Raw genomic sequence first — 905900 nt, forward strand, 5'->3', positions numbered from 1 at the left:
TAAGATTTCTCAGAAGCCTCACATTGTACATCATGAATATGAGATGAATGAAAAGTCCAAGAGAGAATTTCTGGGTAATTTATAATCAATTTATTAATTATAGCTAGCAAATAATCAATAAATTGAGATCAGTAGTATTCTTAGAAAACCAAAGGTGAGGCCCCCCCAACATTGAATGCTTAAAAGCCTTTGGAAAAGGGGGTCTCTGAAGGTAAAAATCAACTCTGATTGGTTAACAATCAATGAGAGAGTAGAAATATTAATGAGTTGGTAAGGGAAAAGTCTTCAGCTCTTCTTGTTGAGAATGTGACCTGATCATGAAACTCAGCTGCCTCCAGCACCCTGGGCAAAAGAATCCATCTCTACCCAGACTGCTCTGGTTGGTTTTGCCCTTCATAATATGGGTCAACCTAAATTCTAATGAAAGGTTCTAAAGACAGGGGCTTCTTTCCTAAGGGAGAGAACTCACCTAGACTGGATTATATTTGTAAGGTTTTCTAGTTGAGTGAGGTTCCACCCAAGATCAAGAAGCATACACCCAGAGGATTTGGGCAATCTCCTCTATCAACAATATCCTTCAGAGGCTGGTTGAATAACCTACAGGGGCTGGTTTCTGAATGATGAAGTAGGAAGGGAAAACCTTAATTTTAATTTAATAATTGGTTATTAATATAAGACAAAAATAATCATTTCTCTCAAATACTTCAAGAAAAGTGATGGAAAGTACTGGATTTGAAAAGCACTGAATAGTATCACAAATATGAAAATGAAATTGCCTTTATCTTAACAGACAGAAAAAGACTTTATCCAAGTGGAAATCATTTCAGAATCACTGTCTTTGCAGTTAGAACATGAACTGATTAAAGTAAATGTAAAAATTGGTACAATATTATAAGAAAGGATAAAGATAAGAAGACACTAGGTGCAATTACAACAAATTCCAATTAAACCTATTTAAACAAATTTTCAATTCTAAAAAATGGGGGGAAATGGAAATGGGGGAAAATGGACAACAACCAGTAACTATTACAAGTATTCTTTAAAAAAAAAAGTCTGGAAACTGCCTTACCTGGCAAACAATCAATGTCCTTATCTAACAGAAATAGGAGCTTGGCAAAAACATTAGAGCAGGAATACATTATACTGAATGACCTAATGTTATGAATAGTTGAAAGGGAAATGAGTTTGAAGAACTAGGTGTGAGAACAACATTAGCCAGAACATCTCTAGAGAGTGTATAGAGAAAACTGCTGAAGAAAGCGAAGAAAAAATAGATGTGAAATGGAGTAAATTTTTTGTCTCTTCTATTCAGTGAAAATAACAGCACCCCACATTTGTATTCTATTATCTCAGTACCTGTTATCCATTAGATCATATTTATATGCCAATAGCATATAACTTGATAAAATCAGAAATAATCATTAGATCAGAACAAATGACACAGAGGAAATCTATACTGGAAGTGACATAATTTTAAAGGTATTCAGGGATGAGTTTTTAATGTATATGACAATCAAATATTGCTAAAAAGTAGGAAAGATTATGGATGGTACTTTTATCTGTCCTTCAACAAAAAAAATTTTAATGCAATTTTTAAAAGTAACTTTTGCAAATGATTTTAGAACACACTGTATATTCACAGTCACATAAGTGACTGAAAAGTATAGGGAACATTAAATGATACTTTGTCTACTGTTTATTGCTTTTGTTTAAAGTATATGACAATAGAATAAAATGTAGCCCAAAGGCTCTCCTCCAATAGCATGCCTACTTCACATTAAAATCGAACAAAATCCTGTAACAGATTTTGAGTAACATTTTCTATGTTCAAAGAGAAGAGTCAGTTCCAAAAGGGAAAGAGTATATCTAGAAATGACTATGATGTTTTTAATTTTTTTTTAAGTATCAGTATTCTTGCTAGAAAAAAAAAAAGATTCTATGATATATATAACTATATTTATCTATTTTTCTATCTACAAAACTTCATTCAGCAATCATTAGCAACATTAAGCAAGGCATAACACAGAAAGATATACACTCACCAAAGAGTATATACAAATCACCAATGTTGTACAAGACATCCTACACAGAGTTCAAATATAAGAAGGACTCTCTATCAATGGTTAGGTTCTCAAGAGGTTCCCATCTCCAAAGACAATGTGTCAACTGTATCAAGGCCTAAAATCCTAAAAAGCTTTTTTTCTTTGTTTTTTTTTAAATAAAATTTTATTTGGATCTTTTGTTTTTTAATCTTTTTTCTCAACCCCTCCCAGAGAGTCATCTCTTATAATGAGGAATTTTAAATGGGTAAAGAAAAAAAGTTCAGCAAAACTAAGTGATGTGTCAAAAAAAAAATCTAATGTTATACACGGTGTTCCACAGCTAGGTCCGTTGTGTCGGGAAGGAAAGGGGGATATGTCTTCTTTTATCTTTTTTTGTGGCCAAGCTTGTTCATTATAATTAGTGGGCCTTTCTTTTTGACAGTCACCTCCTTAAGATATATGCCTAGCAGTGGAAGCTCTGGCTCAAAGAGTAGTTCCATTTTAGTCACTCTCTTTACATAATTCAACATAGCTTTCTAGAATGGTTAAAACCATCCATAACTTCACCAACAATGCATTAGCATACCTACCTTTCCATAGTCCCACTAACACTGCATATTCCCACCTATTTTGGTCTTTGTCAATTTGCTGTGTGTGAGCTGAAACCTTGGGGTTGGTTTGATTTGCAATTCTCCAATTATTAATGGTTTGGGGGATTTGTTTGCAATTCTTTTGAGAAATATTTGTTCATAGTCATTCATTAATTACCTATTTGTGAATTACTTTATCTTTTATAGAGTGTTGTTAGCTGTCAATATTTCTTGAATATCAGACCTTTATTAGAAATACAAAGTTTAGGGGCAGCTAGGTGGCACAGTGGATAGAGCACTAGCCTTGAATTCAGGAGGACCTGAGTTCAAATTAAGCCTTAAACCAAACACTTGACAGTAGCCGTGTGACCCTGGACAAGTCACTTAACCCCAATTGCCAAAAAAGAAAAGAAATACAAAGTTTATTTCCCACTTGAGTGTTTCCCTTCTTAGTCACATTAATTTTGTTTATGAAAACGCTTTTCAGTCTTGCTTAATTGAAGTTATTTTTCCTTTTTGTAACAATCTCTGACTCTTGTTTAAGAATTCACTCCCTTAGCTATAGCTGTGAAAAGGGGTATGATCTGCTTTTGTTCTCATTGCTATATCTTTAATACCCAGGTCATATGTGCTAACTTTGAAATAGCATATAGTATAAGATGTTAGTTTAAATCCATTTTTTTTTTGGCTAGGCCATGGGGGTAAGTGACTTGCCCAGGGTCACACAGGCAGTAAGCGTTATGTGTCTGAGGCTGCATTTGAACTAAGGTCCTCCTGACTCCAGAGCAGGTGCTCCATCCACTGTGTCACCTAGCTGCCCCTAAATTCATTATTTTTTACCAGACTATTTTAGAGCTTCACCAGCAAATTTTGTCCAAAACCAGTTCTTTCCTAGATAATTTGTTTTGGTGTTTATCAAACACTAAGTTACGCAGTTTGAATTTCTATCATTTTACGGTCTGGTCCACTGATACACTTTTTTATTTCCTAACTAATACTAATTGATTTCAAAGATGACTGCTTTATAATATAGTTTGAAGTCTAGAAGTGCTATTCCCTTTTCACTCCAAACTTTTTTCCCATTATTATCCTGGATTTTCTAGATTTGTTTATTCCTTTAAATGAATTTTGTTGTTATTTTAACTAGCTCTATAAAGCAGACATTTGGTGGTTTGATTGGTATGGCATTAATCTGTAAATTAATTTGAATAATATTATCATTTTTATTATATTGACACAGTCCAGCCATTAATAGTAAATATCCCTCCAATTATTTAACTTGTCCTTTATTTCTTTAAAGACCATTTTGTAATTATGTTCATCTAGGTACAGTATGTGCTTTGATATACTGACTTCTGGATATTTTAAGTATTTTTGTAGTTATTTTAAAATGAACCTTCCCTTTATATTATTTTCTCCCAGCCTTTATTTTTACAGTAGAAATGTTGTTGATTTTATGACTTTATTTAATAAGAACTAATAATAATATCTTACATTATATAGTGCTTTAAGATCTGCAAAGCATTTTACAAATGTTATATCATTTTATCCTCAAATAAGCTCTCAGAAGTGTTATTTTTATCATTCCTAATTCATAGATGAGGAAACTGAGGCAGATAGAGGATAAGTGACTTGCCCAGGGTCACACATGCAGTAAGTTTCTGAATCCACATTTGAATTCAGGACTTTCTGACTCTAGATCTAGCAATTTATCCACTGTGCCACATAATAGCCAAACATGTTATAGCCTACAGCTTTATTGAAGCTATCGTGTCAATTAGTTTCTTCTAAAAGGCCTTTTCCATTAGATTCAGTCATTCAAATGAGATTCAGACTGGAAAAACAAATTGGATAAAAAGGAAATATTGATCAGATTATAACATGCATTTAGACAGGCAATCCACTATGTAGGTCAAAAGCAATATGTGCATATACACAGTTATGTGTGTGTATACATATATGTATACATACAGATATTAGACATATATGTATAAGTAAGTATATATAATGTGTGTATGTATGTATGCATGTGTAGGGAAAGGGGGATGTCTTAGACAGATGTTCAAGAAAAGATAATGATCTGAGTCCAGAACTGCACAGGAAGATGATACTGGGTTTCCCAACCTTTGGGAAATTCTTCACTGCTTTCAGTGGTTCCAATCTGCTTCCTCAATAGCTCTGTGACGTAATCAGAATAGGTATTGCTGTCCCCATTTCATAGATTAAAAAAAAAAATTTTAGGCTTAATGAAGTTAAGTGACTTATCTAATGTCACTTATCAAGTGAATAGTAATTCCCTCCTCTTTTACTTTGCTGTATTCAGGGCTTCCCACAGTTTGAGTAGATTCTTTTTCACTCCTTTTAGGACCATAAAGCAATGCTCTCTTGTAATCGGTAAGAGGGTGGAGAGAAGTAATTGTCTACTAAATCTATCTACTAATGATATATTCCTGACTGGGGTATCCAGAGGAACCCTCCTTAATATTCTGTCTTATAAGAGCAACCTGCCAGCAAGAATTTTGCATCTATGGCACCCGAACCTGGAAGTAACCTTTACACAGGTTACTGTGCTTCACCAAATACTCTCTTCTGAATTCCTAGCAAGCTGGTTTCCATTTCCACCACTTTACTGAAACTGATCTCTCCAGAGTCATCAATAAACTCTTAATTATGAGATATATAGGTCTTTTCTCCTCATTAACAGCAACATTTAATGCTATTAACCACAAAGTCCTTGTTAAATCTTCTTTAAGCTACTACCTTAGCTAATTACCTACCTATGTCCAATCTCCTTCAAAGGTTTCCCTCCTCATTATGATAACTAATTGGAATAATATTTCTCCAGGATTGCCTGTCTTCCATGTCTGTCTCCAAGTCTCCATTTGCTCCCTCATCTCTACCTGCTAGCTTTCCTAGCTTCCTTCATGTCTCAGCTAAAACCTCATATTTTATAAGAATCCTTTCCCAGTCCCAGTTAATGATAATACCTTCCCTCTGCTGACTATCTCCAATTTATCCTATCTATATCTTGTTCATAGTTATTTGTATGTTGTCTCCTCCATTAGGTTTCTTGAGCTCAAGAACATAGACTTTTTTTTCCTTTCCCACAGTGCCTGACATATAGTGGGTACTTAATAAATGCCTATTGTCTAAACTCCAGCTTATTGTACTTGGTCTCTCTACAATGGCTTCCTTGACAACCTCATCCATTCTTATGGCTTCATATACCATGTCTATGCCTATAACTCCCACATCTGTCTCTATTCCTGATATTTCTTATACATTTCAGTCCTATATGGCCTATAATTCTAACTTCCTAATGGCCATCTCTGTTAGCAAAAATACACCTGTGTCTGAAGCACAAAGCAGCAGAAAATAGTTCTTGGTCTGGGACCAGTGGACCTGGACTGAAATCCTGGTTCAAGCATTCATTACCAATGTGAACTTAGGCAATCACTTAGGGCTTCAGGATTTTCATCTGTGAAGTGAGGAAACTTTACAAGATGATTCCTGAGGTCCCTTCCCAGTCTAATACTCTCCACTACACACACACACACACACACACATACCTGGCCAAACTAGCTATATTCCTAGACTTCTCTTTTCTCTCAAGTTACATAAGCTGGAAATCGTATAATCCTCCTTTGTTGTTCCCCATATTATTAAGGATCTTACTCTCTTTAAAACTCTATACCACAAGGTTCGTTAAAGCCAATACATGGAAAATGGATGGCCCACAAATTAACCTCCATTTTCTTTCTAGCCATTAACCCAGAATCTTCTAGACAAAAACCACTGGGCACTTAACTAACTGAATCCTGCCAGAAAAAAAATTACAATTTTGCTTGAGAAAAGAAGAGATATTTACAAGGGCTAACAAACACAGGAACTCAGGGAAATTAGTAATTCGATGAAAAAGGAAAATCTATCAAAAGCAATTATGTAAATTGATAATATAATTATAATTCTTAACAGTAACCTTAAAGATATAAGGCATACAAGCATTGCTGCAGATAGGATGGAATTAAACTGAGTCAATCCAGTCCTGTTGGGCCTACCTTGATAGGAAGACTTCTAGAAAAAGAGAGATGCTGCTATTCATTCCTTCAGTCAGCAGGAAGTGCTCAAAGATAAGGTAAAGACTAGAGTAGTTTCTTGGTGCTCTGCCCATCGGGAAAAGAGCCAAAAGATGAAAGAGTAAAAATCTCAGAATCTTTTCCTCTTTAAGCCTTGACCACTACTTTTGGTCTAGTCAAGCCAAGTATAATTATCTTCCTTCCTGCTCTTGCTTGTGCCTGCTCATCAGCAACCCTGAAGGTCAGAGGTAATTTCTACATTCCTAGATCTGAGGGTCAATGGAAATACCCACTTTTCAAGGGGAAAAAATGGGTTCTGAATCACAGGGATTTAATCCTGTTGACAATAGAAAGCTTCTTCCTTAGGCACATGGATTATTTGTGCCTATTTTCCTGAAACCTACTAATCTGATTGGAGCCCACTGAAGATGGCAGGAAAGGAAAGGCACAGTACTATGCCCTCCATTCCAAGATGCTAGAAAGCAATGAGGTGTTAGTTTGTAATTATGTTGTTGACATAAATAGCTAAGTGAGCAGTACTGTAAGGGCATCTGAGAAGCTGCCCAATTCTAGCAATGTTTCTCTCAACCATTCCCTCCTTTCTTATTTTTTTCTGTTTAATAAATTGTTTATTGTGAACTTAACACAAACATTTAAATATTCAAAGGGAACTATGGAAGAAACTGTACTTGTTACTATATATACATATAGATCTATACTAGGTACTATATGTGTGTATGTATATATACAAAGTATATTGTATACATATATACATATGATTTAACAAGGTAGTTATAAAATTACTATTCATCTCCTCTTATTTTCTTTATGCTTTAAAATCATCTTTTTGATTTTTTTATCTGTTATTACTGACTTATCTGACACCTCCCCAGAAGACATCCCCTATAAGAAGCATGTATGGTCCAGGAAAACACAGCAGTACGTTGGCCATGTCTGAGAATATGTATTTTGTTTCTGCATCTTTAGCCTGTAACCTTTCTGCCAAGAGAAGAAAAGAATGTTTCAACATCACTCTTCTGAGTGTCCTTACCATCTTCAAGGCACCGGATAAGGACAGCTGGTGAAGAACCTAGATCTAATCTAGGGTTAGATAGATGTAGGTTTTGGAGATGGCATCAAAGGTTGCTTTAGCAAAGTTGCCCGGAGTGGCAGTAGAGATCTTAACAGATGTATAGCCATCACCAGTTCCAATAATTATTGATAGCTTCTTAGGCACAGGAGCTGAGACAATGTCTGTACCTCTAAGGGCAGAGATCAAGAACATCAGAACTGATCCACAAAACCTAGTAGCCTTACAAGGCGCTAGGTGGGACTTAACTATGTTTTCCCCCAGCAACTACATGAGAATGATGGACAGCTTGGTCAGCTCCATGGATAGCTGAAGCTACTTCCTTGGAGGACTTGACACTCAGGACAGCAAGGCCACGGAAGCCCTGAACCTGCTAAACTAACCAATTCTAGTCTGTTCCTAAATAGGCATGGTCTTCTGAACTTCATCCTTCATTGAGTTTCCCAGGAAGAAGTTTATGATCTCTGAATACTTGATGGGAAGGGAGAGAAGATAGATCTCAAAAGAACTTCATCTTCATGTGCTTGACTAAATGACCCAGCTGGGTGACCAGAACCCATTTTTTGTCTTTGGCCTTTTCTTCCCCACCCCCAAGACTACAATTTCTCCCATAGCTTTGACAAAACTAACACAGGAGCCACTCCCACCTCCAACCTGTCTTCTCCTTTCTATTTCTGATGCCATCAAACAGTTTTAATCTTATTTCTACCACCTATAACCTTCATAACCTTGGAAAATTACTTAGTATAGCCTCAGTTTCTTTATCAGTAAAATGTAGGGATGGGATTCAATAACCTCTAAGGTAAAGTCCCTGTCAGCTCTAAACCTATGATTCTATTGAGACAACTTCTTAATTAACCTGTCAGTCTCTATTCTTCCCACTCTGCCACCAGCGATCCATACCAGACACTGGATGCCAGATGACACTTAATAAATAAAGCATAGCTTTATGTTAATGCCAGGCCCCAAACATCCAGTAGTACTTCATTGCCAAGTGGTTTAGCAAATACTCATTGAGTAAATGTGCAAAGTACATGACATGCAGAGTATAAAGTAATATAAGATCTTATCCTTGTCCTAAAAAATCCTACAGTCTATTTGTGGAGAAGATATAAAAATACAAAATATTTTATAAAAACAGACAAGGAAATAGGATAATAAGCAGCATAATCGATAAGTGCTTCAGGAAGTTAGCGAAAGAAGACATTGCTGTGGGCTAAAAAAGGTCAAGGAAGGCTTCGTGGAAGAGGAAAGATTTGAGGCTTAGTGAACTGATGATAAATGAAGGTCATTTTAGGCTAGAAGGGTGAACAAATGAAAAACACAGAAGGGACAAAAAATAGACCAGTCTAAGTAAATTTAATTCAATTCAACAAATATTTATTAAGTAACTCCTTGTTCAAGCTGTGCTAGGGGTTCAAAGACAAAAAAAAAGATAAATTCTTCTTGCCTTCGAGAAGCTTATGATTTATTTAAGGTTTTACGTGTGTGTGTGTGTGTGTGTGTGTGCACGCGCATGTGTGGAGTTGGAGCCAGGAAGACCTGAGTTCATATCCTGCTTTTATATACCTTTTAGCTGTGTGACCCTGGGCAAGTCAGTCTAAGCTCAGTTTCCTCCTCTGTAAAATGGAGATAACAATGGCAGATAATATATTTTAAAACACTATATTATGTGGATAAATAAGTTTTTGCAACATGAATATAAGGCAATGTTTCTGGTTCAGATTTGGGTTTTTTTCAGGGGGTGGGGGGCCAGGAAAGACACAAGTTACTGTGGGTAGAGTTGAGATGGAACACGAAGAGATCAGGAAAGATAGTGACCAGAGTTTTGAAGGAAACAAGGTATTCTAAGAAACAGAAGTGAAGAGGGAGTGCATTCCAAGCATGGTAGAAAGTTAATTCAAAGGTTCAGAGATGAGAGACATATCATTTGAGGAAATAGAGAACAGAGAGTTCATGCATGAGAATTATGAGAAATAGGGTCAAAAAGGCATACTAGAGCACAGTTGTAGAGAGCCCTGAATGACGCTTTTACATTCTGACCCTTTTGTGCCTTTTTCTGTTTCTCTATGTGTTCATGCTGTTCTCTTGTTCACCTCCACTTATCAACAGTTTACTAATTTGTGGAAAATTATGTAATTTTTTTGTAAATATGTAATTACCTGTAGATATTGTAATTATAAAATATGTAATTATTTGTAGATATCCTATATCTAGGTTGGTCATCTGATCCCTTACTGTCATCTATTAAAAGTCAGCACCTGTCCCCAAAACTTCATTGACTCTCCCACTGCCTGCTGAATAAAATCTGACCTCATTCTGTCTTTCAAGGCCCTCCACACTCTGGCCCCAGCCCATCTGCTTTGCCTTACCTTCCACTACACTCCTTTGTAGAGGCCAAAATCCAACCAAACTGGATGATTCATGGTTTCTAAATTTACCTTGCCATTTCCTATCTCTGTGCTTTTTTTGTTGCTATTTCCTCCCCTTGGAATTCCCTTTTCCTTTTGTCTCTGCAAGAGACAATCTTATAAAACCTAAGAAATGATAGATACAAAGCCTACAGAGAAGCATGAGAAGACACATGAACTAGTATGCAGTGAAGTAAGCAGAATCAGAAAAATAACATACACAATGACTACTACAACAACGTACAGGGAAAGAATAAAAACAACCATAAAGCCAAACACCATATAATTGTAATGACCAAGTGTGGCCCCAAAGACAAGAGGAGATTGCAACCCCCTCCCTTCTTGGAAGAGTTGGGGGATTATGAGTATGGAAAGCCACATACATCATCAGGCTCCTCTGATGTGTTAGTTTTACTGAATTGCTTTCTTTCACTTCCTTTTTCATTCTTTATTAAGTAATGGTTCTGGGAATGAAAGAGGGGAAAATCAAATTTAAAATTAAATTATATTTTAAAAAAGAACCTAGATCAAATACCAACTCCTTCCTTTTGCCTTCCCTAATCTTCTCCAACTAAATATAACCTCTTGCTCCCTCTCTGAACCTTGTTAATATCTTTTTAGCTATCCCTCTTGTATTACTGATCTTGTCTTACTATATACAGTTGTTATTTCTGTACTTGGCTTGTTTCTCCTGTTCAGTTGTAAATACTTGAGGGCAGTGATTGTATCCCATAATCAATTGTGTTCACTTGGCTGAAGGAATTGGGGCTGTTTAGTCTAAAGAAAACCAAGGTTTAGGGGGGATGGGAGAACTACCTTCAAATATCTGAAAGCTGTCATTTGGAAGAGGGATAAGTCTTGCTTTGCTTGACTTCAAAAGGTAGAATTAGAAGCAATGGGTGGTAATGACAGGCAGAAACAGATTGCAGCCTGACAAAAAGACTAAGAATGACTTGTGATGACTGTATTACTAAAAATCTACTTCTGGAATCAAGATCATAGATCCACTGGAATACTGGAGAATGAGGGAAACCTCACTAACAACCAGCTCTGCTCCAAAATGCAATGGTCTACTTTAGGAAGTACTAAGTTAGTTCCCTTTTATTAGAGGACTTCGAAAGAGTCTGACCACTTATTAGAATGTTGCATAAGTAATTCAAGCTTCTGTAGCAATGGATTAAATGGTTTCATAGATCTTAATATCCATGCAAGGGACAGAAGAGACCTCAAAAGTAACCTAATCCAACCTCTTTATTTCACAAATAAGAAAATGAGGACAAGAGAATTTAAACAACTTGCCTAAGGTCCCCTAAGAACCAGGATTCAAATTCATATCTTCAGATTCCAAATCTAGCACTCTTTCTGCTGCACCACTAATCCCATTTTATTCTGCCTGAATTTCCCTTCCGACTATGAGATATGAAGGTGAAGACACTTTAAAAAATAATGTTCTGTACTGACTAAATTTTAAAAAGTGTATTTCCCTCCTCTGATTTCTGATAGCACTGATAAGATTCAAATAGGGTGGTCAATAAAAAGTCCATTATTTCAAGTACCACTTAAAGCCACTTTAGGAGACCATGAGATTCAAATAGACTGGAACTAACAGGGACCCCCCACCTCCCCAGCATTCCCACCCTGGGCTGAACAACGGAATAATAATAGATAGCTTCCTGAAACTCTGAACTACTGTCCCTGGTTACCTCCACACCCATCACAGGTTCTCCTCTACAAGAACCCCTAGCCTTTCCTCACTAAGGAGTGTCCACCTTAAGTGGGGAATATCCCCCTTACTCTCCCTTTATCGGGTACCCCCCTTAAGCAGGTGTCTCCCTTAAAGGGGGGGATGTCTCCCTGTAGCAGCCATCTCCCTGTATTGGCCCTCTCTCTGTGAGGGCTGCTGCCTCTTCCTTGGGGGACTGTCTCCCTGAGGGGGCTGCCACTCCCCTGGCTGGAATCTCCCTGAAGAGGCAAAGGAGCCTGCTTGGTGTGTTGTGCTTGGTGTATGTTATCCAGAATAAATACCTTTATTTTATTTAGAGACAGCCTGAGTAAATTCTTTCAAGATGATCTTGCATCTCAACATTTTGGGGTGCCCCTGAACCTCAACAGCACTTATAACTATCTTACAACTGATTGTCACATGTGTGTGTGAGTGTGTGTGTGTGTGTGTGTGTATGCATCCTTTTCCCTCTACTAGATTACGATGAAAGTTTCTGGAAGGCAGTACCTTGCACAAGGCTTAGTACACAGGAGAAACTTCAGTATGTGTTGACTTCCTTCACATATATATGTGCTTGCAGTCACCTGATAAATATTTATTAAGTGCCTACAATGGGTCAGGCACTGTGCTTAGCAATGGGGATACAAAGAAAGGCAAAAGACAATCCACAAGATTCTCATAATCTAATGGGGCAAGGTAATACATAAAAAGAAGCTGAAACAGGGGTTAGAGGTGGAGATGCAGATTGAGGAGGGGAACATGATGTAGTCCAGGGGAGTGCAGCCAGATGGGAAATGATGAGATGTTTGTCCTGAGCTTCCTCCTTAAATGGAGGATCTGGGAGGAACTCTCCATGTCTGGCTTCTACCTTCTCCAATCAGAGTGAAGGAAGGGTCCCAGGGACAGGAGGTGTTGAGGAGGTGTGAATTTTAGGGTTGATACAATCTTGAAGCATTATGACCTTAAGTTTATTAAAATATCGTGATAATTATAAGCCAGAAAGAACATTCACTTTTTTTTAAAAGGCAATCTCCTTCATTACTTGATAATGAATGGTTTTGCCATGCTCAGTTTTAAACTTCCTTGTCCTTCTAGGATGTTCACACATAAAGCCTTTGGGTTCCCCCAAATCTAAATTCCTTAGATTTCAATAAGAGCACTTCTTTCACACTGTTATGACCCAAGGCAGTGAATGAAGTTACTGTGGGAATCCTGAGAGCAGGCAGCAGAGGGCAACCTATACCACTGTACACCTCCCTCTTAGAGTTTCCATTTCTGGTCTGGTGTCCTGTGTTCAGTGCACTGCTATGAATAGCATTTTAATCGGGGGGGACTGGATAGGGACTGAATTTGTGATTTGCTGATGTAAGTAACTCTAAGATGAAGAAACTGCCCCTACAAATGCAGGACTACACTTTCTCTGCAATTCATCACAACTTGGGGAGACCTGCCTAAAACTCAGAGATTAAGTGACTTGCCCAGGGTCATACAACCAATATGTGTCAGAGGGAGGCTTTGAAATAGATCTGCCTGCCTCCAGGGCCAGTTGTCTAGCCACTACACTAGGACTTTCTTTCATTTTAATAAAATATAGTCTTTATTCAGTACCCAAGGCATGATAAAATGAGTCCCAAACAAAGCATCAATGAAATCATAGACCTTGACACCACTTAAAAATGTGTTTAAGAGGCAATGTTTTCCAGTAGCTGGAGCTGGCCATATAGTTAGGAAGACGTGGGTTCAAGGACTGCTTCTAACACATACTAGCTTTCTGACAATAAATAAAGCATGTGCATAGAGCACTGAGGCTGGAGTCTGAAAGATCCGAGTTCAAATCCAGCCTCAGATACCTATTAGCTGTGTGACTCTGAGCAGGCCACTTCATCTCTATCAACTTCAAACTCTTCATCTGTAAAAAGGGAGTTAACAATAACATCTACCTGTGAAGGCTGTTATAAGGATCAAATGAGATGTTTTTAAAGCATTTTATAAACCTTAAGGCACTATATAAATGTTAGCTAATATTATTATGTATTTTTCAGTGCCCCCCAGGTAACTTTCTAAGACTAAAGCTCCAAAGGAGTTGCCTATGTCCATTGGTGGAGGGAATGTTTAGACCAACATTTCCATATGCTAATGAAATCACAGGTCTGGACACACACACACACACACACACACACACACACACACACACACACACACACACACATACACACACACTTAATGAATCACATTAGAGAAATGCTATACTCTAAATAATTCAGTAGAAAACACAAAAAAATAGGGGAGAAGCAAAAAACAGAGAGAAGAAACAGACTAGAGGAAGAAATGGGAAGAATATCAATTGTTACTCTCACAACTGTAGGTTAGTAAGATAAGATATTTTCTTGATATCAGAAGAGAAAAATGAAATTACCTTTAAAATTTTAGTATTTGAAGGCATACTGTATTTTATTTCTTTCACCCCTTAGCTATGTGATCTTGGGTCAGTCTTAACTTCTCTGAGTTTCATTCCTCATTACAGAATGAGGCAGATGGAATAGATGATCTCTAAGGTTCCTTAAAATCTATGTAACAGGTCTGTGCCTGGATACTTGTTTGCTGTTTCCTACAGACTGCATCTCCCAGAAACATTTGATCATGTCTAGTATATGAGTCCTGGAGGCTTAGGCAACTCATGAATTTCTATGGGTACATGACTTTTTCAAGATGAAGGTCAGAATCAGAAATACAGAGGAAAGATAACTACGGGGATACTCTTTCACCATTCCTTGGCCTGTCTCTGTACCTCCAAGGACACGCCAGTTAAATTGGTAAAGAAGCCAACAGATCAGTAACCTTGCAACCTAGCCAATGAAAAGAGGAATAGAGAGGTCGGGGCAGGGTCTAGGTTCTTGATGGCTTTAGAAAATAAGCAAAAGAACTGGAAATCAAAAGGGTGCCCATCAATTGGGGAATGGCTAAACAAGCTGTGGTATGTGATTGTGATGGAATACTACTGTGCTATAAGAAATCAGGCACGATGATCTCAGAAAAAGCTGGAAAGATTTATATGAACTGATATAGAAAAAAGGAAACAGAACCAGGAGAATGTTGTACACCCTAACAGCAGTATTGTATGATGAAGAATTGTGAATGACAGCTATTCTCAGCAACACAATGATTCAAGACAATCCCAAAGAACTAGTGATGAAGCATACCATCTGCCTCTGGAGAAAAAACTGATATTGTCTGAATACAGGCTGAAGTATACATTTTTCACTTTCTTTTTTTGTATGAGCTTTCTTGTAAAAAAAAATTACTAAAATGGAGATATTTTACCTAATTGTACATGTATAACCTATACCTGATTGCTTACCATCTCAGGGAGGGGGGAGGGCAAAGAAGGAAGGAGGAATAGAATTTGGAACTCAAAACTTTATAAAAATGTTTTTAAATTGTTTTAACACATAATTGGGGGAAAATAAAATATTGTATTAAAAAATAAGCAAAAACTCACTCCCTGTTCCTGTGGGAAATGGGAGATTTGCTTGAGCAAATGAATTTTCTGTTAATATCATCCTAAAATAAGACCCAGCAAGAGTGACATTTTATCTTAGCAGAAGTAGACCTGAAATAGCTATAGCTGGAGATTACACACTTACATACTTACTCTTTTCTACTTTTTATCTAATTTAATTAAACTTCTTGCTAAGCTATTATCTGTTGACATTAGCTATTGATTGACAGCTCAAGGGAAGGGAAGGAGTGCTCAAGGGGTGAAGTCTAAGCTATGATTTCATTAGTAGATGCATACTTAGCTTCATATTTCAGAACTCGAGTTAGCCTGCACCATTTACCTCTACCCTCCTCTTTGTGAACACATCAGTTCCCATGGATTCAACTGTCATTTTATGAGGATAACTCTGTATTTCATTTCTCTTAAGGTCCAATCCCATACCTCTCATCACCTACTTGACATTTCCTATAAGCATCTAAAACTCAATATCCAAAACAAAATTAATCATCTTTCCCCTTAAACCTACCCCTCTTCCTTCCCAAACATAACTCATTAATTATACTTCCCCCCTTTGTTATTGTTTAGTCATTTCCAACTCTTTGTGGCTTTGTGGACATAGTCCGTGAGATTTTCTTGGCAAAGATATTGGAGTGGTTTGGATTTCCTTTTCCAATGGGATAAGGCAAACAGAGGTTAAGCAACTGGCTCAGGGTCACACAGCTAGTAAGTGGCTCAGGTCAGATTTGAACTCAGGACTTCTTGACTCCAGGCCCAGCACTCTAATATGCCACCTAGCTACCTCCTAGGCAAACAAGTGACTTACCAAATGTCACACAGATAATAAATGTCTCAGGCCATATTTGAGCTCATCTTCCTGTTTCCAAGCCTTTCCTCTATCCACTGAGGCATCTAGCTGCCCCTTAGTGAAGTCCTTATAGAATTTCCTTATTTCTGTTGAGGGTCCCATTATTTTTCCAGTCACACAGATTTAAACTCTAGGAGTGATCCTTAAAACTTTACTTTCCTTCACCACAACCCTCCTCCCATATCTAGCTAGCCTGAGACCAAAATAGCTTCTTCATTCCAACCTATCTAGCCATTTGCCCACACTTTATACCACAGTTCTTATGATCCCTCCCCTACTCCCACTCCTTCCATCGCTACCCCTATTTTTTGCCTCATCGTCTGGATATACTAATAAAAATGACAGCCCTGTTGCTTTTGGAAAGGGCACATATAGACTAACCAACCATTCCTGAGATTCCTCAAAATAACACTCCTTTCCTTGGCTACCACTCCCCTGCAAGTATAGCCTCCTCCTTCCCCCAATAAAATATCAACTCTTTGACAGCAGGGATTATCTTTTTGAATTTGTATCCCAGTTTGTATCACAGTAGCTAATACAGAGTAACTACTCTTAATACTTTTTCAGTCATTTATTCCATAATACCTCGGGGCCAGAAACATGCCCATTGAGTATAACTATATGAAGGGAGCTACTGAGCAACTAGTCATCCTCCCTGAGTACAGCTGATATTCTAAAACACTCACACAGACTGCCAAAACTCCAACAATTACTCTAATGCCTTATCAGGGCATTGAGATCACCTTGGGGTTTGAAAGGCTGTGCTGCTAGAAAGTTCTGATATGTCCCATCAACCAAGAAAGGGTTGAATCTAGGCCTAGCAATAAATTATATCTCTGTCTTCTGAGAATCTAGCTAGAGTTCAGAATAGCTCATTGCCAAAATGAGTGTATCATGATGAATTTTTCAATCATAGGGGAAAGGGAGGAAGGGAATAAGCATTTCTATGGCATCTACTACATGGCAAGCACTGTGCTTACAATTTACAATTACCTCATTTAATCCTAACAACAGCCCTGAGAGGTAGGTGTTATTATCATCTCTATCTTGCAATTAAGGAAACTGAGGCAAACTAGAGGTTAAATGACTTGTCTAGGGTAAATACCTCCAGTAAATGTCTAAGGCCAAATTTGAAATCAGGTTTTTGTGACTCCACTACCAGAGTTCTACCTGCTGTGTCACCTAGCTGCTTCAATTATTGCCATTGAATCTCCCAAAAACCATCTATTAAGGCATAGTCAAGGTTCATGGTAAAAGAATGTCCATATTACCAAAATCACCAATTCTTGAAGTATTAGAATGATTATTATTCCTCAATTAAATATAAAGCTCAACAAATTTTTATTAAGAGCCACTATATACAAGGCATGGTGTTAGGTGTTAGGAAAATAAAGATGAATGAGACACAGTCTCTGCCCTCATATATTTTAGTCAAAGAAATGACAGATGATACACATATAACTTGGGCACATACTAGGACAGGATTGCTAGACCACTCCCTGTCAGTAAAATTTGAAAGCTCATGGAGAATAACAAACTGCTGACTGGAAATAGGTAAATGTTCACCTCTTCTGTTTTTCCAAAGAGGAGGGAAAAGCCTCAAGCCACAGACCAATGAATCTGACTTAAATTCCTGGGAAAAGTCTTGAACAAATCATTGAAGAAATCTAGGAATAGAAGCAATGACTTCAAAGAGCCAATATGGTTTTATCAAGAGCAAGTTAGGCCAAACTCATCTTATTCACACTGCTGACAGGGTCACTAAACTGTAGATCAAGGGAATGAAGTAGATAGAGTTCCCTTGTTGTTGCTATTCAGTTGTTTTTCAGTCACATCTGACTCTGTGACCCCATTTGGCATTTTCTTGGCAAAGATACTGAAGTGGTTTGCCATTTCCTTTTCCAGCTTATTTTACAGATAAGGAAACTGAGGCAAACAGGGTTAAGTGACTTGACCAGAGTCACACAGCTAGTAAGTGTCTGGGGCCAGATTTGAATTCATCTGTTCTTGACTCTAGGCCCAGAGCTCTATCTACTACATCACATAGCTGCCTCTAGATAGTTTCTCTAGATTTTCAGAAAGCATTCGATAAGGTAACTCATACTGTTCTTGTGGAGAAAATTGGAATATGTGGACTAGATAATAATAGAAGTAAATGGATAGAGAATTGGTTGAATAACTACTCCAAGAGTAGTCGTTAATGGATCAATTGGCTTGGCAAGAGCCCTTAACAACAGTGCCTCAAGGCTCCAGGTATTAATTTACTATTAATTTTGAATCCTGGAAGCCCTATTGGAATATCCTTCAACCAAATAACTCTTTGCTTTGCTCCAGAGTTGAAAGTCACTCCACACTGAGACGGTAGTACTAGATGTACCAAGCTGGGACTAGTTTATCTGTGTCATAAACAGGGATGACTGTGTCAACCTTCTGACATACAGGTTTCTCTAGGACTGCTGAAGTCCTTTATATTATCTCTTTAATTGCTTATTCACCAGGTCTTTGCAGATCTGGACTATTGGCAATAATAATCTCTTTGGGAAGTAGGGCACGTGCTATAAATGACTTTGAACTGAGGCAAGTCATAATCCCTCTCAGTCTCAGTTTTGTCATCTGTAAAATGAAGATAATAATAGCACCTATCTCATGACTGTTGTGATAATCAACTGACATAGCCTATAGAAAGCATTTTGTGAACTTTAAATTGCTATATGAATGTTAACTATTTTATTATTCAATACTTTTATAGATGACTTGGATAAAGGCACAGGCAGTATGCTTATTGAATTGGCAGGTGACAGAATTGAGAGGAATGGCTAACATACTGATTGGTTTAGTCTGCATAGAAAATAAATGGTAGAAGTCAGCATTGGGCTATATTGCTTAAGATGAAGTTCATTAAGGTTAACATAAAGCTAATGTAAATAAAATGTAATGTAATATAAATTTTTAAAATAATGTAAATAAAGTAAATGGGTTAAAAAATTAAACTTTACAAGTATAAGAATTAGTGAGGCATGGTTAGTTAGACCAGTTTATCTGAAAAATATGTAATGGGTTCAATGGGCTACATTCTCAATATGAATCAGCAAATTTGGGTGTAGCAGCCAGGAAAGCTCATGTGACCTTGGGTTTCATTAAGAGAGTCATAGCTTCCAGGAATAGGGAAGTGATAATCCTGTACTCTGCCCTGGTCAGACCCCACCTGGAGGATTGTGTTCAGTTACGGACATGACCATTTAGTAAGGACCATTGATGAATGGGGGAACACCCAGAAGGGAGCAATGAGAATAGAAAAGGGCCTTAAGGTCATGTTACATGAGGTTTATTTGAAAGAATTTGAGATCCTTAACCTAAGCAGACAAATACACGCATAAACCCTGACACATACTGGAATCTGATAGGTAGGGCACTCAGGGAATTTAAAAGATTGGAGAGCAAAAGAAGGTGCCATCGGACTGGAAAAGGGAAAATTTTGCTCTAATTGTATTAAAAGGGAGATTTGAGGAATAAAATTATCTTCAAGAATTTGAAGGGCTGTCATGTGGAAGAGGAATTAAGCTTGTCCTGTTTGGCCTCAGTGGGCAGAACCGAAATGATGGGTGAAGTTGCAAAGAGTCAAATTCAGACCTGATGCCAAGAAAACAACAGCAACTTCATAATAGAGCTGTCCGAAAGTGAATGGACTGCCTTGGGAAGTAGTGGGTTCCCCTCTTCAAGCAAGGGCTAGATAGCCACATGATAAATATAGGGAAATTTGTTTTCGGTAGAGGTTGGAGTAGATGACCACTGAGGTCCCTTCCAACTCCGAGATTCTGTGAAGTGTCTGGCAGAGGCATAAATAAAATACAAGAAATCCTAGCACAGAGAGATCACTTCTGGCTGAAGAAATTGCAGAAAGTTTCAAGAAGAAGAAGTTGGCCACAAAATCAAATAACTTGACCAAAAAACACAAAACAAGTTTTGGCAAGCAGAAAGAAAACTTCCAAACCTGGAATTTCTAGGTATTTCAGAACGATGTAGTAATTAAAGCCTAATCCCTGAAGAACAGAGCAACAGAAATATGAGGGCTTTGAAAAATTAGGTCAGACTAGGCCAGAGGACAGATGAAAATTTGCCCTTTCTCTATGGGCCAATGGGCCTAGACACAATTTGTGAAAAAATTAGGCAAGGAACAGTATATATTTTTCCAATTCTCTATGATTCATATTGTCCTCTCTCCCCAATAAGAATGACAATATCTGACCTTTGTATAGTGCTCTGTGATTTGAAAAGAGCTTCCTATATATTTTTTCATCTGAGCCTCACAATGACCTTGTGAAATTAATATTGTGTTTTATTCTCCCCATTTATTGCATGAGAAATGTAGGCTCAGAAACTAAAGGCAAGAAAAAACTTGCCCATAATGAGTACAATGGAAGCCACTGGATTCAGATTCAGAAGGCTTGTATTCAAGCTCTGACTCTGTTCCACACTAGCAACATGTCCTTAGACATACCACTTTACCTCACAAGCCTTAGTTTCCTCATTTGTAAAATAGAGATATTAAGACTTGCACTACGTTCCTGGGGTCATGCAGAGTGGGACATGACTGAAATAACTGAACAACAACTACCTACCTGTCTCTGTGTTGTAAGAATCAAAGAAAATCACAAAGCAAATTCTTCATAAATTCCAAAACAATGTACAAATGTCAACTGATACTGTGGAGAGCAGATCTGAGCCTCAGACAGAGGCCTTCACATTCAGAGCCCAACATCCTTCCTGATAGACTAAGCCATTGCTGTGGATCACCTGGGCCTACTATAACAATCCCATGGGAATCTGCTCTATTCTTTATATGATTCCTTTTGTCTTGTCCCCTCCTATCAATACTATGTCTTCCTTACCCACAGGGGAGTCAGTTTCACCCGGCACCATGGCTCCCTGACAGGTAGATTTTTGGGAGTTAAAAGGTCATTTCTCCACCACTGGCTGTCACCGAATTTCTCAAAACTATTTCATTTTTATTATTGAAATCTCCATCCGCAATTTTCATTTCAATTTTTTGCAGTGTTACAGTCAGAAGCTGCTAAATTACCAACCATCATGGGATAAGTCACATAACTATTAGTGCCTTGGTTTCCAACTTTACCCCCCAGTCAGGGGGTAAATTAAAATAATTTCCATCTCCTTACCTGAAATGAAAAGGTTTTTTCACATATTGAATCAAATTCTTCCAAAAGAGAAACAATTGTGTGTCTTTTCTGCCCTCCCAGTATGTGGGTTAATCTCTTGAGGAGAGTGCATCAACTGCATTAGGCCAAGAGTGGAGAGTATTAGAATCCAAGGTTTTGGGAGCTAGAAGGACATCATTTATTGATCTAATTTTCAAATTTCCCAAACAGCTCTGCAGAGCTTAGTATTTTTATCTCTGAAATATTAAAAATAATATTATGTATCTATCAAAAATATTCATAATATCTAGAAATTATTTTGATATGAAAGTGGGATTGATTTCCTCTAGTTTGCTACATAATGTTCTCAATACCCTTTATCCCAAGGATAATCAGGGACAGTTTCAAGTAGAAAGTAACCTCTGAATTAAGTAACTTACCCAAGTCATAGAATAATGTAGTGAAAGAGTAAGGAAAAGAGATTCTATCCCTAGAACTTTTAGTTATTTTTAACTGAATGTTGATTAAACTTCTGTCTCTAAAGAATGGTGAAACAGAAGGGGAAAAATGAGAACAGGGTTAGGCCACTGTATATGACAAGTGAAGAATTGTCACCTCCCCAGGGGCAAATGGGCCCCTAGAGCCCCTTTGCAAGAGAGGCAGCCAGGTCAGGGGGACAAGTAAAGAAAAGGAGAGAATAATAAGGATACAAATAGTTCATATTTTTCTAATACTTGACTAGTTCATAGAGCGTTCTCTTCATAACAACCCTATGAGGTAGATAATGATGATAATGGTGATAATAACTGACATTTATAGAGTACTCTAAAATGTGCGAAATGAAACCATGTCCCCAGATTCCCTGCACTAGCATTTATGGATTGCATCGGTGTACTTCAAGGTCAAAAACATTCCATGGCCAAATTAGTCTGGCAAGCCCAAACTCAGTTCCTCTCCAATGCAACTAAGTGGCACAGCAGATCTGGAGTCAGAAAGACTTGAGTTCAGATTCAACCTCAGACATTTACAAACTATGAGACCCTGGGCTTAACCTCTCTCAGTTTCAGTTTCCTTATTTGTAAAATAGGGATAAAAAATAACACCTATTTTCCAAAGTTGTTGTGAGGATAAAATGAATGAATATTTGTAAAGTGCTTTTCAAATCTTAAAACTATAAGTACCAGCTATTCCTATTAGCTATTACTAAGCTGAGACCCAGAGAAGAGCAGGATCCTGTTTCTTAGACCAGAAACCAGAAAAGAACCTAGGGCTTCTAACTTGCAATCCACTGCTCCCTTCACTGAGTTGTGGCCATCACAACTAGGGTACCACAGATGGTACCCCAAGGACCATGAAGTCCATGAAGCGCCCTCAAGCCATGAGCTTTGTCCCAAGAAAGACTTTACACACCCGGAAAATCTGTCTCCTTGTTGATCTTCCACAGACCAATTTTCCTAATTCCTGGAAACCTACCACATCTTCAAAACAAACAAAGCTACAGTGACAGGCAATTTATTCTCTTTTATATTAATAAAAATTCTATCCCCTTCCTTTTTGGTTTTAATTTAAGGAACAGAGTATAGAGAAGTGTAATTAATGTTTTTTAATCTAATGAGATTTCTGAGTATCAGCTTCGATAGTCTCTTTGTTGACTGCCTCATGGGTTGTGTGTCTATGTGTGTGTGTGTATGTTATTGACTTCTCTTTTTTGTGCCTGATAAGACTTCATTGCCTTCTTCCTTCTGCTCTTGATAGGTCTCAAGTAAACAACTAAGTACTTCCTGAATGCTTTCTATGTGCCAAGTACTGTGTCAGGCTCTGTTTAAGTAGATACTACAAAGAAATTAAGTCATCCCATGGAATAGTGAAATACAGTGAAAATAGCACTTGAGTGAGAGAACCTAGAGTCACAGCCCACCTCTGGGGCTCACTATCTGTGTGACCTTGGGTAAGTCTTTAAACTTCCTGGGCCTCAGTTTCTTCTTCTGTAAAAAAAAAAAAGGGGGGGGGAATGTCAATGGCTTCTAAGATCCTTTCCAATTCTAGATGTATGATCCTATGAGCTATGATCCTTTATGAAATTTGCATTCTTGAGTCCTGCCTTAGTATGAGTACTCATTCGTACTGATGAACAAGCAAGAGATACATACATTCAACCATGCATGCATGCATGCATGCACACATGCATGTAATAACTAGCCAACTAAATGAAAGACACATACATGCATACATGCCTGCATACATGATAGAGTAGGCATTTATTAAGTACTTACTCTGTGCCAGTCACTATCCTACCTGATGATAAGTTGTACTGAGGAGATGACCTTTGGCTCCCAAAAGATATTTCAGGAAAACTCATGCTATGGTAGGTTCTACTATGCTAGATAAACTTTAATTATGGCCCTAGCAATAAACTATGCTTTCTGTGATCCATCCTAGCTAAATACGCAGAGGCTTATCACCAGTAATGCGGTCACTATTTGAAAAATTATTTGGCTACAACAGCTCATGAAACAAAGAAAAATTGTAAATGTTCTTCGATCCTATATGGTCCCCTTCTGCTGCTTCTTGATTCTGGAAGAATTGTGAAAAGGTTGCTCTGATAGATGAGAAAAAGTTGTGGTGAATATATATTTAACCACAAGTGGGCACTGTTGGTCACATGTCAGATCTGTATATAGAAGAAAACAAGAACTACCATTCCATTCTCATCTCAGTAGTCATGTGCTCTAGCCAATAGGGAAAAAAAGTGCTTAGGGCAAATGTAAAGGTGGTTCTGCTGACAACTGTCCTAAAGTTCCACCCTTTTTGTAAGCAGAAATTCTTGTCTGTTAGTTTAGGAATGTGGACTAATTAATCTATTGGTTCAGTCACCACCCACCAGGAAATGTATATACCCTTCCCTTTTGCTACATTGTAATGTTGTCATACCAGCATAGCATAATGGAATTTAAACATAGAATCACAATTCCTTGTACGCAAAGAAACAAAAGGAATAAAATAAAAGTTTTTTTAAAGAAAAACTACCACTGCATTTTAAAAACTCCAGCTATCTTTAACCAATCTATCTATAGGCAAGCTACAAATTCAGGAGTTCCAGGAACACAGTTCTGGTGCTTAGTCTCAGATGTCCCAATCAGCCATTCTTATTGGGAAATAGTAAACATACCCTAATTGCTTTTACTCACAGTCTTCCAGATGTTTGATATCCAGTAACAGGTGGAACACAGGACCTATTGTCAATGAATCCTCTCTCAACTTTTCCTTTCTCACAACTTTATTGCTGTTTGGGACTTCTATTTCTGCCTTCTGACTACTTCCTTGCACAGCTGGCTTATAGACCGGATTGTGCAGTATCCTAATCACTCCTCATTACTTGTTCATTACTACCAGAGTAATAGAGTAAACTCAAAAAAGAGATTCTTATCCTTGTCATTCCTCCCTCTGGTCCTTAAGCTCCCAATACCTGGAGGATCCTGTGTCACTTCCTCCTCTTTCTCATCAATTGTTTTTGTGTTTTCCTTCAACAGCTTAGTGATTCTACCCTCCTGCCTCTTCCTCTTTCTCCTGTATGCTAGTCTCAGGCATATTCTGGCCTAAGGCAAAAGCAAGGCAGAGGGGTGCTATGCATATAAGAAAAATATGACATGAACATTCTAGAAGGAAATTGTATAAATTTACAGGAGTAACACCATTTCTTGGTCAACAAATGGTCAAATAAATCAGGATTTTAATAAAGTATATATTAATTAAATATGTAATAAATATTTTAATAAATTAAAGCATACAAAAGATACTGCTTTAGGCCCATAAAATTGACAAAGATAGTTAAAATTTATAAAATCCAATGTTGAGAAACAAGTCAATTCCTGGCAGCATTATGAATTAGAGCAGTCTTTTCAGAGACCTAGTTGGCAATACACAGTAAGAGTTACAAAATCAATCATTCCCTTTGACCCAGTGCATCCAATACTAGAACTATGCTTAGAATATTGTTTAAAGCAGTAGCTATACAAGATAGTCACAAAAACTTTATTTATATTAATGAAAAACTGAAAACCCATAGGTCTGATAATTGGATGATGTCTGAAGGAAAAAAACTGGGATATATCAAGATAATGAGAGATTACTGAACCTTAAGAAATTATAAACATGAATATTATAAATATAGAAAAACATATGAAGTCATGAAGGGTAAACAAATATGCAACCAGATAACAATATTTGATAACCCACACATAAAACCAGATCTGAAGAGGATTCAGAAGTATGTAAGATGCCATCATTACTTTTTCATTTATAACATGTGGCCCAGAAAAAATCTGGCATGGCCTTTATTTATCGGAAAAGCAATCTATTCCCTAGACATGTTCTCTCTTCTCATGCAGTATCCCCTTACTCTTAGTAGAACCTTTTTCTCCCTAGCTGGATCTTCTATATCTAGAAGTTTCCGGGCTAGAAGCTTTCAGTTTACCTAGTTAATTGGTATCTCCCTGCCCATGACCTCTGTGCTGAGAAATCAGACTCCTCTGAGCAAGACCCTTCTTCTACCTATATTATGCCTGAGTGTCTCTAAATCCAGAAATTCCAACTCCCAGAATTCATTATCTTTATCCCCAAACCTATTCTTCTTACTCCTCACCATCCCCCACCCCACATACCCAATCAGCTTCCAAATCTTGTCCATTTTACATTCATAGTATCTCTTGTACCTCTTCCCTTCTCTACACCCACATGGATACTATCCTGGCTGTGGCCATCATTAAGCCTCCCTTGAACTATTTTAATAGCTTCCTAAATGGACTCCCTAACTCCATTCTTTACCTTCATTAACTCATCATCCACACAACTGCCAAAGCAATATCCCTAAAGCATGAGTCTGACCAAGTCACTGCCCTCCTCAGTAAACTCTGGTGCCATCCTATTATATCTAGGATCAAATACAGACTCCTCTGGCATTGAAAATTCTTCATAACCCAATGCCCACCTACTTTTCTAACCTTACTATACAATACTATCTTTCAAATACTCTCCAGTCTATCTGGTCTTCTTACTGTCCTTTACACTTACTATTCCACCTCCCTGCTTTTTCATAAGCTACCCTCCACTTCTCAAAAGCACATCCTCCTCAACTGTGTCTTTTAGAATAAAGGGTTTCCTTCAAAGCTCAACTAGAACATCACCTTCCAAAAGAGAACTTTCTTTATTCTTCCCAAATACTAACACTTTCTCCACCCTGAAATTTAAGTATTTTGCCCATATTTTATGCATGAATGCCCTCCCCCACCCCCACAGAATGTAGTCTCCTTGAGAGCAAGGAGTGTTTTATTTTTTTCCTTGTATCTTTAGTGTCTAGCATGGTGCCTGGCACATAGTCAGTATAAATATGCATTTATTGTTTGATTCTTAAACTGATCAAACTGCCCTAAAGTGTAGAACCAGGAGCCCTAAACTATCACAGATTCTCTTCTTGCCATGCTCTCAATACCAGCATCCTCTGGAGTCCTCTGGAATTTCTGGAGGCATTCTTGATTGTATTTCTTCCTTGATCCTTCCCAACCCCAGTGTAACTGGAGAGCTACACTATTTGGAGGTTTCAATCTTGACTCCAGTGTAAAGGCACAGGCAATGGATTGTAATGGACCCTGTCTTTGTTACCCCTTCCTTTTGTTCCCTTGGGCAAGTCCAGTTATGGACTTTTTTATGGAATACGTTAAGTAAAGTCTGTTTCATCCAGCATTGACTGGCTTATCTAATTCTTCGATGAAGCATTTTTAGTCCTAGCAAGGGATGGACTCATTAATTTTTGTTAAACCAAATAATCAATCAATCAATAAACATTTCTTAAGTGCCTACTATGTTCCAAGTACTGTGTTAAACACTGGGTATACAAAACAAGGCAAAAAATAGTCCTTCCCCATAAGGAGCTTGCAATCTAATAGGAGAGACAACATGTAAACAAATATATACAAAGCAAGCTGTCTACAGGACAAAAATAAAATAATTAACTGAAGAAAAACACTAGATTTAGAAGGGTTGGGAAAGGCTTCCTACAGAAGATAAAATTTTAGTTGGAACTTAAAGGAAGCCAGAGAAGTCACTAGTGGAGGAGGGAGAGCATTCTAGGCATGGGGAGCAGCCTGAAGATGGGATATGGAGTGTCTTGTTCAGGAAGAGCAAGGTAGCCTGATCAAAGAATAATAGTTTAGTTCTTATGATTTTACACTCAATTTTTTTTGATGATGCAATTGGGTTTAAGTGACTTGCCCAGAATCATATAGGTAAGTAAGTCTTATGTTTCTGAGGCCAGATTTGAACTCAGATTCTCCTGACTCTAGGGCCGGAGCTCTATCAACTACTACACTTGATTTTACATTTTCATTGTATTTCTTTCAATATTTTTTAGAATTATCAAGAACATAATAAGAAATTTCAAAAATCAGTTTGGGAGAAGACTGTGAAGTGCCTTGAAATCTGGGCTTAAGAGTTCAGACCCTAAAACATACAGAGAACTGGGTCAAATGTATAAGAATACAAGTCATTACCCAATTGATAAATGGTCAAAGGATATGAACAAGCAATTTTCAGAGGAAGAAATTAAAGCAATCTATAGTCAAATGAAAAATGCTCTAAATCACTGTTGATTAGAGAAATGCAATTTAAAACAACTCTGAGGTACCACATCACACCTATCAGATTGGCCAACATGACAAAACAGGAAAATGATAAATGTTGGAGATGTGAGAAATTAGAACACTAATGCAATTGTTGGTAGAGTTATGAACTGATCTAACCATTCTGGAGAGTAATTTGGAACTAAGCTCAAAAGACTCTAAAACTGTGCATACCCTCTGACCCAGCAATAGCACTTCTAGGGCTGTATCCAAAAGAGATCATAAAAATGGGGAAAGGACCCACGTGTACAAAAATATTTATAGCAGCTCTTTTTGTGGTGGCAAAGAACTGGAAATTGAGGGAATATCCATCGATTGGGGAATGGCTGAACAAGTTGTGGTATATGAATGTAATGGAATACTATCACTCCATAAGAAATGATGAGCATGCGGATTTCAGGAAAACATGTAAAAGATTTACATTAACTGATGCTGAGTGAAGTGAGTAGGACCAGAACAACATTGCACACAGTTATACTGATATTGTACTATGACAGACTTTGATAGACTTAGCTTTTCTCAGTAATGCGATGATCTAAGACATTCCAAAAGACTCCTGATGGAAAATGCTATCCCCACATCCAGGGAAAGAGCTGTGGAGTCTGAATGCAGATTGAAGCATATTATTTTCTCCTTTTTCTTTGTTTTTTTCTTTCTCATGGTTTTTCCTCTTGGTTCTGATTTTCTTTACAACGTGACTAATATGGAAATATGTTTAATATGATTGTACATGCATAGTCTATATCAGATTGCGTTCTGTCTTGGAGAAAAGGAAGGGGAGGGAGGGAGAAAAATTTAGAACTCAAAATCCTATAAAAGTGAATGCTGAAGACTAAAAATAAATAAATAAATGTTTTTTAAGAGAGTTCAGACCTTATTCTGCAGTCAATGGAGAGCCATTAGGAAGTTTTCAAGCCAGAGAACAGCATGATGAGAAATTCAGGTGATTGGAGAGAATATGAATTGATTACAAAAGTAGAGGTTTTGGAGGAGAAAGGTCAGTTATGAAGCTCTTGTAATAGTCCACCAAACAGGTGGTGAAGACTGGTCCTTAGGATATGACAAAGAATCTGATATTCAGTCTATACTTTCCAACTTTGCAAGCCACTGAAACTTAAAGAATCTAAAAGCATAGCCTTGAGAACACAGATCTCTTCCACAGCACCATGATGCATCGGAGAAGGACTAGAGAAAGTTGCTAACATTTTGTTTAAATGAGGTGGTCCATTTATATTTCTATTTCCTGCTTTGATTTTTTCATCTAAAGTCCCTTTTAGTTTTAAGATTCTGATTCCCAATTCTCTCCACAATCTCCATTTTCGTTTTAAGACAATGTTTTATAGTCCTGAAATTAAAATGAAAAAAGAGTTCATGATATTTGAAGCCAAAACTATGTTCATTCCAGCATACTCTTATCAAAATAAAGTATTTAAGGGTTGTTTTCTAACTAGGAAAACTTTATTAATAAGGGGAAATCTCAGTATTAGATAAACCCTAGCTTTTTTATTTTCAACTTGAGGTTTGATCAGTACCTGCTTGAAGCTTGTATCATTTTTTTGTACTGATTAATTTGTGTACAAATATAGACACCCACTTCTCTGTTCCAGCACTGCAGGGCATAGCACAATGTGCCCTCTAAACCAGATCTGGCCCTAGGCAAAATTGTGAAGTTGGCAAAGTTTATCTTCATTCCTGTTCCCTTCCTCCTTTTCTCTGCTTCTCTGTCCCTTTGCAGCCTTCTTACTGCAAGGCATACTATCCTGCTGTTCAGGGTTCCTTTAATTGATAAGGAATTTATCAACAAACAAATCAATTAATCATTAAGGGATTTTTTTAATCACTTACTATGTGCCCACACTCTCTACGTGATTCTAGGTAGTGTAAGAAGAAACAAAATACGTAGACATAGTCCAGTTGAGTGAACAAGACTAACATGCATGAAACAACTATGTAATAATCCAATCATTGCCACATTGCAAGGAACATACTCTAAGCACTGTATGAGTTCAGAGACTAGCATAAACAGTAAGGGATAGAGGAGCCCAAGAAGGCTGCATGGACAAGGTGGGACTTGAGCCAAACCTTGACTAATTGGTAGGGTTTGAAACACTACCTTTTATTAAGATTTGTGTTCTGTGAAGTTTGTATTCAGTCAAAAGGCTGCACTTGAGGATGGAGAAGGCCACTTGTGGCCTCCAGGCCTCAAGTTCCCCACTCCTGGTTTTAGACAGACAGTAGAGAGGAAAGAGATCAATACAGGTATAGCATCCTCTCTGGGCTATCTCCTTGACAGACATTCACATTGGCAGGTTGGATCCCATAATTTCACAGGTTCAAAAATGTTCTTTGGCTCTGCATGCCTAAAACCATAACTTAGAAGCCCTTACCAGGGTGATTACCTTCAGTAATCACCTATTAGTCATAATTAGTTCAAAGTAAAGGCATTTAAGATTGTATAGGAAGAACAATAACTATAAAACATTCTCCCCCATAAACAAATTCAATGTCAGCAGGAAGAGAACACAAACAGAATACCCTACCAGTGAGGCACACATAAAGGAAACATGTTAGGCCTCTAGTATTGCAGGGCCAAAGTCCTTGCTCATTTTTAGGGGTCCTTATCCTTCTCTTCCAAAGTCTTCCCCAAAAAAATCCCCCTCATCATCAGGTGCTGAATTTTTGTGGGGTAGATAGCTCAACTGATCTTCCTTACAACTCAAGTTACAAGTCATGTTCCTTGAGTGCTTCCTCCTCTCCACAATCAGCATCTAACTCTTTCTCTGTTTCCTACTGAATGCAGGGCCCCTACTTCTCCATTGCTAGATTCTGGGGCTGATGAGGTGGAGTGTGACTAACCCCACCACTTCCCTCTGGTAGGGGCACAAGGGGTCACAGTCCACAATGCTGCTTCCTACTTGGATTATCAAACTTATGTTTTTAAAGATTATCAGAGAAGTGACTAATCTCCATCAGAAAAACATCAAACTTCATAGAGAGGTATATCTTTGCACTTAATTTAACACATTAACAGCTTATCACTTCCATTATTTGCCTCTTTCTGTGATTATATCAACCAAGCTGGGGATAGGGGAAGTACTTCCACCCTACTACACAGGTAACAGAAGCAAAGAGGAGATTGAAAAGAATGGCATGTTTTTGAGTCAGGAAAGAGAACTTTCTGATTTGGGTAGAGGGTTGATGTTTTTAGAATGGTGATAGATGATTTGAGATATGCAAATGGTGGCAATAATGGAGGTTATGAAGAAGCATCTAGAAGTGTTTTTGTCTAGAAGAATTTTGTCTAAAGCAGAGTTCAGACAAAACGTTAAGCGTAAGAACACAGATTTAAGAGATCTAAACAGAACTATTATAGTCTAAGGAACAAGAATTGAGGAAATCTTCAAGGAATAGAGTACATACAGAGGGAGTTTAAAGATAGAGAACTGAGTCTTGGGGAATAGTCACATTTGGGAGATGGTAGAAAAAAGAGGAGATAGAAAGGAATGGCAAAGGTAGAAACCAAGATACTGCCACCAGTTTGCAGAAGCTGGGAAGGTAGCAGTTTAGGAGAGGGTAGCTGGTGAACAAACAGCAGTATTTATTTTCAAAGAGTCAGTGTGGTGAAGTAGAAAGATGGAATTGGAGTCAGAAGACCTTGATTCAAATCCTAATTCCTCCACTTACTGCATGGATGACATTAGTGGAGTCCCTTAACCTCTCTGGGACTCAGTTCTCTCATCTACAAAATGAGGAAGTTAGACCATCTGGCTTCTAAGGCCCTTCCAGTTCTGAATCTAGGTTTCTATAAGCCTAAAACTGTGGCAGAAACTAAAAGGTGAAGAATACTGTAATAAGTAGAGGGGAAAGCAGATTTTATCAGAGGCTTTTTCCTGATAGAGAAATAATGTTTAAAAAAAAAAAAGCACAAGCAGCAGGTTCATCAGATAAAGAAAGATCGAAGATGGCAGTGGAGGGAGCAAGAGTGATGTCAAGGCTTCTTCAGAAGTTGAGAAAGGATGGTATCCAGGGCACTAGGATATGGACTAGCTTTATTTTTTTTTTGAAGGACTGAAGTAGAATTTATTATGATGCAGGAAAACTGCATCATAATTGCAAGGATAGCAATCATGATTTCAGACAAGTTAATAATAAAAACAGACATGGTTAAAAGTAATAGGCAGAAAAACTACAGTATGCTTAAAGGCTATATAGAAAATAAAATAAGTATATACTAGTTGAAAGTTTTAAGGTCAAGAGGAATTTGTTGATTTTTTTAAGGAAAAGGAAAATCTGGGTATGCTGATAAGTCAATAAAGAAAATGGATATGATGGGATTCTAGGAAGACAGCAGAGTAGGGCAGAAAATTTCAAGCTATCAAGATTTTCCTCCGCAAAAGACATAAAATAGCACCTCTGGGAAAACCTAGAACCATGAAAACAAATAAGAGTAGTGGCAGAAGAGGGTCCTCCTGGGACATTGGAGAAGATCTGAAGAAAAATCATGGACAAGATTTCCTCCCTGTGAAGAGCAAACACCTCCAGGCTAGGGTCTGCTTTAACAACAAGCGGCTAGCCCTGAGGTTAGCTGGATTGCGAGGCTACCTCAGCCCTAGTCGTAGGAACTTCTGCCCTCAGATAGTGAGGGAAATTAGGAGTCTGACCTGGGGAAGATCAAGGAAACTTGTGTTGACAAGGAACGCCAGACCCAGCTGTGCAGCCCAGGCAAGATGGAACCAGCACATGCTCAGTGAGTACAGAAGCAGTAGGGTGAGGATGCCTCTGTGGGCACTTACAGGAGGCTGGAGGTCTTGGTTTAAATTCAAGGTCAGAAGGGTGAATTGAAGAGGATTAGAGGCACCATCCCCCATACCCTAGGACTAGAAGTGATTACAAAAACTAATTATTACCAAAAAAAATGCACAGGCAAAGGAGAAAAAGTCCAACCATAGAAAGCTATTATGGGAATAGAGAAGATTGGGGTTCATCTTCCGAAGAGGACATTGAAGCAAAGAAGCCCTCTTCTGCCCCAAAGAGTAATATCAAATGGTCATCTGTCCAAAAAGAACCCATTGAAGAATTTTAAAAAGACTTTAAAAATCAAATAAGAGATACTGAGAAAAAAAACTGAAAAGAAAAATAGAATAATACAAGAAAAACAAGAAGATTATGAAAAGAAAGTCAACCAATTAGAAAAGGCAATCCAGAATCTTAAGGAAGAAAATAACTCCTTAAAAATCAGAATTGGACAAAGGGAAGCAAGCAAAGTTATAAAAGATGAAGAAATAAAAAAACCAAAATATAAAGAAAAGTAGAAGAGAATGTGAAACATCTCATAAGAAAAACAATGGATCTAGAGAACAGATCAAAAAGAGAAAATAGAAGAATAATTGGACTACCTGAAAGTTCTGATCCAAAAAATAGTCTTGATACAATAATACAAGAAATAATTAAAGAAAATTGTCTTGAAGCATTAGAACAAGAGGGGAAAGTAGAAATAGAAAAAATCCACCTATCACCTTATAAAAGAGGAAAACTCACAGAAATATTATAGTCAAATTTCAAAACTACCAGATCAAGGACAAAATATTACGAGCAACAAGAAAAAAACATTTTACATATGGTGGTACCACAATTAGAATTACACAAAACCTAGCAGTGATGACACTAAAAGATTGCAAGTCTTGGAACATTGTACATCAAAGAGCAAAACAACTGGGCTTCCAGCTGAAAATATCATACCCAGCAAAGCTAAGCATAATTCAGAATGGAAAAAAAAATGGACATTTGATCAATTGTCAGACTTTCAGGGCTTTGTTTAAAAAAAACTGAATTTAATAGAAGATTTAACATACGAGAGCCAGGAGAAATATAAGGTACACACTAATGACCAATTACAAGGGACTAAATAAGTATAGAATGTTTACCTTTTATGTAGGAAAAATGTAAAACCTATATCTAAGATTGTTACTAATAATTAGGTAACTTAAAAGGAACATTGGAGTAGAACTGAGTATGACGTGACTTCAAAAAGTAAAACCATTCAAGTATAGCTAAAAGAGTAATTGTCTTTTACAAATGAGGTGCAAGAGGAAGAACCAATACAGAGGAATTAGATGGGGGAGGGAGGCTGTTAATTCTGGAAACCTATTCTCGACAGGAATGGGTTTAAGAGAGGAAAATACAAATACATTTAGAAGAGTATAAAAGTCTTCTAAATTTAGAAAGAAATAAAACTCTGAGGGGATAGCGATGGGGGAGAGGATAAAGGAGGGATATTTAGAGGGGAGGGTGTGGGAATAGGTTGAAAGGGAAATATAGAAGGGGGTGTAGATTTAGGGGAATGGGAGGATAACTCAAGAGTGCTGGAGCAGGGGTAGGTCAAGAAATAGGAGGGTAAGGTAGCAGGTAGAAGTAAAGCAGAGGAGTTAGGAGAGTTAGGAAAAATAAAGAGATGTACACAAACATGAAAACAAATATTAGGAATAGAATCTCTTGGAGAAAGTATATGTATATGCATGTATGTACTTAATATGTATGTAAGTAGATACATGTATAAGTGTATGTATATATCAATACCTATATATAAATATATCCAATGCTCAACTGTAGCCTTGGGGTGGTAGGTAAAGGGGAGGGAGGGGGAAAAAAAGAACAAAGTAAAAAGTGCACAGCAGAGAACAAAAGAAAACCTACAAGGAAACAAAGATGGACAGCTTTCAACATAATGAACAATATTTCATATATAGGCTTTCTTGAAATGAAAAGTTATTGCTATATAATTTGAATCCTCTGAATCCTCTCCTATGTTCTGCTGTACACATGACTTTTTTTGGTTTTTTCTTGTTTTATATTTGTTTACAATGTTTTTTCTCTTCTTATTATGTATTTAAGTTTTAGCATTTGTCTAAAAACTTTTTTAAAAAAGGAAAAAAAAATGATTAAAGAGAAGATGAAAATCAAGGAGGCAGAAGGAAGCAAGGGACACATCTAGAAAGACTAGCTTTAAAAAGAAAAAGGGTCCTCATCCTCTGAGATTAGCAGGAAAGAGGAGAGGACAGATGCAGAAATTGATATTTTCAAGCAAAGCCAAGGTTTTTTAAGGGAGTTCAAATGAGTCAAAACAAAGTAAGAGGTAAGAGAGTTTGTGGGAGGAGATGTGGGTGGGGATGGAAATTAGAGTCTTTTAGGAAACAGAAAAGTATAAAAACAGCCCCTGTGAGAATAAAGTATGCTAGAGAATTCATTTACGCTAAAATACTATCTTGTATCTCTTCTCCTTTCACAGCAAAACTCTGGGGAATAAAGAAAAAATATCTACACTCATTACCTCTATTTCCTATCCTCCCATTCTCTTTTCTGAGCCTGGTAGTCTGGGTTCTGACCTTATATCTTAAGTAAAACTGTTCTCCTCAAGGTTATCAATAATCTAAGAATTGCTAAATTTGATAAATTTTCTCAGTTCTTTTCCTACTTAACCTCTCTGCAGTATTTGATATTGTTTACCACCAACTTCTTAATACCCTCTCCTCTCTGGGTTTTTGTGACATTGACTTTTCCTGGTTCATTTTCCACCTCTCTGGTCTTCTTTACTGGATCAGCATCCTTGTCTCACACCCCTATGAATGAATATATCCCTGGCCTCTGCTGTCATGGTCTGTTCTCTTCTCTATACTATTTTTCAGTTGATCTCATCAGTTCTAATGCATTCAGCTATTACCTCTGTACAGACAACGCCCAATCAAAGGCTCTTTCTTGGCTCCAGACGTACATCACCAATTGTCTATGCATAGACATCTCAAATTCAATACATCCAAAACAGAAGTCATTGTCTTTCCTCAAAAAAAGTCTTCCCCATTCTAAAATTCCCCACTTCTGTTGAAAGGAATCCCATCATCCTAGGCACCCTGATTTACAATATCAGGGTCATTCTCTGCTCTTCACTTTCCTTCACTCCCCCTCAAATACAGCCATTTGCCAAATCTCATTAATTGCACCTTCATAATAGGTGGCACAATGGATACAGCACTGAGCCTGGAGTCAGGAAGACCTGAGTTCAAATTTGACCTCAGCACTTACTAGCTGTGTGACCCTGGGCAAATCACTTAATCCTGTTTGCCTCAGTTTCCTCATCTTTAAAATGAGCTGGAGAAGGAAACAGTGTCTTTTCCAGGTAAACTTCAAATGTGCTCATGAACAGTTGGACATGACTGAAACTAGTATACAACAATATTTTTCCTTCCTGTGACCTTTTCTCCTCCCACATAGCCACTGTTCTAGTGCAAGCCCTCACCGTCCCGGGACTATTGCTATAACTTTCTAATTGTTCTCCCTGCCTGGTCTCCATTCTCTCCAGTTCATCCTCCACAGAGCTACAAAATTGAAATCCTAAAGTTCATGTCTGACCATGTCATTACCTTGAACAAGAAACTGTAGTGGTTCCCTCATAACTCTAGGACCAAATACAAACTCCTCTATTTGACTTTCTATTGCTCTTCAAAATCAGACCTAATTTTCCAACCTTATTAAATATTACTCTCCTTTGCCCATGTTGCTTTTCAGCCAACCTGGCATGCTTATTGTTCCCCATACACAATATTCCACATCTGATGTCCTTGCCTTTATTCTTGAATCACACTCCCTCCCATATTCTATGCTGCACAATTCCTAGCTTTCTATATTCTAAACCTACACCAAAAAATACTTTATATATATCTTTACATTATTTTCTATATATGTGTTGATTCCTCCAATAGAATATAACCTCCTTGGAATTGGGACTATTTCCTTCATGTCTTTGGTATCCCCAGTGTCCAGAAAGGCACCTGACACATAGTAATTTAATAAATACTTGTTGACTGATTGAAAGAGAACCCATTTTTGTTTAATAAATGCTAATGAATGGTTGTTGGTACTTTAATGTGGTGACCTTCCACAAGGATAGCCTCAACCCAAGAGAATGTCTAGTTAGTGGAAGAATCTGAGGCAGAGGTTACAAACTGGTGGGGGAAGTGTTTTTTGTATAGTGGGACCTTTCAGTCCTCAAACCATAGCAGATATTGTTTATATGTATGTCTCCTATTTTTTCTAGACTCACAAAGAGAAGAAATCTTTCCTAAGTGGGTCCTCCCAAGTGACATCCTGAAGAGATGTAGAAAAGGGATAGAAAAGATGTTCATAGCCTCAGAACTCTGTTACATCCAAGCAACAAGTGTTTAGTGAATTAAAATGACATAAGTACAAATGGGAGAAAAGATAAACCTTAGAGTCCCTGAAACACAGCTTTGGAAAAACAGTTGCCTAACCAGTAATTTATAGCAGCACACAGACCTGCTGGTGAATGGCTATCAGAATCAGTTAGTTCATTTTGACACTTAATTGATAAGTGACCCATGGGTTCAAAGACAGAGCCAAAAAAGTGGCAGATTATGCAAGAAGCCTGAAACTGAGTAGCAGCACATTGTGATAAATAAGGACTACTCAGCATATATTGGGGGTTTTTTCCTATACCTATAGAAAACATAATGAATAACAGTTTTTTAAATAAAAAGTCACAACAAAAAATTTTAGACTTGGAAATGACCTCAGAAATCAGAATATAGGAGAATGAGTCTAATCCCTTTTCTATATAACACTCCTTCAAATATTGAGGATATCATTCCTGAAATGTGGTATCCAGAACTGGACAAAATGTTCCATAAGGAGCATGATCAGAGAAGATTATGGTAAAACTTATTGAAGACACTATTCCACTCTTACTGCATACTACACACACACACACACACACACACACACACACACACACACATATACACGCACTGTTATCTGTAGCTATCAAGTTAATTTTTAGATCGATATTAGATTTTTATTTTAGATCCCAACTGTAGAACCCAATTGATTTAAATTTTTATTTTCCCAATTACATGTAAAAACAATTTTTAATATTTGCTTTTCTTTTAAATTTTGAGTACCAAATTGTCTTCCTCACTCACTTACCTCCACCCTCATTGAGAAAGCAAGCAATTTGATATAGGTTATACAGGTGTAGTCATGCAAAATGTATTTCCATATTAGTCATACTGTAAAAGAAAACACAGACCCCCCCAAAAAAACAATGAAAATAAGGTTTAAAAAATGTGTGATTTGATCCACATTTCAGACTCAATCAGTTCTTTCTTTGCAGATGGATAGCATTTTTCATAAGTCCTTTCGAATTGTCTTGGATCAGTGTGGCTGAGAATGGCTAAATCATTCACAGCTGATCATCCTACAATGTTGTTGTTACTGTGTACAATGATCTCCTGGTTCTTCTCATTTCACTTTACATCAGTTCATGTAAGTCTTTCCAGGTTTTTCTGAGAGCATCCTGTTCACCATTTCTTGTGTAAAATAGTATTCCATCACAATCATATATCGCAACTAGTTCAGCCATTCCCTGATTGATGGGCATCCCCTCAATTTCTAATTATTTGCCATCACAAAAAGAATTACTATAAATATTTTGTACATATGAGTCCTTTTCCTTTTTTAAAAAATCTTTTTTGGGGCAGCTAGGTGGCGCAGTGGATACAGCACCAGCCCTGGAGTCAGGAGGACCTGAGTTCAAATCCGGCCTCAGACCAAACACTTGACACTTACTAGCTGTGTGACCCTGGGCAAGTCACTTAACCCCAATTGCCTAAAAGCAAAGCAAAAAAAAAATCTTTTTTGGGATACAGACTTAGTAGTGATATTGATGGATCAAAGGATGTACAAAGTTTTATAGCACTCTGGCCATAGCTCCAAACTGTTCTTCAGAATGATTGAACCAATTCACAACTCCACCAACAGTGCATTTGTGTTCAGTTTTCCTACATCCCCTCTAACGTTTGTCATTTTCCTTTTCTGTCACATTAGCTAATCTGATAGGTGCAGGATGGTATGTCAGAGGTGTTTTAATTATGTTTCTCTAGTCAAGTGATTTAGAACATTTTTATATGAATATAGATAGCTTTGATTACTTCTTCTGAAAACAGACTGTTCATAACCTTTGGCCATTTATCAACTGGGAAACGGTTCTTATTTTTATTAATTTAACTCAGTTCTCCATATATTTGAGAAATGAGGCTTTTATCAGAGAAACTTGCTATAAAAATATTTCACAGTTAGGATTACTGTGTATTTCCCTCCATCCTATTTCCCCCATTTATCCTACTCTCTCCTCCTTTCACCCTATCCATCTTCAAAAGTGTTTTGCTTCTGATTGCCACCTTCCCCAATTCACCCTCCCTTGTATCATTCCCCCTTCTTTTATCCCTTCTCTTCCTACTTTCCTGTAGGACAAGATAGATTTATATATTCAACTGAGTGTATGTGTTATTCCTTCTTTAAGCCAATTTTGAAGACAGTAAGGTTCAAGCACTCCCTCTCACATCCCCCATTTTCTCCTCCCCTGTAAAAGTTCTTTTATGTGAGATAATTTACCCAATTCTAACTCTCCCTTTCCCCACCTCCCACAACTCCCAGTGCATTCCTCTTTCTCACACCTTCATTTTATTTTTTTAGGTATCATACCATCATATTAAACTCACACTCCTTGCCCTCTATGTGTGTGTATATGTGTGTGTATATGCATGTGTATGTGTGCGTATATACATATACATATATACATACATACGTATATACATACATACACATACATATATACACACACACACACACATATACATATATATACACATATATATATATGACCTAATAATGATATAGTTTTTAGGAGGTACAATTACCATTTTCCCATGTAGGAATGTAAACAGTTTAACCTTACTGAATCCCTTATGAGTTCTCTTTCCTGATTACCTTTTTATATTTCTTTTGAGTCTTGTATTTTAAAGTCAAATTTTCTATTCAGCTCTGGTTTTTTAATCAGGAATGCTTGAAAGTCCTCTATTTCATTGAATATCCATTTTCCCCTTGAAGGATTATACTCAGTGTTGCTGAGTAGGTGATTTTTGGTTGGTAATCCTAACTCTTTTCCCCTCCAGAATATCATATTCCACACCCTTCAGTTCCTTAATGTAGAAGCTGTTAAATCTTGTGTGATCCTGATATTTGAATTGTTTCTTTTTGGTTGCTTGCAAGAATTTCTTCTCGACCTGGGTTTTCTGGAATTTGGCTATAATATTCCTGGGAGTTTTCCCTTTGGTATCTCATTCAGGAAGTGATTTGTGATTCAGTTTCTATTTTGCCCTCTGGTTCTAGAATATCAGGGCAGTTTTCTTTGATAATTTATTTTTAAATGATGTCTAAACTCTTTTTTGATCCTGGCTTTCAGGAAATCCAATAATTTTTGAATTATCTCTCCTTGATCTATTTACCAGGTCAGTTGTTTTCCAATGAGATATTTCAATTTTTCTTCAATTTTTTCATTCTTTTGACTTTGTTTTATCATTTCTTGATGTCTCAAGGAGTCACTAGCTTCCTTTTGTCCAATTCTAAGTTTTAAAGAATTAGTTTCTTCAGTGAGTTTTTTTACCTCCTTTTCCATTTGGCCAATTCTACTTTTTAAGTTCTTCTCTTCAGTGAATTCTTGTACATCTTTTATCATTTGGCCGATTCTGCTTTTTAAGGATGTCTCTTCACTAGATTTTTGTGCTTTTTTACTATTTGGCCTATTCTGTTTCTTAAGGTGTTATTTTCTTCAGTATTTTTTGTGCCTCCTTTGCCAAACTATTGACTTTTTTTTCATGATTCTCTTGCATCATTTTCATTTATTTTCCCAATGTTTCTTCTACCTGTCTTATTTGATTTTTTTAAAATTCTTTTTGAGCTGTTCCAGAAATTATTTTGGGGCTGAGATTAATTCATATTTTTCTTTGAGGCTTTGGATGTAGTAGTTTTGACTTTGTTGTCTTCTGAGTTTGTGTTTTGATCTTCCCTGTCACTATGGTAACTTTCTATGGTCAGATTCTTTTTTGTTGTTTACTCCATTTTTCCATTTTTCTTGACTTTCAACCTTATGTTAGAGTTGGGCTCTGCTCCTGAGTTGGAAGGGGCATTGTCCCAAGCTTCAGGGTTTTCTATGCAGCTGTTTTCAGAGCTAGTGATAGAGATCTGAAAGTTTTCGATTCTTCAAAGGTAGTATGATCTAAGGAGAGATGTGTTTACTACTCTCCTGGCCTGTGCTCTGGATGGTGAGTGACCACAAGCACTCATTTCCACCCTGGAATTGTGTCCAGTGTCTGCATTCCCCTTTGGCCACAAGCTCTGGTGTTCTAGTGTTCCACCTTCCCTTGGGACTTCAACTCAGAACCGCAACTAAGGTACATGGGCAATGCAACAGAGTCTTGCACCAAATGCCAACAAATGGACCCCTGTAATCTCCTTCTAACCAATTGTGTGATCCCCTTATTGTACATAGGCTGAGCTCTCTGGAAGCCACTGCTACCAATTCAGTTGGCCCCAAGTGTTGCTAGTGGTTTGCTGAGGCATGGTCTGCTGCCATCTTCCAGGACATTGCCTCTCCTGAATTGTACTCCACTCTCACTGTTGTGCAACAGACCTTTCCTGCCAACATTTTAAGTGATCTTGGGCTGGAAAATTCTTTCACTCCCTTCTTTTGTGGGTATTGCAGCTTCATAATTCATTTTGAGGTGTTATTTAAAGCTATTTGGAAAGGAATTTGGGAGAACTCAGGTGAATCCCTTTCTCCATCATCTTGGCTTTGTCCCCTGTAAAACTCAATTTGGAACCCATTTTATATCTATTAAATTTCATCTTATTATATTTAATCTAAAATGGTAGCCTGCTGGGATCTTTATGGATACTGATTCTGTCACTAAATGTATTAGTTATCCCACCAAGTTTCATATGATGTGCAAATTTGACAAGCATGCACCTATCCCTTTGTCTATCAGGAGGTTTTAAATTGGGACCTATGCACTTATTCTTTTAAATATTTTGTTAACTATTTCAAAATAATTGGTTTTCTTGGTAATCATATGTATTTTATTTTGTACATTTAAAAACATTATTCTGAGAAGAAGTCCATAGGATTCAGCAGACTGCCAAAGTAGTTCAGGATGCAAAAAATAATTAAGAACCCTTCATCTAAATCATTGATAAAAAATATTAAATTTCTATCATAAGACTAAAGGCAGATTTCTAGGCAACCCAGATACAAACCTCTTTCCAAGTTGACATGTTCTATTTACTAAATTAGTTCCAATCAACTATATTATCATTTTATTTTCTCATTTATATTCTCTCTTTCTCACACTCTCTCTCTCACACTTACACACACACACACAAACACACAAATATGCACATACATATACACAAAAAACATCGTGAGAGACTTTGTCAAATGCTTTGCTGAAATCTAAGTGAACTGGGTCTAAGTATTCCCTCAATTTACTAGTCTATTTATCCTGTCAAAAAAAGAAATGAGGTTAATCTGTCTTGAGCTATTACTGACAAAGCCATGCTAGTTTTTAGTGATCTCTGCCACCTTTCCTAGTTGTTCACAAACCAGACCCTTAATAATGGATTCTAAAACTTTGTGGGAATTGAAATTAAGCTCACTTCCACTTTCTTCCCTTTGGTGGAAGAAATAAGACAGCATTAACTCTTCCCTAGTTCTGTGGCACCTCTACCCTGCTCCTAAGACATAAAAGATTAACAGCCTTTCAAAGAAACCTGGAAAGACTTGCATGGGCTGATGCAAAGTGAAATGTACTGTAGTGAGAGTAATATTGTGTGATGATCAGCTGTGAATGGCTTAGCTATTCTCAGCAATACAATGATCCAAGACAACACTGAAGGACTTCTAATGAAAAATGCTATCCATTCCCAGAAAAAAAACTGATGGAGTCTGAATACAGATTGAAACATACTTTTTTTTACATTATTTATTTTCTTGAGTTTTTTCTCTATGTTTTCTTTCACAACATGACTATTATGGATATGTTTTACATGACTACACATGTGTGATCTATATTAAATTGCTTGCCTTCTTAATGAGGGGGAGGTGGGGAGAGAATTTGGAACTCAAAGTTTTTAAAATGAACATTAAAAATTGTTTTTACATGCAACTGGGGGAAAATAAAATATTAAATAAGAGCTAAAATTATTTTTTAAAAATTACCAACCTCGATGCAACGGTCACAAATGCCAGGATTCTAGGATGTAGACTTGTTTAGACTCAGTAAACTTCTTGAGGGCAGCTACATGCTACTTAATTTCTCCTGGGTTTTCCCTCTCAGGACACTATTTTTAATATATTATTCCTGGGCTAAAGATCATTTTCACTGGAAGACAAAACAGAGGCCCAATAAAAGTTGAATAGTTCAGCCTTCTAACCATCTCCATCCCATCTATCCTAGACATTAACATTATCAAATGAACTTCAACATAGGTACTTTAAGAAAAATGTAACACTGAAAGTAATGCCATATTTTTCCAAAGTAGACTTGCAGTACCCCCAAAGTAGGAATATTACTCATAATTATTTGCTATAACTCTATTAGCACTGATCCAAGAATGGTGTGGAAACTCTGCCTTTTCAATATCATTACTGCATTACCACTTAACACTGTATTTATGGTACCTCTAAGTAAACCAAAATCAACCCTAAATTTAACATGACATCCTGCCTAATAACTTGCTAGGCTTCTTTTTAAATTTCATTACATTAACGTATTCATTTTCATTTCATTCATATTAAACTCATATTTATTCATATATTACATTGATTTTGAAAAATGCCCAGATTTCCAAGCCCATATATAAACAAAAACAAATAATACAAACAACAGAAGTGTTAGCCATCTCCTACACCATGTTGGTATGATCCTTTAAAAAGCAGAAAGCAAAACAGATCTCAGCAGTGCTACTGGATTTTAAATACTAGAAGCAAATGTCTATTCTTTATTTCTGCTATATGGCATCAATCAATCAAACAATCAATAAATGTTTATTAGTGCCTACTATGTTCCAAGCACTGTGGTAAACACTGGGTATACAAAAGGAGGCAAAAGATAGTCCTTACCCTCAAAGAGCTCACGATGTAATAGGAGAGACAACACAAAACAAATATATACAAAGTAAGATAGATAGATAGATAGATAGATAGATAGATAGATAGATAGATAGATAGAGATATATATAATAAATAGGAAATAATTAACAGAGAGAAGACATTGGAATTAAGAGGGGCTGGGGAGGGCTTTCTGTAGAAGGTGAGATTTTACTTGAGACTTAAAAGAAGCCAGAGAGGTCACTAGCCACACTGGAGGAAGGAGAGCATTCCAGACATGGGAGACAGCCAGAGAGGATTCCTGGAGCTAGAGATGAAGTATCTTGTTCTTGAAATAGCTTGAAAGCCAGTGTCACTGAATCAGGGAGTAAAATGTAAGAAGATGGGAAAGGTAGGAGGGCATTGGTTATGAAGAGCTTTGAGTGTCAAATAAGGTATTTTGTATTTGCTCCTGGAAGCAATAAGAATCTGAGTTTATTGGGTAAAGAGGTGATATAATCAGACTTGCATTTTAGGAAAGTCACTTTAATGGCTGACTGTAAGATGGACTGGAGTAGGTAGAGACTTGAAGTAGGCAGATCTACCAGCAGACTAGTACATTAACTAAAATGTGAAGTGATGAGGACTTCAACAGAGTTAGTGGTGGCCATGTGAGAGAAGAGAAGGGGGAGTGTTCAAGAAATGTTGCAAAAGTGAAATCAATAGTCTTTGGCAACAGCTTGGATATGGGGGTGAGAGATAATGAGGAGTCTGCAATAAATCCTAGGTTATGAACTTGAGGGACTGGGACAGATGGTGTTTCTCTTAATAGTAATAGGGAACGTGGGGGAATGGTTCGGAGGAAAGATAATGAGTTCTATTTTGAACATATTGAGTTTAAGATGTCTACTGCATATCCAGTTTGAGTTTTCTGAAAAGCAGTTAAAGATGTGAAATTAGAGGTCATCAGAGAGACTGGGGCAGGACAGGTAGATTTAAGAGATGGTAATCAAATCCATGGGAGCTGATGAGATCATCAAGTGAAAGTATAGAAGGAGAAGAGAAGACATCCCAGGATAGAACCCTAAGGAACACTTTTGGCTAGAGGGCACGATCTGGAAGAAGATTCAGCAAAGGAGATAGAGGAGGAGTAATCAAATAGGTAAGAGGAGAACCAGGAGAAAATGGCATCCCAAAATCCTGGAGAGAAGAGAGTATGAAGGAGAGGAGAGTGATCAACAAAGTCAAAGGCTGCAGAGATGTCAAAGAGGATGAGAATTGAGAAAAGGTCATTGGATTTGGCAACTAAAAATCAGTAACTTGGGAGAGAAAAGTGTCAATGGAATGATTAAGTTGGAAGCCAGATTGTAAGAGTTTAAGAAGAGAGAAAGTAGAGGCACCTGTTGTAGATGGTATTTTCAAGTTTAACTATGAAAGGCAGAAGAGATATAGGACAATAGTTAGCAGGGATGGAAGGATCAAGAAGGGTTTTTTTAGGATATGGGAGACATGGGTATGTTTGTAGGTACTAGGAAATGAGCCAGTGGAGAGAGAGATTGAAAATAAGTGAAAGAATGGAGATGAAAGAGGGGACAATCTGTTGAAGGAAACAGGATGGAATGAGATCACTTGAACAAGTAGAGGGGTTAGCCTTGCTAAGGAGTAAGGCTGACATTTCAATTTTAGAATATCAGTTAGAAGGAATGTTAAAATCATCTATTCATAGGATTGTTGGTTTAGCGTTGGAAGAGACCTTAAAAGTCATCAAAATCAACTCTCTTATTAGACAGATAAGGGAACTGAAGCCTAGAGAAGTTCATTGACTTGCCCAAGGTCACATGGTTAAAAAGAAACACAGTGGGATTAGAATCCGGATCCACTGGATTCAAATCCAGCACTCTTTTCATTGTACCACATTGCCAATCCCTTTATTTTGCAGACAGGGAAACTGAGACCAAGATATAGGAATTGACTTTCCCAGCATAGTACAGATCATAAGTGACAAAACTGGAATCTGAACTCATGTCTTCTAAAGCCAGTGTTCTTTGCCCTATGCTACCCTACTTTTCTTTAGATGTAAAAAAGTCCCTTGAGAATAAGGACCTGCTTCATTTATTTTTATCTCCTCCTTTCCCCATGCAAATACCCTAACACATAATGAGTGCTTTATGAATGTTTGTTGAATGAATGAATGTATAAGCTTCCTCACCTGCCAATGAGAAGGTATAACCAGATGACCTATAATCTTCTTCAGTTCTAACCTTTGGTGATTCAATGAAATTAAAACCCTAAACAACAAGAGTTTAAGTTTTATTTCTGATCAATTACCAAAGACAATATCTGTTGCTGTTTCTGTTGTTATTGTTTTTAATCTCCTTCAAAAGGTGGCACAGTCTTTGGGCACTGCCTCCTACCATAATATTTGGAGGATCCTCTAAAGGCTGTTGCTCCAACTAATGACTTAGCAGTCATTAATTAATTATACCCTTGATGCACCCTGAGGTTTGCAGATTAAGCAAATGGGGCTGGGAGGCTCTAAGTAACCCGACCAAGGTCATCTCCATTTCCCTTACACTGGGAGTCTTTGCCCATCATGGACTGGCTCCAATATTCAGTCCACGGAGTCAGTCAGCAAGATTGCAATTGACAAGTAATTCCTGAGGGCCCACAGGGCACACTGCCTCAAAGGAACCCACAACACACTTGCTTCCACTGGCTTCCTGGTCTGACTAGAAAATGAATTTCCAGAGCCAGGGTGTCAGTCAGTATCTTCCTTTTAAAATGGTTTTGGTAGAAGTTGCCTTTTGCCCCAGCAAACACTGAGAGCACTTTTTTTCAAATATTGTTTTGCTTATTGAGGCAAAAGAATCCACTTACCTTCCCTTTGTCCTTTAGGATGATAGAATGACCTATGCTTATTGTTCCCACAAACACACCTCACCACACCCTCAGTAGCTGCCAAAAGTTGAAGTATAGACATTGGGGAAAATGTGCATATCTTACTGAGAAACAGGGAGATTCTGTTCCTCAAATGTAATTCTCAGTGTGCCTAGAGAAACTTTTTTTTAAAATGGAGAGGTACCCTGAGGAGAAACACCTATCAGAAATAGAGTGGAGGAACAGAGGCCCACAAAAAAGGTTACCAAGATTGGGTAAGAGTCAAAGGGCAAAGATATTTAGTTCCAATCCAGAAACAAGTCTTCCCCTATCCCCCAGCAGAAAGTTTCAGTTGTCACTTCCTATGTTTCTTGTTCTAACTCTCAACACAGGAAAGCCAACTCCCCAGTTTATGCTCCACGCTCTGCTTAGTGACATAATTCTTGTGACTTGTACTGGGTACAAGAATAGGAATGTAATTTCAGTGGGTACACAAAATATGGACTTTTAAAAATGAATGGATCTTTAAAGCTCAATCATAAAACAGGTCCTTAACACTTAACAGAAAAACCTGTCACTATGTTCATGAAAAATACAAAAAATCAGAAATGGGATTTTAGCATAAAAACATTCTTTGTCCAAAGAGGGTATTGTGTCAAGGAATATCTCAACAAACACACTTCAGAAATTGACACTGCAGGATCACCAATAGAAAGAACCGGTTTGTGGAACTTGTTAGAGAAATGCTAAGCCAAAAGCAACAGGATGTTATACCTGGTTGCTGAAGCAATAAGCTGCACTGCTTTTCTAAACACATAATGTATTATATGATAATTGCTCATTCTTGCTGTTTCTCATAGGATTATAAGAAAGATACATCAGTAAATCTGCATATTTAACACATAGGATAATGCTACATAAGTATAACCCTAAGTAAAAAGAACTCAGTTTATGACTCAGTTTCTCCCAGCATATAAATGCCTTCCTGGGAAAACCAGGTAACTTTGGAAGTTGCTTTAACTGTCTGTGGCCAGTTCATTTATTCCTACCTTCAGTAGCTACTTATTGAATACCTGGTGTGAGCAAGCTATACCTCATGTACAGAATCAAGGTATTTCTGATATGTTTGGTTGGAAAAGAAACTTCTATAAAATAGGTCCAATTTTCCCATTGCTTTCCATTTCATAAGAGGACACAAAATTTTACCATACAAAATTTTTAAAATTTTACATGAAAAAAATCAATGAAGATAGAATTTGATGAGAAATGGTAGAATGAAGGAAATGTGTATATCAAATATCATAGATGAGTCACTCAAACTATACATGGAATTGACACAAGTGTATAAGGCATACCAAGAACAGAGAAGAGGCCAAAGGAGATAACATTTGTCAAAAAAAAAGTTGTAAATTATAATAGACTACACAAAAGCATGTTCTAAATCATTAACAGTAGGAAAAATTCAATTAAAACAATTCTGATATTTTACCTTGCCATGCAAATTAGCAAAAATGACAAAGGATGGGAACACTCTTGAGGAGCTGTGAGAAAACAGGCCATTACATACACCATTGATGGAGCTGTGAATTGATCCAGTCTTTTTGGCTTTGAACTTGGATGGTGCAAGAAATGTGACTAAACTATGCAAACCCTTTGACCCAGTGATCATACTACTGGGACATTCCCCAATGAAGTAAAAAGAAAACAAAGGTCAGATATCTACAGAAATGTTCATAGTAGCATTTTTTTATGGTGCAAAGAACTGGAAACAAAGTGAAGGGCCATTGAAGGGAAGGATGACTTTAAAAATGATGGTATATGAATGTAATGGAATTTCAATCTTCACAGGTCAATGACAAATACAAGAAATCCAGAGAAACATAGAAAGATCTCTACAAACTGATGCATAGTAAAATAAGCAGAAGCAAGAGAATAACACAAAAGAACTACAGCAACGCAAGCAAAACAAAATTATAAAAATGGAAGTTGAACTCTCAGTAATTTAAAAAATGAATGAAGGTCCTGAAAAACAGAAAATGGCATGTCTACTCCCTCATGGCAGAGAAGTATGGGACTGCTAAGGTAGAATATTGTATACGTTGTCAGATATTCAAATGCTATCTCATCAGTTTGAATATTTCCTTCTACAGTGCAAATTGCAACCCATCCATACCACCCTATCCCATGTGGCTTTTGCCAGTGTTTTCTCACAAGTTCATCATGAGTTCCACCCAATATGCTGGAGGTCTTCCTCAATTTCTCCTGACATATAGAGTATATCAGAGGAGCCCTTTGACTGCTCATTTTCCATCCCTTGACTTCTCCACATGACCAGCCCAGCTTTTCTTCTGATCGTACATTTCCTTGATGTTATCTTTTATTCATGTTCTTATGTGAAGTTCCTACTTGGTTATATGGTGCAGCCTGCTCACACCACCATGTACCTTTCCATTGTCCTCTGTGTGATACTTATTTTCAGTTCTGCAAAGAGCTGATCTATTGTGTACCATATCTCACAGCCACACAGCAACACTGGCAGAATATTGGTATTAAGAAGATAGCTCTTAGTCTCCAGGTGAAACTGGAAATCATTAAAGTAGCCTCTCGAGATGCTTAAGTCAATCCAATTCCCCCGTGCAATCCCATTCCACTCTGGGCACAATTCATTGTCCATCAGTACTCTGTGTCCCAGATCCACCTACTTATGGATAAACAAGGAGTTGTCCATTCAGATGCATAGTAAAATCTGGGTGTGGGATAATGTCAATTCTGACAGCTCTTTTCCTTGACTTTCCAATGAGTGCCTGTGTGTTATCCTTTCTTTTAGCTGTTAACTTCCTTCTTTCTTCTAGTTTCATTTATAGTGAGATCATCCAGCTTGGTATGATCCATCTGCTTTAGCAGTGTGATTGTTGGACAAGAGTCACAAATTTAGAATACCAACAGCCAAATTAAAGTTTATGGATGGTCTATTTCTAGGATAAAATATAAACTCCTCTGTTTAGCTTTTAAAGCCCTACTCAATCTGGTCCATTTATAGCCTCATTGGACATTAATTTCCTTCCTGCACTCTGTGTTCCAGCCAAACTGGCTTTCTCTATTTTCTTCATGAAGTATAATTTGTCTCCAATATCTGTACCTTTGCATTGACCATACCTAGTATGCATCCCCTCCTTACCTCCACCTCACAGAGTCCTTCTCTTTTTGTGACACGTAGCTGAAGTGTCATCTACATGAAGCCATACCTAATCCCTAACTTCTAGTGCCTTCCCTCCAAAATAATTTTGTAATCAACCACTCTGTATATTAGAAGGCAGCCAGGTGGCCCAGGAGATAGAGCACTGGTCTTGGAATCAGAAAAACTCATTTTCCTGAGTTCAAATCCAGTCTCAGACACTTACTAGATGTGTGACCCTGGAGAAGCCACTTAACCTTGTTTGCCTCAATTCCTCAATTGTAAAATGAGCTAGAAAAGGAAATGGCAAACCGCTTCAGTATCTTTACCAAGAAAATCCCAAATGGGGTCACAGAGAGTCAAATACAACTAAACAATAATCCTCTATATATTTGTATCTATTCACTTTATGATATGTATATATAACATAACATGGCATTTTAAAAGGTTTGAGAAACATAATTTCTGGGTAATTTAATCATTTTGTTAACAAGGCCAACATGTTCATGCATAAAAGGATGGTCATTTGGTCATCTCTCTTAAAACAAAGACGTCTCATAGTGGTGGGCTCATGGTTTATATGCTCTTGAGAGAGTAGGTGTTCCTGAGGGTGGCAATCAACTCTGATTGGATAACAATTAATGAGAGAATGAATATTACAACAAGGGGCTGGGCTATATTACAATGAGGGTCTTGGGGTCCATGACTTGGATCTCCCAAGTCTTGGTCAAAGAGACTTATCAATTTCCATATCACCTGTCTGACAAAAAGAAATATCCACATTTTCCCAGACCTATCTGAGCTAACACAATGAGCAGGAATGCACCCATTAGCCTAAACTTAGAATTTCTTTTACTATCTTTGATTAGATCTCAGCCATCCTGGCTGGTAAGTCTTTTAGGAAGATTTCCCACACTAGTTGATTTCTGGATGATAAAGTAGAAAAGGGGAAAAACCTTGATCCTAATACAATAATTAGTCATTAATACAAGAGAAAAATAATAATTTCTCTTGTTATATATATGTGGATATGTAGATATAACATACTTTTCTCCCACATTAGAATGTAAGTTTTTTGGGAGCAAGAATTATTTCATTCTTTGTACTTGCATCCACAGCAACCAGGATTATTCTTATAATATACTAGGTACTTAATAAAAATTATTGATTAATTGATTGGTGGCCTAAAAAGTATGTAATGCTTAGCACCACCTGCCTCCTTTTTTGCTACTCTGCCATCATCACTTCAAAAGCAAAAGGAGGCTCTACATGAATGAGGGAGGGCCATTTTATGTTTTTCTTTTTCATGAGTCGCCATGTCCAAAGAATTCAACATCAAGAGATCTGCCTCTCCATATTTAGCTCAGCTGGTCCTCAAAGAATTTACTTGGTCTGTTAAAAGAACCATAGTTGAATGTTTTCCAGAATTTTCAGACATGCCAGAGCTTACATTCAATTGACATATCCTTTTCAGATGAATGTCACTTCCATGCCATGATGAAGTATCAGAATAGGACTTTGTCAAAAGTGTTGTCAGTTATGGTCACTGAATCAATATTTTTACTTAAAAACAAAATTATATGGAGAGTTCAATTTAAAGGAAAGTTAGAAATGGCTGTGACAAACACAAAATACCTTGATGAAACATTTTTAATGTAATATAACCATAGGACAAGCATATGCTTCCTCTATGCATGATGGGAAATACCTCTTTACAGGAAGAGTCAGGACATGCATTATATCTGAAGGTCTTATTAGAACATGTTCTTTGGTCTCATAGCCTTGAGATTTTTCTTTGGACCTAGTTCTAGACACTGGAAGTTTGACAGAATACTACGCAAATATCTGAAAGGGTCAGCAAATAGGGGTTGAGTGGTAAAAGAAGTAAATTTATATGTTCCCAGATGCTGAAACCTGGGAGAGAACTAAGCACTCAGAAAGCTATTAAGTTAGGATAAGGATTATACATATGATGTGGAAACTCCCTATACAGATATAATTTGTCTTGCCTTTTCTGCAGGTTGCAATCTTAAAGAATTGCCTAGAGCACCGAGAGTTTAGGTTATTTTTCCAGAGTCACACAGCCAATATAGGCCAAAGGTAGGACTTCTTGGCTCTAAGGCCAGCTCTGTCTCTTTAGATTGTTGATATTATTTGAAAATTTAGAAGTTCCCATGTTCAGTGGGGACTATGTGAGCTCAGATCTGAGGTTCTGAATCACATATTAATTTTAAATGCTTATACAGTACACAATTCTGCATTGCATATGTTTCTTCAAAACCATATGTGTATGTGTATGTGTGTGTATATGAGTGTGTATGTGTGTATATGCCATACACACATATATACATGTTGTATATACATATAGACACGTCATACATCTATACCCAATGTCATGTCTATGTGTATACATGTCGTATATACATATATACAATGTCATATACATACCTACATATATACACACAATGTCAAGTGGTCAATCAGTAAATACCTTATATTCAAGGCACCACTATGGTTGCTTATCAAAATACGTTAAGTCAAAGACACAGATCGGTATGTATACACACACCCCAAATGGGGTCATGAAAAGCCAGACACAACTAACCAAGAATAACATTCTGTATATGTTTGTATGTATTCACTTCATGGTATGTATATATAACATTATATATATGTATATGTATACATGGATAGATAGATATAGATAGATATAATGTACTTCTCTTCTCCCATTGGAATGTAAGTTACTTGGGACCAAGAATTGTTTCATTCTTCATACTTGCATTCATAGCAACTAGAATTGTTCCTGGAACATACCAAGTACTTAATAAATGAATACACATGCACACACATGCTCATGTACACATACACATACACACATACACACACACACTGACCTTAACATATTCGGATAAGCAGCTGCAGTGGTGCCTTGAATGCAAGGTACTTCCTGATCAACCCCTTGACATTCACTGTCCTGCCTGTAGATATTACTAATAAAAGCTTTTACAATTCTTTTGGTGCCTTTATGGTAATCAGGACATATCTGGAGGTCTCTGCATTGGAACGAGCCATTACCATTACTGTTTTTAAACAGTATCTGTTCTTGACCTTTTCAAGGATGGCATTCATTCTTGGATTTGTTGTTTTCTCTTGCTTGAGAGTTACATATGCTTCCCTCCCTACCTGATACCTAACCTGATCATGCACAGCTAAATCAAAAAGAGCCAGCTATTGTCAATACCATATTTCAGTCCCTAGTGAGAATTCCAAAATCACAAGCCTGAAGGAATGTTTGCTCCATGATTTATGGAAATTCTTTGACCTTACTACACAGACTATGGCAAAGGGTTGGGAGAGGGAGTGGAATGTGAAATTGAATTAGTTTATCTTAAAATATAAATTTATTATAAAATTAATTTCAGTGGAAACATTGTCCCTAATGCTTATTTGCTTCTTCCGATTTCCTCAATGTGTTCATAAACAAGAATTCAGTGGCCATGGGAGAAGCCTATTTTGCTAAATACAATCTCTCTGAGCTTCCTTTCCTCGTCTATAAAATGGGGATAACACTTGTACTACCTGTGTCACATCATGGGGTTGTTGTGAGAAAAGAATTCTCTGTGAACTATTTTTTTCCAGTCACTACCACTACAATTGCTATATTTTCTGGAATGGGGAACAAAAATATCTAGTGACTGGCTTACTCCTGACAATTGAATCAGTGTGGCTTAAAAAGAAGGAAATAGGGCTAGCCACCATTTTTGTTTTGCTTTGCTTTGTTTTAAATAATCACCCAATCCTATTCCTCTTCAGGAATGCAAACTGAAATCCAGCTGGATTTGTGCACAAAGAACTTCTCACTTTAGCTCCATGAGCCAAATCAGGCTCTCTTTACACTTTCTCCCTCTCTTCATTTTTCTTTTTGGCCCAAATATGCAATTTTGTTAGTACAAGATAGGGAACTCCCAACGTGGAACCTTCATCTGCTGCTGATCATCAATTTATCTGTAATTTATAATCTTAGACTGTTGACAGATGCACTTAGAAGTTAGGTCTATAGTCAAATAACTGATATGCATCAGATACAGGATTTAAAGCAACGCCTTTTTGACCTAAGACCATCCCTCTGTCCACTATACCATGTTTCCCTCTTATTGTATTTGTGCTCTTATTATATATGGTCTGCTCTGAACTGTAGTTTTCTAGTGACTGTGTATTTATTGGGTAGTATTGTATAATTGCTTATGATATCTTATCCCTCTGAATTATAAGCTCCATGAGGACAGGGGTCATGTCTTAATTGTCCTTCAATTGAATTCAACAAACATTTACTAAATGCCTACTATACGTAAGACACTGTGCCAAGAGTTAGGGATACAAAGATAGAAATAAGACATTGCCTCACCCCAAGGTACTTACATTCCTGATGGATAGGATATAACGTGGATAGCATATAGGAGCAGTGCTTTGCACATAATAGGCACTTAATGGCCATTCCTAATGGCACCTAATGGTTACTGAATGAATGAATCAATGTGTTTGTCATCCTTTCCATATACTAATTAGCAGTGCCATGGGGAAGAATTAGGTTCTTATGAAATAAGCCTGCATTGTCTCCATTAATTTGGAAAGAAAGCTGTTTAAGATCTGAAGAAAGGCTGAGGAAAGTGTAAAAAAGGGAAGCTGGATAGTAAATTCTAGCCGTGGAAGGATGAGGACATAATAGATTGGTTTAATGATGATATAGTAGAGAAGGATAAAGTTAGTTGCCTTTTACATGATTTTGAAAGTGATGACTAATACTAGAAGATATTTTTGAGTATATGTTTTAGGTCTAGGAAGTCAGACTCCCAAAATCTTTCCCTAACTTAATCCCTGGTAGTTATGAAGGCAGGTACCCTGACCAGACTAAAATCTTTTTCTGCAGAGCACTATGCTAAGAGTTCCAAGAGGATCAGTTCACTGCAGCCCTCATACATTACAGTAAATGTATTTGGGACAATTATCTATCCACTTCGGAAAAAACAATCTACATTTCAAAGATACACAGCAAAATTAATGTCCGTTGCTTAAGGAGGCACACTAACTCATTTAGCCCACTAGGGAACCATTGAGCGCCTCACAGGACCATTTAGTGACTAGTGGCCCAAAAGGGTTTAATCTGCCTTCTTTAAAGATTGGACCACTTCTAAGACAGTTGTATACCATTAGGGAAAATATGATGAGACATTGCTATGTAAACTTCATTTTATTTCTGGTAAATTTTTATCAAAGGAGTTCTGAAAAGTTACTTTTTTTCAAACATATTATACATGATAACCAATACATGATTAAACAATATTAAAATAAACATTAAACTCATATGTAAATGTTTCTTAATTTAGGTAATCTATTTTATAATGTTCCTTCCTGCCTTGCCCAGGGGAAGGAGCAGGGATAAGTTCCGCCATGGACTAAGTGTGCAGATCCCTTGTGGCACAGACTGAAATTCCAAAAGTAAGTAAAGTCCTCAGCTGAAATGCAGGGAAGGGAGGGACAAGAGGGTACAGAGTACAGAAATGCGGCGTCAGTCATGTTGATACTAGAACAAGAAGATGTCAAGTGGGAGGACTATAGGAAGGAAGTAGTTTTGTGTTAGAGCATCAGTAGGTGCTGGGAAATCAACACAGCTTGAGGAACAGTCAAAGAGATATATGATTTGGGAAAGTTCCAGCACCAGAAGAACAAGCAAAAATCAAACTTAACAAAGGAAGGGTCAAAAACAATTTGCCACATTTCAAGAACATTGGATTTGAAGTTAGGGGTAGCTAAGTGGTGCAGTGGATAGAGCACCATGCCTGGAGTCAGGAAGACTCATCTTGGTGAGTTCAAATCTGGCCTCAGACATTTACTAGGTGTGTGACACTAGACACATCACTTAACCCTATTTGCCTCAGTTTCCTCATCCGTAAAATGAGAAGGAAATGGCAAACGACTCTAGTATCTAAACCATAAATGGGGCACAAAGAGTTGAACACGACTGAAACAACTTTGAATGGATTTGAAATCAGAGGAACTATATTCAAATCCAAGTTCTGCCATTCAATAATTGTGTGACCTTGGACAAGCTCAACCTTCCAAGTGTCAATTTCCTCTTCTATAAAACGAGGATATCAGACTATATGATCTCTAGGCTCCCTTCCAGACTGGTGGGTGTAAGCCTGTTTTTGTACCTGAGTGGGAAGGCTAGAGATGCCTTCCTACTTCCCCAGAATGAAATATTGGGCAGATAGTTCCCTGCCAGTATTAGAATTACCTTGGAGGGAAGCAGTTAACTCTGAATAGTGGCAGATATCTTTGACTTAGTAAGAAATAAGCAATCATTCCAAAATCATCAAGTTAATTTCAGTTTATTTTTTACCCTTTGGCAATTCCATAAGAATCTAAGCTGCAATGGCACCATAGGTCTAGTTCCTACCTCCCCCTCAAACACTTAGAAGAGATGTGTGACCATGAGCATGTCATTTCCCTCTTTGAGCCTTGGGCTCCTCATCAGTAAAATAGAGACAATAAGGCTGGTATCACCTACTTAACAGTATGTTTATAAGTAAGGAGATTTGCAAAACTTATAGCAAAAGATAAGTTCTATTTCTTAATTTTCCACATAAAATTAACTGAAGGACAAATACCCTGGTGGGTATCAGTGTTCATTTCCTGAAAGGTCTGAATCCAATACATACCAATTGCAACTGTGATTTCATTGGTACAGGGAATTGCCAGGTAAGGGGGGTCCCCCTTACTAATGTAGGGCTGAACCTTCCCTGCAACTTAGAGTCTTAGAGTTGCCTTCAGCAGTGGTGTCAAACTTAAATAGAAACTGAGACCACTAACCTTTAAATTAGGAATCCTGCAGGCCACAGATGGACTTAGAAAACCACATATTAACATTATCTGTGTTCCATTGTACTGTTATTTATATGTAACAAGATAAATTACATTCTAATCTGATTCCCAATTACTTTTTAATCCCAACTACATTTTAATCTGATTCCATAACAGTAATGACAAATGGGCTAGTCCCTGAATATTTGACAACACTGGTCTAGAGCTCTGAGAATAAAGAACTTTCCTAGGGTCACATAGCTATTCTGTGTCAGAGCTGGAATTCAGTTTCAAGGCTAGCTCTTTCTCTACTGCAGCAGCCATAAATACTCTACAGGGCACAGAAGAATGCATCTAGACTGATGACAATGTGCACAGTCATAGAATGTAAGCTAATTGAGAAAAAGGGTTGCTTCTTTCTTTGTACTTTGCATCCCTAGAACCTAGCACAGTGCCTGATACATAGTAGCAAACATTTATCAAGCTTCAGTTAATGTCCTCTTATAGAACAAATGACATATATATGTATATGTGTGTATACATGTGTGTATCTATATGAGTGTATATGTGTGTATTTGTTGTCATTCAGTCATTTCAGTCATGTCCAACTCACATGACCCCCTTTAGGGGTTTTCTTAGCAAAGATACTGGAATGGTTTACAATTTCCTTCTCATTTTACAGATGAGGAAACTAAGGCAAACAGGGTTAAGTGACTTACTCATGAAGAGTCAGATACAACTGAAACAACTGAACAAAACTTCCTTACTCAAGACACAATGCTCTATCCACTGAGTAACCTAACTGCCTCCTATTTTATGTATACACACATGCATATATTTATGCATATGTAATTATGTATACATATGTACATACACATATAAATATATGTTTGGAGGAATGGAAGTTGGATTGGTAATAAATCTGTGCCCAGTTGATATATGTATTAGCTGGACAACTTTCCACAGAGAAAAACCTAAATACAGGCCACTTCCACTGAAAAGATGTATCCATGCAAAGGATGTGTATTGCGGAAGGTTCTTGATTGTCCCTTTGTTCCCTGTGATTGAGGAAAGGGAGAGGACTGGAGCAGAAAAGATTGATCACAGAGCAAGAAGTACTACCTACTCAGTAGAAAAATAATTTCCGCTATCATTCTCTTGTTTCTCCATATGTTCAGCTTGTTGAGACTCTGGCTGTCTCTCCCTTGGCCTTCTATCAAGGACAGATGGGAAATCTCTTATCGCTACCCGCTTCGGGCAGCTCTGATGTCTATTGCTACATAGCTCAGAGCATGTGCCAGATCATATAAGTTTGACCCTAGATCTCAAGACCCAAACCACCAATTCTGCTTCGTGTTTCTTCCCTAAATGGCTGAACAACAATCCCAAAAAGAATGTTACCAGCTTCAGCAGCAACTTGATGAGCTTGGAAGTGCTGGTTGCCCATCAGGAGTCTGTCTCCACAATAACTCAGAGGCAACCCAGAGTCATCAGTCTGACCACCTAGTGGACTGACCACTACTAGGATAACACTAGAGAAGAAAGGTCTAAGAAAGCCCAAGTTAGGGAAAGACCTTGATATGGACCTTGAATGCTTTGCTAAGGAAAAACAGGCAAAAATAAAATTCTGGGTTAGCCATTCCTGTTTTCCTGTTTCGAGTATCAGTCTCCTAGAAGAATATAATAGAAATGATGGGTAACTACATCACACTTTCAATATTTGTACATGTGTGCTTATAAGTCTTCTGTGTTTTAAGTATTTCTTTTGTGGGTAGAAGAAATAAATAGCTTACTTATGTTTGATCTACTTTGTAGATGCCTTTCTAGAAGAGGCCCCTTTGGGGGAGATCTTACACGCATTCCAAAACCTGAATTTTAAGAGTATCCTTTCTCATTTGGGAGAAAGTATTTTAGGTTTTATCTCTATAATAACTTCTTTGGTAGAATATAAGTTTATGAGAGTGAGGACTGTTTTGTTTTTTTTCATTTTTCTTTGTATCCCCAGGGGCTAACACAGTGCCTGGCACATAGTAGGCACTTAATAAATGTTTGCCAATTAAATAATCTCTAGCAGTTGCTGTTTGACCTTTCTAACTAGCACTTGTACTGAATTACATGAGTTTCATTTTTTAAATTTCTATATTTAGAATACAGAAATGGCTGTGCCATTGTTCAGGTGCAGCATGCCTCTGTCTAAAGAAACAAACAAGGACTTACTAATGTGCTCTGTGGCAGAGCCAGAGTTTCCTCACCTTGACATGGTCCATGGAGCATAAAGGAAGAACCTTGCCAAAACCTGTGACTTTGAATTCACCTTTTCTTCTCTCCTCAGACAGACTAGTGGGAAAATAAAAACAATGTTTGTTTGTTTGTTTGTTTGTTTTCTCACATTCTATACCATTGGCAAGTCCTATGGCACATCAGGAAGAAAAGTCTATCATTATTAATTAACTCAATTCTCCCCTCTGCTCCAAGGAATATGGTTGGGGATTACGGCCAAGCTTCTGCCCACAGCAATCTCTGGACATGTGGTAGCTGAGGAGGTAAGCCATGTTCTGCACAGTGTCATTGTGAGTGTCCCCTAGCTCCTGCTTTCCCACAGGGAGAAGGGAGAAGAGACAAACCCTACCAAGTTACCACAAGGTTAAGCAGTGTCTTGCTTTCTCTGCCGTCCCCTTGGGGGTGGGGAATGGCCTATCATTCCTCCTGAGTAGCCAGAAAAAAGAAACTCCCTAAATTTGCCTTCCTTCCACACTCCTAACTCCCCACTCCCTTGATTCCTATAGTAAAACAACAGCAAAGTTCTGGCTAGAAACTTTTTTTTTAATATAAACTTATTTATTTTTAGTTTTCAATATTCACTTCCACAAGTTTTTGAGTTCCAAATTTCTCACCCTCCCCCCACCCCAAGATGGCATGCATTCTGAATACCCCTTCCCCTGGTCTGCCTTCTCTTCTATCTCTCCCCCCTCCCTTCTCTTATCCCCTTCCCCTTCTATTTTCCTGTAGAGCAGGATAGACTTCTGTACCCCATTTCCTATATTTTTTATTTCCCAGTTGCATGTGAAAACATTTTTTTAAAACATCTGTTTTTAAAACTTTGAGTTCCAAATTTTCTCCCTTCCTCCCTCCCCACTCACCCTCATTGAAAAGGCAAGCAACTCAATATAGGTTGTACATGTGCAGTTATGCAAAACACTTCCTTAGTAGACATGTTGTGAAAAATTAACTCTATTTCCCTTAATCCTATCCTGCCCTCCCATTTATTCTATTCTTTCTTTTGACCCTGTCCCTCCTCAGAAGTATTTGCTTCTGATTACCCTCTTTCCCAATCTGCCCTCCTCTCTATCATCCCCCTGCTCTCTTGTCCCCTTCTCCCCCTATTTTCCTGTAGGGTAAGACAGATTTCCATACCCAATTGAATGTGTATGTTATTCTCTCCTTAAGTCTGGCTAGAAACTTTGAAAACATAGAGAGGGAAAGAGACTTCCCAACAAACTGCCACTTGAGTGCAGGCTTGTTTCCAGGAGGTCCTTCCATCCTGGCTTGGAAATATCCCTTCCAACAGCAGGCCAGTGTCCTTCTGCAGTCCCCACCAGTTGCTTGTCAGTGGAGCTCTCTCTGTGGGCCACAAAATCCTCTCAAACTCCTACTCATCTAACATTTCATTCTAAGTGCTACTTGCTCACTGAAAACTGTCTCCAATTGGTGCCACCAAAGCCTGCATTCAGTGGTCTCTACAGTGCCTCACTATTAATGCTTTCTTCCCATCTCACTGGTGCTACCACAGTAGTAAGCCCCTACCCCCATTAAGAACCACTATTTTAGGCAATGCATAGCAGCTACTTTTGGACTATGGCAGCAGAAGATATACTTAGATCAGTGGTTCTCAAATAGTTTCATTCTGTGAGCCCCCTGAGCCACTAACTGAAAACCCCAGGGCACTATTACTAAGACCATAGGAGTCAGTCCTTTAAAAATAACATATTTTGGAAAGTTCCATGGCAAAAGAAACTTGCAAATAGCTTTTTATCAGAAAGAAGACAGTGAGCCCTACAGAGCCCTCTTTTGGTATGTTCTTTTTTAAATGTTTTTGTTGAGTCTTTTCAGTCATGTTTGACTCTTCATGACCCCAGTTGGGGTTTTCTTGGCAAAGATTCTGGTTTGCCATTTCCCTATCCAGCTCATTTTTACAGATGAGAAACTGAGGTAAACAGGGTTAAGTGATTTTTCCAGGGTCACAATACCATTTGGATTTAAGTAAAGGTAGCCTTATCTGTGTCTTCTCCTTCCAACCTTGACCCTGGGTGGATGATCTCAACCATCTTTGGGAAGGCCATAATTTTGCACCCTCTAGGTTTTCAAACAGAAGGCAGCATGAGCAGCCATGTACAGAATAGCTCAGCACAACATTATCTGAGAGAGGCCACCAGATCAAGCTCTAAGGAAACACACTGCATTACCATTGCCTCTTCTGCTTTCATTAGCCTCATTAGCCACAAATTCATGCCACAAACATTTATTAAGCATCATGTGTGTGCAGAGAGTTGTGTTAGGTACCAGGTAGGCACAAAGATTTATATAATAACTCACATTTATATAGCACTTTTAGAGTTACAGTCTTTCCTTGCAAGAATCCTAATGCTTCTGCCCTCAGTTTAAAGTCTTGTAGATACCAGGTGATCACAGGTTCTGCTACCAAGTGGAAGGGAGAAAATGATACTGAGTAGCACACTGTTCTCCTTGGCATTGTTAAGTATGAACAGCATTATGGTACCATTAATGCTACCAGCATAGACACTCAGCAGGGCACAGAAGAATGCATATAGATTGATGACAATGTGCACAAACACAGTCATAGAATATAAGTTCATTGAGAAAAAAGGATTGCTTCATTCTTTGTGCTTTGCATTCCCAGCACCTAGCTCATTCCCTGACATACAGTAGGTGCTTAATACATACTTGTTCATTGATACCCATGTGGTGACACTGCCACACATACACAGGCAAAGAGGTTACATGAAACAGGGATCTTCAAACATGACTGATAACCATGAGCCCCAACTGCAGGATGACACGAAATGTAGGTACTGATGGTCTAAAAACAGAGACCATAGATTTCTGAAGGTCCATGAACTTGGATGGAGGAAAAAAATAGCTTTTTAGCTCAATAGAATTGGTTTTCTTTGTAATTCTATTTATTTTGTTTATGCATTTAAAAATATTGTTCTAAGAATGGTTCCATAGACTTCTCCAGATAAGAACCACTGTTCTAGGAGGATTAAAAAAGAAGCAACAAGCTTTACAAAAATAGAATCAGTGGGACATGGCAAGTGATTGCAATTATTCTCCTCCAGCACTCTCTAGCTTCTCAATTTTGTCCTTCACTGTGGCACTCAAAACTGACCAACATTCCAGATGTGTTCTCATCAGGACTGAGGGATAGTGGGGACCTCCTTTGTTCTGATCACCATACTTCTTTTAATACAGCCTTATTCAATGTTTTGGTTGTGTGACATGCTAGGCTCTTATTTTTGAGGGAAAACATCAGGAAAAAAATGATCCAGTGATCTCTAAGTTTCCTTCTAACGCTGATTGCCACAAACCATTTACTTTACTTTTTTCCACAGTGATGTCCTAACTGTCCTATGACGAGTTGAAATAGCCAGATCACTCAGTTTTAAACAAATGACATATTATTCAGTGTTCTGTCATGTGTTCCAACAATACAGATACACATACACTTACATCATATACATACATACACATGCACATACGCACACTTCCAAAATAAGGTATGAATATCTCCACAGTTTCCATAAGTGTTATTCCTGGAGCTGGTGTGTTCCTGATACCAAACTCTATAACAGGAAAACCAGTCTGAAACACAGGAAAAACAGCTCAGCTTATGAGGGTCAGGAGACTTTCAAAGTTGTTGTAATGTCTCCAACTTTATCAGCTTGTCAAGATGACAGCTTCCTGCTTCATTGTTAATTATTCATTTTTATTATACTCAAGGCACTTAAAAATATATCCATAATTTACTCTTTATTATAATTAGATTATAAAGAATTTCACATTCATTTCTTAATATTATGCTGCTTTAATTTCCCCATGAGCAGTTCAAACTGCTAATCTCAAATACGGTGTCAGAAAATATAAAATAAAATCTAATTTTAGATTTCCCAACAGAAGTTCATTAACAACCCTTATAGGAAACCAAATGGTAATTATTTTCCTGTCACCTTGTGAATAATTCCCTCTTATTAAAAGTGTTTAGATTTAAACATTGTTATTTTAGTCCTTACAACTGCTGTTTTTGTTTTTCATAATTTGTCCTGAAGAGAAAGAGAACAGGATTTGGGACTAGGATTTCTGAGTCCTAATTACAGCTCCATCAATAACTAGATTTCAACTCACAGAATTTTAGAATGGAAAGGGACCTTGGACACCATCTATTCCAACACCTCATTTTATAAGTGAGGCCCAGAGAAGTGAAATGATTTGCTCAATATAACACAGGTAGTTAGTGGCAGAGCTGAAGCTAGAATCGATACCTCCTGACTTCCAGACTTATTCTTGCCACAGTAGTATATGCAGTGCCCCAGGGGTATGTATCAAATTGTGTTATTATTTGACTTTTACTTTTTTGGCCCTCATTTTCTTTAATTTACCTTACAAAGTCATTGAGAGATCTTCAGAAAAAAAATGTTACAAATGCATCAAGCCATGCATATCAACTGGGGAATGGCTAAACAAATTATAATACATGAGTGTAATGGAATATTAATTTGCTATAAAAATTATGTGTGATGACTACAGAGAAATGGGCTTGGGTCTTCCTGAGTCCAAGTCCAGCACTCCTATTTACTACTCTACTTATCTGGTTTACTAACCATCACTTTAATGACCTCAATGCAAAGGAAAGAACAATTGAGGATGGTGGAAAATATGTTGGAAAATATAGAGAAGCATAGAAAGAACTCTATGAATTGATGCAGAGTGAAATAAGTAGAGCCAAGAATATAATCTGCACAATAATTAACAATATAAATGGAAAGAACAACCACATGCCAAAAAATCAAAAATGAATGTCACAAAATTATAAAGACCAAGTAGGACTCCAGTGAAGAGATATAACAGGACATCGCCAACCGCCATAACCCCTGCTTCACAGAGGTAGGAGGTCCACAAGTACTACACATTGCACATGTTTTTGAATTGTTTCCATGTATTGACCAGTTTTGCTTATTTTTTTTCCTTTCTAGAAAAATACTATTTACTATATGGGATGACTTTCTAGGAAGGGGTAGGGGAGAGATATATAGAGGATAACTATGATGATAACAGAAGGCAACAATAAAAAAACCTTTAAAAAAAACTTTTAAAAAAAAGTATCATGCCAAGTAGTTTTACTCCCTTGATTAATACCAACTAGCACTTCCTCTGCAATTTATAGTCTCAATGAGTTGCCTAGGACACTGAATGTTTAAATGACTTATCCAGGGCCACATAGTAGATGTCAGACAGTGGTTGGACTGGAAACCAGATTTTCCTAATTTTGAGTCCAGCTCTCTTATCCACTCTTATCCAGTCATACCTGCCTGACTGATCATAATATCATAATTACTTTGTAATATATAGGGCAGATAGGGAGCACAGTGGATAGAGTGATAGGCCTTGAGTCAGGAAGACTCATCTTCATGATTTCAAATCTAGCCTCAGACACTTACAAGCTATGTGACCATGGGCAAGTCACTTAACCTTGTCTGCCTTGGTTTCCTCATCTGTAAAATGAGCTGGACAAGGAAATGACAAGCCATTGTATTATCTTTGCCAAAACAAAAAAGCTCAAAAAGGGGTCACGAAGAGTTGGACACAATTAAAAAATGACTGAATAACAACAATACTTTAACATACTGATACTAATAGCTCACATTTCTATAGCATGTATAAAGTGCTTTCTCTACAACAGTCTTTTGAGGGAGTTAGTACAAATATTATTAACTCAATTTTCAATTAAAAAACATTCAAAAAGATCATGACTCACATAAAGAAATCCTGGTGTCATAGAAAGTGGTTTATTAACTTTCATTAATTGGTTAGTTTGGGTTCATGAGACAGGAGTTAAAATCAGAAGCTGATACTTACTATGTGATCATGGGTCAGTACAAGCCTTTTTATCCCATTTCCTCTTCTGAAAAAATAGATGTAAAAAACTTGAAATGTTCTAACATACTCCTTATTGAAAAAAAAAAGCTTTGTAAACTTTAAAGCATAAAAGTGATCTAAAGTCATATAGACAAGATTAAACTCAGGTCTCCTGATTCCCAGCACAGTATTCTTAACACTATGTCATACAGATGAAACTCAGTAGAAGACTTTTGGGTAAATACAGGAAAAAAGGTTGACCCTGATAAACCATCACTTTCCTCTAGATGGGGAAAATGGTAGGAAATTAGCTTATTCCTTTGTATAGCTGTCCTGAAACTATCCAAGGGATGGGATGGAGCCAGTTGTTAAATTTTCAGTGTGAGAATTTATACTTAATAAATTAGCAAATGTTACAAAACAGGGTTTGATTTATTGTTTTATTGGTGTTTTAGATTTCAGAAAGTCATGATGATGTTAATGATGCAGATTAAACATGAAAATATATCATGCATAAATATTTGGGGGAAGTGGAGAGCTGGTTGTTAAACATTTATCAGCACATTTCTTGTATCCATTCTGCTTTTGGGATTAGCCTTTTTTTAGAGGCCATCCAGAGAAACTTAGTCCACATTTAGTTTCTCCAAGACACTCTGATATAGCTTTGGCAGAGCCTGATTATACAATAGCTTCACTAATCTCATGCCTCCTGGATTTAAGGAACTTCAAAGGTTAATGAAGGAAAAGCAGTTAGCTTGGGTTCCTCTCTTCCCCTGTTGAGAGTTTTCCTCTTTGCTGTTCTGGACATCTGGAAGCAACATAGCAATTCCTTCTTCTGTCTCTTTTCTGTCATGCAATATGTAAACTTTCCCTCCCAGCTTGGTAATAACTGAAAATCTGATAAGCATACCGTCTATGCCTTAATTCAGGTTTTTGACAAAAATGGGAAGTAGCAACACAGCCAAACCTAGATCCATGGAATACTACACTGGAGAATCTTGTAAAGCTAACCATCAATGATTGAGTTGGACCTTTCAACTGGCTCTGAATCCACTTCATTGCATTATTGTCTAGCCCACATCTTTTCAATGACAAATTGAAATAGCACAAAAATAGCATGAGACACTTTGTCAAAAAGTTTCCTAAAATCAAAGCAACCTATATTTATAACATTCGCTGGATCTACCAGTCTAATAAGTCTGTCAGAAAAAGAAAATTAGCTTGGTTTGGCATGAGTTGTCCTTGATAAAGTCAAGCTTGCTTTTTGTAATCACTGCTTCTTCTCTTTTAAATCGATCAGTAAACATTTATTAAGTACCTACTATATCCTAGGCACTGTTCTAAGTGCTAGTCAGTTTCTAAGATACAATTTGAACTTGGGTCTTCTTGATTACATGTCCAGCACTCTATCTACTACTCTACCTATCTGGTTTATTAACCATCCCTTTAATGACCTCAATGTGAAGATAAGAACAAGAGAAGATGATGGAAAATATGTTGGAAACATAGGTCAGGACAAAGGAATGAGAAAGAATAAAGGCTGGTAGACTACATAGAAGCCTCACACCTAAATATCATCAAAATTTTCTTTAATAAAAGAGTTGGAAGGCACAGGAGTGGTAAGTACCAAATAGCATAACAACAAATACAATAAAATTGATAATATCTTAACAGACATGAAATAAACTATTATAGTTGTGGGATTCATTCCTGAATTGTCTTCTCTGTCTACAGTGAGATTAATGAGAGAGATGGAGAGAAAGACAGAGAGACAGAGAGACAGAGTGAGAAAGAGACAGAGACAGAGGAAGAAACAGAGACAGACAGAGAATCTTGGACAAATACCATAAGTGGTAAGTTAGCTGAGCCCAGAGTTAGGCAGGGGGGAAGAAAGCTGACAAGTTTGCCTTCCAGAGATTGCAAAATTATTTTGATGAGCCCAAGGTTATCTCTGAATGGACGATCTTTATAAGACCAATGATGCTGGGTGGTTGTGAGTTATGGAACACCATGACCTCTGAAAAATTCAGTTGAAGATCATCTAAAGGGTACTGGAAGGGCACATGACAGGCATAAGCCAACTGCAACATATTATAAAAAAATGAATTAAATGGGAGATATAATTTAATAGGTATCATCAAAGAAATTTCAGACTAAATAGCAAGAATGGCAAATGAGAAATCCAATGGGCAGTCCACATAGTCCACTGATAGCATTGAGATGTCAAGCGAATATTAGAAAGAACTTCTAGAATGTCAGGATGATCCCCTATGGTGAGGCAAAAATTGCACTAAATAGGTGGGCATGGATGGATTTTAATCTTCATTGTTGAAGTAATACCCATGATTGTGAAATTACAAATATAACGGAGTAGTAAAAGCCTACCTTTCCTTTCTATGATTCCTTTTGCTCTGCCCCTGTGCAGGATGCATGTCATTCTATCCCTGGCTTTCTTCTTCTATTATAAAATTTAAGATGTATCAATCACTTCCTCCCAAAGTTAGTACCATTTCTAATTTAACAATTAGTTCTTCCTTGTTCAATCTAACATAGAAGTTCCCTTCATCTCTTCTTTCACCTCTAGAATGATAAAATTTTCATTAATACAACCCAATAATCTATTAGCAACTCTGCTGTTGGCAGGCAGCTAGGTAGCACAGCACATAGACTGCCTGGCCTGGACCCAGGAAGACCTGAGATCACATTCTGCTTTAGACGATTACTAGCTGTGTAACTGTGGGCAAGTCACTTAAACCTTTTGGCCTCAGTTTCCTCATCTGTAAAATGATCTGGAGAAGAAAATGCCAATCCACTCTAGTACCTCAGCCCTGCCCCCCCAAAAAACAAACAAACTAAAAAGTGGTCATGAAGAGTTATATGTGATTGAAACAACTAAACAACAACTATTGTTGGCAGAGAAAGTATTGTAGAAGATACCCAGAAAATTGCTGTCACTGTTATAACATGCTAGGCTTATGATCTATTTTGTTAACATCTCTTCTAATTCTCCTTCTGTCCAGGTGATCTGTAGCATACATTCATAACAATGCTGCTTGAATTTCTCCCTCCATTTATCTTCATTCAAATATTAGCCACCACATTTATCTCTTTGTTCTCTAAATTTCACCACAAAAATAGATCTTCTCAATGTACAATTCTGTTCTTTCCTTCACAGCTTAGCTATGCTTTTCTTTTTAAGAATGAACGACTTTCCAGAGTCATATCACAGAACCATATGTAGCACTCTCTTTAGGCTCACTCTACCAACACAAACTGGAATAGAGTTAAGTTTCCAAAAGACAACAATTATTTCTTCATTCAGGCTTCTACCCTTTAAGAGACTAAGGGATAGTACTGTAACTCACAACCCTACATCTCTTTTCCCCAATGTTAATCAACAAGGTGACATCAATTAGTTTCTTTAAAAGGTATATCTACTGAGATGGCATAATAAGAACAAAGTTATAAAACACACCCCCCCTCAAAAAATGGGAGAATACATTGTCCCCTTGTACATACAAGGTTCCTTCATACAATGAACTAAACCACAGAGTTTACACATAACCGAGATGTAAAGGCACAGCACCTAGTTACTGGAACTCTCTCATCTCTTTGTGGAATCATCTTGAAGTTGCCCTTGTAGAAGCCTGAAGCTGCCTTTCCTCAGTGTGTCTGGGTTGTCCTTAGTTCATCTCTCAGCTCTGGCCTGGCTGCATAGTTTGGTTACTTGGTCCAATCTTTTTTGATGTGGTCCAAGTGGGGAAAGGCTGGGGGGGTGGGAAAATGATGTAAAGAGCTTACTTTGAGCTTACTCACTATCTCCCCTGACTGTTCTCCTGTATCCTTACAAGGCTGTATTTCCTCAAGGTGCTCCTGAGCCTGGAAACTCCTAAAGATTGATTGCTTCACTGCTGGACTTCAGGCTGCCAGACTGGCTTGCTGTTTTATGTATAGCCCTACAGGGCATAAATTATTCTCTTCAACCAATCACAAATACTTTCTGGGTGGTTGTATGCTTCATCCAATGATCAAAGCATTTCACTCTTAAATTGATTAAGGACTTGTTTACAACTCATTTACACCCTTTGTTTGATTTAATCCACCTGTTTGAGCTTTCCATTAATTGGAAGATCAAAGGCTCCACCTTTATTATAGATTCACAGAATAGAAGGGTATTAGGGTTCATATAGCCCAGTTCAAATACCCAAGTAAGTCCTCACTACAACCTGACAAATAAGATTATCCAGCTCCTGCTTGACCACTAACAAGTACTGTTTGAATCTGGTCATTCTATCAGCTCTGAATTAATTTAACTGAATTACTGTCTAAACCAACCCTCTCCATCTTTTCTACTAGAATAGTGTGAGATTCTTTATTAAAAACCTTTGCTAGAAATCCAGATTAATTATGTCTACAACATCCTCTTGTCTACTAGTTTAATAATCCTGTCAAGAAGGTAAATCAAGTTAATCCACCATGTCTTGTCTTGAGAAACCATGCAGATTCTGTGTAATCACTGCTTCTTTTTCCAGATCACCAAAGATGGCAAACTAACCATCTCTTCAGTGATTTGTTATACATTTTTCTCAGAAATTAGAGTTAATTTCATTGGCCTATAATTTGTAGATGCCATCCTATGAAGTCTTTGAGCTATTATGGAGCAAATCGATCTCCTTACATTAGGATCTCTAGCTCACCTTGTAAATTATCTATATTCTGCTATTTTGTGTACACTTTTGGTAACATTTTAGGAAGACCACTCATCTCACTGGTCTTCATCAGTTAATTTAATCAAGGAATGGGGCTGGGAGGGTAGAAAAGAAGAAATAGCAGGGTCTTGATTACTAAGATCCCTATAGGGTCTTAATCTTTCTTTGATACCACTGTGAGGCATGTCCCCTTCCCAGTTCTGCCCCAAAATGGATTAGTCTTTGGTCTTTCTTCCCCAGGGAGAAGGAAATGAAACCTACATATTAGAGGTCATTCAAGTAGGTATTCATGCATTCATTGACTCATTCTTTCAATTAGCATTTAGTGAGCACAATAAAAAGGACAGGCCCCAAGGGAGATGGAAAGTGAATAAGAGTTATTCCCTATCTTTATGGATTTTACAATCCAAAATGGAAGATAAGACCTTTGTACAAATATCATAACTACAATGCAAAATAGACTGATAAGATAGAATGTGGTTTGGGTAAAGTGTTATGAGGAAAAGAATCATAAAGGCATTTCTAAGACCAAGTCAAACTGGAGAGAAGAACAAAGGGCCCATAGCAGTCTGGATATAAATCTGTGAGTTCTACCTGAAGAACAGATTTTTTTTTAATCTTCTAGTACTGGTGGGGTATGGCCCAAGCCGAGGCCTTTGCCCCTTGAACCAAAGGAATCTGACTCCCATTTGTCTACAGGCCCCAGCCCCTCATCTCCCTTTGAAAGCCCTAGCCCCACCTGTTTGATCTCATTAGATGCTTCTCAGTTCTTTCATTATCTATTCCCATTGTCTATTCAATCTCTTAGACATCCCACCCAGACCCTTTTCCCAGACCATTTCAATGAGATAAAGATTAAACCAATTTAGATTTTCTGTTAATATAACATTAATTTATGTTGACTTCAATATCCCTTCATAACTTTCATTAATAGCTCCATGATCCCATTTTGTTTCCGAGCTGCAAATTAATAGGTACAAACAATGATAAGGGAACTAAGTCACACTAGCCATGAAATGTAATGGATAGGAAAAAAAATTAAATGTATTTCCTAATGCTTAATTTTTTATTTAAATTACTTAAACTACTTGTAGGCTTTTTCCACAATAACTGATATTTAAAATATATCTTTAAAAGGAAATGAATAATAGCAATAATAATATCATGTTTATATAATGCTTTCAGGCTTGCAAAGCCTTAAATATATTATCTCATCAGATCATGACAGGGATTTAAATTATGATGGAAGGTCCCTCCAACAAAACAACTCTATGTTCATCCATTCTGTCTCACTTTCCAATTTTTTCCAGTTTTAGATTCCTATTATGAATGAACCCAGAATACATGTCTCACATTACCTAAAATTGCAGTGACATATTACTCAGCTTCATTTGGTGCCATTCTCAAATCAGGGAGCCCTGACCTCTGAAACCAAACTTCCTTCCTCCTCTGGAAGGAATTCCTGAATAACAGTTCCACCTGGATTAAGAGTTCTTCATTGTTCTTCAGTGAGATTTGTCAGGTCTGCAACCACGGCTGCTTAGGTCTTGGTGGCCCAGACTGCCTGGAGCTACAAGAGGCCAGTTTTTGCAGCCTCAGTGTACCCTTTATATCTCTATACCCTACCTCTACCTCCCAGAATGACTGAATGAGCCTCAAGTATCAGTGGCCTCTTTCCACTGCTCATGGGGTCTTAACAATATGTTGTCATTCCATAGTCTCCTTTGATCACATAGGTCAGCCTATCATGGTGCCTTTCATCTCAACTCTCTCCAACTGTCTCTCCAAAACTGAGCACCAAAAAGGAAGCAAGGTGGTACAGTGTATAGAATACTGGCCCTGGAGTAGGAGAGGACTTGCATTCAAATCCAGCCTTAGACACTTACTACTTGTGTGACCCTGGGCACATCATTTTTAAAAAATTAAAATAAAATAAAACTGAGCACCAGGCAGGAAAGCCTTCTCACCATCCTGATGAGAGATAATAAGCAATTTCATAAAGATGTATCCATGCTCTCAGTGCCACTAAACTGGATATCCAGCACCTTCCTTCCAACTTTGAAGTACTGAAAATGGAGGTTTTTGAATCTTCAAGGTTTATATAACACAAAAGGTCTATCCCTTGAGGCGCATTGTCAAGTAGCTACGTTTCTCTGTGTAAGAGGAAGAAGAGCTTTCTGTGACATCAAAGCCTTAAGTGCTTGTGTCTAACAGGCCAGTACAACCACCCTCAAGGTATTTTTGAACTTCATTAAGGTACTTCAAAATTTCAAGGCAATTTACATGACAGGGAATATTGGGAATGTAAAGGATCTGTAAAGATTGTGTGTGTGTGTGCATGTGTATGTGTGTGTGTGTGTGTGTGTGTGTGTGTGTATCTCCAGGCTCAGAGGAATGTGAGGTGAGGTACATACAATGTGGGAGACCAGTTACTTGAGACAAAGAAGAGGTAAAATAAATTCATTTGTCCTAATCTGCAATAGAATTAAAGAACAGAATTTGTCTGTTGAAAAGAGTGAGAAGGTGTTTCACAAAAGCTATCTGAGGGAACCTTTTCAAAACCATGTAGGAACAGCTGGGAAAAGCAGGTGAAAAAAGACAAGCCAAAGATTTTGACAAATAGCCCTTCCACACATAGCCCAGAAGGACTAACTCGTAGAGAGTAATGACACTTTCCTGAGGCCAGACACTTAGACAGTTTGAATTTTTGTAAAGCATTATAAGGTAGTGGTGGCAGCTCCAGGGTGAAGTCCCAGCTGGGAAAGCAGAACTAGCCGATTCTCTATGATGGAGGGAGAGGTGAAGTACTGACAGCAGCAAATGATGTAGAGATAACTGTGATTAAGAGCAGTAGTAAAAGAGACACAACAAATGGTGGCTGAAGAGACATGGAGATGTTCAGAGAACCATTCCAACAACTACTGTCCTCTCTCCACTTTCCCCAGAGGTATAGGTTAGAAGGCAAGGAACTTCCCAGAGAGGTATTCCAGCAGCATCACAAGACAGCCCTGCCTCTGCTATCCACAGAGCATGAGTTTCCCCTCCCCACTAAGGAATGTCTTTCCTTTTCCCAGCTGATGTGGGTGTCCCTTGGGGAAAATATTTCCCCTTAGCTTGTAAGGATTTAAGAACACTTTAATTGCACTGATAGTTGTGTTGTCTATATTTTTAAATGTGGCTCCACCAAATGCTTTGTAATTTGATTTTTAGAGATTTGACTCACTTCCAGCTGGAGTCTATGTTGGATGGGGGCTTCATCTAAACAAATGTCTCCCACTCGTTAAAATAGCATGAGGATCTCAGAATGAATTAGGACACATTTCTTACATCTGCATCAGTCCCTACCCATTCCTGTATTGTATTTTGTGATGCATTTTTTCAAAAGTTTTATTGACAGGGCAGCTAGGTGATGCAATGGATAGAGCACTGGCCCTGAAGTCAGGGAGGACCTGAGTGCAAATCCCGGCCTCAGACTGAACACTTGACACTTACTAGCTGTGTGACCCTGGGCAAGTCACTTAACCCCAATTACTCCCCCCAAAAAAGTTTTGTTTTTTATACTATAGTCATGTCCATGTATTCACCTCACTCACACAACTGAACACTGTTTTACAACAAACAGAATTAGTAAATTAAAACTGAAAAACAAAGTACGGTCTCTGAAAACATATAAAACATTTTACACATGCAGATTCCCTTCCTTCCACCCTACCCCCATTTCTCTACTGAAAGGAAGTATATTTCAATAAAACAAGAAGCATTTGTTAAACTCTTACTGTATATCAGGCACTATGCTAAAAGCTGGAGATACAAATTCAAAGCAGTCCTTGTCTTCAAGGAGCTATATGATGCAGTGGATAGAGTGCGGGACCTGGAGTCACATCAGACACTTACTAGTTATGTGACCCTGGGAAAGTCACTTAACCTCTGTTTGCCTCAGTCTCTTCATTTGTAAAATGGGGATAATAATAATAGCTTCCAATAACCCTACCTTCCAGGGTTATTGTGAAGATCAAATAAGCACTTAGCACAGTGTCTGGCACATAGTAAGTGCTATGTAAGTGTTTGTTATTATTATTATTATGTTCTAATGTAGAAGTCAATATTTACACAAATAGGTATATGCAGAATACAAAGTAGATAATAAGTAATCTTGAAGGGAAAAGCACTAGAAGCTGCAGGGACCAGGAAGACTAAACCATGAAGTCCAAGAGGCAGCAAAGAGAAAGGAAACCTCCAGGCATGGGAGACAGCCAATCCAAAGGTATATAGAAAGGACATGGAATATAATGTATATATAGGCCAACATGGTTAGACAATAGAATGCATATAGTAGAATGTAAGCATGTAAGAAGACTGGAAAAATAGGAAGGAGTCAGTTTGTAAAAATCTTTAAAGGCAAAACAGGAGTGTAAATTTGATCCTCGAGGAAAAAGGACATCACCAGAGTATATTGACAGGAGTTGGGGGAAGGGTACAGTGTAACATGGTCAGACTTATGCTTTAGGAAAACCATTTTGGTAGCTGTGTGGAACATGGATTGGAGAGGAAGAGACTTGAAGACGACACCAATTAGAAGACTATTGCAAAAGTCAAGCAAGAGGTGATTCAGGCCTGAACCAGAGATGATGGCTGTGCTATTAGAGAAGAGACATATATAAGAGATGTTGTGGAGACAGAAACAAGATTTAGCAACTATTTGACAATCCTTGTTGAGGAAGGGTGAGGAGTTAAAGGGAAACAGTAGGTTTGTTAATCTGTGTGAGTGAAAAGATGGTGGTGTTTTTGACATAAATGTTCCGAAGAGGAGTAGGTTTGGGTGGAAAAACGATTTGTGTTTTGGATCTGTTGATCCTGAGATGTCTTTGGGCCATTCAGTCTGAAATGTCCAATAAGCAGTTTGTGATCCAGGACTGGAGCTTAAGAGAGAGACCATATATGGAAACATAGATCTGGGAGTCATCTACATAGTAAAACCAATGGAACCTGATGGGTCGATAAATTAGAGAATGTAGGGAGAAAAGAGTATAGGACATAAGAGAGAGCCTTGGAATATGCCCACAATTCAGGGATATGATACTGATGGTGATCCAACAAAGAATACTGAGAAGGAATGGTCAGATAAATGGACAATGAAGAGAAAGCAGTGTTACAAAAATGGAATATCTGGGAGGAGAGGATGGTCAAAAATATCAGATGCTGTAGAGAGGTCAAGAAGGATGAGGACTAAGAACAAACTACTGGCTTTGCCAATGAAGAGATTGTTTATAATTTTGGAGAGCAAAGTTTCAGCTGAGTGATGCTGCCAAGAGGCAGACTGCAGAGTTTAGAAGAAAGTGACAGGAAATAATATGGAGGGAAAAAATGCGGATGGATTCTCACAAAGTTTGGTTGAGAAATGGAGGAGAGATGTAAGATGATAGCTAGTGGGGATGGTAGAATCTAGTGATTTTTTTTTTGCTTTGTTTTGTTTTGGGATAAGGAGAGTAGAGTGTTTTTCCATCTGTTCTCTGGGTTCAAGATAGGTGTTTTTCCTTTTTGTTAAATATACATATATATACACATGCATATACATATATATGTATATATATACATACACACACACTTACACACACATATTTCATTAAGTATTTCCCAATTACATATAAAAATGTTAACAATTATCTTTAAAAATGCTGTTTCAAATTCCCTCCCTCCCTCTTGTTCTTTCCCTCTCCTTGAGAAGGCAAGCAATTTGATGTTAATTATACATGTGAAGTCATGCAAAACATATTTCCATTTTTGCCATGTTAGGAAAGAAAACATAGACAAAAAACCCAGAAAAATAAAAAAGTAAACAAATTATGCTTCAGTCTGCATTCAGAGTTAATCAATTTTGTCTCTGGAGGTAGAAAGCATTTTTCATCACGGGTCCACTGAATGGTTGTTTTGATCAGAGTAGCTAAGCTAAGTCTTTCACAGATGATCATCTTTATAATGCTTATAATTATAATATGTATGTATTATAATTATAATTCTCCTGGTTCTGCTCACTTTACTTCACACAAGTTAATAAAAATTTCCCCAAGTTTTTCTGATATAGTCCTGCTTATCATTTCTCATAGCATTCCACAAGATAGGTCGTTTTCAATTTATCTAAGTTCACCTACCTTTTCGTGCTGTTTTCATTTAAATTATAATCATTGTGTTTATTGTTCTTTTGATTCTGCTGTCTTCATTCTATCATTTCAAACAATTCTTTCTATGTTTCTCTGGATTCCTCATATTTGCCATTTCTTATGGCATAATAATATTCTCCAGGTAAGTGAACACCTCAATCCCCAAATAACTCTGGATACGTGATTTGTATTTGATCTGTATTTGATTATTTAATTAGTAGGCTCTCTCTTTGGCCATTTGTATCTATCTAGCTGTTGGCCAAAGCATCAGTCTCAAATCCTGTCTTCATACTTTCAAGTCAATCTTTTTTGAAACTATAATGGCCCTCAGCTTGTTTAGCAAGTACTACCAAGAAGTAGGGGGATTTAGTAACTAACTTTCATTACATTTATATCCCATCATTTGTTCAGTCATTTCAGTTCTTTGCCACCATATTTTTGCAAATGTGTGTCCTTTCCTCTTTCTATGATGTCTTTGAGGGATAGGTCTAGTAGTGTTATCACTGAGTCAAAGAATATGAACAGTTTAGTGACTTTGGGTACAGAGTTCCACATTGTTTTCAGTAATAGTTGAATTAAAAATGACAAGAATAAGAGGCATTCCCCAGTTGATATAATCAAAGGGTGTAAATGGCCAATTTCCAAAAGAAGAAATCTAAACTATCACCAACCTAACATATTGGTTCAAAGACCAATAAGCTCAAATCTCCTGGTGTTTTTAAGTGTTTGTCTCTTACTACTACAATGCCACTGCACATAGACCAGATCCTTTTCCCAAAATATCAATGTAGCTTGTATCTAAGAACTACCACAATAAAAAATGCATCCCAGCATTTTCTCCCAAGCCCCACTCACATGGATCCAAGGTCAATCTTGGAAGCTTTTCAGTAATTTAATATTCTTCATGGCTTACTCCCCTACCCAGAAAGTTTTCTCTTTCAGTACTTCAGAATCTACTTCACTTTAGCCCTCTTCAAGATGCAATTTCTTCCATCTCTCCAAGTAAGATTCTACCAGTAAGGGAAGGGTGACTGGGAAGAGAATAAGCATTGCTAAAGCACCTGCTAAGGATATGTGCCAAGGATTGTGCTAAGCACGTTATAAACATTATCTCACTTGAATTAGTACTTGAACATACAAAATTTATGCATTCACTTGTGTATTTATCACAATTTTCTGTTTTATTATTATCAAGAATTAATTTACTATTGTCAGGCACCATGCTAAGTAATGGAGATATAAATAAAAGCAAAAAGTACCTGTCCTTGAGGAGGTTACATTCTAATTCGGGATGATAACTACACACAGTAAAAAAGCTGGTATGGTAGAGAATATGATAGAGAAAGAAGCTGAGAGAGTTAAGAGTATGTCACTGAGAGGAATGAATGAATAAACATGGCTGACTTCTGGGTCTTTCTTCTGTGAAGAAATGACGAAGCAGGCTACAGAGGCTGAAGGCATTTTGCTGCTGGAAGGTAGTGGAGAAAGAAGTCCAGAGAGTTATGAGCAGAACTTAGACAGGAATGAATGAGTAAACATGGCTGTCCTAGGGTCCATTCCTTAAGACAGAGATATCAGGAAGTCATAAACATAAATAAACCTTACCATTTAAATACACAAGGAAAAATAGCAAATGAAGACTTTATGCGGAAGTATAGATCTCTATTATATAAAGCTTGTTTTTAATATTTACCTTAAATTTAATATTATAGAACCAAGGCTACCCTGCTTCTCTATGTCCCCTTTTGAATTTCCTTCTCCTATCTTCAATGCATTTTAATATTGATGCTCTTTTCCCCCTTTTTTTGCACATCTATCACTACCCACCTATTCCCACACACAACTCTTCCAATAGAATAAAATCTCCCCTTTATAATATATAAGTATAGTTAAGCTAAACAAATTCATTCATTGGCTGCATCTGAAAATGTATGTCTCATTCTGGACCTCTAGTCTACCACCTCTTTGCTAATAGGTGAGAATCATGCTAAATCATCAGTCTTCTGGAAGCATTACTGATCTTTGTCATTCTTCAGCCTCCTCTCCAAAGAAAGGTTTAGACTTAGTCCTCACAAAAGATTCATGACAAAAATAGAGAAAATCTCAGTAGCTTAAATACACTGACTGGTGAGTCCTGTGAGATTCTGTGACATCTGACATTAGCCTCTTTTTCTCCAGGGTCAGATGCTTCACTTCCAGCTTGCAGAAGTCTTGTTCTCATCTGTGGTCCTACATATAGCTCTACTGTTCCATTCCTAAGCTGGCCCCATCTATCGGAAGCCTTTTTCTGCAACAGTGGAAGCTCAGTTTTTTGCCTCTTCTTCATTCCTATCAGCACATGTACCTTCTATCTCCCTCTCTCCTTTACCCCTTTTAGAGTGGGAGAGGGAAGGGAAAAGGAAGAAAAACTGAGTCAATTGCCATCAGATTTACATACTTATAGCAACAACAGCAGCAGCAGCAAAAGAATAATTCCAAGGTGAGAAGATTGTCTTTGGGAACAGAGATTTCAAGTTGTCTACTCCAAAAATCTTCAACTAAAGGACTATTCAGATGCCTCCTAATGGACTTTTGCAGGCTGGGCCAGTCATTCACAAGGTCCTCTACCAAATCTCAGAGGCTTTGAGTAGTGGCCCAGCTATAGACATAATGTTTGTTGTGCTATGAACCAGCCTTGCTCAGTTTGGAAAGGCTCCTCACTACCCAAATGAAGACTATTTTTTGGTCCTCAGTAACTCATGAATGTTATCTTCTGAGACACAGAGGGATCACAGTAATAATACTATTATCTAGCATTTCTATCTTGCTTTAAGCACTTATGTTAACTTATTTGATTTTCATAGCAACGCTGTGAGGTAAGTGCTGTTATCATCCCCAATTTACAGATAAGGAGACTAAGACACCAAGAGGTTAGAGTCTAAACTGAACCTAAAGATCATTTAGTCTCATTTTAAGGTAAGTAGATGGAACAAAGATGGGATATTATCTGTGTCAGGGTATGATGTACCCCCACCAATGAAAATCATAGGTCAGTATAAGTACCTAACAGTCAGTCGTATTGTACTACTGCGACTACTTACACTTCCTTATGAATCTATTTTACCTTCCATTTAAAAAAAATTCACTTTTTTGCATACTAAGTTCACATTTACCACCATGTCATTGGGAAGCTACATGGTATAGTGGATGGAGTACCAGGCCTGGAGTCAGGAAGACTAGCCTTCCAGAGTTCGAATCTGGCCTCGGACACATACTAGCTGTGTGATCCTGGGCAAGTCACTTAACCTTGTTTGCCTCAGTGTCCTCATCTGCAAAATGAGTTGGAAAAGGAAATGGCCATCCACTCCAGTATCTTTGCCAAGAAAACCCCAAATAGGGATGCAGAGGCTGAAAAATGATAACCATTTTTTGTGTCACTGATTTCTCTTGAGATAATCTTTTTCTTTTGATGGTTTCCTCTTTTGGCTTTGAAACAATCTGTTCCTTTTCAGTCAGTATCATCTCAGTGTGGCAAGAGGAACTCAGGTATGGATTGATTTGGCCATGAACCCTATAAAGTCTCCTGGGCATTTTCTGAGCCATGTTGACCTAGTTATGCTCAATGAAGAGAGAATCCACACCTAAATCTTTAAGTTCTCCATTACTCTTGGAATTTTTGAGCATAAACTGCAAGAACTCAGCACTTTTTGAAGACCAATGATCTTCAGTCTCATTCTACTACTTAGATTGGGAACACTTGCCAACTCCACCATTGTATCAACCAAAAGGAAAGCATTTTAATGTAGCATTTTAAAAATATGTGGTAGTGTTTTGTGTATGTGTGTCCTTGATGGCTCAGGAGTTTGGCAAGTGTTTTTTTTTTTATAAAATTTATTTTATTTTTTAATTTATGGAATAAAACAAGAATGTCTGTAAACATAGTATAATGAAAAGATGATTGCACGCAAAACTGCAAATCTATTATGTATAATTTGCTATTCCTTTTAAATGTATAATAAAATTATTGTGTACATTTCTTTCTGTTTTTTCTTTTTCCTTTTTTTTCTTCCTTTCCCCCTCCTGGAGATGACTACTATTAGACACACACACACACACACACACATGTGTATATGTGTATGTATGTATGTATATGTGTGTATATGTACATATATGTAAAATTATTCTATTTATCAATTCTTTCTCTGGATGCAGATAGCTTCTTTCTTCATATGTCCTTTATAGTTAATTTGGGTATTTATAATAGTCAGTATGACTTATTCACTCAAAGTCATTCTTAAAACAATATTGCTATTACTACATACAATGTTCTCTTGGTTCTGCTTATTTTGCTCTTCATTATTTCATGCAAGTCTTTACTTGTTTTTCTAAGATCATTGAGCTCATCATTTCTTATAGCACCATAGTATTCCATCACAATCATATACCACAACTTGTTCAGGCATTCCCCAATTGATGGGCATCCGTGCAATTTCCAGTTTTTTGTCACCACAAAGAGAGCTGCTATAAACATTTTAGAAGACACGGGTTCATTTCCTTTTTCCCTAATCATTTTTGGAAATAGACCTGGTAGTGGTATTTCTGGGTCAAAGGGTGTAGGCAGTTTGATTCCTCTTTGAGCATAATTCCACATTGCTCTGTCAAATGGTTGTAGCAGTTCACAATATTACTGACAATGAATTAGTGTCCCAATTTTTCCATACCCCCAGAATTCATTGCTGTCCCCTTCAATCATTTTAGTCAATCTGGTAGGTGTAAAATGATATCTCAAAGTTGTTTTAATTTGTATTTCTCTAATCAATAATGATTTAGCGCTTTTTTTCATATGACTATGCATTGTTTTTATTTCCTCATTGGAAAACTGCCTATTCATGTCCTTTGACCATTTATCAATTGAAAAGTGACTTTTTGTCTTATAAATTTGACAAAGTTCTTGAAAAGTGTTCTTGAAGTGGAGCTGGAGATTTGAACCCTTCTACTTACATGATTTTGTGGGGTTCTCCAGAACAAGCAATACCTGGAGTGGCTCCTGGGAAGAGGAAGAGCAGGAGCTCCTCTTGAATGTATGTTCCTGCTGTTCTCTTTTTTCAAGGAAAGATGATGTAAGATAATTAATACTGTTTATCTACATGTTGTTAGGAATTGCATGTTAACTTATTTAATTAGTAAGGTCAGAAAATGTTCTTTTGTAAGCACAATTTTCTTAAGCAACACCAATCATTATCATCTTGTTTCTAATCTGTTTTGTCCCTAAAAGGCTTGATTTCCTTCACTTTCTAGAAAATAGGTTATCAGTACAATCATTACAGAAGTATAGAATCCCAGAATTAGAAGAAAATTCAGATCTCTTCTGGTCCAAGAGGAAACTGAGATTAATAGAGATTAAATCACAAGTGAAAAAAAAGTGATGGCATTCTCTCATAAGATTATGCCAGAATCACAAGCAACAACCATTAAGAAATGTCATTCTTCTCAACTGGGTAGCATTAAACAATGTAACTCGCCATACCCAAATGGATTTAAAGCCTGAGTAACTGTTAAGCATAGAGAATATACACTTTGCATGTCATTTTTACTTGAACTTAGGAACACATAGGACTAGAGGTCACCTTTATACCAGGGAAGGGTTCTCCCAGAAAAGGGGCTCTGGGTCTGGGTTCAAGCAGATTTGGCTTCATCCTGGGGGATGTTGATGCCAAGGATAAGTGATAGGGCTTATCTCACCTTCTCAAACTCATTATGCTTCTTCCCTACAACAAAGCTCAAATATAGCCCGTGAGTAGGCTCTCTCCTGAAAGGAATTAAGAGTCCTTTCTGCAATGAATTCACTGTACAAAGCAGTAGATAAAATATAAGGCCATTTAAAAAAAAATTCTTCCACCACAAAAGATATGATTAAAACACAAAAGGAACATAAGTGCTCATTAACTAATTTTTAATTCATGAAACAATAACCTATTACCTCTATAATAAGGTCTTGGGAAGTAAAAGTTCTGAGGAGACTTTGCAGGACTGCTAAACTGATAGATACTTTACATTCTTCTCAGATCTTCTCTGTCCAATCAGTTCACTAAGTCCTGCTTTTCTGGTCATTCAGACATGTCTTAGGTTTTCCTAGTCTTCTCAGCCATAGCTTCCTCCCAGGCATGGTCATTTTCTTCTCCAAGAAAGTTATAGCTGCAGGAAGAAATTAGCCTGGAGTCATGAAGACTTGGGTTCATATCTGGCTTCAGACACTGACTAGTTATATCACTCTGGTCAAGTCACTTAACCTCTGTACCTCAGTTTCTTCAATTGTGAAATGGGGATATTAATAATACCTGCCTCACAAGCTTATTGTGAGGATCACAATATTTGTAAAGTGCTTAGCACAGTGACTGGCATACAATAGATGCTTAATAAATGTTTATTTCCTTCCTTCCCTGTCTCTGGGCCTCAGATTCCTTATTTTTAAAATGAAAGGGTTCCACTAGATGACCCCCAAAGTCTCCACCAGCTCTGAACCTATGTCTCCCCTAAGTTTTTTCTTCTCCAAACTGCACAGCCCCAGTTCCTTCAACGAATTCTTTTATGGCACGTTCTTGAGTCCCCTCACCTTCCAGGTTTCTCTGTCTCTTCTTAAATGTCTTTCCTAACACAAAGCTCCCAGAAATACCCTGGCTTCTATTAATGCAGCCTAAGATTAAATTAACTCTTTGGTTACCAAGTCATACTGTTGACTCATATTGAACTTGCAGGCCATTCAACCTCTATTTTTTCATACAAAATATTGTTCTGTTTTTTTCCCCCTAGCTTATAACCAATTATAGGACTTTATATTTAACCTTCTTAAATTGGATGCTCCTAGTTGTGCCCATTCTTCTAACCTATTTAGTCATCCTGATGTTAGCTAGCTTTCTAATGTAAGTATGCCACCTTTGACTTCATCTAAGAAGCAGAGCAGACTGAAAATCCATAATGAAAATAGAATAATTGTAAAAGGATATATACTATTACACTAATTAGAATCACTGTCTCATAGTTAAGAAAAAGAAAGCATTCAATGTATACTTTTATCATGGCATTTTGGCCATTAGCCTTCTCTAAATACATCATTAATATTGAAAAGATATGTGATGTTGTTTGAAGGTTTTGGTTGTTTGTTTGAAGGGTATGTAAATGGAAGAATTTGATTTTCCTATCATAGATTTGGAGCTGGTTGAGACATTAAAGGTCATCTAGTCCAATCCCTTTATTTTACACGCGAGGAAACTGAGCCTTGGAGAGGCCGAGTTACTTATCTAAAAGGTGGCAGGTAGTAAATTGAGGTCCCAAGTAATTAAGCCATTTGTCCAAGCTCACAGATGGAGTACTTGGCAGTGTCAGGATTCAGAACGGATGGTGGTACAGTAGAATGAGTGCTGAATTTGGATCAGAGGACCTGTACCTGTTTGACCTAGAGCTAACCTCTTTGAGCTTGTTTTCTCTTCTATCAAATGAGAGGTTTGAACTAGATAATCCTTAAAGTACTCTCCAATTCTAAATCTGTGCTTCCCTATACCACATAAAATAGAGATTGCAAGCAGGTTCTTTGTACAGTATGTACTGTACACACAGGAAGGTATCGACCTTAGTTTGTGTGTATCTCTTTATAGGGGCAAGGAAGATATAAGCAGATGAGCAGAAAAGGAAGCAGCAGCCGGTTTATGTGACGAATATGGGAAAATCTATGCATGTTAGCCTTTACTATCCAGCTTTGTATCCTTAATTTTCTTTACTAACCACTGTTCATTCTCATAATCAAGACGTCTTTTTGAAGTCAGAGCGCAGCTCAGAGACTGCATTCAGGTGGCAGCCGAGACTGGGGGCAGGGGGTGGAGAGAAAGAACCTCAGCGGCTGCCTATCGCTATCGTCCACTGCTGCGCGCTCTTCTTGGGCAGCGATATTTACGGTAAAGGAGGGGGCGGGCTGGGGGGAGGGGGGGCCCGACAGCGCTGTCCGCTCTCCCTCCGTGTCAGGTGATCTGGAGCTAGGAGCCGAGCCCAACCGAGCGCTGTAGCTGCCGCTGCTGAAGGAAAATGCAAAATGGCACATTGGGGATGTGAGGGATTCTGCCACTGGCTTGCTCGGCCCAGACCCTTCGCATCCTCTCTCCGCAGTTCGCGGGCAGGCATGCTGCTGTAGGTCCCTGCCGGGTTACCCCCCCGGTACCCTAGCCAAAGTGGTGGTGATTCGGCAGCGACTGCTGCCGGAGCGGGGGGGGGGGGGGGAGCGACGAGAGAAGGTGTTTCCTCTCGGCTCCCCCCCACCCCGACTCCCCCTCCCCTGCCTCCTCCTCCTCCTCCTCCTCTTCTCCCTCCCCTCCCCCTCCCCTGCCTCCTCCCCCTCTTCTGCCTTCTCCTCCTCCTCCTCTACCTCCTCCTCCTCCTCTGGTTCCCCACACCCGCTCCTTAGTGAAACATGGGACTGTGCTACAGTCTGCGGCCACGGCTCTTTGGGGATCCCAGCGGCTCCACTTCCAACGCCACGACCTCGGAATCGGAGCCACCACCACCACAGCAGCAGCAACAGCTGCCCCAGCAGCAACTGGACCGCACCGCCCTGCCAGCACTAAGCTCCGGGGAGCTTCGCCGTCCCGGGGACTCGCGGACAGCGGCTGCAACCAGGGCTGGGGGTGAAGGCAGCGGTGGTAGCAGCAACGGTGGAGGCTGCGTGGGGGAGGCGCCGGTGTCAACAGCAGCTGCAGGGTCGCTCCGCCGCGGGGACGTAGCGGGCAAGCAGCTGTGCGCTGGGGACCGGGACGGAGCGCTAGTCCTGCAGAACGGTGGTGGTGGCGGCGGCAGCACTGGGAATGGGGCGGCGGAGCGACCGCAGAAGCAGTCGCAGCAGTCCAAACAGCAGCCGACCAAGCAGCAGCAGCCGACCAAGCAGCAGCAGCAGTCGAAGCAGCAGCAGCAGCAGTCGAAGCAGCAACAGCAGAAGCAGCAGCAGCAGCAGAAGCATGGCAAGCAGAAGCAGCAGCCCCTCAAGCAGCACTGGGACAAGCTGCGAGTGGAGGAACGCGAGGCCGAGAGGGAAGCGAAGAAAGTGAGCAAGAGCATCGACCGGGCGCTCAAGGAGCAGAAGAGGGAGTACAAACAGACTCACCGACTTCTCCTACTGGGTAGGTACCCAAGAGACAGCATCGCCGCGGCGGGGGAGAGGGAGCTCTCCTCTCCCTGCTCCAGCTGTCATCCCTCCTCTCTCCTCATTCTGTCCTTTCTCCCTTCCCTCTCTTTAATGCTTTCGTTCTGGGATGGTCGTGTCGCCCAGACCTTGACCCTTTCTCCTCCATCTTCTTTCTCTATACTTTATGGAGGGGCGAGTGGGTTTTGCGTGTGTGTGGTTGACATGAGAGCGTGAGTTTCTGCGTGTACTCGGATCACAGCCGCTCCACCCAGGCGCGAAGCAAGAGTACTAGTGAGGATAGACTACAGAGCTTCGGGTTTATTTCAGGTGTGGGAACCTAGCTGTGGGACGTGTGTGAATAAACTGTCCTGTTTCAAATCAACTGGCTCTTTTCGGAGAGCCAGGTACAAGGTTGTTTAAGAATCCCCTGCCTCTCCTGTCTTCTGGTTGGTCGGTGGCTGATAGCAAACAGTCAGTCTATTGAAGGATGCCCTTGGAGGATACATGTCAGAGAATGAGCTTAGACAAATGGATATGGGTCCACTCAGACCCCTTTAACGTTATTTTGAAAATGTTTGGCTCTTTTGGGGAGATATTGTGTAATTGTTGCTAGTGCCTGTTGTTATTTAATTAATGAGCCTCTCCAGAGATTCTTCCCTCCGTTGATTCATTTGCAGCGTCGTGAAATCCTCCGGGATACCTAATTCAAGCTTCTCATTTCCTGTAAGGAGGGGGAATAGTCCTGCTGCAGTTTGTTGTAAGTGGACAAAGGAAAGGGTTTTTTTGAAGCCTTTTAGCTTAACCACAAAGCTTTCATTTCAATCACAGTGCTGAAGCAAAGACTCCAATAGGTGTGCCTTGTAATGTTTGTTTTGGTGGTGTGTTTTTTGTTTTGTCATTTTATTACCCACTTAGAGTCTGGCTTGCATTCCTTGCTATGTAGACTATTTATATTTCACCTTACAACAAGAGTATCCGTGCTGTCACTGTTCTCATGAATCCTAACATAAAAAGAGAAAAGAAAAGGAATACATTGTGACAACCTTTTCAGTGTGATAAGTATATGTGCTGGGTGCCAGTACAGTATCACTGAAACTCCTAAAAATAAACCACGGCTTTTATTATTATTGTCTGGAAATCTGAACTATAGCTTACACAGCAGTGTTTCTAATATCTGGTAATTGGGAAACATTCCCCCAGCTGTTTAGAATACAGTACTTGCCAGTGTAAACAAAAAGATAGGCATAGGTTCCTAATACCTGTTGCATTTCAGAATTAGACATTTTCAAGAACAAACTTTTAAAATAATACTCTTGTGCAATTCAGCAGGGTGTATGAAATGTGCTTTTTCAATGCTCTCTACTTTGCTTTGAAAATGCAGAGGCTGAGTTCATTGGCTTGAGTAAAATGTTCACAACTTAAGAGATATGAACCATAAATGTATTTTTTATTATATAACATAAAGAATAGAAATTGTGTTGATGACCTACTTGAAGTGTCTATTGATTTCCTTCTCTGTAATTCTTAGTGAGAAAATTGTTATTATTGTTGTTGTTGTTTTCAGGCTTAAGTATGTTGGAAATATGCTAAAGGTCCCTTTGAGATATACTTATAATCCTACTGTATTTAACTGTCAGATCAGTAGTTTTGTTAAAGTTTTTTCATGTATTTTCCTCAAATCACATATAAACGTTTTTGTGTGTAGCTAAAAATACTCGATGCAAAGAGACACATACAGCATACTATCATGTACATATATATATTATATACATATATATACATATATATATATATATATATATACACACTAAGTTATAAACTTTGTCCATGACTGGTTCACTAAAATAATATGATTGATATTTAATATTTTGGCAAGCTATTTAACACATTCAAAGTGTCTCAATACTGTCAGCATACATTTATTGGAACTTATTAGTGCCTTCTAGATTCGTGTTTGAAGTTCAGAGAAATCTGGGGTTATGAGCACATGTACACACACACACACACACACACACACACACACACACACACACACTCATCTCTTTGAAAAGTAGCTTTGGCTATAACTCTATTATAGGTTTCTCATGACCCTAATAAGCCTTCATTTACTTTTGGGTAGTTGGAGTTCCTAAAAGAAAAATGGCTCATATTTATATCATGCTGTCAAGTTTATTAAGTGTCCCCCCCAATTTCCCTATAAGCTGGTTGTAGAAGTCTTATTCCTCTTTGTTTAGTTGGTTGATATATAGCTACCAAATGTCCTTGCTGAACCTTGAATCCAGGTCTTTGAACTCCAGATTCGTTGCTCTCAAGCTTCATTATCTCCAGAATCCAATATGAGCTGTTGGCCATCAAGGTGTTGGTTCTCAATCCACTTGGTGTTAGAATGTAGTATAGGACAAGTTACTGGACAAAAGTGGTGGGCTAGAATGTCAACCAAACCACCTTTGATGAATTGGTATGACCGTGAAGGTGGGGAGATACCCCAAGGTTCATAGTATCTGCAAAATTTTGCTTGTTGTCCTAAAATTTAAACCTCTATCTCTTTGAGGGGGTGGGAAAGCAAGAGAAGATTGGGAAATGAAAAGTGAATAATTCATGGACACCTCTTACCATCTTTCATTCTGAGTTAAAATCTCCTTGAAGAAATTATTTCACAACCCCACAGAGCCTTTATAGCAATACAGCAAACAAAAAGCTTGTAATTGGGGGGAGGGGATATTTTTGTTTGGGAATTTTTTGTTCCCATTATTAAAGCACATATGCAATAGTGCTTTGGGTCACTTATATAAATAGCTTGTGTGACTCAAAAGAGATCACCGTATCTGACAGTCATTTTTTTTAATCAGAGTATCAGTATGCATTGAAATAAAAATAGAATTTTAGATTTTGTGGGATTGGAACTGGTTGAATTAAGTTGAGAATTTTGAGGATTTTCTGAGTCTTTTAACTCCACCTTAAATGCATCTATAGTGCCAATGTATTTTAATAACATTTTTAATTGTTCTCATAGAAATGAGATTAATTAGATTGGTGATTTTTCTGGGTTTGTGTGTGTGTGTGTGTGTGTGTGTGTTTGTGTCCCCCCCCCCCCCCCCGTGGTGTTTGGCCCATAATAGGAATTTAGTACATACTTGTGGGCTGATTGATTGAAGGAGCCCAGTATTTTATTGTATGAATTAGTGGTTATTTCAAGTTCTAATACCAGTTGGAAGGACCCTGGATGATTACAGGGTTCTTCTCTCCCCTCTCCTTAGTCTCCTGTTCTTCGAGTCTCAGGACCTCCCCAGTTGTATATGAGTTTAGATCAGCTGTGAACCTGGCAGGGAATATGCCAAGTATAGACTGCCATCCCCTAGGCCCTCTACTGGTTTGTCTTTGCGGTAGTTCTTTGTGGTTGTTGAGTCATTTCAGTCATTTTTTCAGACTCTTTGTTTCCCTATTTGTGGTTTTCTTGGAAAGACACTGGAGTGGTTTGCCATTTCCTTCTCCAGTTTATTTTACAGATGAGGAACTGAGGGTTAGGTGACTTGCTCAGGGCCACACAGCCAGTAAGTGTCTGAGGTCAGATTTCAAAACTCTTTGTGGTAACTTTGGCTGTAGTATATATGGCCTACCACTGACTCAAGGAAAACTTAATCCCAGGAATCTAGATATCTGGGGAGCCACGGGAAACAGAAAGCAGTAGGAAGAGAATCTGCTCTAGCTGATGGATGAAGTTGGCCAAACCAATCTGGCTGCTAGCAATCAAAGTTTTAGATCCAACTTTTCAGTCTGGAAGCCCTAAAAATAAGATCAACTAAGGGGTAGATTTTGCAGGACATTACTGTGTCACCTGGGCCTTTAAACCCAGTCCTTTAAAACAGCTGACTAGAACTTATCAGGGATCAGAGGGGCAATGGAGCATCTGAAAGCCAGACACACACATCCATATTGGTTATTATTTCATGTTATTTGCATGGCTTACTGGCAGCCCCCCTTGGGAATTCCAGATCATCTAGTACAATAATTGTGCACAATTGTGTGTGGGGGGAGGTAGTGTGTGGAAATGGAATGTAATAACTTCAATTTTTTTAGAAGCATAATGCACTGCCAGATGACTAATAATGAAATACTACAGTTATATGCTGTATAATTGTGTATAAAGTAGAAACCATGTATTGTTCTTTTCAAGGAATATATAAGAGGATGACTCTTACTAGAATTTATATAATCGTATGATGGGGGGGAAAAGTAGGAGAAAACTAGAATCAGAAGACCTGAGTTTAGTTCTATTACTTATTAGCCTTGTGACCTGGCACAAGTCATTTAAGTTCTTATGGTAGATGGCACAGTGCATAGAGTTCTGGGCTTGGAGTCAGGAAGACCTAAATTCAAATCCAGTGTCAGTTGTATGACTTTGGGCAAGTCACTTAACCTTTGTTTGACTCTGTTTCCTCAACTATAAAATGGGGATAATAATAGCACCTACCTGGAAGGATTGTTGTGAGGATTAAATGAAATTACTAAGATTAAAACACATTTTAGCATTCTGAAAAACAAATTCAGATGTGAAATGGCATAATTGTGTATCTGTTGCATAAAAGTATAAGAATATATCTAGGGACCCAGTCTATTGCACAGATGTGTATTACTGTGTATCATATTAAGATAGCCAGTGCATTTATGAATCAAATCCTACCTTTGTGTTTATATCATGAAATATGACATGTTCACATTCTTTAGAGTGGTTTATGAGTTGTTTGAAAACAAAAACAAATCTTAATCATCTAAGATTATTGTCATGATTTTTACAGTACATCGTGCTAGACTGCAAAAGGAAATGTGACAGCAAGAAGATACTTTTTTGAGATGTTTTGGTACCATAAGGAATTTTCAATAACAATTTGCTGGTACAGAGTAGGCTTCCCTATTCATTCCTTTAAATAACTGGCCAACTTGGCATATACCTACTCACTAAAAAAAAAATGAGGATTTAGTTAGTATTGGGCTAAATCTTTTGAGTTATTGAAGCTACTTACTAGCTTTTAGATCTGCCATCACGAATAAACTGGAAATTGTGGAGAAGTTTGTGAATGCTTTTGTAGGTTGATGGATTGCTTCTTAATTCACCTGAGAATTTGTGTAACAGCATGGCTAACATAATTGCTATCATCAAATTTGATCATTCCCCATAATTGAAAACAGTGATGCAATGCTACATGATGGAGGTAATAATAAGAAATACATATTCTGGGGCTACTGGATGCATGCTATTGACTAGGCATTTGGGTTACAATACTAAATAAGCATTTTGAGGTTGAGATCCATGCCTTATGTGTGGTATCATGGGAAGCTATACAAAGCAGACATTCGGCATGTACTGGTGTTGATGGGTAGTGATTGTTAGCATATTAAAAGTGGTATATCCCAGTGAAACAATAATCCCTATATCCTGGGTGTTTCCATTCAGAGGCATCATATGTATAAACCATAAAGAATGGACAAAAGTGTGTGTATGTACATGTGTGTGTGCGCGTGCTCGTGTGTGTGTTGTGGATATGGATGTTCTAAAAGGTATCATTTTATTTTAATTTTAAGTTGATTATTCAGTCTGTCAACAAGGGTATATTAAGTGCTTGGTAGGTGCCAGACAGTGTGCTAAGCACTGAAGAGTCAAAGAAAGGCAAAAACCAATTCCTGCTCTCAAGGAGCTGAGTCTGTTGGGGGTCAAGGAAATTATAGGCTAATTTGGGTTAACGTAGTCTATCGGGATTAAATAGGGGAAAGGATATGTTGTTGAATGGAGGAAGACAGGGGGAAAATTACCCTTTTTTATATCCTATTACGCAGGTGTATCAGCTATACCAGAGAGAGAAAATAGGAAGTAGATCTAGTACTGATTATTCTTTCTTGTTGCCTGAACAGAGCTTTTCATATACACAATTTCCCACCCCACCCCACCCATAGGTTCCCTCCTGAATGTATGGAGGGGAAGGTAAAGGAATAGAGGGCAGGGATAGGAAGAATAAGGGTAAAGTAAGAGAAAAAAAGAAATAAGAAAATAAAATTAAGGGTTTGAGTATCTGTATAGATGAATATTGGGGTACTGTATGCTGTTGTTGTACCTTCTTTTTTTTCTCAGCTGATATCACTGGTATAGTAGACAAGGCACTGGATTTAGTTTTACGAAGATGCAGGTTCAAATTCTACCTCACACACTTACAAGCGGTGTTACTATTGGCAAGTCACTTATCTTCTCTGTACTTTAATTTCTTCATCTATAAAATGAAAATATTGGACCTAATGGCTTCTGAAGTGCCTTCCCAGTCTGAATTGATGATCCTTTGAATCCCATCCTCCTCAACCCCTTTGAAGAGGTATGAAAGATCTTTAGAGTAGTACTGTTTACTAGAAAGTACCATATTTTGAAAGAAAACACATGTGAGCACAACCATATCAATTTGTAGGATCAAATTATGAGCAAATAGCATGAAAACACTAAAGCCAAATAGTGAGAGAAGCAAGTGGACCTTCCATACTCTTAGAATTCTTCCTTGGTACATCACCTCAGAACTTTCATTAATGATGCCATTTTGTCAAAAGCATGAGAATACTAGATTGTAAGTTACTAGAAAGCAGGACCACTAGCATATGCATGCCATCTAGATTTCTCAGGACATACCACATTGCAAGTGGGTGTTTTTAATAAACCCACTTTTTATACATTGTCATTCAGTTGAAGGTAAAAGAGCAGAGTCTTAATTTTTCTTCTGACATCCTTATTACCAGCTGAATAACTTTACCGATTGTGCTTAAGCAATGGATCTTTTGCTGTTACAGTGAGATCTTTACCAAAGAAAACTACAAACAAGTAAGCATTGTTTTCTTCTGCGTTGTCCTGTGTTCATGGTATTGAAGTAACCTCATTTGTTCACCTTAATCTTCCAAGTATGGCCACTTAAGACATCATATTAGCTGGTCTGTTTCAACTTCTTGGGGAAAATACCCCTGTTGTTTCTGATATACTTTAAAGTGTCCAATTGTAAACTTTACTTTCTCCTTCAAGCATTGCCAGATGACCTATCCAAATGAAGAGTTGTTGTCATAAAGGTCTTATAATTTAAAGAATTTAATATTGATTCATTTATCTAAATTCTACCCAAATCTCACCTTGAGAAACCTTCACTGACTGCTCCAGCTGTAATTAAGTTCTCCCTCCCATGAATTCCTGTAGTACTTATAGCAATTGGTGTTGTTCAGTCATTTTCAGGTATGCCCAACTTTTTGTGACCCCATTTTGGGTTTTCTTGGTAATGGTACTGGAGTGGTTTGCCATTTCCTTGTCCAGATCATTTTACAGATGAGGAAACTGAGGCAAATAGAGTTAAGTGACTTGCCCAGGGTAACACAGCTAGTGTCTGAGGCCAGATTTGAACACACGAAGATGAGTCTTCCTGACTGCAAGTCTGGTATTCAATCTACTGAGCCACCTAGCAGCTCAGTAGTATTTATAGTAATTACCATGCAATTTAACACTAAATCATAGATTTAGAGGTAGAAGGGACCTTGAAGATCACCTCATTTTGCTTATGAGGAAACTGAGGCTCCCAGATGTTAAGGGGCTGAGTATTTAAACCTAGTTGTTTTTTGGGGTTTTTTTATTTTTTACTCCAAATCCAGCACTTTTCTGCTATATCATACCACCTCTGGCTTGGTACAATCTTGAATTACTCTGTGTCATTTTATATGTGTTGTCTGCCCCTCCTCCCCTGACTAGACTAAATTAGTTGTGGACAGGGACCATATGGAATCTGTATTTTCCCTACCCCTTTTCATCTTTAGGGAATTACTAAGCACACAGTAGATATTCAGTAAACTTTAAAGTATTTATAAAACACTTGAATGGGATTCTTTATCACATTTGTTTTAAAAGATATGTTCAAACCTTTTAACAGAGTTCAGTTCAACAGACTTCTTTCCAAGACAGAATGTCATTTCTGCTTAGCTTCTCAGTGGTATAAATGAAAGACTATCAATTGTGGCTCAATGGGATTGGCACAAAGTTGATTCTTACTAAAATGTATTGAGTAATATGCCAGTCTCTTCTTAATAGTGATGAAATCTTTTTTTTTTTTTGTGGCATGAGACACAGATGCAGAGTCATAAATCACTCTTAAAGTTGCCACTGAAAAGCCTGAGGTGCCTGGATTAGCGATGGCCCTCACAATAGCAATTTATTGGGATAGATTGCCACAGTGAGTGCTGGGGCTTCTCTCCCCAGTTCAATTCCTGGTGGCAAAATGAGAGAAGATTACATTGCAGTGGTGATTGGTTATATGTGAAGGGTAGAAAGGAGTTGTAGGGCCTGGGTCCATTCTGTGATCAACCATAGTGTATTGTGAAGAGTATTAGATTCGGAGTTGGTAAATCTGGGTGTAGATTCTGAATCTGCCGTTTGCTGCCTGTGTGCTCTTTGGCAAGTCATTTAAACTCTCTGAACTGAAGTATTTCCATCTGTAAAAAATGAAGTCATTGGCTTAGATAACCTCTAAAGTCCCTTCTGGCTTTTACTCTTGGATAATGTGACTCTTCCCTTGTTCCAATTCTCCAGCCCTCATTCTGACTCTGTGTGTGTGTGTGTGTGTGTGTGTGTGTGTGTCTGTGTCTGTGTCTGTGTCTGTGTGTCTGTAGTCCCATACCACCAACCACTCTCACATTAGCAATATAGGCTGCAGATAATTCAAAGATTCAAGGTGGTATGGAGAATAAAGACTTAGAATAAATCAGTAGATGTTAAATTCTTACCTTTGTAGAACTCTTTGGCTTTCGTAATGCTTCTTATGTTGCTCTATATGGGTTCATTCCTAGGGTTAGCATGCTAATCTGTAGGTGTTGCTTTTCATGTTGTTATCCCAAAAGGTAGAGGGTCTCCCCAAGAATGTGATCAGGATGATGAAGGGCCTGGAGATCAAGTTATATGAGGATTGACACAAGGATATTTAGCCTGGAGAAGACAAATCTTAAGGAGAACGTGAGAGGTTCAACCTTAAAGGCATTGGACTAGATGACCTTCAGGGTCCTTTCCCCCTCTAACTCTGGGATCCTGTGATCCTAAGTATTTTAAGGGCTGTCCCGTGGAAGAGGGCTTGCACTTGTCCTATTTGGTCCCACAGGACTGAAACAAGAGCAATGGGGAGAAGTTGTAGAAAGATAGATTTTTTAGCTTAGTTTAAGGTAGAACATTATAACCAGTAGAGCTATCCTATAAGGAATAGGCTACCTCCAGACAATAGAATTAGAATTGGAAGGGACCTTAGAAATCAATTGGTCACCCACTTCTCTTTCAGATGTAGAAACTAGTCCTGAGAAGTTAAGTAACCTCAGGGTCAGCAGGTAGTGAGTGGCAGGGCTGCCCTTCCTAGCGATGTCCAAGGTTGGCGATGACTTTGTGGGGACACCCAGAGAACATTCTTCCCTTCCCATACTGGGCTACATGGCCTACAAAGTCCCTTGTAACTCTGACATTCTGTGGTTCTCAGAATGTTACTAAACAACCAGTTCTCATCTTTCTGTGTTCTGAACCTAAAAATCAAATGGCAAGTTCAGGGCATCAAATTCAAGCTACTTTTATCAGACGATCTGCACTGCCTTGCACCATGAAAGGGTTGGGTTGTTGTTGCTATTGTTGTTTTAAATTAACTCATACTTTTTAAATTAAAGAAGCATTTGACATACAACCTTCAATATGAGAGGGAGTAATATTGTGACAGGACCTAGTGTTAGAAGAACTGGATTCCAGTCCTATTTCTGCCATTTGCTTTGTGATCCTGAGTTAGAGGGCTTCATTCATTCAATCTGTAAAATTGAGATAATACTACATACTCAACCCACCCCAGGGAGCCATTGTGAGAGTTTAATGAGACCATATATGAAAACACTTTTGGTGTCACTTGTTTCTGGGAAGTTACACCTTTAAGTTCATAGAAATGCGTGGAGATAGGGTAGAGTAATTCGAGGCCAAGTAACCAGTAGACCTGGAGGCAAGGCTCCATGAATAATAGCAATAGATTCTGCAAATTGTGTTCATAGATACTAAACAGAAGATGTACTATGCATATGTTCAAGATTCAGTGGCCAGTTACCAGACCAGGGCAGAGACCAAGAGACAGATTGACCTAAAATCAAACCATGGTGACATAGTAAAATGTTTTGGACTTGTAGCCAGGAGAGCTTCTTGGTTCAAATCCTGCCTCCAGCACTTAGTGGTGTGACCCTAGGCAGGCAGCTTAACCTCTCTGAGACTCCATTTTGTTAGTATAAAATGAAGATATTCTTTCACTTCCTGGGTTACAAGGTTGTAAAGAATGTTCTTTTTAAGTTCTAGAGGGCACCACAAATATGACACTATTATTATTGTCATTATCATCAAGAAAGAATGAGACCAGGGTTAGTTCAGCAGCAGGAACAAGTACATAGCATTTTTCTGGAAGACAAAGTTAATTATAGTCAACTCTCAACTTTCCTGGGGTAACATTGCTAAAAAACTGTGTGAAAGTAAAAAATAGGAATGTTGATACATTGAACCTACGGGAAATAGGGGGTCCAGTTCCTGTGACCAACAAAAACTAATCTTTCAGTAGAGATTGCTGAAAACACACTTTTCTGCATGTAATTCTTTATAACAAAACATTAATTCTGATAATATACACTTTTCCTAACAATAACTATGAAATAACCCATAAAACACAATGGAGAGGATAGGCCACTGAAGGAATGGGCAAGGGTGGAGACATCAGAAGAGGAAAAGGGTGATGATGAAAGATGGTTGAACTGTTCCCAGATCAAAAGCATATGTCTCCAGGTGAGTTAGAACTCCTGCCCAGGGCTAGGCCGGCCAATTCAATTCCCTCTTCCTTCACTTGAGAGGTGACTGTAGCACTATCTGGATATTTAAATGAATATTTTCTTCCTTTTTGTGGATATAAACTTGCTCATTGAACCTCTCATTTTTTTCGCTACTGCACATAGTCATGAATGTGCCCAACTGTCAACACGAAAGTGAAAATGAGGTTACTAATAAAATCATGGTAATGCTCAAAGTGGAAAAAGTTAATGGCATGAATGTTGAGAATTAACTGTATACTTAAATAGCTTATGGGCAAATTCAGAATCCTGATTCTGTTAGATGCGTTGTGGAGATAAGAGCTCAATTGGTGTTGAATTCTGTATATCCCCAGGCTATCTGCTTCATGCTGTTCTGAGCTGAAGAACTGGAGCAGCCTCAGAGGCCAGTGTGGATGAACAAAAGGGCCACAGCTGTGTAGATCAGGTGGCTAACAGTAAGGTCAAGTGATCACATGGATACGGATAGATTACAGGTTAGAGAATAGCCATTTCATATCTGCAACTGTTCTGCAGTTTATAGCCTTAGAAAGCAACCTTGGGCACAGAGAAGTTAAATGATCTGCCAGTATGTCCAAGGCAGGACTTGAATCCAGGTCTTCCTGACTGACACCAGTTCTCTTTCCACTAGGCCAGGGATAGGGAGCCTGCAGGCTCAAGGCCACGTGTGGCCCTCTAGGTCCTCAAGTCCTCAAGAGGCCACATGTGGCCTCAAGGTCACAGGTTCCCCACCCCTGTACTAGGCCATACTGCTTCAGGAAAAACAAACAAAAAAACTGGCCAAATTTGTGCTTGTCTTTCCCAAAACTGTCTGCGACTGTATAATGATTACGACCCAGCTGAAAATGAGACTTTAAGGGGAGTGAGGAGATGTGGGCTCAAGTACTGCTTTTGCAATAACTAAACTAGTTAGTTATGTATCCCCTCAGTACTCATTTGCCACTTCTGTAAAGTCTGATGGTTAAATCCAATTACTAAGCTCCCATCTAGTTCTGAAGTCCTATAGTTCTATCAACACAGTATTAAACATTTGGCCACCATCTTATTTCTTTTGAAAATGGCTAAGCTTCTGATAGTGTAGGCTATTTGACTGATTTTCATTGATGCTCCTATTTATAGGTGCAATGCTATATGTGAAGATGTATGATTGTTTAAATTGGTCATTGTCCTTCATGCTCGAAGAGGACCAGAATGTCATGCTGTGTTGCATCAACTTACAGTGTGTCTGACTGTGGCTGATCAGATCGAAATGAGCTTGGAAGGCTCTACCACAAGTTCAGACACAAATAGTCCTTATGAACATTTGGGATGGAGATGTCTCTAAATTTGCGCATCTCATGTTTTTTTTGAGAGGATCCCTGCCTGCTCTGATGTTAAAGGAAGAGTAGCACCTCTGGTATGACGGCTGCTGAGCCCTTTTTCAGGGCTGCTCGTCCACCTTTGGTGCCCACTTGCCACACAACTTTCACCTTAGGCTCTAAGAAGTTGTAGCATGTGCATTGACCACACCTCTATAAAATCTTCCACAGACTTGCTAAGCCAGGTTGTTGAAATAGCAGTCAAACAACAAACATTAAGTATCTATGAGGGGATCTATTCTTTGCAATAATCAGGACTGATCACGCTAACGCTACATCATAGGATATAAAGACCAAAGTTAAATAAATAGTTCTTGACTCCAAGGAGCTTATAATCTTTTGAGGAAACATGTATATGTGTATATAAACATGTACATAGATAGATGATAGATAGATAGATAGATAGATAGATAGATAGATAGACAGACAGATATAAACAAGGCACCTATAAAGGCAAATACAAAGTAGCTTTAGAGAGGAAGGCACTAGCAACTGAGTGTGAAAATGCAGATTTAACCACATCAAGTTAAACCATAGTCATAAGATGACTAGAAGTCACCTCAGAAGCCATCTAGTCAAACCCCCTATTTTTACAGATATGCCATGTGTGCTCTAGAGGGATTAAGTGACTTGTTCCATTTAGCACACAGGGAGTGGCCAAGGTGGGATTTGAATCCAGGCCTTCTTTTTCTAGAGCCAGTGGTCTTTCCACTGAACCGTACTGCTTCATGTTGTAAGTAACCTTTTTACCAAGTTAATATTATGCAATGTCAAGCTGGAAGAAAGATCTGGGATAGCATTTCATCCAACTCTCTTCTGGTATCTCTTTATTATTTATTTATTTATTCATTCATTCATTCACTCATTCATTCATTCATTTATTCATTTATTTATTTATTTTTAGCTAGACAATGGGGTTAAGTGACTTGCCCAGGGTCACACCGCTAGTAAGTGTCAAGTGTCTGAGGCTGGATTTGAACTCAGATCCTCCTGACTCCAGGGCCAGTGCTCTGTGCTACCTACCTGCCTCTAATCTCTCTTAAAAAAAACAAAGTAAAAACAAACAAACAAGAATTATGCAGCAAGATTCATTTAAATCATCTCTTGTACATTTACATTGAACCACATGTTTTTTTCACTTTTATTCATTCAGCAAACCCATCATGTGCAAAATACTGGGCTAGACACTGGGAGATATAAATTTAATTGAAAAATGGTTCCTACTTTCATAAATTTTATAATCAAGTAAGGGGATAGATTGCTTATCCCCAATTACTGTAACTAGAAAATGATAGTGTAGAATAGAATGTGGTAACTTAAAACAGTTACCAAGTGCTGTGAACCTAGGGGGAAAAGACCCCCATTTGCTTTGGAATGAAATAGTTTCCATGAATAATATTACTACTAATGGCTGGCATCTACACAGCACAGTACAATTTATGAAGGACTTTATATTGTTGATCTCACTTGTTCCTCTCAGAAGTCCTATGAGGGACAAACAGTCCAGTATTATTATTCTCATTTCTCCAGATAAGGAAATTAAAGTTTAGCTAGATTAAGTGATTTACTTGCCCAAGCCAAAAGCCTTTAAGTACATGCTCCATCCCAAACTATCATTAAAAAAAAAACTGCCTGGTTGGAGCTCTTCCCCTTTCTTATCCTTCTTGACCTCTATGCAGCATCTAAAGCTGTTGGTTGCCCCCTCTTCCCTGGGTACACTCACTTTCCTGGGCTTTTCTGATTGCTTTTTCATGAGTGTTCAGTGATTTGATTAAGAATACGTTGTTGTTGTTGTTGTTGTTGTTGTTGTTGTTGCTGACGACTCGTTTTCAGTCATCTAGCTATTCCTATCTCCATTTGGGGTTTTCTTGGCAAAGACACTCCAGCTCATTTAACAGATGAGGAAACTGAGGCAAACAGGGTTAAGTGACTTGCCCGGGGTCACACAGCTAGTAAGTGTCTGAGGCAGGATTTGAACTCAAATCTTCTTGACTCTAGGCCTGCTGCCCTATTTACTGAGCCACCTAGCTGCCCCTTAAAAAGAGCCAGTTGTTAATTCAGTCATGTCTGACTCTTCATGACCCCGTTTGGTTTTTTCTTGTCAAAGAGACTGGAATGGTTTGCCATTTCCTTCTCCAACTTATTTTACAGATGAGGAACTGAGGCACACAGGGTTAAGTGATTTGCTCAGGGTCACACAGCTAGTAAGTGTCAGATTTGAACTCAGGTCCTCCTGACTCCAGGGCCAGAATTCTATCTACTGTGCCACTTAACTGCCCAAAGATCACATAGCTACTAAGTACTGAAGCTTGGATTCAAATCCAGTTCTCCAGACAATACCTTTGCTTCTACTGCCATCCACTTAAGTAAAGCCAATGAAGAACTTCTGAGTTGAGACATCAGACTAAAGTTACAACCTCATATGAACTCTTCTTATAACAAATGGTGTTTTTAACATGATAAAAATAAGTGCTCAGGCAGTTTGGGAAACTAGGTGTTGCATCATGCATATAACTTTACTTCCAATATTTCAATTTTCCCAAACTACTGGGTCTTGATTGTCCAGTTTAAGTAAATTTATTCTTGTTTTTTACTGAAAGATGATTAGGATATGTGAGGTCAAGTAGAGGAGAGTTAGGCAGCTAAGTGGCACAGTGGATAGAGTGCTGGGCCTGGAGTCAGGAAGACTCATCTTCCTGAGTTCAAAACTGGATTCAAACACTTACTAGTTATGTGATCCTGGGCAAGTCACTTAATCATGTCTGCCTCAGTTTCCTCATCAGTAAAATGTGCTGGAGAAGGAAATAGCAAATCACTCCAGTATCTTTGCCAAGAAAACACCAAATGGGGTTGAAGAGTTTAACGTGACTGAACAATAACAACAGTTAAAAGGTAATTTAACAGGTAATTTCTTGAAGGGAAAACAGAGCTATGAATAGTAGGACTCTCACTCAATTCTCTTTTCTCCTCAAAAGAAACACTGTACTTGTAGATATGCTTTTCTCTGGGACCAGGAGAAGCCTTTTTTATGTGGAGTCATTCACTATATATAATGCTTATGAATCAGATAAAATCTGTTCTTATGGGTCATATTCTCGGGATATAACAAGAGCATTATATAGAACAAAGCCTTTGTTATGTTTTGTCTAATACTGTTTTATTTTTATTTAATCTGTATGTGTTGAGGAGAAACTTTAAGAGGTTGACTGTTTTTAAAAGTTGCTGGAAAAAGTCACAATTTCAACTCTATTGTTAAAATTTGAGAAAAATATTGTTTTTAGGACAACTTAATTAGTCTTTATATCTCAAAGGAATTCCTTATTAATTACAGTCCTTCACAATTTAAAAAACTAGGTCAGATTTATCTATTATACTAGAGTTCAGGATTTTAGAGAACCACGTAGGTAAACTGTAAGAGTTATAAATGGATCATATAACTACGTGTTTACAACCTGTTGTAGCCACATTGTTTAGAGGACAGAGTACTAGAATTGGAGTCAGAAAAACCTGGATTCTAATCCTGGCTCAGATACTTGCTGGCTGCATGACCTTGGATAGATCACAACATCTTTGAATTTCAATTTCCCTGTCTATGTTGTTGTTCAGTCACGTCCAGTTCTTCGTGATCCATGGACTGTAGTGTCCGTGGGGTTTTCTTGGCAAAGATACTGCCATTTCCTTCTCCAGGGGATTAAGGCAAACAGAGGTTAAATGACTGACACAGGGTCACACAGATAATAAGTGTCTGAGGTTGGATTTGAACTCATCTTACTGACTTCAGGCCTATTGCTCTATCTACTGAGCCACCTAGCTGCTGTGTGAATTAAAATTGTCCAACTTAACCATAAAAAAGACTGAGGCAGAGCTCTGAGCTGATGACACTTTGTTAAAGGGTCCATGGTCCCCTCTAATGAAGTGGACCTCAGATCTTGCTCACTATCTGAGCCCCTTCTGCCAGGACCTTGTCTTTATAGGGTTTGATACCCAAATATGCAAAAGAGGCATGGTAAAATACAGAATCTCATTAGTTGATAGACCTTACTCTTGAGGGCCAAAAATTACATATTAGTTGGGGGGGGAGGCCTCAGGTTGGGTGAAGTATGAAGAATCTCCATTAAGTGGTGATAAGACGGTCATAAGATAATCACCTACTCATGTTGGACAATAGAGAATGGTCCAGAGGTACAAAAATAAGTTGGGGGACTTTCCAAAGCATCAAGGCATCCCACCCATGCTGGGTTTGGACATGGAATTTGAGCAAAACAGGATAGAGATATCTTTGTCAGCATTCTTGTGGTTGCGCAAATGAGCCTCATAACTTAGTAAACAAGTAGTGAACATTATATTAAAGTTTTGAGGCCCACTATAAAAACCTATCTATTTAATTATCCCTTCATGATTTATGTAAACTATCAAGCTGATTAATTCTGATTGGAATTGAGTGGGGGTTCGAATGAATTATTTTTCACATTTTCTCCCTCTGATCCACAGAAAGACCCCAGTCTTTCCTTGGATTGTTACAGTCTAAATGCATGGAAGACAATCTTCTGTGGGTGATACAAAACCATAAGGTGGCAGTCTCCTCAGTCCCCTTACTGAGGTGCAAAGGTGATATTAGAGAAGAGGGAAATGGGCACAACTTATAATGTACTGATTATGTTCCATTTGATTAAACATTAACTCGTAATATGCTAAATTAACATTAGATGTCTGAGGTGACTCACTGACCAAGAACCACGAGGGACAGGTACCTCTTAGTAAAGCATGCCCTACAAGATATGTAAATCAGGGGAGCATAGGGCATTTGTTCAAGGGCAGCAGTGCAAGCATTGTTTGCCCTACACACAGGTTCTGGAAATCTTATGAATTTATGAAAACAATTTAAGCAGTTTTGACAAACAGCCGCTCCACTGTGGTAATGAGAAACAATATCCCTGCAGACAACACAAACAGTCCTAGATGGCTGTTTAACATAGAGAGTGGAGCAATTTAAGGAATAGGTTGCTCCATGAACAAAAGAATTATCAGTCGTTGCTGTTGGTGGTGGAACAAAAGCCCAAGTAGGAGACTGAAAAGGAAGATTCAAAATTCCAGTCACTGCAGGTTCAGGAACAGGTGCAGAAGGCGTAGTGTGAGAGGGTATTGATGGTAGAAGATTAGCATCAAGGCCTCTCATTAAAATTGCATAAACCTCTGCAGAAGATATCACCATATGGGTTCCAAGGTAAATGCATTTAAGGTGGCATTTTGTCAGGTGACATGCAGCACAACTGAGGCAAGTAGCATGGGTTATTGCTGAAGCAGCATATGGGTCTATATATGGCTTCCATGAAGTAGTCTTTAAAAAATTTCCACAACTATCACAACACAGAACCCCATAGCAATAGCCTATAGCAAACTCACCACAAATTACACAAAGAAAAATCAACTGTTGTGGAACAGCTTGCCTCATATTACCTCATACAGTTGTCTAGTCTCTGAAACATCCTCTGATACAGTCCTGTGGTCCTCTGGAGATCTCTCGTCTTAGGAATACTGAAATGAGTGGAGTTTCAGAGCAGCTGTAGTGGAGTTGCTTCTCCAGTTCAGGTCACTTGCAGAGAGCCCCTTCTCTGTTAAAAACCTCTGACAAAATAGATCTTAATACAATTCTAGTTTGCTATTATGATGAACTGGTCAGGTAGTGAGAGCTAGCTCAAACCTTAATAGCATTAATATAAGCATCACTAGACCAGAGAATTTACATTTTTAGGTTGGCAAATTCAAATAACAAGTGAAAAATTAAAAAAAATTTTGAACACAGACTTTATATTTGGCATATATAATTACTTAATGTTATTACAACTATTAATTATAGACAACTGAAAAATTTTCACTCTTGTTATTTTGTTTTCTAGCTATTTTATTTTAGCTGTTCATTCCTACCCTAGGAAGATAAGATTTTGCTGGGAATTATTAACAGAGCACTGTTTTTGTACGATGATGACCCATGATACACAGCTGAGTTCATTTAAAAGATGTCAAAATAATTGCAATTGTCAGAAAAATATTCTGGGATGGTATGTATAAATACATTAAGTAGCTGATTTCAGGACAGTATAGATCAAATAAGTTATTTATAATAAAACATGTTTACATTTCAAGACATGCTCAATATCCAAATGGTAATAAACCAAAATAAAATAGGCTTTTCCCATTTTGGTAACACTAGATATTCTATCATTCTTCTTTCTTTCTTTCTTTCTCTTTCTTTCTTTCTTTCCCAAAACTGAAGTTGTTCCTGTTTTGTGCTTAGTAATTAGTAGAACAACAGTTTGGTCCCATAAACTGTTTCATTAATACCCAATTATCTTCACATTAATTTTTTGGAAAGACTACATTTTTAGGCTAAATAGTTCAAATCTTATACCTGTATCTTATTATAGCTCAGATGTGTTCCAGTATTAACCTATGAAATAAAGACTTAGTGCTGTATTATAGAAATTTGCCATAGAAAGAAAACAGGAATATTATACAGTGAGGGAAAAATGCTTCCATAACTTCATGTCAATTCCATGCTAGAGTCATATAGATAGCCAATTTTATTGAGCCAGTCTTAAAAGGTGGGATATTTTCCATTGGTGAAATCTACCTCAGCCCACCCCAAGAGTCATTCTCACAGCCTTCCCCATGAGAACTCCAACTGTAATTCATGGATATCAACCCCAGAGGGTTACTGACTTATTAGAATTCCTTGATGATCATACCTGGAATCATACTCAGAATAATATCAGTTAGAGTCCTGTGAGCTCTAACAGCAAGGTTCAATAATCATACCTTCATAGCTTTAGGTGATTCTTAAGAATCACATGTCCTTGATATAGATGAAAAAAGTCCAAGTTCTATAATTTTATATTCCTAGAACAAGCAACCTTCTTAGGAGAGCTTTGGAGATGCTTCTTCTTTCTGGATCTGGATCGTAACACAAACTCAATGTAAAATAGAGCTATAAGAAAATCATTAGGACTTCTGCTTCCGGGAGCCAAGATGGTGGAGTAAGAGGTGAGTATCTCTTAATCTCCCTTATTAACCCCTGAAAGCCCAGAAAATATCACCCCAGGAAAAACCCTGGAACAGCTGAACCAGAAGAAAATGGGATGCAGCAATCCAATAGCCCAGGCAGCTTGAGGGATTAATTGGAAAGGCCCCTCATATGCTGGGGGAAGGAGAGAAGTACAGAACAGGAGGCATCCCAGCAAGCTAGTGGAAATCCCCACCTCAACATACCAGGAGGAGATCCTGAAGCCCAGGTGGTGGAGCAAGCAAACACCAACACCTGGACCTCCGAGTGCCTCATTGAGGGAGGGGGACCCAGTGGAAACTAACTTAGAAAACCACCAGGTGCCTTGGCATTCTACAGCAACAGCTCTCCCAGTGCCTCTGCAAAACTAAGGGAAGCAGCACTCCAAGGGGCCCCAGGCAGATAAACATCCTGGAACATCCATCTGAAAGGAGATGAAGAAAGTGAAAGAAAAGGAAAAGCAGGTAACCTCCAGGGGCCAGACTACCCAATCTTACCCCTAGAGTTCCAGTGTTGCTGATTCCAGCTGAACACCAGGTAAGCTGCCAGAACCCTACAGCCTCTAACTGCCAGCACTGGAGGCCCCAGCACACAAAGTGACCAGACCCTAGGCTCCCAACACAAGAAGCTTGGGTCAGTGCCCTCTGTTCTCCAGCAGGAGAGTTCAATCTCTTTAAAGGCCAGGAAATAAGCAAACACCATGAACAAAAAAGAAACATGTGATAGATTCTTATCATGAGATGAGTGAAGATCAAGGCAGAAATTCTGAAAAGGACAATATTGTCAACAAACCCACGCCTGGAACCTCAAAAGGGAATATGAACTGGTCTGAAGCCCAAAAAGCCTTCTTAGAACAGCTCAAGAAGGATTTTAAAAGTCAAATGAGAGAGGTAGAAGAAAAAAATGGGAAAAGAAATGAGAGGTATGCAAGAGAGAGTCAATAGCTTGGAAAAGGAAGGACAAAAATTAACTGCAGAAAACAAGTCCTTAAAAAATACAATTGGCCAAATGGGGAAGGAGGTACAAAATCTAACAGAAGAAAACAATTTGTTAAAAATTAGAATTGAGCAAATGGAAGCTATTGAGTCTATGAGAGAGCAAGAATCAGTCAAACAAAAACAAAAGAATAAAAAAAATAGATGAAAATGTAAAATATCTCATTGGTAAAACAACTGACCTAAGCAGTCAATCCAGGGGAGACAATTTAAAAATTATTGGTTTACCTGAAAATCATGATGAAAAAAAGAGCCTAGACAGTATCTTTCAAGAAATCATAAGGGGAAAACTGCCCTTAGGTCCTAGAACTAGAGGGTAAAATAGCCATAGAAAGAATCCACCAATTACCTCCTGAAAGAGACCCCAAATTGAAAACGCCAAGGAATATAGTAGCCAAATTCCAAAATTACCAGGTCAAAGAGAAAATACTGCAAGCAGCCAGAAAGAAACAATTTAAATATCATGGAACCACAGTCAGGATTATACAGGACCTTGCACCTTCTACATTAAAAGACTGTAGGGCATGGAATATCATATTCCGTAAGGCAAAGGAGCTTGGATTACAACCAAAGATCAACTACCCAGTGAAAATAAGCATGACCTTTCAGGAGAGGAGATGGATATTCAATGAAATAAGGGACTTCCATATCTTCCTGATAAAAAGACCAGAGATCAACAGAAAATTTGATCTTCAAACACAAGACTCAAGAGAGACATAAAAAGGTAAATGGGACAGAAAGTAACAACATGTTATTAATAAGGACAAACTCTTTACATCCCTACAAGGGAAGATGACACTTGTAACTCTTGAGAACTATATTGTTATTACACCATGTGAAAGGGGTATACATAAAGAGGGTGGGTATAACTTGACTTTGATGTAATGGTGAAAAAAATCTAATCAAGTAGGTTAAATGGATCCAAGTAAGTGAATTAATCTGATCTAATTAAGAAAATGTACTGAGAGGAAAGGAAAGGAGGAGTCAGACAAGGGTAAATTACATCACAGGAAAAAGCACAAAAACCTATTAGAGCAGAGGGAAAGAAAGGAGGGAGATGAGCATTGTTTGAACCTTACTCTCATCAGATTTGGCTTAAGAAGGGAATAACATAATCAGTTAGGTATAGAAATCTAACAAGCCATATAGGCAGTAGGAGGGAAAAGGGGAAAAAAAGGGGAGGGGGCTGATAGAAGGGAGGTGGGACTGAGGGAAGCTGTGGTCAAAAACAAAACATTAGTAAGGAGGGAAAAGGAGAAAGGAGAAAGAAAAGCATAAATGGTGTGGGGTGTGGGGAAAGGATGAAGAGAAAGACACAGATGTTATCATAATTGTGAATGTGATATATGAATGTAATGGAATACTACTGTGCTATAAGAAATGATCAACAGGCAGACTGCAGATAAACCTGGAAGCACTTGTATGGTTTGATGCTGAGTGAAGTGAGCAGAACCAGAACATTGTACATAGTAACAGCCACATAAAGTGATGACTGACTTTGATAGACTTAACCTCTCTCATCAATACAAGGATCTAAGACATCTCTGATAGCCTTATGATGGAAAATGCTGTCCACATCCAAAAAAAGAACTATGGAGTTTGAATGCAGATCAAAGCATGCTATTTGCTATTTTTTTTCTTCTGTTATGTTTTGTTTCCTCTTTCTGGTGGTTCCTCCTATTAATTCTAATTCTTACTTACAACATCACTAACGTGAAAATATGTTTAATAAGAATGTATATGTGTAGCCTATTTTAGATTGTGCACCATCTTGTGGAGGGAAGGAGGGGGAGAAAAATTTTAAACTCAAAAGCTTATGGAAGTGATTGTTGATAAATCAAAATAAATTAATACAAAAAATTTAAAAAAGGAAATCATTATATTAAGAATATAAAATTCACCTGAAACTTGAGAGAATTTCAATTGTTATATCATGAGGGCCTGAACTGGAAAATGAGTCGGTCTTTCTTAATATTACTAGATAGATTGTTCAAACAATTTTTATGTGTAAAAATCTTAATCTGATTTTGAAAATTGTGTCACATTTTTTCAGTAACTGACATCTGATGGAGATAATACTTTTCTGAAGGGCTCAGGGTATAACTTTTTCCCTATTTCCTCTCTAATCACTCCAAATTAAGTCCATTTATTTTGTTTTTTTAACCTAATTTATCTTAAGTTATTTAATAGAGATTCCAAATCTCTATTTGTTTTATGACTTTGCAAGCTTCCAACTGATAAGAATTTCTTTTATATTATTAAGTTTCCTTATTTCTTCCTATAAAATATTTATTTGTCCTGAAATAACTTGCAGGTTCTGCTTTTCCCTCTCAAAACTTCAGCATTTTATACTTTTATAAGCCATATGCTCATTTTAATTTAATCTTTTGTAATCTGAGCACCTTTGATCATTTATGACTGTGATCATTTATGGCTTTTCATGGCTTTCAGATTGGCCACCCTTACGTGCAGAGCCACTATCACTGAGAACTGCTCAAAATGGCTTTGGTGTGGCTGTAATCAATCCTAATACCATGAAAGCTATTAAGGACCTTTCCATCCTATTAAAGGATTACAGGGCTGCACCACCAGCCTCCACTTTCTACAACTGGAATCACAGTGCCCTGCTCCTCCAATCACAGGTGTGGCTGCCAGCAGCATTGCCCTTTCCCCTTTTTATGTAAACTAAACCATTCTTTATATTTTTAGGATTTGGGAAAGAGGGGTCCCTGTCCTGAAGAGTCATGTGGATCAATCCCCTTCAGCTTTTATGAAGGGCTTCTGGAGATCTAGTCACAGATTTAGTGTTCAGGCTCATAAGACTAAGAGATTCCCAAGGATACTCTAACTGGTGGCACCCTCTATTAGGTGTGCATGCACTTAATTTATTCATATATCTATCTTTTTAATATTATTGCTTCATTCTATCTTCATTAATTTTTCCCTAACTTACTATAGCTTTATTTATACAATTTGAACTTGTTTCAGTAACCAATTGATTTCAATACAAGTTTACTGTGTTTCTAAACTTGTAACTTATAACTTGTACCTAAACAATAGTAAACAGTAGTATCATTAAATTTCACTTACCTTTGGTTCCTTTCTGATTTCAAAATAAGTTTCCTTTTTCTGGGAGCACTTTGAGATTCACTTTTAATTAGAAGTCCCAGTCAGGATTTGCTTGGTGCCCTCAGGTTGGTTGTTTAAAAGCAGGAAACAACAGAAGGATAAAAGAACTCCAATTCTGCACAATTTTATTCTTTTCTGAAGATGGTCTAAGATTTCCTTGTTATGCCTTCTAATAATAAAAGTTCCTTCCTATGATAAACTTATCCCAACTTTAAGTACGGTTTTTAAGTATGCCTTTATTCTACAGTGCCCCCAGTTACAGTCTCCTTGGGAATCTCTTAGTCTTAGGAGCCTGGACACTAAGTCTGTGACTAGATCTCCAGAAGCCTTTCATAAAGGCTGAAGGGAATTGATCCACATGACTCTTCAGGACAGGGACTCTGCTTTCCCAAATCCTAAAAACCGATTTCACAGATTGATACTGAAAACTTCAGACTTAGAGATTGACTAAATGAAAGTTCCTCAGGCTCGGGAAATTTGTTTTCAGTTATTGAATTATTTAAGCTGGCAAGAGTTTTAATCTAATTTCTCCTATACTATTTCCTAAATTTTTCTTATTTTAACACTTCCCTGAATTCCTATTTCACTGAATCTCTCCTGAACACATCTCATGACTAAGACAGTTCTTAAATTGCAAACTTTAGCTTTAAATCAATCCCTAGTCATTTAAAACGTTCCTTTTAAGGAATAACTGATCTTATCATTTTTGTTAAACTCTACAGTTTGGTAGTACCCCATAAGCTCATCAAAATACTTTATAAAGACTTCCAAATTATAATTTTAGAAAAGAAATTTAATTATTCCTTTCTTACAAATTTGGTTTCTAAGGGTTTTTTTGTATCTTAGTTTTCAATTAATTTTCTCAATCTGTTTTCATCTCAACAACATCCAACATGGCCACTGTTGTAAACAGAGGGAAAAAAGAGAGATGTCCTCTTTTAAGCCTTTTTTGAAAGTTTTTTTAATAGCCTGTTTCTTTTGGTTGATCATGCAAAAAAAAAGACATAGGTAAAACACCTATTAGCTAAGGGTTAGCACATAGCACAAATAGCATAAGACTCCTTTCTATCTGAAATAAGGAATACACTATTCCTAAACTTAGCTTCATGATTTACAAAACAGACACACACAGAACATATAACAAGATACATCATTAAATCAGGGCTGAACTTCTAAGTTTTTCTCTAGGAGATTCTGAAGTCAAGATCTTATCTGTCTCCTCTATTAAATATAGAACTTATGATCATATTGTGGCTGGGGTCCTGCTGTCAGCCTAAGATAATTCTTCTGTTTCCTAATTATGTTAATGCTTTTAGAATCTTATAAAAATGTAATTTAGTAACAATACAAAATTGCTTTAGTCTAGTTTGCCAATTGGATTCACCCATTTAAAATGTACTTTGTATTTAGAACAACTCCCTAATAGATAGAAGAGCTGGTTAAAGTTCCATTCCTCTAGGTTTTTTGTCAAAGTATAATCACAGGAAGAAAAACTGAGACTGATGAAGGATTTAGCAATATCAACAGTTCATTTGTTCTAAGCTGATTTGGGAGATTATTCAATAAAATTCCATAAAATTCCATAACTTTCTAAGTAACCAAAACAATCCCCTAAATTCTTTGTGTTCTCAAACCAAACTTTACACAGCATAATAGCTCTTTCTTTAGTCATCCCCAGGCAGGGAGTCCACCTTTGTCCATATAATGAGAATCCTGTAAGATGCATTTATCCTTATGCCTGACCTCATCTCTGATGATGGGCATCCCCAACCAGGAGTGGCACTTTTTGAAAGAACTTCTGAGAGAATTGGACTTGGATTCTTGAGGTACCTGCCTTTTGGCTTATTCCTGAAGCCAAAAGCTCAGATACTACAGATGCCGCCTTTTGATTGTTAATTGAGGGAGGTAATCTGTTTGCCTCAGTTCCACCAATATAGAAGCTTTTTTCCTATAGCTAACACTGTAATATTCAGGAATTTTTTGGGCAAATTTTCCAATACTTCCAATTCTTAATTTCTGGGCTTAACCTCTAGGGTCCTAAGACAAGTCAACTAGGGCCTAAGTCGCAAGATGGTCATAAGATAGTCACCTGCTCATGTTGGACAAGAGAAAATGGTCCGGAGGTATAAAAATAAATTGGGAGACTTTCCAAAGTATCAAGGCATCCCACCCATGCTGGGTTTGGAGATATCAAACCGATTAATACTGATTGGAATTGAGTAGGGGTCCAAATGAGTTATTTCTCACATTCTCTCCCTTTGATCCACAGAAAGACCCCAGTCTTTCTTTGGATTGTTACAGTCTAAATGCATGGAGAGCAATCTTCTATGGGTGATGCAAAACCAGAAGGCAGCAGTCTCCTCAATCCTCTTACTGAGGTGCAAAGGTGACATTAGAGAAGAGGGAAATGGGCAGATCATTGCACAGGTAGATTAGTTCATGGATTAAAGTACTGAAGCATAAGCCCATCTTTTGTAGGCTCATTGAAAACATTTTTGGGACAACTTTAGTAGCAGATAGGATCACAGGGATTATCTATACCTGATCTTTATCCATATGGCTTTAATTTCTTTGGTAAGGTATCTAAATTTTGAAAGCTTTTCATTCCATGAAGTTTTTTTAAGTCATTTTTCAGTCATGCCCAACTCTCCATGAGTCCATTTGGGGTTTTCTTGTAAAGATACTTGTGTGGTTTGCCATTTCCTTCTCTAGCTAGCTTATTTTTACAGATGAGGAACTGAGGTAAATAGAGTTAAGTTTTGCGCAGGGTCAGACAGCTAGTAAGTGTCTGAGGCCAGATTTGAATTCAGGGAGGTGAGTCTTCCTGACTACCAGGTTGGTGCTCTATTCACTGCACCACCTAGCTGTCATATAGTCCCTTAGTACATTGATATCTGTTAAAATGCTGTTCTTAAATTTTTATCGGTCAGTGTTTCATCCAAGAAATTGCTGGCAATAGAAATGTTTGTAATGATATTCTGGTTCCAGGACAGTTTATTTGTTGAATTATCAAGGATATTTGGGTGTTTGTAGTGTAGGGTTTTCTTATCTGTTTATAAAGGATGAAGAGATTCTGGTTGTTTTTATTGTTATTATTATTACCATGCCATTCTCATCTTTTGCAGTAACATTCAGCTAGAAACAGTCCTGGGTCAAGTCATTATCTTGTCATTTTTTATTTAAAATCTTATTATTATAGCCTACATTGAAGCAACTCCTAATAATTGAAAGACCCTTCTGATGGGATGAGCCACATTTCTTCAGTCTTATGCACAAATCAGGCTACTCACTTGGTATAGAATCTTGAGCAGTTCCCTCTGTTGCCTCCCAAGTATGAAAAGCCAACCACCACCACGTGAGACCTCCTGCCTTTCCAGCTTTAACTTATGCTATTCTCCTCTATTTCACATGCTGGACCCTAGCACAATGCTTATCATACATTAGGTACTTAATAAATGCTTATTAATTAATACTTTTCTTCCAAGTGAATACCTTAGGCTCAGAGAATTTGTTGGGGGAATCCAACTGCCCAGGGCCAGTGTCTGGGGCAGGGAGCCATTGGGAAAAATTCAACACAGTGTATACTTCCTTTTTGAGTCCCTTGCCAGGGGACAGCCTAAAAAGGTTGAGGTCCATGCATTACAGTCCCATCTGGGTCACCAATAATATGGGGCTTAAATTGTCCAATCTGCATAAAAGAGACTATTCTTCAAATAGCTCCCAGTGTCCAGAATATCCTTTTCATTACAGTCTTCTTTGTCTAATCACTCTTTAAACCCAATTCAAATGCTACTTCCTTTATGAAATCTACCTTTATTCTCCCTCTCTCCCCTATAGTTATTGACCCTCCCTAGACCTCACATCTTTTACAATTCTCTGATATATGCTTAGAATATTGTACAATAGGTGCTTCTACTTTACCTCCTCTTACTCTCTTCTTAACTCCTTCCAATCCACCTTCCAATCTTATCCTTCCCCTGAAATTACTTTCCAAAGTTATCAGTGATCTCTTCCTTGCCAAAGGCAATGGCCTTTTCTCAGTCCTCATTCTCCTGAACATATCTGCAGCCGTTGATACTGTTGAGCACTTTTTTCTTCTTAACATTCTCTTCTCTTTATGTTTTCAGGACATCACTCTCTCCAGGTTCTTGTTCTACCTACCTGATCCCTCTTTCTCTATCTCTTTTGCTGGATCCTCATCCAGATCATGCCTTCTACCTATAGGTGTCCCACAGGATTCTGTTCTGGGTCCTCTTCTTTTCTCTCTCTATATTACTTCACTTGGTGATCTCATCAGCTCCCATGGATTTAATTACATGATTTTCAGATCTACCTATTCTGCCCTAACCTCTACTATGAATTCTATTCTTTCATCTCCAACTGCCCCATTAGATTGTGAGCTGCTTGAGAGCAGGAACTTTTTGCCTCTTTTTTATCCCCAGTGCTTAGCATATACTAGGTGCTTAATAATTGTTTGTTGACTGACTGAATATTGTATATGTTATAACTATCTGTGATGGTGTCAATTCTCTTACTACATAGTTAGATCTTTATGGGTAAAGATCATAAGGTCTGGAGCTCAAAGAAACCTAGAAGTCATCTAGTCTAGCCCCTTCACTATAAAGATGAGGAAATTGAAACAAAGAGGCTTTAAGTGAATTTCCCAAGGTTGCGGAGGAAGTTTGTACCCAGGTCTTTTGACTCCAATCCCAGGATTGTCTTTCTCAACTTTGTGTCACCCCCAGCACCTATTACATGTTTGTTTCTTCATACAGATACACATGAATAAAATGAGAAAAAGAATATTTGTTTAGCACTTTTCCTCACAACAGCCTTGTGAGGTTAAGTAGTATAAATATCATTTTAAATATCATTTTAAATATATAACATCTTTAAAATTCTGCAAAATCTAGAATTCTTAGTAAAAAATTAAGGCTTTTATCTTTAGATAAATTCTCTGAGAAATGCTGTCATTACATACATATACACATAGTGTTTTAAGGTTTACAGATCACTTTCATTACAGGCACACTGCTTGGCATATATAAATATTTGTTGGTTTACTAACTATACAATTCTGTGAGGTAGTAATATGAGGATTTTTATAGTTTTCAGTAGTACAGAAACAAGTAAATGGCTACATAGCTTAGTGGATAGAGCACTGAGCCTAGAGTCAGAAAGAACTGAGTTCAGATCTAGCTTTGGAAACTTAATAGCTGTGTGACTCTTTTCAATTCACTTAACCTCTGTTTGCCTTAATCCACTGAAGAAAAACATGGCAAACCACTCCAGTATCTTTGCTAAGAAAACCCCATGATCCACAGGCTCATGAAGAGTAGGATGCAACTGAATGAGTAGACAATAACAAACAAAAAAAACCAGGTATCAGATTTGGTATCTAAGTGTAGGTCTCCTGATTCCTCATAAAGGGCTTTATAACCCTAAACATGGTACATAAATGTGAATGTTTATTAATACTTTGGCTAATAGCTTTAGTCAAAAGGTATAAGAGCTAGCTGGTAAAAAATATTGTTTGGAATGAATAAAGATAATTTCTACAGTATAGAGCATTAATTTTCCTGTTTAAAAATAAATTTTGCTGCCTTTTGCTTTTACATCACAGTAATTTCTGGATATAAACCACTTCCATTTCCCACTACAAATGAGCCCTCTCTAATAACAAAGAAAAGCAGTAGAGCTAAACCAATCCAGAGGATGGCTATACTAGACATCATGTGTGGCTTTCTGTGCCTTTAGTTCTTCACCTCTCTACTGGAAGGAGGGCTGTATATTTCCTCATCTATTCCCCAAAGCAAATATTTGCCATTATAGTTGCTGGACATTTAGCTTTGTGTTTTAATCTTGTTTTCTTTTACTTTATTTTAGTTGTTGTGGACATTAATGATATCCTAATTGGCTTACTTCATTCTGTATCAGTTCAAACAGGTCTTTCCATGGTTCTCTGAATTTCTCATATTCATCATTTTCTATGGAGCATTAAATATTCTATTACATTAATAATTCCCAGTTTATTTAACAATTGCTGAAGCAATAAGTACTTGTTTTTGTTTCTTGTTCTTTGTTATCACAGAATGTGCTGATAAATTAATTTATTTTCTTTTATGACTTCTTAAAGTATGATGTCTAGGATCTTTGGTCATGACTTTCAGGTAGTCCAATGACGGTCAGTTGTTTTTTCTATGAGATACTTTACATTTCATTCTATTTTTAAGTATTTTGGCTTGTTTTACTTAATTTAATTATTTTAATTAATTAAAATTGTTCATTATTTTCTATTTGGTCAATTCTAATTTTCAGGGAATTATTTTCTTGGGTAAAGTTTTTACCTCTTCTGAGCTATTAATTATCTTTTCATAGTTTTCTTCTGTTGTTCTAATTTCTTTTCTTATTTTTCCTCAACCATATCAATTTGGTTTTAAAAAATCATTTTTAGCTCTTTTTTTAATTCTTGCTGTAGCTCTTCCAGGAATTTTGGTTAGATTTGTGTCCAAGCTGCATTTTTCTTTCAGACTTTGCTTGTACATGTTTTTGAGTTAGCCTCTCATTCTTGAAATGTTCCTGTCATCATAATAGCTCTTTTTGGTCAGATTCTTTTTTTAAAATTGGCTTATTTCTCCAGCTTACTTCCTAACTTTGGCTTTTATGTTACTGCTGGACTCTGTAGACTTCACAGGGGAATGCCTATACTTTTCTGTCCTTTTAGGTCCTTCTGATGCTTTCACAGTTCAGGCTGGGAGCCTACAAGCTTTCAGTGCTCTTACAGTGAGGCAATTCAGGGTGCTCTGCTCACTGCCCCCTATGGTCTGAGCTCTGTAATTAGGTTTGGATCTGTTGTCTCATCCCTGGGAGTATCAGGAGACTGCTGCTGGGCTTTATCACTATTAGCCCTCTGGGAGGTTCTGTAGGTTCAGAACTACTGAATGATAGGAGTCTGGGACTCCTGCTCTGGTTATTTAGTTACAAGCTTCCACTCAGGGCTAGAGACTAGAGCTGAGTCACTGCTCTGTTCCTGACAACTGTGTCACGCAGCTACTGTTTGCTTCCGGAACTTTTTCCTTGCTCACTATGCAGCTAGGGCTGCTGGCTACCACAACTACTCTCAATACTACTATAGGTCCTCACACCCCCAATCCTTTACTCTGATCCAGAATTAGGTAGTAGAATATTGAACTACCAGAAAGCACCCTTTCCTAAACCCTGTGTTTGTTCAGAGATCCCCTGGAAGCTCTTCCTGCCCCAGTGCTTCCTGCCTCATACCCAGTCTTAGGTGTCTTTCAGTCCCTGGGCACTGGAATGCTCCATACTGCTTCTGGCCAGTTCCCATCCCCAGTGACTATAGACTTTTCTGATTGTCTCCTTAAGTTGCCCTGGTCTGGAAAAATGACTCACTGTGACTTTTTCTTAGATTCTTAGACTATGGCTAACTAAGCTCTCTTCCAATTCTTAAAAACAAATTTCTCCAATTTAATTTTGAATAACCAGTCTGAATTCAGTCTGGAATAGTTTCTAGATCTTAGTGGAAGAGGTTTGGTGGTGGAGCTAGGTTCTAATTCTTCCTACTTCCTACTTCTCACTGTTTCACCATCTTGATTCCACCTCAGCATATTCATTAAGCACCAACTATGTGTAATGTCCTATGTAATGTTTTCATATTCTGATAATAATAATGACAGCTAACATTTATATAGCACTTACTGTGTAACAAGTAATGTACTAAAGGCTTTACAATTATTATCTCATTTGATCCTCACAACAACTCTGGGAATATGTTCTATTATTTTCCCCATTTGACAGGTCAGGAAACTGAGGTAAACAAGGATTAAGTGACTTGCCCAAGGTCACACAGCTAGTAAGTGTCTAAGGCCAGATTTAAACTCAAGTGTTCCTGACTCCAAGCCTGGTACTGTAGCCACTATGCCACCTTGTTGCCCATAAATAACAGTGCTCCATAAATTAGTGAAAAAAACATGAATAGCACCATGAATCTTCATTCAGCAAGTATTTTTTGAACACTTAATACGTTAAAGACATGATGTTACCTATAGAGATATGCACACAAAATTTATGTGGTCCCTAACTTCATGTAGCTTACTTTAATGGAACACAGGACAGTGTGCTAAATTTGGTATACCAAAGCACTTTGTAATAGGCTTTTACTGTGGTTTCTGTTGTTGCTGCTCAATTGTTTCAGGTATGTTTGACTCTTCATGACCCCATTTGGGGTTTTCTTGGCAAAGATACTGGAGTGGTTTGCCATTTCCTTGTCCAGCTCGTTTCATAAATGAGGAACTATGGCAAATAGAGTTAAGTGACTTTCCCAGAGTTACACAACTAGTAAGTGTCTGAGGCCAGATTTGAACTCAGGAAGATAAGTTTTTCTGACTACAGACCCAGCACATTGTACCACCTAGGTACCCTTAGACTTTTACTGCACTAAGGCTTAAAATATATACTTTTCCATTAGAAAATGGTAGGATTCATTGCCTTAATAAGCAGCAGAGACTGCTTAAGGTGGCATTGTACACTTGGATAACCAACTCTACCTGCAAAAAAATTTACTGAAAAGGATAGAGTCCCTCAAATACTTGTGACCAGTCTGGGAGTTATCCTCCATCTCTTAAATCTTATTCCCTTAAGAAGGACAAAAAGTCTGATTCCTTTAAAATATAGGGCTAAGATGGCCCTGTTTGACCTCTGCTAAGCAAAATTGCTATTAACATAAAACAGGTACTCAGTGATCAGAAAGGAAAGATAATAACAAAACTTAATGGGGAGAGACAATTTAAGGGACTGATTCTCTCTCTTCTCTAAATTAGTAATTTAATTACCCCTGGTCACCACTGTCTGATAGGAAAGTGAGTTTCTGGGGAAATGCTATATTGATGATGTTCCGTGATGTTTGAGAACTTGGCAGTTTTTATCAGGGAAAAAGGAACAAAAGAGAAAGTTTTCTTTAGTGAGATTAGTCAGAGAAAAGAACATTCTTGGAGCACTCAAGGATCTTTTAACTCTTTTTGTTAAGTTGTTGGGAGAAGGGCTAGAATTATGTTACATTCAACCCCCTGAATACCCTGATCTACCAGAAGGAATGCTCTTTTAGGACTCATTAATGGGTTCTGGAACTGACTGTACAACTAATGAGCTGTATGACTTTTAGTAAGTCAGCTTACCTCTCTGGCACCTGGTTTCCTCATTGGACTAGACTATTGCTAACTAAGCTCTCTCCCAACTCTTAAAAAGAAATTTCTCCCATTTAATTTTGAATAACCGTAAATATTGGCCTGTAACTAGAAGAGGATTTACAAGGGCCTTGTAAAAACTTAGAAGCTGTGGGTGAATCAAGGGTAAGCCAGATTTGGTTTAATTTAAGAAGCATTTTAAAAGAGTTGAAATTGAGTTAAGAAGATATTCAAACTGCTTTTATTTATTTTAAAACTTCTTCTATTTACCAAGCTCTTTCTGTAGTTAACTAACCAATGGTGTTATTTGAATAAAGAGTTCTATGTTATCGTTAGAGGAACACTGGCAGGATGGTGGCTCATATGTTGCCAAGTGTGCCTTGGGACAGCATTCTTGCTTGGCTTGTTCTCCAAGGTATCACTGTCTACTTGGTGGCAGCTACTGGAAAAATGGGCATACTACATGGGACAAATTCATTAAAAACCCTATCTGTAATGCTTCATAATAACTGTTAATAGTTATAAATGAAGGATGTATATATATGTACATGTGTATGTATATATGTATATATATATATATATATATGTATATATGAGAGTAACAACCTGAAAAATACTGTATTCTATAGGTAAAAAGTGTCTATAAATTTAGAAATGCTCATTCACAGTTTTATTGGGAGTAAGGGAGGAGAAAAGAGGGAAGGAGAGAGGGAGGGAAGAAAAGAAAGAAGAAAGAAAGAGAAAGCCTGGAAGAAATAAAGAAAAAAATAAAAAGAAGCTTGAAGTGAATATTTTTAAGATATCCAAATGACAGCAAAATAAAAAATGCATTCCTCATGTAGAGTCGGGAAGGGAAGCTAAGAATGTGAGATATAGACATTAGAATCATAAACTCTTAGAATCTTCCTGTGTCATGTAAGCTTTTTTTGAAATGTAGCTATTTTGCAAATTCAATACTAATGTTTATTTGGTGTTGCTCTGTAATTAAAAAAAACACTTTGCTTTTATGAGTTCAACCTACTTATAAAAATGGTGAATATTTATTTTTATAACTACAATGATCCTAAGTATTATTTCTCTTCTTTAACACTGGAACACCAAAGAATACACTAGCGCCACTCTGTGCAGTTGTCTTTAATAAGCAATTGAAGAAAAGGGTATGAATTATGGTGTCATTGTGCCCAGTATTTTAGTGTTAGGAGCCAAACCAAAGACTGCATTTGTTAACATTTCTAGGTATGAATCACTAGATTCTGAGATTGTAAAATAGACCAGAGACCTTGTTTTTGAAAATGTAAGAAAAATGCTTGTCAGTTAAGAATAACTTTCTTGGAAAAGAAACTTAAGACAGTTGGGTGGAACTGAAAATAGTTTTAAATATAAATATAGGAAACTTTCCCTGCACAGTCAACTCTATTATTTGGGGTTGATGATCCAATTGATAAATGAAGAGCCATTACTTTTTATTCTTTTCCTATAGTTTGATTTTATCAATCAATCAGTCCATAAATATTTATCAAGCACCTACTATGTGCCAGGCATTGTGCTATGCACTAGAGATACAAAAGAAGCAAAAAGCAGTCCCTGCCCTTGAGGCACTCATAATCTAATGGAGAAGACAACATGAAAATAAATATATAAAATACGTAAAAAGCAAACTTTTTGTGTGTGTACATACATACATATATATAATACAAGATAAATAGGAAATAATTAAAAGAGTAAAGGGATTAGAATTAAGAAGTGTTGGGGAAAACTTCAAGTAAAAACTGAGATTTTAAGTGAGACCTAAAGGAAGCCAGAGAGATCAGATCAGGGAGAGTAAGAATAGCATTCTTGGCATGGGGGATAGCCAGAGAAAATGCCTGAAGCTGAGAGATGTAGTATCCTGTTTGTGGAAGAGTCAGGAGGCCGATGAAATTGGATCGAAGAGTACATGGTAGGGAGTAAGGTGTAAGAAGACTGAAAAGGTAGGAGGGAGTTAGGTTATGATGGGCTTTGAATGCTAAACAGAGCATTTTGTATTTGATTCTGGAGATGGTAGGGAGCCACTGGAATTTATTGAGTAGAGTGCTGACATGGTTGGCCTGAGTTTTAGGAATATCATGGTAGTGCTGAATGGGGGATGGATTGGAGTGGGTAGAAACTTAAGGCAAGCAGACCCACCAGCTGGCTATTCTAGAAGTGCAGGCATGAGTATAATATGGACCTATACTAGAGTAGTGACAGTGTCAGAGGAGAGAAAGGGGCATATTTGAGAGATATTGCAAAGGTGGAATTAATAGATCTTGGCAACTGCTTGGATATAGGGGATAAGAGAGAGTCAGGAGTCCAAGATGACTTCTTGGTTGTGAACCCGAAGGACCAGAAGGGTGCTGTTTAGAGTAATAGGCAAGGGGGGATAGATTAGGGGAAAAACTAATGAGCTTGGTTTTGGACATATTGAATTTAAGATGTCTACTGGACATTCAGTTCAAGATGTTTGAAAGGCAATTGGAGGGTGTGAGATTGGAGGTCAGCAGAAAGTTTAGGGCAAGATAGGAGGATTTGAGAATCATCAGCATAGAGATTGTAATTAAATCCATGGCAGCTGAGTAGATTACCAGAAAAGAAGCATAGAGGGAGAAGAGAAGAGAACCCAGGGCATAACCCTGAGGGATATGAAATACAAGAAGATCCAGCGAAAGAGATGGGAAATGAGGGGTTAGACAGGGAGGACAAGACTCAGGAAAGAGTGACATCCTGAAAACCTAAAGAAAAGAGAATGTCAAGGAGAAGAGAATGATCAACAGTGTCGAAGGCTGCAGAAAGGTTAAGGAGAAAGAAGATTAAGAAAAAGCTTTGTATTTGGAAAGTAAGGAGTCATTGGTAACTTTGGAGAGAACAGTTTCAGTGGTTTGATAATGTCAGAAGCCAGATATTAAATAGGTAAGAAGAGAGTGGGAAGAGAGAAAGTGGAGGCATCTATTGTAGATGGCCTTCTGGAAGAACTTAGTTACAAAAGGCAGAAGAGATATAGAATGATAGTGGGAATAGAAGGATCACATGAGGGTTTTTTCCTCAGGATTGGGTAGACAAAGGCATGAATGTAAGCAGTAGGGAATGAGCCAGTAGATTGGGAGAGATTTCAAATAAGTGAAGGAGTAGTGATGTCAGAGAAGGGCAGTCTGTTGGAGGAGACAGGAGGAGACAAGTAGAACAGTTAGCCTTGGTAAGGAGTAAATCCACATCATCATGTGATGAAGGAGGAGAAAGTGGCAAAAGGGTATCTGAGTAATAGGACATAAAGAAGAAGGCGGAAGGGGAAGCTCACAGCAAATGGCCTCAATTTTTTTTCTGTAAAATATGTGTCAACGTTCTCAGCTGAGAAAGTAGGAGGAGCCATGGGAGCTTTCTGGAGGGATTAAAAGGTTTGGAAGAATCACTACCGAGAATGGCATAGTCAATGAATGAGAGAGGTATAGTAGGATTGCCTAGCAATGGTGAGGGCCCAAGTGAGGCTGTGTAACATAAATGTGTAGTAAACTAAGCCCCAAATGTTGTTTGATTTTTTTCATCTTTCTTCAGTGGCACATGTGTAGGAGGGAAGTCAGTGAGAGTGGGAGTGGGAGTGGGAGTGATCAAAGGCTGAGGCTGGCTGAGTATAATCAATGTTATGACAAATGGGGTTGGGAATTCAAGAGAGGAGGACAGTGTAGAATTGAACTGGTTCACCAAGGTGTCAAGGTGGGGAAAAGAGAGAATGTCTAGTGCCAGGGATATGGTCTGGGAGAAAATTGATATGTCAAAGGGTTGGAGGTCAGAGGGTTTTATTATGGGAAGGAAGAGGTGAAAAGTCAATAGATTATGGTCAGATAAGGCAATTTTGGAATTCTTAAATATCGAAGTGGTATATTTGTGGGTGATGGCAAGATCAAGGGTATGACCCTATTTGTGTGTGGGTGAGGTGGGGTAGAAGTCAAAGAACTCAGAGAGTAGGGTTAGTGATTAGGGAGATTCAGTATGCGTGTTGAAGTTCTCTAGTATGAAGGCAGGAGTTGGAGAGGAGAGCAAACTTATGGGCCAGATACGGAATTCATTGAGGAAGGAAGGGGTGACTTGTTTATTCATAAAGTTCACATAGAATGTGTTCAGTTGTAATTATAGGCTGAAAGCAATATGTTTTATAAAATATAAGGGAAATGGATATTAGAAAAAATAGGGATAAATTGAGTTCAAAAATTTACTTAAATTGGAGGTCAAAAGTTTATTTATCCTGACATTATAAGAACCACAGGGCAAAAAGAGATTAGAAATATCTTCCAAGTAGAGGATCTAGCTGGCATGTTAAGGAAGAGCTATTTTTTTTCACATTGGAAATATAAAGAGAGGCCAAATGAGATATTAGATGGAAAGCCAACCTTAGAGTAAGGAGGACCTGGGTTCAAAAACCACCTCTGCCACATATTCAACTGTGTGACCCTGGGTAAAGCCACTTAGCCTGGCAGGGCCCTCGTCAACTTACAAAGATTCCAAGTTACAGAGCATGTACCAAGCTGCAGCAGTGATGAAATCACAAATCCAATTTTTTAAAAAAGGATATAATATTGCTTTTGTTGTTGTTCACTCATGTCCAACTCTTAGTGACCCCATTTGGGTTTTTCTTGGCAAAGATACTGAAGTGCTTTGCCATTTCCTTCTCCAGCACATTTTACAGATGAGGAAACTGAGGCAAATAGGATTAAGTGACTTTCCCATGGTTACACAGGTAGTAAGTATCTGAGGCTGGATTTGACAAACTCAGGTCTTCCTAACTCCAGGTCCTGTGACCTATCCACTGAGCCACCAAGTTTTTACTAAGCTCCTAAGAAGTATAAAGGAAATTCTTTGCCCATTAGAAACATTTTATTTAGTTGAATTTTAAGTTTACAACCTAATAGAGTTTACAGTACATTATCAAGAAAAGATTCTCATACCTTCATCAGTACTGCATCATTACCAGAAAGCCTTCTCATGCCTCCCAAGTTCTTGCATCCCTTTCACTATACCAGATTGCCTTTGAAGAAGCAACCTTTTTCTCACACATTGGCCTCAAGATATAGATCCCCAATTCTTGTACCTCTTCTCTCTCTTACCTATTGCATCATAGTTTCTAGATAGGCTCACCTTGAATGCATCACTACTGATGACAAGCTCTGGCCCTTAGGGATAGCCTTGCTGTCCAGGTAAAATTCTTGGTGATAACAAGTTGGAGAGTTTTGTCTTATCTCATGTAACTGCTGTTTTCCTCCCATATTTTCATGCCTAGAGAAGGGAGCATTATACTTGGAATCAAAAGTCTTGGGTTCAAATTATAGCTTGGCCACTTAGAATCTGTATAACTATAACCAGATCAGCCTTCACTTCCTACTCTTTATAATGGAGATGATGTTACCTAGACTCACTGGAAAAAAAATACTTTGTAAATAGTAAAGCAACATATGAATGTCAGTTGTTACTACTTAACACCAGTAATGAACATTGTTTATGCATGTTAAATGGATGTTCAACATCCAGCAAGTTCTGGAAATATGTAGAAACACTATCAAATGTTCCTGAAATGTAGATTATAAACTCATCAAATTTAGAGCTAGATAGAATTTAGAATTAACACAGAAATTAGATTTTAAAGCTGGAAGGAACTTCAAGAAATCATGTACGATTTTCCAAGTGAAAGTGATCGTAGAATTAGTTATAATCCCACCTGGTGGGATATTTGATTAATGGACTGATAAGAACTTGGGAGAAGATCTCTAGAGGTATGCTGCAGACATATGCCCACAGCCTTGCCTTGTTCAACATTTTTATAACTTGGATAAACTTATATAAGGCATGCTTATCAACACTGTGGATGAAACAAAGATGAGGAAGAGCATTAAGACACTGTATTATGGAACCAAGATTTTAAAACATCAATAGCTCAAAATGCTGAGCTAGAATCAACATGATTAAATATGATAGGTATGTGAATGCTTACATTTAAGTTAAAAGAGTCAATTGCATATTGTGGTATAGAGAATATAGGCTTATGAGCACGTGTCTGAAAATGATCTAGTCTAAGTTGACCACAAGTTCAGTATAAGCCAATAGTGTGACATGACTTCCAGAAACAGTTAATTTGGAATTGCAATTGACATGTTATCATGGTAAAGGGAGGAAATATATAATTTTGCACTTATCAAACCAGATCTGGAGTACTGTGTTTGGCTCTGGGTACAGTGTTTTAAGGGTGACAAACTAAATGCCACCTGAAAAGGAAGACTGGGGTAGTGAGAGGTCTGGAAGCTGTCGTGTGAAGAACAGTTGAAGTGACTCAAGATTCCCTTGAAAAGAGCAGGCTTAGGAGGAGCAGACCAGCTCTCTTGAAATATTTGAAATCTTGTCATGTAGAATAGGTGGGAGATATTCTCTGTAGCATGACAGGGCAAAATGAAGGAGCAATTAGGAGAGTTGTCATTTTCTTTAATAAATATTTATCCAAACATAGAACAGGCTGGATTAGAAAGTAATGAATACTTTATCACTAGAAGGGTTGAGCATTAATGGACAGGTTTCTCAGGAAGGGATGACCCTGAGAGATTTATATCTTTTTAAGTGTCAGTTTTAAAGAGTCTTTCAGAAGTTTCACAGGGAGCAAGCAGGTTTTGACAGGAGGGAGGGAAAAGAGAACAGAGAATTCTAGGTGCTGTTAGGAAGGGTGGAGAGGAGAAAAGCTTGAAAAAAAGGGAAAGTAGTGGGGGATGTTGGGTTCCCAAAGACCCACTTTCTTTACCTCACAGTTCTGCGTAAGGACAATTTTGTTCTTGGGTGTCCCCTACCCAGTTAAACTTACATGAATAGTACAGCTCTCTGTCCTCAGTATCTAGTCTGCTTCCTTGTAACTGAGACCACTGAAAGAATGCCTACCAGTTTATAGGAGGAAACCCTCATGGCATCCTTTTCAGTCCTAGTGCCTAGCGTGCAGACCCTAGCTCTGGTAGTGTGCAATTGTACTTTCTGCCCTGGTGCTGATCTTGGTTCTATCTGTGAATCTGCATTTCATACTGCTTGCTACAATAGCTAACATTTATATAGTGCTTACTATGTGCTAGGCATTGTCCTAAGCACTTTACTTATTATCTCATTTGATCTTCACAACAACCATGGGAGGTAGATGTGATTTTATCCCTATTTTGCAGATGATGAAACTGAGGAAAATACCTCTATTTGTGACTTGCTAGGGGGTATATAGTTAGTAAATGTCTGAAGCCAGATTTGAACTCAGATCTTCCTGCCTCCAGGCCTAGAGTCTAGAGGATTGTTGGGGTTACCAAATTAGCTGTTCTATCCATTGTGCCACCCTGAAGCCCTGTGTATACATACACACATATACACACACATAGCACATATACACATATACATATAGACACACATATATATATATATGCATATATACATATGTATGTACACATACATACAGAGATTTAGGATGCCCCAAAAGTCTTAGTGTGATTTTAAGTTATTAGAGTTCTAATAGCTTAAAATCACACTTAAGCTTATTAGAGTTTTAATACGTTAAAATCACACTAAGAGTTTTGGGGTACCCTATATAATAAATTCCACATGTTACTTTGAAATTGTCCTGCTAGTCTGTTCTTCCTTCTGAACTTCCTTCTGTTTTTTTATGTGCATTAAATATATATCAGTGATCCTTTTTCTTTTTTCATCACCTCCACCTCCTTTACCTCCTCCATCTCCAACCCCATTATCCACTTAAAAACCAAGAGGGAAAAAGCAAACTTTTTAAATTTTAGTAAAACTTTAGAAAACTTTTAAACAAATAATCATAGTGAAACGAGAAAAATTATAGGACCTCTGGGGACACGACTGGTCATTTTATAGATTAGAGTTCTTTAGACTTTCAAAATTGTTTGTATAAATTGTTCTGCTTCTACTCATTTCACTCTGAATCATTTCATGCTACCTGGTATTTTCTGAAATTGTCTCTTTCATAATTTTTTACGTGGTAATATTTGATGACCTTTGTATACCACAGTTTATTCATCTAGTCTCCCAATTGATGGACACTCCCTTCATATTCTAGTTCTTTTATTTTTCCTGTTAATCCCCCTTTCAGGATCAGAAAGTTTATTTTGTCTTTGACTATTCTATCCCTGATATTATCCTTCCTTTTAACATACCCACCCCTGACACCCATAGCTACTTGTTTCCTAGTTGAGTGTGATGTACCAAATTCTCTCCCTCTCCTTTCTTCCTCCCCTACTCACTGAGAAAATGAGAAAAAGAATGTCAACTACAAATATACGTAGTCAAGAAAAATAAACTCTTTTTATGATTGCTTTAAATATCGTATTCAGTCTTTTTATTTTATCATAGTTTCTGGAAGTCTGTTTGGAGGGAAGAAGAGTAGTGAAGCAGGGCCTCCCACTGGACGATTTGACTATGTGCTTCCCATTTCATACTGCACTTGTCTCATCTCCAACTTCTTTTGGGAAATGGTTCCCTCCATTCAATGATGAACATTCTCATAATTAGTCATACCCTTCATATTCCAGTTTTTCTGAACTCTTCTTCCCTCCAAACAGTAGAGATTAGACAGGAAAAAGGCACAATAGGAGATACAAGACAAATCTGCACAGCAGGAGAAAAGGTACTGTTCTGCGCCAACTTTCCTCTTCCTCTTCCCTCAAGGAGGGATGAGAGCAGGAAGTGGAAGGGCCTGGTCAAGGGGCCATTAATGAAAAATTATAAATCTTCAATTAAAGGCATTTGCAGCTTTCTTAGAAAGAAAACCAGAACTGAAGAAATTATTTACCTCTCACACACTGCAAACAATAGAAATACAAGAAGGGTAAATAAATACAATTGACAACAAAAAACAAAATAACAGAGAGACCATTAAGAGATTTCTTCCTAAATGAACCCAAGGTGATGGGTAAAAGCAGAATTCAAATAGAAGTAATGGTGGAGAAACGTTTCTGAAACATCATAGACTAAATCTTACAACACCCAGCATACAGTTGAATCAATATATTTTTCATAACTAAATTACATAATTGGAGGGTAAATAAAAGGGCAGAAGGAAGCTAGAAGATAGAAGATTATATGTGATATACCCTAATCAAGTCAGAGTCTAACAATGAATGGAAAATGCCTCCTGTAGTATCCCAGGAAGAATAAATTCTATAGAATAATTTATAGGAAAATAGGAGGGGAGGCAAAGGGTGGGATTGAAAAAATGAATAAAGAAATTAGGGAAGTCTTGTTTTAGTGATGGGAGGGGACACCACTGATACATGCTCCCTTAGGAGAAAAGGGATATTCTATAAAGGAAGATTAGGACTTTATAATAGGTATAATCTACCAGAATTGGGTGGTTAGAAAAAAAAACACTCATCCTGCCTCAGAAGAGGAAATAGCGTTCCTAGGGCAACTGAAATCAAGAAGAAAGGGAAGGCATGGACTCAGGGAGGGAATTTTAAGGCATATGGGAAAAATTAACATGAGTAGGGTGAAGGCTAATAATTAATTATACAATCAAGGACCTAGGAAAATTCCTTCAATGGGCAGTACACTCCCTATCACTTGCAGGAATTAGTATTTCTAAGAGTGATGTGCAATAGGAAAAAGAAGTAGGAGGAGGAGGAGGTGAAAAAGGAGGAGGATCCAGGACCAAGTAATATGGAAATTATTTAGAAGGTGGAACCCCAAATAGGTACTATAGGAGTCTTAGTTCCATGAGGATAACAGAAACTAAAGGACTCAATAAGTACAAAGGCCATGGATCAAAGAATAAAAAAAAAATAGAATAGACAGTCAAGGAAGACAAGTAATAAACACCATGAGGGAAAGAAATTTTTTTTAAAAGGGCAAAACACAAAATTAAAACATTAAGGAACAAAACAAGTTGAAGGGGTGGAGAAAAAGAAGGATTTTAGTTTATTATTTAACTGAGAAGGGAGGAAAGAAGGAAATTATTAAATAAAGTTTATAATAGCAAAAAATTAAAAGTAACTAAGAAGCAAAACCACAGAACTAGAGAAGAGGTTACAAACTGGAAGTGGGGTGCTTGCTTGAGGGTAAGGGGAAGGGAACCAATGGGAATAGAGTTGTATTAAAATAAACTAAGATAAAATAACTGAAGTTTATAGAGGAAAGGAGAAAGATCCTAATTTGCAAAAAAAAAATTAAGATACAAATAGAGGAAAATACAAACTTAACTCTCAGAACTTTCAATGTGAATGGATTAAATAATCCAATAAAACAAAAAAGTGGCAGAAAAATTTTTACTCTGCATCAGGTGAATCAAAAAAGTAGCAGCTGTTGTCATTGTCAGAAAAAGCAGAAACAAATACTCAAAATACAAAAAGGAATAAACAAGGAAATTCTATTTTGCTGAAAAGAACCATAGGCAACAAATCAATATCAATATTAAAAATTACATGTCTTTAATACCTTAGCATCTAAATTCATAAAGAAAATATTAACTAAGCTATAAGAAGGCATCGATAGTAACACAATTATGACAGATTTTAATATCTCTCAATTTTGGATAAGTCTTACAGAAAGATAAAACAGAACTAAAGAAATTCCTAGAGAGACTAGTGCTAACTGATTTTATGGTGTCTTCTAAATTTAACTGCTGAAGTACATACGTATTTCTCAGGACCACATGGTCCTGATTGCCCACATTAGGGCACAGATACGTTGTAAATAAATGTAAAAAAAGAGATACATTAAAGACCATAACATTATAAAAATAATAATCAGTTCAAGGTTCACAACAAAAGACAGACCTAAATGAGGACTTAACAATGAAATCCTGGAAATGAGAGTGTTAAAGAACAAATCATAGAAAAAAATAATAATTATGTGAAATAAAATTATAATAATGAGACAATATACCAAAATTTCTGGGATACAGCTAAAGCAGTCCTGTGGAGAAGGAGTGGGGGGGGGGGGACCTTTCTCTTCAAACATACATTAACAAGATAGAAAAAGAAAGAATTAATTAAAATAATATGCATTTAAAAAATTAGAACATTAACAAGTAAACCTAAAATAAGCATAAAAAGATGACTTATTAAATTAAAGGAGAAATAGATAAATTGGAAAAAACCCTCCAAAAAAGCTGTAGATAGAAGTGATAAACAAAGCTAAAAGCTGGTTCTTTGAAAAGACCTGGAAAAATTGATAAATATTTCACCAAGCTGATTTTCAAAAAGGAAAAAAAATCAAATCAATAAAATTGCAAGTGATCAATTTGAAAACTAGAAGAAATAAAAAGAGTGATCAGAACCTATTGTACCGTTATATGCAAACAAAACTGAGAAAACACAAAAAGTAAAGGAATACTGTCAAAATATAAAATATCCAAACTAATAGAAGAACGAATAGAGACTACACATAATCCAAATCTAGAAAATGAAATAGAACTACCAAAGAAAAACTCCTGCTCCTGATGAATTCATAAGAGAATTTCATCAAATATTTGAAGGACAATTATTCTTATAGTACAAAAAGTATTCTTAAACATTGTGGGGGGGAGCATCCTACAAGATCCATTTTATGGTGAGAGAAATAGAGTCCTAATTCCTAAATTAGGGAAGGATAAAGTACAGAAAGAGAACTATAGAGCAATGTCATTAATGAATATTGATTCTAAGATTATAAATAAAATCTTGTCCAACATCTTATAGTGAATCATTCAAGAAATCATTTGCCCTAACTTGCCTTTGTACCAGGGGTTCAAGTATGTTCAACATTAAGAAAACAACATAATCAGTCATATTAAAAAGTAAAATATGTAAAAAAAAACACCACATGATTATCTTAATAGGTGGGGGGGAGCTTTTGATGACATACAATATTCATTTATACTAAAAAAAAAACTCTACAAAATATAGGCACAGAAGGATGTTTTTCAGTGTCCTGAAAAGTGTCTAAAACTGAAAGCAAAAATGATATGTAACAAAGATATGCTATGATCTTTCCCAGTAAATACAGAAATAAAGCAAGGAGGCTCACTCTCCCCACTATTCTTTGATATAGTTTTGGAAATGGTAACTATAGCAATAGGACAAGAGAAATAAATTAAAGGTATAAAGATAGGTAAAAGAAGAAAAAAATATTCCTATTTGTGGATATTATGGTTTACTTGGAAAATCATTGAGAATTAGCAGAGAATACTCTTTGAGATGATTAATAGCTTCAGCAAAGTTGTAAGTTACAAAACAGAACCTCAGAAATCAACATTTCTATAAAATAATAGCAAAGCCCAAGAGGCAATAATAAAAAGAGAAATCCCATTCCAAATAATTACAGAGCACATTTTAAGTATCTAAGGATCTCTCAACCAAAGCACACAAAAGACTTAAATTATATTTACAAAGTGGTCCTCAAAGTAGTAAGGAACAATTTTAATATTTGAAGAAATATTCAGTGCTCTTGACTGGGCCATGCCACTATTTTAAAAAAAGACAATGCTACTTAATGCTATATAAATTATCAAAGGGATACTTTACAGAACTTGGTGAAATAATAACAGAATGTATGTGTACAAATAAAAGATCTAGAATGTCAAGGGGGAAAATATGAAAAGAGATGCGGATGAAAGGAGAATAGCACTTTCAAGCCTCAAACTATATTATGAAGCAGCATTAACAAAAAACATATTTTTGGTTAAAAAATGGAGGCAGATCAATGGAACAGACTAAAAAAGCCATAATCAGAAACCATGGAAATTAATAACCCAGTATTCAACAAACCAGAAAACAAAACTTATTTGGGAAAGAACTCCCTATTTGATAAAAACTGCTGGGGAAAACTAGAGAGTAGTCTGGAAGAAATTGGGCCTATATGAACACTATACACATAATACAGCCTAAATGAATACTTTATATTAAAGATAGAATAGGAGATGTATTCTTAACCAAATAAGGGGGAAAAGTACATAGAAGATGCCTTTAAAATATTTATTAAATGAATGACTACTGAACGAACAAAATAAATAACCTTTATTACATGAACCAGAAAAGCTTCAGCACAAACAAAATGAATGCTCCTAGGATAGAAAGAAAGGGGCTGAATGGGGAAAACAATCTTTATATCAAGTTATTCTGATAAGGAATTGGTATCTAAAATATGTAAACAATCAACAGATGTGTATGTGTATGTGTGTGACCAAACACCATTCTCCAATAGATTGAAAGGTTAAATATAATAGGTTAAAAGATATGAACAAACAGGTCTCAAAAGAATTGCAAATTACTTATAACCACTTAAAAGAATTCTCCAAGTCAGAAATAAGAAAAAGTGAAAAATCAAAATCACTATAAGGTTCTACCTCATGATATACAAATTGTAAGAGATGACAAAAGAGAATAGTTAATGTTGAAGGGATTGTGGGAAGAGAGACCTACTAGTACAGTATAATTATTTTGGAAAGCATTTTAGAATTACCCAAATAAAAAACCTAAAATTTCTATACCTTTTGACCCAGAGATTCTATTATAGGGCTTATACCCCAAGGAGGCTATTAATAAGAAGAATGTCCCCACATACAATAACATATTTATAGCAGCAACTTTTGTGATAGCAAAGAATTGGAGGCAAAGTAGGTGCCCTTCATCTGGGGAATGGCTAAACAAATTGCAGTACGTGAGTGTAATGGGATATTACTGTGCTATAAGAAATAATCTATATGATGAATACAGAGAAACATGGAAAGACCTACATGAAATGATGTAATTTGAAGTAAGTTGAGCCAAGAAAACAACACATATAATGACTACAATGTAAATGTAAAGAACAATCATAAAAAAAATGAATGATGTAAAATTATAGCAAATAAGCATGTCTTCAAAGAAGAGACATGAGAAGATGCTCTCACCACCCACCCTTTGCAGAAGCAGACCTGCAAGTGTTGCCTATTATAAATATTTTTAGACTTTTTTGATCTGTTGCTCAATTTTCTTCTTTTCTTTTTTTTCCTTTTTTTTTAGCTAGGCAATGGGGTTAAGTGACTTGCCCAGGGTCACTCAGCTAGTAAGTGTCAAGTGTTCAGTCTGAGGCCAGATTTGAACTCAGGTCCTCTACCTGGATGATAACACAGTCTACAATAGGATTTTGAGGAAGAAGAAAGATGTGTAGATACAATTGGGACAAAAAAATGGGATCTACCCAGTTGTTGGTCACCCTTATGTGAGGCAAGAGCTCCGAAAACTGTAACACAAAAGAGAAAACTCAGAGCTAGGGTTCTTTCATATATCACTAAATCTGAAGCCAGGGAATTATTGGATCCCTGACCAGAAGAGGGGAGCCTTGGAGGTATTCCTCATGCCTAAGGCAAAGCATCACTTGAGGTTCAGGCTGACTGGGACACTCAATGGAAAAAGACAATTGAAATGTCTACCCAGAGTGATGTGAAGACTGCATCGCTGCACAGAGCAGCTGTAGAACAGCTCTGTCAGCTGGCAGGCTGTAATGACCTGCTAGATGCCAATGCCACATGAGGAGAGATCACAAAAGCCTGAATAGGAGCTATGTACTGAGGAGCCGTCCTGGAATTTTGCAGTTGAGAGATTAACCCTCAGCTTGTCCCTAAATGGTTGAGGAAGGGTTCTTCACTGGATTGTTCATCGTATTTGTTATCTCTGTAGGCTTTACTTCAAATGACCTGTAAATGAACCAGTTTCTTGAGGGCTATGAATCATGTGATTTCAAGGGGAATTGATAATAGCACAACATATCATCAGATAGTAAAGTTCCCAGGTTGACTGGGGTTGAGGGGGGTAACAAGTCAGAAGTGAGAAGCTCCCAAAAGTGCACCTAGGACCTGTCATTTCGGGTGAGAATAAATTGTTTCTTTCTTTTTGCCTTGGGATCTTATATAATCAACAGCATTAGGAACTTTACATGGAGTTATGGGTACCTGAAGCCAAAATCACACTGAAATACTAATCAACAAGCATTTATTCCTTCCCAATTTTTCCTTTTTTTTTGGAGGGGGGTGAGTTTTGGGAGGTGGAGATTGAGGTATTCTGATGCTAGAAACCTTTTATCTGGATATTTGAACGCAATACAACAACATTGTAACGATAAGATAGAGCCCTTTTATAGTGGCTATAAATCTGCTATATAGAAGGCTTACAGCTCATGCTGCTACAAAAAATGCAGAGCTCCTCCTACTTCATTCTCACTGTTGTCACCATGATGGGAGAGTCAAAGCTGCTGCTCCGTTTGCTGTCAGGGGAAAGAAAGCACAGCACCACTTCCAGGGTACTCCTGCTGCTATCCAGTGAACTACAGCAGTCACCTCGGCTCTACTTCTAATTCTGATGCAGCGTGTGACACACATTCATTTTACCAGCCCTTTCTGAGTGTCTGTTTAGTGCTGAACAACACCACTAGGCATGGAGCTGTGTACTATATTGTCTCAGCCATCTGCTGGTGGGTGGGAGGGAAGGAAGAGGGAGGTCTGTGATAGCCATATTTGTACAACTTATAGTGCTGGCTGGAGCACAGGGGATACAGAGGAATGGCACGGACAGTTTCAGACTTTCCAGAGCCACAGGGGTATGACAGGAAGCTCAGCAGAAGTAGAGCCATCTGCCTGGCTGCTGTGACCTCATTTAAAGGGACCACCTACCAATATAGTGTACAGAGCTAGGCAGCCCACCAGGCACATCCCTCTCTGCTGTTGGCTCAACCTCGAGGGAATTGCAAATTGTACAGCAACTGAAAGGTGAAAGGATTTTTAAAAATTATTACTGGAGTCCAAATGTGATTTTTCACTTTTATAATGTAAGTCAGCAGGGCAAAGTGATATGATTTATGATAATTTGTTTTGCAGCCAGCTTTTCAGAGCCATATTTATTCCATAAAGTAACCCTGTATATCATATTCCTAGACTGCCCGGGATACTCCAGTATCAGGATCTAGTAGTAAGTGTGCTCAGGAGAGAATGAGAGAGAGAAGTAGAACATGAACTTTAATTCATGGTCTGAATTTCACCAAGTTTCCTAGATTCTTAGAACATTAGAATTTAAAGTGAACTTAGATATCTAAGCCAATACCCTCCTCTTATAAATAAGGCCAAGCAAAATTAAATAACTAACTCAAGATCATCAAGTTAGTAGCAAAGTCTGAGCCTAGGTCTCCCACCTTGTAATTTAGAACTAATTCCATGACGTTAACTTTGAGTCACTCAAGTCTCTATGCAAAAGAAATCATTCTTCTTCTGGTATTTACAGACTGGTCAGTCAGTCTTGAAAATTTATCATTTTGCTACATGCTTAATATCAACAATGGCCCATGGCCACTATGTATTCACCCTCTTGGGCCTTGAAAATAAATCATTGTTGCCAATACTCTACCCTATGGAGTCTTCCACATGATAAGATCTGATGAGAAATGAGAGAAGATAACATTACATTGGTGATTGGTATTTGACATGGAGGTGGAAAGAAATTGTGGGACTCAGAGTCACTATATGACCAACTTCAGTGTAATGAAAAGAGCACTTGATTTGGAATCAGAGAATATGGGATCATATTCTGATTCAGTGCACATCTGTGACCTTGGATAAGTCAATTAATCTCTTTGGGTTTCAGTTTTCTCATCTGCAAAATGAGCTTTTTGTACTATATGGCCTAGGTCCCCTTCTATCTCCAAATCTATGATGCTGTGATTAGACACAAACCTTGTTGAACCAAATACTTTGAATCTTACTTGCAGCTTTTCTCTTCCTCTACTGCTGCCAATAACTGAATACATAAAATCTATACATATAAACTCTTACACTATTAATAGTGGTGGTGCACATACAGAGAAGTCAATTTAAATGAGAACTTTGTGGTATGCAAATCCCTGAGTTCAAAGCCCAGTCTTCTGTTACTATCTCTATCACCTTGGGTAAGAAATTTATCCTCTGTAAGCCTCAGTTTCCTCATCTGCAAAATGATGAATTCTGACAGATGATCTCTAAGATCCATTCCAGATCTAAATTCAGCAGTAAATGTTGAAAGCATCGTAAGGAGAAATTGATTTTATGGTCAATGCTCAAGACAATAACAACAAACCCAACACTACTATTAAAAGTATTAAGGTTCTGGCATGCCTTTTATGCCTAGAATTGTCGAATCAACTCCCTGGCAAGAAAAGGTATGTCTCCAACACAGGTAAGATGGACATACTTTTAGAGGGTAAATGCATTCAGACAACTTCAAGGTGAAGTTTACTTTATATTTACACCATAACATGTTTCTTCTGAGATTCAAAGTCTTTTTGTAGGAAAATGGTATTTTGAGCAAATATAGTTTTGTAATAAGGCAGTTTTGTGATAATAGATGGCACAGTGGACAGAATGTCAGGCCTCAAGTCAGGCACTCACTAGCTATGTGACCCTGGGCAAGTCACTTAACCTTATTTTGCTTCAGTCTCCCCATTTGTAAAATGAACTGGAGAAGGAAATGGCAAATCACTGTGGCATGTTTACCAAGAAAATCCCAAATGGGGTCATGAAGAGTAGAACATGACTGAAAGAACTGAACAACAACAACAACAGTTTTATGATATTCTATTAGGTTTTTAAATTCAGGGTAAATAAACAATATTAAATATACCTATATTTTGGTTTGATTGATTTTGCTAATCATATTTTTCTTGGGGCTTTATGACAGCACAGTTAAGAGGATTAATCTACATTCAACAAGACTTTATGAAGCACCTATTATGTGCTAGGCACAATGCTGAGTGCTGAAAGATGCAGGACAGTCAGAAAAACTGGAATCCTCCAAATGAGTTGATGTCAACCAGGAGCTCTAAATTAATGGTACAGAGCTCTGTCCTCAGCACTGTTCTGTTCAACACTGATAAAAATACCCCAGATGAAAATATAGCCAGATAGAATGTCCGTCAAATTTGCAGATGACACGAAACTGTCAGGAGTAGCTAACAATAAGAATTGATATTCATCTAATCCCTTTAAGATGATGAAGTACTTTTCATGCATTATCTTATTTCAGTCTCATGAAAAACTCATGAGGCAAGTATTAAATTGATTATCATCCCAGTCTTTAAGATGAGGATGTTAAGATTGAGAGGGGTTAAATAATTTGTCTCTGGTCAAAATAGTAAGTGTGAGAGGTGGACTTTCAACCTAAGTCTTAGTGACTCCATGTCTAACATTCAGTCCACTTCACTATTCTACTTCTCTTTGAATGACAAAATAAGAATACAGAAAGTTTAAGAGGCTGGAATGATGGGCTACAACTGCTGACAGGAAGGTTAATAGAGATAGAATTCTAGCAAGTATTGGATGAGAAAGGAGTAGCTTAGCAATAGTCACTGTGGGAATAGATGAAGAGTATTGCAGTAGGGATATAGTTGACTTGGAAGCTCAATAAGGCCATAGAGTATTATAGGATCATAAAATGTAGACTTGGAAGTGATTGTTGAGGTCATTTTGGTCTAACCTTTAAATTTTACAAATAAGGAAACTGAGGCCCAGAGAGGTTAAATACCTTGCCCAAGTTCAGGGACTGTGTTCACTTTTTCTTGGTGTCTCTATCACATAAGCACAATGCCTGACGTGTATTAAGTGTTTAATAAATACTTGTTGACTGAAACAAGTAGAAAGCCATCAAGTCATGCTTTGAACCTAGGTTCTCTAGTTCTGAATACAGTGGGGATCCGCCTGCCACTTCACTCTGCCTCATACTCTATTCAGTGCAAATCAGACTACCTGTGGAATATTATATGAAATCCTGGGTGCCACGTTTTAGAAGAGACATTAACAAGCTAGAATATATCCAGAGGAAGGTTACCAGAATGATGAGAGGCTTTGAACCTTTATCACTTGAACTCCAGTTTTCTCCACTGTACTATGTACAAGGTATGTCACTATATCACAATGTTGTGGAGGTATGAGGAGATAATGTATGAAAAGTATTTTGCAAACCATAAAATTTATGCAAGTGTTTGCTATTATTGTTGATATTTTTATCAGTGGAATAGTTGATGGAATTTGGGGTGGCTAGTCTGAAGAAAAGATTTATAGGAGCCATGATAACCATCTTCAGTTATTTGAGGGATTGTTGCTTAGAAGAGGGATTAGACTTAATCTTTGCAGTTTCAGAATGAATGAATTCATACAGAGACAGAATTTGGCTTAATATTAGAAGTTTGTTTCTAAAAATTGGCTCTCTCATGAGAATAATTTCTTTTTTAGTAGTACTCTTCAAGTAGAGATCATCATTCTGGAGAGAAGCTGTATAGGGAATTCACACAAGGGCAGGAGTCAATGGTTCCCTTTAACTCTTGAGATTCTATTTATGTGTGTTTTTATATATATATATTTCTTCAAATTTAGATTTTGCTGTTTTGTTGCTGTGATCTTGGGCAAGTCACCTCCATTCCATGAGCCTGTTTCCTCAATCAAACAACAAACATTTAGCACTGTGCTAAATGATGAGGATGCAAAGAAAAAGTGAAAACAGTTCCTGCCCTCAAGAAGTTTATGTTCTAATGGGGGAGATAACATAATATTTACGTATTTGTGTATATGTATATATACCATATATTATATATATAGATATATACACACACATTCAGACGTGTATGTGTGTGTGTATGTATAAAATACATCAGAGTAGCAGTACAAAGTACCCTTAGCTGGGAAAAACCTCCTGTAGCAGAGGTATTTGAGCTGAGTCTTGAAAGAAGCCAAGCATTCTAAGGGGTCAAAGGGAATAAGGAGAGCATTCTGGGCGTGGAGGACAGTCAGGGCAACAACAGAGAGAGAGAACATGAAATGTCATGGGTGTGATGGCCAGGAAGTAGGCAAGTCTGATTGGATCATAGAACCATGGAACAGTCTGGCAAGGTAGGAAGAAGCCAGATTGTGATGAGATTTACATGCCATACAGAGGAGATTATATTTTGGCATCGATGTAATAGGAAGCCACTGAAGTTTGTTTGGTGCTGGGGTGACATAGTCAGACTAGTATTTTACAGGAACATCACTTTGATAGCTGTGTGGAAGATGAATTGGAGTGGGGAGAATCTTGAATCAGGGAGAACAATCAGGAGGCTACTGTAAAAATCCAGATAGAGGTGATAAGGGTGTGAACTAGAGGATGTTAGTAGAGAGTTGCTACAAGTGAGTTAGTAGAGAGAAAAGAAGAGATAGAAATTATGAGAGTTGTGAACCAATTAGATATGTGGAATGAGAAACTGTTTTGAACCTGGGTGACTAAAAGGATGATGGTGCCCATGACAATAATAGCAAAGTACAGAAGACAAGTGAATTTGAAGAGAAGAGATAATGACCGTTCTTTTTGTTTTCAACATACACCTTTCACTTCTCATTGTCAATTGCCTTTGCTGACTTTGTTTATCATTTATATATTTTGCATTCCCCAAGAAGAATGGCTCCTTGATGGCAAGGACAATTGTCATTCTTATCTCTGTATTCCTAGTGCTTTGCACATAAATGTTTGATGAAATGAAATAATAATCACGCATTAACATAGCACTGTAATAAAACATGTGGAACACTTAAGATTTTGCTATGGAAGAAAGAACTGGCTCCCTAGAGAACATCATCCTTCTCTGAGGTAGCTAAAGACAAAGCAGCATTAATTTAAAAGATTTTAATATAATAAATTAGACATGAAAGGAGTGTGTGTGCATGTGCGTGTGCGTGTGTTTGAGCTTTGTTCTCCTGTTTAAGCCAACAAGTGATTTGTGCCACAGGTGAGTACAAATGACAGATGAATTTAGGAACCAGAATGTGTCATAATTTTTAAATAAAAATTTTTGTGTGTCATAACTGTGTGGGTTGAAGCAAAACTATCTGTAAGAGGTTTGAAATGCCAAAGATATATTAGTCATTGTTTTTTTGACGACCTGTCAAAAGAAGTTTTGTAGTCTCAAAATTTAAGGATATAGACATCTTATTACATGGAGCTGAATTTCAAACCTTGTCATGATGCTAATATTGATTGAGTTGTCACTAGTCTTATTATAGTTTGCAAAGTATGCGGAAGTGAATCTGGAGTCCAAAGACCTGAATTTGAATTCTGACTGTACTACTTACTAGTACCATTATCTCAGGCAAGTAACTGCATTTCTGCATCCTAGTTTCCCTATCCATAACATGAGGAAATTGGAACAAATGAAACACTAGGTTCAAAATGGGTTGAAAGAATAGTGTAACATTTGTATTCTGCTAACCAAATGTGATGACATGTAAGTTCTGATTTATGAATGTGAAAAAATATTAATTCAAAATTCACATTATTATCTATTTTGGAAAATTCTAGGAGTTGTGCAGGACAATTGTTTTCATGAAATGAGGAACTGAAATTAGTGGTAGTTGGATATTAAATAGCAATATCTCTTTTTGCATTATTTTATTGGGTCTTTAAATTGTAGTGCTATGATAACTTCTTACTTTTATTTCTACATTTTAAATATCACAATAAATTTGGTCAGTCAGCTAAACAAATTGTAATCTGCACATTTTAAAAAACAAACAACCAAAAACTAGGAAAATCCCCTTTTGCATCAGATTGCTGAGTCTTAAAAATGATGGTACCATATGATACTGTTAACTTCTCATCTTTTATTTCTTCATAAACTAGATTTGTTTTTAATTTAGTTTTACTTTATTTTAATTTTCAGTCCCTAATTCACTCCCTCCTTCCACTTCTTCCACTTCCCCTGTGAATCAGTGAGTATTTATACTATGTGCTAGCCACTATGCTAGATATTGGGAATACAAAGATGAAAGAAAGAAAGAAAGAAAGAAAGAAAGAAAGAAAGAAAGAAAGAAAGAAAGAAAGAAAGAAAGAAAGAAAGAAAGAAAGAAAGAAAGAAAGAAAGAAAGAAAGAAACAGTCCTTCTAAAGGGGTTTACATTAGTTCAGTGATGCCAAAGTCCCCTATTTCACAGTTGTTAAGCAGTGCAGTGCTAGGAATTTTTTTAAAATTTAAACTGGGAGAGATGAGACTCCTAGAGAGAAAAAAAGGTGACAACATTCCCAAAGGAGTAGAATGGAAGTAGTGACATATAATATATGCAAATGTAAAGTGATATTATGTTTCAGTATCTAAGAAGCATGGGAAAGCCAGCCCCAGAATTAGGTAGGACATAGTCTAATCTTTCTAGACAAAAAGAAATCCACCATGGCCCTGTGCGTTTCCTAACTTTGAGGATAAGAGAGGAAGATCTATCACCACTGGCTAGAACATTTTTATATGATTCTACTTAGTTGTGATTAAGAAAAAAGTTATCTATTAAAATATGAAGCTATTTTAATAAAATCCCATTTATAAAATGTGTCATTGGGATCACTTTAATTTTTCATTTCCTGATGGTTTAGTATCAAGCAAAAGTAATGAATAATAGTTGTAGGAAAAGGCAAAAAAAATTTATTTCTGCTTAATATTTGTAGGAGATTTCTGGACAAATAACCAGTGATGAGGAAGAAAATAACAGGAGAAAAAGCTCTTGTAGGGTAGGGGTGATGCGAGGCCTAGCCCCAAGGCATTTCTTATTTGCATTGGCTCCCTTCACCTCTCCCTTGAGGAACTTTCAGAAAACTTGCCTGAGTGTTTTTGATAAATAAAGCACTTAGGGCATTTTCCACCCATTCTGACTGGGGAGTGGTTATGTCTTTGTTTCTTCAAATATTTTAAAAATAAGCCTTTAATTGTCCAATAGGGATTCAAAGAATCATAAACTAAAGATTTTCCCATATTGTTTCCAACAAAAGAGGGCTTTAGGGACATTTCTGGTGTGTTTATCCCCTATACCAGGAATTTCCTCCCTCTCCTTCTTTGACTTTTGAATTCCTGATCATCCTTTAAAGCTTAACTTGAGTTGCTTTATCTAAGAAGCCTACCCTCATCCTTTCTCTCCCACTCCCAAACAGCCTCCATCCCCGCCCCCCTTCTGGCCTCACATGTTACAACATTTTGTATATGTAGAACTTCGTACTGTAGCTCCTTGGTGCACTTACTTATCATGTAATGTTTGAAGACAGGACTGGCTCTTTTCTAAGCCCTGTGTTCTCCCAGCACCCAGTAAGGACAGTGCTTTCTCAATACAAGATCATAAAATATAGAGGTCAGGGATTAGAATGTATCTAATCCAACCCTGTGATTTTACTTGTAAGGAAACTGAGATTGAGTGAGAAGTGACCTGCTGAAATTCACCCAGAGAGTTACTAGCAGGTCCAAGATTCACTTAAAAGTTTATAGTTGTTTCTTTTTTTATTTATTCCTACACTTAATATTTTTCCATTCTTCCCTCATTACTTTGATACTAGGTCAAAAGTTACTTTAGCCTGGACACCACAGCTTTCTACTATGAAAAAGTATTAGTGATCAAGTCTTTCCGCTCTTTTGGTAAATGATCCTTACAGTCTTCTTTTTGACCTCATTTTGATTCTGTTCTCTCCTCTCTCTCCTTACCACTAAGCCCTCCCATAGGCCGTAATGATTTTTATTACTATATGACTGCATCTCTTTACTCTTTCTAATTCCATTTTCTTTCTCTTCCAGTAATTCCTAAATGGATCTCTTAGCATTTTTTCTTCTTTCAATGCTATGGCATTATGCCTCTTGTTTCAAATTATTCACTAGAATCTGGAAAGCAAAACAGAAATATTGTACCACTGAATTTCTACCAGTTTCTTTAGCACCATTTGAATCAAGTCTGTATTAACAACAGAGGTATAACTAAGGAGAAGTTTTCCTAAGCATGATCTAGAAAGAGGAGTGGAAGAATTTAAGAGGATTTCAGCAGTACTGAATTGGGTTATAGGTTGACTGGCTCCTACCAAATTCTGCCTACAATTTCCTACAATAGGTAAACTCTCTCTTCTATAGGCAGAAACTGCAAGTGGTAATGTCCAGAACTGCCCTACCCAAAACAAACACATTTACAGTAAGGAAGGGAAAAAAATGTGTGAGGTGGTGAGAGAGTATCAGAAAATACTCTTTGAGAATTTGAAAAAATTATTTTAAATTATCTTAAGAGCTGAGAATGATAAGATAAAGAAGAGTATTTTATGACTCATAATGTTTATGTGATACAGGGAAAACCTGAGATCAAATTAGGCATCAGATGTTAATCTATAAGGTGAGTCTCATCCATGATGTTGAAATTGAACTAACTACTGATTTGCATCAGGTCATTATTGAAAAGACTGGTGGGAGGGAGAGAAAAAATTTGTGAAATAGAAAAAAAAATTCAAAGGAAGATAAATGTGTGAGCCTCTGATTCCTCCCTGCCTCTCTCTGAGTTTGGATGTCAAAATTAAAAGACATAGTACACCAAGATCAATATATACAATACACTGGTACAGGGATAACTTTCGGCAGATTGTCCAAAGATACTCATTATTTGCCAAAAGAGTGCTAGTACACTCTTTTTTCAGATAAGTCCTTGACTCTTCCATGCTCATCTCATACATACTCTGCAGGACATCATTAGCAGACAATCCCAGGTTAGAAACACTATTAAAATTTAGTGCTGCTGATTTTCATAGGGAATTTTCTGAGGAAATGGCAGAGAAGTATAACCGGAGATGTTGTTTTGCAGTTCTTAGAAAATATTTGTATGCATTTCTAAGTCATAGGAAGGGAGAAAGGGGAGACTGTGGATAGCAGCCCAGAGTAGGCAAGGATTATGGGCTGCCCTTTCATGCACATGCCTCAAAAATATTTTCCCTCATATTCCAATAGTTATTCATTAAGGTTTAAAAATCTTTCAAAATACAAATAGGCTCTGGGGGATGTTTAAATCTATCTCTTAGACGTGGCTCAGAGTAAATTAAGTAGATAATGTTATTTTCCTCTATCACATTGCCAAATCACAGAGGATGTGGAGAAGGAGTAGTTTTTGGACTCTGGGCACTTTCAAGGCCACCTTGGCTGGGATGCCACTCTGAGAAGCTCCAAGGATAAGATGGAGGACACTGGGCTCCTGAGTGGCTGTGGAAAGGGGTATGGAAAAAGAGGTGAGGTGGCAAAGGCAAATTTAACTTACTTTTTTTATGCACCTGTTTGAGGGTAGAGTTAGGAGGGGATAAGGAGTTGGAGTTTTGGCAACCAACCTGTGTGTCACTGAAAGTCATATTTGCTATAGGCTGCTGAAGCCTAACTAAAGAATTCTTTCCATTGAAGACTCTCAGATCTCAAATGCAAGTTTATCATTTAGCCACACAATAAAACATCTGAACTGTCATCCATTTGAGTAGTTTTAAATTTTTTCTCCCACCAGTATAATACCATATATACAAATAAAACACATTCTCTGCTGATGCTTTGGGTTCCCAAAGACCATGATAGTGAATTACAAACTGGTAAGTTTTACCAAGCTGGAAGTACTTCATGTATTGTCCCAGTGATGAACTGTATTTTTTACATCAGGGACCTGTGTGACTGACTTTTTTAATGTTTCATTACAAAGGGTTGGTTATCAAGTATTGTTTTGTTGTTTTGTTTTGGTTTGGTTTGGTTTTCCACAAGAACTCACAAAGACTAGGTGGGAGAGAGACCACAGTAGATTTTGAGTCAGGAGACATGGATTCTGTTCCCAGATCTAATTCTTAACAGCTTCATGATTCTTTGTAACTCACTTTACTTCAGTTTCCTCATCCTCATGAAAGTCTGCTAAGGAATATCACTTGTGAAAGCTTGACTGTTTTCTTCTAATAACATCAACAGGGATACTACCCTCTGCTGGTAGTTAGAGTACACTCATAAAAAATTACATAGAAGAAATGTGTGTGTCATTTGTTATTGATATTCCTTAGATTGCCTTTTTTAAAAAAAAAAAAGATTTTTTTACGTGACTTTGGTCTTTTCCCCTCCTTCAGAATACTGGAGAATCAATCCCTCAAAATTGTTCTCAAAAGTGTACCATCTTCAACTGGGACTTCCTTTGTATGTACTTGGTCTAAATGAGCTGTTTTTTCTGTCTTTGTATTCTTTAGTACCATTTCTGCTTCCTCTGGGAAGCACACCTGGGACTGTGATGTTGAGTCCAAATGTGGTGACTTCAACATCTATAATAGTGAAAAGAATTTCTTATAAATATCTTTATATATAAAGATCTTCTTCATTGTTCTCTCAATTTTATCCTTAAATAGTTTTAGAATGACCCACCTTCATCAAGCTTTCTTTAAATTGGTTTTTGCCATATTGAGGCAATTTGGCTCATAACCTGCCACTATCTTTCTCAGTAAAATTTTTCAAATGTTTTTATTTTCAAAATCAGTGTAACCCTAAGCTACAAACCTGAACCATTAAAAAATAAGTCAAGTGTTTTGTGACTAAAGTGGGTTGTAGATTTTTTGCTCTCGCTACAATTGATTTGCGTAAGTTATTTTCATATGAAACTATTGTATTTGATGTTGATGTCTTTGCATCCACTTTCCATTTTTCAGTATTAAAAATGTATTTAAATAGTTCAGGCTGAAATCACTGTATGTCTTATCTCTCCCTCATTTTTATTCTGTCTTCTAAGTTTGCATTAATTTTTTTCTGCCAACAAATCAACATGTACAAGACTGTATGTTGAGAAATGATTCCTATAGCAGTAACATTGTTTCTTGCCTGACCTTAACCAGTTTCATTATTGTGATGTTATTCATTACTCACCATTTCCAAGATCTTCTGCTTCTTTTTTTCAAAGGAGCATTCATGAGATTTTGGGGACAGTTTTGTTATTCTACAGGTCTCTTTGACTTCTCTCATTCCTTACTCCTGAACTTTATTTACTATATAATTTTTGCTGTCTTTATCTATTTCTGTATTTTCATTGAAGTCCCTAAATATCAATGTTGTTTTCTTTTTGGGGTTGCTGAGAGGTGGAGGGGCTTAGCCCAGATTTATAACTTTACTTACCTGGCGAAAGGAACATGAGGTGAAGTAATTCCCTTTACCAATGAAGAGCAGCAACTGTTTTGCATCATCATCATCAAATTCTTCACAGAAATGCGCTACATCTGTTCCTCTGAAATAAATGTTAATGCATAAGAAATTATTATTATAACCCCTGTTTTGCAAAGTACAGCAATCCCAGGATGCACAGCACCAGATGTTTTAAAAGTAAATTGGGGGGGTAGGGAGAACAGTGTAGACAGGTTACTGGAATTGGTTTGAGGATTTTGAGAAGGATAAGGCAGAACACAAGAGAAAAATTAAAAGTTCGGTAAGAGAAGATGCATTCACCATCTTAAAGGAGAGAAACAGAGAGAAGAACCTCCAGTGCTTCTATCTAGAAAATCTACAAGAAATGCTCGTTGCAAAGATGCTGCGTTAGACTAAATTTAATTCAGGTGAGACAATCTGTCAGCGATGATGCCCTTCCCCTCATTGTTTTGATTGGTGGGGAAGGCACTCAAGAATTGGCCCTTTCCAGTTTCTGAGCTGGAGGTACCTTTCTACTCTTTGTTGTTAGAATATCATTGGCTGCTATGGTTGCCCTGTTGTGCCAATCAATTCACCTTTCCCACTGAGTGTTTTGTTTACTTCTTCTCCCCTTTTGTATTCTTATTCATTCTCTGATAACATTAAAAAATTACTATTTTAGTTCACTAGCCTTGGGTATGTGGTTATTTTGGAGGTGCTACAGGTGGTTGAGCAGAAGAGCTGATTTAGAGTAATCACAAGAGACTCATCCACTGCTTAGTGTGGTGGATAGCCATTTGTGCTAAACTGACCCAGAAAACAATGAGCTTTCAGCTATGATATTTTAAGTTGGCTTAAGTTGGAAGTAGGAGAAATATAGCTGAAGATCAGAGATAATGACTTAGTCATACACCCATAGTCAGAATGGAAGCCTAATAGCAAAAGGAAAAAAGGAATACTGCAGAAGAATTGTGCAGCATTGATTTTCCCTGGGTTATTCTACGCATAGCAGGGAAGACTAGCACCTCTGGCATGAAGGCTTGCTGAGCCCTTCTCAGGGCTGCTTATCCACCCTTGGTGTCCACCTTCACTCAACTCTCGGCCATTGCTCCAAAAAGTTGTACATGTACAGTGGCCACACCCTGGTAAACCATCTTGGTAGATGGGCTAAGCCAGGTTGAAGGAAACTGACAGCCTTCAAACCTATTGGTTAGTTAGGGAGATGTCCATCCCAAACATGTGAAGACTTTCTTCAGCAGAATGGGTAGATAAAAACAATTTGTTCCAATGGCCACGAAGGCAGCCAAAGCAGGTGCTGTGCTGTTAGAGCTTGGTCAGGCATCAAAGAAGCCAAGGTTATCCATTGCAACCTGAGCCATTGCCAGGCATCTTGACTTTTATCTTGCCACTGGACTTTCATGATTCTGGAAGAGAGGGGCTGATGACTTTGTGCAACTCTGCTTCATTTAAATTAAATTCCTGAAGAAGTCAAGACATCACCCATGATACCATTGGTCCTTTTTGAAATGAAGGATGAATAATGAATACAGGGAACACTATTATCACATTATTTTCTTGGTAGTCTTTTTTTATAAATACTTATCATTATTACTCTCATACCAGTTGACCAAAATCCCATGAAATGCTGTTTGTTCTTTTATTTGGACACATGATAAAATGAAACCCCAATTCCTTCATTTACCTCTCTATGAGAACCTATGAGAAAGTCTTCCACCTAGTTCCAACTTTATTCTACATTTTAGTTTTGTTTATAGTGAGAATGTCTAAAGTAGTACAATTCAATTCCTCCAATATGCTCAATAGCTGATCACTAGACAAGGATCTCACATTTGTAGTACCAACAGCTAAGTTGATTAATAATAATAATAATAATAATAATAATAATAATAATAATAATAATAATAATAATAAGCATTTATATAATGTCTACTATGTGCCGGGAGTGTGCTAAGTATTTTACTTATATTATTTCATTTTATCCTCACAAAAATTCCAGGAGTTAGGTGCTAATTAAACTTGACAGAGACAAATAGATAGTAAATAAATATTTTCTACTATGTTACAGGCATTGTGCTAAATGCTAGGGAGACCAATATAAGCAAGCAAGATAGTCCCTACAGTCAAAGAATTTACATTCTAATGGGGGAAGTTGGCACAGATACGAAGTACTGGAAAGCAGGGGAGGGAAGGAAGGTATCCTATTGAGGGCAATGCAGTAAAAGAGTGGAAGGAAATGGAGATGGGAGAGAGCATAGGTGAGAATGAGTTGAAGCACTGCTACTGTCCTTCCTACAAAGTGATTCAAAGGAGGAAGGCACCAGTAAGGAGAGGAGCCGTCCTCCAGGGTGGTAGTTTCCCAAGGTGCCAATGCAGCAGGAGAAAAGAAGGTGGAGTCCGGACTAAAAATGATTTTTATCACCTTCTTCCCATCTTTCCAATACTATACCACTATAACTGGAAAAAAAAAAGCAGAAGGGGACCAAATAGGAGTCGGAGCTATTTTGTAGTTTACTTTGTTTCCTATTTTGCTACGGCCAAAGAATTCATCCCCTAAATGGTCAAATGATGGGCCTTTCTATACATAGCTAGGCTGATTCTCAGAGAGTAGATTCCATCTTTTCCCAGAATCATAGTCAAAGACTTTGTAGCATGGTAGAAGCAGAGGAGTCTATCTAAGAGAAAGAGCACTGCACCTAAGAGATAGAAGTTTGAGTCCTGGCTCTAATATTGACTGTGTGATATTGGCCAATTAGCTTAATGTCTCTGGCTTGGGTTTTTTTTTTCTATAAAATGAGGGAGTTCACTAGCTGATTTCCAAAGTCTGTTGTAATCTTAACAGACTACATTTCTAAGCCCTTTATGTGCTAGTATGCATAGATACCTGGACACTGACCTACCTTGAGAACCTCCTTGGGTTGAGGCTAGGTCAGACAGTCAGCAAGTACTCATCAATCACTTACTGTGTGTCAGATACTATACTAAACACTAAGGATACAAGGAAAAGCAAAACCACTGTCCCTGTTTTCAAGGAGCTCACATTCTTACATGAGAGATGAGATGCAAACAAATGTACACACAAAATATATACATTGTACGTGGGAGGTAATCTCAGAAGGAAGGCATTTGGGGGAGGAAGGAGGACTGGGAATGGCTTCCTTCAGAAGGTGGAATTTGAGCTGTGTCTTAAAGGTAGCCAAGAGATAAAGGTGAGGAAGGAAAGCATTGCAGTGATAGAGAACAGCCAAGTGAAAATACCTGGAGTTAGGAGGTGGAGTACCTCATGTCATGAGACCAAGGTCACTGAATAGTTAAATACATGGAAGAGAGTAAAGTGTGAGAAGACTGGAAAGGTCAGAGGGGTCAGGTTAGGGAGAGCCTTAAAAGCCAAATAGATTTTTATATTTGTTCCTAGAGGTAACAGAGAGCCACTAGAGTTTATTGAATGGGGGTGGGGGTTGTGTATGAGATGGTTAGATCTGCACTTTAGGAAGATTAATTTGACATGTGACTGAAGGATGGACAGGACTGGAGAGGGACTTGAGATAAGGCTAACTGAAAGCTAATGTAATACTTCAGGTGTGAGGTGATGAGGTATCACTACACCAGAGTAGTGATAGTGTCAGAGGAGGAAAAGGGATATATCTGAGAGATATTTCAAAGATAGAAATAGCAAGCCTTGGTAACTTTGTAAAGACTGGATAAGTGGGATGAGTAAGAGTAAAAGTGAGAGGTCAAGGCATGGGGAACCCATTCCTCATCTATATAGACCCCTGACCATGAAGGAAGTTTTGTGAATTTCTAATCTGCTAACTAAAGGTCCAGAAATGGTTTTTGTTTGGTTACCACGATGTCAAAGAAGCTGCTGCTGCAGCTACCCAATTGTTTCCGGATGTATGTGCTAAAAGAGAGAGGGTTCTAAGAATTGCAAGGACTCAGTATTTGAAATTCTCTACACTTCCACAGAAGCATCTGGAAGGGGGCTGACATATGAAGTGGTCATTCCAGTAAACACCAATCAGCCTGGCAGGAAAGAGAAATACAATGTTTGGTTTTTTGTTTCCCCATAAAGTTGACAGTAAAGAGAGCTTGCACTTCATACTTGATCCTGGGGGTGGCAGCAAACACTAAGTGGAAAAAAAAAAATCAACGCAACTTCAAAGTTCCTGTGAAGAACTTACTGACAGCCACAAACTGTTTCCCATCAGTGTACAGTATTTTTAAATAAAAGTTATTTTTAAAATGTTTATCTTTAAAATGTCCATAAGTTTGTTAGCCTGTTGTTGAAGCAGCATGGTATGGGGAGTAAGAGGAAGGCTAGACTTGAAGTCAAGAAGACCTGGTTTCAAGCTCTGCTTCCGACACACAGAAACTCTCTTCCCACTGGGGGATGGGGTGACACGTTCACTGTTGCTGCAATTGTCCCTGAGTCAAAATTATTAAGTCACTGGAGTTTAGACTGGCCAGTGACTGACTGTGTGACTTTGGAGAAATCACTTAATTCTCTGGGCCTCAAATTTCTTCATCTGTTAACAGGAGATGCTAATACTTGTAAGACCAACTTTACAGAATTGTTCTGAGGATTACAGAAGGTAGATGAAAGTACTTTGTCAATGTGTTTCTTAATTGAACCATGATCACGCTATGTGATTTTGAGGTATGTTTCTGTATTTACATTGAGGCCCGTGTGTCTACCCTGATTACTGCTTCCTCTCCTTCCTCTCACCTGTCCATCATCTGTCTTTGTCCAATGCAAGGAAGTTGAATTATCACAAATATTTGATGTTACTGAAAAAAACTATTCGAGAAATTGTATTTGATTCTACGAGTAGACTTTTAGCTTTAAAAGAGCACTTGATATGCCTGCTGTGCACTAAATGTTCCTTTTGTATATAATGCAACTGGTACTATGTTAATTCTCAAAATGTATGTTAGTGTTCTTGGTTTAGTTTTGTGTTTCCTCGCCTTTTGCTGCACCGTATTGATCCCTTGGGAGGGACAGTTTCCAGCTTTGTACTGCAGGTGAAAACAAGATCACAGAATTTTAAGGGCCCAGAGAGGCCGGTCATCTCTGATCTATAGCTCATCAGGCATCTTCTCCCCATTATACTCTGCACATCATCTTTCAGCCGCCACTTGTGAATTTTCAGTAAAGAATTCACCATCTCCTGAGGCGTCTATCCCATTCCACCATCATACCATGTAAGTTGTTAGGAAGCTTTACTCACATCAAGTTGAAATGTGCCTCTCTTAAACTTTTGCCCACCATTTCCACTTCTGTCATTCAGAGCTAGGAAGAACAAGTCTAACCCCCTTTCTAAATGACAGACATTCAAATATTATCTTGTATCCTCAGCTAGATGGCACAGTAGATACAGTTCTGGCCCTAGAGTCCAGAAGACTCATCTTCTTAAGTTCAAATCTGGCCTTAAACACTTACTAGCTGTGTGACCCTGGGCAAGTCACTTAATTCTATTTGTCTCAGTTTCCTCATCTGTAAAATGAGCTGGAGAAGGAAATGGCAAACCACTCCAGTATCTTTGCAAAAGAAAATCTTCAAGTGGGGTCACTAAGAGTTGGACATGACTGAAACAACTGAACAAAATCCCCTAAGTCTTTTGTTCTCTGGACTAACTATCCTTTACTTCCTTCTGTTGCTAACTTTGGCAGGATCTTCAGTCCTCTCGCCAATTTGGGCACACTCAAGCTCATCGCTTTTCTTCCTAAAATATAGTACCCAGAACTAAACAAAATATTCCAGATGTCATCTGACAAGGGTGGAGTATATTGGAACTAGTGCATTTCTTGTTTTGCAAACTTTGCTTCTTGAATTCAGCCTTAAGATGACATCAACTGTTTTGGCTGCTAATCTCACACTGTGGAGCAATATTGAGCTCAGTACATGAAAATTCCCAGATCCTTTTCACTTCTCCTCTTGGTTGGCCACAGCTCTCCAAGCTGGGATTTGTGGGGTTGATTATGGCTTCATTTAATCACCTAATAGTCAGATGTGGAATAAAGCATTCTAAGGGAAATAAGAAACTCTTTTTTAAACTGTTGCGTTACTTAATTTCCCCTTCAATCTCTCAATATTTTTGTACTTCCATATTTTAAGCAGAAATTCGTGGAAAATAATGACAGAATAACATAGGATTACAGAAGGGAAAGACTAAACAGTAAACTCCATGAGAGGATAGGGTTCATGTTTTTGATAGATGTTATGTAGGGCCTAGCATCACCCTGCATTAGTGATTTTTAACCTTTTTGGTGTTATGGACTGTTTTGGCAGTCTGGTAAAGCCTATGAACCCTTTTCCAGAATAATATATTTTTAAGTTATTTTGCATGTTAATTAAAAATTTTTAATAGTGTTTTATTTTCCCCAATTCCATGTCAACACAATTTTTAGCATTCATTTTTATTAGATTTTTGAGTTCCAAAGTTTTCTGCATCTGTCCTTCCCCCTCCCCTCTTCCTAAAATGGTGGGCAGTTTGACATAGGTTATACATATGCTATCATGTAAAACATATTTCTATATTAGTCACAATTGTGACAGAAGAAACAAATTAAGAAGAAAAAAAACACAAAAACAATAAAGTAAGTGTAAAAATTACACTTTGAGCTGCATTCAGAGTCCATCAGTTCTTTCTCTGGACATGGACAGCATTTTCCTTCATGGGTCCTTTGTATTTATCTTAGATCATTGTGCTGCTGAGAAGAGCTGAGTCATTCATAGTTGGTGGTTACACAATATTACTGATGCTGTCTACAATGTTTTCCTGGTTCTGCTCATTTCTTTGCATCAGTTCTGGCAAGTCTTTCCAGGTTTTTCTGAAATCTGCCTGTTCATCATTTCTTATTGTACATAGTGTTCAATTAATTCCTAAATTGATGGGCATCCCCTCAGTTTCCCATATTTTGTCACCACGAAAAGGGCTGCTGTAAATATTTTTTACACATGTAGGTCCTTTTCCCTTTTTTATGATCTTCCGGTATACAGACCTAGTAGTGGTATTGCTGGATCAATGGGTACATGCAGTTTAGTTGCCCTATGGGCATAGTTCCAAATTGCTCTCTAGAATGGTTGGATCAATTCACAACTTCACCAACAGTGCATTAGTGTCCCAATTTTCCCACTCCTCTCCAACATTTATTATTTTCCTTTTTTGTCATATTAGCTAATCTGATAGGTGTAAGGTGGTACCTCAGAGTTGTTTTAATTTGCATTTCTCTAATCAAAAGTGATTTATAGTGCTTCTTCATCTGCCTATAGATAACTTTGATTTCTTCATCTGAAAGCTGCCTGTTCATATCCTTTGATCATTTATCAGTTGGGGAATGGCTTGTATTCTTATAAATTTGATTCAGTTTTCTGTATATTTGGGAAATGAGGCCTTTATCAGAGACATTTGCTGTAAAGCATGCTTCCCAGCTTTCTGCTTTCCTTCTAATCTGCTTTTGTTTGTGCAAAAGCTTCTTAATTTAATATAATCAAAATGCTCTATTTTACATTTTGTAATGCTCTCTGTCTCATTTTGTCATGAACCTATAACTCACTTAACTTATCCTTTAAGAATTTGGATGCTATACAACTTGGTGTGCATATGTTTGGTATTGATATTACTTAATTGTCTATGATATGTTTTAGCAAGATGTAGTTTCCTTTCTTATCTCTTTTAATTAGGTCCATTTTTGCTTTTAGTTTGTCTGAGATCAGGATTGCTACCTTGCTTTTTTTATTTCAGCTGAAGCATTGTAGATTCTGCTCCAGCCCCTTACCTTTACTCTGTGTCTGCTTCAAGTGTGTTTCTTGTAAACAGCATATTGTAGGATTCTGGTTTTTGCTCCCATCTGTTATCTGCTTCTGATTTATGGAGAGTTCATCCTATTCACATTCACAGTTATGATTATTAACTGTATATTTCCCTCCACCCTATTTTTTCTCCTGTTTGTCCTCCCTCTCCTTTCACCCTTTCCCTTCTCTACAATGTTTTGCTTCTGTCTATCTCCTCCCCCAGTCTACCCTCTCTTCTATCAGTCCCCCTAGCCTTTATTTAATCTCCTCCTCTCCTACTTTTCTGTCAGGTAAGACAGATGTCTATATTCAACATATTTTGTGTATTATTCCCTCTTTGAGCCAATACTGATGAGAGTAAGGTTCAAGTGATGCCCATTGCCCACCCTCCCATCTTTTCCTCCACTGTAATAGGTTTTTCACACGTTTTTATGTGAAATAATGTACCCCATTCTACCTCTTCCTCACGTCTGTACCCAGTCTACTCCTCTTTCTCATCCCTTAATTATTTTTATGTTATTCCCTCAGATTTACTTTATATCTGTACCCTCTGTCTATGTATATAGTCCTTCTAGCTGTATTATTACTGGTACAATTTTTAAGAATTACAAGTATCATTTTCCCATAAAAGGATGTAAATAATTCAGCTCCATTGAATCCCTTATGTTTTCTTTTCCCTTTTTTACCATTTTAGGTATCTCTTGGGTCTTGATATTGGAGATCAATCTTTTTTTTGTTCAATTCTGGTCTTCTCCTTACAAAAGCTTGAAATCCTTCTATTTCATTGAATGACCATTTCCCCCCTTGAAATGTTATGCTTAATTTTGCTGTGTAGGTGATTGTTGGTTATAGTACTAGCTCCTTTGTCTAGGACATGTTCTAGGACCTCTGATCTCTTAATGTTGCAGCTTTTAAGTCCTGTGTAATCCTGATTGTGGCTCCCTGATATCTGAATTGTTTCTTTCTGGCCACGTGCAGTATTTTTACCCTGACCTCACAGTTCTGTAATTTGGCTATAATGTTCCTTGGAGGGTTTTTTTTTTGGGGGGGGGATCTCTTTCCTGAAGTGATCAGTTGGTTCTTTCAATGCCTATTTTGCCCTCGGGTTCCATGATATCAGGGCAGTTTTCCTTGATAATTTCTTGAAAGATGTTGTCCAGGTTGTCTTATGGCTTTCAGGTAGTACAATGATTTTGACATTGTCTCTCCTAGATCTATTTTCTAGGTCAGTTGTTTTTCCCATGAGGCATTTTACATTTCCTTCTATTTTTTTTCATTCTATTGAATTTGTTTGATTGATTCGTGATGTCTCATACAGTCATTAGCTTCCACTTGCCCAATTCTAACTTTTAGAGAGTTGTTTTCCTCGGTTAGCTTTTGTACTTCCTTTTCCATTCGGCCAAGTGTACTTTTTAAGGAGTTGTTTTCTTCAGTGGATTTTTGTTTATCTTCTTTTCCATTTGGCTGATTCTACTTTTTAAGCAGTTTTCTTTTTCCAAGCTGTTGAATCTTTTTTTCACAATTCTGTTGCATCACTCTCATTTCTTTCCCCAATTTTCTTCTACCTCTCTCATATGATTTTTAAGTTCCTTTTTGAGCTCTTCCATGCGTTCCTTCTGAACTTGAGACCATTTTCCCTTTTACTTTGGGGTTTTGCCAGTAGGTGTTTTGATATTACTGTCCTCTTCTGAGGTTGTGTCTTGATCATCCCTGTCACCCTAACTTTCGATGGTTAGATTCTTTTTGTATTTTGTTCATCTTTTTTGGCCTTTTCCCTTTCTTTTAAATTTGAACTCTGCTTCTAGGGTGGAAGGGGAACTGTCTCAGGCTTCTTGTGCCAGGGGCTACAGGCTTTGGCTGTTTACCTGGTGCTGCACTGATGTTGCCCCGAGGCCCATGGAGGACCCTCATGTGTGCTGTGATGAGGGGGTAGGGTGGGGGTGGCTGGTGCTGCTGGAGTCTGTAGAGGTCTGGCAGCTTACCTGGTGCTGAGCCAGGGTCCTAGTGCTAATGTGTGTGTGGAAGCTAGTGGGGTGTTTCTCTGTTTCCCTTGGGTTATACTGAAGCACATAGAGGTCTGGCTGCTGGCAGCTGCTTGTTTCCCCAGGGCCATGTTGAAGTGGTTCCAGAACTGGAGTCTACCTATTCCCCTGGCAGTGCTGAGGCATATGGGGACTCCTGGTGTTGGCATTTGCCTACTCCACCACACTGGGGCTCAGGATCACCCACTAGTTTGCTGAGGTGGAGCTTGCTGTTGGCTTACTGGGATGCCTCCTGTCCTGAACTGTGCTCCCCTTTACACAAGTGAGACAGACCTTTCTTGCCAATCTTCCAAGTTTCTTTAGCTAAAAGATTGTTTTATCCTGTCTTTTTGTTGGTTCTGCTGTTCTAGGATTTGTTTGGGAGCACTATTTTATGGTTGTTTGGAGGTGAATATGGGAGCAATGTGGAGATTTACTGCTTACTCTGCCATCTTGGCTCCCAGAAGTCCAGAATAATATTTTTCAATATATAAAATAAAATATACAGGCTTTCAAAGGAAACCAATTATGTTGAAATAGTTATGGAAATATTTTTTTGAAGTTCATAGACCACTGATTTACACTTTTAAAAAATCTTAATTTAATTTTTTCAGTTTCTTCAATCTTTCATAGTACTTATGATTTCATTACTGTGAAAACACTCTCAGCTGATGAAGATCTCACCCTATCTGTGCTTTAGCTACTGTGGCTGAAAAATTAATCACATTGCAGTCAACCTGCCTCCATATTTTTTAAGCTGATTCTTGGATATTCTGTAGTCTGTCACCAGGTCTTTTCCTGAGGTCTTTCTAGTAGGACCTGACAGAGCTGATGTTCCCTTGAAGAATCTGGGATAAGTCATTTCCACGGTATACCATTCAGGCCTCAGAGTAAAACCTTATTTTCAGTTTTTCATATCAACTTAACAAAAAGAAAAAGAAAAAAGAAATTTTACTTTCTGAAGTTATAACTTAGAGATTATGTGAGTTTATATATGTGTCTACATATATTGAAAATATTTTTTAAAAACTTAACCCAGGATGTAGATATACTTAGTAGATCTCATGACATTTTCATAATAATAATTTGTGTATTTAAAGGATATGAATTACCTTTAAATGTATGAATCCTCAGTGTGTTTTCTTATCAACAGGTGCCCAGAGTTCTTTTAAAAATGAGAGTTATATTTGGAGTTCATATTTAATGGATGCTAACATATCACTGCCTCTCAAAAGTAATACATCATATGACTGGAAGGGCCCTTAGAGGTCATTTGATCCAATCCAATTCCCTCAGTTTTCAGATTAAGAAAATGATATTCAAATTGAGCGATTTGTTCAAGGTCACTTAGAATAGTGGCAGTTGGGATTCAAACCCACTTTCTTTTATCAGAAATCTTTTTCTCTTTCCACTACACATTACTCATGAGGAATGGAATCAGGCTTGGATTGTGAGCTCTTTATCTCTTAATTCCCAGGGCTCTGGGTACCATTCTTTCAATAGATATTAGCTCCAATGTCCTTAAGATGAAGAATCCCCCAGTGCTTGCTGATAAACTCTTAATCCTGACATTCAAGAGTAACTTTAATCAACCCTTAAAACCTTATCTTTTACTATTTCCCTTCTCTGACTCTTTGTTCAAACTAAATTTGACAACCCTCTATAGCCTAGCCTTGGCCCACACAATTCTCCAGGCTTGAAATGGATGCCTCTCCATCTTTGATATGGCATTCTTCCCAGTCCTTTCTTGGGTGTGGATTTCAGTCTGTATAGTGATTTCTGTGTGTGTGTGTGTGTGTGTGTGTGTGTGTGTCTGTCTGTCTGTCTTGGTCTTTTTCTGTCTCTCTCTCTTTTTTAAGGATTCTGCTTTTTGATTTGTTTGTTTTTTAATTAGAGAGAAAGTAGCTGGTCTGGGAATTTATCCTGCCATCTCCACTGCCCTTTTAACACTGCAGATTTCTTCCTGTACTGGTCTTGAGAACTGGGTGCTACAATTTACCTTTCCACTCTTATTGTATTATTCCCCTTCATTCATTCTGTGCTTCTACCAGACTGGCCTCATGGTTATTCTTCATTCACACCTGACATTCCATCCCCTATGCTGCCGCTGCATGCCTTTACACAGGCTGTCCCTCATACCCTGGAATGTACTTTCTCTATACTCTTACTGCTCAGAATAGTTTTCTTTAAAGCTCAGCTCAAGGACCACTCTCTATTTGGGGCATTACTTGATCCCCCAGCTGCTAGTGTCTCCCACCCTCAAAAATTACCCTGTATTCATTCTGTATATCTATTCAAATATATGTATGCATTTATATACAAATACATTGGCTTTCTTGATGGAATATAAGCTCCTGGATGACAGGGACTGTTTCAGTGACTTATCCTCACACCATGAATTTGAGGTCCTATACTCTGGCTCACAATGTTCTCCAAAAGTAGTTCTTTAAGGTTTGCAAAATGTTCAGCACATATCTGAGTATTTTTAGGTACCGTGAGCATTCTTATCTCCATTAAAGATGAGAGTGTAACTTGCTTATGCAAGTGCGAGAAGCAAAGCACAAGTTTCTCCCTGAGTTCATAGGGACTTCAAAAGTCATTTGAGGGCCACTGAAGTAAACTACCTGCTCAGGGTCATGAAGGTAATAAGTGTCAGGAAGGGGGACTAAAATCCAGGTTATCTGGCTCCAGAGCTGGTGCTTTCTATTCTGCCAAGATTCCCTTTTCTTTTTACTCTGGGGTTCTTTCCAATATACCGTGCTACTTCTCTGAGAGAGAGAACAAGCAGATTCTGTGTCTCATTAATAATCAAGAGTTCTACCTTGACTGTATCATTTTGGCATTTAGCTTTCTATTTTTAGTAGAAAGAAACATACCTAGATGTTTGTTCCATATTTTTTCCATTTGCCGTTTTTAATTTATAGAATAAAATAAGCATTTCCATAATATGGAAATCTATTAACAATTTGCTATTCCTTTTAAATATGTAATAAAGTTCTTTAAATAAGTAACAAAGTTTGTTCCATATTTTTAAAAAATGTAATGAAACCATAAGTGATTTTTAATTTATATTGTATTTATGAAATTAGAATGTAATTATTTCAGAAAGCATTTGACAATATCATAAAGGTTTTTCATAAAGGGAATTATTTTATTTCTTGAAGTACTTTCATTGAAAATCTTTGTTTTTTTAATAAATCGACTGAAAGCACTATAGAAAATGCCATCTACAATTATTTTAATATTGGTGATCTATATTGTCGGTAATGTTGGTAATCTATATATGTCATGCCTCATAATCTATCCAAAAATTAGGTTATTAAATACAATAAATACATCATGAGGAAACTAATTGCATGAGAAATACTTGAAACTTGGAGATGTAGAACATACTTTTTTGTTAAAGTATTTTGGGTTTAAAGCCACAGGACTAGTTATATAATATGGAATTCTGCTTAATAAGAACTTTTGGCAAGATTGTTGTTTAGACTAGTTTTAAGAGTAATGAGAAAACTTCAAGACAAGACTTGAGACATGAATAAATGCTAATTCTTTATGGAACTGAAGAGGAGTGACCCTATAATTACTATATAGACCACAAATAGTCTTTTTTTCCCATTTCTTTTACCATTCCTTTTCTTTTTTGGTTTTTACTACTTCTGTCCTCTCTTCTTTCAGTCACCTCCCTATCTTCTCACTTTTCTCTTTTTTCTTATACAGTATAGTACAACATTTCCCCTTGCTACTTCGCTTGAAAGAGAAAAGTCATTTCAATGCTGTTGTGCTGAGGAAAAAGAATTTCTTTTAGTTGTTGTGGTCAAAAAAAGAGTTCACACGCTCTCTCTCTGCTTAACTGTCTATGACTAAAAGATAAGTGCTGCTGTTATTCTACTGCTGTTGATGATGGCATGATATGATACTGAAAAGATTGAGTGGGAAAGCAGGCCTTAGTATTGTCTTCCCATCCCACTTCTGGCTTTGGTTCACGGTAGCACGGGCAGTCACTTCTATTATTGCCCAATAATGGAAAGATGGCAAAGAGGTAGAGGTGAATCACCTTTGCTCTGCCTTCTTCAACTTTTAGGAGCTTAAGTCACTTTGATGACTTATTTACAATATAAAAATCATAGCACTGCCAATTATTGAAATTGTTGGTTCTTATTAATGAACTTCACTTTGGTATTGTGGTAACAGTGTTGGACTAGAAGTTAGGAAGAGCTGGGTTCAAAATTCACCTCTGGTATTTGCTATCTGTATTACCATAGACAAGTAGCAACCTTTTTGAGCCTTAGTTTTCTCATCTGCAAAATGGGAATCATATTATCAGTAGTATTATTAAATGCCTCCTATATCATTGGGCATATAACAAAAACATGCCACATTTCACCTAGGAGAAGGGATAATTAATGGCCAGACCATTTTTCACAGGGAATATGAATGGTGTACATAATAACAGTCTGTGACAGACAGATGGGATAAATAGGGAAAGTGCTATGCTACCTGAAGCATCTGTATCAATTACAGGTGGTGTTGATAAGCTTGATCTAAATCTCATTCCTCATCCACCCTGATTCAGTGCACTGGTGTTGTTGGTGGATCTGTGAATTTGTCCATTCTGAAAAGCAGTTTAGAATTATACCCAGAAAGTTACCAAGCTAGGGATATCCTCTGACTTAGCTATATCACTACTAGGCCTACACTCCCAAAGAAATCTAAGAAAGAGGAAAAGGATCTATATGCATAAAAATAATTAAAACATATCTTTTCTCTTTTTATTAATAAATTTATTTATTTTTAGTTTCCAACATTCACTTCCATAAGATTTTTAATTCCAAATTTTCTCCCCATCTCTCCCTTCCCTCCACCCTAAGACAGCATATAAATTGATACAGGCTAAACATATACATTCATATTAAACCTATTTTCACATTAGTCATATTGTAAGGAAGAATTAGAACCAATGGGAGGAGAGAAAGCAAATAATATGCTTCAATCTGCATTCAGACTCCATAGTTCTTTTTCTGGATGTGGACAGCATTTTCTGTCACAAATCTTTTGGAGTTGTCTTAGATCTTTACATTGCTAAGAAGAGATAAGACTATCAAAGTTAGTCATCACATAATGTGAATGTTACTGTATGCAGTGTTCTCTTGGTTCTGCTCTCTTCACTCAGCATCAGTTCATATAAGTCTTTCCAGGTTTTTCTGAAATCTGCCTGCTCCTCATTTCTTATAGCACAATAGTATTCCATTATATTCATATACCACAACTTGTTCAGCCATTCCCCAATTGATGGGTATTTCCTCAATTTCCAATTCTTTGCTACCACAAAAAGAGCTGCTATAAATATTTTTGTACATGTGGTTCCTTTTCCCATTTTTAGAATTTCTTTGGGATATGGACCTAGAAGTGCTATTGCTGGGTGAAAATTTTTGGTCCTTTGTGCATAGTTCCAAATTGTTCTCTAGAATGGTTGGATCAGTTTACAACTCTACCAACAATGCATTAGTGTTTCAATTTTTCCCATACCTTCTCCAGCATTTATCATTTCCTGTTTTGTCATATTAGCCAATCTGATCAGTGTAAGGTGGTACCTCAGAGTTGTTTTGATTTGCATTTCTCTAATCAATAGTGATTTAGAGCATTTTTTCATATGACTATAGATAGCTTTAGTTTCTTCCTCTGAAAATCGCCTGTTCATATCCTTTGACCATTTATCTATTGGGGAATGACTTATATTCTTATAAATTTGACTCAGGTCTCTATATATATGTTAGAAATGAGGCCTTTACCAGAGACACTGGCTGTAAAAAATCTTTCCCAGTTTTCTGCTTCCTTCCTAATCTTGGTTTAATCTTGGTTTCATTGGCTTTGTGCAAAAACTTTTCAATTTAAAAACATATCTTTTCTTGATAGAGAGCAGCTAGATGGCATAGTGGATAAAGTATTGGGCCTGGAGTCAGGAAAACCTGAGTTCAAATCTGGCATCCAGACATTTACTAGCTGTATAAGCCTGGGTAAGTCACTTCATCCTGTTTGCCTCAGTTTCCTCATCTGTAAAATTAACTAAAGAAGAAATGTGAAACCACTCCAGTATCTCTGCCAAGAAAACCCCAGAAGGGGTCACAAAGAGTCAGGCATGACTGAAAACAATTAAACAACAACAACTTTTCTTGATATCCCAAATAAGAGGGTATCCTCCTATTGGCTATATGAATGTAATGAAATATAGTGCAATGAGAAATGATGAAATGGATAACTTCATTTAGAGGAAACTAGGAAGGCCTCTGAATTGATGAAGAGGGAAGTGAGCAGAATTAGTAGAAAAATTAATACAATAATGTCAGTAGTATGGAGGAAAACAATTTGAAAGAGTGTAGAATTCTAATCAAAGCAATTATAAACTATGAATCCAAAAAAGAATGAATGTGTAACATGCCACTTTCCTCCTCCAGAGGTAATGTACTTAAAATGCAGAAAGAGATATGCATTTGCAGACACAACTAATTCAAGAATGTATTTTGCCAGACTTTGCAGGTATGTATTGAGGGATTTTAAAAAAAAATTTGCTCAGTGGGAGTGAAGGATAGTGAGAGGGATAAATGATTTTTTAAATGTTTGTTAATTGAAAAAACAAAACTATTGTCTTAAAAAGCAAAATTACCTTTTGCCACTAACAACCTGAAAAACTTTATCCTTGTTTTATTATTTGGATAAATACAATGTTACGTTACATGACCTTTCTGGCCCCTGAGTGAAATAGCTCTTGAACCTACTTAGATGAGAAGTTGCAGTTGTTATTTGTGAAAACTGCTTTTTATTTTAAGCAAATTAGAGAAATTAGGAAAAACTGCCTATGAGATCTACTGATAGAGGAAAAATTCATTATCAAATAAGGGATAGAGTGGAGCACAGAAAATAAAGTGGATAATTTTGAATACAGGCAAACCTCAGAGATATTACAAGTTTTGTTCCAGACTACCCAATAAAGCTAATACCACAATAAAGTGAGTCACATGAATTTTTTGGTTTCCCAGTGAATATAAAAGTTATTACTGTCCTGTTGTCTGTTACTGTAATAATACACTGTGCTGTAGTCTATTAAGTATGCAATACCATTGTCTGAAAAACCAAATAATTAAACATTTAAAACTTTTAAAAAATTTTAAATTAATTAAAAAATTAAAAATAATTTAAAACTTTTTAAAAAAATTTAAAATTTAAAAATTAACTAAAAAAGTAAAAGTAATTAAAAATTAAAAACCTTAATTAAAAAAGACTTTATTACCAAAAAATGCTAACCATCATCTGAGCCTTCAGCAAGTCATAATCTTTTTGCTGGTGGAGGATATTGCCTCGATGTTGATGGCTATTGACTGATCATGGTGATGGATACTGAAGGTTGGAGTAGCTGTGGCAATTTCTTAAAATAAGACAACAATGAAGTTTGCCATATCAGTCAACTCTTTCTTTCACTTGAACACCTACAGACCATTGTAGGATTTATAGTTGGCCTAATTTTGATATTGTTGTGTCTCAGGGAATAGGGAGGCCTGTGCAGAGGGATAGTGATGGGAAATAGCAGGTCAGTGGAGCAGTCAGAAAACACACATTTATTGATGAAGCTTGTCATCTTATATGGACATGGTTTGTGGTACCCCAAAACAATTACAATAATAACATTGAAGATCACTGATCCAAATCATTGTAACAGATATAAAAATAAGGAAGAAGATTGAAACATTGGAAGAATTGCCAAAATGTGACACAGAGACACAGTGTGAGCACATGCTGTTGGAAAAATGGCACCAGTAGATTTACTCAATGCAGGGTTGCCATAAACCTTCAATGTGGTTGGTTTTTTTTAAAAATCTGTGAAATGCAATAAAACAAGATATGCCTATACATAAAATATAAAAGGTTTTGTGCAGATAAATCAAACCAGAATAAAGCAGCTAGGTGGTTAAATGGATAGAGCACTGGGCCTGGAATCAGGAAGACTTAAGTTCAAATCCAGCCTCAGACTCTCTAGCCATGTGATCCTGGGCAAGCCACTTAACTTCTATATGCCTTAACCCACTGGGGAAGCAAATGGTAAACCACTCTAGTGTCATTGCCAAGAAAACCCCAAGGACAGCATTATGGTACTATGGTCCATGGGGTCATGAGGAGTTAGACACAACTAAATGACTAAACAACAATGATAAACAAATCCAATAAACATTAAAAGGGAAATAACTGGAGGGAAAGTTTTTGCAAAAAGTTTCTCTGTTAAAGGTCTCATTTCTAAGGTTTATAAAGAACTGATTCAAATTCATAAGAATAAAAGACATTCTTTAATTGATAAATGGTCAAAGGAAAAGAATAGGCAATTATCAAGGGAAGAAAACCAGGTTATTTATAGCCACATGAAAAAAAATTCCAAAATTCTAATAATTAGAGAAATTCCAATTAAAGCAATTCTGAGGTTCTACCTCACACACATCAGAGTGGCAGAGATATCCTCCAAAATGAAAATGACATGTGGGAGGGGCTGTGGCAAAAACAGACATGTTGAAGCATTGTTGGTGAAACTTTGATGGGTCCAACCATTCTGGAGAGCAGTTTAGAAATATATGTAAAAAAGTTACTAAAAAGTTCATGCTCTTTGACTGAGATATACCAATACTAAGCTATACCTCAAAGATAAAAGAAGAAAAATATGTACAAAAATATTTATATAACTAAGTATAAATATTTTTGTTAGTAAAAAAATTGGAAACTGAGATGCCTATCCATTGGTGAATGATTGATCAAATTGTGATATGTGAGTGTAATAGACTAGTGTTTTCTTACAAGAATGAAGAAAAAGGTGATTTCAATGCGATATTAAAAGACTTGTATGAAGTGATGTAGAGTGTAATGAGCACAACTAGAACATTTTAAGAACAAACAATTGTGAAAGTTGTAAAAATTTTGATCATTGCAATGACCATCCATTATTCCAACATAACAATGAGGAAGCATGCTATCTACCTTCTGACAGAACAATAATAAACTCAGAACAAAGAATGAGACAAATAATTTTAGGACACAGCCAATGAAAGAATTTGTTTTGCTTGACTATGCATATTTGTTATCAATAACTTGTTTTTCTTTCCTCCCACCAAAGTTGTAGTGAGACAGAAAACAGACTTATGTTAATTCAAAAGAAGAAAATTACAAGAAAGGAAAATGTTTCTATCAAATGTCTTTCAAAAATTTTTGGCATTGGTAGCTTCTTAAAATACTTAATTTAAGTAATGCTCAAACTTGTTGGTCCTTCCAGACATATGGGATACTCTTGCCTCCAGAGAGGTAAATAACTTATGCATATGCTTTTGTTGCCAACATTCTACTATGTTATTCTATATCTAACAATTGAATCAAATAGGAGAAGAATATGAGGTTGGATTATATTTGGGAAATTGTGTGGTACTTTCAATGATCCCAAGATTCTTCCTGTCCTCCAAAAAGTTCTTTTTTATTTATTACATTAGTATTCTCCTGGCCATATGGTTTAGTATCATAGAATATAATCATCTGAGAAAAATCAGAATTTTAGGTGATCCAAAAAAACAATAGAATCACAAGATGGATGTAAGTAATAGACTAAGATATTACCAATAATATCTTGTGTTTCAGAAATGATGTAAATAAAGAATATCATCAAGACCATGCATAACTGAAAAAAGGATCAAATTGTGGGCTGGCAATGTAAGGTGAGTGAGGGATTGCCCTTGGACAATCTGAATGTTGTATTATTTGTAGCTGTAAAATTTTGAAAGATCTAGATTTAAAAGATCTAGAGAAAGGTTACTAGTGGGCCAGTCCTCTAAGGAGAATATTTCAAAGGACACAGAAAAGAACTGCACAGGATGAGAAGGCATTGATGCATAGAATTTTAGAGTTAGGATCCTGGTGAATCTTTATTCATTTCCTTATTCCTTTCTTTCCTTATCTTCATGTTCTTACCCTTATCTATAACCATTTCATGAATTATAGGTTGAAACTATACTATAGGTGACTCTGTACCAAAGACCTAGGGCAAGGTTGGGGGAACCTGTGGCCCGGAGGCCACATGTGGCCCTATAGGCCCTCAAGTGAGGTCCTTTTACTGAATCCAAACTTCACAGAACAAATCTTTTCATTAAGGGCTCTAGGCCCCTAGGGAGTCTTCTGAGAATGGTGGGAGTATCACCATATTTCACCTAAACAGGTCAGGAACTAATGTAACTAATGAAGGATTTTCACTATAAAAAAGGAGGAACATGTTAGATGAATAAAAAAAGGCATATAGAATCATAGAAATTGCAGATAGAAAGGACAGTAGAAATTATCTCATCTAACCCCCTCAGTTTACAAATTAAGAAATTGAGGCCCATAGATCGACCTTGGTTAAATATTGCGTAAAAAGGAATCAGAGTCAAAACTTTGATTTTTAAAAAATCCACAGGTGCTTAAAATAACCTATAATCATCTTACAGTTTTTGAACGTTAAGTCAAATGCTTCATTTCTGTGTATTGAAATTATTTTTTTTACTTACATTTATAGACAGGAGTAATAATACTTAACACAACCACCCTATTAGTCATAAGGATTACACAAGATAGTATCTGTGAATATGGTAATGTTGTAGACATTATAATTGCATTAGAAAGTGGTATTAATGATTTTATGTTTATTGTTGCTGTTTTCCAAAAAAGTCATGTTTCAAAGAGAATTGAGACTTTGTAAGCCCAACCTCAGCATCAATAGATACTAACTTAAGTTTAGTTTACTTTAGAAAATGTGTTTTTTTTTAATTGCGTATGGCTGTGGCCAATATTCTGAGCATTTATTTCAAACATTAATGAACTATGCTCTGAACATTCAGGGAACTATTTTCTCTATCCTGGTTCTCACTCAGCTAATATCAACTAATCAAGAAGTGTTTGCTAAGCACCTGCTTACTATATGCTGGGCCTCTAACTATAAGTGTTTTTCAGGGTTTTGTCCTGGGTCCTCTTCAAAAATGTCATCGCCCTATAGCCACCATGGTGATAAGCCTCTCCAGTTTAGTAAAACTGGTGCTATTACTGCCAGATGAGGAAGGAAACACTGAAAAATTAAGCGACTTGCCAAGGGTCACACAGCTACCTAGTAAAAATATCTAAGGCAGGATTTGATTCAGCTTTTATTGATTCCACATCCAGCCTTCCATCCACTATGCCACCTACCTGCTTCAAAAACCCAGAGAATAGAGTATCAGGTGCTGCAGAGAAGTTGAAAATCTTGATAATTGAGAAAAGGCCGTCAGATTTGGCAGTTAAAAGATCATTGGTAACTTTGGAGAGTGATAGGGTTAGGAACCAAATTACATGGGGTTGAAAAGATAGAGATCAGTGAAGACAAATTGATACAGCTTTCTCTATGAATTTTGCTGAGAAAGAGACAGGAGACATTGGATAATAGATTGAGAAGATAGTAAGGTCTAGAGATAGCCTTTTTTTAAGCAGAGGGGAGATTCAAGAATGTTAGCATTAGAGGGCATCTAATCAAATCTCTGTACCTTATACAGATAAGGAAATTGAGAGACCCTAAAAGGTAAGATGATTTGCCTATGGCCAGATATGTTAACAGCTGTAAATGACAGGTATGGTTAGATTCCTTTCCACGATAGTAGAATGCCCTCCTTCTAGTTAATTATATGCTAAGATGGAAGAGGGAATTCATGAAGGGATGCAGTGACAAGACAAATTTCCTGATGCATGGCTGGATAGTATCCTGAGCCTGCTAGATATAATGGGTCAGTTGAATTTTCATTCTCACCTACCAATCAAGAAAATTGAAGCCCCAGTTAGAGTGGTAGTATGAACTGAGTGGTACAAGGATGGCTTGGTCTCCAGAGTCCAGTGTCCAGAGAATCACTATTCCTGGAAGAAGCAAAGAAGTGGCAAACTAGATTCCCATAGGCCCTGGTTTCTTGGTGATTGGCTTAATGGGATGAAACAACAATAATGTAATTAAACAGATTGTGCTTACCGCCAGTACATTTGAAAACAAGATTTCATAGTAATGAAGTTAGTGAATTTGAAATTGAAATATTTTTCCTCCTGCTGTTATTATGAGCAAAAACAAAAACAAAAACAAAAAAAACCAAAAACTCTGGTAGAAACTTAAATGGGGAGAATTGAGCATATGTTCAACCAGCTGGATTAAATTAGAGTAGGCTTCCCCAAAGGTTTTTCTTTGACCCAGCTCTAAAGATTTAACCTCTGAATAGAATTTTTTCTCACAATTAAATATGAAAAAAGTAACCACACACATTTCTTGTTGCCACAGGAGCTACTTATAAAAAACAATTCTACAGTACTTGCTTTGTAGAGTCATGATAGGGCTTTTAGAGGGGTCAGAAATATGTTAGCTCTAGAGCCAGTGATTTGGCTTGGTTGTGGGAATGATGGCACTGAGAATTAAGGCAGGCTCCTTGGGCCTGATAGAGGTGGGGAAGAGTAAAAAAGATGGATGGGCTTCTTTAGTTTGCTATCTTACGCCCAATTCAATCTACCTTCAGCCTGTCTTTCCAACTTTATTTCATTTGAAACCTTTTCATATTCTCTAATTCTAAGCAAATTGAAGTGCTAGTGTTATTTAGATCTCATCCTGTCTTTTTCCACTTCTCTGCATTTGCCTGAAATGCCATCTCCTCCTTATTTCCTCTTTGTTGTCATTCCAAGAAGCGATGCTATCTCTTCCATGAAGCTTTCTTTTATAGCATCATCTGAAAGTGCTCGAATTTCTTAGTAATATTTTATCTAAATTTCCTATTTGTCTTCATTGTCTTCTACTTTGTGTGATGTTTTTTGTGTGTAATAGCAGTTAATGCTCCAACTAGACTAAATACCTGGAGGGGAGATGCTTTTCATCTACATATTCCTGTGCCTAGCACATAGGTTAATAAAGTCTGAATTGAATTGAATATCACATTGAAGATCTGTTGGGGAAGTAAGAAATATATGTATTAATCAAACCTGTTCCATACTAAAATTGTAAATTGATGACTTTTGGAAAATTTCAGATTATTGCAGCTAGGCAGATATACAAGAATACATTTTATAGACAGGGATACCTAGTGGTATGAAGCCATGCAGACTCAGCCATACATCCATTCTTCCGGATAAAATGGAGTTACATTTCACTTCACCAGAATAAATGTCTTGATACTCTAATGCTAGATTTCAAAGTAAAAAAGCCCTAGGCTGCTAGTTTGCAGTGATCTTCATGCTCCCAACTGATATGTGTATTGCCCAGAGAAAGGAGAGACTAAGTCTTCAGCTTTTATTTTTTAAAAATGCCATTATTCTAGGGGGAGGCATAGAGTATTCACCTGTCTGTTTTTAATGTCTTCATGTGTGTCAAGCAGCAATCTAGATGTTGTAGAGAGTGTTATTGGTCAGAAATACAATACATATTAGAGGGCTTTTGAGGTAGACTTTTTAAGCCCTGAGATTCTGTGATTATGATTCTGTATATCAGTGCAATTCATATTCTTTAAGGTTTTCTTCTTTTTCTATCACCTCTAAGGGTGATAGCCAAGTCAGGTCATCAAGGTTTTGGTGGTAGGCTGTCCTTTATTTTTACCAACAGAAAATTGTCTCTCCAAATGTAGTCCCATCTCTTACTTCCAATTTTGGATCAAACTGTTCCTTTTGGGGAACCCTCTAAATAACTGGGATACAAACAGCTTTTGTTAAGGCCATGATTGACACCAGCAAGTAGCCAATACCTTAGTGACTTAATTTGAGGTTATAGCTGTGTTTTTAAACTAATGACCCAATGAATTTTTTGTCTTTTTTGTTCTTTCCTCAAAAGTTTGGAATTCTTGTTTGGCTCCTAATTTGAGGGTTGGCTTCTTAATTTAAAGCAAATTTGTTGAGCCCAACCCTAGTCCATGTGATGAATGTAGCCCATGTTTAGCCTGTGGTTGGATCTAACCTACATGCCATGATGGCAGATATTTCAGTGAATTAAGGTCACTTAGATGTGTCTTAACCTAAGTCTAGAACTAGGATATAACTTCACATAGTTGGCATGTTTTATTTGTAGTTTTTATTATTTTTATATAGGTGAAATCTGGGCAACTAGGTGGGTCAGTGAATAAAACATCAGGCCTGAAGTCAGGAAGACTCATTTTCCTGAGTTCAAATCCAGCCTCAGACACTTACTAGCTATGTGACCCTGGGCAAGTAACTTATGTTGCCCGCAACCAGATTGTACACTGAACGGAGAGGCGTGAAATAACTTATGACATGGGCCAGGTGGAGTAGAATTACTGACTCAGTTTATTCATCTGAGGGCACAGAATATATAGGGAAGATCTAGTCTAACTTCAAAGAGTCCTCCCTGTGAGATATTCCCCAGAACATCTGCTAAGGATGTAACAATCATGAATTTCCTCCTTATCAGGGTTCCTAGATTGGGCTGTACATTCCAAGGTTTTCCCAGGCGCCTAGGCGCCACCTGCATAGAGGAGTAAATATGTAAACCTAAGGTTCAAAGAGAGAGAAGGGATGTCTCAGAGACCTCTTTATCAGGAAGGAATTTGGGGAGCCGTACCACTTAATCCCTGAGCCCTTTGGGGTGAAAGCCTGAGCAGAGGTCAAACTCTGGCTTGGATCTTAAACCCTTATCAGACTCTTAAGATCGGCCCTCAACAACTTAACCCTGTTTGCCTCAGTTTTCTTATCTGTAAAATGAGCTGGAAAAGGAAATGGAAAACTGCTTCAGTATCTTTGCCAAGAACACTCTAAATGGGGTCACAAACAGTCAAACATGACTAATGACTGAAGATGCAGAAGAAGAATAACAATAAAAATAAAAATAACAATAACAACAAATCTGATTAAAATAATCACCCAAAGGTGTGTGAGGGAACTACCATAGGGATTAAGTGACTTGCCCAAAGCCATAAAATAGTAAGTAGCAGGGCTGAAATTCCAATTCAGAATTTCTGCCCACAAATCTAGAGTTCTTTCTGCTCACTGTAATAGTCTTTCTTCTTTCTCTCACCTCTTTTACTCTCATTCCTCAGCCAAAAAAAAAAAATCAGAACACAAACATATTGCCGCAATCATTGATATTAATGGCCAGCCTCAAGGGAATACAGTCATTTTTCCTGGATAGCCACAGGACCGAAGTTGCTCAGTGCTGGTTCTTCCTGTTGGGGTGCACCATATTCCAGTTTGAGGCAGCTGCTGAAGTGGATGGAGTCAGAATGGAATCAATGGTCACAGACAGAGCCAGCTTCTTATAAGGTTCAAAGACACTTTTCAGGCAACTAAAAATCTTAGTTCTGGGCCACAGGTAATGACAGGAAGTAGATCCCAGGTACAGCAGTCAGTACTAGGAGGGTAGTGGACAGAGGTGGGGGTACTCAAGTCTCACCTACCTACTCCCTAAAGGGTAGCATAGCATGGTGGATAGTATAATGACCTGATTTCAAGAAGGCCTTAGTACCAATACCATCTCTGACAGTTACTTAGACATGTGATCCTGAGCAGATTACTTATTCTTTCTGAGCTCTAGTTTCCTCATCTCTAAAATGGGTTACAAAAAGTAATAGTACCTACTTCCAAGGGTTGTGAGGATCACAGGAAATGATTCATGTAAAGCTCTTTGTAAACCAAAATATGATCTACAAATCTGTTATTGTTATTGCCTGACTTTCAGCCTTGCTTGAACTCCCATTCCTACAACACTAGCCGCACCAAAGCATTTAGGGGTTGATTAAATTATGTCGTGGCTTGTTCTTCCTCTTTTAGGTATGTTAGTATATCTCCCAACTACTTAAGTTAGTTTAGAACAAGTAGTCTTATATTCTGTGTTTTCTTCAAAAATGTATATTTTGCTATTACTTTTCAAAAAAATAATATCATTGTCACTTCCCTATGATCCTTCCCCTTTATAAAATTCTCCCCTCTAACAAATAATTACAATTAAACAAAGGGAATCAACATATTGCTCATATCTGAAAAATGTATCTAATTTGACACCTTTCAGCTATCACTTCTCTGCTGAAAGAACATAGCAAATTAGATTGAGAGTTGGAAGGGAGCTTTAGAAGTGATTGAATTCAGCCTCATCATTTTGCACATGAGGAAGGTAAGGCCTGAAGAGAGGAAGTGACTTGTCCAGGGTGTTACACCATCAGTTCTCTGAAGTCAACATGCACCAGTGTGTTAGGACTCTGAAGTCTTTCAGTGTTGTTTTCCTTTGTATTCCTTTGGTCATGAAGGAGGATGCATTCCTGGTAGCACAGTGTGGAACCCTTGCCAGTAGATTTACCAAATATTTCAATTCAATTAGGTGGGTTTTTTTTAAAAGGCTGGAGTTGGAGAGAGAGGGAGAGAGAGAGAAGACTTTTCTGTTGAGTATCAAACCAAACATTCAGGTACATAACACCTTGAAAGCAAAAACTCTTCTTGCTCACCAAAGTATTTACAGCAGCACTTTTTTTGTGGTAGCAAAGAAGTGTAAACAAACTAGATGCCCTGTGATTGGGGAATGGCTAAATACTTTCTGGTAGATGAATGTAATGAAATAAATATTATCATGCAATGAGAAGTGAATAAGGCAACTAGGTGGTGTACTAAATAGAGTGCCAGGCCTGGAATTAGGAAGACTCATCTTCCTAAGTTCAAATCCAACCTCAGACACTTACTAGCTGTGTGACCCTGGGCGAGTCACTTAACCCTGTTTGCCTCAGTTTCCTCATATGTAAAAATGAGAAAGAAATGGCAAGCCACTCTAGTATCTTTGCCAAGAAAACCCTAAATGAGGTCACAGAGAGTCAGACACAACTAAAAAATGACTGAACAGCAACTCAAGAAGTGAATGTTATGATTACAGAGAAAATGCAAAGTAAAGTACTGCAATCAAAGCCAGGAAAACAATATATACGATTATAACAATTTAAATAGAAAGAGCAATCACCCCTAAACAAGAAAAAAAAAACAATGTTGCCAAATTACAAAATTATTTGACCCAAAAAAGTAGTAGGAGAAGATACCTCCTCTTCTCCTCACCTCTCCTTTGCTGAAGTAGAGGGTTTATCAATGTGGAACATTGCATATATTGCAAGATTTTTCAATAAATTTATTTCTTTTGCTCAATATTTCTTTCTTTTTATTTTTATTTAAAAAAACATTTTATGGCCCTATGAAAAGAGGAAGAGAAGGATTCAGGGAGAAATTTAGCCAATGAAAAGAAAAAGATACTGATAAAAATTAGCTTTAGAAGTAAAATTCTTATCACTGAACATTCCTGCTACCACTAGGATCTACTACTAAACATGTCCAGGCCAGAGGAAGAATATAATTCATTCACTTCTGATTTTTGTAAAGAATAGATAGTCTGGGAAGGCTATAGGGCTAAATAAATGCTTTCCAGTTTATAGGGTCTGCAGCAGCCTTCCGGTGTTCCAGGCCAAGGTATTGTGACAAACTAGACCTTCTAGGAGCAGATAGCTCTAGACCAGACCTGCAGCCTCAAGGCCACATGTGGCCTTCTAGGTCCTCAAGTGCAGCCCTTTGACTGAATCCAAACTTTACAGAAAAAAAAATCCCCTTGATAAAAAGGATTTGTTCTGGGAAGTTTGGATTGAGTCAAAGGCCATACTTGAGGACCTTGAGGGCCATATGTGGCCTCGAGGCCACAGGTTCCCCACCCCTACTCTAGACATTGGCTTGCTCAAAGGGTTTATACTGCTGGAAAAATGAGAAATGTAAGTTAAAAGAAAATAGTTTTAGGGAACATATAGCTAAGGTAGGATGGAGGGTTTGGGAGATTGGGGGCACCATGAGGAGAAGGGAAGAGAAAGAGGGGATAAAGGAAAGACAGTGTTCAAACAAAAATGTGGAGCAATAATTTAAGGGGATCATTTGGGCATCTTTTTGATATCCTGGAGAGAGAAATCAATGATGAAGAATTTATGACAGCATTAATCTAGACTGGAATTCTAAAATCATGTTCTGACACTTTGCTGGGGGGCAAAGAAGGTTCTAGGCCCAGCCCTTTTGCCCAGCATTTCCAGGTTGCTCCTGCCCCAGCCAGCAGTTCTTGCTTTTTCAGTTCAGTGTCCCCACCATGTCATGCCAAGAGTGCTGTGGCTAGCAGTGGTGGGGATTTTTTAGTAGTAGTGTTCTCTGAATTTTCAGCATTAGTGGAAAGCTCTGTACAAGCATGTGATGGGCTCACTTAGTGGGATATGTTCCTGAGATGTTTTTTGAAAATCAAAATTTTGTAAGCCAAGACATAAATAGAGTATGTCCATGTGAGATTTGTCACATTTTAAAATATAACAATAAATAGTAAACTATTTTGATGCCTTTTATAAACTAGAGAATCCTTTGTAAAAAATTAATAATCTCACTTCATAATTTTTAATTATTTTTCTCTAACAGGCTCACTCAAAGCCAGGCATGCCTGTATACCATTGACAGAATCAAATTTCAAATTCCCTCTTTTGAATGAAAATGGAATTATTTTGTAGGCATTTTCCAAATTAAATTTTGGGTTATAAGCTTCATTTGTAAATTTCAAGTGAGAGTTTGATATTAATTCATGTTGTTCCAGTTCCATTGAATTTATTAGTCAGATTTTTCCTTTTTTTTTTTTTTTTGATCTGGAGCCTCAAACCTGTTGGTCAGGATACTTGGGAGGTCCCTTACTCTGCTCTCTTTCCCCCATTTCTTTCATTTGCCAAGATTCTCATCTAGAAATGGAGACGTGACTTTATCGAAGTGTACCTCTCACACTCATTCTGCTGCATTCTAGGACTTAATTTCTACCTCTGCTCTCACCCTGAGCCTATTGAGACTTCAGGAACAGTTTAAAAAAAAAGGCATATCCTCCTAAAAACATTGGGGACCTTTTTTTTAATCCACCAGAGGATTACTAATTGGTTCTTTATGTGTGTGCATGTACATATGTATGTGTGCATATATGTGTGTATATATGTATATATGTATGTGTGTGTGTGTAGATGTATGTAAGTATATGTATTTGACCTGTAATTTTGGTTGACTGCTTGATTTATGAAGAGACTATTAAATTTAATGGCTCTCCAATTAAAAGAAAAGGTAGAGTTTTATAATTTGTGTCTTCCTCTTTATTTCCCTCAACTCACCTCATCAATCAAGAAAGGCAAATTAAGATAGAGATAGATAGCTAGATGGACAGGCATATAAGTGAATAATTCACAATAAATCAAAGCATCCTCATTTTTTGATCTCTCCACAGTCTTTAGTTGTCCCTTACTCTTTCAGGAAACTGGAATAGATTAAGTAATGGTGAGTAATTTACATAACACTTTAAAGTTTAAACCCAATGGTACTGTGGGGTAAATAGGAAATGTTATTCTCTCTATCTTACAGAGGAGGAAACTGATGTTGACCACGGTTAAATGGCTTACCCATTATTACATGTCTAACAAATGTATTGGAATAGGATTCAAACCAGGTCTCTCTTCTTTCCAAGCAACATGGAAGAAAAGTAGAACAGTATCTCCTTAAAAACATACACTCTTTCATTTTAATCTTCGTTTCCCCAGTGGCTAGCACCAGTAAGTGCTTAATAAAAATTTTTTGAATGTTTGCTTGCACATGTACACTCAAACCAAGAACCATATTAGTTCTCATTTTAGATACAATCTTGAGACAATCCCTTTAATCAACCTTTAATCAAACTGCCATAAGAGAGGAGGTACAAAGTGGGAAAGGTGATTATGGGTGAAAGGATAGTCCTTTTTAAAAAATATCATAGGACATGAGAATAAAATAATATTTTCAAGTGAAAGTCTACTTAAAATTTTTTAGGTATATTCAGGATTTAAGGATGGAAGAAACCTTGGAGATCATTTAGTACCAACTCTTTTCTTGTACAAGTAAAGAAACTGAGGCCCAGAGTGATTAAATGATACCTGGTCATGGCACTCCATGTGTGCCATGAAGAACTATGGGAGTTTGAATTCTCAGGTCCTATGACTCTAAATCCAGTGCTGTTCTCACATCATAGTTAAATATTTGGAAAATCATAAGCATAAGCACTCTTTGTATAACACTTTCTGACTTATAGTACATTATCTGCAAGAGTTGCAATGGTCACAAATTTCATCATCCTACAGCCAACATAGTAATGAATGACACTCTCCTATTTAGGAAGATTGGCATTCCAGTAGAATAGTACATCACAGGGTCCAAACTTGGAGATGTCCCAGCTTGGTAGCATTGGTCAAAGATATACTATAATGGCATAGTTACCATATCACACAATTTAACCAAAAAATGAACAAGTATTTTTTAGCAAATCAAGTGGTCCAAAATATTTAGCATTGAAGAGAGGAATTTAGATGCTGAACTCAACTCAAATAATTTCATATTGCCTAGCATTCAAGACTTGTGTATCAGAATTCACTTAAACCTATCACAACCTCTTCCAGAAAGTGCTAGATCAGAAATGTAGATCTGGAAGTGACCTCATAGGCCACCTGAGGGGCCTCATTTTACAGATCAGAAAGTCCAGTGAGGTTGTGAGCTGCCTAAGGTTACACAGGAAGTAAATGTCAGAGGCAAGATACAAACTCCAGAGCCCAAATTCTTTCCAGTTTACCACACTGCCTCCAACAGCAGGATCAAACTATATCAGAGACTCTTCGTTCCCTCCCTTGCCCCCTATTTTTCCAAGGACAATTCAGTAAGTACTTAAATACCTACTGTGTGCAAGACCAAGAAGCAATATGGCATAGTAGAGTGAGGGTGCAACTTTCTGAGACTATGAGTTACAGAACAAGAACTCATCTGCATTGTTTGTAAAGGGAGTTTCCTCCTTGGAAATTCCTTATGCCAATAAAATGAAAAGTACAGACCAAAAATAAAATATGCAAAGCACTATGTTAGGCCCTAAGAATACAGAAACAAATACAGAACACTATTCTTGAAGAGCTACATTGTATTGGGAGTGTACAACAACTACACAAGTAAATGCAAAATAGATTCAAAGTAATAAGTGATTTGGGAACTGCTAGATGGTGCAGTGGATAGAGTGCCAGGCCTGGAGTCAGGTCTTTCTGAGTTCAAATCCAACCTCAGACACTTACTAGCTGAGTGACCCTGGGCAAGTCACTTAATCCTGTTGGCCTCAGTTTCCTCATCTGTAAAAATGAGCTAGAGAAGGAAATAGAAAACCACTCCAGGATCTTTGCCAAGAAAATCCCAAATGGGGTCACAAAGAGTCAGACACGACTCAAATGAGACTGAACAACAACAAATAAGTAATTTCAAGAGGGAGCAGTGCCAAAAGCTAGGAGGAGAGGAGCCCAGGAAAGGCCACTAGCAGATAAGAATTAGAACTTGAGATATATTTTGTCAGGAGGAGGAGACATGGGTGTGTGCAGGTTTGCTTTTTTTTTTTTTACACCAGATTTGTGATTTTATAAGTGTAGGGAGCTCATAGTGAGGAACTTCCTCTGTCAGTGTGGATCAACACCTGCTCTGCAATTTATAGAGTCTTAAAATATTTCCTGGAGCACTAATTTGTTGGGTGATCTGCTGAGGTCTCCTAGTTAATATGTGTCCAAAGCCCTCTTGATCCTAGCTCTTCCTGACTCTGAGCCTTACCCTATACCTCTTTCTCTTCCCCTCACTCTCACTCTTCCTTCCTAACCTTGTCTCTCTCATCACACTTGGAGGTGGGGGAAGAAGGAGTACTTTCCTTCCAGACATAGTGAATTTCGTTCAAAATACATTTGGATAAAGACTGGAAAATGTTTTCTCTATTTTCTGTCTCATACAAAGCCTTATTCTAAAGCATTATAGGAACACATTAATGAAAAAGAAAACACCCATTTAAAGTAATTTTGGACTGATGCATGGCATCATAACTCATCTAATTGTGCCTTTTTTGGATTTTGTTATTACCTTAGAAAATGTTCAATTATTTTGGATAGACCAATAAATGCTATTTGTATTTTTCAGGAAACTGGAAAGGACTCTGTGGCCTAGTTCTGTGGTTGGGGGACAGGTGAACGTTATCCTTAGGCAGTCACTATTTTATGACTATCCTGAAATTTTTTTAATCGTTTAACATAAAATATAGTATATTTGTCTAACCATTTGGAAATTGCTTTTAATTTTTTCAAACAAACTGCCTGTGGTCTAGTTAACTCTTAATTATAGCATTTTCAAAGTTTGCCTGAGGTTAGCATTCTAGATTTTAAGAAATGCCTTTCCTCTGAACAAGCAACCATTTGATAAGTAGACATTTTGGCTCTTCCAGTGACCACTCCAAATATTGATCAGTTTTGCTGTCTCTATGACATAATTGTTGCAGATCTATTTTAATGTTGTTCATCCTTCATTTTTCAAAGCAGACCAATGCTATCAAGAGAGTGATGTCTTGACTCATGCATGAATTGGATTTAAGTGAGGCAGTGGTGCGCCAAGTTGTCAGCCTCACTCTCTCTTCCAGAGTCAAAGTCCAGTGGCAAGACAAATGTCAAGAAGCCTGGTAATGGATCAAGTTACATTAGATGACCTTAGCGTTTTCAGTGTCTGACCAAGCTCCAAGAATTCCACCATGCTTGCTTTAGCCACCTTCATGACCCTTGGAACAAATTGTTCTCATCCACCCATTCCACTGGAGAAAAGTTTTCACATGCTTGATATAGACATCTCCCTAACTCACTGAGGGTTTGAAGCCTGTCAGTTACCTTCCATCTGGTTTAGCCCGTCTGTGGAGGTGGTTTACCAGAATGTGACCCCTGCACATGCTACAGCTTCTTGAAGCCACAGGTGAGAGTTGGGTGAAGGTGAACACTAAAGGTGTATGAGCAGCCCTGAAAAGGGCTCAGCAAGCCCTTACACTATTTTTTTATCTTAGGTTAATGTATATATATGTGTGTGTGTGTGTGTGTGTGTGTGTGTGTGTGTGTGTGTGTGTGTGTGTGTATTCAAACTGGAAGACTAACTCTAAGCAAATTCTCTTGCTTTAGAGTTTAAGCAAAATAATAATAATAATAATAACCCATCAACTCTTACTTTAGAGATTGGTCAGAGAAATAGTTAAGAATCATCATCAGCCTTTGACTCATAGAACCTCAGAGTCAGGTGGCTGCTGAGGCTATCTAATCCTACTTGTAACTGATCAAAAGTTCTTCTCCAAATCACTGACCAGTGGTCGTTTGTCTTCCACTTTACGGTTTCCAGTAATGAAGAACTCACTGTCTCCCGAAGGAAGCCCATTCCATTTTTGAGCAACTAATTCATGTGAAAATTTCCTGAGTTACAACTTTCAATTGCTTCTCTGCAATTTTCACCAATTCAGTTTAGTTGAAAAAAACATTCATTAAGTGCATACTATGTGTAAACCATTATCTTCCTACCTCTGCCTTTCGTAAACAAGTAGAACAGGTCTCCTATATTTTCTCTTCCAGAGTCAAAGTCCAAAGTCCATTGGGCTTATTTTGAAGAAAGTTATGTCATCTCCTTGGTTTTATCTTATCAACTCCAGTCGATTTAGCCCCTCTGCATCTGGCATGGTTCGTCACTCCTCTCTGGATACAGTCAAGTTTGTCACTACTCCATCTAAAATGTGGCTTCCAAACAAAACATAGTATTTCAGATGTAGAGAGGCATAGACAGCAGTACTGTGATCAAGTGCAAAGATGCTACATTTGGAATCAGAGGACCTGGTTTCAAATCCCCAGCTCTGCTACTTTTTGCCTGTGTGAATTTGGGCAACTCAGTTTCTTAGGGCCTCACTTGTAAAGTGAAGATTTTGGATTAGGTGGCCTATAAGCCTTCCAGCTTGAATTCTTTGGTTACCATGTTACACTGTTGGCTTATGTTGAGTATGAAGTCCAGTAAAAGCCCAAGTGTTACTTTTGCTGAGCCTCCTGCTATTTGTTCTTTTCCATTTGTTGGCTTTTTAAAACACCCGCTTATAGAACTTTACATTAATCTTATTAGACTTCATCTTAGATTAAGAAAAGTTTTCATATAAAAGATGGCATTTGGCCAAATATGCTTTAATTTTATACTTAAAACTTGGGTGTGTTCTTTTTTTGGTTAACATTGGTTGTACAAGGGTACTCCTTGTATTCCTTGTAAGGAAACAGAAGCAAAAGTTCCTTACAAGGAGTGCCCTACCCCTATCAAGTCACAGGTCTGGTTTAAAAAAAAGACACCCCAAAAAAGAAAGCACCCAAGTTTTAAGTTTGTTCAAGAAGAACTACCACCTCTGGTGTGAGGGCTTGCTGAGTCTTTTTCAGAGCTGCTTCTCCACTTTTGATGTCTACCTGGGTCTCAGCTCTCACCTGTGGCTCCAAGAAATTGTAGCATGCACAGTGACCACACCCTGGTAAATTGGCTTGGCAGATGGGCTTAAATCAGGTTGAGGGTAACTGTCAGGCCTCAAACCCATCAGTGAGTTAATGGGATGTCCATACCAAGCATGTAAAGATTTGGGCCGATGAGAATAATTTGTTCTAACAGAAACGAAGGCAAGCGAAGCAGGCACTGCGGAGCACTTAGAGCTTGGTCAGACATCTAAGATGCTGTGGTCATCCACTGTAACCTGAGCCATTGTCATTTCTTTTTCTTGCCGTTGGACTTTGATGACTGTGGAAGAAAGAATGAGGCTGACTACTTTGTGCAACTCTACCTCACTTAAATCCATTTCATGCATGAGTCAAGACATCACCCCATGATGTCATCGGTCCTCTTTGAAAATGAAGGACAAATAACAACATCATTGCCTTCTATGCAACTTATTTATGCTCATTGCCTGTACTCTTAGAGAGTTGCTATAAGCTAAGTTGGGCAATGTCATCAGCATCATTGTTATATTGGCTCAACTAAACCATACATGTTGAATTTCCTTCCAAATATTTAACTATTTCTTTTAAAGTTATTTTATAATTGTATTTATATGTCTTGTGTATATCTGGATATACTATCTCCTAGACACATTTTGCATTTTATAGTTATTTTGAATGGGATTTCTCTATTATTAATATCTTCTTTTCAGTTGTATGTAAGTGCTCACAGTTTGTAGATATAGTCACTAATTTACTGAAGCCATTAATTATCTTAAAATAATTCCTTTATTGGTTGGTGTTTTCTAAGTAAATCATCTTCTTATCAGCATGCAGGCATAAGTTTATGTTCCTGAAAATGTTAATGGCTTTAGTCTATTTTTCTTATTGCTACTGCATGTATTTCTAGAGCTATGTGAATTAGTCATGGACAGAGGACCTGTCCTTCCTATATTCTTATATTTGTTAGGAAACCTAACACTTGTGTTGTTACACTGCTTCAAAAATGCTAAATTACAGTTTTGTTGTATTGAGAGATGGTCTTTCTACACTTATGCCTTTTGTTGTTTTTAGAACATTGTTTTAGAACATTTGGAACGTTTTAGAACATTTGTCAGAGATTCCCCCTCCCCCAGCTCTACTGATATAATTATGTACATTGTGGTTTGGGTTTTTAATATTGTGATATTGTGAGGACTAATATGTACCAGCATTTCCTTGATGTGGCTTCTTTCTGCCCACTCACAGCATGAAGAGGCCCAGATGCCACCTCCTTCCCTAGGGGAACTTTCTCAAAAAAGAGACAAAACTATCCCCAGGACCTGATTGTCCCCTGATTCCCTAACATACCTAAAGGTATACAAAGTCCCAATCATGGAAAAATGGGGCCTCTCAGACTTGGTGGATTTCTGAAGACCACAGAAATCACCATGTCCTTCACCATATCTGACCTGATGATCAGGTGCTTCCATGTAAAGATAAGGTAGGCCATCCACAAAACTGTATGGTTCTGTATTCTTTTGCATATCCTTGCTGGTTTAGGGCAAAATAAGCCTCCTGTTTTTAACTGTTTGGTGACTTGCAAGTACCTCATTTCATTCAGACATTGAACCTGAATGAAGAGAGTGCTGCAGTTAGAGCTGCCTCAGACAAAATGAATTAATCAGTTTTTTGTTCACTGATAGTTTCAGTTTTGCAAAATATGTTATTTTGGGTTACAGTTTGAGCTCTTTTGCTTTTTGACAGCCTATTCTGTTCTCTCCAATTCTCATGGCCGTGGAATAAGTTTGACTTACTCAAATTGGTGTTTCTTCATAGTGGAAGACATTTCTCCTGGCTTAGCAAGATCTGGTTTTGTTTGTTTGTTTGTTTTTGGTTTGGGTATTGAGTTTTGACCACTACATTCCTGGAAGTTTAAAGTGCACGTTTATTATAGAAAAAATCACAGCTGAAACACATTGAAGCATTCAAGCAGCAGAAGCCCTTTTAAAAATCAGAAACATAAAGAGACACGTACCTAGAGATGACCTCATTAAGAGAATAAGTATTTGGAGCAAGAGTTCGCTAGAGCAGAAAAGGGGGAAAGAGGAATGGGGAGGGGGTGAAGGTGCAGCAAGAGATATTGATCAGGGTACAGACTTCACCCTGAAAGGTGAGGAAGAGATCCGAGCTGTTCTTGTTGTCAGGGGAGAGTTGTCATAATGAAGAAATTTCAATCTGGAGTTCATGCCTGCAGAAAATTAGCAGTCTTGATAAGAATAATTCCAAGAAGTGGAGCTTATTGATGATAGCTTTATCAAGTTCCCATATGCCAAAGTTTGGTATCAGGGTTTTCACAACTTGATGGCCGATGGGTTTTTGGTGAAACTTTGTGATGATGTGGTGAGAAAGTAGGGGTGAGTCAGGCATGTAATCCCTGATGCTTGGGAGATTAAGACTGGTAAATCACTTGATATTGGGAATTCAGAGCTGCATGGGGCCAAAGTTGATCAAGTATCTATACAAAGTCGGGCACCCATGTGGTGAGCTCCCCAGAGCAGATGGCCACTAGGCTTCCTTAACTGTGCGATGAAGATAATAACAGATAATAACCCCTATGAGAACCAAATGAGATAATGTTTGTAATGGGCTTACCACAGTGCCTGGCACACATACTGTATAAATGTTTATTCTCTTCCCTTCTCCCCCTCCACCCAGTGACAATAATAGCTAGCATTTATATATTCTTTTAAAGTTTGTAACATCCCTCAAGAATTTTATCTGAATTAATCCACTCAACAACCAGAGTGATAGGTTTTTATCCCCATTTTATAAATGAGGAAACTGAAACAAACAGAGGTGAAGTAAGTTTCCCTCGGTCACCCAGCTAGTAAGTGTCTGAATCTGGATTTGAACACAGGTCTTCCTGACTCCAAATCCAGTGTCCCCTCTACTCTATCACCTAACTGCTAAAAATAAAATTATATGAATTAAACACCTCATGGATGGGAAACTGAAGAAAAATACACCACTGTAAAAATCCCATTCCAATTCCAGGAGAGATATTTATGTGACTTTTGTCTCCACAGCTAATAAAGAGTTTCTACAGCTAGATGAAGAAATGAGAGATCCAGGAGATGTAATGGTAGATAATAGTAGCTAATTTAGTTGGTAGGGATGTTTCCTGGGTCCCCAGGCACAGGGAAGACGTGACTTTGACCCCAATAGATAGAAAAGTCTATTGGGAGGAAGATGAGGTTGGCAATAAGCAGGTAGTTATGAGGAGAGTCATCCTCTCCTGGAGCAACTGTGTTGTTCTGTATTTGTATCTCAGTAGTGGCCTGCGAGGTACCAGTGACATGTAGTAAGGCATCAGTCACCAAAGATTTTAAGGGATCAAACAGTAGTAAATGGTGAGATTATAGCTGCACTATAAATATGTACCGATGTACAACGTTGAGGTGCTATCTTAAACACTAATAGATCTCCTTACAAATGGGCATTAGAGATGTCAATTTCCAGCTCAATTTGGGAGATGTGATCCATTTTCCAGCCTGAAGTACATGGTGTGTGAGCTGAGAGAAAAGTCAGAAGCATTAAATTCACTGCCAGTATTCTCAAAAGACCATATCAAGCAATAGAAGGCTTTAGACATTGTGAATGACTGATATAAATTCTGTAAATTTCAACATAATGTTTTAGGAAGTAGGAGGTGAGCTGCGGTTTTGGAGGTCTGCAATTCCTCTCAAAAATATTGTTAGGAAATATGGACTTCACCAAATGAAAAACAAGGATTATATATTTAGGTTTGGTTGTCTATTGGGACTACTCAAAAATCTTGACATTTTACATATCCTGTTTATCCTAGGAACTTTATTCACTGTGGTTTTCGGACAATGTAGTGCTTGATTTCTTGCCTGCTATGAAATTTGGATCTGTTAGACAGTATATATTTGTCACCATTATAATGTATGCCAAAACTTGTCTTAAAGTAACAATAAGGGAAAGAATGATAAACTGAAACAGAACTCTATATAATTATAAATGACCAACTTTGGCCCTGAAGAAGAATTGATCAAAAAAAAAAATCTTTAACCCCTGACATTATGAATGACAGATTGTTGATATGTTGATTGGTCTTCTGAATTGCTTTTTTTCTCTTTCTTTTTCAGCTGTTTTCTTAAATGAAGGATGGCTTGCTGGGTAAGAGAGGTAGAGAGGGACATATTTAGAAATGAATACCATATGAAAACAAAAAAGGTATCAATAAAAATAAAGAAACTCTAACTGACCTATTGACTTGATCAAAGCATGGAATTCAGCTGTTAAATTGGTCCTCAGCTGAGGATCACTTGAACAAAGAATGTTTTCTTTCACTCTTGAGTTAATTTAATGTGACAATGTTATACACATAATATATTAGATTCTCAGATTTCTTGCAGATAAGAAACCATATGAGATGGCTGAACTGACATGTTAAAATGCTTCTTACTGTGAAATAATAAGTGGGGAGATCCTTGTTACTTTTTTAGGAGCATTCCTGCAGTTTTGGAGGCTATCATCTCAAAGCAGAGGCAGGCAGAAAGTAGCAAAGCTGAGAATTCATCTCTTTATTTTCAAGGCAATCCAAGACTCTCTTACGAGAAGTGAGACCATTATCCATAATTATTTTTAGCACTATAGATAAAATTGTGTTGAATATTCAGTTAGTCTAAGGAGTTGCTCCCATTTAAAAGCTATATGGTTGAATAGTTGAGCTAATTCTTGCTTTAGAAATCTATTTTAGAAACCTACCTGAAAATTTTGTCCTTTTGCATTTATGTTTGCATTTATATTTGCATCACACTGAATGTTTTTCATTGCCATAGATCTTTGTTTCTCTGATGTCTGTTTTAAAGACTCATTGCTGTTGTGATAGAACCTTATATGCCTTGTCTAGTAAGATGGAAAGAGCATGGGGCTTATAATCAGGAGATCTGGGTTCGAGTTTTGACTCATATATGAACCATATGACTTTAGTTAGACAAATCATTTACCCTCCCATAACCCCAGCATCCTTATCTGTGAAATTAGTACCAAGAGCCTTGGAATTGGAGTCAGAAGACCTGAATTTGAATCTGAGTTTCCCAATTTACTACAAGTATGATATTGAGCAAGTTTGGTAACTTATCTGGGCTGGTTTGCTTATTTGCAATAACAAAAGGGGGCTGAACTACGTGATTTCTAAGGTCAGAGGATCATAGAATCATAAACAGAGCTGGAAGCAATCTTAGGGGCCATCGAATATAACAACCCTAGTTTTTAGATAAGGAAATTCACGTCACAGAAGTTGAATGTCTTGCCAAAGATCATTCAGGTGCCAAGTTCATTGCATCACGATACCTCCTCTGAGCTCTAAATATGTATATCCTATGATCTTAGTGCAGCCCATATAAATAGGTTCTGTGCTCACTTTCCTAATCATAATTCAACTGGAAGGTCAGGTCCTTAGAGCGAAGCAGTCCCTACCTCCCCTTCAAGGTTCTAGGGGTAGCCTGAGGGCTCCTGGGGTGTTTCTGCTGCTATTGCCTTAAGCCCCATTATGGTTTCCCACCAGTACCAGTCATCAGTGCTTATTGCCCCAGTATCATTTGCCAGCACCAGTTGATATTTCTCTGTTCTAGCCAGTTGATATCTCCTTGAAAGGCAATTAATATCAATGAGTTTTTACAAGTGGATGTTTACTGAAAAAATATAAAACCAAAGAACAAAAACATCCCTAGGACCAGAGTAATTCTTCTTTCTATACCTCAGCCACTGGATAGAGCAGGTGCAAACTTCAGCTGATAGTTACAAACATTCTTCCCACCAGTTAGTTCACTTCAGAGGGTGGTGTAGCTGATGGATCCATCATTCCCTTAAATAAAGAAGCTGGCATCTCAGCTGTTTGATCAATCTAATATTAGGTTATATCTTTTTCAATAAATATTACTGCTATGTTTCAAAGTAGAAATAAGCCCCACAAAATCATGATTTCTGTATCTCCTGCAGCATTCGTAGTTTTGCCCAGGACAATGCCTTGAAACATGGTGGGCATTTAATTGACATATAAAATTCCTGATTTCATGGAATTTACAATCCAGAGGAGGTAGAAGAGTTAGAAACATTACATATACATATATATACATATGTATATATATATGTGTGTGTGTGTGTGTATACAAAAATACATATATGTATATATGAAATAATATATGCAGTAAACTTATAATTTCCAATAGATTGTTGGAGATATGAGAACAATTAAAATAGCATATTTTGAAGCTCAAATAAATCTCAGGAATCATCTAGTCCATTTGTCTCATTTTACAATTAAAGACAATGAATCTCAAGGAGAAGAAATAACTAGCATAAGGTCTCAGTTCTAATTAGTGATAGTCAAGACTAGGCCCTTGGTCTACTCCCTCCTAAGTTCAGTGTTCTTTATACTGAGCTAGACTGACTCTACAAGGTTGAAGGAAAGGGAAAAACTATTTTAGATGTAGTAAAGGAAACTATGTTATTGTATGTCGAACTACTTTGAAAACTCCAATATTATGCAACATGTGAATTATTATTATCATTATAATGATACCCTTTTCTTGTGTCAAAATACCTTGTTCCTCATAAGAAAGCGTTTATGAGGTATTTTTTGTGTTTCTTCCAGTACAAGCTTAAATAAATATTTATGTGTTTAGGTACTGAAATACAGTGTTTCCCCATTTCTTTCTTTCCTTATTTCTGGATGTCTTAGACTAGAAATATGGAGCCCCTGGAGTTCCATAGACCAGTTCTATGGAAAATCACCTATACAGGGACTGTAGATAGAGGGTAAAATGTTGTCTCCCCTACACTTAAAATTCTTTGAAGGCTCCTTGATTTTCTGATAAACTGCTTCTCCTCTATGCTGGTATAACAGAGCCTTGGAATGTTATTCTTAATGAAATTCTTTTAGCTAATGGTTTTACACAGCAGCCAATTTCAAACTATATGTAGATATGCATAAGTTATGAGTAAAACTTATACCTTCTCTTTTACATGGAAAGCATAGGAAAATTTTGTAGAGGAAAGAAAGGAGGGAAAAAAGGATGTTTGTGTGCATGTGTGTGTGTGTGTATGTATGTGTGTGTGTGTGTGTGTGTGTGTGTGTGTGTGTGTGTGTGTGTGTATCACATTAAAATCAACTATAAATCTCAGGGTTAATTGTTCAAAGCCAGCAGGGTTCTGGGAGTAACTCTAATGTGATTAGCCAAGCTCTGTAAGGAAATTGTACATTACTGTGGGGAAATGAGAGAGAAAGAGAATATGAAGAAATATTTTATTCTCCAGTTTCCCAAGCTCAGTGTTCATTGGAATCAGATTTCCTGTTCAAAGATTAATAATGGAATTTTATATAAATTAAACTTCAGTTCATATGTCTTTAATTTAAGAGACTATTATGGGATATCTATCTTCAACGCAAAATGTAAGCCTGTGGGATTTGGAAATAGAGACAAATAGCAGTTAGTGACAATGTGGGGTAGGGATTGATGAGGAAAAAGCCCTCATTCTTGAATTGTCCAATTCATAATTATAAATGATACTAAAATTTAAGAAAAAATTAAGAGTAGTGCTTCAGTTTAAAGACACATGTCCTTTGAATGTAGCTTATTTCCAGGGATGTCACTGACTGAAAGATTCTCCTATCCCTTAGGAGAAATTATGAACTTCAATAAATGCTTAACACAAAGTATGTTTTGGCAGAGAGCCTCATTTTCAAGTAATCATTCCTGTATAGCATGTCAGAGTCATTTTTTTCCTCTTTTTTATTTTTTAACAGCAGCTCTGGCAATAGTACTTACCGATCTGTTGGATTGCCTTTTGGTTAGTGGTCTGGCTTTTGGCAATAGATGTGGCATCTAAGAGTCATCTGGCTAACATGCTGGAAGGTGACTTAGACCAACCAGTTTATGGAATGATACATAGAAATAGTGGGTAAAAGCATCTCTTTCCACAGAGGAGTAGAATTTTCTTATTTATGAAACAGGAGAGAGAAAAAACTCACTACTGAAAGGGCTGAAACATTGCTTTCTATCTTAATTTTAAATACAGGAAGCTGATCATGTGCTCTTGATGACATGAAACTGTACTTTATCTAATTCTTAATCAGAAAGGTTCATAAATGCTCAGAGGAGGCATTCTGCATGACCTTGAACAAGACACTTAAACTTTATGGGCCCAAGTTTTCTCATAAAGATATTATACTAGATAAGCTCTCCAGTCTCATTAAGCCCTAAAATTCTCTAAGATGTCATCAATATCAAGTTCTTCCTATATTTTGAATGTTTCTACAAAGTCTGTAGTAATGCTGAGATTTTAGGTGAGGCATAAGAGGTAGAGAGTTTCTTTTCTTGTGCCTATAAGAATAGCAAGTTTTAGGGAAGACTTTTTTTTTTGATGGGGGGAAATCTGAAAATTTTTGTAGTGGGTAATGAAACCACTGGATGAGAGAGCAGGTAAATGAATGGGAAAAGGTTTCAGAAGAAGAGATGATGGAATCAAGAGTACAAGTATAAGGGAATTATCCATGGAGTGGAAGATGTAAATCACTCTTCTAAATAATAACTATAACAACAATAATAACACTAACAATGAGAGAATGAGGAAGAATTTAGAGAAATTTAGAAATAGTGCAGAAGGGAATGGGAATGACCACAGATACATGAGAGTGTAGAGGAAAGAGGATCATTTTGTTTAAAGCTAGAAGGCACTTTAGAGATGTTCTAATCCACTCTTTTCTTTCTACAAATGAGGAAGAAAATTGAGACCCAGAGAACTTAAGTGCTTGTCCAAGGTCACACAGGTAACAAGTTTCAAAGCTAGGATTCAAAGTCAGGTACTGTGACTTCAAAACCAGTCCTCTAACCATTGTATTATACGGTAAAGAAGCTTGAACTGGATGGCTTCGGTCATATTAGTCGTGGTACCAAGAACACTGGATTTTCAAGTCCAAGGATCAAAGTTCTGATCCTGACTCAGCCACTTCTGAGCTCAGTAAACTTAAGGGAGTCATTTGAACTTCCTTTGGAGCTTCAGTTTCCTCATCTGTAAAGTAGGGATAATGTTGTTCAGTTTTTCAGTCTGTCTGACTCTTCATGGTTCCATTTGGGATTATCTTGGCACAGGTACTGGAGTGATTTGCCATTTCCTTCTCCAGCTCATTTTACAGATAAGGAACTAAGTCAAACAGGGTTGAGTAACTTGCTCAGTGTCACTCAGGTAGTAAGTGTCTGAGGCTGGATTTCAACTCTCAAAGATGAGTCTTCTGGACTCCAGGCCTGCTGCTGTATTCTCTGTACCACCTAGCTGCCCTAGTGTGATAATATTTGTATTACCAGCTCACAAAAATACTGTGAATGAAGATCATGGAATTGTAGATTAAGAATTCTAATGCATCTTAGTCACCAGCTCCATCATTTATGGATGAGGAAACTGAGACTCAGAGAGATTCAGTGACTTGTCCAAGGTCATTTAGATAGTAAGTGACAAAGCAGAAATTCAAACTGAGGTCCTCTGCTTCCAAATACAGCACTCTTTCCACCACACCACTTTTATTAAAAGAGATAAGGCACATGAAGGACTTTGTAAGCCCTAAAGTACTATATAAATATGAACTGCTGCTGCTGCTATTCTCACCAAATTAAGAGCCAAAGTCATATATTGGGGGAAGGGGGGTGCCATTAGGAGTCAGGGCAAAATGGAGATTTGTTTCAGTAGCTGTGAAGGAATTTCAAAGTCTGTTAGAGGTTAATGAAGTGATTGCCTGGGACCAGTAGAAGGACCAAAGTTAGGACTTGCACATTTAGATTGGACCTAATCAGCCTGATTTTCTGCTTTTTCTTCACCAGTGTTTGACAGACTAAGAATCCAGATATCTGGTAATGGTGGTGACCCAGAATAGGGTGTTGAAAGATAGGGTTTGGGATCAGGTTTGCAGAAGGAGTATAAAGGATTCTAAGGTACTAGAGGGAGAAGCACGAAAATGGCTGACCACAGAGTCAAGGCTAAGTAGAATATCAATTGATTAAAGGAAGAGTTAAAGAAACTATAGGGAGGGACCAAGGGACTCGAACTCCCAATGTGAAGAGAAAGGGTTCCCAAAGTGTAATTTAGTAGAAGAGCTGGAGTGCAAGAAAATTGTAGTCAATGAGAGGGAGGCCCAAACTCAAGATGTCATAGGTCAGTCAATCAGTCAGTAAACATCTATTAAGTGTCTACAGTGTGCCAGCCATTGTGGTAAGCCCTGGGGTTACAAGGGGAAAGAAGACAATCCCTACCTTCAAGGAGCTTACAAACTAGTGGGGAAAGACAACACATAAAATGATGCTGAGAAGGTGTGGGAGGAGGAAAAAAAAGACAGTTGTACCTGGCTTCTTGGGATAATGGGGAAATCCAAAGAAGTCCAAATTTGATGTAGCTGGTGGTAAATAGGGAGAAGACTGTGCTGAGCCCATTTCTTAACTAGGGGCCTAGACCTACCTCAAGGCCCTGACTTCTAACATTCTAAATAATAAATAGATCTGGTTGAAATATTTTATAAACCACCCACTTATTCCATTCTTCTTTTTCTTTCCTTTTTCCATGCAGTTTTTTTTTATCCCAGGCCTCTGACTTAGAATGGGTTCAGCTTTATTTCATTAAACAAGTGATTTGAAAGTAACTTCAGGCCTTCATTGCCAAACCTGGTTACTCCAAGAAATACTGTAGGGTAAGCTATATTATTTTAAGTATTTTTAGAAGAGGAGTCAGTCCCTTCTTTGATCCCTGGGAAAGCTTCAAGCCTCTTGTTTTTGGTGACATCATGTCCTTCGTCTCCATCCATCTGCTAGTATTATCCTGGACTAGAAGACCTTTACATTTCTTTCCAATAACAATACTTAATAGTCTGTTCCTCCTCAGCATTTCAGCATCGACGTTGAGAGATGCTTCATCAACCTTCCCAACTTGAGTAAGCTTCATTTCCCTTCAGACTTTTTATTCTTTTAGTTGTCCATTGGCATGAACCTTGATCCTTTCATCTAAGATCACCAACTTGGAACTCCTCCTTCTTAATTTCAACAATTTCTACTTCTTTATATTGATTGAGCAGGGTCATTGTTATTATATTCCTAAAACATAAATCTAACAATGTTACTAATACCTCTATGATAAAATATAAATTCTTCTCTTCAGCATTCAAAACTCTTCAAAACCTGACCACAACTTGCCTTTCCATCCTTACTAAACATCACTTCCCTTTACTTAATATAGACAAACTAGTCTTCTGACCATTCTTCATATGTTGAACTCTGCCTTGCACCACCACTGCCAGGCCTTTGTACTGGCATTCTCCATGCCTGGGATACATCCCCTCCACATTTTAGAATTCCTACTTTCCTTCAAGATTCATTTTCTGTGCCTTTCTCCATGAGATCTTTCTTGATCCTCCACTGCTAATGTCTCCCTCTGAAAAATTTATCTTATATTTGTTTTATATATATATATATATATATATATATATATATATATATATCTACATACATATATGTATACATATATACATATAAAAAATAAGAATGTATTTTTATCCCTAAAGAGAATGAAAGCTCCTTTAGGGAAGGGACTGTTTTGCTTTTTTGTATTTGAATCCCTGGCACCTAGAGGAATGCCTGAAACATAGTAGGTACTTAATAAATGCTTGTTTGTTGATTGATTTTTTATGACTTGTTTTCTGCCAATTAGACTTTTTATTTTTAATTCATTTTTCCTGTACTCCACCTTGGCCTGACATTAGACTTTTCTAATTACCTTCTATGACACCCTACTGTGTATAAATTTCTAGTAAAAGTGTTTATTTCCTATGATTTACTTTGTAGAGCATCTCTGCTTCTCATGCTTCTTTATTTCTAGAGGAGTCTACAATAGACTTCTGTAGATTCTGAGTTAAATCCCTGAGTTTTGGGCGAGTCAGTGTAGCTCTTACAGAAAGGCTCCCCCTCGTCTCTGATAAGTGCACAGTATGACTACATCACTCCCTGGCTGAAGGGAGCCAAGAGGGGCGCCTTGGTGCTTCTCTGATAAACCTGTTTGCTCCTCATTGAAAACTCTTCATGTTTTTACTATAGACTTGCATTTCTGGATATGTTGCTCATTACTCCCATTGATTCATTCCACGATTCAGCCACGCTGGTCTGCTTATTGCTCCCTGTCCTCCACATTTCTTCTTCTTTGTATAGGCTATCTTCTAATGTATGTCCTCCTCAACGTTGCCTCTTTAAAATCCCAAGCTTCCTTTGAGGTTGCTACCTACTACATGAGGCTTAAGGGGGGAATCTATCTATCTATCTATCTATCTATCTATCTATCTATGTACACGTATACACATATGCAGCCAGGTAGCTCAGTGGATAGAACACTAGGCCTGGAGTCAGAAAGATTTGAGTTCAAATCCAGCTTTAGACATTATCTGTATGACCTTAGGCAAGTCACTTAATATCTGCTTGCCTAGGAGGAAGCTAGGTGGCTCAGTAGACAGAGCACTAGGTCTGGAGTCAGGAGGACCTGAGTTCAAATGTGACCTCAGACACTAGTAAGTGTCACTTAACCTCGGCCTTAATCCATTTGAGAAGAAAATGGCAAACCATTTCAGTATGTTTGCGAAAAAAAAAAGTCTATGGACAGTATTGGCATGATATGGTCCATAGGATCATGAAGATTCAGACACTACTGAATGACATATATATATATATGTGTGTGTGTGTGTGTGTGTGTGTGTGTGTGTATAAGCTTGTATATACATGTGTATACATACATACATATAGGTATATAGGCGTACATGTATTAGTACATATGTATATATATTAGTGATGTATATACACATATAGACTTGCATATTTATATGTGTGTATCATTATCTGTGCAAAGAAATTCCAAGCAGTGCTATGCTGCTTCCCTTCCTGTAAGATGTAAGGGCTTTTTTACCTGTTACTTCATCACAATGCGCAGTAGATCTCTAACAAATATTTGTTGAAATAATGAGTTCATTAGTCTCCAACTTCCTTGACTTTCTGTTTCTATATCAATCCCCATTCCCTGGGTAATTCCCCTCTCCCAACTACCCACTGTCCTCACTCCCCTACTACTGTGTTGGTGGAAAAAGTCACAAAAGCAACTTTGAAATACTTTAGCATTCTGATCAATTCAGTGATAAACCATGAGTTCAGAGTGCTGCAGATGTATAATGTCACTCACCTTCTACCAAAGAGGTGATAGCCTTAAAAGAAATATATGTTTTTAGACATGGCTTATGTGGGAATTTGTTTTGCTGGACTATTCATGTTCATTATAAGAGTTTTATTTTTCATGTTATCCAATTGGGACAGTGGAAGGGAGAAATAAATACTGGTAAAATTAATTAATTGGCTAATTAAATTATTTAGAAAGAAAAATGTCATAGAACTAGGCCTTAGCACACAAACCAAAAAATACGTAGACTTCATAGTACCCTCTTAATTTTTCTGAAGTCCTCAGAGGCTCTAATCAAGATGAGATCAGAGGTGTGAATAATGTTATTGAAGAGGAGAGAAAACAGGTAACAGGAAAAAATGTTGAGCCAGACATTTCTGAATCTAGTCACTATAAAATTTGGTTGCTATATAAAGCAACATTTTAAACAATTTTTTTGCCAAATCACACTGGTAGCACTTGGATAAATTAGCATACAACCTGAAGGCAATATGGCTTATTTGCCACTGTCATTCTGGCATACATGTATTGAAAATTTTGCACCATATTAGAGATATTAAATGCCAATTATATTAGTGATAGGTACTAGACCTCTGATTTAATTGGTATAGGTCACTCTCAGATGAGGAAACTTCCTGTGCTAAGGTAGATTACTTCTCTGCAATGAATAGACTTCAAGAGTTGCTTAACACAATGGTATCAAACTCAAATAGAAAAGAGGGTCCCTAAATGTTACCTAAGAATCCTTACAGGCAACTTATTGACTTAGAAAACCATGTGTTAATATTATTTATGCTCTATTGTATTTTGAGGGCAGCTAGGTGGCCCAGTGGATAAAATGCCAGGCCTGAAGTCAGGAAGATTCATCTTCCTGAATTCAAATCTAGTCTCAGTCACTTACTAGTTGTTTGACCCTGGACAAGTCATTTAACTCTGTTGGCCTCAGTTTCATCATCTATAAAATGAGCTAGAGAGGGAAGTGGCAAACTACTCCAGTATCTTTGCCAAGAAAACCCCAAATGAGGTCATGAAGAATCAGACATGACTGGACAGCAAATTGTATTTTTATTTATTTTGTTTAACATTTCCGTTACATCTTAATCTATTTGGGTCAGCACTAAGACTGTTTGGCACCTGTGGCATAAAGCACTGAGAGTTTAAATGAGTTCCTAGGAGTCACAAAGCCAGGATGTGTTGGAAAATGGACTTTCACTTGGTTGGCTTTGAAAACAACTCTTTATCCACTACACCACACTGCCAGTATCATCATCATCATTATTTTCTTTTAATTCAGGTCTGGACCGAACTTGGCACTGATGTCATCTGAGCACACATGAACTTAGGTCATGGATAAAATGCCTAGTTTCGTGAGGTCAGGAACACATGTCAGTTTTCCTGGATTTCAAGTTGAAATGGACAGCAAGTTTCCATCCTCCCATTTTGTGTATTTTCTCTCTTTTCCAGGAATAAGAAAATTCTATTTTTTCCGTGCAAAGAAATTCCATGCCTAGCATTTCTATGTCCCACAAACTGGCTGGCCTGAACATCACCTTCCAGGATCTTAGCCAGGCATCTGGTTAAGAAAGGGAAAGAGAGAGATTCCATCTCAGAAGAGAGAAATCCAAGATTATAAAAACATTCACAAAGGAGTCACTAGGGAGGACAGGATCCTGATTAAAGGCATATATATTCACTTTCTATGTTCTGGGCAGAAAAATATTTCTCTTGATTTGTTAGAGTAGGAAACCTGCCCAAATGGGAAGGTATTTGTTTAAAAAAAAAGATTTTTTGTTCCCATGAATTCCAAAGCAGTCATTAGCAACCGCTTATTGACCATATGTAACAGTCACGGAGGACTCTGTGATCGGGGATACAGAAAAGTCACTATATCCACTTCAAAGAACTTTGTGTCTAGCTGGGGATATAAGACATATACAGATGAAAAATAAAATATAGAGTAGCTCCAGCTAAGTGACATAAGAGGCATTGGGATCTCAAGTGGGTGCCTACTTTAGCATTTTTCTGCCAATCCTCACCACGAGTCTGTTATGCAGACCTTCTTTCAAAATGAATATATAATCAGATAATGTTGTGTAAAGAGAAATAAGGATTAATGTTGATAGATTAGTGATGTAACCTCAACCACTAAATTAGAGTTCAAAACCTTTGGTATAGGCAGTAAATTTTACAGGAATTCACAGGAGGGGTAGAATCACTGAATGATAAGGAAGAAAATCCTAAAAAAAATAAAGCATCACAAATCTGTTTTGTTTTAAAATAAAAGCCATCTGTTAGACACGAAGATTCACTTTTGGGAAGATAGATATTTTGATTTTTTTCCCCAGAAATGGTGATGTATTTGAACTGAAATGCCTATACCACCTTGCCCAGTCTCCTGGTGTAACTAACAGCAAGTCATTAGCATTCTTAAACCTAGCAAGCTATTTTTTGTTCCCCATGATAAGCAATTGAACTGAATTTTTGAAGTGATCAAACTAACCAATGCTTGCAATAAAAATTTCTTCATTATTCACTTTACTTCTATTTTCTTTTGCTTCTTTAAATTAACTTGAAGCTTTTGTCTGAATGGCTGCTCTGCTAAGAGGAAATGTGTTTTTTTATTACAATCTTCAATCCGAACAGCTAAATGATACTCTATAAACTTTCATTCCTCATGGTTGTTTGCAAACAACAAAAAAAAATGCAGCTTTATACTTTTTTCTTTTAATTGTTTGTATTTTTTCTGCATGCTATATGTAGTTCATACTATAGATTCAGGCATTCCAACAACTGGTGTTACTATAACCACATTCATACTATTTAATGACATCACATTTTGTTTTAGTTTAATAATAAGCCTCTTTTTTGTGTTAGCAGTGTTTCCCCCACAACTCATAAGATGTCATGTGCACAGAATGCAATAGGCAAATGCAGACTGGTAACCTAGCAACATGTTAAAACCCTTTGATAACTTGCACACATCACATTAATTGAATTTTGGTTCATATTAAATACGACCTGGTATCATTTCATAATTCACACTCAATCAAGTTTTACATTATTTGCTCACATTGAACATGCCCTAGATATAGATGAAGAGAAGCAATCTCAAGTCAGATCCTTGATGGATACCCACAGGCATGACTTAGATGAAGATCCAACAGATGATATAGAGAAGTGGTCAGAGCTGTATGAGGAGAACAAGGAAAGAACAGTATCACAAAAACTAGAAAGCAGAGAGTATCCAGCAGAAGAGGGTGATCAAGAGGGAGATAAATTTGGAACTGGATGACCTGGATTAGGATCCCAACACTACCACATAATAGCCGTGGGCTACGTCAAGTCATTTAACCTATCTTAAGTTCAAAGTCCCTCCTTACTAAAGCAAAGGAGTTAGTTGCAAAGGAACTGGTTTAAATCAGGGGTTCTTAACCTTTTTTTTATGTCATAGACCCTTATGGCAGTCTGGTGAAGCCTATAGATCTCTTCTCAGAATAATGTTCTATTGCTTACATTAATGAATTTCAGTTAGAAGTTAGTGAAAAGAATTAGATATTTTTCTCCATCCAAGTTCATGGACCCCTTGAAATGTATTGTTGTTCATTCGTTTTCAGTCGTGTCTTTTCCCTAGTGAGCCCATTTGGAGTTTTCTTGGCAGAGATACTGGAGTGCTTTGCCATTTCCTTCTCCAGCTCATTTTACAGATGAGGAAACTGAGGCAAACAGGGTTGAGCAACTTGCCCAGCGTCACACAGCTAGTAAGTGTCTAGGCCAGATTTCAACTAAGGTCTTTTTTATCCACTGCGCCACCTAGCTGCCCTTTGAAATTTATACACAGACTCTTCTGGGATTAATGGACACCAGTTTAAGAACTTGCAGTCTAGATAGACCCTAAAGCCCCTTTTGGCTCTAAATCTGCATTCCTCTCTTGGACATCAGCCCCATATTCCTACAAAAGGTCAAGTAAAGGCAAATATAATGAATCACTATATTATAACTATCCCAGAAGTCCATCTTGCAGCCTTGGTTTTGGTAAATAATGTCAGATTTGATAGAAGTATTTACTGGCTAGAGTTGAACAAAAGATATACTGAGTCCAAATCTGATTGTACTGATTACAAAACTAAAGCCCAGAGAAGTCAAGTGACTTTAAAAAAATCACACAGCTTTTAAGTGACAGAATCAGAATTTCAAACAAGATGCCTTGTACGGACAGGTGCCAGACTGTGGGGGCAGGCAATGTGATCTTCTGAATCACATTCAGTCTAGGAATAGGGTTAGTAAAGCTCCCAGTCATACCCATCACAAGGGGTGTGACTGAAAAACAGATCTCCAGACCACAATCTTATTCTATCTCCTGACTAAGTGAATTTGCTTAAGGTCCCAGAATTACAATTTATAACTAATAAATGTGGATTTTGACACAATATAAAGAAAAATATCCTAACACTTAGTTTCCCAGAAGTGAATTGGGCTGTCTCTATAGGCAATGAAGTCAAATGGAGGCTGAATGACTACTTGCCACTGATGTGAAAGAGATTTTTGTTCAGGTAAAAGGTGAACTAGATGACATTTGAGAGTTTGTGATTCCCTTGGCAACTTACGTAGAGCCAATGTCACAAAATTCCCATTTACCTTAAGTTAGATAACCTCCTAATTATAAAAAGAAAATGCCACATTAAGCTTTTGTTATTGATAGTGAGCAATAAACTGGGAATATGATTATGAGAAATTTTTTTAACTCAAATTCATCAACTTCATTATATAACTGGACATATGCTTTAAAGCATATTGCCTTAACACTTTTTAGTGGTATTTTAAGTAAGATGTTGCTCATCTAGAAATGTTTCCAGCCTGTAATTGACTCTTCACTTGGGAATCAGGGTATGGTGGGGAAGAACACTGAATCTGAAGTCAAAGGCTTGTGTTCAGACTATAGCTCTGCTACTTATACCCAAATTAATCTTGGGCAAGTCAGTGAATTTCTCAAGGCTTCAGTTCCCTAATTAATAAAACTTTTCCTAATTAGTAAAATTAGAGTTTTAGATGAAATATAACTCACATAATTCTAATCTTCCTTTAGTTTCTAAATCTATGATCCTATGAACTTTATTGTTATGATGATATTGGATTTTAGGTCCTGTATACAAATCAAATAGATAATGGATTGTATATTTCTTCTGGGGATAGCACCAGGCATAGAGTCAGGAGGATCTGAGTTCAAATCCAGCCTTAAACACTTACTAGCTATGTGACTCAGTGACTTCGGTATCTTTGCCAAGAAAACCTCAAATTGGGTCACAAAGAGTCAAAAAAGACTCAAATGATTGACTAACAACATATTTCTTCTAATGATACAGAATGCAGCTTGTCCATGCCTACTCATCCTATGTGACCCTTTTTCTGGTGAATTTGCTATAGGGGCACCACTGAATGTACACAGTACTCATCTGATGTTCCTGGGTTTTGAAACATAACCAAACCATCTTTTTTGATCATCTACTCCCTTAATGACATATTTTACCCCAGTTTTGATTTATTCTTATTTGTTCCTTCACAGTATTACCTTTTTATTGTCCTTTGTGTGATAACCATTTTTAATTCTTTAGAGGCCATAGTGTTGCCTAACTCAAAACCTTGTTAATAGTATTAGAATATTACTAGAAAGATGAATATTTTTTCCTAGGGAAAGTTTAGAGGAGTTCTAGAACCTCTCACAAGCATTAGGCTTAGCTATCTACTGATAAAAACAACCACATGGATAAAGAATATTTGTTTTTCAGATTATGACATGAAATTAGATGAATATAGAGAGCCCCACTGTTAGTCTACATATTTTGGATAAGATAATACAAATGGATGAGTTGAGCCCAAAATTAAACTGAAGAAGAGAGGATTAGATTGCCTTTGGAAAATTGTGAAACTCCTTTAATGACTCCCAGGGCCTGAGAGATGTGTTGTGGTTAAAAGGGCACTGAATTTGGAAACATAGGATTTTTTCTTTTAAAAGAAAATCTGTGTGGAATTTTCAAAAGAAATGAATTCTTTTTATATCCAAAATTTTCCAGTTGTATGGGAATTGGATTTAATCGCTTCCAAAATTATGTTCTCCTTGTAAAAATCCTAGCTGTCTAATGACTTTTCTTGAATTTCTCCATAGCAAATAATAGTATCTTTTTACTTCGCTTAAGTATTCTGAACTTTGCCAGTTGTTGGTTTATCACATTCATGCAATTCTATTTGTAGAATCATTAATTTTTAGATTATAAATGTAGATCTGGAAGTCACTTGGAGGTCATCTAGGTCAACTTCTTCATATTGCAAATGAGAAAACTGAGGCTCAGAGAGGTAATAACTTGCTCAGTATCATGCAGAGCTGAGAATCAAATCCAGATGCTAAGATTCCAAATGAAATGTATTTTCCACACCTGAAACAAATTTCGTAAATGAAAAGAAACTGAGGTCTAAATACATTAAATGACTCATTGATGGTCCTATAGGCAGTAAACAACAGAGCAAAGACCTGAACCCACATCCCTAGGTCTTTGCATTTGCTTTATTGCTTCATTGATAGTTGTTTGCTTTATCTAAGGTGATGTCACTCACTGACTGTTGACTTTCACTGAAAGCCTGAAAATACCAATATGTGAACAAAAATTTTCTTCCAGCTATTCTGTTTCAGTGTGTTCAAACACTTTTCCAGCGGAAAAGATTATCAGTAGACAAGTAGATCTCTGAGGAAAAGCAGATCTCTGAGAAGCAGTGGTATGCCAAAAGAAGGAAGCCTCTTCTTGACACTTCCTCTAACTGCTCCCTCTAACCATTTAATTAAATGTAGATGGGCCATTTAACAAGAAGGCAGAAAGACTCTTTTGGTCTGGGTTGCTTAGCACAAATAGTAATGGAAGGCTGATGATATTTCTTTTATAAAAAAAAAAGCACAACTCTTATATTTCTATGTGAATTTTCTAGTGGCCATCTAGACCTAGAGTTAAACTTCCAAAAGTCCATCTTGATTAAATATTATTTAAAATAGATACACACTAGTAATTTTTGATCAAGAATTTAATGAAAGAGGTTCAACTCTAAAAGACACTTTCCCTGAATGTCACACGCTAAATAACTGATCCTATGCACTTTTTTAAAGCAGTAAATGAACAAAAAAAAATTTTTTTTCCTACTAGCATCAGTCATTGTGCTAGAAGCTATGGTACAAAGAATTTGACACCATATATGCTCTCAAAAAATTTATAATCGAGTAGAAGAAATGAAGAATACCCTCCAATAACTAAAATGCAAGGTACTATGAGCTAAATACTTTGCATGGCATAAAGTCATAGACAGTTAATAGTAATGATGTTTACACAAGAGTGACCTCGGAGATCATCTACTCCAATTTCCTCATTTTACACATGAAGAAACAGAAGCCCAGAGTAACTTGCCCTAGTCACACATATAATAAATAGGAAGCACAGGTGTGATCTGAAACTAAATATTCTGACCCCCAAATCCAGTGTTTTTTCTACCAGATCAAAGCTACCTACAGGGGAAAAATTTAAGAAAGGATATTAATAATTACTCAGGCCATAATAATGTTTTCAATGCACACTCTGACTTTTAAAAGATTTTTAGGTGAATTCCTTTTTGATCCATCATATTCCATTTTGTCTAAGAAAAGAAACTTTCTCATCTCTTATCAACTAGGGTTGTAGCAAATAAGAGAATGCCCAAGTTTTGGAATAACTGGTAACTACTCTGGGAATTGTACTCTAAAAATATCTATCAAAATTGTTGACTGATGACTGAATGAAGGATGAATTAATTAATGAAAAAATGTAAGAGCATTTATTAAGCACTTAGTAGGTCCCATGAACTTCGAGAGAAAGTTATAGGTATGATAAGTAGGGACCGAGGGGGAATTGATTGATATATCCTTTTTCAGGAGCAATGGCAGAGTTCCAGAGTTGATTTGATTATGGTTCCAGAGCTAGAAGTGGTGAGGGTACACATATGGTAGTTGTTGTAAAGATGGTTGGAGAGTAGGTAATGAAATGAAATACGTGGAAACCTTCCTGAAATAGTGGGCCAAGTGGAGCAGACAAGACAGTGGGGCTTCAGGGAAGATTTTCTAGGTTAAATGAAAGAACATTTATTAAGCACTTAGTAAGTCTTAAATATTGTGCTAAGCCCGGGAATACAAATACAAAAGGAAAGACAGCCCCTGTTGTCAAGAAGCTTACAATGATATCTGGGGCAGTGGATAGGACACCTGCCCTGATGTCAGGAAGAAGTAGATTCAAATCAAGCCTCAGGCACTGAATAGTGCATGACCTTGGACAAATCACAACCTCTGCCTCAGTTTCCTCAACTGTAGAATAAGGATACTAATACTTCCCAGGATGGTTGCGAGGATGAAATGAGATATATTTGTAGAAGTGCTTAACATAGTGTATGGCACACAGCAAGCATTTAATAAATGCTTGTTCTCTTCCATATCCCTTTCCTCCTCTTCTCTTGCTCCCCAAACCACCAAGGGTTAAAGAACTCATGGCATGTTTTTCAGTCCAGGAGGCAAAGCCATTGGTGAGGTGGCCAAGGAGTAGGGAGTAGAAGAGCCAATCTCATCAAATTCCAATTCTTGGACATTTCTAAATTCTATTTATAGTTAAACAAATGTTGATTTTCTAGAATTAGGCTGCTTTTTAAGGCAAATCTTCATGATCTTTTCACAAAATGGTTAGATACAGACAAGTCTAAAATTGAGAAGCTTTTTGTTTTCACAAAATAGTTTTACTCAGCCTCTATTAAATTGTACTATTATAGCAATAAGAGGGCACTTTATGCTGTGACTAATTATATTGTCTCATTTGTGGGAGGATTTTTGTCTTTCCCAGCCCTGTAACTGTTTTAAAGTATTTTCCAGATCCCAAACCCCAGGTCTTTTAAAGAGCCACTAATATCCTATGAGAAAATTTGAAGAATATGTTTAGAAACAATTCTGACTCTATTTTGGCTTTTGGCTTTCTTATAAAAATTTCCCCTCTTCGTTATTAGGTATGTTTTCACGATCTCAGGAAACCAGCATTGCTTTCATGATAATTTGTATACTCCTTTCATAGAAGTTTCACTTAAAATGAGATTCAGAGATTGAGAATTTATTTTCTTAAGTTGCTACTTCTGCCAATGGAGATAAATTTTGGTGTAAGGATGTCTTGTGTAAGGATGCCTCTAGCATGGGCCTCCAAATTCACACTCTGGAATGGCTCAGTCGCTCCAGCCCACCCTCACTGGCAGATATGGGCCTAGATAACGACAAACATGTGACCATACTCACTTTCTCAGAAAACTTAGGGGTAACTCTATTGTAGTGAAACACATTCCACTTATGCACTATTTTCGCTCTTGAACCACTACCGGTGTGCTTCCATTTGCATAAACCCAGCCTTTCATGATGGAACAGTAGATCTAGGCAGAACCATTTAATTAACAATAAGATAAAAGCAACAATAATAATTGTGTATATGTATATGTATATATATATGAAAGAAATGCCAGAGTAATAAATATATCACAGTCCAAACATAAACCTATACCATACTCTTTCTCCAATGTACTCAGTATCTATGGAGAAGAGTGAGCATACATAGTAATCTAGCAAGGATGCACATGTTTGAGGAAAACTCATGTTTTTAACTGTAAAATGGCAATAATAATCACACCTACCTCACCGTGTGGTTGTGAAGATCAAATGAGATAATTGTTAGCTGTAATTATGATTATAGTGATGATGGTTATAATGTGCTTGGGGTGCCCTACAAATCTAGAATTGTAAAGTGTGATGTTTTGTTTCTCAGTTCACAAGGCATGATACCTTTGCTAAAATTATGCTATTTACTGAATGACTTTTCTAATTCTGTGCTTTCAAGTTCTTTCTGTGTTCCACAATAGCAACTGCAGTATCCATTGCTTCTAGCTTGAGGCTTAGGTGATGCCATTAGCTCAGATGGTGTTATATTTTTTTTGAAAAGTCAACATTTTTCGTAAAGTTGTAAAGCTTCTTCAATTCTGCTCTCATGCAGGATTTTTCTTTTCTAGCTCTCAGCAACAACAGGTGATAATGCAGAGAAATATCCTGTGTCTTCTTAGCAAAAAAATCATAATAAAGGCCATCTGGTTCAAGCTATAATTGAATAATAATCCTTTCTACAACATGCCCAGCAAGTGATCATCCTAATCTCACTTGAAGACCTCTAGTGATAGAGAACCCATGACCTCCTGAGGCAGCTCATTCTACTTTGAGACAGCTCTGATTGTTAGGATGTTTTTATTTACATCAAGTCACAATTTTTCTCTCTAGTCTAAAAGGTATGTTCATTTTTCCTAACTCTGCCTTCAAGGCCATGGAAAAGAAATATAATTCTCCTGTCATGTAACAGCCTTTCATGACTTCTATATAATTTTGGAGCTAGAAGGGACCCTTGTAGTCCAAACTCCTTATTTTGTAGATGAGGAAAACCCAGATGTATTATGATGTTTCTTAGGTCATGAAGAGGATTACTGCTAAATTGAGGGAATTCTAGTTCAGTCTCCTTTATACTATACCTGATAATATTGCTGTCAAAATATCGTAGAGCTATCCAACTGTGTTCATACTTACTTATACTCTTATACTTATGTGTTTGTTTATATATATATATATAAATATATATATATATATATAATGCTTATATACTTATATGTATGTATAACTTATATATATATATTACTTATATTTACATATATATACATATACATTGGTTTATTTCCATTTCTGCAGCATATAGATCAGGCCTGCATAACATATGGCTTACAGGCCACTTGCAGCCCACCAAAGTGGCCCATGGGCGGTATGTTGCACAGGCCTGTTTTACATCCTGTACATTTTTCTTGGGCTGCCCAAAATCCTTTGTGGGCCCACAAGGAGTAAGTGGCCACGAGCAGCCGGACGAAGATAAAGTGCCTGTCACTCACAAAGACTTGAATTCAAGTCCCCGCTTGGACAAATACTGATTCTCAATTCTCCAGCAACTTAATTGCAGACCTAGTACCAATGTGCTTTGGCAGAAGAGTTTTTTGTTTGTTTTGCCTTGTTTGTTTCCTATACAAATGAAGGGGGCAGCTAGGTGGCACAGTGGACAGAGAGCCAGGCCTAGAGTCCAGAAGACCTGAACTCACATCTAGCCTCAGACATTTACTAGCTGTGTGACCCTAGACAAGATACTTAACCCTCTTTGCCTCAGTTTCCTCACCTGCAAAATGAGCTGAAGAAGGAAATGGCAAACTACTCCAATATCTTTGCCAAGAAAACCCAAAGTGGGTCACAAAAAGTCAAACATGACCAAAACAAAAGAACAACAATACCAATGAAATCACAGGTCCAGTTCCCTCACTTCTCCCACAAAAAATTTCTGCTTTAGATCATCATGAATTGTACTTTTTAACTTAATTCATGTAGGGTCCAGTTTAGTGTCATGTGCTTATGGTCCATAAAGCTGTGATATTTGTTGATGATGGCTTTTTGGTAGGGCCATGTGACCATTATCCCAAGTGGATGTAATAAATCCATAATTCATATCATGCTGAGCAAATTAGCATTCGAGAAAGGAGAATATATTTATACATATTGCCTAGTGCATAAGAAATTGAGTTAAGATGTAATGGACTATTGCAGAATAACTGAGCTTTCTAAATGTACTAATTATGAAAAAATAATAATTTTATATGCTTGATAAGGTATTAACATGCTCGGTTTTGCATCAAAATCAGATTTATTCTATATTGTATACATTGAATTTACTAGATTAACTTTTAATTTAAGTAAATGCTCAATATAGAATTCTAAGTTTTTATACAATAAGCTCTTTTAGGACTAACAGCAACAGAAATTCTTAATCTCAAATTAAATGAGCCTTCTATTTCATAGAAAGGGAGGAAAAGACCCACCTTGTTGTATTTTTCCTGGGTCCTAGGATTCCATTTAGTTGCTTGGACTCTGTCATGTATTTAGTGGTACTTGTAGCACCAACAGGAACATAGTTCTTTAGAAGTCAACCATTTGCCTCTTTTTCCACAAAAGAATGGGTCAAGGCTACTTGACAGTTCATAAATTCCAATGGAACCAAATCTGGCATAGAATACAGAATAAGAGTATCAAAATGTCCATATCACATTTTATATTTTAATGTGAGCTGATTTGCCATTATTTTTATAGAGGGTTAGAATTGGGAATGGAAGAAAATCTACAAGTATCGTAAACATATATCTTGATTCCACTTCTGTCATCCTAATTTTGCTTTGCACACCAGAGGTAATTTGTTCATTTATTGATTCATTTATTAACGTAAAATACTATATCTGCTGCTATTCATTGACTTGATTCCACTTCCTATGATCCTAATTTTCCTTTGCGCATACAGGTAATTTGTTCATTTATTGATTCATTGATTAATGTAAAATACTCTATCTGCTGCTATTCATTGACTTTATGCCCAAACTATGTTAATATATAGGTAAAAGTAGCATATATGTATGTGACTTAAGATAATCCCTATTTAATTCTTGTTTTAGAGGACCTATTTTTATCTGGGCTCCCCTAGTTGTAGTTGGAAGAGTAGTAATTACAATCACTATTGTTTCAGTATTTTTCCATTACCAAATACCTATTTCTTGTAGACTATATGATGCATATATTATGTTTACTTTTATTACTTCTGCTGAGAATTCTTTTAAGGTGTAAATTAAATTCAATAAGCATTATTTCAAAAGCAGCATTTCTACTAATTTATAGTGCTTTTAAATGAGAGTATTTTTGCTTCATAAAACTATATTTTGAAGCAATTTTTCAGTCAAGTAAATAATAGTCATAATAATAATAATAATAATAATAATAATAATAATAATAATATTAGGGTAGGTGGAGCCAAGATGGCAGAGAGAAGCCAGGAGGTTACCTAGTTCCCGTAGGGAAACACTGGTAAATCAAGCCTCTTAAAGAATTCTGGAGTGACAGAATCCACAAAAAGGCAGAGTGAAATAATTTTACAGCCCAAGATAACTTAGAAGGACTTCAAGAAAAGTCTGTCTCACTTGGGTAAAAGGGGAGCAAAATCTGGCACGGGTAGTACCTGGGCAAACCATTGGGAGGCTTTTAGCCACAGCACAGCACAGATCAGCAACCAAGGCCTCCAGCCTGAGAGCAGAAGTCAAACTACAGCCCCAGAACCCAGGGAACAACAGGCATGACTAAACCACACCACCCTAGCACAGGGGGCAAGCCACCAGCCACAGAGGCCTCAGTGCAGAAAGCCAGTGACCAGGACCCTAGCCCCCAGGGCAAGAAGCTTGGGACAGTGCCCCTTTACCCCAGGAACAGAGCTCAACTTTTAAAATGAGCAAAAAAAACAAAAAGCCTTGATCATAGAAAGATGGCAACAGAGAAGATCCAAACACAAACTCAGAAGAGGACAACAATGTCAAAATGCCCACATGTGAAGCCTCAAAAGGGAATATGAATTGGTCTCAAGCCTAAAAAGTCCTATTGGAAGAGCTCACAAAGGATTTTTAAAATCAATTAAGAGAGATAGAAGAAAAATTGAGGGGGGGGGTGAAGAGTCAATAGCTTGGAAAAGAAAGCCAAAAAAAAATATTGACTAAAGAAAACAACTCCTTAAAAATAGAATTGGTCAAATGGAGAAGAACACCCACTGAAGAAAACAACTCCTTAAAAATAGAATTGGTCAAATGGAGAAGAACACCCACTGAAGAAAACAACTGGTTTAAAAGTAGAATTGGCCAAATGGAAAAGGAGGTACAAAAGCTAACTGAAGAAATTAATATCTTAAAAATTAGAATTGGGCAAGTAGAACCTAATAATTCTATGAGACATCAAGAATTAGTCAAACAAGATCAAAAGAATGAAAAAATAGAAGGAAATGTAAAATACCTCCTTGAAAAAACAACTAACCTGGAAAATAGATCTAGGAGAGCTAATTTACCATAATTTAGTCATGATCAAGAAGAGAGACTGGATAGCATCTTTCAAGAAATTACCAAGGAAAACTGTTCTGATATCCTAGAACCTGAGGGTAAAAGTCATTGAAAGAATTTGCCAATCATCTCCTGAAAGATCTCACAATAAGAACTCCAGGGAGTATTGTAGCCAGATTCCCAGACTATCAGGCCAAGGAGAAAATACTTCAAGCAGCCAGAAAGAAACAATTCAAATATTAGGGAGGATTACACAGGACTTAACAGATTCTACATTAAAGGATCAGAGGGTTTGGAATATGATATTCTGAAAGGTAAAGGAGCTTGTATTACAACCAAAAATAAACTACCCAGCAAAATTGAGCATGATCTTCCAGGGTAAAAGATGGACATGCAATGAAATAGGGGACTTTCAAATTTTCCCAATGAAAAGACCAGAGCTGAACAGAAAATTTGATCATCAAATACAAGACTCAAAAGGAGCATAAAAAGGTAAACAGGAAAGAAATAAAAACATGATATTCAATAAGATTAAACTGTTTATATCCCTACGTGGGAAGATGATAATAGCAATTCTTAAGAACTGTATCACTATTAGGGCAGTTAGAAAGAGTATACTTAGACAGAGGGTGTGGATATAAGTTAACTTTGATGTGATGATAAGAAAAATTATTTATGGGTGAATAAAAGGATTGTACTGGCAGAAGAGGAAAGGGAGAGGCAGAATGGGGTAAATTATACTGCATGAGGAAGCATGAAAGACCTATTACAGTAGAGGAAAAGAAGGGATGGGTGAGCATTATTTGAACCTTACTGTCACCAGATTTGACTCAAAGCAAGAACAATATACACACTCAGTTGGGTAAAGAAATAGGGAAATAGGAGGGGAGGGGGAAAATAAAAGGCAGGATGATAAAAGAGGGGGAAGATTGAGAGAGGTGGTGGTCAGAAGCAAAACACTGGTGAGGAGGGAAAAATGAAATGGAGGGAAATATGCAGTTAGTAAATATAACTGTGACTGTGAATGGGACGAACTCTCCCATAAAATGGAAGTGGATAGCAGAGTAGATTAAAAAACAGAATTCAACAAGATGTTGTTTACAAGAAACATATTCAAAGCAGAGAGACACACATAGAGTAAGGTGCTGGAGCAGAATATATTATGCTTCAGCTGAAGTAAAAAAAAAAGCAGGGGTAGCAATCTTAATCTCAGACAAAGCAAAAGCAAAAATAGATCTAATTAAAACAGACAAAGAAGGAAATTATATCTTGCTAAAAAGCACCACAGACAATGAAATAATATCAATGCAAAACATATATTCACCAAGTGGTAAAGCATCCAGATTCTTAGAGGAGAAGTTAAGTGAGTTACAAGAAGAAACAGACAACAAAACTATGCTAGTGGGAGAACTCAACCTCCCCTCTCAGAACTAGATAAATATAACCACAAAATAAACAAGAAAGAAGTTAGGGAGGTAAATAAAACTTTAGACGAGTTAGATATGATAGACCTCTGGAGAAAATTAAATGGGGATAGAAAAGAATATACTTTTACTCAACAGTACATGGCACCTACACAAAAATTGACCATGTATTAGGACATAAAAACCTCACTATCAAATGCAGAAAGGCAAAAATATTAAATGTATCCTTTTCAGAACATGATACAATAAAAAGTACATGTAATAGATGGCCATGGAAAGATACATTAAAAAATTGATTGGAAACTAAATAATCTAATCCTTAAGAATGAGTGGGCCAAACAACAAATCATAGAAACAGTCAATAATTTCATCCAAGAGAATGATAATAATAAGACAACATACCAAAATTTATGAGATGCAACCAAAGCAATATTTAGGTGAAATTTCATATCTTTAAATTCTTGCATGAATAAAATAGGGGGGGAAAGCAGGTCAATGAATTGGGCATGCAATTTAAAAATCTAGGAAAAAAAGACAAATTCAGTTATCAACTCTGATAGACTTAGCTCTTCTCAGCAATACAATGATCACAGACAATTCCAAAAGACTCATGATGGAAAATGCTATCCACATCCAGAGAAAGAACTATGGAGTCTGAATGCAGATCAAAGCATACTATTTTCATTTTTGTTAGGGTTTTTTCCTGGTTTTTCCCTTTTGTTCTGTTTCTTTTTTCACAACATGATGAATGTGGAAACATGTTTACATGATTGCATATGAATCACTGTCTTGGGGAGCAGGGTTGGGAGGGACTTATGAAGTCACCAAGTGATATAGAGAAAAAGACATAGGACAGAGCCTTGGGGTATGCCCAAAGTTAGGGAGTATGATATGAAGTATGAACCAGCAAAGAGAACTTAGGCATAGTTAGATAGGAGGAGAAACAAGAGAGGAATGTATCATGAAGACCAAGAGGTGAACATTCAGAAGGAAGATGGTAGTCACAAGTTTCAGGTGTTGCAGAGAAGTTGAGAAAGATAAAGATTAAGAAGAGGCTATCAGATTTGATCTGATAAAAATCACTAGTAACTCCATAGAAAAGTATTTTTGCTGATTGATGAAGTCACAAGCCAGATTGAAAAAGGTTGATGGTAGCAGGGAAGGAAAAGAACTAGATAGAATCAGGGTCTAGGAGTTTGGTTGTAAAAAGATAAACAGATACAAAATGATGGCTTGAGAGGATGGTAGAGTCTAGTGAGAGATTTTAAAGATGGAGAAACATAGGTGTGCTTGTAGGTGTCATACTATTACAATAATTAGCTTATTTGAAGCCCAGGGGCAATATAATTGCCATTAATGTCCTGTAGTTCATTCCTCTTGACTTTAGGGAATTGTTTTAGATGAAAAATTATGAATTCAATCACAATCTCTCCAAGCAAAAAATTGAACATTTATACAGAAGTTAGACTTTCTGTCTAATTTTACATTTTTAGCTATGTTTTTTTAATTCTTGTTCTTCCTTGTGTTTAAAGAAAAATTACGTTATTAGAAAGATTTTTATAATAAACAGTAGGTTATGTTATATTGCCTATGTATTGACAGGCACCAGGAGGAGAAGTTGGGGAAAGGGCAAGGACTACCTTCAACCCAGGTCTTCTGTTCCAATATGCCTGTTGAGCCAATGAACCTCTTTGATATCTTACATCTCTATCACAGCCAAATCCTACCTCTGCTCCTCAGAGATGTGCTGAAATGCTCTCTCCTACTTGTCACTGCTGGAACTTCCCAATTCCTGCTAATTCAGTGTTTTTATGTAGGACTGAGAGGATATGGCAAAATCCCTCTGCCAGTTGGCATAAACTTCCTGTCTGGTATCATTTCACTTCAGCAAATGGCTTTCAAAGCTTTTTCAATATTCATAGTCTAAGACCTATGAATGAGATTGAGTGAGAATCTTATCACTTACTTCACACAGAGTTGGGGTTGAGTAAGTCAACCACTCCAAACTAATATAGGATATAAGGAAGGAACCATCAGGGAAAGTTTGAAAATGAAAGGAGACAGACAAACAGACAGATGATACAGAGACAGAAACAAAGAAATACAGACATGATGATTATGAGGATAATCTGCTGGAAAATGTGGAAAGATGAGATGGGATGGAATTAAGGGAACATTTGTAGTGGTTAGCCTGGGCAAGGAGAAGAGTCATCTCTTCATTAGATAACAGAGGTGAGAGAATGAGGGATAATGGGGTGATGTCAATGGGTTTTGAAATGTAAAGAAAGACAAAAAGTAACTTGGTGGCATGTGGTCTCTGTTTTATAAGTAAAATACGAACTGAAGTGCTTAGCTGAGTGGCTGTGGGGAGAGATAATTGGAAGACTTGAAGAAAAGAGAAAGTTTAGAGTAGTGTGGCGAGTAGGATAGAGAATCAGTTAAAGAGGAGTGAAAGGATTGCATTGCTTTAGGGAAGGACATGTTGACATAAATATGCATGTATGTGGGTGTGTGCACACCTGAATATATACACATATAAAACATAAATATGTGTATTTATAAATATGAATGTATGTATGCATATACATATATATTTGTAGTGGATTCAGTCAGCTTGTTTTCAGATTGTTCTCCATCTCTGTTCTGCAGCACCAGTAGGAGTAGAAGAGGTGGATATTGGGAGTCAACCATGAATGAGTTTGACAAGGCTTGGGGAAATAATATGGCAAGGGGCAAGAGATCTGAGAGAAGACAGCATAGCATTAAGGAAAGTCATAGTAAGAATAAAGAACAGCCAGTTGAGGCTTTACAATATATTTAGTTTTTAGTAGCTTTTCAAAGAGTCTAAACTGGATGCTTTTGATTTTTTGTGATACTCACATATTACAAAAGGAACACTTTCCAGTGTCTCAGGTCTTTGATCAAAGGAAGGCAAATTTCTACCCCTTGAAACCACCCATTCCACTCTTGGAAATCTCTAATTATTAGGAGATTTTTCCTTACATCAAGACAAAATTAGCCTTTTTGTAATTTCTGCCCTGTATTTATGGCCCTCTGGAACCAAACAGAAGCAATCTAATTTCTTTTTCACATGATCTTTTCAAATGCTGGAAGATATCTCTCATACCCTGTCCTGAGTCTTCTCTTTTCCAGGCTAACCATACCCATTTCCTGCTGTTTATCCATAGAAGGAATGAACTCAAGTCCCTTCACTAATACAGTTGTATTTCTCTGGACTCTGTCCAGTTTATTGATTTTGTTGCTGTTGAGTTGTTTCAGTCATATCTGACTCTTTGTAACCCCATTTGGGGTTTTCTTGGCAAAGATGCTGGAGTGGTTTGCCATTTCCTTCTCCAAGTTTATCAGTATCAATTCTAAAATGTAGAGTGGAAACGAACAGGTCTCCAGATGTGATTTGACAGGAGAGAGTACAGAGTGACTCTTGCCTCCCTATACCTAAAGGTTTTGTCTCTCTTAATTCAGCCTAAAATGTCTCTCTTGACTGCCATAATATACCATTGATTTATATATAAAATGTGTGAATATAATAAACTATTGATTCGTATTTAGCTTCCAGTACATTAAAACTATCAGACTTTTTTTTTCAGATGAGACAGGTGGGTGATATGGTGAATAGGGCCTTGGAGTCAGGAAGAACTAAATTGAAATCTGGCCTCAGATAAATACTAATTTTCTAACCTTTACTGGTCTTAGTTTCCCTGTTTGTAAAAATAGACACAATAATAACATTTACCTTCCAGAGTTGTTGTAAGATCATATTTGTAAAATACTTAGCACAGTGCCTGGCACATAGTAAACGTTTAATAAATGTTAAAAAAAAAAAAAAGAATTGGTGTCTAGCCATACCTCCTATATTTTGTACTGCTGAAGATAATTGTTCTGAGGTCAAGCATGCACCACATTTATCCATATTAAACCTCATTTTATTAAATTCATCTCAATGTTGTAGTTTGTCAGTGTATTTTTGATAGTGTCATCTAATATTCTATTTCTCCCAACTTCATCCCATCTTCAAATTTTATAGGCCTGCCATCTGTGTCTTTATCTAAATCACTTTAAAAAAAAGTTAAATAGCATATGGTCAAACACAGATTCCTAGGGCACTCCATTGGAGATCTTCTAAAGTTGATATAATGACAATATCAACAACAGATAATAGACATTTGCAGAGTGTCTTATACATATTATCTCTTTACACTTGAGTCTCAACAACTCTATGAAATAAGTACTATAGGTATTATTATCTCCATTTTACAGATGAGGAACCTGAGGCCCAGAGAGATTGCCCACAATCACATGACTAGTAATTAAAGAACAAATTAGTAAGTGATAGATAGTATTTGAAAATATGTCTTCCTGATCCCTACATCCAGCATTTTATCTATTAAGACATGGGGCCGTCCAATGACTATTCTATAGGTCTAGACACTAAGCCAATTCTGAGACTTTTCAATTTAAGGTCTAACCTATATCTCTTCATCTTTCCATAAGAATATGTAGATTGATAGTAATAACATGTTTTGTTGAAATCTAGGTAAACTACATCTGCAACATTGTTCTGATATATCAATTTAAATATGCATATATACTTGTAAAATAATCTTATGTTATGCCTACCAATCTGAACTAGTAGCATTTATTTTAAAAAATCATTGTTTTCAATTTTTATTTATATAAACTGCACAGGGTTTGTATATACTGTTTATTCAATAGCTTTGATGTAACATTTATTGAGCATCTACAATATAAATTGTGCTACATATGAACTCTCTATCAGAGTATTTATTTTTTCCTAGATTTTTATTCTGAACTTAACAAATACCATATGCATAGTAAAATTTAGACAAAAAGAGCATTGTACATATCTTAGTTTTAATGAAAGTCTTAAATCTCATAAAAATATAAAAATTAGCAGTCTTTAAAATGCACAAAAAGTTCACGTAAATGAAAAGTTTTATAAGACAGAAAATTGTTTGGAAAACAGCAATTTAAGCCAAAATTTGAAATGATGTACATTGTTTGAAATGGTAGAGAAAGTCTAGGGTTTTTTTTTCCTGTATTTGCTTAGGTTTTTAATACAGTGTATCAAAATTATTTCCCTCCAAGGTTAGTTGCAAATAAATAAATTGGTTATGTTTGCTGGATAAATCATTTGTTTGCCAACATATTTGTTACAGTTTCTTTTCCATGGTAAGAATATTGAAAAAAAAGTCAATTTCATTGTAGCAAGAGGCTATATCTTTTTCTTATTGTCATGTGTGCCCAGATTTTTATTAGCAGGAATTACTTTAACAGAAGCAATGATTTTAATAGAGCAGCCAATTTTGCTATCTGACATCTTGCTTTCAGCTTTTTATTGGCATGATTAGCTATTTTGTTTAAGTCCTTTGTTGATACGGAGTAATTTCTGTTTAGTCTTCCTCCCACTTGCTGCCTGTAGCTAAACAACCACAAAAGAAAGCCTTCTGAGCCTAAACATTCAATTACCTCCTTTGCCCCAAGGAAAGTATGAACCAAAACCATAGCAAGTTTAAAGGGATAAACTAGACCAGTGCTTTGTGTCTGTGTAAGAAATAGTGCTATCCATCCTAAACATCCTTCCAAGCCTAGCTTAAATACCATCCCATGTGAAGGAGCAAATGTCCTCATTTTTATAAAGAGGATTATTCAAATTATAGACATGATTTTAATTTTGATTCTTGGCAAAATTCTAGTACATTAAGATATGGTTTGTGAGCATTTAGAGAGGGAAGTGGTGATGACTAAGAGCCAGCCATCAAGAACAGGTCATGCCAAATTAACTTCATTTCCTTTTCTTTTTCTCATGGAGTTACTAGACTCATAGATCAGAATACTGCTGTAGACATAGAGATACCTGGAGCTTGGCAAAAAATTTGGCTAAGCCTCTGTTGTATCAATGTGAAGGATAGAAAAGCATTTGAATTCAGAGCTGCTTGAATGGCCACACTCAAAAGATAGCAAACCAATTTATAATCATTAATCCAAGATTCCCTAGAACAGCAGTTCTTAACCTGTGGTTCACAAAGCCCCAAGGGGTTGGCAAACTTGGTTGGGGAAAAACTGTGTCTTTATTTCAATATAATTGGTTTCTTTTTTAATCCTATGCATTGTATTTTGTGCTTTTAAAATCATGATTCTGAGAAGAGATTCATAGGATTCATTAGAAAGCCAAAAAAATTCTTGACACAAAAAAGGTTGAGCACTCCTGTACCTAGAAGGTAGCAAACAGAGTGTCCCTAGGATTTATCATTGGCCCTATCTGTTCAACATTTTTGTCAATTACTTGGATAAAACATAAATAACAGAGGTATCAAATTTTCTGAGGATTTGAGGCTGGCACAGATAACTAACACATTTAATGATTGTCAAAATTTAAGATCTTAACTGAAAAGAATGATGAACAGCAAGATAAAGGTTATAAGGATAAATGTAAAATCTTGTATTTAAAAAAAACTGCTCAAGTACAGGACTAGGGGTGTAGTGAGAGAATAACCTTTAATGTGGAAAAAAAAATTCCTGAGGGTTCCCTCAATATGAGGGAATGTTGTAATATGGCAGCCAAGAAAGCTAATACAGGCAAAATGAGTAGGAATGAAGAATGTGAGATCCCAGATGATCAAGGTGACAGATTTGCTGCTCTTTTCCCTGGTCACACCACATGGGTATATCAGTGTTCAGTTCTTGGCCATCATATTTTAGAAAAGACACTGACACACTGGAGCCCACCCAGACAATGGTGACTAGGATGATGAGAGGGCTTGAAATCTTGTCCTATCAGGATCAATTGAAGGAAGTTGAGTCATTTAGCCTGAGGAGGTTACCGGTTAGGACACAATGTAATAGCTTTCATCAGATAACTAAAGGGCTGCTATGTGAGAAGGGTTAGAGAGAAAGAATTACCTATTTTACTTTTGCCCAAAAGGTAAAGGGGCAATGGAAACAAGTTGCAAACATGAATTTTGGTTTGATAGTGGGCAGAACTAACAAATGAGTCAAAGGAGAATAAATAGATTAGTGAAGTAATGAGATTGTCACCTGACTGATGACTTCAAGGGCAGAGACAGATACAATTCTTTTGCAGTGAGTGGTTGTACAACAGAACCTCCAAGGACTCTTCCAATTCTGTGGGATTTCTTTAGGATGATAGAAAAGAGATCCGAAAGCCCAGGGCAGCTAAGTAGGAAAAGGGCATCAGCTGAGAGGGGAAAGGGCATCCGCTGAGCCAGAGGGCCTAAATTATAATCTTCACTTGGCTGATAGCTACCTGTGGTACATATTGACCTATCTCAAAAATTTCCTACATATAAAATTTATATTTTGTTTCCTGCTATTAGACAAATTTTAATTATGTATTTGTTGTATTCTATATATTTGATGTAACATGCAGATGACCTTTAAAAAATGTTTTTGGGGGGCAGCTAGGTGGCACAGGGATAAGCTCCAGCCTTGGAGTCAGGAGGACCTGAGTTCAAATCCAGCCTCAGACACATGACACTTACTAGCTGTGTGACCCTGGGCAAGTCACTTAACCCCTATTGCCTCACCAAAAAAAAATTGTTTTTGGCATAACTCTGGGATTTCACTGGTGTAGGGAACTCCTAGTAAGGGAACACCTGTACCAAAGCCAAGAGGCAGCTCATCTGTAACTTATAGTCAGAGTGAGGCACCAAGAGGTTACATAACTTGTCCAGCATCAAGTCAGTATTGGCCAGAGATACAACTTGAACTCAGGTCTTCTAGGCTCCAAGGCCAACTCTCTGTCCATTGTGCCACATTACCACTCAAATATATTCAGTAAAATGTGTTTGTGTATTATAATTGCAACAGAATGGAAAGCACTCTACAGATAATGTTCATTTCATAGACACTAAATGCTTAATTTATAAATCTATTCAGCTAGACAGAGAAAAAGGAACAAAAGAGAACAGAAGAGAATAGGAAAGAAGGGAAAAATAAGAAAGGAATGGTAAATACAGGCCTATTAAGTGTGGGGTGAGGGGAAGAGGGAGAGGAGAAAGCAAGCAAAAGTCAGTATCCTGAATGGTCAGTATACCCACCTCAGGTCCATGCCAGTCATAGTAATGGTATTAATTCAGGAATCAGGGTGATAACAATCTGGTACAGTTTGACCTTCCCTCATGAACTAATAAGTCATAAATAGCAGACATCAAATTTTTAACTATTCAATTTAATGAACCTGAGTGAAATTCCTACTCTGTGCAAGTCATTGTGCCAGGCCTTGCTAAAGTTCTGTTGTGTGTCCCCACATGACTCCATCCTCATCCATTCTGACTTGGAGTAAGGGAACCGTCCTGTTTATTGTCTCCCCTTAGTTTGAACTGTATGCTTCTCTTAAAAAAGAAGACATGGGCCTTTGTACCTGTGTTGTTGATGACTTTTTTTTTTCTTTTTGCAGTCTTCTGAGCATGAAAAGAGGTATAGTTGTTTCATCATACTGTTTTCATAAGGTGATTGATCTCATGGGCACATATCAGAAACTGCAATTTTCTTGTTTCTCCAGGAGCAGGAGTAAATGCCTCTCATTTAGCATCAGACCAGTCAGACCTTGAATATGTAGAGTCTGAGGATGATTTTGTTTGTATGTGGGCCAGACCTTAATGAACCCTAGTTTTGCACTTGGTGTTGATGACTCTAATTTCATCAGTTCTACACAGGTTTTATGCTGTAGTTAGGATCCATTCAGGTCAGCAGCTATTTTATAGTTAATATTTATGTTAACATTCCTATATTTTACCTTCAGCATGAGTAAATGTTGTCTCTGCATCAATGAAAATTGCATGGCAATGCTACTGTTTATAATCTGATTTTTCTCATCTGGAGAGCAGAGGAAAAACAAGCATGTATTCTGGGACATTCTGCTTATTCATATTTAATGTGAAATGGTGATGCTATATTGGTGATAACAAAAATGGCTTAGGAAAACAAGTTATGCTGAATATGTTTATTTTCAGTGATGGAAAAGTTCTTTTATAACAATAAAAGTCCAATTGAATCATAGTCATAATACTCCCAGGATCTTATTTTTCCCTCGAATCTTACCACACTCTCCAATCTCCTTTCCCTTCTTCAAAAACTGTAGAAATCTGTTCATTATCATGTGCTATTTTAAGAAACTTGGGGAATTGTAGCTGATGGTGGCCAACATGAATTATTTCATACAGGTAAAGTTATAAGCCTCCTTTTTCAATGGCATCAAAATAAAAATATAGTATTAAAGCTAGAAGGGGCTTTGGGGATTACCAAGTACAATTCCATCATTTTACAACCCTGCAGGATGATTCCCAAAAAAGGGAAGTGATTTGCCTCAATAAAGTTACAGCCAATTTAACAGAACCTGAACTAGATCCCATATCTGATTTTCAGTCTAATGTTCTTTCGGTTATAATGTTCAGTTGTTTTTTTTTTTTTGGTCATGTCCAACTCCATGATTGGGGTTTTCTTGGCAAAGATACTGAAGTAGTTTGCCAGTTCCTTCTCCAGCTCATTTTTACAGGTGAGGAAACTGAGGCAAACAAGGTGACGTGACTCGCCGAGAGTGACACAGCTAGTAAGTGTCTGAGATCAGATTTGAACTCAGGTCTTCCTGACTCCAGGCCAGGTACTCTACCTGCCCTCTGGGACCATGTCAAGTCTTTTAAGCTCTCTTTGACTTAGTTTCCTCATCTGCATCATGGAATTGATAGCATGTTTTAATGTAAGGAGCACTGGAGGATGTAGTGAGGAGGATCTGAGTTTGAATCTCATCTTTGGCGTTTACTAGCTATGTGGCCATCAGCATCCAGTGTTCAGCTTCCTCATCATCAGAATGGACATCATGATAGCATCACCCTCAACATGGCCATTGGGAGGATCATTTATATAAAGAATATTACAAAACCTTAAGGCACTATATAAATGTTAACTGTTTTATCTCCAACACCTTGAATTGTGTATGGCACATAATAGGTTCTAAATAAGTGCTTATTGATTAATCTATTGACTATTACCTGAGCCCCAGCCTAGAGGAGTGTCTCAGAAAGCTGACCTTTCAGATGAATGACTTAATCTTTCAGACCTCAGTTAACTTCTAAGACTATGAGTGCAGATCGGAGAAGAAAGGAAACATAGTGGATTTAGAGAAGTTCTGGAACTGAGGAAGAGCTGAGCTCAAATCCTTCCTCTGGCATATGCTAGCTGTATGACTCTGGACAAGTCACTTAACCTCTTAGTGCCTCAGACAACTCTGCAAGATGCAGAAGAAGCATTTACTTGCATTGGTAAAGGATGTTTCCTTGCTGGAGTTCCCTTTACCATTAAAATCACAGGTCTGCTTTCCCCCTCTTTCTTCTCCCCACACTCCCCAAAAAGATGCAGATAGATAATTGGCAGTTAGTGGAGGGAGTATTCTGAGCAGGAATTCCCTACTGCAATGAAAGCACAGTTCAGTAGCCCTTCTCTGCAAAAAATTATTAATTACCACGAGGTAATTAATAGAGATTAAGTTAATAGAACTGCCTTGGAGATAAAAACAGATAATATCCATAAAACATTTTGCAAATTTGAAAACATTCCATACACTTGAGTTCCTGTGAATATTGTTTCTCTCAAAATCTTGCCATAGCCAGGGATCCTGGGCACTTCCCAAGTCCCTGAGCCAAGAGCTGTTTCTCAGGAATTGGAGGAATTACTGAAGAAAGGAGAAATTTTCAATTGAGATCCAGTTTACTTGAGCAACTCTGTCACTGTTTCTAAGGAAATGTGAGTGAAAATCTCAAAGTTTAATGAAGACTGATGAGTGTGGTATTGGATGAGGGCCTAGATATTCTGTTAATGCTTCCCAACACTCACATACACAAACTTTGAGCTGACTTCCAGAGCAATGACTACAATGTCTGTGAGGGTGAATAAACATTTAAGAAATTCTTTGAAGTGAAATAGTGCCTACAATCTAATATGTCTTTTTGCATATTTTGCCCCAATGGATGCCCACAGACTGTCACCCTGAAGACTGCTTTGCTCAAATCATCCAAGCACACCTTCTCCCTGAGCAGACCTTGGACCTGCTCCCTGCCACCACAATTTCAATACCTCAGGGTGCAAGGGAAGATGAGTTTGCCAATAATTGGAGAGCCACCTTGTTTCTATGGATTTCAAGAAAGAATCTCATTGTTACCGCTGCCAATACAACAGTCCTTTATCGCTCCAAGGATGGGGCGCATGCTGAGCTAGCCTCAGAGGGAGGAAGGCTGAAAACAGTCCTGACACTGGAGACAGAACTCGTGTCTCTGCCGCAGGCTCTGGCATATGAGTTGTGATGAGAGAAGGAAGAAGAGAGATCAGAGGTTCAGAGTCAAAAGCGACTAAACAGATCAACTAGTAAAACTTTTTCACATATGAGAAAACTGAGGACCCCTGAGAAGTATAAGTTCTTTGGAATCATGCTTGAGTATGCTGAAGCTAGCTCCAACTTCTGAGCTGAGTTTAATTTTCATTGTAAGCATTTACACCTCTGAAATCAGCAAATGCTTAGAAACATCTCACAGATTTCCCCACCACTTCACTGCCTGAGGTTAAACTGAAGTTACTTTTGGCATGGATACTTCTGTGATATCAGCCCATCCCAATGTCAGGTGGCTTAATCTTGGAGAGCTCATGAATAAACTAGTTGCATAAAAAAAAATGCAGATTAAACCCAAAAGTGAGTGCAGCATTGTAGAGGGGGAGAGCCAGTTGTTAAATATTTACTAGAACATCCTTGCCAAAATATTTCCTTTTTATCTTTGCATCCCCGGTACCTACCACAGAGCCTGGCACATGTGAGACTCTGAAATTTCACCCAGATTACAAATACCAGAACCAAAGCTTAAATCCAGTTATCTGAATCTAAATTCACTGTTCTTTTTAACTATACTATGACTAGGTCCCAGGGGCCTCAGATGACTTCCTTTCTGCATAAAATAGGCTATTTAAAAAAATAACTCATGTTGACCTTCTCCAGTGTCGAGCACCAGGTGTGTGTCATGGCAAACAACTACAACAGACATTCTAGCACTCATATTAGCTAGCTAACCCTTACATGTACCACTTTTGCAAAGACTTTTATATATGTTATCTCATTAAGACTCCTGGGTTGCAGTTGTCCATTTTTCTTCCTAGACTCTTTTATCCACCTTCCACCATGAAAATACATTGATCTTCTCCAAAGAGATGCTCTAAAATTGTGTACATACTGGATTTTTTTCTATTATTAATGCTCCCAATAAGTTTTATTATGCCTGTAAAAGTCATCTCTTTCATCATTAACAGCACATTAAAGGAAAGAACAGTAGAGGGCGTTAGAATACTTTCCTGAGAGGCAAAAATTCTTCCTATAAACAGCCTGATTTAAAAGTGTGATAATAGCTCACATTTATGTATTGCTTTAAAATTTCTCTATATTCACTTTTCTTTTTTCAATTAAACAGGTTTTAAAAAACAAGTCTATCCTTCCATCCTCCCCCCCACCATTAAGCAAGTACAAAAAAAAACCCCAACAAATTAATAAATTTAAGCCCATTGTACATATACACAGGGAAAGAAGTGAATAAGCATTTATATAGCACCATGTGTCCATGTATCACACACTGTGGTAAGAACTTTTTCCAAATATTATTTCATTTGATCCTCACAACAACTTTGGGAGGAAAATGCTTTAATAATATCCATTTTATATTTTAGGAAACTGAGGCAGACAAATTTTAAGTGACATATCCAGAGTCATAGAGCTAGAAAGTATCTGAGGCCAGATTTAAACTCAAGTGTCCTAACTCAAGGTCCATCCCTGTATCCACTGTGCCACCAGGGGCCATAGCAGCATAGTCCAGCAAAATAAATGCACACATTAACTATTTTCTATTATACTAGATATAATTACCTAAAACTTTTTTAATATTTTATATAAACAAAGTTTTCAAAGCATTCTCTATCTATGATCACTTCATAGGAACCAATATAATTATTTAAACTAGTGTGGTACCTCTCCTACAGCAGGAGTCCCAGATTTCATATACCATTTCTGGGATGCAGTCATTCATTCTTGCCTGAAATGAGCATGATGAAAGCTGGCAACATCAGAGCACACTATACATTTTGGTAGGACACATGGGGAACAATTCAATCAATGACAGGAAGTTTTGAGAGGCAAAAATAAATGTGGGATGTATTAAGCTGAATGTATTAGATTCTCAAGGATCAGAAATAAGAAAAAATGTTTGTTTCTATCTGCTCCAGTTTGAATGCCACCTAAAGTTGTGCTAAGATATTAATTCAGTACTAAGAGGCAAAGATTGTCATGAGGCATTGGTCCTTCACCACATTTAGCAAGCACAGCCTCCCCTAGAATAATAGAAGACAGGAATAATGACAGTCTTAATTTGGCAATTTGATGTATCCTTGGGTACTCCCTCTACCAATTTAGATTGTAAGTTATTTTCCACCTCCTCATTCTCTGTGATTCTTATTCAGGTCTTTCCATAAATTCTCTATAGAGGTTTTAATCAATGTTCTGGAAGACTTCCTCTGTTTATTTATTTTAAAAAATATATGTCATAGGTGTCAGTATGCCATTTAAGTTATTGTATCCACCATTTCTCATTCCCAATGCATGATTTAACTACCTCCTTTTCCAGTTGCATATGGGAGGATGATGAACATCCAACATGTTAGCAATGAGGGATTTTATCCCCATTCCTATAAGTAGGTAGAGAAAATAGAAAGTTTGTTTCACTTGTCTGATAGGATAGTTAGAAGTAGCCTTGACGTAACAAACATCTGTTCTCCCCCTCCCCCCACCTCACCTGGGTCCAGGTTCCTCCATGGTATGGCAATGGAATATTATTGTCCTTTAGGTTACTTATGATTTTGATGCTATATTAGTGATCATGGTGTTCTAGAATTCATAGCCATATATTAAATACTGCTAAAGAGATGGTTTATCCAGCAGTAACCAGTTTGGGTTCAATAAAAGCACTTCACAGTATCCTAAATGTAGTTTGATCTTGTCTCTTCTGTGTGTTCCTCAGTTCTGGATTCAATTGTTTTCTATCACAACACTTTTCTAAGGTATAGATATATATTAGAGAATACGATGGTGTACACACATCACACACACACACACACACACACACACACACACACACACACACACACACACAAACTTGATGCACTGAATTTCCAGTCTCTGTGCCTTTGCCTAGATTGATACCCATCCCTGGAGTGCCTTCCATCCTCACCTCCACTTCTTAGAATGTCTGGTTTCCTTCAGGAGTCAAGTCAAGACACCATCTCTTAAATGTCTTCCTTTCCTGCTTTCTCTGGTTGTTAGTGTCTCCCCCAAATCCCCTAGTATCCATTTTGTATAATATTTTGCATATAATTAGGTGTGTCCATGTTGTCTTCTCTCTCCCTCCTCCTATTAGAATGTAAGCTCTTTGGGGTCAAACAATTGTATATATTTTTCTTGTATCCCCAGTGCCAGTCACATAGTAGCATTTAACAAATGCTAACTAACTAATCTGGGTGAATGTCATATTCTGGGTATTATTTGGTCTTTAATCCATTTAGTTTTCCTGGTATGGATCATAAGACCTTTCTTCTATGTTTCTGTAAACTTTCATTGAGGAGGCTTCTGGAGGTCAAAGCAATTCATACAATGTTATCTGTAAATAAGAATGTTTAGAGAATATTATCATTAGTGGGAACTTCTTTTGTTAAATTCCCTCCCATGATATTACACATGACACTAGTGAACCACTTAGGAGAGTTCTGCTTTATAAAGCTAGGCAGTGAACTGGATAGAACGCTGGATTCAGAGTCAAGAAAACCTGAGTTCATATCCTGCCTCTAACACTATGGCAGTTAACCCCTCTGAACTTCAGTTTCCTCAAAATGGGGATAATAATAGCACCTACCTAACAGGGTTATTGTCAGGATCAAATGAGATAACATATGGAAAGCACACAGCAAACCTTAAAGCACTGTATAAATGCCAACTGTTTTATTTATGTCTCATCTGATGGCAATGCTTGGTCATTAACAAGTTTTTTCCATTATATTCTTGCATTTGCTCTTCTATGTGGAATTTTCCAGTTTATCTAATTCTCTCTAGTAGATATCACATTAGCTTTTTTTTAATACTGCATCAAATCCATAGATTAATTGACTAGTATTGTTTTGTTTATTATGTAGGCTTAATTGGTCATCTCTCTCCAATTATTATATTCTCCCTCTATTTCTTCCTAGAAATCTCATATAGGTTTATAGTTAAGTATTTTATAGATTTAGTCATTATTGTAAATGTATTGTTCTACCAACTTTCTAAGGGTACCCAGTTTTGAAAGTACAATACTGCAGTGGAATGAACCTGAATGACCTTCTTCCACTGGGCCACCTCCTTTTGTGCTGAGAGGACTTTGGTAGGAATAATATCCTAACTTCTCTCTGCATGGAGGTTGCACTACCTTAATAGGTATTGAGACATTCCTGGAGGCTCTATTGGCTAAGGGAAATAAGGTCTCAGCTTATAGAGGTCACTTCCTGGTCACCTGGATACAAAGCAGCTATGTGGAACTGGAGGGCTTCTCACATGATTGGCTGGTAGATCACTATAATAGCTTTGCTCAGCTGAATCAACTCCGCAGGTTCTCAGGGCCTGTCCTTGCTGAATAGAATATCCTTCTTCTGCTATGGCTAAGTAAATTTCCTTTTGTTAACTGTTGAATGACATATGAGTGATTCCATTTGTTCTGATATTGAATGTAAACTACCAGGAAACTGGCTTGAATCAGGCTCAGTCCATAACAGGGCCAGCAGACTAAAATAAATAACCCATGAGTAAATAATAGGAAGCCACCTCTGGAGTTAGAGGTCTTCAAGAAAAGGCTTGAAGTATGACTATACCACTTGGGTATGTTTTGTTTTTGTCATTATTCAGTTGTGTCTGACTCTTTGTATCCCTTATTTGGAGTTTTCTTTGCAAAGATACTGGGGTGGTTTGCCATTTCCTTCTCCAGCTTGTCTTGCAGATGAGGAAATTGAGGCAAACAAAGTTAAATGACTTACCCAGGGTCACACTGCTAGTAAGTGTCTGAGACCCAATTTCAACTTAGGTCTTCCTGGTCTGGCATTCAAATATCGTACCACCTAGTAGTCCTGGGTATGTTTTAGAGAGGATACTTCTCCAGGTACACAATGGACTAGACGTACTTTGAGGTCCCTTCTAGCCCTGAGATTCTTTGTGATTCTATGTTCTTTGAGATTTTATTAGTACTACATAAACAAGCTGATTTTCTTGGCACATTTATCTAATAATCCCACCATCTTGTCCAAGGTATTCATTATCTTGATTTTTTGTCTCGTCTAAATAAACTTTATTTGTAAATAAGGAAATTTTAACTTTTTCTTGCTAGATCTTATTCTCTTGATTTCCTTTCCTTAACTTGTTTTGCTGGAGCTAGTATTACTAAGATTAATGCATGGTAACCACTATAGTTCCATTAGGTCAAGGAAACCCCTTATTTATGTCTCATCTGATGGCAATGCTCAGTTGGTCATTAACAAACCCTAATAAAGTTTCAAATGGATTATTTTAATGGTAGTATCACATACTTTTAAAGGGTAATAGCTGTTTCAAGATAACATTAAAAGACAAATTACCTTTCTCACTTCTAATATATTTTGGGAATTTCAAGATTCAGTTGACTATGTCATGTAGGGCAGATAGCATGCAAGCCAAAACTATGTTAATAGAACACCATACCTCATACTTAAGCAGCCAAACTCTTGTTTGTATGCAAAAAAACCTTTTTGCATGTAATTGCAGCTTCAAATTGAAGTTTGTACTTCTGTAATAAAATTAGGAGTGGAGTTAGGGTCTATGAAAAGAAGAAGTGAGGAAAGTCATATAAAGTAAAATTCTTTTCTTTGAGCATATTTAGAGTTCATCTCATTCTTTACTATATAATACAAGTATGTTAGAAATTCATGGCACTAGTTCATTTATGAATGGATGTGAATTGCTAAACATTTTAAAATTATTTCAAATTTTGTAAATAAAATACAGTTATAGTTCAGATCCATTATATCAATACATAGTGTTAAAAAGCTATTGAAGTTATTAACTTTTTTGTTATTGTTGTACTTATTGGTAGAAGAATAAATTCAGATATTATTTCTAGAGCTCTGTGAATCTGTTCTCATGTGGTCAAACATTTGGATATTTTGAGAATGTAAATATATACTAAATACAATAGGTAAATTATACATGTGTGTATATATGTGAACATACATATATATGCATATGTGTGTGCAATATATATATATATATGTATGTATGTATGTATGTATGTATATATACATATACCATTTGTGAACTACATGATAAAGAAGAGGAAGTTTGGCATAATGGATAGCCTGCTGTCCTCAGAGTCTGGGAAACCTCTGACACAGCTTGGTTGTATGAGTCTCTGAGCAAGTCATTCAATCTCCCCGTGTCCTCCATAACTTTCTTTTTCTTTCTTTCTTTTTTTTTGGTGAGGCAGTTGGGGTTAAGTGACTTGCCCAGGGTCACACAGCTAGTAAGTGTCAAGTGTCTGAGGCTGGATTTGAACTTAGGTCCTCATGATTCCAAGGCCAGAGTTCTATCGACTGCACCACCTCGCTGCCCTACTCTATAACTTTCTAAGGCTACAAATTGCAGATTTGCATTAGTGGAGATAATTTCCTCATCATCAATTCTATACACTAGTGAAATAACAGATCCAGCCCACCCCAAAAAGACAATAGATATGATGACATAATATTTTATTTTGATTTTCCTGTCCTCAAATTTCTTATCTTTTCTATTCTTAAAGGATTTTTTTCTCTCCTTTAATCTCCTTCTACTCTAATGAACTGATAGCTTCTGCGTATTTCTTAAACAAATTATTGGTTGTTGTATACTTTAACACGGATTAGTGAATATGCTTAATGTTAAATTACATACTTGGAATGTTTTGGGGGCACTAAGTTTTGTTAAAATGCCAATATTAGGGGCAGTTAGGTGGTGCAGTGGACAGAGCATGGGCCCTGAACTCAGGAGGACCTGAGTTCTAATCTGGCCTCAGACCAAACACTTGCCATTTACTAGCAGTGTGACCCTGGGCAAGTCACTTAACCCCAATTGCCTAAAAAACTAAATAAATAAAAATAAAATGCCAATAATTAATAATGACAGAAGTTGTTACTTTTCTGGCATTTCCTTGAGATAGTAGGGCTTCTTCCAATTCGTGTTACCCTTACCTCCCCAAAAATGTATCAATTCCAAATTCTGTTTCTCTTTTCTTTTTGCCCTTTTCCACTAACAGTTGTTGACATTTGCTATAGACCTGAAGGGGAAAAAAGCACCAACAACTCTGCTTCATAAATATTAAATTGGTGTGTTCTCATCTGTCCTTCATATGCAAACATGACCCATCACCAGGAGGGCACCTGCTATCGTTGTTTTCCCAGTAGTGGTGATGAATTTTCATGCATCCTCTTTCTTTCCATACCTCTTCTGACCAAAGGCATATACTTGGGGGGGGGGGAACATCCTACTGGTTTGGTTTTTGAGGAGAAAAGAACATGTGGTAGGTACATTTAGTCCCTATGTGGACCAAGTAGCTTTTACTGTGTTCCATGGCTAAAGTACATTATATGTCTCCTTGTCTATAAGTAAAACATTGAGAGAGCAAAAGAAGACAGTTCCTTTGTGTTTATAGATTAATTATTGAAGGAGACCATGTGTGATTCAGCAAACATGTCAAAGTGATATTTTCTATCCTGTATATATTCATTAATTCACCAAATATAAATATACCCTTTTTTCACAGTGGTGTTTAGAAATCTTGTTTATGTTTCTACATCATGCTGATCTGACACCATTTCCTTAAAAAGATCCTTCCGCTTTTGATTGCTGTGGGTCAGAACAGTAAATTCTATCCTTATCCTCTGTCACTAAACAAACTTTTCGAATTCTTCCTACAGTATGTTCCTAATTAACACATGTCTTCTTTCAACCTCATTTAAGGCTCCACTTCTCTCACTGTGTCACAGCTGCTTATATATTGTTATATCATCCCTGCATCTCCAATCCACCAGAGTAGTTTCATAGAATGTTATATGAATTAAGTGGTGATGAGCCAGCTGTGGTGGTATTGGTGATCCTATCTTGCCATTTAAAATTTTAAAAAAATGTGCATGTGACATCAGTGAAATTGTTTTTAAAAACAAGTGTTTTAAGCATGTCTAATTCTCAGAGCAGTGAAGAAAGTTTGGGCATGACTCCTATTCTATAAACCTTAAGTATAAATAAATTTTTAATTGACCATATCTCCAAATCCTGAATTTCAAGCTATCCAGTGCATGGCCTTCAGTTTTCATTTCCAAACTGGAACTCAAGCCCTGGGATTGTGAGCTTGTAATTTGGTGATTGGTCAGAAGGATAGTTAAACAAATTTGTATATATGAATTCTATGGAACATCATGTAGTAATATATGATGAATATGATAAATTTAGAGAAACCCCAAAAGACTTGTATGCAATGATACAGAATGAAGTGAGTAGAACCAGGAGAACATTTTATGCAAAGACTTCAAAACTCTAATCATGATATTCGAGGACTGATGATGAAGCTTGCTCTCCACCTCTTGACAGAGAGCTGATGGCCTAGTAATGGAAAATCATACCTACATTTCCAAACATAGCGAAAATATTTATTTGTTTTGCTCAACTATACATAAGGGTTATAAAGGAGGGCTTCTGTTTGGGGTAGAGAAGAGTTGGTAGGTCGCAATAAAAATGAGAGAGGGGGTAGCAGCTAGGTGGCACAGTGGATAGAACACCAGCTGTAGAGTCAGGATTACCTGAGTTGAAATCCGGCCTCAGACACATAACATTCACTAGCTTGTGACCCTGGGCAAGTCACTTAACCCCAATTGCCTCACCCAAGGGGGGGAAAAAGAAATGAGAGAGAGAATGAGAGGGAGGAAGAAGGAAGGAAGAGAGAACAAAGAAAGAAAAGAATATCACTGAAACATTTTTAAAATAGAAAAAGGAGATCAGAAAGAAATTTAGAAAGGTACATAGACAAGCAGGGTAGTTTTGTTACTCTCCTAATTAATTTAATGTACACTTAGCAAAATCAAACTGTATAAGAGAAGTGCAATATGACCTGATATAATCTTTTTTGAATTTGTCTTTGTGTATTGGAATGTTCATACTTATTAGGATTAATTTCATAAGAATATTTTAAAAGAAAAGTATTTATCTAATTTTAGTAGTCTAAGACATACTTGCAGGCTAAAACATTTGGCTTTTTGGTACAAAGCATAGGGCATTCAAGAGGTGGTAGGTACTATTGTAAGCAAACTCTTCTAAGAAAAGATGCTAGGTAGATCTTTCAGTCAAGATGACAAAGAAATTAACTAACAGATTGGATCGCATGAAGCTACAATCAACCAACCAGGAGGTCAAAAATTTGATGGAACAATGGTCTGGATATTTGACTAAAGACCAAAATTGGTGATATCACAATTGTATGATATTCCTAATGGATCATGACATATAATGACAGATCTATATATGTATATATTTTAGAGACACTGACTATGTAATTCTCTGGTTGTAAACTTTGGAAGCTACATCAACTCTTTGAGGTCTTTAGAATATTTTAAATACTAGAATAATAATTTGCTGAATTGTGGCCTTTCACACAACTAGATTGAACTTTTTCTTATTGGACAAGATGAATATTTCTTGCTCTGTGAAAAACAGGACATAATGATAGTATTTAGCACTACCATTTATTAACTAATCTTTCTTATTATCGATAGCCTCTAGTGTATTTGAAACTCTTAGTAAGGCTAATGATACGTCTTAAATTCAGATGAGAATAAATGGAAAAATGAAGTGTCTCTTATAGTAAACCAATTTTAACTAAATCAGAATAACCTATATGTCCAATAAGCCAGATTCTTTGGAAAGTAAAAAACAATCATGGTAAAAAATATTAACCTTTGTAAGATACATTTAATTCCTTTTTTTTTCCCAGAGAGTTGATAGTTCTGCCTATATTGGTTCTGTGCCTAGAGTTAATGAACATTTTCTCCCACCTAAAACAAAAGTAGACCCATGAAATACTGCTCCTGGAGCCAGTTTTTTCGCAGCACCATGCGCTGTCGTCTGTGTTAAGACTGCACTGTTAATGATAACACTTTGGTTATGATCTTTCGGTTCATTGTTCTCTTACCTAACAGTATGACTCAAATATTTTTTTCTAAGTTTTCTGATGAGATGTCTTCATTTTATATACCTGGGAGCCAGACAAACATTGATAATATCTGACTAGTATAGATGATGAACTCATTTTTGTTATGAGCATATTCTTGGAAAGGGCAATATCTCTATTGCACAGTAAAGATCACAACTTCAGCAATAATCCAAACTGTGAAAAGTCTAAGTGGAGGCATGTTAAAGCAGTTTGATGTACACCCTGAACTTCAGAAATGTGCCAGATACTGTTTGTTCATTTCAACAAACATGTTTTACTCTATGCAAGGCACTATTCATTTAGGAGATGGAGATTCCAACAACATTTCTAAGCTGGAATAGACATACCTAAATGGGGGGCGGAGGGAGAGAAATATGTGTGTGTGTGTGTGTGTGTGTGTGTGTGTGTGTGTGTATGTGTATATCCATCAACATGTAAGTAAGGCAGTGTAAGATTATTCAATAGGCACAATGTACCTATTAGATAATGGGAATGCACCCTCTGAGGTTAGCAAAGTGGTTAGCCTGCGCCCTTCCTCTTCCAAGCCAGAAATCATCTCTTATATTGCTTGAGGACCCTTTGTGTAAAAGCCTGAGAATCAGAACAGGAACTGTCTCTTTCAATGTGTTGTAACATAAATTTGGGAAGTTTATGGAAGTTTTGAAATACCAAAATCCCAATACAAGGAAACACGGAGCTCAAAACAAGACAGTAAAGCAAGCCAGATTTATTGAGGGGAGATACTCACAAAATGAAGGGGTGGCCTGCTGAGGTCATGTATGAAGTTAAGTGCCCCACTAGGGATCTGGGCACTTGGTCACCAACCAATGATTCCTGGTGGGTTGTCATAGGATTCTTATGTGGTTCTAGCAGGACCAGATAAAGGGAGACCAGAGGACTGGTGCATTTTCATGCTAGTGGATGAAGGCAAGGCTCTTGGGGAATTGGTAGCTAGTTGATATTCAAATTGCCTGGGAAAAGGGCTTTTGGACCATTATTGCTGATTTTACTGACAGGATGACTCAGGGGGTTTTGAGGTTTCCTGGAGTTTTTCCATTTAGTCAGAAAGTTACTGGAATCATTATATAGTTCAACTGTGGAGCCCAGACACATTCATCAAGAGCACAGGAGGAGAGATGAGTGACTGCTTAGAACCTGTAGAATAGAATGAGGTTAGGAAGGGGACTTGAACCCCCTGAAACACTCTCAAGGTCCAGAATTAGAAGAAAAATGGCAGAAGAGTATCTTCAGAGACATTCTATTTCCTTGACCCCCATGAGATAGTACTGGAAACTTTTAAATCTTAAAATATAAATTAAAATGTCAACATATCTCATAAATAAAATAATAGAGCAATAATTCTGTTTTCCATTCTGAAAAAGTATTGTAATATTTTTAAATGGTTTAAGATACCGTAGTTATGTTTATTTTTAAAACATTACACACTACAAGTAAAGGTCTCTAAATCTTGGTGCTTAGAGATCCCAGAAGGTCTGAAATTCCTTGGACTGATTTGGAGAAATTAATAGTAAATCTGAGTAAACACCTTGCCAGAACCAATGAAACTGCTCTTACAAGAAGTATGTATCCAACTGAGGAAATAAGTTTGTTGAAGTTAAACTTCATGGTAAAATTATGAGGAACAAATGATGGGTCAAGTAAGTCAGTCAATCAATAAATATTTATCAAGCACCTACTACTTGCCAGGCACTGTGCTAAACACTGGGAATACAAAAAGAGATAAAGACAGTTCCTGTCCTCAAGGTGCCTATAATCTGATGGGGGAAGCCAACACACAAAAGGAATCAGAAAGATATGAGTGGATTCAATCTTACAGGATAGTGAGATTTCCCAAATGATGAGTTTCTTGGGGAAAGAATACGTGATGGAGAAGTCCAAAGTAGTCTAAAAAATGTAACCACCAGAAGTTTAAGGTTCACATCATATGGGTTTACTGGGGGAGAGGGGGAGGTGATCTTAAACGACATCTTGTCTACCACACATTTTACAAAAGAGGAAAATAAGCCTCAGATATGAAGTGACTTCACTAATATCAGAGGTGGAATTTGAACCTAGGTCCTCTGCCTTTAGATCACATGTTCTTTCCATAGTAGATCTCTACTTCCAAGGCTCAAAAACCTCCCCATTTGGTTTTGCAGATTCTCTCTCTCTCTCTCTCTCTCTCTCTCTCTCTCTCTCTCTCTCTCTCTCTCTCTCCCCTTCCCCTTTCTCTCCCCCCCCCCGTCATCATGGGAACACAGCACTTATTTCATCAGCATGGCATTCCTAAATATTTCAAGCTAGCAAATCATCATCCTCTGGTAGGAAACAGTATTGATGGAATACCTACCAAAATCAAAAAATATCGTATCCAGCAAATGACCCAGGGCCTCTTGCAGGCAAAAGCAATTGCTGCTCTATGAGATTTCAAAGTAGCACCAAATGTTACCTTTATTCCAATACCCAACTGAGAACATTTCACTAACCTCTTTTGAGAAGGATACAAACGGTCTTGATTTGCAAACAGCTCATGAATACAAAAAGAAAGTGGCAAGTCCATAACTAAATGCTATCTTACCATTACCTTTTATTCCAAAAATGTAGGGAATGTTTTCCCTAAAGAGTTGCCTTCTGGTATCCAAATATTTAAAATATCCAAAATATTCAGTGATTTATGTAGCATTTTAGGGAAGCATTCTGGTGTAGTAGATGGAGAGCTGGCCTCCAAGTCAGGTGGACCTGGGTTCAAGAGCTGCCTCTGAACCACACTGGCTGTTTGACCCTATGTAACCCCTCAGAGCCCTGATCAATTCTGTAAGACTGTAAAATACAGATAAGTTACACATGTCCATTGGTAGAGAAAATTTCTCACCAGGAGCTCTCTACATAGATGAAATAACAAGTCTGATAATAAGGAAAAAATGTTTTGAATCAAGCATTTATTTAGGGCTTATTATGTGCAGTACACTATACTGGGTGTCGAGAGGCCTCTTATCTACAAGATATTTCTATTTGGCTACCTCACTAAACCCTCTCCATCTCCTGGCCAAAAACTGCAGGATACACCAGAATTAAGGAGACAAAGCAGTTGGGCTTGGGAACAGAAAGGTAGTAATGAATGGTCAAGCTTCTCTGTTACTCTGAGGTTGCCAGTAGCCATCAGATAAAAGCAAATTGAGCAGATCCCTGTAGGTTGGTATTTGATAAGGTGACCCTTTCTGTTACTGCGCTTACTGAGCTGTTTGTCTTGGTAGGAGGGAGAGTTACTGAGGTAAGTGGCAGTGCAACAGAACTTTGGGTATTTGTTATTCCTGTCCAGCCTTCCCTGTGTTTCTTCATTCCCTATCCTTGGGAAAATATATGCCAAGCAACGCTGTAATCTCAGCTTGGGCACAGAAAGCACAGAAAGATTTGCTCAATGATTAATTTGAGTAAAAAACATTTGCACCAGTTTTATCCTTGATAACACCTCCTAAATCATTTATTATACTTTAAGGCATTCCTGTATCCAACAATCAAAGGCACCACCTCTGCCATCACCTTCATCATCAGCAATGCCTCATGCTGCCTTCAAAGGTGTTGCTTTGCTTGTCACTTTTAGTTAAAGCAGACAAATATCTGGTTAATGGATGATACTTTGATGGCAAAAAAGCAAATTTCTAACTGTTTTTTTTTTAATTCTCTTCATGTTAATGATTGTGCACTTACAGCTTAGGACTACAATGATGTGTTTGTGAGCAGTTTGCCAATGCCTCACTCTGCTTTAGTCTGACTGTTATTGCCAAGAAGACAGGTGCCCTTCTCCAACACTGCCCATGTAATGCCTGTGTAGTTTATTCATCCTGATAAATAGCTTGCTTCTAAAAGTTGTAGGCAATATTGTCATTTTGGGGTAGTCATATCTCAGTGATAGGTTTGGAAGGATAGGGCTTTCTGATCCATGTGATTTTCCATTTATATAGTAAAACTACTTACAACTGAGGGGGACAGCTGCATAAGGTGGTATATCCAGACCCTGACATCTGCTTCATATCTACACAAATGTATGAGTTAATGTATTAATTGCAAGCTTCCCCTAAGAAGCATTGCTTTGATACATATTTGAAACAGGTTTTGTTTTTCTTGCCTTCTTAATGAGTAGAGTGGGGAAGACTATTGGGAGGGAGAGAATTTAGGAACTAAATATATATTTTTTAAATTTTTTCCACTTACAAGCATTTTTTACTTGTAAAGATAGTTTCCAACATTCATTTTTGTAAGATTTTGAGTTCCAAATTTTACTCCCTCCCTAAGACAGCAAGCAATCTGATAGAGATTATAAATGCATAATCATGTTAAACATATTTCCACATTAGTCATGTTTGAAAGAATAATCAGAATAAAAGGGGGGGAGAAACACAAGAAACAAAAAAAAATTCATTCTGAATTTAGACTCCATAGCTCTTTCTCTGGATGTGGATAGCATTGTGCATCACAGGTCTCTTGGAACTGTCTTTGATCATTGTATTGCTGAGAAGAGCCAAGTCAATCATAGTTAATCATCATACAATGTTGCTATTACTGTATACAATGTTCTTCCGGTTCTGCTCACTTCTCTTAGCATCCGTTCATGTAAGTCTTTCCACGAAGTCTTTTCTGAAATCTGCCTGCTTATCATTTCTTATAGCACAATAGTATTCCATTACGTTCATATACCACAGCTTGTTCAGTCATTCCCCAATTGATGGGCATCCCCTCAATTTCCAATTCTTGCCTACCACAAAAAGAGCAGCTATAAATATTTTTTGTACATGTGGGTCCTTTTCCTTTTTTTTATGATTTCTTTGGGATACAGACCTAATAGTCATATTGCTAGATCAAAGGGTATGCACAGTTTTATAGCCCCTTTGGCATTGTTTTGGGAACAGATTTTAAATTTAAAAAAGAAAACATGGCTCTAGCCAACATCATTTTTCTATGGAGTTCTAAATATATAATTTTCAAAGGCCACTGTAAGTCAGGATACTCCACTGTAATGCAATTCTGCCAATCCCCACCATCCCAGTTCAACCCTGATTTGGAGATTCTTGCTTCCAAGTTACTAAGACAAACATACAAACACACACAAACACTTCTAAAGAAAGAAGATGTTCTGGCTGAAGTTCTACACATAGCTAAAGAAAGTCACTGTCAGCAAGTTGTTGCAAATGACAGCCCTGGACCTGGTGTCAGGAGACCTGAGTGTTGATTCCACCATCTGCCATTTTACCAGCTTTGTGATTTAGAGTTTACAAATGAGCTAACTTCTTCAAGCTTCAAGTTACACATTTGTAAAACAGGGATAATAATGTTTTGGGTTTTTTTTCTGTTTACCATACAGGGATTAGTAAGGGCAGCCTTTGTGCACCTGTTGACACTATAGAAATACAAGTTAATGTTGTAACATCCAAACAAATGGTCGTCTAATTAATATTGTTCTTATCAGTAGCAGCTCGGTTCAGGATAATCAAGTTAATGTTGTACTTAGAGCCCAAGGAAAAAGAAGAGGTAAGATCTAGACATTTAGATATAGATGCAATCAACAGGTTCATGCTGCTAAAAATCTATTGATTTAAGCTAGCTTCTGCAAGTTCAGTTATTGTTTCATTAGTTATCCTACTCTTCCAGTATTTGGAAGGAATAAGGAGAGGGGGCTTCTGGAAACCCCTGGCTTCTCTAAAGATTGGTGTTCTGATAGATGGGTAATAACTGAGGAAACAATGTGAGGTATATGATTTGTTAGCAAAATAAGCATAATAAAAGGGTTTTTAGACTGTCTGGGGAGCTTCCATTTATTAACTTTGTTGCTATGGGGCTACTTTTCTTCCACCCCTTCCCAACAGTTTTGCTTAATGTTTTTTTTTGGGGGGGAGGCAATTGGAGTTAAGTGACTTGCCCAGAGTCACACAGCTAGTGAGTGTTATGTGTCTGAGGCCGAATTTGAACTCAGGTCCTCCTGACTCCAGGGCCAGTGCTCTATCCACTGTGCCACCTAGCTGCCCCTGTTTAAATTTTTACCAAACTAGTTAGCAAATTAGAGGTGAGGTGTACCTTTATAGATTTTCAGAAGGACTCAGAAGTTGTCCTGTCAACCTCCTATTCAAAGTAGAGATCCCTTCTAAAATGCCTCATCAACCCTCTGCTTCAACATTTCAAATGTTAAAGAATCCATTACCTCCATAAGGCAGTTGATTAAATTTTTGAATTCTAATTTTTATGAAGTTATCCTTATACTGATCCAAAATCTGACTTCCATAGCTTCTGCTCCTAATTCTACCTTGTAGAATCAAACAAGATGTCTAACTTTCCTTCCACATGACAATCTTTTCAGTTTTGCTGCTGACTGTCTTCCAGATATGACACAGCCCCAGACTGGCTCCCTCATATCCATTTCTTCTCTCTTTCCTCTTTCTTACATCTGGGAGTCCAATCAATACTCCTTGCTTAAAATTATCCCTTTGCTCATTCCTGTCACCTTTTATTCTTTCACATGGTGTCTTCTGACTAAGGTTCGTTAGTAGAAAGAGGCACAGATTTTGCTATTCTTGCCTGCCCTGCCTTGGGTTATAAGCCCTTGACCTTCCTTTATGTTTTCTAAAAGTCTTTTCTGTTCATAATTACTGAAGCAAACAAAACAAGAAAAACAAACATAGTGACTTGATGAAGTACAAAGAATTCCATTGAAAAAACTGTAAGAAATCTTCATAGTAGTTTTTCTTACAGCCATAAGGGCCAAGGTCTTGATCTCTTAGGTTCTCTGTATGCATTGACTCACCCACTTTCTTTTAACTCTCCCTAAGGCAGCCTTGCCCAGGGCTTTTAGTGTCCTTTACAGTGGAGGGAGTAGGGGAGCCAGATCTTCTCAAGGGTTTCACCCCTTTGTTCTATTTCAGATATTAATTGCCCCATTTGTCTCATATAGGATTCGTTGGCATCTCAGAGTCTCCATTCTAATCATCCTCTACTTCCACACAAGAAACTCATTTAGATCATTTTCTTACAGTTCCCCTCTCCAAATTAAAACTAAAATCAGACCACTCTGTTTAATTATTAACATTCACTTCCTCCACTCCAGTTATCATAGCATTTAAAAGCTTAAAGACCTCAAAAATAATTTTGTCCAATCCCTTCATTTTACAGATGAGGAAATAGACTCTGAAGAGCTTAGTGGCTTATCCAAAGTCACATGTTAATGAGATTGAAAGCACTCTTACCTACTACTTTTTCCACCACAAAAAATTCTGGAGATAAACCCTGTTGGCATATTGAGAATATATACAATAATTAAAATTGAAGTTTCATTTTTTTAAAAATGGGCCACTTGTCCAGCTTGGAATTGGAGCTTTTCCTAGAATTTGACTACCTTTGGGCTTTATTATCTTTTTGGACAGAGAAATGATGACCACATAATCATATTAATATTTATGAAGCATCATATAATGATAAGATATTCTATTTCTACCCTTGGTTCATAAAGTTAGTGATTTCTGGCTAAGAAAAGCTGATGAATATTTTCCTACCCCTTCTTCTTGCATCAAAACTAAGGGCTCTGAAAAGTCAATGGCAAAGAAAGGAAGAAAGGAAGAAGGAAGGAAAGAAAGAAAGAAAGAAAGAAAGAAAGAAAGAAAGAAAGAAAGAAAGAAAGAAAGAAAGAAAGAAAGAAAGAAAGAAAGAAAGAAAGAAAAGAAAGAAAGAAAGAAAGAAAGAAAGAAAGAAAGAAAGAAAGAAAGAAAGAAAGAAAGAAAGAAAGAAAGAAAGAAAGAAAGAAAGAAAGAAAGAAAGACCTTTTGCATAATCTAGGCAGTCAGAATGTTGCCACCTGTGATCTCAAGATCATATCCTGGCTGTGATAAGGCATCAAAGTAGGATTTTGTAGAGGAACCCAAAAGTTAGTGAATTAAATTTAGATAACCTTCTAGCATGGCAAAGGCCAATTTCACCCTGTCTTTTGAGGCTACTTTTACTTATTAATACCCCTGAAAGTAACTATAGGGTCATTAGTCGTAGATTAAGTTAGGTGGGACCTTAAAGACCATCTAATTCATTCCTCTTCTTTTACAATGAGGATACTGAAACCCAGAGAGGAGGAATAAATTATCCAATGTTATTCAAGTGATAAGAGCCAAGATTTAACCCTGATCTTCTGACGTCAAATCTAGTGTCCTTTACATTGTGATACTCTGCCTCCTATGTCTGTGTTGGTGATGACCTTAGCAATCTTACCCCCCTCCCTAAGGACATTTCTTGGGCCTGGGGTATGCATCAGATTTAACAATGTAATGAATTTTCCTCCTTTCCTACTTGTGTTAGACTGTTCAGGGCCTAGATACAGACTGCCAGTGTGGCCAGGAAGCTGGAGATGGCTCCACAGTAGCCAAGTTGTAATAGGAAGAAAGGAATGCTGCTTGATATTTAAAGGGATAGAGATGGCTTAGCTTCTCCTTTCTTCCCCAGCCTGCTTGTAGACTTCCTTTTGGTAATGACTGCCACCAAGCATCCATTCATTCACTCAACAACCAATTATTAAGTACCTTCTAAATGAAAAAGTTATAAGTAAGTCCTGACTTGTTTTTGATTTGTTTTTGAAACTCAGTACAGGACTTTTTTATAATTTTAGCCCCTTTATTAGAATATTTTTTTGCTTCTTTGATTCTAAAAGTCTAAGCTATTTTTCCTAACTTTGTGTTACCAACATAAGACATTAATATCTTAACATAGGTCTCTGATGAAATGTTAAATGGGCTGTCATCAAGTGCAGTGTCCAACCTTCCTTCAGGTTGTTACTGGTAAATGAATCAAGGGTCTTTAGCTGTGATTGAGTCCACCTACATAATAACTCATGGACCACCCCAACCTGAATTTCTCTATCCTGTCTGAAAGTATATTATGAGAGTTCTTCCCAATACCTTGCCAATCAAAATTCTTCAATCTCATAATCCAATAGTCAATCACAATGCCATACATTTTAAAGGAGACTGCACAAAAAAAGTAGAATGTATGTCTCTTCCAAAATTTTCACAAGTGGAAAGCAAAAAGCTTCAAAATTCTCTGCCTAATAAATGACAGGTATTTCCAAGCAAAGCATGATGAGAATTATAAAAAGCAAGATTGTTTTGAAAATACTGAGACAAGTGGAAAGTAGCTTCTGAAACTCACTCTTAGTAGAAAACACTTACACTGAATCTATACTAAGGTAGAAAACAGATTTTTAAATGTCTGGGGAAATGACAGCAAGCAGTTTAAGAGTGTTACTCTTAGATAGCTTACCATGCCCCCCGCCCCAAACAAAGATTAAACTGTTATTTTCCTCATTCTTACACAACTTTGACCCTCAGTCTGTTATTAGCTAGCATGAGCAAGTAGCTTAACCTCTCACTCAGGCCTCAATTTCTTTTGTGAGGAAATCCTGTAAAATGGGAAAGTTGTATTTGATGATGTCTAAGCTCCTTTTCGACTTTTTTTTTTCCACATTGTTTTGTGGGGACAATCTACATTTACTTATTTTTACCACCAGGTGGTGCTTATGTATTTTAGAGTCAGAGATTACTAGCTTTGGAAAAGCTTATCTAGCATAATCACCTTCTTTTACATTTGAGGAAAGTGAGGTCCAGAAAGTAAAATAACTTGCCAGAGAAAATCTCAGTAAGGTGAATTAGATATTTGCTGTTCTAGGCTGTGTCTGATAATTAAGTGAAATATTGGTCTTTGTTTTTGTTTTTGTTTTTTAGGTAAAGTGAAATGAATGAACAGATTAAAGAAAATATAAAATAGTTTGGGAAAAATGTAATGTTAGACAACAAAGACTAGCCCATTTTAGCAAAACATTTTCAAAAGATCATGGAGTCAAACAAAAATTTCAATTCATTCATTCTTGTGCAAGGTATGGGAGATATGAAAAAGATATACTTTGTTCTCTCAAGAAGGCCTGCAATTATCACTCTACTACACTGTTATGAAAATTGTACTTTGTACTGATATCATCCTAAGAAACAATAGGGAATTTGCTGCTTACTAAGACAATCCATTTCATTCTTGGACAGATCTGATTACTAAGAAATTCTTCTGACATTACATTAAAATTGTCATTCCTCTCCCATCTAGTTAGACCCCCTTTAATGTCGTCCCATTAATGGTTCTAGTTCTAACCTCCATGGCCAAATAACATAATGCCTCTTCTATATGGCATCCTTCATGTGTCATATTCTACCCTAGTCTTCTTTTCCCCAGGCCAAACATCATCATCCCCTTCAATTGTGGAATGGTTTCAAGTCCCACTACCACCCAAGTTGCCCTTTTTTAAATAAGCCTCTAGCTTATCAATATCCACACAGTTTTGTGATTTCATCTAGCAAATTGGTGAAGACAACAAAAAGAAGAACATTATAAATTATGGAAGGGCTTCATGAAGACAGACATATTAATACATTGTTTATGGAGCTGTGAATTGGTTCAAACATTTCAGAATGCAATTCTTAATTAAGGTGGGTTTTTTTAAGGTGATTAAATGTCCTTTAGCTATTGTTACAGAACAAGAGGAAAAGAAGGCAAAAGAAAGACTCAGTAAAAAGGTCAGTCAGAAAGCACATGACATACATAGGCCCCCCCCCAACTTATTCGGGTTACTCATATGTATTCGCACACATACATGTGTGTATTATACCCTTTGACCCCAGAGATGCCAGTGTTAGGCATATATGCCAAGGAGGTCAAAGACAGAGAGAAAGGTCTCAAATATACTGCAATATTGCTAACAACACTTTTTGTGAGAGCAAAGACCTGGAAACAAAGTAATTGCCTATCAGTTATGGGGCAACCCAAAACCCCTCACTCCTGATCCAAAGCTCTTTCTATTACAACATGCCCTCTGTTCTTCCCATCTAGAATTTCTTCCCTTTTCCTTTCCACCTTTATAAATTCTATTTATCCTTCAAAGCCCAGGACAAGTACCACCTTCTCCATGAACTCTACCTCAGTTGCTTTGATACTAACTCAATCTTCCTTGCCTGAACTCCTGTCCACCCACATAGCACTTAATTATATATTGTCACTTATTCAACTCTACTAGTTTCATGTGCATAGTTTTACCTTCCCAATTAAACTGAGAAAGCCAGAACTCTCATCTTATGTCTCTCTTATAGCCTATGTAATGTTAAATAAAGAGTAAGTTCCATACTTCCTGGATCTGTAATTTTGTAACACGATTGCAAATTAGTATGTGGTTTTCCACAGTTGTCATGGTCTAAAACACACACAAACACACACACACACACACACACAGCCTGGCAATGGGCATCACCAAATTAAATGAGCTGGTTATCAGACTCGACATTTGGGCCATCACTGAGACTGCACATAAACCCTTTCCAGCATACCAGCCAGAGCTTGCACTCTGACTTCATCAACCCAAGTGCACAGAGTAGTGCTCATTTCTGTAATACCTGCAGTCATCATGTGGCATATTGGTCCTGCCTTCACTTAGCATATGGGGATGGGCACTGGATTTATATTTCCTTAATTAATTGCCTTCCTGACTACATTTTACCTCATCTAAAAATAAGTGATGACTACTCCTTTTGGAGAGAGAAGTTCTACTTGAATCAGGATATTGAAAAACCAAGACATGCCACCAAGTCCCTGCAATTTTCCCAGATAGCATGGCGTCTGGTGTATAGTAAGCACTTAATAAATGCATATTGAATGAGTGAACATTGAATAAATATTTCAGTGAATATATGAAAAAATATAGAGCATTTCAACTGCAAGTCCTTAGATCTCCTGTTAAAATGTAAAATTGAGGAATTTGGAGATTTTCTGTGGCCTTATAAGATATTACTAGTGTTCTTTCCAGGACTCTATTGGACATGCAACTAATGTGTAGCTCATAATAGTCCTCATGGAAGAGTTGTGACTAATGTTAGGTTCTAATAATGGATAACATCTGGACAAGTAGAGAAGATGGAAGGAGCAGCATGAGTAAAATCCTAGAAGCAGAAATAAAGGAGGTTGGTGGCAAGAAAGGCATCATGCTGCCTCTCAATCAGAGATGAATATGTTTCTTGATTTGGAGACTCTTGGTGATTGGGTACTTCTTGGAAAACATTTTCACTACTTTTGTCTTCCATGCCCCCATTCAGAAAGCATGGGGAAATTTTTACCTTATACTATCTAGGATACTGACAGTAGCTTCTGCCTTTCAAGGACATATTTAATTGTATTGCGAAAGGAATTTTTACTGATAAAATGAGGGAAACAAAACAAACTTTTAAAATTCATTCAGCAAGAATGTGTAAGTGTCCAGTGTGTGCAGAGTATTGCAATGATGGGGGAACTATACCTAGTTTAGGTGCAATATTATATAACCCTTCCCTCAGGAAGCTTATAGTTTATAGTTAAATGAACAGTTGACCCCTGTGAGGATGCCACAATCTAAGTGTCCAGAATCACAGTCCCAAACTTGAGAGTCCCCCAAATTGAGATACTTCACAAGTCTCTCTGTCTCTGTCTCTGTCTGTCTGTCTCTCTCTCTCTCTCTCTCTCTCTCTCTCTCTCTCTCTCTCTCTCTTTGCCTGTCTTTCTAACTCACATTGACTATATTTGTGATTTGCAAAGAGGAAATATTGCTGGCAGATTTGCCACAAACTTGTCCGGCCTCCAGAAAAAGTCATTTTTCGTTTTCAGGTTTTCCACAATGGCTTCTATCACCAAGCCAGTGCTGTGAGCTATGTATGCTGTAGGCTGCTCAGGGCATTTTCAACAAATTCATACCCAGCCCAAGGCTTTTCTGCACATTTCTTTGTGACTCTCTTCCTAAGTTTTCCTTTGATTTCTTCTTTTGAACTCTACCAGAATCTGTTCTGACTAGACCACTATAGCCAGTTGCTGCAGTGACCTTCATGATCCCCAACCCCACCCATGAGCTACCTCTACTGATAGTCTCATGCTTAATGAGAATCCTTTTGGATGTGTTTCCATTGGCTGAGGAAGAGGAAATGCAAGCCATATCTAGCATCAATTACCCTGAATATCCTGTGAGCACAGTAAGCCTGACTAACTTCTGTCATTTCTTTAGTCTACTCAGAAAAGAGGGAGGAAGAACTATCCCAGCAGAGACAATAAATAAAAGGAATGTAGTCAGGGCTAATAAACTGGGTCAGTTAATGGTGGGAGAAGGAGTTGAGAGGCTGAGATAGAGCAGAGTAATGGAAATAACACTAGCCTAGAAGTCAATTGACCTAAGTTCTTATCCCAATTCTACCATTATCCCTGTCTCACAGTTTCTTAACCAGTAATGAGGGATTAGGATTAATAATCTCTAAGGTACTTTATAGCTCTTAAAAAATAAAAGTAGTTTCTTGGTGTTGTTGGATTAAAAGCTACTACCAACACATAGCGCAAGACTACTGTTAGGAGAGAGTGCCTTATTATGTGATTATGCTGTTGCTCAGTGAATACAGAGATTTGCTGTTTAGATGGGCAAGGTACTATGATGTCAGAGACTCTGAAGTATTATTGATATGTGTATTAAATTCCCAAAGCTGATCATGTGGTAGAAAGAGAGAATGTGAGCTTCCTTTAGGAAAGATGAAATAAGTTCTGGGGAAATTATATTGCAACAGCAGTAATTTGAAAAGGATACCAAGAGATGACACATGGATAGCAAATGATAAGAAGTTGAAAGAGGATAGTAATTGTGGACAGGGTCTGTTAATGGTATTGGGGAATTAGAATAATCATAGAATTTCAGTATTAGAACTGACCTTAACAGCCATGTACTCCAAACAAGTTCAAAAGAAATCTTTTCTGTAATGGACCAGTGGTCACCTAGCCTCTGGCTAAAGCCTTCTAATGAAGGAGATTCCACCACCCCCTAAGGCCCCACATCCCATTTGGTGACTGCTTTAACTGTTAGATTTTTCTTTTTTGACTCTTCACAGTTTCCATCAAGTTCTTTTAGCTCTGGCCTACAGGGTTCCGAGAAGAACCAATTTAATCCCTCTTCCACATGACAATCCTTCAAGTACTTGAGCAGAGCTATCAAATTGTCTCTGAGTCTTTTTCTTCTTCAGGCTAAACTTTCCTAGGAAAAAGTGAAGGAGAGTGAGAATAAGGTATCTTCAAGGGAGAGATAGTTGTTTTTTTTTCAAGATGAGGAGATTGGGAAAAGAAATTTAAGATTGAAAAAGACCTAAAGGTACCCCATTTTTTCTCAAAGACAAAAAAGAACTCCTAAGTAGGGATGTTAGCTTTGTTGCTGCCAGCATTACCTATCTACTATATGTTTCTGTCCCTTACACAATTTTAGGCTTGAAAAAATGTTGAAAGCTCCCTCCTTAAATAATGCCCTTTCTGATTTAGCACAATAAACAGTGAATAAATCAGCTTTTGTGCACTCTTTCCATCACATACTCAGAACAACTTAACAAAACTTTCATGGGGAATAATGAAGCGCGCTCTCTCTTTCTCTCTCTTTTTATATATTATATATATATGTGTGTGTGTGTATATATACATATATATAAAATATGTATGTATGCATACACACATATACATATATACACATATACACACATATACACATATATGGACAGCTTCATATATAGCATATATAATGTATATGTACATATATGTGACAGCTTCATTTGATTTGGCAAATTGTTCCAGTTCATAGGGATTTACATATTTTGGGATGCTTGTTATTCCATTGTCTGTTCTAAATTACATTAATTTAACAACTGATATCTAATATGGCACATTAGATAGCATACTGAGGGAAATTAATGTCAGAGACGGAAGTAAGAATCACAAAATTTTAATGTTGGAAGGAGTCTCAGTGATATTCTGGTCCAACCATACTCAAAAGAAGTCCACACAATAACATATCCAGTAAACAGTCATCCAGGAGGGTCAGAGACAATTATTAAAATTGTTTTTTTCCCCTACAAAATCAGAGTTGTTTGCGAGTGTTTAGCAGGCACTTAGACATAACTGCGTGAGGCTATCCTTATAGGCAGGCACTCTATTAAGCTATTTTTGTCTTCTTTTGGTAGAGGGAGTGGGAAGCTCATAAAGTTATTATAGCAGCTGAAACTTCTAATGCCATTTGAATGCTGGAAATTGTTTGTATGCTTTTTTAATAAAGGGGAACTTGACTAAGTCTCCCCTGATCTACTATAAAAAATTTTAAATGATTGCAATATGATTTTAATAAGCATGTTTTGCTTAGGTCACATTGTGCTGTCTGTACTGTTGAAAGCTATACTTAGGGAATTCCCTCTAAGATGTTTTTTAAAGAAAGGGAAGAAGGAGGAGAGAGAGAGAGAGAGAGAGAGAGAGAGAGAGAGAACATATACTTTGAAACTGTGTGACCTAAATGTCTCTCCTGAGGAGAAGAGATGGACGCACATGGCAGACACATGGCTGCTGTCCCGCCGCCAGTGTTGCCGACAGCACCAATTCTGATGGCAGCATTTTGATTTCAGTTTCCCCCTCTGCCTGTTCTCAAATTAGTGTCTTCTTAAGTCTCTATGTTCCTTTTTTTCTCTAACAATTCAGAAACATGTATTTTCATGTCTTAAATTTCACCAAGTGTTTGGCGCACCCCAAAGCTCCAGCTGTTCTTCTGCGTGTCCTCAGAGACCATCCTCATTCTTTACCCCTAAGATATGCAGTGCACCTAAAACCATTCGCTAAGCAGTCTTAAGGCCTCACCCTCCTCTGAGGGAGGCTATCATTTTCCTAACTCCTTTCTGTAACTACCTTTTCTCTCTGCTCTCCTCTCTGCTTTGCAGGGCTTGCTTTCCATCTCTGGAGGTGGGCGAGCATTCATTCTCCTGTGTGCTTGCCACATTGAACTGCTTGCTGCTCTGTTGCCTGGTAACAGATGATTGTATAGCAAGTGACTGTCATCCTTTCCTCAGTGTTCTACCTACTCTTATAGCTTGATTTGCTTCATTTCAGTCAGCCAGTGATCTGAAGTCCCAATCAGATTTTTCAAAATGAGAGTGAGAATTTATTTTTTGGACTAGGCTATGAAAAGTATCCAGAGTATAGGTGAATCTGACCATGGGATTCTGATTATCAAGACCTGAGTTTGAATACCTCTTCTAACATTTACCAGCTATGTATCCTTAGACAACCTCCTTCACCTCTCTGAGCCTCAGTTTCTTTAGTAATCAAATGAGGGCATTGGACTAGCATTTTTAATGTCCTTTCTATCTCTGATGCTTATGATTCCTGGACCTCCCTTAGTCTTCACATACAAAATGAAAGGGTTGAATGGGATGATTTCTAAGGTCCTTTCTAGCTTCAAGGTCCAGCATTTCCTATAACTGGCTGAATAAAGTTCTGCTCTTCAGGAGATAATGGATTTACCATTGTGGAAAGATAACAGATTTTACTACGTAAAGTTAGCTAACAGTGCTAACTCGATGGTCCTTCTATGGTTACAGCATACTTGTATCTTTGGGCTATCTAATCCTACTTGGATACTGAACATAGAAGGAAACATTTAATTTTAATTGTTGGTCCTGGACTACTGGCAGTCCTAGAATGCACTGCAGATACAAAATAACTATTTATAGACTACTCTGAAAGTATGGTATTTTTTTTTACTTTATTCACTTGTATATATATTTTTATGGTGCTAGTAGGAAGCCACAGAATTTAATGGGTAGAGTCCAGAGTCAAAGTATATACAGTCACAAAGTTTTTAGGATCCTAGGATTCGAAACTAGATTCAACCTTAGAATATGATGTCCTTATTCTCTACACAAGGAAACAGGCCCAGAGAGTTTAAGAGACTCACCCAACATCACATAGGTAATAAGTGGCAGTGATGTGATAGACCCAAACACTAACCCATGTGCTTCTGGGCAAGTCTTGTCCATGCAGACCAATCTCATTCAGCCTAGGAGTGACTTTGGGAAAGTCTTTCCCCCAACCCTTCAATTTCTCCATCTACTAACTGAGATATTTCACAAGAGGTAATCTGTGTGCTTACTTGGATCTTTTTGCTTGGTTCTTGTTTGCGTGGGAAGATTTGTACACTCAGAATAATTTTACTTTTATTACATTCAGTATTTTGTAATCTATCATAGTCACTTTCTCTGCACAAGAATATTGTTGCAAGGTCCGGTGCTCTCAAGTTTGGGGTGGATTTGATGTTTGTCTTTTGGGTTGTGTAAAATAAACAAGCCTTCATGAATAAATAAAAGCTAGATAAAACTGTAGCATTGTGTTTCATTTCAAAGAGAAATCTTTCTTAATAGTAATAAAGTCCTGACATTAATAAAACCTTGGCAATCGATAGGAGCCCACATCTCATCACGGCTTTACTGTTTATTCAGTGTTATCATTGTTGTTGTTATTGTTGTTGTTGCTAACTATTTGATATGTTGACTCAGAGGGAAAGTCTTCAGACAATTTGTTTGTTGTACTCAATCATCACAGGGCCTATTAGATCATCTAATTGAAGAAAAAAAAGAGTTTGTTGTTTTGGAATGTCTCCAAAAGTTGTTTGTGTCTTAGCCAAGCCTTTACTTAAAGTGTGCTATCTTAACTCTCAGATCCATTTCTTCATTAGCATTAATTTAGCTCGGTTTCTCCTCCTCACAGGTTGACAAATAAATTTGTCATTTAAATATTGTTTCATAAGATGAAACCTATATGAGAAGGCCCACTTCTTATTATGTTGTATTCAGTTGGCACATGTATTCTTCATTAATGCATATTCTGCCTTTAATAAAAATGAATTAATCTCTGCCCCCTGTCCCTCTCCAGTTTTATTCCTCTTTTTGGTTTTGAATGAATTTAGAAGGCATCTGTATGGTAGCCTAGTTCTTTAACATTGCATATATACTGGTTTCAATGATAAAATATCATGCACAATCATTAAATATGTGGGGGTTGTTGGAGTGTGTGTTTATTTGATCCAGACCTGTGATACCACTGGTATAAGGATCTCAGGATGGAAACTCACTCCACTTATGCAGATATAGAATATAGACAGCTCTCACTTTATGTAAGTGGACCATTCTGCAGACCTCTAAGTAAAGTGATTTTTCTGTAATGCAAATTTGCCTGTGATGTGAGGAAAGGAGGAAGTCAGGAAAGGGGTGGGGGCTTGTGGAGGGAAGGTACTGACACACAGTTCAAAGACACATGGGAGCCAGGGAGAGAAAAGCAAGAGCAGGAGGAAGAACATGTGAGCCATGGCCAGCCACATCAGGGCCAGATGAGACAGGAGAGGACAGGTGGGGCAGATATATGGTACCCTTGAACAGAAGCAGGTGTAGAGCTGGACACTGGAGTAGGTGGGCAGAGGGGGCAAAGGTCAACTGTCTTGGGCTGCCAGAGGTCTGAAGCCAAGTCCCCATCTGTGGGTGTGGTAGAGGTTTTGGTCTCTCCATATGTCCATTCTTCTGCTTTCACTTGGAAAGGTTTTTTTTAGGGTTTTTGTTGTTGTTGTTGTTGTTGTTGTTGTTGTTTGTTGTTGTTGTTGTTTGGTGGGTAGGTAGGAGGCCAGGGAACCTAGCCAAGGGGAAGGCGTCAAGGGGAGAACACAGTACTGTGCATAAAGTTAGCATAAGTGGTTTTTTTGGAATGTAGATTTCTTTCAGAATTCTTTATGTAAAGTCAAAGTAATGAAAATTTACTTAAAGCAAGAACTATCTATAATCTGTAATTACAATCTTTTAGAGTTGTCTGAGGTGCTAAGAGTTTAAGTGACTTGCCCATTAGAGCAAATTAATATATACCAGAATCTGTCTAACTGATTTCAGTAAGTGGATTCTTCTATACATTACACCATGTAGCTTCATATGTATGTATATGAAGAGAGGCAGAGTGGTGAGGTAAATAAAAGTGTCAAGCTTCTGACACATTGGCTCTTTGAACCTGGAGCAAGTCGCTTAACTACTCAATTAACTTCTTCTAGTCAGGGCTGGGGAACCTGTGGGCTTCTAGCTCCTTTGGTGAAGCCTTTTCACTGAATCCAAGTTTTTCAGAACAAATCCTTTTATTGGGGATTTGTTCTGTGAAGTTTGGATTCTGTCAAAGGACTGCACTTGAGGACCTAGAAGGCCACCCCTGTCCTAGACTATAAGTTGCAGAACAATTACCCATCTGCATTGATACAAAGAGTTTCCTCACCACAAAGTCCCTTGTACTACACAGTTTTAGACAAAATGTTTATACTGTCTATGTATACATGCATAGATATTAGTTATTTATTTTATACACACATGCATTCACACATATTTCTTAAATCCTAGCTCCCACTACTTACTATCTGTGTGATCTTGGGCAACTCACTTAACCTCAATTTCTTTAACTATAAAATGCTGGACTTTAATTAGATAATCTCAAGGGCTCCTTCCAGATCTAAGTTTCTTTCTAGCTGTAAATCCCATGATCCTATAATCATAAAAGCTTTTTCCATGTTATGAATAAGCACAATCCAATAAACATTTAAGCCATGGATTTGGATTGCATTCAAGAAGACCTAAGTTCAAAACCTGTCTGCTGGCAAGTCACTTATCTCCTCTATGACTTAGTTTCCTCATTTGCAAAATAAGAGAAATGGAGTTATTGACCTCTTAGGTCCCTTCCAAATCTAAACCTATGCTCCTATAAATATATAGAGAGATGCATATGTATGTGTGCTTATAAGTGTTAAACGATACCTTAAAGGCTAAACACTAAATACTGTGGGAATTCCCTCAAAGTGCAGTCCTGGGCCTTCTCTTCTCCCTCTATGTTCTCTTTCTGGGTTCAACTATCACATAAATGCCCTAATTTTTCCCTTTGCTTCAGCTTGGCATTCTCATACCCTACTGGTTATCTTTACCCGGATGTCCCACTGACACCTTGAACTCAGTATGTTCAAAGGTTATCTCATTATCCCCCCTCACCTAACCTCCAAACCTGTTCTTTTTTTTTTTCCACTTCTCTGTTTCTGCTTAGGACACCACCATCTTCCCAGTCATCCAGGTTCAATTCTTAGAGCTATCTTTGACCCTTCCCTTCCTCTCACCTCTCCCTCCCCCAATCTAGTCAGTTGCTGAATCTACTATCACAAAATCATTTGCTTCTATTCTCTTATACTTATTACTACCTCCCTAGTTTGTACTTTAATCACCACTCACCAGGTCTATCTTAATAACCTCTTAATTGGTTCCTTTGCATCTGATCGCTTCCCTCTACAAAGCATCCTTCATATAACTGCTACATTGATATTCCTAAAGTATAGTTCTAACCATATCACTCCTGTTCAAGAATTTCATTCCTTATTGCCTTTAAGATAAAATCCAAAGCCTTCTTATTACTTTTTAAACCCCATCCACAATTTGCACTTATTCTATTCCTTGGCTGGTTATCCACCCCTCCCTCTCATGTACTTTAGCTTACAGCTAGACTGTAGAAGGACATTCTATCTCTTACTGCGCACCTTTACACAGGCTCTTCCTCAGACCTGGAATGCTCTTCCTCTTCACTTTCACCTCCAGTTCTCTTCAAGGCTAAACTCATCCTAAAAGAGGCTTTTACTGATTCCCCTTGTTGTTAATGCCCCCATTTACTATCATTTTTTGTAGCTGTCCTGTATTTACTTATCTGTGAACATGTTGTATTCCCACACACAATGTCAGCTCCTCAAGGACAAGGGTTGTCTCACTTTTATAAATATTTCATCAGTACATAGCATAGTGCCTGGTATATAATAAGTGCTTAAAAAATGCTTTTTTGGTTGATTAAGGTCTGACCTGCTCAAAAACCTTTAATCTTTCCTCTGTTCCTTCTAGGATAAAACATAACTGCATTAGCCTGGCATTTAAAGCCCTTCACAATCTTCCAGTAACAAGTTAGCATAGTGGATAGAGCACTAGGCCTGGAGTCAGGAAGATCTGAGTTTAATTCCAGCATCAGGTACTTGCTAGCTGTGTGGCCTTGGGCAAGTCACGTAAATTCTGTTTGCCTCAGTTCCTCAAACTGTTTACAATATCCTGTAAAATGGGATAACAATAGCACCTTCCTCATAGGGTTGCTATGAGGATCAACTAGGATAATATTTGTAAAACACTTACCACAGTGCCTGGCACATAGTAAGGACTATATAAAAGCTTATCCCACTATATAAATGTTTAGCCCCTGCCTCTTTGGTGAGATATCATCTACTAGGACTTTTGTTTTACCATCAGCAGAGCATGTCACCATGTGATCCCATGCCTGACCACTGTTAGGTGCCTTTGAAGCAAGGTACATCTTTAGATACCCTTTAGTATCATGAAGAAAGCTGTTCCAACTCCTCTAAAAGTATTAAAGATGGCAACCAGGATTGTCTAATGATACTTCCAAGGCCTTTTTAGGCTTGAAATACTATGATTCTATGAACCAGCCCTTCAAAAAGTAATTATTGAGCACTTACATGTAAAGTCCCAGGAGAAACACCAAAGAAATACAAGAGTAGTTCTTGCTTTGAGGGAGCTTCCATTCTAATTGGAGTCATAAAAATAAAGTATAGGAAATTAGCAATTAAATTTTAAACTGTGGTTTGCAGATGGGCTGTTAGTTGGGACTGAACAGCTTTAAAAAGGCTTCATAAAGGAAGAAGATGGATTGTGAGCTAGGTTCTGAAGGATGGGTAGAATTTAGATAAATAGAATAGAAATGTGCCTCTGTTTTATATTCTAGTTTGGAGAATAACATAATTAGAGTCACGACTTAGTAGAGTAGGACCAGGTTATAGATACCTTTGAATGTCAGGTGAAGGAGTTTATATTTGATTCAGTGGGCAATATGAAGCCATTATAATTTTTTAAGCAAGGGAGTTATGTGATGAAAGAATAGCTAATTCCATTCTTATACTGAAGGCTTTAAATGCTAAATAATAAAATATCATTTTTTAATCTTATCGTTTACAAAGGATAAGGATAGGGAGTGGACTTGTGATTTATATTAGCAAAGGGAACTCCCTGATGAGGAAGATCCCTCTACCAGTGAAGGTTTGTTACTTTTCTGCAACTTATAGTCCTAGAGCAGTGCCAAGGGCACTGAAAGTTTAAGTGACTTGTCTAGGATCACGTGGCCAGTATCTGTCAGAAGCAGCACTTGAACCCTGAACCTGAACTTCCTGGCTCTGAGGCCAACTCTCCATCTAATACAATGCTGCCTCCCTATAGTTTACAATATAATTTATAAATAAACTATATTAAGAATATAATCACATAGTATGTATTTATCACATAATGTATAATAGAACAATATGCACATGTATATAAAATTGTCATGAAAAATAGCTTTGTAAACCATAAAGAGCTATACAAATGTGAGCTACATTATTATGATTCAATATTTTGAATTGTGAAAACCCAGGATCATCTGCATATCATGACTAGAATAGTATTTTTTGCAGTGCCTGGATACAGTGGGGCCATCCTTGGAGCTTTTACACCTTGGTAGAACCTTCTAGAGCTGGTATTCCATTGGAATATCCTTCAAAGTATATTTTTAAAATAACATTTTGAATTTTAAAAACCTGACTTTTTTTTACATAAATTTGAGCTCATTAATCTTTGAGATTCTAAAACCTTGCCTAGTTTTCTTTTGAATATGGTACAGAATTAGCTTGTCTTAAAAATTATAGCTGAAAAATTTGACCCATCTGTAACTCTTTAAAATACTTCCCAAGACCCAGACTGAGAATATTTCCAAATAGTCTGTATTTTGTCATTTCAAAGACTACCCCACAATAAGAAGTCATGTAGAATCCTGATGTGAAAGATTGATAGCGCATGAAGGGTTTAGCCAGTATTAGTTACTACGTACCTGAGTTACCTGTGGGACTAATCAAATGAAAATGTTTCCTTAATGATACTTGAAATATTCTTTGTGGTTAAGTGAGTGGATTGTTAGGAGGCTCCTAGATGTGGAACTAAAAGGGGCACTTCAGAGGCCGTGTAGTCCAAAATCCTGCATTGTACAGTGGAAGGATGTGAGGCTCCAATAGAGGAAATGATTTGCTAAAAGTCACACCTGTGCCGTTTGCAGCCTCTCATTTGACCTCAGATCCAGGGTTCAAGGTCAGTTCATTATTTCTTCCTTAAACCCTCCAAATAGAAATGACAAGCTGAATATAAGTCCCTTTGTCCCTCAATCCAACTGGCATTCTTCACATTTTTCTGAACTCTTTTTCTCAGGAGAAGTTCCTAACTTCTTTCTAATATCTGTGCCATAATCTCTTGTCTACTGTTCTGAGAGTAGCCACTTTTGTAAGGTGAACTATTAGGAAGAATAATAAAAACCCATGGTTTTTTTTTTGGGGGGGGATATCAAAGGATGAATTCTGTTTGCATTTGCTCAGAGACAAGAAAAAATACAGCATGTCCTGTGTACTTTTTACAGATGGAGGACAGCCAGTACCACTGCCAAAATTTAATGAACGCATTATTGGACTATAGGAGGGCATATGAGGTTATTGGTGGTTACAGCTTCCACTTCTTTAAGGAAACTTATGATGAATGGAGAGTTTAAGTTGCCCTTAGGTAGGAAAGAATATGCCAGCTAAAGAGCACTAGACTATTAATCTTTAAAAGAAACTTTGTACCCCTTAGCAAGTATTCTATGAAAATGCGAAATACCTCCAGTTCCCATTTAATCTCTTTGTCAAATACATGACTTCTAAGAGCACAAGTGTCCTGCCTGCATCCTGCCCTAATTTGACCCTTTCAGATTGCTGACTTTGCAGCTGAAGCAAGCAACCTACTTTCACCCAAGCTTTCTCTGAAGTTATCTCTAATAGCACCATATTAGCAACTTGAAAGCTTTAGAAGAATGATCTAATGCAGAGTGTTTCAAATGGAAATGGAGCAAAATTGATGGGAAAATAGTTTTTAAAATTAAGCTGTATGAATTATGGAAACAAGAAGCCCTGATTGGTTGTTTAATGAAATGTTGCTAATTGCTCATCATCTCCATTGACCTCTTTAACTACTTTTAATTCAACTGGGCTATCAAAAAATCCTGACATTTATTATTACTTTTTATTTATGAACTTATCTCCTTTGTGATTAAATTGCCTTGAAAGGACAAATGCAAAATTATAAAACTTAAATTAAAAATATTGACCAAAACATAAAAAGCAAGTAGCATTAATTAAAATGTGTATTTTGTTAAAGAGAGGCACAGTATAGCCAATGGATAGAGTATAGGCCTAGACATCAGGAAATCTGGGGTTCCAGCTATGTCTCTGACACATATCAGCTGTGTGACTTGGGGAGAGGCATTTGATCTGACATAGACAATTCTAGCACTAGGAATTGCCAATGTGAACTGGTTGAGTGATTTTCCTCAGAAGGAAGAAATCATTACATGAATAAAATCACTGATCTGGACCTCTCTACCACCAGATTGGCTAAATAACTAATAGGGCCATAGACTAAGAGCTGGAAAAGATTGTAGAAGTCATCTAGACCAACCCCCTCATTTTATAGATGAAGAAATTGGACCCAGACAGATTAACTGACACATAATGAGTGGTACATCCAGGTTTTTAATTTAGATCCTTTTCACTCCAAATCTAATGCCCTTTCTCTGTATCACACTGCTTTCTTCATCAGTAAAGATAAAGGAATTAGATCAAATGATCTCAAAGGTTGCTTCTAGCTCTGACCCTACAATTTATCTTTTCTTTATTATGTTAGCTTTGAAATAAATGCTGTAACTTTTGACCATCAGGAAAGGTCAATTTAAAAGTCTATCTTTCCTTATACTTCAAAGGTCTGTGTCAGACAAGGGTTCTAAGAGACTAGAACATACAAGGAATTCCATTAATTACATCCTCTTTTCCTTGATAGTAAAAGGCACAAACCTCCCTACTTCATATCCCCGTATTACTGTGCTCTCTCTCTGTCCTTAACTCAAGCTTTAACTATTGCAGTGACCTCTTAACTGATTATCTTACTCCATTCTCTCTTTGATCTAATCCATTCTGTATAATGTAGCCACTATAACTTTTGTTAAATATTTAAACTCCTTGTTTAAAAACCTTTAATGGTTTCCTATTACCCAGTGAATCAAGTTCAGATTCCTTTGCCTGACATTTGAAGTTCATGTAATCTTGTCCTAGCCTATTTTTTCCACTTTCTTTCCTATTAAGATACTTCATACACCCCATACTACAGCCAGACAAGTTTGTTCTTCGGATGTGCCCAGCTTGTTCGGATCTCTGTGCCTTTGCCTGAACTCTTCCCTTCTTTCCCCCCATTGAAATCCCTGTTTATTCCTCAACCCCAGTTTAAATGTCATGTCTTCTCCGAACTCAGCCAGAAATAGCATCTTAATCTTCTTGACCCTCTATGTCTCTTTTACAGAACTTTAACACTATATATTGTGTTTAAAGGCAGGCAATTTGTCGATGAATATTTATTAAGCACCTGCCAAGCATTGTGCCTGTTAGTGAAAGTGATTTGTAAACCATGAAACACTATGCAATGTGTGTGGGTAATGATTTAGCATTTCTCAGTGAATTTATATAAGACTTGAATTTTGTTATGAATTCTAGATGTTGCAGAATGTTACAGATGTTACATATTTCATATTAATTTCATATATTTTGATATATCATATTAAAAATGATATTTACACGTAACCTCAAAAAGTTGTTGTGCAGAAAGCACTGCAAATGCTAAAGAAGCGTTGTTTATCTTATTTTTTCCTCATAAAAACTGTGAAATATATCAATAAAAAGAAGAAACAAAACTATATTAAGCATCTGTAAGCAGAGTACTGGGTTAGGGGCTGAGGGAGACACAGAGTTGAGAAAAGACCATCCTGAGTACTGGGATTGGATTCAAAGGACCTGGGTACAAAGTCCAGCTTTGTCACTTCCTGTATGACTTTGCAAAAATCACTTAAACTCTCTGATTATCAATTTCCTCATATTTACAGCGAAGGGGTTAGACCCAGATGAGTTCTGGGGCTCTTCCAGCTCCAGGCTCTGTGAGCCTTACCCATAAAGATCTAACTGTGTAGTAAGAAAATGGCACCATCGGAGGCAGCTAGGTGGTGCAGTGGATAGAGCACCAGCTCTGAAGTCAGCAGGACCTGAGTTCAAATCCAACCTCAGACCAAACACTTGACATTTACTAGCTATGTGACCCTGGGCAAGTCACTTAACCCCATTGCCTAAAAAATTTTTTAAAAAAAGAAAAAAAATGGCATCATCACAGATAGTTATACACGTACAATGTTCAATCAGTCAGTAAACAATTATTAAGCACGTGTACATGCCAGGCACTGTGCTCAACACTAAGAATACAAAAAGAGACAAAAGACAGCCCCTGCCCTCAAAGAGCTCATGATATTATGGGGGAGATAGCAAGCAAACGAATATACAGGATCAAACTATATTCAGGATAAACAGGAAGTAATTAAAAGAGAAAAGACATTAGAGTTAAGAGGGATTGGGAAAGGTTTCCTGTAGAAAATGGGATTTTAGTTGGGATTTAAAGGAAGCCAGTGGCCACTTCCATCATGTGAGACATGAGTAAAGGAGTAGAGTGACAGAAGGCATATGAGTGACAGGAGATGAGGAAAAGGGGAAGGAAAGAGTTCATGGAGAATGACCACAATTTTTTCTATAGAATATGAGGTATGATTCATAGATCAGAGAGTGGGGGGAAGTGGAACCGTAGGGATAAAAATAGAAGAAGTATTATGGAGTTGATGAGGCAGGTGTAGAAGGATTGCCTAATAGCAGTGAAGCCCAGTTGAAGTTGTGTAACATAAATTTGTAGTGGACCCAGTCAAAACAGTTGCCTGATTTTCTTCACTTTTGTTCAAGAGTTATTGTGGAAGAGGGAAAGGAGTGAATGGGGGGAGTTATACAAGTCTGAAGCTCAGCAGTGCACAATCAGTAATATGACACAGGAACTAGGGACTCCAGAGAAGAGGACATACACTGTTCACAGAATTGAACTGGCTCACTAAGGAGTCAAGATAGGGAAAAGAGGACAGAGTGGTTAGTGCAAGGGAGATGGCTTCAGAGAAAACTGAGGGGTCAAGGCAGCATAGTATCATAAATAGAGAGTTGGCCTCAAAATCAGGAAGAACCGATTTCAAATCCACCTCTCCCACATACTGGCTGGGTGATGCTGGGCAGGTCCCTTAACCTGTTAGTGCTCAAGCAATTAAGACTGTAAGCTGTAGAGCAGTTGTCAATATGTGTTAGGATAGAGTTTCCTCACTGAGAGCTCCCTATAACTATAAAATCAAAGATTTGAATCCAAAAATATGTTTCATTCATATATAATATACATAGACACATGTGTATACACACATACATATACATTCACACATATATGTACATATATACATACACATGCATATGTACATACACACACATGTACACATAAGTGTGTATACATACACACACATACATAATGTTGTAACTCATACTAGACTATAAGGTCCAAGAGAGGTGGGAATATGTTGTCATCTTCTGTATATTCCTCATGATACCTAGGGTATAATAAGCCTGGGGGAAAAGGTGGGAAACCCCTAATTTCCTCTAACACCTGAGTTTAATATATCCCCTGCTGAGTCTGCTGTTGGGAATGGTAGGATTCCTGAGATCTCTTGGTCTGTGTTTTAGTATACCTTCAAAGCTGAATCCTCCCCAAAATAATTACGCAATTTTATTCTAGAGAAAGGTATTTTTTAAAAAGGATCATCAGAATACAAACTATAGGGAAAGTCAGCTTTGAAATGAACATAAAATCTTCTATAAATCATATCAAGCATATAGACCATTGGGACATCATCAGCTAAATGACATATAAATATTTCAATAATGACTTCTGTATAATAAAAATAGAATTTTTAAAATAATAATTGAAGAGGGAAAAAGCTATAGAACCAGGCCTCTGCTCCTAGGCTCAGTTCCAGGTTGGAAAAGACAAAAGATAGTGAAGAAGGGGGAGCCTGGATTTCTCATCTCTATATTCCTAAAAGGGAGAAGGTCCTGTGCATAGACCAGAGACTGTTTTCTTGTTAGCAGACATAGGAGACGAGAAGAGCAAGAGCGAGGTCAAGAGCCAACCCTCAGAAGCCCTACCTACTACTTAGGTAAAATGAAGTCAAGCTGTTTTTTCACATTTTTCCCCTTTACTTAGCTTCAACTCTGAAACTGAGGTAGTCTCCATCTATAATGGAAGTTCTCCCAGCAAAAAGTTAGTTTAGAACAAGGGAAACTTGACCTTCATTAAATGAAAAGAGTGATTAAGAAGTCAAGGTAACTTCTCAATGAAGTACCATATTAGAACTTTAGATGTGAGGTTTGCTGATGTCAATACATGTATCTAGGAGAAGTGTAATTTCATTCTTTCATTAATATGCTTTTTGCAAGATATAAAACAAATACTTCTTCACCATCACTTTTCAGTGGGGAAAAAAGCCTCACCATAATTCTGCAACTCAATCAACTTCATTTGTCAGAGTACCGACTATTTATTACCTTCAAAAGTAAACATATTTTTTTGCAAATATGATAATTTAAAATGTATTCCAGGTCTGCCAACACTAGTAAAAAGAGTGATTTGCAAGCAGGTCATCTATCATTTTAGTTTACTGTTCATTATGAAAGACTTCCAATATCTTTTTCAAATGGTACCACAGAATAAAATTTAATGTCAATATGTCCAAATTAACAATTCCTAAAAAAAAAAAAGTTTACCTCGACACATCAGAATTGAAAATACACTTTTAAAAAACCCTATTACATGCAGTAGTATCTTAGAAAAAAAAAACACCTACTGATGTACACCAGCTGGATAGGGTCAATGATCATATCTCTTTACTTCTGCCCTCAAAAACCTCAAAACAAAACATAGCCAGCGCTCCATAAAACCACTAAACAACAATAAGAAATAAAAAGAGCAAGATGAAAGCCTCCAACATGCTGCATATATTCTCCACAGAGGGTTTTTGGTAAAATGTGGACGAGAATCCTTTATGATAAGGCATGAAAAAGGTGGCACAGATGGAAACAGTACCTGCATGGATGAAATCATAGATGAATCTGGACACTGGTATGTAGGAATAATTGGTGGGCAGTGAAAATTCTAGGGGGTACAAGTTGTATAGATTCAGATTTCAATTTGATAGAAGGAAAACTTCCTAATAATTGGAGCTATCCAAAAGTAAAATAGGCTGGCTCCGCCATTTGAGAGTTACTCCTCAATGAAATGTTTGCTAGCCATTTTGTTAGTTTTGTTTTAGAGTAATGGTGTCAAGCTCAAATAGAAATGGAGGTCAGTAATCCATACATAAGGATCCTTGTGAGCCACATGTTGGCTTAGTTTTAAAAAGTAATGTTATTCATGTTTTATTGTAATTGTTTTTATTAAATATTTCCCAGTTCTTTTTTAATTTGGTTCAGATGGCACTCAGATGTGTGCTCACAGGTGATTTGTGTGATGCCTCTATAAAGGATGTTCTTTTTCAGGTGCTCATGCAGGTCCTTTGCACCTCTGTGATTCTGGGGAGAGGCTGGAGGCAAGTGTGATCAATTGGGAAACTACTGTCATAGTCTCAGGATGAAGTGATAAGGTGCAGAAGTAGAAATTAAAAGAAAGAAATGGATATGAGAAAGGTTGAATTGATTGGACTTGGTAAGCTACTGGATGTGGTAGAAGATGAGAGGGGTCAAAGATGATTCAGAATTTCAAGTTGGTAACCAAAACAATTACGATACCACTGATGGTGATAAGGAAGGCCAGAGACATGAAGTTTGGGGGAATTGGGTGAAGAAGAAGAGAGGAGAGAGACATATATTTCAGATTTTTTCATGTATCTTACAAAAGGTGGAGTCATCTACTTCTAGAATTCTTCTTCACATTCTCACAAATGTATTAATTGATCTTTCAATTATACTTTTTAGAAATTCAGCCTTTATTCGCTATAAATTTTAAATCTAATAACCAAACTGAATCCCTAGGAATGAGTTTTATGAGGACACTTTGAAATGACAGACCTACAGTTGTCCCCAGTAATTTAAGTAAGATTAAACTCAGAAGAAAAAAATGAATCTTTTTCCTAAGTTTCACAGTGAAAACTTTAGAAACGTTGAGAGATGACAGGTATATGAAAAATAAAATGTGATAAGTTAAATAGATGTTATATTTTTTAGTGAGTATAAAAAAAACTTTTTAAAGTGATTAACGGTATAAAGTGTAAGTGCCAAGTTGCCTCAGCATCTTTCCTTGGATAACAGTTAAACTTATGCTGCTAATCAAGCCTCCATAGCAGAAAGATGGGTTATGGGTATATTATTACTGTGCTGGCCTCAGGTGGTACTTTCCTCTTCCCCTTCAAACACACACACACACACACACACACACACACACACACACACACACACACACACACTTACACCTTTTGACTCTTGATTACTAATATATCTAAATCTTTGAAAGTGATTTCTGAAGTTTTCTGTGGTTTGGAATTTCTACATAAGACAACTTTCAAGTACAGACCTTCCTAGACTTAGAGTGTATATTTCCAGGTTCATTAAGTGAACTCTGCACCAGTGCACCAGCAAGCCCCAACAGATAGATAGAATGCTCTTCCTCCTCATCTCTGCTTACTCCATTCAGGGCTCAGCTCAAGTCACACTTCCTACCTAAAGCCTTTCTTTATCCCCTCAGTTGTTAGTAATTTCCTCTTTGTGTTTACTTTCTCTGTATTTTGTATTTGCATCTTCATACACATGGTGGGGTTTTTTTCAAAAAGAATGTAAATTCTTTGAAGGCAAGAACAGTTTTCATTTTGTATTTTTATTCACTAGGATTTAGCATAGTGCTTAGTACATAGTAGGTACTTAATAAAGACTTCTTGAATTGAATCACGTTCAGGTCACTCAAAAGTACCTATTGTTGTATAGCAGTAACTACCACGTGGGTGGTAGATAACTCTGGTGTTTCTGTGCTATCTTCATAAAGGTCTGACTAGAGTTTGCTTTTGTGCAATAGAATTTGAATTTTAATAATAGAATTCACAAGATTTAATTGGCAACATGTGAATGTATTGTACTTAATATTTTCACCAAGAAATTGTTTTAGCTCCATGGTCTGTATCATGTAATTAACTGAATTTCATGGATGACAATTTGAAAAAAAGCATGCTATGTATACAATCTGTGTTATGTAAGTATATGCACCACATAATGATGGAGTGTAGCATAGTAGAAAGAACACTATACTACATACTAGGAGATGGAATTTTGATACCAGGCTTGCTACTAGATAACTGCATGACCTTGAACAGATCAGTTCTGTTCACAGCACGGTTGTGGAAAGGGATTCCCTTCTCAGTTAGCACCTCCTGGGATCCTGAGCATGTGGCCAGCCAAGTGTTGTGGTAAGGTGAATCAATAAATCACACACAACTTTCCTCGAAAGAGAGAGGAAAAACAAAGGGGGGGGGAGAAAAAATTCTTTGGACTTTAGAGGAAAATTCTAGCTCAATGTATACTTGTAAATAAATGTGAGTTCTCTAAATAGAAAATGTAATGTTTTAGTAACATGCCCCAAAAGATTTATATATGTGTCTTATCCCTCAAGGCTGTGTGTACTGCTTCATGTCATCTCTCCTCCTTTCTTCTAAACTTTCTAAAAATTGCCTCAGAATATCTTAGAAAATACTGTATTCAGGTAAGTGATAGGAAATCAAATCTGGCTACTATAATTGATTTTACATACTGGTATATGTACTATACAGGGAGGGCACTAGGTTCTATACTGCAGGTCAAAGCAGGGCCCTATGAATATTCAGTCTTCTCACCCACCCATTTATTCCCTCTGTCACTCCTTTGATCACTGTCTGCTCCCCATGCCACCATTTTGACTGCAAAGACTCAGGAACTCTAAACAAAAGTCTGCTCTTCTTCCAAACTCCTTCTTTCACCACACCCAGCCCAATTTCCAACCACTCCAACCAGCATCAGCCCCAAGACTGCTTCCTGACCTCCTTAAATAGACCTGGAGAATAACTGGAATGTTCTTCCTTCTTCGGCATTCTCAACCTCTGACACATTTGTGTAAAGAGGACAGAATTAGATTACAAATCAGTACTTCTATGGCTTAGCTGGGCTTATTCAACACGAGTTCATGTGTCCTACTATTTTTTAAACCCGAATACAAGAATGTGATGAAAAGGATAAGAAAATATGTTAGGCAGGCAATTGGTCTGGAAGATAGTAAGAGAAGAATGTCTGCTTTGGCTGATAACCTGGCGGAGAGATAGAAACTGACACCCATGTGGCCTGGCAGGGAGCCACACTCAAAGAAAATGATATAGTATCTGGTGTGACCACCAGAAAAGAGAGCAAAAGCCCTATGTGCAACACAAACACACATCTTTTCGGCCAGGAATGAGAATGTTGTGCATTGTCACAACATCTTATTTTCAAATAGCTAGAAATTGAGGTTTATGCTTTTAATTTTTATATTAAGAGTCTTTTAAAAATCTCCTCTGAGCTTCAGGCTTTTTTTTTGTCTAAAATTGAAAGGCTTGAACTTAACTATCTCTGCCAGCTTCTTTGAAGAAGCTCTTGTATGAAGTCGAAGGTTCATAGGGTTTTTGAGCTGGAGAAAGCCCTAAAAGATTATTGTATCCAACCCTATTTTTTTCTTTTGGTGGGGAAGGGGACAAGGGCATTCAGACTTGTAATTTAATTGGTGAAGAAAATGCTATCAATTAAGCTCAACAACTGAATATGTGAGGTATAAGAAGTTTGAGAGATAATTTCTGGCTAAGCATTTTATTAGTTATTACTAGTGGATAATTAATAAAAAGATTATTTGGCTATCTCTTCTAAACTAAAGACTGATCATGGCTGCTTCTTGATGCTTATATGCCCTTGGAAGAGTGGGTGTTCCCAGCCAAACAATTAATGGGAAGAATAAATATTATAATGAGAAGTGGACCTTTCCTAATGAAGGGCAGGGGAACAGTGACTTTGATAATGTCACTTTTACTCCAGACTACCCCCACCCCAGGCAGTCTAGACAAAGGATCTACCTCACCACTCAAGCCTGAGTAGACCAATAGGCTTCCCCACTTGGGTGGGGTCTGAACAAGATTGAGGAGGAAGTTAATCCAATCTCATTATCAGTCATGTCCTTCAGATGCTGGCTGAATAACCTACAAGGGGCTGAATTCTAAATGAGGAAATAGGAAGCTAAAAAATCCTGGTCCTAATTCAATAATTGATTATTAATATAAGAGAGAGATAATAATTTCTCTCAAATGAATTTCTATAATTTAAAGAGCTGGGAGCATTGAGCAGTTAAGTGATCTGTATAAGATCCTACAGCCAGCATATGTCATAGGCAGGACTTGAAAGCAAATCATCCCTACTGCCTGGCCAATGCTCTATCCACCATAAGAAAATTGAGGCCAGAGACTTACAATGATTTATCCAAGGTCATACAGCTAATGAGCGGCAAAGTTATGATTTGAACCGAATCTTATGATTCTGTTTTAGTGCTTTTATGCAACAAGGATGTCATCAAGATGAATATCCCAAGATTTTAATTGTGCCAAGTTATTTCCTTAGTTATGGAATTGATTGCTAATATTTCTCTCGGACATTCACTTATGAAGGTGAAAACATACAAAACATTTTCCCCCTGGGAGTATGAAGTGTGTGACTTTGGTACAACATAAAGAAATTGAATGTTCTTCACACACAGTGTCACACACACAATGAAGTCAAACTATAGCAAAGCCATATAGCCTGAAGCCATCACTTAGTCATGAGGACAAACTCTTCACCAAATAGAAAGTAATTCTGGAAGATATCCAGATATGTAATATGGAATAAAGACAAAGTTAATTTATGTGGAAAATCTTTGTTGACCAGAAGCAGAATAAACCCCTCCAAATAAAATGAAAGTAATTTCAAACAATATTTTTTTCCCATAATTCAAGTGGGAAGATATAGGTCAAAAGAGTAAGATTGCCTGGATTTTGTTGGTCCTCATTATATTTGTACTCTCTCTGTAAAGGTAGAGTGATTCGAATCTTTGAGAAGCATTTGAAATGTCATTTTCATAAACCAACTCCCCTGTCTAAAATAACAGATTATTTATAAAAATCTATTTTAAACAATTTTCTATTAGCTATGACATTAGACCACTGCTGTATTTTGAGCAATGGTATCAGAAAGGCTCTTTTCAGCAGACACTTATTAAATGCCTACTATATACCCTTGTTTGAACTTTACTGTCTTGTGCTAAAAATCAGTTTTTACTGTTTGCAGTATACTTTTTAACATCAAAGATTTTTCTTAATTTCTTTTAATTTAAAAAGCTTCACAAGATTAGAGGAATTTGGCTTGCCATTAGTGTTTATTTACAGTTTAATAAAATCTTGAGCAGGGTTTTTATTACATTTCTGATTTTTATATTCAAGTGATTGCATGGTCATTTCTTAGTATGGCCAAGAGCCTTTGGCAAAACAGCGCTGTATGTGAGCACTGTGGGGGCACAACTTGCCTGTGCACATGAACAAAGAAACTGAGGTGTGCCAGGAAGTTTGTGATACTGAGCTGAACAGCAGCACACTCTTAGAAGATGAGACTAATCTTTGGAAGCACAACCTTCCCAAGTCCTTTGATTGGCACTGTGTAAGGGAAGGAAGGAAAAAGAAAAGGAAGGAAGGAAGGAAGAAAAGAAAGGAAGGAAGAACTTATTAAATGTCCTGTTTCAGCACTATGCTAAGCACTTTACAAATATTATCTCATTTTATCCCCACATCAACCCTGTGAGGTAGGTACTGTAGAGTTGAGTAAACTGAGGCAGATAGATGTTAAGTGATTTGCTCAGGGTCACATAGCTAGTAAGTATCTGACACTGAATTTAGCTCGGACATTCCTGAGAGTAGGCTCATCACTCTATCTGCTGCACTAGAGCCAAACCAAAAAAAATGTAGTATGATATAATGGCAAAAATTCTACCCTCTGAATCAATCCTTGGGTTCACATTCCTGGTGTGCCACTGCCAGCTTATGGTCTGATCATGGGCAAATGCAGAGTTTCTCTGCAACTCGGCTTTCTCATCTGCCAAAAGTGAAGGTTAGGCACACTGATTTCTGAGGCCTTTCCAGCTCCCCAATCCTATGATTTTATGAATCAAGATGAAGGGCAGAGAGTACTCTATTTTTGTTTAGTAAGCAGAAGGAATTCCTTTGGCTTTGGTTCCATTTCACAGCTGTTATTGCAAAGATACCTCCCCCCTCCCCCCCAGGGGACATCTTTACTGCAAAACTTAACATACAGCTATTTTAATTTTCTCCTTCTTGGCTGTTTCATTAGAAGTGTAACACAGATGAGGTGGGATTTTAAAAGCAACTACAGAATTTCCATTTAATTTAGAAAAACTGTATTGTATTTCCAAAATGGAATATACATCTAAGATTTAAATTACTTCACAATTTTGATTTAAAATCAAGATATTTCTAATAAGTTTCTAGTATATCATTTTTTCTCCTTTTCTTCCTCATCTGCCCCTATAGTAATTATGGCTTGTTGTTGTTGTTGCTGTTGTTAGCAGCTGCCCATCTGGGAGTGCTCTCTGCTGCCAGGAAAGTGGTTGATAATCCATGGAATCATGGAGTATGAGCTGCTAATCTCTAGACCTAGAAATTTTTGAGAAATCAACCACTTGAATGTCATAAAAATGCAATGAGGAAAAAACTAGCTAGTAAGATGATAAAATGTTACGGCCAAGTTATTGATGATAACTAACTCAGCAATATGTGAGACAGGGTTTGAACTCAAATTTTTGACCTCAAGTCAAATACTCTTTCTCCCATCTTCTCCCTCCCAAGTTTCTTGTCTGTCTACTTTTCTATAATTCTCATTTTGGAACCTATATATAAATGTTCCTAAAGGTTCTGACCTCAGATATTAATTTTCTAAATGTAGTCCCTCCCTTAGAGAACTCCTCAGTCCCCACAAATTCAGTTCTAACCTCTGTGGAGACAACTCCAAATCATCACCTTGATTAATGAATCTTCTGTGGGAAAAAAAAAAGCTTAAAGTAAGTTGGCTGTTTAAAACATACCACACACACACACACCACACCACACACACACACACCACACACACTGCATAAATAATCAAAGTAGTATTTTTGTATGCTATGTGTCTGTGTTGTGATGTTCATGCCAAGATAAAAATACCATCAAGCATAACTCTTATCCACATCATCACATAAGTTCACCATAGGTGGTGCACTCAATATGCTGCATGCCTTCTTAGCTATCTTTCTGATGCTTTAAGGATACCAATAGTGGAACACGCTTGTTTTCCATAAGCTATCTCTTATTCTTCATGTGATCATCTCATCTTTTTCTCATTTCTTGAATGACATCCATTACTTTGCATCTTCTTTATAATTCCTTGTTTTCAACATGTTGTAACTTGGATCACATCCACTATTAAAAGAAACTTCAGGCATCAGCAAATAGATAGGAAGAATGTAGGGGGTAGGTGGAAGAAGGACTTGAAAAGAACTCCTAAAGTAACTAAAATCATAGCTTTTAGGATTTAGAAATGGGAAAGGAATTTAAGGATCAGTTAATCCAATCCCTTTACTTTATAAATGGAGAAACTGAGGCTTTTTAGGATTATAGGCTACAGGTGGAAGTCAGAATTATATATTGATGCCTCCTAGCAAGATGGTTCCCATGGAAAGGATTAGCCAAGTGATAGTGCAGTCTTGGTTGCTAAAGGCCTAATCCCAGGAGGTATGGAAGCCATAAAAGAGTCACAAGCTTCTTTCAGGACCTTGATTTTTCCTGTTCTAGTACAAGTCTCTGTCTAAACTCCTGCTTTTTCTTTCCCTAACCTTACCTCTGCTCTAAGAGTTCCAGATTCTATGTTTTCTGGCATATTTGATGTTTATTTTTATTTTTGGTATTCTTAATACCCTTTTCTTATGTTTTAACAATGCCCCAATGTGGACTCTACCTTTACTTCTTCCGGTAATGATGTTTCTTATCATAGATTGAAGTATTATTATATATCCAGGCCTGACTTCTGTCCTAGATTTTAATTCCTTGTCTCTAGCTAACTGTTGAATATTTCCTAATGGATGTGATGACTTTTGGTTAACTAAAAAAATTCATTGTGTCCAAAAGGAAAATCATCATCTTCCTTCTGGTGAGTGATGGCTTTTATCCTCACTTTTAACTTTATGTCATCAGTACTATTATTTCCCCAGTTATACAGGCTAAAAACCTTTCTAATTTTTAATTCTTCCATTTCATAGCTCCCCATATCTAATCAATCACCAAGTTCTGTTGATTCCTCAAAAATGGCTCTTGATACTGACAGTGATGCATAGAAAGGAACAGAAGGAAGTTCAGAAAGAAAGAGAAAAGCAGAGTAGTTTTGAGAGCAGCATATTAAATTTATTATATACTTTTAATAAAGCAAGCTGTGCATAAAAAAGATTCATGGCTTTACACATAATGCTCTATTTCTGTTCTACTTTATATATGGAAATATTCTCTTTTTTGGTGTTTATTTAATTCATAATTTTTTAAAAGAAAGATGTTTTTTTAGTCTCTCCCTCTCTTAATTCTCACTGCTACTACTTTAACTCAGGCCCTTATCTTGTTGGTTACATGACCTGAAAATCAACAAAATTTTACCTTTAAAAACCCCAAATATGACATGTCAAACATATTTCGAGCTAAATCATTATTTAAGGAAGCAAATTGATAGACGGAAATGTCAAAAATATCTTTTTGTGGGGGAGGGGAATATATTTTTAGTTTCTACAGCTTTGTACTTTTTCGTCTTCCTTTATATGTCACATCTCCTTGTTTCAGATTGAGGAACATAATAATTAAATAGGATAGACGATTCATAGACTCATAGGAAAAAGGAACTTAGTTAGAAATCATCTAATCCTATCCTCTGATTTACTAAGTGAGAGAACTGAGGTTCAGATAGGTTAAAATTTGTCCAGTAATACATAGAGAAACAAAGCTTGGATTTTAACCAAGGCCTACTGACTTCCACTCTGCTACTCTTTCTATTTTACCAAAATCATGTTCCCACTTTCCCACTTAATTTAAGTTAAATTTATTACTTTGTTTTGAGCATATTAATAATATTAGTTTTACTATTTTAGCATCTTTTATCAGAAAGAATATTGGCCTTTTCCTTTAAAAAAAACAGTTACATACAGAATTTATTAAATAATGAATAAAGTGAACTCTTGAATGTCCATGGTCAGACTGTCAGCATCATCATTAAGTTTTATGCACGAACATTCTGTTTCCTATCTCTTACTTTACCAGTCAGATGAGCTACTACCCTCCCTATATAATAAGATTGATATTTACATAATGTTTAAATTTTGCAGAACACTTTTTTTTTTGGCTAGGCAATGGGGTTAAGTGACTTGCCCAGGGTCGCACAGCTAGTAAGTGTTATATGGCTAAGGCCAGATTTGAACTCAGGTCCTCCTGAATCCAGGGCTGGTGCTCTATTCACTGTGCCACCTTGCTGCCCCTAGAACACTTGCTACTCTCCTCTTCTTTAAGCCTTTCAACTACCCTGTGAGGTGTCATTATACCCATTTTGTAGTTGAGAAAACTGAAACCCAGACAGATTAAGTGGCAGTCTTCTCTGCTTGGTTTAGTGCTTTAAATCACTCTGACAGGTAGCACTATCTGAGTTTGAGAATGAATGGTGAATGGGTGTCACATAGACAGGCAAGATAAGAAAACTCTTAATTGTTCAGCCCCTTCTACCTTGCTTTCTGATATTTCTTAGTTATATTTGAAGTGTTCTGAGTCCCCAGAATATCCATCTTTGAATGTGAGTGATAGAAAGTGGTTTTTTGTTGTTTAGTCATTTCAGTTGTGATTGACTCTTTGTGACCCCATTTGGGGTTTTCTTGGCAAAGATACTGGAGTGCTTTGCCATTTCCTTCTCCAACTCCTTTTACAGATGAGGAAACTGAGGCAAAAAAGGTTAAGTGATTTGCCCAGGATCACACAGCTCACAAGTGTCTGAGGCTAGATTTGAACTCAGGTCTTCCTGACTCCAGGCCAGATGCTCTATCCACCACCAAGCTTTCTCTAAAAGGTGGTTTACTGATCATCTAGTCCGAAGCCCTTATCTTACAGATGAAGAAAGTAAGATTATTTATCCGCATTCAGAGCCAAGTACATAAGAAGATATAAACTATATAGTAATGTTACACTGAAGTATTATCTTGAATTATTCTTTCCAGTTCTTCATTTTATTAACATGGATTTCCAAAGAGTAACATATTCTAAATAATTTTCAATATAAGCAGTGCTGCTTAGAATAAGAAATTATCTCAAGAATGACTAGTCATGTGAGGAAATAAAGTAAACAGATGATTCATATGTGTGTATCTATACATGTATAGATACACACATATATGCATACATATATTTGTTTAATTTTTTCTTTTCTCTTGTGTTTAAGGATTCAGTTAAATTTTAAAGACTAAATTGGGGTGAGGAGACTTCAGCCTGCTAGAGTTATTTAAAGGGATCGATCATAATAGAATATTTGTTTAATTTTGGTGAAGGGGATATGGAGCATTGAAACAAAACTATCCTTAGAGAAATCATAGCGGCAACAGTTGTTTCCAAAGTTTGCTCTGTCCCAAATGACTGGATAAAGTTTGTGCCTAGTCATTTGTTAAGGTAGCGATGACAGTTTCAAGAAACTGATTTTTGTTTAAAATAAGCATTTATTAATGATTGTTATGTGCTTACTATGTTCCAGGTACCTTATTTAGCATCCTACAAATCTCATCTTATTTTAACTTAACCCTAGAAGGTTGGTGCTATTATTGTCCTCATTTGACAAATGTGGAAACTGAGGCAGACCACAGTTAAGTGGCTTGCCCAGGGTCACACAGCTAGTAAGTATATTTGAATTCAGGTCCTCCTGACTCCAGGTCTAGGGCTCTATTCAGTGCACCACCTACCTGATTCTGATGGTATATAGTCATAATTTACTGCAGGGAAATACATGCTTAAAAGAAGTCAGCAGAAATAGCTAGGTTTCAATTGTATACTTTCTTGTTGCTCAACAGATGTATTGATTGGTTGTAAAATTACATTTAATCTACTGCATTTTTTAAAAAATTGTTATTATAATAATGATGATGATAACTAACATTTATATAGCCTTTAAGGTTTGCAAATCACTCTATGTATATTATCTCCTTTGATCCTGACAATATAACCATTATGTCAGCAAAACTTCTCACCTTTAAATGATTCTGACTTAGAAGTTTTGATAAGTCAACCTAAATTGGACTAAAGTTTACTTTTTTTGCTAAGTTTGAAGAAAATATTTGCTAAGTGAATTAAGATTAAACCAAATTAAACATGACATTTTAAAAACCCTTTTAAAAAACCTATATTGTTCCTAAAGACTTTGGCTTTCCTGAAAATTATATTGATCCTTAATTAAATCAAGTATTAAAATTGAATTTTTACTAAAACAAATCAATTCTAATTTGTCTTAGCATGGAGATAGCTGTTAAGTAAAAATAGAATTCATCCTTCAAAATTCTATAATTCATACTTTTCACTAACTTTTGTTGAACTTCCTTTCATTCCTTTCAAATCAGTAAAGTTTTACTATGGTTTATTGAATAAGAAATATATGTAATTTCAATGTGTTTTATGACATAATATCCACTATATTATGAATAAATGGATTCATAGAAGTTTATAGTCTTTTGCATTCTAACACAACATATTGTGAAACCCAGTAAGTCAAAGGCAAAAAAAAATTGCACTCTAGTGAAAAAATAGCAATTTTTTCTCTCTTATTTTATTTTTCCTCAATGTAAATAATTTTAACATTTGTTTTTTAAAGTTTTGAGTTCTAAATTCTCTCCTTCCCTCCCTCCCCTCCCCCATCCTTGAGAAGGCAAGCAATTTGATATAGATTATACATGTGAAATCATGCAAAACATTTCCATATTAGCCATTTTACAAAAGAAAACACAAACAAAAAACAAAACAAGAAAAATAAAGAAAATTTTAAAAGTATGCTTCAATCTGAATTCCAACTCTATCAGTTCTTTCCCTGGAGTTGGATAGCATTTTTCACTATATGTCCTTAAGAATTGTCTTGAATCATTGCATCGATCAGAATAGCCAAGTTATTCACTGTTAATCATTATACAATATTGCTGTTACTGTGTACAAAGCTTGTTCACTTCACTTTGCATCATTTCATATAAGCTTTCCAGGTTTTTCTGAAAGCATGCTGCTCATCATTTCTTAAAGCACAATAGTATTCCATCACAATCATATACCATAAATAAAAAATTTAAATGTTTTGTACTAAAAAATAAAACAATTTATTTCCCTGTCCCAGCAGATGTATTAAGAAACAGTGCTTTTTTGATCTAACTACTCTACAACAAATGTTTTCTCTAGCCCCTTTCTGAGTAACAAGTCTCTTTCTATAATGAAAGCATAATTATATGCTGTTTACTTAGTGTGGTGGGGATGGAGGCAAGGCTAGAGTTTCACTGAGCTCTTCACACCTCTTTTACGTGGTTGTTATCAAGCAATAATGACTAGTCAATGCAATTTATTCTCCCAGTCACCCTACCAGAAAAGCTCAAATTACTCCCAACAAAATAACACAACAACAACAACAACAAGTTTGGAGAAAGAAGACGGGAATCAGTTCTGGATGCTGCGTCCTCCCCACCTGTGTTCCCCACGTGGGGTAGGAATACTTGCCCGGACTATTTCTTTACCCTTCTTAATGTACTCTGTCAGAATTGTTTTGCTACTAATCCGTGTAAACCAGAACTGTGGTTTTAGCAATGCTATTATTACACTAAAATTCCATGGCAACAGAGCAAATTGTAATGTCCAGTTGAGTGTTGTTTGGGGCTTTTCCTGTACTCTATTTCCTGTTCCTCTTTGACGTTTTTTTTTCCATTTCCATTCTGTAGGTCTTTTTGAATGTGGATGTAAGTTGGCTAGTTTAGTGTATTTCCAGGAAGAGGTGAGACTGTAACACTATTCTTGTGGTCCAGAGCAGGGGGAAGGAGTGAGAATACATTTCCCCAAGGCCTTGCGAAGGTAGATAAAGTCCAGTTCTCAACTTTAAAGTTATCATCACAGCTTTAAATTGCTATATGAACTATGCACATAATTAGTTTCTAAAGTCCTGGCAGAAAGCTAAGCCTTCCCAGGAAATTGTCAGACCATCTTTGAGAACATAGAGGAACCTTCTGACAAATCAAGAAAAAAAAAAGTTTTAATTGAGCAAAAGCCAAATTTGCTAAGCTGAAACTAGGATAGGGTTGCCAAGATATTGTCTCAAGGTGCTGAAATTTCTAGTGATATCTCTGCTAATGTGAATAGTCCATATGCATGAATTTTTGCTTAGGACTCATGCTTAATATGTTCTTATATAATGACTAAGCTCTTTGGCAAAAGATATGCTGTCTTATTCCACAAAGCCTAGGCAGGATGCCTTGCACATTTATGTTCTTAATTGTGGGACCCAAGTCATTGATTTGGTCACCAATAAGATTGAGTAGGAAATTTCCTGCTGATGTTGGCTGTGCTCCATCTCTTAGAAAGCTAGAATGATGAAAGAATAATGAAACCTATAGACCTAACACATTCATTCAGATGTTTATGCTAATGAAGTAAGATGTCACAGGTTTTTCTTCATCATCTGAAATAAAAAGAAAAAAATTTAATTCTGGCAAATGCAAATTAATAATTAATGTAAATCCTATGATTCTGAAATTGTGTGGCTATGATCTGTAAACACTTTACTTAATGTTCATCATATTGAAGACTGCAGAAAAGCACAGGAAGAACAAGAGCATAAATAGTTCTTTGAGTTGTAAGGTATTTTTGTTTCTTATTTATTTTCCTCTCTACCACCACCTCGGGGGCCTTCAAATATAATAGGTATCTAATATTTTTGTTTAAATGAATGAATATAGCCAGAACTATAAAGGGTAAAATGGAAAAAGGAACTCTGTCCCATTCTCCACTATTAGTGGAGGGAAGTAGGATTGAATAATATAGTTAGAATGTCATCTTAACTAATAATAAATAAACAATAGCATTCAGTTCTATATTAAAAAACTACTTGCAAATTCCTTTCATGTAGACACTAATATTACTTTGTTAATATGGATAAAACAATTTGCAAAAAGGAAAAATATTGTCTAACGTGTTCTCTAGTGTCTGTTCACTTAGCAACCAATCTTTATTTAGAGGGGGAGAATTTTTCCTTCCAATCTGGGATTTATGTAAATTAATATTTGAATACTATACTAGTGTTTAACAGTCTTACTAAAACCAATTTTTTTTCAGGATGTCATACCAATGACCAGTTTTTGTTTTTAAGATAATCTTTGATGTCCAGAATAGAATTATCACTTTTCTAGTTGGTAGTGAGTATGATAATATCAAAGGGGTATAGGATTGAAATAGGTAAGCAAGGATTGAGAGTGATAGTGTAGAGTGCTGGAAAAAGGAAGGTGGAGATGAGACCTCAGATAGCTTAGTAGTCTCAAAGGGCACAGGATGAAGTAGCTACCAGAGAAATGGAAGGGACCTTCAAGTTGAAGGAAATACTATAAAATGATTGGGTGGAGCAGGCATAAACACTACCCACAGTGTGGGTAATAAAAGCCCCCACACTGACCAGAAAGCTGGTTTTTTTAATTTTATGCATTTTTTAAAATGAAACATCAGCTTCATAAAACAGGGCAGGAATGGGAAAATAAGGATACATGGATATTACACCTTAAAGGATAGAGATTGGAGAAGCATCTGAAAGGAAAGCGACTGAGTTGAGGCATTCATTTGTTGGGGGTTAGAGGCAAGAGCAGTTAGGCAGCACAGTAGATAGAGCACTGAGTCTGGAGTCAGGAAGACCTGAGTTCAAATCCAGATTCAAACATGTATTTCTGTGTGACCCTGGGCAAGTCACTTAACCCTGTTTGCCTCAGTTTCCTCATCTGTAAAATGAGCTGGAGAAGGAAATGGCAAACCATTCCAGAATTTTTGTTAAGAAAATCCTAAATGGGGTTATAAAGAGTCTGAAATGACTGAAGGTATCCCCTTCTCCATAAAACTTTACTCAATCCCCTGTCCCCCAATTGTTAGTTCTCCTCTCCTCAGCCTTGGATTATGCCTATCTGTCAACATATTTTATTCCCCCAGCAGAATGTAAACTTCTTGAGGCAGGAATTATTTTATTTTTGTGGTCATAGCCTTAGTGACCACATAGCTGTACACATAGTAGACATTTAATAAACTTTTATTGAACTGAGTAGAATTAAACTGGGAATTACATCACAATTCCGTCACCAGCCCCAGTAGCAATAGCCAGGAAGCCCTGTCTACAAACTAGAGTAACATTCCTCTTCTCTCCTCCCCTGCCTCCCCATACATATACATATCAGTAATACAACATTTCAAGAAAAACAGTGCATTTTGTTAAAGTCATCCGTTATATTCTACTATAGAAGAGAAAAATGCAGGTGCAACAGTGTTTGGACTCTCAGGTGCCAGGGTTGCCACATGAGACAGTGACAAATGTGACATATGACTTTTTTTTCAGCAATTTGATCGGTGATAGCAATAAGCTATACCTAATATTAAATGGCAAGACGAAAGACTCCTAATAGTAATTATTATTATTATTATTTATAATAGTAATAATTATCATTATTAATAATAGTAATAATAATAATCTTGTAGCATAACTAGTTAATTATTCCTGAAGCTATTCTTGCTAAAACTTAGCTTCATTTGTCTGCACCTGTGCAGAAAGATACCTGAATGATTTCCAAATGGTGAGCAAAGTACCATAAGTAGAAGAAACTCTTGGGATATTATGGAGCACAGCTTAGTGATGTAGTGAGGCAGTGATGAGGGGAAAAACTCTTGCCTCTGCTATTGCTCGTCTTCTGTATAAGAGAGGAAATGGTATGTCTGAAAAAACAGCATTGTTTGCTCTTCCAGTGGAAAACAGAATTGTGAGTTGTAAGGATGTTATTATTCTGATCTTAATCCTATTCTCAGAAGCAAAGGAAGGTCACCCAGGCATTGAATATTTCCTCTAGGGATGATTTATACACGCACAAGAATGGCGCAGAATGAAAAGAGGTGTTGCCTCTACCAGTGGAGGGAGTACCCTCAGTGATGAGCTCAGTCATTTCAGTCGTGTTGAACTTGGACACGATTGAAAAATGACTGACTGAAAATGACAGTGATGAGCTCACAAAGCCTGAAAATACTGAAGAAGAGTACTGCAATAGTAGCTGTTCTTAGTAGTACTAAAAATTCCAGGGAGGAGGTGAAATTCCTGATTTGAATATTTTGTTTCATTTTTCCTTTTTTATCATTTCTATGGATAAATAAAAGTTTGCCGCAAAACCTATAAACCATGATATGGAAAAATCTATACCTCACACCTCTGTTCTCAGCAGTCACACTTTTAAACAAGGCAAAACAAAGCAATACAGTCTCAACTGTCATCTTCAAATATAACAGGGTAAAATGCCATCCTGTTGACCATAGTCTAGACTTGGACAGTATGAGTTAAGGGACATGCAGAAGAGCTAACCTAGGAGCTGATAATCTAAAGCAAACTTAAATTAGCTTATAAATTTCTGTGGAATTTTATGTATTAATTCATTTATATGTATTTTAATTGGCTGTGTTGATGTTTAAAATTGAGTTCACAATAAATCACTTAAAATTTATAAAATTTATTAAAAAGATGCTAGTATATAAGAGTTTTAAGTAATACAAACATTGAACTAATATACAGATTAAGTAAATTATTTACAGTATACTCAATTGAATGAAAAAACATATTTAGTAGGATGGCAAATGATTTTTTTAAAAAGCCATGAAAAGTTAATCTTCCACCTCCTTGCCTTTATACAGCCTCCTCTTTCCTCTGTTCCTGCGATGCTCTCCATCTTCCCCTCTTGCCTTCTAGAACCTTTACATTCCTTCAGTCCTCAGTTCAAGTACCTCCTCCTTCAGGGGTCTTTTCTGATGTCCCTGGTTGGTAGTTCCACTCTCCTGGAAAATATGTTGTATTTTATCTTAGATACATCTCAATTTTACCTATTGATTAAAGCAATCCATCATTCTGAACAAGCATTTATAAACACTTACTATATAACGGGCACTATTAGTCACTGGGGATAGATATAAAGACAAATGAATAAGTAAGTAAAATATCTCTGTTCTTGAGGAGCTTGCTCTATTGAAAGAGACAACGTGTACACATATAGTATCCCAAAAGTCTTAGTGCAGTTTTAAACTATCGATGCTTATTTTGTATATGGTTTACTTCTCTCTCCTCTCTCTTCTCTCTCTCTCTCTCTCTCTCTCTCTCTCTCTCTCTCTCTCTCTCTCTCTCACACACACACACACACACACACACACACAGAATATAGGCTTTAATAGTTTCAAATGGCACCAAGATTTTTGGGATATCTTTTATAACTATATACAGTATAAGTACAAAATAAATGAAAGGCAGTTAAATATAAGATAAGAAGGGTCTAGCAATTGAGGCATCAGGAGATGCTTCATATAGAAGGTGGCTTTTCAGATGAGTTTTGAAAGAAGTAAGGGATTCTAAGAATTGGAGGTTGGGATCCTGAGTCTTAAAGAAAATCTGTTTTTATTGTTCAGAGATTGCTCTCTGAGAGAAAAAACTCCACACAAGTAAGATTTCTTTGAAGTCATCACATAGGTACTTTGTCAGCTTCTATTGGACATTGGATTTTTTAACCTTAGATTGCTGCTGAAAGTTACAGAAGGACAGAGTTTAATTGGCTTGTCACCCATCTTACATCGGCTAGTTTACACCCATCATACAGCTAACCCTATACAATTTGTTCACTCTTTGTACTCTGTGAATTATAAACCACAGAAATGTAATTTCCCAGCATTCATTACCTTACGTTGTGTGCAACATAGAAAGCTGTATCTTATATCAATAATCAAGGCCCCTCATCTAAAGGCCCCATTTTTGTACCCTCTCACCATTTAAAGTCTTTTTTTTCTTTTAAATAAAGCATGTTTTTATTCAACATTTCTGGACACCAAGAGGAGGTAAGTTTCTAGGTCTTGCTACAAATTTCTCAGTAATGAATAAAGACACTAGGGGATTCTCTTATCCCGTAACTCCTTTCCACTGGCTCTGATCAGTTTATTTTGCATGTTCAAAAATAGCAAGGTGCACAGAAAAAGTAAATTCAGCTGCCAAATTTATGGTTAGATATGAATGTCCTTATCAGTATTGAATGTGTTTCTGACCAATTAAGCCATGGAAAATGACAGTAGGGGGGAAAATACACGAAGGACAAATCTATGGTGTATATTGCCAGAAAATCCATGGCAACAAAATGCTGCCCACAGCTAGCAGGAATAAGAAAGAGAATCCTAGAAACTGCAGAAGCACCAAAAATACAGACTCTGGAGAAAAAAGAGGAGAAAACACAATAGGCATCTGTTCTGCATGACTAGGAGAAAGTCCAAACAAACTAGTGACACTGTGACCTACAAGGATGAACAAAACAGGTTATATTGTACTACGTATAAAGCTTCTATACTCAAACTATTCAAAGACATTAGACATATATCACAACTATATATAAATGAAATACCTTTCTCAGGGACTAGGCAGTCATCATTTTTACCATAACTTGGTATTGAAGTTCAAATAAAACTCCTTTTCAACTCTTAAAAAGATCCAGTGAGTACATTCATTTCCTCCACTGAATATATCACAGCCCTTGTTCTTTTTCATGGGATCACAGATTTAGAGATTACTTTGTCCAACCTCTTTATTTTATAAATGAAGAAACTAAGGCCCAGAGAGATTTAGCAACTTGCCCAAGGCTACATACACAATGAGTAAATAAGAGAGATTCAAACCCAGCTCTCCAGATTCCAAATTCAGTGCTTTTTCTATTGCTTTCATGAATAGTTTTCATGAGTTACTTTGGATTCTGTCACCTGGTGTCCAGCTGTCCATTTAGAAATGAACCTTTCTGTACTTAGCTTGGTTGGTTCTTAGATGATACCTACTCACAGGCCATCTCCAGATCCTGTCCTCAAAGCCATTCTTGCATAATAGAGCCTTCCAGAATTGGTACTCTGAAGACACAGCCTTTGAGACCTCAGGATCCCCTCCATGCCATGTTAAGGCATGGGAACGGAACATCAGTGAAATATATAATTGTTTTACAATAACTATTATATAAATTAAAAAAGATAATCATGTACAATCCTCTGATCATGAATATCAAGCAAGGCATAAAACAAGGAGTAATATGTTTGTCAGTGGTATTCTCCCCTATCCATGGAGGAGATCCATCATAAAATCCAAGATGAAGAAAAATTTCCTATGGATGGTGAGGCCTACTAGATGCTTCTGCTTTGGGATGATGTCACATTAATTGCATCAAGCCCCAAAACATTGCAGTCTCTTTAAAAGGATCCATAACCACTGACAATCAATCACATAGGAAAAAGCAAGTAAATGAAGACTACCTTTTGTTCATAGTGTTACATATCTCTGGAGCTCATCCAGCAACACATGCACACACACACACACACACACACACACACACACACACACACACACCTATCTATCTATGCTTTTATCTTTTATAGAGAGTACAAATGGAAAACAAATTGGGCCCAGAATTACACAGATTGAGAATGGCTAACTCTGTTGGAGACTTGCAAAGTTCCAATAATGACCTGATACTTTTCCCAGAAACAAAAGACCATATTTTTACAGGCAGTATTTTAACCAGAGATTTTGTATGGCTGGGAATTATGGAACACTACAATCTCTAAAGAATTAAAAATGAGTTTCACTTTGTGGACAGTGGAAAGGTGGATGGTTGTTTTCAGTAGGCTACAATACATAACAAGTAAGGAGCTACAAAGAACTTTTGGAGTTAAGGATGCCCTTGATTGATTGGAAAAGGAAATGATTGATTATTAGGTGACTGAAGGGTAACTGGAGGATTGTCCCTATGCTGAATTGTTATTCTTACCAGTCAAGGAAGACCTCCAGCATGCTGGGTGAAATCTCAGTGGTGAACTTGTGGGATGATGTAGGATACAGGACATTTGTTGAAATCATGATATGGAAATAAAGACTGTCATTTTTAGCTACATTGGTAACCACTTTTGAGTTAGACCAGGAGGTTCCCCTACAGGCAACTATTTAACGGGATCTATACTCTGGTCATCCCCATTCTCTCTATTCCCTCACTCCCATGCCTTGCTAGAAATATGAGTTTATCTCCATATCAAGTAAAAGTTATTTTTGCTATTACATCATGGCTCTCACTGTCTTGATGGTCTCATGATTTGAATGCATGCCCTCTGTGGGCTACAAAGAGATGAGCAAGAGTCCCACAGGATTAGCAGACATGGATAGTTGCAATCTATCTTTGGAGGTTAACAACCATGTAAATGAGATCACAAATCCATTTCGGTATTTGAATATTTGTGGGATGATATTAGATACATATAAGAGACTTCAGCCAAGGGAGTCTAATATCAAGTTTGTAAATCAGCCACAGTAAATTATAATAACCCAAGAGTATAATAAGTGGATATGTTGTGGCTCATGCTAAAAATAGTGATGAAAGCACCCTACTCTCACCTCACTGAAACTAAAGGAACATATTTTCAGTTAGTGCCATTAGGAGACCTATTTGCAAACAACAAAACAAAGTTTAATGAAGAATCTTTAATAAAACCCAGTTCCCCTCCGCCCCCTGAGGGACTCGATAGCAGCAAGTATGAAGGATTTTCATCCAAGATACCCTTCCTTATAAGGTACTTCCCTCCCTTGGCTGTAATAAGGTCTTAGGGGGGAAAGAAATAGCCTAGACCTCCCCTATATCTTCAGTCCTCTGTGCCCTTAGTAACATAGACCCAACAGTTATAATTGGGTCCACTTAATATCTAAAAGAGTAAGGTGATGATATTGGTGATATAATAGAACATTATCATTTTTGCTTCTTCCCATGGAAAGATGTCCCATCTTTCCTTCGCAGACCAAAAGCTTTCTGACAACTTTTGGGATTTTACCTTTTAGTAACTTCCTAACCCTTTATTTCCTTGCTAATCTTGTTCTACCAAATCTAGAGTACCACTCCCTTTACATAACCTACACCCGTTAGATAAGAACTTGGGGGAGTGGGAGAAGTCATTGTCATTTTGCCTGTCTTGAAAGGTTATTATGTCCATTCATTCATAAATTCAGTGAACAAATATTTATGCTAACATCCAGAATATGTGGACTTAAATTTCATCAGGAAAAATATAAACTAGGAACAAGGAAGAACTTCCTTATAGTAATGATTGTTAAATGAAGGTAAATGAGTTTCCTAGAAAGTTGAGTCATGCACTGCCCTAGTTCTTCAGGACTGAACTAGATAACCTTTCTTCCCACCTTCTCAACGAAAATAAAGGGGCAGGATGGCATTATTGACCTCAGAGGTGTTCTGTCACTAATAATTCTATAGTATACAGGTGGTCCTGGCTTCTCACAGCTTTCAGATATGCTGATTTATTCATTGTTGGAGGTATACTAAACACCCAAAGTCAAGTCAACAGGCATTTATTAAGCACCTATTATGTGCCAGCAAGCATAGTGCTAGGCTTTGGGATGCAAAAAAAATAGGTAAAACAGCCCTGGGTTCAAAAACTGCCTCTGCTACTTAGAACCCATGCAACCTTGGACAATTAACATCTCTGAGCTTCATTTTCCTCATCTTTCAAATGAGTGGGTTAGACTAGATGGACTTTAAGGTCCCTTCCAGCCCAAATCTATGATCTAATGATCAATAAGCTTTTTTAATTCTATTAAACAAGTATTTCTCAAACAACTACTATGAATAGGGTTCTGGGCTAAGTCCAAGGAGTACAAAGATGGAACAAAAAACTCTCAAATCATGGGGCTTTGCCTATAGTAGTAGGTAGTTAATAAATGTTAGTTGAAATGAATTGAATGAACTTTAAAAAAAAACTTATTTGTGGAGGTGAAGTCTCTTTGAACACCCCACAAAAGCCTACTAGGGAAACTTCAATACCAGGTATAACAGTGTTTCAATGGAAAATGTATTCAGTTTCAGTTTGGGATTTCAGGAGCAAATCTTCTAATGTATCCTTATAGCAATAGTACTAAAAATTCTGTTTTTCTTTCTTGCCTTTCAGCCTTTCTGAGATTGGATGCCAGGATCTCCCCTTTCTGGAACTAAGATAGCAAAAAGAAAGAGAGAGAGAGAGTCATTGGCTGTGACTCTAATGGCCTGGGACAATAGGAATAGGACTTCAATATGGGTAGGTGGAGAGTGGGAGGCCTGGATGAAAGATCCTGGACTGAAGAACTAGGGTATTGCAAAGCCTCCTATTTGAAAACCCCTTAGCCTTCAGCCTTGACTGGATTTCTATTACAATCTATTATTACTGATTATTTCTGACTTTTTCTTTTTTTTTGGTGAGGCAGTTGGAGTTAAGTGACTTGGCCAGAGTCACACAGCTAGTGAGTGTTATGTATCTGAGGTAGGATTTGAACTCAGGTCCTCCTGACTCGAGGGCAGGTATTCTATCCACTGTGCCACCTAGCTGCACCCTTCTGACTTATTTCTGACTAGTTTCTCTCCTCAATCATCCTGTCCCTGAAGCAACTGCTATTTTCCGGTGTAATCCTAGAGATCACAGAGTTCACAGGCTTGTGGCGTGATCAGACAGATTTCAAGACCCAAGCTAATAGTAGTTCTGCCCTTGAAATAGAGTTATGAAGTATATGATGGCTTCTGATTATGCTCCCAATTACAGAGTTTTCACAAAAATTCATTTTTTACAAACATTTATTTCATTGTCATGAAAACTCTCTAACAATGGACTGAAGGGTTGAGATCCTAGCACAGTACTGGGAAATGTCAATCCTTTCTGTGTGACTACTAGAGCTGCACCATGTCCTCATGCTAGGAACAAAGGAGCACAAGGAAATACGTGGAACAGAGTTAACCACTATAAGTATTTATTTAAAAAAATATTAGATCAGTAAGAAGCAGCCTTTAGCAAAACAAACAAAAAAAACACAATTAAAAATAGGTGCCAATCAAGCCATCTGAAGTAAAACAAGGGAATAGGATAAGGATCATCAGAACCTCAATATGGTTTTTACTCAGAACTATAGGTGCTTGCAGTTTGAACAACAGTCTCACCCACTGCCTCTTCACTCCTGGAGGCATGAGTTTAAAGAGGATAACTGTTGCTGATGCACCATGGTGCTATGGCAGCCCCAGGACCTCACTCCTCACCCTGTGTTCTCTCCTTCTTTTTCATGGGCCCTCCTTTTAATTTTTCTCTAATCCCAAAGACTGTGATATTTTTCTTCTTTTTCTTTCTTTATTCTTCTTTTTTTAATTAATTACTTTGTTTATTTTTAGTTTTCAACATTCACTTCCATAAGATTTTGAGTTCCAGATTTTCTCCACATCTCTCCCCAAGAGAGCATGCAATTTGATATAGGCTCTACATATACATTCATATTGAACCTATTTTCACATTAATCATGTTGTAAAAAAGAATTAAAACCAATGGGAGAAACCACAAGAAAGAAGAAACAAAAAAGAAAAGAAAAAAGAGAATGCAAATAATATGCTTTAATCTGCATTCAGACTCTATAGATCTTTTTCTGGATGAGGCCTTTGGAGATGTCTTGGATCCTTGCATTGTTAAGAAGAGATGTCTATAAAAGTTAGTCATCAGACATTGTAGCTTATCACTGAGGACAATGTTCTCCTGTTCTGCTCACTTCACTCAACATCATTTCATTCAAGTCTTTCCAGGTTTTTCTGAAATCTGCCAGTTCATCATTTCTTATAGCACAGTAGTATTCCATTACATTCATATACTACAACTTGTTCAGCCATTCCCCAATTGATGGGCATCCCTTCAATTTCCAATTCTTTGCCACCACAAAAAGAGCTGCTATATGTGGGTCCTCTTCCCATTATATGATTCTTTGGGATACAGACTTAGAAGTGCTATTACTGGGTAAAAGGGTATGTACATTTTTATAGCCCTTTGGGCATCGTTCCAAATTGCTCTCCAGAATGGTTGGATCAGTTATGTGATATTTTTCTAAGGAGATGAACAAAAAACTCTACATCCTAGAATGCTGCATACATTCTAAACATTCTTATTGCCTTTTAGAGGAGGGATTGCAGAGAGTTTCTAGGAGCTTTCCGCAGAAAAGATACAAAAGATACAAGGTTCCCTCCACTATCTTCTTCTTGCCATTTATTTTTAAACTTAAGTCTGGTTCTTTTTTTTTCATTTCTTAGATGTAGACTAGAAAGTAGATCCAGGTGATTAATGATAGCTGTTTGGGTGCACAAAAAGGTGTAGTAAGATTCATCAATTTCCAGGGGCCATCCAGATTCAGTGAGACTCCTGCCTCTTTCATCACAGTAATATAGAATCTTAAGATTTTTAGTAGGAAGTGATCTTAGAGATTATCTGTATCACCACTCTAATTTTTTTTTTTGGTGAGGCAATTGGGGTTAAGTGACTTGCCCAGAATCACATTGCTAATGAGTGTTATGCGTCTGAGGCTAGATTTGAACTCAGGTCCTCCTGACTCCAGGTCCAATGCTCTATCCACTGCACCACCTAGCTGCCCCCCACCACTCTTGTTTTAATAGAAAATGGAGGCCCAGACAAATTAAGTGTCTCTTCTAAGATCACACAGGTTGATTGGTTGTTGTCCTTTGTTCTCAAATAGGACCAAAATGACATCACTTTGTCAGGGTCAAAATATAATGTGTCCGACTGTGTCTGATCAGACCAATACAAGCTTGGAAAGCTATACCCCAGATTGGGCACAAGTAAGCAGCAGAGCATGAATTAGGTTCTAGATTCTCTGACCTTAAGTGGAGAGCAGCTCTGGGGTTGGGGAGAGAAAAAGTGATAAAACAGGGAACTGGGATGCTATTTAAAAGCTAGGGAAAATAAGAGAAGAAGGTCAAGGGTATTCTGAGCAGCAGCAGCTGGAAGAAAAAAGGAGTTCCTGTAACCACTTAGGAGAGGGGGCAGCTAACCAAATAAGTAGTTATTTCTAAGTAAAGACAATACAGTTACTCATTCCACATCACAACTTTCCCCATTGCAGTTTCAATATATCATGGGTCAGCATAAGAAATTACATGGGTATTTGCAGGAGTTTTGCAGAAGCCACAGATGACACGCAAAGGCCAGCAGATAACACAGAAAAAGTTTAGAAACTCAGAAATGCATAAAATATATGTGTAGTATTGTATAACATCAACCCAAATTTTATAATAAGGTAAAAACACTGTCAAAGAAAAAGAAAAAAAAATCAGACTTCTTCTCTGGTACGAAGGGAGAGCCCAAAAAGGTTACACAGATTTTTGACATCACAGGCATGCCACACCCCTAATCCCTGCAACAAAGAAGGGGTAACTATAATGCACACTTTAGTATGTTGCCTTTTTCCTCAATTTGCATTTAAAGTCCTTTTCAACTTGGCTCTAACCTAACTTTTCAGGCTAACCTCATATTATTCCCCCTTTTTCCTACAGCCTTCCATACAAACAAAAATTGGCCTTCTTGCTAGTCTTTTTCTATGACATTCTGCTTATGCACGTTCATGGATTATTCTCTCTCCCACTTCTGCCTTTTAGAATCCCAAGAATCCTTCCAAGTTCAACTCAATTCCTCCCCTCACATGAGGCATTTCCTGGTACCTCCAACTACTAGTCTTTCCTTGCCTTTACCCTTCCCCAATTATTTCATATTTACCTTGCATATACTTTGTATATACTTATATGTGCAAGGTACTTCCACCTATAGAATGTAAGCTCCTCCAGGGCTCAAGCACTATATCATTTTGGTTTTGTGTTCCGGGTTCTTGGAATGTAATAGGCACTTCATAAATTTTTGTGATTCATTGCTTTACTGACACATAGTTGGCAGCTAGAGGCAAAAACTGGTTAATTCCAGGTATACATACCAAATATGTTCCATGCAGCCTATTATTTCAGGAGTGTCTTCTCAACATCTTTGACTATCTCAACTAGGGTCAAAAGTATGATCAATGAACATGGAGAGATGTTGCATTTGTAAAATCCAGATACTATGCCAAACACCCTTAGATGACTGAAATATTAAAAAACAATAATAAGAGGCAACATGATGTTAGTAAAAAGGACACTGGATTTGAAGGACTCAAGTTCAAATTCTAACTAAATTCCTTACTACTTTTGTGCCTTTGGACTAAGTGCTTAATTTCTCTGGCCCTTTAATCTAGCCTACAGATTAAAGTTTCTTAATCTGTGAAAATGAGAAGGTCTTACTACATAATTAGTAATTCCTATATTCTATTTAATATTCAAAAGTAATAGTAACTAACTTTGTGAGGAAGGAAAGAAGTCTAAGACCTTTGTTATTTAGAAAATGTTATTTGTGAAGTAGCATGTATTCAAGACAATAGTTTAGATCAATTAAATGAAGAAAAATATCTATTTGAAATAAATGTAGTAGATATTTTGTGCTATCAAACCACCTCCTAACCTCCTCCCAAAAAAGTTCACGAAGGACTACCATCTAATGTGATACAAATTGCAGGCTTCCGGGAGCCAAGATGGCAAGGTGAAAAGGTATTCGCTCTCACTCTCCTCTATCAGCCTCTGAAAATCCAGAAAATATCACCCCAGAAAACAAACCCTGGAACACCTGAACTAGAAGAAAGACAGGGAGCAACAGTGCAGCAGCCCAGCAAACAGGTCTCCCAGTGCCTCAGCAAAAATAAGGGAAGTAGCATTAAAAAAGGTCCTAGGTGGATAAGTACCCTGCAGCATTCATCTGAAAAGAGCTGAAGAAAGCAACCTAAACACTGAACCCTGCTGATTCCAGCCCAACACCAGGTAAGCTCTTAGAACCTCCAACTGACAACCAGGAAGAGATCCTGAAGCCCAGGTGGTAGAGCAGGCAAACACCAACACATGAACCTCCAAGTGCCTCAGTGAGGGCAGAGGAACTGGTGGAAACCAGCTCAGAAAACTACCAGGTGCCTCAGCACTCTACAACAAAGGAATCTCCCAGTGCCTTAGCAGAAATGAGGGAGACAACACCGCAGGGGGCCCCAGGCAGATAAACACTCGGCAGCACCCATCTAAAAGGAGCTGAAGAAAGCTAAAGGAAAGGAAAAACAGGCAACTTAGAATTGCCTGAAAGTTCCAGCCTTGCTGATTCCAGCCCAACACAAGGAAAGCTGCCAGAACCCTACAGCCTCCAACTGCCAACATAAGAGGCCCCAGCACACAAAGCCAGTGACCAAGACCTAGGCTCCCAATACAAGAAGCTTTGGTCAGTGCCCTCTGTACCCCAGCAGGAGAGCTCAATCTCTTTAAAGGCCAGGGAATAAAGAAACACCATGAGTAAAAAGAAACATAACATAGATTCATTTTATGAGAAGAGTGAAGATCAAGACAGAAATTCTGAAGAGGACAACATTGTCAACAAACCCACATCTGCAACATCAAAAGGGAATATGAACTGGTCTGAAGCCCAAAAAGCCTTCTTAGAAGAGCTCAAGAAGGATTTTAATAGTCAAATGAGAGAGGTAGAAGAGTCGTTAAAATACAATTGACCAATTGGAAAAAAAGTACACTGAAGAAAACAAGTCCCTAAAAAACACAATTGGCCAATTGAAGAAGGAAGTACAAAAACTAACAGAAGAGTACACTGAAGAAAACAAGTCCCAAAAAACCACAATTGGTCGATTAAAGAAGGAAGTACAAAAACTAACAGAAGAAAACAATCTGTTAAAAACTAGAATTGGACAAATGGAAACTAATGTCTCTATGAGAGAGCAAGAATCAGTCAAACAGAAACAAAAAAATGAAAAAATAGATGAAAACATAAAATACCTCATTGGTAAAACAACCAACCTGGAAAATCGATTCATGGAAGACAATTTAAAAATTATTGGACTACCTGAAAATCATGATAAAAAAAAGAGCCTGGACAGTATCTTTCAGGAAATCATAAAGGAAAACTGCCTGGAAGTCCTAGAACTAGAAGGTAAAATAACCATAGAAAGAATACACCAGTCACCACCTGAAAGAGATCCCAAATTGACAATGCCAAGGAATATAATAGCAAAATTCCAAAATTACCAGATGAAAGAGAAGGTGCTGCAAGCAGCCAGAAAGAAACAACGTAAATATCATGGAACCACAGTAAGGATAACACAGGACCTTGCAGCTTCTACATTAAAAGACCACAGGGCATGGAACATGATATTCCATATGGCAAAGGAGCTTGGATTGCAGCCAAGGATCAACTACCCAGAAAAAATGAGCATCATTTTTCAAGGGAGGAGATGGATATTTAACGAAATAGGGGACTTCCAAACCTTCCTGACCAGAGCTCAACAAAAAATTTGATCTTCAAGTACAGGACTCAAGAAAGACATAAAAAGGTAAATGGGACAGAAAGATACAATATGTTGTTAATAAGGGTGGGCTGTTTACATCCCTACAAGGGAATATGACACTTGCAACTCTTGAGAACTGTATTGTTATTACACCATGTTAAAGGAGTATGCAGAAAGAGGGTGGATATTAGTTGACTTTGATGTAATGATAAAAAAAAATCTATCAAGTGGGTTAAATGGATCCAAATACGTGGATTAATCTGATCTTAGAAAATGTACTGAGAAAGGAGGAGGCAGACAAGGGTAAATTACATTACAGGAAAAGACACAAAATCCTATTACAGCAGAGGGAAAGAAGGGAGGGGGTGAGCATTGTTTGAACCTTACTCTCATCAGATTTGGCTCAAGAAGGTCATAACATAATCAGTTAGGTATAGAAATCTAATTTGCCCTATAGGCAGTAGGAGGGAAAAGGGGAAAGAAAAGGGGGGAAGAAAGGAGGGAAGAAGCAGTAGGAGTAAAGAGGAAGAAAAGGGAAAGGGATAATGAAAGGGTGCAGGGACTGAAGGAGGCGCTGGTCAAAAGCAAAACACTAGTGAAATGGGGGGGAAGGAAAAAAGAGAAGGAAAAGCATAAATCGGGGGGGGAAAGGATGGAGAAAAAGACACAGATAGTAATCATAACTGTGAATGTGAATGGGATGAACTCTCCCATAAAACAGAAATGGATTGCAGAATGGATTAAAAACCATAATCCTACAATATGTTGTTTACAGGAAACACATTTGAAAAAGAGTGACACATACAGGGTAAAGGTAAAAGGCTGGAGCAGAATATATTATGCTTCAGCTGAAGTAAAAAAAGCAGGGGTAGCAATCCTGATCTCAGACAAAGCAAAAGCAAAAATAGATCTAATCAAAAGAGATAAGGAAGGAAACTACATCCTGCTAAAAGGCACCATAGACAATGAAGTAATATCATTACTAAACATATATGCACCAAATGGTATAGCATCCAAATTCTTACAGGAGAAGTTCAGGGAGTTACAGGAAGAAATAGACAGCAAAGCTATACTAGTGGGGGACTGAACCTCCCCTCTCTGCACTAGAGAAATCTAACCACAAAATAAACAAGAAAGAAGTTAAGGAGGTGAATAGAACATTAGAAAAGTTAGGTATGATAGACCTCTGGAGAAAACTGAATGGGGATAGAAAGGAATATACTTTTTTTCGGCAGTACATGGCACATACACAAAAATTGACCATGTACTAGGGCATAAAAACCTCACAATCCAATGCAGAAAGGCAGAAATATTAAATGCAGGCTTTTCAGATCATGACATAAAAAAATTATATGTAATAAAGGGCCATGGAAAGATAGACTAAAAAATAATTGGAAACTAAATAATCTAATCCTAAAAAATGATTGGGTCAAACAACAAATCATAGAAACAATCAATAATTTCATTCAAGAGAATGACAATAATGAGACAACATACCAAAACCTATGGGATGCAGGGAAAGCAGTTCTTAGGGGAAGTTTTATATCTCTAAATGCTTACATAAATAAAATAGAAAAAGAGGAGATTAATGAATTGGGCATACAACTAAAAAAACTAGAAAAAGAACAAATTAAAAATCCTCAACTAAACACTAAATTAGAAATATTGAAAACCAAAGGAAAAATTAATAAAATTGAAATTAAGAAAACTATTGAACTAATAAATAAAACTAAGAGCTGGTTTTATGAAAAAACCAATAAAATAGATAAACCTTTGGTTAATTTAATTTAAAAAAAAGAAGAAAACCAAATTACTAGTATCAAGAATGAAAAGGGTGAAGCTACCACCAAGGAAGAGGAAATTAAAAATACTTAGGAATATTTTGCCCAACTATATGCCAATAAATTTGCAATCTTAGTGAAATGGATACATATTTACAAAAATATAAATTGCCCAGATTAACGAAGAGGAAGTAAAATACTTAAATAACCCCATCTCAGAAAAAGAAATTGAACAAGCCATTGATGAAAAAAAATCTCCAGGGCCAGATGGATTTACATGAATTCTATCAAACATTTAAAGAACAATTAATTCCAATACTATATAGACTATTTGGGAAAATAGGTGAAGAAGGAGTCTTACCAAATTCTTTTTATGATACAAATATGGTGTTGATACCTAAACCAGGAAGAGTCAAAATAGAGAAAGAAAATTATAGACCAATTTCTCTAATGAATATAGATGCAAAAATTTTAAACAAAATACTAGCAAAGATTACAGCAACTTATCACAAGAATAATACACTATGACCAGGTAGGTTTTATACCAGGAATGCAGGGTTGGTTCAATATTAGGAAAACTATCAGCATCATTGAGCATATCAACACCAAAACCAACAGAGACCACATGATCATCTCAATAGATGCAGAAAAAGCTTTTGATAAAATACAACACCCATTCCTATTAAAAACACTAGAAAGCATAGGTATAAATGTAGTCTTCCTTAAAATAATAAATAGTATCTATCTAAAACCGTCAGCAAGCATTATATGTAATGGGGACAGGCTAGAAGCATCTCCAATAAAATCGGGGGTGAAACAAGGATGTCCATTATCACCACTATTATTCAATATTGTACTGGAAACGTTAGTGTTAGCAATACAAGAAGAAAAAGAAATTGAAGGTATTAGAATAGGCAAAGAAGAAACAAAACTATCACTGTTTGCAGACAACATGGTGGTATACTTAGAGAATCAAGTAAAAAACTACTTGAAATAATAAACAACTAGGGGCAGCTAGGTGGCGCAGTGGATAGAGCACCAGCCCTGAAGTCAGGTGGACCTGAGTTCAAATTCGGCCTCAGACCAAACACTTGACACTTACTAGCTGTGTGACCCTGGGCAAGTCACTTAATCCCAACTGCCTAAAAGCAAAGAAACCCAACCAAACAAAAAGAAATAATAAACAATTTTAGCAAAATTGCAGGCTATAAAATAAACCCATAGAAATCATTGGCATTTCTATATATTACCACCAAAGCCCAACAGCAAGAGATAGAAAGAGAAATTCCATTTAAACTTACTGTAGACATTATAAAATATTTAGGAGTCTACCTACCTGAAACAAACCCAGGAACTCTATGAACACAATTACAAAACACTTTTCACACAAATAAAATCAGATCTAAATAATTAGAAAAACATCAGCTGCTCATGGGTAGACTGAACTAATATAATAAAAATGACAATCCTACCTAAGCTAATTTACTTATTCAGTGCCATACCAATCAAACTACCAAAAAATTATTTTATAGAGTTAGAAAAAAATAATAACAAGATTCATTTGGAAGAACAAAAGGTCCAGAATATCAAAGGAACTAATGAAAAGAAATGCAGGGGAAAGTGACCTACCAATTCCAGATCTTAAATTGTATTATAAAGCAGCAATCATCAAAACTGCTTGGTACTGGCTAAGAAATAGAGTGGTGGATCAGTGGAATAGGTTAAATATGCAAGACGCAGTAGTCAATGACTATTGTAATCTATTATTTGATAAACCCAAAGACCCCAGCTTCTGGGACAAGAACCCACTCTGAAAAAAACTGCTGGGAAAAGAGTATAACAGAAACTAGGCATAGACCGAATCTCACACCATATACCAAAATAAAGTCAAAATGGGTTCATGATTTAGATATAAAGGCTGATACTATAAGCAAACGGGGAGAACAAGGAATAGTTTACCTATCAGATCTATGGAGAACAGAAGAATTCATGACCAAACAGGAGATAGAGAACATTATGAAAAGCAAAATAGATAATTTTGATTACATTAAATTGAAAAGGTTTTGCCCAAACAAAGCCAATGCAACTAAGATTAGAAGGAAGGTAGAAAATTGGGAAAGAATTTTTACCACCAGTCTCTCTGATAAGGGCCTCATTTCTAAAATATATAGAGAATTAAGACAAATTTATAAGACTACAAGCCATTCCCCAATTGATAAATGGTCAAAGGATATGAACAGACAGTTCTCAGATGAAGAAATTAAGGCCATCTAAAGTCATGTGAAAAAAAGCTCTAAATCATTAGTGATTAGAGAAATGCAAATCAAAACAACTCTGAGGGACCACATCACACCTATCAGATTGGCCAACATGACAAAACAGGAAAATGATTAATGCTGGAGAAGATGTGGGAAAATTGGAACTCTAATGCATTGTTGGTGGAGTTGTGAAATGATCCAACCATTGTGAAGAACAATTTGGAACTATGCCCAAAGGGCTATAAAAAATATGCATACCCTTTGACCCAGCAATAGCATTTCTAGGGCTATATCCCAAAGAGATCATACAAATGGGAAAAGGACCCACGTGTACAAAAATATTCATAGCAGCTCTTTTTGTGGTGGCAAAGAAATGGAAATTGAGATGATGCCCATCAATTGGGGAATGGCTGAGCAAGTTGTGGTATATGAATGTAATGGAATACTATTGTGCTGTAAGAAATGATGTACAGGCTGACTTCAGAAAAACCTGGAAAGACTTGTATGGTCTGATGCTGAGTGAAGTGAGCAGAACCAAGAGAACTTTGTACACAATAACAGCCACATTGTGCAATGACTAATATTGATAAACTTAACCCTTCTCAGCAATACAAGGATCTAAGACATCCCCAGAGGCCTCGTGATGGAAAATGCTATCCACATCCAAAGAAAGAACTATGGAAGTTGAATTGCTATCATTTTTTTTTCTTTTCTGTTGAGTTTTGTTTCCTCTTTCTAATGGTTCCTCCTATTGGTTTTAATTTTTACCTGCAACTTCACTAATGTGAAAATATGTTTAATAGGAATGTAAATGTATAGCCTATATGAGATTGTGTGCTGTCTTGGGGAGGGTGGTGGGGAGGAAGGAGGAGAAAAATTTTAAACTCAAAAGCATATGGAAGTGATTGTTGATAAATCAAAATAAATTAATAAAATTTTAAAAAAGAAAAAAGAAATTGTGGCTATCCTTTTTTTTATTTTTATTAATATCTTTTGTTTTCATGTCACTTTCATTTCTAAATATATCCTTCCCCCCATTCCCTGACTTCTGACTTGTTCATTGTAAAAATGAGAATTTTTAAATGTTCGGCAACACTAACAACATATCAGTTAAGTCTGACAGTATAGGTTGTTACAAAAGTCTTAGTGCAGTTTTAAGCTCTAATAGCTTAAATTATAATTAAGTTGAAGCTCTAATGGCTTTAAACTACACTAATACTTTTAGAATTCTCTCTGTCTTTCTGTGTGTGTGTGTGTGTGTGTGTGTACATATATGTATATATAAAATTCCCCACCCAATAGTTCTTCATCTTTTTAAAGGAAGGAATAAGGTGCATTTTCTCATCTCTCCTCCAGTGCCACAATTACACAGCCTTCTGTTTCATTTTGTTTTGACATTGTATATGTTTTCTTGCTTCTGCTTACTTGGCTTTGCATCAGTTCTTATGTTTTCCCATGCTTCTGTGAATTTTTCACATTCCTCATTTCTAACAGAACAGTAATATTCTATTACATTTATGTACTACAACTTGTTTAGTAATTTCCCCAATCAATGGGCACCTACTTTACTTCCAGTTCTTTGTTAGTGCTAAAAGTGCTACTAAGAATATGAGGTTTTATGACTCTTGTGCCCAACTGTTAATTCTCTTTCCAATTCTTTTTTTCTACAGCTCTCATTCTTTTTCCATTTTTTCCTCAAGTACTGTCATTTCATTGTTAAAACATTTTGAACTGCTTTTTAAACTTTTTCTCCATCTCTTCTAGGAATTCTAGTTGAATTTTTGCCCAGACTGTGTTGTTCTCTGAGACTTTGCCTGTAGATATTTTGGAGTCATTATCTTTTGCATTTGCTTCTGAGCTTCCCTGCCATGATAAGAGTTTTTTATGATGGGCTTCTTTTTTTGTTTATTTGCTCATTTTCCAGCCTACTTCCTGACTTCAGACTTCATATTAGGGTTGGAGTCTGCATATTGAATATTGCCTTATTCCAAGATCTCGGGAACAAGCTGGGGACCTGCAAGCTTTCAGTGTTCCCAGAGTGGTACGATTAAGGACAGAATCTAATTGCTGTCAAATGAGATAATAATTGTAAAGTGCTTAGTACAGTGCCTAGAACATAGTAAGCTCTATATAAATATTAGGTGAATTTGATGGCTTACTGGGTAAAGTACTGAGCCTGGAGTCAGGAAGACCTGCGTTAAATCTGGCCTCAGACACTTATTAGCTGTGTGACCTTAGGCAAGTCACTTAACCTCTGTTTGCCTTAATCCACTAGAGAAAGAAATGGTAAACTACCCCAATATCTTTGCCAAGAAAATCCTATGGACAGTATGGTCCATTGAGTCATGAATAGTTGCACATGACTGAACAACAAAATGTTAACTACTATTATTATCATCACTATTATTACTCATGCCCTGGTTAATCCTGTGCAGGCTGGGCTAGATGTTGAAAATGAGAACCTCCCTGTGGTCTGAGCCACAATGCTGCTGCTGCTGCTAGCTTTTGAATTTGCTCCTATCTCAGTACACTGCCTAGGGCCTGTACCTGGGAATGCCAGTCCCCTACATAAGTCTCCTTCTTAGTCCACGCTGGGCCTATGACTCAAAACTAAGTAAAAGGCAACAAAGCTTCCTGTTGCCAACTGTCCTAACTGTGGTGGCCCAGTATGGGTCTGGGGAGCCCTGTATGAATGTGAGATTTCCTCTTGTGCCAGTGCACAGCCTCTCCTTGGGTACTGGAGTGTACCTTAAGGTGTACTTCTGGGGCAACCCCATCCCCAGAGAAGTCTGAAGACCTCTCTGTCTCCTTATGCCAAGCTGGGCTGGAGACATGATTCATTGTCATTTTTTCTGGATTTTTCCATCAAAATTTGGTCTAGTGTATTTTCCAGAACTCTTTAAGAATTTTGTAGAGTGGAGCTTGGCCGTGTTGATTTTTACCACTCCACCATATTGGTTCTCTGCCACTTCACCAAGAATTCTATTTCTACAATTAGGGTCTTTGTGGGCTTTGACCTAAGGCTTTTGTAGGGTTTTTTTTTCATTTTTTGTAGACCTACCCTAGGATATAGATGCCATATACACAGTATGCAAGATATATATGTGTGTCTGATATAGCCCATGTAATTTAAATATTAAAGACTTCAGACCTAATAACCTTAGTCTAAGAGTAGATGAAATAGGATAGAATCTTAGAGCTAATAACAAAACTGTCAAAATTCATTGTTCTCATTAGATATTGGCAAGAAACATCCCTATTTATTACATGAAAATGTGACAAAAGAAGACAGGACTAATTATTACACAATCTAACTCCTCCGTTGCAGCTATAATTGCTATATACAAGGCCCATACTCTTTGTGAATCTGGCTCTTTGCTTCTATACCTTCTGAATACTTTTACTTGGAAAGAAATAGGAAAAAGAGGGAGAGGATGAAAGTAAGGGGAAGGGTGCATGCCTCTGCTTACAGGGAATCAATCTGTTGTTCTCTAATCTCTTCCCAACAGTCCAAAACTAGGCTTATAATTGCCCTCCTCCTGGGCACTTTGCATCCGATAAGCATCTAATCTCTCCAGGTATCTATCCCAATGGAAGCGTAGTATAGTAAGCATCTCTTAGATGCAGGATAATGGCTCTGTTTCAAGATTTCACTATTGATCATCCTGTCCTGATGGCTAATGTCAAATATACCTCAGCTGACAATGATAAAAGTGCTTAAGAAGCCCAAATGATATTATAATATAGCTGGTGTCCAGCTATATAAAAGGCTGTACATTGCTAGAATCTTTAGACTTTGTTTTGGCCAAGTGATATCATATAATCATAGATTCAGATCTAGAATGCATCTGTAAAATATGGATAACAATTGCGGTACTTTCCTCCCAGAGTCATGGGGATCAAATGAGATAATAATGCTTTGGAAACCTCAAGGAGCCGCTTTATAACTATCATTGATTATTATTATCTAATCTAAATCCTTCCTCTCCTTATTCTATTTTACAAATGAGGTAAAAAAAAAAAGTCCAGAGAAGCGAAATGTCTTTCCAGGGTCACACAGGTGGAAATTTCAACCCAGGTCTTCTGGTTTTACACTCATTGCCCTTTCCACTATACCACAATGCCTATATTGATTCAACAATCCATGTTTCAGTCCTCTGAAGGATATATTGGCTTTTTTCTTCATTGTAAAAAAATCAGTTTTGGAACAGTACACTAGGCAGCTTTTTTTAGGCATAACTGCAAATGAATGAAAAAACTAGCAAAAAACAAACCAACCAACTTGAAAATCAATGGAACCATTTTTGGAAATCTATTTCAAATGGGTGTACAAAACCAAGAACAAAAGAATATGAATTTTAATTATTCTCTTGCTTATATGTGGCTCAGCAATTGCTTTCTTTGGGAGAATTACATAGGTTGAAATAAATGTAATTTATTGCATAATTTTTCCTAAGTATTGGTTTAGAGCATGAGCTTTTCCCAAGTTTAGGTGCACTAACAAAAAATTGTCCAACGAAAGAAGTGATGCTACTGTTTCTTGAAAGTGATATGTAGTACTATCTACAAAGTTAGGATAAAACCCCATTTGCTTGCATGTTTTAGTGATTCTCTTTGTGTTCCCATAATTCACAATCTTCAAAAATTTTTTGCTAATCCTTTACTTATGAACTTTTATATACAGAAGTTTAGCATGTGAAGTTGAGCTATAAATGAATTATCATTAATCAATGTTAATAATAATCAATGATAGTTATGAAGCAGTTCTTTGAGGTTTCCAAAGCATTATCATCTCATTTGATCCCCATGACTCTGAGAGGAAAGTACCACAATTGTTATCCCTAACTTGTTATCCTATTGTGTTAGTTCCCAATGTTTTCTATGTACTATTCAACAAATGTTTATTATGCACCTACAGGGTACAGAATACTGTGCAAGTCACTGAGGACAAAATAAAGTTCATATAAGAGAGTGGTGATGTCTTATCCGAACTTTGTCAGAGATCCTCACTTATGCATAACTCGTCCTACACTAGCACCAAGGCCAGAGCTACCCTATTTACCTTTTAAGCAAAAGAGTTAGGGAGAATTGAGGACATTTCAAGGAACCCATGTGCTAGAGGAAGAAGGCAGCAAAAGACATGCTGCCCACACTGACCAGGGATTAAAGCTGTAATTATTATTAGAATTCTAACACAAAATTACTCATCCCAGACTCTTGTTAATTTCCATTTTGAGGAAAAAAATGGGGCAGACATTTGAAAAACAGTTAACTTCTGTGTTTAAGTAAATTCTTCTAACTTCCATCTTTTTTTAAAAAAAGGAACTTCAGATAAGTAGTATTTCCCCAAGAGATTATAAACATGTTATTATTCAAGACCTCCTAAATTAATTCTCCTACAATTATTGCAGAACAAAAAACCTCGAGCATTTGCTAATATTTTAGATTGCTTAAAAAAAATCAATAATATGAGGTATTGTAGTATAATAGAAAGATTCCAAGATTTGTAGTCCTAGGAACTGGGTTCAAAAAGTTCACATTTGTTATTTGTGTGACTATTCAGGTAACTTCCTAGACTGTTTCTTCTTTTCTAAAATGATTTCTAAGGTCCAGTTCATCTCTATAAAGTCAGTGAGTCTGTCAATAACAACAACTACTACAACCTAATATGATCAAACAAAAGTTAAACAGAACAGAAATAAAGGGAATCACCTACATTCATTGCTAAGCTTTCTTTAGATTAGAGCAGGTTCCCTACCCCCTGGAGTAGGGATTTTTAGCTTTTCTCTTGTCATAGATGCTTTTAGCAGTCTGGTGAAACCTATGAACTCCTCAGATTAATGTTTTTAAATGCATAAAATAAAATATATAGGAATAGTTATATCAATAAATAAGAAAATAAAAAGGAAACCAATTATATTGAAATGTTTATCAAAACATAGAAAACTTCAGTTGCCTTGAAATCTAATCACTGACCCTAGAACCCTACTTTAGAGGTTTAGAATACTAGGAAGTATTATATTCCTAAAGCAGAAGACAAATAGGCAATAAGGTATCTTATCAATACATAGAAAGCCACAGCAATGTTGGTTTCTCTAACAATTGTATCTTCAAATGTTGCTAAAACTAATGAGTTCTTTTTTAAAGGTGCTTAAATGTGAAATAATCATAGGTGTTTTTTTTAACCTGTTAACATTGTGTATTATTAGTCTACATAGCTGAAAATGAGGTTCAGACAGTGTAAAATATCCTAATGCCCCCTCTATTTCACTCCCCACCTTATACATCTACAATAAAAATAAAAGTTCCTGGAGAGCTGGGACTATTTTGTTGTTGTTTTTTGTTTGTGTTTGGATACCTAGCACCAAGTAGACTGCCTGTCACATAGTAGGTGCTTAATAAATGTCAGTTGAATTTAATTTAATTGAAAATAGAAATCAAACAGAATGTTGTTGTTTTCAACAGACTGATTATTCCATTTTTAAGTCACAAAAGACTAAGAAGAATGTATGGGGCCTCTAAGGTCAGCATCAGGAGTGGGTTAGGGTCTGGTTCCATGGTAGATATTTCTCTGTTGCTAAAAGAACTGAGCTTAGAGACAAGTGGGTGCCTTAGTGCCTCATATGTGCAACCCTGTAGAAAGCAGTTATTTTGTGAGGTCTCTGGCTCTAGATGCTGTTAGAATAATTAAGGGGAAAGGATAGAAATTAAGATACTTCATTGAGAATGTTTTCAGTTATTGATTATCTGAGCGTTATTTAACAAACTTATCCCTCCCCCCATCCCAGGAAATGGACAAAGGAAACTTGAAGAGATAAGTTGGGATCCAAAAGCCCAAGAGAGGTGATAGGGTCACCACTTTGAAACTACTGTGATAGGGGAAAGGCAGACAGGAAGTGCCCTCTAGTAACTTCCTTTTTTCACCTACTATTCTGGCTAAGCAGTCACTAAATTCAGCTGCTTCTACCTGCTCGAAGTCTTCCAATGTTGTCAGCCTCTCTAAATTCCAAATGATTAGAAGGGGAAATTAAGAATCATTACTTTCAGACTATCCCTCATATTTTAGAGCTGAAGTTATGCTGTTGTTTCCAGAATTGCAAGTCTCAGATGATCTGTAGGGTCTTTAGTGCCTGAGGGATCTGATATGATATTCCAAGCTCATCTAACTTTATCCTGACATAGAAAGATAAATCATTCCAGAATGGGAAAGGAGTTGCATAAGAGAGATGTCAAAAAGAACTCTTACCTCCTACTTGTACTCTCACTCACGAAAGCCCATGAAGTGAAATCCTGCTTTATGAATAGAAAAATAACAACAATAACAAAACAAAAACTGGCACTTTGCCCCAGAAGCTCTGGAGCAATCAGGTTAAAATTGGTTTATAGTAAAGGAAGCATCCTAGCTTAGCAGCAAAAAGACACTTGCTAGCTGTGTGACTGTGGGCAAATCTGTGTCTCTGCACTTCAGTTTCTCACCTAGAAAAGGAGACGATAATATTTGCACTACCTTCATCACAAGCTTATTGTGAAGAAAGTCTTTTGTAACCCTTAAAGCACTGTGTAAATGTGAGGTATAATTAGTATCCTTACTCAGGTCAATGAAGGGTCAGAATGAGCATTTTCAGTCTCTCAAATGCTTACTAACTGAAGTATTTCAGTTTAATGACTAATACAAAGTAGTAATTTGCTGTAATAGCTTTCACTTTTATGCATAAGCGACTTGTTTAAATTGCCCCAATAAATGCATGAAAATCTGCTAGGAAATTTTATAGTACTAATAATTAACCTGGGTATAGGCCAGTCAATGACAGAAGTGGTTCTGATTTGCAAAGATAAAGGGTATGGTTCTAAACAGGGTTGGATTATTCATTTTAACCAACAATGTTTGGTTTTGTTTTTACATTTTGAAGTTGTGTCATCTTGTATTGTGTAAATGCATTAATCAGGCCAACAGACTACTGCTGTTCCTATTTCAAGCTTAAAAGCATCTATTTCAATTTTCAGAGAAACGTATACCTATGTAAGTGGTAAGGAGATAAAATAGATTTGAATCTAATATGTTTTGCATTTGCACATTGATTTTAGTTCTTTAAGAATTGACATTTTCACAAGTGCTATTCTATAACAAAATAGTTTTTTTAAATCCTGACAAAAATTTAAACCTTTTAATTTTTTATTGCAAACTTTCCTGGACTACACTGAATTAGCAATTTTATAATACACCTACAAAAGTTGGCATAGTGTTACATATGTTACTACGTTATATTTTAGAGCCAATTACAGATGATAATTTTCATTTGGGAAGGGAGAAGGCAAGAGGGACAAGGAAAATACTTTTGCTCCAAAGTTAGTGCCTTGCCATATATAACCCTTCTTTGCCTTCTATCTCCTAACCTCAGTTGGGATTGCCCTCATGCCCTCGCACTATTTTTAAGTTTAGTCACTCCTGTCAGCAAATTCTTTTTGATATACTTGTACCCCTCTTATGTGTTTATTTGCTTTTGTATAAATTATATACATGTCCTACTGTACTGATAATTAGGCACATTATAAAGCCTACATAAAATGAGCATTTTAAAATGATGAGATAGAGATGAAATGATGTTTGCTACCAGAATCTAGGGAACCACTGTAGTTTACTGAGCAGGAAGATGACAGGCTTAGATTGTGCTTTAGGAAAACCTCTTTGGCAGCTGTGTAATAAGATAGATTGAAGGGGGGAGAGATTTTAGGATGGAGAATAATTAGGAACCTGTGTGATGAGGGGCTGAGCTATGGTGGTGGCCTGTGGGAGTGGAAAGAAGGGAACTAGATGCAAGAGATACTGTGGAGGGAGAAGTGGCAAATCTTGGCAGTTGATTAGATATGTCAGGTGAGGGAAAGTAAGGAGTCAAGAATAATGCCACAGTTCAAATTCTGGGTGACAGGAAAGATAGTAGTGCCCTCCAGAGAAATTGGGAAGATGAAAACAAGATGGGTTTTGGTGGGCAGACAATAAATTCTGTTTTGAACATGAGTCTGAGATGACTATAGGACATACAGATTAAAATTTCCAATAGGCAGTAGTAGTTCATGATGTGGGACTCAAACTTGGGAGATTCAGATTGAATATATAGACCTGAGAGTCATTTGCATAATTAAAGTCATCAGGTGAGAAAATGCAGGAGAAAGGGGTCCAGGGCAAAACTCTGGGCACTCTTAGAGGGTATGATTTTGTTGTTGTTATTGGTTAGTCATTTCAACTGTATCCAACTCTTTGTGACCATATTTGGGGTTTTCTTGGGAAAGATACTGGAGTGGTTTGCTATTTCCTTCTCCAACCCATTTTACAGATGAGGAAACTGAGACAAACGGGATTAAATGACTTGCCTAGGGTCATGCAGCTAGTAAATGCCTGAGGACAGATTTAAACTCAGGAAGATGAATCTTCCTGACTTCAGGCCCAACTTTCCTGTCTATTCTGCCACCTTCCTACCCTAGAGGATGTGATACGAATGATGATTGAGCAATGGAGACTGAGAAGTGCTCAGATAAATAAGAAGAGTGTAAAGAGAAAACAGTGTCAGGACAACTCAGAAATGAAAAAGTAAGTTTCCAGAAAGAGAAGGAGGTCAGCAGTATTAAGTGATCCAGGAGGCAAAGAAAGGATGAAGATTGAGAAACAGCCATGAGATTTTTCAGATAGGAGATCACTGATAACTTTTAAGAAAGCAACGTCAGTTGAGTAAAACATCAAGGATAATGACAAGATTGAAAAAGTGAAAGACTGAATGGATGGTAGTAATAATTGTGATGTTTGCAAAAGTTATATGTATACACACACACATGTATATGTAAGATGTTTTCTCACTGGCCATGATCCTAGTGCAGAGTCTGCCACTATTGGCAGAGCCTTTCCACAGGGTAAAGGGTGCAGCAATTGGGGAAGCGATTAAGTGGAGGAGTGGAAAATTGCCTGAACATCTTTTTAGAGCAGCTATGTCTGGTTCTGTTACATCTATTCTGCTCTGAGGGGCGTGGTGCCCAGTGTAGCCAGGGAAGGCAATGGGGAGGCCTGGGTGGAAGTGTGGAAGTGAATAATGGTACTGAGTTGTATTGTTGACACAGGCCATAATTAGCTATGAGAGGTGGTGGAGTGTAGACTGCTATTCATCTACCCACCAGGATTGGTTAATCATGTACTCCACTTTAGAGACAACTACTCTGGCTGTCCAGAGTTCCCCACTATGCCCTCCTCACTTCCTATTTTCCTTCAGTCTTCTAAAATTACTCAATTCTTATTTCCCTCCCAATAAAAATTCCAATTCCTAATAGGATCTTAGTAAAGAGGATGGCAATCAACTCCAGCAATCCTATTATCTGATTAAAATAATTCACACTAATGCTTTGGAAGTGGAAGGAGTAGTCACATTTTAAAAGAAAAGCTTATTAACCCTAATTAACCTTTCATTGATGAAGAATGTTAAAGGATTTTTCTTTTTGAGCAAAAAGTCCTGTATACTGTATACTGTATACACCATCTGCCCCCTTACTAGGGGTCAGCATCTTAACCTGCCCCTTCACTAAGGATCAGCAACTTGACCTTTCACTTCTAAAAAGTTGCTGACCCCAAGTCAAGTTCTTTCTGGAATGGAAAGAACTCATATTTTGCTTCTAATCTCTTGATACCATGTCAAATTAAAAGAAGAAATAAACAAACTATTAAAATTGTGGAATTAAAAGTTTCTTGATCCTTTGATTGAACCATTGGTTCTGTAACACACGCAAAAAAAGGATTCTCATCTGATAAAGGTAGGGGGAAGGGCTGGGAGAGCAACATCTTATTAATTGAGGGGAGGGATGTGGAACTAGTTTCTTAGACCAAGAAAGCCAATTCAGTTTACAATATGTTGCCCAGGAAGCGAATGTTGAAAACTAAAAATAAATAAATTTAAATTAAAAAAAACCCTTAAAAGAACGTTATCAAAATTGAGGTTATGATTATTTTCTAGCTTGGGAAAGGCAAATTATGTGTGGTTTTGTATGAGCTAGTGATTGAAATAAAGAGAATTGATTTGGTGCAAAAAAAAAAAGAAAGAAAGATAGACTTGCAGAGCATGAGTTTTCTGTGAAACATTCCTAATATGTGGTCATTTAGTATAAAAGTGATATAAACACTTTCAGGGATAGGGAGCTCACAACTCTAAGAAGCAGCCCATGTAATTTTTGGACAGTTAATGATTAGGGAAGTCCATGGCTTCATATATCTAGAGGTAGAAGGGACCTCAGGGTCCATTCTCTTCATTTTTTCAGGAGAGGAAACAGACCCAGAGAAGGGAAGTGATTCCAGGACAGGCAGATAGTTCTGTTGAGTTGAAAATCTGATTCCCTCTAATGCCTGCTCATTTTCTCTAGTTCTGGCCTCTGGAGCCAAGGAGAATAGGGCTAATCCTTCTCTATAGAGCAATTCTTAAGTTATTTGAAGACTGCAATCCCAAGTCTTTTCTCCAGTTTAAATATCCTCAATACCTTCAATTTATCCTCCTGGTTAATTGAAAGTCTGTGAACATTACCTCTTTAATTAGGAAATGTCAGTGGCTCCCAGTTTTTCCAGGATCAAATGTAAAATTTAAGTATTTAAAAATCCTGATAACCTAGCCCAATCCTGTCTTTCCAGACTTATTATACATAACTTACCTCTCTGATACTCTACAGTCTATCCAAACTGGCCTTTTTAAAGTTAAGATTTTTAAAATTAGGAATCTATTTTTTTCTCCTCAGTTTGGGGGTGGGGGTGGGGTAGGAAAACAAATTCCTTCTACATAATCAAGCAAAACAAATTCTCACATTGGCCATGTTTAAACCAATGTCTCATTGGTTTAAAAAAATAATAAATGTCTTCTTCTGTACCCTGAATACATCACCTCTGTAAGGAAGTGGACAGCATGCTTCATCATGGATGGTCATTGTACTGATCAGTTTCTACAGCTTTGGACAATGCTGTTATTGTATGACTTGCTCTCTTGGTTTTGTTCATTTGATTTATATCATCAGTTTACACAACTCTTCTAGATTTTTCTTTTTTCATAATATTGATGTTATAGCATACATTTTTCTAGTTCTCCTAATTTTATTTTTCAGTTCATATGTCTTTCCATGTCTCTTTCATGTTATCTGTTTCCTGATTTCTCATTTGTTTTGCTGTTCCCCAACTGATGGGCATCCCTTAGTCTCCACTTTTTGTCACCACAAAAACAGCTACTATATAAATATTTTTATACATATAGGATCTTCTCTTTCTTTGATCTCTGTTGGGTATAAGCCTAGCTGTGGTGTAACTTTCGTATGTAATCCCAAATTGTTTTCCAGAATAGTTGTACCTATTCACAGATCCCATTAGATTGTGAGCTTCTTGAGGGCAAGAACAGCTTTTGCCTCTTTTTGTGTCCCCACTGCTTGGCACAGTGCTTGGCAGATGTTAATTAGTTAATAAGTGTTTATTGATTAATTGAGGTATAATGACAGTGTAATAACACATCTGTTTTCCCACAAACCAAACAAGACTTGTCGTTTCTTTCTTTCTTTTTTGTCATCTTTGCCAAGGTGGAACCTTAGAGATGCTTTATTTGCATTTCTTTAATATTAAACTGGCCTTCTTGCTCTTCCTCATTCATTGCACTCCATCTCTCATTTTCATGCCCTTGCACTGGCTATTCTCCATGCCTGGAATGCACTGTCTCCTCATCTCTGCCTCTTGGATTACCTACTCAGTTAGTCAATCAGCAAGGATATTTTAAGCACATATCACATGCCAGGAATGGTACTAAGTGTTGGGCATACAAAGAAAAGTAAAAACAAACAAACAAAAAAAACAGTCCTTGCTCTCAAGGAGCTCATGGTCTAAGGTGGGAGACAATATGCAAACAGTATATACAAGGAAAAATATATATATATGCATATGTGTGTGTATGTAGGATAAATTGAGGATAGTCTCAGATAGTCACATTAAGATTACATAAGACTTGAATAGGCTTCTTGCCCATTATAGGGCTTTAGATGAGGCTTGAAGTAAGCCAGGGAAAAACTGCTATGTTGAGGGGCATAGCGATCAATGATGGAATTGTAAAAGGATTGCTTTGCCACAGTGAGGGCCCAGTTGTGATTATATAACACAAATTTGTAGTGGACCCAGTCAGCATGGTTTTGTGATTTTTCTCCAGCAAAGGCAACAGGTGGTGGGAGTAAGACGAGACTGGGATTTGGCAGAACAATATTTAAATAGGATAAAGAGGCAAGAGTCTTGAGAAAAGAGGAGAGTATAGAGCTGAACTGGTTCACCAAAGGTTCTAGAAGGGAAAAGAAAAGAGTGTGGTCAGTTGGGGGGGGAGGGGAGGTGATGGCCTAAGAAGGAACTAAGGAGAAGAGGGATGGGATTTTCAGTGAGTTCTGTGTTTGGAGCTGTAAGGCATAAAGGAAGGTTAAATGACAATAGATTGTGATCGGATAAGGGAATGTCAGAGTTTATGAATGTGAATGTGGAATACCTGTAGGTGAAGACAAGTTCAAAAGTAATAACATCTCTATGTGTAGCTCTGGTTTCCTTCAAGATTTAAGCTCAAGCATCACTTTCTGCCTGAAGATTTTCCTAGGCCTCCTAGTTGTTGCTACCTTCCCCCCAAAGGTTACTTTGTCATTTGCTTTTATTATGATTGCCTCAGCTGCCTTTTCTCTCTCTCTCCCGGTGTCCCCATTCTTTCATTGGTGAGTTCCTCCCAGAACCTCCATGTTGAGGTTCAGATGAGGCATTTTGCATTCACACACACACACACACACACACACACACACACACACACACACACACCCCATATGTCACACATATGTGCAAGTATATACACATGCATGTATATGTGTGTTTACATGTATGTGTATATACATATAACAATATGCACATACACAAACATGTTTGTACATGCATGTATACATGTATCATACATGTACTTGTGTATTTATGATCATACTCATATATAGACATATATAGACATTATGCATCTATGTAAGACTGTACCATACTTGTCCTCTGTCTCTCTGAGAGTAAATAACCTCTTCCTTCATAAGTCTTTATCTTTCTATATTTTAAGTCCAATTCTTCATTTCCTACAACACAGCAAATATTCAACCCTTATACTGTCTAGTTATTCTATTTTAAAACAATATTGATTAATATGACTGACATATAGTGTAGTTTCCCTATTTTTTCTTTTGATCAAATCAATTTTAGCTTTAACTTTGTCTGAGATAATGATTACTATCCCTGCTCTTTTCTTAATATATTCTACTCCTGTTCTTTATTTTATGTTTGTGTGTTTCTCTTATTTCCTATTCCTCCTGCCCACCCTGCCCACCATTTCCCACCTCCCATACTTCACTTCTTTTCAGCTACTTTTTGCATGTAGACTTCTGTATTAGAACATAAGCTCTCTAAAGGCAGAGGATTCTTGCTTTTTGCTTGTATTTATACCCCCAGTTCTCTGTATAGTGTCTGGCCCATTTATTGTTGTTCAGTCCTCTCAGTTATGTCTAAGTCTTCATGACCCCCTCTGGGGTTTTCTTGGCAAAGTCACTGGAGTGGTTTGTCAGTTTCTTCTCTGATGGATTAAGGTAAAGAAAGGTTAAGTGACTTACCCAGGGTCACACAGCTAGGAAGTATCTGAGGATGGATTTGAACTCAGGTCTTTCTGACTCCAGGCCTGACACTCTATCCACTGAACTACCTAGCTGCCTCTGTTTGACACATAGTAAATGCTTAATAAATGCTTGTTGATTTAACTTGAATGTAAGAGACCTTCTGGCAAGGCTTGGATTGACAGTGTGACCACAACTGTGGTGATAGCCCCACATCAGCAATTCCCTACCCAAATGTAAGCCTTCAAAGGAAATTCCAAGAAGTGAAAGCTAAAAGGGGAAGTGACAAGATATAAGGCTGTTTTTCTATTTAGGGAGTGTGCTCATTTGGCTCGAGTGCTGCCTAACAGGAAGAAACTGGGTCCTTTTGCACCCTTCCTCATTTACTTCACATGGGTATGGCCAAAACTGATTTCTAAGAATGTCCCTATATTCTGTTAAAGACTGGATCTGTAAAATCGAAACTTACTTCTCATAGACACTTGTGGTTGACCCTGTCCTTTACATTTCCTTGTATCCCTTTGTTCTCAATGTGAGATTGAGGGAGAGCCCTGTGAACCAAATAGGTTCCTAGTGCAGGGCTGGGATCCTAACCCTCTAGTCCATTGTTAGAAAGTATTCTTCCGGGGGCAGCTAGGTGGCACAGTGGATACAGCACCGGCCCTGGATTCAGGAGGACCTGAGTTCAAATCTGGCCTCAGACACATAACACTTACTAGCTGTGTGACCCTGGGCAAGTCTCTAACCCCCATTGCCTAACCAAAAAAAAAAGTATTCTTTTCTCTAACTGGGGGCATAATCACCAGCCATTCATACGTTTCATAATTACGTTTCCAAGGGCAGAATTTCTCTGAAATTAGGGGTCTTTAAATCTGCCTTGTTAGACTACATGCTTAACTCTATTGCAACTCCTATGTAACGGTTTCATATCTATTTATGGGTATATTTCCCTTCTAGGTTGTAAACTTTTGTCTTTGCATTCCCATTGCTTAGAACAATACCTATCACATTATATAGTAGATGCTTTAAAAAATGCTTGTAGATTGTATTTTGGGTCCAATCTGTAGCCTGGTCACCTTCTGTTTGTTCTCTAGCTTATCTCTAGGGATAGGGCCTGGACCTGTGATTTCACTGGCATAGAAACTCCCAGGTGAGGGAACTTTTCCTTTTGTTGCAGGTTGGTATCTTCTCTGCAGAATAGTGAGAGGCTAAGTGGTTTGCCTAGGGTCATTACACCGGTATATGACTGAGGCAGTACTTGGTTTTGGATTTTCCTGGTTTCAAGGCTGTCTGTCTAGCTAGTACTACTTGCTGCCTTGCTATCTTATCAGTATCACTTCTAAAATGTAAAAACAAGTATTCAACCCAGTATTTCAGATGTGGTTGGACCAAGGCAGGCAATGGGGCTATCACCTCCTTCATTCTAGATCCCACACTCCTCTTCCTCCATCATGAGCTCCCACTAACACTTTTAGCTTCCCTACCACAGTGCTGGCTGACTCACACTGAGCTTTCAGCTCACTAAAAGCTCCTGTCTTTTTTTTTCTCACATACTTTGCTTTCTAGCCATGTCTCCCCCATCCTGTGCTAATGCAGTTGATTTTTTTTAACCCAAGTGCAGGAGCTTACAATTCATCCCTATTGCAGTTCATCTTGTTAGCCTAAGCCTACCCTTCTTCCATCATTTCAAGGGCTTTTGGGGTCTAGTACATTAGCTATCCCTTGCAGCCCTGTCAGCCCCAATTTTGAGATAAACATAGCATCAATGCTCCCCTTCAAAGTCATAAAATGTTGAAAGAATACAAGCAAGAACAAAATGATGCAGAAGTCCAAGACAGCCCTTCCTCCAGGCTGACATTCACCCTTTAATCCCTCTTTGGAGTTAATCAATCCATCAGCAAGCATTTATTAAGTGCTTACTGTGTTCAGCACACAGTGTTGATCAGTGTTAGCTCCAGAATAACAGTACTCCTTGTAGATCCCTCCACATTCTGGAAAGTACAATAATCAGCAGGGCAAGTCAAGAATGTTCTATATACTAACTCAGATTCTATTTTATATTCATACTAGAAATCCTTTCTGCTGCAGAGCTCTCATTTCAGCAAAGGCTATTTGAGGCTCAAAAGATGGTTATGGTTTTGATTGCTTTAAAAAAAAAAACTCACTTATATCCTTAAATGTAAGGACAAATTTCTGGAGTTGAATCCAATCATTTAATTGCTAATCAGTTTTAAGAACTGGATAAGGGTGGATGCTATGCACCAAGGCTGGATGCTGCATTCATCATCAGCTGCCAGTTCCATCTTACACACTGTACTACTGCAAAGCAGGATGTATTTTTGCTGCAGTTCAGGCAGAACATCAGACAGACAAATAAATATGCATCATGGCAATACTGTATCCTAAGGTAAAGTTTATCCTCTGACTGTACAGAGTCAAGAGAGCATAATGTTGTGGGACCCACTAGGACATATATTATCAATACTTAATTTGTTAAGTAGTTACTATCTGCTTGTATACACTTTTTATTTAGCATTTAGCAGTCTGGATTCAGAATACTTGGTTACTTGTTTAAAATTCAGTCACCAGACTCTAACTTTTACCTATTGAGAGATAGTGGGTATAAGGAATAGAAAGCTGGACTTGAAATCAGGAAGATCAAGGTTCAAATCCCATTTCCCATACTTATTAGCTGTGACTGTAGGCTAGTTAATTAATAATAATAAATAATAGCTAGAATCTACATAGTACTTTAAAATTTACAGAGAGATTTGCAAGTATTGTTTCATTTTATCCTCACAACAAGCCTGAGAGGTAGGTGCTATTATTATCCTTATTTTACAGGTGAGGAAATTGAGGCAGACAGCAGATAAATGACTTGCCCGGGGTCATAGAGCTAGTAAGTTATGGATTTTAATTCAAGCATGCCTGATTCCATATCCACACGGTAGTCATTGTATCTTGTAAAGGACTTAATGTTTCTTAACCTTAGTTTTCTCCTGAATAAAGTACGGACAATAATACCTGTGGTATCTACCTCACATGGCTGTTGTGAGAATCACATCTTGTAACACATATACTTCCAAAACCTCATAAGTCTTATTGAAATCCATTTATTGTTATTATTACTGGTTAAATCACTTAGGTTTAATCTGATTTTTACTTAAGTTTCATCTGAGATCTGAATTTTGTTAGAAGAGAATTTTGAATCCCAAGTAAAATGAACAGTTGGTATCATTTTTGTTAATTGTTCTGCCAACATTTTTGTTTTTAATACTATTCTATTCACATGTAGTGCATTTTCCATACATCTTATATGGTAACGTTAAAGCTAATAGTATTCCATTTACAATAGCAACAATGAATTTCTAATTGTGGCGAAAAGTCTTAAACTCACATTGCACATGAATAAAAGTAGAATGATCTACTACTATTTCACTTATATTTACTTCTTGACCCAATTATTGTCCGATTGGTCTTTGTTCCTTTTTATTCGGTCGTTTCAGTGTCAGATTCTTTGTGACCCCATTTGGAGTTGTCTTGCCAAAGATACTGGAATGGCTTGCCCTTTCCTTCTCCAGCTCTTTTTGCAAATGAGGAAACTGAGGCAAACAGGGTTAAGTGACTTGCCCAGAGTCATACAGCTAGTGTCTGAGGCCAGATTTGAACAATGGAAGATGAGTCTTCCTGACTTCTGGCCTGGCACTCTGTACGCTGCATCTCCTGGCTACCCTGATTGGCCTTTATAGTGAGGCAAATCACAGACAATTAAGACTTTGAACATGTGTCAAAATAGAGCCCAGAAGTGTATAGTCTCTGAATGTAGTTGTGCCAGTAACAGCAGTGAACAGAAGCCTTAGGGAATTTGAAACAGGAGGCAGGACAGCCTAGAGGCACTGGCCAACTCAAGTAGAACTGGCCTCCTCTGACCTATTCTTATGTGCAGCCCTTTCCACACCGTTATTAGAATGCTGTATCCTGTTCAGGGCACCTGGATTACACTAAAGTAACACCAATATTTAGAGAGGCTCAGAGATGTTATAAAGAAATTTAAAAGATTAGAAAATTAGGCAAAGAAAAGAGTTTAAACAATATAGGAAGAATATCGGATGATCAAGCCTAAAGAAAAAAAGACTTGGAGGAGATTGAATTATGGTAGTAAGCATCATTTCCATCAAGAATAGGATAAGAAAATGGCTTAGATTACAGCTTGAAGATTTAGGTAAGGCATAATGTGATTGTTTTAATAGACTTTTTTTTTGATGGGGGGGGAGGGCCAGGAAGAGTAAACTACCTTGAGAGGTTTATAAAAATAGAATGGATTATCATTATTTGGGGGTAGTGTTGTAGAGCATAGTTCATCTTGAAGACAAAGGAAATAATTCATTGGTTTCTTAAAGTTCACATTCAAATCCATGATTGCCTAATCTTGAGCTAATTTGAATTAAAAAAGATGCCCTTTCATTACTCTTTATAAAAAAAACTTTCATTTTAACAACTCAAAAATTAGCAGAGAAATTTCTCCCAAAATTAAAACTTTTACACAAAATGCCCTCCATTTGGATCCAGTTTTATAATCATAACTGAACTGAAATTAGTTCAAATAACAAAAAAGTAGCCAACATCATCATCCCATTAATGCTCTAAATATTGCTAAGACACATTGTTCTTTCAGGATTCACTTTTGGTTATCTTGTTATTAACTTTTGATGGACAGCTATGAGGCAGTGGTTACCTGCTCTGACAAGTTCGCTATGTTTTTGACTGTATGCATTCATTCACCACCCCATGAGGCTTCTTTGTTGAGTCCATTGAATTGGAGGCACACCCAGTCTCATCCACAGGACTTTAAAAGAAACTAGATTCCAACTGAATGTTCAAATGAAAAAGTAATGTTGGTTTAAATTGGAGCTTAAAATGGAAAGGTTATTGCTTAGGTACCCTGAGGAAATTACTGCTATGAGACAGTTTATATATTCTTTTTTTTCAGCAGCCATACTAATAAGGACAGGAGATACATACATACATACATGCATACATACACACACACACACACGCACAAGCACACATATATACATATATATTATATATATTTAACTTGTTCAGTTCTCTAGTTATATAAGTGAATTAATACTTAGAAGTTAATCTGATAACTGTTTCTAAGGAAAGAGATTAGCTTTCTCAGCAAACACCCACATTTGGAGTATTTCCCCCTCCCCAAATCTAACACAAATTAAGATTATGGGTTTTAAGCAAATTCAGAACAGCATGTTCTGGATTAACTTAATTTGAATGCACCTGTGCTAAATAGGTTCACATGGGTTACTTAATGGATAGATAAATCGTTTTATCAGAGCATTCGCTGTCACCATTTGTGAATTATTATCAGCAATGGCAGTGCTTGGCTAAGCAATGAGAGGTGGGTGTGGGGAAAGCATATGAGGCTGCCTGTGTTTTGGCTAAAGAAAACTGTAGCTAATATCTGAAGAGAAGAGAGAGAAAGAGAACCAGCTACAGAATGGAGGACCTCAGTTTGATTCCTTTCTCTGATACACACACACACACACACACACACATTTACACATATGTATGTGTATATGTCTATGGTATGTATACACACACACATACATACATATACATAATAGATTTATAGAGATAGATGTAGAGAGGGAAGAGGGGTTATACACACATGTGTATATATACATACATATACATGTGTGTGTTATGCTTTTGTTTAACCTGTTCAAAAAGTTAGTTTTGTTAAGGATTTTTTTCATGATAAGAATTCTAAGAAAGTATGTTTTCATTTCTAAAGTATTTTATTTCACCCAGGTAGCCAGCCTCAGAAAAAAAATTTTTGTGTGGTAATCTTTCTAATCACAGCATAATCCCTTCAATAAACAAGAATATATAATAAATAAGAATATAAATAATATAAAGCAAAGAAAAATCACTGTACCTTAATTTATTGGTTGTTTGCTTCTCTAGACATTAGCAATGGCCTGTGGTTTGCCCATTGAACAAACTCTTTAGGGCCTCTTTGACTTCAATCATATTTAAAAACTTAAATGTGCTTTAAATACTAAGTACATAATCTTTAGTCGTAGTTGAAGATATGGCTTTAATGAGTGTCTTGTCATCTTTGTCATAAAAAATATGTTTGATGGTCACACATAGCCCGGTTGTAGGTGTTGTTCAAAAAAAAAAAAACTGGGACCCTAGGAGGAAATGATCTGACAGATCGCTTTTGGTAAGTTTTTAAGCAGGACTGGATCATCTCCAATACTCTGATGGAATATTGGACTATGCCTGTAATGGATAGAGAACTAGACTTAGAGTACAGAAAACAAGTTCAAATTCCATCTATGATATTAGGTAGGTGGCTGTAGGGTTCATCTGCCCATTCCACCATGGGAAGACTTCACATGCTTGGGGTAGACATCCCCCTAACTCACCAATGGATTTGAAACTTGTTGGTTACCCTCAGCCTGGTTTAGCCCATCTGCCAATATGGCTTTACTGTGGTGTGGCCGCTAAACATGCTACTGTTTCTTGGAGCTACAAGTGAGAGTTGGGGAACAGGTGGACACCAAAGGTGAATGAGCATCCTTGAAAAAGGCTCAGCAAGCCCTCACACTAGAGGTGCTCGTCCTCCCTGAATACTCTATGTGTGTGCCATGAAGGCATCAAAAGTGCTTAGAGCTTAGTCAGACATTGAAGTAGCCAAGATCATCCAATTGCTACTCACTCTGACCTGTCTTGCCACTGGACTTTAATGACTCTGGAGGAGAGTGAAGCTGACGACTGTGCAATTCTAGCTTAAATCCAATTCATGAGCAAGTCAAGACTTCACCTCATGATGTCATTGGTCCTCTTCGAAAAAGAATGATGAACAACTACAACTATAGGTACATCATTTAATGGCTCAATCTCAGGTTCCTTATATGTTAAATATGAATAATAATATCCTTAGTACCTACTTCACAGAATTGTTGTGAGTCTTAAATAAAATAATGCATATAAAGCACTTTACAAACTTTAAAGTTCTATGTAAATGTCAATCATTTATTAATAAGTAACTTATTATTTAAGAAATTATAATATATTAATAATATTAGCAATAATCCCCCCAAAATGCCTGTCACAGAATCCATCCATGTATCTGCTTATCTTACACAAATCTGAATCATATCCTCTTATGAATAAGTGACTATGAGTACAACTTCCCCATTTTGTAGGCAGGAAGGCAACAAGTACTTAGGCACTTCCCATGTGCTAGCCACTGTGCTAAGGTTAGGAAACTGAGTAATAGAGAGATAAAGTGATTTGTACAAGGTCATACAGCTAGTAATTGGCAGAACCAGGACTCAATACTATCCTGGTCTTCTGACTTAAGGTTCAGTATCACTCTATTACTGGTTTAATGAGGAAATCGTGTGTAGCTCAGATAATCTTTAAGGATTCGTATCCCAACTTACAATCACGCTGATGAATCAGGTTCCCAAAGTGAAGTTACCCTTGAGTATCTTTCTCTACTTTTCTAATGTCTTCATCTTTAGCCCCTATTCCAGTGTGTTTTCTCAAATCATAATTGCCAGTAATTAACCCGCAGTTTCATTTAATCAATTAGCTTTTACAAAGAAATTTTTGTTTTAAAGATATAACAAGAACTAGAACAAAGCATTGCATAGGCATCAATTAATTGAATGCTTAGGTTCACTAAGTTTCTAAGGGGAAAAAAGTGTCAACACATAGAAAGTCTGCTCATTGAGTTATTGATAGGAATCAATCAACTTTAGGCAGGACTTATAGATAGAAGAGATTATAATTTTCCATATGCAAACATAAGTAGAAACTCATGTGACATGATCATAAATTAACACAAAGTGTTCTTCAATTGATACAAAGTTATTATGATTTTACTTTGAAATAAAAATGTTCATCCTATCTCTCTTGTCTTTGCATTGTGGATTTAAAAAAAAAAATGCCCTGCATCACCCCAGCTTGGTCCTTTGAGATATTCTTAAATTCTGTTCCTTCTAAAGTTTTTTTCATATTCTCTTAACATTGCATGAATGTTAAGCTAGTTATTCCTGACTTTCACTTTGTGACTAGTTCATCTGTTTTTCCAGGCACATATTTTTCCTACATAATCCTTCATTTGTATTATGTTGCACATGCTCATACTAGCCTTGATCCTCTCTACAGCCCTTTGGGTAGCCCTTCATTTCAATTCTAAAGGACTATAGTATCTCATTACTTGAAGCCATGAAGACTGTGTTAAAAAAAAATAATGGGCCTTTGTTTTAGGGAACTTGAGATCATTAAAAAAAACTGTACAGTTTCCCAAGGCAATCCAACCTATTTTTTCCCTCCCATTTCAGTGCTACGTAAGAAAAATAGAAGCCATGAAATGAAATATGTCTTGAGAGATTATTAGAAAAAATCAGAAAATGCAGAATGAGTTGGAATGGTAGAAGCAACCATGTGGAAACCAGCACTTCTTACCCTTCAAGAGGGCATTGGGCAGAAGTGTTTCCCTCCCCTCTTTTACCCTTCTCTTAATAGGAGAGTCATATCTCTCTAACCAGCTGCAAATATCAAAGGGTTATCCCTCTCATGTTAAAATTTTTTAATCAATTAACTTATTTATTTACTTTTAGCATGCAACATTCACTTCCATAAGATTTTGAATTCTAAATTTTCTCCCTCTTCCTTCCCTCCTCCCTCCCCAAAATGGCATACAATCTGACATAGGTTATTCATATACATTCATATTAAACATATTTTCACATTAGTCATATTGTAAAGAAGAATTAAAACCAATGAGAAAAAGTACAAGAAAGAAGAAAAAGCAACAAAAAAGAGAGCAAATAGTATGCTTCGATCTGCATTCAGACTCCGTGGTTCTTTTTCTGGATGTGGATACCATTTTCCAACATGAGTCTTTTGGAACTGTCTTAGATACTTGCATTGCTGAGAAGAGCTAAGTCTGTCAAAGTTAGTCATCACACAATGTTGCTGTTACTGTGTACGATGTTCTCCTGGTTCTGTTCACTTCACTCAACATCAGTTCATGTACGTTAAAGTTAAAATTAAGAAGCCCGTCACCTTCAGCCTTTGAAGGAAGTAACAGATTGATCCATTTCTAGCCTAGTGTTCTTAACAACAGAGATGGGAAAGAAACACTGTATCGTCTCCCCCATGTAATACATACTAGGGCCTTGAAATGGTCAACCTTATGCTACATGGGGATTTGAGAAAGTCAGTTTGGGGCAGTGAGGTTCAGACACATAAATCTTTACTTTTCTTCCTGCAAGAATAGATTTTCCATACCTCTGGTGGAATGGAGAGTTGTGAAGTGAGCAGGATAATAGTCTCTGGCTATCCCTCTGTGTATGCAATTTAGCAGGAAATATCCTTCTGTGCTTCCTGAACATGTTTGAAAAAGAAAGATGGATTTTTTAGAACAAAAGTGGCAAAAGATAATCATGAGGAATGAAAAAGTAATTGGCAGAATCAAAGGCTGTTACTATCAGAATTTAAGCCAGTTCCTGACATGAAGGTGCTTATAGTTGAATTGAGAAAATTATTTCTGCTACAAAGTTAGAAAAAGGCCTTAAATGATTAAATGAGTTTATAAATAAATAACATCAGGAGAAGTCAGAGAAGGGAAAGATTGAGCTGGAAGATTCTATTCAATTCAAGAAGCATTACACACCTGAAGTGTTAGATGTTCCTGTAGGTTCTACAGACTAAAAATAAAATAAAATAGTCCATGCCCTCAAAAAGCTTACATTCTTTTGGGAGAAATAACATGAGCACGAATTAGTAAATAAAGAATATTTAAAAGTACATTAAAGTAATTTTAGCAGGTGAGGAGAACACTAAGTGGAAATCTGGTTAGGCTTTCTTTAGGAGGTAGCAATTGAGCTTAGTTTTTAAGGAAGGTGAGAATTCTATGAGATAGAGGTAAGGAGGAAGGGAATTCCAAACACAGGGGGAAAATGTGTCCATTCATGAACATAGAGATGAGAAATAAAATGTTGGGCTCAGGAAATACATAGGAACCAAAGCAATTTGGCTGGATCATAGAATGCATGGAAAGCAGCATATAGTAAACCTGAAATGGTGAGTTGGGGCCAGATGGTGAAGGTTTTTAAAAGCTAAAAAGAAGACTTGTATTTTGTCTTTCTACTTTGTATTCCTAGTGATAAGAGAGAGCCACTGAAATGTCTTTCAGAGGGGAATGATGTGATTAGATCTGAACTTTAGGATTACTAACTTGGTAATTATGGAGAAGATGGTTTAGAGATGATAGAAATTGAAAGATATTGAAGTGGTCCAAGTCAGAGGGGATGAGGACCTAAATATGCCTTGTGAGTGAAGAGAGATTTTTGTGATATATTTCTAATAAGATATGGAGACTGGAGTGGCAAGATTTGACAACTGATTGGACAAAAGGGTTGGGGAAGAAGAAAGAATAGAGGTTATCTCTGAGATTGTGAAGGGCAGTTAGGAGGAGAAATAGCTATAGAGCACCAGACCTGAAATCAGGAAGACTCATCTTCCTGAGGTCAAATCTGGCCTCAGACACTTACTAGCTCTGTGACCCTGGGTAAGTCACTTGACCTTGTTTGCCTCAGTTTCCTCATCTGTAAAATGAGCTGGAGAAGGAAATAGCAAACCACTCTAGTATCTCTGCCAAGAAAACCCCAAATGGGGTTATATAAAGTTAAATGGGACTGAAATGACTAAACAACAACTGAGGACTGTGAACCAAGTGGAATGGAAGGATGATGGTGTACTCAGAAGAAATAGGGCAGTTAGGAAAAGGGGTGAGAATCGGGAAGAAATCAGGGAGTTCACTTTTGGATATGTTAAATATATGCCACTGAGGGGGAATTGAGGAATGTCTAGCACATGGTAGGCAGTGAATGCTTATTAATTGACTGAATGTTGACTGATAATAGGCGATTGGTAATATAAGACTGGAGTTCAGGACAAAAAAACAAGGCTGGATACATGAGTCTTATCTGCATAAAGGTGACTGTTGAATCCAAGGGAACTGCTGGGATCACTGAGAGAACATAGAGAGAAATGAGAAATCCAAGAATAGATCCCTGGGTTAGATGCATGAAGAGATGGAAGGACAAAGAGAATGATCCTACAAAGAAGGCTGAGAAGGCATAGCCAAGCAGGTAGGAGAATCAGGAGAAAAGAATGTCATAAAAACCAAGGGAGGAGAGCATATCTAGAGGGAAGGAGGTGATCAACAGTGTCAAATGCTGCGATGGTCAAAGAAGGTAAGGACTGGGAAAAGTCCATCAGATTTGTCACTGGTAACCTTTGAGAGAGCAGTTTCAGTTGAAAGATTTCAGAAGCCAGATTGTAAAGAGTTGAGAAGTAAACATGAAGAGAGAAAATTGCAGGCATTGTGACTCTGTAAAGCATAAAGAGAAGGGTTGTAGAAAGAATGAAGGACTTTGAGATAATGTCATATGAATATAGCCTGGATGTTTAGCCTGATGAAAAGACATAGTGGGGGACATGATACTTTACCTTCAAGTTTTTGGTGAACTCTCTTATGGAAGAATGATTGGATTTGTCCTGCCTGGAAGCAGAGGGCAGGACTAGGAACAAAGAGTGGAGTTTGAAAAGAGGCAGATTTTGCTTGAAGGAAGGGGGAAATGCCTTAACAACTAGTACTATCTAAAAATGAAATTGGCTACCTTGGGAGATAGTGATAGCCTCCTCCCTGAACATCTTCAAGCAAAGGCTTGTTCCCTATTGAAGATGCTGCAAAGAAGACTCCTATATAGGCTTTTGAACTGGATGGCCTTTGAAGTCCCTTCCAAATCTGATATTCAGTGATTCAGGGAGTGGGTCATCTGGAGGAGGTGAAATGTGAACTAGACTCTGAAGAAATGAAAAAAAAATCTGAATAGATGGAAAGGAACTGAAAAGAGAAATAAGAATGAACAACCCTATTTGAATGGAACATAGTGAGTAGACTAGCTTGATTTGGTTCATGGGGTAATTGGAGATAGGGCTAGAAAAACTGAGGCTATATTGTGGAATGGCTTGGGTCCAAGGGGTAGGGGAGAGGCAATAATTGGGTTTTTTTAGAAGTGATTAGAATAAAAAATGTGTTGTTGTTTTCATATTAATTAATCCAGTCACATAAGCATTATGGATCTGGAGGAAAAGGGGTAGAAAGAGATTTGGAAAAGAAGAACTGTTAGCAGGTAAGTAGCCCAAACTGAGAAGGCAGAGGAGACAAAGGCAGTGGCAGAGAAATGGAAAAAAGGAGAATCAGAAAAGTAAATGAATAGAGTTGTGAGAAATCTGTATAGTAAACTCATTGTTATCAAACCTGAGTAGGGCAATATGGCATTTGGGTTAATAAGGTTACCATATGTGCCCCATGTGGTTACCGGTTTTCAAAGAATTAGAATATAATGAAACATAAAACACTAGAACTGTGCTGAACAAAATTTAATAATTAATGATTCAGAAGGCACTTCAGGATCTTGCCTCAGGTCCATTATTATGAACAGCAGTTATTCTTACGTAGTATATATATGCTTGGAAAGGCTGTATTTATTAGTGTTCTAGTTAATAGAATACTGGCTAAACTAACCCTTTTTGTGTTGTTATATTAAACAAAGAGGATACATTTTTATAGAAGAAATATTTAATAACTTCTTCTTGATCAGTGATTTGTATATTCAGTTTATTTAAGCAAACTTTTATTGTGCTCCTGCTATGTGCCGGGCATTTTTTGTTAGGCCTCAGGGTTAAAAAGACACAAATGAAACAGTATTTCATATTAGCACATTGTATTAAGTGGAAACAACATACACACAAATAAGTTTAGTATGAGGTAAATTGAGGAGGGAAAGAGCATTAAAAAGCTACAAGAACATGGAACTCTTCAGAGATCAGGTGCTATCTCCTGAGTCCCTTAATATAACACTTTAAAATAATTTGATTGACATTGAGATTTTGTCAGCATAAAGGTGGTTATGCAAAGTGTGTTCCATAGAATCAAGAATTCTTTATCAGTTTTCTAGGGCACTATAGGTTCCTAGGCTATTTAGTGGGTAGAACTAGGCTTTTGGCATTTTTTATCACATGACATTTTTTTAAAAAAATAAATGGACATTTGCAGTTTTTATGAGATTGTTTCTGAATATAATCTCTTTGTCTCCTTCCACCTCCAAACTACAATTTCATCTGTATCCTATAGTGGATCATTTGTTCCTAAGAGAAATCAAACAACATGCCAAAAAGTGAATAGTTCAAACATTATCACCTATATTGGAAAAATATTGCTTGGATTGTGAATCCAAGAAGTAGAAATATAAAAAGAGAAAATTAAATTTTATTATTAGCCTTATAACCTTCTAGAGGCAGTATGGCTTAGTGATTAGAGATGTGACTTTGGAACCATGGAGACCTGGGATCAAGTCTTAACTCACACATATAGGCTACGTGATCCTAGGCAGTCACTTAACAGTGTTCCCAGCAACTCACTAAAGACTCTTAAGTTGCATGGAAGGTACCAGCCTCTATTGGTAGAGTTAAATTCCTCATCTTGGACTTTCCTATAACTAATGAAATCACAAGTCTGGTCCTTATCCCTATAATCTCCATCCTAAACTTTACTAGATTAATAATGTTTATTAATGATAATAAGAGTAATTTTTACTATCTCAGACTATCTGTTGCTTACAAAATATCACCAATTTTGTTTTATTACCATTTGCTTCATACATACACATGTGTGTATATATGCATATAAATATTCACATTTGTATGTGTGTGTATATATATATATATATACATATATACACATATAGAAACAACATGACATAGTGGAAATAATACCAGATTTGGAGTCAGAAAGACCTCTTTTTGTTAGGCCCCAGGGTTAAAAAGACAAAAATGAAACAGTATTTTGTATTAGTACATTGTATTAGGTGGAAACAACATACACACGAATAAGTTTAGTATGAGGTAAATTGAGGAGGGAAAGAGCATTAAAAAGCTGCAAGCCTCTAACACTTAAAGGTTAGCTCTCTAAACTTCTGACAGCTCTCCAAGATTCTGAGTTATGGAAGAGTATATAAATAGGTAGTTGTAGTCTGGGTAGGTTGAGGAAGTTAAACACTCAACATCCTTGACTTATAGATATAAATATGTCTTCACGTGCAGATATGTATAGAAAACTTCATCGTTGGATCATATTCCATGTTAAAAAAAAAAGAAGTCACTACTTATTAGATGAAGCAAGCCACTTCCATTACACATGCTCCTCTTCTACACATTTATTTGGTATAAAATATCTAACCTCCTTACTGCCCTATCCTTCATCACACCTATGCTAGGCTAATGTTGTTAACTTGCAAACATGTGTGAACAGATTCTAACCTGGTATCTTCCCACAAGATTACATCATTTAACCTAGCTCATAAGTTAAATTGTATGTCTGCCTATGTCAACAGGAGTACTTTAAAGTAGGGGTGCTTAACCTGGGGTCAGTGAACTTTTTTTTATACTTTGATAACTGTTTCAATACAGTTGGTTTCCTTGAATGTATTTTATTTTATGCATTTAAAAAAACAGCCTGAGAAGAAGTCCACAGTAGGTTTTACCAGACGGCCAAGGAAGCCCAAGACACAGAAAAGTTTAAGAACCCTTGATTTATAGTTTGGTGTGTTTTTTAAAGTTATGCATTTTTATCATAAGATCACAGATTTAGAACAAAAGGTATTTAAAGACCATCTAGTTTGACTTCCTCATTTTACAAATGGTAGCAGGTAGTTGGAAGCAGAGCTAAGATTTCAGTTCAGATCCTCTGACTCCAAATCTAATACTCTTTCCCACTGCATCAGGCTGCTTGCCATTTAGCAAAAGTATAGATTTAGTTAAGTCTTTGACATATGAAACCTAATTGAGCTATTCTTTTGCTGGAGGCCTTGTCAGTGGGCAGCTAGATGGCACAGTGGATTGAGTACTGGGCTTGGAATTCAAGAAGACTCATCTTCTAAAGTTCAGATCCAGCCTCAGACACTTACAAGCTGTGACCTGGGGCAAATCAGTTAACTGTTTGCTGAGGTTTCCTCATCTGTAAAAACCCAAAAGGGATTGGACCACAACTGAACAACAATATGTAGTCAGTAGGGCTTGTCCTTGACTTTATATTGGTCATAATGTCTTATGATGCCACTCCTCCTCTCTATTATTTGTTAGACTGGGATTTGGCACCATGAAAGCAAAGTGGCAAGCAGCTTTTGCTGCTGCTAGGGTTTATTGTAATCTTCTGATGACATTAAGCTAGTAGTCTATTGGAATAATAATAATGCATATTTCTATAGCTTTACGGTTTACAGAGCCCAATAAAACCCGTTGCTAGGGCAATAGAACACAAGCTCTGGCTAGTCTTTCCAGGCTGGAAAGCTCTAGTAAGGGGTAAATAGTAGACTGTTTGTCTGTCCTTTGAGTACCATCCTATCTAAGACTGGAGAGGCTCATCACCATGTTGGCCATAGGCTGATGGGATTTTGGGCCATAGCTCAGGAAGATTATTCACTAAGGCACAAAGGGGCTGTGATCTCTGTCAACAAAGCAATGTCTCATATTCATAAAATCCAGTATTCTTGGAAGTATAAAGAAAGTAGTGTGAGGTATGTAGTGGAAGTATAATTATTCTTAATTTGAAGATGAGAAGTAAAGTAACTTGCCATAAACTGTCAGTTGAGTATTGCAGCCAGGATCCCAACACAAGTGTCCTGACTCTACTTCACAAAGCAGCCTTTCATAATGTGTTGCTTATATGTAATAATTGAATATCATAAATAACCTAAACATGTTTTTATTAATATTTGTTGTCTATATAATAGCTGCCTGAAAATGCAAAGGATTTACAATATTGTGATTTCAAAAACAACTGGCCCTAATGTTCACATCTGCCTCTCCTTTTCAGTTGAGATAAATAGTATCCCCTTCTGCAAGGGTGTAGAGTAATCCAGTTGCAGAAAAGCACTAATTGTGGAGTTAGATGTAAATCTCATCCTGTCTCTGGGACTTTCTAGCTGTGCGGGTTTGAGCAAGTTATTTATCCTCCCTGTGCTTTAGTATGCTCATCTTTAAAATGACCATATTTCCTCTCAGGTCCTTTCCAGTTCTGTGTCTATGATCCTATGAACCTTATAAGACATAGAGAGGTTAACTGACTGACCAGCCTTACATCCTTATTAGTAAAACTGAAAATCAAATTCAAGTGTTTTGATTTCATCCATTGCACAGAACCTTGGCCATGGGGGCCTATTCCATAAAGCATTAGGAAAATGATGTTAAAATTCATAAAGGGAAGGCACTGTACAGGAAAGATGCGGGATTTAATCATGAAAGAGGAGAAGGTGGAAAGGGAGAGGTGGAGGATTGGGGGAGCAAGAAGTGTTGGAAATTAAGAGAACAAAGGGGGTCATGTGACCAGTGAAAACTCTTTAAATCCTGTGCCTCTGATACCATATGTATTACTCTACTGTAGTCATCAGCAGTTTTAAAGGTACACTGATTTCTAGGTGGTTCCACACACAAGGCAAAGGTGTGGAGGAGGACGTTAAAGCCCACTCTCTATCTTATTCTCCAGAGAAAATACATCAATCTCAGGCGTCGGGGGGGGGGCATCCTGATAGTGGCAGGATGGGAGTGAGGGTGGGGATCCTGCACTGCCTTTGGTCACCCTGCATTCTCTTCCCGTCACCACTTAGCCCGGAATTGCAGAACACTTCCACTGACCTTTTCAACATCAGTTTTGGAGGCTGGTTTGTGTTGGTTTGGTTTTGTTTTGCTTTTGTTTCTTTTCAAAATTACCCAAATTCCTGAAGGGAATGACACCGCATATCAAGATGCCTCTGTGCATCAGCTGCAGGAGGACCCCTTTAAGCGTGTGAGTGTCTGTGTGTGAGTGTGTGTGAGTGTGTATGTTTGTGTGTGTGTGTGTGTGTGTGTGTGTGTTGTGTGTATCTCCAGCCCCTGATTTGTGTGTATAGATCGGTCTACCTCACACCCGCACTGCACACTGCATGTGGAAGGCAAACAGCTCCGCCTTTGGTTCTCTGCTTCCTGCTGCTTCAGGGCCACGTGAAGTTTGCAGAGGAGCAGAGCCCAGGGGGCGGCAGCCCAGTGGTGGCCAGGGTGCAGGCGGCGCCCACCTAGTGGGAAAGAGGCGGGGTCAGGATTGACCGGCCTGAGTGATTCTCCACCCCGGCAGCCTCTCCATCACTTTCTGGGAGGGGGGCTGAGGGTATTCATCAGGACCCTGACTGACATTCTTCTTCCGTCCCCGTCCCTCCCCGCCCAGGTTTAAAAAAAAATGTAGTTGGAATTAGAGTGAAATCCTAAGGGAGGAGAGGCTAGGGAAAGGGGGAGGGGAGGGAGCAAGAGAATGCAATGTTCGCTGTTCACCTCTCCGGCAGCAAGAGGCAGTGCTGAGCTTCGGCAGAGACAGAGCTAGCGCTGCTGGTAGGGAGGCTGCGTTTTAATTGTGCTCTCATTCACTCACACCGAGAGGGTGCTACTGGGTACGTGTGTGTGCGCCTGTGTACAAGCCGTGGATATCGCCTCTCTGGAGGTGCAGCGGAGCATTAGGGAAAAGGAACAGAGCGGGGGAGAGGCAGACAGACAAGAACGGACTTTGAGAACGGGGAGAAAGAGAGGAGGAAATCTCTGCACTTTGGGGGTCTGTCTTTGGACTATTTCCTGGTCTTACAGAAAGAGGCAGTGCTGAGTTAGGAGAAAAGCAGAAATAGACCTTTACAGGGAAATATAGGGAGTGTGTCTGGGTGTATGTGTGTGTGCGGTGGAGAGGGAAGAGAGAGGGAAGAGAGCGCAGCATTAGGCTTTTTTCCAGAAGGGCCGCCCCCCCCCTTTCATTGTATGCTATTTATAGCCCTGCTGCAGATTTTTTTTCTCCCTTAAAAACATCCCTCTTCGTGGATCTTCCTTGCATCTCTTTTTTTTTTCGTTGGGGGGGTTGGGTGGGGGGTGGGTGAGGGAAAAACCTGCTTTGGATCGGGAAGCATCGAGAGACCATCTTAGCAGCAGGGAAGAGAGAAGCCGTCGCAGGGAATCTATAAATACATATAAATCACTATTGCTTTTTATATAAATACTTAACTGTATCTGACTGACATCCAACCCGGCGGGCAGACATGGGGTGTTTGGGCAACAGCAAGACGGAAGATCAGCGCCTCGACGAAAAAGAGCGACGAGAGGCCAACAAAAAAATAGAGAAGCAGTTGCAGAAAGAGAGACTTGCTTATAAAGCGACTCACCGTTTGCTTTTACTGGGTAAGGCAGGAGGGGGATGCAACTGCCTGAGCTTCCCACGGCTGGAAATGTAGAGAAGCGATATGCTAACAGGGAAATGGGATGCTAATAGGGGAGGGCAGTTAAGGTGGGGGGTTGTTTCATGCAAACATGGACTGATTTTGTTTGGTAATTAGAATATCTGTGAGCCTGAAAGATAGTAGGGCACCTCTGGAATGATCTGTAATCCTACTGTAATCAATATATGTATGTATGTATATATGTATTTGTATATGTATATGCGTATGTGCATGTATTGGTGTAGAATACGAATTCTGTTTTGTCAATGGTATAAAGACGCATATTGCAATGTAATTTTTTTTTCTTGGCAGGGGCTGGTGAGTCAGGAAAAAGCACTATTGTCAAACAAATGAGGATCCTGCACGTCAATGGATTTAATCCAGAGTAAGAAGTGGTGATAGTTTTGTTATTTATTTGTTTGTTTTACTTCAAAGCTGCATACCCATTGTGACATTCTTGCATCCTGCTCAGAACTATTTTTCCCACATAGATAAGTTTGTGGTATGGCCCAGGCATTTTCTTTAAGTAAGAAGAAAATTTGTGGTTGTAATTTTCCCCCTTACATCCCCCCTACTGTATCTTATATTGTTGCTACTGCAGTGCCTTTACAGGCCCCTATGTAGCAACAACATGGCGACTACTTTTTAACATAGCAAATTACTAAATATTCACTGTTTATATTTTGTGATATAAAGATGCAAATAGGCATCAACGCATACATGAATAAATCTTTTTCCTCTGGTGTTCAAAATGAAACATTCAACAGAATGTAATTGGTTATCATGTAGCCTTCAGCTGTAGAAAGTCAGTCTTGAGGAAGCTTTCCCAAATTTCTATTAATCATTATATATCTTAATAATTAGATCATTATCTTTCAGCTACCATCAGAATTTCAACTAATTAACACAATTACAAACATATTCTGGGTGTGTATAGATTTATGATAGTAAATATGCTATATATACTATAGGTTTCCATACATACATACATACATACATACATACATATATACACATACACACAGCAAAAGACAGAGGGAACACATGTTTTGGACAGGTGTTTATGCATGTATATGTAGAAGTCTGTGTACTTAATGTTTGTAGCTATAATTATACTGAGTTAAATTTAGATATATGTCCAGGGTACCATTTATGACTAAATATATGTAGATATACATAAACATACATATTAAAGAAATAATCAGCTTACACAGGGAGTAAGGGGAGGGTGTTGTTCATTTCCAAAAAAAAGCTTTTCAGTTAATTGCCTTGGTGGACTTATCTGACACAATTAAAAGCTGCTATTGCTGCACTTGATACCTGCTGCAGAGACAAGGCAGTGAGTAAATGTTGAAGGTTTAAATGCCAAAGAAATAGCTGAAGATTTTTGAAATCCTACTCAGTTGATGAGGTTGATAGGGGTGATAAATTAAATTGTTAATAATTCTGTTTTAATACAGAGAAAAGAAACAGAAAATCCTGGACATCCGGAAAAATGTTAAAGATGCGATTGTGGTAAGGATACATTTTATTTGTTTAATATCTGCTTATTGGAGAAATAAAATATTTTGCTTTCTAAGAAAATGTAGATCAAAGTCTCTATTATTGTCATGTTGGATGAATATATCTTGACTCTCTATGTTACGTTTATCCAGATTAATATTTAGTGGTTTTTTTTCCTTTTTTCCAATTTTAGACGATAGTTTCAGCAATGAGCACTTTAATACCCCCAGTTCCTTTGGCCAACCCAGACAACCAATTTCGATCAGACTATATCAAGAGCATAGCCCCTCTTTCTGACTTTGACTATTCACAGGTAAGTCTTGGGTTAAATACCTCAGGGAATTGTATTTTTGACTAATATGACAAAACTGTTTTTAATGAGAGGATTCAAATAAAGGTTGTTGAAATATTCTATTGAGAGAGCTTACTGTAGACAGTTTGTACCTATTTCAGTGAAGTTGGTTAACCTTTTTAATTTAAGTAACTTTTGGTGTTCTTTGAATGTATGTAAACATTTCAGTAGGAGTTAGGGGTGTTTCTTAAATCAATGTCAAGTTTATTTCTATTTTCAGAGAGTCTAGTTGTGAAAGAATGCTTTATAAAACTTTAGCATTATTTTTCTATGAGGAGATAGCATACAATTAATAAATAATGGCTAAATACTTATAATTTTAAGAAATTCAAATGCCTTATGAGGCATTCGTTTTGATAATAAAATGTTGAGAAAAAAAGATATAAATAGGTGAGATTTTTCTGTACTGCATAGCATCCACAGCAGTGAAAATAAATCTAGCTTGTTTTTAATACTCATATCCATCATTTCAGATGGGGAAATGTGAAGTGTATTCTGGTTAGAATTACAGTTGATTTTTGACTGTAGTAAAGCATTATTCTAGTTTGGATCATGGCCTGTATTATTTAGGGGAGCTTTAGTATCTGTCATTTTGATGGCAGTTTACTGCTTACAGAAATGTTTAAAAGTTTCTTTTTGTGTGATTAGCATTAACTTCTTAATGGTGTTGGTATTTGAGAGTCTGATAGACTATTTTTTAAAGGAAATCTGTATTCAACCTGTTTTGGCTACAGTTAAGCCAAAACTTCTTTTTATGATGCCTTTTTGACATTCGCTGAATAATTCTGGCTATTACAAGTTTTTACAATTACAAGATCAGTTATTTACTGGGTAGTGTGTTCTGATGTTTTCAACTAATATAATGCAGTGAGGGATAGAAGTTGCCTTGATTTTTACTTCATGACTCATATTTCCTAACGTGGTTTGGCTTCTGATAAATCTTGTACTTTGAATGTTCAAGAGGAAATAATTCAAGCATCTTATGGATCTGGAATTTAACATAGAACTAGGTTGTACAGAGAGCTGTGACTGCAGAATACACCCACATATACTTTCTAATTGCTCACTTGGTGGGTAAGTTATCTAAAATGACAGAGTCCTTTTAAAAAAAAACAATTTAAATAGTCTTGATTTTGAGATATGAAATATAACAGATGAACTTAGTAGCTTTGCTTCTATTTGAACAGATGAGATTATCATGTAAGTTGGTATAAGATCAATAAAGAATATTTTATGGGTGATTCTTAAAAAGTGTAAAGATAATTATGTATTTTGAGCAAGAAAATGAAGTGACATGTGGCTTTTTCTGGGTACTCTACCATGTCTTGTTTTCATAGGTTCAGAAACAGATGAAGATAGCCCTGTATTCATAGACATGCAGTCCCAAAATTGAGTGACTGAGAATTCTGAAGTGTTTGTATTCTAATGAATCTAGAGAACCTAATTTAGTATAGCTTTTAACCTGAATTTTTAAGAAAAAAATAAACAGCTCCATAAGCTGCCATTTTCCAGTGGAGGCAACTATATTTTCATAGAAATGTCAAGGTTACTTAAATATGATATTTAGAAGTAATAAAAAATAAAGGAAAATTAGGAATCAATGCAGCTGACTTGAAAATATTTAGTTCCTTTTCGAAGTGTGGTAGGCCTGTCCATTGTATTATCATTATATTGCCAAGTCAGGTGAGAATGTGTACCCATGTTTAATTAATAATGTGAGGTATATTACATAATCCAGAAAAATAATGTGAAAGTATATGCTATGTCCATTAAAAAAATCTGTATTTCATCATTTAATCTGTGTGGTGAACTTTTAAAGTGAATTTATCACTGGCCCCCTCAAACATTGGTGTTGGTAATATTGAGTTGGGTAGCTCTAGAATTTTTCTGATAAGCTTCTTTGAGAGTGATATAAAAGCCAGGAGTTTGTTTTACAACAATATTTGATTGATTTAGAGAAGATAATTTTTTAAAATACAAATTTTTGTTAGTAGCAGGAAAGTTATTCAGAATTGCATGTGCCTAAATCTAGTGTTTGCATCCTGTCTAGAATTACTGGTTGTTAAGTGATTTACAGTGATTGAAGCAGTATATAATTTATGAAATAATAATTTGAGACCAGAAGGTAGTTCACTATTGCATTAAGACTCTATGAAGTTTTTTTGTTTACTTTATGGTAAAGTTACATCATTTTTATGAACCAAAGAAACTGCATTAATAGTTTTGTGCCTTCCATTTACTTTAAACAATAGTTTAATACCTTACATTTGTATAAAGCTTTATAATTTTTCAAAACATCTTCACACATAAGGATTAAATGTGATGTTATAGCAATTCTCTGAGGTAGGCCTGGTAGTAATTACCTCATTTTGTGGTTGAGGAAACAAATTTTATATTAAGTGACATACCCAAGGTGATACAGCTAAAATCCAAGTCTTAGGAATCTGAGTCCAGTGGTTTGTTGGTTTGTTTGTTTCCTCACCACTGGTCTTAATTTAAAATTCTATGCTATAAATTACACTTTTTTTTTGAGAATGCTTACAGAGCAAGGTTAGTTTTTTTGTTTTGTTTTGTTTTGTTTTTAGGTAATTGGGGTTAAGTGACTTGCCCAGGGTCACAGCTGGTAAGGTTAGTTTTTGAAAGATAAGTGTTGCATCTATATCAGAAATTATGTGGGAACAACATAGTGAGTAGCTTATTTGACAGTCTACCACTGCCTCATTTTAATTTAAATTTTGTCTTGTAAATTTAATGTTCAAGAATCAATTGATTTTCAGACTAGCTGTGTGTTGGATCTTACTATTCAGTAATGTGTAACCTTTATAAATATTGAATGTATTATTATTGTATGAAGATTTTATTTTTAAATAAGTCAAGAGAAGTTGCTTTTTTTAAAGTAGGTATAATTTTCATTTTGATGTCAGTATAATATCATTATTTCTGTGGTTGGTAAAGATATTTACATTCCAAAATTTTCATAAGGTAATAGGAATTCAGAGTTAAATGGACCATTAAAGATTATCTAATTGAACTCTTTCATTGTGTAAACAAGGAAACTGAGGCACAAAGAATCCATGTGTTCATCCTCAAGATCATACAGCCATTTAATGTCAGAGCCAGATGTAGAACCCAGGTCTCCTGATTCCTAGTTCAATGCTGTTTTTCTCAGATGTTTGATCAAATATTGATTGAAATTTGAAAAATCTGAGTCATTAATTCTGTTTTAAACCTTTGTGAAGAAAAATGGAAAAACTGGGGGCACATTATACTTCGTGTTCAAAAACATCTTGTATTACCCAAACATAGTTTTGAATAAAATATCAAAACAATTTGACCTTAGAAACTTGGCATATGTGTATTTTTAAAAATTTCTTAATGTCTTGAAAAAACATCAAGGTTAAAAGGCCAGCCTCGTGATCAGGAAGACCTGGGTTCAAGTCCTACTTCTGACACATACTAGGTGTGTGAAATGGGCAAGTCACTTACTTTTTTTCAGTACCCCATTTGAATCTTTAGAACTGTATGGTATAGCCGCATTTCTTATCTACACGACTAAAGGAAATTACCACACTGGAAGCTCCCCAAACTAATGAAATCATAGCCTCAGACCTACTAGTTACCTCACCAAAAAAAAAATCTTAAGTTGAATTTCAGCGTTTATTACTATAACGTTTTTGATTACTACAACAACTTTGGTTTTATAGGCAATAGAACAATTAATTAACTTGTAGTATATAGCACATGTCAAAGAAGAGTCTAGTTAGTTTTTTATTAAAAGTAGGCAGATAGAACTAGACATACACAGGTATAAACATAGATGTAGATGTCTTTAAGTTTATGAAGAGATCCAGAGATAATGCAGATAAAATATTTAAATTTATTTTCTTTCTTAGGCTACCTAAAATTTCTTCAAATAAACTGGGTTCTTTATTTTTCTTTTTTGCAAACTTCATAAATTTCCACATGGGTGAATGTTCAGTAATTTAGTTATAGTGAATGAAAGCATAACAGAGTATAAATACAGAGAAACTTTTAAAAATCCTTGTTCTGGAAGGCTTTTAAAAATTTTTTAATATAATAAATATAAAATAACATAACAAACATAAAAACTTAACATTACCTTTAAACATTTTATACATATTTTCTACCTATGTTTAAATAGCAATATAAAATTTTATTTTTCATGTTTATATAGTTTGATTTCAGAGGCAGATGTATTTTAAGTAGAATATCTTCAGAGATTTAATACCTTATTTGCAATTTTTAATATATCCTGTTTTTACTCTTTAACATAATATAAAAAAGAGTAGGGTTATTTCTTATATATTAGAATATATGCCCCATTCAAATGCTTCTAAAAATCATAGACATGTTTAAAAAGACAGCAATCGATAAAGTATATAGTATTCAATACAGTTTAAAACCTTTTTAGAAGTTAGAGTGAAGTTTCAAATGAGTACTGTAATAAATATGGCATTTATTTTAGACAGGATTTTTAACTAAAAAGTTCTATGAATAATCATTAAATAATTGGAAATGAACACGTACTACAATTTCAGGTGACACCAAATTGCCAAGAAGACAGTTTTATTTTTGGTACCCAACAATAACAACCAATTTATAATAATATTTCATGGCTGTATCAATGCTAAATTAACTTCAAGTACTATTTGAAAAGTGTGAATTTTACAATATTTCAAGTTAAGGGATCATAACTATGAATATCAAACATTATATTTCATATTTTGCATTTAAATTTCTCTTTCTGGTTTCTTAAGTTGGGGATTTAAATATATGTATATATACATACATATACATATATTAATATATGCTGAAGTTTCCTCCTTATAAAAGATCTATAAATAACCACACATTTAATGTTTGTATCCATTTTCCATGTGTTGTAGAAATAATTTTTGAATTAAGATTTTATTGTCATTAATTATTTTTAATTATATAATAAACAGGAAGATATTTGATTTTTCATCCTCTGTTCTTTTTTGCCATTTTGACAAAGGCGATATTGCTCATTGTTAATGCAGAAAACTAATCATTTCTGGAAAAGAGTCAAAGAAGAATTAGCAAATGTATAGCCTGCCTCTACTTCCCTTTGCACCCACTCCACATGGAGGAAAATCACTATTTTGTTTTTTTGTCTTTCAGTCTCCAGCACTAAATACAGTGCATATTGTTGCTAAATAGATTTTTGCTTAATTGAATTTCCTGTTTAAAAAGAAAGTTGGCAGTTTATTTGTTGTACTGGTCCTTACATTAGTTTTTCTAACAGGTGTAGCAAAAGAGTAAGAAATAATAAAGCAGGAAGTGTGGCAATATGAAGTATTGAGTATATAATGGAACAAAATTTATTTTTGTCCAAATAACATTTATTTTGAGGCCACAGTTGACGCTGGAGTAAGATTGTTGTGTATTTCCTTCTTATAGTAGTAAATATATTCATCTATACAGATAAGGCACAGTATATGTTTGCTATTACACAGTGCAAAGTGACTGAGTGCCAAGTGCTCTAATTATAAAAGGAGAAGGAGATAGGGGAGAGGTGAAAATAAGCATTTTTTTTTTATTCTTAATGGTGTCCTTTGCATGGTGCCCTCTGAATATTTAGAGCTGGAAGGGATCTTAGAAACTACCTGTTCCATTGATGTAACAGGTGAGGAAACTGAGGCTAAAAGGGTTAAAAGTCTTGCCCAAGATACAAGTCATTTAGCAAAACTGGGATTTGAATTGAGATAGATTCCAAATCTATCTCTCTTTGTACAATACCATGTGCTACCTCTTGTGGGTTTTTGTCGTTATTGTTGTTGTTGTTACTGCTATTGTTTCTTTCATTTTATTTTAATAAGATGAGTTGTTTAGCATTAAGTTAAAATATGGTGACTTACTTTCTTTGTCATAACCTAAAACAAATATAAGCCATCATAGTGATGGCTTAGGAACAATGGCCTTTACCTCCTAGTTTTTCATTCAGCTTTTTATGTATAAGTTATAACAATAAAGCTTTAAAATTCTGTTTTTCTTAGTTGATGCAAAACTTGTCAGTTTTACTTCCTTTAAAAAAGCTGTCATTTCTACTTTTCTTTAATTTCTACTTGCTTTAATTAAAATTAGTGCTTATGTCAGTTTAGTGATCATACAAAATAGCAGCTAAAAGAATATGATTTTAAAAAATAGCATGGAGAAAAACTTTCCCAGGAGTTTGTGCTTGAGCTTACTTTGACCTAAAATATGCTACTCTTGTGAAGGAAATAGTTGTGGGATACCAAATATAACCACCACTCTATTGGTAGAACAACTAAACCAATAGTCATTATAGTTGAAGGAAATACAGACAGTACACCATTTAGTGCCAACCATAATTCTTAAAGTAATTATCAATGAAGTTAGAGAAACAGAAGAAGTAAAAGCTGTGTTGGAAATCTTGAGGAGAGATGGAAACAATTCCTCACACAATTATAAGAACATTAATAAACTATGTATAAATCTAGACAGCATTTTATAATACCTGTCGGTGAAATGCAGGGCTGTAATTTTTCCCTACCAATACTTTTAGTGATCTGGTAGGTGAGGCCTATTAGTATAAGAGTCCTAAGGAGCTTTATTAATAAAACCTTTGTGATGGACTAACTATAGGTACAATCTTTATTTCAAATTCTCTAGAAAGGAAAATAGACATTCAGATTTAACAAGAATTTGGTATGCCAAGTTACTTGCAGGAAGTTTTTGAAAATAAAAGCTAATTGATCCTATTTTAAATATGATGATAGGTATCTTTTTCTCTTCATCATTTTTCTTTTCCATATTTTTTCCCGAGCCTCTGACCTGTTCTGTGATTAAGAAAATAATTCCACGGTATTCACATGCAAGAAATTTTGGGAGATAGTTTTATCTTTGTGCTTTAGATGACTACTCTCAAAAAAGAAAATTAAAATGTTCATCCTTGTTATAGTATTTTTAGCAGAATACCACTAAACATTTATTTTGTACTCTACTGTACTAGTTAATAAATATGCCTACCATTAGTGTAGGGTTAACAGAAGCTTGTTGGAGAATTTTGGTACTTGTTGATAGAGTATTATTTCATCTACAGTAATGAATTTATACCTAACTTGAGAAAAAAATTAGTGCAAAGGTTTTTAAATTTTAATAGAACAAGGTACTCTATAGAGCATATAATGTTCCTAAAATTATTCATCTTTTAAAAATATTCTGGTTCTGACACTAACTCTGTCACCATGGACAAATATTCACCTCTCTAAGGCCTCAACAAATGTTATAAGAAAAGTGCTTTGTAAACTTTAAAGCACTATATAAATAAGATTATTATTAGTGTTGTTGTTGGTTTTAGTTTCACACCAAAGTATTAAAGATAACTCATTTGTTGAGATGATAATTTTCCAGTTTATAGGTTATCCATTACATGAAACTTAAATCAACAGATTTTGTTCATGGCTCACAAATCTGGATGGCGAAGTCCTATGATCCCAGAACATAGGTTGTTTACTGCTGTTCCTTTCCTCCTACATGTAAAGTGCAAAAGGTCACTTAATATCAGACAAAGGCTTCATGTGTTCAGAGGGAGGGTAGAGTTGACTCAGGAAGCTTGTCTGTATTACTGAATGATAGAATAGAAGTAAAAATCTTCTAAAAGGTATAAAGTTCTAAATGAATATAAGATGTTAGTATAATTACCATGTCTCACTCACAATTTGCTCCATATACATTTGGCCTTTTTCATATGCATTATGACAGTTAAAAAAAAAACAAATTCAAGTGTTTTTTTATATTGATGATCAAAATTATATTTGTCCTTTTAAAAGAAAAAAAAAGAAAAAACCTTTCTTCCTAGAAGGTGGTACCTACTTAGTAAGCATAAATTAGAATTTGTTTTTAGTCAAGAAATGTGGAATTCCTGACACAAGTGATACCTTGTATTTATTCAGTGGGTGGATAAGTTAGCTAATGTCTAAAAACTGGTTAATGTCATTATTTATCAATTAATGTTGCCTTTAATCAAAATGAATAAGGGTCCAAAAATAATAAAGAAGACCTGCTTACCAAAATCTTGTCCCACAACAATGTTAACGTTCTTGAATACATACTAAATATTATCTAGTGAACATTGTTGATATTGAATTAGTTGTTAACAGTTTAGACTTTAATTGTTATATATTTAACATGTAGGAAATTGGACTAATTTCTAAGTGTATAGATAGTTTTCAAATGCATATGTGCCTACTGCCAAGAAGACTAAACATTAATGAATAGGGATATTTGTCTGTCTATTAGGAAGGGTCTTTTATTAGCTTAAACAAAGTCTGCCTTGGGCACAAATGCTCTGATCCTGTTTGTGAAACTCCAAATGTACTTATAGGTAAATTAAAGCTCTTTTTTTAAAAAAAATCATAGTTACTAATATTTTTAAGTCACAACATCTTATTTAAACAAATGATTAACCTTGACAATGGAAATATAAACAGGACCCTAATAAAGGAAATAACTAGTCTTTCCTGTTGAGATTTAGCAGGTATTTGGTCTTTAGTCAAAACTGATGTGAACTCTGTGTAGTAGAAAAAGGAGACAAAAAGGTGAAGGTCACATTTTAGATGGTGATTATTTGAGTTATCATTTTTGTCATTAAGTTATTTGGAGTTTTATGCCACTTGAAATAGAAGCTAAAGTAAATGGAAATTCCTTTCACTGGCATTAGCATGTCTCTCTTTAAACTCGATCACCTTCTCCTTAGAATCCAGCTTCCTCAGTTTTGCTTTCCTCGAAACATGATGATATAACTTTTACATCATTATACATTCTTTATACATTCATTTCTTTTAAATGTAAGGGGGGGTGTTTAAATTAAACATTATAGGACTGATTAAAACCTTTGAGAAAATGTTACCTCTTTTAAAATAATGGTGCCAATTAACTTTAGAAAGGTAAAAGTCACCCAAAATAATGAACACACTCCAAAAGACGCAATAGAATTATTTTCTGAGTAATTTCAAGACTGAAATACAGTAATATATCTGGCTCATTTGGTGGAGAGGTTGACATTGTTTTCCAGTTAAATGAGGCTTAGGCCACGTATGTAGTAAAATTTGCCAGAGCAAGTATTCCTTAGCATAGGAGGAGGGGGCTTGCTTGCCTGTTGGAGCTCTTTCACCCGTTCACAATTGTATTGGTTGATTTCTCAATTATGTATTTTTAGAAGTACTACACTTTGCCAACCACAAATCTTCAGTCTGTAACCAAACCAACAACCCACAAAGTCAACACACTTTGAAAGAGGCCTCATAAAAGTACAAAGTTAAGGTTGTTTCTGATGACTTTAGCTAAAAAGGAATAAACCCAGAGAGAAAAGTAAAGTATCTTCCCCAAACTTTATACAAATAGCATGAAACTTAAGCACTCCATAAGAATATAAAGTATTTGAAGCGTAAGTTTTAGTTATAAGTGTAAGAAATTAGAGATGACTCAGAAAAAAATTGGAAAATAGGTTAAAGAAATCAGCAATGAAAATGTAAATCTTTCTTGGTCCCTGATTCTCCTGTCAGAGTAAAGGTAGTTTTACTCCATGCTAAAGTAGAACAGCAGAAAGGTTTCAGGAATTTTTGGGGAATCAACATGAACATAGATTGAATAGAACTCTTCTTTATTAATCTAACCTGCACCTCATAGCACATTACACAATGGTGGGTAGTTTCTCCATTCATAGGTTTTAGAGATGCTTATATCTACTCACATCTGTGAATTCATTTTTATACCTAGGCTTTTCTTTGTTGTTTAAGTTCTCATTCTTTTTTCTCAGAGCCTCAGTCAGGTTTTTTAAGCTATAAATTTCCCCTTTCATTTTTTTTTTTTAATTTTTGAGATTGGATCTCTTTCTGTCCCAGCATGGGAGTGAGGTAGCTTCTTACTTAGGCCTGATCCCCATACCAATTGGCATGAAAAATTTAACCTGCCCTGTTTCTTTCTGACCTGGCCCTAAAGTAGTTTACCCTGCTTCAGGCAGCTTAGTTGGCCATCGGCTCACAGGGCCTCATCCTATTGGTGCTAGACTTAATGTGGACACCCCATCAGCTTTACCTCTGCTGCAGCTCAGAACTTCCAAACTCAGGGGATCCATCAGCCTCAGCCTTCTCAGCAGCAGAAAATACACAGGTCACCATACCTGGAACAATTTCCCTTTTAACAAAGAATATATATAGGTGCCCTGGCTTTTTGTTGTATAGAAGCTGAAACAGCAGCCAGGAATTCGTATCAGGAATCAAGAAGCAAATGAACATATATTAGAGTACACTAGTAATCCTAAATCTGCACATCCAAAAGTTTTCCTCTTAGAATCATAAAATCTCAAAGTTCAAAGATACTTCAGAGGTCAAGTCCAATCCCTACCAAAGCATGAATCCTTTCCACAACATGTCCTACAAGTGGTCATCTGGACTCTCCTTGATAGAGTGACAGAGAATTCTCTGCCTAACCACCCCACTTGAAAAGGGCACATTCCATTTTTGAATAGCTTTGTTAGGCAGTCTTTTTTTATTTAAGTTCAATTCTTCCTCTCCGTAACTTTTATTTATTAGTTCTAGATTTGCCTTCTTGAATCAGCAGACTAAGTCTTTACCCATTTCTACATGATTTAGGTCCATGATAGTGAATCTGTGAATTATCAGAATTGATACTCCCAGCATTAGTGAAGATTGCAGCTTATCCATGTCCTCCTATCCTATGTGAATCTTGTTCATGTCTTTACATAAATCATCTACAAAGGACCTATTTAACACATTGGGGACCTTCATCTGGCTTTTCTAATGTTCCATCAATACCAGTAAACACTTGACCTAACCTATATTTTCTTCTTTAAGCCTTCTCTCCTCCAGGCCCAAAATTCCATTTCTTCAACTAAATTTGGTCATGGTTTAAGCCTCCACATCATCTTGGCTTACCTTCCCTTCTATATACATTCCAGTTTCAACTTAGTACAAATCATATTGTGCAAGGTGCTAGAGATGATATAAACCTTGGATAACAGTTCTCATCCTTGTGGAGTTAATAGTCTAGTAGTGGAATAGGACATAATGGGATTATACGTTGCCTTCCTTTGTACTCCTTCAGGGCTAAGAATTTAAAGCAAACTCATTGGCATGATCCAGATTTTATTTTTTGGACCAGATCTGTGCTTTCTGTTTGTTTAGAGAACTCACGCTGGGGAAACTGTATCTATGTTTTTTTCAGTCGTTTCAGTTGTGTCCAACTGTTTGTGACCCCATTTGGGGTTTTCTTGGAAAAGATACTGGATTGGTTTGCCATTTCCTTCTCCAGTTCATTTTAAAGATGAAGAACTGAGGCAAACTGGGTTAAATGACTTGCCTGGGGTCACACAGCTAGTAAGTGTAAAAAGGTGAATTTGAACTCAGATCCTCCTGACTCCAGGGCTGGCATTCTATCTACTTCACCCCCTAGCTGCCCTATTTATAGACATCTTCTATACAACTCACAGTCAGAAAATAGCCTCAGTTACTGAAGAGTTAAATGACTTGGCCAGAACTAGGCAGAGCTAGAATCCAGATATTTCTGATTCCAGGGCCAGCTTTCTATCTATCATGCCAAGCTGCCTCTCATGATCCGTATATACAATACTTAGCCAGTTTTGTTGATCATCATTACTTGCTCACATGTTCGTGGACATTGTGTGCAAATAAACCATATGAGGAGTCTTTATTGAGGCAAATAATATAATGACAAAATAGAAGTAGATCTGAGAACAGTGCCGTAATTGCTATACCTTGAAACTTCTTTGTCACACTCACCCAGTTCTCTCATGCTAAATAATTCAAAGCTCCTTCAATTTACTACATTACTTTATACACCTAGTCCATTCAGTCATTTCCATCACTGTACACTAGCAATTTGCTTTCATCCTGATGCCACTAAATACCCCTGTGGAATTGTAATCAACTATCCCTTTCCTTGCTGATCCCATGTCAGATAATAATGATTCTGCTGCTGGTGGTAATTATGATAATCTTAATAACAATAGCTAATAGTTATATGATATTTTAACATTTGAAAGTGCTTTACTTATATCATTTTATCTTTAAAACAACCTCACTGTGAGGTATATATAAAGGAGGAAACTGAAGCTATGGAGTAATCTTTCCTACATCCCAAAGAACACCTGCATACCTCTACCCCTTAGCATCAAGATCCGTGTGACATACATGAATAATAACAATAAAAAATTCATAAGATAGGTGGGAATGGCAAATGTCACAGAGGAAAATTGTTAACCAAGGGAGATTTCTTCTTGGAAAAGATAGTTGTTTGAATCAGAGGATGTCAGTTTTAATTAGGTGCAGAGGTGGGAGGGAAGAAATTCTAGGTATCAAGAATACCATGATAAAAGACATGGAGGCAGGAAACCATGGGTATATATTAAGGGATAGCAAGTGGTCAAGGTTAGTTAGGATACTGAGCATGTAAGGGCGTATGATAGGAGATAATTCCAGAAAGAGTGGTACTGATTGTATCATTCCTAAAATGTGGCTCCTAAAGCATTATTCCAAATGTGGTCTGAAAAGAACAGATTACTACAGGGCTATCACCTATCTTCTCCTTGTATTGAACGTTCTGCTTCTATTATTATAGGTCATAATATCATTAGCTTTTTTTTGTCTGCCTCATTAAGTGGATGACTTATTGAGTTTAAAGCCACTTAAACTCTTAGATCTTTTCCCCATTAACTTGTTTTCCTAGCCTGTACTATTTATATAGGTTGTTTTTTTTAAATCCAAATAGAGGAATATATATTTATCTTAAGCAGTTAGCTTCAAATACATCAGTCTTTCTTTTGTCTGGGATCTTTAGGACATTATACAGAAATGAATTCTGTAGACAGCTTAAAGTTACTATGCTTAAATACCAAAGCTTTACATTCTTAATTGTTAATGGAACCTCTCTTAATATGATATCCTTTCCTTAATGGCTGTGTATCCCTTAGAATTAGTCCGTCAGTTAACATTTATTAAGCCAGGTCCTGTGCTCAGCACTGAGGATAGAAAAAGAGGCAAAAGACAGTCCCTGCCCTCTAGGAGCTCATGACATAATGAAAGAGACAATGAACAAATAAAAAATATATAAACAAGCTATATACAGGATAAATAAGTAATAAATAACTGAGGGAAGGAACTAGAATTAAGAACAGCTGGAAATGGCTTCCTATAGAAGATGAGATTTTAGTTCAGAAGTCTGAAAGCCAGTAGACAAAGATGAGAAAAGGAGAGCATCCAGGCATGGGGGAAAGCCAGAGAAAATGGTTGGAGCCAAGAGATGGTGTGTCATATTCATGGAACAGCAAGGAGACCCGTTTCACCGTATTGAAGAGTACATGGTGAGGAGTAAGGTGTAAGAAGACTGGAAGGTAGGAGGGAGCTAGGTTATGACATGCTTTGATCTCCAAGCAGAGGATTTTATATTTGATCTTGAAAGTGACAGGCACTGGAGGTGATTGAGTAAAAGGATTATATAGTTGGACCTGTGCTTGAGGAAATTCACTCTGGTGTCTGATTGGAGGATGGATTGGACTGTGGAGAGACTTGAGGCCAGCAAATCCACCAGCAGCCTACTGTAATAGTCCGAGCATGAGGTGATGAGGGCCTGTACCACTGGTGACAGTGTCAGAGGAAAGAAGATGTATTCAAAAGATGTTACAAAGATAAAGTTGACAGATTGTGGCAACAAACTGAATATAGGGGTGGGTATGAGAGAGTGAGGAGTCAAGGATGGCACTTAGAATTAAAGATTGAGAGACTGGGAGGATGGTGTTGCCCTCTACAATGTTGAGGAAGGTAGGGAGGGGTATGGTTTAGAGAAAGGATAATGAGTTCAGTTTTGGACATGTTGAGTTTCAGATAGCCTCCGAACACCTACTTTGAATGTCTGAAAGGTAACTGGAAATGCAAAACTGGAGGTCAGCAGAGAGGTTAGAGCAGGAGAAACAGATTTGAGGATCATCAGCATAGAGACGGTAATTGAATTCATGGGAGCTTCTTGTTTGTACTTCAGAGAATTGACCACAGCACTGAGAGATTATGTGACTTGTTAGAGGAAAATGGCCAGTTTGTGTCACAGGTGGGATTTCTTGGCTCTAAGGTTAGCTCTCTACCCATCATGCAACACTACCTCTATGTTAATAATTGATTTTTTTCCCTTCAGTTTGCTGAATGGACTGGGGAAACCACATAAGCAAGCTTTCCAGAATTTCATGCAAAATAAAAATTGTGAAGCTACAGGGACTCAGAAAACTCTCCCATTAATAAAGCATGTGAACTTTAAGTCAGTGGACTTTGTACCATCTTCTTGGAGGTAAATTTTTAAAAAAATAGCTATCAGCTGATCTTTTTATGTGTTTCAGATGTTTGAGGCTACTGGTTAAGTGACTTATAGATAGATGGTTTTTTACTGAAAAAGGTCCTCTGCTTTCATACTTTATGACTTGACAAAAGTTTCAAATGGTGGCTTTTAAATATAGGTCCTAGGGCTTAAAGTTCAGTTCTCTGGGCTAATAGCTTAAACTTATGCCAGTTGTTGAGCAGCTAGGTGACAGAGTAGACAGGAATGCTGGTCCTGGAGTCAGGAAAAATCATCTTCCTGAGTTCAAATCTGGCCTCAGACACTTCCTAGCTGTGTGATCCTGGGCAAGTCACTTAATCCTGTTTGTCTCAGGTTCTTCATACATAAAAATGAGCTGGAGAAGGAAATGGCAAACCATTCCAGTATCTTTCCCAAGAAAACCTCAAATGGGTTCAAGAGTCAGACATGACCAAAACAAATGAACATCAACAAATATCAGTTGTTATAATGCTTGTTGCTTGATGGTATGGATCATATGAATGTGACTTATTTGGGCTCTCACTACATATCTGCATTTTAAATGATAAATGTTTCATATTCAGCCAATTCTTAAAAGAATACTGACTTCTTATAGTTTTCCATGTGAATTTACTTAGAGCTGACTTGTTATGAGAAATTAAAACTCTAAATCTCTTTTTTTCATAGCTCAAGCAACAGAAGCAAGTGTTTTCACTAAAAAAAATCACTTTAAACTATGCAGTATTTATTTACACATTTTGAATAATCATGTCATTCTAACCATTTTCAACAAGCTCTTAATCATTCACATTTTAAGGGAATTGTAGTTTTTGTCAATCTGAATCTTCCATTGGCCGCATACTTCTCTTATACAGTTTATCAAAGTAAAGCAACTTAATTTTTATGTAACATAAAAGTTAATATAAATGTGTGTGTGTTTGTGTGTGATCAGATTTCCACTTTTGTCAGTCAGCTTAAAGTACTGAATGGTTGGTTCAGTGTAAAATTTGAGCACAATGAGACAGCTGACCTGATATAACAGTCTTGATTCAAACATTATTTGTTGTAAGTTCCTGAGGGAACTAGCTGATGGAAGCTTTGCTGCTGAGTCATCTAAAACTTCACTGGATAAAATAGAGACAATATACTTTAGAGTATAATCTTGCTCTTTTCCCTGGAGAACAGAAAGAAGTGAACTAATGAATCTTTTCACTGAAGTTTCAAACACTCTTACTATGATGATACTCCATTGATTGTTATGGGCAAGAATGTCTCATCCTGATTTGCCAGTGGAAGAAAGTTATAACTATAAGCTTAGGTATTTTAACACTTTATTGCAAAATTATTTTAGGAGGAACAGGCTGTTAAAGAGCATTTTCATATTTGTGAAAATTATGAGGAAATAATACTGATTAGGCATGTACATATTTATTTAAGGGAGAGGCAGAGGGAACGAGGAAGAAATTTTTTTTTCTTTTTATAACCTACTATGTAAACAATAAAAGTTTTAAAAATTGGGCTGTCTGGATGCTTCCAAATCTAAGGCACAATCCTAGCACAGTCTGGATTTTTCTGCAAATCTTCTGCTCAAGTTTGATGTCACTCCATTCCACTACCATCCCTGCATAAAAATGCTTCATGTCTGAGTCTGTTTTCTCATTTGTAACTAGATGATCCCTAGGATCCCATCTAACCATCAATAATTTGATGCCTATGACCTAAGTCAAAATGCCAATATTAAATCTAAACCGTTAGCCTAAGGATCAACATTTTTTCTCATCCTCCTTGCAGAAAAACTGACTAAATAAGGTGTGCAATATTTTGAAAAAGAGATTCAGGTTTAGAAAGAATATCATGTAATTGTGTAGGTCTTAGCATTATTTGTACTGAACTGAAGGCAGGATAAGGGCACCTAGGTGGCACAGTGGTTAGAGTACTGGGCCTGGCGTTTACCTCAGATTCCTCATCTATAAAATGAGCTGGAGAAGGAAATGATAAAGCACTCTGGCATCTTTGCAAAAAAAAAGAAAAAAGCCAGTTGGGGGACACAACAAGACAGAGTGAAGTTTAAAGAGTTTCTTATCAAGAAAGGCTCATTTTCTCTGACTGCTTGAGAAGATTAGACTTGGGACATATAAAAAGCTCCATTTTCTAGACAGTTGTTTTTCAGAATTTAGACGCTTGCTAATACATTTGGGTGGATCATTGAGGAAATAGCAATGGTATACTTGACTGGATTATTCTGAGGTCAGGAACTGTTCTGAATTTTATAAGTTCTATTCCTATCCCAACAGTCTGTGGAGTATTGCTAGATATATAGGTTCCAGATTAAGAATTGGAAGAAACCTTGAATATTCTCTAATCTAAATCCCTCATTTTATAGATGGAGGAAACAGACCAACAGAGGTGAAGTGACTTGCCCAAGGTCATACCGATAATAATTACCAGAGCCAGAATTTAAACCCAGGTCTCTGAATCCAAATCAAGCATTTTTTTCAGTTGTGCTATGATGCCTTGCAGTGCAGGCTTCACCTGTATTCAATTGAAATAGATTGGTCAAGACTGACTAATTATCATCATAAAGGAAAAGAGAAACAGATATTCCCAAAGACAAAAGATAAAGATCTAGAACCAAAAATTACATACCAATCAGCTGGGCGGTACAGTGGGTAGAGCAATTGATCTACAGTTAGGTCACTTAAGTTTTCCTCAGTTTCCTCAACTGTAAAATAGAGGTAATAATTGCACCTAATTTCCAGCATTGTTTTGAGAATCAAATGAGATAGTATTTGTAAAGTATTTAACGTGGTGCCTGACACATAGTAGGTGGTACATAAATGCTAGCTATTATTATTGTTATTGTTATTGTTAAATTGAGTATAATTTTATAAGGGAAACAAATGGAGTGTCAGTGAAAAAGAGCATTTTAAAATATTCTTGATGGGAAAAATTGTTGAAAAAGAACTTTGAAATATAAACTTGGAAGTTGAGAAAAATTTAGAAAGTAACCACAAATGTACAATCTAAATGAACTTTATCATGGTGAACAGTTAACATTCTAAATGGGGAAGGAGTTTTAAAAGGGATCTTAGAATCCCATTGTCATCAGGGGCTATGGAGCTAGTTGGTTAAATCAGAAGATCCATAAATACTTTTGTTGTTTTGAAGATGTACAAAAAAAAAAGACAAGGAAGAGACAGAGCGAAAATGGTATAAAAGAGGAGGGAATTTGTTGTTACATAATTGGATTGTATAAATAGAACTATATGCAAACATGGAAGGAGTAGGGGTATTGAGTATCATTTGAAATACATTTTGATCTAAAGTGGTCAAAAGGATGCAGAACATAGACACATAGAGTTTGATGTAGAAACTTAGTCAATTCAATAGAGATAAAGAAAGGAACAGGAAGACGGGCAAAGGGAATACTAGAAGTATAATAGGTTCAGAGAGAGTTAGTTATGACCAAAATAAACCTTGAGATTGGTGAGAGAATAGTGAAGAAATGTTAAAAGGGTAAAACGAGTAATAATATAAATAGGGATAGGGGAATATAAAGAAGAAAAAGTAAAAGAGAATATAATGGAAAGAAATAAACAATTAACCCTTATAACTGTGAATGTGAATGGGATGAACTCACTCCTAAAATGGAAGAGGATATCAGAATGGATTGCAAAGCAAAATCTGACAATATGTTGATTGCAAAAGACATATTTGAAACATAATCAAAGTTAAAATAAGGAGTTAGAGCAAAATATGTTATACTTCAACTGAACACCAAAAAAGTACAGTTTGCAGTTATGATTTCACACTGAGAAAGAACCAAAATTAGACTCAATTAAAAGAGATAAAGAGGAAAACCATATTTTGCTGAAAGGGAACAGAAAAATAATTGATTTAGATACTTAACCTAATTGAATAACTCATAAGGACTTAAAGGAAAAACTAAATTAATTACAAGGAGAAATAGACAATAAAACAGTAATAATAAAGGACTTCTATTGCCCCATCAGCCCTAAGTAAATCTAACCAAAAAATAAACAAGAAAGAAGTTAAAGATATAAATAGAATTTCAGAAAAATTAGATATGCTAGACTTCTGGCAATTATTGATGGAAGTAGAAAGGTGTGTTTAATGTCTATTTGTCACTGTGCATGACACCTTTGCAAAAATTGATCATGTCTTAGGACTTAATAACCTCACAAAGAAATGCAGAGAAACAAATATATAGATAGATAGATAGATAGATAGATAGATAGATAGATATAGATAGATAGATATAGATATAGATAGATATATAGATATAGATATAATATATCCTTTACTGATCAGAATGCAATAAAAATTACAGTGCATAAAAGGCCAATGAAAAAAGTATTAAAAATCAATTGGAACTAAATAATGCAATCCTAAAGAATTGTTTGGTCAAGGAACTAATCATAGAAATTAACAGCATTCCAAAATTTTGGACATGCAGTCAAAGTATCATTAGCAAAAAAATACTTTTATTAACAAAAAAGAAAAAATAGATAAGTGGAATACAACTAAAAATATAATAAAAACAAATTTAAAAACCTCAATTAAACACCAAAATGGAAATCCTGAAATTTAAAAAATAAATTAACAAAATTGAGAGCAAAAATTGAGTTAACAAAAATTTTGAGCTGTTTTTAAAAAATAAACTAAATCCCTATTTTGACTAAAAATAAGAAAGAGGCAAACTATATTAAAAATATCAAAAATGAAAAGAAGAATTTACAATAAATTAAGAAATTAAAGATATTAAAAACTATTTTGCTTATGTATTAACAAAACCAGCAACTTGGAAAAGTAAATGAATATTTATGAAAGATGAAATACACAAATTAACAGGACAAGAAATAGATAATTTAATCCAATTTCATATGGAAAAATTGAACACACCAGAAGTGAACTTCCAAAGAAAAAATGTTAGGATGAGGTGGATTCACAAGTGAATTCTATCAAGCATTCAAGGAACTAGTAATTCTGGTATTATATCATCTTGCAAAAATCAAATGAAGGGATCCTACCAAATTCTTTCTGTGACAAAGATATGGTCTTGATACATAAACCAGGGAGAAGCAAACAAAGAAAATCACAGACTAACATCCCTAATGAATAGTGATGCAAAAAGGTTAAATAAAATAATAGCAAAGATGTTAATGTAACATATCACAAAATTATACAATTTAACCCATTTTGATTTATGTTGAAAATACAGAGTTGTTTTAATTTAAGAAAACCATCAGCTTAATTAATCACATTAATAGTAAAATCTGCAAAATTCATGATTATATCAAAAGATGCAAAAAAGCTTTTCACAAAATCCAATTCATATTTCTGTTAAAAAAAAATACACTAGATAACATAAAAATCAATGGACCTTTCCTTAAAATGATAAATAATATATGCATATATAACACATATACACACATGTGTATGTGTGAATATATGTATTATATATGTATATGTATAAAACCAAGTACTACCATTGTTTATAACAGACATAAACTAGAATCCTCTTGAACACATCAGGGGAAAATCAAACATGTCCATTGTCATTACTCTTTCACATAGTACTAGAAATGCTAGGTATAGCAATAAGATAAATTCCAAATGAGTACTTGACCTAAAAATTAAAGGCCATATAATTAATAAATTAAAGAAGCCTTGGACAAATTAACTATCATATCTTGTGATAGGAGAAAGGTTCATGACCAAACAAGGAGTAGAGAGGATCAAAAAAGATTAAATGAATAATATTGATTTCATAAAATTAAAAAGGTTTTGCATACCCAAATGTAATAAAGCTAAGCTTAAACAGGAAATAGTTATCTGGAATCTGTGAGCAAATTTTTCTGGTAAAGGTCTCATTTCCAAGATATATGAAGAACTGATTCACACTTACACAACAAAGAGCCATCCCCTAGTTGATAAATAGTCCAAAGATATGAAGAGATCATTCCCAAGGGAAGAAACCCAGGCTATTGATAGCCATATGAAAAAAAAAATGCTTCAAATCATTACTAATTAGAGAAATGCAAATTAAGATACTTCTAATATTCTCCTTATACCCATTTGAGTGGTAAAAATCACAAAACAGGAAAATGACAGATGTTGGAGAGGTATGAGAAAGCAAGTATATTGATGTACTGTTGGTGGACCATAAGTATAACCATTCTGAAAATTGATTTGGAATTTAAACAAATAGTTACTAAACTTTTGCCACAGCTATGTTGGTATTAGGCCTATGCCCAAAAGACATCGAAGAAAGACATAAAGGTCCTTTATATGCAAAAATCTTTATATTGGGTCTTTTTATAGCAACAAAAAATTGGAAACTAAAAAGATGTTCATTAATTGAGGAATGGCTGAATAAGTTATGGTATATGATGGAATGTCTTGAATATAGTTGGTGATTAAAAAGTACTTGTTGATCAATTAAAGTTTTTTGTCTATCAATAGAAAGGTATTATCAGTGGTGTTAGCTTTTGGGTACCAAAATTATACCTGCTAAAATTAGTTTTATAGAAATATATTAAACAGATAGCTATACAAAGAGTATATGATTTTAAATATTTCAGCATCAAACTTGTCAATATTTAAGATAATCTGAACCTACCTATTTCTCCATCATTCCCCCCTTGAATATTTGAATTAAAAAAGGAGTTAGCATGCATTTTCAAAAAACGGAAAGAAAAACAATGTAAAAAATGGCAATTATCCATTCCCAGAAAGCAACAGAAACTGTTTAAGAATTTTTAAACATGGCATAAGAGAAAATAGTGACTTTGGATAAATTTTTGAAGGAGACAGATGGATTTAGGCAATTTTGCATCAATAGTCATTTTCTTCAAGGTTCTATTGACCACTATTTTTGCTGTGTCCACTACTAGGCACCTAGGTGGTGCAGTGGATAGAGCATAGGTCCTGGAATTAGGAAAAACCTGAGTTCAAATGTGATATCAGGCATTTACTAGCTGTCTGACTCTGGTCAAATCACTTATTTAACCTCTGTTTGCCTCATTTTCCTCAAATGTAAAATAGGCATAATAATAACTACCTCACGGAGTTGTTGTGAGGATCAAATGAAATAAGATTTATGTGTCTGGCACATAGTAAGATACTACATAAATGCTATCATTATTATCATCATGATTATTATTTCTCCTGAAAGTGAGTGAACACTGAAACCAGGCTATGGAAAATTGTATTAAATAGTTTTAGAGGGAAGAAATCTTTGGGAAACTGAGGGTTTTAGCCAGCTGTTACTTTGCTCCCTTTATTCATATGCAGGTCTGAGCTCAGAGAGGGAAAAGAAAAATGAGCTTCTCATACAATTGGTTGTACCTATTTTTTCTCCTGAAAACCAGTTTTTAGCAAGATGATAAAGTGAGGAGATGTTGCAGAGATACAGAACAATTTTTTTCTTCTTTATACCTTATCTTCCCTTCCTGTGCCATATGGAATGAGGAAATGTTTGCTTCTCCCCTTTAAAAGATGGAGGGCCTTTATTTAAATAAAAATACCCAGGCCTAATGGAGGCTGTACCCCCAAAAATCCTAGAACCCTGTTTTAAATAAACTAAGAAGGTGACTTAAGCTGGCGTTAATCCTGAAATAAAGCGTTGCTTATATTATTTTGATTGTTACATACATGCCTATATCTCTATGAAATAATGTGTGCACATACCCCCTTTGCATTGGCTGTATTTTGGTCTTCTCCCTCCCTTCAAATGGCAGGTTACACATACAACCTGTGTGACTAATGCTGCCATTACATATAGAAATGTTATGGAACAAAACAAGTGATTGGAATGCTTTACAGAGCAAATTTATTTTTTGTCTTTTTTGTGTGTGTCTCCAGGCTTTCAACATAGGTGTCATCCTTGACTCCTCATTCTTTTACCCACTAAATCTTTCACCCCCTAAATCCACTCTAGTGCAAAGATCTATCGATTTTGCCTTTGTAATATCTCTCAAATACACACCCTTCTCTGCACTGACACTGTCACTCTGGTGTATATTGTCACCCCTAATGACCTCACAAGACTGGTTGGTCTCCCTGCCTCCAGTCTCTCCACATTCCAGTCTGTTCTCCATTTAGTTGTCAGACTGATCATCTTTAAATACAGGTCTGGATATGTCACTCTCTAATCACTAAGCGCCATTGGCTCCCTATTGTCTTCAGGATCAAATCCTCTGTTTGGTGTTCAGAGCCCTTCATAATCTGACTCCATTCTAACTCTCTAGTCTTCTCACACTATGCTCATTCTCACATACTTTGCCAGTAGCTTCCTGCTGTTCCTCACACAAGACACCTCTGTCTTTCAATTTATTTTTTTTTTAGGCAATCGATGTTAAGTGACTTGTCCAGGGTCACACAGCTAGTGAGTGTCAAGTGTCTGAGGTCAGATTTGAACTCAGGTCCTCCTCATTCCAGGGCTGAAGCTCTATCCACTGTAACATAGGATTTTTTCACTAGCTGTCTCCCTCCCCATCTTTGCCTCCTTGGTTCCTTCGGTTTGCTTTGAGCTCCAGCTAACATCCTGCCTTCTACCTTTTCTTATATCTCCTAATGCTAGTGCCTTCCCTCTATTGACTATCTCTAGCTTATCTTGTTTGTATCTTGTTTGTATATGGATATTTGCCTGTTGACTCCTCCCACCCCCCCCATTTGACTATGTGTGATAGAGTAGGGACTGGGTTTTTGTTTTGTTTTGGGTTTTGGGGGGGGGTTGCCTTTCTTTGCATCTACAGCACTTGGCACAGTGTCTAGCACATCATAGGTGCTTAGTAAGTACTTGCTAACGACTGGATTTCCACATTTTTTTTCCTCTTCACCTCCCCAAAGCTAGCAAGACTTAACCCAGGCAATGTCATTTTGTATAAGGCATAACTGTGAAGCATGGGACTTCTTTTTGAAAACTCATTTATTTTTTTCTTAATTGCCCATTTCCATCTTTCCCTTTTAATTTTATCTGTTTATTAGAAGCCCCTGATAAACAGATGTAGTTAATTAAAATAAAAACAGCTAGTACTGATATTTGTAGTAAAAGTTGATAAATTCTCAAAATTGCATTACTTTATAGTTCTCACTAGAAAAGTTTAGGCAAACTCCAAACAATAAAGATGGAAGTAAAATAAGTGGTTCTGCATGTATGTGTGCATATACATATATCTCATCTATATATACATATGTTTATGTATATATAAACGATGTCTTTAATTTTTCTTTTCTTTTGCATATTGTCACTATTATCATTGGAATAAGCATTTATGATTCCTGTTCACAGATGTACATTTCTTAGACTCCTCACAGTTTAAAATCATTACAGATATACATAGCTTTATTCAATAGGGTATCATTTTCAAAAGATATGTTTACACTGAATGGTCAACCATATTTCAAATTCACTAGAGGGACTCTTTATTTGAAGCAATCCTAAGGTGAATTCTTTTAGAAAGTGAATAATAATAGCACCTTAATTTTCTGTTATTCTTAACATAGGAAACACTTATATACTGGTGTCCAGAATACTGCTTTGGTATAATAGGATTTATATATAAAAACTAGTTTCAAAGCAGATAGTCATAGAATTTGGGGGGAACTTAGAGATAATCTAGTATAACCCTTTTGTTTCAACAATAAAGAAACAGAAGTCTAGAGAGGTTAAATAACTTTCTGGGAGTAGGGAAGGGTTAGGCATGGGGGAGGGTCAACAAGTATATGGGAGAGAAAAATTATAATTTTATCGATATCTAAATTAGTCCTGCACTTGACAAAAAAAAATGAAAGTGACTTTTCCTGTCTAGAAATGTTTAATTTCTTCTAGGCTAAGTATTTTGATAGTACATGTGACTGCAGAAAGAGGATAATGAAAAATTTTTGGTGTCATAGGTCAGTCTGTAGTAGGAAATTGGATGTGGGGAGGAGTTTATTTTGTAGCACGATCATGGGTAAAAGGATGTTCAGGATTCAGTTTAGTATTAATTTAAATAAAGAGCAACTTTGGTGAGTTTGAAATATGTTCATCAACCACCCTATGATTCCTTGTCTCTTGTTAATGAAACTTAGAGATCCAACTACATTCATTGTTGAAAAGTAAGACTGAAGAGCTGTTTCCTCTCCTAGTCCCGAATGGAGAGTGCTATGTTAAGTAATAAAGAGACAAAGACAAAAACCAAAAGCAGTCCAAACCCTCGAGAACCTTTACATGTCATTAATAAGAGTATATTGGCTTTTTCAAATTGTAGTTTTTCCCACTTTCACCCACAACCCTGCCCCAGACTTTTTGCTGCTTTGTTCCAGGATATATGGAAGAATAAACTATTAAATTCATAATAATTAATAATTTATTAATTCAGTGTATTTTTAGAAATACAACCATTTGAATTGATAAATATGAAGATTAATTTTGTCCTTTGTCACTACTAAACAAAATGTTTCTTTTTACATATCATTCTGTTCAACACAAGTTGAGGACAAAATGGATTTTAAAATTTGTTTTGATGAAGAAATTTTTTGTTTTATATACCAATTCCTCTGTATATGTTTGTTTGTTCAATTAAGATGTTTGCAAAAACAGTTCTCTAAGGTTTATCTTAGGAATTTTGACACAAGGTGCTTTCCTGCAAACCTCTTACCATTATAAATACTTTGCCATGAAGAGAAAAGCATCCCCCCTCCCCAGTACACTTTTTACTATTCCTGAAGCCAACAATGAAACTAAAACCATATCTAGGGTAAATACTTGACACAAATTACACATACTACAAAAAGCATGTGAAAAATTAACAGTAGCAATAATCTGTCTTTATCAGTATACTTCAGTTGAAGAATATATACTTGAACTTTAGAATTTCTTTTCCATTAAAGAGATGTGTTCCTGTGTTTTTCTTAGAAAAGTGAACTAATTTTAAAGGGCTGAAAGTAGAAAAGGCAACAGGCTTTTTCAGTTCTGAGAATGGAATGCCAATGAATCTTCAGAATGCTTTGAAAAATACAGTTTGCCAAGAAAGACATTTTTGTTTTTCAAACTACTCATCATACTTGAGAGTATTGGAAAGGCTTTGCTTGATTTACCAACACAGAAGGCCATTGCTAAGGACCCTCATTCTTTTTAGAGAAATATGATGTTAAAAATATCGTTGTGTCAGGACTTTTTTCTTTATCATTCCTGGTTTTATGTATCACTGAGAGAAAACATTTTGAACTTTTTAGCTCTCTCATGGGGAAATGGTACAAGTTGCAGTGTGTGTATGTTATTTTTATGCCAAATTAAGTCTTAAATGATTCAACACATGTGGTTTGTGGGAAACAGTACAGTAGATTATGACAAGGGGTTAAAAGGAACAGAAATGATAGAATTTCTACAAAGCTGATTATTCTAAAAAAACTGCTTTTTTCGATTTGCATGGGAATGCCGTCTATGTTAGAAGTATATTTTTTCTTCTCCCTCCTTTAAAAAACAAAAATCATTTCATTTATAGGCTGGATCAAGTCAGCTTTTTTTCCAAGCATTCTTACTACACAAAGTTTTGTTCATAGCAGACAGGATAGCTTAAAAAGGCTAATTTGTAATTCCTGTAAGGCAACCTTTAATTTAATTTATTTTTAAGATTGATCTCCTTATCTCATCCATGCTAGAAGTATACTTGTGAGTCTAATCCCACTACTGACTGGCACAGAAACTTTTAACCCACTTTATTTCCTATTTGGGTGTGTTTGTCCCTTAGACAACTCATTGCTCCATTCCACCCTCCAGCCCCAATCCTGGGTCTTATCATATTGATGCCAGACTTAGTTCTGACAACCAATTGGCTAAGTGCACTGCAGTACAGAACTCCCAAACTCAAGAGATCATCCAGTCTTAGCCTCCTCAGTAATTGAGATTATAGACGTGCTACAATGTGTGGTGAAAGGCAACTTTTTAAAAATACTTTTATTCTCTAGGTAGATTGTATCTGTTGCTTTTTTTCCCCCTAAGAGATGTTATTACTAGGTCACTTTAGACCTAGAAGATACCTAGACTGAATTACAATGTAAAAATGTGTTACCCATTACAATTGGACAATAAAACCAGGGAATTTCTTCAGAAGAATCATTAATAATAGAAAACCTGTTTCAGTGTTAGTGGCAGAATGCAAACTGCCACAATTTAAACATATGAACGATTTTGCTGTAGTGTTTTTGAACATCAATTTAGATATAGTCTTAGAAACTGGGGAATTGATCTTTTCTGGAAAAGACACAGATCTACCTAATCACAAATAGACTAGGTTAAATTTAGGTATTATATTTTATGATGGGAATTTTTGTGTGTACTTTTCTGTTTTGTGAGTATAGTTCTAGTATGGACTTGCAGTGATAAATAGAAAGGTATCTTGTTATCTTCTTCTTAATGATAATTTACCCACAATGCACTTTGCATGACTGATACAACAAAGTAAATATATAGGAAGAAGGAAGGATTCTTGAAACTAAAATGAAGGCAATGAAAAATGATGGAATCCAAAAGCATTGTTTAGGGATGTTCTCTAATGGCCAAAGGTTTGATACTGTATATCTACATTAAAATCCCTTTGTTGAGAAAAGAAATCATGAGACAAAGCTAGATACAAATGATACAGTGCTGATTTTTCCCTGACTAGGGTTTGCAATAATTTTAAGCAGCTACTGGGCTTTTATGAAAACTTAAAATTTTTGGTTTAGTCTCAAACATATGCTATTGGCTATATATACTCAATATCTAATTATACTTTGCATTCATATTTCTTATTGCTATCTATCAAAATGAATATATTTTAACTATAATTTATTTATAATTATTTTTCAGATTTATAAAGTAGCAACCAGGAAAAATCATAGATGAAATAACATCTATTTTGTTTCTATAGTCAGTTTTCTTTTGTAGATGTTAGGAACAAAACAATTCTAATAGTTAAATGTTTTCTTTCCCAAATTTAGTTCTAATTCACTGAGACTTAAATTGCTTCTTACTTCTGTGTAACAGAGATTATTAATTTTAAAAAAGATTTCCAGATGAAACTTTATTTTCAGATACAATAATTTTGTCTCCCTATGCAAATTGTTTTGCTAAGGTTTAGCTTTTATTTCCATTTTGTGTAGTTAGCATTTTTATTACTGGCAGAATATGTGATGGCAGTTCTGAAAAATGGGCCCATGTCTAGTGTGCTAATGCAAGAAACACAAATCACTTTTCTGTGTTTTCATACAGAATAAAGAGTCTAGATGTGGCAGTATTTTTGCTTGATTTTTTAGCAGTGAAATGAAATGTTTCTTTTTGCCTCTCTCTTATATAATGCCTTAAGGTTATTCGCAGCTCCATTTAAAGACTGATTAGAGTAGAAATGTGGTTTTTTTGGTAATCATTTGGAAATCATTCATTTTTTAAATACTCTTGAGGTAAATATTTTCATTAATAAATCCTGAATTGCGTAACTAATGTTGACCTTGACCTACTTCTTCACCCACTAAGATTTGCCTAGTCACTTTGTTTCCCATGCCTTAGATTGATTTTCAGTTGGAGGTCATCATAAGATTTTAGAAAGAAGCAACCATGGCCTGATAAATTTCTACGGTCTTTCAGAGTCTTGTTTGGGGGAGGTGGTAGAGAAGATTCACTCTTTTCTGTTACTTTATAATTTCTAATATGACGATTATCAACTTCTACATCAGATGGCCCTTGCCTTTTGAAAAAAAGTAGTTATGCTTACAATATTACATGCAGATTGATGTGGACTTTGTGATTAGGGGTTTCCCATGAAATGCTGTTTGAGGTCTGCTCCTGGAAATATCTGCTGGGGGAAATATTTCCCTTCCAGCATATCACTCTTTAATCCAAAGTTACAAATGCTGTCTGTCAGTTTTTGATTATCCAAGTTTAATAGAAAGGAACACAATTGAAAATCATTGAAGACTTTTCCTCAGACAGCTTCAGAGTAATGAAACAACAGAAATGTGGAACTAGAAAATAGTCTCCAGAAAGTGACGGATTCAGACATTTTTATCCATCCCTGGAATGCCTTCTCCTTTTCTTACAAGATTGCTAGAAGACATTTTCCTTGATTAGTAAACAAACAAAAAGAACAACAAGGCATCAACTGAGTTTATAGTCTCTGTCTCTGAGGCTTAAACCTGGAAGAAAAGTAGCTTAGAGTATCACCCAAGTCTGTAAAGAAAATGCCTTAAAAGGATTCTTTAAAAACAGTAATGAAAGCTGTAGGTAAAGTCACTATGGTGAGGATGGTCAGGCTGACTTTTCTCTCTGCTAATGACTAATCTTTATACACTTCAGCTTCAGTGCATCTGTGATATCATTAGTATGGGTACTTCCTCTTCTGCTATAATTTACAACCCATCCATACTCATTCATCCTGCATGATTAATTTCCTTCCATAAATTCTTCAACTGAGTCTACCCAATGCACTATGTCCTGTTGGTCTTCTTCTAGCCCTTTTTACATTTTGGGGGCACTAACCTAGCACTCTGGTTGACCATCCACTATCCCTTGCTCTTGTTGCATTACTGACCCACCTCATTTTTCAATCTTCTTATACTCTGATTCTCAAATAGATCTTTTAAACATTTGGATGTTTATACTGGTGACACAAATCACAGCCCACCCATTCCTAGCCTTCCTGTGCAACTCTTGTATCTTCCCATAAATTAACCGGGGGGACAGGGGAGTTGTAAATTTCTTTTGATATCAGGAGGATACCAGCAGAGCACCTAAATTGTTGAACTGTCTTTGACCACATGACCAGGCCATATTCTTTTCCAATCATACATTTAGTTCCCCAAATTTCTATTCTTTGAAGTCCCATATCTGTTAAATATTGCAGCCTGCTTACATAGAAACTGTTGTGTTTCATGTCTTATAGCCATATATGTTATTATATATGTTAATCTGTAGCTTTTGAAGAGTGTGGCATAGTTGATTGAGAGTTGGGCTGGTGCCAGAAACACAGGGATTCAAGTCCTGCTTCTGATTCATACTACTGTTCAGCCCTTGCTGGAGGTTACTAAACCTCTTGGAAGTTTAATTCTTAATTTGAAAATTCTCTCTACAGTAAAATTGTATGGTCCCAATTCCTACAACTACACTATAACTCCTAAGTGCCACCGTATGTCTCTTCACTACTTTTGAAGTAACCCACAGTTTTGATTTTGGGGACATTGTGATGTACCGTAATTATAAGAATACAGAATTATACATACAGAATTACAAGAATATTGTTTTTAAAAAGAAGGGGTGTGTGTGTGTGTGTGTGTGTGTGTGTGTGTGCATGCGTGTGTGTGTGTGTGTGTGTGTGTGTTTGAGAGAGAGAAAGAAAGAAAAAGAGAGAAGGAGGGAGGAAGTAGGAGAGGGAGAGGGAGAGGAAGACAGAGAAATAGTTTGGGATCATTGAAAGCTCTTTGCAGTTTCCAGTTGCAATACAATCTACTCTTCATTCCTTTCAAATTCTTCTTCGTGTTTTCTTCAGAACAGTACTGAAATTTATCTTTTCTAGGAAGCTTCCCTTAATTAACCTCTTCTAACTTTATTAATGATTTGAAAATCTTTTTGTAACTTAATAACATAATTTGTATTGTATTTATAATTGCTTATTTGTTGGCTTGCAAATCCTATTATTTTTTAAGATATGGATTTTCTCTCTGCAACTAGATTATAATCTAGTTCAGAGTTAAGTACTCAGTGCTGATGGATTTTTACCACTTAAGTCATTGTGGAATAGTGGAACCAGCTATTAGCAGTTATGAATGTTTGTTTTTTGTGTCCTTGTCTAAGGTTGCTGTTTTATTCTCAGTGATCAAATCATGACTCATCACTTTTTCCTATTTCCTATTCCTATTCATGCCAACATGTTCCTCTCATTTTTCTATTTTTTAATATATTTTAATCAAATGATATTTTATACTAGTTTGTATACATGTTCCTCTCATTTTTCTATTTTTAATATATTTTAATCAAATGATATTTTATACCAGTTTGTATTCCAGAAAGATTCATTGCCCTCTCTAATCTGTTTTAAAGTATCACTGAACTACAAATACCTACACATTCTGTTCTCTGCCTTTGTACAATTGCATTTGACTTCAGTCAAGAAATGTCTCTTTACTGGACACTTACAATGTGTTTGATGCAGTGCTCGTATTTTAGGGAATATAGGACTATAAGGCATGAAAAAATTGCTCTGAAGGAGTTTACAATGTATAGGGATAGAGCTGGTACAAATAAAATTTACAGTGACTGGCACATATAGTCAAGGACGAGATTATATTGTCCACCATAAGACAAGAACCTTTACAAATATGACTACAAACAACCATTTACAGAAGTAAAAACAGACCTAATTAATTGAAATATATTAATTGCTAATAGGTAGTATGAGCCAATGTAATAAAATTATAGTACTACTTAAATAAACTTATTTAATAATTACATACTCTAAGAGTTCAAAGGAGAGAAGACTGATTCAGATAGGATGGATGAGAAAAAATCTTTATTAAGCAGGTACAAATTCAACTGAGACTTGAAGAATAGGCAAAATTAAGGAGAGGGGAAGACTTCATAGATGAAGGGGAAAACCACAAACATGATCTGTTTATGGCATAGTGAGGAGACTGTATTTCCTAGAAAAAAGTGGGCATATTTGAGAGTGATACCAAATAAGGTTGGCTGGATAGAGTGAGGCCCAATTATGGAGAGCTTATATTAGTTATGGGGTAGGGAGCTATTGAAAGTTTTTGAGTAGGGAAGTGACTTGATTAAAATGTGTAAAAAAGAGTAATGTATCAGTAAAATTCAAGATAAATTGGATGGACTAGAGAAGACTGGAGGTGGGGCATTATTTAACTAACTCACATTTAAAGGAGGTGTCAAACAGTTTTCCTTTAACCTCACAAGAAGGTGTCTACTCTTTCCCAAATTTTCTCTTGAAATGACTGTCCAGCTGTTGGATGTGGTATCATTGGTAGATGCTATGGTAAATGGGGCAGAGAGAAGAGAGAAAACCTCTTTTGTCTTCTCCCCCTTCCACAAAAGAGTTTCACTGTACCTTAATTCTGAGTCTTGTGCCTCTCATATTCAAACTGTTGATTGTATTGCTTTTTTTTTTTTAACATGGAGGTTCAAGAGGAATGGGGTCATTGTGGTGACTGATTCTTCCTGTGTAGTCTCAATTGCCTTCATCCAGTGTCCATGGCCAGATCATCCTCTCAAGTTGATTAAAGAATATTACACTTTGTTGGGGAGTTCTAGAGTCACAGAATTTGAGAGATGGCAGTGGCCACCTTGTCTAACCCATAATCAAAGGAATTTCCACTACTCCCAATGAAAGGTCATTTAGCTTCTGCTAAAGTATTTCCAATGAAGGGAACTCACCACCTAGTAAAGTATCCTGTTTTAATTTTGGATACCTTAAATTGTTAGAGTGTGTTAACTGAAGCCAAATCTAAATTGGCTTCTTGGTACCCACTACTCATTGCTCCTAGATCTGCCCTCTGGGGCCAAATGGAAAAACCTCATCTCCCTCCTTGTGTTAATCCCTCAACTACTTGAAATCTTTCCTGCAGTCTAAACATGCATAATTTTTCACTAGCAGAAGGTCATGAAGGCTTGGAATAAGGTTAGTGTTGTGGAAGTAGCGGAGACAAAAAGGTCAAATATGAAGAGCATTTTGAAGAAAAAATATGCAGAGCTTGAAATTAATTTATACCTAGACACTAACAACAAGAAATCAATCTAACTGAAGCAGTAAAGGAACAGGCAGCAAGTATTTAAGTCCCTTACATTTACTACATCCCAATCCTTCTTAACCTTTCCTGTGATTCATACACTCCTTCATCTTTGTATGTTATTTTGTTGTTTAGTGGTATTTTCAGGAGAATTGTTGTTTATGGGTGAATAAAAACAGTCATTAGCATGCAGTCATTTTCCATTTCCTCAGTCTGATAGAAATAGGAAGTGTGATTGCATACAAAAATTTTTGCTGGCATAGTAGATTGACTAGCTTTGTGACCCTGGACAAGTCACTTCTGAAACACTCAGTTCTCTAAATTGGAGATGTCAGATTCACAGACTATAAAACTCCAAACCAGATTAAAATGTACTTAGGAAACGTTTAACAAAATAAAAATACAGCAAGATATAAATAATATTAATTTATGGTTTTCTAAGTCAATATGAGCAGGGCAGCTAGGTGGTACAGTGGGCTTGGAACCAGGAAGACTCATCTTCATGAGTTCAAATCTGGCCTTGGACAGTTACTAGCTGTATGACCCTAGGGAAGTTGTTTTCCTCAGTTCCTCTTCTGTAAAAATGAGCTAGAGAAGAAAATGGCAAACCATCCAGTATCTTTGGCCAAAAAAAAAAAAGCCAAAAAAACACCAAAAAACCCAAATGGGGTCATGAAGAGTTGGACATGACTGAAACAACTCAACAACAACAAAAGTCAATGTTAAGCCCACAGGGATTTATTTACATTTGAGTTTTGACATCACTGCTGTAAACAACTCTCTAAAACAAGTTGTAGAGAAAATGCTGATGTGGATTGGTGGAGGAAGTTTCCTCACCTAGGAGTTCCCTATTCCTATGATATGAGAGGTCCTGTCCTATAGCTAGTATGTTTAAAATCTAGTGATGAATGGTATAAAGCATAATGAGACTCCTTAGATATTATTTGGTTACTTCTATGGCATTTGTAAGTTTGCCTAATGTTCCTGTCGATAGCTCTTGTGGATCCAGCAGTATGTCTCACTCACAGCCCCAAATCAATGATCTACTTACTGCTGCCCATGTGTCCAAAGGTACCTTATGTTCTGTAGCTAGTGTCATATACCAAGTTTTTCCTCCTCATTGCACTAATATCATAATAGTCAGCTCTAGTCTGTTGCTTATGAGGTTAGTAGTCGGTCATAGGAGGCTATGCAAGAGATCAGCCTGAAATGATAGTATTTGGCTCTGCTGAGGCAAACATAAAATGTCTGTGGCAGCTCAGGGGGTTTCTGGTCCTCTCATGTCAGTTTTGTAAAACTTGTTGAATCCCTAGAAACTACCTATGTCGGTTCTTTTACCCTGGGATCCCTACTTGCATACTTTGTGCAAAGTATTCCTGCCAGGTTGGAATGTATGAAGCTGCCTAGTTATCCTGGGGACTTTCTCAGGGCAGCTGGTGTTAGTAACTAGAATCACACCGTGGTGCAATAAAGAAATGCATAAAATTAGGAATCAGAGGACAGAGGCTTCAATCCTGGCTCTGTTGTTTCCTGCCTAGATGACTTGCTAGTCACTATACCTTGCTGTGCCTCAGTTTCCTCAACTATAAAATAAAAGTGTTGAACTAGATTCTCTCTAAGAGCCATTACGGTTTTAAGTACTACGAATATTCAATTTCTAGCACATAAAGTGTTAGAGTGACAGATACCTAAGTAGTAGTGTACTTCCATCTATTAAATACATTAAAAATCCATTTCCATGGCTGATAGATAGTATTCATCTTTTCCTTGTATATAACTTAAGTACAAGTTTCCTTTTCTCCAAAGCCTTAAATGAAATACAAATCTTCCGTCTCCTGTCTTTATTAATGTAGCTTTCTATCTCTTCCTTTGTCAAGACGTTCCAAGTTCCTTCATTCTAAAATCCATGTTCACTTTTCACTTGATGTATATTCTTATAGAAATGTTGACTGAAAATGTGAAATTGTATTTAAAAGGTTTTTTCTTATTATTGTGCCAAATTTGGGACATAAATGAACTTTTTAAAAAAAGACTTCTCTGTATGGTATATCAGTAGGCACCATTGATGTCCAAAGCTACTTACTCCAGTTCTAGAGAAATCAATTCATAGAACTGCAGTTGTTTCACTGGGACTGTGAAAATTGGATGGCTAATTAGGAGTCCTTCTTGAATAGTGAAGATAAAAGGAACTTAATAGATAGTGTGGAGGCTTTGATCAAGAAACATGAAGACTTTGCTAAAGCAATTAATATCTAAGAAGAGAAACCATAGATACATCTCCAAACATCTTTTGTATTTTGCTCTTCTGTTTTAGCCCTGTTTGAGGCTGGGTAGTTGTATTCAACTTTTGGGGATTTTCTTGGCAAAGATATTGGAGTGATTTGCCATTTCTTTCTCCAGTTCATTTTACGTTTGAGGAAAGTGAGACAGAGTTAAGTGACTTGCCCAGAAACACACAGCTAGTAAGTGTTTAAGGCCATATTTGTACTCAGGAAGATGAGTCTTCCTGATTTTAGGCCTGGCACTCTATCCACTGCACCATCTAGCTGCCCCACTATATGCCCTTAATATAGTGTGTGGTGAATAAATGTTGAGTTGAATGTACCAATTAATATCTGGGACTTATTTAAAAAAGGCAAGCCTCAAGGTACATCAAAGTCAACTCTATCTCCCATGCCATCTTCCTCTATGGTGATGGCCTTTGGTACCCATCATTTCCATGCTGTTATTTTATGTTGTGTGGTATTAAGCCTGTCCTAGAGACCATTTCAAATTAACAGAATATCATTGTCATAAAATAAATGTTCCTAAGTTACTACTTTTGGCAATTAGGATTTTTCCCTGCATTTTGTTTTTTTAAGTATGATTATGGGGATGTGTATATTCAGAACATGTTAGAAATCATTATTCTTCACTGACTTTTTCACAGGGTTTCACTGACCTACTTTGACAGGCTCCATGGTTTCCCATAAAACCAGCTTTGCATTTGTCTACTCAACAACTGACTGCCTTCTAAAGTCATACGGCCTTTAGCTTACTTTATTCCAGTAGACACTTGAACTCATCAGGTGGTACTTTTTAACATAATCTCTTATTATTCCCAAATTCTGCTCCCTCTCTGTGTTATTGCATATTAATTAGGTAATATGGTTGGTGTCCTTGCATTTTCTTTTTGTTTCTTTGAACTGAAAATCATGGCATCTGAGCATCAAACAAGACCTTCAAGTCTAGCTAGTCTAATCCATTCCTGAACAAGAGTCCCCTCTACAGCACAACAACGAAGTGGTCCTCCATTCTTTGTCTGAAAATTTCTGATGAGGGGGAAGCCACTTCCTTCCAAGGAAATCCACTGGACTTTGGGAAAACTCAGATTGCTGGGAAGTTTTTTCTCATATCAAACCTAAATTTGCATCTTAGGATCTTTTCCGTTTCAACCCGGTTCTACCCTTCTGGAACCAACAGAACAAATCTAATCCATCTTTCAGATGACAGCCTTTTACATACTTCAAATTAGCTATCCTGCCCTCCTACAGCTTCTACACCACTAACTACAGTGAGTTCCTTCAACCAGTCTTCCCATGGTTTCATATGTGAAACTGTTTGCCATCCTAATTGTCTTTTTCTATTCACTCTCCTACTTATCAATGATTTAATCACCAGGTATTTATTAAGCACCTACTATGTGCTAGACTCAGTGCTAGGGATACAAAGACAAAAGTGAAATGGTCTCTGCCTTCAAAGACAGTACATTTGAATATATATATATTCATTCTTATATACATACATATATAGGCATATATGTATATGTGTATGCATGTGTGTATAGACATATATGTGTGTCTATATGTGTGTGTGTGATGTATGTATGTATATGTATAGATATATGTGTGGTACATATGAAATCCAAAATTAGTGTAAGGTTGTTTTGGAGAGGTAGTGCACTAGCACCTAGGGGGATAAGGAAAGCCTTCCTGCAGAAAATGTCATTTAAACTGTCTTAAAGGAAATCAGGGATTCAAGATGTATGAAGAAGGAGCGCCAGGAAAAGGAGATAGCCTGTACAGAGACACAGAAGTGGAAGATGGAGCATCATGTGTAAACTAGAATGACTGTATCACAGCATAGGTGGATTGAGAGAGGATGCATTTATTCAGCATTTAGTTATGCCAGACACTGTACGAAACAATAGGGATACAAATATAAGCAAACAAAGATCTTATGTTCTGATAGGGGAGAATAACACACAAAGAGCATCTGGAAGGAGGGAGGGGCATAAAGATTTGGGCAGCATAGTGTGGAGATGGCCAGGAAGTGTTGTAGAGACCTGATTGTGGGTAAGATAAAGTGAAAGCTTGTCTATTAGAGCTGGGGGATGCAAGTTCAGAGTCCAAGGCAAGTAATATATAAGAATACAGGAAAGCTAGACTGGAGTTAGTTATCATAAACAGATGCCTCTACCTTTCCTTAATATAACCTAATGTTGTTTAGCTTTTTTGGCTGCCGTATCACATTGTTAACTCAAATTGTCTATTTCACTGTCTTACATGTAGTATGTGTTTAATCACTTTTTGTTGGATTGTAAGTGGGTGCTGGAGGTGTGGAAACTTCTTAAGAGACCTTTAATACTTTATGTGAAAAGTGAGTAAGGTCTCAAACTACAATTATAGAAGTGAGAGGAAAAAAGAGTTTCTAGAAAACTTGTAAAAGAATAGTTGGAAGGACTTGGTGACTAATTTGATGTTGAGAGGGTGAAAGGTATAGGCCCCAAGTCTGGGGAAATAGGCAAGAGAACTCCTGAAAAAGCAAATGGAATGGAGAGATTTCTTTTATCCATTCCCAAGCTTTGTGGATTTTCTACTCTGAATTGAAACTAGAAGTTCAAAGGGCCTAAGTGAGAATGGGGTTTACTGATTATCAGATTTCCATATGGTAAGCATAGGTTTAAGGTTGGTTCAGACACTAGTACACAGACATTTAGTGTCATTTTATTGGAAACTAGATGGGTGATAATTCTGATAAAAAAAACCTTTCACTTTAAATGATCTATTCTTTGCAAGAACAAGTGAAATAATTTTTACTCTCACACTTAAGATAGTATCTATGCCTAAAGAGAGAAATCTTTATTAGGATTATTTAAAACTGATTTTTCTTCTAAGTTCAAATGTTAACTGTCTATAGTAACAGTGTTAAGTAATATTGACATCATGGATTTGCATTTCTATGGTCATGCAAACTTCTTTCAACAACTGTTTATTAAATATCTACTATGTGCAAGGAAGTATGCTATCTCAACATAAATCAACAGTGTGATATGGCAGCTCTTCATGCACTGCCCCCCCAAAAAAACTAAAGCAATTTTAGGTTGCATTTAGATGTATAATATCTATGGCTATTTTACAATTTTGTTTACAATTGAATAGCAACTTAATTTTTTGGTCTTTTAAAAATCTTATTTTTATGGTGTTGTTTTACTTAAATAATTTGTCACATTGAATCAGTAATACATATATGTATATATGTGTGTATGTATATATATGTATATATATACATTTTCATATGTCATTTTGGATATTTTCCTCAAGCACTGAAAATCATAGCTAAGTTTTGTCTATTTTCTTTTTTTTCTGTTTTATTCAGTAAAGTTGAATTTATGTAAAAACTGTAAAATTTACTGATTGGCCAAGAGCTTTTAAAAGAATAAAAATCCTTGTCATTAGTACATTCTGATGTTGAATGTGACTTATCTAGTCCTTAAAAACACAGTCAAATATTGGAGTTTTCATGATATTACTCCATATGGACTTGGTATTTCTGCCAATTATGGCCTGGTGTGTTTTGAAGAGAACATCTAGCATTTTGCTTCCTTTTTTTCAAGAGATGTTTCAGAAAAAAAAATCTGACATGTTGCTGATGTTGGGGTTTTTTTTTACCTCACATATGTGCATTGAATTCATTATTAACTGTATTTGAGGATGATCACCAGGAAGAAATAGAGCTAATGTATATACAGTAGTCAGAGATTTTGTACTGGGATCCTATCCACTTAAATGATAGTAAACTATAGAATCTGATAGTTTCTCTTAAATTTGTGAACATCACACATTCACAGCAATTTAACTATCACCTAGGCAAAAGGAATGCTGACAAGAAAGAAAATATTTATATCAAATGTAGAGTAATTTTATTTTAAAAAAGTTAATTCAGAAAAATGAAGAAGAGAGAAGGTGAAATTACTCTGATAATTGCTTCTGGTCTCATTTAAAAATTTTTCACCATCAATTTGATATAAACTGAAACATGTCAAATCTTCTTGTCAGATCTTTTCTATCTACATGTATGTGGAGAGCTACACACACCAAAATACTAATCAACATTGAGTTCAGTGCTAAAAAAAAACAAGTTCCCAGTATATCAATAATTCTAAAATCAGTTTTTACTTCTTAAAATCTCATAAGGAAGGAAGGATGCAAAATCTTTTTATGGACAAAGCCATCATTAGCCCTTTTCTCCCCCCAAATAGAGGGAGAACAAAAAAGGTTTCCATGACTGAGGATGTTTACTCTGACTGCCCCCTTCTGATGTGGGTGACAGTATTCATTTACAATCTGTTACCACCATCTCCTCGTTCTTGATAAACGTGCAGTCTTAGTCACATAAATGATTTTTAACCCATCTGGTTTCTAAGAAAATACTCAAGTATTATTAAGTTGTTAGTACTGTGTTAAGCATAACAACCAAAGTTGTTATTAAGAGGAAAAGGGCCACTTGTCACTCTGAAGAACATAATCAAATAAAGTTCCAGTCTCAGTTCACTGGGATTACTCAATGAAGAGGAAGCTGGAATATTTTCTATGCTTTTTTTTTTAATACTGTGACCTTTCCATTATCTCTGCTAATGGAAGGATGCTACTACAGATAACCCTGAGGTAGAATCATAGAATCTTAGCCTGAATAATTTACATGGTTTTTAATGAATTTTTTGAAGAAGGATGAACATCTTCTTGATTGATATTTTGTTAGGCTAATATTAATTTTACATTGCAGTCTCTGAATATGTAGCAGCCGAGAGGTTTGGAGCGAGATCTCCTTAAGAGCACTGTGTCAATCAGAAAATTATCTACCTGTGATCAACCTGGTATTTTAAAATTCTATTGAGAAGCAAGTATAATGTTTATTAAGTAGGCTTTTATTAAAGAGCCTGCATAAAAATTAGTTACCTAAGGCACCCTGAGTTATCTTTAGACCAGTAAGTCATTAAGGTTTATTGTTATCTGGATGATGATTACAGAAGTAATTATTATGAATGATTATAAATGATTAAGTTGAAAAATCAAAGTTAAATTCAAAGTCATAAACCTATTACCTATATCTTCTTTTCATATCAATTAACTGCCCCTTTCTTCTTTGTGTTATAATTTAATTTGGTACCATTAGTAATACGGTTCCTATAACATAGCATGACCTGATAATGGACCAAGCCTCACTTAAACATTTTGCCAGACAAATAATGAATATTCTTCCCAATGTAATGGTATGGTATTCAAAATACACACTTTTAGAGACCAGTTGACATCAGTGTATTGTAATTTTTGTGGCTATTGGGAGGGAGTAAGTAGCAAATTTTACTTGAAATCATCTTGGAAATGGAAATAACATATATATGATATAGATATAGATATACACATGTATATTAGTATGCACTTACTATCAAAAATGTTCAAAATAAAAACTTGCAATTTTGCTGGCATTTTCCAATCATATGATGTTTCATTCCTTTCTAGAGTAGTGTTACCTTTCTTCTGATTTTAAACCCAATGTACTGTAGACTTATATGTGACCATGACTTCTAATGTTAATGACTTTTCCAAACCCAAAATGGGGAAGTCTTTTTGGATTTTAGAGCCTACTATGTTTGTGTATATCTGTACAATCTGGTGTTAAAGATTGTTTAGATTAAGTCTTGTAACAAACTCCACATAATTATTTGCGAATATTTAAATGAGTCTCAACTATATTTTTGTTATTCAAGGAAAGAGAAATTAAAAAAAAAGAGTGACAGAGAAGGTATGAGGCAAGGCATGTGTCATATGCATACTGTATCCAAGTCATTGCTAAAGTCAGGCTATGGCTTCATTGATTATTATCCTCTTCAGTATCTGGCACAGCTTCAGGGCCAAAGGGCCAAGGGCCTTCTTATAGCTTCATCTCTATTCTCACTTTTATATTATCCTCAATCCATGAATCCCTAAATAAGAATTTTGCAGTATATACACTCTTTCCCCCCAACAAGAAATTTATTAACTCTGGTTTTGATGAATTCCATGTTTGCTGGCATAGGAAATTAATGTATAAATTTTTTGAGAGTCAGTATAGCTTAGTAGATATATGGCATGAGACAGAAAAACCTGGGTTCAGGTTCAACCAGAAGATTGAGTACTAGGCCTGAAGTCAGAAAGACCAAAGTTCAAATTTGGCTTCAGACACTTACTAGCTGTTTGATGCTGGTCAAGTCGATTGACCTCTGCCTCCCTATGTTTTCTCAATTATAAAATGGGGATAATAATAATACCTACCTCCCAGGGTTATTTTTGTAAAGAGCTTGGTATAGTGTCTGACACATAATAGGCAGTTAATAAGTATTTGTTTCCTTCTTTCTTTTCTTCCTTTCTTTCTGTCTTCCTTCCTTCCTCTTTTCTTTCCTTCTTTCAGCAGTTCTCCTACATCATATTATAAGCGGCAGAGCAGATGTTGATCTGTGCTGGTAAAGAGAGTCTCCACTTCTGCAGTTCCTCACACCAATAAAACAACAGATCCACTCCTGAAATGCCATGTTTTGGTTGTGTCCATGCCTCCTTTAATTTTCTGGTTTGGGATAGGCAAACCTGTTAGTGCATTTTTTTTTACAATTGCTTGTGTTTTTAGACTAATTAAGTCCTACTACAAGGATCTGTGATTTTGTTGGATGTTTCTATTCCCTACACCAATTAAGAGAAGTTGCTATGGCCAAAAAAAATGAATCATTTCTCCTGATGAACCTCAAGAAACCTTAAGAGGAGGGGCAGCTAAGTGGTGCAGTGGATAGAGTACCGGCCCTGGATTCAGGAGGACCTGAGTTCAAATCTGGCCTGAGACACATAACACTTACAAGCTGTGTGACCCTGGGCAAGTCACTTAACCCCATTGCCTAGCCCAAAAAAAAAAAAGAGTTAAGGGGCAGCTAGGTGGCACAGTGGATAGAGCACTGGCTCTGGATTCGGGAGGACCTGAGTTCTAATTTGGCCTCAGACACATAACACTTACTAGCTGTGTGACTCTGGCAAATCACTTAACCCCATTGCCTAAGCAAAAAAAAAAGAAAAAAAAAGAAACTTTAAGAGGCTAGTCCTTGGGACCACATTTGAAAGATTTTCAGGAGTACAGGGAGGGCCTGCCAGAGCATTTCTTTTCAATAGTCTTAGCTTGCAGTGAGGAACCAATTGAGTGAGTTGAGGTACCCTGCATGTTATGAGCCTTCTAATTCAGTAGGATTTCCTAGAGGTCTTGCTCCCTTGGCATTAACCTTCAAAAACCCCAGGTCAGCTCTCTACATACCCCAATGTGGCTCCCTCCATTCAAGTTTTCGTCATTGCTACAATGGGGCATGTAGGGAGCTGACTGAATTCTTGAAGGTTATGCCAATATACCAAGAGCTCTAGGAGATACTTCTGAATTATAAAGATTTTATTTTAAGTTCAGACCTGGTAACTAAATATAGTAAAGGAGGCTTATCACTTGAAGGGTACCTCAACTTACTCAACTATATTTATATTTTTAAAAGATTATTTTGTTTCCTTTTCTTACTTCCTATCTTCCACTCCCCACAAATTGATTCCATTTTAATGTTAACAGAATTTTGAAAATAATAATATATTCTAAATGAATATTTTAAAATAGTATCATCATTATCATTAGAATATGATATAAATGTGGGCTTTAACATTTAATCCTCAAAACAACTCTTTGAGTAAGATACAGAGAAGAAACTGAGTTAAAATGATAAATTCATCTTTGAAAGAGTTTCTTTCTAAGTCTTTTGTGAACGATGAAACATGGACTCCTTTGGCAGTCTGGTGAATCTTATGGATCTTTTCTCAGAATAATATTTTTAAATCATAAAATAAAATGCATAGTATTACAAAGGATACCAATCACACACAGAAATACAGTTATCAAAATAGTAAAAAAAAAAATTACAAAGAACAAGTTCACAGACCCCAGGTTAAAAACAACTTGGTATAAGGAGTGATACAAAACACAGATCTTCCTGATTCCAAATCCAGCACTATGTAAATATTCTGGTTCTAATACTTGCTTAACTGTGTGGCCATAAGAAAATCGCTATTGTTTTGAACCTCTGTTTGTTTATTTCTAACATGAAAATGATCATAATTATACTATCTGCCTCAAAAGTACGTTGTAAGCAAAGTACAATACAAATAAGAATTTTTAAAATCATCGAGGCCGTTACTTTCCCATTCATGAAAAATGAGGAAATTGGAACCCATTGAAGCATTTTCCTATAAAACATGATGAATATCTAGATGTTGGAATACTAAACATTTCTTTTTTATAAAAAGCTTATGATGCCCATTTATGCCAGAAAGACCTGTGGTTTGAGTTTGTTTGTTTTCCACTCTAATAATTCTGGTGATGGGTTCTGCCAAACTGACTGCACTTTTTTCTTGGTTCCCCATGTGACCAGGTCCTTGTGACGTGTCTGGCTTGGATGAGTGACCACAGTTGAGAGAAAAAAGCCAACTAGGCATTCCAAGTGGGAATTGAACACGCATCGACACTGTGTTAACTGGCCCAGATTGTTCTAGACAACATACATATATAGAAAATAAAGTAGTTGTCTTAGTGAATTATTATAACCTGTGATTCAAATAAGCAAAAAAAAGCAAGTCTTTGTTTCTTCAAATCAGAGTTGTAAATAATTCACTAAGACAACTACATTTATTAGGCACTGTGTTAGGTGCTGGGGATAAAATGACAAAGTAAGCCGAGGCCTAGAAGAGCTTACTGAGGAGGGAACAACATGAACACACATATGATTAAATATAAAATATATTCAAAGCAATTTTTGGTGGGGGGGTTAAAGGAGTTCCAATGGCAGGCACAATGGGAAAGTGAAGGAAAGTAGGACAAGGACATCAGAGGGACAGTAGGAAGGAGGAAATAGTGATGGTTAGGGAAGGGAACTTTGGCCTAGGCAGCCAACTGCTCTAAGTCACAAGGATTCTTAGTGTAGCCATAGTGAAAGTAGATAGCCTCTTTTCTCACCATAGCAAAAGGAATGTTTGTTTTTCATTCCCAAAGAAAGAGGTGTGGAATGTGGGGAAAACAGTAGATATATTGTTCCCTGCTCTTGCCTTATGATTATTGCATGGGTAGTGGAGTCCTGGGCCTGTGAAACCAATCAGCAAGCATTCATTAATTGAATGAAGAAGCATTTATTAAGTGTTTAATATTTGCAGAGCACTGTGCATTGTGTTGAAGATACCGAGAAAAAAGTATGGTCTACTCTCAGAGTTCTTTGGCAGCGCCTAGGTTTTGAGGGTGAAAAGAAGACACATAGATGATAGATAGATAGATAGACAGACAGACAGACAGACACGTATGTGTGTGTGTGTGTGTGTTTGTACACACACACACACACAGCAAATACAAAGTAACCTTAGGTGGGAGGCATTAGCAAGTGGGCAGGACAAGGAAGGCTTATTCAAAAGGCAGACTTGAGCTAAGACTTGAAAGAAAGTGGGCATTCGAAGAGAGACATGAGTCTATTCCAGATTTGGAGAACAGCTAGGGGGGAAGGAGCAAACCAGACTGAAGATGGCATTTGGCTGGGCCATAAAATGAATGAAAGGGCATAATGGGTAGTGAAGCTGAAAATGCAGGTTGGAGCCAGGTTGTGAAGGACTTTAAATACCAGAAAATTTTTTATTTGACTCTAGAAGTGACAGGAAGTCACTGCAGTCTGTTCAGTGCAACATAATATGGTGACATATGTGCTTCAGAAAAATGACTTTGGCAGCAGTGTGGAAGACTGATTGTACAGGGGAGAGAATTGAATTGAGAAACCCAATTAGGAGACAAAAAGAGAGGAGATGAGGGTCTAAATCAGGGTGACAACTGTGTGAGTAGAGCTGGAAAGGACTTTGAGAGGTCATTTAGTCCTATATCTTCATTTAGAGTTGAAGAAACAGTGTAACAAGAACGTTTAACTAGCTCCGTGTCTTAATGGGAACTAATTCAAACATCCTGTTAGTGTCCGTTTCCTCATCTCTCCCATGAAGACGTAGGACTAGATTATCTTGTCAAGGTCTCTTCCAGCCCTAAAATTCTATAATTCTATAAAAAGTCATCCCTAAGATTCTAAAGCAGGTGGTGACAATCTATTCTCCTCATAAGGAGTTCAATAGAAAGTGTTAGGTTTGAATTCAGGGGGCCTACGATCAAGTCTAGCATTTCTCTTTTATTAATTGTGAGACCAGGAGCGAGCTACAACCTCAGTGCACCTCTCTTTGCATAAAATGAAGGGTTTGAAATAAACACGTGTAAGGGCTTTTCCAGGCCTAAATCTAAATTTTTTTGGAGGCTATTGATGAAACTTTGAAGCTTTCTAATTTGGGAGGTAAGAGGAGGTATATAATGAGTCTGATTGTTTACGTGGGATGTAGTGAGAATGATAATCCCCTGGAATGGAGGAAGCTGCTCTTCACAGAAAGCACTCCGTTCTTGAGACATTAAAGATGCAAAAAGGACAGAATCATCACTGGGATATTCCAGGTATCAAGCAGTGGCCCATAACTCCTGGCTAACAAATGTTTTCAGGAGTGTGGTAACCAGGAGCCATGCATAGACTCCCCAGCAAGATTCAGCTATTTTCTATTTCAACCAGGCTTGTGCTTGAAAAAATACATGTCTGAGACCAACATCGTGGGATCACCAAGCTAGGACTAGAATTCATCTTTTCCAACCACTTCATTTTATAGATTAAAAAATTTAGAAGTCACTCAAGCAGCAAACCTGGAATTTGAACGGAGGTCCTCATGTGCTTTTTAAATTTTTTCACTATACCATACTGCGGCTTTCCTTTGGTCTTCTGCACAGTATGTGCCACAGGAAGCTAGGCAGGGGAGAATGAAGAGAAATAGATTTTGTCACAAAATATTCTAGGAAATTAGTAATGACATTTTATTTTGATTTTTAAAAATAAACCAAATTTGAACTCACATGATAACAAGGACCCTGTCTAAAGAAAAACACTTTTATCCTGTATTTCATTTTTATCTTTTTTGTTTGGTAGGGGAAGGAGGGGTAATGATTTGGTGGCCAAATAGTTGTGTAATACTGTACCTAATTTCAGTAAGCAGACCTAATAAATACTTCACTGGGCAGGGATCAGTGGAAAGTCAGGAGAACTTAATTCAGTTCTATTTTGTAACCTTGGTTAAGTAACTTCCCTTTTCCTTGATTCAGTTCTTTCTGTGTCTGGATTTATGCCAGTAACAATGATTTATTGACCTTGTGCGACTTGAATGAGGATTGGCTTGCACAACTATGCATGTAAAGAGGACATGATAACATTACTTAGGGCTAGAAGGAATCAACTAGTTCAGCCCATGATTATATAAAGACACTGAGGCCTAGAGAGGTGGAAATGACTTCCCCAAAGTCACAAGAGTAGTAACTAACCCATCCAAGAGTCAAAACCAGATCCTTTTACTCTAAATCAGTGTGTTCTTCATAAAAAAAAATTTGCTGTTTACTCCATGTTCCTATATCTTTCTTTCACCATGAGTGCACTTATTGGAAAATTCTGACTCACTACCAAATAGCATCATATTAGACATAAATTGAATTGTCTACCTTGATTAAGATGCTCCTTCAGATTGATAACTAATGGCCAGCATAGTTTACCCCATCTCCCAAATCAGGAATATGTCTGCTATATCCCCAGGGGGAGGGTAACAAATAGGTTAGATAAGATACTTCTTGTTTTAATACTATTTGCAGAAGATTATTTTTTCTAAGTGCTTGAAATGTTGAAGGAAGATGTGCTTCAAGTATTAATATACACAGAATGAATTAATGGAATGAATGAATTGCTCTTAAAGCACAGTACAAATAAATGAGGATTGTTATTATGCCAGGTCATCAGAAAAAAATCTTAATTATTTCATTAAACTCTGTTTAACAAGGCAGGGAAACACAACACATTCTTGAAAGATTTCCATCCAAAACATTTAGATTTTCAAGTAATTTGTTACTTTAAAAGATTAAGACCTCAGCTATCCAGAAAATTCTGGCCATGCAGAATGACTCATACACTGAAGGTTCTGGCTGAGGCTTTACTTTATTAGCTGTAATTGGTAAAAGAGAAAGATTATACTTAGCAGTTTCAGTTGCAAGTCCCTCCCTATAAAAAATGTTGAAGTCCTACGCATCTACTGTGTTTCTACTGTAGTCATGGAATCTCAGTAATTCAGCACCTTTAGGTTGTATGTGTGTTGGTTTCTCAGCTAAAATTTCAAAGGCAAAACTAGAGCATTAGCATTTCTCTTTTAAATCATCAATGTAATATTTAAATGCAACTACCCATCTCTCAAATACGTATCCAATTTATATGCTTGGATACACAGTTTTTGCTCCTGTAGCCATTTCTGTTTTCATTCTAAAAATTATTTGTTTTCAATGCTGTCCTTTTCCAATTAGTCCATCAGCAAAGTTGTGCTTCTTACTTAGTTGAGTGACCCTAGGTAAATTACTTAACATCCCTGAACCTTACTTTCTTCATCTGTGAAAGGAGAGACTTGTACTTACTTTCTTAGTCTCTTCACAGCTGTCATATTCTACAATTCTCTGACTTGTTATAGAAGCCTTTATTCTGGTAATGGGAAAAAAAAAGAGAGGTCAGTGTTTAGAAACAAAGTTGCAGTGTTCTTTTCCTCCTTTTGGCTGTGTTGAAGAAGACTTGAAAATCCATTTGTTGAAATTTTGTCCTATATTCATTAATAAAAGTTTTTATTGGATTGTGTACTGTAGATCCATTTTTAAAATATGGCAATCTCCACCCATCAAACAAACAGTCATTTGTATAGAACAGGAAGTCATACAAGAAAAGAAACAAAAGGAGTGATGAAAACATAATCCTGATATAATATTGGTGTCAAGTAAAACACAGCACATTATATGATTATGACAGGTCATCTATGAAACAGATGAAAGCCACTTTGGTTTTACTCAACTATAGGAAACAATAGCCAGAAATAAAATTTGTCACCACCCTTCTTTTCAATCCTTTCCTATCCTGTCTATTTTTTAAATTGTGTGTGTGTGTGTGTGTGTGTGTGTGTACATAGTCAGACTGATGAGATATCACAAAGTTTTTAAAGGCAAGAAATAACCTGATTCATTCAGTATATTGCAGAGCATTTTTGTTTTAAGTCCATAGGATCTTTTTCAATGTATCTCTTCAAAGAATCAAGATGATATTTAAATTTGTGATGACCTTCAGAGATCATTTAGACCAACTTCTGTATGAAGCAAGAATTTCTTTTATAATCTGGGTAGAAGTTGCAAAAATACAAATTTGGGCCATCCAAAAATGTAATGGGTGGCTTTTCATGTACTATTGCAATAGATTATTATTAGTCTCTCTGCTTCAAATCGCTCCTCTGTATAATCCAGGGGGTCTCAACCAGATGTCCATGAACTTTTAAAAATATTTTGATACTTGTATTTCAAAAAAGTTTCCTTTGGAATCCTGTGTATTTTGTATATTTGAGATCGTCATTCTAACACAGGGTACATCGACTTCACCAGACTGCCAAAGTTGTTCATGATACCAAAAAAAGGGGAGGGTTAAGAACCCCTGCTTTAGTCTATCTGCCACACAGTTGTCAAATGATTTTTCTAAAGCACAAATATGACCATGTCATTAACCTGCTCTGTAATCTCCAGGGACTCCTTGTTACCCAAGGTTCAAATAGAAACTCCTATTTGGCATTTAAAGCCCTTCAGAATCCAGCTTTGTTATGCATTATTCCTTTTTTGCAGATTCAGCAAAGCTAACCTTGCCACTCTTTACACACTACATTCCACTTCTCCCCACCCCCACCCCCATCCCTAAATCCCCAGGGTTATAGTGAGGAAAGAGTTTTATAAAACTTAAAGTGTTATAAAATTGTCAACCACTATAATTACTTACCAAAGCAACCCATTCTACTTTGGGGCAGCTATAATTGCTAGGAAATTATTCCTTACATTGAGCTGAAATTTGCCTCTTAATAGCATATATCAGTTACACCACTTTGTGATTTACCGGTACATCTTGTTTGCCATGTTGTCATGGAAATGATACCTACAATCACTTTACCTAGCAGTCAGATTCTTTGACCAAAGATGGTATGGGCTATATAAAGCTTAGCAATATTTCCACTCTAAAGTTCATCATTCTAATATGAGGTGAACATATTATATCAAATAAAAATAAGAAACTGAGTATCCATTGTGTGCTTAACACTACTTTAATTGTGAGGTGATTCAAAACAATTTTAAGACGTGATCCTTGTGTTAACAAGTCTTAGAGGGCAGTTAGGTGGTGCAGTGGATAGAGCACCGGCACTGAAGTCAGGAGGACCTGAGTTCAAATCTGGCATCAGACCAAACACTTGACACTAGCTGTGTGACCTTGGGCAAGTCACTTAACCTCAACTGCCTAAAAACAAACAACAAAAAATAAGAGGTCTTAGATTTTAATTAGTGTATTTCAGAGGACCCCTTGGTATGTCGCAATGTCCTGAGATTATTTTCCTTTGCCAATTTTTAGCCAAAGAGTTCTAATTTAAGGTAGGAGTTCTGGTAAACATGGAGGACAAGAGGAGGAAGATGGATGCTAATTGTTTGCAGATACATTATGTGGTAGTGGGTGAAGAGTGATTATATGGGTAAGGACAGAAATTTTTACAAATGGTTATAAATGAAATGATTCCTTCCTCCATGGCTAAGATGCCTATGGGTGTTCAACACAAGAAGAATTATGTGGTGGATAGAATGCTGAACTTGGAGTCAGGAAGACCTAGATTTGAACTCTCAGGCACTTGCTAAGAAAGTCATTTTACTTCTCCAATCTTCAGTTTCCCCATCTGTAAAATGAAGAGGTTGAACTCAATCTCTAAGGTCTCTTCCAGCTCTAAAGCCTTGATTCTATGAACTACTTAGTACCCTTGACAATCTTCTTTAACATTTTTAGTTACTTGTTGCCATTTACAGAAGCAGAGTGTTTTGATTTTTTTTTTATGTCAGTAACACACTTGTGAACCTGTTAGGACCTTGGGAATATAAGGAAAAGGATAGCGTGTAACCTTTTTCTTACCCTCTTTCTACTAGTTAATCCAATCACCTCTCTATCCAATTTGTATGCTTGGACACCTCTAGCCAAATACTATATCAACACATGCACACTCAACAGCTATACTTTTATTTTTCTCTTTTCTAGTTACAGGTACCTCCACTCCCAACTCTCAGGAAAAAAACAATGTGACAATTGAATGCAACCAAACCCATAGTATCAGTGACACACCAAGGACTTCTTTAAAGCTGAGTAAAGTATTAGGGCATTTTTGTTGGGAAACTTTAAAGTAAAGAACAATCCTTGACCAAAGAGACAGCAGACAAGTGGGTAGTGAGCTGACCTCAGAGTCAGGAAGACCAAAATTCAAGTCTCACCTTTGATCCATAGTGGGTATGGGACCAGGGAAAGTCACTGAATCTCTCAGTGTTCTAGGCGACTCTCTAAGATTATAAATTGTATTGGAAGAGGGGATTTCCTCATTCAGAATTCCCCTATGTCATTGAAATCATAATTCTAATCTCTCTCTGTAGCCCATTAATTCAAAATTACACGGCAATCTTTTTTCAAAGTTAGCTGTTCAGCAGTGAGGTTTGTGAAGCTTAGCAAGCTGCCCATATGTCTGTTTGAAAGAGACAGAAGGAGGGAAAGATTTGTATCTTTGATCCAGGGAAAGAAAGAAGGAAAAGATACTGCTTGTGACACCAGCTGACTATGCAATTTCTTACACAGTTGGAATTGGTAAGAGATTGACAGTTGTGTGTCCCCAAGACCAAGGAAGCAGAAAGAAAATAGAAAATGAAGGGAAGTAACAGACAAATGAAAAATTATATATATATATATTGCCTCGTTTTCCTCTCTTCCCCTTCCAGGCAGTGGGAAACATATAACTGCTTCTTCAGTTTCAATCTTGCCTATCTGAGAAAATGTACTCAACATAAAAAATTCTCTACTGTCATCGATGTTGCTGTGTCATAGCAAAGAACTATAGAGCAGTGGTATCAAACTCAAATTGAAAGAGAATCTCGATAGGCTGCATTATTGACTTGGGATAGCACAAATTAACATTATCTTTGTCATATTGTACTTTTATTTATTTCATTCATCATTTCCCAATTATATTTTAACTGGCTCAGGCTAGGCTGTGTTTGACACCTCTGATACAGAGTACTTAAGGCTAGACATAATCCATAATCCATTCCTGATTTTCTTCTCAAAATGAAAGCCAGTGTGGCCCAGTAAAGAGCTGACCTCAAAAAAAAGACTTGGGGTTCAAATTCCTGTCAGAAGCATATTGGCTGTGTGAAAGCCACAGGTCTAGCCTCTAACTCTTTCTTTTCTTATAGAGTATGGAAGATAGGAAACCCCAAGATGAAAAAAAATCAATCGATATAGTACTGTAGAATCAACATTTGACCATCATTTTAAGTTCTGACCACTATACAACAGTTGTTGGTTCTGTGTAAGCAATTTCTTAGCATTGAGAGGAGCTGTACCAGTCATGTGCTCAGTTTTGTTCACATAGTATCACTGCAACTGATTTCTCTTGGAAAGCTCAATTTTTTTAAGTCTTCCCCTTCTACATTAGTTTCTCTTGTAGATTTCAGAATTTTGTAGTTTTCCTTATTGTATGAAAAGTCATGGTAAAAGTAAGAGATAGGAGAGGGGTGGGATGATGTCATGTAAAGAGCATTAGATTTGAAATAAAACATTACTAATTCCACCTCAGCTACTCTATTGGTTATGACTTATGACTTATCACTTCATGTCTCATGGTTTTCCAATGTATCACACTGCATTTTGCCATTTGCAATAGAATTGAAATATGTGTCAAAAATAAATGCATGGCTAAATAGAATAAACTTGAGACTCTTTAAGCTTGCCCTCTGGCATCATTCTATAAGCCTTATTTCTCACCACTCCTCAATAGTCACTTTCTTTCCAGATAGGTAAAGCTCCCTCCATTATCATTCAAGTACATCATGCTTAGTCCTTAACTCATGCTAGTCTCACCTATCCATGCTCCCTCCCTTACCCCACATACCTACAATGCTCATCCGTCTCCTCTCTGTCTCTCTAAATTCTGCTCATCCTTCAGCATCTGACTCCAGTCTCACCCCTTCCAGGAGGCTTCCATGAATGTTTCAGCTCAAAATGAGATCCCACTTTTCCCTACTCCTCTTCTATTTGTCTTCTTCATTCTCTGGATACTTAATATGCTACTTTGTATTATTACTTAGTTGTTATATTTTTTTGTTTGTGGCAGAGTGGCACAGTAAAAACAGCTCTGGATTTGGGGTCAGAGACACTGACCTTAGTCCTAGCTCTGTCACTAATTTCTTAGGTAATTTTGGGCAAGTTGACTTTCCCTCTCTGAACCTCATTTTTCTCATCTGTGAAAATAGAGGGGTAGGCACAGTGATCCTGAGACCCCTTCTAGCTCCAGATCTGTGTGAACCTATCAGTCTGTGCTTCTCTGTATGTCTTGGCTTCTCCTCTAGACCAGGGGTTCCAAACCTTTTTGTGTTGTGGACTCTTTTTGAAAATTATGTTTTTTAAATACTTAAAATAAAATATATAAGATTACAAAGGAATCCAGTTCTAATGAAAAACAGTTGTCAACCTATTTTTTAAAAAAAAGTCCTGGACCCCTGGGTTAAGAACACTTGGACTGGAACATAAACTCCTAGAAGGTATCCTTTTCAATTCCTGATACAGTATTATATACATAGCAAAATAATAATAATTACCATTACCCACATTCATATGGCACTTTAAAGTTTACAAAGCACTTTTCTTACAATGAGTATAAATGAATCCCAAATTTATAGATGAGAAGATTGAAATTAAGAGGTTAAGTGACTTGTTTAAATTTAAGCTAAATTAGCTGAGATTCAAACCCAGCTTCCTGTAATGCTGTACTCCTTTTAATATACCAACCTATCTCTAGTATAAATAATAAATAATCTTCAATGAACCAATAAAGTTATTTTAAATTCACTTCAAGGAAAGTTGGAGTCTTGGGAAGTATTTCATCTTCCTATATTCTGAACCCTTCCATTTCTCATTTTTCTGTTCAATTACATTAATTGAGGGGATAAAGGGGAGAAACATTTGTTAAGTTCTTGCTAAGTTCTATGCACTGTGCCAAGCTTTACAAATTTTACTAACATGAATCACCCAGGGTCACACTGCCAGAAGTTATATTTGAACTCAGGTCTTCCTAACTCTAGGCCCAGTGTTCTATCCACTTACCACCTAGCTGCCTCATTTTTTAAAAGGATATACATTTTACAGTCTGATATATCTTTATTAAAAATATGCATTATTGGGGGCAATGAGGTGGTGCAGTGGATAGAGCACCAGCCCTGGAGTCAGGTTGGACCTAAGTTCAAATCCGTCCTCAGACACTTGACAACTTACTAGCTGTGTGACCCTGGGCAACTCACCATTGCCTACTCAAAACTATATATATATATATATATATATATATATATATATATATATATATATATATATATATATGTATGTATATATATATATATGTATGTATACATATATATGTATATATATATATGTATATATATATATATATATATATATATATATACATATATCCATTATTTAATCTAAATTGTTTCATAAGGAAATTGCTTTTCCTTTTTTGGTCCCTCAAACTGTTAAAACAGTCGTAAGACTACTTGATTCCAGACTTGACTGGAATCAAGGATGAGAGAATACCCAAGTTAATCCACCTCCTAAGGATATTTTATTTTGACTGCTCTGTTAGTCACCATTTCTTTACTTTAAAAAAAAAAGGAGTTGTGGTAGGTAATATAAGTTAGGTGACTTCAAAGCAAGAAACTTACACACTGAGATGACTCCAAATCCAGAAACTGAAAATACAGTAACTCTTTGTTGCATGGTTTCTTCCCTCCATAATTATTTGGTGTTGGTGTTGTAAGCCTTTTGGCAACGTGAATATAGACTTGCTATAACCACTAATGCCATAGTGCAAAGTCCTTACGTAGCTTAAACTCATGCCTATTTCCAAACCTACATCAAAGCAGATAAATGGTGCATTGTGTGTTTCTGCTTTCGTCGTATCCACGCAAATGTCCACTAACCAAATTGGTTGATCTTTACTTGACCTAAAATTTTGTCCTATTAAATTGACCATGGTAGAGACAGTACTGGCATATGATTCATATTTCTAACCATGATAGATATTGAAGTTTCTGTTTATACTGCTAACACTGTCACAGTTATTAAATCTTTATATGGTTGCCTTGGCCTTCATAGTCCCAATTTTTTACGATCTGATTTCTGTTTTGAAGAATTCTTTTCTTAAATAAAAAAGTTCAACTGCTTTCTAAAACTTTAATTCTTATTCAAGGGAAACTTAGAATTCATTTGGTTTAAGGCTTCTTGTTTATTTAAATTAATTTTGATGTTACACTGTAACATTAATTGAAGGCTATATATTACCAACACAATTTGTTTTGGCAAGGTATTATTTGGCTTTTTTCTGGCACTTGGATTTCTCTAGGTTTTTTGTGGTCTTGCTGATGTACACTATTTCTTGCTAATTTTACCCCCAGCATGTCTTATTACCTACCCCTGTATGTCTTATTACACTTAAAGTGGTTCATTCAAAGCAAACCTTTCAGTTTTACCCAACTGCAACCATTTGTCCAAATACCAGAAGCAAAGAAAAAATTATTGGCTTAAGTCATCATTAAAAATTGGCTCAAAAAATCTAAAGATCTGTACATTTAGCAGTTCTTTTTCCCTGGAGATAAGGTAACTGATATGACTATGCAAAGGTTGCCTAAAAAATATAGAGTAATCATGAGAAAAAATTGGTAGATGATCACCCTAGCATATATTTCTTCTGTACCCTTCAGATATTCCAACTGTGGAATTACTAGTACTATGAGTCATAAGTTCCATTTTTGTTGAAGTTTTCCTTTAGACTAATTCATTTAAGTCCTAGAACTATCATGGCAGGTACATGGTAGGTTCTTAACATCATTGAGTCATCATAGAGCAGGAAGAGATCTCGAGCTTTCATCTATGACAGCCCTGACTTCCAACAGTGTAGAATTAATCTTAGTAGGGAATCAAATCTGGTTTTTTTTCATTGATCCAAAAATTAAACTCCTGGGTATTCCACCTAGTATTTAACAACCTCAAATAGAAGGTTTCCTTGTGTACAACTTAAATATTTCCTTTTTAAAGTCTTCAGTGAAAGGAGCTTTTTATCTTTATCACATTTATAGTAATCCTTCATATACTAGATGTATTTAATATAATCTATGGCAGTTCTAGTTTAGCAACTCTGTATCAATATTTTATGTACAAAATCAAACTATAAATGGTTTATTTTTCTCATCAAAATTACAGTCTTCAAATGAACTTAAGTGTTAAAATCATGAAGTCAGTTTTATGAAATCGTTCAGTAGCAACAAAAGAATGTTTTCAATGAGTTGAAAAATCAGGTTGAATGAAATAGAACCAGCTTTCAGTGAACTATGGGCAGAGTTTATTGACAGCAAATCCTGCTTTTATATGCCATAAATATCTCTCCTACTTTTAAGATCATTGTTAACAATCTGGTTTTGCTCTCACTAAATTGGAAATGTGTAACCTCAAAACGCTGATATTACTACCCCTCCAAGGCAAGTTTAAGTTAGGAAATGAAAGTGATTGAACTTGTATTTTCCATCAGCCTGAGAACTGATGCTGTCCACTGTGATCTTGAGGTAAATGATTCAGAGATGAATTGAGTGGTTGGACAGTTGGGAACCTTTTTACTTCCTTCTGAGATAGAGTTTTACAGTTACGGTTCATTATTTTGCCTGAAATGTGATGAATTCCCAGAATATTAGAAAAACTTTCTCTCTCTCTCTCTCTCTCTCTCTCTCTCTCTCTCTCTCTCTCTCTCTCTCTCACACACACACACACACACACACACACACACACGCACACGCACACGCACACACATATATTCATGCAAAATCAAATTCCAAAACCAGACACAGAAAACAGTTTTTATCATGAACAACTTGGGAATATTAAGTTCTCTTCCATTGATGTAAATAAATGAAAGATAACTGTGTCCTAAACTGTGTCCTGAAGAAAGCGGTGTTGAAACTATGAAAGTTAACTTTTTTCTGCATTTTATTTTCTTTCATGTATGTAGTTTCACATTTTGTTTCTGATGTGAATATGCAATATTATTACAAGTCAAAGTAGCAGAAGGACTTTGTAAGCACCCTATCTTTGAAGTCTGTTATCTTTTGAACAAAGTCTTTTCCAAGTTAAATAATTATACTTTTATCAATCTTGCTTCATATTCTGTTTTTCAGTACCTAGTTGCTTAAATTATTTTTCTTGAGCTCTCTTTAACTTTCCCTTTTGGAGCACAAACAGAACACACTGCTTTCCTAAGTGATAAATGCAGATTATATAACATGTGCTTTTTCCACTCTGTATATCCTCTCTTTCCTGGTCATTATTATAGGGCTTGACCAATGAGGACTAACAAACCATTCTTTGACTAGTAGTTGCAATTTATTTTCTTCTTGAAGCATTTCATTCTCCAAACTAAAAAGATGTTGTTGTTGTTGTGTTCTTTTGAAGGGATGAGTTTCATTTTGGTGCTAGCCCTATGCTAGGGTAACTATGGTTTAGTGGAAAATACATACTGAATTTGCAATCTTTTAACCTGGACTTAAATCCTGGCCTGACACTTAGAATCTTGTGTGACCTTCAGAAAATCCCTTAATCTCACTGGACCTCTGTTTCCTTTTTTGTGAAATAAGGAGTTGGACCAATTGCTCCATGAGGTCTCTCCTAGATCTACCTCTTGTCACCTATACTAATGGGCTTTCAGAAAAAAAAAAAAAGGAACAAATTAGGTAATACATACAATAGTCCTGACGATAGTTCTTGATGTTAATGTAGTGTTTTGGTGTTAACAGACCTTTTTATCTTGAGTCTTGTGATGGTCTTGGGAGATAGGTACTTGACATGGCATCACTCCCTTTTTATAGCTGAAGAAACTGAGGTTCAGAAAAGCTAAGTGACTTGCCAATGGCCACATTATCAACTGGTGGGATTTTAATTTGTAGTCTTGGTGATTACAAGTTCAGCATATTTTTCACTATAAGGAAATTAAATAAATGTCATCCATTGTAATTATTACTTAATCCTTTTCCTTCCCCCTTTCTCCTCCTCCATGCTTCTGTTCCCATGCTAAATGTTCCAGTATTGATTCTTAGGGAAGAAGAGCTGTATCCAAGAGTTGGCTCACTGAATCATATGTGCTGAAAGTATACTGTATCCTTGGAAGTAAAAGGAGTGAGGATCATTCTGTTGGATCTGGAGAATTTCTAGTTTGGTGGGAAATGATTCCACTGGCCAAATTTGCCTGCAGTTTGGGTGGTGACATTTTGACACACACAGCAGCTTGACATGAGATCTTCATAAAGTATTTTCATTTTGAAGGGAGGAAGCATAGTGTTGATAGAAACTGTGCTAATTTAGATTTTATCCCAGCCTTCACTAACAATCTGTGTGCCCTTCAGCAATTAATGCATTTTTTTGTACCTCATTTTCTTTAGAGTTAGATTAGATGGTCCTTTTAAGTTCTAAAATTCTGTGATCATGTATATCTGTTCCGCCTTCACACACACACACACACACACACACACACACACACACAGCTGGGGGAGAGGTTGAGAGAGATATAGATTTTTTGTTTTGTTTTTTAAATTGTTAATCCTCCCAAGATTTGGTTTTTTTGTTTGTTTTTTTTCTGGGTAATTAATTATTTTATTAATTATGGCTAGTGAATAATCAGTAAAAGGGTACTCATTTGGCTTTCCAAACCAAAGACCATTTTTTTCTTTAAAAATGTTCATTGCATGTTAATGTTTTAGTTTCCTGTCATATGAGTAAGGGCTAGACAGAAACTTGTTTTGTTTTAAAAATTTGAATGATGAAGTCTGATTTTTGTAATTGCTTGGCATCTTAAAAATAAAATATATTGGCAAAAAAAATTTGACCTCCCATGTACCACATATTATCTATTATAACATTTGTAAAATTGCTACAAGTAAGAAGATTTAGAAGGCTAAGTGGAAATAAAGAAGAGAAAATTCTGCTATTTTGACTACTTACAGAATTCAATGTTTAATCATCATGAATTCTCAAAATTTCAAGAAAGGTTTGACAGCTTAGCTTTTAGAAGAAAGGTACTGTAATAAATTCAAGTTGCAATAATGATTATAGTTATTACCATAATTGCATTTACTTTGTTAACTGATCTTTTAAAAATCCTAATATACTTTGACAAAATTAACTAATCACAAATTCTGTTTCTCTATTTTCTCTTAAGTGATACCCAGGCTATTCCTTCAGAAGAGTATTTGTAAACAATAGAGACTATAAAGATGTGAAACATTTCCTATTTATCTCATTAAAATAATCACATATTATTTCATTGAGAATGACTTCAATTTCTTTAGTGTAGTTATTATGATGAATTAGACTGAATTCCCGTTAATGAATTATCTTATACCTTAACACTGTCATAGCAGCACCAGAAGTTAACTGGCCTTTCATGTGACTAGCTACCAGTTTGGGGAAGGGGAGGTGTTTTTAAAAACTGGTCACTTTTGTTACTTCCTATATTTCAAGTGACTCTCTCCATAGTTGTCTTATTTTGAATTGTGATTTTGTTTTAATCATGATGTATATAGTGAAGGAATACTTAGCAGTTTGAGATATCCATTATCATGTAAACTCCTTGAAGGCAGGCATTTTCAAGGTTTGTTTTTTAGTATTGGTATTCCCCTCACTTAGTGCAGTGCTCAGCTCAAAATAATCACTTAATAAATGTTTGTCATTCCAAAATGGAATGGGTCAGAGGGAAGAGGCTAAGGCAAGGGTGGGGAACCTGCAGCCTTGAGGCCACATGTGGCATTCTAGTTCCTTGGATGCAGGCTTTTGACTGAGTCAAAGTTTTATAGAACAAATCTATAAAGTTTGGATTCACTCAAAGGGTCGCACTTGAGGCCCTAAAGGGCCACACATGGCCTTGAGGGTGCAGGGGACTTACTTTCAGATATGATTTATACTAGATGGCCTCTGAGGTCCTTTCCAACTCTGTGATTGTTTGATGCCATAGAGCATGGAGGGCTATATTGGGAAATTAATTTTTATTTGCATGAATTTTTTTTGGCATACTTTATTTTTATAATATGGAGCAGAGAATAGTAGCCTAGGAATGAGAGAGGCTGTTTGAAACCAGGTTCTGTAACATTACTAGCTATTTGATCTTAGATAAGTCACTTATCTTCTCTAACCTTCAATTTTATTATTTGTAAAATGGATATAATGCTTGCACTGTCTACACTACAATGTTCTCATGAGTAATGTATTTTATAAACTTTAAAGTACTATATATGTATATATACATATATATGTATATATATACATATATATATATATATATATATATATATACAAATGTGAGGATGAAGAGTGATTATCATATTTAAACATTACTACAAGAGATGAAATTTTGGTTGTTTAATTTGAAGGCAGCAAAAGAACTTGGATATATAGTTGTGACATCCGTGGTATAGTAGAAAGAATCAGAAGACCATGGTATAAGTCTTGTCTCTTCCATTTGCTAGCTCTTTGCCCCTGAACAATATCTCTAAGCATTCATTTCCTGGGGATAATAATGCTAACAGTATTAACCTGTATGGATTGTTGTGTGAGTCGCATGAGATATGTGTGTGAAATTACTATAGAGATATTATCTATTGTTATAAATAAGACTACATTATAAATCTGAAGCATTGACACTGGTGGTGTCCTCAAAGAGAGGTTTTTTCCTACTTTTCCCCTTCAGACAATGATTGTTCAATTAGAAAGCAAAAAAACTACTGGTATCTTTTTATATGGTTACTTCTAGGGCTTAAATAGAAAAAAGGATAGAAGTAAGTTTCCATTTATGCCCGAAATTTTATCCTTCTTCATCTCTACCTCTTGACTTCCCTGGCTTTCTCCAGGTGAACTAAATCCCCAGCTTCTACAAGAAAGTTTTCCTGATACCTCTTAATACGATTGCCTTCCTCCTAAAATTATTTCTGATTAATCCTGTGTATGTCTTGTTTGTACATATTTGTTTGTATATTATCTCCTCTGTTAGACTGGTGGGCTCCTTCAGAACAGTCTTTTTGCCTTTCTTTGTATCCCCAACAGTTAGCAGACTGTCTTGCACACAGGTGTTTAATAAATGCTTAGTGAGTTGTCTTCATTTGAGCCATGCAGAAGGTCTGTAAAGGTACTACAAATTGAATGAAATGTTTTTTATCTTTACTAATTTGAGAGGTTCTCAAATATGCAAAATAATTGTAAATTCACGGTAGCCAAATTTTTTAAGTACACATCTTTATTTAGTTCTTTGCTGGATGAATGAATAGCAATATATAGGCAGCGTATAAGGTCATCAAGAAAGTTCGATTTGAGGTAGTATAGAAGGTCTTCTTTCATCCCAAGAATGAAGTCCTAGATAACAAGTTATTAATGTATTCTAGAAATAATCAATGGATGAAACCTTGTGCTCAATGTGGGGAAACTATATTGATTATGCATCTCTCTTTTCATCATCATTATAATCACAATGATGGTAAGCGTTATCAATGATATTTTTGATGTAATATTATAATACAATATAGTAATATCTTTGAATACAAAGAACAGGAATGTGTATATGCACATGTATATTTTGATGTTTAAAATTTTTTGTTTGCTGCTTGTTGTTGGATCTTTTTTTGTTTTTGTCTAGACCTATTATGTGTGTGGGAACTCCCTCTCTTACAGACTAGCAACGACTCTGTGACTCTTATTTTGAGAGTTACTTGCGCATCAAATATGTAATCAATTTACCCAGAAGTTAGAGGCTAATAATATGTTAGAGGCAGGATTTAATAATATCATCCTTTTTAAAATTAATTTATTTTTAGTTTTCAACATTCACTTCCTTAAGCTTTTGAGTTTTAAATTTTCTCCCCCTCCTTCCCCAAGATGACATTCAATCTGATATAGGCTCTACATATACGTTGCTATTAAACATATTTTCACATTAGTCATTTGTTAAAGAAGAATTAGAACCGATAGGAGGAACCATGAGAAAGAAGAAACAAAACAAAACAGAAGGGGAAAAAAGAGCAAATAGTATGCTTCAATCTGTATTCAGATCCCATAGTTCTTTCTCTGGATGTGGATAGCATTTTCCATCATGAGGCTTTTGGAGATGTGTTAGGTCTTCGCATTGCTGAGAAGAGTTAAGTCTATCAAAGTTAATCATCACACAATGTGGCAGTTACTATGTACAATGTTCTCCTGGTTCTGCTCAATTCACTCAGCATCTAATATCATCCTATTGTAGGACTTCTCATAAGTCCTATCAGATAGGACTTAATATGACAGTATTATAGATAGATAGTATATGTATGTACAGATTTAAGTTTTGCATATTTATATATCTATACATGCCATATTTACATCTTTAAGATTTGCAGTGTGCTTTATAAATATCTCATTTTATCCTCACAACTAGAAGAGGTGCTGCTCTTATCTCCATTTTATAAATAAGAAAACTAAAGCAGACAGAGGTTAAATAATTTGCCCAAAGTGATACAACTACTAAGAGTCTGAGGCTGGATTTGAACTCGGGTCTTTCTGATTCCAGGTCTAGCTCTCTATCCATTGGGATACCTAGCTATCTGTAGGACCAAGTCTTCCTGACTTCGAATTCAGCTTACCATGCACTATAGAATACTACCTCTTGGGTGTGAGTGTGCAGATTTATGTTAAAAGAAATTACTAGGGATATAATTTTCTTAGCTCTGGGAATGAAAGCAGTGACTTGCTTGAGCTCTCCCCCAAACCCCTCCAAATACTCATAAAAAATGGCTCTAAACAAATTCTGAAGCAGCAGAACCCACAAAAAGACAGAGTAAAACAAATATCCAGCCCAATACAACCTGGATGATTGATCAGAAGGGTGTATCATGCCAGGCTGGGAGCACAGCACAGCTCAGCATGGGCGCACAGGCTGCAGCAAACCTTGAGCAGGTCTCAGAGGACTGAATCGCGGGCAGCTGTGGAGGTTTCCAGACTCCTCAATCCACGAATGCCAAAGACAACTTAGAAGGTCAGTGGGAAAAGTCTGTTTCTGTCGGTGTCAGAGAGGAAGGCGGGGTCTCAGCTTCATTCCCCAAGAGCCTGGCCGGCGGGGGGGGGCAGCTGCTTCCCAAGCTTCCGGCCCACAGACTGAGGGGGAATCCAGTGGCTGATCAGAGAGGAACTGCAGGGATCTCTTTGCCAGTGCTGAGCCAGGAATCTCTTGCTTTGCCCGTGTGTGGATCTGGGTCATAGTTCTGGGCGGCAGTGCTGGGGTGAGGAGGAGCGCTGGCATGGTGGAGCTTGAGTGGCTGTGGAGAAACCCCTCCTCACAGTTACAGGACAGAAAGGAATACTTGTGGTCACAGGCCAGGAAAGGAGTAAACACCTCGCCCCTTATCATACCACCTTGGAAGAACTGAAAATTTACAGGTCCCTACAAGTATCTCTGAAAACAGCTACACAAACCCCTGAAGCTTGGGACAGTACACTCTCCACATTGGAAGCAGACTCTTACCTTAACAAAGAGTTTAAAACTCAAGTAATTGGCTGGGATCATGAGCAAGCAGCGCAAAAAGAGTCAGACTATATTATCTTACTTTGGTGAAAAAGAAGATCAAAATATACAACCAGAAGAAGACAACAAAGTCAAAGCTCCTACATCCAAAGCCTCCAAGAAAATATGAATCAGTCCCAGGCCTTGGAAGAGCTCAAAAGGGATTTTGAGAAGCAAGTAAGGGAAGTAGAGGAAAAACTGGGAAGAGAAATGAGAGTGATGCAAGAAAATCATGAAAAACAAGTCAACAGCTTGCTAAAGGAGACCCAAAAAAATACTGAAGAAAATAACACCTTAAAAAACAGCCTAACCCAAATGGCAAAAGAGGTCCAAAAAGCCAATGAGGAGAAAAATGCCCTAAAAAGAAAAATTGGCCAAATGGAAAAGGAAGTCCAAAAGATTACTGAAGAAAATACTTCCTTAAAAATTAGAATAGAGCAATTGGAAGACAGTGACTTTATGAGAAATCAAGACACTGTAAAACAAATCCAAAAGAATGAAAAATTAGAAAACAATGTGAAATATCTCATTGGAAAAACAACTGACCTGGAAAATAGATCCAGGAGAGAGAATTTAAAAATTATTGGACTATCTGAAAGCCATGATCAAAAAAAGAGCCTAGACATCATCTTTCAAGAAATTATCAAGGAAAACTGCCCTGATATATTAGAACCAGAGGGCAAAATAGAAATTGAAAGAATCCACAGATCTCCTCCTGAAAGAGATCCCCAAAGGAAAACTCCTAGGAATATTGTAGCCAAATTCCAGAGTTCCCAGGTCAAGGAGAAAATATTACAAGCTGCCAGAAGGAAACAATTCAAGTACTGTGGAAACACAATCAGGATAACACAAGATTTAGCAGCTTCTACATTAAAGGACCACAGGGCATGGAATATAATATTCCAGGGCAAAGGAGATAGGATTACAACCAAGAATCACCTACCCAGCAAAACTGAGTATAATCCTTCAGGGGAAAAAATGGTCATTCAGTGAAATAGAGGACTTTCAAGCATTCCTGATGAAAAGACCAGAGCTAAACAGAAAATTTGACTTTCAAATACAGGACTCCAGTGGAACATGAAGAGGTAAACAGGAAAGAGAAATCATAAGAGACTTATTAAGATTGAACTGTTTACATTCCTGCATGGAAAGATGATATTTGTAACTCATGAGAACTTTGTCAGTATTAGGGTAGTTGAAGGAAAAAAATTGTATGATTATATATAGATAGATAGATAGATAGAGGGCACAGGGTGAGTTGAAGATTAAGGGGTCATATCTGGAGAATAAAATTAAGGGATGAGAGAGGATGATACTCAGAGAAGAAAGGGAGAGGTAGAATGGGGTAAATTATCTCACAAAAAAAAACAGAAAAGAAAAGTCTCTCACAGTGGAGGGGAAACAGGGGAAGGTGAGAGGGAATGAGGAATCTTATTCTCATAGGATTTGGCTTAAGGAGAGAATAACATACACATTCAATTGGGTATGGAAATCTGTCTTACCCTACAGGAAAATAGGGGAGAAGGGACAAGAGAGCAGGGGGTGATAGAGAGAGGCAGATTGGGAAAGAGGTAATCAGAAGCAAATACTTCTGAGGAGGGACAGGGTCAAAAGAAAGAATAGAATAAATGGGAGGGCAGGATAGGATTAAGGGAAATAGAGTTAGTTTTTCACAACATGTCTACTAAGGAAGTGTTTTGCATAACTGCACATGTACAAGCTATATTGAGTTGCTTGCCTTTTCAATGAGGGTGGGTGGGGAGGGAGGAAGGGAGAAAATTTGGAACTCAAAGTTTTAAAAACACATGTTTTAAAAAAAGTGTTTTCATATTCAACTGGGAAATAAGAAATACAGGAAATGGGGTACAGAAGTCTATCCTTGCTCTACAGGAAAATAGAAGGGGAAGGGGATAAGAGAAGGGAGGGGGAGAGATAGAAGAGAAGGCAGACCAGGGGAAGGGGTATTCAGAATGCATGCCATCTTGGGGTTGAGGGAAGGGTGAGAAATTTGGAACTCAAAAACTTGTGGAAGTGAATATTGAAAACTAAAAATAAATAATTTTTTTTAAAAAAGAAATTACTAGGAGTATTGTTACTGAAATTCTTACTTACTGAATCTTTGTGAAAATCTGCCAGCAACAGTCAATCCAGGAAACTCTGAGACTGAGCTCTGCTTTAACATAATAGTTCCCATTTTACCATGTGCATTTGAGTTCCTAATTTCAGTTGCTTATGGTTGTATTGCTCCAAGAAAAAGGCAATTCTGCAATTTAATTCAACAACACATTTTATTATTCATCTACTTTATGTAAGGCACCCTTCTTGGCACTAGGGATCCAAAGATAAAACCTAAAAGAGATTGTCCTCAAGGAGTTTCCATTTTACTGAGTAGACATTGATGATACATTTTGTATGAAGAGATAGTTACATATACAAGGAAAATTGATGACAGAAAGCACAAATAATTGTTGATTCCCAAAAGACTACATGGAAGAGGTGGCACCTGAGTTGAGTCTTGAAGAAAAACAATAATTTTGAGTTATATACAACCAAAAGGATATTCCAAGAAATATAACCAGTTTGTACAAGTACGTGAAATTAGGATATGGACAATTATATTAAGAAAATGGCTAATAGTCCAGTTTGAATAAAACATAGAGTATGTAGTTGGAACTGCCACTCAAAATCATTTTGGTAGCTGTATTGAGAAAAGATTGGAGAAGGGAGATGTTAGACAAAAGAACAAGAGTTAAGAAATTATTGTAGTCTAGGTGAGAAATTAGAAAGCTTGAATTAAGATGGTAGCTGTGGAATGGAGAAATAGGGAGAGAGAGATTCAAGAGAATTTGTGGAAATAAACTGATAAGACTCAGCAACTACTTGGACTCATTTGATGGTGAATCTGCCATGTTATGAGATGATTGACATGGGAATTAGAAGTAATCATGACACAAGAATTTGGGTCCAAATGGGAAATAATGATAGTTAGCCATGTATGTGATTTGAGTGACTCAAGATGAAAAGGATATGTAAATACTTTAGGGCTCAGCAATTTCTTCAGTGCTAGTACTCATCCTAGACTACGATTTGCAACCCCTCTATAATTTTAGTAGATGTTTTTTGAGAATTGCTGGGACCAAGAGATTTATCATGTTATAGATAGCCTGGTGCTAGGCCTCTCCAAATTTACCTAGATTCGTCTTCAGATAATCCAACAATTCTATCACCAGGCACATGTTCTTTAAGTTTTTCTAGCCTAGTGAAGGACCTCCCACAGATTACACTCTACTGACCTAGACATCCATGGGTCACCTACATGATTCGTTGCAGAATCAGATAGGGTTTTAGTGGAGGAATACAAGAATAAACTAGGTAAAATTCCAAATCAAATGTGGAATATTTGTGAACTTTGCCTTAAATATGGAATGTCTTTGTAGTGCCTTATTTCTTTCTTTCTTGAATCTTAGTAAAAGCCAAGGAACTATCTTATCATATGACCTTTGTAAAGTTACTTAAACCTCCAGGCTTCTGTTTCATCATTCCAAAAATGAGGTTAGAGTAAATGATCTGTACATATTCATCTCAACTCTGTGTCTATGATCATTGTAATTTCATGTACAACACAATGAGATAATTTGGGTTAATGGATAATAGTATGACTTAAAATCTGTTTGAAGATCTATTTTTTTTCCTTTATTCACATTCATATGTAACAATTCTGAATCTCTTTGCATAGAATAACATACGTATGCGTAAGTATCCTAGACAGATAGTATAGTTATCCCCGTGTTTTCCATGAAAAATAAAGCCTGAGGCTTTAATATGTTGTTATTTTTCTGTGGTGAATGAGTATGTAAGTCCAAGTCTCCTGACTGTATGCCAAGAGATCTCTCCATTAAACTTTATCAGGGTCATGTAGAATTAAGTAGAAAAAAAACACAGAAATCATAAGCATTTCTATAAATTAACCACCAAATCCAGCAATAAGGGATATGAAGAGTAATTCCATTTTAAATAACTATAGAATATATAAAAAACTTAATAGTCTACTGACCATGATACACACAAGTACTATATGAATATAATTATAGAACACTTTAAATAAATATGCACCTAAATAATTGGAGAAATATAAATTTGTCATGAGTAGGGAATACTACCTAAATTAATTGGTTAATTCAATACCATAGTAATCAGACTACCAAAGGATTACTTTATAGATCTAGAAAAAAATAATAAAATTTATCTGAGTGAACAAAAGGTCAAGAAGATCAAGAATCTCACAGGGAATAATAAGGGAGTGAGCAGGAAGACAACCTAGTAATACCAGATATCAAAATACTATAAAGCAGTAATCATCAAAACAACTTAGTACTATTTAAGAAATAGAGAGGTCAATCTGTGCAACAGATGTATACAATATTGAAGCAAACTAATGTAGTAACCTAGTGTTAGACAAACCCAAAGATCTCTAGCCACTGTAGTAAGGAGATTGATGAAAGCACTGGGAAAACTGGACAGCAGCTTAACTGAAAATAAGTTTAGATCAATATCTTTCACCACATACCAAGATAAGCTGCAAATGAATACACAGCCAAGATATAAAAGGTGACATCACAAACAAATTAAAGGAACCAGGAAGAAATTACCTTTCAGTTCTATGTCTAGGAAAAGAGTTCACCAAATGAGATAGAGGAGGATCGCAGAAAACAAAATGATCAATTTTGGTCGTATAAAATTTAAAAGTTTTTGTACAAGTAAAACCAATACAACTAAAATTAAAATAGAATTAACTGGGAAAAATATCTTTGCAGCAAATTCCTCTGATAAAGGTCTCATTTCCAAGATACATAAGGAACCAATTCAGTTTTATAAGAAAAGAGCCATTCCCCAATTGGTAAATGGGTTAAGGATATGATAAGGATAATTTACAAGAATAAGAGCCATTTCTAATGTGGAAATATGTTTTGCATGACTGTCAATATCATATTTCTTGCTTTCTCAAATACTGGAGGAGGGGCAAAAGGAAGAGAATTTGAACTCAAAATTTTCAAAAGTAAATGTTAAAAAATTTTAATGTAATTGAGAAACATTTAATTAAATAAAATATATATATTTAAATTTTTATTAATTTATTTTGATTTACCAACAATCACTTCCATAAGCTTTTGAGCATTGTTTTTCTCCTCCTTCCTCCCAAAGATGGTGTGCAATGTGATATAGAAGATGTACATATATATATATATATATATATATATATATATATATATATATACGTATATATATATATGTATGTAGATATAAAATATATATATATACACATATATTACTATTAAATATGTTTTCACATTAGTGATGCTGTAAGGAAGAATTAGAACCAATAGGAGGAACCACAAGAAAGAGGAAACAAAACACAACAAAAGAAAAAAATAGCAAATAGTATGCTTCAATCTGCATTCAAACTAATAGTTTTTTCTTTGGATGTGGATAGCATTTTCCATCATGAGACTTTTGGAGATGTCTTTGATCCTTGCATTGCTGAGAAGGACTAAGTCTATCAAAGTTAGTGATTGCACAATGTGACTGTTACTGTGTACAACGTTCTCCTGGTTCTCCTCACCTCACTCAGCATCAGTCCATACAAATCTTTCTAGGTTTTTCAGAAATCTGCCTGCTCATCATTTCTTATAGCACAATAGTATTCCATTACATTCATATACCACAACTTGAGGTATCTCCTCAATTTCCAATTCTTTGCCACCGCAAAAAGAGCTGCTATAAATATTTTTGTACATGTGGGTCCTTTTCCCATTTGTATGATCTCTTTGGGATACAGCCCTAGAAGTTCTATTGCTGGATCAAAGGGTATGCACATTTTTATAGCCCTTGGCCATAGTTCCAAATTGCTATCCAAAGTGGTTGGATCAGTTCACAACTCTACCAACAATGCATTAGTGTTCCAGTTTTCCTACTTCTTCTCCAACTTTCATCATTTACCTGTTTTGTCATGTTGGCCAATCTGATAGGTGTGATGTGGTCCCTCAGAGTTGTTTTGATTTGCATTTTTCTAATCAATAGTGATTTAGAGCATTTTTTCATATAACTATAGATGGCTTTAATTTCTTCATCTGAGAACTGCCTGTTCATATCCTTTGACCACATATCAATTGGGGAATGACTTGTATTCTTACAAATTTGACTTAGTTCTCTATATATTTTAGAAATGAGGCCCTTATCAGAGACACTGGTTGTAAAAACTCTTTCCCAGTTTTCTGGTTCCCTCCTAATCTTGTCTGCATTGGCTTTGTTTGTGCAAAAACTTTCAATTAAATGTAATCAAAATTATCCATTTTGCATTTCATAATGTTCTCTATCTCTGTTTGGTCATAAATTCTTCTGTTCACTATAAATCTAACAAGTAAACGATTCCTTGCTCTCCCAGTTCACTTACAGTATCATTTAGTAGATTTATATCTAATGAATCCGTTTTGACTTTATTTTGGTATATGGTGTGAGATTGTGGTCTATGCCTAGTTTCGGCCTTACTCTTTTCCAGTTTTCCCAGCAGTTTTTGTCAAATAGTGAGTCTTATCCCAGAAGCTGGGGTCTTTGGGTTTATCAAATAGTAGTTTAGTATAGTCATTGACTACTGTGTCTTGCATACCTAAGCTATTCCACTGATCCACTACTCTATTTCTTAGCCAGTACCAAGTAGTTTTGATGTTTGCTGCTTTATAATACAATTTAAGATCTAGAAAGGCTAGGCCACCTTCCCCTGCATTTCTTTTCATTAGTTCCCTTGATATTCTGGAGCTTTTGTTATTCCAAATGAATCATAAAAATATATTTTAAAATAATAAGAACCATTTGCCAATTGGTAAATGGTCAAAGAATATGAACATGCCGTTTTCTCAAGAAGAAAATAAAGCTAGATAAAGCTATATAAAAAAATGATCCAAATAACTACTAACTATAGAAATTCACATTAAAGTAGCTCTGAGTTTTTATTTTACACCCATCAGATTGGCAAAGTTGACCAAAAAAAAGGAAATTGATAAATATTGAAAAAGTTACAGGATCACAAGTACACTAATGCACTGTTTTGTAAAGCTCATTCTGGTTCAGTCATTCTAAAAAGTAATTTGGAAGTGTGCACCAAAAGTTGCTAACTTGTGCATATTCTTTGACCCAGTGATATCACTATTAAAACTATACCCCAAGAAGATCAAAGAATGAGGAAAAGGCCTGATATGTAGAAAAATATTTATAGCAGCTCTTTGTGTAGAGGCAAAAGACTTAAAAATCTGGGATGTTTATCAATTAGGCATGTGAATGTAGTGGAAAACTATTGTGCTATTAAGAAATGAACAGACAGTTTCAGATAAACCTGGAAAAAGAGTGAGTGGAAAATATTTCTCACATGCTTTGTTCTCCACAAAGAGAAGTTATGTTATATAATGTAACAATAAATTAATTGTATCATTCTACTTGTGAATATAAAAGGATTTTGAATGCTTCTGAGAGAAAAGTAACTCTTGGGAAAATGTAGAATTTACTGAAATTCTCCTCTATTTTTTCCAGAATTGATGAAAAATATTAGGATAAAACTATTAGAGTCAGGACTTGGAGTCAGGAAGACCTGAGTTCAAATCTAGCCTCAAACATCAACTGTGTGATTCTGAATCCATCACTTCTCTTTAGTGGAGATTATGTTTCATCATCAGTCTCCTAGAATCTTTAATTGTCTATGTATTAATCATAGTTCTTATATCTTTCAAAGTGGTACCATTTTACAGTGTTGTTACTGTACAAACTCTTCTGGTTCTCATTTCATTCTCTATTAGCTTTAAAAGTCCCCAAAATTGTTCATTTTTATAACATAGATATTATAGTATAAATTGTTCTTCTGGTTCTGCTTACTTCACTCTGTATCAATTCCTATATCTTTTCATGTCTTTTTGAAATCATCTATTTCCTCATTGTTTATAGTATATTGATCATCACATTCACACCATCACATACACCATAACTTATTCAGTCATGTCTCAGTTGATGGGTATTGCATTAACTCCTAGTTTTTTTTTTGCCACCATAGAAAGTTCCACTATGAGTATTTTTTTATCTAAAACTATGCCAAAAAGTCATAATTATTTAAAAAACAATTTGGCTAAAAATAGAGAAACTTTTGGTTAAAAAATAGAAAGATTGATCATTGAAACAGATTAGTTAAAGAAAATATGAAGCAAATTTATCTAATGCTGTACAATTTGATAAACAAAAAGGATAAGGACTTACTGTTTGGTAAGAACTGCTGGGAAATTTAGACAAAAGTATAGAAGAAATTATATTTAGACCAACACAACATTTATACAAAGATAAGTACCAAATGGGCTTGTTACCTAAGTCTAATAGTTCATTATAAAATTTTTTTCATTAAAACATACACTAAAATTTTAATGTTTTCATCTACCATGTTTGATATGTTGTTATATTTTAGTGGTTTCTAAAAAAAAGTTGCTTAAAATGACCCAATTCCTCAATGGAATAAAGTTTTTTTTAACTGTATTATTTTGATTTATCAACAATCACTTCCATTAGCTTTTTTTCTCCCTCCTTCCACACCTCCCTCCCCAAGATGGCATGCAATCTGATATAGGCTATACATATGCATTCCTATTAAACATATTTTCACATTAGTGATGTTGTAAGGAAGAATTAAAACCAATAGGAGGAACCACCAGAAAGAGGAGACAAAACACAACAAAAGAAAAAAATAGCAAATAGTATGCTTCGGTCTACATTCAAGCTACATAGTTCTTTCTTTGGATATGGATAGCATTTTCTATCATTAGGCCTTTGGAGATGTCTTAGATCATTGCATTGCTGAGAAGGGTTCAGTTTAACAATATTAGTCATTGCATAACATGGCTGTTATTGTGTACAAAGTCCTCTTGGTGCTGCTCACTTCACTCAGCAGCAGACCATAGGAGTCTTTCCAGGTTTTTCTGAAGTCTGCCTGCTCATCATTTCTTATAGCACAATATTATTCCATTACATTCGGACACCACAACTTGTTCAGCCATTCCCCAATTGATGGGCATCCTCTCAATTTCCAATTCTTTGTCACCACAAAAAGAGCTGCTATAAATATTTTTGTACATGTGAGTCCTTTTCCCATTTGTATGATCTCTTTGGGATACAGCCCTAGAAGTGCTGTTGCTGGTCAAGTTCATTATAATTTAAAGAAACAGAAAAATCACCTGTTAGATTTTGAAATAGGAGAAAAGTTCATGTCCAAACAAGAAATAGAAAGGATCACAGAAATAAAGTGGATAATTCTGACTATATAAAATTTAAAAGTTTTTGCATATACAAATCTAAAAAAGCTAAGATTAAAAGAGAAATAATTATCTGGAAAACATCTTCAGCAAGTTTTCTGATAAATGTCACATTTCCAAGACACATAAAGAACTGGTTTAAATTTGTTTTTAAAAAAAGAAGCCATTCTCCAATTGATAAATGGCCTGAGGATATGAAGAGACATTTGTCAACAGAAGAAACTCAGGCTGCATAGAGCCATAGGGGGGGAAAAAATCTTCCAAATCACTAGAAATTAGAGAAATGCAAATTAAAGCACTTCTGGGATTCTACTTCACACACACATCAAAGTGGCAAAGAGGACAGAACAGAAAAATGATAATTGTTGGAGCAACTGTGGGAAATCAGGTACATTGATGCACAGTTGGTGGACCTGTGAATGGATACAACTATTTTGAAAAGCAATTTGAAATTATATATAAAAAGTTATAGATCAAAGAAAGAAGAAAAGCTGTCCCTTATTTTAAAAAAGAATTTTTAAATGGGAAAAAACAGCTCAGCAAAATTAATTAACACATCAACTTTGTCTAATCATATGTGCATTGTTCTATACATATAGCCCATCAGTCCTAGCCCTACTCCCCCCAAAACGGAGGGAAATGCATTTTCTCATCTCTTCTCCAGGGACATTCTTGGTCAGGTTTGGAGGTTGGATTGTTGGGTGTGTGTTTGAGTTCTTTTAATTTAAATCATTGTAATCATTGTATGGTTCTGTTTACTTCACTCTTCATCAGTTCATGTAAGTCTTCCCATGCAATCATTATATTTTTCATTGCTTTTACTGTTGTACTACTACATTATATTCATGTATGACAATTTGTTTAGCTATTCCCCAACTGATGGGCATCTAATTTGTTTCCAATCTGGGGGGGAGTGGTTGCTACCACAAAGTTGCTATTATGAATATTTTGTTGTATATGAAACTTTTCTGTGTTTGACTTGTATGGAGTACATGACTAGCAAGGAAATATTTGAATCAAAGGGTTACGGACATTTTGGTCACTTTCTTAGGCTAATTGTTTTCTGGAATGATTGGACTAATTCATTGCTCCACCAGTAAAGAATATTACTATACCAGTCTGTCCATAGTCTGTCCAACATTATCCATTTCCCCTTTTTGGAAACTTACTGGGTATGAAGAGAAATCTCAGAGCTGTTTTGATTTGCTTTTCTGTTATTAGTGATTTGGAGAAGTCTTTCATATGGCTGCAAATAGTTTATAATTCTTTTTAAAATTGTTTGTTCATATCTTTTGATGACATCCATTGGGGAATTGTTCTTGGGTTTGTATGTTTTGTTTGTTACCTATGTCTCTTAGATATAAGCCCCTTATCAGAAATAGTGGTCGAAACATTTTTACCTTTTCCTTTTTTACCCTTATTATCCTAATTGCATTTATTTTTTTTACTGTAACAGCTTTTCAATTTAATGTATTCAGAAGAAGGAAATGCTTTTACAAAGCACTTTAGATGTGTAGACTGTTGTTAAATGGAATTGGTTTCACAATCTTATGTGAGGTATCCCTGCAGTCTGACTGGGAGAAATAACTGTACACAACAGGTGTAGTTTTTTTTTTCAATACAATATTAACTATCTCCAGAACACCCTGGAAGTTTGGTAAAAATCTAGTTTATTTGCATATGTAGTCTCTCATATACTAAAATACAGTTAACATGAAAATGGAAAACATTGTGGTTGGATTTGTCCTTTGTTCTTGAAGAGGACCATGACATGGAAGATGATGCCATGACTTGCAAATGAATTTGGATTTAAATGAGGGAGGACTGTAAAAAGGCACCAGCCTCACTTTCTCCTCTAGAGCCATCTGGGTCCAGTGGCCAGATACAGGTCAGGACAACTGGAGATGGCCCACAATGCAGTGGGAAACCTCGGCCTTTTTAAGCTAATGTCTTTTAAGCTAAATTCTCACTTTGACTGAGGCAATGCCGATTCAGTGATTAGTGAAAGCATTGAGCGGAGGGTGGAAGAAATAATTGTATCAGGCCCTTTTTATTCACATGCCAAGCTTTCTTTGCATGAGGATTGTAATAATTATATTCATCTCCCAACATGACTTCAGGTAGGGATTGCATCATGACATAAAAAGTTAATCTAATAACTTACAAAATTGAGACAATAAATGGCAATATTAGGTTTTTTGCAGCATTATTAAAAATAGTTATGAGGCAATTTATTGGATTGATAAAGTCACCTTTAGTAGCTGTGACCTACAATACCAGTATATTGTTTGATGAACATTTGTCCTCTCTTATTAATATTCCTTCTACTTCTATCCTCGTTTCTTGCCATCTATGCTGGCATGTTTTTTTTTAATTCTCTTTTCAGAAATAATATATTAAAATATTTCTGTGACAAAGTTCTGTTCTTAATTTTTCTAATTTTATTTTAATTCAATGTTGTTTATAATTAGCCCACAGGAACTTGGAACAGAGGTCTGTTCCTGATGTGAAATGCAATCATGTACATGTGGATTTGTTTAGGGATTTGTTGATGTGTGCTGGTTTGGTATTATTGATCCATGATATCTAGGGCCTTCTTTCAGAGCAAAAGTCTGATTTTTTAAAAAATCATATCTATCACAAGTAACAAAAATATTTTATCAAGTGTAAGAACTAAATTTCCTTTCAATTTTCAAATATTTGCATAAATACTAAAATAATATAATAGGAATTTATAAAAACTAGATTATTTTTAAGTAAATATTTAATCTTACAGATAAACATGGCAATTCATCAAAACTATTCCAATCAGCCCAGCTCATACACAGCTACTAGCAATCATCCAGAAGTATCATAGTTGGAAAGGGGACTGAAATTACAATGAATAGTAAAATCTAAGAATTTGTCCTGTTCAAGATTCAATCAGGCTTGTCTCTAAGCAAAATTGTCAAGTAAGTGGTTTACCTTTGGGAGCCCATTCCTCCTTATTACTAAATGTCACCCCCAAGTCCAGGTCCTTTCATTAGACCCTTCCTTCCCTGGTTCTCTCCTCCACCTCCTGAGCCTCTTCGCTTCCTTCCCTGGTTCTGTCCTCCACCTCCTGAGCCTCTTCGCTGAGGCTGAATTGCTAACAACTTGAAATGTGATCAATCCTAGGGATGTCTGTATTTTAGTGGAGTTCAAATTCTTGATTTAACAGAATAAAACATCAACAGGTGGAATTTTATTTGCTATCTCTGGGTTGAGAAAAGGAGAAATGAGGGTAAAAGGGGGATTACAGGGACTTCTTGATCCTCTGAAATCTCTCTGCTTCATGGCAGTCCTTGGAATCAAACTCTTCCTAATGGTAATAAGGGTTTTTTGTCGTATCTTGGTACTTTTCTGCCTTTATCCACCCTGAGATATATGCCCAATAGTGGGATCTCTGGGTCAAAGTATATGAACTGTTTAATGCCTTTGTTGCATAATTCTAATTTTTTTCTGCAGTGGTTGGACCGTTTCACAGCTATACCAAATATATTAGCATACGTGGTAGTTACTTTTCAAGTGAATACTACAACGAGAGTAATTGGAAGTTTATTCAGATATGTATAAGGGGCTTAACCTAAAAAAGGGAAGACTAAAAAGGATTTAGTAATAATTGTCTTAAAGTAAAAAGAAGGTTATTAAAAGACACTGACCAAGATCAATTGTTATACCTGATAGAGGACTCAGTAACTTAATGTAGTAAAAGACAAGGACGAAAGTTCAGTTTTGAAACTGAGTAGATGCAAAGAAGAAATCTGTTGAAGATCTTTAAAAGTAAAGCATCTGCCTTTCATGCCTTAATGTATGCCTGCTGGATGGGAAGGGGACTGGATTAGATGACCTTGAGGTCCTTCCAAATTCTTTCTGTGAATTCCACTTCTTTAAAACATGATATTTTGATGTAGTGCTTTGAAGTCTCATAGATTTAGAGATAGTGAAGCAACATTTACCAAGAACATTTATATGTGATTTTTGCCAAAGAAAATTTGTCAAGCTAGGGAGTGAAAAAATAAATGTTTCTCTGACTGGGAAGACATCTTAACAACTTTAAAGCCTCTGGCAGCTTCTAAATCTCATGTCCTTGTGGACTTCAATCATGTAGGATGCAATAGTTCTGCTCATTTCTTTAGAAATCTGGACCCCTGGGTTCACTGGGCACTCCCAGCATCTCAGGTTTCCTTTGGTGACCTACAAAAGTATTACTATATATGTAATTAAGTAAAATGCCCCAAATGCAAAAACTTTAATGTGCTTAACTATCTGCAAACAGAAACAATTTAATATTATTAGAAATGAAAATTTTTAAATTCAAAATGCAACAGTACATGAATTTTTTTTGCTAGATACTAAGTGACCCTTATTAATGATCAGTGTACTTACTAAAGAAAACTAATGAAAAGATCAGGACTTATATAGCATATTAATTAGTTGGTGTTTATATATTGTCAAAACTAGCTTGCTTTATAGAAAGGCAAATTAAATTAGGTTTATATGATGGAAGGAAGGAAGGAAGCATTTATTAATTACCTACTATCTGCCATGCACTGTGCTAAGCATTTTACAGATATCTCATTTAATAAATCATAAGCTACTCTATGAGGAGGCCAGGATAACAGAAAATGTAAAGGTAATAAATATTAGAAGTTGCCATCAATTTAATTAAAAAAGAAAATAAAGGATTTCTCCATGTATAAATCAGTAGGCACATGAGAATCTAGTAACAAAATTTTAGTTACGCAACTTTTCCAAGACATGAATATGAGAAATTCCTAAAATGCTACAATTTGTAAGATGTCTGAATTTATATAGACCCCCTCCCTGGTACAGTTAAGAGGTTTACAGATATATTCCATTTATGTTATATTGGGGAGGTAGCACTGTCTAATAAAAGGAGTGCTGGATTTTTAAGCAGAGGATTTGAGTATTAATTCAGGCTCTGCCATTTGCTGCCTGTGTGACCTTGTACGTATCACTTAACTTCTGTCTCAATTTCCTCGCTTGTGAAATGGGGGTAATAATAGAACTTAAGTTCATAGGGTTGTTGTGAAGAACTAATGAGATAATATACCTAAAGTATTTTATGAATCTTAAGGCTCTATAGAAATGAGAGGTGGTAGTAGTAGTGGTGGTGGTGGTGGTAGTAGTAGTAGTAGTAGTAGTAGTAGTAGTAGTAGTAGTAGTAGTAGTAGTAGTAGAAGAATGTAAGCCAGTAAATTATAAACTACTTATGAAAAGGGATTATTTCTTTTTTTGTCTTAGCATCCCTAATTCCTAGGACAATGTCTTGCACATAATAGAAGATTATGAAATATTTGTGGATTTGAATTGAAGTTTTGTTAGAATTCCTTGCAGCAATTAATGTTTAAATCTTAGGAGAACTAAGTTATGGATATGCTACTAACATGCTAATAAACTAAATTATATTATAGAAGCCTAATTTTTATTCGTCTTGTCCCTGAGTCATTACAGAATAGTGTAGTAGAGAGATGTATTTGGAGTCAGAAGACCTGGATCCAAATCATAACTCAAATTTAGTGTGCATGTGACCTTGGGCAAATCACAACTTCTCTGGGCCTTGTTTACCTCCTTTGTAAAATGAGAGGTTTGTACTTTCTCCTAAGTTGTTTCTTGTTCTAAACCTATGTTCTTATAAAAAAAAAATAAGGTAGGATATTTCTTTGTTTAACTGGAGTTTTCTTTCTCTACCTACAAGAACTCTGGAATTAGATCAGTCAACTGCCATTTTTAGATATGCTTCAAACATTTCTCCAATAAAGAAATAGCCTTATATATATAGATCCATTTGTCAGTCCTTTTCTGCTAGGAAATATGTATTTTCTTCCTTTCATCATATAAACCAACACTTAATTTGCCTTTTTAAAAAGCAAGCTATTTTTCATAATATGAATAAACAGCCACTTATTTATAAGCTATATAAATCCTGATCTCATATAAGTCTTCTTTCGTAAGGACACTGACCACTAATAAGGGTCATGTAATAACAATAATCTATGTACTATTGTATTTTGAATTGAAAAGTTTTAATTTCTAGTGATATTTAATTGTTTCTATTTTACTATTTTTAATTATTGTGGAATAATTTTTTATTCTTGTGAAATTCAATATTTTTCTCAAAGCATATGATGCAAATATGGCCATTTAGCTAGGGCCTCAAAGATTTTGAGGGGTGAATTTGGATATTGAGTGGAGTTGAAAACTGCTTATATTGTATCTGTCCTGTTAGTTCCTCATGGAAATTGTTATGTTTATGTGAACTTGAGTAAAGCTGTCTACATGTACTAACCTCTACACTCTTCATTAAGAGAAATGAGAGATAAATATCTCTAGGAGAGATTAAAGCTGGCAATGAGAGGTGAAATGGAGGAAGAGGGAAAAGCAAGTGCTTGATAATTTTTTCAGTGTTACAGATATATACTGATGTGATCCTAAGCAGTAACTTTCTAAGACTTGACATTGCAGAAGAGTTACATATTGTCAGTGGTTAAAAGAGTGTGCTTCATTAAAACTAAGAATAATATATCCAGACCAGCCTTCCATTAATGCTAGATCACAAGGAGAGGTAAGCAAGTTCTCCTGTTGCTTGACCCTGAGCTTTCTTTCTCAAGGTAAATATTATCTTATACAATTTTAAACTTTCAAAAGTATTTATCTTGTGGGATATCCCTTTATTGTTTATTTAACATTACTGGTAAAGGTTTTTCCTAGCTATTGGTTATGTGTTGAAAATTCTTTATGGAGCAAGAACTGGTTTATCTTTCTTCAGAAAGAGTAGAAATGTCATAGAAGGCATCATTATTAAGTTCATTATTCATTCAGGTATGAATTTCTACATAGCGAGGTTATTTTAGGCAGGATAATAATGTATATTTATCTTTCTCTTAGACTAAGCTAGCTCTGAGAGAGGAATATTAAAGTCTCCTGAAAGTATGTTAATTTAACTATCTTTTGAAATTATTTTTAAGAGATTTTAGGCTATAATGTGGTATGTTATTCTTTAAAATGACATTGTTTTATTACTTATGTGATATCTGTAAATGTAATGGAATTCCTTTGCTCATCTCTCTTTGGCCTTCTGAGTTTTTATTGCCTTTTCTGGTCAAGATTGCAGCTCCTTTTTCAAATACCACCTTTTTTAGACTGAATGCTAATTTCATTCCGTTACCTAATTTTCTGTCATTATTTTTTAAATTACTTTCTTGCATATAGCAGTTGTTTTTTATTTTCAATTCTCCCACTCTTTTTGTTTTCTTAGCAAGTTTAATCCATTCACATCATTAACTTTTAGAATTGTTTTCTACATTTTATTATTTTGTATTTACTTCAACCTTTCTTTTTGTCTTTTAAGTCAGTTTGGCCTCTGCTATTAATTTTGTTTACATTAATTTGATTCCAGAGTCTTCCCTATTCTTACTCTGACTGTTTCTTGAGTTTACTTAAAATATTCTTTCATTTTATTTCTCTTTTTAGTCTTCCTTTTCCCAGACCAGATAAGTATGGTTGAGAAAATCCCTGCCCACTTCCAAATCTCCCAATCCCCTTTTTAAGCTTGAGTAACTTTCATTTATAGCTCCTAATACTGTATATTAAGAATTAAACTTTTTGGAGCTAGAAATGTAGAAATTCCAATTTTAAAGTGGACTGTATTGATGGGAAAGGTAAAATTTCTGAAGTTCTACAAAAATGTTTGTAGAAATTGTTTATTCTTAGGTACAAATATTCTGAGTTTCATTTAAGAATTTCAAAATAATGTGTAATCATTTTCAGTCATGTCCAACTCTCCTGATCCCTTTTGGAATTTTCTTGGTAAAGATACTAGACTGGTTTGCCATTACCTTCTCCACCTCATTTTATAGATGAGGAAACTGAGGCAAACAAAGGTAAGTGACTTGCCCAGGATCACACAACTAGTAAGTATCTAAGACCAGATTTGAACTCAGATTTTGCTGATTCCAGGTCCAGTCCTCTATCCACTGTGCCACCAAGCTGCTCCAAATATGGTTTGAGTAACTTATGAAAGAAAGCTGAAAGGTAACTTTTATAAATTCATGTAGAAAAGTGTATTATTGCCATTAATGAAAGATTCCTATAAGATAGTTACTAATGTTTTCTATATATATGAGCAGCAAATATTATTTATTGAGGCAAACATGCAAGATTAAAGGTTGTATATTTGCAATTACTATAGACTGTCTAAATGCAATGAAGGGCTGACCTTTATTATAGTTTGGTATATAGTTTTGCTTTTTGCTTCTTGAGAGCTGTAAGAAACTTGGAGAGGGTCCAGAAGAAAGCAATAAAAATGATTAAAGGGTTAGGAAATAAGAAAGGCTAAAGGAATTGTGGTTATTTAGCCGGAAGAAGAGCTGACCAAAGAGGGACATAATTGTCTAGAAAATATATGAGAATATTGGTGATGCTGAACAGCTGTTCTCCATTTCCTATAAAGGTAGAAGAAACAGACAAAAATGGGGTGTCACGTGAAGCAAAAAAGATTTAGGTTAGACATTAGAGGAACTGAAAGACTGAAAGGACTATGAAATGCTAATATATATTAATAAAGGAGATTTTAGAATAGGCTCCTTCCTCATACATTTTTAAATATTAGGAAGCCAGTTGTCTTTCTGAGTTGGTTCAAGAACTGGTTTTCTTGGAAACAGGGGTCTGAGCTAGATGACCTCTTCAACAATTCCCAGGGCCTTTTTATAGCCTTAAGAACTGATAGAATGAGCTCAGAAAATAAAGTAGTTGGGGTTTTTTTTTATTTGTTAAATGCAGGTTTAAACTTACATTGGCTATATGAAAGTAAACTTAAACCAATAAACTCATTCTGAAATTTTTTTGAGTATCTCAATTGTTTTAAAAACTAATGATAACACAGAATGTAGTATGTGGTCTTTTCCTTTAGAGTAAACAAAAATATAACAAGATGGTATTACATTAACCATAAGTTATGCAGTTTTTTTTAAAAGGTATTATAGTTATATGTGTCTATGTGTGTTTAAAAGAAAAAGAATTTAACTCAGATACCAATTTGTTTCCCTCTGTTAGCTGTATTAGAGTGGAAAGAGCATTAGATTTGAAATCAAGGGAACTAAATTCAAATTCTGGATCTGCTGCTTAGTATTTATGTACCTCAGGAAAGTCACTTAACATCTCCAGACCTCAGTTTTCTTAACTACAAAATTAGAGGAATTGAATTACATGACCTTGAAAGGCCCCTTCTACTTCCAAATCTATGATTCTAGGTTATTTTAATATTCCACCTTATCATACCTTGAATTTTTAAGGTTGATTTTGCCCCACACATTGCAGTATTACAGATGCCAGCCAAATACATTGTGGAGTTCTATTGTTGAACTTAAAATCTCTCGGTTGGGATTTTGAGATGATGTATAAGAGAAGTGATAACTTTTGAACTAATGCTAGTGAATAATAAATTCTTAATTACTTAATTATTTAGTGGGTACAAACTTCCTCACCTCACTTGCCAAAATTTCAAGTTGATGAACTTGATAAAATTTTGAATGAACTCAGTATTAGCTGCCTGAAGAATCATACCTATAAAAATGCCTTTTTACTTCCATGTTCTCATTCAGATTCTAATCCGTAAGACTGGGCATAAGGGAAACCAGCCCTAGAAAACAGAATAGAAAGTATAATATGCATCACTCAGGGCTAAGAACCTCCTTCTTAAGACAGTAGAGCCAAAGCTGACTGAGCTGTTACTTATGAAGATTAGGAAGGTATATAGTAGAAATGAATGAATGAAATCACAAAAATAATAGCTATTTATATGGCCACTTAAGTTTTTAAAACATTTTATATACACTGGCTCATTTTTATCTTCTCGATGGCCCTTCTGTTTAAGTGCTGTAGGTTTCATCATGCTTATTTTACAGATGAGGAAACTGAGACTTAGAGAAATGAAGAAATGACTTGCTCATGGTCAATTACCTAAGAATGGGAGCCAAGATTTGAAATCCAAGCCCTGCAATCTATCCCTTATATCATACTTCTTCTGTAAGCGTCATGAGGATTAAATGACAGTGGGAAGATAAGGTTCAATATTAGTCAACAAATAGTTGTTTATTGTATAGATGACCTTTAAGTGTGTAGTTCATTGAAGGGAAAAGGTAATGTTGAGTAGAGAAGTCAAAGAAGTTGAATATGAGCAGTACTTCTAAGGAAGATAATATTTAGATAGGTGGAGAGGATGAGAAAGAAATTCTAGATGAGCAAGAAAAAGCATAATTTATATGGAGTACAATGAATAGTGGCATTGACCTTAAAAACCTAGAAGGTAAGTAGGTTATTGAGCATTGATAAAAGTCTTGTTAGCAACATAAAAGACAAGAACTACAACAGAAAAGGAGAGTACTGTGGGATTTTAATAGAATCATAAATTTAGGATTTTAGAACCATCATGGCCAACTCCCTTATGTTACAGGTGAGGAAAAGGAGGTACAGAGAGGGTTGCCTCTTGACTTGTATAGGATGAGTGAGCTAGTAGGTATTTGAGGCAAGATTTGAACCCAGCTCTTCAAAATATGCTGCACCATACTGACTAGTAAGAAAATTATATAGGCTATTTTATTATCAAGTAGCACATTTTCTAACCATACTATCTTTTTTGTTTCTTAAATATTGAAATAACAATATTAACTGTAGGATTGAATTTCTTTTTTTTAATTTTATTTTTATTTTTAGGCAGTTGGGGTAAAGTGACTTACCCAGGGTCACAGAGCTAGTAAGTATCAAATGTTTGGTCTGAGGCCAGATTTGAACTGAGGTCCTCCTGACTTCAGTGCCAGTGCTTTATCCACTGCACCACCTAGCTGCCCCAGGATTGAATTTCTTTTAGGGAATATTATCATTATATCATATTACATTACAGTGATCTAGAAAGAAAGACACTGCTTTCTAGAACATTATGTCATTTATTTCCTAAAATACAAAATGAACCACCCTTAAGCTGGTGAATTTAACTTTGTTCATGTTAGACCTATATTCAAACTAGGATTGACATAATACATTACACACATTCTACAAAGCATTGTTACCTTTTAAAATATATTGCTATTTAATGTTTAAACAAGCAACAAGGCACACAGAAACAGATTTCTACATTATATTTCTTAGTTTTTTTATAGCCATGTAGAAACAAGTAAATGACCTGGGCTTAGTATGAAGATGCTTTAAAGTTAGAAGACAACTAGCATTTGGACAAATTTCTGTGCCTCTGCTTAAACGTTTCCACTAACTAGGATCTCAATATCTCACATTTTTGGACCAATCTGATCATTAGGAAGTTCTACCTTAATATTTAACTGAAATCTGCCTCCCTGCAACTTTCACTGGAATGAAGCATAGTAAATATAGAATTCTTCTTCTCCATGATAGCCCCTCACATACTTGCCCAGAATGATCATGTTTCCCTAAATCTTCTCTAAAGAGACTTGTTTATCCTTTAGCTAAGACAAACATCTCCAGTTCCATCAATTATTTCATGTTTGTTAGTTTTGAGTCCCCTCTCCATGCTAGCCTGATCCAGATAGAGAACTATGGAACAACCTTTTTCTTTGTTTTAAACACAGTATGAGATTGTCTTAAATTTACATGAGATATTCTGGTATCAATAAGATTCATATTGAGTCTTGCCATTAGTGAAAATTCCTAGATCTTATTCACATGAACTGCATTAAGCTGTGTTTTTCTCTCTCCTGTATTCCTGTCACTGTCTTTATTTTTTAAACCAACAGCAAGACTTTTATTTATCCCTATCATATTTTTTAATTCAGTTCATCTTTCTATCTTTTACAGAACATCTTTCATCTGTCACTTATAGTCTTTTCATCTTTCTGTCATCTGCAGATTTGTTAGTCGGTGCCTTACATGGCCTAGTGTGGCTTTATCTGGGTCACTCATATAAATGTTCAACAACATACATAACCTAGTGGTGCACCATCTTAAGTGTCTTTTCTGGGTGACAGAGATGCATTCATTTGTGCATGTGCTTTGGACATGATCATTCAGCCAGCCTTTGAGCATTGCCTTCATAATCCTGCCAGGGTTTCAGTGATCATATCTGCAACATTTTTTAATATCCTAGAATGTAATTAATATTCCAAGGAGGCTTGTACTCATTTATAGCAGTTAAATGTTCCCTTACTGTTTCTTTTTGGAAATTAGATCCATGACTTAGTGGTATTTATAATCTACTAGGGAGATGTAACACAAACATAGAGACTGTAATAAACAACATTATAAGATAAGTGCATATTGGAAAGTTGCATAGTAATAAAAATTTGTTGAATAATAAAACAAAATAAGAAGTTGAAGAGGATTCTTTGTCTGCCATTTGTTAATATGACTCCCTTCTGCTATAAGGAGCAGACCTATGAATTTTCTTCTTGTTTTAAACCCACCTCTAAAAGACTAGGATTTCTTTTTATCTTTAGCGTGTTTTAAATAAGTTTCATTTTCCTTCTTGGTTTTACCCTTCCTGGTATTCCTTCATTTGTTCTTATTTGTCTTTGATGTCTACCCTTGGTCTTAAATTGTGTTATCTCTTCTAACTTTTTATATGTCACTTAAAAATATGGGCTTACCAAAGATCATCTTGTACATCCTCATCTATTCCATTAAATGTCTTTCCCATCTTCTTTCTCAAGATCTTCATACTTATATGATTAGAATTTGCTTTTGAAAGTTTCATTCCTCCTTAATTTTTAGTCCCTTTTAGAGTCTCTGCCTGAACATTTAAAAATCTGCTTTAGTAAAAATCCACAGTGTGTGCCTAAATATTCCCATTATAAATTCTAAGATGACAGCATCATATTATACAAGTTTCCTTTGACTTCTACTTCACTAACTTGCTCTTCCTTATCCATCAGAATTAAGCACAATTGGGGCAGCTAGGTGGTGTGATGGATAGAGTATCCACCCTGGAGTCAGGAGGACCTCAGTTCAAATATGACCTCAATACTTACTAGCTATGTGACCCTGGGCAACCCCCTTTACATCCAAATAAAGTAAAGAATTAAGCACAATGCAATAGGAGTCCTTGCAGTTTTCTATATCTTTTTAAAGATTAAACTTGCCTGTAAGGCAAGAATTTTTCACATGTTCTACTAGAAGTGAGTTTCCAGCAAATATCTGAAATCTGTCACATGACACTTAGAGATGGCCATTGAGTCCAAGAGGAATGGTCCTGGGAAACTTTCTGATGAATGATAAAATCTGACCATAGGTTTAAGCCTGCTCCTGTTGCTGTGTCTATGACTTGAAGAGTCATTTAACTGGAGGTAGACCAGAAGATATCTAACGATCCATCTAGCTCTAGATACTATATACCTAGCTATAACTCATTTATGACAAGTCAGAAGATGAGGCTGGCTGCATGTGCCCAGCAATAAAAACATGCACCCACCAGCAAAAAGTAAATGTTGCAGATTGTATTGACTTCCAAGAAGAATGTAAACCTTTTCTTCCCTAGTATCAGACCCTTTCTCCTATTCCCAGGAATATATGACAGCTATGGTGTTTAGGCTGTATTCAGAAACAAGTAGTAAAGTATCCAGCTAAATATCCATTTATCTGACACACTGTTTAAGAGCACATTCACACTTTTATGTATAGATGTGTTAATCTTTTACTGTAAGTTCCTATCACTGTCTTTATTGTTTGTGGCGTTAGCAAAGTCCAGAAAGAAGTAGAAAGATCTGAAAACTTGTGTCTCTTCAAGTAGATAAAATCTACCCCAACAATCATGACTGAATTTGGACCTAATGGCTTAACAATAAAGGATGACCTGGTATACTACAGAGATGGCATGTCATTGGCATACCTTTTCTACTCCCATCCATTCAAGCCCATGTACCAAATGAGTTACCCCAACTTATTTATGTGGGAGATTTGGTATAGTTTAATTTGTATATTCTGAGTGCCCTTAACAAAAATAAAACTTCTACCAAGAATATGATTTTGGATTGGAATGAAGGCAGAATCTGAGGTCTGAGGTGGATGTCATAAAATTTAAAATCTGGTCTTAAATGTTTTTTAAATATTGTAAGGAGAATCAGTACTGGGCACCCCAAGTATAGTATAGTAGTACTTAGCATTCTAATGTATAATCAAGATATGTAATTTCCTAAGAAATGTATTATACTATGACTTCCTTGCATATAATAAGCAGTCATTTACTTGAACTAGTTCTGAGTTTCAAAAAGGGAAAATGATCTTAAGGGGAAAGAGTTTGAGGGTCAAAAATTCTGCCAAGTAGATTGATGATGCTATGTTTTGTGGAGGGTTAGGAGATAACAGGAAATTTTAATTATTATTCACAAGGGGTTTTTTTTTTCTGTTTTTCAAATCCACTCTGATAATTTGTTCTTTAGACATTTACAAAAATAATGTTTACATTGTCGTGATGGATTGTGACCCAATGGATACATTGATATAGTGAATTTACACAAAGGGCCTTTTCTCTGCCTTCTTTCCTGCTGCAGATTTTTTTTTCCTCAGAGGGTTTCTTTGCTGCTGGCAGGTACTCTTCTCCAAGTTTCTTTTCTGCTACAGGTTTCTTCTGCCCTGTAGCTTTCTTTACCCCTGTTATCTTCTTGTTACCTCCAAGCTTCTTCCCTTCTCATCTACCCTTTTCTTTGCCTCAATAGTCTTTAGTGCTAACCCCACCTTGATTTTTTTCTGATTCTCTGGTTCTTACACTGGTGTAGAATTGTATTTCAGCACATTTTCTTGTTTCACTCTGACTCAACTTCTTCAGTAATATGTTCTAAAGTACTCATCAGTGAATCTTTTTACATGGTATACAGAAGACCCTCCATATCTCTGAGTTTTTTAAAATCTTTGTAGTGTCTGTGTTAGTCATCTTATGCATGAGAAGATTGTAGTTATTCTACCATATAAGTCATCCAAAAAGTTAAATTCTTTATTTTTTGAAATTTTAAGGATCTGTGATTTAATCTCTGCTCATAAATTTTCCCTAAATAGTCTTTGTTAGTTTCATGGTTGGAAAAATTTGTCAACTGGTTGGTCAACCTTCTAGTCATAATAGTCTTTAAAGGCATCTAGGTTGTTTCTCAGAAATAAGACTCACAGTCCATTAATAAACCCATACTTAAAGCTTTTCAAAACTGGTAGAGCTTCTATATACCATCTATCTTATCTGATACTTAGACTACCCCATTTTAAGCTAAGTGCTTCAGGTATTATTACCAGAATTTTATAGGTGAAGAAACTGAGATTCGAAGTAATTTAAGCAGCTTGCTTGTGGTCAAATAGCTACTAAATCATCAGATTCTCTCCCGACTTGAGTTTGGTGCCTTCTCTGCTCTGCCACCTGTTCCATGAATATTGTCAACAGAAGCTTGAATACCTACTGTTCCCAGGAAGTTTCTTAAATGTGCATCTTTATTTGTGCACACAAGTATCTCTATGTTGGCTAAGAAACATTTTCAGCAGTATTTGCTAATAACATCCCTGGGAAGACATTTGTTTTCCTAACTACTATCTTTGTAGCTGGAATACATATTTTTTCCAAAGTAGACTTTTATTGATTAAAATATATGGCCTTTACATTTTTTTCCTTGTATATTTTGTTGATCTCTTTCAATGGGGAAAAATTTCATTTACTACATTCACTGTTTTCTGGATAACATATATTTTGAAAAATCATTAGCCTGCCCCTTTAGAAATGTTGGTTTGTTGGTTAATTGGTTTGCTGGTTGGTTGGTTGTTGTCCATTCTTGAAGTGGACCAAAATGGCATCACTATGTTAGAGCCCAGGTACAGTGTTTGCAACTGTGGGTAATCAGACCAAGATGAGCTCGGAAGGTGCTGCCACAGTTCAGGCACAAATAGTCCACATGAACATTTGAAGTGGAGATGTCTCTAAATTTGTGTCTCACATTTCTTTTGAGCTCCTGCAATTCTGCTTCACTCATAGAGCAAAGCACCTTCTTTGATGTGGGCACACTATGCTAGGTGGTTCTTTGCCAGTGTCTCCCCATGTCATACAATCAATTCCAAAGCTCTTCAGAGAGACTTCAGAAATATAAATAATTAAGCAACTAACCACTGTGTGAAAAGTGACTGCCAATAATGATATTTAAATATGATGTGTGTAAAAAAGAAAAGTAAAAGTCAATTATAGGAAATTCTGCTTTTGTGAAAGGATTTAAAATACTTGTGCAGTGCTTTGAAATTTAAGATGATAACATTGTTAAATAATGTCATGTATTCTAGAGGGTGGGACAAATGTATTGTGCTCCTTAGTATCCTTCATGTTGCCTCCCACAGGGCTTCAAGCATAGTGGGAGTTCAATAAATAGTTGTTTTATCAGGAATCTAATAATATTTTAATAAATCATCTTAATAAATTCAGGAACAATTTCCTCACATCAGCTTTGAGACAAGGAGTACTATCTTTATCCCCATTTACATATGACAATATTTAGTTTCAGAAAGGTTATAGAATTTAGTGAAACTCAATTAGTAAATACTAGAGATGTGTTTTTGTGTATATGTCTATGTGTATATATGTGTGCATATATATATTATATATATATGTAATATATATATAATATATATATATATATATATATATATACACACATACAAATATTTTAATACCAGAACAGCTGTTCCTGAAGTTTATTTGCAATATGTAACTCCAAAATACAGGGCAGAGATGGACCTTTTTTTACATTGATTATCTCAGTGCCCTTTCTGCAGCAGCTGTCATTTAATCTGTGTTCACATACCTTCCAGATATTTATTCTCCAACATTTTAGGTTAGTTTTTTTTTTTGATTTGTGCATGAATTTGGCTGTGTGCGGTGATGCACCTTACTTCAGAGTTCCTTTCAGTCCAAGTTGATGGTGAGTATAGTACTTTGGGACCACCTAGAGTTTAGCACAAACAGGAGAATGTTAGTCAACTCAGGAGGAGTGTTTTGAAATCACCATGTGTTTTCAGTGTAAACATGTTTGGTACTTTCTGTGTCTTGTGTGTAGGAGACTGCCGTCTCTGTCTAGTAGGTTAGAGTCGCTGATATATCAACATAGGTAATCAGGATCAAGCCCTTTTTGTAATGTGAATACATATTGTGAAAGAAAATCATTGTTTGCTCTCTAGCAACTTGTAAGATCTTCATATTGGTGAAGAAACATTTCTAGTTTCATTTTGTTTAATAATTTTTAGTAAAATATACAAGAGAGCATAATTTTTAGACCTTTGAAAAGTACAGTAATGCTCCTAGGGTAAAACAAAGTGTTTGTTTCTTTATTCAGCCAATTCTGATGAATATTCTTATTCAAATATCTCCCTGTCTGTTCAGCCCAGCATCTTCCCCATGTCGCTTTTCTGTCTTCTCAAACTAAAATATAACCAAATTTGTGAGTTTAAAAAATATTCTAGGTAATTTTTGTGTGTCTTGCTGTGAATGTGAATTATAAGCAACTAGGTGGCACAGTGGATAAAGCATTAGACCTGAAATCAGGAATACCTCAGTTCAAATATGGCCTCAGATCTGCCTCAGCTTTCTCATCTATAAACTGAAGATAATAAAAGCACTACCTCTCAGGCTTGTTGTGAGGATAAAATGAAATACTATTTCTAAAGTGGTTTTTAAATCTTAAAAGCGCCATACAAATGCTGGCTATTGTCATTAATATTGTATATTAATATAACTAACATACAGTTTTGCTTCTTGTTCAGATACATTCTTATAAATTATTATTGTTATTTTGTGTAACACATAATGCCAAAAAGATTGTTGTACAACCTCTAATCCTTTCTCTCATATACATTGATATTATTGTTTGTGACTGTGCCTTTTAATGTATTTCCATTTCTAACTTTGCCTCAAAACAGCCTCATTATTATGAATTGCTGTAGTTGCAAATTATTACATTTGTTTCTTTAACTTTTATTTCATATTCTTTAAGTTAGGTCTTATCATTAATTTATTAAAAGTAGATGGGCATTTCTTACTCTGGGTCCAAGAGGCTGACATTCTTTATGTGTCTCACAGTACATGCACACATGTGCTCATGTGCCTAATAGTACATGTTACTGGTACTAAGTGGGATGCACTAGGATCAACATTTGGCCCCATTGAAAAAAGTAACAAGCTGGCAGTTTTTCTATTTGAGACTTTGGAATACAGAACAGGAGTCAAGAGACATAAAAAGGTAAATATGAGCAAACAATCAGAAGGGATTAAACAAGGATACACTGTTTGTATTCTACTATGGGAAGATGTTACATGTATCTGCTCAGAAACCTGTGATCATCAGGATTCATAGAAGGATTATAATTAGGTGTAGGATTAGGAGCTAATTTTGGATCATCTTAGAATGGAAAGGACAAAAGAATATGGTAAGGAAGAAAAGGGACATGAAGGGGCTAGATTATCTCATATAGTCAGGATATACAAGTAGAAGACTGTGAAAAAACAATGATGAAATAGTAGGGTGAGCAGTCAGCACTTGAACCTTACTCTCATCTGAACTGATCAAAGGAGGGAAGAATACTCATGATCATGTATTTCACTAAACAAGGAAACAGGAAGAAAAGGGGAGGGATAGGGGGGAGAATAAAAGAGATGGTAGGAGGAATTGGTCCTAAGCAATACACTGAGGCTGGTGGATTGCATAAAGAGGTTTAAAATAAAAGAAACAAAGCAAAAGAACCAGTGCTTGAGATCTGGGTGAGGAAAACAGAAGAGGAACAGGGTACAGCAGAAGCAGATTGCACTTAATCTAGAGCATACTCTTTCTTTCTCACCACCCTCTTGTTTAATAAAAATGAACTATGAAACAAAAAGAGGGTAATGAATAGGATGAGAGAAAATATACTGTCAGCTATTATAATTGTGAATATAAATGGACTGAACTCACTCATAAAATGGAAGATGATAGATTGTATTGGAATGTGAATTCAAACAATAGGATGCTTACAAGAAAGGCTTTTGAAACATAATACGGGGCTGGAGAGAAATCTATTATGCTTCAGTTGAAGTAAAGACCCAAGAACTCTGCTTAATGCGTTGACCAAACATGATTCCAGAGGTCTCACCATGAATAGTGCTCATCTCCTGAGAGAGAGGTAATAGACTTGGGGTTCATGAGTCATGCATTTTTGGACATGGACACTATGAAACTATGGAATTTAATTGATTATGCCCATGTTTTACAAGAGAAGTTTTTCCCCACAGTGGTGGAGGGGGGTGCAGAAGGAAGAGAAAATTAATGCATATTAATGACAAAAAGTAATAGAAAATTACAATTTTTAAAACTGGCAATTAAGAGGTCATTGGTGACTTGGTAATGGGCATTTTAATTTCTGAGGTCAGAACTAAAGCTTTTTTCTGCACCGGAAAGTGCCTTAGAGGATATTTAGTCCAGCCTCCTCATTTTACAGATGAGAAAATTAGGACTCAGAGAAGTTAAATGACTGCTAAAAGTCACACTAATTATAAGTGATAGAGCTAGAATTTGAACCCACTAATTCCAAATTAAGTGCTGTTTTTACTGAACCATGCTACCGCCATCCATACTTATGACACTTGTATAGAACTACAGAAATGAGTCATAAAAATCTTATGATAAAGATTGATTTACAATGAATACTGAAGGTGTAACTTTAAAAAATGTACATCTTTTAGGATACAAAATGTAGGAGTAGGACTGAATGATCTTTAAGGTTCCTTCCAACTATAATATTATACTATCCTGCACTAATAAACTGAAGGCAGCATTTGAGGTTAGAAAATAACCAAAAAGAGATTCTAAGCTATTGCAGGTTAATAGATGGGAAGGCTGAATACAAAAGGCATAATTACAGAATAATTATGTACTTAAGAAAGAATAAAATAGAAAGCTAGGATATATTAGCAGTTTCCTTTTTCATTTCATTTTCTCTTATACTACACAATGAAGTTACTGCTCTTGATAATGCTAATTTTTGTGAAAAAAAATAAAGGACATTTATTCTGGTTCCTTATAACTATAGATTATAAAATTTAAAAGGCAAAAATGAGAAATATTGGGAAGACATGGATTTGATGTCACCTCTGATAGTCATGCTGTTATTGATTCTTAAGCATGCAAGCTTCTTTTCCTCATTTTCAAAATTCTAGATTGGATAATCTTTAGGTATTTTCTCAAAATACCATTCCATAATTCTTTGATAATTCTCCATTCTTATTATTCATCTCCCAACTACATGTAGAGATTTTGGAGATAGGACTTTTGAATGTAGAAAACAAATAGAATTTTTTTTAAAAATGACAAAGGTTGAAACTAATAAAATACAAGATGAAAGTTTTTTAATTGAAAATAATAAATTCAACCAAGCTTAGGAAAATAAGCAAGTTGGTACTTTGAATGACAGCTTGAAGGAACTTATGTTTTAAGAATTCTTAAATATGTTTGGTTTATTCTTTTACTTTTTTGGTAATTCATCAATATTTATTGAATACTTAGTGTGTCCAATTAACTGTGAGTCACTTGCCTTGAATCTACTTTACTTCTTATGGCCCTTAGACAGCCCCATGTAAAAATCTCCTGGCACAGTTTTATGATATAGGTGTTTTAATTTTAGGAAACTCAAGAGTTGGCACTGAATAAAGTTAGTAAATTAGAGACCTTAGATATAGCCCTCTAAAATGCTGTGCAGTAAAGCTCACAACAATGTAGTTTTTTTTTAATATGCTACAGGTGTTATTTTTAACTGATTCCCCAGCAAACCACATGCATTTATTAAACATTCATTCATTTAGTGAAGATTTATTAAACATATACTCTCAATTAGTGCCTCCTTCAAGATCCCAATGCCAGTATGTTATAAATGTACAGTGTACAAATGTACAATCCAACCAGGATGTCCAGAGCCAATACATTAGCAATGTACAATTGTAGGTGTGATGTTGTCTAACCTACTATGGAAACTCTTGTCATGTTATAGACATTTTAACTGCAGTATAGTGGTCTAGCAATAACCTTCAAGTCAGAGAAATGGTATTCTTATATAAAGTATGTTACTACCAAGTACCTTTTTTAATGAGACTCTCTCAACCAAATCAAAGATAGTATTTATGACATTGAATTTGATTTTTCTGATCTGGGATCCAGTATGTTACTTCTCCAAGAAAACTCAGATGTTGCTTCAGCTCTTTATAGGTTATATCACAAAGTCTTTTAACTTATGGCTATGTCAAACTGCTTTTGCCAGCATTTAAGGATTTCAACCCACTTTCTGTCACTCTTCTGGCAGGACCAGTACATATGGATTCTTTCACAACGGAGGAGGTGATGAAAGGGAAAGCAAATTATGGCTGTCCAACTTCAGGAGGATAGAAGTTAGGACAGATACTTACTTTTTGTTATTCCTTACTTTTGAGGGGAAATTATGAAAAAGATGGGATTAAATATTCTAGTTCCAGGAAGCTGAGAAAGTGGGGAGAATTCTTATATATTTTTGTTTGTCTTAACTCTTATTAGTTATCATCTAATATTCCTTAGCTAAACATTCAATAGCTCTCAAAATATGCATTCAATATACTTTTCATGTCCTAGTTCACACTCTCTCTTTATGTATTCTATTCTGTATCTAAATTGCACTAACTCTTCAGTCCCCATAACATATCTTGAGGTTTCCTGCCTTTGTGTCTTACACTGTTACTTAGGCTGGGATTGATCTCTTCACCCACTCTAGTTTCCACTTGTGGAAATCCTTCTCTCTTTTCCAGTGCCAGTTCACATATTGCCCCTGCACATCCTTTCCTAATTCCTTCTCACTCCCTTTGCCCAAGCTGCAAGTCTCTTCTAGCTCAGATTCTGTAATTTGTAAAAGGATGATATAGATTTTGAACCCTTAACTTGCTCCCTTATTTGAGTCTTTCAGAGGACTTAACACTAATAATTTAGCAGGTAACAAAGGAAAGAAGTCAATGCCTACAACTTTCCCAGGTCAAAGGCACAAAAATTAAGAAAGAATATAAGAATCTCAGATGTTTATCTCAAATAAGAATTACAGCATGACAACTTCCCATAGGGAATATCTAGTCAGTTCCTTCCTTTTACAATTAAGGAAGCTAAGAATTATAGATGTGAACTGACTTCTCCAAGGTAACTAGTACAGCTAAATGGGCTTCATAGGTCTTTCATACATTAATTAATTTAAATTAATTTATTAAGCATTTACTGGGTGAAGAGTACAATGTTGCATCATAAGTACATTAGAAAATTATTTTTTAAATTCTATTTAAAATTTGAGGGGAAAGACTGTTACCAGAGGGATCAGGATGGCTTATTAGAGGAGATGACCCTTAAGTTGGGCTTAAAAGAATATGTAGGAGAGACTCAATAGGCAAAGTGGGGTGTGTAGGACAGTCTGAGCTTTAGGAGCAGCCTGAGGAACAGCTTGGGGAACAAAAATGGGAATGTGTAGTTTCTGTTCAGGACTCAGAGTAGTTCAATTGAGCCAGAGAATGAACTACATAAGGGAAATAATAGATAAGACTGGAAGGTTATAGATGTTCCATAATGGAGGACCTTAAATGCCAGGCAAAGAAGGTTGACCTTTGCTCAGTAGGTGCCTGTTGAAGATTGTTTAGCAGAAGGGTGAAATAACTAGATATATGCATAAGAGGAGTTAATCTGAGAGCAGTGTAAATGATGGGTTGCAGTATTCCTGTGGATGAAATGGAGATTCCATTGTTGTATAGATGGGATTGGATGGCCACTGAGGTCACTTCTAAGTTTCAAATTATATGGGTCTGAAAAGATTGGAGATGGGAAAACTAAAAAGGAAACTATTACAAGAGTCCACATCCATGGTTATGAAGTATTCTACTAGGGTAATGGCAGAGGGAATAAAGAGGCATGCAGATAAATGAGTCACATATAGCTAAGGTGAAATAGCCATACTTTAGTAACTAACTGTTTATCAATCAGACATTGATTGGTTACTATGTTCAAGGAACAGTTCTAAGCACTAGGAATAGAAAGAAAGGTAAAAATGTCCCTGCCATCAAGGAGATCACATTTTAATCATGGATACCACACACAAACACTTGTATACAAACAGAAATTTTAAAATACTCTTAGAAGGAAGACACTAACATGGTGGAGAGAAAGAGGAAAGATTTCTTACAAATGATGTGACTTTAGTTGAAACTTAAAGGAAGTAAGGGAAGCCAGAAGGCAAAGGATAGGCTGCAGTCAGGAGTGTCTTGTACAGGGAATAGCAAGGGGGACAAAATCATTGAGTCACTGAGCATGTGGTAGGGAATAAAGTGTAAGAAGAATGGAAATGCAGGAGGGGGCCAGTATATGGACAGCTTTAAAAGTTGAGCAATTGTTTTATATTTGATCCTGATGGGAATGGAGAATTTATGTAGTTTATTGAACAGTGGACATGGTCAGACCTATTCTTCAGGTTTTTTGTTTTTCTTTTTGGTTTTTTTTGTTTGTTTTTGGTTAGGAAGTAGGGTTAAGTGACTTGCCCAGGGTCACACAGCTGGTAAGTGTTATGTGTCTGAGGTCGGATTTGAACTCAGGTCCTCCTGAATCCAGGGTCAGTGCTCTATCCACTGCACCACCTAGCTGCCCCCAGACCTATGCTTTAGGAACATCATTCTGGTAACTGAATGGAGGATAGTCTAGAGTAGAGAGAGACTTGAGTAAAGTATACCAGTCAGCAGACTATTGCCAGGAGTACAGGTCCAGGAGTGAGGTGATAAGAGCCTGTACCAGAGTGGTGCAGTGTCAGAGAGGAGAATGAGAGTGTATCTGAGAAATATTGTGAAGGCAGAATCAAAAGGACTTAGCAATAGATTAAATATCAATCAATCAATAAACATTTATTAACTGCTTACAGAGGGTAAGAGAGTCTGAGGAGTTTAAGAGGATAACTAGGTTGTAAGCTAAGATGCCTGGGAGGATGGTAAAGCCCTCAACAGTGGTAGGGGAGTTAGGAAGAGAGGAGTGTTTGGTGAGGGGGGGGGTGGGACAGATAATGCATCCTGTTTTGGACAGGTTGAGCTTAAGATATCTACAGGATATCCAGTTTAAGATGCCGAGTAGGCAGCTGGAGATGTGAGACTGGGAGTCAGGAGAAAGGTTAGGTCTAGATAAAATAGATCTAAGAATCCTCAGTATGTAGATGATAATTGAAAGTGTGGATGTTGATAAGACCACTAGGCAAAATAATACAGAGGAAGAAAAGAAGAGGGCCTAGGACAGAGCCTTGGAGGACACCCATTGTTAGTGGGCCCAACATAGATGAAGATCCAGCAAATGAGACAGAGAAGAAGAACCCCAACAGATCAGAGGAGAACCAGGAAAGAGCAGTGGCAGAGAAAGCTAAAGAGAAGATATCAATGAGAGAAAGGTGAGCGCATATCAGATGCTGCAGAGAAGTCCAGAAGATGAGTATTGAACAAAAGGTCATCAGATTTGGCAATTAAGAGATCACTGGTAACTTTGGAAAGAACGTTCTTGGTTGAATTGTGAGTTTGGAAGCAAGAAGAGAATGCAAGGGGGAAAATGGAGGAATTGATTCCAGATGGTTTTCTTAAAGATATTAGGCACAAAAGGGAGAAATATAGGATGATTGCTAGGAGAGAGGGATGGATCGAGTGAGGATTTTTTTGAGAATGAGGGGCATATGAGCATTTTTGTAGGCAACAGGGAAGCACCCAGTAGACAGGGAAAGATTGAAGATTAGTGAAATAGTGTGTTGGAAAGGACAGGATAGGATGGGGTCACTTGTGGGGCCATCTTTTCCAGTGAGATGAGGTGAATGAAGAGATAGTAGGGTAAGGCAACTGAGTGATATGAGATAAGGAGGGGAGAAAAGGGAGCTCTTAGCTGTAGAAAAGCAAATAGTAAGTCACATAATCAGAGCACTTTTTAAAGGTTTGCCAAGTGCTTCTCATGAAAACTACTATATGATATATAGATATGGACTGCACCCATGATTTCATTGATCACACATAGGAAACTCCCAGATGAGAAACTTCTTCAACCAGTGCAGGTTCAGCAGCTTTTACTTGTGACAAGGACAGCACTTGAATCTAGATCTTCCTTGAGCTTAGGCTAGTTCTCTCCACTATGCCATGCTCCTTCTTATAAAATTTAGTACCAATATTATTCCCTTCTTACAAATAAAGAAAATAATAGTTATTTGTCCCATATTCACACAGCAAGTCATCTTTAGATATTCTACATTGTTTGAGGTGGGCTGTAATGGAATGGGATGCTTTCTGATTATTTTTCAAGGAGACCTAAATCTTAGTGCATAGGATCCTCACCAATACAACTGCCAGAATTCTGTGTCTGGCCCTGAAAAACTGAATAGGTTTCTATGATTGTGTTGTTAGCATTACTCACCACCATCCCTCCTCCTAAGTTTGTCCACTCTCATCTGAAGAAGCTATCACAATTAAAACACTGAGTCTGTGAGGCAGTAGCTATTAGGTCCATATTAAGGTGTGGGTAGCTCTGAATAGTATTGGAATAATGAGAGGGTAGGGGTAGCAGGGGGTAGGGAGGGGTTTGTTTCCTAATTCTTTTCAGAAGGCCTAAAATCATTCCATTCTTTTTTTGGCAGATTTACGTCCATTTTGTAGTATAACAGGAAGGGAGGGGTCTGGAGTCAGAGTTCAGAGACAAATTCTAATCTCAGACCCACTACTAATTTACTCTATGATATAGGCACATCATCTGACCTTTTTTGGTTCTCAGCTGACTTATTTGTTTCAAATGGATATGATCATGTCTTCTCTACTTCTGAAGTTGTTATAATGATCTTTGAAAGCATGTAGAAAAATGTTATACAAATGTCACTGCCTATTATCTGCTAACTGATAATTGGTTAATAATTATCTGTTATCTATAACTATCTGGTGTTTTGCACATAGGAGCTCTTTAATTTGTTGAACTGAAATGTTCATCAACTCAAAATTCTTTCCCTAACCAGAATGGTGCATATACACCATTACTATTTTTTTCTTCTTACTTAAGGTGCTAACATCAAGGCCAAAACTATGCCTGTTTCATCTGTTGCAGGCCACATGAAAAACTTAGATTTGTTTCAGGTCCAGAAAAATAAGTTTTTCATAGACTTGATGCCAAACAAGCAGTAGTTATGCAGGAAATGAGTAGTTTCACAAGAGAGGGAGAGGAAGGTGGCAACTTATTGCCATTGCATAATTTCAAGTTTCACCCAGGCATTTTTTGTGATTGTGGTGATCATAGATCGCATTTACAGAAGACTTTAAAGTTTAAAAAGTGCTGTCTTCATAGTGACTGTATTAGATAGGTGGCACAAATGTTATAACCATTTTTCAAATGAAACTGAGGTACAGCAAGGTTAAGTATCTTGTTCTGGTCACACATGTAGATAGTAAATAGCAGAAATATAATTCCAAACATAGCTGTTGTGATTCAGAATCACAGAATTGTAGTCTTCAGAGGTACCTCAATAACTGCCTATTCCAACCCTCACCTGATAAAGAATCTAAAATACAAATGCCAGGTAAATAATTATCCCACCTTTGCTTTAGTATAATATATAGGTAAATAGTTATCCCACAACATATTATGGGGAAACCTGAGGCTACCCATTCCATTGTTGGATAGCTCTAATTTTTCTAATTAAAATTTATATATCTCATATGCATGTACATACTGGTACATATTTTACATATGTGTGTAGGCACACATGCTTATGCATATATGTGTGTGTATATGTACACATATATAACCATTCCTTTTTTCCTGCCACTTCAGGCACTACCATGAAAATTAAAGTGATGCAGTGCTCTCTCCCACACAATGCAATTGATTTTGAGACCAGAATGATAGTTTTGTCTTTTGTAGCTTTGTATATCTTCTACTAATAGAATTCATTCAAAAGCATGTCTGAGTTACTACTATGAACAAGGCACTGCACTAGTTGTTGTGGAGACAGAGAAGACATGATAGCTATCAAGAAGCTCAGAAACTAGTTGAAAAGCTAAGACATACACAAATGGAGAATTAAACAATATCACAAAACAAATAATTCAGCATTACCTTTGAAAATAGTCCTCAGTTCTCACTGGCTAAAAGAATATAGAATAAAATAATAATAATTCAAATAGTATTTTGAGTTTTATAAAGTGCTTTGCTTCTAAACATAGTGAAACAGGTAGTACAAGTGTGAAGATACCAATATTAATACACCCATTTAACAGTTGAGGAACCTGAAACTTGAGAGGTTGAATCGTTCGCCCACAGTCACACAGCTAGCTAGGAGATGGTACAGCTAAGGCTTGAACTCAGCCCTCCTGAATCCAAGCCCTGGACTTTCCACTGAAGTGTGCCATCAGTAGAAAATGATGAGTATAGCAGAAGCTGATACCATACAACCATACTCCAATTTCTGTTTATCATCAGCTCCAGTGGATTCATTGGAGCATAGAATTTAGATTTAGAAAGAATTGTAAAGAGCATCTCATCCAACCTCATAATCTTACAAATCAGGAAACTGAAACTTAGAAGTTAAGTGACTTATCGAAGGTCACATAGGTAGTAAATAGCAGAGACTGCTTAGAAAATATAGGTATTAGAATTGGCTCCTTAGCCAAGAGCAAGAGAATGCTTATTTTGTCAACAGCTGAAGTGACTGGAAATGATGCAATGATATTCAGTAACACAGCTGAAAGCTGACTACTACATAACATGCCAGTTTGTGAGTATAGATTAATCAGGACTCAGTCTGTTCTCAAAAATCATGTTTATAGCAATGCTGGGACTTTCTCACAAGTGATGTTTATATCATGAGAATAATTTCTGAATACAAATTCAGCTTCTAGCAGTATTTGACATCATTTACCAATTGAATATTAAAATCACAAATAGAGAGTAAAGGCTGCATAGGCAATCAGTCATTCGCTTTTATTTACAAACAGCTTTCCTCCTTATGGCCTGTTTTTCTTAGCATGGACATTATTTCCTATAGATGCAATGCTTAGAGACTTAGAAAGTCTACTTCATGTGATCATGGGGAAAAACATCAGTGGATTCAGTTGTAGATCATCTTTAAGAAACACTATAGCATTTTACTTCAGCAACAATTTCATGAGTTTCCATCTCTATCCATTTCCTTCTTCAAACTGTCCTTTCTCATCTTTCATTTTTCACATTCTACATCATCAGAATGTACTGTTTGAAGAAAGCACACCTTTAAAAAAATTGCTATCTGGATTAGGGTACTTAGAATAATGGTGCTTCAGGAATTTCAGAATTATGCATAGAAATTTGACCCTGAACCTGAAGTGGTAGCTAAAACACCCATCACTGAGTCTCCAGAATCTCAGCACCAATATTTAATAAAAAATATGATTTCATAAAACATAATCCCAAAACTCCTTTGAAAATAACTCAGAACTGTGCATGTGTATAATATGTAATTTTGAGTTAGCATTAACGTCTCTAATACAGCTACAATACTTGTAATTCATGAAGATTGCCCTGGTTGTGGTGGAGGGTTTTTTTCTATTGATCCCTCCATGATTTTGCTTTTCGCATCACATGTTATAAGACTGTGAAGGAGAAAAAGCATTGACTGACCTTGGGGTCAGGAGAGACCTGAACTTGAATCCCTCTGGTAGTTACTCCCTTGTGACATAGTTGAGTTGCTTCATCTTTCTGAGCTTCTGTTTCCTCATCTTATTAGAATGTCCAGATATGATCACAGATGAATTATAAAAATACAAGCTAAAGAAAGCTTTATACAAATCTAAATGTTAGGCCTAGCTCAATTTGGTTAATCAAACTAATGATATAAGGAATAAAATTACTTAGTATAAAGATTGTTGCTGGCAAAATTATTTCTATAAATAATATGAGAATTTAACACAATAGTATTTGTTTTATTGGACAATTTATTTATTCCAAGTGATGCTTACTTACGAAGGCAAAATTAGTAGAACTTCTATTTGAAAATACCATTTAAAGTTACCTTAAAATAGTATAATTATACATTACATATGATAGAAACTAATATATACATATACTTTCATAAATATGTATTAACTCTTTAATTCACACATTTCCATAATTCAGATTATTTTCCTTCTAATTAGACTAAATCATTGGGGTTTTACTGCACATTTTTCTGCAGCATGTTTGCAAAAGGAAAAACATCTATTTTTTAATTTTATTTTTATTTTCTGTTCCAAATTCCCTCCTTTCTTCCACCCCTCCCCTATTGAGAAGACAAGAAATTAGATACCCATCATACATATTCAAATATACAAAATATATTTTCATATTAGCCATCTTCTGAAAAAAGAGAAAGAGAAAAAATTTAAGATATCTATTTCTAACACAATTTTGGGCTGATCAACTCTGAAACTTGTAATTGTCAATTAAATTTTTTTTATAACCTCAGTATGTAAAATTTTAGTTGCCTTATTAAAGACATATACTTATACCCATGATTTATAATGGGGGAGGGGACAATTTTAGAGAATAATTATGTAACTTTGCATATTGCTAATGTTAAATCTAAAATTGCCTTTACAAAATAACTTCATAGAATCATAGAACTTTAGAGCTGGAAATTATCTTTTATATTTTTGTTGTTTTATTATTGAACCTCATTAAATATTGAATTTAAATACCAAATAAAATAAGCATTTCAATATTCATTGTAGAATAGATGATTATACATAAAACTGAGATGCTCCTTTATATGGAGCTTGTTTTTCTTTTTAGTAATCAAGTTCAACATCTAATTTTCAAAGTGATCCTGCTTGTCTGTGATTCCTTCTAGCCTTCCTTCTGTTCTCTTTTAGGGGGGAAAAGGGAGGAGAATTCTGTTATCATCTCCCCCTTTCCCTCATTCTTCCCTCTTCCCTATTAGGAAAAAAAAAGAAAATCCTTGTAATAAATATACAGTCAAGTAAAACAAATTCCCACATTTGCCATGTCCAAAAATATTACATCTTATTCTGCTTCCTCACTCCACCACCTCTCTGTCAGGAAATATAGATAGTATACATCATCATTATTCCTCTGGAATCATGGTTAGTCATTACATTGATCTTAGTTCTTAAAAGTCTTTCAGAATTGTTTGCCTTTACAATGTTGTTGCTGTTGTGCAAATGGTTCCTCAGTTCTACTAATTTCACTCTGCATCAGTTCATATATCTTTACAGATTTCTCTGAAAGCGCTCCTTTCTACATTTCTTACAGTATATAAGTGTTTCACTACATTGACACACCATAATTTGTTCAGCCATTCCCCAACTGATGCACCTCCCCTTTGTTTCCATTCTTACTCAAGATCTTGACTCAATTTAAAGCTCATGTAACTCACATCTACATAAGGAAATTGAAGAACTCAATAAAAAGCAATGAAGATCCACAAAAAATAAGCAAGAGTCATACCAGGGAAGAAACTGCATGATTAGCAGTGGCTCAGACATCACCTTCTTATTGGGTCCTCTTTGAATGGTAGTTTGTACAAAACAAAACTCATCATTCCTACTGAACTTCCCTGTTTCTGTAGAAAACATCACCATGCATCTTGTCACCATAGCTTTGTCTTAGATTGCCTATTGTCTTTCACTGTCTGAATTTCAATGACTTGCCAGATCATACTGCTTCTAACTTCTCAACGTCTCCCCCCTCTATCCACACACAGTTACCCCCTTCCTTCAGGTGCTTACCACTTCTCACCTAGATTATTTGAAAAACATCCCAGTTGGTCTCCCTGCCTCAAGTCCTTCCCCAGTCCAGTACATTCTACATGCTGCTGCTGAAGTAATTTTCCTTAAATACAGATCTGACATGATTCCCCTAGTCAGCTAATTCCTGTGTCTTCCTATTGCCTCTAGGATAAATATAAATTCCTCTGTTTTGTTTTTAGAGGCCTTCACAACCTGGCCCCAACCTATCTTTCCAGTCTCATTGGACTTATTCCTACTGCCCTTGACCCATTCCACACTCTGTGATCTAGCCAAGATGCCTTTTCTTTCCTCTTCACACATTCATGCCTTTGCACTGACCATGCCTTGTGCCTGGAATGCACTCCCTCCTTACCTACATTTCATAGAGTCTCTCTCTTCTTTTAAGTCACAGCCCAACCAATGTCATTGAGGCAGTTAGGAGGTACAGTGGATAGAGCACTGGGCCTGGAATCAGGAAGAGCCAAATTCAAATATGGCCACAGATACTTACTAGCTACATGAAGCCTTTCCTGATTTCCTAGTGCCCTCCCTACCAAACTAGTTTGTATTTAACTACTTTGTATGTAATTTTATTCACTTAACATTTATGCTGCACATATTTTATATGTACTTGTAGTCTCACCTTTATAATCTAAGCTCTGAGTACAAGAACATTTAATTATTTATATTTGTATTCTCAGAACCTAGGACAGCACCTGGCACTTAGTAGCTGCTTAATAAACACTAGTTGATTGGCTGCTTGATTGATTTAAGTTGAAAGAGTAAAGAGACCTTTTTTGAATTTTAGAAATTTTTGCTTGCTGTCTGCACTCAAATCTCTTGTTTGCAACTATATATATACATATTGTGTGTGTGTGTGTGTGTGTGTGTGTGTGCACGCGCGTGTGTGTGCGAATGCATGTCCTTAAGTTAGGAAAGGATTACTTTCACAAAAATTCAAGTCTGATTTCTCTAATTGCAAATTATATCTCATTTTCACATAGAAACTGTACAATAAATGATTGTTGTAGCACTTTGCTTTGTGCCTCTCCAGTGCACTCCAGTGTATTACATCTCTGTGTGTCTTATTCCTGTAAGTTGCTGGCAACTATAAACTTTGTCTTCCTCAGGGCATAGCTCAGTTCTGTGTACGCAGGAGGGACTAAACAAAAGTTTACTGATTTGAATTGAAAAGCTTTTTTAATGTGATATTTCTGATTGAGAGTACTAACCTTGGTAGTCTGAGTTATTGGGCTTGGGAGCAGAGAACCATGGTATGCCACCTTCTTTGCTGAAAAAAAAAAACACAGTCCTCTTGAAAATTTTGAAATTAAGCTTAGCTTTCCCATCCTTCCACCACCCTGTATAGATTTTTATCAACCTCCCAAAGCCTCTTTTCCTAGGCAACAAGTGTCTTTTAGTTCTAAGCTCCCACTTTCAGCATCTCATCCAAGTCTGCCCTGTTTTCTGGGCTATTCAGTGTAGCCCTACCTGAAAGTCATTTCTAGGGTTTGGTTGCCCAATATAATAATATGGGGGGGGTTGATAGTGTCTCCCCTTTTTCTACTTCTGAATCCACATATACTTTAAAAGTTCAAAGTTAGGTTTGGGTTGTTTTGCTTTGTTGTTTTACAGCAACCTCCAGAACAGTGAACATCTGTGCTCTTATGGGAAAAACTTCTCATTCATACCACATATTCATGTCACATGTTCATAGCCATATAGGTATTCATAAAGGTAAGTAACATCAATAATATCTCAATATGTAGTACACAGAAGCAGGTAGATGTCACAGTGAGAGCTCTGGGCCTGGAGTCAAGAAGACTTGAGCTTAAATCCTGCCTCAGATTCATCTTGACTGTGTAACCAGGGCAAGTCACTTAACTTCTATTTGCCTCAGTTTCCTCCCCTATAAAATGGGGGTAATAATAGCACCTACCTCCAAGGGTTGTTGTGAAGATCAAATGAAATAGTATTTGTAAAGTTCTTTGCACAGTGCCTGGCACTTAATAAACATTTATTTATTTCCTTTCTTTCTTCCTATGTTTATAAAGTTCCTATTATGTACAAGGTACTGGAAGAATATTAAATAGAAAGGTTTTATTAAACTCAGCTGCTTTCATATATGACAGGTAGTGAACATTGGCTTATACATACATATACACTCCTAAAAATACAGTATGCTAGGGTTTATATTGCATAGCACCATCTGTTGTAATTATTAGAGTTCTGTCTTCGAGTAGAATTCCAAAGAAGGATTTTTACTATATCATAGTTTATTTGAGATTAACTTTTAAAAATTAGCCTTCAAAACTTTCCAGCCATTTCCTAATGTAATTTCAGTATTATTTAGCACCTGCTTTATCATAGAAGACATAAAATAAGTCATATAGGCTCATAATTTAAATTCTCCAAATGTTATTTAATGTACTGGCGCTCAGAAATAATGTTGCAATTAATTTTTTACCTTCAAACATATAGGTTCTAAACATTAAGGGTTTTTTGTCTTAAATAAGATTTTTGTGGATAGTTTTCATTTGTTTTAAAAACCAAACAGTGTTCTGTCTTCCCCATTTTTTCTACTCTAGTCTTTATCCTGTAATTGCTTCTATAGTTTGAAAACCATATTAGGATGCTATGGAATCCTATATCCTATTGGCACAATAAAGCTTCCTGCTGTTTCCAAAGGAGCAACATGAAAAGCTTTGATGAGATAAATAAATAGCTCCACTGGTTTTGGCTCTGTATCAGTTACATGCTTCCTGCCTTCTCCTCTCCCTTGTTGAAATAGTACTAGGTGAATTTATTAATACTGGTACAGCAAGATGTAGTTTATAATCCATTGGTGATATGTGGACAAAATTTTAAGAAAAGACAATTTTTACTTTGGAAAGCAGTATGTTGTGGATTTGTGTGTGTATGAAAGTGTGAAGGAGAAGGGGTCTTGGGATATTGATGATGAATTCAGTCAGTGACTGCACAGGATTATAGGAAACCAGATTCAAGACTAAGATCTCCCTTGTCCTTCTTGCAAGGACTGGAAGGAATGTTTTATTTGAAAAATAGTAAGTTTCCAAATTTTTTCAAAGATGAAACTTACTATAAAGAATTAGTTCTTGTTCTTTGTGATAATGGAACTCAAAACTCTTAGTTCTGTGGTAGTTTGTATCATTTGCGTGCAGGTGTACATTTAATGTGCCATGTTTTTCATCAGGGTCTTACTGCATGATTCCAGATCCATACTGAATTCTGCTGGGGATTGATTAGCTCATCCTGACTCCCAGAGCTTTGACGCACTATGACATCAATATATCCAGAGGGAGATGCTGTTTACCAAGCTCTTCTTACTTAGGCTTAACAAGTGGACTTCATTTTAGTGCACTTTTATCAGCTTTTTTGAAAATTAGAATTGTGAAGTGAAATTTAAAACCCTGTAATGGGGATGAAATTATATGATTAAAGTGAGAACACACTTGTTTACATGCTTATTTTTATCTTTCTCTAATTCTCCTCTGACTGGCATCTAGTTAGGTGGAAGGTGACAGCTCTGGGCTTTGCAACCTAGCTCTTGATTTGCTTATCATAATATTTAGATGCTTAGGAAGATAATTGCATGATCATTACATTCCCAGAAGTTACAAGAGAAAGCTCTCCTTGTTAGATGGAGGGAGAAGAACAGTGGAGGTTAGCAGTTCCCAAGAGCTACTGCCTAATTAGGCTGGGACCAAGCAGGTGCAAAAGAAGACTTTGAACATTATCCTTAAGCTAGTCCTCTGGGCATTAGGGTGGCCATTGCTAAACAGCTTTTAATGATTCTTAAGCCATTGCTTGGGTGCTAATGAAGGTTTAAATGAAAGCACTGTTGAAAATTTAAAGAGATCTAATGGCCATAATTTATTTTTAAATTGTCAGTCTGTTTGTATCTTTGTTGCCAACTGAAAGAGTTAGAACAGCTGGGTGTTTTTTCTGTAGCCATAGCAGAATAGGCTCCCTTGTTGAGTGAAAGATACATACAGGAGTGAAGGATGGGATTGGTATAGCCATAAGGGACACCCTTCGCATCCCAAACAAAAGGTTTATTATCAAGAGATCATACTTGTTTGTTTAAGAGCAATGAAGTGATTTTTCTCTAGGGTGTTTTACTTGGTGAAACCATTTTTTAAAATCTTCCCACCAGCTATGCACTACTTAAATAGGATAACAAAATTAATGCAATAGCCAAAAAATAGTTTACTAATTTTCCACTTGTAAGAAAATGTGGATTATTAAAAAGTATCCTTAGTTTACAGGTAAGATTGAGTAGCTGCTACATCATTAACAGACATTTATGTAGGATGTCATATAGGAGAGACAAAGACATTTGACAAAGAACCTGCTTGCCCTCAAGGAGTCCACAATCTTGCCAAAGAGACAGAACATATACATAAAAGGATAAGTCAGGTGATATGTGATTGTAGACATTTCCTAAAGAGCCTGCACTGACTCCTTGCCTACCATACCAAATCTAAACTACGCCCTGCCTGATTTCCAAGGTTCTCCATTATCTAGTCTCATCTTGCTTGTTTATCCTTATCAACTATTCAATGTATTAAATTCAAGTCACTATTAGTGTACTTCCTATGTGCAAGTTGTCACTGTATTTGGAAGCTAAAGATACACACACAATCAGTTCCTGCCCTCAAGGAGCATATAGATTCTACTGGGGGAATACAACATACACACAAATATAGTAAGCGCCTTTATTTACCTGCATACGTGATATAGGATGTGGTCAAATCATCTGCAGTATTATATTCAGAGTATGTTTGAGGCATTGTGTCCAGTTCTGGTTGCCACATTTTAAAAAGAACAATGATAACCTAGAGAGTCCAAAGGAGGGAAGCTAGGGCCTCAAGATCATACCACAAGAGAATCACTGATGAAACCAAGCATGTTTAGTCTGGAGGAAAAAAAAGGCTTAGGAGACAACATGATATCTCTCTTCAAGCATTTGAAGGGCTATTGTGAGGAAGGGGGATTAGGTGGAGTGCAGTTAGAATTACAGAGAGATAAACTTAGGTTTGATATAAGGTAAAACTGTCAATTAGAATTATCCAAAAATGAAATGAGCTGGGTTAGGCTGCATTACATTATTGCTCACTGAAGATTTTCATGAAAGAGACCAGCTTCTGAGGAATGTTATAGAGTGTATTCTTGCACAGGTGTCGGTTGGACACCATGTCCTGTGGAGGTCCTTTTCAAACTAAGACTCTAGAATTCTCCTGAGGTGATTGTGTAGAGAAAGTACTAATGACTAGAAGAACTGAGGAAGGCTTCACAGAGGTGACAGAACCTTAGTTGAGCCGTGGAGGGAGAGAAGGATTCTGGAAGTGGGAAGGAGGAGGATGATAACAACTAGAATAATCAAGGAAGCTACACTGGGTAGGTCCTCAGTTGTGCCTGGAAAGAGATAGAGATTCTGAAATTAGGGGAAGAGGAGAGAGGGCATTCTAGAAAAGAGAGAATAGTGACTTTCAAGATGGGCTAATGGCCAGGCTTGGCCAAAAAGGGAACAATATGAAATAAAGCTGGAAAAGATCAATTGAAACAAGATTACAGAGAATATTAAGTGCCAGTCTAAGGAAATTATGCCTTTTCCTAATGGCAGTAAAGAGACCCTGAAAGTTTTTAATATCATTGGATCTTTGTCTTAGGAAGGTTACATACTCTTTGATGTACATATTATGTCAGTCCACTTTATGAATCCCTACATATTCTACTAAAGTGTGCCTCTTTTCCTTTGTTCATGATCTTCCCCTAACTCGAACCTCCTTATTCTTCTCTTCTATCTGTCCTTGAAGTTGAAACTCAAGTCCAAACTCTGACTCCTTCAACTTCCGTTTTTTGAGATATGATTGGGCCACACTACTTAGCATTTAATTACTCTCTTTTGTTTTGTTTCAGGACATTAAGTGGATGGTTCCACAATGAGAATTGTAAACTCAAAATCTTCTCAATAAGAGGCAGCATGACATAATGAATGGGACAAATGGACTTTAAGTCAGGAAGACCTGGGTTCAGATCCCATCTCAGACACTTAATAGTTGTGTAATCCAGAACAAATCACTTAGCCTCCTGGTGCATCAGTTTTTCTTATCTTTAAAATGAGGGAATTGGATTGAGTGGCTTCAAAGGTCCCTTTTAGCTATAAATCTAATAATCCTATGATTGCATTTTAAGGAAAGGTTATTTCCTCTACAATGCCTAATATAGTAAGAACTTGGAAATGGTATAATTGCCTTACCCTGAAAAGTTTTTAAAGAATTATATACACTAAACTAAAAAACCATTATGTTTTGCTCTTTGGAAAACTACCATTCAAATAACAGGAGATACAGTAGATAGAGTACTAGTTCTAGAGTCAGGATGACTTGAGTTCACATTTGCTCTCTATGTGACCCCAGAAAAGTCACCTAACCTTTATCGGACTGAATTTCCTCATCTCTAAAGTGGAGATAGTAATATAACACCTACCTCCCATGGTTGTTTTGAGGATAAAAGAGATATTTGTAAAAATGCTTTGCAGACCTCAAAATACTAGCTATTATTTTTTAACTTTATGCTAAATGGAAAGGAAAGTATGAAGAAAATTAAAGAGGTTTGCCAATTCATGGTACATCTCAACATACAGTTTTATAGATTTTCTTTATCACAGGCAGGACATTATTAGTTCTTAAGTGACAAGTTGTCTAGAGGTCTTAATGTTTCATAGTTTTCTAAATTGAATATGTCAATTTGAGGAAACTCTAGATTTAGAAAAGTTTCTAAACAATTTAGCACAATATTAAGTTTTCCATCCCATGTACACCCATCATAAGGAAAACCTAATTTCCTGTTATATTTTGTGGAAAATATTTTATGATGAAGTTAGTAGCTGTCAGCAAAGATCATAAAAATAAATACAAACAGTAAAATCTAAAAATAAAAAAGTATATAAATAACCTTTAATATTTAACAGGATAGATAAAAAAGATAGATATGATAGAGATAGATATAGTAGATATATGACAAGCTTATTAAGTATGTATTATGTGCTTGACATTGCCCTAAGAACTAGGGATGTAAAGCAAAGGAAAGATTCTTACATTCTAATGAGGAAATATAACAAATAAAGATTAACTGCAAAGAGGCCTTGGAGGTGCTGGTTCCAGGGAAGATAAGACTCACCTATAATGGCCTGGAGTCCCAGGGGCAGAGGGTGTGTGAATTAGAGATGATTAGAGGCATCTCAGGTGTGGGTGAATTAGAGGTAATTAGAGGCATCTCAGGTGTGTGTGAAATAGAAGTGATAGCCAGAGTAGAAACAGCCCTCGTGTTAGGTGGGTAGTGTGGATGTGGCCTGGAAGCCAAATTCTAGGCAAGATAAGATGAAAGATCACTTATAAGAGCCCCAAATGAATCAACAAATTAGAGAGGAAAAATGCTTTTTTCTGTGTTTCCTTCTATGATTTATTAAATTTTACTACTTCTAGCTTTGTTTTCTTTCATTTTTATTATTTTTTCCTTCTTCCCTTTTTATATCCCTGTACTTTATAAGTATACAGTTCTTGATCTTCAGATCTTGGTATCATTTTGTAAAGATCTTCCAATATTTACTTTTATGCTTTCTATTTGTCATGTTGTAGTAGCATAATATTGATTAACATAAACATTTATACTATAATTTATTTAGTCATCTTCCAGTTGTGGGACATATACTTTTTACTATTTTTGGTATCACAAATAGAATAGCTATAATTATTTTTGTACATATGAGCTTTTTCCCTTTTTCTCAGTTGTTTTTTTTTGGAGGTGGAGTTAAAGTCCTTGCATTTAAATCATTAGATCAAAGATATGATCAGTTTTGTGACGCTTATTACATGTTACCATCTTGTTCTTCAAAACATTCACGCCAGCGTGTAGCTACGCCAACAGCAGGAGTACATTTTTCCCATGATCCTGCCAACATCTAATTCCATCTTTTTAATGCTATTTTTGCTATTCTGCTGAACATGAAGTTGTCCTGGTTTTCTTTTCTATGAATATCAGGTAATTTGGGCATTTTTTCATTTTGAACTACATTTCTTCAAAAATTGTCCATCTGTGTCCTTTGACCATCACTTGCCTGAAGAATGATTTCAATTAGGTGCATGTTAATATACATAACTTCCTTTCAGACTCTGTAAGATCTTTATTTTATATGTTACTGCAGAGTTTCCAGTGTCGTACAAAAAAACTATTATCTTTATATCAAACAATAATTTCGTCTCCAATAATTTCATCCTTTTGTTTGCCTCAGACCAGTATGTTCCTTTTTTCTTTAAGTTTTTTTAAGGTTTGTTTTTTTAAATAATTAGATCCCTGATCCAGTTAGATTGTATAATATGTGAGGTCTGTATCTAAACACTTTTTTTTTTGCCATATAGCTATCCAGTATTACCAGCAGTTTTTATTGAATTCCCTAGGGTTTGGGGAGCTTATCAAGCACTAACATTTTCTAAACTTTGTATTCTGTTTATTTCTAGCTTATCTTTTTTTGCTCCATTGATCTTGTTCTCTAATCGTTTCCCAGTGATAGATAGTTTTTGTAGTTATTGACTTATACTACATTTTGATAAACTAATAGTGATATTCTCCTTTTACAACTTTTCTTTTTCATTATTCTTAATATTCTTGTCTAGTTATTTTATATATGAATTTTGTTAATGATTTTATCTATTTCTATGAAAAACAAGCCAGAGTATCTTAAAGCTGATTACCCTGACTTGTGCATGGCACAATACATCAGTTAAAGAAAAACATGCTGTGCGTGAATGTCTCATATTACTGCAGCCCACCCTAAGGCCATATGTGAATTTGATGAAATCAATAACATACGTCAGAGGGTGCAACTAAACAAGATCATCAAATGACCAGATCCAGGAAAAGGGACATTTTAAAATAGATGTTCTTAACATTGCTAGAATATTCAGTTAAACAACAAAGTGGAGACTAGCAACATGATTTTTTTGTAATTATGTTGGTATATGCATAATAGGAATTTGGTTAATTTGCAAAAGAATTGTAGTATTTATATCATATATCTTTCATGCTACCAAAGCTAAAATTTAGAGTGAATGAATAAAAGTCCACACAAACAAAATATCTTATGGCAAACTACTGCTAAGAAATAGAAGTCCTGAAAAATGTCTATAACCCTTTTTGTGACGATGTGTTTCCTGAAATTCTTAGGTGGAGGCATTAGGATTTTATTCTAGAGTTTTGTTCATTAAGGTTACTCCGAAAAATGGCATATGCATATGGTCTCTGATCTAATGGTCTAAGTCTAAGATATTCTTTCTACTGAGATATGCTTTCTACCTTTAAAGTTCTTCATAAATTTAGCATTTGAAGGACAGGGGGAAAAAAAGTCTTTGAAATCAGTGCTAAAATGAAACTAGCCAAAAAATTTAGTTGTGAATGCTAAATATTTAGCTTGGAGAAAATCTTTGTATTGTGCATCTGATAAACAAACTAACATAGAGTTAGGGTTTTGAGATACAAGTATAGTTTTACTATGTTCTATAAATGATGTTTCTAAAATCTGTGTATGTATATGATATTAGATAATAAAGTAGCAAAAATCATTTTCTGAAAGGATTTCATTTTATTTTTATTTTGTGTAATGTTTTGATTTTCAAAAAACTCATAAGATGCTATTATCTAGATTTTAATCACTTGCTGTAATTTCATTTCTTTGTAAAAAAAAAATTAAATGGTATATGACAATGTGGCATAATGGATAGAGGACTGAATAATCTTGATTAAAGTCCCACCTCTCTGACACGTACTGAGAGTGACCCTGGACCAAGTCACTTAATAAGGTACAGAACAGTTGTAGACCTGCTTTGACAAATGCATTGAGTGTCCTCATGATGGAGCTCCCTACACCAAAGAAATCACAGGTGGGAATTTAAAATAACAAAAAAATCCCCACCTAGGATTAGTATGATGTAATTATTTGTAGTAAAAATTAAACATCTTGTGAAAATTTGCAGTTTATCTCATGAATCATGAATATTATGGTTGACTTTACACATAGATAGGGAGAGAATTTAAGGCTATTCTCAAGTTCATTATTGAATTTGCATGTCTTGTGTACCAGATGGGTGAGAGAAGGTTTACTTGGATTAGAGGAGGGGAGTGGGAGAATGTGACAAAAAGGGATCTTCCATCTTAGCATTTCAGTGAATTATATAGGAACGATGTATATACAATGCTGTATTCTGCATCAGGAGTAGAGAGCTAGCGAAATGTGACATCTCCCAATTCTTCATATTTGTCTTTTTTCACAATACAATAATATTAAATCACATTCACTACCAAAATTCATTTAGTCATTCCCTGACATACAGACTTGTACTTTTTTTCCATTTCTTTACTACCATGTAAAAGGTGTTGCTATGATTCTTTTTCAGTCTTTCTTTTCTTTTGATTTCTTTGGAGTGCCTGTAGAATAGTGCAATCTCTGGTCAAAGAGTATGTACTTTCTATCTACTTTTTTTAGAGGATAATTCCAAATTGTTTTCCAGAATGGTTTAACTAATTAACAGCCCAACCAAAAGTAAATTAGCATGCCTTTCCTTCCACCATCTCTCACAAATGAACATTTCAACCATTTTCTCACTTTTGATAATTTTGCTGGGTATGGAGAGAAACCTCAGTTGGTTTGATTTACATTTCTCTTTTTAGAAATGATTTGGAGCAACTATTCATCAGGTTGTTAATATTTCGCAATTCTTATTAGAATTGCTTATTGATCACCTTTAACTACTAATCTATTGAGGATTGATTCTTGATCTTCTATATGAGTGTTAATATCTTTGATTTCATGCTTTTAACAAAGCTATTTGAGGCAAACATTTTCTCAATTAATGTAGACTCACAGAATTTCAGAACAGAAACTATAAGTTGATGTGGTAAACTTTTTTAATTTTTAAGATGAGCAAACTGAGTCAGAGTGAAGTGATTTGACTGAATTCACAGAGAGATGCCTGGAACTAAACATCCCAATTTCTAATTTTCCACATGCTGCTTTCCTAGTGTGATCTTGAGCAAGCCAACTTAACCTGTTTGCCTCAGTTTCCTGTAGTGCAAAATGGGGATAATAATAATAGCACCTACCTACCTCCCTGGTTTGCTGTGAGGATCAAGTGAGGTAATATTTGTAAAATACTTAACATCGTGCCTGGCACATAATAGGTGTTATATAAATGCTAGCAATAATAATTATCATCTTATTATTCTCATAATAATTTTCCTATTCCCTATTATGTGCTGCAATATGGAAAGCTCACAGAAAAAACCCTTCAAGGTTTTTTAAGTTAGCATTAAAAATTATATCATTCATTCTCTATAGATTTAAATGCCTGTTTGTTTGAAAATTTATATTTTCCTCAAGTAGTAATGTTTATATAATAAACTTTAATTTTGTGAAAAGGCTGCCATTCTGATTCTTTTAGTTAAATAAAGCACTTAGTGTCAGGGTCCCACTGACTGTGAGGATACTGTGGCCTCTAATTCAGGGAATTGGGTAGGGCTTAGAAAGCATTGTAAATAGCTATTACTACACTTTGGTATATTCTGTGACTTAAAACCCAGAGAAGCTTACAGTACAGTCCAATGCATGAGACTTTCCCCAGAACCGGACAGAACATGGGAATACAAACATAGACACCCAGGCAACATCTTCCCAGACCAGATCTATTCTGCCACAGTAAAATCCTACCTGGCTTCCCCTTTGATCAATACATCCAACTCTATAGTCATAGTATAAGGACAGCTGAGTAGATTTATAGATAGAGTTCTGACCTTGGAGTAAGGAAGACCTGAATTCAAATCTTGTCTCAGATACTTACTACTTGTGTAACTCTGGGCAAGTCATTTATCTTCTCTAAAAGCCTGTTTTCTCATCTGTAAAATGGGGATAACTTCTAGCATCTACCTTCAACATTGTTTTGAGGATCAAAAGAGATAATGTGCATAAAATTCTTTGCAAATGTTAAGGCACTATACAAATTTTAGCTGCTATAATGAATATTTGGATTAATCATAACCAGCTTAGCAAAAATCATGTCAGTGGCTAAGGTAGGCAACTTTCGTAGGCTGCTGACCAGTAGTCTCAGAGTAAAAGAGAAGCTAATGGTTATAGGGCAATGGTATCAGCTGTGTTTTCCTCAGTTCACAACTTAACTTAGCTGATTACCTGATTGTGATAATACTTAAGTGGTTTAACATCCTTTTAACTCAAGAGTTCTTAATCTGGGGTCCATGGACAGATTTCAAAGGATCTGTGAAAATGGGTGGGGCAAATCACATCTTTATTTTTGCTTATCTATAACTGAAATATAGCACTTTCTTCAATCCTGAATTATTTTAAAAATAGAGAGGCCTATAAGGAATCCATAGGTTTCATCATACTGCCAGAGGAATCAATAACTCAAAAAAAAAGGTTAAGAACCCCTATTTCAACTGATTACCCTTGTCTAATAACATTCACAGAAATAAAATGTATATAACAAAGGAACAAACTCTTAGGTCCTATATCTCTTTCCCCATCTATAGAAACAACTTTTAACTTGGGTTGCATGTTTGAAATGTGCATGTATATGTGTATGTATATATATAATACCTCTTATGTATTCTCAGAGTTTTGCTATGAATTTCATTTCACCTGATCCTAAACCTACTGTTTAAAACTCTAAATGCCCACATAGAGTGAGGCAACCTTATTGTGATTACATTAATTCACTATAAATATTTTAATTATCACAAATCACAACTTTGCACTCATTTAGTAGATACAGACATATGTCTCACAATGAAACTATATTTTTTTCTATAACATACAAGTTCTAAAAGTCTGAATCAATGATGCAAAAATCACCTGGCTTTTTCCTTGTTGAAAACAAAGATAGCCAGAATGCATTTAACTGGAACCTGCTAATGGAAGTGTTAATAGTTTAGGAGACAGAGGAAGCCAAAAGGATAATCATAGAATCCTAGGACTTAGATGAAATCAACTTTAGAAACTTGATCCAACCCCCTCATTTGACAGATTAGTGAACTGGGGCTCTATTATCCATTATGTTGCTTAACCCTACAAACTAAGAGTTAGACTTGATATTAAATAGAAAGGCAAAGTTTCCTTACAGTTTGTTAATTGAAAAAAATAACTTTCCTATCCCCTTATTTACATAACAGAACTAGTTTTATAACTTTCCTGTTCATTGTATTCTTTTTAAAAGGTTTTAGTGATACATTTTGCTTTTTGTACAGCAGTCATTTCTCTGTATACTACCTCTGCTTAAGAAAGAACAATAGTCAGGGGCACCTAGGTGGTGCAGTGGATAGAGCACCAGCCCTGAAGTTAGGAGTACCTGAGCTCCAATCTGGCCTCAGACCAAACACTTGACACTTACTAGCTGTGTGACCCTGGGCAAGTCACTTAACCCCAGTTGCCTAAAAAATAATAATGATAATTTTAAAAATTGATTTAAAAAAGAAAGAACAATAGTTGTGTCCAACGACATTCTACACCTGTAATTTTCCACCTTCCTACCAGAATAAGGGAGGTTTGTTCCCTCATTTGTTCTGGATTGTATTTAATCTGAGTTCAGATGCATGCTAATGTTTTCATTTATATTTTGTATCTTATTTCCCTGCTTCTACCTCAACCATGCCTCAGTTCTTATAGGCCTCTCTATATTTCTTTGAATTTCTTAATATTCTTCTCTTGGTGTAATAATATCTATTACATTCATATATCACAATTTGTTTAGCCATTCTGTGGTCAATGGGAACTTACTTTATTTTACAGCTTTTTGCTGCCACAGAAAGTGCTACTTATGAATATTTTCCTGCATTTGAGAGCATTTGTTCTTGGACTCTTTGAGATGTAGTCATGGGATCACCAAGAGAGAGTAAACAGTTTTGTAACTTTTCTTTCATCTTCCTAATTGTCTTCCAGATGAGTTGGAGTAGTGTATCAATCTACCTACCATTCCACAACCACTCCTACACTGACTGTTGCCATTTTTTGGGTCATTTTTGGCAATTTTCAGGGTATAAATTGAAGCCTAAAGATTGCTTTGATTTATATTTCTCTTGTTATTCATTTGGACCACTTTTTTCATGTGGTTGTCTATAGTTTTTATTTTTCTTATCTCCAAGTTCACCCTTTTCCAATTCCATTATCTTTCAGTCATTTTTCAGGTGTATCTGACTCTTCATGACCCCATTTTCTTGGCAGAGATACTGCTGTGGCTTGCTATTTCCTTTTCCAGCCCATTTTACAGATAAGGAAACTGAGGTAAACTGGGTTAAGTGACTTGCCCAGGGTCACACAGCTAATAGGTTTTTGAGGCCACATTTGAAATCTGGAAGATGAGTCTTCTTGACTCTAGGTCTGGTACTCTCTAGATGCTATTTGTATCCTTATCTATTCTGGTTTCCATTCTTTAAAAAAAATTGGTCTAGACCATTGATATAGGGAACTCAGCATAGAGATTTCCTCCATCAATGAAGATCAACATTTAATCTATAATTTATAATCTTGGAGAATTGTCTGGGTCATTAAGAATGTTACAAATTTGTCCAGAGTTTTACATCTAATGTATGCCAAAGGCAGGACTTGAACCCAGGGCTTCCTCTCTTGAGAGACACCATTATATGTGTCCTTTCTTTCCATTCCTTGCTAAACATTTTTGTTCTTTTCATCCCAGTGCAAAGGTCGTTCAAATAGGAAAGCAGATCTGCCTTCTCACTACCATCCATTCTCATTCCATCCAACCTGAAATTGGGTCCTCTTGTCTTCTAGTAAAATTTTCCCTTTTTCCCTGCAACATAACTTTTTTTAAAGTGTTGACCTTGGCTAAAATGATTGTGTCTGAAAACAAATTTTGCATTTGTGCACCATGGCTTTAAAAATATATAGATTTAAAAGCAGTTTGTCTACTAAAATTCATCTCACTAATTCCACTTAATAAGGCTGCTATTAAGAAAGAGACCATATCTCAAGGCATTTTTGTAGTGATCTTTAGTATCTCTTTTATATGCCTATTGCCACCTTTGCCAAGTAGGCATGTACAGCATTTCTATGTAGTCACCCAATTAACTAAGGCAACCAGATTTTAAAGAGATACCAATGTTGTAGAAAGAGGACTGGACTCAAGTCAGCCCTAGATCAGCCACACTGGCCATGTGAACCTTTTGCCTGCCTTCCTAGGTCTTACCTTCCTCAGCTGTGAATTAAAGAGATTAGACTGATCTCTAAGGCTACAGTCGGCTCTAATATTATATGTAGAATTCTAGTCTTCATTTCTTTTTAAATTTCAGCAGTTTATAGGATTCAATACGTCCTTTATGGGCTTGCAGCTAAAAGATAGTTCTAGCCCCAGTGAGTGATAACACAAAGAAGTTTCAACCACCACAGAACCCCTCTGGCTATTTTCTTTAGCCAAAGTGGAGACAAACAGAGGTTAAGTGAATTTCACAGGTCAAGTCCCATCAATGAGTTAATGGCAGAGGTGAATCGGAATTAAGATCCTGACTCTAAACAGAGTCGGCCAAGCTGTTGCATTCTTCTTCTGCCCCTTTAGGATCAGAAGTCATGTACCCCTTTTTTACGAAAAGGAAAACTGGCTTCTACAATTGTAGCGTTCTTTTCACAGGAACAGGTGTCCCTCTCCTTACTATCTTTTTGGTTTCCAATTAATCTTTGGCCTAGCAATGATCATGAGGGTGGTCCTTAAACTGTTAAGTAAAATGTTCTATTTTCCTAGATCATTGGGGTTGTGCCTGGGGTCGTTTTGTCAGTTATCGTGGGAGGATATCTTAAAATATTGTTTAGGTAATTCATCTTCTTCCACCCTGAACAATTTTATTTCTCTCCTAATTAGCCTTTGTCTCCAGTTTAGCCCCTCTTCCATATTCCTGTACAAAGTGATGTCCCTGTAGTATTCTCGGTGCATCAACATTATCATGTCACTTCTATACTCAAAAAATCTCTATGGCTTCCATTGCCTATAGAATATCAAGTATAGACATTATCTCAGATATTTGAGGTAGTCTTCATTCTGGATCCAACATCTGTCTGTCCAGTCTGATCTCACTGCTCCCTTTACATAGTCTGTTTTCTAGCCAAACTGGACTTCTCTGAATTCCCTGTTTTTACCATGCCCTGTTCTTATCTACATGCCTTGGTTCATATTGTCTTCTAAGCCTGGATTGAACTCTTCCTGTTGAAGTTCTTCCCCTTTGGTCAAGTCTCAATTCAGAGACATTTCTTCCATGAAGCCTTCTCTGACCCTCCCACAGATGAAAATTACCTCTGTCCTCAGATTTTCATAGCACTTTGCCTGCATCCCTCTTATGCACTTAACTCACTGTCCCTTATAGTGTAGTTATTTATCCTTTACACTATTAAATGGTAAATTCCTTTAGATCAAGGCCTATTTCTGTCTTTATATTCCTGGCTCTTATTATGGCTCTTTGCTCGTAGAAAATTCCTAATAAATGTTTATTGAATTAAATTAAATTAAATAAATCATGTATTGATTTTCTTTAGATATTAGAATCCCCTCTTTATATGTTCTGTGTTCAGAGAATTACTGGGGCCCATAAAGAACCAATGACAGATGAAAAGAAAGATCATCCTATAGCATTTTCATACATTGTCAAAAGTATTCTTAGATCACTATGCCAAGTACTTAGGATAAGAATAACAACAATGTATCAAGCTTTTTAAAAAAACATTTTTAAATCATAAGCTCAGGGAGCAGCTAGGTGGCACAGTGGATAGAGCATCGGCCCTGAAGTCAGGAGGACCTGAGTTCAAATCCGGCCTCAGACCAAACACTTGACACTTACTAACTGTGTGACCCTGGGCAAATCACTTAACCCCAATTGTCTAAAAAAAAAAAAAAGAAAGAAAGAAAAAAAACTAAATCATAACCTCAGTTGGCTGTTCTAGAAAGAAGTTAAGAATATGACCAGTGGCAGCATGGGCCCAGAAGTTAAAGAAGATGTCTTAGTAACTGTGTGTAGATCTTAGGTTTAAATTTCATGTAGCTGCACATGAAGCATTGTGTAGGAATGCAGTATGGCATAGTAAGTATAGAGTTCTGGACTTGGAGTCAAGAAGACTTGGGTTCAAATTCCGCCCTTGACACTTACTAATAATGTGATCTTGGGCAAGTCATTCCGTATCTGCCAACTTGCAGATGTGTTGTGATCTGCCTTAGTGGATTGCGGGTGTTCAAAAGATTGACGCTGATATAGGTGAGGCATGTCCAAACAGGCATCTTGATAGTTAAACAAGGTTGAGTCTGTGTACTTTCACAACCAAATTTGATGCTATTGGACCAATGGAAATCTTAAAACTAGTAGCTATCTCCACCATCTCTGAAATAATTGTCAGTTATCTTTATCTTCTTTTCTTCATGCATGAGGCCACTTCCCTCATTTGGTTAAGACACAGTGCTGATGAGGCCAGATTCATGGTTTTGAGCTCCCTGAGAGTCAGCTTCTCTCTGTGCCACAGTCACAGACTGTACCCCTAGTCTCAGCCATCCGTCTTGCAAATGTGTACTGTTTGTAACAAGAATTGGGTGAGAGACTGTTTGAATCAGTGCAAATCTACCAACACTGCTCAACAATGACTCAAAGCTTATGAAACCCTTCCGGGAGTAGGGTCACTAGCTTCATCTTTATGGATATTATTATGTGTATGGAAGCTCAGTTTCTGTTCAGGGTGATTTTCAGTTTTTGGTAATCTGTGACCACATTCTGATATTTGTTTAAAATTACAAAATTTCAAATTTGGAGAAATGATAAAGGAACATACTGCTTCTGTAATGGCCAGTCTAACTCCTTGCCTCTGAGTCCCCTAAGTTAAAGCCATTTTACCAAATGTAAGGGCCTGAACATATAGTCTGGCACTTAAGGAGAAAACATATTAAAAACCTTTTTTTCCCTATGGCTCAGACTATTCATCATAACTCAGTCTTGGTACTGGTGCTCCTCTGACCATTTACTTAGTTTCTAATAAGTGGACTTTGGCTTTATTTATCTGTTCAAGCTCCCCAGTCCTATCAAATTGAAAAAAGAAAAGAAAAGAAAATTGAGTTCATTCACCAAGAGGTGTCTCTTCAATCATCTCTTGATCCATCCATCCTCACAAACTAACATTTCATATCTCTTCTCCCTTTCATGGCTAAACTCTTTAAGAAAACCATCTACAATCAATGCTTCCAAATCTTTTCCTCTTACTCTCTTTTTAATTTTCTACAATCTGGCTTCCATCTACATTATTCAACCAAAACTACTCTCCCCAAAATTAACAAAATCTCTTCTCAATTGCCACATCATTAGATGTGGCCTTTTTTCAGCCTTCACCCTTCTTGACCCCTCTGTAGCAGTTGACAATCAATCACCTTTTTCTTCTTAATCCCATCTTCTTTCTAGATTCCCTGGTTCACTTCCTAACCATCTGACCACTTCTCAGTTACCTTTGCTGAATCTTCTGAATGCTGAATCATGACCTGGGGGTATCCCATAGAGCTCTGTCTTGGGTCCTCTTCTTTTTTCCCTTTATATGAATTTACCTGGTGATCTCATCAGTTCCCCTGGTTTCAAATATCATCTCTCTGCTGACTCTTCTCAGACACGGCCATATTCTCTCTCTCTCTTAATCTCCAGTCCTGCATCAGCAACTACCTGTTCAACATCTTGAACTAGATGTCCCATATACATCTTCAACACATGTCCAAAAATGAACTCAATTTCTTTCCCTCCCTCCCTTCTTCCTAACTTTCCTATGATTGGTTAAGATAATGTAGGCACCTGCTATGTGCCAAGCACTGGTTCCAGTCACTCAGGCTTGCAACTTATACATCATTCTTGTCTCCTTACTCTCTCTTACTTTCCATATATAATCTGTTGCCAAGGTCTGTTCATTTTATATTTGTAACTTCTCTTGTCTGCACCCCTTTCTATCCTCTGATGCTGCCGCCATCACTACCTCACACCTCACAACAGCCTGCTGGTGGGTCTGCTTGCCTCAAATCTCTCTCATGTCTAAACTGTCCTCTACTCAGCCGATAAATTAATTTTCCTTAAGCATAAATTTGATCTTTTCATGCACACCCCCAATAAACTCCAGTGGCCCCATTAACTGCAGGGCCTAATATTCAAAGGCCTTCATAACCTACACCCTGACCTTCCAGTCTTCCTATACCTTATTTCCCCTCATGTCCTCAGCAATCCAGTGATAGTGCCCTATTTGCTGGTCATCACACAAGACATTACATCTCCACACTCCAGGCATTTTCATGGGGTATTCCCCACGTCTAGAATACTCTCCCTTCCCATCTTCATGTTCTGGCTTCTCTGGTTTCATCCAAGTCCCAGCTAAAATCCCATCTTCTATGAGAAGCCTTTCAATCTCTCTTAATACCAATGCTCTTCACTCTGGAAGCTCACTCTATCCTTGGACTTCTCACATTGGAAGTACCTTTGCCCCTATAGCTTTTCCCTCCAAAAGGGTGGTTCTTCTCAGAGTCTCCATTTTAAGGAGGGAGGCCCAGGCCGACCATCTCTCCATTCCTCTCCAGTCTGCACTCTTGACTCATCTCCACAAGACTGTCTACCAGGTCCCAACAGTACCTTATCTTCTCCTGCCCTCTCCTCCTCCCACTTTTCAGCTCCATTTTTGTGTTGTCTTCTTCCATTAGAATATAAGCTTCTTGAAGCAAGTGACTTTCTGTTTGTGTTTATATTCCTAGCATTATTGGTGCTTGGAAATGGCAAGTACTTCATAAATGCTTATTGACTTATTAAAAGTAATGGGATACTCTTCTCCCCTGTTTTAAACTTCTTCCTAACACTTCCCAGATCACCTATGTCACCTGGCAGATCTGTCCATCTCCAAGTCCCAGCACTCTTTACTATGGTTCATTTTGCCACCCACTGAGCCCTGGGTATGAATGAATGAATGAATGAATGAATGTTAAAAAGCATTATTAAAGGCCTTGTTCAGTCTCATTTCATTCATGTCCGACTCTTCGTGAACCCTTTTAGGATTTTCTTGGCAGAGATACTAGAGTGGTTTCCCATTTCCTTCTCGACCTCATTTTACAGATGAGGAACTAGGGCAAAGTTAAGTGACTTGCCCAGGGTCACACAACTAATAAGTGTCTAAGGCCAATTTGAACTCAGATCTTTCTGACTCCAGGTTCAGTGCTTTATGCACTATGTCATCTAGTTGCCCTATTGAAAGCTACTATGCTAAAAATATGCCAATTACTATGCTAAACACTGGAGATAACACATTTTAAAAAATGAAACATACTAGGGGCAGCTAGGTGGTGCAGTGGATAGAGCTCTGGCCTTGGAGTCATGAGGACCTGAGCTCAAATCCAGCCTGAGACATATAACATTCACTAGCTGTGTGACCCTAGGCAAGTCACTTAACCCCAACTGCCTCACCAAAAAGCAAAAAAATAAATGAATGTATAAATAAATAAATGAATGAATGAATGAATGAATGAATGAATGAACATCCTTCTTTTCAAAAGCTAAGCTTCTAATAGAGATGACACAATAGGAAAGTTTAGCTGCAGGGAAGATATTAATGCCCAATTGTTCAGGGGGCTTAGTGGCAAAGTGAATGTCAAGGCTTTGGACTCATTCCTTTGCCAACCAGGAATTGAGCTGTCTGTTGGTCAGCATCTTGATATTGAAAAAGAAAGGAAAATGACTCTTTACTGCTGGGTTGGGCTTCTACCGGTTGTAGACAGACTCATGCATAGCACCAACCCTGGTGCCATTACTGTCTGCTGGAATCCTGGCTGTCTGTGCCAAACATATTTGACCCTCCCCTGCTGAGGCGGAGAAGAAAGTAGTGAAGGCTGAAGGGGCCAGGATCGCTCCCTCACAGAGCAGTTGTAACTCGAGCCCACCCAGGGCTTGCTGCCCCCTCTGCCATGGCAGAAAATAGTCTGCTTCCACCAGATTCCATCAAATTATCTGACTCCAAAGGATCACAGATTTTTGGGGGCAGCTAGGTGGAACCATATTGCACAGAGTACCAGGTCTAGAGCCAGGAAGACTTCTTGAGTTCAGATCTAACCTCAGACACTTACTAGCTGCGTCACCCTGAGCAAGTCACTCTGTTTGCCTCAGTTTCTTCATCTGTAAAATGAGCTGGAGGAGGAAATGGCAAACTATTCCAGTATCTTTGCCAAGAAAACCCTAAATGGGGTCATGAAGAGTTAGACACTGCTGGCAAATGACTAAACAACAACAAAAATCTAATTCCTTCATTTTACAGATGAAGGAAATTGAGACCCGAAATGATATCAGTGGCTCATCCAAAGTAGTAAACAGTAAAGCTGGGATTTAAACCAGTTCCTTTACTTTCAAATCAAGCACTTTTTCCACTTGTCCTTCTATAATCCTTGCCTATACCACATAAGCAATAATTATTATATAAATTTGCTAGTTTCTAATACTGTATTCTATTCCTCAGTATGTAATACTTATATAACATGGTCTTATCTGCTTACTGTTTCATGTGCATAGAGCTTGTCTTCTCATTTAGATTACTGGATCCTTGTGGACAGAAAAATGTATCATCTTGGCACAATTCAAGGCTCAATTACCTTATAAACGCTTGTTATAGATTCATTCTTGTAAGTTACAAGTCATATATTAAGCTTAGCCACCTTTGTATGTAAAAAAAATTAATTCAATATTTTGGGATTTCCTGCTCCCTAAGTGAATTTATCTCTGATTTTATAATGGAAATAAAAAGTAAGAATAGTATTCATTCCTAGAAATTTATTTTATTTTATGGTATATTTTGGACTATGTCTATGCTATTCTGTGAAGTGAAGTATACTTGTGTTCTCTTTGCCTACTGATGTGTGGGATAGCAAAAATAGATGATTAATATTTCAAATTTTAGATAGTGCCAGTTCAGACTGTGTACAGCAAGCAAAATCTTGTGAATGTAATTTAGAGGTTACCTTCTCTGGAAGCAAGGTATGAAATAGTGGCCTTTGGGATCTTTTTTTATTTGAAAATAGATCATATTTTTACTTATGTTCCCACACAAATATGTTTCTCTTATGGAATCCCTGTGGCATTCCCTGTGTGCATAATTGTTCAGAGAAACAGGATTTGTTAGAGTGCCTTGAGTACAGGAGTGGGAGTACTGTGAATAAAAAAGCTAGGAGTTACAATGGTAATTTTTTGAGGGAAACTTAAGGCAAAAATAATATGTTCATATTAGAGGGTAGAGAAACTCCTGTAGGATGAGAAGTGAGGTGAGTTGTCACCATGCCTTGTCCCAGGTATCACCTTGTGATGAACACTAAATATACTTATTTTTCTAATAGGTTTATAAGAAATAGGTTTGATCAATTCAACAAACATTTCTTACGCATTTGCTGCATGTTAGGAATTCAGTGAGGTACTAGGGGATATGGAAAGTATAGCTGAGACAAGGTCCGTGCCCCACATTGGGCTTACAAGTCTAATAAGGTGATACAATTCCTATACAGATAACTATAATACTCAGAATTAAATAAGTGCACCAAAGAGTTGTAGTAGTTATTTGAAGTCAACAGAAGGTCTTTTTATGGACTGGGCATATCAGAGAAGGCTTCATGGAGGAGAATATTTTTTGAGTTAGACTTCAAAGATTTCCTAGAAATTCAATAAGCAACAAAGTAAACATGGAGAATAGCTTAAGCTGAATTGCAGATGTGCAGAAACACAGGGAATGTTTAAAAATCAGAGACCCATTCAGTTTGGATAAAGCACAGAGTATGTTTCAGGTAATAATAACAGAGAATCAGAATTGTTGGACATAGTAGATGCTTTAGAAATGTCTGATGAATTAAATAATATGAGAAAAGGTTGAGTATGTTAGAAAATGCCAATTTAAAGTCCTCTGGTGGTTGTGAAACCTGAGTGTAGAGTTGTACAAAGACATAAAACCTGATCCGTGAGAGAGAACTCTGAGTCTCTCTGTCCCTATACAAATACTTTGGGATTCTAGAATATCTTTAGAACTCCCAGTTCTACACTTAGACCATATATGTTACCCAGTGTAGTTTTATGTACCTGGAATAGTAGTGAAGCTTTCTCCATTCTCCTGAGACAGCTAGACACGTGTAGGACAATGACAGAGGAAAAAGGAGTTAGAGGGGGAAATAGTGACTCTGTGATGCCACAGCATGACAGAAGTCTTATTTGAATCAGGTTTTAAAATTATACTCACTTTGTGTACAAAGTGATGTCTTGCTACCAAGGTGCTCCAGTTAGGCTATAGTGTTACAGGATGTAACCAAATCCTCTTGTCATCAACTCCTTCATTGAAGTACTTAAAAATACTGAGAAGAAATGTTAAGTGAGCTTGGAAAACTGTAAATTGTTCATTGATCCCTATAGTTGTAAGGAATTTAAATTTGCAAGTGTAGAAAGTAACTAAGGATTTGGTAGAGTTTTGATCTTTTTTTGTATTTTCATTAACATAGATTCTGAAAATTAGTTCTGAGCAGTTTTTTTACACAGGAGATAGTTGATGAGATTAGAGGAAATACAGAAATTATAAATAATAAAATCAGAGAGTGGCAAGTTATGACACATCCTGTGCAGTCTTTTAGCCTGATGTTTATCACAAATATAGAGAGAAAGAAGTAGGAGGGCCTGAAAAAAGCTTATTAACCAGTTCTAGAGTCAATGGGGAGCTGAATATACAATTAGAATATAAACTAATCAACCTTTCTAAACCTGAGATTTAAATAGTTCAATTCAAAAATAGATACTGTCTCAAAATATTGGGTTTTTTATCTTAACAGTTTGATGTAGAACATTCTTAAAGCAATTACAGTGTTTTTATTATTTTCCTCTCAGGGGTGTGTATGTGCACTCACGTGTGTGTGTATGTATGTGTGTGTGTGCACGCGCACGCGTTCATGTGTTTGTACCTATATGTATGTAAATAAGTAAATAAAACTCCAGAACTGAAAAAGTTGGCAACAACATTTCTTTAAAAAGTTAATACACAAGCCTTTCCATTTAGGGAAAAACAAAAAACGTGCATTCTAAAAACATTTGCCAGCTATCAATTCTGAGCAAACTTCTGTAGTACAGACATTAGAGAGTAAAGAAGTCATATCATCAATACTAGTCATTTTTCTATTGTTTCTTTTTGGTTGAATTTAATTTATTTCTCTTTGTCAAACAAGTGTAATTTTTTTTAAAAAAAATGAATGTCAAAGTTTTGTTTACCTGAATAATCCCAGTTTGGCATCAAATCTGGTGTAAATAGAAAGGTAGTCTTAAATATAGCAGAACTGTAAGCCAGGCTGCTAGCAGTGATTAGGAAAGAAAAGGTCAAAGGAAAAGTTTCACATTTTTTTTCTTGATTAACTTTCAAATTCTTTTATTTTAATTGCCTGTTAATTTAAAATTAATTTGTAAGCAGACTTTCTTTTGGAAGATAGAAATGCAATCTATGATCTGTAAACATTTTCATAATTAAATTATGGATTGCATTTTTTAAGACACTGGGTCAAGAAAGGAAAGAAACTGAATACTACATTTAAGAAAAAATCTTCAATGCTAGAGATAAACATTTAATTATTATATCCACTATAGGGTTAATATATCTGTTGAGCATAAACCAACAGCTTCTACTTTTAAGGATTTATTCCTTAGATAAGGTCATATGAAGCCTATTATGTTTAAATTATTACCTCATTGCCACCATTCATTACCTGACAGTAGTTTTCATTTATCGTTTGGCCAAAGGGGACCACCCCCAACTCAAGTTTTCTGAGGTTCCATCCTAGTAAGGAGATGATCATGTATTTTTGAAGCTTATGCAAGTAGAGCAGAAGATTAGACAGGCTCCATCAAGCTGGAGAAGCATGGAATGCATCCTGACTGTTGAACAGGGGAACTAGCAGCCTAAGTAGAGGGAATCGCTCATCACTAGCAGGCTGGCCATATCCATCCATGAATTTTACTTCAATGTATTTTTCTCTGGATAAACATTAAACGTTTATTCTAACTTACTCTTTAACAATAATAATTTTAGGAGGATGGAAAACAGGGTCGGGATCTTGTACCCTTCTTCTATACAACTTATAGTCTTAGAGAGCTGCTGAGAGGATACAAAGCCAGAATTTTTCAGAGGTGGGTCTTGGACCCAGGTCTTCCTGTTTTCAAAGCCATAATCCTAGCTACCTCAGTACATTGCCACTCTTAGTAATAATAATTGTAATAAGAATTAAAACAGGTGATATTTATATAATACATTATGGTTGGCATAGCACTTAAGTACATTATCACATTTGAGCTTCACAACATCCCAGTGAGGTAGGAACTAGGTATTATTATCCTTATTTTATGGTTAGAGAAACTAAGAAGATTTAAATGGTATTTTAAGGTTTTAAAGACACTTTATATAAGTTTGATTTTATAGTCAAATTTTATTTGATTATGATTTCAAATGCAATAAGATTTGATTATTGTCAAATCTCCATTGACCTTCACAACAACCCTGTAAGGTAGGTGCTGTTGTTATACCCATTTAACAGATAAGGAAATTGAGGCTAATAGAGGTTAAGTAATTTGCCCATGATCACATCTGGTAAGTACCAGGGCCAGAATTTGGAATTCAAGTCTCAACTGACTCTGAAAACAGTGCTGTTTCACTATGCCACATTTTCTCTTATATGCACCTAGTGCAGAATCCAATCCAATTATTAAAATGGCAGTTCATAGGCTTATGTATTTAGAGCTAGAATGGGCATTAGAGGTCATTGAGTCCAACCTCTGTTTTTAGATAAGGAAACTGAGGCCCAAAGAGATTAAATTACTTAGGATGTTTCTAACTAAAAGGGACATTAAAAAATCATCTAAGTTGATGTCCTCCACTTATGAAAAAACTATGGCATAGGTCTCTATCTCCAAATCCAAATCTCTTTCCATTGCTTCTCCGTAAGTATAAATAAACAAAATATTAAGGGATAAGTACATTGGAGAAGTGTGAACAAAATTAGCACCATTAGCAATAATGGCCCTAAATACTGTCGTGTTTAAAAGGAAGAAAGATGGGACAGAGGGAGGGAGGAAGGAAGAAAGGAAGAAGGAGAAAGGAAGTAAAAGCCTCAAATTTACACATAAAATCACAGATAGCTATTAATCATGTTTTAAATTTGCTTATTTTTTCTGTTCTTGTTTTGTGTACCTGGTGAAAGCAACATCATTTCTTTTGAATTAGAATGAGTAACGTACTGCCACATTACTTGTCACAATTTAAGTTGAACTATTTTAGAGCAGAATACTTTATCAGCATTATCGTAACCATGCTTTTCTTCCAAAACAAACTTGTCATCTTAGTTAAAAAGTAACCAGAAAGTAAATGCTTTTAGATATACCCAAGCTACATAATGTAATATACATTATCAACAATTTTTTCTGAGGTTTTTTAAGCATGCTGTCTGTGAATTAACAAGATATTGTATGTAAAAGCACTTTGAAAAAGTGCCATTCATTGTAAAACTATGAAATACTTTTTTTCAGTAACACTAGTGACTTCATCAAACTTCTTTCCAATCCCCACCCTCTATGCCTTTGAAGAATCTGCCAGCATCATAGCCCAAGTGCTCAGTTATTTCAAGGGTACATCATGTGAAAAGTACATATAATTTGTTATTTTCATCGGCTTAAAGTAAAATGAAGAGGAACATTAAATAATTTTAAATCTATTTTATTCTTTTTTTCCCCCTCTCTACTCCCAGATGTGTGAAAATAAGGTCTGTTTTACTACAGATCATCCTTTCCATAACATACAGACATTGAGATTTGTTTTGGTTTGTTTTTGTTTGTGTTAATTGCTAAACTAAATTAAAATGTTGTTTTCTGGCTTATTTCCTGAATGTTGGACCAAGTTCATTTAGGATGTTAATCCAGCAATGGAAATAGGATTTAATTATATCTCTAGCACTGGATTTTTTTAATGTAGTTTTCAGAGCACCTTCCTTTTCCAGAGTGAAATAGTTTGGTATAGCAGTATCTCCTATGCCCTCGTCCCTAATGTAAACTCACAACCTTTTTGAGTTTTTCTAAGGGTTTTTACTACTAACAAAAAAGTCAAGAATCAGGTAGTGAAAAGTTTCCCTTCTAGATTCCCTTCCTTTTCTCTATTTTTCACTTAGAATTCTAGGGAAAGAAGGTTGAACATAGGTGCTAATACAGTCTAAGTGTTAGCATAGGCTTTAGGCCTTTGCAGTCTAAGGAATGAATTAAGATTTATGGACATTTCACAGTAAAAATTCTGAATCAGGCTGTTCTTGATGTTTTACAAGAACCAGATCAAGTTCAGGGTTTTTAGGTTAAATGACAGACCAAAGTTTCTGCATAGGGACAGAGAGTAGGGGAAGAAAAATGAGATGATCAGGGGAGACAACAGTGCAGCCTTGGAGAGTACTGGAGGAAGCAACAACTAAAGTAACCAGTAAAATTGTAGTATTTGACTCTCTTCTCCTCCATCCCTTATTCCCTACATTATGCCTGGGACAAGTTGGCTAGTGAGGATGGTATGAATATGTAGTGGGGAAAAGGGGAAAAGAGAAAAATAAAGGAGTAGGAGAAGGGAGCTCCTATTTTAAGTGGTCATTTAAGTGGGGTTTTTTTTCCCATAACCAAAAACATCTCTTCCCTTCCCCCACCATGCTCCCACTCAGCTTCACTCAGGTGAAGGACCTCTTAGACTCACTCAAGCCTTTCACCGAATGCTGTCCAACATTCTCCTCAGAGTTACCTGCCTCTTTGGGACTCGAGGTACACAGAACCTGAGACTTTTTGCCAGCATGTGTACTAAATGAGGGAAAATGCCTCCTATCATTTGTCAGGTGAATATGTCACAGACTATCTATTCCCAAAATTTCCTTCCCACTAAGACTACTTGGTGCTATATATTCTTATTTTTATTGGGAGTGGGTAATGAAGGAACGAGTAAGGGAGGTGTTTAATGAATGCATGACCCTTTTATTAGGGTTCTAAGTCAGTAGTATTACCTAGAATCTTTCTTAAATTGAATGTAAATTTTTTTAAATGTTTCTAAACACTCCTGTTGGTCATACTTTAGAGAGGCAGCAAAATAACTGAAAAGTTTTTTCCTTCTAAGATAAATAAAAGCAGGTAATCTGTTCTTACCTTTTGTTCAGATAGCAGGCTTCAGGTGATCAATGACCTCCATCAGAGTTTAGCCAGATTATTATTCTGTTAGGACAACATAATACATTTACCTCATTAATCAGACCTCCATTTCCACAGCTTCCAAGTCAAACTGTGATTGTTTTAAAAAACAAAAACAAAAGCTATTCCCCCTTATAACCCAAGGGAGGAAGGGAATCTCTCTGGCCTAGGGGTGGGGGAGGGGAGTCCTCTCCTTCCTTTGCAGAGTCCTAAATTCACTTCTAAGTGTTACATAGCTGATAGATGAGTTGATCCCCTCCAGAATATAGAGTCTTGACCACAAGTCACATCAGTGTTGGCCTGCATCAGGTAGGTTACTCCTCAGGGCAGAGTCCTCTCCAGATTCTGCTATTGCTACAATAGGCTGTGATTGATGAGCTGACGTTTTTTATTCTTCTGAGCTTTTTTTTTTTTGGTGAGGCAATTGGGGTTAAGTGACTTGCCCAGGGTCACACAGCTAGTAAGTGTCATATGTCTGAGGCCAGATTTGAACTCAGGTGCTCCTGTCTCTAAGGCCAGAGCTCTTTCCACTGCACCACCTAGCTGCATTCTTCTGACCTTTTAAAGCTCACAAGATCATAACCTAGTCTGTTGCCTCATTGATATTCATTCACTTTTCTAAAAAATTTATTCTGAATTTAAGAAATAAAACCAGCATTTCCACAATGTAATAGGAAAAAGATGATTGTACATGAAGCTGCAAATCTATTATGTACAATTTACTATTCCTTTTAAACATAATAGAGTGTTCAGGTAACTTTCTCTTTTTTTCCTTTTTTTCTCCCCCTCTGTACCGTAGAGATGGCTATCATTAGACACAAATATCTGTGTGTGTACATGATATATATGTATGTGTAAAACCATTCTATACCTACTTGTATTTATCCATTCTTTTTTCTGGATGCAGATAGTTTCTTCCTTCATATGTCCTTTGTAGTAAATTTGAGTATTTATAATAGTTATAATGACTTAGCTAAAAGATTACAAAAATATATTACAAAGATTATACATTATGACCAACCAGGATTTATACCAGGAATGCAGGGATGGTTTAACATTCACTTTTGATAAGGAAAGAGTAAATGTAAAGGAAAAAAAAAAGAACAGAGACCCTGTTCATTCATAGCTACATGGCAGCTATCTCTTCATTGACCTGGAGGCCTTCAACATTTCTTCCTCCTCACTTGAAAGCTTCCAGAGAAGAGAGTTGAGACTCAAGTATGCAAACTCAGGTTAGTCTCAGCAGCCAATCATGAAGCTTCCGTGTAGATATTGCATGTGTTCTGAGGACCCAACCCTAAGGGCCCAGTTCCCTCTATTATACAATATGGTAGAGCATCCAGAGCATATATTAATACAACAGTTAAATAACTATGAAAAGCCAAATTAGTGGCATAGACAATAATCAGTGTAGGCTATAACACCATAAAACCTGCCCTTCACTTTTCCATCTTTTACTTGAGGGGAATATTCTGTGGTGGCTCTATGTTTAAGCAATTTTTCTTTTGCAAACCAGGATCCTAGAAAGCGGTTCTTTTGGGAAGTAGAAAATCTCATTGGCTGTCTAGTAAAAAGAACTACGTTCAGATCCCACTTCTGCCTCTTACTAGCTATATAATCTTGGACAAATCATCTTGTTTCTCTGGGATTCAGTTTCCCTTTCTATAAAATAAGGAGGTTGATAATGAGATTCCCTGGGGATCTTCCACCTCTAAATCTATGAGCCTAAAAGAATCAACTTGAGTACAGAGGTAGGTATAATAGGTAGCTAGTCCAGGGCAAAAAAGTTATTCATTGCCCTTAGAGTTTGTCTCTTATTTTAGCTCTGCCTATGAGCTGAGTATCTGCCATGAGATATTGGCCTGAAAAGGAGTCCAAGAGTGGTGGGAGCAACATGTGACTTCACAACTCAAGAAAAGAGAATATGGAGAATTAGCTTACGTGATTTTAGGCAACATGGCTGAGAGAGGGACTAGGGCCCTCATGTCAGTTTTGAGCAAGAATTAGAAAAGCCAAAATTTCACCAAAAGGGCAGAGCAGCTGTTAACTTGTATCTTATAAATGTGCTTCTGGTCCAAGCCTGTGACTGTTACATTCAAAGCTAGGTTATCAAAGTAGATTACACAAGGGCTGAGACTTCAGCATTATAGAAATATTCCCAGATGTTATCTTTCTCTACCAGAAACTTTGAGTTTAATCCAGCATACAGACTAAGCCGGATTGGAATAGCCAAGACCTAAAACAACATTAGGAAGAAGACATTCACCTGGCAAGAGAAAGAGAACTAAAAAAGATCAAATCCATACACATACATATGTGTAGAAGACTAGGCTTCCAATGTAAAGCTTTATTGTGAATGTAAAACCCTTTCCTGTTGCGAACCTTTTCCCCTATGCCAGCTTCCCTTTGGCTTATTAGTAATACCTTCAGGGAAGCAGATGAGGATCTAATTTTGTTTAGATTTCCTAATCCAAAGTTCCTTCTGCCACTTTAAAAAGTCAGTCAGAAACGTCATTATCATTAGATAATTCTAAAACAAATTATCATCCAAGGTAATATGTCTAAATGATTGAAATTGAAGTTATTTTTTCCTCATAGCTTCTAGATTGATTACATTGTGTGTTTTATTATGCCACAATGTGCACAGCATTACATATGTTTTTTGTCACCATAATATATAGCCTCTAATGCAGATGTTACTTTTATTTCCCAGCTACAACTTTATAACCAGGTGATGGCATAGGCCTGACCATGTCATTGGTCAAAAATCTCCAGAGGTTACTTATTGCCCCAGGATAAAATATAAACACATCTTGCCTTTGCAATTGAGTTCCAACATGGCTCTCTAGACTTATTTCCTGTTCCTTCTCCCTTTATGCACTGTGCTTTTTAGCCAAATTTTCCTGTTAGCTATTTTTAACTTCAGATTCCATTTCCTTTTTCTCTGTCTGTTCACAAACTACCTTTCCCTGCTGTTGGCATACACTGTGTTCACTTCTGCCTCTCAGAAGCTTTGTCTTCAGGAGTCACTTCCTTATGTGGAGCTTTTCCTGATTCCTTCAGTAGTTATTGCTTTCCCTCTCCTCCAGTTAGCTTGCATTTAGTCATCTGTGTGAATTTCCTATTTTCCAGTAGAATTTAAATTTTTCCAATGCAAAGAATGCTTCATTTTTGTCTTCATATCCCCATTTTCTAGTGTGGAAGGACCTCGATATGCTTCCACATTAACATCCTTCCTGCCTCATAGGATAGGTGTTTAAATGTTTGTTGTTGCTATTAGTAAATGGATTCAAGCTTCCAAGAGTAGGTTCTATATATTTTGTTGTACATTATTCACATTTTTAAATATTGTTCATGATTCTATGGTTCTATACTTTTCATTTTTCTCCTAAGGACCTCTAAAAATATGAAAATATCTACAAATTATTTTGCTACTTTAATCACATAATTTTCCCTAATTGCAGAAATATAAATCTAGAGATCCACCTTTATTCTAAAATTAGGAAAACAGTCATTTTGGAGAATGCTTCATTATAATTGCCAATATATTATTCAGTTTCTTAGAAACAATGTGGTGTGGTTGAGAAAGGACTGGCCTTGAAGTCAAGAAGACCTTGGCTTTAGATACTGCCTCTGATTCTTACTAGCAGTGTGACCATGGACAAATCACTTAACCTCTGAGAAAATTGCTTGGAGTGATAGTAAGGCATAAGGAGCAGACCGCTTGCTGAAATCCCTCAGCATGCCATTGTGGAAAGAGTTTCCACATTCTTAAGTTCCCAAAATCTAGCTTCTGCCCTCCACGCCGAAATGCAGTCATGATTAGTACTATGACCACTTGTTCAGAGTGTGCAGATAAATACCAGTTTTGATTCATTTTTGCTACTTTAAAATGGATTAAATAATTTGACATTCTAAGAATTAATATTTTGAATGATTTTTTCTTTAGGATTATTTCTTTGCCACCACAGTAATACATTTTCTCTGCCTTGTCTGTGACATAACCATGACTAAGATATAAAATGTAAATGACAGGAACTAAGGCAGCACCTGTAATTATAGTATATTTTTTGAACTGCTGAGGTTGAAATGTTAAGTTACTGATTATTGAGAGTCTAAAAGTTGTACCAGCTGCTGTACTTGCCATAATGAGTACCACTAACTTTCCATTTTTCCCCCTTTAAAATTTGTATTTTCTCCTTGCAAATTTTTGGAAACAAATATTTTATTGTTAACTTTTTAAAAGATGCAAATTACATACTCTCTAAATCTGTAACTTCTAATTTTCAGGAATTCTTTGATCATGTAAAAAAGCTTTGGGATGACGAAGGAGTAAAGGCATGCTTCGAGAGGTCAAATGAATACCAACTGATTGACTGTGCACAGTAGTAAGTGTTTGTTTTTGTGAAATTTACATCTAAGAACCAATAAATTGTCAAACAACAGGAATTTTATAGAGTCTTTTATGTGTCAGTCAGAGAATGCAGACAAAAATGAAACAGTCTCTGCTCTCAAGGATTTTGTATTCTATCACATAAAACTAAATTGATTATTTATGATAATTAGGAGGAAGTAATCAAATATGTTAATCAAATATATTTTCTATTGTACTAGGTTTAAAAGATGCTTATTTTGTCAAGAGAAACTTTGTAAGTAACAATATAGGACAAACTTGAAACCAAGTTATAGGGTGAAAAATATCACAATGAAAAGACTTCTCTGTTGTGAAATTTAACTTCAGTGTTTTTCTCAGGTACATTTGATTTGAGACCAAGATAAATCGGTTGTAAAATAGTGCTACTAGGAAACATTATGGATATCTTTCACTGCACATAATTGTGAAATGTTGCATAGGATATTTCCTTTTCACTGAATAATCTTTCCACTATTGTGAGAATGTACTTTAGTTCTAATACTATTTTGTATCAAATGTTTTTGAGAAATAATTTATAAATCTAAATCACATTACTATCCATAAAGCAGTGTCTGTCCAATTGTGAAATACAAAATCTCCATTGTGTACTTTGAGACAGTTACCAAGGACTTTTCCCCAACCAGACCTTTGTCTGAAAAAGTCAAATGAATAATAAATGCATTGCCTTCAACAAATATTACTTGCAAATAATTTCCTAGCAAAATAGCATTATTTTGTCGAGAAAGGTGAGGCACTGCAAGGTATCAACAGGTTACAATTACATGCTTTATCTTATTACTACCTCTGTCATTAAAGAAAGCATAACAACAAAGATGCAAAAGACTACTGTGCTAAAAATGCTACATCTTTGGATGACGGTGAAAATGAAAGCCTATTTCAGGCCACAGAATGTTTTAATTTGTTCTCATTTCCCATCTAAAGAACACAAATAGTAAAAAAATAAATACAACCAGCAAGATTTTGTAGCTGCTTTGTAAATCACGACTGATTTTGGACAAGTAGGTTTCATGAGAACTTTTCTGTAAGCACTTTGTAGTTATTAATCTGTATTTAAGGCTCTTCTCAGAGTCATGTCAGATTAATACTCTCTACTCGAGTGCAAAGTAAAACTGAAGCAAGAGGTTGGATGGCTTACCGTTTAATGCCACACAGAGTTAGAAGAGAGGTTGAAATTGAAACTAGTCTTGGTAAACCCATCTTTTGCATACTCTGTAACTGTGCTTCCAGGTTAAAAATTTGCAAAGTAATTATTCCAAATCAAACTTGAACTCTGTTCTCCTTTCCCCAGTGTACTTTATTTTGCTCTACCTCTTGGTAAAAGGTTGTTCCTTGAAGTTACTTCCTTGGTACACCCCCAGAGAAACCAGAACTCCTTGAAGTAGCTGTAGTTCTAGTGGGCCTAAAGCCATGAGGTTGAATTTCTGGCACAAGAATACAGTCCTGAGCCAGGACCTACCTTGAAAATAAATATTGAATTATGTGTATGAAATGTTAAAAGAGGAAAAAAATCAAAGCAAAAATAGTAGTGAAAAAGTCCCTCAAACATACATAAATGTGCCATTTGTCTTCAGTTTTTGAAAGCTCCTTCTTCCCTCCTCCTAATCTCACATCACTCAGACATATTCCCCTACTATTGCTTCCTTCTTACCAATCTTGAATGAAGTGGTGGCCCCTCTCCTTGCCAAAGCAAGCCCTTTTATATGCACCTTTCGACCCATTCTCTCACATCTTTAGCTCACTATCCAACTGGCATCATCATTCCTTCTCTAATCTTTACTGTCTAGTTATCTATTGGTTCCTTCTCTGCTGTCTATGAAGTCCATGTTCCCCTAGTCTTTAAAAACCCTTGTTTATGCCAACCATCCCCACCACCTGTTGGCTATTAACACTTCTCTTTTTCTGAAGAAAACCATCTACACTTGTGCTTCCACCTTCTGTCTTCTCATTCATTTCTAAACCTTCTGCAATCTAGCTTCTAAACTCATTATTTAATTGAAACTGCTTTCCCTGCAGTTGTCGATTGTTTCTTAATTGCCAAGTCTAATGGCCTTTTCTCAATCTTCATCTTTTTTTTTTCATTTTTCCTCTTGGTCATCCAGACATGGGTGTCTTGTAGGCATCTCAAACTCAACAGTTCCAAACCCATAACCTCCTCATGCAAATCCTTCACTTTTTCCAACTTCGATATTATCACCATCATGATCCAGTTCACTCAATCTCACAACCTCTGTGTCATCCTTTAGTCCTTTACTCTTACTTACCCCGCCTATTCAAACTTTTGCATTGATCTTTGCATTGGTTGCCCCCCATGCATAATATTTTCTCCCTCCTCATCTCCAACACTTATCTTCCCAAGAATCAGCTGACCTATCTTTTGAGAGAGGTCTTTTCCAAATCCCACTGCTGTTAACAACTTCCCTACAAGTTTACGTTCCATATACTCTCTATATATTTTTTATGTTCACTATTACTTCTGTATTGTCTCCTCCATTAAAATGTGAGCTTCTTGAGAATAGACACAAAGTTTTGCCTTCCTTTGTTTTCTCAGATATTTTCTGTGCCATTTCCTGGAATGTACTAAGCATTACTTTTTCATTAATTTATAGATATTTGTTTCTAATTTAAGTCTCAGAATATAGGTTGTAAGTAAATGCAAAATTTGAAAATGAACAATCCAAAACAAATTTCATATCAATTTGTGTTGATTTCATATTTTACTCAAAATGAATCTATGATCTCAATGTGGTTATTCTCTCTAACAGTAAAGATCACAAACCACACATACCTACCTATCTTGGGTGACTCTTGTTCATATCCTCTCATTTAGTATCCTACCAACTGTAAAATACGTACTCTAGCAAATTGTGCTTTGTATCTTTATGTTTTTAATTAAATTTTTTCAAGATTAATACACATTAGTAAGGTTGAAGAAAATCATTAGCAAAATCAAACTACTCTTACCTACCCAATTTGGGGTGACCTTGATCCGATCAGCAAATCTCATGGTGGGATAGTCATTGTAACCACAAGAAGAATAAAGAAAATTTGAAGTTCTCCCTATGTAATCACAAGGAGATTAAGAGAAATTTTAAGTAGTATATAGATCACTTCCAAATTTTGCCCTATTCTTATAATTCATTCCCTTCTCATATCCCCTATTCAGAACACTTATCCTCAGTGATGATGATGATGATAAATCATATTTATATAGTGTTTTAATATTTATTTGCTTCATTTATATTTGTGATAAATATTTTATATTTATATTATTTATAAATAAATATTATATTATATTTATTGTTTATATATTCTGTATATACAGATAGCTCTTGCATTAGGCAAATTCAGCTTTATGTAAAAAATTCTGAAACACACCTGTGTTAACTTTACTGTACAGTACTGTGTGCTCTCTCTCCACTTTCACCCCTCAGTTTGACATTCATTGACCTCCCACTCTACCCTCAAAAAAAAACTTTTAAGAAAACCTTCCAAGTGAAAGCAGAAGATTGGAGGCTCAGAGAGACCACTGCCACCAGATAGGGGCTTTGCTTGAAACCTCTTCTCCAAAAGAGAGACCTTTCCCCTGCTCCATCTGCCTGCCCACCCATGTGTTCGTCTTCATTTCATCAGCAGCTGGGTACCACATGTCTTTCCTCAGCTTGCATGTCACCCATCCTCTCCTGTCTGTGTTCATGTCTGGTTCCCAGGCCTCCACGTGGCTAGCCCCAGCCCCTTGCATGTTCCTGCTCCTCCTGCTCTCACTTCTCTGTCCTAGCTCCCATGTGTCCTTGAACTCTGCTAGCCACCTTCCTCCATGGCACATGCTTTCCTCTCTTCCTCTTTCCCTCCTTTCCCCACATCCACTGGCAAATTCCCATTAAGTAAAAAGTGCTTTTCTTAGAGTTCTGCGAAAGGTATACTTATGGAAAGCAAGAACTGTCTGTAATCTAATTTAGTCTAAGAACAGGTAAGCTCTACTTGTACTATCCCCAGTGACAAGGGCAAAATAGTTGCCAAAATCAGTGGTTAGGAATGTAGAAAGAGACCCAGAATAATGTGTTCTCTCTGAAGCCAAGAGAAAAGAGATGGGAGGAATGGTGCAGTTAGTAGAGTCAGAAGGTAACAGGAAAGTGAGGGGGATTTTGTCTAAACCACTGAATTTCATGGCTAGTAGATGATTTAAGATCTTTGAGAAAGTGATTTCAGAAAATCGGAAGGAGCCAATTTACCAAGAATAAAAAACAGAGCATGTAGTAATAAAGGGCAGCTGGGTAGTACAGCGGATAGAGTGCCAAGCCTGGAGTCAGAAAAACTCAATTTCGTGAATTCAAATCTAGCTTCAGACACTAGCTGTGTGACCCTGAGCTTAACCCTCTTTGCCTCAGTTTCTTCATCTGTAAAAAATGAGCTGGAGAAAGAAATGGCAAATAATTCCAGTATCTTTGCCAAGAAAACCCCAAAGGGGGACATGAAGAGTTGGACATGACTGAATAATAACAGTGAGAAAGTAAAGACATTGGACAACTTTTTCAAAAGTTGAATAGTTAAAGAAAATAGAAAAAGAAAACTGTACCTAGATGACTTCCTTTCTAAATTTAAGAGACTGCTCTGTTAGGTTTGGGGAGACCTAAGAATATTTGTTGAAGAATAAGAATCCATCAAAGAGGAGATGTTAAAGTTGCATAAGACAGAGGACATTGCTGGAGAGAATGAGGTCAAAGGTTCAGGTTGAAGGGTTAATGCTGCTAAATTTTTTTGAGGAATGGAGAAGAGACGACAAAGTTCAAGTCTGATCTTTTCTATGATCTAGGAGAATGAATAACTTTAGGAAATTTAGAGTATCATTAATGTTAAGTAAAAAGAAGAAAGGATTTGGAACAATTGTTGGGGGAAATGAGATCAGGAATTAATAATGGCATAGTAGAATTGTCACACAGTAGTGATGTCCCAGGTGAGATTCTCTGCCATGAATGTGTAGTAGAGGCAATTATATTGTTTTAATTATTTTTCTCATTCATGATCAGCACCTCTGGAGCAAGAACAGAGAAACTGAGTAGTAGGAATTTCCCAGAGTTGAAGATTTTCAAATAGACAGTGACAAAAAAAAAAACCAAAAAGGTGGGGGGTTCTGTTTAGCAGCCAAAAAACCCCCCAAACAAATAAAAACATGAAAGTAGTAGATCATGGAGTCAATGCCAGCAAGCAAAAAGCATTTATTAAGTTCTTGTTCTGTACCAAACACTATGCTAGGCATTAAAGATACAAATTAAAAGCAAAAAGACAGTCTAATTGTAATGGAAAAAATAACACACAGAAAGAAGCAGAAAAGTGGTAGGGGAGGGGAAGAAGTTACCCATACAAGAGGCATGGTGTCCAAGTCTAACAACTCAGAAACAGAGTTGGGAGAGCAATTAAAATTGACTTGCCTGGACCCCTCCCCAAACAGAAGCACTAGGAGGAATTCACCAGTGGAAAAAGAGTGCCAGCATAGTAGAGGGATGTTCCAGGTTGAGACAAGAACTGTAGCTGATGCAGAGTCTGTGAAGCCAGAAGCAGAACTAGGAGAAGAATAAATGCCAGGTCTGAAAGCATTTATATGAAGGCAGAGTGAGAGATCACTTGGGAGAGTAGGGGTAGAGAGCATAGATAGAAAGCTAGAAGGTTTTAGTTAGACTATAGCCAGTCATTCAGAAAACCCCTACATAGATAATGTCCCCTGTTCCCAGTTTCATTATCAATATCATTTTATTTATGATGGTATTGATAATGAAATTGAGTACAGGGAAAATGACCTATGTAAGTAATACTAATTTTGAATTGGTAAGTAGAACCAGAAATACAACTTAAGAATGAATTACATCACTGCTCACATAGCATGGGACAGGGCAGGTAGGAAGGAAGAGAGAAGGATTAAACCCTAGGGTTTTTTGTAATGGTTGGCTACAGAAGGGCTCCTTCTATAAATTTGTTATTGGAACTCCCAAATATAAATTTATGTCAGTGATCTTACATGTGGTGACTCCCCTTCCAGTTCTCAATTGCTTAAGCTACAAGGAGTTGGGAGGGCAGGAGAAGTGGTAATCAGCAGCCAATTAAAAGTTGTGCATCAAAAGGCAGAGTGATAGGTGCTGACCATGCTCAACATGGGGAAGCATACTTCTCTGATTGTGCCATTTGGAAATTATCCTTCCTCCTTGGAATTCTCATAGCACTTTGTATCTTGCATACATTCAAATTCTGAACATGTCTGCTCTATCTTACTAAATTATTAGATTCTTTAGGACAGGAAGCATGTGTTATTCTTCTTGCATCTTGCCTCAGCAGTTGGCATAAGTCCTCATACATCGTAAGCCTCTCAGTAAATGTCTGTTGAGTCCGGTAGAATGGAGTGGGATTAAATTATTATGCCTCTTACAAACACCAAAAAAATGTTACAATTTGTGTCACCCTGTTTTCCATTCCTTGTTTTTGTTTTGTGAAAATTGATCTCTTGGAGCAGCTAGGTGGCACAGTGGATAGAGCACCAGCCCTGAAGTCAGGAGGACCTGAGTTCAAATCCAGCCTCAGACCAAACACTTGACACTTACTAGCTGTGTGATCCTGGGCAAGTCACTTAACCCCAACTGCCTAACCAAAAAAAAAAAGAAAAGAAAATTCATCTCTTGATATAACAAAACATGCATGTGTATGCATATTTTTACAGATACACATTTAGAAACACCAGATAGGTACTTCAACCTTTCTTTTCTCATTCTAGCCTTATAACCTCTTTGCTTCTTCTTGATCCATTCTTCCTTTAAATTATACTTCCATGTTCTATTCATGTTCCATTTATTCCTGCCATATCTTCCTCACCTTTTCTATCTTCTCTTTATGGAGGATTAAACAAGATATTACACAGAAGGAGTTTTGCACACCTCAAAGCACTGCATAAATAATATGACTAACATAAAAATGTTAATAATAACATTGGTATGGGTTGTCATTTCATATTAGAGCGTGAGCTCCTTGATGACAGGTACTGTCCTGCTAGTTATGTTTGTATCATCATCACTTAACACAATGCCTGGCATATAGTAAGCATTTAATAAATGCTTTATTGTCATAATTGTTATTTACTTCTTCAAAGCTGTCACCTTCTTTAAAAGCACAGGCCATAGATCTGCTCTAAAGACCTAAGCTATTTTTCTGTAGCAACATATTGTTCATTCATTGGGTGGCAAGAATAACGAAGCATTAAGACATGAGCTGGCAAAGGAAACAAAAGAGGAATAAGGCTTAGGTGGACTAGAAGGGAGTGGGAGATGATGGATGTTACGTTGTGTGGGCTGTGCAAAGAGCAGAATCTTGAACTTTTTGTAACAAGGAGAAAGCCAAGAAAGTTTTTAACTAACAGATTTGTGGACAGAAAAGTAGAAGATGTTAGTGTAAATGGGTAATTTTTAGTTGGACTGGAGAAGAGGAAATGTGAGTAATGAAGACAAAATCCTATGCCAATACAAATTTGTATTGTGGCCATGGGGAGGGAAAGGATACATTTTAAAGCTGTCTCCAATTTGGAGAAAGAAGCAGCAGAATATAGCAAAATGAAAGAAGATGGGTATTGATTTAGGAGTGTTGTCAGACTCAAATGGAAACCTATCCCTGAAGGCCACATATTAACTTAGGAAACCACAAATTAACATTACCTATGTTGTATTGCATTTTTACTTGTTTTGCTAAATATTTCTTAATTACATTTAATCTGGTTCAGGCTGCACTCAGGAGTTTTGTACTGGTAATGATGGGAAATCCAGAAAAAAAAAATGAGGGCAACTTGGTGGACTTGGAAAACAGTAAGCTACTGTTAACCTAAGCATTAGTTTAATAGAATAAAACAGACAGATTTCAGTATTCATGGTGTCAGAAAGAGAGTTGGGATGAAAATACCTGATATGTACAAAGAGCAACTTAACTATTTACCTGATATGCTACACTATTCCCTACTGCTTTAAGAGACAATATATTTAAAAAATGGTAAAGGATAGGGTTGCTTTGACTTGAATTGCTTAATTCCCCACTAAAAATATAGGAAACTGGGTCAGCTAGGTGGCGCAGTGGATAGAGCACCAGCCCTGGATTCAGGAGGACCTGAGTGCAAATCCGGCTTCAGACACATAACACTAGCTGTGTGACTCTGGGCAAGTTACTTAACCCCATTGCCTATCCCTCCTCCCAAAAAAAAGGGGGGGAAACCAAGAAAATTTTAGTTTTCAGACTTTTTTAAGATCATTTCACGCTAGTCAGAGGAAATGAGTAAGGGGCCTGCCTTGTAGCTTTATCATGGACACAGTGCTGGACAGGGAAATATTTCTGGGTAAGAAGATAGCTAGTGTTTCATTAACACTGCCTGCACATCTTTCTTTCCATACTGATCATTGCCTGCCTAAGTTGTCATCTGAAGAAATAGGGAATCAAGCTTGGAAGCTAAAAGAAAACAGAAAGGTTATACAGTTCACATCTTCCTAATTTGCAGATAAAGATATTGAAGCCCAGAGAAATTTAAGTGAGTAGCACAAGAGTCTAATGGTTGGTTAGAGTTAGACACAGGACCAGAACCCAGGTCTCTTGACTTGCAATCAACTCTGCTCAATCCAATTATGTGTATGTGTGTATATGTGAGTACCTCACTATTAAACTCACCTTTCCAATTCTAGGCCCTCCCAGTTTCTGAAATATGTGGATAAAATAAGGAATGAGTCAGGAGAGGTGCACAGATACAGATGGTTTTGATGAGAGCTGTCCCAAGATGTTCTGGTTTTTTTTTTACTGAGACTTGTGCCGTAGATTTCAGAGTACCTCAGGAGTAATGCTTGAGATTCAAATAGTTTTGGTGGGAGCTGTCTGAAACTTTTCTGTTATTTATTTATGGGCTTATTCAGTGCGTTTCAGAATACTGCAGGAGTTACTGATTGAGCTATTAAAGGGGAAAAGAAAAGAGCAAAGCTGAAAGAGTCCAGCAGTGTCACAGTTCAGTAGACTGGAAAAAAAAAAGGAGAAAAAGAAACCCTTGGTTCCAATTCCATTTCTCCTAGTTCCTTCAGTTTGCTTTCATTTTTACCTCTAAAACCAAATCTTTGTCACATTCAGATAACTGGAATCTATTTACAAGAAGGGGAAACAGAAGATAATCATGGTTTGGTCTGAAAGGTTCAGTTTTATCAACCATGGAAATGGTTGTATTTTAAGATTCATTGCTCCCAAATTGGTCGTTGTTAACAAGACTGGAAGGAAAATTGTATTAACAAAAGGTGAAAATGTAAAGTAGATAATTTATATTGAGCATTTCTTCTTCCCTCCTCCTTTTTACATCCTCTGGGGACCCTTTTCATAGCCTCTGTCCCCCATCCAAGAAATATTAATGCCATATCCCCTAATCTCTTAAAAGTTGCTTGTCCTAGATCTCAACATTTTAGGGTATCTGAGACTCCCAAAAATGATATTGATACTCCATAGGTAATTTAACAAACAAATGGGCACAGACTCTCCTTTCCTTCCTAGGTTAATAGTGACCTGGAGATATGTCCCCCAATTCTACACCCCAACATAGAAGTATGATGCTAATGGTCTAAGATTCAGGCCTAGATGACTGGAGGTGGCTTATATTGAGACAAATCGGGGGCCCTAATTACTATAGGCCCTCACTAAAATTTGTACAATCTTCCTACCCATTGAAGAACAAAAAAAGTTAGAAATAAAATTATATTTTCTTTTTCTTCACTTCTTTTCATTTCTTTTCTTGACCTCAGCTGTAATGGAGAAAAGAAGGGAAAGGAACTAGCATTTACTTACTATTTACCATATGTCAGGCACTATGCTAGGTGCTTTATAAATATTATCTAATTTAATCCTCACAGGAACCCAGCAAGTTGGGTCCTGTTATCATCCCCATTTTGCAGTTGAGGAAACTGAGGCAGACAGAGGTTAAATGACTTACAAAAAGTCACACAGCTAGTCAGTGTCTGAGACTACATTTGAACTCAGGTTTTCCTGATTAAAGGCCCAGCACTTATTCCACTGCACCACCTAGCTATACATCAACCATTTATATTTGTCCCCTAATTCAATAGCACCTATCAGAGTTTTCAGTAAAGAGGTTATGATCATCTAAGACATGTAGCTCAGCTATGCCAACTGGCAGCCATCAATGCCAGTCCTAGTTTATTTGACTAATTATATCATGTGATTACCCAGATTGTTGAGAATTCTGACTTCAAAAAATCCAAATTAATAGTTTTTTTTATTTTTAAAAACTCTCCTCAGTAAGTAAAGAAGAGCTCAGTGCCGAGTATCAAATGAATTGTAAATCAAATTTTGAGTCTTAGAAACATGTTGAGTAAGTTTTCGACATTATCATTCAAAAAATCATTCAGTAATTTGTGTAACTAAAGGATAAAGAGGAGAGACTAGGACAAAGACAGGGATCTTTGTTAGTGATCCATGAATTAAAGCAGCAGTTTCTAGCAGGGAAAGCCTTTAGCTTTGATTTGTCTCCTCTCTCCTGTGTTTTGAATATAATCTACATAGTTGTCGTATTAGCATATGACAGAAAACTTGGGATAGATGAAAAACCATGACCAAGCTGGATTTTCCCCTTGAGTTCAGACAGCTTGACTTGTAACAGAAAAAAAGATTTAAACTATTTCGCCTCACAACCAAAATCATGCAACAAGTCTCTGTTCCCCACTGAGAAGAGTATTTCACAGCTACAAATATTTTTAAGAAACACAGTAAATTCTTAAACATCTGTGAAGACTTCTCTTCCAAAACCAATAGATGACTTTTTACTCTAATTCTCAGGTTGTTGGATTTTGACTCAATTTTTGTGGTCCCTCCTTAATAATAATCTTTTGGGGGGCAGCTAGGTAGTGCAGTGGATAGAGCACTGGCTGTGAAGTCAGGAGGACCTGAATTCAAATCCAGCCTTAGACCAAACACTTGACACTTACTAGCTGTGTGGCCTTGGGCAAGTCACTTAACCCCAATTGCCTAAAAAAATAATAACAATAATAATAATAATCTTTTTCCCCTTTGAGCAAATGTTTTGGGAGGCTTCTGATGTCAAATGTGTACTACACATAGATATGCATATCAAATGTGTTTTATAGTTATATTGCAACAGCATATTATTGCAGATAATTAATTGTGATCATCAGTATATTGCTGTTTGGTAATTTTCAGTCATGTCCAACTCTTCATGATTCCATTTGGGATAATGGATAATGGAGTTGTTTGCCATTTCCTTTTCCAGTTCATTTACAAATGAGGAAACTGAGGCAAACGGCATTAAGTGACTTGCCCAGGTCATACAGCTAGTATCTGAGGCTGCATTTGGACTAAGGTCTTCCTGACTCCAGGCCTGGCACCCCATCCACTGCGCTGCCTAGCCGCCTAATCATGATTATAACATATCTTAGAATTAGGAAAAATTGCATGCAACTTTTTCTCTTATTCTCCACAGTATCTAAATGGTCTTTAACTTATCTAATAATGTAACTATAACAGAATGAATGTTTCTTATGATCTGATCTTTCTATTCTAAAGTATGACATTGTTATATTCTTGGATCACCTGTATCCCTATTTGGGTATCTATCCTTTGTTACTGCTCTATTTCCTTTGTTAATTGGAGGCATTGCTCTCGAAGAATTGCCCTAGTGACTAACCTTTATTGAAATGAAAATGATCAGTGTGTAGAGGAGGCAGTAGAGTGTGGTAGAGAGAACTCGAGGTTTGAAGTCAGACAAACGTACCTCCATGACCCTGGAAAGTTAATTAAACTCTTTGAGACTTAGCTCCGACTGTAAAATGAAGGAATCAGACTAGGTGACTTTTAAGGTCTCTTTCAGTACTAAATTCACCATTCTCTGAATACTATATATGTATTTATATGTGTGTATATCCACAACTACACAAAGAAAAATGCACACACATGAACAATTAAGAAAATAAAACCTCTGGCTCTAGCATTTAATTGACCCCCTAAATAACTTACTTTGTCTTAAAGATATTGTCTTCAGTTTATTTAATTTTACTATTAATAAGGGGCAGCAATATGGAACAGTGGATAGAGTGCTGGACCTGGAGTCAGGAAGACATCTTTCTGAGTTCAAATCTGGCCTCAGATATTACTAGCTGTGTGATCCTAGGCAAGTCACTTAAACTTCTTTGCCCCAGTTTCCTCATTTGTTAAATGAGCTGGAGAAGGAAATGGCAAACCATGCTGTATCTTTGCCAGGAAAACTTCAAATGGGTCATGAAAAGTCAGACATGACTGAAAAACAACTGCACAACAACCATTAACATTAAAATTAACCTATGGCATAAGTTAGAGACATTTAATTAAAATATATCTGAGAAAAACAACAATGATCAACCTGTGTGAAAACTGATTTTTCAACCATTTTAAAGAACTATTTCATATACTGTTGAAAGTTAGTAGACTCTGACTTTGCCAACCCATGGCACATAGTAGATTTCATAAATAAGGATCCAGTGTAGAAAATAGCATCACCCCTCTATCGCTAGAAAATTGAATTCAAAAGATGGGCATACTGTATTTATCCAAATGACATAAATATTTTCATAGTGCATGGGGGAGGTAGTCTCCATCATATATTGGACTCAGAGATTCAGGACTTTATAGGCTTTTGTTAGGATCTTGATTTTGCACTATGAACAACTAAGTGGCGAAAACAGGACCAATAACATTTGTATGATCAATATTCCAGAGGCTCTTTCATTCCTCTAGCAGTAAAGCTGCCATATATCCTTGTACTACCTGTAGCCTCTAAATGGTCTTAGGGAAACTTTCCTTTTTTTAAATTTGTTTATTTTGATTTATCAACACTCACTTGCATATAATTTTGGGTTGAAAATTTTTCTCCCCCTTCCTCCCCACCACCCTCCCCAAGGCGGCGCACAATCTGATATAGGCTTTACATTTACATTCCTATTAAATATATTTTCACGTTAGTGAAGTTGTAAGTAAAAATTAAAACCAATAGGAGGAACCATCAGAAAGATGCCTCAAAACTCAACAGAAGGTAAAAATAAGTAATAGCAATTCAACTTTCATAATTCTTTCTTTGGATGTGGACATCATTTTCCATCACGAGGCCTCTGGAGATGTCTTAGATCCTTGTAATGCTGAGAAGGGTTCAGTTTAACAATATTAGTCATCGCATAATGTGGCTGTTACTGTGTACAAAGTCTCTTGGTTCTGCTCACTTCACTCAGCATCAGACCATACAAGTCTTTCCAGGTTTTTCTGAAGTTAGCCTACTTATCATTTCTTATAGCACAATAGTATTCCATTACATTCATATACCACAACTTGCTCAGCCGTTCCCCAATTGATGGGCATCCTCTCAATTTCCAATTCTCTGCCACCACAAAAAGAGCTTCTATGAATATTTTTATACATGTGGGTCCTTTTCCCATTTGTATGATCTCTTTGGGATATAGCCCTAGAAGTGCTATTGCTGGATCAAAGGGTATGCACGTTTTTGTAGCCCTTTGGATATAGTTCAAAATTGTTCTCCAAAATGGTTGGATCATTTCACAACTCCACCAACAATGTATTAGTGTTCCAATTTTCCCACATCTTCTCCAAAATTTATCATTTTCTTGTTAGGTTAACTTTCGTACTTTGTTAAATCCTGAAGCACATAAGCTATGAGGTAAATATTATTTTCCTGATTTCTTAAATCTGAAGAAACTTAAGTGTGGATCAAATTCATCTAACATAGATAAAAATTAAGACTGGTGGTGCAATTAGCCAGATATCTTAATGGTTGTCTCTGGTAGTATCTTATAGAGGGATTTTTCTGGCCTATCTCTATTTTAGGATTAAATGGGAAGCATGAATTATTCACATGTAAAAATATGTGTCCATGTATAAAACAGACTTTGTGTAATACATTAGATACAGCAACCCTAAAAAGTGTTGTATAGATCCTATGCAATCACCTAGATAGCATGATTTTAAAGATTAGGAAAGGACCTTCTTTCCCCTAAAAAATGCTACCTTTCATCCTGGAAGATTCCTAATAAGAAAGTCACTCACAGATTTGATCTCTTAAGATGTGAAAAAAAGAGGAAAAATCTTAAGGTGTTATTTGTCTTAAGTGTGTAAATTTGTTTTGCTTTGCTTCCTAAGGGAAAGTTTTGATAGGAAAGGAATTTAAGAATATGTGGGGCTTATAAGTGGGTTAGGATGCTCTCAGAGTTATTTAACAGTTTTGCCTAGCATTTGGCTTGGGTAAGCTCCATTTGTATTTGTAGGCTATCTGAACTTTTATAAGTTGGTGTAATTCATCATAATGTTCCATATTACTTAAGGAAAATTTTAAAGCGTTGATTTAAGCTACTTTTGACAACAGCAGGAGCTGAAATTAGATGGGTTTTTTTTTCAACTGAACAGGTATAGACCATTACATGCTGGCCCCACAATGCACCAGCAGTTCTCATAATCCCTGACCTAGAGAGACCACCTTGGAGAAAAATGGCGTAATCCAGTCTTCTGCTCCTCAGTCTTAGGTGTTTTTGATGAGGCTGCCAAGAAGAGTGCTAGATGTGTTTGTGATTTATGACAGCACAAGAAAAGTTCTGTATATCCATGTGAAAGCACTGTGGAATACTTATTTCCATCTTGGTTTAGCTGCCCCTTAAAAATAAATTGATGGTTTGAGAGGAAAGTGAATTGGCTCTGTAACCCTTCACTTACATCAGAGATTTACTCTGTAATTTACGAATTTTACATGAAGTCTAGTTTCATAGTATACATTAAATATTTCAACATTTTGATCCTTAGCTATTGAAATTCAAAGTATGAGACATCAAATTGAGATGAAGACTGTCTTAATTCCCCAGTCCTCTGGTACTCCTCTCCCAATCACCTTGTATTTAATTTATGTGTATGTGTGTGTATATATGTGTGTATATGTACTGCATATGTACGTGTATGTATATACACACACATCTGTGGTGTTGTTGTTTAGTCTTAAAGTTGTGTCCAATTTTTTGTGACCCCAATTGGGATTTTCTTGGCAAAGATACTAGAGTAGTTTGCCATTTCCTTCTCCAGCTCATTTTACAGATGAGGAAACAGCAGGGTTGTTTCACACAGCTAGTGAGTGTCTGAAGCCAGATTTGAAATAAGGTCCTCCTGACTCCAAGGCCCAGCAATCTATCCACTGCACCACCTAGCTGGCCCAAACTGCTTTTAGTTGTGAACAATTTCAATAATTTCTTTAACTTCCTAAATAATTATTTTTAATACTACTCACTAGAACACTGAAGGGTATGGACATACATATGGATTATAAATCTATATATCTACATATTGCTATATGTATTTATTTACGTAAGTAATGTAAAGGCAAACCTCAGCCTACGTTTTATTTAAAACAAATCCAGTCTGGTAAGAGAGGTATCTAATTAATAAAGAAAAGAAATATTTTTTGCAATGTGCAGTTGAAACTGTACACAAATACCAAAGAGAATTAAGCTAAGTACATGTTCAGAACCATTTGAAATTAACTAGGGAAGGCTTCCTGGAAGAGATTAACTTTGCTTTGGGAAAGAGACATAAGCTGGAGAAGAACTAGAAGAGTGTATCAGGCTGTTAAGAAGAGCATGCTTTGAAAAAAAAAGTCTGTGAAGTTTCATTGGTCTGAACTACCTTTTTTGCTGTTGTTGTTTATTCAATGATGTCCTACTCTTTGTGACCCCTTGTGGGTTTTTCTTGGCAAAGATATTGGAAAGGTTTGCTATTTCCTTCTCCAGCTCATTTTACAGATGAGGAAACTAGGTAAACAGGGTTAAGTGAGTTGCTCAGGGTCACACTGCTAGTAAGTGCCTGAGGTCAAATTTGAACTCAGGTTTTCCTGAATTCAGAATAGGCACTCTATCAACTGTACCACCTAGCTGCCCCAAACTCCTTTTAGTTATGAACAATTTTAATAATTTCTTTAACTTTCTAAATAGTTTTTGTTCATTTTTTCTAGGGGGAAAAAATAATACTAACTGGGACACTGAAAAGTATACTGACAGAGTAGATAGAGAGCTTGTCATAGACTCAAGACAACTTGATTTCATTTCCCACCTTAACACATACTGTCTGTATGGCCCTGGTCAAGGCACTTTATCTTTCAGTATAGTATCCCAGACGTTCTCTCCAAGACTCTAAGTTGCAGACAAAGAAGTTGATTGGCACTGGTAGAAGAAATTCCACATTGGTTAATTCTATTCACTGGTAAAATTATTATCCCATCAAATGACAATAATTCACATTCACATAGCATGTTTAGTTTTAGAAGATTTTGTCCCCACTCCCACCCTGTGAGATAGGTGGTGGTACAAGGATTTTGATGCCTCTTTTATATGTCAGAAGACTGAAGCTCAGAAGGCATCATATGACCTGTCACTGGTGGGAGCCAAGATTTTAACATCCTTATCTTATGATTCCAGTTCCAGCACTCCCACTCCACCATGTTTCCTCTATACTACAGAAGTTGCTCTGCCAGTATACAGTGTCCAAACTGATAAATACCTGTAATGTGTTGAGTATTGCACTGAAGTACAGAAAACCTAGGTTCTAGTCACCATTTGACCCCTAGTAAGTCATTTACTTGCTTTGGACCTTAGTTGCTAGTTCAGCTTTCCTGGCTGCAAAATCAAGGATTCTAATGATCTTTGTCAAGCCTCTTGAAAATTTAAGTTTATTAAACTAGTATTCTGGTTTTAAATATTAGCTTAAGGATAGACTTAATATGACTTTGGAAGTCTAAATACCCATGAAGAATGAAATATGTAGCTAAAAGAGGAAGTAGAGATATTCCATCCCAGGAGCCAGACTCAACAGGACTACGGTTAGTTAAAAAGGATACTTTATAATTAGAGCAGTTGAAACATGGAATGAGCTGCCTCAGGAGATAGAAATTTCACCATTACTAGAAGCGTTTGAGCAGAGGCTGGGCTTGTTAGGGATTTTGTAGAGAAGATTCATGCTTCAGGTAGGAGATTGGACTACTCAACATTTAAGATTATATTCAAATACAAGAATATATGGTTCTGTGACTTTTAAAATATATACACGTGGGGGCAGCTAGATGGTGCAGTGGATAGAGCACCAGCCCTGAAGTCAGGAAGACCTGAGTTCAAATCTGGCCTCAGACCAAACACTTGACACTTACTAGCTGTGTGACCCTGGGCAAGTCACTTAACCCCAATTGCCTAAAAAAAAAACCCCAAAAGCGTAAAATATATACACATGTATATAATTACATATGAGATAAGATTCTGTCATACTAACTGAAAAACAGTAATGCAGCCTTCATTAGCAAGATAAACTTTCTTTAGATGGACAGTTTTTCAAGTTATGTCCTTGGGACCTGTGCTTGGGAACAGACAGGATATAAAATTTAATTAAATAAAAATGTTGATTATCATTCAGTCAGTAAATAATGTCAAGTAGGCATATTTTATGAGCACAGAAAAGATTAATTCAGCCCCCAGTTTTATTTAAAGATCTTCTTTCATTTCTATGATATTACTCTTCATGATACATAAAAATTCAAGTAGCACTGCCATGATCACTATTTCCTTCTTCCTTTTCCTCAAGATTCCTCATCCCATTTCCACACCATCCGTCTACTATGAAGAAAAACAAACAGTTTTATTTTGGGTCTGAGCATATAAGGACAGACAAATTTTCTAAAAGTAAAAATTTACTATATTAAGAAGCAAATTTTGCTTTCCAATTTTAGGACTACACTCCCTTTTATCAGTTTATTTGGAAAATAATGGTGCACCAGTGGAACACAAGCTCTGGCAGACCATGTAGATGTGTGTACATACCTATGTGTGTAGTAGGTATAGAATGTCCTATGCCTCAAAATACAAATATATACAAATACATGCTTGTGTATGTATACATATATGTATACGTGTGTGTGTGTGTGTGTGTGTGTGTGTGTGTGTATTCATACACATATCTGAGAAAGAAAATATCTCAGTTATATGTTAGGAAAGCTCACAAATTGGAATTAACAATTTAAGCAATAAACACAGAAAGGAGTAAGTAAAGTTAGGGCTGCAATTTATAAAGAGACAAAAAATTGTGTCATTAAGTTACCAAGCTGGAAAAGTTTCCAGTGCTGGGCCCTTATTCATGGTTGTTGTCTGATGTCCAGCCCAACTCGGTTCATAGAGATACATCTCCAAGTTAGTTATGAAATGATGATTTTTTTGATCTCATTATCTCTCATAGATTATCTTACTAAAGTATAGAAGGGATGCATCAGTGTCCATGGAAAGAATATTCACACCAACAAAACATATCCTTGAGGTATAGAAGCATTGAATCAATAGTTTAAAATATTGGCATTTTTCTTAGTGGCTGCAAAAGGAGATGGGGAAAGGATTAACATTAGTGAAATGTGAAGGATAAGATTCTCTTTGGAATAATTAAACAAAGAATGACAGAAGATAAGTTTAATATTCTAACTTGGGGGCAGCTAGCTGGCCCAGTGGGTAGAGCACCGGCCCTGGATTCAGGAGGACCTGAGTTCAAATCCGGCCTCAGACACATAACACTTACTAGCTGTGTGACCCTGGGCAAGTCACTTAACCCCATTGCCTAAAATAACATCATCATCATCATCATCATCATCATCATAATAATAAATAATATTCTAACTTGGGATGTAAAGAGCAAGGCAGTAGAAGTATTTATCAATGAGTGATAGACTAGTTAGAATTCTTTTAAAATAAAAGAACGTTTATAACTATGAAGTGTTACTAATAGTAAAATATTTATTATATGAGCACCTGAAACAAAACTAACTCTTTTTTCATTTTTACATGCTTTGCAAAAAAAAAAATCAGTATAAAGTAAGTTAACGCAGGTCACAGGGACAAGAAGTAGCAGTGTTGGAATTCAAACCCTGGTCCTCTGATTCCAAACCTAGTGCTCTTTCCACCATACTAGTGCCTCCTCTTTCAACCTAGAAAGGGAGACAATTTAAACACTTGAACACAAGTGGAAAAACAGCGTCCTAGATGAACCTAATGTAATCAGCAAAATGTACCACCAATAAATCTTGTCAGTTTTCATAGCTTCTGCCACTGTATTCCCTACTGCCCCACCCTCTGCCTCCTAGTGATAGAGGATTGTACTGTTGTCAGAGTAGAATCATCTCAAATGAGTTTAGTTTTCTTATACATATACTCCATCATTGTTTCTTAAAATATGATTTAGAAAAAGATTTAATAATTTAAATCCTTAAATTATTTTCTTTTGCTAGCTAAAATATTTGATTTACTTCTAAAAAAATCTTTCATTAAAATTCTTAGTTTTCCCTTTTCTTAGACTACCAGGAATAAATAGGATGAATGTGAATGTCATCAAATCAATAAGCATTTATTGAACTCATATTCTATGCCAGACACTGTGTAAAGAATGTAGTGTGTGAAAGAGAGTAAGGTGTAAGAAGACTGGAAAGGTAGGAAGGGGCCAGATTATAAAGAGCTTTAAATGCTAAAGGACTCCATATTTAATCCTGATGGTAGTAGAGAGCTACTGGAGCTTGTTGTGTAACAGGGTGACATGATCAAACCTATACTTCAGAAAATTACCTGTGCAGCTGAGTGGAGAATGTTGTCGACAGAGTGAGCCTTGAGGCAAGGAGACAGACCATTTAGAAGGCTATTGTAGTAGTCCATTTGGGAGTTAATGAGGGCCTTACTAGGCTTCTGGTTGTGTGAGTGAAAAGAAGGGCACAAAAAGGGGAGATATTGTGAAACAACATATAATTAATAGTCACTTTTCCAAGTTTTTTTCTTTATTAGGACTCAAAGAGAAACTAAAGAATATTGCATGTGATAATCTTGCCAGCTTCTTTTAAAATGTAAAGTCTGGCATGTATAAAAAGTTTTAAATCTTTTTTTAAATAATGGAAAGTGGAAAATAGAGGTTATTTGGAGTTAAAATGATTGTTTATCCATTTGTAAAGTTGAAAGGAAGTGAGTAGATGATGTTGCTGTCACTTTACCTAAAATGTATCCACTTGTCACTTTTTGATATTAAGCACAAGCAGAGAAATGGGGATAAAAGTCATTATAAATGTCTCTACTGTATATATCTGTACTATTTCTCACTTGTACAATTTGCAATGCAATGTACCTGCTACGCTCTTGTTCACTGTCACTACTCTATCATTCTCTCAGATATATATCTTTGTGTTTATATGCAGTAGGCACAATATGTAGTCCTTATTATGCAAAAAATATTGCAGTTATTATTTTGTATCCTCTTCTATTTGTATTCAATATAAAAGGCCAGAAATGGATATGTCTTAGATGAAATAACAAAATCTCCTACTTACCTATTTAATAATTAAATAAATCTCTAAACTCTGGCCAACCTCTATATTCCATTCTTCATTATTTTAAAAGATTCCAAAATTCTGATACAAAACAGGACACACATATATACATATATATTTGATATGTAGTAGTGATTCTGTGAGTATAGGGAAATGAAATTCCCTCCAAGGATGCAGATTGACCACTGAAAATCATAGTTTTTTAAAATATATGTACATTTTTATTTATTTTTAGTTTTAAACGTTCACTTCTATAAGATTTTGAGGTCTAAATTTTCTCTCCCTCTCTCCCCTCACCCCTCCCAAAGATGCTGTGCTATCTGATATAGGCTATATAGGTACAGTCATATTAAACATATTTCCACATTATTTGTGTTGTAAAGAAGTATTAGAACCAAAGGGGAAAACCATGAGAAAGAAGAAACGACAGAGAGAGAGAGAGAGAGAGAGAGAGAGAGAGAGAGAGAGAGAGAGAAGAAATAGTATGCTTCGATCTGTATTCAGATGCCATAGTTCTTTCTCTGGATATGGATAGCATTTTCCATCAGGAATCTTTTGGAATTGTCTTAGATCCTTGCATTGCTGAGAAGAGTTATCAAATTTGGTTATTGCACAATGTCACTGTTGCTGCATCCAATGTTCTCCTGGTTCTGCTCACTTCACTCAGCATCAGTTCATTTAAGTCTTTCCAGGTTTTTCTGAAATCTGCCTGCTCATCATTTCTTATGGAACAATAGTATTCTGTTACATTCATATACCACAACTTGTTCAGCCATTCCCCAATTGGTGGACATCCCCTCGGTTTCCCCAAAAAGAGCCACTATAAGTATTTTTGTACATGTAGGTCATTTCCCCATTTTTACGATTTCTTTGGGATACAGACCAGTAGTGCTATTGCTTGATCAAAGGGTAGGCACAATTTTATAGCCTTTTAGGTATCATTCCAAATTGCTCTCCAGAATGGTTCACAACTCCACCAACAATGCATTGGTGTTCCAATTTTCCCACATCTTCTCCAACATGAATCATTTTCCTGTTTTGTCATGTTAGCCAATCTAACATGATAGGTGTGATGCAGTACCTCAGAGTTGTTTTGATTTGCGTTTCTTTAATCAATAGTGATTTAGAGCATTTTTCACATGACTATAGATAGCTTTAATTTCTTCATCTGAAAACTGCCTGTTCATGTCCTTTGACCATTTATCAATTTGGGAATGGCTTGTATTCTTATAAATTTGACTCAGTTCTCTATATATTTTAGATGTGAGGTCTTTATCAAAGATACTGGCTGTAAAAATTGTTTCCCAGCTTTCTGCTTCCCTTCTAATCTTAGTCGCATTGTCTTTGTTTGTGCAAAACCTTTTTAATTTAATGTAATCAAAATTACCCATTTTGCATTTCATAATGTTCTCTAACTCTTCTTTGGTCAAAATTCTTCTGTTCTCTATAGTTCTGACAGGTAAATTATTCCTTGCTCTCCTGATTTGCTTATAGTATCACTCTTTATATCTAAGTCGTTTACCCGTGAAAATTATAGTTTTAAAGAGTTTCTTCAGCCACTGACAAATTCATTTCAATTCAGTAAACACACTATGTATGAGCATTCAAAGATCTCCCCACCCCCTCATAAAAAGTCCTAACTCTCAAGGAGTTTATATTCTGTTTGGGGGAAAACTACACACACACAAGTAAAAACAGAACATACAGGTAGGTAAGTTGGCAGGTCTATAGATAGACAGATACATAGATAGATACATAGATACAAAATAGCATTGGGAGGAGGACAGTACTAAAAATAGTGGTAAGGTATGCAGAAAGGCCTCTTCTATGTGGCTATTGGGCAGAGGTGTAAAGGGAGCAAGTAATTCCAAGAGAAGAGAGGACATTTCAGGCATTGGAAACAGCATGTGCAAAAGCATGGATGGAGATGGAAAATATGATGTCATGTTCAAGGAAAATCAGGTAGTCCAGTTTGGCTGTTATGTTGAGTATATGACAAGGAAGAATGTATAATCAACTGGGAAGGGTAAGGTGAAGCCAGATTATGAAAGGTTTTAAGTGCCAAACACAGATGTTTGCATTTTATCCTAAAGAATTTAAGATGTAAGGATTTAGAGCTGAAAGGCAATAGGGTGCCCCAGGGGCTCTTGATAAGAGGAATGACATTATTAAACCTATGCTTTGAAAATAACAACCTGGCAACTGAAAGGATAGGATGGAGGGGGGAGAAAATGAAGACTGGAAGACCAATTAAGAAGCTATTGTAGCTTGTGGAAGCTTATTGTGAAGATAAGAGGTGATAATAATGTGAAAGTAGGATCAGTAAGACTTAGCAAGTTGACTGGATAAGGGGTGACCATAAGCAAAGACTGTGGGATGATGCCTAATTTGCAAGTCTGGGTGACTCAAAGGACAGTAGTGCCTTCAAAATAAGTAGGGAATTTAAGAAGTTTGAGAGAAAGATAATTAGTTCTCTTTTGGATATATTAAATTTAAGATGTCGGTGAGACTTGCCCATAGTTACCCACTTATATACACATTATATACATTATATACATGATCACATATATAGTAGATGTAAGAAGCAAAACTTCCTGGCTCAGAAGTTAGTCTTTTAATGATATCCACTTGGTCACACTGCTCATGTGTTCTTGCTATTATTCTCATATTCTCTGTCTCTGTCTCTCTGTGTCTCTGTCTCTCTCTCTCCATCTCCCCATCTCTCTTTCCCTTCTCTTTGCTTCTCTTCCTCTTTCATTCTCTACCCTCTCTCCTTCTTCCTCTCCCTCTTCTTTCCCCCTTCTGTCTATTTATGTTTAGATATATAAATATATATTATATCATTATTATATAATTATATAATATATTATCTAATATTTGCTTGTAAATCTCTTTAAATCTATAAATATGGTTATAGATTAAGGTGTATATATGCATATGTGTGTGCTAATCATATGTAATAGTGTAATGCTGCATAATAACACCACAATTTTAATAGTTATTTGAAATCTAGTTATGATAACTTTTTAATGATCTTGCTTGGAAGTTTCACTATAATTCATGGCACTGGTTTGATGGTAAAATGTTTCAAATTAATAATAAATGAACTTTAAAAAGTAATCTATTTGTGAAATGGGGACTGATTATATTTATATGCTATATATAATTTCCTTCATTGAAAGAGAAAAATTTTTTTATTATTTAATACTAAGTCCATAGATTTATAGGCTTTAGAAATTTTAGAAGGAGATCTCAGAGGTCATGAATCCAACACCTCAATTTGAAAGTTTGGGGTTTTTTTAATAGAAAATCAAAGTAATAAAAAAAATGGCCCTTTTCAAAAAAAGATCAGCTTAGTGCGGTCACCTAAGAAGTTTGTGATTGATATTTTGCATGTCATATGTAATTCAGAAATTCAGTCAATGGAGACATGATCTCATCAAGGTAAGACTTCACTCTGAAGGTACAGATCACAACCTGTCGTCATTTTCTCATCCTATGTGATTCATTGATGTCTACCCATAAATACTCAATCAGAGTCTATCTAGCATATGTGGACATCTTTCTAAGGCCTTTGATACTGCAGTACTAGATGACTATCCATTATTATCATTTACACTCACTTCATGGACTCATCTAGCTTCAGTACTTTTCTTAGAGCTTCTTTTCCACTCATCGTTGCATGACATTGTTGGTAATGTCCTGCAGTCTATTTACACTCACTATGGATCTTTCCACTCTGCCTGTGTGTCTATCATTATTTTGATTCTTCAAAGATTATGCTGTGCTATGATTTACTTTTGTTAAAACTCATGAACTGTTCTGGCGTTGTTTGTAAAGTGATATTTCAGCAAAGAAAAATTGAGGAACAAAAATATCCAGTTTTTATTTGGAACTTCAGGATCTAAACAAAGCTCTGCAGAGAGCCTATGTCATACATTCCAATGGTGTGTCAAGGCTCTGTTTATACTAGCTGTTAACATGAACCCTAGGTTAGACTCTAATTTTGAGTTGTTTTGTTTTAAAATTACTTCATCTAGAGTGGAAAGCCCTGATTTAAAAAAAAAAAAAGATGATTAATTGTAGGATTTAGAAATTAATGTATAATAAAAATAAAATTTAATCCTATTTCAAGTGACATCCTGAACCTAAGACAATGAATTCAAAAAGTCATTTTTTTGAAACTTTTCAGCTAATTGAGATCAGATCTCTACTACTTCTGAATTCCAATCTAGACCTTAAGGTAAATCATGCTGTGAGCCAGAACATCTTGAAAGTGTCTTTATTTTTCTAAATCTTTAAAATCAAATTTTATAATTTTGACACTAAACAATAATGTTGCCCATAAAAGAAAATGTTATTTGTGTGTTAAAAGCAGATCAGTTCTATTGTTTTCTTTCTTCTTTTTAGTTCTCCCAAACTATATTTTTCTTAGGGATATTCATTTATAATAAGAGTTTTACTTTCTGGATTATTTTTATAGTTTAAAACTGAGCAATAAGAAAAGGAAAATTTTTTAAATATTTATTTATTTAAGAATTTTTCTTATTTACTTGGCTCAAAAATGGTTTTGCCAAGCAATGAAAGTATTCGTGTGAGGCTATAGAAGTCCAAAAAATGTTGGTACTGAAAGCTCAGAGAAGCCTTGTCTTACTTCCCCTTGAAAATGTTTCCCAAATACACAGATTTAGTATTACTGTTGTTATTCCTTAGCATAAATGCCAAGTATGCAAGATACTATCTTTCTAATAAATTTTACATTAAGAAATTGCATATTAGTAGGCATTTTAACCCAAGTTATACCTTATCAAAAATTCTATACATTTATCCTATTTTGACTATATATTTCATCAATACTTTTTTATTTCTTCCTTTTGTAGAGAAGAAAGGTGAATACTATGTTTTTTCTCATAGACAAGTATAAATAATCAGTACAATACAATAATAGTTTAGCCAGTGCCCCTTTATCAACAATTAATGAAAATGGTAGATATTAATCTCTTTATATGTAAGAATACTCCTTTAGCATTTATCCTATAATGTCTATCAAACTTAGACCAAGTTCTGTTATTAGTGTTAATTTTAGCAGGATGAAGAAAAAGCATTTTTTCCTCTGGGTTCAGGTATCTTTTTGCCTGAAAAATTATTTTGTCATGCCTTCAGTTCAGATTCAATTCAGCTCAATAAACATATGCTGAAAAGTGAAGAGTGTAGGATTTAGAGTTGGAAGGGACCTTACAATACTTATAAGGCTTCTAAGAGTTTCCAAGATCACCTCGTCCACCTGCTTTGTTTTACAGATGAAGAAAGAGTTCATAGAAAGGAAATAACCTAGAGGTAGGGGTTGCTAGAGGAGAAAAAAGCAATGCCTGCAATACTGGACCTGGGTTCAAATATGCCACTGACATTTATTCCTTGGGTGACTTTGCTCAAGTCATTTAATCCCCTGAGCCTCTATTGGGTTGGTTGGTTGGTTGGTTGTTTTCCTTCATTTTTGAAGAGGACCAAAATGACATCACTGGGTTGGAGTCAAGGTACAATGTGTCTGACTGTGGTCGATCAGATTAATATGAGCTCGGAACACTTTACGACAAGTTGGGCACAAACAGTCCATATGAACATTTGGTGGGGAGATGTCTCAAAATTTGTCCAATTCACGTCTCTTTTGAGCTACTGCAATTCTGCTTCACTCATAGAGCACAGTGCCTTCTTTGATGCAGGCATGCCATGCTGGGTAGTCTTATGCCAGCATCTCCCATTTCACACAATCATTTCCAAAGTTCTTCAGAAAGACCTTGAGTGTGTCCTTGTATCACTTCTTCTGACCACCATGTGAGAGCCTGACTTGTGTGAGTTCTGTGTAAAATAATCTTTTAGACAAAATCTCTCTGAGCCTCTATTTACTCATCTGTAAAATTATCAGGTTAGATTAATTGACTTTTAGGAACCCTTCTGATTCTAGATCTAAATTCTTTGCCTTGCTAAGGTTATACAAGTAAGTGCCAGAACTGAGATTTTAGCTTATGTCCTCTCACTCAAATCCAGTACTCTTCCCCCAACAGTAAGTTGCTTCTCTCCTTGGGGAGTAATCGGTGCTTCCAGTCAGATTGGGGCTGTGCCACTTATTACTGGTGCGTCCTTCAGTTGATCACTTAATCTTCCTGGACATCTGTTTCTTCATGTACATTGAAAAGGTTGGTTCAGCTGACCTCTAAGGTCCCTTTTAACTGTAAATCTTTGATCCCATAATACCACATCAGAATCTGTCATCAAATGTGAGAAGGTTTTAAGATGTACACAAATAGTTAGGAATACAAGGTAGAAGGAAATAAGTACAAAGATTTGCTCTAAGAAAGTTGAGGAAGTGATCTCCTCCCTTTAGGCAATCCCAGAAGACTTGAACTAAGACATAGCAACAGGAGAGTAAGAAAAGGAAATAACGAGAAGTCCATTTTGAGTGGAACATGGAACATATGAATGGGAGTAGTAAAAGGCTAGAAAAGATGAATGGAGTCAGACTATTCAGGACCTTCCATGCAAGTGCAAGAAGTCAGTAGTTTTGGCATTAGAGAGGTATTGGAGGTTTTTGAGCAGAGGAATGACATGATCAGTGTGATGCTCAGGAAGATTCTTTCCAAGGGAGTCTAAAAGACAAGTAGTGTCATGTATAGAGCACTGAGGCTGAAGTCAAGAAAAACTGAATTCAAATCCATCCTTAGACATTTACTAGTCAGGAAGATCTGAGTTCAAATCCAGTCTCAGACACTTTGTGATTCTGGGCAAGTCACTTAACCCTCAGTTTCCTCAACTGTAAAATGAGGATGATGATAATAATAATAATACCTACCTTATGGGGTTGTTGTAAGGATCAAATGAGATGATTTTTGTAAAGTTAGCAATACCTGGCACATAGTGCTGTATAATTGTTTATTCCCTTCCCCCTAAAAGAAGAATTGGAAAAGTAAACTGAATACATGATAACCAGTTAAGACACTTTCACAACATTGAAAAAGTGTTTGGCCCTGAATTGGGATGTTTGCAATAGGATTAAAAGGGAAGTTTTCCAAAAGGATGGATTCAAGAGACTGCAAAGGTGAGGCTGTTACTGATTGGATGTGAATGAGTGGCAAGGGATGGACTTTGAGCCTATTGGTATGGTTCTTGGCACGTCATCAACAGAAATGGAAAAGTTTTAGGGACTGGGGCAAATTTTGAAGGAGAAAGATTAGTTCTGTTTTTGAATGCAGAATTTAAGACATCAGTTGAAGATCCAGGAAGAGGTGCCAAGCAGGCAATTGGACAAGACCAGAGCACTGGAAATGAGGTGAGGCTGGAAGTAGAAATTCAGAAATTATATCCATAGAGGTGATAACTAAAGTTATGACAGTAGATGAGATCAATGAGAGAGAACATGGTAAGAAAAGGGCAGTGACGGGTAGGTCTGGGGAAGTCCAAATATACGTCATTGGAGGGACATTCATATATAAGAAATGGATGGAATGTGGAGAAAGGGAAACAGGAACAGTAAAAAAAGGTAAGAAGGAAATAATGAGTACAGTATCACGTAAGTGAAATGACAATAGTATATCAAGAAGGAGGGGATGGTCCATATTGTTAGATATTTTGAGGAGAAGTCAGGGAAGAGTCCTGAGAAAGGGCATTAGATTTAGTGCTAAGAAGCTCCTAAGGAACCTTGGAGAGAGTGATTTCAGTAGAGGCTAGAAGTCTGTATTACCTATAACTTAGACTACTACTCTGTTGCTGTTGCTCAGTCATTTTCAGTTGTATCCAACTCTTCATGACCCCATTTAAAGGGGTTTTCTGGGCAGAGATTCTAGAGTGGTTTGTCATTTCCTTCTCCAGCTCATTTTACAGATGAGAAAACTGAGGCAAGCACTGTTAAGCAACTTGCCTAAGGTCACCCAGCTGGTAAGCATCTGAGGCCAGATTTGAACTCAGGAAAGTGAGTCTTCTTGACTGCAGTCCCTGCATTCGATGCACTGTGCCACCTAGCTGTCTTAGACTCCTATAACAACCTCTTAATTAGTCTCATTCTAGTTTCTCTCTTAGCCATTCTATCCTTCATACTGATGTCAAATAATCATCCTAATTCAACAATCTAGGGATGTGGTTTGTTCTTCATTCTTGAAGAGGACTATGACATCAAGGAGATGATGACATGACTAGCAATTGACTTTGATTTGAGTGAGGGAGGGCTGTTCAAGGTCATCAGCCTCACTTTCTCCTCCAGAGTTATCTGGGTGCAGTGGCCAGATATCAATCAGGACAACTGGAGATGGCCCAGGATACAGTGGGAGACCTTGGCCCTTTTAAGCTAAGGTCTTTTCAGGTTCTCACTTTCCAACATTCAGTGAATAGACCTCTGTAAGCAGTGAGTCAAGGGATGGACCCTTTAATAATTAATAGATGAATGAATAAATAAATAAATAAATAAATGAATGAATGAATGAATGAATGAATAAAGGCCAAAAGAGAAACAGTTATTATTTACAGTCATTCTGAGCCTGGAGGGCCCAAAAAATAACCATTAAGTGGTACTTGGGCAGGGACCTATTGTTGTCCAATCCATGAGATCTCTAGTGCATTGGGTTTCAGGCTACCAGTTTGAGAAAGAGATCTAGCCAGTAAAACCCCAAGCTACAGTGGGGATATGGCACAGTGGAAAGAGCTCTGGCTCTACAGTCAAAACACCTGGGTTCAAATCTCACCTCTGACACATATTACCTGAATAAGCTTGGACACATTACTTAGCCTCCCTGAATTGGTTTCCTCACATATAAAATGAGGAGCTTGAGCCAGAAGGCTTCTAAGATCCCTTCCAACTCCAGGTGATGATTCTATATAATCAAATAATTCCCCTGTTAAAGAACTTAAATGGTTTCTAGTTGCCTACTAGGAAAATTACTTGCTTATTAACTTTTGCATATAAGGAATTCCACAATCTGACTCCTCGTTGTTGTTCAGTCATTTTTGAGTTGTGTCTGACCCTTCATGACCCCATTTGGGGTTTTCTTGGCAAAGATACTGGAGTAGTTTCACATTTTTCTCCAGGTCTGACTCTAACCTACCTTTTTCCCCTTTTTTCTTGGTAGTTCCTTTCTAACACTCTTCACACACTTCAGTGTCTGGTATAAAAATACGTTTATACAATACCATACTGCATTTATTAACAACTTGCTATATGCCAAGCTCTAGGGATACAAATAAAAGAAACACAGACCCTCCCTTCAAGAGCTTGGAATCTTTGAGGAAAACAATGTCTAAGATGAGAAGACTGGCCATCAAAGAGGTGAACTGAATTATCAAGGCATGTACAAGAAAGTTATAATGTGAGGATTAGAACCCAAGTCTCCTTTATCCCACTCTAGAGCCTTTTGCGATAAGGAAGGGGAAAAGATGCAAGACCAGGAAAAGAAAGATTTCTCAGTGACTGTCACTGCCAGCACCAACATTTTCTCTTTCTTCTACCAAACTTTTACTGTCTCTTGCAGTTTGCTTAAGGGTATGTTCCTCTGTCATGAAAATGAGTTGTCATAGTGAAACACTGAAAATTCCCTCTTGTGTCATATGCTGGGACCCATGCCTGACTTTTTTACTTGAAGATACTGCAGAATCACATCTGTTTATTGTAACAGCAAGGGCAGGGTCCCAGAGACAGTTATTGCTGTGGGCTAAATGACATTAAGTTGAGGTCTGGAACTGGGAAAGAGATATCATTTAGATAAGATGTAGTCTCTGCTTTCATGGAGCTCACATTGGGAATAAAAACAGCAGTGACCATTTATATAGTGCTTTAATGTTTACAAAGTATTTTACCATAAATACACAGTAGTACCTAAGTGCAGAAGAAAAGGGTGAGCAAAGTGCAGTTTGAAATACAAGAGGGGAACAGGGATACTTTTTGGGTGATTAGTTAAGATTTCTTTGAAAAGGAAGTATTTGAGGGATTTCGTTCAAGGAGCTTTAAAAAATTAATAGGCGTTCAACAGAGAGGAAACAGGAAAAGAAAAAGAAAGAAAAAACATCCCTGGCATAGGGAGCAAAGTGAGCAAAGGTACAGTAATGGGAAAATACATAGCACTTGTATTGGGGTCAACAAACATGCTAAACTGGAAGGTCTCTGGGAGAAGAGTGACATAACCAGATCTACATTTAAAGAAGAGAAATTTAGCAGTGGTATAAACAGGTAATTAGTGCAAGAAAGGAAAAGCACAAATATCTTTCAGGAGGCTCTTGAAATCATCTATCCAGCTAGCTAGCAATATGGGCGTGTGCAAGGGTGGCGGCAAGAATGAAAAAGATGACTGATGTTAATAAGAGAAGAAGACTGATTAAGTTGTCCTTCTTGCCCTTCCTACCATCTGCTGTAACTTTGTTTTGGGGCATATAAGAACTATATTTCTAATAAGTCATCTTTCTCTAATTCCTTTGCTTCTAAGGAGGATGAAAAACAAGAAAACCTAACAAAGCAATGCAATTTTGAATAGGGTTTGGGACCAAGAATGCAGGATCGACCAAAAAATTCAATGCAGTTTGTTTTTTAATGTCCCTTGGAATCCTATTCTGTATTCTTTCTCCTTTTTTCCATTATATTCTACCTATTGAGTCCAGCCTCTGATTTATACTGGCTTTGTGACCCTGGGCCACTTATTAGGTATCTTTCTGAGACTATAAATTGAAGAACCATTGCTCATTTTCATTGGTAGAGGCAATTCCCTCAACAGGAGCTCCTTACAACTAGGAAATCACAGATCTTACAAAAAAAAAATTTAAATCGTACTTAATAGTTCCTTGAACCTCTTATAGTTTGCCTTCATAAAAGGTAAATGGCAAAGTTAGGACTCAGAATGTTAGAATTTCAGAGAAGGAAAGATGGAGGGCACCTTACAGTTCATTTTCTCAGTCTTTCAATGTGGTCTAGTTCTTGCCCTGTCTTTAATACAGTGGTATAACCTTGGGCAAGTCATTTACCTTTCTGTGACTCCATTTCATCATCTGCAAAATTAGGGAGAATGGGCTTGATGACCTAAGGTCACTTCCAACTCTGAAATTCTTTGATTCTTAATTTCTCCATTTTGGTTGTCTTGAATCTTGAATTTCGTTGTCTTAGAATATCAAGTTTTTAGTGTACATATTTTAACCTCCATGTTAGATTATAAACTCCTTCAGGTCAAGAATAGTGTCTTATTCTTTTTATTCCCAGGGCCTAAAGTAATGTTTTATAGATATAATAGGTACTTAATATTTATTAAAGTTAACACATAGTCATTAGTTAATGTGGTGTGTTTATATGTAGAATAGTAAAACATTAATTAAAAAGTATGCAAAGCTAAATACATAATAGAAGTTTATAGACAGTGGTTTTGTTCTTACTTCCTTAGATACTCAGATTTTTTAAGAGTTTACCTATACATATATACATACATATGTATACATACACACTTTTTTATATTTATATATATATATGTGTGTGTGTGTGTGTGTGTACATATATATACACACATACACACATATGCATATAGTTCAACACACTGCATTTGGAATATAATTTTTTAAGGTCAGTTTAGACATGATCCATCATTGCTCCTTAATACTGTACTATTTACTAACAAAAATCATTAAAATGAAAATGCATTTTTGTTTTGAAGGCTCTTATAGCTTTCAAATAAATATCTTAAGGTGATTCCAAAGAACATTTTTTTCCTTCTCTACTGCATTTTCTTATGTCCATCTTGCATTCTCAGCACTAGATCCTCCTGACAATTTCAATTCTTTGTTATAATGTTATCATTTTTTCCATCCCTCTCAAAAGGAAGAGAATTTAAATTCAGCATTTACTTTTTCCAAAATTCTTGTGGTGGCAATTGCATTTAAAAAATCACAGATATTAAGATCATTTTATCTTGTGACAAACGAAGAGGATGTCCTTTGCAGATAACTACTAAATATAGTCCACAACATGATAGAAGGAGTCCTATTCTAAAAATCAACAATGCAAAAATAAGTTGATCTTTGCTAACTTTATCCTCTCCAAGAGAAAATATGTTTATTAGATATAGTTTGAAGTATGTATTATCTACAGAACATCACTATTAGAATCTCAAAAAAGAAGTAATAACCTTCTTTCAAGGTGATGCTGATAGTTTTTTTCTACTTGTCTTCACATAGTATAGTGTCAAGAGAGTTGGATTTGGAATGTCAGGGATGGAATTCCAGTAAAGGCTCTGTCACATACTACCTGTGAGGATTTAAACAAACTATGGCTGTTTATTCAGTCTGTTTTTTCATCTGTAAAATGAGGAGTTTGGACAAGATGATCTCTAAGAACATTGCAGATTCTAAAAAACCATTGAAAAAACTATGAAATCTGTTCTGAAAGCTAGTACTGGAATTCATTCTGTGAAAGATACTAAGGAAACAGGAGTGTCTATCAGGGTTTTGTTCCCCCATATAATACTATTGATATCTTTCTTGGGGGATGGGGCAGGAGGGAATAACCTCCCTAATTCAGAAGATAAGGGTTATTAATAACCTGTCTTGTCCTCTTTTTCCTTTGTTGAAAAGAATCAAAAAGGAAGTAATTTGGGTTCTTTACATAAAAATCTTGGTTTCATTTTTCCTCTAAAGATCGTACTATCAGTGAAGAAAATCTACTTTGAAATGATTAAAACTAGTTTAGTTGTGTGGATTGCAAACCTTTCTGAGCAACAGAGTTTGTTAGTAACTTTGCAGTTTTATATAATAGCAAGCATTTGTAGAGCACTGTGAGGTTTACAAAGTGCTTTACATAGATTATCTCATTTGATTCTCACAATTCCCCTGTGAAATAGGTGCTATTATTACCCCCATTTTACAGGTGAAAAAAACTGAGGTTGAGAGAGGTTAAACCTGTACAAACCAGGGTTGTACAGATAGTAAATTTCTTTTTTTTTATTCCAACCCTTTATTTTGCTGTTTCAAAAATATTACTTCCACCAAGAGTGTTCTCCAAAGGAATTGCTGATGCTAGAAGCCCCTCCCCATGACCTTGACTCAGCTGTTATGACTTCCAGCTATCTAGGTGATGAGATTTTGCTACGTAATGGTTTTTAGACACGTGGCCCAACAGTTTCTCTTTTAAAGATTGCAGTAAATGATTCTGTTCGTAATTTCTAACCCCCAAAAAACTGTACATGAGTTTACGAACATATTAACATATAAATAATGACAGCCTTCCTGCTTGAAGCCTCCATGGTAGTCACTGCTTAAGAATAATTCTGGAAGGAAGCTGTCCCCTTACATGGAGCCCCCGAAGTGGCTCCGTCTGTAGGGTGGCTGTTCTATGGAAGTGTCATTGGGTTCTTCAGTGCTTCAAGCTTCAATAATCAGTCTGTTATTGTTGTGCAAAAACAAGAGTCCATAGATGCCTATGCAAGCAGAAATCAAACTGCTGAGATGTCACTGATAAGTCATCGCTCCAGTTCAAGCGCTTGCTGAAGGACTCATTTCTTCTCCTGGCAGTGTTTCTAGTGATCAGGCCAATCATTTTGCTGGCAGTGAGAACCACAGTACCTGGCCACTCTTCAGCAGTCACAGATGCTGAATTCACATAGCTGCTTTTCAGCCATTGTGCATGGGGATAATGGCATTCACAGTATGTGTAGGAATTCCCTTCTGCCACATCTTCATTAGCGTTATAATAATGCATAACATTCAGGAAGGGCAACTGTTCTTCAGTAGGATCTGTGGGAAGCTGCTGAATTGCTAGCCCAGCACAAGCTCTTTTCCCTTTGTTTACTAGAGTTTTCTTCTGTTTTGGGTCTCTAACCCCATGGCACTAACCATGGGTTGTCTAGTCAATTGTCCACTGTTACATTATGATGTACCACCACCTCTTACCTCCTGCTGGCTGGAGCCTGCCACCAGATAGTAAATTTCTAAAGCAGAATTTGAACTGAGGTCTTTCTGGGAACAATTTTCCATGTCTAGCACTCTATCTACTCTGCCACTAGTTGTAATCACTCTTTTGTCAAATCTTTCCTCTTTCTAAAATTATGCCATGGGGGCAGCCTGGCACATTTTTTCACGAGCCAATTTCATGATCAGAAGATCTTGATTCAAGGCCCTCTGACATATATTGGCTTTATGACTTTGGGCAGGTTATTTAAACTCTTAGAGCCCTAGACAACTCTCTAAGACTGTAAGTTGTATAACATTTGCAGCTCTGTGTTGATTGGGAGGGGAGGGGTTCATCACAAGTAATTAGCTACAACTGATGAAATCACAAGGTCAAAAAGTAATTTTAATGTATATAGGTAACAGTGTTATGAATCAGTTATTCAGCACCATGATTTTAAGTCATTGACATCATGAGAAAAAGTCTGGGGTAACTTTGTTTTTCCAAAAGATCAGAGACTGAACAAGTGTATTAGAAAGTTATTAGATGTAGACTACATGGGTTTTTCTAAAGAGGATCAATAGGGTAATGAAGTAAGTAATACTGAAGTTGCCCCCTGGTGGCACAGAGATTATAGCCATAAAGAAAAAGTGGGTCTCATAAACTGATGCAGACAACAATCATTAAGAGATATTTAGGAAGCAAAACTACTCTTTTAACTAGTTATGTTTTGATAAATTTTGTCTTCACAGGAAATATACTCCAATTTTTACAGTCTTTTAATTCTCTGATTGCAAATAAAACCAAATAGTAGCATGCAGTTTTCATTCTTAGCTTCTGCTTGACCCTTACTTGTTTAGTCAGTAAGCATTTATTAAGCACTTATATGCCAGGCACTGTGCCAAGCACTGGAGATACAAAGAAAGGTAAAAAACACAGTCCTTTCCCTTAAGGAGCTCATATTCTACCAGAGAACACAACATTCAAATAACCATGTACATAGATAATACATATATATATATGTCTCAATTATCTCAGAGGGGAGATAATAGCAATGTAGAAGGTGTCATTTGAGCTAAGTCTTGAAGGAAGCCAGGAGGCAGAGATGAGAAAGATGAGAATATAAGGGGAAAGCCAATAAAAAGATAGGGAATTGAGTCAGAATATGGTATTCAGAGAACCGCAGGTAGGCCAATTGTTGATTACAGACTACATAGAAGTGGTAAAGTGTGTTAAGACTAGAATGGCAAGGAACCAGTTTTTGAAGGGTTTTAAATGCTACACAGAAAAGTTTAAATTTGATGCTAGAGGTAATAAAAAGTCGCTGGAGTTTATTGCTTAGGGCAGGGGCAGGGCTCATGGTCATACCTACCCATTAGTAAAACCATCCTGAATAGAGCATAAGTTGGAATGGGGAGAGACTTGAGACAGGGAAATCAATTAGAAGGCTGTTGAAAGAGTCTAGGTGAGAGGCACCAAGAACCTGTATCAAGGTGGTGGCTATGTGAATAGAAAGGAAGAACTACACATGAGAGATGTTAGGAAGGTAGAAACAAGACTTAACAGATTGGATATACAAGGTGAGTGTGAGAAAGAGGTTGAAGAGAGCAATGATATTACAAGCCTATGCCTGGGAAAGTAGTGGTATCCATTCCAGTATTAAGAAAGTTGGGAGGACTTCCACTTCCAGGAGTAGGACTTCCACTTCTGGGAGCCAAGATGGCGGAATAAAAAGGTAGTCGCTCTCACCCCCCCCCATCAACCTCTGAAAACCCAGAAAATATCACCCTAGGGAAAAAAAAAACCCTGGAATAGCTGAACTAGAAGAAAGACAGCAGTGCAGCAGCCCAGCAAACAAGTCTCCCAGTGCCTCAGCAAAAATAAGGGAGGCAGAACTACAAGGGGCCCCAGGCTGATAAGCACCCTGCAGAATTCATCCGAAAGGAGCTGAAGAAAGCAACCTAGAGTCCTACTAAAGTCCCAGCCTTGCTGATTCCAGCCCAACACCAGGTAAGCTGTCAGAACCCTACAGCCTCCAACTGTTAACCAGGAGGAGATTCTGAAGCCCAGATGGTAGAGCAGGCAAACACCAACACCTGGACCTCCAAGTGCCTCAGTGAGGGCAGGAGGAACCGGTGGAAACCAGGTCAGAAAACCACCAGGTGCCTCAGCACTCTACCACAAAGGAATCTCCCAGTGCATTAGCAGAAACCAGGGAGACAACACTGCAGGGGGGCCCCAGGCAGATAAACACCCTACAGCACCCATCTAAAAGGAGCTGAAGAAAGCTAAAGAAAAGGAAAAGCAGGCAATCTAGAATTGCCTAAAAGTTCCAGCCTTGCTGATTCCAGCCCAAAGAGGTAAGCTGCCAAAACCCTGCAGCCTCCAATTGCCAACATAAGAGGCCCCAGCACACAAAGCCAGTGACCAAGACCTAGGCTCCCAACACAAGAAGCTTGGGTCAGTGCCCTCTGTTCCCCAGCAGGAGAGCTCAATCTCTTTAAAGGCCAGGGAATAAAGAAACCATGAGTAAAAAGAAACATACCATAGATTCATATTATGAGAAGAGTGAAGATCAAGACAGAAATTCTGAAGAGGACAACATTGTCAACAAACCCACATCTGCAACATCAAAAGGAATATGAACTGGTCTGAAGCCCAAAAAGCCTTCTTAGAAGAGCTCAAGAAGGATTTTAAAAGTCTAATGAGAGAGGTAGAAGAGTCCTTAAAAAATACAATTGGCCAATTGGAAAAAAAGTACACTGAAGAAAACAAGTCCCTAAAAAACACAATTGGCAAACTGGAAAAAAAGTACACTGAAAAAACAAATCCCTTAAAAATACAATTGGCCAATTGAAGAAGGAAGTACAAAAACTAACAGAAGAAAACAATCTGTTAAAAACTAGAATTGGACAAATGGAAACTAATGACTCTATGAGAGAGCAAGAATCAGTCAAACAGAAACAAAAAAATGAAAAAATGGATGAAAACATAAAATACCTCATCGGTAAAACAACTGACCTGGAAAATCGATCCAGGAGAGACAATTTAAAAATCATTGGACTACCTGAAAATCATGATGAAAAAAAGAGCCTGGACAGTATCTTTCAGGAAATCATAAAGGAAAACTGCCCAGAAGTCCTAGAACCAGAAGGTAAAATAACCATAGAAAGAATACACCACTCACCACCTGAAAGAGATCCCAAATTGACAATGCCAAGGAATATAATAGCAAAATTCCAAAATTACCAGATGAAAGAGAAGGTGCTGCAAGCAGCCAGAAAGAAACAATTTAAATATCATGGAACCACAGTCAGGATTACACAGGACCTTGCAGCTTCTACATTAAAAGACTGCAGGGCGTGGAACATGATATTCCAAAGGCAAAGGAGCTTGGATTGCAGCCAAGGATCAACTACCCTGCAAAAATGAGCATGATTTTTCAAGGGAGGAGATGGATATTCAATGAAATAGGGGACTTCCAAACCTTCCTCATAAAAAGACCAGAGCTCAACAAAAAATTTGATCTTCAAGTACAAGATTCAAGAAAGACATAAAAAGGTAAATGGGACAGAAAGATACAAAATGTTGTTAATAAGGGTGGACTGTTTACAAGGGAAGATGACACTTGCAACTCTTGAGAACTGTATTGTTATTATACCATGTTAAAGGAGTATACATAAAGGGGGTGGATATTAGTTGACTTTGATGTAATGATAAAAAAAATCTAATCAAGTGGGTTAAATGGATCCAAGTAAGTGGATTAGTCTGATCTTAGAAAATGTACTGAGAAAGGAGGAGGCAGACAAGGGTAAATTACATTACAGGAAAAGACAGAAAATCCTATTACAGCAGAGGGAAAGAAGGGAGGGGGGTGAGCATTGTTTGAACCTTGCTCTCATCAGATTTGGCTCAAGAAGGAAATAACATAATCAGTTAGATATGGAAATCTAACTTGCCCTACGGGCAGTAGGAGGGAAAAGGGGAAAGAAAAGGGAAGGGGAATGGAAGGGAGGGAAGAAGCAGTGGGAGTGAAGGGGAAGAGGGGGTAGGGGGATAATAGAGGGGAGGAGAGACTGAGGGAGGCAGTGGTCAAAAGCAAAGTACTGGTGAGAGGGGGAAGGGAGAGAGGAGAAAGAAAAGCATAAACGGGGGGGAAAAAGGATGGAGAAAAAGACACACATAGTAATCATATCTGTGAAAGTTGAATCGCTATCTTTTTTTTTCTCTTCTGTTGAATTTTGTTTCCTCTTTCTGATGGCTCCTCCTATTGGTTTTAATTTTTACTTACAACTTCACTAATGTGAAAATATGTTTAATAGGAATGTAAATGTACAGCCTATATCAGATTGTGCGCTGCCTTGGGGAGGGTGGTGGGGAGGAAGGGGGAGAAAAATTTTAAACTCAAAAGCATATGCAAGTGATTGTTGATAAATCAAAATAAATTAATAAAATTTTTAAAAAAAGAAAGTTGGTAAGTGAGAAGTGTTGGAGTGAGGGATGGGGGTGTTGGGGTGAGGAAGATGAGCTATTTCAGACATATTGAAATTGAGATGCCTGTGGGGCATTCAGTTTGAAATGTTAGAGGACAGTTGTTGATGTGGGTCTGAGCTCAGAAGAGAGGTTAGGGCTACATTTATATGTCTGGGAACAATCTCCACAGAGATGAAAAGAACCTGTGAGAGCTGATGAGATTAGCAAGCAAGACAATATAGAACCAGGAGTTCTTACTCTTGGGTCTAAAATTGGGTGTTTTTTTTAACATTTTGATAACTGTATTTCAATATAATTGGTTTCTTTTATAATAATTTATTATATGTATTTTGAAGCACTATTCTAAGAATGGGTCTATAGGCTTAAACCCATATTGCCAAAGGGGTTAACACATAAAAAGTTAAGAACCTTTGGTATAGAGAGAGAAGAGAGCCCAGGTCAGAGCTTTGGAAGACACCCTTAATTAATAGACCTGACCTGGATGAAAGTCTGATAAAGAAAATTTAGACAGATGGGAAGAGAACCAGGAGAAAGCAATGTCACAAAAACCTCGAGAGAATATCCAGGATGAGATGCTAATCAACACTGACAAAGGCTTACAGAAGGGTCAAGAAGAATGAGGGTTGAGGAAAGGCCATTGGATTTGACAATCCAGAGATCATTGATAACTTTTGGAAATGCCGTTTCAGCTGAATGATTTCATCAGACTGCAAAGAGTTTTGAAGTGAGTGAGGGGAAAGAAAGTGGAGGTACCTAGTGCTGACAGCTCTTTCAAGGAGCTTATCAGAAAGGAGGAGGGTAGATAAAAGATAATAGTGAGCAATAATGGTTTTATCAATTGAGTTGTCTTTAAAAGATCAGGGAGACATGAGAGAGAGTGGGAAGAATTGAGACAAAAGAAAGGAAGAAGGAGTTGGTAGATAGGAGAGAGACTGAAGATTAGACAGAGTAGATATGATGGAGGAGGAAATCTCTAGAGGGAAAGGGATGGAATCAAGGGTATGTATTGATGGGTTTGCCTTAACAAGGATAAAAGGTCCACCTCTTCATGTGAGATGGATGAAAAGGGAGATAATGGGAATGTGAGTGTGTGAGATGAGGAGGGAGAAGGAGGAGCTCTCAACAAATGGCCCTTAGGCTTCCCTTTCCTTATGTGCCATACTTTTTGCTTTATAAGCCAAAGTATAAGGTACCATAAAATTACTAGTCTACCAGATGTCATCCAACAAGGGATATATTTTAGGAACAGCTGATTTTGGCATTTCTTATAACTTTGTGGTTCTGTTAGTCTATGTTTTTTGTAAAATTGTGTATATATTTTAACAGAACCATATCTCAAATCACTGGCAGGCCAATTCACTGTTAAAGAATGGATTCCCTACCCAAAGTATGGAATCCATCTGGTCTAGTAGTTATTAAACTGGGGTCCATGAACAGCCTCCTCCAAGGTCTGTGAATGTGGATGGGAAAAATTTACATATTATTTCAATACAATTAGTCTTCTTTATACTATTTGTTCACTTAAAGAATTATTTCTGAGGAATCCAAAGGTTTCACCAAACTGCCAAAGGAATACATGACACAAAAAAGATTAAGAATCCCTGGTCTAGTGAAAGTGGGAGGTTTTGTAATTCCTCTGGATTCCAGGTGATTTCAGGAAATATATTTCAAAATACACTTGTAATAAGTAACTCAGATTCTTAAATAGGACCTACCTCATGATCCTGAAGTACCGTGAATTATGCAGAGGGCTGCTAAACTCCCACTTGTCAAGAAACCCTGTGAAGTTTTCCTATCTTCCAAAATTTCATGGAGAAAATATAGAGACTAGAGCTGGGATTTCAATGGTATAGAAAACTGGTCAAGAAAATGACCCCTACCAGTATAGGCTGGCATCTTCCCTTGCGATTATAATCTTAGAAGAGGATTGCTTGTCCCTTTATTTGGTTTATATATCCCTTGTGCCATGTACAGAGTAAGCACTTAATATAGGCTTGTTGAATTGAATTAAGTGTAATTGCCTCCTATATTTGAAAGTTAAGCTTTAGTTCACAGATGCTCTCATCCCTCCCACCAAAAAAAAAAGTGAGGAAAAAAGCTCACAAAATTCCAGTGTTTTGAGTGAGTAGTAATTCTAAAATGAAGAAAGGAAAAAACAACCGAATAAATGTACCTTAAGAAAGAAGAAAACATTGGGGGAAGGGGAGGTTGAGGTAGGGAGATACCAAAGAAAGTGATCATTTTGGAGTTAATGTAGTTTAAACAGTTCAAGGAAAACAACAGGGTCAAGAGTTACTTAGAGGTGGAAAGGATTGAAGAAGAAACAATTCTGTATCATTTATACTTTGTGTGACTTTCTTGCAGCATATGCTGCCTTCTATTGTAAATATAAAGTACTTAGCACTGTGCCTGGCACATAGTTAGGTGCTTAATAAATATTTATTCTTCCCCCATCTGTAGATAGCACACTTTAACCACAGATTTTTACTCTTAATGTGACAGAAAGTTGGAAGATTCCCCCTCCCCAGCCCTCACTCTTCAGCTCTTCTGATTCCACTTCCACTTAGACTTCCCTTGAATTAAAGGATAGTAATAATAAAGCAATAATAAATAATAAAGCATCATTCTAGTGCTTTAAGATTTACAAGTAAATATGCATACATATATATGTATGTATATATTACCTTGTTTGATCGTTACAACAAGGAAGGTGCTATTATCACCCCCCATTTTAGACACAAGGAAACTTAAGTTAAGAGGTTTAGTTGCTAGCTGACAGAGGTCTTCCTAATCCCAAGTCCAGAACTCTTATCTACTGTATCTGGTGAGGAGATGCAGTCCTTAATCTGATTCTTTGGGTGCACACAAAAAAACACTAAAAAGAAATTCATCTCCATTTCAGAGGAACCCCAGGACTCATGATTCTCCTGTACAGTGTATCTTAGGACCTAGATGTGAGGATCTTGGGTGAGGAGAATCTGAAGAATACTACCTGTAAAACAAAGGTGCAAAAGTGGAAAAGGGTAGAGAACAACAGCCAAAAGTGTTTTAAAACCTCGTTACTCCTTTCCCTGCCACCACAGACACTGTTAGACTTAGTGGGGACTCAGAGGAAAAAGACAAGGTCACTGACCTTAAGGAAATATTACTATTAAGGGAGAGAAGATAAACACAAAAAAAGAACAAATATAGAAACATTTTTCAAAATGAAAGATCATTTAGTTATAATAAACTATAGCTGGCCAGGGATTTTGGTGGTATACCACAGTTTAAACAAACTTCAATGTATTAAAGATAAATTAGGGGAGCTGTATTTGCTTTTTCTAAAAAAAAAAAGTATTCACGTTAATATTTCTCTACATAATAAATTTATCTAATGCAAGGACTCTCAACCTGGGGTCTATGCCTTTTTTTAATTATGATAACTATATTTCAATATAATTATTTTCTTTTGTAACCCTACGTATTTTATTTTATGCATTTAAAAATATTATTCAGAGGGGTCCATAGGCTTCCCCAGACTGCCAAAGTGCAGTCCAAGTGCAGCAATAATGAACCAGTGTTCAGACTGAGGAAGTGACACCAAACAGGTTAAGAATCTATGCTCTAGTATATTTAAAACTTGATTCAACTTTAAACATTTTCATTAACAAAGAACTTTTTCAGGAACATATCTATTTAGGAAAACAAAGTATATTTGTTTAAATCCTAGGGATTTGTGATAGTGACAAATTAGCTTAGGTGGCAGCTAGGCAGCTATGTGGCACAGTGTCAGACCTGGAGTCAGGATGACCTGTGTTCAGATATGGTCTCAGACACTTAGTAGATATGTGATACTGGACATGTCATTTGACTTCTGTCGGTCACAGTTTTCTAAATCTAAAACGGAGAGGGGTGGCAGAATAGTAGCATCTACATCACAGAGTTGTTGTAAGGATCAAATGAGATAATATTTGTAAACCTTAAAGTATACAATCTATCAATATTATTATTATTATTATTATTATGTGGGAGAGAAGAGACTTATTAGAGGGCATGTCTTTTGAGCTCAATTTTGAAAAAGAAAGATAATGGTGGATAAACAAAGTAAGAATGGTATGTGTGAGGTCAGCTCAGTATTGGGAACACTTGGTTCAATATTAATGTGAGTAATAAATGCAATGAAGTGTTTGCATGTATTTGAATTCTTACTATTTGAAGTTACAATAATGTAAAATATGATCATTGGTTCCATTACAATGTAAATATGTGGTTCACAGTCAAATAATGTTACACGTTCATGGGACTGGGGCCTAGTTATATAAAATACAAATTATATATATGTATGTATGTGTGTGTGTGTGTGTGTATGTATATATATATATGTGTGTGTGTGTGTGTATGTATATAATATATATATATATATATATATGTATATATATATATATATATATATATATATATATATATATATATATTTGGGAGTGATAAGAGGTGCTATGACCACACCTTTGCACTTTCTGTCTCTTCTAAAATTATCTGAAACCTGTGAAAGAAAAGTTCCAGTGTTATTCATATTAAAGATTGGCAAGACAAATGTATTAAACCCATATGGATATTGAGATCTCCAAAGCAACTTCAGTAACTTCTCCCATCAGTTGAAAGGTGGAAGAATTTCTACCTTTTTCATTTCATCCTTTGGCTTCAAAGTGGATTTGGTGAGAGTAGAGCATGAGTCCAGCTGTGGATTTAATTAAATTGTTGTACTGCCATTGGCAAGCAGATGAATTTCTGCTCACATCAGATCTGATAGAATTTATTTGCTTGAGTTCATCGTCTCCGCATTAATAGTAAGGTTCTAGTCTTAGATCAATGACCTTATCTTTTTTATTTCTAAATCTCCACAGAGCCTAGTCCTAGTAGGTATTCAGTAAATTGACTTGCTTATTTCTTAAGATTAGCCTTAATTCTTGATTTCCCTTCTGACATTTCCCCTGACTTCATGGATATAGGTAAACTCGACAAAGATGCAGATCATAAATAGAATATTAATTAGAACTTTTTTGATAAATAGAAAATCTGTGAATGGAGATCAAAGTTTTCAGTCAATCAACTAATAAACATTATTAAGCGCCTACTATGTGTCAGGTACTGTGTTAAGCACTGGAGATACAAAAAGAGGCAAAAGGCAGTCCCTGCCCTCAAGGAGCTTACAGTCTAACAGGGGAGATGACATGCAAACAAATATATACAAAAATATAAATTAAAAATATACAAAGCTATATGCAAAGTTATATGCAGAATAAATAGGAAATAATTAACAGAGGGAAGGCACTAGAATTAAGAAGGGTTGCCAAAGCTTGCTGAAAAAGATGGGATCTTTGTTGGGACTTAAAGAAAACCAGGGAAGTTGTTAGCAGGTATAGTTGAGGGGAGAGAGCATTCTAGGCATGGAGAATAGCTGGAGAAAATACTCAGAGCCAAGAAATAGATTATCATATTCATGGAACAGCCAGGAGTCAAGTGTCCCTGGAGTTTATTAAATTGGGGACTGATATGAATGGACCTGCACTTCAGAAAAATCACTTTAGCAACTAAATGGAGGATAGATTGGGATTGGGGGGAGACTTGAAACAGGCAGACCCACTATTGCAGTAGTCCCAGCATGAGGTGATGAGGACCTACACTATAGTGGTGGCAGTGTCAGAAGAGAGAAGGGGGCATATTCAAGAGATGTTGCAAAAGTGAAACCAACAGGCTTTGGCAACAGATTATACATGGGGGTAAGAGACAGGATTTGAAGATGACTCCTAGGTTGTGAGCCTAAAGGACTGAGAAGATAGTGTTGCCATTTACAGTAATAGAAAAGGGAAGGTAGGAGAGGGGGAAGTTTTAGACAGGGGTGGGGAACCTGCAGCCTCAAGGCCACATGTGACCCTCAAGGTCCTCAAGTACAGCCCTTTGACTGAATCCAAACTTCACAGAACAAATCACATTAATAAAAATATTTGTTCTGTAAAACTTGGACTCAGCCAGAAGACTACACCTGAGGACCTAGAAGGCTGCGTGTGGCCTCGCGGCCACAGGTTCCCCACCCCTGGTTTAAGGGGAAAGATGATGAATTTTTGTTTTGAGCATGTTGAGTGTAAGATGTCTACTGAACATCCAGTTCAAGATGTATGGAAGGCAAGGAGATTCAAGATTGGAAGTCAGCAGAGAGATTTGGGCAGGATACATTGATTTGTGAATTGTCAGCATTGAAATGGTAATTAAATCCATGGGAGCTTATGAGATCACCAAGTTAGACCATGACATCAGGGAGGTGATGCCATAACTTGCAGTTGAATTGGATTTGAGGGAGGGAGGGCTGTGCAAAGTCACCAGCCTCAATTTCTCCTCCAGAGCCATCTGGGTCCAGATATAGATCAGGACAACTGGAGATGATCCAGGATGCAGTGGGAGACCTTGGCCTGTTTAAGCTAAACTCTTTCAGAAGTAAAGTTGTGTAAAAGGAGAAGAAAAAGCACCCAGGACAGACCTTGAGGGACACCTACAATTAGAGGCCATCATCTGGATGAATATCTAACAAAGGAAACAGAGAAGGAGCAGTCAGACTAGTAAGAAGAAAACTAGGAGAGAGTAGGGTACTGAAAACAGAGGAAAAAAGAGTATCAAGGAGAAGATGGTGATCAACAGTGTCAAAGGCTACAGAGAGGCCAAGGAGAATGAGGATTGAGAAAAAGCCATTGGATTTTGCAAGTAAACAATCATTGATAGCTTTGAAAAGAGCAGTTACGGTGGAATGATAAGGTCAGAGGCCAGATTGTAAGGGGCTAAGAAGAGAGTGGGAGGAGAGAAAATGGTGATATTTATAATAGATGGCCTTTTCAAGGAGTTTAGCTACAAAGGGTAGAAGAAATATAGGACAATAGTTATCCGAGATGGAAGGATAAAGTGAGTGTTAGCCATAAAAAAAAATGCTACATTGCCCACCTGAATAATACATCACCCAAGGTTCTAACTTCCAGTTTTGGGGACAATTATTCAAATAAGATTTTCAGAAAGGATTGTTCAAATCACACCATAAACCATCCTGCCTCACACTTGTTACTACTACTTCAAACACATAACTCCACCAAAAGCAAGGAAATTCTAGATTGGATAAGATATTTGAATTTTTCTGTAAATATTTTTTTAATGGAATGTTTTGCCTCAAAAGGCAATGGGCTCTCTTAGATTGGATTTCTCAAGCAAAGGCTGAATAATTATTTGTCAGACATGGTGTTAGGGGAGGAGAGAGAATTTTTGCAGTTTCAGATCAAACAAGATGATCACAAGTCCCTTCCAAGCTGGAGAATGAGTGATTCTAATTCTGTCTATCAGGGACATAGCCAGGGTAGGAAAAAAAAGTCACAACAAATTATCTTAATAAATATCTGTTTAATTATTTTTAAAAGTTTTTTCTGAAATATTTAAATGCAATTTAAATTTTTTCATTCAAAATTGCAACTTACTAATGTACACATTTTCCCTCTTGCTTTGTATACAGAAAAAACAAACAAAAGTAGGTCATTTCATCTATTACAAATCTTAAAATAGCAGCAAATCTAAATGTTTGTGCAATAAAAGAACACGATGTTATATCCAAAATCATAAGATTTTACTAAAAAGATGAAAGGGATTGGGAAAGGAAAGTGATTCCTAATGCCTTGTCTGAATTGCTTCATTCTTCTACATCCCTGCATTTGAGGCCTATTCATCAGAAATATTCATTAAACATCTACTATGTACTCAGAACAGTGTTAAGCATAGTGCTAGCTACTCTAGCGCTTTGTTTATATCTAAATTCTCTGCTGGGGCTGCCATGAGATGTTTAATTCCCTTTTGGTAAAGGTTTCTGCATTGTTTGTTGTTGAATGAAGAGTCAGTTTTTTAAGTTTGTAGTTGTTGGATGAAGAATCAAATTTTCAAAATTTATACAACATTAAAAGGAACATTTGTTAGTAACAGTTTTGCAAATAGGTTTAAAAGAAAAAGAATCATAAAGAGTCCTAGTGTGGGAAACACTGTTCTTAGACATCTAGAATTGCATGTCATGTTCCATGTTCTTGAAGAACTCACAGTTTATTTGGGGGAGCAAGATTAAAGCATAATTATCAAATGACATGAAACAGTTTATAATTAGTTTAATCATGTGTAACAGACTATATATGTCATAGAAGTTTCAAGAAAGGAGAGGTCATTATGGGCTGAAATTGTCAAGGAAGACTTCCAGGAAGTGGTAAGATGTGAACTGGTCCTTAAAGGATGGATATAAGGAGGAAAGAAGAAAGAACATTCTAGGTCGGGAAAGCAAGACAATTTATAAGCACAAAGGTAATACACCATATTCCTGGTAGATAGAGTAAAGAGACTGAAGAATACAAGGTTCTAGTTGGGAAGTAATAGGAAATAAGGCGTATAAATAAAATGGGGCTGAGTTACAGAGGACCTTGAAAGCCAGATGAGGAGTTGGCTTTTGTTGGAGTAAGAAGTCATCAGTTTTTGATCAGAAGAGTAATACAAATGCATAGTCTAAGAGAAATTTGTCTGGATGGATTGGACTTCCAGTAGCTATCTATGGCCTTGAAGATAAAATACAAATTCAAAATGTTTTACAATCTATCTCTAAACTGCCTTTTCTATCTTGTTTCAAACTGCTTCCTTTCTAACTCTCTTTATTCCAGTCAATCCAGTCTACTTGCTATTTTCTAGTTTGTAATCTTGTCTTTCACTGTTGTGCCTTTGCAAAAGCTATCTGTCCCTCATGCCTGAAATAAATTCCTTATTCACCTCTACCTCCTAAACTGCCTAGCTTCTTTCAAGAAAATCACAAGCACTACCTCCAACAAGAATCCTTATTTTTAATTCCCTAATTATTGATGTTAGCTCCCTCCTCAAATTGTCTCATATTAAAATATCAAACAAGCATTTACTGTAGAATTATAGGATCATAAATTTAGAGCTAGAAGAAACCTTAGAGGCATTGAGGAGGCCAACCTCCTCATTTTATACATGAAGAAACTGAAGGCCAGAGAGGTTATGACTTGCCCAGGGTCACATAGTCTGTAAATATCTGAGGTAAGATTTAAACCCAAATCTTCCTGACTCCATGCTGTCCCATGCTATTAAGTACTTACTATGTGCCAGACACCATGCTAAGAAGTAAAAAATATAACAATAAAAATTATATAGATCTTGCCCTCAAGAAGCTTACATTCTAACGAGGGAGACAACATGCACATCTATAAACATTTATGTTACATTGACAAAATAAATATAAGGTAGTTTAAAGATGTAATATATTAGCATCTGGGAGGGAAGGGGGCTAGGAAAGGCTTCATGTAGAAGGTGGCTTTTGAGTTGAATCTTAAAGGAAACCAGAAATTCCCAGAGGAAAAGGTTAGGAGGGAGTACGTTCAAAATAAGGGAGATAGTCAGTGCAAAGGCACAGACTTGGAAGATAAAGGGTCATGGGGGCGGGGGGGTGGGAGACAAAGAATAGCCAGTATGGTAGATAGAAGTATTGTGCAAGAAAACTAAAAAGATAGGCAGGGGCCAGGTTGTGAAGAGATTTAAAGGCCAAACAGAACAGTTATCTTAGCCCCTAGAGGTAACAAGAAGCCAGAGGAATTTGTTGAATTGGTAGTGACATGGCCAGACCTACAGTTTAGGAAAATCATTCTGGCAGCTATATAGAGGATGGATTCTAACATAAAGAGACTTTAAGCAGGGAGACCAAATAAACTATGTCAGTAGTCCAGGAGAGAGGTGATAAAAGCTTGAACTTGAGGAGTGACTAAATGAATAGAGAGGAGAGGATGTGTACAAGAGATGTTATGGAGATGGAAATGACAATATTTGACAGTTAATTGGATATGTAGTATGAGTGAGGAGTGGAGGATGAATCTAGTAGTTATCACTAACATTCCTCAACAGCCTGCTTAGACCAAGACCTAGAGAATGTGTCCCTGGGCATGGAACCACAGCAGTGCCTACCTTCAGTTTCCTCACAAATTCTTGCATTTGCAGTTGTCACTATTTATCCAAGTGTAGGTAAGGAATGACTTTTGCTTTGACTAGCAGGATGTCTTAGGGTTGAAATATAAAACAAAAGCCTTATACATTAGCTAATTAAGACATTTTTCTATCATAAAGGAGTATACTCTGATGGTCCTAAATTCATCCTATAAGATTAAAATTTAACTCAGACAAATCCAATTCAGCAAATATTTTGAAGTCTACAGTATGTATAGCCCCTGTGATAGACATAATCTAATAACACCATCAATTTGTATGGTACATCATACTTTACCAAGTACTACCATATATACTATTTCATTTTGTCTCTACAATAACAGTGGGAAAAGGCAAAACAAGTATTATCAACCTCTTTTGACAAAGACATAGAACAAGATTTCATAGTATATAAGATGTAGTACCAGTTTTTAAAAGCTACAAGAAAGAGGGTAGGAAAAACAACTACATCATCTGTCACAAGTTGGTGGGCTATAGAGGAGATTATAGTGCTAAACCATACTCTTATAGATTTAATCTACTTAGAAAGCATCAGTGGTCAAGTTATACTCTATATACACACTATATTTCCTGGTGTGGAACAACAATTTCACAGTATGTTAATTTGGGCAAAAGATGTAAACCATTTAACTGCATTAATGCTTTTGGGAATGTGAGAAAATAGTGTTTTTTTAATAACAGTTTTATATACCTGGCCTGCAAAGTATAAATTATTTTCAATACACTAGACTACTATTAGCTAAGTTAATGTGTACTTATTTTAGAAAAGGCAACTGATTATTAAAATTAGAGTAGGCATAAGGACCAGTTAGTTTTTATGTCAAATCAATTTTATAGATAGTTTAAACTTTAGTATATGAAACTGCTTTGAAAGCCTAGTGTGTGTTTTATGGAATAAAGTTATAAGAACCTGGGATGATTATTCCTCTGAATTGCTCAGCAGTTCTTCTTTTAATCATTTTTAATCATTTTAATCATTCTTTTAATCAATTTAATCTTTCATTTGAATAGAATAGAAAGCATCAAAGAAAATGCAAAATTGGTGAAAATACATAAAATACACTTAGCAACATGTATATTTATACATTAGAACAGGGGTCAGCAAAGTAAATGTGAAAACCATTCTTTGCCCATGGATCATACAAAAAGAGATGGTGGACCACACTTTACCAACTCCTGCTCTAGACATTTTAACTCCAAAATCCTTTAAAAAATAATAAAACCTCCTAGATTAAATTTTAATAGTATTTAATATAGGTACCTTTTGTATTCCTTGTTGGTGTCTGAACTTTATAAAATGTGGTGTTCTTACTATCCAGGAGATACACATAGATAAATAGTCACAAAATACCTTAAAAGTTTTATGATATTATGATTAACATATTTTTATTTTATGAATGATGTAGCATGTGTCATATCCTTCTACCACTTTCCTTTTCTTTCCCTTTACTTGACCTCTCATTCTTTGACCTATTCTTATTCTCTTGTGTATCATCCCATACTAGATTAACTTACATACATATCCAACTTTGATGACCCTCACCCCTATGATCTTCCATTTTATATTTCACTAATCATTATCCTGAGATCCTTTGCCCTTCACACTTTTCATTGTTATGGACCTGGCAATTCTCATTTCTGGGAAGCCTCCACCATCATTTTCCACCTCTGTTTATAGCTAACAAACTTTTGTTTGCACAATGTCAATTGGATCCTCACTTCTGCTCATAAAAACTCCCTATCTCATTCTTCACAGTGACTGTTTCAATTTTTTTTTTTTGGCCAGGCAATGGGGTTAAATAACTTGCCCAGGGTCACATAGCTAGTAAGTACCAAGTGCCTGGGGCTGGATTTGAACTCAGGTCCTCCAGACTCCAGGGCTGGTGCTCTATCTACTGCACCTCTTAGCTTCCCCCAAACCTTTAATTCTTACCTCAAATCCCCAGTATCATCCCCAACACTCACAAACTCATGCCCATATCAGATAACATAGTACTTGACAGAGAAGATTGAGACATTGAAAAGTATACTCCTTCCTCTATTCCTCAATACTTTCTAGTATCATCACCTACTCTATTCCCTTACTGTAGTCACAAAAGAAGAGGTAGCCTTCTTCTCCAGTTGAAGCAGAACTATGCAGAGTCATTAGCTTTTCTCTGTAGAGACCTAAACATAACCTTAGCAGCCATGTAGCCTAACCCCCTCATCTTACAGATGAGGAAATTGAAGTCAAAGAAGTGGTGTGATTTGTACAAAGTTACACATAAAATAAGTAGCCTAACCTAGTTAAGCAACTTGCCCAGGGTCAGACATCTAGCAAGTGGCAAACCAGAGGCTCACATCCAGTTCTTCCAACTGGAAGTGACAGAGTTATTAATTAATTAATAACAATTAATTAATTAATGATTAATTGATAACTGGAAGTTATTGCACATGTATAACCTATATCACATTGTTGCTGTCTTGGGGAAAGGGAAGGAAAGAAGGAAGGGAGAAAAACTTGGAATTGAAAATCTTATAAAAATGAATGTTGATAACTTTACATGTAATTGGAAAGCATAAAATACTACTTACTAAAAAAAGTACTTTGTAATTGTGTACATTTAATTCTGTGTGCATCTTGATAGCTAGACTCAAGTATTTTATATTCTCTGTAGTTATTTTAAATGTGATTTCTCTTTCTCTGCCTGCTGTATTTTGTTGGTAGTATACAGAAATACTAATGATTAGTGTAGATTTATTTTATAACCTGCAATTTTGCTCAAGTTGGTAATTTTTTTCAATTAGTTTCTTAGCTGACACTCTAAGGTTCATATCATGTGCAAAAAAAAATGATAGTTTTGTTTCCTATTTGATTAGGTTTGTTCTTTCTATTTATTTTACTTGTTTTATTGCTATAACTAGTTATTTATTGGATTAAATTGGTTAGTAATTGCAATAATAGACACCACTGCTTTATCCTTGATCTTTTTTAAAATTTTATTTCTAATTTATGTAATAAAACAAATATATGCATCACATAGTATAATTTAAAAATAATTGCACATGAAACTGCAAATCTGTTATGTACAGCTTGCTATTCCTTTTAAATATATAATAAAGCTATGCAAATTGTTTTCCCTCTCTTCCACTCTAGAGATGGCTAACACAAATATGTTTGCATATATAAAATCGATCTATACATACTTCTATTTATCATTTCTTTCTCTGGATGTAGATAGTGTCTTCATTCATATGTCCTTTGTAGTTAATTTGGGTATTTATAATAAATGACTTATTTGCTCAAAATTGGAAAGACCTCTAATATTTTTCTAATATAGATAATATCGGGTCTTGGTTTTAGATGGCTTTCAATAGATTTATCATCTTAAAGAAAGTTCCATTTTGCATTATTGTGTTTTGAGTTTGTTTTTTGTTTTTTTAATATGAATGAGTATTGTATCTTGTCAAAAGCTTTTTCTGCATCTGTTGTGATATAATCATATAATTTTTTGTTGTTTTTGTTATTACTAAGGTCAATTATGTTTATACTTTTACTAATATTAAACAAACCCTGAGTTCCTCATATAAATTCAGCCATATCATAGTGTATAATCTTTGTAAGATATTACTATAGACTCCTTGCTATGTTTAATTTTTTTTAATCTGTGCATTAAGGATATTGTTATACAATTCTCTTTCTCTGCTTTGACTCTCTCTAGTTTAATTTTCAAGACCATATTTGTGTTATAGAAGGAATTTGGTAGGACCTTTTCTTTTCAAAATATTTCAAAGTGTTTATGTTGTGTTAAAATTAATTTTTGTTTAAATGTTTTCTATGTCTTGTAAATCCATCGAGTTCTGCCATCTTTTTCTTTAGAAGTCCAACTATGGCTTGTTCAATTTCCTTTTCTAATATAGATTTATTTAAATCTTCTATTTCCTACTGTATTCATATGGATAATTTATATTTTTATAAATATTTATCCATTTCACTTAGATGGTCACTCTTATTGACATATAATAGGGTAATATAGTCCTTAATCATTGCTTTTATTCCTTCTTCACTGCTTGTGAATTCACCTTTTTCATTTTTGAAGTTGAAAATGTGGTTTTCTTCTTTCATTTATTTAAATCAAGTTAGTTAATGGCTTATCTATTTTATTGAGGTTATTTTTTTCTAAACCAGCTCCTAGTTTGTTCTGGTTATTAATTAAATGAATTTTTTTCTTTAACTCTCATTAATCTCTTCTTTGATTTTCAGGATTTCTGTTTTGGTATTTAATTGGTTTTTAATTCATTGATTTTTTTTTTGGTACATGCACAATTCATTGATCTGGTCTTTTATTAATGTAAGCGTTTACAGGTATAAATTTTTCCCTCAGTATTGCTTTGGCTGCACCCTTCAAATTTTGGTATGTTGTCTCACTGTTGTCATTATCTTTGATGAAATCATTTATTTGTTCTTTCACTCACCCATTCTTTAGAATTATTATTTAATTTTTAATCATTTAATTAATTTTAATATTTTATTCAAAGGCCTTTTACTGAATATAATTTTATTTCATTATGGTCAGCAAAAGATGCATTTAATATTTCTGCTTTTACATAGTTGTTGTGAGGTTTTTTAATGCCTTAATATATGGTTAATTTTTGTGAAAATACTATGCTTAGCTGAGAAATAGATATATTCCTTTCTATTCCCATTCAACATTCTCCAGAAGTCTGTCATATCTGACTTTTCTAAAATTCTATTCAGGTTCTTAATTTATTTTTTATTTATTGTTATTAGATTTATCAAGATCTGAGAGGGGTAAATTGAGATCTCCCACTATTTTAGTTTTACTTTCTGTTTTCCCTGTAACTCATTTAACTTTTCCATTAAAAAATTTAGATACTATGCCTTTTGTTGTTATATGTTTAGTAACGATATTTGTTAATTTACTATCTATGATACCTTTTAGCAAAATGTAATTTTCCAGTTTACTTCTTTTAATTAGGTCTATGTTTGCTATTGTTATTTTTGGGCTTTGCTACCCTAGTCTTTTTACTTCAAATGAAGCATAATAGAATCTGTTTCAGCTTTATTTCAAATGTGTTTCTTGTAAACAACATATTGTTAGACTCTGGTTTCTAATCCATTCTACTGTCTGCTTCCATTTTGTGGGTGAATTTATCCCATTCATAATCACAGGTATGATTGCTAATTTCATGTTTCACTCTATCATATTCCCTTATACTTGTTCTTTTTTTCTCCACTGCCTCTTTAAGAGTTTGTTTGCTTCTGACTTGTACATCTCTTCATCTGCCCTCCCTTGTACTCCTACTCTTTCCCCTAATGCTTTTTGCAACTGCTTGTGTATGTGATCCTTCCCTCTTTTGACCAGTTCAGATAAGAGTGAGGTTCATCACCCACTCCTTGTTATATAGACTTCTACTTTTGAACTCTATTTATGTGTTCCCATTCTTTCTGTCCTCCCCCCACCCCCAGTTTATTCTTCTTTCACCTTTCTATTAAGATCACAGAATCACTCCTAGGTATCTTGTCTAACCAGACTCCTTCTCTGACTCCTAATGATGATAGAGTTCTGAGGAAATACATGTATTATCTTCCCATATAAGAATGTAAATAGTTTAATCTTATTTAGTCCCTTATGATTAAATGTTCATGTTTGCCTTTTTATGCTTCACTTGACTCTTATGTTTACATGTCACCTTTCCTATTCAGCCCTGTTCTTTTCATCAGGAATGCTTGGAAGCCCTCTATTTCATTAAAGTTCCATTTCCTTCCTCCCATACTAAGTTTTGCTGCATGAGGTTTTCTTGACCTAGATCTTTTGCCTCCTGGAATATCATTTTCCAAACTCTCTACTTCTTTAGAATGATGACTGCTAAATCTTGTGTAATCTTAATTATGGCCCCTTGATACTTGAATTCTTTCTTTCAGGATGTTTGCAGTATTTCTTTGACCTGGCAGTTCTTAATTTCAGTATAATATCATAGAAGTTTTCATATTGGAGTTTCTTTTAGGAGGTGACTAGTGGATTCCAGAGGAACAGTGTGCTTTGACAGCCCCAAAAAAACAAATTCCATATATGCTAAACATTAGTAGAGGCTTATTCCACTACAAACTGTGCATTATTAGCTGTATCAAGAGGAATATTGTCCAAGACTACGGAGGTGATTATTATGATGTACTTCACCCTAGTCTGGAGCATTGAGTTCAGTTCTGGGTGCCATATTTTAGGGAAAATATTGATAAGCTAGAGGGCATCCAGGGAAGTGGTTCCAGGATGGTGAAAGCCTTGAAGATCATGACATTTGAAGATCATTTAAAAGGATTAGAAATATTTAGCAGTGGAAAAGACATACAGGAATCTTGCTAACTCTCTCCAAATTTCTGAAGGAGTGTCATGTAGAAGAGAGATTACTTTTTTTTCCACTTTCTCAAAGTAAGAAAAGAGGGAATAAATAGCCCTAGGTGGAAGTTGTACAAATGCAGATTTAGGTTCAATATAAGAAAAATCTTCCTAACAATTATAACTGTCAAAGTAGAATAAGTAATCTTAGGAGGTAGTAGATTCCCATTCCCTGGAGCTCTTCAAGTAAAGGCTTCAGCACCTCATACCTGAGCTATTGCAGTAGCCTTGTGTGTCATTTCTCCTCACTCTAGTCCATCCTCACCTTAGCTATCAAAGTGTTCTTCCTGAAACACAGGTTTGACTGTGTCACTACCCTATTCAATAAACTCCAATGTCTCCTTATTGCTTCTAATATCAAGTATAAAATACTTTGTTTGGCTTTTACAGCCATTTATGACCTTCCCCCAGCTTTCTTTCCAATCTTAATGCCTTGCTCCCTTCCATGTAGTTGATGATCCAGTGCCTCTGACTTCCAGTGCCTCTTTTCTGCCATAAAACATTCCATTCCCCTTACTCCATGCATTTTCACTGGCTGTCCCCCTTGCCTCACCCTCATCTCTCTCTCCTGGCTTCCCTTACTTCCTTCAAGTCTCAACTAAAATCCTACCTGCAAGAAGCCTTTTCTGATCCCTATTAATACTAGTGCCTTCCCTCTTAAGTTATCTTCAATGTATCCTGTATATATCTTGATTATACATATTTGTTTGCATGTTGTCTCCCCCATTAGATGGTGAATTCTTTGAGATCAGGGACAATTTTTGCTAGTCTATCACCAGTGATTGGCACAGCATGTAGTGCATTGTTGTTGTTATTATTGTTGTTGTTCAGTCATTCTGTTGTGTCCAACTCTTTGTGATCCAGTGGACCACAGCATGCCAATGCCATCCATAGTGTTTTCTTGGCAAAGATACTGGAATGGTTTGCCATTTCTTTCTCCAGGTACTTAAGAAAACTAGTTAAGTGACTCACCCAGGGTCACACAGCTAGTATCTGAGACTGGACTTGAACTTAGCTCCTCCTGACTCCAGACCTAGGGCTTTATCCACTAGAACCACCTAACTACCTCTATGTAGCATATAGTAGGTACTAAATAAATGCTTGTTTATTTGACTTGTGGTTGACTTTATTTTAAGAGGATTCTTTTTCTGTGTCAGTTGAATTATATCATCTCTTAGATTCTTCCAACACTGAAGTTCTGTGATTCTTTGTGTGTGACAGATATAAATATATGAATACTTTAATGTATAGTGACATTATTCTTAGAATGGTTAATAAGTATATACTATGATGAGATAAAAAGAAAAAAATCAAAATCACATGTAATATGAGACACAGCCCAGGGAACGAGGTGCCTCTTACCACCAGAGGGATCCATCTCTGGACTCACAAGGACTGGGTTAAATCCTGGCAGATCCCAACCCCCAAAGGAAGAGGATCAAGCATCTTCCAAATTTTCTGGCTCACTAATACCTTCACCTTCAAAAACTGTTGGGGAGAGGGGGAAAGAAAGAATTATTTTTCCTTTTTTTAAGCCTATTGAGTGGGTGGTTCTTCCTGCTCAGTCACCATCATCTTTGGCACAGCACCTCAGTGATGGTCTATAGAGACCAACCAGGAGTGTCAGGTCATGTGTACATGTATACCTTATCAAGGGGCATTAGGGGAGGGGGGCAGAATACAAGACTCATTGCCATGCATACTCCAAGCCCAGCAGATCAGGGATGCTTACCTGATTATCCTGATTACAGAAGTAGCAGTCTGGAAATAGTGGAAGTCAATAGTTTCCATGCTCGATTGTGATGTTGCACAGTGATGTTGGGCAGAAAGAAACAGATTTGAAGAAAAATGCTCAGGGGTCAATTTGTAATTGCTTTTAGTATATGATTTTAGAAATGCTTGGTCTAATTTATGTTTTTTGAAGTAGTTTTTGAAGTAAAATTCTTTGGATAATTACTATTTCTCACACACATGAATTATGCTGTAATACACGCTCCTATAATGCCAATGATAATTTAAGCAATCAGTGTGATCTTCAGTCTTGTAATGCCAGATAATTTTAGTGCTTTCTGATCATCATTTTCCCAAAAAATCATTTTATACTATATAAATGTTAGCTATTATCATTATTAGTAATAATCATGACCCCTCTTTAGCTAATAAATCATGTTCTATTGTTTATTTGGCAAAAGAAAAATTCCTTTGTGGCTATTGTAGTATGTTGGTCAAAGTTGTTTATTCTTCAAAGCAGTGATAGAATTTTAATTGCTCTTTTGGTACCTTTAAAGTCTTTTGTGTTGTACTTAGCCTGTATGGTTCCAGCCATGCTCCTAGTAGAATTTCTCTCAGGGAATGAAAAAAGTTTCCATAATATGTAAGGGATACAAAATGGCATCATATAGTGGAAAGAGCCCTTATATAGGAATCAGAAGACCTGAGATCTTCTTTCAACCTTGCCATCTGCTTGAACAAGTTGGGTCAAGGTCAACATTAGGTTAACAAGCTACTTGAACAAGTTACTTATCGCCTTCAGCCTTAGTTTCTTCATTTCTAAAAGCAGTAATAGCTGCTCTATTTCACACAGCTATAAGCATCAAGTAAGATAATATATGTGAAAACACTTCTAAAATTTTACAAACACTATTCAAATATGAACTATTGTGACATCACATGTCAGTAGTTGGAAATATTTAGGTATTTTAATGACTATTTTCTAGAAATTATGTTTTATTTATGAGATTCATGGATATTTTTTTTTCAATTTATACCTTATCATTCTTTACCAACCTGTCCTACACATCAGAACTTTATAATAACATAAGTTACAAAATGAAAACTTCTAGATTACTTGTGGATTGGGTCTGAGAATTGAATTGTATAAATTCCTACAAATAGTATTTTATAAGGGAAGTGCTAATGAGGTGGAATGATATTTATGTAATGAAGAAACATGAACAAGGAAATGTGGTTCACAAGGGTCATTGTAAAAGTGTGTGCTGTTTCTGTCAGTAAAACAAAAAGTAAAGGAAATTGGCAGGAACTTCGGCTTTGCAAAAAGGGATATTATGATCCTTATTCAATTCCTTCCTTGACCCACAAAATGGGAATACAATTTATGTTGTAGTTCAGAATCTCCATGCAAAACAAAACTCTGAGAAGGGAAAGGGCTGTTGTTTTTTTATGAGACCTGCCAGAAAATTAATGGTAAAAGCAGAAACAGGCCCTCCACGGCTTGTCGTACATTGAGCACCCACTAGGGAGAAGGAGGGAGGGGGTTCTTCTCTTTGTGCTTCTGTAAACTAAGAGAGGAGCCAAAGCAAGCTGTCACTATTTATAGTGCAAGAGCAGTGGTACAGAACTGAAATGGGTGGAGGGTCACATGGGTCAGGCCAAATCAAAGGGAGGAGCCCAGCAATATGCTACCCTGGGGAAAAGGATCTATACTAAAGATAAATTTTAGGTATCAGAGAAACCAAACAAGCAATGCAGACTAGATATCATTATATAGTGGCCCACAAGTCATATTGCCTGAAGATGATACATCTTCTATGGAGAAATAACTATTTCACTTTTGAAATCTATGATATTAATTTGTTTACTTTATATGACATTGTTAGGCTGCTTTGCCTTCACTATCAATAGATTTTGCACCACTGCAACAAAAGAGAGATTTTTTTTTCATTCTCTGGATAAATATTGGTTTTATTTTATTGATAGTGTTTGTTTTTATATCAATTTCATTTCCAAAAATATTCTTTCCTTTGCCACGCCCAGAGAACCATCCTTTGTACAGAGAATTTAGAAAGAGATAGAAAAGGCATTTCCATAAAACTAACCAATATATCAACCTAATCTAAATGTATATGCAATGTTCCACAAGGATAGGACCCCACCTTGGCAAAGAAGGAAGCCAAGTACATTTCTTCATTTCTTCTTCAGGGCAAAACCTTCTCTCTCTCTCTTACTCTCTCTCTCTCTCCCTCCATACACACACACACACACACAACACACACACACACACACATGTATACATATATTGTATATAATAAATACATGCACATACACATATATACAAATATAATCAGTTTGAATTTTTGTTGTAGTTGTTTTTATTGTAGATATAATGTACTTTTTCCTGGTTAAATTCATGTGACTCTTTGCATCAGTTCATATGACTTCTCATGTGTTACTGCATTCTTCATACATATCATTTCTTACAACACAGTAATATTCCATCATGTTCATGTAACATAATTTGTTTTAGCCATTCCCTAATTGGAATGGCTAATTCCCTCCTTGGAATGGAAATCTACTTGGTTTCCATTCTTTGCTGTTACGAATGGTGCTAAAACATAGGTATGGGGTTTTTTTTATGTTTATTGGTACTTTTTGTTTTCTCATCATTTACATTTGCCATCCCCCACTCCCTCCCAGAGAGCCATCCTTTATATCAAAAAATAACTTTAAAAAGAGTTCAGCAAAACCATCCAGCGTATCAAAAATGTCTGACATTTTCAGTAACATTCCACGCCCATGGTTCTGTCCTTAGCCACATTCATAGGGGAAAAAAAAAAGGAAATGCCTTCTTACAATTCTCCTTTGGGATACCAAGTAAGATCATTATACTTTTAAATTATTCAGCTTTTTATCATTGTTATTTTCATTTATATTGTTGTAGTTTTTGTACATACTGTTTTCTGGTTCTGCTTACTTCGCTTGCCACCAGTTCATGTTTTCCTATGCGTCTCTGTGTTCTTCATAGTCATCATTATTCACAGCACAGTAATAGCCCATTTCACACATGCTCCATAATTTGTTTAGCCATTCTTCAAATAATGGACATCTATTTTGTTTCTAATTCATTGCTACTACAAAAAAAAGTTGTAACTTTGACTTCTTGTTAACATCTTAATACTTTTGTTACTCATCCTGTGGAACGTAAAATGTCTGATAGTGAGTCTCTTTGACTAAATGAATTTAGTTAACTGAGGATAAATTATTGCACTTCAGAATAATAGCTTTTCATTGAACAGGGCTACTCTTCTCTGGATCTTATATATTTCAGTACATCCTGGACCATCAATTTTGTTAGTGTTGGCATTCCCTCCATTAAGGCAGGTCACAATTATCTACAGCTCAGTAAATGGTCTTGGAGAATTGCTATGGCCAAAAATTTCATTACCAGGTGGCCTCCCTTGTGATGAGCCTCTCTAGCTATACTGGTCAAACTGGTAATATAGTCAAACCTAGCTTCTGCACTCAAAGTCTTTACAACTCAATAAAGCCTGCCAGAGCTTTCAGTCTAACACTGTAGCCCCCAAATCACCTCCACAAACCCATGAAAGGTTTGTGACATTAGGACCAAAGGACACCAGGAGAGGATTTCTTGTACAATACTTACAAATGTAGGGATTGGACCTGTGATTTCATGAGCATATGGAATTCCTTGGATTAGGAAACTTGCTCTATCAATACAGGTCAGCAGCTTCTCTGCAGTCAATAATCTTAGAAAACTGCCTAGAACACTTAGAGGATAAGTGACATTCCCAAGGTCATAGAGCCAGTATGTGGCAGAGGCAAGACTTCGGGTTTCTAGACCAGTACTGTTAAACTCAAATAGAAACAAAGATCATGAAACCATGCATTAAGATCCCTGTGGGTTGCGTATTGACTGAAAAAAAACACATTAAAGTTATCTCTCTTATATTTTAATTAATTTCATTAAATATTTCCAAATTACATTTTAATCTGGTCCAGGCTGTGCTTGGGTGTGTTGTAGCCAATGTTTGACACTTCTGCACCAGACCAAGCTGCTTCCACACATTTTGTATATGCCATGGATGTATAGTTTTACTCCCCGTAAAAATGTAAATTACTGGTTAGCAGAGATTCCTCTTTGCTTAATACAGTGCCTGGCAAAATAAGATACCAGACACTGAGGTCCTTTCTCGAACTAAACTGCTAAGCATTCAAACTTTACTTCAGAGAGCACAACTCTGATGGTCTGGCCATGTTATTCCAATGCAAAACTTACATTTGCCAAAAAGACTATCTTATGGAGAACTCCCACAGGGCAAGCATTCACATGATGGTCAGAAGAAGCAATACAAGGATACTCTCAAGGTCTCTCTTAAGAACTTTGGAATTGATTGTGTGACATGGGAGACATTGGCACGTGGGTGCCCACATCAGAGAAGGTGCTGTTCTCCATGAGCAAGGTAGAATTGAAATAACTCAAGAGAAATGCAAGATGTGCAAATTTAGAGAATCTACCCCACAAGTTCACATGGACTATTTGTGCCCGACCTGTGGGTAGAACATTCCAAGCTCATATTGGTCTGATCAGCCACACTAGGACACACTGAAATTTGACTCTAGCCTAGTGATGTCCTTTTGGTCCTCTTTGAGAACAAAGGACAACAACCAACCAACCAGCATGGCACATAGTAAATATTTAATAAATCCTTACAGAATGTTTTGCCAATCTGTTTTGTTTATAAATATAGTCATCATAATAAAAATAATAGTGCTTTTACACATTTACATAGTGCTTTACAAGTATCATCTCATTTGGTCCACATAACTACCACAGGACGTAGGTGCTATTATTATTCCCATTTTGGATGATGTGGATGAAGAAACTGAGGCAGACAATTTAAGTGGCTTGCCTAGGGTGACTGTATTAGCAAGTGTCTGAGGTGAGATTTGAAATATCGTCTAACTGCAAGTCCAGAGCTTTATCCATTGCACCACCCAGCTGCCTCAGGCATTTATATAGAATGAGATATAAACATTTATAAACAGCATTTAGTTCATGCAATTATATAAGCCAACAAATATTTTTAGAATCTAGATGTTCTTTGGTACAAAATACATTAGACGGTTTTATACAATGTTTCTGAGTATTTTCTCTGTTTAAATGTTTCTTGTCCAATCCTACTGTTTGCTAAGACTTTAGACAGCATAGTAATCACTGCTTTTTTTCATTATCCTTTAAAATATGGATATGATTTGATTCTTTCCACTTTTCATTCCTCACATTGTTAGGAAATTAAGTTTTTTTTAATGTGGCAGTAGATTGGGAAGGGATGATAAGACTAGACTTGTGATTGCACTGTTATAGTGAACTCCAGATTATATAAACACATATATATAGATATATACTTATATATACACTTTATCCAATAGAGTTCAGTGCCTCATCAGCAAAATATAATTACCCAGGGTACTGTGGTTAATTGAATTGTCCAGGGTCACAAAGCCAAAATGTATCAAAGCCAGGTCTTGAAAAACCCTAGTCTTCTTGGCTTTAAAGGCAGCTAGCTGTCTATCCACTGCACTCCAATGCCTCTCACCATGAAATAGAAGAATAATATAAATGTGATATATCACTATTTATTTTTGAGATATTTATTTGGAAATGCTATTTCAGAATATTTTTAGAGACATTCATTTTCATAATTAGGTTGTACCAATAAAATAGAAATAGCAATACTATTTAAATTAATTTTACAGATTTAGTACCAATCAAAACTATTGGAAGGAGGAATCTTTAGAATAAGAAAAATTATAAAATTCATTTGGAGAAACAAAAGGTCTTGAATTTCAAGGGAAATAAGGAGAAAAAAGTGTGAATGAAGTGGGCATTGACATATTATAATTAAAACTATACTGTAGGGTAATAGACATCAAAACTGTTTGGTGATTAGGAAAAAAACAGTGATTCAGTGAGTACAAGAACTGGAGCTTCCAAAATACTAAGGAAAAGACTACGTACTTGAAAAGAACTGCTGGGGAAACTCAAAAGTGTTTGGTGGAAAATTGATTTAGATAATCCCCTTATACGACATATCAGTGTAAGCTTTAAATGAGTAGATGACCTAAAATACAGGGTCTCTCAACACTTTTAGTCCAATTTTAATTACTAATAGCTTTAAAGTTTACATAAAAGGTTATCACATTTTTTAAAAATAAGAGACCTTAATACCTCTGGAATTGGAGTATATTCCTTTCACAAAATACAAAATCCTCCTTAACATCACTTTATTAAATGATCAGGTTGCACAAAATGGTTCCCAAAGTGCTTTCCAACTCTGAAGTTTATAATCATATTTCTATATTGCATAACCTTATTTTTCTGTAAAAGCTATATATGTTAAAGAACTCAATGCTATTTTTTTTTAGTGAGTAGGATTAAAAAATCATAGGCAACCAAATTTCAAGTATCTCCTTTTTATGCGAAATGTTAGTACCAGCGAAATTGCTTTTGTTAGTTTCAGATTGTGTTTAGACTATATAATCTAGGAGTATTCTACATTTGAATTTTAAATCACTACAATAATTCCAAGTTTCATTTTCTGAGAAATGCAGTAAGAGAATTCATTGTACATAGCCCACCTTCATGGGGGTTGGAGTGAGGGGGAAGGAGTCACTAAACCAGTATGGATTAGAGGCAGGATTTGAATCCAGGTTTTCTGACTCTGAGACCAGCTCTATGTCCACTGTACCAGGATGTCTCTTATTTCATATGTTGAGTTAGACTGTTCATAGCACAGAAGAAGCCTGCCATAGTAGATAGAGAATGAAGGTTAAGAGTCAAGAAGATCTGATTCAAAGTCTTGCCTCTTGACAAAAACTGGCTGCCTGACCCTGGATACTTAATCTCTTAATTCCTCCAGGTGACTCTCATAAATGTAAAACAGTTGCTGATCTGCTTTGCTAGATGAAATCTCTCCACCAAGAAGTCCCAACACCTATAAATCATAGGTTGAGCATAAAACCAAAATGAAATATACACATATGTGTATGTGTGTGTTACAACAGTGAACAGGGAGGGAAAAGAGCATTCCAAGGATTGGGGACAGCTGGTAAAAAGACATAGAGTTAGGGAAGATGGAGTGTAATGTATGGAAGGGGAGAATAAATTATAAGATTGGAAAAGTATGGATGGGCCAAGTATGAAAAGTTTTAAATGCCAAATGATTTTACATTTAGTCTTGGGACTACTGGAATTTATCAAGTTTGGGAGGGGGATGTTCAGATCTATGCTTTCGGAAAATCATTTTGGCATCTGAATGAGGGGTAAATTTGAGTTGGGAGAACTTAGAGATAGAGAGAGTTTATTGCTACAGCCCACAAGAGAGATGATAAATGGCCAAAGTGGGGTATTTGGCTATGGGGATGAGAAGGTGGTTGTATACTAGAAACTTGTGAAAATAGAAATAGCAAGAATTGGCAGTGCACTGAATATGGCAGGTGAGTGAAAGGCAACAGCTGAGGATGACACTGAGGGTTGTAAACTTAGTGAATATAGCCCACATTCAGATATACTAGCTACATTAGATTTGGGGTGAGTTTAACCTACCTTCAGATCAATTTCCTGTATAAAATATTTTCTTCTTCTTCCCTTCGTAACTCTGTTTTCATTACGCTGGATTTTCCTCTACTACGTCTTTCTCTGGACAGATTCCAAGTTCTTTCATGGTCCCCATCTGAACCTGTCTTCTTCCTTATCCAAACCACTTTTTTTCAATTTCATTTCTCACAAACCAGACCTCTCCCATCCTTTATGTTTGTCATATGCCTCCTGCATTGTTAATCATTTGATTTAATATTACAAAAACACTGCATACTAACTGGAAGTCAGGATGCCTTGATTCTAAAATCTCAGTTTTGACATTAATAAGTTATGCAAGTTTGGGATAATCATTTAACCTCTCTGTGCTCTCATTGCCTTGTCATTAAAAATAGAAAATTGGACTAAAACAGCTCTAAGGCTCTTTTTCAGCTCTAAAATTCTATGATTCTTTCACTTTTCTAATATGTTTCCTGTTGACATAAAAACATAGCACTTTAAAACCACTCCAATTTTTTTCCTTCCATGAAAATCAGACCCTGGAGTTCAACCATAAATTGTCAGACTTTGAGCACAAAGCTCAAATGCACAGTTTGCATGTATATGTGTTTACACACCCATCATTATCTGTTTCTCTGGTGACTTCTACAATTATTGTCTATTGAATATAAAATTTTCCTTGTAAACCACTATGATGGCCAAGCATATAATGCCTGGTTCAGGAAGTTCTCAAACTGGCTAAAGTACAGAGGAGATTATTCTCCACCTTAGATGTATATAGTCACTACCTTTGTTTACTGTCAATGTATGTACATCCAGTGAAAAAGTCATTTAAAAGGAAACAGCTCTTTATGAATCTCCAGTTTTATTCTTGTGTTTAATACAGGATACCACTTCTTTTATTTAAATTACTTTTAGACTAAAAGTTGCTTTTTTGCCTTTTATTTTGCTGTGGATATCACTATGAAATATATTCTGTAATTTTCTGCTATATATGCTTCCAAAAACTGGCTTTCTCCTGTTTTTGGTACTAAACCAAAATTACACCTGAAAATGAAAGCATGACATATGGCTTATAAAAGGTATGTGGATTTTTACAAGCACACTTAGAAAGATAACATTTGAAGATTAAAAAATTTTTTAAACTATATTTCATGAAATAATTTTCACCAGTGTGTTAGAATTTAGTGGTGAAAACGTCAGGATCCAGGACACATGGAAGTTCAAGTTTTCGTTTAATTTCACTATTTTTATATTATATTTATCCATTTATATGTGTGAATGTATATGTGTGAATGTGTGTATATATATGTATATGTGAGCATGTGTATATATATGTATATGTGTGTGTGTGTATCTTCAACCACTTCTGAAGCAATATGTAGATGATAGAAAACTGAGAGGGATAACTAACAAGTCAAATGAGAAAATCCAAGAAGATCTTAAATTAGTGTTGTTGACTCGACCTCATATATGAAATTTGGTAGGGGCAAATGTAAAATTTGACCCTTGGGTTCAAATAATTAATTTCACAATTATAAGAGGGTGGAAGTGTGGCTGTAAAATTTGTTGTTCAGTTGTTTCAGTCATGTCCGACTCTTTGTGACCCATTTGGGATTTTCTTGGCAAAGACACTAGAGTGACTTACAGTTTCCTTCTCCAGCTCATTTTATAGATTAGGAAACTGAGGCAAACAGCATTAAGTTACTTGCCCAGGGTCACACAGCTAGTACATGAGACCGAATTTGAACTAAGGTCTTCCTGATTCCAGGCCCAGCACTCTATTCACTGGACCACCTAGCTGCCCAGCTGCAAAATAGTCCTCCTGAAAATGATTAGGGAGTTTTTGTGGACTAAAGACTAAGTATAAGTCAGCAATGTGTCATGGAAGCCAATGCAAGATTATGCTAAGTGGAGAGGCATAGTATCTAGAAAGAGGGGAGGTAATAACCCACTGTATCCTTAGGAGATTTCAGTGTGGGCAGGGGTGGGATGGGATGACCTTTGAGACTCCTTCCAGCTCTGACATTCTGTCACTACACAACTAATCAAAACTTCACTCTATTAGAAAAAGGAAGCATTAATCTGGCACTAAATTAGAATTTATCCCTAGAAAAATTGTTCAGTTTAGGGAAAACTGCAAACACAGGTATTTGGCCCTTCTTTCTTTATTATATTGCCATGACTTTAAACCCATTTGGTCACTCTGGTAGATTTTCCATTGTTTTTGTGAATGCCACCTATTTCTCACACATGTATATGTGAGTAAACACACATATACACACATACACACACACACACACACACACACACACACACTACCCTTCATACACAAAAAGAAGAAAATGTATCTTGAGCCATCTTTAAAATTGTTAACATGCAATTCTTAACATTTTTCTGTACTACAATTATTAAAACATGTTTATATGGTATTTTCTGATTTATGAGACACTTTTCTCAGCACAATCCTGGTAGGTAGTAGACATAATATAGTACACAGGAGGCTGAGTTTAAATGACTTGCTTATTTATAGTCACATAGCTAGTCAATATAGGAACTGATTCAAACCTAGTTCTACTAATTCTAATTCTCACCCCTCTCTACTATGCCATCAAGTTGTACCATTACTAAATGTATTGGATTATTCCATTAGATATCTCTTTTGAGATATCCCATTGGTGAGTGTTTATAAAAAGTGTACCATATTTGTTAGTATACCAAATGTGACAAAATTTTTCTTTTCTTTTCTTTTTTTTTTTGGCTAGGCAATGGGGTTAAGTGACTTGCTCAGGGTCACACAGCTAGTAAGTGTTAAGTGCCTGAGGCCAGATGTGAACTCAGGTCTTCCTGACTCCAGGGCTGCCCCTCCATTATCTCCTCTTTCACCTATGTCTCACATAAAAGTTTGCCAAGGCAAATAAATCCTTTAACAGTCTTCCTTGATCATAGTCCCATCTCATCTTATCTAGCAGTTTGACCTCTCTATCTAATCTTTAGTCTGTCTCTGTCTACTGATTAGAGCAGCTGGGTAGCACAGTGGATTGAGTGCTGGGCCTAGAATCAGGAAGATTTATCTTCCTGAGTTCAAACCTATCCTCAGACACATTAACTGTGTGGTCCTGGACAAGTCACTTAATCCTGTTTGCCTAAGTTCCTCATCTGTAAAATAAGCTGGAGAAGGCAATGGCAAACCACGATGCCAATCTTATTATCTCTGCCAGTAAAACCCCCAATGGGGTCATGAAGAGTCAGATATGACTGAAATGACACAATAAAATCTACTGATTCTTTCTCTGCTGCTTAGAAGATGCTCATGTCTCCCCCACCTTTAAAACTTCACATTCAATCCTATCATCCTATTCCTCCAGTTTTCCTTCTCTCTCCAGTTCCTCCAGTTCCTTTGCTCTCATTTGATTCTAAACCCTGTATAATTTGGCTTCTGATCTCATCGTTCAGCTGAAACGTGTTTCCTCATAGTCAACAGTTATCTCTTAAGTGCCTTTCTCAGTCCTCATCCTTCCTGACTTTTCTGAAGACTACGACACTGTTGATTGCCCCCTTCTTCATGTTTTGTCCTCTCTAGATTATCATGACACTGCTTTCTCCTGGTTCTTGTCCAACCTGTGCAACAAGCACTACGTTGAAGTCACCTTTACTGAATCTTCTTCCAGCACATACCCACTAAACTGTAGGTGTTCCCCAAGGCTCTGTCTTGGGCCCTCTCTATATATATACTCTCTTGCATAGTGATTTCATCAGCTCTCATGGGTTCAATTATCATCCTTATGCAGATGATTCCTAGATCTATATGCTAAACCTAAACTCTCTCCAGATGCCTACTCCTTCATCACAAACTGTCTTTAGGACATCTAAAACTGGATGTCCTGTAGGCGTCTCAAACTAAACTAAATATATTCAAAACAGAACCCTTCGTTTTTCCCTCCAAACTCCTTCCCCTTATAAACATCCCTATTACTGTCAAGAGCACCACCATCCTCCCACTTACCCAGGCTCACTACCTTGGTCTCATTATTGAATTCTCTCTTGTACTCATCCCCCATATCCAATCCATTACCAAATGTATCATTTCTACCTTCACAACATTTCATGTATACATTCCCTTTCTCTACTCACAAAGCCAATAGCTGTAGTTCAGGTACTCATCCCCCTCGACTAGACTATTTCAGTAGCCATTTAATTGATTTCCCTATTTCTTTTCTCTCATCAACCTTCCACTCAGCTGTCACAGTGATTTTCCTAAAGCACAGGTCCGACCCTGTCATTTCCTCCTCCCCATTCATTAAACTCCAGTGGCTCTCCATTGCTTCCAAGATCCAGTATAAAATCCTTTGTTTGATATTAAAACTTTTGACAGCTTGGTCCCAATCCTGACTTTACAGTCTTTTTACACACCTGGCAGGTAGTAGGTGCTTAACAACTGCCAGTTGATTGACTTTTACTCCCCTCCACCTAAATGACCCTTCCTCTTCTGACTCCATTGCTTTTCACTGGCTGTCCCCCATGCCTGGAATGCTCTACCTCCTTACCTCTACTTTTTTACCTTCTGGTGGCTTCTCTTAAAACTCTACCTTCTGGAAAAGGCCTTACTCAGTTCCCTTGCTGCTTACCTCTGAGCTTACCTTTCATATGTTCTGTATATATCTTATACATTCATAATTGTTTGTATGTGGTTTTTCCTTTTAGAATGTGAGATCCTTGAGGGCAAGAACTGTGTATTTGCCTTTGTTTGCATCCAACCCCAGAACTTAGCACAGTTCCTGATATATAGTAAACATTGAATATATATTTGTTGACTGACCAGATGAAAGAAAAATATTTGATTATGAAATTAAAATCTATATATTTTTCAAGCATCTAGGAGCAAGCGCTAGAGGTATTATAGGCAAAGGGTCAGAATATCTTTTCCACTGATCACTCAAACTATTGCCTCAGGAGGCTGAGTTTTGTAGTAGCAATCTAGGGTAGATAAGGAGAACAGAGAAGCATATTGTTAGCAGGACAAGTAGTGGAAAGAGAATTGCTACTTGTGTAATCTCTAGGTTCCTCCCAACTTCCCACTTATTGAAATAGTCCATTGCCAGGCTTCTGTAGTAAGAACGAGCTCAGCGGGCTGAGGATGACATCAGAAATGCTAATCTTCTTTTGATATTACAGCTACATCTTGGGTCCTCCCTTCACAGGAGTATAGATGGATAGCTTGTGTGTTACCACACTGACAAACAACCCTTCAGTGGCATGCATGGCATATTCACCAAAAAACTGCTGCTCTGTCCAGGTTTAGGGAAGTAGGACAACTCATTTTGGTGCCAGCAAGGAGACAGTATGATATGTAAGGAACATTATAAATAAATGCATTTATTTGGATTCAAAAGCGTTCTAGGAAAACATAAACAACCTCTAAATACTTTTGCACTGCTTTATTTGCACTCTGGGTCATACAGGTATTCTATATAGTGAGAGAGCATGTTTGCATTTTCCAGGCTTTTCTTCTTAACAAAGGTATCTGATTTTTACTGTGAAAATTAAAAAACAGAATCTCCACCAGATCCTCCCCAAAATACATTTTCTACAAGCCCTAATAATAAGTGGTTATGTAACCATGGAAAAAGCTTTTTTTGGAAAAAGAAAGTCAGAGAAGGCTTGAACTTTAGAACAATAGCATTTTAAAATCAGACTCTGCTTAATGTAACTTTGAACTATTTATACTGTGCAGCGAGATAGTGCAGGTACTTGTGTTTTGTGCAATTATGTTTATGTAATCAGCTTTTTAAGGAGGATATCCATTTGAATAGTTATTTTTAGAACACCTCAGCAGAGAGAGCAAAAGAACAGGAGTGCGTGTGTGTATGTGTGTGTGTGTATGTGTGTGCATGTGAGAGAGGAAGGGGGAGAGAGAGAAAAAAAGAAAGAATATAATTTTCAGCTACAGTTCTAAATCTGCTTTTTATATCTATTAGGAGCTTTCTCTAGCTCTATATACTTGTCAGTACTAATTTATGGTATATGACTATCAAGCTGATGAATGTTAAACTCTCAGAACAACTTGGCAGCTATTAGGAAGAGGAAAAAAAGGAGCTTTCATTTCCCATTTGAATTTTAGCAGGTGATTTTAATAGGAAAAAACTTTGTCCAACCAGGAATTACTATATATTGTAAATATATAAACAGTTAACTTCAGTGAATTTTCACTTCTTTGTCCCATGACACTTGATTTTAAATTTATATTTCTTGCCAAACTCATTTCCTCATCTTTTATGGAGACTAAGTTTTTTCTTTTTATAAGTTTTGTGTTTATGGGGGTTGGGGGAGAGGAGGAGGGGAGAGTGTTAGGTTAAATATTGTCAGCTTTAATGCAGTAACAATAGGCAGCAAAAACAATCAGAAGGAAATTTGATTATTAAAAATACTGGAGGTGGAAGTGGGGAGTGTGACCACAAAGTCATGGGACTGGTTCCATGAGTTCACACAAAAATCTATTTCATTGCTTTTAAGTCACACTATATATTTTGTAAAGAAAAGATTCCTGAGGAGCATGTGAAGAAGAGGTTAAAGCACATCCTAGTAGTTGCCATAATAGTCTATGATGCAGAGCTACCAAGGTAGAAATGAGGGGGAAAGGGGAATATATAATATCTGTATATTATTATACATATTCACTTAGTATCCCTGAACCTTTTTCCTCTCTTCCTGCTTCTCACCTCTTTCTTCAAAGAACTTTAAATAATTGTTGGGCATCATTTGATTCTCAATTATCCTGTAAGGAATATTTGCTTTTGCATTTGAGCAGCTCTGTGATTTCACTAACATGGATACTCCCTCCACAAATGTAAATAGTAATCCATCAACACCTGTTGCTCTCCTCCATGCACTCCATAGGGCATCCACCCCACATGCTGAGAGCCTCCTTCTAAATCTTTTTATGTTGTTTGGAGCAGGGGAGCATATGAGGTAACCACTGGTTATTCCTTGGTCTCAAAATACAACCAGCCCATCTCCTTTTCTGGTCACGTATCTTTCTTGAACTATGCCATTCTTCCTATGCAGTTCTTCATTGGAAATAGGCTGGCTACTCATACTCACCATGGCATCTCTATTGCCCTTTGAGTAACATTCGAATTTAATTCTTTGGTTGTTGTATTATATGCTTCACAGCTATCACCAGAAGACATTGATGCTAAAAAAAAAAAAAAGGTGGCTGTCAGTTGGGGAATGACATTCATCAATTTGGACTGAACAAATTGTAATATATGAATGTAATGTAATATTGTTTAGCCATAAAAATAATGAAAGGGTCAGTTTTAGACAAACCTAGTCAGACTTGTATGAACTGATAGAGAATGATTTGAGTGGAATCTGGAGAACAATTTTTATAGTAACAATAATGTAAAGAAAAATTACTTTGAAAGTGTTGAAAGTACTGATCACTACAGTAACCAACTATTGTCATTTGTTCAGAAAGAAGCTTGGAGTCATTAAAAGCATGGCACAGTTTTCCAAATGTCATCAGTCTGCTTTTCTTTTCCAGTTCAGTTCTGTGGCAAACTTATGCATTAGAGACATCTATCCAAGACAATACTTTGGTTGTCTATCTAAATTAATATCATTGTCCTATCAACAGACATTCTCCATTCCCTTAGTTTTTCTTGGAATGGAATAGAAAAGAATTTATTAAGTGTTTATTATGTGCCAAGCATGGAAATATAAATAGAAAGCTGAGAAGCTGAGATTATAGCTGCTGCCAGAGAGCTAACATTTTATTTGGGAGAAAACACCTGTAGAAAAGCTTAACTATAAGACAGATGGCAATGCCAAGGGACCCAGTGGGTAAAACAACAGAGTTGTTCCTTGGAGCTCAGTAGTAGGGCAAATGGTAAAGCCTGGTAGTCCTCTATTTTACCAGAAGGATTTTAGGAGGTTATCGAAGCAGTGTGAATATTGCCTCATCTACCTGCAGCAAGGCCTGGAGAAGCCTGAACCACTACCCCTGGAAAAAAAGGAAATCCTCATGTCATCTGAGCAGGAGGCAGGGGAAAAGAGCTCATATATGAAAAGTTAAGCCCAGCTCTTTAGAGTGATCTCATTTAGTCTCTGGTACTTTACTCAGTTGCCATAATTTTATCCATAAACAGTAACACCTGGAGGACTTCACCATCTATAGAGAACCTTTCATTTGGATCTGTTTTAGACATTTGAGATCACAATAGTAAACATCTTTTGTAAGCAATTTTATATATACATATATATATATATATATATATGCACACACATATACACATATATGTTTTGTGCCTTATTTTATATTAATTAAAAATTCTATCGCAAAGTTATCTCTGTTCTTCCATAGAATCATACATGAATGGGTATGACACCGTTGGAAAAGAATTTTAAGGCAATATTCTGCTCTACAAATAAAATTCTTTTTTATAGTCAACAACTAATAAGCACAGTGAGAATTTTTATTCTCTGCTCCTCCCATTCAATTGTATGGTTATGAAGATTCTGGTTGACTGTTGAATATCATTTTTGAAAGCCTACTTGTTACCTTTTCATACTTTCATCAAGTACATCCTGAACCTGAATATGTGTGTATATTATCAACATAAAGATTCTATAGAGATAGGAAAGTAAACATAAGGGTTAATCGTTATTGATATTTTTCTATCACTTTTTTATAATAAAAAGGGTTTATTTTTTCAAAGCATTTGGTATCCTCTTCTCTTTATGAATTAATATAAGCATTTGTTGAGTGTTTACTATCTGCTTACTATATTTGTGTGTCAGTTTTCTCATTTATTTTGAGAGTTGATCTTATTGCTCTCAAAATTATGTTACCTCAAATACAAATCAACTTGGTATCAGGAAAACCTGGTTTCAAATACAGCCTCTAATGCCTCTTATGTGTGTGACCTCAAGCAAGTAACTTAATTCAGTAGTTCAACAGACTTTTAGCTGCCTTTTGGATATCTTGGATTGAAGTAACCTAATCAAGAAATGATGAGAGCCTGCCCTGAGTGGCAGCTATGGTGAGTGGAGAGAAGGGGTCATAGAGCTGATATGTTGTGAAGCTAGAAATGACAAGATTTGGAAAAGTATTAGACATTGGGGTGAATGCAAGAAAAAAGTTGAGAATGACATCAAAATTGTGAGCATGGATGCCAAAGAAGATAGTGGTGCCCTTACGGGTAACAGGGGAGTTTGGAAGAGCAGTTGTTTTGGCCAGGAGAGGCAGGGAAATAGTGTATTTGATGGGGGTAGAGAGTAAGTTAGTGAGTTCTGGTTTGATATGGTGAGTGTGAGAGTTAGGTCTGGATAAGTTGATCTGAGAAGCATTTGCATAGAGATGATAATTGAACCCATGGGAGGTAATGAGATCACCAACAAGACAGTATAGAGGGAGAGAAGAAGACCCAGACAGAGCCTTGGGGGAGACCCACTGTCAGTGGATAAGAACTGGAGAAAGAATCAGCAAAGGAGACTGAAAAAAATCATAATAATAATAGCTAGAATTTATATAGAGATTTAAGGTTTTCAGAGATCTCTTTAAAGGGAAAGAGGAAGGGAACAAGTATTTATTAAGTACCTACTATGTGCCAGGCACTGTGCTTATTTTATCCTTATAACAACCCTGAAAGGTAGGTGCTGTTAGTATTACAGATGAGGAAACTGAGGCATGGAGGTTAAAAGACTTGCCCAAGGTCACACAGCTTGTTAAGTATTTGAAGTAAAATTTGAAATGAGAACTTTCTGATTCCAAGTCCTATGCTTTATCCACTGTGTCACATAGTTACAGTCAGACAGAAAGATGATAAACCAAGAGAGCCATGTCACAAAAACCTAGAGAGATGTTTCTCCTCAGACTTCATGGTAATTTGTTTTGCACCTCTCATACAGTTATCATGTAATATGTTGTATAATAACTATCTGGATTTGTGTGATTGTGTCATATGACCCTACTAAACAATTAGCTTCATAGTAGTAGCATGGACTGTCTTATCTAAACTTTTTTTCACCTAACACAAATCACAGTGTTCTGTATTTCAAAAGACATTATTTGTTGAATTACATCAAATTTCAGATTTAGAAGAGAAATCTAGGGGCAGCTAGGTGGCACAGTAGATAGGCACCGGCCCTGAAGTCAGGAGGACCTGAGTTCAAATGTGGCCTCAGACCAAACACTTGACACTAGCTGTGTGACCCTGGGCAAGTCACTTAACCCCAATTACCTAAAAAAGAAAGAAAGAAAGAAAAAGAAAGAAAGAAAGAAAGAAAGAAAGAAAGAAAGAAAGAAAGAAAGAAAGAAAAGAAAAAAAGAAGAAGAGAAATCTAGAAGAGAGCTGACAGTAGAGGTGTCAAAACTCAGTCACAAAACTCCAAGTGCAACTTAAATTGGGTTAAAATGTAATTTGGAAATGTTAACAGAATAAATAAAAATACAACTAGATAATGTTCATTGAAGTCAATGTGTGGCCAGCAGGGATGTTTCTATTTGAGTTTGAGATCACTAGTCTTGTCTAGACCACCTATTCCAAGCATTATCTGACCAAGAATCTGCTCTGTCACATCCCCAGTAAGTGGTCATCAAGAACTCTAAGAACTCTCATCAGCTTCTGAGACCACATTTTCCCCTTTTAGATAACAGGAGCTTCAGCAGTCCTAAACTGCATTGATTATCCTAATTGCTAGTCCACAAAATGACAGTGAGAATAGCACAGACTTCACAGGGTTGTTGAGAGGGTCAAATGATATAATGTACAGTGCTTTGCAAACCTTAAAGCAATTAATAAATGCTGGCTTTTAAATTTTAGTAATGTTGTGCCCATTGTTTCATTTATACATAATTCAATTATATATAAATTAGAAAAGAACAGTGCTTTTGCATTGTTATTTTTTAATTTGAACATTATTGTTTAACCCCAATTACCAAGAAAGAAAGAAAGAAAGAAAGAAAGAAAGAAAGAAAGAAAGAAAGAAAGAAAGAAAGAAAGAAAGAAAAAGAAAAAGAAGAAGAGAAATCTAGAAGAGAGCTGACAGTAGAGGTGTCAAAACTCAGTCACAAAACTCCAAGTGCAACTTAAATTGGGTTAAAATGTAATTTGGAAATGTTAACAGAATAAATAAAAATACAACTAGATAATGTTCATTGAAGTCAATGTGTGGCCAGCAGGGATGTTTCTATTTCTATTCTAATTCTCTTTTGCTCAAGAGCCTTCAGAATATGGTCTATGAAATTTCAGAATTTGCCCGTAATGTCTCTTCTGGTTGTTGTTGTTTTCCTAGACACTCTAATGGATGGTATTAAAGAGGAAACATTGATGAGAAAAGTAAAGACAATTTTTCTTTTGAAAATGTTATTTCCTTTTTTGGAAATGAAGAGAGGTTCTAAATATTGAGATATCTGCACAGTAGAATAAACAATGAATACCTGTGCAAAACACTCATGCGACTGCATAATAAAAGATCCACAAGGATCTTATGAGGTTTTTCACCTCTTAGGACTTTTTAATCATAGAATTTTTTTCACTTTGCCATTCTTGCATTGATTTCAAACTATATGAATCTTTGATATCTGTTCTCTAATTTACTGTGCATAGTCCAGCAGTTTTCAAACATAAATGTTATGGAACAAATATACTATACTTGAAAGCAGTTCTACATCATTTCTCCTTTCTGCTTTCCATCGTTTGCCAGTGAATCATTGATAATGGTATTCAGTAAGTGAGGGAACTAGCTAATAACTTTGGTAGTGCTCACAGTATTATAAATTTAGAGATGGAAGGGACCTGAAAAGCCATCTAGTATAAACTTCCCTCCCCCACCTCCACCCTACCCCCAATTTTAAACATGAGACCCAGAGAGGTTGTTACCTACCTAAAGTACCACAAGACATAAGAGGCAGGATTTGAACTCGAGTCTCTTGACTCTAAAACTAGTATAATAGAGGCACTGTATAATAGAGGCATTACCAAAAGTCATTTATTATAATAAATTTGTCATTTGTTTACATTTAATTTGGATGGCACTCACAAGTGATCAGAGAATTGCTAGTATATTTCTACCGTTACAAGCCTTTGAGATCTGTTTGTATTATCATTGGGTTAAATGACTTACAGAGCTGCAAACACAAGTGGAGTTTCTCCATTTTAGTAATTTGCAAGAAACATCAGTAATTAAGTACAGTGTATGTATGCCTTTGTTTGCATTCTATTTGTGATTTCCATTTTGTAGCAAAATAACAACTCAAGGCATTTTAGATCTGTAGGGCTATTGCAGCCTTCCTATGGTGAAAATCACCAATTTTTTTTCCTTATACCAGATACCTGAGGCTTGAAATAATTGCTCAGAAACTGCTCATCATGACTTATTGCTTAATACACACAGGGACTAAAAATATCCTCTTCTAACAAGGGACAAGATTTAAGAGATTGTTTTGCCAGAAAGGAGGAGGTCTTGAAACATGTTTATTTGAGGACATTTCCAAACCTCTTTTATATAGGACATGAAGGATAGTGTGAACTGAGAATTTGAAGACCTGTTTCTCAGTTCTGCTCCATGTCTGACATATTCTGTCATCCAGACAAGACTTTCATCTAGATTCTAGAACAGGCTATAACATTGAGCTGGTTCTCTGGTTCACACTGGTGGATCACCCTTTTCTTGATATGCTCTTCTGCCACCTTCTCCAAGGAGTCTTTCCCAGTCCTCCTTAATCTTAGTGCCTTCTCTCAGAGATAATCTCTAATTTATGCTGTAAATGTACATAGTTGTTTTCACATTGTCTTCCCCATTAGAATGTGAGTTCTTTGAGAACAGGGACCAGTTTTTGTTTTTCTGTATATCCCCAGACCTTAGTATAGTTCCTGGCACATAGTAGGCACTTAATAAATGCTTGTTGACTTGAGTCAATAAATGTTTATTGACTTTACTATTTTCTAACTGGCTCAAAGGATGCCTCTGCCCACCTCAAATCAATCACATGCTTCTGTCTGTACTGTTTCTGATAACATTCTGTGTTGGGAAGGGGGCAGAAGAGCTACAATTGCTGGTAGATGGCTAGAACCAATAAGATTTGAGGGATTGGGGAGGGTATGAAGGAGAAGGAGAAAAATACCAAAATTCCTCCAATCTGAAATTGACATGCAATGCTTTCACTGTATCCATGAGGAACATCTGCCTCAGCCACTGGTTAAATTCCAATTTAGCAAATTATGTTGATTGCTATTAGTATGTGATTTCTAAACAACTTATTTTATTTCACCCCAGAGGTATATTCCTTCACTAGTGAAAAAAAGTATAGAGATGATAATAATAATCAATACATAGCACTTAAAAAAAAAACAAGCAGAAACTCTAAAGTCTCCAGATATCCCCCTGAGGAAGTTAGAAGGTAATTATCATTATCCCCAGATTATGCTTGAAGACACTGATTCCAGCTAAGTCATTAACCCTTCCTAAGACTACACAAACAATGATTAAACCTAGAATGGCATCTGCATATTATTCTAAATCTATTAACTATAATGTCTAATCTGCAAAAGGGACTCTGGCAATAACAATAAAGTCTCCTTTTGATTGAAAGATTTTTATCATGGATTTTTAGGTTTGTTTGAATATAGATCTGTCAACAAACACTTATTAAGCACCTCCTATATACCTGTGATTTCATTGCTGTAGGGAACTTCTGATGACAAACTTCCCCTAGCATTGCAGAGCAATGTTTGTTCTGCAATTTTAACCTCAGTGCCCAGGACACTGAGAAGTCACTGGCCAAGTATGTGTTGGGGGCAGAATTCTTTCTGTTCGACCATGTTCTCAGTCATTATGAAAAGATGCGTGATATAATATGACGTTTCTTTATTTTGAAGTGTCTCAAGAAGTAAGTAAAATATCCTTTTTAAAAAAACGATCGTAAGAGAACTCTTTTTGGTTAGTAAAACCTCTTACTGATAGGAATCTATTATTATTTGGGGATATTTCTCTATTATGAAAAAGTGATCTGAGAAAACTCATCTGAGGTAAAAACAAGTAGTTTTATCAAGTCCATAAGGGATGCTTAGGAAGTATGCCATCTGAAACTGAGGTGAACATCTCCGACAATCTGGATAGCTATTTACTATTTCTTTCAAATGTTAATTTAAAAAAAACCTCACTTTAGCAGTATAAGGAACCAGTCCTCTAAAAGTAAAATCAGAATCCTTGATGTAGTTATTCAGGCATTGCTGTGATATTGCTGGTGAAGATCAGATGTGGTTCCATCAGCAGCAAAGCCCAAGACATGCCTTCAGGGAGTTCAAAAGTGAGTTACTATTCCAATGTAGAAAATAACAGAAGCCACTTCCTGCCCTGAGTCTACAGCGCAGTTTTTAAAACAAACAAACAAAAAAAGGCCAGGCCCCCATGTTCAGATTTTTTGAGATAAGTCGAACACACCCTAAAAACTCCCTTGATGACACAGTAAAGTCGACAAATGGTTTAACTCATCCAAAAAAGTCTAAGACAAAATTTCAGATAAAGAAACAAAGGAGGGCTTGTAACAATCTTTTAAAATAAGAGTTTAAAAAAAAATTTTCCCTAGATTTGACATCTTTCCAGCAACCTTTTACAGCCCCAAATAAGAGGGAATGTAATTGGCGCTCATAAATCTGAAACATTTGACAATTCCAAATGTTAACAAGGGTTTTTTCATGTTTTAGCTTTCAAAAACAGCAGAGTCAAAGTCCTTTCTATAATAAGCAAATAGAAAGAAAGGGTGGGTAGAGTTGAGAAAGAGTGTGGGTTTCTCTATACATGTCTAAATCAACTTCTGAGACTTAAAATCAACATCAGTTTTTATTATTGCTTTTTCAAAGATACCTGTTAAAATAGTATTTTGATCCCCTCTATCCGCAGGTTATTATTATGACCTTACTGCTAAATAGCTGTTATTATATTCAAGCTCAGTTAGGTTATGTTTCACTGGTAGATGGAATTACTTCTTTATATCTTCTGCATGTCAGGTTAATTTAATGACACATGTCCTATGAATGTGAGGTTATTACTGCTAAGGGTTTTGGACAAAGTAAAAGAGGAAGAATATTCAGATCACAGGTAAAAGATGAATACTATTTCACATACAGGCAGTGAGACCCATGTTAAATGTAGTTTTGCCTCCTTATTTTAACCTTTTAAGATGAAATTGATTATCTTTCATCTAGCTGTGAAGATACTTCAGGTTACTATATAGGAAATCTGGTATTTACCTATTTGTTGTTGTTGTTTATATACCTGATTGCTCTTCCCATTTAAATTTTGGCTAGCATACTTTTTTTTATTCAGTACAGGGTTAACACTGGCCACTACAGACATCCCAGTGGTTTAGAAAAAAAGAAAGATTTGATGGATTAAAAAAGTGGTTGTTTTACTAAATTTAGATGCCAAAAAGATTTGCATTGCTCAGCAATGCTGTTCCCAAAATTCATATTGCCATCAATGGGAACTGCTGAATAAAACCTCTAGAGAGGAAGAGGATTTTTTGGTTATGGTTATGATGTAATTTATTCATTACTTGTGCAAGTCTTCAAAATACGAAAAAAGAAAAAATCTCAAACTATTATAAAAGTGAAGATTTAAGTCTCTAAATATACTTTTAAAAAAAAAAACCTGCTTTTCCCAGTTGAATAAGTTCGTGTGTATTTGTTTAGGTTAATGGTTTGGCCATGTCACATTGACAGTACACAGTCTTTAAATAGATGTTTTGCAGAAAAGTCAGTCTAGAAAACAGAAAAGCATAAAAAAATCATACTTCCTAATAATGTTTTTAAACCTATAAATATGTGAAATTAATATTTTCTTTTGGATACCCTTTTCCTCACAGCTATATGTTTGTAAATACTTGTGCAGGGTTTTTGTTTTAATTATGGAATTCTATTCTGTACCATTATTCTATAGCTGACAGCCTTCAATCCAATGGAGCTGTTCTAGCTGAGTTTTGTGGGAGGAAAAGTGAAAAGAGCAACCTGACCTCTGGAAAACTAGAAAGAATGTGGGACTGGGGATCCTACCCAACTGAGCTCTTGTTTGAACTCTGCCACTAACTGGCTCTAAGACCTTGGCAAGTCAATTCACCTCCTCAGGCCTTGGTTTTATCTGTCAAATGAGAGTTGGACCAGATCAATGACCCCTCAACTTTTTCTCTTACTGACCCCAATTTAGATTAGCTGTAAAATTACAGGGTGATGAATTTTGCAACTTCTGAGACTACATTCTGCTAAGTTGTAGAAAGGCTTTGATCTGCATCAACTGAAAGGAATACTGATGCCAATAAAATCACAAATCCTTGTGATATATCAAAAAATAGATCCTTGTGATATATCAGTGAAATTCAAATGGAAAAGTGACTTTTGCAGTGTCTTTGCATCTCATTCTAGGTTGTGCATTCTCCTCTCTTACCATAATCCCTGGCAGGAAATAAATATGGTGTTGGTGATTAGCTAACCCAGTTTCAGTTTTACTCTCATCATCATCATCATGGTCCGAGCCCTCATTGAGCTTACTGTCTAGCAAGCAAATGAGATACACACACTGCTAACTATGGTTGCAAAACAAAGTGCTATATGAGGTTCAAGGGTGAAAGTTGTTGCTGACATAGGAGATCAGAGATAGACTAATGGAGAAGGTGGTATTTAAATTATAATTTAAAGGTTGGGTAAGAATTCAAGGGGCTAAAGTAAAGGTTGGAACTCTAGGCCACTGTGAGCAGAGACATGGAGGTGGGAAAATACAGTGGTACTTATGGATAGAGAATAGTCTAATCTGACCCATATCATGGGAATCTTAGATAAAGCTGGAGATGTGCAATGGCCCCAGATTGTGGAGTTCTGAATGCTAAGCAAAGTAGTTTGAACTTTCCCTTGGAAGACAGTCGAGAGCCACTGAACATTTCTGAGCAGAGTGACGCTACCAAATATATGGATAAGGAGCATTAGCCTGCAAGCATATGGATCTTAGATAAGTACACTAGGTGTCATGACGAAGAAGAACATGGTCTTTCAGAAATCCTGGGCCTCTAGAGTTTGCAATGAGCACATTTCATAATCATATGGGACATAACTTTTAGTAAAAATCAACTCATGTTACAGAACTTTTCCAGAGATTTATGAATAACTGGCAACAGATTTACTCTTAGAACATAAAATCATAAACAAGTGCTTTATTCAGTCTTGGAGGTTATCTTATCCACCCCTCTCATTTTAAAGATATAAGAAACTATGAGTCATGTATTAGCTCAGATGGCTGTTATCCAAAGATATATATAAAAATGCTTTTTTTAATGGCATAAAGCTCTTTTTAAAATTATTTCTAAGATAATTCTATAGTAACAACTGCTATAGCAGTGCTATTGTTTTAGGGTAAACCTTAAAGTACTATGTAAACATCCTTGTTATTATTAATATTATTAGGAACCAAATACTGTATCATGGTGCAATGGAAAGAGTACTAGATTTGGTGTCCAATTTGAATGCAAGGGTTTGAGTTCAAATCCAAATCCTGGGATTCTAGGTTCCTAGTAGTTTGGTGGCTAAGTCACTTAAAATCTCTCTGGATCTCAGTTTGTTCATCTTTAAAAGGAGGATGTTAGATGAACTCTTACGGTCCTTTCTAGTTCTACATCTATAATCTCATAATTCATATATTATGCAGATAATAAAAAAACAGTTCAATACCAACTGAAAAGAAGGATCTTCTGAATTTTCTATCATGCCTAGCACATCAAGAAAGCCTTAACCCTATAGTTATCCACTGCTAAATCAGCCCAAACAAACCTCCTAGTGATATTGATAAACCTGAAGACATCTCCCATCCCCATCAATTATGCTGTATATTTAGTGTGATCTGAGAGGCTTGAGGGCATAGTGGATAGAGATCTGGCCTGAGGGTCAGGAAGATCTGTTTGCTCTGTCTCTGACACTTATTGGCTGTGTGACTTCATAAAGTCACATATACTCTTAGTGCCTTAGGCAACACTTTAAGACTATAAATTTTAGAGAAAGTGTCTCTCTGTATTGGTACAAGGAGCTTCCTCACTAGGAGTTACCCACACCATTTCAATCACAGATGCGATTTCCCACTTCTTCCCTCCCCCACTCCCATTTACCCCCCAAAAAAGTTTCTGTGGATAAAAATGAGGACTGAAAAAGAAATTATCTAGACAGATTAATTGATCCCTTAATACTCCGCCTAATCTAGCCACTGTGTTAAATACAAGCAGCCTCCGACAGCAAACATGGCAACACTTCGTATCTGCAACATAACCAGCCATGAGTTGCACATTCACAGGCACATAAGTAAAAGGCACAAATGGTTAGTATTTCCCAGGCTGGCCATGTGGCAGTCTACCCGTTCCACAGTAGCCTGATTCAAAGGTTTCCATAGTCTGTGTTTCAATTCCAAACAGCCTGCTCTAAGAAGAGTGGCAAACCCAGGTTTATACCTGAAACAAGAATTAGGAGCCAAATTAGTCTCATTTTTTATTTTAGCTCATTTTCACATGGTAGATAATTCCCTTCCTCACCACCAGAGCCAGACAGGTATTTGTTAGTAGGGTTAGTACCTATTTGTCTATTAGAAATAAAAACCATTTACAACTGACAGCTGTTTAAAATGAGTAGCAACATGTATTACAGAATGCACTACAGGAAATTATATCATTTCTGGTTTTGGTATGGTTAAAAACTAAAATTATTTCAGAGACAAGTTTGGTACTATCAACACACTCACTAGGGCACCACCATAAGCAGGTATCACAGCGATTAAAAACAGAATAAACTAGCAAATGCTGCCCTCTTCAGCCTACTCAGAATTTTTTTTAATTGAAGTCATAAAATCCCATTCCTTTAGATTAGAAATCTGCATTTCATGATTCTGTCACTATACCATTGTTCAGAGTCTTTCTTAAGAAAGTAAATATGGAACATAATGAAAAACAAACATGAAGGTTGCAGATAAGGAATAGAGGTATGGGATAAAGTCATTGAATGTGTTCTATAATTCATTCACAAAATATTTATTAAGTACTAAGTGTTTAGGCGCTGTGCTACTCTATGACAAAAAAAAAGTTGCTAGTCCCAAAAAGCTTACATTTCACTTGGGAGAGATATCATATGCACTTGGTTCCTTTAAAAAAAGATTTCAATTCATCCTTTCCCTCCCCCAATACTGTAGCTGCTTCTTATTTTTCCTCCTTTTTTTCCACCCAAAAAAAGAAGTATATTATGTCTTCAACCTTTTATTCTAACATTAAGAAGACTCTAGTCTACAGATTAATTCTGCTTCCTTATTTTTGTCATTCAAAATTGAATTTGACATCTATTTTAGCAGTTTCTCTCTTTTTAATTTTAAACATCACTTCCTAGCCTCTAAAACTAGAGCTTTCACAAGGATCTATATAAAAATTATTTTGAGTTCCTTTAATGGTCTTCAGTAGGTCCTTCCAGATGTGTGTGACCTGCTGGTCTCCATTTTTCTGATATTCTTCCATTGTGAAGGCTCTAGAAAGTATTAAAATAAGATCTAATTAACAAAAATCTATAATACTGTACTTTAAGAAGAAAAGATATGGGGGCAGCTAGGTGGTGCAGTAGATAGAGCACCAGCCCTGAAGTCAGGAGGACCTGAGTTCAAATCTAGCCTCAGACCAAACACTTGACACTTACTAGCTGTGTGACCCTGGGCAAGTCACTTAACCCCAATTGCCTCACCAAAAAAAAAAAAGAAGAAAAGATATGTAGAGAAAATGCATATTTAAAAAACAAAAAGAAATTGTGGTTCTTTAAGCCACACTGACACATAGATAACAAAAACAGTAGCAATTCCCATAATGCATCAAAACTGTTTTAATTCCATGTGGGATTAGCATGATACAGTCTGAATCAAAGCAACTACTAGTTTTTAAACTTTTATTTTATCTTATTTTCCATTTAAAACAATTTATTTTCTCTTTCTCCAACCTCTTCTTCTCCTCCCCACCCCATTTTAAAAATAGTTGCTGTATTGCTCAAGTCCAAAAGTATATGCCTCATTCTGCATCCTGAGTCTACTACTTTTCTGTCCAGAAATAGAATAACAAGATTTATTACTGGTCCTCTGGAATCATGGTTGGTCACTGCATTGATCACTCTACATCAGTTCATGCAAGTCTTTCCAGGTTTCTCTGAAATCTTCTTTTTCATCCTTTCTTAAAGTACAAGATTAATCCATTATACAAGTAGATCATAATTGGCTCAGCTGTTCCCCAACTGATAGACATTCCTTTAGGTTCCAGGGTTTTTTCAATGCTACAAAGTGAGCCAAAACAAATGCAGTTCTCCAGTTGACTAGACAAGGTTTCCTCATTTAAGCTGCTCTTATCACTATTATATAATTCTATTAGACAAATTTAGATCAATAAAATAGTGGTGCTGCTCTCTCAACAACCCTGATTACAACAGGATGGAAATGGGTTGATTACAAAGAAAACTAACCTTTTTATAACCTCTGTCTATCCATAAGTAATCATTATGATTCATGGGTTCTTAATTCAGATTGTATTCAATTATTCAGAATTTACCAAGTAAGAAATGAACTGAATATTGTTGTCTCCCTTGTTAGATAGTGAGCTGCCAATGCTTAATACAGTGTCTGGCACATAGTAGGTGCTTAGTAAATGATTATTGATTGATGGGTATTACACTTGGCTCCAATCATCAAATATTCATGAAGCACTTACATTTGAAATAAACTCTATTGGTTGCCTTGAAGGTGAGTGATATAGAGGTATAAGACATAGTCAAAAAATCTAATCTGTTTAAGCAGACAGATCCTATGCATAGAAAGATAAATAATAATGCAAGGCAATGAGTAGTAAGTGTTAAATGCCTAATATAGACAGGCTGTTGCTATAAGATTTCAGAAGCAAGAGTGAATCCTGAGTATGAGGTGGCTAGGAAAGAATTTTGTTCTGTGGAGGAAGTGAAACTTCAACTGAACTTGAAATTTAGGGTTAGAGCTAGAGAAACAAATAGGATCATAGACCTGGACCTAGAGGTCAAAGGTCATTTAGTCCAAGCTCATTTTTTATAGGAAGAAATTGAGAGATTGTAACTTGCCTGAGTTCGAACAGGCAGTAAGTATTAGAGGCAGATTTGAACTCAGATCCCTTAATTCCAGAGCCAGCATGCTTCCCATCTGTACCATACTGCCTCCTAGGTCATAGAAGCAACATGAGCAAAGGATGTTCACACTATATTCAGAAGTCACAACAAAATTTACTTCTATAGTCTTCTCAGAAATGTTAGCTGCACCCTGTGGAGGAAAACACATCTTCAACACCACAGTAAAGAACTACCTACACTCCATTCCAGCCCCTAAAATGCTGTGGCATCTCTAGTTACCTTAGATTCACAACACAGTTCCATATAGAAATTTTACCTATTTTTTTAAAACTAGCTTAACAGTACAGCAGCTATAATACCTTGGCCAAAATTTCCTTTAGGTACAATTTTCATGAGCATACTTTTTTCCACATGTTGCAAGATGTGGAATGTTTTTTTAATATATTTAAATGCATTAGATCTGTATACCTTAAGGAAGTCTATAGAGAACTCTTTTGCAAAGTGACTATTCAGAATCACAGGATCATGGATCTATAGCTGAAAGGGACCTCAGAGGCCAACTATTCCAAAACCCCCTGCTTAAGATGTCTTTGATAAATCTAAATTTCATAGATTTAATTTGTTTAAAATACTGTCTCCTGTACTTTACTTGTGGAGCACAGCTGTCTCTAAAAGAGAGAAAGGAAGGCCTGGATCCTTTTAATGGCTATTTCTTATGGGGAAGGTTTGAATTTCTGAAGTGAACCAGTCAGTGTTAATGCACATTACTATAGGAAATGGTATATTGACTCAATAGGACTTTTAATATTTAAACTTATCTCTGACAGTGTCACAGAAATTGGTAACTTTGACACCGATCACAGTTACATTGGTAATATCAGTGCAAAAGAGAAACATTATGTTAATGCAATATTAAGTGTCAAATTAAAAAGTCAGGAAATGCAAAAGTTATGGTTCTCATAACAACGTTAACTCGCCCACATTGCACATGCTGAATAATAAAGTATATATTTAACTACATAACTAGTAATCCAAAATTCTGCATATGTACGGTGTGGGCGAGTTAATGTTACTACTTTTATATTTCCTGACTCTCCCTTATTTTAATTTTCAAGTCTTACCATTATATGAACATAATTGGAGGGACAGTAAATTTGCAGACAGTTTTGGAAGGCTTGAGGTGCTTAAGAGTTTTTAATCATCTTTATTTCTAAGGAAAAGATGAGAGAGAATTTCACAGTTCTGTTTTGTGTTGTTTTGTTGTTTTTCTTTTCCTAAAAAGGTATAAGGGCCTTTGAATTGTGTCCGAGCAGTTATGTATGTTAGAGGAACATGACCTTTTGATTTAAGCAGTAGCATTGCAAAATAGAAACATAACTAAAAATTCTTTTAACGTTTTAAGTGTACGCCAATAAAACTATTTTTATTTCTTCAGACATAGCAAGTAGATCCCTATACCTTGTTTGACCATCTGTTTAGTCATTTTTATATGTTCATAAAAATGTTTTATGGGCAAAAAAGAAGCATATTTGTTCTTCCTTTTCATAATGACAAAACGCATAACAATTGGTCTGAAAACCTTTCTAGAAAGTTCTGCCACATGAACAAAATTTCACAAAGAAGCCTTTAACACAAAAGATGATTTTGTTTAAATTTGGAAATAAACTATGAAATAGTGGTTTAAAGTAGAAATACTACTGGAAATATTTGAACCATTCCATATAATAACAAAATATAATATAATATAATAATAATATAATATAATAAAAATTTATATTGTTTTCTAGCACCATCTCTTTTTTCCCATGGAAGACTTTCAAGGGAGATTTCACAAGTTACTCACAATTGTTACCATGACCCAGAACTTCTCTTTTATAGTTCCATAAATCTTTACAGAATCACAGAAATCTAGAGTCAGAATGGACCTGCAGTGACCATCTAGTCTAACATATGCCCAAAAAGAAATCCAATAAATACCCTATGAAGAAATCCTATAAATCCTATAAATACCCAATGAGTAGTCATCTGGTCTCTACTTGAAGCCTTCTAGCAATGAGAAGCACACCATTTTACAAGGAAGCCCATTCCATTTGGGGGCCCCCGTAATTGTTAGGAAGTTATTCCTTACCCTCAAGCCTGAGTTTGCCTTCTTACATTTTCCACCCACTGCTTTTAGTTTTGCCTGCCAAAGTCAAACAGAACAATTCTAATCCCTCTTGCACATGAGATCCCTTCAAATACTTCTACACAAGTTGCTTGTCCTTCTGCTTGTCCTCTCCCCTCTTCAGAGTCTTCTCTTCTCCTAGCTAAACATCCTTAGTTTTTTCAACTTATTGTCTCATGAGATGGACTCAACACCTTTCTCCATCCATCTCTCATCTATCCTTCCTCTGGATTCCTTCCAGCTTTTCAAAGGCTTTCCTAAAATGTGGCACACAAAACTGAACATGTACTATAGATATGGTCTGATGAAAACAAGATAAGACCTCCTTATTCCTGAAAGCTGTTGCTCCCTCTTTAATACTCCCCAAAATGATATTAGCTTTTTTAGGAGCTACGTCTCACTGCTGACTCATATTGTAGTTTACTAAAGCCCCCAGATCTTTTTTAGAAAAACTTCTGTCTAAACATGCCTCCCCCAACATACACTTGTGACGTTGATTTTTGAACCCCACAATAAGACATTTAATTTATCCCTATTGAATTTCATCTTGTTAGTTTTGGCTCAGTGTCAAGATCTTTTTGGATCCTACCCTTTTTATCCCATGTTAGTTATCCTCTCCTATCCCTCCTGGCTTTTTGATGTAATCTGAAAACTTAATAAGCATATCATCTATCCCTTTATCCAAACCATTGGGTAAAGGGGATAGTTAAATGGTTCAAGCCAGGTGTAAATCCCTAAAGATTCTGCTTTCTGTTAGTTCACACCAAAAAAAAAAAAACAACCTCCTAATTCTCTTAAAGGAACAACATGAATTGCCAGTCTAAATTGAATTTGCCTAAGATGAATCCAAGCAAACTGATGAGGATCATTGCATATAAGTAAATAGTGAAAATCCTACTGCCTACATCTTCCTGTTTATGTATTGTGTATTGGACCAATTTTGAATGATATACTAAAAAGTTTTCCCAAAGACTGTTTTGGTTACAGTTAGACTCATGAAGAATGTCTTTCCCATAGCTCAAGTTATCAAATTGGGGTGGGAGGAGAATATTGACATGTTTCCCAATATTTCCTTTACATAAGTAACTGTGTGATGGGGTTTAATGGTGCTAACCACATAGCAAAGAATAAGAAATTTGAGGGGATATCCATTAATTGGAGAATAGCTGAACAAGTTATGATCCTGATGGAATACTATCATGCTATAAAAAGTGATGAGCAGAATACTTTCAAAAAAACTTAGGAAAACATATATAAAGTGATGCAATGTGAAGTGAGCAGAACGAGGTGAACATTGTACACAACAAGTAACAGCAATATTGTACAATGATCAGCCTGTGAGTGACTTAGCTGTTCTCAGCAATACAGTGATCCAAGACAATTACAAAGGACTTATTATGAAAAATGGCATCTCCAAAGAAAGAATTGGTGGAGTCAGAATGCAGATCAAAGCATGCTTCTTTTTTACTTTATTTTTCTTGGAGTTTTTCAATTTGTTTTCTTTTTACAACATGGCTAATATAGAAATATGTTTTACGTGTCTGCACATGTATAACCTACATCAAATTGTTTGCCTTCTCAAGGAGGAAATAAGGGAGGGAGGGAGAGAACTTAGAACTCAAAAAAAATTTTAAATGAATGTTAAAAAAATTTTACATGAAATTGAGAAAAAATAAAATTGGAGAGACAACAAATATACTTCAGATCCCAGGTATGGGAAGAAAAAATAATAGTGCTAACCACAACAACATAGCAATCAATAAAGTCAAACAGAGCTCCTCTTGAGCCTTGTAGTTCACTGATCTGAAAATTGACTCATTGACTACATTCCCATATAATTCTTCTAACCAAAAGAAAAATGGTCAATAAATATAGTAATTGGCAATAAGAGGGGATGTGATCCAGTTCAGTGGCTTCCACAGTTTGACCAATGTCTCCCCGGGACTAAAGTATGATCCCAAGGGATGTGTTATCAAACAATCAGAGGGTAGGAAGATGGGTCACATCCCAGCCTCCCCATGATAGCCAGCCAACCATAGGATTGTCTCCAACACAACCATACCACTCCTTTTACTCAGTACTCTCCCATGCCATCCCATCCTACCTTTGGCCTCTGTGGCTACCTTTGCTTTAACCTCTGTGGATAGTTATAATCTAATTCTGGGAGGCACCCACAGCAGTTGCTGGATATCAAAATTCTCCCGCTACCTTCTAGAATCCCTGAGACTCCCCCCAGACAGTTAACTCATGGCACCTCGTAGCAAGCAGACTCTGTCCTCTGGAGCAGTAATTAATAAAAACCATTCTCATTTTTAAAAAAAAAATCACTCTCCATTTTCCCTCCCCTTTCCTCTTAAGTGGAAGAGTGAATTGCACAGGATGAGAAGGTATAGGTGGGTTATGATATAAGTTGCAGATCTCATTACAATTTCTTTCCCCAAAACCTATCCCTCTTCCAGACTTCCCTATTACAGCTGAGGGAACCACCCAGGTCACAACCTTAGCATCATTTTTGACTGTTAACTCTCCTTCACCTCATCTATCCAGTCATTTGCCAAACTTAACTCACTTTCCTAAAGCACAGGTCTGACTAGATACTCCCCTATTCAATAAACAACAGTGGACTTTAGGATCAAATATTATTTTACCTTTATCTTACCCTTTTTACATTTTAATTTATGTATATTTCATAATTTACATAATTATTAATACAATAGCACATGTATATAATTCATAGTAAGTATATTTTATAAGTAAGTAAAATATACATATATTGAGGATGCATACTCTGTTTTTTTATTGATGGGGCAAATGATCAAAACACCTTGTAGACAATTGATCCAGTCTAGATTCTGGTGGAAAAAGTAGATCTTAGGCAAGTCACCAGTGCTTTTTAACCTTTATAGATTTGGAGTCAGAGGCCGTATCTAAATGTGACTCCTACCTCTCTCCTACTTACTACATGTGTTATATTGGGCAAGTCAGCCTCTCTTTCCCTCAGTTTCCTCATCTGCAAAATAAGGGGGTTGGTCTCACCAATCTCCAAGGCCCTTTCCAGCTCTCAATGTAAGATCCTATGGGCTAAAGGCTGAGTTCTGCCATTAAGGAGCTGTGTGACCTCAGGCAAATCACTTACCTTCTCTCTGTCTCAGTACCAAATGGAAATAATAATGTATTTCTTCTGCTTCACAGGATGGTTGTTAGAATAAAATGAAGCAATACATATAAAAATGCTTTGGGAAAAATGTAAATGCTAGGCAGATATATCAATATTGCCAATGTATGTAAGATAAAATGAATATGAGTTCCATGAGTCTTTATTCTGGTTTTTTAAGGTGGAAAGCCAGCAATATTAGTATTGAATTACTGGATGAGCCTTTGCTGCTGATCTCTACTATATTTCTTATTGCATAACGGAAAGCAAGTCATCCATCTTTAAACTGATAACATAACCATAGCAAGCTTTGTTAGGTTTTGGTATAGAGCTCTTGTCACTCAACCAGGTGAAACTAATCAAATTAACAGAACTTGAAATACATAGTGCCAAACCTGTGTAATTAGAATACTCAAGCAAATTTAAAACTAATTCAAAGGTACTGATAATGGGCAAAATCCAGATCAATCTGGCTGACTATATAGACTAGAGTTAAAGTTGGTATTTAGTATAAGTAGCTTTAGGCTTTAAAATATCCTTGAAAGTGATGACTGTATTATTCATTACTGTATTCTCCATAGCGTTTAGCATAGTATAGCTTTAAAAAATGGCAGGTACTCGGGGCAGCTAGGTGGCAAAGTGGATAGAGCACTGGCCCTGAATTCGGGAGGACCTGAGTTCAAATCCAGCCTCAGACACACTTACTAGCTGTGTGACCCAGGGCAAGTCACTTAACCCCGCTGCCTAGCAAAAAACAAACAAAAAAAGTGGTAGGTACTCAATAAATATGAAAAGAACTAATGAATAGACTTCTAAGATATTATGACTAACCATTTGCTGGATTTAAGAAAATGCTGAAGCCATAGCGGTAGAACAATTAACCAAGAAGTATAAGACCATCTTAGTACTTTGGTAACTTTAGGTACCTGATTGTTTTCTGGGCTGGGGGAGATGGGGAGGGAGGCGCTAGTTATCATTTCCTTCATTTCTACAAGCCAGTATTTTCTTTCATTGTACCATTTGCTTTTTGTGGAAGTATCAGTTCTATTTTATTCTCACTTTGTAACTCCACAGGTCAGAATTGGATTTTTTTTTCTATTTTGCTATCTCTGTGTTTGAGGCACCTTCCTGAAAGAGTCAAAGTTATGAAGCTCACTGATGTTCCTTGAATTCCAATTTTTCAAGGGTATAATACACAGTGACAGTTTTGATGTGTGCCAGTGGGTGTGGGTATCAGACCCTGCACCTCAATGTTCCCTGCTTGCATAATGTAAAATTCAAATCCAGCTTGTCAAATTGAAGTGTCTCTGAGTTTCCTTGGAAACTCACTGAAGATATTTATAAAACTCCTCATAGAGATAATATCAGCAAGTGATGGTTCTTTTTTATCCAGCTAATCCATACTCTGGATTTAGCTATGGTAACTGGGAGTAACTCACCAGTAAGGCAACCACATGGTCTGACTGTATTGTCAGAGCAGGTTCTAAAGAAATTCTTTTTCACCTCTCCATGTTAAAGAAAACATCAGAGAAAGAATGTTCTGGGTCAAGCTATGGCAAAATTTTAAAACATAAAATGGTAAAAGAAAAAAATACTAAAATAGTAACTATCTATCCCTATTCTACAAGAAGTGAAATAATGAGAGTAGCTCACATTTCCATAGCATTTTTATGTTATAAAGCATTTTCCTCAAGGCAGTGCTGTGAGGTAGATAATAAAAGCATTACCCCCATTTTATAGATCAGGAAACTGAGGTTTAGAGGAGGAAAGTTACTGGGACTCAGTCCTTAGTATCATCCTTACAAATTTGGTGCTTTGTCATCTATAAATCCTGTTGCTAATGCTAATCCATTACAAATGAATATCTTGCTGCTGTTTCTGTTTATGGTATTATCTGAGGCATCCATTAGAATTTACATTTTTTCCCACAAAAGTGTAGGTTTTTATTTTACGCACAAACGGGTTTAGATAGGATCATAGATTTAGAGCTGGAAAGGAACCTCAGAAGTCATGGAATTCAACCCACTTCATTCTGCAAAAAGGAGAACTGAGGCCCAGAAAAAACATGAAGTGACTTACTGGAGGGTAACAGCAGTAGGAGGAGGAAGAGGTAGAATTTGAACTCAGGCCTTCTGACTACAAATCGAAATCCTTTCCACTGTATCACAAGCCAGACCTTGCTTTTTCTAGCCTTCTGCAAAAGTCTTCTGCCAGACTCCTTGTTGCAAATTTAATCATTTTAAGTATACTGAAGAAATTTTCTGTAGAGACATTGGTAATTTCTTTCTTAAAATATTCAAATAACCATCTATGAATCTAGCAGTTTGATAAATTAAGATTTTTATTTATTGGGTTATTTTTAATGGCACATTGTTATATTAAAACACCAGAATTTGGGGGCAGCTAGGTGACACAGTGGATCTAGGACCAGCCCTGGAGTCAGGAGGACCTGAGTTCAAATCTGGCCTCAAACACTTGACACTTACTAGCTGTGTGATCTTGGGGGAGTCACTGAACCCCATTGCCCACAAAAAAAGAAAGACAGAATTTTTCTTGGAATTTCAGGGATAAAGGAGACATTAGAAATTATATAGTTAAACCACCTGATTTCATAGATGAGGAAGCTAAGGCCTAGAGAGACTAAGTGATTATGGCTAAGGTCACAGCTATATTTGTGAAAGCCTATCAGTTATTTCCTCACTTTCACAGCTGCTGAAATGTTGCAGTGTTCATTAAATGTATCTTTTCCTATAGAAAAGCCCACAAGTTTATCAAAATAATCCTTTTTAATTATTCATTACTGTATTTGAATGTGATTCCTAAATCTCTTAGCAAAAAATACTTCAAGGAAAAGAGTGCAATGTTAAGTTTTGTACAGAAGGTACTGCATTCTTTCACACCCACACTGTGATCTTTCCACCTGATCTTTCATTCAGTCAGTATAACATAAGGAATACATATTTTCATGCGTTTTGCTCTCTGTGCTGTTTCTTCTTCAAGGCAACAGGATTCCTCTCTACTATGATTTATTTGGATTGGCTCTTCCCAAAATTAAACACAGTGATATTTAACAAGGCCATCTAGATCATCCATATTGAGGATCATAACATCTTTGTTTCACACCAGCAGTGGGGTTTCTCTCACCTTTATTCCCTCTTCCTTTTCCTTTTCTTTTCAAAACAAAATATATACTTTCAAGGGTGGATTTAATATGCAACAAAGCCAACTAAAATATAAGACTAATTTTATTCCTCCTCAACTTTTATTTCAGTAGAGTCCTGATGGCATTATTCAAATTATAGAAATTTTCTCATCTCTAAAACTGTATTTGGGGGTAATGTAATATATTATTTTTGAAATAAAATGGAATATTAGAGAAGGAAAAAACTTTAGAGATCACCACATTCAACCCCCTCATTTTACAAATGAGAAAATGGAAGCCCAGAAAGGTGACTTGACGTATGTATCCAAATTGCATGGCTAATGACACTATTAGTAGAGTCAGAACTAAAACCCAATTCTTCTGATTCCCTGCCAGGACTGCAGTTATTACCTCCTTCCCCACTGTATTTATGGATTTCTGCCATATTCAGAGAGAGCATGAAACTTCAGTGTAGTGAGTAATAAAGTTTATGGTGGGAACTGTTCTGATAACCTGATTGGTAGGTCAAGTTTTCAGCCAGTCAAACTCTCATGCTCTTAAATATGAGTAGAAAACTTATCACAAAAAAAAATGTTTTCACATGCTACTGGGAAATAAGAAATACAGGAGATGGGGTATCCTGCCCTACAGGAAAATAGAAGGGGAAAGGGATAAGAGAAGGGGGGAGAGATAGAACAGAGGAGAGACTAGGGGAAGGGATATTCAGAATGCATGCCATCTTGGGGTAGAGGGAGGGGTGAGATGGGGTGAAAATTTGGAACTCAAAAACTTGTGGAAGTGAATGTTGAAAACTAAAAATAAATTTATATTAAAAAAAAAAGAAAACTTATCACATAGTGAGTTCATCTCTGTAATATATACTTTATTTGAAGGAATTTTCTTTTAACCAAAGGGTACATGCAAAACTCAGTGTCTGGTGCAGTTACAAAGAAGGTGAAAGCAAATGACCACAGACCATTTACCAAAAGATCAGGCCAGCTCCCAACTTCACCATTTCTTCATGCCATGATTAGAATTCTGCTTATTGGAGTTAAATGACTGATAGTCACAAGGTGCCTGTCTGTCTTATCCTATGAGTGCTGTGGGGCACTTGAATAATTATAGTGCTTTGAACTTATTCAGATACAGCAGGCTCTGCACTTACTCTCCCAGTTCCCAGTATCGGGCAGACTTGGTCCACAGACGAAGTTATTCTGTCTTCCCTCAGGGTGCTAGCGGCATTCCTGAGGTGTTGAGGAATGGTCCTTTTCTGTCATACCTCAAATGTCCCCATGGATGTGCTTCTCCTTCATGCAGAAGCAGCAGTGGCAGCAGCATAGCATTTTTATAGCACTTTATGGTTTGCAAAGCACTTTATATGTTTTGATCCTCGCAAAAATCCTGTGGGGTAGGTGCTATTATCCTTATTTTACAGATGAAGAAACTGAGACACAGGGAGGTTGAATGATTTGCAACACATGGAAATATCTGTAGCGAGATTTCAAGTAATGTCTTCCCAACTCCAAGTCCAGCATTCTGTCCACTTGTTCTTGATCCACCTTGTTAATGCCAACTTATATCAGTCATCCAGACGTAATTAACTTTTAGAAAGAGGTATTTACCATAGTGTATGGTTGGTACAGTGTGACAAAATACCCCCCCACAAAAAAAAAGTCTGTGATATACCAGAATATCCCACTTGTACACACAGAGTCCAAGGGAAAGTAAGCTCATGGTTAGGGCATATGTGGCCAAAAAAAGAAAACATCAACACCTCCTAGAAGTCTCTTTGTTGGAGTCTTTATGGCTTTCCCCTTAGACAGGATGTCGCTTTTCTTTTGGGCTCATTACAGAGCCAGAAGCTGCCTTTCTGCAGCTTACAGTTTCTAGTCTGTACTCAGGCTTCATATGAAGACACTGCATCATCGCTTCTGCAGGTGCTGCTAGGACCAAGAGACTGATGAAAAAGTCCAAATCCTTCAGACCTCTAAAATTCAAAAGATCTTTCTCCCAAGAAGGGAAAGGGGAAGAGAACAAGACCAAGTCTAGAGCTTTTAAAATCCATCCCACTTTCAAATAATTCCTTCTTGGGTTGACACTCTGGCCTCTCTACTGCCAAGGCCTGCTCTGGGTTTGCTGGGGCCTGGTCTGCATTGGCTCGGCCTGTGTTGGATTGAGCTCCTCTCTCATCCTGGTGCAACAGACATTCCTGCCAACCTCCCAAGTCTTGGGATGGAAATGTGTTTCACTCTCTCTTTTGTGAGTTCTGCTGCTGTAGAATTTGTTTAAAGACATTTTTTGAAGATATTTGGAGGGGTTCGGGGGAGAGCTCTGCCATCTTGGCTCCACCCCCTCCCACAACCTGGTTTTTGACCTTGTTATTCAATTGAAATGGATCGCTATCATTAAAAACTATTTTTAATTGCAAAATCTGGTGGCCTTTTCTCAATCCTCATCCTTCTCTCTACAGTGTTTGATACTTTTGCCTTTCTTCTTTGGGAAGGACTATTTTTTTCATATACTCTCTGGCAGTTTTCATGACTCTCTCTTGGTTCTCTTCCTATTCATCTTCCTGTTTCATCTCAGTCTCTTTTTGCTGAATCATCATCTACATTTGTCCCCTATCTGTTGATGTACCTACCCAAAGGATCTGTCCTCAGCATTCTGTCTCTGTTGTTCACCTCATATGCTCCCATGGGTTTTATTATCATCCCGATTTATCTTTATATATCCCCTCAGCTCCAGACTAGGGTCACCAGATGTTTAATTGGACATTTTGAACTAATTTTCCTATAAGCATCTTAAATTCAACATGTCTAAAATATAACTCTTTTTTTCGCCCTACACCAACATTCTTCTAAAATTCTTTGCTTCTGTCAAAGGTTAAAAAAATACATATATATATATATATATATATATATTGTATCAATCAATAGAATGTAAGCTCCTTGGAGGCAAAGACTGTTTGGTTTTTATCTTGGCTTCCCTAATTCCTAGCACAATGTACTTCTCATGTAGTAGTAAGTGATTAATAAATGTTTGCTGTTTGGTTGGTTCATTGATCATTTTTCCTTACCTCTAGAGATGTTGTGTTCCCTCCTCATAGAATATAAGCTCCTTGAGGGCAGGGATACTTTTCATTTTCATCTTTGACTCTTGATGTTAAGTCCAATGCTTTGCAAATAGGAGTCACTTAATTAATATTAATTGATTTAATATTTCCTTTGGCTGATTCAAGGTTTTGTTTCATCTATGTCCTAAAGAATAACAGAGCAAATTGTTAAAGCTTGATTCCTCAGAAATGAATCCATATACATGTTGAAGACACATATGTAATCATTATCAACTATATTTTATCAAATGTCTCCTAATGGTAGAGCAATATGCCAAATGTATGACATATAGAAATGTTTAAGATAGGATATATGACTTCAGTGTCCATACAGTCTAGTTTAAGAAATGCCCATTTACCTAAAAATAGTGGCATATGAGGTTATGTTTGGGCACACTGAATGGTTTAAATAGTAATTATTTTAAGAGTTCAAAGAAGAGAGAAATCATTTAAGAGTATTACAATTAGAAGAGGAAGTGGAACTTAAGTTGAGTTTTGGAGAAAAACAGAGGAAAAGAAAGGCATGCTAGTCAAGAAAAATGATATAACAAAAACCTTGAATGTAAGAATACTTATGGCAGATCTGAAGAACTGAGAGTAGATTATGGAAAGAATATAGAGCTCATTGTATTATCTATATAGGGGACTAGTAGCAGATAGATTGAAGAACCAAATTGTGGAGGTCCTTGAATGCCAACTAAAAATTTTATTACATTGGACAGTGGTGGCAGAGCCAAGATGGCGGAGTAAAAGCAGTTACTTGCTTGAGCTCTCCCCCAAACCCCTCCAAATACCTGTAAAAAATGGCTCTAAACAAATTCTAGAGCAGCAGAACCCACAAAAAGACAGAGTAAAACAAATTTCCTGCCCAAGACAACCTGGATGGTTGATTGGAAAGGACTGTTGCACCAGGCTGGGAGAGAAACACAGTTCAGTGTGGGCCCCACAGGCAAAGACCAAGCCTCAGCAAACCCAGAGAAGGCCTCAGGGGACTGAATCAAGGGGAGCTGTGGTGGTTTACAGACTTCTCAATCCACAAACACCAAAGACAGCTTAGAAGGTCAGTAGGAAAGGTCTGTGACCATGGTGAGAGAGAAACTTGGTCCCAGCCCCAGTTCCAACACAGCCCCAGGGCGGCAGCTGCTTCAAGAGCTCTGGGCCTACAGATGGAGGGGGTGATCAAGCGTCTGATCATAGGAGGATTGCAGGAATCTCTTTGCTGGCACTGAGGCAGGATTCTCTTGCTTTGGCCATGCTTGCATCTGGGTTGCAGTTGTAGGTGGTGGTTCTGGGGCAAAGAGGAGGGCTGGTGTGGTCGAGCTTGTAGTGGCAGTAGTGAAGAATCCTCCTCACAGTTCCAAAGCAGAAAAGAGTGCTTGCAGTCTCTCATAGACTAGAGCACAGGCCAGGAAAGGAGTAAACACCACTCCTTAGATCATACCACCTTGGAAGAACTGAAAATTTATAGGTCCCTAAAAGTATCTCTGAAAACAGCTGCATAAAATCCCTGAAGCTTGGGACAGCACACCCTCCACATGGGACAAAGAGCCCTACCTTAACAAAGAGTTAAAAATCAAATAATTAGTTGGGAACCTGAGCAAACAGTGGGGGTAAAAAATTCAGACCATAGAATCTTACTTTGGTGACAAAGAAGATCAAAACATACAACCAGAAGAAGACAACAAAGTCAAAGTTCCTACATCCAAAGCCCTCAAGAAAAATATGAATCAGTCCCAGGCCATGGAAGAGCTCAAAAAGGATTTTGAGAAACAAGTAAGAGAAGTAGAGGAAAAATTGGGAAGAGAAATGAGAGTGATGCAAGAAAATCGTGAAAAACAAGTCAATAGCTTGCTAAAGGAGACCCAAAAAATACTGAAGAAAATAACACCTTAAAAAATAGACTAACCCAAATGGCAAAAGAGGTCCAAAAAAACCAGTGAGCAGAAGAATGCCTTAAAAAGCAGAATTGGCCAAATGGAAAAGGAAGTCCAAAAGCTCACTGAAAAAAAACACTTCCTTAAAAATTAGAATGGAGCAAATAGAAGCTAATGACTTTATGAGAAATCAAGAAATTGTAAAACAAAATCAAAAGAATGAAAGAAAAAGACTATGTGAAATATCTCATTGGAAAAACAACTGACCTGGAAAATAGATCCAGGAGAGATAATTTAAAAATTATTGGACTACCTGAAAGCTATGATCAAAAAAAGAGCCTAGACATCATCATTCAAGAAATTACCAAGAAAAACTGCCCTGATATTCTAGAACCAGAGGGTAAAATAGAAATGGAAAGAATCCACAAATCACCTCCTGAAAGACATCCCCAAAGGAAAACACCTAGGAATATTGTAGCCAAATTCCAGAGTTTCTAGGTCAAGGAGAAAATGTTGCAAGCAGCCAGGAAGAAACAATTCAAGTATTGTGGAAATACAATCAGATAACACAAGATTTAGCAGCTTCTACATTAAGGTACAGGCTTGGAACATGATATTCCAGAGGGCAAAGGAGATAGGATTATAACCAAGAATCACCTACCCAGCAAAACTGAGTATAATCCTTCAGAGGGAAAAAATGAACATTCAGTGAAATAGAGGACAGTAGTTCTCAAACTTTTTATAATAATTGAACTTTAGGTATCTTGATAACCCTCCTGTAGTAAGATTTTTTAACAATATTCATAAAATATCTACAACTACAAATGAGGTAAACTTGATTTTGAAAGAGATCGTTGAATATTTCTGCTCCTTCGAAAAATTTACCAAAAAAAAAAGAGTTCCAGAAGAAGGAACCTCTTGTCATCCCTTCTAAACCTGCTGTTTTACTTCCAACCTGCTTAGTAGAACATTTTTTAAAAATCTTTAAGAACCATTTTTGTTTTCAACCACAACAAATCTCTTTCCATGGGACCAGTGGAAGAAAATGCAAATGCTAAGATATGGTAGTTCACTGTAAGTCAATATAGAATCAAAGAGGAAAGAGACCAATTTTGTACCCTGTAGAGTTCACAGCAAGAGGAGCCTGTGGACAGCTAAAAATGAAAGTCTAAAATAACTCCTTCTGTCTGGAACCCCACTCCAGCTCTATTAAAAGGGGCAATACTTAATCCACTTAATTAGATCCACTTAACCTACTTAAACAATGAAAATAGCGGGCTTTTGGGAGTGTATAGGGACTAGTGGAGCAAGCAGACATGAAGAAGTATAGTAGAAGCACCACTGAAGCAAAACAAGAGAAGTAATAGTTCTTGAGAAGCATAGAGAGCTAGGAGTGGAGGCCAGAAATATTGGACATCAGGATACTTGTTCAGAGGCTCTCTCTCCAACTCAATTTTCAGCCACAAATAGCCTGAGAGAGAAGAGGGTAATAGCAGCCCTTATTTTTATTCCTACTTTACCTTTTAGGTTCTACTGGTAACCTTTTCAGAAGTGGGGTGGAAAAGCAGTATTTTACAGTGATTTGACTCAGCTCAGCTCCTCAGCTTTGGCTAGGCTCCTGTGCCAGGCAGGAACCTTGGCTAAGACAGGCAACGAAGACACAAGGTAGTGACAGATTCTTCAGACCCTGGCTGCCATGGCATGTGTGATTATAGCTGTAACTACAATAGCACCTGAGTGATGGAGTCCAGCATAGACAATAATGTGGACAACTTTGCTGAATGTGCTTATTACCATTACACAAGTTTTTTTACCTCCATGAAACTGCTGGAACACTTTATGGAAACTCAAAGGTCTGCAGGGTATAGTCTGAGAAAAACTGCTTTAAGAATATTGATCTGGCTGGGGTATGTGTAGGATAGACTGAATTTGAAAGAGAATGGAGGTTGCTAAAAGCCTATTGAATGAAGTAAGTTTGTTTTTGTTGTGGTTCATTGGTTTTAGTCATGTCTGACTCTTCATGACCCCATATGGGATTCTCCTGGCAAAGATGCTGGAGTGGTTTGCCTTTTCCTTCTCCAGCTCATTTTACAGATGAGGCAGCTGAGGCAAAAAAGGTGAAGTGACTTGCCCGGGGTCACACAGCTAGTAAGGGTCTGAGGCCAGGTCTGAACTCAGGAAGTCGAGTTCCCTATCCACTGCACCACCTAGCTGCCTCCAATGAAGTAATGAGGTAATATAAATAGAGGCAATGTGCTCTGAGGGATAGAGTACTATACATGGGGTCAGGAAGACTTGGGTTGGATTACAGGCAGCACGGTGAAATGGAAAGAGTCCTGAATTTAAACTCAGTGGAATCCTGGTTCAAATCCCTGCTCTGCCTTTCAGTACTTAAATGATCTTGGACAAGTCTAACTCTAGACTTGAGCTAGAATGGACCTCAGCCACCATCTAGCCTAATATATACCTGGAAAAAAAAATCTCCTCTACAACTTACCTGACAGGTGGCCATCCAGCCTCTTGCTAGATAAAGAGATAGGACTAAAACCTGGGAGTATAGAACTATTATGTTTCATTCAGCATTAATTAAATCAGTATTAAAATATTAGCTCAGAATTCCAGCTGATGGTATTTTAAGTTGATACTTTTTTGAACTTCTGTACAAGTGATGTTTTTCTCTGTCAATAACTAATATTCTCTTACCTGGTGGATTATGTTATAACATGTTGTCTGTATTAACTAATTTAGCTGAGTAAATCGAAATTTTTCACATTCACTCCTTGTATGTATGTATATATATATGTCTGTATGTATATATATGTGTGTGTGTGTGTGTGTGTGTGTGTATACACTTTCCTGAAGAGAATTCTGACTTCATCCTATCTTTGCAAAAGAAACTAGTTTGACATATTCATTCAAAGCCCAGCATATTTTCCATACCCTCTCTGATAGTTACAAAAAGATTTATGCAAGCAATTAATCTTTTTTCCATGCCTGTCCTTATTCTCTTTCTTAATCAGCCTTACACTGGCCATGAAGAGTCTAGGATGTTTTGGATTTTTAATATGGCAGCAGATTTTGATGTAATATAAATAGTGAATTATTACTTTACACCAATATCAAACAGAAGGGGAAACTAGATGGTGTGAATGAAAACTCTCATGCAAATACAAATATCTTCAACTACAGCAGGGAGAACCAAAATTATTGGCAAAGTAAATTGCATTTCTAGCTTCCTTTTTACAGTTTTGGCATGCAGGGAATGATTTCTTTTAGTATTTCTGCCAGGTTTTGTTTTGGGATGCTGCATTTGGTGCTGGGGGGAGTGGTTGTGTAGTATTCATACATATATTTGTTTTAGCATTTCAGGTTTATGAGATGAAGTTTTATATGGGACATAGGACACTCCTTACCCCCCATTCAAGCTGGTTGTTGCCAAATATAATTTGAAAGCATATTATTGTAAATTGTCACCATTTACCCTCCCTATACATCTGAATATGATATCAATAGCAACATTGGACAAAAATTAACCTGTCCAGTGTAGAGAGCAGGTTGCTTTTTTAATGTAGTACAGAGCAACATTTACTGACAAGCTGAACTCAGCTATCATCAAAATTAGAGATAAAAGTATTTTAAGGAAGGTATTTACTTACTATATACACTTTGTAAGAGTGTTTACTTATTGAAATGACAGGATTTTATCTTATTGAAAGGATTTTATATTTATCTATACTTTATCTATATATATACATAGATATATAGATATATAGAATATATACATTCTATATATATTTATCTTTTTTTTTTCATTTTTCCAGGTTAAGGCTATCATAACCATCTGAATAATTCCCCTATCTGCCATTATATTCTTTGTACCTTGTTTTTACTGGATATTCCTTGTACTTGCACAACCAAAGTATACATGTTTAGTTCACTTTAAAGTTTCTTCAGTGTGTTTATTCAGTGATTATTAAATATAGAAATATAAGGTCTTTGGGATAGAAACTGTGTCTGTCTTAAATCCATTAAGCTTTATATTATTATTATATTATACATATATTATTATATCATTATAATGCACTTTACCTTAAGATGAAAAGCATCCAAATAGAGTCCTTACCAGACTCTGTACTCCTTTAATAAAGGAAATTACTGCAAACAAGGGCCACTGACTAGTATTTTGATTATTGGTATGAGTAATAGACTAATATATATATATATATCAAAGTCACATTGACTTTTAAAATGTCATTATCTATTATATTTATTTAATATATTTTATTATTCATCATCATCCTAGATGTCTTAGAATTTAGAAATGATCTGGTATAATATAAAGGAAATTGAACTGGGAGTTTGGGACCATGAATTGGCTGTGCCATTAATTTAACTGTGTTCCCTTAAAGTTAATTAACATGTCTGGGACTTAGTTTCTTCACCTATAAAATGAAAGGATTAGAGTCTGGAGCTCCTTCCATCTAGTAGTAATAGTAGTAGTAGTAGTAGTAGATAACATTTATGTAGCACTTTAAGGATTATAAAGCACTTTAAAATATTATTTCATTTTATCTTCCTTAGAAGGTAGGCATTATTCTTACTCCACAAGAAACTGAAACAGAGATAAATGAAGTGACTTGCCCAGGGTCACACAGCCAGTAAATGTCTCTAGCAGAAAGTCTCTGAGAAGCTAACCAATGAGGACAGTCCCATGCAAATGGCCCTTTGCGGCAAAGGTTAATAAAAAAAAATCCGCTGGCATGCATAACATGGCCATTTTGAATTCTTTGAATTCCTCTTAAACCTAACTTCCTCCCCCAAACTCCTACACACATATATTCTGCAGTGTAATGTTACTGGCCTCCTTGCTGTGCCTTGAGCAAGATTCTCCAACTTCCAATTCTAGACGTTTTCCCCGGCAGTCTCCCGTGCCTGGAATGCTCTCCCTCCTTCCCCATTACCACTGTGTGACCTCTCTTGCTTCAATTCCATCTAAAATCTCACTTTCTGCAGGAAGCCTTTCCTGATTCCTCTTAATTCTAGTGCCATCCCCCTCTTGGTTATTTCCAATTCGTCCTGTAGTTAGTTTATTTGTACATGCTTGTTTGCTTGTTATCTCCCCCATTAGAATGTGAGCTCCTTCAGAACAGACCATCTGTAGTCTTTGTATGCCCAGAGCTTAACATAATGCCCAGCATGTGGTAGGCTCTTAAATGTTTATTGATTACCTAGTCTTTGACCCTAGAGAATCACTTAACCTCTGTAGCTTTCCTTATCTGTGAAATGGATGTAGTAATAACACCTACCTCACAGGATTTTTGTATCAAATGATAAAATACATGTGAAGAACTTTGGTGAACTTTAAAGTGCTTTGTAAATATGTTATGATTATTAATAACATTTATTATTTTATAGATAGATGGGTGAAATTTCCCCAGGCCTTTTTAGCTTACCTCCTGATAACCATGATGATTCTTAGATTTCATTTCCATCGTACCTTTTTAAAATGACTTGATTAATCTATACAACAATCTAAAGAAAAAATAATAAGGTATTCCTTTTTCTCAATGTGTGTTGGTTTTTGTTTCAGCTTTCTAGAAAGAATTGACAGCGTCAGTTTGATTGACTACACACCCACAGACCAGGTAAGTGGGGTTGAGAGCATGTTACCACCTGTTTTCAAAGCCATGGCAGCTTCCAGTGTCATGCAGAAACCATTAGAAAGACTAGGGATGATGACAATACAATAGTTATGATGATTCTTGAAAATCTACCATGCTCACCTACCCAAGCCATTTGAATATTTACAAGGTGGCTTTTTTTTCCTTTAAAATACTACTTGAAGTTTCTGGAAGTGACATATGGACTTTTGGATAGAACACTGGGCTACTGGTCAAGAAACCTAGGCTTCTAATTTGTTATGTGAATAGCATCATTGACTGTACCTTATTTTTCTCATCTGTAAAATGAGAGTAAGAATAACTGGCCTATCTGTGTTACAGGGCTGTTATAAAATAAGAAAATATCAGTGAACCTATCTTAGAAGTTAAAGCAGTACACAAATGCTAAATATTGTTTTATTGTATTTGTCAGAAATATTTCCCAGGCAGAAACTTGAGAATTGTTTTTGTGCTAAAAACAAGTTATTTGTGAAAAGTGATATTTTCCCCTTGTTTTTATTAGGTTTTATACCTGCCAACCTCATAAACTGTTAAGCATTTTTTTTTTAATTCTAAAACAAGATCAGCTAGATGGTACATGGATAGAGCACCAGCCCTGGAGTCAGGAGGACCTGAGTTCAAATCCAGCCTCAGACATATAACACTTACTAGCTGTGTGACTCTGGGCAAGTCACTTAACCCCAAATGCCTCACCAAAAAAAAAAAAAAAGATCATAGAATCATAAAGCTAGAAGGGGCACCAAACATCATCTAGTCCAACCTCATATTTCTTTAAAGATAAGGAAACTCAAAGAGGCTCAACTTTTAAAAACTAATATTCTTTAAATTCTGTGTCATATGTTAACTTTTTCACCAGAACAAATTACTTTAATAAAAGCAAAGAACATGATTTTTATCAAATGCTGCAAGTAGAAGTACCAATATTAGTATTGCCTGGGAGCTATTCTCTCAGCAATCCCAAATGTCATTTAAATGATTCAAGCCTTGAATTTTCTTATGTTACCAAGCACTCTGATGCTTCCAAGCAACAGGTTGAAAATTCCTAAGCTGACATCCAACTAAATTATATAACATTCTCCTTTAGTCAAAGCTTCTCTTGGCTTTCCTTAGAAATTACATGGGGAAACATAATAAATCTTTTATTGGGAGAAAATTTAATCTTTTTACGTGGGAGCTTTCTTTCTATTGCAAACCTTTCAGGTGACTTGTATCTCTGACAAACAAATTTAATCATTAATTTCACAAAATACAAAATAAGACAGTTTCACATACTTTTATAAATGTTTATACTAAGTAGTAGTGCTCTATTATTCGACTATAAGTGCTTCTAAATAATAATGCTTTCACTGAAGCTATAATGCAGAATTTGCTATTTCTCCTGATAATCTGGTTTAGATATTAAATTTTTATTTCTCTTTTTATTTTCATTTTTAGGACAAGTTAGTATGTGTATTTGTTCATGTATTTTAAATAGTATAAACAGTGTATATTCGCAGAGAAATATGCAAAATGGTTATCTGTGTCTGTCTACAGGAAGGCAAAGAAAATGTTCTTTTTCTCCCTCCTTCTGGAATAAAAGGAAACAGCTTTTAAAACAGATGAATATTGGCGATTTTCTAAGTGTAACTACTGATTATGTCATCCCTAAGAGAGAAGCCAAATGGTGCTGCAGAAGGAATATAAACACATAGTAACCTCTTCTTAATTCAATAAAATTGCCAGAATCAAAATAAGTTTCATCAGCAAAAATAGAAATAGTACCACTGGTAACTCTCATTCCTGTTACAGTTGTGAGCAGAAAAGACAAACCTTTATTTTACCAAGCAATATAAATTTTGTTCTTTGTTTATTTAGTGTCTTGTCTTTTGCCAGGGTCATAAGTGTACTTTAAACAGCCATTTATTTATGGGATCATGGTGGTAATTCAGTGTTTCTCCACTGGTCCGGAGTAGTACCAGAACCCACTACTGTTTTTGTAAAGTGATAGGGGAATATCTCCTGGTCCTTGGCATGTATCCTTGAACCATGAGGCATCATCACAGAGTCAAGGAACCCCTGGACTATATTCAGTGTCCTGGGTCCAACAAGGACATGTTTGTGTAGTACACAGCCACTTCAAGAGGTTCCTCTCTGCAACCAACCAACTTTTGTTCCAATTGTCACCCGGAAAAGCCTATATGTCCCCATCTCTTTCCAGGAAAGTCAATTTATGCTTCCCAATATCTCTTGTGTGAATTGAAGCATCTAGAACTCAACCAAAGGCCTCTGACATTCTTGAGCTGAACTCAAATGTCTAGGGAGGACTCTACAAGGTAGCTGGATCAAATGAGCAGCATATAGGAAATACTCTGAAATGAAAAAGGAGAATATGTATCCAAATATAAGTTATAGTTAATATTTTTGTTATTATTCTTAGTGCTTAAACCTATGCCCCAGAGCTGCCCCAGACCATGTATGCATATATAGACACACATATACATGCACACACAAATAAATGAATAAATAAAAATGCCCTTAAAGTATTCAGTGCTTCAATGACACCTTAATAGATTAGTTCAATAGATTAGATAGAAAACCCAGTTCCTAGGAAGAAGAAAATAATACTATGACAATAGTATGGTGACAATAATATATTTAATAGGTCAACTGTGTAAAATGATATGGTTTTCTCATTGATGATTGATTCCTTAATTTAAAGTGACTGGTAATTTGACCGTACTAGCCTTTCACTCAAGTAGAATAGAAGTGTGAAGAAAGCCAGACCACAAGACCATAATCAATTGCCATCTGCTCCAGGATTCTCTATCATCTACAGATGTGGAATTGAGCTTCTTATGGTTTATGTTCTAATTTTTCCTGAAGCTTAAGGTGAAGCCTCTCTCCACTTGTGCTAACAGAATTAGAGCTTCTATATGAGAGGAAAGGAGCTTTTTCTGTGAAAACTCATTAATTTAGGTGTGCGCTGGGTGCATAATGCCCCATAGAATGCTTTCACAAAAGATCAAGCTTTCAGAATTCTTTATGAAAAGAAACTGACATAAGGTCACCATTATAATTCATGTCATTTGGTATACTTATGTTTTCATATTTCTAGGATCTACTCAGATGCAGAGTTTTGACATCAGGAATTTTTGAAACACGATTTCAAGTAGATAAAGTAAATTTTCAGTAAGTATATTGTTTCTAATTATGTACTGGTGCTGGGATCAGCTTGTAAAGAAGACAACTTTTTGCTATCATATATTTTCAACTTCCCTGTTTATAGTTTGATTAATTTTAATTGCCAGTCATTATTGTAGTGCTATAGGGACTGTTCTATAGTTCGAGAAAATAAGGACCCTCTTTGGCTTGAGCTTGAAAGAACTTAATATTCAGCTTCTGTCAAATGAGATGAAAACAGATGATTAGGCTGAGTTTATCTCTTGATGCTGCTATAATTATCTGGGTGTTTGTAGTGTTTTTTAAGGATCTGGAATATTGATTTTTTTTGTCATTTAATTGAAAACAGAAGTAGAAATACCAAAATAGTATCAGCATTTTAGTAGAAAAGCACATTAAACTTATACTAATCCTACTATTGAGTGAAATTTCATATAGAGTAATATCAAACTTCCTATAACACACCTGCTTGTGGAGCATTCGGTGGCTGTCTTGCTGAATCCAGGTCAGGTTCCTCACAGCCAACAACTGGCTTCATCTTGCTTCTCCAACTTGTCTTCTACTAACCCTATGCTCCAGTTAGGTTCCACACTGTCCCTATAATATGTTATGCTCACTCCTGTGAGCATAGATTTTGTTTATGCTATCCTCTCATCTCAAATACACTCCATTAGTGAAAATCCTAGCCATCCTTTGAAGGCTCACCTGAAGTCCTACCCCTACAGGAAACATTCCCTAAATAACTCTAATTCACAGTAATCTTTTAGATTCTTGGAACTCATTTGGAAATTTGAGTCTGCCTCTCAGAATATAGCACTCAGTCATATTCTACCGTGCATTATTCTCTAGTTATTTTGTTTATGTATGTTCCATGGGTATCCACTAAGACTGTCCTAGGTCCTTTTCTTTTTTTCCTGTCTATACTATCACACTTGATGATCTCATAGGGTTAAATTGGCATCTTTATGTAGTTGATTCTCAGAGGTAGGATGCTTTGATCTCTCTCTACTGAGCTATAGTCTTATATCACCTCTCTTATCAAATTCAACACACCCAAATCAGAACTTGTTATCTTCCCCACTCAGGCAAAAACAAAACAAAACAACAAAAAAAAAACCTTTCCCTTCTTTGACGTTTCCCTGTTATTGTCAAGGTATTATCATCCTCATAGTCACTCAGGCTGTAAGCCTTAATGTAATCTTCAGATCCTCACTTCTCATTCACCCCACTTATCCAGTCCAATTACCACATCTTGTCACCTCTGTCTTTACATCTTTCTTATATATCCCCTTCCCTCCACCTTAGTTCAGCCACTACCTTAGTTCAGGCCTTTATCACCTCTCATCTAGACTGTTTCAATAGCCTACTAACTGGTCTCTCTGCTTCAAGGGTCTTCTCACTTGAATTCATCTTCTATTCAGCTACCAAAATGATTTTCCTAATATACACTCTGACCATGTCACCCTTCCCTGCCCCTACTGTGAAAATTCAAGTGATACTCTTGACACTATGTTCAGGAGAAAATATAATAAAAGTTCTTTCTTTGGCATTTTAAGCTCTTCCAGCCTTCTTATACTTTACTCCTTTCCATCCATCTTTTTTAGTTACTTGTTGTTTCCCCCACACAACATTCTATCTTCCATCCCTAGGCTTTTGTATTGGCTTTCTCCCCATCCCTGGAATGCTCTCCCTCCTCACTCCTCCACCTCTTTGCTTCTCTGGCTTCTTCAAGAATCACCCTAAATTTCACCTTCTGCAGAAAGCCTTGTGCTTCCCCTTCCATCTACTCTGTATACATTTCTGTATGTATTTCTTAAGCCTTTCAGAGGTTTTTTTTAATCTTTACTATGTTGTCATTATTGTATGAATTATTCTCCTAGTTCTGCTCATTTCAGTCTGTGTCAGTTCATATAAGTCTTCCATCTGAAACCATCCCTTCCATCAATTCTTATGGTATATAACATTCCATTGTATTCATATAACACAATTTGTTCATTCCCCAATTGTTGACGTCCCCTTAGTTTCTAGTTCATCACTACAAAAGAGCTGCTATTAATATTTTTGTACATATAGGTACTTTTTTTTTCTTTCTTTGATCTCTTCAGCATATAAGCCTAGTAATAATATTGCTATTTCACAGGGGTGTGCACAGTTTAGGGTTACCAAGTATACCATTAATGTCCCTGGTTTTGCAGACCCTCCAACATTTGTAATTTTCCTTCTTTGTCAACTTTGAAGGGTATGAGGTGAAACCTCAGAGTTGCTTTAATTTCATTTCTCTAATTATTGATGATTTGAAGATTTTTTTCAAATGATTATTGATAGCTTGGATTTCTCCCTGTGGGGAAAAAATGCCTTGAACACATTTACCTATTGGTGAATAGCTCTTATTTGTACACTTTTGAATGAATTCCTTCTATATCTTGGAAATGTAACTTTTTAATACTCTGATTTCTTTTCAGATTATATAAATCTTTTACCTTATTAAGGAAATGAGACCTTTATTAAAGAAACTTTCTGTAAAGATTTTTTTACCAGTTAATCTGTTCTTTTGTAATTTTTTCCTGTATTCAACCTATACCCTCTTGTTTAAACTTAATTTTATTTTTTCAATTGATGAAAATCTAACTGCCCCTCCCACCTCTTCCAATTGAAAAAAGAAAAACAAAGCCCTTGAAGCAAATGTGGATAATCAAACAAAACAAATTCCTATATTGCCTGTGTCTCAGTTTGCACGCCAAGTCCATCATCTCCCTGTCAGGAGGTAAACAGCATGTTACATCATAAGTCCAATAATTCTTATACTGTCTCTCCTTAATATTTTTTCCAGCTCAGTTCTTTTTTATATGAGCTACCTAACACTTTTATTTTTTTTCAGTGTTTTGACTTTGCTTTAATATTTTGTGTTGTTTCTTGTCGTTATTAACTTCTGTCTAGTCCATTCTTATTTTCAAAGAGTCTTGTTTGAATAAGGTTTTGAACTTAACTTCTTTTGGCAAGCCATTAATTCTCTTTCCAATTCTTTCTTCCATACTTCTTACTTCTTTCCAATTTTCCTCCTAGTTTTCTCATTTTTAATTGTTTTTTCCTAGTTCTCTTATTTCATTTATAAAATCATTTTAGCTTTTTTTAACTTTTCATTTTTCTATGAATTTTAATTTAATTTGTACCTCAACTGTGTTTTTAAAGGCTTTGTATGTATTTGTATATATTTTCATGTTATTCTCTTCATTTGAGTTTGCATTGAGCTTCTCTATCACTTTTATAGCTCTTTCTGATAGGATTATTTTTGTATGGTTGTTCTTCCAGCCTTACATCCTGATTTTGCACTTTATGTTAGGGCCAGTGTCAGAGTCAAACGTCCACGGATTATTTTTGTACTTACTTTGCACTCAGTACACAACCTCAGGCCTATGACCTCTCCTTGCCCTGTACTGCCACTTCTAGGAACAGATCCCCTACTATGTCCACACTAGATGTGTGATCTAGCATTAGATGACAAGGAACAGGACTGACAATTGACACCTGTTCCTGCTCTCTGTACAACATTAAGTGTTTCTGTTCCAGGTCTAGGAGCTGTTCTTACCCTGGTATATAACTATGGGCAAGGCCTGATTTTCCTGTGCTAGAATGCTCCTCATGGCCATTCCTGGCTAAGCCCTTTCCCCAGTGGCTATAGATATCTCTGTCTCCATGTGCCAACCCTGGCCAGAACAATAATACACTGTGTTTTTTTTTTTCTTCTAGTACATTTCTAGATTTTTGTGGAATAGTTGCAGGGGAAAGCTCAGCTATAGTTCTTGCTACTCTACCATCTTGACTTGTCTTTCTCCTCACTCTTGGTGAAATAAAATACAACATCGTAATTGCAGTGGTAGGAAGCTACAAGATAGGTTTTGTAAATGTGCTTTAGCATCCTCACAGAGGATACTGATATCACAGAAAGATGGAAATTGATCATGGACACAGTGATGATGTGAAGTATGTGATAAATGAGCCATTGGTCCCATAAGATAACAAGTCTGAAGCAAAACGTTAGAGGAGTAAAATCTAAAATGAAGAAAGAATTAAAGATACAGGAATAGTGACTGGCACATGATAGGAAGGATTAAAAAGCACATTCACAGGTGGTGGAGAGCAGGGTGCTTCAGAAGCAAAGATATGTGGTACAATGAGTAGTAATTCTAGTCATATGGTAAAAGGTATCACCAACATGCCAATCTTTGGTACTCAGCAGAAGTAAAGATTTTGTTTATATTTAAACTAAAGCATAAGCTTCAATTCTTTACAACAATGAACCAAATTTACCAATGTAAGTTAACTTCCATTTGCTCTTCAACAGTATGTTTGATGTAGGTGGTCAGAGAGATGAAAGAAGAAAATGGATCCAGTGCTTTAATGGTAATTTTTAGTATGTTTGCTTTAAACATAAAAAAGATCTACTTCTCATAATATTTTCTACTTTTGTACATTTTTGTGTTACATGCTCTCACTTTTTTATACTTCCATTATTACTTAGTTTCTATGTACATTTCTGGTACATAAGTGAATTTACAGCCTCAAATTCTTTTCTATATTAAAGAAGCAATCCAATCACATTAAAGTCATCGACAGAAGCTGTAGTTTAATGGGAGATACACTGCATTTGGAGTCAGTAAATGTGATTTCAAATCCCAGCTGTACCACTTACCTAGCTCTGTGATATTGGACAATCATAATCCCTCTGAGCCTTAGTTTCTATATATATATAAGATGGGGAAAATTTATATGTGCACTATCTACCTCACATGGTTGATAACGTAATGCAATGTATGTAAAATGTTTTTGTAGCTGTAAAACACAGTTACTCTAGCTGTTGTTGTTGCTTACCAGATCCAATAGCTATCGAGTGCAAAATGCATTTGAAGTGTTGTTTGCCTGGCGTACTACAACAAAGATCTGTTCTTTCACTGAAGTGCATCTCCTTCTCTCTTGTCTCTCACAAAGATGTCACTGCTATAATCTATGTCGCAGCCTGCAGTAGCTACAACATGGTGATCAGGGAAGACAATAACACGAACAGGCTGCGAGAGTCCCTGGATCTTTTCAAAAGTATCTGGAATAATAGGTAAAAAACAAAATAAAATCAGATTACATGCCATCTTGGGGAGGGAGGCAAAGAAGGAGAGGGCGAAAAATTTAAAACTCAAAAGCTTATGGAAGTGATTGTTGATAAATCAAAATAAATTAATAAAAATTTTTTAAAATAAAAATCAGCTTTATTTTAATGTTCATGAATAGAGTTTATTATAAATGCTGCTTAGAACCTTGGAAGTCAATATTAATGTAATTTTGGGGTGGACAGAAGAGCATAATCATTCAAAGTCAATTTTAGTCTGCCAAAATGTCTTTACATGCCTCAACTGGGTACACTGTCCCTGGTAAAAAAAAAAATACCAGAAGTAAAGATATGAAGAAAATTTCAATTTCTATTTTGAAAATACACAAATTTGTCATGGTTCGAAACCTGTTTTCTTTAGTACTTAATATGTACCAAGCACCAGTCTGAATATGATATATGAATGTTTCCTTTATTTTGTTCCCATTGGCTTTTTTTTCATGTCTCTTTCCTATAGCATTTATCACATTCTGCAGTGGGGCTAATTTGCTTCTTTTTAATCTTTTCTTTTTACCATGAGTTTAGAAAGGGGGCCGGGTAAGCCAAGAGAAAATGTCAGACCCTTAAAATAGTGAAAGTAGTTAGTAGCTTCTTTATTTTCTTTTGTATTCAACAAAAAATATTCAAATACACATATGTGAAATGTTACCTTATTTATAGCTTTATTGTATATATTGAATTCAAGACATTTTTATTAAATACCCACTATATTCTTGGATACAAAGACAAAAAAAAAAACACTCCTGCCCATGAAGCTTGAGGTGCTTACATTCCTCTGGGGGAATATATCATGTACACAAATATAACACAGGGTAGTTTGAGAAGGGAAAGAATATTAACACTCAGGAAATTAAGGAAGACTTATGGGGAACATGGGATCTGAGATGAACCTTAAAGGAGAATTCGATATTTTGAGAAGTGGAGTTGGGGACACAGTACATTCCAGACATGGGGGACAGGTTGTACAGATGCAAAGAGGCAGGAAAGAGATGGAATGTCAAGTCAAGAGAACAGCAGTTAGTCCAGGCTGGTCAGAGCTTAGAGCATGTGAAGGGAAATAGTGTGACAAGATAACAACAGCTCCTGTCTGCTTCTATCCTGAACTTTTTTCTATCTATTTTTTGCATAGTGTTGCTAAATTATTATTAGTGTTGTTTTTTAGCATAGTTATAAAACATATGATTTTTTCTGATTCTGCTTTCTTCGCTCTATCATTTCATGAGTTTTCTCTTATTTTTCTGTTTTCTTCATATTTATCATTTCTTAGAAGAAAGGTTCAGACCTATATTATTAGTATAAAGATCTCTAGGTGAGGAAACCTCCTACCAATGGAGATAAATAACTGTTCTTCCATTTAGAATCTTTGAGAGTTGCCTGGGACATTGTGAGGCTAATTGATTTGCTTAAAGGTCACACAGTCAGAATGTCAATAATAGGACTTGAACTTAATTCTCCCTCCTCTGGGACAAGCTCAGTGTCCAGGAAAGGATGCCTAACTGCATCTCTCACATTTCTTATGGTACAGTAATATGTGTGTGTGTGTGTGTGTGTGTGTGTGCGTGCACGTGCGCGCACGTGTATATGTGTGTGTGTGTCTAAATATGTATATTTATACATATATGTATATGTATATATATATATATATATCACAAATTTGTTCAATCATTACACAAATGGGTTATTTATAGGTTTTTGCTATTACAAGTAACCCTAACCCTAATCTTACAACAAGTTTTTTTTTTATAGCTAGAGTATTTTTTTCTCCCTATCAGTAACATTCTTTGGACTTAGTCCTAATAGTGGGATAACTGAGTTGGGACCAGTTTTGTTGACCTGTTTTGTAGTTCTTACTGAATGATGCCATAATGTTTCCCAAAAAAAATTGTACCACTTCATAGTCCTATTAGCAATAGAAATAACATTAAATGTTGTCATTTTAACTATATTTTACCAATTTAACTACATTTTACCAATTTACCTAAATTATAATCTCAGTTTTATTTTAATTTGCAATTCCCTAATTACCAGAGAGTACACAATATTAACTAAATATTAATAACTTCTATTTCTTATTTTGAAAGCTGAATTTTCTGACTACTTCACTATTTCTTATTGTCAGAAAATCTATTTCAGATTTATGTTTGCATTAGATAAGTTTTGTATGTGTGTCTTCTCTCCAGTACTAAAGTATAAGCTTCATATGGGGATTGTGGCTTACTCATCTTTATGCATTCCTCATTGCCCAGCACAGTGCTCTGCAGGTAATAGGTACTAAACTAATCTTTATTGAATTGAATTTGAAATACCAATTTATGTGGCCATGTGGCATATATATTGACACTAAAAAGACCATCCTGCCTTGTCCTCTTCCCCCTCTTTCTATAATCTAGGACAAAAAGTAGAAGGTCTTGTCCAAGATGTTTAATGAAGACTCTATCAAGGGCAAGAAGAAACCAGATGAGGACTTAGTTGTCCTCGTAAATATGTAGATTCCAATAATCTGCAAACAATTCCACTACTACCACCACTGCTTTTACCAAACTTTCTCAATGTTGTGGAAACTAAGACATCTAATGGAAAAGAATATAGAACATAACAAGAAAATATATGCTCTACAGTTCATTGTTTTGATTTCAGTTAAATCCTGAGCTAACATGCTTCATTCCTTTGAGATTTTATACCCTCTAAAGGCCTATGCTGATTTGTGTAGCTAATCCTATGATACACCAACTTCCAGTTCCCATCCTTTAGAAAATGGAGGAAAATAATACTTTTCCATAGTTTCCCTTTATTGTAACAGAACCAACCCATTTTTGCACATTAAATAGATTGATTTGAATTAGACCTGTTTAATGACAGGCTCTCTGTGGGGGTGCAGAAGAGTTATGTGGGGGAGGAAGAGGAGGAGCTGAGCAAGTCATGAATTAAGCTTTGTGACTAGCTAATGAGTCACACACTTGGTTAACTCTTTGAATTCCAGAGTTGGCTTTTCTGATTCTTCTAAATCTTAATTGATCCACAAAAATTTTAAGTTTTAGAGTTAGCAAATCAGCTTATATCACATTTTCCTCCCTTCCCATATCCCATCAACGTGGGCAAGAATTAGATAGGAATTTGAAAATGACATGTTGACAAGATAGATCTTCACTTAAATTTTTGTTAATGGCTTATTGGCTGAATAGGTGATTGGATTGAAGTGGGGGTGGATGGGTATAAGAATTTGCACATTAGAATTCATTTAATAAAATGTGCTTTTAGCACTTCAAAGTCCATCAAAAATTCAGATGTCAAACAATTTTTTCCTTGTTTCTCCTTTTCAGGTGGTTGCGGACCATTTCTATCATCTTGTTCTTGAACAAACAGGATATGCTGGCAGAAAAAGTCTTGGCAGGGAAATCCAAAATTGAAGATTATTTCCCTGAGTATGCGAACTACACTGTTCCTGAAGATGGTAAGATTTCAGTATGAGTCTTTCCAGGTTTTAGGAAAAGACACACAATTCTGAGGAGTACGGATAACTTTCCCCCTCTCTCCCACTGTACCTGTCTTCAAATAAAAAATAACCAGGAGCTACTAATTGGAGTACAATTATATTATGCTCTAAGGTCTATATTTTGGAAAGTTACCTCCCTCCAATCTTTTAGGGTTTATGTTCATAATTATTTCCTGCCACATTTATATTTTTTTGCTTTGTGAATAGAGACTGTACCACAAAAGAAAAATAGCAGTTCATAATATGCAAATATGACCTGTTATTTGCTATTATTTCTGTTTTGGAGTAACTTAGTACCTTCCATATCTTCATTTTGCCACCCTAATGTCATTAACATTATTTCTAAATTAATAGAATTTATCATTGATAATTTAGAATGTTTAATTTTGATCTACATAACATTTTTTGGGCCCATTCAAAATGATATGTTGGAAAGTTATGAGAGGAACAACACATTTATACAGGAAATGTGGGGCCCAAGAAGACTAGCAACTCACATTTATATAGCTCTCTATAGTTTACAAAGTATTTTCCTCACAACAGATCTCTGATTGTCCAATTATTAACTCCATTTTACAGTTGAAGAAACTTGGGCTCAGAGATGTTAAATAACTTGCTCATAATCACAGAGCAAGTAACCACTCATTCTAATGCCACATCCATTGATCTCTCTATTCTTTCCAATTTCACTAAAGATTTATGAAAGGGACTCCTGGAGAGGTTGCCACTGAGTTTTCTTTTTTTTTTATCGATGGAGAGTAAGAAAGATTAAGGCTACATAGATCTAGAGCTGGGATGGATAGCTGCTACTAGCTTTAGGACCTTGACAGTCATAAAATTAAAAGAGAATCCTGGAATTAGAGTCAGAAAACCAGAACTTCCTCTGGTCTTTCTTGCCCATGTGGCCTTGAATAAGTCATTTCATATCTCTCAGCTTCAGTTTCCTCATCTGTAAAATGAGGGGGTTGAACTTAGTGGCACCCTCCCCCCAAAAAAAAACCTACCTCCTTGGCTGCTTCTGGCTGGCCACACGTGGCTCAGCCCTGAAGGACTTGGGTGATTCGATGTGTCAAACTGATCCTCTCAACAGTCTTTTTGTGCCGTGATGGAGATAAGAGTTGTCTGCATCAAGAGGACTGGTTGAAGGTGGAGCCAAAATAGTGGGAAGGCAAGCAGCAGCAAAGTCAGCTCCCTCTAACCCCCAAAAGCAAAACTCTACCAAACAAATCTATAAAATACACCAGACTGGATCCTGTTGGGAAATCCAAGGGAAAAAATATCACGAGGAATGTTTTAGTCCAGGTTGAGACAGGGAGACAGACAGCTCTATAGACACTGGTGACAGGGTCTGCCAGGCGTGAGCTACACCAAGCATTCCAACATGGACAGGGGCTGTACACCATGGCAAGAGGAAGTCCTAGAGCACCATGCAACCTCATGCAAAGTGTGGGAATAGTTCTTTTTCTCACTACCCAGTTCTAGGTCACAGAGCCAGGGCAGGCTGAAGAGGGCACCTGTGCCCAGAGGTGGCAAGATCCACCTTAGGCCCTAGATGGTGTTCTAGAGTGGAAAAAGTTCAGAAGCAAGTAAAGCTTTGACCTTCCCCACACACACACACACAACACACACACACACACACACACACACACACACACCCCAGGAGCACTTTCCATTTCTAGCCAAATCTGGAGCCTGGAAGGGAATAACCAATGGGCAGGAATCCCAAACCAATGGGAAGTTTACAGTTCTGTCCCTCTGAACCAGCTGAGCTTTCCCACTGATTGACAGTGGTTGAGTCCAGGGGCAGTCCGCTTTTGCTCAGACCCCAACCCAGGTGAGTGCAGAGCTCAGAACAGAGAAGCAGTAATCAGACTCTCCCCTGGATAAGACTACTTTGGGAGAACTAACAGCTTACGCTGACAGCCTGAGCTGTCCCTGCAAGCCTAGACTAACATAACACTAAGTGCTCCAATAAAGCAGCAAAAGAATCAGCTCAGATCTGACCTGCAAATGTGCACAGATATTTCAGAAGGAAAAGGATATAGACTTTTAGCCCAAAATAGCCTACTCCACAAAACTGAGTATAATCCTACGGGGGGTTATTATTCTATTTAATCAAATAGAAGATTTTCAGGCATTCGCAATGAAAAGACAAAAGCTGTGCAGAAACTTTGAAATTCAAACACAGGAGTAAAGAGAAATATAAAAAGGTAAACACAAGCAAACATCTTACAGGACTAAAGGATAGACTGCTTATATTCAAATATGATGATACAGGTGTCCCACTCTGAACACTATCATCATCAAGGGGGAGGGAGGGAAGGAAGGAAGGAAGGAAGGAAGGAAGGAAGGAAGGAAGGAAGGAAGGAAGGAAGGAAGGAAGGAGGGAGTGAGGGAGGGAGGGAGGGAGGGAAGGAAGGAAAGAAGGAAGGAGCAAGCAAGTATTTAGTAAGCAGGTACTATGTGCCACGCACTGTGCTAAGTGCTTTACAGTTACCTCATTTGATCCTTTACAACACTCCTGGGAAGTAAGTGTTATTATTATTCCCATATTATAGCTGAGTATACTGAGACAAACAGGTTAAGTGGCTTACCCAGGGTTACACAGCTCATAAATGTTTGAGGCTAGATTTGGATGCAAGTCTTCTTTACTCCAAGCCCAGCACACTATTCAGACAAAACAACTCTGAGGTACCACATCACACCTATCAAATTGGCCAATATGACAAAACAGGAAAATGATAAATGTTGGAGAAGTGGGAAAATTGGAACACTAATACATTGTTGGTGGAGTTGTGAAATGACCCAACCATTCTGGAGAATGATTTGGAACTATGCCCAAAGGGCTACAAAAATGTGCATACCCTTTGATCCAGCAATAGCACTTCTAGGGCTATATCCCAAAGAGATCATAAAAATGGGGAAAAGCCCCACATGTACAAAAATATTTATAGCAGCTCTTTCTGTGGTGGCAAAGAATTGGAAATTGAGGGGAAGCCCACCAATTGGGGAATGGCTGAGCAAGTTGTGGTATATGAATGTAATGGAATGCTATTGTGCTGTAAGAAATGATGAGCATGGGGACTTTAGGAAAACCTGGAAAGACTTGTATGACCTGATGCTGAGTGAAGTGAGCAGAACCAGGAGAATGTTATACACAGTAACCGCCACATTGTGTGATGACTAACTTTGATAGACTTAGCTCTTCTCAGCAATACAAGGATCTAAGACATCTCCAAAAGTCTCATGGTGAAAAATGCTATCCACATCCAGAGAAAGAATTATGGAGTCTGAATACAGATCAAAGTATACTATTTGCTCTTTTTTTTCTTCTGTTTTATTTTGTGGCTTCTTTCTTGTAGTTTCTCCTATTGGTTCTAATTCTTCTTTAAAACATGACTAATGGGAGCAGCTAGGTGACACAGTGGATAGCGCACCAGCCCTGGAGTCAGGAGTTCAAATACGGTCTCAGACACTTGACACTTACTAGCTATGTAACCCTGGGCAAGTCACTTAACCCCATTGTCTAGCAGGAGGGAAAAAAAAAACATGACTGTTGTGAAAAATATTTAATAGGAATGTATATGTAGAGCCTATATCAGATTATATACCATCTTGGAGATGGAGGCAGGAAAGGAGGGGGAGAAAATTTAAAACTCAAAAGCCTATGGAAGTGAATGTTGAAAACTAAAAATAAATTAATTTTTTAAAAAAAGAAATTATAAAGGGGATGGTCTCAGAGAAACCTGGGAAGACTTGTATGAACTGATGCAGAATGAAGTGAATCAATTTATGCAGCCACAACAATATTGTAAAGACAAACAACTTTGAAAGACTTAGGAACTCTGGTCAGCATAATTGCCAACCTCTTTAGAAGATTAATAATGAAACCTATTACCCATCTCCTTTCAGAGAGGTAAAAGACACTGAGTGCAGAGATTTTTTTTTTATATGACCAATCTGGAATTGTTTTTCCAGCCAAAAATGAGTTTTGTTTTTTTTCTTTCTCAATGTGACGGATAGGTGGGAAGGTGAGAAGACAGACTGTTGATGATTGAAAAAATAAAATAAAATTTAACTTTAAAGTATTTTCTAGCACCAAATCTTAGCAGCTATGTTTCCCTGGGCAAGTAATATAAATCTCCCTAAGCCTCAGTTTCCTCATCTGTGAGGATACTTACTACACACATATTGCTATGAGGAAGGTGCTTTGTACCTTAAAGCATGAAGCAGATGTGAGTTCTTGTGTCTTTTATAAAGCCTTTTATACTGCATGGTACCATGTATTGAGTTGAGTTTACCTTTTCTATAAAAATGATACTTTATATTTAACTGAGTACATTTGTATTTTTAATTCCACAGCAACACCTGATGCAGGTGAAGACCCCAAAGTTACGAGGGCCAAGTTCTTTATCCGGGATGAATTTTTAGTGAGTAATTTTTAAAACTTTATAAGTGTTTCATCCCCCGTGGTACTCTCATTGAGTGACTCCAACAATACATTTTGCAGGCTGCATTCTCAGCTATCCTCCTATGCTTTGACTTGCTATCATTGGGCTACATTTTAGATCCACAAAGTGCTATTATGTGCATATTCAAAAGTACTAATAAGCCAACAGCCACTGTACAGATCAGCTTGTTCAAGGTCACGTTTCTTTAAAAAAAAAATTGAGCCGTTGTGCTGTACTTTATAGGTAACTGGCTATGAATGAATTTTGGCCAACGAGACCAATCAGCAAATACCAAAACACTCCCCAGTGACACAACCAAAACTATGGTCTCTAAGGATCTGCAGAAATATGAAACTAAACTGGAGCTGGATGGGTCCCCTTGTAGTTAAAGGTTTGTGCAGCCAGCCATCTCTAGCAGTGCATTTCTTCAGTCTCATGAAAGCCTTTCTGTGGGAAACCAAGCACTCTCATCAGTTTTCTGCTAGAACCTATTTCTATTCTATCCCCTTCTACACTCCCACACACACACACACACACACACACACCCCTGTGCAACCTCCAAATCTCTTTCCTTTTGTGGGCTTTATCTTAAATTCTTTGTTGAATTGGGAAGAAATGTACTTCAGTATTCCAGGATTCCTTCATTCCATCAATTTATACTCCAGTATAAATACTCTTTATGTTTTAAGTTGCCGTGGATAACAAACACATAATCCACCCCTAGACCTCATCTTGATAAGCCATGCTAGAGCTCGTGTTCTACTGGCAAAGCCTTTAAGAATCCAGGGACACAGGGCAGCTAGGTGGCACAGTGGATAGACCTCTAGCCTTGGAGCCAGGAGGACCTGAGTTCAAATCCAGTCTCAGACACTTGACACTTGCTAGCTGTGTGACCCTAGGCATGTCACTTAACCCCAATTGTATCACCAAAAAAAAAAAAAAAGAATCCAGGGTCACCTTCATGCCCTCTTGAAGCACTAGAGGAAAAGATTTACAAATAATTAAGGTGGTTCTATCACTTCATTTTCCAGAATAAATGAATTCTCTTGCATGCTGGTGGGGATTAAAATTAGCAGTTAGAAAATGTACTATTCTCTGACCCAGAAATATGCCTTGCCCCTGTGTTCTTATGCCTTGGTCATGTTACTAAATAGTCAAACCTCATGTAGATGTCCCTTTGAATACAGTGATTCAATATGAAGAATTCTGGCTACTGGAATTAATGAAACTGATTTGGTAAATGTTAACTTTTCATTTCTACAATGGGACAAATATGGTAGTCTGAGAAAGTGAGATGGCATGAAAACCTGCAGCTTCCAACCTAGGAAGCTGCCAGGGTATGCTACAAAACCTGATAAACTGGGCAGAAACAAAGCTATGGTCCAAAAAGGGCAGAGGGAGTAAAGGGACAGTGTGACTGGAAGGGGTTGTGAGTCCTTCCAAACCATCAGAGCAGCAGCTAAATTGGAGAAGAACAGGAATGGATCCTTTCCTAGAGACTTCTTTAGCCCAATGACCATGTGGCAGGGGAGCTACTGAAGGAGAGAAAACAGCATTAAATCAGAAGGTAGGGGCATCACTGGCCCTACCTACTTATACCAACACTTGTCTCTGTCATTAGGACAGTACCTTTTTTATTCCTACAGAAACATATCTTCCAGTGAAAAATGATGATTGTTATGATTTTCACTGTTTAGTGATATTTGCACATTACAAAGATGTCTCTAAATTAGGATGTCAAGGTTTTCAAGGGTTTGCATTTCCAAGTAGAATCAAATTGGAAAACATACCAAAAAGTAATCACAATACATCCAGTAAACCATTAAAGAATACTTTCTGGGCTCTTGGAATGATAGGGTTAGTGTAAGACATAGTCTAACCTCAAGTATCTTACAGTCTAGTTGAGAAAATAAAATATACATGTGAAATTTGAGTTATTTTACCTCTCTGGGCCTCAGTCTCTTCATCTGTAAAATAAGGAAGTTGCTTTAAATGTATGAGCCTAAGAATTATGGGAGAATTTCAAGGCAGCATATCAACAAGAAGAAATATGGAATATAGGAGTCCTCAGAGTGACAGATGGCTCCTTAGAGCTAGGTCTTTAAGTAGTACTAAGACATGGGTATGTAAGGTGAAAGTGTTGCATTTGGGGAAAATGGCAACCAGTTTCCTATCATTAGAAACAAAAGAAAAAACACTGGCGCTCAGGTCTGGATTCAAATTCTACCTCCAGTGCACACTATCTGTAACTTCGTGCAAATTATTTTACCACCTAAGCCTCGATTTCCTTATCTGTAAAGTGAAGGAGTTGAACTAGACAGTCTCTGAGGTTTTTTCCAGCTCTAAATCTATGATCTTATTTTCATTTTGGCCTTTATTTAAATATCTCCAGTCATCTCATTAGGCCCTCTGATAGTGTTGTCTCTCTAACATAATCCTATTGCAATATGTATGCATATTGAAAATAAAGGATAGAAAATTAACTTGGTAGAATTATTTTTTAATGTAATTGATTGGAATTAGGTTTTTTTTAAAATTCTCTGTCAGTTGACTGGACTTGTTTTTACAAGTATGTATTTCTCATTTTGCTAGTGAGATTCTATATTTTTCCATAGAAATCTCCTGCCCATTGGTCGGGAACAAAAGATTTAGAGACTAAGGAAAAGGGGATACAATTCTTGGCAGATCACATCACTTCTTGGAGCTTCAGTTTCCAGTATTCTGTGATAAGGGCTGAGATGCTACCATTTTATATTTTCCTTAAAATTCTCAAGAACTTCATAGAAGAAATTAATGGATTAATGAGCCATTAAACCTACTACTGTATCTTCTCCTTGACAATACTTCTTCATATCCCAGGATATTAAAAAGTTCTTAATCATATTAGATTATGGGTGATGGTGCATTTGTAATAGAAAAGCAGAGTAAAATAAATTATTTAGCAAAATAATCATATTGTGCTTTTCTTACTGTCCTGCTATATAAAAAGTATAGACATGTAAAGATTTACAACTTGAAGATGATAATGAACAGACAGTCATGAATATAGAGCTGGAGATGCCAAGTGCCTGATTAAGCAGCATGATATTGTGATTTGGAGAGATAACTACTATGTGACTTCTGGGGTTGTTGTGAACATAAATTATGATTATCAACTATAGTTTTAACATATGGTCTATAACAAGCATTGCCAAGGAGAAGACAGTGGTGAATTTAGTGACATTCCTGAGAAATTTGGCAGAAATATAAAATGGTATGGTCTTAGCTGTCATGAAAACATATTGGAAACTGAAGTTCCAAGAGCTTATGTGATTTGCCAAGGGTCATAAACAGCTAGTAAGAATCAGCCAGGATTCAAATTCAGGTTGTTTAACTTGATATTGGGTGCTCTTTCCATCACGCTCCATTAATTAAGTCATCAAGATTACTAGTATAGATTGACACCAGGTAGTATTTTTCTAACATACATCTGAAAAAGTAAGTAAATTTCTTACTTTTTCCCTTTCCATTTGCTCCCAAGTTAGAAATAGGGTTATCCTTTGTATCTCTGCATAAATGAAAATATGAAGTATCACCAGTCAAAAACTATTCCCAGAGCATTAGCACTCTAGAGCTGTATATGTGTGTGTGTTTGTGTGTGTGTATGTGTGTGTGTGTGTGTGTTTCCAGCATGGATCACAGGCCTAAGTTTGATTTTCATTTCATTTACTATAGTTGGGAAACAACTACAGGCCTATTTCAATGGTATAAATGATGCTCAGGGAACAGGCAGCAATTTCAATCAGCCAGCAGTTTATATTTTTCTATTTTATCTGCCTAGATATGAAAATGATGTCCCATCTTATACATTTGGAGAATTAGTCAGCAGCAATTTGACCCATGGTTGGAAATGCATGCAAATATAATTGATATAATGCTACAGCTCTCCTCAGACAAAAGGAAATCTGGAAAGGCATGATTGGTTTTCTTTTTCCCTATAGATACTATCATGCTATGTGCACTTAAAAAAAAAACAGGCATTTTAAGCATTTAATAATTGTTAAATTATTTTTACCCAACCTAATATTATGATCAATATCTATATTCATCATAATAAACAGCATGTCTCCAAGATGATGTCTTAGGGAGGTTCTCTCCTGCAATTTCTTTATAGCTGTCTCCTCAGACTTTCACTTATATTGCTCCTAGTTGTTTCTTGCATGTATGTCTCTTTCCCAGACAGATTGTGAATGAATACTTTAAGGGAAGAATATACATATATACACGCACACATACACACTTGTATGTATATATACATACACACATATACTAATACATGTACACAGACACATATATACGTGTGTGTGTGTGTGTGTGTGTGCGTGTATTCTTCTATATCCCTCATGGTACCTAGCACAATACTGAGCACACAGAAGGCTCTTAAATTCTCGTTGAATGATTGAAACTCCTTATATAATTGCTATGTGATCATTAATATTTGACACTTGCCTACATAAGCAGACTATTGTAATGAAAAGAGCATCAGATTCAGCCAGAAAAGTTGTTTTTAAGTCATGGTTCCAGGACTTGTTAGCTCTCTGACCATGGGTAAGTCCCTCAGTTTTTTTTTTGAACTTCAGTTTCCTCATCCATCAAAGGGAGATGTTAATACATCATAGGGTTAATTAGGGAAAAAATACTATGTAAAGTGTTTTAATCAGGGTGAGTTGTTCATTGCCCAATGTGAACATCACTGTTAACTTGGCACAGGAGTGTCAAAGAAGCAATTATGTTTCCACTACAAAAAGGATTCCCTATGCTTGCTCTCTCCCTTAAGGCAGTTCAATATCCATTGCACTGACTATGAGAGAGACTTGACCAGGTGTGACCTGGTCAATGCCTCTCCTTTTATTTAGTCTTCTGAGGGTAACAGTGCTTTTAAGAAATGGCAGCCTAGAGTCTAAGGCCAGAGTTCTCTCTAAATTGGATTCTCCAAAAATAAATTTAATACTAATCTGGTTTTGAAGAAACAAAAGCACAGGGGCAAGCCCAGTTGGGAGTACAGATCCTGATGAACATGAATTTCCTAAGCCTAAAGAACATAGTCTTAGGGCAGCTAGATGGCACAGTAGATAGAGCACCGGCCCTGGATACAGGAGGACCTGAGTTCAAATCCAGCCTCAGTCACATAACACTAGCTGTGTGACCCTGGGCAAGTCACTTAACCCCATCTAGCCAAAAAAAAAAAAGAACATAGTCTTACATGGCAACTCTTGTTTTACAGAGGATAAGCACAGCGACCGGTGATGGCAAGCATTACTGCTACCCCCACTTTACATGTGCAGTGGACACTGAGAACATCCGCAGAGTGTTCAATGACTGTCGAGACATCATTCAGAGGATGCACCTTAAACAGTATGAACTCTTGTGATGAGGGTCACCGTGGAGCCTGTGGTTTTCAATTATCTGCTCCTTTCTCTTTCGCTCGCTCTCTCTCTCTCTCTCTCATTTCTCTGTCCTACCCAACACAGGATGGAAGAATATACGCTAGAGTACTTTGTTAGCCTCTGGGTCTGTTTACTTTGGTTATTTAGCCCTACCCACCCGTACCCCAGTGTTCATTTAGAGTGAATTTTTCTTTTATTCTTTCTGCTTCTTTGGGACTAGGTCCAGGTTTTCCTTCAGTATGCCACTCCTTTGTCATTCCATTAAGCCTTTGGCTACCTCCGTTTTCCCCTAGGATTTTTTTTTTAATTTTCAAACATAACCTGCTCAATTTTTCCAGTAGGTTATGTCAACATAAACTGGTGACTCATATCAGGTGGCACTACAGTCAAACCTCTGCATGTTAGGGGTCCTTTTTTTTTTTTAACATGACACTGAAGAGTACTTGATAGGTGAAAAGAATAATGCACTTTGTATCAGGTTATTAAATACTGTTGAGAAAGCATACACACAATGTAGCAGCACTATGATATTTATTATTCTATCACAGTTTTTAGCATTGAGTTGCAGGTTAACTAATAAAGTGGCCTCCTCTTTTAAGCCGTTTAGCAGCACAGGTCATAGAGTAGAGCCTGAGAGGCATGGGGAAGATGAGCAATTCTTCTGGGGTTTCATAGCAGAGTGTCCCTACACACCTCAGACTTTTGAATTAAAAGCTACTTCTAGCCTACTGCATCAAGGCAGAAAATCTACTCCTTCCTACCCTAAACCATTCTTTGTTTTGTCCACAAATGATCCTTTTAGCTTAGGTCATTCTTGGACACCAGTCCTCCCTCTCTATATATTTTTTTTTGGTTTTACTGCTGGTTTATTATATTGTACAGACTGTAAAATGTAATATTATTTTGTACAACTTTATTGAAGAAAATACTTGTAGAAGATCTTTGTGCCTTGATTATGGCTGTACCTGTAAACTGAGCTAAGATGTAAGTATGTTTTTGATTGCGCTGTACAGCTTGATGTCAGCCTTACCTGCAGCCATGACTGGAGGTAGGAACTTTATCTGTAGAATTTAGGGGTTTTCTGGTTTGTATTAAAAAAAAGTGGAATACACTTTAGTAAAAAAAAATTATATAAGTTATGCAAATTAACCACTTATACCTTTATGAATAAGGTCTTACCCAGTGAGAAGCTGTTGCAGCAACATGCCTTTCCTTTTGGGAGACTCAGCTTTGAAATATCGAATTCATTCGGGTCCAAATTGCAACCAGGTGTTGTCTCTCAATGGGAGGAACCAAGAATTTGTCTTTCCTCTCTACACTAAGTCTCATAATTCTTTGGTTCTTGATAATTTCACAATCACACAGGCAGATTGTGAACATGTAGAGCACCCTCGGATAAAGCTCTTAAACCTTTGTAACAATAGCAGATTTTACTGTGCAAGTAAATACAAGAACAAAATATTTAAAAAGGTGTAAACACATGTCTGACCTAAGAAAATTGCAAAATGACATTTTTATTTCTCTTTTAATAAAGAGACACATTAGAAAATTGTTTTATTTTAAATATTGTAGGATCAAAACGTGTGAATATTTCTCAAACTTGAATAATTTATGCAAATGACATTCTCAAAACAAGTTATGGTACAGTACATTATATAAAAAGCAAGAATTGTTGTAGCAATAAGGCATGTCCTTTTTAGTAACTATAACACTGCTTTATATTTTATACATGGTTGTTTTGTCTGTGTGAGTATATACACTTTTCCTGTGTCTGAAATAACCTGTACAAATGTCGAAAATTACAGTTGCAATAACAGAAACCTAGACAAGTGTTAGCCTACATTACTTCATCAATTTTCTTTACCAATACTTGGACTGTCTCCATCCTTTGTTTAGAATTTTAAGACTCACCCCATAAATCAGATTTTTATACCATATTTTTTAAAACCAATGCTCTCTTTTGCCCTGAAATTAAATGTCAGTAAATGCTCCTATTTCTTCATTTAAAATTAATTTTATGACATATAACAGCCTGTCTTGTATCCTCCTGAGTTTTCTCCCATCAGCATTATATTAACCCTACTGTTTCATAAGATATTTGGTCAGATTGATAGATGAAAAAGCAAAACCTACGTCCAAATCCCCTCACACTTCCAAGAAAGGGAGAAGACATGCAGCTATATTCTAGATGTCTTTCAAGAAACCAAAACTATGGAAAAACTGGAGAGGGGAGTAATTTCCCAAATAAAATGAACATCTATACTGTGATGTATATACAATATTTGCCTCTGACAGATTCCTTGAACACTATAATACAAGATTGCCTGTTTATAATGATAATAAAAGAAAAATCCAGGCTGCTTTAAAAACAATTATTTCTGGCTCAAAATGAAAAACACATCAATTTACCTTTTTATAGGCCATTTTTTCCAGTTTTCAGAAGTGTCTTTTTTGACCACTAGAAGGGGTTAAAGATTGTCTAGTAGAGAAATAATTATACCTATTTAAATAACAATAATAATCCTGTTTCAGCAGAGAAAAGTAGAATTCTACCAAACAAACAATATTTTCCTGCTCTCATAGAATCTAGAGGAGAATCTGCTTCCCCTTCTAGATGTACAGCTTTATAAAACTTAGGAATCTGAGGGAATGTCATACTAGAACAGAAGCCACACCCACTGATATGTACATACACTACTGCCAGTGTGTTTCTGGGTTGCAAGTTCCATCTGTGGAAGGTAGGAGTTTGTAGTGCATGCAAGTTATGAGGCTAATAGGACTTACATGTTGTACAGATACAATCTGAGTATACATATATTTGATAAAAATTATATAGCAAGAAAACAGTTCAATTTGTTGTAGGATACTTGTTACTTTTTTTTTACAGCATGAAACATTTCAATCAACTATTTATCCTGTAGTAATTCATATCAATTGTTTAGAATTTCTATGATGTGCATAAAAATGGATGACCTGCATTTGGACTTGTCCAGTTAGGTCATTCTCTGACATGAGTACAGCCTGAAGTTCAGTTGTTTTCCGCTTTGGTATTTGTTACTAAATGCAGAAATGTCCTGCTCTTCACATTGCCTTATGCTTTCTGATTACGTATCAACTGAATGAAATGAGATGAAAAGAAATGGTGGTGTTACACAGGCTGACAGTGAGTTAACATTAACAAAGCCACCAAAATACCTGCTATGCAGTAAATAGTCAGCACTGTATGCTCAAGTGGAAGGAAACATTTGGAGAGGGAATAATCTACTGATGTTATGCTGCCCTAAAAAAACAAACAAAAAACAAGAAACAGTCATGCAGTTGTTAGAACACAAGATAAAGTAATCTTAATACAATTGTTCTACTTTAGGAAGAACAGTAAAGTTAGCAGACTACTTGGGTTATTTCTTGACAGCTCCTATCCTGGGCAAAGAATAGGCTCATCACCACCGCAGTACACCAAAGGCATTTCCCTAAGGAGATACAAAGTTAGCCAGAGGTGATGAGTGCTCTCTTTTGTCTTGTACAAGATACCCCTGGTACTAGCCAGGAAAGGGCAATTAAGGACAAAGGAGCACCCAAGTGGATACTAAGATGGGAAGCTAACTTTGTTATTAAGACAACTTCCTAACATGCTAAACTTCAATTAAAAAAAAATTAAAGAGGGCACACCAGGAATTCAGAGAGGTACATGGAAAACTTGGACTAGAGAGCTGAGACCAAAGAGCATCACTGAAAGAGTGAGTAAGGAGGTTTTGTTTTATCATGCCACAAGACACTAAAATAAATCTGTTTACTTAGAATTACATGTTCTGGGGTAATCAAAGAAATTTTCCTTGTAGGCATTTTTGCTAAACAACAAACACCTTTTTTTTTAAGTTTGTGTACTTTGAACTTGGAAACAGGACATTCCCCATCTCACTATTAAGTGCAAATATTAAAAACGATGTATATTGTGCATTGGAACTGGCTGCTGGAACACAACCTTGACAAGAGAAGCTCAATTTCAGGTGGCCATTAATGTTAAGCCCTGGGCAGTGGCATACATGTCAACATGGAAAAGCGACGGCCCTTCACATCCTCAGCAGTGGCAAATGCACCAGTTTGGAAAGCAAGTGGATGAGATGGCCAGGAGTAAGTGATGAAGAAATTATCCTTTTTTCCAGTGGATGAAATCAACTAGGCAAAATAGTCTTTCTGCTGTTCTCAATGCATCTTTTAAAAAAAAAATTACACTGTACCCTCTTCAAAAGATGATCACTCCACTTTGCTATAGACTCCCTCTACTCACTCCCCACATAAAAACAAATTCAACTTAACTGAAGTTACCCTCTGAATGATGTCAGCTGGTTTGGCTCCCAGAGATAAGCTTATAAAGTGGGTGCAGTGTACTAAATTAAGTGTGCTGGGGGAATTCATGGTTTTTGTATATTTTTTACAGGTAGCAACAGTTAAATAGTTGATTACCCATGTTTATTTAAATATTTATGAAAGCTATTAGACAAAAAAATAAACTTTAACTTTACCATAATGAAACTAGGGTTGTTTCTGTTTCTCCAACTGAAAGATGGAACACTGATTTCAGGGATTTTTCCATCATGTAGCACTTCACAGGCACTGTGAGTATGACCACTCAGAATCAAGCGAGGTTGAAACCACCACAGAAGCTATATTAAAGAGAAAACAAAACATTACCTAGTGTTCAGAATATAGATAAGGCAAACCTCAGGATGGGATAGTTTCAATTTTAATTCAATGGCACTATGGAATTTTGCTATAAAATGCCATTAAATTAAATAAGTCTTTATTTCATAGGAAAAGATTTCATACATGCATCATATTCTTTAGTGTCCATTAGAGAAAATCTAGGCCTCTGGCCCTGGTCACATATTTCTGGGGACAAAAACATATTCATTCTCAGAAAATTCTTTTCAGATATGCTAAAAGAAGCTTAAGTACTGCAAAGGCTTTATAAGAAGATTGAGTAATATGTATGATTTAATATTAATACTATATCAATTTAATCAGTTCTGTTATAGAAAAGATGGGTTACTGTGATGAACTAAAACTTTGACAAATTGCCAGAAGTCTATCTTTCAGTCTGCAAAAAGAGCTGTCCTCCATTAAAATCTACTTAATATTAAGAAGATAAAGTGCTTGTTAAAAAAAAAAGAAAAGAAAGAAACATAACAAAGTTTGTGTGATGCTGAATACCACTAGAGTAAGTTATCAAACCTTTTGGGAAGCCTCTTTAGAAAGTACATCATATCTCTCTTCAAATAAGAGGTTCTTTTTCTCTGGAGGAGCAGAATCTTCCCCAGTGCAGTCAGCATCACTTCTCCGGTATAGAGGATAATGCTGTCCAAAAATTAAAGAGCCAGATCTGAGCTCAAGGAACCTTTTCACAGTTGATAACACACAAAGAAAGAAATGCCAGGCTATCCCATTCTTCTTACCTGGAGAAGGATAGGAGCTGATGCTGAAAGCTGTTGAATACCACTACACTTTGGGCTGGAATGGTACTTCTCCTAATGGTTAAAAAAATAGCAATAATAATAATCATGCTAGTGGCCAGGCAGTGTTGTGGTTAAGAAGAACAAGTCTACTATGTTTAGCATAGAGAAAAAGCTATATCAATGAGGTGGGATACATAGGATTACTATGTTATTATCATTGATCCTTACCTGTCTGGAGCAATTCAGTAGGTGAGATAGTTTAATGAGTTGGGCTTCCATTGAAGAGCAAATAGTGCAGCCATCTCCCTCCATTGCCACACTATTCACCATCACAAAACTGAAATGGTTAAGAAGAAAACAATATTTTCATTTCCCCCCAAAATTCTACTACTTTTTTAATAAACCCACCACTCACAGAATTTCACAAAGAAATAGCAAACACAGGACTCAAAAAAGTTAGTATAATAAATGTGAAGGATGTTTTATTAGGGCAGAAAAGAGGATTACTTATGCTAGCAAAAGGATGAGTAATGTTCTTTCACTGAGAAAAAGGTTAATTAGGAATGATGTTGATTCCTGCCAGGGCAAAATGGTTTCTTTTCTTTCCCTGTTAGTATCACATATACTTTGTTGTATAGTACTAGATAAGAGATTTGGAGCTAGAAGGGATGTCAGAGACCATCTAGGTCAAACTCTCATTTTACAACTGAAGAAACTGAGGCCCAGGAAGATAAAGTAACTTGCCCAAGGTCACAAAAGCAGGAAGCATCAGGGACAACATTTGTACCCAGGTCCTCTGACTCTCCACTCAGTATACTTTCCACAATACACAGCCTTTTGAAAATGTTTGGGGGGGGGGCCGCTAGGTGGCGCCGTGGATAGAGCACCAGCCCTGAAGTCAGGAGGACCTGAGTTCAAATCTGACCTCAGACCCAACACTTGACACTTACTAGCTGTGCAACCTTGGGCAAGTCACTTAACCCCAATTGCCTAAAAGCCAAAAAAAAAAAGAAAAGAAAATGTTTTGGGGTTTTTTTTTAACCTTTTCTTTCCTTTATTTGCCAGTTTGAAAAAGAATGCCTTCCAGGAAGCATTAAAATTCAAAAGACAGAAGAAATGGAAGATCAAACCCCAGCTGGATAATTGAGTATAAATATCAATAAAATATAATAAGAAATTAATAAAGCAAAAAAAAACAAAATAAAACAAAATTCGGTTCATATTTTAATGGCTGCTCAACAAAGGAACTATCAATTACTTCAAAATATTCTCTTTGAGCTTACAATGCCCTGGATCTATGATATCAACAAGCATTTATTAAGGCCTTGCTATGTGCTGGACACTCTGCTAGACACTGAGAATTCAAATATAAAAAACACCCAGTCCCTGACCTCAAGGAGCTTATATTTTATTGGGAATACAACATGTCCACCCACAGTTACACATTAAGCACCATTAAGGATAGCATTATGAATCAAAATCTTCCCATTGGAAAGATTTTTAAGCCCCAGCAAGTGACTGAATTATCTCACTTATAAATACAATGAAATCCCAATATAAAAGATTTGTAATAATTCCTAGAAGTTTACTATAATGGAGTTTGACCCTTATATTATTACATGCTTTCTCCTCAGAACAAATGAAGGTCTATTCTCAAGAGTGGACAAAGTAGCTATAGCAGTCATGATATGGAGTTCTTGTTTTGACCTAAACAATGAAGGAAAGAAGTGACTTTTTGTCAGCTACCATAACAAGTAGATTGTTGATACTGAATAAAATTAATCTCTTTCATATGCTTCTGATCATTATTAGAATTCAGACATCTAGGAATTTATTTTACTATCTTAAGATATTATCTGAGGTAAAATACAATCCATGTTCAACTTTGCATACTAACATAGAAGACTAGTGAAACAATGGATAATTTAAAAATGAATTAGACATATACAGTTTTATAACAGATTTGCCTTCCTAATTAGGATTTTTCTTAGGCTAATGTTAAAATTAGCCTGAGTTCCCTAATCATACATCAACTGAGCAGTGAGAGAAAGCCTAGATGCACACTGGACAGTGAGGAGGAAAAAGCCTAAAATTAAAACTACTTTGCACAGACTCTAGATGGCTCAGGCCTGAAGTCATGAAGATCTGAGTTCAAATGTGCTCTCAGACACATACTAGCTGTGTGACCCTTGGCAAGTCACTTAACCCTATTTGCCTCAGTTTCCTCACCTGTAAAATGAGCTGTAGAAGGAATGGGAAACTACTCTTGTAACTTTGCCAATAAAACCCCCAAAGGGTTAACAAAAAGCTGGACACAACTGAAAAACAACTGAAGAACAACAAACAGAAAGTCCACATGTTGGTAGTAAAGAACTGGCTTATACCCTGACAGTATTTGAAAAATGATGACTATTTAATAAGAAGCCTCACAAAGTCATTGGGGGCAGAGGGGAGAGGAATAACCCAAATGGTAATTAATAAATGATGGGTTATAAATGTCTATTTCACCTAAGAAAAAGGACCTGGGGGTCACTGTCGACTATTCCGTAGTTTCAGGCCCCAGTGTGCTATCCCAGCAAAAATACAGTAAAATAAAAACCTAACAAATTTCTGGGCATAATGAAGGGATATATTAAAATAGAAAACTCTTTATTACAATTGTGGAAAACTATGTCATATCTACATTTAGAATACTACATGCACTTTCATTCAGTGCACCTCAAAAAAAATAATAGAACTCAGAAAGGTCAAGAAAAGTACAATAAAACTATCAAGGAGAAGAGAAATCACTATATGTGGATATGAATTATCATTGTTATTATTAATGATAATAACAGCATACATACAGTCCTTTAAGGTTTACAAAGCACTTTATGTTATCACATTTAATCCTCACAAAAATCCTGCAAGGTGGATGTTATTATCCCCATTTTATGGATGAGGAAACTAAGACAGAGATCAAGTAATTTGCACAGGATCACACAGCCAATTAAGTGTTTAAGATGGGATTTCAATTCAGGTCTTCCTGAATCTGAAAATTCTTTCTGCACCACCTAGCTGCTTCTAAAAGGGAACGTGATCCAAATGTATAAAGTCATCAAGGGCATAAAGAGTTGGTCACCAAGTCCCAGAATACTAGACCTAGTGAAATATATCTTGAAATAAGGAGATAAATTACAAACAAATAGAGGAAATGTCACTGTACATAAGTATATAGTTCCTCCAGAGTCATGATCCTTCCCACCACTACCAGAGACAAAATTGGGCTGGATTACTCACAGATCTGACCCAGTATCCAGCAACATTTACTAAGCCCTCAATTAGCCATATTGTGCTAGGGACTAAGTATACCAAGTCTTACAAGGAAAATTGAGTTTATAGAAAATAAAGAACTTAATAAGTATTTGTAGCATAATACTTACTTAATCCCTTTAATAGAAAAAAGTTCCCCAAAATCAAAAACCTTCTTAAATCGTTGTAGTTTATAAGTGTTCATCCTGTATTCAGTTTTTTAGGGGAGAAAAAAGGTACTTTTTATCAGGAGCCATAAACATTATAAAACATTGTAAAAGCTCAATGCTATAGGAAACTCTGATAGATTTCATTTCTATAGGATTTTGGAGGCAGAAAGGACCTCAGAGGCTCTGTAGCCCAATCCTCATTCCATATCTTAGAAGAAATCCCCAATACAACATCTCTAGCAAGTGGACATCAAGCCAGCCTCCCTTTGAAGACATCCAAGTCAACTATTCTATTTCTTAACAGTTGTACTTATTTGAAACAAAAAAAAATTGCATGGAACAGAAGAAATATGTTTGCAACAATATTTCTAGCTCTGTCTTTTGTGGTCAAGCAAAAAAAAAGTCTAATCTATCTTCTGTAGTACTTGAGTTGTACTTGTTCTCCCTAAATCCTCTCTTCTCCAGAGTAAACATTCTCATTTCTGTCATGCATTCCTCATGTGGTGTGGTCTTCGGGTCTTTAACACTATCATGGTCATCCTTCCCTCAACACAATACTGCAGATATAGTCTGACCAGGACTGTACAGTAAGAATCACAGCATCACAAGGCCTCTATCTTGTACTTTTCAAGGAATTTTCATCTAAATTATTTCACTGCATCCCAGGGAAAATTGCATTGCTATTAAATGTACATGTGAAATAATATTAACCAGAATGCGTAACCTCTTTATTTCTTCCTTTAAAAAAAAGTCTAACATTTTGTGTGTAGCACAATTGAGACTTTTTACACAATAGTTACACATTACTCTCTCAAATTTCCTGCCTGTCTTGGCACACCAGTACCATGAGTACTTACTCATAATGAAAGCCAATATCATGGTTGCCAGCAACCACTATGAGTTGTGTGTGAGGTGGATGTTGAAATACTCTCCGGAACCTTTCCACATCAGCAGCCCAAGCCTGATGGAGTAAAAAGACCCACTGATTTGCATTTAGGTTAAGAAATATGATCCTGCTATGAGAGGACAATTCTGTCCCAAAGCAGTCTAGTTTAAAACTCAGAACCCCAGATATTGACTTTTTCTAATGTACTTCTTTCTAACATTCTTGATTAACAGCTTATTTAGTCAGTCACTGATTATTAATGAAAAGGTGTCCCTTTGTAGCATTTTTTAAAATTTTAACCAGCAGTTCCCCTGCCCCCCAAAAAAGGGTTTGATTCTGAAAGGTATCTCATAAAATATTAATGTTGTAAATGCCTTGTTAAGAACAAGCTCTTGGAAGATGCTCAGTGATTTCTCCCTCCATGACTGGGCCAGAATAAGCAGAACATCTTTTTCCATAAAGCATCAGAATTCCTTTTGTGTGTAGTTGTGGAAAGGAGAACCAAGAGAAGTCAGAAGTGAAATGGTGGTTGAAGATTGAGGAGCAAATGAAAATCATTTCAAGACCATCTTAATACTAAATCTGAATACTTAATCATGCAGGAGTTTTGAAAAGTGTATAGAGAAGTGTTTTTTTTTCTAAGTCTAAGCAAAAAATTAATCTGGACAAATTTCTTAGTAAAAAATGATATACTGCCAAGCGGACTGGTAACCTCATTTGAAGGTGACCCACTATAGGAAAATAAAGTTGATTCTTGTGATGATTTTCAAATGAGGTGATTCTTAACTGTTGTTTTTTTTAAACTCACTTTGTCAAAGTATGTTTTGTAAGAATTCCCTGAAGCTAGGAAGGCAGCAGCTTTATGTGCATCAGCATACATCCCTTACCTCCTTTTATAACTGAGCCTTCTAAACTGTAGTTAAATTGCTTAGGGAGAATTAAAGGGGCACAAGGTGAATTTGAAAGTTCTTCCAACACATTACAATAAGCTACTGGTCAGCTCCTTGCTGCTCACCCAAAAACATCAGAGCACTTGTAAAATTTACTTGGTGAAGGGTATAGGTGAGGTGAAAGTGGGACCATTGGTGCACAATGCTTCTCTTTAATCAACGTGCAAATATCATTTTAACATTTATTGCAAAAAGTTGTTAGCAAAATATTCTCGTGCCCAGTGTGAGAACAGTCAGACCCAGTATGTGAAAAACTCTAAGTTACTCTGGTCCTGCTGTAGATTTTTCTTGGGGGAAGGATCCTATGGAGTGATTAAAGGAACCCCAAATCTTCCATTTTTTCCTTCTGATGTGGAAAAATAAAAGATTAACAGGAGATAAGACTAGGGAAGCTACTTTTATAAGTGCAGTTTATTTGATTAATTGGTTACGTAAAATAGTCTGGAAGATAATGTACATTTCACCACATGCACTGACAGCCCCATCATAGTGGTAGTGACATTTATCTTGAGGAACTCTGTCTCCTGAGGTTTATAGGTATACATTACACAGAAACTATGTAAAGTGCAGGTAACTCATACACCCCAAATTTAACAACCAGTAGGGTTGATATAGGACCAACCAGTCCCACCCAAGCAGATTAACATAAAATCCAAGTCCTAAGAATCTTCAAGATATCCTTTCCCATTTCATGTTATTTAACAACAAAAAGTAGAGCTGTATGTCTTACCTCAGGGGAACTCCATTTCCCTTCATCAAAGACATCCCCCAGAATGAAGGCAATCTCTGGCTGTAGGAACCATAGGGCTGTTTGAAAGGCCCTTTCCATTTGCCACTCCCTTTGAGAAGGGAAAGATCATTAACCCATTTTCAGGTAGAATTTATAACTAAATTCTGGATTAAAGCTCTAGGAAGGGGCAAGGGAAGCAAATTGGAACAATCTAATTACACCTCTACCCTCCCCATCAACTCCTTCCAACTTCAGAAGGATGAAGAGGGAAAACGGCCAAGAATCTGATGCATCTTATCAGAACTAGGGCAAGAATGAAAAGCACCATAAGAAGTTCTTAACTGCCACAACCTCTTCACCTCAAGTCCTGACCTCTCTGCAGTGTTCACATACCACACTGTCCACTGAAGCAAAACGTACTGAATAGTACTCTAGTCATCTGATGGAAGTTAATTCAGCTTCAGAGAATGCCTATTTTAGATCGTCAGCACCTAGTCTCTATCAAAATCTGTTCTCATTGAAGAGGCCTTCCTTTGATCTAACTGGACAAAAATAGTCAGAAGATGGTAGAAGAAAGAAATTAGCAAGAAACCAAATCCTATAGATGTCAGATACATAAAAAAGCACTCGGGGTATAAGGCTTCACTGTCTCTCAAAGAACTTGGCCAATATTATTTTTCACATCTCTTAAACTCCTCTGTAGTCTCCCTAAGATCCCCTAATTCTAAGGAGTGTTCTTATATGCCTAACCTGTTTTGCAACAATAAGGTGCAAATTCAGATCCCTTGGTATGCCAGCAAAATAAATTCTTTTGGACAGGGCACTTGGGCCCTTTAAATCCCAGCACAGACATCTCATTGCTCTTCCTAGCTACCACCCACAGCCAACCATGCATTGTTACGTCAGTCGCGGTGCCTCTCAAAGCTAGTGGTTTTTTAGTATTTCTTGGCTCCAGGTCTTCCACACCCGAGGAAAAAAGAACAGAGAAGCAGCATCAGCAAAAGAAAGACTTCCAAGAAATATTGGGGGGAGAGGGGTTGGTAATTAGTAAAGCAGAAAGTAAAATTACATTGTCCAAAAAGAAACAAAGTGTGACTCACTCTCTGGCCCTACCCTAACACACTCCATTTTGGGGACTTTCCACTTCCATCACCTCTTCTTTCTCTTATCTCTCATCTTCCCTTTCCCCAAATATACTCTCCACCCAACAAGAGGTATCAACTACAAAGTTGGAGAATACAGAAGGAAAGATCCAGGATAAAATAGAAGAAAAAGGCAGTAGTCTCCATGTAGTACAGGACTAGCAGATCTGGTTCTGGCAAAAAGTACAGATAATTGAAAGGGAAAAAGCCATATCTGCTGCATTAAAGTTGAGGCCTCCTTCTAAACCTCATCCCCTCACACCACTATCCCCCAGAAAAAGTATTAACAGGGAAATGTGTCTGAGAAACTTCCTCCAGTCCTGTTCCTAATGTGAATTTGCAGACTTCCAGCAGCAGCTCTCTTCAGATCCATCTTTTACTCGACTGAGAGCAAAATGCAAGCATACTCAGGATACAAGGAAACAGATAGATCACGATGGAGGACCCTCAGGAATGGGTCTGCTTGTTTCTCTGCCAGTCAACTCACCAGAAACTTGAACCCAGTGGAATAATTAGTGTATTTGTGGACTGGCAAGGATGTATCTTTAATCCCTAATGTCTAGCTTTTGGAAGTAAGGCTGAGGAGTTCCCTAAAGCCAGAGATGTTTGACCAGATTGTTGAGAGGGATGATGACACTTAGCAGTGCTACATCCTTAAAACTATAGAATTTCAAAAGGGTTTCTGAATTTTTGTTCCTACCGTCGTAATTTGTCCAACCAATGTCCATTTATTTCCCCAAGCAAGTGGGTATCAGCTAAAAACATAACCTTCAGCACAGGTTCAGGAGTCTGTTGTTTGCTTTCAGAAGCTATAGTTTTCACTTCTGGCCAGTGACATTGAAAGATCACTAAATAATAAATTATATATTCACAAAACACAATCAGAGCAAAGACAAGAAATCCAAATTTCAAAAAGAACCAGCTCTTCCTCTTAAAGCGAAGAAAATTCAGAGTTCTAGATAGTGATCTATGTTTAGTCATTTCTTCTGTCCAAAGGAATATGCCTCAGTGACAAAGGTCCAAATCCATTTAGAATTTTCCTTACGAAAAGTATCCTCACTGAGATATAGTATGCAGATTTGAATAGAACACCTGAAAGAATCAGAAGAAAGGAATTTTAGACCCAGTAATACATGTTTTCTTTTACTTAATTAAGTGCAATATTCTTGATGGGAAGGGTAGAAGTGTAATTAGATTGTTCCAATTTACTTCCCTTGCCCCTCCCTAGAGCGCTAATCCAGGATTTAGTTATAAACTCTACCTGAAAATGGGCTAATGAACAGAAAAATAAAATATTAACAATCATTACCCTGTTTTTTACTTTACTATGATGCCAGATTACTAGCAAGGATAACTAGTTTTCTGCTTCTATCTATGCAACTCTTTGTGTATATATTCAAGTACCCCAGAGATGGCTCTCATAGGAGGACTGAAAACTGTTCCTATTATAAACTTGAAAATGTGGACAATAACCACAAATGTCATACCAAGCTAATCATGACAGAAGACTGAAGAAAAATACCTCTGCCTGCAATGAAAAATTCTTAGAACCACTTAAAGTGGGCAGGACTTCATAATGCTCAGTTTCATAGCATCCAACACAGGCTTTACCCTAAGTATTACCTTTACCACTTATCTTAAACCATTAACTTAGGTTCTTCCTTAAAACCATTTCATGATTCCTTTTCCTCCAAAGGCTTTCATGGTCTGTAGTAATTTTGGCCTTTCTGCATACAAGATGATATATCAATTAAAATGAAGGTTGAATACTACAGCCTAACATTATCATTGGTGTAGCTATAATTATTTTATGGAAAGTCACAAGCTATAAAGTTCCAGTGGCCCAACTGCCCCAAACGAGAAGTGTCTCTGAAAAGGTGGAAACATATGCTACATGTAAACAGGGATCTTCTTTCTAGTGCCATATAACTAATGAGCTTTAATACATATACCATGTCCCCCAGATGGGGCACAGGAGACGGTGAAGAGTCAAAGGGGGATAGAGCCAGAAGACGCTTCTGTAGATGTTCTGGCATGACTCTTTGGCAATCTTCAGCACCTTCATTATAATGATACATTTAACTTTCTTTCCCAGAGAATGAAATAATAAATTAGGTTTTAACTGCGCCTGTAAGATGCCCATGTGTCATCTGGAATAAAACAACATCCCTAGACTCATAGCCAGAAATTACACAATATCTTTGGTGATACAAACAAAACAAACACCAGATCATCTGGCAGAACTTGGCTAAGACTTCCGGTGGTCCATCACATCCTTCTAACATAGCATCCAGATCATCCTATGGTCTTTCTCTAATCCTGGGCTGTGTCTATAACATAAAAGTAACATTACCTCTTGACAAATATAATCAATAACTGATAGAAGTTTCTTTTTACTTATAAATCAAGGCCAAGAAAAACAGTTTTTCTATTGTCTTCTACCCCTATAACCAAATTTTAGCATGAATCCAAATAACCAGAAGTAAGAATGCTCTGACTGTTCAATACAAGAACACTAGGCACAGAAAAGGATGGGTCATTAAACTACACACAGTTTAATGAAAGTGTTCCTTAAGAACAAATTTCCTTTTTTTTCCCTACTTCTCCATTGAGAATCTTTTGATTTTCAACTTTCCCCCAGAAGGCCTGGAAACTACTTGAAATTCTGAAAAGAACAGGATAAAAAAATAGAAATCCCTAGAACCTTCTGCTTTGCAAGGAATAAAGAGTCTGACACTTCTGGTGCTATTTGGCCTATGTGGCTAGTATCTCAGCCCTTATAACTTTAGAACCTCTAGTCTTTCAAAAGGTCATCAGAGAGACAGCAAAACATACATCTTCACTACCTTTGGGGGAAATGTCTTCAAAGACCTGATTGTGATCATCAGATCATAAGATTATAGAATTGGAATTAGAAGGGAGAAATCATCTAGTACTCTCCCCTCATTTTAAATATGAGGAAACTGAGTCACAAATAAGTAAAGCAACTTGGGCACTGAATCTACCCCAGGTCAGCCAGCCCTCCCTTTGACATTACCCTCCCCCCAAACACACCTCAGATTCAGAAACCACTACTACTGAGTGCCAGAAACATAACTGAGGAGGGGAGTAAGCTGAAAGTAAGCCAGTCTCTCTGGGTACTACTCTAAATTGAAGTATAGGAATGAGATGGGACACAGTGTCCAGCTATATCTACCACAAGACTCAAATGAACCAAAAAGTGGAGATAAATTTTACTTACACACACATACACACACACAGACTTCAGTTTCTGGTCTAACACTGTCCTAGGCACAAAACCTATGAGTAGTACCACTGTTAAGTGTCTGGATGGCCATTCCCACAAACTTCTGGGTTCTATCAAAACAAATCACATATGAGACAGTTGAAGGGGCTTCAGAGGTAGAAGGAAGTATTGCTGTCAGATAACGATATATTTTTAGTTGGTTGTGCTTAAATATTCTGCTTTTTTCCTTTGATATAAAAAATTTTTCAGGTCAATGGGGTGTAGAGAATGACATGTCAATTAAGGGAAATAAATACAGTATAAAAATAAAAAGCAACAATAAAAAATTTTAAGGAGGAGGGGGGAGAATGAGGCTTCAGAAGAAGCTAGATAAAGTAGCCTTAGCAAGATTTTTTTTATTTTTTTAATTTATTATTTTTTTATTTTCAACATTCACTTCCATAAGATTTTAAATTTTGAATTTTCTTCCTCTCCTTCTCCTCCCCCCTCCCCAAGACAGCATGCAATCTGATATACGTTTTACTTATGCATTCATATTCAATATATTTTCCACATTAGTCATGATGTAAAGAAGAATTAGAACTTGAGATGAACCATGAGAAAGAAGAAACAAAACAAAATAACAAAAGAAAAGGAGAGCAAATAGTATGCTTCCATCTGCATTCAGACTCCAAAGTGCTTTCTTTGGATGTGGACAGCACTTTCCATCGTGAGCTTTTTGGAGCTGTCTTTGATCCTCCCTAGCAAGATTTTTAAACGTCACTCTCCATAGGTTCCCCCAGAGGCTTTGAACCTTCAACTGTAACATATACAACCACATTTATCACAAAGTAAATATCAAGAACAGACTTTTGACATTGAAATATGTGCATTTTTTAAGACAACAGAAGAAAAACACTGCTTATACAGTATAGAACTGCCACTGGTTAAGCGGTGAAATTTACCCAAAAAAGTTTTTTACATTCATGACTGGCATAAATGAACCTCAGAAAAGCCCTGTCATTACATGAAATAGTTTTCTGGGATTAACATGACTTTTAAAAAAAAAACTAATCCAACTTAACCTCTCTCAACCTCAGTTTCCAGATAATACCTGCCAATTCCATTTCCTTAAGCAGCTTCTGAGAACCAAATCTAACACATTTCCCTGAAAGACTGAGCACAATTTGCATTTGATAGCATTTATCCAACTCCTTGCCACCTTCCCCCTACTAATCTATAATCATCATTCCAAGTGCAAAACACATTCATGCTTTATCACCTTAGCAACTTCTATATTTTCTTCATTGTTGTGGTCCATAGGATGCTTGGTATTCCCTCTGCAAAAAGAGGAAAAAGTGGAAATTAGTTCTTCTTAGAGAACTTTAGATAAGAATGGGATAGTGGACCATCTGTTATTCCTTGTCCTCCCAGGCAAGAATGAAACTGAGAAAGTCTTGGCTTCATGGTATATTCCCACCCTGTAACACTATTCATCACTATCAAACCAATATATAAAGAAACAATGTCACTCCTACTTCGTGACTAGTGATTGGTTCAAATTCTAAATTACTTTCTTTCCAGAGTAAAATGCTAACCAAACATTGAGGAGCAAACTGCTGCCTCATTTTGAGCCACAGAGTCTACAGGAATCCACCAAAACAAATTCATTATGGAATAGTATAGTCATGTCACCTATACACTTTCCTCTCTGAACAGGATACAAAGAAATACCACAGTTTTTTTGATTGCAGCCTTATCTGACATTAAGCAACTTCACACAAAACACCTAATGAACACTAAATTCTCTCTGGACTTTTACAGTATTCCAAATTCTCTTCATATATGTTTCATGGAAAATTATTTCATAAACATATCCATGTATTTACATAGCCCATTACCACAGTCATCTTAATAACTATCTTGGTAGTCTACTCTTAGGAACAACAAGCAGACAGGGGGCAGCTAGGTGGCACAGTGGATAGAGTACCGGCCCTGGAGTAAGGAGGATCTGAGTTCAAATCTGGCCTCAGATACATAATACTCACTAGCTAAGTGACTCTAGGCAAGTCACTTAACCCCAACTGCACACACACACACACACACACACACACACACACACACACACACACACACAAAGGGAACAACAAGCAGAGATAATAAACCTATGGGTTTACTGACATATCAGGTCCAACTAAATGACAGTAAAAAGGAAGCCTATGACCTCTTGAAACTGGGTAAAATGTCCTGATGGCATAAGAAAATAACAGCTACTAAATTTTAGACACCCTGGAATTTGTTGCCATTACTGATAGATTTCTTAGTCTCCCATGTGCACCATTCCCCAGGTGTCACTCTTTGTGTCCTCTCATATCTAAAACTGCTCAGAATCCTAAAATCTGAGTCTGAAGGGACTCAATAGGTTCTTAGGTCCCCTTTGTACATGAATAGAAATCCAGAAATCCCCTTTATAACATTCCAGGAAATGACCATTTGGGTTCTGCTTGAAGACCATCAGTGATAGGGAAATCAATTACCTCCCAGAGGTGGTGGACTCTACTTTTAAGCATCCCTAATTGAACATTTCCCCTTATATTTAGCCTAAATCTGTATCTACAATTTCCACCCCTTGCTCCTCAATCTACTCTCTGGGCCAGCTAGAACAAGTGCCCTCTCTCTTCTTCATGAGAAGCCCTAAATCCTTTAAGTGAGCTCTCAGGTCACCCTCAATCTTTTCTCAAGGCTAAATACCTCCTGTTCTTTCAAGAACTCACTCCCGTCCCTTCACCAACTTGGTCACCCTCCTCTGAATGCAAGTCAACTTATCTAGGTCCTTCCTAAAACATAAGCTCCCAAAACTTGTTCTACCACCTCCCTCATTCCAGTCACACTGCCTCCCTTAATCTAGCCTAATATTGCATCAGCCTCATTAAATTTGGTTCTTACATCACCTTTTCCTGACATCCCTGATTCAGGTCAAATTGTATATTCTTCAGATTAAAAGGCCAAAGATTGATGATCCACAACTACTGAGCTTAACTGAAGCTATTACCCTCTACCACTGTTAGCTTTACAGGCTAATAGAAGGAAAAATAATGAAATGCCCACTCTTCACTATGCCAAGTGACATAAGTTTCAACCTTACTTATGTTCAGTTTATAACAATATGGTACTGGACCTGGAGCTACAAAGACATGGGTTTGAATCTTGCTTCAAACACTTACTAGCTGTGAGACCCTGGACAAGTGACTTAACTTCTCTCAGCCTTAGTTTCCTCATCTGTAAAATAGAGATAATAATACTTGTAGTATCTATATCACAGAATTGCTCTGAGGAGAAAATGAAATACTGTTAGTGATTTGCAAACTTCATTTGTCAGTTACTTTTATTACCTACATCTGGGGGCAAATATGACCATCTACCCATTTCACACCCCATCCCCAAATATAAACTGTTTGTTTAAAATAAGTAATAATAAATGCTTTATCTTACCAAGAGAAAATAGTATTTATCCATCCTAGCTCATTAGATTGGAAAATTAGTAGGTAAGTCAGAATATGGTATAGGTGCCTATATGTTTTATGTATGTATATATATATGTATGTATGTATGTATGTATATGTGTATGTGTACAAACACACACACACACACACTGCCCCCTATAAATGAATGACAAATTTTTAAATCACTCTTGGTTTTCCAGAATTTCCTTTGTTTTTGTTTTTTTGCTGTGTCTAGATAGTGAGAGCAAAATTAATAAAACACAAATTAAGATTCCTTAATATTATAAAAGGTAAACGCAACATAAAGTCTGAAGGAAAAAGAAAACACAAAATTTAACTTACTAATGAAAATTATTGAAATAAACCTTGAAGTTGAAAGTCCTCAGTGGACTCCAGATGAACTGTTCTTATTTTTAAAAATATTTTTGAACTTACTAAATTCATTAGTTTAGGATGAGAGGTTAATATTAATAACTAAAAATAAAATCGCAACTTGCCAACAATATTTCAAAATTAAAAATAGAAAATTATCATTTTAGATTCTATACTTCTATCTCTTCCCTCATTCCCACAAAAAGAAGAAGAAGAAGACTAGGGCAACCACAGCAAAATTTTGGCTCTTTTCCCTCTAATCTACCTGTTTTCTGACACCTCTTTAATCTACCAGAACAGAGGAAACACAAAATAGCAGATAAGCTTGCAATTATTTATACATCAAACTCTTCTAAGATTTTTGCACACACAAAAAGTTTAGATCTAAACTTGTTTGCCTTTCTTTTACTAACAACTAACTAGCAACTAACATTTGATTTTTATACTTCACTACCAGAATAACACTAGCACAGTCACGACTAGGTCTTGCTATACAGGGCTCTATGAACCAAGACAATTTTAACACTGTAACACAAAACTATCTGACCTAGATTTACTCCGTTTTCTGTTACATATCACAGGTTAGAACTTCATTCTAACAAAACCTTAAATTTTGGATTTTAGATAGATTTTTGAATGACTAAATGTATTCTAACAAGCCTTTGATTTGATTTTCAGCCAGTCTTTCCTAAACGCTTTTCTCCCAATATACAAATAAGTAAATTAAACACAGACAAGAGAATGTAAAGAAATACCTTAGCATAGACAGCAGCTGTACAACAAAATTAAGGATATAGAGGCAAGTTTAAGCAGAAAAAAACACAAATTATGGATATATAACTTAAAGGGCAAGATACTTTAATATCACTCCTTAACAGAGGCAGACTTGGGCACTAGAAAGATACCTAGCCTTGGAGTCTGAAAAATCAGGATTTAAGACCTGTGTCAGATTCATGCTGGTTATCTGACTCTGGGCAGGTCTTACTTAAAGAAGCAGAGAAGGTGCTGACCAACATGGGTAGAGGAAATTCCCTCCTCCAAGAGTCCCAATAGCAATGAAATTACAGGTTCAATCTCCCATTTTAACACGACCATTATTTTTTTTCCTCAAATTTGGCAAGAAGACAAATTCTGGTAAATAAGTCTGTGTGGTTTTGTTTGCTGGATTTTCTGGTTTGTATTTAAAAAAAAAAGCTATTGGCACCAAAACATCTGTAAAGAAAGAAATTCATTTGAGACCTGGGCAAGATTGAATTTTTAAAAAGCAACCATGAGAAATGTACTTGGTTTCCCTGTTATATTAAAAGAAGTTCAAGAAAATGAGTCTACACTTTCTTTTATGTTCCTCTACTCTTCGAGTCTTTTTTTTTTTGCATGCTTAGAAGATTGTTTCGAATTCCCCCCGCCCCCTTCCTTAGTCCCTAACAATGCCCCTCCGAGAGACGAGGTTCTGGGAGAGGGGGGAATTGGGTAGGAGAAGGGGCAGAGATATTCTTAAGATTCCTTAATATTATAAAAGGCAAACGCAACATAAAGTCAGAAGGAAAAAGCAAAAAGCAAGGTCAACTTGAAGATTAAGAGAAACCCCCTACAAGACCCAGAAGGAAGGTTGGCGGCCATGTGGCTCCGGGACGAGCAGCTGGTGAGCAGGAACTAGACGGCTCCGTCCTGGGGGAGGCTCAGTGCTGGGTTTGCTCAGTGCAGACCAAGTAGTGAATTTCCGGATGACGATGCAGAAAAGCAACAACCAAATAATCAATTACAAATCTACTTATGAAGTGGAAGCCTGCTCATCTCCGGACTTCCGTACAACTCTTCATTTCATTGGCAGGGTTGAAGCTAAGGTCGGTGCTGACTGGTCGCTTTGTTTTCTGCAGAGGGTCCGGGCGGGCTTGCAGGACTCTGATTGGCGAGTGTCTCCTGGCCGTCCGCGGCGAAGGCTGGCCCACAGAACTGTACTGGTGGGTCTGCAGCTGAAACTAAGAAGCAAGCCCTTTGGGGTGTATCGCAGCCAGGGACGGCATCTTTTGCTCACTACCGAGAAAACTGCTAGTTAATCAACTTACAAGTGCTTGGCCGCAGCACAGGATTCATTCGTCCTCTCATTTAACAGGCGTTTAACAAGCGTGGTATGAGCTATAGACTGCAGGACACAGAAAGATATAGAAGACAAAGGTCTCTGTCATTAAATTTACAAGCCAGGGATTATATAGAAGACAAAGGTCGCTGTCTTTCCATTTACAAGCTAGGGACTGAAGTAGCACAATATGATTTGTTTGTAGCATAATTATTTGTCATATTTTCCCCTTAAAAATTTAGTGCTAATGTAGAATTGTGTTGAAAAACCACACGAAGATAACATAGGGAGTTTCTTCGGGAATTTCGCCAAATTTTAAACAAGCTGATCGAGGTCAAGTTCCCAAAATACCCAAATTGATCTGTGATTTCATCCATAGGGATGTTCCCTAAAATGATGCAGGTTGCAATCCATATATGGGTGCCTCTGCCAAGTCCATGGCAGACGAGGGAGCCGAGGAGATTTCTGCTCGGCGTCAAAATGACATTTGGGGTCAGGGGAAGTGGATTCAAAACCTGCCTCTGTCATTTGTTACCCCTGTGACTCGGAAGCAAGATATTTAACCTCACAGGTATCAGTTTCTTCATCTGTAAAAGATTGGATTAGGTAGCCTCCAAATCTGTGGTCCAATATGGCAATCCCATTGGTTCAAACCAATGGCATTAGAAGAAAGACGCCCTAAACGCTCAGGAGTACCCCTAGCCTGTAAAAGGAAAATATTGCCATCTGTGGTCTGAGACCCTGACCTGACAGTTTGAGTGGAAATTAGGATAAGGACCCCCTGCAACATCATAAAGACTACAAGAATGCCTAGCAGTATAGTTAAATCAAGGGGAAATAAAGTTCAATTTCTAAAAATTCTATTTATATGTATCCCCTTCACCAAAGGAGCTACAGAAGAGTTAAGGTTGGTGCGTAAAGGATAGAACAGAAATCCTAAGTGTTTTCTGATCCAAGGATAGATCATTAGAACCTGTTCCTGAGAAAGACAGTCACCTTCTCTTCTTGACCTGAAGGAGAGGGAGAGCAGTCCCATGTGCAAGGAGGGAAGGATGCGAGAGGAGAGTCTGATACTTACTGCTATGGCCTCAAACTGAATGAGAACAAATTTTCAGGAAATAGAATGGCAAAACACCAAAGAAAAAGATTGTAGCAATAACTGGGTCTGTTAGTCAACAACAGTGGTGAAACTCCTGCCTTCTGGCCTCTTGATTCTGGCACTCCCACTGAGTCTTCACCTTATTCTTTTTTTTTTAAGTCTGTTCACATGTTTTTTAATTGGCCATTTCTTCTCAAAAGAAGCCGATTTCTCTAAGATACTCAATGCATATGTATTTCTTTGATGAGAGGAGTATTAGCAGTAGAGCACAAGGAAGAACAGCCTGGAATACAAGCAGAAAAAAAGGAAATTCTCTTTCCACTCAATGTTATTGCTTACTGATGGCTCAGATACATTGTATCATAGCTCCTGAAAACTAGGAGGGGAGCGGATTATGTGACTGGGACAAAAAGAAACCTAGATACAACTTGAGGCAACAACGTTCTGATAGTAGATTTGGTAAATAGAGATTTGAAATAATTTCCCCCTGAGGCTGTGGCCTTGGGCACTCCTCCTTCCTATTTTTCTCTTTGGAAGCAGATTAAAGAAGCTGGGGACTGGGAATAGAAGGCAGTGGCTAAGGGAGTGAGGGTAAGGAACAGAGGGATTTTGTGTGTGTGTGTGTGTGTGTGTGTGTGTGTGTGTGTGTGTGTACCCAATGGGGGGGAGGCAAGGAGAGTGGTAAAGGGGAGAAAGTGAGAGGGAGGGATGGAAAGAAGGAAAAAGAAGGAAGGAGAGGAAGGGAAGGAGAGACAGAAAGAAGGGAATGAGGAAAGGAGAGAGTTGAGGTAAGAGAGAGAAAGGGAAAAGGGGGAGGGAAGGAGGGAAAAAGTAGCAGTATTCCTCTTTACTCAAACATCTCCATACCATCATCCCTGTTAGATATATGCAACTTTTGCAATAACATTTAGATTCTCAATGTGCATGATTTTGATACACAATTTCATGTTAAAGAGAAAGAATATGAAAAAGGCTGTAAGTGATGGTGAGAAATTTACTTTCAAAAATAGTCAATATTAAGTGCCTACTATGTACTGGCACCACAATAAGCTCTGGGGATACAAAGAAAGGCAAAGACAAGCCCTGCCCTCATGGAGCTTACACTCTAAGAACTATGCACAAATAAGCTATATGCATGATAAATTAAAAATAACAGAGGGAAGACTCTGTAGAATTAAAGGCGATCAGGAAAGTCTTCTTGTAGACGGTGGGATTTTAGCCAGGATTTGAAGAGAGCCAGGAGGCAGAGATGAAGACTGAGATAATTCCAGGTATGGGGAACAGTCAGTGAAAATTACCCATCAGGAGATAGAGTGTCTTGTACAAGTAACTGCAAGGAATCCAGTGTCACTGAAGTTTACTTATTTAGAAGTAGTATAGTAGTGTTTCCTTTCCTAGATGGGCCATACAAAAATTAAAATGAGTTGGGTCTTTAAAAGGCAAGGGCTGGAGGCAGCTAGGTGGCTCAGTGGATAGAGCGACAGCCTTGGACTCAGGAGGACCTGAGTTCAAATCCGACCTCAGACTAAACACTTGACACTAGGCAAGTCACTTAACCCCAATTGCCTAAAAATAAAAAAATAAATAAAAGGCAAGGTCTGCCAAGGTTTGGTCCAAAGTGCTCTTATCTGTCTGTGTTACCTGTTTACCTAGATTTGAGGAGGGAGGCCACAAGCTCTCTTCCATCAACAGATTCCCCAGAAATGGTCTCCTAGTGTCCTGGGATCTCCTTAGACTCTTTATCTTCCCTTCAGGGCAATATCCTGGGGGTCTCCTTCTATGGAGCACTATTGGGCAAAACTTCACTTTAACTACAAATTTCCACCAAGGAGTTGTCAATGCCTGGTGATCAGTTCCTCCTCCAGGTGCAACTGAAGTTACACTGGGTGCCTGTTCCATACCTTCATCCCAAGATGGCAGAGATGATGCATCCCCAGAAGAGAACCCACTCTGCTCCTAATCTCTAACTCCCCTGAAGTGCCATTGGCACCCAGTGATGGGATCACTTGTGAATTATGGGATTTAAATATCTGATGGATGTGAATTCTCTTGAGTACAAGCTCACTACTTCTTCTAGCTCCCTGAGCTTTTTGATGGTATAGGCTCTGTACTGCCTCTGCTTCCTGAGCTTCAGGACCTCTTACTTGTAGTAGAAGCTAAATAAATATTTGTTGAATGAATGCATGAGTCAATGTTCTACATGTTTGGGCATTAAAGATTTGAAGATGAACTAGAAGGGAGCTTGGCATGATACCCAATTAAATCAGATCATCCTCAGAGCATTTAAGGAGGAAACAAAAAGAATGACAACAAAATGGAGAGGATCTCTCAAAATTTCAGCAACAAACTATGTTGTCCATCAATGGCAATGGAGTAAATCACATTTGGACTTGAACATCACTTTCCCTGATGTGCTACAAGAGGAAGAGATGGTAGTTAAGAAAAACCAAGAAAGGTAGAGCAGCTGGACCAAACTAAGTGTATAAAGAGATCTGTGCCATTGACCACATAATTTTGCTAATGTTGATGGACTGATTATCAAGATGGCAATTAGTAGGAAAGATATTAATGATTGGAAAAACACTTTTTTGTGAGTTACTGGGTGGAACAGAGTATAGTCTACAACTGTGATTTCATCCACATGGGGAATTCCCAATATGGACACTCCTTCCACAGATTCAGAGCTGCAAGTGTTTTATCCAGGGCCACACAGCAAATATGTATCAAAGGCAGGTCTTGAATCCAGGTCTTCTTGACCCAAAGACCATTCCTCTCTCACTGTTCCTCAGATTTTATTACCATCAAAAAAGGCAATCAAGAAGATATCAATAAATGTCAACCCTTAGAGGTACTTTTTTCCTGTCTGTAACAAATGTTCTGTTGTGTGAAGTTTGGATTCAAAGGGCTGAACATGAGGATCTAGGGCACTACATGTGGCCTCAAGGCCACAGGTTCCCCACTGATATTCTATGATATGCAAATGATAGATTCTGCACATCAAGTCAAGCCATTGGTACATATCCGCTGGACAGACACTGGGATAGATAATGAACTGGGCCCAGACTTAAAAAGGAGGAAGATAGCAGGCTGGATTTCATTAGAGAAATTGCAGAGCCTTGTCAGTGGCCCCAAGCTTATCCCTGAAATAAAAGCCAATATCTCTACTTTCTATACCAAGAGTTGTGTGGTAGAACTAAATGGCTGCAAATCATGGAATACCACAAACTTCAAGAAATCAAAATTGGAGGTCATCCAAAGGGCAATACAGAAATATAAACAGTGGGTATAAATAAGCTGAACAGCTTATGTGTTTAAAACATGCAAACCAGATGTGAGAAGGAATAACAAACAGAGAACCCAAATGCTACCCTGGCATCCACACAACACCAAAAGAACTAAAAGACCCCCTCCCCTGTATATAAGGTGGCTCACCTCTCAGAACTTTATAAGAGGTCATATACGGGAGTTGCACAGGGGTTGGAAGTTTGAAATCTTCAATGTTGTAGGAAATACCCATATTACCGAGATCCTGAATCCATTAAAGTAATAATTTTTTTAAGCAGAAGTTGGTAGATTGTGCTACACCACTACCATTCTTAGTTGTCTATGTCTGATTAAATCCTACCCGTTAGTCTCAAGTCACTGTAAACAACCACTACTTATGGTGGCATTAGATGTTCAAGATAAACTTACATCACTCCATCTACTTAAAATGGCAGAATCCCTATAATGGGAAGGAAATGAGCCTTCTGTCAGTACCTATCCAGTTGCCACATCTTGTCAGTTTTCTTGTATGTAATTCTATAAATTTTCCTTATCTCCGCTTACATGGCTACAACAAGGGGTTAGGCCCTGGTCACTGCTTACCTGGACTGTAATAGGTTGAGAAATGGTCTGTCTCCCTGCTCTCTTTTCTTTTCCCTCTGCACTGCATTCATCACACAGTTACCAAATTAAACTTCCCTAAGGCCCAGGTCACTCTCCTGGTCAGAACCCTTCAGTGAATCCCTTATGATGTTTAAGGCTTTCCAAAATGTAGCTCCAACCTACTTGCTCTTATTTCACATTACTCTCCTTCATAGTCTGTGTTACAGCAAAGCTAACCACCAGCTATTCCTCGGCTACAAGAAGACATCTCCCACCTCTCTGCAATTGCACATGCAATGCCACCACCCCCATCCCCACACACACACAGACACACACCCCTAGGATATGCACTCTCCTCATCTCTTTCAGAATCCTTTCCTTCTTTCAAGGGATCAATTTAGGCACTACTTCTTTCTTTAAATCTTCCCTAAGTCAAACTGAGACCTGTTAAAGACCTTAGCTTAAAAAGGCCAAGCTCTCCTGCTGCATCTGAGGCCATTTCCAGTCATCCTGATCTGTATCTCGATGCTGGACCCAGATGACTCTGGGTGACAGTGAGGTTGGTGACTTTGCACAGCCCTTCCTCACTTAAATCTGATTCACTTGCATGTCATGGCGTCACTCCCTGATGTCATGATACTCTTCCAGAATGAAGGACAAACAACAACAATAACTCCCCTTCCCAGATGAAAATGCATAGGATTATAGAATTGTAATGCCAGGATCGTGGACCATAGATACCATCTAGTCTAACCCTCTACTTTTACAGATGAGGAAACTGAGGCACAGGGTTATATACACAGGTTAAGTGGCTTGCCCATTTCACAATAACAACAATAATAATAATAGCATTTGTTGTTGTTTCTCCTTCATTCTCGAAGAGGACCAATGATATCAGGAGGGTGATGCCTTGACTTGCAAGTGAGTTGGATTTAAGTGAGGCAGAGCTGTGCAAAGTCATCAGCCCCACTCTCTCCTGCAGTCATCAGAGTCCAGTGGCAAGACATAGGTCAGGACAACTGGCAACAGCCCAGCAGCTAGCATTTATATAGCACTTTGAGATTTGCAAAGTGCTTTACAAACATCATTTCATTTGATCCTCACAACAATCCTGGGAGCTGGATGCTATTGTTATCCCCATTTTACAGATGAGGAAACTGAGGAACAAAACAGTTGATTGACTTGCCCAGGATCACACAGCTAATAAGTGTGCATTGTAGGATTTGAACTCAGTACTTCCTGATGCCAAGTCCAATGCTCTATCTGCTTACCCATTATCTAGTTAGTAAGTGAGAGAACTATGATACAAATCTGCCCCCCCATGCCAAATCTAGGCCTTTTCTCATTATATCACTATGTTCTCTGCTTCTTCAGACATTCCTAAAGCTTAGCCTGATTTTTTTTCCATTGCCCCATCACTGCTCACCCTATGTTATAGTTATCAGTGTGAGCTGTTCCAAACAAGGGACAGATACTCTGTCTCCTGAGTCTGTGCCTTTTCTCTCACTGTCCCCATGCCTATAATGTCTCTTCACCTTCACCATCTAGCTTCCTTCACTTCCCTCAAGACTCAGCTCAAATCTCATCTTCTACAGCAAGACTTTCCCATCCCTTCTCCCTCCGCAAGGGCTACCCCCATTGTCTTCCTTTTGCAATGTATATGTCTTGTTATATAGCTAGTTATTTATTAGATAAATGTACATATCTAGTTAGATATGTATATATAGCTACATATATATCTATATATCACTGTATCACATATATCTCGTTATATATGTATATATACATATATACATATACAAATACATATGTGTATGTGTGTGTACATATATATACATGTATATATATAAACTGTATCCCATATATTAGTGATATAGATCTAGTTATGTATTTGGTCTGCAGCAATAGCCTAATGAGCTCCTTAAGAACAGGGCTTGTTTTTGCTTTTCTTTGTATGCTTTGCACTTAGCATAGTGCCTGATGTGTAGAAATCAACTAATTAATGCTTATTGGCTGATTTATCAATGCACATGACCTTTACTCCACGCTGAGTAGTCTCTAGGGTGAAAGCTCTTTAAGGGCAGAGATATGTCATTTTTCATTTGTGTATCCCAGACCTGACATAAAATCTTACCCAAAGAAGAGAGTATCTTTGGAGTCAGGGAACCTGGATTTAATGACAGGCTCTACCACCTACTACCTGTGCGACTTTGAGCAAGTTATAACTTCTGTTAATAGAACTTCAGTTTTCTAATCTGTAAAATGAGGGAGTTGAACTAGATGACCTCTGGTGTCCCTTAGAGCTCGAAATCTATGATGCTATAAAGGAACGTTTCTTGAATAAACTGCCAAAAACAAACTGATGATCAGAACTGCTCCCCCACTTAGCTGTAAAGAGACAGCAGGAAGAGCTGCAGCTGGGAAGGAGGTGACTGCAGCAGTTGCACAAAAGCAGCAGAATTGAGGGGAGGGAGAAAAAGGGAAGAGAGGCGGGGAAGGGAGGAGGCTGAAAAATGGAGAAGGGGTGGGGAGGTTGAGCTTGCTTGGGGCTCTACTGAACAGGTGCTGGGCACAAAAGCCTTGAGCTCTCAGCCGCTGAGGGGGAGGGAGGGACTGTAGGGAGTGGTGAGGAAGGGGCAGTTTGGGCTGGGGGCGCGCGCTCTCCACCCTTCTGGAGCTCAGCGACTGAGACCTTCTGCCCCTCCATCCCCAACCTTAGCGCGCCAAGAGGGGGCAGGGCGAATGCGGGACACTGTCAGTCCAAAATGCCGGACGTCAAGGGTTGCTCGGCCCATTCTCCACTTACCCCAGGACTAAGGAGCGCAGAGGATGAACAGAGAGGCCAGCAGTCTAAGCATGAGGCACTCAGGGTAGTGGGCTTCCGTTAGTCGCCACATCGTTGCCATGGAGATGGAGAAGCCAGAAACTCTCCCAGGTAGGGAAAGGGGAGGAGTCAGCAGGGGGCGGGGACCTCAGCCTCCTCCTTTTTCCCTACTAGCCCCTCCCTCTACCGCTCCTTCCCTGGAATCCTGGATTTTATCATTCAAGAGAATTTAGAGGTCATGTAAAATAATACAACCCTTTCATTTCACAGAAGAGAAAATGAAGGCCCACAGATGAGGAGAGACTTGCCCAAGGTCACGCAGGTAGAACTGAAACCTTCAGACTTCAAATCCAGTGTCTTTTTTTATCCCTGCTCCCACAATGTAATTATTGACGATGAACTTTTCTTCCGTTTCTTTATATCAATATGCCTATTACAAACAGCTTTTCAGATTTTTAAAGGTACAGTCTTAGATAATTCGCCATAAGGTGCTTTGCACCCAGACTTAGTTGCTATCAGTATTGCTCTCTGCAGTGTTTCAAACAATCCTCTCTTAGTTTGTTTTTAAATGAAGTACTTAGAAAGCAAGCAGTCCACTAAGACATACATCGAGTTTAATTTTCTAAGAGTTCCAAGCCTGAAGTCAGGAAGACTAGTCTTCCTGAGTTCAAATCTGGCCTCAGACACTTATTAGCTATGTAACCCTGGGCAAGTCACTTAATCCTGTTTGTCTCTGTTTTCTCATCTGTAAAATGAGCTGGAGAAGGCTTAAATGGCAAACCACTCCCGAATTTTTGACAAGAAAATCCAAAATGGGATCGAAAAGTGTCAGACATGACTGAACAACGACTGGTAAATATTTATTTGAGGTGACTTGAATTGACGATTCTGGCAATCACTTTGGGGGTGGCTTTGGTCAGGCTTCTAAATTCTTGAGTCTCCTTTCCCCATATATAAAATAGAAATTATAATGCTAATACTACTTACTTGAAAGAGCTATTGTGAGGATTGAATGATATGGTGAATATAAATCTCTGTGTAAGGATAAACTATTATAATCAGGCAACAGATTGGATTAAATGACCTCTAGCTCTTCGATTCTGTGAAATGCATGTATGAATCCATATCTAGGACAGAACACATCTTCTCAGCATGTGAAATTGAATTGTTTTGAAAACTGTACTCACATATGCCATGTTTGAAAATAAACAATAAAGGCAAGAGCTATCAGATTTATAACAGAGAAACACGACAAGTCTTTTCTAGTAAGATCTGGGGTAAAGCAAAGTTGTTTGTTGTCAATGATATTATCTGATATAGTCGAGGAAGGGTTACAGAGGTAGTAGGTTTCCCTTCTCCCCAAAATTCTTCAGAGGATGAATGATCTCTTGTTGAGTATATTATACTGACAGTTCTCACTTTATGTAAGTGGAACTTTCTGCAGACCTAAGGTATTTTAATGTAATACGAATTTGCCTGGATGTGAGGGAGGGAGGAAAGGAGGAAAGGAGGGAGGCAGAAAGAGGGCCCAGCACATCATTGGAAGGAGGAACCAGTACACAGTTTAAATACACGTGGGGACTGGGGACAAAGAAGGGGGAGCAGAAGGAGGAACACCAGGGGCTGAGCCCCAGTCAGTGGGGGGCCTGGCCAGAAGGAGAGGGAGAAGGTAAGGCAGACACATACAGGAGAGGACAAGGAAGGGGGAGGGGGTTGTACAGAGGGAAGACAGATGAGGTTATTGTTAGAAACTTGGGCAAGTGGGCAGAGTGGAGCAAAGTTCTCCTTTTTCCCAAAGGAGGTCTCAGGGCAAGCCCTCATTCTGCAGCTGTGGTAGTGGTGGTCGTTCCATTTGTCCATTCTTCTGCTTTTACTTGGAGGGTTGTTTTTTTTTTTTTTAGTTTTTTCTTAGGTTTTTTTTTTTTATGGAGGGGTGGGTGGCTGCTCAGGGGAGGTAGTAGGAGCTGGAGCTGAGAACGAGAGCACAACACTATACACTAAAGTTAAACATAGGGGTTTTTTTGGAATGCAGATTTCTTTCAGAATTCTTTACATAAAGTTGAATTTGCATAATGCAAATTTACATAAAGCATGAACTGTCTGTAGTATGACTTCCTTTGGGGTTTGAGTTGGTCTAGATGGCTGCTAAGGTTCTTTACATCTTTTAAATTATGTTACTCTATAAAATCTAAAAACTAAAAAAACAACCCCAAAATGTGGGAATATAAATATAGGCAATGATGAGGCAAAATTATCTGCATTTACAGATGATGTGATGGCTTACTTGGATATAATGGGAGAACTGACCAATAAGAGACCAATCCTTGGAGTGTATACAATAATCACATGGAGGCTTAGTGAACCTACTTCCACTAATATATGAGGGAGAGGCCCTTTCCCTCCCTATTAAAGAGCACAAACAGGCACCCTCTGATTGTCTCCAACTTAATACAGTCGTTCTTCAAATTTTGCAATGATAACATTCCTGGAAAATGGCACAAAAGTCAAAAATACAAATGTTGTTACATTGAACCTATGGAAAATAAAGGAATATTTCCTGTATTTTGAAGTAACCACCAAAAACTGTAATCTTTCCTCTTTATAGTGGCTGCAGACATTCCTGCACAAAGTTTATCTAACACCTTTATTTTCTCACTAAGCTGCATCACTGACTTTGCACAGTTGGTCTTAGAGCCCAAAGGACTTGTACTACACTTTGGGAGCATAAAACTTGAGTTTTTTTAAATTATTATTATTGTTAGCTTTATTTAATATATGACTACCAAATTCAGTATTTCATGATTCTTTGCTATGTGGAATTTTCTGGTGATCTTACTTTTTTGGGAGGAGGGGGGAGGAAGATTTTTTTTTATTAATTTATTTTGATTTATCAACAATCACTTCCATATGCTTTTGAGTTTAAAATTTTTCCACCTTCCTCCCCACCATTCTCCCTAAGATGGTGCACAATCTGATATAGGCTATACATATACATTCCTATGAAACAGATTATCACATTAGTGATATTGTAAGTAAAACTTAGAACCAACAGGAGGAACCACCAGAAAGAGGAAGCAAAACTCAACAGAAGAGAAAAAAGTAGCAAATAGCATGCTTTGATCTGCATTCAATAGTTCCATATTCCATAGTTCTTTCTTTGGATGTGGATAGCATTTTCCATCATGAGGCCTTTGGAGATGTCTTAGATCTTTGTATTGCTGGGAAGGATTAAGTTTATCAATATTAGTCATCACACAGCGTGGTTGTTATTGTATGCAACATTCTCTTGGTACAAAACTTGAGTTTTAAAGGCAAGCAATGAAAATATGCAACAAATGCACAGGGAACTCCTTACAATTGTAGGGTTAACAAGACTAATAAAGCACCTAGTGGAATACCAACCATTCCACAAACGTGCATGCATTGTGGCTCTCAATTTTTTATTTCTCTGCTGCAAATAGCATGAAAATGAAAATGAGGTTACTAATAAAATCATGAGAATGCGTGAAGTCCTGAAAGGTAAACACAACTTCTTTCTTGATTCTACAAGAGCAATATAACTACTAGTTTCCATTCAATGTTGGAGCCTACTGTATGGTGGTACAGCAGAAGTTTTTAAGGAGAATCCTTTTAGTCATCTGCTAAGCCAGAGTTTGGTCTGCATACAGAAGTTGCAACAGACAATTGTCTCTCTGTTTTTTTTTTTTCAAATGAGGAGAAAGGAATCCTGTGGGCCTCCAGGTTGGGGAAGAACTAGAGGCAGCAACAGGCTGCCATATCTCCCCACCTGGCCACCACATGTCCTTCAACATGTTGTGCTTCTATTTCATCTTTCCTAATCTTAGGTGAATGAGTATCTGGAGATGTAACAGACCAGTTTACCATGTTGTGAGCTTTGAGATGTGGGAGGAATAATTAGATAACCAGTAACTAGATTCCATAGCAAAATCTTCTTATAGCTATGGTAGCCAAGCCTAAAGAGGAATCAGACACAAATAGGGAACTGCCTCAGCCATCTCAGCAAGGAGCCACCCTCAGCCAATCTAAGGAGTGACCCTTCCATTGGATACACTAGTACTGACCATACCCAGAAGTAAACTTGGTAGGGAACCTGTGAAGTGAAAAAAAAAAAAGGATTTCACCGGGGGGGGGGGGGGGTGTTTTATGGCAACCTTTTTGAGTCCACTCTACAAAAGGACCAAAGTGTGTAGAGGGGAGGCAGGGGTCCCAATTTGGAACATTGTTATATTTCAGTCCTCACTCTTATCTTCTCAGTAAATATTTCTTCGTAAACACTAACTGACATACAGCTATATAAAACTATTTGGTACTGGCTAAGAAATAGAGTGGTGTGGTGCAGCTAGCTGGCACAGTGGATGGAGTACCGGTCCTGGATTCAGGAGGACCTGAGTTCAAATCCGGCCTCAGACACATAACACTTACTAGCTGTGTGACCCTGGGCAAGTTACGTAGCCTCATTGCCTAGCCAACAAAAACAAAAAACTAATTGATATTAATTGGGTAATTGGTATTGGAAAGGTATTAAATCTTTAAATGATATTGAGGGGAACAAAGTAGATGGAGAATTGTGAGCAACATTATCCCACCCTTACAATGCCCCTCATGATTACCCTTAGAACCTTAATGAGACCCATCCTTTCACAGCAAGTGAGAGGTTAGAAAAGTGAATCACAGAGCCTGTGCTATATAAGGAATCCCACAGATTCTATTTTTATTTTATTTTATTTTGTGGGGGAAACAATTGAGGTTAAATGACTTGCCTATGGTCACAGCTAGTAAGTGTCTGAGGCCAGATTTGAACTCAGGTCCTCCTGACTCCAGAGCTGGTGCTCTATCCACTGCACTGGATAGCTGCCCCCAGAAATACTATTTTTAAAAAATCAAAACAAACATTTCAGTAAAGAGAATACAAAATGAATCCATAAAACCATCAGTTTCCTGTATATTACTAACAAAATTCATCAAGAAGAAATAGGGGGAAATTCTTCAAAATAACTACAAATGCATAAAATATCTGGAAAGAAACCTACCAAGACAACTCAAGACGTGTATGAATACAACTCTAAAACATTATTTTCAAAAAATAGAGAACAATTAGTTGGGACGTGCCAGTATAATAAATACTATGATACTACATCAGTTTAGAGGTAGCATGATGCAGTGGATAGAAAGTTAGTTTTGGAAGCAGAAAGAGCTGGGTTCAAGTCCTACCTCTGGTAAATACTGGCTGTGTAACCCTGGTCAAGTCAATTTTCCTCTCCATGCTATAGACATCTCTCTAAGACTCTAAGTTGCAGTGAGGATACTGACCTACATTGTGAGGAAAAGTTTCCTCTTCCAGGAGTTGTGTATACAAATGAAATCACAGGTCCAGTCCTTATTTGGAAGTCTACCTGCCAAGACAAACTCAGGAATGATATGAACACAATTACAAAACATTTTTCCTACAAATACAGTCAGATCTAAATAATTGGAAAAATATCAGTTGCTCATGGATAGGCCAAGCTAACATAATAAAAATGATATTTCTACCTAAATTAATTTACTTATTCAGGTGCCATAACAATCAAACTACCAAAAAATTATTTTATAGAGCTAAAAAAATAGTAGCAACAGTCATTCTGGAAAAATAAAAAGTCAAGAATATCAAGGGAATTAATGAAAAGAAATGTAAAGGAAGGTGGACTACCTGTACCAGATCTAAAACTATACTATAAAGCACCAATCATCAAAACTATTTGGTACTGGCTAAGAAATAGAGTGGTGTGGGGCAGCTAGCTGGCACAGTGGATAGAGCACCAGCCCTGGAGTCTGGAGGACCTGAGTTCAAATCAGGCCTCAGACATTTGACATTTACTAGCTGTGTAGACCCTGGGCAAATCACTTAACCCCATTGCCTAGCCAAAAAAAAACAAAAAAGGGAAAAAAAAGAAATCGAGTGGTGGATCAGTAGAATAGGTTAGGTACATAAGACACATTAGTCAATGACTATAGTAATCTACTATTTGATAAACCCAAAGACTCCAGCTTCTGGAATAAGAACTCACTATTTGACAAAACATGCTGGGAAAACTGGAAAATAATATGGCAGAAACTGGGCATACACTAATATCTTACACTACATACCAAAATAAGGTCAAAATGGGTACATGAGGTCGAAATAAAGGGTGATACCGTAAGCAAATTAGGAGAGCAAGGAATAGTTTACCTGTAAGATCTATGGAGAAGGGAGGAATTTATGACCAAAGAAGAGATAGAAAACATCATAAAATGCAAAATGGATAATTTTGATTACATTAAACTAAAAAGATTTTGCACAAGCAAAGCCAATACAACCAAGATTAGAAGGAAAACAGAAAGCTGGGAAACAATTTTTACAGCCAGTGTCTCTGATAAAGGCTTCATTTCTAAAATTTATGTAAACTGAATCAAATTCATAACAATACAAGTCATTCCTCAGTTAATAAATGGTCAAAGGATATGAACAGGTAGTTTTCAGATGAAGAAAGTAAAGCTATCTATAGTCATAGGAAAAATGCTCTAAATCACTGTTGATAAGAGAAATTGAAATTAAAACAACTCTAAGGTACTACCTCACACCTATCAGATTAGCTAATATGACAATAAAGGAAAATGAAGAATATTGGAGAAGTTGTGGGAAAATTGGAACATTAAGGCCTTGTTGGTGGAGTTGTGAACTGATGCAACCATTCTAGAGAGCAATTTGGAACTATGCCCAAAGAGCTGTAAAACTGTGCACACTTTTTGATCCAGGAATACCACTACTAGGTCTATAACCCAAAGAGAACATAAAAAAGGAAAAAAGGACCCACATATACAAAAATATTTATAGCAGCTCTTTTTGTGGTGGCAAAAAATTGGAAATTGAGGGGATGCCCATCAATTAGGGAATGGCTGAACAAGTTGTGGTATACGTATGTAATGGAATACTGTTCTTCTATAAGAAATGATGAGCAGGCAGATTTCAGAAAAACCTAGAAAGACTTACATGAACTGATGCTGAGTGAAGTGAGCAGAACCAGGAGAACATTGTACACAGTAACAGCAACATAGTGCAATGATCAACTTTGATAGACTTAGCTCCTTTCAGCTATACAATGATCTAAGACAACTCCAAAAGACTCATGATGGAAAATACTATCCACATCCAGAGAAAGAACTTTGAAGTCTGAATGCAGATTGAAGCATACTATTTTCTCTCTTTTTTTTCTTTTTCTCCTTTGTTCTAATTCTTCTTTCACAACATAATGAATGTAGAAATATGTTTAATATGATTGTCCATGTATAGCCTGTGTCAAATTGCCTGCCATCTTGGGGAGGGGAGGGAGGGAGAAAAAATATTGGAACTCAAAATCTTATAAAAGTGAATGTTGAAAACTATCTTTACATGTAATTGAAAAAAATAAAATATTAAGTGGGAAAAAAACAAATTAATTCACAGGTCTAGTCTTTATTGCTTTATTTATTGTTATATTTATTATTTTATTTATTACACAAAAATTTATTTATATATTTAGTGTTATATAAACCAAACTACCATTGTTTTCACTAATTTACAAAGAACTAGTGAAAATGATGGCAAACTATATCTGAGTGATCAAGAATCTCAAGGGAGATAATGAGGGGAGAATAGAACTACAAGTGGACCTAGCATTACTAGACCCCTATATTAGAAAGCATTAATCAGAAGTAGCCAGTTAGATAGCATAGGGTGCTAGACTTTGAGTAAAGAAGACCTCTGTTCAAATTCTTCCCCCAATACTTACTAGCTGTGTGACCGTAGGCAAGGCACTTAACCTCTTTGCCTCACTTTCCTCTTCTATAAAATGGGGGTAATACTTTCCAAAGGTTGTTGTGAGGATAAAGTCAGATATGTGAAAAGTACTTTGTAAACCCTAAAAGCATTATATAAATGCTATTATTAACATTATTCATAGGGGCAGCTAGGTGGCACAGTGGATAGAGCACTGGCTCTGAAGTCAGGAGGAACCGAGTTCAAATTCAGCCTCAGACACATAACACTTACTAGCTGTGTGACTCTGGGCAAGTCACTTAACCCCAATCGCCTTAAAAAAAAATCTAAAAAAAACATTATTCATCAAAATTACTTGACACGAGTTAAAAAAAAAAATAGAAAAGATGGTCAATAGAGTAGATAATGTGAGCAAGACCTAGAAGCTGTTGTTCATAGTAGATTTGTGTTCAACAAACCCCAGAGTCCAGATGATGGAATAGATAGTAAAGTCCTCCTGACGCTCATATTTACAGGTATGATTGTATTCTGTGCTTAAAGTCTCAGAACCCTACAGAGCCTCCTAAACGTGCTTCTCAAAGAGTCAGGCCACTTAGAAACTTTGGCCTGGCAATCCACACAGGAAAAACCAAGTATTTGGAGAATGCTTATTAAATCAAGACTATAATATGAAGTAGGATGGATAGCCTGTTGAACTGGTCTATAAATAAATAAATTATATATGTATGTAATATATAAAATTAAGTTATATAATATGTACTAATAAAAATAAATTCTATGTCTGTGTGCCTATATAACCATATATATGCATATAAAATATGTGTGCATATCATATACATACATATACATGTGGATGTTCATGTGTGTGCATGTATGTGTGTATATGTGTGTATGTGTTTATTTATCTTGGACAAAGTCTACACGTGGACAATGAGCTAGGCCTAGAATTAAACATTAGGAAAGGAGCAGGCAGGATTGTATTTGAGATTTGTATATCACATTTGTATAACAACATATCAAGCTTTTCCCTGAAACAGAAATCTGTTTTTTAATATCAATATTTTTTTCAGTGACACAATATTGTCATGAATGACAAAATGCCAAAATCTCTGAATCGTCCACATTGTGTGTCACCAAAGGAGAGTGGAGAAACACATGGTGGGTATAAATAGACTTGTCATATATTACCAATGATGAATTCCATGCAAGAAGTGGCATAGAAGTATCAAAACCAGATAACCAGTAAAGAAGGTGGAGCATTTATAGAGTAAGATCAGGAGACAACAGATGAGTAACTCACATAATTTCTTGGCATCCTCATAAATATTATATGACCTAGAAGAAAATCCCAACATGTTGACTTTATCAGGAGCAGGTCATGTCAGACTTTTCTTTTTTTGATGGGGTTACTGAATTGGTAGAGGGTAAGAATGCTGTAGATGTAGTTTAACTTAGATTTTAGCCAAGCTTTTGATAATACAATATATATATATATATGTATATTATATTATATATATGTATATATATATATATATAATTGTTGTAAAGAAGATGGAAAGAAATGGACTAAATGAAACTGTAATTCGATGGACTCAGAGCTAGTTGAATAACAGGATTTTCCAGTGGAACACCCTAAGAATCTGTGTTGATCTTGTTGAACTTTTTTATCAGTGACTTGAGTGAGGGCAAAGGTAGCATACTTATCAGATAAACAAAAAGCTGGCAGGGATAGCTAATATGCTGGATCAAAGAGTTACAATCCTAAAGGTTCTCAGCAAGCTCAAGGGAGAGCATTGGACTGAATATATTAAGGTGAAGTTCAGTAGAGATAAATATAAAGTCTTTCTCTTCAGAAACACGAGATGGGATTGATAAGGTTAAATAGCAGTTTGAAAAATATTTGGGAGTTGGGGAAGCTAGGTGGTGCAGTGGATATTGCATCGGCCCTGGAGTCAGGAGGACCTGAGTTCAAATCTGGCCTCAAATCAAACATTTGACACTTACTAGTTGTGTGACCTTGGGCAAGTCACTTAACCCCAATTGTCTAAAATATATCTGTATATATATATATATATATATATATATGTATGTATGTACATACACACATATATATATGTATGTATGTATGTACATACACACACACACACACATATTTGGGGAGTTTAGCGCACTACAACCTCAATATGAGTTAGCAATGTGGTGGTAACCAAAAAAAAAAAAAAGGGAGGGAATGCCATCTTGGGATGCTTTAAGAGAGGCACAGCTTCTAGAAACAAGGAGATGATGATATTCTGTATTCTCTCCTCAAAAAACCTTATCTGGAGTACAGCATTCAGTTCTTGGTGCCATAGGATACCAATAAGTTGGAGAGTGTGCAGAGGAGAGTAATAAGGTTGGTGAAGGGCCTTGAGGCCAAGGCCGATGAGGATTCATTGACAGAAAAGAACATGCTTAACCTTGAGAAGATTTGGGGGGCTCGGGGCATGATAGCTGTCTTCAAGTATTTGAATAAAGGATACTTGTACTGTTTGTCACTAGGGAACAGATCCAATGACAATGAGTAGATGTTACAAAGAGATACTTTGAGGCAGAAGGCATGATGTTAGGAAGTTCTTCCTAACAATAAGAGCAACCTACAAGTGAGATGGGTTGCCTCAAGAGGTGGGGAGTTCCCCCATCCTTGAAGAACTTTAAGCAGAGACTGGATGATGAATTATCAGATATGTAATAGTGAGGGTTCCTTTCAGGTATGAGTGGATTAGATTGCTACTGAGAGCCCTTCCAACTGTGAACATTCTGTGATTCCTATAGAGTAATTATGTGAGGGTATAGATAAAAGTCACATATGATAATAATGTATTGTTGTTCATCCTTCTTTTTCAAAGAAGGACCAATGACTTCACAGGGTGATGACTTGTAAGTGAATTGGATTTAAGTGAGGCACAAAGTCATCTACCTCACTCTCTCTTCCAGAGTCATCAAAGTCCAGTGGCAAGACAAAAGCAGCATGACTGGTGATGACCGATGAATAGTGGATGATCTCGGTGTCTTCAATGCCTGACCAATCTCTAAGTGCTCCACAGCACCTGCTTCAGCAGCCTTCATGGCCATAAGAACAAATTGTTCTCATCTGCCCATTATGCTGGGGAAAGTCTTCATATGCTTGGAGTATATATGTCCCTAACTTACTGAGAGGTTTGAGGCCTGTTGGTTACCCTCAACCTGGTTTGGCCTGTCTGCCAAAACAGTTTTACCAGGGTGTGGCTGCTGCTAATGCTGCAGCTTTTTGGAGCCACAGGTGAGAGTTGGGTGAGAGGTGGGCACCAAAGGTGGATGAGCAGCCCCGAAGAGGGCTCAACAAGCCCTCACGCTGCAGGTGCTAATCCTCCCTGAACACCCTAGGGATACCTGGTAATCTTCATTGTTCATGGGAATGCCTGTATCATTGTGATCATAGGTCCAATGAAGTATAATCATATTCATCATACATCAGGATTCTATAATTTCATCAGTGTGGTAGACTTGCAATCCCTCTCTAATTGAATACATGATCTTTGGGAGTTTCTCTGGCCAAAAATTCATCACCATGCACTCAACCTGGTGACATCTTTCCAAACATAACAGACATATAGGACATTACTGGGCCTATAATCTTAAATTTTTCCAGCATGATAGTAGTACCTATAAGAGTTTGTACTACATTGTCACAGTCTTCAGGAACACAAGGGCACCTCCATAACACACAAAGAGAGTAGAGTAGGACTTTAGCAGGAGAGTAATAAATTGCTTTATAAAACATGAAATTACTTTTAGTATCTCTGTAAATAATCTTCTATGTGTTACACCATATCTATAGAATTTAGTATAAAGTATCTAATGCAACTTGTCCTGTCAAAATTATGTAGCAGAGAAGTGATCCTCACAGATAATCATTCTTAGACTTGTAGCACAATGTATTATCACTACTGTTAAATATCTAGAACGTGAGAATTTAGAACCAGGAGAACTGAGTCCTAATCTTGACCGATATTTGCTATCTATATGACCTTGGATGAACCAGATAACCTCCTGAAGCTTCATTTTCTACCTTTGAAAAATGCAAATTAAAGGTGCTGTTCTGATGTTCTAATGAGAAAATGTGCACAAAGCTTGTAGTGCTACATAAATGCCGCGTATTGATTTTTTACCTGTTCTGTTATGTTGTAGTTACAGTTCACAAAATGTTTCTTACAGTTCTTATTTTTGCCTAAAAATAGCAGAGTTAACTAGCTGTTATTAGCTGTTTTGTGGCATAGCCAAATTGTTTGTCTTAATGCTTGACTGACACTGGGATAAGTATTTGAAGTGGACAAGTGGAATGGAAAATTAAAATTAACACCTCCAAGAGAATCCAAAAGGTGTTTCCTTAAGGGTGTAGTATTCTTAGCAGATAGTATTGGAAGCTATTGTTACAACAAAATAAGCATTCTGATAGAAGGGAAATTAATAGCATAGATTGTATATTTTATTCTGTTGAACATTAAGATATTTATTATCTGAACTACAAGTCAGAAGTAGACTGACAATTACATTTTCTTCCTATATTTAGTAAGAAAAAAAGAGTAAATTATGTTGTGGTTCTTAATAAATATGTATATCTCATTTAAAAGCATCAAACAACACTCCAATATAATAAGTCCTACCTGTTCATTGTTCCATTGTCTTTTTCCTTCATCTCTAGCAATATGAGTTTGAGTTCTAGGTCAAGATAACGCCTCCAAGAGTTCACTGAAATCCACCACAGGTCCAAGTCCCTTGGTTTTGGACTTCTGCAAGAAGAGTCTTCTTAATCCGGTGTTTATTGTTTCATTATGGTCCTCAGTATAGCATTTGCTAAGAAAAAAAATAAGCAATTACTTTATATAAAGATTGATATTTTTAAAATATATACTAGAGGATTCTTTAAAAGAGTTCTTCAATTTGTAAAAAGTTTCCCATTAAGGTTCCTCTAAATGGCAGGCTCTTCTGGTGTTTTGAAAATTAATTCATTATGGTCCTCAGTATAGCATTGAGATCGAGATGGAATACTACTGTGCTATAAGAAGTGATTATCTCAATAATTTTAGAAAAACATGGAAAGACTCGCATGAAATAAGGTAGAGCAAAATAAGCAGAACCAAGAGAACATTGTATACAGTAACAGCAACATTGTTTTAAGAAAGACTTTGAAGGGGCAGCTAGGTGGTGAAGTGGATAGAGCACCAGCCCCGAAGTCAGGAGGATCTGAGTTCAAACCCAGCCTCAGATCAAACACTTGACACTAACTAGCTGTGTGACTTTGGGCAAGTCATTTAACCCCATCTGACTGGCAAAAATAATGCTGTTTTGGGGCAGCTAGGTGGCACAATAGATAGAACACAGGCCCTGGAGTCAGGAGAATCTGAGTTCAAATATGGTCTCAGAGCAGACACTTGACACTTAACAGCTCTGTGACCCTGGGCAAGTCACTTAACCTCAACTGCCTCACCAAAAAAAAAAAAGGAAGAAGAAAGAAAAAAAAGGACTTTGAACAAATAAGTTAATTTGACTATTATGAATAACCAAATTAACTATCAAGGACATATGAAGAAAGATGCTATCTGCATCCAGGGAAAAAAACTGATAATTAGAAGTATGTATAAAATAATTACATATACACATATATATACATATATACATATACATATATATGTATGTGTGTGTGTATATATATATGTGTGTGTGTGTGTTACATGAGAATTTTGTTGTATATTTGAAAGAAACAGCAAGTTGTGTACAGTAAATTTGCAGTTTCATATGCAATCATCTTTTTTATTGTACTATGCATGGAAATGCTTGTTTTATTCCATAAAATTAAAAAGAAAATTTAATAATAAAAAATAAAAGAAAAAGACGAGAAAAGAAGAAAATTCAAATGGGAAGCACAAAATTCATGGAAAAGACCTTAGAATTCATCTAGTCCCACAAAGATGTGTGTTTATGTCACTGGTGAGTAAACTTAAATTCACAGTGATTAGCTAACTTGAACAAGATCAGAAAGGTAAATGTCAGAGCTAGGATTTGAATTCAGGTCTTATGGCCCCAACTCCAGGACTAATTCTGCTGTATCACACTTACTCCCTTTTTGTTGTGCAAAATGAGCTGTGCCTGCATTTGTTACAGATGATGATGGCTTATTCCATAGTACAAGATAAACAGTCTTAAGGGCTTTTACTGAAGCAATAACAGTGGTTGATATAAATGGTCTCTAAAATGTCTTCTGACCGAAAATGCAATCATAACAGGAGAAAAGTTACTAAAATAAAACATCTCTAGTGAAGTGAAAATTACAGTAATTTCCATAATTTTTGTTTATATTTGTGAGCCAAATTTATGTTTGTGTTAATAATAGTAAAATACAGTGGAAAGTTGAGCAATTATCTAGTAAAATCAATAAATATTTACTAAAAACCTGCCATGTGCCAAGCACATGCTGTATGCTGGAGATAGAAAGTCAACAATGCTGTTTGCCCTCCAGGAGATTACAATCTATTAAGAGAAAGAACATGTACACATATAAATATTTGCAAAGAATAAACAAGATACATACAACAGGAGAGGTGGTAGACACTAGCAGCTAGGGGATCAGGAAATGCCTCATGCATGTGGCATTTGAACTAAGTTTGAATGAAGATAAAAATTCTAAAGCCAGAGGTGAAGACAGACATGAGGAAAAGCCCATACAAAAGCACAGAGAAGAGATGGAGTATGGAGTGTGAGGAATAGCAATAAGGCCAATGCAGAGAGCCAAACTGGATAATCAGTTTTTCAAAGTAGCTGATTTTTAAATTTTGCCTGAAATTTTTGTTCCCCTTGAACCTAAACAATGCAAATATTTTCTAAACCATTTTACATACATGCATGTGTAGAAGGAGTTGGATAGGAGTACACTCCCATTCATCATTCATGTGGATGGACCTATAGTGGCTCAGCACTGAAGGTCCTGGGATGACACAGTGTTCTTCTCATCCGTCTCTTGATCCCACGATAGAGATGAGAGTTCTGCAAGAGGAGTGGTCACTGAGACAAGAAGAGGCACACACTCAGTAAACTTTAAAAGAAGAGACAATTTCTTCTCTCCTCCTGTCTCTGGAATGTATGACAAGAAGCTCCAGTCTTGGATTTCCCATGAAGGTTCGGGGAGGTGTGAGTGCCCTGTCCTTAACCTGGCACAGATATTGGAAAGTTTTCATGTGGCAGATGATTGGGTTCAGTCAGCCAAGCTGGAGTCTGAAACTCTGGATGGCTCTTCTTTTCTTTGTGTCTCTTTCCTCATCACAAATGACCAAATGGTCATCTGAAAGTAGACTAAGGTACCTCTTAGAGGATAAAATGAGTAAGCCAAGGCCTGAAACGCCAGACAACATGAAACCTGAGGGAGTTGTTCAGTGTGGTATGAGGTGAAGGATGAAAATGCACTTCAGAAAGCCTGGAAAATACTTCATGTTTTCATGTTTTAAGTAACCTGGAAGATTATAACAGTAGTTATATTACTGCTTCCACTTGTTCTAAGTTTTTGGCATTTCAAACTTGTGAGTCTCTTGTGATAAGCAGTGTGAGTGTGTGTGTGTGTGTGTGTGTGAGAGAGAGAGAGAGAGAGAGAGAGAGAGAGAGAGAGAGAGAGAGAAGAGAGAGAGAGAGAAATAGCTATGTTGAACCTAACTTACATCGTATATTGATTACCTTTCTACTTCCCCTCGTTCTGAACCAATCCTAAGATCTGGGGCTCCAAGATGAGAGGAGGATATAAAGTGCCAAAGAGTCCAAGACAAAAGTTTGACCCCTTTCCCTAGAGACTAGGCTCATCTAAGCCTGAACCGGGACCACACATACATAAGTCAAGATCTGCAGGCTCATTATGAGGGCTAGGTAGAAAGTGAATGCCACTGTCTGGTCCCAACTGTGGGTCAGTGTATTGTTATATATGATGTGTGCATATTTACATAAATAAAGCAACATGAGTAAATAGTACCATTTTGTAAATTTTGGTCAATGGCAATAGAGAAGAGTTTAAAAGCACATAAGCCTTCTAGAACTAGATAACCCCCACCTATATCCACAAAGATATCTTGGGAATACCGGAAGGTAACAGCCACTAATACTTGCCACCTGTCTTGCCCCATAGGTAAAAGAATTCTAGAGACCAAATTCTTAGACCCCCACCAAAACCTACACATTCTTTTCATGTTACAATATCCTCACTGACCTTCAAGAGAAAATCATAGGAGATGTTTTAGATGAGTTTGATGATTTGGCTAGGGGTTTGACAACACAAACTCTGATATCCACTGCAATTCTAATATTCTGTTATTATTCATGGAAAACTATGCCAAATGGAAAGAAAAAAAGTAGTATGAACTCATCACTTGGGGTTTGTTCTTAAATGGATACCACTCTAATCATGTAATCACAGAATGCCAGAGCCAGAGAGGGTATTTGAGATCATATCTATTCTTGAACAAGAACCTCTGCTAAGCACCGACCCTGAAGTCAGGAAGACCTGAGTTCAAATCCATCCTCAGACCAAACACTTGACATTTACTGCCTGTGTAACCCTGGGCAAGTCACTTAGTCCCAGTTGCCTTAAAAAAAATTTTAAAAGAACCTCTGCTACAACATATTTGACAAGTGGTCATCTAGCTTGTGCTTTAGGCCTCTGGGGGAGGGAAGCCCACTGCTTCCCAAGGTAACCCATTTCACTTTCTCATAGCTGTAATTTGTTAGGAAATTTTTCCTTATACTAATCACAAATTTGCCTCTTTGTAATTTCCACCCAGTTACTGATCATATATGCTGTACATTATTAGATTGTATATGAAACTATTTTCTAACAAAATAAGCATCTTAATAAAAAGGAAATTTAAGGCACAAATTGTACATCTCATTCTGTTGACTGTTTAGAGATGTTCGATATCTGGGGCACATATCATAGTAGCCTGACAATCACATTTTCCTCCTATATTTAGTAAATATAGGACCCCATGATCAGATTTAGAATTAGAAGGGACTTCAGAGGTGATTTATTTAGTCTGATCCACTTACTTCACAGATGAAGAAACTGGGACTGAGAGAGATTAAGTCACTAGCACAGGGACACAAAAGAGAATAAGCATCACAGGTAGAATTTGAACCGAAGCCCTCTCCCTCAAAATCTGGTGCTCCACCAAATCCTGCTCCACTCATTTGGTTCTAGGCATGACCTGATTTCATTATAACCATAGATGCTAATAACAAACAACTTCATCTTCCTTTGTAGACTGAAGATCAAGCCTTTATTCACCTTTAATTCAATTCAACAAACATTTATTAAGCATCCAAAACATGTACATTCCAATATACATGGAATTTGGATCCTGGATGTAGGTAATCTCTTCCTCCTGGGTAGGTGTCATCTACACCTTCTTCTCTTTGATTCTTTCCATGTCTTTACATAACTCTCTCATGAAGGATCTAGCCCATGTGCTGAAGGCCCTGCTCTAGCCATTTTTAACAATCTAAGGATGCTGCAGTAGCTCTAGCATTATCCATATGTCCTTATTTTCACTCCATGACCAGCTCACCTCCTTTTCACATCAGACATGTGATATCCTTGATATTGTTTACAATGTTTTTTGCACACAGACCATACCTGATAACAGGTTTCAGCTACAAGCATAATTTTGGGGCTGACACAGCTACTCAATGTGCTCTGGGCCACGTACTATGAAATTCAAAACAACTTGTAAAGAGAAATTCAATTGAAGGGGAAGGGGTAGAGAGAGCATCAGAGAGATATCAGACCTTGGGACAAAAAGGTCCTGGGCAAGGAGTTGTATGATAGAAGAAATTTCCCTGTATATTGCAAGATTTGTGTTGAAAGAAAACATGCATTTATTATTCAGCTACTATATAACAAGTACTCTTTTAAGCACTTTTTACTAATACCCATTTAATCCTCACAATAGTTCTGGGAGGCGGGTGCTATTATTATCTCCATTTTACAGTCAAAGTTGAAGAAGTTAACTTACCAAAGTAACACAGCTAATAAGTAAATGAGGTTGGATTTGAACTCACGGCTTTCTGACTCCTGGGCCAGTGTTCCACTATGACACCAAACTGTTAGGGATAACACTGCCATGGACAGCAGGTTGGGATGGGGTAAAATTAGAGATCATTTCAGAGTGTGACTGCTATGTTAAAGAACTTAGCCCACCTAGAGACATTAAAAAAAAACCCAATTCTTAATAACAAGGTTCTAAGTTCAGTTGTTTCCTCCTGCTTAAGAAATATAAATGCTATCAATGACCTTTAAACTTTAGTGCTATGTAGCAAAGCCCCAGGGACCCTATCCTAATTATAACTCTAGATGAAGCCTATTTATACCCTCCACATGACTCTCTCCATTGCCTTTTGATTCTTGGGAGATCATGGTGTTCTATGATTTGCAACTTTATAGCATCTCCAAGAGAATACTGTTATTCAAAAGATGGCTTTTTAACACATACTACATAACATAAATTACCAGTTTTTTGTACAATCCCCATCTTCTGTTCTACAGTATATATGGAAATGTTAATTTTATTTAGTATTTATTATATTCAAAATTTTTAATAATTAAATTTAAAGAGGCTGTTTAGGTTAGAGAGCAGCTTAGAATCATTGAAAATGCTATTCAACAAACCTATTTTCTTCCTTCTAGAGTACAATATGAACTACAAACTTCATTGTATCAATTTTGTCCACATGGGCAGGCACGGTGACACATGTCTATAATCCCTACTACTGGGGTGGCCGGAGCTAGTGGATTGCTTGAGCTCTAAGGTTTTGAGCCCTAGTAGGCTGTGCTGATCAGATGTCACACTAAGTCTGGCACCAATATGGTGAGCCCATGGGAGTCGGGGTGAAGGTGGCAAAATGCTGGCCCAGCTCAGAGCAGATTGAAGTTCCTATATAGATCAACAGTGGAGTTGGGCTCATTAGCAGCCCCTGTACTTAGAAGACCCAATCTCCGAAACAAAACAAAACAAAAAACAACTTTCTCAAAAAGAATTCAGTATTTTGTCATTCATCCCCTCTAAATACTCTGAATATTGCAATTACAGATGTATGCAGTAGTATGCTCTAGCCAGATCATACCTGCTGAGGAGAGAGCAGTGTTAAATTTTCATTGTGATCATTTATACCTCTGACAGCAAATGCTACAAAACAAGGTTTGATTTATTGTTTTGTTGATTGTCCAGATTTACGAAAATGATGGAGAAAATATTAATGGAGATAAAATTTTAAAGTTTCTTGTGTGTACAACTGTTAAACATTTACCAGCACGCTCCTCAACTAAGTAACTACTTAGTTTCCTTTCTCTGCAGATATCTGTTGATTAGATCATGCCCCCTTTTCAGAAAAGGCTGCTCATCCACCTTTGGTGTCTACCTTCACGCATTTCTCACCTGTGGCTCCAAGAAGCTGTAGCATTTGCAGCAGCCACACCTTGGTAAAACCATCTTGGTAGATGGGCTAAACCAGGTTGAAGATAACCAACAGGCCTCAAACCCATCAGTGAGTTAGGGGGAAGTCTACCCCAAGCATGTGAAGACTTTCCCTAGCAGAATGGGCAGATGAGAACAGTTTGTTCCAATGGCCATGAAGGCTGCTGAAGCAGGTACTCTGGAGTGCTTAGAGCTTGGTCAGACATAGAAAACACCAATGTCATCCATTGCATCCCAGTCATCTTGACTTTTGTTTTGCCACTGTATTTTGATGACTCTAGGAGAGTGAGGTTGACAACCTTGTGCAACTCTGCCTCACTTAAATCTAATTTGCTTGCAAGTCATCACCCCACTATGACATTGGTGCTCTTTGAAAATGAACAGCCCTAGAAGAAACATCCAATCTATCATTCCAGCCCTTTCTTTCAAAGCTGCTGGCAGGACAGGTGGCCAGTTGACCACCTCCTGCTTGCTGCTTCCTAAAGTGGCCACTGCTGGTGCAGCCAGAGTTGGCCATGATGAAGGAGGAGCACAAACAGATCTCGGAGAGTTGCAATTGAAAATACAGAGACCTAGAACAGAGACAGTACAAGGGTATTTTGGTGACAGGTACAGTATGACTCCATCAGGACAGAATCAAAAGACAAGCCAGGAATGCCATGATACTTTAGCCACTTCTGAGGTCAGGCTGGAAAGACACTGTACCCTAGTGTCCCCTCTCCTACCAACCCCCACCTTTCCACAACTATTTGCAGAGTAGATCTTCATGGGTACCAATCCCTTCCCTTCCCCCCCCATCTACTGGCTTGGTGGAAGTTTGGTGGAGGAGATGGCTAAGCCAAATTACTTATATATAGTTTTTCTAACTGACAGTTCTTTTATAGTTATTCATGTCACTGTGCTTTAATAAATCATGTGGCCAATAAACAGTAAATTGTCTAAATCTCATAAATAAGTTTAGTTGACTAAAAGCAGATTTCCCAAATGTGAGGTTTGAGGACCTAGAGACACATTAAGATTTCTATAATTCTAATATTTCAGAATGACTTTCCATTTTCTTGTTTTATACCCCTAGATCAATTTTGAACTTGGCACATGCACACTGGCTACTCCTGCTCTTTGAGAGTAGAGTCACCTGGTGGCCCAATTCATACATTACACTCTTTCACTTTTTAATTAATTGACAACCTATTTTTCTATAGGTAGCCAAAAAAGAATGAAATTTTCCTGATGTGATCAGTTATTGCTACCCCACCACCCACCAATGGGTACTCATAACCTATGCCATCTTGTTATATACAAGTAAAGGAAAGTAATAGAAGTAATATAGCTGCCTATAATAATGAGAACACTTGATCATCCACGCTGCTCTTTTTTTCTGGATCACACATCCTGTAAGAGCTGAGATGACCGGAAAACTCATTGCCAGAATTCAGTTCGATGAGTATTTATGAACTGCCTGCTATACGCAAGTCCCTTTCCTTAAGAAGTTTAAAATATGGGAAACAATATTCACACGAAGAAGAATGATGGGGAGAAATCCAGACAAAGTACTCTAGGAAAATGAGGGAGGGGAGAGGAGGGGGGAGGGATTGATCACTTTCAGCTGAAGTGGGGGGCAGACCAGAAAAGACTTCTTGGAGGAGGAGGAGAAAAGACTTCCTTGGAAAAGAAATTCCTCTTCTTTTAGGAATAGGAAATGAGGAGAGAGTGTATTTCAGGTTTGAGAAAAAGCAAAATCAAATGCAAGGAAGGATGAAAAGACTAAATAAAATCAGGTGCCAACTAATACTGTTTGGCTTCAACATAGATAGAGTTCCTGAAAGGGGGCAGAATGAAATAAGGTAGTTAAGTAAGTAGGTTGGAACCATATAGTGGAGGTTTTTAAATGTCAGGTTAGTATCTGACAATAAGGAAATGCTAAAGTTTTTTTTAAAAAAACACATGAGAAGGGGCAGCTAGGTGGCACAGTGGATAGAGCTCTGGCCTTGGAGTCAGGAGGACCTGAGTTCAAATCTAGCCTCCAACACTTGACACTTACTACCTGTGTGACCCTGAGCGAGTCACTTAATCCTGATTGCCTCACAAAAAATAACAAACAAACAAACAAAAAAAAAAGCATGAGAGTGATAGGATCAGACCTATGCATCAGTATGATTATTTCAGCGGATGTGTGAAAATGGATTGGAGGGGTGAGAGAATGGAGATAGACTATGTAAGAGGCTATTACAATAGTCCAGGCAAAAACTGAAGATACGTGAATAGAGCTTCTACAATCACCTGTAAGGAATGATCGCTCTGGTAATGGTGCCCAGCATGGGAGCATATCAAGTGTTCTAGAAAAAGGATCTAACAGCTTTAGTTTTTCTTTATGGAGGAAGAAAGTCAGCCTGTGTGATTCTGTGCTGTCTGTATCATTTTTTTGGCATTTAACATGCTACTTTTATATTTTATACATCTTATAATAACTTCTTCCATAAATGCCCTACCATAATGCCCCATAGTGGTATAAAGTTGTTTCATGGCTCTCAAAGGCTATTATTCCAGGAGATTAGAGGCTATGGCAGGTTCTACCAAGCTGGAAAGGCTTTGAATAGAGCCCTAATCATTGACTGTGTCTGCTATCTGAGGTTTCTAGTCAAGTACAGAGGCTTCTATTACCAGTAGGATAACAGTGATAATAATTTCTCATAGGAGAGTGGGAGTGGGAGGGAGATAATGGGCCAGACCTGACTCAATCCAGTCTCAAGCTCAGTCAGGGTTGAGCTTGGAATTAAAAAATGCACTCATAGTTCTTTTAACAGTTAACAAAAGTTTTGCTTGGCCATAGCAGAAAAAGGATATTTGATGAGGATACAGCATTGATTCAGCTGGTGATAGTTTTCCTGCCTCTGTATTGGTCATGCTGGTCTGGTGATCAGAAGCCTGAAGAAAAAGCTACTGACTCCTTGTACACTGGCTTTTTTTTCCCTTAAGTCACTAGGAAGCTATGTCAATAGCTTGAGCTTTAGTCTTCTGAGCCAATTAAGTCTTGATAATGATTTCAATATCTTTTATGGAAAACAGGTTTAATCTGCATGATCTAGGAACCTTAGGCTACTACCACGGCAAGGTCTAGACCCGTGATTTCATTGTAATAGAGCAATCCTGGGAGAGAAATTTCCTCCACTAATACACACTGGCAACCCGTATGTGACTTAAAGTTGTCTGGATTACTGAAAATTAAGTGACTTGCTCTTAGCCATAACTAAGATGTATAAGAGGTAGGGCTTGAATTCCAAGACCAATCTTCTATCTACTACACCATTCTGCCTCTCAATAATTATAATTGATGGGGCAGAGAGGTAGTACAGTGAATAGAGTACCAGCCCTGGAGCCAGGAGAACCTGAGTTCAAATATGGCCTCAGACACTTACTAACTGTGTAATCTCAGGGCCAGTGACTTCACCCCGATTGCCTCCAGAAAGAGAAAAGAATAATAATTGTAGCTGACATTTAGTTAGCACAACAAGTACATTATCTTATCTGATCTTGACAACAACCTTGTGAAAAAGGTACAACAGACTTGGGCAAACTTAAGAGTGGTGACCTGCCAGTGTTTATAAACTATTCAGTGTCTGAGGCAGAATCTGCAGCTGGTACCTCCCTATGTGGTGCTGCCTTCTACAGCACCCATGAGTGATTCATTATTTGGCCATGACAACTTATATGTGACAAACTCAGTAGAAGGTGGATACATGCTTGATAGATATCAGGGGTAACACCTGAGCAATTGTACCAGTGTAAGTAGCCCATACCAGCTCATGTGTTACCTTCTATGGTCTTTACGGCAGATGTTATATCACTTGATAAGACAATGTGTTTTATAACCTTTCCCACAAAAACAAAGGGACAATCAATAACCTGGGCCTTGAAGGAATCTAGGGTCTGATAGAAAATTATTGTTCAGAATTACAAAAATAGGATCATTCATTGTTCTGGTACCCCAGCCCAGCTTGGAAGGGAAGTTTCCAACTCTCTGTTGACCAAACACCATATTTATGAGATTCAGGCAATTTTCAGTCATTTTGTTTACTAAACATTCTAAAATTGCATTAAAAATTTCAAGTGTTCACCTTCTCTCAATCACATACCACCTGGGCCATTCCAGGTTCTACAGGCTTGGGATAGGATTAGTGAGAAAGTACCCTGATGTTTAAATCAGAACGCAACAGCCATATGCTTCTCTACTCATTTTTCCTCTACTACATTCTGCGTAACTGGCAGACCTCGGCACTCTGGAATTCTTTTTTGGCAGCAAGGCTCCCCTCAGTCTCAGCCAACAGCTTACATCTGTGCTTCAGGTTGGGATCTCAGCTGTGCTGTCATGTTCCCATCACTGCAGATAGCAAATTGGCCCATGACACCAATAATCTGGGAAATCCAATTGCCAAAACCCATTGCTATTAGGCTGGTGGGCAGATAACATAAGTCTTTCCCTCTCTCTTCCTGACAGCCAAACTGAAAGGCAGCCCAATAGTCCTTCTCAGGGCAAAGGGAGGAAAAAAACAAAAGGCAAGGGGAAGAAGCTGATTTGCTCGCTCGCTCTCTCTCTCTCCCTCTTTCCCCAGCAGGGACATTGTTTTTGTCTTTCTTTGTATCCCTAACATTTAGCACAGTGTCTGGAACACAGTAAATGCTTCTCATTGATTCTGGCCTCCATGCGTATACCATGGAAGCCCAGTTTCATTGTTCATCTGCCTCAGTTTCCCCAAAGAGTACTCCCTTATTTCCTCTGATTACCATATAGATGAATCATATTCCAGAGCCTACCAACACTAAAGAAAGGAAAATGCAGAATGGCCCTCACTTCTATGCAGCTACCTTCAACTCCTGCTGTGATGGTGGCAGACCAGCAGAAAAGTATGGGGGTGGGAGTAGAAGATATGAAAACTAACATAGATTTGAAAACTGCCATATTTTGATGTATCTATGATCTTGTCATTGGTGCTTTCTCCAGTGATTCAAATATTAACCTACCCATGCAAATCCTGTCCATATCCTCCAGAAAGTCTGTCATGGGAGACCACTTAACATGCTGGGGGTCTTTCCCTAGGTTTCTTGACATTTCACGGACACCAGTAGAAAATGAACTGTCTTTGAGTTATCCCTTGCTCTTGCCATATTTTTTCCCCTTTCCTTTTTTCTAGTAATAGATTTATTTGATGAGATCCTTTTTGTTGATTTATCTGAACCATTTCTTGTTTGTAATTTGCTGTAGCCTGCCACAATCCATCCTATTTCAACTGTCTATAAATATTGGTTTAACTATTGGTACTGTAAATGTGAGATCTCTGTCCAACAGCCAACAAGTTGACATATTGGAGGAAATGAATCATATCAATATTGATATTCTCACCATACGTGAAGCAAGAAGATAGAAGAAATGCTGTTAAATGGAAAGATGGCTCACTGGTTCCTGGTTTTACATGCAAAGGCAACCAGAAGCATTATTTCATGGGACCCCTGATCACCTTGAATTCTAGCAGTCATGATGACTATAAGCAAAAAAAGACCATCCTATGCACTAGCATCTGTAGCAGAGGGTGAGAAGGGAGAGAAATTCCATGAAGAACTCAAAAAGATTCTCCAAATTAAATTAACATTTGCTGTTCCTAGTCAGTTATTTCAATGGAGAGGTAAATAAAAAGGATGGCAAAAATATGTTGGAAAGTATGACTCAGAACAAGATGGAAAGGTGTGGCCAAGATGATCATATAGTTAAATGGATTCAGAACTGGTTGAATGACAGAACTCAAAATGTAGTCAGTCTTTAACGAGTCTTTGTCAACTTTGAGTGAAGTCTCTAGTGGAGTCCCTCAGGGAGCTATGCTCTGCTTTGTGCTATTTTTCATTCGATCAATGACTTGGAGAAAGGTAAAGATGACATGCCTGTCAAATCTGCGAATGAAACAACCCCATGAGAACTGTGACGCTGGATCACAGAATCCAAAAAGAGGCTGATGGACTAGAACACTGGAATGAATCCAATAAGATAAAACTTAATAGAAATAAATGTAAAGTCTTACACTTGGGTTTATATATATATATATATATATATGTTTATGCAATTGGGGCAGCTAAGTGGTGCAGTGGGTAGAGCACCAGCCCTGGAGTCAGGAGGACCACAGTTCAAATCCGGCCTCAGACACATAACACTCACTAGCTGTGTGACTCTGGGCAAGTCACTTAACCCCAACTGTCTCACCAAAAATGTGTGTGTGTGTGTGTGTGTGTGTGTGTGTGTGTGTGTGTGTGTGTGTGTGTGTATAAAATCTTTCAGGATAATAGATTTCCAACAGCTAGGTGGCACAGTGGATAGAGTGCTGGGCCTGTAGTCAGGAATATCTTCCTGAGTTCCAATTTGGCCTCAGACTCTTACTAGTTGTGTGACCCTGGGCAAGTCACTTAACCTCCTTTGCCTCAATTTCCTCATCTGTAAAATGAGCTGGACTTTGCTAAGAAAACCTCAAATGGAGTCACAAAGAATTGGATATGGCCAAAAAACAACAACAATGCGGTTTCTCAACGATGAGTTTCCTAGGGAAGGAAAGCATGATGGAAAGGTCTAAATAAATGCAAAAGCAGTATAGTTGTTTGGAAAATGATTTTCCATTTGAAAAAAAAGTTGGTTCTCCTAGTGTTTCAGTAGACTGTTAGTAGACTTAGCTACTGTCTGCCAGTGGAAAGCTCTGCAAGTTCAAAGTGGAAAAACTAAAGGCTCCTACAGTTAGGGTAGGATGTCCAGACAAGAAGGAAGGAAGGAAGGAAGGAAGGAAGGAAGGAAGGAAGGAAGGAAGGAAGGAAGGAAGGAAGGAAGGAAGGAAGGAAGGAAGGAAGGAAGGAAGGAATAAACAAGCACAGTGGAGAAACAAGCACTGGACCTGGAGTCAGGAAGACTTAAGTTCAAATCTAGTCTCAGACACTTACTAGCTGTGTGAACTGGGCAAATCGTTTAACCTTTGTCCATTTCCTTAACTGTAAAATGGCTATAATAATAACACCTACCTCCCAGAGTCGTTGTGAGGATCAAATAAGACATTTATAAATTGCTTTGCACATGTTATTGTTCAATCATGATTGCCCCTTAGTAACCCCTAGACCATACCCTCCATGGGGTTTTCTTGGCAAAGATACTGGAGTGGTTTGCCATTTCCTTCTCTTATGGATTAAGAGGCTAAGTGACTTGCCCAGGGTCACACAGCTAGTAAGTATCTGAGCCTGTATTTGAACTCGTCTTCCTGACTGCAGGCCCAGCATTCTATCCACTGAGCCATCTAGCTTCTTCCTTGCCTGGTACATAGTAGGTGATTAATAAATGCTTGCTTACTCCCTTCCATCTAGTCTGGACTTCCTACCCTGATTATTCTACTTCAGGCTTCCAAATGGGCTAGGGGCTGGATCTGAGACCTCGCTTAATTCCCAGGGCCAGAGCCACATAGCTGCTGCTTGCTTCTGCACTTGTTCCATGGTCAGTACTGAGCTTCCCAGCAGAGATGATTACCCACCTTAGACAGTTCATTACCCTGACCCCAGCAGTTGCATTAGATTTGGGGTCAACCGCTGGCAACATTGCTGCCAGTTGGCACCTATTCCTGCTTCCTGCACGTGATCAGACCTGTCTATGTTAGATCTAAGACCTCTTCTTACCCTGGCATACAGCTGTCCTCATTCAGGCCTGATTGCCAGGGTCCGCAAACACCGTCTATGCTAACATGGCCTTTAAAAAATGACTCAAAGAGGATTTTTTTATGTCCTGATCCAAGCTCATTCTGTTGTGCTTTCTAGATCTTTTTGAAGCAGCTTTGGAAAAGAGTTTACTATGACACTTCCTGCTCCTACACCATTTTGGATGGTCCTTGTGTCTCATCTAAGGAATTGCACTGGTAAGATTGTCCGGAGGAGGGAAGCGAAGATACTGAGTGACCTCAAGACCATGCCATTTGAAGATCAGTTGAAGAAACTGGGGGTGTTCAACCCATAGAATAAAGGGACATGATAAGTCTTATCTTACATTTGAAAGGTTGTCCTGTAGAAGAAAAACTAAACATCTTTTTGGCTTCAAAGGATGGGTCTAGGAGCAGTGGGGAGAAGCAACAGGAAGACAAATTTCACTTGAAACAAGGAAAAACTTTTTAAACACTCAAGCCCCCCACAAAACTGAATGGTCCATCTCCGGGACTGATTATCTCCCCTACCACTAGACGCATTCAAGCAAAGACGGGATGACTACTTGCTGGGAATGTTGTATGGGAAATGCTTGTCCAGGTATAGATGGGACTGGATGGCCTTAAAGGTCTCATCCATCTTTGAGTTTCTACAATTCTAAAATTCTTTTGACTTAGGGTCAGGGAAAGCTTATAGATTGAAACGGCCCCAAGGTTCTAATTAGAACGCCGGCAGGAAGGTGCCTCTGTTGATGGTATCACTCAGAGCCTAAGCTTTGACTTGGAGTTAGAATAAGACAGTCTGTGTCCAAGAAAGTTTGTAAAAAAAAGCAGAGATGCCTGAACTTAAATTTCTTGCTCTGTTGCTACTAATTTTGATGTAGTTGGACCAGAGTGAAAAGTATCATTAGAAAACAAGCAAATGACATATCCATTTTGGGGGGGCAAACTACCGTGGCTTTCCTAAAGTTATCAATCATATTCCTAACATTCCATTTTCTTCCTAGTTTCTCCCACAATCTGGAGTCAGGCAAGGAGGCAGCGAGGTGGCTCAGTTTCTCCCACAATTTGGAGTCAAAAATAATATTTGAGTTGATTCTTTTATACTATTCAAGAAGTAATTGGTAGTTATATTTGGTAGATGAATGAGAAAATATTGCAATTTCAAGTTAAATCTACATCTTCTAGATGGAATAGTGGAAATTATGAACTGTTCCTAGAAAGTATAACCACAAAATTGCAAGACTAGGAATCTATCACTAATAATCCATGCCAATAGATAATTTCTGACAAATTATAGAGGATCTTGCTATCATAAAATCATAGAATTTTAAAACTGGAAGGGATTAGGGAAACCATATGGCACAAGCTCTCTCATTTTATAAATAAGGACACTGAGATTCAGAGAGATGAAGCAACTCCATCATGATCGCACAGCTAGTTTGTAGCTGAGTTGGGATTAGAAGGCAAAACTCAAGACTAAGTAACATTGCTTTTGAGGCTTAATTCAAAATACCACAATAAGAGGACACTGAGTTCGTTTCTGAAGTTTTCATAATGACACAAAGGGAAAAAAATACTGACTGTATTTTAAAGCACAATGTGAGAACATGAGGGAGAGAAACACTGAGGGAAAATGAGGGAGATAAAGACTGACAGGACAGACAGGCAAAGAAAGATAAAGAGAGACAGAGACAGAAAGACAAAGTTAGAAGCAGAGATACAGAGACAGACAGAAGAGACAGAAACAGAGATGGAGAGAGACAGAGGGACAAAGAGTGGAAGAATGACAGAATTTTTCAGGTTTTTTTCTTCTCTGATTCTCTTCCAGTGACTGCTGAGCTATTTCCTCCTTACTTCATAGTTAAGAAGCTGTGTTTCATTAGAGACATCAAAAGAAAAATGAATCATTTATTTACAGTAGTGAAGTGATCAGTTTGTATATCGAAAAGCTGCTGATGTGCTTAGCAGAGTCCCTCCATCTGCTGGAGGTTTGTGCTACTCTTGGTGAATGTTACTTGCTTCTCACAAAATTTCATAGACAATGAATGTGTGGGATGAAAAATATCTCACAGTTTAATGAACTTAAATATTGCCCACTGACCAAATATGTGTCAGGACTAAACTACTGCAGAACCTTGCCTCTCCCTGGGATTAAGTTACCTTATGTTAAAAAAAAAAGGGGGGGTGCTTAGCCCAACCCTATGCTCTTTATTCTTCTGGACAGAATTGGAACCACATCCTCTTCCACCTGCTGAATACTCTCCCTTAGGATCTATTAATTGCCCTTAATCAATGAGACTCTTCAGTCCCTAAACCCCTTTAGGAGGCAGGATTCTGAAATTGTTACCTCACACCGAAACAAAAATATACTTCTTCTCAACCCCACAGCTCAAACAATGGCTGGGCTGTTTGCTACCCAAGGCGAAACTTTGAAGCTTAGGGACCAGACCTGGGTGTTCTGCCAACATCTGGTCTAGACTTCCATAGAATGGACTATTCTCCAATAAGTTCTTGAAAAGCTAAATAAATAACTTTTTCAAGAAGAATGAATTGGCTGTCTGTTGTGGGCAGCACTGTAAGCCTCCTAGAATTCATTAGTGAGCAGAGAACTACCCTTCAAGTGTTTCCAGCCCAATATTTATGGACCTGAACTCTTAAGAACTCCTAACATCTCAGGCCAAGATTGTATCTTGCTTGGTGGGACAGGTTACATGTGGGACCACCCCCTACTTCACAAATAATAGCCTCTTATTGGACAATATGGAAGGATTTCTCATGAACTTTAAAGGGGAATTTTGTTTTTTTGTTTTGTTTTGTTTTTGTTTGGTTTGTTTTGGTTGGGCAATGGGGGTTAAGTGACTTGCCCAGGGTCACACAGCTAGTAAGTGTTATGTGTCTGAGGCCGGATTTGAACTCAGCTTCTCCTGAATCCAGGGCTGGTGCTCTATCCACTGCACCACCTAGCTGTCCCTAAAGGGGAATTTTGACACTCCCTTTTAATCAGAAGTTGTCAGTCTTTCAGATTTGCTCCTCCAAAGGAGTAGAATACTTCAACTCCTTCTAGCCCCTAAGCCAGAATTGGTCATGGAATACTCTTGCCCTAGGTGATCCATTTTGGGAAGTAGACAAATTAACATAATGAATAAGCCCAGTCAGAGGTGGCCACTAAACTGTCCTGAAATCATTTGGCAATGCACCTCTATCAAGTCCCATCTTTGATTGCCCTTAAATCTGTGGCAATGCTTTTAAGCATTTCCCCAGCTGCATTTCAGTAACTTATTGCATGGTAGAAAAGAATCTGTGCAGATTGGGTCTGGCCCAGCTCTGAATGTTACCTAAGAGTAAGGCCAGCCTACCTAGCACTACAGATAAAGAGGTCACAACCACTCTTGACCCCTCCTGTATTTAGGTTAACCAGTACCTATATCCTTCCCTGTGGTCCTGGCCCCCGAAATCAAATTTCTAAACCACTGTGTATTTGTGAGTCTCAGCTTTGGGAGATTTGAGGGTATCTAATATTTATTGATTCAATTCTCACCAAAGAATAAATTCTCCTATAACCTTGAATAGTCGAAACAATAGATACATACATGCAGGGGTGCTCTGGAGTTAGCTCCTCCCAGCTCCCAAGAGCCAATCATTCCATTATCAGGGAGAGCATTTGCACCTCAGAAATCAGCAAATGCTACAAATCAGGGCTTGATTTATTGTTTTGTTAATTGTCTAGTCTTAAGGAAGTGATGGAAAAATGTTAACAGTGCAGCTCAACTTAAAAGTGTGTTTTATATACAGTTTGTTAAACGTTTACTACCACACCTCTGCATATCCATGACCATGAAACCAAATCCCCAGTTCTGAGAGAAGCAGCATTGAATGTAACATGCCCCACTCTCTGCCGTTGGTGCTGGGTCCCACTAGCCTGTGCTGTATAATTTGACATGGGATTTGGAGAATGCTAAGTCCCACTTCCATCAGTGAAAAAACATTTTCTGCAGCAGACATCCCTCATCTAGTTTCATGGCCCCTTGAGCAGCCCTGAACAAAAATCCCTATCCCTAGTTTTGGAACTTTTAGGATATTTTAGGTCTGTTAGAGCAGAAAATTAGATGCACATAGATTGCTCATCTGTGCACATGAACAAGTTCTGCAGGTTATCACTTTTCAGTCATGCTAGAGACTGCTACTTTGTAAGAATAAATAGGGGAAAATACCAGTAGAAGGAGCTCATCTAACTCTCCACCTCTCCTGTAGGAATCTAATTACTACTTGTCCCCAAGAGTGAGGAGTTATGGATTTTGTAGATCATTACCATACCATCACCATTGAGGTTGGGCCCCTCTTATTATCTATGCCCAACACACTTTACCAGCTTGAGAAGGACATGGAAAAGTACTCCAGCATATTTGCCAAGAAAATCCCAAACAGGGTCATGAAGAATCAGACATGACCGAGCAGTAACAAATATCTCTGTTTGTTGTCTACCCCATTAGAATGTGAACTCCTTGAGGACAGGTCCTGCCTTTTGCCTCTTTGTATTTTGCACAGTCCATGGCAAGTAGTAGGTTCTTAATAAGTGTTTGTGATTGATTGATAGGATATGATTTTCCTTCCATGCAATGCCTACACAGATTTTCAAAAGCTTATTAAGTTAATATTTCAATATCTTCTAAAATAGAATTTTTACCTTCCTACTGGACAATGTTTTCTTAACATAGTCTGAAGTCAGTATTGACCATTTTGAATACCATATCACACTATTAAAATGGAGAGGCAACATAGTCTAGTGAATAAGTGCTAGACCACATGTTAGGAAAAATGGAGTTTCAATTTGAACTCTGGTACATTAATTTTGTTCATTCTCCATTTTTCAAGAGGACCAATGACATCATGGGGCGATATCTTGACTTGCAAGTGAATCGGATTTGAGTGAAAGTTGCACAAAGTTGTCAGCCTTACTCTTCCTGAGTCATTGAAGTCCAGTGGCAAGACAAAAGTCAGGACAAGCGGTGATGGCCTGGGATGCAATGACCTTGGCGTCTTTGATGTCTGACCAAGCTCTAAGCACTCCACAATGTCTGCCTCAGCTGCCTTCGTGGCCATTGGAACAAATTGCTCTCATCTGCCCATTCCAAATGGTTGGGGGTAGACATCACCCAAACTCACCAACTGGCCAGTCAACTTGGTTTAGCCCATCTGACCACAGTAGAGACTGCTACTCTGTAAGAATTAATGGGGGGGGGAATGCCAGTAGAAGATGATCCAACTCTCCACTTCTCCTATGGGAACCCCACTACTATACGTCCCCATCAAGATGGTTGTACCAGGATGTGGCCATTGCACATGCTTCTTAGAGCCACAGATGAGAGCTGGATAGCAGGTGGACACCAAAGGTGGATAAGTAGCCCTGAAAAGGGCTGGGCAAGCCCTTACATCAGAGGTGCTAGTTGTCCTTGAATACCCCATACACCCTGGCACATTAATAATAACATGATAATGCTAATAATAAAAACCACCATTGTAGCACCTACAGCCAGGCACTATGCTAAGCACTTTACAAACATTTCATTTGATCCTCGCAGCTTGGGAGGTAGGGGCTATTATTACCCCCATTTTACAGTTGAGGAAACTGAGGCCAACAGAAGTTAAGTGACTTGCCTAAGGTTACACTGCTAGTGTCTGAGACCAGATTTGAGCTCAGGTCTTCCTCATTCCAGGCCCAGCACTCTATGTTACCTACCTGCCTATGTGAACAATAACTATATGACCATATGGAACTCATCTAACCTCTTACACATTCAGTTTCATTATCTGAAAAACAAAAACAAAAGTATGTTTGTGCCTACCTCAGTTATCAAATGAGATAATTCATAAAAGCATTACATAAATATCAGTTGCATTATTGTTATTGACTAAGTTTAAAGTTTACTAAAAACTTTATGCTTTTTGCAAATGAGGGACCATTTTATAGCCAAGCCTCCCCACCACCTAGTCTTTAGTTTTAAAATCTAAATTTAAGACTTCATTTATTCCTACTAAACTTGTTTAAAATCCTATAAATTACTGTTATGTTTATTTAAATTCAAAGTTTAGGACTGTATTTGTTTCTAATAAATTTCATTTTAATAGATTTGTACCAAATTTCTAGCCAGTCCAGTTCTTTTGGATCTTGTATTTTTCAATCAATTTGTTAGAGGTCCCTTCCACATTCATGTCTTTTGCAAATCTGATAAACACAAGACATCTCAAATTCAACATGTACAAAACCAAACTCGTTATCTTTTCCCTCAAACCTTCCCCTCTTCCTAACTTCCCAATTATCATCCAGGGTACCACTATTTTTCTTAGTCATTCAGGCTTGTAACCCCGATGTCATCCTCAACTTTTCACTCTCACCCTACATATCCAATTTGTTGTATAATCCTGATTTAGGTTCATGTTGCCTAATCCTGTCACCTAACAAGAACGCCTGAATTACTGCAATAACCTGCTAACTTGGTTTCTCTGCCTCCAGTCTCTCCCTACACCAACCCATCCTCCACTCAGCAGCCTTTGAGGCTCATGTTTGACTATGTCAGCCCCTGACTCAGTAAACTTCATTGCCTCCAATTATCTCCAGGATCAGGTAGAAAAATGGCACCTTCCTACTTTTTCAGTCTTCTTCCCCTTTATTCTCTTCTATTCACTCTACAATCCAGCTACAAAATCCTGCTTGCTATTTCTTGAATATGACACTCCATCTCCCCTTCTGTGCCATTCTGGAATATTCTGTTCTCCCCACTTCCGCTTCTTGGTTTCTTTGGTTTCCTTAAAGATTCAATTTAGGTCCCACCTTCTACAAGAGTCCTTTCCCACGCCTTCCCCCTTTAGATTCCCTTCCATCTATTCTACATATCTTCTATGTGCCTAGTTATTTACATGTTGTTCCCCAATTAGAAGGCATATTCCTTGAGAGTGGTCTTTTTTTTTCTTTGCCTTTCTTTGTATCTCTAGTGCTTGGCAAAATGCCACAGTAATCCCTTGTTGCTGTTCAAGTCATGTCTGACTCATGACCTCATTTGGAGGATTCTTGGCAAATATATTAGAGTTGTTTGCCATTTCCTTCTCTAGCTCATTTTACAGATGAAGAACTTAGGCAAATAGAGTTAAGTGACTTGCCCAGGGTCACAGGACTACTGAGCCTCTGAGGCTAGATTTGAACTCAGGAAGATGGGTCTTCCTGATTCCCAGCCTAGTTCTCTATCCATTGTGCCACCCAGCTGCCCAGCAATCACATAATAAGTTTTAGTTGACTGACTAGTCAGATTGACTATACCTTTATCCAAATCATTGACAAAAATACTCTCACAGCATAAAGCCAAGGATAGATCTCTGGGTCACTCCACTACTATTCTCCTTCCAACTTCAGATTCAGATATTCAATCAGTTCTTAATCTTCATTGTCATCTAGTCCAAATTGTATTCAAGGATAGCATAAAGGACCATCAAATGTCCAGTTTACCTGGATATCAGTAGAATGTAAGATTCTTGAGGGCACTGTCTCAATCTGTATTTGTATCCTCAGTGCCTAAAACAGTGCCTAGCATAAAGTAGATGCCTAAAAAATATTTATAGTTTGATTAATTAAAGAAAATTTTTTTCTTTTCCTTTTTTTTAGCTAGGCAATGGGGTTAAGTGACTTGCCCAGGGTCACACAGCTAGTGAGTGTTATGTGTCTTAGGCCGAATTTGAACTCAGGTCCTCCTGACTCCAGGGCCAGGGCTCTATCCACTGTGCCACCTAGCTGTCCCTAATTGAAGAAAATCTGACACTTTCTCTGACTCTACCAAGCTTGAAATCCTGTCAAAAAAGAAAATGAAATTATTCTAAACCAGTGTGGTAGAAGGAGCAAATAAGATTTTGGGTTAGTGCCCTGAGGCTTAAATCCCAGTTTTGCCATTAATTATCTGTGTGACCTTGAACAAATCATTTAATTTCTCTAGGCCTCAGTTTCTACAATTCTAAAATAAGGAAATATGGCATATTAGAAAAAAATCACTCCATATGGAGTCAGAGGGGTTTGCAATTCTTCTTTTGAGAGTTGACTATTCATATTCTTAGACCATTTATTAATTGGGGAATGGTTTTCTCCTTATAAATTTGAATCAGTTCCTTATATATCTTAGCAGAGAAATTTGTTGCAAAGATTTTTTCCCAGTTGTTTCTCTTAAATCTTAGCTTCATTAGGTTTATTTCTGAAAGAGTTTTTTCATTACTTTAATAGAACTAGAAAAATAATGAAATTTATACAAAGGGAGAAGGTCAAGAATCTCAAGAGTAATAGTGAAAAGAAACGGAAATGAAGAGCATCTGGTAGTGCCAGATCTCCAACTACAAGCATTTATTAGAACAATTTGGTACTAGTTAAGAAACAGAGAGGTGCAACATTTAACTTGTTCTATTTATTACCATTAATAAAAGTTCTTTCTCATGGATAGAGCACCGGCCCTGAAGTCAGGAGGACCTGAGTTCAAATCCAGCCTCACACCAAACATTTGACACTTACTAACTGTGTGACCCCGGGCAAGTCACTTAACCCCAATTGCCTTTAAGAAAAAATACAAGTTCTTTCTCTATGTTGTGTTTTTCAATGTCTTGGTGCTTTCATGGTTTGAGCACAAGCCTTTCATGGGCTACATTTCCCCTATAGAATTTTACATTATATCCTTCCTTTGAACCCTTTGAAAATTGCTTTCCAAAAATCTAGGGGCACAGCTAGGTGGTGCAACAGATAGAGTACCAGCCCAGGAGGATCTGAGTTCAAATCCAACCTTAGACACTTGACTCTTACTAGCTGTGTGATCCTAGCCAAGTCACTTAACCCCATTGCCTAACCAAAAACAAAAATCTAGGATACGTGTCAATCTATTCCTGGTTTTCCTGTCCTTCTGTAGCACAAACTTTAAGATGGAGCAGTCATTTCCTCATTAGGTTCCTACATATTTCCTCTTAGCAGCCAGATCATCCCTGTTGGTAAGAATTTGATTGAGAACAGAGTTCATAGCATTAATATAAGTCAAGAAATGATTAGCTGCTCTGCTTTTTGATGAAGAGACAGAGACAGAGAGGCAGAGACAGAGACAAAGAGGGAGGAAAGGAAAGACAGCGAGTGAGGGAGGGAGAGAGAGAGAAAGAAAGGGAGGGAGAAATGGAAGGAGAGAGAGGGAGGAAGGGAGAGAGGAGCCAAAGGAAAGGGAGGAAGGACAGGGAGAGGGGGAAGAAAGGAGGGAGATACAATTGATATCCAGATAATCGAAGTCCCAAATCACTGCTATATCAGGTCTCCTCCAGGTGTTGATTCACCTTGTAGTTCCCTTGACAAATTTCATTCTCCTTCTCACTTCTTTAGCACCCTTTAGCATCCTGAGAGCTACATCCAACTTCCTTTACCTTCTTTTCCTATCTTATTACCTTGTCTTACTAGTTCCCTTTCTCTATCTAAGTCTTTCCCCAGGGAATTGTGTTTCCTCCATAGGCAAAGGCATGCTTTCCCACACTTTACTTTTTACTTCTCTTTATTTAGCTCAAGGAATTCTATTTCTGCTACTTCTCCTTGTCTTGGATTTATCACCTTCTACTCTTCCTCCTACTATACTATACTTCTTAGGTACTTACAGTAGCTTTATTAAATACACAGTAGTTGTATAAAGTATATATATATATATATATATATATATATAATATATATGTATATATATATATATATATATATATATATATATGTAGTCAGGTATATGTATGCATATATAATATATATTGTTTGTGTTCAACACATCCTTTTCTAGATGTTCACTAACCATCCCCATATTAACATAGTCTAGAACGCTGCCAGGGAGAAAATCAAGGTCACTAGCCTATAGGTTGCAGCTCTATTTCCTCCCTTGTTTGAGAACCAGATGATTTTTGCCCCTCTCCAATCTTATGGGACCTCTCTTCAGTGCCTGGAAATGTATATATAAAATCAGTGATTATTTTCTTGAAAGAGGAAAGTGATTTGTCCAGAGTCACAAAGATGCTAAAGGAAAGAACCAAAATGATTATTATTTCCTAGTATTTGAGTGGCTGTCAAATGGCGGAGAGATAATCCTTGTTCCAAAGAGTAGAACTAGGAGTTGTGGTTGGTAATTGTAGCATTCCAGACAAGGAAAAACTTTCTAACAATCCAAGACATTCTAAAATGGAATGAACTGTCTCAGGAGACAATGAATTCCCCCCAAAGACCTTAAGCAAGGTCAAGACAACTACTTTCTGGATATGAAGAGGGTATGGTCTTGTTCAGGTAGAGGCTGGACCAGATGTCCCCTGAGGACCCTCTGAGTCAGAGTCATAATGACATTGACACTATGATGTAGCTTCATGTCACGGGGAGACTAAAGTGGGGAAATAGGATGGAGGCTTTAAAAGCCTCCTTTAAAAGTAGATAAGAGAAATGTGCCTAGCAGAAAGAAACCCTGGGGTTTCTGATAGATTGTGACAGAGGAGAGTTCTACTCCATCTTAAAGTTTATGACGGAGAAGTAGAGGAAAACCAGGAAAAGTGGAGCAGAAAGTGGGCTAGAAAAAAAGAGGCAACAGATACAGTTTGGGTCAAAGTTGCAGTTGCTCTGAGAGGAACAGTTTGACCCTCACTGCCTGGGGTTTGGTGGGAAGATGGCTTGGAGAGATGTCAAAGTGATAGAAACCTTGGAGTGGCCTAGCTGAAGCATGTCTGGGGTGGGGTGGAAGCAGAGGATGAAAGGGAAAGTATAGGACAACATAGTCACTAGAGGGATAGGTCATCCAGCAGAGGAAGTGCCATTCCTTGATGTAAGCACTCTGGGCCAAATCCCAAACAATAAGAAGATAAAAGCAAGAACACATAATAGTTTAATACAAGAGAGTTGCATGATTCTCTAAGAACAGTGTCAGGAATGATAAAATTCAAAATGAGCTGAAACTGTCAAGGAAAACTAAGGAATCCCTTTAAAAATTTATATTAGGGAAAAGAGGAAAAAAAAGGGATATGAGATTGTGATCAGGGAAGATACAATGATAATAATTGGAAACAGAAAAGATAGCTTCTCATTTCTTATTTTGCAAATTTTCTCAACCAAGGAGAAAAATTTGTGGGCTGGAAAGGACAGAGCAACTATAACTAATGAAGAATTGAAAACGAATATGATCAAAGACATAGTAAGAAAGCATCCAGATGCTTCTGATGACTTCAAGTCACTTGTCCCAAATGAATTACATTTGCAGGCACTGAAGAGAGATCCCATGATATTGGAGAAGGGTAAATACTATCTGGTTCATAAACAAAGGAGGAAAGGGAGCTGCAACCTATAGGTTAGTGAACTCGACTTTTTTCCCCCCTGGCAACATTCTACACTGGTTAGTAAGGGGGTGGTTAGTAAATATGTAGAAAAAGATGTGATGATCACAAACAATTGGTACAGCCTTTTCAAGAACATGTCATGCCAAACTAACAGTGTCTCTCTTTTTGAAAGGGTTATTAAACTAACAGATCAGAGGAATGCAGTAGATAGAGTTTGTCATGTTTTAGCAAAGCATTTCACAGTTTCTTGTGCTATTCTTGTGGACAAAATGGACCAATAAAGGCTAAGTGATATAGCACAGTTAGGTGAATTTGAAATGGGTTGAATGATTAGACCCAAAGAGTAGTTATTAATGATGACATAAATCATAGTTTGATCTTAAGTCTTTTAAAATTGCATTGCTGTTTTAGAATTTTTTCTCCTGGTACCACTCAGTTCATTCTGGGTAAGTTCATACAAGTTTTTCCAGTTTTCTCTAAAACTGTTTCTTCATTTCTTATAGTACGATGGTAATCCATTACATATACATACCATAATGTGTTCGATCATTCTCCAATTACTAGGTATCCCCTTAGTTTCCAGTTCTTTGCTACCACAAAAAGAGCTGCTATAAACATTTTTTGTATATATAAGACCTTTTCCTCTTTCTTTGATCTCTTTGGGATATATTGGTTTAGTAATGGTATCATTGGGTCAAAATGTATGCACTTTAGTAGCTTTGGGGGTATAGTTCCAAATTGCTCTCTAGGATGATTGGACTAAGTTACAATTCCACCAACAATTATTCTGTTTTCCCACATTTCCTTTAATATTTCTTATTTTCATTTTTTGTTAACTTGGCCAATCTGTTGGGAGTGAGGTAGAACTTCGGAGTTACTTTAATTGGCACTTCTCTATTTATAGTGATTTGGAGACTTTTAAAAACATGGCTATAGGTAATTTAGATTTCTTCTCTGGAGAACTTACGGCTCATATGATTTGACCATTTATCAGTTGGCAAATATCTCTTACTCTTAAAAATTTGAACCAGTCCCTTATATATCTTGGAAATGAGGCCATTGTCAGAAAAATGTGCTGCAATATTTCCCCCAGTTAACTAGGGGGAAGAGTAGCACCTTAAAGTCCCAGGGTTGTTGTGAAGATCAAATGAAATAGTATCTATAAAGCACTTAGCACAGTGCCTGGTCCATAACAGGCACAATAAAAATGCTGCTGCTGCTGCTGCTGCTGCTGCTGCTGCTGCTGTTGCTGCTGTTTCTTATTATTATTCTGATCTTGTTTCATTGGATATTTGTGTAAAAAATGTTTTAATTTTATCTAATCAGAATTGTCCATTTTATCTTCTGTGTTCTTTGGTATCCATTGTTTGGCCATGAACTCTTTCTCTATCTAGAGATCTGAATGGTAATTTCTTCCTTTTTCCCCTAATTTATTTATGATATGACCTTTTATGTGTTTAGAACTTATCTTGATATATGGTCTTTGAGTATGTCAAACACTAGGTTACAAGGTTCATTTGCTTGGGAATACTATATATCTACTCTGTTCCACTGATTAACCTCTATTTTTTAAGCAGTATGAAGTTGTTGTGATGACTACTGCTTTATAGTTGAGACCTAGCACTGCAAGAGCATCTTCCAGTCCATTTTTTTGGTTATTTCCTTTGATATTCTTGACCTTTTGTTCCTCCAGATAAATGTCGTTATTATATTTTTTCTAGTTCTATAAAGTAATCTTTTGGCATCTTTTGGGAGTTTCATTGATATAACACTGAATAAGTAATTATTTTTAAATAAAATCTTATTAAATTTTAATTCAATTAAATTTTATTAAAAATAAAAATTTTTTAATTTTTAATAAAATAAGTAATTTAGGTAGTATTGTCATTTTTGTTATGTTAGCACAGCCTCCCCAAGAGCAATTAGCCTCAGTTTCCTCAACTGTAAAATGGGAAAAAGAGTGGCACCTACTTCCCAGGGTTGTTGTGAAATCAAATTAAATAATATCTGTAATATCTTTTAGGACAGTGCCTGGACCACAATAGGCACAATAAAAATGCTTCTGCTGCTTCTCTTTCTCCTCCTCTGCCTTCTTCTCCTTCTCCTCCTCCTCTTTTTCCTCTTCTTCCTTCTTCCTTCTCTTTTTTATCATCATCATCAACATTAATAGCTGAGATGAAAGTGAGGTTGAAGTGATGCTACTCCTCCTTTTACCATTTGCATAGATTTCTTCTTCTGCTTTCCTATTGTATGAAATAAATCACACGCTCCCATTGCCCTCCTTTTCCTCCTAAGTGTAGCCCTTTCTTCTCCCCTTCTTTTCTGCTTTAAAGATGATCAAAACGTGACAAAGATCACTCCCAGGTCCACTGCCTCATTTAACTCCTCTATAACCCTGATGACATAGTGGTTGTTAGGAGATGCTTACAGCATTCTCCCTTCCTCATTACAATGCAAACACTTCATCCTTATAATAAAGGCTTTCTAATTGCTCACTTGCATTTACCTTTTTATGTTTCTCTTTACTCCCATGTTTATATTCCAAAGTCTTCTCCACTCTAATATTTTTATTGGGAATGCTTGGAAGACCAGTGTTTCAATAAAGATTCACTTTTCTCATGTAGGATTATAATAAGTTTTGCTTGATAAGTTATTCTTATTTGGTAAGCCTATATCTTTTGCCTTTTACCATATCATGTCCCATGCTCTGTGTTCCTTCAGAGTGGTAGCTGCTAATCCTTGTGTGATCTTGGCTGGTTCCTTAGTAATTGAACTTTCTTTTTGATTGCTTAAAGGTTTTTTTTTCCTTGGACCTGGAAGCTCTGGATTTTGTCTATGATATTCCTGGGAGTTTTATTTGGGGTTTCCTTCAGGAAGTGATCTATGGATTCCTTCTGTTTTTACTTTGCCATCTCTTTCTAATTTGTTTAGGCAATTTTATTTTATGGTTTCTTGAAAAATTATGCCCAGGCCTTTCCTTTTGTCATAACTTTTGTGAAAATAATAATTTTTAAATCATCTTTCCTTGATCTTTTCAATGTCATTTGTTTTTGATGAGATACCTTATATTTTCTTCTACTTTTTTCCAGGCTTTTGACTATTTTACTATCTCTTCTTGTCTCATAATGTCAGTAAATTCTTTTTTGTCCATTCTAATTTTCAAGGGGATAGGTAGGCAGTAGATAGAGTACCAGGCCTGAAGTCAGGAAAATTTATCTTCCTGAGCTCAAATCTGGCCTCAGACACTTACTAGCTGTGTGACCCTGGGCAAGTCACTTAACCCTGTTCATCTCAGTTCCTCATCTGTAAAATGAGCTGGAGAAGGAAATAGCAAACCACCTCAGTATCATTGCCAAGAAAACCCCAAGTGGTCATGAAGAGTCAGACATGACTGAAATGACTGAACAACAAGAATTTTCAAGGAGTCTGATACTTGGTTAAGTTTTGTAACCCTTGTGCTAAGCTATTAATTCTCTTTTCAAGCATTTCTTCCAAAGCTTTATTTATTTTCCAATTCTCTTCTCTATGACTCTCATTTCACTAATAATATAATTTTTTTTATTCAAAAGATTTTCATATTAATTTTTTTTAAATTCTTTATTTCTTTTAGGAACTCTAATTGATCTTGTGGCAAAGCTGTATTTTTCTCTGAGGCTTTGTTTGTAGGTGCTTTGCAGTTATTCTTCTCTTCTGGATTTGTAAGGAAAAATTCATTGAGAAAGTGGTGCTTTTGCCATACCTGAAAAGGATGTGAATGATTTGGATAGGTAGGAAAAAGAAGAGAGGCATTCCAGGTGGGGATATATGACATGGGCAAAGGTACAGAGCAAGGAACACACAAGTTACGATTAGGCAATGAGGAGTAGTGGAGGAGTTTGTTTGGAATGGAGGGTTTATGCTTGAGAAAAAAGGTGAAATAAATTAGTAAATGTAGACAGATTAGCTATTTAACTGAGGGTTTTTAAGCAAGACAATGGCATAATAAAATATGAATTGTCTGAAAGGGGGATATAAGATAGTCTGGAATGAGGAGAAATTGAAGACAATGATTACTGCTAAAATCTTTAGATGAGATGCTGAGGGTTTGAATACTTCTTGCAGAGGATAGAAAGGAAAAGATAGTTGCCAGAGGCCTTATAAAAGAAAGAATCAAGATGAGTTGATGACTGATTGGAGGTGAAAGGCAAAGACAAGAGAAAAATCAGGTGACCCCAGGATTTCAATTGTAAGTGATTGGGAGAGGACCCATTGCTAAAAATTGGAAAGTTTAGAACAAGAACTCATTTGGGAAAGGGAGAGAAAAATGGCTTTTTTACTGAGATGAAATATTTTGGTGGATTTAGTTTAATGTGTTTAAGAGTTAAATTATGATATAGAAAGGGATTTTTTTTCTAATTATAAGCTTCTTTAAGGAAGAAAGGAAACAAGTATTTATTAAGTGTCTACTGTGTTCCAGGCACTGCACTAAGCATTTTGCAAAGATAATCTAATTTGATCCTAACAACAAGGTGCTATTACCCCCACTTCCCAGTTGAGGAACTGAGGCAGACAGAAGTTAAGTGGCTTGCCCTGAGTCACACAGCTTGTAAGAGTCTATGGCTGGATTTGAACACAGGTCTCCCTGACTCCAAACCTAGGACTCTATTCATTGCCTCTAACTGCCTCTTTAATGGCACATAAGAACAATATAACAACAATAAAAAAATTTGTCAAAGATAGTAGAAGTATCTAATCTTCTTTTAGTGATAGATGCTAGATAGTTACTTGATTTAAATTAGACAACATGAATGAAAAGTTCCAAATAGCATAAAATTAAGGGAGACAGAAGAAAATGCCTTAAGATGAGGAAAAGGGGAGCCCTGGAGAAGGTAGATTGATAAATGTAATCAATCAGTCAACACTTATTAAGCACCTGCTATGTGTCAGGCACCATACTGGGGACCTTCTGAAGTAGGACCACGAATCCCTTTGAGATCTATGAGTTGAAAACCCCTGATATGGGGGGGGAAACCCATTCCTGGAATAAACTCCTCTAATTTTTGCATAGCATTTTGTCTACATCTCTCTTTCACCTTTATCACATTCCAATCTGTGTCAGCCTTATTTGCGTATATATACCCTATTTAAGGGAAAGGACTATATTGATTTTCTCTTTGGATTCACAGCATCTAATACAGTGTTTTGTACATAAGAGGTACTAAAATCTTTTGTTGAATTAAGCTGTTCTACTTAATTATATGTTAATATATAGCCAAAAATATAGTCCAAATAAATAGCTATATTTATATATCACTTCAAAACTTGCAATGCTCTTTACAAATATCATCTCATTTTATCCTCACAACAGCGCTAAGAGGAACGTGCCTATTATTATCCCCATTTTACAAATGTGGAAACTGAAGCAAAGAGGTTAAGTCACTTGCCCAGGGTCACACAGTGTCCGAGACCAGATTTGAACTCAGATCTCTCCCAACTGCATGTCTAGTTCTCTAGCCACTATGACACTTAGCTGCCTCAAAATTGAATGTTTTACTAAGAAACCTATTTGTGAATAATATCTTATTTTGTTTAAATGCAAAAAAGATTTTCTTCAGATTTGAATAGGAAGGAAAAACACTAGAGGGCAGCAAATGTTTATTAGGAGAAACCCTTGCAGCAGAATTCGAAGTCCAGAGCTGCCATAGTGATGTGGTTTTATTTTTGTCTCATGAACTTTGCCCCAGTTCAAGCTGAGCCACACTTACATGATTTGTGGGAAGGGCTGAAGAGCCTTATCCTCATTACTCTTAATCATTGAACTAGTTGGGGAAAATAGATGAATGGCTTCCCCAAAGTTAGCACCATTGAGCCTGAGTACTTTTGCAGAATATTTCTCTTTGGGGCCCCTAGATCTAAAAGAGAAACTCCAAACAGTGGGGCATTTAGGATGGTCTGAAAGCCTACTTATTTAAAACTCTGTGGGTAAAGAAAAAGGCAGAGTCAGCCATAGTTCCTACAAAGCAGGACATGAAGTACCTTTGCATACAACTTCTCTTTGTCCATGTACCCATGAAAATAAACAGGGCATCTGTTTTCTGCTTCCCGTTCCCTGTGAGTTCCATCCCTCTCCCTTCTTTGGGGACTCAGTATCTTCCTGAATTCTTTTAAACATTTTTAAGGTCTGGCTCACAAAAGACAATAGAGTGCTGGGCTTACTCCTCCCTTTATCTTCCCCTCCCTTCAATGGAACCCAAGTCTCAAACATTCCAGAAATTCAAAGCTCATCCTCTTTATACTCGCTTTTCTCCCCTATGCTGCCACTTCAGGCCTGTGTCTATTTTTATCTAACTCCAGCAAGGTGATCCTGTTGTTACCCACCAGGCAAGGTCATTGTGTCTGCTTCCCGTTGCCCTTTAATGCCTAGGCCATCTCCAATGGAGTAGAAGGAGACAGTAATAAGGAGATGCTACAAAAGTACCCTGCAGTTCGGTTGGAAGTAGGGAGATTTTAAGAGAGGTTTGGAAATGGGAGAATAGGGAATCTCAACCCTGAACACTGGTGGTGAGGAGGCTATAGCAAGGGAAATATGGCTACTGGGGAATAAGTCCCAAGACCTTTTCCCTTTGTGAATGTTTGTATCAATATGTAATAACGATGTTTAAATTAATGGGGGATGATATCAGGGACAACTCTCCACATCAATACCAAAGAAAGTGGAAAGAGGATAGCACTTGTCCTCCCCTCTTTCCTCCATCCCCCATTACATGTGGGAATCCAAGGAAAGCTAAGCTACCCAAGGTTCAAGATACTCCATGAGTTTGAATTTACCCAAATAAATTATAGCTCACAAGCCACAAGCACTGTATAGCCTTTTACTACATAGCCAGAGGACAGAATTAATTCAAAATAGTCAGTCAACAAATATTTATTAGGCATGTACTATATTAGGCACTGTGTTAATCCATGAGGATACAAAAAGAGGCAAAAGATATTGCATGCCTTCAAGGGGCTCACAATCTAACAGAGGAGATAACTAACAAATATATACAAACAAGTTATACATAATATAAATAGGAAATAATTAACAAAGGCATGGTACCAGAATTAAGAAGGATTGGGAAAAGCTTCTGTAAAAGAAAAGATTTTAGTTAGGACTTAAAGGAAGCCAGGGAATCCAGTAAGGATAGGTAAGCCAGAAAAAATGTCCAGAGCTGAGAAAAGGCATATATTTTTGTGGGGTTTTTTTTTGTTTTGTGTTTTTTTGCTAGGCAATGGGGTTAAATGACTTGCCCAGGGTCACACAGCTAGTGTCAACTATCTGAGGCTGGATTTGAACTGAGGTCCTCCTGACTCTAGGGCCAATGCTCTATCCACTGCTCCACCTAGCGGGAGATCTTTTTTTTTTAACAGAACAGAAAGGATGACAGCGTCATTAGATGAAACAAGTACATGGTGGAGAATAAGGGGTAAGAAAAGCATAACTAAGATATTCAATGAAATAGTATAGTAAGAAAGATAGCAGTAGAACATTTCCATCAGTGGAAAGAGTTGGCTCACAGTGACCACATATGGAGGGACCTGCATGGGGGGAACTCATGTAGCCAGGGTGCACATATGGAAGAGTACATGTATGGAAGTGAAACAAGAATGCATGCATATCAGGACAGCTCAAACCCCTGACACTGCTGTGCCATTGATGTCCTCTACAAACACCCTCACATTATTATTCCCACTGAACTTGTTCCCTTTTGGTCTTATATATGGTGTTTGCCAGACAGTGCTCTACAGATTTAATAATGGTCACTGCTAGGTTTTAGTTTGTTGGGCTTATGATTCTGGAGGTTCTCTATGCTGTGCTTGAGGAACTACCTCTTCCCCATAAAAGGAAGACTAGTCTCTGCCATCTCTCTTTTATCTTAGAGCCCATTGGCTATAATTTCAGCTCTTTTAATGAGGAAAACAAGCCCTCTACACACTAGATCATTGAACCAGGAAGAAACCTTTACCTTCCCCTTCTCCATAAAAAATAAATAATCTGTCAGTTTCCAAAAATGCTCTCCAGAATGGTTGGATCAGTTCACAACTCCAACAGTGCATCAGTGTCCCAATTTTCCCACATCTTCTCCAGCATTTAACATTTCCATCCAGCTAAGTAAAATTTACAGGCATTTGATCTGTGTTTTAATCTATTTACGATTGTTCATCAGAAACAATTTATCTGTTCCAAATCTCTATCTGACTTGGGGTTAGAAAGTCCCCCCTGACTTCTGTTATTTCCTGATTGCCAACTTAAAAACAGTTAAAAATCATTTGCCGCTTTGGGTGGGGGGTGGGGGGGGTGAAAGCTACTTTTTATCAAATTACTAAAGGCTATCCAGATCTAAAACCCAGAAGTTTTAATTTCCTTATCACACCATTCCCATGATCGCTTCATCATCCATGCAAGTAAAGAAGTTGGAGAAATGCATAAGTTTTAAAAAATGAACAAGAAAATTTATCACCTTGTCGTAAGTTCATAAATTTAATTCCAAATATTAGAGAGTCAATCAGATTCTATTGCCCATCCCCTAGCCCTTAACATTAAATGTTCTTCAAAGTGAAAACTTATTTGCTAAATATACCACTATACTATTAAAAAGGTGAAAGCAAAACCAAACACACAACTCAGGTTTATTCCAGGAGAATTCATTGTAGAATTTTAATTACAGCTATCTGGATCTCTGATAAAAAGCAAGTACAGGGAAAAGAATGCTTCCCCAGACCCCTTGGTAGGTACTTCCATTCCAGATGATGGAGGTACTCCTCCAGCCATATAGAATTTCATGTAACGTGATACATGCACCAGTATCCATGTAATATTTATTTCATATCCTAGCCATCTCCAGACCAACCATCATCCCCATTTTCTCCTCCCCAACCAGAACCTTTGACTACCCCAGGGATGCCAGGCTCCAACAGATGAGCTTTCACTTTATTTTGCCCAAACCCATCCTCGAAACTACTTCCTATTCACCTTTGAAACATGTCACCTTTCTATTACCTTCTCTAGCTCCCCTTTTTGTACTGTCTTCCTCATTAGAATGTAAACTCCTTGAAGGCAGGCACCAATTTACTTGTTTGTATTTGTAGCTCCACCATCACAGTATCTGGCACATAGTAAACATTTAATTAATGCTCTGCCTGTCTGCCTGTTCATTTATCACAGGATTAGTCTTGACTGATTGTGAATTGAGGCTGTATTATTCCTGTTTATGTAAAGAAAAAAGCTCTACATTTGACCTTGTTCCTCATCTGTACTAAGTATTTATGAAGATCTACAAGCACTAATTGTCCAGAACATATGCCTTATTTATGAACAGTCTTTTCTGCGCTCATGGCTGGCTGGGGTTGGGGTAATAGATTTGGAACACAGTCAAGACTCTTAGCTTTAGATATAGATCCCTATTGTCTAGGGGGAAATTTATGCTGGGCTGGCTCCCCTAATTAGCGTAAGAATGATATATAGCCAGTGATGTTGGGGGTTGAAGAGTTATCTCAAGATGTGCAGTCTGCTCAGTTTAGGGACTAATAAGTGTTGGGGATCTGTTAGGATGTAGAGGGCCGCAGGCTGTTCATGAGGTCTCACTGATGGGTGGAGGCCCCTCTCAGGTGCTGATCTCTGAGCAAAGGTTGCCTGGTTCGGTGCTCCATTGTATGGATCTTTAACAATCTTTAACTCCCCTAGTTATTATATGGTCATTAGCAGTCTAATTGGAGTCAGATAAGTGCACAGGATGTGCATGCACTGTCCTTGAGCACAGCATGGGCTATACATCATTGTAACTTGAGAAAGAGTTCCTATTATTTTACTATATAAGTAAGTGCTTTGCTAAAAATAAACGGAGTTGCTTCCATCTTGTCTCCTGCCTCATCAATGTGCATTCGAGATAGAAAATCAAGCTGGTCTTGATTCATCAGGTGATTGGGAAATCCTAGGCCCTAGGTAGGCTCTATAGCCAAGTGGACTAGTTGTGCACAATAAATAAGTATTCTAAGAATGACCTTGAAGGAAGCTACTCTCAGAGTGTGCTGAGAAGAACCTTCAGTAAAGTTAGAGGAAAAGAAAAAAAAAACCTGAAGTACTTTTGACAAGCAAATTTATTTTTAAAAAACCCACTAAGTGGCTATGCTTCAAAGAAAGCTATTAATTCTCAATATACATGCAAAAAGAATTATAATAACCATTCTTAATAAAAAAAAGTTTCTTCTACTTAGGAGACAGTTTAGTGCCATAGTGTCAAACCCAAATAAAAACATTAGAAAACCACATATTAATATTATCTTCATAGTATTTTTCTTTGTTTTGTTAGATATTTTCCAATTATATTTTAAATCTGATTCTGGGTACACTCAGGAGAACCAGAAGTTTGGAACCTCTAGTGTAATGCAGAGATCCCTGAATTTGAAGTCAGGATGACCTGAAGTCAAATTCTACCTCAGAAATTTCCTACTTTTGTGATAGTGGGTAATTCATTTAATCTCTCTCAGCTTCAGTTTTCCCATCTGTAAAATGGGACAATAATAGCATCTACTTCACTGAGCTGTTTGGAGGAAAAAATGAATAGTATATGTAAAGTGCTTTCAAATCTTAAAGTGCTATACTATGCAAATATTAGCTATTCCTATTACTTATGAAAAGAGTCTTCCAAAGTGAGGGCTGTACTTTTGGTTTGAATAAATGATGAAGACAACAATGAAGATGAAGATGATGATGATGATGATGATGATAATGATGATGATGATAGCATCAATAATAATACTAACTTAATGTATCACTTCCGTTCTGCTGGTAAAAAGTCACAATAAATTAGCTGTATTTTGAGGTAGGTTCCTGATGAAAAAGAGGCCACCCAGCAAAATCTTCCTTCCAATTCATTTGCTCCAAATTCCTGCCTTTATTATGTATATAGGACCAGCTACAAGCCTCCCAGGCTCTGCTCAAAAGAATAGGAATTACATTTATATACATGAACTCCTTACCTAATTAATCATGCAGCACTCCAGCAGTGATGTTTTTGTTAATTTAATCCCCCACCCCCAACTGCTTCAACGAGCTCATTATCTATTTTGTTTTGTCTTAAGATGGGTCTTGCTTTTTTTTCCCCAGATTTTGCTGCTGTTGGTTTTGCGATATATTTTTCTTTTGGTGTTTTAAAAAAATAATTTTTTTATTATGAACTTAAGAATCAACAAATATAAACCTTTTAATATTCAAAGAATGACAAAAGAGTGGATTGTATTTGATGAACTTCTGTTACGTAGAGTTTGTCATTTTCATTACGCACACTTTGAGGGTTTTTCATATAATTCAAATTAAACCGTTTTATCTAGCATTGTCCTGTTGGACAATGTCTTCTCACCTTTACTCTTCTGCCTCTTGTTTATTTTTTATGATTCTTTGATGATACTTTAAACTTTTTTTGAGCATGACTTTCACTACCTCCTCTAAATCTGGTCTTTTATCCCAAGAAAGAATAAGAAAAGCCCTCCTTTGAAACAAATAAATATAGTCATACAAAATCAATTCCTACCCCCCACCCCAACCTGGCTATCTCTAAAATTTTATGTCTCATTGCATACCTCTAGCTCATCACCTCTCTGCCATAAAATGGATAGCATGATCTATCCATCAATCTTCTGGAGTTGTAATTATTCAGTGAGTTGATCATAGTTTTTAAATCTTTCTAGGTTATTTTCCTTTATAGAATTGTAGTCATTATCTAAATTTTGTTCTTCTGGTTCTGTTCATTTTACTCTGCATCAGTTTATATTAACACCTCCCAGGTTTCTCTGAATCTGTCCCTTCCATTGTATCTTACGGCACAATAATATTGCATAACAAGGCTGCTGAGCATGCTACAGCTTCTTGGAGCCACAGATAAGAGTGAGAGTTAAACAGTAAAATGGGCTAAACTAGGTTGAGGGTAACCAACAGGCCTCAAACTGGTCAAGTGAATTAGGGGGATGTCTAACCCAAGCATATGAGGACTTCTCTTGGTGGAATGGGAGGATGAGAACAATTTGTTCCAATGCCATGAAAGCAGCTAAAGCAGGCATTGCGGATGGCTTAGAGCTTAATCAGGCATCAAAGACACCAAGGTCATTCACTGTATCCTGGGCCATTGCCATGGCTTTTGTCCTGCCACTTTGACAACTTTGGAAGACAGAGTAAGGTTGATGACTTCATGCAAATGTCTCACTTAAATTAAATCCAATTCACGTGCAAGTCAAGACACCACCTGTGATGAAGAATAACATTCCGTAACATTCATATACCATAGTTTGTTCATCCAGTCCCAATTTATGGGGACTTTGCTAACACAAAGTGTTGTAATTTTTTTTAAAGTATAGGTCCTTTCTCTTTTTCTTTGATCTTTTTGTAGTGGTATCACTGGCTCAAAGGATATGCACAATTTAGTGACTTAGGGAGTATAGTTCTAATTGCTTTCTGGAATGGTTGGGTTACTTCATGGCTCCACCAAGAATGTATTAGTGTGCCTGTCCTCCTACAGCCCCTCCAACAATTGTCATTTTCCATTTTTGTCATCTTTGTCACTCTGATGGCTGTAATGTAGAACCTCAGAGGTCTTTTAATATATACTTCTCTTATTATTAGTGATTTGGAACACTTTTTTAATGTAGCTATTGATAACTTTCTTATCTTTTGAGAACTGCTCATTCATATTCTTTTAGCATTTCTCTGTTGAGGAATGGCTTTTGTCCTTATATAGTTCCATCAATTACCAATGTTTCTGGAATATCAGATATCCAAATATCAAAGGATATCAGAAAAGCAGAGAAGACTTGAGTTCAGTTCCAGTCTCAGACACATACTATCTGTGTGACCCTGGGCAAGTCACTTAACCCCCATTGCCTACAAAACAAACAAAAAAAAGAGTAGGGTATAGATTTGGATTTTTAAAATTATAGGTCCAAAGCCTACCTCTGACACTAGCTGTTTAACCATTGGAAAGAGTCTAACCTTTCTGAGCTTTAGTTTCCTCATTTGTAAGGTAAGGATAAAAATACTTGTAGTATCTACCTCATAGAGTTCTTGGGAGGCCAAGTGAAATCATGTCTATAAAGCACTTAACCAGCTATTATTGTTATTACCCTGAGGCTACAATAGCCAACTTCAGCTTCTCCAACATTCTTTAAGTGGTTTAGTCTGTCTTTGAGCTGACTTTGTATATAGTACAGCCAAGCGACTTTATTCTAAATCATTTCATATAGTTATAGGCAGTGTTTGCTGTATGTGGAATGAAATTAACATGACTTCTTTGCACATTTTTTCTACACAGTATTCAACAAAGATAATCAATTAATCAACAAACATAAAAGGTCTAATTCATGCCAGTCACAATCCTAATTACTGGGGATATAAAGACAATAATAAAACCTCTCACCCTCAGGGATCTTTTACTCTAACAGGGAAGACAATAGGTGCATATACAAGTATGTCCAGAATATATGTACAAAATGAATATAAGCTAGTCATGGGAAGGAAGGTACTAGCAAGTCCTGAAGAGCTCCTCCACTATGAACTATTTAAGGATCCAAGGACAATGATTTGAAGCCATGGATTAGGTTTAGGTGGTACATCTGAGTCACACTGGAATCAATTTGCTATTTGTATGATTGTTTCTAATCACCCGTGTGATGTTACTACTATTAAAGCCTCCAGGAATTGCCTGTGCTTTATGATATAAATTTTCTAAACTATCAAAAGCAAAACACTTCACTATTTACACTTGGCTGATGAATTGATGGTATTGAGACATCATTTTGGTCAAAACTGCATCTTGTTTTATTAATAACAAACTGTTATTATTGCTTTCATTTTCATGTTTCCATTTGATGGCTTAATTCTTCCCAGGAATCTATGGCCTATTCTTTGATCTCATGGAAACAGAGCACACGACATTTACAACGGGTGTATAGCCTAGCAAAGGTGGCCTGTTTGACCTGACAGTATTTTATTGTTAGCTTAGAGTAGATGGGGATTAGCACCTACCTGGATAAACGATTCATGCTGTCATTTTTATTGGTTAGGTGGTTAGGTGAATTATTTAGGTATTAGGGAGACCTTTTTGTGAATATTTCTATCAGAGTTTCTTAGGCTTAACTTAGTTTTGTGGTATAGTTGTATCCAAGTAAATGGGTTGTGAAGAGCTAGTCACATAAGTTCTGTAGTATAGTTTTTCCATTCTGGGAGCCACATTTTAGGAAGGATCAATAAGTTGTAAAGTATCCAGAGGAGGGAGGTTATGGGCCATGAGTATACACCATAAAATGGTTGCTTGAAGCATGGGTTCTTAACATTTGTTGATTTATAGAGCCCTTAGGCAGTCAGTCGGTTGACACCTATGGATCCCTTCTCAGAATATTTTTAAATGCATATGCAGCTGAGTTTTTATGTCCCCCCAGATCACCTAAAATGGAAGCATACATGTCAGAAATAGCAGGGAACTACTTCTTGGAGAAGACATCCTGCCTGCCACAGGAATGGAAGCAGCCTCCTTCTATTGCCTACGTAGTCAGGACAGGGTGTTTCTTTAATAATACCAGTTTCTCTCTCCTTCTATTAGCATCCAAGCAGTGAAAGTCCTCTTCATCCACAGCATGGGTTAAATATTAATCTGGGAATGTGGGGAAGATCTATTTCCCCTCATAGGACCTGCATTCCCAAGAATTGAGACTGGTGTTTGGATCTGTTTTATTCAGCCATTTCAGTTCTAGGTACTGGAGGTGGAGTCCCAGGGAGTTCAGTCCATGCTGACCTTAGAACCAGGATTCCAGGTTAGATGTTGTTACCTGGTCAGCAGGAAAATCCTGAGAAACCAGAGTGCCAAGATACAAATCCAGAGGGGCTTTGGACTTGAAATTTAGTGGTGTTAGGCTAAACAGAAACTGAGTAAAACTGTAAGCACCACGCCCCTTCCCCTCCCAAAAGTAAGTGAAAGGGAGAGGTTACCTTCCCAGGTGTTGGGGAGGGAGGGGATGTTTGTATATTTGTTCTTGCTACACTTTTGTGATAAATATCCCTTTGTAAAAGCTAATGTGTCTGTTAAATGGAATTGAGTTGTTAAAGGCACCTGAAATTAGAGGAATACAATCTTGAGCAAGTGCTTGAGTAAATGTCAGAATCTAGACAGCCCCCAACCTCCTTGGAGCTACTAGATAACTCTAGCAGAGAAGTGAAATGTAACATACCTGCCCTTCAGGGAGTGGGAGCCAGGGCAGTCACTACTACACATAAATGCAAAAGATATGGGGCTGCTAGGTGGTGCAGTGAATAGAGAACCAGCCTTAGAGTGAGAAGGACCTGAGTCCAAATCTGGCCTCAGGCACATGACACTTACTAGCTGTGTGACCCTGGGCAAGGCACTTAAATCCACCCCTTCCCCCCCCATTGCCTTGCCCCCCCCAAAAAAATGTAAAATAAATAAAATACAAATACATAAATAAATACAATACAAATAAAATACAAAATAAATAAAATACAAAAGTAAACTAATATTCTTGAAATAAACATGTAATTTTTTCTTCCTCTGTAAATTCACAGACTGTCTCAAATCTGTGCATTAACCCCAAGGATTCTTAGTTTAAAGGAACATTATCTGAGAGAAAAGAAGACTTAGAGGGATATGACACTAATCTGTTAAGTTTTGAAAGGCTGTTATGTGTTAGAGGGGTTCTATTTATTTGAGTTTTATTCTGTTTAGGCTCAGAAGGGAGAGCTAGAAACAATGAGAAATTAAGGACAGGTATATATTGGCTGATTCTAATGAAATATTTGACCTCTCCACCGTCTTCCTGAATCTCTTGAGTCTTGTTACCTTATTACAGATCTGTACTATAGCTCATGTGACTTAGACGTGGGCTCAGATTGGCACATAGTTCAATAAGCTATGAACCTGCTCTCTTTTCATTAATTTCCTAAATTCAGGTTACAGGAATATCCTGCTTAATGTAATTCTGGACAAGAAACAAATAAACATGACTTTAAGTGAAATAATGTCATAGCAGACAGTTCTGTAGCAGTGATATCGTACATAGAAGATACGGTCTACTACTTAGTAAAAATGCAGATCTAAAGAATTTAAATCTATCTTCCTAGAGATCTGAAATTCTAACTGGGTTAGTCTGGGGAAGGTTACTTTGATATCCTAACAACAAGTGTTACACCAAGAAAGGGGAGTTGAAACAGGAAGAGACATCTGAAATCTACCAAGGTGGAAAATGAAAAAGATAAAAATAGTTACAAAGCGGCTAGCACTTTGTGCTAGAGACCCTCTTCCAGACAACAGATGTGAGCAAAAAAAAAAAAAATTTAATGGGGCATTGCTAGGAACCTGCTAAATGCAAATAGAAGGTAACTGAACAAGCTAGTGTAAAATTGCAAGAAAAGCTGTAAGTCTGTTATAAAGAAAACTTCACTTAGCCCCAGAATAGCAAATAAGTATGGCAGTCAAAAGAGCAGAGTATAGCAGCTCCCCATTAAAGTGAGGATACCTACCAAAAAGACTAACAGAAGACTAAGAACCTCAATTTTCAGCAAGTTTACAATGCAAGAGGAATTTTTAAATGATTTTCAGAGAGTTCCTGTGTTTCTATTTTTGTCAATAACATGTAATAGTCGTGTATGCACAAGTATATACAACCCTACCATCAAAAGTAACAAAGCTTAAGGGATGCCTCTCTATTGTCCAGATTATCAGGGAAAGTGGCTTGAAAAGAAAAAGAATCTGAAGAAAAAGTTAAGAAGGACTCCTGACCCATGTCAAGACATTGGAGTGTGGAAGAATGTGACACAGAAAAGGAAGGACTTTTGAACACTTGGATCTGTATAATGAGGGACAGGGAGAACTGGACCGTCTCAGGATGAAGAAGCTTTTTGTGTTCCATGGAATGATGACATGGATGCATAAGTGCCATACGGATAGAGGGCATCTAGTAAGGGTCAAAGCAAGAACAGATAGGTGGTCATAGTGTTGAGGTTTAGGGATGCTGGGACCCTAAAATAGTGACACACAGTCTCTGCCCAAATGAATTCCACCTGAGTCTTCTTTCATCCAAAGACAAGGTTTATTAAAGATTCACCATTTTGGCCAGACTCTTAAGGAATCTGAACATTTGAGACTCTGGTATTGACAAGCAGGCTAGAATGAATCTCAGCCATCAGCTAGACTTTAAGAATCTGAGTACCTTAATGGAGACAAGATGGACCTTATATACAGAAAGACTGTGGGAGGGATCTAGGAGTGGCCAAGTAGTTTGGGGTGACTGTGAAGAGGGGCCTGGGAGAAGGGGTCAAGAGAGAATCTTGATGGGAGTGGCCAGTAGACTGGGGTGACTGGAGGAAGGGTCTAGGGAAGATCTTGTTGGGAGTTACTGGGAGGTAGAATGGGGTCTAGATCAGATCAAGGGTGGGAAGTAGCTGGGGGCCATCCTGAGGTAACAGACAATGGAGAGCTGGGCTAGGTTGAGGGTAATAGAGAACTGGGAGATTGGGCATAGGCCCAATAAAAGGCCAGTTGATAAGATTATAGCCTCAGGCTAACACTAGAGACTTCCTTGTTCTAGTAGGAGAATTCAAGGAGAGATCTTGGAGCCGATTTCCAAAGCCTGTGATTAGGAGCATTTTTCATGGCACCAAAAAACTGCAAAGTAACTGTATAACACTCAGGGAACTGATTTTTTAAATATGGTAAATAAATGGAGTAATATTGTATAAGAAATGAGGAATATGAGGAATTCAGAGAAATGCGTGAGATTTGTATGAACTGATGCCTAGTAAAATAAACAGAACCGAGGCTAATATATATTACACGAAAATGTAAATTAAAAAATCAGTAATAGGAAGTTGAACTCTGAGCAATGGAAAAAATAATTACTGTCCTAGAAAAGAGAAAATGAAATATCCTTCCTCCTTTATTAGGGAAGTAGAGAGGATTACCAGGACAGAATACTGTATACATCATCAGATATAATCTCTGTATCACATATTTTTTCTTTGTTGATTTTCTGTCACAAAGAAGGGGCTAATCTGAAGAGGAGTGGGAAATTATACAATGTAAAAACAACCAATCAATAAATAAACACTTTTTTTAAAGCAATTGGGGTTAGGTGACTTGACCAGGGTCACACAGCTAGTAAGTGTCAAATGTTTGGTCTGAGATCTGATTTGAACTCAGGGTCTCCTGACTTCAAGGCTGGTGCTCTAGCCACTCTGCCACCTAGCAGCCCCTAAATAAACACTTATTAAGCACCTACTATGTGCCAGGCACTGTCCTGAACACTAGGGATACAAAAAGAGGTAAAAGACAGTCCTGGCCTTCAAGGAGCTTACAGTCTATTGGGTAAGATAACAATCAAACAGATGTATACAAAGAAAACTATTTGCAAATTAATTAGGAAGCAATTAACAGAGGGAAGGCATTGGAATTAAAATGGGTTGGGGAAGGCTTCCAGTAGCAGATAGGAGTTTAGTTGGGATTTGAAGCCAGAGAGGTCAGTAGTCAGAACAAGCAGAAGAGGGAGAGTGTTGCAGGCTTGGAGGAAAGTTGGACAAAGGGCACCAATAACATATTTTTCAAAAAGAAATGGGTAGCAATGGTTGGTGACTCCCTATCAAAGAGTTGAGAGGTAGCCATTTATCAAACTGACATGAACAACAGAAAAAAGGTCTGTTGTTTCCCTGGGACACAAATCCAGTACATGACAGAGAGCATCTTGGGAAATGTCATATCTGAATACTACTACCCACTGTGATTTATTTGGAGGCAAATGATATCACCTTATTTTAATTGCCAGGAAAATTGAAATTCTGAGGTATAAGCTGAAGACTAGAAACCCAAGTGATTTTCATCATTTCTGCCATTTGAAGTCTGGGCTTCAGAAGAAAATAACAGGTTTGGGAAGGGAATGGCTGACTAAGATCATGTCTGAGAATGAAATTTGACTGCAGGGGTGGGGAACCTTCAGCCTTGAGAACACATGTGGCCCTCTAGGTCCTCAAGTGCGGCCCTTTGACTGAATCCAAACTTCACAGAACAAATCTCCTTAATAGAAGGATTTGTTCTATAAAACTTGGACTGAGTCAAAAGGCCACACCCAATGACCTAGAATGCCACATGTGGCCTCAAGGCCACAGATTCCCCACCCCTGTATCTGGTCCATAGCTTAAAATGTAGAAATAATTATTTCTTGGCAAGGGATGGAATACTGGTAAAATATGTGTCATGGTATTTTCCTAATGATTACCTGGGGAAAAGGAAAATATAGGTGAGGAATTTGGGGAAAAGATCACCAAAACTGGTACAAAAGCATGATATATAGGGGTTGACAGGATCTGCTGTTTTCTAATTTAAGAAGGGCTAGACTTGCTGTTTTGTAGAGATGAAACTGTATGATCTGATGATGAAGCTAAGGCAGCATTATTCAATTTACAAGCTGCTTCTGTTTTCTCTGTCAAGGTAAGTGGTCTTTGGACCAGGAAGCACAGAGCAAAAATGCTTAAGAAGAATTTAAATCCAAGATAGCTGATAAGTTGATAAGATAGCTCCTAACTGCCCTCAGTGAGGATAAATCAACAGACCTAAATATGAAACAAGTGATGAATTGCTGATGGTGACATATGTAATTGAAGAGGTAACTATCAGGGACTTTAAAAATTCATGTAGACAGATGAGATGCTATGGAACTACAAATGAGCTACTGCCCTAATTTCCAAAAAGAAGAAAGGGATAGAGTCTTGAAGCTATAGGTCAGACTTGGTTTTCCCAAAATTCTGGTACATTTTATTTGATCTTTTATAGTATTTTCTTTTTTCAAATTACATGTAAAGATAGCTTTCAACATTCACTTTTATTAGATTTTGAGTTCCAAATTTTTTTCTCCCTCCCTCCACTACCCCTTCCTTGAGACTGCATACAATTTGATATAGGCTATACACGTACAATCATATTACACACTGGTCATGTTGTGAAGGAAGAATCAAAACAAAAGGGAAAAACTATGAGAAGGAAAAAAAAGAGAAAATAGTATGTTTTGGTCTGCATTCAGGCTCCATAGTTCTTTCTCTGTATGTTAGCATTTTCCGTCATGAGGCTTTTGGAATTGTATTAGATCATTGTATTGCTAAGTCTATCAAAGTTGGTTATCCCACAGTGTTGCCGTGGAACATTTTATTTAAAGGCTAGTTTGTGATCTGTGAACTTAGAAATGTAAGTTTTGATGTCCAGAAGTCAACATAGTTTCTTCAAGATGGTATCATGTCAGACCGACTTCATTACCTCTCTTGCTAGGTTTGCTAGTCTGGTAGAACAGGGGTATACTGTTGGATATTTGAATGAATAGATTGATGAAAAAGCATTTATTAAGTGCCGATTTTGGTCTAAGCACAGTGCTATGCTCTGGGCGTACAAATACAAAGGAGAGAGTTCCCTCAAGAAACTTACATTCTAATGGGGAAGACAACACATAAAGAAAGGGGAGCTAGAAGGTGTGAGGTATAGACCTAGAAATATGGCTTGCAATTAATTAAAAAGTAGCACGAAGGCCTAGTTCTGAACAAGATCAAGTGAAACTTAGCCTATCAGAAGCCAGGGTCCCAGAGCTGACATTCCCATGTGACAGAAAGAGGAAGGAGAGCCAGAGTTCAGGTCATTCTCTCATGCTACCTACGTTGTGGTCATGGTGGAGATATTTGGGGTGGAAAATAGTACAGGTAGCTATATTTTCCATGGTTCAGCTCTGGGACTCTGGCCGGTATGGGCAAGGCCAATTTAAAAAGTTAAAATTCCACATTTTAAAAGGATGCTCCTCTGGTTACGAAGCCTTTAATTCCACCACTGGCACTTCATGGCAAAGTACAGTGTTAAGGGAGGAGTACCTCATCGGAAAGATGCCTTTTTTATCCAAAAAGATAAGGCTGGAAAGGTTGTTCTGCATGTTAGGGGAAGGAACTTTTGCAAAGTTCATATCTTTAAAGTTAAAGGTTAATTGTTAATTTTTTAAAATGTTTGTGAAATTTTAGTTTCTCTGAACCTTCCCGCCCCCCCCTCCCGGTTTTTGTGAGGACAAAATAAAATAATATCTGTAAAGTGTTTTGTAAACTTTAAAGCACTATATAAACGCTGGCTATAATTATCATTAGTTTGAAGAATAAAAATAATGTTTTGTATTGTTGAGTGTTCAAGAAACATTTACCTTTAAAAAAATAATAAAGCAGCCAAATGGAGATATGCCCCCAGTTAATCGGGGACATATTCCCTTGTCCTATCTTTTCCCACACCTCTTTCATACCCTATGTGCTTTGGCAGCACTTATACAAACCCTACCAATCTATAGAACTACTCCATCTTTACAAAGATGGGAGTGATAGTCTAATATTTCAATTACAATGCAACAAGTATTTATTAACTACTCACTACATGTTAGGTACTGTGTTAAACTCTGGGAATTTAAAAAAATGTAAAAAAGAGGCAGTCCCTGCCCTCAGGGAGGTTACCTTCTAATGGGGGAAGACAATACAGAAAAGGGAGTTAAAAGGAGAGGACAGAAGATACCCATGTAGAGGGCAAGGTGGCAAAGTCCAGAGAGTCACTAGCAGAGCCAGAAAGGAAACATACCATGGCAGGCTTAAGCTCCTCCCCAAAATGAGTGAGGATGTAAGGAGAGAGACAGAAAGAAACAGAGAAGCAGAGCATGAAACAGCTGGAGAGACCCAGTGAGAGAGACGGGGAGAGATATAAACAGAGAGGAAGGAAGACAGACACACACATAGAAAGACAGGGTACTTTTCATAAATAAATAAATTTGTAGTGGGAGGAAAGTACTGGTGTGATCTACTCCTTAGAAGAGGCTGGCAAATCTGGTTCTAGAAAGACAAGATGACACATAAAATACAAGTATCTTGTCCCCCAGTTTGTAGCATACATAGATTTTCTTTAGTTATTTCTGGTCTGCTAACCATTTGGTGAGGAGATGGATTGTTGATTGGATGCATTCAAAAGGCCCTAGGCATCCAAGGCTAATCTCTTGGCTCTGGTTTTTTCCTATTGTGTTTGGAACTTCTAACCTCTGCCTTAGACCTCCTTGGGGGTCTAGAAGAGGGATTTCTGCAACATGCCTTGAAGTGAGATCTCGGGGTCAAATGGCACATTTATTTTAATCACTTAAAAAAAAATTTCAAATACCTTTCCAGAATGGTAAGACCAATTCACAGCTCCCACAATGGTGTTTTAATGTAATTGTCTGCAGTCCTATGTTGAAGTATCTTAAATGAAATATGGTTTATTACTTTCAAATGTATAGTGGCTTAAACTGTATTTAAAAATTTCAACTTAGAAGAAGTCACTAAAGGATCTGCTGTAAGAAGATAATCATTTGTAATTTACATAAATCTATACAAATTTATATATTTGTAAAATATGCGTGTATGTATATACACATGCTTATGTATATGTTATAGGTATATATATATCCTACCATGTGCTATTAAAGCGCTTTACAAGTCTTTAAATTTTAAAGTAACTCTGGCAAAGTTAATAAAAGACAATGAAATTCAATTCCGGCATATCTGTGGTTAAAAACTGGCATGCTAACACACTGTTCTTGCAGCTGAATTGGTTCATACTTTTTGGAAAGCAGTATAAATTATATGGAAAAATTTTAAAATAATCATACTCATAATCATAAGATTATGTTCCTTTTAAATTTTATATTAAATTTTATTTATTAAATCATTGAAAATCTGCCTTTTCTTCCCCCCCTCCCATTGAGAAAGAAAGAAAAATAAAATCTTTCTTACAAATATGTAAAGTCAAGCAAAACAAATTCCCGCATGGCCACATCCAAAAAAATAAAAATAAAAAATCTTAATATGCAGTCTTGGTCTATCACCTCTCTGTCAGGAAGTGGGTAGCATGGGGATTATATTCTAAGGAACTTATTGACAGGGAGAAAAATATTTATTTGTACAAAATGAATCCCAGAAGCACTATTTAGTTTAGCAAATAACTGGAAACAAACTAGAGGTCCAATGACTGAAAAAAATAATGGTATGTAAGTATAATAGAAGGCTGTTGCATTGAAGGTTTTATTTATTTTATTTGATCCATTTTAAAAAATTTTATTTATAACTTTTGTTTTTATATCACCTTCATTTCCAAATATAACCATTCCCCCTCCCCAGTATATTAAGCCATTCTATGAAACCAGAAATAAAAAAAGAAAGAGGAAAGAAGTAATTACACAAAAATAAGCAACGCATTACCTACAACTCAAAGTATGTTCTCCACTCTGCAAAGAACGTAGGGACTTGTATTTTCTCAGCTCATCTCGACGTTCAAATTTGTTCATTATGCTTATACAGAGTTCAGAGATTTTAATCCTTTCACATACGTTGTTTCAGTCAAGGTGTGTATTTTGGGCAGCTAGATAGCACAACAGATAGAGAGCCAGCCCTGAACTCAGGAAGACTCATCTTCCTGAGTTCGAATCTGGCCTAGATACTTAACAGCTATGTGACCCCGGCCAAGTCACTTAACCCTGTTTGCCTTAGTTTCCTCATCTATAGAATGAGCTAGAGAAGAAAATGGCAAACCACTCCAGTATCTTTGCCAAGAAGAACCCAAATGGGGTCATGAAGAGTCAGACATGACTAAACAACATTATTACACCATAAAATGACAAATTTGAAGAATCCAAAGAAATGTGAGAAAATGTATATAAAGCCGCATAACGAAGACAGCTGAGCCAAAAGGACAATATATGTCTACTATTCAATGTAATTAAAGAGAATAATAATAATAATAATAATCCTGTGTTAATTATTCACAAAATTATCAGGAAACAAGTAAAATGATTTTTGTCACAATCCTATTAAAGCCACCATATGTAGCTTTTACTTTGCTAATAAGTTTATGAGCAAATGCACAATTTTTTTTGTTTTTATTCATTCATTTTTCTTAATTGGTCTTGTCCTTGCATATATAATTGAATGATTGTGCTTGTAAATGGAAGTTAAATACATTTTTTCTCTTAGACATCTTAATCATTTCTCCTAGCATCATTGACATTGTTTATTTATGCTATAATATACAAATTAGTTTCTTTGAAAAAGTGTTTTGCCAAGACAAAGACAATCTCAACCTGGTCCCTGCCCAGATTGTTATGAATTCTAAATCAATGATGCCAGCTAAATTGCTATTTTATTAATGTCATTTTATTGTCATTAATTGTCATTTTATTAATGGTAAAATTGTTGTCCAACTTTTTGAGTCATCATAGGGTTAAAAGATTTCCATTTTTATTACAAAAACATAATTCTAAAGGAGTCTTATGGTCACTTTTTTTCTTTCTGACAGTCACAGGATACTTTTTTGTCCCCTAAGCTATGAAAAAGTATGAATTGGTGAACAAGAACTGAACTTGGAGCAGATGGGCTGGGTTCCTGGCTATGCTACTTCTGAGTCATGTGATTATGAAGCAATCATTTTATTTCTTGGGCCTCAGGTTCCTATATAGTAACATAAAGTTATTGTAGGAAAGGATGTTATAGACCGTCAAGTGCTTTATAAATATGAACTGTCATTGTTATTTCATTTAAAGTATTTTCAGAATACAGAACAGTCTTACTTCATCTCTACTACTGTCCTTTGAAAGTTGGTAAATTTTCTGACCACAGTACTAATTCCATGGAAACATTTTTGCACCTGACAAGGAAGGAAAATTCTCTGAATGTATAGAGAATGAGTAATGTCATAAGGCATCACACCCAGAATCACATCACTGAAATCTTTCTTGCTTTTAAAGAAAAGTGTCTGATCAGGGTTAAATGATCTTGAAAAAGCTTTTGAGGCCAGTAGGTAGCATTTCCAAGGGCTTCTGCTACTATTTACTGGTTTTTCATTCCTTCTTCCACAAATACATGGCTATTCAAATATTCCACTAAAAATTTTGATTTTCATATGTAATACAAAACAAAGTCATATATTCAATATGTTGTATAGTTTTATCCTCATGTTCCACCTTCACCTACCACTCTCATGAGAAGTATGGACAAGGAGCCTCTCTTTACATGTTAAGCAGCTTGCCTTCCTAATCTCAGTATGGACCACACTGTTGCTTCCTTTTTTTTTTTTAACTGACACTACTTTTCCTCAATGAGATCATGCTTCTATGAGCTTCAGCGATGACTACTTTCGTGTCTAATACTGTAGTTAGTTGTACTTGAAATGTAAAGCCACAAAGGAAAATAAGTATCAAAAAGCCACCTAAAAATTGATCTTTTTCTAAACCTTTCCTTCCTTTCCTCTGCTAATATATGGGCCAGTATAGAATGAACAATGCTTTTCAAATGAATCAGTGAAATAGGTGATACATGAAGGTAAATGATATTTTTATCTTTGTTTTCTACCAAAAAAAATATATTGGTTTTGCTCCAGGATGGTGCGAGGGAAGCAAGTCTCAAATAGGACAGTACATGAGGTCGCAGTTTTTGCTTTTTGTTGTTGTTGGTTGGTACAGTATGTCTCTGATCTGGAGAAACTTTATTGGTTCTATATATGATCTGACGCTTCAGGTCCAAATCTGGGGAATCTTACATGCCCTTCTTCCCACCAAATCCAAGATTGGCTACAACTCTGTATTTTCTCCAAAGCAGACCAAAGCACACATATTCTCCCAGGGTCCTTTGAGCTAGAGATGACTCAGGACCATACTAGACCTTCCATGACCATTTAAGCTGATGTTCATCCTTTGCCCAAAATAAGAACCTGTATACTTAAGATTCATCCTGAGGTTAGCTGATACCTTAGTATGGGGAACATAATTCCAGTCACATGAGCATTGGTTTCCCTAAAGGTCACTTTCTCTTTTCCCCATATTTAATCTCCATCCCCCTAATAGTTGTCCCAAGCTTAAAAGTCTTATCTCCAAATCAAGCTTAGATATTAAATGTACTCTTTACTACACTGCATGGCAGAGTCAGAATCCAAAAATATCTTGACAAGCTAGAATCATGGACTGGATCCACTAAGATAAAATTTAATAGAGTAAATATACAGTTCTGCATTTAGGCTTAAAAAGTCAATTGCACACATACAGGATGAGGAAGACCCAAAAGGAGTTCATGTGAAAAAGACGTAGACATTTTAATAGATTACAAATTCAACATATCAACTGCATGGAATGCCAAAAAGACTAATAAAATCTTAGCATGAATTGATAGAAGTATGGAGTCCATAAGCAGGGATATGAAAGTTTCACTATAGCTTATATTGACTAGATCACTTCTAGAGTATTGTGCTCAGTCCTGGATGCTACATTTGAAGAAAAATGTTGACAAACTAAAGCATGTCCAGAGAAGACTGAACAGGGTAATAAGGAATAGTTGAATCAGCAGAGATATTCAACCTATGAGAGAGTAATTGACTGGGAACATTTTCATTGTCCACAAATATTTGAAGGGTTATTATGGGGAAGAGACAACAGACTTGTTCTGTACAGGTTGGTAGGCTTCAACAAGGTATAGTGGGTAGATATTAGGAAAAGGAAGATTTAAGCTCAATATAAGGAAGAACTTTTTTTCTTTCAACAATTAGGACTCCCTGAAAATAGAGGGGACTACATAGTGAAAGATTATTTTGGAGATATTTAGAGAAAATTTGGATAACCATATGTTAGGGATAATGTAATAGGGAATGCTTCTTTAATAGGTGGACTACCTGGCTTCTGAGAGCCCTCACAAATCTGGAATTTTGTGATTCCATATGCACATACAAATGATTTGATGTATCATAAATATTGGTAATTATATATGTACATATATTAATCCATTTATATACAATATATTTACATATCTATTTAGCTAGCTAGCTAGCTATCCCTCTATCTATCTGTAACTCCTTGAGGGTAACAGCTATATTTTTATTTTACTCTGTATTCCTCTAATCTGTCTTGTACTTTATTCACAGTAAAATCACTTAATAAATATTTTTGATGATATTTATCATCTGAGACCAAGGTATCAGTGGAAAACATATACACACTATATTGAAAGCTAGAATTCAGTTTCCTCTATAACCTGAGATTATACCCAGGGAGGCAATGTGGTAGATGTCAGTCAGGTAAGCTGTGAGTAAAGTGAGTAAACTGTCATGTGGGACTTTTCATTGCATCTCCCTATAGGGGATGGTTTTGACTTATACCTTTTAGAGGATGTGTTCCACTAATGGCGGCTACTCTCAAGATGAAGGTGTTGGCTGGAATTCTTGCAAGAGAGATTGCGTTGGGAAGAGATGGCCTTTTGTGCTAACCTATAAAAGGGAATAGACAGACTTACTTGGCAATTTTCCCTTTTTTATTTTTCATCTGGAGAAATCCTGAGAATACAGCAGATGAAGCCCCACCTCCAAGAGCTGCTGATCATTGCATTATGATAGAGGCACAAGAGAAGTTCTTGGATAATGTGATTTCTGATATTTAGAGGTGGGGAGATTTCCTGGGATGTATTAATCTCAGGGGTTGCTTTGTGGGGATATCCAAGTTGGAGAGTTTAGGGATTGAAATCTTCTATCAATAGAAAGGGAATTTCCTGAGAAGTGTGAATCAGCAAGAGATGAGGATTGTGAGATAATCTTAGTGATGGAATAGCAAGCCCTTTTGATGGACAAATGACCTGTATGTTGTATTCTGATAATGCAATAAATTACACTTACCCCTTCCACATTGCAACTTTCCCCATGGGGATTTTGATATATTGCAGGTCAGCATAAAAAATTAAATGGAAATTTTTTTTTAGGTAATTGGGGTTAAGTGACTTGCCCAGGGTCACACAGCTAGTAAGTGACAAGTGTATAGTCTGAGGCCGGATTTGAACTCAAGTCCTACTGACTTCAGGGCCGGTGCTCTTAAATGGGAATTTTTTGAGAGTTTTGCAGAAGCCGCAGATGATCCATGAAGGCCAGCAAATGACACAGAAAAAGTTCAGAAACTCAGAAATGCATAAAAAATATGCATAGTATTATATAATATCAACATATTTTACCTTTCAATACCATAATAATTCAGACTTCTTCTTTGGTATGAAGGGAGGGCTAAAAAAATTTAAGTGGATTTTCTAGGTGACAGGGGTGCCCCACTCCTAACACCCACAGTGTGGAAGTGATAACTGTATGTGGGTGGTATGGAGCTAGTGAAAAAGGAGAATGCCTATTTAGAAACCTAAAGTATGTTACTCTTCCAAGAAACCCCTAACCAGAGACCCTCTAAGGGTCTCTATGAGATGAAAGTGGTACTCACTAGAATGTCAATGTGTTGACTGATCAGCTATGCCAAATGTGTCTCTTTATGGAGTTCAAGTCCTAGTGTTACTCTGCTTCTGAGTGTGGAGTGAGAGAATACATCCCTAAGAAAAATGGGAGATATTGGAATATTGGGTAGATCGCCTCACTGGTAACTACCAAGTTGAGGTCATTTTCAAGAGGAGGCCAACCCACAAGGTGGTGCTGAACCTGTAAGACTTTAGGAACCAAGTGGAAAGTGGGAATCACCAGAGAAGGAAAATTACTGTAATTATTTATTGGCTATTGTGAGTTCTTTGTGCCTTTTTTCATTTTCTGAATTTCATATGTGGTGAAATCAAGGTGATTTTACTTGTAATATTTGCATTTTAACCTTGAATGCTCTCTTCTCCTCTCCCCCTCCCCCCCATGTCAGTCTGAGGGAACATTTCGTCCACAACTATTGAAACCTATACACAAGTGATATTATGGCATCTTCCCAGAGTAAACTCTGGGTGCAGGCATAATGAGCCAAAGAACTATTAGTATGTTTGAGGTAGCTCCCAAAATTGGATATGATTCATATGAGCTCAGAGCTTAGGACCCTGATTATAGTGGAAAGAGCAATACTTTAAGAGTCAGAATGCCTGAGTTTGAGGTCTGGCTCTAATAGTTACTAGAATGATTCTGGGCAAGTCATGTAATCTTTCTATATTTCAGTTTACTCACCCATTAAATGAAGATAATAATATTTGCACTACCTACCTAACAGTTGCTGTAAAAAATATTCTATAAACCTTAAAGTGACATGTATTTGGTTATGAGGTTAAATATAATGATAATTGTGTACAAGATCCTGTATTTGGTGCATGTATAAAGGTCTGCTTCTGGATTTGAGGAAGATGCAGCCCACACTCACAGAGAATCTGTCTAGTTATAATTTAATTACATTAAAATGAAAGGTAAAGAGGGAATATGGACCGATCTGTGACAAAGTCATCTAGTTCTCTTTTGTCCTGATTCAGGACAATATGTATATATGTAGCCCTGTGACTTTCAACTAGGACCTAGTTAAGTTTGCAGGAACTTGTGGCTCTCTAACTGTGCTGCTTACAAATAGGAATAAACAAAGAGAATTGGCATCTTTTTTTTCAATCAATTAATTAATTTTTAGTTTTTAACATTCACTTTTATAAGATTGTGAGTTCTGGATTTTTTTCTCCCTCCTTCCTCTCTCTCCTCCCCAAGATACCAAAACAAAAGGGAAAAAACCATGAGAAACAAAAAAAAGAGAGAGAGAAAACAGCATGCTTCCATCTGCATTCAGATTCTATAGTTCTTTCTCTGGATGTGGATAGCATTTTCTATTGTGACTCTTTTGGAATTGTCTCAGATCATTATATTGCTGAGAAGAGCTAAGGCTATCAAAGCTGGTCATAGCACCATGTAGCTGTTACTGTATACAATGTTCTCCTGGTTCTGCTTGCTTCACTCAGCATCAATTCATGTTTTTCTGAAACCTGCCTGCTCATCATTTCTTATGAAACAATACATTCCATTACATTCATATACCACAACTTGTTCAACCATTCCCCAACTGATGGGCACCCCTTCAATTTCCAATTCTTTGCCACCACACAAAGAGCTGCTATAAATATTTTTGTACATGTGGGTCCTTTTCCCTTTTTTATGATCTCTTTGGAATACAGACCCAGTAGTGCTATTGCTGGATCAAAGGGTATGCACAGTTTTATAGCTCTTTGGGCATAGTTCCAAGTTGCTCTCCAGAATGGTTGGATCAGTTCACAACTCCACCAACAATGCAGTGGCATCTTTTTTATGTAGCAATATGGAGCCCCATGTGTAGAGAAAAGAGTCTCATGTGTGGCAAGTCCTGTCCTTGTGTAACTTAAAGGAAGGCAGAATAGATATCTCTAGTCTCTTCTCCCCCTCACCCTTCTCCAAGGGAGACTTTCATTCCTGTCTAACGGGGAAGCAGGAGGTTGGGGCCAGAGGCCACTCTATTCTCACAGAAGGGTAGGTACTGGGCTAGAAGTATATCTATCTGCTCCCTTAAATATTATTAGTCTAGAGGGTATGATCAGGTTCTGACTTTTGATTGGTTTGTCATTTTTTGGAGGGAAAGAGAACTCCAAGCTCTATATCCAAGGTTTGACACTTTTCCCACTTATTACCACTTCCACAATGAACACACATAGAGAAGAGCAAAGAAACTCATTTATTCAAATTATAGCAAAATGGAAATCAGAGAAAGTATACATTGGAGAATACATACCAGACAATACAGAATGAAAGAGCTAGACCATTGGGAGTGAGGTAACTCAGCTCAACCAAAAGAGAGGGTCCTGGATCTCACCCAAGCAGAAACTCCCTAAAGTCTCTAGAGTAGCAAGCTGGCTTTTGGGACATGGTGGAGACTACCCACTCCTCTTATATCATCCGAATCTTTTCCTTCATCAACAGGAAGTGCGGTTGGCCTCTTCCATCTTCTGTCTTGAAGCTGGAAGTTTACTGGAGGCTACCCTCCACCAAGATTATTAACTTGGAACGTCTCCAAAGTGGGAAACTGGCTGAGAACTGAAGCCCTTCATGCAGGACAGGGCCTTCATCTGCACCAATAAGGAGAGAGTCCCATTTCACTAAGTTCTGGGACAGGGGTTACATTCAAATGCACCAAGCTAAGGTAAGGAGGCAGATAGGTGGAGGAGGCAGCTAGGTTTCTCAGTGGTTAGAGCACTGGGCCTGGAATCAGGAAGACCTGAGTTCACATCCAGATTTCGACACTTACTAGCAACATGACCCTGAGCAAGTCACTTAACTTGTTTGCCTTAATCCACCAGAAAAGGAAATGGCTGAACACTAATATCTTTGCAGCATTCTGGTCTGTGGGGTCAGAAAGAGTCAGACACAACTGAATAACAAGATGAGCAGATGTCACACACCCTTGAAAGCACCAATCATGAGTAAGCTAAATAAAGTTGCACACTGGAGACAGTAAAACAAACAAATAAATAAATAATATATTCCTTCAGTCCTCAGAGGCTGCACCTATGAATTCATCAGTCACTCTAGTTTTTTCTACCTCTGAGTTCCCTACCCTGATCCCTACTTCCCACTCTGCAAGAGTCTTGGTCTAACGAGAGTACATCAATGAGTAAAAAAAGAGATTCAAAAATCCTACTTTTTGTCTTTTAATTCAGATCCAAATAAAGTTTATCTATAAAGTATTATCTCAGCATAACACTTTTGCCTAACAAATGATTTTTTTCAAGTTGCCAGGAATTCTAATTTAATAAAAAATCTGTCTTTAAGAGACATGGAATCTTTTTTCAAAAACGACTAATTTATCAGTAATGACTTATTCTTTTTTTCTTCTTCTTCTTTAACTTTAGTCATAGGACCAGAAGTAGAATAATTCTTTGTGGAAAAGGTAAGTAATGTAGTAAAGGAGAGCATGTGAAAGTGAAGGGTCTGTTAGTATGAAGAAAGAGACTTGGCATGAAGCTACTACATTCATGTGGTTCCCTCATTCTAAGGGTCGGTTCTCTAATTACTAAAGAATTGGCAAAGAAAATGTGTCTGCACATTTTTTGAATTGTTTATTAATGAAGATGCAGAGCACTAGGATAGGTGTCCTTTATTCAATTTTATCACTATTCTCGTCATTTCCTGATGATAAGTTTTAATAAACTGATAAAAGATAGTCTTTCTCTGACTCCCTTTCTTAAATGCTTTTAAGTAATTATTGATAGCATTTTACTAAGTGTTGCTCTGCTTTCTCCAAGAGCACTGTAAAATCTATTTTCACTTGATTTCCATTTATGGAAGGGCACCAACCAGTCAACAAGGTTAGAGGAAGTGAAGTCCCATGACACTTATTCAGGTTGGATGAAGGTTTTGCAAACAGAGAACTGACTTCTAACAAAAAAAAAAAAGGGGGGGGAGGGAAACAGTTCTCTGTGAATGATTTCGTCTAAAAAGCATATATTACTCATTGCAAATAAATTCAGTGTATAGAATGTCAGAGTCACATAAATGATGGAAGTTGGAAGTTCATTTTATGCTTTTGTTCAATACATAGTTTGCTCTCAAAAGTTATCTGCATGCTGTCTTCCCCTTTACAATGTGAGCTCCTTGTGATCAGGGACTGTCCTTTACCTTTCATTGTATCCCCAGACCTTAGCACAGTACATAGCACATAATAAGTGTTTATTGATTGACTGACATAAGGAAAGGATATTATTGTCTTGAAGAAGGGAAAATTGATGGGGAACTATAGTATATGTGGTGGGGTGGATGTGGAGGATGCAAAGGGATAGATTCCTATTTTATACTTGGTCATAAAGCTCCATTAGTTTCCAGAATACTAACACTCCTTGGAGTTGGGAAGACCTGGGTTCAAATCCTGCTTCCAACAGCCATGTAACCATAAATAACAGCTGTTCTGCATTTCCACAGGGGACCTCTAGGTACAGCAAGAGGGATTTTGATTATTTATTAATCGAAAAAATGTCCATTTGGGGTGATGAGGTATCCAGATATGTTATGAAAGTAGATTACAAAATCTCCTCTAGTTGTTCAGCTGTTTTATGGGCTAGCAGGAGATCCAGCTTCATGGGGAGGCAGAATGATTGACTATGGAGTACAACTTGAAGGGCTCTGGAAAGATGTTGCTATCTTTTTTTTAAGGCTACCACCCAGGGGCCTAAAATGTCACCATCAGAAATCTAGTACTTTGAGTGTTAATGAGTCACCAGTAGAAATGTGAATTCCCATCTTGGACAGATAAGCAGGATGCCTTCTATAAAAGTTGATGATGCCCTTTGAGTATGGGATTACAGATTTAGAACTAGAAATTTACAGGCCATCTAGTCTAATCTTGTCTTCTTACAAAGGAGCAAACTGAGAGTCAGAGAAGTTCAGACTTGCCCATAATCTAACAGCCAGTAAGTGTCAAAGATGGAATTTGAATCCAGGTCTTCCTGACTCCAAATTCAATACTTTTCATTATACAACACTCAAGGAATGGGGAAAGAGGTAGCTGAAAGATGACTTGGGAAGGAGCTGGGGACAAATGTTATCCACTTTATGATCTCACCATCACTCACAGTGGGATTTCTAATAAGAGCCATGGCTACCCAGCACATTGACCCCTTGTTTGGGGGTAGGAGAGGAGGGAGAGAGAGACAAGTAAATACAATGTGGGGGAATAAGGACAGTATAAATATCTAAGGCCAGATAATTATTCCATTGGTGCTGACTGATGAGAGGACCCAGAACTCTCAGAATGGCTCTGTTGAACATCTTCTTAATGTGTGCTACTGATAATTTGTCTTCTATCTAACACAGAAAGCTTCTGAGCAATTCTCATTTACGGTTTCAATATTAAGTACTGTATGTAAAATGTAAAAATGGTTAATACTATTACTAGATCGACTCCGTTAGAAGAAATATAGCTGGGCTTTTAGAGCTCACTAGGGTTCTCATAAGCTATAATAATAGCTTGTATTTATATAGTCCTCTATACTTATGTATTAAAACCCACAAGAAATAGGGAGTATAAGTGTATTATTAAGTATATTTACAGATGTGGAAAACAGGGTTCAGAGTGGCTAAGTGACTGGACCATATTATTTCCCCAATTAGAATATAAGCTCCTTGAGGGAGAAACTGTGTTTTTGCCCTTCTTTGTATCCCCAGAGCCTAGAACAGTGCCTGGCACATAATAAACACTTAATAAATGCTTGCTAATTGGCCAAAGAACAATTTAGTGTCAGAGTTGGGATTTAAATCTAGGCAGGCCTTCTGTCTCCATATCCCATGTTCTTTCCAGGTTTCTTTTGGAAAGCAATACTGTTGTTTTCTCAAACCATGAAAACTAACACCATGGTATAATTTTTATGTGGCTCAGCGTCTTTCATAAAACCTGTATGGAAGGCAGCTTATGAAATTAAAGTATTAGAGGCCATTCGGTCAAGCTCTCCAGGGGGTAAGGGCCTTGTGTTTATGCTTAGATTATAGTAGTGGCATTTACTAGTGTTGAAGAATCCGAGGTTGAAAAGGCCACTCACTGAATGTGACAAAGAGTCCCAGCACATATTTTTTTTTTCCAGATCTGGATTTTGATTTAAAAATTAATACAGGATATGTTAATATGTTATGTTAATAGGCTCTCATCTTTTTCTTTTAAGGTCACAGGAAAAAAACCCCACCTTTTTGTGTTGTTTATATTTAAACATCTAAACAAAAAAAAAAGGTGTTTTTGTTCTCACCCCAACCCCACTTCTGCTCCTCAACAGGAACATTGGATCATTGTACTGGCCACTGTGGATGCCTGAGAAGTGAAAAGAAAACTGATTGGATTGTTTGTATTGTCCAAATGGAGAGCTTCCAGTAAGCAAAAGAAATACATTGAATACGTTGAAGAAAACAGATGAGATACTGAATTTAATTGAAAAGAAAAAGTAAAGACCACATCATCACGATTCCCTTCAAGACAAAATTCTCATTATTTTAGCTCTTGATACCCTTACTACTTTTGTCACACAAAGTCTGCAGTAGTCAGCAGCTAGACTCCAACAAGTGGGGAGGTGAAAGGATATGTGTACGGGCAGAAACGTGGGCCAGTCTCCCACACTAGCCGGTTCTCCCTCTTCCCCCCCCACGCCCACCTCTCCCCCCACTCCAGGACTGCAGCAGCACAGAGGCTGCAAAAGAATCGTACTTGTGACCAAAATGCAGAAGAGCCAAGCAGGTATTGGATGAGGCGGAGAAGAGCAGCAATAAGTGAAGTAAGTCACTTCCCTCAGCCACGTCCGGTATCACTACCTGAATCTTCACAGCTTCTTAAGTACCCAACAATTCCAGCTCTGTGTGTGTGTGTATGTGTGTGTGTGTGTGTGTGTGTGTGTGTGTGTGTGTGTGTGTGTGTGTGAGAGAGAGTCGGGGCTTACGTGAGCTCCCCAGTCCCCTTTCGCCCTAGAACAAGATGAGGAACAGGGTAACCCCCGGCCCTCACGCACCCTAGGACCTTATCAAGCTCCCTCCCATCCCTTCCCACATTACTCCACCCCCTTCAGCTCTCTAAGCAAAGAGGCAGACCGAGCTCTGGGCCGCTGAAGGAGGAAGGGGCTCCCCTTAGGGTAAGAGAGCGGCGAGAGGCGGGGCTCCAGGAGACGGGGGAGTCCCTCCCCGGGTTGTGCACCAGGGGGAGGGAAAGGAGGAGAGGTAGAGGAGTGGGAACTGGCCGAGGCAGCAGCAGCAGCCGCTGCAGCTGCAGACACTTCTCCAGCTGCGAATTGGGCAGCCCTGATCTCCCTTCTCATACCCCACTTTTCCTCACCACCGGCTGCACAAGCAAGCGAGGGCCCGATCTCCCGCCCGAGATAAAAAAAAAAAGAGAAGTTTCTGACTCTTGAAGGGCAGTTAGAGACTGGTGCAAACCAGGGTCCCTCGGCCCCCTCCCTAGCTGCTCTGCTCCCCGCCCCCACGTCCGTGGGCTCCTTGGCTGGCGAGCCCGAGCACCCAGGCGGAGGAGGAAGACTGGAGTGGGGACTCGCTTGCGGCCGGAGAGGAACAGCGATCGATGAAACCCTGCAAAGAAGAGGAGGCTGCGGCGGCGCAGGCTGCCGCTGGGGATGGCAGAGGGGCGGTGCAGACCCCTGGAAGGAGTGTGCAGAGGTGGCGGTGCAGCTGGCGCTCCGGGCGGGACAGGTCAGCAGCCTTCTTGTTACCCAGGCTCTCCCCGCTGCGGCGCCCTCCTCCGCGTGCGACCGCCCCGCTAGCTCCCTCACATCCGCGTTCACCCTCTTCCCCAGCCTCGGAGGTGACTAGGGCTCCCAGTTTCCCGTCTTCAACCTCAACCCCTCCCCTAGTCCCCCAGCTCGACTCACTGGGTTGACCGGCGCGATGCCCGTGCCGCGCCTCCCCTGGGCAGCAGGAGATGGAGCGAGCGAGGGAGGAGCTGGCCGGGGAGGTCAGGCACGCGGGACACCTGATTCCCAAACGCGGGAACATACTCTTTCCCCAAATCCTCTCTACAAGGAGCTGGAGGCAGACAGGTTCAAACCAGATCACCGGAGTTCCTTGTAGCCTTTCAAACAAACACACAAACAACTTAAACTCTTTGCATCTGTCGCCTAATGTGGTGGGTTGAAAAGCAGGAGATGTTGCGTGGTTTGAGAGGCTAACACTTAGCTTGTGGGAAGGTGTTTGGGGTAGGCTGGAGCCATATGGCCTTACCTCCTATCTCACGCTCTCGCTCCTCCCCCACCTCGCCCCCCCTCCCCACCTCGCGCCCCCCCTCCACCCTCCTCTTCTGAGTCCCAGTCTAGAGGTGACAGAATGCTTGTGTTCTTCTGGCCTGGTAATCTTTTGGATTGGTGGCGCTGTCAGATAAACTATCTCTGCGCCTAGTTTCTCAACACAGGGTGAGATATTGTCAAAGAAGCCCTTTGTTTTTTGTTCCCTGTAAGAACCTTTGCTTTCTCTTCATTTAGCAAGAAGGGGTGCATTTCTCTTTTGTCCCCTGCGTGTATGTCATCACCCACACTCTGGGTCCCCGTGGTGCTCTATGGAAGCACCAGATGAAGGTTAAAGTGACACAGGCCTTGACCTTTGACAGCTCTCTGGCTTTTTAAAAAGCAAAGTTCGACTTTATTAATCATGCTTTGTGGGGCAGCTAGGTGGCGAAGTGGTGTCAGGAGAACCTGAGCTCAAATTCGGCCTGAGACACTAGCTGTGTGACCCTGAGCAAGTCACTTAACCCCTCGATTGCCTCCAAAAGGAAAAAACAAAACAAAGACGTGCTTTTCGAGCTCAGGTTCCCAAGTCTAGGGCCCAAGAGAAAAGACCACTAAGCACAGATCAGAAGGTATATAAGTGAGCACTAACCCATGCACCAAGAACATTGATAACAAACATCACCCAAGCAGTTCCTACTTTGCAGTCATCAGCAATTTGCACTTAAGAAGGAATCATAGGATTTAGAACTGGAAGGGTGACTTTAAAGACCCTCTTGTTCAACACCTGCATTTGATACACGAAGAAGCTGAGAATCTGAGGTAAAGGGATTTGCCCAAGTCTCAAAGAGAATAAGTATCAGGTTTGGAACTTTTTTTTAAGTATTTAAGAGTCTAGAACTTAAAATTACCATAGACATTGGATGCAGTGTTAGGAATATAGTAGGTGCTCTTTAAACATTTATTTTAATTTTTTTTTGGTGAGGGCAATTGGAGTTAAGTGACTTGCCCAGGGTCACACAGCTAGTAAGTGTCAAGTGTTTGGTCTGAGGCCAAATTTGAACTCAGGTCCTCCTGACTCCAGGGCCGGTGCTCTATCCATTACGCCACCTAGCTGCCCCTCTTTAAACATTTATTGAATTAAACCTTGATACCAAACAGCAGGATTAATAAAAAACCAAATAGGTTAAATAAATGAAATGCCATTTTCTCTTTTAGGGAAAATTTTGCTTTGGTTTTGGGGGGGGATGGGAGAGAAGCTCTTTCCTGAGAAGTCCATCAAATTCACCTTAATTATATACTACTTGCTTAAGGCAGTTACTGGAGTTTTTTGTTATTTGAGAAATAATGGAAGGTAATAGAATTGAATAGAAGATTTCCTTTCAAAAGTGAGACTAGGCCAATTACAACTAAAAATCATTTTTTTCAAGTCCAATGACAGTTTTTGAAGGAAGTCTACAAGTTTTTGGAATGGGACATTGAAGTAATTCTGAAAAGAGGTGGAATGAAGGGGGGGAGTGGGTATACTATACTCTCCTTACTTGGTCATTACCATTAATTGAGTTAGCCACCTGTGTGACCTTGGGCACATGAGTCACTTAATCTCTCTGGGCCTCAATTTCTTCATGAGTTAAGCTGACTTCTAATGTCCATTTCAGATTTAACATTCTATGATCTTGAATATGACTCGATATGCTGTATAGATAGATGGATAGATGGTACGTCCCTGACATAGTGCTAATTTCTGGGGATACAATTGCAAGCAAGTCCATCCCTACCTTCAAGGAGTTTATAGCCTCTTGGGGGAAGACAGCACATAAAGGGAAGCTGAAAAGAGGGGGTGCAAGCAACACAACATGGAGACTGGCTGGAGGTAGCATAGAAGGTACTATGATTTTTGATGGAAAGTTATGCAGTTAAGGACAATATATTACATAGTGAATACCGTGGAAATACCATCCTTTTGGCTTGATCTCTATTATCTTCTCCTCTGTGGGAAAGGAAGGATTCCAAACCTGTACATGTTGATTGTTATAACTGAAGGGCAAACATTCCTACCTGTTTATCATCATATCTTTCTTAATTGCTGAAAGCTATAGGCCCTTCAAAACTTGGGGAGGATAGGGAAAGGAAAAAAAGGTTGGCAGACTTTCCTGGAAAACATAGCTTCCTCCAAGAATGCAACTCTTCTCCCTTTCTTATCTTATCCTTTCTCTCACCCTCATTTATGAAGTGTATATCACCATTATACGTTTAAAGACCCATATAAACCTTTTGTTTCTAAGATGCTTTTGGAAAAACCTTCCCCAAAGATTCAGAAGCTGTTTAGGCTCTGCTCGGTTAGCTTGGGAGGATGACAAAGAGAAGAAATTTCTAAATGGCTAAACAAGAAGGCAAATATATTTTTTGTAACATACAAGAAAAGCTGAAAAAAAGGGAAGGTGGAGCAAAGATTCTGCAATTAGGAGTCTAGTCATGGAATCCCTGGTTTCTGGGAGCTCTCGAGCATTATGCTGATGCATCCTGCCTGGCAGATAGGAAAGAGTATAACTGACCATTGCTGTGGAAAACTAAAGCCACACAAGATCAGTGTGACCCTTATGGAAGAAGTACAAACTGTCTTTCTAATTACCTTACAAGATAATCATAAGGCTAATTTTAAAACTTTTTAGTCTAGATACTTAGTCCAGTTAGGGTTTTTAAATAATGGGTTTTTAACAAATTGAGTCTTCTTCAGCCAAAGTAGTTTTCATGGCTACCACAGTTCCCATGAGGTACACAAAAAAACATAACCAGAGCACTTTTGGTTTTTGGAATATAGCTGAGAAACATCATGGTGTAGTAGGAAAAAGACCATACTAGGAGATAGGACACAGGTTCTACCAAAAGACTGAATAATTTGCTTTGGCCACTCTGGGTCCTGATTTCCTCAGCTGTAAAATGAGTGGATTGGACTGAATTATTTCCAAGGTACTTCATAGCACTAATGCTTCTATTGCTATACCAGTCCCACTCAACTTTCTCATTCATTATTGACTTTAGTGGTTCTCCCTGACCCCACCCCAACAAGCAAGTAATGAGTTAAATTCTTCTTGCCCCCTCTATTTCTATTTTCACTTAAGAATTTAATACATTCATTAAGTACTAGTAAATACAAGACACCACATAAGATGCTGAGGATACAGAGACAAAAAATGATTTAGCAATTCAAAGCTTTCTATAATACATCCAATCAATCAATGAATTTGTAATATACTGTGGTAGGTGCTGGGAACACAAACACACACACACACACACACACACACACACACACACACACACCACACACACAGTTCCTGTTCTGAAAGGGCTTACACACTATCATGGGAGTAAGTACATGTAAGTATATAAAGAATAAATACAAGGTAGTTTAGGGAAGGAGAGCACTAGGGAGCTGGGAGGGCAGTGGAGAAGACTTCAGGTAGAAGGTAAAGTGTTTAAGCTAAGTCTTGAAAGAAATTAAAGTTTGTGTTTTTTTCCCCCAAGCACGGGAAATAGTTGGTGCAAAGGGACAGAGAAAGGAAATAGAGTATTATGTGGGAGGGCTAACTAGGCCAGTAGATTGTGAGGAGAGTAATGTAATGAGGCTGGAAAGGTAGGAGTCAAGTTGTGAAGGGTTTTGAAAGCTAAACAGGAATTTATATTCGATCCTAAAGGTAAGAGGGAGCCATTAGAGTACATTGAGTGGGGGAGTGAAATGATGAGATAAATGCTTAAGGTAAATCCCATGTTTTAGGTGTAATGAGTTAGAAGTGCCAGTAGTATAGCCACATGGAAATGGCAGTCAAGCTCAGCACAGACACTAGGACGAGAGATACAGATTTGGAAGTTATCTGCATAGAGGTTGATTTTTGAAGTTATGAAAAGAAATGGGATTGCTGAGAAAGAGTGGAGGGAGAGGTAGAGAGGGAGGGAGAGGGGGAGAGAAGGAAGGGAAAGGAGGGGAGAGAGAGAGGAAGAGAAGAGGAGTAGAGAAAAGAAAAGATGATAAAAGATGAAATCCTGAGAAACATTAATATTAAGTGGTCAGGATAGGAACAAAGATTCAAAGAATATTAAAAAGGGGGCAACTAGAGAGATAGGAGGAAAACCAGAAGAATGTGATGTTTTTGAAGATGAATGAGGAGAAAGTACCCTATACTTGGAGGTGACCCACATTGTCAAAGACTACAGAGTGGTCAAGGAGAATAAGAAGATGATTAGAAGATTTTTTGTGACTTCAGGTAAGTTTATTAGAATGATGAATTCAGAAACCCAATTCAGTATTAATGGATGTATAGTAGGGAGTGAGGAAGTAGAAACATTCAATATGAATAACTTTTCTAAGTTTAGCAGTTAAGAGGAGAGATGGAATGGTAGTTGAATGAGCTACAGGGTAAAAGGAAGCTTGTTAGGAAAAAAAAAAGCATTGGGGAGACCTGAGCATGTTTGTAAGCATTATAGGAAAGAGCTAATGAGGAAGGAGAAATTCAAGATATGAGAAGGAAGTGATGATACTTAGAGCAAAGCTCTGAAGGAAGTGATAAAATATCAGATAAAGGGCATAACAGAGGGATTACCGTAGTAGGTAACAGGGCTGGTCCTTTTTCTGTGGTAGCAGTAAAAAGAGAGAAGGTGATGATGCAGAGGTTTTAATTATGGAGGAGTAAGGTTAGAAGAGTTTATGTCAGATAGCTTCTGTCTTCTCAGTAAAGTAGGAAGCTGAGTTATCTACCACATTTGTGGGAATGTGGCTGGGGTTGATGGTGAGAGGAAAGAAGGAAAGCTTTAAAATGATACTGTGGTTCATGAGATAAGGATAAAGTTTGATGTGGAGCAGCTGTGAAGGCCCAGCTGGGAATCAGCTGAATACTACAATTTTCTCCAGTGTTGTTCCAGCCTTGGAGAAAAAGAGAAGAAAAACAAATTTGTGGTGGTCACCCACAAACAGGTGGGATGGAACAGTAGGATTAGCTGGACTGGGGGGAGAATGTGGAAAGAGCAAAGATGGATTCTAGGACAGCAGCTAGTGAGATGTTACTATAGCACTAGAAATGGACAAGCTTAAGTATAATAACAAGCATGGGGGACCTAAACTAGAAGAGAAAGGACTCAAGAGTAACAGTAAGGGAGCAGAGTAGATTCAGTGTGAATCAAGGAGTAGGGGGAGTGAAAAAACAGAATTGTGTGGGCATGAATAAAGTGGAATCACAAAGTTCTGGAACTTAGAAGCAATGCAGTTTTGAGAGATGTTGACATCTAAGGTGTGACCACGTTGTTAAGTGGTTGAAGTGAAATGAAGAAAAGTATGATTTTGGGAACTGAGAAGATTGAGGAATTCAGATTTTAGAGGGGCCATTGAAGTCCATTCTGTCTACACTTTGTTCTTTCCCCAGCTATCACCCCTGTATTAAAACTGTACTCTCTCCTCTTCCCCATCTCAAGTCTGAGGGAAGAGATCAATTCTACACTGTCCCCTATAGTGGAATTCCTTGTCTCCCTACCCTATAACCAATCACTCCTTGCCATCTCCTACCTTGGATTACTCTCTCCATATGCCTCTTTCAATCCTATTTATGCATTCCTGAATAAACCTGTAGGATATCCTGGAAGCATGCTAATTCATCCACTACAAATTTATGTTTAACTAATGGCAACTGGGCCCTCATTAAGGCCAGGCAAATATCTAGCCATTTCTCAATCATCAGTCATGTAGTCTTGTTTCGCTTTTCGCTACTAAAAATAAAGCCACAATAAAAGGAGGGAGGTGATAATCCTGCTGAATCCTGCAAATTTAGGCTTGCTGTAAGGAAAGACTACCAGAAGATTAAAGCTACCCATAAGTGGACTTTCCTTTCTTTTGGGAAGTAGTGGGTTCTCCCCAACTTTAAATTGTTTTCTTTTTTGCCAGAATTATGTATTATTAAAAAAGGATGTTATCATTGTCATTGTTTTTCAAATCTGGCTTCAGACACTTACTAGTGTGTGATCCTGGACAAATCATTTAACCTTGTTTGTCTGTTTCCTGATCTGTAAAATGAGCTGGAGAAGAAAATGGCAAACCACTCCAGTATCTTTGCAAAGAAAACATCAAATGTGGTCAGGAAGAGTCAGACACAACTGAAATGACTGAACACCAAATGGTCTTGAAGAAATGAGTGGCCAAAACTTGTAGGTTATACAGAAGCCTCATGCTTGTATATCATGAATGCTTTCTCAAAAAAATGAATTGACAGGTCCAAGACATGCACACCAAACAATGTAAGAATGGAATTGACATTTTAAAATACAAGGATTTTAAGTTTCACATGACAACCTTTCAAGTCCCAACTTTAAGTTATTGATCAAGGTCTGGATGACCAACCTACTTTTTAGGTAGGTTGTAGAAGGAATTCTTATTCAGGTGTGGATTACACTAGTTGACTTCTGAGGTCCCTTTAATTACTGAGATTTTGTGATTCTGGTCAGCCTAGTATTCTGGATCATGTATTCTTTCTGGGAACAGACAATGACAGTTTGGGGCACATCTAGAGTAAGGCTTCCAGGATAGGTAAGAGGACTAAAGAGATATAGCTTGACATAGTGATCCCACTACAAGAATCAATTGAATGAACCTGGATTGTTTAGACTAGAGAAGAGAAGACTTATGGAAGATGTGATAGTTATTTTTGATTAAAGGGCTGCTATTTGGACTTGTTTTGTTGACCCAAAAGGTAAAGAGGAGCAGATTTTGGCTTAATGTAAGGACTTGAGAGGGATATATCATACATTAAAGAATGTAGGGCAGAAGCCCAAAAGATCCCAATGGCCTAAAATGGTCAAATTTAATAAGCTGAAATTTAATAATAAATGTAAGTTTTTACACTTAGGTTCAAAATGGATTTCATAAGATGAAGGAAACATGATTGGACAGCAGTTTGTTTGAGTAAGATTTGGTAGCAGTGCGGTATGACAGGCAAAAAGCAATCTTGAGCTGCATTAAGAGAGGCAATGTCCAGAGGATTTGGGTGAGAGTCCCATTGTATTTGGCCATGGTTTTAAAGGAGGGGTGAGAAAGTTTGGAATATTAAGTTTGGCTTTGGGCACCACATTTCAGGAATGCCATTGATAAAATGGAGTACCCCTAAAGAAGGTTCATGAGATCATCCCATATGAAGCTTATAGAATTAGAAATGGAACTAGGGATATTTAGCATGAAGAAGGGAAGATTTAAAGGGCACTTTGAAGTAACTCAACTTATATTGCCAGAATGCCCTCTAAAAAAACTGAACCAATTTATAAGTACACCAATGGAGAATTAATAATGATGTCAATCCATAGCACTACCAACATTGAATTTTATAATCAACATTTTTTGCTAAATTGATAAGCGTAAGGTGCTACCTCAAATTTGTTTTGATTTATTTTTTCCTTAGTATTAGAATATGAATATCTTTTCCAGTGGTTGTTCAAAATTTGTTTTTCCTTTTTAGAAGACATTTTTATCCTGTGAAAATTAGGGAATATGTATTATTCTTACAATTTTGTGTCATTTCATTATAGGCTGTGAGTGTCAGCTTTTTTCATCAGATAAATTTATTGAAAAAAAAATTTTCACAATCTCTTTCCTTTTTTAAAATTTTGTATACATTCTTTTCTTGTTGCCCTTTTTTTTCTTTTTCTTTTTTGCTTTTTGGTGAGGCAATCAGGGTTAAGTGACTTGCCCAGGGTCACACAGCTAGTAAGTGTCAAATGTCTGAGGTCGTATTTGAACTCAGGTCCCTCTGACTCCAAAGCCAGAGCTCTATCCACTGTGCCACCTACCTGCCTCTGCCCCCCCCTTTTTTTTTAATGCATTCAAATTCTCCGCATCCCCAACAAAATCCTTTTTCTGTTGTTACAGCATAGTGTGGTATTAGCCTTGGGTTCTTTTGTTGTTATTTTGACTTTTTCAATCTTATTGCTGCATTTTGTTTTCACAGCTTACAAAATATATCTTTTCTCCTTCTATCTGTAGTGCTATTCCTTGAAAACAAGTATTAAAGAAAGATGTGGGGAGGGAAGAAGGGAAAGCAGTTTAGCAAAGACAATTAAGACACTATTTATGTGTGACAGTTTATGCAATAGTCTATGTGCTTATTTCCCTACCCCTGCAAAGAGGGAAATGGGGTACATTTTCACAACTCCTCTTCAGTTCCAAGCTTGTGACCATGGGGCCTTGAAGACTTTACCAGACAGGGCATAAGCTTACGTAGGTTTTTGCCAACCTCAAAAGTCTTTTATTAAAGCCCTAGTTGATGAAGACTGTGTTGGCTACCTTAATTGGGACCAACCCAATTAGAAAGGCTCATCACCAGAAAGTTGGCCGTTAGATGATGACATTTTTTACCACAATGAACCATGAAGTGGATTTGCTTCTGCAAGTGACAAGGGCAGAATGGTAGAAAGGGGACAGAAGGTGCTAAGAATATTGCCTTTTAAGAGGTGATATACATGACTAAGGTGGAATGTTCTCCAAACAGGGTAACTGTTGGTATTCTTATTGTACTATCTTTGTTCAACAACCAGTTCACCAGTCCAATAGACTAGAGGATCCAAATCATAATATTGTTGCCATTCTTGCTATAAATTAAATCTAAAGTCATAAGGAAGTTGCAGTAAAATAGAAGGATGACTGACGGGCTCCCCTTGGAAAGGCAAATAAAAGAGTTGGTGGAATTAATTAGTGCACCAAAAGCATTGGTGTACATTGTAGGCCCCAAGCCAACAAGAAAAAAAAGCATCATTTCATGAGACACATGGATATTTCTGTTTGCAGGGCTCATGGATGAACATCAGAGCAATGGACAGAGTGCTAGGCCTGGAGTCAGGAAGATCTGAGTTCAAATCCCACCTTAGCCACTTACCAGATATTTACTAGCTATGTGACCTTGGGCATGTTACTTAACCTCTTCCTGACTGAGTTTCCTAATCCATAAAATGGGGATAACACCATCTACCTCCCAGGGTCATGGTGAGGATAAAATGAGATATTTGTAAAGTGGTTTGAAAATTTTAAAGTGCTATGGTTATATAGTATTATATATATTATATATATACACACACATACACACACACACACATACACACATACACATACACATGTAGCTGTTATTATTAAGGAATCAGGCTACTTTATAGATCATGGTACATATATCCCGACATCTTTTGCAGAGAGCGTGGAATTCGACAAGAGCTTCCAAATGTCTTTATGTGCATTGACGGATACCTTGTCCCTTGAAAGTGAAAGTGAATGTAGGGGAGGGCAGTGAAAAATGTCAGAAGATATGGTTCAAGACCAAGAACTAATGATCCATAGCTGCTAGACTACTTAGACACTTCACATCTGTATATTATAAGTACTTAATTCAAGAAAAGTTGAGTGTGTTTAATAACTAAAAGTATCTCATGGGGACAGCTAGGTGGCTCAGTGGATAGAGCACCAGCCCTGGAGTCAGGAGGACCTGAGTTCAGTATCTTAGACCAGACAGTTGATACTTACTAGCTGTGTGACCCTGGGCAAGTCACTTAACCCCAATTGCCTCATATAAAAAAATGTATCTCATGAAAAAATAACATATACATATATATATATATATATATATATATATATACACACACACACACACACATATATATATATACAAGAAGACAATTGCTACCTATCTGGGAGATATTTCAAAATCAGATATTCAGTGATATTGTTAATTAGTAAATGCAAAAGTCAAATTAAATTGAAAAGAACTATTAAAGACAAGAAGACTTTATTGGTGATTACAAAGAAAGATTGTATGGAACAGAAGAACTTAAGTTGAAGAAGTCAGTCAACAAACATTTATTAAGTGTTTACTGTGTGCCAGGCACTGTGCTAAAAGGTGGGAATACAAAGAAAGGTAAAAATATGTCTCAGCTCTCAAAGAATAAATATTTTTTAATTTTATTTTTAATATATGGAATAAAACAAGTATTTCTATAACATAGTACAAAGATTGCACATGAAACTGCGAATTTACTAAGCACAATTTGTTATTCCTTTCAAATATACAACAAAATTATCATGTAAATTTCTTTTCTTCTCTCCATCCCTTCCCCCCTCTCCCCCTCATCCCAGCTCATGATGGCCGCCATTAGACACAAATAAGTATATATATGTAAAATTATTCTACACATGCTTCTATTTATCAGTTCTTTCTCTGGATGCAGATAATGTCTTTCTTCATATGTTCTTTATACTTTATTTGGGTATTTATAATAAAATAAAAATTGCTCAAAATAGTTCTTAAAACAATATTGTTGATACTATACACAAAGTTATCTTGGTTCTGCTCATTTCCCTCTTCATTATTTCATGCAAATCTTTCCATGTTTTCCTAAAGACACTGAGTTCATCATTTCTTAGAGTACAGTAGTATTCCATCACAATCATATACCACAGCTTGTTCAGCCATTCTCCAATTAATGAGCATCCCTGCAATTTCCAGTTCTTTGCCACCACAAGGAAAGCTGCTATAAACATTTTAGAACATATAGATTCCTTTTGTGTCTAATGGTAGCCATCTCTAGGGCAGGGGGTGGGGGAAAGGGAAGAAAAAAAAGAAAAATATTTACGTGATAATTTTGTTCTACATTTGAAAGGAATATTCAAGTTGTGCATACTAGATTTGCAGTTTCATGTATGATCATCTTTTTTTATTGTACACTGTTACAGAAATGCTTACTTTATTAATTAAAAATAAAATAAAAAAGAACATATAGATTTTTTTTCCTTTTTCCCTAATTATCTTTGGAAATAGACCAAGTAGTGGTATTGCTGGGTCAAAGGTTATAGGTAGTTTGATAACTCTTTGTGCGTCATTCCAGATTACTCTCCAAAATGGCTACCTCAGTTCACAATTCTGCCAACAATGAATTAGTGTCCCAATTTTTCCATATGCCATCCAACATTTATCACTTTCCTGTTCTATCATTTTGGCCAATCTGGTAGGTGTAAAATGATTTCTCAAGGTTGTTTTAATTTGCATTTCTCTAATCAATAATGATTTTGATCTTTTTTTTATGTGACTATAAGTTGTTTTTATTTCTTCATCAGAAAACTGCCTGCTCATATTCTTTGACCATCTATCAGTTGGGAACTGACTTATATTCTAATAGATTTCACAAAATTCTGGACATGTTTTAGATATAAGACCTTTATCTGATTAACTGTCTATGAATTTCCCTCTCCCCCAATTTTCTATTTTCCTTCTGAGCTTGGCACACTTGTTTTATTTGTATACAAAACCTTTTTAATTTAAAGTAATCAAAATTATCCATTTTACACCTAATTTTTCACTCTATCTCATTTGTTCATAAATTATTTGCCTCTTCATAAGTCTGATAAGTAATATGTTCTGTGTTCTTTTAGTTTTCTTGTAAAATCTCTCTTTATATCTAGGTCAAGTATCCATTTTGACTTTATAATATACATTCTAATGGGAAAGACAAACAGAAAGTGTGAATATTGAAGATATATACAGTGTAAACTCTGTATATAGAAGATATTTACAGAGCAATATTCATAAATAGAAGATATATACACTAAATGGGAAGTAATCTCAAAGAGAAAGCACTAAAAATGGAGTGTGGGAAAGAAAGGGAAGCTCTCTTGCAGAAGATGGAATTTGAACTAAGTTTTTAAGGAAGCCAGAAAGAAGAGATGAAGAAGAGAGCAAATGCCAGGCATAGGGGGTGTCCAGTGAAAAGGCATGGAGATGGACAGTGGAGAGTCATGTGTAAGGAACAAGAAGGTCAGTTTCACTGGATTGTATTATGTAGGAGGGGGGTAAAGTGAAGACTAGAAAAGTAGGAAGGGGTCAGGTTGTGAAGAGCCTTAAAAGTCAAACAGAATATTTTATATTTGGCCCTGGAGAAAATAGGGAATACTTGGAGTTTGTTGAATAGGAAATGACATGGTCTGATGTGTGCTTGATAGCTGAGTAGAGAATGGATTGGAGTTGGGGGTAGGCTCCCAATAGTCTATTGCAACAGTCTAAGCATGAGGTGATGAGGATGAGAACCAATGTGGTAGTTATGTGAGTGGAGAGAAGGGGACATATAAGAGAGATTTTGTGAAAGTAGAAATGAGAGAACTTGGCAACAGACTGGATATGTGTGTGTGAGGAGGGGGGTTGAGTTAAGAAGTCAAGGGTGACACTGCAGTCACAAGCTTGGGCAATTGAGAGGATAATGATGCCCTCAGCAATAATGGTAAAGCTTGGAGGGGGAGAAGGTTTGGGAGGAAAGGTGTTAAGTTCTGTTTTGGACATGCTGAGTTTGAAATATCTCCAGGACATCCATTTTGAGATGTCTAATAGTTAGTTGGTGATGTGAGATGAGGTCAGAAGAGAAGTGAGTGCTGGATAAATTGATCTGAGAATCACCTGCAAGGAGGTGATAATTGAACTCATGGAAGCTTATGTGAATGCCAAACTAGAGAGTGTAGAGAGAAGAGAAGAGAGCCCAGCATAGCCTTGAGAGACATCTCAGTTAGTGGGCATGACCCAGAGGAAGATTCAGCGAAATGGACTGAGAAGGTCCAGCAGGTAGGAAGAGAGGAGCAATGTTATGAAGACCTAGAGAACAGAGAGTAATTAACAATGTCAGAAGCTGCAGAGAGATTAAGAAGGATAAGGATTAGGAAAAGACCATCAGATTTGGCAGTAAAGACATCATTGGTAACTTTAGAAAGAACAGTTTCAGTTGAATGATGAAGAGGGATGAGGGGAAAGGAAGAGAATAAACATATATGGTGCCAACTTATTTAATTTATCAAGCACTGTGCTAAGCACTTTACAAATATTACCTCCTTTGATAGGGTTGAAAGCCAAATTACCAAGAGTTTAGAAGAGAGTGAGAGGAGAGGAAGTGAAGATAATCAATTGAAGATGGTTTTCTCAAGGAGTTTAGCCATGAAAGGGAAGGGAAGTATAGAATGGTACCTAGTGAGAATGCTCAGAGGAGGGGCAGCTAGGTGGTGCAGTGGATAGAGCACTGGCCCTGAATTCAGGAGGACCTGAGTTCAAATCTGGCTTCAGACACATAACACTTACTAGCTGTGTGACCTTGGGCAAGTCACTTAACCCCATTGCCTAGCCAAAAAAAAAAAAAAGAATGCTCAGATGAAGTGAGGGTTTTTAAAAGGTGGGGGAGACATGGGTGTATTTGTAGGAAGAGGAAAGTAACCAGTAGATTGAGAGACAATGAAGATTAGTGAGAGATTGAGAAGACAAAGTGGAATGGGATCAAGGGTGATGTTTAGGGTTTGTGTTGGCCAGAAGGGCCACCTCTTTTATGTGAAACAGGTGAAGGAGGAAAAGGGTTTGGAACAGTGGTGAGTGGGATAGTGAAACAATTAGAGAGGCATATAAGGAATACTTTCTAGAAGCGAGGGCCCAGTTGAGATTATGTTAACATAAATTTATACCACAGAAAGAGAAGGCATTATAAAGAAGGAGATTTGGAGGTTTTGGAATTATGAAGAAAGCCAGAGGTTAGAATCCAGGATGAGGAGGAGGACAAAGACCGAAGGATAAGGATCCAAGAAGAATGAGAAAGTTAGTAAGAAAAGGGAAAGGAAATTCATAGGATCACAAATATAGCATTTGAAGGAAACTTAAATGTAATCTTGTTCAAACTCTTTAGTTTATAAATGTGGAAGTGGAGGCCCAGAGAAGTTAAATGACTCACCTAATGTCACACAGGTAGTTAGTGACAAAGCCTGGATTATAACCCAGGTACTCTTGACTCCAAATCCTGCCTACTTTCCAACTACATCACTCTTGTCTGCCAAGTAGGATGTGCCTGTCACAGTGCTAATAAGGAGGGAAAATAGATGAAGCAAGGAAGAGTGATAGCTTTTAAATTGAAGACCCCCATGGGTGGTTGCCAGAGTTTTTCAAGGAGTTGGTCAGAAGAGCTACTAGCAACAATGAAAAAAGACTGAGGATCTCCCACTACCACCACCAAAAAAATTGGAGAGCATGGAAAATTTCATAGTCACCTATATAACAGCATGTGATGTTTATCTCTTTGTCATGGCCAAGTAAATATCAACTACATTGAAAGTATAGAATGGTCTCCTGTCTAGAAAAATAGGTAAGCACGCTCAAACTCAACATGTCCCAAACTGAACTGATTTACTCTTCCCTATGCCCTCTCCTTTTTAAATATGCTATGACTCGGGGGCAGCTAGGTGGCACGTTGGACAGAGCTCTGGCCTTAGAGTCAGGAGGACCTGAATTCAAATCCGACCTTAGACATATAACACTTACTAGCTGTGTGCCCTCGGGCAAGTCACTTAACCCCATTGCCTAGCCAAAAAAACAACCAAAAAAATATACTATTACTGTGAAAGGTACTACCATCCTCCCAGTCACCCAGGCTTGCAACCTAGATGTCATCCTCAACCCTTCACTCTCTCTTACATTCACATACTCCTATAGCCAATCACTTGCCAAGTCCTATCGTTTCTACCTTTTCCTGTTGCAATAGCATTCAACCACCCTGGTGGAGGCCCTTGTTGCCTGGACCATTGCAATAGCTTTCTGGTTGGTCTCCCTTCTTCAAGTCTCTTCCTCCACTTCATTCTGTCCTCCACTCAGTTATCAAAGTGGTCTTAAAGTTCAAGTCTGACCATGTCACCCTCCAATCAGTAAACACCATTGGCTCCTTATTCTAGGATCAAATATAAAATCCCTCTGACTTTTAAACCCTCCATTACTTGGCCCCTTCCTACCTTTCTAGTCTTCTCATACCTTACTCCCCTGCCATGTGCTTTGTGATCCAGTGACAATGGCCTGCCTCCTTGCTGTTTCTTGCATACCACACTCCATTTCCTGACTCTAAGCATTTTCACTGGTTATCTCCTGGGCCTGGAACTCTCACTCTTCTCATCTCCACCTTCTAACTTCCCTGGCTTCCTTCAAGTCTCAGATAAAGTTGCATCTTCCACAAGAAGTCTTTCTAAGTCCTCCTTAATCTTAGGGTCTTCCCTCTGAAACTGCCTTCAGTTTATTCTGTATATAGCTTGTTGGGTACATAGTTGGTTTGCATATTGTCTCCCCCCTTAGATAAGCTCCTTTAGAGTGGGGATAGACCTTCCTTGTACCCCCAGTACTTAGCATAATTCCTGGTACATAGGAACTGCTTATTAAATGTTTGTTGATTTCACTTAACCTCTCAACCTTTCAGGTTACCAGAGAGAGTTAAGATTTCTTTTAAAATGGAAAAAGGACCCCTATTATAAAAAAAATCAAGATGAAAAGGAATGCTGATTTGTCAGAATGCTGGCAAAAGAGTTGTAAAGGAGCAAGGGGAATAAGGGCTACTGACTATTTGGAGTTAAGTAATGATTGAGTCTCTTTGAAGAGGAGAAAGCTAGATAATCTAAAAGGAAGCAGCTACTATTTGTTGTAGAATGATGAGGTGGATTCACGAGTACCAGCATGTGAGAGAGAATCCAGGAAAGGTCCGAAGAAAAACAAATGAGTAATGGTAGTTAGTAACTCTCTTCTGAGGGATTCTGAGATGACTGTTGATTTGACAATAACTGCTGTGTGTTGTCAGAGAATGTGCCAGAAAGGTGCCCAAGATTTGTCACACCTGATGGCCAGTTCAAATACCTGCTGACTCACGTGGACACAAACGATGCCTTCCAGAAAGAATATAGAAAATACTGCTGAGAATTATGTGGCAAGAAACTGAAGTCCTTAGAGGCACAGGGGGTGGTATCATTGCCATGATCAATTGAAGGCAGTGGCTTGAAGAGAGAAAAGCAAGATTAGGGGAGTGAAGAGGTGGGCAAGTCACTTAAACTCTTCCTTATCTTTAAGAAATGAGCAGATTGGATGAGATGACCTGTGAAGATTCTTCTAGTTCTAGATCTCTTATCCTATAAACTGAAATTTATGTACCTCTCTAAGGTTTGCAAATCCTTTGCATGTATAACCTCATTTGATTCCCCACAATAATCCTGTGAGATAAGTCTCCTGGCCTCCTGGTACCATATCCCAGTTCTTAAGTCTGAAGCCTCACTCAAGCCTTAAAATTCACACAGTGGAAGTACCTTTTGCCCCTGAGGCTTCTCTCTCTCAGTGGGTGACTCCTCCCAGAACCTCCATTAAGAAGGGTGTCCAGTGGGGGGGTAGAATAGGATGAAGGAAATATACTTAGTTTTTCACAACAGGATTACTGTGTTTTGCATGACTACAGATCTATAACCTGTATTGAGATACTTGCCTTTTCAATGAGGGTGGGTGGGGAGAGAGGAAGAGAGAAAATTTGTAACCCAAAAATTTAAAAACATGTGTTAAAAATAAAAAAAAATTAAAAAGAGGGTGTCCAGGTCAGCCATCTCTCATTCCCCTCCAGGTTGTACTCTGAACTCTACCCATGTCTGCTTGCCATACTTTCAAGTCTCCTCCCATTCCAACTTTCTTTTATGTGTTGTGTTCCCCACCTCACCATTAGAATGTAAGCTTCTTAAGGGCAGAGACTGTCTTCTTTCTCTTTATGTTTATATTCCCTGTGCTTATCACAGTGCCTAGCACTTAGTAGGTGCTTAATAAGTGCTTCTTGTTGTTTCTGATTTTGTTGTTTTGATCTAGACCTGTGGTTTCCTTGGCAGAAGGAACTCTGTCTAAGAATGCTGGTCAGCAACTATTCTTCACCTTAATATCTTAGCCAATCAGGGGTGTTGAGACTTTAAGTGACTTTCCTGGGGTCACACAGCTCGTATGTATAAAAGAGAAGCCTTGATCCCAAGTCTTTCTGACTTGGAAGTCAGCTCTATATCCACCATGTCATGCTACAAAAATACTACAGAAATTATTATTTTCATTTTACAGGTGAAGAAATTGTGTCGAAGAGGTGAAATGCCTTGGCCAGTGTCATATAGCTAGTAAGTGCCAGTGGCAGATTTCAAACCCAGGTCTTTTCTGTCTCTAAGTCTAAAGTTCTAATATGCCAGGCTGTGCCAAAAGATGAGAGATAACCCAATAATGGAGCAGATATAAGTAGTGATAATAGGTGATGCCCTTCTTAGGGATACTGGGGTTTTTGTTGACCTGACGGGTAACCGATATGTCTGCAATATTCCCAGTGTCTAACAATAGGTTTTAGATTTCTGGACCATTGTTTAAAATAATAGGCATTATAGACTCTTCATCAAGTCTAGAGTACACCTAACAAGGCCCTCTCTCTTTTTTTTCCACTAGTATTTGCCTAGAGCCTTGCAAATCCCATCAAAAGAGCTTTAATTAAAAAGGAAAGTATAAGCAGAAACTACCCATGCACATCCACAAAGCGAATGCAACATAGGAAGGAGACTAACTATAGAGATGGTCAGAAATTCCCAGGAAAAAAAATTCTAGGAGAGATTAGCAATAAAACTTCAGGTGTCTATAAACAAAGTATGGGTAAAAGCAAGGTGATCCTTAGGAGTCAGTTTGACCTCACTGGTATAACCATTTGGTGGATGGGATCTGTGACTAAAATATGACTGAATCACTCAATAAGTATTTATCAAACACCTACTATGTGCCAGGTATTGTGTTAGCTGGAAATCAAAAGGCAAAGGTGGAAACAGTCCTTGGCCTCTAGAAACTTAACAGTGTTATCAGGGGTAGGGGTGGGTGTTTGCCCCAAAATGTGTCCCAAAAGTCTTAGTGCAGTTTTAAGTTTTAGTAACTTCAGCAATATAAATTCTACAGATTTATAAAAACATTATTTGGAAGCTTGATTATTTTACTTTTTTTTTTTGCTTTTAGGCAATTGGGGTTAAGTGACCTGCCCAGGGTCACACAGCTAGTAAGTGTCAAGTGTTTGGACTGAGGCCAGATTTGAACTCAGGTACTCCTGACTTCAGGGTCAGTGCTCTATCCATGGCGCCACCTAGCTGCCCTCAAATAATAGTTACTATTTTGTTTTGTTTTGGGTTTTTTTAGGCTATTGGGGTTAAGTGACTTGCCCAGGGTCACACAGCTAGTAAGTGTCAAGTGTTTGGTCTGAGGCCAGATTTGAACTCAGGTACTCCTGACTTCAGGGTCAGCGCTCTATCCACTGCGCCACCTAGCTGCCCCTGATTATTTTACTTTCTTGTACATTTATTTAACTTTAAGAAATTTGAATGAGGTGGGGAACCTTGTCATTATGCATTGTGCATCATGCAACACTTTCTGCATGACATTTTCTGAGATTGTTGGATCTGTAGACGGTCTCGCTTGGTCACCTTATCTAGCTCCATTAGACTTTTTCTTGTAGAATCATGTCAAAATTGTCCTGTATGCATCAGATCCTTGTTCTGTGGATGATCTTAAGGCTAGGATTACAAATGCAGTCATTTTAGTCACTGAGCAGTAACTGATGAAAGTTTTCACAAAATTCAAAAATCATCTAGAGCAATGTGTAGCAACAAGATGGTGGCTATATTGAATTTTAATAAGAAACATATTTTATAACTTTCAAGTATTCTTTTTAGTATGTTTGTAACATTTATGTTAAAACTTTTGAACACCAAATGTAGACATACAACAGATACAAACTATGCAAAAGATGATTGTGTGGGGAAGGCACAGAAGCTGGGGCCATCAGCAAAGGGCTAATTTTGAAGGCAGTACTTGAGCTGAGCCTTGAAAAAAAACAAACTAGAGGATCTGAGAGTTAACAAATAGTCATCAAACCTTTATTAAGCACCTACCGAATACCAAGCACTATGGTACTCAGGGGATATAATGAAAGGCATAAAAGAGTACTTCCTGCAAGGAATTCACAATCTAATGGGAGAAGACAAGACATAAAATGAACTAAAAAAGAAGGCAGGACCTGGTAAGGGTAGTTAAGTGGCAGAGTGGCAGAATGGATAAAGCCTCAGGCCTGGAGTAAGAAAGATTCATCTTCCTGAGTTCAAACATTAGTTGTGTGACCCTGGGAAATCACTTCACCCTGTTTGCCTTAGTTTCCTCATCTGTAAAATGAGCTGGAGAAGGAAATGACAAACCATTCAAATATCTTTGCCAAGAAAATCCCAAATGGGGTCAAGAAGAGTCAGATTTGACTGAAAATGACTAAACAATGACAAGAAGGACCAGGTGTGGGGGCATAATGAAGTCCCTACAGCTGAGGTGGGAAATGATGTGAGGAGGTATGAGTTACAGAGTTGATTTCATCTTGCAGAGTGATGAGTTCCTGGAGATCAGTGAAATTCAGGAGATCTGCCAGGTAGGAAATAATGAGGTGAATTCCCTCCTTGTCTTCTTTAAATGCTCAGGGAGGAGTCTCCATTGTCCAACTTCTCCATTCAGAGGCAGGGAGGGGCATGGGGAGAGGGTGCTGAGGAGGTGTGAGTTTCAGAGTTGATGAGTTTCTGCAGATCTTGAAATCCAGGAAGTCAGCCAGGTAGGAAATGATGAAATGAATTCCCTGGTTACTCTCTTCTGAGAGTCTAGGAGGAGTTCCCAGATATCCACCCTCCACCTCTCCAACCAGAGGGAGTAAGGGACACTCACAGAGGTGAGAAGGAAAAAGCATTCCAGGTATGGGAGATAGGTAGTGTAAAGGCAGGGAATTAGAAGAGGGTGTATTGGGGTGAAGAACAGCAAGAAGGCCAGTGTGACTACACCAAAGTATGCTTGGAAGGAAATAATATGAAATAAGACTGTGAACATAGATTGGAGCCAGATAGTGAAGGGTTGTAAACACCAAAGAGTTTACATTTGATCCCAGAGGCAATATGGAGCCACTGGAGTTTATTGAGTAGGGGAGGGACATGGTCAAATTCATAGTTTAGGGAAATATAGAAAAGATACTTCTTCAAAAGGAACAGAATAAGAAAAACGTGAGTGATAGTGGTAGGAGGGAGGAGGTGGAATAGCTTTCTATCCTGTATATGTTCAATGTGTGTGTGTGTGTGTGTGTGTGTGTGTGTGTGTTTAGTCAGTTAAGCATCATAGGATCATAGAATTACAGCTGGAAGGGATATTAGGTGTCATAAAATCCAACATCCTCCTTTTATAGCTCTGGAGGCCCAGAGAATTTGTGACTTGCCCTGCCTGGATTGCAAAGTAAACAAGTGTCTGAGGTGAGAACCCTGTTCTTCCTGATTTAAAATCCCGTTAAAGGTCCATAGAAGCAGGAACATATTGTAATAAAATCATACTACAGACCACCCAGACAAGAAGTATAAAATAGATAAGATGTTCTAGAAACATCAGAAACCTGGCATGAATGTATCATATAGCAGTGATAAAAATTTCAATTATCTGGACATCCACTGAAGCTCTCTCTAACAAAAGCAGAGCAGTTGATAATTTCTCAGTGTGCCTTAAGTGTAATTTCATCTCTCAAGGGAGGTAGGAAGCAAAGAAAAGAATCTACTATTCTGGGCTTGATTGTTGCAATCAAATAAATTGCCAACAAAAATGAAAATAACAAAAACTGTGGTTTTTGCTAAAATAGAAATTATAGGAGTCAAGAGAATATGACCACTCCATTTTATAACGTATGATAAGAGGAGCAGACAGCCATATGTAACTAACATGTAACCTAGATTTTTGGAGAGCAAATTTCAAAGGTTTCAGAGAAATTATAGGAAGAATTGCATAGACTATAATTCTCTGGGGGAAATTAGCAAGAAGAGATGGGAATCTTAAGATGAAATTCTGAAGTATCAAGAGAAACAATTGCAAATGAAGAGGAAAAGAGGGTAGTTGTATAAAAGACACATGGAACTCAAAGACCTTTGGGGTTTTTTTAAAGGTATACAGAAGATGTAAACAAGGGTAGGTAACAGGATGAATATAAAATCAACCAGTTAGCTGCAGATTCAAGAGCCTGGACTGTGAATATGTCTTAATCAATTAACAAGAATTTATTAATTCCCTAGTATGTTCTAGGCAATGTGCTATGTACATTGGGGATACAAAGACGAAAATAAAACAGTCCCTGCCCTCATGGATGGGTCTTACATTCTATCAGGGGAAACAAAATATAGATATAGATATAGATGTAGATACAGATAGATGTGGATATAGATCTAGTGGGGCAGTTAGGTGGTGCAGTGAATAGAGCACTGAACTTGAAGTCAGGAAGACTCATCTTCCTGAGTTCAAATCTGGCCTCAGACACTTACTAGCTATGTGACTCTGGGCAAGTAATTTAACCCTGTTTGCTAATAGCTAGTATTTTGTATAACACTTTAACATTTGCAAAGTACAGTGGAAAATGGAGAGAATCAGAACTCAAATCTTACTTTCCTTCAAATTTCTCTACCAAGGAGAATGGTTTTTGAACTAGAAAAGCCAGTACAGAAATGAAGCTGATACCCAATTGAGTAAGGAGTTGGTAAGAGTACTGCCCTTGATGAGTTCAGATCCCCAGGCCAAGATGAACTGGGTACTTTTGGGGGGGGAGAGAGGAAGGAACCCTGCCTGATGTGATTACTGGGCTACTGTCAACGATCTTTGAAATACTGGAGCAGAGCAAATGTAGCCCCATTTTCAACAAAAGGGAAGGCAGAGCATGCAAAATGTAAGCCAAAGAGCTTGGCTTTAATTCCTGGCAAAATTATAGAGCGTATTTTTGAAGGGATAATTAGTGAACATCTAGAAAAGGAAGCATTGATCCCAAAAACCTAGCATAGTTTCATCAGGAACAAGCTATAGCAAGGACAGTTATACTCATTTACTTTTTAGACATGGTTACTAAACTATTCTGTTGTAGCTTACCAAGTTTACCAAGATTTTAACAAAGCACTTGACAATATTCCATGTTTTTCTTATGGAAAAGACAAAAAACATCTGAGCAAAATGTGCAGGTCTTACCATTTTTTGTGACATGGCTCCCTCTGGCAGTCTGGAGAAATCTGTGAATTCTTTCTTGGAATAATGTTTTTAAATGCATAAAATGAAATAAATAGGATTACAAAGGGAATTAGTTATGTTAAAACAGTCACCAAAATATTAAAAAGAAACAAACAAACAAGTGCATGGACCCCAAGAACCCTTGCTGAGATGATAGAAATTCAGGAGATTTAGAATACGTAGTAGTTTGGTAGAGTTGCATGGTAGAACCAAATAAAAACAGTTAACATTTACATGGCACTTTAAGGTTTACAAAGTACTTTATACACATCATCTGATTTGACCCTGTAACAATTTCAAGAATTAGGTGCTATTATTATTCTCCATTTTACAGATGAGAAAACTAATCTAATTGTGAGAGAAGTTAAGTGACTTGGGGACATAGTTGCTAAGTGTCTGAGGCAGAATTCAAAATCAGGTCTTCCTGATTATATGTCCAGTGCTCTATTCCCTGTGCCTGCTAGCATTAGTCATAAAATAGTATTAGGTCAAATTAGCATGAAATCTGTAGTGGAGTATCCCAGGGATCTGTTCTTGACCCATTGCTTTTCACACTTTTATCAGTGATTTAGATAAAGGCATAGATTGCATACTTATAAACTTGCAGATGACAAGAGGATGAGAGGGATAGGTAAGAGTGGATGACAATCAGGATCCAAAGATACCTTGACAGGCTAGATAGAATACTGACTCAAGCTCAATAAGATGAATTAAAATGTGTGTGTGTGTGTTTTTGTGTGTATGCATGTGTGTGTATGTGTGTGTGTATAAACTTAATAGCCATCAACAAAATCAATCAAAGAAATAAACAAAACAGGGGGCAAAATCTTGCCCCATACCCTAGTAAGGAAGTACCAAATGAATTAAATAACGAAAAAGTAAAGAAAATGCTTTCTATTCTGTAGTTCTTCAGGGCCTACCTAGAGGTCCCCTTCCTTTGAGTCTCTTTTCTTTCTTTTTTTTCTTTCTTTGCTTTTTAAAAAAAAATGTAGTCATAGTTACTGTTTATATAATTTCGGGTTCTGCTCATTTCCTTCTGCATCACTTCACGATGGTTTTACCAGCTTTCCTTATATGCTTCATAGTTACTTTTTTTATGGGACCCTCATTATTTAAAAAAGCTTGAATGATGCCTTTTGGTTTTATATCTGATTCATGGATACACTTCATTTATGAATGTACCTCATCTCATTAATGGACATACCTCTCCCCTTCTCCCTGCTCCTCCAGTGAGTCTTCCTTGTGACAGAGAAAAACAGGCAGAACAAACTGACACAGAGAGCCATTTGACAGTGAAAGCATGGAAGAATGGGACAGAGAAGGGGGAAAGCATTTATTAAGTACCAGGCACTGTGCTAAAGCACTTTATAGATATTATCTCTTTTGAATTTCATGACAACCCTGGGAGATAGGTCCTATTACTGCCATTTTATAGTTAAGAAAACTAAAGCAAGCAGGTTAAGTGATTTGCCTGGGGTCACGTAGTATGTATCTGAAACTAGATTTGAACTAAGGCAGCTAGGTAACACAGTAAATATAGTTCTGGGCCTGAAGTCAGAAACACCTGAGTTCAAATTTGGCTTCACATGTTAGCTGTGTGACTCTGGGTAAGTCACTTAACTTCTGTTTGCTTTAGGTTCCCAACTATTAAATGGGGATAATAATAATAATAACCCTACCTACCAGGGTTGTTGTCAGGATCAAATGAAGTAATATTTGTAAATCACTTAAGTACTTGGCACATAGTAGGCATTATATAAATATCAGCTGTCATTATTTATTATGACTGTTATTGTTATTCTTATGGAGTCTTCTAGATTCTAGGCCCAGTGATCTAGCCATTGAACTATTCTCCATTTTCAAGGTTTTGCTGTTACTAATAGAAAAGCTATAATTATTTTTTGCGCAAATGGGACCTTTTATGCTTTTGGTGGGGAAAGAGTCTTTTAAAATAAATTTTGGGTTTCTTTTAGTGAATGTAAGTTAGTCTTCTGCCCCTTCTGCTCTTCTATGAGAAAAGAAAAAAGAAAATAGAAAAAAACAAAACCCTTATAGCAAATATTCATAAGCAAACACCACAAATTCCCACACTGGCCACATCCAAAAAAATTACGTCTCATTTCGCAGCATGAGTCCATTTACCTCATTGCCAGAGTTGATAGTATGTTTCATCACTAATCCTGTTGAGTCATGATTGGCCATGTCATTGATCAGAGATCTCAAGTCTTTACAAGTTGTTTGTTTTTACAGTGTTGTTGTAAGTTTATAAATTGTTCTTTGTTCTACTCTCTTCACTCTGTATCAGCTCTCATAGATCTTCCTAAGTTTTGCTGAAACCATCCTTTTCATGATTTCTTATGGTATGATAGTATTTCACTCCATTCACATACCATAATGTGTTTGTTGTTATTGTTCAGTCATTTTGAGTCACATCCAACCCATTTTGAGGTTTTCTTGGCAAAAATACCGGAGGGGTTTGCTATTTCCTTCTCCAGCTCATTTTACAGATGAAGAAACTGAGGCAAATAGGGTTAAGTGACTTGCCCAGAGTTACATAGCTAGTAAATATCTAAGCCAAATTTGAACTCAGGATGATGAGTCTTCCTGACTCCAGGCCTTGCCACTCTAGCCACTATGCCACCTAGCTGCACCATTACTCAATTGATGTACACTCTCTTTGTTTCTACTTCTTCACAGCTATGAAAGAACTAGTATAAATATTTTTGTACATTTTTGTACATTTCAGTCCTTTGGCCTGGGGTGGGAGGCAGGGGTTAATCTCTTTGAGGTATAGGCCTAGTAGTGGTATCACTGGGTCAGTGGCTTTGTGTAATTTAATGATTTGGGAAGTTTAAGTCTAAATTGCTTTCCAGAATAGTTATACTAATTCATAGCTGCATAAACAGTGCATGAATATGCCTGTTTTCCCACAATCCTTTCAACTTTTGTCACACACATAGCAGTCAAGCCAGCCTAATGGAGAAATGAGGTACCCCAAAGGAGAGATAGGAGGCAGCACGTACCAGAAAATTCAAAGCAACACCACCACCTTTACCATCATCTCCCCTCAGACCCTGCTGGAGACAGCCCAGGACCTGAGCTCAAGATTCTTGGGAATAACAAGTATCCCCCAAACCAGGGATAGGGAACCTGCAGCCACAAGGCCACCTATGGCCTAGGTCCTCAGGTGCAGCCTTTTGACTGAGTCTAAGTTTTACAGAAAAAATCCTTTTATCAAGGGGATTCATTCTGTGAAGTTTGGATTCAGTCAAAGGGCCACACTTGAGGACCTAGAGGGCCACATGTGGCCTCAAGGCCACAGGTTCCCCATCCCTGCCCTAAACCATCAGACCTTCTTTCAGCCCACCACAGCCCAGCCCCTACAGCAGTTATTGAGAGGAAAAATCACTGTGGAGAGACAGCCCGTTTTTCTCATCACCAGCAGCAACAATTATTTACCAACAGGCAGATGGGCATGGGAGCCCTAAGTGGGCAGCACCACCCAGACCACTAGTCCTATTTGTAGCCCAGCCCTCATAGTAACCATCTAGGGAGATGATTCCTGTGGAGAAGGGGCCAGTTAGTCATCCCCACCAAAAAATCAACTACCACCCATGGGTGGGCAAGCTAGCCTAGCTGAAGCAGCAAGGCACAATGGGGGAGAGACAGAGAGACACATATGCCAAGGGTAAGACCACTTTGACCACCATCTCCCCTCAGAGCCTGATGAAGATAGCTCAGGACACTGAACCCAAGAGCCTTGAGAATGGCAAAGCTTCTAGCCTAGTGCCCTCAGTCATCATGCTGGGAAGCAATTCCTGGAGAGATGTAGCCCAGCAGCTGCTCCTGCAGGTGTTACAGCCAGATCTGTTAAAGATTCAGCAAAGAAAGGCCTCATCACCAAAGTCCTTAGCACTTTCAGATGGTTCAACTTCAGAAAGTGAGATGATTTTAGCAGTGCAAATGATATTAAAGAAAGCATTACCATCTGCTTTACCACTTCGTTCTAAGAACCATGGAAGCTTTTTATCTGCTGTGCAGCTAAAACTTTCCATATGTGTCAGCTCCCCCATTAGAAAGTGGTCTGAGAGCAGGGGCTGTCTGACCTTTCTACTTGTGCCCCCAGTGCTTTGCACATAGGAAGCACTTAATACATTTTTATTCACTTTTCTTTATTTTGTTTTAATATCATTTTTATTAAAGTACTAAATTTTATTAATTTATTTTTTTGTCAATTGTATCAATCTGGAGGATTTGAGGTGAAACCTCAGCATTGCTTTAATTTACATTTTTTAAAAAATCACTAGTGATGTGCAGCTTTTGTTTTTCATGTGGCCATTGATAGCTTGAATTTCTTCCTTTGGAACTGCCTGTTTATATCATTTGACTATTTAACCACTGGGGAGAGGTTAGAGTCATAGCAATGGAATCAGTGGACCAAAAGGTATAATCATTTAGCAACTCTGATTGCATGTTGCCACACTGCCCTTTAAACACTGACACTTCTCTACAGACCTTCTAGATATATTGGAGTGTCTGCTTTCTCACATCCTGGCGAACGTTGGAATTTTATCATTTTAAAATATTTTTATCGTGCTAGTGGATATTATTAGATAGTATTTCAACAGTTCCTGAGTTGTATTTCTCTTGATAATTAAGGAATTTGATCATCTGCTCATGTCACTAACAACAGTCTGTATTTTGTCCTTAATAAGTCATTCATGTCCTATGGCCATTGTTACTTTGGAGAGTGTGCATTATTAGTCTTATATCTATCTATCTAAAATGCATCTGCATTATTACTCCTTACAGATTCTGAATGTCAGACATTTATGTCTGACTATAGGTTTACTTCAAATATATTTACCAATCTTTTTCTTTCTGAGACTGAATTTAAAAGGGATATTTGAAAAGCTCAGGTTCCAAAAATTAACTTAATAAGTACAGTATAGTGTAGATATGGCTAGATAAACATGTTTTTGAAAAATATCTAGGGGTCAAGTATGGTGGGGTTCTGAGCTACAGTATGGCTAAAGCCAATCCTTTGTCCACACTAAGTTTGGCTTTAATATGGTAAGTCCCCAGGAGCAGTGGGCCACAAGTCACCTAAGGAAGGGCAAACTAACCCAGATTGGAAATGGAGTAGGTCAAAGTGTCCAAGCCAATCAAAGTGGGATTGAATCTGTGAATGACCCCAGACTTGCAGCCTGAGCAATAGGGAGGGAAGGGGGCAGCTAGGTGGCTCAGTGGATAGAGCTCCGGCCTTGAAATCAGGAAAGTCTTAACTGACCACTTGTTTGATTTATGCAGAAGGCATTCTTGTTCAGGTATAAGCTAGGTGAGATGGTCTCCAAGGTTCCTTCCAGCTCTGTGATTCTGGGATTTTGGTTTCTAATCAATAAGTATTATTCCAAACCCAGGTTCTGCAGCATCCATACATGGAGTTATTGAGAGTGGGGGAGATTTAATAACATGAAAGAGAACAATAGTACACAATCAGGAATTTTCTAGTATGGCTCACTGATTGGACAAGAATAAAATTTTTAGGGCATTGATAGAAAGACTTGTCTTGGGGAGTACTTTGGTTTCCAAAGCCTATACGAAAGTTGGAACTTGTTAATATTCTTTCTCTCAAAGTTAAAATACAGATTTAGTGACTAGGGTCAATGTACTCAGTATAACCCGTTAAACATTTACAGGATACTAATTAGTGAGAAAGATCTAGTGCAGGAGGTCTGTGAACTTGCATGCATACTTAGTAACTGAGTAGCTTAGTAATGTTGATAAAGTAGGACACACACTAGCCTATTGGAATGTTTAGAATCCCTAAGTAGACTGAGGGGAAATAACTGTGGGAACAAATACCAGTAGATGGATTTTTCTGGCCATCTTACCTGTGGATATAAATCTGTCCAAAAAGCAAATCTGCCTGAACTTAATAATTGCTCTGTAAATAAAATGTCTGGCTTGTATTTTAAATTCCATCACCATTTTATCCTGTTAATATAGAATTATCTTACCTTTAAAATTTTGGCAATTAATTTTTTTAATATTAAGTAGGTAGGGGTGTATGGGAACAACATTGTATATACTTTTTCACAGTTTTTTTAAATCTCCAAAATCATTCATTATGTGTAACTTATACTTACATACAAATAATTATTAGAATGTCAAATGTCTACATGTCCTTTTGAACTGGACAAACGTGGTGAAATTAGGAATTATATTCTGCTGGCAGGACTTTTCAGTTACATTTACTTTATAGGGCCCTTCTGTGGTTTTACAAAGTTTTCTGGAGTTGTTGCCATGATACTTTGTTGTCTAGAAAGAAGCTTATTTGTATAACTCTTGCATATGTGAAGCAAGATTCAATAAACTACCTTTACAATGTTCTAGACTATGCATTGCCACTGGTACTTTGGCATTTTTGACCATCCTTGGAGGATTGGGATAGGAAAAGTAACACTGGGGCATCCCCCTTCCCACATATAAACAACACATTTTTCAAAAATATTTTTAAATAAACAATACATTTTTATGCAGCTGAGTTCAGATAACAGTGAACTTCAAGGGGATAAGAAGGCAGCTTCAGGGTTGTAGGTAGAAGTAGGAAGTGGCAATCTACCTGATTTGCTTATACTTGGAGGAAGGGAGGTTAATAATGGACTGCTTCCACATATGTGATACTTAGGCTTTCTTTCACTTGCTTGTCAATTTCTTTTTCTAGCGTTGGATGCCCTGGGAAGGCTACACCAAGCACAGATGAAGCTCACTTATCAATCCTTAGATATAGCCGCATCTCTTACCAAGCAAGGTTGGATTTAAAAATGAGATGAAAAGCTGCCTTACACCTCCCTTAATAAAATAGGCTCAGGAAATAAATTTTGCTTCTTTGGATATAAACTAGTCCTTGCCCTTGTTCACCATAACATGGGCTTTGAAGGAAGGATCATAAAATCAGAGATTGGAAAAGCTGGAAAAACTTTTAGAGCAGTGGTGTCAAACTCAAAGTCAAATGGGTCCACTAAACCATACATAAGGATCCCTTCTGGCCACATACTGACTTAGGAAACCAAACATTAACATGTTTTATGTTCTATCATATTTTTATTTATTTTTGTTTAACATTTCCCAATTACATTTTCATTTGGCTGGGGCCACCCTTAGCAGGTGAACAGTGAGTATGACAGCTCTGCCTTAGAGGATATCATGTCCAAATTCCTTTCTTTTACAGAGGAGGAAAATGAGAGGTTAAGTGATCTGCCCAGGATCACACAGCTAGTAGAAAGTTGAGGCTCCATGTGAACCCAGGTCTTCCTCATTCCAAGCCTAGTACTCTATCCACTACATTGCCACTGACTCTGCAAAGTGGGTAGGACTTAAATACTCAGCAAGAAGGAAGACCATTTTAGATGGAGAGAAAGGTATGAACAAAAGTTGGGAGGATACATGGTCTTTGGTGAGTAATGGGTAAGCCAGTTTTGCTACAGCAGAAGGCTACATTCAGGAACAGTGGATTATAAATTTAGACAGGCAACTGCTGAGACTACAAAGGCTTCTAGGTGGAGGGTTACTCACTGTGGGTGTGGTTATTTTCTATTTTCTGGACTTAATCACCATGCCTCAACTGCCCCCTGATTACACTGCTATGGGCCCTTCCTCTATTTTGGAGAAGAACCCCAGACCAGTAATCCCTCATTTTCTAGACTCAGCTACCATGCCCCTACCCTGGTACCTTCTTACCTGACCTTTCTCCTTTCCCCTTTCACATGTTGTCATCCCCTATTAAAATGTAAGCTCCTTGAGGGTAGGGAGTGTTTCCTTTTGCTTGTATTGGTATCCCCAGTGCTTAGCACACTGCCCAGCACATAGTGAACACTTGAAAAATGCTTGTTGGCTGACTGACCAAAAAAAAAAAATTAGATAGGAAAGCACCAAATTGGGTAGGGCCTTGAATGCAAGTCTAAGGAACTTGGATGAATTGTATTCTTTTAAATGCATCATTGATACTTTTTGAGTAACTGACACCTCTTAATAACACCTCTTCCATAGAACCTTTTCTTATTTGGAAACAGTGAAGGACAAATGGACACTTTGTATGTAGTTTATCTTTGTCATATTTTGTATTTTCTTATCTATGCTTTCCTCTAACACCTCTGCCCCCATAAGGTCTTTAAGAACAGACTTTACTTTTTCTTAAATGTAGCTCTAATTTACATAGTCTTTCTGGTTAAGACTAGTTATTGTTACTTTATCTTTGAGAAGTAACAGAATCTTGAAGAGATAATTTTACTGTCATCTGGAAACTGTTTGCCAGGAAGAGAAAGAAGCAAGAGAGCTTCTTTGCTGAGAGACTGAGTAAGTTAACTACAACACTGAGAAAGACTGGAGGGACATTTTGACAGAACTGAGTTTAACTCTTAATCTGTGAAGAACAGAGATATCCTGCAGAGAGTTCTTGAGAGACTTTCAAGCATCATCCTGAGAAAACTCTGTTGCCCATGTCTGTGAAGAAGTCAGCATTTAGGGAACTCTGGTCGTGATCTTCCTCATGGCTGATGCATTGCTGAAATATATATTTGTATCATTTGTTACACTGCTAACAGATTGTAATATTAATGGTTATTTTAAGCCTGTTGAAACAGCAAGTTGAAGTAAAAGATTATCAGGAAACAGATTTCTTTTGTTTATTTATAAACTAGAGTGGGAGCTCAGCATTATTTAATGAGAGTGTACATTTTCATCAATTTGGCAGCAAGGTAGCATAATAGATAAGAGGGCCAGACATGGAATTAAGAAGTTGTTATTGTTTAGTAGTGTCCAACTCTTTGCAATTCCATTTGGGGTTTTCTTGGCAAAGATACTGGAATGGTTTGCCATTTCCTTTTCCATCTCATTTTTACAGATGAGGAAACAGGCCAGCAGGGTTAAGTGATTTGCCCAGGGTCATGCAGCTAGTAAGTGTCTGAGGCCAGATTTGAACTCAGGAAAACAATCTAGCGCTCTATCCACTGTGCCACCTAGCTACCCAGAGTTAGGAAGACCTAAGTGCAAATGCTTCCTTGAATGCTAGCTGTGTGATCCTGAACAAGTCATGTAACCTCTCTCAGATTCAATTTCCTTATTGTAAAATGTGGATAAAAATAGCATGTACCCTGTGAGAATCAAAATAAATAATATATGTAAAGCATTTTGCAAACTTTAAAGAGCTATATAAAAGCTAGGTATTATTATTATTGTTAGTTATGAGAAAATATCAAAACACATCCCTTGATTGATTGCCTTAGACCTTGTGATGTAAGTCATGCTATTGGAGACAGCTTGAACATATATATATATATATATATATATATATATATATATATATATATATATATATATATATATATGGAAATTGTAAATCTAAGTTCAAGAATAGAATTGAAAGAAACAGATTTCTGTTAAAGTCAGTTCATTTGCATCTCTATTTGATTTGCTAATGACTTTCAGAACTTTTAAGTTGATGAGAGCCAAGGCACATTCACAACAAATTTAGACCATTATCAATATTCTGGACTTCAGAACTCTAATTTATAGCCCAAGACATATCCACTTCTTTTTATTCCTAAAATAAAATAAGTAAATTACAACACATAAACATATACATACTTATATTTATCCAAAAATAATAAGTGTGAATGCAAGCTTACAGCATTATGTAGCAACACTGATGTCAGACCTAGAAGATAATAGGGATTTAGATGTATAATTCTACACAGAGATAACACACCCACTATAAAACATTTTTTTAAAAAAATTTTTTTCTAAAAGCAAGTCCATTTCAGAGACAAATGAAAGAACATCTTTTCAGTTGTATGCTTCTGGCTAACATGGGAGGAAGGGAAAGATGGGAAGGGAATGAGCACTTATATAGCACCTACTATGTGTCAGGTGCTGAGTGCTTTACAAATATTATCTTATTTGGTCTTCACAATATCCTTAGAAAGTAGATGTTGTGATTATCCCCATTTCACACTTGAGGAAACTGAGGCAAACAAAGGTGAAGGGACTTGCACAGCTAGTATATGTCTGAGACTGAATTTGAATTCAGGTCTTCCTGACTCCAGGTGCACTAGTGAATCCACTGCACCACCTAGCTGACTTGTCTTGTGTTACAACAATAGATTTTGTGCATAAAGGTTTATCTGCCTGTATTGGAATAGAGTTTTCTTATTTCTAAAAATATGTTATTCTGATGTGGTCAACAAACACTGACATTTCTTTATACAAAGAATAGAAAAAATGTGATTGTATATTATACCATGAATTTCTATTATACATGGCTTTTTAATTAGCATATTATTTAAAGTGTGGTTTTGAAATTTTACATGTTTCAACACTACTCTGCTTCACTGTGGACCCTTCTGAGTTTCTTTCTATTCTCTCCTGTGTATGTTTTTATGCTTCACTGAGGTTTTTTTCTTTATTTTTCCCCCTCTCCTCTTCCTCTCCCCACCCTTCCCTTCCCTTCCCCTTCCTTCTCCTCTGTCTTCTCCTTCCTCTCCTTCTCCTTTTCTCCTTCCCTCTCCCTCTGTCTTTCCCTAGTCGTCTTCCTCTCCCTCTCTCTTTCCCTCCTCCGACTCCTCCCCTCCCCTCCCTTCCCCCTTCTCTTTTTCTCTTCCCTTCTCCACCCATTTTAATTCTAACTGTATTGATTTTGTCTGTGCAATATAATCTGTCCAGTTTGTCTCCACCCTCCACTTACTCAAATATCTGCCTCCCCTATTCCTCTCAAATAAAAATTCATCCTTATACAAATAGATGTAATAACAAAAAACAAATCCATACATTGATATTGTTGAAAGTGTATACCTTATTCTCTACCTCTAAACTGTTAGCACTCTGCCAAGAGGTGGGAAGCATGATCCATCCATCAGTCTTCTAGAGACAGTGTAACTGGTTATTACACTAAACAGAGTTCTTAAGTTTTTCCTTTAGAAAGTTTTCCTTTAAAAGCTGTTATCATTGTATAAATTGTTCTTCTGGTCATGCTTACTTTACTCTGCATCAGTTCATATAAATCCTCCCAGGTTTCTCTGGATCTGTCCTTTTCATCATGTCTTACAGCACAATAATATTTCATTTCATTCATATACCATAATTTGTTAACTCATTCCCATTTTATAGGTGTACGCTTTGTCCCTGTTTCTTTGCTACGAGAAAAATTGTTGCTATGAAACTTTTTTTGTTGTTGTTTTTGAAAAAAAAATGTAGGTCTTTTTTCTTTGATCTCTTTGGAATATACACCTATAAGTGGCATCACAGGACTAAAAGGTTTAGTAACTCATGGTTTAATGATTTTGGGGCAGGGTGTAGTATAGTTCTAAATTTCTTTCCAGAATGGTTGTACTATTTTACAGCTCCCCCAAAAGTTCATTAGTATGCTGTTCTTCCCAAAGTCTCTCCAGCAATTGTCATGATTCTTTTTTGTCATTTTTGCCAATCTGATGGGTGTGAGGTAGAACCTCAGAGTTTTCAAAATTTGCATTTCTCTTATTATAAGTACTCATTTGGGAGCTTTTCCTCAAATGGTTGTTGATAGCTTTATATGTTGATAATTGTTGTTGTTGTTGTGGTTGTTTATCCTTCATTCTTAAAGAGATGTCACCTTGACTTCAGGAAGATGATGTCCTGAATTGCAAGTGAATTGAATTCAAGGGAGGCAGGGCTGTGCAAAGTCACCAGCCTCATTCTCTCCTCCATCTGAGTCCACTGACAAAATACAGATCAGTACAACTGGAGATGGCTCTGGATGCAGTGGGAGACTTTGGCCTTTTGAAGCAAAGGTCTTTCCCAGGTCTCAGTTTGTCTGAGGCAATGACCATTCAGTGACTAAGGCTAGGTAAGAAATGGGGCAAAGAATAGCCTCTTTTACCTAGTCATAAAGAAAAAAAAAGTCTGAGCCATCAGAGCTCAAATAATGAGCAAGTGAGGCTTGTGCTGGGACCCATTGTTGGCCAATCAATGAGAACCAGAATGATTTAGGTTTAGGCCTGACTTTTAAAAAAGAAATCTAGCCCTAAAACCCCAAGGTTTCAGCAATCAAAATTTTATATTCCTTTGGGTAGAGCACCCACAGGTAAGGTTATAATTCCCTATGTGGACAGAGGGAGAGAAAGGAATGGAGGAAGAAAGGGAGGAAAGAAGGAAGGAAGGAGGGAAGGAAGGAAGGAAAAGGACCTGCATTGCCTAACAGCTACTCACAGATTGTCGATTGTTGGTTGTTTGTCCTTTGTTCTCAAAGAGGACCATGACATCTGGAAGGTGATGTCATGACTTGCAGGTGAATTGGATTTAAGTGAGATAGGGCTGGGCAAAGTCACCAGCCTCAGTCTCTCTTCCAGAGCCATCTGGATTGATAATAGTTAAATAGTGGATATAGTGTTGGACTTGGAGTCAAGAAGATGAATTTGAATCTTGCCTCAGCAACTTATGTTTGACTCTTGGGAAAGTCACTTAACCTCTTTCAGTAGTAGTTCCCTCATCTCTGAAATGGGTATAATAATAGCACATACTTCAAAGATTTGTTGTGAAGAGAAAAAGAGATAATCTATATTCAGCATTTTGCAAGCCTTGAAACACAATATATAGTTTAGCTGTAGTTATTATTGTTAGGTTATCTTTCTTCTTTTGAAAACTGCCTCTTCATATTCTATAACCATTTATCTATTGGGAAATTGCTCTTGTTCTGATATATTTGCATTGATTACATACACACACACACACATCTTGGATCAGAACTTTGTTAGAGAAATTTGCTACAAAGATTTTCCTCAGTTAACTCTTTCCATTTTAATTCTAACTATATTGATTTTGTCTGTGCAATGTAATCTGTCCAGTTTATCTCATGATCTTTTCTATCTCTTATTTGGTCAATAATTCATCTACTATCCATAGCTGGGAAAGGTGTCTCCCTCTCTATCTCTCTAATTTGTTTATGATATCACTTTTTATATCTAGGACATATATGCCTTTGGAGTTTATTGCATTATGCTGTGTGAGATATTGGTCTAAATCTAATTTCTTCCAGACTACTTTTCCAGTTTCTCAACAGTTTTTGCCAAAATCCTTGGGTTTATGGAACACAATGTGACTATGTTTGATTGCTTCTGGGTCTTTTATGCTTAATCCACAGAACAGCTTGCCTATTTTCATGATTATTGCTTTGTAGTGTAGTTTGAGATCTGGTGCTGCTAGGTTCTCTTCCTTCCAGACTGTTTTTTCATTATTTCCCTTGACATTCTTAACCTTTTGTTCCTTCAAATGAATTTCTGTTATTGGATTTCTAGTTCTGTAAAATATCTATGTAGTAATTTGGTGTGGCACACTGACTGTGTAAGTTAATTTGGTTAATATCATTTTAATTATTTCAGCATGGCTCAAACATGAGTGATTAATGCCTCTCCAATTATTTGTGTCTTTATTTCTGTAAAGTGTGTTTTTAGTTGTGTTCATATAATTCCTATATGTATATTGGTAGATTGATTCCATCTATCTATCTGTCTAACTATCTATCTATCTATCTATCTATCTATACATACACACACACATATGTGTGTGTGCAATCAATCTACCTATATATGTATACACACACACACACACGTAGGCATATATATATGTAGTTATACATATGTTTTCTACATATTAAACTTACAACATATACACTATGTAAGAGGTTACTGGTACATTCCCCCATCTTGATTCCAAAGATGATATTCAATAAGGGGAGGAATATATTTGACTAGATAATGAGAATGAGTTTAATTTGTCACCTACATTTTATTTTAGATTATCAAAAAAGCCCTTACCGAGGAAAAACGTGTGTCCACAAAAACATCAGCTGCAGATCTTGTGACAGAAACAGATCATCTTGTGGAAGATTTAATTATTTCTGAACTAAGGAAGAAGTTCCCTTCCCCATAGGTAAGGGTATTACAAGGGGGGAATGGGAACAGTTACAACAATGAGGGAGAATGCTTGTGGGACAAATGTAGGCAGCGGCATAGTTACAGCCTCTGTTATTTGTTTTGCTGCTGCAGGCATGTCTTCCCAAGAAAAGCTTGGCCCCAAATGGAGCCAGCAGTTGTATTCTATCCAAGGGTGTACCTTCATGTGTTTCTTTACTAGAAGCTATTATTCCATTCTTCTTTCTGTCTACAAAGTTATAGGTCAAGGAGTGATTGTAAGAATAGGGCTGAGAGAAATTTTTCTCCCTACTGTGTTCAGAAGGGTATGTGTGGGGGAACCACTTTCTTTTTCCCATTCTTCCACCTAGTAGAGATGACTATTATTCAATATGTATGTTAAATGGTGGCTTTATTTTTAAATTTAAAATTAATAATATTATTCTAGAAAACCATTCCCTGGGATTTGGGGGGTGAGGAGGTGGGGAGAGACATTACTTGACTGAAAAGTAATCTTTAAAAAGAACTTGGGGTTATGGAAACAACTGATAGCCAAGCTGTGATAGTAATTAAAACTGTTCTATAAATGACCTGAGACCTGTTGGCCTTCCTCAGACATAGAACAGGGTTACCCAAAAGAGAATGTGAACTTTGAAACAGGTAGTAGTAGTAAGGAATCTGGCCTTCAGAGGGAAATGATTCAATGCAGAAGTACTCAGTAGAAAGATGGTACATGGCCACTATTAAGATTATAGCAATTAGGTGACATGGTGGATAGAGCTATGGACCTGCAGTCAGAAAAGACTTGAGTTCAAAACTAGCTTCAACAACTATGTGACTCTGGGCAAGTCACTTAAAACTCTGCTTGCATAAGTTTTCTTTTCTGCAAAGTGGGGATGATAATAGCACCTACCTTCCAGGTCACTGTGAGGATTATCTGAACTAATATTTGTAAAATGCTTTCTAATCCTTAAAGAGCTATATAAATCCCACCTATTATTATTGTTATTACTATTATTATTATTACCTGTTAGCTTAAACACATAGGTCAGGTGATCTTGGGGTCTATTACTTGTATTTTGATAACTATTTCAATATAATTGATTTCCTTTGTAATCACATATATTTTTTATTTCATTTTGTGCTTTTAAAACATTATGAGAAGAGATCCCTACACTTCACCAAACTGCCAAAGGGGTTCATGATACAAAAAAAGGTTAAGAACTGCCTGCTATAGGTGAAAGAAGCTAAAGTTCACCAAAGGATAGAACCCATCAATACAACCAGCAAATGTATATTCTTTAGGCAAAGAGAACAGACCAGAAAGAAACAGGCCAAGACAGGCATTTCAGGAGTCTAGTGCTAGGGAAACTTTCAGGAGAAGCATCACTGTGACTAGATGAGCCAATAGCTTCCTTATCCAAGGAGCCAGGGGCCAAGTAGGAACCCTGTAGGCCCAAGCAACAGCAGAATAGAAGTATAGCATAATCAGAGCCAGAATAGAGCCATACCTTTAGATGAGATTAAGGATTTTCCAGGATCCTGTAATTACAATTTTACAACTTCCAAATTTCTTGAATATGCAAGAATTATAACAACTTTTACCAGTGGTAAGAGGAGGCATATACCCTTATAATTAGAAATGCATAGAAGTGTTTCTCACAGATCCTTACATATAACCAGTTTCCATCAACCATTCTTCACTCATGAAATGGATGATCAGACTCTTTTTGATGTTGACACATCAGTTTCTCAGCTGTCTTTCTTCATGACCTCATGCTGCCCTCATTTCCTCTTGGAATCCCTAGGTTATTTTAGGGGTTGCGAAATTCTCTCCATGAAATACACTCTCTGCCAATGGGTGTTGGTAACATTTTTTGGTGGATGAATTTCTGTTATGACTCCCATTAGTATGAATCTGGAGTGTGACTGAAAGAGTTAGCTTAAAAGTAAGAGAACAAGCATTTTTCAACCTCTCTTTTAAATATACCTGTATCTCTATCTGTGGTGGCCAGAAAACACACTGCGAGCAGAAATACCATACAGATGCAAAGTAATAACCATGTTCTGGTTATATTTTCTTTTTTATAGGCCTTATCATTCTTAGCAATGTCACAGTGTTCTTGGCTAATGGTCCTTTATGTTCTAACCCCAATCTTGCTTTGCCTACTTTTCCTATTTTCTAATTTATTATTAAACTAGGATGTCTAACATATCTTTAAAAATTCATAAGCTTTTAAAAATTGTTGTATTTTGGGTTGTTTGGCCAGGGCAACCACATTAATCATCATTTATTCTTGATGTAGTAAGTCAACCAAAATGCTATTTTGGGCTGCCTTTAGGAACTACCCTAGTACTTGAGGTTTCTGTAGAGATGTGGGAAAGAAATGATTCCTTTAGCCTGGGTGTAGTTGAAATGGGACATTGCCAAGTTATTCAGAATACTGATCAAGATTCTGAGGTCACTGTGGGGCTGCATATGATTAAATTAGTGTTGCTTCTGGATTTTTAAAAATCAATTTACTCTGATAAATCTGACTTTGAAGTTGTATTATCTAGTGGGTGTTTTGGCAGCAGATAATATAGATATTATTTTGTTTGAGCTTCTATGTAAATCTTCAGTAAGTCTGCAGTCTACTCAGGCAAATATCCTTTATTGTGTAATATAGGATTTAATATTTTAGAAAGGTAGATATTTTACCTGTAGGACCTAAGCAGAGCCATAAAATAAGTTAAAACACTTGGTTCTGCTAATGAGACAGCTAAATGGTACATTGTATATAATGTGGGACTTCAAGAAAGGAAGATGAGTTCAAATCCTACCTCAGACACTTAACTAGCTATGTCATATTCTGGACAATTCACTTACTCTCTCTTAGCTTCAATTTCCTCATCTGTAAAAAGAGGTGAATAATAGCAACTACTTCGCCAGTGTAATTGTGAGGAACAAACAAAGTAGCATAAATACTTTGCAAACCTTAAAGTGCTTTGTAAATGCTAGCTGTTATTTATTATTATTCATCCACTAACTGTGTTACTTTGGGCAAGTCTTTACCCTTCCTGGGCCTCTGTTTCCCCAACTGAGATTCTATGACTTTTATAAAAATGGTCAAGTCCTAGATGGGATAACAAAAAAAAATCATTACAAAAATGGGAAAACTGTGTTCTTTAGTTAATGGTGTTGACACTCATTTATTTGTCATTTAAAGTCCTTCACAACCTGGCCCCAATTTACCTTTCCAGCCTTTACTCCTCTTCCAGTAACTTCGGACCTAGCCAAACTAAGCTTCTTGTTATCCTCACCCCTCACTTCTCCATGTCTTTGCATTGATTGCCCCTCATGCCTAGAATGCTTTTCCTCCTCACACCTACCTCATAGAATCCCTTCTGTCAAGGTTCAGTTCAAGTTCAATATTCTACCAAAAACCTTTCCTATCTCCCTAGTGACTAGTGTCCTCTCTCCCTAAACTACCATGTATTTATTCTTCATAGATGTAATATATCTAGGTGTTGTCTCTCCTGTATATTTTCTTCAAGAAGAGAGTCAAAAGGCAGTGGGCACATCCAGCACTTTTATCAAAACTTACAGATAGGAAGTGACCAATTAATGGCATCATTGGTTTTAGAAGACTGTTTCCATTCATATACTCAGTTAATTAGAGCAAAGGTCAAAATGTACAACATATTAGAATAAAGGATAAATGAATGAAAGAGTGAAAATGCCTTTATTAAGCAATTACTATAAGCCAAGCACTGTGCTAAGTTCTGGGATATGGATAAAAAGTAATACAAACTGCAAACTGTCCTCAAGGAATTTATATTCTAATAGGGGGAAATAGCACGTATAGAGGAGTTGATAAACATGCCCTTTCCAAAAGCAACTGGAAGCATTGATTTGTTTGGGAGAGGGGAAAGAGGATACGCATGTGGTAGCAGGTGACATATCAAGAAGATGACTGAGACGGCATGTAAAGTGTGACTGAGGGTAGTTTCATATAGTGGGTTATGTAATTCAGTGTTTAATCAACAAGCATTTATTAAGCACTTACCCTGTGTGAGGTAGTCTGCTGAACACTAGAGATACAAAGACAGGCAAACAACAGTTTCTGCTTCCAAGGAGTATGCTTTCTAGGAAATAAGATATAAATAATTAGGTACATATGACATATGTACACAATAAATGTATATACATATATGCATATATGTATCAATTCCCCCTTGCCTATGCTTATCGGTTTTCCTGGTTTCCATATAGATATGGTTTTGATGGAAACTGGGGAGACCAAGAGGCATAGGTGAGGGGACAGAGCAGTCAAGGATTGGGGAACAGCCAACCCAGAAGGCATAAGAAGATGAAACATCATGTTTGAGGAACTTCCAGTAGGACAGTGTACTTGGCATGGAGAGGAGTAAAATGTGAGAAGACAAGAAAGGTGAGAAGGATCCAGGTTATAAAGAGATTTAAATGCCAAAAAGAGGACTTTATATTTGATCCTGAAGATAATAGAATAGCTCAAGTCCCAGCGCACAGTCTCAGGAGGTCTGGTGTTCCTATACCAGACTATAGCAGGCAGGATAAATGACAAGAAGATGGCTGAGGTAGAAACAAAAGGAGAAAAAGCTGGGGGTGGGGGAGAAACACTCTGGCTATCCCCCATGCCTGGAATGCTCTGCCTCCTCATCTCTGCTTACTGCCTTACCTGGCTTCCTTTAAGTCCCAACTAAAATTTCTTTTTTCTTTTTTTTTCTTTTTTTTAGGTTTAATTTTTTTTCTTTTTTTAAAAATTAATTTATTTATTTTTAGTTTTAAACATTCACTTCCACAAGATTTTGAGTTCCAAATTTTCTCCCCATCTTGTCCCTCCCCCCACCCCAAGATGGCATGCATTCTGAGTACCCCTTGCCGTAATCTGCCCTCTCTTCTATCTTCCCCCCTCTTCTCTTATCCCCTTCCCCTTCAATTTTCCTATAGGGCAGGATAGATTTCTATACCCCCTTTCCTGTATATCTTATTTCCCAGTTGCATGTGAAAACAATTTTTTTTAACTTTTGTTTTTAAAACTTAGGGTTCCAAATTTTCTCCCTTCCTCCCTCCCCACCCACCCTCAACTCGATATAGGTTATACATGTGTAGTTACAGCCAACTAAAATTTCTACAGGAAGCCTTTCCCAACCTTTCTTAATTCTAGGGCCTTCCCTCCATTAATTATTTCCCATTTATCCAATATATATACCTTGCTTGTATACATTTGTTTGTTCTCTTCTCTTTTAGATTGTAAGGTCATTGAGGACAGGGACTGTCTTCTGCCTCTTTTTGTTTTCCCTTGTGCTTAGCACAATGCATCTCATATAGTAGTTGCTTAATAAATGTTATTGATTGATAAATCATGTAAGCCTGATTTGAACAAGTTTTTATCTATGAAAAATGAGAAATGGATAAAAATAAAGATATGCTTTGTGATTATCATTATTTCTTTTTTTTTCTTTCTTTCTGGTGAGGCAATTGGGGTCAAGTGACTTGCCCATGGTCACATAAGTGACTCAAACCAGGTCTAGTTTAAGTCAGGATGAAATCAGGTCCTCCTGATGCCAGGCCCAGTGCTCTATCCACTGCGCCACCTAGCCGCCCCAATTATCATTATTTCTTAGAGAAGTTTAATGAACACATAATGGTTGTCAAAGTAAGGAGGTTAAAAGATCCCAAAAACTACTTCAGACAGTAAGTTATTCTCAAAAAATAAGAAATATTCTATCTTCTTTTATGAGACAAAAATAATCTTAAATAAATAACCTTAAAACCTAAAATATAAATATAAATATGTAAAGAAAATTATAAACCAATATTATTAAGTTATAAGTAAAATTAAAGCAAAAAGACAACAGCAATATGTTCAAAAAATCATTTGCTCTAATTTAGATTTATGCCAGGGATGCAATGCTGGCTCAAGACTGGCAAAACAAGATAATCATAATAAAAATAAGAACATTTTAAAACCACATGATTATGTCAAATAGGTGCAGAAAAAATACTGACAAAGTATAAGACCTATTTATGTTACCCAAAAAAACTATAAATCATAGGCCTTCAAAAAGTATTTTTATTTTTTTAAAAGTTTGCCTCTCTGCCAATTTTATTAATTTATTTATTTTTAGTTTTCAACACTCACTTCCACAAGATTTTGAGTTCCAAATTTTCTTCCCATCTTCTCCCTTCCCCCACCCCAACTTGGAGTGCATTCTGAATACCTCTTGCCCTAATCTGCCCTCCCTTCTCTCTCCCCCACCCCTTCTCTTATCCCTTTCCCCTTCTATTTTCCTATAGGGCAGGATAGATTTCTATACTCCATTGCCTGTATATCTTATTTCCCAGTTGCATGTGAAAACAATTTTTAACATTTGTCTTTAAAACTTTGGGTTCCAAATTTTCTAGAAGCATTTTTAATAGGACAAGAGATTGCATATGTGAGTGGGTGAGAGTAAGGAGTCAAGGATGACACTAAGATTAAATGCTTGGGTGACTTCCCTCACTAATAAATAGTAAATTTGTTTTTGTTTTTTTAGGCAATTGGGGTTAAGTGACTTGCCCAGGGTCACACAGCTAGTTAAGTGTCAACTGTTTGGTCTGAGGCTGGATTTGAACTCAGGTCCTCCTGACTTCAGGGCTGGTGCTCTTTCCACTGTGCCACCTAGCTACCCCAAATAGTAAATTTGGGAAGAATGGAGTGTTCAGGGAGAAAGAAAGATAATGAATTCTGTTTTGGACATTTTGAGTTTAGATGCCTACCACATGTCTAATTTGTGATATCTAAAAAGGCAGTTGGTTATATAAGATTGGGGCTCAGAAGGGAGATTAGAGCTAGATATGGAATCTTGGTGGCACAGTAGATAGAGTACCAGGCCTAGAGTCAAAAAGACATCTTCCTGAGTTCAAATTCGGCCTCAGAAACTTAATAGCTATGTGATCATAGGCAAGTCACTTAACCCTATTTGCCTAAGTTTTCTCATCTATAAAATGAGCTGGAGAATAAATGGCAAACTATTCTAGTATCTTTGCCAAGAAAACTCCAAATGGGGTCACAAAGCGTCAGACACAACTGAAATGACTGAACAACAACATGGTATCTTGGAATCATCTTTGGAGGCATGATAATTGAATCTACGGAAGCTGATGAGATCACCAAGCAAGATAATATATAAAGAGGGAGAAGAGTGTCCAGGACAGAGCCTAGAGTGACTTCGACATAATCTGTTCTCATGACCTGGATGAAGATCCAGTAAAGCAGACTGGAAAGTGGTCAGACAAGTAGAAGGAGAACCAGGAGAGAATAGTGGCATAAAAAAACTAGAGGGGAAAGACTTTCCAGGGGAAGATGCTGATGATTGACAGCCGCATAGAGGTCAAGAATGATGAGGATTGAGAAAAGCCATTTGATTTGTCCATTTAAAGGTCATTGCTTACTTTAGAGGAAGCAATTTCAGTGGAATGTTGAGGTTAGACTCAAATGAGAGAAGAGGATGCAAAAGCACCTTATGTAGGCAGCTTTCACAAAGAGTTTAGCCAAAAAGGGGAGGAGCTATAGGGTGATAGTAGGAAGGATCAGATTAGCAAGTATTATCTCTGACTTTTCCTTCTCCTTCACCTTTCGTATATAATCAGTTACCAAGTCCTCTCCAATATCTGTCCATAACATCTCTCTCAACTCTTCCTCTTCTTAATTCCCACTGGCCCTCACTACCACCTGCCTTGACTATTGTAATGGGCATTTCCATCTCTACTGCCCCTTTCCTCAATATATCCTTCATATTGCTGCCAACCTAATGTTCTTTATTCATAGGTCTATATCTCACTTTTCTGTTGAGACATCTCCAGTGCCTTGCTATTATTAACTTGACACAATTCAGAATTGTTTGGCATTCAAAGCTTTCCAGTTTGGTGACAGTCTACATCTCCAGCCTTCTCCTATGTTATTCTTCTTCATATACTGCATATTGCAACCAAAATTATTCTCAGTTCCCAGAAAAATCCTGGACTTCCTGTCTTTGTTCATGTTATTTCCTATACCAACATTATTTTCTGACCCCTTTTCAACTGTTAGAATCCCAACCCATTCTTTTGTTCCCTTTCTTTTTGAAGAATACTTTTTTTGAGACCTCTTTTATTTGCATCATAGTCATTTCTAGAAAGACCTCTTTTCCCCTCCCCCATTTAGATTTTCCTTGCAACAAAGAAAAACTACTAAGTTAAAAAATACCTAACAGTAACATCATGTGATAATATGTATATAACATTCTTCCCCAGAAGTCTCCATCTCTGAGTCCACTATTTAAAGGACAACTCAAGTGCTACCTTTTCCATGAAGACTTCCCCAGTTCTGCTTGTCAGTAACTGTCCCAATTCCTCCTGTATCTTCCTCTAGGATTTTAGTTTTTATTTTAATCATATATTTATCATGTGATATTCCATATTACAGCTATATGTGTAGGGCCCGTGCCTTTTCACTCCCAACCTACAGCACAGCGCTCTACACATGGTAGGCACTTTATAAATGTTTATTATTATTACTGAAGAGAAGTTAACCTTCTAGAGTCATAGAATTTGGAGCTAAAAGGACTTTAGAGGTCATCTAGTTCAGGGCTTCTTAAACTTTTTCCACTCCTGATCCCTTTTGACCCCTTTTTCAGTGGCAGCAATCCTTACTGTTGCATGGCCTGAGGGCATGCACAGTGCAAAGTGCGCATGCTTTGTGTTCAGAACGAAGGCTGCAGTGAAGTTGTTCCATGCAACATGCATGGGCAAGCACTACCAGAAACACCTTGGATTCATTACGTATTTGATTTTGAATTAAGTTTTGGTCGTTGCGCATTCAGAAACCTTTTACTATTGGTAAATTTTTCGCAACCCCTTCACAGTTGAAGAAGCACTGATCTAGTTCAATCTTGCTTTCCGGATAGGGAAACTGAAGCACAGATAATCGAAATGTTTGGCCAAAAACATTAATAAGAGCAGAGCCAAGATTCCAACCAGGTCTTCTGAATCGAAATCTATTGGCTCCTTCCATTTGTATAGAGTATACCCAGGAGAGCAACCCTAGAATTAGGTAAATGTTTCCAATAAGCAGCTTTCAGATCAGTAGAGATAAAAACAAAATGCTTTGAGCATTCCAAAAAATGCAATGGGGCTTCTATGTGAGTGAGGTAGTAACTTCCTGATCCTTGGGTATGTTCAAGCAGGAACTTTATTGCCAGGTTTAAGAAATGAGTAGAAGAGATTCCTGCAGTGGGAGGGGAGGTTGGATGAGAATGTCTAAAGTTTAGCATTCTTTTTGTTCTAAAGAACTTTTTAATTGCCTTCAACACCTAACTTGGTTTTGGACACATAGTAAGTGTCCAGTAAATATCAATTGATTGAGTAAATATAACTTATCATCAGTTGTAAGAGTCCAAAGGACTCTGTGATATTCATATTGGTGTCCCTAACATATTATGATAATAATAGGTAGCATTTATATAGAGCTTTAAAATATTAAAAGGTAGGTGCTAATATTATCCCCATTTTATGAATGAGGAAACTGAGGCAGACAAGTTAAGCAGTTTGCCCAGGATCACACAGGTAGTAAGAGTTGGAGGATGGATTTGAACTCAGGTCTTCCTTCCTAATACCAGGGGCCATTCTATGGGCTGCATCACCTAGCTGCCTCTACATAGTGCCTAACATAGTGCTTTGCAGATGCAAATCTCTCAGTGAATTTTTGATGAATGAATAAATGAATCAAAATTGAATAAATTCAAATGACGAACAGCTCAGCAGTATTTATCATGCAAATTACTTGCTGCACTTATCACCTCAACTTTGAACTTTTCTGTTGTGATTCTGTGTGACTCTTTGTCACATAGGCTTAGATTATTGTTTGTCCTTCATTTTTTTTTTTGGCTAGGCAATGGGGTTAAGTGACTTGCCCAGGGTCACACAGCTAGTAAGTGTTAAGTGTCTGAGGCCATATTTGAACTCAGGTCCTCCTGACTCCATGGCCGGGACTGTCTCCACTGTACCACCCAGCCGCCCCTGTCCTTTATTCTTGAAGAGTAACATGACATCAGGAAGATGATGCCATGACTTACAAATGAATTAGATTTAAGTGAAGGAGGGCTGTGCAAGGTCATCAGCCTCCCTTTCTCCTCTGGAGCCATCTGGGTCCAGTGGCAAGACATAGGTCAGAATGACTGGAGATGGCCCCCATGGGCTTAAAGCATGTTGCTGGAAGTATAGGAGATTAGCTGCATATGTTACCTTTTACTTTCCATGGATCTCATCTAAATATTTCATTTAATTTTATGAAACTTTTAAAGATGTCATTTCCCCCAAGCATATTTATATAGTCTTGTGAATGGCTGAAGGGAGGATGCCTGAGAATTTTACTTTTGTCTTTTCCCTACATTCCTTATAGGCATCTGCTTCTTAATTGAAGAGAATAAGTTACAAAACAAATATCTCTCCTGATTACCTGGGGTGTCACCTTTAGATGCCATGAGTCATTGCTCTTCCCTTCACAATCCAGCCAGATTTGTTTTCAAAGAATTATCAGCCTTGTCTTTGGCTTAAGTTTGTTAAAGCCAAGCAGCATTTATCATGCCAATTAGTAGTTAATCTGCTCCTTGTGTATATATTCTAAGGGTGTGGATCCTTTTCTCATTTAAAATGTAATAGCAAATTATGTAAGACAAGGAAAATTTAAGTAGTTACAGAAATAAGTTTTCAAGCTGAAACCACACCCTAGGACTTGAGCTGTCCTATTACCTCCAAGATCAAATATAAAGGCCTCTGTTTGGCATTAAGATCTCTTTATAACCTGGATCCTTCTTACCTTTCTTGTCTTCCCACACTTTTCTCCCCTCCATGCCAGGTACACTGGCCTACTTGAAGTTCCTCAAACATGATGATCCATCTTCCTTAGTATGCCTTTGCATTGGCTGTCGCCCAATCCTTGAATGTTCTGTCCCCTCACCTATGTCTCTTGGTCTCCCCGGTTTCCATCAAAACCGTATCTATATGGAAGCCAGGTAAACTGATAAGCATAGGCAAGGGGGCATTGATACATATATTTATATACATACATTGTATACATATACGTTGTATGTACCTAATAACTTAACCTTGTATCCTCTGCAAAGAAGGGAGCATGGTGCATTTTCTCAATGGAATTATTTTGAATGATTCTACAGCCTTCAGGGAAGTTTGAAAGGGAAAAAAAGAAGACACAAGTTTAAATACCACTTGACCTTTTTTTTTGAGAAATATAAGCTATCCAAATTATTCTTAAATTTTAAGAAGGCAAACAAAATTAGTGTTTGCTAAATGATTAATGTCTGTTACAATTGACATCATAAAATAAGTCAAATTTACGACACATCATAGTTGTATTTTTATGTGTTATATGTACACTTTATAGTACACTAGGGGCCTTATATAATGTTTACAATGGATTTATGCTCATTTTACAGAACTTTATAGTTTTTCTTATATTAAACCTTTACATGTTTTATGTCCCAGAAAAATGTAAGATCTGGAGGGGATTCATTTGTTTTTGTAATCTCAGGCTTTGTACATCACCAGTACTTATTAAGCATTTGTTAAATTGAAAGAAAAGTGAATTGGGCTGCGATTCTGGTGGCCTGGGTTCTCTTTCTGTCTATTAATGAGCTTTGTAAATTTGAATAAGTCAGTTCATCTCTTTGGGTCCTTTTCCTCCATTACTTCAATTATTTCTAACACTAAGCACTATGCCTAATCCTTAATAGGAGCCTAATAAATGTTCATTGATTAACTGTAGATTGATTCAGGCACAATCTTATAGTTTTGCATAATCAGAGGCAGATGTATAATTTGTCAGGGATTTAGTTTGTACTGAATGTAAATGCCAGTTGTTCTTATGGGAAATAAATGATCTACCTTATCATATAATTTTCATTTTGTTGAAAAGTGGGAATGTGTGGAAATATGTTTAGTATGATTGTACATGTATAGCTCATATCAGATTGCCGTCCTGGTGGGGGCGGGGGAAGGGAGTGAGGGGAGGGGGAAAAAAACTCAAAAACTTACAAGAGAGAATGTTGAAAACTATCTTTACATACAATTGGAAAAAATACTATGAAGTAGAAAAATATTTTTTAAAAAGTGGGGATGATCTGAACTCTGTGAATGTAAAGCAATTTTATGACAATCTCCTGTTTCATAATACCCATGGCTATAAAACTGAGAGGGCTTCCTAGAAATTCATTCATTCAGGGCCTTGTTTCCCTACCTCATTCTCACATTATCCTTGTATTTTGTCAGCAAAAAAAGAAAACAGCTGGGGAGTAGGGGTGGAATGTCTTGCTGAGATAGAAGACAAATTAATAAAACTGGAACAAATCAACTTCCTGCAAGTCTTCATCTAGAATGTAGGTTTTAAATAGTCTTCAGATATCACATAATTCTTGCAAACAGGAAATCCTTTCCAATAACTCATTGAAATCCATTCTGTCATAAGCCCACTCCTTCTTGATCATTCCCTGGGAACTTACTACCATACCACCATATGTAGGCTGTATCAGAGTCATAAAATCTTACAGTAGGAAAGAACCTCAGAGCCCATCTAGGCCAGTTGTCTCATTTCAAATATGTGGAAACTGAAGCTCAGAGAAATTAAGTGACTTTCCCAAAGATACTCAATGAATGCATGGCAGATCTAGGAGTAGAATGACCTGGCCCTCAGTCTTATGGTCTTTGTACCTTATTACATTGCCTTTCAGTTGAAGGTCATAGAAAATCTGCCTTCAGCCTTCTCTTCTTCAGGTGAAATAGTCCCAAATTATTTAGTCTTTCCTATTTCCTAGTACTTTATCTGACCTCTCTTTTATCACATTGCATTAGAAACAATTAGAGAGGATTCTGAGTTGTATATATCCTTAAAAGCCAGCTAACTATCTACTGAGTTATCTAAGAGATGACAGAGCAGGCATTCTTTTGAAGCACTCTCGCCCTGCTAACAAAAGGAGAAATCATAATGAAATCTTTCTACCATCAATTCAAACCAATAAGCACTTATTAAATACCTATTCTGTGGCTGGCACTGTACCAAGGTAGCACTGGTGTTACAAAGACAAAAATCATTTGTAATTTTGAGGAGAGTAGTTTCAGTTAAGTGATGAGGTTGGAAGGAGTGGATGTGGTATGAACAAATGAAGGCAATGAATTTTGATAGTCTTTTCTAGGAGTTTCTTAAAAGAAGGGGAAATATAGGATAGCTGGAGGAGATAGTAATGTTGTATAAAGATCTTTTTTCTTCCTTAAAGATGGGGGAGATTTAGGCATATTTTTAAGGAGTATCAAATACCTCAGAGTTAGAAGGCATCTTAGAGGTCATCTAATGTAACCCAAATATGAACGAGAATCCCCATTATAACATACCTAAAAAGTGGTCATCCAGTCTTTGAAGATCTGTGAAGGAAAACCCCCCTACTTCCAAAGGAACTCATTCCACCTTTAGATAGCTCAGTTAGGAAGTTTTCACTACATCAGTCCCATCTGATTGCTTGAATTTTCCACCCTTGCTTCTATGTCTGCTATCTGAGGATATGCAGATCATGTCTAATCCGTCTTCCAGACCATAGCTTTTCAGATATTAGAAGATTGTTCTCTTCTTCCTCTCTTAGTCTTCCCTTCTCCAGGCTAAACACTCCCCCCCCAATCCTAAACAGTTTGAACAATTATGACCATTTTAAGATTAGGGCTCAACCCAATCTGAAACAGTTTTTACAGTGTTGAAGAACTGAAGTCATCTGGACATATTCCTAACTGCTGAAAATTAGTATAACTCTAATAGAAATTGAACGTTAAATCTTGCAAGTTCTATTTCTCCTGTAAAATGAAGGGTTTGGACTAGGTAATTAGTGGTCCCTTCTAAGATCCTATTACTCTGTTGGTTAAGAAAATGAAGTGGGGATTTTTTGGAATAGTGGTGGGCTCCTCATAAGTCATAGGCTGATGGCATTTTAATTACAGGTTCATTGCAGAAGAATCTACTGCTGCTGGGGAAAAGTGTGTCCTCACCGACAGCCCTACCTGGATCATTGACCCTATTGATGGTACTTGCAACTTTGTACACAGGTATGCATAAGATCATGAGGAATCTTAAATTCCTGTTTGTAATTCTTTTTTTATAATAGTGGTTTCATTCTCCTAGAAGTAGTATTTTTTTTAGATTGAAATGTGTGAATAAAAAATTAGTAAATTATAGCCTGAATACTATTGACTCAAGCCCTATTTCTGACATGCAATGGCTATGTGAAATTGGGAAAATCACGTAACCTTTCAGTGTTCTAGGCAACTCCCATAAGACTGAGATTATATTCTACTCATTGTTAGGTGCGTTTTCATAATGTGAGTCACTTATCATCAAATTGTTTGGCTGCTCATCTATCCATAGGCATCTTTACAATTTACATGTGGAACTGTGCTGTATTGAATACAATTCAGTCCTATTTGGCAAACATTTATTAAGCATTTACGATGTGCAGGGCACCTTTATAGGTGCCATGAAAAAGATACTTCCTCCAAGTGGTTTACATTTACACTGGGCATACAGGGCTGAATACAAAAGATGCATCTAGAGGTCTTTGTATTCCATACAGGCTTCTAGACCATCCTGACTGAGGAAGTAACTTGGAGAGATAGCTTAAGAATCCAGGCATGAACTGAATTTAGGGATTGGCAGAGAATCAAAAGGCGATAAAAGCTATGGTTACATGAATTATACAGGTCCAAAGCCTCCAAAAGACTTTTGATGATTCATATACAAGATTTCCATCCTTTTTAGGGATCGTTGATATTGAGACACAGTGAGGCATGTCTGTCAGAATTAGCATTTAAATAATGGCTTTAGTTTTCAACATTCTTCTGGGAAGATATTCTGTACTTTTCTTTTATTGGCAAAAATGTTTATAATTCCCAAACTGGGATTTGGTTTTGTTTTTTCATTTAATTCAATTACTCTTAACCTTTTCTAGCCTTGCAGCCCTAAAATAGACACTAGTAAGGTTTTGAATTCCTAAAGCCTAACAGGAAGTTAAAATAGATAATGTTAATTTTAATTTGTGTAATTTACATTTATCAGTGATTATTCAAAGACCTTAAAAACAAAAAGCTACAACATAAAATGAATGGGTCAATTATGCATACAACTTTGCTGATGTGCAGGCTATGTATGAGACATAGCTTGGGTCTGTGGCTTCCTAGGATCCCAGCAAAGTATTAAATATGTAGAGCTGCTGAGCAATGATCCATCTCAAGGATGGTATTGTTGGCAGAGGGAGGCAGGCTAGCATTTTATCACCACTATTGTTGTAGTTGAGTAATGGCTGACCCCAGAGCACATCTCTTTTCCTACCTGGTACCTCCATACCCAGAAAACCTCTTCATTCACTCCCCCATACATTTGAAGAGTTTGTGGTGTTTTGTTCTATTTTGTTTTGTTTTTTGCTATTAGGGATCTGTTGTGGCATTTCATTGGGATATGATCTAAGGCATAAAGGTTTAAACTCCAAGATTTAAATAAATAATCCCTAAATGGCTACGTGTAATTGTGGTCTTTTGTTCTTGTGACAAACAATAACTCATACAGGATCAGCCAGTCAGTCAACTAGCATTAATTATAGGCTTACTATGTGCCAAGCACTGTGCTTAGTACTAAGGATACAAAGAAAGGTAAAAGACAGTGCCTTGTCTCAGGGATCCCACTATCTGATTTAGACCTAGAAGAAATATTAAAGGTCATCTAGTTCAACTCCCTTCATTTCATAAATGAGCAAACCAAGGGCCAAAATGGTGACTTACCCAAGTTCACATACATTCTCAGTGACAAAGCTGAAATTTGAACCTAGGTTCACTGACTCCAAATCCACCACTCTTCATACACTGCTTCATAATCTGATAAAAGCTTGGGTAATTGGTAATAGGGGGCAGCTAGGTGGAGCAGTAGATCAAGTATTGGACTTGGAGTCAGGAAGATTCATCTTCCTGAGTTCAAATTTGGCCTCAGACACTTACCAGCTGTGTTACCTTGGGCAAGTCACTTTACTCTGTTGTCCTCAGTTTCCTCATCCGTAAAAATGAGATGGAAAAGGAAATGGCAAACCACTCCAGTATCTCTGCCAAGAAAACCCCAAATGGGGTCACAAAGAGTCAGACACAACAGAGACGACTGAACAACAAATTGATATTTAATGTTTGCAAAGTCTTTTACATGAATTATTCTGTTTGAGCCATCTAATAACTCAGTAAGGTAAGTACTGAAAATATTACTCATTTTGAAGAAGAGGAGGCTGAGACTTTGGAAATTAAATGATTCATCCAGAGTTACTACATATGGTCAGGAATGGAAATAGAATGAAGGTCTTACTTGATTCCAAGCACTTATCCCACATCATCACTGCCTGGCTCAGATGACTTCTCTTCTTTCAAATTATTAGGAAATTATAACATGGTGAGCTGAGGATGTTTATCATGGAGGTGGTTTCCAAGATTCTAAAAGAGGGAAAAATTAAAAAGTAACAGTGAAGTGTTTGGGCACCCTTCCCACAATACTCTGCAGTGGCTGTTAGGGGCTTGCACATATATAAAGATCTTCAGGGTTTGTTTATATGAAAAACCAACATTTGGTCTTCTTTGCAGATTTCCAACAGTGGCAGTTAGCATTGGATTTGCTGTTAATCGAGAGGTATATTATGTGTATGTGTGTGTGTCTGTTGTATATGTATACAGAATGTGTTCCATAAGTGGGTAACCTGGAGTTGGCTCAGAATCATCCAACAATATAAAAGACAGCAGTAGTTATGTCTGTATCTGCTTGTTTAATCATCCTTCCTTGAAAGCTTTGTGTAGTTACAATCTCAGGACCCTGGCTCCAGTTTTCCCATAGGGATGTTCAATGTTGATGACTAAATCCAAGCATATGTCTCTCTAATGTGCAAATAAAACCCAGCACAGCAAACAAATCTAAACCTGTTGGAGTCAGGATAGAGTGGGGGGTGGAGGGGTAGGTGTAGCTTTTCAGTTTGCCTTTCATTCCCGCTTACTAGTAAGTACCAGCTAGCTTCTGTTTTTACTTGGGTTATATGGTGGCACTGTTAGGAAAATGATATTTATGAAACCAGTAAAAAGAAACTCACAATTGGCTTGCCACAAACAGAAAAATTTATATTAATTATTCAATCACCAAGCATTTACTAAGTGTAGATTATGTGCCTGGGTACTATACTAAGCAATGAAGATACAAAGACATATGAAACAGTTGCTGTCCTCAAGGACTTTACATTCTATTGGGAAAGACATAGACTCATATATGTATATGTACACATATAAATATATACATATATGTTCATATATAAAAAAATACAATGTAATTTGGAAGAATAAGACACTAGTAGCTGGGGAGACCAGAAAAGGTTTTGTGTAGAAGGTGGTAGATCTGCATTTCCCTGGTAATTTATATTTATATAGTGCTTTATGTGCAAATTATCTTCATAACAAACTTATGAAATGTAGATAGAAAGTAAAAATCATAGTATATAATTATTGTAGAGTTAATGAGAAAATTGAATCAATGGAGACCTTGAGACTAATAGAAAGCTAGGTGGCATAGTGGATTGAATGTGAAAATGGAGTTAAGAAAACCTGAGTTCAAATCCAGACACAGGCACTTAATAGTTGTATAACCCTGGGGAAGAACTCTGTCTGTTTGCCTCAATTGCCTCATCTTTAAAATGGTAATAGTAATAGCATCTACATCATAGGGTTATTGTGAGGATAAAACAAGAGATCTATAAAGCACTTTTCAAACCGTGAAGTGCTATGTAAATACTAGCTGTTATCATCATTATCAGTGCTGTAGATTTTCCCCTTCCTGGCTTCCCTTGTCTCCTCATATACAAGTTTTATTATCCCATTTTAAAGATAAGGAAACTAAAGCTTAGAAAAGCTAAAGTACTTGGCCAATATCACAAACTGTAAAGAATAATAACAATACTAACCCCTATAGATATAGGCCAATTACTTGTTTGTATATGTTACACAATGCATACTATAACTTAAAAAAATTTTATAAGTTAAGAAAAAATATATATATTGACCAAGGAACAAAAAAAAACTACCAAAAAGTCCCAGAACTGCAAAGAATGACATATAATTAATGTAGTAATTATTGAGCAAACTAACTGAAAGCACCATAATATTTATTCTATAAGTTATTACGAAGCCTTTGACTCAGTTCTACACTCATAGTTTATTCATGCACTGCAAAAATATAAAATAGAACTTACTGCACTGAGGATGTTTGTTGTCCCTATGAAAAAAAAAATGTTTTTCATTTAAAACACACCACTAACAAAAATGCTGAGAATAATTGATATAAAATATGGCATCTTTCAGAGAGTCAGTTGAGTCCCTTATGGTTCTAACTTATCTTAAACCCATCATTATAATATTATTACCATTCCTAAATTACTATTCCTAAAGTATGGCTTCTAAGTTAAAGAGGGAGTCATACATTCCAAAAGATCTTTTTTTAAAAAAAATTATTTTATAGAGAGAGGTAGTTTTGGCTTCAGAGACAAAAAGACCTGGGTTCCAGTCCTACTTCTGACACATACTGTCAGTATAACCCTGAACAAGTCACTTAACCTTTCAATGTTCTAGGCAACTCCTTAAGACAATAAGTTGCAGAAAATGTGCTTACCTGCATTGGTAGAGGAAGTTTCCTTATCCTGGAATTTGCTATATCAGTGAAACAGGATCAGTCCTTATCCCTGGCTTTTGCTTTTCTATCACCTGCATTTTCCAATGTAAGAAATTCTACCTCCTTCTTCTCAGAAAGCTATGCCTTAAAACAAAGGAGAAAAAAGAGGGAAAAAAAGAAACCAGTTCAACAAAACTAACCAAGACATAAGACTGACGTTATCTTCAGTATTCCACATCCATGGTCCCAAAGGGAGACCCTGACAAAGAAGGGAAGGAGCTGCTTTCTCATGTCTCTTCTTTGACATTAAGCCTGGTCACCATAATTTCTCAGCATTCAGTATCAATCGTTTTGTCATTATTCTTTCTAGTTTGTAGTCATGTAAGTTGTTTTCCTGATTCTATTTGCTTTGCTTTGCATCAGTTTATATGTCTTCCCATATGTTTCTGTATTCATCATATTCAACTTTTTCTTTTTTTTTTTTGTTACAACAATGTTTCATTACAACTTGTTAGCCAGTCCTGGATCAATGGGAATCTTCTGTGTTTCTAGTTCTTTGTTGCAACAAAAATAGCTACAAATATTTTCGTATGTTTAAGGCCTTTCTTCTGTCATTGACCTACTTGAGACGTATGCCTAACAGTGGAATCTTTGAATCAAAGGGCATGGAGATTTTACTCATTTTCTTTGCATAACTCCAAATTGCTTTTCAGAATGGTTGGACCAATTCTCAGGGTTCCTGTCAGCACATTAATATTTCCCCATTGACTTCTCCTATAATTTGTCATCTTTGCCAGTTTCCTGAATGAATGAATCCTCAGGGTTGTTTTGATTTGCATTTCTTTTATTATTAATGATTCAGAGCATTCTTTCATATGGTTGTTAATCATCACATCAAAACATCTTATTAGTCTCTTGATGTATACATAGATGTCCTTAAGTTATGTGACTCTAGTGAAAAATAATTTAGACAGCTTCTCCATTTTGTGAAATCTTTCTCCAATGACTTAAAATATCTATTTTGACTTGATAAATATAAAATTCTTAATTTACACTAAAATTAAATACTGAATTCTTGGATTTGACTTTGGATGTTAAATTGAGCCAAGGATGAAGGTGATACTTAAAACACCTTGGTGTCCATCCAGGTAAGACAAATAAAGCATCACATCATCAAGGAAAAGCAGTGGCTATCTGTATCAAGGGACTTAGTACCATCAAAAATCAAGACTTAATGGAAAGAACATATTTAATATAATTAATATCTATATCATTCTAGTCTGAGTATATAGTTTTTGGAACTTCGAAATGGACTATAATAGATTTGGAAAGTATACTATCAAAACCTCTTACAATATTAACAAAACAAAGGACACATCACCTTAAGGTGTCTAAGATAGAGGAGTGATAGATGTTCTCTAAGTGTATGACAAACTATTTAAAAGCTTAAGGAAATAATATTGGAACAATCATGTCATTAAGCAATAGTAGAAGTTGACACATCTTAGCTATTTCACAGGTTTAGATTCAAGAATGGAATCAAAAAGTTTGCCATGGGGCAAAATGAACTTCCTAAGATATTTCAACAAAAAAGGGTTGAACAAATAACTAAGTCATATGGATTTGTTTATAGAAATGAAGAGATTTATGATAGTAATTTGGACCAGGTCATTACTACCAACAGTTATAGATATATCCTTAAGGAGTCTGAATTTATTGTGAAATACCAATTATACAAGGAAATCATAAAAATTATACCACAGGTAGCAGAAATTTAGCAACTACTTAATTCTTAGCAAGACGTGATCTTGTGGCTTCAATTATACATAGAAACTCACTCTTTCATGTAATGAAAGATGACAAATCCCAATACTGCAAATATAGACCTTAAAATTACCTTAAAAATTCAAAAAATAAACAATACTGGAATCATTTCCCACAATCACTCAAATATAGCATTGATACATAAAAATACAAAAGCACCATTTCTAATTGATATAGCTATATCATATTCATAACCTCCAAACTACATAGAATGAAAAACTTTCAAAATATAGACACACCTTTTTAAGGTATATCAGGAATTGATTCAAATTTATAAGAATAAGAGCCATTCCCCAATTGATTAATGGTCAAAAGATATGAACAGTCACTTTTCAGAGGAAGAAATTCAAGCTATCAACAGTCACATGAGAAAATGCTCTAAATCACTAATAATTACATGAATGCAAATTAAAACAATTCTGAGGTTCCATATCATACCCATCAGATTGACAAAGTTGACAAAGAAGGAAAATGACAAATACTGATGTGGCTATGGAAAAGCAAGTACTTTAATGCATTTTTGGTGGAGCTATGAACTGGCATAGACATTCTGAAAAGCAATTTAGAAGTATGCCCAAATGTAATTAAACTGTGCATACCAGAAATACTACTCCCTGATCTAAACCCTCAAGAGATCAAAGAAATAGGAAAAGAAACTATATGTATAAATATATTTACAGCAGCTCTTTTTATGATAGCATAGAATTAGAATCTAAGGAGCAAAAATTGGGAAATGGCTAAATAAGTATAATATATGAATGTAATGGAATGCTATTATGCCATAAGAAATGATGAAAGAGATGGTTTCAGAGAAACCTGGGAAGACTTGCATGAGCTAATTCAGCTAAGGGAGCAGAACCAAGAGAACAATTTATATAACAACAACATTATTGTAAAGACAAACAACTTTGAACTCTGACTTTTTAACTCTGATCAATGTAATGACCAACCACAATTCCAGAGGACTCATGATCAAGCATGCTACCTATTTCCTGTCAAAGAGATGATGTAGTCAGGATGCAGATTGAGACATTTTTTTGAATATGGCCAAGAAGTGAATTTTTTTTTTACTTGACTATATACATATATATTTGTAACATGGATTTTGTTTTCTTTTGGGGGGAGAGGTAGGTAGATTTTCATTGATTGAAAAGATTGCTTTAAATATAGAGACCTAACAGAAGAAATCAAGGTAAATAGAAAGGTTATTATAACAGTATATTTTGGAAGGGAAAACACATATACCAATCATACTCCTGGATATAAGTTGCATTAATTCACTCACAAAATGGAAGAAGGTGGCAGAATGGCTTAGAAAGCAGAATACAATAATATGTTTGTAAAAGCACGCCTGAAACTTTAAAAATTCATATGGAGTTAAAATGACCGGCTGGAGTAGAATCTATTATGCTTCATGTAAAACAAAAACAAAAACAAAAAAACATAAGTGGCAACCATGTTCTCAGGAAAGGCAACAATAAAATAGACATGGTTAAAAGAGGTAAGCAGAGGAATTACAGTATGTTTACAGGCACAAAAGAGAAGTGAAATTATATCAATACTGAATTTAAATGCATGAAAGAGTTTAGTATCTAAATATATAAAGGCTAATTGAACTATAGAGACAAATATGCAGTAAAACAAATAATTATAGAGGATGCCAATATGCCCCTTTCAGATTTAGATGAATATAACAAAAAGATAAACAATAAAGAAGTTAAAGATCTGAATAAAATTTTAGAAAAATACATGTAATAAACTTCTGATAACTTCTGAATGGGAAATAGAAAGCACATACACTTCCTAAACTTTGCATAGCACTTCACAAAAATCAGCAATGTACAAGGTTATTTTAAAAGTCATGAATAATTACAGAAAAGTAGAGATTCTTTACTAATCACAATGCAATAAAAACTATAATCAAAAATGGTCATTTGAAGAAAAGGTTTCAGACTTAGCAGACCAAATAATAAAATCTGAAACAACTCTCCAGTGTATTGAAAGAACAGTGATTTCTAAGTCACATAGAAGAGAAATTACACTTGATTTTCTTTACTTTAGAGGGTGGAATGAAAAGCAATGGTTGGCAATAACAAAGAGGTATATTTAGACCTAATCTAAGAGGAGATTTAGCAATCTTAAAGTGGAATTAGTGTGGCACTAGAGACAGTGTTTCCTCCCTTACCTGAGGTCTTTAAGTAGCATACAAAAGATTGATAACCTCTTGAAATGCATGTTCTGAAGCAGTTTTTCTTAATCTGGGATCCATGAAGTTATTTTTGAAAAATATTTTGGTAACTACATTTCAATAAAACTGGTTTTCTTTATAATCCTATGTATTTTATTTTATGAATTTAAAAACATTTCTGAGACGGGGTCCATCAGCTTCCTTAAATTGTCTAAAAAGTCCACGATACATAAAAGGTTAAGAACCTCTGATGTCTTTGTAATGCAGATACATTCAAGAATGGGCTAGACTAGATGGCCCCTATGACCCCTTCTAATTGTGAGTCTGTGAACCAGTATAGGATACAGGAGAAATGTCAGAGAGGTAAGAGGAAAATCAGGAGACAGCAGTGTCATGAAAAGCAGAGAAGAGATAATAGCCAGAGTTTCAAAAAAGAGGTCAAGGAGAATGAGGGGGAAGGAAAAACCCATGCTGATTTTGAAGAAAACAGCAAAAATGAAACCCAGGAAAAACATGCTAATGATGATGCATGTCTTTCCTTTTTTTTTTTTTGGCAATTGGGGTTAAGTGACTTGCCCAGGGTCACACAGCTAGTAAGTGTCAAGTGTTTGTTCTGAGGCCAGATTTCAAGTCAGGTCCTCCTGACTTCAGGGCCAGCACTCTATCAACTGCGCCACCTAGCTGCGTCATCATTTGTGAATTGTTGAGAGAGAGAGGAAGAGAGAGAGAGAGAGTAAAACGTGAAGCTCGTGTTCTAATGGGAAAGACAACACATATAGAAGGTTTCATCTGCAAGTCAGATGAAAAATCCCATGATCCTTAGGGTATTGTGACAAAGTATGTATTAATGCTTCTTCTTTAATATTATTTTTGCTGATGAAATGATATCAGTTTCTGACGTTGAACCATTTAACAGTGCCAAGGACTTTGTAGCAAGAACTTTCTTTTCTGGATCTTAAGTAGCTGTGGCTGTAGCACGTACAGCAGCAGTTGCCTGGCTATGTCTCCTTTTCCCATTTGTTTGATCTCTTTGGGATATAGCCCTAGAAGTGCTATTGCTGGATCAAAGGGTATGCAATGCCTGGCTATATCTCTAAAGGGATTGCTTGATGTCTGATTGCAGTGGGGTGGATGCATTGCTACTCCCAAGAGCTAATAATTAAGACAAGTAGGAGTAAGGATAGGTACAAGACACATGTCATTGGTACAAGGAACTCCCAGATGAGGAAATTCCTTCAACCAGTGTAGGTCAACACCTTCTCTGTAAGTCAAATCCTTTGAGTTGTCTGGGACCCTGAGAGGTTAAATGCCTTGCTGAGGATCACACAGCCAGTATATGTCAGAGGCATGATTTGAGCACAGGTCTTTCTGGCTCTGAGGTTGGCTCTCTGTTCACTATGCCATGCTGTCAAGATAAGAAAGAATGTTAATGTTGAAATGGAAAAAAAAAGAATTGATTATTTGTGTTTAAAATATTATACTTGACACAACAGTATAGTGTGCAATTTCAATAAACAAAATGAAGTATATAACATACTAAACACCTATAGGAAAGATACTGAGTCAGCCAGGTCATCAGAAGACACTTTACTGTGCTATAATTTAAGTTTTATAGGAGCAGTGTGGGCATCTAGGTGCCACAGTGGATAGAGCACCAGGCCTGGAGTCAAGAAAACCCAAGTTCAAATCTACCCTCAGACACTTACTAGCTGTGTGACCCTGCATAAGTCACTTAACCCTATTTGCCTCAGTTTCCTTATCAGTAAAATGAGGTGTAGAAGGAAATGGCAAACAACTCTAGTATCTCTGCCAAGAAAACCCCAAGTGGTGTCACAAAGAGTCGGACATGACTGAAAAATGACTGAGCAAAAAGTAGCAGTGAAAATAGCCTAGACTTGAAAGTTTTGTAGTCTTTTCACAGCAGTTTCGCAGAGCTGATTGATGCCTTCTTAATATTCTGAGTGACTTTTTGAAAGCAAGTGTAATAGATTTCCACAGGAAGCCCCACATCAAACCTTCTACAGTGCTTAAGTGTTTTAGTGAACTTCCCTTGTCCTCCCTACCCATACAGGCATTATCTGGTTCAGGCTTAGACTCCAGATCACAAGACTAGGCCATCCCCTCTGATCCAGAGAAAGGCTGGAATTGGAGCCAAGTGCCAAAGGTCTCTAAGAGGCCAAATCAATTCTAGGCCTGATCTGTGTGTGTGAGTCTGCTGTGGTACAAAACTGAGAGTTAGCTTACATTTATGACTCTTGGGTCAGGCCAGATCTACTCTAGATTGAATACCACGGATCAACCATAGAGCGAAAGTGACTCCCTGTGGGTATCCTAGACCAAGACTTGGACAGAATAAGTATTTGTTTTAGTATGGACTCATTCCAAACTGGACAAAACCAGAAGAACTTCTGAGGTTTGTTGGCCTCTCACCACATATTAGACTTAGACATTTCCATATTTGCTTTTAGGGTGTGACAGACTTTCTTGCCTTCCTTTACACCTGCCTTATCAATGCCCTCTACCTTGAAAACAAAGGGAGAAATGTGTCCAAAGCATGTTGACATAAAACAACTTTATCATTTTCTATTTCTTTTCAGGATATTAGGAGGTTTTTCTTGTGACTGGATTTTTAGCCCTTTGACTAGAGGAGACATTCATATCTCCTTATTACTTCTCCCTCCTTGTCCTCCTCCTTACTTCCTCCACCCAACACCTTCATAGGGCTGTCTTTGTACTTTTGTGACTCTTTGTTGACATTTCAATAACATTTTCTATGTTATGGTTGGCAATAGGGGTACATTCTTCACACTTCAGCAATTCTAAGGGCATTTAGTCAGCAACTTTCTTTTTAATAGGAAAAAAAATGAGATGTTTCTGAAGAATGTAAACTTTGCAAGAAATTTGTTAAGAAATTTATTGGTTATTTTGGCAGTCAATAGTCAGTAAACATTAAATGCCTATTATGTGTCAGGCACTTTGCTAGCACTGGTAAGCCCTGCTGTCAAGGAACTCATAGCCTAATAGATGATCAGACTAGAATTGGTCTAATTTTGTCTTCACAGAGCATCTTAAATGTGAACTTTATGCTTTTTGAGAATCCCAAAAACTTGTCTCCGTGACCCTCCTCTAATTTTTCAGTTCCTACTGAAATTTATGAAAGTCAACTTATATTTTATTTATCACAGTATTATTCCCAACCATATCTTTGTAATCACCATCATTCATTTCCCATTTGTTCTGATGAGATATTAATTTTACTAACCTTCCTTTTTTTTTCTTTTAAAAAAATTATAGCTTGAATTTGGAGTGATTTACCACTGCACTGAAGAACGACTATACACTGGCAGACGGGGTCAAGGGGCATTTTGTAACCAACAAAGGCTTCGAGTATCCAGAGAGACAGGTTGGTCTGGGCTTTGTTCATTGAGTTTGCATTTTGATTGAGGAAATGGGAGAGGAACATGCTTATTTTGACACCTCTCATAGAAAAGGAACTGCATTACAATGATTGAAATCTCTGCTATGGCTTGTTGATTCAACTCTTTTCTGAATTAGTTTGTCTCCAACAAGCTGGTGATCAAGCCAGTTCTATATTTTAAAACAGAATTTTGCCAACTAGCCTTATACAGGTTCAACCTACTTTGATTTCTTTCAGATCCCTCTATGCCTTCCTCCATGTAAAAGCCTTCTCCTATAACAAATAAATCTCATCAAAACAAATCAAAACATTGGCCATGTCTGAGAATACACACTTGTTTCGATTCCTGTAATCTGTCACCTCGCTATCAAGAGATACCAGATATATTTCATTATTGTTCTTTTGAGATCATTTTTGGCTGGCTGGTTTAGGTAGAGGTAGGAAGGAACAACTACTCATTAAACACCTTCTATGTGCCAGGAACTGTTCGAAGTGGTTTACAAATATTATCTCATTTGATCCAAATTCTGAAGTCTTTCAGAGGAGTTAGAGATTTGCCTGTAATCCGTTCTCCTGGTTCTGCTCACTTTCCTCTGCATTAGTTCATATAAATCTTTCCATATTTCTCTGAATCTGTCACATTCCTTATTTCTTATGCCCCATAAAATTCCATTGTTTTCATATGCCACAATTTGTTTAGCCATGTCTCAGTTGAATGGTTTCTATTTTGTTTCCAGTTCTTTGCCACATCAAAAAACACTGCTGTAAATATGCCTGTATATTTAGAAGTCCTTTTCTCAGTCCTTAATTTCTTTGGGATACCTACTAAGTCAAATAGTATGTAACAAAGTTTGGGGTAGAGTTCCAAATACTTTTTCCAGAAGAGCTGAACCAATTTACCATTCTAACAACAGTACACTACTTGGGGGAGCATAAGCATTTATTAAGCACCTACTATGTGCCAGGAATAAGCACTTTACAAATATTATCTCATTTGATCCTCACAGCAACATTGTGAGGTGGGTGCTATTATGATCCCCATTTTACAGTTAAGGAGACAGAGACAGCCAGAGGTTACATGACTTGTCCAGGGTCACAGAACTAATAAATATATATCTGAGGCTGAATTTGAACTCAAGTCCAGTTCTCTATCCACTGAACCACCTAACTTCACTAATATGCCTGTCCTCTCACTAGTCCCTCCAGGAATCGCCTGGTTCAATCTATTTTGAGCTTATAATCTCTCATCTTCGAGATCAAATAAAAATCTACCCACCAATACTGATTTAGTTATTAGTGCTGTTGAACAGAAGTCAGACTCTGCTTAAATCAACACCTTGGTGGGGATGTCAGTGGCAGATGCCCATTATGAAAGTTTATTAGTGACAACCGCTCTTAATCTGAACAATTTGTGATGATTTAGGCAAGGACTGATCAGAAACTTAGCTTTTTTTCTGTAATTAAGATTTTTTTATGTAAAATATATGAGCAAGATTAGACTGCAAGTTTAAAGGATTGAACCATTTTAGGGGGTTTTAAACATTTTTTAAATCTTCATGTAGTTTATATAAGCTCTGAGGTATCCATTACCAGCTCCTCCTAACAAGTTCCCACACCTAGGCTACCAATCACTCTCTCTCTCTCTCTCTCTCTCTCTCTCTCTCTCTCTCTCTCTCTCTCTCTCTCTCTCTCTCTCTCTCTCTCTCTCTCTCTCTCTCTCATATTCTCTCTCATTCTCTCTCTCTTCCCCACCTCCTCTCTCCAGTAGAGTCAGTTAGGGCTGGGAGATCCAGTCTCGGGCTTATCTACACCAATAAATATTCCTAACTGCTATGTGTAATCAGTTTTGTCATTCCTGGGAAGGTTTGGGAAGGTTCCTACCCCTCCAGGGAGAGGCTTGAAGAGTCCTGACATGCTGTGCAGATAGGAAGAGAGAAAGGTCAAGAGGATGGAGTCACTTCCTTTAAGGTCTAGTACAAGGGTGGCTCTTCCTAGGGTAGTGGCCAATTATGAAGCAGCTACCTCCATTAGATGCCCTTATGGGGGACCAAAGAACCACCCAGGGTTCACTGTATCATCCTGAGGCACTAGGTCTTTTAGCCCTGATTCAACACACATGGCACCCTGGAAAGACCCAAGACAGATGTGATGCCAGAAGAAACCCAACTCCAAGCATGCTCCATGGAGTTATTTTCCAGGAGTTCTTAACCTGGGATCCATGAACTTACACATTTTTTTCTAACTGTATTTCAGCATAATCGGTTTCCTTTGTTCTTGTGGCTGTTACTGTTTTTGAGATCGGGGCCCTTTGTCTTACCCAGGTTGAGAATCTGGTCTGGTCCCAATACTGATTGGCATGGAAGTTTTAACCTGCTCTGTTTTTCCTGAACTGGGCTCATTCACCCATTCTTGAGCCGCATATTTCCATCAGTTCCCAGGAGCTCACCATATTGATGCTGGACTTAGTGCAGACACCTGATGGATCACTTTCGATTCTACTGCAGGTCAGAATTCATGGACTCAAGCAATCCACCAGCCTCAGTCTCCCCAGAACTAGGGGACTACAGGTTGTGCCATGATGCTAACTGGTTTACTTTGTAATCCTATTTTTTGTGTGTGCATTTAAAAACATTATTCTGGGAGCAGCTATGTGGTGCAGTGGATAGAACACCAGCCCTGGAGTCAGGAGGACCTGAGTTCAAATGTGGCCTCAGACACTTGACACTTACTAGCTGTGTGACCCTGGGCAAGTCACTTAACCCCATTGCCTATCCAAGGTTGGGGGGGGGAACACACATTATTTTGTAAAGGGCTCAGCAGGCTTCACCAGATGGCCAAAGAAGTCCAAGACCCAAAAAACAGGTGAGGAACCTCTGGGGCTCCAGCTGGAGTCCATGGAGGGGCTGGGCCTTCCTCTCACTGCAGGGATTCCACATAGCAACAAGCATTCTCAGTTTCAGCAATTCTGTTTCCACATCCCACTCCCACTTGCTTTCTTAATGATTCTCTCTCTGGCTTCCTCTTCGATATTCTTTTCCCCACCTCCCTTCCCGAGGCCAGAGGACAAAGGCATTTATTGTAATAGATGGTGCAATGGACAGAGCACTGGGCACGGAGTCCGGAAGACCAGAGTTCAAATTCAGCTTCAGACATTTAATAGTCGTGTGACACTGGGCAAGCCATTCAGTCTCTGTTTGCCTCAGTTCCCTCAACTGTAAAATGGGAATCATAATAGTGCCTTGTTGTGAGGATCAAATGAGATAACATTTGTAAAATACTTAGCACAGTGCCTGGCACGTATAGATGCTCTATAAATGCTTGTTCCTTTCCCTATCCCCTTATCATCTGAGGAAGCAGGAGGGCACTGTTTCTTCAGTCCTGCAGCCCCAGACAAAAATGTGTACTAGAATTTCCAGGACCACCTTCCCAAGGAAGGTGTTTGGTTGCTCCAGCTGACCCCCTGGACTGCTACTTTGAGGGTGGGGATCCAGAAGCTTCCATTGTGCTGCAGCCACATAAGTACATTAAGGCAAATGCAACTCCTCAGTCTCTTTGGCACACAGACTTCCTGTTGTGTTCAGTTCTCTTTAAACCACTAGCAGCCTACCATTGTGAATTTTGTGAGTAATACTTGGTGGGTAATTATCATCCCCTGCAGGGAAGAATTTCTTACTTTCATGCCAGCTAGTAGCACTACCCCCTCACTTTCCTATACTACCCTGGAATATGATTTACACTCCCCTTAGGTGCCTATTCCTTTTCCTCATTCCTCTCCACCCTGTTTTCTGTGGACCTAGCCCCTTCCTACCTTTCCAGGCTACATGCTTGCTGGTCCTTAGACATAGGACTCCATCTCCTGACTCCAAATGTTTTCTGTAGCCGTACCCAGGGCCTGGAACACTCTCCTTCCTCATCTCTCCACCTCTTGGCTTCCTTCGAGTCTCAGCTAACATCTTACTTTCCACAAGAAGTCTTTCCCAGTCCTCTTTCGTCTTAGGACCTTCCCTCTGAACTTACCCTCAATTTATCCCGTATTTATCTTGTTTGAACATAGTTGTTTGCATGTTGTCTCCCCCATCAGACTTTGACCTTCTTGAGAGCAGGGACTGATTTTGCCTTTCTTGGAATCCCCAGACCTTAGCACAGTGTAGGGATTTAATAAATGCTAGTTGATGACTGACTAACCCAAGCGTGAGGAACCTACGGCCTCAAGGCCACATGTGGCCTTCTAGGTCCTTGAGTGGGGCCTTTTGACTGAGTCCAAGTTTTACAGAACAAATCCTTTTATTAAGGGGATTTGTTCTGTGAAGTTTGGATTCAGTCAAAGGGCCACCCTTGAGGACCTAGAGGTCCACATGTGGCCTTGAAGCCATAGGCTTCCCACTCCTGGACTAATCTCTATTTCATATCTTCTCTTCTCTGCCGCTAAACACCAAGGACTCTCTCATACCTGTTGTCTAGCCTTCTGGTTGTCCAAAAGTATCCACTATAGCCAACCCTCAGATCTGACATCTCTTATATGCTTTCTGCAACAACCATACCTTTCATTCTTGCCTTTCCCCACGTTAAAACTTCTGTTCCCTCAGGCATCTCAGCTAGATGTCAATGAAGCAAAATTATTGAGCTAATTCACACTAAAGGATGAATCACTGATCTTCTTATCTTACAGATGACTCTGATAGAAAATTTATAGTGTTTTTGTAATATTAGGAGGAATTTTTGGCAGGAAGCATTCTTTTCAATTACACCACTTAGCTTACTTCCCTTAAGTCTGCATGGCAAAGAAGGGAAAGTTTTTAATCTATGTCTCCAGGAGTAACTCTGCAAGCATCCTTCACTACTGGAGGGAGTATGGAGAAGTCAGTCTTTTCATCTTTCCTGCCTCTCATTACCTTCCTTCCAGACCCAAGGTCTGGGATGCCCTGTCCAGGTGGTATACTGGTGAGTAAACAAAAAACAATTGGCTCATTTAAAAAAAAAAACTCAGGTCAAATTTTAAAGTTTAGCTTGCATTGTTAACATTTTCTCTATCATTTCCTTAGGTCTAGAAAATCAATAAAACAAAAAAATCAACCCCTGATTTGTAGTGTTTGCCTGTTTCTGAAATATAAATGCTCACTGATTCCAGCACATCTCTACTCAGTCTAATCTCTATTTTCAATAAGGGAGAAGAAGCAATTCCCACTACAGAGGGGAAGGAGCTGCCCTGTTGTAAATTGAATTAGACCCCAGCTCCTCTCCTGTGCTAGCTCTCAGTCCCTAGGAACAGTTGCAGGCATCACCTTCTTGATCTCCTATCTTCCCTTATTCCCCTTGACATTGTACTGTCATGGTTCTCCTTCCACCTATCTACCTACTCCCCCCACTCCTCTCTCTCCCTTCCTTCTTTCTTCTTCTTCCTCTTCTCCTTCTCCTCCTTCTTCTTCCTCCCCCCTCCCCCTTACTCCCCTCCAAAACCTATCCAGGGTTTTGTCCTTCCCTCCTCCCCTCTCCTCATTTCCTTCAAGGACTAACTCAGCTGATACTACTATTTCTCCAAAGTCTTTCCTGACACCCTTGCTATCCCCCCATTCCCCAGACATTAGCAATCTTCCCCTCCTCAGATTTCTTAACCTGCTTTACTTATACTCCTTTACACTGATCTCACTCTCCCATGAATCATATATAATAGCATTCCTCCCCATTTGATTGTAAACACCTTTAGATCTGAATTTGGGTTTTATATATCATACCCCCAGCACTTAGTGTACTATCTTGAGCATAATAGGTGCTTAATAAATATTTATTTAATTGAATTGGAAGAGGTATGAAGGGACAGAAAAGGGAACACACATTTATTATGTGTCAGGCAAATTTTATTTCACTTGATCTACCCAACAACCCTGGGAGGTAGGTGCTATTATTATCTTCTTTTTACAGTTGAGGAAACTGAGGCAGACAGATTAAGTAACTTGCGCAGAGTCACAAAGCTAGTAAGTATCTGAGACTAGATTTGAATTCAGGACTTCCTGACTCAAGTATGGGATTAGGCAGTTTTACTTGGCACAAGGAGTCAGAATTAGACTAGGAGCAAAAGATGGATATCATAGAGAGGCAGAATCCAGCTGGTTCTATTAAAAAAAAATAAACTTTCTAATAATTAGAAGTATTTAAAAGTGGAATTGGCTGCCAATTGGAGACTTCCAAGGTTGGATGACTTTATCAGGGATGTTGTAGAAAATTTCTGCTCAGGTGCAGGTTAGACAAAATGACCTCTGTGATCCCTTCTAGCTCTGAGAGCCTAGGATTTTATATTAAAGCTTTTTAATACCTTAAAACTGCACTAAGATTTTGGGGACACCCTCTATTATGTCTAATTTAACTTCAAAATATGTGACTTGACTTTTCCCTGATGCAGTTTTATTACTAATATTATGCATACACTTAATTTAGGTTAATTTTGGGGTCACAGATGGAATGAGGAAAGATAAGGAAGAGAAAAATAGGTTTTCCTGATATAACTAAAGGGGCAACGAGGTGGCACAGTGGATAGAGCACTGGCCCTGGTATATATAACTAAGCAAGAATTGAAAGAGATAGAGGAAGAAAAGAGGAAAAGGAGATATGTGTACATCTGAAAGAGAGACGGAAGGACAGACTAACACTGAGGAGTAATGAACTAAGCTGTCAATCATTAAAGAGGAAAAGGGAAGATCAAGGCAAATTCAAATTTCCCTCAGGGAGAAGGAAATAGTGTGTAGGGGAGATGGGGCCACAGAATATGGTGAGTACACCACAGCCAACAGGTTGTGTTGTATACCCAAGGCATTTTGGTTATTATCCAAAGTGATTTAGAAGTGGATAGGAAAGATACTAAGGGTTCTTTCTCTCAGTTGGGTGGAGGAAGAGGGCGGCCACGTACTTCCAAATACACTAGTGTGTAGGACTTTTGGAAGTTGGGTGTAATGTGGAGAGCATTTGTTTGTAGAAGCATGATATTTCTACCAAGCATTGCACCTGTCCTAGCATAGCCCTGGTGTTCTGTTGCTCTCCCAAATGGGTTTTCAAGGCCAGTCTCTCTCTTTCCCCACCTTCCCCCTCAATTATTCTCCTAGGGCCATTACCCTAGCTCTGTAGCTACAGTAATACCTGCCAAGGCATGAACTAAGATTTGTGGGTTAAAGATCATTTAGAATAGTTTGAGAAATGGGTCTAACTGGTGTACTGAGCCTCTGCCTAAAAGCATTACTGAAAGACAGGCTTGGAACCATGCCCTTAAGGGGAAAACAAAAAACTAAAAACCATGAACTGAACAGTACCACAAGAAAGAGAGAAATATGATTTGAAAGGAGGCCTTTTTCTAAGAAAACACCAACACAGCTTCATACCATGTGAGTGCAGGGTGAGGTGTCTATAAATGAACTGAGATGTTATCTAGATGGAGCTTTGGGAGATTAAGATCAGCACCTGGAATTAGTCCTTTCCATTGTCTGTTGTTACAATGGCAGATTCAGCCACAAGGCTTCCTGGTGCTGGGTTTTTACAGAATATGGATCCCAGAAAAATTCTGGGTGTGTCTGGCATTGAATAACTCAGAACCCCTGAAGGCAGCTGGCATCCTGTGCAGGAGCAAGCATTTTATAGAAAAGCTTGAAGAACCTTCAAGAAAGTAGGAGTCCCTGAAATTCCAGAGGGAGCAAATTCCTAGGGTGGGATGCATTTTGAGAGGAAACTGTCTTCATATACTCAGTCTGCTTCCTTGTTAAATTATTTTATAATGCTAAATTATAATTGAGTTCATTAAAATAGATATAATTGCATCAATTTTTCATGGAGTAGCAAGTCTGTGTTATTATAATCTACACACCTGGTTGGGCTACAATATGCCTGAGCAATTAGGCCTGATGGGACATGCAACATGTGCTAAATTCCCTTGCTTTTGGGTGTAGGTATGAGAAAAGCCAAGTACAAACTGCTTTTTGATCACTACAGAAACATAACATAGCAGAGTCTTAGGTGCCACCCACCTGCAGTCTCTTCCATCAATCCATTTCCCTAGCCTTGATTGCATCTGTAGCTTCTTTTTTTTTTTGAATCAGGAAGAAGCTTTATTAATGACCTGGGAAGGTGGGGCATTCCACAAGTGAGATAGCACGCATGTGAGAGCACACGTGTCAACAAATGCACACCTTTTTATTCCCTATTCCTCATTCGAATTTCCTTCTTCTGTTTCCCCACTGGCTGGGTACTACAGAGGTTACAGCCTATCCAAAGTGCCTCCCCACCGCTGTTTACATCTCCCACTCCCCACAGTTCAGAGACCCTGCCCTTATTTATTCTTGCCCTTATTTGGATATGCCCACACTCCTTCTATTTGGATTTCAGATATGTTAATATATACCTAACATCCAAACTGGTTTTCTGCCCAGTTAGTCTATTCACCACCAAGAGTGTTTTCTTATTCTAACATAACTCCCTTTGTTCAACTTCCACCTAGCCCTTTAGATTGCATTCCTTAGGTTCCACTTGACTTTTATGGAAATTTTAAAAAAAACTATTTCTCACATTCCCTCTCAATTTAAACTAACTCCTATGCTATCACAAAGGCACTCGACCTCTAATTGAGTTATATGCAGAAGCAATATCCCCAAGCACATATTCCACAATGCATAAGCAGATTATTAGTATCTCACACCAGTCACCAAGTATTTACTCAAGTGCTCAATATGTACTGGAGCATGTGCTAGGTGGGCAGCTAGGTGGCACAATGGATAGAGTGCTGGGCCTGGAGTCAGGAAGGCCTGAGTTCAAATCTAGCCTCACACACTAGCTGTGTGACTGTAGACAAATCCCTTAACTCGGTTTACCTCAATTTCCTCATCTGTAAAATAATCTGGAGAAGGAAATGGCAAGCCACTCCACTATCTTTGCCAAGAAAACCCAAAAAAATGGGGTCACGAAGAGATAGTCAACTGAAAGGATTGAACCATTGCAAAAACATGTGCTAAGCGCTGGGAATACAAATAGAAATTGAAAGATAATGCCAGCCCTCTGCATCATTCTGATACACAAAAACACATCAGGGTGACTATCCATGGCAGGAGGGTGTGTAGCTTCTATTAAAGAGTGTGGATGTATCTCATCTGATTGTCTGTAGCCATTCCCTGTCCTGAAGGACAAATCTTAAATATACACCTTTGGAAACTTACTCTTTCAAAAATGGTCCCTTGCATTTGTTGTATCTAATTATGTTGAATAAAAAGCCTTGAGATATTTTTGTATTAAATCACAGACTAAAAAAGGAACTGTTCAGGAAAGAAAAAAGCTGCATTCTCTATAAGAAACATTTCCACCTGCACGATGGTAGCAGATAGAAAAAATCTTTGCAGGGTAGCTCTTTTCTCATTGTGAAAATAGGTCTGACTTGAGATTTGTGCAAGCATTTGGGCAATGGCTTTTAGAGTCATTTTTCTTCTAGATACCACAGGTTCATGAAAATAAAGAGAAAAAAATGGTATCGAGGAGAAGGAGCACAGATGTAGAGCCGGGGGGGGGGGGGGTAATTGTAGAGGCCACTTCATCCAGCCTCCTCATTTTGCAGCTGAGGAAATTAAGACCCAGAAAGGAGAACTGACTGGTTCAGACTATCAGAAGGTGGAAAGTTCAGTCATTTTTTAGTTCACTGCCAGAGTTTGCAGGGTTTTTCACATTATTTATTAAATGAAGTAATAATAATAAGCTAATATTTTATAGTGTTATGTGCTAAGCACTTCACAATTATTATCTCATTTGATCCTTACACCAACCCTGGGAGGTATGTGTTATTATTTTCCCTAGGAAAAAGCACAGTAAAGCAGTTTCCCCTTGCAATCTAAAAAAAGAAAGCAGCCTTTGAAATAATTAATGATTATGAAGACAGTAACTAAATTGACAAGGCAGCTTTTTCTTTTATCTCACTTATCCTCATCGTATCTTTGTTCTTAAGCAAAGCAATTAAGCATACATATGCTAGGTGAAAATGAGTTCCTACTTCTAAATTTCTCATTCTAGAATGAATGAGGCTTATTCTTCTGAAGAAGAGGCTGAAAGTTCTGATATACCAATTAAGTTTGAGAAAGAAAAAAAGGCATTTTAATTGGGAGAAATGGTCAAGATTCTCAATGATTTTTCTGCTTGATTGGGATTTTTTAAAAATAAGTTTTATTGATGTCATTTGGTTTTTCATCACTGTCATTTGTGGACATACCCCACTCCTATTCCAGAACTGAAACCTTTCTTGTGATAATTAACAATATCAACAAAACCTTATACAGTAACTACATCTGACAAAGTATGCAACCTTCTGACCTTGTAGTCCCCCACCTCTATCTAAAGGAAGAATGTATGGTTTCATTTTCTACTTGGTGGGATCATTATTAGTTTTTCAATCACCCAGAGTTCCACTTCCTTTTTTATGTTGTAATTATTGTATATGTTATACTTCTAAATTTGCCCATTTTTATTCTGTATCACTTTCTCTAAATCTGAGTATGCTTTTTCATTTATTATTATTTATTAATTATTATTATTATTATTATTATTATTATTATTATTATTATTACAGATCTCTCAAAGGCCTTGGTTTTAACAGAAATTGGTCCAAAGCGTGATCCTGATACTCTGAAATTGTTCTTCAGTAACATGGAGAGGTTACTCCATGCCAAAGCTCATGGGTATGAGTTTTCTATTCTAGGGTTGAACTTTTAATTCCCAAAATGCCCTGTGATTGAGCAGAAGGGCATCAGTTGTCCAATCTTGCTAAACTCCCCAGGGATTCCAATTGGGAAAACCACAAAGGGGCTATATCAGAATAATGCAGACCAAGCTGAAGCTTCAGGAGGCACTAAGGCATAAGTGATTTATCCCTAAAGATCGATAAGGTCAGGGATTACATAGATCCTGCCAGGTGTCGGAAGGAAGACATATTTGATGATTTCTCTTCCTTTTTGGCCTAGGTTTCCATAGTTTTGTGAAATTAGGTGACTGTTGGCAATCCCAGGATTTATTGCTAGATCTAAGATTTCATCAGACTATTAACATAATGACCAATTAGGGAAAGTACTTTGAAGGCTGAGGAAGTTCTACACAGATGGCCATTCTGCCTTCAAACCCCAAACTTTTCATACTAGTAACTGACGTGTATGTAGCACTTAAAGATTTGCAAAGCTCTTTACATATATTATCCCATTTATAACCTGTGAAATAGATGCTGTGGGTATTAGTCCCATTTCATAGATGATGAAATAGGTTCAAAGAGGTAAAGTAATTTGCCCACTGGGTTGCACAGCTCATAAGTGCCAAAGGAAGGATTTGAAATCATTCAATCAACAAGCATTTATTAAGTGCCTACATTGTGCCAGGTACTGTGCTGGACACTATACAAAGTCAAAAATGAAACAGTTCCTGCCCTCAAGGAGCCCACATTCCATTGGGAAAGACAACAGGCACACATAGAAGCCAATACAAAAATGCCTAAACCAAATCCGAGCTAATGTAGCAGGACAGCAGTAGTAGCAGTTGGGAAGATCTGAAGCTGGCTGTTACCCAGACCTAGTACCATATACCACCACCACATTGCTGCCATGGCAAAATCTAGGGCCTGTTAATAGGTAAATTATGACTCATTCTTAATTATTGGATGCATATTACAGGAAAACAGATGACATCTAATGAAATCAGGACACAAACTAGTCAAGAGAAAAAATCCAATTTGAAGCTTGTTACCATGGGTTTTTCCATGTGTGTGTGTGTGTATGTATGTATGTTTGTTCCCAGAATTGGAAATAATTCTGTACCTCTTCTCATGATGACTCAGGGTACGTGTGATTGGAAGCTCTACCTTGGCTTTGTGCCACCTAGCCTCTGGCGCAGCAGATGCATATTACCAATTTGGCTTGCATTGTTGGGACTTAGCGGCTGCCACTGTCATAATCAGGGAAGCAGGTGGTACTGTGATAGACACTTCAGGTGAGTGACTGTCCCCCTCTTTGGTTTTATTTCACCTTTGTTACCTAGCAATTGAAGATAATGTAAACAGGGTAAAGTAGTACCAGGGTGTTTCCTGTTTGCCTGATTGGAGTTTCATTCCAGGCAAGTGGGTTCTAACGCTGCCTTTTCCAACAAGGTGAAACCAAATAGGGGTAGCCAAAGCTACTGGTAATCACTACCAATAAGGAATGTAGTCATTATTAACAAGGTTTTTGTTAAAACTTAAGCTATTAGAAGATTTCCTCTTCCATTTTCTCCCTGGAGATAAAAATGCATCATCTGAGACCCTACCAGACATATCCTTGTAGAGAAAGGAAATAGTCTCAGAGCTTTTAATCAGATCTGCAGCCCGATTCTCATGGCAGATCCACTCCTGTGACATGGCCATGATATATACCAAGCGTTGCCAAAAGGCACACAGTGTCCAAGGAAATCAGTAACATACCCCCTCCCTTAAAATATGCACACAACTACTCTACTATCCCTTCCACATCTGGGGAGGGGGGGTGGCGTTTCTCCCCTCACCCTGCACTCTGAAAAATCTGAATAAAATTTTTTGGCCCTCCCTTCATACCAGAGAAAAAGTCTGAATTTTTTCCTCATTTTTTTTTTCAGAGAGCTTGTTAAACATTTTCCAGGATACTTTTGGCTACCTTCATGTTTACCTGTGTACTTTCACTTCATTTCTGTTGTATATAAAGGAAACGATGGTTATATACTCCTTAATACTTAATCCTTCTACTTTTTTTTAATCATTATCTAGAATAGTCCATTAGGTAAGAGTTGCTGGACTTTAGCATTTCTGGAGTGAATCAGAGGGCCTGGGTTCAAACTCCATCTCTGATACTTCCTACCTATGGGATGTTGGTAAAGGCTCTTAATCTTCTTGAGCCTCAGTTTCCTCATCTGCAAAATGAAGGGACTGTATTAGATGGCCTCTCACGTCCTGTCTAGTTCTACAACCATGACTGTACATAATATGTTCAATGTGACACCAGGCATCTTCAATTTCTTTCTCCCCTTCTTTTTTCCCCAGGGGGGCCTCTTGATCTCATGTCATGCAGAGTGGTTGCTGCAGGCACCAGAGAAATGGCTATGCTCATAGCTCAAGCAATACAGACTATTAACTATGGGCGTGATGATGAGAAGTGACCAAAGGAAGGAAGGAAGTACTGATGCATACAACCACGAGCCTGCCTTTCTGGAAATGTAGTACTTCAAGATGGCATTCTGGGGAGGATAGAAGACCTTTAACAGCTTGCTTTCAGTGTCCAATGTTTATTGTTCCTAACTACCCTCAGGGTGGGACTTGGGGGGTGGTTCAACTAAAGTGTGTGCCCTCCCTGCTTTAATCCACATATCTTTCACCAGGGTTTGTTTGGTTTGTATACTGGTTGGTTTCTTTCTAAAAATACAATCACAGTTCAAAAGAAGTTCTGAATGTTGGGGTGGGGGAAGTAGGGGGAGCTGACAGCTAATTCTCCTGTGACATATGCAACAATAATTAAATTTCTATTTTTTTTAATAATCCAGATCTCAGGTAATAAAGCATAGAACTGCAGATAAATCAGTTATGTTTGTGCCTACAGTTCTGTTACATGGTACTTGAGAATACAATAAATCAAAATAATGGAACTATTCTTCCCTAACCATGTCACTATCATAGAAGCATTTTAGGTGCCTCCCAGAAGGACTGACAAAAATCTATTAAGAGACACTCATGTATACCCTTTGGAAAGAGTTCCATATTAAAACTGTTAGCAGTATGCTGTGGATTAAGATACTTTCCCCTGCTTTGGGCCTTTTTTTAATCACCTAAAAAAAAAGCACCAATAGAGCAAGACTTCTTAACGTTTTTTTGTGTCCTCGACCCTTTTGGCAGTTCGGTGAAGCCTATGAACCCCTTCCAGAATGATGCTTTTAAATATAAAACATGTAGGATAACACAGGAAACCAACTGCGAAATATACGTATCAAAATATTATAAAGAAAAACCAAGTTTCCAAACCCAAGTTAAGAACCTCTGGATTAGAGGATTCCTAAAAGTCCCTTCCTGCTCTAAAATTCCAGCATATTGTTTGGCTACTGTGAAAGCTTCCTTAATGTAGAATAAGGCTGGCACTTTAAAATGTAAGAAGTATACATACAGGAATATCAAGTAACTCAAAATTAATCACTGGAAAGTGAGTTTGGGGTGGGGTGAGGGAGTTTGAGGGGAAGGGTTTGTCACCATGATTCTTTTGCTCAGTTCGTGAGACTTAGGAAAAACTTTTTTGGCAAGGGGGTGCAGTAAGAGGTAAAGTTATCTTTAAGAAGGCAGAGTAAGCCAAATTAGGATATTAAAATAAATTTTGTCACCCTGGATACCCAGGTATCTTAATTTTTAAAATTAAGAATAATGGGAGAAAGGAGCATGTGGATTTACCATGATTACCATGATTTACCACAATCACCATGCACATCTTAAACTTTCCCTTAAGGTCTTTTTAGAATTTCAAATTTTTAGCTTCAGCTCCCAAAATATAAATAGCCTCAGTGCTTGAATTTTTTTCTGTTAGTTTGCTGGTAGCTAAGGTTTTGTTTTTGTTTTTAACATTATTTCCTGCCTCTTTTTTCCCTCTATGCCAGAAAGGCACCCCTTCACTTTCTTACTGTAAGCACTTACCTCCACTGTCTCTCAATTTCCCTTGTCGTTTTGCGTGTCCTTAGAGGTAGACTTAGGAACTAAAGCCAGATGTGCTCACATGGCTCCAGTCTGAAGGCCAATCAGCCATTTGGTGCCAATATCCAGCTGAGTACTTGGGAAAAGGGAGGGCCAGGGCCCAGTTTGATGTCCTCTTTCCACAAGGCCATTTAGATTTACTTGGCTTACTTACTTGGCTAACTGATTCCCACAGAGAAGCTAGCCCAGGAAGGCTGGGTTTACACAGCCAAAACGAAGTGTGAAATTGGTGCAGTTATCTGGATGATAGCATCAGGCAAGATAAAAGGGTGCTATTGAATCAAGAGAGGAGCAAAGAGCTCCTTTCTTCAATAGCAGTTCAAACAATCAATAGTGATTGAGCAGCCTTACTTGCTACTTTCCTACAGGAGAGGAACAGAAGTATTATATGAGACTCAGTCCCTGCCTCCAGGGAACTTAAGATCTAGATCCTTTGAGGACTAGAGCAAAGCTTCACTGAAGTGATAGGACTTCTAGGGTGTAAATAGAGAGGAGGGTAGCTGTGAAGAAATGCTCCTAGGAGGTAAGGAAATTTCCTCAATTCAAGGCCCAAGAAGACTAGTGAAAAGTGGGCTTGAATTTAGCATTTGGAAATTGTTCTTTCATGTACTTTAACCACATAACTCTTTGCTACTTATGCTGAGTACTTTTTATTTACATGTAACAGATATTAAAGATAGTTTGTGCTATGGAAGTCAGTGGTCAGTTTAAACCTTGAAAACTATGATTCCTTGCCAGATACCCACTGGTGAATTCATTTTTGTTCCCAAGGAAGAGATCTGTAGAGCCAAGGAAGGAGGGAATGGGGAGCAGAGAGGTCAGGACAAATCACATAGGAGGCTGCTGACATAGAGATGAATGAGGTAAAAGTGAAAAATCTGAGGCAGCTTTGAACACAAAAAGTAGTCGCAAAAGAGCACTATGCAACCTGAAGGTAGGAGACACAGAATAGTTCCCTTGGTGAATGTGGAAAGATGTTATGGGCTGATTGTACACACATGAGCCACAGCAGTTTGGGGAACCGGCTGGTAGTCACATCTGCCCTCATTTGCTGCATCTTTGAGTCACTGCTCAGGTTCAGGTAGATCTCCATACCTGAGGGACTCGGATGATTGTTCTCTGAGCCAGTTCCACTCTAACCTGGAACAGAGCTCAGCACCCACTCAAAATGAGGTCATGCTCCTGCCATCCTAGCAGTTAACCAGACAACTAATGAGACAGTCCTATACTTGAATTTGAGAGATACTTGTATGAATTCTACACTGTGCTTGCTGTTAAGGCCTACTTTATGCTAGGCCAGGTCTTGTCAAGTGTAGAAGCTGCTGGGGAATGGGGGTTGAAGAGAGATCATTCAGTGTTCCAGATTTTTAATGGCCTGAAAATGCCAAAGGTCATCCCAATGGGCCCCACCTTTCTCTGTAGGAGTTCACATCAGTCACATCTAGTGTAGGTTGAGGGGGTGGAAGGAAGGAAAGGTATTCAAAAGAAATAGAAAATATCCTATTGTAAGGGTGCTGCGGAAAATGGCTAATAAACCCAGGACTATTTCTCCTCTAATCCTTCTCTTCCAGCCAAGAGTTGGGGATTGACACCACAAAAATATAAAAGATTTAATATTTTTGAGCAACATACAAGTGGATGAAGTTTAATATGGTTTGAGCAGAGTACAAGTGTGCAAAGTCTTTGGGATTTGGTGTAGTATCAACCAAGTTTTGAAGAAGGCAAGAAACATTGGTGGGAAGAATTTTTTGTAACCAGACTTGTGATATCCTTGGCATAGGGAAGTGCTGAGAAGAAAACTTTACCTATACAAAGCTGCTTCTGCTCTGCAGTTTAGTCAAAGAGTTACCTGAGGCACTGAGTGACTTATTCAGGGTCACAAAGTTAAGATGTGCTAGAGATAAGACTTGAACACAGGTCTCTATTCCCTAGGCCATGCTACCACTCTCCAGCTAGATTAAATGGCTCCTCAATTTTTCCTTTCCACTCACATGGCCTTTAACACCTCTTATACTATTTTAACAACTTCTTAATTAATCTTGTTTCCAACACTCCTAATAAAATGATCTTCCTAAGGCACAGGTCTGACCATGTCACTCTCTTTCCCCAAAATCTTTAGTTGTTCCCTATTACTTATCAATTGCAAGCATCTTAATCTGACATTTAAGCTATTTCACAATCAGACACCAATCTGTCTCTGCAGCCTTATTTCACATTACATTGCAGCCAAACTGGCCTCCTAGATTTTCCCCAAATACATATCATCTCCTGCTTTTATAAATTCAGACAGGCCCTTCCTCATGCCTGGAATACATTTCCTCCTCCCCTCAGCTTTTCAGAATCCTTATCTTCCAGCTCAGGTGCCACCTTCTCCATATACTATATACTATATACGCCATATACTACCAAAAATAGTATACTATAGTTAAGGTGGAGAGGCAAAGGCGAAAGTAGTGTTCTGGGCTTGTAATCAGGAAGACATTTATTCAAATTCCATCACCCACACTTACTCTGTGACCCAAGGATCACTCACTTCTCTCTGGACCTTGGTTTCTTCATCCATAAAATGAAGGGAGGAGACTGGATATTTCTAAGGTTTCTTCCAGCTCTAGTATTTCCACAAAAACTAGTGCTTACCCTGCTTTAAAGACCAGGTCCCCCAGACAAGCCAACTCAGTGAATAGCAATATTGTCTTATTTTCACTTTTAAATAAACTTGAATGTCAAAATACCTATAAATTGAAAGAAGCAAGGGTCAAATTTGTCTATTTAAAGTATATATTCCATCTCTTTATTTTCCCCACTCCTTCCAAGATGCTTAGTGGTAAGAGTAAATTATGGCCAGAATTAATGCTAATAACTTACCCTTGGGTGCAGGTGATATGGAGAGGGCACTCGGTGGGAAAAACAAAGATATTCATTCTCATTCTGGTTCTGCCACTCATTAGAATGGTGTGGTCTTAGACATGTGTGTCTTCATCTCGTTCTCAGCTTTCTCATCTTCAAAATGAAGGAGCCTGACTAGACGATCTCTGAGGCTCATGCCAGCTCCGACACGCTATACTTCTTGGTGAAACTCAGCGCTTAGCACTCTTTCACGGAGGTTTCTAAGGAAATCACAGCATCCCTGACCTTAAAGGTGCATGGCATCTCAAGAGATCATTAGGTCCAGCCCCCTGCCTTTTAGCAGAGTTTGTTTCAGATTGGTGCTCTTATGGTGAATGAAACTTTTAAATTAATTTCTTCTTTCTTAAGATGCCTATTCTATCATTCTAAAGATTGTGCTTATCCCATCTCTCTCTCTCTCTCTCTCTCTCACACACACACACACACACACACACACATACACACACACACACACAGACAAGACAGAAAGAAAAATAAGACCTTTAAAAAGAATGAGGATTGTGTAAATTACTACATCAATATGATAACAGATAGCTCTAGAGAGGTTAGATGCTCTGTAGCCCTATTTCATCATCTGTAAAGTAATAAGGTTGAGCCCTAGATGGCCTCTGAGATTTCTTACTCTCTAAGATTCCAAGTTCACATAATCCTTTATGATCTAAATCAAGGTATAAAGTAACTGATGCAACAGAAATGGAAACAGCATTTTACAGCTGCGGCCATCCCTCAGGTGAGTTTGTTCTCAAATAATTTGAAATTACTTTTTAAGACTTGCAAAGTTCTCTCTCTTCAGTCTTAACCAGGGTCACGTGCCTTAGCATTTTGTAATCTCTTCATCTCTCAAGCAATAAAGGCTACACAATGCCGGAATGTCCAGGTAAAATCTGAGAAGGCTATCCAATATATGAATGTTCTGTTCACTAGATACTGAACATTTTGCTCTTAAGTAGCTGAAGCTTTCCAGATAGGGAATTATCTTGGAAGAGATTCTTTCGTCATGTCTAGGCACATCCAGGAATTTTACATTGTGCCTTCACCTAGACTAAGTGAAGCTTTTCAACAAAAGGTAGCAAGTTTTAAAATTATTAACAAAAGTATGAAATTCAAAGTTGCAATTATGCTAAATTTGCTTATTCTTATGATCTGATTTTATTGGCCTGCCTTCTATCCCATTGCAAATTGTAAACCTCCACCCCTTCCTCCTGTGTATTTCTTCTCTGTGTTTGCCCCAAAGTCCTATGTAGAAGCTTAATAATAGAGACCTCCCTCTTGCCCAGGATGCCAAGGGACTGTCCCACTCTTCCTTTTCACATCAGACACATATTTGAAATCTTTTATGCTACTTTTTCCACACAGGTGATCATTGATCACATACTTATTATCCTGAGAAGGTTGATTATTTCTAAGTTGTTTATTTTCTTTCCTTTCTAAATATCATATGCCAGCACTCTTAGTCATTTAGACATATAGAAAAGTTATTTTATTTGGAAACATGTATTTCTGTGTATAAATCTATTTGTGAAGTGTTTTCTTTTGCGTATTTTATAGCATATCCCTCCCCATGTGTTTGTTGTTATCCCATGGGGGATTGGGGAAGAAAAATCATGGAGGGTCAAATAAGAATGATAGTAATGAATCAAGCTCATCTTGAAATGAGTGTTCCTCCACAGATACAGCTGATTCCTACTGAGCATATTATATATTTAAGGCTACTTTGGCTAAGCTTTGGGAATAGAAATAACTATTAGCCACTCAAACCCTAAAATAACACAGCCAAAACCGGACACCAGGAGCAGAAAGGAAGTTAAAAAATGGGAGGGCAAGGGTCTGGGCCATTAGCCATTCAAAGTCGTACGGAGAGAGAGAGAGAGAGAGAGAGAGAGGGAGAGAGAGAGAGAGAGAGAGAGAGAGAGAGAGAGAGAGGGGGGAGGGAGGGAGAGAGAGAGAGAGGAGAGAGAGAGAGAGAGAGAGAGAGAGAGAGAGAGAGAGAGAGAGAGAGAGAGAGAGAGAGAGAGAGAGAGAGAGAGAGAGAGAGAGGACTCTATCTTGCTTCTGGACCAAGGGCTCTTCCAAAAGGACCCTCCTACCCTCCTCCTGCTCCCACTTTGCAGGGCCCCATAAATTCCACTTTTACCAATACTTTTCAGTGTTTAGTGACTATAGCCTTTACAATCTTCAAATATAAGATAGTTTTGTACTATATCATTCAGATTGTTGTTTAGTTTTCAGTCATGTCCAACTCTTCATGTCCCCATTTGGGGATTTCTTGGCAAAGATTACTGGAGTAGTTTGCCATTTCCTTCTCCAGCTTATTTTATAGATGAGGAAACAGAGGCAAACAGGGTTAAGTGACTTGCCCAGGGTCACATAGCTACTAAGTATCTGAGGCCAGATTTGAACTCAGGAAAATGAGTTTTCCTCCTCCAAGACTACTACTCTATCCCTGTGCCACCTAGCTGTACTGGTTTAGTGATTTAGGTCATCATGAATATCCAAACATCATCCAAAATGCTTTCTTTTTGTTGAGATTTTTTTTTGTTTTATTTACTTGTTATTTTTAGGCAGTTGGGGTTAAGTGATTTGCCCAGAGTCACACGAGCTAGTTGTGTCAAGTGTTTGGTCTGAACTCAGGTCCTCCTGACTTCAGGGCCGGTGCTCTATCCACTGCACCACCTAGCTGCCCCAAGAATATTGTTTTTAATTTTATTAATTTATTTTGATTTAGCAACAATCACTTCCATATGCTTTTGAGTTGAAAATTTTTCTCCCCCTTCCTCCCCTCCACCCTCCCCAAGACAGCACAAAATCTGATATAGGCTTTACATTTACATACCCATGAAACATATTTTCACATTAGTGAAGTTGTAAGTAAAAATTAAAACCAATAGGAGGAACCATCAGAAAGATGAAACAAAACTCAACAAAAGGTAAAAATAAGTGATAGCGATTCGACTTCCATAGTTCTTTCTTTGGATGCAGACAGGATTTTCCATCCCAAGGCCTCTAGAGATGTCTTAGATCCTTGTAATGCTGAGAAGGGTTCAGTTTAACAATATTAGTCATCACGTAATGTGGTTGTTATTGTGTGTAAAGTCTACCCCAAGAATATTTTTTTTAAATGTTGATAAAGCAGTTCTGATTGGAGCATTTTATGTAGACAATTGTCAAAGCTGTTTTGGTTCCTTTATAGTTGATGCCTCAAAATAAAATTGAAACTTTTATTTCTTGTACATCACTAAAGAAACACAATGTGATGTAGCAGAAGAATACTGAATTTTAAGAATGAAATGCTCACTGGGAATATTCAGCAACTAGAGACAAGTATATGTGCTCTGGGTCTTTAAGAACTGTGACTTGAATAGTATGTGTTGTAAACTATTGTTGGCTGAATTTGCCTATTTTCTAATATTTGGGGCAATAAAGATTTACCAATTGCGGTAAGCCTGTCCTTACCCTAAAGACTGGAATTTAGAGATTATCTAAAAATTGTGCTAGAGGAACTGCTTGACACTTTTTATATGGCATTTGGGAGGCTAATGGGAACTGGGCCACCAGGACTTAGCTGTGACTCTTTGGTGCAAGGCAATGGGGGAAGAACTTGTAAGGACAACACATGTTTCTCTTCAAGGAATCGAGAGCTTTCTAGAACTAGGGATATGACCAAATGCACCACAGTAAGAGGAATGCATCAGTTTCAAAAGTCTAGAAGGAAAGAAAGCTTCATTTCACTCCAGAACTATGAACTATAACAGAAATTAAAGAGTTATTCAGATTAAAATATAACAGAAAATGTGTGAGTGGATGAAAGATTTAGATGGGAGCAATCTCAGCTCAACTGAGAGAGGCCCTAGTCTCACTCAAGGGATAAATCTCCAGTGTCTCTAATCAGGTGAGCTGAAAATCAGGGGCATGTTGAGGAGCTGTCTTCCCCTACAACAATATAGCTTCCAAATTATTTCTCATGATACATACTTCTCTCTTCCCAGAAGCCCTCACACCATCTCTGATCCTGACCTAGGCATTGCAACAACATTCCTCACTAATTAGGATTTATATATCCTTCTATAAATGCAGCAAGAAAATGTCCCAGGCTTTCTTGGAAGTCTGGTTACATGTGTGAAGTGCTTTGCAAACTTTAAAGCACTATATAAATATTAGCTATATTATTATTATTATTATTATTATTATTATTATTATTACAATGCTCACTGACTGTATTTCCTCATTCCATCTATATTCAAACTCCAGTGAAGTTTCTCTCAAGAATTGCCAGTTATACCTTACTGAATTAAATAAAATCCTTAAACTTTTTGCAGCTTTTTGATATTATTGACCATCCCCACATCCTGGATATTATTTAGCTTTGTTGTCTGTTAAATAGTTTTACATTGGCTTTCCTCCTACCCCTTCCTGGTTATCATTCAACTCCTACCCACTAAACATGAGTGTCACTCAAAGCACGTTGTTGTTGATGTTGTCGTGTTGTTGTTCTTCTTTACTCCTCCTCCTATATATGTGTGTATGTGTGCGTATGAATGTATGTATGCACGTGCTCACGCACACACTCATACACACACACGCCTTAGTGATCTCTTCAGCTCCAAAGGTTCAATTGTCTCTACTCAGATGACTCCCAAATTCAATCTTAATTTTTCTCATAAACTCCAGCCCTGCATTTCCAAGTATCTCTTGGATATCTCCCCCTAGATATCTCACCTAGCAGATAGGAGGAGAGCCAGAAGAGAACAGTGTCACAAAAACTTAGAGAAAAAAAAATATTAAGGAGGTAAAGACAATTGACCAGGACCTCAACATGTCCAATATTGCTATTACTGTATACAATGTTCTCTTGGTTCTGCTCACTTCACTTCTATTTCACACAAGTCTTTCCATATTTTTCTAAAATCCACCAGTTCATCATTACTTACAGTATAGTAGTATTCCATCACAATCATATACCACAACTTGTTCAGCCATTCCCCAACTGATGGGCATCCCCACAATTTCCAGTTCTTTGTCACCATAAAGAAAGCTGCTATAAATATTTTAGAACATATAGGTTCTTTTGTTTTTCCCTGGTTATGTTGAGAAACAGATCTAACAGTGGTATAGCTAGGTCAAAGGATGTATACAGTTTTATAACTCTTTGGGCATAATTCCAGATTGCTCTCCAAAATGGTTGGATCAATTCAGTTTTACCAACAGTGTATTAATTTCCCAATTTTTCCATATCCCCTCCAAAATTTGTCATTTTCCCCTGTTATCATTTTAGCCAATCTAACAGGTGTGAGATAAAATCTCAAAGTTGTTTTAATTTGCATTTCTCTAATCAATAATGATTTAGAATATTTGTTCATGTCTATATATAGTTTTGATTTCTTCATTGAAAAACTGTCTGTTCATATCCTTTAACCATTTGTCAATTAGGGAATGACTCATAGTCTTATAAATTTGACAACATTTTCTATATATTTGAGATATGAGACCTTTATCTGAATAACTGTCTATAAAATTTTCCCAAATTTTCTGCTTCCTTCTAATCTTGGTTTTATTTGTACAAAATTTTTTTAATTTAATGTAAATCAGAATTATCCATTTTATATCTCACAATGCTATCTCTTTATTCATAAATCCTTCTCCTAAACATAAGCCTGATAGGTAATGAGTTCCATGTTCTTCTAGTTTTCTTACAATATCTCCCTTTGTATTTAGATCATGTATCCATTTTGACCTTATCTTGATAAATGGTGTAAGGTATTGGTATATACTCAACTTCTACCAGACTGCTTTCCAGTTTTCCCCACAATTTTTTTTTTGCCAAATAGTATATTCTTATTTCAAAAGCTTAAATCTTTACATTTGTCAAACACAAGGTTACTATAATCATTTCCTACTGTGTATTGTATGTCTGCTCTGTTCCACTGATCCACCTTCTATTTCTTAGCCAGTATCAGATAGTCTTGATAATTACTGCCTTATAATACAGTTTAAGAGGTGGTACTGCTAAACCTCCTTCCTTTACATTTTTCTCATTAATACCTTTGATATTCTCGACGTTTTGTTTTTCCAAAAGAATTTTATTATTAATTTTTTTCTAGCTCAATAACATAAGTTTTTGGCAGTTTATTGGGATGGCATTGAATAAGTAGTTTAGATAAAATTGATATTTTGGGGGCAGATAGGTGGCACAGTGGATAGAGCACTGGCCCTGGGGTCAGGAGGACCTGGGCTCAAATCTGACTTCAAACACATAACGCTCACTAGCTGTGTGTGACTCTGGGTAAGTCCCAACTGCCTCCCCCCCAAAAAACAATAAAAATTGACATTTTTATTGTATTGGCTCTGCCCACCCATGAACAATTAGTATTTCTCCAGTTATTTAAATCTGATTTTATATGTATAAAAAGTGTCTTATAATCATGTTCATATAGTTCCTAGGTTTGTCTTGGCAGATATACTCCCAGGTATCTTATACAGTCTACAATTATTTTAAATGAGGTATGTCTTACTAACTTTTCTTGCACAGTTTTGTTGGTGACATGTAGAAATGCAGCTGATTAATGTGGGTTTATTTTATATCCTGCTAATTTACTAAAATTATTAATTATTTCAACTAACTTTTTAGTTGAGTCTATAGGATTTTCCAAGGATACCATCATATTGCAAGCAAAGAGACAGTTTTATTACCTTATTGCCCATTCTGATTCCTTCAATTTCTTTTTCTTTTATTGCTATTGCTAGCATTTCTCATACAATACTGAGTAGTGTTGGTGATAATGGGCATCCTTGTTTCACTCCTGATCTTATTGGGAAGGCTTCTAGCTTATCCCCATTACAAATAATGTCTGCTGATGGTTTCAAGTAGATGCTTATCATTTTAAGAAAAAATTCATTTATGCCTATGCTTTTCAGTGTTTTTAATATGATGAGTGTTGTATTTTATAAAAAAAGTTTTTTGTATCTACTGATACAATCATATGATTTTTCTTACTTTTGTTATTGACATAATCAATTGTGTTAATAATTTTCTTTATGTTAAAACATCCCTACATTCCTGATATAAATCCCGCCTTGGTCACCGCGCATGATCTTTGTGATATATTGTTATAGTATCCTGGCTATTATTTCATTTTGTACCCATATTCATTAGTGAAATTGGTCTATAATTTTCTTTCTCTGTTTTTGTTGTTTCTGGTTTAGGTATCAGCAACAGATTTGTTTCATAAAAAGAGTTCGGTAGGACTGCTTTTTTGCCTATTATTCCAAATAATGTATTTAATATTGGAATCAGTTGATCTTTAAATGTTTGGTAGAATTCATTTGTAAGTCCATCTGGCCCTGATGCTTTTTTCTTAGGAAGCTCATTTATGGCCTATTGAATTTCTTTTTCTAAAATAGGTTTATCTAGATATTCTATTTCCTTTTCTGTTAATCTAGGCAATTTATATTTTTGTAAATATTCTTCCATTTCACTTAAAATGTTAAATTTATTGGCATATAATTGGACAAAATAATTCTTAATAATTACCTTGATTTCATCTTCATGAGTGATATTTCCCCCTTTTCATTTTTGATACTAGTAATTTGGTTTTCTTTTTGAAAAAAATCATACCAACCAATGGTTTATCTATTTTACAGTTTTTTTTTTCATGAAACCAACTTCTAACAATCTATTTGTTAATTCTATGGCTTTCTTACATTCAATTTTATTCTTCTCATCTTTAATTTTTAGAATTTCCAATTTGGTGTTTAATTGGGAATTTTAATTTGTTCTTTTTCTAGTTTTTTTCTAATTGTATAGTCAATTCATTTGCTGCTTTTTCTCTATTATATTGATGTAAGCATTTAGAGATATACATTTTCCTCTGATAACTGCTTTTGCTGCAATCTTGTAGGTTTTGATATGTAGTTTCATAATTATCATTCTCTTTAATAAATTTATTTATTCTTTCTATGACTTATTCTTTAATCCACTTGTTCTTTAAAATTAGGCTATTTAGGGTCAGCTAGATGGCCCAGTGGATAGACCACAGGCCCTGGAGTCAGGAGGACCTGTGTTCATATCTGGCTTCGGACACATAACACTTACTAGCTATATAACCCTGGGCAAGTCACTTAACCCCATTGCCTAGTGGGGAAAAAAAAGAAGTACAAATTTTGACCTTATTAAGTTCTTTATAATTGGTCTTTAATGTTTACCTCTTATATTTCTTCTGAGTCTAGTAGATTAAAATTTCCATTTAGTTCTGGTCCTTTCTTCACAATTAACTGAAAGTCCTTTAGTTCATTAAATATCCATTTTTTTCCATTCAGGATAACACACAGCTTTGCTAGGTAAGTTATTTTTGGTTGCAGGTCCAGGTCCTTTGCTCTTTAGAATATATTGTTTCATGACCTTTGCTCTTTTAATGTAGAATTTCTGCTGCTAAATCTGTTATTGTGTTATCCTGACTGTAGCTCTACAGTATTTAAATTGCTGGAGTTTTTTTTTCTAGTTCTTCTAGTATTTTCTCCTTGGCCTAGGAACTTTAAAACTTGGCTATGATGCTCCTGTGGGTTTTCATATTGGGATCTCTTTCAGATGGCGATCAGTGGATTTCTCCTATCTCTATTTTCTTCTCTTGTTCTAAAATGTCAGGCAATTTTCCTTAATCTCTTGAAGTACACTATCTACACTCTTTTTTGATCAAAACCTTCAAGCAATCCAACAATTCTTATATTGTCTCTCTTCAATCTGTTCTCTAGGTCAGTTTTTCTGATGAGATGTTTCATATTTTCTTCAATTTTTTTCACTTTTGATTTTGTTCTGTTATTTCTTGGTGTCTTATGAAGTCACTAGCTTCCCCTTGCTCAATTCTAATTTTTAAGGAGTTATTTTCCTCTGTAAGTTTTGGGATCTCTTTTTCTAATTGGTTGATTTTCTTTTCATAATTTTCTTTTTTTTCTTTCATTACTCTTATTTTTTTCCCTGATTTTTCCTCAACCTCTATCTTTTTTGTTTTTTTAGTTAGGCAGTGGAGTTAAGTGACTTGCCCGGGGTCACACAGCTAGTAAGTGTTATGTGTCTGAGGCTGGATTTGAACTCAGGTTCTCTTGAGTCCAGTGCCAGTGCTCTATCTACTGTGCCACTTAACTGCCCCTCCTCAACCTCTCTTACTTGATTTTTAAAGTCCTTTTTAAGCTCTTCCAAAAACTTTTTGGGCTTGTGACTATTTGGCTTTTTTCTTTTAAACAGAAGTAGCTGTTTTAACTTCACTATCTTCTGAGTTTGAATACAGATCTTCTCTATCACCATAGTAGCTGTCTATGGTTGGGTTCCTTCGCTTTTGTTTAAACCCTTTCCCCTCCCTTTTTTAGCAACTTATTTCTTGTCTGTTTACTTTGTGTTAAAGTCAGGTTCTAGTCCCAAGGTGTAGGGGATAATTTCTCAGGCTTCAGGTTTTTTGTGATGTTATTTCCTGAGCTTCCTCTGGGGACCTGACTTCAGGTACTCCTCTTTGCCCCTGAATCACAACTAGGGCTCCCAGAAATACTGTCATCAACTTGTGCTCTTACCTAGGTTTTAGTAAAGCTTCTCATGAAGTATTGTTATAGAGAAGATTGAGAAATGTGGACTAGATGATAATAGAATTATCTTTCAACTAATGCAGCATGGTGGCACAATGCATAGACCACTGGAAGATCTGAATCAAGTCTTGCCTCAGGAACAACCTGGCTATGTGACCTTGGCCAAGGTACTTACTTTCTTTCATCATCAGTTTCCTCACTTGTAAAATGGTGGGTTTAGAGCTGATAACTTCAAGAGTCTCTTCTAGTTTTAAATCTGTTATCCTTTGATCCTACTGAATTAAATGGATTCATGATTGGTTGAAAGAGTAGCCGCTATTTGTGGTTCAAACTCAGTGTAGTAGGAAGTCTCCAGTGGAGAGTATGAGCAATCTGTTTGGCACTATGTTGTTTACTATTTTTATCAATGGTCTATAAAGGCATAGATGGCCAGATCATTAAATTTGAAGAGTTTGGAGAGATCACTAACAAGATGGGTAATAGTCAGGATTCAAAAAGATCTAGACAGGCTGGAACACAAGATTAAATCTAATAGGATCTAAGTGAATGGGGATGGATAGTAAGTCTTACACTTGGGTTCAAAAACCCATTTCACAGCACAGGAAGGGGGTGCTATGGTTAGATAGCAGTTTGAAAAAGATCTGGGGATCTTAGCAGCCTGCCATTAGGAAACAGCAGTGAAAAGGGACAAGACCACTCATGTGATCTTAGGTTACATTAAAAAAAAGGCAGAGGTTCCAAGAATAAGGAGGTCATGGTCCCTTTGTACTCTTCCCCAATCAGACCATTTTTGGAATATTATATGCTTAGTACACGGCTCTGGAAGCTTTCTGCCATGAAAAAAAGAAACCCTTCCATATGTGTTCCCTCATTCTTTACTCTCAAACTGCTGCCAGTGGTGTGATGACACAGGTCTCTGATCCAAGATTGTCTGATGTGTGCTCTACGTTGACAGGTGGTGAATCAGCCATAGATGTGGTGAACTGATGGTCCTCACCACATTCCACTAAGCAATATATGTTTCCTCAGGAGTGCATATACATTTATCTACTTCCTATTTTTAAATCATAAGCTAGCAAAAAAAATTTAAAAAACACAAAAATAATCATAAGCTAAACATTCAGCTGAGGATATTATACCCTCAAGATATGCTATGCCCCTTCCCCCCCCTTTCTACTCAGAGAAGTGTAGGCCTGAAAGAGATCATAGAGATTGTATAGACCAATCCTCTCATTTAACAGATGGGAAAACAGATCTATTTAACATCGTGACATATCCCAAGTGAAAGATGTTCAAAGCATAATCTAACCTAGAAAGACCATACACGTTTAGAGGTTATTTTTTTTTGGTTCTTATGGACCAGTCCCTTCTCATGCTTATACTACTGAACCCACAGTGCTGTGGTAAGGATCAAATAAGGTAAGAATTTTGTAACAGTAAACATTATATAAAAGGGGGTTCTAGAGGTAGAGCCAAGATGGTGGAGTAAAAGCAGTGACATGCTTGAGTTCTCTTCCAAACCCCTCCAAATACCTATAAAAAATGGCTCTAACCAAAAGTGAGTTCTAAAGAAGATTCAGAATGATGAAAAATACCATTCTGTCCTTTAGATCCTTCATGATGTTACTTAAAACTTCATACTTTTTCCTGCTTTAACTGTTTTTCCTCACAAGGCATCTTTCATTTAAAGGTCTTTTATGTTGTTGTTGTTGTTGTTCAGTCATTTCAGTCATGTCTGACTCTCCATGACCCCATTTGGGGTTTTCTTGTCAAAGATACTGGAGTGGTTTGCCGGTTCCTTCTTCAGCTCATTTTACAGATGAGGAAACTGAGGCAAACAGGGTTTAAGTGACTTGCTGGAGTCACACAGCTAATAATTGTCTGAGGCTGGATTTGAACTCAAATCTTCCTGACTCCAGGCCTGGAGCTGTATCCACAGCACTACCTACGTGCCCCAGTATTTTATGTACTTGGAGTATAATGGAGGGAGCTTCTTATTTTTCATCTTTGGCAAAAGAAACTGACAAGGAGGGCCATCAGCAAACAACATTACGATCAGCCAATGTTCTCTTTCTAGTCTCTTCTTTTGGACGTACAAATTTCCTTGTTTTCATGCTGTTCCTCTAAACTGTCCCAGAGGGAAGTGATTCACACTAAGCTATGATGCTGCTGATGTATTAGAAAAGCACTGAACTAGGTGAAGACCTAGACTTGATCTCTGAAACTCTACAAGTTTCAGTTCCTAATACATTTCTAAAACAAGAGGGTTGAACCAGATGATTCCTTAGGTCCCTATTGCATTGAATATTCTAAAATTTAATGTATTACAATTCCAGAGATATTTGCATCTTCAACGCCCTCCCTCTGGGGTTACTTAATCCAATGAAATAAATGTCTAGTGGTAGAATTTCCTATACACTTGGGTGGGACAAAAGATTTTTAAGCAGGTGGAGATTCCAGAATTTAATAATAGTGAACATTTACATACTAAAGCTCTAAGGTATACAAACCATTGGATATACAGTAACTCATTTGATCCTCACAAAAGCCTTGTGAAGAAGGAACTACAGGTATTTCTACTTTTGACTTGTGTGGGAGAAGTGGAAGAAAGGCCTGGGGGAAAATATAAAGGATATCTGGAGTATTTAGTTCAGGGATTGTGAAGAAGGCTAGAAATGGAATCTGGGAAGATTTGAGAAAAAGGAGTTTGATTTTAGAAGAAAAGAGAGAGAAGTAAGGCAGATGATGAAGGAAAGTGGTACGACAGAGGAATAGAAGTTGGGTATAGCTATCAGGGGGCTAACAAGGTAAATAGAGTTGTCTAGGGGAGGTGACTACAAGAGCTGTTAGCAAGAATGACAAGAGACGTGGAGAATTTTGCAGGGACCTACATAAATGGCACTATGTCTTTCTGATATGACCAAGGAAGTGTTATTTATAATCAAAGTGCTGCCAGTCTCCCCCAAAAAGAAAAGGTAAAGAAGCTCAGGGGAATGTAGCACTGCCAAATCACACACAAGACTGCCCAAACTAGGCTACTCTAAGTTCAAGCTACTCTAGGAGTCTTTATCCCTTTAAGAACACAGCTCACAAGCCTCCCCTGCATTTATATTGACTAGTCAGCCAGAGGACATAATTAGTTTGAAGTAAAGGAATCTGATGAAACAGAATAGTGAGAAAAGTAAAAATAAAACCTGTGGTGTGCTCTCCCACAAATACCCATGCTGTCAGTGGAAAAACTGGATATACAAAGAGGATATATGTTGAGTTACACACATAGAGAACACATATGGCTAGGGAGCACACAAAGAGGAGTAGAGAATGTGCACGGTACATTCATGGACACATAGAGGGAAGTACAAATGTAGAACACGCTCGGTGAAGGGTACCTTATGCCTCCCGCTCTGTAGGGCTGCCTGTCTCTTCTGCTGATTCATCATCCTACATCTTCTACTAGGCTTACCTGCCTCTGGTCTCAAATGGCATGTTGTTGTTTGTCCTTCAGCCTGGTTTAGCCCACCTGCCAAGACAGTTTTACTGAAGCATGGCCACTGCACATGTTCTTGGAGCCACAAGTGAGAGTTGGGTGAGAGGTGGGCACCAAAGGTGAATGAGCAGCCCCGAAAAGGGCTCAGCAAGCCCTCACACCAGAGCTACTAGTTCTCTCTGATCACTTCATTGCTTGGCATTATTCTACCAGTTCCCCAGGCTCTTCTAGATATAGCTCCATCTCACATGAGGTTGTAGAGCTTCTCTTAGCTTGCAGCTTCTGCCTTCAGCGGGAAGCAATAGCTGAGTGGCTACTCCTTCCTTTTAAGAGGAATATACTCTACTGTTGCTATTTTAGCTTAAAGAATGGAGGCTATTTTCTGCTACAGGTCTTTTAGCAACTGGCAGAAGTCCTGCCTTACCCAGGCATCAGACTCGGGGAAAAACCCTTCTCATGTTTTTTGCCCATAATGAGGGGTTCTGTCTTTCTGTTTCTCTGAGACTTGGCTGGAATGGTCATTTGCCTTTTTCAGAAGAAGATTCCTTACTCTGGGTGCCAAGTACTTTGGAACACGGGTCAGAGTCCTTCCTGCGAATGATTACCCCCAAGCTTAAATCTATCTTTCCACCTGTATTACCTGATCACCAAAGGGCGCATCTTTGCCAGAGATTTTAGACTGACTTAGGATCAGAAAGTCCATAGAATTCCCTGCTTAATTTCCAGTGGCTTAACTCTACCTAGTTAGATCTGTTTAGAGGATATTCTTTCAGTAAACATCCAAGGACTCTGGGATTCAGTACATGAAGTATTGCCAGTTCTCTTTGTAAGTAGAAACGTTGATTAGGTTCAAAATTTTGGGTATAGCATTCAGCATATTTTTTACACATCAATCTAGTAATCAATAAGAATTTATTAAGTACTTGCTATATGCCAGACACTATGTTAGGTCTTGGGGCTAAAGAAGTGAAAGTCTCTGCCCCTGGGAGCTTTCAACTATTCTTTACAGGATTGACTAATTATCCTCGAGATCTAGTTAGACTAGAGAAAACTGTGAGGAAGGGGTGGGGAACATTATCTCCTTAGCCACTGACCTATGCAAAAAAAAAAAATCAATTAAGGATCAATTATATGTAATAAAACGTAATTTCCTTTTTTCTTAGATAAATAATAGACTATAACCGTATCCATTTTCCCCCCTTTTTTTTTTAAGGTTTTTTGTGTCTTTTCTTTTTGACATGTTATTTCCTGATATCACCTCCCTGCCAACTCTACCTTGTAATGAAGAAAAACAGTCAAGCAAAACAAAATAATACAATAATTGAGACTGGTAGCATATGCCACATTCCACTCTCTCAGTCTCCTACCTCTCTACCAAGAGGAAGGAAGTAAATTTCTTCATCTATTCTCTAGGACCAGAGTTGGTCATTGCAATTGATCAGGGTGTAGCTACCTTTTTGCATTATTTTCACTTACATTGTTTTAGTCACTATATACTTTGTTTTCTTGTTTTGCCTACTTCAGTCTGTCAATTCATATAAGTCTCAAATTCATTGTTTCTTACAGTAGTCTACTATAATGATATACCACAATTTATTTAACCATTCCCAAGTAGTACCCACATTGTTTCCAGTAGGTGTTGGGGCTTGGGGTCTTTTGTTTTTTTGTTGGGTTTTTTTTTTGGTATGATAAAAAAAAAGATGCTATAAATATTTTGATATGTATGGAACCTTTCTTCCTGCCTTTGACCTCATTGGCATATGTACTCAGTAATGGAAAAACTAAATAATAAATAGTATAGTTACACTTTTCTTATATAATTCCAAATTGTTTTCCAGAATGGTTGGGTCAGTATATTAGTGTGCCTATCTTCCCCCAATATATTAGTTTAAGTATGTTTATTATCTTTGCTGATTTGATTCACTTGCTTTTCAAATTAATGCACCAAATACACAGTACATACCTTTTGACTCAAATAATTTTTAGACTCATCCTATTTCTTACTTGGACTGTGGATTTCAGAGAAAGTTACTACCTATTATCACTACCTTTTGAAATGATTCATTGATTAAGAATTAGCCCATGAAAAAATGGATTAGAAGTCAAGAGACTAGGATTAGAATCCTGGTTCTGTCCCTAACTTACTATGTGAATTATCCCTTTGGACCTCAGTTTCCTCACCTGTAAAATGAAAAAGTTGGAATAGATGATCTCTAAGGTCCCTTTCAGTTTCAATGACCTATGAAAATAGTTTATATCTCTTCAGCTATTTTTTATCTTTAAACCTCCAAGAGATCTGTTCTGAATATGATAACCACTGGGATGAAATTAATCTCTGAGCTAGACAAAAAAGTAACTATCCAAACTAGTGGATAAAATTACTTAATTTTATCTTATATAATAATTAAGTAGTATTTAAGTGGTCTATGAGCTAGAAGGTATAGGGCTTTGCTATAAGGATATAGTGAAAAAAGTCATCTTTCAGAGTCAGATCCTTTTTTGTGGCTTCCTAGACTATCTTTCTCCCAACAGTGAAAAGACCCAATTTTACACTGTCTCAGATGATATACATTATCCAGGTTCATGTAAAGTAGTCTTTTGTAGGAACTATATGTACCCAGAAAACATCTTTTCTGAAATAGGTCCTGAAAACATCTCAATTATCAGCAATATTACAGATACTCTCTGTATCTTCAGGGAATATATAAACAGGCATACAGAGCAATGTGCTCATAAACTTAGTGCTGTAGCAACAGGGATGGTAATTATACAATGGGAGGGTCTATTTGTGTTATGAGAGAGTCCAAAGGAAGGAATTGTGGGAGGAAGCCAAGGGTAGCCAAGAAGAAAAGGCCTCAAACCAAATGATGTCATTCCTGTACTGTCTACCTCCTGTGAAGGGCAGGCAGTTTACGTCTACTGCCATCTAGTGGTAAAGAGGAGGTAAATGCTTTCCTCTGATTCCTTGTTTCCTGACAGGTCATCTTTGACCCACTATGTAACTTAAGGAACATTGAAATAGTCAAGTATTATGAGGAGTTAATATGAGGCAATCATAAAGCATTAGAATAAGGGTTCTTTATTTCAAGCATTTTTATTCTCTGGACACCTAAAGTCCAGAGTTCTGGTTTAGATGACCTTTGCTGTCTTCTGGCTGTGTCCAACTACAGACTGCATTCTTCCTTCCCCCTCCATTGGCAGCCAACACAAATACCGACATTTCTGCCTTTGAGAATAGCTTAAGCTCTTTCTTTCTCAAGGTCACAAATGTCATTCAGAGTTCTGTACAGCATGTCCCCTCTTCCTCCTATTACCTCCAGTGTCTCAGACCAAATTATGTTCAGTGGCAAGTTTAATGAAGAAAATAAGGCAGAATGTGACAGCAAAGCAGTAGAACTATATTCTATCATTTTCATTTTTTAAAAAATATGCTAGAGGAACTACAGAAGCAAAAAACAGAGGTGACTATGACTGGTATTTCATTGATCTGTTCATCTTGATGTAAGAATTCATAGTAATCACTGCAAAGAAACATCAATTATCATCTGCTTAGAGCATTTAGTTATTGCTAAGGCAATATCCATGCAAAATATTATTGACACCTCTTAACACCCCCTCTCCCAGTTGTCAGTATTTTCTCCCATACTGAGATCTTACACTTTACATGTTATATCTCCCGTGAGAATCTAAGCTCCTTGAAGGCAGGAACTGCCACTTTTTTTTTTCAATGGGCATCCTTGATACCTAGCATTTTTCATATAGTAAGAACATAATAAATATCTTCTAAATAAATTTAACTGAATTAATAAATATGTGTTGATTTGAATTTCATGGGGACGATTACATACATATTTTACATGAAGGCTCTGTGAAGGATCATGTCTATAAAGTGAAAGGGATCTACTGAACTGCTATAGCAGAGGAAGGATTGGAATCCTTAATCCTTTTCCCTCAAGCCCCCAACTTTGGAATGTGAGCATTGCTAGTCTTTTTTTTTTCCCCCAGCCATCAAGGGTTTCTTAATCTCAAGCTGCCACCATCTCCCACAGAGGGTCTCTGCAAGCATGTAGAGATTAGAACAGTGTGGGAAGGCCACATGACTAGAAGCTAAAGCTTTCCCAGCTTTAGACAGAACCTAGTTCTGAGTTCACCTTTTGGCTAAGGAAAAACTGAATTCTTATTTTTACCCTGCTTTGGGAATCTGTGAAATATTAATCAATACAATTTTCTTTCATTTAGTTCCAGAGTCTCAGATGGGAAAAATCCCAACAGTTTCCAACAGGGAGCCTATTTTCTCTGTTTCATTCTTTTTCTCAATGTACTATGCTGGTCACTTCCTATCTCTCTCATGAACCATTAGCAAAAACAAAACACATTATAAGTCAGAGATTGCTATGGTCACTCACCTTTTTTAATCTTTATCTTATACAAGATTTCAATACCAACTGGTCAGAAATATAAACTAACATATAAACTAATATAAATATGTAAATTCAAGTAAATTTGTGATTTTAATATATGCTGTCCCAAGCAAAGGAAGAAGCCCAAAATCACCATCTGAAGTCAGTTCTTCTGAATTGAAAGTTCAGAAATGACTGGTCTGCTCAGATATATCTCTCAATTCAGCCCTTAGGAAAGCAGAGAAGGTAGCACTCTGATGATGTCCCAGTCACCAGCTCTTCTTCTCGCCTCTACACTCATTCCAGTCTCTCTAAATTTATGTGCTGAGCATTTCATGTGCCCTGGTGCACATGTCACCAGTGACTTCTCTGGGGGATAGGGAAAGAATCACTCTCTCTCTAAGGCAGAGTTCCTCTTCATTCAGTAGATCATAGCAAACTGAAGATTTCTGTCCTGATAATTAGAGTTACTATCATGTTTATCTCCTTGGCAAGGGACTGAAGGCAAGGGTTGGGGAAAGGTACACATATGAGTTTTATTTTCATACCCTGCCATTCCCCAGTCATCTTCTTCTTAGACATTTTGCTGCTTGGACCAGAGATCATGCCCTAGAAATTTTAACCTTATTTCCTGAAATCCTGGGGCCCAGCTGTTCTAATTGGTCACTGTCTTTTCTGGCCCACTATTTCAGACCATCCCTTGCCATGTTTTACTTTACTCTCTATTCTTCAGCCATCTTCTCATCAACTGCTGTACCTGTACCCTCATGCTTCCTTCCTCCCTCCCTGATCTCATTTTGGAATCATCTTATCAACTCTGCCACTGTTCCCCTTTGGCCCACTCAACATCCTGGTAACTTTCCAGACTTAAGTGCCCCTCCCTGGCCATGCTTGCTGTCTCCTTTTATTAAAACATAAGATCACTGAAGACAGGGACTATTTTTGCATTTGTATTTGTATCCTTAGCTTATACACAATAAGTAGTTAATGAATGTCTTTTCATTCATTCAGTTTTGTTTTTTTAAAAAAGGTTATTGCAAATCTTTTCCCATTTTTCTTGTTTGTAGTCCTACCATTTTTATCCTTGAATGTTTTTGGGATGCTTTTGCTAAGATATCTTGTCAAGCTTGCTTTTTTTTTCCTTTCTTTTTTTTTTTTTGCTTTTTGGTGAGGCAATTGGGGTTAAGTGACTTGCCCAGGGCCATACAGCTAGTAAGCGTCAAGTGTCTGAGACCAGATTTGAACTCAGGTCCTCCTGAATCCAAGGCTGGAGCTCTATCTACTGCACCACCTAGCCGCCCCTCAAGCTTTCTTTAAACTGGTTTTATGCTCTACTCTTTCTCTCTGTTTTATGAGATGACACTACATATAATCTCTGTACCCTGACTACACCCCTTCCTCCCAGTGCCCATTGGAGATACAAACTATAAATGATGGAATTCTGCTCAAGCTATGATAGTCACATGACAGAATTTTGTGTGGCAACAGAGATGAACCTGAAGACTAAAGAACAGAGAGAACGGGGATGTGACACATTTGTGGGGAGCTGTATGGCAATCCACTAAGAATGAGGGAAAGAGATGGTAGATGGTACAGTGGATAGAGCACTGGCCCTGGAGTCAGGAGGACCTGAGTTCAAATTTGACCTCAGACACATAATAGTCACTAGCTGTGTGACTCTGGACAAGTCACTTAACCCCAGTGCCTAGCAAAAAAAAAAAAAAAGACTGAAGGAAAGAGTCCAGCATCTAACTGGGTCCAGTTATGTTCCACCTGAATTCACTTAGGGCAGGAATGGAGGCTGGTGAACTGTGAATTGCCCAGCCTTAAAGGAAATTGAGATGCTTTGATATGTAGCCTCCAGGGAAACCACCATCAAAGAGGAGGGAGTCAGAAAGTGTGTAATAGGGAAAAATAAGGGGGGACTGAAATTAATAAAGCTCTTAGGAGGAAGAAAACTCAAAGACCTTAAACATAAGCAGATAAACCAACAGGAAAGACATTAATAGCAGAAGGAAATATGGCCTCCAGATCAAGAAAGAGTTCAGACACCTATGAATGGTATTACAAGATAGAAGAATATGATTCAATGACTGATGAGGTAGAGTCCTCAATCTTACAGTTCATGAACGTGTTCCAAACCAAATTGAAATGTAATTGGGAAATGTAAATAAATAAAAATATAATACAACATAGATAATGCTAATTAGTGGTTTTCCAAGTCAATATGCAGCCCTCAGGGATCTGTTTCTATTTGAGTTTAACATTACTGAGGTACAGGACCCTGGATGTTAAAGAGATCATGGAACCACAGCATGATGTTCCTGAATGGTTTAAAAGAGAAATGAGAATTGTGACCATAGAATTTATGGCCTGTACAGCAGAAATAGTTGGTGAAATAGGAAAATTTTAATTCAGAGTGTCAAGTCTCACCAAAGAAACAAAAGACATAATAACTGATTGGGAATGCAAATACATGGAAATGAAGGACAGTCTGGAAAAAATGAAGCAAAAAACAGTAAAATTAAAAGAAAACACAATCACCATACAAGTAAAACAATGATCTCTATGGAAAATGTATAGAAACAACTTAAGAGTTATAGGTTTCCCCAAAAAACACAAAAAGTAAAAAAACTGAAACACCAAAATGCAAGAAACAACAGAAGAAAAATGTCCAGAACTTCTGGACACAGAAAACAAAGTGCCAATCAAAATAATCCATGGATTGCCTCCAGAAAAAAAAATACTGCAAACTCCAAGACACATATTAGTTAACTTTAATGATTCCATTGAGAAACACCAAATTGTACAAGCAATCAGGAGAAAGCCCTTCATATATAAAGGAAATGAAGTTCAAATGGTATGACCATTCTACACCTATAAGAAAACACAGGAGGGAACGGAATTATGTGTTCTGAAGAACAGTAGAACTCAAGATGCAGTCCAAGTGATCTACCCTGAAAATCCTAATCCAATCACAAATGAAAAAAAGATGGTTGTTTAATGATAAAGGGACATTTGAAGCAGTCTTAGAAAGAAAATGAGACTTGAAGAGAATATTTGCTTCTCAAACACCCCAGACAGCAGAAATGAAGGAAGAGTCAACAAATATAGCAGCCAAGGACAGCAACAAAATAACAACAGAGTGACCATTAAGAGATTTCTTTCTGAAAGTCCACAAGGAGACCAAGCTGAAAGCAGAAATAAAATAGAAGTGATGGTGGAGAAACAGGCCTGAAACATTATGAACTAAACCATTTCATAACACCCCCCAACAGGTGAATCAATGATTTTTGTGGGACCAAATTAGAGCAGGAGAAGGTGCATAAAAAGGGGGAGGGGAGAAAGAAGATAGAGAGGAATATACGGTATACCCTAATCAGGTCAAAAGCTAACTAATATGAAAGGAAATAGTTCTGCAGTTTCTTGGAAAGACAAGAACCTACAAGAGAAAGCATGAGGAGGCAAAGGGAGGAATTAAAACAGCACATGTGGAGAGGAGGGAAATCTTTTTTCATTAATGGGTGGAAGATGAATGCTCCTTTGGAAAAGGAGAGATGTTGTATAAAGGGAGAGGGGGACCTTATGATGTATTATTTATAGGGTTCTGGCACTTAGAGAGACCACTCATCCTACATCAGGGGAAAGGGAAGCAGAATAGCTGAGAGAAATTAAAACTGAGAAGAGTGGGAGGATATGAACCCAGGAAGAAATTTTGGAGCAAATGGCAGGGGAGAGGGAATGACCAAGGGGAGAACAAAGGTCTGCCATCAGGGACATCCCTGAGCTATCAGTATGTAGGAAGATATCTACTACTGGGCAATACCTTCTCTATCAAATGCAGAAATTGGTATTTCTAAGTGTGAAACACAAAAGAAAAGGGGAGGGGCAAGATCAACAAAGCAATAACAGAAACTGTTTAGAAAAGAAAACCAAAATAACTACCTCAAAAGTTTTAATACAGAATATGGAAGGATACAGAGAATAAAGACTCACTAGGTATAAGGACCATGAATCAAAGAACAGTCTAGAACAGTCAGAAAGGGAAGACAAATAATGAAGAGAATGTGGAAAGAAATCCTTTCCAGAAAAAGGAAATGATGTTTTAAAATTAACAAAAGACAAAATTGAAGGGGAGGAGATAAAAGGCGAGTACTACTTGACTACTTAACTGAGAGGGGGAAAAGGAAAGAATTAAATAAGTAGAAAAAAGGGTGAAAAATAAGAAACTAATAAACAAAACTCTAAAACCCAGGGGAAAGGGGATCAAATAGGAGAGGGTAGCTCAAGGGACAGGGGAAGACAGTCAGTGGGAATAAGGACACCTTAAAATAGAATAAGCTAAAATAATTGGAGAAGACATAGTTCTATTTGCAGAGGAAGAGGGAAAAATCCTAATTTGGGGGGGGGAAACAATATTAAATACAGATGAAAGAAAATATAAACCTCATGACTTTAAATGTGAATGAATTAAACAACCCAATAAAATGACAATTAGTGACAGATTGAATAAGAAAAAAAAGCCATCACTTGTTGCTTTTAAGCAACACATTTAAAAAACATATACATAGAATAAAAATTAAGGGCTAGAAAAAATTTAATATGTATCTAGTGAATCCAAAAAAGCAGGAATTGCAATCATGCTATGAAAGGGGGGAAAAAAGCATTCAAAACATAAAAAGAAATAAACAAGGAAACTACATTAAGCTGAAAGGAACTACAGACAACACACAAAAATCAGTATTAAACTTATATGCCTTATATGTCTTAGCATCAAGATTCATAAAAGAAGCATTAATTGAGCCACAAGAATACATGGACATTAAACACAATAGTGACAGGAGGTTTCAATATCCCTCTCAATTTTGGATAAGTCTAACAGAAAGATAAACAAAAGGGAAAATATAGAACTGAACACAGTGCTATGAAAACTAGAGCTAAAACACTTATGCCGTCTCCTAAGTGTCTTCGAAATTCTTAAAATATGCATTTCTCAGCACCTCATGGGATTTTTACAAAAACTGCCAATGTATTAGAGCACAGAGATATTGCCAACAACTTAAAAATAAAAAATAGTAATAGTAACTATGTTCCTAAATCATAACACAATAAAAATAGTAATCAGCTCAGGGACCATAAACAAAAGGCACAGACCCAAATGGAGACCTAACAATGAAATCCTAAATAAAGAGTGGGTTAAAGAACAAAGCATGAAAGCAATTAATTATTATGTGAAAGAAAATGATGATGATGCAACAATATATGATAATTTCTGGGATGAAGTTAAAGCAGTCCTCATGGGGCAAATTATATCCCCAAACTAAGAAAAGAAAAAAAGAGGAGGTTAATAAAGTGAATGCATTTTGAAAAATTAGAAAGCCAACAAACCTAAAATAAGCCCAAAAGAAGATATTAAAAATTAGAAGGGAAATAGAAAAATTGGGGGAAAGCAATAGAAACAATCAATAAAATTAAAAGCTAGTTCTTTGAAAAAACTAATACTAATGGTCAAACTTTGATTAAAAAGAAGGCAGAAAATCAAATTGATAAAGCAAATGAGCAAGGTGAAATTACAAGAAAACCAGAATAAAAACAATAATCAGAATCTTTCATACACAGTCATCTGCTACCAAAACTGAGAACACAAAAGAAAAAGAGGAATACCTTCAAAATATAAAATACCCGAAGTGATAGAAGATCAAATAGAGATCTTAAATAATATGATCTCAGAAAAGGAAACAGAACAAGCTATAAAGGAGCTACCAAATGGGGGGGGGGGGCAGAAATCTTCTGGTCCTGATGGATTCACAGGAGAATTCTATTGAATTTTTAAAGAGCAGTTAACCTATGTTATACAAATTATCCTTAGAAACTGATAAAGAAAGCATCCTGCCAGAATCCTTTTATAAGACACACAGTTCTAATACATAAAACAGTGAATGGTAAAACACAGATAGACTCTAACATCATTAACGAATATTGATTCAAAATTTCTAACAAAATCCTGCCAAACAGACTTTTGTTGTTGTTCAGTCATTTCAGTCATATCTGACTCTTCATTGACCCCATTTGGGGTTTTCTTGGCAAAGGTGAAGGAGTGGTTTGCCATACCCTTCTCCAGGGTCAAACAGATGCTGAATCTAAGAAATCTTTTATTATGGCCAAGTTGAATTTATACTAGGGTTGCATGGATAGTTCAACATTAGGAAAAAACTCAACATAGTTGATCATATTAAAAACAACAGCATCCCCAAAACATGATTATTCCATTAGATGCAGAAAAAGTCTTTGACAAAGTACAATACCCATTTATGCTAAAAAAAAAAAAGCCTACAAAGTATAGGCATACAGGTACTTTTTTAAATATCATAGAAAGTATCTACCTAAAACCAAATGTAAGCATCTTATGCAATGGGGATACATTGGAACCTTTCCCAACAAGTACAGGAATAAAACAAGGATGCCCACTCCCCTCCCCCATTATTTTATATAGCTCTGGAACAGCAATAAGATTGCAGAAGGAACTTAAGGGCATACAATAGGTAAAAAAAAAGAGGTAAAACTATCCATATTTATTGATGGTATGATGCTATACTTGGAAAATCCTAGGGAATCAACAAAAATACTAATTGAGGTAACACCTTCAACAAAGTTGCAGGCTACAAAATAAATCCTCAAAAATCAATTGCATAGGGGCAGCTAGGTGGCACAGTGGATAGAGCACTGGACCTAAAGTCAGGAGGACCTGAGTTCAAATCCGGCTTCAGACCAAACACTTCACACTTACTAGCTGTGTGACTCTGGGCAATTCACTTAACCCCAATTGCCTAAAATTTTTAAAAAATCAATTGCATCTCTATATAATGATAACTAAATCTAAGAGTCAATAATAGAAAGGGAAATTCCATTCCAAACAACTACAAAATGCATAAAGTATCTGGGGCTAAAGTTATCAAAGCACAGAAAAGAATAGATTCAATTACAAAACACTCCTTAATGAAATAAATAACTTAAATAGCTAGAGGAATGTTCAGTGCTCATGGCTAGACTATGCCAACATAATAAAAATAACAACACTATCGAAGTTAATTTATACTTTTAATGCCATACCAATTAAATTATCAAAGGGATACTTTATAGAACTTGATAAAATAATAACATATTTTGTGGCTTCTGTGAAATATACAGCTCGAAATATACAGCTCTTTGACCTCTCACATTCCTTCTTCTTGGAACCATACTTTCCTACATATTCCTCCCTATCCCTACCCTTCCCCACCTGTGCGCAGAACTTACTAGTTATCACAATGTATATTGATTTTATTTGGAGGCTATTATTAAAATTATTTGCAGAATTTCTCTGCTACTTTATTTTCAGCAAATGATGTTGGTGTATAAGCTACAATTATTTTCATGATGTCCTTTTTGCAGATACTTATCATCAGTACTGCAATACATGACAACCAAATATCCGGACACAGTTTTTCTTGTTACCTTTGGAAGTACAATAAAATCCACAATGCCTGTACTTTCTTTTTCTCTCAAAAAAATACTTGTGAGCCACCCTTCTCTTTAACTCTAACTTTCTTCTTTCTTCCGGATTCATTAGAATATAAGTGTCATAACTAATATGATTCAGCTTTTCCAGTAAGATGTTCCCTAACTGGTCAAGGATGGACAAGGATCTTGTATTTAGAGTACCAATAGTCAAATTAACATTTATTGGCAGTATAAAAATTAAGTAATGCTTAGCTCCCTCTGCATCATCCTCACTCTGCTGCCATCACTGAAGAACCAGAAGAAGCTTCACAGGTCTGAGGACCATTTTGCATTTTTTTTGTTTAATGGATTGACATGCCCCCCTCTCCCACGTTTATCGTCAGGTGACCAGTCCACGGGTGATAGTTAGGTTGAGCCTGAGAAAACAGATTCATTCAGTGACCAGGCAATACCCCAGGATCTTCCAGCATGGTTGAACCTGCCAGAGTTTGTGCTCATTTTTTTCTTTGGCCTTTGAGTGCTCCATAGCCTGTAAGAATCTGAGGGAGTTCTACAAACTAATCAAACCACAGGTCTGGACCCTCCCTCTTACCCTTAAGAAATCTATCATGAATCATTCTCAGTCTAAAGAGCTTTACTGGGGAGCAACAAGGTGGCAGTCTAGACATTTTTTCTCATCCCATGACCTCTCAAACCTCTCCAAAACAGACATTATGCACCAAAGATAAAGCAGTTTCAGCCGTCTCCATGGTCTAGGATTCCCAGAATCCAGAAGAAAGTTTAAAAAAAGCACGCCCAAGCTCAGGAACTGATGCTCACTGACCCTGAGCTCACTCAGCATTCCCCTCTCCCACCTCACATGCTACAGACAACAAGTCTTTTTTCTTAAATTTTATTTATTCTATTCTGGACTTAAGAAATAAAACAAGCATTTCCATAACATAGTAAAAGAGAGGGAAAAAGATGATTGCACATGAAACTGCAAATTCTTTTTAAATGTATAATAAAGTTATTATGTAACTTTCTTTTTTTCCTTTTTTCTTCCCTTCCTCCCCACCCTAGAGATAGCTACCATTAGACACAAATATGTATATATGTTACATATATTATATATATATACATATATATATATAAAATCATTATATACATACTTCTGTTTATCACTTCTTTCTCTAGATGTAGGTAACATCTTCATAGCTCCTTTGTAGTTAATTTGGGTATTTATCATACTCAAAATGACCTAGTTTCTCAAAGATGTTCTTAAAATAATATTGTTGTTACTATATACACTGTTCTCTTGGATCTGCTCACCAGTTATTATTTCATAAAAGTTTTTCTAAGGTTATTAAGCTCATCATTTCTTATAACACAGTAGTATTCAATCACAATTATATACCGTAATTTGTTCAGTCATTCCTCAATTGACATCCCTGCAATTTCCAGTTCTTTGCCACCACAAAGAGAGCTGCTATAAACATTTTAGAACATACAGGTTCTTTTCCTTTTTTTGCTAATCATCTTTGGAAACAGACCTAGTAGTGATATTGGGTCAAAGGGTATATACAGTTTCATAACTCTTTGGGCATAATTCTAGATTGCTCTCCAAAATGGTTAGATGAGTTCACAGTTCTACCAACAGCGAATTAATTCTTCCACAATTCCCTCTGACATTTATTGCTTTCCCTTTCAGTCATTTTAGATATCTTTTTTCCCCCCTTCGGCTAGGCAATGGGGTTAAGTGACTTGCCCAGGGTCACACAGCTAGTAAGTGTTATGTGTCTAAGGCAGGATTTGAACTCAGGTCCTTCTGAATCCAAGACCAGTGCTCTGTCCATTGCACCACCTAGCTGCCCCTCCCTTTCAATCATTTTAGCCAATCTGATAGGTCTAAAATGATATCTCAAGGTTATTTTAGTTTGCGTTTCCCTAATCAATAACGTTTTATAGCATTTTTTCATATGACCATAAATTATTTTGATTTCTTCATTGGAAAACTGCCTGTTCATATCCTTTGACCATTTATCAATTGGGGAGCAGCAAGTCTTTACTAGTAGACTCAAAGACACAACACAGGCTTACATCCTTTCCAGGCCCATAGAGGCCACATCTCCAGGCCTCAATAATCAGTGCAGCCGTGGTACTTCAGGGGCAAAAGCCTCCCAGGGGTTGCCACACAAAAGCACTAGTGCTGCAAAGCTCTGAACTGCTGGTCCTGGGCAAAAGAACTGGAAACAGAAGGAGTGGGATAGGATACAATGCATATGAGGGCTGTTCAGCACTCCACTAAATTTGAGGAAAAGAACTCAGCACCCAGGTGGGAGCAGTTCTGACCACCCAAAAGTCATCTGGTGAGAGACTTAGGCTGGTGAACTGTGCCTGGTATGGAAGAAGGCTGAAGCACTTTGAGATCTAGCCCCTAAGGAAACCACAGGGGGGAAGGAGTCAGGAAGTGAGTGATAAGGAAACTAAGGAAGGAAAGAAGACTAACTGTACTAAAGATTCCAAGAAGAAAAAATCTCAAAGACCTTGAACATAAACAGATAAATCAAGAGAGAAACCAGTTACAACAAAAGGAAATATCCAGATCTAGTAAACAAGTTCAGGTATCTATGAATAAATACTACAAAAGGAAGGAAAGTGATCCAACACTTGATGAGACCAAGGACTCTATGGAATTTGAGAAGACCATGGAACCACAACATGTCATTCCTGAATGGTTTAAATGAGAAATTATGCAAACAGAATTTATGACCTGCACAGAAAAAAATAATAAGCAGAATTGAAAAATTTGAATTTGCAAAGAAACAAGAGAGAGAACAATAGATTGGGAATACAGATGCACAGAAGTGAAGAGGAGGAGCAAAAAAACAACACAAAGAAAATATGCTCACTATACAAGCAAAACATATTGATCTCAGAGACAGGATGTTTAGGGACAAGCTAAGGATCATAGGTCTCCCAGAAAAACATGACAGGACAAAAAACTTTACCATCACAATGAAAGAAATAATAGAAGAGAACTGTCCAGAACTTCTGAACATATAAAATGAAATTCCAACTGAAAGAATTCAAAGATCACCTCTAAAAAAAATCAAGGCAACAAACTCAAAAACATATAGTGGTTAAATTGAATAATTCAACTCAGAAACAATAAGTTCTGCAAATCAGGAGAAAGACCTACAAATACGAAGGAAAGGACATTCTAATCACACAAGACTATTCCACATAGAAAAAGGAAGAGGGAATAGAATATGTTTCAAAGAGCTTTAGAACTCAGAATGCAACCAAGAGTGATTTATCTTGAATATTTATGCTTAACCATACAGGACAAAAGATGAATGATCAATAATAAAGAAGAGTATGAAACATTTTTAGAAAGAAAACCATAGCTGGAGAGATTATTTGCTTCTCAAATAGTCCAAACAACAGAAATGCAGGAGAAATAAACAAGTGCAGACAGCAACAGCATTAGAGTGATAGTAGAAAGACTAGTAAGAGGCTTCCTTCTAAATGTACACAAAGAGACAAGAGTGAAGGCAGAAATCTGGCACAGGTAACAGTGAAGAGATGGACAGGAAGCATTATAGGCAAAATCTGGCAACACCCTACCTACAAGTAAACTCTTCTTTTGTGAGACTACATTACAATATGGAAGGGTACATGAAAGCAGGGGTGGGGGGGGGGAGGACACAGGGGGATAGAGAAGAGTAAGTGATGTGCTAGATCAAATCAAAAGTTAGCAGTGAGGAGGAGGTTACCTCTTTGGTTTCATAAAGAGAAAAGTCTCCAGATGTATGGGCAAGGGGGGGGGGGGAAACGATTTTTAAAGCAGGAAAAAAGGAGCCCTGATTTTGGAGGTGGAAGGGGGCTGCACTGATGAATGTTGCTATAGGTGAAGGGAGCTGAAGGCTTTATACTGCATGAAGCCTGGGGGATTTTGTGCCTGAAAAGTCTACTTCTGGGGGGAGAGGAGGTATTGGAACCCCTGGGGGCAACCGCACCAGAGGAGTGGGAGAGAATGAACATAGGGAGGAGATTTCCAGGCAAATACAGAAGAAAAAAAAGGTCAACAAGAGAAGGTATACTTCAGGGCTGTGCCCTACCATTGGGCAGTAACCTCTCTGACACCTTCCATAATTGGCATTGTTCTGACAGTGAGGCACAATGGAAAAGTAGAATCCAGGGGGTAAGTCCTACAAAACAGTGGAAGAAAGTAGCTAAAGAGCAGAACCTAGAATGATACCTTGAAGCTTTGATTGTATGAAGAATACAGAGAAAAGAGAGACCAGATGATTACAAGGGTCATGAATCAGAGAATGATGGCCTAAAGTAAACCGAAAGAAAAGATGGATAATAAGAAAAGTGAGGGAAATCCTTTTTGGAAAGGGACACGAATAAATGAAATTTAAAAAAAACATAAACAAGACTAGCTGAAGGCGAGGAGAGGAAGGGTGAATCTACTTGACTGAGAGGAAAACAGAGGGGGAATAAATGTATAAATAGATCAAAGCAGGAAAGAGGAAGTGGTAACAAATGAGAAGAGAGGATTAAGAGTAAGGGGGAAAGGGCCAGTAGGAACAGTGCCACATTAAAAGGTATTAAAAATTAAAGCAACTTGAAGGAATATAATTCTGTATTTACATCAGAAGAGGGAAAGATCATACCTTGGGGGGGAAAAAACTTTTTAGAGACAGATGGAGGAAAATATAAACCTAATTCATAACTTTAAATGTGAATGGATTAAACAATCCAATAAAATGAAAAGGAGAGATCTGATAAGAAGAAAACTTTACTAGGCACTGCGAGGTGATAAAAAAGAAATGGAATACATGACCCCTGTTCTCTTGAAGCTTACAGTCTAGGGGACAGATGAAGTACACACATATTGAAAACACAAAGTGACATGCATACCAAAACAGTGTCAATTAGGCAAATGTGAGGCTAATCAAGGAAGATTTCTTTTTTTTTTTTGGCTAGGCAATGGGGTTAAGTGACTTGCCCAGGGTCACACGGCTAGTGAATGTTATGTGTCTGAGGCTGGTTTTGAACTCAGGTCCTCCTGAATCCAGGGCCGGTGCCCTACCCACTGTGCCACCTAGCTGCCCCTTTCAAGGAAGATTTCTTGAAGAATGCAAGTTTTGAGGAAGTGTTGGAAGAAGACAACATGGGCCATGGGAATGAGGTTGAGGGCACTCTAATTAGAAGAATCATTAGTAAGATATTTGTCTAAGCATCATTTTAGCTACTTGCTGTCACTTTTCCATGAAGAAAATAAAATGTCACTACACAAGCATAAATGCTAGAATTAAGGACCAAGACACTATTCCTGAAATGATCAACATAAGTAATTCTAGTTTTCAAGTGAAACTAGTAAAAATGTGTTGCAGAAATAATTGGTTGCCTTTGTCCTTTGGCCTAGTTTGGAGGGGCAAAGGCAAATTTTGCACTGCAACAGGCCCACAAACTCGGGGGTTTTGTGAGAGACTCAATTTTAATTCAGCCAAGAGCCTCATTCTTGTTCATGTATTTAGAAAAAAACAAGAAATGTAAGTCAACAACAACACCTTTCCAGCGTGGCAAGTGTCCACCCATATTATTAATAGAGGTAATTCATATAGATGGGAAGTGCTGATGATAGGTGGAGTTCCAAATGGTTTTGAATTTCTTCCAGGTAGCCAAGGACTATTGCTAATTTCTTTTTTTTTTACCTGCCTGACACTATTTGATTTCATTTTAAATTTTATTTTATTTTTGTTTTTTGTTACATTTCAAGTTCTGAACTGTTTCCCTCCCTCCCTTCCTTTCCTACCCCAAACTAGAGAAGGCCACCATTTGGCACAGATATAGATATATAGATATGTGAAACCATACTATGCATACTTCTATTTATCCATTCTTTCTCTTGAAGTTGATAACACCTTCCTTCATAGGTCCTTTATAGTTTATTTGGATATTTATAATGCTCAGAATAACTTGGTCATTTATTATTATTCTTCCAACAATATTAATAATACTGTGTACAATGTTCTCTTAGTTCTGCTCATTTCTCTCTTCGTTATTCCATGAAAGTCTTTCCATATTTTTCTAAAATCAACCTGCTCATCATTTCTTACAGCACAGTAGTATTCTGTCACAATTATCTATCACAACTTGTTTAGCCATTCTCCAATTGATGGGCATCTCTTCAGTTTCTAGTTCTTTGCCACCACAAAGAAAACTACTATAAATGATTCTAGAACATACAGTCTCTTTTCCTTTTCCCTTGATCACCTTAGGAAACAGACCTAGTAGTGGTACTGCTGGGTCAAAGCATATAGGCAGTTTAATAACTCTGAGCATAATTCCAGATTGCTCTCCAAAATGGTTGGATCAGTTTACAGTTCCATCAACAGTGAATTAGTGTCCCAATTTTTCCACATCCCCTCCAACATTTGTCATTTTCCCTTCTATCATTTTAACCAATCTGATCAGTATGAGATGATATCTCAAAGTTGCTTTAATCTGCATTTCTCTAATCAATAATGATTTAGAGTATTTTTTCATATTACTATAGATAGTTTTAATTTCTTCAGTGGAAAACTGCCTGTTCATATCTTTGAGCATGTATCAGTTAGGGGATGACTCATTCTTATAAATTTGACAAAGTTTTCTATATTTTTGAGATATGAGACCTTTATCTGAGAAACTGTCTATAAAATTTTTTCCCAATTTTCTGCTTTTCTTCTAATCTTGACTACAGTGGTTTTATTTGTACAAAACCCTTTTAATTTAAAGTAATCAAAATTATCCATTTTATACCTCACAATACACTCTATCTATTATTTATTCATAAATTCTTCTATCCATAAGACTGATAAATAACATGTTTCATGTTCTTCTAATTTACTAATGATGTGTCATGTATCTGTTTTGACCTTATCTTGGTAAATGGTGTAAGATATTGGACTATACCCCATTTCTGCCAGACTGCTTTCCAATTTTTCCAAAAGTTTTTAACAAATAAAGAATTCTTATCCCCAAAGTTTAAATCTTTACATTTGTCAAACTCAAGGTTACTATAATCATTTACTACTGTGTATTTATTATATGTCTGAACATTGCCAACTTCAGTTGAGGGGCAGAAATAGACACATTTATAAATTGTTCCTCCCCATTAGAGACTGAATTAAAAAACAACTAGATTTGGAGTCAGAGGATTTAGGTTCAAATTCTGGCTTTTGTTACCTGTGTGACTTTGGACAAATCGGTTAACCTCTCTGGTTCTGATTTTTCTTCTCTATAAAATAAAGGGGTAGAACTTGAAAATCTCTCTTCCACCTTTAGCCCTATGATCCTATAAAGTCTAATTCCCCCACCCTCTTTTAAAGATGAAACTGAGGTTAAGAGAAATTAAATGACTTGTTCTATGTCACCTAGGTAAGAAGTAGCAGAGCCAGGATTTCAGTACAAGCCTCTGACTCCAAATCCAGTATACTTTCTACCATGCCATACTCCCTCTATGTACTTGTCCTTCTTGTCCTCAAGTCACAGGACTAAGAACAACGTGTGGAAGTAAAATAAGAAGGTTGAACTAGATAACCCATGCAGTCCCTTCCAACACTAGCCTGATGATCCTCTAAGTTGCAAGGTGGCAAGTTTAAGTTTTATAAGGAAAAAGAAAACCTTCTTTAGAATCTGAGCTATCCAAAAGAGGAATGGGCTTCCTTAGGAGGAAACAAGGTCCCCCTCACCAAAGGCCTCAAAGCAAATGCTAGATGACCACTTTGGGTGGATGTTACCCACAGGGGATTCTTGTCAAGGAATAGGTTAGACAGATGATTCAATAGAGTGTGAGGTAATTATTTCATGGTCTACCAATAACCATCTCCTTCCCCCTCCCCTCCCCACCACCTATCCCATGTTTCAGAAATGTAGCTTTTCTGAAAAGTAAAATCCTTAGTTAAGTAGTTTTCTGCTCGTGGTTAACCACTCCTTTGGGCCCTTGGTTTGGTAGAAAGTCATTTCTGCTGATTAAAGGGATCACATTTTCCCTAGAAAGACTAAATTACATAACTCTAGAGATATTTCATGGTTGGCATAAGCTCATTATAGTTCTTTCTAGCTATTTACTGCAGCCTCACTGAGGTGGGTTTGGTTGAACTATCAAGTCTTACCTACAATCTTAATCTAAGTATCATAAACATTGTATAAGGTTTTGTTTTTGTTTTTGGGTTGTTTTTTTTTTTGCTGAGACAGTCAGGGTTAAGTGACTTGCCTAAGGTCACACAGCTAGTATCAAGCGTCTGAGGCCGCATTCAAACTCAGGTCCTCCTGACTCCAAGGCTGGAGCTCTATCCACAGTGCCACCTAGCTGCCCCGGTTTTGTTTTGTTTTTTTAAAGGGCTGGAGTATTAACTTTTTGTTGTCTTTCTTATATTGGGGGTGCAGGGGCTGTGTTTTGTTTTTGTCTTTTTTTTAGTACAGTCAGTTCTTTATTAATATTTTTCATTCTAAAGATTAGCACATTTACAGCATACATGGCTTGAATGATCTAAAAATATATAAAATAGTAGGTTTATGATGTGTTAATACTGCCCAAGAGAAATAAATAAAAATATTTCAGTTCACAAAGTTTGGCAAATACAATTGCATAGGGACAAGCTGTTATATTATACAATATTGTTACATTTATAAATGAAACAAAAGACAACTGTGCTGTGGGTGCTTTCATAGAACATACACATAACATACTCAGCTTGTTTTTCTCTTCTTAAGCTTACCTTCCACTCCCCATTTTTGGGCATTTGAGACTCTGATCAACTAGTGGGTTTTTCTAGGAGATAGGAAAACCCAAATGACCTTTGTGGGTACAATACTAGTGAAGTTTAAGCTAGAAAATCACACGGACACTTTACTAAAATTTTGCTGAGTGTACATTTCATGTTGCCTTAATATAGCAGTGAGGTGTTTATGTATTTGTTTCTTTGCACAGACATTTTGTCAAAATATTAAAATTCTACTTTTTATGGCACATTAGCATATAAACCTTTATTGCAAGAGGTATTTTTTTTCACTTGTTAAAAAACTTGTTTCCAAGACAAGAACTCTGTTATATCTTAGATTACATTTCTGTCTTTTTATATTCAGGTTAATAAAGACTTTAAAGCAAAAAAAAAAAAAAAACAAAGAAATGGGTTGGACTAGATGGCTTTTGAGGTCTCTTCCACTTCATAGATTCTGTAATTCTGTGATATCCACATTTTCCAAAGTGTTTTATAAAACTTGGCTCACTTAGTCATCACAACAATCACATTAGGTGGTGCAGTGGAAAAAGAGCTGGGCCTAGAGTCAGGAAGACCTAGTTTAAATCCAGTCCCAGAAAATTACTAACTGTGTGACTCTGGGCAAGTCACTTAACCTCTGTTTGCCTCAATTTCCTCATCTGTAAAATGAGGGTAATAATTGTACCTACCTCCCAGGGTTGTTGTGAGGATAAAACAAGATTATAATCATAAAGTGCTTAGCACAGTATCTGGCATATATATATATATATATATATATATATATATATATATATATATATATATATATATATATATATATATGTTAGATATTATTGTTATTGTTATTTAGATAGTAATTCAATGTTTCAAGAAGTCATGACCCCAACTGTATGAGGACACCCTCCACCAAAGTAGACAGCAATAGTAGGCTAGTCCCTATGTGACACATACACAAGTCTGCCACCAGGCCAGTGTTCAAAGCTTTTCCTCTTCTATATTCCAGGATATTCTATATTCCATATTCCTCCTCTTCTATATATGACAAGACTTGCCAGTACTTGTACTTCATTAGGCTAAACCCCCTCACCATAATTGGGTATCAAAATAAGACCTCAGTGGGGTGGGTATTATCAGTGTAGATATTATTATCCCTATACCAGGGGCTGCAGTGGAATACAAAACTGGCCTGGGAATCAGGAAGCCTTGGATTCAAGTCTTGGCTCTGACATACATTGGCTATGGGAAGATAAGTAAATCATTTAAGCTCTCCGGGTTCCCTGAAACTACCTAAGACTAGAAGGTACAGCTCAGTGTTTAAAGAGAGAGTTTCCTCATCTGAAATTCTATCTGCCAATGAAAAGACAAATTGAGACAAAAAGAAATATTGCTCCTATTTTAAAGATGAGGAAATTGAGGAACGCAAGGTGTGGTGACAGGGTCACCCAGCTAGTAAGTTATAAGAACCAGGATTTGAACCCAGGACTTCTGGCTTTGCTCACTGCCTCCGGTGTTCCTCCAATAGCTATTCAATGGTATTGGTTAATCTGGAGTTTAGTTTGTCATGTAGTATACTTAGTGTATTTAATTGCTCTCAAAAAAAAATTTCAGTTTAAATTCTAGAATGAAAGATCCCTTTGTTTTTCAGCAAATTTAAGAAAATAATTTCTAAACTGAGAACTCCTTTCACAATTGTATCTTTGACCACACTAGCTTTTGGGTGACATTGCCCAATGGCATTCAGAGTCTCATTACCATGGATTAAACTAAGCAATCCAGTGTTTATGTGACTTTTAAACTGATTGAGGGCAGGGCAAAGAGCAGTGGCTCTGGAGACAGAAACCCCGAGTTCAAATCCACAGGGGAATCACCTACCTTCTCAGGCCTCAGTTTCCTCATCCAGAAAATGAGCAGTTGGACTAAACAGCCACAACTCTAAATTTGTAATTCTATGACTTTAGTTCAATGCTGACTCTATTCCTGTCTTTACCTATACTTATAGCTAGTTTATCATTGAAATTAAGATGGGATCCTCAATAAAAGGATGATTTCTAATGTTCTAACACTTGGCATACTATGGCAACCCAATTAATGTCAAAGCAGAGCCAAAAAAGGAAAAAAGCTATAGAACTTAAAATGCTGTGTTTTCTATTTCCTATTCCATTTACAGACCTATTCTCTCTGATTATACTCACTTTTATTGCGACTGCCTCAACACCTTTTTTTTCCTTCTAAGTATCATTACCTCTTTCCATTAGCATGCCTAGGGAAAGGAGAAAGAGAAAAAATGCCTTTATCAACAATACAGAGATCCTCAATGAATGAATATTCATTTATTGGGGGAGTAGGCAGCTGTGTATATTGGGTATCATTTCTAGAGCATAAAGAAGGCCTTTTTGACTGAAATCAGTTCAGTGATATCAGAAATTTCTCCATTAGAGCTTCATTTCTTTGCCTTAACACTTCTAATCCCCTTATTAAAAATGCACATATCTCAATAGTGGTAACCCATTTAAGCTGTAGCAGTCATTTACAACTCAAAGTGAATTACTTTATCAGATCCTTTCCTGAGAGTAGGTATTAATCAAGAGAAATGGAGAGGACAATAGGTACCAGAATACAGAAGGAGAAGGTAAAGTAAGTGGGAATAGTACACAAAAAAGAAATAGGACCTGAAAGAAAGACTTTGCCTACCTCATAATTCTGGTAAGCCCAGCCCTGGTCATGACATGTTTTATGCCTTTTACTGTAATAAATTTGAATATTTGTAAGTTAAAGTTACAGAATTTGAAGAAAATTTTCTCTACCCTAATATTTCCACCAAATAGGAGTGAGTGGCTTGGCTCTTTACTGTCCTGTATATCTCAGGCAGGTCTCCTGAGTCAAGGTTTTGCAATTCCGTGTCTGACAATAGAGAGTGTGCCAACCACCTCAACCCAACTGTACTAGATACAAAGGCCATAGGGTCATAGGTATTCATCTCTTCTGTCTGCACTTAATAGTTTGGTGACAACATGTTGTACAGCCAAGGCCTTTTGGGGAGGCATGTGATCCTCCAGACTTTAAGAACATGCATTAGCAGAGGGTTTTGGGGGGAGGGGGATGGGGAGAATGACCAAAGCATGCCTGTGTCTTCTCTGAAATGGTAAACAAGTGCCTGAATATTTTTTATTCATAGCAACTGTTTCCAGATAAATACAAATTATCTCTTTAATATTTCCCTTCCTTTCCATTTTCATTATCTCCTCCATCTAAATATTCATTCCCTCTCAGAGTAGTCTCTAATTAATTTATCTTCACAGTCTAGTCCACCCTGCACATAGACTCCAGGTTAATTTTTCTAAAAGACAGCTCTGATCATGCTTTCCCTGGCTCAGAAATTATGGCTCCCTGTTGCTCATAGGACAAAAACCAAATTCTTTGGATGGAAATTTAAGGCCGTTAGACTGAGACATATATCTTTTTAACATGACCAATGTGAATTTGTTTTGTTTGACTATGCAAATTTTTACAAGATTTATTTTTCTCCAACTGGGAGAGGAAACATAGAAAGAGAATAAAATTGATTTCTGTTCCTTTAAGGTTAATTTTTTTTAAAAGAAGAAACTTAAGGCCCTTTACAATCTGGCCCTAACCTACTTGTCTAGACTCAGCTATCTCAAATAACATTGTTACTTGTACCCTGTACTCTAATAAAATCCACTCCTATGATCCTAGGGTTATTTAGGATTCCCTGAATATTCCCTGTACTTTCCCACCTCTGTACCTTTGCCCTCGTTAGTTATGCCTAGAATGCCCTCCCTCATCTCATCTCTCAAAATCATATCCCTTCCATAAAGCTTTCTCTTAAGCAGCCAACTAGAAATTATTTTCCTCATAATTTCTGTAACAGTTTGTAATTATTTCATAGTATGTATTATGTACATCTGTTTTTTGTTTTATGCCAAACTGACCCATCTCCCCCTCTGGTAAGTTGCTTGAGAGCAGGACGTACAGTGCCTTGCACATAGCAGGCACTCATTAAGTATTTGCCAAATAAATAAATGAAGGGATGGATGATAGACGAATGAGTTAGATCTCCCCTTCATGTAGGATCATAGATTTAGCACAAAAAGAGCTTCATGGGTCATCTACTTTAGAACCTTCCCTGTACAGATGAAGAAGCTGACAGAGGGGTGAAGTACCTTGCCCACAACCAGATGGGGCAGAGCTAGAATTCCAACCCAGGTCATTTGTAAATGAGAATGCGAGCTTAGCCTATCAAACCACATGTGGAAACTCCTATTTCCCCTTTGGCTTTGTTTATTTATTTTGGATAGGCAATGGGGTTAAGTGACTTGACCAGGGTCACATGACTAGTAAGTGTCTGAGTCCACATTTGAACTCATGTCCTCCTGACTTCAGAGCTGGTACTCTATCTACTGTGCCACCTAACTGCTGCTACCCTTTGGCTTTTAAAAATAATAACAGTAGCTAGCATTTATATGATGCTTTTAAGTTTGCAAAGTGCTTAGTATATATTAACACATTTGATTGTTTTCATTCTGTGATCTTGGAAGGTTTTTTTTCCAATTGTATCTGTTCTTGTTCTGTTGTGTCTGACTCTTTTTGATCCCATTTGGGGTTTTCTTGGCGAAGACACTGGGGTGGTTTGCCATTTCCTTCCCCAGCTCATTTTATAGATGAGGAAACTAAGGCAAACAGGTTTAAGTGACTTGCCCAAGGTCACACAGCTAGTAAGTGTCTGAGACTAGATTTGAACTCAGGTCTTCCTGACTCCAGGCCTGGTGCTCTATCTACTTCGCCACCTTGTTGCCCAACAGCTGATTGTTCCTAGCCTACAGAATAAAAGAAAATCTTCAATTAAGATCTCCAAAGCCTTTCAATTAATTGAAAACTCAGTTTGAATAATTCAGGTTTTTTGTATCTATTAACTTATTAATAATTAAATAATTTAAATAATACTATCACTATAGAAACAGATGGAGGCTATATAGAACTGTGGAACATTTGTATGATTTAGAGATCTCTATGATTAAAAAAAAGAAGTTGTTACCCAGTAGCCAATTTTATGGTGATGAGCCTCTCCATTCTTAGCTGAGCTGGTCCAGTAGACCCCAGGGTCCTTCCAGAGTGTATGGTACAACTTTCAAGAATACAAGGTTCTCTCCATAGTACACTGGGGCATTAGTGTCATCTTTTCATGCAGCTTAATCATCACTACCATCAACATAATATGAATTGAGCCCCCTCCTATACCTCGCAGTTTGCTGGGTTTGAGAAAAGGTACTTCTTAAGCCCCATATGCCTCTTTCCCCAGAACTCTTTGCTTCTCTAGAAAGGACACTTTCTGAGAGGCAGTCATGGCTTTTAGGTTCAATTCTAAAGGTATCATAGAATGACCACAGGATAGGAGTCAAGAAATCTAGGCTCTTGTTCAGTCATTTCTGTCATGTCTGACTCTGTGACCCCATTTGGATTTTCTTGGCAAAGGTACTGGAGTAGTTTGCTATTTCTTTTCCAGCTCATTTCACAGATGAGGAAACTGAGGCAAACAGGGTCAAGTGACTTGCCCAGGGTCATACAGCTAGTAAGTGTCTGAGGCCAAATCTGAACTTAGATCTTCCTAACTCCAGGCCCAGCAATCTATCCACTGTGTCACTAATTATGTGACCGTGGGCAAAGTGATAGGGTCATAGACTTAGAGGTAGAAAAGACCTTATAAGTAATCTATCATTTCTCAGATGAGCAAATTCAGATCCAGAAACGTTAAGCATCATGTCCAAGGTCACATGGCTAGTAAGTAATACAGCAAGGACTGGGACTTCAGTCCTATGACCCCAAGTTTGACTCTACTGCACAAGACCCCTTTGTTTCTTACCTTTTGGCACCTGCTTATCCCAGCTCCATGGAAGGCTGGGGCTACAGGATTGCTGGACCTCAGGAGTTCTGAGCTGCTGTCCAGTAAGCCAAATATGAGTCCGTATGAAATGTGACGTTAATAAGATGAGCCACTGGAAAAGGAGTAGGGCACTACAGGAGGGGAAAACCAGCCTAGGCCAAAAAGAGAAAAGATCAAAAATTTCCACACCAATCTCTATCAGGATCAGGCCTACGAATAGCCTTTTAAAACTTCCAGTTTGGCATGACAAAATAGGAAAATGATAAATGTTGGAGAAGATGTGGGAAAATTGGAACACTAATGCATTGTTGGTGGGGTTGTGAAATGATTCAACCATTCTGGAGAACAATTTGAAACTATGACCAAAGGGCTATAAAAATGTGCATACCCTTTGACCCAGCAATAGCACTTCTAGGGCTATATCCCAAAGAGATCATACAAATGGGAAAAGGACCCACATGTACAAAAATATTCATAGCAGCTCTTTTTGTGATGGCAAAGAATTGGAAATTGAGAGGATGCCCATCAATTGGGGAATGGCTGAGCAAGTTGTAGTATATGAATGTAACGGAATACTATTGTGCTATAAGAAATGATGAACAGGCTGACGTCAGAAAAACCTGGAAAGACTCATGTGGTCTGGTGCTGAGTGAAGTGAGCAAAACCAGGAGAATGTTGTACACAGTAACAGCCACGTTGTGTGATAACTAATATTGATAAACTTAACCCTTCCCAGCAATACAAGGATCTAAGACATCTCCAGAGGCCTAGTGATGGAAAATGCTATCCACATCCAAAGAAAGAACTATGGAAGTTGAATTGCTATTTTTTTCTCTTCTGTTGAGTTTTGTTTCCTCTTTCTGATAGTTCCTCCTATTGGTTTTAATTTTTACTTACAACACCACTAATGTGAAAATATGTTCAATAGGAATGCAAATGTATAGCCTATATCAGATTGTGCACCATCTTGGGGAAGGTGGTGGGGAGGAAGCGGGAGAAAAATTTTAAACTCAAAAGCATACAGAAGTGATTCTTGATAAATCAAAATAAATTAATAAAATTCAAAAAAACTTCCAGTTTGGGCAAGATAGGGAGACCAATTCTTTATTTTTTTTTTTAACATTTTATAAAGCTTTCAGGGTTTTACTTTCCCCCTCTACAAAATGAGATCAGACTGGGTGAGCAGCATGGTATGGCAGAAAAAACACTACCTCTGGCTTCAGAAAACCTGGGTTCAACTTCTGAGTCAGCCTCAGTAACCTTGGGAAAGGCACTTTCTACCAAGTCAGCAAAACTACCAACTAAACTTCGCCATTAAATTTCACTTTCTTTCTATAAATTTCTTTCATTCCTGGAATCTCAGTTTCTTTATCTGTAAAATGAAGAGTTTGGACTCCAGTGTCTGGGGTCTCTTACAGCCAAGGTCTGTGATCTCCAAGGTCCTTCTAGATCTGATATTCCATAAGTCTATGATTCTCTGAAATAAAATGCTGCGGGCCTTTAGGCTTCGATTCCTCCCGCTGCTAGGCAGCTAGGTGGTACAGCGGATAGAGCACCGGGCCTAAGAGTCAGGAAAACTCATCTTCCCAAGTTTAAATCCAGCCTCAGACAATTAGTAGCTGTGTGTCCCAGGGCAAGTCACTTAACCCTGTTTGCCTTGGTTTCTTCATCTATAAAATGAGCTGGACAAGGAAATGGCAAACCATTCCAGTAACTTTGCCAAGAAAATCCCAGTTGGGGGTCACAAAGAGTCTGAAACAACTGAAAAAATGACTGAACTGAAAAACACCCACTGCTACAGGTTTAGCTTTCCTGGAAGTGATATTGAGAAAGAAATTAGTTTTCGGTTTCCATAACTTCTGCTAGTCAAAGGATGTTTGTTTCCACCACTACATAAGCCAACTAAAGATAGAGGTGTTTTTTTTTCCTGTGCTAAACAAATGGGGTATAAGAGGAAGGGCAAGAAAAACCTCAGGCTGTCACACCATCCATCTTCCTGAAAGAACTTGGAGGTAGAGAGAGGAGAGAAGAGTGGTAACAAGCCAGATTTTTACAAGACTGACATAAATTAATTCAAGGTTAAGGAATAAATAGCAGATCAAGCTATTAACCTTTGAACCAAAGGATTCATTCAAGTTGCTATAGTCTTTTTTTTAAAGAACTCGTACAACATAACCATATTGAAGAGCCGTTTATTGAAAATGAGTTAATATTTCAAAAGATTCAGATTCATGTTTTCATTTAAGCTACTTGAAATGCCTATATCTTCACTTGCCATTTTGTTCTATCTTGCAGTATTTTGAGGAGATTACCAAGTAAATTTTGCAATTAAATATTGCATTCTTCTCATTAATTCTTTGCTGCACCATCTTCCTCCAGATTAGAACACCAACCAGGCCTGTCTGTATATTCCTGAATGAAATGGCAAAAGTAAGCCATGCATATGTAGATGCAGGCCCAAATTAGTTTTCCACTTCTCTCACTATTTAGTCTAGTCCTTCCATAATGCTATCATTCCCAAGGGGAAAAAAAACAGTTTTGAGTTAAATGAGGTATTTATTTAGCTGATAATAGCTAACATTTATACAGTGCTTTAAGGTTTGCACTTTTTTCCCCATATATTATCTTAGTTAACCTTTACAACAACCCTGTGAAGTAGGTACTTTAGGTATTATTACCCACATTTTACATTCTCTGAAGTGGCTACTAAAAGCAGCCGTATTAGCAATAGGAATAAATAAAAGTGCACAATCTGAGAGTGAGAAAGAAGGTGGGGAAAAAACTATGAAAATCAGACAAGAATTTTAAAAGCACAGCAGTCTGAGACCATTTAGTGCAAAGGTAAATTGTCCTCACTCCTCAATAGGAGTAAGGAAAAGGTCTTGGGACATCAAGTCCTTTGTACAATAATTGGTGTCTATAATTACAAACCTGAGCCATGAAGAAACATTAAATTATGTTGGGAATATTATTAACAAGACAGGGAAGCAAATCATTAATAAATAACAAGAGAAACATGAACCAAAAGAAGTCTGAGGTTTGACCTTACAGCCATCAAATTCACAAAGATAACGAAAGATGGAAATAGTCAAGGCTGGAGGGGGTGTGAAAAGCTAGGCATGCTAATAAACTGTTGGCAGAACTATGACCAATAATTCTGAGAAGCAAATTGGAATTATACCAAGAAAGAGATTAAAATAAGAGTCCCTAACCTTTTTCAGTTCCTGTATCTTTCCTGGCTTTCAGTTAACTTTCCAAGTACTCCCTATTCAATATGAAAGAAAATAAATTCTAGAGCATTTATGCATAAGAAATAAAGAGTCATTATTTTCAACAGTATAATGTAGTTATTTACTAAGTATTTCCCATAGCCTTGACAAACTTCTCATATTCAGATTGGGAAACTGGGCTAAAATGACCATAAGCATTGATGTGGAGATTCTACAGCTAGGCACATACCTCAGAGAGAAGAGAAGGAAGGAAGGAAGGAAGGAAGGAAGGAAGGAAGGAAGGAAGGAAGGAAGGAAGGAAGGAAGGAAGGAAGGAAGGAAGGAAGGAAGGAAGGAAGGAAGACCCTACATATAATAGAGTATTTACAGCAAAACTTTTTGAAGTAGCAGAAAATTAGTACCAAAGCATGTTCAGAACCATAACGATGTTTAGCTATTCTTCAACCAAAGTGCATCCCCTTTGATTAAGTAATGGCTAAAAAATTTTGGTATGGGAATATTTTGGAATATTATTGAGCAGCAAGAAATGGTAAATATGACTAATGTAGAAAAGCATGGTAAGAAAGATGAACTGATACAAAGTGAAATGTGCAGAATTAGGAAAACAATATACACAGTGACAATAAAAAACAGCAACAGAACAATCAAAATTGAATGCTGTGAAATTATAATGACCAAACTTGGGTCCAAAGAAAGGATCATAGATTCAGGACTGGAAGAGACTTTAGAGGTTAATGAGTCTATCTGCTTCATTTGACAAATGGAAAAACCTAGGCTCAGAAAGTTTAAGTGACTTGACTAGAGTCATATAGCAAATAAGTGTTTGAGGCAAGTTTCAAACACTAAGTCCAAATACTCTATCAATTAGACATCCACCTCCCTTCTTTGTATAAGTAGGAGATGAAAATAAAACACTGTATTGGACTTGGTTGACACATTGGTCCATTTCGCTGAACTGTTTTTCTTCCTCTTTTTTAGTCTTTGTTTTAAAGGATAACTCTCTGGGAAGATAAAGGGGAATGACTATATTGGGAAATATATTTATTCAGTGATGTAAAAATAAAAATACTAATTTTTTAAAGTTTTAAATAAGATAGGGTAGAGTACTGTCCATTTAGAAAGATCTTCATCCAAAAAGGTTAAAATTGTTTAAATAGCTTTTGTGTTTCAAGAGAGGAACTCTCAGAGAAATTTAATTAGAAAAAAACTATTAGAAATTCTATTGGAACAACTCAATTATCCAGAAATCCTTCTCCACAGATTCCAAATAGCCAAGATTTTACTCTAAGTAAAATTGTTCCATTTAACTCATTTTCCCCTCTCATACAAATAAATGGCCGTTTTAATTTTGCATGCAATAAAGTTAACTCATGGCAGTTCTTCTTTCACATGTAGACAACAGTCATAATATGACCAAAGCTAATAATTACCAGCTTACATATAGAAATTAGGCATTGCTCCCCTAAGTACTAGCTTTTTCTATCTTGGTACTTATTGGAGAGGGTTGAGAAAAGCCTTTGAAATTAAATATTATATGTCAAGTCAAGTCAACAGACCTTTATTAAGCACTTAATATGTGCCAAATACTGTGCTAAATTTTGGGAATGTTCAAAGAAAAGCAAAATAAGTCCCTACTCTGAAGGAGCTCAAAATTTAATAGGTGAGAGAATATGCAAACTCCCAAAACAAGGTAAGTATAGATATAGGCTAAATTGGAACTAATCTCAGAGAGAAGGCACTAGAATTAAGGGAGGGCAGAAAAGGCTTCTTGAAAAAGATAGGATTTTAGCTGAGACTTAAAAGAACCCAGGAGACAAAGATGAGCAAGGAGGGATTTCCAGACATAGAACCAGAATGTAGATGGAGTATTTTATCTGGGGAACACCAAGGAGGCCACTGTCATTGAATTGTAGAGTACGTAGGAGGGGAGTAAGGTGGAAGAAGACTGGAAAGGTAGGAAAGAGATAGGTTTTGACAGTGTTTAAAACCCAGAGGATTTTATATTTAGTACTGGAGGTAACAGGCAGTAGTAAGCTTATTGAATGGAGTAGTTTACATGGAAAGGTCTGTACTTTGGGAAGATCACTTTAATAGCTGACTGGAAAATGGATTGGAGTGGGGATAGATGAGACAGAGAAACCAACCAGAAGGCTATTACAATAACCTGGCTGTGAGGTGAATGAGGGCCTGCACCAGGGTGTGACAGTGACAGAAGTCCTCTAATATGAAAGTAGGAGTTTGGTATAGCAAGAAAGACAAAAACCAGGGACTGAACTCATTGAGGATGGGAGAAAAGATCCTAGAGCTCAGCAAATAAGCTATCAGAATCCTGATTGGGAGATAAATACGGACTTAATGGACATGAAAAGAGGAGAGTTTACTGAGTGATGGTGGTACCAGAAGAGTCTGGAAGTGGCCATGAGGCACAAGGAGTATTTCAACTTCCCAAATTCCACAAATGAATCAAGGGAACGAGTAAAAATGCAACCAATGCTAGAAAGGGTAGCTGGAAAGGCTGTGTCATCAGAAGGAGCCAGGTCTCCTTCTGAGTACGAGAAGATGGAAGGAATAAGAAAAGGGAAGGTTTAAGATGAATGCAAGTTTGTTACCTAGAGAGCAGACATTTCAGAGTACACAGGGGAAGAAATGGTAAGATCTTGAGTAGGATTTTGGTGGTGGTGGTGCTAGTTGAGGGAGATATGAGAGGAGGTTGCTTTTTTTTTTCCTACCCTGAATACAGAAGACAGAAAGAAAGAAAGAAAGAAAGAAAGAAAGAAAGAAAGAAAGAAAGAAAGAAAGAAAGAAAGAAAGAAAGAGAAAGAAAGAAGACCTAGATTCAAAGCCTGCATCTAACACATACTGGCTTGGAACCCAAGACAGGCCACTTATGCTCTCCATGTTGCAGGTAACTCACTAATACTCGGCAGAGAAGGTGCCCAATTGAATACCTAGAGGATGTTCCTTAGAAGGGGATCTCTGCACCCATGCAATCATAGGTCCAAAAGAAAGAAACAAAAAAGGTAAATTTTTGATAATGATACAGGGACAAATTTTACCTAAATGGTGCCAGTCCCCTTTTATAGACTCACAATAGCAGCTCACTAAAGGTTTGTCAGTGGTCTTGATGATTTTGAACTCAATGAGCCATCCTGTTTCATTGGGTTTCATTTTTTTTAAATGTAGGAGGGGAGTGGGGAAGATGGGGAGGTCATGTGTAGAGAGGGATAACTGATGGATACACCTGAACATAGACCATTGGTATGTACGCACTGTGGAGAAAACAAAGCCCTTAGCACATTGACTAAATTCCCTGCTGAAGATTTACAGAGGGATATGGGTACAAGAAAGGGAAGCACAACCGGGCTCTTGATATGTGCGTGACTGGAGGGAGGGCCCACTGCTGCGAGATCTCAGATCTGCTGAAGCATTTATAATCACTCCACTAGAAAGCCTTCAAATACAAACTCTTTTGTGGGTCCTCTAGAACCAACCAACCATCCAACCAAAGCCAAAGCTATGAAGGAAGTGAGAACGTAGAACGGGTTACATGACTTCAACTTACGAAGTAAATGAAGATACCGTCGTCGGCTATCGTTTATTGAAAGGGTCACGAGCTTGAACTTGAAGTTGCAAGTTAATTGTCCATTTCCAATTTCTCCGGGCCCATCTTGGATCAAAGATTAATTCAGTCCTTTGTTTTCCTTATTTAATGCAATACCATTGATCTGCAAAATGGTCTTAATATATCTTATTGTATTCTCAAGTGAGGATCACTCTCCTAAGTAACGCTGCCATAGTTAACTACATCTAGAGCACCTGGACTTTCCTGCCCTAAGAAGTGCTAGGCGTAAATGTACTGCAAAGTGATTAAAGCCTGGGCGTGAACATGGAGTGTGTGTTGTTTCCTAGGGTTGTCTGTAGTTTGCTGAGTGATGGCGGAGGTTCTAAGGACAGAAGATTAATTAGTACAAATTCTGCAACAAGCACGAAATGCCAAGAAGGGATTGTGATCTGAGCCTTCACTCGCTATGCATTCCCCGCCACGCTCCCCACTGAGGGGAAAGGCACGTAGTAGACTCTCCGAGGCCCAGGAGACAGGGTAGTTGACCGGGTGAAAAGTAGCATTTCGTTGGGACACGCACAAATCTGCTCCAAAAACGAGCCCCTCCTTCATTAATTAGGTTTTGTCTTTGACACTCCAGAGACGCAGAAACAACACTTAATAAATGCTCGTTAAATGAATGAACAAAGTAATTGATCAATCTGAAAGTCCGCTTCCGCAGCCCTAGAGACAGCCTGCGGGAGGCCGAGGAGCCAGGGTCCGCCGTTTCCCCCTCTCCCCTCCCTGTCTCCCCGCACCGTTACCTTTCCCCAGTCCCGGCTGTCTTCAACCTGTGCTGGATCATAGCTCCGGCGAGCCGCGGCGGGGCGTGGCCAGGACTGGGGTGGGGGCGGGGGCGTGGACCGGCGGCCTGAGCATTAAGAAGGGGCAGGGGCGGGGGCTGAAGGTGGCTTGCGGTCAGTTGCGCCATCCGCCCACTCTGCCCTGGAGCTCCACCACAAAGGTCCTCACGCTATGGATACAGCCAGGGACTATGCCGGAACGCTGATAAGGTTGGTTCTCAGCGCGTCCCCACGACCACGCGGTGGCAAGAAGGGCATCTCGGGTTCACTCCCACTCCAGCCCCGGCTTGCCCAAGCCTCCGGTTCCCCGCGGGCTTCGCCCTCTTCGAGTCCAGTCCCAATCTGGAGCCTTGCTGTGCGTGCCCCATCCGCATCCCGCTGGCAGCACCTTGCCCAAGTAGGAGCAGAGCCAGGACAGCTGCTTGCCTACTTCCCTCCCCTTTCGCCTCCAGAAAGCAAGAAGCCCAAGGGCTTTGACTTCTGCCTTCCTAGGCGATACTTGTCCGTTGTTGTTTTATGGGGCGGCCACCCTTGCATCTTCCGCCGCTTTACCCTCAATGTCTAAAGGCTAACTCGGGCTCCAGTCTGGGTGTGCCTAGCCGGGAAGTGTACGAGCACCCGCACTCCATCCACCTGCTGGTGCTGCTGCTTCACGCAGGGTTCCTCTGAACAGCGCAGAGGCTTCTCGCTGGTCGTTGCTGCGCCGTTGGTCTGTCTGCACGGTGGGTGGAGAGTGCCCGTTACAGTCTGCTCTCAAGGTTAAGGGAATATGGGAGTAGCAGGGAAGGAAAATGAGGAAAGGGATTTTTCCAATTTAGCCTGCTAGAGCTTCCAGGTGCCAGGAATTTAATAGAGATGCGGGTGTTTAGGGGTCCTGGCATTGGGAGTATCTGCGAAGCTGCTTGCCTAGAGGATTGCATTTATATGAGAACAGTTCGAGATTTCTCAAGGGGTTTATGTTACCCACCAAGGAGCGGCTGCGACAGTGTCTCATGGGAGCAGGAGACTGGTAGGAGAGTTGCCATTCTGAGACTCCCTGGAACTGGGAAGATGCCTCTCCAGAGCTACTTGAATGAAAATAATTGCTATTTCGAGACCCGTTGGCCCTTGGTGTTCAGCATCAGAAGGAGATGTGTTGTGATTTAGTTTTCCTAGTGGGAATTTTGTTAAATGGGTGGGGTGGAGGAAGCATGTAATCTCAGAATCTTGACAGTTGGAATGGATCTCAGAAACCTGTAGGAGCTTTGTTTCACTGAAACACGGTTTTAAAAGTAACAGGAAGCTTAAAAGACCACAAGATTTAGATCTGGAAGGGAATCTTGGCAATCATCTAGCCCAGCCTTCTCATTTTCTAAATGAAGAAATGGAGGTCCAGAGATGTTAATTAAACAATCCAACATCCTGCCCATAGAGGGATCTCCTCTACAGCCATCTCTGATAGATAGCCATCCAGCTTTTGCACATCTACAGTGATAAATACAGCTAGGTGGGGCAGTGAGTGGATAGAGTTCTAGCCCTGGAGCCAGGAGAATCTGAGTTCAAATCCAACCTCTGACACTAGCTGTGTGACTCTGGGTCACTTAATTAAGTCACTTAATCCTGTTTGCCTGTTTTCTCATCTGTAAAATGAGCTGGAGAAGGAAATAGCAAACCACTCCAGTATCTCCACCAAGAACACCCCAAATAGAGTCATGGAGAGTCAGACATGACTGAAATGACTCAGCAATCAATGGTGATATCCCTGAACCCTGTGATCCCTCTCCTAGCTAATTCTAGCTAGCTAATGTAAAAGCTAGCCTTCCTTCAGTATTGCTTTTGGGTCTGCTTCTATTGGAGAAATTACCTTCCATCTGTTTTCTTGAAAGATTTCAGTGATCATATCTTGTCTATCAGTGTCTTTGGAGGTAATACCTTTAAAAGGTCTTCACATCCATGAAAATCACTCATGAGTTATTAGAATATACATTTAAAGTGAGGAGTTTCCTTGGTCTTTTTTTCTGATTTGTTTTCTTCCTCTTCCTCCCACCCCCATTTTTAGCACTCTGAAATTACTCGGTATTTTGTAGTTACTTATCTGTGCAGGTTTCACTCTTCCCCAGCAAAATATAAACTCCATGAAGGCAAGGACTGTTTCATTTTTGGCTTTATATCCCCATTGTGAAGCACTGTGCTTTGTATGTATAGGTAGTTAAATGCCTTATTGAATTCAACTGCCTCATGAAAGAGTGAGTTTCCATAACTGAATAATTTTGAGCAGAAAGTAGATGAAGACTGGGAGGATTGTAAGGGATTTCATAAATGGGGTCATTGAACTAAATTAACTCTGGAGTAGGTTAGTTCAGGATAGTAGAATAAATCTTGGATTGGGAACTGTTTGTTTAGTCTGTGTGTGTGTGTGTGTGTGTGTGTGTGTGTGGTGTGTGTGTGTTTTCATGACCCCATTTGGGGTTTTCTTGGCAGAGATACTGGAGTGTTTTGCCATTTTCTTCACTAGCTCATTTCTTACAGGAGATAAAATTGAGGCAAACAGGGTTGAGTGACTTACCCAGAGTCACACAGCTAGTCAGTGTCTGAGGCCAGATTTGAACTCAGCAGATGAGTTTTCCCTGACTCCAGGCTGGTCCCCTCTATCCACTGAACTACCTAGGTACCTTGAATTGAGAATTAGGAAATCTTGATTTTGCCAAATCTACCAGAAACTGCCACTGATCAAGCAGTAGGTCATGACTAAACAGAGGTTTATGAAAACCAAACAGAGGTTATGACTAACACAATCTCCAGTACAATTAGGCAACCTCCTTCAAGACCTTGAGTTATTTTGCCTTCCTAGTAAAATCTCCACCCCCTTTTACCTCTCTCCTACCATGATTCCTTCCACTTCCTTATACCTTGGCTACTCTGATACAGTCACAGGGCTGCTGGAGCCTCACTCACTCATCTCTTCCCAAGGGCAGAGACCAAATAGATTATTTTCCTTGTTGTTCAATTGCGTCTGACTCTGTGACCCCGTTTGGGGTTTTCTTGGCAAAGGTACTGGAGTGTTTTGCTATTTCCTTCTCCAGCTCATTTTACAGGTGAGGAAACTGAGGCAAATAGGGTTAAGTGACTTGCCCAGGGTCACACGGCTAGAAAGTGTCTGAGGCCACATTTGAACTCGGGAAGATGATCCTTCCTAACTACAGGCCCAGCTCTCTATCCACTGTACCACCTGTCTCTGAACAAGTTCTAGTTGTGACTTTATCTTAAACAAGGTATGTAGCCCAGGAAAAGTTACTTTTCTCTGGGCCTCCATTTACTGTTGTGTAGAATTAGGAGTTGGACTATATGATTCGTAAGTTTCCACCTAGATCATAAGCAGCTAGCATTTATTAAGTACCCACTATGCCTTGGGCACTATACTAAGTTCTACAGATACAACAAAAGGCAAAAAACCAGCCCCTGTTCTCAAGGAGTTCACAGCAAGGAGACCGCATGCAAACAGCTATGAACAAACAAGACACACATAGGATAAATTGAGTATAGTCTCAGAGGGAAGACATTAAGATTAAGGAGGACCAGGAAAGTTTTCTTGCAGAAGGTAGGACTTTAGCGGAGACTTGAAGGAAACCTTAGGAGGTGGAATTGCAGAGGGAGAACATTCCAGGCATGGAGGAAAGCCAGTAAAAACAGTCTGAGTTGGGAGATGGAAGAGTGGGTTTTCTGAGGAACAAAAAGAAAGCCATTATCCCTAGATCTCAGAGTACATGGAGGGGAATAACGTATAAGAAGATTGAATGACTGGAAGGGGTCAGTTATATCAGTCGTGTAGGGTTTTAAGAGCCAAACAGAAGATTTTATGTTTGGTCCTGGAGGTAATAGGGAGCCAGTGAAGTTTACTGAGTATGTGTGTGAAAGGGGCTTTACCTGATCAGAACTATACTTTAGGAAGATTCATTTGACAGCTGAGTGGAGGAAGGGCACTTGTGGCAGGGAGACCAACCATTGGACTATTGTGCTATTTTTAAAAAATATTTTATTTTTTCCCTAATTACATGTTAAAACAAATTTTTTTTAACTTTTGAGTCCCATATTCTATCCCTCTCTCCCTTCCTGCCCTCCCCCCCTCCCTGGGATGGCAAGCAGTCTGATGTAGACTATACACATTCAATCATATTGCAATATACCAGGCATTAGGTGATGAGGACCTGCGACAGGGTTGGTAGTTGTCAGAGAAGAGAACAGGACATATGTGAGAGATGCTTTTGTTGCTGTTCAGTTATTTTCAGTCATGCCTGACTTTGTGACTCCATTTGGGGTTTTCTTGGCAAAGATTCTGGAGTGGTTTGCCATTTCCTTCTCCAGCTCATTTTTTACAGATGAGGAAATGGAGGCAAACAGAGTTAAGTGACTTGCCCAGGGTCACACAAGCCAGATTTGAACTCTCGAAGATGAGTTTTCCCTATTTCGGGCCTTGCACACTACCACTGCGCCACCTAGCTGCCCCTTATATGCTACTAAGGTAGAAATGACAAACCTGTTTCTAATCTTGTGGTAACTACAAGAAAACGCACTATTGCTTGGTGAATCCAAGTCTAGAAATGACTAGTTTCCATGTCAGTAAATACTCAATAAACACTTATTAAGCATACCTTGGGAATGAATAGAATCCATCTTGCTTATTGAGAAGTACTGATTTCCACACTTCAATTCAATATACATTTACTAGGCACCTACTGCATACAAAGCATTCTATCAGGTTCTGGGGATGAAGACACAGAAATGAAACAGCCCCTGCCATCAAGAAGCTATACAATCTACTGACCTAGCATCTATCAGATTTCTGTTCTTGTAGCAAGCTAAAGGAAAGAAAGGAGGTATTGAATTCACTCTGGATTTCCCAGCGAAGATTCATATTCCCATTTCCCATCCTAAAGATTGGACACCTTGTATTTAGGAAGATGTATATAAAAAAAGTTACACATTTATAGATACAAGCTGGTTCTTTATATGTGGGATATATACAGGGAACAATGATAGGAATTCCTAATGTAAGTTGAAGACTAAGTTAAAGCTGCAGAAAACAGTCTTGCTTTTGACCATTTAAAAGTAATCTAAGAAGGTTAAAAATGTTAGTCCCCAAGCTAAGTGGAGCAGGATAGTGAAGTATAAGAAATGTGCTGTACGTTGGTTGGCTTGATTGAATAAGCCTTATTACAGAAAGGCTTAAGGAAGTTTCTGAAATTCCAAGAACACTTAGGTATTCCTGCTGAGCTTGGCACACCCTAAGGAATGAGTTAGTACCAGTTTATTACAGCCAAACTATAGCTATGATTATTGGAAAAGTTACCCTCCACCTTCCTCAATCTGCATCTGGAAGGAAACAATTTCCTGATGACTTCTTGGAAGGGAAGACAAAGCATTTCATTTTTATGGATAGAAATAGCAAAGCTAAAGATCAATTGTACATAGCTGCAGTGGGAAGTTAAATTTGAATATGTGTTCAATATGGTGTCCTTGGTAGACATTTTATCAATTATCAGCATTACTTAGAACTTCAATCACTTACCTTAAAATTTGCTTAGTAAGGAACTCATGTGTTTTAATTTTTACACATATATGTACACATATAGTATGTATTATATATGCATATTTACTTATACATATATGTTTATATGTGTATTTATGCATTTATGTTTATATAGAGAGCAAAAATCTATAGATAGATGGATAGATAGATAGATATGCAGTTAGGTGGCATAGTAGACTGACAGATCTGGAGAGATGACAATTATCTTTCTGAGTTCAAATTTGGCTTCAAACACTTACCAGCTGTGTAACTCTGAGCAAGTTACTTAACCCTGTTTGCTTCAGTTTCCTCATCTATATAATGAGCTAGAGAAGGGAATAGCAAACCACTTCAGTATCTTTGCCAAGAAAATCCCAAATGGGGTCATGAAGAGGTGACTGAAATGATGCAACAACAATATATCTGTATGCAAATATATAAAACATTTTATATGTTACATATATTTACATATATAATTTACATGGATGAATTCATTTTTTCTTTATACTAATACTTGTAACCATTAATGATAATATATTCATATATTATTAAATCATATAAATACATTATATTAACATGTAAGTATGTTAATATATAAAATGATTATATTTAATTTAATAATCAAAATTGATTAATTTCATAGGATTACATGGTCATAGATTTAGGGCTAGAAGGGGGCCTGAAAGGTTTTGTACCACAATTCATAATTTTGAGTTCAGCCTAGGCTCTTCCCTTCCTCCACCCCAAACCAATTAGTTGTCAAGGTTTATTGAACCTACCTCTCTAATTTATCTCATATCTGTCGCCTTTGCTCCACTGAAAGTACCAATGCTGTTTCAAGCCCTTACTACCTCTTTCCTTGACAATTATAATAGCATACTGATTGATTGATCTGCTTCTAGGCTGGAACTCCTCAAATACATTCTAAAACGTAGATCTTACTCATATTCCCATACTCAAAAACCTCTCTATTGCCTCAAAGGCAAAATAATCAATTAACAAACATTAGGCACCTATCACATCCCAGATACCAGCTATGGGTAGTCAGGGATACAGACAAAAACAAGAACCTGTTCCTGAATCAAGGACCTTGACAGGGGAAGCTCCATAGACACATAGGTATACGCAAAATGCATACAGACATTTAGTTGGGGCAAGTACTGGTAGCTGGGGGGCAGGGATCAGGAAAAGCCTCCCATAGGAGGTGGTGATTGGGCTGGATGTTGAAGGAAGTTAAGGATTCTAAGAGCCAGAGGTGAGGAAGGAATACCTGCCAGGTGTGAGGGGAAAACCTGTGCCAAGCCACAAACACAGGAGGTGGAACAGCACACAGGCCAGTTTGGCAAGGCAGTAGAATACAGAAAGCACAGTAGTGTGTAATAGATCCGAAAAGACAGGCCAGAGCCAAGTTGTACAGGGCTTCAAATGCCAAAGCAAACAGTTTGTGTTCAATCCTATTGGCAATAGGGAGCCACTGGAGTTTATTGGGGAGGATGTGACACAGTTAAACGTGTATGCATTAGTAATGTTTCTTTGCCAGCTGTATCAAATTCAAGCTATTTCAGTAGTCCAAATGAGAGTTGATGGGGCCCTGAACCTGAGTGGTGGCCATATGAGAGGGAGGGAGAGAGGGATAGAGGGATAGAGAGAACGAACATGAAAATATGCTATGGAGGTTGAATTGATAAAACTTAACAACCGATTTGGATATGTGGGAGAGAGTGAGTAGTGTCAGTTGCTAACTTTGATTGGAAGGATGGTAGTTGCCTTGACAAAAACAGGAAATTTCAGAAGAGAGGTGGGTTTCATAATGAATTGTGTTTGGGATGTGTTGAGTTTGAATGGACTATTTCCGATTTTTTTTTCCAGTTCAAAATGTCCAATAAGCAGTTAATGATAGAGAATTGGAACAGAGGAGTTAGAGACCTAGGCTTAATATAGAGATCTGGGAGGCATCTGCATAGAGGTAATTGAACTTGTGGGAGCTGGTAAGGTCATGCAAAGAGGAGAGAAGCAAGTCTCAGAACAAAGCCTTGGGGTATACCCACAAAAAGGGGGCAGGATATGAAAGATGATCTAACAAAAATTCAATTGAGACAGAGTGGCCCCACAGGTACAAGGGGAACCAAGAGAAAACAATGTTACAAAAATCCAGAGAGAAGAGAGAATATGCAAGAAGAGAAAAGATATAAAATAGAAAACTCCTTATTCTGGCATTTAAGTCCTTCTGTTGCCTGACTCCAGTCTCTTTCCAACCCTGTTTCATATGGCTCACTTACATGCACTCTGTGTTCCTGACTGAGAACCTGGATGATTAGCTGCCTCTATCCCCTATGCCTGGAATACATACCTTCCTCATGTCTTCTGCAGCTCTTCTCTTTCAAAGATCAAATCTCCCTCTCTCCCCCTCTCCTCATTCTTTCTCTTTCTCGGAGTATTTCCTGATTCCTTCAGGTGTTTGAGCTCACAATTTTCAAAACTGTCTTTTATTTACTTATCTCTCTACTTACTGTTTCCTCCTCCTTTAGAATGTAACCTCCCAGAGAGCAGGCACTTTGTCTCATTTAAAGGTAGCGTCTTTCCCAGCACCTGAGTACCCTCTCTAAAACTGGGGTTTAATAAATGTTTAACTAAACTAATGTACGAATAAGTCAACTGGGAAAGATACCAGGTTTAGATAAAATGCACTCAGGAAGTTAACTTTTTAGTTGGAGGATAAGCTAGATAACTACAAAACACAATATTCTATGCTAAGTGCATTAGATAGGTACAAAGCCCCTAGCTATGTGTGATCTGGGATGGGAGGGGACTATTACTGACTAGAAGGAAGAAGCCTTTATGGAGAAGATTGTATTTGAGTTTAACTTTGAATAACTAAGGTAAATAGGATCTTAGCAGGCAAGTGAGGCATCCCAGGTATAAGGGGACAGTTTGAGCAAGGACTCATTGGCAGAAGAGCCGAGAACTTGTTCAGGGGAGAAAGTACCTTCATTTGGCTGGAAAGCAGAGGTGAAAGGGAGGAGCAGGAAATAACACAGAAAAGGGAGGATGGTACCTGAACGTGAAAGAGCCTGAATGCCAGGCAGAAGAGTTTGACCTTTATCCTGGAGGTAATAGGGAGCCACTTCAGATTTTTAAGGGTAGATCTAGAAATAAACATCAGTTAGTCCCAGCAGTTGGATGAAGAGTGTTCTAGAGGTGAGAAAGGGAGAGAAAGATGTGTTAGACTTGTCATATTCTAGTTAGAGGATAAATAGTTCCTCTGCTAGGGTGATTTCAATGAAACTAGAGAAGAGGGGTCAGACAGGATAAGGCTCAAGATTGGACCTGTAATTTCATTTCTTTTTTTTTTCTTTTGGTGAGGAAATTGGGGTCAAGTAACTTGCCCATGATCACACAGACTAAGTGACATATGTGTGAGGTCAGATTTGAACTCAGGTCCTCCTGACTCCAAGGCTGGAGCTGTACCAACTGCACCACCTAGCTGCCCCAATTCTGTATCTATAGAGAACCTCCTCCACCAGTAGGACTTGGTACCTTCTTTCCAACATCTGGTCTTAAGGAGCTGCCTAGAACACAGAGAGATTAACTTGGCCAGGGTCGTGCAGAGAAGATGGGTCAGATGCAAGAAAAATATTATTTTTCATTATTAGGAATAATGAGAACTCATATTTAAATAGCTCTTTAAGGCTTATGAACTACATCTTTCCCAAGCCTGTAATATAGAAAGCATTATCTCCATTTTCTAGATTAGGAACTTAAGGCCCAGACAGGAAAATGTATGCCCACTGTCTCACAGCTTTTAGGTGTTACAGCTGGAACTTCAATCCAGGCCTTTTGACTCCAAGTTATTACTATTGTACCATGGTTCTCCTAAGTACAGGAGGTGATGGAGAAGGCAGACTCAAAGTCTAGAGCTAAAATAAACAAAAAAACAAAAACGTCTATAGAAGACAAAGAAAAGAGCAAGCATTTATTAAGCACCTAGTATGTGCCAGGCACTGTACTTTGTGCTTTACAACAGCCCTGGGAGATAGGTACCATTGTTATCCCAATTTTACAGTTGAGAAATTATAAGCAGAGGGTGAGTGACTTGTGCAGGATCACACAGCTAGTGAGTGTCTGCAACTGAATTTGAACTTGGGTCTTCCTGATTCCTGCACTCTGCCATCTAGCTGTCTCAAAAGTATGAAGACATTGGCATGTTAGAAACATTGATACAAGAGTATGTACACTACCTGCAGTGGGGCCATCTCCAGTCATCTTGACCCAGATGACTCCAGAAGGGAAAGTGCACAGCCCTCCCTCATTTAACTCCAATTCACTCACAAGTCGTGGCATCATCTTCCTGCTGTTATGGTCCTCTTTGAGAATGAAGGACAAACAACAACCTGCAAATATCCCCAGCACCATTATTGTTCCAACTCTGTAAAGTTACTTAGCAAGGAAGTAGTTATATGTAAATGATAGTAATGCCAGGTTATGAAACTTCAAGGGGTATTGAAATGTTCCTCCATGAAAACAGTCTAGTTAGAATATGAATGATAACATTTACATTTGACTCTACAAATTGTTCTACCCTACCCCATGAATCACATATTCACATTTGATCAACTCTTCAAAGCAGTGGTGAGGAAGAAAAATAGCCAGAATTCCCTTACTCTTGAGGATGAAACGTAGAGACAGAAAGTCTTAAGTAGATTTTCAGAGATGGTTGTCTGGGTTAGATCTGTGGAAATCGAGTTGTGATAGGTATTGGATGAGGAGTATAGGAAGGACCTAAATTACAGAATCCACTTAAACCAACTAGATCATTAGATTTAAAACTAGATTTAGAATCAGAGCTTAGGTTCAAATCCTGGCATTGAAACTTATTCCCTATGTGACCTGGAGCAAGTCATTTAATCACTTGGGGCCTCGTTGATAAAATGCCAAGATTGAACTAGATGAGCTCCAAAGACCTTTCTAGCCCTAAATTTATGATTTTATGATTACTCATGCATTCAGATTGTCATTAAAGCAATTGCCAAAAGGTTGTGATAACATTTTTCATAAGTAGACTCCTTAGTAAGTTTCTTGATTGTCTTCCTGAAATTGGTAGGCTATTCTCTCTGGTTGGAGACAGATAAAAGAAAAATAGTAATATGATTAACATTTAGTTTCTGAACTTTCACCTTTATTAAGCAAAGTCATTTCATATTCTGTCATGAAACAATGCTGATGTCACATACTACTGAAATGAATGTAACAAGGAAGGTGCAGTACTCAACAGTGTGCATTTTGGGTTTTGTTTAAGATGGTGGTTGAGTAGAACATGAGTTACTCATTTATGAGATCTTTCACTTAGAATAATGACTTTGGTTCACTAAATCATAGTGTTTGGAACTTAACTACAGGAATAGGGGAAATCAGAAGGTATCAGTTAACACAACTACTAAAAGATAAAGAAAAAACTGTTTTGCACTGGATATCCAGGGGACCATTAGTGGGGATTAGTTATCTCTCCTGTTAATAAGGTAAGTAACAGAATACATGATGCCTTCAAAGTTCACTAGATGGTTTGCTACTTGAGGTCAGGGTCCATGTCTTTGTATTCTTGAAAATATCTAGCATGATGTCTTGCACTAAAATCCTGCACAGTCTAAACCAGGGGGCCACATGTAGCCCTCTAGGTCCTCAAGTGAGACCTTTTTGACTGTTTGGATTCAGTCAAAAGGCCATACTTGAAGACCTAGAGGGACACGTGTGGGCTTGAGGCTGCAGGCTCCGCACCCCTGAAGACCCTTCTCACACAACCATCTCTCATCCCCACATGCAATTCAGTCCTGTTGGCCCATATGCTGTTCTGTACATGCATGTTCCATCTCCCTTTTCTGTTCTTTTCCACTGGCTGCCCACCATGTCTGGAATTCACTTCCTCCTTATCTCTGATTCTCAGAATCCCTGGTTTTCTTCAGGTCTCAGCTCAGACACCACCTTCTATATAAACCCTTTCCTGATTTCACTTCCTCCACCCACCCCACCCCCAGCTGCCAGTAACCTCCCACCCAAAACTGCCTTTTATTCACTTTGTACATATTATGTATATATGTACATATGTACGTGCCATCTGCCCATGTATATATGTACATATGTACATGCCACCTGCCCTTTAGAATGTAAGCTCCTTGAGGTCAAAGACTTTTTACTTTTGTCATTGTATCCCCAGTGTTTAGCAGCGCTTGGTACTTAGAAGTAGGTGCTTAATAAATTCTTCTTTTTTTTTTGATCAATTGATAATAGTTACCAGGATACTTGAGTAATAAATGAAAGAAGTATGATGTTAGAAAGTTAGCTATTATCTCCTTCAATTGAGGTTAGGCATCTCAGCTCTTCCACAGGTTACATTCTAATCCCACACTGTACCTAAAGCATAGAAAGATTTGTATTGGTCTAACGTCATCACCTTATCTAACCACTATCAATTCCAACATCTGATGGATGTGAAACCAGGGTTCTTCCTACCTGCTCAGTATTACACTAGTGACCTAACCTAGTTTCCATCCTTGTGGCTTTCTTTTCCTTGTCATAGGTAAGAAAACATTTCTTGTCCTTTTTCCCAACTAATAAGTACCCTGAGTAAGAATAAACACAGTATTTAACATATGGAAACTTGATTTATTGAGCAAGAGCTAAGACTGTTATTACTAAAGAAATTAATTCTGATGTACCTGAAAAACATAAAACCTGATCAATTCAGGCAGGAAAGAGACATTCCTGGAGATTGAGGGAGAGGTCAGTCCTCTGCACTATATCATTTCCTCTGCATATAGAGAATTCAAGTGATTGATGAACTCATTTTTTGCCTTTTGAAAGGTTAGTAGAAAGTTGGGGACCATCACTGCACAAGCATTCAAGGTAGTGTGAACTAAGTAAATCATAGTAAAGAGAAAAGTCAAGAAGGGAACAGGCTGTTCTGGAAAAACCAAGTAGAATAACAGATCAGGTTTCTCAGAACTCCACTGGAAATCTGGAAACAAGTGGAAAAGTCAATTTGGGGCATCGAGGAAAATTGTCACAAAGCCAGCCCCCTGTACTTACTCCTAGGAGAGGAAGTGAGCTCCTCCTCCAATTTAGCAACTTAAAATTCTGTGTAAATAAGGCAGTCGGTTATGCCCAACAAATACATACTTGCACAGACAGGAGGAAGGTGAAGAACTATAAGAAGCATTGGCATCTGGGGGCCATTTTTTGATGGAGGCTAAAATCTCACTAGGACTGCACCTATTAACCTTTTTTTTTTTTGTATCATGGGCCTCTGACAGTCTGGTGAAGCCTAGGGAATCCTCAGAAAATGTTTTTTTCTTTGTTTGTTTTTGTTTTACTATTACTGAAGGTAATGCTCCATTGTTATTAGAGATCAGTGAAAATAGAGATGTAGTATTTTTTTCATCCAAGTTCACAGACTCTCTGAAATCTATTAACAGATGCCATGGGGATCCTTAGACCCCAAGTTAAGAACTCCTGATTTAGGATAGGCCTATTCCTTCTGTCCCCAACAAACACAGTAACATAGTCTCTCCAACTAAATTATAAGCTCTTTGAAAGCAGGGGAAAGCCATGTCTTAACATTAGTTTGGTATTTTCCACAGAACCCAAAATGAGACTTGATATGTAGGTGCACATATTCTTAGTAATTGGCACTGATTAATAATACAACATTTATCATTATTGCTTTCAGTGAGACACCAATATTTCTTCTAACTAGGATAAAGTATTGCTATGACCTGAAGAAGCTGATAGAGAAGATAGAAACCTATAGCTACCTGGCCCCTCTTTCACCCCTTCTTTGGTCTCCCTGCCCCCAGTGTTTAAATTGGGGAAGAACTTTGAGAGTCATTGGTCTAGATTCATTTGCAGAAAATAGGAAGTGGCAAGGATATCTAAAGAAATACCTTTACTATACACATGAAGCTCTCACCTTCTGCAGTTTTTCTACCCTAAGTTAATATGACTGACAGATCTTTTGAAGGATTCTCAAACCAATTAGTCATATTGTTTTGGGAAATAGTCACAGGATGTTAAAGTTAGAAGAGACCATACAAGGAATACAAGAGAAGAAAAAGAAAAAAGAAAGAATCAGAATAGGAAATGATATAATAAAACTATCTCTTTTTTCAGACAATGTGATGATTTACTTAGTTGAAACAATAATTTTAGCAAAGAAGTGAGATATAAAGTAAATCCATATAAATTATCAGCATTTCTATATATCACAAACAAAATCCTGCAAGTTTTGTTGTAAGGAGACATAGTGAGAGATACCCCATTTAAAATAACTCTCGACAGTATAAAATACCTGGGAGTATACCTGCCAAAATAAACCCAGGAACTATATAAATTAAAATATAAAAAAAAACTTTTTTATACAAATAAAGTTAAATTTAAGTAATTGGAGAAATATTAATTATTCATGGGTTAGGCAGGGCAATATAACAAAAATGACAGTTTTGTCTAAACTAATTTATATATTAAATGTCCCAATTAAATTACAAAAAGATGATTTTACTGAGTTAGAAAAAAAATAATAACAAAATTCATTTGGAAGAACAAAAGGTCAAGACTATCCAAGGAACTAATGAAAAAAAAATGTAAAGGAAGGAGATTTAGCAGTACCAGATTATAAACTATGTTATAAGGCAGTAATTATCAAAACTACCTGGTACTGGCTAAGAAAAGAAAGGTAGATCAGAGGAACAGAATAGATATACAATTGATAGAAGCAAATGACTATAATAACTGTGTTTGGCAAGTGTAAAGACTTAACTTTGGGGGATAAGAATAAGAAATAAGAAAGCTGGAATGCAGTCTGGCAGAAATTGGGTATAGATCAATATCTTACACCATTTACTAATATAAGGTCAAAATAGATATATGACCTGGATGTAAAGAGAGATATTACAAGAAAATTTGAAAGACATGGAATATATTATGAATTAGGGAACAATTTATGAATAAGCAAGAGATAGCAGTATGAGGTGTAAAATGAATAATTTCAATTACGTTGAATTAAAAAGGGTTTGTACAAGTAAAACAAATGTAGTCAAGATCAGAAGGAAAGCAGAAAGTAGGGGAGGGATTTAAAGATAATTTCTCAGCTACAGGGCTCATATCTCAAATATTTGAAGAACTTTGTCAAATCTATAAGAATATGAGTCATTCCCCAGTTGACAAATGGTCAAAAGATATGAACAGCCAGTTTTCTGATGAAGAAATCAAAACAATTTACAGTCACATAAAAATACTCTAAATCATCATTGATTAGAGAAAACAACCTTGAGATATCATTTTGGATTGGATATAATGATGGAAGGGGAAAGTGACAAATGTTGGAGGGGATGTAGAAAAATTGGAACACCAATTCACTGTTGGCAGAACTGGGAATTGATCCAACCATTCTGGAGAGCAATTTGGAATTATGCCCAAAGAGTTATTAAACTATGTATTTTGATTCAGCAATACAATTATTAGGTATGTTTCCTAAGATGATTAGGGGGAAAAGGAAAGAGTCTAAGTGTTCTAAAATATTTAAAGCAGCTCTTTGTGTGGGGTCAAAGAACTGGAAATTGTGGGGATGCCCCTCAATTGGGGAATGGCTGAAGAAGTTGTGGTATATGATTACTACTGTGTTATAAGAAATGTTGAGCCTGATGACCTTAGAAAAAGATGAATAGAAATAATGGAGAGTGAAATGAGCAGAACCAAGAGAATGTTATATACAGTAACAGCAATATTGTTTTAAGAACAACTTTGGGTGACCAAGTCATTTTGATTATTATAAATAACCAAATTAACTACAAAGGACCCATGAAGGTCTACATCCAGAGAAAGAACTGATAAATAGAAGTATATATAGAATGATTTTACATATATATATGCACATATACATACATATATACACTGTATATACACATGTACATATATATGTATGTGTGTGTGATGGTAGCCATCTCTAGGGTGGGGTTGGGGAAGAAAAAAAGGAAAAGAAAAAGAAAGTGACATGATTATTATATATTTAAGAGGAATAGCTAGTTGTACACAGTAGATTTTCAGTTTCATGTGTAACCTTTTTTTCTATTATACAAAGTCATGGAAATGCTTGTTTTATTTCTTAAGTTAAGAATAAAATTTTTTTAAAAAATGAACACAAGTTGAATTTCCACAACCAATAATGAACTATCTAGCTTCCAGCATAGACAGGACACTCTATATGAAATAGGATGGTAAAGTGCTAAATTGTAAGACACAGATGGCAAATCCAAGAGGCTTAGTGATTATTGTAGGTTTAAGGTGTCAGGGAAGTCTTCATGGAGTTAATCCAGATTAATTGTTTTGAGTGTCTAATATTATAGACAAATAGAGGGTGACAATGTCTTCCTTTTTTATCAGTGCAGACCAATTTAAAATAATCTGAAGGATCCCTTTTTTAGATCCTGTTAACAAGACCCAGAGCATGATTTTCAGACAACATTGCACAGAAATTTTTTAAAAATTGAAATACTTGTTCCTAGTACATTAGGTGCAAAAAATCCCTTTAAGTTGTTCCTGTGAGATTAAAAGACTTCTGGAATGGGGTCTGTTGTAAAAGTCATATTCAAACTTTTTTTTTAATCTCCACTTCCTAAAATTCTGAGTTTCCTCAGGTCCCTAAGGTCCCATCTTCAACACGAAGCCTTTCCTGAGCCTCCAAGTTGTTACCAAGCTGTTACTCTTGAAATTACTTTGTATGTCTTTGTATATACTTTGTATTTACATATACATGCACATGTTATACTCCACAAGGGAATATAAATTCCTTGAGGGCAGGGATTATTTCAGTTTGTATCCCCAGTGCCTTACACATAATAAGCATTTAATGAATATATGTTGAATTGAAAATGAATTAAATTTGACTAGACTCTTCTGTTTTCAGGCCCTTGACTTTTGTGGGATCACAAACCAAACGAATCCTATTAACTCCCCTCATGCATTCATCTCGGCCTTTCCGGGTCTCCAATCATGACCGAAGCAGCCGGCGTGGGGTGACAGCCAACACACTGAAGGAACTCATTGGCAAGGTACTGTTCCCAAAGTCCTCATTTCACTAGTCATAGCTGGTCCAATTAAGATAACGTTAATACAACTCAATGTCAAATGTCAGAGCCTGAGCAATAAGATTTTTGTATTTCTTTAATGACTTGTCAAACTCTGGAAATGGACTTCCTTCTCTTTTATGGCCTCTGGAATAATATGTTTCAGGGAGTAAGAATAATGCTAATTATGAATTAATGCTAATTTTCAGACTTACCAAGCTAAAATGTAATGGTCAAACTCAATCAAGGGTGACACTGTTAAACCTTTATCTTATTTGTAGGCACAGAAAGGTGGTATTTGTTTGTTTTTAAAGCCTTGGAGTTAACAATAGAGTACAAGTGTAGCTATAGAATGCATTTTGTAAACCTTAAAGTACTATACAAATTATTTTAGTTATCAGTGATAATAATATGGGGAAGAAGGCAAGAGGGAAGGATAGGGGATGTTGTACTTAAGGACTTTGGGGGGACTAAGGAAAAAAGAAGCAACAAACCTTTTTACTTTGGCTTGAGCCAGGCCCCTTTTTGACAAGCTAAACAGTGCATCGCCATATAGGTGACAGCCACTGGAGAAAGAAAATTGGCAGTTTGGGCCATGCCATATATTAGTTTTTCAAAAAATAATGAAACAAAAGACCATAATTTGCCAACACATTGGTAGTTCTGTGAACTGTAGACATAAATCCTGTATAATTTAGTGGATTTCTTTGAAATCTGACTATTTCCCAAAACAATCTGATTAACATGTTTGAGCAACCTTCAAAGTAAGTTGTCATAGATTATCTATCACTCATATTAAGTTAGGGTAAAAGAACTGCAGAGGGCGAGAACTCCTCTATATAGTAATGGTATTTCTTTAGATATCCTTGACACTTCCTATTTTCTGCAAATTGATCTAGACTAATGACTCTCAAAGTTGTTTCCTAATTTAGTCACTGGGGAAGGGGAACAAGAGAAGGAGTGAGAAAGGGGTCAGCTACATATTTCTTTGAAATCCACTAAATCATGAAAGGGAGAGCCATTTGAGAACTTACAGTTGCTATTTAAGATGGTAGCCTGAAGAACATATTGGCATTTACTTTTATATAATAATATTTTTACATAATCTTTACATAATAATGAAAACAGAGGAGTCAAGTCAAATTTAATACATAATATAATATGTAATATTTTTACATAATAATTGCATAATAATAGATACATATTTTGATATCTTTTAGTAATAGATTTTGAACAAGCAGCAAAGTTCAGTGGAAAAAGTGCTGTCTTTAGAATCAGGAGTTTAAATTCTGTGTTTTAATTCTTGATAACCATAGGCAAATCACTTAACTCATAGCATTGATTTCCCCATGTATAGAATGGAAGTATTCCCTGTCTCACAAAGTTGTGAGGAAAGTAGTTTTTAAAGCATAGAGACAAAGGTGCTTTGATCAGATTCTAAGATCTTTCAAAGTTAATTTCCTTCATAGTATAATTTGTCCTAGATTTGCTATGACAATCAATTTTTCTCCGGGTTTGCTCATTTCCCCCTGTATTCATTCACACAAATCTTCCCATATTTCTCTGAATCCATTAGATAGTGGGAGTTTGATGTCATAGTGTCTAGAGTGTGGGGCCTGGAGTCAGGAACACCTGAGTTCATATCTAGCCTCAGACACTTACTAGCTGGGTGACTCTGGACAAGTCATTTCACCTCTGTCTGCCTCAATTGTAAAATGTGGGTAATAATAGTGCCTACCTCCCAGGGTTGTTATGAGAATCAAATGAGACAATATTTGTAGAACACTTAACACAGATAAGCTTTTAATAAATGCCTATTTTCCTTCTTCCTTGCATTATATTTGTTCTTTCTTATGACAATAATATTTTGTTAATTCATATACCAAAATTTGTTTAGCTATTCTCTAATTGATGGGCATCTATTTTGTTGCCAATTCTTTGCTACTACAAAAAATGTTGCCATAAATATTCTTGTACATGTGGGTCCTTTCCCTCTGACTTTGATCTCCTTGGGATATAATTTAATTTGAGAAAGAAAAAGTCTGTTAAAGTGTTACACAAATGTGTGGTTGACTGTTCCTGGCATCATCCAAACTTGGTGATATCAGTAACCTCCTTTGAAAGTTAACAGATGGATGGCAATGCCGAGGGCTAGAGGTGAACCAGACCATACTTACTACAAAGCCAATGATACTGATTTTCTCTTCTATCACAAATCTAGACCCTGGATGCCCTAGCAATTACTACTGGGCTGGTTACTTTAGTATTGGAGGAAGATGGCACAGTTGTGGATACCGAAGAATTCTTTCAGACCCTAGGAGATAATACACATTTCATTGTCTTGGAAAAAGGACAGAAGTGGACATTGGTAAGCAAAAATGTCACCCAATTCTTCCCTCGCTGCAGATATGCAGAACTCCTAATGTTGGATATATATACCCAAGGAGTGTGAGGGCTTTCTCCATATTCCCAGCATAACTAGTATCCTCAGGAATTAAAATTGTAAGAACTGAGGCAAAGAGGTTGAGGGGCTTGTCTGAATCAACAAGTAGTTATATTTTAGGGCAGTAATTGACAGCATACTATGTACTTGAGGATGTGACCTGGTGACTGAATGACTTCCCAGTTCTCAAGGAGATTAATAGGGGAAGACCAGGTAATCCCGCAGCCAACACTTATTCAGCAGACATTTACTTTTTACTCTGTGCTGTGGGATTAGGGGGAGGTTGGAAAGGAGAAGCAAGAGATACAAAGTTTAGAGAAGTCTTGGTTTCTGCCCTCATGGAGCTTACAGTCTAGTAGGGGAACAAAACAGATACTGAAGATACACAAAATTGTACAATAAATGCACCAGAGAGGTGTAAAACAAAGTGCCGTGAGATCTGTGAGGAAGGAACAGGGGTTGATAAATCAATGCCAGAGATTGCAGCACTTCAGTTGGACTTTCCAGGATTTAGAAATGTAATGAGGCAAGAAGAGAAGAGGACATTTCAGACATGTAGGTCATTAAGTTGTAAGACTCATCTATTAATCTTTAGAATTATTCCACTCAGCATCTGACACAGAGTTGGCACTTGGTAAATCTTTGAACTGAAGGGATGGGTAGATTGTATTACTTGGTCAGAAAATCCACAGAGTTAATTAGGGAGAGATTCCTGGAGGTGATGGGTCATGGAGCTTCTTCTGAGGCTCTCCAGAGAGAGATTTTAGTGAGGGAAGAAGTGGTGGTTGAGGAAGAGAGAGGATGTAGAGGAGAAAAGAAAAGAAGGAAATTTGCTTAGATGGAAGAGAGAAGGCTGGATTATGGAATCCCACCAAAGGGCTATCATTAGTGGCATAATGAGTCTGAAGCTTGCAAGGACTATGGAAAGGTTATTTTAGGAGAGATCACCATAAGCCAGTGAAAGACTAGGTCAAATTCCAGAAGTATTTTCCCCCAATACTGCTTCCAGTACTGCTTAAAATAAAAACGTACCAATTCCACAGCTGAGGCTACTTTTCTCATGTTCTTCAAGGGAAAGAATTGTAAGTAGTGATACTGAACTAGAAGTAAGGAGACCTGGGGTCTAGTCCTGACCCTGCTTCTTCATAGGGGTTTGACCTTGAACAAGTCACTTAATCTCTTTTAAACTTCCTTTTCTTCATCCTTCTTGGCTACCTAATGGTGGTGATGTAGGGATTGTCCCAAAACAAATCAAAATGCTTTTGGTTTTATTTTATCATTTTAATTATTATTTTTATTTCCAATCATATTGATCTCAGTTATCATCTTGGTTTTTTGCTCTGTTGCTTTTTGAGATTTTTTAAAAAGTGAATACTCAACTCATGTTTTCTTTTTCTTTTATACTAATAAAGGCATTCACTGAGTTTGCTTTAAGACATGATTATAGGGTAGGGATACGGACTAGATTTGTAATTTCATTGGCATAGAGAACTCCCAGGTAAGGAAACTCTCTACCAGTGCAGGTTGCAAAATTGTCTGCAAATTATAGTCTTAGAGAGTTGCCTAGAGAACTGAGAAGCTAAGTGATTTGACCAGGATCTCGGAGGCAGAGATTTGGCCAAGGTAGGATTTGAACCTAGGTCTTTCCAGCACTCCACATCTAATGTTTATCCAATGCAGCACATTTCCTTTCCCCAAAGGTAAATGCATCCGTAGGTACATACTTAGATATAGGTATAAGAAAAAAAACCTTTGAAATGTGCTTAGCCCCATATAAAGAGGAGTTGTCTTCTCTGTTGATGAATTATTGTAGGTTGAAATCAAACAGAGAGATCCTAGGTGGTCTGCTCCCTTGTTCCCCCCACAGAGAATAGTTGTTTTCTTGTTCTTGCTCATTCCTGTCTGACTCTTCATGAGCCCACCTGGGGTTTTCTTGGCAAAGATACTGAAGTGGTTCACCATTTTCTTCTCCAGCTCATTTTACATATGAGGAAACTGAGGTAAAGAGGGTTTAAGTGACTTGCCCAGGGTCACACAACTAATAAATGTCTGAGGTCACATTTGAACTCAGGTCTTTCTGACTCTAGGCCCAGTGCTCTATCCACTGTACCACCTAGCTGCCCAATGTATTGTTGACCAAAGTGGCATTGTTTTCTTCTGCAAGTAAGATCTGACAAGAACCTTTTCTGATTAATCTGCTTATATTAACATCTAGGAAGCTTGACATAGTGAATAGAGAACTACTTGGAATCAGGTGGTCTAGGTTCACATCCAACTTCAGAGAGTCACTAACTGTATGATCATGACCAAGTCACTTAACCATTCAAAGCAGTAGTTTTCTCATCTGGAAAACGGAGATAATAACACTATAATATAATAAACTATTTAATAGGATTGTTGTGAGGAAAGCACCTTTGCAAATCTTAATTTAATTCTAGGAGTGGAGGAATATTGAGAAATGGCTATAGTGTGTAAAAATTTTTTTAAAAAGTACAAATAAATTTTAAATCCTTAAAAATGATTTATAAATGAATGATCAAAATTCAGCCACTTGTAATATGGATATGACCACTAGGTGTCGCCCCCCACTAACCGATTGAGAATATTGGGTAGCTCTCTGGAGCCAGTTAAGATGTGGTTTGAAGATGGCTTTCTACATTCTTTATACCTCATGGGATAAATAAGAAATCCATAAGCTCCAGGGTCCTTAGGTAATGGTGAGTCAATTACCTGGGCTCTAGTGTAATTAAATGAGTTCCCTCTTATATTCAATTAGGGCAGCTTCCCTTTCAAAGCAGATACAATAGTTACTTGTATGGACCTGATGGTTTTAGGGTTTGGCATATAGGTTTGGAATGATTATGACTTTGCTGCCTCTGAATTTGGATCTCTTCTTGTGAAGGTTAGGACACTGCCAAAGAGACCCCAAGTTTTAGTTGAAAGCCCTCTGACAGGAGCCATCAACGGACAGACCATATCAACTTTGGCCAACCTCCAGTTATCACTGAGGAGGCAATATGACTGAGAGGGAATGGCTTATGACTAACCTCTTTAGCAGACTGCTCATCTGCAACCTGCTGTTCAGGGACATTAGAAAGAATTCTGTGTATTTGGGAATGGGAAAATAATAAGAAAACTGGATGGGATGAAATAAAAACAGTAATATTTTTAATAATGGAATTCAAATATTGTGGTCTACTAATGTGCATTTGTGAAAAGGCCATAGCTTTGTATAGTGTCCCTCAAATGCCAGTTCTGTGCCTCATGAAGAGAATTGTTTTTAAACAAAGTGCTTAGTTTGGGGTGGGGGGAGAGAGGTGAGTGGGTGGGAACAATACTGCATTTAAAGTCAAAGGACCTGGGTTCAAATTCCAGCTTGGGCACTTAATCCCCTGTGTGACCATGGACAAGTCTCTTAACCTCTCTGGGTCTCCATTTCCTCAAAGTACAACAGAGTTGGATTTGAATGCCCAGGCCCCTTCTAGTTCTAAATTGATGATACATTTAAGCCTCATTCCACCCTCAGCTGTTAACAATAGGGCATTAACATCTTCTGCCTGGCTGCTCTTCCAAAATAGAAACAATGCTGACTCCCTCTCAATTGAAAATGAATGGTAAAGTGTTTTATTGTCAGGAAGTAAGGCCAGAAGACCCAATCAGATAACTATTTGGTATCTGTTGCAACTTGTTAACCTATGAGTACATCTCAATACCTTTTATCTCTTCTATCTTGGAGTTCTTTGAGGCCTCTCTCTTGCTTCCCTAAGCTGAATCCAACACTAAGTTTATAAGTTCTGGCAGCAGAGCCATAATCACAGTGGTACAAATGTTGAACTGAGACACAAATTATTCAAAACTCTGAATCAAATAGCTGTGCTTAAATTATAGGTCTTAGTGTAAGCAGCTCTCTATGAGCATCACTATTTCACATTGGCTTCAATAAAGCCTGAAGCCAGCCTAAAACAAAAGTTACAAAACTACATGTTTTGTTTTACTTGGTTTTATTTTTTTTTAAACTATTTTTCCTCAAAACAGGGTCCTAAATATGTTACTCAGAAGCAAAAAAAGTCTGGAATAGCAAGAGTCACTTTTGACTTGTATAAGATGAATCCCAAAGACTTTCTTGGATGCTTAAATGTGAAAGCCACCATGTATGAGATATATTCTGTGTCCTATGACATCAAATGCACATCTGCCAAAGCTGTGCTGAGGTAAGCTAGTTTTATAGGCTTAAATACTTTTTGTGCAAGTAGAGTGTCCCCATGTATTACCCCATCAGTAAATGGTATTTCTGTTCTCCTAGTCTCAAGCTCCTTGAGGGCAGGGACTCTTTTGTCTTTCTTTGTATCCCTAGCACTTAGAAGAGTGCTTGCAATGTAGTAGGGGCTTGATAAGTAATAAATAAAGTATTGACTGACTGCAAGGTACAGGAGCTCTTAGTCTAACCTCAGAGCTTGTTTTCATTCCTATTAGCTTATGTATCGACATCAAAAGTGCATAATCAGTGGCCCCCAACATTATTATCAAATACTGGTGTGGCAGAAGCAGCACTGGGCTCTGGGAGTCAGTGGATTCTGACTTGATTCAATTAGTTAACTGTGTGTCCTTGGGGAAAGCCACTCACTCCCCTGAATTTGGGATTCTTCATGAGGAAGTAGGATTAAGAGATCCTCGTGGCTCCTGTGATTCCAGATGCTGTGATGCTTATGGATTAAGAGGTCTCTAAATATCTTTACTCTGGGCCTCCATCAGAGTTCCATAGAACATTGGATGAACTGATTTTTCCATACAAGGAACACAGCCTATGACCACTGGATTCCCTGAAGAGAGTCTCTAGGAAGAAAGCTATGGCAGCAGGGGCTCCTAGGGAGTTTATCCAAAGATTTGGCAAATTCCTATATGGATATTTTATTGCTCCCTCTAAATCCCCTTTAGGTGAGGAGGACTGTGCCTGCTCCTATTTACCAAAGAGAAGCAGAAAATGGCTTGCCTTTCTGTATTTTTCCTACAACAGATCTTACAGCTACCTTCTCTGAGTGCAGGAGGATAGCTTAAGAAAATAATAAGAGACAAATAGGTTTATCAATTAACCTTGGGATTAAAAGGATTAGTCTGACTTCTGTTGTGATTTACTTAAAAATCACCCCTTTTATATGCATAGGCAGCAGCAAGTGCCTTCTAGTTTGAAAAAGATAGCTAGCAGCATCTTGCTGCAATTTGACTCCCAGCAAGTTCTTCCCTGAAAGATAAACTTGAGAATTTCTGCTCATTAGTTCAAATCAAGAGGAAGATCAAATAATCCTCCCAAGAGGCAACTAGCATTCATTGAATTGCTACAACAGCTAAGAAAGTTAGGATGAGAGCAGCCCAGCTGCCTGGCTCTGGGCAACAGTTGTGAGCACAAGACCCTAGGAAAGCTGCACCTGGCAAAGGGCAGTCATTTAGTCTGTGGCATCTCCAGACAGGTTCAGAAAAGCTTCCACCCACGACTGAACACACATAGGAAGTTTATACAATTCCTGGCTGTCTCAGCTTTCATCATAGCACAAGTTTAGGGAGCAAAGGGGAACTCTTTTTTTTTAATCCTCTTTTCAGCTTTAGACCGAATAGGAACAAAAGTTAAAGCTGTTGTTTCTAATGAACAAGAATTACTCATTTTTAATACTAAAATCAGTGGTAAGTGCTAGGCAGGATAGCATAATTATTTTTAATCTTAAGAAGCTCTAATTTCTAAGGACTAGCTTGGAGATGACAAGTTAACTGATTGCCCTGAATGGAGTGAGTTAACTAACACCTTTATAAGGGCAATGAGATCTTGATTACTTTTTTCCCTTCCATTGGCCATGCCTAATTTCAGTTCAGGTCTACATTAATTATTTTCATCAGTTAAACTCTTAAGAATTCACTAGTATTCTAGAGTTACTGAAAATTAATGACTCAGTGTTGACTGTATCAGGTGCTATTCAGTATTTAAGCTTGGCATCCCACTTAAATCAGGGCTTAAATAAGGGGTGTGTCTGTCTAATTATAACTATGTTAAGTTCAGGAGTGGTACAGAATAGACTTTTAATGTTGGAAACTGTTGCCTCCTTCCACCCTTAAGTCACTTTGGGGACAGTGCATGAAGATATGGAAGGAGAAAATTGATTTTTCTATCCTAATTTAGATGCTTAGTTCAGCAAGGGATGACATCTTTGGACCTTTTGTTTGTTTTCAACTAATTTTTACTGTGTTCTAGGCACTTCTTGCGGTTTATGTCCTATGCTGCCCAAGTCACCGGACAGTTTCTCATCTACACTGGGAATTATATGTTACGTTTGCTTAATGACACTGATGATTCTCCTTCTCCTCCTCCTCCTCCTCTGAAACCAACACCCAAGGGGTGGCTCCTATAGAGGGACAGTGCCTTGCATTAAAGGGATTGTAGCTGGCTCCATTAGTTTCCTTCCCAATGTTAACTTTTAAATGATTGGTTTCAGGGATGCTACCTTATATTTTTAGACACATCATTTGCAGATAGTTGGCCACTACTACTCAATACTAATGATTCAGGTAAAAGTTAGCTATGGCCAGCTTTTTTCCTAGGAATTTCCTTTTTTTTCCTAGGAAATTCCTTTGTACTAATGAGCCTGGAAGAAAGGATATACGCAATATGTTTTGATGGCTTACTGCAGTCGGCAGGGCTCTCCATATATCTATATGTGTGTCTCTGAAAGCTAGCTTTCATGTGGAATCACACCTCTACCAAGTAAATGTTGGAAAAGTACTTATGGATCTTCAGTCTGGATCACTGATAGTATGAAAGAAATAAAAAACTGGCAAATAGTATAGATGTCTAATGAGGTTCTTCACTGAGCACTGAGGGGCCACAAAATGTAGTATCTTCACTTAAATGAGATTGCCAGTTTCTTGACTTCTTAGGAAAGCTTCACTTGAAACATGGCATATGGATGGAATTCTTTATGGCCAATGCCATATATATGTATGTATGTGTGTGTGTGTATATATGTATATATGTGTGTGTGTGTGTGTGTGTGTGTATACCTGTTACTTTCATCATTGAGAAATTCTCCATTTTTAATGTATCTGGGCTTCTCTCAGACCCTACAAAAGTTAACTGGAGTTATTTTGTGAGGCTTGGGGGAAAGTGAGTTTTATATTTTCCAGAACCCCGAGGTTTTTATTTCCTTTTGCCTTCAAAGAGATTTCCTGATGTCAGTTTCTCTGGCTTAGGGCTGAAAAGGGACACTAGTCCAGACCCCATGTTGGATTTTACTTTATGAGCCCTTGAGTGGGAGAGGGTACCTCTTCAGCTTCTGCCCAGGTCAGAGGGAATTAAGAACTGAGAATCACTTAGGGAGTACTGTGGGAGTCCTTTGAGGACACAGACCTAGAGTAGATAGGAGTGGGCAGAGAAGATGTTGAACAGAACAAATCAAGATTGGGGACTCAATGGGGCAAGATGATCAGTAGGGAACCCTAGCCAGGGTGAGATCAGTGGGACCACATCCAGGGTTTCCCTTCCCCCCATTCCCTCAGGTCAATTGCTGAGGAAAAAAGATGGCAAGATCTGAAAGTGATTGAATCTTTCTTCCTCTTTTCTTTTCTACTGACTGGTAAGAGGTGCCAGGAGGAAAGAGGAAAGTGTCTGATCCAAGCTGCAACAAGTCCTCCAGCTTGCTGTTTGAAAGGCTTTTTGTTTTTTGGGTCAGTTTTTTCTATGTTCCCTGATTGTTTCAATAAGTCATATGACTTAAGAAAAAAGCAAATTTTCAAATCCTTAGAATTCAGGAAAGGGGGAAGGGAGGAATGAAAGTAACAAAGGCCAAACATAGGATCAATGCTTAAAGAGCAGAGAAAAGACACATTTCCCATTCTCAAAGTGGTTTGTGTTTTATGTGGTTGTTGTTGAGTCCTTTCAGTCCCTCCAACTCTTCATAATGCTATTTGGGATTTTCTTGCAGAGGTTTGCCATTTCCTTCTCCAGCTCATTTTATAGATGAGGAACTGAGGCAAATGGGAGTACGTGGCTTATCCAGAGTCACAGAGTAAGTGTCTGAGGCTAGATTTGAACTCCTGATTCCAAGCCCAGTGCTCTGTCCACTGCTCAATGTAGCTGCCTGTTGTTTTATTTTAGTTGCTTTATTTAGGGGGAAGGGTTGGTGCCAGGGTCTTCCAGATCTGATCTCTAGATCTCTGTAGAGCCTGAGGCTGGCTGCAGTTTGCATGCAAGCAAGCAAGAAGGCCAGTGGGTTACTCAAATTTAATTGGAACACAGTTTGATGGCTAAATAAACATACAGGTAATTAATTAGTTAATCCATGACAGCTCTCTATAAATAGCAAAAAGCAGAGAAATGAGCTGGGTCTGGGTGACTATACTTCTGGCAGCACCACTAGGTGGCCTTTAGCACCCAACACCCACACCACCCATCACACCAACTTATTTTCCTTTTCTCTTTCATCAATCAATCAATCAAGTATTCATTCAGTACCTACTATGTGCTAGGTACTGTGCATACAGACACCCAGTGATCCCTATTGAAAAGAACTAACATTTGAATAAGAGACAATAAAGAGTTAACTTTTTTTTTTTTGGTGAGGCAATCAGGGTTAAGTAACTTGCCCAGGGTCACACAGCTAGTAAGTGTCCAGTGTCTGAGGCCAGATTTGAACTCAGGTCCTCCGGACTCCAAAGCAGGAGCTCTATCCTCCAGCCACCTAGCTGCCCCAAGAGACAATAAAGAACTAGGGGCAGAGGTACAATTTGGTTTTTTTACTGTTTCATTAGCATGATGGATAGCTGACATAGGTCTCTGGTAGACTTAGGCTGGAACACTTACTCTGAAGATCCCTCCCCTGTGCCCCTACTTCCCCAACCTTCTGCTGGCCTAGAGTCTTACTTATCACATAGTTCTGAAGTTAGTGAAGTCTAATGGAAGAAATTACCCTCCGAAGGGTGGTGTTTCGATTCTTTTGAGGATGGCAGTGCCTTTGGGGGTAAAAAAAGAACATATAATTCAGAATAATCATTCTGAAAACCATTCTACACACACACACACACACACACACACACACACACACACATCCTAAATGTGATAAGTAATAAAGAATTCTCTTGCTTTTTTTGACACGGACTCTTCCCCCTCTTTCTGACCTTCTTCCCTAACTCCTTCTTGAGAAAAAGAGCTTTTCCTTTTAGTGTAAAAGGAAAAAAAACCTCCACTATTTTTGCCTAAAATCTCTTTAAGCCAGTAGGTCCATCCTGCTACAGAGTTTAAATAGTTCTTCAGTAACAGGGCAGCCTAGTGGGGAAAGAGCATAAGTCTAACTACTTTTTTCCTTTTATTCTCTAAAAATAAATATGGGATTTAAAAAATTTTTTTTGGCCTGGTTTTCTTTCAAATCCTTCAAACCAGCAGTTGTTCTTTGGGCTCCCTGCTCATTGTGGGATTGCGTCACTGACCAAGGATTTTGAACACTCCTGGAAAGAGTCGGGCTGCCTGGTTTCCAAAAAAGGAATTCTCACTGTAGCCCTGGTTCCTGTTGACTCAGCCTGTGCTGTCACTCTGTAGGCTGCTCTGGCCCAGCCCTCTTGCCTTGAATAACTTGGACTGCAAAAGAAACAAGTGTTCATTTGCCTGTTCCTTCCAGGGCTCTTCCCATCATTTTGTGATTTTATTTTCCCCCTTCACTCTTCAAAAAAAACCCTGGTATTGTGGATAAGGTGGGCAGGTAGAGGTGGAGGAGGGAAGTATCTTGTCTAAAATAGAGTTCCATCTTTTCTATCCTGAGAGTAGGAGGTAGGTAGGTAAGGTAGAAGTTGTCTCCTTTGTGGGGAGTGAACTACAAAAGAGAAATAAAGCAAGCCAGGCTCTTGTGACTTACAGGAAGGATGATTTTTCCACACATTATTATAGTCCTCTTTTTCTAAGAATATTAGTTCCCCATTATATAGTGTTTTATAAAGTTTCTCTCCTTGTCCCATAGCAACCCTTTGAGGTAGGTAGTATTATGCATAATTATCCTCAAGTTACAAATTAAGAAACAGATTTAGAAGAAGAAATGAACATGCCCAAAGACATATGACTAATTCACTGGCTATGCTGGGATTTGAGTATGGGTTTCCTGGCTCCAAGTTCAGTGTTCTTCCTATGACATTGTACTAATGTGCTGCTTTCTCAATTTAAATTCTATAATCATAATTATCTAGGGCTAGGAAAGACTACATTATGACATTGTGGAAAGACTGGCTCTGCCTCAGAAGTTTGCTAGCTGTGTGACCCCACTCTTTAACTTTTCTCAGCCTCCATTTCCTCATCTGTAAAATGAGATAATAATAGCACCTACTTCACTGGGTTTTTGTGAGGATCAGATGAGATAATACATATAAAATGTTACATAAATATTAGGCATTATTATAAAGAAGCAGTCATTATAAGTGATTAAATCAATTAGCTAACCCAAGATCATTAGTATCACTGAGGTAGCCCCTGTATAGCAGAAAGGCCAGTGAAAAAGACCTAGCAAAAGACTCAGAGGAACCCTTCCGAGTGAGGAAGGTGTGACTGGGATTAAAACAAACTGCTTCCAGAAAGGGTGTCAAGCAGGTATCCTTTGTCCATACTGTTGTTGTTCAGTCATGTCCAACTCTTCATGATTCCATTTGGAGTTTTCTTGGGAAAGGTACTAGAGTGGTTTGCCATTTCCTTCTCCAGCTCATTTTTTACAGATGAGGAAAATGAGGCAAACAGGGTAAGTGACTTGCCCAGGGTCACAGAGCTAGTAAGCTTCTGAGGCCAGATTTCAGCTCAGGTCTTCCTGACTCCAGACCCAGCACTCTAGATGCCCCATCCTCTATGTTAGAGGAAGTTTTTAATAGAAAAGTCAACTGCTCTAGGCCTCAGTTTCCTCATCTGTAAAACTGGGGATGATATTTTAGAACCTACCTCCAAAAGGTTGCTGAGAAGATACTTTGTTAACCTTTAGAGTGCTCTCAAAAGGCAAGTTTTTATTTTTCTGTCGTATTCGAAAGTCACATTTCACAGTTTAGGATCCTAGTTCTAACTTCTGTAGCTCCTGTGGTACAGCGAATCAGCCATGACTCCTGCTTTTTTGAAGATGTTCCCAGTTGCTAAGCAGCCAATTAAAAAAAAAAAAAGACTTCTCCTAACCTTGTAGTTAGTAGAACAGAATCGGTTACCAAATGTCTCTACTGTACACATACTGTCATTTGTCTAAGGCACTTCCATTACCCATCTTCACAACTCTCCCAGAAGCAGGCACTTTAGTTTCTTCATGTGCAGAATATAGGTAGTGAAGTGGATAGAGTGCTGGGTCTAAGGTCAGAAGATGAATCTTCCTGAGTTCAAATCTGACCTCAGATACTAGCTGTGGGACCCTGGGCAAGTCACTCAATCCTGTTTGCCTCAGTTTCCTCATCTTTAACATGAGCTGGAGAAAGAAATAGCAAACCACTCCGGTGTCTTTGCCAAGAAAACCCCAAACAGGGTCCGGAAGTGTTGAGAATGACTGAATTTATGGGAAATTTGCCTCACCTGATTGTGCTGATGAGCTCTGACCATGAGCTAGTTCTCATTACCGCAAATACTTATGTTCTGAGTTTTTGATGTTGCTTGTTTAAAAGAACATGTTACATAGATCTTTCAGTCTCGTGCTGTAGATTTCTCACGCATGAAACTGGATGAGATCTTCTGTGGTAACAAGATGTTGGGGATGAGGGTTTCACATGGAACTTGGACATTTCACATGGATACTTACAATGAAGGCTATTTGAAAAAACATTTTTCACACTTATTATCACATCTATATCTTTGGATGAAGTCAAACCTGTTCCCTTAAAAATAAAAATTAAAAACTCAAGCTTCTCACTCTTTCCTCCTTGCATGACTTCTATGTTATTTTTTAATTTGGCAAAGAGTTCTAGTATAAAATACCACTGTGCTACTTTCCCTTTTTAGAAGTGGAATTCATCTATCAATGTAAGGGACTGTTTAACAGTTTTTTGCTGGCCTGGGCTCACTGTACTGGAGAAACTGATATTCCTTTAGCAAGTCTGAATGCCTTCATACTCTTCTAGATTTGTGTTCTGGGAGTGGAATGAAGCAGACAACTTATTCATCAGCTCCCACCTGTCTCAGTTGCTGTAACTACTAAGACCAATTGTTGACATTCCTTGTAATAGCTACATCCCCCTCCCCCTTCTCTAACCATGCCTGTATAAGTAGAGAGGAAAGCTTTGAAAAACTCTTCTATAACCTTGCTGACACTTCAGGTTTTTTTTTTGTCACAAATATATTAGCTATTTCAAAATAATCTTTTATGGGATCAGCTTTAGCTATTATGGATTCCATGACAAAGCCAGTCTTCTCCTCCCGTCCCTATTCACCAGAAGACCAATATCCTCTTAGCAAACAGTGAACTCCTGGAAGAGGGACTGGACCTCATATAGCTGACCAAGGTGACCCTGGGAGGAGGCAAAGATGAGTGAGGAAAAAGAGGACCATAGGAGGCAGTAACATTGAATAACCCCTGGGGGAGGGAGAAGACCCTGTAGGTGTCTTTCAGGCCCTATGCAGAAAATGGGGAAGCTGGGACAGGAGAAGAAAGAAGCATCTTCCTGCCCTAAGATGTCACTCTGGGGAAAGCCCTAGTTAGCCTACCCTCATTAAGGATGTGGGAGCAAAGAATTTATGGGACAAAATTTTAAGGTAATGAGGCTGGTGTTTGTTTTATAATGAACATGTTTCCAAATTTCTTTAGTGAACATGACAAAATTTATGAGTCATAGGGGAAGTCAGGGAAGAGATGTGTTCCATCAGAGCCTCCAATACCTTCCTGATTATTGTCAGTGATGGTAAGTCCTTGTTTTTATGATAAGGGTGGATTTGATTTTTGGTAATAGCTAAAAATCACTTGGAGGCCTACAGGATAATAGAAAGGTGGAAGGAAGGAAGGAAGGAAGGAAGGAAGAGGAAGAAAGAAAGAAAGAAAGAAAGAAAGAAAGAAAGAAAGAAAGAAAGAAAGAAAGAAAGAAAGAAAGAAAGAAAGAAAGAAAGAAAGAAAGAAAGAAAGAAGAAGGAAAGAAGGAAGGAAAGAAAGAAAGAAAAAGAAAGAAAGAAAGAAAGAGAAGGAAAGAAAAAGAAAGGAAGGAAGGAAGAGGAGAGAAAAAAAATTAGTACTGCAAGTACCCAACAGCAAAAGAAAATTCAATAAAAGACACTCAGTAAACTGAAGAACTCTGCTACAATCAAAATGTTAGCAAATAAGAGGAGCATTAAGGGGGCAAAAAGCACCAAAAGATAAGCATGCTGAAACAATATTAGACTTAGCAACAGATGCAATGCCAGGAAGTCTGAGAGATATAGTCAAATGGGTAAAAATACTTATTCCAGGAAGTCAAGGGGAGGAGAGAGGGAAGAATCACAACAGGAATTAAAAGAAGAATTAAATACAATTTTAAAAAACCTCTGGAGGAATTAAGTTGATAACTGGATGAACCTAAAATATTCAAGAGTAAACGATGACAAAACTGGGAGCAAGATGGAAAATAGAGTGATTTTGCAAAGATCAATGGCTGCAACTAAAGGCAGAATTAATGTAATAGAAGTCAGGATAGCAGATAATGCAGCTGAAATGGAAAAATAAACTCAGAAAATAACTGGAAAAACATTTGGAAGCAGTACACTGAAGATGACAGATCTGGAAGGAAGATCAGTGTGGGGATTAGAGAGACAGTGTAGTAGAAAAGACTGCATTGGAATGGGAGTCTGGAGGCCTGTCCTCTGCCCTAATCTGCCTGACTTTAAGTAATGTGACCATGGAGAAGTCACTTCTCAACCTCTGGGCATCTGTTTCCTTAGCTCTAAAATAAGGGAGTTGCAGGGTGATGGTGGTATAATGGCCAGGACTTCCCTTCATCTTATGGATTACAGAATCCTGCTTGTTCTAGAATGATCTATGCCTGTCACATGTTTTATAAGGCTGCTTGTTCCGGAATGACATAAGATGATAAATGAATGACAAGATGTCTTGCCAATGTTAGCCTGGCAGATCCTAGGATCTGTCTGTGACCTTACAGAGAGGTCATTTAATCTAAGTTATAAAAGGGGAAGCTACCTTGGCATGGTAGATCATTCCAGAGGGCAAGCCCATCTTCCATGCGCCACAAGATTGACATGTATAGCCCTGGAGCAGGAGTCTAGGGCCCAGGAAGGTGAATGTACAAAAGAACACTTGGACAGTCCCTGAGAACTACAATCGCTGCTTTCCTCTCAAACATCCCGCAGGTCTAATAGTCCCTGAGACTTACCCCTGCTTCTTCCTTCTTGCCTACTTCAATGCTGATAAGAATAATAAATGTGTTTGTGTGCTACAAAAGTTCTTTATAATTTCATCCTAAAATAGTGATCTCTAAGGTTCCTCATACCTATGGGCAGCTAGGTGGCACAGTGGGTAGACTGCTGGGCCTGGAGGGAGGTAGACTAATCTTCAGACACTTATCAGACACCTGTTAGCTGTGTGACCCTGGGCAAGTCACTTAAACCTGTTTGCCTCAGTTTCCTCATCTGTAAAATGAGCTGGAAGGGAAAATAGCAAACCACTCCAGTATCTTTGCCAAGAAAATGCCAAATGGTGTCATGAAGATTTGGACACAACTGAAAAGGACTCAACAAAACAAAAAGCTCTGTCATTCAATAATTCCAGGAAACCTTAAAATTATTGGAGTTCTCAGAAAATAGATGAAAAAATAATTTGATAATACTATTTCTGCAAAATATACACACAAAAAATATTCTCCAAACATTCAGTGTGTCTGTCTGTCTCTTTCTCTCTCTCCCTTTCTCTTTGTCTCTTCTTTCCTCTCCTTCTTCCTGTACCTTCCCTCTTTCCCCTCCTCCCTCTCCCTTTCTTTTCCTTTTCCTCATCCCCCCTTCCTCTCTTTCCCTTATTCTCACTTCCTCTCCCTTTTATCACTTTTCCTCTCCTTGTTGTCCCTCTTCATCTTCCTCTTTTCTTCCCTTTCCGCTCCTCTAAATTCTCTTTTTTCTTTTTAGGGTACCATATTTTCTTAGTCACTCAAGTGCTTTAACTCCAAGACACCTTTGACATTTCTTTCTCACTCTTACTCTCATGAGCCAATCATTTAGTAATAATGATGATGTTATTATTAATAATAATAACAATAATAGCTGATATTTATATTGCACTTACTCTGTAGCAGGCACTATGCGAAGTGCTTTACAAGTATCTTATTTGATTCTCACAATAACCCTGAAAGGTAGGTGCCATTATTACCCCCATTTTACAGATGAGGAAACTGAGGAAAACACAGGTTAAGTGATTTGCCCAGGGTCACACAGCTGGTAAGCATCTGAGGCTGGATTTAATTTCTGGTCTTCCTGATTCCAGACCCAGCATTCTATCCACTGAGTCACCCAGAAGTATTATTGATCTTCCCTCCACATCTCACATTTGTCTGGTTTTCCCAGCTCACATGGCCATCAGACTGGTTTTGTGCTTCATCACCTTCTGCACATAGACTCATACAGATTTCCCTTCTTGCAGTCTCTAGTCCACACCTCCCTCTCCCTCCACCCCCATCCATCCTCCATATGGTTGCCAAATAATTCCCCTAAGGCGTAGATCTGATCATGACAATTCCCTCATCACCTCAGTGCTTCCCACCTTCAATAGGTGGTTCCTACCTCCAATTCACTCAAATATTCAATTCAGTTTTTAAAAATTATAACCCCATAATACGCTATGCACTACAGAGTATAGAAATAAATACTCAGTCTGATTTTTAAGGCTCCAAACTACCTTTCCAATCTTATTCCACAATCTAAGACTGACTATTGGATTTAGAGTCAGAAAGACCTGGATTTGAATCCTGCCTCAAGCACTTATTAGTTGTAGAATGCTGGACAATTCAATTGACCTCTCTGGGCTTCAGTTTTCTGTGTGTAAAATAAAGGAGTTTGACTCACAGACCTCTAAGGTCCCTTCCAGATCTATCTATATGGACAGCTATTATCCTAACCTGTCTTTCCAGCCTTATTTCCCATTACTATTCTTCAAGAATGCTATCATGTCTCTAGATAAAAATGTGCCTACTAGCTGTTCTCTGAACTTGCTATTACTTCGCTCACCTTCATACATTCACAAAACAAAACAAAAAAGTTCATCCCCAGTGTCTGGAATGCACACTCTGCTCATCTCTACCTCTCACGATCTTAATCTTACCCCAAGGCTTGGTTTTGGTGACATCTTTATAAAGCTGACCCTGATTGTACTAATTGTTACTTCTCCTTGCTTAAATACCAAAACTCGAAGAAAAAAACCCATGGGAATAAATAAATGGTTTTAGAAGGATAAATCTGATTATTAATTAACAAGTAGCTTTTAAAAAATGATTGAATCCAGACAGATCCAAAAATGAAATCTTCTCTACTTTTAAAGAAAAAAAGAACAATCTTTCTGCCAAATAGATTGTTTCTTCTTTAGTAAATTGCAAACTCCATGAGGGCAGAGATTATTTCATTTTTAAAAATATTTATGGCACTTTGTATGTGACCATAGATTTAGAACTGGAAGGAATCTTAGACGTCATATAACAAAGGACCTTGTTTTACAGACACCCCAGAGAGGTTAAGTAATGTGTTGTTTCTATGTGAAATAATGCTGAGATTTGAAATCAAATCCTCTACCTCCAAAATCAACAGATTTAATAAACATTTGTTGAATTGGATTAAATACAGACTTCATGGCATTAAATAGTTTTTATGAGGTAAATATAGTTTTGATCCCCAAACGCCAAAGATAAGGCTAAAAAAGTAAACTATAGGTCAACATTTGTTCATGAATGTTTAAATTATTCAAATATCCATTATTTTATATCTGGATATTCCCTCTACATATTTGGATTATAAGAGCTCTAGACCTAAATATTTTTCTACAATTTCTGTAGCAAAGGAGTTTAACTAATGCAGGGATGATGGCCTGAGAAAGACCTCAAGTGTGGGGGGAATGCTGTGGGGGTCACAGTGAGGATAAAGAATAGAGTTAGGTTTTGGAAAGCATAGGAAAAGAAGGAATAATAGAAGATTATGATCAGATGAAGGAATTTTAGAGTTCATGAACATGGAATTGGATCATTTACGGATGATGACAAGTTCAAGGCTATGACTATCTCTGTGTATAGCTGAGGTGGAGTGGAGGAGGAGTAGTCATGCAAATTGAGTAGATTGAAGAACTGGGAAGTATGGGTATTTATGTGAGCATCAAGTTGTATGTTGAATTACCCTAACATGAGGGCAGAAGTTGGAGTGGAAAGACTATGAACCAGGCCCTGAACTCATTTGTTTTAAATGGAGAATATCCTAGTGTATCCAGAGTACCTTTCTGAGTCTCAAAAAGATTCAGTGGGAGAAGTTGACAACTATTGTACTTTAAACCCTTCACAACTCTGCTGCTCAGGAATCAATGCATAACTGGAGAGAAGATATAGAAAGAAGCAACAGAGCAATGAAGTGTCTGTGGAAGGAGTTCAGGCGGAGAGGCTCACTGCTTTAAAGAAGTAAACTCAAAAGTTCTCCTTCCCCCTTGCTGATAGATCCACCTAGGGTATTTCTGCACAAGTCACTTGGAGAAGAATTTATCCACCAGGAAGGGAGTGCTAGTTCTTGACTCTTTATGGACTTGATACAAATACTTTGTGGTTCCCTATTATGTAAGTAATTTTTTTTTGTCTTCTGAGCCATACTGCTAATAAGAGGAAACTGGTGGTTACCCTTGGGATATTCAAATTCCTAAGTCCCATTTGGTGGAGGGAATGATCAGAGAATCAAGAGTCCCCCTTCTGCAAGCATATCCAACCCTGATATGAGGGAACTTCTGATATAAAGAATTACTCTTCATTCCTATCACTAAACTCAATCTCCCCAACTGTATTGTTAACTGCTTGAAGTCAGGAGTCATTTGTCTTTGATCTTATATCATACCTATGAAAAATTAAATAAGAAGGGTAGAGTTAAAGGAAGAAGCATTCATTAGAAGTCTACTCTGTGCCAGACACAGTACTAAGCACTTTACAAATATTAGTTCATTTGATCCTCACAACAATCTCATGATGTAGGTACTATTATTATCTTCATTTCACAGTTGAAGAAAGTGAGGCAAACAGAGATCACATACCCACTGTACCACTTAACTGCCTTGACAATTCAAGATAGTAATAGAAAAGGATTGGCAGATATCCCAAGGTAGTACACAAATAATCACCCAATGAATTCTATTAGACAAGAAGCAAAAAGAGTTCAGAGTTCAGTGAAAAGTGAAAGTGCTGTAAGTTGGAGTTGATGAGACCAACAATCAGAAGTAGAGTCTGAGTTGGGTCATAAAGAAGATAGAATCTTTTGAAAGATGGCAAGGAAAGAGAAAAACATTCCGGATGATACTGATTAATTGGTAAACTTGGGGTTGACTTAGAGAGTCCAGGGTCAGTGATCGCTGTCACATGACCCTCTTGTTTCTTGTACACCAATGACCTCAGCTGTTTGCTATCTGAGGAAGTTAGTAGCTACCTTATAGATAACATTAAAAGTTCTAACAGTATTTGTGGATTCAGAGGAAAAGAAGAGCCTAACATCCTTACAGAATATGCAATAAAAGACTCCCATGTTGGAGTCTGGAATTCTCTGTCCCCTCTTCTCTTTTAGAATCCCTAGTTGCCTTCAAAAGTCAGCTCAGGTGCCACCTCTCACCCAAGACCTTTCCTGATCACCCCAAGAATTAGTGTTCTCTCCTTTCCAACCCCCCAATTACTTTATATTTATCTGCTAACTAGTAGAATGTAAGCTTCTTGAGAGCAAGACGTTTTTGTTTTTATACACCTAGTGCCTCTAAAAGTGTCTGGCACAAGTGCTTATTAAATCCTTGTTGGAATCAACTGAATTCAAGAGGCAACTGTAAAGATAATAGTAATAAGTGAATCTGAAAAATTTTCATAGGTGAAAAGAATGCTGTTGGGGAAAATATCACCCCAGGACCCAGGTTCAAACTCCTATTCTGCCCCTATGCGAACTTCTATCATATGTAAAATAAGAATAATGATACCTCATCTAGATGCTTTAGGGAGTTTCTGAGAAAAGTTGATGATAGGTATGAAAATACTTGCAGCACTTATAAGATATTAATAGTAAAACTTCTTGAGTCCTCCAGTGTCGCATCCAAGATGAAGTTTAAAATAAGAAGTTACTATTATGAGTACTATTTCCCTGATCTCTTTGGATTTCCCCAATTCTGGTCTGGGGTGAGGTCTTTCTTATCTTTGGCATTAGCAGCTGTCCCAGAAAGCTCACTGGGCTCTGATTGTCCTATTTGTAAACATGTAGCTCCCTGAGTCACAAGATGCTGTGGAGAAGGCAAGCCTTTCCCTTTAATGAGCCAAAAGCATCTGGGCCTCCAGCCCTGGCTTTGCTTAGGTGTCCCTGGACAACAAAGGATGACACCGTCTCACCAAACCCAGATGTTTGCCTAAGACTTTTCTAGAGAACTAATAATTCAGTCCCAGTGAAAGTTCCTCTTTGAAATCCTTTACAGAAAGTGATTTTTCTTTTTGCACTGCAATATCAACATGGTACAGGCAAAGACATGTTATATCAACCTTTAGGGGGCTCCCTGACTAGGAGCAAAAGCAGGAGCAGAAAATAATTCAGTTGTCTTCAACTCCCCTCTTCCCACAGTTGATCTCAGTGGAGGTGACAGAGGGTGGCATAAAGCCCATTGTACTGGGAACTTGAGTTTGTTTTCATTTGGGTCTTGTATGTTTGGTAAATAAGCATTCATTTCTTTCTAATCTATCAGCAATTAACTGAGTGTAACCATCTCTGATAATGTTGACTTTTCTGGCCTTTGTTTCTCTCATCGGTATTTTAGGGAATATAGGCTTTCTTTCTCTTTTGAAAAAAATTAGATCTGCTAATTGGTTATCAATTTTGTTGGTCTTTCCAAAACAAAGCAAACCAGTTCTTGGTTTTATTTTTATCATATTGTTTTCTAATTTTCAGTTGTATTCATCTCAGCTATTATCACTGTTTATTGCTCTGTTCCTTTTCTAATTTTTTTTTAAAGTCACCTCCTAGGTTTTCTTTCACTTTCATGCTAATACAGGCCATTATTAAGGTTATTTTAAGACTTAATCATATGATAGGTCGTTGTTGTTGAGTTGTGTCTGACTCTTTATGACCCCTCTGGGATTTTCTTGGCAGAGAGACTGCAATGGTTTGCTATTTCCCTCTCCAGCTCATTTCATAGATGAGGAACTGAGGGAAACAGGGTGAAGTGACTTGCCCACAGTCACACATCTAGTAAAGTGTCTGAGGCCAGATTTAAACTCAGGAAGATGAGTCTTCCTGACTTCAGGCCAGGTACTATATCCACAGAGCCACCTAGCTGCCTAGATGATAGGTAAGGAAACTTCCTCTAACAATTCTCTTGGTACCTTTTCTGCAATTTCTAGTCTTAGAGAGCTGCCTAGAGCACAGGTGTCAAACATGCTGCCTGCAAAGCTCCTGAGTGAAAACCAGAATAAAATGTAATTGAGAAGTATTTAACAAAATGAATAAAAATACAATAAAACATAGATTACTTTATGTTTTAAAAGTAAGTCAATATTCATTCACCAACAGTTCTTATATATGGTAGCCACCATTTCTATTTGAGTTTGACTCCAATGGCCTAAAGCATTTGCAAAGGGACTTACTTAAATCTAGGACCTCTTGGCTTCAGTGACAGCTCTCTACCAATGTGACATGATATGTTTTGTTACTTAATCATAGGATTATAAAATGTTAGCACTAGAAGGAACCACCTTGGAAATGTAGTTTAACTCCTTCATTTTAAAGATAAAGAAATGTATCTTCAATGTGATAAACTTATTCCTGAGATAATAATATGCTTGGATTCAGTGTCTACCTTCTGAAATTCAAAGAATGAATCTGAAAAATATTTAAATTCTAGCATGCATTATCAATTAATATGATGGTTGTTTTCAGTCATATCCAACTTTTCATGACCTCATTTGAGGTTTTCTTGGCAAAGATACTGGAGTGGTTTGCCATTTCCTTCTCTAGCACATTTTACAGATGAGGAAACTGAGGCAAACAGAGTCAAGCGACTTGCCCAGGGTTACACAGCTAGTAAGTCTCTGAAGTCAGATTTGAACTCAGGTCTTCCTGACTCCAGACCCAATGCTTTATCCAATGTGCCACCTAGCTTCCCCTAATGGTTATAATAATTAACTAATATTATTAATAAATACGAAGCACATGACACGGAGCCAGGAAGACCTAATTTCAAGTCTATACCTGTGTGGTCATGGGAGATAAATCAGCTTCTCAGTGCTTTAGACGCCATTATATGACTGCCACTTTCAGACAAGTTTGCATCTATAGCAGTGCTAGGAGATCCCATATTGCACCAGAGGTGTCAAACTTGCTGCCTAAGAGCTTCAAGCTGCCTGCAAAACTCCCCAGCCAGATTAAAACAATTGGAAAATTTTTAACAAAATAAACAAAAATATAATGTAATATATATAATGTTAATTACTGTTTTTCTAAGTCAATGTGTTACCCACAGAGATCTGTTTCCATCTGGGTTTACTATATCAATGAACTCCACAAGTCAGGACCAAAGAAAATTAATATTGAAGTATTATTAATTAAATATTTAAACGACTGCTAATGTTTAGTATATGCTTTAATTAAAATATTTTCTTATCCATGTAGATTTATGCTTCCTGATTGTCCCTGTCATTCTAACATTTGAGAGGTGGTTTTAAAGAACATATAGGTTGTTCCTCATTAGTTTTTTGCTTCCCCAAAAGTAACTGGCATGGTGCCTTTGCACATAGCTGTCACTTTAAAAGGAGTTGTTGAATGGATAAATGAAAGCAGCTTCGAGCCACTGGTGAACCACCTGTCTATTTCTACATGCATAAGCACAGCCATGATACAATTGTATCCTGTGTCACACATGCACACTTCACAATCAGCTTTGTTCTTGCAGGTGAGCTCTGAGTATTTTCAGAGTCTATGCAAGATTAGACACTGTGGTAGGAAAGGAGGTTAACCTTGAAGTTGGTGATAAGAAACTGCCGTGGTGGGTTCACTGGGAAACCCAAGGTAAAACTCCTGTGATACCTGTACTATCTTCAAAGCAGCATTCTTATAGAATAAATATGTGTATGTGTTGGGTTGGAGGTGCCAGAGAAAAGATTTCCATTGAAATAACAGGGAAATACGTTTAGAGCCTCAGAGCTGCTAAAAGCAACATAAAGGTTTGAGACTTTAAAACAGGTCAGATAGCTTTGGTCAAGGACATTCTCCACAGTCACACACAGGCACTCAATCTATCAAACAGAGATAAATATTTTCTTTCTTTCCAGTTCTAAAATAGACCCAGATACTTAAGCCCAAGAGATCCATGGTTCATTTCTTATTTTAATCTTCGTGCTAATGAATAACTCCTTTTGGCTTATATTATACCACAATAGTCAAATAAGTAACTTAAAGGATACAAAATTGAGTTACTAGCCTGTTCTCATTTAAAAAAAAAATATTGTGTGACCCTGGGCAAGTCATTTAATCTCAGTTGCCTCACCAAAAAGCTTATACATATATAATATATATATATATATATATATATATATATATATATATATATATAGTATCCCAAACAAATGGGGGGGGGGGCTCTTGCAATATAGTTTGTCCCTTCATATTTATATTGTCATTTGTTTCCCAAATCTCTTATCAACATCTGTATCTTTGATGAATTCATAACATTGATTCTATTAAAGGAAAGAATCTGTGTCAACGCTATGAGCCCGGCTATTCAGAAACTCTTTCTCACCAGCCAGTTGCTCTCTCTGTTCCTAGAAGAGGAAAATCAAGTCTTTCATTGTCAATTCTTCTTCTTGAGGAAACAGGGCACATTATGAAGCCCTTTAAAAATACTTTGTTTCCACCAAACATATGGGGAGTTCACATCTTTCCCAGAGCTGCTGCCTAATGAAAAGTTGGTATTTATTGGTGATTGTTCTATGATCTTGGGCCCCCATCAGGGACATGCCTTTGTAGCAGCACTAACCTGGCAGTCATAGAATCTGGGTTCAAATCCCATCTCTGACATATACAACCTGTGTGGCCAGTCACTTACCCTTCTCGTGCCTGAGTTTCCTCAACTGTAATATGAGGGGATTCATCTCTTGCCTCCAGCTCTAGAATCTTGTAGTAGAATTGAACCCTGTGTATTAATAGGTTCTGGATCGCTTATTCCTAGTACGGGAACTCCTTCCCTTCTGCAATTTAGCAAATCAAATATTCTTAACCTGAGTTAAGAAAAGGTCTGTGAACTTGAGTTTTAAATATTTTTATAAATATTATAAATATTTTATAATATATTATTATAAAACAACACAATGTTTGACACATAGTCAGCACTTAATAAATGCTAGTTGATGTTTGAATGTAAGTGGTTTCCTTTGTAGTATGTATTTTATTTTATACATTTTAAAACATTATTCTGAGAAGGGGTTCTTGGGCTTCTCCAGTTTGCCTAAAAGGTCCACAACACACACACACACACACACACACACACACACACACACACACACACACACACACACACATTAAGAATCCTTGTAGTAGGGGCAGCTAGGTGGTGCAGTGGACAGAGCACCGGCCCTGAAGTCAGGAGGCCCTGAGTTCAAATCTGGCCTCAGACCAAACACTTGACACTTACTAGCTGTGTGACCCTGGGCAAGTCACTTAACCCCAATTGCCTAAAAACAAAAACAAACAAACAAAAAAGAATCCCTGTAGTAATCTTAAAGCTAGTAGTCTGAAACTTGTCCCCAGTCACACAAGGAGGATTTGAACCCAAGTCTTCCTGGCTCCAGGCCCAACATTGGGCCACTGGGTTTCTCTTTGTTTTGCCCTATAAAAGTTCCAAATCTCCCCAACAATACAACCCAGAGTATGTGCTCTTTCTGTATTTTGCCTACAAAGGCATTTTTAAAAATTTGTTTTGTGCCGAGTGGGGCAGAGCAGTATTGTTTTGGAGGCAGTATCAGCAGGAGCAGATAAGCTAATCTTTCAGTGGGCTGACCATAGTGTTTAACACACAGACCGTGAAACAGGTTATTCAGTGCTGGCCTCTAGCAGGAATGAGTCCTGGCTCGTGGCCCTCCTGACCTCCCACATCCTTATCTCACATAGACCTGAAAGCCAGTTGAGGTTCCAAAGACAGTAAGGACTCTGTCCTCAGCAGCACATTATAGACTTAGGGAGGGAAAGAACCCAGATACAGCACAGAGGCTAGGGACTCAGAGCTCTTTGGGTGTGTATTTTGGCTGGTCCCAGCCCAGATTTCTTAAGATCAGTAAATACATCCATAGCTAGCACTCAGGGGCTGTCCCTCTTCAGCTGTTAGCATGTAATTCATCTGGCCCAGCATTCCACCAGTGGGCTGCTGCTTCTGCTGCTGGGCCCAGCCTGCATTTCAGATGGTCTCGCAAAAATAGTCTGGGAGCCCTGGAGGGGGCACTTCTGGCCCTGCTCTGGTTGTGCTCAAAACAGCTGAGGGTGTGAGGAAGAAGACTCTATGGGAGTCCCTTGATGGAATCCTGTATCCAGAGGCCTGGAAGGTGTGTGTGTGTGTACTCAGATAGATGCTTTAGCATCAATGCCTCCCTGGGATGAAGGGGATCTGAATTATGTAGGAAGACAAGAGAAGAAGAACTCTCAACAAAGGGAAATGGAACTGCTGGACCTTGTAAAATACTTATAATTCAGGAAGAATTAACACACTTTGACACATACTGGCTCTGTGACCCTGGACAAGTCAATTAAACTCTCCATATTCTGGACTATTCTCTAAGACTCTCAAAGAAGGTGCTAATTTGCATTGGTCTAGGGAGTTTCTTCTTATGGGAGTTCTCTATACCAAAGAAATCACAGGTCTTTGTCTAATTTTAGAAGAAACTGTGAAGAGGGCAAAGTTTAAAGAAACCCTATAATAATTTTTTAAATGTTGCTTAGATGTTTCTGGTCTCCAATAATCCACACCAATAATAAATACACAGATAGAATGCTAAGGCACTGAGCCATTTCCTTGATATAGTGCCCAGGGTCTAAGTACCCTTTCCCAAATGAGAAAACCATACAAGTAACATTTGGGAAAGGCTACTCACAATTTTAATTTAGTAGGGAAGGATTAAGGAAGCCAGGTGATTAGAGCTAGTAAGGAGGGGTGGGGAGAGATGGATGGGGTGAGGAGGGGGTAGAGAAAGATGCTTTCTGAATCCCTGAGCCAGGACCAAAATTGAGGAGGCAGCTGACTGTGGAAGCTGCCACAGGATTCCTGAGAGCAGCTGAGACAGCTGGGGAGAAGGTCTGGGACCTTCAATTTGGACTCAGTTAAACCCTTTAAGTAGGCAATGTTTAGCTTGAAGGAAAGAGTACAAACAAGCATTTAAGAAACAAACTGGGTTTTCCAGCAGTATGGAAATATAGAAAGATCAATGGATTTGGAATCAGAGGGCCTGGGTTCAAATCCCAGCCCTGCCACTAGCTACCTATCTGTGTAACACTAGGCAGGTCACTGCACCACTCAGTGCCTCAGTTACCTCATCTGTAAAATGAGGGAGTTGGACTAGATGGCATCTAATGGCTCTTCTACACACGCACACACACACACACACACACACACACACACACACACACACACACAGAGTCAGTCTACCAGGGGACTAATTTCTTTTACCTGATTTCCCTGAAGCTGCTTGATTAAATGATTGGTTAGGCGCGCACGCGTGTGTGTGTGTGTTGATAGCCATTGTTAGACTCTCCCATGCTCCCCCTCATTTCTACCCCTCAGAAACCCTCATTTCCTTCAAAGCTCAGGCCAAACACCACCTCCTCTATAAGGCCTTTCTTGATCCCCATTCTCAACTCCTATTGCTTCCCTCTCAAAAAAGCATCTTGTTTATTTTTTATGTAATTATTTTTCATATTTAAGTATGTATACTTGTCTTCCCCTAGAACCATGAAGTACAACTCTGAACATGCTCCATCAGATGGTCCCTTTTGAATTTGGATGCTTATCATCCTGAGTCTTTACCTCTTCCCACAGTTCCCAGAGAAAGATATTTCTTTTCCACCATTTGTGGAAATAAATCCAAGCAAAGGGGCAGACGGTATCAGAAGGTCTAATATCTGGTACTAGGCACACAACTGTGGTGCTATGGTACAAAGGCAGTATAGTGTGGCGTAAAGGATATCAGACTTGGAGTGAGAAAGATCTGGGTCCAAAGGCTGCCTCAAATACTTCCTAGCTTTGTGACCCTGAGCAAGTCACTTAAATTCTGTCCTTCGTTTTTCTATTCTGTAAAATTGATAGCCTCTATAGTTTATTCCAGGAGAAGAAAGAAAATGCCCAGAGCCAAGAGTTGGAATGTTTTGTTCATGGAACAGCAAGGATTTGAGAATCATCAGCTTAGAGGTGATAATTAAATCTATGAGGGGGCGGAGCCAAGATGGCAGAGTGAAAGCAGTGACTTGCTTGAGCTCTCCCCCAAACCCCTCCAAATACTCATAAAAAATGGCTCTAAACAAATTCTGCAGCAGCAGAACCCACAAAAAGACAGAGTGAAACAAATTTCCAGCCCAAGACAACCTGGATGATTGATCAGAAAGGTGTATCGCGCTGGGCTGGGAGCGTGCATCGGCGTGAGCATGCAGGCTGCAGCGAACCTGGAACAGGCCTCAGACGACTGAATCTCAGGCAGCTGTGGAGGTTTCCAGACTCCTCAATCCACAATGCCAAAGACAACTTAGAAGGTCAGTGGGAAAAGTCTGTTTCTGCAGTGCTCGGAGAGGAAGGCAGGGTTTCAGCTCCATTCCCCAAGAGCATGGTGGGGGGGGGGGGGGGGTGGCGCGCAGCTGCTTCCCAAGCTTCTGACCCACAGACTGAGGGGGAATCCAGTGGCTTATCACAGAGCGATTGCAGGGATTTCTTTACCAGTGCTGAGGCAGGAATCCCTTGCTTTGCCCATGTTTGGATCTGGGTCACAGTTCTGGGCGGTGGTGCTGGGGCGAGGAGGAGCACTGGCGTGGTAGAGATTGTAGTGGCTGTGAAGAGAAACCCCTCCTCACAGGTACAGAACAGAAAGGAGTACTTGTGGTCACAGGCCAGGAAAGGAGTAAACACCTCACCCCTTATCATACCACCTTGGAAGAACTGAAAATTTACAGGTCCCTACAAGTATCTCTGAAAACAGTTATACAAATCCTGAAGCTTGGGACAGTACACTCTCCACATTGGAAGCAGACTCTTACCTTAACAAAGAGTTTAAAACTCAAGTAATTGGCCGGGATCATGAGCAAGCAGCGCAAAAAGAGTCAGACTATATTATCTAACTTTGGTGAAAAAGAAGATCAAAATATACAACCAGAAGAAGACAACAAAGTCAAAGCTCCTACATCCAAAGCCTCCAAGAAAAATATGAATCAGTGTCAGGCCTTGGAAGAGCTCAAAAGGGATTTTGAGAAGCAAGTAAGGGAAGCAGAGGAAAAACTGGAAAGAGAAATGAGAGTGATGCAAGAAAATCATGAAAAACAAGTCAACAGCTTGCTAAAAGAGACCCAAAAAAATACTGAAGAAAATAACACCTTAAAAAATAGCCTAACCCAAATGGCAAAAGAGGTCCAAAAAGCCAATGAGGAGAAAAATGCCCTAAAAAGAAAAATTGGCCAAATGGAAAAGGAAGTCCAAAAGCTTACTGAAGAAAATACTTCCTTAAAAATTGGGGATAGAGCAATTGGAAGCTAGTGACTTTATGAGAAATCAAGACACTGTAAAACAAATCCAAAAGAATGAAAAATTAGAAAACAATGTGAAATATCTCATTGGAAAAACAACTGACCTGGGAAATAGATCCAGGAGAGAGAATTTAAAAATTATTGGACTATCTGAAAGCCATGATCAAAAAAAGAGCCTAGACATCATCTTTCAAGAAATTATCAAGGAAAACTGCCCTGATATAGTAGAACCAGAGGGCAAAATAGAAATTGAAAGAATCCATAGATCTCCTCCTGAAAAAAGATCCCCAAAGGAAAACTCCTAGGAATATTGCAGCCAAATTCCGGAGTTCCCAGGTCAAGGAGAAAATATTACAAGATAATTAAATCTATGAGATCTACTGAAGTCACCAACTGAAGTAGTGTAGAATGAGGAGAAAACAGGACACAGGACAAAGTCCTATGGGAAACCAATGTTTAGTGGGCATGACTTGGATGAAGACCCATCAAAGGAGGATGAGGAGCAGTCAGGCAGGAAGAAGAGCCTGGAGAAAGTGATACCCTGAAAACCTAGACAGAAGAGCATATCAAGAAGAGGGAGGAGGACAAAGGCATTGTCCTCTGACCTTAGTTTTGTGCCTGTGACTTTTCTTATTTCTATTCATTTGCATAGAAGACACAAAGAAAGAATCTTGGGGTTGATAAATTGGGGCTGGAGGAGGCAAATGCAAAGAGTCCTTGGGAGTTTTCTGGAAGGGTACCTACCTCCAAGCCAATGCTAATCACATGCAAGTTAGCAATCAGAAATTAAGCAGAGGGCTACAAGAAATTTCTAAGATTTAGTCAGAGCGAGTCCTCTGACAGTGATTCTATCTTTGGTGAGAAGGCCGTAGGGATTTAAAGAAGGACTAAAGAATGAAAGTTTTAGGGGGGAAATGTTTTATTGTTACTTTTTTGACTATGATATTTCATAAAATACCTTTGCTTTAAACCAAATGTGTCCTCTGGCTGTCTTTAAAAAGTAAATACACTGATGAGAGCTTATGAGCTACGGTTTTAAGCTAATGTGGAACATTGTTTTAGGACCCATTAAACTATGACTGCCACAATTCATTCCATAGCAACTGGTTTGTGGTTTCTATGACCTTTCCCTGCTTTATATATGGATATGTTTATATCTTACAATTTTGTAATAATGTATACTTCCTTAGATGGATGTAAATTAATTGCTAGTTTACATATATATATATATATATATATATATATATATATATATATATATATATATATATACATACATACATACATGTAGGCATACAAATATGTACATATATACCATATATGTATATGTATATCTATATACAGAGGAAGAAATTTATTAATAAGATCTTTCTCCCCTTTCTAGGATATTTCTGTACTAGAAGGTTTTTTTCTCTTTCCCCTGTAGATTCTGAATTAGCATTCATATGTAGAATCTCAAGGGGGAAGATAATGACCACTTCATAAAAGGGCATTTAATCTTCACTTGAGAGAATAGCTCAGAGCCAGCATACTGACATTGATAAGTGCTTTTTGCCTGTTTCAGAAGCAAGACTCCCAAAGAAGACTCATGCCTGTCTTAATTGGCTACTATACAATATATATCCTGTTATTTTTACCCCAACATAATCACCACCTGTTTCCCCAATTATAAGTTCATCGATGTACTCAGATGGGCCCAAATAGTCCTGAAGCACCTAGGATCATAGAGAAGGGCTTCCACATCCCCCTTGCTAGCTAACCTTTAATACATTGGGAAACAACCAAATTTCATAGGCTTATTCCCCTCAATCAATTACTGTGATCAAAAATCCCATAGCATAAATCTGGAAACAGAACAGATAATAACTTACAGATAATAACCACCAATCACTATCCTGGAACCACCCAAAAGGAGGGACCATCACTAATACACATCGAAGATGGGAATTTTGCTGTGCAAAAATGTAAAGATGGGGGGGGTACCAGCCCTGGACTCAGGAGTTCAAATCCAGACCCAGACACATAACACTTACAAGCTGTGTGAACTTGGGCAAGTCACTTAACTCCATTGCCTAACCAAAAAAAAAAAATGTAAAGATGGGAAGCCATTTCTGGAGATGCCACACTACCGCCACCATCCTCTCCCATTTGGATGCAGATTTGGAGGACCACAGTATCCACCTCCTATCTTTAGCTGACTGTAAAGAATATCCTTTAATAAATCTCTTTTGAACACAAGTCTTTTGTAGGTTTTCTCCTCCTCCTTTCCCTACTGTAAAGACTGAGCTACCACAAAATCACCCTTCCAGAGAGATCTTTGACATGGAAAGGAAGAACGGAAATGTGTGGGAGAAACTAATCAAGAGACATTTAAAAGCTCCTGGAACTCACATAGAGCCATCATTCAAATTGCTGCAATAAGTGGCCCTAATTCAACACAAATGACTAGGGTAGTCTTATTGGACAAACCTAACATGCAAGCTGGGGGTTTCCTCCAGTGCAATATTGTGATGTAAGCATAACAAAATTCTGGTGTCTGGAAAATTTAAGCAGAAACTGAGAAACTTTTCCCCCAGCTATAGTTGTTGCCCAAAGATGAAATTTTGTTGGCAAAGGCTCCTATAAGAAGACCTAAAAAAAGTGCTACAGCTCTCACATCTAAGGTATTACAGCAGAAAGAAGAGATAGAAATAATATTGGCCTGACAAATGTCAAACTAATGATGAGACACTTGCCACCATCTATATATTCAGATTCATGGTCTATTTCTTGGTGTTTTGTTCTGATGGGCTGGGAAAAGAACTTGGTTCAGAGGGTCCATATCTTCTGCACTGTCAGTCATGGGTTTCTGCTAAGACTTTGTGGGACCTTAAAGAGTTTACTTTAAATGGTAGAAGGGAAAAGAGAGAAGTCAGATGTCATATTGGAGTTCTACCTTCAATCAAGAAAGGCATTTGTCTAGACATTGCCTCTATCAAGACAAAAATGAAACTGTTCTTGACCTCAAAGGGCTTAAATGTAACATGGTTGACTCTGGCCCAGCTCTCTAAGGGTCAGACGTGTTACATCTCCCCCTGCAGGTTCTCCAGTATCCTGAAGTGTTTTGAGTATCTCTTTCCTCTGTCACTGGCTCAAGCCCCCACTAGCTAATGTTCTCCCTATTTTTAGTAGGCCAATAATTAAAACACCGTTTCCAATTAAGTGCTTAACATTGCATAGGTTTTACAAAGGAATATTCATTTCAAAGACATGATGAGAGCAATGGTATAAACCTTCTCCCCAACACTTTGGGGGGTATGATCACACACACTCCTACCCCACACTGCTACCTTGGTATCTGAGGACAGGGATAAGGCTCAAAATTTAGCTCAGTTCCTACGTAGTATTGCTTCCATCAAGTTCACACCCAAAGGCAGCACCACTAAGGCTTCTGCTGGCCTGGAATCCTGAAGCTCACTCCAGATGAAGACTCTGTGCTCCTGGAGACCTCCCTTTTGGGATGGCTACAACACCCAGCCTGGATTCCTGAAGTCCCAGCTTCCTAAGGATCTCTTCCCCAGTCTTGGAAACTCCCAAGGTTGGAGGTCCCACTACTCGTTCCTAGAACAGAAAAGAATGAACAGAAAGAGCCAAGGACTCAAGCCAATTTCTTTTTTTTTAGGTTATACACATACAATCGTGTTAAACATATTTCCACATTAGTCATGCTGTGAAAGAAGAATCGGAGCAAAAGGGAAAAACAACAAGAAAGAAAAAAGAAAAAAAGAGAAAATAGTGTGCTTCCATCTGCACTCAGACTCCATAGTTCTTTCTCTGGATGTGGTTAGCATTTTCCATCACGAGTCTTTTGGAATTGTCTGTGATCATTGTGCTGCTGAGAAAAGCTAAGTCTGTCATAGTTAATCATCACACAATATTGCTGTCCAGGCCAATTTCTTGGAGGCCATATGGCTTTGGGCAGTGAGAGTGGCGAGAGAAGTGTAACATTAGGCCCTCTCTTTACAACATGGCATCACTAGACTTGAGTGAAGGAGTCACCTCACTCCCTGACATGAAAATACAGCAAAAAGAGAAAGCCGGGGATGAATCAGGTCCTTTTGAAGACCTCAGCAGTCCTGGCTGCATAGTCAATGGAAAAAAAGATTCCTCCCAGTCACATCGTATGCCACCTGAAACCAATTATAGAATATACACACATTCGCTTTCCTCACACATCATAATGATTCTCTGGGAAGCAACTCCTTAGCATCCTCATGTGGAGCAACTATCTTAGCAAACTGGGGTCTATATGTGTGTCAGACTCTCATTACACATGCTATATGGGGAGGCAGCATGTATATAATGTATACACACAAATACACTCATGTCATATACAAAAGAAATACAAAATAATTTCAGATGGAAGGCACTAGCAGGCTCTGAGCTCTATTTCTCACTCTTCAGACTTTGCCACACCATACCTTAGCTTCCTTCTTCCCCTGTAACATCCATTTGTCCTTAGGGTCCCTTTCTCCCATTAATAAGTTTCTCATGGAATCTCCATTTTGAAGAAGGACCCCAATCCATCCTTTATTCCTCTCCCAGCTCTGCTTCTGACTCTCTGGATTTTTACCACTGTGTACAGATGCCCTCACCTGCCTCTTCTCCATGTTAGAATGTATGCTCCTTGAAGGGAGGAATTATCTTGGTTTTTGCTTTTATTTGTGTCTCCAGAACTTATATATATAGGTATAGGGTCTGGCACGTAGCAAGCAATTATTTTAAATGCTTGTTGACTGTTAACTGACTGACTATGAAGGAATCAGGGAAGCTGTTATGCTGGAGATGACACTTCAGCTGAGGGTTGAAGGAAATTAGGGATTCTAAGAGGCTGTGGTGAGAAGGAAGAGCATTCCAAGCATGGAAGACAGCAAGTGCAAAGGCATGGAGGTGGAAGATAGTGTCCATGTTCAAGGAACAACAAGGCCAGGTTAGTTGAAGAGGACTTAAAATACTCACTTAAAATTGTATAGGCTAGGAAATCCACTAAATCTGCTAAAAAAAGATTAGAATAACTAAGGAAAGTGCTCAAGGAAAGAACTCATGTCAGGTATAAATCTACCCTTCTCTCCTAGAAACCTTCATGGAGAGGTAGGGGCTGGAAGGGTATGCCTGGAAGAGGGTAAACTTTACCCAGAGTTCACCAAATTCCCACACTTTGACCTTGAAGGACTTTCTCAGAGAAGCCAAGCCAGCCATTAGACAATGACTAGAATCAGGACGGAGTACTCTTCAAAATTCCATTCTGGATAATCCAATCATGTAGCAGAATGATGATGGCTTGTAAATATTGCTCACCTGAAGATTATAAGTTGATGGGACAGATGGGGTGGGGAACAGAGGAGAGTTATGGACCAAATTATGTGAGCGAAGGATAAGCTGGCACCTGCCAGAGAGGCAGAGAACAATTGGTACGATAATCTTAGTCCTATCTGGAATTCCTTCACTACTATCCCCACCTCTTCCATTTCTGGAGCAAGGAAGCTGCTCTTTTACCTGTCTGCCAAACATTTCCTCTTTTTCACTCTAATCCTGTAGGCAGAGGGGTATGGAAGGTAGAGAAAAGTTTTTTGTGCCCTTCTTGGCTACCAGCCAAAACAAGTTGGCATTTGAAGTTTATTTCTTTAATTGCCTCTTTTCATTTCTATGCTATTTGCAGTAGTGATTTAAAATCAGGTGGTCATCTATTATGAGTTTATTAGACCATGGATGCTTGGAATGAGATAGAGAAATGGGGAAGCCAAAGCCCAGTGAGAAGAGGAGATTTAGATTTTTTTTTTAACAATACAGTCTTCGTGGAGATAGAATTAAGAAGACAGAGTGAATTCATTAATAAAAATAGTTTTCCAGAGTGTCTATGCATAAGTATATGCTGAAGTCATGGACCTTTTCCTTTTGACAGAGAAATGGAGAAGCTGATAAATGAGCCAAAAAAGCCACAGGGTATAAAGTTTGGAGCCATTTTTGTCGGAGGGCACCTTGGCACTGCAGAAGCAGCTAAAGCTTATTGATGCTGCTGCTAGGCTTAGTGGGCATTGAGGTTCCTGAGTACACATGTAGATGCACGTGTGTACATGCGCACCCCCCCAAAAAAAAAAAGTTCCTAGTTCCTCCTGCATTCCCACTCCCATTTGATGTATGCTACTGTGTCATATGGTACATTTGCAATCCGATGTGAGTAGCAAAAAAAGCCCAGAAAAGCATCTAATTAATCATAACTAAACTGTGTGTGGTATAAACATTAACACTTTGCTACAAACAATAAAAAAGATACCGTCTTAGTGATTGCTTAAAAATTGCCATTTCAGATTTGATATCTGAAGTTTTGATGTCATTCAGTTAAATTCAACCAACATTTGTAAATTGGCTTTTAAGTCAGACTTTGTGCTGGATATTGGAGATTTAAAGATAGGAAACATCCCAGTCCATGCTATATCTTACTTAAAAGCAATTAGATGAAAAAAAACCCCATTAAACTCTACTCAACTTATTCACCCAACCCCCAACAAAAGGCATTTATGTTTTAGGACTTTGAAAAATTACAAAAATTTAGAGACTGACAATGGACAATAGCTGTAGACTTTAATAGAGTATGAATGCAAACATGGAGAAATGCTCTGCATTTGTAACTCCAAAGAAACAGACAGTTCATTTAGCAGCTATCTACACATTACAATCTCCCAGGCAGCTGGAGAGGACAAAAACCCAGCTACAAAAGGCTATAATTTGTATTCATATGAACTCCATTGGATTGCATTTTAATTTCATCACTTTGGGCAAGTTCTGTTTTGTGAACCAAAAAAAGAATGATGAATCATTCAGGTCATGCCCTTTCTGAGGACAAAATGGCCTGAAGGTCTCTTTTGGCCTGGAATACTATGATTCCATGAGCTAGCAGAGATTTACTTACTCAAAGTTTGCTAAGTTGAAATGAACACCTGAGCTTGCTGCAAGTTTTTCAAAGTCCAAAGGATGAGAAGGGACCGATAAAACATTGCACAACTCTGCTGTTGAAGAATATAGTTGGAACAGATTTCTGTGAAAGTTACTGTTTTCAGTAGCAGTCTTTCAGTAGAGTCTCAAAAGTCATGCTCTGAGATGATTCAAAGTAAGAGTTAAGGGAAAACCCATCCTTTCTAATGTCTTTGCAGAAATAAATACATTTTCTTAGAAAACAGGGGGAAATATAGATTTAAATCTGGCAGAGATATAGACAGCAGATCATTGACACAAAACAGGTCAAAGAAAGAAGAAAGAGCAGAGTTAGACTTGTTAGAGGACATTGCTAGGAGAAAAGCATACCTGTATTTGCAATAAAAGTTTTCATGAAAGGAGCCACATAACCAAACTATTAATTAAGCAGTAATCTATAAAACCAAACACAAACAACAGCAAATCAAGAGAGCAAATTAATAACTGACATTTACAGAGGCTGTTAAGGTTTTCAAAGTACTTTACATACATTGTCTCATTTTGTCCTTGCAATAATCCTGTGAGGTAAGAACTACAAGAATTATCCCCATTTAGAGAAATAACTGGGAACTAGCCAATGAGCCCAGCCCTTGTGAGCAGGCATCAGCGTCCTAAGTTGATGCCAAGTCCCTAAGTGGGAAAGGCTGGGGAGCCTGATTGTGGGAGAATTGTAATGATACGTGATTGGGGGAATTTGTAGCATGTGCAGATATTCTGTAACTGGTTCTGTTCTGCTAACCACATGGTGAATAGGAGCCTCTTTGATTGGCTATATAGCCAGAACTAGGGGGCATTTTAAAGGCGTTAGTCTTTTGGATACCGTCCCATATCTTTAGCTACTTCTTTCTGCTGTCCATATTCTGGTGATAGTGAGAGACATTTCTGTAAGTGAGAAAGGCCTTGGGCCCTCCCCATCTGAGGCTGACATGTGGCCTATAATAACAGATCTCCATTCTTTCCCTCAGCATTTGGTCTTTCATTTTAGGTGTAGATTGGAGGCTATAACCTTGTGAGTTTTGAAAGGTGTGGAAGTAGAATCCATGAAAGGTTCTGAAGCAAGTTGATCATCATGGAGTCCCAGAAGAGCAATCTTCATGTCCCAGACCAGCAGTTAGCAGAGACAAAGGTGTCAGGATATGGAGACAGTGCATGTAAAAACTGTGTGACATCTGAGTCCACTCTCCCTAAAGACCAACATTATAAAAATTAGTGTGCCGCCACAGTGCTGGGGAAAATGTTTATACTTCTGATCTTACTATTTCTCTGAAGTAAATATTTCTGTGTAAAAGCCATTTAATACCAATTAGTTAAATGGAACTGGGGCAATGAATGGATGGTTAACAGTGGAGGGAACCACACTAGAATGGGGGCTTGAGCTGACGGGATTAGAGAGAAGCTACCCTAATCTCTCAGGTATACCCCTAGAACCCTGTGGTGGTGGGGAGGATGTGGCCAACTTGGCTCTAGGAAAGTGAAGCCAGGACAATTGACTATACAGATACAGAAAGAGGGAGAGGAGAGAGATGGAGACAGAGACAGACAAACAGACAGAGACAGAGAAACAAAGAGAGAGACACACAGAGAGAGAATGGATCGATGACCATAAGTCATAAGGAGGCAAATTTGGTGTAAACATAAGGAAGAACTTTATTAATCCTGTAAAAAGGTGACTCAGAGAACATCAGTAACTACCAATCTTTATGCTTACTCACCCATCTACACAAAATAGTATGGGAGTCACCTACTTATGAACAGAGGCCATCCCCATTAATGACATTAGTAGGGAGTAAGCAAGATTTTAAAAGTGAGATTCAATAGTGGACCACATTTTTACTGAAAGAGTAAAGAACATGAGGTCTCATTGCACTTATTGTTTGTTGATTATGCAGAATAATTTGATTTGGGAGAAGAAAACACTGCTTAACAGACTCTTTTGCAACAAGGTGACTTCCATCTATACATTATAATCATTCAAGATTTCTTGAAAAAATTACAGAAATATCTCTGATTGATGATCCTCTGATGATAAACAAGCAAAGGATAAAATAAGGAAATGAATATTTGCCAAGTGTTCACCACTGTGATAAAGGAGATGCTAACACAGAATTCAGGTTTAAAGGAATTCATTATTCTTTTTCATAAATTGTGAAATTCTCCAGTTATTCCTATTTGCACATAGCATTTTACTGATTGAACCAAGCCTCAATTTTGGAACTTCCTGGGAGAGATTTTGTTTTTATGTTGTTCAGTTGTTTCAGGTGTGTCCAACTTATTGTGACCCCATTTGGGATTTTCTTGGCAAAGAGACTGGAGTGGTTAGACATTTTCTTCTCTAGCTCATTTTACAGATGAGGAAACTGAGGCAAACAGGGGTAACTGACTTGCCCAGGGTCATACAGCAACTAATTGTCTGAGGTCAGATTTTAATTCAGGACTTCCTGACTCCAAGTCCGGGACTCTATCTACTGCACTACCTACTTGCCCTGGGAGAGGTCCACAATTACCCAAAGGATTTTGGCCTGACCATCCAAATAGAAAGAACAACTGGATGAATAATGCCTATCATCTAGATTTCAACATGTATTTCAAGAGACAAACTATAGAACTTGTTCATCAGTATATGTACTGGTGATAAATCATGCAGATGGACAATGAGTTAGACCCAGAGTTGGATAGGAGTAAGAAATATCAGAGTTCCTTTAGGACCTTAAACTTCCCATGAAAGCAAAGGCTCATATTTCCAATACCAAATTCTACTGATGTTGCTACATGATAGCAAGATATGGAATTACAACTGTCTTAGTAGAATTAAAAACAAATATCACACAAAGGGAATGGAGAGTTTCATGATAGGTTTGAGAAGGCTACAAAATATGAACAGTGAAGAACTCCAAAGAACAGGAGTAAAAAAATATCATCAAGGAATTATATAATAGGGAGATAACATAGGCTTGTCCCATCATGAAAGTGAAGGGTAACAGGTAGATAGCCAGCTGCTTATGACATCAGGAAAAAGTTAGGAAGGTCTCACTTCAGTAGACCTACGAGGTGAACTAATGGGAGGATTTATATAAGAGACGAATGAAATGGAGAGTGGAGCCAAGATGGCACAATATAGGCAGCAACCCAGCTGAACTCTCTCAACAGTCTCCTCTAAGCAACTTTAAAATAACTCCTCAAATCAAGTTTTGGAGCAGCAGAGCCAACAAAAGGTCAGCATGAGATATTTTTCCAGACTAAGACTACTTAGGAGGTTGACAGGAGAAGTCTGTGACATAGGTGAAAAAATAGTGTTATTGAAACATTTTTTAAATGCACCAAGGATAACAAAAGGAAGCTCATGGAGGAAACAGAAACAGGACAGCTTTGAAAGTAACATGTTGAATATATTACAAACTTTTTAAAAAGTAAGCAACAAGTAATAGAGCTTTGATGTGGTGCATATAATCTTCTGTTCCACTCTGGATATGGAAATGTTCTTTTTGTGTCTACAGCAAGAACCAAAAAAAAAAAAAAAAGAATATGAGCTCCTTGAGGGCAGGGACTATTTTGTATTTGGTTTTGTGTCTGCATTGCCCAAGCACAGTGATAAATACATAGTAGGTATAACAATATATGCCTTCTGAATTGAAATTTTTTAAAAAAAAAGAGATTACAGGAGACCCTTTGCTGGCCTTGGGTGCAGCAGGCACTGATTAGTAACTCTATTGTCCATTCACAGTTCTGGGTCTCATTGCCAGAGTGGAGAGGAGTGCTTCTGGTAGGTCACAAGGGAGCAGGGCCTGGCTATAGTTCCAAGGCAGAGAGGAGCACTAACACTTGCAGCTACAAGGAAATAGTATCTTTCCTAGATAAAGAGCAGAGTGCTGACCAGGAAAGCTCCCTAGATCATACCACCTTGGAAGCACCAAAAACTTGTATATCCCCAGAACTAACTCTGAAAATAGCAGCACAAAAAAGTCTGAAGCTTGAGATGACATCTTTTCACCCCCAGATAAGCCGACCTCAATTTTAACGTAAAGTTCAAAGTCAAGAAATAGGCTGAAAAAATGAGCAAACAGCAACAATAGTAAAAAAGAACTTGACCATAAAAAAAAGCTACTATGGTGGCAGGGAAGACCAAGACATAAACTCAAAAGAAGACAACAACATGAAAATAGCTAAAACCAAAGCCTCAAAGAAAAATGCTAATTGTACCCAAGCCCACCATGAATTCCTGGAAGAATTAAAGAAAGAGATAAGAGTTGTAGAAGAAAATTTGGTAAAAGAAATGAGAGTGATGCAGGAAAACTATGAAAAGAGAATTAACAACTTGGTAAAGAGGCACAAAAATACTGAAGGAAAAAACATCCTGTTAAAAAGCAGAATAGGTCAAATGGAAAAGGAGGTATAAAAATTCACCAAAGAAAAGAACTACTTAAAAAGCAAAATTGGTCAAATGAAAAAAGAAGTACAAAAGCTCACTGAAAAAAAAAATAATTCCTTAAAAATTACAGTTGGGTAAGTGGAAGCTAATAACTCTGTGAGACATCAAGAAACAATAAAACAAAATCAAAAGAATAAAAAAATAGAAGAAAATGTGAAGTATCTAATCAGAAAAATAAGTGACCTGGAAAATAGATCAAGGAGAGATAATTTAAGAATTATTGGACTACATTAAAGCTATGATTTAAAAAAAAAAAACCTAGACATTGTAGTTAAAGAAATTATAAAAAGGAAAACTACCCCAATATCTTAGTTCCAGAGGGCAAAATAGAAATTGAAAGAATCCACTGATCACCTGCAAAAAGAGATCCCAAAATGAAAATTTCCAGGAATATTATAGCCAAATTCTAGAACTCTCAGGTTAAGGAGCCAAAAAGAAATAATTCAGATATCATGGAACTATACTCAGGATCACACAAGATTTAGCAGCTTTCATGTTACAGGAACAGAGGGTTTACAATATGATATTCTGGAAGGGAAAAAAACAAATATTACAGCCAAGAGCAGGTGTTTGGAAAACTGAGTATAATAGTTCAGGGAAGGGAATATACACTTAATAAAATAGAAGACTTTTAAGCATTCCTGATGAAAAGACTAGAGCTGAATAGAAAATTTGACATTCAAACATATCTCAAGAGAAGCATAAAGAGGTAAACATGAAAGAATAATTATAAGATACCTAATAAAGTTAAACTGTTTGCATTCCTATATGGGAAGATGATAATTGTTATTCCTACGAACTTTCTCAATATTAGGGCAGTTTGAAAGAATATACATAGAGGGCATAAATGTGAGTCAATTATGTTGGATGATCTCAAAAAAAATTAAGGGGGGAGACAGAGAGATGCACTGGGAAAAGGGGGAAGGAAAAAGTAGAATATGGAAATTTTTCTCACATAAAATGAGGTGCACAAGGAAAAGTTTTTATAGTGGAGGGGATTGGGGGGGTTGAGGTGACTGGCAATGCTTGAACCTCACTCTCATTGGAATTGAGGGAAGAATATATACACACACTCATATAGAAATCTATCTTAACCAATAGGGAAATAGGAGGGGAAGGGATAAGAGATGCAGGGTGGGGGTGATAAAAGGGAAGTCAGATTAAGGGGAGCACTGGTTAGAAGCAAAACAGACTTTTGAGGAAGGACAGGATAAAAACAGAGACAGAAGGAAAAAGAGGAAAATAGGATAGAGGGAAATACACAGTTAGTAATAATAACTTTGAATGTGAATGGGCTGAGCTCACCCACAAAATGGAAGTGAATAGCAGAATGGATTAGAAACCAGAATTCAACAATATGTTGTTTACAGTTTAAACAGAAAAAGACACACAAAGTTAAAATAAAAGACTAGAGTAGAATCTATTATGCTTCAGCTGAAGTTAAAAAAAAAGTTAGAATACAATTATGATCCAAGACAAAGCAAAAGCAAAAAGAGACTTGATTAAAAGAGATAATCAGGGAAATTATATTTTGCTAAAAGGTTCTATAGACAATGGAGCATTTTAAAAAATTTTATAGCAAGTTTATCTGATGAAGGCCTCATTTCTCAAACATATAGGGAACTTAATCAAATTTATAAAAATAAGACCAATTCCTCAATTGATAGTCAAAAGACATGAACAGATAGTTTTCAGAAGAAAAAATCAAAGCTATTTATAATCATATGAAAAAATCCTCTAAATCACTATCAATTAGAGAAATGCAAATCAAAAGAACTCTGAGGTACCACCTTACACCTATCAGAAATGACAAACTGGAGAGGATGAGGGGAAAATAAGTACACTAATAAACTGTTGGTGGAGTTGTGGACTGGTCCAACCATTCTGGAGAAAAATTTGGAATTATGCCCAAAGGACTATAAAACGATGCGTACTCTTTGACCCAAAAATATCACTACTAGGTTTGCACCCCAAAAAGATGAAAGGGAAAGTAACTATCTGTATAAAAATATTTATAGCAGCTCTTTTTGTGGTGGCAAAGAATTGGAAACTGAGGAGATGATTACCAATTGGGAAATGGCTGAACAAGTTGTAATATATGAACGTAATGGAATACTATTGTGCTATAAGAAATGACGAAGGTGGTGGTTTCGGGGAAAAAAAATATGGCGAGACCTCTATGAACTGAAGCGAAGTGAAGTGAGAAGAACTGATTGATCATTGTGTGTAATAACAACAATGTTGTAATGATGATCAACTGTGAAAGACTTGGCTAATCTGATCAATGCAATGATCTGAGACACTTCCAAACACCTGCTCTTCCATGAGGAAAAGATAACTAAGCATTTCACTTGAATGAAATAATGGTTTCTACAGTCAAGCAACATCCAATAGCAGCTGTATGTCCAGTAGAGATTGTGTCAAGAAGGACTAGAAGATAACAGAGGCCTTGCAACATTAGAGGTATAAGAGGCTTCCTCATTTAGTGTGTTGGTCATGCTTTTACCCTGCAGATGTATGCCCCTCTCTTTGTGTGCCCTGGTCACACATTTTCCTGCTGTGTGGCTCTCCATGTATGTTCCCTATGTTTGTCCATGCTTCTTCTTGATGCTGTGTATACTTGTGAGAGAATGGCCCCCCAGGTTTGTATTGAAAATATTTTGTTGTTCTTTTCTAATTATGACATTTCTTTAAATGACTTTGCTTTGAACTAATTATCACTTTTGAGTGACTGTTAAAGGTAATTAGTGGGGGATCATGAGCTATAGTTTTAAGGAATTCAGACCCACAGATCACTTTGGGGTCCACCCTGGGAGTAGGGGTCTGTTCCTAGGTATCACATTAAGAAGGCCATTACAAAGTGGCAAGGATCCCACAGAAGATAACCAGGTTTGGTAGGGGACTGAGAACCATGATACATAAGAATTAATTGAAGAAAGTGGAAATGTTTAGCCCAGATAGGGGATTCCATTTGAGGAAGCATCCATATCAGCCACACTCACTTCTAACCCACCTCCTGACCCTCTGGAATTTTCCGCCTTGTTCTTGAGTGGGTATCATCCCTTCATACTTTTCAGTTTCTTTTTATATGCTATCTTTCCTTATTAAAATGTAAGGTCAGGAGGGCCTTCTGGAGGGCAGGCACTGTCTTTCTTTTTGCTTATGTTTGTATTCTCAGCATTAAATACAGTGTCTGGAAACATAGTAAGGGATTAATAAATGCTTTATCTAATTTAACTAGAAAAACTTGTTCATTAGAAACTACAGGACACAATTAGAAGCAAGGTGAAGAAAAATTTCCAATGTTTTTCCCTTTACTTGAGTTCTTCAAGTGGAGGGGATTTTATTCAAGGGATTCTTAGCCAAGTATGGTTGGTCTAGAGTCTGGAAGACTTCTGAGTTTCCTTTCGACTCAGAGATTCTGGGATTTTATGTATTCCCTTCAATCTCCAGTTTCTTTTTTAAGATTCATAAATTCACAGAATTTTTGAGCTAGAGAGACCTTAAAGATCACCTCCTCCAGAGATGCTGAGAATCTCGTGCTCAAAAGGTTGAGAACCTCTCATGCCTGCTCGTCCTTACAGGTGTCACCCAGCCAAATGTTTTATCACTAATAAACTTTTCCTCTGGCTGAAAAAAAAAAAAGATCACCTCCTGCAATTTCCTTATTTTTAAAATGAGGAAACTTGGATGACTGTGAATTATACAAAATCATATCACAGAATTTGTATAAAATTCCATCTCATTATTATAATAATGATATGATAATAATGTATCATTTTAAATGGACCTCTTTGCTCCCAATTCTGTCCTCTAGGGCCAAGCAAAATAAGTCTAATTATTCTCCCACATATCCCTGAAGCCTTCTTAAGTTTTCTTTTCTTCAGGTCAAATATCTTCAATTCCTTCAATTGCTGGTCCTATGTCATAAACTCAAGGACCTTCAACATCATGGTTGCCTTTCTCTAGCACCCAGAACAGAATACAAAATTCCTCTTATTAACAAGAATAGAATTCTTAACAAGGGCATAGCTATATTGAATATTCTTTCACCTAAAATCAGGAAAAATAGGCCAACAGAGATAGAAGCAACAGTAGAATCATGCACTCTTGGCTTCCATTCAACTCCAGATGAGAGAGGGCTAGAGGTCATTCCCCCACCACGAGGCCCACTGTAGTCATTCTCTAAATTGTTCAGTTTTCCAGATGTCTCCAAAGGCTAGCAAAGAAACAATTAATTAAGATGCCTATATTGAATTAAACTGCATTTCTTTTTCAAATTATGCCACTGAATATACTCAAATGACTAAAGTAAGTTGGATTTTCATATTAAATATCCAGCAAAAATTATAGATTGTATTATTTGAGGCAGAAAAAAAGGATTTGAATATACTATAAGATGCCAACTCAAATAAAAGGGTGAGCAGGAAAATACTAGATTTGGACTCTGTCACAATTCCTACAATCTGCAAACTATATTAAGACTTATTAAAGGAGGCATGGCATGTGTGTATAGTGAGACTTATTAGAAGTTATCAGTATAACACACACAAAAAAATTTCTGGACAAAAACAGATCTCTTCTTCATATTTCCACCAGATGTATGGGATAGATGGAGAAACAAATTAACATGAAAAGGTTATAGTGACTGATATTCTTAGAAAAGAATTACTTCTAAATGAGCTTAAATCCATAAGCTTTCAAAAAAAATTTTTTTGAGGCAATTGAGGTTAAGTGAATTGCCCAGGGTCACACAGCTAGTAAGTGTCAAGGGTTTCGTCTGAAGCCTGATTTGAACTCAGGTACTCCTGACTTCAGGGCCAGTGCTCTATCTGCTGCACCACCTAGCTGCCCCAAGCTTTCAAAATTTGGAAGCCTAATCTACTTCATTGCTCTCATCAAATAGTTATAAATGGTAAAATGCTTCACCTGAGGAAGAAAAAAAAACTAATGAGGAAAAATAGAAAGACTCTAGGGGAATCAATGGTTTGCATACCTTCAGATTAGACATTTCATTTTAACACCCAAATTCTTTACTGTCATTAAAAACTGCTGAAATTTGAGAAATTGATAGTTAATAAATCAGAGTGCCTAAAAACTCCATTGGAATTTGAAAAAATATATAGTTTCTAAGTCCCAATGCCCAAAATATTTTGTGTCTAAGTTATACAAACTTCTTTAGAAATTTTGCAGAATAGGGGCAGCTAGGTGGCGCAGTGGATAGAGCACCAGCCCTAAAGTCAGGAGTACCTGAAGTTCAAATCCGGCCTCAGACCAAACACTTGACACTTACTAGCTGTGTGACCCTGGGCAAGTCACTTAACCCCAATTGCCTGAAAAAAAACCAAAAAAAAGAAATTTTGCAGAATCACAGAGTTGAAAGAGACCTCAGAAGAGCCATTTAGTACAAGCCATACCTGACCAAGAATACCCTGTATACACATATCTCTTAGAGGTTCTCAGAGAGTCTTTGATTAAAGCCTGCCAGTGAAGAGGGACCTACTGTACTCTCCTGAGTTAGCCTGTTCCACTTTCGGACAGCTCTATTAGGTAGTTTTTCCTTATATCATTTTTAATTGGGCTTCTTTGCATCAATTGCTCCCAATTCTGTCCTCTAGGCCAAGCAAAACAAGCCTGATCACTCACCCACATATCCTTGAGGCCTTCTTAAGTTTTCTCTTTTCCACATCAAATATCTTCAATGACTTCAATTGATGATCCCATGTCATAACTCCAAGACCTTCAACATCCTGGTTGCCCTTCTCTGGCACTCAGAACTGAATGCAAAATTGCTCTTATTTAACAAGAATGGAATTTTTAACAAGGGCATAGCTGTCTTGAATATTCCTTCACCTACAATCAGAAAGAGACTGACAGAGATAGAAGCAACAGCAGAACCATGTACTCTTGACTTCCATTAAGCTCCAGGTGAGAGAAGGCTAGAGGTCATTCCTCCACCCAGAGGCCCACTGCAGTGATTCTCCTTGGTTCTACCTTCTGCTAGAACACCAGCCAGGGAGGAAAGACCAGTACAATAGACACATTACGTCTGGTTGATGTAATTTGAATTATACCAGGTATGTCTAGTGAACATTTAGCAACTGGCTCTCCAGAAAACCAGGACACATTATTAAGCCCTGATTTGTAGCACTTGCCAATTTCTAAGGTGTATGTGTTCACACCAAAATTTAACAATCAGCTCTTAAGAGCCTGTAGGAACTGACTCCAGCACATGCCTGAATGTATCTCAGTTCCAGATCCCATAGCCATCTATGAAGAGATAGACATCTCTTCATCATGAGGTTAGCAGACCAGAACCAAGTACAGAATGTCTGCCTCATGCACCAATTCAGGGGAAAAGTCCCTTCCATATTTAAAATACTTATCCAGAAACAAGGTGTCCAGTGTCTCCTATGTGGTGATCACATCAGCTGAGCACCCTATGGATGCTCACCAGATCCGTCCCTACCTTATAAAAAGTGTAGGCCTAAGATAAGCCTCATGAAATTCCAGAATTAGAAGGGAATTTTTTGTCCATCCCCAACACCTTTACATAGTATCAGACGAATCCTGCCTAATAGAATGTAGTGTTGGCCTCTTCTCAAAGACCTTAAAAAAAATGAACAGAATTGTACAACTGCCATCAAGAGCTGGAGCAAATGTTTGGAAAATGTCAAGAAGTCCTTCCTTAGAGCTACTCTAATACCTTCACTGCTGCTCCTTACAACCATTTTTTCTTGTTCTTACTTCAGTGAAGGCTGATAACAAGCTGATCGCCCTCCCTTTGAAGACAGCACTATATTTAGAGTTCTTGGAAATCACCATGGAGGTGCCTCTTAGCCTTCTCCTCACCCAGCTAAATAATCCCAGTTCCTTTAGCCTCTCATTTTATGTCTGTATTATCCTACTCTTTAATCATCTTTGACTTTCCTTTGAGTTGTCTCCAAGTTCTCTACATGCCTTATAATTTAATTTATGGTGTGAAGATCAAAATAGAAGTAAATGAAAAGGATCCCTGGAAATGATTACTTCTGCTGTCCTACTCCTACAGGACTGCTCCCAAGCCACTGGAAATGACCTATTTGTTCACCAAAGCTACATAGTCCACAGTGTGCGTGACTCTTGGTCAGATAACCAGAGTTGACCAGAGACTAGAGTGTACTTTAAAAAAAAAAATCACCATCCCCAACAGGTCATCTCAAGTGATGTTTGAAAACTGTCAAAGCAAAATGAAATACCTCTAACTCTTCCAAGCCTTAGTAGGGAGGGTATAAACTCCTCCTGAGAAGAACATTTACTTCTGGATTTGCTGAAGGCTCTTTGTGTATGCTTTGCAAGCTACCAGTGTTGTTTTGAAAAGAACAGCCGTCAAGAACTTTGAATTCAAATCATCCTTTGCTTATATAACTGAAGTGGGAGTCAGACATCCTAAATTACAAAATGGATGAAAGTTGCGCACTTTAAAATTCAGAGAATACAAGAGGCTTCCTCATATGTGAGCCCAAAAGAGTATAAACTACTAGAGGGTAAGGGCCATGTCTAATTTATCCTCATAGCTCTCCCAGTACCTAGCATAATGCATTGCACTGAATAGATGCTTAATGAACCTTTTATTTTTCTTTTAATGGAGAGGGCCATCTCCAGTCATTCTGATCTATATCTCACCACTGACCCCAGATGGCTGCAGAGGAGAAAGTGAGGCTGGTGACTTTGCCCAGCCCACCCTCACTTAAATCCAATTCCCCTCCATGGCATGACGTCACCTCCCTGATGTCATGGTCGTCTTTGAGAACAAAGGACAAACTACAACAAACAACCTTTTAATGGATGAATGAGTGAATGAAATAAGTAGGCATAATAACCAAACCAGACCATCTTCATAAATCTTGGGAATTATGAATACATAGATAGTTCAACAGATGTTTGTTAACTGACTAAATAATTATTGCCTAGAAAAAACAAATGTCGTGAGGATTAAACTGTGTCCAGACCAACTTTGAGGTCCTTGGTGGAAGTCCAGTAGAAGTGGTGATAGTTTCCATACATATTGCAACAACAAAGAAATGTAATAGGAATGTGGGAAGAAGAAGTCCCTGAAGGGTGCCTTTCCTTCTCCCAATCCCAATGAATTTGGGGTCTAGTCTAGCCAAAATGATGATGTGGGTGGCATAGATATCAGGAGCCAAAGAAAGAAAGCATTATACTTGAATCAAGAGACCTGAGTTTTTGCCCCATCTCTACTACTAACCAGTTGTATGACTTTTAATATATCTGAGACCCAATTTTAATTCCACTTAACACACAATTATTAAGGACTTAATATATTTAAAGTCGTATACTAGACATTAGGAACACAAAGATTTTTTTAAATGACAGTCTCTGCCTTCAAGGAAATTACATTTTATTGAGGGAAGAGGATAGATTTATAGGTGCTGGGGAAGGTACACATATGCACAGGTAAATATAACTTAAGGTAGGGGGTGACTTCGATAAAGGAAAGATTCAGACAAAGTGTTCTAGGGAAATTTGAGAACAGAAATGGTATCTTTATCTGAATGGGGATCACGGACTGGGTAGGCCCTGAGTTTTACCCGTCAGGATCCTGAAAAGTGGAGAAAAGGAGGCAGTACACGCCAATGATGGAGGATGACCTGTGTCACAGAGATAGGAAATGGTGTAGTGAGTTCAGGCAAGACTTAGGAATTCAATTTGCCTGAAACATAGAGTGCATAGGGGCAAATAATATGAAATAAAATGGTAAAGGTAGGTTTTAAAGGTCAGACTGAAGAATTTGTGTTTTGTCCTAGGAGGAAGCACCTGGCAGGTTTTGAACATTTTGAAAATAGGTTTTGAATGAGCAAATAACAACAACAAAAAAGAACCTGACCATAGAAAGTTACTATGGTGACAGGGAAGATCAAGACACAAACCCAGAAGAAAACAATTACATCAAAGCAGCTACATAAAAGGCCTCAAAAAAATGTGAATTGGTCAGAGACCAAAAAAGAATGCCTGAAAAAATTTCAAAAAAGACTTTAAAAATCAAATAAGAGAGGTAGAGGAAAAATTGGGAAAAGCAATGAGAGTGATGCAAGAAAATCACAAAAAGAGAGTCAGCAGCATGGTAAAAGAGGTGCAAAAATCTCTTGAAGAGAACTTCTTAAAAAGAAAACAGGCCAAATGGAAAAAGAGGTACAAAAACTCACTGAAGAAAATAATTCTTTGAAAATTGGAATTGGGCAAGTGTAAGCTAATAACTCCATGAGATAGCAAGAAATAATAAAGACAAAATCAAAAGAATAAAAAATAGAAAATGTGAAATATCTCATTGGAAAAACCAACTGATCTGGAAAATGTATCAAGGAGAGCTCATTTAGGAATTATTGGACTACTTGAAAGCCATGATAATATTATTATATTAATATGAAATTGTACCTATGATCAGTTAATATTATATCATATATTTTTTCTAAGTATTTAGATCTGACTTTATTTGTGAGAAAAGTGTTTTATAATTGTGTTCATATACTTCCTGGGTTTGTCTCGGCAGGTAAACTCCTAAATACTTTATATCACCTGCAGTTATTTTAAATGGAATTTCTCTTTCTATCTCTTGCTGCTGGACTTTTTTTGGTAATATATAGAAATGCTGATGATTTATGTGGGCTTATTTTATATCTTTCAACTTTGCCAAAGTTCTCAATTATTTCAACCAGTTTTTCTGTCAGTTCTCTAAGTATAACATCATTTCATCTGCAAAGAGTGATAGTTGTGTTTTCTCATTGCCTGTTCTAATTCAATTTCTTTTTCTTCTCTTATTGCTATAGTTAGCTTTTCAATTACAAAATTGAATAAGAGTGGTTATTATGGGCATCCTTGCTTCACCCCTGATCTTACTGGTTTGGCTTCTAACGTATCCCCATTACAGATAATGCTTGCGGATAGTTTTAGATAGATATTACTTATCATTTTAAGGATTTATTCCTATGCTTTTCAGTGTTTTTAATATGCACAAGTGTTATATTGTGTTCAAAGCTTTTCCTGCATCTATAGAGATAATTATATGATTTTTGTTGGTTTTGTTGTTGATATGGTCAATTAGGCTGATAGTTTTCCTAATATTGAACCAGCCCTGCATTCCGGTATATGCTCTTTGTGATATATAGTTGTAATCTCCTTGCTAGTTTTTTGGGGGTTGGGTTTTTTTTTGGTATTTTGATAGGCTATGGGGCTAAGTGACTTGCCCAGGGTCATGCAGCTAGTGAGTGTTAACTGTCTGAGGCCGGATTTGAACTCAGATCCTCCTGACTCCAGGGCCGGTACTCTATTTACTGCTCCACCTAGCTGCCCCTCCTTGCTAGTTTTTTAAAAATAACTTTTATTGATATTCATTAGGGAAATTAGTCTATAGTTTTCTTTTTCTGTTTTTGCTCTTTCAGGGTTAGGTATCAGCAGCATATTTCTGTCATAAAAGGAATTTGGTAGGACTCTTTCTTTGCTTATTTTTCCAAATGGTTTATATAGTATTGGAATCAATTGTTTAATGTTTGTTAGAATTCACTTGTGAATCCACTTGGGATTTTTTTTTTCCTTAGGAAGTTCATTGATGGCTTGTTCAAAATTTTTTCTAAGATAGCGTTATTTAAGCAATATATTTCCTCTTCTGTTCATCCTGGCAATTTGTATTTTTGTAAATATTCATTCATTTCACTTAGTTCATTAGATTTACTGTCATATAATTGGGCAAAATAACTGCTAATAGTTGATTTAATTTTCTCTTCATTGGTGGTACATTCTTCCTTTTCATTTTTGATACTGGTAATTTGATTTTCTTCTTTCTTTTTAAACTCAAATTAACTAATAGTTTATTTATTTTATTGTTTTTTCTCATAAAACCAGCTTCTAGTTTTATTTATTAGTTAGATGGTTTTCTTTCAGTTTTATTAGTCTCTCCCTTCATTTTCAGGATTTTCAATTTGGTGTTTAATTGGGGATTTTTATTTGTTCCTTTCCCAGTTTTTTTAGTTGCATGCCCAATTCGTTGATCTGTTCTTTCTCTATTTTATTGATGTAAGCATTTAGAGATATAATTTTCCCCCAAGTACTGCTTTGGCTGCATCCCTTAAATTTTGGCATGTTGTCTCATTGTGGTCATTCTCTTTAATGAAATTGCTAGTTGTTTCTATGATTTGTTCTTTGATCCACTTATTCTTTGGGATTAGATTATTTAGTTTTCAATTAATTTTTAATTTGTGTTTCCATAACCCTTTATTGAATTTTTATTGCATTATGACATGAAAGGATGCATTTAATATTTCTGCTTTTTTGCAAATTTTTTTTGTGTTGTGAATATTTTGTGTCTCAATACACAATCAATTTTTGTGTAGATGCCATATACCACTGAAAAAATGTATATTCCTTTCTATTCTCATTCAATTTTCTGCAGATGGCTATCATATCTAACTTTTCTAAAATTCTTTTCATCTCCTTAACTTCTTTCTTGTTTATTTATTTTTTTGGTTTGATTTATCTAGTTCTCAGAAAGGAAACTTGAGGTCCCCCACTAGTGTAGTTTTACTGTCTATTTCTTCCTATAACTCATTTAACTTTTCCTTTAAGAATTTGGATGCTATACCACTTGGTGCATATATGTTTAGTACTGATATTACTTCATTGTCTGTGGTATCTTTTAGCAAAATGTAGTTTCCCTGCTTATCTCATTTAATTAGATCTACTTTTGCTTTTGCTTTGTCTGAGATCATGATTTTTTTTTCTTCAGTTGAAGCATATCAAATTCTACTCTAGCCTCTTGCCTTTATTCTGTGTGTGTTTCTCTGCTTCAAGTGTGTTTCTTGTAAACAACGTATTACCAAGTCTGGTTTCTAATCCACTCTGCTATCTGCTTCCATTATATGGGTGAGTTCATCTCATTCACATTTACAGTTATGATTACTAACTACTGTGTATTTTCCTCGTCCTATTTTCTCACCATTTCTCTCTCTCTCTCTCCTCTCTCTCTCTCTCTCTCTCTCTCTCTCTCTCTCTCTCTCTCTCTCTCTCTCTCTCTCCCTATCTCTCTCTCTTTCTCTTTCCTTTCACCCCGTCCCTCCTCAAAAGTGTTTTGCTTCTGTCCGCCATCTCCCCCGATCAAGAAAATGTTACAGGATGTAAAATTGATCATTTTGACTACATTAATTTAAAAAGGGTTTGTACAAACAAAACAAATGCAGCCAAGATTAGAAGGAAAACAGAAAAGTGAGAGGGAGGAATTTACAGCAAATTTTTCTGATAATGGCCTCATTTCTCAAATATATAGAGAATGGAGCCAAATTTTTAAGAATACGAGTTATTCCCCAATTGATAAATGGTCAAGGAATAGGAACAGGCAGTTTGCAGAAGAAGCCAAAGCTATCTATAATCATATGAAAAAGTGTTCCAAATCACTATGGACTAGAGAAATGCAAATTAAAACACTCCTTAGGTAATGTCTCAATACCTATCAGATTGGTTAATATGACAGAAAAGGAAAATTACAAATGTTGAAGAGGATGTGGGAAAATTAGGACATTGATTCATGGTTCGTGGAGTTGTGAACTGATCCAACCATTCTGGAGAGCAATTTGGAACTATGCTCAAAGGACTACAAAAACTTTGCATACCCTTTGTCCTAGCAATAACACTGCTAGGTCTATATGCCAAAGATAAAAGCAAATGGAAATAGAACAGTTTGTGCAGGAAAATACTTATAGCAACTCTTTTTTTAACATTAGGAATTCAGTATTTTATTTTTGATATTGCTTTTTAGAAACAGCCATCAGTATTCTGTGAATAAAATGAATGAAGTTCATTATTCCTCAGTTGTTTTCTTAATAACTTTAAAAAATTGAATGTCTTCACATATGTGGCTATACTATTCCCAGACAAATACTGGATACTGTGGCTCACAATGTATTCTTACAAATGAGAAAACAGAAAGACATTCATAACTTTGGGATACTATTTACCAAAAGATAACAATTCATTTTTAAAGAACTTTAATCCCCATAATCAATATATGTTAGGAGAAATTATCAAACTGATAAATTCATGCTGTATTTCCTAGGATGGAGAAAGAACTCTGCAGACAGTAATACATCTTCTCATGTTATAGCAGCCTTTTTTGTGGTGGCAAAGATTTGGAAATTAAATGGATATCTATCAATTGGGAGATAGCTAAACAAGTGGTGATATATGATGTGATAGAATACCACTGTGCTATAAGAAATGACTAGTAGGATGATTTCAGAAAAACTGAGGAAGACTTAAATGAACTGATGCAGAGTGAAGTGAGTAGAACCAGGAGAACATTGTACACAATAACAGCAATATTGTATGATGATCAACTCTGAATGAGTTAGCTACTCTCAGCAATACAATGATCTAAGACTTAGGATGAAAAATGCTGTCCACCTCCAGAAAAAGAACTGATGGAGTCTGAATGCAGATCAAAGCATACTTTTTACAAAATGTTCTTTATTTTTCTTGGGATTTTTTGGGGAGAGGTCTGTGTTTTCTTTTGCAACATGGCTAATGTAGAAATATGTTTGCTTGACTGCATATGTATAATTGATATCTAATTGCTTGTCATCTAAGGAAGAGGAATGGGAAGGGAGGGAGAGAATTTTGAACTTAAAATTTTAAAAGACAAAAGTTAAAATTATTTTATATGTAATTTCAAAAAATAAAATATAGACTGTCAGGGAAAAAAACTGTATTTAATTTAATAAATAGGTTTTGAACAGGAAGGCGACTTGATTAGCTCTGGACCTTAGGAAGATATTTGGTGCACAAGGACAGATGATAGAATATTCTTCCCTCTTCATGGTAGAAAAGTTGCTGTTTTGCTTAGCTTAATTGTTTTTTTTAATTACAAGGGAGAGTGGGGGAAGTGTGTTACATAACATAAGTTACTGTGTTATATAACAAAAATAGCACATATGACTGTGTTATGTAAAAAACAAAAGGGCTTCTATTCCACAGCTTCTTCCCATATCCAACCCAGAGGAGCCAGTGGAAGACCAACCATAGAGAAACAGCCTTGTGCACCTTCTTCCTTAGCACCTGTTCAGAGGAATAGTCAGGTGACCAAGAATCAGCACTCTTAGACTGTTAACAATTTAATTTATGTCACACTTCTTGTAAAAATAACAATATGAAAGAGTAGAGGAACCCAGCTTTCTATATGCACCCCCAGCAAATGTTTCAGTAGAACCCTAGATGAAGCAACAATGAAGAAAACAGAGATCCTCCTATCCAGTCCAGAATTACATAAAAAGATGACCATATGCCAATGGAGATTAGGAGAGGTGACATACCAGAGAACCCAGAACAACCCAAATAAATGGACATTAAGCCTAAATGTTGATAGAGATGCATATTGAGAAAAATATAAACAAACAGAAGGAAACATCAATCACAATGAAGAAATCCCAGTTAGGAAAGAGAAAGAGATAGAAAAAAGCAGGAAGGAGAATTGAAGAGAGAACAAAGAGGTAGGGAGGGAATAGTCATAAACAAAACAAATGTCAGTTTCAGAGAGTAGATCATAAAGGGTGATCATAAAAAGATCATTAAAAAGTACATCATAAAAAGAGAAACAGAAAGTGCAAGAACTTGGGATAGGCTAAATGAAGAAAGAAGGGGCAAATGTTTAGGGACTGATCACTTCCATTAAAGATTATTAGTATTGGCTAGGTACTGTTTCTTTACTTTATTCTGCTTTGCAAAGATCAGGGCAAGGGGGGAAAAGAAAGGGAAAAGGATAAGAGTATATGATGGATGGAAATACACAATTTAAAATCATAACTGTTTATTTGAATGGGACTACTTTACTCACAGAATGGAAGAAAGTAGCAGAATGGTTCACAGAAAGCATAATCCAACAATATTACAAGAAAAAAATAAAGATTCACACATAATTTAAATGAGAAACTAGGAGAGAATATATTATGCTTCGTGTGAACTTTAGAAAACAGGAGCAGCAATCATGATCTCAGACAAGACCACAGTAAAAGACAATATGGTTAAAAGATATAAGCAGGGATAATATTGCTACTTAATGCATAGCTATTAAGCACCTAATGGTAAACCATCTAAATACTCAAAGGGAAATTTGGTGGAATTAAAATGAGAGATAGCAAACTATGAGTTGGGGACCTCCATGTGCCACTTTAAGAACTAGACAAATCTAACAAAAAGATAAACAAGAAAGAAACTAAGGAGATTAATAAAAATTTTTCAAAATTAGATACAATAGATTTATGGCAATTACTGGTGATAGAAAGGCACAATTTGCATCATTTATTAGTTGTACAAGGAACAATTACAAAAATTGACCATGTGCTTGCCTATAAAAATTTCATAAACAAATGCAGAATTATTAAACAAATCCTTTACTGAACACAATGCAATAGGGGACATTCTAAAGAAGGATTAAAACTTGAATACTAAATAATTTAATAATAATTAATGACAAATAAATGCTAAATAATTTAATCATAAAGAATTGATGGGTCAAAGAAAAGCCTTAGAAACAATATAAAATTTCATCAAAGAAAATGACAGCAATGAAACAATATGCCAAAATTTTCAGGATGCAGGCGAAACAGTTATCAGTACAAAAATGTATATATTTCAATATTATAATCAACAAAAGATCAAAGGAACAGATCCCTGAATTGGATGTATAAAACTAAAAAAATAGAAAAACAGTTTTAAAAACCCCAACTGATCATAAAAAATCTTGAAAATAAAAGAGATACAATTTTAAATGATATAACCATTGACTTGATAAACTAGAAACCTGATTTTTTAAATAGCAAAAACAGAAAATCCTTAGCTAACCTGATTTTTTTTAATTGAGGAAAACAAAATTGCCAAAATTTTAAAACAAAAAAAAGATGATTTGCCAAATATGAAACACAAATAAAGGTACTTATTAGCAACTATTTTGTCCAATTACATCCCAACAAAACTGATAACATAAATGAAATAGATGAATTTTTACAAAAATAAAAAATATCTAGATTTTAATAGAACAAAAATTGGGGAACTTAACCCAATCCAGGGGTAGGGATGGGGTAGGGAATAGACAAGCCATAAAGGAACTCCCAAAGGAAAAAAAAATCCCAAGACCAGATGGTTGGACAAGTGAATTCTATGAAACATTGAAAGAAAAATTAATTCCAATGCTACATAAATTCTTGGGGGAAAAAATAGGGAAAGAAGGACCCTACCCAGTTCCTTCTATAAGAAAAATGTGCTCTTTAAATGGCCTCTGACATCCTGCCAGCTCTAGTTCTATGATCCTATGATCCTAATGAATATTGACCCCAAAATACTGAATAAAATATTCTCAAAGAGGCTATAATGACATGTTTTAAAGATTATATACTAGAACCAGGCTGGATTTATACTAGGAATGTAGAGTCTGTTCATTATTAGGAAAACAATAATATAACATACAATGTTAATAACCAAACAAAATAAACATTTCAGGTATATTAATAGTGTACAAAAAGGCTTTTGATAAAATACAATATTCCTTTATGCCAAGATATTAAAAAATCAAAGGAATAAAAGGACCATTCCTCAATATGGTAGACAGACCTATCTAAAACTATGACCTAGCATTATCTTTAACGGAAAAGTGCTAGAGGCTTTTCTATAAGAGTTGAGTAAAGCAAGGATATTCATTGTTACAACTATAATTTATCATAATTCTAGATATTGCAATAAGACAAGAAAAAGAAATTGAGGAAATAAGTATAGGCAAAGAGGAAGCAAAATTATCACATTTTGCAGATAATGGTTTTCATAGAAAACTGTAAATATTCAACTAAAAAATTAAATGAAACAATAACTTAGGTATCTGAACTTATGACTTCTTAACTCAGGCCTAGCTCTCTATCCCCTGCATCACTTGTCTTCCTTTACAGAAATATAGACTTAAATAATTGGAGCAATATTAACTATTCGTGGTTGCACTGTGCCAACATAATAAAAATGGTAATACTGCCTGAATGAATTTATAGTTTAGTTCCATACAAACTAACTAAGGGTTATTTCACCAAGCTAGAAATAATAATAACAACAAAATATTCTACCTCTCAATTACATTGGCAAAAATGACCCAAAATGGACAATGTGACCCTACTGCCATTTCCTTTTCCAGGTCATTTTACAGATGAGGAAACTGAGGCAAACAGGATTGAATGACACATAGTTGATGCTTAATAAATATTGATTTCCAGGTTTTATTGAAACATTCCTCTAGGGAAGGCTCTTCAGACTAGGAGACAAGCATATCTGTAGTCAGTGGGGAGAGAGCCAGTATATAGGGAGAAATTGAAAAGAAAAAGGGTATGTTTGATGAGGCCAACTCCTGAAGAAGTAAGAGGATCAAAGTCACATATGGAGACCTTAGTGTGAACAAGTAGGGGAGGGGAGGGGAGGGGAGAGGAGAGGCACTCTTTTTTTTTCTTCACTATTGCTAACTTAGCTTCCCCCTTCATTTCTCTCCCCCATTAACTGAGAAAAAGAAAGGGAGCGAGGACCTTTGTAACAAGTAAGCATAGTCAAACTAAATGCATCTATACAGTGGCCGTACCTAAAAATGTATGTCTCTTTCTGTACCTCTTGTGAGCAGACAAGTAATATGTCTCATCATAGGTCCCCTGTAGACATGGTTGGTCATTCTTTTGATCAGAATTCTTAAGTGTTTGAAAGTTGTTTTTATTTACAATGTTCTTTGTATAAATTGTCTGAAATAATTTCCTTTTATCATTTCTTATGTCCCAGTAATATTCCCTTACATGTAAATAGCACAGTTAATTTAAACACTTAATTGTCAAAGAGGCTAAGTCATCCCTTATATCTTAGTTCTTTTTTTTTTTCTCCTTTCAATTCCTCTCTTCAGGATCGGGAAGGTTTTTCGTTTGTGATTATTCCCTCCCCAGTTTTGTCCTCCATCTTAAACACCTTCTCCATCCTTTTTTTGTTTTCCTGAATTCTTGATCTGCTCTTCACCTTAGCAGGTTTGGTGTCCCCCACCCCCGCCTTCCTGGTCTTTGAAGTTCCTAGGGCTCCCCTGGCTGTCTAAGCCCAAATGTTCTATGGCACTACTATGGTTGTAATTATGCTAGTCACTACCCACTTCTGCTCTCCAAGGCTTCTAAAATCCATATCCTGGTGCTTTGTGGAGGAAGTCTTATACACTTCCTACTTTTGGACTTGAGTGTTACTAACTATATGTGTCCTTGGCCATCTGTTGTGGCACTAGGAGGCTGCTCTGACCTGACATTGGCCTTGCCAGGTAGATAGCACAGTGGATACCATTTGGATCTTCCTAAAGCTCATATCTGTTTATATCATCCCTGCCTTCCACTCAATAAACTCCAGTGGTTCCCCTTTATCTCCAGGATTGAATATGAAATCCTTTGTCTTATTTTAAAAGCTCTCCATCACCTGGTCCCTTCCTACCTTTCTAGTCTTCTTACATCTTACTCTCTTTCCTGAACTCTGTAATCCAGTGAGTAACATTGATCTACTTTCTCTTCCTTGAATACAAGTCCATCTCTCAAATTTGAGCATTTTAATTGGCTATCCTCCATGCCTGTAATGCTCTTCCCCCTCAACTCTACCTCTTATTTCCCTGTGTACTTTCAAATCTTAGCCTAAGTCCCACCTTCTGCACAAGGCCTTTCTCAGTTCTTCTTTAATGTTACTGTCTTCCCTCTGAGATAAGCCCTAATTTATCATATATGAAGCCATATTAGCTCTTTGTGACCTCTACTTCCTTTTCTAGATGTTGGCTAACTATCCCTTTCATAATACACTCTAGAATTTTGCCAGGAACAAAAACCAAGATCATTGGCCTGCATTTGGTGGATTCCATTCTCTTTTATTTTTGAAGATAAGAACATTTGATCTTCTTTCCTCCAGCATCAATCCCATTCTCCGTAATCTTCCAAAGATTACTCACAAGACTTTTTGCCACATGTCTGAATTTGAGACAACCACATCCCTACTCATGTAGAGGGGTTTGTCTTGGCAAGGAGAAAGGATTTATGTTGTTCAGTAATTTTTCAGTCATATCCAACTCCTTGTGACCCCATTTGGGGTTTTCTTGGCAAAGATACTGGACTAGTTTGCCATTTCCTTCTCCAAGCATTTTACAGATGAGGAAACTGAAGCAAATGGGGTTAAATGACTTACCCACAGTCACACAGCTACACAGGGATAAAGGAGAAGATAGTATAGAAAGGCATCTGAGTGATATTAAATGAGGAGGGGAGAAGAAAGAGCTCTATTTGAATGGCTTCAATTTTTTCAATTAAATGAAGGAAGGTTCTCAGCTGAAGAAAGTGGGGAGAGAGGGAGGTTTGGTGAGGGATGGAAAGGTTTAGATAAGCCACTTTGTCAGAATGAGGGCTTCATTCAGCAACATATGAGTAGGAGCAAAGGTCAGCAAATGGTGGGAGCTTCCATTCAAATTGAGGAAGATAATATATAAAATAACACTGGAAAGAAGGTTGGAGGAGAAGGTGCCCATACCACAGCATGGTAGAGATAGTCCAAAGGGTCAGGAGTGGAGCCTGGAGAGGAATGAAGACATGGCTGGCCTGAGGGCATAATTTAAAATAAACCAGTGAATCCAAAGAACCGAATGTTCATCATCTTCATCAAAGGTTGAATGTACATCTAGTGTGAGAGTCTAAGGGTAAAGTGATCTTCCAGGCTGAGGATGCTTCATGGAAGAGATGCATGGTAGAGAAAGGTGAGATTGCATGTCTTCTTCATCAATGGCAAGAATGTTACCTAAGAATCATGATGGCCATTTCCTGTCTGGATCCTCATCTGTTCAGTACAATATGAAGAATTCTTCAACCCCTTCAGAATGCTTTTTCCTCTCTTCTCTGCCCCCACTACTTCAAACATGGCCTCAAGGAAAAATGATGTCTGTGTGTCTATCTGAAAAGAAAAAAGAAGCTGTTTACAATTAGATCTCTGAAAGAGGAGCCATCAAAAGTTTTTTTTAAAAAAAAGGCTTATCCCCAGCTCTATGCTGAAAAAAAAAATCTATGTTGTTTTTGATTATGTGACTCAGATACCAATTCAAGTTCTGTTTTAGATGCTACTATAATATTGATTAATAATCTTACTTGGCATTTTCTCAGTCTTCATCTTCCTCCTCTGTGACCTGTTAGGTTGCTATGGACCTAGACACTCTCCCTTTTTTTGACTTGCCTCTGGAATACCCTTCAACTCAAATTTGCATGCTGAGTTCCTTGGTGGAATGGTTATCCCAGTTTCTAGATATTCTGAGTTGGCCCTCGCAAAACAATAGCTCATAAGCCCCCACCTGTTCATTTACCTTAAATAGTCAGTGAGTGTACACAATTAGCTCAAAGCAAAGGCATTTACTGAGATATTATCATAATAACAATAGCTCTAAAACATTCTTTTCCACAAATACACACATAGTTACTGGGAAGAGTGAGAACACACAGAGAGTATGCTAGTAAAGAAGCATTCACTTAGGAAACAAATATGATTGAGGAGCCTCATATGGCTCTGTTGCTACAGGGTTTTGTCCTTTCTCTTCTTGAGTTAATCTGCTGGTACTCCCTTTGGGCACAGCTTCTCCGATAAGCAGGCATGAACTCCGCTGGGCTACAGGCATCTAATCCTGGATGGGCAGAGTACTCTCACTGACACATAGTAAATGCTTAGTAAATGTTTGTTGACTTGACAAGGTGAAGAGTGCCACCGCACGACGCTATAGTCACCACAGAGATGGGGAAGAAAAATCCCTTCTCTCCCTAATATGAGTGGAGTGGATTCTTGTCAGAGTGGCAGTTAGATGTTGCAGCAGATAGAGCATCAGGCCTGCACTCAGGAAGATCTGAGTTCAAATCCAGCCTCAGATACTTACCAGCTGTGTGACCCTGGGTAAGTCACAACCTCAGTTTCCTCATCTGTAAAATGGGGATGATAATAATAGCACCTATCTCCCAGGGTTGTTGTGAGAATCAAATGAGATCATAACTGTAAAGTGCCTGGCACATAGTAAGCACTACATAAATGTTAGCCATTACTATTATTATTATTACTCCAAAACTGGCTCTTTTTTTAATCCACAGTTGATCCTCAGAGAGCCTGACCCCAAAGAGAAGGAATTAGGCTTTTTTTTTTCACACTCTTCAATTCATTGTCCACATTCCAGAATTAGTGGGGAAATTCTCAAATAAAGCTTGGGTTTGGTTCATTTTCCCCCCTTTAACAGGATCTGGTCTAGACAGATATTCAGCCTATCTAGCAAAGGACAGTCATTTATTTCCTCCTCCTCCATGAAAGAAATGCTTAAAATACATTAACAAACACTTAAAGCACAAAACATTTTATGGGAAATGAACAAATAGTTCATCTTTACTAGGACCTGTGCTGTCTGCACAACTCACAAGTCTAGATCTCCTGGCAAGTCAGGGCACTATTTGGGTTCTCTTAGTCCTTTTAGGTGTGTCCTATTCCTGATGATTTCGCCTGACGATGGTGCATCTTTTCCTCCAGAAAGCAGTGTAACTTTAGGAAATACCTCTCACTGGACAACCGACACCAATTTAGGAACTCTTGACTTGTAGAATTCATGAGGTAGATGCCAAGGCTGGAAATGTACATTTTAAAATTAATTAATTTATTTTTAGTTTTCAACAATCACTTCCATAAGCTTTTGGGCTTTAGATTTTCTTCCCCTTCTTCCCTGCCTCCTTCTCCAAGATGGCATACAATCTGATATAGGCTCTACATATGCCTATAATATTCCTATTAAACATATTTTCACATTAGTCCTGTTTCAAAAAAAAATTAGAACCAATAGGAGGAACCATAAGAAAGAAGAAGCAAAACAAAACAGAAATAAAAAAGAGCAAATAGTGTGCTTCAATCTGTATTCAGACTCCATAGTTCTTTCTCTGGATGTGGATAGTGTTTTCCATCATGAGACTTTTGGAGATGTCTTAGATCCTTGCATGGCTGAGAAGAGTCTACCAAAGTTAATCATAGAACAACGTGGTTGTTACTGTGTACAATGTTCTCCTGGTTAGAAATGTACATTTTCAAAATGGCTAATTGGTGACCTGGGCTCACTAAGGAAATTAAACAGAAGTGGCAACCAGGGCCTGAGGTCCAGTCTCAGACTGGCCTAACCTAGCACATGTTCTTGAGACTCTATGTGTGTCTGTGTGCATGTGTGTACATGTGCACATTCACATACACAAGCGTAGTCACCTTTGCTGCTCCCTTCACTGGAAGTCCAAGGGCAAAGTGGGCAAAGTTCCAAACCACAAATCTAAAAGAAAAGAAGAGGCAAGAAATTGTTTCTCCTCAGATCTTCTTATAATTGACTTGGAAGAAAGGTTCTTCCTGCCTCAGTTGCCAGTCTTGTTCAATACAGCCTCTAGTCATGGAGACACATCAGGAACAACCAGGAGATGCTGCTTATACATATACTTTTGCAAGGGGACAAAGCATGTGGCTCATAGGAAGGTTATGGGGCACATGCTCAGCCCTCCTCCCTCTACTTCTGACTTTCTGGGCTTAGATACTATTCTCCCCTTCAGTCCTACTGGTAGCTTCCCTACCTTAGCTACCTTTTATATATTGTCTTCTTTGAGGGTAAGAACTGTTTTAGGAGTTTTTTAAGTTTAATTTAGTTTTTTCTGCTTGTATTTATAACCCCAGTGCTTAGCACCATGCTTGGCATGTAGTAAGCATTTAATAAATGCTCGCTGTTTTGCTTTGTTTCAACCCCATCCCCCTGCCAGGCAAGAATTTGAAGAACTAAGAAACACATGGATGAGAGAGCAAGAGATTAGACCTGTTTTGCTTCACTACAAAGAGGAGGAACAATGAGTAGAAATTAGTTAATAGTATTTTTTTTCCAATTACATGTAAAGATTGTTTTCAACATTCACTTATATTAAGATTTTGATATCCAACTTTTTCTCTCTCTCCCTCCCTTCTCCCCTCCCCAAGACAGCAAGCAATCTGATGTAGGTTATACATGTACCACCATATTAAATATATTTCCACATTAGTCATATTGTGAAAAAAGAATCAGAACAAAAGGGAAAAATCATGAGAAAGAAAAAAATAACAAAAAAGAGAAAATAGTCTGCTTTGATCTGCATTGAGACTCCATAGTTCTTTCTCTGGATGCAGATAGCATTTTCCATCATGAGTCCCTTAGAATTGTCTTAGATAATTTCATTACTGAGAAGAGCTAAGTCTATCAAAGTTGGTCATTGCACAATGTGTTGCTGTTACTGTATACAGCATTGTCCTATTTCTGCTTACTTCACTCAGCATCAGTAGCGAGTAAAAATCAGAAAGACACAAGTTCAAGGGCCTGAGGGGGGGAAAAACTTCCTAAATATTAAAGGTTTCCAGAAGTGTTGACTCAAGAAGTACTGGGTGTCTCACTAAAGATCTTTTAGTGCAGACTAAATGATCACTTGCCAGAGATGCTTGAGAAGGAATTCTGCTTCAGGTAAGGATTGAAAATGTGGAAATGGCTCTGGGGATCTGAGTGGACTACAAATTAAAGAAGTCAGTAGTGTATTATGGTATCCAACAAAGCTGATGCAATACTAGGCTTCAGTAATAATAATAAATAATAATAGCTTTCATTTATATAGCACCTACTATGTGCTAGGCACTGTGCAAAGTACTTATCTCATTTGATCCTCACAACAACCCTGGGAGAGAGGTGCTATTATTATCCCCATTTTACAATTGAGGAAACTGAGGCAAACAGTGGTTAAATGACTTGTTTGGAGTCACACTGCTACTAAGCGTCTGAGGTCAAATTTGAATTCAGGTCTTCCTGACTCCAGGCCCAACGCCCTATCCACTGCATCACCTAGCTGTGTATCTAGAGTAAGAGAATTGATAGATCCCTTGTACTATTATTCTTTGGTTAGACCACATCTGGAGTAGGTAGTTCCGGTTGCCACATTTTAGAAAGGATGTTGACAAGTGTTAAGTGAAGTCCAGAGAAGAATGAACAGATGAGGAACCTCAAGAGCATGCCATATAAAGATTGACCGAAGGAACCGAGCATGTTCAGCTTGGAGAAAGGACAATTTAGAGGGGCACTTGAAAGCTATTTCCAAGGATTTGAAGAGCTGTGGATGAGGGATTCAACTTGCTCTGCTTGAAGAAGGTGGGACTAGAAAAATATGTCAGAGTTGAAGATAAACAAGGTTCAGCATTATAAAAGGAAAACCTTGCTAAATTAAAATTCAACAAACACTTATTAAGTATCCATTATATGCAAGGTACTTGTTAATAATTAGAGCTGTTCAGAAGTAGAACTGGTTGACTTAGGGGGTAATGAGTTTCCTAACACTGAAGTTCTAGCTCAAACTAGACCAATCAATCAACATACATTTATAAAATGCCTACAATGTTTCAGGCATTGTGCTAGGCAATGGGGATACAAAAAAAAATTAACAGTGATATTCTATGTGGAAACAATACATGTACATATGAGTAAATGCAAAACAAATATAGATAACTACTTTTGGCCCTCCCTCTGTACCAGAGAAGTCTGAATTTTTTCTTTTTCTCTTATGGGCTGTTTACGATACCTTATTGTAAAATTTGGGTTAAGGATTTGGTCATAGGCTATATGTAGGTCAATGTTAAGTAAAAATATTAGCCTCTGTGTGTCCTCTGCTGGCTTTCCCGTTCTTTTTGCAAACTTTAACTTTTTACTTATTTTAACTTTGAAGAAGAAATTATGTATATTTATGGTATTAAAATAGTTATGTTGGTATTATACAATACTGTAAGTCTATTTTATGCATTTCTGAGTTTCTAAACTTTTTCTGTGTCATCGACTAGCCTTCGTTTGTTGTCAGCTTCTGAAAAACTCCCCCCAAAATCCCCACTTAATTTCTTATGCTGACCTGAGATATATTTAAACCTTGACGGGGAAAGTCTCGAGGTGGAAGGGATTACTGTAGTTTGGTTGGGTTACGGTGTTAGAGAAAGCTAGTGGTGTATAATTCAACTGGCAAAGAAGGCCAGAGCCAGATTGAGGAATTTAAATGTCAAGCGGAGGGTTTGGTCCTAGAGGTAATAGAAGTCGCAGGAGTTTATTTAACTACAAAAGAAATGACAAGTTTGGATTTGAGGCACTATGACTCAAACCCTAACCCAGATGTCAGCTCTAGAAAAAAGTAAGAGCCCACAGAGCCCAGCCCTTTGACTTGAAGTTTATGCCTTTTTCCTGGGAGTAACTGAAACTCACATAAATGAATGCATGAAAAAAGCTTTATTAAGTGCTTACTATATGCAAAGCAAGGTGTTTAGTGTTGGGTATACAAATAGAAAAGGAAGACAGCCCCTGCCCTCCAGGAGCCAGTATTCTAATGGGGAGACAAATATGGGGAAGGTTTCTATTGCAAGGCAGATAGAAAGGTCCCAAGGTCCTTAGGGAGCAGCAGTAAAGCAGATGGAAATGCTTCTTTTTCCAAAGCAAGGGGTATGAGTGTGAAGCAGCCTGTTTCCACAGTTACCTTCATCTTAGCTTCCTGCAACTAAAAAAAAAAAAAGCTTAAGTCTGGGCCAGCCTGACAAGGACAGTATTGACTTCGAGTCAATCATCGATTTGAGGGGGTGACACAAACAGCTTGATGCTGTGAGAACAGGGCTGGTGGAACTCAGTTTAGCTCCAGGCAGGCTCCAAAATACGGAGAAACATGGCATAGGAGAAATTTCTCTTGGGCAACTTCCCCTGAATATAACATCATCATTTCCACTATTTGGAAAGAAATAAGGATGTAAGCGCTTGGAAAGAATGTCTGAAGGGGAAAAGTAGCATTTTCTTGTAGTTGTCTTGTGTGTGCGTGTTTTTTTTTCTATTTCCAGTCCCATTGGAAGAACTGAAGAAGAAAAAAGCCATGGGGTGGGGAGGAAGCATGTTTCCAACAACACATTTCTTTGTGTTGTTCCTTACCTCAAGTCTTCACATCTCTAAAAATAAAAAGGTTAATGGAAAGCCTGAGCCATCCAATTTTAACTGCAGAATGGAAAGAGAGGAGAAGAAAAAGATGGGTGGATAAATCCACCTGAATTAGCTTGACTCTTGAGGACTCATGTCCTTTCAACCCAACTTTACTCCTATAAGCCCAGTTGGCACAAATTAATTCAGTTTAACCAGCTGGTGCTTACCATAATAATTGCGGACGAACTTGGATTTTTGCTAGTATAAGGTGAGGAAACTCTCTCCACTAAAGCAGATTGGCATCTTCTCTGCAACTTATAGCCTTACAGAGTTGCCTAGAGCACTAACAAAGTGATTTTCCTAGGATCATACACAACCCATATGTGTCAGAGGTAGGACCTGAACCCAGGTCTTCTGAATTTCACTTCAAGTTTCTAATCACTATACCACATGGCCTCTCCTAATACTGGCACGTTAATTGTATTCTCAGGCAGAAGTGTAATCGGCATAGGGATAAGGGAGTAACTATCCAGAATGAAGATGGGAAAGAGAGGGAAGAAGAGAGAGGGAGAAAGATCTTTTATAAGAACAAAAGACTACAACTTGTCCCTTAACTATAAACTAAAAGTGAGAGAGTAAAGGGTTTATACAATGAGTTCAGAAAAGGAGATATAGAAGCGGCTTTAATATGGTTCTAGGACTTCCTGGTCCTCTAATATGTAACAAATCAGGTAACAGGAACATGGCAATAAAATGTCTGATTTGCAAGAAACCTCAGGGTTCCTTAAGAAGGAATCCATTCTGTGATTTCCACTACAAAGTACGGGATAGCATCTGGTTGAATTCCACCTATGAAGGGGAAGCCACTGCCTTTTGTGCCATGTTTCCTTTTCCATGGTACATTACAGTTTCGGACAGTTCTAGTCCTTAAGAAATTTTCTTTTATATCAAGCCAAAATTTGCCTCTGAAACTTTTACCCCTCATGCCTAGTTTTGTTGTTGTTTATTGTTCAGTCACGTCAGACTCTTGTGACCTCATTTGGGGTTTTCTTGGCAAAGATATTCCAGCCCATTGCACAGAAGATAAATAGGGTTAAATGACTGGCCCACGGTCACACAGCTCATAAGTGTCTGAGGCCAGATTTAAACTCAGGAAGATGATTCCTCCTGACTCCAGGCCCAGCACTCTCTCCATCCAGCTGCCCTAGTTTTGTTGTTGAAGACCAAGTAAACCAGTCTTCTTCCCTGTAACAATTTTTTTAAATACTTGAAAGCAAGTCTGAAGACAAAAACTTTTCTAATGTTAAGGAACTGCTGCTGGGCCCAAAGGTGTTGGAGGACTGCACCTTCTCCCTTTGCAGTTCCCAGGTATGGACCTGGTTCAGTCATGAAAGGCCCCTTCCTTCTACTGATTCTTCTCTCCCTCTCCCTCTCTCTCTCTCTCTCTCTCTCTGTCTGTCTGTCTGTCTGTCTCTCTCTCTCTCTCTCTCTCTCTCTCTCTCTCTGTCTCTCTCTGTCTCTGTCTCTCTCTCTGTCTCTCTGTCTCTCTGTCTCTCTGTCTCTCTTCTCTCTCTCTCTCTCTCTCTCTCTCTCTCTCTCTCTCTCTCTCTCTCTCTCTCTCTCTCTCTCTCTCTCCCTCCCTCTACCTTGAGACTAGACCTCTCTATCTTACCCAGCCTAGAAGTTCACTGGCCATATCTCACTACTGATCATACAAGACCTTTGTCCTGCTGTTTTTCTGACTTGGGCCAGTTCATCCCTCCTTAGCCAGACGGGTTCCCCCAGGCTCTTCCTGCCTCCCACCCAGTTCCTGGGGACTCACCATATTGATGCTGGTCTTAGTATGAGAACCTAGTCCACTAAGACAAACTGCAGCTCAAGCTATCTACCAGGTGTAGCCTCACTGGCAGCAGGGATTACAGGAGTGTGCCCCTATGTACCTTGAGGAATCTGCTTCTAATGAGAAGGGATAAACTCTTTCTTCTCATGTTCATCAGCTCATTAAACCCCAAGCCTGGTATCCTAGATACAAATTTACTTATGGCTTTGGTTATGATTCATATCTCGGGTCTCCCAAAAAGGAGGAGTAAAAAAAAAGGATACAATAAGAACCAGGTAGAGCACAGGGATTTTATTCCTACATATAGAAGAAATGTTAAACAAAAAAGACTGAACTCACAATAATAGAATGTCGTAAAAGAAGATTTGGTAACTTAACATAGCTTTGTTACATTTTTTTCTGGGAGGCTGATAGATCTACTAATTAGGCATTTGACATTTCACCTTGGTCTAGACTGTCCAAAAAAACTCCTGGTACATGTCTATTGGTAAAACTATCAGTCTTGGGTCAGTTCCCTTTTTAGTGGCTGCCTCTTTGATTTAGAAGCTTCCCCTAACCATTTCCAGTCCAATGAGCTAAGCACCTCCAGACCTCTTGAACTCACAAGGTTGCCTACAAACCTAGAGATGTCCTCTCCGAGA

At 37.2% G+C, this 905900-nt stretch overlaps 4 protein-coding genes and 1 long non-coding RNA gene across 13 annotated transcripts; 3 read left to right on the forward strand and 2 right to left on the reverse strand.

Moving 5' to 3' along the window:
• The first annotated feature begins 84380 nt into the window (after positions 1-84380).
• GNAL (G protein subunit alpha L) lies at positions 84381-588576 on the forward strand. 2 transcript variants are annotated; one of them, XM_078153524.1, is made up of 12 exons: positions 84381-85191; positions 324073-324145; positions 325221-325275; positions 325457-325576; positions 460705-460802; positions 565660-565714; positions 568845-568918; positions 573252-573310; positions 573896-574016; positions 577388-577518; positions 581923-581990; positions 587275-588576. In XM_078153524.1, exons 1-12 carry the CDS (start codon positions 84489-84491, stop codon positions 587419-587421), a joined length of 1704 nt encoding a protein of 567 aa, XP_078009650.1. In that variant the 5' UTR covers positions 84381-84488; the 3' UTR covers positions 587422-588576. The 2 variants fall into 2 exon arrangements, with proteins under 2 accessions (XP_078009650.1, XP_020841216.1); XM_020985557.2 differs by lacking the exon at positions 84381-85191 and adding an exon at positions 322870-323722.
• Positions 588577-588974: 398 nt separating this feature from the next.
• On the reverse strand, positions 588975-617143 carry MPPE1 (metallophosphoesterase 1). 6 transcript variants are annotated; one of them, XM_078153525.1, is made up of 14 exons: positions 617010-617143; positions 610316-610619; positions 609227-609303; positions 606510-606564; positions 604568-604625; positions 600760-601151; positions 598918-599026; positions 597209-597312; positions 596313-596387; positions 593119-593227; positions 592891-592962; positions 592670-592792; positions 591961-592101; positions 588975-590717 (listed from the first exon to the last, which is right to left on the reverse strand). In XM_078153525.1, the coding sequence occupies exons 6-14, from the start codon at positions 601038-601040 to the stop codon at positions 590586-590588; spliced, it is 1146 nt and encodes a 381-aa protein (XP_078009651.1). In that variant the 5' UTR covers positions 601041-601151; positions 604568-604625; positions 606510-606564; positions 609227-609303; positions 610316-610619; positions 617010-617143; the 3' UTR covers positions 588975-590585. The 6 variants fall into 6 exon arrangements, with proteins under 6 accessions (XP_078009651.1, XP_078009652.1, XP_078009654.1 ...); XM_078153526.1 differs by lacking the exon at positions 609227-609303; XM_078153528.1 differs by lacking the exons at positions 609227-609303; positions 610316-610619.
• A 74085-nt stretch (positions 617144-691228) lies between these two features.
• On the forward strand, positions 691229-767621 carry IMPA2 (inositol monophosphatase 2). The gene is given in 9 exon segments (XM_078153530.1): positions 691229-691376; positions 691379-691446; positions 727730-727859; positions 741883-741991; positions 744554-744599; positions 753922-754030; positions 764628-764736; positions 765879-766030; positions 767088-767621. Coding segments are annotated over 9 exon segments (897 nt in total). The 5' UTR covers positions 691229-691318; the 3' UTR covers positions 767204-767621.
• On the reverse strand, positions 731893-758148 carry LOC110207791 (uncharacterized). 2 transcript variants are annotated; one of them, XR_013486245.1, is made up of 4 exons: positions 758063-758148; positions 746616-746759; positions 744282-744406; positions 731893-731973 (listed from the first exon to the last, which is right to left on the reverse strand). It is a non-coding gene; the product is annotated as an uncharacterized LOC110207791 (long non-coding RNA). The 2 variants fall into 2 exon arrangements; XR_002324320.2 differs by lacking the exon at positions 758063-758148 and adding an exon at positions 757854-757942.
• Positions 767622-819022: 51401 nt separating the features above from the next.
• Positions 819023-844856, forward strand: CIDEA (cell death inducing DFFA like effector a). Of its 2 annotated transcripts, none has more exons than XM_020985560.2 (5): positions 819023-819139; positions 835426-835570; positions 837807-837953; positions 842064-842239; positions 844267-844856. In XM_020985560.2, exons 1-5 carry the CDS (start codon positions 819102-819104, stop codon positions 844421-844423), a joined length of 663 nt encoding a protein of 220 aa, XP_020841219.1. In that variant the 5' UTR covers positions 819023-819101; the 3' UTR covers positions 844424-844856. The 2 variants fall into 2 exon arrangements, with proteins under 2 accessions (XP_020841219.1, XP_078009657.1); XM_078153531.1 differs by lacking the exon at positions 819023-819139 and adding an exon at positions 819191-819651.
• The last annotated feature ends 61044 nt before the right edge of the window (positions 844857-905900 follow it).

Source organism: Phascolarctos cinereus, unplaced genomic scaffold (genome assembly GCF_003287225.1).
Source record: "Phascolarctos cinereus isolate Bilbo 61053 unplaced genomic scaffold, phaCin_HiC Scaffold_4;HRSCAF=312, whole genome shotgun sequence".
Classification (NCBI taxonomy): domain Eukaryota; kingdom Metazoa; phylum Chordata; class Mammalia; order Diprotodontia; family Phascolarctidae; genus Phascolarctos; species Phascolarctos cinereus.

Coding starts and splice junctions, on each gene's coding strand:
- GNAL (XM_078153524.1), top strand. CDS start 84,489: ATGGGACTGTGCTACAGTCTGCGGCCACGGCTCTTTGGGGATCCCAGC. Junction 324,146..325,220: donor GTCAATGGATTTAATCCAGA/GTAAGAAGTGGT, acceptor GTTTTAATACAG/AGAAAAGAAACAGAAAATCC. Junction 325,577..460,704: donor CTGACTTTGACTATTCACAG/GTAAGTCTTGGG, acceptor TCTAATTTTCAG/GAATTCTTTGATCATGTAAA.
- CIDEA (XM_020985560.2), top strand. CDS start 819,102: ATGGATACAGCCAGGGACTATGCCGGAACGCTGATAAG. Junction 835,571..837,806: donor TGAAGGAACTCATTGGCAAG/GTACTGTTCCCA, acceptor TCACAAATCTAG/ACCCTGGATGCCCTAGCAAT. Junction 837,954..842,063: donor AAGGACAGAAGTGGACATTG/GTAAGCAAAAAT, acceptor TCCTCAAAACAG/GGTCCTAAATATGTTACTCA.
- MPPE1 (XM_078153528.1), bottom strand. CDS start 601,040: ATGACTAAACATAGATCACTATCTAGAACTCTGAATTTTCTTCGCTTT. Junction 597,313..598,917: donor GGAAATGGAGTTCCCCTGAG/GTAAGACATACA, acceptor TTACTCCATCAG/GCTTGGGCTGCTGATGTGGA. Junction 592,102..592,669: donor CTAAAGAGGCTTCCCAAAAG/GTTTGATAACTT, acceptor TCTTTAATATAG/CTTCTGTGGTGGTTTCAACC.